This window comes from Arvicola amphibius, chromosome 1, assembly GCF_903992535.2.
Source record: "Arvicola amphibius chromosome 1, mArvAmp1.2, whole genome shotgun sequence".
Taxonomy (NCBI): domain Eukaryota; kingdom Metazoa; phylum Chordata; class Mammalia; order Rodentia; family Cricetidae; genus Arvicola; species Arvicola amphibius.
In genome coordinates, this window is record NC_052047.1 from 28,246,527 (window position 1) to 29,229,167 (window position 982,641).

General features: G+C 43.8%; 7 protein-coding genes, 3 long non-coding RNA genes and 1 pseudogene across 10 annotated transcripts; 4 read left to right on the forward strand and 7 right to left on the reverse strand.

Moving 5' to 3' along the window:
* Positions 1 to 60,937: 60,937 nt before the first annotated feature.
* On the reverse strand, positions 60,938 to 62,465 carry Gsx2 (GS homeobox 2). The gene is made up of 2 exons (XM_038319294.1): positions 61,889 to 62,465; positions 60,938 to 61,278 (listed from the first exon to the last, which is right to left on the reverse strand). The coding sequence occupies exons 1-2, from the start codon at positions 62,463 to 62,465 to the stop codon at positions 60,938 to 60,940; spliced, it is 918 nt and encodes a 305-aa protein (XP_038175222.1).
* Positions 62,466 to 87,889: 25,424 nt separating this feature from the next.
* LOC119807534 lies at positions 87,890 to 89,134 on the reverse strand (annotated as a pseudogene).
* Positions 89,135 to 93,903: 4,769 nt separating this feature from the next.
* Positions 93,904 to 134,790, forward strand: Chic2 (cysteine rich hydrophobic domain 2). Its single transcript, XM_038319305.2, has 6 exons — positions 93,904 to 94,365; positions 110,766 to 110,820; positions 111,136 to 111,291; positions 127,756 to 127,812; positions 127,975 to 128,034; positions 133,494 to 134,790. The coding sequence occupies exons 1-6, from the start codon at positions 94,247 to 94,249 to the stop codon at positions 133,542 to 133,544; spliced, it is 498 nt and encodes a 165-aa protein (XP_038175233.1). The 5' UTR covers positions 93,904 to 94,246; the 3' UTR covers positions 133,545 to 134,790.
* A 7,034-nt stretch (positions 134,791 to 141,824) lies between these two features.
* Positions 141,825 to 157,451, reverse strand: LOC119807186. The gene is made up of 2 exons (XR_005284301.1): positions 157,327 to 157,451; positions 141,825 to 142,277 (listed from the first exon to the last, which is right to left on the reverse strand). It is a non-coding gene; the product is annotated as an uncharacterized LOC119807186 (long non-coding RNA).
* Positions 157,452 to 321,072: 163,621 nt separating this feature from the next.
* On the reverse strand, positions 321,073 to 326,670 carry LOC119807179. Its single transcript, XR_005284300.1, has 3 exons — positions 325,307 to 326,670; positions 321,694 to 321,951; positions 321,073 to 321,167 (listed from the first exon to the last, which is right to left on the reverse strand). It is a non-coding gene; the product is annotated as an uncharacterized LOC119807179 (long non-coding RNA).
* A 106,905-nt stretch (positions 326,671 to 433,575) lies between these two features.
* Positions 433,576 to 544,793, forward strand: Lnx1 (ligand of numb-protein X 1). Its single transcript, XM_038319288.1, has 11 exons — positions 433,576 to 433,682; positions 451,101 to 451,569; positions 509,270 to 509,502; positions 510,069 to 510,224; positions 518,533 to 518,735; positions 521,938 to 522,309; positions 529,998 to 530,132; positions 533,577 to 533,754; positions 535,260 to 535,485; positions 543,561 to 543,719; positions 544,276 to 544,793. Exons 2-11 carry the CDS (start codon positions 451,178 to 451,180, stop codon positions 544,409 to 544,411), a joined length of 2,190 nt encoding a protein of 729 aa, XP_038175216.1. The 5' UTR covers positions 433,576 to 433,682; positions 451,101 to 451,177; the 3' UTR covers positions 544,412 to 544,793.
* Fip1l1 (factor interacting with PAPOLA and CPSF1) lies at positions 542,683 to 606,422 on the reverse strand. The gene is made up of 17 exons (XM_038319709.1): positions 606,089 to 606,422; positions 604,996 to 605,040; positions 604,866 to 604,905; positions 600,445 to 600,502; positions 599,501 to 599,604; positions 595,726 to 595,790; positions 595,003 to 595,110; positions 594,663 to 594,793; positions 586,412 to 586,521; positions 578,397 to 578,504; positions 571,795 to 571,864; positions 570,249 to 570,405; positions 557,122 to 557,176; positions 555,824 to 555,879; positions 550,834 to 551,010; positions 546,566 to 546,703; positions 542,683 to 545,805 (listed from the first exon to the last, which is right to left on the reverse strand). Exons 1-17 carry the CDS (start codon positions 606,168 to 606,170, stop codon positions 545,630 to 545,632), a joined length of 1,680 nt encoding a protein of 559 aa, XP_038175637.1. The 5' UTR covers positions 606,171 to 606,422; the 3' UTR covers positions 542,683 to 545,629.
* Positions 606,423 to 618,477: 12,055 nt separating this feature from the next.
* On the forward strand, positions 618,478 to 945,001 carry Scfd2 (sec1 family domain containing 2). Its single transcript, XM_038331345.2, has 9 exons — positions 618,478 to 619,410; positions 621,381 to 621,549; positions 647,930 to 648,057; positions 676,510 to 676,685; positions 740,700 to 740,949; positions 911,160 to 911,305; positions 923,302 to 923,436; positions 937,355 to 937,474; positions 944,713 to 945,001. The coding sequence occupies exons 1-9, from the start codon at positions 618,573 to 618,575 to the stop codon at positions 944,803 to 944,805; spliced, it is 2,055 nt and encodes a 684-aa protein (XP_038187273.1). The 5' UTR covers positions 618,478 to 618,572; the 3' UTR covers positions 944,806 to 945,001.
* LOC119815168 (ADP/ATP translocase 2-like) lies at positions 663,114 to 664,300 on the forward strand. Its single transcript, XM_038331355.1, has one exon. The coding sequence runs from the start codon at positions 663,129 to 663,131 to the stop codon at positions 664,023 to 664,025; it is 897 nt and encodes a 298-aa protein (XP_038187283.1). The 5' UTR covers positions 663,114 to 663,128; the 3' UTR covers positions 664,026 to 664,300.
* LOC119815179 lies at positions 934,916 to 936,656 on the reverse strand. The gene is made up of 3 exons (XR_005285502.1): positions 936,601 to 936,656; positions 935,912 to 936,095; positions 934,916 to 935,806 (listed from the first exon to the last, which is right to left on the reverse strand). It is a non-coding gene; the product is annotated as an uncharacterized LOC119815179 (long non-coding RNA).
* Positions 945,002 to 950,565: 5,564 nt separating the features above from the next.
* Rasl11b (RAS like family 11 member B) lies at positions 950,566 to 954,652 on the reverse strand. Its single transcript, XM_038346237.1, has 4 exons — positions 954,365 to 954,652; positions 953,810 to 953,866; positions 952,595 to 952,671; positions 950,566 to 951,869 (listed from the first exon to the last, which is right to left on the reverse strand). The coding sequence occupies exons 1-4, from the start codon at positions 954,501 to 954,503 to the stop codon at positions 951,399 to 951,401; spliced, it is 744 nt and encodes a 247-aa protein (XP_038202165.1). The 5' UTR covers positions 954,504 to 954,652; the 3' UTR covers positions 950,566 to 951,398.
* Positions 954,653 to 982,641: the final 27,989 nt, after the last annotated feature.

The window sequence follows — 982,641 nt, forward strand, 5'->3', positions numbered from 1 at the left end:
GTGCAAGGGGAGTTTTCAATGGTAAAAATGTATAAAAGCATATTGAAGCTGTATTCCCATTCCCCTTGAGATACAGACAACAGATGATTGCATATACATTGCCTGCAGTGAATAATTAAAACACAATAAAAGATTCCTGGAGGCAGGGGTGGTGGTAATGGCAGCGGCAATGCTGGCGGAGGCAATGCTGCTGCTGCTGGTGGTGGTGGTGATGGTGGTGTTTAGAAGATAAGGTAGAACAGAGGCTAAAGGCCTCTCCAGCAAGCCTCAAAACCACTGGTAAGCTCCGGTCTTTTCCTCAGCATTGGATAAGCTTCTGCAGAACTCGGAACGAAAGACAGTTCCTCACTTCAGGCTCCCACTGGCACGCTATCTTATCTGCCTGAGTGCTGTTTGCTTCTCCTAAAGCCACCAATAAAGCCAGAGAAAGTAGAACTGGAGACTCCAGCACGCCCTGCCCTGCCCTGCCCCACCTGGAGGTCAGAGGATGAGCTTCTCTGCTGGCTGCTCAGCAAAGACACACCATGAAGACTGGTTAAAACGCACGGGACAGAGGAATAACTCACATATAGAGCATTTCTTCAGCAAGCCCTGGGATGGACCCTCCAGAACCTCAAAAATGGATAAATAACTAAATAAAATAAAAACAACGGGCCTTTCCCAAGCATTACAAATTTCTCTCCAAAGCTCCTGGGCATCAGCTTATCCTTAGGGCCATGTTTAATTGTATACCCTTTCCAGGGGACGAACACCGCCTGGGTCTATGTATTAGTCAGAGGTTTGATGAAAAGCAAATGTCTCAGTCATACTGATGCTTTCTGAATTCCTAAATTCTAAATTTCTCTTGCTTTCCAGACAGACTGACAATGTGAGGGGTCATTCATTCATTCCCTTCAGCTCAGTTTTGTTGTTGCTGTTGTTTTCTTCTCATTTCAGTGGCCCCGCATCTCCGCTGCCTGTTCTGTTCCGCTGCTCCCACGGCACTGGCCACTGGGCTCATTTATTCAGTGCACCCCCCCTCCACACAAAAAGGCCGGTGCACATCACTGCACAAAGGCACAGAGGATTACTGAAGCTACCAACCTTATCCACTGATGGGGATCAGGATCCTTCCTCCTGCGCGGCCCTTCTCCCTTCAGCAGTGGGGTCTCCCCTAGGCACTGACGCACTTTTTACCACCGGCAATAGCCTCTGTTGTGCAATCGGAGCATCATCAGTGAATTCAGGAGTGCAATATGCCTATTCTACCCAACACTGGGCTTGTGACATCCTGAAACTGTTCCCAGTGTCACAGTTCTTCCTGTGTAAATGTTGGCAAACTCAGAAGACATGATAAAGCTCTACCATGTCTACAGCTGAGTGCTAAACTGACCAGAGACATATCGGTAACACGAAGTGCAAAAACATTTCCCAGAAGTTTAAAGTCTAGTTGTTAAGAAATTAATCATTATGTGCCACACATTAGCGGTGAGAGCCTTTAATCCCAGCACTCGGAAGGCAGAGGCGGATGGATCTCTCTGGGTAAGGCCTACAAAGCAAGTTCCAAGACAGTTAAAGCTATTACACAGAGAAACCCTGTCCTGAAAACCAAAAACCAAACCAAAAAAAAAAAAAAAAGAAATGGGGGGGAAGAAGGAAGGGAGGGAGGGAGCGAGAAAGAGAGAGTGAGAAAGGAAGGAAGAAAAGAAGCAAGACAGATACACACACACACACACACAGAGAGAGAGAGAGAGAGAGAGAGAGAGAGAGAGAGAGAGAGAGAGAGAGAGAGAGAGCTCACCAGTTTTCTCACCAGCTATAGTAGCATACACCTGTGATCATGGCAGTCAGGAGGCTGAGACAGGAGGGTCTCTGAGAGTTTGGAGCTAGGCTGGGCTAAATGAAACAGGGAAGGGAAGAAGGGAAGGGAAGGGAAGGAGGAGATTGTGGAAGCACCTTCCTGTAATCCAAGGTAAACCTGGGCTACATTGTGGTCAGTCCTCAGACCCTGGGGACTGAGGGGATGTCAGCCATTATTATAAGGCTAATGAGACAGATGGATCAGATTGCCCTGAACAATGAGGACTTTTTCTGGAAGGAGAATGTAGGCTCTTCCTCCAAAGAAGCCAGCTAACCTCATTCACGCCTCTAACCCTATTTCTTGTCGAGTGTATTTGTAAGCTTTCGCTGTCAAATTCCAAGGCCCCTTGGCTAGCCGCCTCCCTCCCGCCAGGATCTGTGCCTGTGGTCCCCTCAACACACATTCTCACTCACTTCCCGAATCCTGACACCACCTGCTCTTTCCTCCCTTCGAGGCTCCAGAGCCCTAGTTCAAGTCTTCTTACTCCTTATCCAGAAGATGGCCACCGCCTCCCAGCTGCTCTCCTAAACGCCAGCCTCTTGTGGGCCAGTCACCCCTGCATAGTGTGGGGAAACCCTCCTAAAACTCAAACCCCACAGCCCTGTGCCCCACCTGTGCAGCGACCCTCCCTATGATCATAAAATCAAATTAGTTCTAGAAATATTGTCTCAGGCTATCAAGGCTACCATACACAGACCCTGGCACCGCCTCTACTCCTGTTTTGGATACCTGGGACCGCACTCTGGAATTCTGCCACCCCTCTCTCAGTATCCTGTTTGGACCAAAACCTAGACAACTCCGACAACACTTGTCAACAGGACACATCACACTAAATTAGTCCCCTTTCCATTGTTCAATCAAACAACTCTTAGGTCTGAAAACGGTGTATCTAATAGTTATGGCAGGGAACTGATTTTATAGACAGGCTTGGAGAAAGTAAAAATTTAAAAGAAGAGAAAATCGGTCATTTCAAAGTCACGTTCTTGATAAGATAGGGACCAGAAAAGAACAATGGGAAAACACCTGATTAGCCACCACCATGTTATTTCAGGTTGCTTCTTTTGTGTGCAGATCAAAGCCAGGGCTTTGGTCAAATCGCCTGTATGGGAAACTCTGCCTTATCATGAATCTCGGAAAGCCTCGGAGAGGGGCCTGTTTTCTCCTTGATGTCTGAGGACTTCAATGTGGGTGACTCCATTTTGTTTTCTAGTCTGTCTAAAAGCTTAGTCCGAAACAGTGGCAATCCTACTTCCTTTCCCCCCCCCCCCCCCCCCCCCCCCCGCACGTTGTAGCCCCGGATGGCCTGGGACTCACTGCATAGACCAGGTAGGCCTCAAATTCACAGAAATCCTCCCGCCTCTCCCTTCTGGTGCTGCCCTGACCTCCCAAGTGATGGTTTAAAGGCAGTGGTCACCACAGCAGGCTTTCTTATTTTTTATTTTTTCAAGATAAATCTCACAAACCGGGCAGTGGTGGTGCACGATTTTAATCCCTCCACTCGCCAGGCAGAGGCAGGCGCATCTCTGAGTCCGAGGCCAGCCTGGTCTACAGAGCAAGTTCCAGTACGGCTAAGGCTACACAGAAAAACTCCATCTCAAAAAACCAAAAACCAACCAAACCAAACAAAAAACCCAGCAACAACAAAAAAGAATCGCAGGCTGTCCCTGGACTCACTAGTCTTTGAACTCTTGATTCTCCGGTCTCCACCTCCTAAGTGCTGCGGTTATAGGTGTGTAGCGCTGGAGATAGAAGCTGGGGCTTCCTGTGTGTTAGGCAAATGCTCTACCAAACCAGCTCCATCCCTAGCCTTTTCTATCATTTGACTTTGTCCCTTTTGTGTCCCCCTGTTTGAAGCTTTGTACTCCTTTCCCCCCATGACACCACCCTGAAAAACTTCTCCATTACAAAACTCTGTGACTGAAGAGGAAGAGCTGGGAATTTTTCATTTTCTGGCCAGGAGACAGAGAGCAAGACTCAGGCTGCTGTCAGTGTGCTAGCAGGTCTCCTTGTTAACTCCAGAGCTAAGAGGGTAGAGAGTTGGGAAGAGGCCACAGAAGCCTGCAAAGACAGCACCTTCAATGGTCATACTCTCTGCCCTTACCAGACACCTGGCTTTAGAATGGTAGAGCTCTGGGCATTCATCTGAGTCCTTTTTATTTTCTTGACCTTCCCTGAAATTTATTTCCTGGGGATAGGAGAGGGGAAAAGACCATTTGCTACAACAGTACCCAAGCCTTTCTTTCGTCTTTTGTTTTTTTAAAGACAGGTCTCCCTGTATAGTACAGTCACAATTCACAATCCCACCACCTCCATCTCTGGAACACTGGGGATCTTAGTCTTAAATCACCTTGTCCACTAGGAGAAAAAGGAATCCTTAAGAAATATTGATTTATTTTTATTTTATGTGTATGAATATTTTGACACACTGTGTGTGTGTGTGTGTGTGTGTGTGTGTGTGTGTGTGTGTGTGTGTATCATATGTGTACTTGGAGTTCCAGATGGTTTCAAGCAGCCATGTTGGATACTAGGAACTGACCCCTGACCTCTGCAAGAGCAACAAGGGCTTTTTAACCAATGAGCCATCTTTCCAGCCCCAGAAACACATTCTTAAGAATAATCAAATAGAAATGGTGCAGGCAGATCTTTGTGAGTTCAAGGCCAGCCTGGTTTACATAGTGAGTTCTAGGCCAGCCAGGGCTACAAGGTGAGACCTTGTCTCAGATAATGCGTTCTGGAGCTGTTTAGGTCTTGCACAGCTGACTCGAACCTACCAGAGCCAATAACTTCCAATGGAAATGGTTCTTCAATTGTCCTAAGACCTTAGTCAAAGTGACACATGAAGAATGGTGCTCCTGAGGAGATTTTAATTGTTTTGTTTTTTAAGACAGGGTCTCACTCTGTAGCCTGGCTGTCCTGGAACTCCCTATGTAGACCAGGCTGGCCTCAAACTTGCCCCCGCCTCTCAAATGCTGGGATTAAAGACATGCAGTGCCACTCTGAGGCTGAGATTTTTGCTGTTGTTGCTTTATTTTATTTTATTATTTTTTTTTTTTTGAGACAAGGTTTCTCTGTGTAACAGTGCTAGCTGTCTTGGAACTCACTTTGTAGAACAGGCTGGTTGGTTTTCAAGGGAGTTTCTCAGTAGTTTTGGAGCCTGTCCTGGAACTCGCTCTGTAGACCAGGCTGATCTCGAACTCACAGAGATCCGCCTGCCTCTGCCTCCGAATGCTGGGGTTAAAGGCGTGCGCCACCGCCGCCCGGCTGGGGCTGAGATGTTTAAGAACACAGTCACCATCACTCACGGGCCATTTTGTACTTAGATGTCTTAAATATCGGAAATCTCTCCTGTGCAAGTTCGCCTCCCTTTGTTGTCTGCCCACTCAAACTGCAGCCTCTGGAAAGCTGGACGCAGGCCAGATGTCTCCTGTGTGTGAGTAAAATCCAGGCTGGAAGAGTGGGATTTCGTCTCATCTTCCTTCAAAGGCCGCTGTCAGGCTCCCGTAGCCGCGAGCATTCGCTTCCTAGTGTGCACCTTTAAGAGATTTCTTCTGGCTCCAGAATCCTCCTGAGTTAGCCACAAGAGTATGATTCAAATCATAAGTCACAAGCGCAAACATTACCTTAGCACTATAGAAATGTGCATTTGGGCAGGGCAAGCCGGTTGTTTTAAACTTGAATGTAATCATTTTCTTGTATAAAATCCCTGACTTCAGAAAAAACGGTTCACTTGTGTGAAGTCGTTATCAGTGAACTTGAGGGTCTTCCGGGTGCTGTGGAAATGAAGCCCATCCAGACTGGTCTCTGTTGTTCAAGAAAGGAAATTGAGCCAGCTAAGGTGGTTCTGCCCTGAAGTCCGGATCTGGAGGCCAAGATGGTGAGAGATCTTCTCGTGGCGGGAGGGCCCAACTGTGATGGGGTAGTTGTAATGTTGTGTATGAGAGAGAGTGAGCGAGAGACAGCGAAGAAGAGGAGAGAGAGGAGAGGAGAGGAGAGAAGGAGAGAGAGGAAGACGCGAGAAGAGGATCGAGAGAGAGAGGAGAATAAGAAACCCGAAATGCATCTTAACGAGGAGACTAACACAGAATAAATAAGGACTCATTGGTTAAACACACCACACACCACACACACAACACACACACACACACCACAGAGAGAGAGGATGAGAGAGAGAGAGAGGAGAGAGAGAGAGGAGAGATGAGAGAGAGAGAAAGAGAGAGAGAGAGAGATCAGGTTAAGACCAGTGTGGTCTAGATATCAAGCTCCAAGCCAACCGTCTATGCACAGAAAGACCTTGTCTAAATAAATAAATAACTTAATAATATGTTGTTTGAAACAGAATTCTACTCTGTGACCCCAAACTGACCTTCAATTTATGGCAATTCTCCTGTCTCTGCCTCCTGAGTGTGAAATTTCCCATGAGACCATTGTACCTACCTTAAGTAACTTTTTATTTTCTTTTGGTTAGGACTGTTAATTTGTGTTCGAGATGAAACTAGGGCCTTAGTTATGCCTCTACAGTTCCAGCCTGTTTTCTTGTGAGTGTTGTTGTCTTTTTTGTTTGTTTTCGGTTTGGGGTTTTTTTGCTTGTTGTTTTGTTATTAGTGTTTTCAGGAGTCTCACTAGGGCCAGCCTGGTCTCCTGCTCTAGCCTCAGGAACCTTGGGATCATGAGTACACACCACCATGAAGAAATAAAAGGTTTATACCTAACAGACAAAGACGTGGATAAGAAGGCCGAGGTGTGCCATTTACTAAGGGCTGCCACCGAGGCTGACCATAGCCCAGGGCAGGGGTTTACCTCAGGCCTGGCAGGAATCCAGGACCAGGGCAAGGCCTCTAGGTAAGCGGTCTTTCTTGCTTGACATTTTGTTTTCTAATCAGCTCCATGCCATTCCCTCAGACAGTTCTCCACCCTCCATGGCTTGGAAACACTGACTGCCCACAGCAGTTTCTGGCCACTCTCTGTGGGTTTTTGTCCATGCAACACCACAGAGGAACAATGTGGCTGCCAGGAGCGCTGGCTCTGGGTCAAACGATGGAGGCCGGAATCCATCTGCCGCTTACTGCTTGAGCCGCCGAAATCCAAACTCACCTGTCCATGGGTTTCATCCTCTGCAGGAAGCTGACATCATATGAGGGTCACAGCAGTGCACAGCACACAAAGAGTGAGTGCTCAGTCAGTGCTTTACGGTTGTGCTGGGATGCTTTGGTTCTCTTTCACTAAATGCTCCAGGAGGTGGTTGCTTCCCAAAAGGCCCCATACCCTAGGACATAAATATCAAAATGGAGGCCCAGGGATCGCACCTACCTGAATCGTCGTACTATGAGAAGAGAGACAGGATGTCAAGTTTAAGGTCAGCTATATAGAGAAACTCTGCCTTTAAAACTACAAGGGCTGGGTTTGGAACTTCCCTGGTCTCGTGCTTGCCCGGCACGTGCAGGTCCTGAGTCCAGTCCTCCTACACAATCATCAGACTCTTGGTCCATCAGCATCCGTCATTGTCACCGTCATCAACTGTGCTAAGATTCCAACCCAAACTGAAACGAAATTTCAGCCTTTTAGGAAATCAAGACTAGGGCTGGAGAGATGGCTCAGTGGTTAAGAGCACTGGCTGCTCTTCCAGAGGTCCTGAGTTCAATTCCCAGCAACCACATGGTGACTCGCAGCCATCTATAATGAGATCTGGTGCCCTCTTCTGGCCTGCAGGCAGACATGGAAGGAATGCTGTATACATAATAAATAAACAGATCTTAAAAAAAAAATCAGGACTAAAGAGATAACAGTCGAATTTCCCATAAGAGATCATCTTAACCCGTATTGATTCTACTTTATTCGTTGCAAAAAAGGTAATGTGACTTTAACCCAGTGATTCTCAACCTGTGGGACTCAACCCCTGTGGAAGCCAACTGACCCTTTCACGGGGGTCGCCCAAGACCATTGGAAAGCACAAGTATTTATATAACAGTTCACGACAGTGGCAAAATTACAGTTATGAAGTAACAATGAAGATAATCTTATGGTGGGGGGTCACCACAACGTGAGTGACGGTATTGAGGGGTCGCAGCTTTAGGAAGGTTGAGAACCACTACTTTAACCAATTAGTTACCCTTCTGTTGCCTCTCTTGCCGTCTGCGTCTTAAAGAGAGTGACTTTAAGGGACACATCTACTTTCTGTGTTATTTCTGCATTCTTCCACCTTTCTCTGTCTACAAAGCCAGCTTCCTCTGCTTGGCTCCTTGGAAGCTTTACTTTGTGAAATAATATATTGTCTGATTCTAGCATGAAAAAAGAAGTCAGTAACAGTTGGTAGCAGACAGCTAGAACCTGGGAAGTAGAGGCAGGAAGATCAGATACTCAGGGTCGTCCTTGGCTACGTAGTCAGTTCAGAGGTGGGTTGGAATCACATGAAACCTTGTCTCTAGGAAGTCAGAAAGCTGGGCCAGTGAGAGGGCTCCGCACACAAAGGCGCTTGCTGCCAAGCCTTACCTGGATTCGAACTGAAGAACCTGCATGGCAGTAGGGGAACACGTATTCCCATGTTGTCCTCTGACCGACACATCCATGCCCTGGCATGTGCATGTATGTATACACACACACACACACACACACACACACACACACACACACAAATCTAATTTTTAAAAATTTAAAAGCCAACTGATATCTTTAAAGTCTGGGATGCGATACAGGCTTTTAATCCCAGCGCTTGGGAGGAAAAAGCAAGGAGCTGGAAGCAGAGGGTCATCCTCTGCCACACAGAGAGTTTACAGCCATCTTGGACATGCGTGACAAAACCTTCTTTTTTTCAAAAGAAGAGAGCAAACCAGAACGCCTTTAGACTCCTTTAGACTCAATTATTGGATCCTGTCTTTTGTAACCTGCCAGCCCCCTGCCCATTCTCATCTCCATACTCTGTGGATGGGCTCTGCCCACACCCCGTGTCTAAACGTGACCCACCTACATGCTTCAGGTAATAATGCTTGCTGGGTTCACTGTGAGACTCTGGTTGGGTTTTTAAAAAGTGCACATTCCTCTAAACCTAATATGTGAGATGTGAAAGCAAGAGCCTCAGGAGTTCAAGGCATGTGCCAATATGTCTTGAAATTTGTTACATATGAAGTTGGAGGCTAGCTGTCTCAAAATAAAATTAAAGTTAAGTTAAAAATTGCTTGGAGACGCCAGACAGTGGTGGCACAGGCCTTTAATCCCAGCACTTGGGAGGCAGAGGCAGATGGACCTCTGAGTTTGAGGCCAGCCTGATCTACTGAGCCAGTTCCAGGACAGCTAGAGCTGTTATGCGGAGAAACCCTGTCTCAAAACAAAACAACAAAAAAATTGCTTGGAGAGCATCATGCCCATCAAATGTGACTGTCCATGGTGATATCTAATGCTGCTGAAGGCCAGGTACTTATCTGTGTACTCTGCCTCAGTGACACTTAAAACTACAAAATACTTTCATATACTTTTGCAAGAAACCTGGACTAGAAAGGGCTGTACATCTATTTTTCATAGCGATAAAAAGAGAGTTGTTCAATGAGGAAGTGCTTACATCATCTAAACATAGCACCCTCAGATCATGGACTATTATCAAGACAATGCTTTCAGCAAACTTGCAGTGATTACCGTGGCCTCGTGTGTATTTTTTGATGTCATAGTCCTGAAATTACTGTGACCCGTCACAATGGGACATTTCTCCACCACCCCAGAGAGCGCACGTACACAAATGCCATTGGCTATGTTGTTAGCTTATCTCATACAGGTTAGGCCGTAATTAAGATAATTATTACTTATGGAGCACCCGTGATGTATCCACTACTTGAGTCATAATCACAGCAGTTAGAGACAGAAAACAGCAATTAAATAATCCCATCAACCCCAGCAAGTGCGCATCAGCCAAGATCTCAGCAGAGACGAGCTGAGAATGAATTTCTAACAAAAAAGTCAGACTTCAAGCTCACATTTTCTTTCTTTCCTTTATTATTTTATTTTATTTTACTTTTGAAACAGAACCACACTATGCATTTCTGGCTGACCTCAGACTCTGTAGACCAGGCTGACTTTGAAGTCACAGAGATCTACCTGCTTCTGCCTCCTGTGTACTAAGATCAAAGGCGTGTACTACTATGCCTAACCTAATTATATTTTTACAATTATGTAATGTGTGCATGCGCACGTGCACGCTTGCCAGCCACAGTACATGTGTAGAGGTCAAAGGTCACTTGCAAGTGTCTCAATTTTCTCCCTTCCACTATGTGTCCAGGATTAAACGTGGTGCCCCGGAGCCAGGTCACCAGCCCTTAGCGCCAGTTTTCAGATTTCCAGTCTCTTCATTTCTGTGTGTCGTTCCTCTCCGTCCTTCCGCCTCCCCAGCCCTTTGGTTGTTTTGTTTTGAGATGAAGTCTCAAATAGTCAAAGCCCATCCTAAACTCCATCTTCCTCCTGCTACCATGCCCAGTTTGTTTCAGAAATCACGACTTGCTAAGGCCTGGTGTCCTAGTTCACTTTCTGTCGCTGTGATAAACACCACGATCCAAAGCAGTTAGGGAAAAGAGGGTTTATTCTGCTCACACATTCCAATCACAGCCCAGTACTGAGGGAAGTTGGGGAAGCGACTCCAGCCGGCAGAAACAGGAACCGCGAAGGGGAGCTGCTTACTAGCTTTCTCCCCCGTGGCTTACTCAGCTCGCTTTCTTACACTTCTCAGGCCCACCGGCTCAGGGGCGGCCCCACCCACAGTGGGCTGGACCCTCCCATATCAATCATTAATCAAAAGAAGTCCCCGGAGACATACGTACCCACTGACCAATCTGATAGATGTGTCTTAGTTACTTTTCTTTCTTTTTTTTAAAAAAAAACTTTCTTTTTATTTATTTTTTGCCCTGGCTAGTTTACTTATTCTTTATTTATTCTTTGCCCTAGCTAGTTCATCCCTTGCAGCCACGAGCAAGGGGCGGGGCCAGTTCTCCCGTTTTTCATGTCCTCAGGGTCGGTTCTCCCACACCTACACCTTCAGGGCCAGCTCAACGGTGTGGCCTAGGCAATGTGTGGGGACCACTCTCCTGAGTACTGCAGCTGATGAGGGGTAGGGACAGCTCTCCAACAGTTATGTACTTCGTTACTTTTCCATTGCTATAACAGAACACTGTGACTAAGGCAACTATGGTGTTTAAAATAGGAATGGACCCCAAAGGCCATATATTCAAATGTTTCACCGCCAGGGAATGGCTCTCTTCGAAAGGATTAGAAAGCTTGGGAAGTGTGGCCCCATTGGAAGAAGGGTGTCACTGGGGGTGGGCTTTGAGGTTTCAAAAGCCCATGCCGAGGCCAGTGTCTTTCTCCCAGTCTGCAGATCAGAATGTAGCTCTCGGGTACTGCACCAGCACGTGGGCCCCCATGCTCCCCACCACGACGATGGACTAAACCTCTGAAACTGTAAACAAGCTCTGGCGAAATACTTTCTCTTTTAAGAGTTGCCTTGGTCATGTGGTCTCTTCATAGCAAATGTACGACTGGAACAGCAAATGAAAAAGCATTTAATTTGAGGCTCATGGTTCCAGGGTGTTAGAGTTCGTGCTCATCATCTCAAAAAGCAATGCAGCAGGCGCCCGGGTGTGGTGCTGGAGCCACAGCTGGGAGTTTGCATATGTTTTTGTTTGTTTGTTGAGGAGGGGGTCTTTCTACACAGCCCTAACTGGCCTAGAACTCACTCTGTAGACCACACTGTCCTCTAACTCACAGAGACTCGCCTGCCTCTGCCTCCTGAGTGCTGGGATTCAGGGCTTGTGCCACCATACCCTGCTTGAAAGCTTATGTCTCAATAGGAAAACAGGAGGTAGAGAGAACTAACTGGGAATGGCATGGGCTTTTTGAGACCTCAAAGCCCACCCCTGTAAAAGGGACCTCCTGAAACTGAGAAGCTTCTGTAAAGCAAAGGACATGGTCAACAAGACAAAACACAGCCTACAGAATGGGAAAAGTTCTTCACCAACCCCACAGTGGACAGAGGGCTGACCTCTAAAATATACAAAGTACTCAAAAAATTTGTCATCAAAAAAATAATAATAATCCAATTAAAAAGTGGGGTATAGACCAAAACAGAGGAAATTAAAATGGCTGAAAGACACTTAAGGAAATCTCAACATCCTTAGCCATCAGAGAAATGCAAATCAAAACAACTTTGAGATTCCATCTTACACCTACAAGAATGCCCAAGATCAAAAACACTGATGACAGCTTATGCTGGAGAGGATGTGGGGTAAAGAGAACACTCCTCCATTGGTGGTGGGAGTGCAAACTGGTACAGCCCCTTTGGATATCAGTATGGTGATTTCTCAGAAAATTAGGAAACAACCTTCCTCAAGACCTAGCAATACCACTTTTGGGTATATATCCAAAGGATGCTCAATCGTGCCACAAGGACATGTGCTCAACTATGTTCATAGGAGCATTATTTGTTATAACCAGAACAGAAACAACCTAAATACCCCTCAACTGAAGAATGGATAAGGAAAATGTGGCACATTTACACAATACAGCAGAAAAAAAAATGATGACATCTTGAAATTTGTAAGCAAATGGATGGATCTAGTAAACATCATATTGAATGTGGTAACCCAGACCCAGAAAGACAAATATAATATGTACTCACTCATAAGTGGCTTTTAGATATAAAGCAAAGAAAACCAGCCTACAATTCACAATCCCAGAGAACCTAGACAACAAAGAGGGCATGAACCTAATGTACATGGGAAGTAGAAAAAGACATAACCTCCTGAGTAAATTGGGAGCATGGAGAATCACAGGAGAGGGTAGAAGGGGAGGGAAGGGGAGAGAAAGGAGAGGAGTGGAGAAGAATATGTAGCTCAATAAAAACAGCTTTAAAAAATCCCATCCCCAGTGACACGCCTCCTCCAGCAAGGATATTCTCATTCAAACCACCACAGGAGGCTCAGTGGAGGTTCCTTCTTCTTATGTGATGCTAGTATGTGTTAAATTAACAAAAACTAACCATGGCATTCAGGTCGACCCTGAGCCCACAAGTCTCTTGGAATGACAGATAAGTGAGACCACACAGTGATGAGAACACACCACACCATGTGGTTGACAGATATGTAAGAGCACACGGTGCCGAGAACACACCATACTGAGACCACACCTTGCTGAGACCACACCAAGCCATGTGGTTGAGAAATATGTAAGAGCATACCATACCCGAGAGCACACCATGCTGAGACCACACCGTGCCATGTGGCTTCCATTCCTGCATTGCTTTGTTCATTTGCCCATCACAGTTTCCACCCCTTGATGGGAATAAAGACCTAGAAGAATAAGTAGCCCTTCCTTTCAGCAGGTTCCCAGTTCCTAAAGAAGCACCCAGAACCTCCCTCAACAGACTTCCAAGAAAGAGTGACATGTATGTATAAAGGTTCTATAAAATAATTCTATACACTGTGTGAGCATGTGCCACAATGATTGGCTTAATAAACAAGCTGACTGGCCAATAGCTGAGCAGGATAAAGTTAGGTGGGAAAAGCCAAACTGAGAATGGTGGGATGAGGAAGGGTGGAGTCAGAGGAGTCACCAGCCAGACACAGAAGTAGAAGGAGATAAATGTGCCATGCTAATAAAGTTACTGCCACATGGAAGAGCATAACTAAGAAATATGGGTTAACTTAAAATGTAAGAGCTAGTTGGTAATAAACCTGAGCTATTGGCCGAGCATTTATAATTTACATTAAGCTTCTAAGTGATTATCTGGGAGCAGGTGGTTGTCATCTTTCCCCTACATAAAGGCTCTAAGCTAAATGTTATGTGAAACAATAATGAACAGAATTCATAAAACTCCTCATAATGACAGGGGCCAGATGTTCTGTGTGTGTCATTTGTTCAGTTTCCCCAGTTCTCATCCCTGAAGCCAGTTGTCAGGTAGTTGGCATTGTTCTATTTCACAGAGAATGAAAAGGAGGCCTGAAGAGATGAAGCAATCCTGTTTCAAATAACTGCTGTCCTCCTCAGCCCCTCCCTGGTCCTCCACATGCAGGCTAGCACTTTTAGGGTGGGAAGAAGGCATGACTCCAGGATTCAGAGACAAATAGGGGTTCTATCTGCAATGCCATGCTTGGGACAGAGGCCTCAGTCTCAGACCTGGATGGTTCTCCTGTTGCTACCTCTGCTCTGTCCTCAGCCCTTGCTATAGTCTCTGCCCCCCCCCCCCAATCCTGTCTGTACAACGTTCCAGAAGCTGCTATTGATAGGCTATATCTGTTTGGACTGTGATGCTGCTGCAAACCCCACAGAAACTGAGCGCTTCCTCCCAAGCACACCCCATTTGCCTTCCCCCTTCTCCCTCAGGTCAGACAGTGAAAACTGTTTCAGGCAAACTGTCTTCCACAGCTCCTGTGTCCAAAGTGATGGGATGTTACTTTCTCAGGGGAGAGGAATAGCTTTTACACATCCAGCACTGAGGAACATGTCACCTACGCTGCTTCAGAGGTGTGGATGCGGTTTCCCAGGCCAGACCGTGTTGAAATGTGATTGCCAATGTAGCAGTATTGTAAAACAGTAGGCCTGTAAAGTGTTTTTAATTCTGGGACTCTGCCCTTGTGAATAGATTAATGTTCAGGCCTGGCACAAGAAGCCGAGGCAGAGGGGTCACAAGTTCAAAGTCAATCAGACCATATGACTAGACCTGGTTCCGGCCCCCACCTCCTCAAAAAGTGGTAGTTATAATGAGCACTAGCTATAGTGTCAGCCCCCATTCTCCCTTTCTGCATTTTTTTTCCTTCCACGTTCTTGCTATGATTTTTGTTTGTTTGTTTCGTGTTTGCTTTTGGGGACAGGCTCCTGTTACACAGGCCTCTGTGGTTTGAAAATCACAGTGAGTCTCCTGCTTTCACCGGAGATACATACAGGCGTGTGGTGCCATATGCAGCCAGAATGGCTCTTCAGGATGAGTCACCCTGTGACTTTAGTGCCTCTTCTTGCTGAGGGGACAGCAAGGAAATTGAAAATTGAATGGCCCCGCTGCTTTGTGCCTGATGGCTCTGGACAGTCAGCATGTTGGGGGAATTTTGCATTGGTCAATGGCAATGCCTTACAAACCTTCAGCTAGGATCCAATGGAGGCATCTTTAGGAGGGCGGTAGAGAAGGAACATAAGGAGACCAGGCCTCCTCAGGCACATTGTGGTTCCAGTCATCCTGGCACCTTCTCTTCATCCTGCTTTGGTCAGATAAATTAATATTCACAAGAGCCAGTGAGCTGACTCTAGAGGTAAAAGGACTCATAACCAAGTCTGACTACCTGAGTTCAATCCCCAGGAACCGAGAGAGGGTAGGCTCTCATAAAATTATCCACTGTCTGCTGTTCTACACACCCACAACACACACCATTCACACCACACACACACGCACACCACACACATATAATCAACCAATACATGGAAACAGGATTTTGTTTTTATTTTTGCTTTTTGAGACAGGTGTATGTGTGTGTGTGTGTGTGTGTGTGTGTGTGTGTGTAGCCCTGGCTATTCTGGACCATGCTGGCTTCAAACTCACAGAAATCTATCTGCCTCTGTCTCCTGAGTGCTGGCATTAAAGACGAGTGCCACTGTCCTGCATAAACAATGTTTTAAAGCACCAGAAAAATCACATTTGAGTGATGGTTCCTGAGGAGGAAAATCCCATCCCAAATAGATGTTTGGAAGTAAAAGCTATGATTTCACCCCGCAGATTTTTACAACCATTGGATCTCTTTGCTTTTAACCAGCCTGGGTTTTTAATAAGATCCTCTGGGAGCCTGTCTGCAAAAAAGTATTACAGTCTTGAAGGCCTCAATAAATTCTATTGCTTGGCCATATTAATATACCTTCAGCCCCAGAAGATCCTTACCAGCATCTGCAAGGAACCTGACAATGTCATTCAGCCATGCAGGCCAGTGACTTCACACTGTCATCCTCTCCTACCCATCCACAGACACTGGGAAGAAGAGACAGGGAGGCTTGGGAGGCAGAACCCAGAATGGACACGAACCAACTGAACATCTTCCAAGAACGTTTGAAACATTCCTTTTACACTGCGACAAGTCTGCTGGGTTATTAAGCCTGTGCAGTCAAACCCAGTTCTATATTGGAGGGAAATGGGGTCTCTACCCACCGGTCTGCTCTGAGGAGGAGCAGAAATGGCTCCAATCCAGGCCTGAAACGTGCAGAAAGTTGGCTCTGGCCAGCCTATGCTCAGACCCCCCCTAGGAGAGGCAACCAGCACATTCCTGAAAGCTCTCAGGGCCACCTCAAGTAGCATGTCGCCATGGATAACACCAGTATAGTGAAGAAAATGTAATAGAAAATCTCCTAGCAGAGGAGATATAGAAAATAATATTTTCTGCATGGCTTCCCTAAAGACTCATTAAAAAACAAAAACAAAAACCTCAAATTTGTTACTATTATGGAAAATTCCAAGTTAACTATACATTAAAAATACCTAGTAAATATTTTACTAGGAAATTTTGTCTTTTAAAAAGTGGACTTCCCCAACACTTAGGAGGCAGAAGCAGGCAGATCTCTGAGTTCGAGGGCAGCCTGGTCTACAAAGTGAACTCCAGGACAGTCAGGACTACACAGAGACTTTATCTCATAAACAAACAAATACATACATACATACATACATACATACATAAGCAAACAAACATAAAAAAGGATTTTGAGGCGTGAGTGGCAGTACAGTGCCAGCATTTGGGAGGCAGAGGCAGGCAGATCTCTGAGTCTAAGGCTAGCCTGGGCTACTATTGAGACAACTCTTTGGTTAAGAGCAGGTGCCACTCTTTCAGAGAACCTGAGTTAGAGCCTTCATACCCACCCTGAACAGTTACAACTCCTGTAACTCCAGCGCTTGGGGATCTGAAGCCTCTGGTCTTAGAAGACATCTGCATTCATGGGCACACACACACACACACGGCAAATATACCCACACACAGTGTACATATACACACACAGGGTGCATACACACACACAGTGCACATATACCCACACACAGTTCACATAACACACAGTGCACAAACACATGCAGTTCATATACACACAGGGCACATACACACACAGTGCACACACAGTACACAAGCACACACAGTGCGCATATACACAGTGCATGTACACATACTTCATATATACACAACTGCACATACACACAGAGAGAGCACATATACCCACACACAGTGAACATACACAGTGCACATATACACACTGCACGTACACACATTGCATATACACACAACTACATGTACACACAGTGTACAAACACTCAGTGCATATACACACTGTGCACACATACATGGTGCACATACACACAGTGCACATATACACAACTGCACAGATATACACACTGCACATATACACACAGTGCACGTATATACACACCGCATGCACACACACAGTGCATGTACACACATTGCACACATAAAGAGTGCACATACACACAGAGATACATTGCACATACCCCCACACAAACACAATGTATATACCCACACAAAGACACACAGTGCATATGTCCACACACACACACAGTGCACATACACACACAGACACACAGTACACTTACTTACACAGACACACAGTGCACATACCCCACACACAGTGCACATGCCCACACACACACGCATAGTGTACATACCCACCTATACAGTGCACATGTCCCCCCCACAGTGCACATCCCCCCCACAGTGCACATGCCCACACGCATGCACAGTGTACATGCCCCCCCACACGGTGCACATACTTACACACATGCACATACACACAGACACACAGTATATATACCCACACATAGACACGGTGCATATACACATGGTGCATACACACATACACACACAATTAAAAACAATCTTTTCCTGTAAAATGGAATTTGAGGCAACCTGGGGAGCACATTGACCCATCAGGTTTTCCATCAAAACAGCCAACCTAGAAGCACTTACCTACCACCGAGATGGACTTAGAGCACCCACTGCCCCCCTCCTTCTCAGTCCCCGCCTTGGAGAAGCCTCACTATGTCTATTGGCCAGTGGAGAAAATGCTACATACGTGGGGGGGGGTTATGGATTGTCATTGTTCCAGATGGTGGTCAGATACACTTGTCAACCTGACCTAGGATCCCCTGGGAACAAGTCTCATGGAGGGGTTGTCTAGGTCAAATTGGACTGTGCCTGGCATTGGAACTGTCAGCCAGAGGTCCTTCCTCCCTCAGCTGCTTTTGCCACACTGTTTAGCACAGCAACAGAAAGGAAGCTGGGGCCTCCTAGTTCTCAGTTTTCATCATTATCTTTTTGTTTGTTTTGTCTCAGTGTGCACAGAGAGAGAGAGAAGAAAGAGAGAGAGAGAGAGAGAGAGAGAGAGAGAGAGAGAGAGAAAAGAAGAAGAAGAAGAAGAAGAAGAAGAAGAAGAAGAAGAAGAAGAAGAAGAAGAAGAAGAAGAAGAAGAAGAAGAAGAACATAGTGCACATAGTCATGTGTTTGAGAGATAGGGTCTCACATAACCTAGGCTGGTCTCAAATTTTCCATATAATCCTGGGTCTACCTCCCAAGTGCTGAGATCACGCTCCACAGTGCAGGGTTCATGTGTGCTGGAGATCAAACCCAGGGCTTCATGCAAGCTATATAAAACTCTTCCAACCAATGGAGCTACATCCCCAGCCCCTCTCCACTCTTTTTTTTTTTTTTTTTTTTTTTTTTTTTTTTTTTTTTTTTTTTTTTTTTTTTTTTTGTGAGACAGGGTCTCACTTTTCTAGACCATTAAAGCCTGAAATTCACTATGTAGCCCAGGCTGGCTTCAAATTCATGACCATCCTCCTGCTTCAGCCCGCCCAAGTGCTGAGTTAAAGACCTGAGCTTCCTTCCTATATCCGTCATCCTTTCCTTGGGTGTTGCTGTTTCATCTCTCAGATAATGGCTTGTCCCTCTGAGCCTTCCCCGTCCTTCCAAGGTGATTTTGTTTCTAGATTTTCTCAAAGCACAGGACTGCAGCATCTCCGCCCAGATAGCAGGCGCCGAGACTCTCTGGCCTAGCTGCAGAGCTCGAACAATGGACCAGTTTGGTGGTGTGATTCTCAGTGCAGCTGCCGAGCTCATCAAGGTCCTTTGCAGCTGGGGTGAGGGGTGGGTTGGGGACATGCCTGCCAAGATCAGGACCATCTGGACACTTGGTCACAGGCTTTCCAAAGTAACGTCTTCAAAATGACCAACTTCCTCTGGTGGAGAGGTGTTGGGTCTTATAAAGCTCTAGGTTTTATTTGCTTGCTTACTTATCACCAGGCTAACCTTGAACTCACAACTTCTGCTGCTACTTCCAAACTAAGTGGATTGTAGGCTTGCACCACCTTTCCAGACTTTGGTCTCCCACACGCTCCCTCCTCTCCTTCTATCCTTCCCTGGCAGAAACTGAAGGCAAGAGCAGTCATGTGTCTCTATAAACACCATTATTTGGGGGAAGATATTTTAACCTCGGAATTGGAGTGTTTGCTGAAGCCAGCTGGAGACTTAACCTAGGCTCCCACAAGTTCAAGGACATAGCAGTGGCCTCTCAAAGACCAAGTAAAATCTTGGGAATTTTCTTCTTAAATAAAAATTTCTCTCTCTCTCTCTCTCTCTCTCTCTCTCTCTCTCTCTCTCTCTCTCTCTCTCTCTCTCTCTCTCTCTCTCTCTCTCTCTCTCTGTGTGTGTGTGTGTGTGTATCTGTGTTCCTGATTGTCTTTTTTTTTTTTTTTATCAAGTCTCATGCTGGAGCTCTGGCTGCTTTGGAACGCACTACACAGCACAGTATGGACTCAAACTCATGGCTTTCCTTCCTCGGCCTCCTGAGCCTGGGATTTATAAATGCAAGCCACCAGGCCCGCTTTAATCTTTGTTTATTTGTTGAGATAAGGGTCTCATTACATAGCTCTGGCTGTCCTGAAACTCACTATTTAGACAGGGCTGGCCTCAGACTCACAGAGATCTATCTGCCTCTGCTTCCTAAGGTGCTGGGATTAAGTTTTGAGCCACCCACGCCTGGCTTCATTTAGATGTCATAAATCCTGGCTGAGGGTATGCAGACGACAGTACCAGCACACAGGTCACAGACAGCTGCTGGTTCCCTCTGTGATTATTATCATGTGAACAGTCAAAGGAGTGCAAAAGTTAAGATAATGTAGAACTTCTTGTGATTTCATGCATTTAGCGGCCTCCCTGCTGAGAGCTGGGTTTAGGGCCTGGCCTACAGGTTCCGAGCTACTCCCAACAGGAGCTTTTAACGAAGTATCTTTAGGTAGAGGCAGGAAACTGAGATTCATAGATTTCCACTAGAGCCCGGACTACAGCCAGCCCTGGACCTTAGTGGTGGCAGGTTGGAACGGTAGAGGGAACGCCAGATAACAGACAGTAACATGGGTACTGAGCATAGTGGAATTGAATTCTAGACCGCTCAGATTCTCTGCTTTAGCAGAGTTATGGTGGCTGTTGCAAAACTTGCTGTTCGTTGAAGACTTTAGCCAGTTCTTCCTATAGGAGTTAAATCCCTGCTTGGCTTTCATGAGAGCCCCGCCTGCCTTCCCTGGTGTCACCACCAACAAGAGGCAGCTGGGAGATAAGCGCCGCTTATCTACACAAATAGAACTTAGATTATTTCAAACAAGCATTTGGAAAGCAAACTGATACTGTTAACCCAGGCCCATTGATTCACTCCTGGGATATCAGCGTTGAGTGTGGGGTTGGAGGGACTGAGGGAGTAGGGAGCGTAAGATGCAAGGGTAAGACCACACAGTAAGTAAGATCGTGTCTCTAAAACAACACGAGGGCTAAGGATTCAGTTCTGTCTTAGATCTTACTGAGCATGTGCAAGGGCCTCTGTTTCGATTCCCAGTGTGGGGTAAAGATATAGATAGCCAGCAACTAACAAGAGAAAAGAGAACTAACTCTTCCCTCTCCTGAAGGAAGATAAATGGGTTGTTTTGTGTTAGTAATAGTATTGGCTGTTTTGCTTTAGACAAAATTTCTTGTTGCCTAGGCTAGTCTTTTTGGGGGGTGGAAGAAGCTGGAGAGACACAGTTGTCTCCTACTGGCTGTGCCAGAACTTGCCACGTGGACAAAGCTGGCCTTGAACACGTAGCTGTCTGCCCGCCTCTGTCCTCTGGGAGTGCTGGGATTAAAGGGTTAGGAGATTTCACTCCCAGCTCAAGCTGGTTTTAAACTCAAACTTGATGTGCAACTGGGATGATCTTGACCTCCTGATATTGGGCCTCTGGACGCCACCTCTCAGTGCAGGGATTACAGGTGTGCACAGTCGCCAGGTTTCCTTGTGTCTCTAAAACTCTGACTGAGTGTGGTAATGCACACTTAATCCCAGCACTCAAAAGGCAGAGGCAGGCGATCTCTGTGGATTCCAGGGCAGCCATAGCCAAAAACTAAGACTCTGTCTCAAACAAACAAAACCAAGTAAGCAAACATCTCAACCCTATGTCTGGAAGAAAAATACTCTTCTCTGTTTTTCTAGGACATAAAAAAGTTATCTATGGCCACAATTTTAGCTTTTCATTATTGCATAATCATTGCTGTTATTACATAATTGATATACTAACCGAATTGGTGTTATTAGCTAAACATGCTTGCACAAAACCCTTGAGAGATGGTCTCAGGGAAACTGTGAATTCAAAGGCAGCCTGCGTTTACATGGCTAGATGCTGTCTCATAAACCGAGGTACCCTTATTTGCATATCTACCTGACAGGAGCATCCACATTGGGAACTTGCAAATCCCTGCTCTGGCAAAGGGTAGTATATTGAGGTGGATACATTGACTGGCCTAGAGTCAGAAAACACGGCTTGTAATTCTAGCTCATCCCACAAGCTGTGTACTATGGGCAGGTTACTTAACCTCTCTGGACTTCAGTCACCTCTCATGTTTAGGGGTTAAAGAGTGACATTGTTAGGAGTGTTGTGAGGATTCAAGCCAGACGCGAGTGCAGGACGCTGGACCGGCGCTGTCACTTGCTGTCCCTCGCTGGAGCAGTGCAGTCGTTGGTCTGCTACCATCAGAGTCACAGGAGTCTAAATTTCCAGTAGCACGTTTCTGACCTCACACGCAGACGCTGTGTGCTGACATCTGAATGAAAATGGGGTCGGTGACGGCTTCAAGGTAGCGTTGAGGAGAAGGGCTTTGTTCTAGATAAGACGGAGAATTCAGCCCAGAGGCATCTGGAAAAGTCCAGACTAAACTGGCCCATGAGAGGAGAGAGGGTGGGGAGAGCAAGAGAGGCAGAGAAAAGAGGGGGCAAACTGACCAAAAGAGGAGCTGTGGACCAAGAGGCCCAGAGGGTGCATAGCCGAAGGGGCTGGATGGACAGGAAAGAGAAGCTTGGGGGAAAGGAAGCTACACCCAGCCCCTGAGCTGGAGAAGTTTGGGGGTGAGGTATGGGTTGGTAAGAAGTGCTGGGAGGAGCCACCGGTACCGAGTGAGCCTTGTCCCAGGTCTCTTTGGGTCCTGACAAGTCCTAAAACGTGCATGTGACACAGCTCACGTCATAGGAGAATGATACTGGTTTGTGCTCCAAGGCTTCCCGACCTCTCTACTAGCAAAGCTTTCAAAACGCAGCCTTCACACATTTTTATTTTCTTACATTTATTTTATGTGGGAGGGGGCATGGAAGCTCCACAGTTCATGTGTAGAAGCCGGGGGGTGAATCTGAGCAGTCTGTAGGTCCTGGGGATCAAACGCGGGTCTTTGGATTTGGTGTGTAGAGGCATTTATCCACGGAGCCACCTTCCTGGCCCAGGAACGGTAGCTTTTTGAACCGTCTCCACGAGGCTAGAAAGGGTTAAAGAGGTTCCCAAGAATTCTTCTTTTACCACCTAAGAAAAGCTAGAAGGTTCTGACTCATTTCTCCGGATACAAAAGCCCAACTAACAATCAGCCCACATTTCTTTTCAATAAATGGCATAAATTTTATTTTAAGTGCATTAAACTCAAATTTAGACTGCATTTGCCAGAATCTTATCAAAAGAAATCACGCGTAATGAGGAGAGCTCAACATTTATGATTCAAATTCGAACTTGTATCATTGGAATTAATAGCTGCCTCTCCATCACGCCTCTCTCTTTATGCCATTTCTTTAATTTTTCATTTGTTTATTTATGGCTTTTACTGTGTGTATGAGCGTCTAAGTGCAGGCATGCAAGTGCCCTGCACACACATGAAGGGTCACTTGGGGAGCGATGAGGTCATGAGGCCAAGCGACAAGCACCTCTCCTTTTCCTCCATGACCAATCCGGCTCTCACTTGGGCTTCTGCATGCCTCAGCTGAAGCTCGGGCTAACGCGACAGCTGGCACTGTCCACTGAGCTACGCCCTCGGGCCTCCATTTCACTCCCGTCAGCAGCTCGCTCTGTAACAAGCAGGCACCGCAACAGAGCGGCAAGAAATCGGGCTTCAGAATTTAAGCCTTTGCCTCCATCCCCAAATTTGCTGCTTAATATGATGCTTATTTAAATAATGGTTTAAAATATCGTGGATCTAAATAGGAAGGAGGACAAGACAAGGTCTCCTGAGTAAATTGGGAGCATGGGGGTAACAGAAGGGGGTAAAAGGGAGAGAGGAGGAAGGGAAGGGAGTGGAAAAAATGTTTAGTGTCAATAAAATAATTAAAAATACTATTTAAGTTGGGTGGTGGCGGGGCACACCTTCAATCCCAGCACTCAGGAGGCAGAGGCAGGTGGATCTCTGTGAGTCTGAGGCCAGCCTGGTTATAAGAGCTAGTTCCAGGACAAGTTCCAAAGCTACAGAGAAACCCTGTCTCGAAAAACAAAAACAAATACTATTTAATAATGGAAAAAAATAAAATATTGTATAGAAAAATACATCTGCATACACTGTCTTCCTTTATAAGACCCAGTTGTGTTTTAAAGAAATGTATCTTTGCAAAACACGACTTTTCTGCCTGGACACGGTGACTCCCCTCTGCAATACCAGATTCTGACAGAAACAGCAAGTTTCCCACAATATCCGGGTCAGCCCGGATGAGGTGCAGGCTAGCCAGTGCTGTGGGAGATCTTGTTTTGTAGGGAATAAGAAAAAAAACAAATCCAGGCATGGTGGCACACTCTGAAATCTCACTACTTAGGAGGTGGGGACAGAATGGTCAGAAGGTCATCCTTAGCTACGATGGCAAGTTCAAGGCCAGCTATAGAGATCTTGCCTCATAAACAAACCCATGTGCCCACCCCAATTATAGATTTAAGGTTTGGATTGTTTTTGTTGTTCGGGAGGAGCTTAGCAATGCTATTCGTTTACGCGTTGGGTTATTATCTGAGACGGGATCTTGCCATATTACCAGGACTAGGCTTGAACTTGGTGATCCAAACGATCTTCTACTTTTGCTTCAGTTTCAGGAGTAGCTGGACTACAAGCAGTGCCGACACACCCACACTGCTTGTTCTCTCACATGCTTAGCCAGAGCAAGTTTCAAGTTCATCTCAGGTGGGCAGCAGGATCCAGGTCTTACTGGGAACTCCAAAGGGCTTAGATAAAGAAAGCCATCAACGGTGGCCGCGATGCAATCTATCCAGGCCTTACATGCTGCTCAGATTCAATTATAATTGCGTGTAGAATGTTTAATAAGATGTGGCAGAGGGTAATGTGGCAGCAGCTATGGTATCTGTTCAGGTTTGTGCGTGCTTTAGAAAATGTAGATCTCAGGTAGGAGAGGTGGCCTAGTCACAAAGAATGCTGGCTGCTCTTCCAGAGGACCCAAGTTCTGTTCCCAGCATCCATGCTGTGCTGGACAGTTTTATGTCAACTTGAAACAAGCTAAAGTCATCTGAGAGGAGGGAATCTCAATTTTAAAAAATGCTTCTCTAAGATCAGACTGTATGCAGGCCTATAGCATATTTTCTTAATCAGTGGTTGATGGGGGAAGGCCCAGCCCACTGGGATTAGTGCTATCCCTGGGCTGGTGGTTCTGGGTTTCATAAGAAAGCAGTGTGAGGGGCTGGAGAAATGGCTCAACAGTTAAAAACACTGGTTGCTCTTCCAGAGGGCCAGAGTTCAATTCTTAGTACCCATATGGCAGTTCATGACTGTCTGTATCTCCAGTTCCAGGGGATCTGGCATCCTCATACAGGCGTACATGCAGGCAAACGCCACCTCAAAGAAAGAGAAAGAGAGAGGGGGGAGGGAGGAATGGAGGGAGGGAAGTAGGAAGAAGGATGAAAGTTGAGCAAGCCATGTGGAGCAAGCCAGTAAACAGCACCCCTCCGTGGCCCTTGCATCAGATCCTGCCTTCAGGTTCCTGCCCTGCTTGAGTTCCTGTCCTGACTTCTTCAATGATGGGCAGTAATATGGAAGTGTAAGCCAAACAAACTCTTTCCCTCCATGACTTTTTTTCTTTTTGATCATGGTGTTTCATTGTAGCAACAGAAACCCTAAGACACATAACTTGTGGCTCGTAGCTGCCTGTAACTCAGCTCTAGAGCATCTGAAGCCTATGTCCTCCAGGTCCTGCATTCATATGTACAGATCCACACACAGGTATACACACAGACACAGAATTAAAAATTGAATACTTTTAAAAAATATAAATATAGATCATTAATCCACTTTGAAGGGTCTTTATATTATTTTATTTTAGACACGGTCTAACTGTGTAGCCCTGGTTGGCCTGGAACTCACAGAGATTCACATATCTGTCTCCTCTGTGTGCTCAAAAGCATAAGCCACCACACTCAGCAAGAATCATTTCTTTAAGCCGGGCGGTGGTGGCGCACGCCTTTAATCCCAGCACTCGGGAGGCAGAGGCAGGCGGATCTCTGTGAGTTCGAGGCCAGCCTGGTCTACAAGAGCTAGTTCCAGGACAGGCTCTAAAAAAGCTGCAGAGAAACCCTGTCTCGAAAAACCAAAAAAAAAAAAAAAAAAAAAAAAAAGAATCATTTCTTTAAAAGAGAAAATTCAGGGCAACAGTGAAGTCTGAATCAGACAGTTTTTCACAAGCATGCTTTTCAGGACTTGAGAGATTCCTCAGCCAGAGGACCACAGTTCAGTTCCCAGTTCCTGCCTCAAGGCAGCTCACAAAACCGGTAATTCCAGCTCCAGGCTCTCTGATGCCCTCTCCTGGCCTCCACAGGCACTGCAGCGACATGAGCAAACCCCACGCACATACACACATAATCAAAACATAAAAATAAAGTCTTTTTAAAAAATCTTATATTATATGTACACTTTTCCAAACTAAATTCTCATCAGTAGTTTTCTAAATGGCTTGAAAATTGGATATTACATTTTCATGGAAACTGCTGTACTGTTATAATTTGGTACAGAGATTACATCGTTTTCCAGAAAGGAACCAGGTGCATGCTTACCTTGTTCTCTCCGTGAAAGACTCCAGATGGTGGCTATTCATTGCGGCAGCTTCTTAAGAAACATCTGTTCACAATATTTATATTAGACTTCATTCTATTTTCCAAAAATTGTGTTTTAAATACAGTTTCCTTAGATTAAAAAAAAACATTCATTTCTCCTATTCATGAGAGAGTCTCTTCCGTTATCTTGTCCTCACTTTGCACAAGGCCTTCCTTATTATCTCACAAACAAAGCAAGATCGAAATGTAAGTTTGTGGAAAGGGAGGGAGGGAGAGGGAGGGGAGGATAAATCGTCCAGTCTTTTGTATGTAGGACTCCAACATTGTCATGCGGCAAATTAATTATTTCTTGATTAAGAGAATTCAATTGGCTCCAGTTTTCACTTCTAATTGCTGTACAGAGGAGTTTTTTTGCAGATTGTTTTAAATATTCTCAGAGCAATAGAAAAAAAAAACCCACAGGTTGTGCTTGGAGATTTGTAGAGAACTGATCATTTCCTCTACCCATGTGAAGGGCTTTTTACGACAAAATGCATTCTTTTGAAACAAACTACATAATGATCATAAATGTGGCAAAATTGCACACTGTGAAAAGCCAAAATTCAATGGAGGAAAAAAAGAAACTCTTGTCAATATGTAAACAATAAAATACTAAAACCCCATGCATACTTTCCCGAGAGCAGCTTTCCTAAGAATATGTAAAACTTCTAACTTGTGAGCTGACAGACATTTTCAGACAGAAAATACAGGATTTGGATTGGTCACATCTTAAAGTATGTTCACCCCAATCTCTTAAGCCTTTTTTGTCCATTTTCAGCAAAGTTATGGTGCACAGAAGTAACACGGGAAAAAAATCATACAGTGTGCAATGACCAACTGTACAACATACCAACAAAGAACTTGCTAAGTAAGAAATTAAGAAGAACCAGTAGTCACATGACTTCAAAAAGAACAAATTATTTGGGAACAGGCCTAATCCCGGAGGTCAAAGATCTCCGTGGCACATTTAAGACATCAATAGTACATAGCTGTTGTCCCAAGAGGCAGAGGCAGTGAGAGTCCCACAAGGCAGGCTAAGAAGCCTGATGACCCAAGTTTGATGCCCAGAAGACACGTGTGGGGGCTTGAATGAGGAAGGCCCCATGGGTTCAGATATTTGAGTGTTTGGCTCCCAGTTAATGGATTGTTTTAGGAAGGATTAGAAGGCATGAACTTGTTGGAAAAAGTGTGCCACTTGGGGTGGGCTTTAAGGTTTCAAAAGCCCATGCCAGACCCAGTCTTGCTGCCTCTCTGCCTGCAACATGAAGATCAGATATGAGCTCTCAGTTACTGCTCCAGCATCGTACCTGCCCACCATGCTCCCCACTGTAATGATTATGGAACGAACTCTCTGAATCTGTAAGCCAGCCCCAACTAAACGCTTTTTTCACTTAACTGCCTTGGTCATGGTGTCGGTCCCTGTAGCGGAAAAGTGCTAAGACACCGTGTCAAAAGCCAGATGCACAGCTTATGTTGAGATGGCAAGTAGAGGCAGGAGAATCATCCATAAAAATCAAATATATAGAACAATGAAATGGAAAAGAGGACTCAGAAATAAGCCCATATAGCTACAGCCATCTGATTTTTGGCAAAGATATCAAAAACATTGAATAAAAGATCATTGTTGTGTAATATTCTAACTAGGTAGAGATGTGTTACATTTGTTTATGCTGCAGAATATTACTTTGACTGTGTAAAGGTGTGTTACATTTGTTTATGCTGCATTTGTTTAATTATATAAAGATGTGTTGCATCTGTTTCCCCTTGCCTGCCTAAGGCACTCGATTGGTCTAATAAAATGCTAAATGGTCAACAGCTATGCAAGAGAGGGATAGGCAGGGCTGGCATGCAGAGAGAATAAATGGGAGGAGGGATCTGGGTTCTAGAGGAGGAGAAGAATGAAGGACATACCCAGGGCCAGAGCCCAGGGAGCAGCAGCCATAAGACACAGAAGCAAGGAACATAAGAGATACAGAAAGATAAGTTAAAAAAGCCCTCAGGAAAAAGGTAAATAAAGAGAAACTTAATTTAAGTTAAAAAAGGTAGCCAGAAACAAGCCTAAACTAGACTGAACATCCAAAACTAACAAGAAGTCTCGGTGACATCATTTGCCTAGTTGGTGACCTAAAAGAAAAAGCCTGGTACAGACCTTTGCAACAAATGGTCCTGAGAAAACTTTATTTGCACATGGAAGAAAATTAAACTAGATCTATATCTCACCTTGTACAAAACTTTAAGTCAGCTCTGCCTGGTGATTCATACCTTAGTCCTTACATTCAGGAGTTGGAGTGAGAGGGTCAGGAGTTTGAAGCCAGCCTGGGCTATTTCTAGCCAATCCACACACACACACACACACACACACACGATGTGTACTGCCAACCTGTACTACATGGACTACTGGTACTATAGTGCAGCGCTTGCATACGAGGAGTTTCGTGAGTCTCTGGCAAGGGCCTGGAGATTTAAACACACAAAGACACAGAGAGACAGAGACCACGGATCATCCTGATACAAGAATGCCCCCCTTTATTGTGTCAGGGGAAGCTTATATAAGGCCCTGGCCATGCCCCCAGCTCTACGGATTTTTCAGCTACAGGCCCATAAGAAACCACTCCCCTGCCCTCAGGGTCTCGTGCTCAGAGGCAGAGCTACAGGCTGCTCAGAGTCAGAGGAAAACAAGTTTACAGGAATTCAGGGTCTGGTGGTCTGCAGCCCCCCAACAATGAATGGAGCGATAACTTTAAAGCAAGGTCTGTTGGAAGCATAAGTGAGACATTTCAAAGCACAGGCAGGAGATTTCGGAAAGGACACCAGAGTCACAGGAAATAATCCCAGGAGTTGACAAATTCTTCAGTTTAATTGAAATGTTTCTGTACAGCCAAAGAAATAACCCTCAGAGAAAGGAGATAGCTTACACAATGGAGGGGTGTCATTTCCAAATAACGAGGGTGTGGCTCGCCTGTCATCCCAGCACTTGGGAGGCTGAGACTGGAGGACCAGGAGGTGAAAACTGGATACAATTGTTCATACCTAAGATCCCAGCTCTGGGATCTAAGCCTGGTCTGTACATCGAGACTTCTAGTCCAGCCAGGGCTACATAGTAAGACCGTGTCTCGAAAAAAGAAAAAAAAAAGTTCCAAGTCATCTTCAGCTATGTAATGAGGTCAAGGTGTTGGAAACAACTGTGCTTTGTGGAAGGGGGAGGGACAGGATGGTCGCTTGTTTTCTGTCCTAACACAGGTGGTGATTGTGTCTTCTTCCCATAGACTGGTGTCTCACAGTCCTACTCCCTGCCCTCCTCCCATTCCCTACACCTTACCCCTACCACGCCCCATCACTCCTCAGAGAGGTAAGGCACACTGCTTGAGGAAGGAACAAGGGCCTTCCCTACTATATCTAGGCTGAGCAAGGTTATCCATCCAAAGAGAATGAGTTCCAAAAAGCCAGTACAAGCAATAGGAATAATATTGTCCATTGCCAGTGGCCCTGCAGGCTGCTTGGGCCATACAACTGTCACCCACATTCCAGAGGGCCTAGTTGGTGGTCCTCTGCAGGTTCCTTCCCTGTCTGGCCAGAGTTGGTGAGCTCCCATTAGCTCAGCTAGACTTTCAGTGGGGGTCCCCATCATGGTCTTGACCTCTTTGCCTCATACTCTCAGTCTCCCTCTATTCGACAGGACTTTGTGAGCTCAGCCTCTCCCCTGCTTCCATCAGTTGCTGGATGAAGGTTCTATGATGACATTAAGGGTAGTCCATCAATGTGACTACAGGGCAAGGCAGAGTTGGACTCTCCACTCTTGCTTAGGGTCTTAGCTAGGGTCATCCTTATGGATTCCTGGGAATTTCTCTAGTGCCAGGTTCTTGCTAGCCCCATAAAGGCTCCTTCAGTCAAGATGTCTTTTCCTTGCTCTCCATTTCTGTCTTTCCTCCATCTCAAGAATCCCTTTGCTTCAAGTTCTTTTCCCCACTCCCTTTTTGCCCTCCTCCTCCACTTTCTCTCCCCTTCTCCCCACAACCCCATGCTCCCAATTTTCTCAGGAGATCTTGTCTCTTTTCCCTTCCCAGGGGGCTCTATATATGTTTCTCTTAGGGTTCTCCTTGTTACTTAGCTTCTCTGGAGTCATGGACTATAGGCTCCTTATCCTTTGCTTCACAGCCAGTATCCACTTATGAGTGACTAGATGTTGTGCTCATCTTTCTGGGTCTTTTGTTAATTCAGATATTGTCTTTCCGCCTTTTGGTTAGTTTGGACAAGGGTTTGTCAATCTTGTTGATTTTCTCAAAGAACCAGCTCTTTGTTTCATTAATTCTTTGTATTGTTTCTTTGTTTCTTTTTATTGATTTCAGTCCTCAATTGATTATTTCCTGCCCATCTACTCCTCCTGGGTGAGTCTGCTTCTTTTCAAGAGCTTCAGATGTACTGTTAAGTCCCTAGTGTGAATTATTTCTCCAATCTTTTTTAATGTAGGCACTTAGTGGTTATGCACTTTCCTCTTAGAGCTGCTTTCATGGTGTCCCATAGGTTTGGGTACGTTGTACATGATTTTCATTAAATTCTAGGAAGTCTTCAATGTCTTTATTTTCTTCCTTGACCACTGTTCAATTTCCATGAGTGTGTAGGCTTTCTCGCAATTAGTGTAGTCCCAATTCTAACTTTAAACCATGGTGATCCAATAAGATACAGGAGGTTGTTCCAATTTGGTTTGTATCCGTTGAGGTTTGCTTTATTACCAATATGTGTCAATTTTAAAGAAGGTTCTATGACAAACTGAGAAGAAAGTATATTCTTTGTGTTTGGGTGAAATGTTCTATAGAAGTCTGTTAAGTCCATTTGAGTCAGACATCTGATAGTTCTCTTATTTCTCTGTTAAGTTTCTGTCTGGTTGACCTGTCATTGGGGAGAGTAGAGTGTTGAAGTCTTTTACTTATTAGTGTGTGGTGTGGTGTGCAATTTAAGCTTAGTAATGTTTCTTTTATGTATGTGGGTCGCTCTTGTATTTGGGCCCTCGATGTTCATCTTGATGGATTGTTGCTGTATTATGAGTATGACTGATTTAGTTGAAGTCTATTTTGTGAGACAAGTAGGATTGCTACACCTGCTTGTTTCTTAGGTTCCATTTGTGGTTGGAAATCTTTTCCCAACCCTTTATCTATGAAGTAACATCTGTCTTTGAAGTTGAGGTGTGCTTCTTGTATACAGAAGAAGGATAGATCCTGCTTTGTTTATCCATTCTCTTAGCCTGTGTCTTTTTTATAGGTGAAATTGATTCCATTGATATTAAGAGATATTAATGACCAGTGATTGTTAATTCCTACTATTTTTCGTGGTAGGTAGTGTTTGTGTGTTTCCCTTCTTTAGGGTTTGTGTGTGAGGTTAACTGTTGCCTGTGTTTTTGTGGGTATAATTAGCATCTTTGGGTTGGAATTTTCCTTCTAGTACTTTCTGTAGGGGTGGATTTGTGGATAGGTATTGTTTAAATCTGGTTTTGTCATGGAATATCTTTTCTCCATCAATGGTGACTGAAAGCTTTGCTGGGTACAGTAGTCTAGGCTTGCATCCACGGTCTCTTAGTGTCTGCAGCACATCTATCCAAGACCTTCTGGCTTTCAGGTTTCCACTGAGAAGTCAGGTATAATTCTGATAGGTCTTCCTTTATATGTTATTTGGCTTTTTTCTTTGCAGCTCTTAATATTCTTTCTTTATTCTGTATGTTTTGTGTTTTGATTATTATATGGTGAGGGGACTTTTTTTCTGATCCAGTCTATTTGGTGTTTCTATAGCTTCTTGTACCTTCATAGGGATATCCTTCTTAGGTTGGGAAAATTTTCTTGCATGGCCTGGAACCAAATAGAGCAAAGGACGTCAGGATTAAACACGCTTACACTTCTCTAGATGCTGGCAAAAGAATCCTTTATTGAACAGCACCACAGAGGTTTTTATAGCTAACACAGTCAGGTGGGCCAACAGGTGAAGACCTCATCTCCATGATCCTCAATCAAGGCCAGGCAATACGGTTTCAGGAAGCCGGGCTGGCAAACAACCCTGACACAGCTTTCGGAAGCTCAAATCAGAAGGGCAAGAAAAAGGTCACTAGCAGGTGTAAAGCAACTGGAGGCCAGGACTCCAAACCTGGTCCCAACAGTTTTTTTCAAAGATTTTATTGAATATATATTTTTTGTGCCCTTTGAGCTGGAGTTCTTCTCCTTCTTCTGTCCCTGTTATTTTTAGGATTGTTCTTTTCATAGTGCCCAGATTTCCTGAATGTTTTGTGTTAAGAATTTGTTGGATTTAACATTTTCTTTGACCGATGAATCTGTTTCCTCTATTGTATCTTCAACAGCTGAGATTCTCTCTTCCATCCCTGTATTCTGTTGGTTACACTCTGTAGTTCCCATTTGTTTACCAAATTTTCCATTCCCAGAATCCCTCAGTTTGTGTTTTCTTTATTGCCTCTATTTCAGTTTTTAAGTCTTGAACTGTTTGAACTATTTACTTTACCTGTTTGGTTTTTTTTTTTTTCTTGGTTTTCTTGGGTTTCTTTAAGAGATTTATTGATTTCTTCCAATTTTTTTGTTTGTCTTTTCTTCCATTTCTTTAAGGGAATTTTTTACTTCCTCTTTAAAGGTCTCCAGCATCCTCACAAAGTTACATTTAAAATCATTTTCTTCTGCTTCTTGTGGCTTAGCAAGATCAAGTCTTCCTGTCGTATGACCACTGGGTTCTGGTTTTACCATGTCGCTTTTTAGGTTTTTGAATGGATTCTTGCATCGGCACCTACCGATCTCTTCTGCTAATTGGTGCCGACAGTGTCTGCCTCTTGGTCCAATCCTTGCAGCTGCTGTCTGTGTCTTTGGGAACTGTTCTTGGTCTGCTCTGTCCTGTTGCGGTCTGTGTTTCCCGGAGTCACTGGGTCTCTCTTTGCCTGCTCACTCTCTTGGTCTGCTCTCTTGGTCAGCTCTGTGAAGTCGCAGCCTGTACTTTAGAGTTCCTCTGAGGTCTCAGGGAGGATAGGGAGGATTTGCGGGTGAAGTGGGACTAATAGCTTACAGGATCGATGGATGGGGGGGGAGTGTTGGAGAAGCCTACCTGCAGGAAGCTTGCCTGCTGGCTGGCTAGAGAAGCTGTAGCAGGTGGGGGAGAGGCCAGGATTTATCGCCCCAGTTGTGGAGGCCTAGAGAGAGGGGTGGCACCACAGGGTGGGTGATCACTCACCTCTTGGTCTGCTCTGTGCAGTCAAAACCTGTGCTTCAGAGTTCCTTTGAGGTCACAGGGAATAGGAGGTTTGGAGGGGCGGAATGGAATTGTAGCTCACAGGGGCCCATCAATGAGGTGGGAGACTGGCTAGTTTTAAACAATCAGTGCAGGGCTGGAGAGCCGGCTCAGTGGTTAAGCCGGCTCTGTTCTTTCAGAGGACCCAGGTTCAATTCCCAGCACCCACATGGTAGTTAACAGCTGTCTGTAACTCCAGTCTGGCACCCTCACACAGACATACATGTAGCCAAAACATCAATGCACATAAAATAGATTTAAAAAAAAATCAACGCAAAGGAAATGAAGGAAAGAGGGCAAGGGTTGGCTATTGAGGCCATCAAGTTCTGGAAATGTAGGTGGGGTTAGAGAAAGGGGATTTTATAAATGAAAGGTTTACCTGTTTGGGGAGATGAAAAGATTTGTATAAAGGTTTTATAAGATAGGAAGAATAAAAAAAGATTTGAATTCTTTTGCATAAAAGTTTTACAAGGTGGGGAGATTTATGTACTATTGGTCCTTGGGGGTCTAGCTACCTTGATAGAAAAAAGAAAATTCTCACAGAAGTCAGCATGGGTTTCATGAGTCCCTATCTCAAAAGAAAAAGAAATGTGTATGTATATATTTTTTTAATTTAATTTAAATATATAAAATATAATAATTTCATATATTATATTCTTCATCTATTATATGTATGATTGCATATATATCTTCATATATAATATATAAAGAACTGCAAATTTAAACACCAGGCAAAAAAAACCCTTTCTATAATCCATAAATGAACTACAGGATCATTCTCAGTTTAATTCCTCAGAACTGATAGTCCAGAAGGGGAAAATCTGGAGGGTCCTCGAGTTCTCCACGGCTCTGTTTGCTTATTTAAAATCAGGGCACTTGACACTCAGAGTAGTCTGTCTTCCTTTGCCAATAGAAGCGCTCTCAGCCAAAGTGTCATTTCCTCCCTGCCTCCTGGGACTCGGGAGCTTGGTCAGGCCCAGAAGAAACTGAGTCTGCAGTGTACAGTATTATGAAAAAGCATCTGGTCATGGCAAAAGTAGGGCCATTTGTATAGGCTGGCAATCGGAAGGTTTCAGAGTACGCATTTCAGAATTAAAAATATGGCTAGCCAAGAGATTGTCTTGTTTGAAGAGAGCCACATTAATTGGATATGGCTGTGCTCAGCTCAGACAAGAACTTTCCAGTTTAGTTTTTTTGTTCCAGCAAGTTACATAAATCCTAATAAGCAAAATAGATTTGTAGTGTGAAATATTTCCTAAGGAGTTTCAAACAGAGAAAACATATTTATTAACTATGGAGAGACTTGAGAGACTTCAATATTTGAAAAACATTTTTCCATGAAAACTAGATGACCTCTCAATTTGTTCTTAATGTTATTGTGATTCTATTTGCTAAACTGAGATATGTGTTTTGCTTCTTTTATCGTTAGGCTGGACTGGAATTCACATTGTGTCTGAGGATGATCTTGAACTTTGAACTCCAATCTCCACTCCCTGAGTGTTGGTATAAGTGCTACACCACTACACCTGAGAATCAAACCAAAGGTTCCCCTGCCCAGCAGGTAAGCGCTCTAGCCAATGAACTACCCCACCAGTCACCATGTGAATTTTATATGACACTCATTAGAGAATGAAGATAAAATTGAGGGTGAGGTTGGGTAAGAGGGACAGAAGCCAGTTGTTTCAAAAATGCATTTACAAGGTTACAAGGAATGGGGAATGGCACTTACCAGATCCTAAGAATTAAGAAAGAAGAGAAAGGTAAACGAAGAAGAAGACCAGGTGGAAGAAGCAGAGACAGTAGAAGCTGCTGGTTTCAGGTACTGTCCATCTATCCAACTGAGGTCCATAGCACCTTCGAGAGCCCCATCCCGCTGGCCTTGGAGCCGGAGAACTAAAAAGTGAATTTTAGAGCCTGCTATGAAGAAGTTAAGGATATCAAGGAAGACAAACTTTGATTTAATGGGGGGTGGGGTGGGGTGGGGAGTAATTGTAAGGAATCCAGGCATGAGTAGTAGAGCCCAGAGGCTCAGACAGTGAACAGGAAGTGGAGGAGATTCAGACCAGGGGCCTAAGGGTTGGAGAGTGCATGGCCAGTTCATCCCTCAAGCTACTGGAGTCTGGAAGTGGAGTCCCTCAGAGTTTACCAACCCACAGAAATAATTCAGACCTGAAAAAAAAAAAACCAGAAAAAATCTCCACTTTTTAAAAAGTGTCATTAAAATCTAAATTAATGAGTGGTTTAATTAAAGTCTGCAAAACACAGCATTGTGTTCTTGTCACTCACTGGTAATTTAGAATTCACAAACATTTCACCACGTTGGAAAATGAGTTGTGGGTAGATTTTCTTCTTGTAAGTTTTGTAATAAATGCAGTAACTGTTAAAAACTCAGAGACTCTGAGATAAGATTTTCTGGGGAGAAGGGTGACACAGTGTGACACGCTGTCTCTAGGTAGCCAGAAGGCGTCTACTCACTGTGCAGCTGAGAGGCGAAGATGGCCTTGAACTCCGACCTTCCGCCTCCACCTTGCTACAGTGGCAGAATTAAAGGAGTGGGCCATAGTTGGCCTAAAATATTTGGAAATAGTTTTTGTTTTTGTTTTTCTTTTTAATTTTTGTTTTCTTTTTTGAGACAGGGTCTCTCTGGTCCTAGCTGGCCTGGAGTTAGGCGTGTAGACTTAGCTGGCCCCACACTGGATCCCATTCTTCTGCCTCTGCCTTTCAAGTGTTGGAATTATAGAGTATATGTCTCTACACCTTACCTGTGGGGGAATGTTTAAAATCTGAGTTTACAGCTTCCTTTGGGGACCCCTGTACAAACAACTAACCTCTAAAAGTTGGGGTGTGTGGTTTAGGGACACTCATAATGTCACTAAAAGTCACAAGGTCACAGAGTTAGTAGGAGATGGGACTGAGACTTGAACCGGCAACTATGGGTGGCAGACCACACCCTCGCGCCCCCCTCAGCAGTGTTCCTTTGGAGGGCCTGTCTGTGCTGTCTAACTCCTCTTGCCCAGTCCCAACCCTGGCATGCTCCTCCCTCTGCCCTAAGGATACCTGGCTCTTTTTCATCCATCCATCAATGGCAATGTATCTCCATGGAAACAAGAGGAGAACAAGCTGAGGGTCTTTCTTCCTGCATCTGTGCTTTCTCCATAGGACTTACCAGGTCTAATAAAGGATAGACGGGGCTGCCGGCAGGCAAAGAGAATAAACAGGAGAAATCTAGGCTTGAGAGAAGAGGAGGATGCCAGGGGCCAGGCCCACCCAGCCACTCAGCCAGCCTCAGAGTAAGGAGAGGAAAAGACATACAGGATAAACAAAGGTAAAAAGCCCAGAGGCAAAACATAGAAAAGAAATGGGATAATTTAGTAGGAAAGCTGGCTAGAAACAAGTAAGCTAAGCCAGGCATTCATAAGTAAGAATAACTCTCCATGTATTTATTTGGAAACTGGGTGGCAGGCCCCCACAAGAGAAAAAACACAACAACACCTGCCAGCATACCTGGCTCACCAAGGAGTTGTGGAAAAAAATGAACCTCTTCACACGTAATAAACTACACGTAAGGAACCCCTGAAGATGCTAGAAGAGAGAGGTCAGAGTTCAAGCCAGTTCTTACTAATGAAATGCAAGACCCAGGTCCCCTGAGACAGGGCATATTCTTCAGCACCTGGATCTTGGACTGCCTGGCTTCCAGAATCTGGAGAAATAAGTCTCTATTGTTTACAAAATGCCAAGTATTTTGTATTATAGAAGCAGGAATACACCAAATTACACATCCATCAGAACTACCTAATCTTTATGGGCTGGAGAGATGGCTCAGCAGTTAAGAGCACCTGCTGTTCCTGCAGAGGCGACCTGAGTCCTCTTCCCAGCACCGGCTTCTTTTTGAGCAGCTCAGAACCATCTCAGCTCCCACACCAAGGGATCCAGCGCTCTTCTCAGGCTTACATGCACATACCTACACATAGAGATGCCACACACCACAACTGTTAAAACAAATTCATTTAAAAATTATGTAGTGTTTCCCATTTTCCATCCTCCCTCTTGGATGCTGACATTTGAGTTTTCCAAATCACCTCTTTCCTTCAACTGGCCAGAATTTCTTGGATTTTCCCAGGTCAGAGGCCACTTAATTTTGACATTACTCTTGCTCTTCAAGGGTAATGACCTATATGCACCCGTGATAAGCTTGAATCCTTTTAATTTTTGAGACAAAGCATCACTGTGCAGTCCAGGCTGCTGTAAAACTCACTACATAGCTTTGTCTGGCCTTGAACCCAGAGCAATCCTCCTGCTTTATCCCTTAGAGGCCTGGCAGTTTTGTGTGAGCTACCACACCTCGTGAAGCCCATTACTATAAACTCTTCTGGGCCCTGGTTATTTTTTCCTAAATAAAGATGTTTATGTTTAAAGATGTAGAGGTAGCCGGGCGGCGATGGCGCACGCCTTTAATCCCAGCACTCGGGAGGCAGAGGCAGGTGGATCTCTGTGAGTTCGAGGCCAGCCTGGTCTACAAGAGCTAGTTCCAGGACAGGCTCCAAAGCTACAGAGAAACCCTGTCTCGAAAAACCAAAAAAAAAAAAAAATAAAATAAAATAAAATAAAAAAAATAAAGATGTAGAGGTTTTGTTTGTTTGTTTGTTTGTTTGTTTTGACTCCTTTTCATGGAGCTCTGACTGGCCTCAAACTTGCTGAAGAGATGAGGATGACTTTGAACTTCTCATTCTCCTGCCTCTTCATTTTGGGTTCTGGAAATACATGTACAAATTTACAGGCCTAGTTTATGCAGAGCAAGGGTTTGAACCCAGGGCCTCACGAATGCCAGGCAAGTACTCTATCAACTGAGCTATAATTCCAGGCCCTTCAAAGGTGTTATAAAACGTGTGCTTCTCATAGTTAGGGGAGAAAAGGGTTTATTTTATCTTACACTTCCAGGAAACTGTCCATCGTTGAAGGAAGTCAGGGCAGGAACTTAAGTAAAGCAGGAACCTGGAGGCAGGAACTGAATCAAAGGTCATGGGAGGAGCATTGCTGACTGGCTTGATCCACGTGGTTTGCTTAGCCTGATTTCCTATGGTACCAAAGATTGCCATCCCAGGGGTAGATCACTCACCCTAAAATGAGCTCTCCTATATAAATCATCAGTCAAGAGCATGCACCACAGGCTTGCCCACAAGCCAGTTTGGTTGGGGCATTTTTCTCAATTGGGGTGCCCCCCAAATGATTCTAAGCTTGTGTCAAGTTGACATAAAACTAACCAGCATGGAGCTCTACTGGAAAACACATGAAAATCCTGGGGGCTTCTATAGGAAAGAGAACAGCCAGTTGGGAAATTGTATATTCTCATCTGTAAGGAATGCCTGTGACCTTCAGGGCGCTATTCATCAGAATTGTGGGTGAAGCATGAGTTTCTCCTGTTCACCCAGACAACCAGCTGTTCTGGCTATTCCAAGGCTCCACTGAGGCCATTGTCATATTGAACTGCAGTGGCCTACCTGTGTGCCTACCACCCCACTGAACCCCAGATATCTTAAAAGCAGAGTCTGACTGGCAATATAGCTTAGTCAGCGAGCACCTTCCTAGCATGCTTGAGACTGTTTAATCTTCCAAGACAACAAAAAGGGAAGGAAGGAAAGGAGGGATGATGGACACCCACTTTGGGGGAAAATTGCAGGGAGCATGCTGTCAAACACTAAATTACTTGATAGCCCTATCCAGCACTATAGACACCCACCCATTGTGAGTCCATGCCTCCCTCCAAAACCATGAAATCTACACGGTGGGTTAGAATATAGAAAGTAAGAGAAAAAATTATTCCAAGCCAGCTATTGCCTGAAGGCTGAAGATTTTTAAATGTTCATTTTTCTTTTATGTGCATGTGTGTTTTACCTATGTGTGCATGTGTCACATGCATGTAGTGCTTCTGAATGCCAGAAGAGGGCGTCAGATCCTTCTGAAACTGGGGTTACAGACAGTTATGTACCAGTGTGTGGGTGCTGAGAATTGAACTCTGGTCCTATGGAATAGCAACAAGTACTCTTACTGCTGCACCATCTTTCCAGCCCCCAAAAGAGGTTTATTTTTTTTAAAAAATATTTATTGTGTATGAATGACTTCACTGCTATCTCTGCCTACCACACGTGTGCCTGGTGGGTGCAGGAATTGAACCTGGGTCCTTTGCAAGGACCATGAGTGCCTTTAACCTCCAAGCCATCCCTCCAGCCCCGAAGAGACACATGTATCTATTATTATTTTTTTGAGAAAGATTCTCTTTACTATAGCTGTGACTGTTCTAGAATTTGTTACATAGACAAGACTCACAGAGATCCACCTGCCTCCGTCTCCTAAGGGCTGGGATTAAAGTCACGAGCCGTGACCACCCACTAAGAAGAGATTTTTTTAATACCTGGTAGAGAGTCTCAGAAGTAGAGAGGAAAGAGAATGGTAAGTGAAGATAAAACTGTCTAGAAGAGATGATCAGAGATACAGGTTTCTTAGTTACTGTTCTGTTGCTGTAAAGAGACACTACAACCAAGACAACTTTTTTATTAAATATAATATTCTGTCTGTGTGTATGCCTGCAGGCCAGAAGAGGGCACCAGACCTCATTACAGATGGTTGTGAGCCACCATGTGGTTGCTGGGAATTGAACTCAGGACCTTTGGAAGAGCAGGCAATGCTCTTAACCACTGAGCCATCTCTCTAGCCCCTGACCAAGACAACTTTAAAAAGTAAAATAAAAAAGCATTTAACTGAGGGCTTGCTTAGAGTTTCAGAGGGTTAGACTATGTTGATTATGGGATACATGAAAGGTAGGCATGAAGCTGAGCAGTTAGCTGAGAGCTCACATTTGGTACACAAGTTGCAGGAAAAGAGAGAAAGAGAGAGAGAGAGAGAGAGAGAGAGAGAGAGAGAGAGAGAGAGAGAGAGCCTTTGCTTTTGAAATCTCAAAGTCCATCCCCAATGATACACCTCCTCCAATAAGGTCAGACACTAATCCTTCCCAAACTGTTCACCAGCTGGGAACCAGACACTCAAATGCATGAGCCTATGGGGATCATTCTCGTTCGAATACCCACTCAGGAGAAAAAAAGGCTCACTAGATGGCAAGAACAGTGAAGTCAGAGCTGGAGAGATGCCTCAGTGGTTAAGAGCAGTGGCTGCTCTTCCAGAGGACCTGGACTCTATTCTCAGCACCCACATAGCAGCTAACTACAGCCTGTAACTCCAAGATCTGACTCCCTCACACAGACAGGCAGGCAGGCAGGTAGGCAAAACACCAATGCACATAAAAGAACTTTCCAGGGCTGGAGAACACAGAGCAGTTTCTAAGATGTGTTGGGAGCAGTGAGACCCCAGATCTTGAATTTCTTGTAATCCCCTGATCTGAGTGCCTACAGCTGCTCTGAGCATGAGACCTTCAGGAGTTCCTGATGGCAAGAGAGTGGTTTCTGGTGGGTTTGGCTGGGGCGTGGCTATCTCTATATAATCTGCCCCTGAACATGATAAAGGGGGCATTCTTGGAGAATTAAAGGATGACCCATGTCTCTGTCTGTGTGTGTCTGTGTATTTATTAACCTCCAGCCCCCTTGCCCGAAGCTCAGTAAACTGGGTTCAAGCGCACAGAGCGCAGACACGGGGCGCAGTGCGTGCATTTGGAGGTCTCCACCGAGATAGCGGCATTTGGAGGTCCCAGCTGAGATATCGAGAACTAGGGAACGCCGAGAGGTCGCCCTCAGAAGGTGAGGGTGGGTTGGGGTATATGTGTTAATCCTGATGTCCTTCGCTCGGTTGGCAGCAAGTGGAAGTCAACTGAGAAAGAGGGGTAAACAAAGAGAGGGTTGTCCCCGGCTGGAGGGAACGTATGTATTGGGAGAGAGAAGAAAAAAGAACATAGAGAATAAGTTAATGCCTTTAAAGTGGGGAGGGGTAAAGTCTTTAAAGAGACAGAATGAAGTAAAGTGATAGAGTAAAATAAGCCACGTAAAAGTGGAAAATTCACAGAGAGTCTGGATTCTTTGTATTATTGTGTTTTCTTTGATTTTTTTTTTTTTTTTTTTTTTTACTATCCAGGAGCATTTTTGTTTTGCAGTTTTAAATCACTAAATGGAATAAAGCCTGAAGGGAGCAGGGGTATCGATGAGAGAGAGTCACTGCCGGGAAAACACCGCCAGTTTCGAAGCAAGGTATGATAGATAGCACACATCAATCCCAGCACTTGGAGGCAGAGACAGGCAGATCTCTGTGAGTTTGAGGCCAGCCTAATCGGCATTGTGAGTCTGAGTCTAGTCCAGGCTGTCAGAGAGGAGCCTTGTCTCAGAGAAGGAAGTGTTGTTTGGAATAGATGAAGGGGGTCCTGGGCGTGTAGCCAGGGAAGTTGGATGTGATTCAATAAACACGAGGGGCCTTGGAAAGGAAGTGATAGAGGGCACTGTCTTCAGACGTTTGTGTTGGTACCACAGAGAACGCTAAAGTAGAAACAGGTAGAATAAATGCTAGGACACTAAATCAGAGAGTAGGCTCTAATGTGGATGTAAGTAAAGATTTGTGTAGTTTTCTTTCCTCCCTCCCTCCCTCCCTCCCCCTCCCTCCCTCCCTCCCTCCCTCCCTTCTTTCCTTTCTTTGAAATAAGTTTTACTCTTAGCCCAGGCTGGCCTGAATTTTCAACCCTCAACCTTCCGACTGCTGGATTGTAGATGTATATCACCGCCCTGGATTAAGATCCTTGTATTTTCTTTTCTCTCTCTCTCCCTTCTCTTTTTTCTTTCATTCTTCCTTGTTTCTTTCTTGTTTCCTTTTTTGTGTAGGCATAGGATAGTCAGGCCTACACAGAGAGATCCTGTCTAAAAATAAGGAAGTATAATTATGCCCGATATAAATGGTAAATTTTATGTTATATATCGTTTGCTACACAAACACACAGAAGATGTCATATCTTTGAACTACCCCTGATAAAGGAAATAATTGATTCCACGGAACAGTAGGAGTTCTGAGAAAATGATAAGGAACAGAAAAAAGAATTTTCAGAATATCCACATTTAGAATCAGAAGAAAGAAAAAAGATCTGATTTTGGTGTGTTTGTGTTGCCATGACAAAACACCTCAGTCTGGTCCTTTATGAAGCAGAGCATTGACCTAAGCACACAGTTCTGCAGACACGAGAGGAGGGTCTCAGCGTCCATCTCTGAGAAGATCTCTTGCTGTATTACAACATGGTCGGCACTAGCACACGGCAGGAGCACCTATGAGAGCAGGAATAGCAACACAAAAGAAGGCCAGGGGAGGTAACAGGCTCCCTGACAACATATCACCTTAAAGGAATTTCCAAGTGGGCCTGGAGAGATGGCTCAAAGGTTAAGAACACTGACTGCTCTTCCAAAGGACCCGACGTAGCTGCTCACAACTGTCTGTAACCCCATTCTGTGGGATCTGGCTCCCTTACATGGACATACCTGTAGGCAAAACATCAATGCACACAAAGTAATAATAAATAAATTGATTAAAAAACAAAAGGAATGTCCAGTTAGGGTCTCTATTGCTGTGATGAGACACATGACCAAAACCAAGTTGGGGGTGGTGAGGAAAGAGCTTGTTTGACTTACACTTCCAATTCAGTCCATCACTGGAGGAAGTCAGGACTGAAACTCAACAGGGCAGGGACCTGGAGGAGCTGATGCAAAGGCAAAGGCCATGGAGGGGTGCTGCTTACTGGCTTGCTCCCAGTCTGTTTTTCTTATAGAACCCAGGGCATAACCAGTCCAGTCCCAAGAGTTAGAAGTCACTCCCATGAGAAGAATAGGACCATAGGATCTCTCTTACTTTTTTTTTTTTTTGATGGTGGGAATCGAAACCAGAACCTTGTGTGTGCGAGGTCAGTGCTCTGCCAATGAGGTAACAAATAGGATCTCTCTTGAGGGCTCTGACACTTAACACTGCCACATTGGGAAGAAACTCTAGCATCCAAAGCCTTTGGGGAGAAACTGGGTCTAAGCATTCGTATCTCCCGAGAGTCCTCATCACTCTACCAGCCTGAAGCCTACAGGTTACAAAAACTCTGAATGTGCTGTTTTGTTCCTTATTCCCAACGTGATCCTCGAAAAGTTGAGCCATGGACTCGGCTGGGGACGGGAAAGGCTTTAAAGGACTTCTCAAGTAGCTGCAGTGGCAACTCTGAGCATACCAGGAGCTGCTTGGCAAGAAAGAAGTTGCTAATGGTCTTTGGGGGCCAGCCAGCTTTTCTCCAGAGCCTGGAAAGAAATGGACATGTCATAAATTAAGATTCTTTTGGACACTTGGAAAAGTGTTCATGTGGGGACAGGGAGGGACTAAGAAGGGCACAGGCAGGGAAATCAGGCGTGGTAGCTCACACCCCAGCACTCAGGAGGCTGAAGCAGGGAGAGAGCTGTGTTAGGTTATCCTGGGCTACATAGAGAGTTATAAAGCCTGGGTTATAAAGCCAAAGTCTATCTGGACAGAAGAAAAAAAAACATTTGGATCACATCACTCTGCACCCATAGTTGTGGTCATTTGGGGGAAATTGGCAAATTGTCAGAGAATGCTCGCTGGCTTCTGTTTCTGTTAGTTTTCTGCTGCTATAATGCAGTACTGGGAAACTTTTTTTCTTTGGTTTCTGTCTCTGCCTCCCGAATGCTGGGATTAAAGGCATGCACCACCACTGCCCGGCAGGTAACTTGTTTTTGAAAATGGGCAGGTTTTTTCTTTACAGTTCTATAGTGCAGAAAGTCCAAGAGTGAAGAAGTATCTGGAAAGATCCTTCTTTCTGTGCCTCTCTGGTCAATTAACCTAACACAAATAATCCCTCGCAGTCGGGCCTTGAGCCTTGGCTTCCAAGTGATTCTAACCTGTCAAACTGACAATAGTAAAGGCCGCACTCTCTATCTCTGTGGAGAAGGATTCCTTGGCAGTGTTAAGGAGAGAGCTTTTTGTCACCTCCACACAGCTTCAGTTAATATAACCACAACCTCTCTCTGGCCCTGGGAAGACACACCAATTCCTCGTGCGTGATTGGCTTACGACAGTCAGAACCTGCACTTGGAGCTGAAGGTGGAGTCTACACGACACAAGCTACTTCACTGCGAATTCCAAAGAACTGATTCCCCAGAGTAAAATCTAGGCAAAGTCAGGATGAGACTCCATGAAGATTGAAAAGTCACCAATATGGGTTAATGGGTAGTCTACTCACCTCTATCCCTTGATCAGTATCTTAGTCAAGTTCCTCGGAGGAAACAGAACCAATGGGAAGACAGCTCTGGAGAGACAGCGCCAGGCACCGTTAACCTGACTCACGGGCTTATGGAAACTGAAGAGTCCACACCCATGACATTGGTAGAGCCCCACTCTGAGCCAGAGTTGAACATAAGAGGAAACCAATGTCTTATCCCTCTCAGGCAGGAAGAAGAGAATATTTCCCACTCAACCTTACTACTCAGGTCTTCAACAGATTGGAGGAAGCCTGCCCGTGTGGCAGAAAAGAATTTGATCCACTAAATCTGTCAGTCAAACATAAATCTCATCCACAAACATCCTTGTAGCTATACTCGGAATAATTTTTTACTGCGTATCTGGGTACTCAGGGCCCAGTCAAAGTGACATTTAAATTTACGTTTGCCAAAACAAAAAAAAAATTATGTCAGGAAACATGCTGGAAGACTTTGTGTTCAAAGATTTAATGTCAAGGCCTAAAAGCAAGATTGAGATAACATCCCTGGCTCAGGGCTGTCCATTTCCCCACTCCAGGGCTTAAATTCCACATTGGGATATTTCTCTCTGTCCAGACAGATTGTCCTCTGATCCGTAAAGGACCACTCTTACCTGAAACTCAGCAAGTTCCAAACAACGCATGTTCATCTTTCCCTGTCAAACCAGCACCTCATCAAGCCTTAGCTGCCGGCATTTCCATTCATTCCCTAAGGCACACGCTGGAAATAAGGTATTGGCAGAATCTCAGGGATTGAACACTGAAGAGAAGAACTGGCCGTCCATACTGGTCTGCTTGAGGTAGCATAACAAAACACCATAAACTGAATGGCTTAAACAACAGAAATGCAATTTCTCACGGTTTTGGAGCCTGGAAAATCTGATATCAAAATGCCAGTCCAGGGCTGGGAGAGATAGTTCAGCGGTTAAGAGCACTGGCTGCCGTGTTTTTCCAGCGGTCCTGAGTTCAATTCCCAGCAACGATATGGTGGGTTACAGCCATCTATAATAGGATCCAGTTCTGGTGTGCAGGTGTACATGCAGATAAAAAGAGCTCAGATACATAAAATATGTAAACAAACTTGGGGGGGGGGTGGTGGAGATGACAGCCCGGTAAGTGACTGGTAAGGGCTCTTGTCATAGTTTATAGATGGCCACCCACTCACTGTCTTTCACGAGAGTAAGAGAGATTGTGAAATCGCCTCTCTTCTTAAAAAGCTATATTCTTATTGAATTAGGGCCCATTCCTATGACCATATTTGTGTGTGGGGGGGAGCTTTGTGTGTGATAAGCATGTGTTCTACTACTGAGCTAATCCCCATCCTTTACTGTTCTTCTTACAGTTGGTTTTATTGTTGCTATGGTTGTTGTTACTTTGAGATAGAAACTCCCTCTGTAGTTGGTTTCAAACTTTCTATATAACCCAAGACAGCCTTGAGTTTGCTGCTGTAGGGTCTAGTGTGGTCGAGTCCAAGGCCCATCCTTCACTGCTTAGTTTAAAACCAGGCAGAGCTCTATGACAGCCTGTCTGAAGGCGTTGGCTAGAAGCATTCCTTTGTCTCTTGCTCTCTTCGTTAAGAGGTGTGTTGGAGCCAGTGTTGCTTCTGCAGCCGGGTACCCGTGAGTAGACCAGATTTCCCCCAACTCTGTGGCACTTTGATAGAGAGCATGTGGGGACTGGGATGCACAGATAAGTGCTGGTGGCTACTGTCTACAGACTTTAGATGACAGCTCCCAAGCCGTCCTCGGGCTTTGCTCTTCTCCCTGTCCTTTTCTGAGGGTTAGAGAACTCAAAGGGTATAGGAGTATACAAAGGGAACGGAGAAGAGCTAACGCCACTGACGTGAGGAAAATCATTGCTTCCTGGGATCAACAGGGTGAAAGTGGGTCTCCACTCAGCTTCTTTCGTTGTTTTTCTTTCGTCTTTTTTAATAATAACATATTTTGAAACCGAGTCTCACTATGTAGCCCAGGGTGACTGCAAATTCACGGCAACCCCTGTTCCTCAGCCTTCCAAATGCTAGGTACTGCGAGGAGCCACCATATCTGGTTTGGTTTTCTTCATTCTCTTTCTTTCTTTTTAAATTTTATGTATGTGGGTGTATGTCTGTACACTACATGCATATGGTACTTACGTAGGCCAGTGGAGGGCAATAGATCCCTTGAAATTGGAGTTACTCATGGTCGAAAGCTGCCATGTGGGTGCTGGGAATTCAACCCAGGTCCTCTGAAGACCACCCAGTGCTCTTAACCTCCAAGGCCATCTCTCCAGCTCCTTCTCTTTCTTGAAGCACTGGGGATACAATCAGGGCTTGGTTCATACTGGGCAAGCACTCTTCCACTGTGCCATTACCCCAGCTGGAGTGAGTTAGGGTGTTTGGTGAGTTCCGGGATTGGTAGCATAGTAGCCACTGAGAGGGCTGTAGGAAGTGTGGGAGATTGGTCAACAAGCATGGCAGCTTCAGGAACCCCAAGGAGGGCTTCCTGAAGCTGTGGCAGCTCAGAGACAACCAAGACCTCATCTCTAACCTGTCTGATATATGGGGAGGACCAGTCTGATTATCAGGGTTTTATAGGAGAAAATATGGAAGTAGTGAAGCCTGCTGCTTTCCATGAAAGACTGAGCTCATCTTGTTGTATAGGACAAAGATTCCACCTCACCTGGATTATGGCCAACCCTGACCAGAGAGGGAAGTACTTCATCATAGCTTAAATGAACTTTCTCATTGCCTCCTCTAATGAAGACTATGAATAAGAGCTAATTTTATTAACCACCCTCCCAAAAGGTTAACAATTCACACACACATAAAGTAAGTTGCTTCCATCCCACTGCATCTGAAGGGCGAGCCTTTCCCAGGACACGTGTGGATATAATCAAATGGAAGAAAGAACAGCTCGTAACGGCAAAGTTCTAATAGTAGAAAATGAATGCTGCATGTTCTGTCTAAGCGATGTTTGTGGAGACGGCAATGCTATCACAATCACACGCATACCTGTCAATCCAATGAGGTCACTCAGTCTATCAAAATCCGTGCTGCTGCTTTATAATGCCAACCATTGCAGCTCAAATTAAATCTTCATGTTTTGAATGAAACCTCAACTGTTTTGTGAGTTTCCTTTTTTAAGGATGCCGTTTCAGGCACAGAAATGGTTTTCTTTTCAGTCTCTGCATTCACAAATACTTTGATACCATCAACCAATTGTTTATACGGAAAATAAGTGGCAAGCTCATTTCTGACAGCTTAATTGTGGGTTGACAGCCTTGACGGGAGCCAACAGGCTACCTTGGCAGAACCCACAGACACAGGAGCTGCTAGACCTGTGGGTAATCATAAAAGACAGTTCTGCAGAGAATAATTCCAAAAACAGACAACAAAGCTTTGTAAGGGGGAAAAACAAAAAGAGCCTGTCTTGGGATCTTTAGAAGTTTAGAAGCAACTGGTTTTATTTCATTTATTTATTTGTTGGTTGGTTTGTTTTTGAGACAGGACATCACTACATAGCCTTGGCTGGTCTGCAGCTCACTGTGTGGACCAGGCTGGCCTCCAACCCATAGGAATCTGCCTTTCTCTGCCTTCCTGGTGCTGGGGTTAAAGGTCTACACTGTAACTTTTCTCCCAGCTTGAAAAGTTTTTCTTTTTAATTTATTTACTTTTATTTTATTTGCATTGGTATTTTGCCTATATGTATGCCGTGTAAAGCTGTCAGATCTTGGAATTAGAGACAGTTATTAGCTGCCGTGTGGGTGCTGGGAATCGAACCTGAGTCTTCTGGAAAAGTAGTCAGTGCTCTTAATCACTGAGTCACCTCTCCAGCCCTTGGAAAGTTTCAATAGGACTGTTTGGGCACCTTTTTTTTGCTTACCTCTGAACTGCCAGCAGATTTGTCTTCAAACAGAGAAGTCAACAGTTAAATGCACAGGCTCTTGCCTGAGTAAGAAGAGGTAAAGAAAGACTGCCTCTCCAGAGAAAAGCAGAAATGACAGCAAGCCTGAGAATGCTCTTCCAGACTCCAGTCGCGATTCGATGGAACAGTGCAAATATAAAGTAATGTAGCATTCGGAAGTCAATGTTCTGAGCATCAGTGTGCATCCCTAGGGATAATGTTCGGCTGGGCTCGAGTCATTGTCTTCTGGGACTTTCTGGCTTCACCCATTCCTGCCCCTTCCACACAGGCCTCAAAGGTCAAACTTTGATCTTTGCCTTCCTCCCATTTCACTTCCGTCTCCACCAGGGTCTCTAAAGGGATACATGGTGACATCCTCTGGGATACAGCCAAATGCTACCTCCTTGTCATCTGACTTTGAAAGGACTCTGCACCAGCCAGGCATGGTGATTCACATCTGTAAGAAGACAAACACACAAAAGAAGGAGGACGAGGAAGCAGAGGAGGAATTCTATAGGCACAGGATGACCTGGGATATCTGAAGACATGGACATTCACTCATTCTGGTTTCTGAATTAAGGCCATCTTGAGAGAAAAATTAGGGAGAAAACGTGTCATGTCTGAAATAAACAACTTTCTAAACTTAGTTCTTTCTTCTACCATGTGAAAGCAGGGGATGGAACTTGGTCCATCAGACTTGTCAGTAACGACCTTTACCCACTAAACCGTCTCACCACCACCCGGCCTCCTTTTCACAGGGACACAGATCTCATGCATGGGGACACCACCCCATGACCTAGTCACTTCCAACATAAAGATGGGAGGGGCACAGGCACAACATTCAGGCTTTGCCCCTCACTGCCTCCAATACCTCACTGATTTTGTTTTCTTTAGTTAAATTTTTTCATTATTTCATGTATGTAGGTGTGTCTGTGTACCACATGCATGCAGTCCCTCTGAGGCCAGAAGAAGGTGACAGATCCTCTGAAACTGGAATTACAGACGGTTGTGAGTAGCCATGTGGGCACTTGGTATGGAATCTAAGTATTCTTGTAAGAGCAGTTAGTACTTCTAAGCATTGAGGCATCTCTCCCTCTCCATCTCTCCAACCCCATATTCTTTTTTTTTCTTTTTTGAGACAAAATTTTACTGCATAAACCAACTGGTCTAGAACTCCCCATGTAGACCAAGCTGGCTTTGAACTCAGAGATCCACCTGTCTCTGTCTCCTGAGTGCTGAGATTAAACTCGTGTGCCACCAGACCCAGACTAATGCGTACTTTTGAGGCTGATTTTAAACTTTTTTTTAAAAGGCAAGCAGCTTTAGTCTGGAATTAATTTTGCCTCTGAACAGACGAGATACCTATGAGTACACCATCTGAATGGAAGAAAAAAACACTACAGAAAATCTCTCATTCTGGTCCCTGGGAAGTAAATCTTCCTAGCACTGTGTCATAATGCATGTCAGTGTTGGAAACGGGGAAGAAGACAGGCAGAGGCCTCTTAGTGGGAAGAAAAGACTAGGTAGAACCAATGGATTTACAATAATTAACAGGCGGGTATGGTAGCACATGCCTTTAATCCCAGATAGTTGGGGGACAGCTTGGTTTACATAATGAGGTCTAGGCCATCCAGCACCACATAGTGAGACCTTGTCTCAAAAAAATTGGATGTCAATTGACTTGGCTTTTATAGAAGGGATTGAGTCAGTCGTGGTAAGTCTGATGAGCAACTAGGCAACTACTGAGCTGGATTATTTATTTATTTATTATCTATTTATCTGCCTATATCTATCCATCTATCTATCTATCCATCTATCTATCTTCCATCTGTCTATCATCTATCTTCCATCTATCTACCATTTATTTATCTATATGTCTGTCTGCCTATGTATCTATGTATTTACCTATCTATCGTTAAGTGCTGGGGATTGAACCCAGAGCCTCCAGATTTGCTACTGATTTATAAGTCCCCAGCATTAGATCTGGGGTTTTTGAAGGAACTGTTTTTCTATCTTCTGACTTTTCTTAGTGTATACTGATGATAATTTATATTTTTGTTATGAGACATTCATACATGTTCACATATGCTGTATTTTGAATATATTTAAATCATAGTCAGCCCTGTTACTACTCCCTTTTGTTTCCCTCCACTGCTGCAGATCCCCTTCCTCTTTCCAATCTGCTTCCCTTCTATTTTCATGTCCTCGGGTGTTTTCTCTTTCTTTTTTCTTTCCTTCTTTTCTTTTTCTTTTTTTCTCCTTTTGTTGTTTTGTAAGGTAGAGTTTTTCTGTGTAACCCTGAACTCACTGAACCAAGCTGGCCTCAAACTCAGAAGTTTGCCTGCCTCTGCCTCCTGAGTGCTGGAATTAAAGGTGTGTGCCATATCATCAGGCTCTTTTCTTTTTCCATTTTTTAAAAATAATGATTACCTAATAAGTTTCATTAGGGTTGCTTATAGGAAGATGCTCACCTTAGCAGTGGCTATACCACTGAGGAAAATGTCTCCCCTACCTCAACAACCTTCAGTTGAAAATAAAATCCTCAGGGAAGAGAAGGGCCTTGTGAACTCCTCCCGACCCATGACAAGGTGTCTCCAGGTTCAGTCTCCTGCAGATAATTGTTCAGGTAACCACAGCTGTGCAGCTGTGCAGGTAGCCCCGGCTGTGCTGCTGTACAGGTAGCCACAGCTGCTATGGGTTCTAGAATGCAACAGCTCTGTCATGTCAGGAACGGAGCAATCTAGCCATCCCCCACCTTCCTCTGACTCTCACATCGTCTTTGTCCCTCCTTTTGGAGAGCTAGAGATGCTCCATCTATGGCTGAACATGCATCCATCACTTACTCCTTCACTTAGGTAGGTCATGAGTCTTGAAAACTTTTTTTTTTAAAAAAAAAAACTGATTGTTTACCAGGGCTAGACCTGTAATCCCAGTTACTTTGGAAGCTGAGATAGGAAGATTGCGTAACAAGTTGTCAGTGAAAACCACAAGTGGCCACAACATTGACCACAGTGGCTGGCCACATCAATGACCATCACAGTGAACACTACAACTGACCACTACAGGGACCACTAAGATTGACATCACAACAAACAACACAAATGTCGTTGAGCTACTGAGTCAGTCCAAGGCCAGCTTAGGCAACTTAGTGACAGCTGTATTTAATTAAAAAAAAAGTGAAACAAGTATGAATGAGATCCCTCAGGGGGTGAAGTTGGATCCTGGGTTGGATCCTAGGACTAACATGGAAAAAGATAACAGTCTCTGGAAAAATTGTACATATGTATCTGGCACATGTACATCTGCCCAGTTGATAAATTGATTAATTAAAAAACAAAAGAAGTTGTAGATGTAGCTCAGCAGGTGGAGTGTTTGCCTACCATGCACGAGGACCAGGGTTTGGTCTCCAGCACCAGGGTTGTTGAGGGTCACAAAGTAGAGGCTGGAGAATCCGAAATTCAAGTTCATTTTGACTACGTAGGGAGCTTGAGACAAATAGGTCTAGATGCTCTGTCTCCGAGTAATTAATTGAGATTAGAAGGGAAGAGCTGGGACTGAAGTTCAGTGGCAGAGTGCTTGCCTATCCCGTGTGGAGGCGCTGAGTTTGGTCCCCAGTGCAGTCAAATTTAAGAGGAAAAAAAAATAAGACTTTTTGCAGAGATTAGCGGACTAGCAGAAGCGGAAAGAACTTCCACTCCTTCCTGAAGGCTCGAGGGGAGCCTGGTTAAAAGTTGGAGTCTTGGGAAAGATTGCTGAGAGAAAGAATTTCTAGTAAAAAGCAGCAACTGGGAAATAACAGCATTTCCAATGAGCACTCCCCGCCCCGCCTCGTCCCGCCCCCTCGGGTTGTTAGGTCACTGGAGTGCCACTCATTCATTCACCCCAACTGGGATGGCACCCATAGGCAGAGGCCTGCAGATGCTGCGGGTTCTCTAGTAAAATAAATGCATCCCACCAAGGCAGGGTCCTAGAGCTCCAACAAATGCATAGAAGATGGAAGGAGATCTAGAGCGGTAAACAGCCAATGCTAAAGCAGGTTAAGGACCTCATTTATTTAGAAGCCAACATTTCTCTCTGGGAGCTGTCAAAATGAACCAACGGGAAGTGATGCGGACCATTGCTCCTCCTCTGTATCTTCCTGGGAGCTGGTGGTTCAGGTGCGCACGCAACACCAGCCCGCTCTGTCCCAACGTCCTAGTGGGACACCTGGGTTCCTGCACAGTGATGCGGGGCTGGAGGCCACGAAGTCTAGGTGGAGCTGGCTACGGACTGGGAGGCTGGGCCCGGACTTGCATCCTTCCTATCCTGGGTGCGTGGTCTGCCTGGCTGGGGGAAGACTATGGCCTCCAGACAAGAGGGGCTTTCCACGTGGGCAGAGGCGATGTCTTTCAGGTGGCAAGGATCCAAGGCGGAGCCTTCTTCCCCTCGGGGTCCACCCACTGCCCCTCCCCAGTCCCAACCCCGAAAAGGACACAGACACAAAAAACTTTTGCCACACTATTAATATATTCTGGTTTCCTCCCACTTTCCCAATGGGCTACCAGCTGCAGAACTCCTGAATAGAAAGCTTAATTGTGCTTTGTCATGCAGAGTATCTCGATTTTCTATAGAAGGTTACAAAGGGCCATTTGAAGTGTTTCTTTCTGGTCTAATGGTGAGTCATTTGCATAGGGCACCTCTGCGCCTGCCAGACCCAGGTAGCTGCGCGGACGCTCCGGGGGCCTGGGATAACAAAACTGCCCGCCGCTTCCAAGGGGGCGCCCTGCGGGTCTCTCGCCCCGCATTCTCCCCTCGGACTTTTCTCCCAATTCCCAGGGGTCACTACCAGCCGCAGCAGCTGACGTTGAGGACGTGAAGCTGAAGGCTAGCAGGGCGCGGCTGACCTCGGAGTGGCCTTGCGCCACCCTAGGCCGGAGAAGCCTCCCTGGTGCCCGTACTCGCCTATTCTTGGCCTACAGAACCCAAGTGTTTTTCCCGCGGGTCCCAAGACAGCGATTTCCCTGGAGGCGGGGTCCTCCCGCACTTGCCTCCCATCTACAGCCAAGGGGAAGATGCCAAAGGAACTAGAAGCCGACCTATGGTTAGAGACCACACAGTTTCGTTGGTTGATTGGCAGGGCTGCCTACAGACTATCTTTTCTTGTTTCTTGTTTTGACACTTCAAATCCAGGTCTACATGACATATAAAGCTAATAAAATTCTAATTTCATTGTTAATCTTATTTCATTGCAGTATAGGTTTTTACCCTCACACCTGCATGGCAGGGTGTAATTCCATTAATAATAATAAAAAAACACAACATATTCATTGCATGTCTTTTCCCTGATGATATATTGTGAGCAGTGTGAGTTGAAAAAGCCATTTATTCCCACCGTGAATGAGCCTGCATGGGGCGGGAGCTTCACCTGCCCCTCAGTCAATTAGGAATGTATCGAAAGTCTAGCAGAAAACGAGTTAAATTAACCGTTCGCTAATTTCCTTGTGTCCCTCCTACATAATCCTCCCTTTTCAGCTTGCCCAGAAAGTACCACATGTTGCAAGGTTCAAATAGTGCCTAATGAAACAGTGGCTAAACGCTTCTCCCTCCAGCGCCGCAGACCGGGAGCCCTTTTGCCGGCCTTCAAAGCCCACCCGGTTTCCTGTCCTGGTTTCCGAGTCATAAAAAATAAAATAAAATAAGTAAGAAAGTTTCCTTGGCAGAAGCAAAACAAAACAAAAATGTTTAAGCTGCCAGTAACTCTCGACCCAGTGATCCAGCGGGTGAAACTCACTGCCCCACCCACTGCCAGCCGTCGGTGTAGCTGGATTCCGAAATGCCTCCGCCTCACATGGGGTCTGTAGCACCTGCGTCTTTGCTTTCAGGCAGTCGGTGGAAGACTGGGTACCAGGCTAGGAGAGAAGCCAAGGCCAGGGTGGATTCAATGGGAAGAAAAGGGAGAGGGATGGGAGAGAAACTGTAGGGAGAAAAAGGAGGGGAGGAGAAGGAGAGAGGGAGACACACGGAGAGAGAGACAGAGAGACAGACTGACAGGGACACCTCCTCTGTAAAGGAGAAGGAAGAGAAAAAAGGAGAGGGGGAATAAGAGATGAAAACCCGAACTAAAAGAGAACAGGGGGGGAGCAGAAGTACAGACAGACAAACAACAAACACACACACAGCTCAGTCTAAACTCCCTGATTCCTTCCAGTCCCAAATCTAATCCTAGCAGGCAGGAGCATTACTCTGGCCTGGGCTAGTAGATAATTTCAGGTCAGTCGGGGTCTCAGAATGGGACTCTTTCTTAAAACAACAATAAACCTAACTCCAACACCCTTCTCCCAAGTTAAAACCAGCTCCAAGCCTAAGCTACTCAAAGCCTGTTGAAGCCTCAAGATGCCTAATAATTAATCGTGGTCATTAATTAGGAAGGAAAAGGGGGAGGTGGCTTGCTGCTGCTTGACCCCAAACAATTTAAATTAAGCTTTGTGAAGGTGGTCTCTTAAGACAGCCCTCCCCCCCCCTTCCTCCTATTCTTTTTCTTTCAAGCCCTCAAAAAATTCCATTATAATCGCCAACGACGGTGCCGGGCGGGCAGTGCGAGCTCTCTCGCTCTTCCCAGCAAACTGAGGCCAAGCTGGCCGCCGCTCTGGGAGCTGCCGGCTGCACTTGGGCCCAGAGTTCTTTCCCTTCCCGGCAACTCCCACCTGTCTTCCCCCCCACCACCACCCTTTTGCCTGCACCTGCTGTGGGTTTTCTCCTAGAACTTCAGAAATCAAGTAGCTGCCCAAAAATTAGTCTCGCTACAGTGCTCACGAGTTAAATAGTCCCCCCCTCTCTCTCCCTTTCTCCCTCTCTCCCTCCCTCCCTCCCTCCCTCCCTCTCTCTCTCTCTCTCTCTCTCTCTCTCTGTGTGTGTGTGTGTGTGTGTGTGTGTGTCTGTCTGTCTGTCTGTCTGTCTGTCTGTCTCTGTCCCCCCCCCCAGCATTTCTGGGTATCTGTCTCTCTGTCTCTCTCCCTCCCTCCCTCCTCCTCCCCTGCCTCTCCTTCTCTCCTCTTCTTTCCCCCTCTCCTCTCCCTCTCTCCCCCTCGTTTTCTCCCTCTCTTCAGAGACTGGAGTCCCTTATTTGAAATGGTGCCGCTAATACAAAGTCATCAAATCACTATGGTTCTTGTCTTAAAGTGGCAGCTTGCTTTATGGGGCTGTTTTAAATACTCTCCCTCCCTTTTCAATGTCTCTCTATCCATCTTTGTCTGTTCTTCAGAAATGGGGACAATATAAAGCCCGGCCTGGCGAGCTCCCCACGCTGGGCCTGGGCAGTGCCAACCCCCGCCTTTAAGCAGATTGAAATTGTCAGTGCTTCATTAATCTGAAACTAGTTACTTTCTGTAGGCGCACAGCATACACTTCCGATCTGTCCAGATTCTCTGAGGGGAACCCCCCCCCCCACCAGTCGTCCACTGTTTGTGATTGGGAAAGTTCACCTAAATACAATTGGGTTGGAGAAAACAGGGCTCAGGTGGGAGAAGAATAAAACACTGTGGAGAGAGGCCCTTCCTAAAATCAATATACCAGAGAAACACAAGCCCTGTTTTTATTTGGACCCCCCGCCCACACACACACACATTGTGGAGTATGCACTTGAACTTAAGGAGTCAAAGTTATGAATCTACCATAGAGCACTATTAGGAACTTGAGGTCTCACCAGCTTTGGGCTTTCTTTCTCCACATAGAAGAAACTTACTTTCGGGTCTCTTCCAAAGTTGGGTTGTTGCTGTTTTGTCTTTGTTGTTTGATTTTCATCTGAGCTCTGATTCAACTGTGTTCCTAAGACACATCTTTAAGTTCCCACTCTCCTCTGGCCTGGCTCAAACTCAGCTTGACTCGGGCCCCTTCAAGTAGTGGCCTCTGAGCGGCAGAGCTCTGGCTGGGATGCAGGTCCCCCCCCCCACATTAACAAAGACAATACAAAGGCTCTTCTGCCAGTTCTTATTTCTAACTGGCTTAGAATAGCAAGATTTTGGATTTCATTCTATCTAATTTAAGAAAGAGGCATCTGTGGGCACTTTTTTTTTCTAAAAAGAGCTCAATTTCAGTAATGTGAGCCTAAAGATTTATAAAATAGATTTATATTAAATTATGTTAATAGAAGCCTAGTAAATGCACCAATTAATTGCATGGAAAAATTGTTCCCTTTGAAAAGGTCTGTCACCTTAACAGGTACATTCAAAGATTCTCTGTGAATAATGAAAATAGGAACAATTGCTCTGATGCAGGAGCCGCATTCATCCTCTGGGACAGCTTTCTGTTTAGGGAAGGTGGGAGGGGCTCCTTTTAAAGACGTGATTGCTCCTTTAAACCCAATTTCCTCTAGCAAATGGGTTCAATTGGAAGTGTCATTCTCTTCCTCCCTTCCTAAAGGCTGGGCTGAAGCTCCTTTCCCAGAATTCTCCTCTCTCTCTCTCTCTCTCTCTCTCTCTCTCTCTCTCTCTCTCTCTCTCTCTCACCTCAGTGTTGAGCAGCCTCCCCCCCACCCCCAAGCCCCAGCTTTCAGGAGGATCTTCCCACCTTCTTCAAGGACATCTCTCATGGAGTGGGGCTGGTGAAGAAGGAAGCCAATTTTCTTTTCTGAAAGAGCTGGTGGGAGCTTGTACCACACAAACCAAGTGATGTCAGCACCAGAGAACATGAGAAAAGAGGTTGTCCTTAGCTACCTGGACAGTTAGTAGTCAACATGGAAAGAGGTGCTGTGCTATCAAAAGAAAAAGGAAATGAATTCTTCTGTTTCTTGTTCTTGGCTTTCCATTCACACTGCCACAACTACTTGTTTCTCTTTCTTCCCCGTCTCTTTCTCTCTATTTGTCTGTCTGTCTGTGTGGGGTGGGTGGTGGTGGGTGTGGTCTATCTGTGTGTGTGTGTGTGTGTGTGTGTGTGTGTGTGTGCAAGCACGCATGTGGTGTGTTCCTCCCTCTCTGGCATACAAGCTCATACATATGGACACACAAATCTTTTAACCACCTGGGACCACTTTCACCTACCACATTTCTGGCAATTGGATGACCAGTTAGTGTGCCTAAGTAAACTGGCAACCATCCTAATCAGATATCATTGGATAGATGTGGTGGCAAGTAGTGGGAATGGGGCGGGGCAGAGGAGGCTAGGAATGGAAGACAGCTTTTCCCTGAATTCTGTTTCTATTTGGGAAAGGAAGTAGCAAGAAACAGAGCTCTCCTGTATAATTCAAACCAAACCAGTTCAGAATAAGAACTTCAGAGAAGATAGCTCTCCTGGCGCCAGTGTCTCCATTACCTGAGCCACTGACTTGCCAAGAATGAGCTGTTGGGTCCTTTTCGCCCGCCCGGGTTTACAATTGAAAAGCCCTGCTTGGGGATGTAATCCCTATCAGGCCCTTGACCTAGAGCATGTGGTGGTCACTGGGTGCCAGAGGAGAAGGAGAAGGTCTTTGTTCCTCCTTTCCTCTTTGAGTTGAGCCAGGGCACAGGGGTGAAAGGTCATCTTCCTTGTATTCTAGAGCTCCCAGCAGCCTAGGGTTCTCCGGGTTGGATACAACACCTTCAGTGGTTCTTGCTCACCCCCCCTCTTTTTAGTGAAATAAGTTCCTGATTTCTAGTTAATATTTTAATTTCTCATTTCTGGTTGTGTTGAAGGATTCCGAGAGGTTGTGCTTTGGATAAAGAGCATTTGGTGGGTTTCACGTGGGACCAGAGGAAAGCAGGAGTCTATCCAGTAGACATTCTCCACATTGGCTCCCAATGCCGTAAACCTCCAGTGCACCCAAGGTTTCGTGGGAGACTGTTTCTGTCCTTGAGCCTAGCGTTGGAGAGTGGGCATAAATGCTCTTATCCCAGTCTGGACTGTGAGATTCTAAATTCTGGAAGCGTTACTCTTAAAACACGCGTGGTAGCAGTCCTCAGCCAGGATAGCAGCCCTACTCCACAGGAGTGAGAAGCCCAGTGTAGCAAGAGCATCTTAAGAGCTGGCCACAAGGCCTGCAAGCCAAGGCCCAGCAAGGGCAGGGTAGGAACTAAGAAACATGCAGCAACCGACCTGAGTGTGGACTAGACTCACGCGCAGGACAGTGGGGAGCTGGCAAGGATGGGCTTAGCGAGAAATGGAGTAGGGTCTCAGAAGAGGCTTTGCTTTGGGCTGGAGTAGGCATGTGGGGGAGATTCCGTGGGGTGGGAGTGCTTTTATCCGACTTACTTCCAACAAAGAAATTACCCTCTTTAAAAGCCAACCCCTAGCCCCTACAAGCGTCTTTCCTCCCACTGGCCGCTGTGGTCGCCTAGGAAAAAAGGAAAAGAAGGAAGTTGGGTTTTAGGAAATAGGAAATGCAGTGAGTTTGTGCCTAATCCCCTCCCAGCCAGCAGGACAACTTCTGCTTTCTCTCCTGAGAAAGTCACAGAGATCAGGACTACTGGAGCAGGAGCACCAGTTGGCTTGGGGCGACTGCCCAAAACCAGGCCCAGCCCTCCTTACAAAGCGGCCCATGGATTCCCATTGGCGTGGACCCTGTGTGGTCCTTCCTCCTGCCTGCCCGGGCTTGGTGTCCTCATGGGGTCTGAAAAGGAGCTTGTTCCTGAAGGCTGAGCAGTGGTGTGTGTGTGTGGTGGGGGTGGAGGGGTGGGGAGGAGACTGACTACCCCCAGAACTGTGAAGCTCATAAACAAGATGATCACATACCCTTTTTCTTTGCTGGGGAGGAATGGACTAAAATAAATCAGACCTAAAAGAGGGGGGAAAGAGGGAGGGAGGGAGGGAAGAAGGGAGAGAGGGAGGGAGGGAGGGAGCAAGTTAAACAGTTCTTGTGGCTATTGGGTGACATCTTTATACAAATAATCAGGAGTCCCACTGGTGGGTGATGTTGGCACTCAGAAGTCACTTCCACAGACCCAGGTCCAGGCTGAGACACCTAGGCCAGGTAGTCTTGGCTACTGGCTGGCAGGCATGAACCCCCTGGGGTGCATTCCAGTGACCTTAACAAAGTTACTACAAATAATAAGCAAACTCCGCCCCCTGAGGAGAGTATTACTCTACAGAGAGCTCTTGGGCTGTTTCGGAAAGATGAGATTGTAAACGTTTCGAAAAGGCACTTTTCTGTCTCTGCCTTTTTGCTACCTTGGCACTGAGGACATGAGGACATCCAGCTGACTTACACAAGCCAGCAGCCACATTGAAGCTTCCAGTCATTTGTAAGGTCCCTCATGCTGACTTGTTTGGTGGACTGTGGATCTTCTAAAAACTACTCCTATTGTGTGAATTCCTTCACGGGATTCGTGGTTTAGTATTCAGGTATTGAGCGAGATGAAAGACCAGAAAAGAGGGGCCAAGTTTCCCAGAGAGTAGACAGGAGGGGGTGGGATGGCTATGATCAAGTGTAAGTAAAAACTGGCTGTGGGCCTGGCATGGGTGGCAGAGGCAGGAGAATCTCTGTGAGTGGAAGACGGCCGTGGACTATGTGATGAGACCCTGTCTCAAACAAATGAAACAGAAACACCATGGGCATGGCAATGTCTGCCTCTCTGCTACTTTTTTTAAAAGTGCCCCTCTGACAGTTCCTTGTCCAGCCAGCTGTGCTGTCGCCAGCTTTGATGAAAGGTGCACCACCTAGTAGGCAGTGTCAAATGAGGACTGAGGTGTCTTTTCGATAAGAAGTTTCTGTTCTGCATAAAACCTTAAGTTCCAAGTTTCATCAGCTGGACTGCAGTCCTTACCCTCCACACGCCTGTCTGTAGGCTTGGTGTGTGTGTTAGGGGAATGACAGCAGGTACCACAAATTAAAAATATTTATTTTGTTTCATTTATTTAAATAAATATAAATATAAATTTTATATAAAACTATTCACATACAAAGGGGCTTCCGGAGACTTGAATTTAAAACTTTCCCCCAAAGAAAATTTTCAGAAAACAAGACCTAAGGAGTTTAATTCTATATTAATGGCAACTTCAATGGTTTCATTTTTAAAACAGAACAAAAAAGCAATAAAGAACCCCTGTCTGATCAAGTTCTGCAAAGACAAGGGTGGCAAATGACATGCGGTTTCAACCCACTCCCCCCACACAGTGTTAAACTTAAATCAACCCTGTTTTCCTGTTTATGAGACTGACTCGATTTCTAGATTATTTACATAAAAAAAGATCTACAACTCTGAGTGGAGTCCCAAATAAAGAGTCAAGAAGTAGCTTCAAAGTCGGGCTCAGTTTTCCCCGAGTTCCTTTTCCGGGTGCGATGAAGGCAATGAACTAGAACTTTTGTCCCTGTGCTGTGACGCAGCAGGGGCGCCAGGAGCTGGTAGCCTGAGAAGGAGCATCCTCCTTTACAAGGGAGAAATCTCCTTGTCTTCGTTAGCCGAGGCTGGGGACAAGGAGTCCTCGTCCTCTGAGCGAGCATAGTGCGCCTGGCTGCCCACGCACTTGCAGCTTGCGTGATTGTTCCTCGAAGCGCCTTTCCCTTCTTTCTTGTGCTTCACGCGACGGTTCTGAAACCAGATTTTCACCTGCTTCTCTGAGAGGTTCAGGTACGTTGCGATCTCGATTCTTCGGAGTCGGGACAGGTACATGTTGGAAGAGAATTCTCGCTCCAGCTCCAGGAGCTGCGTGCTGGTAAATGCTGTTCTCATCCTTTTGCCGTTGGGTACCTGGCTGGCGTCGGAGCCTCCTACGGACCGAAAGGAGAGTAGAGGTGAGGTGCAGGAAAGGTATTCCCTACCCTACTTGCCAACAATCGGATAGGGCCTGTTTAACCCAACACACTCATGCTCGTCCCGGTTTCGCATTCTACAGCCTGTCTGGGAAGGACAGAGACGTCCCTGAGAATTCAGGCCTTCAATGTGCGCTGGATTCTAAGCTAAAGAACTAAGGCGCGCTGGGGCTTGGGCTCCTTGGCAGCCTTCCGCCGGTCTAGCAAAGTAGAAACTGCTAGCAGCCTCAGCCAAAGGCATAGAAACCCTTGAACCAGCCCAGATGATAAGATGCAATACTGAGGTTCAAACACACCCACCCCAAACCTCAGTCAGTCAACCTCGAGTTTCCCTGAAGTTATGATCCAGGTCTTAAAAACCCGGATAACACACGACACTTGTGAACCTGTAGAACGAAGTGCATAAGGCCTCACCAAGAGGTTGACAAGTTAACCCGTGGAATTTCTAGGAATGAGCTCAACAATTCCACAAAGTTCCACCTCCCGCCACTCCCCACCCCACCTCCTCCCTTGGCGGCGCAAAGTTTGTTCCCCGGAGGCGCGCAGGTATCCAGGTACCCCGCCCTACCCATGGTGAGGCAGTGGAACCTCCGCGGGTCCGACACGTTGTAGGTGGTGGCAGCGCAGACAGGTGCATGGTGTTGAGGGTGTCCCAGGGCCGCTGCGGCCGCCGCTGCCGCAGCAGCAGCAGCCGCCGCCGCCGCCGCTGAGCCCGGCTGCTGGGGCTGGTGATGGTGATGATGGTGCTGGGGCGGGTGGTGGTGATGGTGTGCGTGGCTCACCCGTGGGCAAAACTGTGGGTCCCCAGGGCCGGAAGAGAACTGGCTCTTGAGCAGAGGTAGGGCGCCGGTGCCCCCAGCCGCCCCGGCGCCCGCCACCGCAGCGCCTACAGTCCCCGTTGCACCGCCACCGGCTCCTGCGGGCGGGCGAGAGGAATGCAGGTGCGAGGTGACGCAAAGCGGGCACACGCAGAAAGCGCCGCTTTTGCGGGACGGGCAGCCGGGCCCCGACATCGACATCACCAACGGAGATGGCATGCTTAGCGGAATGAAGAAATCCGGTCCTGGGTGCGATTCCGGCAGCGAGGGTGCGGGCCGCGAGGAGTCCTTGATGATGAGCGAGTCCACATAGAAGGAGCGCGACATGACGACGGGGGATGGATGGCTTGTTCGGCGGGCCGCGGCGTCCCCTCGTCTTTCGAGATCTGAGCTCTGTCTAGAGAGCTAGGAGGACGCGGGCGGTCAAGCCCTTGGGGACGCGGAGGTGTCGGCGTCTGGGACTCGAACAAAGGGGTCCCTGGAGAAGGTTGGTCCTCACGTCCCCCGCCCGGCGCCCCGGCTCCAGGATTTTATAGCCCCCACCCTGGCACGTGATGCTGCGGAGTACCGTTCAGCTCAGGCTTCTCCGCAGCTCCCCACCCTCGGGATAGGCTGCCCGAGTCACAACAGTAGCGGGGAGGGGGGGGGGGCGGGCAGGGAAGAACGCGGGGGAGGGGGGTGAGACTTCACAAAGTATAGGGTTTGCTAATTTTGCTGGGGGATCGACCCTCTCTCCCCTCTTCTCAGCGGTCTATACTCTGTCCTACCCTCTCCCTTGCCTGGGCCTCTGACCAACTCTTCACCGCGGCGCAACGCAGAGCGCACCGGGTGGGAACTTCCAGGCCATTTAAACTGAGGTAACCAACGCAGCCAAACTCCTCGGTGTCAACCCTGCCTGCACAGCAGAGCTTGAGACTTCTGTTCTGCAGCAGGGTGTGTGATCGTGGAGTAGAGGTCGGCTCCGTCTGATTCTCACCACACTCATACCTGTCCTTGCTCCCCAGCTTTTAGAATGAAGGTCATTATCACTGGACGAATCTGGTGGGTAACTTCCCGATTAAGAAACCAGGCGCTCCAGATTCGTGCTACAGCAGGTTCCAAATACCTTTGTTTTTGGGGTTCTCTTGAAGCCACTCAGATCAATGGCCCTTCCTTGGGCATCTTTTAAATTAGCAATTCAGCCTTCTGTGGCGGGCGGGGGGAGGGGGAGAGACGACGACGAGGAGTCTCCCTTTTCTTATCCTAGCAGTTACATAGTTTACAAGCTCAACCTACAAACTCCACTGCAAAAAACCTGGAGAGGATCAAAAACAGCCTTCCTAGAGACTGGGATAGGAACTGGAGGAGGCCTTGGTCTAAGTGATCTCTTGCTGATACCACCCTACCTCTCTCAACACGGATACTCTTTGCGCCCTCAAATCCTAAAGTGGAAGAAGGGGATACAGCTAATAGAGGAATCCTGCCACTATGAAAAGTGGATTGGTACCAGAACTTCCTTGTGTGGCTCAGGACGACTTGTGCACCTTGTGAGAGAGGGTGGCTGCCACCACCAAGGCTCTTGATTTGGGGAGGGGGGAGTCGAGGTGGCAAAGATGACAGCAGCTTCTTTGCTGTCCTTTGCTAAAATGGCTAACTTCATGTGTAAGTTCACAACAATGACAAGAAACTTGAAGACTGGATTCCCTCAACCTGAGAGGCGCCCAAGAACAGGGGACACCAGCTGGAGGCGTGGTTCTGTCTCTGCAGGTCCTATTGCCTTCCTCTTTCTCTTTCCCATCTCAGTGACCACCTCTCTCTTGCCTGATGGAGGAGTATAATTGGGTTGTAGGGATGCCCCGCTCTAGGGAGCCCAGGATTTATGGATGGCAATTAAAGTTTTATGAATTGCAGCTGAGGCTGGTTATTGAGCTATTTGAATGTGATTAGAATTCAATTAGAAAGTGGTTAGTGGACGGTGGGTCTCCAGAGTGTAAACAGACAGCTATTCCAGAAATGTGCTAATCCAACATCTTGTGACAACAGTTAAGGAGTCTTGGGGCAGAGCATGGGGCTGCTCACTTGTAACTACTTTTGCATCACAAGGTTTGTCTACACAGCCTTCAAGGATGCGCATTTTCATCCAGCCCACCCAGTCAAGACCAGCTGTAACCAACCCACTCTCTCCTTTGACTGGAGAAGATCTGAGGCAGGCACTGCCTGCCCAGCAGGCCTTGCAATCCTTCTAACCTTAAGAAAAGTATTTGGAACTCAACAATTAAAAGGCTTGATGGCAGGGTATTTTTTATTTTTTTATTTTTTTATATTTATTTATTTTATACATGTGAGTGTTTCGTCTGCATGTATGTGTGCACGCCACATTTGTGCCTGGTGCCCTCAGAGGCCAGAAGGTACCAGATCCCCTGGAATTGGAGTTGTGGATGGGTATGCTGCATTCTGGAAACAGAACCCAGGTCCTCTGCAAGAGCAACAAGTGCCCTTAACTGAGCCATTTCTCCAGCCCAAGAGTATTTTTAAAGGCTTAGATTATTCAATGGGGTCAACTGGTTGGTGCTTTGAGAAAACAGCCCTTTTCTCTTTCCTCTTCTGGCTGGGTAGGTTATATATAGTCCTCTGTGGCTGGTACTTGCAGGGCAGTATTCTCAGGGGCTACAGGTGTGCTTCCAAGAATTGCTCTGTTCATGTTCCAGAAATGGTGCCTGTGTGCAGACCCATTCATTTTAGGGGCTCAGTCGAGCAGGAGGCTTACATCTTATTTAATTTATGTCGGACAGACTATGGATGCATTCAGCTTCCACTGTCAAGGGATTTTTGAGAAAGGTGAGGGGTCCAGGTAAAGGGGGTGCAGGAGAACAGAAGCTTCAGGTTAGGCTGAGTCTGAGAGTTGGTCTGTGGTCTGAGGAATTTGTTCACCGGAGTCCTTTGCTAATTGGTTAGGTTCATGAAGAGCAAGTATTTGGAGCTATAACCCCTCCCATAACCTTTGCTCTTTCTTTTCCCCCAAGTCTCTGTCTCTCCTCCTCCCCTATTTTCTTCTAGAAGTCAGCTCCACCTATGCCCCAGGCACCCGCAATCCCACCCTCTATAACCTGGGCAGAGTTGCAGTCATTGTCCTTGGAGTGACATCATAAACTGCTCAGAGCAAAGGAGGATGCCATGGGGCCTTCTCCCAAGCAGGCAAGCCGATAGGCAGCATGCCCACAGTGCTTGCCCCAGTGCACAATTTTATTTCTCAGTGATTCTGTCTGATAAAATTTCATTGTCCATTAAGTAAGCCCCCAAATGAGGGCTCTTATGAGCCTATAATGAGCTCTAATTGCCAGGACTCAGGGAGCCACGTGGAAGGATTTATTCGGTATTAAGCAGTCGGGTACAGAGTACAGGCTGTTACCTTAGCCATTACTTTCATAATTCAAGGAGAAAATTAGTTCTTTTAAGGGGAGGAGGGAAACCCTTTTCTTCTTTCTCTTTTGCCGAGGCTGGCAGAGGCTGGCTGGCTGGCTTTGTCTTGCTTGAGTGCCAGGCAGTATCACAAATGCAAAGGTAACAACATTGCTCTTCCCCCCCCCCCCCCCATTCTCAGACAGAGCACCTCATCCTGCCCTCAGTTTAGAGAAGGAAAAAAAAAATCAAAGCAGCTGTAAAGGAGCAAGGGAACCTTCTTGCCGCTGGGCTCTGAGGTCGGGTTCCTTCCAGCTCAGCCTTGAGACTTGAACGCTTGGATTCTAGGTTTCAAATGGTCTTAGTTCTTCCCCCTCTGGCCTGTGATGGAATCTGACCTGAACCTCAAATCCCCTTTTCACTTTTCTTCCTTCCAATTTCCTTTCACGGGTAAAATGGCGTGGCTTTTTCAGCAGGCCCCAGAGTTCTCAGCTGTTGATGTGCTTAAACCGTTCTTTTTTTATTTTTCAGGCATAACTCCTACTTTGCACCCCCTCTGTATCTCCTAAGGCAAGGACTTCCCCCCCTCACATCCTCAGTCTTCCCCCCCCCCCCCCCCCCCGCCCTCTCTGGTTTAGCGTTTGCCTCTATAGCTACAAACTGAGCAAAGCCGGACAGCCGGGGAGTCGGCTGGGCTGCCTCGGATTTATTTGCTCCTCTTACATTGATTTCATATTAGTTTCCAAAGCGATGAATGATCTCAAAGCTGGGTTTTGTTAGCCGAACACAAACAGGAGACAGAACTTACTTGCCCCCAGCTCCCTTTAATGAGGTCATTATCAAAGCGTGAACAAGTCTATGAATGTTTTATTGAAAGCGCATCGTTAACTTGTATCCATCCTTTTCTCCAAGTGGCATTGTGATATTGCTGTCTGTGGCACATCTTACCCGATATAGCCCGAGATTTCCCCATTCTCTGTAACCAGGCAACCCTTTCTGAATACCCAAAAATTGAAAAGAACCGCTTAGTCTTCAAGAAAGTCCTCAATAATAGTGGAAAAGAACAAAGATCCAGGAGACAACAAAATGCCACAGGGGTGACTTCTCATGAGCAATTATCTCTCATTAATCAGAAGAACAGCTGCAATATTAATTTTCTCTCTTTCTTCCTCTCTTTTCACAGTCCCCAACATTTGAATAATCATAAATTTTGATTTTATGAAGGAGTCACATTTTCCGGGGCTGGAGGAAAACAGCTACCTAGGTGAAGACAAGGAGAAAATGCTCTCGCTTTAGTTTTTGTTTGGGTAAAGCTGTCAACAAAGAAAAAATATAAAAAAAAATACAAGAAAGAAATGCCAAAGAAAATGCATCCCCCACCTACTTCTAGACTGCTGCTGCTGCTGCTGAGAATCAGGACCCCATTCTCCCCCACCCCTCCTCCCTGCCAGCACCCCCCTTTACTCCCCCTGCCCAGACCCTGTCCCTAGTTTTTCTCTGAGCAGGGTGGAGGGAAATGTCCTTGGCGTCTGGCGTGGGAGTTTCGGCTGGGTTTTTGCCCGTTTAACTTGCAAACGTGAAACCAAGCGTTGCCGATCTGACCAAAGAGACACTCTTTGGGCGTAACTTGTATTGTGGCCATCAAAAGCCCTCCAGCCTCAGATGAACTGAGACGGCCATTCAGCAGAAATGGGGCGCTCGCTTTCCATTCAGGCTCTGGAGAGGCGATTGTTCGCAGGACGTGTAGCCAGAGTGGAAAACGTGGGTCCCCAGATAAGGCTGTAACCTGCAAACGAGCTAGGGAGTAAAAGAATCTCATTAAAGGCTAGGGTGCAATTAGCGAATGCTTTCTTTCTCCCCTCCCCACCTTGAAAGCAGTGGGTCCGGGTGAAAGAGGGCAGTTGGGAGCTAGTCCCCACATTCCTGCACTGGCTGAGTGATAGGCACTGAAAGGCCCCCGTGATGTGGCTTTTAATGTAAATCAGGACGTGGCCCGATCCAGAGAGGTAACAGGTTGCAGACCCTAGGCTGAGGCAGTACCGAAAGTGCTTTTGCTCCTGCCTGGTGTTTATTCAGAGTAGATGGGCCTTTGAGAAACCTGAATTCCCCTTTGTGCCGGAGTTCAATTGAGCCTTCTGAGAAAGGGAGGGGGTATCTTCTGAGAAAAGAGTCAGGGGTTTGGTTCAGAATCTCAGGAAAAGGAAAAGCTGCCTGCCTGTCTGTCTACATAAGAACAGAATTTTGATGGCAGCAACTCTGTCCCAACCCCCAGCCCTCACCCCATCCCAAGGTGGTTTTACACTTCACCTTAACTACTACCCCCCCATCTCCAAATCCTAACCAGGCACCCCCTCCCACCCTCAAAGCTCTGGTCTGTCACCGGAATAAAATTTATTGAGTGCCTACTCTGTGCCCAGCGTGTGCAAGGCGCCACGGGGAGCCCGATGAAAAGGCCAAGACAGTATCCAATGGAATATTGTTTCATTCCAGTAACAATGGCCTGGGGCGGGGGACAATTATCCAGATAATTGAAGCAAATGCCCCACCTCCCTCCCTCGGACTCCAGTTCCTTCCCAGCCTCCCGACTCTCTGCAGGGCGAGGATGGGCTTGCAGAAGGAGAGTGGGAAGGCAGGAAGAGCAGACTTGAGCAGAGTCACAGAACACCAGTTCCCCACTTCTCTCAGCCGGGATTCGGGATTCGCTGCAAGCATTGGGTCGATATAGCTGCTTAACTGTGGAGATCAAACCAGTTTTCTCCCCCCACCCCCTTCATTTTCTTCTTTTCCTTCTGGGCGATGAACCCAGGGCACTGCGTGTGCCGGCTAAGGAATCTAGGAGGGGCCACACCCCTAGCCCTTGCATCTTTAGTTTTCACTCTACTCAAATGAGAGTGAGCCTTTGTGCTTTAAACACCTTTCTCATTATCAGCTTTGGTCATCTGCAAAAACCACCTAGGGAGCTTTTACAAAAACTGTCCAAAGTTACCTGCTTTTGCTGGGCACAGTGGTGCATGCTTTTAAAGGGGGTGGGTCTCTGTGAGTTCCAGGTCAGCCTGGTTTACATAGGGAGACCCTGTCTCAAAAAACAAACCAAACCAAACCAAAACAAAAACACCCACCAAGTGTTTCATGAGAGAAGCCAGAACAAGTACTGAGAAAAACCTACTCCTGCCTCCTTCTATACTGGAACCTGAAGAGACTGACTTAACCCCATAGACCTCATTCAGTCCTTTGATAAGCCAAGAGTGTGTTGGCCTAGGGATGTAGTTCAGTGGTGAAGCACCTGCCCATGGGCAAAGGGGTGCTGTGTTTGAGCCCAGCATCATTTCCCCACCCCTAAAGTAAGTGTGTATAGAACGCCTACTATATACCAGGCTCAGAGCCAGAGAATTCAGTAACACAAGGCCTGCCCCCCCTGGGAGTTTATAATACATAAAATGAATCAACCAATCAACTTAGAGCTGGTAGGTTACAGAAGGTCATGGGAATATGAAAGAAAGCCCATGGAGCTCTGGGAGTTGGCAAAAAAAAAAAAAAAATGATGCCTGAAATAACATTTAAACCCAGACCTGACAGGGGCATGAGGTCTAAGTCTTGGGCCATCAAAGAACACAGGGACAGGACACAAGAGTTTCTCTATTTGTTTATTTAGTTTTTTTCTCCTGGTACTGGCTTTGTAAACCAGGCAACCTCGAACTCATAGAGATCCCCCTGCCTCTGCCTCCTGAGTGCTGGGATTAAAGGCATGCCCCACCCCAGTTTCTCTTTTTTAACAGAGAGAGCTGGAAAGAAGACAGAGACAGTGAATGAAGAAATTCAATTTCTGCACCTGTGAAATACAAAACTGCCACCATTCTCAACTCTTTGTGGGGAAGTAAGGCCTAGCACCATGCCTGCAGTCTGACTATCACCACCATCATCATCATCGTCGTCAGTACCTGGACTTGTATAAATCCTCAGACAGGCAGTACCAGAGGCTGGGATGTGGCTGTGAGGAACCCTGCAGGCCTGGCTTCTCCCAGAGCTCTGGAGGCGCTGAAGCTTTTCCACTCACCCTGGAGATGTCACTCATTGTCCCTTAGTCTTCCTCGGTCCTCATGGCTCTGAGGTGTGCCAGGGATACCTCACCGCACCCCACTTCCCATCCAACCCAGAGTCCCACTCTTGCACCCCCACCTGGGACTGTACCCTAAACTTCAAAGCTTTCCTGTCGCCCTGAGAAAACAGCTAGCTTTGCAGCCTGGTCACCCACTTCACCGAGGAGGAAACAGGCTCAGCTGGAGTGTAAATCGACCGCCACCTCCAAGAGCTTTCTGTGTGGGGGAGGGGGCAGGAGGGGAAACATAGCCTTGTCCACATGACTCATCCAATCCCCAGCAGCCTTCCCAGGAAAAGTGCTATTATTGTGGCTGTTCGTGCAGCAGAACCCCTAGCCTATTGAGAGTCAGGGACTTAACCTAGGTCACACAGCTAGAGATGGCAGAGCCAGGATTCAGATTCTCATCTGCCTAATGTGGGGATCTAGACAACAAATAACACTCTGTACTAGGCCCTTCTGTGTGCCTGGCAGTGGGGTAACACCTCAAACAGTATTTATTTCTCACAATGTTGCCATGAGGATGGTACATTCACTATGTACTTAAAAAAAAAAATCCAACCCTGATGAGTGTGGTTTTCCAACATATTAAAGGTTCCAAGGCTCGGCCAAATTTGGCCGCTGTGACAGAAAGGACAGACTAAGAGAAGGCTAGGGAGCCTGATGGCTTTTATGCACCTGTGATCTGAACACAGGTAGCTCTGAATGAATCCCGAACTTCAAAAATTCATCACCATCACAATCCCATCACAATTTCCGTGGGCTGAATTTCTGGTTGGTTATCTTTCCCAGCTGACTTCAAGCAGCCCCTAAGCAGAAACCGGGTTTGTTTTGTTTATTCCCACTGTTTGTCAGACATCCAATCCATAATCCGCATAGCTGAGAATGCATACGTGCTGAATGCCTGGTTCTTCATTTCACAGACAAGAAACTGAAACCTGTCAACCACCTGGAAATGGCAGAGATGGAGCATTCAACCACGGTTGTTTCTTCTTTCTTCTGAAGGAGGGTCTCACACTGCAGCCCAGAATGGCTTCAACTTGCGATCCTCCGACCTCAGCTTTCCAAGGGTTGCAACTTGCAAGCTAAGGCCCTCATCTCTTTTCACCAAAATCACAGCTTCCAGCGGTCAAAGTCCCCCAGATCAGAACGGACAGAAAGTGCGCACCCAGACTGTGCAGTAGGACGGTTTCCAGGTCCCCACATTCGCCCCACTCCGGGGCGCAGAGGCGCACCGCACACAGCGGCAGGAGATTCTGCGGGTTCCCCAGCACCCCGCGCCCCTCCTCGCCTTCCCCATTTCCTAGTCACGTTCGCGGGAGCAAACAAGCGAATCCACACGATCGCGCCAACGCAGTCTCAAAACAAGGCACCAGGAACCCTAAACCCACCTGAGACTTTGCCCTGCAGGGCGACCTCTCCGAGCCGCCACTGGTGCGCATGCGTCCCCCTTGCTCCGATCTGTGCGCAGGCGTGGGTGTGAGGAGGGAGAACTTCAGCGTGTCGGCGAGCGCCCGTGTACGGGGGGAGGGGGCGGTGGGGGTGGTGGTTGGGGTAGGAGGAAGTGCAGGGACTTGAGAATCTGTGTGAAGGTGACACACGGCGTGGTCGAGGGGAGTGTGCGTGTCCGCACTGTGTGTGTGGAGTGCGTGGGGACAGACGCGCTTTTCGCTGAGCGAGTGTGGACACAGGGGTGCAAGGCATGCACAGTGAGCCGGGGAGGAGGCATGTGCGCGCGCGCGCTGAGCATGGGCATGCCTCCGAGGCTGTCAACTTTGGCCTTTAAAGGGAGTGCCCTCCTGTCAGAACCGGGACAGCACCACGTGGAAGGGGATTAGATACTACCACCTTAGGGTCACCTCTCTCAAAGCCCCAGGTTTGCTCCTTGCCTGGTAGATCGTCTTTCCATTCGTTTATGTGACCAGCTTTGACGGTGTGCCAACAGATAGATACCAGACTCTGTGTTAGACTCTGGGGAAACCAGTCTTAAATAGCTTAGGTCTCAGTCATCACCTGCTTCCACTGATCTTTTGGGTTTCCGGTTTCTGTGTGACTGCTTTGCAAGATGTCAGTGATAAGCGTGAATGTTGGCCTCCTCCTGGACGTAAAGGTGCATGAGGTAGCTTATATGGCAGAACAAGTCAGAGCAGGGACCGGAGACTCTACATAAAAGTTCTCCGTGATAGGGCCTTTTCAACCTCTCACCCCCTCAACGTTCCTCTGGCTCCTCTGGCCTGGCAGCCTCCTCTGCCCCTAGAACTCTATTGTCTTTCACCCTCAGTACTCCAATCCCCCTCTCATCCTACAGGTGTATAGGTAATCTTTTGTCCTTAAGGCATTTATTGCTTTCTACTCTGTACCCTGTAATGTGCTAAGCTGGTTATTTATTGTGTGAATCTCCCTACTGGATGAGAACTTCGGGAAGAGTGAGGGTCCACTAGGACCTCTGCAAACAGCCCTGCCCAATGAAGGGGCACTTAGTGTTGGATGATAGATAGGAAAGAAAGGGGGTTCCCTGGGCCCAATTTTTCCTTACCTCTGTACAGCACTTTGGAGTGTGCAAAGACTCTTGAAAAAGTTAGGTTATTAAATCTGCACTATTATGTAAACTAGGTAGGATTTTTCTTCCTTCCTTCCTTCCTTCCTTCCTTCCTTCCTTCCTTCCTTCCTTCCTTCCTTCCTTTCTTTTTTTAAAGGTTTTTCAAGACAGGATTTCTCTGTAGCTTTGGAGCCTGTCCTGAAACTAGCTCGAACTCATAGAGATCCACCTTCTTCTGCCTCCCAAGTGCTGGGATTAAAGGCGTGTGCCACCACCGCCCGGCAGGAATTTTTCTTTTCATTTCTTTTAAACAGTTTCATGTAGCCCCATCAAGTACAGTTTGCTCTGTGCTTGATGCTGGCTTTGAACCCTTGATCCTCCTGCTTCTACCCCCCAAAGTGCTAGTTTGCAGGTGTGAGTCATCACACCAGGCCAAGTCTTTTTAATTTACTACATCCTCCTTCGTTTTTGACTTTTTGGGTTGGAAACAGAGTTTCTTTGTATAGCCTTGGCTGTCCTGAAACTCACTCTGTAGACCAGACTGGCCTCAAACTCCTGAGTGTTGGGATTAAAGATGTGGACCACCCAGCTTATATATAGTATATGTGTGTTTTTACATGACACGTGCACAGCATCCGTCAGAGGCCAAATGCATGTGTGATTTCATGGAACTGCTGCAGATGGTTGTGAGCCACCTTGCAGGTGCTAGGAATCAAATTCAGGTCCTCTGCAAGCAGCAACTACACTTAACGCCTGAGCTAGCTCTCCAGAGCCTGAAACTAATTTAGTCTACAAAACAGTGGATTTCGTTATGATATTTTAGACACATACACACAATATGTATATCCTGCTCATATCTCCCTCTGGTCTTCTATTCTCACCGGCCCTAATTCCTTTCCCCAAATAGTCCCACTTTAGCTTTCAAACCGTCAAGGCACACACAAGACCATTGTCTTCTGAAGATGCTTAGCAATGCTTGGCATCCTCATTTGAGCACGTGCATACACACACACACACACACACACACACACACACACACGAGTTATATAGCAGTTTTCTCTGAAACTAAAACATTCCATCCTGCAGGGAACTCCTCAAGCAGAAAGGCAAATAACTCAAATATATTCAGGGAGTCCCTGAAACTAACTGGATTCATTAGGACCCTCCCTGTTACAGGCAGCAGTAAAAGCTGAGACTCCTTCTCAGAATAGGAAGCTGGGCTGCAGAGAAGACTGAGACCAGACTAGTGCCCAGAGGAAGCAGAACTTGGAACACTTCTAACCCTTTGAGCTGCCAGGCAGTGCAGTGGGCTCCAGTTTTCCCAGCTTCTGTGAGCTCTCACTCATGCCGGGGTGGACCTTGGTGATGCAGCTGTCTTCGAGTCATTTCTGCTCCAGTAAATAACCCCTCACTCCTGTAAGTAACTCCAATAAAACTTATTGGTTCACCACGTTGGACTTTGGTGGTGTCTATACTTTGGTCTGTCATGGGCTCCCTATCTTGGATGAATAGGTGTGTGTGTTGCATCTTCCCAGAAAAAGTTTTGTCACACAGCATACACACACACACACACACACAACATATACATGCATGCACACACACACAAGAAAAATAAGTGGTATTTTGTCTTTTCCTCTCTCATTATCTGCTGTTGCCCCTTCCCGCACTTATAGTCTCCTTCTGCATTCTTATCTATGATGGTTCCCTTCTTAGGACAGTTATTTCCACAAGAGGAATTGAGAGGTTAGAGGACTTGTCTTGATCTTGAGCCAGACTTTAAGTCTGAGCATCATTTTGGGTGGGAGACAACGTCTTGCTTCTAGACCTCTTGGCGAATGAGGAGAACTGCTAGGTTCCTGGGCCTGCTGCCCCTGGGATCACGGTGGGCATTTTCTATCTACTCTCTGCCTGTGATAGTATGCAGCTGCATGGTAGATGCCTAGTACGCACAGCAGCGCGGTAGCCACATCTTCTTGTTTAATTCACCCCAGATTGAAAACAGGAGCTATTGTTCTCTTTCCTAGAGCTGTCTTGGAGTCTGCCCTGTGTTTTGTGACTTGGCTGAATGCCGTCCTGCCTCTGACTGCTCTGGGCAAACCAGTTACTGCCTGGCTTGCTACATTACCATTCCTTCCTCATGTCTGAGTTCTCTGTCAGTCCATCGGATTTAGCTGATGAGCTCAGTGACTGCAAACAGATTGAGCAAGACAATGGCCCTGATTCTCCAGGCACACACAGCAGCATTGTCTCTGACAGATGCTTGGTGATCATTGGCATCCTCTCCCGCGAGCACTGCTGTCTCAATAGACATCAGTCAACAGCTGTTGACAGGGAAGAATTTTATCATAGTAAACAACAAAAGGCGTTTTTAAAAGTAAGTCAGAGTGGAGAGAGGGCCTTTAAGGGCTTATATTGATTTTGCAGAGGACCCGAGTTACTTCCCATCTTCCACAATGGGGGCTCACAACCACTTCTAACTCCATGTGTTGGGGCTCTAATACCTATGGCCTCCAAGGCACCTGCTTGCTCCCACACAAACACACACACACACACACACACAATTAAAAATAACAAATTTTAGCCGGGCGGTGGTGGCACATGCCTTTAATCTCAGCACTCGGGAGGCAGAGGTAGGTGGATCTCTGTGAGTTCGAGGCCAGCCTGGTCTACAAGAGCTAGTCCCAGGACAGGCTCCAAAACTACAGAGAAACCCTGTCTCAAAAACCCAAAAAAAATAAAAAATAAAAATAAAAATAACAAATTTTAAGTAAGTCAGAAGTCAACTGTAAATTTAAAATAGTTCTGAACACAGTTTTTGTTGTTGTTGTTGTTGTTGTTTGATTTTTTGAGACAGGGTTTCTCTGTAGCCCTAGCTGTTCTGGAACTCACACTGTAGACCAGGCTGACTTCAAACTCACAGAGATCTACCTGCCTTTCTCTCTTGGGCTTAAAGGTGTGCACCACCACCACTCAGCCCGAAGGAATACGGTTTTAAAGATTTATTATTATTGTGTGTACAGGTGTGTGTATGTGAGTGTATACAGACACACTTGTGCATACCACAGCACACGTGTGGAGGTCAGTTCACACTGTCCACCTTTGCAGGAGTTTTGAGCACCTCCACTTGGGTCATGAGGCTTAGGCAGCAAGCACCTTTCCCTAATCCATCTGCATAGGCCTCTGAACAAGTTCTTAAGGTGGCAATCTTTTCTGTTCAAGGATATTCATAGGCAGCAAAATTTTTTAAAAAGTTATTTTGTTGTTATCATTCAAACGACAAATTGTCTCTGCTGCTTTGATGGTACTTGCTTGGCATCAAACCCGGGGCTCCTGGGTTCTCTATCACTGAGTAGCATCCCTATCCCATGTTACTGTTTTTACGTGGACCAGGAAGTACAGCATATAGACATTCTAAAGCAAGACAATTGTTCATTGATCATTGTTTCTTTAAATTTTATTCAATGTTTGGTAATTGATTATTGCCACAAAGCGTATACTGCTTGTCTCACTCATACACTGTTTTCTTGCTTTACGTCTTCTAATCCTTCAGGAACAACAACAATGAATGAAAAATAGGCTTGTTTCAAGAAAAGAGTAATAATGGCCAGAAAAGCACAGTGAACGGTTGCTGGTCTACAGAGGGCTTCCCACCCAGGGGTTTCTCTTTTCTTTCTGTTGTTTGAAATCAGATAAGTTAATGATGGTCCACACAATATGACTGATACTGGTCACCATGCCCTTTATATTGGCTGGAGAATAACTTTGGCCCAAACAGAACTTTAAGTGTATTTGTCAACAAATACAAAGTATTTCAGAATAATGCCTATTTTCAAATGGGAGGCCTGGCTCAGGTTGTTTGAGGGCTGGAAATGTAAGGCAGTTGTCACTGAAATCCAGGGAAGCTTTCGAGACAGGGTTTCTCTGTAGCTTTGGAGCCTGTCCTGGGACTAGCTCTTGTAGACCAGGCTGGCCTCAAACACACAGAGATCCGCCTGCTTCTGCCTCCCGAGTGCAGGGATTAAAGACGTGCACCACCACCACCCGGCTCAGTCAGCATTTTTTTGCAGAGTTCCCACACATGATAGGCACTGGGGCTGCAAAGGCGACTAACACTTTTCAAAAGGATCTAACTTAGGCTTTGCTGTGTGCAAGGCGAGTGCTTTGCTACTGAGCCTCTTCCCCAGCACCTCTTTTGCTTTGTTTATTTCAATACAGGGTCTCACTGGGTTTCAGGCTGGCCTTGAACTTCTGTAGCTGGGTGTCTTAGGATTTCTACAGCTGTGAAGAGACCCCATCACCACGGCAACTGTTATAAGGGAAACATTTAGTTGGGGGTGGCTAACTTGGAGTTTCAGAGGTTTAGTCCATTATCATCATGATGGGGAGCGTGGTGATGTGTATTCTGCTACATCTCATCAGAAAGCAATAGGACGCTGAGCTATATCTTGGGCATAGGAACCCCCACAGTGACATTTTTCCTCCAACAAGACCATACCCACTCCAACAATGCCACACCTAATAGTACCACTCCCTATGAGATTATGGGAGCCAACTGCATTTAAACTCCCACACTCAGGCAGGTCTTGAACTTTGAGACCTTCTAACTGCAGCTGCCCAAGTATCTGGACCCACCAGCCTCGGCCAGATGATTACAACCTAACCTTAGTTATCAGGGGGTTCTAAGTGGGGCTGCTAAAGGAAGACATCAATTTACAGAGCCTAGGAGGAGCCAAGGAGGAGCCAAGGAGGAGCCAAGGAGGAGCCAAGGAGGAGAGCAGTTTCTCTTCCTGCTGGCATCAGGGAGCTATTCATAGGAAATGCTCACAGTAAAAACAATGAAACGGCAGGAGAAGATTCTAGGCCAAAGGTCTAGAGTGAGCACAGGCCCAGAGCATGACTGTGTATCATGCTGGAGCATTTGCATGCAGGAGAGGGAAGACGGAAGAGTTGTTTGGGGACCAGAAACAAAGCATTTGAATGGCATGGGAAGGATTTTATATGAAGTGGATATAGCATCTGAAAGCGAGCTGGATGGGGTGCATGCCTGTAGTGCTAGCACTTAGGATGTGGAGGCAGAAGGATCAGGAGTTCAAGGCCACCTTCAGTTACACACTGTAGATGAAGGCAAATGGGACAACGGGAGAGTCTTAAAATGTCCATTTAAAGGAGCAAGCCTGCCGGGCGGTGGTGGCGCACGCCTTTAATCCCAGCACTCGGGAGGCAGAGGCAGGCGGATCTCTGTGAGTTCGAGACCAGCCTGGTCTACAAGAGCTAGTTCCAGACAGGCTCCAAAAGCCACAGAGAAACCCTGTCTCGAAAAACCAAAAAAAAAAAAAAAAAAATAAAAAATAAAAAAAAAAAAATAAAGGGGCAAGCCTGATGACATGAGTTTCATTGTCAGAATCCATGTTTTTTTTTAAAAAAAAGTACAAAGAGTAATGACTCCACAAGTTCTCTTCTGACTTCTTCATGTGCTCTGTGCCACATGTCCCCCCCATAATACATAAGTAATAATTTAAAAAGGTAAACCAGATCATTGAAGTTGAGGCATATCTATAGACCTTTGTCATTGTAAAGGATGGAAATGATACAGAAATCCAGACTCGAGAAGATATGATGGCCGTTCACCAGTGGTGGGGATAAATTCAAGGGTCCGTTGTCTGTACCAGTGGGCACTAGCTACCAACTGGATGGGGCAGAAGAACAGAAAGGGATATGAGCAGTAGAGTTTGGAGTTCTAGCTCACAAACAGCATTGGTGTTAAACACTCTACCTGTGGAGGGAAGCTGATCAAGTTTTCATTTCAGATGAGATTGTGGGTGGAGCTGGGGGAGAAGAAGAAGGCAAAGTATTTGGTTTCTGTTTGTGTGACTGATTTTACTTGGTGCATGGTATGGGAAAGCAGAGACGTGCCACAGGAGGGGGATGGAGGTCAGAGGACCACCCGGAATACTTAGCTCTCTCCTTCCATGTGGTTCCAGGGATTGAAATCAGATTGTCAGGTTTGGTGATAAACGCTTTTTCCTCCAGAGCCACCGTGCTGACGCCAAAATCTTTGGTTTTAAGTACTTGGAATTTGAAGAACAGCCAAGGATAGTGCTGGAGAATTGCCTCAGTGGTTAAGAGTGCATACTGCTCTTTCAAAAGACACAAGTTCTGCCTCAGTTCCCACATCAAGAGGCTCATAACCATTTGTAACTCCAGCTACTGGGGAATCTAAAACCTTCGACCTCTTCAGACACCTGCACTCAACTGTACAAATGCACACAGAAACATACATGCATACACAGCTACAAAAATAATGACTTTTGTTAGAAAAGAAGAACTAAAAATAATTTTAATTTATATATCGGCAGTTGGAAATAGAGATTTGACTTTAAGAGAAATTGGGATTGGCAATAAATATGACAGCAGCTTAAAGGGTTTAAATTATATTTCATACTTGAAATGGTAAGTTAAATTTACCCAGGGTTGGATTGATGATTAGGAAGGGCCTTAAGGTTCTGTGGCTCAGGACCTGTTCAGGAGTTGACATGTAGTATGTAACATGTTTACTGAGAACTGGGTTGGGGGATGAATAAGAATTATACAATTATTTTTATATGAAAATATCATAATGAAACTCATTGTTTTGTATGCTAACTAAAATTTTAGTTATAAAAGAAAGAAAGGAAATTGAGTTTGTTCCAGTCTCACTTTCCTGATTTCAGGAATTGTGTGATCTTTTGGTGAGTCTGTCTAGGGGTAATCCAGTATTTCCCACTTGGTAGGGGTCTGGAATAGACTGGGATACCAACCAAGCCATCAGACAGGTTAGTGTGAATGTGGGATTGGAGTTAGAAAGCCCTGGCCTGAGTAGACTCGTTACTAAGAGCCTCCTGGGCAGTTGGCCACAGCGTTCTCCCCATCCTATAGAAATAGCACGAAGAAGGGAAATCTGGCACAGCGTTCAGATTCCCTGCCTCCTTCTCTTTCCAAAACATTCCTTTCCACGTGTTCCTTAGACATTTTCTGACTGAGTCGACTTTATATGCAAAAGCCCTGATTGACAACTGAGCAAGCCTGGACTCCAAGGAGTGGAGCACCCTGGTGGTTAGGGCTGTCCCCTGGCTAATTATCATGACATTACTTAGATTCCCGGGGCTGAGTCAGAGTCCTAAGTGACTATTCAAGGTCATAGGATGTTTGCTCCTGTTTCCCGAGGAAGCTGAAGTACTTACAGAATGGTCTGTCCTGTCCACCTCCAGAGAGAAATCACTCATCTTTGAGATCCCATGTGGATGAGAAGCGGAGGGAGAAATGTTGCACATGATTAAATATAGTGCCACTATTTATCTTCAGCGGTAGCTGGCAATTTTTTCATGAGCCATCTGGATAACTGCCTTCAGCTCAATACTTTCTGGAGCATCCTTCTACCACAGCTTGGCCTTTAGATAAAATCAAGTGTAGATCAAGCCCTGACTTCAGCTAGGCAGTTGTGTTTGTGGCGCACAGCGCTGCCTTCCCATGTGATCTCATGGATGCCTTCTCCACTCAACATGCTCCTATCTTCTCCTCACTCCTGTATTGTAACCTTTGAAGTATTACCCCAAACTGTAGCTTTTCTATATGTTTTTTTCTCCCTGGTGCTAAAGCCTCCCATCATTCCACACTCCCCTGTGGCCTGTCAGCTACTGTCAGTTTTCTCTCTCCACAGAGCATCCTGAGGTGATGATTGCTCATTTCTTGAGTGGGGTACAAAGGGCTCTCTTGTGTATGCCTAGGATATATCTTCAATCTTTCAGACTAGTTCTCAACTTCACTTAAAGAGATGGATGAGCAGAACAGGCCTTCTGACTATGCCAAATTAAGCTTCTAAGATGAGAATAGCAATGATTAAACACTGTAATTCATCAAATGTTTGCCGTGGCAGACACCACACTAAGCATTTGTTGTTATTACATTTGTTTGCCACCACCATGCTAGTGAGGAAGCTAACCGGGTAGAGTTTGAGGCCAGCCTGTTCTACAAGCTACAGCCAAGGCTACACAGTGAAACTCTGTCTCGAAAAACAAAAACGTAAGGAAGCTCTCACCTCTATTTTGTGGGCGAGGAAACTGAATTTAAAAGAGATCATTTAAGAGGCAGAAACTAGATTCAAGCTTATGTATTTTTTTTTTCCTAGCTTTACTGAGGTATAAATGACAAAAATGGCATGTGTTAATTTCTAGGTATTAGAATTTGGTTTATGTTGTCATATCAGAATACCCAAGGCTGGGCAAAGCCCCCTGTGGCCAAGAAGGTAAAGGTGATTGCTGCCACACCTGACAGTCTGAGTTCAGTCTCCAGGACTCACAGGGTGGAAGGAGAGAGCAGACTTCTGATAGTTGTTTTTGATCTCCGCAGGCCCCACCCCAAATAAATGCAAATGTAATACGAAACAAAACAAGACTCTGTCATAAAGGTAAGAGGCTGAGGGTGGAGTGCTGGATGGCAGCTCAAGGGAAGAGGCTTATTTTGAGCTGGGTGTGGTGGCATATGCCTTTAGGGGAATCTCTGTGAGTTTGAGGCCGGCGTGGTCTACATAGTGAGTTCTAGGCCAGCCAGGGCAACATAGGGAGACCCTGTCTCAAAAAACAACAAAAAGAGTTTTATTTTGACATACATCTTTGGCGGTCCCTAGGAAAGGGCCCTGACACCGACACACTTATACTGAAAAACAAGCCAAACGGCTGTGTGTGGGAAGGCCGAGTGTGTGAAGGGATCTTCAGGTTCCCAGGGGAATTCATTATATTCGTTATCTTCCAAGTGTGACAATGCCAATGACCTTCCACCTCTTAGAGCAGAGGTTCTCAACCTTCCTAATGCCATGACCCTTTAATTCAGTTCCTCCTGCTGTGATGACTCCTAATCATAGAATTATTTTGTTGCTACTTTACACTGTAATTTTGCTACTGTTATGAATCATAATGTAACTATATGTGAACACTATGGGGGTCGTGACCCACAAGTTGAGAACCACTGTCTTAAAGGTTCCCCCGCCGTAATACTACCAGATAGGGGTCGGGATTCTGATACATGTCTCTTTGGGAGACATACTTAAACCATCGTGTATGAATTTGGCATTTGTGCATATGAAATGATCACCACAGTAAATAATTAATACATCTGTCACCCCACGTACATTAATTTTGGCAGTTGGTGACTTGTCAACCAATAATATCCCAGAAAAGATAGATAAAAAGTGCTCAAATCACCAGGATCTTTTTAATCCTGTTTTTATAGAGATATTTTAAGATCTATTGTTAGGCAAAAGAAATTTTCTTAAATATTAATTCTCAAAAATGACATGCAGTGTAAAGTTTTAAGATCATTTTCAGTGGGCAATTAAAACACCTTTGACACTGTTAGTAAAAGAAAAGAAGAGAAAGAAAAAAGATCTTAGGATAACAGTCAAAGGGAAGAAATAGACCAGAGGAAAAATGATACAGGAAAAGATGGGATTAAAAACTGGAAGTGACAAATAAAAGTCAGTTTTCTGGAAAGGGAAGTTTTAACACCTTCACAGAAAAATTTCCACGGCTGTGTAATTTAATGTCACAGGGGTGTCACCCAGCTAGCTCATGAGACTTGTGATGTCACATAGGAAAAATATAAAATATAAAAAATATGAAAATATAAAAGCAATAATTAATAAGTCTCTTCTTCTTCCTCCTCCTCTTCCTCCTCCTCCTCCTCCTTCTTCTCCTCCTCTTTCTCTTCTTCTTCTTCCTCTTCCTTTTGTTTTGTTTTGTTTTGTTTTTTTTTTGAGCTAGGGTTTCTCTATAGCTTTGGAGCCCGTCCTGCAACTCGCTCTGTAGACCAGCCTGGCCTCGAACTACTGTCTCTGCCTCCTGAGAAGGCTGGAATTAAAGGTGTGAGCCACCACTGCCCAGCCACCAAAGGTCGCTTACTGTTGGGTGGATAAGTGAGTATGGAGACACAGGCCTGCAATCCTAGCACTATGGAGGCAGAAGCAGGAGTTCAAGGACATCCTTAGCTACTAAGTAATTTAAAGCCAGCGGGGGCTATGCCTCTTTATTTTAAAAAAGGAGGGGGGAGATTTGATAGAGTAAAATGTAAACCTCAATATAGATAAATATTTCAAACTATGTTAATAAGATTCTTTCTATATAATTTTATTATAATTCCAAAACAAATGAAGGATTTGAACTGATTATAGAATTATCCCTCATGGCAAAAACTGACCTGAGCGAATGAAATCTGAATCAGCTGTCCTGCTCAGTCCAGCCATCAAAATATAATAAAAAATGTAGTTTTGATGACCTTGCAATAAGAATAGAAATTAATGTCTGCTTTTTGGCACTGGTGTTTACACAAGAAGATAATTCACTTGTGTCTGTAATAGGACCCAGGATGATATAAGTCTATCAGCTCCTTCCAGTAGTATAGGAGTTAAAGAAAGAAAGAAAAACTCCTTTAAATGAACAATGTGGAAAAACACAGATTGGCATCGCTCTGAGTTAATCCCAGATTACTATCCAAAAATGTTTTGATTTAGGATTCGTTTTCCAAATGATATCATCCCTAAAGCATCTTAAATCAGACAGGACAGGATAGAGCCACATTCTGATGTCACGAGGATTAGATGGGTCCCAGTGGTATATGATTTAGATAGAGTCATACTTCATCACAGATGATCAGCTGCTCAGAGGTGCTCACCTACTCACGTGACATGAGCTTGAAGCACTGGCCCCAGTGGTGGCAGTGGGGTGTCAAGAGGTTTCCAATGAGACGAACCACTAGCAGAGTGGGATCTTTGGACCACATTGGAATTATCAGTAGGGCAAGCAGCATCCTCATCAAAATTATGAGTACATTGAGAGAATGCATGTCTGAGGACTCTTTCACAGGCTAATCACCATGGCAACTAAACAACAGCCTAGACATTTCTCAGGTGACCAGGATATTGTTATCTGAATGAAGCTATTATAGACATTGTGAGCTGCTTATTTGATTGTTGGAGAATGATAATGCCTAGTTCACTATTCTTTCCTGTTCAGCCACTGAATTCTCTTAGACTGCCCCACAGCATGGCTCTGATCAGAATAGGAAGAGGAAAGCTGTTGCAGAAGCTTAGTCTTTTTTTGTCAAAAATTAGGGAAGAAGAAGAAGAAGAAGAAGAAGAAGAAGAAGAAGAAGAAGAAGAAGAGGAAGAGGAAGAGGAAGAGGAAGAGGAAGAGGAAGAGGAAGAGGAAGAGGAGGAAGAAGAAGAAACTTACTCTGATCCTTTTCTAAAAATTAAATTCTTTTCTCAGATTTTATTTTATGTATATGAATGTTTTCCTTCTGTGTATGGATGTGCCCCATGCACCTGCCTGGTACCCACAGAAGTCAGAAGAAGCATCAGGCCCCTGAAACTTGAGTCACATGATGGTTACAGCCATCATGTGGGTGATGGGAACTGAACCCAGCAAAAAACCCAGCAAGTGCTTTCAACTGTTGAGCCATCACTGCAGCCTGACATCTTGTTTTTTCTTTTCTTTTTTTTAAAGAGTTATTTATTTATTTTAATATACATTGGGGTTTTGCCCGTGTGCAGATACCAGGTCCCCTGGAGCTGGAGTTACAGACAGTTGTGTGCGCCACCATGTGAGCGCTGAGTTGAACCCTGGTTCTTCGGAAGAGCCAGTACTCTTAACCACTGAGCTATCTCCCAATCCCCGACATCTTGTGTTTCAACAAAGCTTTGTAGGTACTTGGAACAGGACCCATCATGGTGAGGTTTTGGGAAAAAGGCAGTTAGAGAGAGAATTGAAGGAAAGGGATACAGAGTTGGATGATCACCATGGAAACACTGATGCCTTCCTCTCTCTCTAGTATCCTACTCACCTAGATTAAAAAACGCCATCAATGGTACCTAGCATGTATTGAGTGTACAAGTTATCTCATTCAGTCTTGCAACAACCCCATGAGTGAATGCGGTACAGTCGGACCGAAGCACAGATGAGGACAACAGGTGTGGGAACAACCGTTATCCAGGTGGGTTTTTTTAAATTTTTTATAGATTTTTAATTTTTTAAATTTTTATTTTATTTTAATGTTTTCAAGGCAGGGTCTTTCTGTGTAGCCCTTGCTGTCTTGGAAATTGACTTATAGAGCCTTGAACTCAGAGATCCACCTGCTTCTGTCTCCCGAATACTGGGAATTAAAGGCTTGTTCCACCACACAAAACCTCTTGAAACAAAACCTCTTGTAGTTCACTCAGCCTAGGCTTTGGCAGATAGCCAAGAATGACCTGAATGACTAAGTGCTGGATTTATAGACATTCATACCACACTTGGTGCCATTGTCTTACATATCGTCCTGAGATTGTGATGTATTTAAGGAGGCACATGAATTCTATTATAACCACTTAATTTTTCAGTATACTGAGGAAAAATGGTTAACTTCCTCTTCTTATTAATTGCATTTATTTTCCCTTCCTATTTGTTTTCTCTCTCTCTCACACACACACACACACAAAAACGTTTTAAAGATTTATTTTGTGTGCATTGGCCTTTGGCCTGCATGTATGCATGTGAGAGGGTGCCAGATCCCTTGGACCTGAAGTTACAGACAGTTGTGAGCTGCCATGTGGGTGCTGGGAATGAACTCCAGCCCGTCTGGAAAAGCAGCAAGAACTCTTAACCACTGAGCCTTCTCTCCAGTTCCCCTTTCACAGAAAGTTTAAACCATAGACACACTAGTAGTTTTGAATTTTTAGTGTACTTTAGCCCCCCACCCCGTGTGTGTGTGTGTGTGTGTGTGTGTGTGTGTGTGTTTAGGTCAGAGGAAAACCTGTGGGAGTTGATTCTCCATCAGGTGGGGCCCTATGGTTATCAGGATTGGCAACAAGTGACTTTACCAGCGGAGCTGTCCCACTCATCCCCACCTCTTTATTTAAGTCTTATTTAAGAGTTGGGCCTGTTGGCACAGGCCTACAATCCTACCACTTGGGAGGACGTCATAAGAGACCATCTTGGAGGCTGCCCATCACACTCCTTAAATGAAGGTGTGTCTGTTTGGGAGTCCAAACATTCTGAGGGTTATTGACCAGACAAGCTGAAGGTTTAGATGCGACCTCTGAAGAGAGGCCAACACTCCAACTCACTCTCTCAGAGGAAATACATTGAAATACATGGGCATAGTTGGCTCAGAGAGTGAAGACTTTGGGTGGGTGTATCTTTACATTATTTGACTCATACAGAAGTACAATAGTTTTGTATCTCAGAGATTGTTAATAAGAAGTAACAGACGAACAAGTATTGAGTGCCCCAGATCCAGGGGACTGATAATGGGCTTAGAATAATCAAAAGAAAAGGGAAGACACAGTCTCTACCTTAAAGAACCGAGCTTTTCATGTGGCAGGCAGAAACTAGTTTTACATATACTTAACTATATATGAATGTTTAATTCATCATAATTAGAGTGTGTTTAGTTAGAGAAGAAAGAATCATACATGTTCATAGATGTATGCTTGATTTTCTTCTTTTTCTCCTCATTTTTATAGCCCAGGCTGGCCTTAAGCTTGCTATGAATGACCTTGAATTGGGCTCCCTGCCTCCCTCTCTGGGGCACTGGGACTACCCTGCCGAGTTTATGCAGTGCGGGGGGGGGGTCAGACCCGAAGCTTCATGCATGCTAGGCCAATGGAGCCTACCACTGGAGCTACAGCCCCAGTGCCCTCTTTCTGTTTTCTTTTATGAAATGGGGACTCTTACTCTGTAGCACAGACTAGCCTCAAACTTGGGATCCTCCTGCCTCCACCTCTGGTGTAGCTTCAGGTAGCTCTGACCCATGATTTGGAAGGACAGTGTGAACCAGATGGCTTATGTCTCCTAGGCTTTGTGAGCTTAGGGTTCTAGGAATAATCTGAGAAATTATTCTGTAAATGTAAAAGATGATGGAGAAGAAAAATGAATACAACTTGGAATTTTTGTTTATAGTGTTGGATTTAAATAAGATAATCTTTAATCAGGCACCATTGAAGGAATGTAAAAGAATACGATGGGAGTTTTGGATTTATGATATATTTTGGATACAGGATTTCAATTAAATATGTATACATAGTGTGAGGTGACCTAGAAAAGATGAAGGCAAATGGTTTTGTATACATAGCCACCTACTTTATATTTTATTAATCTAATTAAGTTGTCCTTTGGGTGTTGGAAAGGTAGAGGCATAAGTAACCCAAATATTTGTCTGGTGTTTCACTTGTTTGCTGCTTTGAGACAGAGGCTTGCTATGCATCCCTGGTTGGCCTGGAACTTGCTGCAATCCTCCTGCCCCAATCTTCTGAGCACTGAAATTGCATATTTGTACCACCATACCTGCCTTCTACTTGTGTTTAGACTTCATGGTGAAGAAACATACTGCTTAAATTCAAGTATTGGTTCTAATCCTACCACCACCACCCCCACCACCTCCACTATCTCCACCACAACTGTCACCACCTCCACCACCACCACCTCCACCGCCACCATCACCACCTCTACCACCACCATCTCTACCTCCTCCACCACCTCCACTACCACCACTGCACCTTCTATTAAAGGTGAGCTTTGAGGTTTAAAAAGTCCACATCATCTCTCAGTTTCTCTTTTGCCTCATGCTTGTGGATCAGAAGCAAGTTCTCGGCTACTGCCCTCCTGCTGCCATGCTCCGCACTGATGGCTATGGACTCTAACACTCTGGGACCACAAGCCCCAGATTAAATTCTTTTATGAGTTGCTTTGGTCATGATGCTTTATCACATAATAGAAGAGTATCTCTGACACATGGTATCTTCCTTCTTTGTAGATGGCTGTCCCCTTGCTGTGTCCACATGTGGGGGAAGAACAGATCAGTTCCCTGGGGACTATGATCTAAGGGCAAAAATTCCCTCCAGAGGGCTGTGTCATCTGGACAAAATCCCCTCCTGACAGCCTTACCTGCTAATGCTATCACCCTTTGAGCTAGGGTTTTAACACACAAGCTTGCTACTGCTGCTTTTTGTTTTTATAGTCTCGCTTTATAGCCCAGGACAATTTGGAACTGTTGATCCTCCTGCCTAAATTCTGGGATTGCAGGTGTGAACCACTACATCTGGGCCTATATATGTTTTGTGAGGACAGAAGCATGTAGTCCTTGGGATGGTGACTTTCTTTTTAATGTAGAAAAGCAATTTATTCCATTAAAAGCATTGACACTCAAGGAGAGTAACAGGCCTGGTCATGAGATAAGTCAATCAAAATGGAGATAGTACCAGAATTGTCAAAGACTACCTGGTTTGTTACTAGAAGATTCCTCAAGAAAATTTAAATATAAGTCTGTGGATCTGTATAATGAAGTCCCCCAGGTAAGAGTTAGATAGTAGGAACTGGAGAGAAAGCTCAGTGGTACTTGCTGCTCTTCCAGCGGTCCTGAGTTCAGTTCTAAGTGGTTCTTAGTCTAGCTCTCTAGTCTTTGGAGATCTGATGTTATCTTTGGTCTCTGAGGGAACTCTATACATGTGGTGCGTAGATACACATTTGGTAAACATTCATACATATGAAATCTAAAATTTTTAGAAAAGATTAGAAAACACCCAGTTTGGGTTAATAATATTAAAAAAGGGATAGCTGAACAAAGTTTGAGTCTCAAAGCCAGTGTTAAATTGATCTCAAGGTTCAGAGACAAAGGAGGGTCTAAAATCACAAGTGCAGGCATGTCTAGAATCCTCATCCTCTGGTATTCACATTATAACATTATTGCCATCTGCCTCACTTGCACAGTATTGTCTCTTGATCCAGAACAAATCAACCAAGGTTCACTAAGATTTTCGGCAATCTCGGCAGTGTGACCACCAAGAATAATCAACAACTCTGGTGGGCAATCTTTGGCATCTTCTGGGCCGTTCTTCTCCAATTCTACTTAAATCCTAGGCACCTACAATCAGCCCCATCAGAAGCCAAGATGTTTTATTGTGAGGTGGCCACTGGACTTGGAGTATTTCATCCTTATGTGATTCAAAGGGATGCAACTTGAGATTCAGATTACTTAGATCCCACAAGGCAGCGGTCTTGTCAGCTGATCCCGAGGCGAGAATGAGCTCACTGTAAGGACTGGGAAATAGGCAGTCTACTTCAGTAGTGTGAGCAGCTTCTATGTGGCTCGGTTTGGAAGTAGCGTTTGAATAGCTATCTTGAATCTTAAGTTTCTGATCATCCACTACTGTCCAGGACAGATGCCAGGAAGCATCTACAACTGTATGTCCTGTCAAGCTGGTCTTTGCACCCACTACTTTCCTTTCCTTTGGAGCTGTACTGCTGTCCCATAGGCAGAAGCTGATGTCCTCTGAAGAACTAAGTGCCTGCTGAGATTTGCCTTCCTTCTGATGTTGTATTCTCCGGAAGTGTCTGGTTTAGAAGCATGCTTTGTGTAGTCATAATCAAGAACATCACTATTTGATTTTGTTGCAATGATGCAAGGGGTCTAGGGAATAGAACAAACCCTGTTTACTTCTTCATGGTTGATCTTGATTTCAATTTGTTCTCTCACTGCCAGACTCAAGCCTTCCCATATTCTCCTTCCTCACTATTGTGGGGCATGGTTGATCTTGATTTCTATTTCATTTTCCCACCGCCAGAGTCAAGACTTCCCATATTCTCCTTCCTCACTATTGTGGGGCATGGTTGATCATGATTTCTGTTCCAGTTTTTCTGCTGACAGAACCAAAACATTCAAATTCTCCTTCTTACTAGTGTGATGCGATGCATCAAACTGAGCGTCAGCATCAGGGAGCTGGACACCGGCTTTCACAAGGTTCAACTGCTGTGTGTGTTCCCAGGTCAAGTCAATGAATGCTGAAATCACTTGCTTCATGTTTGTTAACATTTGGACGCCACTGGGCAATTAATTCGGACCACTCCAGGTCATGGGTCACCACCAAATCATAAGGAAACAGGTGTTCTTTTTCCATATTTTGTGGTCCTCATTGATCATCAAAGGCTGCTTCCTAGCCAGTCATGGTGACAGGTAGCCCCAGAATGGGCGTGAGAGAAATCCCAGGACTGTGTGTTGTGGGAGGGGTGAGGAGGCTGCCCACCTGGAATGAGTGGTTTAAATATCAGAAAGTTCTAGTCTGGAGAGCACGGAGTCAAAGACCAAGGCTCCAGCCTGTGAAGAGCACTCTCCTGGCTTTCAGGCCTTCTGCTTGCTGTTATCTCACTTGGCAGAGGGAAGAGAGTGGGGTCTCTGTTGTCTCTAGCATGTCAGGAATCCTATTCTGGAAACCCAGCCATTAGGATCGGTTTTAAATCCATGTAGCTCCCCAAAGCCCCTGTCCTAAGGCCATCAACACAAGTGAGGGCTAAAGTTTCAGCATCTGATTTTTCCGGAAGGAAACAATTCAGCCCACGACACGGGCATTTTCTCATTGGTCCTTCCTAACTCCATGACAAAGTTTCCAGTTAGGGTGAAGAATCTTAGAAAGATAAATGTGGGGTCTGGAGAGATGGCTCAGATGTTAAGATCACTGACTGCTCTTCCAGAGGACCTGGGTTCAAATCCAAGCACCTACACGGCAGCTCATAGCTGTCTGTAACTTCAGTTCCAAGGGACCTGACACCTTCACACAGATATACATGAAAGAAAAAACAGCAATTCACAGAAAATTAAAAGAAATATCTATGATAAATGTGTCTAAGGCCACTCAGCTGTGTTCCAACAAAAGTTGGAGGTCTTTTTTTTTGGGGTGGAATGGGGTTTCAAGACAGGGTTTTGTTGCAGGATATTTGTTTACATCATGTGAAGATGTGTCACCGTGATTGGTTTAATAAAGAGCTGAATGGCCAATAGCTAGGCAGGAGAGAATAGGGAGGATTTCTGGGAAGAGATAGGAACTCCGGATGAATCTAGGCCCATGAGAGATGCCAATGAGACATTGAGGAAGTTGTATGTACACATTGGAAGAGAGGTAAAAGCCACAGGGCAGAATGTAGATTAAAAGAAACACATTAATTTAAATTATAAGAGCTAGTTGTGAACAAATATAAGATAAAGACCAAGCTTTTATAATAATAATGTCTCTGTGTCATTATTTCCCAATAATGGAAATACCAAAGAAAGTCTGAGTACAGGGTTTCTCTGTGTAGCCTCGACTGTCCTGGAACTCACTCTGTAGACCAGGGTGACCTAGAATTCAAAGTTCTTCCTGCTTCCGCCTCCTGAGTGCTGAAATTAAAGGCATGAGCCACCACCCCACACCACCACTACTGGACTAGTTGGAGGACCTGACACCAGGGAAATTCCTAGGAATCTACAAGGATGACCCCATGAAGACCCTAAGCAATAGTGGAGAGGGTGCTTGAACTGACCTTCCCCTATAATCAGATTGATGACTACCTTAAATGTCATCATAGAACCTTCATCCAGCAACTGATGGAAGCAGATGCAGAGATTCACAGCTAAGCCCTGGACAGAGCTGCAGGAGACCAGTTGAAAAGAGGGAGGAGCAATAATATGAGCAAAAGGGTCAAGACCATGATGGGGATGCCCACTGAAACAGCTGACTTGAGCTGTTTCCAGACTGATTCCAGACTGATAGCAGGAGAACCTGCATAGGACCAAACTAGGCTGTCTGAATGTAGGTAACAGTTGTGTGGCTTGGCAGTCTGTGGGGCTACTGGCAGTGGCACCAGGATTTATCCATAGTGCTTGAACTGGCTTTTTGGAGACCATTCTGTTTGGAGGGATATCTTGCTCAACCTAAATATAGGGGGGAGGGCCTTGGTCCTGCCTCAAAGTGAAAAAAAAAAATCTAGGAGTAAGGAGTGGACTCCTCACCATCTGGAAGGATGAGACAGGAGGATTGCCACAAGTTTGAGGACAAGTTCCAGGCCAGCCTGGGCTATAAAGTGAGATGCTGTCTCACCCCCACAACTCCCCAAGTAGCACCTGAAGTTTTACCTCTTGGGGTTACTGAGAAGTTGTTCTATTTGTTTTGAGCTATTGTTCTGAAGGTAACTGTGGGCATGAGGAGTATGAAGAAGAACTCAACAGGACAGAAACGTAGGCAGGGGTGGGTACTGGGAGCACAGAACTCTTGAGTAGGGGGGTAATACTGAAAAGATTGGTTCACCCTCTGGCAAGGTGGAGGAAGTAGTCTGGCAGGAAACAATCCTGGCAGTTGTGGGTGGAGCTTGGAATCATGATGTCAACTATTATAGAGAAATGCTTGACTCATCTTTCCTCGCCCTCCTGGCCTTATTCCCAGGTCCCACACCCTTTGTCTGACACTGGTAGGGTTTTCAGAACAGGACACAGAAGAGTCGAGAAGAAGAAAAGCAGCTCCTCTTTCGGCCTAGGCAGTGGGAGTTAGGATGATCCCTGACGAGTCCAGGAAGAAGGCTTCTCCCAACTCAGCACCAGTGTTGAGAGTGAGGTCCCTGCAAGTCCTCTGATGCCCAAGTGACTTCCAGGGTTCTGCAATCATGCCGGCCATGAGACATTTCCATTCAAAAACATGGAGCTCCTTCTCCAAGGCCGGGTCTGGGGAGCATGCTGGAGAAAGAAGGGGCTGTTACGGTTTCCTCCGTCTGTCCTTGGAAAGTTCTCAGCTGTGTGATCAGTTGCTGTCTGTACTGACAGGTGAATTCTGGGTCACACACAGCATGAAGGGTGTGGACCCAGATGGGAACAGGTCCATTTCCCTCCCCTTACTCCTGTTCCCCCCCTCCTGTTTGTAGCCAGTCCTCTTAGTGTAGCCACTGGTCTCTTGGTTAATGCCAAGGAGGAAGCTCAGGAGCTTGCTGCAACTAATGGGTTGGAGTTGAAGTCCTGAGTGAGGCCATTAGATGCACATGGAATGAAGAGAAAGTTCACACAGGGTCTCTGAAACTAGGGATACATCACAGACACCAAAACATTACACAATGTGGAAGGATTGTGGTGATCTTCATAGTGGAGAAGCTGGGGAGAATCAGGAATGCTGCCCGTAACTGTTCACTACGTGCCAGGCTCTCTTCAAGCATTCTACACGTATCAGGACAATCTGCCAAGTAGTGGGGAGGGGGGGGAGGGAGTACTGTTATCTTCATTTTATTTTAGAGACAAGGGTCTATTGGAGTCCAATCTGGCTTCAAACTGGCTATATGGAGTGACTTTCTTTTTTTCTTAATTTTTATTTTAATTTTTATTTTATGTGCACTGGTGTAAAAGGGTCAGATCCCCTGGAACTGGAGTTACAGATAGTTGCAAGCTGCCATGTAGGTGCTGGGAATTGAACCTGAGTCCTCTGGACTCTGAACCACTGGACCATCCCTCCAGCCCCCAGAGTGACTTTCAATTGTTGATGTTCCTGCTTGTGTCTCCCAGTTGCTAGGGTTTTATAGATGTGTACCATCATTCCCTGCCTTTGTCTTCCTGTTACAGAGAAAAGACCAACAAGTTAAATGGATTGTCCAGCATCACATAGCAAGTCATAGGCTGAGAGCCAGGGTCGGGCTTCAGAACTACCAAATCAAGCTGCCTCCTTTGGAGACCTTGGCTTACCCTCTGAACACCTGACAGAAAATTACAATTGTTTGCCTTAATGTTACTGCCAGGGACTACACACACACACACACACACACACACACACACACACACACACACACACACACTGCCTGCCACATAGCCGGCTCAGTATTGGAAGAATGAGTAAATCTGGGAAGGCTGGTCTGGCACATCAACTATTTTTCCCTTTCTAGCTCACTGCCCATTTTCTTCAACTCTTCCCGGTATTTAGTTGTTTGGAATCTCTCACCACCCACGTTAACCTTTGTACATTTTCTGCTTGGACAAAGACCCATAAATGAACTTCAAGGATGCGAAGGCTCTGTGGCGAACAGTCTGCCGGACACTGGATCCAGTACCACCTATTCTTTCCTCCCCTGTCCAGTGATAAACTCTCATTACTCCATTGTTCATTTTGTCCTTAGGAGTCCTGTCCCTGTGCTGTTTGTATGCCTGGCAGACTCTTGATTATGAAACCAAGTCCAAGGTGACCCATCCATTAAGCCAACTGCTCCTCCTCCCTTTTTCTCCTTCTCCTCTCCCCTCTCTCTATCCCCTCTTTTCCTCCTCTCTTGTGGAGGAAACTGGTAAGATTTCAATGGAAGAGAACAGAATATCTTTCGGTAGGGAGTTTAGGCATAGAACTGCATTTTCTTAATTGGAACCCGAACAATGTGCAATGTGATGTGTTAACTTTGTTTTATAGTATGATGGTGGGATTTCTTGGTTTCTTTCTTATTTTCCTTTTTTTTTTTTTTTTTTTTTTTTTTAATACCTGGACTGTACTTGAGAGGCTACAAGGACAAGATATTTGACTTTGGAGATTTTTGGAAAATCAGGTAGAACTGACAAGAACACATTGCTCCGTTGCTCTCAAGTTGGGAAAGTCGACCAACTTTGGTTCGCATCGTGTCCTAAGTACACAGACAAAAATCGAGATCAGATGATTAAGCCGGCAGTCCCACGCAAGAGACATTGTCTCTTTCAGCTAGGGGCTTCGCCCGCGGTCGTTGTTTGGGCTAGAGATTACTTCAGCTTGGCTTTTGGAGTCGAGTCGGGGTCATCGCCCGGGTCCTCATCGACGCTGCCTTCCGGGTCGCTGACCCGGGAGCCTGGGGGCGGGGCCGCGCCGGGTGGAAGCCGAGGAAGAGGCCGGCTTCCCGGGAGCGCGCGAGTCCTCCCGCGTGCGCGCGCCCGCCCACCCTCGCGCCCGCCAGCGCGCCCACGCTCGCCCGCCCGCCCGCGCTCCCGGGAAGTCTCGCGATGCGGTAGCCGGCTGCTCCTGCTGCGGGTGGCTCTGGCTGTTGCTGTGGTTGCCGGAGTTGCGGCGGCGGCGGCGGCGCTGGCGGGGGTGGCGGCCCCGGCGGATGTTGACATTGTGTTGTTGTTCCTGCCCACGGTAATGGCGGCGGCGGCGGCGGCCGGGACCGGGTCTCCTCAGTAGTCAGAACCGACCCTGCCGAGCGCCAGCTCCGCGGCCTCCGCTCCCGCAGCCTCGCCAGCCGTTCCCCGCGGCCGCTCCAGAGCCAGGGCCCCGGGCGGGGGGCTCGCAGGCGCGGGATGGCGGATTTCGATGAGATCTACGAGGAGGAGGAGGACGAGGAGCGGGCCCTGGAGGAGCAGCTGCTGAAGTACTCGCCCGACCCGGTGGTGGTCCGCGGCTCCGGTCACGTCACCGTGTAAGGCCCTGCGAGGACTGGGACGAGGACGGGAGGCGCGGGCCGGGTGGGCCCCAGTACTCCTCACCCCTCGGGGACCTTCTTCCTCGAACTCCCGTTCCCGGTGACTGGCGCGGGACGGGGGCCTTCTGGAAACGCCTGCGACCAGGAAGTGAGAACTTGCTCTGTTTCCATTTGTTTAGGACTCCCAAGTGGGGACAGACACTGTCTTCCCTCCTTCCCACGACCCTGCAGCAGGCCCCACGATCCGGGGGATGTGTGGGATCCCAGCAGGGAAAGATGGTCTGCTTTATGGGCCATCCCTACAGTGTAGGGATGGAAATGCATATACATTCTGTGGGATCCACCTTTGTAAATCTCCCCTTCCCCCGTTATTCTTTGGGACTATGCCTTACAGTCTATTGACATATGGCTCAGAGGTCAGATGGGGGATGTAAGACCCCAGTGGCAATTGGTAAATGAGGTTTACTGTCGTGTGTGCCTGTCACACTTACAGGGTTTCCCAGTTCCCTAAGAGTAAATTTCTGCAAAACTAATTCAAGTTTCTGCCTTTATATATAATAGAAATAGACAGGTGGACATAAAAGTAGGCAGATAGATACATGTTCGCAACTAGTCGCAAGCACTGAAGTTTCCTGTAATCGTTCTGCTTTGGGGCACGGACTCTAGGTTGGGTTCATGTCTGATAAGGGTTCTTCCTGTAAGGCTTCTTAGCACCATCAAAAGTCCAATATTATTCAAACAATAAAGGATGAAAGCACCCTGAAAGGTCATGACTAATAAAGGAATGTGAAGACTTGAAGCAAATAATGAGCTGTCCGGAAGGAGGAAGTTTTTTAAGTTTGGTATCATTTCCCTGATAAGTCCGAAGTTTGTCCAACTTGGGGCATTGATACTCTTTTGCAGCTGATATCGCTGGTTAAAAGTCCTATGACTTTGAACTTATGACTTTTAAGCTCAGACTTCCTGTACTTGCAGATGGCTTTATCACTGATAGAAAAAGGCAGCGAGTCTGAAGATGTCTGGAGCACTTCATTGTGTTGTGATGTAGGGTGAGTGGGATGTGCTGTGAATAGGTCAGGGGCACACTGAGACTCCTCAGACGATTTTCTCAGTGCTTTCTCAGTGCGGTTGAGAGCAGTCCTACTGACTAGCCATGCTGTTGTCGGGTATGCTTATGTAATGCTTTGGTTTCTTAGCACCTGCTAAGTGTGTGTTTAGGTGACTGAACAGAGTAAAAACACTGCATAATCATGGTCCCAGTACCTGGATGAGGAGATGGAACTTGCACCATAATAACAGCTCTGTTTTAACTCTCATCATATGCTTAATTAAGGAATATAGCCAATTGTGAATAATACAACTTAAATGTATATCACAGTGTTTTAGTGTCATAACCTGCTATTTAATTTTTAGTTGGACTCTTTAGACTTTTTTCTTCTTGTTTTAAACTTAAGGACTATGGGTGCTTTAAAAAGCAGTTACAAACAATAAAAGGACGTGTTGGCATGTGTCTAATCCCAGCACTCTGGAGGCAGAGGGAGGTAGATCTGTGAGTTACAGGCCAGCCAGGGCTATATAGAGAGATGCTGGCTCAAAAGGATTTCCAAACTTTTTCATGTTGTCTGTGATTGTCCTTAAAATCCTCATGTCAAATCAGAGATGGCAGGATTCTATTTACAAAGGTGCAGCTAGGACTGGGGATGAAGCACAGTGGTAGAGTGTTTGTTCAGGGTTCAGAACAGTGCAACAGAAAGGTTCAAGTACAGTTGCAATGTCTCTTTTCAAGAAGGAAATCTAAACACTTTGTGGGGAACTAGAATAGGCAAAGTGCTCAAATGGTCAGTAGATTTTGATTGTAGTTGACTGTTTGGAGTGGTTAACAAAGTGGAAAATAATTATTAGTGGTTTTTCATCTTATCTTTTTGTTAGAATCACCTGGCATTTTGCTCAATAAGCACTAGTCTCTTTATTATTATCAGTATTATAAATAAGTACTTCCATTTGCAAGTTAACAGTGATTCATTTAGTCTAGTTTATCTGCCCATTAAAATCATCCAGGAAGCCTCAGCTCTTGCTCCACCCTTTCTCCAGGCTAGTGGTCCACATATGAATGAGACTCTGGTACATGTTGGGCTTGGGGGAGGGTCTTGTAGGCGATTCTGATTTGTAGCCAGGACCTCTGCTGCAGACACTGGTGATAGTGGTGTTTACTTACAGTAGCCTTAATATGTTTGTGATCTTTCCTCAGACACTTTTTCTGATAGTTTGATTGGGACCTTCTCCTGCCACTTCTTATATAAGTTCCCTTCTATGTCTCTCCAGTTCACATGATGATAGCTATGTTCAGACAAGGGTTAAATGAGATAATGTATGCAAAGAATGTGCCAGTGTGTTGCTGTGCCCAGGGAATGCCAGCCTTTATTAATTATTACCTTCCTCAGATAGTTTTCTACTTTGAGAAAGATGTGTATAAAATACTGCATTAAGAAATCAGCATTGAGGCTGGAGAGATGGCTCAGTGGTTAAGAGCTCTGGCTGCTCATCTAGAGGACCTGGGTTCAGTTCCCAGCACCCACATGGTAGCTCACAATTTCTGTAACTTCAGTTCTGGGGGACCCAACATACTCACACAGACATACATACATACAGGCAAAACACCAATACACGTGAAATTAAAATAAATAATTAAAAAAATCAGCATTGCCATTTTCAAACCAAACAGTGGTTCATTTAGTTAAGTCTTTTTAAATTCTGAAACAACCTGGATATATAAGAATCTCTGTGCAGTGAAAACGTAAGTCCGTCTTGTGGTGCTAAAGCTTTGTATGTTACTGTAAACTGTGGCCACTGTACATACTACCAGGCCTACTGGACTGTATAGCAGAGTTTGCACCTGCAAAGGGTTTTGTAATTAGTGTTCATACATTATCGTAACTGTTGAATGTGCTTCATTTTTCTTTCCTTTATAAGTATAAACAGGAAAAACTATTAATAATTATAGTAAATCTAATTTACTGGGCTAGAGTGATGGCATTTGTTGCTCTTACAGAGGACTGGGTTCACTTCCCAGCGCCCACATGGTAGCTTGCAGCCATCCATAATTCCAGTTAAAGAGGCTCCAACAGCTTGTTCTGACTTCCATGAGCACTAGGCATGCCCTTGGGCACAGACATACATGCTGGCAAAGCACTCATACACAAAAATAAAATAAATAGATCTTTAAACAATTAAAAATCATTGTAAAACATGTCAACTTACTCCTTTTTTAGCTAAAAAGTTGGTTAAAACAACTTCCCCTGTCCCTTTGAAATCAAATGGTATTATAAACAGATAACATGTCATCTTTAATCCAGGTCAGACTGTAAAGAGTCATATCTACCTGTATGCTTGCTTTTGCTGTTCAATATTTTTAATTTTAAAAAAATATTTATTTTTATTTTATGTGCATTGATTTACCTGTATGTATGTCTGTGTGAGGGTGTTAGATCCCCTGGAACTGGAATTACAGACAGTTGTGAGCTTCTGTGTGGGTGCTGGGAATTGAACCCAGGTCTTCTCTGAAAGAGCAGCCAATGCTCTTAATCACTGAACCATCTCTCCAGCCTCTATTTCAATTTTTTTAAAATGGTTTTTCGAGACAGGGTTTCTCTGTAGTTTTGGAGCCTGTCCTAGAACTAGCTCTTGTAGACCAGGCTGGCCTTGAACTCAGAAATCTGCTTGCCTCTGCCTCCTGAGTGCTGGGATCAAAAGTGTGTACCACCAAAGCCTGGCTTAGCCCCATTTCTAATTTTTTTAAGTTAATAAGCCCACTATCATTCTTATTTTAGGAATCTTTTTATTTTCTTGTGATGTGTTCTTTTTTAATATTTAGAAGAACAGTATTTTTTCATTTTTAGATTTGCATGTAGCTTTTGAGAAGAATGTTGTGTAGACTCATATTTGGAAGGAAAATCATCTGTGGGAGAAGAAAATGACAAATTCCCATAGTTTCATAGTATTCACATACATGTAACTTGGAAGACTTGAATTACAAAAGTAGACTTTCTTTTTTGACTTCTCATCATGTAATGCAAATATAAAGAAAAGAGACAAACATGTTAGATAGTGTTGGTCCGACCAGTTCCTATTCCTTCTTTATTTGAAGGATGTAGTATGTTTGTTTCTTTAGTAATGGAAAAAACCCTGGCACGATGATTGGTATTCACATACAGCATTTTCCTCACAGTCCCGTATCAGTGCTTGAGGGACCACTGTGGTCATTACATGGCATGTCACAATGCATCAGCACTCACAGTCTGTTCCAGCCCATTTCTTCTGTACTCGGAAGCACCTTCATTATGTTGCTTGATGGGACAGACCCACAGGCCAGCCAACTTCCAGCCAATCAGGTTTAGTACGTGGTGGTCACTGTGACCTTGTTGAAAGGCAATTATTTAGGAGGCAGGCAGGATATAGGGCCTAGGCCCAGAAACTGTGAAACCCAGGACATGCAATGGTGTAGTTTCCTGGATGACGCTGGTTTATAATTTGAAATTTTGTAGTTCTTTATCTCAGAATAAAATATATTGCTAATTTATTGGAAACTTTGATTTTAAGATTTTTTTTAAAAAAAAATCATATCATTTACTTTGTGTGCATGTATATGGACACGTGCTCATGTGAAAGTGAGGGCACCTTCCATGCAGGTCCTTGTCAAGGTTGGCAGCAGGCACCTTTGCCTGCTGAGCCTTCTCTGCAGCCCAACTTTGATTTATCATAAGGATGATAACTCTTTTTTTGTTTGTTTTTTCAAACAGGGTTTATCTGTGTGATAGCTATTGCTGTCCTGGAACTAGCTCTGTAGACCAGGCTGGCCTTGAACTCAGAGATCTGTCCACCTCTGTCTCCTGAGTGCCAGGATTAAATGTATGCACCCCCACCACCTGGCTAGGATGATAACTCTTAAGGAATGTGTTAGTATAAAAGAATTTTTAAAAGTTAAAGAAAATAATTTAAAAAGTTAAAAAAAAAAGCTTGTATTAGCTGGATAACCTAACAGTTATTAGTATGCCTTATTCTGTACCTATTCTAGATCTGAATCAGACTCTAGACTTTCCTAGAGTGGGCATCATCTTTGATTTCTAACGTAAGCTGTGTCATTTATTTGTTAAGAAGTAAACTTAAGAAGCCTGGCATGAGGCCGGGCGGTGGTGGCGCACGCCTTTAATCCCAGCACTCGGGAGGCAGAGGCAGGCGAATCTCTGAGTTCGAGGCCAGCCTGATCTACAAGAGCTAGTTCCAGGACAGGCTCTAGAAACTACAGGGAAACCCTGTCTCGAAAAACCAAAAAAAAAAAAAAAAAAAAAAAAAAGAAGCCTGGCGTGGTGGCACAGGCCTTTAGTCCCAGTACTCAGGCAGAAGAACTCTGTTGAGTTTGGGGCCAGACTGGTATATATAGTGAGTTTCAGGCCAGCCATGACTATGTAGAGAAATCCTGTCTTATTTTTAAAAGAAAATAAACTTCAACAAAATAAATTACACAGGAAATTAGTTTGATGAAGGCTATGAAGGGGGAAGAAAAGCTAAGTGTTTTAGCAGGACAACTACTGTTTTAGTGGGGAAACTTTCTTGAAGAAATGAGAAGTACAGAGGCGGTTAGTGACTCAGTGAGTGGAAGCCTTTATTGCACAAGACTGGCGACTGGAATTGATCCCTGAATCCTGGAGCCATGCAGAGGTGGAAGGAAAGAACCAGTCCACAGAACTGTCCTGACAGCACCTGTGCACTGTGGCATGCCCTTCCCCATAAAATGAAACAGAGGAGAAACATGGTGATAAGTAGGGGTTTTGGTTTTACTGTAGTAATTTGAAAATTTAGGTATGATTTTCAGAGTTTGGCGTTAGATTGGTGCTTACTCAGAGATGTGAAATTGAGTAATAATTTTTACATGACTGGCTAAGAAGAATACAGGGATTAAATAGGAAAAATAAATAGTGCCTACTTATTTATATTGATAAATAATATTCTAAACAATAACTTAAGTAATACTCCTCTAAAAATAGATTTTTTAATTTGAGAGACACCTTGAGTTTATATTATTACTAGGTTACAAGCCCTGAGCTGAGCATGAGGCTAGCCATAGACTCAGGACTCTTAATTCAGGTGTAGTGACTATGCATGCAGTCCCAGATATGAAGCTAGCCTGGACTAGAGGACTGGCCTAGGAACATTTGAAATAACCATATCTTGAGGAGTTTAGGTAACATGTCATGTGTGTGTGAGTCCCCATGTGTGTGTCTCCTTTTATAGCCTACTCTGACTTGAAGCCCAAGCTTCCTGCCTCAGCCCCCAGAGTACTGCTTGAGCTACCACTCTTGGGAAGTTTTTGATAGATTATACAGTTGTCTGTGATTTTGTTCTCAGCATGGGTAAGTCTTAAATAGATTTAACTTGGAACAGCTATATAAGGTTGTTTTGCTCCCGGTCAGAATCATCAGGATCTTTGCAAGCTGGTCTTGAACTCCTGGGCTGGTTATGCTAATTTAGCTTTAGCCTCCTAAGTAGTTGGGAGTGTAGGCATATATATATATATATATATATATATATATATATATATATATATATATATATACCACTATGACCTTCTCTAACCATCCTTTTTCTAATGAGACTCTAGGTGTTTCTTGTATCAGATGGCTGGTGTCGTGGAAAGGCAGGTTCTTGACATCAGTCATAATGGTTTCAGTTCTTGGATCCTTCCTAACTAACACAGATGAACTTTTCTGAATGCTACTTTTCTCACCCGCAAAAAGGGAAAACGCCTACTTTGGAAGTTAGATATGAAATACAACAAATTATTATTATTTTTTTAACCATGATTTGGTTTTTATCCCTGTGTACACATTTGTGGTTAATTTTTACTATTTGAAAAGAAGAAATCAGTCCAAAATGTGATATATTATTTCCCTGCTTTATTTGTGCATTTTGGATTTTTGAGATAGGGTCTCTCAATGTAGCCTGGCTCTCTTGGGACTATGTAGACAGACTCCCCCACCCACTTTGGGGGTTTTAGGTATGTGCCAGCAGGCCTGGCTGTGTTTTTTACTTTAAGACAAGATCTTGAGCATAAATCAGATGATCAGATTTACTAAAGAAATATTTACTCAAGACCTTACCAGAAGCGTACCTGGAGGTTGTGCTGGTTGGAGACCCACCGTCCTTGACTGGCCTTTTCTTCAGGTTCTCAGGTAGACTGCTGCCTTCTGTTACCTTCCTTCCACCTAGCTGAACTATTGCACTTCAGACAGAACAACCAATCTTACAAGACTATGTAAAGAAAAAAGCTCATTCTAGATACTTAATTTAGGTACTAATTTTTTATTGTCGTCTGTTTGTTTTTCTAGACAGGATTTCTCTGTGTAGCCCTGGAAGCCCTGGAACTCAGTCTACAAACCAGGCTGGCCTCTGCCTTCCAAGCGCTGGGGTTACAAGTGTGTTATCAAGACTAACTCTAACTACTTACCAATACCTTATATTTGGCATGCTTTTCATTTGTTCTGTTGTTTTTTCCATGCCTGGTTTATGTGGTACCGGGTAGCAGGCCGTGAGCTTCATATACTCTAGACAAGGACAACCAATTCTATTGTGTCTCTAGCTCCTCAGGTATTTCTTAAATTCCCATTTCATGCCACATGTTAGCCGAGCTTCTGAACATCACGGAGAGTTTCCATGTAGTTCACAGCTAGTAGATGAGGTATTGGCGGCAGAGCACTGGAGAATGCTGTGACAAAAGAGACTGGAGAACTGGTGTTGAGGAAGGATAGGACAGTCTAGATGCTGAGACGTAAACCCAGATCTGAAGAAAAGTTTTATTACAGCCAGAACACACAGGAAACAGGATTGTGCTTTGAAACGAGGTTGGAGAATTGAGTAGGGGCCAGAGAGGAGTGTAACATGGTTAGAGTGATTCTCCTGGGGGTGTGTGTACACACGTGCGTGTTTGACAGAGAGACCAGCGAGTGACCAGTGGGCGAAGTTAAGTAGGGTTACTTGCAGGTCTGAAAGCAGGGCTCTACAGGAGTGCCGTGGTGGTAGAGTGAACTGAAGAGACCAGGGCAGTGATCTAGGTAGCCGCGAGAGGGCCCGGCTGGGTGCGTGGTCTGGAGGCAAAGGAGCATCACAGGTCTAGGCCTAGGAACATCACATTTTACAGCTTCTCCATAAGATATGGAGAAACATAGCAACGACTGCCTTTACCATCTGTTTTTCACTTGTGTAAATGTGGTTCATTTGGTTGATTTGATTTGATTTTAGCTCTGTTATGGATGAGGTCAAAGAACTGGTCTGCCCTTGCTAAGCTGATCGGGGCTTATTTTTAATGAGATATCCAGACCCCCTGCTGCCATAGGATGCTAATATGCCAAGAGAATAGCATTTGGCAGGCTGTAGAGGAGCTTCCTTATGATTTTGAAGTGAGGATATTTGTGGGATGATACTCTTTAAAAAATATCTATTTATTAAAGAAAAAAGTATTTTTCTCATTTTACATACCTATCCCAATTTCTACCTCCTCCCCTTCTCCTGCTCCCTCCATCTCCCCCCTATTTTCCCCCTCCCCATTCCACTCCTCAGAGAAGGTAAGGCTTCGCATAGGAAGTCATCAAAGTCTAGTGCATTGCTTTGAGCAGGACCAAGGCCCAGAGTGATATTCTTCACTACAGTATGTGTGGTGTTTGACAACTATTTTGTTTCTTAGATTTCAGGGAAAGATCTACATTTCAAGCTGACTTGAAGAACCAAGGGCTGAAATGTTCTAATGGGTCCTGAAAAAAGGTTCTTTTTCTTACTTTTAAGTTCCTCCATGCAGCTTACTTAGGATAGAGTTGGCTGGACTTTGATCAACTTTTGTTGATCGCAGATATCTAACATAGTTCCCCCGGCTTGGAATTTATTTTGTAGTTCAAGATGGCCTTACACCTGCAGCATTCCTCCTGCCTCTGCTTCCTAGTGCTGGAATTGTAGGTGTGGCCACACTGCCTGGCAAGTGCCTCCTGTTTTCTCTTTACTTGCATTGTGGTTATTTATGGTGAAGTCAGTCCTGTGTTTGTTCATTGAAGGAGTTCTTAACGTATTCAGCCTTCTTTGTCTGCCTTTTTATAGTAGGAAATGTTATTTATAGTTAGTACTTTTGGTGGCCTATTGTGTTAGTAAACTGTCCATTACTTTAACAAAATGCCTAGAGTAATTAACTTAGAAAGTTTGATTTTGGCTTAGAGTTTTGAGATTTCACTCGTTCCCACGTGGGCACACGTGCACACTCACCCATGCAGAGGGGTGGAGAGAGGGAGGGATGAAGGACTGACACTAAAGGTGTGCACTCTACCAATAGTCCTCTTGCTGTGCATACAGGGCACAGCCGAATGTGTGTGTACAACTCCAGTCTTAGGGAATCCAGTGCCTTCTGTTCTCTGTGGACAACAGGCACACACACAGTACATAGACTACATGTAAACCAAGCACCTACACGCCTAAAATAAACCTTTTAAAAAAAGTTTTTTGCTCTTTAGTTTAATGGATGCGATTATGTATCCATAGGCCTGAACAAACCTAATGGTTCAGAATATGGTCACAAAGTTAAAATTGTTAGACTTGTCTCCAACTGCAGGGGTTCGTATCTTCTGGTGGAGTACACTTTTAGTGTTAGTCTTGTGTTCTCTCTCTCTCTCTCTCTCTCTCTCTCTCTCTCTCTCTCTCTCTCTCTCTCTCTCTTTCTCATGTGTGTGTCCGTCCCTCTGCCCAACTGCAGGGTTTATATCTTCTGTCAGTCCTTGTTGGGCTGTACTGATACTCACATACAGAGATGGATGGAAAATTAAAACATGTTTTATGGACAGCAAGGCCTGTTAATTTCTTCCATAGTTACAATTTCATCTCCAAAAATAACTAAAAATCTGATTCCATTGAGTTCAAAGTCCAACATTAGAAAAAAATTTCTGTCTTCATTTACTGTCTGTATGACCCATATGTTTAGTTTGTGTCTGAAATCTCTAGCTCATATGTGCATAGGTCTTGTCATAGGTATGCAAGGTAAAATTCTGTAACTCTGCCTTCCTGCAGGTTGGCTGTCTAAAGAAGAGTCAGGTTAGAGTTTCTCTTTATCCAAACTGAATACATAATTCTCTGTTCAAAGCCACTTTCCAGTAGCTTTCCTGTTCTCCGTTAATGGGAGAGCCAACATTGGTTTTATTTAGACTAAAAAAATAATAATTCTCCAAAAGATTTAGTTATGTATGCGTATGTGTCTGTATGAGTGCCTGTCACGAATGTGTGTGTGCCCGAAGAGGTTAAAAGAGCGTGTTGGATCCTCAGGAGTGGTGGTTATTAGCTACTGGCTGTGGGCGCTTATTCTAGTTTGTTGTCTGTTGCTGTGATTAAAAACCATGACCAAAAGGAACTTAGAGGGGAAAAGATTTATTTGGTTTACAAGTTAGATAGAGTTCATTTTTAGGGAAGCTGAGGCAGGAACCTGGAGGCAGAAACTGAACAGAGACCATGGAGGAGTGCTGCTTACTGGCTTCCTCAACCTGCTCCTACACAATCCAGGACCACCTGCCTGCCTACCCACTACCCACATCACCTACTGGGATCTGGGCCCTCCCACATTAATCGTTAATGAAGAAAAGGCCCCACAGGCGTGCCTATAGGCCAATCTGATGGGGCCCATTTTCTTAATTGAGGTTTTCTCTTCCCAGATGACACTAGCTTGTGTCAAATTTACAGAAAACTAGCCAGCACAGTGTCCCATAGATCGAAAAATTTGACACCTTAGATGTCTTTCTCTGTATCCGTTGTTGTGTCAAGCAAGCCATTAGTTCTGTCTTGAAACAGAACTTTTGTTGTATGCTCCTCTTGTTTATTGTGCCTTAAACTTGCTACTTTTCCCTTTTACACTCCGTACCTTTCCCCTTTATAGCCCCCCTGGTGGGCACATCTGCACGATGGTGCTTGCCAAATAGAATTCAGCTGTCTCCCTCCTTATCTCTGGCACCTCATCTCCTTTAGAGTCCTTTCTGTAGCTGCAAGACTCTCCCTGACCTGACCTACCCTGTGGACAGTCTCTGACTTTCTTCTGTTCCCTTGTCCTGCTCTAGTTACATTGGCTTCCTGTCCATTTCCTGATTATTCTAAGTGTGCTTCTGACCTAGGCCCTTTGTACTGGCTAGCTACTTTTTATGGACACTTGCTTCTAATACCCAGAATCTAGGCCCTTCTCATTTTCCATCTCTGTCAGGTAGTCTTATCCTCCTACTTAAAACAGAACTCTCCATCTTCTCCTTACCCTGTGCCATGTTTTTTTCCATAATTGTCTTCTGTCAGAACACAAATTAGCCAGACATAGTAGAGTACAAATGTGTATATTTATTTGCAACCAGGATTTGCTATGTAGCTGTAGCTGACCTCAAAGCTCAACTTCTCCCTCGTTAGCAGTCTTAATTCTGGACTTACTGTAGGCATGTACCTCTATAACTCACTCTAGACTATAAACTTCTTATAAAGAGAGAAACCCCTCAGTAAACTTTTTAAAAATAAGAATAAAGTCTTAAACCATTTCCCATTTTATAGCAACTGTCCTGTGTAAATTGAGCCCTTAAATCTTGCAGTTTTTTTGAGAAGCTGGGTATGGAGGTGTATGCCTTTAATCTCATCACTTGGGAGTCAGGGGCAGGAGAATCTCTGAGTTAAAAAACCTGCCTGATCTACATAGGAAACTCCAAGACAGCCAAGACTTTCCAGAGAGATTCTCTCTCTCTCTCTCTCTCTCTCTCTCTCTCTCTCTCTCTCTTCCCCTCCCCCCACCCCCACCCCCTCCCCCTCTCCCTCTCCCTCTCCCTCTCTCCAAAAAAGGGGGGTGGAAAGTTGGGCCTATGAGATAGCTCAGTGTGTAAACATGACTGTTATCCAAGCCTAGAACCTGAGTTTGATCTCTGGAACCCATGTAAAGGTGGAAGGAGGAACCCCAATCCCACAAAAGTGTCCCCGACCTCCATATGAGCCCTGTGGCACATATGTGCCCAAGAATGCAATCTGGGGAGGAAAGGCTTTATTCAGCTTACACTTCCACGTCATTGTTATTGTTCATTATTGACGGAAGCTGGGACAGGAACTCAAAACAGGGCAGGAACCTGGAGCAGGAGCTGATGCAGAGGCTTGTTCATCATGTCTTGCTTAGCCTGCTTTCTTATAGAACCCAGGGGTTGCACCACCCACTATGGGCTAGGCCCTCCCTCATCGTTAAGAAAATGCCTTATAGCAAGATTTTATGGAGGCATTTTTCTCAATTGAGGTTCCCTCCTTTCAGATATTTCTAGCTTGTATCAAGTTGACATAAAACTAGCTAGCACACACACCATACAAGCACGCACACACACACACACACACACACACACACACAAGCTTAAAATGGGGGTGTTAAGACAGGAGGCTTACTAGTTAGTTCCATTGCCACACTGACCTATACAGTGAGACCATAACTTGATAAATAAGTAAGTAAATAAATAAATAGAATTAGAGATGGCACTGGGATGGAGCTTTATTAGAAATGCGTTGCCAGGGCTCTGGATGTCATCCTTAGCACTGTAAAAACTAACAACTTAGTTCAGCACAGCATTAGCATGGTGTGCTGTCTTATATGAGACAGATAAAATTGCAGGGGAGATTTACTATCCAATAATATGATGAATTGATATTTAGACCAGGATTAGAATTCAGGCATTCTCTCTCCATTGTCTTACTCTTCCAACTGTACCACATTAGCTTTTTGTACTTGCCAGTTTTTGTCTTACTTCATTAGGTTGCTGGCTGCATGCTTACCATTTCAGTTGTAAGCCTGCTGTTACTGCCTAGTTTTACTAGGCATGTTTTACTTTCTACATTCTACCTCTTGACCTTGGTTGGTAAAAAGCTGGATATTTCAAGGGGCTTTATGGATGGAAGAGAGGAGGGAGAGCTCATCAGTTAAGAGGACTTGTTGCTTTTATGGTGGACCTGTGTTCAATTCCCAAGACTCACATGGTGACTCATAACCATCTCTAACTCCAGGTCCAGGTGATCTGAGACTCTTCAGAACCCCTTGGCACCATGCACACACATGGTGCTCAGACATACATGCAGACAAAACACTCAGAAACATGAGTAAATCTTCTAAAAAACAGAGAGCAATGGAGAGGTATGTCAGGGTCTTGGCCCAGTTAACAGCATAAAAAGAACAGTTGCTGGGTAATCAGTGACACAGATGGGACCTCAGCACCTATGAGCATGCTGTGACTCAGGCTGCGAAGGAGCAGAGACGGAGAATTGAGGAAGCTTTCTTATACCAGACTAGCAGAGAGAGAGAGCAAAGCCCAGCCCAGGTTCAGGAAAAAAGACATTGCCTCAAAAGAATAGGTAGAGCGAGGTAAAGGAGGCTACACAGAGACACATATGTACAAATAAGAATTAAAACCCCAAAATCAAAATGACAAAAAACAAAATGACTTTAATGGTTGGTGCCCCCACTTTCTGTTTAAGATGTAGAACTCTATAGCCTTCAATTCCAGCACTCAAGAGGCTGAGACAGGTAGTCTCTGAATTTGAGCCTGGTCTACAGACAATGTGGGGGTGGGTGGGGTGCAGAGAAACACTGGAAACCCTGTCTAAAAAAACTAAAACCAACCAACAAACAACAGCAACAACAAACCAAAACTACCAAACAAGCAAATAAACCTTTAAATATACTCATTTGTTTGCTTTTGGTTGGCTTTTCTTTTTTTTAAGACAGGTTCTCACGTAGCTTGGGCTGGACAATGAACTCCCTCTGTAGCTGAAGGTGATTTTGAATTCCTGATCTTCCTGCCCACACTTCCCGAGTTGTGGCATTGCGGGTGTGTAACCACACCTACTTTATGTAGTGCTAGGGATTGAATTCAGGGCTAAATGTATGCTAGGCAACTTCATGAGTGTTAGTAACTGAGCTATATTCCCAGCCCTGAAATACACTCTTAGGCTACTGGAATTATCTCTGAATATAGGTATATCTCTTGAACATACATTTTCTTATTCTGTCTTAAAAACAAAACTCTCTCATCATCTATTTTTCTTAATATTTTAATTCTTCTAATTATAAAGAAAGGCATAAAGATTACTTAAATATTAGGAAGTTGTATTTCCCAGTGAAGCAGAAAATGAAATTTAGGATTACTAAGATGCAAAAGTGCTCTTCTTTTTTTGTGTGTAGTTGTTCCTAGGTTTTTTCTTTCTGTTTCTTGTGTGTGTTTATGTGTATTGTGTGTGTTGTATGTACTTTTAAAATGTAGTATACAGTTGTACAGTGGAGTGTGTGTGTGTGCATGTGTTATATGTACTTTTTATGTGGTGTGTATGTAAACACACAGAGGCGAGAGGTAGACGTGGCATCTCCCGTATTGCTCTTGCTCTGCCTTTGTTTTCTGAGATAGAAACTCACTGAACCTGGAGCTCCTGAGCTTTCTTCTCTTTTATCCCCAGTGCTGTGTTTACAGGTGCTGTGCTTGACGTTTAATGTGTGTTCTGGGGATCCAAACTCAGACTCAGGCTAATGTCCCCAGTCCTATCCTTAGTCCTTAAATTTAGTCTTAAATACTAATAGATTTTATTAGAAAAGTCATGGAAAACATAAAAATAAAATATGCCATCCATAATCTTCATTATCCAGGATTAGCTACCATTAGTATTTGGATGGATTTGATTTTAGTTTCCATAAGTCAATAGTTAAATTAAAATTTAGGTAATAATGTTTTAGTTTTTTGTGTCTTTTCATTAAGGATTATATTGGGAGCCTTTGCCACTATCATTATGTAATCTTAAAACTGTGAATGATGGGGGCTGGAGAGATGGCTCGGTGGTTAAGAGCACTGCTACTCTTACAATTACCAGCATCTACATGGCAGCTCACAACTGTCTGTAATTCCAGTTCCAAAGGACCTGACACCAATAGCAAAACACCAATCAATGCACATAAAATAAAAAAAAATTAAAAAAAAGAGTTGATTCTCTCTTTTCTTTTTTTAAACATGAATGATGGTCAGGCAGTGGTGGTGTGCACCTTTAATCCCAGTACTTGGGAGACAGAGGCAGGCACATCTCTGTGAGTTCAAGGCCAGCCTGGTCTACAAAGAGGGTTCCAGGACAGCTCCAAAACCTTGAAAAAAACAACAACAAAAAGTGAATGATGAGGCTTTATTAGATTATAGAAAACAAAAGTACTTAAGGGGATTTAAGAAGTAGGATTTTATTTAAGAATGCTTTGGGGGATGGGGCTCGAGAGATGGCTCAGTAGTTAGGAGCATAGGCCGCTCTTTCAGAGGACCCAGGTTCAACTCCCAGCACCCACATGGCAGCTCGCAGCTGTCTATAACTCCAGTTCCAGGGGATCTGACACCTTCACACAGACATGCACACAGGCATGGACTTGAGCGGTTTTACTCTTTCTCTGTACTGTCTTCTGCTCCTGGTCTAATGCCCTATTGTGGTGGTTTGTGTACTTGATCATCCTGCTCTGCTGTTGCAGTGTGGACTGCTGACTACTCCTTCACTGGACAGTTTGGCTGTTTGTTCTTGACTTTCAGGCTTCACAATTTCACTGCATTTTGGCTTAAACTTAAGTCCTTTTTGTATATTTCAGCCCTTACCAGTGACACCATATATTTATTAATACCTTATATTCAGGAATGTCAAGAGAAAAAAAACCCTGTCTGAGTTGCATAGCCCTGTTAGGTCCTACCACCCCCTGTGCTGCTAGCTGGTGCTGGGATGAAGTGATCTTAAAGCAAATGCTCATTTGTGGGCTCATTGTCCAGAGTTCAGAGTCCTAGTCAGTTGGTCAAGTAATGGGCTTGCTTAATGGACTGTCTTGTCTGGTGTATGTGGTTTTAGCTGTAATACATTATCAGGTGCAATTAATATCATTATAAAATGTTCCTATCTTACAATTTTCATTCTAGAGTGAAATAAATGGAAGCAGTTGGGATCTTGTAGTTTGGTATTTAAAAGACAAAATGCACTATGAATTCAAAACAGTGAAAGCTAGAAAATTTGCTATCTGATTAAAATATGCTTTGATGCTTTTAAGGTATACGTAATAGCTCAAATGAAATAAACCATTCTTTACTCATTCTTTTGCTTATATATTGCTGGTTATTTAATTGTCCATCATATAAGTTTTGATTCCATTGGAAAAGTCATTACATGCTACATTTTGTAATTAGACCTTAATTTTGTCTTAGACCTTAATTCTGTCTTAGACACTCTGTGGAAGGTCCACATTCTGTTCATTTCACCTTTAAGTTAGGTAGTTCAAACTTTTGTTGCCTCAGTGTTATATAATAACATTTTTCTTTTAATAGATTTGGACTGAGCAACAAATTTGAATCAGAATTCCCATCTTCATTAACTGGAAAGGTGAGTCTCAGTCTCTCTCTCTCTCTCTCTCTCTCTCTCTCTCTCTTTTGTTTTTGGTTTTCGAGATAGGGTTTCTCTGTGTAACCCTGGCTGTCCTGAAATGTTCTCTCTGTAGACCAGGCTGGCCTCAGACTCTGAGATCACCTGTCTCTGCCTCCGTGGGATTAAAGGTGTGCGCTACCACTGCCCAGTGTCTCTCTTACTGATCTGCTGTTTATATATCTCAAATTAGTTTTCCTTAGAAATTAGAAAAATGTGTGCTGAGTCCCATTTCTGTCGTTCAGCATCTCAGTTACATTTCTTACTGTCCTGTAGGTAGCTCCTGAAGAATTTAAAGCCAGCATCAACAGAGTGAACAGCTGTCTCAGGAAGAATCTTCCTGTGAATGTACGGTGGTTGCTTTGTGGCTGCCTGTGCTGCTGCTGCACGTTAGGCTGCAGTATGTGGCCAGTTATTTGCCTCAGTAAAAGAGTAAGTTGAATTACATCTTTTAATTTACTTTAGAAGTGTGAAACAAGTCTCATGTTTACTTTTTTTTCTGTTTAATGAATCACACTGTTTCAAATACTATACAAAAATAATCTGATCTGGTTAAAGCAAGATTAATTATATATTCAAATGTTATAAAATGCTATGAGGAAACTATTCATAATTTCTGTGCATTAGGAAATTGTGGCCAAAGAAGAATGCAGCACTCTGTGTTCATTAGTTATGGACTAGAGTGGTACAGTGTTCATGGACGCTGGGTTCAACTCTACCTCTTCCCTGTGTCTATGGGCATAGTTCTTAACCTCTTTAAATCTGGATGATAAGACTGTAAATGTTAATATTCACCTATGATTTGAATAGAATTGTTGTACGGACACAATGAAATCTTATTTACAAAGCTTTTAGCCAAACAGCATATGAGAAATTCTGTCAGCTTCGATGCTGTTTCATATACAAGAGAAACCATTCAAGGGAGGAAATAGATCCTTTGGCTCATGGTTTTAGAGATTTTAGTCCATGAACTGCAGTGCTAGCTAGCTCTATTACTTCTCTGCCTGTCCAAGCAAAAATGTCATGGTAGCCGAACAGAGCTGCTTGCCTTACAGTTGCCAGGCATCAGAGAGGGAAGGAGGGGATTGGAATAAGATGTAGTCCTGAGAACAAAGCCCTACCCATTCCACTAGCTCCCATCTCTAGATATTTGAAACACTCTCCAAAGGTCATCATATTCAGAATGCATCATATTCAGAATAATTCATTGATTAGGTCATATTCCTTATTCTCCAAATCAACTTTCAGTGTACAGGATCTCCCAAGCAAGTGCTCTAGCATTGATTAAGCTATTGCCACAGCTCTCTGTTTACTTTTTAAAATCTTACTTTGTGTATATGAGTGTTTTGGCTGTATGCATTATAGGAACCACATGTGTTCCTGGTGTCAGTAGAGATCAGAAGAGGGCGTCAGATTCCCTGGAACTAGAGTTACAGGTGCTTGTGAGTGCTGTGAATTGAACCCTGGTTCTCTGCAAGAGCAGCCACTGTTCCCAACCACCAGGTCACCTCTCTAGTTCCTAATGTATGAGCTTTTAGAAGGATACTTCAAACCCAGCCCATAATAGAAGTTGTCAGTAAGGACTGATTAACATTACTAGTATGAGAGTACCCATAGAGGAAATAAAATGGTTACAGTAGATAATAGGGAGCTCATTTAAATTTTATACCTTATAGGTTCTCTATAATGAATATACACCGACTCTGTGATTAGGAAAAATAATCCAAAGACTTGATTTTCACTGCTTATAATGAAAATATTTCAGGATGTTGGCTATAGATATACCAAAATAATGCAAATTAAAAGTTGTTATTTTTTTAAAGATATTGTCTTACTCTGTTGACTTGACTGGCCTGGAACTCACTGTGTAGATCAGGCTAGCCTTGAACAAAGAGTTCTGTCTGCCTCTGCCTCTGCCTCCCAAATGCTCTAGGCATGTGCCACCATGCCCAACATAGCACCCTTGTTTTTGTTATCTTAAAATATAGATATACATATGAAATGGAAATAATATTCAGCCATGTATGGTAATTCACATATGAAATCCTAGCATTCAAGAGGCTGAGACTGGAAGATTGTGAATACCGTGACATAGTATGTTAAGGCCAGCCTGGAAAACCAAAAGTGGGCTGGAAGGTGGGAGGGCCAGTCAGCCAAGTGGACTTGACTATTTTTCTATCGAAACATTTAATTTTGGTGGCAAATAATGGCAAGGAAACGGAATTTATTACTTGGTTTCTATTATAAAGTTAGGGGTATACTCTATTGAAAAATTTAAGCTAATATATTTTATTGATAGAATGAACTTGATGCCTTTATAATAGAATTATGTATTTATTATAACATTTGATATATTTACATTTCTTAAAAATGTTTATTATTAGTGTGTTGAGCTGGAGAAGTGTAGGTACTGGAGGTCAGAGGGACCACTGGAGTCAGTTCTCTCCCACCTTTAAGTGGGGCATTGATTGAGTGGATGTGACCAGGACTTTTTTGCTGACCCTACTTTCTTTAAGCCCCTTTTCACCCCCATATTTTTTTTGCCAGATTGTCTCTAGGTCACCAAAAAAAAAAAAAAAAAAAAAAATCTGTCTCTGGCAGCCTTTGGACTCACAATAGCATTTGCCGTCAGTTTGGCTGAGGCCCTCCCACTGTCTTCCACTGTTGAGGCGTTGCCAGTGTTTGAGTGGCTGCTGTTTGCTGACGTGGAACCCAAAAGTTCGATGAGCTTTACCCTTTGGATCTAGCCGTTCTGTTAATTTTCAAGATTTTTTTCTTTTCCTTTCCCACCTTCCATCTCTCCCTTCCTTTTACTTTTTAAATGAATAAAATGAAATATTTTAATATGTGGATGGTATATTTAGAAGACAGAGGTGAACATCTTATACTGCTACACAGTTTGATAAACATTGACATGACTATGAGATCCTTTTATTTTGAAATGTAAAGGGTGCTTTTTTTTCCCTTTAAGGTAAGTTATCTGTCGCTTCAGGAAGTGTGACCTGTTTAGTATGTACTTTCTGGTTCAAGATCTCTTATCTGTATATGTGACCAGGTGGACATTTATTTTATTTGTTTGTTTGTTTGTTTATGTAACGTTTTCTGTTTGGGTTTTGAATTTGGAGAGGTCTCATGTAGCCTAGGCTGGCTTCAAACTCATTGGATAAGGATGTCTGTGAACCCCTGATCTTCCTGCCTCTGCCTCCCATGTGCTAGGATTACAGGTACATGACCTGTTTAATGTATTTAACAGTTACGGAGTTCTAGTATACATAAAGAAATTGCTTAAAAGAAGCTATATATTCATCCACTTTGAGTATAAACTATTCTGTAACATGTCATGGATTATGGAGAGTATTAAAGCACCTTTGTAAGATGGAGACAGAATATTAGGAATTTCCAACCCTTCATTTGTCATGGGCCACTTTGGTAGTCTAAAGAAGCCTATAAATACTATCTTAGTGTAATATTTAATATATCTTAAGTATTTCATTAAATAAAATATTTTAGACTGCAAAGAAACCAGTTATCTATCAAACAACTAAGATATGAAACTGGAGAGTTTTTTTAAGATTATTTTGAGGACATCACAAAATACCATTCGGTGAGTGACAGTGACAGCAGACTGGTAATTTGTAAGCTATGGATGAGCTCGCCCAAGACAGGGAAGGAGGGTTTCATAAAAGAAAGGCAAAAGCTATAGTGCACTCCAGGCCTTAACATAAAAAAAATGTTGGCCAGAGTATGTCAACTCTAGACTGCTATTATGATCTTTATTCACTGTGAACCCCTGGACAGATTGGATGTCCCATTTATCTATCCCCTCATAACAGGACTCAAGAAGAGTCCAACCAATGACAATCCTCTTTTAGCAGAAGCCGCTAAATCAGTCATCACCCATTCCCTGGTTAACTGAGTCTCAAATCCTTGGGGTTTGGAGGGGAAATGATATTGTTAAAACTAATGCTAGGGAAATACAAGTAAGTGCTTACAGGTGGGATATAAGACAGCCAAAGGAACCAAATAAGAGGAAGCACAGGATTCTGAGGAAAACAAAGCTAGTCTCAGCAGGTTCCATTTGGCCCCTGTGGAGCCCCTTCCTGAAGAGCATAGTAACCGTTGTGCTCAGCTGTGTAGTAATTATACTTTTATATGTGACCCTAGATCTAATGCATTTCTAATTGTAACATGAATTGTGGGTAAAGACGACATCTGTGGAAGTTTCTATCCATTCCAGGAAAGTGACCACCCACAGGGTAGACAAGATAAAGATAGATGGTAGACCAAGACTGTAGGCCCAGGTCCCAGCAGTGGGGCTTGTCCTTCTGTCTTGACTTACTCTAAAAATAACTTTGCTTGTTCTAAAAACCCCACAAACAACCCAAGAAACCTAAGTGCTTTAAAGCAAATTTATCAAGTTGTTCTTATTAATGTATAAAAATAAAGTAGCAGATTCATAGTAATGGGTCTGATGGGAAGAATCTGATTCTGCAAGCAGTCAAAGCACCGTTCCTGTTTGGTCACTATAGTTCGGTGCATACATGCATAGCCAAAGGAAATAAAGTACATTTCCACTAGAGGTTACAAATCAAGATGTATTTTTATTCCTGTTGGTTTTGGGGACTCTGACAGTTCTATCTAGATGTTCCTTCTTAAGAAACCTTGAGGGGTTGGGTGGTGTTTGCGCATACCTTTAATCCTAGCACCCAGGAGGCAGAGACAGGTGGATCTCTGAATTTGAGAACAGCCTGGTCTACAGAGCGAATTCCAGGATAGCCAGGGCTACATAGAGAAACCTGGTGGTGGTGGTGGTGCTGGTGGTGGTGGTGATGGTGGTGCTGGTGGTGGTGCTGGTGCTGGTGCTGGTGGTGGTGCTGGTGCTGGTGCTGGTGGTGGTGCTGGTGGTGGTGGTGTGAGAAGCCTTGGGATGGGGTAGGGATGTAGCTTAGTGGTAGAACACTTGCCCATGATTGCAAGGCCCAATCGCCAGGACCACATGCAGAGACGCACACACCTGCCTACCTTGATTTAAGGCATTAATTTTAAAAATGGGCCAAAGTGCTATCTGAACCTCTCTTGTCTCTGTGTTTGTGACACAGAATTTGTTTAGATGGCTGTGATTGTCTCTTGACTCCAGTATAAATCAGGGCCAAAACATACTTTATTGTGTGGCTCCAAGTTCATCTTTCTCACATATTTAGGTAACTAAACTGCTTTGCCTTAAAACTTGTTGCCAGCATGCCGATCTACAAAGTGAGCTTCTGGACAGCCAAGGCTGTTTCTCAGAGAAACCCTGTCTTGAAAAGCAAAACCAAAACACAGAACTTTATTGCCAGCTATACATGATGCACACTTTTCATCCCAGCACTCAGGAGGCAGAGACAAGCAGATAGGCAGATCTTTCAGTTTGAAGCCAACCTGGCCTATATAGAAAGTGGCCAGCTAGGGCTTCATTGTGAGATTTTGTCTCAAATCAAACCAAGCCAACAAACAAACAAACAAAAAGAATTAATAACTTGATTTTCCCTGATGTAGCTTTTGTTCTAGAGACCATGTTCACAAACTATTATTATGTGTTATTATTTTTATATCTTTTAGATTGCCTTTCCTTTAAGACTACCTTTCTTTGTTTTTGAAAGTTATCTTTGATAAATCAATTTTTAGTGTAAAGCTTTATAATTTATAATATATATATTTACAAAGCTACCAATAATCAAAGTATATAACAGAGTTTTCCAAAAACCTTCCTTGTACTGGTGGTCATTGATATATCCCTAGAGTATTATGTCATTGAAATTATCCAGCTTATTCATTTAGTCTTTTTATCCCGACTTCTTCGTTTTAACTCAGCTCATTTGAAATTTACCAGTTTTGTTTCATGTACTAGTAGTTTATTCCTTTTTTTATTATGAACAGTTTCCATTATATATACTCCATTGTTGTATGGATGTTCCTTTCACAGTCTGTTTATCCACTCATGTAGGATGGCATGTGGTTTTGGTGATTCTGAGTAAGGCTTGCTTTATTTTTCTGTGGATATAGGAGTAGAATTACTGGGTCCTATACTATAATTGTGTACTTTATGAGAAACTTCTAAACTCTTTTCAAAAGTGGGCAAATAATTTTGTATTCAAACAAGCATTTTATGGGAGTTGCAGTTGCTCGGAGTCCTTACCAGGACTTGGTAATGTTTAGAAATGGCATTCGTTCTGATAGATATGTCATGACATATCTTTGTAAGTAATAATAGTTTATTTGCCACTTGTGTATCTTCCTTTTGCAGTATTGGGGACTGTGTGACGTGGCCCAGTGGTAGAGTGCTTTCCTACTATGTGCAAGCCTTCAGCCTCTAGCATCACAAAAATAAAACAAAGCAAGAAATAAAAGATAAAGTTTGCCCTCTGCCCCTCTGGTTTTGACATGATGTCTTACTGTGTAACTCTGTCTGGCCTCAAACAGAAAGATCTACCATGATCTTCCACATGCTGGGATTAAAGCCACATGTCATCATGCCCAGTCTTTTTACTTTTTTTTTTTTAAAGTATAAACCCATTTTTATTTATTTGTCATTAGTTTCAATCTTTGAGGGATATAGCATCACACAGATTCTCATCCAATGGCTTTAGTAGGAAGTTTGCTTTGGAATTTGATACAGTTCATGCCATTGTTTCCATGGGCCCTGGTAATCCCAGATTACACTGACTTTGTTCAGTTTGTCATCTGGAGGATTATGTCACTGTTTGCTTTGAACAAGTCCTATCTCTTACACAAGTAGAGTTTGATTTCATCTTAGACATAGACACTTTATTTTTAGACCAGCTGTGTGCTCCCTTTGGTTTGAGACCCTACCTACAGCCAATTTATATGTAGCCTCATAGACTTCTAGGCATATTTGCCTTTACAATTCCTGTCCTCAGCAGACTCCAAGGAAAGGATACCTTGCTTATTTAAAAATGATTATTTGTTGGGATGGGAATGGTTTTTAGTGATGAAGTGCTTACTTAGCCTTTAGAAGGCCCTGGTTTTGAATCCCAGCACTGAAGAACAGAGAATATGAAAGTTAATATTTTTAATATTTTAAAGATTTGTTTTTTGTGTGTGGGTGTGTGTGCACGTGCGCCTGCCTATATGAATTTATGTGTATAACATGCATGCAGGAACCTATGGAGGCCAGAAAAGGGTATCAGATCTTCTGGAGCCAAAGTTAACATGTAGTCATTAACCTCATGTGGTTACTAGGAGCTGAACCCCAGTCCTCTGCAAGAGCAGCAAATGCTCTTAACCTCTGAGCTATCTCTCCAACCTTGAATGTCATACTTTTTTTAAAATATATTTTTATGGTCTGTTTAACTTTATTTCATATGCATTGGTATGAAGGTGTCAGATCCCCTGCAACTGGATCTTCAGACTGTTGTGAGCTGCCATGTGGGTGCTGGGAATTGAACCCGGGTCCTCTGGAAGAACAGTCAGTGCTCTTAACTACGGAGCCATATCTCCAGCCCCCATGTCATACTTTTTAAAAATGGTTGTTTGTTGTTGTTGTTGAATTTAGACAGGGTCTTATTATGTAACCCAATTGAAGCTTGAACTTAGGATTCTCCTGCCTCAACTTTCCGAGTGTTGAAAGTATAAAGCATACACTACTATGCCAGGCTTAAGAATGGTTAATGTAATCCTGATGTTAGTACCTTGTTAGATATATGTCAGTATTATTTTTCTAGTATATAGCTGGTCTTTCCTATTCTCTTAACTGTGTCTTTGGCAGAGCCAAAGTTTTGATTTTGGTGACATCTAGTTCATCAGTTAAAAAAAATTGCTTTTATGCCAGGCGCACATATTCCAGCTCTTAGGAGGCAGACGCAGGCATATCTCTGTGAGTTCCAGGACAGCCAGGGCTTTACAGTGAAACTTTGTCTGGAAAAAAAGAAAAGAAAAATATAGTGCCTTTATTATCATATTTAATATTTTTGCCTAAGGCAAAATTGTGAAGATTTTTTATCTCTCCTCCATTTTGTGTATAGCTTTTTTTATGTTTATATATATATATTTTTTTTACATACCAATCCTAGCTCTCCCTCCCTCCTCTCCACCTGTTCCCCACCACCACTTCCTAAGAGAGGGTAAAGCCTCCCCTAGGAAGTCAACTAAGTCTGTAGCTTTGACAGGAGATCAAAGTTCATGTTTTGGCATATGACTCTCTAGGCTTTATAGTACCTTCTGTTAAAAGACTATTCTTTTAATATTTAATGGGCAATTATCATATTTGTATGGATCGCTTTTTGGACTTCACTATGTTCCATTTGTGTTGACCTTAATATCACACTGTCTTATTTACTATAGCTTGTTTACTTTAGCTTAATGTTTAGTGAGGTGACTCCCCTGTTTTTAGATGGACTCTTCATGTGGCCCAGACTAGCCTTGAGCTTCCTATGTAGTAGATGACCTTACCCCTCTGCTCTTGCCTCCATCTCTCAATGCAGGGATTACAAGCATGTGTTGCTTGTTGTACCTGGTTTATCAGGAGCTGGGCAGCCAACTCTGTTTCCTGCAACTTAGGCAGGACTATATCAACTAAGCTACATTAACTGTGGAATTTTGTTCTTTTCAAGATTTTTTTGGAGGCTTATTTTTTTTCATGTAAACTTTAAGTTCAATTTGTTAACAACTACAAAAACTAATGGTTTTTTTTGAGATTTATTTTATGTGTATGTATGTGTGTCATATCCTACAGAGAATGTCAGTGCTCATGATCCTGTGAAGATTATGAACTTTATTGATGCTTGATTCAGTCTAGAACTGAAGTCTCCAATGTAAAGACAGAAATCATCTACAAAAACCTAATTGTAAAAGAGAATAATACAGGGCCATTTTTCACTGAGGAAGAACTCGACTTTTAGGAACTGGAAGATGCTCAGTAGTGAAGAGCAGAGGACCTGCATCTGTTTCCCAGCACCAATGTCACATAGCTCACAACCACTTGTAACGTAAGCTCCAGGGACTCTGATGTCGGATGGCCTTTTTCTGCTCTTCACTGGCACCTGCATTCAGCGTGCCCACATTCATGTGCCACTCCCATAATTAAAAATAAATCTTTATAATATTTTTTATTTAAATTTTTTGTTTGTTTGCTTGTATTTTTGTTTTTGTTTTTTTGAGACAGGGTTTCTCTGTGTAATAGTCCTTGCTGCCCTGGAACTAGCACTTGTAGGCCAGGCTGACCTTGAACTCAAAGAGATCCACTTGCCTCCGCCTCCCAAGTACTGGGATTAAAGGCATGCACCACCACCACCCAGCAATTTAAATTTTTTTATACAGTATATTTTGATCATATTTCCCCTCCCCCAAGTCTTTCTAGATCCTCCCCCACCTCTATTGCTCACCCAACTTCCTGTGTTCTCCCGCTCTTCCCTTCTCTTGTATCACTGGTCTGTACTCAGACTCAACACTGCACTTTTTCCCCACGGTCTCCAATGAGAAACTAGTAATCACAACTAAAGACTTGGAGGTTTGGCAGTGATGGAGTCCAGAAAGAGTGGGTGTTCTGGGAAAGATCATTTTTAAATAACAGGAAGAAATAAAACACACTAACACCTACAGACACAGTACTTCATACCAATATGCTGTTGAAACAGAAAGACAAAAGCATGACCAGAATCCCTTTCTCTTTCTGTTTTCTACCTCAATCTCGGGCAGAAAGTCTCTTCCTGGGTCCTCTCCCATCAGCTTCTACCTGTTTTATTTCCTTTTCGAGACAGAATTTTGTTATTATGTTGGTTAATGTTTTATGTTAACTTGATACAAGCTTGAGTCATTTGGACCCAAATGCGAATGTCTCTATAAGATTTACCTGTTGATAAGTCTGTGGGGGCATTTTCTTGATTGATATTGATATGGAAGGGTCCAGGTTTCTGGACAGGTGGTCTTGGATGGTATAAGAAAACAGACTGAATAATCCATGGGGTGGGGTAAGCCGGTAAGTAGGATTTCTCCATGACTTTTCTTCAGTTTCTGTTTCCAGGTTCCTGACTTCACTCAGTGGTAGAATATGATCTGAGAGTTTATGCACAATTAAGAATCAGTCATGGCTTTTTGCTTCCATGTCATTTTTTTATGCTTGCTTTTTTTTAAAAAATTTTTGCAAGCTTTAAGATGGAACCCAAGGCTTTGCTCATACTAAATAAGTATTTTTCCATTAAGCTACATCTTACCTCTTTTATTTTACTTTAAATAGATAGATACACACATATATATGTATCTCTACATATATATACATATGTATACATACACACATACAAACATACATGCATACATACACACACATACATACATACATACACACACACATACATACATACATAGAGTCTATCTTGTATAGTTTAAATAGTGCTGGTTGACCTTGAACTTCCAATCTTGTCTTTACCTCCTAAATGCTGGGATTATAGATGCATACCACCATACCAGACTTTGTTTTACTTTGTAAGGTTTGGTTTGGGGAATTTGTTTATTGAGTTCTTCTTAGTCACTGGTCTATTGCTGTGGAGAGACACCATGACCAAGTTGACTCATGTGAAAGAAAGCATTTCATTGGGAGCTTGCCTACAGTTTCAGTCTTGCTTACAGTCTTAGTCCATTATCGTCATGGCAGGGAGCATGGTGGCTGAGAGGCATGGGGCTGGAGGGGGACCTGAGAATGCTCTGATCTGCAAGCAGAGAGAGACACAGAAAGAGACAGAGAGATTGACTGAGACTCAGTGCTTGCTGTGTGAGCACACGTTAGAATCCTTAGAGCATGTGTTTTTCCCAGTGCTGATGTGTGTGTGTGTGTGTGTGTATGTGTGTTCCTACTCACACATACACCTGCATAGGCCACAGGTCAAAGATAATGCCGCCTTCAACTCAGCCCAACTTTTTTGTTTATTTAGTTTTTGTTTTTTTCAAGGCAGGGCTTCTCTGTAACAGTGCTGGCTGCCCTGGAACGTCCTCTGTAGACCAGGTTGGCCTCCATTTCAGAGAGAGAACTCACAGAGATCCGCCTGCCTCTGCCTCCCATGTGCTGGGATTAAAGGGGTGCACCACCACCGCCCGGCTCCAGTTTATTTTCTTAACACGTTCTCTGACTAGAATTAGTGGATTCTGAAATTCTGTTTTCATTTATTTTTCTCCTCTTTTTCTTGAATATATTAATCATACTTTTAGAGTGAGTTGCTTATTTAAGGTGGTAACTTAGTTAGTAGCTTAGGTAACTTGCATGTAGTAGTAAACATTTCTGTTAGGGTCATTTCAGAAACATACTCTTCACATCCTCACAGCTCTGTCCTGGGATGGAAGCGTGAGGGAGTTAGCTCTGTAACCTTGGTTCTAGATCGCTGCACCACGTTAGTGGAGCCCTAAGCTTCTTGTCCTCTGGAAGATTCCATTTTTGTATATAAGATGAAAGTAGTCCAAACTGCCTAACAGTCTTGTTGGAAGGAAAGCACCGGTGTGCTTAGATCCTGAGTGACAACCCACACATACCTGGTGCTTCCAGTCTTCTTTCTTCTGCTGTGCTGTAATCTGGTGGTTTTAGTTTTGCAGTTTTTCCTCACTGTCAGTTCTAAGCACTGATTCTTTTTTTTATTACATAATTTTCTTTTTTAAATCTGTAACTAAGACAAAACAAAACCCAGAATTATACTTAAGGAGAATAATTACTCCTTAATAGTATTTTTATCTTAATAGAAGTTATTTCACTCACAGAGTTTTTCTAGTTTTCTACTGTTACATGAAATTAAATTTTAGTTTTATCACCAAAATTTTCTCAAATATTGTTCTCAAGTATCAATTCCCTTTAAAATTGTGCATCATTTTATGGATGTGCTTGACGTGCCCTTTTGTTTTAGAAAAATTCAAAACTATGAAGTACCAGCATAACCTTAAAAAATTAAGATTCACTTTCACTTGCTAACCTGATGAAATGCCATGTGCTTTACTGAGCTCCTTTAAAGTCACCCTGAGCCCTGTAGAAGAGGGTGTTTTTGTTGGGCAAATGCTCCCTTGTAGCAAATAGCAGCGTGTCCTAAAGCTGGCCAGGACTCCTTGCTACAGCCACACTTTGAAGGTCAGTGTTCATATGCAGATTTTAAGACGTATTTTTACATACGGGAAGGAAGTTTGTTTAAAATTTCTTTTGTGGAATCAGTTCATATTTTTGTTTATCTTGGAGAATTACAGGTTTTGTATTCATAATGATACTGAGATATACTTAATTCTCAGTTTACCACTGGAATGTGAGTTTTAACATTAATCCAGAACAAACGGAAGTGATTCAAGTAATTGTCCCTTTAGTTGAAGTAATCCATTCTAAATTATACAGTTTCCTTTTAATAGCCCCAAACCGTTATTGTTTCTCTTATTTCCATTTGTATAATTGATGGATGCATTAGAGGCATTATTCTAGTTAAATTTTAATTGGCGAATTACAAACTTAGCAGTTTGAATTTCAAAATGTTTTAAATAAGAAATTGAACATTTGAAATTTGCCTTGACAGTGTTTAATACAGTGAACAAATCCAGTTCAAGAAAGTTTTAATTGCAGGTTTGAGTTGTTGAACTTTTGTAGATAGCTGTAAAAATTTGAAAAACCATTTTTTCAAACAACTGATTTGAATAAATTAATCACTGGTGATGAATATTAAGTAATGGTGGTAACAAACTCAAGATGATGTAACTGGCTCCTTGTCCTGTAAGACTTATTTATGTTTAGTGGCTTATATTGTGAACTTGTGTATGGAATTATTACTTCATTCCTTAGGAGGATAGAATGTTTAGGGACAGCTACACAAAGGCCCTAAAAAAATTAAATTCAAATCGAATTTTAATTTTAAGGAAGTCTAAATTTTATGTTAGTAGTTAAGATTTTGGTGGTTTATGTTTTACTGTTTTAAACTTACTTTAAATTACTTATTGATTCTTCTTTAGAGTATAACTGTATTCCATATTTGCTATTAATTGTGATTAACCATCCTTTTAGCCATTTTATAAATTCTTTTGTTTTAATTTTCTTTGTAATTTTTATGTTCTGATTCTTCCATGCTTCTATCAAAAATTTATGCCAAAGGCAACAGAAAATAAACCCAAAAGTCTATATGCCTGTTCAGTAATGGAAATAGTTTTAGTCACTCCAGTAGAGCCAGACAACTATGTTAGAATGACCCGACAGTGAGAAAAATATAACTGTAAAGCTGGTATAATGAAAATATGTTGATATTGTTGTTTAAAAATTGTCATTTATAATAAGCTTTGATGAGTAAGTTTGGTGGGATCCAGATGCTGAGAACTGCCCTTCAAACTCAGGCCTGCTGCATGACAGCATCTTACAAAGTCTTGTTTTGCTTATGTGGTGTAAGCTGGTGGTCTCGGTTCTTCTAATTCAAGACTGCATGTGATAAAAGTAGGTTTCTTGTTAAGCCTAGGCAGAAGGATGAGGATTCACTGATAAAGAACCACTAACCTGTCTTTCCCCCCAGCCTGTGATACTGAAAAGGATTAAGGCCACTGGAGGGAACTTGTACTGGAGCCTGCACTGCCCTTTCTCCTGTTCTTTCAGCTAAACAGATTTTCAGTTCCCATGACTATCAATCTGGTATTTTTCTCAAGCACTAAATTCTTCTAAGGAAGATAATATGACTTAATTTTAGGAAATGACCTAGAAGGATAATGTTTTGTTGGTATTTCATGTTCAATACACACACACACACACACACACATACACACACACACACACACACACACACACACACACATATTTCTGATCCTATTAGAGTATTTTGAATTTGCTAGGCAATATAATCACTTAAAATTAAGTGACAGATATTTATATGATTAGATTTGCTTGTCTGGTTAATAGATATCAGGTTTGGCTGTGTTGAATTTTAGTATTTCATTAGAGTCTGACAACCCTGTGGACATAAAGGCTTAACTTTTATTTCTAGAAGACAGTAACTAAAATGCGATTTCTTCCCACTGAAGTTTAAAAGCTTTGAAATGCTTTTATAATGCTGAAATGTCATATTTTCTCCCACTATCTGCCAAATTGGTATTGTACTTCATCTTGAAAATATATTTTGATTTTGTGAACTAAAAATAATTGCATAGTATTGAACATTCTCTATGGTTAAGCCTTTTTTCTTTCATTTAATTTGATCTTTTGTTGTTACTAACAAATAATTTGTGGCACAGTTTCTTTTTTTACTTTTTTTAAAAATCATTGCTGGAATCACTTACTTGTCACCTTAGTGTGCTGGAAACGTTCCTCTCAAATCAAGGGCTCCGTTCTGGTTTTGTGTGTTCTCACCTGCTCCTCTCTGTAAATCACTGAGATGTCAAGTGCAGTGATTAATTAAGCTGCACGTGCAAGTGCCTTTTTTCCACCTGTCAAGCAGGAGAGATGTCTTACAGCAAGATTAGATGGTGCTAATTCACAGCTCTACTCCAGACTTGAGCAGCGTAGAAATATTGAATATTCAGATGATTATGCAGAATATGGCATAGCAGACTTTGTTTGCTTTATAATTTTTAGTATTATGGGATACAGTTATACCCAACCCTGTCATTAAACTCCTAATTAGAGGCGAAGAATAAATTTGAAGTTCCTACATAAATATTTTAGAATTTTACATTCATACATTGTAATTATCTTTTATACAAATATTGGTATTTGATTTAAGTAGAAGTAAATATTTTTAAGTTGGTAAATGTTATGTATAGGTGTGCATGTGTATATATGTATGTATGATAATGAGAGTTCTCTCTGTATAGCATGGCTTATACATTCTGGTAATTTGATATGCTAATAACCAGTCTTTTCTTTGAGTAATAAATATTTGCAGAATGTAGTGTTAAGTTTTTAGGAACTACTTTTATATACTTTTAAAATAAAACAACAGACTTCGAAAGTTACTTCTCCCTATTTCTTTAGTTTTCTTTCTCCCTATTTCTTTAATTTTCCACATCTTCTTTTAAATCGTCAGTAAAAGTAAAACCTCAAATTGTATAGTACTCTTAATCTATTATTAAAAGGTCCTAGAAAGGAAGATTACAAGGTGGATTCAGGTTTTGAAACGGTTTTACCATTGGTTTAGCAGCGGGTGGGCAGGCAGATGCCGCTCACAGTAGAACTATTGCCATTTTTCACCATTGATAGAGTAGCCTTTCAGAGTCAATGAGCTCTGTCAATGTGAGCTTGTCAAGGCTACAACTTCATAGACCTGAGAGGCGGTTTGAGAGGTCAGCCCTTTTCAGGTTCGCTGTGATGCAAATGAACTTTAATGCTTAAACAACTATTGGAATTTTTATGTCTGCTCCTTGTTCTTTTTTCTTCACAAAGTCATTGACGAGACATTCAGTGCTTTTTAAATTGGAAGTTGCATTGTGCTAAAGACCTAGTACAGATTTACGGAGGGCTGAAAGCAGTTAGATCATGTTCTTTTCATGGTGCGATTAGAATCAAATCGATTTCCCTACAGCCTTCAGCATTCAGATGGCAATTTTAACAAAGCTTGGGGGCTAGACAAGGGACAAAACGACTGAACTGAATGTTAATTACACTCCGCAGCCTTATTTTCTTTTGATTTGGGGCTGACTGGCAACTAAATTAACAAAAAGTGTGACCATAACTGCTGCCCTATTTTCATTTAAAAGGAGAGCTGCCTCTAAAAGGCTATCTTACAAAGAGACAAGTGAGGGCTGCTGAGCATTGCTAACAAGGGCACTTTTTCTTTAAAATTCTTGCCGAAAAGACTGTTCAAAAAATTGTAATAGTCATTGACATTATTGCCAGAAAATAGTTGATTTTATGACATAAAAGTCGGAAAATATAAGCACTCGTGGTAGTTTGATGCTAGCTATAATATGAATTATAATTGGCGCCTATGTGACTTCAGTGTCTTTCTAGCAGTTCAGCATGCTGAAATGTAGTCCTGGAACTGGATTACAGTAGACACTTTAAATAAATCTTAACTTTTTTACGTAACAGACTTTAAACCCAGCATGTTCCTATCAGTTTTCACATCCCTCAGTCTTGGTTGGCATTCAAGTCTTCATGCGATGATCAGCACGTACTTAGAGTTGAGCCACATTTAATATCAGTAGACACCTTCTTCTTTTGCAGGAAAGCTGCAGCTGCATCAAGTTGCAGTTGATGGCCTAGCAGTAGTGTCACTCCTGCACCTGCAGAGAGTTAGTCTCATCCAGACACCTGGCTCCATGCATTAGCTTCTTTATTCACACCCCAAGCTGTATGGTCTATGTTGCAGCAACAGAGGGAAGCCCTGAAACAGTATCCTTGGATTAAGAATAGAATTTTACTCCCAGATACCACTTTTATGTTGCTTTAAATAAAAATTTGGCTCTGTTTGAAAATTGCAATAACCATCAAACTGATTTTGTCATACAATCCTAAAATTAGTTTCATTTTATAACTCATTTCCCCTTTTTTAACCTTCAATTAGTAGTTTGTGTTTTTTAAGATTTACCCTAAAGGCCATTGATACTTTGTTAACTAATATTTAAATTATTATTGTTTTAAAAATAGAGATTAAGGAACCTTTATTACTTTTTAAATACTGCAAAATGTTTCCTAAAGAAGTGGAGATTTAAGTTAACTAAGTAAATAAAATGACATTTGCTGTTTAGACTAATAGTTTTAAATCAGAGGCTAGTAAATTCAAAATACTTTAAAATGTAAGCATTTGTATTTAAAGGAAAATTCCTGTGAGGTTGCGCCTTAGTGTGGACCATGGCGAGTGCAGACCACTCTTGCCTTGTCTTATACTTCTTCCCCTTTCACACAAAAAGCAGCTGCAAAACAGCTTCTCTAAAACCAGTCAAGAGTAAACTTTCCCCTCATTTGTCTTCCAGACACGAAGATCGATCGAGAAGTTATTAGAATGGGAAAACAATAGGTTATACCACAAGGTGAGTGCTGCGGGGAGCAGCTTCGTACTGTTGGGCCTGAATTGCACAGTATGGAAACAGATGCTTTTGTTGGGCTGAAAATATGAAAGATGGACGAATGGGTGAGTCTTGTGCCAGGAAAACGGAGCTCATTTCTCTTCCTTTGCCCTCTTTCGTGTCTAGCTGTGCTTGCACTGGAGACTGAGCAAAAGGAAATGTGAAACGAACAACATGATGGAATATGTAAGTTAAAGGGCTGTTTTGTGAGCTTCTCTATTAAATGATCATTTATTTTGTTTCTGATCTTATTCTTTCCCTGATTATTAATCAGCAAAGGTGTCAGGAGCTTAATCTCCTGAGTGCAAGGATTTTCTACGGTTCACAGATGCCTGGGTTTCATGTGCAAGACTGATTTATAAAGTTATGAATGACTTGAAAACAAGGCTTCACTGTGTTCTGAAAAATAATAAATTAATTGCCAAGATAAAATGGCCTGAACATGTGTTGATGGAGTGTGAAATTTTAGATGCTGTATAAAGAATAACCACAACCTTGGTTACGCAGCACGTCAGATATGGCGTTTTTATATAATGCTAATCAAGTTTCCAAGTATGGAAGAGAACTTTTCAGCCAAGCTGTTGGAGCCTGAGAAGCCTTTATAGATAGACTTTGGCTGCCTGTGTACCTCATGGCCTTAGAGGGTTTCCCGAAGGGTTACTAGAACTTTGCTTTGTACAGTTACCTTAAACATAAACAGATGTTGGCCAACCTGTTTTGTCCTTTAAAACATGACCGATTTTGGATACCCATACATAAATGTGCACACACACAACCATTTTAGAATTTTAGTTTATTGATGCCCTGATTTATTTGAATATTTTTTTTCTTTTTGAAAAGTTCAGAATACTTTAAGAAAAATTGAGTTTATTAATTCTTCCTTGAACTTGAGTGTTTTACTTTAAAACATGGAAAGGTTATTAGGTTAAAAGAAAAAGATATAAGAAAGGAAATAATTGCTGAAACTAAAACCAGGCTTTGTGAAGGATCTGGTGTTGCATTTCTGAGGAATTTTCACTGTTCTTTGAAGCAATATAACCCTCATTGTGTATATGTATAAAAGATTTGTTAAAAAGTTTCCTGACTCTTCCATTATCAGACAACCAAATCTCCTTTCTCTCCTTTAACATCAAAGATATTTTATATGTTCTTTCCTCAACCCCCAAACTATCTCTGTTCACAAACTTAGTAATTTAGGTCTTACCTTTATGATCACATGTTAAATTTTGAGGGTGAGAAAGACATGTGCTGCTTCATTATCACCATAAAACGGGACTAGCTGAGTGGCCCATTTGAGGTTGACCTGGCCAGGTACTAGTCATTTCATCATTGATGGTAAGAGCTCTATCATTGGGAGGACAGGAATAGCTATTTGGGATATTTCAAGGATTTCATGAAATAATAATTTGTTCTTATACCAGAGCACCAAGCTTAAACCTGAAGCTTTAATTACTTTTTGCATGCTTTTTGATTTACTTTTGATAGGAAAAAAAATTAAAGTTCATAACAAACTGATTATACCTGGTGGTAGAGCACATGCCTACCACACAAGGGGTTTGATCTCCTGCACCGAGGAAAGAAAAATCTAAATTATGTGATTTCCAAGTGGAACTCTATGAAGAACTTTGATTCATACAGCATATGAACAGGATTTTCTTTTACCTTTAAGAAATTTTCTCATTAAAATTAAATTAGTAGCTTTTTGTTTCTTTAATTCTTTCAATTCTTTTTTTTATTTTATTAGGTTTTTTTCAAAAAAAAAAATACTAATCCAAATTCCCTCTCCTCCTCCCATTCCCTCCACACACCCTTCCACCCCACCCGTATTTAATCCTCAGAGAGGGTATGGCACATTGCTTTGTGGAAGGTCCAAGGCCCTCCCTATTACATCTAGGCCGAGCAAGGTATACATCCAAAGAGAATAGGATCCCTAAAAGCCAGTACATGCAGTAGAGATAAATCCCAGCACCACTGTTAGTGGCCCGTCAGTCTGCCCCAGCCTTCGTCCAACAACAAATTAGTAGCTTTTAAAACATTCTAAACTGTATACTTCATGAAATTTTTTAATTTACCTTGGATTTTTACGTAATTAAGCACTTTAAAGAATTGTATTTCACACCGTAGGTCTACAGAAGTACTTTAAATTGACTTTTAAGGTGATTTTTAGATGTTCTTAGAATGATGTGTGTTTGTGGTAGTTGAAATAGGAGTAAACAAAGCTTCAGACGCGCTTTAAACTCATTTGAGCATCATAGTCACACACAGTCTACCTTATGTAATGAGTCGAGCCTTTCTAACTCTATATGCTTTTGTCTGTTACTTATACAAACTCTGATTGTTAAAGCGAAGTATTTTCCCTTCGTTATATTTTGATTGTTAGAGATAATCTAAAAAGAAGAAATAGTAATGCAAAACTGTTGTTGTTGTTACTCAGGTATGAAATATGTGTGTGGTTTGTGAAGGAACACATTTTCAGGGCGTTGTTCTTTCAAAACTAAAGCAGATTCAGATAGTGTCAAAAACAGTCATGTTGACTGGAGTGTTGGCTCATCAGTTATGAGTACTTATTAAACTTGCTCCTCCATGTCTGCTCACAATGTCTAGAGCTCCTGTCGCAGAGCATCTGAATTCTCTTCTAAGTGCTAACCAGGCATACTCATGGTACATGTGTATATGCACGCAATAGTACATGTATATCCATTTAGCAAAACACAGATGTACACAAAATAATAAAAATAAGAAGTAGCCACTGTTTTACACTTTGCATATGTACTGTAAAATGGTGTGCTCATTCCGGGGCCTGAAATTTAAAAACATTACAGTGGAAGATATGTTTGAATGTCAAAATATTTAGCCACTGAGAACTTGGAAGTCATTTAAGTCATTAACTTTTAGAGCTACAAAGAATCTTTTCATCTGGTCCAGCCATTTATTTATAGGTGACAAGCACGAGAAACAGGGAAATCAAGCACAAATAAGCTGGGTGGAGAAAAAAAGTACTTTTTGAAAAGATGTATTTATTTTTATTTTATGTGTATGAATGTTTTGCCTGCATGTATGTCTATGCACCATATTTGTGCCTGGTGCCCTCAAAGGCCATAAACAGGCATTGGATCTCCCAGAGCTGAAGTTGTGAGCCACCACGTGGTGCTGGACAGCAAATCCAGGTCCTTGGCAAAAGCAGCCAGTGCTCTTAACCACTAAGCTGTCTTTCCAGCCGCTTTTTTTAAAAAAAAAAAAACAAAAAAAAACAAAAACATACTTTTTTTTAGTACTTGGACAATTTCAAACGTGTAGAATGTATTTTGTTCACTCCCCCTCCTCCCAGTATCTTAACTTCTTCTACTCCCCACTTTCTCTGGAGCCCTTCTTCCCAACACAGCCCCTCCTACACTCCATGTTTATCTTTCTCTTTTAAAATAACCTGCTGAGTTTAATTAGTGTTGCTGGCATGTGCATTGGTATAGGATTATCTACTTGATCCAGTAGCTTACCAGTGCCTATACCCTGAAGAAAAGTGACTTTCCCTCTCCCAGCAGCTAGGAATTGCCAATAGCTTCTCAGTTAAGGGGCGAGGTTGCATGGTTCCTTCCCTCTCTAGCCTGGAACCTGCAGAATCTTGTGCAGGTCGCCATAGCTGTTGTGATCTCACAGGTGCAGGAGCATGCCACATCCAGAAGACAGGGTTACCTGATACTCCTTTCCTCGGGTTCTTCCGCTCTCTCCTTCCCTTTCCTTAATGCTATCTGAATGTTTGTGGTGGGATGAGTAACAGAGGTAGTTTGACTAGGGCTGCACACTCAACAAGTACTCACCCTTAGTGAGAACATAGTCTAGCTAGTGAATATTTTCTAAGTAAGTACTAGGCCAGGATGACCTAAGGTGACTCCTAAGGCTTCTTGCAGGGTAACTAGAAATTCCAGCTCTTAAAAAGATTCAGAGGGAGTAAGAAAGGGAATAGTCATACAGAGCTCCTCCATCCTGCCACGGTAAAATGTAAGCAGTTCTAGGACATAGAGAAGACCTGTGGGATTGAGTTGTTTAAAGAGAAGTATTAATACAAATAGCGATTAACTAGATAAACTGTATGATAGAAAAGGTAAAGCTTCGAAATTTAGGATTTTTGTTTTTATCTTTTGTTCTTTTAAGATAGTGTCTGTCTATATAGCCTTGACTGTCCTAGAACTGGTTTACATTGATTTACTTTATCTATGTGAGTGTATGTGTGGGGGTCAGAGGATACCCCAAAAGAATTATCTTCTTTCTCCATGGGAATTCCTGGGCTTGAACTCAGGTCATCAGATTTGGAAGTAAGTGCCTTCCATACAAAGCCATTGTGCCTAACTGGTCTAGATCATTAGTTCACATCGAAGCATATACTGAAACCCCTATGTTCAGTTTTCAGTATTTCTCATTCTTTGAGGCATGCACACATGCTACTCTAGTGTATCAAGTGGAACACCTATGTTACCTGCCTCTAATTACCTTCTTGGACTTCTATAGAAGGATTGGGTTGGGGGGGGGGGAGTGCCAGCTCAAAAAAAAAAGACATGGAGACTTATTATTAATTATGAAAGCTTAGCCTTAGCTTAGCCTTGTTCTTAACTAGTTCTTATAACTTAAATTAACCCATATCTTTTAATCTGTGTTCTTTTATGTGGCTCAGTTACCTTAACGCTGTATTCCCCATCCTGTTTCCTCTCCCTCTGGCTGGCAACTCCACCTTCTCTCTCTGTCTGGAAGTCCTGCCTATTTCTCCTGCCTCACTATTGGCCATTCAGCTTTTAACATACATTTTCACAGTGTACAAATATCCCATAACAGACTTCCATTATTTTACTCTTTTTTTGTTGTTGTTTTGTTGGTTTTTTTTTTTTTTTCCATAGAATTGAAGAATATTTCACACTCGGTGAAGGTCCAAAAATAAAAAGAAAACTCAGTGAATGAGGTTCAGGGTTATCAGATAAATAAATGTCTTTTAAAACTGATAAAATTAAGGTTGTTGTGGTGGTACATGCCTTTAATGCTAGTACTTTAGAAGCAGGTACAGAGATTTCTATGATTTTAAGGCCAGCCTGGTCTACATAAAGGGTTCCAGGCCAACCAGGGTCACATTGTAAGACCTGTCTTTAAAAAGGATAAAATTAAAGTTTGAAATATGTGTGGATTTTCAAAATAAAAAAAAAATGTGTTTTGTTAGCATGTACTAACTGGACTTACTGAGCTTCATTATGACGTTCTCATACATGGATAATGTATTTGTTTGTGCTCACCTCCTTTACCCTCTCTTGTCCCTGTCCTGCTCTCACTGAACCCCCTCCTTCTTGCTCTTCCCAGTGAGTCCCCTTCCACTTTGACTTTTTGCTTGTTTGTTTTTAGTTTTTCGAGACAAGGTTTCTCTGTGTAACAGTCCTAGCTGTCCTGGAACTCGCTCTGTAGACCAGGCTGGCCTTGAACTAGCAGAGATCCTCCTGCCTCTGCCTCCCAAGTGCTGGAATTAAAGGCATGAGCCACTATCACCCAGCCTTATGTCTTTTTTTTTAAAGGAAAAAATTTAAACAGCAGAATATGGCATGTTTTAAGGTTAAGAAAAAAAAATCTGCTTTAAATTGTTTAAAACCCCCTTTTTTTTTCTCCTTTTACAGGTCATCCTCATAGAATTTTTACCAAAGACACCGATTTTTCGACCAGATTAGCATTTGCTTTATTTATAGAGACTTTGCAAGTGTGTTGTCTTTCCAATGGTGCCTTGCTTGGTGCTCTCCTGCTGGTGACATGATGCTGGTTCTACAGAATGGGGTGGTGTTTTTGTTTGTTTTGTTTTTTAAATAACCGCATGTTCTGTGTGTGCATATTTGTCAGACTTTGCAAGTTATTTCATACAGATGTTTAATACTTAAGTTATTGTGCTCTTTTTTGTTATGTATTCTGATTTTCAAGGATTACTTTTTGTATTCTCAAAAAAAAAAATACATTTGAACTTAGCATAAAAATGGCCAGACTTTGTTATTTTGTCAAAAAGGTTCACACAATCCTTTATCAATTCCTTAACAAAGAAAAGCATACTAGTCTGCTCTAACATGCTCTTGTACTTTTTTTCCTTACCTTTAGAATTTGTCACAGTAGTTATTTGAAAACAGTAAGTTTTCTCACATAGCCTTTCTCACACAGTTCCCGATGTTCTGTCTGTCTTGGCAGATACACTTTAGCTTTACGAAGAAGTAGCAGTGTCTCTCTCTTCAAAAGTGATAAATTTCCTAGAAGGGACACATCACAAATAGTGTGCCCGCAGCAGCGGTTTCTAGGGCCCTGTGAGCTCACTGTAGAGTAGCCTCTGTCTTCAGAGTTCCAGTTGACAGGCGGGACGGCAGCTGTGCTTGATGGTGTTTGAATTACCCCTTTTAAAATTAAAAGTAAAATATGTTTCCCATCTAACGTAATTGTGGAATGAATGTGTTTCTGAATAGTTTGGAAATCAAAGTTCTAGAATTAAAAATTATCTGATATACAACACTGATGTATTGTTATATAGAGTAGATAGTTACTAAGAAATAAAGGGTATGTTTAATACCATTTTCAATCTACCATTCACTTTCAATCCAGTTATATAATTTTGATTGAAAATTGGATATTTAAGTTCAGATCAGATTAGCTTATTACTTTTAAATATACAAATACATGTATTTTTTTTGTTTGGTTGTACATATCTCCACACTATAGATTTTTGAATGGCCTATGTGTAGACTTTGGTTTTTTTTATAAGCTTAAAATTATACACGTTTTAATGTGTGTCAAGAACTTGTTCCATATAGTTGTGGTATCGAGCAATAATGTGAATAACTTTGAAATTATATAAACTATGTTTAATAATTTGTATTAAGAATTGGTACCACTACCTTCCTCCCTGTATTAAACCTTTTAAATACCAATTTTGTTAATTTATATACCTGTATTTTTAAAAAGTGTTTCTTTGTACTTCTCTAAAGTACTGTGCTTCTATATAAATTTGAATAGCTAAATGCCAGTATCTCATATCCTATATGGGACTTCAGGAATTGTCTTTTAAAACTTTGACTTAAGACAGTGTCCCAACGTCTCTGTCTCTGTCTCTGTCAAAACTTTGACTTAAGACAGTGTCCCAACGTGTCTTTCTCTCTCTTTCTCTCTCTCTCTCTCTCTCTCTCTCTCTCTCTCTCTCACACACACACACACACACACACACACACACACACACACACGAACTTAACATCTTGAATTCATAGAAAACTTCTCTGTGAAGCACTCAGAGTACAAAGGATTTAAATGATTCACCCCTTTATCTAACCTTTGTTTAGCCAGGGTAGGTATGTCCACCCGCCGTAAGTAGTACACTTCAAAGTAACGCTGTTTCAGACTCCAGTGTTTTCTGTGTTTCAGTGTGAAATGGAATGGTTGTGTATTCACACAGTGCTGAACTCACTCAGGCTTCAGAAAGAGCAGCAAACCATGATGCCCGTGAGACGACACAGCAGTGCTCCCTGTACACGCTGTATAGGAGCTGCAGAGGAGACTTTGACCTAGTTAAGAGGCCATTGTCTCCTGTTGGTCAGTTGCAAAATTATATTGTAAGACTATCTTCACAACTAATATTAAGTATAGGATTTTAAAGGCTTTTACAACTGTAATTAGAAATGTGTACCCTGCTGAGAATGTGCACTCCCACACTTACAAATGTACACAGAAAAGAACCATGGTGCATTGTATGTGCGTTACCATAAACCAGTCACACCTCAAGCATTTAGAGTTTTCACTGATGGCTTACAGTATTACTATTTTTTTAAATTATAAATTTAAGTTCCCATGTACTGGAAATTATATGTCAGAGGCACCCTTGTTATGTGAACATCAATCAGTCCAAGGAAATATTTAAACTGAAGGTTGTTCCTCAGCTCCTGTTTTCTGATCTTAAGTTTGTAAGTCATGAACCATTGGTGCTTTTTAGACTGGCCAAGGAAGTAGATTACTATCAGATAATCCAGTGTATATAAGCCAATAAATTAACTGTGATCTTTTTTGTACATTATTGGCTTTTTATAGGTAGTCACTATTGCTACACAGAAACTCTTCCCAGACAATATATTTTACAAACTGTTATATTTTACACACATCTGTGGATATTTGGATTAAAATCACTACTCCAGAGTTCAGTAGCAGTGGTAAAAATGATGTGACATTTTTAGCTTTGAGGTGAATGTTGCTGTCTTTCTCTATCTAAATTACCAGCAGATATTATACCAAGAGTCTTTAATGACTAGATTCTAGTTCTTTAGAATATAAGCTATGTAATTTTGCCTTAAAATCTAAAAAATAAATTTAACAAAACCTTGGATAATAGTAAACCATGAGTTCCACTAATTACTAGAATAATTTTGTACATGAACATTTTTCATTCAGGAAGAACCACACCTTTCCCCATAGTGGTTTCCTGGGGTTTGGGGAGTGCTTCTGATTGTATCCTTGTAGACACAGGCTAGCTGTCCAGGTCTGGACAGTTTCCACTGCGGTCACTTAGAAGATGCTCACTGAGGATTGTGCAGTTGGGACCTCTATTTGCACAAGTTCGGATACGCCACTTTTTTATGTTGTTCTGTACATAATCAGACTGTCTCAATTTTCATGATGTTTGGCTTCACAATTTACCGGGTGAAATTTAGTTGCGTGCCTGAGGTTTCATTGTACAGATTTACCTTGATTTGCTGTTGATTACTAGTACTGAATCAGAAGTAAAATATGTTTCAAATTGTCTTTGACACTGCACCAGCATCTAGTTGTGGGCCCTTATATCCTGATAAACCTTGTGCTGGTTCTGTCACCTCAGCTCTGGGTGATAATTGGCAGCACTGCCACTGAACTACATTCCTAGTGGTCCAGTATTATCACCAAGACCTGGGGATAGTTCAGAACTGCCTTTTGTCTTCATTTATCAAAGAAACCATTGAAAATGTTAATTCTTTCTCATTCTATTTTCTTCTGTTTCGTTTTCGGGTAGAGTCTTACGTAATCCAGCCTAGTCTTCAACCCTCAGTCCCCTTCTCTAGCCTACAGTAACAAGAGCACAGGCTAATATTTTCATTATTGTAGTAGTACTGAAAACAGATTTCCAGATGCTGATCCTGTTTTGTTTTTAGATGGGTTCTCATGTAGCCCAGGCTGGCCTCAGGCCTTCTGTGCAACTGAGGATTACAGGCATAGCTATGGTGCCAGCAAGATGCTCATCTTGATTTCAGGATATTGCTGATGTTTTAAAAGGTCATCAAATTATTTGGCCTCTTTATTTTTGCTTTCATTGTCAAAAGAAGATGCGATGACTACGTCATGATGTTACCTTTGTTGTTTATTTTTTCTTATTCATCAAGTTTTATGTGAGAGCACATACCTAGAGGTTTAATGGTAATTATTTGGACGTAGAGTGTCAGCATAAATGAGCTATCGTTAAATTTTGTGTTTAAAAATAGAGGCGGGGTCAGCCAGACATTAGGTGGATAGACAGCGCAGGTTATCGTCTTCCACCATGTCCCTCCTCTCAGTGCTCAGGTGAACCCCTGAGGAAGAAGTGGGGGAGGAAGAAGTTTGGGAACCAAGGGGGGGTCGAAGACGTCATGAGAGCCTGGCCTACCAAATCAAATAAACAGGGCTCATGGTGGGGGGCATCACAGAGACTGAAGTCGCATCCGTGGAGCCTGATGGGTCTGTACTAGGTTCTCTACATATATGTTATGATTATTGGCCTGGGATTTTGGGAGACTCTTGACAGTGGGACTGGGGGTGTCCCTGACTCTTTTACCTGCTCTTGGGACCCTTTTCTTCCTGTCAGATTGCCTTATCCATCCTTGATGTGAAGATTTATGTCTGGTCTTAATTTATCTTGTGCCATGTTTTGTTAGTGTCCCTGGAAGGCCTGCTTTTTTCTAGAAGGGGAGGGGTGGGTCTGGGGGAGGGGGAACTGGAGTATAACTGAGAGTAGGGGAAAGACTGGGGAAACTGCCGTCAGGATGTATTATACGAAAGAATAATAAAAAAATTAAAAATTATAGGTGGGGTATTCCCCATATGTACTTTAAATATTTTGTGTGTTTAAAGATTGGGAAAATGTTGACTATAATACTGAGAACAATTTTATGTGATCTTTTAAAACGTAGTTATATATGTGAGATCATAAACCATGTCCTCCCTTACATTTCTAAACACAGTGCTCTTAAATTGAGTCTACTGTTTTTTCTGTTTTTGAAAAATATTACATTGCCCTATTAGCTATGTATTTCAGACATATTTTAGTGGATTGAACACCAAGCATTTTGTTTTTGGTGAACTAGCTATCTATTGGTCTGTTACATTTGTTTAAAAAAACAGCATCAACCAACCTTCAGGAGAAGATGCCTTCCCCCAGGGCCTGGTACAAACCTGGGTACCAGCACTCTGGAGGCTGTGGCAAGATAATAGAGGCCAGACAGTGTCAAAGAACGAGAGAGAGAGTTGGTGATAGAGCTGTGGGGTGCTTCCTCCTGCTTCCTAGTTCAGTAAACTGTCCCGTTCTTTCTCCTGACATAGCTGTGTCTGCTGATCCTTGCCTTTTAATCCCATACCTTTTGTCTCATTTTATTTGACCCAGATCCCAGTAGTTAACATGGAAAATACATATGCATATATCCACATGTCAGTGCATAAACAAATTTTACTTCAGAGGGAGTAAGAGTTTATTCTGCAGCCAAATATAAGCAGCCATGGCCTGGAAAGAGATCAAGATAATCCCAAATTCCATATTTCAGTGTGGCAGATGCATCCTCATATTTATAGCAACAGAACAAAGTCATCAGTCCAGGCACTTTTCAGACACTGGTGGAAATCCCAGGTCACAGCAGTCAGCCCTGTGGTTCAGGTGCTGTCTAATGGCATTCTTAGCCTTTTAGTTGGTGGAAGCCGGTGGCCTGTTGATACATTTGAAGGACTTAACCTGTTTCTGTCTGAGAAATGGCTACTAAGCAGCTAATGACACGGGTAGCCCAAGATAAATTGAAATCAAGCTCTATCAGACAGCATGCCACCCCTCCGCAGTCTATTCAATTAACAGTCTTACAGAAAGTCTTTTGTTCTCAGGTGTGTATTTGTGTGCTTGGCATAGGGAAAGCCACATAGAGGTATAATTCTGACAAAAATACCAGACTCGGTTCTCTTTAAGACTGGCCAGGTGTGGTGGTGCACACATTTAGTTCCAGCACTGGGAAGACAGAGGCAGGCGGATCGCTTGAGTTTTGAGGTCTACAAAGCAAATTCCAGTACAAAGTTACACATAGAAACACCGCCTCAGAAAACAAAAAACTTGTGTAGTATGCAAGTGAAGATGTTTTTGCCTCCATTACCTGAATTGCTTACTAGATACAAAATGGCGATTCCACCAGAAACATTTGAAGAGAGAAACTTTAGTTTTAGTTTTGCATTTTTGTATTTCCTTGAACCATTTCTGTATTAGGTTTTTTTTAATTAATGATACCTTATTTTCTGAATTTCTGTTTCTTTGTTTTCATTGTAACAAAAACGAGAGCATTCTCAGAATTGTATTCCATTTCTTTTTTCATAAATAGAAACTGCAGCAAAATGCCATTGCTGCCCTCAGTAGTTAGTATCTTAAAATCCACTGCAGAAAGCCCAAGAGACAGCACAACCTTTTGTACCTACAGTCTTAGATACTGCTAAACAGCCATTCCCCGTTCAGCTTTCTTCACATTGTGTGTGAGAGGAATATTTCTTAAGACTTTTTGTTTGCTTTAGCAAAGAAATCAACGGAGGAAAAAAAACTCAAAAAACAAAACAAACAAAAAACACCCTGTAACTCATGTGAAGCACGCAGGGTGTTGTAATTTCAGTTTGCAAAGCTCTGAGATACAATGTTGCAGAGCCAAAAGCACACGATAGATTTAATGTAGCCAATTGTGGACTTTTGAAAAAAAGAGTAACTGTTCCCTGTGAGTTAATTTTGGATTTTTTCAAAATCTCTCTTTTTAGGCTTTGTGCTGGATTCTTCCAGACAAATGCGTCTTCCATGTGGGCCAGTGTTCTGCTAAATGCTCTCCGTTCTCCCTTTGCAATCAAGACGATGTTGCTAAGGAGATTTCGCTTTTATTGGTGCCATTGGTTTGTGTTAATACGTTTTGAATACCTCTTGGTATTCTTCCGTAGACAAGGCCAAAAGAAAAACTTCCCCGAGTCCCCCAATTTACATGACAAATGGAGCGGTGGTGTAATGAAGCCGATCTAAAGTGGGCAGTTGAAAGGGACCCAAAGAAGGGCACTCAAGTGAGAAATGAAGAGACGGGCAAGTGCAGTCTGCAGGCTGCCTTGGGCCAGCTGCAGGAACTGGCTCCAGCCAGAGGGAGAGTGAGCGCGCACCTCCCTCTGCAGAGACCACCCACTTTTGGAGCTGGGACTGACACACCATAGATTACCTCACCGACACAGGACCACTTAAAAGTGAGCCAGGCTTCCAAGCAGGCAAGAGATGGTCCTTCCTCAGCCCTTTGAGTTCTGAGTCTGGCATAAGCCGGACCTGCGTCCTGCACCTTTTGAACGTAAGTTGCTAATGAAGTCCTCGAATTCTGGCTCTCAGGACTGACATACTCAAACTTACTTGGAGGAAGATTTTAACTGGTCACCTTTGTTATACTCTTATGTTCTTTTGTATCACATCTCGGATGCCAGAACCCTTTTTTTAATCCAGGAGCTCTGAACGAGTGATGCTATCCTAAGCTGCTTGAAGAAGTGGAGCTTGTGAAAGTCCGAAGGCCTGCTGTGGGGTACATGTTTACATGTGGGGTACATGTTTACACTTAACCTTGTTCAGACCCTGTTCACATGTTAACACAAATAATGTGTTATCTACAGTTGGTAGCATGCTGGCCTAGCATGCATGAGACCCTGAGTTCAATCACCTGCACCATATAATAAATGGAATTTATAATCCCAGCACTGGGAAGGTGGAGGTAGGAGGATCAGAAGTTCAGGGTAATCCTCAGCTGTACAGTGAGTTCAAAGCCAGTCTGGGATACGTGAAACATTAAGAATAATGGAAACATGAAAAATTGCTATAGCCGTCTGAGGAAATAAAAAATTGACCACAAAGGAAGCCCTTTACGTATCTCTACTGAGGTATTAAGAGATGAAAATTCTAATAGTTTGTTAGTTCGGCAAAAGAAAACCGTAAACGGATGGCTCGTTAGTAGCCACTTATGCAGCAAGGTAAGCAGACCATCCTGTGTCACTGGGGAGTAGAAGTCTAGTGCCTCTGCCGTCATTGTCAGTGCATTCCCTCTGTGGAAGATGCTTGCAGGCCACTGTGCTTAATCCAGATGTTCAGACCGAAGGTGGCAGTTTTTGTCAGTTGTCAAGAAATACTACAGTTTGGGGTTTTTTCCTTTATAATATTTTTACATTTAGTTCATCTTTCAACATGGTAGTGATGGCAGGATCTGTCAGTGGTTTGTGAATTCGCGGGGCCATTTTTCTGTTGCATAAAACTAAATGTAGTTTATGCAATGTAGCTCAGCTTGCTTGCTTAGCATGTACAAGGTCCTGTTTTCAGTTCTTGGCCTTCATAAAACAGGCACACTGGCCCACCTATAATTCTGGTACTTGGGAAGTAGGGACAGGAAGATCAGAAATTCAGGGTCATCCTTGGCTACACAGGGTTCAGAGTCGGCCTGGGCTAGAGATCCTATCTCAGAAAATAAAGCTAAAGTTAAGAATTCTAAGAATGGAAACACAGCTAAGGGTTGGAGGTGAAACAACATATTTTATGTGTGTTAAGAACTTAAATATTTTTCTGAGACTCATTCTAAAATTCTTAAACTGGGGAAGTCCAGAATCCTAGGGAAACATTCCTCTCCAGGGCCGTAAGGTGTGCATGGCACGGTTTCTTCTCTTCAGAAAATGAAACAACAAATCCACCCATCTCTCAAAGACATGTAGAATTTGACAGGCATTATTCCAAGGTTTTGAGCTCTGCAAAACCAGCTTTCCATCTTCCTGTTCGCAGCATACTCCTGGTAATTTTTCTGGGTGGAGGCAGCATGAGGGATCAAGCCTCCGCCCTTATGCGTGTACTAGGCAAGTACTCTACCACTGAGCTATAGATCCCCCATCCTGTTGGCTTAAAACTTTCTGAAAGGAAGTAAGACTAAATCAAGCAATCCGCCTAGATTGTCTTGTCCGTGTTGTTTGTTTTGTTTTTCGGTGTCTGTTAGCCTGTGTCACTGTAGCAGGTACTCTGAGAGGAAAGAATGATTTAGGCCAGAGGTGGGAAGTTCCAGTCCACAGTGGTTGGCTCCATTGCTCTGTGTCTGTGGTGAGAAGACTCATCTTGGTGGAGTACATGGAGGAGCAGAGCTGGTTGCTTATGACTGGAAAAGAAGAGAAAAAGGAAGAGACTAGAGCCCCATTGTCTTTTCTAAGTGCATACTCCCCCCAACCCCCAGTGACTTAAAATCCCTCTCACGCTTAAGTCTCTGCTGCTCCCAAACAGCACCACTCTGGGAACACACCTAATGTGGGCTTTTGTGGGATGCTCAGGACCCCAAATGTAGCATTCCTTATAAGGGGCAAAGATGAGGTGGACCCTCAGAAAGCACCAACAGCCTTACTCAGAACCTTCAGTCATTAGGTGGCCCCTGACGTGGCTCCGGGGAAAGCATGTGTGGAGGAAAAGTGCTGTCTTCTGGCCCAGCTCTGTCAGCGTTGGGCCTTCAGTCATAATCCTCAGTGAGTAAAGGCCCCTGCCACCCAGTCTGACATCCCAGAATTCCCTTCACAGGATGCACAGAGGTAGGAGAGGTCCAACTCTTGAGGCCCTCAGATCATCTGTGCCCCATAGCACATACACACTAATAAGGTTTCCACAGCTAGGTGGACATGCCTAGGGCTTGGGAGACTGGAAGAGGAGGAATGTCACAAGTCAGGCATTGTCCTGAGCTACACAGCATGGCGTTGGGTCACCCAAAAAGGGAAAAAAGGGAAAGAAAACAAAAACCCACCCAACTAGGAAGCTTTTATTTATTCATTTTGGTCTTGAATACTCATGCTTGTACACATCTACCTCGTGAAAACTTTAAGGATGGGGGGTGGGGGGAGGAGAGCGTGCATATTTTTCTAAGGTATGATTAAGAAAAAAGTCTCTCCCATTCTTACCTAATTTCATAACATTCGTTAGCTCATTAAAGGCCATCATTGTTAGTGACAGTGCCAGGCCTCTGGGGCCCAGAGTTATACACGCTACCATATGTAGAACCCCCTTTCTCGGCAAATGGAATGATAAAAATTACAAAAGTGATCTCTTGGAATGTGTGCAAAGCCCTGGGCCAGCGAGATGCTTCTCCAAATAAAGGTGCTTGGCACACAAGCCTGGTGGCCTGAGTCCATCCCCAGAACCCCATGAAGGCAGTGGGAAAGAACCGACTCCGCAAAGTTGGCCTTTGACCTCCACAATCGACTTGTAACAGTGAGAGGCCCAACCACCGCAAGATCTACAAACGAGCAAATTAAAAATCATTTTATAGCCTCGTTACATGGTAGCAGGTTACACTGAGGGGTCAGAGAAATGAGATTGTAAGTTCGAGGCCAGCCTGAGCCATATCTAGTCTTGGGAACTGACAAGATTGCTGGGTGGGTGAAGGCGCTTGCCTTGAAAGCCTAGTCATCTGAATTTGGTCTCCTCAAGTGAAAGTGAAAGAGAACTCACACCACAGAGTTGTTTTCTGGCCTCCATGTGTGTTTGGGGTGGGGGTAGGGGCACATATGCCTTCACACATACCATAATAATTTTTAAAGTTGAATTTATTTGTGGGTGTATGTGCAGCCATGGCAGTGAAGGTCAGAAACCCCATCCACCATGTGAGTCCAGGTTTCAAACTCATTGTCAGGCTGGTGGCTCAGGCTGGCCTTTACCTACTGAGCCATCTTGACAGCCCCGATTTATGTATTTGTTCTTTCTTTCATTTATAAAGAAGCCTTGCCACAGTTGACTGAAAGGGCCTTGAACACTAGGAGCATCAAGAGGTAGAGTGTGGCTTTGCCCTCCAAAGGTTGCTTGCTCAGCTCTGCGAGTGCTGAGATCAGCCCTGCATACAGCCCTATCAGCTGTGACTTAGAGATTCAATTACTTATTGCTCATGGTGTGAAAACATTTAGAATGGCTGGCAGCCTACCAGAGCCACAGTTAAACATTCTGCAGCCTAGATGGCTGGGTAGCCAACTTCACGTCAGATTAAACACATTCGTTTACCATGAATAGCTTGCCCCCCTTCAAAAAAAAAAAAAAAAAACCAACCTGAGTTCATTATTTGAAAAAAAAATGCAAGGGGTGTGTTGTTTTCCAAATTGAAATTAAGTTTCTTTGCTTTCATTCTGATGGTATTCATCAAATGTATCTTCTGTGGCGATGGTGAGACTGGCAGGAAAGGAACGAGGAGAGACTTTGGGGGCTAATAAAAATTACTAAAAGGACGCCTACATAGTTGGGCATAATGCAGCTGAAGGATGAACATTCTTGAACTTCATAACGAAAAATTTACATTTCATGAGCATCTTAAATTACAAAGGTAGCTACAGGTACGTGTGTGTGTGTGTGTGTGTGTGTGTGTGTGTGTGTTCTCATTGAGTTCTCCAAGTGACTAATGCCATGCAAACTATGTCCTCTGTTTCTTCACCATCAAGTTTGATTCTTAAAGCATAAGCTACTGAATATTAATTTTAATGAACACCACTAATGGTCTACACAAAGAACCCCCATGAAACGCCCATATGTAATAAAAGCTTGCTACTAAAGAAGGGTATTTAAGCACCATTGCTCAACCGGGCACTAGAGCAGCATGCCAAAGCCTTCCCCTCTAGTTTTGTATCACGTGACTAGAAATGGGATGCCCTGCGAACGGTGGCAGTGTCTCAGTGTAGTAGCATTTGACAGTTCGTACTCACTGGATATTATGGTGGAGCTATTCTGTTCCAGCTTGTCGTGCTCTCAAACAAGTTCTGCGAAAGTACTAACAGCTCTTGAAAGTGTGGTGGAGGTTGGAATAGTGGCTAAGTAATAGAAGAGACCCCAGAGTTGGAAGAACAAACACGAAGCTATCGGGAACTGGTTGTATAGGGGGCTGTCATTCAAGGGTAATTGATAAACAGATAGGTGGCTGAGAAGGCAAAGAAGGTCCCACTTTTAGGGATTGTCAGTAACAATGACATGTCTGTTGGCCATGATTGGGTAGATATTTTCTGAGAGCTTTGGTGTGTAATGAAAGCATGTTAACTGTTCAGTGGTATGAAGGTCCAGTGCTAAAATAGTATTTTTATGAACTCAGTGCCTTTTGACCAAAACGTGTCCTTTTATGATTTGAAATTTTAAGTTTAAAACAATAATATATATATTTATATTTATATATACTTATGACTGAAACATTAAGTTAAATGGACCTAACTACTAACTGAATACCTATACACATAAACTCCATGAACTATTTTTTGTATTTTAAGGGATTGGTCATAAAAGTATTCTGAACGTGATTGCTCAGCTGTGTGTTGTGTATGTATGTAAAAACATACAGTGCGCTTTTAGTTTAGTTTAGTTTAGTTTGAGACAGTCTCACTATGTAGCCCAGGGTACCTCAAACTCTCCGTCTTCTTGCCCTAGTGCTGGGATTACAAGTATAAGCCACCAGGCTCAACTTAAGTTTAAGATTTTAAAATTTTAAGTGTGTGTGTGTATTAAATATAACTTTAAAGTATGTCTTAGCTTGAGCTTCTATTGCTGTGGTAAAAACACCATAACCAAATCAGCTTAGGGAGGAAAGGGTCCATTTGGTTTGCGTATCCAGGGTCACAGTCGATAGAGAGAAGCCAAGACAGGAATGTAAAGAGGGCAGGAACCTGGAGGCAGGTGCTGACACAGAAGCCTTACTAAGAGTACTGCTCACTTGTTTGCTTCTCATGGCTTTCTCAGCCTGCTTTCTTAGAGCACCAACCCAGGGGAGGATCACCAACCCAGGGCAGGACCACCAACCCAGGGGAGGATCACCCACAGCAAGCTGGGCCCTCCCACATCAATCAGTAACCAAAGTAGTGTACCACAGTCTCACCTACAGGACAGTCTGGTGGGATCATTTTCTCAATTGAGGTTCCCTCCTCTGAAATTGCTCTAGCTTTTGTTAATTTCACACAAATGTAGGCAAATCGTGTACTTTAAAATCACAGAAGTGACATAAGCCATTCTATGCTTATTTCCTTTGTTTTCCCTACTGATCAATTTTGTAGTGAGCCCACAAAGACATAGCTCTCAACAAAATTGCATCAAAGTCATGAGTGATATTCCAGTGGGTTTAACTAGTTAAATAGGAAAATGACCCCAGTGGGTTTAACTAGTTAAATAGGAAAATGACCTGGAGTAAAGGAGTTGCCTTCAAAGAAACCCGGAGTTTGAATAGTAGTTTATAACTCTTCGTGCTTTGGGGTTCTATGTAGAAATTGGCATCTTTTAAATAGCTTTAAAATAGAGGCAGATGATGACTTGGCTTTGAATAAGAGAGTGTGGTTCAGATATAGAAAGATGTAGAAAGTCAGTTGCATATTGTTGTAGAATACCATTTAGATTTTAGAAACAGAGTTTACTGTGTTTTCCTCACAGGACAGTTTCAGCCTGTGTTCTGAAGCCACCTGTCAGAGAGTTGTAACAAGTCTTTCTCTGTCCCACAAGCCAGCTCCCAAATAATGACATGGAGACTTATTAATAATTATGAAAGCTTGGCTTATAGTTTAGGCTTGTTCCTAACTAACTCTTATAACTTAAGTCAACCCATTTCTATTAATGTATGTTTTACAATGTGACTTTTTGCCTTTCTTTTATTCTGTATGTCTGACTCCCTCCTTATCATGTTTGCATCTTCCCTGCACCTCAGTTATCTCTTCCTACCTCCTCTCTCTACCCAGGAGTCCCACCTATGCCTCCTGCCTAACCATTGGTCATTTGTCTCTTTATTAAACCAATCACAGCAATATATCTTCACATGGTATACAAATATCCCACAACATTTCCCCCTTTTTGTCTAACTAAAAGACACATGCCTTCAATCCCAGCACTCAGGAGGCAGAGGCAGGTAGATCTCTGTGTGAGTTCAAGGCCAGCCTGGCCTATAAGAGCTAGTTCCAGGACAGGTTCCAAAGCTACAGAGAAATCCTGTCTCAATGCCCCCAAAAGAAGGTTTAAACTCTAACATAATAAAACTATATACAATAAGAACAATTATCAAGAATTACATTCACAGTATCCAGTCCATTTATATTTAGCAAATTCAGAGAAAATACTCCATTATCTATCTTATCTTGATGAATTTAAAGTTTTATACCTAAACCATTTTCTATTATAACTTATATTACCATCCTAAAACTATCATTTTAGACCTCAAAACATTTTCTTAAACAATTTAAGCTTTTATGTATCACAGCCTTGTACACTTTATACCTCTTTTGTGAGTTTCCTTCTTGACTTTGGTAACAAGGAAAACTGTATCTATAACTATTTCATTTTCAACCCCATAAAAGACCCAAGAAGGATATATTATTACCTGAGTAAACAGGAAGTGCAGAGCAAGCAACTTCTATAGAAATGACAGAAACAGCTGGCTGCCTGGACAGTCACCCAAGGATCCTCTGAGTGTTGGGGTATCTCTCTTCAGCCTACAGGCTTAGAATATCTAACAGACTTTCCTGTGAAGCAAGAATTTTGAAGGACTGTCCTATCTTGGCAAGGTTTAGCAGTCACTTTCTTTTGGGTTCTGCTTGTCCAGTTTAAAGAGCTTACTGTCAGCAGTCAAGGCATATTGGAGGACTTTCTTTCCCACTGCCAGCCCTCAAATAATGACATGGAGACTTCTTATTAATTATGAAAGCTTGGCCTTTAGCTTAGGCTTATCTCAACTAGCTCTTATAGCTTAAGTAATCCATTTATATTAGTCTACATTCTGACATGTGGTGTTACCTCTCTTTCATCTTGCACCTCCTGTCTGCTCTCTGTCTGGCATCTTTCTTCCTAGAGTCCTCTCTGTTCCTGGAAGTGCCACCTATACCTAGTTATTGGTCATTCAGCTCTTTATTAAACCAATCATGACAATATATCTTCACACTGTACAAATATCCTGCCACAGGGAGTTCCACATTTGCACCGTGGATCCAGCTTTCTCTCACCTCCCTTCAGATCCCATGTGTGTTATATATTCCACTTCATTTGCCACACAAGAAAAATACACTCATTCACTTAAACCAAGGGTCAAATCAAATACTCAACATGGAGGAGGAGGGTCTAATAGCAAGGCATTGTCTTTTATTTTTCCTTTTGGCCTATGGTGATAGGTTACTGATGACCCACCCCTTAACTTCTTTTCACCCTGAAGGTGAAAGTAAATAGTGGTAGGGATTGAACATAGGGCCTTGTGTAAGCAGGGTGAATTCTCCAACACTGGTGAGCTGCACACTGAGCCGTCTCTGACAACGTTTGGAGTCTATTACTGTTATTATTATTAGTTTTTTGAGACTCAGTTTGTAGTCCGGGTGATCCTCCTGCCTTAGCCTCCCAAGCCCTGGGACAATGAGCTTATGTCACCATGCCAGGCTTCACAGCTTTTTCCAGGGAACAATGAATAAGGAATGTGTGTGAGGTAAAATGTGATGAACACACAGAGCTGTGGGCAAAACGAGGCCAATTTTTCTAAGATCAAAGTTGAGGCGCAGAAGATGTGCATATAGTTTAGCAGTAGAGTATACACTTACACTGTTTGCTCAAAGCCCTGGGTTCAGTCTCTAATACCCCCAGAAGAAAGAAAGAAAGATGATGGGAGTGGGGACTGTCATTCCCAAACTCGGGAGACTGAGGCAGGAAAATCCTGATTTCCAGTCCAGTGTGAATTTAAGAGTAAGCTGCCATAGCAACAACAGCGTAAGCCAGGCTAGTAATGACACACATGTAATCTGGCCATTTGGGGAGCAGGAGGATGGAGTCACATGGTAAAGCCTCTTCTCAGAAAAAACATTAACACAAAACCCTCACAAAAGCATAATGAAATCTCCCAGATAGTGCATGGCTTTAAAACACAGGCCTTAGGGTGAGAAGGGCTCTTCTGCTGGCTTGTTCCCAGGGACAATGGCGAGCTCCAAGGAACAGGGAATGAGGTGTGGGAGGAAGGATGTTAGTTTATTTCACATGCTTGCATTGCTGTTGCAGAAAGATTAAAGAATGACACGTGTGAGCCTTCCCACTCCTTTCTTTTGCCTTGATCCAGCTAAATATCAGCCTGGGGCTCTCGACGGGTGCATGAGGAGGGATGGTGGCAGGAGCAACAGGGGACACAAAGGTGGTGCTCCCTAATTCTTCAGGGATGCTGCATTAGCCATTTTGGGTGGGTCCTTCTTTTTTCTTTTTCTCCAAAGAGCTGAAGATAGCAGCCTTGGGAACCACTGAGAAGGCAGGACAGAGCAACAGAGAAGGGTAGGAGGGAACGGCCAAGGAGAAAGCGTTCGTGGGTTTGCACAGACATTCTTCTGCCAGGCTGTCAGCTGTCCATAAATGTCTCTCCACCATGTGCAGGACAGAGCAAAAGACACGGAAGGCGGACAGAGGGTGTGTGCTTTGTAAGTATCTGGTGAGATAGTCCTCAACTCACCCAAAGGATTCTCGGAACAACGGACTGAATTAGCACTGAGAACAAGTACCTATTGTGTAGGCCCAAACAGCTTTAAGTGTTTCTTCTAGAGATAATTAATTTAATTAAAATGGTCCCCGAAGCCAAATGAGCTCTGTATTGAGCACTGCACACATTCCTCCCAAATTCCAGCTCAGGGCTGTTGAGAATTAACAGGCTAGTCACCACAGCTCACCCTACTTCTGTGGAAATGGCAACCCAGGGACAGCAAGCTGGGGGAGTGGCATTTAGGAGCTCTGTTGTATTGAAGGAAAGATCATCTACCTCTAGGTTTTATTTCAAAACTGATGTGGCCATCTTTTTATTTCATGGTGATTTAAGGAGAGCTCTCTGGCTTTTGGCCCCATCCATTTCAGAAGCCCACAGGATAGCCTCAGTGGCTTACACACCCTAAAGGGGTGAAACAGATACATGAATGAAAAAGCTACCCCTCTGCAAACAAGGTTTGGGGTCTATTATTTTTTGGAGTAAGTAAACTGAGCAGCATTCGGTCTTAGATCAAAACTATAATGCTGTCATGTCTCCCAAGAGGACACGGTAAGACATGGTTTCATTGAATGGTGGCTTAGTTATGGTGGATCTAATTCAGCACGCTTATTCCAAACCACACGACAGTGGCACCTCAGGGAGGCTGCAGGGAATGGCTGCTGGGCTAGTAGCCTGTGGAGTCAGGAGGATGGCTTCCTGGGCTCTCTGTGACTTGTGCACTGGCATGGCTTTCACACTCCCCTCTGCCTCAGTTTTTCCTGTATAAAATAAAGATAATACATACTTTTTAAAATATCACATTCTTTCAGCTTGCATTGAGTTCTTGCTGTGCTGTAAGCACTGGTCTGGGTGTTTAGGGCAGGCAGGATACAGCTCTGGGTGTTTAGGGCAGGCAGGACACAGGTCTTGGTGTTTAGGGCAGGCAGGACACAGGCCTGGGTGTTTAGGGCAGGCAGGATACAGGTCTGGGTGTTTAGGGCAGGCAGGATACAGGTCCTTGTGTTGTGACAATTAAAGCCTGGTGAGGGCAAGAGGATAAATAAGATGTCCACAAACAAATGAAAACAGCAACAACAAAACAAAACATAACATGAATGATCTGGGGAGTGGCGGTGGCGCACCCTTTAATCCTAGCATTCCTGAGGCAGAGGCAGGCCGATCTCTTTGAGTGTGAGGCCACCCTGGTCTACAGAGTTAGGCAGACCAAAAGCCGATGCCAGAGTGAAGATTCAAAATTGAAGAAGGGACAGCCCTGTGGGTATCTAGAACGGCCAAGGCAAAGGAAGCTTCGGGAACTGAGGCCCTCAGCAGAGCTTGAGGTGCGATGGGCAAGGCCGTGGGCAGAAGAGTTCTGAAGAACACTGAGGAGCTGTGCGAGCCACCGTGAGACCAGCTTTGTTTTGCTGTTTCCAGTATCTGAAGGGTCTGGTCAGGAAGAGGGGAGAAAGCTGCTGAGGACATGGGCTTGAGGAAATGAGGGGGTGGTTGTTCACAGAACTCCAACACAGACTGGCTGGGAAGATGAGGGAGTGGTAACCAGATGAAGGCAGTTGTGGGAGTCTGTGGAAGTTTTCTCCTTGTCATAGACACAGAAATCTAAGTAGCAAAAATCTAAGAGCAAAGGGGAGACAAGCAGTGTTAGGCGTCTAGGTAGGGAGAAGCTACCATGAGGGAACAGGCAAAAATGTACAAGTTGAACATTCCTGATCTGAAATTCCAAAGTCCAGAATATTCTGAAATCCAAAACGTTTTCACCCATATAAGAAGAAGTTCAGATTTTAAATTTTCATATTAGGGATCCTCCACAAGTTAGAACTCTGTAAATAATAAAACAGAATAAACCCAAACTCGAAACATCTGTGGTCAAGTATTTGGGTCAGATGGACCACAAGACAGTATCATAAGGACTCATGTTCAGAAACTGAGAGACCAGTCAGTAAGTTGAACTTCGCTAGATATTTTCATCCATCCCAAAACAGGCAGGCTTAAGTTTTTCCCTGGCCCTTCCTAAGTACGAGAGAATGAGAGGAGGGCAAACCCAGCTGAGAGGTTCTAAAGCAAGAATGGGAGGATGTCATGTACTCCAGAAGATGCCACTTCATGTGCAAGGAGCAAGAGGAGAGAGAGCGCCTCATAGTGCAGGAGGACTGGAGGGACTGGGGAGTGGGAAGAACGAAGGTGGCTCAGCGTGGAACGTGTGGGCGTGGTGGGATGGTGGCTAGTCTGACGGGGTGCTGATGTGGTGCGGCACCTCATTAGATGTAGCCTGGGATCTGGTTATTTGATAACTTCTGGCTCTAAGTTTCAAAACTGAGGGCTCAGTGGGTAAAGGTGTCTTCTTCTAAACGGAGTTCAGTCCCCAAGACACAAATGATGGAAGGAAGAACTGACTCCAAGTTATCTTCTGACTGCCACTCCCAGGTCATTGGACACGCGTGACGGCCCTACCAGAATAAGTAATGGATGTGAGAAGAGACAGAAACAAGGACGAGCAGCATTGGTGTTGGGAAACCCTTGGAAGCTGGGTACGGCGTTGCATGCCTGTAACCCCAGCTGCTTGGGGAATACAGGAAGAGGACAGACAGACAGACAGTTCAAGGCTTGTCTTGATTACTCAGCAGATTTGAAGCCAGCCTGAGCAATTCAGCAATTTTAAAGGTGCAGTCGGAGAGCATCTAGCCCAGCCTCACAGTGTAGGTTCCGTTCTCAGTGCTGGCACAAAGGGGAATGCCCTTGAGGGTTCAGAGAGGGCGCACCTGAGTCGCCCTCACAGGAGCCTCTTGAACTTGGGGGTCCCTTCACCACTCCAGACACTAGAGGACTCTGAAATTCTCCAAGCACCTCTCGCTCTCTGCTCAAAGTTTCACTATCTCTCTGTGCCCTTTGCTGGATTTTCAAGAACTAAACTGTGTTACTCATCAGTTTTCTACAGGACAGTTGAGTAAAAAGGCTGGACCTAATTTCTGTGTCAATAAATGGGCTTATTTTGATTTTTATGGGGCTCACTAAGAATGACCTTGAATTTCCAACCCTCCTGCTCGGATTAAAGGCACAGTCCAGCATGCCAGCTTTATTTGGTGCTGGGGATCAAATCCAGGGGTTCATGCTAGCTAGGCAAGCACTCGGCCCAGTGAGCTACACCCCCAGGTCCCGAAGCTTCCCTTTTTACTAATTCAAAGATTCGGCTCACACAACTTAGCAATAGTGCTAAAGCCTTCACGACTGGCTTTTCCTCTTGTAGTCCCATGGAACTGAATTTACTTTGGCTGTGAACAAGAAAGCCATTTCGGGCCTCCCATCATCCTTTTGTGTCTCCTCTGGCTGTGGGTTCCTGACGCCTGGTGCCGCACAAGGAGCATGCTCCCCCCCTACCCCCTTCCCTTGCATTAGAAATTGAGAAACTGAAGGACATTACTTATTTTCTTTGAAATGTCACTTCAGTCAGTGCTCTGCCACCTTGCAGGGAGATCACACTGCCCACGGAGGAGGGTTAAGCTGTTACTGATCTTTCATCTTGCAGAACTATCTGCAACTGGGAAGGGTAAACTCCCCACATCACAGAACCCAAGGAAGAGATTAGCGCGATGAGACGGAGGGCTACCACCAATCCATCTAATCTAGACCCCAAACAGAAAAATGGTTGCTCGTGCTTATCATAATTACAATGACATTAAGGCGCCTTTTGGGGTTGTTTTTGTTTCTTTGTAAATGGGATTTAAGAACCATACCCTATGAAGATGACGAATGGAGCTGCGTGCCTACCAGGTGCAAGAGGTCCGTTTGTGTGGCGTGAGTGCGCTAATCCCTCTCCCCCCTTCTCTGTTTGGCAGCAAATCACTTCCTGGTGCGCTCCGTAATAACAGGCAGCTGTCCTGTCAGCCCTGCTGGAAAATGAGATAATAAGGCCGGCAAACGACGCCCTTTATGTCAGAATCCACCACTTCCTGCAGTTTGCTTCTGAGATGCTTTGAGAGACAGGGATCAGGGCAATTTTCACACTGTTTCTCCTTCTTCGTCTTCAAAAAAAGTTTGTCCAAATTCTTGGTGAATGTCATTTCCCTTTGAGACATTTGGTGAAAAAGGGGCAGCCCTGCTTCACTGCACCGGGACAGAAGGCTTCCAAAAAGCCTCTGAATGGGGTCCATGAAAGGAAATCCCCACTCAAAGGCGACAGAGGTGATCAGAACTGTCTCTAGGGCCTCTAGGGATGGGTTTGGCTCTGAGGAAGAGGACTGCTGGGGACCTTTCTGTCAGCAGCCCTTTCTGGAAGCTGCAGGAAGAGCAACATTGACTTGCAATGCTGGAAAATAGGCTGTCTGTGACCTCCTAGCCGGGAGATTGCAACTGGATAAACCCGGTGGTCTTACTGAGAGAGTCCCGGGTGGTGGGCAGGACGCATGCTTCCGGGCTTCTAGAAACCCAAAGTGGGCCTTTCTCTCATTCCTTGAAACAAAAAAGGAACCCAAGGCTCACACTGGAGCTTGGTATTGAAACTGGGGGCTTGTCTTGATGGCTAGAGTTAGGGCCTTTCGCTAAGACAGCAGGCACTGTTGGGCACTTTCTCTGATCTGCGCCCGTTTCCTATTGTAAATTCTCATCATGGTCTGAGGCCATGTAGCTCAGTGGTTACATGCTTGCCTAGCATAAATAAGGGCAAGGGTTCTGTCCCCAGCACTGCAAAACAAACAAATGAGTTAATCCTGCTTATGAATGCAGAGCAGCTCACATGCTTAGAGAACATGTAAGTTAGAATATGAATTTTTGAAGCTGGAAAGATGGCTCCACAGTTATGAGGACTTTCTTTCCCTTATCTTGGAACTGTTGGCTGGCTAAGGTAAGCAAGATGGAGAGGCTCTTGTCAGCACTTAGGACCCACCTTTGCTGCAGTAATAAAGTGTCTTTTCATTCAAGTGAGTGGTTTTTTCTCTAGCTGCCTCTCCCCTCAGCACTGGGTTTTCATTCCCTCGCTGTAGACCAGGCTGGCCTCAAATTCAGAGATCTGCCTGTCTCTGCCTCCCAAGTGCTGGAATCAAAGGTGTGTGCCACCACCATGCCAGACTACAAATAAATTACTTTCTAACAGAGACCTGCTATGTCCTTAAGCCCCAGATCAACTGATTTACACATGCTAACTCACGGGCCCCTGTGAACACTCCAGCTAAAGGATTTCTGCTATTCATCTTACTTTACAGATCAACAAATCAAGGCTCAGACAGTTGGGGTAGCTGTTTGGACAGTTGTCCAAAGTCATGAGCCAGAAAATGGAAGAAATTATGGAGTTCAAAAGTCTGGTTTCAAAGTCTCTGTACCCTTCTATTAACATTAATGTTAATCTATTCTATATTAATATTAATCTATTCTGCCCACAATTTCTAGAAACACATCAGCCAATACAAAAGACACCTGTAACTATTTAAATTAACATCTAACTTTTTAAAGACAGACATGGTGCCCTCCTGTGATGTCCACATTCTGATAGTGAGTTTGAGGCCAGCTTAGGATACAAAGTGAGATCCTGTCTTAAAAAGAAAAACGAAATCATGTAAGTAAACCAAGCAACCAGAGCATCCAGTTCCCTGGCCACACTGTTGCATGCTTGGTGCTCAATGGCCACGGGCAGCTAATAGCTGCCACACTAGATTCAGCACCCTGAAGGACATCACCAAGGGAGGAGGAGATAATGGGCAACACTGCCTTAAAAGCCCATAATTTCTTCTGCTTAATAAAAGTCAATAGCAATAAAAAACGGTCAAAAGCCCACTTTTAAGATGTATGGTAATATTTGGGAGGGGTGGGTTTCGTTTTGTTTTATTGAGACATTATGTAGCTCATTATGTAGCTCTGGTTGGCTTAAAACTTGACCAGGCTGAACTCAAAGTCACAGATCGGTCTGCCTCTTGAGTGCTGGGATTAAAGGCACCTCTCTCTCTCTCTCTCTCCCTCCCTCCCTCTCTCTCTCTCTCTCTCTCTCTCTCTCTCTCTCTCTCTCTCTCTCTCTCTCTCTCTCTCTCTCTGTGTGTGTGTGTGTGCGTGTGTTCCATGGCACGAGGGTGGAAGCTAGAAGACAATTTCATGCAATAAGTTCTTTCCTGTCTCCTTTATATGAATGCCAGGGATCAAACTCAGGACACCAGGCTTATGCAGCTTCTTTACCTTCTTAGCCATCCTGCTAGCCTCCGTTTGTTGGTTTGTTGGTTTGTTTTGAGACATCATTCTGCTTTGTAGCCTAAACTGGCCTTAAACGCTCCTCAATCCTCCTGTCTATGTCTCTGAGTATTAATATTTCAGCTAGTTACCACTCTGACTAGCCAATTAAATTTAATTTTTGAAACTCAGGTAATATAGACAGACAAGAAACGTAATATCAGAAAAGAGATTTCTAGTGCAGGGGATGGAAAACAAGCAAGCTGTATGGCAGTACCTGGAGATCTGTGCTGTCTTTGTTAAAGCAGCAGTGTGCAGACGCAAGCACACAGTGTGCACACATTTGTACACATAGTGTGCACACAGCAGCCCCTAAGACAGCCACACATCTCCAGCATGGTTGTGCTTGCTGTACAGAATATGGGAAGGAGAGATGTGTATCAAGGGGTAAATTTCCTCTCAAAGTTTTGTTTAAAATACTTTTAAAACACTCATGATTCGTTTTATATAAAAATTCCAGCAAATAAAATTCATCAAATGAAAAAAAAACAATTAAATGATTTGTAAGATGTTCCCATTTGGTGTTTGGATCTGGGGCTGTCTGTATTTGTAATCATAAGTAGCACTTGATTTATGTTTAAAATTTTATCTATTTTATGTGCATTCTGTGTGTGTGTGTGTGTGTGTGTGTGTGTGTGTGTGACTACAGAAGTCAGAAAAGTGTTCAGATCCCTTGAAGCTGGAGTTATGGATGACTGTGAGCCACCATGTGGCTTCTGGGAACCAAGTCCTGCGTCCCCTGCAAGAACGACAAGTGCCACATAGTCAGCATTCTAAAAATACTTGCTCATCCCGAGAGCATTTGCATTGTTTGTTTGTTTGTTTGGGGTTTTAATACAGGGTTTCTCTGTGTAACAGCCCAGGCTCTCCTGGAGTTAGCTCTTGTAGACCAGGCTGGCCTCAAACTCACAGAGATCCATCTGCCTCTGCCTCCCAAGCACTGGGATTAAAGGCATGCACCACCACTGCCTGGCTGAGCATTTGCATCTTGCAAGGATGCAGATCTTTCTAATTTAGCATCAAAAGTCAGAAGCTGTGAAGAAAGAGCTTCAGGTGGCAGAAACCTGAGCAGGATGCAGGAGAGAGGATGGCCTCTCAGTGCTGGGGACCCCACCTCAGATTGTGCTCATTCTGTACCACCTGACTGCACCTGGGAAGCCCTGTGTGCTTCAAGAGACTCACACCATGCATGACTGGGCTGTACTGGGAAACACTGGCAAGTGTGTAGCAAGGCTGGTGATGGTGGAGAGAAGGCCCTGGCTGTCGTGGCTCTTCGTCTTCTGTGTCCATCACTGACCTGGAGCAGGCTGCAGCGAGAGTTTACTGAGATGACAGGAAGCTCCCCAATTGTTTAGCCGAGCACCCAACCTCATCCATACACTGTCTTGCAAAATCTCACCCGCCCCATACCGCTCTCACACACACACACACACACACACACACACACACACACACACGCACACACACGCACACACACACACACACCAATATATGCCAAAAATGTTTGTGAAACAATTAGTACCTTGAAAAGAAGAAAGAAGTAAGCCCCAGACTGTGTTAATTCTACGTGTCCCTCCACTGGTTGGCTTTGGAGTCCAGCACAAGGCTGTGCCTGGAGCCTCTGCATGCTGCTGGCACTAGTTAGAGATGCAAACCAGGAAGGATCTCTGTGCTCTCACTGGCTCTCAGGGCCAGAGGCAGAGTCCTCCCTCCCCTTGTTCTCCCCCCTCCCCCACCCGGGCAGACTGCCTAGGCCAGCTGAGGCAAATGGACAGTGTTAGTCACTTCTACGTCCTTTAATATGAAACATAGCTGTGGTTTATGACATCTGCTGAAGGATTGAAAGGTCTGGAGATCAAACTCTCTCGGTCTCAGGGGAGAGAAAGGACTTGCTAAGAAAACATTTCTAGCAGCTCATCTCAAGCCTTCATTTGTGAGGCCCCCCACTCTTGACCCCTGTGTGAGAAAGGGTGTCTCGAAGTAGGAAACCGAAAGGCGTGTGACACGGGTCTGGTCCCCAGTGGTGAATTCCTCCCGGGATTGGCCACACAAGCTCTCCAGCTGGACATGAAGGACGCTCGGGAGGCCCTGAAGGAGGCAGGCAACTCCCCGCCACCCAAGGAAGGCCTCACTGACTGGCCTTGAAGCTCTTTTTTTTTTTTTCTAAGAGAGGAGTGTCTGAGATGTGGCCTTCAGAACATGTGGCATTTAAGAGCTGGGGAGTTGGGAAGGATGGGGGAAAAAAACCAGCTATTTATCCCATGAATTTAAACGCAAATAAATTTACCTCAACTGAACTGAAAAGAAAAATCCAGGTAAAAGGGAATGAAATTGTGGCTTGGGATGCCTATAGACGTGAGGAAAGAGTTTGAGGAGACTAAAGTCTGGGTAGGACCCAAGAAAGAACAGCTAACATTTGCCTTCAAAATCCTCACAGCAAGAGAAGTTTGAGAAGAGGTCTATGTGACATCTCACAGGTTTTGTGTCCCGGCTGCATTGGCTCAGCCAGCAGGAGCCTTTGCCTGGCACCCACTGCCACTGCCTGTGTTGTCTGACTTGAATCTTGTCATAGCGTTGTCGGGTCCCAAGTCCGGCCTGATGATTTCGAAACAGGGATGGGGGGAAAAAGTCCACACAAAATGCCAAAGAAAAGTTCCACTCTGTTATGACTGGGCGAGTTCCCTACAAACTACTTGAGTGGGCCTGGCGACCCCTCTGTGAACCCTTGTCCACTCACCTCTGCCCTGAACCTGGCTTCCTGCGGAGGCGTCCGCATAGGAAATCCACAGTAAGATGTGCGGGAAGAACAGCAAGGCAGTATGGCCGCGCAGCTGCCTTTCATCTGCTTCTGCAAGAGAACATCCGGTCCTAAGTGGGCCACCACATTCGGAACTTGTCAAGCAGAACTGCGGCCGGGCCTATAAAAATGAAATAAAGATCATGAAAATGCTTCCAGATATTTTTATTTTTATTTGCAACAATCATTCGATGGCCCCTGAAGCATTTCCTAGGGTTGGTGTAAGAACGGGCCAGGATCTGGATACAGGCCCGGAACAGCCAATTCCCGTTAGTGTTCAGGTAGTCACGTGCCCTCGAGGCGCAGGAAGTACTCATCATTAGCTCCCTGGAACAGAGGAATTGTGAGGTTTCTTTCCCACCAGCTTCCCGCCACAGTTTTCACCCACCAATCAGAACACAATCTTACTTTAGAGGCGTTTCTTTCTAAAGGGACTTATTTAAACCCGGTGGTGGTGGCGGCGCACGCCTTTAAATCCCAGCATTTGGGAGGCAGAGGCAGGCGGATCTCTGAGAGTTCAAGGCCAGCCTGGTCTACAGAGCGAGTACAAGGACAGGCTCCAAAGCTACAGAGAAACCCTGTCTCGAACTTCCCCGCCCCTCATAAAAGAGACTGATTTAATATATATTGTGACTCATTGCTATATGGGAGAGAAGTGCGGCCCGTGGTGCATTTCGTTATCTTTATTAGTAATCGTTAATTTTTGTTGATTTTGTTATTAATTATTGTTACTCTTTTGAGACAAGGTCACACCATGTATTCCAGCCTGGCTGCCAACTCTGTGATCTGCCTCTGCCTCCTGACTGCGGGGGATCAAAGGTGGGTGTAGCTCTGTGCCTGGCTGGAAGCCATTGAAACAGGGCGAACACAGAGATGCAAAGATCGGACCCTGTCTAGACAGCAGAAAGCATGCTCCGTCAGAGAATGGGAGCGTGTCACTTATTCAGCCTCTGTTAAAAGAGTGCCCATGGGTTGAATAAAAAAAAAAATCCTACTCTGTGCAGATCTTTGGATGACCATGAAGTTCTTGTTAGACGCTGGATTTGGAGTTCTATTTTACTCGGTATTTGTGGTGGTTAGTCTTTATGGTCAGCTGAGTAGATTTGGAATCACCATGGAAACATGCCTCTGGGTGTGTCTATCTTAAGATAGTTCCAGAAAGGCAACCGAGGAGGAAGGAACTGTGGGTCCTGAATGTGGGTGACACCGTTTGGACTGGGGTCCTGGGTTGAAGAGAAGGGAGAAAGCCACCTGGACATCGGTATTCATCTCTCTCTGCTCCCTGCCTGTGAGTGCAGTGTGGCCAACCGCCTCATGCTCCCACCAGCCTGCCTCCCCCACCACTCCTGATGAAGGACTGTACCCTTAAAGTGTGAGCCGCACACCCTCTCTTCCTTGCATTGCTTCTGTCCGGTGTTTTGACACAGCGGCAAGAACAACAAAACAAAACACAACACTAATATGGGTGAGTTTGAAAGTATGAAATTTGGAAATACTGAGGATCACCAATGTGCGTCCTTAGGTAAGATCCCCCTAGCCCCGTGACTATCCCACAGCGTTCCCTTGAGGACTTGGAGGACTTGGAGACTGCTCACTTCTGGAGACACTTCCTGCGTAACCCCGGGGGTGGGAAACATCTGTTAGGACACCAGGTTTATTCTGTGTGGTGACCCCTGAGGTTTTAACTCACTTAGGTCATTTTGAGGCAACAACTATTTCTGAGTTTCCTCTCTCACACAGGACAAGGCCCCAGCCCTGGATAGTGGAATTAGGTCAGCCTAAGTATCGGGGGGCAAGCGGGTGGGGCGCTCAGCCCTAACTGACTAGATCCTCCTCCCTCACCGGGGATGCTTTCAGGCGCCCACCTTCCCACAAGAGCATTAGGAATGGTAAGTTCCTTCGCCTCGGGCTAGCCAGTCTGACTTCTACCCCAGGCTTGTGGTTGACCTCTGCTCTCAGAATTCTCCATGGGCCCACCCTAATTTTCCAGTCTTCTGACCTCATGCTTGGCTTGATCTGTGGCAGCTGCAGGCTTTGTAACCTTCGGTTTGCTGGCTCAGCAACCTCCTAATGGTGTTGAATAGGGCTGCTGTTCGCTACCCCTAAGGTAAGGACCCACCCCAATGCCATCCCCAGCCTCATTGCTGGCATGAGGCTACAGGGGTTTAAGCCTTCTCTGCAGAGCAGGAGTGGCCCCTGATTCCCTGCCCACCGCGAATTCCCTGCCGAATGAAGTAAACCAAGGGAGAGCGAAGACCTGGCCCTGCTATTTTACGCCTGTAACTGGCTATGAACCGCTGGATAATAATTTTCACGATGGGAATTTAATATTCTTTTCTGAGTCAGTGGTAATCATAGAATGTTAGAGCTAGAAGAGATAATGAATTCCTTCCTGATAAAGGGAGAGAATTCAGGGATTGGGTTGATGGCTCAGTTAGGTAAAACTGCTTCCTGCCAAGCCCAAGGACCTGAGTTCGAGTCCCAGGACCCACATGGCAGAAGGAGAAACCTGACCCCTGCAAGTCGTCCTTCTAACAGCCACACATGCGATGTAAAAAAAAAAAGATAAGATTATTCCTAAAAATCAATTTGCTTTATTAAGATTGTCATTCTACATTTATTTATTTATTTATTTATTGAACAGGGTCTCACTATGCAGCTCTGGCTGACCTCAAACTCACAGAGATCCACCTGCCTCTGCCTCCTGAGTGCAGAGATTAAAAGTGTTCACCACCATACCCAGCCCTATTTTAATGAAAACTTTCTTTCTTTCTTTCTTTCTTTCTTTCTTTCTTTCTTTCTTTCTTTCTTTCATTCTTTCTCAGACTACTAACTGGATAGGACTGGAGACAGTTCAAAGCCTAGACTGAAGCTAGGCCAGGGGCTCATGCCTTTAATTCTCGTGCTTCAGGTCATCTCATGCCTCAACAGTGTCAGGTTGGTTGGCTTGTTTGCATAATTTGCTTCATTATTCTATGCGTATGAGTGTTTTGCCTACGTCTATGTCGTCAAAAGATGACATCGAATCAGGGGAAAGCAGACTAAACTCTCATTGTCTGCAAGTCTTTGGTGTTATGTACACTGCACAACTGCCTAACAAGAAAACAAAAAATCGGGCGGTGGTGGCACATGCTTTTAAATCCCAGCACTTGAGAGGCAGAGGCAGGTGGATCTCTGTGTGTTCGAAGTCAGCCTGTGCTACAAGAGCTAGTTCCAGGACTAACCTGTCTACAGGTCGAGTTCCAATACAGCCAGGGATATACAGAGAAACCCTGTCTCATAAAACCAAGGAAGGAAGGAAGAAAGGAAGGGGAAGAAAACAGAAAGGAATCAATTGAAAAATTGTCATTTTAGACAGAAAGAACCTAGTGGTATGACCAGATGCAGAGTACATATTTTAGTTTTCTGTCTTTTTGCATATCAACAATAATGACTCACAAGTTATAATATAGAGCTGGGTATAGCAGTTCATATCTGTGATCTTGGCACTGGGGAAGTGGCAGAAAGATTAGGAGTTTAAGGCCATCCTCTACTACATATTGACTTTGAGCCTAGCCTATGCTACACGAGACTGTCTCAAAAGCCAAATAAAAAAGTAACGATAACAACAAAAGAGATTGTAGTACAATACAAAAATAAAATCTTCTTTTCATCATCAACACAAACTATAAATTATCTAGAAATAACTTAGTAAAATTCGTGCTGGACCTAAAGAAAGATATAATAGTATTTTACAAAGGGACATAATATAATGAAAGCCTGAATAAATGAAAAACATACTTTGTCCCTGGAGGGAAAACCAAATAATATAAAGATGTCAGTTCTCCCCCAAAGTAATACATTCCTTTAATGCATCTCCAATAAAAATCTGAGAAAGGACTCTCCAGGGATTTTGACAAGATGATTCTAAATTCATCTGTGAGAGCAGTGAGTGACGCGAAGTCTGAGAACCCAGACATTATTTATAGACAATCACAGATGAAGCAGCTTTAACGTGGACGTCTCCATGTTAAATTCATGTTGGTGGTGACCCCTGGGTGGGCGGAGTGGAGTGGGCTGGGGATCCGTAAGGGACTTGCTGCCCATCTGTCCTATTACTTCTCAGTCTGAGCTGTGCTACAACGTCCGTCTTGGTTAACAGTGACGGATGAGGGGAGGTTACATGGTCCTTGTGTAAGTTTCCTGGCTTCGTTTTACATTTATCTTATTTTATTCCAGAAAGAAGGCAGAGAGAGATGAGGAGCCTGATGTGAGGGATATTTTGAATGATCAGAAATTGCTAGAGCAGCTGCGTTGGCTATCCCACACCTGGAATCCCAGGCAGGTGGGCTGTGAGTTTGAGACCAGCCTGCACTAACATCTTAGCAAGACCGTGTCTCAGAGCACTGACTGCTCTTGCAGAGGACCCAGATTCAATTTCCCAGCACCCACATGGCAGCTCACAACCATCTGTAACTCCAGTCTCAGGGAATCCGACACTTCTGGCTCTGAGAGCACCAGGCATGCACATGGTACACAGACAGACATGCAGGCAAACACTCATAAGTATAAAAAGGGGAATACATTTGCAAAGATTAAAACAAAAATAAACCAACTGGGGTTGGTGAGAGGATTCAGCAGTTAATAGCACTTGTCCTCTTGCAGAGGACTGGGGTTCACTTCCCGGCACCTATCCTGGGCAGCTCATAACCACCTGTGGTGCCAACTCCAGGGGATCCAATGCCCTATTCTGGCCTCCAAGGGCACCTGTACACATGAGCACACACACACACACACACACACACACACACACACACACACACACACGTAAGATAAACCTTTAAGAACAAACTATTGCAACGAAACAACTCCAAATCTCTCTTTACTTCCCATCCCATTTCATTCCTCAGCTTATACAAAGGAGAGAGGTTACTGTAATTTTACTCAATTTAATTTCCTCAAACTCATTCTGTATCAAAGATGGCCTTGAACTTCTAACCCTCCTGCCTCTTCCTCCTGAGTGTTGGGATCACAAGTGTGTACCACCACATATTTATTTGGCATAAATATTTATGTGGCACTAGAGATGGGCTCTGGTCCTCCTACATGCTAGCTAGGTAGTCTATCCATGGCACTATATCCCCAGTCCCCAGTTTTACTGACTTTGAAAAGATAAATTCAAAGTCAGAATTTTTCAAATTGAGGCTTAAAACACATCAATTTAAGTGAATAAATTCCACTAAATATTGTTCTAGAAAATCCAACCCGTCTAATCCAGGGTGACATGTACTCAGATGGCTGCTGTCCTAGTGATAAAAACAAAAGCAAAAAAAAAAATTAAATCATGGAACACTGCTGAGCAGTCATTAAGAAGTATCTGGTCTGTAATGGGAAATTCATTTTCATTTAATAATGTGTTATTGTGAGGTATAATGAAAAGCAGAGTGGCATACAAAACAAGCAGGCTCTATTTGGGCTGATGCTGTGCCAGTGTTGGGGTGCTACTTACAGCCCTATCCATCTTCATAAGCCAGTCTTCTGGAGACTTTATTAAACAGTGGGGAGAAACAGAGGATGACAGCTTCATTAGTCATGAGTAGGTAATCCTGGCCGATTTCTCTAGAGAATTATTAACACATTCCTAAGCCCCTCTAGACGATGGCATCCCAAGAACAAGAGGAGGAGATGTGTGTGAAGCTCTTGGCCATCATCCAAGTCTGCAGAGAGTTTACCTCTTGATAGCGCTTCTGGGAACTCTGGCCTTCTGAGCCTACGAAGACCTCAAAACTCTTGCCCATTACTCTACCCAATGCAGAGGAAAAAGTTTGCAGGACATCTACCAGGTAGGGAGTTATATACCTCAGTAAGTAGATGAGTTAGTACTGAATTCATTTTAGTCCAGCTAGAAAATGGGGGGGGGGGGTTGGAGGGTTTCTTTGGGAACCCAGGATAATAATAGATGCATAATAAATATATCAGAATCTGACAGGTTCCTGGGAATTCCCGTTGCCAGGTAGGCTAAGTCATCTAGAGGGTTCTGTGTGTTCCTATGTGCATCTCTAGGACATTGCCGGTGTCTCTGCTTGGTAAGGTCCGAGGAGGGCTAGCAGGGAAAGGCTTTATTCCGCAGGCCGCTACATGTGCTAGGAGAGTCGTAATCATATCATGGAAGCTTCAATTGCTTCCTAGAGTAGCAAAATTAAGAATTGGAGTGAGGGGCTAGGGAAATGTCTCAGTGGTTAAGGGGGGACCCAAATTTGGCTCCCAGTATGCATGTCAGGCTCACATTGTCCCTCTAACTGTGGTTCTGGAGGGTCTCTGGCCTCTTCGAGACCCCACAGACACATATACCCCCCACATGTATGCGCATAATCAGGTCTGTCTTGATTTAACTAAAAAACACAAATAATTTAATTCTGTCAAAAAATAGAAAAGAATTGAAGTGAGATTTGTACATTTGATTTGCCACTCATCATTTGCCTTGGATAAATTAAATGACCTCTCTTAGCCTGCTTCCTTGTCTACAAAACAGAATCCACCTCATGGAGTTTTGTGAGGATCGATCAATGCAAATAAGAAAAGCCCTTATCAGAGCGCTTCAACAAACACGTCTTCTGTTGTACACACAACAGTGTGTGTGTGGGAGGGGGGGTCTGCATTGGTAAGCCAACCAAGACGCATCTGAGATAGTTTCTACAACAATTACATCTGGCCATGCGCAGTGGCAAGGCCCCTGGGGAACAGCGCAGCTTCAGGAAGCTCTGACGTTTACGGGCTGCTCTCCCAGAATTCTCCAGGCACTTCTCCAAGCTTATCCACACCAAGCCTGGGTCCCTGGGGAGCTGCCCTGGATGTGTCCTCTCTGCTCGCTCAATCATCCCTCCACAGCTCACTCGCGCTCTTTCTTCATTCCTCAATGGCTCCCGAGAAAGCGCGGCAATAGCAGAAGATTGCTGAGCAAGGCATGAAGGAGAAGATCCACGGGGAGAGAAGGTTCACGGAAAAGGAAGAAGAAGACGGGAAAACCTGGAGGGTGATACAGCGCCATGCTGGATTTTATTTTCAATATCATATTACATAGTGCATTTACTGCCGGAAATGATCTCCCCACCCCGACACCCCGACTTGTGAAACAGGGTGGAGTGTTTTTGCTTCTAGATGTCACGAACAAATCTTGCTTTTAATGATCCTTGACAGTACTTGGATTTGTAGCAATAATAATTGTCCCTTCTTCTTGTCTTTTTGTCTCTGAAATCAATGTGGAGAACAATTAAGGAAGAGTCCCAAAGTCTCAACTTCAGGCCTGTACACACAATGCACACACCTATGTGTGGGACACATAGGACATATGCTAACATATCACTAACACGTGTACACAGAGAAGGAGAGAAGAGGAGGAAGGGGAAGAGGGAGAGGACTCATTCTCAAGCTGGGCAGAGTGGCACATGGCTGATCCTAGAACTCAGGAGGGGGAAGCACATTGAATTTGAGGACAGCCTGAGTTACATAGTAAGTTCTAGGCTTTGTGGGCCATGGTGTGAGACCCTGCCTCAAATGGACAAACAAACAAAAATAAAACAAACAAAAAAAACCCAAACCCAACAGCAACATTCAAGACCTGGTTGGTCTAGAACTATTTATCCCTTTATCTCGTCACAGACTCAGGCTTAGAGAAAGTCATCAGAGGCTGAGAGATGCCTCTGTGGACCTCAGCTCTACAGGAGGTAGCATAGACAGGCGAGGTCAGGGGACAGACTGGCTTAGATAGCGACTGACTGAGAATCAGGTTTTCTTGTCAATATGCCTGGGGGTTCAAAATTAATATAGGATCATTGGGAAACACCTGTTTTAGAGTTTTAATGTTCAAAAATTAATTAGAACCCCCATCGAGTTTAGAGGTCCTATCTTACCTGCCAACACACATAGGATGAAGTAAGCCCCCCTTTCTCAAATCAAACGGCTACCCTTCTAGAAATGACCAACAGAACAAGCTCATAAGTGATCCAGTTAATGCTGGGGTGTAACCCAGTGACAGAATGCTTATCAGGCTTATGGGGAGCTTGCATACAGAAAGTCTCAGTGCTTTACAAGGACACCTGGTTATACAAGATACACTTTTGTGTTTCTAAGTGCACAAAGTTGCAACTGAAAAGAAAAAAAAACCCTCTGAAACCTAGCTGCTCTCTTTATTAGGGCTTCACTGTTTCCTGATGATATTACCACTCTGCCTCATTTCCTCTGCAAAATGAAATAAAAGCAGTGATTAATGACTAGCTATTTGAGGTTACCTTGTTAAATTAAAAAATAGATTTACTTATTTTGTGTATGAGTGTTTTGCCAGCATATAAGTGTCTGGTGCCTCTGGAGGACAGAAGAGGATGTCAGGTCCTCTGGAACTGGTTGTGAGCCAACATGTGGGTGCTGGGAACCAAACTTGGGCTCTCTCCAAGAACAACCAGTGCTCTTAACCACTGAGCTGTTTCTCCAGTCCCCAGTGGTTGAATTAGGTCAGCTTGAAAAGAAGAAAAAGATTATGAAACAATCTCTCTCTCTCTCTCTCTCTCTCTCTCTCTCTCTCTCTCTCTCTCTCTCTGTGTGTGTGTGTGTGTGTGTGTGTGTGTTGTGGTGTGTTGTGTCTTTCTGTCTGTCTATCTCATACTGAAGAAACTGAAGCCATTTTAATAAAAGTCATTTAATAGAACAGGAGAGGTCTGTAGGTAACACTTTTCTTTTCTATTTGAATTTGTTACTGTATCAAGTCATTTTGAGTCCTAGCTGGGAACTCTTCCCTTCCAAGAGCATAGACATAGCTTGTCTCTGGAGAATATAAAAATACAAATTCCTCAAGGAAGTGTGGGGATCATGTCCTTCTCTTCTTTTTCAGAGAAAAGGGTCAGAGTGGAGAGAGATCAAGGTGGCATGTAGGATGCCACTCTTTTGAGACAGTAGCATGATGTGGCATGACCCAGGATCTCATGCACGGCAGAAAAATGCTCTAACCCCAAGTTATAGCTCCAGCTCTGGACAGTAATCCAACACGGGATTGTGTGAGCATCCCCAAAGGAAAGCAAGAGTCATTAATCAGTGGTGTTCCTGCAACAATTAAGACTCGGGGAACTGCCTGGTAGCTAAACCTTTAGCCCACAGCCCGAGAGGGATTCAGTCCGGCCGGTGTGAATGCTTTCTTGCACACCTCTCTCCACCTGGGCACCCTCAGGGTCCTGCTCGGGCCTGCACAGCTGTTTCTGCAGCAGGAGGCTGGCCTAGTGGTTAGTGTGCACACAGGAGGGGTCTCCAATCACCTGGAACTGATATGGCTGAGTTCTAGGGTTGATGTGGAATTTGGGTAAACAATAGATTTCAGTTTAGATACAGAGTTACAGGAAACCAAAAGGGAAACAGTCACATTAATGGTCTGGAAGGGGAGGAGTAATTTGGGAGCTCCTAGCTTCCTCGTTATTCTAGCTCTAAGAATGTCCTTGATGAATTCCGGAGGACTAAGTGACTTTACACATGGCTACCCATGATGGGCCAGGGCTGTTGTTGATGACACTGCCCCAATTTTGGAGTCCTTTCAAGTAGCTTCTAAGTGTCTTCTCACTGGAGGGGAGACTTTCTCTGACATTCCAGAACATAGAGTGTCAAATGTAGCTTTTCAGACACCAGCAAAAGAGCACAGCCAAGATCAACTTTAAGGCTTCCAGATGGGGGGGCGGCTGCTCCCTCTGGCTGGGATTTCCTCCTCAATGCAACAACAGAAAAGGGCTTGAGAATGGAGCATGGGTCTTCCTCCATCCAACCAGCTGAGCAGACTTTCTCCAGGCTCTTCTTTGTGGTCTGCCAGATAACTGCGTCTCAGACCACTTCCTGACCATCCCTGCCTTTGTGCCTGCTTCTTGAATCCTCAGGTTGCCAAGAAGAGCAGGCAGTGCACACACGTGTGCCAAATGCCAGGGGCTCTGCTCCATCCTGGCTTGGGAGTGACTGTTGATTGGGCTGTGCAGAAGGGGCTGAGAAGAAAGTTCCCTTCTCATTCCTCAGTGATGTGCAAATGCCTTGCAATTGGCTCACATGAAGTAGTAGCTAAGCTAGGGTTGGAGAACTGTTTTTGTTGGCAGGAGAACACATTCAACATCTACATATGTGCATGTCTGCTTTTTGGCAGACAGCAGACACACAGTGGCTTTAGCCCTTCCCGCATCTCTATGTCCCAGATCCTACAGCGCCTCATGGTCCAGCACGGTGCCTGTCTCCTACACGGAGCTCGAATGGACAACACCCTGCAGCGGTCATCTTTACTGCAGCATTCCTGTAAAGAAGAGTAAATGACAGGACTTGCTAGTGGTAAGGACAACTTCTAAGATTCCAGGAGGGGCTTTATAATTGGCACCTCATTTGTAAGCTTTTTTAACAATACCGGAAGTTAGGTTTCACCTGAGATAGGGTAGGGATATTGTCTTTCCTCACTGGGTTCCTTCTCTAGCACTTCCCCTTAAGGAGGTATGGACTATGAGGGCTTTAGGGAGCCAGTAGAAGTAGAATCCGAGATTCGTTTATTTGGGATCTACAGGATCTTCATATATGGTCCACACTCAATTTCATTCAGAAAAAAAAAGTTCTTAGTCTTTTTAGGGTAGAAACGGCCTCAGCAGCATCCTCAGCAGCATCCTTGGCAGCATCCTCGGCGGCATCCTGGGTCCTGTGCTAGGTCCAGTATGATTCACAAAGGTTGACTCTGGAAATGGCAGATAGTGAGGAAGAAGCAAGAGCTGAAACAAGGAATGCTTTTTCTCTCATCAGCCGCATGAAATTACGAGTGGCGTATTTAGCTCTTGATGTCTTGTCAAGACAAATTATCTTTAAAAAAATCCTCGATTTCAGTGCAGAAAATTATTACTTTTGGTTTCTTTTATTAACATACACTAATTATATAAGAGCATGGATCCATCATGACATTTTCTACATCTATATGCTTCACTCTGATCATATCACCCCTTCCCCTCCTACTGCTCGCCTCCTCTTTCCTCCTCTTACTTCCGTGCCCTTTCTTCTTTTTGTTTTCAATGTGAATTCTGCATATGAGGGAAAAAAGTGATATTTGTCCCTCCAAGTCTGGCCTAGTTCGTTTAACAGGTAAATGTATTCAACCATCACCCACCACACTGTGGTACTTTGAAAATGGGAATCAAAGCAAAATAGAATTGACTAGAATTCTTGTGTTTGTAGAGCACACAGCCAGAACAGCTCTGCAAACTGTGAAGTGTTGTTTGTAGGCATGCCAGACTGCTTTGTTATATCTTCTTACATACCGAATCAAGCTCAGTGTATCTGATACACCTTCTCCTGATGAAATCTGGCGATACCAGCTAAATGGACATTCAAAATAAGTGAATATGACGTTGGTCATCTCCAAATTACTGTTGCCAGAGTAAGAGCAATTCCACCGAACATTTGCACAGCTCAATTCAATATCATGTTCCTTACTACTGTATTACTTTATCATGACATTTAAAAAACTGTTTAGAAGGCTTTCTATTCTCTCCATGAAAATTATGTTATGTAACTGTTGTCATTAGGAAGAAATGGCCAAGCAAAAACTATACAGCAAAAAAGGGAAAACAGGATAATGCAGGTGTAGGTTGTGTAAATTTTCAGGATCCTACTGTGGCTGTGATATTTGGCACATTTTGAAAAAGGTGTAATCTTTTATGACTTAATTTTCAATCTAGCTGGGCACAGTGACACACAACTGTGCCCACTGGTTCCTAGGAGGCTGAGGCTAGAGACTCATTAGAGCCCAGGAGTTGGGGACAGCCTGGGCAACCTTCTGCTTCAGAAAAGTAAACAAAACACTTTGTGTTCTTGCTTGATTTTTATATTCTTACATTGCTATTTTAAGGTCTTTTTCTTATCCCTCTCCTTCTTTCTCTATATCAAGTTCAAATTCCATGTGTACCAAATCCACCCTCGATCATAGTTGAGCTGTGTTCTATACACATAAAAATTATTGCTGTTGTTGTTTTGAGATACTGTCTCCCTACGAGGGCCCAAGCTGACCTTAAATTCTTGATTCTTCTGACTCTTGAGTGTGTGGGTTGCAGGTGCTTACTGCCAGACCCAGCTATTATTATTGCTATTGTAATTGTTCATGGTGCAGGGTCTTGAACACAGAGCCTTGCACATGCTGGGCCAGTGCTCTTCCACTGAGCTATAGTTGGTGCTCTTAGAGAGATGATTGGATATTCAAAATACACATGCTAGTTTATGCCTGCGAAGTAACTTTAGGCTGTACAAAGGTCAGCGTAGAATGTCAGAATTATACTTTCTCAATGCTCTTATCCTGGCTGCTTATTCAGTGTCTTCTCTGAAGGTCCTGTCCTCCAATCAATCCATTGTTATTAAGTGTGGTTTGGGTGCAAGATGCCTGGGTCCTGGGTAAATTTACCAAGTCTATTCGTGCTTTTTTTGGGGTACCTGTCTGGGGCGAGGGTTGCTGTTGGGGACTTAGAGCAGCATCTGACGGGCTGTGCCCATTAAGCATTAGCTTGTTTAGGAAACGCATACACACACTGCAGTTTCTTTGCAGTTATTTCCCGTGCTTGAGTCCCCGTCCCCCCACGTCTGTAAACTCAAGATGGGAGACTAATGGAAAACATCTTTCTTGGCACCTCGTTCCTCAGAAATGCGTGGGCGTGAGCGCCATCTAGCTGTGCTCCGGTAGTTCTAGGAACACCAGGCTTGTTATGGCTGAAAAGGCTCAGGGAATGTCCTTTGATCTGTCAGGCAAAGCTGAAGGGCCGTGGTGTGAGGGAATCTCAAGACTGTGTCCCCAGACACTCACTGAAGGCCATAGCTCCAGAAGAAGGGACGGGTGTCCTCATAAAGTAAAGAGATGGAAGTCTGCAGGCAAAGGGCAGTTTAAGATTGAAGCACAACTCCAGGGATCACAGAGCAAGAGACCACGTCTTGTGAAACAGCGTGGTCATTAAGGAAGGCCCCTGACAATGCGGAAGAAGGGTGGAGAAGCTGGATGAGCCTCCAGGATGACACGACTCCCCCAGCTACTTAGAAACAGAAGAATGGCCGGGCGGTGGTGGCGCACGCCTTTAATCCCAGCGCTCGGGAGGCAGAGGCAGGCAGATCTCTGTGAGTTCGAGGCCAGCCTGGTCTACAAAGAGCTAGTTCCAGGACAGGCTCTAAAAAAGCTGCAGAGAAACCCTGTCTCGAAAAACCAAAAAAAAAAAAAAGAAACAGAAGAATGGCTGGAACAAAACCCAGGATGAGATCATCAAAAACCAAAGAGAGAAGGAAGAGGCAGATGCAGCGGAGGGGGGGGCTGGTTCTGTGAAGTGGCGCTGAGTGTCTGTCTCAGTCTCTAATACTCTGTGTCCTCCATCCAGTCGAGGGTAGCCGAGCAGAGGCTCACAGGCAGGGAGGAGTCACACTGCCCTGATGTAGTCAGGAGGACACTTGGAGCTTGCTCGATGAGGAGACTGTCCCTCGATGCTGGTTTGTGTCTATCTCCTTTTGCTCCATTTGCTGTCCATCCCTCACAAGCAAAACAGGGTCCCACTCTCTCTCCCCTGCCTGTGGAAATCTACCCGGGGGTGCACAATTTGCTAGCTTCTCCTTCATCAGAAATCTCTGGTCACTGCTAGAAATCGATCCTGGTGGAGGGAGGGTGTGGCTGTCAAGGCAGATGGTGTTTATGGTTCATACCCAGACTGCCTTGCTGTTACAGCCCAGAAGAACACAATAAAACTGGAGGCCAGGGGCAATAGTGCCCCAAACTGGGATTCCCCCTTTTGATTCATTGTTAAAGAGTTCATATAATGCTGAAATTTCCAAAAGGGGATGTGTGCCTCCAGAACCACTGATGGTCCTAAGAGGGCAGGACCAATGGACTTGCAAATAGTAGGTCCTTAATAAATGCTTATCACTGATCTTGAAAAGAGAAGCTTTTGAATTTCTTTTGTCTCTTTCTCGCTGGTCGCTATAGAAACTCTTTGCTGGGGCTCAGTGGGTAAGAGTGCTTGCTGCTCTTCCAGAGGACCCAGTCTCCAGAACTCACGTTAGCTGTCTATTACCAGTGTGTACCTCCAGCTCCAGGAGAGCCAGTGCCCCTTTCTGGCTTCCCTACCCCCAGAAGCAAAAAATAATCTTAAAAAATAGAATCTTTACCCTTTTTTTTGTTTCCTTGTTTGGAGCTGGCCTGGCATGGGTTAAGCATGTTCTTTCTCTAGCACTGAACTGCACCCCAGCCCAAGCAGAAGCCAGAGGAGGACTCCCAGCATCTTGAGTCTCACAGGACCACCTAAGATTTTCAGGGCCAAGTCATTCTCATTTTCTTCCTTTTTTTTTCTTTTTTAAATGTAATTTTTATGTGCATTGGTGTTTTGCCTGTATGTATGTCTGTGTGAGGGTGTCAGATCCCCTGGAACTAGAGTTACAGACTCCACAGTTACAGTTGTGAGCTGCCATGTGGGTGTTGGGGATTGAACCCAGGTCCTGTGGCAACCCTTTTTCCCTTTTTGCTCTATCAACTGAGCTACACCTCCAGCCCCTAATTCATATTTCTCAAGTTTCTCTGATATGTCAGTCAATCACAACACAATTTCAGAACTCTGAGACGAGTCAGGGCAAGGCATTCCTCAGCAAGGCTAATGATCTGAGTTGGATAGCTAGGAACCACATGATAGAAAGAGAGAATTGTCCTCTGGCTTCCACCTGCAGGCTGTGGCACATGTGTGCCTGCTCTCTCTCTCTCTCTCTCACACACACACACATTAATTAATTAAAAAGTAATAACAGTGCCTACTAATTTCAATGGAAAGTATTATTGTCAGTGCTTCGCGTAAAATAGAGCTTAACCCTCTGCAGAAATGCCAGACCCATGTTACTGTGCTAACTTCACCAATGCGGAAAGGCTCCATACAGTTTGGGGACTAGCATAAGGTACCTGAGCTCAGGATTTTAACCCATGTCCCACAATCATGCTCTAAAAGAAGGCACTGAGGCCTGCCATGGGTCCAGCTCCCTCCAGGGTTGCAGAAGCTCACAGTTTCTGGAGCAAGGTTCTGGTGTAGCTTCCTGGTTGCCTTCAGGTGCAGAGTGAACATGCAATTATCTCCTTATCAGTCCTGGGGTCTCTGGACTGATTACCTGGGTTCCAAGGATGAGCTGCACTTTAGGGCATTCTCTGGATGTGCTGTGTAAGAGCTTTGCTTGTGCCGTGTTCCCCACTGGTGTGTCCCTGTGATAGGAGCTCCCCAGTAGATCTGGGAAGCACCCAAGTCTGCTGAGGATGGTGAGGAGTGCAAGATGTGTCTCTGATGCTTCAGGCTTTCCTGTGGAGGTGTGACCGCTATGGTCTGAGAGTGACTTCTCTGAACGATGGTGGTATTTCAGGAAGAGGTCACTAGGCAGCCTGCACTAAGATGGACTCACCAAGTCTGGTTGTTGATGGACCACTCTCCCCTTTCCTCTCTGTGCATGACCAGATGTGTATGTATATGCTACATAGTTCAAAGACATAAACCCTGGCAGGCTCTGCTACCCTCCACAGCATAGGCTCAACATTTCCAGCGAACACAGGCACTGAACTCTGAACACTGAACTCTGTTTCCATATTTCCAGCTTTTAGGAGACACATTTAAACCACAGTGGCTTAGCATGAAGAACACATGGGATCAGCCACAGTGGTAAGGGGAGGTGTCAATTATGCAGGGAGGAACATTAGGTGCAACAGCTGAGATTTAGAACTATTGAGAACTTTCTGGCAATTGGTTAAATTCCCCAAAGCACTGCTTTTCAGGAAAGAGGAACAAGAGCCATTTGGCTACCCTGTGGACTGCAAGGAATGGCTGGCGACCCTGCAGCCAGATGGATCCTAGCTGGGACCCTAGTCTGGACCTATAGAGATGCTTAATGACTCAGAGCTCATTTCCTCATCTGTTAAATGCCTGTAGGGATGCTGGGAGTGGAGGTGTGTGCAGTGATGCTGATGTAAGCCAGTGGAGCATGGTGCCTGTGGTGGATTGGGCCTAGAGAAGAGCAACCATGCTGTTCCTTGTAATTCATCTCAGGGTACATGTGGTGACTTCCTGCTGGGAGCAGTGAGCTAGCAAGAGGTTTTGGGATTTACCACTCCTGAGCAAGTATGAGCAGGTTTTTCCTAGGTCAATATTTGTGACTAAACACATGACTGCGTGACAATCAATTGCCTGAAAACTGTCACAGAAAATACAAGGATAACACCGTGGATGCTTTTCTTTTTTTAGGATGGGGGCTCATGACCTCTCAAGTGCTAGGATTGCAGGCTTGGAATACCATGCTTGCCTTCATGGCTACCTTTCTACTGCAGTCCAAAGAATCAGAATTAGCCAACTGTTTCTGTAGGGGAACAGTCAATATGTATGTGAGGGCCGAGAAGACCTGACCAGGCTGGTGCTTAGGTACTAAGGGCATAAAATAGTCTTCCTATGGAGAAGAAATTTATTACTTTATTCCATCTTTTCTCCTTTCTTTTAATAAAGTCTGTGTAGCCAGGTTGGCCTCGAACTCCTGATCTGCAGACCTCAGCCATTCTTAGGCACTGAGTTTACTGGCATGCACACTAAGGCTGGCAGTATTTTTTTTTTAAACAACAAAAATTCAAGCAAAAGCCCTAGGATTGCTCCAGACTGCATAAGTCAGTTTTCTTGGCCAAGGTCCGTGCCCAGCCTTCGCAGCCAATATCAAATGCATAGCTGTATTATCTGCTTTCCACTGAGAGATAGGTAAAGCTCAGAGAGACTGTGTCTTTGTCCCTGGTACTCCGTGTAAGGACAGAATAGAGATTTGAACCCTGTGCCTCTTCTGCCTGAACTTTTAACCACTGCTCTGGAAATAGCTCACAGGAAGACAGGCAGAGGACTGACTGCTAGAGACATCACAGAACCCAAAGGACCCCGCCCCTCACTTATTACCCACGTTCCACAGGCCCCATCTTCCTTTCTTCCAGGCACATCTGCTGCTGGTCCACGGAATTCCAATTCTTTTTATCTTTTTTTCCCAATAAATATTTTACTCATATTTAATACTGTATTTAAAACACCAGGCTGCAGAAAGCCCTTCAAAGGCTAAGCATTGAACACTTGTGAAGCCAACCCCTGTACAGAGTGCTTTATCTCACAGCTGAACACAATTTTCCCCCAGATGTCAGTTGCCTTCGCGTCTTGGGGAGTGGATCCTTAGAGGTTCAGAACCGGTTGAAACTGCACCAAGAGGAGGGCCTGTGGAGCCCTCAGAGGCAACTCTGGCTCCCCATATAAACCTGCCAGCCTGCGGGGGGGTGACACATTTGTTCCCGGTCCCTTTGGCTTCTTTCATCTTCACTGACGCCCAGAGTTTACTGAGCCTAGAGAAAAGACCTTTTGCTACGCATCTTCACTTTGCCCAGCCTTCCTTGTCTAAGTGTGAATGAGGGCTCCACATGCCTGGGCTAGAAATCCAGGCTTGGTCCTCAGTGAGGACAGATCTGAATGGCTTCTACCAGTGCTTACCTGGCAGTAGCCAGACAGGAAGGGGGCAGTAGCATTTGGGTGTAGCTGCTCTCGGATGTGTCAGTCTGGAGATGGTTTTAGCAACATTGCAGCACCCTCGAGGCAGCTGCCTGGAGTCCAGCCTGCTGGCCTCTCTGTCTCCTGGAGTCGGGTCTCCTGTCCCTGCTAAGGTGGCGACATCTTCCGGAGGTGTTAAGCTTTGAAAGGAGAGATGAGACGCTGTGGAAGAGCAGAAGCTTCAGGCATGGATGAATGCCTTCTGCCTCCCGCTGGAGCTTGTCTCCTGGGAGCCGGCAAGCTTTTGAGATGTTGAGTGCATCACCCTGTTCCTGTGCCACCCTCGCTCTCATCCCTCACTGTCTCTGTCTGCCCACCAGCACCTTGAGCTGATTGATGACACCTCCTCCACAGCTTCCACAGAGACACACCCAGAACAGCTCTTCCTTCAAAACATGTTTTCATCCAAGTCAGTCAGGGCTTTGAAGTCAGAACGATGAAGGAAGACTGTTAAGTATTGGAGGGCCCTTGGGCCAGTATGCTGGGGTCTTCCAACTGTCTTCCCTTCCCTTACCCCTCCCCTCTCCTCCCTCCCCTTCCCCCTCCCCTTCCCCTCCTCTCCCCTCCCTTTCCCCTCTCCTCCCTCCTCTTCCCCTCCCCTCCCCCTCCTCTCCCTTCCTCTTCCCCTCTGCTCCCCTTCCCTTCCCTTCCCTTCCCTTCCCTTCCCTTCCCTTCCCTTCCCTTCCCTTCCCTTCTTCCTCTACTACCACCTTATTTGACCCCCGAGAAAACCGAGTCTTTGTAAGAGCCCAGGCTTCAACAGGCTTGGTAATGTTTTGGTTTTCCTAGTGGGAACATGGGGCAGACAGGAAGACTCACCTAGTGAGGGCCTGGTTAGTTAGCCAGTCAAACAAACAGGGTATGGCAAGGTCCATTGTGTTTGCTCATCTGTGTGTAGTGGCGGAACTTTAGATGAACATGGGTCTGGGAAGCTGAGTCATCCTGAGACTGTAAATTGTACGTGGGATCCTTTGCGGGCAGAGAAATGTCTAGTCACCAGTAAGGGTCCCAAATATTACTTCATTTCCTTCACATTTAGGAAGTATGGTCTTTATGCCTCTCATGGTAGCCGTCATGCTGACAAAACCCAAATATCCCTCAACAGCTGAATGACTAACCTACAACACGTGCATTCAATATCATCAGCTATCAAATGAGAAGAAGCCAAGAGCTGGTTATGGCACATACCTGTAATTCCACCATTAGGGAAATTAGAGGCAGGGCAGACAAGTGCTCTATCACCAACCCACATCCCCAGCTCAACTGTTCACTTCATTTGTTTGTTTTGGTTTGTAACAGGTCTTTCCTGGAGAGTGACTTTTGGTCAAATTTTGAAGAAGCTGCAAGAAGAGTTAGTGGGGGGAGGTTGCTGAGTGGTGAGCAGGCCCCTCCTGTGGAGTACCCGTGGGTGGACCACCCCCAGGCAGGCACAAGACTGGAAGAGTTGCCACCAGAGAGCAAGGGGAGCCCTGTGGGGACGATTTGGGCTACAGAAGAAATGGCTAGAGTACTGGGTGTGAGTGACAGAGTCTTCCAGAAGCTTCTTAGAATATCAGAAGTATAGCTAAAGTCCTCACCCTTGGTTTCCCTAAATTTCTATCTTGTTGATATTCTAGCTCTGGATTCCAACTTAAGTCCAAACAGGTCAACCACGCCCTCCATTCCCATCTTCAGGCACCAGAAAACAAACATCCAGGATGTCCTCCAAAGACTTTTTCCTTTCAAAATACGGGTTCTCTATGTGTCATAGGCTGGCCTCCACCTTGGCAGCAATGCCCCTGCCTCAGCCTGAGTGCTGGTATGTGTGTTATCATGCCCTGCTCTTCTAAAATTCTAGGTTTTTTTGGTTTTACTTTGAAATTATAGGGTTTGGCAGCCCATTGTTCCATTAAATGGCACAAAAAAGTCCTGGAATGGTCTCCTGGGAGACCTGCTGAGACAAAGAATGAAGGCTACTTTCCCAGTAAAATCAGGTCATGGAAACAGGTAAAAGAAAAAATAATTGGGCATGGTGGCTATAACCCCAGCCTCTGGAAGCTGAAGGCAAGGGGATTTCCTTGAGTTTGAGGCCAGTTTGGGATACACAGTGAATTCAAAGCCAGTGTGGAACTACAGTGTGAGACCCTATCTCAACCCCTTCCCCAGATAAAATGAGAAAATATTTAAATAAATGAGGCTAGGAGAGGGGACGTTATTGTCATACCAACTGAAATTGGCCTTTTCAGGGAATTTTATTGCTATCGCTCCATTACCTGGTTTCTTGGCAGGTCAGAAGCGTTTTTTCTTCAGTTTGGTGATGCAGTTGGCATGAATGACTCCATTTTGGTTTTTAGCCTGGTTTGTTGGGATGTGGTGTAGTCCAAAACTATGGCTCCCTATAGTTTTATTTAACATGTGCCATATAAACAAAGAGTCAATGACCCATCTTTGTATCAACAATAAAGTGATTGTAACATGCTCTCGAAACTACAGAATGATGGGTTTGCTGGGAGTAAGCACCCGTGTTAGACTGGGAACCTTTTAGGATCCTCTGGAAGGGATGCAAATACTGGGGAAGGGTACGTTGTAGAAGGCAGAAACACGTGTGGTCTGACAGTGAGGCTAGTGTACAGTGTACCGATGCACACGAGACAAGGTCCGAAGAGTGCTCTCGTCAGGCATGCTGAGATTTCTTTCCTTAGGATGTCTGGACATCTCTCTGAAGGGAGATGACATCCTTACCACTGTCAGATTTGGGACCCGACTGACCTCAGTGACAGCTCTGTAGGAACTGCTCGGAGAGAAGAGGACCAGGAGTAAAGGCAGGGTCACTCATGATGCGGCCACAGTCACTCCAGCCACACAGAGCTCTTTCTGATCTTCCAGGAGGTCAGAGCACACGGCAGCAGCCAGGTGTCCTCAGCAGCCCCGCTTCCATTGTGGTGACAAGGCTTCTGCCTGCAGGGAAAGGACGCCAGCCAGAGAGTTCTTTTCAGTCCCACCCTCCGTCCAGCCTTACAAGGAAAGAGCTTGTTGTTCTGTTTCTTCTTTTTCCCTTATCCCCTTTTCTGTACATAAAACCCACCGCTTCCACCTGCCCCATTAGAAACATGCTATACTGTTTCATGCAATGAATGCTGCCCAGGTTCAGAACTGAATATAAAGCCAGTCAGGATTTTTGAAGTTAATTTCTTTTGGTGAAGGTGTTTTTTGAGGTCCTTGAGAGCAGATCTTCTGTGTCTTAGTCACTGTCTAATTCCCATCGTCCAGGACAGTGTCTGGTCCATGGTAAGTGCTCAGTAAACATCTGGATGAATGCCGGAGGGGTGTTGTGCTATGTGGTTACACTTTCCTCTGGGGCCTACAGTGCTTTGTATTCGCCTTCATCATATTGGAATGACTCAGATGCACCGTGTCCTCCTCCACAAGGGCAAGAGCCAATTGTTATATTACCCCCCACACCTACTGTTTGTCAAGTATACAAAGGTGCTCAATAAATGCTCTTTGTGGTAACGAGGAATGGAGATGAAGATGGAGACATTTCTTCCCTCTTTTTCTTTTCTCTTTCTGAGTCGGAGTCTCATGTAGCCCAGGCTAGCCTTTAACAAACGATGTAGCTGAGAATGACTGTTAACTTCTGCGCCTCCTGTCTTCATATTTCAAGTGTTGGGATTACAGGAGTAACCTGTGAAAACTTAGTTTATGCAGTACTGGGGGCTGAGGCCGGGATTTGTGCATGCTAGGTGAGCAGTGTATCTCCAGTCCTAAAGATCTGCTTTCACCCACACGTGACTAAGACGCCAAAAAAAAAGTGGCTGTTATTAATAGAAACTGGGGATTCTTCTGAGAGTAGGACTTGAAATTAGGTCACTTCAGCTGATGGCCCATTGGCTAGTGCTAAGTCATGTAGTCATTTCCAGAAGCCAAAGGGCTGAGAAAATATGCTCTTGCTGAGAGGAGTGGTGTATCCAGTTTACAGCTCTATTAGCATGATGGTGGAGGTGGTGATGGTGATGATGGTGGTGGTGGTGGTGGTGGTGATGGTGGTGGTGATGGTGGTGGAGGTGGTGGTGGTGGTGATGGTGGTGGTGGTCATGGTGGTCGTGGTGATGGTGGTGGTGATGGTGGTGGAGGTGGTGGTGATGGTGGTGGTGGTGATGGTGGTGGTGGTGGTGGTGGAGGTGGTGGTCATGGTGGTCGTGGTGATGGTCATGGTGGTGGTGGTCATGGTGGTCATGATGGTGGAGGTGATGATGGTGGAGGTGGTGGTGGAGGTGATGGTGGTGGTGATTAGAGAAAGGGTCTCAACAAGTATCCTTGGCTGGCCTGGAATTTGTGTAGAGAAGGCTGATCTCCATCTTACAGGGATCCTCCTGCCTCTGTTTCTCAAGTGCCAGGATTACGAGTGTGCATTCCAAGTCCAGGTCACAGCTCTGTTCTTATGGAAAGTGGGGACTGCCTGTCGGGAGCATAAGGCCCTGTGGTCCTGCAGTCATCAAGGCACTGAGTTGTCAGAGAAGCCCTGCAACACTAGGACTCCAGGTCTAACACTGTCTCTCTTCCTAATGAAATCTTAGCCCTCAAGTTAGGTGACTCAGTCAGCAAGAACCAGGAAGTGAGAATCAGGCCATGGATCTGAAGCCACTCCTTCTGCTGCCATGTTCCTGGAGACCCTTCCTGGTATTCAGATGTCTGTTGTGGTGAACAACAGGAACACATGACCACAACATGGCCTCTGAGCATCCGCCCTGTGCCAGGACCTGGTAGCCCGGCTTAGTCTCTCTGGCGTGGTACTTCTAGGGAATGCTAGCTTTATGTCTGAGTCTCACTGACACAGCTGGTTCCATTTCTCCTGTGTTCCCAGCAGCTGTCAAATGGGTTTTGTACACAAGAAGAAAGCCGGCATCTACAGCCACTGGACAGAGTGTCCGTGGGAGCTGGGTCCTCCTCGGGTCACTTGCCTAGCTTGTCCAATACATCCTCAGCTACTGTGCCAAACCCTGGGGTTGCATCAGGGGACAACGGTCTACTTTTCCTGCCTTCTGCAGCTTGCAGAAGCACTGTGTATGCATGCGGGGGTGTTACACATACGGGGTGTTATGCATGCAGGGTGTTCCGCTCGCTGGCGGTAAGTGCTGTGGAGGACACGAACTAAGGCTGAGGAGCTGAGCTCAGCCCATTTAGACAGCCCACTGGCCTGAGCGTCTGTAACACCTTGAGTTCAGTTCCTACAACTGAAAGTAATATGCCAGAGACATACTGAAATTGTAAGCTCAGAGGCGGGTGAGTGCATCACTCAAACATGATAGCAAAGCAGAGAAGAAGTGAGGGAGAAAGGCAGAGGCTACCAGGGACGTTAGGAGGAAAGGCCCTGGGGTAGAAGTGGCTGCAGGCCGAACAGACAACTCCAGTGCAGTTGGATCAGTGAGGCCCTGGTGAGGCAGGAAGAGATGAGGCGAGCATGTGGGAGGGTCCAGTTGCGGATGGCTCGTCGACCAGGGATGCTCGTCAGGGATGCTCCTGCTCAGCAAGCTTTGCGCCCTTGATACAGAATTTCATCTGCTTGGAGAGGGAGCGTGTTTCTAGGCGAGTGACAGCTCACCTGGAATTTAATAGCTTTCCATTATTCTGTGAGCATGAGTGAGTGTTCGCTGGAATTCCCAGGGCTGAGGATGCCTCCACCTGTATTTCCCTTTGATATGGGGTGAGGACTGGGTGGTAGGGGGGGCCAAGGAATAATCAGCAGGAAGTTCTTGCAAATGCCAATTTAGGGGTGGACAATTGGGCTGACTAATCAGCATCTCCAAGCCTGCCTCCAGCTTTCTGGAACTGAGCCTCAGTACATTGGAGCTCCCTTAGAACAACTGAGGTGGGCGTGGCCTGCTGGAGTGCTCCCAGTAACTGGGGCAAACGCACCTCCAAACCGCTATGTCCCCAAGGAAGTCTCCGTTAGTGTCTGCTATGGGAAGCCTGTGTACTAAGCGCCCTCCACTGTGACCTTTCGTGTCTAGAGGCCGGACTCCATATCAAGGGCCTCCAAACTCCAGGTTCCTTTGCGTGTCTCCTGAAGTAGAGAGTTCCAAGAACATCATGTAGTCCACCCTTCATGCTCAGAGCTGGCTGCAGACCCTGTCTTGCTGTGGGTTGCTTTATCTGGAAGGAGGTGGGGACTTCTCAGCTCTGCTCCAGCTTGTGAGCTAAACTGTGGAGAAAACGGAGCCTCCCCTCCTGTCCCCGACAGATGGGAGGGTCTCACACCTCTTCTCTCCTGTTCTGCAGATAAATTAGCAAACAGACAAGGATTAAGAAGTCCTCGTGTTTCTGAAAAGGAGCACCTTCTGTGCTTTCCCTGGTAACTCAGTTACTCTTCGGAAGGTACATTGACGAGTGATCCCCCAGGGGGTTGGACTTATCTTTTTATCTGGTTATTAATAGGACATGGACTCACTGCTATTTGCTAAACAGATCAGGGCACTTGGCTGAAGGTGAATGAGTCAGCAAGGAATGAGTTAGCTCAGGGATTGAGCAGAGGAGGGTAGGGAACCTCAGACTGACCCAATACACAATCTGACCTTTAACATTTTGGGAAGTGAAAGGGAGGAGTGGACTGAACCTGGCAGTGGTGGTCTTCATGGGGATTTTTTAAAATGTAAAATAGAGGGAAAGGGAGGCTGTCTTGATCTGATTACATGTGGCCCGGTCATGGATCTAGTTCCCCCACTCATGCACTTGCTCCGTCTTTGCAGAGACGTGACCTTGAGCTCACCTTTTTGAGCCTCAGTGTGCCAATTAGAAGAGAATGGGTAAGTACGGGACATTTCACATGTCAGCTATGGATCGGGGAGATGGAGGCCCCATGATAGACTGTGTGTTTCGTATGCGCAAGGCTCAGGGCTTCATCCCAGTAAAAGTAAAAGTATTTGCTGTGCATCAGTCATCAGGTTCCTGGAGTCCTCGCAGGTCCGTTATCTTAAGCAAGTTCTGTGATCACATTTGGGAAGCTGGTGCTGCTGTCCCATTTTGCAAAAGAAGCAACTGAGGCATAGAGAGACCGCATCATCATCTAACTGCCACAGCTGCGGAGTGACGGAGTTGAGATGTGGATGGGGCCACTCGCTCTGTGCCTAGAACTGCTTCATCATTTTCTCAAAGCTTTGTCTTGGGGCTGGGGATGAAAGAAAGCATTGAGCATGCACATTTTACGATGGAGGACAGGGAGGAGTTCTCTACGGATGGACTGTGCTCAGTGATGTCATTGTTGGACAACTGTGTGACATTTTCCTACAGCCAACAGGATCGAGGCCAGGAGTGGCACCCTCTGGTTCTGGAGTGCCAGGAGGAAGGATGGGTTAGTCTTTGGGACCCAGAATGCCCTGGGGTTAACAGGACTGACTGGCTGAAATCTGAAATGCTTGCCTTTTAGTTAAGACCCAGGTTTCTGATGGTCAAGTTGTGTCGTGGATTAATAACATTGACCAGAAAACAGAGCCGTGAGAACAGATCAGGACCTGTGGACATGGGGGCCCCATGCCACTCACACAGTTAGGATGATGCCAAAGTGGAGGGGGTCATCAGAGACCATAGAGGGCCAGAGTGGCCCCAGTGGGAAACCAAGGTCTTCAGTAAGCTGTTCTGTGCTGAGAGCCATGCAGGGCAGTATTCCCCAAACTTTATCATTAGTGAATGCTGGATAGAATATTCTATCACTTTCTTGTACAGACATGGACATCATGGCTCAGAATAGTGAAGTAGTGACAGATCCATGCTCATATTATTATTAGGTTATTAGGGTACACCTGGATTCAAGCTTCATTCTAGATCTTTCCAACATTCCATAGTTCTGCCTAAGGTTAAAGTTAAAACCTTCCTTTTCCTTTAAGCAGAAAAAGGGAGGTGATGTGGGATTTCCCTCTGTATGCTGTGATTACCATTGATTAATAAAGAAACTGCTTTAGACCTATAGCAGAGCAGAACAGAGGTAGGTGGGGAAAACTAATTAAATGCTGGGAGAAAGAAAGTGGAATCAGCCATATAGCCCCACTGAACATAGATGCCGGAACTTTACCCGGTAAGCCACAGCCTTGTGGTGATACATAGATTAATGGAGATGGGTTAATTTAAGATATGGGTTAATTTGAGAGCTAGCCAGAAATATGCTTAAGCTATTAGCCAAACAGTATTGCAAATAATATGGTTTCTGTGTGATTATTTTAGGGCTAAGAAGCCGGGAACAAACAAGCAGCCTCCCACAACATAAGGTTCCATTTTTTTTTCTTGCTGTAACTGACTGCTGTATTAAAACATACCTTTTTTCTTCTCCTTTCTCCTTCCTTCCCATACCTTGCTTTTCAATGGAGATTTGCCCAGATAGTTGTTTCAACTAATTATCTATAAGCCAGATCATGTTTTTGAAAATGTCTTCAGAATCTGTGTTTTGACTTTTTGAGACAGGTCTTGAATCACATGGCTGTAGCTAACCTTGAACTTGGGATCTTGTCTCAGCGTTGTGAGCCCTAAGCACTGTACTTAGCTTCAGAGATCATCAATGGGGCTCTGTGATAGAATGTTTTTACAGGAATAATCCCTGTACACAGCAAATGAGAATTCTCTGTGATGAAATGTTTTTACAGGAACAATCCCTGTACACAGCAAATGAGAATTCTCTGTGATGAAATGTTTTTACAGGAACAATCCCTGTACACAGAAAATGAGAATTCTCTTTCTCTCCTCACAGGACTCACTCACCTACATGTCAGTCACTATTCTAATATCAGGCTTTCTTGGGGCAGTGGTCAAATAAGTGGCACCCAGCAAGGTCCAGGCAAGTCACATGCCTAGCCAGTAGCCCAGCACCTGGAGTGTTGATGATGGAATTGGGAGGGTGTGGCCTGGGAAGATGGCCTTCCTGAGGGGTCATCTTCAAGTATATCAATCAGGCTTCATCTGAAATGTACCCCTCCCTTTCCTGACCTTTCTTCCTTGGAGCACCAACCCCGGTTCTCAGCTGTCCTTTGAACCGATCTATGTTGACCTCAATTTATGTTGACCGTTTGTGGTAGCATCCACGTCAACGCGACATGCTTGGACTCCTGCCTTTCTTCCCCTCGCCTTCCCTTTGCCTTGTGCTGGTGACACTTCCTGCCCTCATTCCCTCCACTGTCACTTATCAGAATTCACTTGGCTGCCAAATCACCGTGCTTCCTCCTCTCTTCTTGTCTTCTCTTGTGCTTGTCCCCCAAACCCTCCCCAAACACCCCACTGTGTTTCTAGCCATGGCTTTTGGATCAAGCCCACTATTTTTGTTGCAGTGGCTGGAGAGAAGTCATAGCTAGTTTTTTCCAGCCTTTACGCCTCCCTTTAGCATGAGCAACAGACTTTGCACGTTCCTACTGACTCTTAATTAGTCCATACTCTCATAAAGCTTGGCTTCCTTTGGAGATAGGGTCCCTCTATGTAGCTGAGGACAACCTTGAACTTTCAGTCTGCCTGTCTTAGCTTCTGGAGTGCTGAATTTATGAGTATTCTCTGCTGTGCTTGGCTCTTCAAGTCTGACTTTCTCTCAACCTTTCCCCACCATTTGTGAGTTTCTCAAAGTCCACAGGTTCTTCAGAGCTCAAGTACAAGTCTCTCTTCCATGTTCCTTCCTTCCCCCTGTTGTCTAGTCCAGATACACACAGTCTCTTCTTTTCAATTACTATTTTTCCAAGTGGACCCTTTTCTATCTTCTATTATGTCTGTTAACGGTTTTGTCTGATCCCCTTTTTAAAAAGCTCTTGACTGTTCTTGGGGTTGAAGCAATGACCTTGAGCTCTCTTACAGAGTTACAACCCAGTCCTGTGTCTTATTTGATGCTTCCTTTCTTCAAGGCTAACATTACGTCCTTGTCAGCTTTTTGTGTCTTGTATATTGAGTCAGTTTTGGTGACTGACATCTGTAATTTCAGGACTTGGGAAGCTGAGGTGGGAGAAATCCCAGGAGTTTGAGGTCAGCTTGAGCTACACAGTGAGTTTTAGACCCTGTCTCAAAAAAAAAAAAAAAAAAAAAAAAAAAAAACCAAAATAACCTCATACACATCTGGCGGTCAAAAATATTTGTAGGAAGGGATTATTCTAAAGTTAGCATCCTTTTTCAGCAGAGAAGATTGCAGCTGAGACTAGAGAATAACTTGGCAGAATGGGCATGTTCTGCCTGCTCGGGTTTCAGTCCTTTATTGTGTACGATAGTTGGTTTAGCTTTTATTCTGTCGGGGGCCCACCACCCAGCTCCCAAATAAACACATGGAGACTTATTCTTCCTCATGAATGCCCTAGCTTGCTTGGCTCGTTTCTAGCCAGCTTTTCTAACTTCAATTATCCCATTTCTCTTCACCTATGTTTTGCCTCTGGGTTTTTTACCTTTCTCTATTCTTCAGATTGTTCTTTTCTTCTTACTCCGTGGCTGGCTGTGTGTCTGAATGGCTGCTCTTGGTGTCCCCCTCTCCTTCACCTTTTCTCGCTCCTCTCCCTCTTCCCTAGATTTCTCCTCCTATTTATCCTCTCTGCCCTCCAGCCTTGCCTATTTCTCTCCTGTCTAGCTACTGGCCATTCAGCTCTTTATTAGACCAATCAGGTATTGCAGACAGGCAAAGTAACACAGCTTCACAGGGTTAAACAAATGCAACTTAAAAGAATGCAACACATCTTTGCATCATGAAACAAATACTCCACAGCAGAAGCAAATGTAGCACATCTTCAACTACTATTTCACAGCAGTGTACAATGACACAGCCACATAGAACATGAATAAAAATATTACCCAGTTTGATGACAGACAGGGTAGGATAGATCCCCTTGCTGGGACCTTGTGGTGTGTGTGTGTGTGTGTGTGTGTGTGTGTGTGTGTGTGTGCGCGTGCGTATCCTATTTTGAAAGGACTGCAAATTCTCTAAATACCTTCTGGAGAGAGATCTGCCTCTCCCTCCTCATAGCGATAAAATCTGAGCACAAAGGGAAACGGATGATGAATGGAGAAATCTGGCCCTCATCTGCAAAACGAAAGGTTTCAACTAAAGGATCCATCTATTGGACCTGTGATGGTTTGAAAATGCTACATATTTTATTAAGCTCTCTGAAAAGTCCAGCCAATCAGACCCAAAGAAATACCCAAACAAAAAACTCAGCAATGTTTTTTGTATAGGGAAAAGAGAGACTTTTACAGACTCTCTCAGTGCTCCCTTGAGGGGACTGCGGCGCCCGGTATCTAATCTACTCCCCACTTCCTGTGTTATGAAATGCTGGGCATAGCTCTCTCTCTTGGCTCGCTTGCACTGTGCTAGAGCCAAGAGCGGGACAAAAGCCACAGCGAACACTGCCCTCTTTTGTCGGTTTGGGTTTTTACGGCTTCTCCGCAGTCTGCGCAGGCAGAGGAGGAGGAGGAGGGTGGGAGTCGCTGAGAGAGCCTTGGCTCGTCTGTCTTTCCATCTCGCTATTTCTCTGTGTGACTACGAGGTCTCAGCAACGTGGACCATTTTTAGTTTGCTGTCACAGATGTCTCAACTTATCCAAGGCTGCCACTTTGAGCCAGGGACTCTTTCCGGACGCTTGGTTAGCGCTGAGCTCGGAAGAGTGGGCGTGAGGCAGCAAAGAGGCTTCATTGTTTGAGGAACCTCAGCTCCGCTAGGATTGAGCATTGAGCTCAAGATAAAACCCCAGGCAGAAAGCGACACGTCAGCAGCCACACACAGGATCTCGCTTACGTTCCCAACCACTCATTTGGAAGAGAAGGCCTTTCTCTTAGTGGTTTGAGGAATTCTTTTCACATAATTTGATCACGATGCTCATCAGCGTATTGTGTGGGGATGGTTTGTGAGGGAGGGCCCCCAAACAGCGCTGTATGGCTTGACTCTGTTGAAGCAATGCTAGCAAGAGAAAGACACCTGGGCTTTCGGACCTATTTACACAGCTTTGATTTAAAAAAAGATACAACTAGGTATCATAAGTAGAAATTTAAAAATGGCATGACCTAATGTTTGATTGACCTGAGTCATGCTTCTCACCTATTTCTTTTTTGGGTTGGTGGGGTGCAGGGGGGAGGGGTGAAGATGTCACTAAGGGATACAGTATAGAGTCCTGTTGGTCTCTGCCCAAATAAAGGTAATTTTGTTTGGTTTCGAAGTCTTCAAAAATAATGTTTATGAAGATTCAATCTATCAATAAATCATTGTACACCTAGTATATCTGCTACACTCTCAATCCGGACCCAAACTAGGCATCAGGGGACCTGTGACAATAGGAGGATCGCAATCCAGGCAGGTAGGGAAGAAAGAGCGTGGAATCAGCCATGTATAATTCTGTTCCTAAGCTTTAGCCCAAGTTCCAGTGACTTTAAGTCCTTGATTTCCCAGGAAGGTTCTGAGGACAGGTATTTGGCTCTGTGGTGCCTAGCAAGGAACTTATACTTCTCAGGTTGGGTACTTTGACTGGCAGCTTGGAAAACATTGGATGAAGTCACGGAGACATAAGTCACCCTCATTAGGGAAGAGTCCCTGGGGACCCTGGGTGTCTGCTGCCCTGTGGAAATTCCTGCACATTCCAGGAATGTCAGTGTGTGCTGAAGGCGTGCCGGCTCCACCGTCTTCAGTACCAGCTCCCCAGCAACAGATCTCTAAGCTGTCAGAGCGAAGTCTCTTCAAGGAGAAGACAACATCAGAGAACAAAGCCAGGCAATAGATAGGTTTGTTCTCTGCAAGGGCTTTTGATGGGCGTTTGCACAGAACCACGTGGATAACAGTGGGAATTGTCCAAGAAGGCAATGTTGAGAGGGCTCATCCCAGTAAGGGTAGCCGGGCAGATGATACCTGGGCCTGAAGTCTCCATGTCGGCACGAGTGGGATGGTTAGTGTGCTGACATCATTTGAAAAGGCCTAGGGTTAAAAGAGGACTCACTCAGTGAAGTCCTTGCTAGGTGCTGGAGAGGTAGAGATAGGGGTCTCCCTGATGTTTGCTGGCCTAGTGAAGCAGCTTTAGTGGGAGACTCTGTCTCAAAATATAAGATGAAGGGGTGACTGAAGGAGATAACCCATGGCTTTTACATACACTTAACATACTTTATGTGCACTTAAAACAACCACATGGACACATACAGACCACACACACACACACACACACACACACCCCACACGATTTCATGCTGCAAAAGCATGACCCAATGAAAAAAATGAAGAGAAGTAAATTAGAGAAAAGTTTGTTATCCCAGGGATTGATTGCAGAGCTCAACGCTTAAAGGCGGCTACTGGAGAGAAATGCTGTACTGGGCTGGTGTGCTTTCCTCAGAAAGATGAAGTTTCAGGCAGGCTGAAGGGAAGAAAACTCACCTGCATAAGCGAGAAAACGTAAGTGCTTCCAAAGCTAAGGGCGGTTTTGTTTGTTATTTTGAGACTTATGTAGTTCTGGCTGACCTAGAACTCACTGTGTGGACCAGGCTGTCTCTCAGAATTCACAGAGATCCTCCTGCCTCGGCTTCCCTAGTGCTGAGATTAAAGGCATGTGCCACCACACCCAGCACTAAAGGGCTGATTAAAAACAAAAAAAAAACTTTAGTTAAAATTTTTTTCCTGTGTGTTTGCATGTGTATGTTTTTGTGCATGTATATGTGGGTATATTTGTGTGTTTGTGCATGTGTATATGTACACGTGTGTATGTGCGTGTGTTTGTGTGTGTATATGCATGTATGTATGTGCATGTGTGTGCGTGTGTGAAGCTCTCTCAAATCTCTCCCATCTTAGTCCATTTGCTTATTTAATCACGCATGCTATATGGAATACTAACTTCTTGGGTTTCTGTAGCACTATATTTGTCAAAGTTTTCCTCCTGGGGAGGGGTGGTTTGGAGTAGAGCGGTGAGGGTCAGAGTTGGGAAAGCCAGCGGTCTAGAGAGTTAATTTCTCGAGCAGACTGGGCACAGAAACTAAAGAGTTATTTCTTTCACTTGGGCAAGTCTGGTGTTTGGCAAACTGTCTGGAGGGAGTGAAGTGATGGACAGGCACCTTGATTAAAGTCTCTCTTCTTTTCACCCCTCACCACCCCCCCCACCCCCCCCCCCCCCCACCCCCTTCTTCTTTCCCTGACCATAGGTCGATTGCATTTCAATCATTTGAAGTCTCAGCGGGGCAGGGCTGCCACAAGCTTGGGGCAAGCACCTCAGTGAGGCTGCATCCCAGGGGCTCCTCCTGAAATCAGTGCTGTTGATGGAATGTTACCGTATTTCTCCTGCTACTGCCCCCTTGGTATTTGGATTTGGTGGGAATGGACTGCCGGGACTCTGCCTTGTGCTGGCGCCAGCATTCCCAGGCCATACTTGATGTGTCCAAAATAACAAAAACCGGGCAAGGACTCACAAGGGATACCGCCTGTTTAGCCGGCCTTTCCATGAGGATCTGCCAAACACAAACACACATTCAGAACTGCAGTGTCTAGGAGTCCACCCTGGCCCTGGGGGCCAGTATTTTGAGATGTTTTTCACAGCCTGGCTTAAGCCTTTGCAGCCCTGAACAAATGAATGGAAAAGGCTCAGAGTTGTGTTTTCAGGACAGCAGGTTCTATGCAGTGGGCAGGGAAGTGAGCTGGGCAGAGATCCTCTGCTTGAACTGCCATCTGACAGGACCACATTTTCTAGTTTGGCTTTGAACTTTGAGGAACGTGTGGGAAATGTGGTCTCCAGAAAGGAGAGCTTAGAGACTTCTAGGAACCAAGGAGAGATTTTTGTTTTCGTTTTATTTTGATTTTTGAGACAAGGTGACAAGATTTCACTATGAATCCTGGCTGGCCTCAGGCTCAAAGCAATGGTCTTGCTTCAGCCTCCTTCTGAGTGCCAAGGTTACAGACATGTGCCACCACGTATGGCAAATGGAGCCCCTCCAGCTCTTCCGAGACTATCTTAGCTGGGGAGTGTTTCGTAAATGGCAACTGTTTAATATCACCCTCGTTTTTCCTCTTCTTCCCCTCGCTCTGAGTCAGGGCTCCTGTAAGCAGGCTAGCTGGAAACCCACTACATAGCCCAAGATGACATTTGCCTCGGCCTCCTGAGCACAGGGGTTGCAGGTGTGCACTGGCACTCTCAGTTCATGCCATTCTAGGGATCGGCCCCTGGGGGTTCTTGCATGACACAGGAGTGGTCTGCCAAGTGAGCTACAGCCCAGCCCTAAGATGATGCATTTCTGAACTCAGAGTCGTGAAAACAGCAGAGCGTGTCACCAACCAAACATTCCACACACAGGAGACCTAGTCTCTTCCAGAGACCTTGGGAATGGGCTGGAGGGGGCCGGGATGATTGAAGATGCAGTCTGCCTCGAGACACAGATGCAGGTCTGTAGAAGCCGCATAGGAGAGCTGGCTGTTTTAAACATTCTTCGCTGCTATCCCCATTTGTCTGTGTCTCCTCTTTTTCCCACACTCAGACGGATAGCCTTTTGAAATTGGAGAAAATAAATATTCTTGCTGAACCAGGAAGGATGCCGAAGGCCCTGCTGGGGCTTAGTGTCCAGGCAAGCCCTCTCTTCTTGAATGTGTGCCATCACTTGAGAAGATGCCAGGGAAGGGGAGTGTACAGCTAATTTAAGGAGAGCTAAGTTGAGGGGTGAATCCATGGCTGCTTCCTGCACACATTGCCTTCAAGCTTGTGACCAGCTGCTAACATCTAAAGCAGAGAAGAGGGTTGTTATGGCCCAATAAAGTGTGTGGCCAATAACCCCCTATTTGGTGATTGGTCATGCTCCTTCGTATCCTGCCTGGCCTTTGCTCAGTTTTTCCTCCAGACTCACATGGCCTTCCCACCATAAAGGCACATTCGTTACAGACATAAGCACCACCTCTTCTGCAGTCTCTACTGTGTCTCCAACAAGAAGACCCAGGGAGCCAACAATAGTAGCAGTAATCAGGACAAAACGCTCAGGACTGGCGTTCCCAGAAAGGCCTCTAGCAGGGACAAGCTGGCCAGGGCTGGTAGGTTCAGGCTGCTAGACAGGAACATTCCTCATTGACGCCACAGTCGCTGGAGAGATAATACGTGCCTGGGTGCCTTTGATAACATACAGTTGTTGATCTGTGGATACCCATGCCATAAGTAAAGGGGGGATAAGGCTTAGAAGGGGCAATTTCAAGACATGCTAGCAAGATCTGAGCTTTGCTAAGGAACTGTCTCTGTTCCTGGGTCAGAGAGACATAGTCTTAGCCCGACTTCCTTCCGAGGACACTAAACTGTGCTGTGATGGCAGCTGTATTGAAGACCATACAGAGTTTCTTCTCCGCTATTAAAATTTACACTGAGATGTTTTACCTTCCTTATAAGCCTCCAAAGTAATTCTGCATCATGAAGCCTCCGTATTTGTTCCAGCCATGACACTATAACATGACATTTTATAGTCTCAAGCAAAATTGGTTCAGAAGGTTGACTAAGTAGCTCCCTTTGGGTAGAAGAGACAACTATACTGGATCCTGAGGAAGGACTCAGGGTGGACTGTTGATCTCTGTTCCAAGAGTGAGTCCGTGAAGATGTCCTGAAATGAGATCTTCAGACAGCTGCTTTCTCTCTTCATTTAGGTCTTCTAGCAAAGAGGCCTCTATGCCCCATCATCTCTCTGTCCCATTTTCCAGACTTGGTTGCTGAACTCTTTTCTCATGTAGACATTGTATTTTCCTCTTATTGCCTAGTTAGCTGAAGAGCAAATTGCACGAAAGTAAAATTCATTGTCTTATCCATCGATCACAGGAGCTGCAACGGTGCCCACTACAAGCAGACACGGAGCTTACAGAGCTTACACCTCTCTCCCAGCTGAAGCATATGGGGCCAAGTGTTTGGGAGAATGGAGAAGTTTCAGGACTTAAAAGGTCTTGTGGGTGGCACTTAGATTAAGTTACAATGCTCACTTAGGTTTGGGCATCCCAAGAACCCCTGCCCGTCTCTGTACAGCGTGAGGAGCAGATGAACACTCTCAATGAGAGAGAGCAAGGAGAACTTCAGGCAGCCCCGGATCTGCTCAGGTCAGAAGTCTTGCCCAAAGAGATTGCTGCCAACTTCAAGAAAAAGCTAGATCTCAGAACTTGGAGTAGACCTGCATCCAATTAGCATGTGTTGAGTGCATAAATTGAAAAATGTGACCAAGGCGCATGTCCGGTGGTGGGGCTGGCTCTTCACTGAAATAAAGCAGGCACCGTCAGCACAACTCCTATCTGCAAAGAACACAGACGCATTGGCAGCAAGGGAATCCCATGTTTCAAACAAGATGCCTTTGCCTCAGGAAGCCAGCCTGGGGCTTCACAGCCATCAAAGAAATTTATTAAGCCTCCCCACGCCCAGTTCTGCCCAGCTTCATCTCAAGTGAAGTCAGCATTGGACTTCAAAATTTTTACATTACATTTATTTATCTATTCTTGTGTCGTGTGTGTGTGTGTGTGTGTGTGTGTGTGTGTGCCAGACTTTGCAAGCAGAGGTCACAGGATAACTTGATTATCTCCTATCATGCAAATCCTGGGATCGAACTCAGGTTATCAGGTTCCATAGCCACTAAGCCAATTTGCCAGGCCTGTTCTCTTTTATTTTTTCCCCATTGAGGATCACAATCTAGGGCCTTGTGCATTCAAGGCAAGAGCTCTACAGGAGCCACACTCACCCCAGGAATCTGGCCTTAAAGCATAGTCCTCAGTGTGAAGGGGGAACCGGGGTGGGAGATGGGAACAGTGTCTCTTTGTTCCTTCCTTCCCAGCAGGTCACAGGGTCAACCTAGTCAGGCCTGGTGCTCCTTTAGAGGGCTCACATGCCAGGCAGGAAGGCTGATAGTTCTCCAGTCCTGGCAGGTGGGGCAGGGAAGCATTTGGGGGCTCCCTGGGGTGTCAACAGCTTCTCTAATGAAGGGAGGAACAGAATTTACACTTCTGTGCTACTTCTGAAATGATACCTTCTCAGAAAACCCGAGGACTGCTGGTCTTTTCCCAGGGGTCTCCAGAGATTCTCTGCCCACCCTTTCTTTCGCTCCCCACCCCACCCCACTTTTCTCCCTTAGTCCTTTCCTTCCAACCAATTTCTTATTAATGCTCACTAACGCCTGCTCTGTGCCCAGCACTGGCCTGGTTAAAATTTGGGAAAGTCGATTATAGGATGGCGCTGTGTTGATCCCACTGGATCCTTAAAGAAGAAGAGCAAGAGAGAGAGAGAGAGAGAGAGCGAGAGAGAGAGAGAGAGAGAGAGAGAGAGAGAGAGAGAGAGAGAGAGAGAGAGAGAGAGAGAGAAAAGAAAACTTTGCTAATTGACTTTTAGTTAGGGAGACATTCTAGGACTTCAGTGTCTGACAGACCTGACTTCAAAACTAGCCCTCTCCCTCTAAGTGGAGAATTTTGTTGTTGTTTTATTTGGTTTTTTAAACTTAAGGAAACTTGAAGACTCTGTTTTCTCATCTATAAAAACGTGGCTTACGATTCAGCTTCATTAGGTCGTAGTGGTGATTAAATGAGATAGATTCCTGGTAATAACTGGCTAATAATGACATTAGGCACCCAACCAGTGAAAATCTAGCCGTTTGTTGTGAGTTCCTTAAATGCCAAGCAGAGTTCTGGGTGCTAGGGAGACTGAATGAGAGACTCTATCTTTTAGAACTCGCAGGAACCCCTGCTGGATAGACTTTTTAGGTATCTCAGGTAGAGTCGGAAGTCAGGCTGGCTGATGCTTCTTCCAGATAAATAGCCTTGTGAGTCTCCTCAGCGCAACGCTGGCCACACAAGGAACACTGGGAGACAAACGGCAGAGCCTGGCGGTCTGTCAGTCATGCTCAGTTCAGCCGACACACATCAGCAGAGCATCCCGTGTGCCTGCCCTATTCTCTGAATGGGACTTGATACAGTCGGGCAAGGTTGCTGCTCTCAAGACACATGGTGGCAGGAAGAGGAACGACAAACCGGCTGAGTAAGGTAATTCCTGGCAGCCAGACATACGCGAACCAAGCGAGGGGTGGGGCTGGGGATGTGTTTGAGAGGAAGCAAGAGGTTGACGGTTCTGGAAAGGGATTCTGGGAAAAGGGACAGCTGAGTTGAGTCTGGGACCAGACATTGGCTGTAGGAAGGGCTGGGACAGGCATCGCTGGTCACCTTGAGTCTTTCCAGTGGTTGTCTATCCCAGCACCCAGCTGTTTCCCATCCGGTTCTGGAGGAAAACGATGTAGAGAAACTCGTTTTTTTGTCGAAGATTTATAATTTAACCTTTCTGGTTGTAGAGCCAAGTCCGCCATGAGCAAACCATCCAAACTCTTCGGTTTCCTCTGAGTTCTGGGACTTAAGGTTTCCTTCAGAGGGCCAGCTGTGTCAGCCCTTCTGCTGAAATGTAGCAGCATCAGCACCTCAGGAAATGAGCCATCCCTAGACTTTCAATCCAAAAGGGCCTTTTCTAATGTCCTATTCATGACTGGTCCCCAGTGAACTGGAGTGGCTGGGTTCCGGCAGAACATGGCTCCTTCTATCTAGAGATAAAACTGAAGGGTGCCCCCAAGTATATTGATACTTACGAACCGGAGGATCTCAGATATACCTACCAAACCCCAAACAGGAGTTGTATAGGCAGACGCTCTTCCTACTTTTACTGTCCAGCCTAGTTCTGATCCCACATAAGATCGTTCTCCTCGCTTTATTTTATGTGTGAGTATTTTGCCTGCATGTATGTGCATGCACCACATGTGTGCTTGGTGCCTGAAGAGGTCAGAAAGGGACATCAGAGCCCCTGGGACTGAAGTTTTGGAGGTTTGGGAGATACGGCGTGAGGGCTTGGAGTTGATGCTGGGTGTTCTACAGAGCATCCAGTGCTCTTGACTGCTGAGCCAGCTCTCCAGCTGAAAGTCATTTTTGGTAAGGGTTTGAAGGGGATGGCTCAGTGGCTAGAGCACATATGGTTTTTACAGAGAACCTGAGTTTGGTTCCCAGTACCCGTGGCAAGAAGCTTACAGCCACTTGTAGCTCCAAGGGAGATCTGACTTCCTCGGGTGCCTGCGTGTATGTGCACATACCCACACTCAGACCCTTCATACACATAATTAAAAATAATAAAAAGAAATCTTTCATAAAGGAGGCATTTTATTAGATGTACAAATGTGATTTAACATGTGTACCTTTTTTTTTTTTCAGGAGTCCTCAGAAAACCCTTGGCCATGTCTTCATATTAGATTCTGAATATATGATCACTACAGTCAAAGGGAAGAGTCCCAAGGTAAATTATCCCATAGAATATAGTACTATAGGAAGTTAAGTGTTACAAATTAGTAGAAATGATTTTCGAAAATAGGATGGAGGGCTGGGGAGAGGGCTCAGTGGTAAGGAGCTCCTGCTGCTCCTTTCAGAAGACTTGGGTTTGATTCCCAACGCCCACATGAAGGCTCACAGTTGTCTGTAACTCCAGTTCCAGGGGATCTGACACCCCCTTCTGGCCTCTGTGGGCAGCAGGCACATGTGTGGTGCACATACATATATTCAGGCAAAACACCCATTGACATAAAGTGAAAACTAAAAACTTGAAAAAAGAGGGGGGCAGGAAAACAGTTTTATTCTGGTTTTGACATAAAATGGCGCCAAAGGCTCATGAGTTGAAGACTTGGTCACCAGCTGGTGACACGACCTAGAGGTTATGGGACCACAAGGGCACTGACATTAGTGGACTAACTCCTTACTGAGGGCTTCGCTAACTGGACACTGGGGTTTGGGAGGAAGTGGGTCACTGCAGAGTTGTGGTTTTGAACCAGGCCCTTCCTGTTTTCCTCTGCCTCCTGGCTTCTCTGCCACACACTTCTGTCATTATGACATCCTGCCTCACCCCAGCCCCAAAGAAATTGACTTTGAAACCCTGAACTAGAGTAGGTCTTTTCTTTAAAGGTGTCCCTCTCACTGGATTGATGTCACATACCTGTAATACCAGCACTTGGGAGGCAGAGGCAGGGGGGTCCTCGTGAATTGGAGAGCAGCCTCCTCTACATGGTGAGTTCCAGGCCAACCAGGGATACACAGGAGACTCTGTCTTACAAGGGAAAATGGGGTTTTGTCTGCTACTTAGTTGTATTATTAAAGACCGACCAACACAGAATAAGGGACACATCCTGCTTTCAATTGAGGAGGCTACCGGTGAAATCGTCCGCAACACCATGATATTAATCCATGGCAAAATCTACCATTAGCTCCACCTCCCAAAAAAACCAACCCCCCTCACAAAGATGGCTGATAATATTATCAAATCAGAGCAATGATTTGTGAGCCTTTGACGTCATCTAGCATTTATATAGCTGACCTCTGACGTCATCTAGCATTTATATAGCTGACCTCTGATGTCATCTAGCATTTATATGACAACCTCTGACATCATCTAGCATTTATGTAGCTGACCTCTGACGTCATCTAGCATTTATGTAGCTGACCTCTGACGTCATCTAGCATTTATGTAGCTGACCTCTGACGTCATCTAGCATTTATGTAGCTGACCTCTGACGTCATCTAGCATTTATATAGCTAGCCTCTGACATCATCTAGCAGTTGTATAGCTAACCTCTGATGTCATCTAGCATCTATATAGCTAACCTCTGATGTCATCTAGCATTTATATAGCTAACCTCTGATGTCATTTAGCATTCATTTAATGAATAAGTGCATTTTGCAATAATATTATTGTTGTGCGAGTACCCTCTCTGTGCTGTAATTACCATTAATGAATAAAGAAACTGCCTTAGTCTGTTGATAGGACAGAGTTTAGGTAGGCGGGGAAGATGGAACTGAATGCTGGGAGAAGGAAGGAGTCAGAGAGAGATGACGTGAAGCCACCACCACTGGAGACAGACGTGCTGAAACTTTGCTGGTAAGCTGTGACCTCGTGGTGATACACAGATTAATAGAAATGGGTTAAATTAAGATGTAAGAGTTAGCCAATAAGTAACTAGAGCTAATGGGCTAAGCAGTGATTTAAATAATACAGTTTCTGTGTGGTTAGTTCTGGGTGTCTGGGACAAAGAAGTGGGCCCTCCATGCAGCATATTATAGATGGAATTTTATTTATATTTCATTTTAAAAGATGAATTTGTTTTCGTTTTATGTGTGCAAGTGTTTGCCTGCGTGTATCTAAGGACACCATGTGTATGCAGTGCCTATGGGGACCAGAAGAGGGCAGAGGATTGCCTGAAGCTGGAGTTACAGGTAGTTGTGATGGGTGATGGGAACTGAACAATCTGTGTCTTCTGGAAGAGCAGCCAGTGCTCTTAACAGCATCGCATTAACATCACTGACAGACATCGCTCCAGCCCATCAGGGACTTTTATAGATGACCATTTAGTACCACTGTGCGCAAGGTTTTGTCCTAAGCCTTCTAAATACATCAATTCACTTAATTCTCTCAATGGCTCCCCGAGAAAGGCTCTATTACTGTTATTTATTAGCACACAAGGAAAAGGAGGGTTTTTAGTATCAAGGTAGTATTTAAACATTTAAAAAATTTCATTTACGTATTTGCATGTGTATGTGTGTGTGCAGGCATGCAGGTGCCACAGTGCACATGTGGAGGTCAGAGGACAGCTTATGGGAGTCAATTTTTTCCTTCCACTACATGGGTCCCGAGGATCAAATTCAGGCTGCCAGTCCAGGCAGCAGGCACATTTATTCTCTAAGCCATCTTCCTGGTATTGAACTGACGTTTATTGTTTAGACTGTACATTGTTCTCAGATTTTTTATTTTACCTAATTTTCTCTATGTCAATTTTTCTGCATCTTGGTTTTCTCCTCTACCAAATGTACTGTGGACACGGTTTTGGCTCCACAGAAGTGGGTTGGGTCTGTTCTTGTTTTGCACGGCTGATGAGATCTTCAGGTCGGAGTGTTACAGATAGTCTTGTAGAAGGACATTCTCCAGAAGTAGTGGCACTGGATCAAAGAGAAGGAATGCTTTCCATTTTAAAAGCCACCTGCAGACTCATTTTGAGAATGGTGGGACAGGCCGCATGCCTGCCAGCAGCTCTGAGTCCGTTTCCCTGTTTCTTTGGCCCTGGTGGAGCTGATGATTCTCTTGTCCTTTTGACGCTTTCTTGGGTGAAATCATACGGCAACGACAGCTTAAATTTCCTCTCAGATTCAGACTAGCAGAGTATTTTTGTTTGTTTTATCACAGTTTAAGACAAGATGACAGACATCTGAAGAGTAAGTGCAAGAAATTTTCATGACAGTTCTCTGAGTTGCGGGGACGTTGAGATCCACAGATGGTCAATGGGAGTGTCCAAGAGTTTAGGCATGCGCAGAATGACCTCCCAGAATCCAGACTCTTACTCATTGGCTCCTGTGGCCTGGCCTTGATTTCTGCCAAAGGCCACTTGCTATCCAGTATGGCTTCCCTCCTTCACTGAAAACTTGCTCCATCGTCACGATGAAGTAGACCATGGGGTGTCTTACTTTCCTTTCTCTTTACCTCGTCATCTTTCTGGTGATGCCAAAAGTACAGGGCAAAGATCGCTGTTTCCGGTGGAAGAGACCGACGAAGGGAGTTGTTTGGAAGAAATTTCAGTAAGAGGGAGGCAGGATTCGAGACGATGCTGACAGTGCATCGCTAACGCCTCCAACACAAACGAGCCCTGGAAAAGAGTACACGGTGCCTGAACCACCTTCCTGGACAGCGTTAGCCAGCAAAGGGGGCCTCTGAGCGTCTCCTCTAATCTCTTACCCCGTGCGCACTTCTGTGTGCTGTTTATAAACATTAACCTGTAGAGGATCTATTACGAGCAAGGGCTCTGGGGCAGTGAGGCTGCTCAGTGGGTAAAGGTGCTTGTGCAAGCCCATCGATAGAGGATGAAGAGAAGTGACTCCTAAAGGTTTCCCTCCGACCCCTAAATGTGCGCTGTGGAATGGGTGTGGCTGCATTTACACACACAGAAAACAAAACAGTAATAATAAAAGGAGCATGGTCGCTGGTACCAGACAGACCTCAATCCTGGCTCTGCCTTTCCTGGTGCTGCTTTAATATTATTTCACTTTGCATGCCTTAGTTTTCTGGTTTGTAATGAAGATGACAGTGGGATTTCTGGGTTTGGTATCTGGAGTCAATGAATTCACTTTAGAAATGGACCTTACCAATTGACCAAAATGTGTATGATCCAATCAATAACATTTTGACTCTGGACTCTGAGTCACTAGACTCGTGGTCCCTGATATCTACTCTCTCTCCTGTGATAGGCCCCTTAGACCTAGCCAGGTCCTCCTCCCATATCTGGATTCAGAACAGACACTGTGTGTAAGCAATGACATGAAGAGGAATTGAATGATGGTGCCTGCTTGTACCCTAGCAATCAGGAACCTGAGGCAGCAGGATTGTGAGTTTGAAGCCAGCCTGGACTGCATAGCTAGACGCTGTCCCAAAATAAAATAAAATGGAAGAGAGGATATATTGGGACACTTAAGCAATGAGATCATTTTGTGTTTGTTTTTTAAACTTTCATAAAATTTCAAAAGTTGATCTAATTTTTTTTTTTTTTTCGAGACAGGGTTTCCCTGTAGTTTCTAGAGCCTGTCCTGGAGCTAGCTCTTGTAGACCAGGCTGGCCTCGAACTCCGAGATCCGCCTGCCTCTGCCTCCCGAGTGCTGGGATTAAAGGTGTGCGCCACCGCTGCCCGGCAAAGTTGATCTAATCTTATTAACTCTTCCCAGCCCCGCAAGGGTTTATGAACTCAGGTCTCAATGATGTTCAATCTTAGTATCCATTCAAATCTGTGAAAGTGAAAATGAAATTAAAATAAAATTTGTTTATTATTTAATTAAGCAGCCAGACTCATAATTCTTTGACTCTTTCATTTGCAAAAGCAAACACTACCCACTGCTCAAAATACTGACATATAGACTTTTGTATACAGTCACATACACACATCACAGATACACACACTCTCTTACACACACCCACAGAAAATATACACACATACACACTCATACACTCTCACACACACACACCCCAGACACATTCCCTCCCCAACACCATCACACACAGGCACGCACGCACGCACGCACGCACCCCACCACCATCTTCCATCCTGTCTTTGTCCGTTTTCTCCCTCAGCTGTCTTCCTCCGTCCCCCAGCAGGTTAGCATCTTCACAGCTGGTAAGTGGTTCCAGCAATTCCATTAGGAAAGAGCCTTCTGGCTGGGCTTGAGTAGGAGAAGAAAGTCCAGCAGGGAGGAGAGCTGCGGTCTGAAATGAAGCAGTGTTTTCCATCAAAAACAGCCTGTTTTTGGAAACAGCCGCTGAGGTCCGAGTTAGGCAGCACAGTGTCGCGAGGCTTTCAGCCGGTCCTCTGACCGAGGACAGTCACCTCATCGATGACAGCTGGGCGGGAACAGACCACTCTGAAATCCAAATATAGAGTGGCAGTGCTTATTAAATGTCTGCTGTTTGAATGATGGTGGAGTTGGGGCTGCGAGGGAAGCCGTTTTTCAGGGTTTTGGAAGGAGATATGCAGAACGTTGGACAGTAAAGGGTTTGGAGTCTAGGCCGGGGTCTTCTGGGGGCATGGGACACTGTAGGTCTCAGCAACTCTCTTAAACGTTTTAAAAATAAATTTTTGTTATTGAAGAAACTGCTAATAAGCGTTGTATGATGTTTCACTTTTTGGAGGCCCCGCCACTCAGTTCCCAAATAAATCACACACAGAGGCTTATTCTTAGTTATGAATGCCCAGCCTTAGCTTGGCTAAAATCTTGTCAGCTTTCCTTATCTTAAATTATCCCAACTACTTTTTGTCTCTGGACTTTTATCTTTCTCTATTTCTGAATACTTTTATTTCTTGCTCTGTGACTTGCTGAGTGGCTGACCCCCGATGTCCTACTCTCCTTGTTCTCTTGCTCCTTTTTCTCCTTCTGTTCATCCTCTCTGCCTGCCAGCCCCTCCTGTCTTTGCTCCTGCCTCACTATTGGCCATTCATCTCTTTATTAGGATCATCAGGTGTTTTAGACGGGCCCAGTAGCACAGCTTCACAGAGTTAAACCAATGCAGCGTAAACTAAAGTCACACACCTGAAAAGAATATTCCCCAACAAATAAATAAAAACAGCATGGGCCAAAATTAACCAGTCCCGAAGTCTTAGTAACTCTCCATGGTCATTTTGAGATTGGTTTAAATTTTTCTCTTTTCCCGAATCCAACAGCTTCTGATTGTGACATCCCCAGGAAAACTCAAAGGAATTATGAAGTTTGGCTTTGGAACCAGAGGTTTAGACACCCATGGTAAACCTTGCTTTCTAAGTCTGTAACTTTAGGGCTGTCTGCTTCTGCTCTGTAACTTTAGGGCTGTCTGCTTCTGCTTGGTGGGGATCTTCCATCATGAGCGGCTGGTTGCTGGGACAACAGGAGATGCTGTAGACTGGGCACTGTGCTTGGTAGTATGTTCCCTGTCCTAGAAGGGGCAAAGAGCCCCAAAGCCAGACACCTGGGACACTACACTCCCCAGTGCCCTGGTCTCTACTAGGCCGCACATATGTCTCCCTCATAGAGGGCAAGAAGTCCTGATCCATTAGGGCCACTCCAAGGCCCTTGCTTAGAATCTCAAGTCCCCTTGCCCCAGCTAGCCGCTTGCTTTTGCATGGATGGTTCCAGAAGCTGATGGGCGAGAGCAGTGGTTCTAGAGTTGGATGAAGGTCCTCTGCCATTAGTGCTGAGATTGGGAAGGTCACCCAGTGTCCCTGGATTTTAGTTTCCCATTGAGGTCACCTAAAGCTAAGACTTTGTTGTATGAAATCCTGTCTCTTAGAATTAAGATCTGGAATTATATGACACAATGAGAAACATCAACTCAATGCCTAGCATATGGTCAGGGCTCCATAATTGCTAACTACCACGTAATAGTATAGCAACATAAGTGCATATAATATCACTTGTGTAACGATACCTGATATAGGCACACATATAATGCTAATGTGTATAAATATTATTTTATATGCTTTGTGTATATTAGTTTATTCCTTCCCACAACCCAATGGTATAAACTGTCACTATTCCAGTAGATTAAGGCATGATGCATTCACTGATTTGTCCAAGGTCTTATGGCTGGTCAGCAGCACAGCAATTCTAATGACGCAACCAGGTCCAGAGCCATCCCTCTCCATCCATCGGTGAGGTTTTGGAGGACCAAGGGATGACTTGGGTGGAGGAAAAGCCCAGAAGACGTGGCGTTCCATGACAGATGTTCCAGGAACTTACACACGAGTTGGGCAGACAACACAAAGAGCAGCTGGCTATGCCAGGGCACAGTTTTGAAAATTCCCTATGTGATTTCAACCTGCAGCTCAGTGTGGGAAGCTGTGCCACATGGTGTTTCTCCAGCTTGGATCATTCTCCAGTCGGCTGGGGACCCTGTTCAAAGGCAGGTGTTGATGCCGTGAGCCTGGCTGAGGGCCTGAAAAATTTTTTCTATTTTTTTCTTTTTTTATTGCCATGAAGTTCATTTATCACAAGATTTACCCTTTTGAAGTATAATTTAGATTTTTTTAGTCTATTTTTAGTTGTCCAGCCATTTTGGCCATCTCTAGGGGCCCCCATTCATTACCTAGGGATAGGTCCTAAGTCTCCTAATGGTTTTCCTATTTATTCTGTGTTTTTCTTTTACACAAATACCAAGGAAAAGGGTTCATTTACCAATCAGGCATATTAATAAATCAACAAGGATAAAACAGAACAACTATAACAATACGTTTTAATAAAGGTTGCAGAGTTTATTCCACAGGTAAGAGCAATTATTAATGTTGCAGAGAACCCAGGCTCAGTTTTTAGAACTCACGTGGCAGCTCACAACTGCCTGTAACTCCAGTTCCTGCAGCCTCTGAAGTCCTCTGCTAGCCTCTCTGGAACCAGCACATGCGTGGTGCACTTACACACACGCAGGCAAAATGCTCGTGCACATTGAAAGAAAGTAAATCACAATAGACTGTTGTTTTTTCACTCTCTTTCTTTTGGGGGGCCCTTCGGGAGCCTGCCACCCAGCTCCCAAATAAACACACACGGAGACTTATTCTTTCTTATAAACGCCTGATGTTAGTTTGGCTTGCTTCTAGCCAGCTTTTCTTAACTGATTGTCCCACCTACCTTTTGCCTCTGCCCTTTTATCTTTCTCTATTCTATATACCTTTCTTTACGTCTTACTCGATGGCTTGCTGTGTAGCTGGGTCCTCTTTCCTTCTTTTCTTGCTCCCCCAGTCCTGTCTTCCCAGATTTCTCCTCCTATTTGTTCCCTCTGCCTGCCAGCCCCGCCTATCCTCTCTCCTGCCTTGTCCTTGGACGTTCGACACTTGATTAGACCACCAGGTGTTTTAGACAGGCAAAGGATCACAGCTTTACCAGAGTTAAATAAATGCCACATCAAAGAATACAACACATCTCTGCACCATCAAACAAATGTTCACAGTATAAACACACGTAAGACATCTTCAACTAATATTCCACAATAGGCTATAATAAATTGGTGTGGCCGTAGTGTGTCTCACTCTATCAAAGTGATAACAACACCCATGTGACAAGAAGACACACAGGGCATCACCGTGACACACTGTGACAGACACTGCAGTAATCACTCTGAAAACCAAGACTGATGCTAAGGGACTAGCGGATGGGCAGGTGGTGTGGCCGGGATGGGTGTGCTGGCCAAGGATAACGCACACCCTGTGGTGCAGAGTGAGGCTGTACGATTGCATCACAGCGTGTACTTAGACACTCACAGGTCCTCGGGTTCTGTAACTTCTCATTGTACACCACGATTGATGACAGGTAATTGAAACCGCATAAAGGGAGGGGGGACCATTTTAATTTCAGCACATCTTCTTCACTTCCACAAGAAATCTCATATGCGCTGTCAATCCTCCCCATTTTCCTTCCCCTTAGCCCGTGAAAACCAACTTGTGTGTCTATAGATTTGCACAAATGCGATTATGTATACACTGTGGTGTTACACACTTGGGGGGGGTGCTCTAGGGCAGCAGCATCTTGAGTTGGAGGCCAATCTGGGTCGCATGGTGAATCCTAGAACAGCATGGATTATGTAACGAAACCCTAGCTCAAAACCAAACCAAACCAAAGAAGCACAAAGCACAAATGGAACAAGTCACTGTGTCTTCTGATGCGTCTGGGTTCTTTCACTAACCGCAGTGCCTTTAAGGTCATCCACACTGCAGTGAATCAATCAATGCTCGTTCCTTTTGGTTACGTTGGATGGGAATGCATTAAAATCTTATTTATATAGCTTTAGATTATTTATATGTGTGTGAGAGTTGAGTGCCCTCGGAGTCTGAGAATGTTGGCTCCCTGATGGCTAGAATGACAGTTGTTTGGGAATGGCCCGATACGGTGCTGCTAATGGAGCTCTCCGAGAGCAATGGATGCTCTTAACCACTGAGCCATCGCCTAGCCTTGCAAATACTGCATTTTGTTTATCCATTCTAAGTGCACAGGCACGAAGTTGCTGACATCTTTGGGCTCTTATGAACAATGGGTGCAAGTTTGATATTATGAATATCTGTGCATGGATTCTTGAGCAAACATACTTTCTTTAAACAAGGTTTTTAGGCTTTTTTTTAAAAAAAAGTTTTTGTATATGAGTGTTTTACCTGTATATATGTATGTATATACCACATGCATGCCTGGTGCCTGTTGAAATCAGCATAGGGTGTTAAACCCCCTGGAACTGAAGTTATAGATGGTTGAGAGTCACCATGTGGTTGCTGGGAACTGAATCTAAGTCCCCTGCAAGAGCAACAAGTGCTCTTAACTGCTGGGCCTACTTTGCAGGCCCCAAGCATATTTTTCTTTTACTTTCTCATTTTATTTAAAAATATTTTTATTGCATGTATATATGTGCACATGATGTATGCATGTATGTGTGTACCATGGCACATATGTGGCACTCAGAAGACAACATTGTAGCGTTGACTCTCTCCTTACAACTCGGGAGTGAACTGCATGCTTGTGTAGTGATTGCCTTTACTAGCTGAGGTATGTTGCAGGCCTTTTCATGCTTTTGCTGTTGTTTTTCTTTTCTTTTCATCTTTCCTTTTTGAGACTGAGTCTCATGTAGCTCAGGCTGGCTTCAAATTCACTTCCCATCGTCCTTTAGATGGGGTCTCACTATATTTGCTAAGTTGGTTTGATATTGAGCTCAAGTGATCCTCCTGCCTCAGCTTCTCACATAACTGGACTTCAAGCCCTACTAGCAGAATCACTGTTCCAGGATTAAAAACAAAATAAAACTAAACAACAAAAAATATTTTTTTTGTAGCATTGGGGACGGTATCTAGGGCATTGCGACAAATCTTCTGCCGCTAAGCTGCCTCCTCGGCCCATTGCTGTCTTAGTACTCTCTGAAGCACGAACTCGCAATTCATTTGCTGTCCAGTCTTTTTTCTCTCTGCTTCTCGTGCATTTGCTGCTCCGTATCAGAAATCACTCCCTTATCCAGAGCCACAGAGATTTTTCATTTCTAAATGTCCCAGGTGCAGCTGGTTCAAGAGCCAGTCTGTGTAGCAAGGAGCTCAAGCCAAGATTCCCTTCTCAGTGCCTGCTGGAAAAGGAACAGCTGCCCTCCTTGATGTACTGACTGTTAACCCTCACCCAGAGCCAGCCAGCTCCAGCTGGAGTTGTCTGTGGTCCCTCAGGCTCTACCACAGCTCCAGGTTGCTTTCCGTTTGGTACCTTCTTCTTCTTTTCTTCTCCTCCTCCTTTTCTTTCTTCTTCTATAGGAGTTCTGAATTTTGAGTTTGAATTAGTTCAAATCCAGGTAACAATCCTATTCAAAATAGTGGAAGTTGACTATTTAGACTGTAGTATGAATGAGGGAGACTTTGAAAGTTGGGTGACAGGCTGACAGGGCCTGTGAGAGCATTTGAGGCAAAAGTGGCAGGCATACCAAAAAATCACAGACAGGGTGTGATGCATACCTATGATCTCAGCACTTGGAAGGTAGAGGCAGGAGAATTGCTGCAAGTTCAAGGCCATCCTGGGTTAACTAGTGAATTCTAGACCAGCATGAACTTTAGAGTGAGACCCTGTCTCTGAAACTTAATCAACTAAAACCTAAAACAAAATGCAAACAGATCATAGGCCATATGAATGGCGTGACCTGTTATTCTCCTAGACAAGCCCTCATTCCTAAATACAGTGTACTCTTAAATGCTAGGTGTAGCAGCAGGACAGACAGTTTGGCCTCCTGTTTGTTTTTTTCTTTAAGTTGGTTTGAGCCAGAGTTCCAAAAATAACACAGAGTTGTTGAAGTCGCTATCTTTGTCCTCCTTCTGGCTCCCGTTCTTTCACAGAAGTTTGGAAGGAGAACCTCCAGCCCAGGTTCTAGCGATCTGTCCCAAGGAATCCTTTCTTGACTAGGGTTCCGCCAACCAGCCAGGAAAACACCAACTATAGACTGTCTGGAAGGGAACTTAGTTAGATGTTATTACCAGGCTTTTTTTTTCCCCCAAAGTCAGAGTGGTTTTTCCTCCAAAGCTTTAGGAGAGAGGTATCGCAGTCGGCACAATAGGTAAGCCTTTCCAGGACAGACCAGTAACCCAACCACCAACATGGCTCCTGTCACTTTGTCAACTCTACCTCCTCTCAACAGTCCTAAACTGCTTCCCCCTGGAACACTTGGTCTTTCTCAGTGGGGTCAGGACATGAAGATGGGATTCTTGGGCTTGCCAGTTCCTTCTGCGATGCTCAGAAGGACAAATACTATGTGTTGGGACCTATGCCTGTCTCCAGAATTCTGTATCCAGAAAACCATTTCAAAACCAGAAAACCATTTCAAAACCAAAGGTGGAGTATGCATGTTTGAACAGTTGTAAACACTAAAGGAAGTCAACAGGTGGCTCGCTTTCATAGTTCTAGAAGGTGCTATACAGGCTGGCGGTGGAGAAAAGACATCAATGGTCTTATCAGGGGCAGACCCTGTATGCTACAGTACTGACCTGCACCACTAATAGTGTAATAGTGGTGAGACTGTTATGGGGGGGACGACTCATTTCACAGGAAGGAATTCATGCTTGGTACTGCAATCATGGTCAAAACTCGTGACTAGTGAATTGATATTGTTTTGTTAAATGATCACGCTGTCAAGTTGCCTTCTAAATATTTATGTTTATATCCGTATATCTGTGCTACTCTCAGCCTTAGTCAGAGGAGCTTTTTATCTCAGTGGATAGTAGTTAATGCGGACTCAGAACTGTTCCAAGTGCGGGAAAGAACAGACTGTGTGTGTACTTGGCTATAGACAGAGCCTCACCATCTGCAGGGCTCAGGGAACAGTGCAGAACGCAAGAGCCAGAGGATGGGGAGGAGTGCCAGGAAATGCTGGACGGGACATGGTTGCTGCACACACGAACACATAGCAACTGTCGTTACCTACACCAGATTAAACCAGTCAAAAATTCCAGCAGGGAGCAGGGAGGGGCTCCTGTGACCCCCATCCCTAGCTCAGGGGCTATTGACAGTTGATGATTGCCGAGGGCGGGGGAGAGTCATTTTTCTTTGGAGGTTGACTACTAACGGGTTGCCCATGCCCTAGTGGGTGACCCCATAGCCATGTGCATATGGGAAGCACTAATTGGCATCAGTGAGTTATAAAAAATAAAAGAAAATAAAATCAGGGAGGACTTGAAGCTAGAGAGAATTTGAACTGTGGAGAGGGTCGGAGGGTAGGAGGTAGGGGAATATGGATAAGATGTATCATCTATATCTATGAATTTTTCGAAGTATAAGGCAGAGAGAGAGAGAGAGAGAGAGAGAGAGAGAGAGAGAGAGAGGCCAACAGCAAATTTGTCCTGTGAGGAGTGGCTCTTGGTATTTGTTTATTGTTTATTTTATTTTAATTCTGAGATAGGATCTCACATAAACAAGGAAGTCCTTAAACTCTTGCAATCCTATTTCTCCCTTCCAGAAAGAAGATGGGAACAGATATCAAAGACAACCATAAAGGAAGAAGGATGGAGTTGGGAAGATGGCACAGCAGTTAAAAGCACTCATTGCTCTTGAAGAGGACCTGGTTTGTTTCCCAGTGTGCACTTGGGAACTCATAAATGCCTGTAACTCCAGTTCCAGGGGATCTATTTTCCTCTTATGATCTCCTTGGGCTGCTGCACACATGTGGTTTGCATACACATGACTAGGCACACACACTCCACTTGGTTAGATTGATAGATATATACATAGATCTGATGGCCTTGCACTGAGCAGTGGCTGTCCCCTACTGCTCTCTGCTATGGCCACGCCCAGGTCTACCAAGAGGCCCATGAGTTCACACACAATCAATTACCAGACGAGCAAGGGCTCTGGGGTCTTGGGTACTGACCCATGCACTGGGAAGAAGGCAATACATAGATAATGGATAGATAGATAGATAGATAGATAGATAGATAGATAGATGATAGATAGATAATATACATAGATAGATGATAGATATATAGTATACATAGATAGATGATAGATAGATAATATACATAGATAGATAGATGATAGATAGATAATATACATAGATAGATGATAGATATATAGTATACATAGATGATAGATAATATACATAAATAGATAGATAGATAGATAGTATACATAGATGATAGATAATATATATAGATAGATGATGATAGATAAATTAGATAGATAGATAGATAGATAGATGATAGATAGATAATATACATAGATAGATGATAGATATATAGTATACATAGATGATAGATAATATACATAAATAGATAGATAGATAGATAGATAGTATACATAGATGATAGATAATATATATAGATAGATGATGATAGATAAATTAGATAGATAGATAGATGATAGATAGATAATATACATAGATAGATGATAGATATATAGTATACATAGATGATAGATAATATACATAAATAGATAGATAGATAGATAGTATACATAGATGATAGATAATATATATAGATAGATGATGATAGATAAATTAGATAGATAGATAGATAGATAGATAGATGATAGATAGATAATATACATAGATAGATGATAGATATATAGTATACATAGATGATAGATAATATAGATAGATAGATGATGATAGATAAATTAGATAGATAGATGATAGATAGATAGATAGATAGATAGACAGATAAATAGATGATAGAAGATGGTAGAAAGGTAGATAGGTGGTAGATGAATGATAGGTAGGTAGACATTAGATAGGTACCTAGACACATAGATGAATAGATATTTTAAAAGAAAGGAGAAAAGATTACTGGGAATAGCAACATATGGGAGATAGCTGAAGTTTTCTAATTTAATTACATTCAAATTTCAAAGTTTTTTTTTCCCAAAATTTTAACTATTCCAAACTAACAATGTAAGTCTAGTATGGCGACTCATACCTGTAATCCTAACACCCAGGAAGATCAGACAGGAATTGCTCCAGCCAGTGTGGCTACATAATAAGTCCCAGGTCAGCCTTGGTTATAGTAAATTCTAGGCAAGCCTGGGCTGCAGTGAGGCCCTGTCCGACACAGTGAAAACAACAACAACAACAACAACAATAATAGCTAACTTGGGTCAGGGATTTATACCATGCTAACATGTGGCAGCTGTGTAAAAGATGGAAGAGGACGGGTGGTAATATTTCATGGTAAGGAATATTTATATCATGTGTGAAGTGGAATAACGTCACTTGAGGCATGTTTAAGATTTGTACTCAGGCAGAGAGATGGTTCCAGGGGCAAAGGGTCCTGCTGCCAAGTTGGGTGACCTAAATTTAATCCCTGGGATCTTCATAGTGGAAGGAAAGGACAGATCCCCCAATGTTGTCCTCTGATTTCCCACATTCATGCTGTGGCATGTGCATGCCAACACTCATACATGCACACATGCACATAAAATAAATTTTGAAATGTAGTAAAAATTAAGGAAAAATGGTCTATATTTTAAATTCTAATGCAATTATTGCAGTATCACAGAATAGTCTTAGCTAAAAGTAGATGAAACCAACCCAAAATAAGTTTCAAAAATAAAATAGCAAATAGTAAAAACATATGTAATAAGATGATAGGTTAAAAACCACCAAACTGGCAATTTCATTAAGAGTAAATGTCCTAAGGTGGTATACACTTACCACTTAATAGGCAGAGGAAGAAACATGATCTAACTATATGCTAATACAAAAATATGCTTTGTATATGAAGAATGGAGGGATTAAAAGTAAAAGTAGAAAAAAGTACAGCTTGCTAACATAAAAAAGAAAACTGTGATTAATTAATAACCACTGAATTATTAGAATAAAAGCTGTTTCTAGTGACAAAGCTGTTCATAATAAAGAACTAGTTATTTTAAACAAGATGTCATTCTAAGAACTGTAAATCACCTCCTTGTCTCTCCTCTTTCTCTTCCTATACTTCCCTAACTACTTCTCTGCCTGGTTTCCTTGATTTCTTGATTTTTTGTATAAAGGCTTTAAAAAATGTATCTATGAATGTGTGTGGACACACACACACACACACACACACACACACACACACACAGAGTCAGGTTCCCAGAGAGAGCAGAAGAGAGCATTCGATCCCCTGGAGCTGGAACAAGGCAGTTGTGAGCCCTTGGACATGGGTCCCGAGAGCTGAACTTGGGTCCTCTGGAAGGTTAGAAAGTTCTCTTAAGAGCTGAGCCATCTCTCCAGCATCTTGGCCTTTCTTATGTTCTTTCTCTTTTGCTTTCTCCTTTTTTCTTCTACTTCCTTCTACAAGCAAAGGAACCCTGCCCAAGAGGTGAAAGAATTGCTGGGCTATGCACTGAATGAGGGCAGATCTCCGCTCTGAGACAACCAGGCTTTCAGCCGTATCTAGGATCATTTGCGCTTTGCCACAATGCACTACACTTGAACAGACGTGATGCAGCTTTGATACAGACAGAACTCTTAAGGAGAGAGTATGCATGATGCACAAATAAACAGCCCAAGAAGTGGAAGGCAGGAGGGTGACCTAGACACTTGTACTGCATTGGTTAACGGTTGATTGACATCAGTCAGCCAAGAGGCCGAAGGAAAATAACACAGTTACTGGGGAAACTCTGACCTGAAACCACTCATTGTTCTTGCTGCCCTGGGACAGGACTTCTTCGTTTTAGGTCATCGCCCCTTTCTCACCCTGGGTGGCAAGGTTCTTCACACTCAGGCCTTCATTGGAAGGGAGTATCTGATGGCCTTGCACTGAGCAGTGGCTGTCCCCTATTGCTCTCTGCTGCAGCCGCTGCCCAGGTCTACCAAGTGGCCCGTGAATTCACACACAATCAATTACCAGCCGAGCAAGGGCTCTGGGGTCTCTGGGTACTGACCCATGCACTGAGAAGAAGGCAATCAGGCATGAGGTCATCTGGGGTCAAGCCCATGGCTTTGGATCGTCATTTGTCACTTGGAATTGGGCAGGAAACCATAAACATAGGAGACAGTGAGTGAAGTTAACTAATTATATACAACTGTGGCCTGAGTTTGGCCTGGCCAAACAGAGCAGGGTACAGGCAGTTTGAAGGCAAAACTGTTTAAAAACACAGCATTTCCCAGCTGGGACATGGAGCGGTCAATACTAGAACACAGGTGGGAACAAGCGATGTCCAGGTCTCCACTCAGAGGCCAAGCGCACAGGCTTAGAGAGGAGTGGAGAGTGAGCTCAACATTCCCTACAGTTAAGCCAATAGAGCTGTGTTACAGACATCAGCTGGGGTAATGACCATGACAGGTAGAGAGATAAGCAGAGGATCCTAAAGCATGCTTCTCCACCAGCCAGTAGCTCAGGGAAATGTAATCCAGAACTCCCTGGAAGAGGCTGGGCAGTCAAACTGGTTGGCATAGGCATCTCTGTCACCACTGTCGAGGGGAAAAGTAAAAGAGAAAAAGACCCCACCTTCTTCCATGAGTCAAAAGGGGGTTACTAAAGACTACGGGCATTAGTCTCATCTCAAGTACTAGGAACTGTAACTGGGTCAAGTTTGCTATTTTTCCCAAAACATGTACACGCATATACGGCTTGCATAGGTTAGGTTCCTCTGGGCATTGGGAGCCGACCAGATGGTCTCCTTGCTCACTATCGTAAGCACTGGGTGACTTAGCGCAAGCTGCCTTCTTTCCTTGGTTTAATTTATTTGTCTCAAGTAGCAAAATGAAGGCCATAGTCCTGTTTACCAGACCGGGCAATTTCTACTTTAGGTGCAAGACCAGAGCTATCTATGTGTTTGTAATAAGAACTAATCCTTCCTCCCTAGTAGCTCACAGACTCCTGATGGTCAAGGTGCACCTCCGCCCCCCACAAGCTTTCATTCTTTACTTGCAAAGCCGGGCATCTTCACTTCACATAAACAGAACTGTTTTGTGGGGCCCTAAGCCATACACCTGTCCTTCGTGGACTAGAGAATTGGAAGTCACAACTAAATACTTTTAATTAAATAAATGTAGCATAATAACATGTCAACTAGTCAAATGCAACCTAACTCACCAATTACGTCATTACAAATAAATAATATTGAATGGTGAATGTGGGGACGATTTAAAGTGTCCCAAAAGGAATTCAACCTGATCAAGGCACTATTTTCAGTAGGACCTTGCATAACAAGGAAATGACAGTTCCCAAAGTAGATGCAAACTCCCAGATGCTGGGAAGAGCGACTGGCTTTCCTGTCTCGCATTGTCCTGTTCCATCAGCTTCAGCTGAGCTGGCTTGAAGCTCTTCAAATTCGGTTCTCTGTAACTTAGGTCAACCCCAGCTTTGTTCATTTGCAATAAGGTAAAATAACATGATGGCTTGTGCCTCATTGATTTTTCTAAGAGGACAAAGGAGGTCTGCTCTCTACCTAAGATGAGGTGTTTGTAGAAGTCACTTACTGGAATGTTCAGGAGAGACTTCTGCGTTCTACTGGGTTCTACTGAGAAACCACAGGGCAGATAAGAGAGACTATGAAGAATTACTCTAAAGCTTGGCTTATATGACTGTGGAGGCTGAGAAGCCCATGGCTGCAGACCCAAGAGAACCAACATTTAGTTTCCACCCCAAAGCTACCAGCTTTGAGACCTTAAAAGAACAAATGTCTCAGTTCGAGTCCAAGGTCAGTGTCTGTCTGTCTATGTATCTTCCTTTCCATCTCAGTTCAAGCTGTCTTAGTTGGTGGAAGGTCAGTCTCTCCTCAGTGTTAAAATCTACTGATTAGATGGGCTCATCTGCACTACGGAGGCAGAAATAAAGAACACAATTTCAGTCAATTGTCTTAAATACTAATCATACTCTAAAGCAGTCTGATAGAGTCCTATTAGATATCCTTAAAATGTCTATGTAAACATCTAACAAAGCAATCACATACCAGCTAAGTTATGACTGAACTCAGCTGCAACTGTGTAGAAATTATGTCTGATAATGGACACATTTTAAAGGTGTGTGTGTGTGTGTGTGTGTGTGTGTGTGTGTGTGTGTGTGTGTGACAGTATCTATGGAAGCCACTGTGGATGCAGTGAACGGAACTGAGGTTCTCTGGAGGAGCAATAAACATTCTTTGCTGAATCATCTCTCCAACCCCTGTAAATAGATGTTTTAAATTGTAACATTGCTGCTCTCTTTTTATATTTTAAATCTAGACTTCTCAAAATAACATACTTTCAGTGCCCTCAAAGCTTTCATAGGCCCTAAACAGTGGCAATGGCCGAAGGGCTGTTTTAGTCTGCGTATGCTACCATGACAAAAATCTCACATACTGGTAACTTCTTAAACAAGGAATAGACACATGTCTTCTTAGTTCCGGAGGCCATCAAGGCCCCAGCATGTTGATGTCTGTTGAAGACTTTTCTCTGTTTGGAAGATGGTGTCCTGAATGCCACACCCTCCTAGAGGAAGGGAAGTCCTCACAAAAGTTCAAAAGAGCATAATTAATTCTTCACCAAGCCCTTTCATAGGGCAAACTATCCCACTTGTGAGGGTGGAGGCCCCATGGCTGGGTCGTGTCCTCAAGGTCACACCTCCCAATACTGTTCTGGTAGGACTTAAGTTTCAACATGATAATATTTTAGAAGGCAAAACATTTAAACTTTTCATCATGGGTCAAGAGTTCAAGGCCAGGTTGGGCTACAGGAGTCAGAAGGGTAGTGCTCCCAAAATGTCAAGACAGTATTGGTTCTACCAAGTAATACACATAGACACACAAAAATCTCCAACACCGGATCTCCAACCTGAGAGGTGGGGCATCCTGGAGTCTGTTCTAAGATCTTTTTCAGTGTGAACTACTGGATGGATGCTCATTACTCTCTGGGGGACTTTTAGCCTCCTCTTCTCAGACAAAATAACTAAGGGTCAATTAATATAACTGACCCCAAGCCCACATGACACAAAAGACCTATTTGCTGAATTCTTTTGATCTTGTGCTCAGCATCAAATGGCTTGTAGTTAGTTCAGCAGAATTCATTTTAAAAGCCAGCATATTGAGAAGGATTTCTGTGTGTTTTGCTTTTGAACAAATCCATTTATAGTTCTTGTTATGTATGCATGGGTATTTCTCAATATGAAACTATGTACTCATTGTAAAACACCAGCAGATGGGCACCTGTATTTCTGTTATCTCCTTTTTACCAAAGGGACAAAAGAGAAACAGAGAGACAAAATAGCATACATGTACAGTTTAAATGAGTTTATGGCACTTGGGGTGATGATGCTCCCCCACAAGAGTCATAGACTAACAAAATCCCAGTTCCAGGCATGGGAAAACCACCCTTTGAACTGTTGGTCAGAAAAGTCCAAGTGACTTCCAAAACAACATAGGTTGTTGATGTTGCCCTTGGCTGCTACTCAGAACTTGAAAGTAAAACTATTGTTAAAGATATCATATATAGCTGGGCGGTGGTGGCGCACACCTTTAATCCCAGCACTCGGGAGGCAGAGGCAGGCGGATCTCTGAGTTCGAGGCCAGCCTGGTCTACAAGAGCTAGTTTCAGGACAGGCTCTAGAAACTACAGGGAAACCCTGTCTCGAAAAAAAAAACAACAACAACAACAAAAAAAGATATCACATATATTGGATAAGTGACTAGAGGATTCCGGCTGGAACTTTCCTGGGGACCTCTTCCTTTAAGGCTGACTCTCATAGCATCTGAAGGGGCTGTGCAAGCAGCCAACATAAAGGAGCAATCAATAGTACTATCCAGCTGTAAAGCCTGTGGATCCCAACAATGACCAGCACAGTGAGATGTTCTCAAGACTGCAATAGTGGCATTTCTATCTTGGGAGTAACCAACAACTGTGTAATTGTACTTAAAGCCTGCTCAATGGTCAGCTCTGAAAACATACATATATAAGAAGCTCTGAATGGACTCAGCAGGTTGTGTGTGTGTATGTGCGCATGTGTATATGTGTGAGGTAGATGGCTCAGTCAGATGCCACGCCTCTCCTAAGTTAGTCAGAGAGATGCCAGATGCGATGGAGCCAGATGCGATGGAGCCAGCCGCCAGTTCAGACATGCTGAATCTTTCCCGGTAAGACACCATTCGTGGTGTTACAAAGATTATTAGATATGGGTTAGTCAAGATATGAGTAAGAGGCTGAAATTAATGGGCCAGGCAGTGTTTAAAAGAATACAGTTTCCGTGTAATTATTTCTGGGGCTAAGCTAGCCAGGTGACTGGGAGCCGGACAGCGGGAACGCAGCCCGCAGCTCCTCACTACACTAGATGAAGAACTTCAGGTAATTAATGGCTTCTGAGAGAGGGAGAATTAGTCTTCTCCAGGGATGAGCCCTCTGAGAGGTTATTCAATCCCATGTGGTCAGTCCTGAAAAAATACATATATAAGAAGCTCTGAATGGACTCAGCAGGTTGTGTGTGTGTGTATGTGCACATGTGTATATGTGTGTGTGTGTGTGCATGTGTGTATGCATATATTTCACTAATAAAGAAGAGGGCATGAATCTGAGAGGGAGTGGGGAGGACATGGGAGGAGATGGAGGAGCAGAAATGATGTAAATAAAATAGTCATTTCTGAAATCCTCAAAATAATTTAAATAGAAGGGGAGAAAAAACTTCTGGGAAAGGAGCAGCCTCGGAGATGTCTGCAGCAGGACTCACGACTAATCCTTTGAGGATATTTCTGAAGCATAAATGCACTGTACATGTTTCTGCCTTTTAAAAAACTTTTAAACTGATCCACAGCAATACACATCTATAACATTCGGTGCGACACATCATGTTTATCACTTGGGACATGTATCATTTCTCTGTTTTGGCATTTAACATCCTACCTTCTAGCTATTTTGACAGTTCCTCAGCGCTGGCCCTATTTACCTGGATGTGCTGCAGAAAATTAGGGTTGTTCTCCTATTCCAACTGCACCCTCGTACCCGCACACTACCCTTCCCTTCCCACTTCCCTGGCCCTTCCTAGCTTGTGGCTACCACACTTTGATTCTCTACTCTCACAAGACCAACTTTTTAGGCCCTCCTTAAATTGCTCATTCATATTCCTTGACGTATGTAAGCCACGTTCACTGTATTCATTTATTTGCTGACAGACATTCATGCAGATTCCAAGTCTCTCCTATTGTAAATAACACTACAATGAAACTGAGCATTTTTTTTTACATACTTGATTTTTATTTCCATTAGATAAACATCCCATTTTGGGGTTGCTAGGCTATCTGGAAGCGCTAATATTTTTCATCTCCCATGTTATGTGATAAACTTCCATTCCCCACAAAGAGAATCTGATTGGAATAGGATCCATCCCAGGGCCTGTTCAGGCTGAGGGAGTAGGGAAAACCTATATGAAGGTGGTCCTCCAAAAGCCAGGAAGGAGGATGAGCAGACACAGGATCACTTACTCAGCACCTGGGATCTCAGCGGCAGATCAGCTCAGCTGCGCTCCATTGCTGCTGACTGCATCTTCTAGATCCACATCTTTCTGTTTGGACCCTGTCTGTTCACTGCATCCTGATTCATCCATTTTCAGCCTTGATGGTCTGATTGGTTCTGTCAGCTCCTGTCTTGGGGCCTATGAGCTATTACATGGATTATATTTCTTTTCGTGTATTTGGTCCCACTGGCTAGTGGCTCCTTCTTTATATAATCACAAATGCTCGAATGGCACCCTTTAAACTTCAAAAATCTTATGAAGCAGGCAGAGTGAATATTGTTTCTATCATCTTGCTTAGTCACAAACTGACGAAAAATCAGGATGTGCACTCGATCTGGGACTTCCACTTTGTTGACATCTTGACAGCACCACCGACCCTTCACTGAGGTAAGGAGGACCCAGTAGAAGCCAGCCCTCCTTCTGTGGCCCTTCCGAACTCTTCCCGTTTCACTGGTATTTTCCCAGAATTCTTTACAGCTGCCCAGAAGAGTGTCCTCGGTTAACTTAATGTTCACCTCTTTCCCCTCTCTTTTTCTCCCTCCCTCCTTCCTTCCTTCATCTATTGCTGATAGATCCTATATAGACCATGCTAGCTTCAAGCTTGTAATCCTCCTGCCTCAGCTTCCCAAGGGCTGTGATTACAGGGATATGCCATCATTACTGATTTGAGTTGACCTTGTACTTTTTCATCTTTAGCACCCCAGATAATTGTGGTTATAAATCTTATTTCTGAGAAAAGATAGGTACCAAGCAAGACCATGGGAAAAGGCAAGAGGTCATCACTCTACTGGATCATCTTAGGGTAAATGACATGGGTGTTCATTTCAGGGTGTTTGGGGTATTTTGTGTTTTCTTCCTTCACGTGACATTCATTGTTTCCAATCCCTTGAAAGATATCAATCACAGACAACTCTGGTAATTGGATCTAGGTCTCATTCTGACATTCCTTCAGCTCATACCCACAGCAATATTATATTTCCTTGAGCCTTGTTATGACAGTCCACTTGGCATTCCTTCTGTCCACAGCAGAGGAAAGCAAAGGACAGGCAGGTTGTTCTTACCCATTGTTTCCAGCTCAGTCCCTACTGAGTTGGTTCCTCTAAACTCAGCGGCTTAGTAGATGCAGCATGGGCTTGGGGATGCCAGTGGGCCCAGCTGCAGTGGGTGGTTTATGCTTTGCAAGGCATATTTGCAAGGAAATTATCTCAGAGGCTCTTTTAGGGCAGAGTCCTGGGAGTGGTAATCACTCCCAGGACACATCTGAAGCAACTTTACAAAATGTCTGTGAATTCATTTGATTAATTCAAAAATATTTACTACATGTTAACTAATTCTAGGTACTAGTCACAGGCTAAGGGGAAATTTAAAAATTTTTATATCTTATTTAATACTTAAATGTCTGTAGCTGTGTGAGAATGTGCGTGTGCGTCTGTGTGTGTGTGTGTGTGTGTGTGCACAGCTGGAATATGTTGAGGTAGGAGTAACAGTCTTAAATGACCCTGTATTTCAGGAGAAAGGATGAGTGAGTGACATTTTAATGTTTATCTCAAACTTGCTTGGATATGAGTTAAAACCTCCCATTTTAATGGTGCACCTAGCTGGGCGTCCTCTCTAGTCTTACCTTGTTCATGTGGCTTTAGTCATCAACTGAACTGGTTGCTCTAAACGTCCTCACCATCTGCAGTCACTCGAGGCTGCCAGCCAGGGTGCTTCTGCTCCTTCTGGTGACCTGCAGTGACAACTTGCTTTGCTGCATGGTGGTCCCAGGCCTCTCAGTAGCCAAAGACGACAACACCTCACGTGGAAGCATCTGTCAAGCTCCTGCCTTTTATGTGTCTCATTGACCAAGAGAGTCGCAGGGGCCAGCTCAGTGTCATGGGAGCGTGGAGAAGACCACCCAAGGGCATGAATAACAATACAGCCCGACTGAAGTCTTCCCTGCTGCCCCCTACCAGATGGCCTACAATAGGATGTGGCAGAGAACATGGGCACCAGACAGTCACCTCCTCCATGGCTATCAGAAGCCACCCACCTCTAGGTTCCATGTGGGAATGGAGGCAGGTTCAGTGTGGCTCAATTCTGGATTTTGAAGCTAGAAATGAAGAGTCCTATGTACATTCCTGTATTTAAAATATTATACGTTGGAGCTTGAGAGATGGCTCAGGGGTTAGAGCTGTTATGACTCTTACAGAGGAGCCGGTTTGGGTTCCCAGAACACACATGGTGGCCTATAAGCCTCTGTAACTTCAATGCCTTTGTTGGTGTTCTACACATGTGGCCTCCGTGTATACACATAGACAAAACACTCATACAAAGAAAACAAAAACGAAAAGAACTGCTGTAAGCAAATGCAACATTTCTAAACCTATGTAGTCAAGCCTGAGCACTCCGGTGGGCTGGACTTGACCTAGGAGCCCACAGTCTTACATCTGCCATCAGGAGTGGGTCAGCAGGGTGTGCGGTACCAGTTCTCAAACACTGGGGGTTTTTGGACTGTAAAACTAGAAAAGAGATCAGGGAGGATAACAGATTTAATTGTGTCAATTGAGTAGTTTTTGAAGCAACTTTATAACCATATGATTTTATAATAAAAGAACCAAATATCCCCAAATACCAATACCAAAGACTGGCAATACGAACTTCATAAGAACAGATTTTCCCGTTGCTTTGACTAATTACCCCACAGAAAGCAATGTTGAGGGGGGTGCTAGCTTTGGTTCACATTCCAGGGGAGACTGTCTGTTGTGGTGGGGAGGGCACTGTGGTGGCAGACTGCCTGCTTACTTGGCAGGCTGGCAAGCAGAGGAAGGGGAAGGCTGGCACAGCTGGTTTTCTCCTTTTCTCATGTTTAGTTCGCCTGCACCCCAGCCCATGAGCTGGTACTGCCCACATTCCAGGTGGACTTTTCTTCTGAGTCTCTGGAAACACGCCAGAGACATATCCAAAGCTGTGTTTCTCTTATGCCCTGGGCATTTCTCAATTCAGTCCAGTTAACAATAAAAAATTAAACACTATACAGATCCTGAGAAGCAGCATAAATTCACTGTAAATGAAAAATTTTAAATGAAGACCGACTCCTGCAACAGCATCTTCTCTGTTTCTTTGACTAACACGGCTTTATCACATACTAACGATTTTGAAGTCCTCATCTGCTCCAGTTGATTTTCTGTTGCTGTGATAAAGCACTCTGACCTATGGAAACTCCCACCAGTCCTGGGCCAGCACTGAAGGAAGTCAGGGCAGCAACCCAAGCAGGACTGTGGAGAAGTAAACATGGAGAACACTGCCTCCTGCCTTGTTCTCAGGCTCATGCCTCATGACCTCCCTTACACAGCACAGATTCACTGTCCAGGGATGCTGCAGTGGGCTGGGCTCCCCTACATCAACCAATAATAAGACAACCCCTCACGGGCATGCCTACCGATCAACTTGATCTAAGTAGTCCCTCAGCTGACACTCCCTTCCCAGATGACCCTAGGCTGTGTCATGTTGACAGTCAGAGCTTACTAGGATACCATCTACTCTTAATTTAGAAAATAAATCTCTATATACATGACATTATATTCACCTCTATTATTTGAATACTATCTTCTTCCAGTAGAGGATTCAGAGCTAAGGAAAGCATGAAGTGCACTTACTTTTCTCGCTTTGTTCAGGGTCAGGTGTGTGGGCTGACATCTGATAGCTACTGCTATGGCAGAGGAGAGAGCACTGGAGTTAGACCTACATGAATTTTAATCCTGTCTTCATCTTTTGTAGCTTTGGACAATATCATTAATCTCTTTGATCCTAAATTTCCTTCTTTATAACATGAAAATAACATCATGTCATAAATTGTCTTGTAATACCAGGCACAGTTGTCAAGATATTCTTAGAGTCATGGAAATTGGTTCATTTGTTTTTCTGCAATGCACATGATTCAAATGGCCTGTCCCATGCCCAGATGCTGGGGCTCAGTCCTGGCTGCGAATTCACTTGAACAAAAGCCAAGTAGAAATGGCAAATACCCAGTGCCATCGCCATCACAAATCCACCTTGATAAAATATTGGGGTTTGTCACCTTCAGAGTCTTTCTCAAGGGCCACTTCTGCAGAGTTGAGTCCTGCCAGCAAGGATACTTAGTTGCCATTTGAGACACTACGGACCAGGCCATCCCATGTCTACCTTGCTTGACAAGGTTGTCTATCATACACACAGTCTAAAGTCTTTTCTATCTTCTAGACAGGGCATCATTCTTTGACTGTCTAAAGTCCCTATGTTGAACATTCCAGTTCTAATCCTTTGCTTCTCTGTTGGTTAGTGCACCGGGGGAGTCGGTGTTGGGAACCATCCTCAGAGATGCACTCGGCTGACGTAACCTCATGGCAAGCTAAGCAGATGAAAGCCCATCACTTTCTGTGTTACTTTTCCGTCATATAACAGAACACCAGAGTGAGCAGCTTAGTGAACCACAGGTGGGCTTTGGCTCACTATTTTTGAGGTTTCTTGCTACAGCGTCTTGGCTCCGTTATTTCTGGGCCTGTGTATGGTGAGGAACAAAATCATGGTGGAAAGATATGGCTGAAGAGAGCTGCCACTTCATGTCAGCTGGGAGGCACAGAGAGCAGGAGGAAGGGTTGGGGATAAGATACACCCGTCAGAGGCATAAATCCAGTCGCCCACTTCCTCCAACTGGGCCTACCTCCCAATAGTCCTCTCAGCTATGAGCTTTTCGCTCCCTTACTCCATTGGTGAGGTTAACATCCTCACTCTCCAGTCACCTCTGAAAAGGCCACCAGCAGGAAAGCAAGCTTTCGAGGATCTAGGGGATCTATTAAAAAGTCAAACCATGACACTAATCTTTCTGTCAGTGGCATCCTTCCCCACTCCCATTCTGCCATGTGCAAGGTGGCATCCGATCAATGAAGATGTAGCAGGGAACAAAGCTACCATCTATCTCCTTTTCAGCTACAGAGCACGTCCTGAAGTGGGAATCCAGACAATAGACAGCTAACAATCAAAGGGACAAAGATGTCAGAGAGTGACACACCCTGAGAGCTGGTGGAAAGAAACCGGGTAGATGGAGGAAGTCACTTTCTGAGGGACATCCTTGGCCAAGGCCTCCCAGAGGGGCAGAGAGGAGTCAGGGCTGAGTTAATGGAGATTCAGATCAGCAAACATGTGAAGCAGGTATATCATTTCTTCCTTTTGTCTAAGGCAAAGATGACACTTAATTAATAATATAGCATTTCAATGATAGGCGGTTGGTGTCTGTGAAGGAGCTATAACAAAAGTTGGTAACAATGACATCATTAACATTTGCAGGCCTCTTCCTTTATACTCTGTTTAGGAAATCAAGCTAGTCCTTGTAGTAAACTATAATTTTCTGGTTAATTATTCTAACATTTGTTTTTTATGTTATTGTTCGAGACAAGGCCTTTACTATGTATCCCTTCCTGGTTTGGAACTCATTGTGCAACCCAGGGTGGACCTCACCTCACAATAATTCTCCTGCTTCTGCCTCCAGAGTGCTAGGATTACAGATGTGTACCCCGAGACCCCATTCAGAAGATACTTTCTAAGCAGAGAAACTAGCAGGTACAATGCTCTCTTCCACGTCCCACTGACCTTTCCAAATCTGACACTGTGTGTTCATTTGTGAAGTGGTACCATCATGTCCGGAATACACTGTTTCTCTCTGATCCTCTCTGACCTACGTCTTCATAGTCTTTCTGTGTCCTCTTCTATGATGCTCCCCGAGCCTTAGCTAGCCTGCACTATGATACAGGTATCCTGTTTGTGGCTGAACTGCAATCTTTAAGAAATAGTTTCATTAATTCTTTGAGAATTTCATACAATGTATGGTGAGCATATCCACCCCACTCCTACTCCTAATTCAGTCCTCTCCTACTCCCTTCCAAACGTCATGTGCTTTTTTTTTTAAAAAAAAGTTGAGTCCAGTTTGTGACATCCACTAGATCATGATCCACCTTTAAAGAAAACTAAATCCAGGCATAGTGGTGCATGCCTTTAATCCATGCACTTAAGAGGTAGAGGCAGGTGGCTTCCTGTGAGTTCAAGGCCAGCTTGGTTAACACAATGAGTTCTAGGGGCTACATAGTGAGACCCTGTTTTAAATCAGCCAATCAATCAATCAATCAATCAATCAATCAATCAATCAACTAGTCAGTCAATCAATCATCCAACCAGTCAGTCATTCAATCAAGCAAGCAAGCAACCAGTCAGTCAATCACTCACTCAAGCAAGCAAGCAATCAGTCAAACAAACTGACTCTTCCTCTCCCAGAAACCATTACTGTCCATAGTTCCTTGGATGTGGTGGGGGCTTGAAAACCCCCTCCCACTCGATGCTAGATTGCTGACTGCTGGTTGTGCACAGGTAGGCACAGATGCTGACAGATTCTGAGTGTAGTGCTCCTGCCGTATGCAGAAGACACCATTTCCGTGGGGCTCTCCCCCGTCTCTGGCTCTTGCAGTCTTCCATGGTGGTCTTCTGGATGAGATTGTGGGTGACAGAGATATCCCATTTGTGCTGAGTACTCTGCACATGTTCTTTGGATTTTGGCCAGTTGTGAGTTTCTGCTTTAAGCACCGCCCACTGCATGAAGAAACATTTCTCGTGAGGTCCGAGAGCTGTAGTGACCTCTAGGTAGGGAGATTCAAATTTAGAGGGCACTCTGAGTCTATGAACATTTAGTAGGATAATAATAGTGGGTTCACGTCTGAGGCCTGTCAGCTCTGCTACCAAAGATAGGGTCTAGGCCGGATTTGCAGTACCAGGCATGGAATTCTTCCTGTGGATTAGACCTCATAACACATAAGAAAGTGATTGGCTGTCATTATAGTATGCATGACTCTCTTGTGCCCAGGGGCACATCGTACCATGCCAGCCATTATTACAGTGCACAGCACACATAGCAGGGCAAGACTATGGTGACTTTCTCTTCCAGCAACCTGCACAGCACCATCCATCACTGTGAAAGCTGGCCAGCAGGGAAGAGACTTCCTGGTTGGTGACAACTTTGTTTCTCCATGTACTGTGACCAACGTGGGTAGTGTCTCCAGCAATAGGGCTTTCCCGCCAAGTTCTCATGGACAGCCAAGTCTGTATTGCTTTGGGAGGCAGATATAACTCCTTAAGGCCTCTCACCTGATGAGCTCGGTGCTCCAGGTGGGTGACGGGGTCCTCCACACACAAGCGGAGCTCTTTCTTTTGCTTTGCTATTCACCCTGCTTTGCACTCCAGCACCATGGTTAGTACTGAGTCAACCACTTCTCTTCTTTCTTGCCTGCCCACCCCCCAACACTCTCTTTGGCGTTTTATGGCTTTATTGCTACCTGAACTGGTTGCTTAGTGGTGGCCTCCCCTCCCAGGAAGGAAAAGCCTTGAGAATGGGACCTCTCCAGTGTTTTTACAGAGCTTGGTTGGAGATGGCCCATAGCAGAAGCTCAGGGGATGGATGACTGCACCAAAGACTTGACCCCCAGTGGATCATACTGGCCAGGTTAGACCACTGGTCAGAGGCTCGTCATCTCACAAAGGAGAGACTGTTCTGGAAAGACTTTCCCCAGGGCTCCACTCCTCACCACTCAGACTGTGGAGGGTTATCCAAAGGACGCTCTTTGGGTGTGTGGCAAAATCATTGCTCTCCTATTTGACCCCGTGGCCTTCCTTTGTGCACCTGAGGTGGAACATGGAAAAGAGGTGGAAGCAAATATACGAGTCTCCCAAAGCTGCTACCTTGTTCCACTCACTTCAACCATCTCTCTTTTAATTGGCTGTTTACAAACTGTTGAGTCAGACATCCCGCCCTGCCTCCTCCACGGGCTGAGGACAGAGGGAGAGGTGGTTTATGTTAGTGACCTGGAGAAAGTTCATGCCCTCTGGGAAGAGCATGTCCATGAAATGGCAGGGTGATTAATGGTTTGTTTATAGCTCTGACGTCTAGCCTGTCAGGACCCTTCAATGGCCTTTGATGTAAAACACACTGAGAGGCCCGGGACCTCCTTATCTCCTCTGAGGAGAGAAATCAGAAATGAAGAATGGTAGGCAGGGGCTCTGAGGCTGGCCTTCAGGGCTCTGAATGGTTAAAACAGATAAGGGCCAGTGATGGGGGTGGTGATGCTGAAGGGGACCTAGAGGGTGGGCAGTACTCAGCAGGGACTCCCTGCTGTCTCTCTTATCTCTCTCCCCTCCTCTCTTTTCTCCCTCTCTCTCATCTTGTTCTCCCTCGGCCCCCCCCCCCCTGTATCTGCACAGCTCCCTAAGTCTCGCAGATTAATGATCTCACAAGTTCCACACCGATGTCACCAGGAATAAAGTGATGGGCATTTTATTTCTGAGGGCCAGTGGGTGGGCAGTGGTGAAGCCCTAGTACCGAACCATTAACGATAATTTAAAGCCCTCTGGAGCCTGGTTGAAGGAGCCATGTTTCTTTAAGAGAACAGAAGAATCTGAAATGATTCCCAGTTGCCAGGGCCAGGGGATGGAGTTTGCAAAGAGAAGGCCTATGGGCTGGACCCAGATCACAGCTGTATTTTGTTTGGCTACAGAGAGATGAACAACTTTGTAGCAGTTGCCAGTGTTTAACAATAAGATCTCAGTTTCACAGAAAAGTTCGAATTCCTGCTGTCTTCTGAAGAAAAATAAAAAAAGACTAGAAGTCTGAAGTCACCAGACCCGTATTTCCTCACAGCCATGGGGACCGAGAAGGTGCTGGCCTCCCTCAAATGAGAACAGACCCGTGTCCGTGGTCCCCACTATACAATATCTTGGGCCTATTGTACTTACTTCATCCCTGTAGTTGAGAGGTTGTCATTCCTAGCTCACCATGTGCATTTTTGGTGGATTATTTCATCTAAATTCTTTGAATCAGTAAAAACACCATTTTGTGAATACAAGGAACAGGCCAAAAGTAACCTAAGAGCATCCGTGCAATGTTTATAGGAGATGCCTTTAAATATTTAGCTCAGTGCAGCGGTGTCAAAAGTCTTCAGTAAATGGCTGTGGTGTGCTGAGGGCGGCAGGCATGAACCGAGACCCTCCATTAAGCAAAAACGCTCTTGCAGTCTCTTGCTGGTTTTAAAGCTGTCACTCAAAAAAAAAAAAAATGTAACCATTTTAGAAAAGTCTTCTTAGCTTTATCTTTGAACACTCATTGACATCTTAATATTCTAATGGAGCCCCGGGGTCTGGAGATTCAAGAATATCTTTGAAAGATTTATTTTAACTCTGTGTATGAGTTTGTGTTCGTGAGTGAAGGTGCCCACAGAAGCCAGCAGAGGGTGTCAGGGCTCCCAGGGCTGGAGTCACAAGTGGTTGTGGTACCGCCTGACAGAGGGGATGAGAGTTGAACTCTGGTCTTCTGAAAGAGCAATATACATTCTCAACCAATGAGACATCTCCCCAGCCCCAGTTAAAGAAAATTTGAAACTGAGTGTGGGGGCTCATGCTCATCATTCCGGTACTAGAGAGGTTAAGGCAGGAGGATTGTCACAAATTCAAGGCCAAGGCTAGCCTGCACTACAGAGTGAGTACCAAGCCAGGTTAAATTATACATATGCATAATAAATTAAATTATACCCACACCGCATACGCCCCTCTCTCCCCAAGAGCACTGTCTGCACATGTTCTGTGCTTTCTGAGGGGAGAGTCTGAGGAACACCGAGACTTAGAAAACTCTTTCTTACTTCAGAACGGGTTAGCAGTGTGCCAGCGAAGCCTGTGTGTAGACACCCAAGAAGGAAGTCTGTAAAGACAGCCTGGGAAGACGCCCTCCCACCGCCCTCCCACCGCCCTCCCACCGCCCTTTGGTGCTGCTTCTAATCTTCTGTGGAAAAAACGAGGCAAAGGTGACCTACAGTTGTTCTAATGAGTCATAACCCTTACCGAGACACTGGTGACCTCAAATCTGTGACTTCCGGCAGTTTTCTGTTGCCTTCCTATTTTGTTCTGCCTCAGCTGCTCCTTCGCAGCCCTTTGCCTGCAGCCTGGGAACCCAGAGGCAGAGCTTGCTGTAAGGTGATGCGTGTACATTTGTAGCTAGTCTTGCCTGTCAATCAGCACAGCACCCCACACAGATGCAAGAGACACGCTAGTTTGTTTGGAATCGGATGCACCTTAAAATGATTGCCAACTCTTAATGATTTTTTTTCTCTCTGCTATTACCCTGGCAGAAAGAGCCCAGCACGTCTGATGCAGGCCTCTAGGATTTCATTTCCCAAAACGCTGTGGTATGTCTCAGTTCAAACGCCTTGACTGCAGGCAGCAGGCACATCACCTAGAGCTCCCTCATCTTATTCACTAGGAAGTCTGGGGATTCGTTCTACTCTGACCTCCAGTGCTGAACATTTTGCAGGTGAGTGGGTTATATTTCCCAAGTGAACCACGCGAGAGACCTATAACCAAATCCCAGGGATAGAAAGAAAAAGAAATTGCCTGCACAACACCTTGATCTAGGCCACAGGTAAAACCATGTGCTGCGGAGTAGCTGGTGGCTCCCAGATAAATCCCTCATGTGAACACTAGGCTCTGTCACAGGTAGGAAAACAAGAGTTATACTGTGCTGAGAGTCGGCAGACGTCTGCTGCGGTGTGAGAGACATCATAGGAGACTTGATTGGATTTCAGGGGCAGTGGATGGCAGATGGGTGGCCAAGGCTGCAGAGAGAGGCTTTGTATTGTGTGGCTGAAAGCTTTGATAGTCAGAGACGTAGAGAGCGAATAGTGTCAGGTCTCCTTCTGGGAAGGGCCCTGGGGTCAAGGGCTGAACTTGCTCTAGCTGCCTTCTTAGCAGCAAGCGTTCTGTGGACAAGGCAAATTCTCTACATGGGAAACCAGATAGTAGAGCTGGTACCACAGATGGCATATGTTCTGCAGGGACAAAGGGTGAGACTCTGAGCTGATGTTCTCTCTCTCTCTCTCTCTCTCTCTCTCTCTCCTTCCCTCCCTCCCCAATTCCCTGCTCCCTCACATATATTCAGTGCAATTCTATTCAGTCACCAAAATAATGTGTTGTATGATAAAGTACCGTGTGTGTGTATGTGTGCAGTTGGGATGCATGGCCATGTATATGTTCAGAGGCAAGAGGAGCACATTAGATGGCCTGTTTGAGCTCTACTACTGTCCATCTTCTTCATTTAAGACAGTATGAGGCCATCTGTTACATTACATACATAGTCAGAAATCAGAGAGAGAAATGACCCCTCTGTGGTGGTTTGAATAAGAATGGCCCCCATAGACTCACGTATCTGAATGCTTGGCCCATAGGGAGTGGCATTATTAGGATACGTGGCCTTGTTGGGAGGAAACATGTCACTGTGGAGGCAGGCTTTGAGGTCTTATGCTGGGACAAATGTCTATATTCTGTCAATTATATTTTAAATAAACACTGATTGGCCAGTAGCCAGGCAGGAAGTATAGGTGGGACAACCAGACAGGAAGTAGAGGCATGTCAATGAGAACAGAATTCTGGGAAGAGGAAAGCCCATTCCTCTGCAGTCCTGGCCCCGCCACAGAAGAAGCAAGATGTAACGGCCTCACTGAATAAGGTACCGAGCCACGTGGCTAACATAGACAAGAATAATGGGTTAGTGTAAGTTATAAGAGTTAATAAGAAGCCTGAGCTAATGGGCCAATCAGTTTATAGTTAATGTAGATCTCTGTGTGATTTCTTGGGGACTTAACGACTATGGAAACTGGGCAGGACAGAAAACCTCAGACAACAGTCTTATATACTCAAGTAATGCCCAGTATGAAACAGTCTCCTTCTGCTGCCTGTGGGAACAGATACAGAACTCTCAGCTTGTTCTCCAGCAGCATGCCTGCCTACATGCTGCTGTGTCCTGCCATGATGATAATGGGTGAAACCTCTAAAACTGTAAGCCACCCCATTAAATGTTTTCCTATATAGGAGTTGCCATGGTTATGGTGTCTCTTTACGGCAATAGAAACAAAAGACACCTTTTCACACCATCTTCTATGTTCCCTCATTATCCATAGGTGATTAGATGCCCAGGGTGATTTAGGAAGCCAGCCTGGGCCCATTAGCTTGGGTCTCAGGATGGAGCCTTCTCATGCATTTTCAAGGCCGATAGACTGAAAATTCTATAACATGCAAGTCTTTCCTACCAGTCATCTTACATCCTGATCCCCAACGCCCTTGAGCTTTTGTCTATGGCACAAAGAGCACGGGATGAGTTTTGGCCACTGGACAACCTTCAGTTAGTTGTAGAAACACAGATCATTTTGCTGGGTTTGGTATAGTCTAGCGAAACAAAAAAGGGCTAGCCTGTGGTCACTGAGCAGTCTGCAATTCTGGGTAGAGGGCCATTTTACAATCCCATTCCTAAGTCATCGTCACTGCTGTAAAAGTTTGTGATTCCATAATGGAAGAGAGAGCCTAGCCTCACTACATCTCAAAGCTTCAATATGCCAAGGAATGCTTACGGGTCTCCCTTTGTATTCTGTGACGAGTTCAACACATTCCCCCACTAAGCATGGATCCTGGAAATGTCTGAGTAATACCAGCATCATTCCTTCACGGGTGAAATAGTTTTATATTTGACCCCCAGGAAAGTAGACCTCCTGATTCTGAGCACTTCATCTCCTAGGGGTGATTTTTTTTTTTTTTTTTTTTTTTTTTTTTTTTTTTTTTTTGGTCAGCTACTCAGTCATCTCTTTCTGTAGCCAAAAGCCATCTCTCGGTGTGAAGCATCCAGCTTTGCTTTCCAGTCAGGAAGGGCGGGGCAGCACGGTCTCATCTGACACACACTGATTCACCCTTGCTCTAGGGAAATCGCTCCTTCCATTTTATTAGGATATGAATCTGCTGGCAGCGGCCAGATTGCAGCTCAGTTTCTAAAAGGCACAGTGGGAAACAGACATGTTAAACACGAGAGTGGATATATGTGTGTCTTTTGTTTGTTTGCGGATAGGCTGCCCTAGGCCTCATAATCCCCCTGCCTCAGCTTCCCAAGTGCTCTGCTTTGTCTCATTCATGTCACTGTGAGACTAAGAACTGTCAAAGAGACAGTTCTCAAAGACCCAAGCTTGGAGAATTTATAAAAACAGGAAGGAAGTTTGGTAAGGGCATATAGGCCTAGTTAAGCTTTTTTCTTCTTAAAAATGTATTTCTTTATTGCAAAGTTGAAGTTAGCATACCAAGTAATGATTTAATTACGGCATTTCCTGGCATGTATGTCATTATTCTTTGAACCACCTTTCCCGCTGTCTTTCCCTTTCCTCCCTGCCCCACGCCTTGCTGTTTCTTGCTCTCTCCCTCAGAAAGCCATTTCCAATCTGATGAGTTGGGCATAGCATCTGACGAGCACTGAAAGACAGGATCCCTCTTTTTGTTCTAGCTTTAGGTGTGCTGTTAAGTCACTAGTGTGAGATCTCTCCAAATTCCTTCTGTAGGCACTTAGTGCTATGAACCTTCCTCTTAGCACTGCTTTCATAGTGTCCCATAAGTTTGGATGTGCTGTGTGGTCATTTTCATTGAAATCTAGGAAATCTTTAACTTTTTTCTTTATTTGTTCCTTGGCCCCGTGGTGATTCAGCTGAGCATTGTTCATTTCCCATGAGTTTGTAGGCATTCTGTAATTTGAATTGTTGTTGAATTCTACCTTTAAGCAGTGCTGATCTGATAAGATACAGAAGGAGGTATACTCTTTTGTGTTTGGATGGAATGTTCTATATACGTCTGTTAGCTCCATTTGAGTCATAACACCTGCTGGTTTCCTTACTTCTCTGTTAAGTTTCTGGCTGGCAGACCTGTCCGTTGGTGAGAGTGGAGTGTTGAAGTTTCCCAACACTAATGTATGGGGCTTGATTTGTGATTTAAGCTTTAGTAATGTTTCTTTTACAAATATGGGTGCCCTTGTATTTGGAACATAAATGTTCAGAATTGAAACTTTATTTTGACAGATTTTTCCTGTGCTGAATATGAAATGTCCTTCTCCATCTCTTTTGGTTGATTTCTATTGATTGAAGTCTATTTTGTTAGCTATTAGGATAGCTACACCAGCTTTTTTTCTTAGGTCAATGTGATTGGAAAATCTTTTTATCAACCCTTTATTCTAAGATAAAGTCTGTCTTTGAAGTTGAAGTGTGTTTCTTGTATGCAGCAGAAGGATGGATCCTGTTTTAGTACCCATTCTGTTAGCCTGTGTCTTTTTATAGGCGGATTGAGTCTATTGATATTAAGAGATATTAATGACCAGTAACTGTTAATTTCTATTTTGTTTTTTGTTTGTTTGTTTTTGTTGGTAGTGGTTGTGGTGTATGTTTTCCCCTTCTTTGGGATTTGCTGGTGTGAGATTATCATTTGTCTGTGTTTGCATCGGTGCAGATAACTTCTGTGGGTTGGAGTTTTCCTTCTAGTACTTTCTGTAGGGAGCCAGGATTCACTGTGCCAGCACAGGGAGATAGAGAGGTGTTTTCATGGGGACGAGAGAATACAAATGTGGGCACATTAGCTTCAGCCCAGTTGATCTAGAAGTTGTAATATTCTTTGATGTGAAACTGTGTCCCAAAATATCTTACTATAACAAATACCTGAGATAATCAGCTAATAACTGAGGATGCTTTACTCTAAGTAGATTGATCCAGCTGTTTCTGGGCCCATGGGGAGGTTGTGGTAGACCCAAGTCACTTATCTCGTATCCCAGAAACAGGAAGAAAGAAGGAGTGGTGGCTAGGGCCCTACCATCCCTCTCAAGGAATGTCCCCGGTGGTCTGAAGTCTTCCCACAAGCCATTTGTTCTAAAGTCCTCACCACCTTCTCCTAGTTCCACATCTGTAACATGTGGGTGAAATTTATACAGTGTGAGCACAGAAAGTGTTGTGCCTGTGTTTATTTGTGGGTATCCTCCAACACGGAGCTGGGTGTAAGCTATTTAGAGAGAGGATATTGGTGTCTGTGGGGCTAAGAGCCCTTCTGGAAGGAGTAGAAGGGCTTTGGAGCCCCTGAGTTCATGATTTGCATATGCGCCTGCCAACTGAAGCACTGTGAACCACAGATGGATGTTACTGGAGTTTTTCCTCCAGGATTTGGTAAGCTCTTTAAGAGAATATGCAGAGCGATGGGACAGCATCCAGGGAACACTCGTTTATTTGTAGAAAGCAAGCAGCACCCCTGCATCAGCAAACCCCATGGACAGTAACTTGCTCAATACTTTAAGTAGATCTTGAAGGAAAAGTTGGGGTCTTAGACTTGACATTGGGTAGAAGGAATATATATGTTCAGAAGAAACTGTTGATGCCAAACAAGACAGCTCTTACCTCAAAGGGAATAAGAGGTAGCTTTTCAGGAACCAAATTTGAGTAACCCTAGCCAGGGAGCTATGGAGCTTGGTAGCCCCAGGTTCCATGTTCTCCTGAAGTTTTGTAGAATTTTATAATAACAAACAAAGAGAGTTATAAACAACAAAGCTTGAAACATACCTTCGTGGAAACATCACAGAGACAGGTGGGGGTTCTCCTCAGCGCTTAGATGCTATCTAAAGGCACCCTTAGCTTCTGGGTAGGTAGAAGCTACGTTGATAGGTTTCAAAAGGTTTTTTTTTTCTATTCACAGAATGCTAGTTCCAGACACAGAGATGAGCAAGGAATGTCTATTAGGGGAATAAAGCTAATGCAAGCTAAGTTATAATTAGACTCTGGACTGGCAACATTCCAACTTCTCCACTCCACTGCAGTTCTAATCTGCCAATCAATCCAGCTTCTTTCCAGAAATCATTGTTCACAGAGTTTATACACAGGACAAACGTTGGACAACGGAAAATCATGAATGATTTTGACATGTTTTAAACGGTAAGACCATGCATGTGTATGGAGGGCAGAGGACAGCTTATGGGAACAGGGCCTTTCCTTCCACCATGCATGCCTGGTGGCAGATACCTTTACCTACTCTTACTGGCCCATTAACTGATCATTTTTAATTGAGAAAACAGCACGGGGAAACCCTTAACCCAAGAGGCTCCGTAGAAATGGCAGAGCAGCTCCAGGTCTGTTTGTTCTTCCACGTGGGGCTTTGGTTGTTAGAGGCCCATAGGCCAGGCCTGGAAAACTTCCCTGAAATGTCTCACCGGTAAGACATTCTTACCAATCAATGCGGTTTCTACCCACTTTAAATCTCACAAGTATAGGAAGGGTGGTTCACACGGAGAGAATAAACACACAATAAAAGCTATCAACAGCCGCCACCCTGAAATTAAAACACCTACCATTCATATCAGGAAAAACTTCTAAGACCTGCTATGGATTGATGAGCCAAGGAGGGTTTCGGTGATTCTAAGTGAACAGTACCAGCACAGGAGGAGGCTGAGTGAGGCATGAGGAGCGTGAGTTTGAAGCCAGCCTAGGCTGCATGCTGAGACTATCTCAGAAAACAACAACAAACAACACCAAAATCTTAAACAAGATTAATGCAGGGAGGTTAAAGCCAGAAAGCAGAGTCTGGTCCCTGAAGGGGCTCTTTCCACCAGAATGAGTGCCTAATACCTTCAACTATTGATTGATGGGGATGTAGGGGAAAGGAGAGAGAGAGAGAGAGAGAGAGAGAGAGAGAGAGAGAGAGAGAGAGAGAGAGAGAGAGAGAGAAGGAATACAGCAAATATCTCCCTAGTCCCTCCCGGGGACTGGTTTAATTAAGTGCTTAGCAGACGTGAATTCTCCTGTAATCTTCTGTTGCAGGTACCACTGGGGTCTCCCTTTTACAGAGAAACACAGAGAAGCTAAGTCATTGGCCTGAAGTTACCCAGCTGGGGAGGGGAAAGGCAGGGGTCCAGATCCAGAAAGGCTCCAGGGTGTCTACACGACTTCTTGGATGCCATGACTCAAGGCCTAAGGAGATGCAGAGTCAGGAGTTCAGGGTTTATGGTGTTTTCACTTACCTTGGGTCACACACACTTAGGCAAGAGCAGATTTTCAAAGCCTGCCTGTATACTCTGTGTCCAGAACAGGAGGGACAGATGCCCACATCTGATAGAGATCCCATGACCCCTCTCCCCACATGGTCTCTGCTCATGGGTGGTCCGACTCCATCTGCCCTGCCAAATCAACCCCCACTGGCTTCTCCTTCTGCAGGATGGTGTGTGGGGGCTGGTCTTGTTTGCAGCATCAGGGCTCCCTTACTGGCACAGCAGGACAAAGAGGGGCTCTCCTTGCTTCATGCTCAGTCACACTGTACCACGCATGCAAACACTGTACACCACACATGCAAACACTGTACACCACACATGCAAACAGTGTACACCACACATGCAAACAGTGTACATCATGCATGCAAACACTGTACACCACGCATGCAAACACTGTACACCACACATGCAAACACTGTACACCACACATGCAAACACTGTACACCATGCATGCAAACACTGTACACCACACATGCAAACATTGTACACCACACATACAAACACTGTACACCATGCATGCAAACACTGTACACCACACATACCCCTGAGCTCCCAGCTGAATCAGGACCCTGTGAACAAACATTGGTGGAGAGGCCTGCGGGACCCTGCTGTGCTGTGGGATCAGGGCTGAGAGTCCATGAAGAAATGGCTTTAGCAGAGTGGAGGCTACAACTGACCCTATAAATCAGAACGTTGAAAACCAAGGAGCGGGGGAGATGTGGTAGAGCGCTTTTGAATGGAAGTTTATGGGTGGACAAAGTACTTAAAAAACAGTAAATTTTACTGCGTGTATCTGGGCTTTCCAGCACGATGTTTGGGGACACATAGAGACTGTGAGACAGTTGTCAACAGTGGGACAGACTAACACGTCTCTCATCGGATGTGGTGCTTCTTTGTTTTTTAACAAGAGCAACTAAAATCTACCTGACAAAGTCCCCAACACAATACAGGTCTTAAAAAAATTAAATCTTTTTTATGGCTATATTTTTAATTGAAGATAATTTTTTCATGTAATATATTCTGATCGCAATTTCCTTTCCCCCAAACTCCTCCCAGGTCCTCCCCAGCTCCGCACTTCCCAGACTCCATGTCCTTCCTCTCTCTTTAGAAAACAAGCAAGAAAGCAAACAAAAGCCCAAAGAAGCCAGGATTTAAAACAACAACAACAACAAAACCCAGAAGAAACTTACAGATATAGACACATGCAAAGTCCAGAAAAACACAAAATCAAAAACTGTGATACACAGGTAGACCAGTAATACAAAAGATGCCCAGACAAAGCCATACGAGACTCAAAGTCTTCAAAGCTGCCTTTGACTGAGCTCATTTCTTGCTAGCCATCTACGGCTGGGGATGGGCTGAAGTGCTGTGTGAATACACAGTGAGACTCCCCTTGAGAGAATTAATTTTCCCTTTGAGGGCAGATGTCACTTGAGGATAGCTTCTTGGTCAGGGATGGGGGCTCATGCCCACTTCCTCCTCTCAGGGCTGGGACCATGTCTGGCTTGAACCTGTGCAAAAGTCCCCAACATGATACAGTTGATGAACTTTCTTCCTCATACGGCCTATTAGCTTTGTCAGCCTGCTCACTATTTCTATCCACAAGGTACTTGGTAGTAAAACAGTCCCACACTCTTCCTCTCTAGTTTGGTCAGGACCTAACAAACAAACAAAACAAAACCCAAAATACAATATTTTCCTCTTGAGAAATTATAAAACAAGAAAAGAAAGATATATAGATAAAATTCTCAAATCATAAAGTAGATGACTTTCTCTCTGCTTTAGCAGCCCAGCCTCTTTTATGTGGAACAGAGCCATGAAAACCTCCTCAAGCTGGCTTAAGTTGTGGTAGACAACCATTGATTTAATCAATCCCTACAAGACACGTGAAGTCTTTGGCAGAAACAAAATTTTAAATGCTGTATTCAATCCGAGGAGCCTTATTTAAAGTGCGCCTTTTCATGGCCTCAACACAACAGGCAGAAGGCCTGCCCAGATTTGGATTTTTCCATGAGACAGCCTGAAAAATAGAGCTTTGTGACCCGAGCGTTACTTCCTCTTAGCTTTGTAAGGGAGGTTCGAATGTTTACCAGGCACCTGTGAAGGAAAGCGACTGCCTGCAAGGTGCGTGGAACGTCTGTGCAAGAGCCGAATGGCCACAGTGTTGAGACCGTGGCTGTCCCTCAGCGTTTCCAGATGTGAAACCAAGTGTCAACATAAATTTCTCCAGATCGCCAAGTGTGGGTTGGCTGGCCTCGTTGCCTGGAACATACAGGGAGATGGCGCCGAGGCAGCGGCCATCATCCTGCCTGCAAAGGTTGGGCTTGAGTGTCTCCCACCAACCAGCTTTCATGCTTAGAAGCCAGCTCCCCGGAGACAAAGCCTAGTAACAGAGTTGGCTGTTTTGGAACAAACTAGAAGTCCCAAGAAACGCAGGAGTGAGGGAACAGACTGACTGAGAAGAGAACCTGCCTAAGCTTTGCTCCAAGGTTCACGGAAGTATTTAGTTTTCTTCCAGAGATTCTTGTACTGTAGCCACGTTTCTACCTTTATGCTAATTTGTAGAACTAGTTTTAGTCCCTGATGTATCTTCTAATTTAATTCACTGTCCCTATTGGAAATCAAACCCTTCTCTGTCTAACCTGGGTCTGTCTTTTTCTTCCTCTTGAGCTTATGATGATTTTCTGAGATTTTTATTTTCAAGTCCTCTTTTTTACTCTGATTCCTGCTCGTCTTTCATGGTTGTGGCATCATTTTTTTTTTATGCCCAAAGCTTTCTTCTGAAAGAGTTGTTTGTGTGTTCATACAGGGTAGTAGGCAACGGGTGGGAAACCCTGTGTCAGTGAGGCAAGCAAGGGACCTTGATCTTCATCCACAGGAGAGTGAGCTGGAGAGGCCAGTTGGGAGATGGGGACATCACCAACAAGCTGCTTCTGTCACCACACGTTTCCTGATACAAGTTCTTCTGAACTGTGAACCAAAATAAGTCCTTCCGCCCTCATTTTCGCTGGGTATCACAGTAGGTCATAGTGGGCCCCATGGCTGTCAGGGTACAGAGAAATAGAACTGAGGAGTACTCCGCACTCAGTGGGACATCTGTATTACCTCTTCCAGTCAAGGCTAAGTGATCTTCTACAAAGAGGGGGTGAAAAGGCTAGAAGAGCCAAACTTGGTGGATGACAGTATTGTCCAGACATAGCCAAGCAACTGGACACATGAGCTCACGATGGTTGTGACAGCATGTTTGTGACCTGTGCAAGCTCAGTATGGAGGGGGAGCTGGGCAGTACTGGGAGAGGGAGAGTCAGTTTTCTTTGAGGGTGTGGTCCCTGGTAGGTTAAGCACACTCCAGCAGAAGGTCACATGTCCAAGAGTATATGGGCAGTACAAACTGAACTTGATGAGTTAAAAAAAAAAAAAAACAACATGATGGAAATTTGAGAAAGGTTATATTTTCATGGGGTTTTCTGGGAATTTTAACTGAAGACTTACCCTGAATGTATCTGAAACTAACCACAGACTGGGTCCTGAACTGAATGAAAATGGGGAAGGGGAACCCAGAGACGCAATGTCACCTTGTAGCTCTACTCTTGGGTGGGTACCATGGACCAAGCTTCTCCGGCTGCTGTGCCTTCTCCAACATGATAGACTGTGTTCCTCTGAGCAGCAAGTCAAAGCAACTCATTCTCCCTGGGTTTCTTTTTGTCGGGTTTCTCACAGCGATGAGAAAACATTCACCCAGAACTCCTTGATGTGTGACCACCTCAAACCCCCGTTCAGATGCTACAGAATGCACTGAATACCCAAGAACCCCAGCCTTTGCAGTAAAGCAGTCATATGTGGTTAACTGCACTAGATGCTAGAGCAGAAGGAAGAGATACAAAAAAAGTTCTTAAAAGTGTGGCTGTACATGAGGGACGCTTGTATCACTGTGACCTTAGTACCCAATTTATGTGTCACAAGGGAAGAAAGATTTATGTTGTGGCTCAGGTTTCAGAGTTCAGTCCACACAGAGGGAATGCATGACAGAAAAGCTCGGCTCACATCACACACAGCAGGTGAGGAAGGGTGAGACTGCTGCTCAGACCAGTTCTCTCCTTTTCTCACTGTTCCTGGATAAGAGCCCAGTCCTGTAGGAAGGTTGCTTGTTCATTTCCCAGATACCCAGACTCCCAAAATAATCACACAGAAACTGTGTTAATGAAATCACTACTTAGCTAATCACTTAAGCATATTGCTAGCTAACCCTTATATCTTCAGTTAACCCATTTCTATTCATCTCTGTATCACCAAAAACAACAGATTGGTGCCAATGTGGCTAACTAAATCTTCTTGAAACCTGAGAGAGTTTGGGAAGGAATTCTAGACACAAAAAGAACAGAGTTTAACACAGCTTCTTGCTCTGTTTGCTGGCAGCATGCCACAGCTCCTTTAAGAGAGCTCTTCTTGATTCAGTGGTAGCAGCAAAAAACAAAACAAAACAAAACAAAAAAATAAAGCAAAAGTGCTGTTTTGAAATGGCAGCTTCCTGGTCCATGCTGCCTGCATGAACTCTAGCTTTTCAAAAGGCCAAGCACTTGCATGGGGTTTGTGGGCAGTGTGGTACAAGTTACTTGGTGACAGCATGGGCCAACTGGTTACCAGAGTTGAGGTTGTGAGCATGGCTCCCACCTGACAGTCTCAGAGGCAGTGAACAGACCTCAGCCTTGTTGGACTTGTCAGAGCCAAAAGGCAAAGCAGCCTTAGTTAGATCTAGTAACACCACTAAGCATTTTAGGACACGCTCCAGGGCAGAAAAGGATTTCAGATACACGATAGGACAGATTCAAACATAAAAGACCTCTAACCGAGTCACAGTGTGTTTAAAAATGTACATAGGCTTGGAAGAGAGAAGAAAGAGTAAAGAGACGTAAATGTAATATAAAAGAGTACAAACAGTCACAGATTAAAGAAGTAAAGATAATAAAATAAATATTAAACTTATAAAAAAGTAATAGAGTAAGAAAAATAAGCCACATAAAGATGGAATATACAGAGAGAGTCTGTATTACGTATATTATTGTGTCTTCTTTGAATTTTTTAACTGTGAAGGAACTAAATACAGAGAGATATTTCATTGTATGGGCTGCTAAGCTAAACCAACCTATATATTTTAAAGGTATTTTGATTCCAAAATTTGGGTATACAGATTTGTTGCTTTGGAAAAGAGGTCCTGTTTTTGTTTCCACAGAAGATGGGAACCTGTGAATTAATTCCAGACTAATGTGGTTTGATGGACCAAAACCCCCTGATAGGTGGCCATGAACACACCCCAAAATTATATTACCCAACAAAAAGCAAGAAGCAGTTAGGAGAGAACTACACCCCAATTCCCAAATATTGTTTATAAATGTTTGTTTACATTTAAAGGGGGATATGCTATAGAGATGAATACTTTGCATTGGTATGGATCTTGGATTATTATATAAATTTAAGGTCAATTTTATTATATATATTTCTTCTCTTGAATAAGGTATTGTGTTTGTGCAGTTCATTTAAAAATGTAATGTATAATTAGGAAATATAGGTTAATAGAGAGTCATCTATAATAGTCAAGCTTGTAGTCATGCTAATTGGGTTTTCTAGATATATAGAGATCTATTTCAGCTAGATAATCTTCAAACCTTCCAAAGGCTATAGAATATGGCATTTAAAATGTTTTAATAACTTATGACATTTCATGACATGGGACACATCTGCTCCTGGCAGCACCAATCTACTACAAGAGGATGATGGGCAATGAAGAAGCTTCTTACGGAGTTTGTTAGCCATTTGGGCAAGAAACTGCTCTTGCTTAGACTGCTTAATGGTATGCAGTATGAACTAGAGATGCAGGATCCACAGAAAAATGACTGCTGAACTTGCTTAAAGGTGAGATGGTCCTTTGGGATTCCTGCTTCATGAAAGAGTCTGCCAGACATTCTGCAGGACACAGACAAAAGTGACTGACAAACTGCCAATATAGGCAGAACTGTCTTTGAAATTTCCTGCTTCATGAAAAAGTCTACCAGATACTATGGGCCAGTAGGATGAAGATGGATGCTCCAATGATACAGAAGAACTTTGGGTGACTGTCCAGGCAGTGAGATGTCTCTGTCAATTCTAGAGAATTAAAAGTTGCTTACAGTGTACTTCCTGCTTACTTAGGTAATATTATATCCTTCTGGAGTTTTTGATGGAGTTGAAAAATAGATAGTTATAGTTTCCCTTAGTTATGATAAAAAATAAAGCAGATATAAATATTGCAACTGTAATTCTTGCTTGATACCTGTCTTGTTATATGTAATTTTACTATTTACCTTCCTTTTTATTTAAACAGAAAAGCAGAAATGGTGTGGGAAGTCATTCTGTATATATGTTGTTTTTTATTGGTTAATGATTAAAGAAACTGATTGGGCCTATGACAGGGCAGAACAGAGCTAGGCAGAAAAAACTAAACTGAATGCTGGGAGAAAGAAGGCAGAGTCAGGAGAAGCCAAGGATCCGCCGCTGCCTACAGACATACTGGAAACTTGCCAGCAAGCCACAGTCATGTGGAAATACACAGATTAATAGAAATGGGTTAACCAACGATGTAAGAGCTAGCTAGAAATATGCTTAAGTGATTGGCCAAACAGTGATTAAAATAATATAGTTTCTGAGTGGTTATTTCGAGTGTGGGCAGCTGGGAACAGACAAGCAACCTTCCTACAACACAGGCCCCACTCACAGGACAGTGGTCCCCAATCAAGTTTGTCTCCATCTCCCATTAGCTAATTCTCTCTGGAAATGTCCTTACAGACACACCTAGGGGTATGCCTCACTAAACCTCTAGGCATTTCTTAATCCCTGAGTTGACAATGAGAATTTAGGCTGTCCTATAAGAATGTTACTGGCCAAGCCGGGCGGTGGTGGTGCACGCCTTTAATCCCAGCACTCGGGAGGCAGAGGCAGGCAGATCTCTGTGAGTTCGAGACCAGCCTGGTCTACAAGAGCTAACTCCAGGCCAGGCTCTAAAAAGCTGCAGAGGAACCCTGTCTCGAAAAACCAAAAAAAAAAAAAAAAAGAATGTTACTGGTCTTGCCCTGTAGTCAGACTGATGAGTATCTTAAATATTAACATCCAGCAACTGATGGAAACAGAGGCAGAGACCTGCATCAGAACACTGGATTGAGCTCAATAAATACAGTTGAAGAGTGGGAGGAGTGAGAATATGAGCAAAGAGGTCAAGACCATAATGCGTATACCCACTGAAACAGTTTACTTGAGCTAATGGGAGCTCACCAACTCCAGCTGGACAGGGAAGGAAACAGCATAGGTCAAAACTAGTCCCTTTGGATGTGGGTGACAGTTATATGGCTGGGACAGACTGGGGACCACTGGCAGTGGCACCAGGATTTATCCCTACTACTTGTACTGGCTTTTTTGGAACCTGTTCTCTTTGGAGGGATACTTTGCTCAGCCTAGATATAGTAGGGAAGGCCTTGGACGTTCCCCAAAGCAATGTGCTTTACCATCTCTGAGGAGTGGATGAGAGGGGAAATGGAGTTAGGTGGAGGGAATGGGAGGAGGGGATGGAGTGGGAACTGAAATTGGTTAGTTTGTTTTCTTTTTAAATAAATAAATAATGTTACTTATGCTTCTTTGTAAAAAATCAGGTGTTTGTAGGTGTGTGGATTAATATCTGGGTCTTTGATTCAGTTCCATTGGTCCTTCTGTCTGTTTTTATGCCAATACCAGGCTGTTTTCAGTACTGTAATAGAGTTTGAAGTCAGGGATTGTGATGCCTCCAGAAGTGCCTTTACTGTACAGGATTGTTTTGGCTATCCTGAGTTCTTTGCTCTTCCATATGAAGTTGAGTACTGTTCTTCCAAGGTTTGTGAAGAATTTTGCTGGGACTTTGATGGGCATTGCATTGAATCTGTAGATTGCTTTTGATAAGATTGCCATTTTTACTATGTTAGTTCTACCTACCCAAGAGCATGGGAGATCTTTACATTTTCTGGTGTCTTCTTCAATTTTTTTCTTCAAAGATTTAAAGTTCTTGTCATACAAGTCTTCCACTTGTTTGGTTAGAGTTACTCTGAAATATTTTATGCTATTTGTGGCTATCATAAAAAATGATGTTACTACATTCATAACAGCATTGTCTGTCATAGCCATAGTCTCTGGGATAAAGCCAACTTGATCATGGTGGATGATGTTTCTGATTTTTTTTTTTTGGATTTGATTTGCCAGTACTTTATTGAGTATTTTTTCATCAATGTTCATGAGTGAGATTGGTCTGTAATTCTCTTTCTTAGTAATGTCTTTCTGTGGTTTGGGTATCAGGGTAATTGTAGCCTCATAAAAAGAGTTTGGCAATGTTCCTTCTGTTTCTATTGCATGGAACAATTTGAGGAGTATTGGTATTAGTTCTCCTTTGAAAATCTTGTAGAATTCTGAGCTGAGACTATATGATCCTGGGCTTTTTTTTGTTGGGAGACTTTTGATGACTATTTTTATTTCTTTAGCAGTTATAGATCGATTTAATTTGTGTATCTTAACTTGATTTAATTTTGGTAAGTGATATTTATCCAGAAAGTTGTCCATTTCCTTTAAGTTTTCTAATTTTGTGGAGTACAGGTTTTTGAAATATAACCTAATGATTCTCTGGATTTCCTTCATGTCTGTTATGTTCCCCTTTTCATTTCTGATTTTGTTAATTTGGACATTCTCTCTCTGCCTTTTGGTTAGTTTGGATAAAGTTTTGATTATTTTGTTGTTTTTCTCAAAGAACCAACTCTTTATGTCATTGATTCTTTGTATTGTTTTCTTTGTTTCTATTTTGTTGATTTCAGTTCTCAATTTGATTATTTCCTGCAGTCCAGTTCTCCTGGGTGAGATTGCTTCTTTTTGTTCTAAAGTTTTCAAATGTTCTGTTCATTCACTAGTGTGTGATTTTTCCAGCTTCTTCATGTAGGCATTTAGTGCTATGAACTTTCCTCTTAACATTGCTTTCATTGTGCCCCATAAATTTTGGTATGTTGTCTGGTCACTTTCACTGAATTTTAGGAAGTCTTTGATTTCTCCCTTTATTTCTTCCTTGACCCATTGATGCTTCAGGTGATCATTGTTTAATGTTCATGTGTTTGTGGGCTTTCTGGAATTAGTATTGTGTTGAATTCTAATTTTAAGCCATGATGACTTGATAAGATACATCAGGTTATTAATTTTTTTTGTATCTGTTGAGGTTTGTTTTGTTACTGGGTTTGTGGTCAGTTTTTGAGAAGGTTCCATGAGGTGCTGAGAAGAAGGTATATTTTCTTTATGTTTGGAAGGCATGTTCTACTTTTTAAAAATATTTATTTATTTATTCATTATGGATACAATATTCTGTCTGCAGTATATGTCTGTGTATATGTCTGCAGGCCAGAAGAGGGCACCAGACCTCATTACAGATGGTTGTGAGCCACCATGTGGTTGCCAGAATTGAACTCAGGACCTTCAGAAGAGCAGGCAATGCTCTTAACCACTGAGCCATCTCTCCAGCCCCTAGAATGTTCTATAGATGTTTATTAAGTCCATTTGAGTCATAACATCTGTTAGTTCCCTTATTTCTCTGTTATTTTTTTTTTGTCTGACAGACCTGTCCAATGGTGAGAATGGAGTATTGAATTCTCCCACTATTAGTGTGTGGGGTTTAATGTGTGATTTAAGCTTTAGAAGTGTTTCTTTTACATACGAGGGTACCATTATATTCAGGGCATAGATGTTCAGTATTGAGATTTCCTTTTGATGGATTTTTCCTGTGACTAAAATGAAATGTCCTTCTTTGTCTCTTTTGATTGATTTTAGTCTGAAGTCTATTTTGTTAGATATTAGGATAGCTATACCAGCTTGTTTCTTAGGTCCATTTGATTGGAAAATTTTTTCAACCCTTTACTCTGAGGTGATGTCTGTTTTTAAGGTTGAGGTGTGTCTCTTGTATGGAGCAGAAGGATGGATTCAGTTTTCATATCCAATCTGTTAGCCTGTGTCTTTTTACAGGTGAGTTGAGTCCATTTATATTAAGGGATATTAATGACCAGTGATTGCTATCTCCTGTTAATTTAGTTTCCATTGTTGGTGATGTTATTTTGTGTGTTTTTCCATTCTTTGGGACTTGCTGCTGTGAGATCATCAGTTGTCTGTGTTTTTGTTGATGTAGCCAACTTCTTGGGGTTGGAGTTTTCCTTCTAGTACTTTGTGTAGGGCTAGGTTTGTGGCCAGGTATTGGTTAAATCTGGTTTTGTCATGGAATATCTTGTTTTGTGCTCCTATGGCAATTGAAAGTTTTGCTGGGTATAGTAGTCTGGGCAGGCATCCATGGTCTCTCAATGTCTGCATCACGCTTGACCAGGACTGGCTTCCATTGTTTCCATTGAGAAATCAGGTGTAATTCTGATAGGTCTGCTTTTATATGTTACTTGGCTTTTTCCTTTGCAGCTCTTAATATTTTTTCTTTATTCTGTATGTTTAGCATTTTGATTATTATATGGAGAGAGGACTTTTTATGATCCAGTCTATTTGATATTCTGTAAGCTTCTTGTATCTTCATAAGCATATCTTTCTTTAGGTTGGGAAAGTTTTCTTCTATGATTTTGTTAAATATATTTTCTGTGATTTTGAGTTGAACTTCTTCTTCTTCTATACCCATTATTCTTAGGTTTGGTCTTTTCATGGTGTCCCATATTTCCTGGATATTTTGTGTTAAGCTTCTGTTAGATTTAATGTTTTCTTTGACTGATGAGTCTATTTTCTCTATTGAATCTTCAGTACTTGAGATTCTCTCTTCCATCTCTTATATTCTGCTGTTTATGCTTGCATTTGTGGTTCCTGATCATGTTCTCATGATTTCTGTTTCTATCATTCCCTTGGCTTATGTTTTCTTTATTGTCTCTATTTCAATTTTCAAGTCTTGAATAGTTTCTTTCATATGTTTGATTTCTTTTTCATGGTTTTCTTTCAGGGACTTGTTGATGTCTTCCATTTTTTTTGTTTGTTTTTTCCTCCATTTCTTTAAGGGAATTTTTCATTTCCTCTTTAAGGGAATTCTCCTAAAGTTATTTTTTAGGTAATTTTCTTCTGCTTCATCTATATTTGATTGTTCAAGTCTTGCTCTTTGTGTTGCTCTTTGTGGTGTTGCATGTGTTTTTACCTTGTTTACCCATCTTTTCCTCTGATTAGTGTAGTTGGGACTGTCTGTGACTCTGGTGATTGATCTTTCAAGTGCCAGTGGATCCAAGGCTCAGATGGTTGCTCCTTGTGGTACAGTCAGGGCCATGGTTTCAGTCACCCCATTGGTTAATCTGTGTTCCTGAAGGTTGCTTGGTGCTCTGGGAGTGTGCTCTGCAATACCAGGGGTTGTTCAGGCCTGTTCCCACAAAGATTGCTTATTTGGGGCTCTTTCTGTTGAGGTTACTGCCTTGGGCCTGCTCTTGCAGAGGTCCTGGCTCAGGCCTATTCCCTCAGCAGTTCCAGATTCATACTCCAGACCTGCAGAGATCTCCAGTTCTTGCCTACTCCCTTGGAGGTCCCAAACTCACACCTTAACCTGCAGAGGTCCTGGCTCAGGCCTACTCCCTTGGAGGTCCCTGACTCATGCCTGGACTTGCAGAGGTCTCAGGTTCCAGCCAACTCCCTCAGTGGTTGCTCCCTTGTACCTGCTCCTGTGGCGTTCACTGTCTCAGGCCTGCTCTGTCCTAGGTCTCTGACTCAGTCTTGTTTCCGTAAATGTCCCTGGTCTGGGTCCACTCCTGCAGAGGTCCCTGGCTTGGGCTTGATCCTGCAAAGGTCTCTGGCTCTGGTCTATTCCCTCAGATGTCCCAGACTCACATCTGGACCCACAGAGGTCTCTGGTTCTGGCCTACTTCCTCAGTGGTTGCTCCTTTGTACCTGCTTGTGTGGACTTCACTGTCTCCATAAGAAATGTTACCGAGAGGAGGCTTGGATTAAAAATTCTAAGCCTTGAAACTCATCACTAAACTCCACTAGTTTTTTTATATTGAATTTTCAAGAGGTTTTCCTGTTTAGTTTTCCATCTATTTCTAAGATTCTTAAACAGAACTACCTCCTCCTTGACTCTCTGTTTGAATGAGTATCTTTTGTCAGTCACCTAATGGGTCCCATAGACACTCAGTGAATGGTAAACAGTGTCAATAGCACATGTCAATAGCTGGTCACATAAACCTCATCCACAGAGGCCTTATCGTGGGCTCTCACCTCCCATGTAAACAAAGAGAGGCTAAGAAGTGGTGTGAATGCGCAACCTACTGCCAAATACGGGAGCTGCTTGTATTTGGTGCAGCCAAATGCACCGCCAGTCTTCCAGGGAAGGCAGGCTGCACCACCAGGCTGGTTGCCTTCCCCCGTACCAAACAGAAAGACTTTCAGAAATACTGACCGTCTGCAAGTGCTGTGAGCATAAACACTGCTACATGGACAGAAACCAAGCCACCAAGTTAGTCACAGAACTATTCACAGACTTTGGGGCAGAGCAGTCAAGAACAGCAGCCTGGAGGGATGCGATTGAGACAGGGCCTGGGGAGAGTGTGTGTACTTGACATTAGGGCTTGGCTCTCAGCCACTTGATCTGTGAGTCCAGGCTCTCTAAGCTCAGTTGCTTTAGGAAAATGGGGGTGATGTTGACTTTCAAGAAGATTCTTTGGTGCTGATGATACGGTTCAGTGGTAGAGTGCATGCCTAGGACTTGAGGCCCTGGATTCTACCCCAGCACAGAAAAAGGAAAAAAAAAAATCAAACTTTTTTTGTGGGATAAAAATATGTTGCATAAAGCATCAAATTATAGGGCAATGGACTTGTTATGACCATCTTTCCTTGCTGCTATATTGATGTGGTAACAACAGCTATACCCCACTGCTGTCTGAACGACCCAGTCAATACAAAGTAATTACCAATTTCAATTCAAACACTCATTATTTGTTTAGGCTGTGATTACAGGTCACTTACTACACATCAAACTCTGGCTTTAGCTCTTTGCAACATCCCTTCGTTTAAATTATTCTTCCTTCCTTTTCTTTGAGACAGGGTCTTTCAGTACAGCCCAGGCTACACTTGAAGTCTTGGTTCTCCTGCCTCACCCTCAACCCCTGAGTGTTGGGAATACAGGTATGTGCCACCACATCTGGATCACTTAACTTTTAAAATGGTCTAAGAGATGAGACATCTCCCCCAATTTATTGGTGAGAAAGCCAAGTTTAGAGAAGTGCAGACTACTGAACATGTGGCAGAGTTGAGGAGAACACAAGCACCATGGCCATGTGGCCCTTGGCAAATGTGGAATTGAATTAGGCCCATGGGACTATGTGTCTGTGTCTTTTGGCAAATGTGTGGCTGGAGTTAGCAGGAGTTAAGGGTTGGGGCATGTGAGAGGCAGCAGAAGAAGCTTTGAGCAGGGCTAAACAGGACATTCTGAAGGGGCAAAGCAGAGTTTGTCCAAGGATTTGGGCAACCATGTGATGGCTCAGCTTGTTAGAGTCTGTGTGTGTGTGTGTGTGTGTGTGTGTGTGTGTGTGTGTTCTTTCTGCTAGACATTCAGCTGCAAGGGATTTAAACTGGCCTAAGAAGAGGGAGTTATGATCTCACTAAACACAAAGTCCTGAGAGGGAGGGTCCCAGGACAGATTTAGTCACTAGTCTGTTATCTAGGATGTATTCTTTTTTCTTTTTTTTTTCTTTTCTTTTTGTTTGTTTGTTTGTTTGTTTTTTAAGAGACACAGTTTCTCTGTATAGCTTTGGAGCCTGTTCTGGAACTTGTTCTGTAGACCAGGCTGGCCTTGAACTCATAGAGGTCTGCCTGCCCCCCGAGTTCTGGGATTAAAGGCACGTACCACACTGCTTGGCTCCTAGGATATATTTTACATCTCTTCATTCTGCCCTAGTCACAATGCCCACAATTTTCTCTTCCCCTGAGTTACACAGTGGTTGAGGAAGCTTTCAGCATTTCATGTAGAAAACTCATACCCCGGCTACAAGGGGGTGTTTCCTCCTGTCTGCCTATGTCTACAAAGTCTAGGGAAAATCTTTCTGGAAGCCCCAGCAGATTGTCTTCCAGGGTCCAACTATTAGGATTGGAGGTATGATCATGCACAAATGATCAATGACACAGGAAAGAAATTACTATCATTTCCCAGTATCTATAGGGGAATTCAGTCTTAGTCACTGTTCTGTTGCTGTGAAGAGACACAATGACCATGCAACTCTTATCAAAGAAAGCACGTAATTGGGGCTTGCTTACAAGTTTCAGAGTTTTAATTCATTATCATCATGGCAGGGAGCATGGCAGCATGCAGGCAGATATGGTGCAGACTAGTTGAGAGTTCTACATCCAGATCTGCAGGCCACAGGAAGGAGCAAAAGTCAGACACTGGGCCTGGCTTGAGCATTTGAAACCCCAAAGTCCACCTGCATTTCTTCCAACAGAGCCACACCTCCCAATCCCTGTCAAGTAATGCCACTTCCTTAATGACCAAGCATTCAAATATATGAGCCTATGGGGTCCGTTCCTGTTGAACAACTACAGATACCCAAATCCATGAATTCTCAAGTCCCTTGTATAAAATAGCATTTGTATTTACAGATCTCCTGCATGCTTCAATCTATCACTTGAGTACTTAACATACTAAGTAGACAACACTGTGTAAGTGATTGCTGTACTATACTGCTTCAGTAACAGTAACAAGGAAGGAAAAGTCTCTGAACATGGTCGGGTCAGGGGCAAGTTCTTCCCATTTAGTCCACAGTTGATTATAGTCAGGAATATGAGACCTGTGCATGAGCAGGGACAACTGAAGTATGATTAGCTTTAGCTAAGCAATATTCACCTACTGGGACTCGGGTAAGAGGTCTTTTTCCTTAAGTAGTATGGGGGGAGGGGCGCAGATCAACAGACCAAAGCTGAGACTGCTAGTGAGAAAGGAGTGTGCACCCGTGTGTGAGTGTGAGCCTCTGGACAGAAAAGGAAGCTGTTTGTGCCCTCTGCACACAAGGCAAGGTTGTCATGGAATTAGACAATACTAATGGATCTACACCGAGCTCTCCAGTCAGAGGCCTCCCAATTCGCTGGCTCTTTAACCCAGGCCTTCCTCAGTCTCCCTCTTCCTATGGCTGTTGTAAACTCCTCCCCGACAGTTCCCAACGTCGAGTCCAAGGCCCTTCTTCTCCTCTTCCATCCTCACAGCCACTCACTTTCTAAGGAAACGCACATGGACGGCGTGAAAACATCCCAGGAAAGGTACTATCGGAAATTCATCCAGCCATAAATTACTATTTATAAGGATAAACGAAACCACAAAGATTGTTTTGGGGAAAGACTATTTTCTCCTAAATGTGCCTGCATTTTTAATTCTTACAAAAAATCATTTTCTGTCTTTTATTGGACAACAGAAAAACAAAAAACATGCCCCCCCCCTCCCTGCTTCCCAAGGGCACATCCCTGTGGCCACCCCAGCCACTGCTTCCCTGGTAGGCACCAACCATGAGCCCATCCCTGCTCACTGTCTGTTCGCCGGGGTGGTGGTGGTGGCTGGGGTGGGAAGAGCCTAATACTAAACAGGGTTGCTCGGGTTCTGAAATGAGTGGTGGCAGGGAGCCCAGGATTGAAGACATAAATAAGCTGCAGGTTCCCAGAGACCTGCCAGCAACCCTCTAAAACAGGAAGACGATACTTGGAGCTGTCCTGCTAACTCTCAGCCTCTGCTCATGCTCAAGGCTGAGACTCTCTGGCTGCTAAGCTCCGACTTCCCAGCTGACTCCCAGGGCACCAGGCTAAGACTGCTGCCTGAGATATCAAAGTGCACGGGGCAGGTCCCTAGTCCCTAGATTACTCCCCATTTGCGAGAGCGGGTGCAGTTATAAATGCCATTCCTTTTCTGGGAGATGAGCTATTAGACACCAGTAGGCTTCTAGGAGAACTAAAAACAAACAAACAGAAATGAAAGGGCTTAGGATAATGGGTAGGTGTGGGCTTGCCACTTGCTGTTGTTCCAAAGCTGTTCCCAAGTGGCTTACATTCTAGGGCCTACCTTCAGCTGGGACATAGAACTGTATGATTCATATGTAAAAGGGGCTAGAAGGAGCGTTCGGAACTCTGCTGTATTCAAGTTACTACGTGAGTCAGGCAGTCATTGGATGCACATGGAAAATCATCATAGATATATACGAGGGATATAGCAGAAACAGAGTCTTATGTATAATTTACAGCAGTCGATGTGTAGCTGATGGTCTGGTTGCATGGAGAAGCGTTTGTTGCTAGCAATGGACCAGGGGTTTGGGATGACGAGAGTCAAGTCTGCGGTCGGAACTGCTTATTTATACACCAAGGAGATAGCTGTCACACATCATGTGCTCAATGACACAAGGGACGTGCCTCCTGTTTTTCAGAAGCATAACATCACCACAAATACGTAAGCTTAATAGTTTAATTGGTAGATCAAGAGATAGGAGGTCACAGGCATTACTTGAGAAGCGACAGTGCTTGTTGCGGTACCTTCGTATCCAGAGTGGGTACAAGGGCGGAGAGGCCAGGCGGTCTACTGAGACGTCTACGAGGAGTGGGGGTTTGGTGTGGGGGTTACAGGATAAAGGATCTGGGCATATGAAGGAGAACAGGGAGGGAGGCAGGGTGCTGAGGATAGTGCAATAGCTGTTTGCACGGTGTCCGTTCACTTGGGACTCGCTGCCCATGTGTGTCCGTCCACTTGTGCTCCTCTGCCTGGACATCACCATCCTTAAGGCTTTTGTGATTCCAAAACTCCATTTTTTAATTGTATTTATTGTTCTATTTGAACACAGCATTGCACAATAAGGCATGCACAAGACACACCCTTTAATAGGTCTTGACATACCTGTACAGCTCTGACATCACTGCAGTCAACCTAGTGACCATATTCGTCCCACCCTGGAGAGTTAAAGCCTTGTCAAACAGGAAAGTCAGCCGTGTGGCTTTAGCATTCCAACTGTCTGCGGTTCTAAAGATCAACTCTTTTCCCTCCCCGGGGAACACCACAGAACACCGATCTCATTTTCTTTTTTCAGGAAAGGAGGGCCTATCTTTTCCTCCCTCTCTCTCTCTCTCCCCCCCCCCCTCTCTCTCCCTCCCTCTCTCTCTATCTCTCTCTCCCTCCCTCTCTCTCCCTTCCTCCCCCTCTCTCTCTCTCTCCCTCTCTCTCCTTCCACCTGTCTATCTGTCTGTCTTTTTGAGATAGGGTAACCTTGAACTCAGATCCTTCTGCTTCATTCTTCTGGGCACTGGCATTACAGGAGTGTGCTCCTACAATGCCCAGCTTCACGCTTTAGTGATGGCCACACCATCCTTCACCGACAGCATTTGGCAGGTGGGCATATACTTATGTTGTTGATCCTAAAGAGAATCTCAGCAAGGGAGCATTGTGTTCTTAGTCTCATTCCATAGGAAGAGAAGGCAAGCCTTAGAGAGGTCAAAATCATTTGCCAGCTATGACAGTTGGTAGGTGGTCACTGCTACATTTCAAGTCAGCTTGCCTTTTAAAAAATTATTTGTTTATTTATTTACTTATTTTTTCTTTTTGGCTTTTAGATTTGTAACTTTGGAGCCTGTTCTGGGACTCACTCTATAGACCAGACTGTTTTTTTTTTTTTTTTTTTTTTTGGTTTTTCGAGACAGGGTTTCCCTGTAGTTTCTAGAGCCTGTCCTGGAACTAGCTCTTGTAGACCAGACTGGCCTCGAACTCACAGAGATCCACCTGCCTCTGCCTCCCGAGTGCTGGGATTAAAGGTGTGCGCCACCACCACCCAACTGGGACTGGTATATAAAATGAAAAAAAGATTGTTTTAAAGTAAAAAAACTTTTAAAAATTATTTAGTTTTTCAAAATTTATGTATATGCATGTGTATGTATGTATATATGTATTGTGTATGTATGTATGTGTGTATATATGCATGTATGTGTGTATGTATGTGTGTATATATGTATGTATGTATGTGAGCCTGAATGATTGTATGTGCACCACATGCATGAAAGAAACCATGGAGGCCAGAAGAGGGAGTTGGAACCCCTGGATCTAGAGTTCCAGGGTGTTGTGAGCTGTCACGTGAGTGCCAGGAACCAAACCCCCATCTTCTGCAAGAGTCGGGAATACTCGTAACTGCTGAGCTTTCCAGGGCCAAAATCTGCCTGCCTGGTAGCCAGGAATCAGTTGGGTCACCACGGAGTCCTGCCGTGGATAATCTAGTGAGCTCGGGTTGGCTCAGTTAGCTTTCATTTCCAGCACAGTGCACATGGGCTCCCCTTTCTCCACAGGCTCACTGGTGACAGAGCTCATGTTTGGTCTTTCCAATGACAGTCACCTTAATAGATGTGAGATTATACCTCGAGGTGCCTTCGATTTGTCTTCTCCCGATGTTTAATCTGTGTGCCCATGTTCACGATGGCATCATTCATAGTCAAGATGAGGACACAGCCCCCAAATGTCTGTCAACAGGCAAACGGATAAAGAAAATTACACACACACACACACACACACACACACACGCACACGCACCACAGAATATTACTTAGCTTTTAAAAGAAGGAACAGCTGCCATTTGTGTGATGAATGATGCATGGTGAACCTGGAGGATATCATGTTAAGTGAAATAACCCAGGCTCAGAAGCCCAGCTGCTGTGAATCTCACGTATGAGTAATCTCAGTGACCAAGCCTATACAAGCAGAGGAGAATAATGGTTACCCAGGGCTGGGGATTGTCAACTTGGTCATCATAAAGTTGAGGAGGTAAAAACTTGACTATGGCTTCTGCTTCCTATAAAAGAACCTTGGTGGTCCTGGTCCCTGGTGGGAACAGTGCGATGGCCCTTCTGTCTACATTGCCCCGAGGTCCCAGAGAATCACCCTGCCTTTCCTTAAACTGAACCAGGATCCCTTATCCCTGGTAGAAGAACCTCAGTCCAGAAAGAGGACAGCAGGCATCTCCCAATGTCCATGCTTCCTTCCTGTCTGTTCCACAATTGGGAACCAGAACTCTGCTTGAAGCTGCTGTATAAATGTCCTGTCAGCCTGTTTATCCTCACAGGGCAGTTTCTTGGCTGCCCCAGCTCTGTTAATTGCCCCCAGCTCAGGAGTCTTTGAAGGGATAAAAGCCAGATTGCAGACACACACCAGTGTTTATCACGCATGTCTTTCCTGGGGGTCCCTGTCCCGGGAAGGGGCAGGTCCTTTTCTTCACATGCCAACTCTGCTGCCTGGGGTTGCCTTGTGCCCCTCCGCCAACTCCCTTTGAATTACGCTTCTGTTTCACAGAGGCCAGATCATTCTAGCTCAGGAAGCTGCAGCCTAGGATGGGAAAGGCTGAAGTGGATTTCTCTCCTTACCTGTGTGTTTCTGTGTCACAGCATCCCCCCTCCCATCGAGTCCTCATCTGGCCTCTGAGATTCATCTCTCTCCTGATCCTTCAGGCTCTGTTCCTTCCTGTGCTTTCTATTCTTTTTTTTTTTTTTCATTCGAGTGCTGTGCACAGAAGTCCCCCACCAGGGCGTTTCAGAGTTTGTATTTGCAAAGCACTGTATCGAAGCGGACTTTGTTCAGGAAAACGCCACACGTGCAAACATGGCTTGAATATTGCAAGCACCATGATGTCTCTAAAGAGACACGACGAATGTAGAGGAAGAGAAAGCACCCAACTCAGGACCATCAGGGGCCACACGTCAATTCAGCTTTTCTCTGATTACATCATTTTGCCTTCAGAATAATTATAGTAGGCAAGAAAACTGAACATGCATCGGAGGATGCTGGATCCCGACTCTCAGGCCTCCAGGAAGCATAGAAGGCAGTGGAGGGAGGATTGGCATCCTGAAAGTTAAAAAGTAGTTTTTATAACTCTTATTTATTCTTGAGAATAAACACATACATAATGAAATATGATCATATATCTTCCCCACTTCATCCCTTTAATGTCCCTGTATCTCCCCTAAAATAGACTCCCCAACTTCATGGTTTTTACGCCACTATGTCCAGTTAGTGCTGCCCATGAGCACATGGGTATGAGGACAAGGCACTGAGCACAGAATCATCCCAGTGGTCACATTGTCCCTAGCCACGATCAACTGCCAATAGCTACTCAGTGAGGGGTAGGGTCTGGAGATCAGGGACCCAGATAGCTCAGAATTTTGCCTGCCTTGATTTTGTAGAGATCTTGTTCAAATAATCTCAACTGCTGTGAGCATACTAGGGTGACAGCCAGGTCATGTCCAGAAGACAGGGCTTGAGTCCTCCCCATCCTACGGTTCCTCAAGTCTTTCTCCTTTTCTGAGATGTTCCTGAGTCTTAGTGTGGGTCAGCACAGGAATCCTTAGGGTTGAGCACTCCGTCTCATTCTCAGCACTTGGAGCAGTTATATGTCTTTCCAGGCAGAACAAAGCAGCTCTGACCAAGGCTGAGAGCGGCCCAGAGAAATACACATGTTTAGAAAGTACTTTGACAGCATCGCAGAATCCCCAGCTATGAGCCTTTGACTAGGATGACAGTACCAGGCATGAACTTCCATTCAGTGGGGCAGGTCTCAGATGCCACAGGAAACCCGTTAGTAACTCCATACCAACAGTGCCGCTATTGTACCAGTGGCAGGCCAGGACAGCAGTATGCAGGCTCAGGCCATTGATATTCCTTCCCCTCTAGTAGTCTGCGTAGCATCTTCGGGCATGATGAAAGCTAGCCAGCAAGAAGGAAGCTTCCTGACCACTTAGAGACTGGTTTCTCTATATTCTGCAGTCACACCATATGGTTTCTCCTTCAGCAATAAGGTCTTACCATGCAGTCTTAAAGGGTAACCAAAGGCAATGACTATAGCTTGTGTTGTTTCTGAGACCTCTGGGGCTTCCTTACCCTTTAACACTCACTATTCCCCCCCCAGTCTTTCCTTTTACATGTATTCTACTATCCCTTCAATTATTTTTAAAATTGGGTTGTGGGATGGTAGGCTTCTGTGTGGCTTTCCCCCCAACCCTTCCTTCCCATCTCAGCCTCCCGCCTTCACCCGCTGGCTTCCTCCACATTTCCATGCCCCTCCCTGCTTAAACCTTCCCATTCCCAGCATTCCACCTCTCGACTTGTGTTTTTCATACAATCTGTTATACCCCCTAACACGTTCCCTACAAAAGACCCCTTTCCAGTTTCCTGGGAAGCCCCGCTCTTACCCACCAAGCCTGGCTGCTGAAGTGGACTTGGATCTGACATCTGAAAGATGACTGGGATCGTGTCCCCACTGTGAAGAGCAGCAGACCAATGAAAAAGAGATGTCGTAAGAGAACGCTAGAAATTATCCTTAGAGAAAGCGATTCATTCATTCATTCATTCATTCAGCAAGTAGTTGTCAAACTCCCGCTGTGTGCCAGACTCGTAGGATCATAAGCTCTGGTGAACAGAGATCACCTAGTTTTAAGCACTTAGTTTCTGCTATGGGGATACCAACTCCAACAGTAAAGTACAGCATTTGAGAAGTTGTGGAAAATGCAGCCCTGGCGCAGGAGGATTGGAAATTTGAGGCAGAGTGAGAAGGTAGCAGTTGATACAGGTGGTGGCGGGGGCGTCACTTGGCCGCTCTCACACTAACCCCCCCCCCCCCCCCCGCCGCCTTCCTTTTAGTTCGTCTGTTTGTCCATCTATCACAGTAACCTTAGAAACCACAACATTCTTGAGTCAGTGTCGTAGGACAGATTCTTCCTGCTGCACTGACAATCCCAGACTGCCGAGAACACACCCCAAACCCAGCCTGGAAGATGCTGCAACCCCAGAAGGTTATGTTCTGGCTCCAGGACTGAGTGTGGTATCTGATGCTTTCTGATCCCCAGGCCAAGCTGGGCCTGCTGGCTTCCTGTTTACCACATCCCACTTTGCCCCCGCCATACCAGAGGGTCAGCTCCTAGAACAAGGTTGAGGACAAAGCCTTCCTGGGCTTGTGCAGCCAATGGTTTTGCTGCAAAACACCCGGCCAGCTCAGGAGAGGCATTGAAGGAATGCAGAGTGTGACTCAAGGGGCGTGCGGAATTCTGCGAAAAAATACAACCATCCCCAGCACCCTGGCCTGGAGTCCCAAGTAAACAATCCAGAGAGAAAGTAGCACACGGAGCGGGTGTGAAGGCAGATGCTATTCCAGAGCCACCAGGAGATTAGGAAGGAACAAGAGCAAAGGCACTTCAGGGAAGAGGCCTGGGTCAGTTCACAGAGCAGCGACTTTTTCCTATCAACTCAGGAACAACGATAACTCAGGGAAGACAAGCCTATGTGGGTGCACCGGGTCCAGGCAAGTCCTTTGGTCTCTAGCGATACTGAGGAATCACTTATTGACCTCCAATACAATGACCCACATCATAAGCGTACACACGTCATGTGATGTCCTCCCTTACCTGGTTCTTTTCCAGTGAGTCTGCTTGGCCCCTCCCTATGTGTTTTCTAGCAAGACTCCATGGTTTTTGTGGTGGGAGAGAAGGAAAGGATGCTGTGGGCTGTTGGGACCATGCTGAGCCTGGATGCTGCAAGCCCACAAACACTAAAGACTTTTCCCAGTCAGAGACTGTTTAACCACAAGAGCTGAAATCCACCCCAGTCGGTGGAGACTTTATGGCCGTCTGAGGAGGAGGACAACCACATATTTCTGGAATCATCTCCTCTCATATACCTGGGGGTGGAACTCCAGCCAGCTTCAGAAGGCCTGGGCTAGGAATCCTGGGCCTGAGCCCCCTCTGCAGGCTTCTGTCTGCATAGCCACCTCGTCTTCCTTTCCCTTGCAAGCTGGCTTCCTCACTTTCCAATGCCCACAGAGACTAGTTCTTGTCTCATATGGGTCCGGCTCTTGGGAGACCTTGATTGGAATGTCTAGACTCCAAATTCCTGTGGACAGACTTGGCACACCTTAGCTCAGAGTATCCTTAGGTAGAGTCAAAGAATCCTTACAAAATAATCCTGGAGGTTTCTGGAAAGGAAGCTGAGATGTAAGGGAAGGACACTGGGAGGAACTGCGTGACATCATTCTTGGCGGATGCATGAACAAATCACCCCAGACAGCAAGGATACCAATAAAGAACAACGTGGTGAGCCTTGCATGAGTTTTACTGGGGTTACTTACAGAAGTATGGGTGGGGGTTGCTTACAGGAGCGGAGAAGACTCAAAGACCATCACCAAGGTCCACCCCAGCACGGGTGACAGCTCCCAGACGCTGGGAGCCTGGAGCTCACTGCACAGCCTGCAGGTAGCTCAGCTGGCTGAAGAGGGTCCTTTCTGGGTGGCTCAATGTGTCTGAGCCTCTCTTCCAGGACACTCAGATGGATCTCTGCTTCTCCCAGGAGATGTCACGTAATGTCCTCCCTCACAGAGTTCTTTTCTTAGCTAGTCTCTGCTTCTCCCGTCAGCCCAGCTGGTCCTAGGGTTGCTCTCAGCAATCTTTACTGCCTGTGGGATGGGGGCCTGGTGAATCTGGTCAGTTTCAGTGACTTCCTGATGCTACTGAGTTATTTACTTCCCCAGCTTAAAGAGCTTTCTGGAGGGCAGAGTGTTCTGAGATCAGTTTGCCATCTCACTTCCTCTTGAACATCCCGTGTCTTAACACATTTTCTTCCGAGATGGGAGGTTTTAATCTGGGAAGAAACCGCTACACAGCTGAGGTTTTTCTAGGCAGGCATTCCAGAAAATGCCTCTCGCATGGTTCTCAGTAACAGGAAACATTCCAGAGAACAGAGAATGGCACAAACGCAGCACTATTGATTAGAATAACCAGTTGGCACTCAAGTGCAAGGCTGGCTTTAAAACAGCGGGGTGCCCCATGCTGAGAAGCTCTTGGCAGTCGATATAGGCAGAAGAGGAAAAATCATTCTATTGGGAGGATGTGGTCACTGTTAGGATTCCCATGCTCCATTGGATGATCCCATACCCATGCACATATGGGCAGCATTAACTAAAGTTAGTAGGTCATTTAAGAAAAAGACATGTTCTGAGGGGAGAGTTGGAAGGGGAAAATGGAAGGGTAGATATGGTCATATTTCATATTTACACCTGTATGAAATTCTCAAGCATAAAGGAGCATTTCCAAAAGATGGTGGCTTATTTCCACTGCACGTTAAGGTTGTAGTGATAACAGACCAGCCAGGAGACAGCAACAGCTCAGCGGCAGGTCTACAGTACACAGTTCCCACGGCCCCTTCCCTTAACACACACAGGCAAATACCAAAATACCATAGCATAGGATTGAAGTAAGGTTAAAGGGATGTCACTTCTGAGGTTGGGTTATCACAGGGCTAACTTCCATCTTGTTCTCTGTCTCACATTGGCTCTAGGTAAAGTCAGCTGCATGAAGTAAGTGGCTTTGTGAAGAGGTTAACGTAGCTAAAAATAAACAAATAAAAAAAAAAAAACAACCCTGCATGTCTGGGACCAATAGCCAAGGAGACCTGGAGGCTGCCAACAGCTATATGAATGAGCTCAAAAGTGGCTCCTCCCCTAGTTGAGCATAGAGATGCAGAAGTTCTGACCAGAACTCGATTAAACCTCAAGAGAGGCCCTGATCCAAGGAGGGTGCTATAGAGCTGTGCAGTCCTGTCTGACTAGGAGGAGCAGTGGGTTTACAAAGGTTACTTATGCCACCACGGTTTAGGTGAATTATTAGAAAGGCGTAGAATGCCAGCTCATTCCCCCTGGTTTCTCTGCCATCTTTGGGTATCAGCCTCCTTCGCATGGTCCAGCATGACTCACCACCATGCCTGCATCCCAGCCAAGAGCAAGAAGGAATAGAAATGGAAAGACCATAACTGCTATTTATTTATTCAGGGGAATATTGGAAGCTGTGTACAATGTCTCCATTAACAAGCTACTGACCAGAAACTTAGTTGCACGACTGCCCATAGCTCCTAAGGAGGCATGAAGGGACACAGTTGTGCTCAACTGAAAACCAGAGATTCTATTACAGGGGAAGAACATGAAATAATTAGCCATTTCTGCCCCCAGACATCGGTAGCCCTGATGTTTACTTTGTGCACACAATGTCTATGGTGTATAGAATAGGTGGTACGGACAGCCGGGGGCATAGTGAAGTCAAGGAAGATGAGACATAGGAGCTAGGAAGATGACTAAGTTTATAAAGGGTTTACTGTGTAAGCTTGAGGTCCTGAATTCAAGCCTCAGAGCCTGCAAATGAAAGCCAAGACATGGTGGCACAGGCTTGTTATCCCAGAGCTGGGGAGTCAGACATAAGAGTGTCCTTGGGACTTGCTGCTCAGTCAGCCTAGCTTAATTGGTGAGTTCCAGGCCACTGAGAGACTTTGTGTCAAAAAAATAATAAGGTGATCGGTGTCTGAGGAACAACTCCTAATGCCGACCCCTTAGCCTATACAGTGTATACACTGCACACACACCACACACACACACACACACACACACACACACACACATGCACACACACAAGAACTGGGCACACACCTTCAATTCCAGCACCTGAAAGGCAGAGGTAGGCAGAGCACTATGAGTTCAAAGCCAGCCTGGTCTCCCTAGTAAGTCCCAGATCAGCCAAGGCTACACAGTAAAACTGTGTCTCAAAACAGGGTGAGAAGAATGGCTTAGTGATTAAGAGTATATGCTGCTCTAGCAGAGGCCCCGCGTTCATTCCCTACCACTCATGACAGGGGGCTCACTGCCTGCAACTCCAGCTCCAGGAAACCCAACGCCTCTGTCTTCTGTGGGTACTTGTATTCATGTACATAATATCGAAAGAAGAAAAAGAGGAAGGAAGGAAGAAAAGAAGGAAGGAGGGAAGGAAAAGAGGAAAAAGAAAGAAGACAAGTCCTAGAAGAAATGTCATTGATTCAGCAGCACTGGCCTGTGTGGCTGGAGGCAACTGAGGGTTGTGGGGTGGTCGCGGAGCCGAAAGCCCTGGCCCTGTCTGTGATTTCTTCAGCAATGCAGCCATCCAGCCACAGGCCCCGTATCACCCTCAGTTTCTGCTGCCCCTCCCAGAGCTCTCTGTTGGCAAAGGGCAACCGTGGGGCATTTATTTCGGGCAGGCCTACATGTGAAGTATGAAGATGAGGAGCGAGTGACACACAGCAAAGCCCTCGTGACAATCACATGCAGTCCTGGCGCTGCTTTTCTGGCCAGATTCAAATGGGTTGTTTGGGAGCCCCTCTTGGGTATTACGACAGCCTTGGGTCACCATGGGCTTATCGGTGCCCTGCTATCCTTGACCTCCCTAAACCTCTGAAGGCATTCAGCTTCTTCTCATATGACAAGAGAAAAAAAAGCCTCTGCTTTTGCTACAATTTCACACACACAAAAAAAAAAAAAACACTCAAGGAATGGTCTTATCCTTCAGTGTAGTTTATTTACAGATAGATTGGGATTTTCCTTTTAACAAGGTTCTTTTTCTTGGAAGATTGTCTCTGGATGAGCTAGACTGTAGCACCCAGGAGTAAATGTGTGTTAAATGAAGTTACAGTCTCATCCTGGGATTGACGGAGATGCAGGGAGAGTCTTGTCAGACCCAGCCTATCATTCCCCATGCCCAACATCCCCTTAGAAATAGCATCCCCGTCTTTCAGCCTGGCACGTGGGTAATCAATGAGAGCCTATGCTTCCCGGTCTTCCCTGCAGCTGGAAGCAGCCTTGTGCCTGCACTGGGGAAATGGAATGCAAAAACAAGTGACACCCACATCTGACTTATCTCCTGAGTACTGGGCAGTGGTTGCAGAGGCATGCAACATGAGGTAGATCTCAGATCTCAAAACCTAGGTGCGCTGGTGCATTTGAAGCCTCTGCCCACTCAAGACCACCTGCTTCACTTGGGACTTAAAATTTTCTTCTTTCTCTCTCTCTCTCTGTCTCTCTGTTTCTCTCTCTCTCTCTCTCTCTCTCTCTCTCTCTCTTCTTTCTTTTTGTTTAGACTTATTGAATTGAAGTACATAAATCAAGAGCGTAAGAAATTTCATCTCAGTAGCAGAAATGCATATTATTTAAAAATATTACCTGCCTTCTCTACTGGTTCCAAGAACATTATGGAGAGCCCAGAAAATGATGCTGAATAATTTGAAACCTGTCACAGAATAAACACTTGGCCTTGTATTATCTACACTGGCCTAACTGGCTGAAAACTCACGAATGCCATTGTCCTGTCTTCTGTGTTCTTGCCGTGTATGCTCCTTGCCTCTTTCTAGTAGTCCCTGGCATGTAACCCGGGCTTCATGAATGCCAGGCAAGTTCTCTACCACGAAAATACAGTTCCAACCTGTATATGTTGAAGTTTAAAAGATAAGTTCTTGACACAAGGTCATGATCTCTCTCCAAAGAAGCTAGGAAGTCATCTGGTATTCTTGCCAATCTGTATAGACCTGGCTGACTCCTCCAGATATGGTGGCACCACGTTGTCTTTAAACCATGTCACACCAAGCTGCACTTGAACTTCCTCTGTGTGTATGTGTGTGTGTGTGTGTGTGTGTGTGTGTGTGTGTGTGTCCCAGTGAGAACGTGTTCTCTTTCATCCCAGGCAAATGGCCTCCAATGAGAAAGAACATGGCCGTTTTGTCTCCCTTCCTCACTGTCTGCTGCAGCAGCTTTGCCTCGGGGCCTCTCTAGGTTGTGTTCCCCAAGCTCGCTCTTCCCCTGGGTTCCTGGGAGCCCTCTGTTCTGAGCACTTCCCCTCCCACGTTCCACGGACACAGGGCTTCCTCTAACTAGCCAGGGTTGCCCTGCCAGAGTCAACAGCGTGCAAATGCTTCTTGTCGTCACCTCCAGCCTCCTGGAGACCCTCTTGCACAGGATCCCTTTGGAAATGATCCGCCGCCACCAGCTCCCTTCCTCAGAACCCACGCTTGGACCACTGCCTGCTCCGTTCCAAGCTTGCCAAGGGCCAGCTCTCTCTGGCAGAAGTCATTTACACCACACACCATGAACCAGAGCAGCAGCAGGTGGGGATACTAGCCTCCAGGATTCCAGGAAGGGGAGGATATTTCACAAGCGGGTCAGTTTAAGGACACCATGAGGTATTCTTCCTTGGCTCTTTCACTTCATGTCCTAACAGGAAGACCTGAATGAGAGGCTGTGCCACTGAGTCCCGCCTCCAAGGCTGGTCCTTTGCCTCCCTACTCATTTCTGGCCTGGCTTGTTTCTGCGGAAGTCCTCGTAACCCACCATACCCATAAATTCTATTGCCCTAAAGTACTTCTTTTTTTTTGGGGGGGGGGGTCCAGATTCAATTAGGACATTGGGCAGCAGCCTTATCAGCTGCATGGAGCCTTGAAGTGGAGCAGGTATGCATACAGAGGCCTCCCACCTACCCTTGGACCAGCCAGCGCTTCAGCCCAATAGACAGGAAGCAAGCACTGAGCCAGTCCCTGGGAGTGCTGTGTGTGAGAGCGTCCTTTTCACAAAACTGTGGCTTAGGCCTGGGGTGGTCCAAGCAGAATGCAGAACAGAGGGCCATGAAAGCCCCAGGGTTTCTGATTTATGGTTCACCAGAGCCCCTGCAAGCTGTACATACATTTAATTGAAACTCATCCATTCAGTACCCATTTATTGCTGGAATAAACTTGGTCAAGTTTTTCTTACCCTGAAAGTGCTAGCTATTTGTCTCTTGATAATAACGCCTTCTCTGGGTTGTGGTCGTTCCTTTGGCTTCCCTCAGATCCTGCTTCCTATTGGTGATAGGGGCAGGGGAGAAACTGGACACAAGTCTCGATGTGCTCACCTTCAACTCAGGTTAGTATGCCCTCCTGCCCTGTAGAATGCTGTGCCCTGTAGGATGCTGTGCCCTGTAGGATGTTGTGTCCTGTAGAATTCTGTACTCTGTAGAAAGCCATGCCCTATAAAATGCATAGTGGCCATTGCAGCTTCATAGAGCAGCTGTGCCAAATTTAAAGCAACCCCCAGATCAGGCCTCATGACATTCTTTTCTAGAAGTGTGTGGAGAGGGTCATTAGACCCTCACCAAGATTCCAGCCCCTCCATACAGAATTATTATATACGTACATAATTCTGTATGTAATTCTGCCTAAGTTGCATGCAGTCTTGTGGTCCTGGGAGGTGGTACGGTGTATAGAATGTGGAAGGGTAACTGAAGGGAGCATTCTGTCTTTACAGTTTATAGGAAAGTGGTCGTTCATGTTTGGGTGAGTCTTTTCAGTGGGGTAGCTACTTAGCGGTCATCCATGCTTCTGTGAGTTACCCCTCATCCATGCTGTGTCACCGAGCCTAATAGTGGTTCAGTAAGCTGCAGTCGGATGCAATTGTGACTCTGGTCTATTTTTCTCTATATATCCCAATGTTTCAATTCTCATTCATAGTTCAACTTTATAAGAAGTTAAAGACAGCTAGTCTCATGGAAGTCCTTTAAAAATTGTACACACTTGTAGTTGAATAGGAACCCTAGACGCAAACATAAGGATATATGGCCAATTCATTTTTGATAGAAGCACCAAGAATACAGTGGGGAAAATATTCTCTAAAAAATTATGTTGGGTGAGTTCGAGACCAGCCTGGTCTACAAGAGCTAGTTCCAGGACAGGTTCCAAAGCTACAGAGAAACCCTGTCTCGAAAAACCAAAAAAAAAAAAAAAAAAAAAAAAAAAAAAAAATTATGTTGGGAAAACTGGGTATTTACATGGGAAAGAATAAAATTGGACTCTAATCTCCAAAACACACACACACAACCTCAGTGCAAAATGAGTTAAAGAGCCAAATATAATTCCTGACTGCTGGGGTTCAAGGCCAGCCTGGATTATTTAGTGGAACCTTATCTCAAACCTTATTCTGCCCAAGAAAAGAAAAATTTGAATTTCCACGATGACCTTTCGTACATAGATTGCCCTATTTATGTCTTCTTTGGCAATATGTCTAATCAGGTTCTTTGCCCATTTTTAAAACAGGGTTATCCGGCATTTACTGTTAAATTGTGTGTATTCCTTATGTTTGGCTGCTAACCCAGTTAAATAGTTTCCAGATATTTTTCTCAATCTGTAGACAACTTTCCCACTTTATTGACTGTCTCCCAAGCTGTGCAGAAGCTTCTGCTTTGATGTAGCCTTGCTTTTTAAATTTGCTTTATTGCCTGAGATTTTGCTATGATGTCCAGGCTGGTATCAGGATCCCGTATCTCTGGTTTTAGAGGTTTATAGACATAAATAGGGCAATCTGTGCACGAAAGGACGCTAACATTACAGGTCATTGTGGAAATTCAAAATTTTTCTTTTCTTGGGCAGAATAAGGTTTGAGATAAGGTTTCACTAAATAATCCAGGCTGGCCTTGAACCCCAGCAGTCAGGGATTATCAACATGGACCACCACACTAGGCAGATGACAAAGAGACTAGTCATTCTAAGCTGGTATGAACGACAGAGGATGTAATTCTATAGTAAAATGAGGGCTACTCCTCAGGCTTGGGGGAAGAGTCTGACAGCCTTGGCCAACACTTCCCTCACATCAACAGCCCTTCATTCTCCGGCAGGAGAGCATGCCGTCGCCTTGCCAAGGCCACAAAGCAAAGCCTGCTTTCCAAATGTCATCACATGATGAGCAGCCGAAGTCTGGTGGGAACTGCCTGGGCATCTGAGGCTTCAGGGAAAATCTCTCACCTTGGTGAACTCACACAGTCATTTCCATGCTGTCCTGAGCGCAGAGCAAGACCTCCCGTGACTGCAGGAAAAACCACCGCAAGCTTCTTGCGCAACCTCCTGGCACAGCTGTGCTCACTCAAAGCTACAGCCAGGTCTGGGCTGTGCGTAAAGTGCTGGATCCGTGGGGGTGGGAACAGGGTGCTCTCAGAAATGGTTTATGAGTCACTGTGAAGGGCCAGCTGGTGGGATGCTGGGGGCTGAGAAATGGTTCTCAGTCTCTCCTGCATCCACCTGGTCATTGGTCCCGCCACCTAGAGATGGCTGGGCTAGAAGTGGTAGGTCCCTCTTCTTGGGATTGGCCACTACTTGACCTCACCACACTGCCTGAGGAAGTTCTGGGGGTGGTAGGTGCTACGGATGTTTGTTGAGTGAGAAAAAAAAAAAAGCCGTTTTCTGGATTCTACGCCTGGGCTGGAGCACTTGGTTGTTTAACACATATGTGAGTTCTGGCAATCAACATTCCCTTAATACGGCAACGGGGCTAGCATCTGGCATACCTGTGTGGTGGCCCTGGGTTCCGTCCAGTGGGGCCTGGATGCAGTTTAATGCAACGTGGCTGCCATCTTGTAACTGTGAATAACTTGTAAGTGTATCTTGAATTATCATTTTGCCCTGGGCCCTGAAGAATACATGACCAGTCTTTGGGATCAGTCTCCCTCAAAAAGTAAGTATAGTAGCATCATTGAGAAAATAGATTTTTCTTTTGAGGCAAGGTTTTGCTGGGCAGCTCAAGCTGATCCCAAACTCGCAGTCCAGCCTCAGCCCCTGGAGAGCTGGCATTACAGACAAGTGTCACTACACTTGGTTTAGGAAGTAGGATTTTGATTATACCTAATCCACCAAGTGAACTCTTAACTTTCAATGCTGAAACCTCAGAGAGCTTCAAAGTGGGAAGATACCACTGATAATTAGCTACAGGTCAGTCTACCAACTTTTGGGTCCTTGAGAAGAAGGTGGTGTTCCTGGGTGTAAGTATTAGCATGGTGAGTAGATTGGAGAGACACTTTTTTCTTTAAGAACCTCATTGTTTAACCAATAATCTTAGAGCAGTCTGGCCAGCCTGAGTCAATCTATCCAGATGGTATTTCCAGCAGGACCCAGGAGCCTCATCTTCCTCCAACTGTACTGCAAGTCTCCTGTAATCCCCACTCAGCCTTTGGCACATGGTGGGCGCATTCTATGCTTGCTGTGGTAGGTGATCTCCCGAGTCCTGTGTCAAAGTCCCGACATAAGCAACCGAATGGAGAGTTTGTTAAGGCTCAACATTTCAGAGGGCTGTCAGTTCCTCACTACCAGGAGGGCTTGGAAATATTACTGGCTGTCTGAGCATGGAGTGGCAGCTTTTTCACAGGGCACAGAGCAGGAAACAGGTCATGAGACAGGCACCAGGGTCAGTTTCCTTCAAAGGCTCCGCCCTTAGTGGTCTCCTTTCAGTCGTGAGGCCTCATTTCCTAAAGGCTCCATTGTTTTCAGAATAACACCATAAGCTGGGGGCTGCGTGTTCAGAGCATGAGCCTGCGAGGAACATTTGGGATCCAAACCAAATTTAAAGCAGTGTTTACTGCCTCTTGCGCATTTAAGTACCAAGCGAGTTTTAATGGAACTGAGTGAAGGTCAGGGCGGTGAAGATCTTAGCAATGCATATTCTGTATTCATGCACGCAGATGGATGGTTTTAATGACCTCCCTACCATCTTCATTTCTGCATAAAGCAAGGTCTTGGTGATGTCACTGAGTTTTGCAGGTAGTCTCTGGTCTCTAGAAAATAACTAAGCCAATATTTTTGGAAATTGAAACTTCTCGTTGTGCTTAACCCTATAATACATCGATCATTTCTCACTACTTATTAGACAAGGCATTTTGCGTGTGTTTGGTACTTCATTTGGAGTTCCTCCCCACACACAAAAAAATCTTTTCTCCTAATTGGTAACATAAATGCTATCTGACCCCAACCATCATCTACTATCTCTGGTTCTTGGTTAAACCACACAAAGCACACACTTAACTGAGAAGAGCCATGCATTTGAGTCTGGACCAAACCTCTGTCTGTCTGGAGTTTGTTCAGCTAGTGCCATAAAAGCCTGTAGCTACTCATCTTGTCCACTACAGTAGCTAAAGCTGCCTAAAAAGAACAGAACAGATAGAAGAACAAAGGGTTTTGGCAGCAAAACTGAACACCTGAGTCCAGCTGGGCCTAAAGATGGATCGCCTGACTCTCTCCAATGGAGAAGCAGATGCTCTTAATGTTTAAGCTCGTAGGAGTTTGGTTTCTTTTACCTGCAACTGGAAGAGCCCTGGCCAGTATTTCATTATCTGATATTGAGACCAGCTTGGCCACAAGCAGGTGGGACTGATCAGAGCTTTGCAAAGCGGAGGATTTGCTCAGCAAGACACATGGTTTATTCTAACAACCACACCAGACGTGGGGACCCAACTCCACTGCTCCTGAGGTACTTCTCTAGGAAAAAACAAAACAAAACAAAACAATTGAAAATAAATACAGCCATGAGCTCTATTTGTGTGTTCTAAGCAAGACCCAATCACATTCTTGGATATTATTTCTGCTGACTTCCATCTGCTGCAAAGTTTCTTCTCCACTTCAACACCCACCGTTAACCTCAATGACTTCTTCCCAGGTATTCAAGAGGAGGATCTCCAAAATCATTTTTTTTCTTTCTGGTTATGAGGAAAGGATGGAAGCCTGGGTTTGGATGACGGGAAACCATGCATCACTTCGACCACGCTGCCTTTTTAATTATAAATACGACAATACGGCTAGGTGGGATGGTTTCAAAGGGGGCAGGATGTTACCTTAAACATTTACAGAGCTGTGGTTAAAACAGCCTTCTTAAACTACCTTTTCAACCCACGGAGCTTACATAAATATTTGGCTGTTGGTGACAGGCCTAATAAATCTGTTTAGAATGGCGCAACTCTATTTACTTACAAAGTAAAGTCATAGCCCACTTGGTCCAATAGTTTTAAGAGGGAGACATGCTACTTTTTAGCACCTTGAGTAAATATTTGCAAGACATATAAATTCAAGATAACCCCGCATCTTCCCAGAGCTATTTACCGCTTCCTATCCAAATGCCCCCTTTGAGATGTCCCTCACATCAGCTGGAATGGCTGGATACTTTCTTAAAATATATTGGAACATGTTAGCTTGTGCAGGAATTCTTGGCTTTCTCAGTGCACAGAGACCTGCAGGGAAGTGTCAGCCGGGAGGGAAAACAGATTTTTTTTTTTGAGCTTGAAGAATGCAAATCAGAACATGAACATGACTGTTTGGAGAGGGGCGCGTGGAATAAATCTCATGTCTGACCTGAACCTAACGACACAGTCTTGGTGACCTGCCACCTGATGGGCGCTGTGGAAAGTGTGGAAAGGCAGAGAGCGACTCCCCCATCGCTCCTTCACTGAAACTAAGCTGGGCGCTTCAGTTGTGGGTCACGGCTCTATGGCAAAGAAACGCGTCCATCCGTGGGGCATCAACTGATTTCTTCTTGGCTCTTTTCAAGGGTTGGGTTTCACCCTCGTTCTCAGAAGGGACTCCCTCGGGGAAAAGACACCAACGCTGACTCGCATCCCTTCATGAGGGTTAAGTCACAAACGAGCTTATGACTGACTCAGAGAGAGAGCAATTCAAGGTCTCATGCAAATCTGCCTGTGTCTGGGGCTTAACAAGCCTCCTCGGTCTGAACACTCTTAGAACCAGGGAACCTAGCAGTGGGATTTCTATCACCCAGGGCTGGAAGAGAAGACGACGATGACTTTGAAGGACGGCACTTATCTTTTTTTTTTTTTTTTCAGAGCATGGTTTATTCGCAGTATGGCCCACTCCCAGTCATTATTCCTCATTTCAAATCATTCGATGAAGGGGGCCCTATGGGAAGCCCCACCTTCTCTCTGCCCATAGCCTCCAAGGACTGCGCTTGCTTCTTTTGCCAGCCTGCGGGAATATACTTGCCTAAGCATGGCAGCCCGCAGATGACTCCAGCAAGACGTGTCCTCAACCAAATGCCATTTAGGTCACAACATTTTTTTCTGTCTCTGGGAGTGGCAAATACAGAACGAAGAAGCACTAGCCGGTTGGTGATGGTTCATCTACTCTCAGGAAAATGGAGGAAATCTTCACAAAGATTAAAGAATTTGATCAGTCAGGACAGTTTTTTTATTGTTTTGATTGAGCTCTACATTCTTCTCTGCTCCCCTCCTATCCTCTCCCCTCCCCTGCCTCTCCCATGGTCTCCATGCTCCCAATTTACTCAGGAGATCTTGTCTTTTTCTACTTCCCATGTAGTTTAGATCCACGTATGTCTCTCTTAGGGTCCTCATTGTTGTCTAGGTTCTCTGGGATTGTGAATTGTAGGCTGGTTTTCTTTGCTTTATATCTAAAAGCCACTAGTGAGTGAGTACATTTGATAATTGTCTTTCTGGGTCTGGGTTACTTCACTCAATATGATGCTAGATCCATCCATTTGACTGCAAATTTCAAGATGTCATTATTTTTTCTGCTGTGTAGTACTCCATTATGTAAATGTACCACATTTTCCTTATGCATTCTTTGGTCGAGGGGCATTTAGGTTGTTTCCAGGTTCTGGCTATGACAAACAATGCTGCTATGAACATAGTTGAGCACGTGTCCTGTGGTATGATTGAGCATTCTTTGGATATATACCCAAAAGTGGTATTGCTGGGTCTTGAGGAAGGTTGTTTCCTAATTTTCTGAGAAATCACCATACTTATATCCTAAGGGGCTGTACCAGCTTACACTCCCACCAGCAATGCAGAAGTGTTCCCTTTACCCCACATCCTCTCCAGCATAAGTTGTCATCAGTGTTTTTGATCTTGGCCATTCTTACAGGTGTGTAAGATGGAATCTCAGAGTTGTTTTAGTTTGCATTTCTCTGATGGCTAAGGATGTTGAGCATTTCCTTAAGTATCTTTCAGCCATTTTAGATTCCTCTGTTGAGAGTTCTCTGTACCCCATTTTTTATTGAATTATTTGTTCTTTTGATTACCAACTTGAGATCAGCCCTCTGTCTGATATGGGGTTGGTGAAGATCTTTTCCCATTCTGTAGGCTGTAGTTTTTGACTTGCTGATCGTGTCCTTTGCTTTACAGAAGCTTTTCAGCTTCAGGAGGTCACATTTATTATTATTTTTTTTCCTCTCAGTGTCTGTGCTACTGCGGTTATATTTAGGAAGTGATCTCCTGTGCCAGTGCATTCAAGTGTACTTCCCACTTTCTCTTCTACAGTCAGGATAATCTGAGTGCTGTAACAAGTATCCCCAGTCTTGGTACCAGGCTCTGGGAACACGGTGATAAACAGAACAAAGGCCCTGTGATGATGGGCTTCATTTTTGTAGTTCTCAGGATTGTACTTGTGTCTGTGGAGAATGATCCCTTCCATGAAACACCAGTGCTGGACTTCCCCACATGGCTGTCAAGTGCTCTTGAGGAAAGACTTGGGTTAGTAGGTCCTACTTACATATGGTAGTCGAGAAAATAGCCTTACGTCGCTATTTCCTGCCAGAGAACACCCCTTCCAGAACTTTTCACCTGATCTTCCCGCTAGCCTCACTGTTTCTCCTGTACTTTTCACCCCCAAACACACACCAAAAGAATGGGAAAACTTTCAAGAGCACTGACAGCTTGCCTAGGTCAGTCAAGAGGTGTTACCAATAAAATTTGTCCAGATGCGGTTGAGAGGCAGTCATGGTTGATGGTCATGGAATTAGCATCCTTGGGTTGGTGGCAATGAGGAAGCCAGTTTTGGCTACCATGGCTGCAGTAGCTTAGCTAGGCTAGGCATATTTTACAGAGTGGGTTTCTCCATTCACAGATCCCTGCCGTGTGTCTTCTCTGTGATAAATGGCAAAGAGGAAATAAAAAATAGAAAGCTAGAGTCTCGGCCTTAATCTGTGGCTGTCACCAGGACCCTGTAGGGAGACAAGACAAGCAATAGTCACCATTTAATGAGAAAGGGAAATGTGATGGGAAGGATATTTTTGTTTGATTTTTTTTTCCCTGATGTACTAGACACTGTTTTGCTAGGGACAGTATAAATAACAGAGTGGGGGGTGTGTGAAGGGAGCCTGGGGAGATGACTCGGGGAGTTAAACAATTTGCCACACAAGCCTGATTACCTGAGTGTGGGTCCCCAGAACTCACATTTAAGCGCAGCTGGGGTAGCCTCAGCATCTGAGATCCCAGTGCCCCAACTGGGAGATGGGACATACAGACAAGACAAGGGTTGGTTGCAGTTAGTCTGGCATACACAGTATTGAGCAAGAGAGCCCTTGTCACAAACAAGGTGAAAGGCAAGGACCTATATCCAAAGATGTCCTATGACCTCTACATGTGCGCTGCCCCATCTCCATAGGCACAAAATATAAAAGTAATAATTCATAGGAGATTGATGTGATCATTCTCACTCTTTGATTCTAATGTCAAAGACACAGCTAACTTTCTAGAAAGCAGTCAGAAAATAATATAAGGCCCATAAACTATTAGTACCAATAAACTCCTTTCTGAGGCTTCTTTCTAGAAAAAGTAAAAAGTGAAAAGATTACATTTTTGATAGTATTCATCATAGCAACTCATAAAAGCTGCCATTTAGCTACAATATAAGGATGAATATATTGGCCAGGACAGGCTAATGCTGTAACAAACAACACTTTTTCAGACCAATGCTTTAAACCTTTCTTTCTCACTTGTAATTTAGTGTTGGGTGCATGGTTTACCAGATGGTGATTCTGGAATTTGGGATTAATCTCATGGCTCCACAGACCTCTGGAATTTTGAGGTCTTCCACATCTGGCTATCAGATGGTGAGGAGGAGAAACAGGGTGTGGGGAAATGTCCACAGGGCACTCTAGAAGCCATAAAACGTGATGTGTATCATACCCACCAGACAACACTTAAGAGAGCTAGACGTGAACTGGGCACATCAGGACTGAATAACAGGATAAAGAGATGGCTCGGTAGATGCAAACCGCCAGTTATGGCATGACATGTGAGCTGTACATTATAGGGAAGAGAACTGGGGGGTGCAGGGGAAGGGGCGGCATGTTGTGCTCTTGAACATCTTCTTTTGAATCAAGTTGAAACCTCTTTTTGTGTCTGTTTTAGACCATAGTGACTTTACAGAACTGAAGTGTGGCTGTGACACAGGGCTCTCTCTCTCTCTCTCTCTCTCTCTCTCTCTCTCTCTCTCTCTCTCTCTCTCTCTCTCTCTCTCTCTGTGTGTGTGTGTGTGTGTGTGTGTGTGATGAGAAATGGGGCAGAAATGCAAATAAATGATATTTTAGCCTACAAGGTTTGGAGCCAGATTATAAGGTCTCTTCCACATTCTCTGAAGTGTTTGACTCTGTCCTCTATACAGTGGAAGCACAATAAAAATATGCAACAACATTACATTTGTATGTTATTGGCAGGGTATGTTAGAGAGAAAGAGAGATTGGAAGTGATGGAACTTGTTAGAAATATGCCTTTCACCCTAAGAGAGACATACAAGAATCTAATCTACACGGGAAGTAGAAAAAAGACAAGATCTCCTGAGTACACTGGGAGCATGGGGACCATGGGAGAGGGTTGAAGGGGAGGAGAGAGGCAGGAAGGGGGGAAGAGAAAAATGTAGAGCTCAATAAAAATCAATTAAAAAATAAAAAAGAAATCTGTCTTTCTCGAAGCATGATTGGTACTCCCTTGATTCATGAGTACACTAAGGGTCTTTTAAGGCCTTTAAAGGATGATCTTATCTATACACTGTTGAGTCTATCCTCCTGGACACCATGGCAAATGGATTCTGCACTAGAGGAACTCTCAAGTTAATGGGAGAAGACAAGGATGATGGGAAGGAGTTTGAGTGCAACTTCCAAGGTCACCTGGGTCTTCAACAAAATGTGATAGGCCGGAATTTTCTAGACTGAATAATTGAATTTAAAGGAAACTTACTGTATATGTTGCAACTAAAAATTGAAATGGGGTTTAGATGCAGGGTATCCACCCAAATGGCAATTTCCAATAAAATTATTAGCAATCAAGTTTTCAGTGTTAAGTAAAAAATGTATTGAGAAGCAGATGTTTCTTGTGATGTGTTTCTGTCTTTCTGCTGTGACAGGTGATAGCAAACTAAATAACTTAAATAATAAGAAGCCAGAAACCTAAAGTCAATGTGTTGGTGAGGCCTTATCACCCTTGGAGGCTCTGGGGAAGACCAAATCCTTGCCTTGTCTAGCTTCTGGTGACTGCCAGCCTCCCTGGATTCCTGGTGTATCACTCCTGCCTCTTTCTCTGCAGTCAAATCCCTATCCTTCTTGTGTTTTGTGTCTCCTCTTTGGGTTTCTTAAAAGGACACTTGTGACTGGATTCAGATCCATCCGGATGATGTAAGATGACCTCTCATCCCCAAATCACTGACATCCCCAGCTCAGCTGCGGGCTTTCCCTAGTGAGACCACACCATGTGTTTTTGCACAGGGGTTTCTCTTTGAGGGCCCATCACAGTGCAGTCCACTGCACAGTGCTTTTTTTTAGCATAGGCTCATCACCTTGTCCACGTGGTTTGTTTCTTTGAGTATTTCCTGTCTTTGGTGATGATGCTTAGGACAGACAGCGTGTCTCTGCTGGCCTGAGGAAGCTGCTGAGGGATGGAGGGGCACTGACAGAGTGGGGTGTACTTCAAATTGATAGTGTTTTTTAAACTTCCACTACTCTGTTCTGGAATTTCTCCTTTGGAACTACTGCTTCACATTCTGTCATTCTGTCATGTTCCTCCGTGGGTTTACATGTTGACTTCTTCCATATCATAAACTAAGGACAGAGGCCCCTTATGTTCCCTGTATCCTTTCCTATAAACATACTGAAGAATCTCCCAGAGCATATACTCATTCTGACTGTGCTAAACTCTGTTTATAATGATGGGGGTCACAGATGGTGTCTGTCAGGTTTGTTTTAAAAACACCACGGTGGTGCACAGAGGTTATCCTAGCTCTTGAGGATCTGAGGCAAGAGGATTGCCTTGAGTTCAAGGCCAGCCTGGGTTACATAGAAAGACCCTGTCTCAAGGAAAACAATAGCAACATGATGATCTGGTTTATATTTGGAAAGGGATTATAAGCTTAGACCTACACAAACACCTGGACGTGTAAGAGCGCCTTCTCACAACTACAACCGCTTGGAAGCAACTGGCTCTTTCAAAAGTTGAGGGGACAAATTGTGGTATATTATGGGGTGAAATATTGTGCAACACAGGAAAGGGATGAGCTATCAACCCATGGGAAGACGTGGGGGACACAGAAATGCTTTACTAACTGAGAGGTTACATATATCATGACTCCAATTCCATGGCATTCTGGAAAAGGACAGTTAAAATATTGGTGACCACCAGTTGATAAGATGGTACTCTGATTTTACAGCAGGAACACTATGTGGTCATAGAATGATATGTACATTTTTATGCTGCTGAGTCCTTGGTTCACCACCAAGAGTGAACCCCAGTGAAAATTATTGATCTTGGTTTATTGAATTGTGTCTATGTTGGTTCATGCACTGTAATCAGTGTACCCTTGTCTTAGTTAGGGTCCTACAGCTGTGAAGAGACACCATGACCACGGAAACTCTTTTAAGGAAACATTTAATTAGGTGGCTCATTTATCATTTCAGAGGTTCAGTCCATTATCATCATGATGGGGAGCATGGCAGCGTGCAGGCAGACATGGTACTGGAGAAGTAGATGAGAGTCCCACATCTTGCAGGCAACAGAAGGCCACCAACTCATTGGGTGGTATCCTGAGCATAGGAAGCCTCAAAGCCTTCTCCCACAGTGACACACTTCCTCCAGTAAGACCATCCGCACTCCAATAAAGCCACACCTCTTAATAGAACCATTCCTTATGTGATTATGGGGGCCAATTACACTCAAACTACCACAATCTTTCAGGCAAGATCATATAAAGGTAGAAAGCATATGTAAACTTTGCCATGAGCTTAAAACTGCTGCAAAATTAAATTAAAATTTTTTAACTGGCTTATTTATATATTACACAAAATCAAACCTAGAAAATAGAGCCCCATTTTTTTTTCTTTTTCCTCCCAGTAATGCCAAAGATTCATAAACACATCTTGACAACTAACTCTCACACAGGCTTTGACACTCAGCCTTTTCCTTCTTAAGACAGAAACAAGGCTTGGTATTCAGATTGTTAGAGAAATGGTATTTCTGGATTAGCATGTGAAGCGAACCAGTCATGGAACCAACATTTTCTTTGGAATGCTTATTCTGGATGAAGGGAAAATGCTGCCCTTTTCTGGTATGTTCCTTGGGAAGGAGCCAGATTTACAGCCCTCCCCTCAGGCTGTCCTACAGAGGAAGTAAGACTTCTGCTCAAGGATCTAACAAAGAAGGCAGTGTTCTTCCAGTAGGACTTCCTAGCTGGTGGCCCAGACCTACAGAGTTGGCCTACTGTGACAGACTGAGAGGCTGACTTCCAGAAAGTGAAGTCATACACACCTCCCTTTGGGTAAATAATGAACCCGAGTAGATTGGTCACATTTAAAATAGGGGATTCAATCTGTTCCTTTTGATCACTCCATGAGGTGGCACGCAGACAGAAATCAAATAGAAATGCCATCTGTCATCAGGTAGTGAAAATACTGGGTTGAAAAATAGTCTGTTGGAGATCATAAGAAAATTCGGCGAGGCTGAGTGAGCCAGTCAGTCAATGGGTCTATGAAAGGCTACCACGTAGAAGCTTTCCCAGTTGGCATCAGAACAGTGGGAGAATGCTCTGCTGATGGCCTCACATCTGGGATGGCTCCTCTCTGATGGGCACCTCTCCATTGGTGATGATGATCCACCAGCCACTGGGGAAGTGCAGGAGGAGGGGCTCCAGGATGCTGTAGAGCTAGAAGCGAGATGTCTCAGATACATTGGGCACTAGCCTGGCCTCTCCCACAGGAGGATGGGTCCTTGCTGGTGCCAAGCCCTGCCAAATCTCGGAGAGCTAATGTTTACAAACATCCCCTCATGTGGAAACAGGTACATTCTTAATGAAAGTTCTTCCTGCTAGTTGGAACTGAGGCCAAAGGAAAATGCGCAGTCCTGGTGATCAAGTTGCCTTCTCGTTTCTGGAAGACTCCATCATCATGGGACACTGCCAACAGCTGCTCATCACAGGGACCCAGTAGCGGAGGATAAAATACCTGTTCCTGGGTGGCTGGGCCACATCCATTCTCTGTGTTGTATTTACCAGCCAATTGGCCACGACTGTGGCATGTCTGTGTGTGTGAAATACAAATGTGTATGTGCGTCAGAGTCAGAATCCTTCTGTGGGCTTCAGCAGCTGGTGCTACAAAGTGCTGTGACCACATCATAGATGGGGGAAAGTGGAGGTAGGAGTGTGGGGGTGACTTGGGCTACATAAGAAACTAGAAAATACATCAGCGGCCTTTAAAATAGGAATATCCTAAAAGATGCAGGACAAAAGGACTAAAACATATAGCGACCAACGCCGAGTGAGAGGAGCCTAAAAACACACCGAGAGTTGGGAGAGGGAGGCAGAGAAGAGGGAAGGGAAGAGATGAAAACTGAAAGCAAGAAGAAAGGAGAAAGGAGGGAAAGGAAGTGAAATCAAAGACAGAGAAGTAAATAATCTGCTTTACTACTACAGAGTAGCTTACTATGTGACAGGCGCCCACCACCACAGGGCCACTCCGTCACATGACAGCTCCCACCACCACAGGGCCACTCCATCACATGACAGCTCCCACCACCACAGGGCCACTCCGTCACATGACAGCTCCCACCACCACAGGGCCACTCCGTCACATGACAGCTCCCACTACCACAGGGCCACTCCGTCACATGACAGCTCCCACCACCACAGAGCCACTCCATCATCCCTTTTTTACCTGATGGGCTAAACTTCTGGAACTGTAAGCTGAAGTAAATTCATTTTTAAGTTGCTTCCTGTCAGTTATTTGGTCCCAGCAATGAGAAAACTAACTAATGCATTTGGCACACTGTCTATGTGCCAGCTCTCCTGGTGACCAGTGAGGAGCTGCTGCCCCAGTGTAGTGATTAGCTGTGGGCCGGCTTCCCGCCACCCGGCTCCCAGCCACCGGCTAGCTTTACCCAAAATAATTACACTGAAACTGTATTCTTTTAAACACCGCCTGGCCCATTAATTCCAGCCTTTTTCTCACATCTTGACTAACCCATATCGAAAAATCTGTGTAACACCATGAGCGGTGTCTTACCGGGAAATATTCAGCACTTCTGACCTGGCAGCTGGCTTCATCGCATCTCTCTCCCTGAGGAGAGGCATGGCGTTCTGTCTAACTTAGGAGAGGCGTAGCATCTGACTGAGCCATCTACCTCACGTCCTTCTTCCTGTTCTGTCTACTTTGCCCACCTAAGGGCTGGCCAATCAAATGGGCCAGGCAGTTTCTTTATTAGCCAATGAGAGTCCTCCATCACCCCAGTGTCAGTGTGGGAGAGGTTGGGAGCTAAGGGATGGTGGAACGAGTAAGGAACATTTGAGTGGACTAGTGGATGAACCAGGAGGTGGGAAGTTACTGCTCAGGTGCAATGGATGTAGGAAGAGAAAAGATGGCCTTCCTGTCCATGCCCTTGTGGAAGCCTGTGCACACAGTGAAGACCAGCCCCCCACAGGTCTTGTCAAGGTCTCACTACAGTGTGGCCACGTGATGCAGTAATCACAGAGCTCAGGTATGGGCTTCCAGCTCTGCCACTTTCTAGGCATAGCACTGTCAGCAACTGACTTGACTTCCCCAAACCTCAGTTTCCTCGTCTCTGAAGGGCAAAGAGGTAATAAGTCCAACCTCAAAGGAAGGGGCAAGAGTTAGGGATCTATAATGACAATGCCCAGCACCAGGCACATGGTAAGCCAAATATTAGTTGTTTTGAAATTTTAAACTACAAGAAAAAAGGTATAAATTATGTTCTCTGCCTCGTGGATGCTAAAACCTGAGTGACATATAAAAATCCTTGTGGTAGAGAGTATGCTTATCAACACCACATCTATCGTCTTCTTCTTCCCACTAATAGAATGCCATATGGTATTTAATAAAGTACCATGTCTATATTGAATGTAGGCATACCCTATGATAGCTTCCCTTGCAGCTAGGGGTTACGTTTTCGCCTGGGAGGTGTCAGCACTATGCTCTCCTGAAAACTCCTTAAATTATCATCTCAGCAGACACAGACCATTTGATCATAGCACTTTTCCTCCTTCTTCCTGCCTGACGTGCATGCAACGGATGAAATTTCAGCAACTGATTTCTGCTTGTGGCGATAGAAGCTGGGTAGATGATGACTGAGTTCCACATGAAGAAGAAACAGCAGTGGAAGAGTCTTGGGCTGTCTGTCTCTCAACATCTTTTTACGTGATAAACATAACTACCTGCACTGTGTAAGTCACTGTATCTTTGATATTGACCATTGCTTACAAATTGGAAATGATGTATTTCTCCTTGACCCAGAACTTTGGTTAGAGACTGAGTTGATTAGTTGATGGCAGAATCCTGTGTAGTGGGCAGCAGGTTCCCACTCTATTCTGGTCTTTTTATTCTTCTCTCTCCAATGGGTTCAGCAAAGCTTCCAAAACCATATGCTCATGTCTTAATCCCTGGAACCTGTGAATGCAACTTTATCTGAGGAAAAGGTCTTTGTAGTCATAGTTAACAAACTGGAAATTAAGAATGCATCCTGTTCACGTGGGCCCTAAAACCAACAACCATACTTGGTCCTGTGGAAGGTAGAGAGGAGGTAGTGAGACAGAGGAGGAGGGATGTGACCATAGAGCAGAAATGGGGTGACACAGTTAGGGATGTAGGAAGGTCTCAACGCTCAGAAGCTTGAAGAATTAAGGATTGTATTTTCCGCTAGAGTCTTTACCTTGAGCGTGGCCTTGCTGTTGTCTTGATTTAGGCTTCTGGCTTCTTGGACGGTGAGGGAATATATGCCTATTGCTCTAAGCCATATCCTTTGTGGTCATTTGTTACAGCAACCAAAAGGCCCTCCCACACACCCGTTATACTTGACATCTTAGACTCACTCTAAGCAGGATTGATGCCTTCAACTTTCTATAGTACCACAACGAACTCCTTTTGAACAAACAGGCCTGTTCTCACACCAGGCCAAACTCTTCTCCTTTGCTGAGTGAGGAAGAAGCAGGCCCCATGACATTGACATTACCCATACACTCTGCTTCCAAGACTTTGTACACAGCTGTAGTCCAGGGGCAGCTGCAACCTTACCAAACACAAGAGTGAAGCCATTTGTAACCATGGGGGGCGGGCAGCGGGGACACAGCCAGGTCCTTCTAGTCCTGAAATGTCTGCAAGGTTAGGAATCTAAACACAGATTCCTGTTTGTCAAACTTCCCAAAGCCTGGGCTATATTACATGGTTGCATAACACAGCTCTGTGGATCTCCTGACTACTCATCCCTCTGCCACCGCACGGGCCTATGGAAAGAGTTAGGAAGTGAGCCAGGGGAGGCTGGAAGCCAGGAGATGGGCAACAGGAGGGCACACCATTCTGGGCAAAAGAACTTGAGAACCAAGAATCTTCTACAGATTATAGCACGGACCTGGCTATTTTTATATGTATGTATGTATGTATTTTAGTGGCAGGTTCTTGCTATATAGCACAAGCTGCCTTGAAATCTCTATCCTCCTGTTTCAGCCTCTTGAGCGGTGGCATTATAGACATGAGTCACCACACCTAGCTATCATTTTATTTTCAACAGATTCCGTGATGATACAGTGCAGGCAGCATCAACATTACATCCACTTCCTATACACAGACCATTCAACCCTGATTTTGTATCTTTGTCTTCCTGGAGTTTTGTTTTGGTTATGTTTCCAAACAGGGCTGGAAAATCCTTATACTCCAATTATCACTTCCCCTCACTCATGCCTACAGCCCTACCAATAGATAGAAGTATCTTCCTTCTGTTAGAATCTAGGGCAGCCTAGCTACAAAGATACAGAGAATATACAATGATACGAAGTCTAAGTAGGCTCCCATATATGCCCCCTCCTTTTATTTTATTTATTTATTTGTTTGTTTGTTTGAGGCAAGATCTCACTATGTAGCTCTGGCTGGCCTGGAACTCGCTCTGTAGACCACACTGGCCTCAGACTCAGGGATCCTCCTGCCTCTGCCTTCCAAAGCTTGGAATTCAAGACACTCGATCTCTCAGCTGTTTCACATAATCTTTCTCATGCAATTTCTGTCTTTTCCAATGCCAGAGCTGGAACCCAGGACCCTGCATGTACCAGGGAAGTGCTCAGCCACTGCGCTACACCGGCCAGCTTAGCCCTGTGATTTTAACTACAGAAGGAAATGAAGCTCAAGAGGGTGATTAGGACAGACTTAGCTCCATCGTTTGCCGTGCCTGCTAGATGAAAGTTTAAACAGAGTTCGCTGAGCAGACGAGAGCATCTGCATAAGCTGGGGACAGGTGAGGAAAAAAAGGCAGTTTCTGTCTGTCTGGCTCTCTCTCAAGAGATGACATGCTGAGGTGGTCTCAGAGGTAAGGACCTGCTGAAGGGGTTTAGTGACTGAAGGATGTGAGATCGAGCCGGAGCCCTGTCTCCACATACTGCCTCCTCTGCCCAAGCCAGCCCCTTCTAAGGTGTGCGGTCACCAGTGAGGAGCCCATGAGAATCAAACAGACATTTGTGCTTCCGTATAGCTTTGTTCCACAACTCAGAAGCACTGTCACTTGCCAGGAGTTCAACCCAGCAAGATGCTCAGAAGCTAAATGCGGAACTTCCAGTTCCGCATTTAATAATTACCTTCTTCCTAGTACTGCCTCCCTGCCCCCAACCCCGACACACCATGCCTTTTATTCTTGGCTGCAGAATACAGGGCTCCAGTTTTACAGATGACACCAAAGAAACCCCTGGGGTAGGGAATGGGGTCTGCTAACTGAGCTTCCGATGGCTGAGAGAGTCCTGTCTGCATAAAGAAGGAAACAGTCTATGAAGATTCAGCCCATGGGGGGGAAGAAGAGAGCTGAGGAGGAGTAAACTTGACCTTGGAAGGAATGTAGGTTACTCCTTGCTCAAAAGAGAAAGAAGAGAATGGATCCGGTTCTCTATCAAAGAATACTTATAAACATGCTTAATGAAATTTGAAATGATAATTGTTTCCACGAAGGCACATTGTAATGGGTCTCTGCTTCCTCTTAAAAGATCGTTTTTTCTCTCAGTTTCTCTCAGTTTCTTTACATGGTGTACTGGTCAGAGAAACAAAACCAGCAGGCTGTGTGTACGGTGTATGGCAGCCCAGGAATATGATGGTGGTGCTGGTCAGTCTAAAGTCCCTGGGACAGGCTCACCGTTGAGAAATGCAAGAAAGAGGCCCAGTGTTGCTAAGCCCAAAGTTTGCATACAAACAGAGTTCTCTTTCCTTAGGCAGCTCTAGCTTTTTTCCTCCTCAGGTCTCTGAGTGATTAAATGAGACCCGCCCAAATCAGGGAGAATAATTTACTTAAAGTCTATGGATTTAAAATTATCCTCCAAGATCATTTCCTCAGCCACTGTGGTTTGCTTCACAGTTGGGTGCTACAGCCTGGCTCGGTGACCACATGAACTCATCCTCCTACCCAGCAGTTCACTACAGATGACCTCATCATGGCTGGGCCATCCTTGACACAGGTGATAAAAGGACCAGCGATAGATTCTCCCTGAATAGCACACTCCATCCATTGGAAATGCATTTAGCTGCAAGTGACGTAAAATCAAAAGCTAAGCGTCAGCCGGGTGTGGTGGCGCACACCTTGGCTCTGGCCTCTCAGAAGGCAGAGGCAGGAAGAGCTCTGTGAGTCTGAGGCTGGCCTGGTCTACACAGAGCTAGAAAGGAGAAAAGAAAGCAACGAATAAACTGTTAGGAGCGGTGTGTAGAAGAGAGATGACCACTGTACCTTTCGGGGTGAGGTGGGTGGAGAAACTCGGGCAGCTCCAGAGAGGAGGTAACAGCAGAACAGCCTCGTAATCTAAGGCGAAGAGCTCGTCTCAAGGTCCAATCACCACCGTGTGTGAGTGCTGTCTGAATCAGTCAAGTCTCTGCAGGAAAGCAGATGTCTCTTCGGTGTGAAGAATTTAAAGTAAGGGATTGGTTTGGCCATGTACTAGAGAGAGATGCTGGAGGCAAAATGCAGGGGGATGAGGCCACACAGAGATTAGCTGTTGGGAGCAGTGAGACCCCAGATCCTGAATTTCTTGTAATCCCCTGATCTGAGTGCCTACAGCTGCTTTGAGCACGAGACCTTCAGGAGTTCCTGATGGCAGGAGAGCGGTTTCTGGTTGGTTTGGCTGGGGCATGGCTATCTCTATATAATCTGCCCCTGAACACAATAAAGGGGGCATTCTTGGGGAATTCAAGGATGACCTGTGTCGTTGTCTCTCTGTCTGTGTATTTTAACCTCCAGCCCCTTGCCCGAAGCTCGGTAACAGGGTTCAAGCGCACCGAACGCAGACACGGGGGCTCAGTGCACGGCAATTAGCGTCAGCAGAAAGCCTCCTCCCTCCTGCTAGAGGGGGAACCAAGTGCCCAGAAGTGACCGTGGGCCTGCCGGTCAAGAGTTAATACTCCCACAGAGATGCTTACTGTTGTACAAGCCACTCAAGGTAGCACAGAGAAAAATAGCCTGGGGTCTCCTTTCTTCTTACCCACCCCATCTCTGCTATGATTTTGCCTGTGCCCCCTGCCGACCTCACCCCACCAGCTGGAAGTATGCAACCCAGGAGCCTGTGAAATAAAGCCAGCAAGGGCTCGTCAAGATGAAGGAACACAGAACGAAGGAAGGGTGAGGATTACTGTTGAGTGTGTTAATTGCTTCATTTCCCCATTCTACATTGATGTCAATGGTAATATATATATATATATATATATATATACCTGCATGTTGAGGGCCAGGGATATGTCTTTAGGAAGCTGGTAATATAACTAATGTACAACATTCATCTAGTGCCCAGCGTATGGGTTGTACATGACTGGGAGGGAAAGGCTATGGTGCTCAAAGATGGGACTAAAAGCAAGGCTCCCACCACAAAAGGTTTGCCTGCCGTGCCAATGGCTTTGAACTTTGTCCTGAAGGCACCAAGGTCCAGGAAGGGTTGGAGAACTGTGCAGCTGATTGGTTCTTTGGAAAGATCATTCCACAGCCTTGTCCGATGTTCCAAGAATTGTTAACTCTTCAAGGTAAATAAAGGAGATGAGATGAAGGAAAGCAGGGGTGGAGCCAGCCTCTCTGGCCTCTCTTCTGTCCAGGCAGCATCACGTCTGTTGATATAACGAAGGTCTTTGTTTATTTTAGCCCAGTGAGACTGGAGGATCAGACCTTTTTTACAGCAAAATATTTGTTACTAATCTATACAATGGCTACAGTGGTTGATGAATTAACGCATCACTCACCTCGTTAACGCACTTCCGGAAGACTCCACATCTTTGCAATGTCTACCCTTTGGTTCCTCAAAGCGCACTGTAGTTCTTTGGATTTGCCTTTCCACTTTTAAAATAAATCAAATGTCATTTATCATGGGCTGGTGGAGGTGGCAGTTGGAGACAGAGCCCGAGATTAGTTTGAAGTGTTGACACGATGCTATCATAGAACTGAGACACAGCCTTGGAAGAGACATTTAGCATTTCTCTCTCCCAATAGTCCCTTCTATCAGCAAGACAAGTGAACCCACACAGATGAAGTGAGTACCTCACGGATCTGAAAGTCGTTAGTGGAGAGAGCGCTCAACCCAGACGGAGACTAGGACCTCTTCCATAGTTGGTGCATTGCCAAGGTGTTCAGAGCTCATGGGAAGTTGTTGGTCTCAGAAGTATTGTCCAGGTGGTAAGAGCTCCTCTCCCATGGACTCAGGCAGAAAAAGATTCTTATTGGATGCATAAATAGCTCAGGAGGAAGGCAATTTCAGTGAAGAGGCAGCCTGAGGATTCTGCCCTGTCATCAGGACTCAAGCATGTCTGTTTCTTGGGTTGTTTCCTAGGCTAATTCCATTCAGGTGTGCTCTATCCGTGGTAATATAAGAGAACAACCAAAAGTTCCAGTTCACTTGTCTCTAATGTCTCCCTAGTGAAAAAAGTGAATACTGGTTGAGTCTAGGCCATTGACCAGCCAATCACAACATCGTAGGTGAATGAATTACTAATTGGTCAAGTCTAGCCAATCTCTCTGTTATGCCTAGGTAAGCACCAAAAACTATGCACAGTATATTCATCAACAAAATATATACTTCTATACTGCTTAGTGAGAGGGGATGTAATCTGAGAAATATGTCATTAGGAAATTTCATCATTCCACAAACATCATTGGGACTTTACCTACACAAATTATGACAGCTACAACATCACCAGGAAAACTTATCTATGGGAACATTATCAGTGGGCCATAATTTGTCAAAATACTCTTATGTAGTATGACTATATTTGAAGACTAAGGATAGTAACATGTGCAGAAAGAGGCAGGGGAAGGACCCAACGTTCCATAAATCCAAGAGAAGAAATTGAAGTACTTGAGATACATTCCAAGCTCTGAGAATTAGTCAAATGGAGAGGATTTCTAATATTGGGCATATTCTATTCTACAAAATGACCAAACTTAGCAGTCATGGGTTTTCCAAAGGCATGCACCCACCATGAACTTCAGAACTGCCCGCTCTTTCCACGTAATTCTGGGGCTGTGAAAAGGGCTTGACTGTGAGGAGTGGGGGTGGATCCCATGGTATCATGAGCATAACCTGGGAAGGAATTCCTCAGCAAGGAGGTTCTTGCCTCTTGATTTATAAACAGATCGCTCCAACTAGTCGGAAAATAGGGCTAATGCCTGGTGTGCTGGCAAAATCTCGGAATCCTAGCACTCAAAAAACTGAGGCAGGAGGATTGTGAGACAGACTGGGGACAGTCTGGGCTCCATAACAACACCGTCTCAAAGAACAAAACAAAACGTGTATGTCAGGTGCTCAAGGGTAAGGAAGGAACTTGAAGGATGGGGAATTTGTCTTCTTGTAACTCCACCTGCTCCTAAGGACCAGATCCAAAGGAACCTGCACATTCAAACGAAGCAACAGCAGGAATTGGGCTTCTTCACTGTGTGCCTGAGCTTCACTTTGTCTTGCAAAAGCAAGTCAGCTTTAGTAGGGAAGCTGTGTAGGGTGTCACCCTGCTGTCACCTCAGCCTCACTTGTCTTCTTCACTGTGTCTCCTCCTTTGGTTCAGAACTGTATCAAGGACATCTTTGGAGCTTGGCGTGGTGGCTCAGTCTTGTAACGCAGGCTCTCAGAAGACTAGTCAGGACGATTGTGAATTCGAGGGCTGCCTGAGCTTCAGGGTGAGATTAAGGTCAGCCTGGGAATTTGCTTTTAATTTAAAAGGGCTGGGAATATAGCTCAGTGACTGGGCATTTACTCAGCTCGTGTGAGGCCCAAGTTTCAATCACCAGCCATGGAATTTTGACCCACCCCAAATAAACAGCAAAAGCAAACTATCATGGAGACTTTCTGAAGCCATGCTCACAGTCCCATTTAAGAGCCACTACCTCCTCTTGTGGGACACACAGAGAAAGGGAACTTGGTAAACGTGATTACACATTTCTTTTAATCTGGAAAAATTAAAAATAGTGTACAGTGAGTCACAGGGAGATAGCTGTCAACAGCATGCTTGTTGTGTAAGGGCGAGGGCCCGAATGATCCCCAGAGCCCTGTACAAAGGTGAGGTATGTGAGTATGAACTTGTAACCCCAGTGCTGGGGAGGCGAAGACACATGGCGTCTAATCAGTGAGCTCTGGGTTCTGTGAGAGACCCTGTCTCAAGACACAAAGTGGACAACACCCAAGGAACTGACACGCAAGGTTGATTTCTGGCCTCCACATGTGCACGCACACATTGGCAACACACCCCCACTACACACACATGCATGCACGCATACACACGAACAGCACATTGAAAAACTATCAAGGAAAGAGAAAAACGGCAAACTTGGAGTAGTCGTATAACTCGTATGCAAAGACGTATGCAAATATCTTTTACAGAAAGGACTCTTAGGGTGGCAGGGATGAGTACCACAGTAAATAATAGTCCAATTGCATGGAAGACAAATGAGTAAAGGTAATAATACATATGCAAAACTGGTCTGCTCTCACGTGACTAAAGGACGTGGGTGAGAAGAACAGAGAGCATGTTCGCAAGGTTGACCAGATCAGAGTTAGCCTCTGGCACACCATTGGGAATTAGATGGCCAAGCCTTTGGGGCGGTGGCGCTGGGTGACTGAGAGGTTTCAGGTCATCAGCAGCTGTTCTAAGAAGCCTCAGGTATGGGCATCTTTGGCTCAACTGCTCTAGAGAATTGAGCTGGGGGAAGATGCAGCTCCAGGCTGTTTGTGATAACAAAACACTAGGAGCTAATCTACCCCCACCCAGAAGAGTTAGGTGAATCCGTCACATATACTCACTGTTAGAGTTAGGTGAATCCGTCACATGTACTCACTGTTTATGTCACCAAGAAGGAGAAGGTATAAATCTAAAGAACAGTTTTGTGTCACCTCTCGTTGGCTTTATAGGTGACGGATTTGAAGAATATTCAAGAATGTTAATAACGGTTTTCTCTCTGTCCCATCTATCCCTTGCTAATCACAAATGGCCATGGATGGAGACATTGATATTACCAAAAGGAATGGTAGCCTTAACAGGGAGTTTCCCTATGCATCCTCCTCTCCTCTTCGGGGAGAAGGCGGAATGTGACTATCCATTCCCTCAGAGAGCAGGCCTCTGATGGCCTGGTGGGTGTCCATGCCTGGCTCCCCTGGGTCTGACAGAGCGCCTGACACAAGGATAACCAAGCTTGGACCAAATCAGAGGCTTTTGATCTTTAGGCCTGGGCAAGAAATTCCTAGGTTGTGCTAAGTCTGGCTTTCTGTTTCCATGTTAAGAGAAAAGGCCTTTTGATATACAGACGACAAATTTCCCTTTGACTTTAGGAATATGGGGTTTCTTTCCCCCACAAATACGTCTGCGCTTATGCGGAGAAAAGAAAAATGGAAGGAAGGGCAAGTGGGTATCAGTTGGCCTAATTTGTCTCCAGATGCTATCTGGTGTGGGCTGGAAGCCTGCTGCTCTGCCTTGCCTTCTGCAGTCTAAGCCGCATGATAAGGGGCCCTGTTGGCATCTCTGCAGCCCAGGGGAAGAGGCTCCAAGTCTAGCAGGGCCCTTTCATGTTGGACTGATAGAGCCTGTGTTTATTTAGATTCTGTCACATTGAATCCATGTCAGTGACTGCATATTATGCCCCTGCCCTGATGCAGAGATCAACAGATGCTGGGCTCTTCCCTCCTGTTAGGTCTGCTCTAGGGCTTCTGAGGAATTTAGGAGCTATGGACCAGGACTTTGTGGTAGACTAACAGAAGAAAAGCAGACAAAACAACAACAACAGAACATATATGCATGTATGCATGTGCACACACACACACACACACACACACACACACACAAGCCAAAAAATCCCCCAAAACCAAATCTGAGGTTCAGGTATGCATGGAGTCGAGTTATATATTTTTTTTTTCCCAGCTCTTGCAACCAGTCCTCCGCACCAGTCCCGTCCAGCCCCACTTGCTTGCGTTTTGCTTTGTTTTATTTCACAAGCTAGACGATTCATTTTTCTGACCATGGCTCATCTGGATGGAATTGCCGCGTCATCCTCTCCCACCTGATGGATAATTTCCTGCGTTGTGTGTTGCAAGACAATCTGGTGAACACTCCTTCCTCTCGCTGAGCCAAAACCTTTCATAAGCTTTCAGTCCTTCATGAGGGAGCCAGCGTGGAAACGGCAGGCACTCAGAAGAGGATAGATGGCTCCTTAGCTCCGCCAACCCCTTCCTCTTTAATTTCTAAGTGCATGCTTTGAGCTTTATCAGGACTGCTAGGTCTCGCTGAAGTCGGAAATCAAGGATGGTGTGTCTTTATAATGGGCCAGTTTCCTGGATGTTTTCTGAGGGACTGCACAAAGGTGCTGGGAAACCTACATACGTCGTTTCCCCATCTGTTTATAATATGAAAGCCCCCTCCAAATGGGATAAATCTAGTTTATGAAGTGCGCAGAAATCCTCAAAGAACGTTCATCCCTCACCCCAAGTCTCCTCAGGGTTAGCAGGCCCACGGGCAAGGAAAGCAGGTATTCTGCATAAGGGGGTGGCTAGGCCTTCTGAGCTCCAAAAGAGCGGTCCCCACAGCTCCCAGTTCCTCTCAAGTTCCTCCATATGGGGTAGTCTTTGTAACGCCTGCACTATATGATGGTATGCAAGCTGGGAACTAGGCTGGAGATTTAAAAACATATGCACATGAACAGTGACATAGGGACACGGGTCACCCTTGAAACAAGAATGCTAACTTTATTGTGCTCCGGGGAAGCTTATATAGGGATCCTTAACTGATAGCCACGCCCCAGCTCCTGGGATTTCCAGCTGTAAAACCCACCAGAAGCCACTCTCCTGCCATCAGGAACTCATGAGGGTCTTGTGATCATAGCAGCTGCAAATGCAGGAAAACAAGTTGTTTTGCTCAGTTCACTCCAGGAGGCAAAGGGTCGGAGGCAGGCAAAGAAAGTCAAGGGACCAGGGGTCTGCAGCCCCAACAAGTCTTTGCTCCTAATTATAAACACGGCCTGTGTTTGTGTTGAGAAGAGCCACGTATTAGGGAAGACAGAAGGGACTTAAGAAATCCATCAAGAACTTCTGGGACCAAGTCCCGTGGCCCTTTTACTGACTGTGGTAATGGTTTCACAGATGTGTGCACACCTCAGAATTTATCAAGGTGATACTTTACACATGTGCACACTTGACTTCAGGTCAGTTACACCCTCAATTAAACCAGTGAGCAAAATAAAAACTTTGTCCATTCCCCCTCCCAGCCAAGAGCCTCCTCTATTGCCTTGCACTAGTACTAATAAATTGGGTTGTTAGGGAAAAGCAACACAAAACTCCAAACAGACGAAGGACTCTGGTTTCTTTGTAAGTTTTCCCTAGGAACGATACACTTAAGGCTGAGGCTATGCTCCACTCTTTATGCTGCCTATGGTAGCCAGGACGGGAAATGGTGAGGCCAGAGGAAGCAGAAATGGGTGACAGAAAGACAGAAGAGGCCCGCCTTACGTTCTGGAAAATCTTTCTAAAGTGAGCTGGGTGTGGTGGTGAATGCCTTAATTCCAGCACTCAGAGGCACGGAGGCAGGAGAAACATTTGAAGTTTGAGGCTGACTTAGTGCGATGCAGGGCAGCCAGGGCTGCAGAGTGGGACAACTTCAGAGCAAATTTCCTAAAGCGGCTAAGGCTCTGGTTTTATCTTGTTACTTAGGCTACACTCAGAAAGTCAGTCTCGGCTTGCGGGGAAACAAAGATATCAAAGGCTGGTCTGCATCAGAGGGGATGGCGATAAAACTCTATCTCAGAAAGTATTTAAGATGCGGCTGGATGCGGGAGACAGCTGTGGCTTCCCCCTCGAGGAATCTCTCCAGCTTGAAGGCGTCTCACAGTACCACCTAAACTGTTATCATAAGGTCTAGTTGTCAGCAGCTCTCACGGCCTGTGATTCAGGTGATATTTATGGGCTAGTGTTAAGGTTAAAATTTCAAAAAGTGTCTGTGGATTGAAGCAGCGGAAAGGAGGCAAAAAAAAGGTGACTTGTTCAAGTGGTGAGAAATTGTCTTCTCTTTCACAGTTGAAAGCATACTTTTTGCTCATGTTCTTAAATAAAATGCAGAAACTATTCCTGGGTATGAAGCTTGTGCTGAACACTGGAGAGAGCCAGTGACTGACCCCGGCAGCGAGGAGTCGCTGACAGGGCCTGGGGTCCCACCAGGCCTTTCTCTTCTTTCCACAAAGTGTGCTCAGGAATCAAGCAGACGTTACAGAGTGGTACAGTTGCCACCTTATCATGGCCAGGCTTGTTGGCTTGCGATATGTTTGGTGCTCTCTCTGTGTCATCCAAATCTCAGCCTCACACTCTGAAGTAGGAATACAACTTGTCAAAGTCACATAACAGCAACAACAATAAATAATCGTAGAGCATGTGCCTCGTGCTACAGACTCTACCAGCTGATACACACACACACACACACACACAGAGAGAGAGAGAGAGAGAGAGAGAGAGAGAGAGAGAGAGAGCATACCTTTACTTCCACTGAAGATGAGGCCATCAAGAACAAGAGAAAGGAATAGCTACTCATTCAAGAACCCACACTTGGCATGAGAGTCTGCAATTCACAAAACACAACATGCGACTTCCTAGGTTGAACATAGACGTGTGTGTGTGTGTGTGTGTGTGTATCATGTTTTGTGTGTGTAACTAGGGTAAGAGGTCTGTTTGGCTTAAACAAAGGCTGGATGAGAGCCGACTCTAACATGAGGCCTTTTACTCCACCAGAGCCGCAGACTGTACCTGATCACGCCAGCCAGTTCACTCCAGCTTCCGGAGGCCTGTATGGAGCTGGGCCTGTAGTTCAGAATGGATGTTACCATGCTCACCAAACTACAGGACTGAAGGTGGTCCCTACACTTGAACCATCTGACACCTGCCCACTGAAGTGTGTGATTGGCCCAACATTGAGCATGTGAACAACTGGAACCAATCAGGAGCCTCCCTTGAGGTTATTCTTTTCTACGCTCAGAGACGAAGGACTCTGGTTTCTTTGTAAGTTTTCCCTAGGAACGATACACTTAAGGCTGAGGCTATGCTCCACTCTCTATGCTGCTTATGGTAGCCAGGACGGGAAATGGTGAGGCCAGAGGAAGCAGAAATGGGTGACAGAAAGACAGAAGGAGGAAGAGAGACAGAAGAGGCCCGCCTTTAGTCTTAATGGATTTCTCAGGCCCACCTAGTCACGACCTTTACTGGTTATGTGTACAAAAAAAATGTATTTACTGGCACACCCTGGAAATCCTCTTTTTCCTTTGGGATTTTATCTTAGTGCCTTACAGCACTGAGGCTTGAACCCAGAGCCTCAGTCCTCTTTGGTAAGCCTCTTGCACCAAGCTGCTTCCCCAGCAGTTGAAAAATTAAGTCGGCCAGAGTTGTTAATTCAAGACCAGCCTGAGTTGTGCAGGGAGCTGCTGGCTGGAAGTAAAAATACGAACAGATTTAAATCTCATTTCCTCCAAATTAAATAATAAGCCTTACACAAGCATGAGATTAGAAGGGGCCGTGGTTGTGACCATTCAAATACTCCAGGGGGAGTATTAGTTACTCTAGGAGGATTCCGTGTCCTTTTTTAGTTTGTTTGTTTGTTTAGAGTGGGTCTTGCTATGGGGAGGTAGTGTGACCTTCCTGGGTCCTCTGACCTTCAGTCTGTCCTGTTCCTTTTGCTGTTTCTTGGGATCTTTTCTCTTCTTGCACAAATGTGTTTGTGTCCGAGTTTGTTTTCCTTTGCGTTGCCCAAGGAATCATAAACCATGCTCAAGTCAGTTGTTTTGCTACCAAAATGAGTTCTGAATTAAAATGAAAGTAGATATCTGTCATGTTCTTCTCCATTTGACTAGGTTCTCCCGAGTCTCTGTCTCAGGTCCCGCTGACTTCTAGGGTGGGTGGCACTCGTGACCACTTGTTTCTTCTGGAGTTCTTTTGATCGTCAGCTTCCCAGTCCAGGTAGTTACTGTGCCGTTCATAACCACAGCGACAGAACCAAGGGAGCAGAGATAGGAGCTGGAGACAGTGACATCCACTGGGCCTAGGATAAGAATAGATTCTGCATGTAGCTGACTCATGTGACCACAAATTGAGCAAGATAAGTAAAAATTGAGGAACATTCCAGAATTTTTGCCCTAAACCAGAATGCATTTGAATGTTACCTACAAAATTTGTCTCAACCAAATAGATTTTAAAGATAATGTGCGGTTTTTTTGGGAGGAATATATGTTGTGTGTTCATGGATGTGTTGTCTTTGTGTGTGTCTGTGTACCACATGTGTGCTTGCTGCCCTCAGATGCCAAAAGAGGGCATCAGATGCCCTCAAACTGGAGTTACAGGTGGTTATGAGTCACCGCATGGGTGTTGAGAACCCAACCCAAGTCCTCTTAACCACTGAGCCATCTTTCCACCCCTGACAGTGAAGTTCCTTTAGAGCATTATCCACTGTTAGTCCCAAAGCATATGGCTGTCTGGGTCTTCAAAAGAATATGGCCACCTGGGTCTTTAAATACTCGTGAATTCACTAGCAAAGGAAACTTATATTCCTTTTTCCTCTGGTTTTCTTCTTTAAAAAATTTTTCTTTGATGTATAATAAGTATATCACTTGTATCTTAAGACAGTAATTTTATAGTGATCAAATGTATAGCCAGATACTCTGAGATCCAATCAAGGCCATATCTTTGATTATGCCTTTACTTCCTTCCTTACCTTGCCACTTTCAGCGGTCCGTATTTTCCTTCTCTGTGAAATGAGGAGACAATAATGGGATTAAATGTGATAATGCACGCAAGCCTTTTAGCCTGGTAGTTGGTTCATAGGACACCTTCAGTCGACAGAAGCTGTGGTCCTAAGGGGTGGGCCGTCTTGGCAGAGAACCGGAAGAGCAGTCAGGAGCCTGTTCCCCAGACCTTCTCCAGGTGACCTCGTCCGAGCATATCTCATCCCCCTCACTTGGTAAATGGTGACACTGTTATCCCATCATGCCTTGCCCCCAATGGCAGCCAACGTAAGACAGTCGTTTTGAGGATAAAATGAGGAGTAGGAATGTAAGAGGTTATGCAAAGAGGAAATGGGTTTTTAATAAATAATCAGTCCTCTCAGAAAAATAGTTTATTCATTCAACAAATATTTCCCAAGCGCCTGCCAGGTGTGGGGAATGAGGCACAGACGTATCTTTGAGCAGCTGCTAAAACTTGTTCCACAACAAACTCAGGAGAGCTTGAGAGCTCCTTAAAAATGGGAGGGAAAGAACCAGGCATGGCAGCGCACACCTCTTCCCCTTCCCAGTGTTTGGGAGGCAGAGGCAAGTGGATCTCTGTGGATTTAAGGCCAGCCTGGTCTATACACTGAGTTACAGGCCAGCCAGAGTTACGGGGTGAAACCCTGTCTTAAAAATAGCAGCAGCATGTAGTGATTAGCTGCGGGCTGCGTTCCTGCCGCCCTGCTCCTGGTCACCCGACTAGCTTTACCCCGAAATAATTACACACAAACTGTATTCTTTTAAATACTGCCTGGCCCATTATTTTCAGCCTCTTACTCACATCTTGACTAACCCATATCTAATAATCTGTGTAGCACCACAAAGTGGTTTCTTACCGGGAAAGATTCAGCATGTCTGAATGGCTGGCTCCATCGCATCTCTCTCCCTGAGCAGAGGCATGGCAGTCTATCTCACTTAGGAGAGGCGTGGCATCTGACTGAGCCATCTACCTCACTTCCTTCTACCTGTTCTGTCTACTCCACCCACCTAAGGGCTGGCCAAGGCAGTTTCTTTATTCAAACAGAAGACCCTCCCACATCAGCAGCAGCAGCAATAAAAATATGGAACAGAACACAGTGAGACCACATCTCAAAAACAAACAAACAAAATGTATTGGGATGCAACTCTGTACAAGAACACTTGTTCAAACAGCTTAAAGGAGGGTTTTGAGGTCTTGTCAAGCAATGTGACAGCGCAGCTGAGCCACCACATGGCACCTCCGTTGGTGCTGAGAGGAGCACATCATGAAGGTAAAGCTCCCAGATGGGACAAGTGGGACACTCTGTGATATCAAGGGTTTAGCTTCTTGGCAATGCTGGGGCCAACAGTGAGGTGTGATGCCAATGTGGCCTTAGGAATAGGCGCCCATGCTACAAGCTGAAAATCACAGGTTGGCAAGGCCTTGTCTGCTACCTGTCTCTGCTCTGCATTGGCTTCAATTCAGGCTAAGATAATCTAATAATCTGGAATCCCATAGGCTAACCTAGTCTAGATCATCTGCCATCCCCAGGTGCTAACCTAGTCTAGATCATCTGGCATCCCCAGAGGCTGGTCTCATTGGTGACCATAGATCCCATGGGGCTAACAATCCCGATTAACCACCACAAACTGCAACCCTACAATTTCATGGAATGAAGCTTATAGGTGCCTCATTCATCCATCCATCCATGCCTTCAGATAAACTATTTACTGAAGGCCTGTGATGTTTTAGGGTATTGTGCTAAGAGTTGGGGTACAGTGCTGAGCAAAAGCAGCCTGAGTCCCTTTGAGTTAGAAGGGAAGAGAAACTTGGTAAAGGAGCATCAAGAGCTAGAAGCGCATACCACAGAGACTGGCAACGCGTGATCTGAGGTCACGGGAAGGTTGGGGGACGTGGAGGAAGAAGATGCTAAGAGAAGCAGGTAGGGGCTTAGTGTAATAAAAAGTGTTGAGCACTGCAGAAAACCCAACTGCTTTCCCAAGTTTGAACTCTGTTCCATACTTGGTGGTGGGTAGGTGCTCATGTGTTTGAGCCATGGGAAGGACATTAGCAGATTCATATGGTGTGCTGTTATTTAAAGGTGGAGGAATTATGACTTTAAACACAGACTCAGTCTTCACTGGACCTGCTTCCTCCTTAACACTATTGTTTCGTGTCACTTCAGCCATTTAGACATTAATTTCCTCAAGGATAAAATAATGCCAGACAAGCAATGTGCCTGAGCTCCCCCGAGAGTCTGCTAGGGCTGGGATAGAGATATCTGTCTGCCTAGAGAATGCTCTGCATTCCCCAGCCGTCTGCACTTTTCCGAGTGTTTCTGCTGAACTGAGCTTCGTGAAGACTGTAAGACACTCTTCAGACCCAAGACAGCGTGAGGAGGCACAGAAGGCTTCCGTCCCTCAGCTTTTGCAGAATGTAGAACCAGGCAAAACATCTCAACACTTTACATGCCATAATCTACAAATGGGTCTCTCTGAACAGGGTCTGGGTCAGTTCCCTCCAGAAGACAGGAGCTATTTACTTGTTAATAGTAGTAATGATGCTATATAATAGTTAATGTTCTCGAGCTTGTGTTGTATGCTGCTCACTTCATGTTTTCATCTCACTTCTCACTTCGAGAAACATGGGTTGGTGAGAGGGCTCAGTGGGGCTTGCACCATGTCAGGGTGAGCATCCGAGTTCAGATCTTCTGAGCCTGCATAAAGGTGGATGAGGTATGCGTCTGCAATCCCAGTCATTCTATGGTGACATGGGTAATGGAAGCAGGCGAGTTCCCAGAAAGCTGCAGGCCAGCCAGCTTGGGGTCAGTAGCAGCACACTGCAAAAAACCCTGTCTCAGACTAACAGGTTGAACTTTGACCTCCACGCATGTGCCGTGGCATATTCTCATTCTCACGCACAAACATAAATGGATCCGAAAAAAAGAAACAAATGTTGTGCTGTCATTGTCCCTGTCTTATAGATAAGGAAAGAGAGATACAGAGATGTCCTATGACTTGGCCAAACTCTCACACTACTGTGGTGTGACCAGGTTAGGAACTCAAGTCTGACTGATCACAGAGCCCACTAAACAAGACTCTTGACGCCTTCAAGTCTTGTCTCTATGGCCTCCAAAGCAGCTGATGTTCATATCTCAACAACTAGCAACCCAGCACTTTCTGATAAGGCATCATAGGTCTCTAGAGACAGTAGCCAATACTGTTAGATTCTAAGATGAGCAAAAAACTTCAAAGTACACAGGCCTCTGGCAAAGGTTGCCAAGAGTTTATATCAGTAAATGGGTGCTTAAAAATACAGCTTACTATCATCCTACTAAAGGAAGATTAATTAAAAGTATAGGAGTTAAATAACACAAGAATCTAAAAGGTGAATACATTTAACCCCATGAAAAATTCCCCCTACTGTTCTGGCTTGTCTCAGTTTGCTTCACATCAGTACAAATGAGACCCCAACACTGACTGGCACCAACACAAGAATGGGCGTGTGCAAGTGTGCATCTAGCCTTTGCTTTTTAATACAACAACCTCCTTTTGAATGAAGCTGGAGAAAATGGAATGTTCTTCATTACCCTCCCTTAGAATTCAGACTTTCCATTACCTTCATCTGGTTTCTATCCCCCACCACACAATTAGTCTGAATAGTTGAGGTTTCCCTATTGTCTCTGGGAAGGTTCTTGAAGACAAGGTCAAATCAAGGGCGAGTCTCGCAGGTCAGGAGTATTGTGCATTGAGTCATCTGAACGTGCCTCTCAATAATTCTTACAAAGTCAGGTCACTGTGATGCTGAAGTTATTGAGTGTTCAAGCCAAAGGGCTGAGTAGGTCTTGGGCCCGCACCAAAGAGCATACTTTAGAGATGGTAATGATTTAAACGTGTTCATCCATCACGGTGCAATTGGGCCAGAGAAGCAGTGTCAGCCGGGAGGGGAAGGCCGGGTTCTGATTTGTTTGGAGTCAGTGACCTTCCCCTGCTCTAGTATTTTCGCAGACCTGTGTTGGCTACTCAGCATCACTCAGCCCGTTGTTTATGAGCCACAGGTTATCTTGAGGGCAGTGTCTCCATCTCTGGAGCGTTTGTAAAAACTCCACGAGGTAAGTTGTACGCCATCACTTTAATTTGTGATTTGTTTCTTTGACATTTGGGGGACAGTCTGTTGAACGTGGTTGAGATGCCTTAAGGTCTCTCTGTGAGGCAAAACGCACACCAAGCAAGGTCCATCTTCATAAAATATTTTAATATTAAAATGAGCCTGCCTCCACATCTTAAACCCAGCAGGGTGTATCTTCCAGGCACCCGGAGGGGCGTGGGGAGTATAGGTGATTTCTTCACATGTTACAAAACTTGGATGACTTATCTTCTCCTTGGTTTTCAGAGCGGTTCAGAAATCAAATAAAACTAAAGATAAGCGTTTTGGGGTTTTCAGCGCAAAGTTCCCCATTGGATCTAGTGATGAGCATCTGGAAGCGGATGAAAATTCCCAGCTGGTTCTCTTGTTTACTTACCAATGGACTTGAGTCACATAACCTCGAAATCCCAGGCTCCACAGGTAGAAAACAAAATAGCTAAAGCAAGACATCATATGTAAGTTCTTATCGCTGGATTCTGTGTGAAAGGAAAACGGGCCGGACGCTGCGGAGGCTGTCTATGGCATCAGAGCACCCCATGGGCTCCGCCGCACCGCTTGGCTGCCCTCGGTGCTAGACAGTACGTCTGCCTGTCACGTCTGAGCTAAGACATTTAAAAGATGGAGTTCTCTCTCTCTCTCTCTCTCTCTCTCTCTCTCTCTCTCTCTCTCTCTCTCTCTCTCTCTCCATCCCTCCCTCCCTCCCTTGACTTCTCCTTTCTCTCTTCCTTCTGCCATAGTGACCTGACAGTCCCATGCTGAGATGACAGAATCCTAAAATAAAAGGATCCTGGATTCCCTGAGTCACTGCTTGGAGGAAACATGATGCCTGAGTTTGATGTAAAAGCACTCCAAACTTTTCCCTATAAAGATGTGGAAGCTTTGAGGAATGTTCATTATGAGGGCGCATTACTAACTATCTAGACCATATCTGTACCATAATACACCCTGGGTCAAGATGCATATGCCTTTAGTTCAGAGCATCGAGTCACATCTTTTTTGTTTTCCTACCAGGAATCCGTTTTCTTTATGCCGACCCCGTTCTTCTGGGTAGGAAATTGAGATTGAGAGAAGTTTCTTCTCTCATGCATAGTTTGTCTCCTCTTGGCCTACAGAAGGGAAGCCCAGCTTAGTGGTCTGAACTCCACCTGGCCATTGACTAAGCCACTGTGGCCAATCTTGACTACATTCTAGCCAGGAGTGTGCGCTGTCAGCCTGCTGTAGTGTCCCCATTCTCCGCTCAGATGACATCTACTCAACATAAACATGTATGTCTTCCCACCTCTAACCTTAGTCCTCCTGGGCTTAAAGAGTAAATATAAGCCCCAAATGAAAGCTGAATACAAGTTTTCTGGGACTGCCATAACAAAATTGCACAAACTGGGTGGTTTAAACAACAAAACTTATTTCCATGTGGCTCTGGATGCTTGGTGTCCAAGATCAGGGTGATTTCTGGGGCTGCAGAGTCTTCCTGGGCACTTTGTGAATCTAGTTTCTTCTACTTGGCAATGAGGGCAACTCACATCAGATTAGTGCCTGGGCTAAGGGCTGTTTGTTCCCTTTATTATCTTCATAAGGATCCTGGCTCCAGGTATAGCTTTGATTGGCGGTACTGAGAGTTAGGACTTCAATACACAAACTGTGAGCAGATACAATTCAGCTCTGACCTCTGTAGCGGGAAATGAGGTCCAAGCATTAGCTTTCCTGGGTGCTGTGCCTGCCTGTGTGCCTGCGATTTGACTCCACAGCAAGAGCCTTGGATTCTGTTAAAAGGCAGTCAATCATCTGAGGGTTTTATTTAGTTCGTGGAATGCTCCCCATATCGATCACAGCCGATCTGAGCCAGTTGTAAGGATGTAACGTTTTTAAAAAGTCATTTAAGATTGAAATATGAGTGGGCTTGCCAAAGTTTCCTTCCTCCAACTTTGTAAACGATAGCAGAAAATGTACAAGAAAAGAATATGCGGTTGACATTCTGCTCTTTAACTTTTGTGTCTTTGTTGACATTGTGTTCTTTTGCGCCTTTATTTGCTTTGCATCCATCTGCCAGCTGGGACTGGGTTCAGGATCAGCTACTCCATGGCTTGGTCTCAGTGCTTGGCTTCCCTGCCTCCTCCTGGACATGGTGCAAGCTTGCCCCACTGCATTCAAACAAATAGAGCTTGGCCACAGCCATTTCCAATTAGATGAAAAGATTCCCTTTTAAATTGGGTTTGCTGCCCTCTTTGAACATATAAAAGACCAATTTGGGGTTTCATATATCCTTTTAGGTTGTCCTATTGTTTCAAATTCATGCATATGTGTAAAACCATAAAAGGAAGTTAAATCAGGACACGGAGCAGGGAGCCGTGATTAATTGCCGGCCTTATTAAGACAAGTCACTACACAAAGCTAAGCAATAAATTAATAACGTCTCAGATCATAAATTAATCAAGACAGCTTGTCTAAGAGGTAAATGATCATTTGTAAAGGCCGTTGCAGGCAGTATCTAGGGCAGCCCCAGGGCGGTAAAAGAATTTGGAATTGTTGACTATTACTGCATATGTGTTCTATATGGTAAGAAATTGAACAAGCCCACCTCAGATTGTATAGTGAAACTCCGTTTAAATCAGAGTAAAGGCTTTATTTGTGTCTTGACCAGAGATTGGGCAGGGATGGGGAGGTGATGTTTGGGGAAATGGTGAACTGGGGCTCTCACAAGATGTTGATCTGAGTCAACTTCTCAGGATTTGTTCTTGCAGAGAGGCATGATGAAAAGAGCCGGAAGGGGCTGGCAAGATGGCTCAATGGGTAAGTGCAGTTGCTGCCCAAGGGTTGCATTCCCAGAAACAACGTAATGGAAAGAGAGAAGCAACTCCCACAAGTCGTCCTCTAAATACCACACGCACGCTATTGCAGTGTGTGCCCACACAATGCGTAGACACCAGTACACATTAATAAAAATAAAAAGCAAGAGGGCAGGGAGCAAGAAGAGAGGAAGGGGGAAAAGAGAAAAGAGAGAAAGACGACAGGTGTATTAGTGGCTTGAGTATATTATTGAGTGTATTAGTCATGAGGAGTCTTGGTTGGTTCTTGATAAGCAATAGGTCTGAGGGAAAATGCACAACTATCAGGGCCAGGAGCACAGGATTTTGATCTGTGGTTCTCAACCTGTGGGGTGTGACCCCTCTAACAAACCTCTATCGCCAAAAAAAAAAAAAAAAAAAATTACACTCTAAGTCAAAAAAGTAGAAAACTTACAGTTATGAAGTAGCAACAAAAATAATTTTATGGCTGGGGGTCACCACCACATGAGGAACTGTATTAAGAGGTCGCAGAGTGAGGGAGGTTGAGAGCCACTGATCTGACAGACTTCTACAGACCTTGTCCAGCAACTGTGCCCAGACTTTGTGTACAGGTGCTGCCTCCCAGGAATTGTCAGGGCCACTCACCCTGGCTTGGTTGTCCTCTCCCTTGGGAGGCTGACCTCACCGTCTAGTCCCCCTTAGCAGCCTAGCTGCAGAGAGCAAATTCAGCCCCAAAGAGATCTGAGGGGACTTGCATGTCACTGTTAGCATCGGCCTGTTTGCCCGGCTTTAGCACCAAAGTGAAACTGTCTTGTCGTGCAGTGCAGTCTGGGGGAAGGGGGCACGGGGTGGGGGGAGAGAGACACGGACGGACTTCCTTCCAGCTATACTTTGCCTCAGGTTGGTTTATTCATTACAGATTCTGGAACTTTCTGTACCTGGGTAATGTTTGGACAAATTTCAGCATATTCTAGGTGGGGGGGGGTAAAGGTATTTTCCAACAATATGTGTCCCAAAGCCGGGTCATACCCACCTGGTCAGGGCATTGATGACCTGAGTCATCACACAGCTGTGTGTCATGGGGCTTAGGAACAGCAGTCATGGCTGCCTGCCACTGTGCTGCTGAGGAAAAATAAGCTGAGACCCTGAATGTGAAGAAAGGCATGGTTTGCGGGATGAGGAACCATGGCCGCCTGCAGACCTCTATAGGGCTACCGTGCGCGCAGCGCAGTTTGGCGGGCCTATCACGTCTTCTTGGGTAAAAGGGTAAGCAGAGAGTGAGTGGGTTTGCTACCTGAGGACTGGAGTTCCCATTTGTGAGCTATTAAAAGTCTCGTTGATAAGAGAATTTAAAAATCCCAGAGTGGGATGGAAACTTCATTAGTTGGAGAGAAAAACCCAGGCAGGCAAGTAGATCCCGGCAGCTGCCTGGAGGAGGGAGCTGAAGGCTCAGAGAGAAAGCCTGGCAGTCCTCCTGACCCCTAGCAAGGAACTGTGAAAGTCCCCACCTGGGATGATCCCCTATGGAGAGGACATACCAAGGGCTAGGTTGTTCTCTTCCTCTTGTCTCTCTGTCCTTCCATCAGCCAGTCAGTCTGTCTTTCTCTGGCTGAGGCATTTGAGATTTAATTACAGTCATCATAATAATTTACCCCTCATTGCTTTAACTTCCCTTTCCTAGCACCAAGGACATTCTCCTACACAGCTACAGGAGTAACGTGCAGGGAATTTAACACCAAGACAGCTAGGCTTGACACGAAGAACTTATAGCCCATTAGAAACCCTCCAAAGTATGCCGATAATAGCCTTTGGAGATTGTTTCCGTTCAATCAAATGCAATCAGAGTTCTCTCCCCCTTACTTCCTAACACCCCAGCGGACATTCATGGGAGTAAAAACACAACTATTAAGCCTTTTTTGTTTCTGAGATGAGCCCCTTACTTTGTCTTTTGAAATAAACACAAACCAATTTTCCATAGTTTTAATAAACATAAAGGTTAATGTAAGTGCAATTTCCAGGCCAATCAAGGGCCAGTGTGCCACACTTAGTTTGTATGCGGTTGAGTACTAATTAGGGCTATTTGGAAGACTCACATTGCTAGTGGGAATGCAGCTTCTGGTGTCTCTGGTTTGCACGGTCACGGAGTCCTCAAAGCCAGTCAGTCTACTGCAGGTGTCAGCAGTGACGCTTCTGTGAGGTCTTAAGTAGGCCTGCTTCGCCACACACCAAGACACACAGCTTCTAGAAATGCTTCTCTTTCCTTTCACAGTTAAGCCACTCATTATGTCGGCTCATAATGTCATGCTTGTCTCTTCACACTAGGACACATCGCAGGCAGATCTAACAATGAATTTTGTTTCAGGGTCCTGGAGGGAATAAATGTTCCAGGGCATTTATTATTAATAAGACTTATTGACCCATTAGGACATGAACAAAGACACCTGTCCTGCCGAGGGGTGATGGGGATGCCGAACAGCTGGAATGCTGGAACACAGCTGGTGTGAATGGCAAATGGTGTCACGGCCTGGGAAAGAACACGTAACAGTTTCTGACTTTTAGGACCTGTTCTCGCGGTGAAACCCAGAGACGCTGCTGGCGGTCTACCTTAGGGCGTTCCAGGCTCTGTACGTGGAAATGATGCTTTGACATGTTCTACCTAGTGTGCATGCAAGTTCATTGTTTGTTTGTTGCAGAAACTCAAAACTGGAAACAGGCCAAATGTCCAGGTGAGTGGACTAACAAAGAGCAGTGCGAGCAAGCAACAGCACACCGCTAAGCCATGAAAGCAACCGTCAGTACGCCAAATCCCGAGTGAAGGCAGAGACAGAAAGAGGACACACACACCACCTACGTTCTCACTGACATAGCTCTAGGAGATGTGGACTGACCCATCAGGACAGGAAGTCAGTTACACGAGGCAGGGGTTTTCGGATCATGCCTACTTTTATTAGTGTGATAGCCATGAAGGTTTCAGAAGTATAGATACTTATACTTATGTCAAAACTCACCGAATTACACATTTTAGATCTGTGAAAAATTTTAATACATCAATTATACCCAAATAAAGCTATTACAAAAAAAGAAGGGATGATGTTATGTACACCTGCTCTTTTAAATAGGATCTGCCTAACATCTTCCCAGCTGTCCCTTTCTGACTTTCTACTGGCTGGTGGGTTCTGGTGGTTTACATTAGTATGGTGGTTTTAGCTACCTCCTACCCCCAAGAACTGGTTTAAATGTGAGCCTAAAGAATTACTTTTGATAATAAGATATCAAAATCTGAGAGGAGACCTCTGGGGAAAGTACCCTTTGGAGAAAAGATAACAGAACAAGTAGGAAGTATCCTTCTCTTCCTCTTGACATGGTTGTGTCTAGGTGTGATGACTGGGGTGTTGGCAGTCGCTTGGTACCATGAGGATAAGGGGTGGTGCTCTTGGAGCATAACTAACATGGAGGATGGCAAAATAAAACTGAGCAAGAAACAGTCTTGACAACCTTGCCAAGCTGCTGGTCAACTAGTGGGAGCTAGGTGCTGGATTATGAGAGATAACACACAATCCTTTATCATGCAAGGCTGTTGAGTTATGATGCATTCATATTTCTATCTATACATCTATAGAGAGAGATGTACAGATAGATACCTTTGGAGTCCCCTTGCACCTGTCAAAGGCCACACTCCAGGCTGTCTCTCCAGGCTGAGAGGAGAGGAAGCCACACCTCTTCCTCAAGCCTCAGGCAGCTGCCGCTTTTTCGTCTTTGGCTTTCTAGGAGAAAACACGGTCACTGTCCTGCCATGCCAGCAGACATAAAGAACTTGTGTGTCACTGGCCTCTTCTTGCCCTTGCTTCGGGCTGTTCAGGTTATTTCTGTGGATATTTGGGCTCAGGTTTCCTTTATTTGACACATTACATGGTCTAGGTACCTCCCAGAAGTACTGGGTCCAGGGACACTGACAGGTGACATGCCTCCCAGGTTGTTAGCCCTGAGAAAGATGGAAGCCCAGTCAATGTCTGGCCCCCGGTCTCTGATGTTTGTCTCCTTTCCTGGGAATCAAGCCTCAGGCTGGAGCCAACGTGATTCATCATGCTTTGGTTGCAAATTGTGCAAGAAAGGGGTTCCTCTTTTCTGAACAAAGACCTTCTCCCTAAAATTTATGGCATGTGGTGTTGGATCCATCTCTCACCTCCTGTACCCTCCCAGATTACTGCCTAAGAACTCAGATGCTAAGAATCGAAACCATGGTTCTAACTCTGTGTTCTGTCACTCGATAGCTGTCCATCTGGAGAGGATACTTAGCTTCGCTGGAGCCCTGGTTTCCCTCGTCCCCACAGCAGTGATCCATACACTATGCCCATCTCCCGCAGAGTGTTGAACATTAAGGTGTGAACCATGCCCATGCCTGGTATAGATGGGGCACAGTGTTAGGCATTAAGAGAAATGCCATTTTTGTGACTGCCAGTGACTATTCCCTATGTGCCTGTATTTGCTAGTTCAAGCTCTTTAAAAGCACTAGCCCACACAGCTGGATGCGGTGGTGTGCATCTGTAATCCTGGCTGCTTCGGAGGCTGATGTCACAGGTATCACTTGAGATCAGGCATTCGAGGCCAGCTTGGGCAAGGGTAGCAAGACACAGGCCAACGAATGAACAGTCCAAGTCCACTTAATACTAGGTCTTGAGCAGTGGCTGAGAAAAAGAACAAAAATAAAAGCATTTTTGAGTACCAGGTGACAGGCAATTATAAGTTCTAATTGTTAGTTTAGTGACAGGAAAAACTGAAGCTGAGATTAGATTCGATCAATACGACTGAGGGTGGGGAAGTTCACGCTCACGTCAGCCTAACCCTGTAGTTCTCACACGTGATGTCTGAGGAGTTGCTAAACTGAAAAATCCTGCGCCCAGAACAGCATCCAGTTGAGTAGCCTGGGAGGGCACTGGGGATGCTTATTCTGAACTCTGTCCAGATATCTTGGGTCCTACTTGATTGTTATAGCAGGCCGAATCGCTCAGTAGAGCCTTAAATTTTGTCGAGTATCTCAGCAGAAACTCTGCTTGCTGCTCAAAGAATTTCCAGGCCACTCCAACACCCAATAAAACAGACTCTCAAATCCGGACTTTCCTCGATAAGAGCAATCTTTGTTGAGCCAGTGATGACTGTCTTCCATAGAGTTCACATAACCCAGGATATTTTTCTGCTGCAAGGATGTGAATCTTAACGTGGGTGCTGCTAACATGGCAGATTTCAAAGCCACTGTGTGGAGAGGCAGAGGAGAACTGAGAAAATAGAGCATCAAGTTGGGTGTCTGGGGGGGAAGGGGTTGAGTGTTTCCCATGCTGATACCAGCTGTTGGTGGAGGTTGCTCATTCGTTTCCCGGCTGCCCAGATACAAAAATAACCACACAGAAACTGTATTAATTAAAACACTGCTTGACCATCACTCAAGCATATTGCTAGTTAGCTATTATATCTTAAATTAACCTGTTTCTATTAATCTGTGTATCACCACGTGGTTGTGACCTACCAGGTTCTGTCTCGCATCTGGCAACTGTCTCCTGTGGCGGCTACATGGCTTCTCTCTGACTCCACTTTCTTTCTCCCAGCATTCAGATTAGTTTTTCCACCTAGCTCTACTCTGCCTTATCATAGACCAAAGCAGCTTCTTTATTAACCAGTGGTATTCACAGGATACAGAGGGGATCCCACATCAACCAGCTCTTTATCCAACATAAAAGATTCTAGGATAAATTTTCTGAATCTGAAAGACACAGATGGGACAAGCGTCCAGTCACCTCCTTGTCCCTCTTGGCTGCAAAGCTACCCTCTGCTGTGGAATGCACAGCTGCCTCAGTGGTAGACTTGGTCAGCAGAAGGGGCTTTGTCTTATGAAGTGGGAAAGTCATGGGCAAGGAAGAGACTTATCTCCAGAGCTCCAGTGTATATGGCTGCCAGCAGCCAGGGGGAGGACCAGAAAGCTCACTCTGTGGCGAGTTTCTCCTGTAGCTAGCTGGCCAATTTTTCTAGGCCATCTCTGTTGCTGGGATAAAATATCCTAATGGAAAGCAACCTGGGGGAGAAATGGGCTTATTGTAACTCATTCTTCCAGGTTTTTAGGGCATCATTGCAGGAAAATCAAGGCGGCAGGAACATTAGTCACATGACACCCACAGTCAAGAGCCGAGAGGCAATGAATGCATGCACGCTCACTTGTTGGTGGGTTTCTCCACTCTTAGAACAGTTCAGGACCCTCTGGCTAGGGAATGGTGTCACCCAGAGTGACAACAGTGAACTTAATCAAACACTCAGCCTCACGGACACACCCAAGGGCCAATCCAATGTAGACAGCCCCCTACTGTGACTACTCTCTGCAGGTGATTTTAGAGTGTGCCAAAGTGATAATTAAAACTTACCCTAGCAAGCTCTAACCAGCCAGCATGGCTTCCAGTGGCTTCCTGTAAGTCAGTCTGTGTCTTCTGAGTCCCCAGTGGGCCACTTGCTCTCCAGCTCATCCGTCAGCATCATCAGAGAATGCCTTCACCACCCAGCTCTGCAGTTCCTTCAGATCTGCTCCAGCTCACCCGTGCCTTCTAGTGAGCTCCTCACCATCTAGCAAGATGGTCCTGCAGACAAGAAGGGCCCCCCACTTTTGTAAAGTTCTTCACCATGGAGAGAGAGAGAGAGAGAGAGAGAGAGAGAGAGAGAGAGAGAGAGAGGAGCCACCCAGTAAGGACTAAACCTCGGCCTGGGAAAGAGCCCTGCTTTGACTTCTTGGTCTTCCTTTTGTAGCCTCTGCTATAGAGGAGGGGCTTCTTTTTCTTATGCTTAGATGCTCTGTTTTGATAACTAATTGCCCTTTGGTAGCTAGTGATTCTGTATATTAAATTTCCTCAATTTACGTACTGATCGTCTATGTTTAGTGGCAGAGAATAGAAATCAGGAGGGTCCCAGAAAGACAGACCCTCAAACATGAGGCTAGGTTTGAGTGTGATCATGGCTTCTGTCTTAGGTGCAGTGACAAGCTCTTTAATCCTATTCTGGGAACTGGGTTGAATCTGAACGGAAGCACATGTCCTACTATAGTGCCCCGTGGTGTTGGGTGCTCTGGAGTGCGATGGAGCATGTTTAGGGAGGAAAAACAAATCCTTAATTCCCTGTTCAAGACATGATCTGAGAATCAGAAATTTCCATGGCTGTCCGGAAAGAATTTTTATTATGACCAAAGGCTGATAGAATTAAAACTCAAGTATGAAGTTTAATTGGGAGTATTGCAGCAATATTGTGTCAGTTGAGTTCACAGTCTTACTGAGTTTCTCAAGTAAAAGTTAGGAAACTGAAGCAGAAGAATGAGACACGAGACCCACAGTGGGGTCACGGAGGAATTGACGGCTTAATATTTTCACAAGCCTGAGTCTCCCTCTCTTGTCTTTCATGTTGAGAGGGGCCAGTTTTTCCTTCATTAAAAACAAACAAACAAAAAAACAAAAGCAGCAGTAACAGTTCCTGGGACAAGAGATTTGCAAAGAATTGCTCAGTTTCCTCAGGGCCTGCATAGTAGCCCCCATTGCCACTAGACCAACAGTTCTCAACCTGTGGGTCACAACCTTTGGGGTTGAACAACTCTTTCACAGAGGTCACCTAAGATCCTCAGAAATATCAGATATTTGCATTGTAATTCATAACAGTAATTCATTCCAGCTATGAAGTAGCAACCAAAATAATTTTATGGTTGGGAGTCACCACAACATGAGGAACTGAATTAAAGGGTCACAGCACTGGGAAGATTGAGAACCACTGGATTGGACAAATAACTAGGTTCAATTATAGTATGCCCCAAGACTTGAGATACATTGGGATTTAGAAAAATGGGCAATGCCCATGGCCAGAGTTTATGTATATATTGGCAGAGCCCTGAAGAGCAGGCCTTCTCTATGAAGCCTCAACTAAGGTTCCTTTTAAAAACAAAAACTAACAAGCTTTATTTTATGGATGAATTGTGTTAGGATGTAACCTAAGCCTGTAGCATTTAAAATAGAAATATGTTCGTGCATGACCGAATGCAGGGTCCGTGAAACGACACAGGGCCCTGAAAACTGTCTGGATATGAGCAGGGGTATGTTTGATGGGAGTAAGTGGTTATAGGAAATAAGTAGATGCTACTCATACCATAGGCAAAACTAATTTATTTAAAAAAGCTACCATAAGCCATAAAGCAAAGAGGTGAAAATGGGGCAGAAAAAGAGACGAAGGATAAAAGCAACTGGTTTCCAATGAGAAAAGTCTGACTTTTAAATGAACGTCTATAAAAATTATGTTTAGAAATCAATTCCCTTTCACTTAAAATAAAAACGCAGAAGCATCCATTTTCTTTCTTCCTTGAGAAATTCCTGCTTCCAGAAGCTTCTTGTCTCTGGGACTCATAGGAACTGACTGATCTCAGGCTCCAGTCAGGTTTACTTGATCCTAAGCAACGCTGGACAGAATCCTGAGGGACTCAGAGATACAAGACCTGGGTTTCTAGCTGAGTGCGCCCTCCACCTCACAGTGGGATCATGGGCAAGCCAACCTCTCTCAGCCTGAGTCTTCATCTGTGAAGTGAGCTGCAGACCCAAAGAAGGTCCCCACCCCCACCCCGCCTCAGGGACCAGCCACTGCCTTATATGGGAAGCATGGGCAAGGCCCATGTCTCACGTGAAGGTGTCCCTGACACTGCCGGGCAGCAGGGGGCTTTTATTTCACCCCATCTGCCTCACTGAGCCACTATCAGCCATTCTGCATCTCAGACTTGCCTTTCTTATCTAAATGGCTTCTCTGTGGCTGGGGACAGATTGGCCATCAAGGAAAGCTGTCTATGTTTGGATTTAAAGTGGCTCCAAACAGTCTTGTCAGCCGACACTTGGGTGACTCCTGAGTTGAGCAGAGACACTACAGGCATGGGCATCTTTCTCCGGAAGGGCTGCAGTCACAGAAGGACACAGAGTGTGGTTCTGCAAATGTGACGCTGTGATTGTGTGCACATGTGAACAATTACTTTCACCAGTACCTCGCCTGCCAGCGTGCTGCATGTTGTATGTGGGGTAAATTAGTCTATCCTCTCTCAGCCCCCAAAACTGTGTGTTACTAACCCTCATTTCACAGATGAGGAAAACTGAGGCTCAGAGAAAGCCGCTCATGGTCATGTGTTTAAAGAAATTGAGTGAGATTTTTAAAGAAGCGATTCTCAACCTGTGGGTCACAACCCCTTTGGAGGTCTATGACCCTTTCTCGGGATCGAATATCATCAGATATTCTACATATTAGGCATTTACATTACGATTCATAACAGTAGCAAAATTATAGTTGTGAAGTAGCAATGAAAATAATTTTATGGTTGGTGTCACCACAACATGAAGAACTGTGTTAAAAGGTTGCAGCATTAGGAAGATTGGGAACCACTGTTTTAAAGAGTTGAGTCAAGGATTTAGGGATGTACATTTAGTCTGGGGATGTACTATAGAAAGAACACTTGCCTACTATGTCTGAGGCCTGGATTCAATCCCTAACATGGGGAGGGGCGCTGAGTTGAGTCACAGTATCGTTACAAAAATTATCCTTGCCCTCAAGCAAGCTAGTCCTTTTCTTGGCAAGGACCAAGCAGGTTAGCCCACAGCACAATGGATACTGGAAGAGGGTGAAAATCGTTCCAATCTGTCAGTTCACATTACTCACCGCTGTTCCTTCGGCCACTGCCACCATGGGATCAGTGCCGTCCTTTCTTCTCCAGCTGTTTGTTTGCTCAAGTAAATAAAAACCTTCTGATGGTCAGTATTTGCCAAGTCAGGGCAGCTGAGGGGACAGGCACAAAGCAAATATTGATGTGTTGCTTGAAACATGACCGGAGTCTGTGGCAGAGGTTTATACAGACTCCCGATCAGTTTTGTTGATGCAGGCAGCTTTGGCGGGGCCAGGGGTGGGTGGTGTATGATGTGCCTTGGAGCGCGGGGGCTGGAAAAGAGCTTCACTGAGGTTCATTTCCTGTGACAATTTCTACCTTACCTCCAGCACGTCCATCTCTAGAATGACAAGCGAATGAATTTGTCCAGACAACAGGTTGGCATGGCATGGGGCAGTGTGCAAAACAGGATGCAGTGGCAAACGCCCCCGCATTTCTTCAGAGACAAATTACTCTGCTTTTCCCCCTCACTTGGAACCAATGCTAGCCGTGAGCAGTTTATGTCTTAGACCTATAAAAGCCTAATTGGGGCCCAGAAGTCCTTCCAGTCTTTAAAGCCTGCTTGCTGCATGCTCCAATGAGCAGCCAGACAATAATTGAGCTCTCTCTCGATTGAATGCAACAGCAGCATGTGGCAACCCTCAGGATGTGACCTCTGCTTTTCCTCATGTCCTTGTGAGTGCCTCTCGGCCGCGCAACCAAACCGCACCCTTTGCATGCTCTCTCATCATGTACAAGTGAGAATTGTTTCCTGTAAGCCTAAAGATTATTCTCGAGCCTCCCAATAACTTTATAATATCCCTAAAGATGGTATACATCTTTCTCTCTCTCCTTCCCTCTCTCTCTCTTTCTCTCCTCCTCCTCCTCCTCCTCCTCCTCCTCCTCCTCCTCCTTCCCTCCTCCTTTCCTTCCTTCTTTCTTTTCTCTTTTCTTTTCTTTTTTCTTTCTTTTCCCGAGATAGGATTTCTCTGTGTAGCTTGGGAGCCTGTCCTGGAACTTGCTCTGTAAACCAGGCTGGCCTTGAACTCATAGACTCACCTGCCTCTGTTTTCCAAATGTTAGGATTAAAGGTGTGCACCACCACCACCCGGCCAGGTACACATATGTTTCTTAGGCAGGCACAAGTATCAGAGTCATCATTTAATAAAAATAAACAATAATGTTTATTTTTAACATTTTTAACATTTCACGTTTAGGTAAAGAACTGTCTTTGGAAGTGACTTGAATGTGGGTTTCTCAGACTCATACATTGAATTCTTTTCCCCCAGGTGATGGTATAAAGAGGTGGGGGCCATTGGGAACTGATCACATCATGAGACTGGGACCCTCGTAAATGGGGTTAGTAGTGTCCTAGGAAAAGGGTCCCCAGGAGCTCAGTCAGTAAAGGCCTTGCCATGCAAACATGAGGATCTGAGTTTGACCACGAGAACCAGTGTAAATGTTGAGCGTGGTGTCACATGCTCAGAATCCCAGCACGGAGACAGGGAAATGCATGGATTCCCAAAGCTCGCCAGCCAGCCAGTCAACTCGGAGGGTTCTGGGCCAGCCTAGCTCACTCAACCAGGCCAGTGAAAGACCTCTAAAATCAAGATGGCTGACTTGTGGTGACAACAGCAAACACACAAAGGGTCCCTACCTAAGAACAGTGGCTTGCAGCTATAATTCCAGAATTGGGGAAGCTAAGGAAGGGAGATTATGAGTTGGAGGCCAGCCTGGACTCTATAGTGAGACCTTGCCTCAACAAAAAACCAAAAACCAAAAAACAAGTAAAAACAAACAAACAAACAAAAATCCCTGAAATCAAAAAAGTCAGAGAGAGCTACCTTGCCCTTTTTGCTGTGTGAAAACAGAGCTAAGATCCTGTTTTTGAACCAGGAAGCAAGTTCTTACCTTCACCAGATATTGTTGTGGGAGGCCGCTTGTTCGTTCCTGGCTGCCCAGAACCAAAATAACCACACAGAAACTGTATTAATTAAATCACTGCTTGACCTATTAGCTCTAGTTTCTTATTGGCTAGCTCTTACATCCTAAACTAACCCATCTCCATTAATCTGTGTGTCGCTCTGTGTGCTGTGGTTGTGGCTCACAGGCACATCATGTCTGTGTCTGGTGGCGGCTACATGGCATCTCACAACTCTGCCTTCTTTCTCCCAGCATTCAGTTTAGTGTGTCCCCCTTCCCCCGCTCTCCCCCCATGCCTAGCTCTGTTCTACCCTATTACAGGCCAAGGCAGCTTCTTTATTCATTAACCAATAAAAGCAACACATATACGGAAAGAGTTCCCATACCAGATACTGCCTGGCTAGCATTTTGATCTTAAACTCTGGGGCCCCCATCACTGTGTTGGAAACGTCTGCTGTCTATGAGGCCCTCCCTACACCTCCCCCATCTCTGGTGTTTCTTTACAGCAGACTGGATGGGTAAGGACAGAGGACAGTGAGTTTTATCATTCTGAAACCCCAGCACCTAAGACAAGCCAGGCACACTCTTTGTGCTCAATGAATACTGTTGAATCAAAAAAAAAGGACTTTTTTTTTTTTAATGAAGGATGGCAGACCTCTGGATGGTACCTGGTGCATTATCGTTTTCTTTCCAGTGAGTATACCTAGAGGCCAGCAAGATGCCTTACATCTGCGGTCTCCAGAGGCTGAGGCAAAAAACGAGATTAAGGCCAGTTATATTGTACATTCCAGGCCAATCTGGGTGACAAATAAGACTCTGTCCCAAAAACAAAGTGAAAGCTAAGCAAAGTTTCTAGAACTTTCTTTGGGAAATTCTTTCGACTTCAGAGCATATGAAGCTGATTGACTCCGAGATGGGCAGATAAGCCAATAGGCATCAGTCCTGAGGCGCCTATAAGAGCCCTGGAAATAAGGAGTTGTCTACCCCGCCCCCTATGAGTCTAGCTGTCTCTAAGGGTGATGGGAGCCAGGAACTTTCAGGGTTCTGTTCATAGAAAGGGCCTGCCTAAGAGTGAACTCAAAACAAAGAAAGCAGAGCCAAGGAATGGGAGGAAGGACCAAAGCCCCAAGCCCCAGCTCTTAAGTCTAACTGTACCTGGGACCCAAAGTCCCCTTGGAACTGGTAGTCATTCAGCTCAGTAGCTCTACCAAGCCAGTCAAACTTCCAGAAATAGGCAACTGTAAAAGAGCAGAGTGCCCTGCAGAAATGGCTTTGGTTTTGGCATCCTGGTAGCTACAGCTTCTATTAGAACATGTTGGGTCAACTGGAACTACTCAAGAGCCAAGCTGCTATTTCACAGACCCAGGGGGTGGGTCAGGAGAGAGACCATAAAATTCAACCCTCCCTTCTTACCATCCTCCCTTCCTCCCTCCTTCTCTCTCCCCTCCTTTCTTCTCTTCTTTCCCTTCCTGACTTTTCCCCTCCTCTCTCTCCCCTACCTATCTCTTTCTCCCCTCCCTTCCTTTTTCCTTCCCTCCCTTTCTCCCTCCCTCCCTCCCCTCTTTCCTTTCTCCCTCCCACTCTTTCTTCCCTTCCTGCCTTTCCCCCCCCCCCATCCCTTTCTTCATCCTTTTCTTCTCCTTTTTAGCTCCACCCCCCACCCGCCATTGAACACCTGCTACCCACAGTTCAGTGTTGACTGTCAGGGACATAACACTGAAAAAGTAGACACCATTTTCTCCTTCCTCACGTTTATATTTCTGAGAACATTATTCCTTATTTTGTACAATGCCAGAGGCCCAATTTTAGATGGTGCCTGCGCCCAGCGATATTGTCAGGTAGTGGGATTCAGAGGGCACCTTCAGAGAGAGGTTCCAGGCTCCAGTGTCCCAGATCAGAGAAATGAACAGATAGATACATGATTGCAAAGGGACAGTTTGTCAAGATGGAACACACTGGTGAGAGGCAGGAGTGGGTGGGAACAGGTCAAACAGCCTCTCAAAGGCCTGCAAAGTGTTGGGAGCTCGGGTTATCTCAGCTCAAGTTTTTAGGTATTTGCATAGTGCCTTTGCTTCCTTTTCCATGGCTGCTCCGTTCACCGGGATGTCTCCTTCTAGCTCTGTGTGTCACAGGCCTCGTTAGCATCCTAAAGCTCCACCCCAGGTGAGTGTTTTAGTGTCATGGTGAGCCAGATTGCTCACTACACTCTGGAGTGGCTCTGTGCCTTTGGCAGTGGCACTGATTTTAGCTGACTGCCCCTGCTGAGAGTTTTCAAACCTTTTCTTTGCCAACTTGTTTGCAATATGCTGATTTTGGAGGGTTTGTTTGGCATAGAGCCTTCTGAACTTGGTTCTCCACCCTTCTTTCCTGCAGGGTGGACTCTTGGCCACTCCTGTGATGAGCGTGGAAAGCCCAGCCACCCCTAACTTCTAGGAGCCTGTGCGTTTCAGTTTTCTGGGTCCCCGGAATATTGAAGTAGGAAGCTCGGCCCCTGCCCTCGCTTACATTTTCAGTGACATTATTCCTCTGCATGCCAATTTTCTTCATCACGTGCATATTGAAAATCTTTGCTCTTGGTGCTGCTAAAGCCTTTGACTCCTCTTAATAGAATTTCAGAATGAAACAGACATTTGTCTATAGAATGGTGACAATGTCACCTAGTTTGTGGATATGTTGTAAAAATTAAATGGGACAATGCAAGAGAATTTAGGAGAGAGAGGGAGGATTATGTATATGCTAATGAGAGCGTGAAAGAGAAACGGACTCCAGCAGAGATGTTTCTGCTACAGCATGAGCGTATTTGCTCACGCTATGTCAAAATAAAATAATGGTTCTAATGTTGCTTGAATTTAATATTAGGAAATCCAAGGAGTTGTTGCCCTTTGATTCAATGCTCTTTAACACAAGAGATGTTATTTCCTTAAATCTCCCTCTTGGGAGAATAAGGTTAAGAAAAGAAATCACGAAGAATGTGGAGAGGTTGGAGTCATTATTTGTTTAGGAAGATGTTTCAGTTTTCCACTGTATTGAGTGACTTGTGGTTATAAGCAATGAGGAAAACCTTCAGACTTGTGCTTCTCTGTCTACCCTGCACCTCCCGAATTTGCTAATTCTGCACATTTATTATTGATAGTGTTCACTTGCTGCTGTGGGGACATTCCTTCAATGATGATTTAGTATCAGTCAGTTCTAGGATCAAATAGACTGTGTGTTCATAAAAATTCCCCTGTGTTCCAGCATGTCCATTCTCAACTAGTTATCATTTTCATCTCCAAATTGACAGAACAGGAAACTGAGTGGGCAGAAGGAAGAAAACAGTGTTGGTGGAGTTGGAGGAGAGAAATGAATGTAATCCAAATATGTTATATAAAATTCTCAACTAATTAATAAAAGCATTATTTTAAAACTCTGCCCCTTCGTTCCTCGACTTTCACGTTCACTGTATGTGACTCTGCACATTTCCTTTTCCTTCCCCCTTTCTCTCTGACTGGAAGGCTTACTTTCACTTATATTTCAGACTCAATGGAGGAGAAGCTTCTATTTTTCCTTTATTCTGCCACCTTTCTTCAGGAGTCTTATTGTTTATATTTATTTTTATCTATTCCAGTCAAGAAATTGACTTCCATTTTAAAAATGAATTCAAATATGTGAAATGCACTAAAAATTTGAAGTACAGTGCACAACTATTTTGAGACCAGGTCTCACACCGTAGCCTGGTAGGCCGGGAACTCATTTTGTAGCCCAGGGTACAAAGTAGGGTTACAGCTGTAAGCAACATACCTAGTTTCAAATATTTTTTTAGTCATAAAATCTTAAGGTTGCAATATATCTAAGGTTGTGGTTTTAGTCTCATGAGACGGCTTTTGCACCTTCCATGATGGGGAAACTCACACTTGGGCAAAGGTCTTAGAGTTTATCTGTCTTTATTTAGGCAAAGCGTGCTGTTTTCACTTTCAGCCTGTTGAGCTTAGCAGGTGGCATAATGGGCAGCCTTCGAAAATGCCACAGCATGGGGACACTAGCATCCTGCAAAGAAAAACCAATTAAACTAGAAGAGTCCATGTTTTTACGCGGAAGCACAGATCATAACAATGTACATGAGTCACTTCCAAGTTGTGCGCAAATACAGCGAGAAAAATAAAACTGAGCTGTGGAAATCCCAGCTTAATTCTGTAGCGAGCTTTCAACTTGAAGGCAGTGGGACCTTACGCAATCTTTGTCGAAGCTCGGATAATCGCCCCTACCGATGTTGGCAATCTTTCAAAAAATTAAATGGAGGGTTGCTGAGAGCTGGCCATTATCACCTCCCTGCCTCTCAGGCCGCTGAGCAAGCACTTGTTGAGTGAGAAACATACTTTCCAGGGCCCAGACCACTTCCCAGGAGAAAGCAGGCCCCAGCGCACTTTGTCCGTCAGCGTGCCCTGCTTCTTGGCGGCAAACCACCTGTTCAGAAATACTGTTTGCAACGTTCTTGTGGGCATGCTTTATAAGTATCTGGAAAAAATGTGTTCAAGATTTTACAATCTTATTCCAGCCTGTAAGAGAAGCCTATCTGAACTTTTGCATTTAAATCAACTTGGTTGTTGTTGTTTTGTTTGTTTGTTCTCCTTTGAGAGCCGATATTCTGGCACAGGAAGCTGCTGAGGAAGTGCCTGGCACTCTGAAACTGTCCTCTCAGGAACGGAGGACTCACAGTGGTGTGTAGCTCTCAGATGGCCACGGTTAGAGACCTTGGTCTCCCTCCCATTTCCATCTCTACCATTGTGAAGGCCAAGGGACTTTGCTCATTTTTCCCAGACCCTCCCAACTCGGCCTCCACTGGCCCTGGCACCACCCCGAAGACCACCTGAGGGGTCCCAATTATAGACCAACATACACACACTCTAATTCGCCCCCATTCCATTCCAGAGAGCATTTCTTAGATTTTACAGGTTTCCTCTCTGTGAAGTCTGGGCCCAAATTCTCCTCATTTGAGAAGGTGGAAACCTTAGGCTTCTCATTTTCTCTTCAGGTCCATCTTCCCTTTTCTCGTTGTGAGAAGGGGTAAGTCTATCCTGATGGGCAGTTGTGTTCCTAACCCTAATCTTGTGTAAGGCCTTGGAGACACAGACCTGGACTGGTCCTTCGACTGACATGAACAGAACACAAGGCACAATCCCTGGTCCTTTCTCTAATCCACTCTACCCCAAGGCTGGCAGCCATAGAGCGCACTATCAATGGCCAGTCATTTGCATACATTGCCTGTCTCCCAGTTTGCATATGGGAAAAGATAGGGTTAAATGACAAACCCAGAGTTGCTAGTTTTGGAGACAAAAGAATTCAAATTTGGTGTTAGCAACTATGAGTCTAAATACGTTTGTAATCAAGTTGCAGCCCCCCATTGCCTTTACACCGCACACTATATGATTCCTTATGCTTAAAACCTGTTGGCAACAGGCTTGCCTGTGTTCTCCTGGGCACTCGCCGAGGATCTGGCTCTATCCGCTTCTTGCGAGCACCTCTTTCAGTGTTTGCTAGACTGCATGTCCAGGATGCTTAAATGATCACCTGTGGGATTGCTCGTCTAATGGGATTTCCATTTGGAGCAATATAGTGGATTGCATGACGCAGACCCTCCTGCTAGGAGACACCCATAAAAGCAGTATAAAAATATAACTACCACCCCGCTAAATGTCCAGCTGAGCTCAAAAGAATGAAGAGGAAATCCCAGGAACTGAAATGTAACTAAAGACCAGAGTATAACCCGCAGACCCAAGTTTAGGGCTGCCTGGGGCTAATAGATGATCCCAGAAACTAAACTCTCTGCGATGTAATGGATGAGTCCAGGAAAGAAGGAAAAGCTGAAGCCGGCCGGTGGTGGCGCACGCCTTTAATCCCAGCACTCGGGAGGCAGAGGCAGGCGGATCTCTGTGAGTTCGAGGCCAGCCTGGTCTACAAGAGCTAGTTCCAGGACAGGCTCTAAAAAAGCTACAGAGAAACCCTGTCTCGAAAAACCAAAAAAAAAGAAGAAGAAGAAGAAGGAAAAGCTGATCCCCCGTGTAAGCCGCTACCCTGTGAAAGTGGGAAGGGAAATGGGTCTACTCTCCGTAAAACAACAAAAACTCAAGGAAGTGATAAGGAAACCTACGTTCTTGAAGTGAACTCCGAGCGGAAGTGGGGGGAGGTTTTGGACCCCTAGGACCTCACTCACTAACATGGAGGCTCAAAGCTGCACTTCCTACATAGTGAAGTCCTCAGGTATGAGCACGGAGAAAGCTTCCAGGAGTCCCCAGAGTTGCACTTCCTATATGGTGAAGTCCTCCGGTATTAAGTTAGCATGGAAGCACAGTTCCCAGGCTTCCCTAAAGTTGCACTTCCTACATGAAGTCCTCAGGTATGAGCAGGGAAACTGTTTCCAGAAGTCCCTACAGTTACACTTCCTCCATGGTGAAGGCATTGGATTAGCATGCAAACAATTCCCAGATGTCCCCAAAGTTCTGAATAGAGAAAAACACTGGAGAGATGCCTTCAATCTGGGAGATCCAGGATTCCCATAGATGAAAGATCACAAAAGTATCAACAGACGAAAGTCTCCCCACACTCAGATAAGAGATAGAGACTACAAGAATCTTCAAAGTGACCAAAGGGGGAAAAAAAAAGAAGCATTTGGGCAAAAGAACCGTCAAAAGACTCACAGTTAGCAATAAATAGAACTTGGAGAGATGAGCAATGCACCCATTAAGGTTAAAAACTCCAGGGCAGCCAAAAAAAGACTTAGGGAGGCCATTGACCTTGGTCACTCTCAGATGTCTGAGACAGACAGATGAGCAAAATCTCAGAAGGCAGCACAGGAAATAGCACGGTCCCATCAAAGCAACTTTCACGTTACTCCGTTTGTACCTGAGCTACTATATAGATAAACAACTTCAACAGCTTTCTCCTCTTCTTCCTCTTTCTCCTCTTCTTCCTCCTCCTTCTCCTTTTTCTCCTTTTCTTCTTCCTCTTCTTCCTCCTCCTTTTCTTTTTTTTAACTACTACTGTTGTTACTACTACTACTTCTTCTTCTTTAAGAACAGATAAACACCATCACTGACTTTGCCATTCACCATTCCTTTTGTTGGATAGTGTTCTCCGTATTTTTTTTTTTTATTATCCACTAAAAATGTAGACATTTTCTTTAACCCACAGACTTTAACCAGTTCACAGCTAGGATTTGCCGGGAGGGCTACATTGTGGAGATTCTTTGCAAAGCCAAGAGTGTGCATCCACATAAGGGGAAAAACCTTAACTTGAACCCCCGCCCCACACACACACAGAAGACTCTGCCAGGAGAACAGACTCTTCCTGATGTGGTTTGCGTGTCTGGGATCACCATGTACCAAAGATTTAACCCAGTGACTTGGTTAACGGGAACCAATAGATGCTGTTCTTTCTCCAAGAGTCAGTTTGCTTTGGTTTTATGTCCCTTATAAATAACTTGAACAGCATGCAAAATTGGCAACCGTGCTTGAAGCTCACTTTGGAAGAATCTCGAACTCTTTCATGTGCGGTACTCTTCCTGCCTAGATAGTATCTAAACTGCAAAGGCGATTATTATTGCTCAGGAATTACTCAGTAGATAAGTCCAAATAGATGCGGTATTATTTTCCAATCAGTTGCTACGCAGAGAGAACAATAGGAGAGAGAAAATAATAACTTAGTGTGCCAAGCACTGTGTTGAGAATTTTATATAGTCTCATTGAATAATCATAATGGGAACTAGATGTGGCGGCTCATACCCTGTAATCCCAGCACTTGGCAGGAAGGTTGTGAATTAGATGCCAACTTGAGCTACACAGCAAAACTCTGTCTTAAAAATGACTCACAATAGCTTTGTGATATCAGCCTTTGCCTTATTTTAGAAGTGAGAAAACCTGTTTGTGAGAGGTGGTGTCATAGCCCAACACCACTTGTGGAAAGTGACAGGCTGGTCTCGGGTTTGTCACCACAGTCTGTGCTCATGTAAACTCCACATGGCAAATGCCCTAGCTCAGGAATCAGCAAGCTTTTCCGCAAAGGGCCAGATAGTAAATATGTTTGGTTCTGTTGGCTACACATCGTCTCTGTGAAATAACCTGCCTATGCCAAGTGGACTGGCAATGTGGAAATCAGCAGCTGGGGTTCTCTTCCAATGAAGCTTTACTTACAAAAGCAAATGCAGGTGCCTACAGAAATGGTTTGGTGGATAAAAGAACCTTCTGTATAATCCTAAGGTCTTGAGTTTGAATCCCGAAAGTCCACATAAAAGCTGGACTGGGTTGAATGTGCCTGTAACCCCAGCACTGGTACCAGAGATGAGCAGATTCTAGGAGCTCTCTTACCAGTTAGTCTGGCTGAAATGGTGCGTTCCAGGTTCAATGAGAGACCCTGTCTCAAGGGAACAAGAGTGGTAAAGGAAGACACTTGTTGTCTTCCTCTGGCTTCTGTACACACACACACACACACACACACACACACACACACTCCAAACAAAGCAAATGGTGGAGAAGATTTGGCCTGATGCTGTATGTTGCTGCCAATCTCAATTATATTCTTGACTTATGTCTGTACCAAAAATGAGATTAACCAGCCAAAGAGATCTCCAAATACCACCCCAAAGTATTATTGCTTTATCAGTATTGAACTTGGAGATGTTTCGCTGTCATGGTGGTTCACACTTATCCAGCACTAGGAGAGGCAGGGAGAGGGCATTCAAGGACAACACAGGAAGACCTGCTTTTGCAGAAGGCAGAGGAAGAAGGAGGGTTTGATTAGAATGTCAACATGGGTGATCTGAATCACTTATCTGGAACTTACTATTTATCTATTAAAGTATTAATAATCTTTCCACATTTCTCATGCTCCATTTCAGGCTCTTTAAGGAGTAGGGAGTTCATTCTCCAGATCAGCCAGCAGCAATTACCATCCGTGAATCAAATGATGCTCATGGGTACCCTGGCCCATGAGTAGATGTCACTCCCCAAATTCTTCCTATTTTATTCACTTATATATTGGCTTCTTTTGTTGGATAGTGGCAGAGTTCAGTAGTTAGGGTAACAATCTTTGGACCTGAGATGGAAGGATGGGCTGTCTTTGAGAACCATGGAGTCAGCATTTCTGTTTCTACTTTTAAAAACATTAAAATTTGTATTTATAATCTGCTACATTTAGAGTTTTCTGATACACAGATTCAGATCTAATCCAACTAACTCAATGTACAGAGTAGGGTATGACAGGAGCTGAGGTTTGAATGCAAGATATTAGAAAATCAGCCATAGCGCTTGTGAAAAGCCCTGGGGATGTATTGAGAGAGGGACTGACTCACACAGACACACATATGTGCCCCTTTCACTAACATGAGTATGCGCGTGCGCGCACACACACACACACACACACACACACACACACACACACTTCACATTTTTCCAGTAAAGAATTTGATACATTTCTTGATGTTTTAATGTGGTGAAAAAAAAAAAAGCTTGTCTTTTTAAAATCCTCCCACCTCACTTGACATTTTTCCAGCTCCAGATTCTCCAAAGAACTCAGTGTGACATACAGAACACTGGCCAGTCATAAATCTGGAAGAAATTCCAAAACAAGACAAAAGGCTTTGATTTTCTAAAACACATATTTAACCATTTTAAAAAATAAAACGAAAGGCCACAAATCTACATGGACATCAAAAACGGTGAAGAAATAATTTTTCATAAAAATCTTGTAGCCCTGCTCATGTTGAAACTGTCCCTAAGTGGTGCTGACAGCCTTGCCCGAGGCTGAGGCTGAGAACTGTGTATTTTTTTCAATCATATTTTGGAAGCATTGGGTGGACTCAATGAAATTCCAGAATCAATATATTCCAGTCTTGGAATGCTCCCTGACTCTTCCCAGGGTCCCCCATTTTCCCTTTAACAAAGTCCCTTCTTCATCTTTCCATATAAGCGATGGGCACACGGTCACGTGCCACGCAAACGTGGACACCCAGGTCCTCATTTTCACTTTGAACTAATGACTATGATACATCGAAAGATTCACAGCTAATCTGATCAACTTTTACATTCCCAGCTCCTGCTTTTTCATCCAGATGGAGGAAGACATCTCACTTACCATCTGGACCATCTCCCAGATGAGACAAGATACAGAGAAACCCTGGACTTGGAGAGGCTCGATGATTGGTTCTTTCTGTCCATAAATCCACGCTGCTCGGCAGCCTCATGCAGGAAGATGAGAGCTGCGTGTTACACTCCCACAAATGCCAAAACTGCCCGGGGTTGACATTTATTGTGTAGTCTTCACAGAACAAATGATTTGCCTAGAAAGCAGCACAGGCTTCCAGCAAGATGACATTTCATTCTTCTTGCAGGGCTGGAGATGGGGAAGAGATTCCACAAAATGAATTGGCTTCAGAGTTCAAGCTTTTAGCTACATAGCACATTTTCTATGAAAAATTATTAAGCATGTAAATTCACATACATAAAATTCAACACTCTATAAAGCATACGGTTCTGTGGGGTTTTAATATATTCATACATTTCTTCAACCCTTATGACTGCTTATTTCCAGAATGCTTTTATTGCTCCCAAATAAATGCCATGCTTGCTAGTAGTCAACCCCAGCCCTCCAACTTCCAAGCCTAGGCAGTTGCTAGTCTATAATACATCTCTATAGGATTGATTGTTCTCGACATTTTATATAAGGGATTGGGTAACATGTGGACTTTGCCCACGGCTTCCTTTCACTTAATAATGTTCCTAGGATGCTAGTAGGAGCTTGGTGTGGCATAGTGACCTTTCTCCTAATAGCACCAACTGATCCTATATAGGACATCTCTCCATGCTGAAGGGCTCAGCACGCACACTCCCAGTTCATCCCAAGAGTAGCATGACCCATATGTGACAATATCCATATATCTACTTACAGACTGAGGCTTAGAGGAAACTGAACTAATTTATCCAAGGTCAAACAGCTAACAAGCAGGGGAGTCGGGATTTCATCCAGGTCTGCTGGATTCCAGACCCCACCGCCAGAATTCTTAAAGGACCAATTTGAACTTCGCTTTCTTTCCAGGTCCTGTATTTGGAACAAGCAAATAGGTACTGTAAACATGCTTGAACTCAAAGGCAGGTCCCCAGGTTCCCAGAGGTGGGTTATTGAAACGCAGAAGCCAGCATCATAAGTGGGACTTCAGAAACCCCAGAATCTGGGGAGAATAAGGAGAATAAAACCAAAGTTCTGGCACCCAGCATGCCAAATAGGCAAAGGGAATTGAAATGCCACTGCCTTCTTATTTGGTTCTTTGATTTATGACCCAATAGAGAGCCAAATATATGCATATATTAAATTATTAAAATAAATAAGTCTACCCATATAAAATGTTTTCACTGACAAATCCTGGAGCAATAGGAAAGAAGAAAATTCCTGCCTGTCACTAAACTGTCATAGCAACATCCAGTTTTAAACATCTGGGCATGAGATTTGATGCCTGTGAATTTCTTCCACGGTGTAGGAAAACATCCATGTGGAGCGTCATGGAAAACTGACCATCTTCAGGTCTCTCCCAGATTAAGTGACATAAATTACTCCTGAATCCACAGTTTTGTCTTTTTGTTATTTCTATCTTCGTTGCCCCCAATGCTGACATGTCAGGAAGGCTGACAGGCTGGGCGTGGTTGCCTCCCTTCCCCCCAGTTTTCATCTACCAGGCTGCGGGAGCCATGGTACCTACATGCTGCGCATGGTTGGAAGTGGGACTCGTGGCTGAGAAGGAACAGAACAGGGAGTCTGTGATTTCTCCTCAAGGCCTCAGCCTCTGGATGCACTCTGCATGCAGGTGCGGAGGAAATGGCCTCTAAATGATGACAGATTATTAGGCGCACGATCAAAATGAGGCCAAGTAACTCAACTGTTCAGATCTCCTTCCCAGTTCCATTTGGAGCTCTAGCCGAATCCTTTACAGAGAGAAAAGAGAGCACCGCTCTCCCCTGACTCCAAGGAGAAGCCCATCCATCTGCCCACTCTTGCAGCCTGTCCTGCTGACTCTGCCAACATGAGCCTGGTCTGTGGGCTGAGTCTTTCTCTGGTGTTAGCCGCTCCACCTAGCTCTGGAGGGAGACAGCAAAAAGTGCATCTGAGCTTGCCTCTGCTGACTTACAGGTACAAGCCAAATCACTTACCTCCCTAGGCCTGTGTTTCCTCACTTGCTGAATACAGCCATTCATACCAACCTCTTAAGGGTGTTATGAGGATTAAATGAAATAAATATGTAAAGCACTCAGCAGGATGTTTGACATAGAGTAAGTCCCAGTAAATACTAGCTTTTTTTTTCTCCATAAATTTCTCTCGGCTCCCTGGAAGGACATGCAGCGAGACATCCCCCCGGTCTTCTTGCAGTGTACAAACTCTGCATCTAATGTAGAAAGACTAGGAATGAGTAGGGACGTGAGCTGTCCCTAGTAGGGGCTTTCTGGTAAAAAAGCGCTGCACATCTGCAGGGGGAAGCCCTTGCAGAAGGCTTCGAGATGGAAGTGATTTTGCACTTTCCTCATGGAGGAGGTGGGAGTGAGAGAACCCAAGGAAAGGGCCCACTCAGCGGAAGATGCTAGGGCAGGAGATGAGAACAAGGGCCAGCATTCATTCCTTAGGACAGCTGAGGTCCAGAGAGCAGGAATGGGAAAGGTGGGAGAACGCCATGGGTGGCATATCAGGAAGAAGGGGAGAGAGCCACCTCCATACCTAGACAATCACCTGCTGGGAGCTGGTGAGGAGAAAGTGCCACCAAGCAGCATCCTCCCTCCCTGTGACCTATGATTGTTGGTGTGAGGCTGACTTGGGTATATCTCCAGTGGGTCCCTGAGTGGGACTTCACAGTGACTCTGGGCTTGAGGCAGGTTGTCAACAAGCCAGCATGTGGATGACCAGGTCAGACCATGACCAGCCCTGGAAGCAGGAAAGTGAGGGCGAGGGAAGGGAAACAGGCATCCTATGAAGGGTGGGAGATGGGGAAGGAAGACCTCAAAGACTTCCTCCCCACTTAGCCACACGCATGAGCTATCATAACAAGAGATCTTTTCAGACACTGGGGCTGAACAACAGCTAGGGAATAGGTGCTCACCACAACCTAGCACCCTGAAATGGAGAGGGTGCAGAATTGCAACGTCAAATTGCCAGGAAGGTCTGACAAAGTTTCTCCCAATGATGCGAGGCAGGGAAGAAGGCTAGACATCATGAGAGCATCCAAAATCAGAGAAGGGCATGGCCTTGGGCAGGCTGGCTCTCTGGCTGAGGGGGATCTTTTTAGTTAGAGCTTACCCATCAACCCCATTCCCTATAGCAATGTAGCCAAGCATCCCTTGTGCTATGTTTACCACAGCCACCTCTACCACTACAGTTTGTTTTGTGTTCTGTAATTTCTCCACAAACACTGAATCAGTAATACTAAACCATTACTCCTAGAATAATTTAAGCCTAGGTTCCTTTGAGCCTCTGATCACAACATCTTCAATAGTAAATGCTTAACCTTGTATCCTAACCTTACTTAGTTTATACAGTTGGTTAGTGTTGAACTCATGACCAACTACACCTTAATTTACGTCTTGATGAAACTTATAGACTTCTTTGTGATTAGGAACAATAGCCAGCTCTTAAGAACTATATTGGGCTGAGCCAACAGCACAAAGGTATAAAGAGGCAATGGTACTCAATAAAGCTCATTTGTACAGACCCTTATTTACAGTCTGAGAGCTGGGAAAGGCAGTTAGAGCATCGTCTGTTGGACCTACTGGTACAGAGGTCTGAAGAACCGATGACCCTCTGAGGCTGGATGCTGCGAGGAGCAAGGATGTGAAACAATCTCAGAAAATCCGTCTCTCCTTCAGCTTCCGAGCAACGGAGAACCAACTTTTCATCCCCATCCACTCAGCATAAGTTGTGTGTGTCCTTTACTTGCTAATATAACAGCAGCTTGTATTTAATGTGGATTGATTCAAATTAGAGAACTCAGCCACTTTCCAAATCCACCCACTTCTTCCTGTGAGGGTAAATGTTCCCATATTTGATGAAAACGGAGAAGAGAAACGACGAAGGATTTGGATAGCATCCTTAGAGTTATTTGCTTGCTTTTAAAATCTTAACAGAAGATTCCTTCTATTTATTTTTCATAACTTTGTGGAAATCAAGACTAATTTCTGTGAAAGAGCTGGTTTTAGGCAAAAATGTTGTTTAATTTGAAAATGCACCATAACCCAACTTTGAGTGCTATAAGGCATTTGTAATTTAAAATGTTCAAGGTTAACACAACACAGGTTTTCTGATGGGACAATAATCGCAGGACTACAAATTGTCTTCTTGTAGGAAAGTGATTGTTCAAAAAGCATATCATAAAAAGCCAGTTTATAAAATTGTCTTTCTGCCTCCTCTCTGCTATGCTGTTGTATAACTACTTTCCTGTGGTTGGTAAGTGTTAGATGAGTTATTTAGAGATGAAGCTAAATATTTGTGAGCCCAAAGTAGATAAGATAAACCAAAGCAAAGACGCATGTGTCCTTTATAGAAACCTTGAACCTATAGAAAACCATCCAAACCCAGCATCCTGTTTTCTTATTCATTGCATTTTCTGCTGGTTACTAATGCTTATGTCAGGATCTCATTCTAGTTCTCTTCCAGTTGATTATGCAGGAGAAAAAAGGAGGACATGCTCCAAATAGGACACAATCGATAGCTTGAGTCTCTATACCCTCTTGCTAGAGGGGCCTTCACAGGCTGAGTATGACTTCCAGATGAAAGGAGAGTCAACGGTCTCAGTGCTTTATCAGCTTGCAGTCCCCAGGGCCATCTGGCTTGGTCAGGCTTTTAAAGTGCTTCATTTTTCTTTTCTGATTTGTTATATGTTGGTAGCCACGGGTGTAGTTTTCCTGGAATCCACATCTGACACATATGGCATCCTCTTTGTTTTCTTGACGGCTTCGCTACCTGTAAGCTGCAGCACATGGGTGTGACCAACAGTCTCTGTCTCCACAGTGACCTCAAATAGCGTTGTCTGTGGAGTCTGGTGTACAGCACAAGAATCGTCTTTTCCTATGTATTCCGTGACCTGAATACAGTAGGAGAGAAAAGATTAAGATTCATTATGACTTTGGTGATTTGGGGGAATCCTTGATGCCTTTATCTTTGTTTTCTTGACTGTTTAGTGCAGTGGTTCTCAACCTGTGGATTGTGATCCCCTTTGGGGGTTGCATATCAGAGATTCTGCAAATCAGACATTTGTATTATAATTCATAAAAGTAGCAAAGATTACAGTTATGACATAGCAATGAAATAATTTTATGGTTGGGGTTCACCACAACACGAGGAACTATATTAAAGGGTCACAGCATCAGGAAGGTTGAGAAACACTGGTATAGTTAGTACTTCCTCAGAATAACTGGATCATATTTTGAAATGAGACTGGCCTACAAAAACTGACTCTTTACCAAGTCCTCTATTCCTTTCCCAGTCTTATGTACAAACTACAAGTTTGTACATAAGTTCTGTTCATGCAACGGAGCCCAGAAAACTAGCTTTTTCAACTGCAATGCAATTGGGTATGATGCTTCACTTTTGGGTAAAGAAATGGTTGCAAGCCTTTTACCTTTTCCCTGGTTCTCAATCCACAGTGTCCTTGGGTATAACACATGCTGAAGATGGCATCTGGGGCTGGAGACATGATCTATCAATTAAGAGGGCATACTGGTTTTTTTCAGAGGACCTTAGTTCTGGCCCTAGTACCCATGTCAGGCAGTTCCCGACTCCAGTTCAGAGATATAGTGACTCTGACCTCTGTGGGCACCTGCATATGCATGTGTGCTTGTGTGCATGTGTGCATGCATGCGTGTATGTGTTGCCATATGCACATGAGTGCACACAAATAAAATAAAATAAAATCTTTATTTAAAGATAGCAGCTAGGTATCTGTATGGCTGTATCCCAAAGAGCTATCTCTCAACCCCAGCTACTGGGAATAGATTTCACTGTCAGTGAAAACTACCGCAAGGTTTCAAAATTTTATCAGTTGTAACAACTGGCATCGCCCAGGGTAATCACACAATTTCTTGTGTTGAGCAATGCCATCTCTCTTTGGATTTATGCACTGAAAGTCCCATCTCCTAGTATCTCAGAATATAACTGTATTGTAGATAAAGAGGAAAGCTGAAATGAAGCTGTGCATGTGTGTATGCATGTGTGTGTGTATGAGTTCAATTGGGGGTATCTAATGTTACTGGTACCCTTTTGAAAAGAGAGACCCCAGGGTGTATGTGGGCACAGAGGGATAGTCATAGAGGCAGAGGAAGGGTGGCCGTCCAAAGAAGAGAATGGCCAATGCTGTGGTCTCATCACCCAGACTCCAGCACTGTGAGAAAATCAAGGTCTGCTATGGAAGCTACACAGTTTGTGGTACTTGGTAAAACACACACACACACACAGACAGACACACACACAAAACAGCTCTGCAAAACTAGCAAACTAGCATGCCTGCTGATGTCCTCTTACAAACCATTGTGGGTCCCTCTTATGTCACCATAGGTTTGCTTGTATCTTAACCTGAAGCCACCAGTTAAGTCCTTAAATATGCTGGCATTTCCAGCTCTTTTGTCTCTTTCAAATATCTTCCATGACTTGCCATCAACTTTGAAAACAAGCTTTCTAAGACAAATTCACACACAGAACCCCGTGCCCACTCACCCACACAGACTTTGAGTGCTCTGGCTTGGGGCATCCCCATCTCAACAGCTGTCTTGGTCAGGAAGGTCTAGTCAGCAAGTCTTCATCACACCCTTGACTCTTCAGAATTTGACCTTAGTCCAGCCCAAGGGCCCACAGGGAGCTGGCTGCATTCAGCAAGTGCAGGCTCCTTTGTCTGTGTATGTGTACATGGGGCTGTGTGTGCATGTACATGTGTTCTTGCAAATGTGGGACCCACAGGTCTGTGTCAAGTGTCTTTCTCAACCATTTTCCAAGGCAGGTCTCTCACTGAACCTGAAGTTCAACGAGGCTGGCCGACCAAAAGTCCCCAGGGGTCCTTCTGTCTCCACCTCCCCAGAGCTAGAACTACAGACGAGCTTGGCTTGACTAGGCCTTCTGATTGGGTGCTGTGAGTCAGGACCCAGGCTCTCATGCTCACAGAGCCCTTTCTCCAGCCCTTCTAGCGCTACCACGTTTCTTCTTTCTTGTGTCACCTCCCTGGCCACTGTCTCCAGAGCCTGTCACTGCTAATGTCCCCCAGACCTGAGGCACAGGATTCTTTGATCCAGGACCTCTCTCTGGAGACTGCGCTCAATAGCACACTAATTGGTGTGTGTGAGTACAAGGTCAGTGGAATTGCCCAGCTCTTGCACCATGCTGGGGCCAGAACCTGGCTAAGGAATCCAAAAGACCTAAACTGTGGAAACTGTCACACTGGACCCAAACTAAGCTCTGCTGATGGGAGCAGGATATAAAATTCTGGGGAGCCCACAAGTTTTGGTCTGGCTCAGAGCTTTTGAACAGATGGCGTTTTCAAAGCATACACAGGACCACCTGCTTGGCTGACTGTGGGATTTGTTTGAAACGGCGCCCTCTACTGGGCTACCACTGACTCTGCCGCTTTCTGTGTTAACAGGAAAAAAAGAAAAATGATCTGGAGAGTATTACTTAAGAGGCAGAAAGTATTCAAAAAGAGGCAGAAAGACAAAAAAATCCATGTTTTCTCTCTCACACAGATCCTAGCTTATAATATCAATGAGTATGTGTGTAAGTGTGGCTGAGTGTGGATAGAGGTGATGGAACCAGAAAGGAGGCCATAGACGTGTGCGCGCACGCGCTTGCGCACACATTTGTCTCTCCTCTCTCTCTCTCTCTCTCTCTCTCTCTCTCCCTCTCTCTCTCCTCTCTCTCTCCGTCTCCTCTCTCTCTCTTCTCTCTCATCTCTCTCTCTCTCTCTCTCTCTCTGTGTGTGTGTGTGGGGGGGTGGGGGCGGCTGAGGAAGCACATGAGACATGAAAGCAGAAGGAGGCTATGGGGGTGGGGTGGAAGGGTACAGGGAGAGCCAGGGTTATGATGAGTGAGAAGAGGGTAGCAAAGCCCACAAACATGGTTTGAAAATGCCATCACAGTGCTGGGCGTGGTGGTACAGGCCCTTGACCCCAGCACTCAGGAGACAGAGGCAGGCCGATGTCTGTTAGTTCAAACCTCTCTGCATAATGTAAACCTACTTTTTAAAAAAGTTATGATGAAACCTAGTTTTGTGTATGCTAATTAAACAAATATTAAAATATGTTTTTAGAGAATCATCTAGTTAAACTAAGGAACTGGCTGATAGAACGAAGGAGTCAAGTCCAATGTTTAAAATGAGACTACTAGGCCTGTTTCCGTGGGGGCTCTCTGTGATTCGCTAATCCTTTCTGGGTGGTCCCTTGCATCTCTGCTTCTCGGTCATCCATCACCGAAGAAAAAGAGGTAGCAATCCTGACCTAGGAGGTACAGGACAATAATTACAACATCTAGGAACAAATATAACCCGAAGTTCAGCTCCACGGAAAACTGACATGCCTGAGAAGCAAGAGGCCAGCGGTGTTCCAGAAAGGCAAGCCAGAGGACATTTCCTTTCCTATAGGGGCCTTAGAAACCAAAGGTGCCATGAGCTCTGGACCGGAGAGTCTTCTCTAGAGATGAGGTAAGCTCCAGGATGACCCAAAGGAAGTTCAGTACCAAGTGGCACTGGCACACGCTTGAACAGAACCATTCAGCCGTTTGCATTCTGCTTTCTCCCTTGGTCTCACTTCCGAGCTGGGTCAGAAGGAGCTGCAAAGGTGGGGGCGGGGGTCAAAGAAACCCTTCCTACAGAGCTCAAGGTCTGCCATTCAGGGCTTAGCACGTGGGATGTACATTCCTGTCTGTCAGGCCAGAGAGATGAGTACGGGGCCCGTCATCCGCTTATGGACCACACTTAAGTATCATCTGTGCTGCGGTTCACATGAGTCCAATTACATTCTTCCTTGCCACAGGCATCAAGCAAAAGGAGATCAAAACAGGAAACACTAATGAAAGCTAGGCTGTTGAAAGCGGCCTTAACTATATTAGCCAAATGGGCTTTGCACTGTCTCCCCCTTCTTCCCCTCCTGAGCTCGCGCACTACCGTCAGCACCTTGGCAACAGCCATCTTCTGTAAACTACACTCGGGAAGGGCAGAAGGCAGTGACCCAGCCCAGAGCTGCTGAGTCACCCTGTCCCGGTTTCCTCTTCTGAACTCCTGACTCTCCAATCAGATAAATCATGCCTGCACTCTTGGGGAGACATGAGCAAAGGGCACAGGGAGAGGCGAGGCGTGGTATTCGAAGCCCAACTCCTGGGCACATGAAGTTTCCAGAGAAGTTAGTGCGCCCAACAATCTTTCCAGGGAAGCCACCACATACACTCATGTTCCGTCCCTCTGCCACAACACCGGTGTGCACACAGATAACCCCCAGGCTTAGCACAGAGACCAAAGCAGGGCCTCTCTTGGGCCGTCCAAGCTCCTAGGTGCATCTTCCACGGCCTTTCCCACAGCTGTTTTAGTTCTGTCTCCTTCTCTAGAATTTGAACTCCTGGAAGTCAAGGATCATATCTGCGTTCTTTATGCCTTCCCAGAGTCCTGCGTTTACACACAGTGGATATTTCAGGACTGTTAGGGATGAATGGATAAATAGACAGGTCGATGGATGGAACGAGTGAGTTTAAAAGCGCGGGACCCCCCCCCCTCCCCCAAGTAGGATGCTATGATGTGAATGGGAAGGAACCCCCAAAGAGGTTCATGCATTGAAGCTTAGACCGCAGCTGGTAGTGCTATCCTGGTGGGTTTTAGAAGCCCTAGGCCCTAGCTGGAAGAAGTAGGTCAAATCCAAACCCCCACCTCACTTCTGCTTTCTGGTCCCACCTTTCTACCTCCCTGACATACTACTTCACTCCAGGCCCAGAACCACGGAACCATGGACTGAACCCTCTGAAACCATGAGCCTAAAGAATTCTCCCATTTAAATGTTTCCCTTAGGTACTCTGGTACCAATACCAAAAGTTCTAACACACAGGCATCCCCTCCCCTTTTACATCATTTGATTCAGACTAAAGACAAAATTTCCTTAGGTCAGGGTGAAGAGACATGTCATCCTAGGGCCAATATCCCTGAGGGTCCTGGACTAAATATTCCATCGAGATTTGAACTAAAATCTTCAGAGAACCAAGGGCCCCCAAGTGACAAGATCCTTTCCTGGTTTGCTGAAGCCTGGCACTTGCCCTGGTTTGGGTCTTGGCTTCTCACGGGCCTCTTCTTCAGCTCCACATTGTTTCTTCCCTCATCTACATGGGCTAGAGCTTTAGCTTAGGGCTAAAGACTGCATCTGGGAGTTTCTAACCCAGGGAAGCACAAAGACCTCTTTCCAAGTACAAGTATGGGTAAAATATAATCGAAACAAGTATACAATATTATTATTATTATTATTATTATTATTATTATTATTATTATTATTATTGCAATGCCTGGATTCAAGAGCATATTGGTGATCCAGGTCTCAGAGATCATGTTAGACAAACACTGGTTTCTGTGTTTAATTAGGAAGACAGAAGACAGAGTAGCTTGGACTTTGAGGAGAAAGGCGAGCAGGAAGAAGAGGGACTGTGAGCCCTGACAGACGTTCTCGGGTTCATGTGATGCAGCCAATAGGACATGACATCAGTCCTGTCAACTCGTGCCTGTGCCCCAGTTCTGTAGCATCTCCAACAAGTCCTATCATTCTTCTAACCTGCTGTTTTGCGTTGCCTGGAGACAATAACGGCAAATGTCATTGGACTGTTTGGTGACAATAAGCAAAACAAAACCCATCAAACGCTTTCTGTAGTACCAAGCGTATAGTACGCATCCGGCATCAGTATTGACTCATAGATATTGCTTTATTGTTTTTATCAGTTAAGAGTCTAGAGAAAGGCAAGCAGCCAAGGAGGAAAGATGATCAACAGTTTCCAGGGGCCCACGCTGAAGTGGCAAACTAGAGTGACCCCTTGCTGGGGCACAGATGTTCAAGCCTCCAGATGTTCACACAGGACTGGCTTTCTGCAGAATGAAGGAGCTGAAACCCAAGCAAGGCCTGGAAAACTTGTACAAGCACCAAGTCAGTCAAGCGCAGTCTTAAATCAGTTGCAAATAAAAACTCCAAGAAGGAAATCTCCCGCTGTAACCTGGAAAGCTTGATTTGTGGTCCCTGTACCTTGCTCAAAAGAGGAGGTAAAGGAGACACATGAGGAGAAGAAACTAGAGGAGAAAGAGCAAGGTTGGAAGGGGAGAGAGGAAGAAAGGGGAAGACGAAGAGAGACAGTGGGACGTTTTAACCACTCCTCCCCCAACTTCCTGCCTCCCTGGAGAAAGGAGACATGTCCCTTGGCCAGCAGCCATCCAAGGTCTTAGAGAGATGCCTTGTGTCCGAGCTGCCATGGGCAGCCAAGGAGACTTGCCTTTGGTCCTAGGGGAAGTTGTCCCTTGAGGAGGCTGCAATGTGTCCACACACATGGTTCAAGGAGGGCAGTAGCTCGCACACATGGGGGACCGCGAGGGATGACGGAGGTTGAGTCTAGCCCCGGGGCTATTTTAGGCCAGACGCAGAACTCGAGTCAGTGGAGGTTTTGTTTATGTAACATCTGCACAAGGTCCTTTGGAGCAAATAACCCGGGCCTCCAGGCCTGCGCTCGCTCATCGAGCAGGGGCGTGGCTTTGAGTTTCCTGTTGCTCTTGGCACAGTTTCCCTGCTGTTGTGGCTCCTCTCCTGGAGCTGTCTACTGCATCGTAGGCTCGGTTCAGTGTCCCTCTCTTTAGCTCCCTTTCTAGAGTCGGAATAGTCAAGCTGCAAATAGCCATGAAGCTAGAAGAGATGGCACCTCTGGCACTGGGCTCCAGAGCGTGGCTTCCGGACCCCAGGCTGTCCTGGTCACTGGTCAGCCTCCTCCTACTCCACCGGGTCCTCCCTACACATTCCCTTAGCTGAGAAGCTTGCATGACAGACAGGTCTAGGGTGTTGTTCTGCATGCTGCAAGCACAGATCTGACTCCAGATCCACCCCGATCCTTGCTACCTTGAATGGTGTAATTCATAAGTTAGTTATTTACTGGCAAAAGCATAGGAACAGTCATTCCTTGGTGTCCCAGTACCCAGTGAATACCCAAAGGTAAGGATGCTCAGGTGCCTTCCATGAAATGGGCAGTACTTGCACAAAGCCCACAATCTCTAGATTACTGTAGCCCATAATACAGCGTAAGCGCTGCCAGTAGTTGTCGTATATTACTGTCCATGTGTAGACCAGATGCAGTGGTTTTTCATAAAGATATTTGTCTGTGGTCCATTGTCTCCATGGAGCCAGAACAGATGTATAAAGAGGGTTACTATACTTATAATAACATATGCCAATTACCTTTCTTTCAAGCCTTCTCAAGAGCATGAAGATGATAGCTTTTCAGAAATTCAGATAATATGGGCCCTTCATTTGTGTTTTATCGTGGACTCTTTGTGTGGACGTGTGGTGTGTGTGTGTTTGAGAGAGAGAGAGAGAGGAGAACTTTATATACATCTACAATGTGTCTTGATTAGATTCGCCCCTCACAACACACACACTCTTTCTTGTTCCTCTCTCACTGAACTCCAGATTCCTTCCAACCAGTTCTCCTCCTACTCTCCTGTCTCTTTTCTTTTTTCTTTTCTTTTCTTTTCTTTTCTTTCTTTTCCTTCCTGTGACTCACTGAGTTTAGTTAGAGCTGTTTGCATGAGCATGGATAGGAGGAAGGATTTACCAAGGTTTGGGCAACCTACCTGTGGCTAGGAGGAAAATGACTTCCCCTCCCCTGATAACCCGTCAATTGCCAGGGGCTCCTAGGGTAGGGAGGGGTAGGCCTTCTGAGCTGCTCCCCCACACCGGTGCTAGAAGATTGATGGGCCCACTCTTGAGCGGGTACCCACAGCTGCTGTGAGTCTGAGCGCAATGGCCGTGTCGTATCCTGGAGACGGCACCTCACCTCACTCTCCTTCATCCTCTGGCTCTTACGTGCGCTCTACCCCCTCTTCCAAGATGTTCTTAGGCTCTTGAAAAGAGTAGTATAGATGTCCCACTCAGGGCTGAGTTTTCAGGGTCACTTATTCTTAGCACTTTGGCATGTTATCAGTCTCTGCATTGACCACTAGCCCCTGGAAATAAAACTTGGGGCCGGAGAGATGGCTCAGAGGTTAAGAGCATTACCTGCTCTTCCAAAGGTCCTGAGTTCAATTCCCAGCAACCTCATGGTGGCTCACAACCATCTGTAATGGGGTCTGGTGCCCTCTTCTGGCCTGCAGGCGTACACACAGACAGAATATTGTATACACAATAAATAAATAAATAAATAAAACTTTCTCTGCCCAAGGCAGAGAGCAGCATTATTATTCTATGGGTGCGAAACTAAGTATTCAGAAGGCAATGTGTTCAGTCAGCAAAACGATTGCAGTGGATCCCCTGATAGGGTGATGACCTTCTCCAGTCATTGGCTTTTGATCAGGCTTACAGCACACGATGTGGGTCCTCGCTTTTGGAGACAACCTCCACTGCAATCTCAAAGCGGTTGATTGCCCCCATGGCAACCATGCCACTATTGCACAAGTGGGCATAGCTTGCCGCACAGGTTAGTACTGTAGCATGCAGGGTACTTGACTACATAAAACCCCGGAAGACTTTTCCTCCCGCGCAGCCTGCATAGCACCTTCCAGTTCCATGAACATCAACTAGCAGAAACAAAGCATCTAGCTCAATCCCACCCTGATTTCTCTGTGTCCTACAACCAGAACATGCAGTAAGGCTGTGTCTTTTTAAAAAGTATATCAGTTGATAAATACTGGAGTCAGGGGTCCCTTTTATAAGGTTAAATAAAATTTACAAACTTATAAATCTTATTTATTTATTTTAAAACAATCTTTTCTCATTTTACATACCAGTTCCAGTTCCCACTCCTTCCCCCTCCTCCTGATCTTCCCACCTTTCCCCTACTCCACCCCTATCCACTCCTCAGAGAGAATAAGGCTTCTTATGGAGAGTCAACGAAGTCTGGCACATTACTTTGAGGTAGAACCAAGGACCTCCCCCCATGGGGGTCACATATCAGCAAATTTACAGTTATGAAGTAGTAACAAAATAATTTTATGGGGTCACCACAACACGAGAAACTGTATTAAAGGGTTGCAGCATTAGGAAGGTTGAGAACAACTGCTGTAGGGTGAATAATCCATTATACCCAATATACCTATAATAATGTGAGAGAGCTGACATAACAAAATACCATCAACTGGGAGATTTGATCATCAGAAATGGGTTTCTCACAATTCCGCTAAGAACGGGGCACAGTGTGGACAGAGTCTGGCGGGGATCTTCCTGGCTCACAGATGGCTGTCTGTTGAGAACACAAATGGGCACAAGGGGGAAGAAAGGCAAGTTCTCAGATCAATTATTAAAAGCATAGTCCTATTAAGCCAGGACTCTAATGTGATGGCCTCATTTCACCTTGACTCTTGCCATCACGGCCCTGGACTATCAGTGTCTAGGACGCCAACATCTGTGGACATGCAGAGCACAGCGCTATTAGAGCCCCCACTGTGCAGCCTATGGCTGCAGCTACTGCCTCACTTCCAATGTCTCAAAACTGGAAGCAACCCAAAGGTCCACCAAAAGGAAAACGGATAAGTAAGCACAGGTACACTCAGACAACAGAATACTCTGTCTCAGCAGAAAAGAAAGGGTTACCCATGAGTTATCTGTGCCCATGCCCACATCTGTACCCACACCTACATCTGTACCCATACCTACATCTGTACCCATGCCTACATCTGTACCCATGCCTACATCTGTACCCATGCCTACATCTGTACCCATGCCTACATCTGTACCCATGCCTACATCTGTACCCATGCCTACATCTGTACCCATTTCCACATCTGTTCCCAGGCCTACATCTGTACACATGCCCATATCTATCCCATGCCCACATCTGTACCCATGTCCACCTCTGTGTCCATGCCCGTATCTGTACCTATACTCATCTAAGCTTTCCCTTGAGTAGGATGTGCATGAAGTATCTGCCAATAGTTCCTCATTAGGAACAACTTTAATCATTTCCTCATGTTTGAAGGCAAATTTTCAAGTCTCTAGGACCTTGCCTAGTGTCGATAATCTCACTCTAGGGTAGAAAAAGATGCCAGCTCCCTAGCAGGACTGCTTCCCACTAAAGCCTGGTTAATATGAAACATAGCTTTACTGGGAGAAGAACTCAGCTTTGATTTGGGGCCCTCTTATTCTTTCTAAAACCCAATAGACTAGCTAGTTGACCAAGGAAAAACAGTTGTTTTAAATTTGGTGTAATTTTGAATCAAGCCAACAATGCTTAATGCTATCCAACTTAGATATTTTTCTACACACAAGACACTTGCCTAAGTCCTACAAAGATTGATATTTGGCCTCATGCTTTGTAAAATATCAAAGCAAGCTTGTGTTTCTGACAGTTGTACTGCCAGCTCGCTGGATTCAGAGGAAAAGATTTTTATAAAAATCATCTCTGTCAGGGTGGGGAGTCTTCATTCATTCAAATAGTAGATTTGGAAACAAAAGAAGATGTGAGAGCTCCGCTAACCAGCCAAAGTGCTTGTAGATCTGTAAAAACGTTACATCGCCCCAGATAGTGAGTGCATCGCTTTCCCTTCCCGGATGTTCCATTCTGGTTTGTGAAAGTCTGGTTTTTATCCGAGGGCCTCACTCACCTGATACTCCAGTTTTCACCTAAAGAATATTAAATGATTCAAAAACAAAGACACCAGAGATACACGAGGAACATCAGAGTCCTAGCTCAAGTTCTAGGTCTTTCTGTCCTGGCCACATGACTAGAAGCAAGTTACTTCACCTATCTGAGCCTCAAAGTCACCATTTATAAAGTGGATGCAGTAATACTGACCTCTGTGTATTTGGTAAGAGTCCAGAAACATACCTGTGGGGTGTTGAACTATTATGCCCCTCCCCATTTAACAAATATTTGTAATGTGTTGGATACCAGCAACGGGGACATAATATAGACAAATGATCTCCCTCCAGGAGCTCATGATTGAGCAATAGCCACCACTCTATTGGGCATCTGAAAAAATGAAAAGATGCCCCACATAACCAACCATTGGGAAATGCACATATAAAGCACAAACCTGTATGATACTGCCTCACACGTATTGGAACGTCTACTGTCGAAAAAAACAAAACAGGAGATAAATGTGAGGACCTGGAGAAAGTAGGACCTTGGCACACTGTTGGCGGAAATGCAAAATGGGGTGACTGTTAACAGAAAGTAATGAGGTTCAACAAAATATTCCAAATATACAAAGAACTATCACATGGCAATTTTATTTGTAGGTATTTATCCAAAACAGTTAACGACCTCGAAAAAAGCATGTCACTCCTATGTTCACTGTGACATTACTGACAGCTGCTAAGAGGTGAAAGCAATCCAAATATGTTCACCAACAGATGAACAGAGAAGGTAAATGTTAAATACAATTCAGCCTTTAAAGACTGATTGATTGATTGATGATTGATTGATTGATTGACTTGTGTGTGCTCACGCATACAGCTGCCCAAGGAGGTCAAAAAATGTCATCAGATTCCCTGAACTGGAATTTCAGGAAATTTTAAGCAACCTGATGTGGGTGTTGAACTGAACCCGGGCTCTCTCCCAAAATATTGAGAGCTCTCACTGCTGAGCCACCTCTCCAGTCCTCCAGCTCAGTTTTTGAAAAGAAGGAAACACCCCCTCGCCCGTGGCAATCCAGAAGCTATATGATGGTTTGTAAGGGTGTTTGGTTCCCAGTTGGTGAACTGTTTGGAAGGATTAGGAGGTGTGGCCTTGTTGGAGGAAGTATGTCACTGAGGGCAGGCTTTGAGGTTTAAAAGCCCATGCCAGGCCCAGTGTCTCTCTCTGCTCCAGCACCAGGCCTGTTGCCTGTCACCAAGCTTCCTGCTACAATGGCCGTGGACTAGTCCTCAGAAACTGGGAGCAAGCCCCAATTAAAAGCTTTCTTCTATAAGATGTTTGGTTGCGGTGTTTCATTACAACAGTGGAACATAATGAAGATAGAACAACGTGTCTAAAATGAGCGTGAACACACAAGCAGAAGATAGGCTAGTAGTTGCAAGGGCTGGGGAAGGGGTGAGGGGAGAATGGAATGAGTTTGACTTCAAGATGATGATGCTCTGAACATCTGCTGTGTGGTGTGGTCTCTCTGCTCAACAATATTGCATAGCATGCTTAAGCATCTGCTAAGATGACTCGTTAATTGTTCCTGCTGCAATTAGAAAAGATAAATGCTTTAAATCGAGAGTGTGGTGATGTTTACGTAACTCTACAAGTTTAATAAAATTTATTGTGTTATACATTTTGGATGCATTTGTGATATACGCTTATGCTTATGCTAGTGGCCCGTTTAAAGTTAGCTAATGTGCTATCGTTAGTTAAAGGCTATCGTTAGTATAACTAGTCCCTCTATTATTTACTTTCCATGTGACTAAATAATTGCTAAGAAGCAATGCACAAAGAAATTGGATTTATGTTGACTCATGGTTTGAGAGGGTTCAGCTTCTTGTAGCGGGAAGGCATGGCGGCAGGACCAGCTCTCTGGCTGTGGGAGTGTGAGGCTGCTGGGTAATCACCTCAGCTGTCAGAAAATGTAGAGATTGGCTAGGAAGTGGGCTTGAGCCATGACCCTCAAAATCTGCTCCACCAGTGGCCCATCTCCTCAACAAAGTTCCACTTCCCAAAGGCTTCATAGCCTCCCCACGTGGTACCACCAACTGGAGGTTAACCATTTAAATACACAAGCCTGGGAGGGACACTCTACATCCAAACCCTGACACCCTCCCAAGCCTCCTTTGCTTTCTTCATTTTTCTTCATAACCATCTTCTGGAACAACACACCTTATCTCCCATGTATAGTGACTTCTAAGTTTCAAGATTGGTTTTTTTATTATTTTAGTATACATACACTAATATGCATTCTGCAGCTGGCAGCAACTACTTAGCGGTGTTTTTTTTCCTTTACAACACATAGAATTCTAGTGTATCTTTTGTCACCGTCATTTAGAGATGACAGGCTATAGCACCGTGATTCTGTTTCTTACCTGATGTGGGATTCCCCGCTGTATGCTGTGAATATCATTGGTTAATAAAGGAACTGCTTTGGGCCTATAGCAGAACTATAGGGGAACAGAGCTAGGTGGGAAAAACTAAACAGAATGCTGGGAGGAAGAAGGCATAGTCAAGGAGAAGCCATGGAGCTGCCGGAGATAGACCTTGGGAACTTTACCACCACTTTACCTGGGAACTGTAAGCCACAGCCACGTGGCGACACACAGAATAATAGAAATGGGTTAAATTAAGATGTAAGAGTTAGCCTATAAGAAGTTGAGCTAATGGGCCAAACAGTGATTTAATTAATATGGTTTCTGTGTGATTATTTCAGGTCCAAGCTAGCTGGGCGGCCAGGAACCAACAAGTAGCCTCCCTTCTCCAACACTTACTTAACTCCCCCTCTAGAATGTCTCTTCCACAAAGCAGAGGAGCCTTGATTTTATCCGTTACTGTATTCCAGTCTCCTAGGATAGTGCTGGTACACAGTAGATCCTTAAACATTTGCTGAATGAATGAACAAATGTCATGCCTGTTGTCAATCAACATTTCATCATTATGAAACAAATGGATGGTTTAATTATAAGGAAGCCTTTTGCCCCCTCTGTTCCAGGATACTGGGAAAGTAACCTTCCTGATGGACAACCTTGTCAGGGTCTTTTCTACTCATCCTCCAGGGAAGGAAGAGTGAGCCAGGAGGCTGGGATGGGGCTCCCTGTAGAACATGTAGTTAGTATGCACAGGGCCTAGGCTCAATCTTAGGATGCAAACCAAAGCAAAACAAGATAAGCAAAAAAGTACAGTGACCTAGAGGTGACATCCCTACATTGCAGGGACAAGTCTCATGGGTAGCTCAGTGCCATCAGCTTTGGTTCGGGAAGCCTAACCACTGATACACCAACCCATTCATCCATTCAGCAAATGTCCCCAAGATGCTGAAGTTGTCCTGCCTTGTAGTAAAAGCATCTGCCCTTGTCTTGGGGAGTGGGGGGAGTCCAGCTATGCCTCAAGCTATGCACTCCCTAGGTGTGCAGGTTCACCTGCCCCCAAAGAATAGCGAGTCTATCAAGAGCAGCTACCTCCTGCTTCTGATTTGCCTTGAGGACCCTGAGGATGGATGAATGGGGGCCGGGCATCAGCCTCAAACTGATGTCTGGGATATCACTTAGCCCCCCCATCTGGCCCCAGGCTTAACATGTTTGGGGGTACCTATCATACTTAGGAGGTAAAAGGGTATTAAACCTTCAAAAAGCAGAAAGAAAAGTGAGCTTTAGGTTCTCGAATGTTTTTATTTTGCCTTAATCTGAAAACAAATATTTTAGTGTATAAAATGCATTAAATTTTCCCCAAATCAAAATTAAATGTAATGTTGAAGGGCTTAAGGTTTATCAAAAGAATGATCACATTGAAATTTTTATGGAGTGGAAGGCCGTGCCTGGTGCCACCAAGTGAGAAGTATGACCTTGTCATCGTAAGAGTCCTTTCAGTCCCAGAGCGTTCGGTCTGGCAAACAGCCCAGAGAGCCCATGTTCCCACAGTGCCACAACTACCACTCGCTTTAGACATATTATCTCATTTCAATAAGACTTTCAAAAACTCCAGAAGCCAAATAATTCCTAATTTCACTGAGAGTTGAAGGAGTGTTACTTCACTACCTGGTCTACCTGCCTCAAAATCTTCCTTTATTATAAATAAATAAATGACGGGACCAGGGAGATGGCCCTTTGAGTAAAGTGTTTGCCTCATAAGCACATGGACTGGAGTTGGAGCCCAATGTTAATGGGCACCCATGTAAATTCCTGTTGGGTATGGCCACCTGTCTTCAATCTCAGCACAGCAGGCAGACACAGGAGCCCCAAAACAAGATGGCTGACAAGACTGGTCAAATTCACAGGCTCTGGATTTCCAGAGAGATCCTTACTCTCTATAGAAGGTGAAGAGAGACAGAAGAAACATCCCCTGGCCTCCACAAGGATATGCCCACACAGTGCACGCACACACATGCATGCACACATACACACACAGGGAGAAAGAGAGCAAGCGATCGAGAGAATCATTTTTATTTACCTTCTCTAATGCTATTTTTATTTTTTAATTTATTCATCTATTTTTTGAGATAAGGTCTCACTATGTGACCCAGGCTAATCTTGAACTCTTGATCTTCCTGCTTCAGCCACCCAAGAGCCACCGTTCCTTTCTGAGTTTTCCCTCAAATTGGAACCAGAGGCCTAAGAATATAGCTCACTGATAGAGTAACTGCTAAGAATGTAGCAGACCCTGGAATCGAGCCCCGGTATTATTAAAAAAAAAGAAGAAGAAGAACCAGAAAGATAGATTCTGACAGTCAGAAACCTGTTTTAGCTTCTAGAATGTTCTGACTGTGTTCTAAGATGCACCTGTGGTCTTGAGGTCACGATTACCTAGGGCAGCCTGCCTTGGAGAAACATGTGGTTTTTATTTTTTGAAACACGTTTCATGTGTGCAGAGGTAATTTAAAAGCACATTTCACAATCAGACTTGATTGTGTTGGCCCCTGTGCCAACACACCCACGCCGGCTTCAGAATGTGGCCCCAGGGAAGTTCAATTAGGAAAAACCAGAAAACAGAGCCTGCCCACTGGAAACAATCCTGCTCAAGCTGTCCCAGAAAAACAGAGAGCTGGCTGCAGAGGGCCTGCCTTCTCCTCAGACAACTGGGTCTACTCTCTGCTCCGTGCCTGTGAACACCGCTGTGTGAGCATCACTCACTGTGCTGGGTGCTGAACAGAGGGGTCTAGTCTTGTGCTTGTCACTCCCAAGCTAATGAAGGCATCTTGGCCTAAGCTACCAAAGTCTTTCAGAGGCTTTTTACCAGGTACCCTCCCGTCACGATGTGGAAACCCACGTGTCCAGTTGTATCCCTCAACTTCTAGCATTTTCCGTCTGCCAGTCTCACTCAAAGCAAAACAAAGTTCATGTCATAACCTAAGACCTCTGATAAAGGGATAGGGCCCATTAGCTTAATGAAGAGTCAAGGAATTCTGTAAGGCGATGCTAGACTGGGAATACAGAACCTGTTTCCGAGGCACAGGGGCAAAAGCAGGGCAAAGGAAGCTGGTGCTGTTGTAACTGGGAGAATTTTCTTTCTTTCTTTCTTTCTTTCTTTCTTTCTTTCTTTCTTTCTTTCTTCCTTTCTTCCTTCCTTCCTTCCTTCCTTTCTTTTTTTTTTTTTTTTTTTTGACAGAGTCTCACCATGCAGCCTTGGCTGTCCTGGAACTCACTATGTAGACCAGGCTGGCCTCGAACCTGTCTCTGCCTCTCAAGTGCTGTGATTAAAGACATGTGCCACTACACCCTGCACCTTTTTTGTTTTGTTTTGTTTTTAAGACTGGGGGAAATAGATACTTAACCAATGCATTGGGTGTGAGGGGGAAACAGAACTCATGACTCTCCCCTTGACGGCTTACAAGCTACCCACACCTAGCTGAGACCCTACTGATGGTTTATGCTGGGATGGGAGAGATTCAGTTTTCTTTAAGGGTGCGGCCCATGGTACATTGAACATGATCCTGTACTTGGCACCACATCCATGTGTATTTGGGCAGCACAAATTGAACTTAATGGGTTTCATACACACACACATACACACACACACACACACACACACACACACACACGACATGAAGTTGGGAGGGTGTGAGGGATGAAGGGTGGATCTGAGGGGGTTGGGGGAAGAGTAGAGGGTGAGTGTCATCAAAAATACATTGGATGCATGTATAACTTTCTCAAAGAATTAATAAAAATATTATATTTAAAATCCCTCATAAGTAGGATAAGGTACCACATGCTTATAACTCCAGAACTTGGGAGGAGGAGGCAGAAGAATGGTTGCAAGTTTCAGGCCAGCCTGGACTACACAGCAAGTTCCAGGCCAGCCAGGGCTACATAAAGAAACCCTGTATCAAAAAAATAATGGCATCTTGAAATTTTCAGGCAAATGGATGTATCTAGAAAACATCATATTGAGTGAGATAACCCAAACCCAGAAAGACAATTATCATATGTACTCACTCCTAAGTGGTTTTTAAACATAAAGCAAAGAAAACCAGCCTACAGTTCACAATCCCAGAGAACCTAGACAACAAAGAGGACCCTAAGAGAGACATACATAGATCTAATCTACATGGGAAGTAGAAAAAGACAAGATCTCCTGAGTAAATTGGGATCATGGGGATCATGGGAGAGGGTAGAAAGGGATGGGAGAGTAAGGGAAGGGAGTGGAGAAAAATGTATAGCTAAATAAAAACAATTAAAAAAGAAAAAAGAGGGTCCCATGGCACATGGTACTGCATATGCTAGAGGTATCACACATGGTACTGCATATGCTAGAGGTATCACACATGGTACTGCATATGCTAGAGGTATCATTCTCTCATAATAAATTTAGGATACGTAGAGTGAAAAAGAAAGAAAAACCAGAGTGAGCAAGCCATGGAGAGCAAGCCCATCAGCAGCCTCTGCATCAGCCCCTGCCTCCAGGTTCCTACCCTGCTTGACTTCCTGTTCTGACTTCCTCCAACAATGGACTAGGATCTAGTAGTGTAAGCCAAATAAACCCTTCCCTTCCCCCCCCCCCCCCCGCAAAAGAAACCCTGTATCAAAGAAACAAAACCAAGAATTCCTCTTAAGTTTTGCCCTGACTAAGTGGAAGTCGGTGTCCTTTATTGAGAGGAGCAGGGGAAGAGTGGGTGTTTCGACGGCTAGAGGGGATCAGTTTTTACTTCAGGTACATTCAATTTGGAAAGTCCATGACACACCCAGGCAGAAACACAGCTGGCGAATGGGTTCTGGAATTGAAGGGTGTGGTAAACATGTATGCAGACAGCAATCACTCTGAGGAAAGAACATCATTGGTATCAGACAAAAAGGATGAGTGGTTGGTGTCAGCACTTTGTGTGCAAACGTTGCGGGGGCACGGTGTGCCACTGGAGAGGCTGCTAATCAGAGCAGGCACAATGCCACTTGCTGTAAGGGGACAGCAATGCACCCGTGGGTGCTGGAAGTGTTTGCTCTAGTTTTTTTTTTTTTCAGTGTGAGTGAGCAGGGAGGGCATTAGACATTTGAGAAGGGAAGAAGGTATCAAGTATACAAGCTCATGGAGGTGGGGATGGCCAGCAGTGGTCAGTGGCCACCCAAAATACAAGGGCCTTAATTTAAAGTGAGGATGGAGCCAGGTGTGGTGAGGCACACCTGTTACCCAGCACTCAGGAGGATGACGTGGGAGGATCACAAAGTCGAAGCTGGACTGGTCTACACAGTCAGCAATAGTAAATAAATTAAAGCAAGTTAAGGGAAATCTGCCTTCCTGGCAAGCATGTGACTCTGGCCAGTTTAGCCAGATAAAGCAAGCAAGGGAAGAAAAAAATCAAATGATTCTTTAGCAGAGGAAGATTTTTGCCGGGTTACAGGTTGCCGAGCTCAGTCTGGTATGCACCGGGTTTGGAGCAGCTAAGGAAACACAGGTGAATTGACCTGGTGGGAGGAGTCTGTGATAAAACCCAACAGCAACAAGAAACAAGCAAACAAAACTAGCATAGGGTTGCTAGTTTGGGAGAGGATAGCTCTGATTAGGAATAACTCTGATCCCAGAAGCATGTCCTAGGGTGCCCAGTGTGACTGACACCATCCTAAACACTCCGGGACAGCAGGGAGCAAAAAGCAATCTCTGATCTCACAAAAGCTGTCATCCTGCTGAGGAAGGCTATGCAGAGACCAGTGAGTGCCAAGACAGAGCTGTGAACCCGGGGAAGCACCGCTCCACACCCTGGGATTCGTGTAGAACGTAGAACTTCCACTCCAACGTTTCTATCCTTAACATCTGTTTTTCTTTTAATTTTATAGTATGTTAGCAGAGTATATCAAGTACACATATATGTATATAAATAAAATGTGTATGTTGAGAGATGTTTGCAGAAAAGTTGTTTACTGGTGGAAGTGCCTGACTGAGAACATTTGGCAGCCAGTAACCATGTAGAGAGAGCAGCAGAGTAGATACTGTAGCAAACCCCCACACATGACACCAAGAAGTCGCTAATGAATTATCTTGGCTCTGCAGAGCACAGCCCTGAATTATCCTATCCTGTGTTGGGAGTGAAAATGCCTCAGTAACGAGTCTTCCAGAAATGAGGTAAAAAATATGGTAAGGACTCTATAATGACTGTATCGTCAAAAGCCAGAACAGGCTGCCATGGGACCACATTGGAACATTCAAGAGAGGCCAGGGGCCTGTTGGTCATGGAGGGGACGTCTTCGCCGGGGCTGAATTCATTTCATAAGGGAGATTGGACCCTGTGGTCACTAAGTACCTTGTAACTTTAAGCATCTACGAGTGTGTGAAGAATGAGCTGGGAACTCAGAATTCTAACAGTCTCTTTCTGCGGAGTTGGACCGGAGGAGGGTGAATCACAGTCTTGACTTACAGAGGGCAATGGCTGCTCAGGTTACCGGGAAAGGCGAGGGGGGTGATATGTGTCAGCATTTCCAGCTCATGGATTTGGAAGCCCAAGCAGCAGATGTGACCATGTTGTTTCTGTGGTTGGAATTTTCCTATAGTGACTCATGAGGTCCCCATAGCATGAGGAAAAAATCACCAAGAGAGACGGGGTATGGTAGCTCACGTCTTTATAATCCCAGAGTTGAAGAGGAGGAGAGCGAGGCCAGCTTGGGTTACAGACTAAGACCCTGCCTCCAAACCAAAAGCAGAGAGCAGGAATTAAAAACTGCAAAGAGGCAGTTCATAATGGTGGGGAGATGGTCCATGTGTGGTCTTCTCCAGCACTTGTAGATGAGGAAATCAGAGAGCCACAGTGATAAGATCAGACCCACCCGGCTGAGAAGTGGTGGGAGTGGAGGCCAAAGCTAGGTCAGTCTGACTTAAACCCCTGTTTACTGTGTTGCAGGCAAATTATAGGAACACCTTAGAAAGAAGCCAAAGAAATCAGATTCTTCCAGAAGGCACAGATCTATGTAACAGAGAGAAAGAATCTCGTCAAAAGCAAATCATAGGTCCAACGAGAGTTTTTGTTTGAGTTAGGGTCTCATGTAGCTCGGAACAGCAGAGGATGCCCTTGAACTCCTGATCCCCTGTTTCTGTCTCAAGAGATGGCATTACAAGCATGCACCACCACACTGAATTAGAGTTTTCTCTCTCACATAACTCCCCGAGTTCCCTCCAACTCCTGGCTCTACCACTGTCCGGCTGCTTTTGTGTGGCCATGACCATAATACCCAGTAGAAACAACTTAAAGAAGAAAGAGGTGTGCTAACTCACTGTTCCAGAGGTTCCTGTCCATCAGGCGAGGGAGGGTACAGCGATGGGTTCATGGCAGTGTGAACGTGTGGTAAGGGCCATTCATATCATGCCGGATTAGGAAGTAAAGAGCAAGACAGGAACGAAGGGCTGAGCTTACTTTTTGCAAGATTCCCCTTCTAACTAAGAGTTGAACAGCTTCCTAAAATAGTTCCACCAGGGAGGGAGAAGCAAGCATGGAGACTGTGTGCCTGTGAGGGACCTTGCAGCTTCAAACCACAACAGGGATCTCCTTGGTGTTGTCTGCGGTGCTAGCTGCAGATCACGTGTTTCCCAGGTGTGCATGGCATCCAGATGGAAAGGAGGAAAGGGTGTCTATGTCCCCTTCACGGCCTGGTCTTTGCACGCGTGGATCCTGCTCACAGAACTTTGGCTGGGATGAACTCTGTGAGTACACCATGTCGTGACAGAGGTTGGGAAATACCTTTGTACCATCTACCCTGACTGAGATGCACATTCTGTTTCTAAAAATAAATAAATAAAAAGAAAATAAAAAGTAAATGGATGCTGGTGCCAGCAAGAAGCCTCTAGCGCCACAACATCTGTTAGGAATCAAAGAAAAACTGCTGAGGGATTTCTAGACTATTCCGAAGGAAATGGAGAAGAGCTGTGCCAGCAAAGGGTGAGGAGGCACTTTCTTCATAGACGAGCTTGCAGCTGGAGAATTCCCCAGGTCACGTGATGGCGCTGTACCGAGAGTGACAAGAGATAGTGATGAGGTTCGGGGGGTGTATACGACGTACGGATGGAACAAGATGAGTCAGAAACAGGATTCAATGGAGGAAATGCTGACTGGGGTCAGGAGACCTCACTGCAAAGCCCACCACAGACCCACGGCTGTACAACTGGAGTGACAGTCCTTGCCGCTCAGCTCAGTGTCGCTGGGCACAGGTACAACTGAGGTGACCTAGCGGGCATGGTAGTTCATGCCTTCTCATCCCTCGCTAAAGAGGCGGAGGCAGGAGGATCTCAGATAGTGAGTTCCATGTTAACCAGAACTACTTAGTGAGATCCTGTCTCAAAGAACAAGACAAAACAAAATTGAGACAACCCATGAACAACACTTATCAGGCAAGACATATGGGGCTGTTCAGTTAAATGACCATCTCTCCAGGCCAACAGCCTCCAAAGTACAACATAAAAGTGTAGGGAGTTGATTTTTTTGGGAGGGGGTGACTTTCACCTTCCAAACTCCCCAACTCCCCAGTTTCATAGGATATAAAATAACTGCTCAACATTAGCAAAAGAAATCTTAAAATTATTATGCTAGAATATTTTACTTGTTAAATAACATTAATTTTATTAAAATTGTTTTGGCTCTCCAAGACCATATTATAATAATTTGTTGTAGATGGAGAAGCGGGACTGCGTCCCACCACCCGGCTAGCTTTACACCCAAAATAATTACACGGAAACTGTATTCTTTTAAACACTGCCTGGCCCATTAGTTTCAGCCTCTTATTGGTTAATTCTCACATCTTCCTTTAACCCATACTTAGTAATCTGTGTAGCACCACGAGGTGGTCGCTCACCAGGAGAGATCTTAACCTGCGTCTGTCTCGGAGAGGAGAAGCATGGCAACTGCTTCATGGCGGTTGCCTCACTTCCCTTCTTCCCAGCATTCTGTTCTGTCTACTCCACCCACCTATGTTCTGACCTATTGGGCCAAGCAGTTTCTTTATTAATTAACCGATGAAAGTCCTCCATCAATTTGTTGGTGAGAGAAGTATATTCCAATCACAATTTGAGGGCTACAAAACAAACAAAAACGAGGGTGCTTGCTAGCTAGAGTACTTGAAACAATGTCTGCCCAATTACAATCCTACAAGAGAAATGGGGACCCTGTGTGACACCTTAATCTTCTGAATCAAATTAAAAGTAGGATTTTTCCCAGCCTTTTCTAAAAAGTTTTTGTTTGCTTCTTTGTTGTTGTTGTTGTTGTTGTTATTGTTGTTTTCTGGAACTCACTGTAGGCCAGGCTGATCTGCCTGCCATAGAGATCGACCCACCTCTGCTTCCGCAGTGCTGGGACTAAAGGCGTGCACCACCATGCCCGGCTTGTGTAGTCTTCTGAGGATGCTATTACAGGGATCCCTGGGCACAAAGGTACCACCTAGACAGAATTTCTACTTCCTAACTCATGTCTGGAGATGCTGGGCTCCAGATTTAAAGGAAGATGCCTGTGGAGATGGGCCCAGCTGCTGTAGCTGTAAGGTAAAAGGAAGTAACCAAACCAGGAGACACCAGCAAGAGCTGGGCATGGGGTGCACGCCTTTAATGCCCGCACTTGGAAGTCAGAGGCAGGCAGACCTCTGTGGGTATGAGGCCAGCCTGGTCTACATAAAGAATTCTAAAGAATTCTAAGCCAGTCAGGACTATATAATAATTTTTTTTCCTCTCTTTCTCTCACATACTCAGGGACAAGTTAATAGGCTCTACAATTACTTTGGAGACAAATCTCTGAGCATGCCTGTGAGGGGTAGCTTGATTAGGTCACCAGAGGTGAGAAGATCCACCTTAACTGTGGGTGGTACCCTTCCATGGGCAGAGTCCTGAGCTCAATAAAAGGGAGAACTCAAGCAGAGCATCAGCGTTCATCAACCCCCACTTACTGACTGTGTTTGCCTCAAGATCCTGCTTCAGTGACTGCCTCACCATGAACTGTACACAGAAAGTCTGAGGCAAAACCAAACCATGCCCTCCTTATATTGCTATGTCAACTTATCATAACAGCAGGAAGATCACTAACACAGTGGCTTGAATTGTGAGCCTTCTAGTCATAACTCTGATTCTCGATGCCTAAAAATTCAGAACATGACTGTAATTGGTCCATGGGTGTTCCTTGACCTACGAAGAGTTAGGTGTGTAAGTAGATTGCGAGTTGAAATATCATCAGTCAAAACTACCTTAATACACTAAACCTACTGAGCATCCTACCTCTGCAGCACAGGACACAGTGCTGGTCCGTTTCCCATGATCTTGGGCTGCCACGGGGCTATGCTCACCGCTGTGACCATCATTATGAACAAGTATCACACCACATATCGCTAGCCTGAGTGAAAGATTGGAACGCAAATCCCCATGGCTACTAAATGCAATTTGCTTTTGCATCATTATAAAGTGGAAAATCTTAGTGGAAGCATCGTAACTTGGGGGCCCTTTGTGGGGTTTTTACACAGACAATAATGTTCAAATGGAGTCGTAAAGGTGAATCTTAATTCTGCTGTGACTAGTGTCTTTACTGAGAAGGAAATGTGGAGACAATACAAATCGAGAGAAGATAGAGGCAGACCCTCGGGTAATATTTCTACAAATCAAGAAACACCCACATCAGCCTGCCAAGCTCCAGAAGCTGGGCGATGCATGGAAGACAGAGATGCACGGAAGACAGACAGGCCCTCTCATCCCTCAGCAGGAGTCAGCCTTGGTTCTCTCATCCCTCAGCAGGAGCCAGCCTTGCCAACACCTCTATGCTGCTTCCAACCTCCAGAGCTGTGAGACAATACATTGCTGTTGTCTAAAGCACCCAGTGAGGTTTTGTTATGGCTGCCCGAAAACCCTCATCCAGCCTGTCACATGAAAGTACCTGGCACATATTCAGTGTTTGGTGACTGCTTTTCGGATGAATAACCAAATGCACGAGTAAGCGACTTTTGAACAGGCGAGTCATCTCTCACTCCTCTACCTTCACCATTTCCCCGCTGTTGTAAGATGAGCATGGTGCAAATCTAGCCAGAGAACAAGGCCGGAGAATCATGAAGGCAGGGAAAAGCTGCTGCCAGTGGCTGTCTTTCCCAGAAGCCCTCCCCTAGCTGCAGATGCCAGGGTCTCAGCCAGGCCACTACCTTGAGGGAAATTTGTCTAGGAAAATGGAAAGCTTACTATTTATTATTCAAGCTAAGAGCATTCATGACTATAAATTGATTTTGTTTTAGAAATCAGCAAAATAGCTTAAAACCTATTTGGAAGTTGTAGAAACCTGGAAAACCTCTGGGTATGTTTTTAGAGAGTACTTTTCCACTTCGTTGTGAAAGACACCTGAGTTTCTGGGGAAATATCATCCTGTGTTTCAGCCCATTCGTCCTAAAACTCCAGGAAGATTTGCTTGGAGAGCACCACGAAAGAGAAAGGCTGAAGGCCTTCCTGTCCCTCACTCTCTTGAGTGAGGGAATTTCTTTTGCCAGCTTCACCTTTAAACTTCCAGTCCATTCTAACCTTAGTTACCTTATATTCAGGAAGACCATCGTGGCTGTTTCTATTGACAGACCCTATACTAATCCATTTTCTGTCGCTAATATGAAGTGCCTAAGACCGGGAAATCAAAGAAAAGAGGTTTGTTTAGCCTTAGTCCTCGAGGTCAAAGGGCATGTGGCTGGCTTAGACCTTGCTTTGCTGAGGCGTTATACCAAGAGTACATGAGAAAGAGAAGTCACCCAGAAAGACAAGAAGGGACAGAGATACCAGGATAGGACCAATGAGGACTTCCTTCTAGATCCCACCCCTTTGAAGTCCCACCACCTGGTAACAACCACACTAAGAACCAGGCTTCCAACATTCAGCTGCTCTCACACCACTTCTAACCCACAGCAGACACGGCCTCATCTCTCTTTCTCAGCGCTGCCGTGCATGCAGCTCACACACGGGACATCCAGCCCCGGCCAGTCCCTTCCAGGCGGCACAACACAGTTTTTAATAAAGGCACTAAATCCTGTCTCTTACACAAAGCACAGATTACCCACTGAACTGGATGAGCAACGGGTCTATCTGGTGCCGTTAGGAACACAGTGTTTGTCCCCTGCAATTCAGAGAGTTTCCCAATAAATACTCATGTGTCTCCTGCTCAGAGAAATGTGAGGCTCAGTTCCAGGAAAACGGCAGAATATATGAACCACATGGGACAAAGTCCCTCCCATTCCGTGCCTGGTGGCTCTGAGATTTATGCTATTTCACTCGTTCACAGCTTTCTCTGTGTCCATCATCACAGAAGCCCTCCAAAAGCCCCACAACTCATCCTGAGCAGAAGACAGAAAGTGCGACCAGCTTGTCCTCGGACTGAAACAGTTTAATGGTGGAAATATTAGAAGGAAGGAAAGAAAGGGTTAATGTTAAAGACAGAAGCTGGAGGCTTTCTGGGAGTACAACCCAATACACTGCAGACTCAGCTGCCCGGGCTGCGCTATAAATCACTCCTGGCCCAAGGCATCATGGGGCCCCTCCCGCAGGCACAGAGGGGCCTGTTTCTTATTCTTTGCCCCTGCATAATTTATCCCACCTGGACCAAACCCCTCCCCCCACCTGAGGAGGGAAGCCACAGTAAACTGTTCTAAGCCACTGAGGGGAGGGGCAGCTGAGTTAGTGAAAGTTCTAGAAGGGGTGTTTTCAAACGTCTCACCGCCCCTTAGGCTTGAATTAGCTCAGTTCCATGTTGCATTTATTATTTTAGTTTGTCTTTGGGAGCCCCTGACTTTCTTTCCCTCTCTTCCATTTTTCTTCCTTTGTTATTTCTTTCCCTTCATCTCCCTCTCACACTCTCCTTCTCCTTACCTCCCCCTGCCCATCCTAAAGAACGTTTCTATACATATTTGCAAAAATGCACAAGATTCCTCTCAGCCTTGGGCATCTTAGTTTCTGCCTGTTATGGGGGTAGACCTCATGAAAGAGTTTCAGCATTTAGCTCCCACTGCCCCAGAGATGCCAATTCTCATTGCCTCAACCTCCAAAAACCACTAAGGTCAAAGTGGATTTATTATCTTAAAAGATTTGTGGATACACTCCAGTATTCCAGGTGTAGCTCTGGTACTTAAGATAAATCATGTAACAAAACAAATAAGATCTCAGCTGAAAGGACATATCTGTGATTGCGGCATTTGTGAGGCAGAGACAGCATCGAAGGTTTGAGGCTAGCCCCGGTTGCAGAGACTCTGTCCCTAAAAGCCGTGGGCCAAAAATGGAGGTCAGTGGTACAATGCTTGTATAGTGCATGCAAAGCCCTGGTTTCCATCCCTAGCACCACAGGAGAGAGGGGAGGAGGTTACTATAGTTTTGCTGATCACAATCTGTAATCTGGCAGAGAGGAAGGTTGGATATAATCAGAAGTTTTTATTGAAATCAGTATATTTTGTGATATTTTAGAAGAAGGCAGTAAGCGCTATATGGAAAACTCAAGCAGGACAGGGATTGTGGGCTGCAATTTAAGTAGATTCACAAGAGTCATTCAGACATAGACCTGAAGGGTTAAGAAGGGGATAATCATGTGGCGACCCAGGGAAGAGAGTTCCAGAAATCGGGAACAGTCACTGTAAACCAAGATCAGAATGCCCCGATGTGGAGTGAATATAGAGGGGTTCAGAGGTGGGCTATAGTAAGCAGACCAGATGAGCAGAGGGATCTGGGGACATGGCAGATAATGGATGACCACAGAGGGTATTCAAAGGATTTGGATTTTCATATCAGGTGAGGGATTATTGGGAAGTGAGCCAAGCAATGTTCTGATCTGATTGATGCTTTTCAAAGATCTCTCTGGCTGAATGTTCAGAAGAGATCATGGTAAAGACGAGGATAGAAGCCAGCACTCTACCCAGAATGCTTTGTGATAAATCGAATGAGATATGATGGTCCATGCAACCAGGACTGGAGTCATCTTAATAACTTTTCTGTTGTTGTGACCAATGAAAGTTCTCAAAGAAAATGTTTGATTGCTCTTACGGCTTCAGCTGGTTAGAGTCTATGAAGGCAGAGTGAAGGCATGGTGGCAGGAGGAACTCAGAGCTCACATCTCAGTCCACAAGTAGAAGGCAGAGGGCCTACTGGGAATGGTGTGATTCTTCTGAAACTGCAAAGTCCTCCCTCCAGTGACACACCTCTTCCAAGAAGGCCACACCTCCCAATCCTTCCCAAACAGTTCCACCATCTGGGAACCAAGTATTCAAACATATGAGCCCGTGGGGGCCATTCTTATTCAGACCATCATGGGAGGCATCAAGATGATGATAAGTGGTCAGATGCCAGACAAATTTTAGTTTTAAATTTATAGAATACCACTGATTTCAAAAGCTATCACTATTTTTGCTTAGCGTAGAAAATGACTGGTTTCCTTATAATATTTTCACATATATACATACATGTGTGTGTGTGTGTGTGTGTGTGTGTGTGTGTGTGTGTAAACCCCCACCCCATGACTTTCTCTCTTTTCCCTCTTCTTTCCTGTAGATCATTTCTGGTCCTTCAGCACAGTACCCCCCCACACACACACACACATACACACACACTTTGACATTGGACAAATGTTAGATTAAAAACTGGTAAGATTTCTGCAAGTTCTGCTTCTACTTAGGATGCAAAAACCGCAAAGTGCACTGCTCTCATACTGACAATGGGAGCAAACTGTGTGATCTACAAAAATGAGTTCTGTTCTTGAGCCCATCAGAGAACCGAGGTCTCAAGGCAACCAAAGAAACTGAATTCCAGGAAGAATCAGGACTCTCCCAAGAGAAATGAGACAACACTGGCTGCTTTGGTTTGGCAATGCAGAGAAAGAAAATATGGCTGCCAAAGAGTGAGCAAGAAGAAAGGAACTGAAGCTGTTGGACATTCCTGAAGACTTAGCGTGGGCTAGTAAACCAGGAACTAGACACAGGAGACTTCCTACTCCCTAGCACCTCCCCACAGGTGTTCCTAAGGCAGGGCATGGGACCAGATCAACCCCTAGTGGCCTCAGTTGAAAGAAGGGGCCAGAGGCTGCTGGGAAACCTGGAAAGTGCTCCCTACTCTCCCAGCTGAAAGCTCACGGTGCTGGAGGAGAGCCACTTTGGAAAGGGTTTGTGCAGGAAAGCCCGTGTGCCTCTGAGTAAGCAATAAAGAAGCTTGGGCAAAGACTTACCACTTCTAGGGAATGGGTTGAAATAAAAGCCATCTCTCCCTACAAAAGGGATCAGGGTCCCTCTGAGCCTCAAGATGTTATATACACCCAAAGCCTTACTCTACTGCCCCAGGGAAGGCATAGAGAAATATCTACCACTCAGAAGGCACAGCATCTGAGAAAGAGTTTAGGGCTATGGATAGGAGGGGCGGGCGGGGGGGGGGGGGGAGAAAGAGTAGGCATGTGAGAGGCCAAGGTGCCTGCTGTAGGAAGGAAACTCTGAGGTAGAAGCATGGGGGGAAGCTGAGATCGGAGAGAACAGCAGGAAGAGTAAGGCCTCCCACTGAGTGAAGGCTGACAACAGCAAAACCCACACCTAGCTTAACCCCTCCACACTAAGGCCCTGCCTGAGAATCTGACAGGCTCATTTCTGTACATAAACACCAGTTGTCTCAGCCACATCGTTCATCAAACACAATTAGAACTTGAGGCACAGAGAAAGCAAGGAGAGAGGAAACCTACTGTTAAGAGATAAAACAGCCACCAGAACTAGCCCAGAGATGCTAAAGGGATCACAGAGTCATCAAAATAACTATGATTTGGGCATGTTAAAGAGAACCCATGGAGAAGGTGAGCCACATGCATAAACAGACACAGATTTGACCTTTTCAAGGGGAAAGAAATGAGTGTGCTCTTCTGAACGGTTAAAACCTTCATTGTGTCGGCATCAACAGGTCCTCCTATACTAAAAGACAGGGATGGGTGACGGTGACATCAAAGCAGCACCCCTTGGGATAGGTTAGAGCTCATCATTACAGTGATGGACAGGACCCAGCAGACTCCAGGAAGAAAGCCCCAAAAAGAAAATCAGAGCAAGCAGAGAGACGGTGAAAGAAACAAGTGAGATTGGTGTAACGGTGGGAAAAGAGCCGGGTGCAGCTCTTGCAAAATGGTTTCCATGGCGCCAGCCACCGTATCAGGATGTCAGGGACAACAAAGGAGACAGAAGGTGTCATGCCTCGTGCCTCTGTCTCCTTTATCAGGAAAACAAGAGCAGTCCCCAGCCTCCCTAGTCATCCATATGACTCTATTAGGCGGTCATCTGACTGCACACGCTGTCACGTCAAGGGCAGGTGAGGGATGCAGGCCCTTCTCTGTGTCCGTTTCTCCTTCAAGTGGGGTCTAGGTTCTGCTCATAAGGAATAAGGGAGCCTGTGACTCTGGCTATGTGACACAAAGAGAGCTGGGAGCTCATGCCAAAGAGACAGACGCCATGGCTGGTACCCCAAAGATTCTGAGTCGCGGCAGCCTAGAGTTCCTCAGCTGAAGAAAGGAACTTCTCTGAGACGGAGGGGGAAAGATGAGCCAAGGTCAGGTTCCCACACTCCAGGACCGACAAATGGAACGTTTAGATTTGATGTTGCAAATCCTCAAAATACTTAGCAAAGACACTGCCATCCATTTTAAGAGCACTCTCAACAGTCAGGGAGCGCGGGGGGGGGGGGGGGGGGGGCGCCTGCCTGTATCTCTAACAGGCAGACTGGTTAATATAAACTGGAAGGGAAGGGGCTGTGCCAGAGGCAGAGAAATAGCGACTGTCACGGGAAATAAACAAAGACAGAGGTAACTGAGGCCTAAAGAGGGCTTCTGAGAGGTAGAAGACGGAGAGCACACGGAGTGCAAGGGTGCACTGCACATACGCACATGTGCATTGTATAAATAGCACACAATCTGCCAAGGGTGGGGGGAAGGTTTCCATACACTTAAACGTAACTGATTTCAGCATATCCCTTCTATCAACTTCAAAAAGTTATTTCAAAAGTAAGAGCTTTGTTGCTTTTAGGGAAGTTTAATGAAAAATTGTAACATCTGTTTCTGTCTTCTATGTGAGGAGAGAAAGACACTCAAACCCAAGTTCTTGATCAAAGACATCAACCAATATAATGAATTTAAGCACCATATAGATGCCTTTCAGGTTCATTTTCCCCCCTTTTCTGGGGTTTTCTGTAAGAGCTGTCATAGTCACTTCACCCCTCAGCTTAGTTCTGTAAGGGTGTTTAAGGTATCAAGTCTGAAGCACAGAGCTATGGCCTAGCTTTTCTGACACCGTGATAAGCTACCTGAGGCAGGCACCCTGAAGTTGGGGAGGTTATCGGAGAGGTTATCAGAACTTTTATTCTGAGGTCACTTGGGTAAGGCAACCTGTGACAAAGCTGAATGTCATCCGGCGAGGATGTGGTGGGAGACAGATGCTTGCCTCACTGTGTCCAAGAAGCAGAGAGAGACAGCAGAGGGAGGGAGGGAGGGAAAGAGAGAGAGGGGGGTGGGAGACTTGGGCTCCAATATCCCCATCAAAGGCACCCCAAGGATCTAACTTTCCTCTGATGGGCCCAACCTTTTAAAGGTTCCACTACCTCCCAACGGAGCCACAGACTGACTACCAGACCTTCTGCACATGGGTCTTAGTTCCAGGTAGACGTTCTGAATCCACAATACAACCTTCCTCTCTAGCCAGTGGACAATGATGAAATCGGTAACTGCAGCAAAAGTACCGGAGCATCCTTGGTGGGTGCTCCAGCTCAGACAGTGTGGATTTCCTGGAGAAAATCTTGGTTCAGATTAGTGTTTATGCAACCGATACCAAGCTAGGGATTTTAGTTAGGCTACTAGGATAAAAAGGATTTATTTAAAAATAGTTCACTTCACCATGATTGAGTTACTAGCTAACACAATACAGTGTAATTAAAGAGCATTGTTATAGTAGCTGCTTTTCTCACTGCTGTGACAAAGTATCCAGCAAAAGCCACCTAAGCTCATGGCTTATGGAGGATACTGTTCACCATGGCAGAAAGGCCCAGGGACAGATGCAGGAGGAAGCACATCACACTGTGGCCACCGTCAGGAAGGAGAGAGAGAGAGAGAGAGAGAGAGAGAGAGAGAGAGAGAGAGAGAGAGAGAGAGAGAGAGAGAGAGAGAGGACTGCTGGTGCTCGCCTCACTTTCTCTTTTCTTCCTTTTAATTCAGTCTATGACAGCAGCCCCTTCAGGGTGGGCTTTCTCTCTTTAGTTAAACTTCCCTTAGATACACTTAGATAAACGCCAAGTGTACCTCACTAACGCACTCCGTCTCTCTTAATCAATCAAGTTGACAAATACTTATATACTTGCAAGAAAATGACCTTATGTGTCTGAATCTAATATATTAAAAATAAATAAAAACTTTATAGAAGAAGGAAAGAAAAACTGCCCAGCTTCAGCGAAGACTCCAAAATAACAAAGATTATTAGAAGCTTCTATACTCTCACGTAGATGTTTGGGGCAGGCAATTTCCCATCCACCATGAACCCAGACTTTTTGTTTTATAACCCTTTCACCTGATGCCTGACTCTGGCTCATGCCTGTCTCCGGCTGCTGCACTGACTTGGATTAAACATCTAATGTTTATTCTCTTGTGGTTCTGGCTGGAACCAGGTTCCAGGCATCAATTTCCGGTGAGGTCTCTTTTCCTGCCTTGCAGGCCATCATCTTACCATGTCCTGACATGGGGTTTGCTCTGTGCACATTACCGGAACCTGCTCCTCTCCTTCAAAAGTTCGCTGGAAACTGAGCCTGGTGGCACATGGCTTTAAACCCAGCACTCTCTCGGGAAGCAGAGGCAGGTGGAGCTCCGGGAGTTTGAGGGCAGAGCCGTCTACACAGTGAATTCCATGCCAATAGGGCTACGTAGTGAAATCCCACCTTTAAAAAGAAAATCACCGAACCTACTGGGCGATAGTCCTACCCTCACAACCTCACTTAACCGCAAACACCTCACTGGCACCATCTCTAAAGACAGTCACAGTGGGAGTTAGGACTTCCCTATATGAATTTGGGGACAGAATTCAGTATACAATATGTCTCAGAGCTACTCTGCCATCTGACACCCACAGTTCCAGCTTTAACCTGAAGACAAATCCTTTCTCCTTTAGAGTCAACAAGAACTTCAACTACCACTCAGTTTCCACGGGCTTATAGTCACATTTTGTGGCAAAGCAGGCTGGGAGACAGGTTCTGTGGCTACGCTTCCATAGGCCTGGCTTGGGTTCCTATTCAGAAGTTGGGGGAGCAGAGTTAAGACCAGCATCAGAGCGGCAATTCCCTGTTTTCTGGTGCACTGGGGTCCACATCTCCGTTGTGGTCCTTCTACCACCCGCTGGCTTCCTTTATTCCGCGTCACTCCCCTGTGCAGTGCGGCTTCACACTGCATCCTGGGAGGAGCAGGATGCTTACACTCAGGAGTTATTGTGTGGCATCAGTGGGAGACTCGGATGATGTGTCATCTCCACCAGAGACCCCTTCCTTTTCTCTGCACGAATGAAGGCGTTTAGGAGGCAGTATTGCAAGCCATCCGAAGATAATTAGAGGACAAAGCAAGGCCACATAGAGAGCGTGGAGATGGAGACACAGCACATTCTGCCTGCGCTGGGAGTGATAACCTTCTACCCTCGTCTAAAATCTCCCAGCGAGGCAGACCTTTTGCGGAGAAAGGATGTTTAGAACTGTCTGCTTCCGATGCAATTTCTTGTGAGCCACAACTGGGCCTGGCTTCCTGCTTTGTCTCTTGAAAGTGGAATGTCTCATTCCATTAGTGTTTTTAATCTCATTCCTATAAATTGTGCAATTTCCTGATAGTCCTCCTATGATAATCTGGTCAGTTTCTGTTTGGGGGGTGAGCTTTCCCTCTTGCTTAGGCTTCCTGATAGGTTTCTATTCTTGTCTCATTCTCCTCCACTCTTTCATGGGAAATGCTGTGTTCCAGCATTCACCGACCAGCTATTTAAAAATACATCTTGTCACCTTGGCCCCATTTCAATCACCAAGGATTCGTGGGATGCTTTCTCTGCTCAGATGCCTTTCTGAGTCTGGCAGAGTGTAGACAGTAGGACTCCCTAGTGTAGTCTGAAGGAGCCCACAGTGATAACCACTACTTTCAGAATGAACAAATGGAGGTCCAAAGAGCCCACAACTTGCCTCAAGGTCATGAGCTTGTTTACAAGAGCCTACTGACTTTCCCACTTCCCATACTCGTGAGGGCTTATGCGTTATGGGAGAGATGAAAAAGGGGGTGTGAAACCAGGGAGGGGGAGTCTCTGAGCCATGCATTGGTGTTCAGCACGTTTTATAATCTCTAATATCCCCCTAAGAACTTAATAACAGGATCCCACAGTCAAGATTTGCCTGAAAGAAAAACCACAAAATGTATTTAGACAAAGTCTATAATGAGACATGCACAATCATATTGTATAAAACTTATTTATAATACCGAAGACTCACAACAGGCGCCCAAGAAGAGAATAGTTAACCATATTGTGTTCCGTCTACAATGGAAACAGTCTGACCCAGCAGACTGAACAAGTGACATTATAAACAGGCACAGAAGTTAAAAATACCAGTTTGCTAATGATAACAGCAAGCAAACACAAGGTATGTGCCAGGTACTGTTCACAGAACTGTATGTCCATTCACTCACCAGTTCCTTGTAACCACCCTGGGAGGCGAGATTGTCAGGACAACCTAAACAGAGGGAAGGCAGCGGCTTGCCCTGTGCTCTAAGCACAGAGATTTGAAGGAAGCTCTCTCTCTCTCTCTCTCTCTCTCTCTCTCTCTCTCTCTCTGTCTCTCTGTGTTTCTCTCTCTCTCTCTCTGTCTGTCTGTCTCTGTGTGTGTGTGTGTGTGTGTGTTCACACGCATCCCTGTGCATCCAAGTGGAATCTAGAGGTTGCTGTCAGCTATCTTCTTCAGACCTTTCTCCCATCCAGATACTAAACAGGCTGGACCCTGCTTAGTTTCTGAGACGAGACGAGGTTCAGTACATTCAGGGTGGTATAGCAGTAGACCTTCAGTCCTTTCTCCACTTTATATTTTGAGACAGGGGCTTTCACTGCATGTTCTCTGATTTGACCAGACTAACTGACCTGCAAGATCTAGGGAATCTCCTGTTTCTATCTTCCTAATGCTGAGATTAAAGGCATGTACTGCCTGCCTTATAATGGATGCTAAAGAGTTAAGCTTGGGACCGTGTGCTTGTATGTCAAGCCCTTTACCAATTGAGCCGTCTCCTCAGCTCCAGCTCATTAAAAACCCTGTTTAACTCAGTCTTTTCTTGACTTTTGTTTTTGCAGACTACAGCGTGCTGCCTTATAGTGACACCTGTTCACTTTCAATGCCACACACTTCTACCTGAGATGGTGTCAATCGAAGCATGGCTGCCCTTTCAGGAGAAATGTTCATAGTCATGGCTGAACCACCATGGTAGCCAGAGGGGGACCATAGAAGAGATAAAAGCTGCAGTGACCCAATGCTTCTAGACTGCTCTCGATAGAGCAACACTGTCCCTACAACTGTGGTAACCGTGACCTGTCACATGAAATAATGTCATTCAATGCCATCAATGAAATGGCACCAATGTGAGACAACTGCATCCACATAAACTCTGAGAGAGCTTGGAAAGGAATTCTAGACACAAAAGAACAGAGTTTAACGCAGCTTCTTGGTAGCCGCATTTTTTTTGAATGGGCTCTGTTTGCTGGTGGCGAACAAGGGCACTGAGGCTTCTTTAAGAGATCTTCCTGACTTAGCAATGGCAGTGAAGGCTGCACGGGCTGCACAGCTTCTTTACGAGAGGGCTTCCTGGTTTATGATAGTTGCATGAACAGCTCTGGTTCTTTCAGAGTGCTGAGCACTTAAACGGGGTCTGTGAGCAGCATGTTACAAACTGCTTAATAGTGATATAGACCTGTTGCAACCTTGGAGCTGGGGTGGTGTGCATGACTCTCAGAGGCAGTGAACATGCCTCTGCCATGTTGGACTTGGCCGAGCCAACAGGCAGGGCCATAGAGTTGGTCCTAGGCTCACCCACTTAGCATTTTTAAAAAAGCACTCCTGGTCAAAAAAAAATTACAGATACACAATAAAGACAGATTCAGATGAAAAAGACCTCTAAATGGGCCACGGTGTTGGATAAATGTACATAGACTTGGGAGAAAAAAGTAATTATAAAAAGAAGTAAATGGTTTTTAAAAAAAAAAGTAAAAGTCTTTAAAGAGACAGAGTACAGACAGTCATAGATTAAAGAAGTAAAGAAAAATACACTAAGAGTCTGGATTATGCATATCATTGTGTTTTCTTTGAATTCTTTGACTGTGAATGTGCTAAGTACAGAGACATTTCATTGGACTGTTAAGCTAAACCAATATATATATTTTAAAGGTATCTTGAATTCAAAACTTGGCTCTAAGAATATGTTGCTTTGGAAAAGAGGTTCTGCTTTTGTTTCCACAGAGAAAGAGAACCTGGGGATTTCTTTCAGACTACTGTGTTTGATGGACCCAAACCCCATGAAAGGTCTCCATAATCCCCCAAAATACTTTGCCCAACAAAAAGCAGGAATCAGTTTGGAGAGAACTACTCCCAGTTTCCCAAATATTGTTTATAAATGTTTGTTTTCACTTAAAGGGGGATATGATATAGAGATGAATACTTTGCATTGGTATGAATTTTGGTCCATTGATATAAATTTAAGGTTGATTTTGTTATGCTGTGCATATATATTTTTGCTCTTATTTAAGGTATTGTGTTTATACAGCTCATTTAAAAATGTAATATATAAGTAAAAATTACATATTACTAAGTAGTCATTTATAATAGTCAAATTTGTCACATTAGCTAGGTTTTCTAGATATACAAAGATATATTTCAGTTAGATAGATAATCGTCAGCACTTCAAAGACCTACAGAATAGCATTTCAAAGGTTTTAGGAACTTAGACTTTTCTCAACAGTGAGACATGTCTGCTTCTGGCAGTACCAATTACTTCAGAGAGGGTGATGAACATCGAAGAGGCTCCTTATGGAGATTGTTAACCGTTTGGGCAAGAAACTTCTCTTGCCTGGACTGCTTGATGGTATGCTGTACAAACTAGATTTGGAGGACCCACAGAAAAATGATTGCTGAACTTCCCTAAAGAAGGTGAGTCAAACCGTTATGGTTCCTGCTTCATGAAAGAGTCTGCCAGACATTCTGCAGGTTACAGAAGAAACTTACTGACAAACTGCCAATATAAGCTAAACAGTCTTTCAGATTTCCTGCTTCATGGAAAAGTCTGTCAGATACTATGGACCTGTATGCTGAATATGGGTGCCCTAAAGTTATAACAGAATTTTGGGTGACTGTCCAGGCAGCAAGATATCTCTGTCCACCATTGAAGGCAAATAGTTATAGTTACAGTTTTCCATAGTCATGATAAAAGATAAACTAGATATAAAAATTTAGATTCATGAAGATAGAATAGATGATAGAGTATTTTCCTTAATTTGCCAAATATAAATGGACTAAATATTATAACCATAATTCTTGCTTGATAACTATTTTATGTAATTTTACTATGTTAAAGTTAAAACTTCTCTTTTTAATTAGACAGAAAGGGGAGATGATGTGGGATTCCCCTTTGTATGCTGTGAATATGCTTTATTACCACTGGTTAGTAAAGAAGCTAGTTTGGCCAATGGCTTAGCAGAGTAAAACCAGGTGGGAAATCCGAACAGAGATAGAGAGAGAGAGTAGGTAGAGTGAGACAAATGCCATGTAGCTGCCAAAGGAGGGCACACCAGAACCTTAGGAATCTTACCAGTAGGCCACAGCCTCATGGCAAGACACAGATTGGAAGAAATGGGTTAATTCAAGATGGAAGAACTAGCTAGGGATATGCTAGAGTCATTGGACAAACAGTGTTGTAGTTAATATAGTTTCTGTGTGATTATTCGGGTCTGAGCGGTTGGAGAACTAAAGAGCAGTCTCCTACTACAAGATCCCATCAAATTCCTGCCTTGGCAGTTCACCCAGGAGCCACCTCACTATAACTTATTTTCCCTGCAGTCTCGGCAATCAGTTGTCACATGTAATGTCTATGGACCACTTTGTTAGCTTTCACTTCAGTCTCTAATGAGTTGTGACAATGAGCTAAATGAACTACCTAAAGTCTAGACTTGGAAAACTAAGGACAAGGTCCAGGAACACCACAAGACTGATACCTTTAGAGTCCTCTTGGGGACTTGCAGACAGTAGCCAAGGCATCTAATGTTTGGTCTTTTTCACACTGCTATATGAAATTACATATGCTATATGTGTTTCTCTTTATCATCCCAACAACCCTGTGAAGAAGATAGCATTATTTTTTGTTTAAAAATGAAAAAGGCAAGGCTTAAAGGAAATATCTCAGGAATGATTCTGGCCTTATGGGGGACAAAGTGATGAAAATCATTTTTATTGATGCCTTCCCTTATCCTCAGAATACTGGAATGAGTCACTCCTGCGCCTGTACAGCTTCCCAGTGTTGAATGGTAGAAGGATGAGAGAAGAGGCACTGGTGTAATATAGACCCCAAATGTCTCTCAAAGATTCATGTGCCGACTCAGCCTGTACCACTATCAGGAGGTGGTAGAACTTTAAAGAAGTGGGTCTAGAGGCTGGAGAGATGGCTCAGTGGTTAAGAGTACTGGGTGCTCTTCCACAGGACTTAGGTTCGATTCCTAGCACCCACAAGGTGGCTAATAACCATCTATAATGCCAGTTCCAGGGGATCTAAAGCCGTTTTCTGGCCTGTTTGGGCATCAGACATGGACATGTTACATAGAGAAACATGCAAGCAAAATACCCATACACATAAAATAACTTTTCTTAAAGTAGGGCCTATTGGGAGGAAGTTAGCATTTCAAGTGGGTTCAAAGGCACTGCTGGAACCCCAAACTCTTCTTTTCGATTCTTCCCAGTCACTGGGGCCTTTACTCCCCTGTGTACCCCAGTCATGATGTTCTGTCTCAACACAGACTCAAAGCAACAGGACCAAACAACACCCAACCACGAGCCCAAATAAACCCTTCCCTCCTTCAAGTTGTCTACCTCTAGCATCTTGTCACAGTGATGGAAGGCACATTGACACAGGCATTTGAGTGGGCAGGGTGTGGCCTTCAGAACGAACATGGTTGTGGGTGCTTTTCCTCATAGCTGGCCTCCGTGAGATTCCAGATGTCTCTTTCTCTATTCTGTGAGGAGAAAGGATCTTCTTGGAAGAGCTGAGAGAAACCCCCACCTTCTGGAATGGCTCTGTGTCCTTGGGACTAAGGAGGGGTAAAAACGGTGAGGGGGGATGGTGGGAGATGGAGAAGGGGAAAACAGAAGGTGTGTAGGGCCAGAAGCCCACAGGAAATGGGGGTCCACAAGGAAGGCCATACTCTGAAGCACGTCCCAGACCTACACACATATTAGTGATCCTCCATCTCTTCTTTTTAGAATATGGAGTTGCCTTCATATATTTCCAGATGTTGCACCCCTAAAGACAAAATTACACATTTGTATATCCACACACTGAAAGGTATATGAAACAGTGGTCACACAAATATCAATAGTTGTGATCATTGCATGAAGGATTTGGTCAGTTTTAAAAAGTTCCCTTCTTCCATCTATTTTATTTATAAATAATGAGGTAGAATTCCTTTTTAATTAAAAATAGGATTTTTTTTCATTTTGTAAACAATAAAAGGCTGTCGTGCACATCTACAACCTTCAAATACGATTACTATCTGAAAGATGCTTGGGAGTTTCAACACGACTCTGGTCAACATCACATCCTTGACCTCACAGGCAATTTGAGAAGAGATGGAAGAAACCAGGATGAATATCTGGTTTGGAGTGTGGAGGGCTGGTTACTAACCAAATACTTTCTGGAAAATTTGAACATCAGGTTCACATTTCTCTTGTCTCCATGCAGTATCATCTTGGCCTTTTCTAAGTATTGGATTGCAGCCACTTTGGGCAAAGGAAGCTATTATAGATGATTATTGTTACCTACAAACCTGATTTGAGAAATTAGTGAAGCAAATATGGAGATTTAGTGACTCTATTTTTATGTTTTTAAGTGTGGCTCAGTGATACAGAACATGCTTAACATGGGTTTAATTCTCCTACTATAAAAAAAAAACAATAACAACAAACCACAAGTTAACAACAAAAACACAGGTGGGAGCAGGCCAAGGGAAAACAGTAAAACGAAGGCCATTTGGCCTTAGAAGGTGCCAGGGAGAGGGCAGAAACAAAACATTCTTAAATGACTTAGAGGGATACAATTTAATATTTGCCTGGGAAAAATCAGATGGACTTCTGTGGTGATATTTTGTTTGCGCTGTAACAAATAAATCTTGACTGAGGATCAGAGTGTGAAGTGAACCACTCGAGGCCAGGTGGTGGTGGCACACACCTTTAATCCCAGCACTCGGGAGGTAGAGGCAGACGGATCTCTGTTAGTACAAGGCCAACCTGGGCTACACTCAGCTGATCCAGTCTCAAACAGAAACAGCCAGACAGTGGTGGCTCATGCCTTTAATCCCAGCTCTTGGGAGTCACACACCTTTAATCCCAACAGTAGGGTGGTGGAGACAGGAAGGGATGTGGCTGGGCGGGGAGAGGAATTTAAGGCGGGAGGAGGCAGGAGCTCCAGACGTTGCATTCAGCCTGAGGATTCCTAGAAACAGGATCTTGCCTTGGTTTTGAGGATTTTGTAGGGGTAAGAATTAGGGGTTGGCTGCTCTGCTTCTCTGATCTTTCAGCTTTCATCCCCTAATATCTGACTCCGGGTTTTTTATTATTAAGACCAATTAGAATTCACGCCACAGACTTGGATTTCTTAGAGACGTTTCTCATCACTCTGACCAAGGAACTAACAGGAAACAAATTAAGGAAACAGGGGTCTATTCCGGCTCATAGTTCAAGGAGATCATTCCGTAACAACAGGGTGGGCATGACAGCAGAAGCAGAAGACTGGCTGGTCACAGTGCGTTCATGTTCAGGACACTGGAGGTCCTAAGGAAGCCTTAAGGCTGGCCCCCAGTGGCCCATATCCTTCAACAATGCTCCACCTCCTCAGGATTCAACGGCCTTCCCAACAAGGAACAAATGTCCAAACACATGAGCCTGCGGGGGACATTTCACATTCAAAGCACAGCCATGTCCTCCTTTGGGGCCTCTTTGCAATCAACATGCAACTGAGTTCAGAAAGGACTAAGTTATGTGATTGTCCTCATAAACACAAAAAAGTAGACTCAGTTCATTTTCCCAGCCTACGATTAGACAGACTTCATATTCTCTTTTTATTCCCCAAATAAAATGATAACTGAAGATCAATACAATTCTCCCTTTCCACCTGGACCTCCCATGAATGCGGACATTTTTAACTATTTCTACATAGTACTTTTCATCAGCAGCATCCCAAGTTCTCCCCTGGACCAGGGCTGTGTGTGTGTGTGTGTGTGTGCGTGTGCGTGTGTGTGTGTGTGTGTGTGTGTTCGCATGCAGAAAGATGTTCAGAAGGTTCCACACCCAGTGACTCCCAGTGGCACAGCGGTTATTTCTGCAAGCAGGACAGCACAGGCATGGAGTGGCGGAGTGATGAGGAGCAGAGAGCCCAAGGACTCTCACTTTTCCTATATCTGCTTCTGGATGGTTAAACATTGTCTTGAGGATTCTCTAATTTATCTTGTTTTAATTATGTGAACGTGCAGTGCCCACGGCGGCCGAAGCCATCAGATCTCCATGGAGCTGGAGTATCAGGCAGTTGCGAGCCGCTGACCCATGTAGGTGCTGGGAACTGAACTGAACCATCTGCAAGAGCAATATGCGTTCTTAACAGTGGGGCCATTTCTCCAGCCCGAATGTTTTCATTTTTAAAGTGAGAAAGGAATACAAAGACACTCTAAATAAGCAATCATGCAACCACACTGTTCTAAAATTCTGGCCAGTCTCATTATTTTCCTCTAAGAGCCAGGACTTGGGGATCAGAAACACATGTTTGGGCAGAAGCCATCTGCCTCACCTGCCCTGCGCTGGGCCCCACCACAGGAGCTGGCCTGGCATCCAGCATCCACTGCCCACAGGGCTTGCCTCACGCTATTGGCAGCTGCCTTGCCATTCTAAAATTGCTACATGGCTGGCCTTAAACTTGCTCCGCCCTTACCTTCAAAGCTGCAGCGTGGAGATCTGAGGTCCATGCTTACTGTGGCAAGCTTGTCAGCACTCAAGGACGGACTCTGTCTCACTGAGGAGTCAGATTCTCAGAGATGCTGAAATTGGTTTGTATAACTGTGGGCAGGTACACACTGAAATAGTCCAGACTGGGATCCAGGTGATGATACTCTGGCTTTTCTGCATATGGTCACTTAATCTCCACTGAGTGACCCGGCCATTTGTGTTCTTCATCTGCTGTGGCACTTAAATTATCCGAATGTGACATCTTTTTAGTAGCATCTGGCACATGGTAAGAGTTAGCCATTTCTCTGTCTGTGTCTCTAAAGCCACAGGGCCTTCCTGGGGACGGGGGAACCAGCCAAGGGAAGCTGCTTAAAATAACTGACTGGCAAATCGGCTCTAAGGCCTCTGTGAGCACCGTTAACCAGGACGCTAGTTAAAACTCCATGAGCACCGTTAACCAGGACGCTAGTTAAAACTCCATGAGCACCGTTAACCAGGATGCTAGTTAAAACTCCATGAGCTGCCGGGCGGTGGTGGCGCACGCCTTTAATCCCAGCACTCGGGAGGCAGAGGCAGGCGGATCTCTGTGAGTTCGAGGCCAGCCTGGTCTACAAGAGCTAGTTCCAGGACAGGCTCTAAAAAAAAAAAAAAAAAAAAAAAAAAAAAAAAAAGCTGAAACCCTGTCTCGAAAAAACAAAACAAAACAAAAAAAATAAAATAAATAAAAAAATAAAAAAAAAAACTCCATGAGCACCGTTAACCAGGATGCTAGTTAAAAGTTAATGCTGGGCTTTTCTCCTGTTTCCTAAGTGAATAAATTACCTTTATTTTATTTGTTTAGCAAATCTGGATATGTCAATATGTCACATTTGCACAAAGTAGCTTCAACTCCACTCTGAAGCCCCCAAAACAATGAAATATGAATTACAATTAGCATGCAATTTTAAAGCTAATTTTCAGTTAGCATTCAAAGTAAGACTGTGTTGTCAATTATATATATATATATATATATATTATAATTTATTTGTCTCCTCCTCATTTCCCTTATTGCTGGCCCCCTTACTGCCCCCAAACAGTTCTTCCTTCTATTTTTCTGTCACGGGTATCCCATTGTCCTTATCTTACGGTTTCTATTGCTGCAATGAGACACCACAACCAAAAAGCCAATTGGGGAAGAAAGAGCTTATTCAGCTTACACTTGCACATTGCTGCTCATCAGCAAAGGGCGTCAAGACAGGAACTCCAGCAGGGCAGGAACCTGGAGGCAGGAGCTGACACGGAGGCCATAGAAGGGTGCTGCTTACTGCCTTCCTTCTCACGGCTTACTCAGTCTACTTTCTTATAGAACCCTGGACCACCAGCCCAGGGATGGTACCACCCACCAGGGGCTGGGCCCTCCCCCACGGCTCACTAATTGAGAAGATGCCTTACAGCTGCATCTCATGGAGGCATTTCCTCAGCTGAGGCTCCTTCCTTTCTATGACTCCAGTTGTGTCAGGTCAGCACACAAAACCAGCCAGTGCAGCCCCTCTTGTTGCCCCTCCTTTCAGACCTCTTCCTCCTCTCATGTTGCCTTTGTACGTTTACGTCATATAGTCCTCATATCACATGTCATAGACATACATAAACACAGATTTAAATACAAGAGGAAACATTTGTCTCCTTGAGTCTGGCTTTTCTTCGTCTAACATGGGCATCTCCATTCCATACATTTTCCTGTAAATGTCATGTTGTCAGTCTTTACACTTGAATACAGTTCTGTCGTGCATAGGTACCATACTTTCTCTAGCTATTTGCCTGTTAGAGAGCGTTTAAGCTATCTTGGTTGCTGTGGATAGTGCAAAATGACCATGGGTATGTTAGCATCTCAGTGGCGTGTTGACTCAGGATCCTTTGGACACACATCTGAAGACTGTATGGGGTATGGGGGTAGTTCAGAGCGGATGATGCAGTACCCTCGTGCTGAGTTCCCCACTGGAAGCATCTATTTAGCTCCCCACCAGCGGGAAGAAGGACTCTTCTTTCCCCACATCTTTGCTGGCAGTCACTGGCTGTTGTGTTCTTGCTGACAGCCATTCTGGCCGGGATGAGCTGGAATCTCCAAGCAGTTTAGTTTGTATTTCTTGATGGCTGAAGATGCTAAACACCTTTTCAAACCTTTACAGACCATTTGTGTTTCTTTGAGAAACCTTTACAGACCTTTGAGAGTTGTCTCTTCAGTCCATTCACCCACCTATTGTTTGGATGACGGTTTTGGTGTTGAATTTTTGGAGTTCTTATCTGGTTGTAGATATTAACCCCCATGGGCTGTATAACTGACAAAGATGTCCTGCCATTCTGTAAGCCTTCCCTTTACTCTGTTCATTGTGTTCTTTGTGCACAGTACCTTGCCTGCATTCCCATGCAGTCTGTTCTGTCCTTTGGGGATTTACTTCAGACAGTCCTGCCTAGCCTGTAACCTGAGGTGCTTTGCCTGCGTTCCTGTACTGCTTCCAGAGTTTCAGGTTTTACATGAGGCTCGCTGGCGTATTTTGAATTGATTTTGTACAGGATGAAGGATATACATCTAGCTCCCCCCTTTTGCATTCGGTCCCTGGAGGAACAATGCCACCTTCCTCATTTAAGTTTCTCGTGCACTTCTGTGTGATGACTTAAGCATCTGTTGGTGTGAGTTCCTCGTCTGGTTTCATCTTGAGATCCTCTTATTGAGAATGGCTCCATTCCTAACATCACTCCAGGAGGAGAAGACATTGCTGGATCAGCAGTGACATCAAATCATGCAAGATGCAGCTATTATGACAGCAGGGGGCCAGAGCAAGAAGATGGCGGATCACATCCCAGCTGCTCACAGGAAGCAGAGAGCAAGGCCAGGCTGTAAACCCACAAAACCCATCCCCAGTGATGTACTTCCTCCAGTAAGTCTCCATATCCTAAGGGTCCCATAACCTCCCCAAGCAGTACCACCAGCTGAGGACCATGTGTTCAAATACATGAGTATTGGGGGCATTTCTCATGCAAGCAACACATAAAATGAAGCAATGAAGCTTACTTCGTGAAAAAGAGCAAATAGGGGACACACTGTGAAATTATTAAGGCACACTTAAGAATCCTTTAAGGTATATGTGCAAACAGCCAGTGAGTAAGGTAAAGGAAAGAGTCTAGAAAGGGGAAACAGAAGAGAAACAAATCCTGATGAGAGGCTGAGGAAGGAGTGGAGAAGAATGTGGGGGGGGGGGCAGGGGCGACAAGATCATGAGAGTAGAAAAAGCTAAATATTGAATGGTGAGAAAGTTTGAGAAACTAGATAAATGTAAAAAGGGAAAGGTTTAATGTGGTTATTTTCCTTTTGGCTTTCAGCTTAGAGGAGACTAAGGTGCAATTTCCTTTGAAAGTACCGAACCCAAACTGATCTGACACCAGTCGCTTCCACGGCAACTCCCAAATTCAACCCCAAAAGATTGAAGTCGTGTGCCTGAGGTGTACTGGAGGCAAGATGCTGGCGACACATCTGCCTTGGCCCCCAGTCAGTCCTCTGGGTTTGTCTCCAAGAAAAGTTGATGACATTTCTGTTGCCAGGGCAACAGCGATTAGAAAGGTCTGAGGATGGTGAAACTGACCATTCAGAACAGAACCCCCTCTGCCGTGATCATCAAAGCTATCAAGGAGCCACCTAGAGACAGAAAGAAACTGAAAAACACTATGCACAGTGGGAATATTACTTCTTATGGCATCGTCAATGTGAGTGTTACAGCTCGGATGGGAAAGGTATCCTGATGGTATGGACCCAAGAAATACCATCAAGCCACACCACACAGCAAACTCTCTCAATAACTTTATTGGGAAGCAAAAGCCCAGGAAGGTGGCTATCTCTGCTAGGGTGAGAAGCAGCAGAGAACTGACCAGAAGACAGGGTTTGGATAGCATTTCTTGGGAATGGAGTTTTCCAGGGGGACCTGGGATTGGAGGGGTAATGTGGCCTGATCTTGGGGCAAGCTAACAGATTGGCAGGATTTTTTTTTCCTGTAGGACAGGGCTTGGCCACTCTCTTGCCTGGGAATAGGGGTTGGGAACTGTCTTTACAGCCCTTGGAGTAGGTGTGAATAGCCAACCCATAGTCAACACTGCCAGGCAGACACAGCACTTAGAGAGAGAACTCCCTGGATACTGCAGTCTGTGGGCTGTAAGGAAGATAACTGCCACCCTCATGACATCAACAGCAGTGCCCTGGCATGCCCAGCTAGTTACTAAGCAACAAGAGAAAATATTTTAATAGAAGACCATCTGACCCCCAAAATATGATTTCATTTTAGAAATTAAGGTACATTTAAAATACTATTAAAAGTTTGGCAAAGGGGAAAACAAATGGAGAAGAAAGCAGAGTAAGAAAAAAAATAAAGATTGCCCAAGGATGGCAAAAACTGTATAAAAAGGAATTAAATGAATCTACAAAGGTGAATAAGAAACAAACTATATGGGGCTGGAGAGACAGCTAAGAGTATTGGCTGCTCTTGCAGAGAACTCAGATTCAATTCCCAGCACCCTCACGGTGGCTTACAACTGTCTGTAACTCCAGTTCGAGAGGATCCAACGCCCTCTTCTGGTCAATGGGCACCAGAAACCCTTGTGCACAGACATACAAGCAGGTAAAGCATCTATACACATAAAACAAAAATGTAGGGAAGAATTATGTAATTTCAGTATTTAATTGTGCATCTGTGGGTGCCAAGAAGACTGCTCCCTTGTTAAATAGCCCACATCCGGGTTCTACAGCAGTGAACGCCAGGCACACAGTTCCAGTGGCTGGCCCACCTACTGACCTTAGCTACCAAACCCCAGTATTATTCTCGGCCCACAAGGTCCGCTTCCACCACTAGCAGTGAAGCTAACTTCCCTGTGCACCTGCCTGCCTGAGCAGGGCCTCCTGCGGCGTGAGCTCCCTGGCTTGTCTGCATCTGGCCCACCAGCTCTCCACACCTGCCTTCCAGAACTGTCTCCCATCTGAGCAGTTTAAATTAGAAACTTCCACTTTGAGGTTACTCCCTATTCTCAGGTCTGAGGGCGCTCCAGTTTTTAACAATAGGTTCACCTCTCAAGATGGCATCTAGTCCTGCCTCTGAAATCATACCAAGAGAACCAATAGGATTCCTCTCCTTCGCTGACCGCTCCAAAGGACCACCGTCTCCTGAAAGCCCTCAGCGGGTTTTGAGACTCATGAGGACTAGGGTTTATCCTCAGGGTGGGACAGCCCCTCTTTACACTGGGAGGACTGGCTCATGGGTTGGGGCTTCTGCCTCTCTTCCACTCACCAGGGAACCTCAGGGCTGGAGCTGTGATCCGCATCCTTCTTTGCAGCTGGATACAGTCATGGTCCCACAGTTCACAGGTGTCCTGTCACGCACCACCTCTATTGATGGAGGAGTGTTTATGTGTTACTTTCATTATTAATAAAGAAAACTGCCTTGGCCCTTTAAGAGAAAATTAGGTAGGTGGAGTAGACAGAACAGAATTGTGGGAACAAGGAAGTAGAGTGGGGGAGACGCTTCAGGCATTCGCCATAGTGAGTCTCCATGCTGCTCTTCTCCGAGATGGACACAGGTTAAGATCTCTCCTGGTAAGGCACACCTCGTGGTGCTACCCAGATTACTAAATATGGGTTAAAGGAAGATGTGAGAATTAGCCTATAAGAGGCTACAGATAATGGGCCAGGCAGTGTTTTAAAAGAATACAGTTTCCGTGTAATTATTTCGGGTGTAAAGCTAGCCAGCGGCGGGTGGCGGGACGCAGCCCCGCCGCTTCTCACTACACTCTATGATTTTTCAAAGCCCTTTCTCTCCTTCCTTCCTTTGCTACCATCTCTAATTTCTTGTTCAGCCTTTTCTCAGGGTCACACAGAGGCAGAGGCTAGCTGGGCCTTCTTACTGGAAAGCCCCCCTTGGGTATTTTCATACTGTTTTAGTATTGCACTTATCAGTTTTGTCCACTAAATTTATTACTAGAAAGGCTTCCAGATATGGAGAAAGTTCTCCAGGTTCTATGGCAGCAGCAGCCTCCTCCAAGCTTTGACTGCCCCATCGCAGATTCACCCGGGTCTCACATCCAGTTTCTCACACGGGTATCATGAAAGCTCTCCTTTATCATGTCTCAGCTGTTTTAATTGCCTGGCTTTGAATTGAGGCAAATCTTAAAAGAGGTCATAAATGAGCTAACAGAATTTGCCTTTAAAATTAGATACTTAGAATTGGTGAGCTGGTTCGGTGGGTACACCTGCCACTATGCCTAACGATCTGAGTTCGACGCCCAGAACCCACATGGTGGAAGGAAAGAACTATCTCCTATAAACTGTCCTCTGATCGCCACGCGTGTGCCGACATAAATGTGCCTGTGCACACATGCGCACAGGCACACACACACACTTAAAAATCTCTAATTCCTTTGACTAGTCTATTCCACCCTCATAAATGAGAGCAATGGATGGAAAAATTCATAAAGCATTGCATGCATTAGCATTAATTTCAGACAGAATTTAACCGTCAAGTAAGAGCAAATATGCTAAGTACTTACAGCATTTGCCCACTATGAAATTTCCATCTTGGAACATTTTTTTTTTTTAAATTCGAAGGAGAGACGTACATACTTACATGAAAGGATAGCCGATGTGCGTTAAGATTAAAAACAGCAAAACCGACCCTGCTTGTCATGGCGCATTAGCTCTCTGCAGCCGTGTGCTAATCCGCCAGCACCTACACGCGTTTTAACCGCGATCCTTCATTGCTTCATGGTTTTGCATGCAGTTCGAATTGGGATCATCTTTGAGGTTTTTAATCTCTGCTCAGTGTGGTTGGCTGAGCTCTCGGACGTGTTTCTGAGCAGTGACAATGGGATAGCCTTTTCCACCCTGTCCTTGGCCATTTGCTGGGTTCCTTCCAGCAACCAGGACCCACAACTTCTCATCTGCAGCTCTTCCCAGCCCTGGCTGTCTCTGTTCTCTCTGCTCCTATGGTTTCTGTGTCGTCCACCCTTAGATGCCCTCTCCCCTCTACTGCTGCTGCCATTTCTGCTGTCCTGTTTTCATGTTACCAGCTGAGCCTACAGAGGTGAGAAAGACCACTGATGAGAACCCCTTTATTCCTTTACTTTCGTTACACAAGGGGCCGTGCAGGAGGATGTGTCCTAGCAAGAGAGAGTGTGTAGTGAGGACCCTTGCACTGATCAAGGCAGACTTTATGCAAATAAAAGATTGCTTTTGTGGGTAGGAACGATGTCACAGCCCCTCATGCAAATGAAGGACCGCCTTCGCACCAGTCCCAGGTCTTCTGTGGGAAGAAGGTGCTGCCCCCGGGTGGTGGGAAGGAACAGCAACAGGTGCATGAAGAGTTCACTGAGGTTTGTGGTGGCTAAAAGACTGGAACAAATGGTTTGAAACAATCATGGCTGAGCAGGTGCCTTCTGGAGGCACAGTTGTGCCTTTGCAGCAGGTAGCCGCAGCTGCTGTGTAGTTTTCTCAAAGAAGCAGGGCATCCTGGCTGGCTGGCTGACCCTCCTCGGCTCCAGGAAGCCAAACACTAAGACAAGGTCGACTAGCTGTTGATTAGGGACTCAAACTTCTTCAGTTCCCAGCACGTTAGTTTATTTAAAGGGAAGTAGAAACATTACAAGAAGTGTTTTCAAAGAATTATTACTAACATCAACAGTGATTTTTACAGAACTGAACTGTGTTCTAACAGACACGAGCCTCTCTAATTTGATTTGCATCCGCAAGGCAGCTACTCCAGACTGGTTCACATGGCAGCTGCGTTCTAACAGGATGACCCCAGAAAGGGCAAATCTCCCCAAGGTTTCGGTTTAGGATCCCCATAATATCTTTCCCACCAATTTCTATTGTCAAAGCAAGTTGTAAGGCTGGCTTAGATGCAGGGAGTCGGGAAGTAGACCCCAAAATGTAGCTTCAAGTGGCAGACAAGTCATGTTCATTTTCTCGGATTTGTGTTTTTCCCTCAGATGCTGAACCATAGTTAGCCCGAGCAACCAATAGAACAAGAGAAAAGAAACAGCACGTGATTCCTAAGACTACATCAAAAGGAACATTGGACCTTTCTCCTAGTTCTCTTGACTCAACTGCTTATGGGGAGGTTGGACTCCCAGCCGAGATGACACTGGAATGACCTAATGAAGAAGAACTAAGACTTCCACCATGTCTGCCCTGGGAGTGAGCCACCTGGATAGCGGAGGCTCTTAATCTAGGCAGTCCTTGAAGTAGCAGCAGCTCCCGCCTGCCTGGCTACAACTTCATGAGGTTCCCCAAGTTGAAACTGCTCAGTAAGGTCAGACACCCATCCTGAGATTCCTAACACTTGAGAGACAGGCAGTAAGTCATGCTTCTAAGTCACTTCATTTTAGAGCAATTTATTAGTCAATGCTCGATAAATGAAAGTTTTAATAATTATGGCATAGAGAGCCAATGATAGGAGCAGAGATAAACGCAGAGAATGTGTTTTCTTGTTCCCTCTTTCTCTTTCTCTGTGTATCTGTGTCTGTTCTCTGTGTGTGTGTGTGTGTATGTGTGTGTGTGTGTGTCTGTCTGTCTGTTCTCTCTCTTTGTGTGTGTGCATATGTGTGTGTATGTGTGTGTGTGTGTGTGTTATTGGGACCTAAAGGATTGAGTACAATCATTTCTTTTTGCTTTTTGGAACCTTCTTACATAGTAATCTGAGGCTTCTCATGGAAAGCATTTTACTTTTATGTGTGTGCTCGTACACACACATACACATATACACACACAAACTCACTCTGCTTCGATCTACCAAGCACTATAATCTCAACGATTGAAATTACGGTGTGTGTCAGCATGCCCAGCATTGGCTCTGTAATTTCTTTAAAAACAAAACAATACACTCCCAGTATTAAGGGACATTTGTGTAGTTCCTGATGTACACAAGTGGTGTTGGGAGAGAGGCTGGCCCATCTGAGAGTCGTTTGGGGGATGCTGGCATGCCTGTCCTAGTCACGACAGCACAGCGTGCCCGGAGCACATGCTCAGTTGTGGTTTATCCAAGGTAAAGAATATCCTCAGGTAAAGAATAGCATGGATGCAAAACTTAAATACACAAATACAACAAAACAAAAGAGTGAGATTTCAGCATTCATTCTCCAAAAGTGTCCCCACCCCCAGCCCCAAAGACATACAGGTTCTAAAGTACAACTGGGACATGCAGCTGGAGCTGCTTTGGAACACTGAGAACCTGTTTGAACAAACAAACACAAAATGGGACCCAGCTGCCTGGACCAGTTTAGAAAACATCTAAAATGAAACTCTCCTCTGTTTTCCAATTGCTTTTCATTGCAATGTGGTTTTTTGAACTGATCTGATCAATTAAGGGGTGCAATTGACTAGGACTTCTCAAATTCAGAGTTTAAAGATTTTTGTGCACTAAAAAGAGAGATAATTGTCATTATGGTGTCTTGGTTTTTGTTTTTGTTACATTTTGTTGCTTTCCAAAGTCTGATAGCACACCATGAATTTCTTCTTTTAAGACGTTCATGGCGCCCCTCACATTGTTCCTTTCATTTGGGATGTTTATTATTGCCGTTTTTATTGCTTTTAGGAAATGCCAATCATGTTGCCAGGGTTGGAAACAAAAGCATGGAAGCTGTAGCCCCTGCCTAATGGAGCCCAGGGTGAGTTTCGTCACCATGCCTGTCCAGGGATGGGAAAGATTTAGTCTCATGGCCTTGCACAGAGCCCAGAAAGAGATCAGTTCACTTCAAAGAAAAATGCCTTTAACTTAAAGAAAGAAAAAATATGATGGTACAATGGCATCACCCGCATCCCTGGTTTCACGCACAGACCCGCTCAAATACTTACTCTACAATGTGGAATTTAATGGGAAAACTTAAATTTACTCGTTGCTTCTACTCTGACTTAAAGTTGAGGCTACTACAGACAAAACTGTTTTTTTTCTTAATGCAATAACTTAATTTATTTTATCTCCCCCCTCCCGCTTTTAGACCAGTCTCTGCACCTGAATCCTATACAGGAGAGAATCAGGTGGGACCCTGGAAGTGCAGAAATAATGGAAAAGGGCTGTTTGGCCGGAAGCTGTAATGTGCTCTTGAACTTCCCAGGAGGAACCTCTGGGCTCTGCAAGCAATTTGGAAAAGAGAGGGGAGGGATGGGAGCAGTATGTTTGCTTCCTCTGTCAGCTTCAAGACTCCCCAAGATTCTTAGAAATGACCCAAACCTTCCAGACCTGTTTTTCTTCAGTGGCAAGAATGAAATAGAATTTGGAGAACAAAATACCATGAAGCTATTAGAGTGATCACTAAGAAAAGAACAAGAGCCCAGACACCGAGACAGGATGCATGGCTCGACTTTTGATGGAGTTGTCTTATGGTGAAACTGTTGAATAAAATTCTTCGGGGAGTCTGCCCAAGTCTCCTTGAAAAATCTAAAATGTGGAAAACGCTAGTCTTTCTTTTTTACAGATATGGCAAACACTGACTTACATCTTTGTGATTCCAGTGTGAGATTTGTTCTACAAACATATTATACACAAGTATATGCAAAGTTGGTTATGAAAGAAACACTTTAAGCAGGGCCTGGTCACAGAGACCTGCCGTCCCAGTGTTGGTTGACTGAGGCAGGAAAAACACCGGTCTAATAGTGAGTTCCAGCCTGTGGCTCAATTAAAAAAGGGGGGGAGATTTAAAGTACAATATTAATTCCTGAAATGTAAAGGGGGAGTTCTGTTGGGAACCAAATAAAGAACTGGCCCGGAACCCTAATGATACACTGACTTTCTGAGGAGCCAAACAGATAGTGACTCATGAGCCATGAGACCCACAGGCATCTGACTAAGGCTCCCATCAATGAGTGATAGGGGGAAAAGGGAGCAAGGTAAGACAGGGCTGCTGTCCTATCAGTTTGTTCAGTGACTCCCGACCTCACCAGTCAGGTTGCTGTTACTGCTCCCATCCAGGGGAACAACCCAGGAGGCTGGGGAAAGCCAAAAAGGGTTCCATACAATTTACATAGTTCTTTCCCAGTAGAAAGGAAGTCTCTTCCAAATATAGACCAGAAATTGTTTCCTGGTTCTGCCTCAATGCAAATAAATACAATCCCTGTGTGAATAAATTATCTAGTCACTATTGCAGCCTTGTCTAACACATGCTAACCAGGATTCAAGAGGCGAGGAAGAAAGGGTGTGGCTGGGGTGGTGAGTCACCAAATTCATATAAAACGGAAAACAGATGAACTCTCAGCTTAGTGTTTCATTCTGAGCAACTTTAGGTGAATATGTTGGTTATTAGAACTTGGAATGCACACGCACCCTTAAATGGATGTTCTAAAGTTAAATGATGTTTTGTTTTCCAAAGCGGGCCACCAAAATTTTCTGCACCAGTACAATATTCTCTCTTTCCTGCTGTCTCCATGAGGAACAAATTACAAAATCTAACATGGAAAGTCAGACGTGCAAGAGAATGGCATTCCTGGAGCTCACCATTACCCTTCCCTAGGCTAGGAAACAGAGACACAGAGCAAATGGGTGCTTGGGGAATGGGGCGCTTGCGGATTCCAAGACCACAGTGACTTGCCAGCTCTCTGGTCTGCTTGGGAAGTCTACATCTGTCTGAATCTGAACAAGAACATTAAGCTCCATTCTCCACACGTTTAAGAAACTCGGGCTGGAAGATGGCTGAGTGGCTAAAGGACGCTTGTCCTTCAAGCCCCGGAGCTCACAGAGAGACAGCAGAGAACCAACTGTGCAAAATAACCTAAAAGCCACGACATACTGTGACATGAGTGGCACCCCCACCTACTCACCCACCTTCAACCATAGTAACAATAACAATAATAATAATTTTAAAATTAAGAAATAAACCCCAATTCCTTACATGTCCTAAATTCAGAAGAAACACTATCTTTCTTATTCAATGGCTTTTTCTGTATTAAAATATCAGGACTTGCTATGCACCTGGACACAACAGACCCTCCTCGTGCCTCATGAATGAAACCTAGCTGTGCTATACACATGAGAATGGGAAGATAAACTAGAAATCCAATACTAAGCAAATGGATGCAGAATATACATGGACCGGGGGAGATTACCCAGTCAGAAAGGTGCCCGCCATGCAGGCATGAGGACCTGAGTTCCATCACCAGGACCCCCCACAAAATCGCTGAGCATGGTGGCACACCCCTGTAATGCCAGTTCTGGGAAGGTGAACATGGGTAGATCTTGGGACTCCTTGGGAGTGTGACCTCTGGTCTCTATAACTGTGAGCCACACACGAGTACCTGTCCACACACGCAAAGAATACACACACACAAATCATATTAAATATCAAGTGAAAGACCACATAACTTACCCCAAGGCCTGTGGATAGCCTCATGGGGTATTCTGAATTTCACTGTAGAACGTCTTTGGAAATGCAGATGCAGGAGTGGTCCAGAGGCAGAAAGACCCCATCAATAGACTCTGTACAGACCTTCAGGGAGGTGGGTGGCAGCACAGCCAGTTGCACGGTAGTGTTAAGCCCAAATCTGCAAAGTCCCCCAAGAGCCAACAAGGAGACTGAGTCCTGTATGTAAAAGCAAAGAGCTTTTATTTTATGTAAGTTTGCAAACTCGGTCTCTCTGCATGTCCAATGTATTGGAATAAACGGAGAACCCAGGGCTCAGTTAGAGTTGGGTTTTTATAATAGTAAAGGTGGGGGTGAGGGGTTTCTGAGGTTCAGGATCCCTGATTGGCTGACATTTGTCTCAGGGTGTCCTGGTGAGTGTGTGCTGGCAGGAGATCCTATCTACAGCAATTGGAACGTTAGGCATTTCCTTTGGATGGTCTGTTCTTGGGTGGTGCTCAGGTAATCTTAGTTTGTGGTTCTTCCTGCAACCAGGTATGGCTTCAGGGTAAACTACTGAGACCTAGGCCTCCATTAAACTTATCGATGGTTGAGTCCTACTCTGGTAGGTGATAATGATTGGAAGTAAAGAACTTCCTTTGGGTGATCTGTTCATATTTAGCTTACCATGGCTGACTCCTACAGTAGGAATAAGGCGGAGCCTGGGGATACGATACTTCTTGGATATGACAATAAAAGTGGGGGTCAGAGAATGAGGATGAGTAAGGGTGGCTTCCAGGATGGAACATGAAATGGATGGAAGAGCCATAGACTGAGATGGGAGTACAGGAAAAAGGTTGGGGGGGGGGGAAGGCAAGAGTTGGCTTTGAGTGTAGCTCAAGGTGGTTGTGAGACCTGAGAACTTAGCTGAAATTCACCAAAGAGCACCAGACTCTGGGGCAGAGACTCAAAGGTGGAAGTGGTTGGCGTAGAGACAGTTATGGACACCACGGGAGGAGCCCTGAACTCCCCACGGCCTCCCCCATGTGTACTAAATGTGGGTAAATGAAAAGAGACATAGCAGAGAAGGTGAAAGACATTAGGCTGTGGCCTTCAAAGAAGCCATTTTCTACTTCCTATCACAACTGGAACATTTCTTGAGAGGAAAACAGCTCAAGAGAAGGCTGGCTCAGCTCCAACCTCTGCTCAGCTAGAAGACAGAAATGGTTTCCCTGTACTTTTACACTTCCCAGCTTAAACCCCCTCCCCCAACATGCACCAAATCTAAGATTTCCCCCATGTTTATCTGGGCATGTTCTTTGCTGAGAATGCACCACTTCTCCTACGGTGAAGCTGTTTGCTTTCCTGTAACTGTTAGGATTTGGGTTACATCTGGACATCTCTGCAGAGCTGCAGCATGTCACTAGCTGGAAAGCCCTCCCCTAATGGAAAGGACAGTTCAGAGCCATGGTGTTTGAGCAGACTCAGGCCTCATGTGGTCAACGCCAAGAGTGAGTAATGCTGGCGTTCGAAAGGGCACATTTGTAAGGCTAAATTAACATGTCCTGTTTCTCATCCATGGCTTCTCTCTGTTTCCACTTGAAAGCAGTCAGCTGCTTTGGTTACATGACCATGCAAGAAAGCTTTGTTTTGGTGTGAGTGTTTGGGTACGTGTGTGTGCGTGTGTGTGTGTGTGTGTGTGTGTGTGTGTGTGTGTGTGTGTGTGTGCATGTGGTCAATCCCAGAATAGACTCAACTCTTGGAACCAAATCAGTCAGAATTCATCAGGAAAGTCACAAGAGAGGAATGAGAGAGAAAATCATTTATCTTACCTTTCTGTGAAAACCCCAAAGCTTCAAATGGTCTTCAAACTTACTATCATTTTCTCCTGGCAATGAAAAGCTGGGAGGCAGATGAGGAACTTGAAAGCCTCAATGGTGATGTGAGTTCCTGCCCAATATGTTGGTTTTATCATTTTATCCCATAAGATTGGGCATACCTGGATCCTGCATCAAACTCTAAGTCACTAGGAAAGAAAAGCACAATGCCACCGGAACTAAATGCCAGCCTCTTTCCAACCACCCCCTGAAATTACCTGGCGCGAGCTAGAAGGAAGCATGGAACACGCTTAGAAGTTTATTGGGGGTAGAGCTGGTAAAGGTCAGCGTGGAGAGAGGGAGAGAGGGGGGTTTGAAGATGGCACGTCTAGCTTTTAAGGACAGCCTAGCACATATGCACAGGGTGATGGCAATGACGGAGCTTACGCATGCGCGCAAGGGCTCACGCATTTGCATCGGACATACGTTATGCAACCACGTCACACAGGGGTCAAGCAGGGTCCTTTAATATCCCCAGGGCCATTAGGCCCTTCTGCCTGAGGGTTTGTCCCCACATATGCGTGGCCCTAGAACCCGGAAGTGTCACCCGTGCTGTGGCTGAATCATAACATCCCCTAAGTCACAGAAGTTCTAGTAAATCTGTCTTCAGTCTCCATGAGAACAGAAGACTGAGCAGCCTCAGGCTTAAAGGCTGACGTGTCTTCGGGAGAAAATGCCAAAGGCTGCATCAACAGAATCCAAGGTGACAGGAGGAGCAATTGCCCTGACGTCTCAAGTCTCTTCTTTACGCAGACTATTTGGATCCTGCAGGAAGACCTTATTTGTCCCTTAATTAACTGACTGACTTTTCTTTCGGCAGCAGCCAGTTGGCCTGGATATGGGCCATGGCACAGAAGGGCTCACAATTATAAGGTGAGGATGCATATAGAAAAGTAAAGATTAGGCCTTGGGCTATGAATACATGTGCTAAGTTTTCCTTCTCAGAATAGCAACTTTGGGCTACAAAAGAAGCTGCTAACAGATAGGTTCCCATAGTCAAAAGGACAAAGCAGCCATTAGCCGTGGCTTTCTCGGATATAAGCAGAAGTCACAGCACCCTGCAGTGTCCCCTGGGAGTAAGGAGAGTGCACATGGTTCTTATGTGCCATATTGTTTACTGCTCCAACGGGCGGTGAGACCTGGGAGAGTGGGGCCATTAAATGAGGCAGACTAAAGTCCCATGCGATCGCCAACTTTATTCAAAGCGTCAGACAATTCATACTCTGAGGATCAAGAGGAGTCACAAGACTAAAGTGTCCAATCACAAGGACAAGCCATGGGTTGCACACAAGCAGCATGTGGCAAAAACATGTTTTTCCACAGAGACATATAAACAAATAACCATAACCAGGTGTAATGAACAGGCCGAAGTGAACTCACTCTTATCCGCGGCTCCTGGCGGGGGGAACACGAAAGCGCATTGCAAGATCAATTCTGTGTTTCGAAGAAAGGGAGATCGCAAGACTCTTGTCTTGTTCCCTCGGAGTTTTCACACAAGCGCTCGGAATTTTCCTCTCAAAGCTCCATTCTTGGACTGAATCTGAGGTCACTTCAGCCTCGAGCCACCTTGAGTTGCTGATGAAGGTTTGGAGTTCCTCTTCTTCTCCCAAAACATTCGCTGAAGCAGAAGTTTGACCCACTAAAGCTATCAGCAGCTCACAGAAGAGCTCAAGACAGCTGATAGGAAAAGCCGGATTTGGAATAGCACACTCCTTGATGTACCGTATTTTAGTGTTTAACTGGGTGTGTTGGTTAAGGTTTTTTTGTCTCTAGACTCAAGCTAGAGAGTCATTTGGAAAGAGGAAACTTCAGAGAGAAAATGTCTCCACCGGAATGGCCTGTAGGGAAGTCTGCGGTCCATGTTCTTGATAAAACAATCCTGTGAGAAGACACAGCCTCACTATGGTACCACCTCTGGGAAGATGGTCCAGAATTGTGCTTTCAAAAAGCAATCAGCAAGCCATGGAGATCAAGCCAGTAAGCCTTGTTCCTCTATGGCTTCTGCTTCAGTTCCTGCCTTGAGTAGTGTGCCTTAGGGTCCCTCAATGGACTTTACCTCCAGATGTGTGTAAGCCAAATAAACTCTCTCCTCTCACTGGGTCACTGTACAGGAGTGACTTTATTTCTAATGCTGAGTTCCTTATCCTGCACGACGGGAGTGGCCCTCTTAAGATTACGGTGAGAGCTGAATGAAATATTACATTCAGGTCAGGTAATTTACATAAGAATTGGCAGGCAGTGAGCACTCTGTAAATGCCAGCCAAGAGGCTGCTGCTCCCGGTAATACTGCCAAAGAGAGAGCAGGAGAAATCCTTCCTTAAACAATTGTACAGTTTTCGGATTAAAGGTTTTATCTAATGTCAGCTGTTAATTTGTTCATGCCATGGCCCTTACATTAGCCAACATTCAGTTACGAGCAATACTGTGCACACAGAATCTTTGAAAGGTCTGGCAAGTTCTGTTGGGAAAAGTCAGACTCACTTGATGTTTCTGCTGCAGGTTTTATTGCATGCCTCTTTGCTTCCTTAAAAATAAGAAAACGTGCAGGGGTCTCAGCTGCTGTGGACATGCTCTGCCTGTTCAGGAACTAGGCCCAGCATGACATCCTAGAACTTCCCAAGACCCTGTGTTTGTTTCCTTACTCTCTTGGCTTCTCAGCTGCAGGCTCATTTTCTCATTGACTGCAAGGAAACAACAACCCTGCATTCTGTGAGCCTGACTCAGCACCTTAAAGGTGAGCAAAAGCATCCTGGCTTGAGTCAACAGCAGGAGGAAGCTAAAGAGCCTGTCCAAATCAGGACGCAGAGGTCACTGATGCTAATAATTCTACCCTGCCAGGGTGTTCTCCCTGGAGACCACCCCCCAACACCCGCTGCCCCTCAGGCTGCCTTCGGGCTTGGGGTTTGTGCTTTCCAAGGCTCTGTGTGTATCCTCTTCGCATATATATTTAATATCTTGAGGATGATCTACATGTATTGGAAACTGTAAAGTCACACTGGCACTTCCCAGTCAGGTCCAGAATACAAAGTTCATGTCCATGTTTGTCATTCCTCTTCTGACATTAGTCAGAGCCCAACTTCCGCTATTTTTGACTCATTTATTATTTGTCATTTCCTGCTGCTGTTGTGGGTTCTGTCCCCTTCCCCACATAGCCTCTCTCCTCACTTCACTTAGGGTCCCCATTCTGCTTGGCCTCCTGATACACAAGGGTTCTTACCTTGCTTTTTAAAGCACTGTTGTGGAATATTCCTTTACACTGTGTGAATATATGTCACTGTGATTGGTTTAATAAAGAAGCTGACTGGCCAATAGATGGACAGGATAAGTTTAGGGGGATAGCCAAACAGAATGTTGGAAAGAAGAAGGGCAGAGATGGGAGTCACCAGCAGACACAGAGAGGAGCAAGATGGGCATGCCATATTGAGAAAAGGTGCTAAGCCACAGAGTCAAGCATAGATAAGAAATATGGATTAACTTAAATGTAAGAATTAGCTAGTAATAAGACGGAGCTATTGGCTGAGCATTTGTAATTAATATCAAGGCTTCATGTCAGTTATTTGAACACTGATGGGCGGCAAAGAAAAGTCTGTTCACAGACTGTGGTTCATATTTGTGTGTGCACAAGCATCTTGGTTCAAGATGATCCAACTTACTTTTTTTTTCCAGCTTTACTCCCATGGGAAAGTGGAGTGCTTCCAGTGAAATCCTTCTTCTTAGGACCACTCAGTCACTCTGTTTCCAGTTAGAGTGTCATATCCAGCACATCCCATGACACTATTTCCAGTTACAGTGTCTTATCCAACAGATCCTGTGAGATCACTAACACCTGTTAGAAAATTGGCTCTGTCTTCATGATTCCACCCAACTGTAGGGTAACTAAAGTGTTTGAAGCATGTTGGAGGTAGGCTGGACAAAGGCTTAAGATTAGAGTAGTAAATGTACTTTTAACTTGTGATAGCTCTAACTTACCGTGGATTTATAAGGTTACCACCTTATAATGTAAGACATGACTGTTCCATGGTATGTTTGAGTGGGAAGTTTTTATTAACTACATGAGAGAGAGAGAGAGAGAGAGAGAGAGAGAGAGAGAGAGAGAGAGAGAGAGAGAGAGCAGCCAGAAGCATCTGGAAGAGCCCTGAGCAGAGAGAGAAAGTAGTAAATTGAACGTGCCCAAGCAGACTGGATGGGGCCATGAAGGAGTTGGGGAGAGGAAGAGAGGAAGAGAAAGAGAAAACCAAGAGAGAAGGGGTCATGAGAGGGAGACGAAAGGGAGGACCAAGAGAGCGCATGGCTAAAATAGCAGAGTTGTTTGGGGAGACAGACATGGTGACAGAGAAGTAACTGGGAGCTTTACATCCTGATCCATAGGCAGCAGGCAGAGAGAGTGAGAAACTGGGCTTGGACCATCAAAGTCCACCCCAGCACACCTGGCATTACAGGATGTTACAGAGACAATCAAACACTTCCTGATTTAAGCCCACTCCATAGGATGTAATCCAAACCTGTTATTGGGTCCAAGAACCTGTGTCTAGATAGGTCATGGGCTTTAGTGGAGAGCCTACTGCTATTATTCTGCCAAATGGTATAATAGTCGGATTTAATAGTATTAAATCCGACTTCCAATGACTCGTTACTACCCATAGAGTAATTAAACTCTCCACCCTCCTCAGAGAAACTCCATGTGAACGACTACAGCCAAACAGTGTTTTCTGGATACAACAAGGCGTTTGTTTGCACATATAAACTCACAGTGGTTATGACATCATGCACAAGAATTTTGAAAGTTCAAGCCAGTCAAGATTCAAGCATGGAGTGGGGAGCTGGGCATGAGGGGGGGAATTAGATTGTTTTGGTTTAAGGGTGTGACCTCTGGTAGGCCCCCACACCCAAGAGTATTTCAGCAGCACAAATTAGACTCAATGGCTTTAAAATACCTGATACTACTAAAATGGCCAAGAATCTGAAACTAGCAAGGTCATGTGCCTAGGAGAAAACTGGCTACTATTATTCTGCCAAAAGAAGACAGCAATAAAAATGACTCCTGTGTCTGTACAGATCAGTGCTCAACTTAACCCTCACCAAACAAGCATTGTCTTGCAGTAGACAGAAATTAACAAAGAGACTCACATCTGGACATTGTGCAGAGAGTGAGAGACTTGGGAGCGCTCACTCCTAAATGGTGTGTCTTCATCAAACCCCTCCCCTAGGGGCTCAAGGATCTTTAAAGAAGAGGAAACAGAACGCTTGTGAGAGCTGGAGGTGATGGAGAACTTCAAGGAAACCATGTCTCCAAAACACAGCAAGGTTGATGCACATATAAGCTCACAGAGATGGCAGCCTGCCCAGGGCGTGGGCAGCTCAAGCTAGAAGGGGGTCCCAGTAGTGAGGGGGAGGCCTGCCCCTATACAAGAAGTTAATTTCAATTGATACCTGTTGGCAAAGGGAAAATCTATCTTCTCTAATGGTGAGTCGCTGGGTATGTCAAGCACATTCCGGGGCAGATCCCATGTCCAGGAGGAGTTGGCCAGCACGAAACAAACTCTGTAGTTCTTCTGGTGAGGTTTGTGTTACATTTTTGGCATTTTTTGTCTTATTGTTTGTGTGTTTTTGTCTCCATTTTTGTGGTTTTATGTTTGTTTTGTTAGAGAGAGGGGAAGAAAGAGACAACGTGAAGTTGGATGAATAGGGAGGTGGGAAGGATCTGGGAGTTGGGGGAGGGGAAACATGCTGAAAATCTATAGTATAAAAATATCAAATTTTAAATTAAAAAGATAAAATAAATAAAAATTCCCTGACTCAAACAAAAAAGCCAATAGAGACAAACCACAAAAGAGAGAAACATGCGCAAATCAAGCATTGATAAATTCTAGACTATATAAAGAACTCCTATAATTCAACACAAGCAAACCGATTCAAAATGAGCAAAACACTTGATTAAACACTCCTGCAGAGAAAATATATAAATGGCCAAGAAGCACATGAAATAATATGAATGTCACAAATTATTAGGAAAATGCAAATAGAACCACAGTGGAATAGCTCCCCATGTCCCTCAAACTAAAAACAAACCAACAAGCCATAAAAACGTAAGTGCTACTGAGGATGCAGAGAAATTAAATCCCATGTTCACTGCTGATGGGAATGGAGAATAGTACAGCTATTGCAGAAAACGAAATAGTTGATCAAATGTTTAAAAACCCACTAACCCTCTAGGTCGGCGGTTCTCAATCTGTGGGCTGTGACCCCTGTGGCAAACCTCTATCTCAAAAATATTTACATTATGACTACTCATAACCACAGCAAAATTACAGTTATGATACAGAAATTAAATAATTTTATGATTGGGGGTCACCACAACATGAAAAACTGTATTAAAGGGTCGCAGCATCGGGAAGGTTGAGAACACCGCTCTAGGTGATTCCACATCCAGTCTAGCTGACAGTGTGAATTAACTATCACATGCTTGCCACATGCATATCACATTTTCCCGGGTAACTGAAAGCAAGAACTCGAGTTGATGTTTGTATATCTGTGTATATAACAGCATTGCTCACGATTGGCAGAATGTGAAGGAACCCATCCCTCCACTGGGAGGTGAATGAATCAGCAAAATGTGGGACATCTTGTGGGATGCAATTCAGTCTCCGAAGGGAAGGAAGTTCTGACACATGCTACAGGAGTGAAACAGGACACCACGTTAATAAAGCCAGTTACAAAGGGTACACAGAGATGCTCCACTTGGATGAAGTGCTAGAGAGGTTGTAAAGAGACAGGAACAGAAAGTAGATGATGGTGGCCAGAGTTGGCGGGGGAATTAGGAACTAGTTTTCAATAGGTCCAGAATTTCATGCATGATAAAGAGTCGTGGAGACAGTAGTGATGGTGTACAGCAATGTGCGTGTGCATTTAATAATGCCTAAGATGGGTGGGGGTTGGGACTAATATGCATAACGTTTGCATACTGTTAGTAAAACATTGGGTTCAGTTGCCAGCACTGCAGAACAAAAGGGGCTAAGATATCAAATTTCATTTAATGCCCATTTATCATAATTTTAAAATGTAGGTTCATGCTTTATTTCCCTAAAAATATGAACTAATAATTTGAGGTCAAAAATGACAAAAACAGTTATGGAAGAAATGTGGGAAAGAAAGGTCCTAGCCACAGGTGGTATGCACGTCTGTGGGCAGGAGTTCAAGGTCATCACCAAGTCCATTTTGCGTTAGGAGGTTGAGGGTATCCAGGACTCCATAAAACCCTGCCTCAAAAAGAGAAAGAGGGAGGTGAAGAGAGACGGAGGGGGGGAAGCCCCAGAATTTGTTGAGAAATTTTCCACAAGACTGATAAAGCCATAAATTCTCATACTTTGGTGTATGTTAAGGCTCTTCTCTGCTCAAATAAAAATACACAGGGAAAGAAGTCTTAGCTGGGGCTTGGTAATGCTCTCAATAGTTAGTAATATAGACTCTGCTAAGTCACAAAGAGCTCACAAGCTTGACAATGAGTCACATGAGGTCACCTCCTCAAATAAGTAGGATCACCATTATATTGTAGAAATAAAAACAAAGAGACACACACTAGTTAGTCAGGGCAGGTGTAAATGCACACAAGCATGTGTGCCACAGAAACATTTTAGGTATTCAGTTCTTAACAGGGAGTTGGTGAGCCAGAGCGTGTATAGAGGAGGATTTTAAAAATATACACCCTGACAGGCTAACTCTCCATCAGAAATTATAGATATAGACCCAGCATGAGGCTGCATCTAAATTTAAGGTCACAGCATGTGGCAGGGGAAATGTCTGCCTAACATCTGGCCCTGGAACAGAAGGAAGGTGGCAATGGAGCCAGAAGAGCTTCTGTCCCTCCTTTCTGAAGGCCTGGCCAGGAGACAAACGTGGGCACACACTTGTCATCTCAGCACCTGGGAGGCACAGACAGAATTCCCAGTGCTTGCAGGCCAACCAGACTTGCCCAATAGGCCAGTGAGAAGCCCTGCCTCAAAAACACCACTCGAGGCTGACCTCTGCATACCTCCACACGTGCACCCCACATACAAACAAACACACATGTACATACACATACCCTCCCCTTTATCCATCGCTAGTACTATGATGAACAAGGCAAATGATGCCGGAACAAAACTACTTCTTTCCCATGGAGAAGCAGAGGGAGACACATGCATGTCATTCCAACATAAGACAGCATAAACTCTGTTGGAGAGGATCATGCGTGTGCATACATACTGCACCCCATGTGCACCTGCGGGAGCACACACACACACACACACACACACTTCCACAGAATAGCTACAGGAAATTATAGATGTTATGAATATATCGGGAGTGAGGGACAGAGACTGGCATGGGTCAGGAGACCGTGTGATTTTACTAGCAGACTCAGGGAAGACTTAGCCTCAGTTTCCCTCCGGTTTCGCCAAGCCCTATCCAGATTCACATTTACTGCTATGTGCCTGGCCACTGGTGGAACCTGGAACGGTGAATTCCTCTGTGAAATGATGGCAGACGCAAACCAGACTTTGAATGGGGAACAGGCTCAGTGAGAAGGGAGACGACAAGGGCAGAGGAGATAAGAAGTGAGCACAAAATAAAAAAAATGAGAAAAAAAAAAGAAGTGAGCACAAACGTAAGGGTCCCCCTGATCATCGTGTAGGGTGTCAGATTTCATTGAGCTTCCTGGCAACCAGAGCAAAGGGAAAGTATCTCCAGTGACATCATGCTCATTTTCAGAGAGGAAGGGATAAAGTCAGCCTTTTATAGATGGGAGGCTTTCTTTCCCGAACTTGGAGCAGACATCGACTCTGTCGGTCTTGGTGGGGAACTGGGTAAAAGAGTGCTGAACCACCTCCGCGGAAGTAGCCAGGAGTGTGACACGCTCATCATCCAAATGCCCCTTTTAGAACACCTCTACTGAAGTACTCCAACAAGCACCGGAGACACAAAAATGATACATGCTCTCTCTGCTGTCCCTAGCAAGGGATGAGGGCACACTTCATCCAGCCTTAGTCCGGCGGTCACTGTGCACAAGACAAAGATAAAGCAGGGCAGCCCAGCACCTCCCACTGATGCCGGTTCTCAGAGAAAGGCTGATGGAATTGCTGTCACTCGGTCTTTGTCCTTCCCCAAATACTTCTTTTTAATCTGCCTATACAGAAAAATGGTAAAGGCTCCTTGTGATGGGCCTCAGTGCAGGTCAGTCCTGCTACTAAAAGGCATCCTCTATAGCCCTTGAGTATTTGATGGCAATAGGAAACACTTCCTTCACTTTCTGGAATAGCTCCATGGGGAAACACCAAAGTTTCTGTCTGCTGATGTAGTTGGTTTTCTTACTTCAGCTCCATAAATCACATGAAGTCTCTTGGCTTGTGTACAGCCAGCTTTTCTTAATTGAAATTTATCCCATCTTCCTCTTGCCTCTGGGCTTTTACCTTTCTCTATTTCTTTTCTTCCCTTCTTACTCTATAGCCGGTTGTGTGCCTGGGTGGCTGGTCCCCAGCAGCCTCCTCCCTCCCCTCTTTGTCTCCTCCCTTGAGCTCCTCTTCCCAGATTTCTCCTCCTATTTATTCTCTCTGCCCACCAGTCCTGCCTATCCTTTCTCCTGCCTTGCTACTGGCCATTCAGCTCTTGGTTAGGCCAATCAGGTGTTTCAGACAGGCAAAGTAGTACAGCTTCACAGAGTTAAACAAATGCAACACATCTTTGCATCATTAAACAATGATCCACAGCATAAACAAATGTAACACATCTTAAAATAATATTCCACAACGTGCTGATACCTTAATGCCAAGACTAGTCCACCTGACTGGAGAAATTACTAAATCTCCTCAGTCACTCTCTGTACAAGAGGGATCTACCACACTGCTAGTCTGGTAACCACAGGCCAGGAAAATATTGCTTGCCTTCTAGATTGTTCCCTAGAAATATCTTGGTGGTCTAATTGCCTAGCCTCCCAAGAATTCCCCTGCTGAAAAGCATCTCCCCTGAGCATTCTCAGTGTGTTACTGCCATTCTGTACCCCAGATGTGCAGTATGTGGGCTTCCAAAAGCACTTATGTTTGCGGTGAGGGGGAGGAACATAAAAAACAAATCAGAATTAATCCAAAAGTCCATCCTTCTGGTTTGCATGGATGCTGCCTGGCCAAGCTCTTCCAGCCTGGCTTATCCTTCAGCTTCCTGGGGCTCTGTGGACACAGTCGCCTCCTGTTGGCAAGAGTGGAGCATCTGTCTGAGAGCCGTGCCCAGGCATTATCTGCCCCTCCCGCTCTTGAAAACTGAGAGGAGCACTCAGTGTGGCTTTCTCCACCGGGTCACCACACCTCTCTGTCCCTTTGACCCAATGAGCCTTCGGAGCCAACCTCGCAGAACTGGTTCTCTGAGCTTGTAGCAAGGTCTTTCCAGAAGCGCCCAGCGCTCCCTTTAGTAGGAGTCTCACAGACTCTGCTTAGTCCTCCAGCACTGGGCTCTCAGGGTGTCCAATTAACCCATTGCAGAGAGGCTCCCACATCACCTGACGTGGAATCCAGCTCCATCCTGGAGTGAGGCAGCCAAGAACATCTGAGCACTTGCTGAGAGTCACAGCTAACAATGGGTCTTTGTTTTTGGTTTTTGAAGACAGGGTCTCATGTAGCCCAAGCCGGTCTTGAACTCACTAGCCAGCTGCAAGCAAACAACCTTGATTGAACTCATTCTCCTGCCTCCACCTGGTTTTTGGATGTACCAGCATACCAAGCGGATGCAGTGCTGGGGTTGAAACCCAGGGTTTCGTGCTTGCTGGGCAAACTGGACCAGGTGAAGGAAGAAGAGGTAACAGTGACGCCATGAGTTCTCAAAACCTGTCCCTTGTGGCACACTTCCTCAAACAAGACTCCGGGGCCTAACAGTTCTATAATCACCCCCAAACAGCGCTGCCAGCCGAGGACCAAGAGTTCAAATGCATGAGCCTAAAAGTCCGTTTCTTATTCAAACCACCAGACAGACAGGGATGAGAGGGAAAGGGACGAGAAGAGGGAGAGAGGGCTTGGATGACCAGTTCTCTGGTAATACCAAGCCGTGGGACCCATAATCTATGGCTCTGCCTTGGTTATAGTCTGATTAAGGATATGGACCCTTCCAGCTCCGGTATCAGTCACATTATGTCCATTGTGGGTGACTGCTGATACATCATCAAGGTTTCTGCCTTTGCCATCCTGGGGCTTGGAGCTGAGCTATTCCCAGCCATGAGTTTGTTGCGAGACATCATCCACACATACACACACACACACACACACACACACACACACACTCCACTCCAGGCTCACTAACATCTCCGAAATTGTGATGAGCAATAATATCTCCAGCAATGCGAGTGCCTTCTGAAGGACAAAGTCACACCACATGAAGGAACATCTCCCTAGATACATGGGCAGAGGAGAGCAAAACCTCACAGAGGTGATGGTAAGAGCTCCCAGGGGCAAGGAGGGAGAGACGTGGGAATTCCTCTCATAGCCAGGATGTCTTTTTTTACCCCACAACTCAGCAGAAAAGAGGCAATGGATCCCCAGCTTGCAGGCTTATGGAGCACAGTGGTCCGTGAAAAGGCACAAGGCCTTTCCATTTTTGTCATTTGGACAAGGAGTCTGCACACATACAGGAAACCGTGAACCTCTCTGCCATCGTTGTCCTATAGCATTCAGCTGATTCCCCCAAGCCAAAGTGTTAAGGAGACTCAGGCTAGATCTAAATTTAGGGTTCTACGGGCTACGTGAGAAAGGCACCTAGCTGGCACTGCCTAACACAAGGTGGCCAGTGGCCAAGAGGAACTTTTGTCCCAAGCTCTACCACAGACTTGAGCTTAAGATCATAACATCATCTCCAAAGTTACATGCCAGATTTTTAAAGTGTATTTGAAATCCCTGATTTCTTCCACATATATATTAAAACACATAACATAAAAAACACATATAAATATGTTGATTGTGAAATGTCTTTCATTTTTAATATTCCAGTAGCTCCAAACAGTGGGAGTGGCTTGGCTCTGTCTTGCTTTGATGCCTGCTTTCATCATATAAGACACGAAAGGGCACGGAGAACATGATCTCCACGACCAGAAAGTCCTGAACCCCTAAACTGAATAACCTCATGTTCTGGTTGGTGTTGAAAAGCATCATGAAAATTTTTCAGGTAATATCTTACCATTCAGGGTAATTTTTTAAATACTATATACAACAGCAGGACGTATAAAGGTCTCCCAGATTCGGAGCAGGCTGGCTAATCCTTATCTGAGATCTTCAGGACCAGAAGTACTAAGCTTGTGAAGGTGAGAGCCAAGTCAAAACACAAAATGCATTTACTTTGCATGCATACTTTATATACATTGCCTGGGGGCAATTTTATGGTATATTTTTCAGCATGCTTCTGTTTTGGCTGTGACCTTTCACACGAGGACAGGTATGGAATTTCCCTGGCTACCGTGATGTAAACACATCTGCTGCTCCCTGCTTCTCATGCCATGATGAACTGAAATCTCTGAATCTGTGAGCCTAAATAAATAAGCCTTTCCTCCCGGGCAGATGTTGAATCTTACTGAGAAATGTATGACTAGACAACCATTAAGAGGTGAATGATGAGCTGGAGGTGAACCACACATGCCTATAGTTCAAACACGCGGGAGACTGAGGCAGAGGAGGCCAGCCTGGATTACATAGCAAGATTCTGTCTCAAAAACATCAAAGACATAGCGCTACCAGGAACAAACAAACAGCAAAAAAGAGGTGAACAGGGCTGAGGAGAAGGCTTTATCAGCGAAGGGCTTCTATATAAGGACCTGAATTCAACCCATGGAATCCATGCAAAAAGTGGCCTACATGGCAGTGTGTGCTTAGTGATGGGGAGGCAAAGTCTGATGGGTTCCTGTGGTACTCAACATAGTGGTACCTGCTTAGTGTTGGGGATGCAGGTTGATGGGCCCATGATGTCCATTTAGCCAGTCAGCCTAGCTGAACGGGGTATTTCCAAGCCAGTGAAAGACACCGTCTCTAAAAACAAGGTGATCATCACCTGAGAAACCACACCCAAGGTTGAGCTTGGCTTCCCCATCCCCAGAAGTAAGTAAATAAACAATCTGAGCTATGTCCTTATAATGTAGTACTAGTTATAAATAGAAAGAGCAGTTGACACACAATTAGAATGAATCCCAAAATTATCATGTTAAGGGGTAGAACCCACATGGAAATTCCACTTACGTAAAATTGCAGAGGGTGTACGCAATCTATAGTTACAGAAAGCAGATGGGTGGTTGCTAGGGAACCAAGGAGAGATGACAAGGACCGGAGGAACTGGAGCATTTTAACAGTAAATTTAGATCCTTGGGTATTAGGTCAAGGGCAGAGCATCATCATTTGGCTCCTGTGAGAGTTTTCCTCCCTCTCTCTCTTCCAGGGCTGGATGCAGAGGTTGTGAGTATTGGTCCTCACCACTGCCTGGATAATGTTACTAAAGGCAAGCTCAAGAAACTCATAAAACATTCATCAGCTTATTGGTGGGAGAAAGCCTGGCTGTGGTGTCTGTTCACTCTCTGAGGGGCACCGTTTATCTGCTAAGTCCCCTCTTGGGACTAGGAGTTGTTTGACCCAAATACACTGGGTATGTTTTCATGGCTTTAAAAAAATCCTTCTTTTAAGAGAGTAAAGTGGGTCCACCCCACTTTCTCAGAATAGAGAAAGTGCCTGAACAACTTGGATCTCCTCCAGCATATTCATGCCCAAAACAAACCGTGCAGTATCTCTGGGTTCACTGAGGAAATAAAATGCACACCCATAAACACATGCACCCAGAGCAGCGGGCGCTGGGCCTCCTCCCAGGCTTGGGCTCTGCAGGTGCAGGCCCCAATTACAGCAGTCAGGCTCCCAATACCTTTTCATTCTGCACAACTGTCACAGCCGGAGTGGAAGAAGGGCCCGGAAGGAGAGCCGACCAGAGTGTGGAGAACAAAGCCTGCCCAAATGCTGCTTGTGTGAGTCAAACCTGAAACCCAACTTCGTTTTCAAAACCTCTTGTGAGAACTGCCCAATGCATAGCTTTGTGGGAAATCAGTGAGTGCCCCCCAGGAAGTCAAACACCTTGCAAAACAGAGGCAGGTGTTTTCCAACAGTGCAGTCTTGATAGCTGCTTGAACAATTGACAACAGCTCCCCTTGCCCTGATGTGTTTTCCAGGGTGATGCTAACTGGTGGCTCTTTATCGCTAACATCATATCCAGGCTGGCAGCAGAGCATCTGTGACCCTGTGCTCTAGGGAGGGACGTGTGTGGGCTGCTGGGCTTGCCGATGCTTTAGCTTCTGCAGGAAAGCAATGAGGCCCTGGACTCAATCTATGCTGCTTCTCTCATTTTTCCCCATTGACTTCTCAGCAGGCTCTGTCACCCACAGGGTGCCCCTTACTTCTGTAACCAAGCCACAAAGGCACAGCAGAAGAAAGGCTTCCATTGCCACCCGTCCGGCTCTCCGGGTTGGGTGGCTTCTCCGCCCCTGCTGTGTTTCGGGTAATTTTCTTCCTTCTTGTCCATCCGCTTTTAGCCGTGTAAATCTCAGAAGAAGTGCTTACAACAAGAAATGGTGACAAAAGGATGTCACAAGCACACATTCCTGCGATGTCATCACACCACAGCGCTGTGTCTTCTTCAAGATCTAGTCAATTGGCTTGGTTTTGTCTATTGGATAGACTCATATGCTTATGGCTTTAAATTTGCTATCTTCCTGCTCAGCCTCCAGAGTCCTAGAATTATAGGTATGTGCTACCAAACCTTGCTACATTCTGTCCTCGGTGTATGTATGAGTGTGTGTGTGTGTGTGTGTGTGTGTGAGAGAGAGAGAGAGAGAGAGAGAGAGAGAGAGAGAGAGAGAGAGAGAGAGAGAGAGAGAGAGAGAGAAGGGGAGGGAGAGGGAGAGGTATTTGCACGTGTGAGTTCCCGTGCAGAGGCAGCAAGAGGTCCTACTGCATTACCTCTGACTTCCCTTTTAAAAACACAGTGCACATTCACCAAGCTCCAGCCATCCCTACAGCCCAGAGGTTAGCGGGTCCTGGTGATTTGACGGTGTCCTGTTCTTACGTAGCAGACTCCCTTACCCGCTGAGCCCACAATCTTTTGCTTGTTCTTCTGACTTGACTTCTCCACAGGCTTTGCAGTCATGAGACAGGAATGGCAGACAGGCTGGCAATAGAAGAAATAGCCCTTTCAATGCGCTAACACCTCAAGGCAGTCGGTTCCTACTAGCGAGAATTAAGTTAGATTCCTCTGGAAGCCTGTGGCCACATTTTCACCAAGTGATCATATACAGATTTGTCTCCTGTGTGTTTCTGTTTTAAAAGACCTAATTTAATACATATTGCTGATTCTTTAACACTAAATTCATGCCCAGCTCAGGCCTGAATGAGGCTTTACCTAACACATTCATTTTCCTCTATAACACGCTTACTTCTCAGGTTTAGACCACTAGCCAGCTCTTCAAAGCTGTGCCTAAGGGCACAAAGCGAGGGAAATACAGCACTTGACAACAGTGAAGGGCACTTGTTTGCAGTACGAGAGCTGGACCAAAACCGCAAACACGGCATTATTCAGCCTTAGCTGGGAACAGGTGCACCCCCCCCCCCGTTCACTGTGCAGTGTGTGTCTACAAACCGCACACAAAAGCCGCAGTGGGTGTTGACTTGCGTTTATAATAAAATTTTATCTAGCAGGAACATTCACAAAGATGGAGTCCACATATAATAATGATTGGTGGTGCCTCCGTTGTATTCTTGCAATGCATCAGGAAGACATGATAGTTGCTTAGATTTCCCTTGGAAAACAGGTGATTGTATCTTTGTTAAAGACACTATCAGGGCGTTGCCGTTATCCGTGATGAAGCATCTCTTCTTCGGTGCCTGCTTCTGGACCACATGGTGGAAGCATTCTGTCTCGCTTCCATTGCTAGTTCTGCTTGAATGGAGTCCATTTGGGCTATAGTCAGAAGGTCCCACAGTGACCCAGACTGCATCAACAACCAGCCCTTAAACATTCTCATCTGCAAAAGAGAAAGTCCGTGTTTCAATACTTAGCATCTCTGAAACTGAGTGTTTTGTTTGCTTTTATAATTGTTGGTGTGCTGCAATTTAATTGGCAGTGTTCTGTTTTCTTTCTGGGTGGCGCATAGAATCAGGGTGTGCCTTGTGCCCATTGGCCTCTGAGAAGTGATGAATCTGAGTAATAGTGACGTCTACCGCACCGGGTCGTAAGGACAGAGCCACGCTGCATTGCAACTTCAGTGGGTGGTGAAAAGTACACTACATGTAGAAAGATGTGCGCCGTGCAAGCCCTGTGGCTAAGAAACTATCATCATGACTATTTTCTTGCTTCTGAGGCAGATCTCTTTTCTTCTCCTCAACCTGAGATACTCAGTGAAAGTTGTACCATGATCACTATGATGCAAACGAACTGCTTTCAAATAATGACCCCCACAAATTGTCTCAATGGATCATATCATTGTTAGACTTTGGAAAGAGATTACCAAAGCAATGTAAAAACCTAAGTTTTTTTTTTTTTTGAGCTGCGGCAGTCCTGTCTCCATGCCTAGCGTGTGTGACCACAAGGTTGTGTGTGACTCCATGACTGGGAGTCTCCCCTCTGTATTCTAAGATCCCGTCGGTGTGAGCTGTTCTTGTCTAATGAGTGTGCTGTTCTGTGTGGGAGAGAAGACCCCCGCATCTTCACTCCGAACAGAACATTCCAATTGCAGACTAGGGACAGACACCTTGTATATGGCGGTTTCTTGGTGGAAAGAGACAGAACTGCAAGAAATGTCAGTGGAGTCTCCGTGTGCTTATGTCATCATGGGAGGGCTAAAGGCAGTGAGTGTTGGCTCTGGGTAGTAAGTTTATGGAGGTGACCTTCCTTTATGTCTTCTTGTACAATTACTGTCCAAGTGGATAAATGGAAGGGCACAAAAAACTCAATGTCTGTCAGGCTGCCTCTGTATGATGACCATTTTGTGTAACTGTTTAGTACACCCCTAAATGTGGTTGTTACTATTCCTACTTAAAGCCGTAGCAACAGACACTTGAAGGTGGAAAGACTTAAAGCGCCCCTCGATCTAATTTCTAACGGACAGGAAGATCTTACCAAGGCCAGAGATAGCATTCCATTTCCTGAGCATCATGGGGCTGCTATGATGTTTTTTGCTCTGTTTGGGCCATGTTTTCCTACCATGAAGGCATGTACAGACACTTACGTGCTTAACTTTCTGCGACATTCAAACCACAGTCTCCCTAAACCAAGCAAAGACAGAGCCCCTCACCTCCAACCCTCCTCCATTTCAAAAGTAAAAAAGGTATAGATTACAGCCGCTGTGAGCCCGTCCGTGACTTCCACTCTGAGTAGCAGCCAATGTTCTCAGCGGTTACGGCTTTGGGCATGAAGAACAACAGAGGCAACCATGTCCCAGCACTAGAACACAGAGTTGTTGACCTGCCCAAGGTTACACAGGAATCTGCCATGGGCCCAGTTGGACTCAAGGCTTCTCAGCAACCCCCTTCCCATCACCGGCAGAATAAGCCCACACTGTTATTTTATGCACACTCAATAAATATTTACATCTTTAAATGTCTTCCCAGCTGCATTCAGGACAAGAAGTACTCTTATGTAGATGCACGTACATGTAAAACAGATGGGGAAAATATAAACTTGAATTACATAGACACGGTCTCCTCTATACTACAACCCAAAGCAAACCCCAGCACAGGCAAAGCTTGGCACTAGGACTTGTTCTTTTCAATCTTCTGGGTGATTTTTGATGTTTTGTACCAAGGAGGCTTTCTGAGTTGGGTAAATAGTGACCGAATCATGTTCTTAGTTCCTAGTCAACCATTACATAAAGTAAATAATACTTATCAGGTGTGAGTTCTTATTTCCCTTTGTAATAATGTTGAGCTATTAATATATCAGCACTTAGTAGACTCCTAATAGCAAGTTTAAGTTCATGTAAGATAGTTGACAAAAAGAACATCCATATAAATGGAAATTCATATTTTTCAAAACAATGTATCCTTTTAGACTTTGTGGTAAATTGAGCTAAGTTAATGTAAACTTAAGAAAGAAGGACTTTGCAGGCTCACAAAATCGGACACATCAAGAGAGGCAGTTCTGGTTCCCATGATGCTGCTGTCTCCCCCACACCTGGTCACTGCACTGCTCTACTCTGAAATGTCCTGGTGTCATCAGGTTCCCACGATAGTGCTGCTGTCCCCTCCACATCTGGTCACTGCTCTGCTCTGTAACGTCCTTGTGTCTTTCTCCCCCATTCTTACCTCCCGTGACCGGAAACACCGTAATTGCTGGCTCTCAAAAAGCAGAGGAGCCCTCCCCACCACTCTGGACACCAGGGGAAGGGATTTGCCTGTCTTAGTAAAACAAGCTGCCCTCCAGGCTGATCTTCATGACTGGGCTGTGGACCTCCACAACTGAGTCCTGGGCCCAACTCTTTATACATGGAAGGTGGTGAGCTGAGTGGCCAACGCTGCCTTGTGACTGAAGTCACAGTAGGATCAGATGACAGAGAAGGAACAATCAACAGAGACAATGTTAGAGGAGGGATGGAACACTGAGCTGAGCAAACAAACCAGTGTGGATTTCCCTCAGCCTGCTCCACTGAGGGTGTGGTAGGAGTGACTGAAATAACAATCCAGCTGGGCTGGAGAGATGGCTCAGCAGTTAAGAGCGCTACCTGTTCTTCCAAAGGTCTTGAGTTCAGTCCCCAGCAACTACACGATGTCCACAACCATCTGCAATGAGATCTGGTGCCCTCTTGAGGAAGGGACCTGGTCGGTTGTCTTCATCAACTTAGACCATGACACCCAAAATGGACAAGTTCAACAGAAGCGCCATAGGCAGGCTGCCCGTGCATGCTTCAGCATTGCCAGGGCATAAATTTCATTCGTTTTGAGTTGATGAGAAGCGTGTCCGAGGTTGATGCTTGTCTAATTCCTACTTTCTTCTGTGTTGCCACAGCAGATGTGGGTTACAGGCTACTTGGTGCCCCAGTGACTTGATTGTGCCATGGAGTTAGTAATAACAATAACAAAGCATATTGTTCACAGTTTCTGACAGAGTTCTGGTGCCTCCCAAATATTGTGTTATGAATTCTCTCCAGTCCCTTGTGAAGTTGCTAGCATATATGTCAGTACAAAACCTTCCTGATCATGGAGAAACTGCACCTTGAGGAGCTTATGCAATCTCCTATGCAATCTCCCCCAAATCCCCAAACTACCTTGTGGCCAAGCCTGTAAACTCCTCTCCTGTCCTAACTGTGGGGATCTGCTCCCACCGGGGCCCTATTTGCCTTCCAAGGGGGGAAGATAGATGAGGGCTCTTATGTGAATCCCTACTCTGATTGGTTTTTAATGACCTTCATTTCAGTGTGAGGAAAAGAGCTGAGCTTTCCTTGGCTAAATACTATTTCAGAAAAAGCCGCAAACCAGTCTCACGAGTCCTGTTTACAGAAAGAAACTCAACATATCTCTGCCAGACTGACAAACACCAATGACCTCCAGGCAGTTTCTCTGGTGCAGCCCACAGAACAATGACCTGTATTTTGGGCATCGGAGTGCCTGGTCAGGAAAACGAAGGCCAGTGTAAAGCCTGAGGCTAGGAGGGGCGCTCCTACCTCCCCTCCAGGTGAGAACATGTTCAGCGAGGACCACAAAACCCAGGATCTTTGGTTTCTTCCTCAGTACAGGCACACACTCATAACAGCTCCTTCTCAGCTCTGCCATCTCTGGTATTTTCTGGCAGACTTTATTTAAACATTTTAAACATGTAGTAACTATGGGTTTCATGATGTCAAGGATCAAGGCCTTCAAACAACAATAGTGACCCCGAGGAAAGAATTGATTAACCTGGCATCCAGATTAAAATAAAGAGGATGAGTATTTTCTAAATCATATATGTCTAGTTTAAAAATCAAACTGTTCAGCTGGGGGCTCCACCCCAAACCCCTCCCCTGAGTTGCCTCAGTCCAGACTCTACCACCACCCAGAAAGCCCATCATCAGTGGCTCTACCCCTGAGGCATTAAAAGCTTTGGGACCATTGGAATCCTGGCCTATAGCTGTTCTTCCCTGCTAGTGATCTCTACTTTCCTTCTGATTTGAGTTACTAAAAGCTGTGTCAAAGTTGTTTACCAGTTCTGCTTCACAAGCACGTGTTGCCTTGGCCTTGAGGATCAGAGGATAAGGTTTTCACCTGTTGGCCCACTTGACTGTTAGGTATATAAGCCTCCATGGTGCTACTGAATAAAGGGCTTCTTACCAGTGACCTAGAGGTCCATGTCTCTGTCTCTCTGTCTATGTGTTTTTGTGTGTTTCAACCTCCAGCCCCTTGCCCAAAGCTCAGGAACTGTATGGTAGTGCATAGAGCACAGACAGGCATTGTGCGCTGCAAAAAAACCCCACCTTGTTCCTCAACTTCCCCTGGGGCCACCTAGCGATTGTGCTCAAAATAAACTTGGATTTATTGATTCGGTTTAATTGACTTTATTACATCAGCAGCAGTAGACTCCCATTAACCAGGAAATTAAACTTAACACAAACCAAAGTGTACCTATGATGCATAAGAACGGCTACATGCAAATCAAAGCGTTGGCCTACTGTTTTACAGAGGACACCTGCTGAGAAGAGGCACAGGCTAACTATGCCACCATCCCTTTTCCAAACATTGAGTACAGCCTGAGATAGGTGTCTTTTTCCCATGTTCCGGCTCTGAGCCCCTCCCTCCCCTCAGTTCAACGCTGTTGCTTCACCCACGAGACAAATGGCTTGTCTATTGGTTTAGAGACTTTGGGCAAGGCAGCGGCTTGTGGTGCAGACAAGCCGTTTGCAAACCATTTGGAAGACAGACTGCCTCTGCCATAACTCACCTTCTCTCAAGGTATTGGAGCAAAGCCAGGCTTTGACATTGCCTGGGACATTTGAGAAAGACGAGCTCTGGAGGAGGCAGAGGAAACCAACGGGAGCTCTCCGTGTGGAAGCTCTGTCCTTTTGAGAGTGAGTCCAGATTCAGTCTGCTTCTTGGTTCTGAGGACACCACAGCCCTGATTCCAGGGACAGTTCCCTGCTGTTTCCAGTTCCTGGGGCAGGAAGTGATGGCTGGGGACAGAAAGAAGGGGGCTTAGGGCCCTGATGTCATTTCAAGTAGCTTCTTCATTGGTTGGGTAAGCAACACCTCCCTCGTTCTTGGCTGACACTGCCCCCAACCTTCCACCCTAAAGGCTGCTCATTTCGTTTTTTAGTGAATCTCACTTTCACGGCCCCTTGGAAGCTTGAAGAAATGCTGAGGAAACACACTCTCAGGCTCGAGGTTTGTAAGGGGATTCCAAGGGTTTTCTCTTGTGGCTGCATCTTAAAGACAGTTTTCCCGGGGGAGGAGAGGGGATGCGACTATTTAAGTCCTGGGTCCCCTTTACCTAAAGCTGAGGGCTCCCACTAAGCATGGTTTCCCAGTTTTCCTGGAAAAAGAACAAGAAGAGGCATTGCTAAGAAGGAACGCGTGAAGACCTGACCCAGTCACTTCAAGGTCATTCTAAAGGAACCACCAGGGCTGTGGAAGCTCACATCCTAAAGTTTGCCGTGAACAGACATGGCTCCCTGCTTCAGAGTTCTGACTCAAAACTAACCAAACAGCCATGTAAAGAAGAAAATGGCTTCACACCTGCATGTTCATTTAACAGTGCTTTGGTTCCTCCCCACATCCTCCTGTTTCCCTTTCCTCTCATTCAGAGTTACATTTTGGGTTATTTTCCTCTTCTAGAGGAGGGGATCCTTTCAAAACAATGGCTTACTTTTAGATTCAGAGGTCAGCGAGACTTCTCCTGGAAATAATTTGAGAGTCTATGTACCAACATAGTCACTTAATTCTGTTAGAATTGGGTTGCGAACGTGTGATTGGACCTTGATCATAATGATGAGTAGCCACTTATTTGGGACATACGACAAGTGCATTCTGGGATGGATAAGAGGTTTTTAGTAGCCAAAAGACCCCACACTGGTCCACCACACCTTTGAGATGAAGTTACCCTACTCACTAAACTGTTGTTGTTGTTTCTCTGAAACAACATAGTCTGTGAAAGAAAGACCAGGGACAGCTTAAAATGTCTAACCATGGCCCTGTTGGAAGCCATGTCCCTGAAGCTGAAAGGGACAGGAGTTCCCATATGCTGTGCTGGCCTTGGATCCCATCACCAGCCACTCTCTCTCAAAGACACCTGAGGAGCGAAGGCTCGACTCCTTCCTGTTTTCAGCTTCCATTCCACTGCACTGCAGCCCCTGGCCAAGATGGGCACATGGGAGGGTTCTCATCGGATGTCAAAAGTAAACGTCATACTTCAGTCTTTGCTTTCTGCCGTCATAAACCTCCTTCTGAGGCCCCTGAGAAATCAGGCACTGTCTTTGGACAGAAGACAAACCCCCGCCCCCTTTCTTGCCTGCTTATGGCAAAAAGAATGTTAAGAATTGGTGTTTAACTGAATGGGGGATTTCTTGGCCAGCTCCCGACTTAGTCAACTGTCCACATGGCCTCAGGTGTCCTTCCTTCTGCTATCCCTGCTGAGACCCCCCCAGTCTTTTCAAAGCACAGTTATGCTCAACATCTAGTGTTCAGTAGTTCCTAGCTTGGCGTGTTCACCAAAAATTTAGCAAATCAATGACCGACAAAACAAATTCTAATCTGCAAGAAGTGAGCGCTCACTCTTCAGTTAACTGGTTCATGGGTGCACTGAGCTTCCTTAAATTTATTTCCCATACTGTGTGACAGCCCCTTTAGATCATACATTTCAGGGTGCATGTAAAAGCTGCTCAGCCATCAACACTGTGAGCACATGTCACCACCCTCACAGGAAAACCTAGAGCCATCTTCCTCCATTGCCTCCCAATTCTATTAATAAAAATAACTAACATGTTTTATATCAATATATTGATATATATTCTATCATGTTCTATATTCTGGATGTGTAGTTTAAAGGAAATCACATGACATATACCATTTAGGTTAGTCTTCTTTCATATAGCATACATAGTGTTTTTAAAGTATATCTGTGTTGTAAAATATGTTTGTTCATTCATTGTTATTGGTGAATAATATTCCACTGTATGGATACATTTTATATATGTAGCTAAGCTTCCAGTTGGCAAAAGAAAGCATGCAGACTTCTCTGCTGCTAGGAAGCAACTGAATAAAAATGTTGCTGCTAAGGTGATGGGCCAGGGTCCATCTCAAGATGGACTCCAAGCTTGGCAGTTGTCACTCACATTGTGCTGACTTTAAATGCATGAATGATGCAAGAGAGAAGGCCCTGGATTCTTCTTTCAAAGCTTCAGAGAGCTGCTTTGGCCAGGCAACATGGGGTTGGCGACCCTCTGCAAAGCTGTGAGAGACCATTTCATGAATCTTTGAGGGTTACAGTGGAAGCCCTAAGATGTTGGAAATGCCAGAACTGTGAGGCATCAGCCACGGAGAGTTTCATACGGGCAGTGGAACCAGACCAAGAGAGAGATATATGTTGCAGGCAGTCAGGCTGGAAGGGTAGAGACATCTACGCCCTTTGACAGAGGACATGAAACTACAGGATTTGGAATTTGCCCTGATGGGTTCCTGTCTTGTTTTTATTCGGTATTTCATCACCATAAACCATCCCATACGTGTCATTGTACGGTGAAAGCAAACAATTTGCATTTTGATTTTTACAGGGACTTACAGTCTAGACATTACCTTAACCATCAGGACACTTGGACTCGTAAACAGTGTTGAGTCTGTGAAAGGCTATGGGGACTTTTTGAAGTTGGGCTAAATTGGACATTGAGGTTTTTTTTTTCATATTTATGTGTATGTTGTGTATGTGTGTGTGTGTGCATGAGTGTGTGTCACTGTGTGCATGTATATAGGAGCTCATTATTTTCTTTGACAGGAATTGAACTTAGGTCATCCATCTTGGTAGCAAGAACCTTTACCAGTTGAGTCATCTTGCTCTTATTGGCCTTTTTTTCTGACATGAGATATTTACTTTGCAAAAAGAAAAGTAAGTGATAATGAGTTTTTATATGCTATTTAAATGCTATAGGGCACAGTCCTGTGACCTCTTTATACAGTAAGGCAGCTAACTTTTTTCTGCCTTTTTTTGTCTTGTGCAAAAATATAAACCAGTGAGCAAGACATGGATCTGACAGGAAATTCGGCCTCTTCAGTGAGAAATCAGAGCAATGCATATTAAGTTAAATATTTTAATGAAGCATTTAAAAAGTTCAAATATATTTATTTTCCTAACATAATAATTTCTTTAAAGTCATGCTAAGGTAATGTGCTATTTAAAAATACCATTAACATTGGTCACAGATGTTAAGCTGTAAATGTTACTGAAGTTAATTTTGACCTTTAATATAAATAAAAATTTTAAGATGTGTTAGGTTTGCTTCCCAAAGAAAATTTTATAACTAGAGTTTGGGTGTGGCTCAGTGCTTGCCATGCAAACACAAGGACCTGAGTCTGTCTCTCTCTCTCTCTCTCTCTCTCTCTCTCTCTCTCTCTCTCTCTCTCTCTCACACACACACACACACACACACACACACACATACACACACACGTAGAAACATAGAAAGAACCCCAAACTTGTAAAAAGTATAACAATTAAGTTATAATTAATTAAAGAAAGATCATATCTATACTGAAATGTAGCATTTGATGTTCAGAGATGTTTGGCATTGACTAGGAATCACAGAAAAGTTCCACAGTGAAAAAAAAGTCATGGAAGAATTTAAACCAACCTGAAAAACAAGGCTTGATGATGGTACTTTAAAAGTACATACCTTAAAGATATATATATTTTAAAAATTAAACTAAATTTATTTCTTACTCTGAAAAAAAAAGGGGAATGGCTGCTACGATGTTTAGCAGTTTCATTAATTTGAATCAGATTTTCCTATAAATATTTAAAATAAAGGATGACTGTAAAGATGGTTCAGCAGTTACATGTGTGTGCTGCTTTTGCAGATGGCCTTCATTCAGTTCCCAGCACTCCCATCAGGCGGCTTACAACCACCTATAAATCCAGCTCTGGGAATCTGGTGCCCTCTTCTGGCCTTCAAGGGTACCTGCACTCACATGTGCATACCCAGACACAGACACACATCTACCCACAATTAAAAAATAAAAGTCTTTTAAAAATATATAAAAGGTTGTTTATATATACTTTCTGGGTTTAGTCATATTTACTTTATATCAATTCAGAAAATGGTGGACTATTAAACCTAACTGATTATGTAATAGTTTGTGCCTCGTGTACACTTACGTTCTTCCAGAGGGTGGGTGATCTGCAGGGTCAAATGCCACAAGAGGTCAAGGTGAGGAGCACCTTGGGAAAGGCCCATGCTGTACTGGTTGAACAAGAGTGTTCTGCCATGTGCTCTTTCAGCCTGGGAGCAGACAACCAGGGATGCTGAGAAGTTGCCACTACATAGACTATTGTGGAAATTAGAGGAGTCGGAGAGCGACTCTGGGGTACAAAGGAGTCACGGAACCAGGCCACACAAGGAAACCTGAGCGTGTATGAGGAGAGCAGGAGCGAGCCTGACGCCGCTCAAGGAAGAGGAGAAGGCCTGGTTCTCGGGAGCGAACAGAACAATGGCAATGGGAACTTAGCTTACACAGAACTCAGGCATCAGAAAGTCCCATTCCTCTGAGGAGTGGCAACCTCCACAAGGACCGTGCAGCACCAAGTCACAAATGCTTGATAACTGTGGCTCCCTAGTAGCTGTAACAAAAACCAAACACCCAAGTAGCTTCAATTGAGAGTTGGCAAAAATCCTATTTTATCCTATGATAGCCTTCTTCTTACTCTGAAGCCCAATAATCTTGACAAAAAAATATGAGAAACACGTGTTTTTCTAAGAATTATTCTCATCCCCTCTTCATCCATGCTATTTCTTACTATGTGGAGTCAAAGCTCTATTACGTGGAGCCAAGCATTGTGCCATCTGGAGTAGAAAGAGTTTGCGCACACCCCTTCTAGCCACATAAAGGCATCTAAGTGACCCATCTAGGACCCTGAAGCCTGAATGATGTGATCAGTCCCCTATTTTGCAACATTCTCAGCCTCCAGCCATCTCTGCGTAATGAAAGGGCAGTCTGTCTCCATCTTTCTTGTGCAATTCTGCACAACACCAAGTAAAACTCCCTTCCCAAAGAATAATATTTTGCTTATGAGAGAAATGAAATTATGAAAGAAAATGCTAGCGTCTCCCATTTACCCGGGGCAGATGTTAAAGCCCTGTGACACAGAGGACCAGTAAACAGTTTCTGACATGTGGGTCAGCCTCCCCACCACACACACACCCTTGCCCCTGCAGCATTTTCTCAGTAAACACACGTAACTGCACTGCCTTCTCTGGGTGTTTTGCTTTTCTCTGAAGTATTTTTCTGTTTATGCTTTTTCATCCTCTCGGCTCTCATGAATTTCCCCCTTGTTTTCTTTACTGTATCCTGTTGTAATAAGAGGATTTGGTTCCTTAAACCTATTTGAAAAACTTCCTTCCTGGCATTCAGAGTCCATCTTCAAATGTCAGGAAGGGGAGATAATGGTCCTTTTGCAGGCTGGGAGGAGGGCCCTGCTGGCTGGGGGTAGGGACATCGAGGAACGGGGGGGGGGGGGGGAACTGTGGTCTCCCTGTGTGGGGCAGCTCCCGTGTACTTCATGAGTGCTGAGAGGTCCAGGGAATGGCAAAAGTGGCTGCACTGTTCACTCCTCAACACCCGGGCATTAGCATGCGAGGGTGGTGGTTTCAAAACTGTCGGCCTTTTCTTGTCCACGCCCTCTTTCTGACAAGGTAGTGGGTTTCCTAGAGGGCTTAACTGCTCGAGCAGAATTGCACTGCGAGCAAACACCAGCTTTCTTGATCAAAATCCACTTCTCTTGGTTTACCGCACACCCGCATCTTTCCAAGTCAGGTTTGGTTCAATTGCTTCTTTGTCTCGAGACACTAAATATATAACAAATGATGTTTATAAACATCTCTAGGGAAACAGGAGAACCATGTATCTTAGCGTAACTTGCCTGTAAAACAGATTATGAGAAAGTATTATTAACCTCCAGAGGCTTGTTCAAATAAAACCTTAATTTCCAATGTAGTCTGCATGCCAATAAAAATTAGAATTTTTATCCTTAAGAAGACTTATAGTGGGCTGGGGAGATGGCTCAACTGGTAAAATGCTTGCCACATAAGTATGAGGACCTGATTTCAGATCCCCAGAACCCACATAAAAAAGCCAGGTGCAGGGCTTTAGAGCACTTGTTGCTCTTGCAGAGGATCAGAATTCAATTCCCAGCACCTACGTGGTGACTCACAACCATCCATAATTCCAGTCTTGGATAATCTGGTGTGGTCTTCTGACCTCCGTGGGTACCAAACATCTATGGTACGTACACACACATGCAGGTCAAACACCCGTACACAAACAGGAAATCTGTCAAAAGATGTAAAGCTGGAAGTGCTGTGCCTGCATTTATAAAGCTGGAAAGGCAGAGACAGGAGGATTCCTGGGGTTGTTGGCCATCCAGTCCAGCCAAATGAGGGAGCTAAGAAGCCATGTCTCAAAAAATATATAGAGTGAGGTAGGTATCCAGCATTGGTTTCTGGCGACTAACAGGGCTCTCTCTCGCTAGCGAGAGCGAGAGCGATGATAGCGCTCTCGAGCTTATAACGCAGCACAGACTATCAATCTCCCTCTCCTCTCCCTTCTCTCTCTCTCTCTCTCTCTCTCTCTCTCTCTCTCTCTCTCTCTCTCATGAAGACTATGGGATATGGGGGTTGCTTACTCCAACATCCTCACTCAAGAATCAGGAGACTCAGGAGACTGGGGCCTGGAGCCCAAAGGCCAAGACCCAAAGCCCTCCTGCCTTAGATCAGTGTCAGACTGGGGGCTAAGCCAGCAACCCAGTGTTCATGTCAGGCAGTGTCTCTGCCTTTTGAGGTAGGATCTCATAAACAGAAATGTAATAAGAACACAGAATGCCATCAGAATGCTTCCAAAATGGAATCTGTATGCCTTCCTTTGCCCCTGCCCCTTCCAGTCTCTTTAACTCTCTGTGGGCTTGGAGGAATTGGAGAACTGACTAGACAGGTCAGTAGGCAAAGTGGGATGCAAGTCCTTAGGCAAGGAGACCACAGATTGTCTACATGGGGAGCGCATTCATCCACCCCTGCTCTGTCGCGTGTACATTGGCTGACCTGTTATCTGAAAGGCAGCAAGTAGGACCAGATCCCTGCAACTATAGAGAATCACACTGTGCAGTGTTGGGAGCAAACAGATAAAGAAAAAAGCCATTCTGAGTGATGTCCAACTTCTCTGCAGCCAGAGAAGACAGGGGGAAGGGCGCCCCAGGTTGAGGGGGTCACACAGGTTGGGAGAGCTGAGTCATTCCCAGTACCTAGAACAGAACTTGTGGGATTTTCACACACACACATCCAAGCCATCTGGGGACCTTCTTAAAATGTGGATCCCAATGCAGGAAGTGAGAGAGGAGGCTGGAAGATCACCTGGCCCCTCTGTGATGTCAAAGTGCTCTGTGGGACACTGCTGGCCTACAAGAGACTGCAGAGAAACAGAGGTGGGGCTGGTGACCAGCCATGTTTGGAGAGTCATGCTGTGGGAACGTCTTGGAAGCAACAGGAATAAAGAATGAACTTGCTATTTGGGGGGGGGGGGGTTGCTGTGGGGAGTCTGTATGCTTCCGAAGCTTGTTAAGCCTGAGAATTGCTGGGGTTGCCAAGAAATGGCGACAAGTCACATTTTACAGAGGCTTGAAAAGGCAAAACTGTAAGGCCATATTTCTTATCGGGTCCAATGAGGGGCAAGCATTATCCTAACGTATTTCCTGCCTACCTACCTTCCACCTACATCCAATCAAACACAGCTGGTGTGGTGTGGTCTAACTTGTTTGGAGGAGTGAAAACCTAAACAACAGCCTCAGGCATTTAACTTTGGTTGGGATGTGCTCTCAAAGCACTCCACGGGGGATGCTTTCTCAGCCTTAAACAACCTGGCTGCCCTGCACTGCAAGCTACCATCAATTTGCCCTTCTGCTAACTTCACTTGGAATCTAAGGCAGGGAAAAACTTTGTCTTTCTCTGCTTTGAATTCTCAAACTGAGTGTTCCTATTGCCTTGTACTGGGTCTGGCCCACCATTTTTCTGCGAACTTAGGTCTTGGTTGTGTTTGCTCTAGGGCAGATGTTCTTAAACATTAGCCTGTGCCTGAGTCACCTGGACACAGAAGGCCAGATTCCACCCCAGGTGAGTGCTAGGAGGGGGAGGGATGCTCATGGATTCGCTTTTCTACTCTGTTCACCAACGATCATGTGTCTGCTGGTCTGAGACCCTCACTTTGATAATCACTGGTCTAGAAGAAAAAGTCAGTGACCGCTTACCAAGTCCTAACAAATGGACAAAGTAGTTTACCAGCTAAGGGCAGAGGCTCTAAGTGACTGCTTCCTCTCTCCAGGCCACACAGCACACAGCCTCCAGCTGCAGATGCAGTCATAGTACCTTTACCCCAGATCCAATGGGAGTTTGGTTTGTATCGGTGTAGACGGGGAACTCAGCGTCAGCAGCTCAGGACCATCATTGCCCAAGAACTCAACTCCGCTGCTGACAGCGCTATATAAAACAGCTTCTAAAAACGAATGAAGTCTCTACATGTTTATTTGTAAATAGACCGGGCAAACGCGAACTTAACTTTTTGTATGTGTGTGCATGTGTGTGTATGTACCCACACAGGAGATCAGAAGAAATCGTTGCCTGTCTTATTCTATCATTCTCTGCCTTATTTTCTTGAGATAGGGTCTTTCTCTGAACCCAAAGCTCACAGCTTAGCTGGAATGGCTGACTGGTAATCAAGTTCCTGAGACCTGCCCATCTCTCCTGGCCCCTCCCCTTAGTGCTAGGGTTACAAGTTTGCATGGTCTTGCACACCTTTTACATGAGTGCTGGGAATTCAAATTCAGGTCTTCATCCTTACACAGAAAGTACTCTTTCCCATTGAACTATACACCCACCCCCTAAAGAAGCAACAGCCTGCCTCCATCTTCGGCTTCAAAACCATCTTATAGTAAAGACAAACTCAGTTCATTCCTGTTTTATGATTAAACCTCTGTTTCCAAAGGTTGCGTTATGCCCCACCTGTAACCTTAACTACAAATGGTTCTGTACTGACTATTCTAGAAATGGCAATCATGTCTTTGTTTCAAAAAGTTAATAACTATCTTGCACCCCCTATCTTGTTATGACTACCTTGTTACAACCACCTTGCAATCAGGCCTTTGTTTCAGGAGGTTGTTATGACTAACTTGTTGTACTTACGTGCTGGTCCTGTAACCCTGCCTCTTTTGTCCACCAAATCCCCCCATTTGGAAGCCCCCAACCCTAAGGTATCACAGTCTTGGCCTCCTCACACCCAATGCTTACCTCTCAAACCCTGCCTCAGTGGGAGGCAGCCCACGTACATAAATTAAGCTTGTTTAAATTAATTTGGCCAGGATCATTTCGGTCAGTGGTCTTTCTCCTCCCATCTTTGGGATTGACACTAGTCCTTAATCTTTTTTTAAGGATGTATTTATTTTTTTTTCTATGAGTGCTTGCCAGCATGTATGTAAGTGCACCATGTGCATGCCTAGTGTTGGAAGAAGCCAGAAAAGGATGCTACAGCCCCTGGAACTGGCGTTACAGGCAATTGTAAGCCACCGTGTCACCCACCAGAGGAACCCAGGTCCTCTGGAAGAGGAGTAAGTGTTCTTAACTGTTGAGCCATCTCTCCAGCACTCTCTTTTTCTCCCTTTAAAGGCAGAGTCTCACTGTGCAGCCCTGGTTGTCCTAGAGCTCCCCTGGGAAGATCAGAGAGCAAGTGACTCCGTGTTTGTGCCAGTACAGTTTTTGTATTTATTATTGCACTGTAACCCCAGTCTTTGTATTGATTATTGCAAAACTTGAGATCTGGGATGGTGATACCTTCAGCAGGCTTTTTTTTTTTTAAGAAAAAATATTGTTTTGATGATGATAGTATTTAGTTTTGTTCTGAATATCTTCCGTCATTTATATTTCTACATGAAATTCAAGAATAATTTTTAATTTCCGTGAAAAATTGTATTGGGATTCTTAAGGCAAACACATTGAGTCGTAGAATGCCGTTTGAGGCATAGCCATTTTCGCAACATGAAGCCTGTTATTCCATGAGCATGGGAGGTCTTTCCACATTCTGGTATAGAGACAGCCACTCCCTCTGCCTCCCAAGTGCTGGGATTAGGGTGTGTGCTACCACATCTCCCTTGATCTTTTTAGGACAGTTAGAATACCATAGCTCCTGTTGCATTCTGTGACCACAATTTTAAGTGTCTTGTTTTTAATTCGTGAGAGCACCAGCTGACTCTGGTTTTGTTACAGTCTTTGGATGGCTATATGAGATAGCCCAGGCAATAACAGAAGTTAGAAAGAGTATGGATAAATTAGAGCCTTCATGCATAGTTGGTGGGTTTATAAAAAGGCTCAACCCACTTGAAAACTAGCTTGGTCTTCATCAAAAGTTAAACATAGAATTGCCATAGGACTCAGCTATTCTACTCCTAGATTGGTGCTCAACAGAATCGAAAAATACGTTCTTTCAAAACTTATATGAATATCTGTGGGATCATTGTTCATAGTATACAAAATGTGGGGTAAGGGAGGCCCATCCGTTGGTGAATAGCTGAACAATGTGTCGTGTGTCTTTATAGAGATGCAGGATGCTATGTGCATCTGGTGCTAGCGAAGTCGGGCGGGCTTCCCCTTACATAAAAGGGTACACTGGGCACTCAATGGCTCGCACGTGTAAACAGGCTAATTCAATGGTTGCTTCTGTCTTTGTTTTCTGAGTGGAAGACCACCTGCAATAACAGAGCCTTGTTAGCACAAAGAATGAAGAACGAAGTTCTGAGCCATTATTATTTCAGAAAGTACTTTGTGTGTTTCTTGCTAATGAGCAACCCAGGGAGACAGCGGAGAAATCCGTTCTTAAGACTTGATTTCTTTCCTCTTCAGATGGGCCTTTTTCCAAAGCTCAAATCCTGCATCAAAATGCCATTACCCTTGACGAGTATCTACAAAGGAATACAAATTAATTATAAGACTACCCCAGAAGGGAAAGCTGTTTTAAACTGAGTTAAACACAATGATTTACTTGATGGACAAAATAATCCAGGAAAATTTATCTAAATGATATCTGAATGAATATCTTTCGAGAAGAAAATTAAGCAGGCCAATTTCTTCTGAGAAGGAGCAGGATCTTTTGATTAGAAAAACAACAAATGTTATTTTGAAAATGTTGAAAACATCAACAAACAATGAGAAGTAAATATTAACATTTCTAATCCCTTTATCTGATAGTCATTGTTAACGTATAGAATCTATATAATGGATGTTATTCTCCTGGGGAATAAGAGGCTTGCTTACTGACGAGGGTCTCTGAGTAAAGAAAATCCATTTAGCTTCTGTTGCTGGCTCTTCATCAGCAAATCAGTTTTTTTTCAGACAATCGAAACTAATTCTAGGGGCTGGAGAGATGGTTCAGCGGTTAACACTTGTTGCTCTTGCAGGGGGACCAGGTTCAGTTCTCAACACCCACGTGGTAGTTCACAATCATCCGTAACTCCCATTCAAAGTAATTCAGTGCTCTCTTCTGACCTCCATAGTTACCCGGCACACATGTGACACACATACGTGCAAGCAAAGCACCCACACATAAAATAAACAAGCCTAAGACAAATTAAAAATAATTCTATTAGCCCTCTAACTTTTGAGAAGACTTCAATCTTTATAGGTTTGTTTGTATAACATCCCTGAGTCACAGCTCAGCAGCTTACGTGAGAATAATCCTTTCTCCTTTACCGCAACAAAACAGGCGAGTTATTTACAGTGCACTCTCAGAGGAGGAGGGTGAGCATGTCTCTATATAGTCTTTTTTTTCTCCCATCAACAAACTTGCCTAAAAATATCTACTGCCTTCCTATGAACTCCTGCACAGAGTGTGGTACCCTGCCAGGAGAAAGGGTTGATCCTTTGCTGGGTTTTATAGACTCACATTCAAGTGTTTCCCCAGCTGTGTTTACAGCGCTGGGTTTCTAAGCCTCTTGAGAAGTAATCAGTTTTGAACATCTTAAACCCCGAAGTAAATTTTCTTTTCTGGGGACGCCTCTGGTTGCCAACACAGGTTATGCTGGCCTAGTGAACTATCTTTGAGTACAGTGACATCTAAAAGTGAAAGCTAGAATTTCACTCTGAGAGAGAGGTCTGAAATACAACACGCAGCCTTCCTACAGGGATGAGGGTTCTGAATTCCTCTACTCTTAAAAAAATTATTACAGCCTGTCTTGTTTCATGGTTATTTCATCGTGAAAGTATCTTCAAAACAGTATAAGCCTCCTTACAGCCAAGATTTTCAAATGCTATTTTTATTATAACTTTTATATAACTTTTTATATTATAACTTTTATTATAACTCTATAAGTTTTATCACTTTCTATAATAACTGACGCAACCAAGAATATATTATACTCTCAGTCATGTTTGCTTTTTGATTCATAATAAATGCAAATTGTATGTAAATTTTTGGTGATTGGAATTTATGGACTATTTCTCATTGGGTAATTTTTATAAGTAGTTATATTTACTATTCCTTGGTGCAAATTCTAACTACACAACAAGCCACACCTAGAGCCAGGTGCTTGCTAAGAGATGAGGCTTTGCCAGTTTACTACATAGGCTTGGAACAGTCAGCAAATCCAAGTGTGCCTCAGTTTCCTTGTGAAAATAATAAAGAACTAACAAAATCAGTCAAAGTACATGGCATCGTGGTCAACATATTGGTATGTTTTCAAAAAAATATTAATTGCTGTTACCATCAGGGATACAATCACAACCACTGTGCCCTTGGCCAAGAGCCCCATCCTCCGTTCTCTGGGAAGATGCTCTCCTCTTTGCAGAACTCTCTCCGAGGGGAAATAAGGGATATCGGAAAGGTGACTAGCTAAATCTAAAGTACCACAGTGTTCATCTGTGACATATGCAAGTTCCAAGAAAATGAGACAACAGCCCGTCAGGTGCTGTTTTGTCGAGACATGCTAAACTCCCAGTGGCCAAGACCTGTCATCCCCGGAAGAGGATACTGAAGAGTTGGAAGAAGATGCTGTGTCTCTGGTTGCCATCACTGGAATCCTGAGCTTCACTGTGTGGAGCACACAGGGACCGTTCGTGATCGTATCAGACATGTGTTTTCCTGGGTTCCTAAAAAAGAAGTAGAAGACAAGCCTCATTGTACACGGAAAACTAGAAAAGTAGAGATTGAATTCAAATCACCGAGCTCCTATAATAATAACACACTGCTGCTTTATAACTAACTTTAGTGGTTTAAAACAACCACTAAATATTATTTGCCACAATTGTGGGTTGGCTAAGGCACCCTTCTGTGAGTTCTGACTGTGGTTACTCAGGAGGCTGCCTTTAAGTGAGAAACCCAGTATGGCTTTCCTCATGCCTGAGAGTCAGTTCTGGCCAGTAACTAGAGCCTCAGTTCTCTTGGTGAGGTCTCTCCTGCACCCCTCAATGGGGCTGGTATCTTTATAGCATGGTTGCCAAAGGGTAAATTCCATAAGGGCAAGAATACAAAAGCCTCTAGCAGTCCCACAGTGTTCCAAAGATCTCTCAGCGAGCTTGCCGGGATCAGGAGCACATCCGGCTTTGCTTGGAGGGAAGTGGCATCCTTGGTCAGTCAATCATAGCTGTGTAGCAAAGCATCTTAGGATTATATTAAATTTCCCTTGTCTATTTATTATGCCTTCAACTGTGACATTTTCACGAGGCTATCTGTAAATAGCTTTCTGGTTTCTTTCAGCAATTACTTAGTTTGAAGTGTCAGTGACTTATAGAAACAGTGTCTTGTTCAGTCTGGGAGTCCAGAAGTTGACAGATGAAGGGAGGAACAGCTCTGAAAGTGGACTGGGAATGAAGAAAGGAGAATGTAGCAAGAGCAAGACCACACCCTTGGAGTCCCCACTGAGGGTTCCCAGTGCTGCACAATGAGACAGAGGGGGCAGGACATGAACAAATGCAAGCCTGCCCTTGAAACTAGAAAGCGCTTTGTGGACCTCAAGAAGGAGGCAGAAGCATGAGCCTCACAAACATGGGCTCACTAGAGGCATCTCAAGTCCGTGCCCCTGGCCTCTGTTCGACTTCGGGAAATTTCACAATATAGACAGCTCTAAATGTCTAAGGCCTATGACCCAGCAAGCAACTGTTACATCTCCCTGGGTTTCTAGGGTGTAACTCTTTCCCTCTGGATTCTTGGATGAGGATGGAGAAGTTACCTGACTCCAAGGAAATCTAGCTAAAGTCGCTTGGCTTGCTTTGCCTAGAAAGGTAGATATGAGGGTCACTTCAGAGAAGGAAGTGTGGACAAGAAGGGGTGGATGCAGAAACCCCACAGGGAGATCCACTTCTGTGTGTGTTGAAGCCTCTCCAATGCTTTCCGAGATAACCCCAGGATCAAGGGGAGAAAAGTATTAAGGCTGGGAAACCCACAGTCAGAAGATAAGCAGGATAGCATAGCCTATAACCCTAGCCTGCCTCTGTACACAGTGATCTGAGGCCAGGCTTGCCTACAAGGGACCTTTTCTCAATAAACAAACAAACAAACAAACAAATTTTTAAAAAATCTCCAATTAAGAACAGGCTATACTTAGGAATATATCTGCATATCCATATCTACATATGCAGGCAATCATTAGTGTAAAGAGAGGCCATGTATTTGAAGGAGAGTAGGAAGGGATTTATGGGAGCATTTGGAGGAAGAGGAAAGGAGAGATGTTATAATCTCAAAAATAAAAATAAATTTAAAAATTAATAACAACAAAAATAAGAAATTCTTTTCTGGGGAATGTATAGGAACAGGGCTACATGTGGAACAGCAAGTTTTCCTGTATGTCAAGAAGTCTCAAGTGGGCCAAGTGATCCCAGGCATTTTCCTAAATGTATGTGCCTGAGAAACCAGGTAACCGGATAAACACGGGTGCACTCACACGTCAGAGCCTCTCGGTTGCTTTTCTTTCAACGTTTGCTTTTGGTTCAGCGTTTCCTTTCTCTGACATACACATCAACTCCCAACTACCCTTATTATAATCTATTTAGTTTCTTTCCTATTTTCCCATGGCTCTATAATTATGTGTGGACACATACACACAGACACACAAGGTGCTTTTTGATCATCATTTATTTTATAAAAATCAGCCATGTGATACATCACCCTTGTACTCTGCTGGACTCTGTTAACAGTGCTTTCCGAAGTCCTTCCTGCTGGCCAGCACAGTCTAATCCAGTCTTCTGGGTGACTTCGTTGTCCCATCTCTGGGATGCACCATAACTGATTTAGCCATTCCCCTAGTCCTAGAAATACCATTTACACAACAATATGCACAGAAACAAACGTGAAAACAAATAATGAAAAACACAGTATGTTCTGGCGATTTTATTTCCCATTGGAGAGTTTCTGGGAAGGGACTGCTGGCTGGAAGAACATTTTTTGTTTGTTTGTTTTGTTTCTTAGTTTGGTTTTATCTTTGTATTTTCTTGTTTTGTGTGTTGGTTGGTTGGCTGAATAGTGAACTTAGAGCCCTGTGTAAGCCAGGCAAGTGCTCTACCACTGGGTTGTGTCCCTAGCCTCTCTTTTATTTCTGAGCCTTGAATTCTCCCTCCAGCCCAGACAGTCTTCTTCTCTGGGAATTAAAATAGGAATTTAAAAAATGCCCTCAAAATTGTGACAAACAAACATGATTCCCTGCTAAGGGCATGGAGATGCAATGGGAAGATGAGCGCAGTGGGGGTCGGAAGACACTGCAGGAGCTACAGAGTTCCCTCTCTCTCTAAAGAAAGAGAAGAGAAAGAGAAGAGAAAAAGAGACAAGAGAAAGAGAAGAAGGGAAGAAGAGAGAGAGAGGGGAGAGAGAAAGAAGAGGGCGCGAGAGAAAAGAACATAAGAACGGAGAAAGAGAGGAGAACCATAGAACAAACAGAAGATGGTAGAGAGGAGACGACTATTCAGATATCTCTCTCTTCTCTACCTTCTCTTCTCTTCTCCCTCTATATCTCTCTCTCTCTCTCTCTCTCTCTCTCTCTCTCTCTCTCTCTCTCTCTCTCTCTCTCTCTCTCGGAGCTATTTGTTTCTGGTAATTGGATAAGTGATCTAAAACTTTTAGAGGAAAATCTAAACTCCAAGAGAAAGGCATATCATTTTGTAAAACTACCTAGAGACAGGGCAGGTGACTTTCTCAATGGTCACCGGAACCTGCAGCCAGGTTATCCACCCTAGTGTCCTGGCTTCCGACTGCACTGCACGTTCAGTGACATGGTTCAGATGTGTGCGCAAATAACAAATGAAGTAAAGCCGAGTTCTTGCGAGAAAACCCAGTATGCAGCATGGCGCCACGCAGGAGCAGGGACCTTCCTAATCTACCTTCTTTCTTCATCAAAACCTCCAGCAGGGAAGATAAATACAATGGATGGCAAATCATAACGTCTTAAGACAAAAAGGAAGCATAAAAGTACCATGGGGCAGACAGACTGTAGTGCTGTTTGCTTGAAACACGCTGAGAGTGTATTTTAGGTACTCAACACACACAGCCCGACAGCCACCAGGACTGGACTGGCTCACATATGTTGGAAACACTGTGACATTGTGATGCTCCTCACTGTAGAGGCTTTGTCAATCATTAGCAGCCTCGTGCTTCAGAGCATCATCTAATTTATAATTTTTCTCCTGGAAAGTCTCCTGCAGAAAAAGAAATGGGGACCTGAGAGCTGATGGAAGCTCCACCAGACCTAGGACTAATTTTGCTTCTTTTCATGTCCTTCTGTAGCCTTAAAAGTACTCTGAGTTCTGCTCTTCCTTTGCCAGCTTCCTTGGATTTCACGTTTGTTTATTTTGTCTTAAAACAGAGAAATATGACCTGTCACAGAAAGACATGACAGCCCTTTGTCCCAAGCACGCTTTCACTAGCCTTTCCTGTTTCTCTTTCGCTGGCATTGGCTTTGGGTAACAGTCTGACGGCTCTCCCAGCCTTCCCAGTCCCTATCGCATGTCACCCTTCCTAATCAAACCCCTGCGTATTTAATCTCTTTAGGCACCTGTTACGCATGGGACTAACGTTAAAGCCAACATTTCCAGTTCAGGACCAGCTGGTTGATTCTGAGAGTGTCAAATCACAGGTGTCAGAGCTCTTTTGCTTCCTTTGTCTCCAAGACCCTCACCATAGACACCATAGCTTCAGCTTTGGGTGTGCACCATAGCTTCAGCTTTGGGTGTGCACCATAGCTTCAGCTTTGGGTGTGCACCATAGCTTCAGCTTTGGGTGTGCACCAATGGGTCCCTCACTTGTTTTCCACTTCTCACTCTTCCTGCCGTACTGTAGATTCCTAAGACTTCTTACAGAGGAACTATGTTGCTTTCCTATGAAATCTCGTGGGATCGTTTCCAAGGGAAGACAGTACAGGGCTCATAGCTACTCTGCCTACCACACAGTCCTGCTAACTGGCATCGATTTGTATCCAAATGCACATCAACGACTGTACCCACCCCACTCCTGGGGCACACAGCGGCTATCACCTAGCTCAGTACTTTCTCTGGCGTTATTCTGTATCCTGAATGTCACTTTGGAAATAGTCCCTTTCGTGAACGGTTTTCGGTGACCTGGCTTGCCTACGGCACTTGTTTCTTATCCAGAGATGTGCGTAAACTTTTTCTGATGATTTGCCCATTCAGCAGAGGATGTCAGTGGGCCTGACAGGAGAGAAGGTGTCAGTCATCTATTGGTTCTACAATAGATAATTTGTGGATAATTTGCACAGGAGATATGGGGGCAGGTAGAAATCCTGATAACCAGTTGGGAGAGTGTGACTTCAGGGTGACTGGCAGCTTGGGACTGACATGTTGGTGACCCCAGACATGTGGGACCCTAGAAAAGACATCCTTTGAGAAAAACTGAAGGTAAACTAGCTTCACAGGTCTTCTCCCTACATCTCCAGGTAGGCGACAGTACACTAGGTCCACACACAAGATGAGGCATCCTTTTGCACAACTGCTGTCCACTCTGTCCCCAGTCCAGCGGCCAAACAGCACCAAGGCTATTCTTCCAGTCCATTCCCTTGAACAACTAAGGGAAAGTGAGTGAGAAGGAGACCTGGTTATCTTAGGGGGACTCAGCTACAAGAAAAACCAGTCTGACCAGCCTGGGCTGATGGCAGATACTGATACTGTTAAAGACTCAAATTAAGACGCCATGAACAGGGAACGTTGAGATCTGGGGCCTCTAAGCTCCCAGACTGGTTAATAACATAGTCCCAGCTCTTAACCTTCCATGCAACTCACAGGATGAGCTACACAGATTTGAATACAGCACACACTCCAATGTTCTCATATCCCAAGAGGAACGAGTTCCTGCTCTCACCTGTCATTTGGCTCCTGGATGACAGCTGAAGTCAACATTTCCAACCGAGGACTAACTGGACTACGTGGGAATGGGAGGCTTCCGAGCAGTTTCACAATGGCGCCCCGGATAAAGGACAAAGGACAGCAGAGGGAAAATGCTCATTCCTCAGCTGAACACTGGATGGAGCGCACGTGGCTGCACTGAGGGCCAGCGTCACCAGAGGTAGATGTGGACAGGTCCTCCCTCCACACCACCCAATTCCATACCTGACACTCCAAGGCACTGTGGCTTGTGGTTTACCAGGAAGCCCAGGCTTGTTGGCTCCAGCTGCCTCCTCCAGCTGCCTCACTGTGGATTAGTGGCAAGGTGCCCATGGAGAGCTCAACTCCAGGAAGGCCCTAGGAGGTCAGATGCTTGATCCAAATTCCCTGAGCAAATAAAAAAGGGAGTGTCTCCACACTCAGGATTCGAGAGGAGTCAAGAGAGTTTCCCTGTTTTGGAGACCCTGTTTCCGGGGATCTGACCAAGGCTCCCCTCCATTGATGGTGAGTGGTTGTCATGGTGACTTTCTCTCTTAGTCTGACTTGGAAGGTGCAGGGGATGCTCCTAAGCTGCGATCCCTACTCTAGAGGACCTGCCCTTTGTGGGAAGAAGTGAAAGTTCACTTGGAAGGAAAAAGCTTCTCCACCTAGGAATGTGGCTCCTCTGGGACTTTACAAACCCCACCTGATGGTTAGTACGAGTCCTCTCTCACTCTTGCCCATTCTACTCTAATTCCCCCAGCAGAACATTTGTGTGTGTGTGTGTGTCTTTATGTCACTTGGTGACACTAACGATTATGAATTTTAAACTCCCTTGGGAAAAAGCTTGAAGAATTTGGTCTCAAAAGTCTAGAAAGAGTCATTCCCTTGGGAGCACTAAGCCAGCAAGTCCACAGAGGGCTGAGGTAAGGTGAATAACAATTTGGTCTTTTTCACTAAGGACTGAACATACACAAACACAATCAGGAGACTTGCGAGTTATACAACATTTTTCAAAGCTGATGTTTGAAGTAGTATCTTTTTTTTAAAGGCCTACTAGGCTGCCAACACTACCTTAAAGGAACTGAAGTTCATCTCAGTGTCTACAGATGTTACTGTCATTGCAGAACCCAGATTTTCCCCAAATTCTTGCCTAGGTTCCAACCAGCCCTGACTGTTTTCATGAGACAGATGCTATAATTGAAATATGACCGGTCTTTCTATGTGTTCAGAGCACCCACTTCTCACATCAGTGTTGTAAGTGGTTTAGGTCATCTGGTAACACACACAATCTGAGCCAAGGTAAGATTGCTGGCGTCTGAGGTTGTGACAGGTACTGAGGCTAGCTTGGCTACAATGGTACAGAACTCAGAGCCTTTAAATTAGCACAAAATCGCCTCTTTCTCTTAGGTAACTACATCCATAGCATTCTTCTTTAGGACAATTTCTACCTTGCATTTTGTTTTAACTCTGATCCCCCTTTGATTGTAAAGACCTAACAGTTGGGAACCCTTCTCTTACACACTGACTACCATATTGAAAGCATTCAATAAAAGCGTTACATAAACGGCGGATGATGGATACTGAATGCTTAGACTGTTGTCTATTGTCATGAAAATTAAATGCTATAGGTAACTCCCCACAGCTTATGGGGAAATGAAGGATTGACTCTAGATTCAGCTCTTTCCTGGTCTCTTTCATTCTTTCAAGTGAAATGAACTAAAGTTTTCCTATGCCCCTTTCAGGATATGGGCCAAGGCCTGGACTTATCAGAAAGGTCTCATTCCATCCCTTGTCAGCTTTGGAGGGACACTTTAAGCACTACAAGCATAACATACTGAAGTATGCAGAGAGCACACACAAGTATCTACTTGGAGAAGTCAAAGACAGGTTCCATGGAAAGAGAAACGCCTCGGGGTTCCCCACAATGATTCTCCGGGTAGCTGGCAGTGGAACTGTGACTCTGCCTGCAACCAGCTGGACATGTTGGACAAGTTACTTTCCGCTCATGCTTGGTTTTGCATGTCAACTACAGTTAGCATGTGGAATTCTTCCAGGGTTCCACACAGTGACAGAGGTGCATTATGTCAATGTAGACAGAGGCAAGTGAACAGTCAGGATGGCAAGCACTGACAAGAGGCTAAATAAAAGAGAGATGTGTTGTTATGGAAACCACAATCAGGTTTGGGCACGTATTAGGGACACCTCATTGAACAATGGCCCTCTTATCCACTAGTGTTCAGAAAAATTAGAAAAAAATAAGTCATTATGGGAACTAATGTGTCACTTTTGAAATGATAAAGACTAAATCAGAGGATAAATCTATAACTGGGAAGGCAATACTAGAAGGCATCCAGCTGGGCAGACTTGGGTATGGCAGATTCATAAACAGAAAAAACTTGAGGTATAGGGCAACCCAGGAGAACATGAGATCCCCCCAAGATAGAGGAAGAGCAGAAGTGAGCCTACCTACCGCTCTTTCCAGGGGACCAGGTCAAGTCTCTCAGGGGGCAAAGTGAGAAAAAGATGGACTATAGTGGATTGGAGTGTGCTTTAGGAAATTCTCCCCTGTGGTGTGAATTCATGTGGCCATGAAGGAGCATGCTCTCCTGTAACATGGGGTAGGGGCGGCTGTTGCTCTGGGCATAGAAAGAACTAAGATGTAGTACGTGGACAGGCTGATAAGGACATCCAAGGAGTAATCCTGAGAATGGGTGACTCTAAAAGGAGGGATGGGGGGCCAAGTGCCACTGCCATTATAGGCCAGTCAAGGATACCAAATGGGTCCTCAGAGGGAAGTCAAAGCTAGAGGAAGAAATCTTTTGCTACTTTTGACACATGGAGTTGGGCCAGTTGAAGAATAAAGAAGCATAGTGATTCATGCCTATAATCCCAGCAGGTGGGTGGCTGAACCTGAAGTAATGGGAGTTCCAGACCAATATGGACTCAGTATGTCTCAAAGCAAGAACAACAACAACAAAGCATGAAGTAACCGAGAAAGAAACAGCCATGACCAACTTCCAAGCAGCAAGCACCACTAAAAGTTGCTCAAAGAGAGGTTTATGCAAGGATGGGATCTTGTAAACATGGAGATATAGTTATTATAAGCTTTATGCTTGTGACAGCAGCAGAGAAAGCAATAACATGGTCATTGTTTTCCTTTTGCTAAATAAGAGTACTGGCCACAGTTTGCATGGTGAACCTTTATATAATGTGCATCCTCATAAATAATCGATATAAGTATAACTTCCCTGAGACCGTCCATCTCCCTGCAAAACCAAGTGAACTGCAAGATGAGTATTTCCTATGATGTGGACAGGGGTACCTAGTGCAAAGCAGACAGCACCTGGCTGAGCGGGAGTGAGATGGGATGTCACCCGAGGGCCTCAATTTCTACTGCTGTCCCGCAGAATTGCCCTGTGAAGATCTGCTTACCCACATCATGCTAAGCACTTGGACTTAGCTAACAAAAGAGTTGGAGCTGAGCTAGCTTTAAAAATCTTCCGCGGCCGATGTGATGTAATGTCTATACAGCAATTTCGCCTCATAATGCAGAATACCTTTAGAAATTATGTAGCTGAGGCTTTCTCTAAAGATGATTTTATTAAAATCAGATGAAATCTCTTCCTTATTGTGGCATTCTGCCGTCTCAAAAAACCCCACAAACGTGCTGTGGGGTGGGAATAAGGGTACAAACAGGGACAGAGTAATTCCTCTGGATCAGAAGGAATGCTTTAGCCCTGGGTTCATTGCCATAAGGAAGCCTTGAGGACGCCAACCCTCATTGTAGGGATCAAGAAGTAAAGCGTTTGGAGAACAGACCTCTCCCCCACTCCCCTACTCCCCCCCTGCATACAATGCTGTCAATACAGATAAGAGTTCAATTGAATCACACAGCCCCCATGAGCTGGCCAAGGAACAAGCAAAGGCCCAGCCTCAAGTTCTGTGAGCTTCCTAATGCTTCCCACCTGCCTTTGCGGAAAATAAACTTTCCAGGATCTGGCCACAGCAGAAGAGGCCGGCTCCCAGAGAGAAGGAAGCCATAAAGTAGTAGCCCAACACTTGAGAACACGGCCATTCTTGAAGAGCCACCTTCTACCTGCCTCGGTTCCTCAGTGACTATCTCTTTATACTGCTGTCCTTCCACACATGTCCTCACCACACACAGCCCCTGTCCTGCCTCCAGCCCCATGAGCTGTCCTTGCCAGCATCTCTCCTTCCAGGTCCAATTCGTGTGCCTTTTGGCATGAAGCTTTTCCCAATAGCCCCAGCAACACCAGCCAGCCCTTCCTCTTGTTTGCTCAAAATGATTTGTTCTTGAGGCAGGAGGGTTAATATCAGCTGCCAGTGTACCTGGAGGTAGGGTTGATAGATTCCAAGTCATAGTTATAGTTTCTTCCCTTAGGGATTTGTAAACAAAGCCTGCCCCTCCTCCTGAGGTCCCAATTGCAAAATGAGTCCACCAAACATGCGAGTCCATCAAATTTCATTCTGGAACGAATGTGCTTATGTTTATTATGCTGACTTACATGTCTGTGGGAGTTCCGGGCAGAAGGCTGGGTGACCTTAAAGCACTAGAAGCTGTGCCAGCATGGATGAGGACTCCCCAATGGACCGATAGATGGGAGTCTCTCTCCTTAGACCTTCCCATCCTATGTACTTCTAGTCCCTCCCTATTGTCACATGCAATTAGGGCAGAACCACATACAACTGGCTAGGAGGAGAGGCTGGTGAACCCCGTCCCCATGCCCCTCCTCCAACGAGAGAATGCCACAGTCAATAAGCCATCTGTGGTGAGCGCAGCTGAACTCTTAAACATGGTGGCATGTAGAAGGAATGGTGGGCTGTGTCCCGCCACCCAGCTAGCTTTACCCAAAATAATTACACGGAAACTGTATTCTTTTAAACACTGCTTGGCCCATTAGTTTTAGCCTCTTATTGGTTAATTCTCACATCTTCCTTTAACCCATATTTAATAATCTGTGTAGCACCACGAGGTGGTCACTTACCAGGAGAGATCTTAACCTGCGTCTGTCTTGGAGAGGAGAAGCATGGCGACTGACCATGGCGACTGCCTGAAGCGTCTGCCTTCTCTCTCCCAGAATTTTGTTCTGTTTACTCCGCCTACCTAATTTTCTGTCCTATTAAAGGGCCAAGGCAGTTTCTTTATTAACCAATGAAAGTAACACATAGACAGATCATTTCCCCTTTTTCTGTTTAAACAAAAAAGAAGGCTTTAACTTTAACATAGTGAAATTACATATAACAAAACAGTTATCAAGCAAGAATTACAGTTAAAATATTTAGATCTATTTTATCTTTTATCATAACTAAGGAAAGCTATAAAAGACTCCAGAAGGATATAATACTACCTAAGTAAACAAGAAATATGCAACTTTCAAACTCTAGAAATGATAGAGACAACTCGGGGCCTGGACAGCCACCCAAAGTTCCTCTGTACCGTTAGGGCATCCATCTTTGGCCTTCAGGCCCATAGTATCCAGCAGACATTTCCATGAAGCAGGAAATTCCAAAGACAGTTCAGTCACTTTCTGCTGTATCCTGCAGAATGTCTCGCAGACTCTTTTACGAATCAGGGACCCGGAAAGACCATCTCACCTTTAGGCAAATTCAGCAGTCCTCTCTCTGTGGGTTCTTTGTGTCCAGTTTATGCAACAGTCCAGGCAAGCCGCCTTATACAGAGACATTTCCAGGCTGTGCAGTGGTCTGCCTGGCAGATTAGGCTGTAATTGAGATAAAAAGCTCATTCTCAAGAGTTAAAGTGCTGAGTGCGGCTCCTACCTGGTAGCCTCAGAGCTAGTAGAAAAAGGTACATCCTCCATTTTGAAATTGGAGAGAGGTGGAGCCAACATCCAGAGCAGCCTGCTGCTCTGCAGCTCAGAGGCACAACTGATTCAGTCACAAGCAGCTCAGACTCCCCTCCGCCTTGCTGAACTGTGCTGACCTCAGGCAGGAACTATCGTAATTACTATAATAACAGCACAGTTAAGGTTTAGACTTGGCAGGACACAGGCAGTACTGTATTACCTCTACATGGTGCGACTTAAGTTTTTAAAAAGTGCTTAGCATTTTAAGAAATGCTCCTGGACAGTAAAGAATTACAGATTCACAATAGGACAGATTCAGACATAAAAGACCTTTAAATGGGTCACAGTGTTAGATGAGTGTACGTAGGCTTGGGAGAGAGAAGAAAAAGAATATAGAAAATAAAGTTAATGCCTTAAAAAAAGGGGGGTAAAGTCTTTAAAGAGATAGAGTACAGATAGTTATAGATTAAAAGAAGTAAAGAAAAATAAGCCCATGTAAAATGGAAAATTCACAGAGAGTCTGGATTATGTATTTTATTGTGTTTTCTTTGAAATTTTTGACTGTAAAGGAGCTAAATACAGAGAGATATTTCATTATATGGGCTGCCTGGCTAGACCAGAATGGACATCTTAATGGTATGACTTCAGAATTTGGATCTAAGAACATGATGCTTTGGAAAAGAGGGTCTTCTTTTGTTTTCACAGAGGATGACACCCTGTGGATTGCTTCTATCCCAATATGTTATGATAGACCATGCCCTCCTAAAAGGTTGCTATGAACACCCTCAAAAAATTACTTCACTCACCTGCTGACTGAGATGAACCTGGCACACAGGTTACACCATAAAAGATCTGATTAACAGCGCCCCCATTCAGCAGGAAGCAGTTTGGAGAGAAATAACTGCACCCATATTCCCAAATATTGTTTATAAATGTTCTTTTACATTTAAAGGGAGATATGGTATAGATATGAATAATTTGCATTGGTATGGACTTTAAGGTCAATTTTGTTATATGTATATGTATTTCTGATATTGATTAAGGTATTTTGATTCTGTAGTTCATTTTAAAAACTGTAATGTATAATTAGGAAATATAGGTTGTTACTGGATAATCATTGATAATAGTAAAGCTTGTAGTTATGTTAGTTAGATTTTCTAGATATATAGAGATATATTTCAGTTAGTCATTCTTCATATCTTTCAAAGGCTACAGAATATGGCATTTTAAATGTTTTAATAACTTAGGGCTTTTCATGACACGTCTGCTCCTGGCAGCACCAATCTACTTCAAGAGGAAGATGGGCATCAAAGAGGCTCCTTATGGAGTTTGATAACCATTTGGGCAAGAAACTGTTTAATGTATACAATTTGTGTGCTGTTATTTTGGGGCATAAGCTAGCCAGGCGGCCGGAAGCCGGGCAGGACAAAAAGCAGGCCTGCCCGCTGCTCACACTACAGTGGCAGTTTGTTGTTATGGAATATTAACTAGGTAAAGATGCGCCACATTTGTTTATGCTGCAGACAATTGCTTTGACTGTGTAAAGGTGTGTTACTTTTGTTTATGCTGCAGACTATTGCTTTGACTGTGTAAAGGTGTGTTACTTTTGTTTATGCTGCAGACTATTGCTTTGACTGTGTAAAGGTGTGTTACTTTTGTTTATGCTGCAGACTATTGCTTTGACTGTGTAAAGGTGTGTTACTTTTGTTTATGCTGCAGACTATTCCTTTGACTGTGTAAAGGTGTGTTACTTTTGTTTATGCTGCAGACTATTGCTTTGACTGTGTAAAGGTGTGTTACTTTTGTTTATGCTGCAGACTATTGCTTTGACTGTGTAAAGGTGTGTTACTTTTGTTTATGCTGCAGACTATTGCTTTGACTGTGTAAAGGTGTGTTACTTTTGTTTATGCTGCATCTGTTTAATCATTTAGATGAGTTGCATCTGTTTCACCTCCCTTGTCTAAGGCACCTGATTGGTCGAATAAAAAACTGAACAGCCAATGGCAAAAAAAAAAAAAAAAAAAAAAACAGATAGGTGGGGCTGGCAGGAGGAGCGAATAAATAGAAAAATTCTAGGCTCAAAAAAAAAAAAGGAAGAAAGAAAAGGAGGAATGAGAGAAGGAGGAGGAGGGGAGAACGAGGAGGAGGGGAGAACGAGGCAGCCACCAGCAGCTAGACTCGAGAAGCAGTGGAAGTAAGATCCACAGAAGAAAGAAAGGTAATAGGCCCCAAAGCAAAAGGTACAAAATCAGGTTAATTTAAGTTAAAAGATCTAGCCAGAAAAGAGCTAAGCTAAGCCAAGCATTCAAAATTAATAAGTCTCTGCATCATGATTTGGGAGCTGCTTGGTGGTCCATAAGAAATATCCCGGTATAGTCTGTGACAGCCTATATGATCCAGGATGGCCTTTGAGCTCCAGCGCACGTTAGCCTTTTAGCAATGCCAGTGAGAAGGGCTGGGAAGAGGGAGAAGCAGTGTGTGCCTATTTGCTGACTCTAAACCCCTCACCTTGGCAGTAGTGCATAGTGCAACTTACTTGGACATTATCTCATTTATCCAACTGTGTGCAGATCTTACTAGGTTGTCAAAGAGATTGTTGCTGGAAATGACCATGGAAGATGCCATGGGGATCATTTGTTGTTCTCAAGGGGCCCGCCAAGCTCTCCTTCACTCTTGGGTTTGACTTGATAGGTGTCCAAAAGATCGAGAACACCCCCAGTAGTATGGTTTCCTGGTGCCTTTCATAAATGTATATATCCATCTATATATACACACATAACAAGAGCCACCTTACACTTGTGTGTTTTGTTCAGTTGCAACTGAAGCTCTTAGTCCACGCTCTGCTTCTCTAGTTTCTTCCTTCAGGATAATGCATAGGGAAGAAGCTGAGGTCAGCCTGGCGTGGTGGCGCATGGCTGGAAATCCCAGCACTTTCGAAGTGAAGCCAGGAGGATGTCAGCCAGAGCTACGTGAGATCCGGTCTCAGAATGTGTGGGGGTGGGCAGGCCTGGGGACATACCTCAGTTGTATAATGCTTGTCTCTCATTCAGGAAGCTCTGGGTTCGAACCCCAGCACTACATAAAGCCAAGTGTTAGAGGGTCACACCCATAGCCCCAGCACTCAGGAGATGGAGGCAGAAGGGTCCAAGGTCAATGCCATCCTCATGTGTATGGGGAGTTTGAGATCAGCCTGGGCTGCCCTGTCTGGAGGGAGATGGGGAGGGAGAGATAACTAAACTGACATTTAGGACCTCACCCAGTGAATGTACAATGAAGAATCTCCCTAATTTCTTTTCATGGTGTAGAAAAGGCCCTAGTTACAAACAGCTCTGGTTCTGTCCCTTGCTGCATGAGTTCCCCAATTCTCGAGCTCTGGCTCCCAGACCTGTTCCGTGTTAAACAGCACTGAACGCTAACGTGTTTGGGATGGTAAGTAGCCCTGGCAAGTGCTCACTCAGTGATTGCTTCGGTGGTATCAGTTCCACTTTTTCTCTGGTCCCTTAGACCTTAAGGCTTGGCACAAACACTACAGCAGCCTGGATGGGACAATGGCGTTCCTACTGAGCTTGCTTTTAACCTTTAAAGGATGTGCTATATGCAGCCGCATAGAAAAGCCCCTCATTTGGCCTGGCTGACCTTATGAAACAGCCAGGAGTTTCTCTTCTTAACCCAGCACCTGGGTCTTAGCGCCACTCCCAGTTTAGCCTTTTCTTTTTTTTTTCCTCTTTTCTTTCTTTTGTCTTTTTGTTTTTTGAGACTGAGTCTCTATGTGTACCCTTGGCTGTCCTGAAAAAAAAATCACTCTGTAGAGAAGGCTGGTCTTGAACTCACAGAGATCCACTTGCCTCTCGAATGCTGGGATTAAAGGCGTGCACCACCACCGCCCGGTTTATTCACTTTTCCTATGTCTCCTCTCTCCTCCTTTCACCAGGCCATGTGTGTGTGTGTGTGTGTAGGGGGGGGGGTGTGTCTGTGATTACAGCAAGAAAAATTCCCACAGTCTAGAGGCCTTCAGCAAAGTTCTAGGCGTGTAAGTTTTATTGCACATTTTATGCAAATTTATTTCACCTCGACCCAGGGTCCCAGTGCCAAGAACTCTGCCTCACTAAATCAGAGCCAGTCCCTTGGGCAAGGTGAGACCTGACTGACAGCACAGAGGGCGGGACTCAGCGAGGGGCGTGGCCTTCTGTCTGATTCAAGCCGGCTAGTCCTGTCTCCTCCTGTCCCCGGGGACACCCTGTCTCAGGAAAGAGAAGTCTTTGTCTCGGGTGGGATGACACTCCCCCCCCCCCCCGTCCCTCTAGGGGAAAAAAATCTGCAGGTGAAAGGTTCGGCTGTCTTCACCTATTCCCCGTTTCTATTGTTTTGCTTTTACTAGTACAGGGGAGCCACACTCCACTTAGTTTCTATTGGATAAAGTCGTAAAGGGTTGCTTTGTGGGTTTTTTTGTTTTTGTTTTTGTTTTTTTAAGCTTCCCATGCTGCTGAAAGAGTTACTTGGGTCCCAGGTGGGAGAGGCCTGTCTGGGGTGAGCCAGTCTTTTGAAGTTGCCTCCTGATCTAGATTTTGTCTTCCTTCTCCTCCCCTTTGCTTTCCAGGGTACTAAGTGACTGAGGAACTACCAATGTGGACACTCGGGGGATGGGGTGTGTGCTTTCTTTTTCTTCCTCCAACCTTGACCCCCAGCCCAGCCCAACCCCTGCTAAGCAGTGTGGTATTAGAACAGGTGAAGCCCACGGTTAAAGAAGGATTTTCAGCGGGTGTTTTATTGAAGGGACAAAAGTGTGCCTGGACCAGCCCAGGAGAGAGAACTCCTCCCCAGTGTTCCCAGGTAGCAAATTCCGGAGAGTGAATACCTTGGGGAGGGAGGCTGGCCGCGAGCCGCAGGCACACGGCACGCACAGCAATTCAGCAGCAGGCTGATGGGGGTTGTTCACCGCGCTGGGCACAGATGCCACAGGCCTTAACTGGCAGGCAGGATTCCTCATAGTTGCCACTCAGGTGCCAGCTGAGTCGTGCCATTAGCTTCTCTTTCCTGCTGGAAAAGCTGAAGCAGCCATGACTTGTCCAGGGTCACACACCAAGCTTGGGACCAAAATAAACCTGACTCCTCCTCCGCGGCTCTCCCAGCGGACAACATCCCCTTAGTAAGGCACTATCATTTTAACCTGAATCACTTAAAGCGCTCCTAATTGCAGGCCTACGGTGGTGAACTGTAACCACCATGTGACAAGCAGACAGAGTTAGGAATGACTGACGTTTTACCAATGCCTAGAATATGCGATGACCGTGCTGGGGGCGGTGAGGGGGGGGACGGAAAAGGACAGCGACGGGCATCAGATTTAGATTTTTTTTTAAGAAGCACACTTGTAATGTCACCTTCAGTTTGTTATAACAGTGCAACAGGAAAACACTTGGCACTCAAAGGGATGCGATTCGGAAAGGCATTTGGGGGACAAATCCCAGATACGGCAAATCTTCACAACCTTTTCCCTTTTTTGCACCCACAAAAACAAAAGCAAACAAAAACTTCCCTTTTAATTCTGATGTTGGCAGCTGTGTGGGCTTGGGAGGGCCCTGGAAACAATCAGGCGTATGAGGTCTGCCTGGGAAACGATCTGGCATATGCCTTCAGATCTGCACACGGGGCTGGGCACGTGCTATGCTCTCAGAAAGGAAAGTAAATTCCATCGGGCAAATTGCTCTAACTGATTCATTTGTCCTGAGAGACGCCACCTACCTGCTCCCAGGTATTCAGGTAATTGACTGACAGGGGTGGGGGCGGGGCCTCCTGGGATGTTTTAGTCCCTCAGGTCTTAGCCAGACTTCCGTGAGGTCACACATTTCCTGCTCTGAGCCAACCAATACTCTCCTCCTTCCTCCAGCCACCTGTACACCGAAGTTGAGACTGGTCACAGCTCAGGCGGCCCTAGAAGCTTCTACCACAAGGGATGAAAACTGGCTGGCTGCTGCAGCTTTGAAAGCCCCAAACACCTCTGAACAGGTGAGCAGGAACTCCATTCTCCTCTCTTGGCCCTTAGACCACTGACCTTTACAGGGTCTGAACAAGGAATTTGAATGAAAAACCCTCCCTGAACCGGCTCCTTCAGAGTAACACTCTCAAGAGTAGAGAATGTCTGTACGGATCTTCCTCTGGCTTATAGCATTGTCCTGGACAGATAATTTAATCATTTTTATTTTCTGATTATTGATCTAGCCTCTGCTTGTCGGTGAAGTTATCTGATTCTTTTTGAAACCCCAGAGAAAAGAGAAGTGAGATTGTTTTTGAAACTTAGTACAAATGTGAAGACCAGTTCAGCCTGTTTTGTGGGGGGCTGGGAACACAAAATTCAGACTGTCTTTATTCCCCCCCCCCCCCCCTTGTATTCCAAACTCATGCTTCTGTAATACTTTTCTAGTTGTGTGTGTGTCGCTTACAAGTCCTGAAGCCGGTAAATTCTGGTTCCCTATTATAAGCACGTTTTTAGTTTTTTAGGTTTGAAAAAAAAAGCCTTCAGTTTCCTTTGCTTGTGGAAAACAGTCAGCCTTCTGGATTAGAACTGTTTACCTTCAGGCCAGGGAGGCTGCCTGCTGACCTTTGGTTAAAGATTACTCCTCCAAGGCCACAAGAATGTTAACGCCAGGTCTGGGTTTTAAGTTGTTGAAACTCTTTTGTTGTCAGCATCTTGCTTTTAATGGAGTGTGTAGAGGTGGTTGCTCTGCTAGGACGTGACTTTTAAAGTAGTTTTATCTCAAGGATCCATTTTTGTTTAATTCAGATCACCTAACTGGCTCGGGACAGCCCCAGGAGCCCGGCTCCACCAGTTATACTGTTATTAAGGAGAGCAGAGGGACCATTTCCTGATCCAGCTTGTTACAGAATTAGCCGGGGAAACTCCAGGAGAGGACTGAGTGGGACCTTCATTTCATAGTCCTCCATTAGTTGCTTTCCCGGGACTTAAGTTAGCAGATGTCTTTGTAAGGGAATAATCTATTAGGAAATACGCTCATATAGAGCCCTCTAGAAATTAAGAGAGTATGTCTATTCTCCAAGAGTATAAACTGAAACAAGTAAGTTGCTTCTTCCTGCTAAGCATCGGCTTGTTCTCGTTGCCAGCTTCCCTCTGACTCGTGGGAAGCTCACATTTTCTTCTCTCTCTGACCTTTGTGCCTGTTGTCCTCTAAGCTCACGAGTTTGCAAAGCGACTGCTGCTTACGCCTTACAAACGTTCTCAGGTTTGTGAGCCGAGTGAGGACGGATTGCCCCCCTAGATTTTCTAGGTAAAAATTCGTCTTGGATGTCTCAAACCCCTGCACGTTTTCATCCCCCGCTGGTTCGCCTGGTTAATCGGTTATTTTTACAATAATGGACTTAAGATTAAATCATTTCATCATAGTTTGACTGTTTAGAAAAATAATGCTGTATATGTTATTGCCCCTAATATAAGGGGAAAAAAAGACAGGAACGAGAGTACCAGAGTCAGAATGTCCAGTACGGGGGCAGCTTGTCGGATAATTTACATGTTTGTTCCCCAAGAAGTCCCCGTGACAACTCCATTGGTTCAGGTGTTTACAAGGTGTGATGGGAAATTGTACATCCTTGAACAGCTTACTGAATTTCTCTGGACCTCCGTTTCTTCCTCAGGAGGATGAGAGATAAGCACCATGTGCTAGAATGTGGTTCTGAGCATAGGCAGAGCTTGCAGTAAACTGCATCTGATACTGAGCCACGGGCTAATCTAAGCCAAGTCTGCCTCTGCTGGAGGAATTCCCTGGGAGCCTACTGGACTTGTGTGAGCCTCCTAGCTCTCCTGTGGCTGCAATTGTTGGGAATCCTGCTCTTATTACTGTAATTAATTATCAGTAATTAACCCTATCTTAACAGTTTGGAGAAACACAACAGTCCGGAGGGAAGAGAATGAATGAGCTGTCATTCACTAGGCCAAACAGTGTGTATCTGCCAGCCCCCTTGGCAAAGCCAATTCTGGGGTGGTCGCTATTTTCTTCCTTTCCCCAACTCAAGGCTCTCTGAGACATCCCCAAAGTGCAAGTTCCTTGTAGGCTCTCGGGAGAGATCTCATTGTCATTTGCTGGAATCTGACTGGCAGGGAACTCGGTCTGCTTTCGGTCATGCTACCACCCATCACCACCACCCTAAGTGACCTGGGGTACTTGGTCCCCTCTAATCTTGTAGATAAATGTCCTCCACCTGGGACTCCATGAGCACCTGGCCAGCCCAATGTGAGAGGGGACAGATAATTTGCAACATGTACCATTCTGGGCAGGGGAGAATCATGAGTTCTTTGAATAGGATCACTCCCTTAAGTAGAATATGCTGTGCCCTTCTATGACCTTGAGTCATTGTGTCAGAGTATATGTGTTCCCAACCCCCCTGGGAGCTTCTGGCTTTACCCTCTTCCCAAAGCATAACATACATTTCTGCCATTCCAGTGAGCTGAGGACTATGGATTCTAACCTTGAACATACTACAATTTGCTGAAGGGGACTTTAAGAAAGAACCTCACCCTCCTTGCCCATCATTTTCCTTGCCCTCTACATCCAATCATAGAAGTTGGAGAGGCTCTTAGCCTGAACTCACAGGTCAGAGTAATGGAGAGCAGGGGTGGGCGGTACCTCATGGGGTATGATGATCTTATTTAGGCAAAGTGGTGCTGCCATTCTTCAACAGGGAGCTGGTCTTTGGCATCAGACTGTCTGGGACCAAAGCTCAGTTCTACCATGTACTTTTTTTTTAATGCCCTGGAAAGGTTTTATTGAGCCTGTTTGGAATGGCCCTGGCACCACGTTAACTAGTACCCATGTGATTTTCTTGAGAAGAAGGCATGGTGGTAAGGACTAGACAGACCAGGTTGTCAACGCAACAGTAGCCTACGGGAGGCACCTAATATTTTTGCCTCAGTCTGATCACCTGGAAAACAGGATTCGTAGCTACCCAGGATGCCTGTGATGAACAGCAGTGGTCATGTGTGAAGTCCCTGACACGCTAGGTGCTCAGGTAAAGTGCTGTAGTATTCCAGGACACATGTGTTGCATTAACTACTGTCAGAAGTCTTAGCTCATGCTTCGGTCTGAACATAATAATGGAAACGGCTGCTGATTGGACAGAACATTTTCCTGGGAAGACCTCTATAGGCTTAGAAGAAAGTCTGTTAAACCAAGACCATGCTGTTGTCTTAGCCGTCTGGGGTAGAATAGTTGCCAGGGTGATTCCTAGTTTTTTTTTGTTTTTGTTTTTGTTTTTTTTTGGTTTTTCGAGACAGGGTTTCTCTGTAGCTTTGGAGCCTGTCCTGGAACTAGCTCTTGTAGACCAGGCTGGTCTCGAACTCACAGAGATCCGCCTGCCTCTGCCTCCCGAGTGCTGGGATTAAAGGCGTGCGCCACCACCGCCCGGCTGATTCCTAGTTTTTTACAGACCAGCAGGTGTAGCAATCTGGTGGACAAGATGGGATCCAAGCATCTTCCTGCAGTATGGACCCACAGCTGCACCCCTCAGCATTTTCTCTCCTGTAATTAAAATCCTGCACACCTAAGGTGGAGTCAAGAAGATCTGCTTGGCTTGGAGCTACAGAGGCAGGCTCCTCCCGACCTTGGTATCTCTGGACTTTCTGGTAGCATGGAACTATTCTTGATATTTATATGCCAGCATGCCAGACTCACTTTTATGTGGGTGGTAAAGTTGACTGTCCTCTGACAGTATCTCCAAACAATCAGGAGCCTTTCAAAACTCTTTGAAGGAGACTGCGAGTCATTCTTCCTGGGTGAATTAGATTCCAACCAGGTACCGTCTCCAAAGAATAAGGATTGATATGAAAATCATAAAAGTTGCTAAGTACAGAGCCTTACAGGGGGCTGAGATCAGGGTCATAGAATGTTGGCTGTCTCCTCTAACTTCCCACCTCTGTCGTCCCCTCCTTACTCTGTGTCCTACGGCACAAGGATATTGTTTACCACAGTGGTCTATGGTTTACCAGCACAGACACATACTGCAAGGGGGAGAAAGCAGTTCTATGAACCAGTGTTTCCAAAACCACAACAGGTACCCTAGTGGGGTGCTGAGTGTATTGTCGCTGAAAGTGATCACTGTTTGGTATATTTAACATCTGGAACGCTTGGTGGTTGGGTTGATAGACAGATGGATGGGTGGAAAGCGAATAGATGTGTGGATGGATAACGGATAAATAGATTTATTGATAGATGATAGAGTGGATGGGTAGACAGATAGATGGTTGATGATGGATGAATGGGTGATCAGTTTGTGTTTCACATGTAACGTGAAAATACACAGTGGACAATCGTTTTAAGGATCGCATGAGAGAAGCGCATGTCTAGTACCAGCATCTCCCCTAACCTGTAGAAAATTGCTTATTGAAAGTAGTAACCGCAGGTTAAAATTTTATGTCAAACAGAAAGGAGCAAAGGCGTTGCCACTTCAGAAAGGGAGGGTGAGCTGACTCCCAAACTGGAGATACGCAGATTTTAGAATAGTTTATTTTTCTTATCCCTTTTTGCTTCTTCTACTCCTCTCAAGGAATCAATTCCTCCTCCCTTCCCAGGGAGCCTTGTTCCGTCTTTGTGGGTCGACTAGTACTCTTCAAAGTTCCATTCCACGTAACCAGGAAGGTTTTCTTGTCATTTTTTTTGACATAAAGGATTTTAGTTTGGAACATGTCCTCTTAAATACCACCATTGTTTCCTAGTGACTCGGACTGGCTTCTTGTGTTTGATGCATTTGTCACAGGGACATGAGACTTCGCCAGCAGCTGAGTGGAAGCTCTCTAGGAATCCCTCTAATAGCTTCTTGGCACACAGCATGGCAACAGCATCTGCATGATGGGAGGTTTAAATACGCCATTGCTATCTGTTGAGATGATTTGTATAACTTGCTTGTGACTAAAGTCTGTTAGTCACGTGGCCTCTTTTGAATAGAACGCTGCATGCTCAGGCTCATGCATCCTCCCATTAACACATGAGTCACCGTGTGTTTTCAAGCTACTCGTTAAGTATTATGGTCATACTTGTATGACATCTTCCACGGTGTGCGCACACTCAGCCATTCTATCTGTGGCCCCTGGAGGCCCGTGTAAAGTGGTTTTACAGTCACCTCTAAAGACATCTGCATTTTAACTTATTAGTGAGCTAAAGAAATCATTAGATTTTTACACTGGGGAAGGATTGCTATCCCTAAATATACAGGAGTCTCAGGGGTTGCCGTCTCAAAATGTTTGCCCTGTCACTTGGCCATGTGGAGAAGGGTTGGAGTGGGTCACTGGGAATATTTACCCTGTTCCTGTGGGGTCCACCTCAGGAACACACATTCTCCTGGGTTAGTATCTTATGCCTGGCATAGCTGACGACCGTAAGCTCAGAGGCTTCACACAACTTGTCTATTCTTTCAATTCTGGAGTGTGTAGAAGTTTGAAATCAAGGCATCAGCAGGGCCACAGTCTGTCTGTGAAGGTGAGAGAGAGAACCTTCCTCTGCCTCTTCCAGCTTCTGTGAGACCAGAGGTCACTTGGCATATGGCTAAGTCCTCACGCTGCCTCTGCTTCTGAGTCTTGTCTTCTAAGGACTAGATTAATAGATTACTCAGGTAATCAATATGATCTCATCTCAAGGTCCAATACTTTATGACACTTTCAAAGGCAAATTTCCCAATTGTGTCAGCTTCCAAGTTCTGGGAATAAACATGGACGTGCCTTTGTGGGGGGCAGGGGTATCATTTTAGCCACTGCACTCACTCGGCAACTTATGTTCATATTTTCTGCCATTTCCATCTGTTTCTGGAGAAATCTTCATATAGAGAAGCGGTTTTCAACCTTCCTAATGCTATAATCCTTTAATACAGTTCCTCATGTTGTGGTGACACCCCCCAACCATAAAATTATTTCGTTGCTACTTCATAACTAGAATTTTGCCACTGTTATGAATCATAATGTAAATATCTGATATGCAACCCCCTGAAAGAGTTGTTCTACCACCGAAGAGGTCATGACCGACAGGTTGAGAACCTCTGATGTAGACACACTGAGTGAAGTTTAGGCAAGGAGGAGTTGGTGTTGGCAGCATTCGCTACTGCCCTCCTTTATTCCTACATTCAAGGCAGGGTGGGGAGGGGGTTGTGCTCTAATGCAATCTTCCATCAACACTGCGACATATCTACAGAAGGAGTGCAGTAGAAGCCAGCATAGATTGCAACGGAAGATGGGTCAGGTCATACTCCGGGAGGTTATCATCCCACTGAATCTTGATCCCCCTACTTCAGGATAAGCAGATCAATGTCTACTTCTAAGTGCTATTGCTTGAAGGGAACTTAACAAGTTAGAAACTTTTCTAGAAGATGCTATGCACAAAGACAGTTGGAAGGACCAGAAACAAGACAAGGGAGAGCCAGTGTTGTCTTAAATTCGAGGGACAAATGTCATGTTTTGAAGGAGTGCTGTGACATACGCTGAACACAAAAAGTCAGAACAATAGCCAAAAGTCAAAGTAATAAGAAAGAACTTGGATCTTTGAAAACTACCCAGGCCTCTATCACTGCAAGTGTTTGGAAAAGTAACTGGCACATCACCCATGGGTACGTTGAAGCATTTCCTCACTTGGTGAGAACCTAAGATCCTTGCCCAACCCCAAATCTTGTCATTTCTCATCAGTGCTCACACCAGCATCCAACACCTGGGAGGGTCAGGGAGGGTCCTGAGTGTCAGGATAGCCTGGGTCACTCTAAGTGTGAAGCCAGCTGGGCTACATATAGTGAGGCCTTGACTCAAAAAAGAAAATCCGTGACTTCTAAAAAACATTTAAAAAATGTTTTAAAACCACAGAGTCACCGAGCCCTGTGTCCATTCTTGTCCTTGATGGATGTGTTTGGCCAGGCTCTCCCCTCTCGGAATTTCCTCTCATTTGTCAAAATCCTATTCACTTTGGGTTATGGGTTTTGCGCATTAATTTTTTTTTAAAGACAGGGCCTCATGTCACTTTGACCTCCCTGTATAGCTGAGGGTGACCTTGAACGCCTCTCCCCACTTCCCGAGGACTGAGATTAAGGCATATACCACCGATGCCCAGTGTGTGGTGCTGAAGATGGGACCCTGGACTTGTGTATGTTACGCAGACACTCTGTCATCTGAGCCACAGCCCTTAGCCCCCAGTCACCTTTTGTGAGCCATCCTGGCAACTGTTCATTTCCTGGGCCTCCCTGTGTGGTTCTCTCGTTCCTTCTGCAATGCTTCAGTGCAACTTCTTGTTTCTGCCATTTATCTTCCACTATCGAACCCCTATTCTAACTAAACTTGAAATCCATGAAGATGGCATTAGAGTCTCTCTGGGAGTCCCCACAGACTTCAAGGCAAATCTCAATCATAGCAGGCTGCCAGTACCTGCCTCAGTCTCCCAAGGTGAAGTGCATGTCCCTCCCCAGATTCCTCCTCCAACCCTGGCTCATCATTTGAAGATTTTTATTTATCCCATATGTGACTCTGTCTGTATTGAGGTCACTGAAGCGCCAGATTTGTCCTGCTTATATGGGGGCAGTCAACATACATCTGTAGAATGGAAATAGTTGGAAAATGTTTAGAATTCAAATATATTTCCTCGTGTACTTCCTAAAACTTGGATAACTGGTTTTTCTGTTTGTTTTAAGGCCCCTTCCTGACATGGTCAGCTTAGAGGGGTTGGACACCAGCTTGCAGGCTGTTTCTTTCCCATTCTTTCCTAATGTCAGGGCTTTCCAGGAGTCAGGAATATTTTGCAGCAGTAGAGCCCTTGCTCATATGAGTACCTCTGCTTTAATTGTGTGTCCTTTGCGGGAGTTGATGTTTCTAGACTAGGAGTGGGAGGGCATCTTTTCGGAGACTGAGCACTTACAGACAGACCCAAGGATGGCAGGTGCACCGTGACATCCAGGGCAAGAGCGGTGAGGTCTCCTGTCAAGGGAGATAAGGCTCGTTTCTGGAAGGCTGTGAAAAGCCATTCCCTGGCCTCATTTGTAATTGGCTAACCACGGGGGACTCCCTTCACTCAACCATGTCCCTCGTCTTTCCCACTTTCTGAAGATCTGTGTTCCCTGTTATTGACTCCAGATGTGTTCGGTCGTCTCTTGTTTGGGTCTGTAATTTCCTGGCAGATTCTGACCTCGGTGGAGACCCTCTATAGCTTCCTTCTGTTCTTCCTCGTGTTTGAAACAGTGTGCAGGTGAATGCCATTTACAGATTTCTTTAATGAGTCTCTCGCTCCCTCTTTGAGACCTTGGGGGAAGGTACGCAGAGGCAGAGCTAACCACAACCCTTGCAGCATAGCAGGCTGCCAGTACCTGCCTCAGTCTCCCAAGGTGAAGTGCATGTCCCTCCCCAGATTCCTCCTCCAACCCTGGCTCATCATTTGAAGATTTTTATTTATCCCATATGTGACTCTGTCTGTATTGAGGTCACTGAAGCGCCAGATTTGTCCTGCTTATATATGTCTGTAAGCCAAGGAAAAATGTATCTTAGTTCATAATCATTACTTAATAAGATCACACATTTATCAGAATCTTTGGTGCTCACTGAGTGTATTGGGAATTCAAGGCATAAGTAAGATTGATAAAGAGAGAGGGCTTATCTCGACTTTGGGAATTGCTTTCCCCAAATAATCCACTTTAAGAGGGTCAGCCAGGACCAGGGCACTATTGAGACAAATGCGCCTGCTGGGCAAATTCCTTTAGAAAGCGAGCAGGTGGCCAGGATCACTGTGGGAAGCAGTTATTGGCACTGGTCCACTGGGCTTCTCCATAGCTAAGCGTCTGCTTAGGAATGAGTGTCCTGGCTTTGGCAGGGGTGTGGGCCCAGCAGCCAGTTTGGAATACTAAGTCCCCATGTTGCCTGACAGTGATCCAGCTTAAAGGTTTTGTAGCATCGCCCTCTACGCCTCAGGTGTCTTTTTTGTTTTTTGTTTTTTCTTCCTGTCATGTTGTGATGGTAGGCACTGAACCTAGGGTCTCCCACATCTCAGAAAAGCACACCATCAGAGTCCAGAGCCTACACCTCCAGACCAGGCTCGGCTTCTATTCCATGTGCGTTTGAGTTCATGGGAGATACACATGCATGTGTGGCTGTACACACGCATATGTGGAGGACAAAGGACAACCTTTGGTATATGTGTGTGCATGGGTGCACATATGTGTCTATGGAGGACAGAGGGGAACCTTGGGTGTATGTGTGGGTGTCTGTATGCATATGTGGAGGACAGAGGACAACCTTGGGCATGTCATTCCTTAGGCACCATGTGGTGTGAGGTGCTTCTGTATATGTTGTATATGTGTTGCTTTTATTGGTTAATAAAGAAAACCGGCTTGGCCTGTGATAGGGCACAGCAGAGCTGGGGGGACAGATGGTAGAGGACCAAACTGAATGCTGGGAGAAAGAAGGCGGAGTCGAGAGATGCCATGGAGCCACCAGAGGAGAAAGACACAAGCTGGTGGTGGGAACCTTGCCGGTAGGCCACAAACCTCATGATAAAATATAAAATGATAGAAATGGGTTAATTTAAGAGATAAGAGTGAGCTAGAAATAAGCATAAGCTAATAGACCAAGCAGTGTTTAATTAATACAGTTTTTGTGTGATTATTTCATGGTCTGGGCAGCCAGGAACGAACAAGCGGCATCCTTACAACAACCATTCACCTTGTTTTTTTGAGACTGGGCTCTCATTTGACCTAGGGTTTTCCCAAAGTTAGATTGACTCAGAGATCTGTCTGTTCCTTGGTGCTGAGAGTAAAGCTTCTGCCTTAAGGCAACGCTTTTTGTTTGCTTAGTTGTTTGGGGGGGGGGGAGGAGGAATTTGGAGGGAGGTGGAATCTGGGGTTTGAATTCAGGTTCCTGTGGTTTTAAGGCAAGCACTTCATCAGCTGAGCTACTTCTCCAAGCCCTTCTCCCCAGGCTCCATTTCTTGGCGCTAAATTACCTGAGTGATCATTTGGTATAGGCCTAGTCTGGATACATTTAAAATACATTGTGAACCTTAGGGTTGGTTGAGGGATAAAAAGATTTTTGAACAACTGTTAGTCATCATTCCAAAGCAAGGCCCAGTGTGGCGGTAAATACTTAGAATCTCAGCACTCCGGAGACTAAGGCAGGAGGAGTGCATGGTCATGGTCAGCTTGGGCTAAATAGTAAGACCCTGCCACCGTCTTTTCCCCACATCATGGCATGAACACCCCCCTCCAGGAGGGCAGAGCCTCCTGCTGGTTGCCACATCTGGGCACTGTCCTCAATGACAAGAAGGGCTCATGGCTTGGCTGGGGTCTCATGAACTCAGGCAGCAAAGCTTCTGCAGGACCCAGATGCCTTGCTCTCTCCTCTCGGCCAGCTCTGCACTTCCTCTCCCTTTGCTGAAGCAAGGTGCCCCTCTTGTGAACCCTTCAGCAAGTTGCGCACCTGGTGTCTCTACCAAGCACAAAATGAGGTGGAGCTGTAACCGCTGTAGAGCTTACAGCTTGGTGGCGCACCTCTGAGGCATTGGCCAAGGCCACGGTTTCCTCATTGCACCTGGCTGGCTACCAGGACTGATGCAAGGAAAATATGAAGACTCACCAAGGCTATTAATCCCAGGGCTGGGTCTAAGCCACGGTGGTGACACCCCACTTTCCCTACTCGAACTTCTAAGGAAATTACTGATAAGGCCTTGTTTATAGGTGAAGCATGTAAGGCGCTCGCCTTGGAGTGCGGAATGTGAGGAGCCAAAAAAAAAAGCAAAAGACATTCAGTAATGTGACTTTAATAATCTTTATATTAGTCTCCCCATTGTTGTGACAAAGTACCTGAGAAAGGCAAAACAAGGAAAGACACACACACACACACACCACTCACGGTTTGAAGGGTTCTAGACCACCATGGCGGGGGAGGCCGAAGTGTGAGGCACCGGCCACACTGCACCCACAGTCAGGAAGCAGTGAGAGATGAATGCCAGTGCTTGGCTCAGCCCCTCCTCTTCCCTTTGTAGCCAGTCCAGGATGCCAGCCATGGAATAGCCCTGCCCACTTTCGGAGTGGGTCTTCATTCTTCAGTTAAGCCTCTTTGGAAGACCTAGGTGTTGCCATGGTGACAGTGAAGCTAAGTACTCAGTGCTTTTTTGAAAAATTGAAAGGGAGGCAACAGCCTCTGTTGAATAAAGGGTCAGAACTAATTTAAAGACAGCTTGGGAAGCTACGCTTATTTAGGAATTTTCTTCGTTTCTTTCTTTCCTCATGCTGTGGCACGGCTCAGCACAGCACTAGCGGGATAAGTGTGTTTTGTAGGGCTAGATTTGACGGGCTTTCTCCACACACTGTGATAGTGAGAAGCTTTCTGTAGGCGAGGCTTCCAGCCATTGCCTCTTCCCCATCTTTGGAACAACCGTGGCGATGAGAATGTTTCTAGGATGACAAGCAGGCCTCCCCGGATGCTTTCCTTTCCAAGTGCTCTTGTTTTGGGTGGAGGAGGTGGCTGGAGCCGAACGGTTCTATTTCTTCCTGTCGCTTGCTCATCCATGGGCTTCTCTCTGCTCATCAATTCAACCTTTTCACATGCTGGGAAATTTCAGTGGATATTAACGTTTGTGATTTGGGCAGGAAACATATCACTGATTGTGTGTTTAATTGGTTTCTGTTTTTGTTTTCTTGCATTGCGTGTGGTTCATATAGTTAAAAATGAAATTAATGAGACGGGAGCCCAAAATGTCCCAAATACCGTCTGTTCTAGGAACTAACAGAATACTGTGGGCACTAATACCAGACTATCTAGCCGCTGAAAGACTTCTTCTGTTTATATAAAGACACTAAATAGCTTTCCATCTTCTCAGTCATGTCCACAGACGTTGTTTATGCTTCTCCTTAAAACCCAGCTCTTATCTCTCAATCCATCTGTCTACCTATGAGTGCTGTCCCTCTGCAGATTGGATGCTTCCAGAACTTCCTTCCTGCCCACAGACATAGAGTTCCTTCTTTAAAACGGTGCATTATTTGCATTTAATAATAAATCCTCCTGTGTGCCCTAAATCTTTTCTAAATTACTTACATTATCTAATACAGTGTAATTGTGTTGTTCTGCTGAAGTTTTAAGGGATAATGATAACAGGGAAAGGTTATATATTTAGTATAGATGCCTTCCCTGACCCCAGCCTGTGGTCAGTTGAAGCCAGAATTTAGAACCCTCACACAAGGATGGCGCTCTCTCTCTCTCTCTCTCTCTCTCTCTCTCTCTCTCTCTCTCTCTCTCTCTCTCTCTCTCTCTCTCTCTCTCTCTCACTATCCATCTCTTCTCTCTTTGTCTTCTTCTGTCTCCCCCATCTTTTTTCTCCCCTTCATAGTCAATGATTCCCACCAGTACTCAGGGCAGCATCTCCTGGGCGGCCACCTACCCACCCACCTACAGCATTGAGGAAGCATTCTAGGCTGGCTGAAAATGGATAGCCTTAGGATACTCAACAACCCAGATACTCGCTTCCCTCCCTCCTGGAGTTTTGGACTTACCCTTTCCAGTGTAGGAGACACACTGACAGATTGGGATGCTTGCTGAGAAGAGTTGGTCAGCTTCATAGAGACTAGAAACTGGATGGATCCAGTTCAGTCCAGAGAGGGTCATATCTTCAAATACTAAAGCACTAAGGATCTGTTCATACTCTAAGTTCTCCAGGGCAATTCTATGCGCCCCAGAGTGGGCAGAGCTATCAGGAGACAAATTCTCACACTCAGTATATAAACATTTCCCCTGATATAAAGGTCTACCCGAGGGCGGGATGATCTGTTTTATAGAAGGACCACTCTCAAAAGTTCCTTTCAATGCAGTATCTGTGCGTCACCTTTGAGAGGATACTGGTGCAAGACATAGCTGCCATTCCGACAATGGAGGGAGCATCTTAATTCTCTCACTGATTTCCTTTTTTATTCAGTTTCACAGTGCTGGGCCTTGTGCCTGATGAGCAAGAACTCCACACCTGAGCTCTCTGTGCCCGCTGGGATTCCTTTGATGATATGGAATCTCCTCCTGCTAGAAATTGGGACTCAGGAAACAATTTCAGAGACCATTTAGGGTGAAATTGGTTCTTTCAGTAGCATACAAATGCTCAGTGAAGCCTAGTGACGCATTTATCCATTCACTTTCTTTGAGCTTTCAGGGTGCCTTGGAAGAAGAAAGAGGGTGCCAAAGCCCACCAGGGCCATCTTGCTCTAGTGGCCTCCCGGTCTAGTTTCATCTCTACTGCTCTGATAAAATACCCCAACAGAAAGCTAACTGGAGGAGGAAGGTGTTTGTTGTAAGCTAACAGTTCCAAGTTATATGGTCCATTATTCAAGAGAAGTCACCATGGTAGTGACTTGAGAGAAACAGTCCCATCACATCCACATTCGAGACCAGAGAAAAATGAATGCATGCTTGTTTGCTGGCTTGCTTACACTCTGCTAGGTTTTTCTACCCTTATACAGTCCAGGACTCCCTTGCCTAGGGAGTGGTGTCATCCGCGGGGGCCTGGGTTTTTCCATATCTATTAAGAAAATCCCCCACAGAAGAGTTCCAAAAATGACCCAAAGTAGATGATCAGTCCCTCGTTGAGACTCTTCTTCCCGGTAGATCCCAGACATCTGAAAGTTGTGAATTCTTCTGTCCTGCTCCAAATGAAAAGAGAAGGGGGGAGACCAAGAAAGTATGCCTTATGCTTTGTGTTTTCTTTCTCATTCTGAAGTGTGAAGGAAAGCCACATCCCACATCTCCCCACCCCAGCAGGACCAGAAGGACTGACTTACCTACCGTACTGAGCTTATATAAACAAATACTCTCTACCCGCCTGGGCCCTGAACCTTACTTTTTAGGAGAGAAAAGCATTTATCTGTTAGGAGAAATGCTTCTTGATCCTGTCTTCTCACTTCGGCAGCCAGGCGCACGCACATCTAAAAGCAGGATATAGTAAATGCTCAAAAGATAGAATAAGAAAAGAACTTCCAGGTAAATTGAAGTAATCTTATCTTCCAAAGTCCACCTGGTCCTTTGCTGTAGAGCCCAAACGGCTTGTTCAGCCAACCCTCTCCCGGCCCCATTTTTATTTATGTGGACTTTATTTAGTCTAAAATAAATTCACAAAAATATATGTAAGTGGTGTTTACATTAACATTACATTAAGAAATTGGTTTACCATCTGGCCAAGAGCCAGTGGATTCATTACTCTGAGGGGGAAGGAGAAGAGGGTGGGGTTGCGAGAAAGGGGAGAGAGGTTGGAGGTAAGGGAGGGGAGGGAGGAAGCAGGGGAGGTGAAGAACAGGGAAGCATTGGAGTTTGAGCTGAGGCCTGAGAGGCTTGCTAACCTTCTTGGGCTAATTCTGTCCCCAGGACACTCCGACGCTGTCTCCTCAGAGCTTTGGCAGCTCTACTTGTCATGAGACATAAAGAGATTTAAATTCTTCTGATTTTCCTAGGTCTTTTATATTGAAGTGCTTACAGTATTGGAGTCCTGGCTGTTTTACCATGGAGAAAGACGCCGTGGAACAAAGGGGTGGAAAGTTAGAGCAAAGGTAGAGACTGGTAGTCCTGCCTCTCAGGTGTGGCTGACTGGCCAGTCACTTAGGTGCCGTACTCCAGTTTCCTGGTCTGTTTAATTAAAAGATGTCATGAGGTGTTGTGAGGATAAAAATAACATAATCTAATAATGTCCTCAGCACAGTAGGCCTAGCACGTGGGACATTCTCAGTAAATAAAGAAGAAAAGTTATAAAAACATCCATCCGGATAGGCACGGTGGTACATAGCTTTAATCCCAGCACTCAGGAGGCAAAGGCAGGCAGTCTCTGAGTTTGAAAGCACCCTGTTCTCATATATAGTGAGACTCTGTCACATACACACACACACACACACACACACACACACACCATTTCCTGTTAACGCAGAATCTTAGGACTCTATTTGTAAATGGGGTTTTCTCTAGTCTACTGACCTACAGGGTCTTTTTGTTTGGTTTCTGATGCAGGATTCTTAGCGCTTATAAAGAATGTGATGTGCCAGCGCAATCCAGGCAAGGGAGGGCAGAGGTCACGCATTAATCAGCTTCACGTTATGATAATGAAAGGCCTCAGTCAGCATCCTTCCTTTGCTGCTGCTGTGCAGACACCGTGAGCAAGTCGACATAGAGAACTGGGCACAAGGGGACTCATGGGAGGGAAGGAAGTCTAAAGACAGCGAGCAGTGGGGATGTCTGTGGACTGTGTTCAAAGTACATTATATACTTAAAACTTCCGTATGTGTAATATTTTATAATGTTAAAGGCACATCGCAATGGCCATATGACCTGCCCTATGCCCCGCCTCTCAAGGCTCCACACCCTCACCTCCCAGCAGCAGCACCATGGAGACCAAGCCTGTACCATATGAACTTTTGGGAGGCATTTACCTGGATCACAGCAAATAAGCCAGGCTCTCTTCTGGTCTTCTCCCACCTTCAGTCCCTGGAAGATCCTGAGTGAGGCACATGACTCCTCCCAGAACACGCTTTCCAAACCCCTCATCAGGTCTACACTACCATGTCCGTGAAGGAGGACCGTGTGCCAATGAGAAAATGATTTTTCAATGGTACCCACGGTGGAGCCTGATCTCCTGTTAGTCTGTCTCGTACAGCAGAACGAGAAAGGATAGGACCGGAGCAAGCTGGAGTGTATGACAGAACTCTAGGAGAATCTCCAAAGATTAGAGCCTCAGTTTACCCTTTGGAACCCCTCTCTCTACAGTAAGAACCTCTCTCCCTTCAAAACCTTTCGGGTGGCCCATTTTCATTCTCAGATTTCTTTTTAATTGTTTCTGGTCTCCCTGCAAGCATTTCCTATGAACTTTCAGCGTCTTCACTTAGCACCTCGGGAAGAAACAGCAGCTATGTATGCCTCCTTGCGCTCTGAAGGAACTCGCCCCCTCCTGAACCCGCTCCCTTTTGCCTTCTGTGGTCTCGGTGAGAGGAGAAGTAAACTGCTGTGCTTCCCGAGGGCTCTGGCAATACAGGCATTTCACTTGAGCCCTTTGTCCCGACTGTTCGTTCAGGCATCCGAGAAGAGTTCGGAAATGTAAACACCAAAGCTGACTTGGAGAAAGTTAGAAGGCATGTATTTTCTTTCCGAGATAAGGCTGTGTTTGGACAAACAAAATCAATGTTTGGGAAAGAAGAACAGCGCAGCGCAGTGCGTGACCGCCATGCTCCTTCCAGAGCCTGCCCCCCCCCCCCCACCCCCGTCTAGGTCACATGTCTTCACGGCCCTCTGAAAGCTGCAAGTCTGCTTGTTTCTGAAGGGTTGTGTTGGAGGTGAGCGGAAGCCAGATGTTCCCTTGGCATAAACAGTGGCAGAGTCCTGGCTGGCAATGGTTACCTGGTCTCTGCCATGTTCTATGAGTGCCCACCTCCTCCTCTTCTCTGGACTGGGGACTCCCCAAAATTGCCTTCTTCACATGTGTTTTTGAGGTCTCTCCCTCAACTCACAGCCTGGTCTAGAGTTGGTAATTCAAAGTATTTATTGATTGTCTAAGAAATATCCAAATTGTAAAACCAAACATCAAAAACAAACCATTCTTCGAGGCCCCTTTCTGTGTCAAAGGAAAGGACATATTGCCATGGTGTTCTTCTGGGAAAATATTTTAATGTAGGATTGGATCAAAGGCTTCTGTTATGACAAAGCAGGAAGACTCCCTTGTAAGAACTGAAGCTTCAGTTTCTAGGCCACTAGAGCTAAAGACAAAGTCCGAGCCACCTGAGAAACCCACTAGTTGTTAATTCGTACTCCCGCGTATGCCTGGTAAAAATCCAAGATCTTTACTGATCTTCTGTAATCCCCACAGCAGCTCTACAAGATAGGCTATTGTTAACCCTTTCCTGGCTGAAGGCATCCTCACACAGGAATGGTAGGTTGAACTCAGAGGCCACTTAACTAGTGACAACTCACAATTGAGAATGGTAATGAAGACAGAAAACAATCCAGGTCATAACCATCGTGAACATGCAGGAAGTGCAACAGCTTAGCTGACTTATTGAAGGTTCTGGTGTTCTGCTACGTCTGAACTTTGAAGAAAGATGGCAGAGAGTCTTCAGTCTTTGTTTGTTCTTTAATATTTATTGCTCTGGTCTGACAAAGAATCTGATAAGAGGTCTATTTGATTTTATTAGCAAATTATATTTCTTGTGATTTACACATTTCACCAGCAGACAGGACCCAAGTGTTATTAATCTCTCAACATGAGGGTCTTGTAGGTCTGCATTATCCCTGCAAAATGAAATGGAGGTACAGTGAGGCAAAGAGAATTGCCCAAGCATTTTAGAGTAGCTCTCAGGCCTGGCCTTCTGAGTTCCCGCTTAGCACTGCCCATCCTGCTCACACAAGCCCTGGTCCTCTCAGGCTGTGCTATGAACACAAACTGCCTTCTTCTCTTGTAGGTTTCTCTCTTGGGTGGCTTTTAGACTCTCTTGACCTGCTCCTGAGGAAACACTACTTTCCTGGTCCTTGCTCAGCCATGAACCAACCAGACCTAGCTGATGACCCCGATCCCAGCCCTGAACTCCCGTGCATTGTGTGTGGCCAGCACCACTCTCCCGAGGAAAACCACTGCTACACCTACACGGAAGACGTTGACGATGACCTCGTCTGCCACATCTGCCTGCAAGCATTGCTGGACCCTCTGGACACGCCGTGCGGACACACCTACTGTACCCTGTGTCTCACCAACTTCCTGGTGGAGAAAGACTTTTGCCCTGTGGATCGCAAGCCTGTGGTTCTGCAGCACTGCAAGAAGTCCAGCATCCTGGTCAACAAGCTTCTTAACAAGCTGCTGGTCACCTGCCCGTTTCCAGAGCACTGCACCGAGGTGCTGCAGCGCTGCGATCTCCAGCATCATTTCCAGACAAGGTAGGGACCCACCCTTCTCCTTTCTCCTTAGTGCCTGGCACTCCCATTGCCCTGGCGCCCCTGGCACTCTACAGAATGCCCCTTTTCTCTCTTTGTGTCTGACAATAAGACACGGTCCAGGTGTTGATGGCTGTGAACAAGAGTGAGCAAATATCACTAAGTCAGCTTGTGCTGTGTGCGTGCCCTTATGTATTTATGGTTTTCAAAAATGGTGGTGTGAATGTTAGGGTTTGGACATCAGTTATCACCACTGGATCATGTTTTCAAATGCTTGGTTCTTGGCTAGATGGTGCTATCTGGGGACATGGCAGAAGCTTCATGAGATGGGACTTAACTGGAAGAGATAGCTTACCAAGTGAGGGCATACCTTTGAGGGCATACCTCTTTTTTTCCTGGCTGCCTTTCTCACCAGGATGGACAGAAACTTCTGAAACTGAGCCCCAAAAAATACATCTGTAAGCAAGTCATCTCTTTAATTCATGTAGGATCTACATTTATTCATTTACTTATTTTTAATTTTAATTTTATTGCCTTATGTTAATCATACATAGCATTGGATTTTACAATGACAAATTTCAAATTAACAAATGAAGTCCTTAAATGAGAAATTCAGAATGCTATTGCCCTTCATTCTAATTTTTTTTTTCTACTTCTGTGATAAATACCACGACCAAAAGCAACTCAGGAAGAAAACAGTTTATTTGATTGACACATCCCAATCACTGCCCATCACTAAAGAGAGCCAAGGCAGAAATTCGAGGCAAGAACTGAAGCAGAGGCCATGGAGGAACACCGTTTACTGGCATATTCCCTGGCTTGCTCAGTTTTCTTTCTTGGGCATTCAGGAACAAGGTGACACCACCCACAGTAGGCTGGGCCCTCCTGCATTAGTCATTAATCCAGAAAATGTCCCACAGACTTGCTTACTTGGCCATCTGATGGAGGCATTTTCCCAACTGAGGTTCTCTCCCCAGATGACTGTAGCTTGTGTCAAGCTGACATAAAATTACCCAGAACACCCTCTGAGTGACTGTTTCTATTTCTTCTCTTTTGGCCGAGGTACACACAATGATGGCAGAAATGAGATGTGCTTTTCTCGCTGCTGCTGACTGACATCCCCTGTTCCCCCACCTGCTTCTCAGTTTGTCCCTTTCCACTGTTGGGCTCCTGGACATTCCTGTGTGGGTGGCCTCATTGGTGGCTCTGGGCCTGTTCCCCATGAGGAACTCTTCTCAGCACACTTAAGGTGTTTAATCAAGGGTGAACAATAATACCACAATTATTCTGTAAGAGGAAATTTGCAGGCTTGTATTTATCTTGGTTCCTGTCATAGTCAGGGCAAGAGGCAGGTGCATGTAATTCTTTTAAAGGTCACACACCTTAGGTCATGAATCTGCAGCTTTGTCTTATGAGACATAAGTAGATTCTCTACCATGAACGTTTTTAGCATACAAGGGCCTGAGCCCTTATATTCTTAACACATGCTTACCATGCTAATTATGCCAGTGGACTCAAGATGCCCAAGCAGATGTTTCTAATGTAGTAAACTATAGTTTCAGACATGGAGACCCACCTCCATAGTTTCCCAAAAGAAGGCGTGGCCAAAGGAGACAGTGGGGATCCTATTGGTGGCCTTTGCTGATAATTTTGGCCAGGTGTCAGAGGCATTGTGGAGAGGAAAGTAAACCCAAGGTCAAAGGTAAGGCAGATTCTGGTCTAACTGTGCCAAGACCAGAGGACACACTGGGTAGGATATACAGGAGACCTAAAGAGAAAGGGTCCGGGTGGAAATTCCTCTGCACATGTACCAACGCCCTGTTCCTGCCCTATTGCCATCTTTTCTTGTCCTTGGGATGTATTAGTTCCCTGTTGCTACGCTTACAGTGATAACAAGCTTTCTGACTCTACACAACCCACATTTGTTATCTCGGAGTTCTCTTGAGGGTTAGAAATCACGTAGCCAACACCATGGGGTTTCTCAACTGAATTCCTTTGGGCTATAGGGGAGGCTCCCACACCTTGCCCTTTTCAGCTTTTAGATGCTTCCTTCCTGGGGATTGGCCAAGCAGTGATGGAGGGATAGCATCACTGGAGCAGGCTGTGGCAACCTGGGGGGCTACAGGGACAAGAATCCGTACTTAGCTGCCCCAACAGAACTTTCATTCATCTCCCGCCCACGCTGCCCCGTGACCAGAACATCTCAAGGAAGCTGAGGGAAAGTGTTGGCAATCCGAATTGGTAATAATTTGCACTTGGGAAAGAACTGTGAGGGAGGAACCCCAGACTGACAGAAATCCAGTCACCTCTTCAGGCTGCGGCTCTCTGGGGAGGAAACCCCCACCTCAAGGAAGTATGGGCCTCAACAGCTGTCCTTGCACCTCCTCCCTGACACCAGTACTGCCTAAGTAGGTTGACACCAGCCTTTCCCAAAATACACATTAGTCATCAGAAGCTTAATATATACATGGATGCCCTCCATTGTCAGCCCTAGCGTCTGCTGGCAAAGACTAAGAATTTGGAGCTAACCTTAGACTTGCCTTCTGACCCTTCAAGGACTTCGCCATTACTGGTCAGTAAACCACCTTTTTCTCCCCTTAGAAGGGACATTAAGAGGACCCAATAACTTTTTCTTCAGGTAGCTATTAAACTGGGAAGATTCAGGCGACCAGGAGATCAGGGTCTCTTTGCATGAGGCCTCAAGTGTTGTGACTGACGGTGGGGAACATTGTCCTGTGGATATTTGCTGGGGAGAGCTTTTGTGAAGACATTTTGTTCTTTTGATCTCATTATTTTGAGATAAGGCCTCAGAAGGAATAAACTGGCCTGGACCTCTATATGTAGCTGAGGATGACTTTGAATTCTTGATCCTCCTGCCTCCATCTCCTGATGGAGGGATCGCAGGCATACACCTCCACCTGCTACAATTTAGTTTTGATTGTTTTTTTTTTAATTTATTTTTTTGATTTTTCAAGACAGGGTTTCTCTGTATACCCCTGGCAGTCCAGGAACTCACTCTGTAGCCCAGGCTGACCTCAAACTCAGATCCTCCTGCTTCCCTCCCGAGTGCTGGGATAAAAGGCATGCATCACCACTGCCTGGCTACAATTTAGCATTTTTGACCATTCTGTGCTGTTACTATATATATATATATATATGTATATATATATATATATACATATATATATATCTTGAAAATATATATATATATTTTTAACTTGAAAAAAATGACTGAGCTGGGGACGTAACTCAGTTGGTAGAGTACTTAACTACCATGCACAAAGCCATGGGTTTGATCCCCAGCACCACGTAAACCAAGGGTAGTGGTGTATACCTGTTGTCCCAGAAACTGAGGGGCAGAGACAGGAGGATTAGGAGTTCAAGGTTCTCCTTAACAATATAGGGAATTCAAGGCTAGCTTGGGCTACCTGATACCTTGTCTCCAAGAACACATTTATGGTGTACACTTCATGCCTTAAATATTGATGCATTGTGGCGTGGACTAATGAAGGTATTTAACATGTAGTTCTCATACCAAAGTTTTGGTGTTGCAAACTCTTAAATCTACCTTGTACAAGATCTGTTGCAAACTGATATATCAGAGAGTATAGCTCATGGACTCAGTCCTTCTGTTTCACTGAATTTCACATCTTTAACAGATGGTAGCCGTGCATCTTGGGTACAGCTGCATCGTATCTGTTAACAGATACTGTGATCTCTGGGATTCTAGCCATGTACATATAGTGACCTTCAGAGCCTGAGCCTGGAGGAAGCTTTGGGAAAACATGCAGGATGGACTGTGGCTCCGAGCTAGTGGCCCATCACTGACGCTTGCCTCAGATTAGAGTACTCTGGGGGTGTTGGGAGCCAGGGACCCACTGTGTGAGATCTGACGGGTGCTGTTGACTTCTGCCCTCTTGTATGCTTTTAGATTAGGTCACATGTATGTGCTCAGAGAGTCTGGTAGGGGGACCAGGCTGGTTGAGTTGGATGGCAGCCTTCCCAATCAAAGTAAAATGCTAAGAGGCGTCATGGGACTGCTACAAAGGGCCTGGCTGGGAAGTCTCCCTCCTCATCGCCTGTCATTGTGTGAGTAGACACCAGCTTGTACCCCCAGCTTCTGAGCAAGTCAACACCTCATCTTCACTGTGTGACAACCTCTTCTGCATGAATGACATTTATAAAGGGCTATAATGACCTAAGTCCTAGTGAAAGAGGCCAATTTCTGCTTCTGAGGAAATAATCTCAGGAGGATGAAGGAGAGAAGCAGAAAATACCAACACTGAGTTGCTTCCTAGGCAATTACTCTACCTTCTGTGTCTCTTATTCTCTTTATATTTTGGCTGTGAGCCTTAGCTTATAGTAGATGAGTCGTTTCTCCAGCCCGGCTTCTCTTACTCTTTAAAAGTGGTAGGTTAGAACTGGCCTTCCCAAAGGACCTACTGGCAAGGAAAAAGAGAGCATTGTTCAGTGTTTTGAAAGAAGCTGGAATGAAAACGTGATTGAACTGGCTCCAGCCCCGCCTGACTGCAGGTTCTCAGGCAGGAGTATCTTGGTTAAGTGTGGCCAGTGTCCCAATGTCCTAGGCGCACCTTCTTCAAGGCTCTGCCCTGGGCCCTCTGTTGACCTTGACTTCTGTCAGAGACCCTTTTCTGTTGCTTTCAGTACAATCCAGGCTTAGCTGGTTGTCCACAGTCTAAGCAGGATTTCACTGTAGGGAGAAGGAACCCTGGGCATCACTAGGAACCTGTAAACATATACTAGTCGTCCTTGCTTTTTTTAACTGGTCACTTCAGGTTGGTTGGACATACACACTGGCACACATTCCTACAGTGACTAGACTTGATTTGATTTTGATTGGGTTTTACTCTTTTGAGGCAGGATCTAACCTTGTAACTCTGGCTGTTCTGGAACTTGCTTATCTAGGCCAGGCTGGCCTTGAACTCACAGAGATCTACCTGCCTCTGCTTCTCTGGGTCTAGGATTCAAGTTCAACACCACCCTGCCAGGCCTTATGGTGACTTTCTAATCCTGAATCCAATTTGGCCCTCACCTCACTCTGTTTAGCAAAGAGAAAAGCAATAAGAAACTGAGAAATGGTGGTGGATAGCTGAGGTGGCCTTCCTGGGAAAGAGAGGACAGCCGGCAAAACCCCAGGGCAAGGCTTAGGGTTAGGGCTGTTTACTATCAAGGAAGCAGAGGAACAATGCATGGTTATTCCAAGTTGAGGGCTTTTAGACCCAAGGGAATTATACTAATTAGGATTACATCTGGCAGGCAAGAGAACGTTAAGTGGTATAGGATTAAGGGCCTGGAAGTTGTATTTTTTCTCATGGAACACAAAGTCTCAGGTAGCAAGACTAGGACTGAGATGACGTCACGCTGATGCCATCAGGAACCCAGACTTCCTTCTGTTTTTTAGTTTAGTGTCCACCCTCAAGCTTGTCACTCCATGCTCTCAAAATGGCCATTCACCACTGTATCACGCAGAAGTTTCAGGCAGGAAGGGAGCCGAGAGTGTTTCCTTTAAAGAACTTTCTGGAATGTCTCTGCCAGTGAGTTTTGTTCATACCTTATTGACTTGAATTGTGATCCGAGACCCGCCATCCGCTGGAGGGCTGAAGAGCATTACTGCCGTGACAGATACCTGGTGGGCAGGCAGCCAGCAGTGGCTGGGATAGTGGCCTCCTTAACATGCAACAGGACGGACGCCTTCAATTTTATGCTGCAGTCTCATTCAATTAACCATTCATTTTATCACCCTGAAAATGCAAGGAGACAAATGAATGGGTGCCGTTCATTTTTTCCTAGCATACATATTAAGTGTCAGCACCCTGCCTGTCCGTTTGCACCACTGTGAAGTCTGTGGCAGATACAACACGCTGTTCATAAGTGAGGGTCTATACTCTAGGGTCTGCGCCTCTAAGAAGAGCTTGTCCCAGCACTTGCTAAAACCACATTCAGGAAAAGATGACAGCCTATCATCTTCCTCAATATAGAAGGGAAAAAACCACTAGCTAGGCTCAGTCACTATTGCTAAGAATCGTTAGTAACTAGTCAGTGATGTAGGCATAATTTTGCTTTGGCTTCATAACAACACTCTGAGTTAAATGCTGTTATTGCTGATGTTTTCTTACAGAGGAGGAAACGGAAATTCAGAGAGGGTAAGCCACATACCTGGGATACCCAGAGTGAGGCAGAGCTAGGATGCAAATTTCAGGCTTGTTCCCTCAGCACTCATACCAAACCCAACTTCCTCTTTACTGCTGTTCATTAGCTCTGACTCACTCCTGCATACCAGCCTTCACTGTCAGGGAATTCAAGTTTGGGCCTCAACAAAATTAGCAATGACTGTGTCGGGCTTTATCAGGATTGCACGTGTCTGATCTCGGCTATGTAAGTTCAGTGTGCATTAATGCTCCTGGCCCTGCCTTGTCTCCGTGCCTAGCTCTGATGTCAAACTCTCGGTCACTATGCAGCTGATTGTAGTTCCTGTCCCTCTGTAGACACTCCTGAACTCCTCTTCCTTACAGGTGTGCAGCCTGTGAGTTCTAAATGGAGCAGTCCCTATGACCCATCTCTCTGAAGACTTAGACTTTGAGTTGGTGAGATGAGCTAACTCTTCTTGAATATGGAGTCTTGGGAGCATCTTGACTGTCCAGAGCTCAGGCACCTGATTCTTATTCAACTTTAAGCTGAAAGAAATCATAAAGTCAAATCCTATGAGAAACCATGGATATTAACTTTATTTTTATAACTGAGGTTCAGACACCGCAACTAAATGCCAGCACTTAGTTCCGGGAGGAAGGAGGGTGACTCTCTTCCCCGCAGTCCAAGACCCTGCTTACACAGCACTGCTGTCTATTAGGGGCTCATTAGTATTTTCAAAGAAAAGAGCCTGGTCTCCTGGCGACCAGCACGGCATCCCTGTGGTCCCCTGTGTCAGGAGAATGAAGGGTAAAGTGTCGCAAATTCTTGTTCTGAATGTGAATCCATGCTCAGGAGGGCGGCTCTGCTTTCGGCCCCTCCTTGAGGTGGCATCACGAAGCTGAGAGGCTCCAGGCTTGGCTCCAGAGATGCTAATTTCTGAGTGTCTCTCTGCAGCAGGCTGCAGGATGGCTTTTGATTATTTGCTCATTCACACGTGGAGTTGAATGTGCCATGCCCGTGCCCTCTCCTCACACGGCTTCACTCGCAGCCTGGCTGCTCCTCGCCAGTGATGTAAATGTACCAGCTGCTTCCCAGGAGCCAGTCCGAATCCTGCAGGAGGGGCCCATCCCTCTCCCAGGCATCAGCCTGCTGCCTTCAGCCTAAGCCCTCTTGCCAACCATGGTGGGTCTCTCCGATCTCCCATCACCTTATTGGAGATGCCCAGAGCTAATCCTCTTACTGGCTCATGATTTATAGCATGCCTTAATCTCCAGACTCTAAGGCAGATGCACTATCATCTTCTGACTGTGGGGACATGAACAGACTTGTTTAAAGGGGCTGCGCTGGGCTGACTGAGGTGGTCAGGAGGAAGGCGGTAGGCTGCTCAGAAAATGAAGGCGCTCCTGCTTCTGGTCCTGCCCTGGCTGAGTCCTGCTAACTACATTGACAATGTGGGCAACCTGCACTTCCTGTACTCGGAACTGTGAGTCCCCTCTCAGTGCCTGCATCTCTCTCTCTCTCTCTCTCTCTCTCTCTCTCTCTCTCTCTCTCTCTCTCTCTCTCTCTGTGTGTGTGTGTGTGTGTGTGTGTGTGTGTGTGTGTGTGTGTGTATGTGTTGGGTGGATGGAGGTGGCTTCTGAGTCACTTTCCCAGCTGGTCTATTCTGTTTCTGGCAGTAATTCTGCATATATAGCATGTGTTTGAATAAAGTGCCCTGTGGCGGTTAAGGCAGCATGCTTAGTGCTCTGTGACTTAACAGAAAACACCAACAACATCTTAATGGGTGTGCTGCCTCCCCAGCAAGGCAGCCTCCACTTCAGTGCTAAAACTGTGTGTGTGTGTGTGTGTGTGTGTGCGCACACGGGCGCGCACGTATGCAGTCAGTCTTTTCTTGATAGATGAGACTTCTTTCCCTTTCCATAAATAGAACTGAGAGCAATTAAGATCAGAGCTTGCATGCAGAGATGTACATTTCACATAGGGGATTTCTGGGGACTACTAGTCCTTTTATTGAGACCATCACAGCCAATGTCTGGAGACAGGTGGGGTGTCAGTAAGGAGAAAAGATAACCTATTCATTAAAAGTGTAAATTTTATTTTGACTTTTGATAATTTTTAAACATGGAAATAACCATGCCATTGATGCCCATACTCCCATACATAATCTCAAGATTAATATTTTAGCAAGCTCCAGGATATCCAAGACTGTGTAACTATATAGCAAGACCCTGCCTCAAAAAATATATACATACATATATACATACATACACATATAAAGATATATATATACACATATATATATGCACACATGTTTAAAATTGTCTTGAGTAAATGTAGTTGTCACCCTCAAATATTTTGCAGTATACTTCTAAAACATAAATATATTTTTCTACACGCCTAGTGTCTATTTCATAAGAGGAAATGACCCTCTAACTTTAAGTATGTTTCTGGCTCCTTTGTTGGAAGGATTGCAGGCTAGAGTGGGTGGTTTCTGCCCGTCACAAGAGATGTGTTGCTCAGCCTGGTGGAGGAGTATTTACAAAACTCCTCCTTGCTAACCAGACAAGAAGCTACAGCAGGGATGATTTTTCTTTCAGCGATGGGATCTTTCTGTGTCCTAGGCTAACCCGAAACTTTCATTCTCCTGTCTCAGTGCCCTGAGTGCTGGTGTGACAGATGTGTTCTTTTGGTGCCAGGACAGAGAACAAGGAATCTAAGTCGGGGTTCATAGAGTTCTGGTTGGAAAAGCTGACCTGGTCTAACTTCAGTCATGACTCCACTCACGGAATTGTGGAAACAACCCATGTTGCTTTTGTCCTTTGTCGGACTAACCAGTTTGTCAGACAGTAGCTATGTAGTAAATGTTGACAACTAGAACAAGACACTTGAAGGCAAGGCATTCATTCTATAAGAGGCTGTGTGTCGGGAGGGTCTGGTCTACTTAACTGACATGTAATGCTAGTGCACCTGAGATCAGAAAACTCAGAGAAAAGCGTTTGACTTTAACTTCAACTATGGGAGCCCCTGGGGAGACTATGACATTGCAAAAGCCTTTCTTGAAAAATATACAGTGGTAGCCTCATTGAAATTGTGCGCAGTCTCCTTGCCCTCTCCCAGTGGTGCCTGAGGTTGGGGTCTCTGGAATGCAGGGCTACAGCATCCTTTCTGCCTACCCCACCCACCTGTATCCCTGTCAGCCACTGTGTTAGTTTTCTACGACTGCTGTAACAAATGTGCACAAACTGGGTATCTAGATACCTATTCTTTCAATGTTTTGGAGTCCAGATACTTGAAATCAGAGGATAAGGCACATCCACTTTGACATAGTGGGGAAATCCTTCACGTACTCCTTCCTCAGTCCACCGGCTCTAAGCATTCTTTTGCTGTGGCTTTGTGACTCCAGTTTCTCTCTCTGTCTACATATGACCTTCTCTTCTGTATCCTTTCCAGCTCTGTTTATGTCTCTTTCCCTCCTCCTCATATCGTTTTCCTACAGTGCTGGGTATCAAACCTAGGACCTTGAACATGCTAGGAAGTCACAGAGTGGCTTCCCAGCACCTCCTCCTCTCGTAAGGGTATTGTCCCATGTTTAGGCCCAGTTGAACAGTCCAGCATGATCATCTCTTGAGACCTTTAGCCTAATTTAATTTCAGTCCTAAGGCATGTTATCTAAATAAGATCCCCTTCACACACAATGTTGAGTGGAGTTACTTTGGGGCCCTCCCTTTGGCCTCCTTTAGATGTTTCAGAAGAGCCCCTCCAGTTACTTACAGTCCTATAGCCTTGTTGAAGGAAGGACTTTCATTTAGTTCAACAGTTTTCCTTCTGCAAGTATAGGGCTCAGAGGCAAAGTCTCTCTTGGATGATCTGAGTGGACACATGCAGGTCACTCTGAAGCGCTTCAGAAAGCGAGATGTTATCGAGTGTCTAGGACAGCATTTCTAAACTCATTGGTGAGAACTTGTTAGTAGTCTCCAGTTACGGAGGAGGTGAAACTTGTCTACTTCTGGTTACCGGAGAACTTTGGGGGAAGGGAGCTAGACCTTGAAGTATAGGAAGGAATTAGGCACAGTGTTGAGGGGTCGAGAGAGCTTTCCCAAATATCAAATAGTACTGGCTATTACCCAAACTTTAACAATTTAATTCTGAACCATGTGTGAAACTTCTCTGCTAGTTTAATGCCCTGAGCAGGGGTGGCAGGAGGTAAGTGTATGTCCTTAAGCTGAAGAACTTCATCTCCTGTCTACCATGGCCCCCAGTACCTCAGAGAGAGAACCATGGGGATTTGTCAGTTTCCCTCCCCTCTCATACGCACTCTGCTACATAGATGAAGCTTGCTCAGTGTCCCCAGTGCTTCCACATGCAGAGTGTCCCTTGAGTTCCCTACCCACTAGCACCAAGTTCTGCCCACTGGACACCTATCTGGGACACTGGAGCTAGTAAATGAATCAAAATGCAGTCCAGGACTGTCCCAAGTCACATGCTTCCAAGAACCTGGTAGGAAATGTTTAAAATAGAAGTCACTCAAGTAAAAAGCAAAAGTCCATGGTGAGTTCCAAGGTCCATTATAGAATGCGTGTTTTTAAGTAGAATTGTGCCTGAAGGCATAAGTCAAACTGAAAGGTTGCTTCCCATCCTGGTCCATTTGTGACTGAGGGAAGCTGTGCTAACAAATTAATTCTGATCTTGCTCACAAATAATCCCAGCTAAGTTCCAGAACAGAGCTCTGTACTTGAAGAACTGAGGTGTAGTCGCTACCTGCTCAGTGGCCTACTGTGGTGTTTGTGACATTTCTTTTATTTAAACTCAGTATTTAGTTCAGCAAAAAACTCCAGGGAAAAGCAGTGGTGTTTGGAGTACAGCGTGCATCTCATTGCCCACAGCAAACCTTTAAGAACACGAACTGAGAACTGAAAGACTGTGTTTCCTCCACCTTCGAAGTTCCTAGTTCCTATCAACTTTGGGGACTGTGACTTGCTGCCAATTTTTGGTGGCTCTTGTGACCTACTCATGCCAAAGGGGCAGGCTGAGTGGGCTTCAAGCAAGTGTGCAGTACAAGCTGAGACTTTGCTTTTTAGATGTAGTGGAAGTGGCGGGGGCTGCGTCCAGCCACCCGGCCGCCGGCTAGCTTTACACCCGAAATAATTACACGGAAACTGTATTCTTTTAAAACACTGCCTGGCCCATAGTTTCAGCCTCTTATTGGTTAATTCTCACATCTTCCTTTAACCCATATTTAGTAATCTGGGTAGCACCACGAGGTGTGGCTTACCAGGAGAGATCTTAACCTGCGTCCATCTCGGAGAGGAGCAGCATGGAGACTCACTATGGCGACTGCCTCAAGCGTCTCCCCAACTCTACTTCCTTGTTCCCACAATTCTGTTCTGTCTGTCTCTTAAAGGGCCAAGGCAGTTTTCTTTATTAATTAACCAATGAAAGAAACATAGATAACTCTCCTCCATCATTTAGAGCCTACTGTCTGTCCATTGTAGGGAGTTCTCAACAGGGCTGCTCAGCGTGGTCACTAGAAGAACCCATGTTCATGAAATTAATACTATGGCTTAGCTCTGTGACTTCTCAGGAAGCCAGGACGTACCACCTTTCTCAAACTTAGACAAAGAATTTTGATTTGTGAGTGGAGTCACTATGCATAGTAGCCATTCCTGGAGAGAGAAGCCACACTCTCGTCCCTGGTCCCTGTGAGATAGTTGTCTGCATGGATGCAGTCTGTTTCCATCAGAGCTGTGTACTAGAGAAGTTAGGATAAGAGATTCTAAATTTGCAACTTGAATTATTTAGGGCTACGGAGGGCCAAGGCCTTCTGAAGAAACTGCCAAGAACAGCAGGAGGGGTGGAAGTGTTATATGTATCCTTCTTGCATACTGGGTCCAGACCACAAGCCAAGGGCACGGGGACACAGATCACCCACCAAGAATCTTAGGACCCAGGAGACTAAACACCCAGCACCTCCCTAGAAGAACTTTCTCTGAGCAATCTGCCAAGCACACCGCTGATGAATCTCACTGACTGTCTGCACCAGAGACATTGCGCGCTGGGGCATTCAGTCAAATATAGTTGGGCATTCTGGGCTTGGGTGTGAGAGGTCAGCTTGCCTTCCTTTTGTCTGTCACTCTAGGTGGTCTAGATACTTGCTCTTCCTTTTCTGGGTCAAGGTCCTAGGACAGTAACCACAGTGTTTTTTTCCTCCCTCATTGACCTCAGCTGTTGGCTTGTGGATGCTAGAAAGTGGGGAGGGGGGAATCGTCTGTGGATCTTCGTGTGACTAGAGAGCCACACCGGTGTAGATCGCTGCTCTTGGATTCTTCCACAAGGAAGAGAAGGGACAAGGGACAAGAGCGATGACTTTCAGCACCCTTTCTTCCCTCACTCTCACCACGTTAACGACCCCCCCCCCACACCCATCTGAAGTCCACATGAACTGGCTCAGCTCTAGGGACTTGCCAGCAAATGTTGTCCAAACTGACTCTCAAAGAATTTGTTTGTTTTTCAATAATCTTGAAAGAAAAAAAGGATGTCTCCAGATTTTTCTTGCTGTATGTTTTGAGCAGCTGAGGTCAAGCTTTGATGGGAACCAAAAGGAAGGAGATAGCGTTTGCAGATAAAATGAACTGAGGTGGAGAAGTCCTGTCCCAGCAAAGGTGTGAAGATCAATTTCAAGGACTTCTTTGGGCTCATGAATATCTTCAAAGGCTTTCAGTTAAGGGTGGAGGGTAGAACCACGGCCTCCCACTGTACCCTGTACCCAGCCTTCAGTACATGCCTCCACATTTCCCCTTAACTTTTTGGCTTGTGTGTTTGGAACAAAAAGGACGCTGTGTGTTCCTGACCCATTTTCTGCTAGGCTCACCGAATGCTTCTTGGTAACGGAATGATGATTCTTTGATGGTCACAGAGCATGGCAACCTTGTTCCATGGCTTTTAGTTTTTTTTATTTTTTTTTTTTTCTTTTGCTCCTTGATAACCCACAAGTTCTCTTTTGGCAGCATTGGGACAATTCTGTTTCCTAAGTCTTCACTGGTTTCAAATGCTCTTCCTTGAAAAACCTCTCCTCCATCCAAACCCAGCAGTTTCAAGACGCCACTCAAGGGCTGGCCAGTCGTGTTTATCTTTCTAGTTGCATGACTATGTCAGGCAAAGTTAGGATTTCTTTAATAGTCCTATTGGTTCAGGTTTGGTTCATTTCTTTCATCTTCATTCTAACTCGCTACAGTGGAAAATTTTGGACAAGGAAAGGGGAGACGGGAATAAAGAACGCCTGGGTCCCTTACACCCGTCGTTAGCGGTTGTCAGTCTCTGCTCGTGTTTCTTTCCTCTTTATGCCCTTGAATTGTTTGGAATCAAAGCTTGGACATGATTATCATTTTTATCTGTCAGTATCTCAGCAGTTCATCTCTAAAATGTGGTTTTCTTTAGTTTGATTTTTTTTTCCTTTTTTGTTGCTGAGTTTATTTTTTTTTTAACTATATCACGGGCTGGAGAGATGGCTCAGAGGTTAAGAGCATTGCCTGCTCTTCCAGAGGTCCTGAGTTCAATTCCCAGCAACCACATGGTGGCTCACAACCATCTGTAATGAGATCTGATGCCCTCTTCTGGCCTGCAAGCAGACACACAGACAGAATATTGTATACATAATAAATAAATATTTTTTTAAAGAAAGAAAGTATATCACTTACATAACCCAGGCTAGCCTCGGACTTGTGGTCCTCCTGCCTCGACTACCCGAGTTCTTGGATTGTGGTCATGTGCCTCCACTCCCAAGAAAAGGGTAAATTCTTAAGAAATGTGACCACAACATTAACATCACAACAAGACAATAACTAATTCCTTAAGAGCGAATAACCATCAGCTCCAATCGTCTCTACCCTTTCGTTGTTTTCCTTCTGGCGGGTTGGTTGCAGCTCGTTGCCATAGATACCGTCCTCCCTTTTCTCACTTGTGCTGTGTTGATAAAGTGAATTTGGAGGAACATAACTTTGTCAAAGTACAAATGCTAGACTAATGTACATTGTAACTTATTACCCAAGTAGAAGAAATATTAAGACCCAAAGCATTGCATGCTAAAGTCCCTGTAAATTTATTTACCATTTTATCTGAGTCCTGTTTTATGGTGACAAGACATTTAGAGGGACCTTAAAGAGCACAAAAAGGGAAATACTTTTTCTCCAGTATAATATTTTACCAATTTTTAAATCATTGACTTACATCAATAAAGTATATATTCATATGCCTGTCATGTATAGTTATTTCTATACAAAATTAAGTATAGCTCCATCATAGATATATATTTATATAACTAGTAATATATATCATCTGTACATAGTTTATATGTATTGTCATACCATAGGTATCTATAAATTTTGCACATGTCTACTACATTAATATATACATGGAACATGGACAAAACCATTTTAAAAGGCAAAGAAGTTGCTAGAGTTTTAGTGCAGCCCTCCTCCCCCCACCCCAAGTTCTGCACACTTTGGCGACTGCTGTTTGAGAAATAAGCTCTTTGGACTCCTTGGCATAAGAACACAACATTCTCAAAGCTAACAGAGGACAATTTCTCCCTGACAATCTGGGGTGGGTCTTGGAAGGAACGTGCAGGAAATGGCCCGATTTTGCAGGCCAAATAAAACTTCAAGCCAGAACAGCAGGCATCCTTTTTTCTTAGTCATGGTCCCCTTTTGTAGAGAGGACAGGGACTGTCTTTCTCAGTGGCCTCTCTCCCCTGGAGCTCTCCATGGCCCACACTGCTTTGTGTCAGCCAGAGTGGCCCAGCAGGGCCAGGCATGCTGAGACTGAACCGTGTTTAACAAAGAAAGCCATCAGACTGCTAAGGCTGGCTAGGGTTCTTTCAGGAATGCACATGTCCCCGGAACCCTGGGTCACGCTCAAGCCCATAGTGACCCTGCTCCAGTGCCTGTCACTTTCCTGCTGGCTCTGGGTTTCCTGTTCTCTTGCATCCCTTCAGCAAAGCGGGCTTGGTGCTCCTTCAAGACCATTTCTCTTGTTTCAGTCTCGCACACTCTTCTGAGGTCCTGGACTCCCTTCTCGAGCCTCTCCCTTCTCTAAGTCATTCTACCCAAAACAATGAGAAAGGAACTTCGCGACAGGGAGGAACCCTCTTGTCACCCCTACGCTATAAGTGGTCCTCACAAGAAGAAGCCCTGGTGAGGGGCTACCAGGCCTTCTGGAGTCAGGCTGGCTGACTCCCTTACAAAGGGCAATTTTGGGGCAAGTTACTCCGCCCTGCTGAGCTTTCCTCATAAACAAAAACAAGGAAGGTAATAACACCTACCTCACAGGTTGTTGTGAGCGCTGAATAAAATATGAAGTATTTAATACAATGCCTGATATGGAGGAAGCCCATATGTTGTGAATTTTGCTAGTCTTGCAAGAATATATAACCCCTAAACCATTTTATTATCTCTGAAACAGACTGCATATAAAGAAATGTGGCCCTGCTTTTCTTGGTGATTTGCAAAATAACAGAATATTTCCCAATGGACAGCGTCTGATTTAATTCGGAGCACAGCTTTGTCGCCAGGGAGCATGAGTAAACAGATCAGAGAAGAGGGATTGGTGACACGGCCCCTCTTTCCCTGCTTCACTGGAGCTGAGACAGGGTTACAGCCATCCCAAGTGAAGTCTCAGGAGAGGCCTGAGCTGTCTCAGCAGACAAAGGCCACACTTGCCTAGCTACTGACTCAGCAATGGGTCCTGGACCACACCTGCTCCCTTCCTCCTTAGGGGTCACTACCCACCTATTCAGTTCTCTTCTTGTCACCAGGACACCACAGCACCTACGTCCTCTTTCCTGTCCACCCCCCCCCACCCCCCAGGAGAAGAGGACGCAGCTCAGCACATTCCTAGGCTGGTGGAGTCTGGTGACACCTGTGGTCCAGCACTGTAGCTATTTAGAGCCTCAGGAGATCTTGAAGGTGATCCAACAACTTGTTTTATAAATGGAGAAACTGAGGCATCACAGTTCACCCTATGGGACCCTAAATAAGTCATGACATTTTGCTACAATCAATATATTTGCTATTGTTAGTATGGCATGCCCTCGGGAGCAATAAAACCAGTTGTTGACATTTTTGGCTAACAGCATTGGGTGACAAAATATAGCTGTTGCCACACATGACCTTGCATATCACCCATGAGTAACTAAGTTTCCTCTGATGGAGTCAGACCTCTTGGGCATGCTCAGGAAATGACATCATGGGATTTCCCTGTTCAATTTTGTACAAATGCGACCTGGGGCCATTTGATGGTAATAAAACTATGGATTTGAATGAAGCATTCAATTTATGGGATTCTAAGGATTTCATATACAAAGGTCTGTGAACTACAAGCTGTAATTTATCCTTAAAAATGTGGCCTCTTTGTTAGTAAAGCCACTGCTTAGGTACCCAGGTTCCTCCATGCCCCTGTAAACACCCTTGATGAAATTCACTAGGTCTCACACACGCACACACAGGCACACATATACACAGGAACACACAGAGACATACAGTTACACAGACAGACAATGATACACACAGAGACATGAAAGAAGTGGGCTACTTTGGAAGAGGAAGGAGATTAGCAAGACTGGGGAGGAACAAGAGAGGTAACAAATGAGGGTCGCGTTATGATGTGTATGAAACAGTCCTAGTGAAACCCACTCTTTAAATATAATCACCACAAGCTAATAAAAAACATTTTGAAAAATCAAACAAGGAAATGTGGCCTCCGAAGCCACTTAGACATGAGTTCAAACACTGACTGAACACTTAATAGCTATGTGACCTCCAGCAGATTTACTGAGCCTCGCTCGGTTCCCTCTTAATGACAGTGGGGTCAAGACTCCAACACAGTGTACATGAAATACTCGGGCACCTGCAGCCTGTGAGCGTGCTGCAAGCATTAGCGGCCTCGGTTAACCTTTGCAACAAAGGCACAAAACACTCTTTTCAGCACCAAAGCACAGAGACGGAGTGAGGTTTAAGAAGCATCTGCAGACAGCCCAGCAGGGACTAGAGCAGTAGATCTACTTTTTCACTGCCCCTTCCATTGTCTCTAGGACAGTAGCATTGCTGGCACGTGTCTTCAAGTTACCCCAGCCCTGAAAGTCACACCAGTTCAGGTCAGGTGGAAAGATGAAGATGGATTCTGAAGGAGGGATTTCTAGATTACATTTTTCTGGGTAGAATGTTCAGGTAGTTTCTCTGGCCTGTTAAAGTGATGCTGAAGATGGAGTTTTTAAAGCTGAAATAGTCAAGAGAGCAGCATCAAGATGCTCTCCCAGTGGTGGCAGGGGCATAGCTCCACGCTGCCATTTGCCACGGCCTATGGAGTTTTCCTCCCATTAAGGAATGTACACTCGGGTCAAGCCAGATCCTTGACTTTACAGCAAGAGGAGATTTCATGATTAGGCATTAATGAAGCCAAGCTGAAGTTTGCTAAATAATTTTTTAGCATGGGTTCAAGCAGCAGGGGTTTACTAGGCTCTCAGGGAAAAACTAAGACATACCGATGTGTGGGTATGTGCTTCTCATGAGGGTCACACTCCATTGCTTTTACGATAGTCATATAGGTGGTATTTTGGGTTCTGGAGTTATTATCTTCAAAGGGTCGCTGTGAAATTTAAAATCACAAAAGGGCTTCAGGGCATATGGGACAGGATTATTGTGTGTGAGCGTGTGTGCACATGTGCGTCTTCTGAGCACAGGGACGCCATGGTCTAGGGGATCTTCACTAATGAGCAGTCTTATGATGCTGGCTCTTTTCACTCTCCTGGCTCTTTGCTGTTTGGGGGCCCCCCACCCAGCTTCCAAATAAATCACACATGGAGGCTTAATTTTTACTTATGAATGTCCAGTCTTAGTTTGGCTTATTTCTTGCTTTTTTTTTTTTTCCAAATTAACCCATCTATCTTTTGCCTCTAGGTTTTTATCTTTCCCTGTTTCTGTATATCTTTCTTTACTTCTTACTCTGTGGCTTGCTGCATGACTGGCCCTTGACATCTTCCTCCTTCTCCTCTTGCTCCTTGATCTTTTCCTCCCAGATTCCTCCTTCATTTTATAGTCTCTGCCTGTCAGCCCTGCCTATCCTTTCTCTTTCTTTGCTATTGGCCATTCAACTCTTTATTAGACCAGTCAGGTGTTTTAGGCAGTCACAGGAACACAGCTTCACAGAATTAAACAGATACAGCATAGAAGAGTACAGTACATCTTTGCATCACTAAACAAGTGTCCACAGCATAAACAAATATAACAAATATTAATCTTAAATTAATATTTCAAAACAGTCTTATTTTTGAGATTCCCTGAAAACTTGAAGAAGGAAAACAACATGCTCAAGGCATAAGCCTGGTTTTATTTCCATTTTAATCTTACTATATGAAAATATCTCTATAGAAAACTATTGTCTCTATGTGCTGGGATTCTTGATTCTTAGCTAGCAAAAGATTTCAACTCGACTATAAAGTGAGAGGCTCCTTCGTCTTCCCACGTTCCTCCATAATTTCCCACATCTTTGCCTCAATCCCAAAGACATTGGTTAAAGTGGTCAGCCACAAATAATTTTGGTTTTATGAGCTAAATTGATGATAAATTAAAGGCATTCCGCCTCTATTGAACAGTCCTTCACTCTTAGAAGATGTCAGCACAGTTTTTGTGGCAAGAGCATCTGATGGGGCCAGGTGTGAGGACCTGAGTTCAAGCCCTAGTGTCCAGGTGAGAAGCCAGGCATCCTGGTATTTATTTTTATAATCTGGTTCTGGGAAGGTAGAGGGCAGGAGAATCTCTGGGACTTTTGCAGGCAGCTGGCCTTACCTAATTGACTAGTTTCAGGTCTTGGTGAGAAACCCTGTTTCAAAAATCAAGATAAATGGTTCCTGGAGAACGACACTTGAAGTCTCCACACACATGGTGCGCGCGCATGCGTGCGCACACACAGATAACTGAATAAATGAATAAAATGAAATTTTCTGGTCACCGCCAGCAGGGGTAGAAGTTTGTCTTCCCTGTGCCACAAACCCTGTTGGTAGCTTTGCAGTGACTTTGGGGAATTCTAGAATGATCACTCATAAACTGAAGTCAGGCAGACTAGGGTCTGCCATGTTTTAGGCATATGTCCTTGAACAACGGCCACAGCTTTTATGAGTTGTCATGGCTGGTGTACTGATGACGTTGTGAGGATTGAGGCCGTGATGTGCTACCCAACTGCCTGCGCAGGGCATCATCCATCGCTGAGGCAATGCCCTGCTGCCCCACTACCTGCAGAAGCTCATCATCCACCGATGCTTTTTTTTTTTTTTTTTTTTTTTTTTTTTTTTGGTTTTTCGAGACAGGGTTTCTCTGTGGCTTTGGAGCCTGTCCTGGAACTAGCTCTTGTAGGCTGGTCTCGAACTCACAGAGATCCGCCTGCCTCTGCCTCCCGAGTGCTGGGATTAAAGGCGTGCGCCACCACCGCCCATGTTTCCTCCTTTACGGCTTTACAAGCCAACTTCTTTCTTTCACTTCCTGAGAGCTGTTTTTCTTTAGAGAAGGAAAGCCGTCAGTGTTGGTATCTTCTGAGTTGAGGGTCTTCCCTGAGAGTTCCTGTTGATCTCCTGGAGTTCTAGTGATCAAGAAATCAGAATTCCTCTAGACATCACAAAAGGATTCTGAACTTTGCGAGAGATGCTGACTCCCCATGAAAAGCCCCTGGACATTCTCCATCTGCTTGGAAGCCTTGAGAAATGGTGTCTGGGGCTTAAAATAGGACTGGAGAGGTGAAGAGAGCTAGGGAGAACAGCGTGTTCTCTTCCATTACAAGATAACCGGCTTTTTTGTTTAAGTCTCTCAGTTGCTAACTGTCATGTAAAGAAAGTTCGAGGGTGACCGTCCACTTTCCAGGTGGCTTGTTGAAAGTCTCTGTCACACTTCGTTCTTCCCCAGAGAGGCTGTCAGTGTTAGACCAAGGCTGGAGGCCAATAGGACTCCTACTTCATTATCCTTCATACTTTGTAGCATTTGTAAGCATTTGCTTGCTTGCTTGCTTCCTTTCTTCCTTCCTTCCTTCCTTCCTTCCTCCCTCCCTCTCTCCCTCCCTCCCTCCCTCCCTCCCTCCCTCCCTTCCTTCCTTCCTTCCTTCCTTCCTTCCTTCCTTCCTTCCTTCCTTCCTTCCTTCCTTCCTTCCTTTTAGTTTTCAAGACAGGGTTTCTCTGTATAACAGACCTGGCTGTCCTGGAGCTCACTTTGTGGTCCAGGCTGACCTGAAACTCAGAGGTCCACCTGCCTCTGCCTCCCGACTGCTGGGACAAAAGGCGTGCACCACCATCCACCATGCCCGACATGATCATTTTCTTTAGCATTTGCTAGTCATTCAACAAAGGCAAGGAATGTCGATTGATATCAATTAAAAAATGAACTTTTCCTTAGTGGGTGGATGCAAATGAATGTTGTAGAGAATAAATCCAGCAAGATTTATTGCTTCCTATTGCTTTTCTTGTGAGTTCTGATCCTCTCTTTGGTGGTGTTTTCTAAGCATGGTTTCCCAACCTAGGTGCCCTCCTTGTAGATGAATGAAGAGTTTACACTTGGTAAAAATAAAACATCACTCCTAGGAAGAGTACAACTTAACAAAAAGTATTATTAAATACTTGTGAAATGTCAAGCATGCCCTGGGCTCCAGGGATCATGCAGCAGTAAAGAACAGGCACACAACCTCAAGAGAAAGAAACAGGACAAGGAGAGGAGCCTTCCTTAAGAAGGCCTTGAAGAAAAGGGAGTATTTGAGTGCATGCCAGAAGGAAGAATGGGAGGGGTCAGAAACAGTAAAGTCAAGATGAATGGACGCACAGGCCTTTTGGCCAATTAGATTCCTAAGTCCACATCTGTAAAGTATGTAGGTATGATGATTCCTGAGTTCCACCTTTCCATGATAACGAGTTCCAGCTGACACTGGCGGGTCCCGAATGTTAGCTCCTGCTACTTCTGCTTGTTTTCACCTTTGTAGATTATTCTAGGAGAAGGGAGGAGGATCTTTTTCTGCTGGTTAAACATCACCCGAGTCATGTACTCTAAACATAGAGGCATGGATACTAAAGGCTGCCTCCCACCTCATCCCTGATTGGTGGGAGTTCATGGCTAGTTTGCTAGTCCCGCACCCCCACCCCCACGCCCGCTCATATCTGTATCTCTTGATACACCCTGTCCATGTGTAGCCAGGTCTGTTCCTTTCTCCCTCTTCCTGTCTCATGTCTTTGGGGACATTCCCCCACCTGATTGCCATCCATAAATTTTGTGACACTCCAGGTCAGCCTTTTGGTTCAAATCAGCATGACGGCAGGTTGTAGGGTCCACTCCGAGAAACCTTAGAACAACTAGGCTCAATACCATGCTCCATCAGTTTGTCCCCCAGCTTTGAATCTGTGGGCTCATAATGTCAGTGAAATCTTTCCTGAGATGCTGCAGAGCTAACCCAGTTTCCTCCCCACCCCTTACAATCCTAACGATGCCAGGCATAGTGTTAGCATTCCTGTGTCCAAGACAAGTCTCCTAGGCATCTGGGGATGTGAGCCCACCGAAATGTAGTGTCTTTTGTTTGTTCGCCCTTCCTTTAGAATTTTCCTTCCCTGGTATTCATCGCTCGATTTTTAAACCAACCGTCGCATACATCAGTCGCTGGGGTTTTTTTTTTTCCTATCTACTCTTTGATTTTGTTTGCTTTCTGTATCAATATCACATGTTGTTGGGCTTTTTCCAATTTCCAGACGTCCCCCTGGGTGCAAGGTAATTTTTCAGAAATAATTATTCATTTTTATTGCACTGTTGTTCAGTAAGCGTATTAGTCAAATTCCTTCATTCCCTGAGGCCCTGTGTCATCTGGTCCAGCTGATTTATGTGCCCTCCTATTTGCCAAATATTCCTTTACCTAGATTTTAGTCCAAACTTATCTACATGAGTTCATAAATCTCCTGACTCCCCTTGCAAGTACTTTTAAAGAGTGTATTTTTAGGGAGGGGTAACATTTTTTTTTTTCAGTATTTGTCCCTTCTACTTGTAAATCGTTCTTTCAAGCTGCTTGGCCTATTATGTTTATGTCTCGAGTTGTTCCTAAAGCGATGCTTTGTCTCAACCCCTGTCTCAACCCCGTGTTTCCTCTGCAGAACTTCATTGCTATAGGCTATTGTCCTGGCTTCTTGCTCTTCTTGCCTCTAGTTTGCCAAACCATTCGTTGATCCTGAGGGCTTCTGACACATGACTGGAGAGGTGCCTGCTCTTTGCACTTGATTATAAACACTTCAAAACTGCAATGAAACGAGAAACATGAACTATACATTTCTTTTGCAAAGAAAGAGCATTGGAATGTGCTGATCAGATTGGCTTCAGGGAAGCTACTAAGTCTCTCGAAGCAAAGAACTTTCCACCATGCACATAGTTTGGCTATGATATTTTTACCCTTGCTCGGAGAAATAATCTTATCCAACGCAGCCTTGCCAAGTCAGTATGATTTTGAGAGCACTTTGCTGAACTAGGCCCAGCTGCTAATGGTAAACTAACTTGTTAGAGGCCTCCACCTGCCCACCAGGGAATCCTGAAGTCACAGACTACGGTCTTACCATTATCTTTAGAACCCAATGCTCTTACTTCAGACAAATGTTTGACCCTAACACATGAAGACACCCAATCTGTACCCCTCCCATGGATAGCTTTATAACTCCAGTGCCTCACAGGCTGTTTTTCCAAGGTGACATGGCCCTCGGCTTTGCTGTGCCCAGTCAGATGAGAGCTTGCTGTTGTTTTTCGTCAGCAAGAGCAGCATTTGGTATATCATTTTACTTTATTCAAATAGCTTTGATTTGGTATTAACACCCTAAATAAAGGAAAGTACTAAATGTCTTTTTCTAAGTAACTTGTGCAATAGGTGTCCCATGCAGGGACAGTGGTGACTGAATACTAATTATAGTCAGTCATGAAGGAGAAGATTAGCCTGCTTTGCTGGGCATCCTAGCAGATTGCAAGAAGTCATGGGCCCTGTCTGGAAGCACCCGTAAAGGTTCATAATAGGCAATGCCTTTGATTGGAAGGGCTTTGATGCCAACAGTTCTGGTATAGAGACTCTGTGTGTGTGTGTGTGTGTGTGTGTGTGTGTGTGTGTAATGGATGAGAACAGGCGTGAAACTCCAGCTAGAACTGAATCACTTTCCGCACATGGAAGATTACTCTTAGGATTGTGTTCATGTAACTAAAGAAGAAATTCCAGAGTTCTAAAGTCTTAATTTTCAAAGTCTTAAAAACTGTATGCATAAACCAGTCACTTGAAAGGAAGACTCTTAGGGACGATTTGAGGCATTCATCAGCCCGTGGGTAATTTAATAAGCAATACCTCTACTATTAACTTGATTCTTTTTATTGACAGAGGCAAAAACAAGTTCCACTCAGGAGTGTTGAAGACTGTACAGGACTAGGTCTTCTGGGAAGGGATACATGGACCTTTGCCTAGTTCAGATCACATGACCTCGGGCATCTGGTAGCTTCACTTGGCAGGAACCTGTGTGGGCTTGTTGGTACCCAGTGGAACCCTTGATCGCTGTGTTTGCTGTCAAGTGTGCTTCTTTTGATGTAGCATGTGACTGCACGCTGATCAGTTGTAATGGGGAGGGGACACCTCTAACTTACTAAAAGAAAAACCAAAAACCAAACCTTAAAACTTCTTATGCCCTTGGACTTCACTCTACTTTCAATGGGATCAGGTTGGTTGAGTCTCCTTCTGGACCCGCTTCAACTGGTCAGATCTCCTGGACTTGGCCTTGTAAGACTGTGCTTGAGCGTAATCAGCTGTTTGGCTCACTCCTGATAGCTTCTGGAAGTTACAGAACCATTGTCCCTGTTTGATGGTTGTCAGTTACCTTTTCTTCTCCCCCGTCCCACACACTCCAAAGGGTTCTTGTTCCAAAGGGTCCTTGTTGAGCCCCTCCTGGCCATGGAAAGATGAGACTGGACACTAATGGCCGCTGCATGAATCTTTGTGTGGTGTCCCCCGTGATTTGGACACCTGTGCATCTGAAGTCTCTTTCAGTCATAGCTTTTGGGTCACAGAGGCATCAAGGGAGACCTGGGCTGCGTGGGGGAGAGGTCTTAACCAGATCACATACCATGTCACCATTCTGGAGCTTCTGACAGAACAACATGACTGACCTGTAGAGCTAGCCCAGATTAACTCGACCCTAATTCGTTCAGAAGAGTCGGAGGGTTGTGGTTGTTGACCCCACTTGGGCTGTGTTTGCCTCCTTCCTGCCTCCTCCTGGAGTCTGTGGAGCCTGAAAGGGGCAGGACTGAGTGAGGAAACCCTATAACAAAAGACTCGGCCACGGCAATTTTTAAGAGCCTGAAAACCTGGCCTTGAGACTTACCAAGGAGGTCCCACTGAGCCCGAGGGCTCTTTTGGCCAGTCTACAAGACAGGCACTGCCCATCTCCAGGAGCTGCCCCTGTGCCACCCTAGTTTTGGGCTCTATGCTTGGAAATGATTTTTAGTGATCTTTTTAAAATAAGATGTAAGAATTCACCAAGTGGAAGATTGGCTTGTTAAACAAATTTCTTTATGTTGGCTCTTCATATTTAAAATGCGAATGATTAAGAAAAGCGGCCTCTGTCAGGAGGTAAACTGCCCAGCTTTAGGACACTGGGTCCTTGTCTGGGTTGCCCAGGTTTAGTTTACCCCAGTCCCAGCCTCCCTACACCACCTGCCAGGAAGGAGAAGCTGATGGGGCAGACCTGGTATTTTCGAAGGCGGAGTGTTAGTTGCTGGAAGTTATTTTCTCTGCTGCCAATCACACACATTCCCTTCCTTGGCTGGATTACAGGGTATGGTGGGTTGACTCTGGTGGAATTTGGAGTAGAGACCAGAAACAGGTAGAGAGATAGCCCGGGGGAAACATGCCGGGTGCTGCCCACCTGAGTGGACACCAGGGGCACCAAGGGCACAGTGATTGGTGCACAATTAGGCTAGCATGAAAGGAGAGAATGCTAAAGGAACAAAAGTAGCCAAGCCTACTCTTTGCAAGGCTTTATCTTTGCTTAGGATAAGAGGACTAATAACACCAGCGTTTTCCAACGCTGTGTAGAGAAGTCGAGAGGAGCACAGTAGTGCCTTTCTCCCTTGCCCTCAGATGGCAGAACCCAGCCAGTTACGAACCAATGAACTTGAAGCAATCTCATATTTAGACATCAAGGGTGCTGTCTGCCATTTCAAATCATAGGAATGCTAGTAATTGGTTCATAATTCATTCGAGTTCTTATTCCATGTCTTGGTCAGTGTTCTGTTGCTGTCAAGAGACACCATGATCCCAAAAACTCTTTTTTAAAAAAAATGTTTTCATTTATTTTACATACCAACCATAGTTTCCCCTCTGTCCTCTCTTCCTGTCCCCTCCCTCCACCTCCTATCTACGTTTCCCCATCCACTCCTCCTCCATTCAAAAAGGGGCAGGCCTACCATGGGAGTCAACAAAGCATGGCATATCAAGTTGAGGCAGGACCAAGCTCCTCCCCCTGCATCAAGGCTGAGCAAGGCATCCCAGCCTGGGGAAAAGATTCCAAAAAGCCAGCTCATGCACCAGGGACAGGTAGGTCCTGGTCCCACTGCTAGGGGCCCCACAAACAGACCAAGCTACACAATTGTTGCCCACATGCAGAGGACCTAGGTCCATCCCATGCAGGCTCCCACTGGCTCAGGTCAGTTGTCTCTGTCGGTTCCCCATCATGATTTTGACAATCCCCCCCACCCTTGCTCATACAGTCCTTCTCGCTCCCTTCAACTGGACTCCTGGAACTCAGCCCAGCAATTGGCATAGCAACTTTTATAAGGAAAGCATTTAATTGGGGCTGGCTAACAGTGTCAGAGGTTTAGTCCATTGTCATCAAGGTGGGAAGCATGGCTGTGTGCAGGCAGACAGGGTGCCCGAGAAGGAACTGAGATTCTACATCCAGATCCACAAGCAACAAGAGCAAAGAGAGAGCCTCTGGGCCTTCTCTGGGCTACTAAAAACCTTCTCACAGCCCAGCCCCAGTGACACCCCTCCTTCAACAAAGCCATGCCTCTCAGTCTTTTCAAACAGTGACCCAGCATTCAAATCTGAGTGGGGATAGGAGTACAGGGGGTGCATTCTCCTTCAAACCAGCGCAGTCCCTAAAAACAAAAAAGTCATACGACTTGACTGTCTTTAAAAAATAAACTACTGTTAGCATCTGTTTTAAAGACAAATCAACTTTGGCATGAGCCTCAGTTTACCTTCTCCACTCATCACACTGGCGTCAAGGTGAGAGAAAAGTCTTCACCTACTTGCATGTCTTGTGTTCAGTAAAGTCATAAACTAAACGGTGAATGTGCCTGAGGGGTTAGAAAAATGATGACTATTAGCTGCATGTTAATAAATAAATACATCATTTATGTTCTCCATACTAAGATCCTATAGCTGGACTAGAAATTCCACACGGATGCTGGTGTCTGTATCATAGTGTAATGAATGTAGTCTATCCCAGCTTCCCTGTTGTTGTTCAGCCAAGGCAATGCCTCATTAGGTGAAGAATGAAGAGGATTACGGGCTGACTGATGACAGAGACCCAAAGGAATGGTTCGTCGTGAGCATGCACATCCTCCGTGTGGCTCTGAAGAGGCACTGAGAACACTTGCTTAAGGAAGCCAGTCGCTAAAGCATTTGTAAATCTCTTTATAAAACATATGCGTGGGAATGGGAGCCCAGGACCGGGAATAGAACAGCCTTGAGATTTGATTCACAGTTGGTACATCTGGACTGCCAAACACATTTTTATAATTTGCCTCTATACAGAACATTGTGTTCTAGGGTAAAGGTTGGGGAGAACGATGCAAGCTTTGTTGTAGGAATTGCCTGCGGCTTGGGTACTGCTCTATTCAGTACCTTTAGATTCTCTGCTGTTCTTTGGGGGTTAAGTGCTGTGGCCTTTGTATCAGAGTCCTCTTTGGAATGAGATGTGGCATCTGTGTGGCTTCGGTCACAGGGAGATGTTCTGGGGTTGTCCTTTGCCGTGGGATTTTCAGTGAATGCCTGTTTGACTTGGACTTGACCACGGGCATCCAATTCTTTATGACCATGCGAGGAAAACCATGGCACAACTGCTCAAGTCAACAGTGGCAAGGTGTCAGCAGAGCACGGAAAATGCTGGTTAAAGACAAGAATAAAGACAAAGTAATTAACCCATGGGGCTTGCAGGTGGTGAGGCTCTAAAAACCTCAGGAGCGTTGACCCTCACCGAGTATAATGTTGTTCTAGTGTTGGCGCTGTCCCACCTGCAGAATGAAGTGAGGTGCCCTTGGCAACAGTTTTCAGGTGCTGTGACACCTAAGGCTGAACCCAGGTAGTCCCCGCCCTACAGCACATGAGACATGTCCCATGAACTGAGGCAGCCAATAAGTTCTAGACTCATCGGGACCTAGACTTCTATTTTAGCAAACATCCCAGCAAATCCCATTCCTTTCTGTGCTTCCTACCGGGCTTTTTCTTCCCTTTCAACAGCATTTGCACTCTAGCCCCGTTTCCATGGCCACCGAGAGGGCCAACAGCTATCCTGAGAGGTCCCCAGCCCAGGCCCCCTGTGCTGGCTAAAAGGCCATTAGCCTGCCGGTAAACATCACCACACTGTTCAAGCGGCTTGAACAGTAGCTAGAAAGCGCAGGTGCTTAATGGCATGGGCTTAATCAAGGGTTCCTTTGGGAGGTAATGTCCCAGGTGACATTGTGTGACCTCAGGAAAACAGCAGGTCCTAGCTCCCCTGCTGGGACTTTTGGCCCCAAAGTGAGGAGGAGGAAGTATCTGGCAGAGGGATAACCAGGCCGCCAGAACTGTTCGCCAAAACTGTTCACCAGCACCCTGCGGTCCCTCAGAACTCAGACACCAGGAAAGTGGGATGTGACGTGCACACACGTGTGAGTCAAACGCTTTCGGGAATTCTGTTGTTTAGTCTGTCTCCTGTGGTTGGAACTTCCTCTCCAAGTGTTCCTACTGGGAACATTCTTTTCCAGCTGGCATGAGTAGAATTTCCTACGGGCTTCGCAAAGTGTGGGACCTGGAAGGACCGCTTCGTCAGGGAAAAGCTTCCCCTGCTACTCTTCATGGAATGTGAATATTTTGTTTAAAAGTAGCTCAGCTGCAAGTCTTCTACTCTGGGGGTGTCCTTTGGCCCTTACAGCTTTGGGAGCTAGAGATCTTAGTGTCAACAGGTGCTTTACTGACCGAGACCAGATACATCAATGGTTGGTGTGTCTTCAGCCCAGCCCTTCCTTTAGCACACAAGCCACTGTTATGTTACAGTTATGTTAAGAAGTAGTGTCGTCTTTATTTGATTCTCACTGGAATAGTAAATAGTCCCCTAACTTATACTGACACCTTTCTATCAACAAAAGAGAAACTGGGGCAGTCACATTGTGTCTGTCCCCTAAAAGCCCCTGGAGAGAAATAGAACACTAGGGTATTGTGCTAAGGACCAAGAGCAACAACACCCCAAGATCTCAGGGTCCTAAGATCCCTCAGAACTCTGAGTGATAATTGTGGCCTAACGTAAAGAAAAAAGAAGTGCAGAAGTTGGGGCTTTAGTCCAGATGTATGGCCAATGTGGGGTTTCTCAGTCACACACTGGATCCTGTTCAGTTTACAGGACGGTATGTGTGCACATCCCTCCCCTTCCCTTCTCCCTACGCTGAGATGTTTACAGGGTACAGAAGCATCAGGGCAGTCAGAACCTAACAGCTAGTTGTCAGCTAAAATAATTTATACTGAAAACTAAATATTGTCCTAACCACTGTCTTAGTGTGTCTCCTCCGGGGAGCTGTGGTGACAAGGATGAGCGTGGCTGAGCCAGGCTGAGTCACAGGACCTTGATGTTATTAGGAACAGTAAAGGTTGTCTAAAAACAATTTTTACACTTTGGGACCCATGCCCCTGAAAAATTAGGTGGTTTACTTAAGGGAAATGGGATAGGCAGAACAGGGGCAGGTAGCATACCTTCTCAATATGTTTAATTTTATTCTTTATTTTGGGGGATTTTGAGAGAGACTCATGGAGTCCAGGATGGCCTTGAACTTGCTATGTAGCTGAGGATGACTTTAAATCCCTGACCTTCTAACTCTACCTGCCAAATGCTAAGATTAGAGGCACATGCCACTGTGTCCAGCTTTCCTGTAGACTTTTTAAAATAGCAGCAATATTTGTGAATATAAATGCATGTGTGACACTTTGTGTCCTTACAGTTCTTACTATTAAGCATTGTGATATCATTTTATGCTGTTTGTACTCTGACTTTAACTTCTTAGTATTGATTTTTAAAACACAAGCGTGTAGCGAATCTTATAAAGAACCCCAGTGGATACATTTTCCAATTCTAATAACTATCATCACTTTATAATTTTTGTTGCACCTTTCAACCTGCCTTTTGGCTAAAGCATTTTAAAACATATTCCAGATTCTATATAACTTTACTCCAAAACGCTTTAACAAAAAGATGGACCTTAATCCCAGCACTCGGGAGGCAGAAGCAGGCAGGTCTCTGAGTTCCAAGCTAGCCTACAAAGCAAGTTCCAGAACAACTAAAGCTACCCAGAGAAACCCTGTTGTGCAAATAAAGCAGGACAACATGTGCCTGGTGTTAGCCAGGGGCAGTTACTCGTCTTTCAGGGCACAGAATTGATGGGGCTCTTCCCTGGATACGGCAGCCTTTGTTTAGATACGGGACTGCATAATTGATGGGGCTCTTCCCTGGATACGGCAGCATTCGTTTAGAGGCGTGGCTGCAACTTTTAGGTTTTCACTATCCCTGGTATTTTTGATAATGAGCCTCTGTCTACAAATGTCCATTTTTAAAAGTAGAATTGCTGATTCAAATAGAAAATTTTTAAATTTTTATCAAATAAACGTGCTAAGTTTCTTCCCAAACTCCGTGCCACTATTATGAGTTTTATAAGAAGTGTCTCAGTGGAGCCTGCACGAGTGATGAATGGATATGACCATTGCCAACTCCATACGTGAAAGGTGTCATTAATTCCAGTGTCGCACTGCTTTGGTTACAAGTGAGCTGAACAAGGTTGCTCTTTGGTTTTATTTCCCATGTCCTTTTTGTCAGTATTTGTCATTTTTAGTGGCCCTTTTAGGGTGACTTCATATACTCTTTATAATATGTCAACAATATCAATTCTTTAATTATACATTACAGTTATGTTCTTTTAACTTCACTAATGATTCTGTAATTTTTAAAAGTTCTTTTAGATTTATTTTATGTCTCTGTTTTGCATACATGTATGTCTGTGTGTTGTGTGCCTCCCTAGTGTCCAAGGGGGGGTCAGAAGAGGGTGTCAGATACCCTGGAACTGGAGTTAGATACGGCTGTAAGGCACCATGTGTGCGCTAGGAACTGAAGCCAGGTCCTCTGCAAGCACAAGAAGTGCTGCTAACGGCCAAGCCATTTCTCCAGCCCTTCCTTCTGTATACTTAACACATTATTTAAAGACAATCTTAAGGAATATTTTCACCCAAATATCTACAACGACAACTGTTCGTTGCTAGTTTGTTTGTGGGTGAAGACAAACATTTTTACCTAATTGTAGCCAGGGTAGGCCATGTTTTGATGGTAACCGTCTGTTCGGTGAAACGTAGCAAGCGTTACTCCTCGCCTTTCTTTGAAGCATGCATATGAAAGTCTGAAAAGTATATGCTGTTTTCTGAAGGTGCTGTCTTGTGTCCACAGGTCTCAGTCCAACTGTGCTCTCTTTATCTCTGCATGGATGAGAGAAGCCAGTCTGAGACTTGTCCTTTGGATGATGTGTGTCCCTCTCCTTAGCTGGACATCATACCCTTGTCTCTGAGCCACAGCTACTGAGCCCCTCTGTAGGGGAAGTTCTCTCTGGTGAGGTTCTGCCATAGGAGTTGGCTCCTCTCATGCTACCATCCTTCTACACACGATACTGCTAGTTAGTGTCATGTTTGCTTTGTCCCCAGTCTCCCTGCGTCTGCCCTTGCCGACAGGGACAAGCCCTTCTCAGGATGCAGCACCGTTGGTACTTCCTTCCCTCTTGACTTTTGGTCTCGTTTCCTGGGCATCATGACTCTGCACAGAGTGGAAATATGTGAACATGAGGCTAATAGTGGAGTAGACCTAATGGTTGGCATCATGCTTTCCTGGGCTTTAGCGAGACTGGTACCACTAGGTCTTTGGACCAGGGAGCAGAGATGGGCATGGAAGAATTTTCTCTTCCTGACCCATGCTGGTCAGCTTCCGTTCTGTTTCATGAGGCCTGGTAGCCTTGTCATACTCAGTTCCTATATATCCTAAATGGTATAAATGAATGTACTGCTGTCTCCAGTTTTGGTGTTTCTGGTTTTCTTTTGTTATGTTTTTTGTATGTGTGTGTCTATCTGTCTGTGCTGTATGTATATGTATATGTCTGTTTGTCTGTCTCCCTTTCTCTGTCAATGTCTGTATATTGTGTGTCTGTGTATGTATGTATGTACATGTTCTGTCTGCTTGTCTGTGTGTGTATCTGTGTCGGGGGGGGGGGGGGGCTTAGTCAGTACTTAAATTTTCAGATACAAATAAGCCAACAAAGGATTCATTCACACACTATAAATCCAGACATGATTGGTTCCTGGGATTCAGTCAGTATGGTGGCTGTTGCTCACTGTCGGGGTCCTTCTTTTTTCAAGTCTGGCTGATTTTATAGGCAACCTTTTCCTGTCAATGAGTGGTAGGCTTCCATGAGCATAGATTTTCAATCTACAGATTCAAATACTAAAAGAACTTGAAAATAAAACCACTTTTGAATGTCACATATACGACTTTTTCCCTTGTCACCGTGAACAGTGTAATCTAACTGTTGGTACTTAGATTGTGTTATAAATTACAAGTAATCTAGAGACAAATCAACATATGTAGAAGGATGTATACAGGTTATATGCAAATATCTGGGCATTTTATAAGAGACCTGTGCGTTCCTGGAGGTCCTGCACTGACCTCCTCCAGGATACTGAGGGAAGGCTGTACATGATCCATCTCTGATGGATCTGGGGCAATCAGTGTCCATCTTGGAACAAACCCATTTGCTATGGATGTCTTGACCGTCGAGGTGATACCATGCTCCACACACGCATCCCTGTCTTCATTCAGGTTAGACCAGCTTTGATAATTATCTGCTCTTACCAGTTGTAGTCCAGGCTACTCCTACTTTCTAAGTATTTTGGAAGACCCAGAAATGGTTCCTTAATTCCGTGTTCTGTTGCCATTTTCTGAACTTCTTTCTAACCCTTTATACCTCTCTGCCTATCCTAATCTCGAATGATATTATTTCATTCCCTTCTTCCACAGGGCTAACTTATTGACCGTGACCATGTGCATTTGTTTTTTGTTTCTGTTTGGCTTGTTTCACTTCACATAATATTTGGTTCCATCCATATTGCTACCAATGACAAACTCCCTTTTTATGGCTGATTAGTACTTCATATATACTCTATTTATGTAAATATACACATCCTCTTAATCAATTCCTCGGGAAGAATCTGTAGTTACCAGTTAACGAGCGCCACTGCAAGCTGGAAGAGCACATGTAAGTAGGCATATCTCTAACACAGAAGAGCATAATTAAAGAATAGCTGACTTAGAAAACGCAACATAATTATAACTTTACAACCTGCGAATTAGCAAGTTCTCTGAACATATAGATATAAAGCCTTCCACCAAAAATTCTTATATCTGGAATTATAGGCTGTCTTGATGGGATTCACAGAGCTGGAAAGTTAGTGCTGACCATACAGAGCTCAGTGTTTTAATCCTCAGTGATGGGTTTGACAGCTGTAAACACAGTTTGGGTTGAGCCGTTCATTGGTTGAGTGGTTTCATTGGTTTGATCTTAATTGCTGGTATTGTTTTGTTTTCATTTTGCTTGTTTTTAAGCAGGATATCACCACGTGACTTTGATTGGCCTGGAACTATGTAGCGCCAGCTGGCCTTGAACTCACAGAGATCTACCTGGCTCTGCCTCCCCAGTTCTAGGATTAAAGCCATATCTTCTTGAGATTGGTTCTAGCACACACACACACACACACACACAGAGAGAGAGAGAGAGAGAGAGAGAGAGAGAGAGAGAGAGAGAGATACACACAGAGATATACACATACACAAATATACTCAGACACATATATACACAAACAGATGCATACAGAGACATATAGATATATACACACAGAGACATGCACATGAACACACACACAAATATACTCAATATACTCAGACGCACATATATACACACACAGATAGATGGAGACATACACACACATATACATACAGAGGATAAGAAAATATGAGCATGCCCTGGCCACTTCTATGAAATGGCATAGTGTTTCCACATCTCCTATATGCATCTTCCCCAGTACTACTATAAAAACCATCTCTAGATTGCTGGTCTTATCTAATGCAACATAAATACTGTGTGAATGGTTTCACAGTGTACTGAGCAGAGAATGACAACAGAGCAGGGAGAAAAAGCCTCCACAGTTCAGTCCAGATACAGCTACTTCCTGAGTAGTTTCTGTATCTGCTTAGCTCAACCACAGATAAAGAGGATCCACTATACTTTTGCCTTGGGGCTTAGAATAAAAACCCCTTGGAAGATGGTCTTTGAACTGGGTTTTGAAGCTGGAAAGGCAGTAAAATTTTGTTGCGTGATAAACAGGGGAAAGGCATTTCCCACAGTCCCTATGCATCGAGGCAGTAGCTTTGGATGCCTGGAGAGGGACAGGCATCCTGTGTAGCAAGAGGACTGTGCTTCTCAGCACAGCAGCTTCAGTGTTGGGGCTTAATCCGCGCTATCTTTACCAGCTTCTTGACCAAACAGTTCTTGCTGGACTTTAACATCTCTTCCCAGAGCTGTCACTCTGATGTTATACTGCACAGCTGTTGGTTTCTTGACTTCACACCAGGGGTTGATGGCTTAATTGGTTGGTAATTCATATGCAAGAGTTCGGGATTATAGAAATAGTTCCTAAGTAAATGTTACGCTCGCTGATGGAGTAACCATGATCCATTCTATATCACCACTTACAAGTTCCCTAGACACGATTTCTGACATAAACATGAAAATTAATACTCAGGATCGTGTCCAGTGAGCAGTGCATCATCCCATGACTGAGCTTCTGGTTTGCTCATCAGACCAGTGAGTAGAAGAAATTTTGATGTGCGTTATTCAGAATTTTTTTTAACTTTCCTAAAAATATTTCAAAACATAGCATTCCCATGGCCTGGGGATACAGCTCACTTGGTAGAGAGCTTGTGTAGCATGTAGCTCCCTGTCTTCTACCACTAGCACTCCATAATCCAAGTGTGGTGGCACACACTTATAATCCCGGTACTTGAAAGGCAGAGAGATCAGAAATTCAAAGTCATCCTTGGTTACATAACAAGTTTACTTTCAGCCTGGGCTATATCGGAGTTTGTCTCTCTTTCTCCACTCTGAAAATAGCACGATACAACTTATGGTGGGTTTCTATCCTAATGACCCCAGTGAGTGTGCATGCATTCTAGGTGGGCAGCACTCACTGTGGCTGACTGACTGCTTAGCCTCACAGCATAGCGTTGCTGAGGTTGGTTGTTCCCCTTCGAGGTCATACAGATGCTTGGGATCTGGGGCCCACTGCTGCTTCCTTGCATCATGAGACAGGATGGCACCACATTGAGGGGCTGGGAAAGGATCAAAGTTCAAAGTCTGGCAAAGGCAGATTGTCTTCCTGCCATCAAAAGCCCAGAAACATTGCCCCGTCTAACAGGAATCAACTGTTATCATGCCCCTTTAGGTGGCTTCCAGTCAGCTTGCCTTTTGCAAAATGGAATGCCAATTGCCGAGTGATTATTTTGATTAAACACGAATTAGATGGGCACTGGCAATTTGCAGCATGCAATTTGGAAATTGCTTCTTCTATCAAATGACAGGGCACAGACTGGCGCTGCTCAGGTGGTATTTCCAGAATGTGGATGTGAGCTCACAAAGACTGCATTCTCAGATCCAGTGGTGCTGCTGCCTCCCCCACACTATAGCATCTCTCAGCCCTCCCCAGCAGCCCCACAGGCAGCTCAGCAGCACAGCCAGCCATGATTCCGTCCAAGAAGAACCTTCCATGGTCCAGTCCGCGGGGAGGGCAAGCATTTTTGAGCCCCTAAAATAGCAGTTTGTGGCTCTGACTGTCTGTCAGCCTGGCTGATAATTCTCACCACATGGTGGGCGATGGCCAGTGAACTTTGTGGACAAGAGACAAACCTTTCTGGGATCTTCTGAAGTCACAACAGAGCTGATCTTGCAGCCAGAATGCCAGCATCTTTGATCTGTGTGGGCAGATAAGCTGAGACAGGCTGAAACATAAAAGGACAAAAGGAAAAATTCACAAAGTGGTGTGTCTTAGACTCGGGTCCTCTAGATTTGTCAGCTCTTTAAGTCTGGATAATGACAAGACTTTTATGGAGCTGGGAAAATCTGTTGGAAGAGGGATCATAGGGTACACTGGGTGGCTTTGGGAGGTCTGAGGCCAAGAAAGCAGAGTGAGATTGTGTGAGTTATGTGAAGGGCTAGGGCTTCAAAGTAAAGAAGGGTAAACCGTTTTCTCAGTATACAAAAGCCTTCTGGAAGCTTCCAGTCATGCAGAAGCCCCATGTGTATGCCCTGTGGCTCCCTCCTTGTGAGTTTGCCTTCAGATCCTGTGCTCATTAGAAACAAGCCTCCTTTGGCAGGGGTGGAACTGATTTGCAAATAAAGGACCCCTTCCTCTTGGCCTGTATTTGGAGAAAAACCCTGGCTGGATGACAGTCCCCACAGCATCTCTGATGGGCCCACGTGTGCAGAACCCGATGGCTCAGCTGTGTACTTTGACTCGATCTTAATGACTTCTTAGAAGTGCTGTTAGCTTTCTAAGAGTTGACTCAGCCCTGGAAGTAACATCAACTGGTAGAGTGTAGGTTTAAAGTCATAGAGAACTGTTTCTTATCTGTCATTCGCTAATGGTGTTAGAACTGAACTTCCCAGGAAAAATCCTTCCTGCTACTTAACCTTGATCTCTAAAATGGAGACCAGCACCAGCCTGGTCTTCAGATTTGGAAATGATTATAGACTTGGGAGATACCATGTACTGTTTTCCTAGGAGCCAGTGCCACTTCGGAGCATGGCTCTGTAATTATGTCCAGGACAGCAAGTCTCCACTCCCCATCAACAGTTCTTCAAATCCACCACAGTGCCAATAAGATGATGACTATATTAGTTACGTCTGTGCTGTTGTGCCCAAAATACCTATGAGAACACTTGGAAGAGGAACATTTCATTTTGCCCCACCACAGGTCAGTCCTTGGCAGTTCAGTCCCATGCACTTGAGCAGAATGTCGTGTCCCTAGATGTGCATGATAGAAGGTTCTGGTGGACAGGAACCAAAGAGCGAGGGAGGGACTAGAAACAAGTAAAAACTTCAAAGGTATGCCAATGTCTCACTTCTTTCAACAAAGCCCCATACCCTCAAGTTTCTGCTCCCTCCCAAAATAATGCCTTAACATATCAGCCTATGGGGACATTTCATATTCAAACCTTAACAATGACCACAGAGATGGCAAAGTCTATTGAATATTATTTTAGAACATACACACTTTAAGCCGCAGGACTATTTATTAAGCTGTATCTTTTTCAGAAGGCTAGTCACCAAAGATCGGCGGTGAGTCACAACCTCTTGGCTTTCTAATGGAACAAAGACCCTTATCCAAAATGTCAGTTTTATGTAATCCAATTGATGGTCAATTTAAGAGTAAGGCCGACCAGCCAGATTGTAATTAAGTCCACGGAAAAGAAGGCTGTCTTCTGGATGTCAGTTCTCAACGCTGTAATTAGCCAAATCCTCTCCTGTAATTATCTAGATCCTCTATCACTGACAGGCGAGCAGGAGGATGGGGAGGATTTGAGTGGAGTCCTCGTTGAGTACTTTAAGACGCTCAGCAAAGTCAAAAGGGTTGCCGATTGCTTTACATGGCTGGGAGCTCCTGGATGCTGCATTTTCCCTAAGGACCTGGGTCAGTCTTCCAGGATCAAGACTGAGGCTGGAAAGCCGCAAGCTGATCTACTGCCATACCGTCTGACTTTATATAAGGTGTGTGTGTTTAGAACACATGCAGCTTAGCACAGCCACATTCAGAATAACCAATGAGGCATGCCGTGTCTGCCATGATCATTTCCTTAATCTCTGTCAAGATTCTTTAGTTGGAAATCTCCACAGTTAATCTTCTGCCTTTATGTTACAATGAACAATTCAAAATATATGAAATGACTAACACCTTCATAAAAGCTTACAGTATCTAAAGGATGCTGTAAGATCAAGTTTCTTCACAGGAAGCCATGCTTCTCTCTGGCTGCACTAATGCCATTCAGCTTCACGGTAGTGCTGCAAAGTGACACCGTGGCCACACAGCAGCTCTTATAAAGAAAACATTTAATTGGGGTGGCTCACAGTTTCAGAGGTTCCGTCCATTGTCTTGATGGTGGGGATATGGTGGTATGCAGGCAAATAGGGTGCTGGAGTAGTAGCTGAGAGTCCTACCCCCTCCTGGCAACAGAAAGTCGACTGTGACACTTAGCAAAGCTTAAGCAAAAAAAGACCTCAACCCCACCCCCAGAGTGCCACAGTTCCTCCAACAAGGCCATATCTCCTTCCGCAACACCAACCTCCTAACACTGCCACTCCCTATGAGATTATGGAGGCCAGTTTTATTCAAAGTACCACATTCTGCTCCCTGGTCCCCATAAGCTTGTAACAATATCATAATGCAAAATGCATTTAATACAACTTCAAAAGTCCCTATAATAGAACATAATCTCAACGATGTTTTAAAGTTCAAAGCCTCTTCTGAGATTAGTGCAATCTCTTAACTGTAATCACCTGTGAAAAAAAAATCAAAATCAAAAAGATCTTACCCGGCACATGCGAGAAGGGATCACGAAGCACACAACAAAACCCACTTTAAGAGTTTATTAAAAGAGAGAAAGACGTGCACGGGCCCCTCTCTCTCTCTCTCTCTCTCTCTCTCTCTCTCTCTCTCTCTCTCTCTCTCTCTCTCTCGCTGGTTTCATTCTCTGTTAAGTTTTCCTTAGCAGATGTTCCATGATTCTGGCATCTTGAACATCTTGGGTTCTCCAAGTCTTCACACAATGGCCTCTGTAGGCCTCCATTCAGGGACACCCCTGAAACATGCCTGGCCTCAGTAGCTTTTTTTAGTCTTTGGGGAAATTCTATAGCCCCTTTTTTCTGTCCTTAACTCCAGAACCACGTCGCCAAAGCTGCCAAGTTTTGCTGCTTAACGGAACTGGAGCATAACCCCCTTGTTCAATTAAATCTTCACCACCTTTCTGCCCTTCACTGGATAAACTTGGCTGTAGTGAAACTGGATCCCTAAACCAGGCTGGCCTCAAACTCAGAGATCCGCCAGTTTCTGCCTTCCTAATGCTGGGATTAAAGGTGTTCCCCACCACACCTAGCTCTAAGCTTTACTTTCCTTCCTTTCAACAGTTGGAAATTCAGCTGGGTGGTGACACTGAGGTCACCATTCCCTTTATTCCATTTCTTAATCCATTTATTACCTGAACACACAATTTAGCACCATTCCACTTCCTGGTGCTTTTTTTCTCCTCAAAATTTACATTTTGTGATTTACCCTGCTCAGTTTGCTCCTTTTCATTATACAGCTTCATTAGAGTTACTACTAATAACCACACAACAGAGACTGTTTGGGGTTTTTTTTCTGCCAATAGAATTAACAAAACAGTCTTCAATCTAGCCTCAGGCAGACCCTTCAGACAAAGGCAAAAAGGCAGCTATTTTCTTCACCATGATATCACAAGAATAATCTCTCGGTGACATACTAAATGTTCTATCGAAACTCTTGAGTGAGCCCCCAATAGTTCAAATAACTCTTACCAACTCTGTCTTCTGTGTTCCTATTGGTATACCCATTAAGCAGTGCTTAAAGCACTGCTTTCATAATCCAAAGTACCAAAGTCCAAATCCCTCCAAAAAAATATGGTCCAGCCTATCACAGCAATACCCCTCTTCCAGTACCAACTTCTGATTTAGTTAGGTTTCTATTGCTGTGAAGAGACACCATGACCACAGCAACTCTTTGTTTTTTGGTTTTTGGGGTTTTTTTTATTTTTCATTTTCGGTTTTTCGAGACAGGGTTTCTCTGTAGCTTTGGAGCTGTCCTGGAACTAGCTCTTGTAGACCAGGCTGGCCTTGAACTCACAGAGATCCGTCTGCTTCTGCCTCCCGAGTGCTGGGATTAAAAGAGTGCTCCACCACTGCCCGGCTCCACAGCAACTCCTATAAAGAAAACATTTCATTGGAGTTGCTCACAATTTCAGAGGTTCAGTCCATTATCACGGAAGGGAGCATGGAGGCAAGCAAGCAGACATAGTATTAGAGTAGAAACTGAGAGTCCTACATCTTGCAAACAACAGGAAGTCGACTTTGACACTGACCAAAACTTAAGTAAAAAAGACCTCAAAGCCTGCCCCACAGTGACACACTTTCTCCAATAAGGCCATACCTACTTCAGCATTGCCACACCTCCTAATAGTGCCACTCCCTTTGGAATTATGGGGGCCAATCACATTCAAACTACCACATTATGCTAATGTCATGCGGCTCCTCTGCAGCTATGCTCCTTAGGGTTTTATTGCTATGAGGAAACACGGTGACCATGGCAATTCTTATACTAATGTCATGCAGCTTCATAGCCTGGTCTCCGGTTTCATTCTAGCAAATGGGTAAAAGCTTTGTTTGAGCAACTTGTAAACCCAATAAATCTAGAGACTATTTCCTCCGTCAGGAATTGTTGTACAGATTTAAAATATTTGGCCCCATTGATTTCAGTGACAGTTTCTGGTGACAGATTTTGGCCGTAAACAAGGCTAGTAAGTAATTGGGTGGTTGGCAAAAGGCCAAGCTTAAGTTCCACTTGTGTATTTTTCTATGTCCTTTCCTGTCTCCTCTCCTGGGCTTGTGGAATCCTTCAAAAGTTTAAGAAAAGAAAGGTAGACATCAAGTAGATTAAAGCTTAAAAGACAACCACAATAAAAACAGGAGCCAGGGCCTGGTCTGGCATTCAACCAGGGTAACAGTTAAAGCTGGGCACTGAAGCCGGGCGGTGGTGGCGCACACCTTTAATCCCAGCACTCGGGAGGCAGAGGCAGGCGGATCTCTGAGTTCAAGGCCAGCCTGGTCTACAAGAGCTAGTTCCAGGACAGGCGCTAGAAACTACAGGGAAACTCTGTCTCACAAAACAAAACAAAACAAAAAAAAAAACCTGGGCACTGAGTGTTTTCTAGATGCAGCATGACCACTGCACATGTGAACAGTTCACAGCATTTGAGATAGCATACATGAGACCTGCGCAGGCTCAGGCCAGACAAAACCACAGAATGGAGAGAAGGGGAAGGCACCAAGTCCTGCCCCCAGCTAAGGTAGCTGCTGGCTGTAGAGCAAAGGAGAGTGTGCCTTCTTTAAAAGTGTGCCCTTCGGTTGGCGGATCCCCTCCAGTGACGGCCGCATAGCCAAGAGTATGGGCAGTGTCTACTGCACTTGATGGGCTTAAAGAAACATAAAGGACACAGAGCTGGGTAGATAGGGGGATGAATGTGGGAGAAATGGGGGAGGTAAATATGACCAAAGATGTAATGTATGAAATTCAATAATAGCAAATAAACATGGAGGGGGAGGAGCTAAGCCCTGGAATATTAATAAAGTGTCAGTAGTAAAGGCAAAGATTTTAACACACAAAACTTCTGGTCCTCAAAAATTATCTTTGAGAGCTTGTGCTGGACATGTAAGGGGTTTATGACATTTACTCCTGCAAGGGTTTTAGCTGTGTGTGCCCTGGGAAATAAATGGAGACATTAGAGAATGGAAAAAGTAGAAGCTATTCTGAATTATAAGTTATTTCAATATTAAGTGCAGTTTTTGAACAGGATTAGGATAGTTTTCACGTAAGTAATTACAATTAAGATTCTAACTACCGCTAATTGCTACAATATTCCCACGACACACTTCAACATATGCTCACAGAGAGTGGAGAGCCCACTACTTCCCATGCTGGCTGTCACTCCCTCACAGATGTCAGGCTTCTCTCTCGGGCTGCAGATTCCATGGATTCCAAAGGCTTAGTCATTCAAGATAATCAAAAAATCCTTTAATGTGATTTAAGCCCAGAAATATCATTATGTTTGTTAAGATGACTTTTTCAACGTAGCTCTTGAGGTACAGAGTTCAAGTTCAAGAAATAGGGGCTGGAAATGACTCAGGGGTTAAGAGTACTTGTTGCTCTTGCGGTGGACCCCAGTTTGGTTCCCTGCACCCATATTAGATGACTTACAAGCACTTTTAACTCCAGTTTCAAGGGATCAGCTGCCTCTGGTGTCTGAGAGCATCTGTGTTCAACTTGCACGCATGCACACACACATACATGCACTATAAATAACAAAAGTAAATCTCTTCTTAAATGTTGCACGAATAGTTGATCAGATTGGCCACCCCTTTGGTGGGCTGTTTGCCTGGTTATGTTTTAACTATATCATCTAAGTAAATAAACCTTTAAGAAGTAACTGTTATGTTAGACAAAATAGTGCAGCCTGATTCAGCAGAAAGGCAGGGAAAGTAGATACACTCCTTCGTCAAATTGAAATGATTCCATAGTCAAGGGAAAAAAAAACTTTTCTTTCCTGTATGGATCAACGCACACAGGTTCCCCCAGACTTCAACCTTATTCTGAGGTAAATAAGGGAACTGAGTATCCACCCCAGCTACCATCAAAGAAAAATCCCATGCTGGAATTCCAGGGCACTTTGCCACACCCACCTGGCACTTGCCTGCCATCGGGCAATCATAGTCAGACACTTTATGCTTGCATGACATGTGTTTAAGCTACTGAGCCGTGTTCCCAGCCCCTGTCAGTTACTTTTGAGGTTAAATCAGAAAAACTGATTCTATTTTGTTCTAATAAAACTGAGGAGGTCTTTGGTGACTGTATATTGTAACCATTGATTTATATATAAACTGAAAGACGCAAAAGCCCTGTGAGGCATGAACACGGTGCCAGGTCTGTCTCTGAAATGGTAGGAGAATACATCACGGCACGCTGTTCTTCCATACAGTGGGTGCATCATAGTACTCCGCATGAGGCAAGCTCAAGTATTAGCATTTTCCATTGCAATCAGAATGTTCTGGAGTTAAAAACAAATGTATCCTATTCATGGTTGGTTGAGTGCACAGAAGTGAAACCTGAAGATATGGAGGGATGGCCACACAGCTCACGTTGGCCTGTTTTCTTTCTGTGCGACGTTGCCAGCTACAACCAGGGCTGTATGAGGAGGGCCCAACCTTCTGACTGACAGTTAGTTGACTATGGTTGCCACCTAAATATCTATGAAATGAACGGATGAATGAGTGAGTTCAGCAAGGGTGCAGACTCCACAGTCCCCTATTTGTGGTAGAGAGAGTGGTACAGTGAAATGCTTTGGGAATCGTCACATAGCTTTCACTACACTGTCTTCTAGTCTGTTACTGCACCAGCTTTGTATATTAATCTCTCTCTCTCTCTCTCTCTCTCTCTCTCTCACACACACACACACACACACTCACACTCACATACACTCTCTCTCTCTCTCTCTCTCTCACACACACACACACACACACATACACACACACACACACGCACGCACGCGCACGTGCATGCGTGTGTCCTCTCTTTGGGCCTCTCTGTGGTCCCAGGCATCCTCTGAAAGTCTTGAGTGTTACGCACAATCCTATACTATACCATGAAGCTTCCAAGTGAGATTAGAAGCGAGCTTTGACTTCAACAGTATTTATTTGAGCGGCAGCCACGGGGGGGAAGAGGCCAGCTTGGTCACAAGCATGCAGCCAAAATGGGTGACATGAGGAGAAACAGTTGCTAATGCATCAGACGGCAAGAGGCCTGGTCTAGTGCAGCAACTGTGCCCAGTGAATGAGCTCAAGCGGAGCCACAGCTAAGAAATGACTCCGACAAGAGAGCCCGGGGGCTCAACACAAAGTCCGCAGTCCTGCAACTGGGAGACGTAGCTCCACTCTGCTCCACGTTTGCATAACATAATTTTATGCGATTTGCAAAATGCGATTTGCAAAAAGCTGACTGTTGTCCAAAAGAAGAGGAAGTTCGTTGAGCAAACATAGAAACTGGTCGGAAAAATGGGATGCTTTTTTATGATTCGTGCAAAAAAGACGTTAACACCAAAGAGCCAAATGGTTTCCTGTGACACACTGGCAAACGGGGAGGAAGAACACAATTTCTCAATCCCCACGTGTCGAGTCGTGTGTGCTTTGGAGAGTCTGTGATGTCCAGCATGGAAAGGGCTTAGACGGATGAGCATTGTCAGAGTTACCCAAGAAATGCCACATGATGGATGTGGAGGGATAGAGGGACAGTTTTGAAATGTCATCTGGAAATAATTCCCACTTGAGTGCCATGCCACCTTCTCCCATGTCCCTCTCCACATGGAGCTGTGACCCCTCTGCACAGCCCCTGGGGTTGAATGAACTTCACAAAAACACCAAGACCAAAAAAAGACACTTGCCGGCATCTGGGTGCCCAGGCAATTTGGAGAGTCAGTCAGAAAACCACAGTGGTTGGGCTGCCTTGGTTCCTGTTACCCTAAAAGCCATTTCCCACCAACTCCAAAGTGAAAAACAGCTGCTCTATAGCCCAGTTCTCCAAAATGTGCTATTTATGTGTGTCTGTGTGTGCGTGCATGTGTGTGTGTGCGCGCACACATGCGCACGCATGTGCATGCATGCAACAGTGTGCAAAGTTAACCCTGTGCATGCTATGTGCTCACTTTCCACTGAGTCATATCTCCAACCCTCTGTGTGTTTTATTCTGTTACTTTTTCTTTGAGACAGAGTTTCACTCTGTTGATCTAGCCAGTTTGAACTCACTCTAGATAAGTAGAACTTGTGATCCTCCTGAATCTGCTATCTGCTAACAACGCCACCAGGCTGAGCTCATTTCCAAGTGTTTTCAAGTAAGAATAATTCTCACTGGCATCAAAAATTACAGGGACCAAAAGTTGATCATAAAGCTGGCCTCCTTCACCACTCCGTCATGTATACTGGAATCCCTACACAGTTGACAAAAAAATCCCGTTGTCTGTAGCTTGGAAATCACCAGCTCCCCTCCCCCAAAATGTCCAGGAAGAGAAGTCGATGACCTCAAAGGGGCCAGAAAGTCGAAGGATGGATAAACTACCCTGACGTCTCTATGAAGAATTGACCTGGCATGTGGACTGTGCCCAAAGCCTCCACCATCGCTCATCAGCTTCTGCCACTCACACATCTGGTTTGGGCTTTGGAATTCTTCTGAGGCACCCCAGGGAGCAGTGCTCCGATTTATCAGACTCTCCTGGCTATCAGCTAGGCTTTGTCTAACCTAAACAGTGAGGTGATTCTTCGAGGATCTGGGATCTGGGAGGCCCTGGAATTGCATACAATTTAACCTGCAGGGTTGCTACGAAAGAGCAGCTGCTGGGAGGAGGGACATCCTGGACATTCATATAAGAGAACAACACGAGAGCAAGGATACACGTGGAGGCATCTGAAACCATGAAATCCCCACCCCATCCCCCACCCCATTCCCCAAGGAGCTTTCATTAACTATTTGGGCCAAAACATGGGAAATGGGGTAAGATGCACTAGTGCCCCTAGTAAGTGTGTCCTATTGGGAACCACACCTCTGATGTCACACTGTCTGCCACTGATGAGGTGACCAGTTTATCAGGTATGCCTGGGACTGAACAGTTTTAATATGGAAATTCTGCATCTCAGAGACAGGTTAGTCCCAGGCAAACAGGGACTGCTAGTCACTAGATGTTAACCGTGACCATGGGAGAGTTAAGCTATGCATTGTTTCCAAATCTGCATAACCTGCTAGGTTATAATGGGAACTAAATAGGTTGCGCAGAAAGTGTGCTTAGAACTGGTAAGCCACCTTCAGAACAGTGACATTGTTAATATTGTCATAAGACAGATATGAAGAGGATTTAGACTAACATCAGAATCCCAAAGCTGTGTCTGACTTTCAGCTCTTGCTGCCATGTTGAACATCATTGTCTATAGGGGGTAACATCACCCGGTTAGGACAAAGTTGAATAAGCTAAGCCCCAAATCTATGCCTGCTAATAAAGAAAAACCCAATCTAATGACTGTCATAACTACTTTCATGAACAGGAACAAACGGGGAACGCCAGCAGTGTGGGCTACTTGCAGGGCTTCCTCTCTTAGTAAAGCCTGATTTCAACAGCAAACGCTAAAGTTCAGAACTCAAGAGCTCCCTCTACAGGCAGAATAAATAATCCTCCCAAAAGTGCCCAGAAGCCCAGATAGGATACTTTGAAACTTCTGCTTCTAGGACACAGAAGCCAAAACTATTCCCAGAGATAATTAGGTTATTTCTGGGGATGAAGAATGACAGTGAAGCAGGAAGCCCAAGGGCATTCTGGGACCTAGGATGTGCACTCTGCTGGCACAAGGCCCAGAGGACAGGGCAGAGACAAGGACACAGGCAGTGTGATGTTTGTGGCTCACGTCTCTCAGCTCCAGGCCCGAAGGCACAGGCTTGATTAGAACAGGCCACGCTTGGCAGGTCACACTGCCTGAGTTCTTCACGAGAACCATGCAGTAGCTGCAGAGGATGATACGGTCGTGAAGAATAGGGTAGTCCCAATCGCCTGCTTCTAATTTTCCTTGTATTTCCTCTGCTTCTGCTTCCCGTATCCCAAGCACCTCTTAATTACCAGTCAGCAGCCATGGAGGCCTCTTACAGCCCTAGTGAGCACAGCTCAGAGAGAATCCCCTGCAGTTCCTAGCTGTCTGTGCCTGGGAGGGTTATTAGGGTCTCCCTACTTTAATTTCTCATTGGCAAGCTGGGTATAGCGATATTTTCCTCTTAGGATTCGTGTGAGAATTGGATGGATCAGTGCACATGGAAGTGTTCCACAACATGCCTAGTGCACAGTACATAGCAAGTGAACTGTCTGCGTGCACGGCCCTAACTGTTGATCCTGCATCATGAATTGAGACTTGAAGGATCAAAACACAGAACCAGATTCCTATAGATGCTAACTCTGTAAATTAATAGGAAAAAAAAATAGAAGCAGAGGAGTGCCATTAATCTGAAGGGACAAGAGACCCGTTTCCTCTCTAGGCTTTCTCCCCATCTCACCCCACCCTCAGATAGAAGGTGACTCTGTTCAGAGACTGGCCAATTGTATCACAGGCGTGCACAGCATCTTGGGTAAACTGAGTCATACGTGCCTAGTGGCATTGGACTATCTGTTGCCTGTGCCTGTGTAAACTTTATCCTGACATCACCCATTTACCCCAGAGCCTCAGGCAGCTGGAACCCAACCTCCCATCTCACAAGGTTTCTCTGCTTGTTTGGAATTTTTCCTTTCTGATGTTCATTAACAAATGAAGCGGGCGGTTGGAGCCCTGGGGACATTCCCCCTAGAGGTTTGCAGGCCGAAGAGAGGAACTAATGAGGATGATCTTGGCAGTGTGTGGCCAGGCGGGGAGATAGGAAGTCTGTGGTCTCTTTAGGATGAGATCGCCTAGGTTCAAATTTACACTCTAGCTCCATCCTTACTACCAGGGGGTGCACTTGCTCCCTGGGTGACCTCTTTGACTTATTAACTTATGCCGCCTTCACCCAAGCCTACACATAAACACTCATGTTAATTACTGAGTTTCTGGTACTTTGTTACTGGCTACTTACTTCTAGGTAAATGACCCTGTGGTTCCACCCCAGGGAGCATGGGTTTTAACCTAGAAGGGAAATCTTTTGAATGTTAAGAGTAATTTTACCTAATGTCCTTAGGTCAAAGAGGAATTGTTTGAAAAGGTACAGATATAGGAAATAAAATATAGCCAATTACTATCCAATCAGATAAGCTCAGAAAGTTCTTAGGTAGGGGCCTTTTGTTCTGGACCAGGAAGTCTGGGTGCTAGAGCAGTCCCCTTAATAGAAACTGTGCCACTGCTATTGAGTCTCTTCCAAGCAGCATGATGAGAACGAATTGGCAGGGCTGGGTCCAACTCCAGGACCCAGGAGCTCAGGAGTCTCAGTCGGAGCGTTTGGAAGATCATGCATGATCCATTTATTTTTATCTCAAACACATTGGAGATTTCTAGTGCTTTACATTAAAGAAAGACATGAAATATCATCATTTAATTAAAATATATATCCTGTCTTCTCCTTCCACCCCCAAAAGAGGATTAAGGCAGCTTGCAAGTATTAGAATCATGTCTCGGCCAACACAATCAGAAGCATAAATAGAAAACATTTAAAGAGGAGGGAGGAAAAAATAGCTGCTCTCAGACCTAAGCTGTGCTAGCACAGCCGGTGACACTGACACGCTGTCTGCCTGCACTTTGTGCACTGTGCCGAGGGCTTGGAGTGCTCAAGACAAGCGTGACTGTGCTCTCTTGCGAGCTGTACTCTCTGGGAGAGAAGGAATGGTCTTCTAAAAGGGAAACACCAAATACAGTGGCACGAGCATGTAAGCCTAGCATGTAGGATGCCGAGGGTTACAAGTTCCAGATTAACCTTCCCTACATGGTGAGGATCTAGCTCAAAAAACAAAAAGGAAAAAAAGGAAAGAAAGTGAGGGAGAGGGAGAAAAAGAGAGAGGGGAGGGAAAGAGGGAGAGAGAGGGAGAGAGAGAGAGAGGAAAAAGAACGAATCATAAAATAGAACAAGGATGAGAAAGAAGTGGGGGGAGGGAAGGAAGGAGGGAGGAATTTTGAATGCTAACTCTAATACATGAAGTGGCTGGCTGGCTGGCTGGTGTTGGCAGCGGCAACCCTGTTTAGGCTGATGGTCTAGAGAACCTGAAGAAGAGACTTGGAGCTGAGCACTATCTGCTTCATTCCTCCTGCCTCCTCCCTCTCCAGTCTGAGCATCAGACTTCTCTGTGCTACCGTCCCAGCCCCAAGAGGATGGCTTAGCCTTGCCAGAGCCCAGGAGTGGGGCCGGTAGTCACACGTCCAGGTTTTACCTACTCGTCTGGATCTCACTTTCACCCTATTCTTTCCCCATTAGCATGTAACAGGACACGTGTATGGTGTATGGAATCCACCGTTCCTAACACTCACCATGCGCTTGTCCTTGGGGCCTTTGAGTGTAGTGTCTCCATCTTGGCTGTTAGCTGATATCACTCATTTCTCTGGACTCCCCTCTTCTGATAGTTAACAGGTCTTCATGTATGTCTGTGTGAGGGTGTCAGATCCCCTGGAACTGTAATCACAGACGGTTGAAAGCTGCCATGTGGGTGCTGGGTCCTCTGGAAGAACAGCTGGGTACTCTTAACCGCTGAGCCATTCTCCAACCCCAACTCACCTCTTCTGAAAAGCCTTCCCTGATGCCCCTAAGCAGAGTGCGCTTCTCCTCCGAGCTCGCCCAACTCTAGTCTCTACCTGCATCTCTTCAATAACAAGGCATGATGGTTTTCCTAATTTCACGACAGCCCCTAGTTACACATTGTACAATATTTTTCTTTGCATCCAATGTCTAACCATGCACATTGAAGTATATTAATTACACTAGTTACTGCTCGTCACCTTGCTACTGAATTCCAGGCAGTGCTGGGCACTGTACACGAATATTTAAACCTCACAGTAAATAAATATCATTTAACTTATGGGAAATAAGTCAGGGAGATTGACTGGGGAACTTGTCTAGATTTGCAGAGTGGTAAGATATGATTCCCACTTAGGTGTTTTCAACCTGAAAGTCTAGTTTTTTTCACCTCCCCATGTTTCTTACATGGCCCTCTGTGAATTTATTGAATGAGAAGTATTTTAATACTATTATATAAAGCCCACACTGTACCAGCATCAAAAGAAGGTATGTGGTCAGAAGCCTTCTTTGGTGTTAAGTACAGGCATGATTTAAAACGCATTCTAAGCTGAGTGTGAGACACGGGTATATAACCCCGGATCGCAAGGGGTTAAGGCAGGAGGATTATAAAGTCAAGCCTAGCTTGCCAAAGCTGGGTTACACTGTAGTGAGAACCTTCCACCCCCACCCCCAAACAAAGCAAAGCAATAAAACTGTCAAAGTTGTATAGTGAAGTATGCGAGGAAAATAAAGGCCAGTTGAAAATTTATTCCTCCTTTTCTCCTTTCCTCGCCATTTTGGTTTTGGAATATGTGGGACTGAAGAGGGACGTGATGGGCTTGCTGAGGGAAAGGGGTCCCAGACCCATATCACAGCCAACCACGGGTAACTCAATATTGCCAGGGCCGTGTGGGCGCATCCTGCAGTTCCCAACCTGGTGTTTCTGCAATGCGGAAAGGCAGAAAGGATGACTGTTACTCGGTTGGGTTCAACAGAGGTTTACTTACAGCCCTGTGGTTGGCCACAGCAAACCAGTTAGCGGAAGTCAAACTGGTGTCTCTGCCACCAGCCATGAAAGATATGGGAATTCATATGCCGGCTCTTTCCAGGTCCCAAGAGAAGAGAGGAAGGCATCTCTATTCTGGAGAGGGATGCTGCATCTCCATCCAAGAGGGGGACACTGCATCTCCATCCTAAAGAGGGCACTATCTCTATCCAAGAGAGGGATGCTGCATGGCTACTGGTTCATTTTATTGGATTAACTGTAGTGCTCACTCGTTAATTCCATATTACTGTGAAATACTCTCATTTCTGTTTGCTCTTTTTGTTGTTGTTTTTATGAGACAGTCTTCCTATGTAGCCCGGGTTGACTTTGACTCAAGTCCTCCTACACCATCCCAATGCTAGAATTGCAAGCATGTGCTACCACACCTGGTCCTATCAAAGGTGTGCCACCACACTTGGTCATAGCGTGCTATCACATATGTGCAGCCACACCTGTCCTTACCATAGTTGTCTAGTATAGAAACTGTCACTGCATTTGGAACTTAAATTCATTAGTTAATTGTTTAGATATTGTATTTAGGTCTTAAAGTATTGTTCCATGTGCTGGCCAGACAGCTCAGCAGGTAAAGGCACTTGCCACCAAGCCTGATGACCTGAGCTTGGCTCCGAGGACCCACATATGGATGGAGAGAGCCAATTTCTACAAGTTGTCCTCGGCCCTCCGCACACTTGTGCAGGAATGTCCTCTCCCATAGATGAAGAATTGTAATAATTTTTAAAAGTATTTACCTTAACCAAATAACTATTCAGGTAAATAAACGTTTCTCTGTGAAGATCACCATCTCAACAGTCATTATATAAAACTATTTTTCATGATCTGTTAGGGATTCAGAACCCTAATATGAAGGCGGTGAGGTCCAGCCCCTGAGCTGGGACTGCATGGTGCCATGGGAAGCACAGGGCATCATGTGGCAAGGATAAGAGAGGCTGTTGTCTTTCTGCTAAGGCCAGCAGCATCCCGTCACAGGGATCCCATCCTGATGGCCTTGTTTAATCCTAATCACTTCCCAAAGATCCCCATCTCCAAACACCATGCTTAGATTAACATTCCATAATCCCAACGGCACAGGAAAATTAAATTTCAACACACAAACCCTTGGGGGATGTATTTAAACCATGTTAAAACCATAGCAGATGTTCGTGTTGAGAATAATTGGGGAAGAGCAAGGATGGAGCATAGAACAGTTAGGAGGTTAAGGCAGTAACCCACTGATAAGGGGGAGCAGGGTGGCTGTGGTGATGAGCATCTGCTGGTTTCTGGATAATTTGTTGTTGTTGTTGTTGTTAGATTGTACCTGGGATGCCAAAGGAAAGAGAGGAATGGAGGCTGAGGCTGAAGTTTTTGACCTGAACAGATGTGATGGATATAGGAGACACAATGGGAAAGATGTAAGAACTGGCTTGGCAGGGGGATCAGGATGTGTGGATGTTGTGTTGAGGATGTGTATTAGATGTCAAAGTAAGGATGTGGAGCGTCTGATAGCTGAGTCCAGAACTCAGGGAAGCTCTGGGCTGGAGGCCAGGCTGTGTGAGGGAAGAACATGAGGAGCTCACAGTCTGGTTCAGACGCCATCAAAGGCCTCAGAGCCAGCTGTTGGCAGGAAATTCGCTTTTTGCTGGAGTCCTCTGCCGTTGGCTCCCTTGGCATGGGAGAAAGAACAGGTATATCTAATAGGACTAAATGCCGCCTTTCCGGTTAAATTCCAGTTTCAAGCAAACTATCAGTTCTTTTGAAAAAAAGGAACAGTTGAGAATTCACTCCCAATCTCCAACTTGGTCAGAAAAGTGGCCTGGAACAGGTGAGTGAAAGGGGAGCCCTCTTGAGCCCCCATCTTGCATCTGTGTTCACGTGCCCCTCACACTTCATACAAGTAGCAGAAAGCAGAACGCCAGAATCAAATTGCTTCTTTTCTGTTTTTGTTTTTTCAAGAGACAGGGTTTCTCTGTGTAGCCCTGGCAGTCCGGTAGACCAGACTGGCCTCTAATTCAGAGATCCACTGTCTCTGCCTCCCGAGTGCTGAGATTAAAGGTGTGCACCCCACCACCCCAGCTTCATATTGCTTCCTAGAGAACTGAGAAGAGAGAAACGGGCCCAATTCTCCCACACTGGCAGGTTTTCTTATTACCAGTGGTTGGAATGTGCTTTTCTTTGAGATAGATGTGTGCTACATGTGTGTTTGTGTTTTGTTTGGACCACACAGTGTTTTAAAGCACAATTTGTTGCCAACATTAAAATTTTTTTTCACATTAAAATGTGGGTTTTCGTATCCAGATTTCTTGCTACTGACAACACTGGGCTAGCCTTCTCATGGGCTAGCCTTCTCAGCTAAAAGCCCATACTAGAATCAACACCATTCACCACGGTTCCTGCCTGGCTTACCTGGCTCATTTCCCGTTTCCTTGCTTCACTAACCTGTGAGTTCATTCCCCGGGTTACAGTGAGAGGAGACTGGACAATTAGTGGATTCTGCGTGAGGGGCTGAGTCCGGTTTGTATCCGAAGCACACTGAGAGAAGGAGGGAGATCACCTCAGGGAGGGTTGCGTTGTTCTGATGATGTTGTGAGGGCAGGGGCTTGCTTTCTTGTGGGCAGCTTGCAGGCTATCATAAGTGGGCCAGTTCACAGACAGCAGGAAGCCCCTCCCTGCAAATGAGCTAGGACCACCCCCACCCGGCAGGCTGAGCTCTGTGGAGGTCCCCCTTAGGACATTTGTGAACCATGTCTGGGCACCATCCGGATCCTAGTTCCAGCTCCCGTTAGCAACTCACACCACAGACTCGAGACTTTTGTAGGAAGAGGGTTCATTTCCTCTTCACACATTCAACCCCCCTTCCCCAACCCCAAATTCCAGGGCACCTGGAGCTAGTGCCCTCAGAAGCAGACTGATCTGTCACTGGCTGCTGGCTTCAGTGGGGGAGCTCAGGCCCCAGACTTCATCAGTACCAAGAAAGATGATTCCAGGATGCTTGTTTGGGCAGACAGCATATCCAGAGTTTGTGGCTTGAGCTGAAGAAATGGTGTTCCGTGTTCCTCATGCTCATCCTTCAAGGCCATGGCCATCAGCACCTGAGAGTACTTAGGGCTCAGGGAAACTGAAGGGAGCATAAATCCTGCTGGCTTTGAACGCAGCCAGGGTGCAGCCTATCTTCCTGTCCTGGCTAACATCAATCAGCTCTTCCCCTTCTCCTTCGCTTGACTGTGCCCGTAAATCAAGAGCCCCCAGTATCAGTCACCGCAGAAGCGATAATTAGTAAGTACAGCCACTGCTTTCATCCATCACTCGGCCACAGGTTCAGGCTAAGCCAAGAAGATGGAGAAAGCCGACATGACAGAAGGGTGAGCCGTTACCCTGGTTTTTATCCAGAGCTCGTGAGTCCAAATGTCTCCATGTAGATTCTGCACTCTCCCCAGCTATTGTAACTAGCTGGGGATCGAGTGCCAAGGAGGAGTCTCGTCATTCACTTAACGCCGTTTTCCTCTTCTGGATTCAAAAAAATATGTCCGTAGAACCCCAGAAATCTGAGACAGCAGTGGTGTCTTAATGGTTATGGTCTCGGAATTCATCCTCTCCAGTTCTCTTAAGTATGAGATTCAGCTTTCTCAATGGGACAGGTTATGTCCCTCGAAGAAAGCCATATCTTATGCCAATCCAAGCACCCGTGTTCTAGGGAAATACTTTCCCTGCTCTGGCTGAGCACATACATGGTCAAGGGCACTGCTTGGTCAAGCACCACAAAGAGATGCTGTCTCCAAATCCTTCCGTGCACTGCTGACCAAATGCTGCTGGCCTACGGAGAAGCGTTCCGCTCTCGGATTACAGCTTTGGCGCTCTCCAACGCGTGCTGGCTCGGATTTTTTCCATCACACAATATTTCTTCCAATTTTTAAATTCCCCATATCAACCACTTTACTCTTCTGCAGCAGAATAATTTCAAGCCAAAGTAACTAATGAGGATGAAAAAAAAAGTATCTCACCAAAAGGGATGCTAAGGCTTCCCAGGAGGAGTTCTGGGGGCAGCTCAAAAGTATAAGCTCCAGCTTGTACCGGCCTGTCCATCTTCTAGAAAATGAGGGTGTGAAGTTGTAATAACAGGCCCCTTCTACTGAGAGTAACACCACATGTCATCACATTTAAAATGCCACTGGTTATTAAAAGCATTGTATCATATTTACTAACAAGAAAAGGGAATCTTAAAAATGTGTCTCCAGTTAAATTACCCAAACATCCTTAAGCATGACTAGGTTGCTCACAGCAGGCTCTATTGGCTTTAAAATGCACTTAGGTTAACCCAGCTACTCCCTCTGGCCTGGGCTGCATTGCTTGGTGTGGAACGGTCGATCCTTTTCCATGACAAATGCGGTACTGCTTTTCTTCTCTTTGGTAGTGTCTTTCTAATGAAAGAAAACATTCTCTTAAACATTTACTTTATTTCTAAAGTGTGTGTGTGTGTGTGTGTGTGTGTGTCAGGGTATGTGCACATGAGTACAGGAGGGGTACTCATGGAGGCAGAGGAGTCCCCTCCGGATCTTGAGTTACAGGAGGTTGTGTGAGCCACATGATATGGGTGTTGGGAGCTGAATGAGGACCCTCTGCAAGAACAGGATGTGCTCTTAACCACTGAACCTTCTTTCCAGTCCTGAGATGGAGCCTTTTAGGGCTAGAAAGAGGGTTTAGCAGTTAAGAGCACTGGCTGCAACTTGGGAGGCAGAGGCAGGTGGATCTCTTTGAGTTCGAGACCAGCCTGGTCTGCAGAGCTAGTTCCAGGACAGCTAGGGCTGTTACACAGAGAAACCCTGTCTCAAACACACACACACTCACACACACACACACACACACACACACACACTGGCTGCTCTTCCAGAGGACTTGGGTTCAGTTCCCAGCACCAACATGGTAGTTCACAACCATCTATAACTCCAGTTACAGGGATTTGATGCCTTCTGGCCTCTGCCAGCACCAGGCATGCACATAGTTCACGCACATACATGTAAGCAAAACACTCATACACATGAAATAAATCAAAATAAACCATTTGCTGTTTCCCTTGAAAGAAAATAACAACATTGTAGACATTCTTCTAGGGATGGATATCTGCTTCATTAAAACAAAACTGGCACTCCTCCGCTGTTTTTTTAATATTCCGTAACTTTTCATTCCGATGCCGAAGTAGAATGGCCTCTTCATAAATATATTTAATTGTATTCTTTCCCTAACTCCTCCCAGATTGTCCCCACTTCGGTCCCAATACAACTTTGTGTTCTCTCTCTTTCCCTCAAAAAAAGAAAGAAAAAGGAAAAGAAAAAACAATCAAAAAACCCAATAAAAGAAAAAAATAACAAAACAAAACTAAAAGCACAGAAAATCATGGGGTTTTTTGTGATAGGTAACTACTCTGGACACGGGGACTGTCTGGAAGAATAATCCATAGACCTAGTAGCACTCTATTGGAAAAAACTAATTTCCCCCTTTCCGGCAGGTATCATTGAGGTACCTTCTAGATTAGTAGTGGGACTCTGCTCCCACTTCCCTTCTTAGTGCTGGGATTTATCTGGTTTGAACCTGTGCAGGTCATGCGTGTGGTGTCTCAGTCTCTCTGAGTGTGCATGTGTCTGAGTCCTGTTGTGTCTGGAAGACAGTTTCCTTGGATTATCATCCACCACCTCTGGCTCCTAACACTCTTTCCACTTCCTCTTCTGCATAGACCCCTCAGCCCTGAGGGGAGAGATTTGACAAAGACATCCCATCTAGGACTGAGTGTTCCAAAGTTTCTCACTGCGCTTTGTTCACTTGGGGGTCTCTGTGTTAATCCCATCTACTGCAGGAAAATGCTCCTCTGCTGAGAACTGAGGAGTGGGATGGATGGGTACAGCAATATGTCTGTGGGGGATTCTGGTGTAAGACGTTTTCAGGACAACTACACGCAATGGTGTAAAGAAAAGCGTGAACCCAGCACAGTGGGAGGGATGTGACAGTGGTGGCAGCCATGCCCAGGCAGTGGTACCTACATCACAGCTGCTGCCTGGCAGCGGATACTGCTCAGAATCCTCAGTACATCCTGATCGCAGACATGGGAAAGTAAGAGAAACGAGTGCCTTGGAACGGGTGAATTCATGGCTTCATTTCCCGAGAACTGATTGTGTATCTAGCAAGGTACTAAGCTCCTGACCAAACTTAAGGTCAGCCAAACTTTGTGCCAAGAACTATGTGCAGGATGAAAATCTTAAGAGGTGTGGATAATTTTTAGTGTTAGTTAAATTTATTTCTGAGGTACACGAATTGTTTACAGTGAGTGTGTATATTGATTGGTTGATTGATTGATTCATTGATTGATTGCGTGGGAGGGAGAATGCCACAGATGCCAGGAGAGTGTCGAACCCTGGAGTGGGAGTTGAAGGTAGTTACGATCTGTCTGACAGTTGGGGGGGGGGGAGGGGAGGCTGGGAAGTAAACTCAAGTTCTCTGTAAGAACAGCCAGAACTCTTAACCTCTGAGTCATCTCTCCAGTCCCTAGGGCAGACGTTTTAACCATGCGACCTAATCGCTTCAGCTCACACAGCTAGCTACGTTCAGGGCGAGTCTTCCAACCCTGCCTCTAGAATCCCTCCAGTCATTTCTCCTGTGTCTACAGTCAGTCTGAAGCCCTGACTGCAGATGCACAGTGGCTTCTGTGTCCTTTCAAGGACACAAAGCATCATTCAAGTAAGGTCGCAAATGTTACATAAGAAAAATAAGCACATAAATAGAAAATAAAAGACTTGAATCGTATACTGCAGTGGTTCTCAAGCTTCCTAATGTCACAGCCCTTTAATACAGTTCCTCATGTGGTCCTCCAACCAATAAAGTTATTGTCATTGCTACTTCGTAATTATAATTTTGCTACATGAATCTTAATGTAAACTATGAGTCATAATGTAAATATCTGTATTTTCTGAGGGTCTCAGGAGACCCCTGTGAAAGTCATTCAACCCCCAAAGGGGTTGCGAGCCATAAGCTGAGAACCGCAGATAGGGGGTTTGTGTAATAAACTGAGAAGAATAATAGAATGAGCACACCTATGGCCACTTGAAGGAGCTCATTAGTGCCATTTCTGTTAGGACAGCAGCTGTGTCGTCTGGCTGCCCTCTCCAGCAGTTCCTGACCAAAGTCTTCGTCAGTGAAACGAACCTGGCTAGCCTACTGGCAGTGAAATGTGTTCATGAAAAATAAGGCTCTAAATTGGCTCTAACTTTGGTCCTCTGAGCCCTGGGCATGCCTCCCTTCCCCTATTGTAGCGATGACTGGTCTACTTACAACGTTTGGTTTTTGGCGAGATGAAATAACGAGGAAGGTGGAGAGAAACAAGAAAACAGTCAGAAGGAGTTTCTGTTGTTAAGAAAAAAAAAAATCAAAGATGTTTTCATTTCCCAACCTGTCGCACACGACATTTTCCAGTGTATGAAAACCCCTGGTATTGGTCCCTCTGAAGAGCAGGGGAGGCACTAACAGACCTAGGAATGGGACAGGAATGGAAGCCGCCACACCCTCCCCTAGAGAATAGCAGTTTTGAGTAACCCTTGTGGCTTTACGGCAAGGGCAGTTCTGTTTCTATGGTCAGCTAAATACGGGCTCTGGGAGTGACCTCGTATATTTATGTCCAACACTGTGGGATCAAAACCAAAAGAAAGGAGTGGGAATGTGAGGAAGGGCGTTCAGAGTCAAAAGAGACTCCAGTAAAAAGCCATTGCCAAGTCCAAACGTTAGCGCTCTCCATCCCCGCACCACAGTCAGGTAGATTCGATTTCCTACTGCTCAGCAGCCAGTGTGGAGATTGGGCTAGGAGAATGTAAAAGGCAATTTTAATTACTATCTCAAGTCATTAATGTATCTGGCTGGCAAGCACATATTGAAATTGTATGTGTGAAAGGGGAAGGCTGTACAGGGGCAGACGTGTGTGTGTATATGGAGTCCTGACTAAACTGCCCCATTTGGGTTTGCTCCAGCTGCAAAGGTGCCTCCCACTATGGCCTGACCAAGGACCGGAAAAGACGCTCACAAGATGGCTGCACCGATGGCTGTACCAGCCTCACAGCAATGCCACTCACCTCAGAGGTTTCGGCCGCTGCCACCATCTCTTTAATGACCGACGAGCCTGGCCTAGACAACCCTGCCTACGTGTCCGCAGTGGAGGAGGTAGCCAACCTCTCGGACTCTGGCCGGAGCAACCGAACCAGGGGTGAGTCAGACGGGTGGGTGTCCGGGAACGGGCTCTTGGTTTTCCCTGGGATTGCCCTCTGTAGAATACTCGTGGTGGAAAGTTCTGGAAATGTTTTTTTTTTTAAGGGGTTCTGGTAGTTTTGGCAGCCACTCCATGTCCAGTTCTCCAGAGGAACTGTGAGTGCTCAGATTTTTATGGCTGTGTAATCTGACTTGGTGAAGGCAGTTGAGGTGAGGCCTAATGACTTACGGTTCCTGCCTGGGAGAAAAGATTTTACATAATACACTTTTTTATTACAAGAGAATTTAGAAGTATGGGTAAATAAACTTATCACTAAGAGGCAATCACTGTTTTAATAGCGTATTATCCCGTTTCATCTCTTTAATACATAAGAGGTTTCTTTATTTATTGTAGTCACTTTTCTGTTTGTATTGAGGCAAAGTCTCCCTCGGTGCTGACTTTGACCTCCTGGGCTTCCTGTCTGACCTCCTGAGTGCTGGGATTCCAGGCACAGAGCGGCACACTTGGCTAAGGGATGATGGCTGTAAACCTGTGACTCCCTTTTCCGTTACATCTCTCCTTAGCCCGGCCCTTTGAGCGCTCCACCATGAGAAGCCGATCTTTCAAAAAGATCAACAGAGCTCTGAGTGTTCTTCGAAGGACAAAGAGCGGGAGTGCTGTTGCCAACCAGGCCACCGACCAGGGCAGGGAGAACTCTGAGAACGCCACTGCCCCTGAAGGTAAATGGAATCCCCACCCCTCCCCCAGGCTGGCTAGGTTTCCAGAGTCACTTCAGGGATGCTAACAGCCTGACCACCACCCACCCTCTGTGACCCCTCTCTTCCCAAGCCTTGATTTTTAACCTTGATCGGCCTTTCCGTCTGCGGAAAGGCTGAAACCCTCATCTTCTTTGTCATCTTTCGACACAGATGAGGGAAAATGCATCTGCTCCCTGGACTTCAGGTGCTAGCTTAAAGCATATGAAGATAATTACCATAGTTAGAGAGTGAAATTTTCTTTTAAATCATGCTCACCGCAGGGCAGTACACACAGTCTTCCACTGAAGTGGAAAAAGCCGTGGGTACCGCGAGTTCTGTACAAACCGATAGGCAACAAGTTGGCTCCTTTGGTTTGATTTATGGCCTTAATTTTCTTCATTCACTTATTTATTGTGTGCGGGTGCAGGTGGCTGCGCGTGCCCACATATTCATGTGCTCATGCGTCACAGTGCATGCGGAGGTCAGAGGACAGCTTGGGAGGACTGGTAGTCTCCTTTCCCAGTGTGGGGCCTGAGGCTGGAACTCAGGTCGCAAGGGCCTCGAGCCACTGACCTCTCTTGGCACAGACCGATAGACCAAGTGTTCTTGCCAGGCCTGCACATGAGGCACTCCACATGTGCTGCATGCCCTTTCTCATTGAGTCGGCACAAGAAGCCTGTGACCAGGGCACATCTCCAGGTCACTGGTGGATTCCAGGAAGGTTCACTGTCTCTGGCCCTGTTTTTAGCAAAGTATACGGAGGCACACAGAGAGTTTACTCAGCTTGTTCCAAACGCCCTTGCTGACCTGTGAAGCCACAGAAAGCTATTGTGTCTTAGTTCATGTATGACTTATGTTTTCCCCAGCGTAAGTGGAGCTAAGGAGATATTGATTTCCACCTTTATATTCATTTCATATTGAAGCTTTTAGGTTAAATTAACATTTTTTGAGACAAGGTCTGTCTCAGAAAATAATTTTTTGAACTCTTGGTTAGTCTAGAACTTCCTGTGACGATAAGGCTGATCCCTAACTCGCAGCGAGCCTCTTACCTTTGCCTCCTGACACTGCCGGGCTTGCAGACATGACCGCATCTGCTTTTTATTAACTGTACAGTAAAATAATAGCATTAAAAAAACAAGAGCAGTTCTTCGGTAACAGTCAGTGCTCTGAGTCATACATGTGTCATAAGAATGCTGAGATAAGGGGCTGGAGAGATGGCTCAGAGGTTAAGAGCACTGACTGCTCTTCCAGAGGCCCTGAGTTCAATTCCTGGCAACCACATGGTGGCTCACAACTCTCTACAGTGAGGTCTGGTGCCCTCTTCTGGAGTGCAGGCATACATGCAGACAGAACACTGTATACATATACATAGAAATAAATAAATAAATAAATCTTTAAAAAAAAAGAATGCTAAGATGAGATAAGGATTGCCATTCCTAGTTTCCAGAGAGGTTAGGTAAGAAGCCCAAGTCAACCAACACAACACATACACACACACACACACACACACACACACACACATCTGGATCATCAGGATTTTAACTTCAAGTTCTGGCTCTTTTAAAATCTTCCTAAACACTCTTTGGAGTTGAAAGTCAAAGCCCCAGGCACTTTATTTACTCTGTCCTTGGAAAATTCATGAGCAGTATCTAAGACTCCTATGCTGTCCTCTCCCCAGGCGCCCTCCATGCTCTCCCCTCGCACCCCGCCCCCCCTCTCCCCATGCACCTTCCTCCGTGCTCTCCCCATGCGCCCTCCGTGCTCTCCCCACACAACCCCCTCCCCACGCGCCCTCCATGCTCTGCCCATGCGCCCCCGTGCTCTCCCCGCGTGCCCCCATGCCTCCCCACGCGCCCTCCGTGCCCTCCCCACACGCGCCCTCTTTGCTCTCCCCTCGCATGCCTGTGTGGCTTCTCGTGCCTCTCGGCTGCTGACCAACCTGGACACTCCATCTCCTTCATATTGCCAACCTAATTCTTCACCTGGCAACAGGGATGAGAAGCCACCTTCACAGGGTCAGTAGGAGGACTGAAAATATGCCTTCCCATTTCTTAGTTCAGTGCACAGAAAAGAATGTTTTTAAATCCTTTAATCTATGGGACAAGGCCAGTTCAGGCACCCTTTCCGCTGCTGCCCAATAAACAAGCTGGGGATCTCCTTAGACACCTGGGAACCCGTCTAGAGTCCAGACTCTTGCCAACCCTAAAATGGCTCCCGTAATTAAGATATATACTTCCCTGCTCCCCCAACCACCCCTCCTCCATCCCAACCAATCCATTCCCTCAAGCCCTCCCCATCCTCTCCTTCTCTCTTCTCTCCCTGCATCTCCCCTTATCCCCACCTCACCCCCACCCCCGTGCTCCCAACCCCTGCCCAGCAATTTTGTTCATTTCCAATATACAGGATGATAATATGTTTTTCTTTGGGTTCACCTTCTTATTTAGCTTCTCTAGGCTCACGAATTATAGGTTCTATGTCCTTTATTTATGGCTAGAATCCACTTATGAGTGAGTACATACCATATTCCTCTTTTTGGGTTTGGGTTACCTCACTCAGTAAAGTGTTTTCTATTTCCATCCATTTGCATGCAAAATTCAAGATGTCATTGTTTTTTACCGCTGAGTAGAACTCTAAAGTGTATATGTGCCACACCTTCTTTATCCATTCTTCTATTGAGGGGCACCTAGGTTGTTTCTAGGTTCTGGCTATTACAAATAGTGCTGCTATGAACATTGTTAAACAAATGCTTTTGTAGTATGATTGTGCATCTCTTGGGTATATCCCCAGGAGTGGAATTACTGGCCTCTTCCCATAGCCACACTGATGATTATCTTGCATATTACCATAGAACCTTCATCTGGTGATGGATGGAGATAGAGACAGAGACCCACACTGGAGCACTGGACTGAGCTCCCAAAGTCCTGATGAGGAGCAGAAGAAGGGAGAACATGAGCAAGAAAGTCAGGACCATGAGGGATGCGTTCACCCACTGAGACGGTGGGACAGATCTAACGGGAGATCACCAAGACCAGTTGGAATGGGACTGATGGAACATGCGATCAAACCGGACTCTAAATCCTTTAATCTTCAGACAAAACAGAACTTTGGTCAAAGTCTTTTGTCTATACTAGGACAATTTTGACAGTCTAAAAAATCCTTTTAACCCTTCAAGGCCATGAGGATCTCATTGGCCTGGTTCTAAGGAACATTTAAGAGGGTGGTGTCGGGCATGTCCTTTCTAATTATGGAATCAGATATCTCCAGTTGTATAAGGAGAGCAATGTTTGTGTCTGTTGTAAAAGAGAAAGGGGAAAGAGGGAAAATTGGGAGCTTTGATGGTTATTTCCAAAACTTCCTTTGCTTAAAATGATTTTTAATAAACTTTACATTTCGTTGATACCAGACATGTTCTGACAGAAGCTTAAAGCCTACTTAATACGTCAGAATAAACACGCACCAAACCCAAGAACTCAAGTACTGTTAGCAGTAGGAGCGGACAGGCTGAGACTGCTACTCACAGTCTCACAGAAGACATTCACTGCCATTAAATTAAATCTGGAGTTCAGAACCCCATTCACAATGTCACGGGCTTCCTCTAGCCATTACATTACCTCATTAATTATGCTGTATAATAATTACAAGTAACTTCTTTTCCTGTTTAATTTTCACAAAGAGTTGAGTTCATTTAAACAAATGAACTATGGTTCTAGGCTTTAAAAATAGTCCCGAAAAGTAGCTTTATACAGAACCAGACTCATTAGTCTCTCTGTCCAGGTGACAAGCTAAGGGGTGAAGACAGCTGTCAGCAGGTACTGGACACTGATTGTCCCTGCCTTCTGCATATTAAGTGAGCTTCAAGCTACACAAGGGAGCCATTTTCCAGCCAGGCTAGATGTGACATATTCTCAGCAGTCGGTGTCCCCTCTAGAAACTTAAGTTCCAACCGAAGTGAAAAACAGTGCCAGTCAGTGCTTCTGGGTTCTGGGTCCCGAGGGCCTGTGCCTGTGAACTTTGACCCGGCTGTAAACACCTGGTTCCTAGGAAACTAATGAGGCCATGAGTGTTCCTGACATAGTCACCTTGCTCCAGAGCTTCCTCTCTGTGCACCCCAGCATACACGCGTGCACACACACATACACACACACACACACACACACACACACACACACACACACGCACGCACGCCCGCGCACATAAAGGCCTGCCTATCACTGTGGGGCTGCATAGGGACCCAGACAACTACTTTCTATCTGGAACAGCAAGGGAGGATCAAGAAATTTGTCCTGGGGAAATGTAGAAGGAGCAGCAGGGCTGTGTCCTGCCACCCGGCTAGCTTTACCCAAAATAATTACATGGAAACTGTATTCATTTAAATACTGCCTGGCCCCTGGCCCATTATCTGTAGCTTCTTATTGGTTGATTCTCATATCTTGCTTTAACCCATATTTAGTAATTTATATAGCACCACGAGGGGTGGCTTACCAGGAGAGATCTTAACCTGCGTCCATCTCAGAGAGGAGAAGCATGGCTACTCACTATGGCGACTGCCTGAAGCGTCTCCCCAACTCTGCTTCCTTTTTCCCACAATTCTGTTCTGTCTACTCCGCCTACCTAATTTTTTGTCTCTTAAAGGGCCAAGGCAGTATCTTTATTAATAATAAAAGTAACACATAGACACTCCTCTATCATTTCCCCTTTTTCTGTTTAAACAAAAAAGAAAGGCTTTAACTTTAACATAGTAAAATTACATGTAACAAAAGAGTTATCAAGCAAGAATTACAGTTACAATATTTAAATCTATTTTATCTTTTATCATAACTAAGGAAAGCTATAACTATTTATTCTTCAAGTCCATCAAAGACTCCAGAAGGATATAATACTACCTAAGTAAACAAGAAATATGCAACTTTCAAACTCTAGAAATGACAGAGACAATTCGCTGCCTGGACAGTCACCCAAAGTTCCTCTGTACCGTCGGGGCATCCATCTTCGGCCTACAGGCCCATAGTGTCCAGCAGACATTTCCATGAAGCAGGAAATTCCAAAGACAGTTCAGTCACTTTCTGCTGTGTCCAGCAGAACATCTCGTAGACTCTTACACGAATCAAGAACCCCAAAAGACCGTCTCACCCTTAGGCAAGTTCAGCAGTCCTCTCTCTGCAGGTTCTTTGTGTCCAGTTTATGCAACAGTCCAAGTAAGAGCAGTTTCTTGCCCAAATGGCTATCAAACTCCATAAGGAGCCTCTTTGATGCCCATCTTCCTCTTGAAGTAGATTGGTGCTGCCAGGAGCAGACATGTCTCATTGTCATGAAAAACCATAAGTTATTAAAACATTAAATGCCATATTCTGCAGTCTTTGAAAGATATGAAGAATGCCTATCTGAAATATATCTATGCACATCTAGAAAATCTAACATGACTACAAGCTTGACTATTATCGATGATTATCCATTAACAACCTATATTTCCTAATTATACATTACATTCTTAAATGAACTACACAATCACAATACCTTAATCAAGATCAGAAATACATATACATATAACAAAATTGACCTTAAAATCTGTACCAATGTACAGAAATTATTCATATCTATATCATCTCCCCCTTTAAATGTAAAAGAACATTTATAAACAATATTTGGGAATATGGGCACAGTTTATTCTTTCCAAACTGCTTCCTGCTGAGTGGGGGTGCTGTTAATCAGATCTTTCATGGTGTAACCTGTGTGCCAGGTTCATCTCAGTCGGCAGTAGAGTGAAGTAATTTTTTGAAGATGTTCACAGCAACCTTTCAGGAGGGCGTGGTCTATCATACCATATTGAGATAGAAGCAATCCACACTGTGTCATCCTCTGTGAAAACAAAAGAAGACCCTCTTTTCCAAAGCATCATGTTCTTAGATCCAAATTCTGAAGTCATACCGTTAAGATGTCCATTTTGGTCTAGCCTGGCAGCCCATATAATGAAATGTCTCTCTGTGTTTAGCTCCTTTACAGTCAAAAGTTTCAAAGAAAACACAATAAAATACATAATCCAGACTCTCTGTGAATTTTCCATTTTTACGTGGCTTATTTTTACTCTATTACTTTACTTCTTTTAATCTATAACTATCTGTACTCTGTCCCTTTAAAGACTTTACCCTTTTTTAAGGCATTAACTTTATTTTTTATATTTTTTTTCTTTCAAGCCTACGTACATTCATCCAACATTGTGACCCGTATTGGGGGTCTTTTATGTCTGAATCTGTCCTGTTGTGAATCTGTAATTCTTTACTGTCCAGAAACATGTTTGATTTGCGCCTTTAAATCGCTAAGCGCTTAAGACTCTAAGCTGTGACATTCCTGGGTCAAAAACAGGTACTTTGAGCTTGCCACGCCCAGTCCAACATAGCGGAGCCGCTTGTGACTGAATCAGTTGCAGCTCTGGGCTGCAGAGTGGCGAGCTGTTCTGGATGTTGGCTCCACCTCTCTCCAATTTCAAAATGGAGGATGTACCATTTTCTACTAGCTCTGGGGCCGCCAGGTAGGAGCCGCACTCAGCACTTTAATTCTGAGACTGAGCGTGCAGCACAGAAACTCTTTTCATCCAAGTTACAACCAAATCTGACGCGCAGAGCACCTCGCAGCCTGGAAACATCTCTCTGAATGGTGGCAGGAATCCGTCATGCTCTTCCGCCTGCCTAAGCCTGATTCCGCCTGCCCAGATGCAGGCAGGGAGCAGGGAGCCATTGGCCCGGTCTCAGAGCACTCTCCTTCCGATCCCAAGCGGGAACACAAATATCCTGGCCCATAAAAGCCACTGAAATGCTTTAAAGGCAGAGTTCGCACAGCACCAGGAAACTGCGTTTTAAAATGACTCAGCTTTTTCTCTGCCACTATTGCCGAAACAGGAAATCTCTCTACGGCACGTCCTAGCAAACAGCAAAAAGCTGTGTTAAACTCTCTCTCTCCTTTATTTAAAGCTTTTTCAGGTTTTTAAGTGGATTTAGTCACCACGTTGGAGCGCCAATCTGTAGAAAGGAGCAGCAGGGCTGCGTCCGCCACCCGGCCGGCTTTACACCCGAAATAATTACACGGAAACTGTATTCATTTAAATACTGCCTAGCCCCTGGCCCGTTATCTGTAGCTTCTTATTGGTTGATTCTCATATCTTGCTTTAACCCATATTTAGTAATTTATATAGCACCTCGAGGGGTGGCTTACCAGGAGAGATCTTAACCTGCGTCCATCTCGGAGAGGAGAATCATGGTGACTCACTATGGCGAATGCCTGAAGCGTCTCCCCAACTCTGCTTCCTTTTTCCCACAATTCTGTTCTGTCTACTCCGCCTACCTAATTTTCTGTCTCTTAAAGGGCCAAGGCAGTATCTTTATTAATAATGAAAGTAACACATAGACACTCCTCCATCAGGGAAAGCTGACTCTTGGATCAAATACTGAAGTTAGGAAACACCAGCTCACATAGTCTTTGAGTTCTCTCTAGCACTGAGTTCAGTGATCCCAGCAGATGAGGGACAAACCTCCCGGAGGTGGCCATAAGACTATGATATTGGCCTCTTCGTGACTATGAACTAGGTCTTCTGACTGTCTGCTATTAACATCAGTGCCTGTCAGGGGGCTGAATATTCCTTAGGCCTGAAAAGCATAATCTCTGAGATTTTCCAAGGACAGAAGGGCAGATTCTGGTTCTGTTCCTCGAGAAAAGTAATGGAATTGCACTTCATTCCCTGAAGATATCTTTTCACTCATTCGTTCACTCCTATTCTAGCAGTAAGCATCAGCCGGAGGCGCCTGTGGACAGAGAGGGCTATGCAGAGAACCATGGAGCAGCCAGAAATGACTGCCTCTGCTGAGTGATCAAAGTAGTTTAAACATTAATTGAAGCAGTCAGCCAGATATTATTGACATCGTGATGGCCTGGTTAAAACAGCCACATACAGCCTGGTAGCGAAGATGGTTGCTAGATTCGCAGTCTGGTTGCTGATGTGGGAGATCCGCATAGTTAGCAATCGTGGAAGGCTGAATGCCACGAGAAGTTGTCAGCCTTAACGGGATCATGCGTTTAGAGACAGCAAGGAACAGAGGGATCGGGGTAAAGTTTAATTGGAAGGGATTATTTCATGCTTGCCTTGAAGGAAAAATTGGGTTTCGGCCCAGGATGAAAAACATTCCGGCAAAGAAATGTATGCTGGCACTGAGGCAGGAAAGCAGGAAAGGCGCATGAGGAATGGCGAACAGTTTAGTTTGGCAAGAAGGTCTGAAACAAACCCTGTTTTTGTCCATTCCAGCCTTCCCAAGGTTGTACCACCTGATTCCAGACGGGGAAATAACAAGCATCAAAATCAATAGAGTGGATCCCAGTGAAAGCCTCTCCATCAGGCTGGTGGGGGGCAGCGAAACTCCGCTGGTTCACATCATTATTCAGCATATTTACCGTGACGGAGTGATTGCCAGAGACGGACGGCTGCTGCCGGGAGACGTCATTCTCAAGGTGCCCGTGAGGCATGGTCGTGTAACTCTAAGCTACAAGATCATGAGCTGTAGGCTGCCAAAGGCACACAATCTAAACCCTTGGAAGTAAATAATGGTTGGATGGATAGGTGGAAGGATAGACGGATGGGTGAAAGATGGGTGGGTAAGTGGACAGGTGGATGAGTAGGTGGAATCCTTCAGAGCCAGTAATGGATGGGTACCTAGCCAGTAGACAGATAATTGGATGGGTGGATAATCGGATGAATGAATGAGTGAGTGGGTAAACAGGTGGCTGAATGGGTGGGTAGGAGGGTGGGTAAGTGGATAGGTAGAGGACAAGTGGAGTGGATACAATGATACAAAGACTTGCTTTCCAGAGTTGTGTTGAGATAAATCTGATATGTAACAGTTCTCTTTGCTACTGTATCATGTTCTGTCTTCTGTCTTCTCTCTCCCCATCTGCTATGTTTTCATCTACCCCCTTTTCTTTCTCCACTTACTGTTTCCTTCCTTTCTCTTCTTGCTCCTTCTGTGGCCTCGCCTTTTAAAAGAAGTATTAGTATAAAATAAGACTGGAGCATATATTTTTTTTTCTTAAATTGGAAAGCAGATTAATGGCAACTGTTGTATTTGATCTAATTGTGTTCAGACACTCTCTTACAGAAAATCTGTAGATCAATAGTCATCTCTAATCTGGTCTCATGACCCAGAGGCATTCCCCAGGGCTCAGGAGTGGAATGACCTGTCTTGGGCACACTGGCTCCAAGGCACAGTTGAAAGGGAGACTTTACAGAAGAAATTTTTGGACATAAAGGAAGGGGGGAGAGCTGTTGTTTATTAGACAGATGCCAAATGTGAGCCAAAGGGGACTAGCACAGCCTCCCTTCTCATCTACTTCTTATCTGATACTCAGATAACAGCTCCAGCCCACCCTTCACAGGCAGCAGAGGGACAACTCTTGTCCCAGCATGAACTGTTTGTTTGGCAAACTAATTGGGATAAGAGGAGAAATAATTGAAAACGGTTACCACAGAAATGTTGACATTCCCATTGGTCTCTGGGGTTTTGCACCAGGCGGGGCCCATCACTCAAGTGGGCCACAAATACTGTGGCCCCAGTTACAGAAGGGCTTGCTCTCTGGTTCAATGGAGACTACTGTGCCTGGGGGGGGGGGGGCTGCATAAAATAATCCGTTCTTTGGCCCTCAGCTGGAAGCAACTAGAAGATAAAAGAAATGCCAGGGACCTTTACCAGGTGACCATGACTTCCCTTGGCCTGGGTTAATGGGATATCAGGCTCTGCCAGCTTCTGGGTAGTGTTCCCTTGTGCTTGGATAAGGGGGTACCTCAACTTAACTGAGGGAGCCTCATCTATCTCTGAACTGTAGCAGGAGGCCATGGTTGACCTTAAATAAGGCCCTTTCAAAGCCCATTCCAAAGTGCCTCTAACAATTGGCTTCAAGAACAAGCAATGTTAGCAAACTCCCAAAATCTAAACAGAGTGCAGGACTGCTGGGAACTGTTTCCTTCCAGAATGGTGACAAACACTGGGGCTGTAGCCTCCTGGCTGGGCCTGTGGAGTCAGGGTAATTAGAGCCAGAAAATCAGATGCAGGAGCCGCCCTGCGGATTGGATCGTCAGTGAGGCCCCAGTGCAAGGCCCAGCTTCAGGATATATAAGGAGTGCTATAGAGTGATCACCCTTTCAGTAAATAGCCTAGGAAGGTCCTTGTGCATTAGTTTGTCTGAAATTATTGAAGCTCCTGCACCCCTTTATAATTAGAACATTAGCAGAAGACCTTGCAGACATTCCCCTCAGTTCCGACATTCCCACACACACTGCCACACTCACGTCTGCAGGTGAATACTTGGACCCGCTCATAGATACCGTATCATACAACACACACATCCAGGCATAATCACAGATACCGTATCATACAACACACACATCCAGGCATAATCACAGATACTGTATCATACAACACACACATCCAGGCATAATCATAGATACCGATCATACATACCCAGGCATAATCACAGATACTGTATCATACAACACATACATCCAGCCATAATCGCAGATACTGTATCATACAACACACTCACACACACCCAGGTATAATCATAGATACCACATCATACAATACACTCTCACACACTCAGACCCACTCACAGATACTGAGTTAACAACACACACATTCAGGCCTACTAACACAGATACTGTAACAAGCACACACACACAGACACACACACGTTCAGATAGACTCAGATAATACAATGTGAAAACACACTTGGCACACACTCAGGCACATTAACACTGATATCATAACATACAAAGACATTAACACTTTGTGAGGCACACTCACCCAGATGTTCTGACATGCACACACACTCACATATGCCCAGGCAGCACTCACAGATACTACAATGTGAAACATATAAACACACTCACATTTAAGCACATATTCTCTCTCTCTGTCTCTCTGTCTCTGTCTCTGTCTCTCTCTCTCTCACACACACACACACACACACAAAATGGAATAATTGAAGGTGAATGTACAGATAACTCAGTAAGAAAAATTATGTTGAAGGTCTTTGGAAAGAAAACATCAGCTCATTTTGGTCTAAATAGTATTGGATATCATTATCTGGTGTTGGGGTACAGATCAGTGGCCAGGCCTGTGCTCTGCATGTACCTCACTTTAAGAATGTAGTTGTTTGAGCCAGCCAGTGGTGGTTCACACCTTTAATTTCAGCACTTGGGAGGCAGAGGCAGTCAGATCTCTGTGAGTTCAAGCTCCAGGACAGCCAGAGCTGTTATGCAGAGAAATCTTGTCTAGAAAATTAAAGCAAAACAAACAAAAAGTCATTTGAGTGTCTTTCCTTTCAATTTTTTTTCTTCCTTCTGTATCAACTAAAAAAAACTAAAATTGACAGGCAACAGAAATAAATGCCAGGATATTGCAACCAGACATACGGACCTAAGCAAGGACACTGGTGAAGGAAGGCAGTGCTGAGCCCTAGAGGTTACTGTGGGAAATCAGGCTATTAGAACACAGGATTAAAGGAGACAAACAGGCTAGGGGACAATCCTGGTTCCTCTGTGGAGTTGGACTTGTATTCATTTGATTCTTGTGATGCTGAGGATCAAACTCATGCTGGCCTGGTCCTTTTCAGAAGGCTTATGGTAGGTCCACTCACTATCACATGGCTCCACCCCCAGGTCAATGGAATGGACATCAGCAATGTCCCTCATAACTACGCCCTGCGGCTCCTGCGGCAGCCCTGCCAGGTGCTGCGGCTCACGGTACTGCGCGAGCAGAAGTTCCGTAGCAGAAGCAATGGACAAACACTCGAGTCCTATGGACCTCGGGACGACAGCTTCCATGTAATTCTCAACAAAAGCAGCCCTGAGGAGCAGCTTGGCATAAAGCTGGTGCGCAGGGTGGACGAGCCTGGCGTGTTTATCTTCAACGTGCTGAATGGCGGTGTCGCCGACCGACACGGCCAGCTGGAGGAGAATGACCGTGTGCTGGCCATCAACGGACATGACCTTCGGTTCGGCAGTCCGGAAAGTGCAGCTCATCTGATTCAGGTGGGTCAGAAGTCACCCTAAGATCCCAGTCAGAAATTCCTACGTGAGCAGAACACTCGGGCACCTCACAATGTGAGCCATGCGAGCCTCGCTCTCAGGAAGTCAAGGAAGGGCTGGGTTTCAGTGCTACTGCCCAAGTGAGAACTCAGCTGACACGAGCGATGTACCTCGGGTCATGACCTTGACTGATAGTCTTACAGTGTGGGTGCTTGCTCTCCTTCTCTCTCCCTACCTCTGTCCTCAAGTTCTGCTTTGCTCGTATTTTATGGTTACCTGCCAGTCTAGAAAAGTATAGTAGCATATTATATTCTAGAAGTACCTAGAACAATGCTTAGCAAGGTTAAACACTCAGTGAATAAGTGTTTAATATATGTAAATATTTAACTATAATAGATTAGTCAAATTGCAAACAGATAAATATATACAATACTGTTTGCTCATTAATTCCTTCTCTGAGGGATTTTTTTTAATCAAGCCATTTGCCACAGAACCAGATCTACACTTGTTTTACACGCTCATTGGCCCTATGATGTAATCTATACTTTTTATCCCTCTGACTTTGCTTAGTTATCATTGGTTGAGCAGCCTCTATATACCAAGCAACACCCAGTGTATGGTAACAAGGTGGCCACAGTTGCTTGCTTCTCAGAGCTTTAACATATCTTGTCCCTGGTTTTGTACAACCAAAAAGGCAGCGCTAGACTAGAAAAAGACCAGATGAAACAGCTACATGAGAGAGACGGCCCTTTCTTTTCTTCAGGGAAATGCTATCTCAACTTATTTTTTTTATTATTTTTAAAATCTAGACCCTAAGGGATGATGGCCAATACTTTTTTGTGTTACATTTGTTAGCGCCCTCTGCAGGTCACCCCGTGCAACTCCCATTCTGGAGCTCCTTGCCAACTGCGCTTTCACAATAGGCAAAAGAAAAACTGTTGCGCTCTTTGGAAAAAATCTTGATTACACATGGCATTTTACTCTTGAAGATTAATAACAGAAGAACATTTTCTTCCTGAGAAAGTAAATGTATGAAGTAAAATCTTGCCTAATAGAGGGAATTCCTTTTTTTCTTTTTAAAAAAAAAAAAAAAAAAACCCTTTGCTTAGTAAACAAACCCAATTTGCTTTATAAGCAGAAAGGAAACTTATTTTTCATAAAGGCTAGGGAAAAGCTAGTTGGAAAAGAAATGTAAAAAAAAATAGATGCTGTTAAAAAAGCTGAGCAATAGCTTGCTGTCTCTGAAAAGTACATTTTAGTTACGTGATACATGTAACACACACCAGGCTGCAGGGGTTAAACTAAGTCCCCTTCCAAGACTGAGACTCAAATTTCCACCCGGCCCCGGCTGTTGGCTATGTTGCCCGTGTGTGTCTCCCTCATGAATCACATTTGCCTCACAAAGGAATTCCCAGACAACATGTCCTCTTGGTCATGTTCGCTCCCATCAAACCACACTTTTTTTTTCTTCCTACGTTACTTCAGGAGAGAGTTATCGCAGAGACCACAACTGGTTTAAATTGGAACAACTTTACGTATGTTGAGCCCCTAACCTCAGTGTTCTCAACTGCAGCCTGGATAGACAAGGTTTATCTATGCTAAGACACATGGAGAGTCAAGGCTGGTTAAGAAGGAAAGCCTTAAAGAGAAAGACACCTCCTACATGGAGCAATGGACTTCTTAGCAGCTCAGCAAGGACCACGTGGGTTTCTACCATTGTTAACTTCTCAAGCTCTTTGAGCATCCTCACTAGAATAACTAGACGGAAAACAAACTTTTTGGAGCTATCTGATGTCGTCCTTGAGATAACAGAACAAGGAGATGCCAGATCAAAGAGGGAGAAAAAAAGATGTCTCAATATCTATATCTCAGAGGATCAGCATTTTCCACCCCGTTATCACCACGGGAACCGGAAATTCTGAGAGAAATGCTTACTTTGAGGAATTCCCATCCACATGCAGCTCTAGATTAGTGAGTTATGTTTATTCAGGAGTTCAAATATGTACGGTCAACAAAGAGAGCAATCGTGACTTTCAGATTGAGTAACCCTCCATGCTCTTCTCTCTCTGTCTCCCTCCTCCCCTCCCTCCTCCCCTCCCTCCCTCCCTCTCTCTCTCTCTGTCTCTCTCTCTCTCTGTCTCTCTCTCTCTCTCTCTCTCTCTCTCTCTCTCTCTCTCTCTCTCTCTCTCTCTCTCTCTCTCTCTCTCTCTCGCTTGCTTGGTAACCCCAGAAACTGAAAAGAATTAAATCAGTTTACAGAGGTTGGGGAAAGAAGGGGCATTCAGTAATACTGCCTTATGTGTGATTTTTTTTTTTGTTCCTTGGATGAAATAATATTTAAACATACAGTTATTTCATCAAAGGGCTGAAAGTCAGCCTGTTCAAACTTTTAAAAAGAATGTGATAGGGCTTCAGACAGAGCCAAAAAGTAAACAGTGCCCGGCTCCCCGGCTCATGTTACCTACGTTTACTCTAAATACAGGCTTCAGCTCATGAGTTGTGCTTCGTACCTGGAAAGAAAAAGGCAGAATTTTGTGAGAATTTAAACATTCAGGTCCCTGGGAGCCAATAAGAACCACCAGTGAAATAAGACCTGCTAGGTCTCTCTGTGTGTATGTGTACAGATCAGCTTAGCTCATATGGAATCCAACCCCTGCTTACATAAATTGCCTTACCAGGGTCCTGGAGTCAATTTACTGCACACAGACTAAACTTAAATCTCCTTAAGCTCAATTCCCAAGGCCTGGAAGATTGCTAGCTAGGGCTCTAAATTCCCTATTTTCTTGAGAAAGTGGGACATGGAACGCAGCGCAGTGATTCAATGTGACCTTCACGACGAGGAGTCATGCTGCATCTCAGTGCCGCTGCACCCACCAGTGTTACTGGTCCTAGAGACCCCACTGCCCTTTCTCCAGCGCGGTATCCCCCGCATGCTTAGTTTTTTAATGGTGAAAGAGAAATCATCCTGCGAGTCGCAGCCTCCAGTCCCCTGAAGAGAAGCGGGGCTGAGGCAGAGGAGTGGCTTTGTCTGTGGACTCAACCATCAGCAGATTCAGGGTCTCGGGAACCAAATTCTTGTTTTGACTTTGTCATTGCCATCTATATGGCCCTGTGTAAGTCACCAACTGTATTTGCATCCACCTTCTTCTCCCTAAAAGACTCGATGGTCTTGAGAGGGAGATGGTCAAGAAAACGCCTTATGAGTGAGCGGAAGGCTCAGTACAAGGCAGCTGTCCCCACAGCTCATTCTGTAGGTCCCATTCCAGCTCTTACCTGACTGTGTCAAGGCACCGCCCTTTCTAATACGCATCTCCTGGGGACCTAGACTGTGCCAGGGGCTGCCTGCTCCACAGAGCACAATTGTGATCCTAACAGTCAATTCTGTGCTTCTCCCATCTCATGTGTCTGTACAGAATGACACCGTGCAGCACACCAGAGGAGGTGGAGAAAAAAAAAAAAACACAGCAGATAAAGCCATGTAAGCTATTGCTCACTTGGGTCACACCTTCGATGCCAGCACTCATGCAGAGGCCATGGACCTTTATGCACTTGAGGACTGCAACAGTGAAACTCTGTCTCAAAAAATTATTTAAGCGGGCTGGAGAGATGGCTCAGAGGTTAAGAGCATTGTCTGCTCTTCCAAAGGTCCTGAGTTCATTTCCCAGCAACCACATGGTGGCTCACAACCATCTGTAATGAGGTCTGGTGTCCTCTTCTGGCCTGCAGACATACACACAGACAGAATATTGTATACATAATAAATAAATATTTAAAAAAATTATTTAAGCATATAATAGATATATGTATATGTAATATACTTACACATTATATATATTTGGAGATACATATCCATATATGTGTATAGACACATATATCCATATATTGTATATGTGTACACACACACACACACACACACACACATATATATATATATATATATATATATATATATATATATATCCCCAAAGCAGTGCTAATGCCTTATTCAATTTGACTTTTCCTTACAAATCGGGAAGCCCTTGGCTGGGTGAGAAGCTCACACCGCCATGGACAAGTTCTCTATCAACTGCCTATAGCTAGCACTGGCTCTCTTTGTCACCATTTCTCATTTCTGATGAGCCCGTCTCCTGCATATATGTGGTCGCAGAGCCAGGAATCACTCTTGCCTTCCTCCTTTTTGTGCCTCTGCCTTGTCTCCCCTTCCGTATCACAGTCCCACCAGTGGAAATAAAGACTCTAGTGCCCGGGACTGTTCCTCAAGCCTGACTCCAGCTGCTTGAGAGTTAGAGCCAAGACCAACACATTAGCCTACCCCATATCTGCAGGGCTGTGAAGGAAAGCGTACCAAACCGTCTCCCTGAGAACAATTCACGAGGTGGCTGGTGAGAGCCACAGAGCCAGTCTTGCGGAGGATTTATTTGCAAGTAAATTGATACCAGTGTTATTTATTGGAGTGTTGGTCCTGCCAAGGCTTCATTCTTGAGCCAGCCGTTGAGAGCCCAGTGAGGAATGTGTGCTCACAAATGGGAAGGAAATGGCTTGTGCAGGTTGCTCCTTGGCAATTCGGGTTTTGCCCGTCGAGATGAGCCATGCATAACTCCGCAACATCCACATTTCTTAAGGTGTTACTCAGAGCGTGTGCTGCTCACTGTTCAAGACGGACAGGACATAATTCCAGCCCAGAGCAAAATCCCTGCCAAGAGCCTTCTCAACACTGGAGTTTCCCCAAAGATAAGAGAGCAAACTCGAGTTCTGTGATTGAGATTTTGACCTGAATGTTCATTGCTACTTATCTTTCCATGATTGCTTCAGAGAGTTATTGACAATAACCTTTGAGTGAGGCTTGCAGACCAGAGGAAGAGACACAGTTATTGCAACATTCTCAGGAACTAAACACAGTCGGTGATGCCATAATCCTGTGTTCTCTGCTTTTTTTCATGATATGCTTCCTGGGCGCTGTGTGTGTGTGTGTGTGTGTGTGTGTGTGTGTGTGTATACATTCTGTTCTGATGTAAGCTTCAGATGTGGTGAGGGACCCCGGGGAATCCATGGTAGGCTAGCAAAGGAAGGGCACATAAGCACTGACTGGGATGGTTAGGGCTGGGCATAAAGGAAACAGGCTAAATTCAAGCTTCCTCTGTAGAGCCATTTGGTAGCATTTTCTACCATGGATATGGAAGGAACCTAGCTCACCATCCATTGTGATATTTATAATATTCTTACTATACCCCAACAATTGTATTAAACGTTAATTTATAACCACTTACCTGATGACCCTCGAGTTTCAAGACAGCCTTTGGATGGAGATATCGGTGTAAAGAAGGTCAGTGCTGGCCAACTATGAGGACCCAACTACACTGGCAGAGTTCATGGTACTTAAAACCCTCGTTCCGCCGGGCAGTGGTGGCGCACGCCTTTAATCCCAGCACTCGGGAGGCAGAGGCAAGCGGATCTCTGTGAGTTCGAGACCAACCTGGGCTACAAGAGCTAGTTCTGGAACAGTCTCCAAAAGCTACAGAAGAAACCCTGTCTCGAAAAACGGAAAAAAAAAACCCTCGTTCCTGAGGAGAGGGAGTTATGTGCTCTGAACGAAGGCAAGAGAAGTGATGTCTTGGTCCCTGTGGACTGCTTTCGAAACAAAGCCCCCTAAACAGAGCACCCTCCTAATATGAGCTGAAATGCATTTCCTATCATTCCAACTACCAAAATATGGGGCAGGTTCAATATCTGGAAATGCCCTTTCCCATTTAAATCTTTGTGTGTGATGTATGCATGGACATGTGCATGCATGCATTCATGTGTGGGAGTGTGTGCATGGACATGCCACAGGAGGTGTGTGCTGATCAGAGGAAACGAGAGTGCTGGTCCTTACCCTCCATCCTGCTGCAAAGTTTCTCATTTGCCGCTCCGTGTGCCAGCCAGCTTCTCCTGTCTCTGCCTTGCATCTCATCACAAGAGCACCAGGGTTACAGACCTTTGCTGCCTCTCCCATCTCACATGGGCTCCGGGGATCTGAACTTGGGTCCTCACGCTTGTGCAGCAGGTCCTCTATCCACTGAACCACCCCTAAATGACTTTCTTCTTGGTGGTGTCTTGTGGTGTCCTCATGTGCTGGATGGAACTCATGGGGACTGAGTCAAAGGCTCACCCGGTAGTACCATCACCTCAGGGGTTATTATTTCCACATATGAGGGGTACACAATTCAAACCATAGCCAGCGAAAAGCAAGCATCTTGATTCCCAGGATCTGAGCTAATGGAGACACGCAGGAACTGCCTGGCCCTTCTTTTGTGACCTGCCCTCTGCATGGCCCCACACCCATGCTCACGTAGGAGGAAGACAGGCACATCAGTCTCTGTGCTGAGTAGGCAATAGCCAGAAGGAATGACAAGACAAACTGTCAGGCCTTATATTTTTCCATCTTCCTGCTTCCCAAGCCTTGTTTTGCCCCGGTACCTTCCTAACCAACTTGAACCGTGCCTCTTCCATTGACAGTTTTCACTAAAGTAATGAAAAGATTTGTTATTTCAGTTTCAGTAATCAACCCTGTTCCTGTGAGTTCCTCAGGCCTAGGGTGTCTTGGTGTCTGGCCTGCAGATCTGAAACCTCAGGGATTGGTATGTCTGGAGTCTGACATCTGCAATCAGGGATAAAGGAACCCAACCTGTGGGAGAAAGCTACTTAGTAACTTACTATGTGGAATGAACCTTTCCAGTAAGCAATACATTTGCTATTCTGAATCTTCTGCCTAAGTACCAGTGTGCATAAGGATCATACTTAGTGACAGTCACATAGAAAGGGTCAAGGTGTGGTGGCTTTAGTTCGGCTGTGATCTATGTATTCCGAAGGTTCAGTGCCTGAATCTCTAAGGCTGACACAGTATTTCCATTTCTGCAGTGTTGGGGTTGCCACCTCTCACCCTGCTTCCCTTTACCGCTGACCAATGAGCTAGAACTGATACAGGCTGCTTCACACCCTGCACCTTGTTCTGTTCAGAAAGGCTTTAGGTCACACATTTCTGCTGCTGAGCTTGTCTCTAAGAGTACATTAGTGAGATACAATGGTGTCTCCTCAAAGACTGGCATGGGTCAGACCTTTTTTAGGTTTTGCCTTCAAGTCATGCTTAGTCCCTGGTTTCAAGTTAAAGAGAAAAGTCTGTGCTTTTGCCAAAGTAGAAGCTGGGTACTGACATGAGGAATCTAGAGTAGGTACTGAAGAGATGGCTTCTTGACTAAGGGTGCATGCTGTTCTTGGAGAGGACCTGAGTTCAATTCCCAGCACCCATACCCTGTGACCCATAACCACCTGTACACCACCTTCAAGGAAATCCAATACCATTTTCTGGCCTCAGAGGACACTTGCACTTACACAGACAGACACACACGCACATCTACATATAACTAACATGTATAATAAAATAAACTAATGAAATAAATATGTTTTAAAATATATGTCCTTCCAGCTTTAACCACGTTTTTTCAAATGAAGAATTGTAGAGGGGTTCGGGGAATCCTCAATGGCGGAGCACTTATCTAGCATGTTCAGAGGCCCTGGGCTCAGTCTCTAGCGTTGCACAAGAAAAGAAATGCTCGACACTTCGGTCTTCCATTAAAGTAAAAATGAACGTGGTACCCTTGTAAGGACCTACAGTCAGGTCTGTGAAGTGGCTGATTTCATGTCCTCTTGTTCAGGCCAGTGAAAGACGCGTTCACCTCGTCGTGTCCCGCCAGGTTCGACAGCCTAGTCCAGACATCTTTCAAGAAGCTGGCCAGATCAACAATGGCCGGTGGTCCCCAGGCCCAGGGGAGAGGAACACAGCTTCTAAGGTGAGGCCCTGGCAGGTGTGTCTGCAGCTCCTGCAAAGGGCTATTTCTTGAGGAAGTTGTATACTTTAATGTCTCTAAGGGCTATCTCTGGACTTTGTCATTCCAAGAAGTTCTACTCATGAAACTAAAAAGCCAAAGTCCTGTCTCCATACTTGGGAGGTAACAGGTGTCTCCCATCCCAGCAGGAGTGGGAAGGTGCTGGGGGTGTATTAAGTCCCAGCTTGCAACCCTTCCAGAGAGGCCTGATTCCCAGCCTAAGCCAAATGCACAGCACATTTTTAACTAAGGCTCCTTCTACGTAAGGACTGCTTTCTATCCACTTTGAAATGCAACAAGGGCTTTACTTGGTTTCTGGTTTTTGAGTTTCCCAACCTGCCTGGAAATGATGACAATTTCCCTGCTATTTTTAATATTTTTGTGTTTATACAAGAAACTAGGAAGATACTTATAATACTCGAAGCCCTTGGGACATTAGGGAGAGCAGCACCTGGACAAACCAGGAGTATATGTCTGGCATTCAGATCCAGAAATTAAAAAGTTATTATTCATTTATTTTATGAGTCTAGGTGGATATGTATGTAGATATGCATGTGCTTTGGTACATGTGTAGAGGCCAGAGGATAACATGGCAGTTTGTTCTCTCCTGCCACCATATTGGTCGCAGGGCTTAAACTAACATCATTAGGTTTGGTAGAAATCTCCTTTACCTACTGAGCTGTCTCTGTGGACCCAGCAGACTATATCTGTGAGTAAAATACTTCCTTCCACCTTCTTCTTTGCAGCCTCCCTTCAAGCGAGGTGATTGAGCCTAGTTGTGCCTGTGTGTGACTTCTATTAGATGCATTAGACTTCATTTAGATGGTTATCTAATCAACACAAACACTGTCCAGTCCAGATTAAGAATCCTATGACCTTGGCTTGGCATTCTGTCATGAGGATGCTCAGTTTGTAGCAGCCACTTTCCCTGATAGCTGATGCCATTTTGTTACTTGTTACTAAAAACAAACAGGGCTGGATAGATGGCTCAGTAGTTGAGAACACTTGCTTTTCTTGCAGGGGACACCCCACCACACCCCATCAGTTGTTTCTAGCACCTACAAGACAGCTCACAACTATCTGTAACCCTAGTTCCAGGAGATCCAGTGCTCTCTTGTCTCTGAGGGCAATGCTCACACATGATGCAAAATACCCACATACATAGAAAAAGAAATCAATGTTTAAAAAAAACCAACCAAACACCGTTATATGTAGCTTATTTCTGAAACAGAGAGGATGGAATGAATGAATGCCTTTTCCTTCCACATCAGGGTCATAAGTTGAGTTTTTTGAGCAATGTTTGCAGAAAATAATCTCTGCTTTATAATCAGGGAGCCTGAGGTCACCGTTATGCTAGATCTCCAGCCATTCACATCTCCACAAGACCTTAAGTCCCATGTTTATGGGAAGCAATCTAGACAGACCAAGCACACCCTGCTAACGAATTTTATGCATAAACTCTCTAGTAACTTCTTCCAAATAAACACAGTATTTTAAAGTTATTCTGAGAGTATTCACTAATATCAAGCTATATGTGATATTTTTAAAAATCTTACATAATGCTTGTATCTACTTAAACAATTCAGTTGGATTAAGTGGAATGTGTTATATTTTCATTCATTAAACTACTGACAGGCCTGTACCACAATGAGGCTTTATAATTCCTGCCTACTGTGAGCCACAGAAAAGCCAGGACAGTCTAATTGGATGGCCCTGTGTCATGTGTCTGAATTCCTGGAAACACACTGGGAAGCCAGTTCTTTTCATTCACACTTCTACCTGCCTTCTGAAACGTCCTGACAACCCGTTTCATGATTTCTATTTTAAGCTGGCTTAGGAAAACAACATGGCATTTGAGAATAGGAGGAGTTCAAATGCTTCCAAGACATGCCACAGAAAGAAAGCCAGGATTGGTGGGAACTGAAAAGCTATCCAGTTGAAGAGTTACGCATTAATGGGCACCATCTTTAGTCCTGGGCTGACCTGTGTGGAAGAAGGAGGGGAGCACGACTAGAGAGGTGTCCCAGAGACACAGTACCCATATCCCGGAGGTGGTTTTATATCAAGCTAATGGGCGCATGGGTGGGCCCTAATGCTTTTTAGACGTCTAAAATGTTTGATGTTTTAAACCCTAGGTGAACATTCTAAAATATAAATATTCCATACAGCTGCTTAGTTGCCCATATTTTTTAATCAGCTTGAACTATGTTTCACAAGTCAGGTTTCTAAGCTTTAGGGAACAGTACAAGTTGGGAGTGATGAGAGAAGACAGACGGGGTTATGTGTGCTTTCCTCCTCCTGCTCTAAGTTGGGCAACTCAATGTGAAGAATTTACTGAAAAGTCTGGGTTTCTCCATCACAACCACCCCACACCTCTCCCACCCTTGGGTGGGGAAGGCAGAAGGCCATCACAGACACGGCCATGAGCCGTCCTAGTGTTCAGCCCCTCGGTCCAGCTGACTGTCTAGCTCAACGCTGCCACGACTGTTTGGAAAGCACCAAAAATTGGAAAGATGGATAAAAACAGGGCAAATTTCTGCACATGTGCACGGTTTGCGGGCATGCATGAGCGCGTGTGTGTGTTTACAAATATGTAGGTGCATGTGCACGTGTGCATGTGTGCATGTATGCATGCAAAAGCCACAGCATGGCACTGGGTATCTTCCTTGGCTGTTCTCTACCATATGTCCTGAGGTTGGGTCTCTCAGTGAAGCAGAGTTTGGCTATGTCCCTCGATCTTGCTCTGTGGATCCCTGAACTCTGGATTACACGTGAGCCACCATTTTTTTGCTTTTGAATGAGCAGTGCAGATCCGAACAGTGATGCTCAGGCTTGTGTAGCAAGTCCTCTAGCCAAGTCGTCACCCCAGGTCCATTTATTTTAAAACAGAAAAGCTTGCTAGGCTACCAAGATGGCTCAAAGGGCATTTGCTGTCAAGCCTGAGACCCATAAAGTGGAGCAAGAGAACCAACTTCTGTAAGTTGTCCTCTGACCTCCACATGCATGCTACAGCATGTGCCCCCCAAACCTACATACACACAATAAACAGATAAATTTTAAATATGAAAAACTGTACTGATATTCATGAATAATGAAGCTCCTACCACTGTCAAAAACAGATGACTCCCTTGAGAAATTTGGGCTAGAGTTTACTTTGTAAGCTCCAGATTTCTGCCACAGTCACCAGGCTGTTCCCTTTCTATGTTTACGTTCAGTTTTGAAATGTAAATTTCTCTGAGCAAACATTTGGAATCTGTGATGCTCTCTCTAACTCTGTTACGTGATGGTTCTCTTTGCGTGTTCTCTATGACACCAGGCACCACCACCTTATTGATGCACTGAAAAGTGTGTGTCTGTGGAAATGCCTTGTGAGTGCATGTGCCATGTTCTTTGTGTCTGTGCCTTCAGCCCCTCCATCCTGCAGCCACTTGTCATGAGAAGGTTGTAAGTGTCCGAAAAGACCCCAGCGAATCTCTCGGCATGACCGTTGGAGGGGGAGCATCACACGGGGAATGGGACTTGCCTGTCTATGTCATCAGTGTTGAGCCCGGAGGAGTCATAAGCAGAGATGGAAGAATAAAAACAGGTACAAAATGAGGAGGATGGAGGTGCTGGGGTGGTAGAGCCTCGGGAGGAGTTAGCAGCTTGGTGGGTTAGCTAACTGCTCTCTCAGAGTCAATGGGACCATGTGAGAGAACTGGCCATGATGGCTGTGCCTCTTTGTCTAGGACAAGCATGATGCAGTCCAGGCCCACTCCTCTTCGTGCATGTGCGTGGGTGTGAGGCATCTTTGCTGGGAAAGCTAGACTCCCTAGACTTTCTGGGCTGGACCGGCCATGGACCACACCCATGAGCCAAGTTCCTTCTAAGGCATGATTTCGTTCCATACATTCTAACTGGTTCTTTGCCTTTAGTGCAACTGATTCATGAATTGTGCCATTTTGTGGGCTAGATGGGATACACTAGTTGACTGATGTTGGTTCTGTAGTATAACTAAATACCATTAGAGGGACCTGCTCACTGGTGAGAAGGGAGCCTCTGTTAGCCGCTCCTGTTCTGAGCTTCTCTACACGAAGGGAGGTATCCAGTTTACCTCTGCCAGGATGTGTTCTTAATGATACTGTTCAAGCACACGGAGAAGTTGCCTAGTAGAGGAATTGTGCTTTTTAAGTGCTCATATTTTAGACCAAAAAAAAAAGTTTCTCAAGTACAGTCACTCTGCCCGATGAGCTGGGGTGGGGTGGGGAGCGACATGGTACAGGATTTAGACGATCAAAGGATGCTGCTTTTTGGGTCATCAAGCATCCCAGGTCACCACTGTCATTTTACTCCTGTCTTTAATTATTCTGTATGAACAAAGATGATGTATACAAGGCACCCTCCAGAAAAGTAAACAGGAAATAAATAGCAAAGATGGGAAGATACCTTTTAATATATCTCTTGCTGTTCAGCAAGCACCTGGGTGGAGAATTATGAGGCCTGATGAGAAGTGACTTAATGAGAGAACATGTAGCCTGTGACATACGGGGCATGTGACATACATGCGCAGTTTGGCACAAAGCAGGAACTTAGCTACTGCTGGCTCTGCACAACACAGAGATGCAGGGACTAGAAACGGTACCCGCTTTTCATCTCTACAAAAGCTCAGGTCCAGGCCTATTCTTTGTCTGCTGTGGGCTCCTGGGCCAGACACTAACACCTTTTCAGTCCCTGTTTGTTGGTAGCATCCCGCACACCAGGCTCCTGCGAAGGCCCTGGATTCTGTCTGTGTCAGCTGCTCTCACTGTGTGCTCAAGGAAACAGGAAATTAAGAGTAAAATTGTAGGCTGTCTCTGGCTAAGAAGCTAACAAAGCTAGCTCAAGTCAGGTGACAGATGAACATTGATAGGTAGTAGAGACTCCCAACAAGACATTCCCGTGTGCTCTGTTGACCATTTGCTAAGGTGAGAGTCAGCCTCAGGTTGCTCTGAGCTCGAGTGACACACACCTCTCCTCACCCAGCCCACATGCCCCGTCAGACTCTGCCCTTTCACATGTGGAACAGAAGCCCGTTTGCACTCACTGAGGATGCTTCTGCTTCTCTGGCCTCAGGTGACATTTTATTGAATGTGAACGGGATTGAGCTCACAGAGGTCAGCCGGACAGAGGCCGTTGCCATATTGAAGAGCACCTCCTCCTCAGTGGTACTCAGAGTCTTGGAAGTCAAGGAACCAGAGCCCCAGGAAGACTGCAGCCCAGAAGCCCTGGACTCCAACCACAACGTGACCCCGCCTGGTGACTGGTCCCCATCCTGGGTCATGTGGCTGGAATTACCACAGTGAGTCCCAGATGTAATACCCCTATGGATGCTATTTCTCAAACCACTCCATCACTGTCTTGGGCTGATTCATGGGCATGAACATCTTGCTAAAAGACCCAGTTTTGTCTGTGGGGCTATTTGAACCAATTCTGTCTGCTGTTGGCCAATGCAAATCCATATAGAAATCTTAGGGTGGGTGTAAAAGTCTAGATGGAGAACCTTCTAGATGTTTTCTTTGAGGAGATTGCAGAGTTCCCAGGTGGCTCATGTAACAAGTTGAGCTGACTGACAGAAACTTAGTCTGTGTCCAAACTCATAAGCTGAGCCCTGCTCAGGTCAAGTTTCATCCTTGCACAGAGATGACCGGGAGCTGCATACTGGCTGTAGCCTCACTCGGGCTGCGAGAGGCTCTGACTATATAAACAGCAGAGCATTGTGGCTTCATAGTCAAGCATCTAGTACTTGGGGATTCTCCTCAGGACATCTTTCTCCTGTGATTCTCCTGCAAGGTTCTTTAGGAAGCATCTGGATTGCCATTTTACAGAGGTACAACTGGATCCTTGCAATGAACTATAATATAATATAATCCAAGCCAATGACTTCAGAGGATTTGGGAGAGTCCCACAAAATGGCTAGGCACGTGAACTGTGACTATTCAAAGGATAGATAAATTTGGTGCTTGCTTCCCTGAATGAGAGCAAAAATCCACTGGTTTTTGCCTCTAAATGTGCAGCTTGAGTTAAAAAATGGTGTCACTGATGCTAGATATGCTGGAGTAGGATGAAGTAGTGGAAGCAGGCAGCGTATTTGGTTTTGAAACATTTTCTGGAAGGTAGAGATAGCTTGTATTGATTTCGTAGCCTCAAATAAAACTGTTCTAGAGTCTCCACTAGTTGATACATTACTTTTTAAATAGGTCTTTCAAAGTCCTTAGAAGGTAGAACACTGAGCATTGAGACCATTCAGATACTTTACAACTGAACCTAAGTAGGAGACTGTTATATAGAGTAAATTATGTAATATATATGAATACATGTATATATACATATATATGCATTGTTTTGCCATGATGTCAGGTCTCCTGGAACTGGAATTACAGACAGATGCGAGCTGCCATGTGGGTGCTAGGAATTGGGCCCGGGTCCTTTGGAAGAGCAGTCAGTGCTCTTAACGGCCAAGTCATAATCTTTAGCTCTTTTTCTTTAAAAGAGATTTGTACCTTTTGTTTTCTTCATTTGTTTTCATGAGCTCTCCTCTCCCCAGTCACATGACTGTTCCTTTGGGACCACGTTCCTTCTGTTTTCACCCCTATTGTTCATATTCTATAGACCGCCCTTTTCTCAGTATATCAGCTTTGGTTTTCTTTCTCCTCTGTCCTCCCTCTAGCCTCTACTCTTTTTGAAACAGAGCCTTGGTATGCAACCCAGGCTGGCCTCAAACTTACAATGCCCATCTCTGCCTTCCAAGTATTGGGATTATAGTCACGTGTTGCCATGCCTAGCACCATCTTAGAAATCTCCTCTGCATTGAGCTCTTGCTCATTACATAGAGCAATTGCTGCATAGGTGTTTTAAATCATAGTGCTACAATTAACTATCAATTTCATATTCTACAGAATTCTATATTCTATATTCATTTGTGTAACATTTTTCTAATGAATGGCTTTATTTCTTTTCTGCCACCTTTCCCCACCTGCTTTCTTGTGTAGCATTATTAACTCATTTGGTTCAAAAATCTTCAGGTGGGATAATTTTCTCGGAGCAGCTGTCTGCTGAAGGCTGATAAGAGACAGGATCAGAGCCATATTCTAGGTACTAGATCTGTTTGGTACAGGGTTTATGTATTCTCCTAAACCAACTGAGGTCAGCCTAGCAGGCTACCCACAACACCCTGCCATCCCCAGGCTCCTCCTTCCCACACGGGTATCTGCTTGAGTTCTCACTGCTTTGCGCGTCTGTCTTCTCCATTTAGCTGAACCTGGGGAAACCTGCCTGCCCACTTCCGATGTGGTTAGAGCAGGCCTTCCATGTGGTTTTGTGGTTCTTCTCCCGCTATCACGTCCTCTCAGCCAAATTTCCTTTGATGCCCTTTGCCCTTTGGCAGCTCTGCTTCATACATGGTAACTCTCAATTCTGCTTAAGATGGACTGCTTTTCCGCTTCCAGGTTTCCTAATCAATTTGGTAGTGAACTTTAATGCAAAAAGGGAACTTTATTCTGCAAGACTGAAATTTGATACAATATACAAACTTAATATAACAACTACACGGGCATTTTTCAGGCCTCAGTCCCTGTCTTGCTCCTGTCCTAGGCACTATGGTACTTTGAGGTTTATGAACTCCAGTGGTATGGTTTCAGTTTGCATGGGGTGCAGGGTGGGGATCCACTCACACCTATAATCTTGAGTGCTCAGAGCCTCAAGAAACCTAGCTTTTCTCCTTACCAACACAGTAGCCTTGTCTTACATCTCTAGTTATTTGAGTAAGTGATGTAGAGTAAGCGATTCCCAACCACACCTCGGCAAAATTCATTTTTTTTGAATTGTTATAATAAGATTACAAATAACTCTTTAAAATACATGCACAGAAATGTTATGGATACATTTTACCTTTACTCAAAAAAGCTTGAGGAAACATCTTTGTCCTAATATGCAATCTTGCTAGTCACCTAAGGTCCGTCCCCAGGGAAGAGGCGTGTGTCAGAGATGCACAGCAACACAGAATAAGCACGTAAGTGAAGGGGAATTCCCACTTACTTAGCTGCTAGTGAGGCTAGAGCAGCCTTCACCGTGGGTCTGTTGGTTCTTCACTTACTTCATTCACAGGCTGGCATGGCCTGTGTGGAACTAGTGGGTGTCAGACTTGCAATGGCAAAGAGCAAGGGTGATAAAGACGCAGATAGCAGCGTGTTATTAGTAGTGCACTTGTCGATAGCCCTGCTCCAGACATTCTGCCAGCTATACAAATTATCAGCTGCCATTCAACAGGAGGAGACGCGGAGAACACTGATGACATTTTACTTTGTTGGCTCTCAGGGCCCACATTTCACATCTGGAAGTCTTTCAAAGCATGCTCTCATCTGGACCAGCGTGATAGAAATATGCATTAACGCACTTGCTAAGAATTTAACCCTTTCCTCTCCTGAAGTCCCTAACATATTTTAATCAGGACTGTCAATAATGAATTGTAAGGCAACAGGCACCAATATTTTTCCTAGCTAAGAACTGAGACTATCGTCATGAGATAGGTCCACTGTGCTGGTCCATCTAAGCCAGGCAGTCTAACAGTAGCCATGGAGCAACTGATGCTTTTGAGCCCTGAGCAAGAGCCAGGGCCCCTTCTGAGAGCTTCACTTACTCTCTGCACACTTCAATGCACTTGAGAATCACAGGCTCTTGACTCAGGAAACTAAGGCTCAGAGCAGTCAGATGACGTGCTCACGCTGCATGGCAGAGTCACAAGCTGAGTCCGCTGTTCTTGACATAGTCTGTGATTTTAATCATGATGGTTAAGTTGGAAGCATCCCTGTGAATGCTAAGCCTATATTTAGCTTTAGTAATTTGTCTTGTTTTTTTTTTTTTTCTATCATAAAACAGTTCTGGAGACGCTTCAATGCTGCTTGCCACTTTAGGGAGGCTATGATTTCTAGTAATTTCCCTTACCACTTTTCCTGTGTAAGTGTGAAGTTCCATTAGTCAAAGGCGAAATGGCCACATCATTTCACGAATAAAGTTATTTTTAAAAATGTATTAAACACCTACCTATATTTAATATGCAAAATGATGCATTTTAATGTTAACCATAATGGTGGAGCTTTCAAAAGAAATAAAAAATGTCTCATATTTCTGAAGGTCTGGAACAGACTAATAAAATAATGAGTCCCTTATGTGCTAGGAAAAGCCGCTTATAGACTTCAGAATCTAGAGGACAATATCATGATAAAAGAATCTATTATTATGAAAGTTAAAAACTAAAGCTACCATAAACACTCAGCGGATTGTTTACTGAGAGCCCCATTTGAGCAGGTTTTTTTTTTTTTTTCAATCCCACTGGTTGAATAGGCTCCTTGCCTAGGTAGCTAAGTATCCCCTGAAGAGACTCTTCATTCCTGGCACAAGCATAGAGCAGCAGGCAGGAAGAACAGTCAACACAGGGGCCCTAATGCAGGCGCAAAGCCGACCTGACCCAGAAGTTAGCCACATAATGTTTACAAGTAAGTTAGGGCAAAAAGATAAAATATCTAGACAGAGCTAAAAAAATGATAAAAAGGATGGAAACTGGTTACATGGTCAATTTTCTGTACACAGGATAAGTTTCATCTATTATTTTTTCTCTAAAAATCAGCTATTTTCGTTTTTCTTCTATAAAAATTACAGAATTAGGGTACATGGTGTATTTGTGATTCCAATTTAAGAACAATGACGAAAACTATTTTTAAAAAAGACATAGGTCAAATTAAGATCAAAGTATTCAAAATTGTTAATTCTCTTTGGTTAAGATAATGCAATAATCCAAAGTATGGTTAACAAATTCGTGATCCATGAATTTAACACCATGGGGGGAAAAACTTTACAATTCAACCCAGCTTGATCGATGGATTAATTTTACATTGTAAGGCTAAGCTTTTGTTTTGGCTTTTTAAGAGACAATGCTGTCTTTGTCTTAGTATCCCTCTGACTTAAAACCACACAAAGCAGTGTTTCAAATGCTTTATTGAGTAAATTGGTATAGAAGGAAGGTTTAGAGGAAATTTAAAATAAGATTTATGTGTATAAGTGTTGTCTTAGGGTTTTCTATTGCTGTGAAGACACACCATGACCACAGCGATTCTTATAAAGAAAACATTTAATTGGGGTGTCTAACTTACAGCTGCAGAGAGTCCACTATCATGACAGGGAACATGGCGGTGTGCAGGCAGATGTAGTACTGGAGCTGAGAGTGCTACATTTTGCAGGCAACAGAAAGTCACACAGAGGGAAACTTGAGCAAAATAAACCTCAAAGCCCATCCTCACAGTGCCACATCTCCAATAAGGCCACACCTTCTAATAGTGCCACTCCCTTTGAGCCATTTTCTTTCATACCACAAGTGTTTTGCCTGCCATGTAGATAGGTGTACCACACGCATGGTGTCTACGGAGGTCAGAAGAGTTTTATTTGTATCCCCTGGAAAAGGAGTTACGGACAGTTGTGAGCCACCATGTGGGTGCTAGGAACTGAACTTGTGTCCTCTGGAGGAGCAGCCAGTGATCCTAACTGCGGAGCCATCACTCCAGCTCCAAGCCTTTGTGTCTTGAGCAGCTCAAGACTTCTCATGCTCAATTCATTCACTGGAGTTAAGTTCTCGGTGAGCCTAACCATAACCTCACCGGGAAAAATGACCAAAGTCCTTGCCACTCCTTATGCCAAATCTTTCTCAATTAAGCCTAAACTGAGAGAATGAGCTCAGAGTAGGGAAAAGCTCACATTTACATCCAAAGGCGAATGTCACTTAATCTCAAAGGTCACTGATCAAAACCAGCTGCCAGGTTTCCCAGTGGGGAATGAAGTAATGCAAAGAAAAAAAAAAGGTCTTCAGTTCCAATTATCCAGCCTGACGCTGAAAGATTTAAACATAGTGAGCTCTTGCTGCTACACCAAAGGCAACCTCAACACAGCCTAATGGAGAGTAAAAGGCTAGCGTATGGGTACCTTCCTGAACTGAAGCTCCAGGAGGACAAGGATTTTGCATATTCAGTGATATTCCCCAATGCCAAGTGCATGTTATAGACTCAAACATCTAAAAATGGACCCAAAGCTGATGCCTTCTACACTATGAAGAGTCTAAGAAAACACACTTGTAACTTAATATTAGATTGAAAATTTTTATAATTTTAGATAGTTGTGTTTATAGATAATCAACATAAAACATTTGGACATTAAAATAAAGCCCACAGAATACTTTTTGAAAAAAAAAAACACAACAATGGTCCAAAGAATGAAATGCATTTGCTTTAGAGATTTCTCTATATACATATTTATATGTTTTAAAGAATTATGACCAGAAGATCAGATCATACTCCTGGAATCACCTAATTACTACTTTTCTACCCGCCCCTCCCCCCAAAAAAACCTGGGCACATACCTACCAACAGTGATTCTCAACCTATAGGTCACAACCCCACAACAAACCTCTATCTCCAAAAACATTGACACTACGATTAACAATAGTAGCAAAATCACAATTATGAAGTAGTAATGAAAATGATTTTATGGCTGAGGGTCACCACAACATGAGGAATTGTATTAGAGGGGTCACAACATTAGGAAGATTGAGACTCACTGCCCACCAAGGTGGGAATGGGTGGTGCTTTTCCTAAGTCATCAAATGAACAGGAACTTAACAGTGTGATACCTAGAAGACCATTGCTCTTACAGGACGCATGTGCTGCTGACAGGTTTACAGGGAAATAAGACAAGTACTTAACAGTAAAAGTGTTATCACTAAGTAAAATTCATTAATACTGTTATTTCAATGAAAGAAAATGTTGTACATGATGCTAATTCATACAAAACAAAAATGGACTTGTTTTATTTCAAATGAAAGCAACAGCATGAAAAAGGTTCTATTAGTCAGGGTTCTCTAGGTGAACAGAAGTGATATATAGATTTAGTGCAATGTCCAAGAAGACAGCAGTTGCTCAGTCCTGAGGTTGGGTATCTCAGCTGGTCTTCAGTATAGGCTAGAATCCCAAATAATTGGGCTCTAATGTCAGCAAGAGAGAGCAAGAGAAAGTAGGCAAAGAGCAAGCTTCCTTCCTCCATATCCTTTATACAGGCTGCAACAGAAGGTGCGGCCCAAAATAAAGGTAGATCTTCCCACTTCAAAAGATGGATTAAAAGTGAGACTTCCCACGCAGGGCAGGTGCACATCTTTTTTCCAAACACTTGGAAGGCAGAAACAGGAGGATCTCTGTGAGTATAAGGCCAGTCTGGTCTACAGAGGAAGTTCCAGCCAGGGATATTATACAGAGAAACCCTCTCTCCAAAAAAAGAAAAAGAAAAAAAAAGTGCATCTTCCCACTTCAAATGATTTAATTAAGGAAAAAAAATTCCTGACAGATATACCCAACCCCTTGAGCTTATTCCAGATACAGTCAAGTTGCAACCAAAAATAGCCATCATGGTTGTTAAATGATGAGGTAGGCCAGAAACCAGTATAATGACCAAACTTCATTGCTTAACATTTCACAAGATCATTTTTATTGATTATCAAAAAGCAAATGATTATTTAAAGGTACAGTCTATAAACAAAACATCTTCATTTCTACCAACATAAAAATGCTGTCTTCCAGTCGAAGCAGTTCCTAGACCACAGGCATCTGGTAGACACACCTCTCTGCTCTAACACAGCAGTTTGTACCTCACTCTGACAGCCACAACCACCCTAGCTGAGGATTCCACTGATTCTTAGGCCAGCTGTAGTCTTCCCTGCTCCACTTCACTTTGTAATTTCCACTTCAGTTTATGCCATGTTGATTTTACTCCTACAACAACTGTTCAACCCTTTCTGCCTCACTTTCTTCTCATTTTATGTCTAAAGTCTTCTTTGTTTATGTGAGAATAAACCAGTACTTTCCAAGGGTCAAGAGAAGGTCTAAACTTAATGAGGTTCATTAGCATAAGTTAAAATTATTTTCATTGTGATTATTTTATTGCAGAAAACTAATTCAAAGAAAGTTTGCCTTAGGAATTATGTAAACCCACAAGTATATAAAAATTATATTCCCTCAGTATGCTCCACTTTGGCTTATCATTAAAAGTATCGAGGCATACTTATGGCTCATATAAATCCATGCATTATGGTGTCCTTAGCCAAAACATTGCCATCTTCCTCAGCAGAGACTCAATAACGAAGTATTTTTGTTGAAAGGGTGTTCAGCTATGGAAAAGAAATCAAATACAAAAAGCTGGCTGAGAGCATGAAAAATTACTGCCATTTCTGAGGGAGACATATGCAGTTACTATTTCACTTATTAAAAATGTTCAAAAAATGAATGAGAGATGAAGTTACAACTAATAAACTCAACTGTATACACTAATTATACCCTATTTCAGGTACTTGTATAACTGTAAAGATGTGACCCTAAGGAGGAACACAGCAGGAAGTCTGGGCTTCTGCATTGTAGGAGGTTACGAAGAATACAATGGGAACAAACCTTTTTTTATCAAATCCATTGTGGAAGGAACACCAGCATACAATGATGGAAGGATCAGGTAATAATTATTTAGCAAAAATAATATTCAAGTATTTTGTTTTCTACATGTAAAAACTTGGCCCCACTTGAAAGAAAGCACATTACTTACTAAATTTACTATTAGTATTTACTATACATTCTTGAAGAGTAAGAAATTAAAACATGACTATATACCAGTTAGATTTAAGAAATTCAAAATTATGCTGGGTAGTGGGGCACACACCTTTAATCCCAGCACTTGGGAAACAGAGGCAGGCAGATTTCTGTGAATTCGAGGCCAGCCTGGTCTACAAAGCGAGTTCAAGGTCAACCAGGGCTGTTACACAGAGAAACCCTACCTCAAAAAATTCAAAGTAAAAATTTACAACTGGCCTTGGCCCCATACTGCAAGTCCCTGTACTACTAAATCCTCTAATGCAAGTTGAATGGAGCCTGGAGAATTTAAGTGAAGAAGGGAAAGATCTAATCAGAATTAAAACGGACAAATAACGGCAAACAAACACTAGGACCACCCGAGTCCAATATGAGTAACTTCAACCATAAGTATTTTGACCACGATCCTGTTTCTCTTTTAGATGTGGTGACATTCTTCTCGCTGTCAACGGTAGGAGTACGTCGGGCATGATACACGCTTGCTTGGCAAGGACACTCAAAGAACTTAAAGGAAGAATTACTCTCACTATTGCTTCTTGGCCTGGTACTTTTTTATAAAATCAATGATGGATCTTAGAAAACAGAAAAAAGATCACAGATAGGCTTCGTAAAACTGTATTTATCTTGTCAATTTTTATATTTAAAGAAAATATTGTAAAAAAAATGCCAGGAAAAGTATGATATTATGGAAACAAGTTGTACTTGGAGAACGTTTTCAAAAATAAAAACTGATGTTTTGTTTTAGTACGGAGGATCTCATCACTCCAAACCTTTAAGTTTATATTTTTCTATTCAATAAAAATCTAGAATGGTTTCTATGACACAATTCAAATCAATTAAAAATATGATATATGTGGAGTTCAAAAAGAGAGCACATTACAGGCATTTAAATTTAATGGCAGAGAATTTGAAATGAGAAATAAATCTTTTCTAAACGGGAGCTGTCCTCCTCCCTGTGGCTCTAAGTTATTCTTTCACACACCACGTTCCTAGCCACCGCCACGCTGCTCTGCATTCCCTCCTGGGCTAAGTCCATATTTTAAGCTTGGATTTTTGGTTTTACTAAGAAATAACTGACCTAACACTACTGTCATTGAGCTTATTTTTAGTCTTCACACGGTAATGGCATAAAAAACACCCTACTTGCTACTCCCCCAATGAACCCTGGGAAACACACTGACAGCAGCCAAACCACCTTGACGCTGGCTCTAACAGATGGCCATGAAATGGTCCACTGCTGTGCTAGTCACAACTGTCTCTACATGTGCCTGTTGGAAAGTACACAAGTTACATCACAAGGGCCACCCAAATGCCTCCTACCATCTATGACATTAGCTATAAAATGGCCCATTCAGTTACCATGGACCCAAATTTAGAGGACCGAAAACCTGCTTTCAAAAACCGATATGAAGAATGCACCAAGTTCTTGAGATGCAGGAGTAGTAAGATGAAGAGCGGTCTTTGCAGCACCTCTTCTGCAACAGTATGCCAGTAACTAGAAAGCTAGTCAAGGCGAGTCCTTGGCCTACATACTATGTACACACAGCCAACCTTTAAATCTCCTGCTGACTCATTCACATGACTTCCTTGGATATAAAGTCATTTCTGTCTTTTATTCTTTAAATATTACAAGACAAAGATTTTTAACTTAACACAAAAATGCACATTTTTATTTTGGAAAAGAAAAAGTTAACGTTTCATTCTAACAGAACAAGATTAAAGGTATATTTCTTAAACATTATCCAGAAAAATAAGGAGATTTATAGCATCTATTTCTCAGACCGACAAACATAAAAGGTGGAGCCTACTCAGCAGGGGCAGCTTCAGCACTCTCCTGTTCAGGGACGGGCTCACTGCCAGCCTCTTTTCCTTCTTTGCTTCTTTTAGACTTTTTGTGCTTGTGTCTCCGGTGACTGTCCCCTTCTTCACTTTCATGGCGACGTCTACTGTTACTACAAGAAAAGGAATTGTGTTTAACAAGGCTTAAGTAACAAAGTCAATCTGGTCTAAACAAGCGTAGATTTAGGTTAACCCTATTTGTTTTCTGATGTACACATTTTGGAGAATCATATGAGATTTTACACAAATTGTTATGGAGTTATCTTCACCCCCACACTATCCCAGACTCCTAGCCTATTACTTTGTTCTGAAAGTCTTTATGAATTAGAAACTGAAGCATAATAACTTGAAACAGGAAATATTATTTTGTAAAATGAAATGTTCAGATACAGTGAACATTGAAATAATTCTAATATTGTTTTAGAACTGCAGGCCCCAATTTTTTTCTGTAAACTAAACATCACTTTAATATTAATTATAAAGAAAGACTGACTCATATGCCCAAATTCCTCTCTATCAAAGAAATAATATAAAACAAAGGAAAAACCACCCAGATATCTTATTTTAATTTTGTCTGAATGATAGTAAAAGAAATGCAACCTTGCTAGATTTAAAAATTGCTGTCGGCGCCCAGAAAGAAGGGGCTATGGCAGGCTGCTGTTGGTGCCCAGAAAGGAGGGGCTATGGCAGGCTGCTGTTGGTGCCCAGAAAGGAGGGGCTATGGCAGGCTGCTGTTGGTCTGCCAGCTAGGAAGTCTTAGTTATCATTGGGCCATTGAAAATATTTTCATTTCTTAAAGCAACAACCATGCTGTGCCCTTCCCCACTCCTACCCCTCCCCCAGACCAAAGTGGGTCACTAATGAAGAACAAACCTGCGAGAGGACTTGTGTCTGGTTTCCTCTTTCTCTCTGTGACGTCGCTCTCTGTGTCGCTCCTCTTTTTCCCGACTAGCTCTATGGCGCTCATAGCCTCTTTCTGCATACTCCCTGTATCGGTACCGCTCCTCATCACTGCAATGAGAGGAAACTTGATGTCAGGACTACTAGCTGAGTCGACTGCAAAAGGAAAAGCTGCCAAAGCCTAACAGAGGCCTCAACGCTAGCTTCTCATATTGGAAAACAAATATTTCCTGGAGTGAGCAGCAAATCCGAAACACATCTAACTTAAAACAACACACTAGAAAAATGGCCAATTGAGCCAGGCGGCAGTGGCACACACCTTAAATCCCAGCACTTGGGAAGGCAGACAGGTGGATCTCTGCGAGTTCGAGGCTTCTGGTCTACAGAACTATTTTTCCAGGACAGCTAAGACTATTAGAAAAAGAAACCCTGGAAAAAAGGTTTCTCGGAAGAAAAAAAAAAAAAGAAAAATGACCATTTGTTATATCTGCTCTGTGCTATCACAGTTTTAATGCCAGGTTTCATATTAGAATGTTTCTACTGGAGAAAAAAAGAATGAGACCTGCAGTTGATTTAAATTTTAATCAGCAGGTTTTTCTTTTTACTCCCATTTTATAATTAAATGTATTTATGTATCTGAGATATCTACAGAAAATCTTATTTGCAAAACACAGGCTATGTGGTAAAGATTCTAAGAATGTATGGTTCACAATGGCTTCCACAGTAGAAGGCAGAAAGATCAAATTTTTTCAAGTGTTTGATTTTTACAAGAGATAGCATAGCTTTCATCCTGTGCAGAATAACACACATGAAGATTTTAAACATTTTTATAAAAACATGTCTTAATGTACACATATGCTTATGTACATGCATGGGCACACCCCGTATGTGTATTCCCAAGAAGCATGTCATTGATAGGCAGTGTTCCATAACAGGCAGTGCAGAGTGCCAGGATATCCATGAACGCCCAGCACATTCTGCCTTTGCCACTTCTAATGCTCACTCCTGACACCTCAGTTTTCTTATTTATAACTGACAATCGTTTTCAAGGTTTCTATAAAACCAACAATAATATTTATCAAGAGTAGGCAATTAATAAATGGAATTTGGGGGCCTAAGAAGATGGCTCAGTGGATAAAGGCACTTGCTGCTAAGTCTGACAGCTTAAGTTTGATCCCCAGGTTCCATACTTTAGAATAATTGAAATGATTCCAAGTTGTCCTCTGACCTCTCAAGAGGCACTATAGGATGAGCATGTGTGTGTGCACACAGCATAATAAAAGAAATTCTTCAATGACTTTAGTACCTAATTTTTCAGGAGGAGACCTTCCTACCAAGGGTACTGGGCCTCTAATAATCTTTCTCCAAGGCAAACCAAAGCAGCACAGACAAATGAACTGAGGCTAGATAATAGTAAGGAAGGGCAGTTACTTTACAGGTTTGTCCTGTGTAGCCCTCCTTTGCCCCTTTGCCCTAAAGCCAATTCTTGCTGGCTTTGGGGCCTTTAGGTTCCATAGGCAGTCATATGATGGGAGCCTAAGAGAACAGACTGCGGGCGAGTTTCCGAGTGAAAACAGCACCTCCTCCACCCCTTTCTGATAGGTGCTGCAGTGCAAAGGTTCCTCTAGGCCTGGAACTCATTAGAGCACATGTCAAACAGCCTACAGCACCCAGCCTTCTTTCTGGTCCACAATTAAACTGCCTTAAAAACAGATGTGAAAACTGGTCTCTCATTTTCAAAACAATGACCCTGTAATTTGTAATGCTACACATACTATAAACATTTTGGTTTAGAACACTTTTGTCAGTCTTTAGAAACAAATAGCTTTTACTTCCCATGTATATTCCCTGGTTTTTCCTAGGACAATTCAGAATTCCTCTACCTTTTGCCTTTCTGGCCTTAAACTTTTATTCCTATTTAAGCAGAACTAGAACTCAGCATCTTGAAAATGAAAACATGGTTTAATCAGTGTTTTCCAGTTTAGCAATTCAGTAGACCCTGAACATGTGTGTGTGATGCAAGAGTAGTCTTCCTACGCATTTCTGCACTAAGCTCCTGAACTATGGCACACATATTTTATAGATGTGCTACGTCAAAGGAACCATTTCAACTGTAGCAGAAACCAGTCAGCTTCCTGAAAACTGCTGCCCTTGAACTTAAGCAGAATCATGCACTTAACTGCTATGGCTAATAGTGTATGTTCCACTTATATGTGTTATTCTTTTGGTCCCTGCCCCTTTCCACGCCCACTCCCAGCGACCTCTGGGAGTCATCCTGAATCTTTTCTCTTCCCTCTCCCTCTTGTAACTGTCCCCTTTTGCATGTGCACACGCGCCTCCGTCTCCCCCCCCCCCCCCCCCCCCCCCCCCCCCCCCCCCCCCCCCCCCCTCTCTCTCTCTCTCTCTCTCTCTCCCCCTCTCCTTTAATAAAGCTTTATGCATATTTTTTGTGTCTGTGCCGTTAAGCTGCCTCCGCTGCCATCTGCCGACGCCATTCGCCTCCCGGGTTTTGGCACCAATTTTGTTCTTAAAAAGATAGTAGCTGATGCAGCTGCCAGCCCAGTGGGCTGGTGTAGCTGCACAGAGACTCGCGGAACACGTGTGACCAGGGCAGCGCAGTGCGGCGGCGGCTTAACGGCACAGACCCAGAAAATAGACATAAAGCTTTATTAAAGAAGGGGGGGGGGGCAGAGAAGGGGGAGAGACAGGCGCGTGTGCACACGCAAAAGGGGGCAGTGAGAAGAGAGGGAAGAGGAAAGATTCAGGATGACTCCTAGAGACCAGAGGTCGCTGGGAGTGGGCGTGGAAAGGGACGGGACCAAAAGAATAACAATATGTACATACCTTGCCACTCTTTACCCATTTGACCAATAAAATTGTATTAAATATGTACTATGTGTAAGTCATGAGGAAACTGAGGGAAAGAATGGATTAAAGGTGTGTACTACAACACCTGAACTCACAGAGATCCGTCTGTCCCTGCCTCCCAGGCATTGGGATTAAAGGTGTGTGCTGCCACACCTTGAAGTCACAGAGGTCAATCTACCTCTGCCTCCCAAGTGTTGGGATTAAAGGTGTGTACCACCACACCAAACTACTCTTTCTTTTTCTTTTTTACTTTTAAGAACTTTAACCTTTATTCTGCATATATTTTTAACACACTGTAAATCATTCAGAGGTCTTCTTTGTTTTTGAATCTCTCTTTACTGTCTCTCTTTTTCTGACCACATGAGCCTTTAAATTACTGAGCAATATGGGTAGGATTCAAACCGCGGCTTTGCCAGCTAGATCCATCCCATTCCTTAGCTTTCCCGCCTCATGGCAGAGGTACTTGCTAGAGCCGTTTTTATTACCACAACTCTGTGGCGTTTCAAGGTCCCTGCCAGCAAGCTGCAACAGTATTAAACAACAATCAAAAGCTCCATAGCTGGCAGGATGGCCCAGAAGGCCGGCATTTTAAAACAGCACAACTTTTTTCCTGCTACAGCTAAAAACCGAAAAGCATGCAGTCAGCTTTTCATCAACACTGTTTAAGTGTTTGCCTCTAGCAAACAGAGCAGACCCGAGAAATTACTGCTACCAAGAAAACATGCTTTACTCTATTCTTTTCCAAGCTTTCTCAGGCTTTCTGTGGATTCAGCCATCCACGTTGGGCGCCATTCTGTAGCGTGGGGCGGCAGGAACACAGCCTGCCGCTCCACACTACAAGAGAAAAGTATTTTAATCATCTTTTCCCATTCTTTGTCATATACTCTTACACTAAGAAAACCAGTCCTAATCAGCTTAACAGAAGTATTAAGTTTAATCTGTAAAAACAATGTATGAATATTTATGTATCTTCAGGGTTTAGCACCGTTTCTGGCTTAGAACAGGGCTCAAAATGCCAATCACATGAATCAAAGAATGAATTTTTAAAAGTCAACTGCATAGAAAGGAAAAGGAAGAAAGTTAACATATGTTTTTTTTTTTTTTTTAAAAGTAATTTTAAGAGAATAAAAAATTTTAAATGGCACCACAGCCACATCTCCTGCAGCAGCTATCAAGGCTCCACTGGTTACCTTAATCTCCACACTGCTTATGGTAATGGGAAGCCTCAAGAAAGAAATGAGTATGATTTCAAAGGGCTTTTCTACCCATACCTTGAGCATTCTTTCCCCAATGAATTGGAATTCACTTCCTCACAACAAATCAAAGTGTGAAGTATTAATGAAGTGTGTCCAACACCCTCACATGCAACACACCTGTTGAAAACGCTAGGCGTGGGGCTGTGATCCCGCTCTCGCTCCCTCTCTCGGGTGCGCTCTCTTTCTCTGTCCCGGTCTCTGTCTCTCTCTCGGTCTCTGTCTCTTTCTCGGTCTCGATCTCGGTCTTTCTCTCTTCGTGCATAATAGTCCCACTGCTTGGTGGTGTCCACAAGGCTAGGCCATGAGGGAGCAGAACTGGTAAGATGGGGGAAGGCAACTAAAGGAAAAAACACATTAAGATCAAAGGTTATGGCACTTAGTCTGACACTCTTCACTTGGCAAGAAATTCCCCAATATCAAAGCTGAAACCAGAAGACGCTAGAACATCGTTGAACTATTAAGGAGAAAATGAAATAAAGAATTATGTTTTAAAGACTCTGAGTGAACACCTGCCTACACCATGCCCAAAGCAATGGGTTCAATACCCACATCTACAAAAACAACAAAAAACACATTTTAACAATAAAACAAAGACATTTATAAACAAACAAGAAATAAAGCAAAGCAAAACCTATTATCCAAGACAATGAAGGAAAATTATTTTAGAAAGGAGACCTAAAATGAAAATAGTTGAGCAAATAAACTACATATTCCTTTTAAGAATAAAATGATGAACCTCAATAAGTTACAAAAGAAAAACTAAAACATATTATCATCTCTGCATTGATTAAGAAGAGAGTTCATGCATCATTTAAATATTAAATAACCATCACAAAAATGGGAATAAACAACAGCAAAAAACAAAACAAGTAAACCATAGTTGATTCAGGAAATCATGGAATGGGATGGAAACAGCAATACATCAAGCATCTCCATAATCATAATTTAAAACAACACTGATTTCATCTGTTACAAGACAGAGTTCCTTGATTTTTTACTTTTAAAAATCTATATTCTGGGGGCTGGAGAGATGGTTTAGTGGTTAAGAGCACTGGCTGCTCTTCCAGAGAACCTGGGTTCAGTTCCCAGCACCCATATGGTAGCTCATAACTATAACTCCAGTTCCAGGATGCCCCCTTCTGATATCCATGGGTGCACTGTATGCACATGGCACATAGACATACATGTAAGCATTCATATGCATAAGTCTTTTGTAAAAGTCTGAACACATGACATAAAAACACATGGGAAAGGATTGGGTGGAGGGGGGAGGGGGCGGGGAGGGGGATAGTTTCCTGAAGTTGAAGGGATAAGAGCACTGGGTCTTCCAGAGGACCCAAGTTTGATTCCCAGCAACTGCATGGCAACTCCCAACCATCTACACTCCAGTGCCTAGGGATCTGATTTCTCTTCTGGTTTACACGGGCACCAAGGATGCTCATGGTTGGTGTACAGACAAACTTGCAGGCAAAACACCCATACTAACAAAATAAAGTTACATGTTTTTTAAGAAGAGAAATTGGGCCTATTTGAAGTTTTAGGTCACAAGGAGCATGTTCTCCAGGAGGATTGTGGGTCATACACGTCGTCTACTTTCACTCTACGTCCTCGTCATCGTCATCGTTTGGTTCATTATACAATTCACACAAGGCTTAAATAAGAGTCATGAATTTGTCTAAGTTGTGGATGGGAACCTCTAAATCTGTGAGCCAAAATAATAAAGATAAGAAACACTAGTCTCTTGGTATTCCTGTAATATTATGACTTTTGAACTAAGTCTCACTTCATAAAGAGTCTTCAAATCACATCTAGAAAAGTTATGTTGTTCAGGGGTATGAGGATGAATTATAAATCTAAAGTAAAAAAAATAAAGGTAAAAGAAAACCGCAAAGAAATCTATTTGTTGTCTTTACTGTAAATCTTCATCGTGTGGCTAAGGGAAACCTCTTACTCTCCTTTACTAAGTTTTACAGTTGGCTTTCTAACTAAAGGCTTGTCTCTGGGAGGAGAGCTGGGCAAGGTAGAAAGTATGGAGGAGCCACTTGCTTCCTTACAATAGAAACATATAAAAAATGTTCTACAGGCTAGGTCAGTAATCTCAAAAAGGACTTTCAGATATGGACTAGTGTTTAATCTGTACTGAAGCAAACACATAGAGGACAGAGTGACAAAAAACACCCAATGCTATTAAAAAAAAAAAAAAAAAAAAAAAGGTAAAACCAAACAAAGGACCTCAATGAGCAGTGCTTATCGAATGCTTACAGATTACCAGTATCATGCTAAATCTGACTTCCAGCTTAATTTACATAGGGAAAGATTTAGGTTTAACTCAGCTAAGGTTACCTAAAATAAGTTGAATCCAAGGCAAACCATAGAGTCTGTGCTTCAACAATTCTTACTGCTTCAAGGGTAGAGAAAAGGGAGGGTGCTTGTAACCTGCCGGAGAGGGTGGTGATTATAAAAATGAGAGCTAACACTGGGACACTAGGTAAAGAACAGAGCGAGGAGCTTCAAGGTAATCCCACAGCCTTAGGGGAACGCTTTACTTTCGTCAGTTTAAGTTCTGAAGGGCTCTGAAGGGCTCTTGACTAGAGAGAGGGCAAAGCAAGATCCCAACCCAGGCAGCGTGACTAGAACACAGTCATGCACTACCCTTGGGGGACTGAGAAACAAAAGTAGCTAATAAAATTTGGACCTGACATACCCTGTAAGAGCTTGTTAAAGGCCCAGAAGCATAGCCTCAGGACACAGATTCTAGCACAGAAATGCCTTTGAAAGCCATTAAAATTTCTCCTACCTTAAACGGAGGAAAGAGAATAGGCATCATAATGTCCACCTCTGGATTACTTCCATAGGAGAGACCGATCACAACATGCTACTCTGAAATACTGGTCAGGATGACGCCAAGGTACAGGCAACCAAGAAGCCACATAGCTAAGAAAAAGCTCTCCGTTCCCTTGCATTTGCCCACAGGCCAGAAATCAAATCCATAAAAGTTCAGGTATATCTCTTGTTCTCTTTACTAGAAAGAATGAAAACTAATTACTGGAGACTATTAGTTTGGAGATCTACCACTAGCTCCTTTATTAATTAATGACTTTGTTTCATTATCCTTTCAGTAGTAGGGATTGAACCCAGGTCCTTGTTGACTGAGGCTGCTCATTCGTTCCCCGCCACCCATACCCAAAATCATAGAGAAATTATATTATTTGCAATACTGTTTGGCCAATAGTTTAAGTGTATTTCTAGCTAGCTGTTAAATTAACCTATTTTTATTATTTAGTATTTTAAACCACAAGGCTCATGGTTTACCAGCAAGGTTCCAGCGGCTGGCTCACGTCTTTCTCCTCTGGTGGCTACATGGCGTCTCTCTGACTCTGCCTACCCTCTCTGTATATCTTTTCCAGACTGTCTATACTCTGTTAAGCCATTGGCCGAAAGCAGTTTCTTTATTAACCAATGGCAATAAAACATATTCATAGCATACAGAGGGGAATCCCACATCAGGTCCTCATACATGTTGGCCAAGCATTCATCATGGAAGTCAGTCAGTTAGCTAGTGAGTGAACCCTAATTAAAGGGTCACTTAAAAGAGCATGGATGGGGATTATTTATAGGCCATAGGCAACTAAGTGGACAATTCATCAATGGCTATAAATGCCACAGAAGAAAATGCCTCTCCCTCTCTGAGCCACCATTAGCTGGCTGCATACATATCCTGAGGTCATTACAGGTACCACAGTTGCTGAGTTCATGTAAGAGTGTACTGGCTATGTCACACCTGGAAGACAGACACTACTTTACAACATTCCACCCTATCTTCTCCGATGTTGTCTGAAGCTTGCAGTGATGACTGAAGGCAGTTTGGGGTCTCTCATTTATTGTTTTTGTTATAGGTGCCATATAAGCCAGACTCTTCTACACTTCTGTTTCTTTTGTGCTACACAAGCGATACAAGATAAAGAGCATGATTTTCTCTTCCTATCTGCCTTTGGGAGGGCGCTTCACCTAAGAACTGTGTACGGCTTTGTTTTTCCCACCCATCTACACGCTTAACAGCTTCTACTTGTTCCCCAGTCCAAGAAGGCCGGATAACTATTCTTTCTTGGCACCCTGGAAGTGCATAATTTCCTCACAATAAATAGGCAGAAGAAGGCATTTTCAAATGTAAATCTAGCAACTTTAAAACTGCATAAAATTAACAGAAGTCTCATAGCCTTGTGGCAAGCATTCATACTCCATAACACTACATAGTTTGGTTTTACTGAGCTTCAAACAATGCTGCTTTTTTTTTTAAATAAATTGAAAGTTTGTGGCAATCTTACATGATAGAGCAACTGATGTACCAAGCAACAGCGAAATCCTAACTCTCTTCAATTCTACAAAAACTGGGCAAGGTAAGAAAGTTACAAAAAAATCAATTTGAAGATAACAAAAACAGGGTTGTGATGCTAAAGATTGATCTCAACCAAGTTTAATGCAAGGTACAGACAGAAGCTGCAGCAAGCTGTCTACAATGAATGCTGGCTGCACTAACCAAAAGACTTTCAGTATAGAGCAGCCTTCTCTAGAAGATACCATTTAGAGCTTTTACAGCTAAAGACAAACCAAAGACTAGCTGCAAAGGCTATGGTAGCTGAGACTGTAAGTTGAACTCAATGTCCATTTACCGTTCACCAAGTTCTAGAGCTCTTCTAGTACTCTGAGAAGGCAGTAAGGCCTGGGCGGCAGCACACTGTCCACAACCTGGCTAATTATTTTAAGTCCACTACCAAGACCTACTACCCAGAAAAAAGAAAAAAACAATAACAAAAACAAAAAAACAAACAAACAAAAAAACCCCAACCTCCTTGAAAAATACTTCTGCTCACTGAAAATGCATCCAGTCACTCAAGAGCACAGATGGAAATGCGGGGTGCAATTCATTTTATTTTCATATCTGCTACCTGTGCTCAAGAGTAATCTGGCATATATACAGACTTAACTCCTTCAATTGATATTTCTTACTCTGTAAAGATGTTACTTTAACCCAAGAAAAGATGTTTCCATTTCTTTACCAATATGTACTTTACTGATTCACAGCAGAGATGAGTGGTGAGTAACTTACCATTGCCGTATGGGAACGCCCGTGCAGAACGGCTGTCATAACCAGAGGAATGGCCACTGTGGAGGAAAAAGTATCTTTATATCTGATGCAAATAAGTAATCTTAATAGTTCAATAAAACAAAGACAGCAAAACAACAAAATTTAACCTCTAAACAATCTGCTACAGAGTCTTGATATTTCTTAATATGACAACACAGACTTTTTACCTCAAAACATCAAGACCCAGTAGTTACTTGTTGGTACTACTTAGCATGAGTCATACAATCAATTTCGGCTTTCTCAGTAAGATAGACGGAAAGTTTGAGGTTAACAGAATGTTTGAGGTTTAAAACTTACTCTTAAAAAATTAGTTTTAATGCCTATAAGTTGGTTATAAACCAATCGATAGTATTTTAAATGGACATTTTGATTGAGAAACAAGTATGTGTTCAACAAGAACTTAACCAAATCCTGGGGCTGGAGAGATGGCTCAGCTGTTAAGAGCACTGGCTGCTATTCCAAGGACCCACATTTAATTCCCAGCACCCACATGGCAGCTCACAACAGTCTGTAACTCCAGTTCTAGAGGATCTGACACCCTCACACCAAGGTACATAAAATAAAATTAGATTATTTACCAAAAAAAGAAAAGAAAAGAAAAGCAAATCCTCACCTTTCACAATTTGCTTTCTGGAGTGGCACTTTGAAACCACTGGGATGGCTTGATGCCACTCATGAGCCCAACTGTCCTCTGCTTTTACATAATTTGACTATTAGTTTTTAGAGTATCTTCACTTTGAGTGAAGTACTGGAATAGCTCCTGTTTCCTAGTGAGTTCCGCCTGCCAGGACATGTGCTGTTCTAATCTTCGGAACTGAGTCTAGAGACCGTAAGCTAGCAACACTGATTGTTTAAACACATACTACCACCAAGTCTTCAATATAGGAGACTGAGAAGATTAGGGAGAAAATAAAGCCACTGCCTTAGAGGATGGACCTGGTCCTTCTGTGTGGAGGTGGAGACGGGCAGCGCAGCAGGAGGAAACAGCATTTCATTCTCATTAAGCTTCACTTCCCTTTCTAGCAGATACAAACTCAGTATTAAAAATTTCTAACAAACTATTTTTATTTCTTGAAGATTTTTTCTTTGCCCTGTTTTGGTAACAGGCTATAGTTACATAAAAGTACTTAATACAGATTAAGCTTATGAATTAACAGGCAGGTGCTATGTCTATAAAACTTAACATTAGAAAATAGTAGAAAAGACACATGTGTAAGGTTCTGTTGTAAGGCTGTCAGTGATCATCCGCACTGCTTTACCTTTCTATTGTTGGTATAAGAGATGGAGGTGGAGCGCCTGGTGGAGGAGGGAAACCTGCAACATTCAACCAGGAGATAAGATAATTAACAGGCTGCATATGTAACGTCCCGAGTGAAACACAGTTGCTGAGTTATCAATAAGATTTTCTGGGGACACAAAAACGTGCTTCTCTACATGATTATGAACAGGAAAAAATAGAGCTGAAACTTATAACAGTTTTTTAGCGCAATAACGTTGTTAATTAACAGTCTGATCTAACACACAGCACAAATTGTCAGGACACCTGGTCTTATTTTCAGCACCACACACAGCCCATTTTGTGCGTATAAGAAAGTTAGTCTCAATGCCTTACCTTTTCCACATTAAAAAAAAAAAAAAAAAAAAAAACAGTAGTAGTTTTGCCATCAGATTATGTTTTGAAGAAACACAAATAAAATAGCACTGACGTCATTTAAAAATAGTCTGAGTTTCAGATTTATAGAAATTTCTTTAAAGTGGATATTTTATAAGCAAAGCCTAACCAGTAAATATATGTGTTCATAGCAAAAAGATCCGCCATGAAATATTTTAAATAACACAACCCCAATGAACTACTTTACAAAGCAAGGCACATAATGGAATTTTTTAATTGGTCTTGAGGCAAATCATTTGCAACTTTGTATTGTGAAGTCAGCACTCTCAGCCACTCGCACAGCTAAATGAAATCCCACAGAACAGCACAGCTAAAGTGTCCTCAGCAGCGTCTCCTCTAGACTTCTACAGCCAGATCGTAACAGTGTCACAGCCAAAGACTCAACAGTTCCACAACTTCTGCTACCTATTTCCCCCCAGGTTAACAACCTCCAATATTAGGACATGCATCAAATTCAACAGTTTCAATCCTTTGCCCTGTGGTTCACATACTGACGAAGATCAGTCCACTGCTACACCCCCATTGTCTTCTACTTCCTGGCTACTTTCCACTAAGGTTCCTTTACAGTGTCCTCTGGGACAGAAATTCCAGTGCTCGTTCTTCTCAAAACTTCATTTACTCAGTCTTTAGCCCTGCTTCCAACTATTTCGTTATGCTTGTCAGTCTGTCCAGTTTAGCATCTGTAACTCTTCTACCACCATCAAGCAGGCCCAGGGGTAGCAGCTCCCACAGTAGTCCTCAAGTCCATGTCCTACACGACACAATTTCACAGGCACTCTGTAGTTCACACTGAAAGACTTCCCCTGGCCGGCCCTTTCTCAGCCAGTGACTGTGTTCCTCGCTAAGTACGCACACTAAGCTGTGCACTCTGAACTCCCTCTCTCCTCCCCGGGTCATCTGGGATTAGACCCGCTCTTCTCAGCATCATCCCTCGTCATTTTCTTCACAGCCCTTGGTTTTTAACACTGAACTCAGTAAACACACCTTCTACTGGGGTCACCATTACACGATAAAAAACCATTGCCAAACATATAAAGACAGCACTGGCTACAGAAACACTCCTACCGACTACACCACTGCAATGCCCAAATGAATACCTCTAAGAACAAGTACTTGACTAGTTATTAAGCCATACAATTGCTTTGTAGTTCAGAACATATTTTCTCATGACAATGAATTATGACAATGGGTAAACAATTAGAAATCGTGATAAAGTCAAGATAAATTATTTTTCTTTTCTCTGAGTCACTTTTACACACAACAAAATCATTGGTCTAAAAAGCATTTCAAAGAGTGATTTTATTTTATAAATCTTCTATTGTTTTCCTCATAAATTGATAAGGTGAGAATATCTATTTCTATGGAAATGGGTAAGATAGGCTTAAGAAAACTAAACGTCTTAAAACTGGAATGAAGCAAAGGCAGAGCTGAAAATAGGACCTTGAAATCCCAGTGGCCTAGTGCACATTCTAACTGCATCAACACCGTCCCTCCTGTAACGATAAGCTTGAAATTTCATGTTCATTAACAATGATGGAGAAAACATGAAAAAAGTTTTACCTGGAGGTGGTACAGTTATTGGAATACCTAAAAAACAAGTGATGAAATTTAATATAGTAACTGGATTTCAGAACCTGGTATGTTTTTATGCCATCACCAAAACAAACTTTGAAATAAAACCCCTGTCTCAGCACCCTGGCTTAGCACTCAAGAGAAGCGCTCTGTTTTCTTGCAGACCAACGATTCAAGTACAGCATCCAACTTCCCTGATGAAAAACCAGTCTACCAACTTCATAACAAGATTGCCCCACTAGTTGGAATCACAAATGAAGTTAAATGGCACATCACTTAAAAAGCACACTTGTGACACAAAATATCAAACTCCGTAATGTGGAAAAACTCACTAAATTTGGTCATCAGAAACCAATTTTGTTAGTTTTACACTTTAATGTAAATACTGCATGTATTTGCTGTCATTATGGCTGTCATTCACTTCTGGTGAGGCCAGTGTGGGCTACTCAAGTGTGAAGACTGCTGTGCTGCTGTTGCCAGGAGTCAATACTCTTTGATTTGAAGAAGCAGAAAAGAAGGCATAAGAAACTTACATATGGACACATGCATACACCCACACCCACACCCACATGAACATAAACACATAATTGCCTTCTACAGGTGTTAGCAAAGCAAATCTGGAGTGTCGCTCAATTCTTTGTAAACACACAGCCCCTAAGAAATAAACTATACAAGAACATTGTAAATTTATACTGGTGAAATGTCCCTGTTAAGTACTAACAACTAAAAGTAAATCCTAATTTTAAATTTAAGAAATACATGAAAGCCAATGTATAACATAAAAACTGGAACTACCTTTAGTTGAAAAAAAATGGCCTCACAAGTAAGAAGAGTCCAGCTTTTTCATTAAAAGTTTTATATTATCAATAAATTCAATTGTTCAAACAGTTTATTAAATCTTATCTTTAAAACTATATCAAAATTAGCTCAAAGGAGGGAAACAAATCAAAATTAGCTCAAAGGAGGGGAACAAGTCCACTTACTAACTGCATACAAGTGAACAGAAGCACTTCCAGGTGTTTCCTGACCGTGGAAAGCTGCTGCAAGCAGACTGTAGAATGTTCTGACCGACATGTTTTACTGGAAGAAGGCTGTCATGAATGAGAACTTAAGACAGCATATGGCCTTAAAACAAAGACCCAAGTACCTGATTTAATCCCATGAAATAAAAGGCTATAAAACCAGCAAGAGTGAAAAAGATGTAAGGCAGCCATGGCATTCCCAACCTACCAAACTAACACAGGCAATCCCACTTTCAGCTTTCCCAGGGTTTTAGTCTGATGCCTGTCTGTCGCTGATGTCTAGCAGATAGCTCTAACTAGGAATCCCAACTGCAAAGCTAAATGAGGGAGGGAAGGCAGGCAGGAACAGAATGTTTTCATATATACTACTACCTATATATACTATATACTATATTACAATAGTGCAAATATTTAAAACACTACCGTTTCACATTTAATAATGTTTTTAATGTGTAATACTACTACTAGATCAGTTCCCACTCTGATACTTTCATTCTAGTAATGCGATCTAAGTGTGTTTATGAATAACAAGCACTACTGAGCTACACTTACTAAAATGAGAATTAGTGCAAAAATGACACAAATACTAGTCGGGACCTTCAAAACTTAGTCCTCAAAAGTATGTAAACTGAAAACAAATACAGAAGGTATATGACCAGCTAATTCATCTAAGAGCAATAAAATTATTCCGTTGGTTAGTTTGTGTGAAATTGATACAAGTTGGTGTCATTGGGAAAAGGGGACCATCAACTGAGAAAATGTCTCCAGAAGACTATTCTATAGGCAAGTCTGTCCAACATTTTTCTTAAAGAATTGACTGATGTGGGAGGACGCAGCTTACTGTGGGTGTGGGTGGGCCCAACCCTGACACCCTGAGTTGTATAAGAAAGCAAGCTGAGCAATCAGGAGGAAGAAGCCAGTAAGCAGCAAAAACTTTGCTTCAGTTCTGCCTCGAGTTCCTTTGACGATAGACTAGGATGTGGAAGAGTAAGTCAAATAAAAATAAAAATAAACCCTTTCCTCCCAAGCTGTTTTGCTCATAGGTTTATCACCGCATTAGATATCCTAACTAAAACAGTAGTTATATCTGCCCTTTAACTTAATCTTACTATAGTAGTAATCAAAAATCAACTGGAACTAAGAATAGAGTAAAAGAAAAAACATCAGATACAGTTGTTCTTTCCAGTTGGTGGCCCGTACAACAGAAAACTGCACGCTAGAAAGGGCTCTTCCAGTGATACTTACTTCCTAAGATTCTATTCACTGGAACACGTGGTCACAGAAAGGACTATGAAGTTGATGAAACATGCAACCAATTCCTTGACACTTCCAGGAACATTTTTTAAACACTAAGGAAGTTTAGCAAGTGTATAGATGGAAAAGCATTTTCACTTAAAATCTCTAGTATTTAACACTTATTAAAGAAACAAAACAAAACAAGAATGTAAGGAATGGAAATTCATTCCTCAAATCCTTTTTTTCTTCCTTGGACAACTCCAATAGACCAAACATACAATCAAGCGCTTGCTTCTTTTATATAGTATTGTATACATGTTGCATATATGTATAATTGCATGTACATGTGTATGTATGTTTTGGTTTTTGCTCTGAGACAAGGTCTCATTATGTAGCCTTGGCTAGTCTAAAACTCTCTAGATAAACAATCTGGCTTTGAACTCATAGATATCTATCTGCCTTCCGAGCTCTGTGGTTAAAGGCCTGCACCACCACCTCTGGCCTTATTTTATTTATCTACAAAAATGATTATTTGCCTGGAAAGCCTTCCCTAGTGATAATATAAGCTTCAGCAAAGTAACTATCCATTCACATCTGTGCACTTCCCTGCATCAGAACCACCTGGAGTTTGTGAGCACAGACTGCTGGGACATTCTAGAGATTCTCATTCAAAATGTATAACATCATATAAAAACATATCTGTATTGCCAAGAATTCCTCAGGAGATGAAGTTGTTAGCCTGGGATCACACTGAGAACACTGGATTATAACCCACACTTCTAACCTTATCTTTAAGAGACTCAGTAATACAGTTGAAAAGTAAAACCAACTTTAAATTTTTATAAAACAAAGGCATTATTTTCCTAAGACTACAGCAACAATATATACTACTGTTAGACACTCAGAGGGGGTGGGAGGATGAACAGAAACAGACAAAGACAGACAGACAGAATGTTTACTTTTTTCTATATGTCATGATTATTCAATGTAAAGGGGGTGGCGCACGCCTTTAATCCCAGCAGACACAAGGGGATCTTTATGAGTTCAAGGCCAGCCTGGTCAACAAAACTAGTTCCAGGACAGCCAGGGCTACATACAGAAATCTTTTCCTCAAGGGGAAAAAAAAAGTGGGGGAAGCTAAAATCACACCTGGGGACTGAGGTGAAGAAACAGAAAGGCTGTATTCCTGATAAATATTTAAAAAACAACAAAAAGTTACCTGTGCCAGGAATTTCTGTAAAATATTCAAGACACATAAAAACAAAGCTAAACAAAAACCCAAAAATTATCTTTAAATAAACTTATTTTCATCAGTGATTTGTAGAACATCGCTAGGGAGCTTCTGACATGGTTCTATAATTCCTTCGTCCTGATACAAATGCCTTTGCGTACTTCTGGTATTTGAATCATCTTCTGAGTGAGCTATTGTATGACATATACAAGCTATGACATCACAGCTATTGTATGACATATACAAGACAAAGCCAGCAAAAATGGTAAGGCCACTTCTATGACTGAGCTACAAAAGACAGTGGATTTCTACTTTTGCTGGCAGTCCTTCCAATGGCTGCCTCAGATGTTGGGGAAAACCACACCAGTGAGGACCTCAAGTCCTTTCAGCCCACAACCTAGAAAAAGAAGAAAGGGGTGGAACAGAGGCTACTCTTTGGGTTTAGCTCCCTGCACCCACCACAGGATATGCAGAAAACACTGTAATTCCCCTTCCAGGGGATCTGACACTCTATTCTGATCTCAACAGGTAAAGAAGTATGCATGTCATATACACATAAAATAAAAATAAATAAATCTTTTAAAAAAGGAAAGCTGACTTTTATCGAGTGAGTTTAGAGACTGGCCTTCCTCAGTTAAATCCTTAGAAATGACTGTGAAGATGAGAGAAAGGTTCAGGTAGAGGTAGAGAACTTTTCCTACTCCTAGATTCCTAACCCAGACAGTAATAATATGATTTTTAAGCTACTACATCTAGATAATTTGTAACGTAGGAATAGAACACACTAAATTGCAAAACCCTATTAGTACTATAATTTAAGTCTAGAAAAGCCTGGCATACGCTATTTACTGTAAGCCAAAGTCGGAAATGTGTATTTTTAAAGATATCACTTAACAGAAATGCTTTACAAACTAAGCACACGAGCATACAGACATACATACACAGAACACTGCAGAATACTATAAAGTACTGTTTTGCAAGTTGCAAAAGAAGAAAGTCATTGTAAATATATGATTTACAATCTATGATCACAAATTAAACCTATGATTTAAATCAACTGAATTCCAGCATATTTCTTATCTAAAACACTATCAAAAGCATAAGATTTTATATCTTTTAGTATCACTCAATCTAATTTATAAAATTAAATTCCTACAGAAAATAAAATTTTATCTCCAATTAAGACATATTTGATAGAAATGCCAATGTTTTAGAGAAAACTTACAGTTGATTTTATCAGATCTAACATACTAAAATTAGTGGACGAGCGAAGGAAACAGGCGGATATGAAAGCTCTACAAACTGCAATGATAATGGCACACTGAGGACTTAGCTTACTCAGTACAGTTCCTTGCAAAAAAACCCTGGATTTGATCCCAGAACTCCACAAACTGTACATGGTTACAAATGACTGTAAACCTAGCACCATGAAGGTGGAGACAAGAAAAACAGATGTTTAAAGTTTGTTACACAGACCCTATCTTAAAAAAAAAAATCAAATGTGAAGCTCAAACCTGTACTCTTAACACTTGGGTATGCAGAGGCAGGTGGATTGCTATTAGGTCTGAGGTCAACATGGCTTTTCTTTTGAACGGCATGGTAGACGGCACAAGTGCTTGTATGGAAGCATCATGCCTGAGACTCCAGCCATGTAAAAGTGGAGGGTAAAGGAGCGCACCTGTGATCCAAATCTGCGGGAAGGAACAGCAGACAGGCAGACCAAGACGACCTGGCCAGCCAGCCGAGCTGAGCGGTCAAGCTCCAGGTGCAGTAAGATCTGAGAAACCCTGCCTCACCGAGTAAGGCAGAGCGCAGCAGAGAAAGACACGTGAAGGACCTCTCGCCCCCACAGGAGCGCACTGTGTGAAGGCTGGTGACACCCACCCCCACACAACAGGCAGCATTATGGTTTGAGTATCCATGCAAAAAGGGACATAAAAAACTCATCTTAAGCTTTTAATAGCTATGAAATTTACATATAAAACAGAATGTAACAGCAAAGCAAATTAACATTCAAAAGTCTAAATTATAAGCTTCCCTAAAATTGGTTCAATATCATCAAATTCTTTTTTAGAAACAAAATAAGCCAAACACCAATGGACAAATATGATCACTCCTCTATAAGCAACCTAGAAAAATAAAATGCAGAGACAGGAAGAACAGAGAGCAACACCTGGGAATCGATGTCGTGAGTCTTGACTAGGCAGAGAACACGGTGGGGATGGATGACGAAAAGGCTTAGGGACAGGTGAGTGATGCACAAAATAAATAACAGTCACAGTGGTTAAAATAATGAATACAACATTTGACAACAATCACTGACATAAAAAATAAGCTAGCCTAGAACACCAATCCTACTAATTTTACAGTATTTTATTCGAATTTTCAATTATTTCAAAACCAATGCATCCAGCTAAACATAAGACAATGCAAGCCCAATAACTGAACGGATTAAAGAATATCTAATTCTGCTCTTTCCAGGTTCCCTGACCTCTGTACTCAGAAGTATCTATGCCCATCACCCTAAAGGGGGAGGAAAAATTCTAAGATGCTATATTCAATAGTGCATGTGCACAGTCCTGTGACGGAGCCTTCTTAGCAGGTACAGATCCACTGCAACTTGCTTAGTAAAGAAAAGAGACCAGAAACCTGTCTGGCATTGTGCAGTTCTATTATTTTCAAGTTAATCACTTAAATTTTAAAACCTGACTAGTATCCATTTCAGGTGTCATTCTAAAACAAATGAGTTTACAGATGGACTGTACTCAAAACAGTACCTTAGAAAGGAAACACTCAATGTACTAGATAACTGGTTCGGTAGTTCGATTATTACTTTGAAAAGCACAGACCCCTCCTAAAGTTTTCCTGAAGCATATTATAGAATTTTCTGATTCATTAGACAGTGAACAGATTGTAAATTACAGAAATCATGACTAATTACTATTTGTTGCCAAATTACCACTACTACTGTGGTTATATTAAGTAGTTTAGCATTTCCAGAAGTCTCTCCATCTATGTCTGAAGTAGCCTCTTCTTCATTCTATGATAGCCAAAAATAGTCTGTCCCTCTGTGTTCCTGAGGAGATTTGGTTCACACATGTCTGCAGACGGATGTTTGAGAGAAAGAGAAGACAATATATCTCCTATCAACTAGCTGACAGTGTTTTGAGAAAGAGCTGTTTCTGTTAACTTACATTTAAAAAAAAATTTTTTTTAGATGTTATTTATGTATGTGGGTGTTTCATCTAAATAAATGTGACACATGCATGCCCAGTGCTCTTGGATGTCTGAACAGAGCATCAGATCCTTTGGAGCTGGAGTCACGGATGGATGTGTGCTACCACGTGGGTGCTGGGAACTGAACCCAGGTCTTTCGCAAAAGCAGGCAAGGCATTTAGAGGCTGAACCATCTCTCCTTATCCATCAGGTCATAATTTTAAGAACTATTTAAGAGCACTCATCACATGAGTGTTCTTATAAACCTCCAGAGTTGACCATAAATTTCAACTTCCAAACCAGGGGATATCTATAAATTTACTTATGCTGTGATAAAAGGTGTAAGGTAGGTCAAATGGTAATGGTGCACGCCTTTTAATCCCAGCACTTGGGAAGCAGAGGCTGGCAGATCTCTGTGAACTCAAGGCCAGATTGGTCTATACGTTAGGGTCTATTCCAAGCAAATCTAAACAAGTAGTCTCATTTTCGTTTCGTTTTTTTTAAGATCATTTACCTATTTATTTACTTATTTATTTATTATGTATACTGTGTTCTGTCTGCATGTTTGCCTGCACACCAGAAGAGGGCATCAGATTTCATTATAGATGGTTGTTAGCCACCATGTGGTTGCTGGGAATTGAATTCAGAACCTCTGGAAGAACGGCCAATGCTTTTAACCTCTGAACCCATCTCTCCGTCTACATCATTTTATTTTCTTAATAAGAAAAAGCTATTAACATCCAAAAATATGGACATTACTATATCTGTATAATATTTAGAGAATTAATTTTATGAAAAGTTACCATTAAAATAAATTTAAAGAAAGTCTCAAAAGGATTTTCCTCCTTTATGTTTCCAAAATTTTTTTTTTAAAAAGGTTGTTTAAGAAAAACAAAGTGCCTTACAAGAGGCAGTACCTGAAGAGACTCTAGCTGACCCAGCTTTCTTTTACAAGGCACGTGAGATTCTACAGTGGTTTCAATCCCAGTGACAGCAGAACCACAGGGTAGTTCTACAGCAAACGGCACCTGGACATCCTACTCTCACTTAGCTGGTGAGTGCCTACGAATCCACAGTTCAGCTGTGCAAAACTGAGTGAATGCACTACCTGGCAATCTGAAAGTCACATGTGGTGCACGGAAACATAAACATGCGACTGGCTAGTTCTATCAGCTAACATACTCAGGGAATGCCAAGTGTATACACAAGACTCGCACTGAATGCCAAGTGTATACACAAGACTCGCACTGTGGGAGACACAGACTTATACGTGTGGAAACAGCACACACAACAGTAAAAATAGGACCAATTCAGATGGACTGAACTGATAACTCCAGACAGCAAACATGCCATGGTCGCATACTACTTAAGTAAGGAGGGAAAGTGGGAAACTGAGCATTAAGTTTGTAATTAGACTAATCTACAGGAAAATCAATGGTACTATATAGTACAATGCCACAGAGAACCTAAACATTATTCAAAGACTTGTTACCTTTATAAAAATTACCTATTTTGGGGCTGGAGAGATGGCTCAGAGGTTAAGAGCTGGCCATTCTTCCAGAGGTCCTGAGTTCAATTCCCAGCAACCACATGGTGGCTCACAGCCAGCTAGAATGAGATCTGGTGCCCTCTTCTGTCATGTAGGCATGCATGCAGGTAAAACACTGCATACAAAATAAATAAATCTTTTAAAAGTTATCTATTTTGCTTTCATTTGATTTATTTTGTATGTAGGAGGGGTGGTAGAAGTAGGGAGTCAACTAGATGTCAAGAAGTCAGTTCTCTCCTTTTACATGTGGATCCTAGAATCAAATTCAGATCATCAGGCTTGGTAACAAGTGCCTAACCCAGTAAGCCATTGTTTCAGCCTAATACTAATGTTAATATAAACAAGCGTAAAATGGCAAAGAAATTAGTGTAATTTTACCATCTGATAAAATGAAAAACTTCCATTGCCTATCACCAGTATTCTACAGTCTCCTAGTATTCTGTAGCAGCAAAGTACTCTTCACTACTTCATAGCTTCCCTTTTGCTGTCTTGGTCAATGTGTCTTAAACATACATATAAAAATGTTAGCCATATGAGGATACTGCACTATTAGTAAGTAACATTTTTTTTTAAATTTTTCTCAGTAACATGCAAAAACATACATGTGTCTGGAAAACATTATGCTAAGTGAATCAAAACACATACAAGGAATCTAACACTGAATGGATGAACTCACATGTGAAATCTAACACAAACTCAGAGAAATGCAGAGCAGAACAGAAATTAACAGGCGCTGGGATGAGAGTTGGAAATGGGAAATGTTGTTTGCTAGGGTACAAAGTTTCAGTCTTATCCATTTACTGTACAGCAAAGACTACAGTTAATTACAACTAATTATTTCAAAATAGGTTAAAGAAAAGATTTTGAGGCTAGAGAGATGGTTGAGCTGTTAAGAGGACACACTGCTCTTGCAGAGGACCTGAAGTCAATTCCCAGGACCCACGTCAGGCAGCTCACAGCAGCACGTACAGCTGCAGAGGGATCTGTACCTCTGGCCTCTACGGACACGTGAACATATGTGCATGTACCCACACACAGACACACATGAACATATATATAAGTAAATTCAAAATCTTTAAAGGATAGATTTTAAGTAGTTTTACCATAAAATATGGTGACTATGTAAAATGAGACATGTTAATAAGCTTAAAATTATTCCATAATGAAAATACATCAATCAAACACATTGTGGAGCTGGGGAGATAGCTCGAGCACTGACTGTTCTTCCACAGGACCTGGGTTCAGTCCCCAGCACCCACATGGCAACTCACAACTGTCTGTAACTCCAGTTCCCGGGGATCCAACACCCTCACACGGACATACTTGCAAGCAAAATACCAACACACATTAAAATAAATGAATTAAAAAAATCACTGAGCATCATAAACAAATACAAAATTTGGTGATTACAACAAAGAGGACCCTAAGAAAGACATACATGGATCTAATCTATATGGGAAGTAGAAAAAGACAAGATCTCCTGCATAAATTGGGAGTGTGGGGATCATGGAAGAGGTCAGAAAGGGAGGGAAGAGGAAGGAAGCAGAGAAATACATATAACTCAATAAAAACAATAAAAAATTCATTGATTAAAAATAAATTTTAAAAGATTTTTAAATTTTCAAAAAGAAACTTCAATACTAGTAAAGAATTTTAGTATTAATAACGAACTTTAGTACTAGTAAAGTTGAGCATATTCAAAACTTCATTATTTTGTATCTTATCCCCCCCTTTTTTTTTCTCGAGAATAAGGGTTTCATTTAAGAAGCACATTATCATTATGAATCACCTAAGTCCCTTTCATCTGGTTAATTCTAAACAAAGACTCAGGAATCACAGGCCTAGTCTAAGTTGGACTGTGCTCTGCCTGTTTAGAAACACTACCTTGGAGAGAAACATCTGTCCTATTGCATTGGCCTCTACTCCAAAATAACAGATTTGTCTCAGACCATTTCTCGTAATATTTTCTCATCTTACTTCAGAGTTGAAGTGAGGGTAAAGGACGGTAAGGTGTTAAGGACACAGGGCAGACGGAGCAGCTGACATCTGCAGGTAGGGATAAGCATTGGGGCAGAAGCAGGCTGGCTCTGGATTGAGCACAACAGACACCTTACAGCAGGCGGCTCAGTCACGGTACAGGAGGAAGTAGGAGCCGCATGTGCTGAGTAGAAAGAGCAGGCAGATACTAAGGAGTGCTCCCTATAATCCAGGGACCTGAGAACAGTTTCCACTCACTACTGGCATGCTCTAGGGAAGACTATAATTTAAACGTCAATCAAGCTGCTGGTGTCCCAAAAAGCTGGTTAAGGTGAGAAGCACTGAAAACTTACTGAAGGAAGGTAAGAAGTCCACTGGGTGAGCTTTGGAGACTTTTTCTTGTATTACTAATGCTCTGAGTTTCTAACTCTCAAAGTAGTTAAAAACATAATAACATAGAATTTCTGCGTTGTTTAACAAAATAAACATTAAACACCCAAGACTCAGTGGTTATCTCCTAAATGGAACCCATCACACAGACTCTGATCACTAGACTAATTCCAATCTCACAATATATATTTTTTGAACCTATTTAATTCTAAGAGAAAGTTTAGAACCTTTTTCAATACAAACCAACACACTAATAGCATCTTCAGTTTGTGGCTATTATTATAGTCATGGTCAATACTATTATGTTTATCCTTTTCTACTTTAAAATATTATCTCTGCTATGCTAAGATATAATAAATAATAAATACAAGAATAAATAACAAGATACAGTGTGAATCTACTGAAGATAAAATTACTTTTAATGTAGAATAATCAAAGTAGTGTTTCCGGATACAGATTTCCACTTCCCGGATCAAAGTAAAGGAACACTAGGTGGTGAAAGGCCTCTCCCCGCTTCCTACCTGGAGGTGGGATCAGAGGAGGAGCAGTGCTGACAGTTGGAGGAGGTGGAAGAAACGGAGGCGGTGGAAGGTGAGTAGGAGGAGCCCCTGGCGGGAAAAATGGAGGCGGTTTGCTGAAATTGTTGTCCACTTCAGGGGCAGATCTGTCAGAAAGGACCTAAAAGTAAAGCATAACTCGTCAGCACGCTAAGTAAATGCTGAGCAGAGTTTAGCGGGCTCCCTCCATTCATTCTAAAAAGGGAAATAAAAGGCACCTTTGATCTCACATTGGGGGGTAGTATTTCTAAGCCATGCGTGTTATATGTATATATTTGAGTACAAGCTCATACACCTACTTTTTAAAATGTTCATACTCAAACCTAGGATTAAAAACTAGACTACCAAAAATGTTTTCAGTAAGAATTAACAAAGCATTTCAGGTTATAAACAAACACTTCATAAACACAATACAGCAAATACCACACTTTAATCTCAGGCAAAGTTCAAGTGCTGGAGTTAGTTACAGTCAGTACAGATTATGCCTTAAGAAATTCACATGCAAGTAGATAGGCATATGAGGACCTAATCTCTCCACATGGAAAATGTTAAGCATTTATTAACAGGTAGAAAATAAACAGTTATGAATGTAAATAACTTTTCATGTAAGTCTCTGTTAAGAGCAAAAGTTCCCACTGAAAAAGAATGCAGTGTTGACTGTGTGAATAGCTAAGAACAAGAAAATCCAAACTTACTAAAGCAATGCAGGAAGGTGACCTCCACAAATTGGGATGTCTAACAGTCACATGACCAATTCTGATATGCAATGAGGTTAATGGCAAAACAAGCTAATGCAATATATATACTCCTGAATTCTTACTAAAACATACCATTTAAATGTTAATTTTTTATTAATTTTTTCTGCATTTAAGTACAATAATTTTCTAAGTATTCTACTCACAATCTAGTAAAATTGGAAACCATCTCAAGAAATCTTAACATTTTAACAGTAAGAACTATCTTCTATGTTTACAAAAATTACCTTTAAAAATGCTTTTAAAAAGCATATTTAATATACTTTATTGACAATAAACACCTAGGTGGTAGAACTCTAGATTATTTCCCCTTCATTTTCTTTTCAATGAGATTATATGGTATTGTTCATAACAAGCAAAGGAAAATTTCACTCACAGGAACTGAGAGGTTATAAATTCTAAATGGAAAGCTTTACCAATAAGTACAAATAACGCTGAAGGTTTGGTTTTGTTGGTTTTTTGTTGTTGTTGTTTTGTTTTTCGAGACAGGGTTTCTCTGTAGATTTGGAGTCTGTCCTGGAACTAGCTCTTGTAGACCAGGCTGGTCTTGAACTCACAGAGATCAGCCTGCCTCTGCCTCCCGAGCGCTGGGATTAAAGGCGTGCGCCACCACCGCCCGGCACATTGAAGGTTTTGTATATGAAATCCCTTCATAACAATGAAAGCAACTAACACTGACTAGCACTTCAGGGGTCTACATACATACTTTGCATCAATGAAACTAGACTACAGAGCAGTTGATTTTAAATACAAACCTGTATATTGCTGTTTTCATTTGCCCGCCTTCTTCCTTCTACTCGGCTGATGGTTATTGTTTGACCAATACGTCAATTGCTACAGGGCACCGGGCAAATCTCCTGAAACACAAGAGTTGATACAGTTTAGTTTCATCTAATTAGATGAATGAATAATAGAAACATTACACAAATAAACAGCCTTTATGATGTACTTTTGAAATAAAAAATTTATTGAAAGAATTTCTCTGAGTAGATTCTTCTCACTACTTTGCAACTTGATATTTAAAAAAATATCATTTTACTAAAGTAGTTTGCAACAAATTTATCTTTGTGGAATTGAATCAGACAGTAAATGCTAGACCAGTGAAAATAAAATGTGTGAAGCACTACAATCCAACAAGTAATTCTATTCCTCAAACACTTGGAGTTCTCCAGGAAGGGCTAGAAAAGAGAGCATGGCATTTCACACACAAACACACCACATACACCATTCTCCATAGTGCTATAGTCCAGGCTTTGAGACCTTAAAAGAAAAAAGGAAACCACGTTTTCCCTTCTTAGTGACTCTCCTTTAGGCTAACACTCTAAGCACTCAGAAGCCTGGCTTACCTGTCATTGCTATGTACGATCCCTCTCAAATTTGAGAGGTAAGGATAAATTATCTACTAGAAATCATGCTACAAACCTAACAGAGACCCTCAGTAGGGTAATTTTTCTTTTTTAATAAAAGCTATTATGTAGTTGAGGAAGGACTTTTAAGAGCATATATGCTGAATAAGAAAGAGAAAGTCACTTGAAGAAACAGGCTATGAAAAGTGGATGAAAGAAGTGTTTTGCTTTTCAGTACTAACAATTCACACTCTAAACTTCACAGAAGAAACAATCCTCAAAAGAAATCTATCAAAGGTGAAAGAAACAAATACAAAACAAATTAGGGTATATTTGTTGTATATGGTAACAACAAAGTGCAGAGTACAATTGACATAATAATTAATGGTAAACTAATTTTCATATCTGAAACCTTCTAGACCTCATGAACTACATGTGCTTCTTTCCAACAAGGGTAAGTAATTCATCTTTGAAAACATGAGGGGCTTTCCTGGAAATAATGCATTAGCAAATTTGTTTCCAGTAACTATTATTTTACAGCCTGAGAATTAAGAAAAGCCCATCATTGAAGTACACAAGGTATCAGGGGATGTCATCCACATAAGTCAGGATCCTTACTGTCTTCTAGCACCCAGCCTCGACCCTCTAGCAAAAAGCTCAGACACAAACCAACGTCAGTAATGAGCAGGTTGTGCTGACTCACTCCTGCACTTTTAAGAGCAACAAAACAACATTCAAGCTTTTCTAACTGTATGTGAATCACTGACTTCCTAGGCATCCCCATAAAAGCAATGAGCAAGAGTAGTGTACAAATAGTAGAGACATTCTGTTTAAAGATTTATTTTCATTTTATTCAGTTCTGTGCAGGTACCTGCCACGTGCAAGCCAGAATAAAGTGTTAGATTCCGGGGAGTTGAGTTCCGTAGTTACAGGCAACTCACAGCAGCCACAGGATGTGAGGTGCCTGAGAATCAATCACCAATCATTTTGCAAGAGCAACCACCGAGCCCCTGAGATTCATAAAACTAATATCCTCCACTATATTGGGGAATACCCAGGACTTTTACATATAGAGAAAAATCCAAACACAAGGGAAAGCAAAAAAGTCCTCCAATTTGTACCCCAATTTGTCACCTTAAAATACTACAAAACTATGCAGATCACACCGTTTGCCTATTAAAGCACGTGCGCTAGGCCTTGGACTTCTGAATACTGTAAGATGTGCTGCTATTTCCTCCACGGTTTACAACACCAAAATTTCAATATCAAATCTACTTCCTTCCTACTACTCCCCACCATAATTGGTCCTCTCCCAGTTCTGAAGCGTATTCCCATCAAGAGCACTCTGCCACATTTGTTTGGATTTGCAGTTTGGACTGTGAGTTTCCTGACTCAATAAGGCATCCACTGGAAAGCAAGCCTCAATACAAGATTAGCTTTGTGTTGGGATGACTTGCTAACAAACTGTCTCTTAGCACTGGATCACCAGAATTTTCAGTTTTAAGAACTCCAGAATATCAGGAAGGAAGCATGTAGCTCTTCACTTATACCTAAATGAAGAGGCATAATTAGTTTTCTTCAGCTTTAAGTGGAATAATCACAAGAAATTCAAGATAGGTAAACACCATGTCTATAAAAGCAAAACAGCGGAGAAGTTCAAGTTTTCAGAATATAACCCCCCAACGGAGGGTCCAAAACACTGCAGTTGCCTCCATTCCATAAGACCTTCCTTGCCCAGGTTTTTTGTAAAAAACAAAACAAACAAACAAACAAAAAAAAACCCACACACACCAACTAATTCACTTTTATTATAATGAATTTGACATTTTGTTCACAAGTGGATTATGACATTCATGGATGTAGCAAAGTAAACAAAAGTAACATGTAACACAATGGAATAATTAAAATTCCATTATGTCTTGAGCCACATTATGGGTGAATACACTGAGTCACATTAGTCCCTGACTGTGTTCCCATCAACTTTCCTACACCATCTTGAGGATTAAACCCAGGGCCTCAAGTTATGCTAGTTCTCTACTAACTCTCCATGAAAATTCTCAGCACAGGTTAGTGCATGAAAATACTCAGCAGTGATGCACTACAAGAGCCGCCAGAACGCAGATAACAGCATAGTGCATCTAGGCTCACGTCCACCCGTGACGTCCAAACCTGCTCAGTAATGCCGAGTCAGCTACTGCTATTACCACAACTCTTAATATTAGACTCAACTGTATGGTAAAAAGCAGAGACAGAAACTAACCACTCTGGATATCTGAGTTTATTTACAGCTTAAGTAGGCTCTTGTTCATAAGAGTTTCCATCTTGCAGATATCTTACAACTATGAAATCATCTCTGAAATCAAATTAAAATGTCTTATTTTGATGATTCTGATGTCTCAGAAAGAATAAAGGGCAGCTAATAAAAATAAAACTGGAATTTCTCAATGGCAATTAGAGGTCAAACTAAGTACAGACAGAAGCTATTTGCAATCTCTGTCATCATCTTATGTCTAAGCTAACCACTTAACAGGAAGGGCAAAGGAATCTCAGTGCACAGCTATTTAGTGTGTATGATAAAAAGCATTAGTACTGCAGATGGGCTTGCTGGTGATTCTACAACTTGTATTAACTGATACTTTAATTATATTAGAACTTAGAACTTATGACACAACAACTATTATTTGCATTTTTTATATATGAGAATACAGAGCAAACCTATACCCAATGAATTCTTTTTGAAAGAAAGTATGTTAGATTGCAGTAATTTTTCAGTTTATTGGTAATAAACACACAAGAATGTGTTTTGTCTAAAAAATCCAGAACATATATATTACATTTAAAAACGGAGTAGTTTTGTAAAATGATGCTTACTATAAAAGAAAAATACAATATTAAAAGCAAACAATTTCCTTATAAAAAGCATAATGATAAAACCCAACAATTACCACTTAGAACCACCAAACTGACTGGCACTCAGAAATTAATTACAACCATATGCTTTAAAAAGTACCAAAACCAGCCAGTCGGTGGTGGCACACGCCTTTAATCCCAGCACTCGGGAGGCAGAGGCAGGCTGATCTCTGTGAGTTTGAGACCAGCCTGGTCTACAAGAACTAGTTCCCAGGACAGACTCCAAAGCTACAGAGAAACCCTGTCTCGAAAAACCAAAAAAAAAAAAGAAAAAAAGAAAAAAAGAAAAAAAAAAGTACCAAAACCAGACACAATTTGCTATCTGTATGACAAAAGCAAAAGTATATTTCACAGATCCACTCTCAAATACTGTGTAAAGCACAACAGTGTGAGGCTTAATAAAGTCAGGCGAGCCCAACAATGATAAAGTTTCATCTAAGGAAGAGCAAACGTTCTTAACTAGCACATATCTCTTTCTAAGGATCCAAACCCAAGTAGATAATTCGTGTATGTAAAACGCAGATGAGATCACTGTGTGAAGTCAAGGTTACAAATGAGTCATCTCTACAAAGAAAATCCAGAACACTATCTAGCTTTATATTTATAGTCTGAGGGTTTTTTTTATAAGAGTTCCTAATAAAAATTAAGCAGCAGACATTTCAAAGATTTGTTCCCTCAGACAAAAATACCATTTGAGCTTTTTTATAGTAAAACAATAGATTTATTTTATATGTACAGATGCTTTTCCTGCATGCTTATCTGTAGACCATGTGTGTGGTATCTATAAAGGCAGAAGATGGGGTATGATGCCCTGAAACCAGAGTTAGACAGTTGTGAGCCTCCACTGGGTGCTGTGAACTGAACCCACATCCTGTCCAAGACCAACAAGTGAGCTTAACCACTGAACCATCTCTCCAACCCCAATGTTTGAATTTCCATATGACTGAATAAAAGACAAATATAGCCAGTTGTCTCAATCAAGTCATATATCTAAACATATAGCTGTAACCTCTCTTGAGCTGCTGTAGGAAAGAATGAACCAACAAACAAGACAACTTAAATGCACGAATGGGAATATGAGGGATCTTTTAGACAGTGTGAAGAGCACAAACAAAGGAAGAATGTAGAAAAAGTATTGTGTAGGATGTCTAATGTAAAATATCTACCATACAGCTTGCAAATGAATACACATAATACCCTTCTGAAAGCGGCTGGCAATCAAAGCCAGAAATTATAAATTAAATGAACATTACATAAAGGACTAAGTGAGGCTATAAATGTTACCCAATGCATCTCTCAGTATAGCTACATCTACCATTCTATCGCAAAACTTCACTGCAAGCTGGCATTTGATTCGAATCTTTCAGCCAACCCAGAATTAAGCTTCTAAGTCAATCTGGGAGATAATTTTGTTGGCCAGGATAAATATAAATTCAATTACTACACACTACATCAAATTATTATATAAGTATCATTAATACAAGTATTAAAATTCTGAATTACATTTCATTGCTAACAATATGAAAAACATCATTCTATTTGACTCCATATATCGAACTAACTTTACTTAAAATAATTTCAAATTTCTCTTAATTCTACATGTAAAATTTTACTGTCATTTAAGTATAATTTGCCACTGAAGACTATTGAAATAAGTTATTTTATCAGTCTTCTTTTAATCTACTATGTATTTTGATGGGCATGGGCTTTATTTATTTAATGTGTAAGAGTGTTTGTGTGCACACACGTCTGTGCACTACATGCACGCCTGGTGCCCATAGAGGTCAGAAGAAGGCATCAACTGCCTAGAACTGAAGTGACAGTGATTGTGAACCACCACAGTGTGTGCTGGAAACTAAGCCTGCAAGAGCAGTAAGTGCTTTTCATCTCTGAGGCGTCTCTTCAGCGCCCCACCAAAAATCACACACCTAAAATTGTTCTGAAAATTTTTACCTTATTGGTTATACCTATACCAATAGTTAGGGTGTTTTTTAAAAAAGTCAAAATACTGTCTTTGACATGATGTCTACTTTTTATTTGACATGAATACTTATTCTTTTCTAATGGCAACCTCAAACTGACTAGAATTTTTACAATTCACTAAGAATATATAATTAAGCTTCTATAGGGGAAAAAACTATGAAAATCAAACTTTTCGTTTGATAGTGTGCCCCCCTTGCTTTTTGCAAAATGCTAAAACAAAGCATCTGCCATAATTTACATATCTAAAAGCTTTTAACAATAGTGATTAAAATGCAAAACCAACAAAGATCATTATTAAATGATTTAGACATAGGAAGCATAAAATTCTTCAACAACACAAAACAAAGCCAAACAACAAATTAGTCCTTGTTTGGTTGTAATTATTTAAATCTCAAAGGGCATGTTAAAATTATCCTGGTCCATACATCTGAGTCCTCCTACACTAAAATAATCATCTCTCGTACTATCATAGGCAATGCATTCTAATGGACAGCACTGCTCAGCTCACTGCATGCTTCAGAATGAAGTTATTCCCATTTCACAGACTGAGAGAAATTGTGGTGTGTTGCTATGGCTGTACACATTGTAATACAAAAATTTAGAACATGAATCAAAATTCTATGGATGGTGGGATCATGAGTCAACCGTTAGCAAGAGGAATGGTACAGACCTAGGGCAGTTGGTAGACCGCCTTACAAGAAGAGCAGGCTTTTACACTGTAGCTGGACAGAATTAGAAAGGTTCTGTGGAGTCAAATTTTGCAAGTCCCAAAACAAGTTCAGAAAGTTACACTTCATGTATAAGCAGTGAAAAATAGCTGAGAATATCATAAAAAGATGTAAAAGAGCAAAGAATTAACATGCAACAAGGGGGAGAGAAAAATAAATTCAGAACACCCATTAGTGTGGTTCAATGTAACAATTACATAATATAAAAAGCCAAAAGGACGTGGAAGACACATGCTGGGTCAGTAAATGCCTCAATTGCAATCTGAAAAAGCATCACTGGTGAAAAATATGGTATAGTCTCAAAACTAGTTACCTTATTATATACTAAGAGACAAAATAATACCAATGATCTAAAGATGAGGAAGTAGCCAATGTTTAAATCAGCCTTACCTTAGATCAGGTGACTCGGCCCTCCCATATCGATCCTGCCACTTCCCAACGCTTGAACTGGCTTTTCTGGAGGCAGTACTTGTCTGAGACTGAGAAGAGGTGCTGTTTCTGGTGAGATAAATTTTCTGTGTTTTTTCTTACATACTGTTGTCTCTAGCCCCCCTCGTTCTGTTTATCTTTTGCTGGCATGCTTTTTCTCGGGTGCTCTGATATGTTCCTACAGTACCATTCTTTTACGTCATAAAGTCCTTGCTGTAGAACTTTATGTAGACTGGAGGCATTTTAATCTGGATGTTATTTAATTTAGATGTTATCTGATCAACTCTAGAACACTGTTAGAAAAACTTTTCTACATAGTATGGTGTCAAGATGGAGAAACGAAAAAAGAATCAAGGCTATGCCCAAATAATTATCAAGAAACAAATTCCTGTGCCTTTATGAATGAATAACAATCTCCGCCATTTCACAAACTCTCAATCAAAACTCATGATGTTTCCTCTTTGCTCTTCAATAACACATAGTGGTCAGTACAACCAGTTAACAGTAGGGCTCTGATTTGTTTCTTAAAACCTATGATAAACTAAAATTTCATTTCAAAGATTAACTCTTTCCATTTAGATTTCCAGCTACTTAATCCCCAGTGACATGCTCCATATGAAGTTTAGCTAAGCACAATGACGCTCAGAAGGCTGAGACAGGAAGATTACCACAGAAAAGACCCTGTCACAAAAATAAGTACAGCTATTTCTATTCTTGCCAATCCTGTGAAAGATCAATGTTCTTTCAAAGCTACTAAAAATACACGTTTCTAAGTCTACTTCTGGAAACAAGTACCCAGGAAAATGAACTACAAATGCACTGAAGTGAACCTGGAACGACAACTCCAGACACCACTGGAGAGCCCTCCCTGACCATGGCTCTTCGTTCCACATCCTACATGTATGAAAAGAAATTCTTTCATAGTCAGAGAGGAAAAGAAATGCTAAAAGTGGGCAGGTTAAAAGAACCAATAATACTATAGCACATGAACAGATGTTTTCACCACTCACCCTCAGTCTAAAACAGAACAGAAAGAACTGCTAACGAATCCTGAACTCTAATTGTGTGTGTCTTAATGGCTAAGCAGAAATTCCAAATCTATTAGGACTGTATTTGATTATGAATCAAATGAGTAATATACTGAAGCTGTTGGGAGCCAGATTATCACAAGAAAGAGAGACATAATATGGACTAGTGCGGAGAAAGGACACACTCTGTGGTGTCAAACTGGATGTCAAAGAAACATGATTTCATGACTAAAACTTTATTTAAAAATATACAAGTGGGCCGGGCGTTGGTGGCCCACGCCTTTAATCCCAGCACTCGGGAGGCAGAGGCAGGCGGATCTCTGTGAGTTTGAGACCAGCCTGGTCTTCAAGAGCTAGTTCCAGGACAGGCTCTAGAAACTACAGGGAAACCCTGTCTCGAAAAACCAAAATAAATAAATAAATATATATATATATATATATATACACACACACATACACACACACAAGTGACATTTTCATATTAAAATTGCTATCTTTCCTCCTAGCTGTTAAGTGCCAACAAGGCCCTGAAAAGAAGTGACACTCCAGTAAAATGAGCACAGCTACCAGCCTGATCTTGCTTTTAAACTAGTATTTCCTCTTAATGTCTTGAGAAGAGATCAGAAGTACAAGATGAGCTTGAAATACTCTAACACCAAAAAGTAGAGCTCATACATACATACACACATAGTCAAAAGCAATATTGAAGAGACTCCATCAACCAAATTTGGAAAATCTGACACATCAAAACAATTTACTGTATATATAAAAATCACACATAAAATTCACACACCATAAATACAAATAAATCTAACTTATAAGCACCCCCCACGTTCTTTTACACCTAAGAATTAATGTATTTAGTGAGGCAATGTTGGTAATGCCTGTACTAGAGAGGGTGAGGTGGAAGGACTGTGAGTTTAGAGCTAGCCTAAGCTATGATAGTAAAATCTTGTTTCAAAAAAATTGAAAAGTAGGAGTTGGAGATGGCTCAACGGTTAAGAGCACTTGTTGTTCCTTTCAGATAACCCAAGTTTGGTTCTTAGCACCCACATATGGTGGCTCACTAACACCTTTAACTCCACTCCGAGGGATCCAGCACCCTCTTTTTGCCTCCTCAGGAACTAGATATACACGCGGCACACACAGACAAAACACTCATAAAAGCAAATAAGATGGCTTAGTGGTTAAGAGCACTGAGAGCTCTTCTAGAGGATCTAGATTTGAGTCTTCGCACCCACAAGGCAGCCCACAACCTTGTCTTTTTCAAATGATCCAACCCACTTCTGTGGGTACCATGCACACATGTGGTGCACAGACTTACACGCATGCAAAACACCCATACACATTAAAAAATAATTTAAACAAAATTTTAGAAGTTAATCACTGTTTTATAGACATTATAGTAGCAACTCAGTTCCAGATGCTAAAGTTCTTGGGAAGTTAGAACACTTATAACCAGTTTCTCCACAAAATTATTATTATTAGTAGTAGTAGTATTATTAGTATTATTAGTATTAGTATTATTTAAATGATGCTAGGAATCAGACAGAGGACCTGTACATGCTACGTCAGACTTTGGGACTTGCACACACTAAGGGCAAGCAATTTTTCTAAATCTGAGCAACATCCCCAATGCAAAAATTAATTCTTAAATGCAAAAGGGGAAACAGGAACTTGATGCAGAACCAGAAAGGTATAGCCACAAGTAACTCACCAGATTTACCATTATTAATAATAAAAAAAAAAAAAAAAAAACCAGTGGGGCAAACTGGGATTCTTTATCTGGAGGCTGGTGTACTGAAGAGAACACAGTGTCACTTACACAAGAGTCTCAAGCACAGGCCCATCTAATGAGGAGGAACTGGCAAAGCCAGATTGAGGAATCAACTCTAAAACAACTGGACTGCACTCGTCTAGAATACAACAGAAGGCTGAGAAGCTGCTCTAGATGATAAAACACCTAAAGAGAGAGCTCAAATGAATGACCCTGGATTGAGTCCAAGGTCAAGAAGAAAAGGAATTCAGTAAAGGGCAACACTGAGATAACTAACAAATAACTAGCATTAACGAGTGAAACTGATGATCTGGGTATTAGATAAAGGATTGATTTAGCATTACATTTTCCTGACTTTGATAACTACACTATTTATACTTATGGAATAAAATGCCCATCCATGTTCCTAAGAAATACAACGTGGTGTTTAGAGGTTAAGAAAACAGTGCATCCAATGGTTACCATCCCAATTAGTACCCAAATGGTTGAGAGAGAAAAGTATTTTTAACAAGAAAAACAACATGTTAGGACCTAGTGAACTGTGTAGGTGAAGTTCTCCCTGATTTACTTGCAACCTGTAAGTTTAAATAATCGTCAAAACAAAACAGTACAAAATGAAAACAAAGGAAGGAATAGCAAAGATCCGTTTTCCAATCTCCTTGCTTGTTTACAACAATATATTGCATTTGGAAAATCTTATCAAGATGTACATTCATATCACTTTCCTGTAGATATGTACTTCAAAAGAAAATAATATGAAAACTTAAAAATATTAAACAAGCATTCAGATATAGTAAACGTAGAACTTTCCTCAGTATGCAAACTTGCTGGACAGTACATAAGTTACAAACTCACCTTTTCTACTAATACCAAATTTAAGTTCTTTGCTACCATCTACCTACACATTAATAAGACAATCTAAAAGAGATCTAGTGCTTAGCCAGTATCACATATCACTACTTGCTGTGGGACAATGGTCTTGTACTTTGTAAAGATTTGCCACTTGTATTTTAATAAAACACTGATTGGCCAATAGCCAGGCAGGAAGTATAGGTGGGGTGACCAGGCAGGAAAGAGGCAGGGCCACGAGAAAAGGAGAATTCTGGGAAGAGGAAAAAGTCATTCTGCAGTCATAAACCAGACACAGAAGAAGCAAGATGAGAATGCCTCGCTGATAAAAGGTACCAAGCCACATGGCTAACACAGACAAGAATTATGGGCAAATTTAGGATGCAAAAATTAATTAATAAGAAACCTAAGCTAATAGGCCAACCAGTTTATGATTAATGTAGACCTCTGTGTGTTTCTCTGTGACTGAACTGTGGGACCAGGTAGGACAGAAACCTCTGTCAACAACTACTCTTAAATATCTGTTTTATGTCTCAGAGCTGACAATAGCTGACTATCATCCCCCTAACTCAATAAAAAATTCATTTCCAAAGACTTTATCCAATTTCCATACATATAAAATGACCCCCCCCCCGCACATACACACATACATTATTTTTAGGGAAATAATTTACAATGATTATAAAAGTCTGTTTTGATTATCTGAAGATAAATTCAGAAAACAAATGTTCCTACTGAGGAATGAGCACTGTCCTTTATATTCAAAACAGATGATAAAAGCATACTTAAGTATGTTTCTATCAGTTGCAAGGGCAATTACTCATACTTTCTTAAGTAGTGATAGGTCCTCTAATTTTCCCATCCTTCCTTCATGCATTTTTATGTCCCTTACCATCTTTTTCAATCCATCTCTCTTTATGTATCTCTTCCAATGTCTTCATCTCTACTTAGATCCACAATTGTTACTATTATCACCCCTTGGGCTCCTGTATCCCTTAGTTACCTGGCATAATCTCTGCTCCTGTGAAATACAACTTTAACTGCTCTTCTTGAGCACATCTAAAGCATACTTGACTTGGCACATTTTAGACCACGGCATTAACCTAACAAACTGGAAACACAGAGCTTCTCTCTTTATGCCATCAACTTTTCATTTTACTAACTCATTTGCATCAACATATAAAACATTGCTTCTCCAATTTTGAAGAAAGCCTTCGTCCTCTGTTCCCTCCAACTACTGCCAAGTGAGCCTAGTCTTTTTTCCCACAAAAGTTTATTCACTTACTCCAAAAGAGACTACTTTAGGTTTCTCTTTTCAACCATTAACACCCCATTCCTTAGCAATCTGAAGAGAATGTCCCACTGTTCTCATTATCCACGTGCCTGCCTATCATTATTTTTATTTGTTTATTTATTTATTGCTGCATCTCCTACAAGGGTCCCCGTTTCTACTTTCACTCACCTACATGATACTCTCAGCAAAGAAACTAAAGTGAGACTTGAAAACCATTTGTACCCTACATTCTCTCCAGTTACAGCGTTGCTACTGCCCATGTATGGCATACCCTGGTCCCTTGGCCTAACTGAGAACACTGCCCCACAACTGTCCTCTTCCTTACTTCTTGATCATTAATATTTAGTTGACTAACTCTCAAGTATATAAATGTTGCAATTTCTTTTGCCTTGAAAACTCAGGCCTCACAGCTCTCCCTTTCCCTGGTTCTGGCTCCACAGACAAGAAAAAATAGTCTTTAAAACTGTTCGTATTTTACTTTTCAATTCCTCTTATTTCTCTGTTTTGTTTTGTTTTTGAGACAGTGTCTCTCTATATAGTTCTGGTTGTCCTGGAGCTCTCTTATATAGACCAGGCTGGCCTTGAACTCACAGAAATCCACCTGCCTCTGCCTCCCAAGTACTGGGATTAAAGGAAGATCTCGTTTCTGTAGAAGTCATTCGAAAGTTTTTTCTATTCACCTTGTACATAATCTTGGTCAGGATCACCAATGACTATCACATCTGAAAATCTAATAGAAATCTGGTCTTCATCTTCTTGACCAAATTTATCATTAATGTTTGACAGCTGATGACTCCATACACTAACTTCCATCTTAGGCCTCTTTATTGGTTCCTTTATATTGATTTCCATTCATTTCTTTTAGTTTCTCAAGGCTCTGGGCTCTTATCGCTTCTTGATCAATACTTTTTTGATGGTCTAATTAAATTTCACAGCTTAGCTTTAGACCATTTCAACAGTCTCAAGTTTCTTTCTCCAGTCAATACTCTTTTCCTCATTCCATAGTAACATATTCAACTTCCCAATTTTAATTTTAAATTTCGTACTGAGGTGGCACCTCAACTTATATTCCTACAACTGGATGACTTCTCTCTCCAAAAGCAATTCCTCTTGTAATCTATCCCATCTCTTAAATGACAAACCCCATCATGACATTTGAACAAGACAAAAATTCACTCAGAATAACTTTTCTCTATAGTCTACAACTGATCAACCCAGACATACTATTACAGGTTTTTTGGATCAACCCAGTAGCTTAGTATTCTGACTACTCATCATTATCTTGGTCCAGGATACCATTATCTCTTGGCTAGATATTGGTTGCGATCACTTATACCGTATCCCCTTTTATATCACTGTTCACACTGTAAGCTGCTCTTACTAAAGCAGCTAAATTGAGACTTGAAAACCTCAATCAGATTGGCCTGTTAAAAATCCGACTGTGACTCTCCATTCATTTCAAATAGAGGAAAACACAAAGCAAAGTTCTTCTATCAGCACAAGATGTGATACAATTCAACATGCTCCCCCCAAAGGAGGGGAAGCAAAAGGAGACAAAGACCCCATGACTCTGAAAGAGTTCATTGTAACAGTAAAGCATTTAGAGAATGTTTTCATGTGACAAACACCGTTCCACAACACTGACAGAATTTAATCATTTGACACACGCAGCTAGACTGCAATGGAAATACCATTACTACATTTTACCAATTAGGAAATCCAGGCCTAACAAAATTAGAGAGTCCGCCCAAGGACGCTCAACTAGTAAACTGCTGAGTCAGAATTTAAACCCCAGAAATCTAAGGCAAGATCCCAATCTCTTAACAAAACTCAAAAGCAGAGCACACAGAAACTCAACAAAACATAGCTGACCTTTTATAAAAATCCCAAATCCAAAATACTACCTATTAAAGGATCAATTCATTTAGCTTCTATAATTAATTACTGAATCAAATGTTTTTTATGAAATTTCATTTAGTTCAAATTATGACATTTGAGATATTTCTAGAGCAATCCTTGAAAAATCTTGACTCACTTTTAAATGCTTCATTTTGCATTAAAGCTTCAAGAATCTTTATTTTAGCTTGTCATGGTAGCACATGCTGTTAATACCAGCATCTGGGAGGCAGAGACAGGCAGACCTCTGTGATTCTGATTCCAGTCTGATCTACACAGCAAATTCAGGGCCAGCCAGAGTTACATAATAAGACTCTGCCTTAAACAAACAAAATCAAAACAAATAAAAGACCATTTCAGTTTGAGACAAGCCTTACACTTCTCTATGGTCTTTTCCCCGACAGTGCACTATAAAGTCTAATTTCTCAGAATAGTAATAAACTGCAGAACAGATGAAAGGAGATAACAAGAACAAAAATTTAAACAAGCAAAAATAAAAAGGTAAATAGGCAGAGAATCTGTAATGGCTGAGTTGATTTATTTCAGAGCCAGACCTGATATCACAATCTAATCCAAAACTAAACTGCTGGCATCCTCAACTTTCACTGGTCTTCGTTAATTCTTTGTTATTTTCCTTATAGTGGAGCCAAAAAGACTCATTTTGCATGTCACATTTGAATAAAATGGAAATTTTTTCTGCATAATTACTACTTCTATCTAGTATTTTATAAACACAAAATTGGGTGTTATATGAAAGCAAAGAATGCCAAGAGACTTTTATGAATGAAATTTCTATGATTTCTTTTACAAAAATCCCTTTAAGTCCATAGATCTTACCTAGGAAGTCCAATAAATCCTTATTTAATAATAATATACACATTAAAGAGCATGAGCAGTCACCACTTCTGCATGGAAGATTAATGTAACTATACCATGCTTTATTTCTTGCAGACTCAGGTGTTTTGTTTTTTAAAATAAAATGGCACCCTGAAAAATTTTATAATAATTCAAACTAAAAGTAGAGTGTTCCAGTTTGTACTGGAAGAAAACTGGGAGACTTCATATTTAACAGAGTCTTACAGCACAAACCCAACACCAAGATCCTAATGCTGGGGCCGTAGTGTCTACTAACCTGCTTGGTGGCAGGCCCGTCTTGAACAATGATGGCGGAGAAGTAAACTCAGCTTTTGTAGATGGAAGCGCTGCTTCTTTCTCTGAATTTCCAGTTCTCCCTTGTTGTACCTTCAAAAAGAAAAATGGGTTTACTATTTTGCTTAATTTAACAGACACTCAAGCACGAGACACTTTTAAGTCTGTAACATCTGCCCTGAGGATGTTAAACATGAAGAATGAACCATACCTGGATATTTACTAAAAGGGACCTATCTATCAGCATTAGGTAAAATGCATAGAAGATGGATTTAAGGATCAAAATGTTCCTATCACAAAAACGTTCAGTTTGTCACCGAGAAACTCCAATAAACTGTAACTCACGGAGATTCACAAATTGCTTATGAACAAAGTAAATGAGTCCAGGATATACTTGGTCATAACTCCATGTTTCCAAGTTCAAGGAAAGCCTTAAACTTTCCCCTTCTGTACCTAGGGCATAAGAATCTTTGAAGGAAAGAGAGGGGCAGAAAGATCTTTAAGAATTAGAGGAACAGGAAGCTTGCTGTGAGACCATGTCTCCTAGAAATGCCTGCCTAGACAATGACCACATCAACGGGCTTCCGAACACAGAAGGGCTGTAAAGCTCAAGGGTCCTTACAACCTATGAGCAACTGGGAAATGCTGAGAGTGGAGAAATGATCTTCTCTAAAGAAGAGCCCCTAATTGGTTATCTAATACCAAATGATCAGCCCTGAAATCATATACAAACAAGTAACAATATGGACTAAGTGAGTTATATTTAGGAATATATGTATATGTGTAATGTATTTTTAAAGTATTGTTAAAAAAAACAGAGCCCATGAATTTGAGAGCAAGAGGGATATGTGGAAGGGTTGGAGAAAGGAATGAAAGGGGAAACTAATGTAAGTCAAAATATTAAAATTACTAAATAAATTTTTAATAAAATAAAGCTAAATATTAACTTAAAAAGTCAGATCTCTATTAAGTAGTGATCAGTTTTACCCAATTGGTACAGACCTATAATTAGGCTTCAACACCGAGTTCACTGGAAAATGAGCTCTACTACTGACTAAAAGCAAATTCATTTAAAACGTACAGCCCCTAATGGGATATCAGGACTATCACTAACACAAGACAGTAAGGATTGAAATGAATTTAATACACACCTGGGAAAAGCATTGCCAGAATATGGTGACAGGGGAAGTAATTCAATTACCAAACATCCAGTAACTATCTATTATTCTGTACCCAAAGCTCAGACTACTGGAAGAAAAACTCTAAACCTCAGAGAAAACAAAAACTGTGAGCCCAATACAGCAAATGCTATGGAAAAAAAACAGGGTCTAAGGAAAGTGAGGTGTCAGAGCACAAGGTGCTGATTTCCAAGCCTGGGACCCACATGAAAGGAAAGAACCAATACCTGAAAGCTGTCCTCTGCCCTCACAAATGCGTGTGGACACACAGCCAAACAAACCACACACACACACACACACACACACACTCACATACACAAACACTTTAAAGAAATAAAATGCAGTAAAAGATGCAAAAGAGACACATTATTCTGCCTAAAGGACTGGTTAAGGTCCCAATGTCTCCATAAATACCAGCAATTTATATTCAATTTCTTGGCATGTCAAATTGACACCTCAAAATTATTGTGGCATAAACTATCAACTTCCCCTAATCTGACCATCTCCATATTTTCCTTATAGTATTAAAATGGGATCTCTACAGGTATTCTCTAACCTCATGTTAACATACAAGATGTCACCAAAGCCCGTCAGCTGACAGGACACTTCTCCTCCAGCCAAGTCCGTCACGTTGCACATCAGCTACTGTGATGAATACTCTCCACCATCTGCTCTGATCTCTGCCATGGAAGGCCAAGCAACTCCACCACTATGCACAACCAAACTCACGTCTCTCCTCTGCTCAAGATTCTCCATTGTTCCCAGTGCAACCAGAATAAAACAACGTCTAACACGGCCTGTGCAGTACGAGCACTGCGTCCCCTCTGAACTTCTTTCTTTTTCTTCCTCTACTCATTTTACCACTCCTAATCATGATAGTCTTTTTCTTGTCCTTTTAGATATATAAGCTCCTCACCTCTTGTCAGGGTTTCTGAATTAACTATTGTGTTTGGAATAGCCTTTCTCCATATTGTCTCATGAATTCCTCTAATTCAAGTAGAGCAGTATTTACAATCATTCACCCATGTTATTGCTCTGCTACTTTCAATTACGGGCCAAAAACAGACTAAAATAACTCAAGTGGAAAATTCCCCAAACTGCAGTCTGATATGATAAGCCACACAGAGCCTGTACCTTCCCAATTCCATCTCACCTGGGTCATAAATCATCCCTTTGTCAATGCATCCACATCCATACATCAGCATGCTATTAATCAACCAGTCAGCCACTTAGGATACTAAAACTGTGATGGTAGTCAAGTGCTGATGTTTGATGAACCTTTACTTAACTTGAAAACTATTCCTGCAGTGTTCTGGTGGTGCTGGTAGGATATGCTAAAGAGGCAGAGGCAGGAGGATCTGAGTTTGAGGCCAGGGGCTACACATTTGCTGGACAGTGGTGGTACATGCTTTTAAACTCAGCACTCCAGACACAGAGTCAGGCAGATCTCTGTGAGTTCGAGGCCAGCCTGATCTAGAAGAGCTAGTATTAGGACAGGCACCAAAAAGAACTACACAGAGAAACCTGTCTCAAAAAACAAAAACAAAACAAAACAACAACAACAACAAAAATGATTCCTAAGCATAAAATAGTGATGCAACAAAGAGATTCAAATACTTCCTCTCAACAGAAAAGTCATTATATGCCAAGGTTGCTGTGACCTAGAGTACAATAATTATTTTGAGCATAAAGGAATAATTTCTATTAGTGTATTACTCTGTATTGTTATTATTAATCACTTACTGTGACTAATTTGGAAGTCAAACTTCATATGTATATGCATGTGGAGAAGCAGACAGAGTATATAGGGTATAGTACTACCCAGTTTCAGGCATCTACACAAGGGATCTTAGTGTATATTCATTCCAGTAACCATAAGTAACCAAACTATCCCTGTAGTAGGAGTAGCCTTACTTCCCCACTCCCAGTCTCTCTCCTGTGATTTTCTATTTTCCTCCTAAAATTTCTTATTAGCAACATTATGTGAATATATTGCTGTACGATAGATATTATCTGCCTATCGTCACTGTAACAAGACCTTTTGAAGACACCGACTACATATAAACTGTTTCAGAAGTGTCTGGAAAACAGGATGTGGATGAGCCAAAAACCTTTTATTAAATTTATTTAATTGGTTTTGAGATTCTGCTTTAATTTCACTTCTTCAGTCTTTCAAATAACACAGAATGTACCATATTTAATTGTTGGCATCATTATTAACTGAATAACAAGCTTTCCCATTACAGAGGTTAGAGTCCATGTCTATTATGTTCACTTTCTTTCCCCAACCAGCCTAAAACAGTTTGATAAGTGGGAGAGAGAATAAAAGATCTTAAAACTGGATGGTAGTATTTAAACAACATGCATATGCATATGTGCATCTCTACAACAGGAAGAGTGAAGACAGAAGACAGAGAGTAAACACACTAAAAACTAATTATGTTCCTAATTATGACAATTTCTTCAAAACACACGTATTAAACAATACTGAAAACCTTCACTACCCTAGCAGACTTCCTTCTCCCCTTGAATTCTAACTACTCACTTGTGTCTTCAGATGTACTCAGGATGACAAACTCAAAATCTATCCTACCAGAACATAAAATTATTGCTTCACATAACCTAGCATGTCAAGAAATAAGTGCATGGTATACACTTGAATTATTGAAACCAAGTTCACAACAGATCTTACACATCTTAACCACAATTTGTAAACTTGAGAAGCTAAGGGTTGGCAAGATGTAAAAAAAGCTTCTGTTGCCAAGCCTTATGACCCGAATTCACTTCTCTGGTCCCACATGATGGAAAGAGAGAAGCATTTTGTCCTTTGATGTCCCAAAGGTGTGCAGGTATATTTACTCTGTCTCTGTCTCTCTCTCACACACACACATACACACAAATATAAGTTTTTTTAAGTAGCTAAATATTCATTCAAATTATTATGCTGTCACTATAACAAAAATCCTGGAGTTTTTTGGAAAATAGCATTATTTATAAAAGTTTAATATTATAAGCAATACTTAATAACACAAATTAGTAAATTTTTAAAATTCTAATTAACAAAAAAAATATAAATTATCAATCTCCAAATAATACTAGGGTGAAAAAGAAGCAGATGAAAACGATAAACAATCACATCTCAACCCACAACAACTGAAAGTTGTAAATGTTACAAAGCCTGGTACTTTAGAAGAAGATGAGAAAATTAACTGAGTAGACTAAGCTGAATTCTCAGTCAGTGAAGAGAAAGCAAAATACAGTGAAATCCCGGCAGAGGCAGAGGCAGAAGCACTGACACTCAAGCTCCTGGACATTGGGAGGAGCTGCAAATGCCTCTTGTCACACTGAAGAGTTTTTAAAAGTCAGATTCCCACAAAAAGAAACAACAACAATAATATAGGAAAACATCGTAAAGATAACAGCACACAAACAAATCTGCAATCCTATGAAAAGCCTACAGTTGCTAAGTTTTCATCACATTAACGGAGCTTCCAAAGGACTGTAGGGTCAACTTTTACTGAATGACTAAAAAGAATAAAACAATCAAAGAACATCTGAGAAAAGTCTAAGTCAGAAGCTGAAAACAACAAAGCTAAAAAATTAACAGAAAGAAAACAGACTATGAAGAAAAAGAAAACAGCAGGAAAAAACATTAAAAATAAGTCTACCATTCAAATCCTCTGAAAGATGGAGTTGGAGAAAAGACTGAAAATGAAAACCTTCTTGGAATTTAAAAACTTAACAGCAAAAACAAAACTCTAAGTAGAAAAATAACTATCAAAAAGAAACCTCCTAAAAAGATGAGATAGAAAATGAGGGCAAACCCAAGAATACAGGATTACTGCAGTGATGTAGGTATTGCCACGGTATGCTACTAATATGTTTTTATTGCCACTGGTTAATAAAGAAGCTGCTTTTGGCCAATGGCTTAACAGAGTAAATCCAGGCAGAAGAATCTGAACAGAGATGTAGAAAAAGAGTAAGCAAAGTCAAAAGACAACATGTAGTTGCCAACGGAGAAAAACACCCACCAGAACCTGTTGGAACCTTGCCAGTAGGCCACGACCTCACAGTGATGCACAGATTAATACAGATGGGTTGATTTAAGATGTAAGAGTTAGCTAGGAATATGCATAAACTAATAGGCCAAGCAGTGTTTTAACTAATATAGTTTCTGTGTGATCATTTTGGGTCTGGGCAGGCAGGAAATAAATAAGCAGCCTCCACCTACAGTGAAATGCATCAATAAGAGATGAAAAGAAAAGCAGAAAAAAAATAATACAAAAAAGGTTTTCAGATATGAAGCCCAGGTGTTTGAAAACTAAAAGGAAGCAAGCCAAGTTCCCATATATACGTAAGTTCATGTTGTATGACATGGTTAGAAAACTATTTTTAAGAAAATGTTACAAACTACACATGGTGACACACATCAGTACTCTGGGCATTTTGAAGCCTGAAGCAAGAAGATGGCCAGTGTGAGGTTAGCTTGAGCTATTCAGAGAAACCCTATCTCAACAGAAAATAAAACCAATCATAAAATGAAAAAAAAAAAAAAAAGAGAAAAGGAGAGATAGTGGTTGATTTTTTTTCCTAATGGTCACTTCCTCCTACTCCTCATCCCAGATTATGTAATTACCAGATTTTTGCACTTAACTAAGTGGCTTTTATACCTAAAGATTCATCTTTTAGTTGTCACAGGGAAAAAATAAAGCAAAACAACAACAACAAAGCCAGACAGATATAGTCGCATATGCCTGTAATCCTATAGCACTTTGGGGCAGAACACAAGGTTTATATACTTAAAGCCAGAGTGCTCTACCTAGCAAGAAATTCTAGGACATCCTACATTACACTAGACTCCTTTCCAACACAAAATAAAACAAGAGAGCCAATAAAACCTATTCACATCAAGATATATAAAGGTATCTAGAGGTTGCTTTCTGCCACAGTTCTTGGCAAAACTTCTGTAACATAAAAGGGAAGGATGCCTTCAAAGGCTGCGGGGATGTTCCTCACTTGACTTTGACTTCCTCTGTGGTAGACAGGAAGAGAACTTAAACTGTGACTCTCCAGGAGTCTATCCCTTGGCCCTGTCACCACTGAGGGCAACCATGCTCGTTTCACGCCTATACTACTTAATACATCAACCCCCCCCCCCCGACCTTTTACCTCTCTTACAGTCCACTCAGCTGCCATTTCTTTCCTAAAATCTGATCTGCACAATATCTACTGCTCTAGAGCTTTCTAACGGCTGCCAACTACTCACCAGAATGTGCACAATGGCTTAAATAAAGGTCTTTTTCATGGCTTTATTTCCACCATTTCCTACAGACCACAATATGACCAAAGGGAGAGGGGTGTCTGACTAATTAAATCACTGAAACTAATCATCCCTAAATCAGGATTTCTAATAGATTTACTAGCATTTAAGCACCTGGTCAAGACAAGAAAACCACTGGACAATAACCATAAAATTCATTCAGAATGACTCAATCAATCAGAAACAGAAAAAAATGACTTCCTCTCAAACAATCAAAAGGAACTAAAAATTCGACAGCCTATATGTAAAATATATCTACAACTTTCAAGAGAAGCCAGCCCTAGTAGTTTCTTATTAAGTTCATTGTTTACAAATCTAAGATTTAAAAAAAACTATGTACAAGTTGATGGTTTATAATGATAGTTCTCATTCCTCTTATGGGGGGAAAAATGAAATGAACCAGCTCATTAATAAACTTGTCTATGCATTTGCTCTAATTATCTACCACAAAACATTCAGTGACAGAGCAGACATCTAAAAAAGTTGATGACCATTTAAAATAAATATTACTAAGCACTTTCAAAATATTAACAACAGAACAAGAACCAAATACTTACCTGTTAGGATGCAAATTAAAGTCTCTATACAGAACTGTGTCCAGACAGCGGCTATATCTGCAGATACAGCACATGCATTGCATAAGGCAGCATTTTGGTGTCCCCCAAAAGGGCACAGCGTTCTACATCCAGACCACAAAAGGTGCCTGAGGTATATAACTCAAACGAATCCCAGTGCCATCAGACACAAGAATTAAAGCTAAGAGGAGGAAATTAACCAGCCAAATCTCAGGAAGAGTAGCAATGGAAATGTAGTATTCTTTGGACCCGCTTGGAGAAACCAGAAGTCAGATCTGATGTCACATGATCCTATCAACCTTTTCACTCACATGAACCTATTCCTTTTAAGTATTTTAAAACTCAGAAGCTCTGTTCGAATTTTAAGAGGATGTCAGAGAACATCTGAAATTCTTGAAAACAGCTTAACTATGAGCTACTAATCATGAATGACTTCCGTGTCAGAATAAACAGCATCCCTTCTTTAAAAACTGGGAAAACAAAAATTTTCAATTTTGCTAAGGATAAGACTAAGATGCACAATAAGCGCTGAACCTGCGGCCATGACCTTCATATTCTACAAATATGTACTATCCTTAGGTCACAACATACATTAAAGAAGTTTTGCTTGGCGTGGTTAGTATAAATTCACATGCTTGCAAAAGTAGACAACAATCAACACATGTGTGAGTCACCCGGAAGCTGAAGGTTTGGAAAAGATAGCCATTTCCACTTTAATTTTCTCCCTTGAACAGTGGTATGGAGCAGACTGGAGAACAAAAATGAGAGCAACCAAGGATAATTTACTAAAATTCACCTTAAAAAGATTGAATCTGTCATCTTGGATCTCTGCACCTGGTGTAACTTCCATAGTACAGTCTTCGGCCTAAGTTAAATAACATATTCCCCATTAAGATACCACACAATCTTTAATTAATAGGCCACATAAAGACAAACTAGCAGTGGCTAGTCTGCAATTTCAACTAAGAACATACAATAATCATTAACATGGAACTGAACGGGAAGCAAGGGGAAATAAACAAACATGGTCAAGACAACAAAAAAAATTAAACTGTCATACAGCATTTAATCGCCTTTTTAGGGGGAAAGTGACTCAAATATTTGGGGAGTCATATTGGGACAGTAAAGAAGGAAGGGTGACTCTGGAAGGTTTACTATTACCGTGATCTTATTTGTTGTTGAAGTAACTGGTATAACTTCAAGTCCCATTCGGATCCTCTTCTGTTTTTCACAGTAAGCTTTCCAAGTGTCTTCATTAAAGCCGTAATTAAAATAATCAGAAAGATCAGCACCTAAAGATAAAATATACTTTTAGGGCACAAAACCATAGTGTTTTATATGTTTCATATATACTTATATGAATAATTATTTGCTTAGGACAATAAAAGGACACTGACAAGGCAATATTTTCTATTACTGTTCAAAAATACTTTTTTAATCATTTTACACTAAAAATTAATTAATTAATGTAATTAATTAATGTAATCCCAAATAATCTTACCAGGTTTCCGCCATGGTTTATCTTCAAAAGAATCCAAATCTACTTCCAAGAGTGGCACTCCATTAATGCTGCCAGGTGCATCGAGGTCTACCCCTTTGACTTTGGTTCCTAGTTTACAGAAATGAAAAGTGGCAAAGAAGCTGCATTATCAAGAAGCTAGAAAACAAAGAAACAAAGATGTCCCTTTACCATCCATCGTGACCACTGATAAAACTGCATAAAGTCAAACTTTGTGATGAAACTTAGGATGAACAACATGGCAAGGTTAGGACTGAGACACTGCGGCCTAGCCCGGCAGCACGTGCCAAACATCTCTGAGATGCACTTGGGAAATGGAGACAGGACGACTAGGAATTCAAGGCAAACTGTGGGTACAGAGACAGGTTAAGGATAGCCTGGGCTACATGAGGCCCTGCCTCAGGAAACAAAAACAAAAGACTACTACATCAATGGAGCTGCTACGACCCATGTGTTAAAATGTTAAAATGCTGTTTATATAAAGCAAAGAAAAGTTTCTCTTAAAGGGTCCTAAAACAAGCAAAGTACACAACAGGCCGAATGCCTGCTGTCTGAGTTGTCTTTCACAGAAAGAGTCTGCTTGTTATGTGTGTCAGATGGCGGTCAAACAGTTCTCATGAAAAGAACTGAGACATTCTATTCAGAATCTATTTGAGATAGTATGCCGTATCTTCACACTGATGCAGCTGCAAAGACAAATTTTACCTGTATTTCCATACACTCTTCCCCCTGCCTTGATATTAAGATTTACTGGCGCTGTTCCATAACTCCTAAAAATAGAATAAAAAATAACCTCAAAAACATACAATAACAAAATAGGAAGATATTAGTATGTTATAATCCCACATAGTAAGTGAATGAATTGGCACTCACAAATAAAGTTTATTTAGTAAATATAGGATAAAGAACTTTTTTTAAGATCATTTTATGTGTATTACTATTTTGCCTACATGTATGTACATCACAAGAGTGCTTGGTGCCCAAAGAAATTAGAAGAGAGCACTGGATCCCCTAAACTGGAGTTATGGATCGTTCTCAGTGCTGGGAATTGAACCCACATCCTCTGCAACAAGTGCTAAGCCATCTCTCCAGTCCCAAGAACTAATTTTTTAAATAAGGCCTGCCATTTTTACCATCTAAAATATTTTTTAAATGTCATCTTTCTATCCCAAAAGTCTCCCAGCTACTCTTAATATGCCACTGTAGCAAAAATCTTAAGAAACCCCTTGTTGTTATCTCCCAGTTCCTTAACATCTCGAAATCCTACAGCCCTGAAAGCTCCTTCGTTGACACATTGCCAAATCCCACGGCCCCACTTTAGGCTTTCTCAAATTTTATATCACCAATCAAACCTCTTTACAATAATACACAGAGTATTTCATTCATAAAAATAAATTCACTTAGAAGAAACGTGACTGTAAGGAGGGAGAGGTGAACAGTGTTAACGGGAGGTTAGTAATTAAAGGGGAAGAGGGACAACTTCCAGGACACCTGCAGTATTCCACATCTTTGTCTGGGCTGTGACTACAGGAATACATATATATTTATGTGGCAAATAACTGGTTAACCAAACTAGGTCACATACAACTAGTTGTGTAAATTTGGGCAAGTCACCTTAGCTGCTATGAACTTTATATACAATTTTCTTTAAAAATGAGTTTACCGCTGGTGCACATCTTTAATACCAGCACTTAGGGGTAAAGATAGGTGATCTCTGTGAGTATGAGCATGGTCTACAAAAAGAGTTCCAGGACAGCCAGAACTACACAGAGAGTCCCCTATCTCAAAAAAAACAAAAACAAAAAACAAAAAAAAAACCAGAAACAACAACAACAACAAAAGAATACCATTTTTTTTTTTTTTTTTTGATTTTTCGAGACAGAGTTTCTCTGTGGCTTTGGAGCCTGTCCTGGAATGAGTAGAAAAATCAAAATCAAGAATTAGTGCTAACTGAAATGGTTTTCAACACTGTTGGGGGCTAGAGAAAAAGGGATTCAAGGGACCAGGACCAGGGAAGAATGATTTGTATTGAACAGAAAGACATTAGTAAGCTTTCAGATCATACTCAAGACTTTCAAAGATTTATGTTTCATATCATACTCTTGCTACTTAATTTAGCTCATTTTCTTTAGAATTTAAGCTAATCAGACCTATGATGAATCCGACATTTACTCTGCCCAATAACTTTGTCGGCTGTGGTGAAGGAGTACTTGCCTAGCATGTACAAAAAAGGTTCTGAGTTCAAGACCTACCACAGCCAAATTAAATAGGTCTTGTTTACATGTTTTACCTTTGATAAAGTCCAATATCCCTTCAATAAAAACACTTAAGATTTTAGAAATATGAAGAAAGTATCTTAACACAGCAAAGCAGCATGACATAAAACACATGGCCAACATAGTATGGGATTATTCCACTAAAGTCAGGAATCAAACATACTTGTGCTTATGCATTATAGGGCTTAAAGTTTTGCTTCAGAAAAGGGAAAGAAAGTGGAAGGAGGAAGCCACACTATCTCCATTAGCAAATAATATGATTATACTTGTGGACAACTTTTCATGATCTACCAGAAAATTCAGTAGCCAGAAAATACTATATATATGTGAAGATGTCAGGGAATAAAATGAATATTAATTTTTTAAAAATAAGTATCACTCCTAAAGAAATCAGGAAATCGGGGGCTGGAGAGATGGCTCAGTGGTTAAGAGCATTGCCTGCTCTTCCAAAGGTCCTGAGTTCAATTCCCAGCAACCACATGGTGGCTCACAACCATCTGTAATGAGGTCTAGTGCCCTCTTCTGGCCTTCAGGCATACATGCAGAAAGAATATTGTATATATAATAAATAAATAAATCTTTGAAAAAAAAAGAAATCAGGAAATCAATCCAAATCAAATAACAAATAAAGAAAAAAGAAAAACTAAGACATGAAAGACCTTTTCAATAAAAATTTCATTGTGAAATGGCAATATTTCCGACAGCAATCTACAGATCTGATTTAATACAATCCTTTCAAAATAAGTGACATTCTTCACAAAAGAAGAAAAACTCTAAAATTCATAGGGAAGCATGAAGGATCTCACTGCAATCCCAAAACAAGAACAATGCCAAGAACATCACCATAACTGATGGTAATATTACAGAGCCAGGAGCATCACCATACCCAATAGCAATACTACACACCCAGGAAAATCACCATCCCTGAAAGTAATACTACAGAGTCATAACAAAAACAGGCATTAAATCAATGGAACAGAGGATTCAGGAATAATCTCACAACTATAGTCACCTGAGCTTCAACAAAGATGTCAACACTACAACAAATGATGTTAGAGAAACTGAATGTATACCTATAGAAGAATAAACTAAATCTTTATACCTCACCCTGAATAAAAGTCTATCAATCTGGTCAAAGACCTTACTATAAAACTTAAAATTCTCAAACAGCTATGCTATGGAAAACAAGTGGCACTAAGAGGCACTACCAAGTTCTCAAATGGAATTACATGAAATTCAAACTCTTTCACAGCTCAGTGGAGACAGTCTACAACACACCTGGCAGAGAATTAATGTACAGAATATATAAAGAACTCAAAGCAAGCAAATACCAAAACCCATACAACCTAACCCATACACGGAACAATGAAACAGTGAACAATCAACAGTCCTTATAGCCAACAAGCATCTTGGCCATCAGGGACAGCACTGAGATTCCACTTCATCCCATTCAAAATGATGAATGATCACCTTAAAAACAAACTCCCAAAGATAAGGAAAAAGTAAGTTTCAGTAGCCATACAGCTAATTAAAAAAAAAAAAAAACCCAAAACACTTAATTCTACCATGATAACAAAACCAAAATCCATCTTAATGTGTTTTCTTCCAATCCCTTACGATCCCTACGTGTTCACTGAGTTGGCAATAATCCATTAACTTGTTCCAGTTCATGGAACATAAATCTTGCTACCAACAAACACACTGGTCTAAAAGGCCAAGAAAAATACATTAGTTTGTATAGGATATAAAAATTAAAGACCTAAACTAAGGTTTTGTATAATAAAAGGAAAGAATGACAAAAATGCAAATGACAATTTAGGTGTTCCATTTTTAACATAGAACTAATTCTAGCCCATTCTCTAGCAAAAATGTTTTAAATGCAGCAATCAGATATGGTTATTACCACGGACAGAATTAACAGTAGGCAGAAAGTAACTAACCACCTATAAACTGTATCAAGTTCTTTTGTATCAGGGTAAGACGGAAAACACAGTATCAATAAAATCAACCAGGGACGAGCTAAGCATGATTCATTCAAGTATAACTTAGGGCTGCCACGGTGGCTCCGAGAGTAGAGGCACTTGTAGCCAAGCCCAGCCACCTGAGTGGAAACCCAGAAGTGACTCTTACAGGGAGTCCTCAGCCCTACATATGCAAACCATGGCACAAATGACCCCCTGCCAAATAGGGTACAAATAACTTACCCATACTGTGGTGCTCCGGTTTTAATGTCTCCTATAGTGACATGAACGTCGTCCTCATCATCGTCGCTGTCACTGTCACTGTCCTCTTCTGTCTCAGTCACTTTCTAGACCAACACAACAATTACAAAATGCATTCAATAATCCAACTCAGCATTTAATAGTAACGAATAAAAAATTATTATTATGTATTTTTTGAAATTGTTTTAGAGTAAAAATTACAAGCTTATAAAATTGTTATCCCAACTCTGATGGTCTACAATAATTGACCTTATGAAAGATAAATAGGCCAGGCGGTGGTGGCATTCAGAATTAAAATGTACACCCCTCAGAGGGCAGCAAGTACCATTTCAATAGCCACCGAGTCAGGAGTATAGCCTTAGAGAACATTCCTAAGAAACTGTAAGAGACAGTTCAGATTGCGGACTCATCATTTGCTTTGCAAGCCAGGCTTACTCATCTGTTACCTACACCTCTTTAGTGATTTGAAAACAATGAACAGCAAGCCTTTCCACCTGCTGTGTCCCCTCAAGTGTCCTCCCAGTATATGTTCTCCTCACTAACTCTACATATTCTTTTGATATCAGATGGAGTAGTTGACAGAAGATGGGGTCAAGTCAATCAGGATGCTGAAGGTTATGCTAAATGTTGGTTTTATTTGTAAATAAACTAAAGTTCTAAAGTTCTTTTTTTTTTTTTTTTTTTTTTTTTTTTTTTTTTTTTTTTGGTTTTTCGAGACAGGGTTTCTCTGCAGCTTTTTTAGAGCCTGTCCTGGAACTAGCTCTTGTAGACCAGGCTGGCCTCGAACTCACAGAGATCCGCCTGCCTCTGCCTCCCGAGTGCTGGGATTAAAGGCGTGCGCCACCACCGCCCGGCTAAACTAAAGTTCTTAACAAAGATTTTAAACATCAGAGTAACTGGATTTCAAAGCCTGATATGTATGTTACCGGTTTTGACACGCCATTTTCAGCAGCTTCCTCTTCAATTCCAGCTGGAGGATTAGCACTGCAACAAAAGGGAAGAGAGGACAGGTTGGATGCTGCTGCTTCAAGCACAGCTCACACTACAGTTTCTCTGAGATTTGCTGAAGCTATTATCTCCAACTGGATGATGAACACAAGACCTGTAAATCTGTCTGGTTTTCCTGTTAGTGTGCACAGAACAAGTATTCAGATGGAAGCAAGAGTGGGGCTTTCTTGATTTTTGGAGAGACTCCTTGAACTCACCATGTACACCACCAAGCTGGGCTCAAACTCAAAAGATCCGCCTACCTCTGCCTCCTAAATGCTAGGATTAAAGGTCCCCAGCACTACTTTCTGCCCAACAATTTCTTAATGACATACAATTTGATGGTTGGACACAGTTTAAGTTAACACTGCGCATTTATCACTTTTACCTTGTGGACCTTTATTAAGTATCTGCTGTGCGCAAGGACTATAAAATAGTCAAATACTACACAATACAGTTTCACTTCTCCCTGGTGCCCATGAAATCCTACATGATAGGATCATAATTCTTTCAGTGCTCAGTTAGCACACATGCTTCCGCCTGCTTTGCTGTTCCATACCTTATCAAATAGCTCTTTTATTCTATCGAAAACAAAATTTCAAGAGTAAAAAAATTATCTTCATGGAAGACTACCCTCTAGTTTGCAGTAATAAGGAGCTCTAGGGCCAATTTTGATGAATTCTAAAACTAATTACTTTTAGAAGGTGAATTTGACCTATCATTTTACAACAAAAATTGTGTCATTTAACAAGAAAACATTCACATTGCCATGAGACTCAACTAACTAAAAATAATACTTCCAGAACTGTTTCTTAACAGTAGGCTTTAACTATTTTACAAAACAATGAATTGATTTGACCCGTCTTTGAAAATTTTATTATCATTTCAAAGTAAAATGCTTAGATTTTGACAAATTCAATGCTTTTTTCATTGTCATGCCTATCTCCCCTAAGCTTCACTCCTATAATACTCCCTAGAGACAATTTAGAACAACATACCTAAATTAAGCAAATTAGGAAAGAAACTGAAAACATCAGTGTTTCCTGTCCTAACACAGGACTCAAGATAAATATTCTACTATAATTCTTAATCTAATGATTTGCATAAATAAACTTCTAGAGAGCCAGAAACAAGTTTTGTTCACTTGTTTGCATGCATATGCATGCGAAAGGGGGAACAGACCCTCAGCGTGCTTTCTCTGTGGTCAGCTAAGGCCTGAACACATGTACGACAGCACTGGAATCAGTGTAATGCAATGCTCAAGGACAGGGGCCTCGGCAATGAACCAGGCACAAGGAAAATGGGCATATTCAACAGCAGGGACCTAGGCGGGTTAGTGCAAGGAGCTGCATCCTAGTTTTGCCTGAACCCTTTCTCTGTTAGACATAATCCTTTAGAACTTTCAACTCCTTATCACAATTAAAACATAACTCTAAATAATGCTAAAATTAGAATATTTTTCTGAAAAAGTAAAAAATTTAAAGATAAATGCTCTTCCATGGGATGAGACACACAAAGCTCTTCAAATGAAATTAACAACACATATAGGCAACAGTATTCGAAGAAGGCAGAACTGGATTAACTCCAATGAACTTTCATGCTGTGTCCCAGAGAATTCAAGAAAGTTCAACGAGAAAGTGAACTTCGAGGAAGGAGAGATGGCTCAGTGGTTCCGAGATGTATTGTTCTCCCAGGGCCTAGGTTTGAGTCTCAACACCCACATGGCAGCTCACAACCATCTGTACGGCAGCCCCAGGGGAACCAATGTCTTTTATCTTCCACCAGACATAAACATGGTGCATGGACATACACACACAGAAAACACCAATACACATAAAATTAAAAAACAAACACCGATCAAAGCGAACTTAGAATTGTAGTTAAATAATAAAACTCTGATATAAAGATTCACCCATAAAAATGCGTATTTAATTATAATTCTACCCTGTAATCAGCTTCTTGACACTTAATTAAATGAATATGCAAAAAAATTATTTTGAGGGGGGGTTCGAGACAGGGGTTTGCTGTGTAGCTCTGGCTGTCCTGGAACTCTTCTGTAAAGGTTGGCCTCTAACTCACAGAGATCCACCTGTCACTGCCATCCGAGTGCTGGGATTAAAGGTCTAAGCCACTAACCCCCACTGACCATTTAATCATTTTCAAAAACTATACATCCCTACCAACGTTTTAAGAAAGTAAATACAAAACTCCAAACATATATGATTCAGTTTCAGATAATACAGCACAGCGTGGAGGAAGAACACTGCTAATCTCAGCTCTGCCGGCGCCATTTCTACTTTGGCTCCTCATTTCCATACAGCCGCCTTGTGGGCTTTAACTCTATTTTTTGGATGTAAAAGAATGGATTTCTAACAATGTTCATCTTGGAGACTTCGTTAAGACATAACTCACATCCGCTCATTTAAAGACTACACTTACAGGGGTATAACCTTTACGTTATCAAATCCTAGAATGTGTTACACAGACTCCTAAAAGAAATCTGTGTCACCAGTCACCCCATTTTCTCGTATCCCACAATGCTAATCTGACTCTATGGATTTGCTTGTTCTGGATACTTTATGTACTGAATCATACATGTCCTTTGAGGCTGCTTCTTTCCTATAACACATTCTTAATGTTGTAGCAAGTCAGCACTCTATTTCCTCCCACCATGAAATATCCTAAGAGTACATTGCATAGAATCTCTTCATTTGTATGTTGGTGGATAGGTGTGTTACCTCCATTTTCCTGACTAGCTATGATTAATGCTAAGAACACTAATGTTCAAGTTCTCATGTTCACGTATGTTCTCACTTCTCTAAGTTAGTTAAAGTGAGCAGAACTGCTAGAGGGGACACTACTGTACAGTAGCATCAGCAATACGTAAATGGTCGGTTTCTCCACACCCTTACTGTCCCCGTTCTACCTTTTGAATTATCCTGCTAGGTAGGAAGTATTATTCCCTCCACTTCGAAAATAAAAATATTCTTTTGTGTGTGACCCATGTGTGTATGAGTTCGTGCATGCACCTGTGCATGTCGTGTGGTGGCACAAAAACATCAATTTGTTTCTCTTCTTTTTTGCGACAGTCTCTCACTGAACCTGGTGCTCACCAGTATAGAGAGGATGGACAGTGACTATGAGAGATTGTGCTATCTAAATCTCTCCTAGGACAGACTCATTCGTGTTCACAAGCTTATGACGCACGAATTTCACCAACTGAGACACTTCTCCAGCCCTTGATTGCTCTTTTTAAAACACTCCTCCCCAGCCTGGAGAGAACTGGCTATTCTTCTCAGAGGACCCAGGTTCAATTCCCAGCACCCACGCATGGCAGCTCATAACTGTTTCTAACTCCAGGTCCAGAGTACCTGACACACTCATGCAGGCAAAACACCAATGCACATGAATTAAAAACAAACAAAAAAATCCTCCCGTCATTATTCCAGACAGTCATCTGATCAAAAAGTAAAGCCAATTTAGACATGTACTTATATGCATGAGTTGTACTGAATTTTTGTGTCAATGTTTGGTTCCCTGGACACACTCCATAAAATACAAAGTTTATATAACTAAATAAATCAACTTATATAAAAAAATCATCTATTGTGTCCATGGTATAGAAGTAAGCATGATTCCCTTCCAAAATTAGTTCCATTATGAATTTAAAAAAATAAAAAGAACTAAAATTACAGCCAAGCCAGGCATAGTGTTAATCCTAACACCCAGGAGGCAATCAGGCATACTATGTCTGTGGGTTCAAGGTCAGCCTTGTCTGCAAACAGCTTTGTCTACAAAGGGATTTCTGGGCCACACAGTAAGGGCCATCTCATAAAAAAGAAAGTACACCAAAAGCAAAAGATAAAACAAGTAATAAATTATCAAAGCAGTAATTTTCAGCTACTATTTTTTTTTCCTCAGTAATTCAACAGCATTCAGTCAGGTGTGGTGGCGCGTGCTTTTAATACCAGCACTCAAGAGGCAAAGGCAGACAGATCTCCGAGTTCAAGGCCAGCCTGGTCTACAAATCGAGTTCCAAAGTCAGGGCTACGCAGACTACACAGATAAACCCTGTCTGGAGGGAGAAAAACCAAAACAATCAAATACCCAGAGACCAACTATATTATATATTCCACTGCTAAGCTCAGTTAAGAGTAAAAAGTTACTCAATGGTGAAAAGGTGGCAAACGCCAAAAACTGTCTTATAAGCTACTAGACACCAACACAGACTTGGTCCTGAAACAGAAAGAGTCCTCCAAACTTTGGTCAAAATGTAATTAAGCCAAAAACTATAACGAAACAGTTGACAACTTGCTAGAATCACAGTCTACATAAAACATCAACAGGAAAGTTCACCAACCTGGCATTTTCTTCTTCTGGCCTTTCAACTTCATTTTCATCTACCAAATAAAACAATAAAATAAAGTAAATGAAGAAATCAGGCTAAAAGCAACAAGTATTATGAAAATCTGAAGGGAACAAGCACTAACCTAGATCCTTCGTCAAATCACTGTGCACATGCACGTCCCAGGGGCCTACAAGCATAGCCAAAGTTAGATCACTTTATAGACAAGATACACCCATTACGGGGAAAAAAAAAAATCAAGACTTCACTGCTATATAAGCTTAATTAAAGAGGTAATGAGGATTTACACATTTGGTAGGAGAAACCCCATACATTTCACATGTCAAGGGTAGTACTGATGCTCTTTGCATTAAACAATTTCACAAGTTTATCAAAGTTACATCACTAAAAGGTTGCCTAGATTCCAACGTGCACCTTTATATAATATTCTAACACAGTCAAGAACTTATGGTCTAGGCAAGAACAAAATACTTTCAAATCTGGTCTAACAAACAAGGGGGATTACGACTTAAAGCCAGACATTGAACACGACCCCTACAATAGCAAAGTACATGATGCATTAAAGTTAGGCAAACAGAAATGCATGACTGAAAACAAGCCTACTAGAACAGTCACGGGGCACAACTATGACGTGGAATATAGAACAATCTCTTTTTTTAAAACAAAATGAAAAGCTTCACCTTAATACAGGAGACAATTCAGGGTTCTCTTTATGGACCATAGTGTATTCCATCTGCCTCTCTTAATTAATACTTTTAAAGCACGACTTTCAGACAAGGAGGTACCCTTGCAGGTGCATTCCATACAAACTGACCATCAAGAAACAAGACGTTAGTTTTATAGCATTAACTTTATTTAGCTGTAATTACAGAATGACTGTTTCTGAAAGAAAGGGACGAGAAAGGGCACCCAACAACCACAGAGCAAGAGACACCACGAAGCAGCTCAGGATCGACAGAAAGGGCATGAATAAAGAGCGCAGAAGCGTGGAGGCCGGGACGGCGGGGAGGAGGGCGAAGCGGGGCTGCCCGGCCTCCTTGGCCCGCGTCCACCGCGCGGTGAGCGACTGCGGGTCCGGGCGAGGGCCGGGAGGAGCAGGCCGCGCTCGGCCTAACTCAGGCCGGCCAGGGCTAGGACGAAAGGCCCCGGACGCCCGGACCTGCGACGCCGGGAGGAAGGCCAGAGAGAACCCGGGAGACAGACAGGAAGTTCCGTACCGCCATACAGCCACTCTTCCTCCTCATCCCCTCCGGTCCCGCTGCTCAGCTCCACCAGGCGCTCCACCTCGCCGGCCGACATGGCCGCCCCACGCACAAGTTAAAGGAGGCGATCAACAGCCCCTTTCAACCCCTTCCCCAGCCTCGCCGTCCCGGGGCGCGAGAAGGGGGAGCGAACCCGCCGGCAAGCGAACGAAGAGAGCGCGAGCCCCAAATCCAAGGCCGGCCTCGGTGGAGGAAGCCACCACGAAGAGCCAGGCGCAGGGCCGCCCGCGCACGCGCAGCAGCACCCAAGCCGCGAGGCGTCTCTAGGTGGTTTCTCTTCCGCGGCGGCCGGCACCTGGGCCTCATTGCGCGTGCGCAGCGCAATTGGCTCCTCCCCGCCCCCATCCATAGGATTCCGGCTTTGCTTTTTAGAGTGGCCTTTGCTCTGGCTTCTGATGTTCTTTGAAGTTCCCTTCCCACCATCCCATCCCCTCCTTCCAATCCCCAGTTTCCCATTGTTCTTTTTTGTCCTTTATGCTTTCTCCCTTCACCATGTGTTTATTTTAAAACCCTGAAAGCCACCATCCCTTATGTGTTTACTCGATACACAGATCATACTGGTCTGCCGGTTTCTCATTTAATCTTTCATCGGAATTTTAACAAGCTACAAAAGAAAATTCAAAATATATAAAGAATGTGTTCTCTTTGTTTAAAAAAAAAAACATTAGAACGGGACATAGTGGTGCACGCCTTTAATTCCAGAGACAGGTAGATCTCTGAGTTCGAGGCTACCCTGGTGACACAGTGAGTTCCAGTATAGGCAGGGTTGGATAGAGAGATCCAAAGCTGGATAGTTTTAGGTCAACTCTGCATGGAGGGAGCCTCAGCTGAGAAAAAATGCCTTCATAAAATCGGGCTGTAGACAAATCTGCCAGCATTTTCTTAATTAGTGGTTGATGGGGGGAGGGGTCCCCATGAATATCCTATCATTCCACATTACCTAGAGAGAGCCTGTAGATTTTAATTGTTCTTAGCTTTGAACTCATTGTTGCATTCTGTGTGCTGTTCCCCTATCAGAAATTCTTGTATTGTTTTAACTTCTAAGGACGATCTCCTCCATAAAAATCTTTCCTAAATTCAACAAATCTGTATGAAAGTCAACCCAAGGAGGGGGTGTCGGGGAGCGGGAGGGGATTGGGAGGAGGGAAGGAAGTGTAAATAATTAAATGGGGAAAAAAAGAAAGAAAGAAAGTCAACCCAAGGATCAGGAACTCTTCAAGACTATATAAATTGGGCAGAAAGGAAAAAGAAAAAACCTTCCTTTCTTGAAGCCTGTATTCTCAGGGAGGAGAGAAGCACTGAGCACAGAGACACACCTGTGCTATCCTTTCAATAAGTGGATATAAAGGATGAGGATTGAGAATAACAACAGCTGTAAGAGACCCAGAGCAAACACGCAAATGGCCAGAGACAGAAGAGGTCTAGGCACCGGACTGCACGCAGAGAGAGAGGTGGACTGCAGATAAGCCCAGCAGGATTGGGAGAGAGGAAGTAGAGTAGAGCTAATGACTCCTTTAGACAAGATGCTGCTTCTAAGACTGTATCTCACGTTATGAGTCAGTTATTTGACTACATAGCCAGTTTCCCCAGAACCTTCACGGGGCCAAACCTTCCTCTTGTTTATCCTTCACTCCCATCTATTACATAGTGCACAGTATCTTTCTGGCCTTTTGTAAAAGTAAACAAACAAACAAACAAATAAATAAATAATAAAAGGTTTACTATCTGCTTGGGAGCACCATTGGCAGCCACCCTGGTTATCTCTATTTTCATTGTTTTGTGCATCTATAATAAAATTTGGTGGTTTCATGAGAAAGTTGATTGCCTTTTTGCAGAGCAGGCTGTTTTTGCTTCCAGTCTGGAAGGAGTTTGCCTTTCAGGGTATTATTTATACTATACGCCATTGTTTAAACCAAAGAATTTATGAATGATGATGGATGCATTCGAATTGCCTGTGTAGTAGAGGTAGCACTTGAGCTAAGCTTTGAAATGATTTCTACAAGCAGAGAAGCCCATAAATCATTAATAATCATCCTTAAAAGGCCTCTTCCTTCCTCCCTCCCAAACAGAATTCCTTGTATGGATATGCTTAACCATATGACTATGGTTTAGGTGTCTTTATCTCTCCATTTGCCATGAGAAACTTCAAAGGTAAGTAATTTGACTATATATAGACCACTTCTCATTTCCTATATTATGACATCATCGTGCTACAATATTTCATTTATCCTGAATATGTTTTCCACTTCATTATTAATGTGATTTATTCTTAGCAGTAGTAATAACAATACTAATAGTAGTAAACCGAGCCTGGTAGTACACGCTTGACCTCCCAGGTGTTCTGGAGGCTCAGGCTGGAGGTTCTCACAGGCTCACAAGTTATCTGCATGGGCAGCTTAGTAAGACTCCACCTCAAAATAATGCCGATAATAATGATATAGTTTAACATGATATAGGCTCTGGAAAAGTGCTGAAAGGGGATGCATAATTATAATGATTAGACAATAAATTACCATTAAGATGATGTCAAGAGGCCAGGTATAGTGTCAGATGCCTTTAAACCCATCAATTGGGAGGCAAAGGAGGGTAGCTCTCTGAGTTTCAGGACAGCCAAGACTATGTAGAGAGTGACCCCATCTAAGACAACAAACAAGATGATGCCAAGAGTTAAAATTAAATTTAAAATGTCATGTTTGGTAACTAGTATGTGGAAGTAGTACCATGTTCATACAGGTATTTTTTTTTGAGGGGGGGGGTTTGAGACAGGGTTTCTCTGCAGCTTTAGAGCCTGTCCTGGAGCTAGCTCTTGTAGACCAGGCTGGTCTCGAACTCACAGAGATCCGCCTGCCTCTGCCTCCCGAGTGCTGGGATTAAAGGCGTGCGCCACCACCGCCCGGCTCATACAGGTATTTTAAATGGATAAATTGCTTAGGTTCTATGTCGCTGGGTTATTTTTTCTAATATATGCATATGTCACTTAAATAAAAACTCTGTGTTCTTTAATTTACACATCAATAAATTTATATATTAATCAATGTTTTTATATCCCCTTATTGAAAGGATAGCAGAGAAAATGGAGGTCTCAAACATTTGACTAGGGACTGGGGAGATGGCTTAGTGGTTATAGTAATTGCCATGAGAGTGTGAAGGCTAGAGCCCAGATGTCCAGAACCCACATTAATGCTGGCTGAACTTGTCAGTCCATATATATATATATATATATATATATATATATATATATGTATATACATATATATATATATAGAAATATATATATTTCTAGCCTCAGGTCGGGGATCCCTAGAACAAACTTGCTAGTAAGATTAGTCATACTGTCAAGTTCTGGGTTTGGTTGAGAGACCCAAAATCAATGAACAAAATGGAAAAACAATTCAGAATTATTCCCAACATCGACTTCCGGCCTCCACATGCTTATGCACATATATGCGCACACACACCTACCTGAATGCACACATGTAGGATACACCTGCATGGAAAATGGACAAAGAAAACACTTGACTAGATAGAGGCAGGCTGGGGGCCTTCTGTGAATGCAGCCTTTTCTCCTTGGCCGTGCCAGAGTAACTGCACCCACTTTAAAAAGAACTTTTTTTTAAAGACACTGTTTTAAGGAATTAAGCCCCAGTTACTGCCATACTCTCTGTATCTTAGCATCTTTTGACAAGAAGTTTCCGATTGCTACTTGTTTCTGGAACGTTACGTCATTTCCTATTCATTTCTCTGTGGCTGTGTGCCTACACCTTTGAATAATAAGAAGGAACCATTCTTATCTTTGTCCTCTCAGATGCTAGCTCCTCATGTCATTGTGTGGGAAACCATCACTGCATCCTTTATCTAAGCTCTAACCACACCTACAGAGGATGTAGACATGATTTTTATAAAAAATGAGACTTAATGGCCATATCATTTCTGGATAGAAGTACACATTACAGCCTACTAAGATTAATGGGATAGACTTAAACAGCTCATTTTGTAGAAATCAGAAATTCATCTGAGAGAATTTTTACCCCTGCTTTTTTTTTCCTATTTACCTAGCAACTCTCTTGCATAACTAATAGGTATTTCAAGCTTACGCCCACAGTAGAGCTAATGAAACAACTTTTCAAACTTGCTCTGTCCCTTCTCACACTTCCCAGGGTTGTATGCATCTTACAGTTAGTAACCACGTCCAGTTTATCAGCTGAACATCCTCAAACTTCTGAGTCCCCCTTTCTTCTCAGTTATGCCCTTCATGTGATGCATGAGTAATAAAAACTCAGAGAGAGAAATTGGGGTTCAACCCAAAGATCTGAAAAGCAAAACAGCCAGCCACTGGCTCTTACCTCAACATCAGTCTGTAATGGTGCACCTTCCTCCAGGAATCCTCAGAATGAGACTGTACCTGAGAGCTGTCTCTTCCCATTTTAAAATCCTCTCTAGGGCTGGGATTAAAAGCATGAACTGCCTGATTTCTATGGCAATTAGTGTGGCTACTGGGATTAAAGGTACGTGTCATGTGGCCTCTGGGATTAACTGTGTGTATTACCATTAGCTGGTCTGTAAGGCTGAGCAGTGGGACTGTTTTACTCTCAGATTTTCAGGCAATCTTATGTTAAAATACAATTGAAATGCCACTACAATCCTGCCTATAAAATCCACTGCCAACATCTGTTAGAACCGCCTACAAACTGCACACCAAATGTGCCCACTTTTCAATACCTCCATGGCCACCCAACAGTTCCAGGCACACACATTTCAATGGCTGTTTCTGAATGTAAATAGAAAGCTAAGCTTCCTTACTCATGACCTACCAGCTACATGTACAGCGTGGACCACCCAGCATTTATAATGCATATATTTTACAGTTTTAAAATACGTTGGTTCCCCATATTACTACTATGGACTAATTGTGCCCCAATTCCCCCAGCCCCAGTTTCTATGCTGAAACCTTACATCTACTGTGTGATGGTATTTAGTGAATGGCCTTTAGGAAAGAATTAGGTTCTTGTTAAAGGAACGGAGATTACTGACCTCATAAGAAGAGATAGGAGAGCTAGCTGTGGAGTCTGAGATAACATTGTCAGTTCTTTGGCCCTTGTAGGCCACCACCAGGGGTTTGTGGGTCCACATCCCTGTGAAAATTCTCCTCTTCCTACTTCATATCACACACCTTAGCCACTCGACCCCAATTCTTCACTTCACCTCACTCACGGATGAAGTCAGGATCGAACATGGGATGAAGCCGTCTCCCCACCACTTGGCATCACAGTGAGTGACTTCCATAGCCTACCTCTTTTGTGCACTGTTTTACACTCTTAAGTATATTCACACGTCTTCACCATAGACTCCACTTCCACAGTCCACATTCAAGTCTATGCCGTGGGTTTTATTATGTTTGCAATTGTTCGCCAGGAAATAGAGAGGCCCAGTCCTTTCTCTGGCTTTAACCTTGCACTTGCCCAGATTTCTACCTCATTACATTAATGCGTTATTTTCTTCAACAATATGGATACAGCTCCTAGGATTCTGAGGTCTCCCCACTCCACCCCATCTGCTCTTTCACATGTCTTGACTATCATGTCTTCTTCCTTCCTTCCTTCCTTCCTTCCTTCCTTCCTTCCTTCCTTCTTTCCTTCCTTCCTTCTTTCCTTCCTTCCTTCCTTCTTTTCTTTGATTTTTTCAAGACAGGGTTTCACTGTAGTTTTAGAGCCTGTCGTGGAACTAGCTCTTGTAGACCAGGTTGACCTCAAACTCACAGAGATACGCCTGCCTTTGCCTACCAAGTGCTGGGATTAAAGGCGTATGCCACCACCTCCTGGCTCTGTCATATCTTCTTACATGGGTTCAAATCCAATAGATTCTCTGCAGATTCCTTTTTACTGGCCTTTCCCTTCTCTGGCACTGATCACAATTGGCCACTCTGTACTCAAAATGTATTTCCCCTGAGACTTCACAAGTGGGTTCCTCTTCTGCATCCTTCCCCCAAGATTGCTCTGAACTTTCTTCATCACATGCTTATCTTCTATATTCTCCTTACTCTCTTAAAGGAGCCTTAGTACCCCATACTAATAATTCCCAAATTACCAGACGTCTCTCCTGTAAAAGAGAATCATATATACAACAACACAGTAGTCATTTCTAACTGGATGTCTGTAGCACAAATAATAAAAACCTAGAGACAGGTATTGGGGTTCAACCTGAAGATCAGAAGAGCAAAGCAGCCAGCCTCTGGCTCTTACCTCTACCTCAGACCAAAATGGCTATCCTGCATCCACTAATCCTCAGAATGAGACTGAGCTGTCTCCTTCTTCTGACATTTCTCTCCAGTGCTGGGATTAAAGGTGTGCACCACTACAGCCAAGCTTCTTTGGAGAACTAGTGTAACTACTGAGATTAAAGGTGTGTGTCACCACTGCCTCATCTATATGGCTGACCAGTGCGAGTATTTTACTCTCTGATCTTCAGACAAGCTTTAGTTATTTTAGTTATTAAAAATACAAATGAAATTTCATTACAGATGTCTCCAAGTATTTTTGCAACAATTTACATCTTCACCCATTAGATGGCTTCTTGAAAGAGAATTTGAAAGCATGTAGAAAAACTAGAACGCTTGTGCATTGCCAGTTGGAATATAAATGTAACACCTACTGTTAAGAACAGAAGTTCCTGAGAAAACCTAAAAATATTTACTACATGATTCAGAAATTTCAATCAAAAGGATGGAAAACAAAATCTGTGGACTATCTGAGCACCTATGTTTAGAGCAGTATTGTTCATAAAGGCCCCAAACTGGAAAAGCTCAAATATCCATTGATGGATTAATGAATAGACATAATGTACTCTATGCATACTACAAAATATTATTAAGCATTTATAACAAAAAATTAAGGCAAAAACTGGGACTAGAGAGATGTCTCAATGATTTAGAGTGTTCAATGGTCTTGCAGCAGGACCAGAGTTCAGAGTTTAGCATCTACATTTGGTGACTCACAATCCTCTATGATTACAGCTGAGGGGATTCAAAGCTTCTGGCTCTGAGGGCAAGTGTATTTACACACACACACACACACACACACACAAACAAGCACAAGCACATACACAGTTAAAAATAAAAAAACTTTAAAACGAACCCAAAGGCATGTGTCACAACTAGATGAACATGAGGATGTTATGTTAAGTGCAAAAAGTCAATCAAAATCAAGCAGACAAGCCGGGCGGTGGTGGCGCACGCCTTTAATCCCAGCACTCGGGAGGCAGAGGCAGGCGGATCTCTGTGAGTTCGAGACCAGCCTGGTCTACAAGATCTAGCTCCAGGACAGGCTCTAAAGCTGCAGAGAAACCCTGTCTTCAAAAACCAAAAAAAAAAAAAAAAAAAAATCAAGCAGACAGTAAATGAACCCACTTATGTAACCTACAGTTATCAACTCAAAGAAAACAGAACTAAAGCAGAGGCTGCAAAAGGGTATGGGGTTATGGGAGTTGGAGGCTGTGGATAACAATGGGGATTGTTATTTAAAGGGTATGGTTTTGAAGCTATTTTAATTTTGCAAAAAAAAATTTCAGAGATCGGTTGTATGTAGGCAGAAGTTTCTGTCCCACTAGGTCCTACTGTCATTTAGTCTCGAAGAAACACACAGTTTATAAACTGTTTGGCCAATAGCTAAGGGTTATTATTAACTAGCTCTTATATCTTATATTAACCCATAATTCTTGTCTGTGTTTAGCCATGTGGCTTGGTTCCTGTTCTCAGTAAGGCATTCTCATCTTGCTTCCTCTTCATGGGACTGGTGGCTGCATCTCTGTTTTTGTTCTTCCCAGAATTCTCTTAGTCTAGTTGCCTTGCCTATATTTCCTGCCTGGCTACTGGACAATCAGTATTTTATTAAACCAATACAAGTGACAAATCTTTACAGTGTACAAAAGCATTATCCCACAACAGTCCCCTTTTCTTCTTTTCAAAACAAGACCCTGAATCTAATCTTCTTTGATTAGATTTTTTTCCTGACCATTGTCCATAACAACTTGTAATCAACAAACATTCATACTCCATTTTTTGGGAATGTGGGTGTAGATTTCTAGGCTACTTCTTGCTGAGTGGCAGTGCTGGTAATCTTATGGGGACTCAAAGAAAATTTAGGATTATGATTAAGTCCTGACTGGAGTAGTCTACGGGGATATCATCTTAGTCATCAGCCTTGAAGCTGTTATGTATGCAGAACCCAGAAGAAACTGCAATAGAGGTGCTCTGAAACATTGGATCATCTGGGCCATCCATTCCCACTGGAGATTTTTCAGGAGGTCTTCCTTGATCAAACTTTAGTTTTCTTAACCCAGAATGAGTCCACAGCCTCTTATTTCTTGTGGAAATAAAACCAGAACTTCTTTCCCAAAGTAACATACCTTTTTTTTGGGTTTTTTTCGAGACAGGGTTTCTCTGCAGCTTTTTTTTAGAGCCTGTCCTGGAGCTAGCTCTTGTAGACCAGGCTGGTCTCGAACTCACAGAGATCCGCCTGCCTCTGCCTCCCGAGTGCTGGGATTAAAGGTGTGCGCCACCAATGCCCGGCTCCAAAGTAACATACCTTTTGACCTAATTTTTTAACTGAAGATATTTTTAAAATAGGTTTAATCCAGCAGCATTTATAATCAAATGTCTTTCAGCAATTGTTGTTCCTTCTTCAGCAGTCAAAGAATTCAGAGAATGCAATAAACTACAGTATCCAGACTGTGTATTGTTCATCTTTTGAAACGTTCTCTTTCTTTTATTTTTATTTTTAATTTTTGCTTTTATGAGACAGGGTTTCTCTGTGTATCTTTGGCTGTCCTGGAACTCACTCTGTAGACCAGGCTTCCCTCAAACTCCTGGAGATCTGCTTGCCTCTGACTCCCAGGTGCTGAGATTAAAGGCATGTGCTACCAAACCCAGATACTCTATTACTTTTGAAAAAGACTTTTTTCTTTTTTTCTTCCCCAAGCCTATGAATACTTTTAAACACACTGTAAACCACCAAGAGGTTTTTATTTCATCTGATTCTGTCTTTAATGTATATTTCTATCTTTTTCTGAGCACACAAGTCTTAAATCAGGTAAGCATCATGACTAGGATTGAAGTTATGGCTTTGGTGGCTGGCTCCAACCCATTCCCTAGCTTTCTGAGAGTCTAGCTTCATAGTGGAGGCACTGGTAGGAACCACATTTATTTCTACAACTCTGTGGAGTTTCTAGGTCCTTGCCACCAAGAAGCCTGATGACAGCTGCTCAGAAACACCACTTACGTGTTTGGTTGGTGATAGAGACTCTTAAAAGAACTGTGAGCTTTTTGCTGCTAATGCTGGGTAAGGAACCCTCTCTTAATGGAGCTGTGCCTCTGTTTTTCATCAGCAAACAGAGCCTACCACAGCATAGATGGCTACCATGAAGTTGCACTTGAATCTGTTCTTGTCTGTCTAGAATCCCGTTTTTAAGCTTTCTCAGGCTTTATGTGGAAATTCTTGCCAAATACTTGGGTGCCATTTGTAATCACATGTTTCTGTCAAACCTGGTCCCCTAGCTATTCAGTCCCCGCCCCCAAAAAGCCACACAGAGGCTTATATTAAGTATAAACTGTTTGGACTATTAGCTCAGGTTTATTATTAACTAGTTCTTAAAATTTAAATTAATCCATATTTTCTGTCTATGTTTAGCCACATCGCTTGGTACCTTTTCTCAGTGAGGCATTCTCATCTTGCTTCTTCTGCGTCTGTCTGGTTACTGCATCTCTGCCTTTTCTCTTCCCAGAATTCTCCTAGTTTGGTTGCCCCACCTGTACTTTCTGCCTGGCTACTGACCAATTAGCACGTTATTAAACCAATACAAGTGACAAGTCTTTCAGTGTATAAGAGAATTTTCCCATAGCAGTTCCCCTTTTTCTACTTTTTCAATCTTGTACAAGCAGCATGAATATTTTTAATATTACTGAACTATAAATTTAAAAATGATTAAGAATGGTGTCCTGGCTGGCTTTCTGTGTCAACTTGATAAAAGCTAGAGTCACTGAGTGGAAAGAGCCTTAGTTGAAGAAATGCTTATAGAAGATCTAGCCTTAAGGCATTTTCTCATTAGTGATCAATGGGGGAGGGCTCAGCTCACGATGCCGCCTGAGCAAGCCATGTGAGGCAAGCCAGTAAGCAGCTCCCCTTCATGGCCTCTACATCAGCTCCTGCTTCCAGGATCCTGCGTTGTTTGATTTCCTGTCCTGACTATGGGTTTGCAGTCAGCTTGGTCTACATAGAGAGTTCCAGGACAGACAGAGCTGCATAGTGAGATTCTGTCTACCCACACACATACACACACACACACAATCAATAAATGTGTTTTAAACAGTTAGTTATCTTATGAATACTTCCACAATTAAACAAAAGAGGTTCCAAATAGAGATCAATATATTTATTCCTCAATCTTACTATGTTTTCTAAACTTCACTATTTGTGAAATGAACAAAAAAGGCCTTTGGATTGTGTGCGTGTGTATGTGTGTAAAACATTTCAAATTAGTTTTTCACATAATAATCTGAAGCCCCTTTTCAAAAAACCCACAGGTAACAGACTATTTTTACTCCTTAAACCCAATTAAAAGTTCCTACTACTTTAAACCAAAAGTAAAGACTGGCTCTAGTCTTGTCTGGTTTTCTTTTCTAGTTCCTTGTCCATGTTTCTTCTGAGAACTTTTCTTCATATATCTCAACTATAATATTTCAGGTTGGGGGGTTCCAGTCTTATAATGTACATCCTAGTGATAAATATGTTAAGAAAACAGCTATATTAGAACTTTAGCTCATTGATGTGATAAGCACTTTTAGTAAATGACTCAACTGTGTGTCAATTCTGACAAAAGTCTAATAGAGGTGATGATGAGTTAGGAAATACCTTCAGCTAAAAGGTAGACTTGGAATTTGTTTTGAGAGAGGAAGATTTATGTGGTATAAATTTTTGTGCATAAGGGAGTGGTTTCAGTTGGTCATTGGATCTTTGAAGTTTGGCAAGAAGAAATGGCGGGGAATCATTGTAGCTGTCCAGAGGTGTGATGATATTGGCTGGGGGGATAGCAAGTATAAAGAACAAGAAAGTAGAAGTTTTGAAGCAGATCAAGATTTAGATGTAGGAGGAGGGATTGGGAAAAGAGAAAATTTTCATTGTGTGTATGTGTGTATTTGCGTGTTGCGATGGGTGTGGGGATTGTGTGCTTGCTATAGGGAACATGTGGAGATTGGAGGAGGACAACTTTCCCAGAGTCCTTTCTGAGAGGGGCCTTGGAGTCGGCGTAGAACACACCCAGACACCAAATTCTTACGATTTTGCTACCCCCACCCTGGCTGCTCTGTAAAGGGGGCAAAGACAGCAGCTGGTGTTTCTTCTGCAGGAGTGTTTTTGTTGTTGTTTTGGTTTTGTTTTGTTTCGAGATAGGTTTTTTCTGTTGCTTTGGAACCTGTCCTGGAAGTAGCTCTTGTAGCCCAGGCTGGGCTCAAACTCACAGAGATCTACCTGCCTCTGCCTCCTGAGTGCTGGGATAAAAGGCATTTGCTACCACTGCCCAGTCACAAGAGTGGTTTTTAAGGAGAAAAAGAAGTTTGTGTTAGGAGAGTTGGTGACTGTTAGCCAGTGTAGGTAAATAATGAATTTTTATTGCCCGACCTTGGTGTTTTGATAGGTGGAGTTTCAGTCAGGCATAAGGAAGTGGTCAAATAAGAGAATAGACCTCTGTGACTAGCTTTAGGAATGTAATGTAACGTTGTAACAAGGGAGAGGGAAGAGGAGAGGGCAAGAACTGTGGACGCCATGTTTTTCATTTTCTCTTTTTTTACATTGAGTTCCAAGGATCAAACACAGGCCATCCGGCTTGTGTTGCAAGAGCTCTCACCCGCTGAGCCATCCTGCTGATCCTAGCAGGTATTTCACAAGGCTTGTGTGCAATAATGCGGAAGATAACTTAGACACAGAAAACTACTATGTAGCAGCAATTCTACTATTTTCTCTGGCTGCTCAAAGTTGAAATTGGGAAGTGCCTGTGTTGAGGATAGTAAAGTTCCGGATAGATTTTTATTATTCCTAAGAATCCTTAACCGGGAAGAAAAGGTGGCGTGAGCTGACAGAGAGGAACAAACAACCCCTTTCAATTCCTTCCTAGAAAGCACCAGCCCCAACCTTTCAGGATGACTGAATCGCTAAGCACAGCGGGTTTCCAAGCCCAACATAGATTCCTCCCGCCAGCCCGCGCGCCTGGCCAGCCAATCAGCGTCCGTCACGTCATCAACGCGCGCGCGCACTTGGCGCGTCAGCGACTGGCCCACGTGTACTCTGTTGACTGTCAAAGTCTGAAGGTACTCAGTGTCCGGAAGCTCCGAGTTCGAACTGAAGTTCTGCCCACCACCCTGCAGATCCCGCGGCCTGCCGGTGAGTCCCGAACCATGAGCGCCGCGGGCGTCCTGTCCTTTGCCCAGCAAGGCTGGGAGCAGGTGCTGGCCAAAGTGAAGTGGTCCGTGGTCTACCTGGATGCCGCCTGCGCCGAGAGCCTACACTGGAGCTGCGGCTCGAGCAGACTCCTGGAGGCGGTGCAGGGCCCTGCGTGCTCCCTGAGGGAATTTGAACCCGGGGCCATCGGCGGTGGAGCCGAGCAGCCCCGGGCGGTGTTCGTGTTGAGCTGTCTGCTGAAAGGCCGGACGGTAGACACTCTCCGAGACATCGTTCGCCGCAGTCACTTTCAGTACTGTGTGGTGGTCACGGCCGTGAGCCACGCGGTCCACCTCACTGCTAACCACGTACCAGCGGCTGCAGCGGCCGAGCTGGAGGGGCAGCAGCCGGTGTTCGAGCAGCTGGAGGAGAAGTTATGTGAGTGGATGGGCAACGTGAACTACACGGCCGAGGTGTTGCACGTCCCTCTGTTGCTCGCCCCTGCTGCTCCCCACCTTGCCTTCACTCCCGCCTTTGCTACCCTTTTCCCGCTGCTACCTCGGGATGTGCATCTCCTTAATAGTGCCAGACAGGATAAGAGGAGGCTGAGCAGCTTGGGGGAAGTGGATGCCGCTGCCCTGACCCCCGAGCTGCTGCTGCACATCAGATGCCTGGTGTCAGGCCTCAGTTCGCTGTGTGAGCATCTAGGGGTACGAGAAGAGTGTTTCGCGGTGGGGTCCCTCAGTCGAGTCATCGCTACGGATCTGGCAAATTATGCCCCTGCCAAGAACAGGAAGAAGACCGCCACCGGCCGGGCTTCCATGGTCTTTGTGGATCGAACTCTGGATCTCACAGGTAAGTGGAATTTCTGGTTGTTCTTCTTGGCATTCCCAGATACAGGACCCTTGCATTGATTCAGCCTAATTGGCCTCGTATTGAGGTTGACAATACAAAGATGAACTAAATGAATCAGTTCCTAATTTGACAGCGTCTGGAGTTATTTTGTCTGGTGGAGGAGGGGTGGATATAGACAGAATACGGTATAATTTGTTAATATGGCCTTAGTGTGCATTGTTGAAAATATTATTACCTCATCTTTTCCAGTAAACATTTATTGGATATCCCCTGTGTTCAGCAACTGTTTCAGTTGCTAGCAAGACAGTGATGATTACGCTAGATAGTTTCTTGCCCTTTAGAGGCAGTTGATAAGCTCCAAGGTTTTAAAAAAAATGTAGAATACTTGTAGTTGTTTGAGAATTAAGTGCGTTCACATTCAAGAGAGATCTTACTGGATCTTAAGCTGTAATTTGAATAGAATATCTACTGTGTAAATAAGCATAATAATTCACACTTAAAGATTTGTTGTTATAATTAACCGCAAATCATAAATTAGAAGTGCACAGCATAGAATTTGATACATGGTACATCAGGAGCCCTGGGCAGGTAGTAAGTAGTTAGTGCCACGAGCGGGATGATGATGGTGATGATGATTTCTTGATTCCTGAGGGCCTTCCTGTTTAGTCCTCTGTCCCATTAATATGGCAAAACACAGAGAGACAGAGAGGCATTGGGAAGCAGCATGTGAGCAGACTGGAAGTGACTCAAACTTGTAGCTGTGCCACGTCTCATCCATGGTTGGAGTGATGTCTTCAAAGCAGTGGTGAATTTTAGAGAGATAATTTAATTTTATAGAAAAAGCATTGACTGTATCTTTGTCTTCGGTTTCAGTTAAAGTACATTTATTATTAAAATTTTGATATTACTATTCGGATAGGAGCTCACGTATGTAGTCCTGGCTGGCCTCAAAATCACTGTGTGGCTGAATTTGATCTTGAACTTCTGAATGTCATGCCTCCATTTCCCAAATACTAGGATAGCAGGTATGGGCCACCACCACTCAGTTTTATGTGGTACTGGAAACCACCAGGCTTCACACATGCTAGGCAACTGATGTACCACTTAAGTTGCATCCTCAGTCCATTGTCCACCCTTATCCCTGGAGTTGATATGTACAAATACAGATCTTGATATACAGAAAGCATTTAATAAATGTTGGTGAATGCTTTTTATTATAAGTTGTTACCATGTATTTACTTACTGTCCCTCTTCTTCAACAAATATTTAGTGAAAGTCTGCTGGTTGCATTTCTATGCTAGAGCTTGTGAATACCAGGTAAACTAGAGGAAGGGTGCCTTTGTCATTACAGAGATAAGGCTGTAGTGGCAGGAAAATTGGTTATTCCTACTTGACCCCCAAGCTTTTCCTGGTCACTGTGTATTTTTTTTAATTTATTTATTATGTATTTAGTGTTCTAGGCACAGATCTCATTATAGATTGGTGTGTGTCATCATGTCGTTGCTGAGAATTGAACTCATGACCTCTGGAACAACAGTCAGTTCTCTTAACCTCTGAGCCATCTCTCCAGCCCTGGCCATTGTGTATTTGTCATCAAAATAAAAATAGAATTCAGCTTCAGAATTTCAGGATAGCATCACCTATGACATTAGCGAACTGAGTGACTACGTGCTGATACTTTACTTAGCAGACTTTTATTGATGCTGCTGGTGTGCTCACTGTACTAGGTGCTGGAGATATAGCAGTAACCAAAGCATATGAGAAGCCCATCTTCATGAACATTGCATTCAATCCATGAGGCACACATTGACTGGGTAGTTGAGAACATGACTTACATGACAAACAGCAAAATTCTAAGTTGTTATTAAGCATCAGTTGTTTTTATTTTTGGGAGAAGACATTGTAAAGCATGCATCCAGTCAATGTTTTTCTGTCCTCTTTGAGTTTATGTTTGCTTGTGTGGTTCACAGGAGCGGTTGGACATCATGGAGACAACTTAGTAGAGAAGATCATTTCAGTGCTTCCACAGCTTCCAGGCCACACCAACGATGTGATGGTCAACATGGCAGAGCTCACCGCTGTCCAGGCCATGGGGGAAAATCAGAATGTGATTGCACCAGGCTGCCTTGCACAATCCAAGTAAGACATGTGGCTTTGCTTTGTTTTTCTCTCATTCTTCTTTCTCTTCCTTTTTTCTTATCTAAGACAGAAAATATCTATAGAAAAGAAATGAAATGATAATCCTGGCACTTGGAAGATTAAGGCAGGAGAGTCAGGAGTTTAGAATCATCTTTGCCTAGTTAGCCAGTTCCAGGCCATACTGGGCTACATGAGATCCTGTTTTTAAAAGAAGAGAAAAAGAATGAATGCATGAAACACTACTCAAGTAGAAAAGTCACAATGGGTAATATTTAGGATAATGCCACTTTTAAATATATAGTTAATCTTACCCACTAAATATACTAAGCCATAGAGTATGGCATTTTATGGGAGTGCCATCAGATGTAATATTAAGATTTTTCCAACATCTGAGAAGTAAGTCCATGTATTGATTTCCATTTAATAGATAGTTTTATAGGAATTAAGTCTGGGATTCTACAGTTTCTCTTCATACATGGCTTTCTCAGATGATTAAATGGAACCCAAATAGGTATGAGTCAGAGCCATATTTTATATTTAAATAATATGCTTTTGGGCATTACTGGGTGAATTTTTTGTTTAAAGATATATATCTTTTTCTTCACACCCTTCGAGAAATAAAACAAAGGACATGTGTACTTGAAGTCATGCAGTGTTTCAAAAATAAAATTTTCTATAGACATGACAATAAAAACATACATAGCCACACTTTTTCAACTCTGTCCTTCATTCACAGTCTTAGAAGAATTATTGTTGTTTTGTATATTTACTTATTATTATTTTTTTTTTTTTTTTTTTTTTTTTTTTTTTTTTTTTTGGTTTTTCGAGACAGGGTTTCTCTGTGGCTTTGGAGCCTGTCCTGGAACTAGCTCTTGTAGACCAGGCTGGTCTCGAACTCACAGAGATCCGCCTGCCTCTGCCTCCCGAGTGCTGGGATTAAAGGCGTGCGCCACCACCGCCCGGCTACTTATTATTTTTTATGTGTGTGCGTGTTTTTCCTGAGTGGATGTGTGTGTTCATGGGTGTCGCCCGTGGAGGTTAGAAGTGTCAGAGCTCCTGGAGCTGGAGTTACAGACAGTCAGGAGCTGACATGTGAGTGCTGCTGGGGCCTCTCCAAAAGCCGTCAGTGCTCCTGACCAACTGAGCCAGCTCTTCGGCCTGCTAGTTTTTAAATACATTAGTAGTGAAATAAGAGTATTTATTTTCTTTATCTATTTTGTATTTTTAAACAAAACAGGTTTATTTTGGGAAGAAAATTGGCAAGTTTTGTTTTGTCTTCTTGCTGCTTAAATAAATAATGAGGAACTAGAGCAAGAGCTTGCTGTTCTTCCCAAGGTCCTTATGATGGGGACGGGGTGCTTTCTGTGATCTGAGAGATTTGAGGACACATAAGAAGGTAAACCAGCATTCATGTCTTCAGGGAACACTGTTCTTGTTGTGGTGGTGTCGTGAGTAATGCTCAGCCGTAATGGGAAAGGCATAGATCTGCCCTGACTGGAGCTGAGCTGCCACCCGTGACCACTCCTGCAGATAGGTGTCCGTTAGGGTGACCACTCCTGCAGATAGGTGTCCGTTAGGGTGACCACTCCTGCAGATAGGCGTCCGTTAGGGTGACCACTCCTGCAGATAGGTGTCCGTTAGGGTGACCACTCCTGCAGATAGGTGTCCGTTAGGGTGACCACTCCTACAGATAGGTGTCCGTTAGGGTGACCACTCCTACAGATAGGTGTCAGGTCAATGCAGTTAGGTTGCCCTCATGGAAGAGTGGGCCTTGAGTTGATTGTGTCTCAAAGATTGGGAATAAGGTCCACATGAAAAGGGTGCTGCTCGGCCTGATGTGATACCTGTGAAGAAGAGACATTCTTACAGGGAGGGCACCACTGTCATCAGTTCTGTAACATTGTCCAGAACCTACTATTGTGTCAAGCTCATTCCCAAGCATCTTGTGGCTGGGAAGTCATTTTAAGTTTTGCAGTAAATCAACTAGGGTCATTTCCCCATTTTCCAGGTAAGGAAATTGAGATAATAAGACAGTAAATACATAGATGTGGAGCTAGAAATGCCCCCAGAATATCTGATTTCAGAGCCACTGTCTTCCCTTCTGTGCTGCCATATGGGGCACAGAGGAGAGACAAGTTCTTGGCCGGACTCAGGGACTCAAAAAGACACAAAATAAAGTCACTTCAGTATTTACTATAGGAAGTCCTGTTTGTTCATGGTGGGTTTTTATAGAATAATAGAAAAAAATGCATATTTCAGTAAAACAGGAGAGTGTTAAAAGGCGTTTAACAGCTAATCAAATCAAAGGAAGACTGTTGATCAAACTTTTGAAAGTAGAAATAGTTGGAGTCTAAGGAGCAAGAACTCAAGAAAAGCCTCTTCAAGGCTTTGACATCAGAGAGACTTAGTTTTAACAGCTTCCTTTCTTTTAGCAACTCTGCTTAGAATTTCCTATCTTGGCATTTATCCCCATTTTGCCTGGTGGGGGTTGGGAGCAGTTCGTATGAAGAACTATGTTGAGATCATTGCATGGCAGGGAAGTAGGTATCTATAGACAACTGGAGAACATAAGAGACCAGAAAGGAGATGCCATTAGGACATAGAGCACATTTAAGAGAGGACTTGGCATGTCACTTCTGAACACTTAAGATATGTTAACTGATTTCATGTCTCTCAAATCTGTGAGACAGATTCTGTCATCCCTCATTCTAACCCTGTCAGTTTTGTCATGTGACTTAAGGTGTCATGTGCAGTTGGAGAGGTGGAGGCCTGGTTCTACGTCCGTGCTTCCCATACTCCATGTCTCTTTTGTAGAAGCTTAAAGTAGTTAGACAAAGGACAAGAAGGCTCCTGAGAAAAGGTTGTAAAATAAGAGGAATTGGGGTTGATCAGAGTACAGGAAAATATGCAAACCGTTACACATTCAACAGCACAGCTAGGAGTGGAAGCAGCCTCAGACCCTTAACAGATATTTTGATTTGGCAGTGTATTTAGTCTTTCCAGCATCCATTCGACATCAGGATTACTTCAGGACTACAACTGGACCCGTCCTGAAGTGCCTTTTCCCTCGCCAGTGAATGTTTAAGAAATGGGTATAACACCTGAGACCATGCTGGTGTCTGAGGGCCTTCTACCTCCAGAGTCATACTGATCTGCGTGGTCTGTGCTGCCACTAGAGCCATGGTGACATCTGGGACAAGCTGCTGCCGAGGGCCTTGTCTGAGTCTGTGTTTCTGCTGTAGCTGGGGTCTGTGATGATGTCTATGGCTTGTGTTACCATGTGGGGTGGCTCATAGGAGCCTTGAAATCCAAGGGCCATTCAGAGCTGTCCCCACCCCTCACTGGCCCTGGGATAGCTGGCCCTGCCTCTCTCTGGATAATGTAACAGGAGAACCGGCCCCACCCTTTAGATGGACTTTTCATTTTGGGTGGCCAGCTTAAAAAATGACATGAACTTTTATTAATATATTTAATATTTAATAATTAACTTATTAAAATGAGATTTATTATAAGGCTCAGCCTTAGCTTAGCTTGTTTCTAAATAGCTCTTATAACTTAAATTAACTCCTATTTTTAATCAACATTCTTCCACATCTCCTTACCTCATATCCATTATGCCCTTTCTGATTATTCCATGTCTGACTGGTGACTCTGACTCTGCCTTTCTTCTTCCCAGAGGTCTCTCTGTAGTGAGGCAAGCAGGCCTGCTTTTCGTCCCACCCGGCTTCCGCATGGCTAGCTTTATACCCGAAATAACACACAAATTGTATTCTTTTAAACACTGCCTGGCCCATTAGCTCTGTCCTCTTACTTACTAACTCTCACATCTTGATTAACCCATTTCTATTAATGTGTGTAGCACCACGAGGTGGTGGCTTATTGGGAAGATTCTAACCTACGTCCATCTTGGGCCAGAGCTCATGGTGTCTCCCTGACTCTGCTTTCTTCCTCCCAGAATTCTGTTCTGTCTATTCCACTTACCTAAGGGCTGGCCTATCAAAAGGCCAAGGCAGTTTCTTTATTAACCAATGAAAGTAACACATAGACAGATGACCCACCTACATCATCTCTCTGTTTAGAAGTTCTGCCTATACCTTCTGCCTAGCTATTGGCTGTTAAGCTTTTTATTAGACCAGTCACAGTGACACATCTTCACACAGTATAAAGGAATATTCTACAACACTGCCCAACCACAGAAGAGCTGCCCCCACTCTGCCCACTCCCCCAGTCAGTATGACCTCCATCCCTCAACAAAGGTGGGTGACTGCAGTGGCCCCCACCTACCAGCTCAACTACCACCCAGACTCACATCCTGGACCTCTAGTTGACCCACTGTAACATCTACCCCATCTATGACCTGCTGGAGCATGTGAAGAGTGTGGTCCTTCAGAGTGATATCCGCAGATCTCCATGACTGTGAGCAACAGCAGGATATCTGAGAGGAGCTTTGGTGAGGGTCCATTGATGGTGGTGTGCCAGAGGTCTTGAACCAGACCAATAACTCACTTCAATGAACATTTTGTGGGTGGGGCTGATTGGTCAAAAGGGTACGCTGTGTGACACGTAGTTCCCAGTGCCTCTAGGATGGATGAAGAGGTTGGAAAGATGAGGAGGGAGGGAGGGATTTTTGTTTTGTTTTTTAATTAATTTTTGGAAGGGTTCTTTTGCGGGGACATGCTGCAGGGGTGAGGGACTTATATGGAGGGACTGGAATGTGAGTGGAATTGGGGTGTATGATATAGAATTCCGAAAGAATCAATAAAGAATTATGTGATTGGTTTTCTTTTTCACTCTTTTCTCTTTGGGAGCCCACCACCCAGCTTCCAAATAAACACACTGAAACCTATTCTTAACTTACAAATGCCCAGCCTTTGCTTGACTTGTTCTAGCCAGCTTTTCTTAAATTACTCAATCTACCTTTTGCCTCTGAGGCTTTTACTTTTCTCTATTCTACATCTCTTTCTTCCCTTCTTACTCTGTGACTTGCTGTGTAGCTGGGTGTCTGGCCTCTGGAGTCATCATCTCCTTCTCTCTTCCTATTTATTTTCTCTGCATGGCAGCCCCACTTGTCCCTTTCCCCTGCTTTGCTATTGCTGTTCAGCTCTTCATTAGACCAATCAGGTGTTTTAGACAGCAAAGTAACACACTTCACAGAGTTAAACAAATGCATCATAAAAGAATGCAACATGTCTTTGCATCATTAAACAAATGTTCCATAGTATAAATAAGTCCAACACATTTTCACCTAATATTCCACAAGAGAATTATGTTTAAAGTGTGGGTATGAGGCAAGAGGGACTGTCTTCTTGCTCAGGTCTTTGTTTCCTGAAGTGACTCAAGCATAGCCCTGGCTCCTTCTCTATTACTCTTCTCCCTAACTTCAGGACTCCTTAAACTGCTGCAACAGGGAAGGTCAGTGACTCAGATTGTTGTAAAGAAGAGCAATTCTTGGGTTCCTACCTACTGTCTGAGTCTCAAAATATGGGATAAAATATACTTCTTCATTGTTTAAGCTAAATTGAATTGCTGTTTTTAGGCAATCACAAACAAAGTCATGCTGACACATTTTCTGTACCTAATTTCATCTATAAAATGAGGGCATTGCTCTAAATGCTATCTATTTCTTTTGTATTTTAAAGAAAAGTCATCCTACTTAAGCTTCTATTGTGACCTAGCCCCACCACTGAGCAAATACTTAGACTGTGTCCATTTATATTGTATTTGCCTTCATTGGCACTCTTTTCTTCTCATTAGACTCTGAACAAATGTCACAGAAAATGAGTTTAAGTGCCACCCAAAGATGAGAGTGTGACTCCACATGTCAAAGATGAGGTCTAGAGAGGTCTGAGTAAAGCAGAAGGCTTCAGTGGGAGCAGGGCTGGAGAAATAATGGCAGTGGTAGTGTGAAGGAGAACGTGCCAGATGAAGGGGAATGCACAAGATGAAATAATCCTACACTAGCTCCAAACAGGGATAAGGGGTTCTTTACTTAAGTGGGGGACTCACAGATCACAACAGGGAACAAAAACAGCATCCAGATATCAGAGCAGGAGTGAGAGAGAGTGCACGGGTGTGCCTGCATCTTTTTGGTACCCAAGGCCATGCCCAACCTGGTTTAGTCTCTGAAGGGCCATTGACTGAAGGAAGTTCTCCATCCTTTTGCCTAAATAAGACATTTCTAAATCCAATACAAAACTATATATGATAAGAACAGATGTCAAGTATAAAAATTAGAATTACAACCAGCCTTAACAATATTAAGCAAGAAACATGATAAATGTTTCAATAATTATTCTATCCTAAGGGAGTCTAAGTCTTGTATTAGAAATGGCTTGGCTAAGTTATAAGAGGAAAATAACTATGACTATCTAGTCTTCAACCCCATCGAAGACCTGAGAAGGCAGATAATATTACTTGAGTAGGCAGGAAGTGCAATCAAGCAGCTTCCAAAATGTGCAGTAGATGACAGAGACAACCGGCTGCCTGGGCAGTCACTCACAGTCTCATGTGCAACATTGGAGCAGCCAACTTTGGCTAAGGCCTAGCGTAACTGACAGACTATTTTTCAGAGGCAGGAAAAAATTTAAAACCATCTTACCTTGTCTTGGCAAGGTTTGACAGTCTTTTTTCTTGAATCCTGCTTGTCTAGTCTGGACACCGTGCATTTTGTCATTGGTCAAGGCATGGGCAGTTCCTTGCTCAAAGGCCAGTTTTGCCAAGAAGAAAATAAGCTCCAAGTGGAGTGTCTTCAGTGTTCAACATTCTCTTGGGAATAGATTGGTGCTGCCAGGAGTAATTGTGTCTCATGTCAACAGAACCCTAAGTTATTTAAATGCCGCATTCTACAGTTGTTGAAGATTACCTACCTATGCAGTCTCTATATAGCAAAATAACCTGATTAGTCTAACTATAAGTGTGACAAACATGGATGACTATTGACCTATAATTCTTAATACCTATATAGCTCAAAGACTAAAATTTTATATTAGACAATCTTTAAACAACTGTGCAGCAATTAAGGACAATGGTCTCAAAATGTAAACAATGTATAAGTCTCTTGATCAGAGGTAGAAATGTGTAATATAAAATGATATATATATCCTAAAATTGTATCCACATGCAAAATGTCTTTAACAGAAGTAGAAACATGCATGCATACAATCTGACGCAATAACTTTGCATATGTGTACAAATATTTTAAACAGAAGTACGACAAGTATTTTAAACAGAAATAGGAGCATATTCAATATAACAAATATAATTTGAATTTGTGTCAATATACAAGAATCTATACCAATGTAAATTGTCTACAAATAATAGCTCACAAATATTCACTCTACTATTATTTTTATTATTGTGAGTAAGCTCACACTAATTTGCCTACATTTTTTTATTTAAAACACTGCTTGAGCAATAGCTTAAGTGTATTGCTAGCTAACTCTTATATCTTGAATTAACCCATCTCTGTTAATCTGTGCATCACCATGAGGTTGTGACCTACCAGCAGGGTTCCATCCAGTGTCTGTCTCCTGCAGGGGCTACATGGTGTCTCACTGACTCTGCATTCTTTCCTTCTCTATCTGCTTAGAATTCCCGCCTTGTTCTATTCTGCTAAGCCACTGCCTGAAACAGCTTTATTCATTAACCAATAAAAGCAACACATAAACAGAAGGACTTCCAACACCATATCTTTTATGTTCAAATGAAAAGGAAGGTTTTAACTTTGATACAGTAAAATTACATATAACAAAACAGGTATCAAGTAAGAATTACAGTTACAATATTTATATCTATTTTATCTTTTATCATAAATAAGGAAAACCATAATTATAACTATCTTCTTCAACTATCTTCATCAAAGACCCCAGAAGGATATAATATTACCTAAGTTATCAGGAAGTGTATTGTAAGCAATTTCTAAAACTCTAGAATTGACAGAGATATCTTGCTACCTGGACAGTCACCCAAAGTTCTTCTGTAACATTGGGGCATCCATTTTCAGCCTACAGGCCCATAGTATCCAGCAGACTTTTCCATGAAGCAGGAAATTTGAAGATCTGTTCTGTCTTGTCATGGCAAAGCCCATCAGTTTCTTTCTTCTGTGTCCTGCAGAATGTCTGGCACACTCTTTCATGATTCAGGAACCCCAAAGGATGGTCTCACTTTTAGCAAGTTCAGCAGTTATTTCCCTGTGGGTTCTGCATGTCCAGTTCATACAGTATAACATCAAGCAGTCCAGGCAAGAGCAGTTTCTTGCCCAAATGGCTAACCAACTCCATAGGAACCTCTTCGATGCCCATCAGAAGTGCATCGTAAAAGACACAGATATATACTGAGAATATTGTAAGCAATAATTGGGGGGAATATGATAGCTTCGATTCAGTTGCTTTGACGAATGAAGGATTTAACATAGAATGATTTGTCCACAAAGGAGGAATTGAAATACATCTCAGTTTTCTGAGCATATACCATCTGACCATCACAATAGCAACAACCACTACTACCTGACAGCTCTGCAGAAGCTTCTCAGGGAGAGCAGTGAGGATCAAATGCAGAACAGATGTGTACTTGGCAACAAATGTGCCTGCAATGGAATAGCATTTAAAAAGCAAGTTTCTAAGGATGATATAAGCTTTTATAATAACAATTTATTGCTAATACAGTTTTTATAATAGGCTGTTTGCAATTACAGCCATTGAAGTCCTTGCCAATGCAAATGAGAAACTGAGAACATAAATACATTATAGCATGGCGTGGCCATCCCTGTCCACCTTTCCCTGGATTTTGTGAAATAATTTTGGCAGGAAGAAGGCAGAATCCTCTTTCATATTGAAATGGGTTTCTGTTCTTGGCCCTGAGCCCCACTCTTTCTAATCTCCTAGACTTTCAACGTCTTCAACTTTTACCTGATTGTCAACTGCATGTACTCCAACTGATTATGGTCCAGGGCTGCTGAGTTTTCTGGCTACAGTGCCCATTTCTCCTGTTCTTCCTACATTCTTCCTTGTGAAAACCAAGCACTTGCAGTGCATTTCAAGATGGAGAGCTACCTGGCTTCCTAGTTCCTCTCTTTCTCACCTCCTCATCTGCCCCTTTCCAGTTGAGCTGGTCTTCTTACTATTCCCTGCATAGGCCCTGCGGTGTCCTCCCTCCTGTCCTTGGCTCCTGATGGTCTTTGCTCTGTTGTAAAATGGAGCTGCGGGCTGCTTCCTGCCGCCCGGCTCCTGGCCCTTGGCTAGCTTATATCCCGAAATAACAACAGACAAATTATATTCATTTAAACACTGCCTGGCACATTATTTCTAGCCTCATATTGGCTAACTCTCACATCTTAATTAACCCATTTCTATTAATGTGTATCGCCACTTGATTGTGGCTTACCAGGATGAGTCTAACCAGCGTCCATCTGGGAAAGGAGAGCCATGGCATCTGCCTCACTGCCTTCTTCCTCCCAGAATCTATCCTGTCTATTCCACCCACCTAAGGGCTGGACTATCAAAAGGCTTCTTTATTTAACCAATGAAAGTAACACATAGACAGAAGACCCTCCTACACCATTGCTCCTGGATCCCTCTCACACACTTGCCCCAAGTTTGTTCTCATTTTCAGCAAGTCCTTTCCTGCTGTGGTGTAGGTGGAGCTCAGGCTTGTTACTTGCTAACTCTTACATTTTAAATTAACCCATTTCTATTCCTTTCTTGCTCCTCTTGGCTCATGACTTGTTACCTCATTTTGTGCACATCCTGCTTCCTTTGTGTCTGCATGGCAACTCCTCTAACTCTGCCCTTCCTCTTCCCAGCATTCACTCTGTCCTGAAAATTTTGCCAGCTATTGACCAATCAGTTTTTTATTAACAATGAGAGAAAAACATTTTCACAGTGTACAGAAGGATTATTTCTGTTCACAGCACCACGGTCCTGTCGCAGCCTGGGTTCAGGTCCTGAGATGGGGATGGGGTGTAGGCATAAAGAAATGAATTGTCTGACTACCAGATGAATTTCATACAAGTGGCTGGCTTCAAATATCTCCAGCTGTCTTTATTTATACATCAAAAAACAAGGATGTTTTTCCATACTAACAGACAAGTTTTTTCCCATCCTCCAAACTTAACCTCCAGCAAAAACAAATATGTCAAATATGTTTTTCCCAACTTTTACATCAAAACATATTTAAACCAAAACCAACACTTATCACTTTGCTGGTTGCCCAAATATTGAGCCAGGTACATCCTGTCTTTTCAAAACTAAAAAGTGATAAACATAGGCACATATTTTTGAGAATAACAATATTGTCCAAAACTTAACAAAACTTATTTACAGAAAAAGGGGGGATCTGTCTCTGTTTCTGTCTGCTCTTAATCAGAACAGCTCTCAGGGTCTGGAGTGACTATTATCATCCGAAAATAAGAAACCTGAGAAGCATCATCTCCCAAAGGATTTTTAGAAGATATTCGAGAAAAAAATGGGTTTTCAGGAATGATCACGTGTGTTCCATGCATGACTGACAAATGACACTACAACCACCTTTAATATTACAAGAGAGGAGAGAGCATGCTGGCTACATAGTCCCAGCTGTATTCTATGTTGTCCTGAAGTACACTGGTCCTTGTGGCATGAGACTGTCCATGTGGCCTTTTGCCTCATCTGGACAAACACTCATGTATTGGTTGGAAATGAGGCCACACGGCTCCCAAGACTTTCCTGTCCACCTTAGCGCTTACTTGCTGTTTCACTTGCATTTCCCCCCAGCACTGCTCTTTCTATTATAGCTGTCTGTGCTCCATTTTGATTATTTCTTTCTGGTGGAGAGAGCCATGATAGTAGAGATACTTGTCAGTTTCATATGCTACTTTATCCCATACCTGGAATAGGTCCTGACACTTGAGATAGTGAATGAAAAACCAAATGAGTGAATGAATGAATAAATGAATGGTGGTGGGTGCTCCTTTTATACATCCAGAACAGCATCTAGAGATGGGATGAGTTATGGACTTTGAGAAGGTTAAGCCAAACAACAACATGGGCTTTCTAGATTATACTTATTGAATACTTAAAAAAATAGTCATTGTGTTAATAAAATATTGTGACAAGGAGGGGCAGAGAGATGGGCAGAGGGACGGGAAAGGTGCTTGCCACCAAACCTAACAGCTTCAATTAGATCCCATGCAGTAGAAGTAGAGAACAAATTCCCGAAACTGTCTTCTGACCTCCACATGAGTGCCATGGCATGCATGCCTGTGTGAACACGTGCACACACACATTGTGGGATATTTTAATCTTTTGACTTTTGGGGGGCCTGCCACCCAGCTCCCAAATAAATCACACACAAAGCCTTATTCTTAGTTATGAATGGCCTGCCTTAGCTTGGCTTGTTTTTTGTCAACTAAATTTACCTGACTACTTTTTGCCTCTGGCTTGTATATTTCTCTATTTCTGTATGCCTTTCTTTGCTTTTTTTCTCCGTGACTTACTGTGTAGCTGGGTAGCTGGCTCCTGACGTCCTCCTCTCCTTGTTGTCTCCTTTGCTCCTTCTTCTCCTCATGTCTCCTTTTATACTCTGCCTGCTAGCCCCCTCCTGTTTTTGCTTCTGCCTCCCAATTGGCCATTCATCTCTTTATTAGTACCATCAGGTGTTTTAGACAAAGAATCACAACTTCACAGTTAGTCAAATGCAGCATAAACAAAAGTCACATACCTGAAAATAATTTTCTCCAACATCCTCTCTCTCTCTCTTTCTCTCTCTCTCTCTCTCTCTGACAGGATAAAAAATAAGGTATACAGCCTAAAATAATAAAAGTAAATTCAGTGCATACATCAACCTACTAACAGTTGTTGACTGAGTTTTTTGCCATTTGTTTTTGGGGTTTCCGCAATCGTTAAGTCCCAAAGAAATCACACAGAGGTCTACGTTAGTTATAAACTGATTGGCCTAGTATCTCAGGCTTCTTATTAACTCTTATAACTTATATTAGCCCATTATTCTTATCTGTGTTAGCCAAATGGCTCAGTACCTTTTTCAACGAGGCAGTCACATCTTGTTTCTTCTGTGGCTTGGCTAGGACTGCTGAGGATTGGCCTTCCTTCTTTCCAGAATTCTCCTGTTCTCCTTGACCCGCCTATACTTCCTGCCTGGCTACTGGCTAGTCAGCGTTTATTTAAAATATAATTGACAGAATACAGACCATTTTCCCACACCAACCAGTATTTACTGTGATCATTAAGAATCAGTGATAGTGTATAATTACATGCACTATACTCTTCTAGAATGTCAGCACAGTATGGTTGACTGAAATAGCACTGTATGTTGTGGGATTGTCTTATGTGTATCTGATTGCTCTCATAAAACTCTTGATGAGACCATTTTGTTGTTTTGATGCTAAGGATTGACCTAATGCATGGTGCATGCTAGGACTTGACCACTGAGCAATGTCCCAGCTCTGGACTGTTTTTTTTTTTTTTTGTGTGTGTGTGTGTGTGTGTGTGTGTGTGTGTGTGTGTGTGTGTATGTGCACGCGCGTGCGTGTTTGCATGTGTACGCCTGTATGTTTTTTTGATTTGGTGGGGTTTTGTTTGTTTATTTTTTTGATTTGTTGGCGTTTTGTTTGTTTTGCTTCTAAGAACTATTCTTCTGTCCTCCAAATGCATTTTGTTGACATGTGACTTTGAAAGAAAAAAAAAGAATCACTCCACATCAGAGTTTTGTTTTAAGATATATTGTCACAATTTATTCAAAAGCAACTCTATGAGGCAGGTAATATTCTTTTGTTTATTTACTTTTATAGAAGTTGAAAAAAAAAGATTAAGACCTGGAGGTGCTCTGGGCTCAACTACAGTTTTAGACAGCAGAATTTATGAATAATTTATGGATTCTTCTCTAAAACTTAAAGAATAGAAGTGCCTACTGTGAAGTATTAAAAAATTGAAGATAACAGAACCATTATAGGCTGTTTTTTGTGATGGAGAATTGTGTTTAACATATATACTTTTCAGAATTCTGTTTGAATTACATGTTAAGCAGAGGGGTTTGCAGGTAGATTTGTCTTTAATTGCTAACATACTGTCTCTTTGACATAAGGAATGTGTAATCAACCTAAACCTCTTCCATATTGAAGAATTTTGAATAGCTTGTGATCTCTGTGTTGTAAGAAGACTGAACTCTTGGTCAGTGTAACTTTGGTATTTATAATTTAAATGGAAATTATGGTTCCTTTAAATAATATCAGGAACCCTCTGAAGTTAGCCACATTGGAGAAAGGAGAAATGGAAAGACTTACTGCAGTTGAATGACAGGTAAGTAATTGATGTTCTTAATTGTCTGTGTTCATTGCCAAGGAAAAAATAGGTACCAACTCTGAAAATGGAACTCTTGGGGAGTTAACCAATTTCAGGCTGTATTGGGTTCCGTCTAAATTTCATGCTGTAGAGATAGGGGTTATTCAGCACAATGCCCAGATTGCCCTTCAACTGTCTTAGCACTTGCTGGCATTCTTGGTAGTAGGCCTTTTTCTGTATATAAAGTCAGAGTTAATATAAAAAATGGGTGTGTGCGAGAGAGACATTTATGGGTGGCTACAGGGCCCAAGGTCTGTTAAATCCTCTGAAGCAGGAGGCATTGCTGATTTCTGGGTGAGCAACAAATGCTCTTAAACAGAGCACCATCTGGCCAGCCCCTTCTTTTTTTTTAAGTACATATGTGAGTGGACACAGATTGCTTACAATGATCTTTTCAGTTACTGAGCCCACATGAAAGGTTGTGTGTGTTGCTACGAGTGTGGGTTTTTGTTTGATTTTGGTTGTGCTTTTTTTTTATTCTTGAGCAGCTTTGGAGTTCTTGTCTTCTAAAGTGGCTTCAATGAAACCTTTATGATTTGACCAAGGTTTGTTTTTGTTTTTGTGTTTTTGAGACAAGGTCTCTCTGAGTGGCCCTGTTGTCTGGGAACTTGCAACATAGATCAGGCTGGCCGTGAACTCAAAAGTCACAGACTCCTCTTCCTTTGCCTCCTGGGAGCTGGGGATTAAAGGCTCGTCACCACACTTGACCATGGTATTTTTGATATATCATGATGATAGTAAAGGAAGTAGAGGAAGTAACTTCTAAGGAATAGTCTAAGATCCTCAGTCCAAAGTAGAGTGCCTGGTACATAGTAGATACCCAAAAAATTATGTTGTCTAAATAACGTGCAAAATGAGAACATTCAGTAGGAAGAAATGACTATTCATTATACTCTAATATGATGATACATACAGACAAGGAAGCACATTTATCTTGTGTGCAGTTAATGCTTGGTCTGAGTCCAATACCCTGGGAAGGCCTCTGTGGCTCTCCTCTGCCCTTTGGGGAAACACTTAACTTCGAGTTGAGGAAATCTTTGGATCTGGTCTGTCCTTACTGTTTCAGCTCTCTCTCCATCTTCCCCATTTCTTCCCTCCCACATGCTGGTGCTGTTGACTGCAGTTGTGTTTAATGCCTTTCAGGTGCTCAGTGTGCTCCACCTGTGGCCTTCCTACATGCTGCTGCTTCCTTTGTGGCCGCCTTTATATTTGCTTCTAGTAAATAGTGCCATCTATTTTTCTGTATTAGCTCAGACTGGATGACTCCTCTCTCTCTCTCCCTCCCTCTCTCTCTGTCTGTCTCTCTCTTTCAAATCTATCAATCTACTTATCTATCTCATCTATTGAGGCAGGGTCTCACTATATAGACCAGGCAGGCCTGGAACGCACAGCAACCTGCCTGTCTCCAGAGTGTTGGAGTTAAAGGCAGATGGCCTCATACTGGATGACTTTATCATTCCTAGTTTATTGTGACTATACTTTAAATGCTTGTGAGAGAAACTCTATACCCAGCCTTTCCATTCTTGTATGCGATCAAGCTCTAATGCAGAGCCCATAAGGTGTTGGTGACAGACTATGACTACCCATGCACCCAGAATGGTGACATTCAGTTAAAGCCAGAGTGTTCTGTTCTTAATGTTCCATTGCTACCTTTATACCAAAATTTACTGAGATAGCTTCCTGTTAGTGACAAATATTAGAAATATAAAACAGGAAGAGGGATTTGGAACAGGGTCACATTTGCTAGGGGTCCAGGAGGAAATCCATTTATCTGTCTCTAGAACATTATATTGTAGGTTCTTAATAAATAGTGAAGCAAGACCTAGTGATGGTGTCTTCTACTCCCAGAAACTCATAAGGCTCAGTTAAGAGGACTGCAAATTTCAAGACCTGCCCGGGCTACCAAGTGAATTCAGCCTAAACAGCTTAGTGAGATCCTGTCTCAAAGTAAAGTCAAAAGAGGGAAAGATGTATCTCAGTGGCAGAGGGCAGCTTCCAACTCAGTCCTCAGATCCATTTGGCAATTGTATTCCAAGTGACAGTGCAGTCAGTTGTTAAAGTCAGCTATGTGATGTGAGTCAGCGGGCCTGGAGTGACTTGCTATTTGCTCAGGGAGGAGATGTCAAAGTGGATCAGTTGGCTGCACCACAGTTCTTTCAGCTCCGTGCAAGGATTTCTCAGGCCCCTTCCCCCAGCTTTGCTAGCTCAATCTACTCTAGTTCCATTCTGTCCATCTACTTCCTGCCTGCATGGCAGTTCCTGGACCACATCCTCAGCTTCCTTCTGACCTTTACCCCTCACTTAGACCACTGTTTTGTCTTCCCCAAACTACTGTTTGTGTCTCCTGAAGGAACACGCTCTCTTCTAGTTTCTCTGTTAGATCTAGCTCCAGAGGCTAGAGTTGCTTGCTCCATGAATGTTCAGCTGCAGGAAGTGCTGACATTTTGAAAGAATGATGAAGGAAAGACTGGTTTCCAGTTTCAAGGATCTACTTCATGTCTCCTATAGTGTAATTCTTTCACTTTTATTGAGATGAAGATTGAAGGATATATTTCTTAAAGCTGAATTGTTAAAATAGCAGTCAAGGGTAAATGACTACTGAAGTCTGAGTGATTTATTTAGCTCATCAAGTTCACACAGATGGAAGCCATTATTCCTCCAAGTAACAAACTATGATTCAGCTAGTTAAAATATTTGCCCAGTTTATCACTGCTATTGTTGTTGTTATTGTGTTTCTGTTGGAATACTGAGACTGGTGAGAGATCCCGTGAGTAAGCTTAGCTTCCCTACACACCATGAAGAAACCATTTCCCCAAGGTTAGTCATGAGATGACAGTGTGCATTCATAATTCAACCTCAACCTCTTAATTACATGCCTTCTACTTGATTGAGTCGTTCTATGACTCAACATTCAAGCACCTTTTAACAATTAATGCTGCTGTCTTTGGGTTTTATTTCCTGTTTATTTCTAGTAGACTGAATCTGACATTTCATACTTGCCAAACCAAGTCAACTTCTAAAATTCCATTAAGAGCTGAGCAATCACGGTGAATAAAGAGCCAGGAATGAATGGAAAGTACCATATCTTCATGCAAGAAGTCTCTTGAAAGATTTTAAGATGGTATCTGTAACAGGTTGTTAGCTTGTAGTCTTCAAATGTGGTCATCTGTCAAAATAGTATTAGTTTTAGGGACACAAGATAGCTTATAAAAATACACATTTGAATGTATTTGGCATTTTACATAGTTACTCATGATATATAAGCTAATTACATATAACAACACACAGTCATAAGACAAACATCTATTTTACCATATACTTCAAAGAATGAATTGTAACAAAATTGTACTTTAGTAACCACAATGAATTAAAACTTATGTCTGGAAAATACAACTTTAAAAGCAGAGGAGATGGTAGAAAAGTGCTTAATTCATATTCTACATGTTTGTGGGATATCTTTTTGTTAGTTCTTTCTGTTACTGTCACTAGATTTGGGAAAGGGAAAATACTTTTTTTAATTGTTTTTATCGAGCTATATATTTTTCTCTGCTCCCGACCTTTCCTATCCCCTCCCCCTTTACCCTCTCTGATGATCTTCATGCTCCCAATTTACTTAGGAGATCTTGTCTTTTTCTGCTTCCCATGTAGATTAGATCCATGTATGTCTCTCTTAGGGTCCTCTTTGTTGTCTAGGTTCTCTGGGGTTGTCAACTGTAGGCTGTTTTTTCTTTGCTTTATGTCTAAAAGCCACTTATGAGTGAGTGTATTTTTGTCTTTCTGGGTCTGGGTTACCTCACTCAATATGGCATTTTCTAGATCCTTCCATTTGCCCACATATTTCAAGATGTAATTAATTTTTTTCTGCTGTGTAGTACCCCATTGTATAAATGTACCACATTTTCTTTATCCATTCTTCGGTTGCAGGGCATTTAGGTTGTTCCCAGGTTCTTACTGTTACAAATAATGCTGCTCTGAACATTGTTGAGCACATGTCTGTAGCACCTGCTCTATGGGATGGTTTGAGAGCCAGGCAAGGGGCTGGAGATTGAAACACAGACAGAGACATGGTTCATCCTTGAAACAAGAATGCCAACTTTATTGTGTTTCAGGGCAACTTATATAGTGCCGTCCCTGACCAATGGCCACATCCTAACCACTAGAAACCACTCCCCTGCCATCAGGGTCTCATGCTCAGTGCAGCTACAAGCACAGGAAAACAAGTTGTTTTGCTTAGAACAGCTGCAAGCATAACAAGTTGTTTACTCTGGCAGGCAAGGGGGTCACAGAAAATTCAGGGTCCGGGGGTCTATAGTCCCCAACACATGTCCTTATGGTATGGATGAGCATCCTTTGGGTATATAACTAAAAGTGGTATTGCTGGGTCTTGAGGAAGGTTGTTTTCCTAATTTTCTGAGAAATTGCAACACTGACATTCAAAGGGGCTGTACAAGCTTACACTCTCACCAGCAATGGAGGAGTGTTCCCTTTACCCAACATGCTCTCCAGCATAAGTTGTCATCAGTGTTTTTGACCTTGGCCATTCTTAAAGGTGTAAGATGGAATCTCAGAGTTGTTTTGGTTTGCATTTCTCTAATGGCTAAGGATTTGAACATTTCCTTAAGTGTCTTTCAGCCATTTTAGATTCCTCTGTTGAGAGTTCTCTGTTGGGGTCTGTACCTCATTTTTTATTGGATTATTTGTTCTTTTAATGTCAAGTTTCTTGAGTTCTTCGTATATTTTGGAGGGAAAATACTTTTAATAAAAGAAATAACATTATTGGACAATCACCCATCAGTTGATGTACTTTGGGTAGTAAATCAAATTCACATGTGAATCTGGAAGACCAAAATGTGGTTATTCATCCTCAGATACCGGCATTCTAGCTTCTTTTCTTTTGCAGAATTATATACAGCCCAGCTTAATATATGGCGTTTACAGGGACGTGGATCAAATAACCATGTATTGAATATAACTTGGTTTTTTTGTTTTGTTTTTTAAGCTCAAGGACAGTTTTATTACACTTTAAAAGAAAAACTGCCTGAATAGACAAGCTGTCAATCAAAGCAGCTGCTCAGAGGAGGAAGGTGGCGAACAGAAAGAGGGAAAGCCATGGTATTTGAGTTAGAGGCATGAAAATCAGCCACAGGACAGAAACGCAGCCACATTGTGGGGAGGAGATCTTTAGAGAAAGAGTAAGAAAGCCCAAAGTACCAGAAAAAGCATATGCAGGCTCTAGCCAGCCTCCAAAAGCAAGAGACGGGAAAGACAAAAGGATCCCTCTTGAGGCAGAGACCAGAAAGGCAGGCAGACCCAACAGAATCTTGTGGTGTCTTGGAGGGAGTCCACTTAATCTTCTTAAAGAGTCTGCTTCTTCATTTATGAAATGGGGCCATGATACCCTGGAGAATTGTTATTCAATGAGATAGTCATATTACTTATGATGTAGTTCTTAATAAATGGAAATAACATTGTAACTCTTAGAAATATAACATCCCAGGGAGATCAAGTGAATTGTTCAGAAGCACCAATAGCTCCTTGGTACTTGGGAGTGTTAGAATTGTGTTCTAATGCTCCTTAAACTATTTTTATTATGGAGAGACTATATATGGTATATATAGTATGTGGTATAGTAGTAGAGCCCAAATTTGCCTGTCTAAGATCAGAAATTCCAATCCTCGTCACTTAAAAGTAATTACTAAAACAAGACTGTTAGGTAAGCGGTATCACTATGTCAGTTTTCGGAATCAGAAAATAACTAAAGGATACGTTTCCTATCTTTTCTAAGGATATAGTGAACACAAAGTAATAACAAGCTTAGAAGTGACCTCTCTCGGCAACCTAGACTGTGATATTTTGGCTTTTGATTTTTAAAAATTATATATATAATTGAAAATTCAGAAAGTTAAAAAAATTTTCTCTGATGTACATTTGTGAGAGTACAGTGTATACATCCATGGCATGCATGCAGAGTTCAGAGGACAACACCAAGTGTTGGCCTGTACCTTCTACCCTGTTTGAGACATGGTCTCTGTTTGTCACTGTGTATACCAGGCTAGCTGGTTCACCGTTTTCTGGGATTCTCTTGTCTCTACCTCCTACCTTGCCACAGGAACACCAAGATTACAGGTATATATTACTGGGTCCCATTCTCTTCATGGCTTCACACTTCTCTGGCAGGTGTTTACCCTTGGATCATTCTCTTCATTCTTATAAAGTTGGTTTTTTTGTTTTTGTTTGTTTATTATTTTTCTAATTAATTAATTTATTATATATATGTATATATGTATATATACATATATATACATATATACATACACACACACACACACACACACACACACACACACACACACACACACATATATATATATAAAACATTCTGCCTCCATGTATCCATGTATGCTCACACGCCAGAGGAGGGCACCAGATCTCATTACAGATGGTTGTGAGCCACCATGTGGTTGCTGGGAATTGAACTTAGGACTTCTGGAAGATCAGCCAGTGCTCTTAACCACTGAGCCATCTCTCTAGCCCGAAAGTCGTTTTTTGGGGAGGCATTTCCACAATAAATGTGCAGTGGAAAATAATTAGTATTGTGAAACAGCATAACTGTCAGTGACTGATGATGACTATGAGGGGAAATATGATATGATATGAAACAAAACAAAAGCCTATAGAGCTTGAGACCGTCTTACCTTTTCTGTATGTTTATGTAACAATAGAAGAGAGTGTGAGAAGAGAGAAGCTGAATTCAGTTGCTCTTCCAGCATGAGATTGATTAGCCAGCAGATAGGCCACAGAACACAGTGATGGGGGTTTATGGCAAGGGCTTATGTGTGACACACACGTGACGGTAGTCATGATGCATCCAGGCATTTGGATGTGTTCTTCTTTTGCTCCCATCCCTCATTGCTTAGGGCCTGGTTTTCTGGAGGGCCTGTGCTTTCTGACATGTTGGTCTCCTTCTTCATTCATTCTTGTATTCTATCCTGTCTGAGGCTCATTATGTCAATTTAAAGGGAGAATTGTGGCTATTAAAAAATTTAAGGATGGAAAAGAACCCAACCTAAAGTGTTGAAATAGCCAGCATTCTCCTAATTGATCCTCTTGATCATTTGTTCATTGATCTTAAACATTTCTTACCTGAATGTGGTCTCCACTTTTGCCCTCTTCAGGCTGAGTGTACGCCAGTTAGTTGCTTGATTTCTCTGAGGATCTTTAGATTGAGTCAGTGATCATGGCATAGAGCCTGAGGAAAGGGTCAAAGCAGTATGTTTTATAAATTCCAAAGTGCTTTGAAAACAGAATGTGATGAAAGTATTTGAAAATATTCTTTAAAACTGGTTTATTTATCTTTCAAAAGTCCTTAAAAGAGTTATTTTTTTATTGATTTTTTTTATTGTGCTCTACATTTTTCTCTGCTCCCCTCCCTGCCTCTCCCCTCTCCCAAGGTCCCCATGCTCCCAATTTCCTCAGGAGATCTTGAAAAGGGTTAAGTTTTAAGTTTCTCTCTCTCTCTCTCTCTCTCTCTCTCTCTCTCTCTCTCTCTCTCTCTGTGTGTGTGTGTGTGTGTGTGTTTGTGTGTGTGTAGGGGTGTCCATAAAGGCTAGGCAGCAGCTAGAGTTACAGACAGTTGTGAGCTAACATACAGGTGCTGGAAATGAATGTGGGTCTTCTGTAAGAGCAGCAAGTGCTCTTAACTGACAAGGCTTCTTTCCAGCCCACAGAAATCTTATGTAGCAATGGGGGGAAAAGCTGTTTCAGGCTAGATGTATTAAAAGGATGTTGATCAGCTATTCCCGAACTTAAGAAAAAAGACTGAGCAAGATGAAGTAGATTTAAAAAGCGCATTGATTAGGTGTAAATAAGATCTACTAGTGTGCTTTATTTGAGGTTGTAGTAGCAGGTCTTAAAGGGACATTCTTATGGGAATGTGGCAGTGGAGGTTTGGCTCATCAAGTTCCAGAAGGGAATAAGAACTCTGTTGGGAACTACACCAGAGACCATTTGTGTTACTTTCTGATAAATGAGCTAGCTATATTCTGTTTTTGCTGTGAAAATCTGTGTGAGATTGAGTTAAAAACTAACAAACACATTTACTTTTATGAGGACCTTTTAAGATAACCTAATGTCCATGTTGCAACATGATTACTGTTCGCCATTCTTAGTTCTACTGCAAGAGACAGCAGGTGAACATTGTGCAGCTTGTTTGATGAATGGAACTTGGATGAGTGTAAAGTTCCTAAGAAGACTATTGCAGAGAAAGCAGCTATAATTGTTAAAGACTCATGCCAATGACCAGTGTCGTAGTTAGGGCTTCTATTGCTGTGAAGAGATACCATGACCATAGCAACTCTTATAAAGGAAAACATTTAATTGAGGTGGCTTACAGTTCAGAGGTTTAGTCCATTATCATACTGGTGGGACATGGCTGTGTGCAAGCAGACATGGTGCTAGAGAAGGAGCTGAGAGTTCTACATCTTGATCCATAGGCAACAGGAAGTTAACTGAGACAATGTGCATAGACAGAGCATAGGAAACTTCAAAACCTACCCTCAGAGTGACACACTTCCTCCAACAAGGTCATACCTGCCTCCTAATAATTCCACGCCCTAACTTATGGGGGCCAGTTACATTCAAATCACCACGTTCTACTCCCTGGCCCCCATAAGCTTTTAACAGTATCATAATGCAGAGTGCATTTAATCCAATGTCAAAAGTTCTCATAGTCCATCACAGTCTCAACAATATTTAAAAGTCCAGAGTTCAAAGTCTCTTCTGATACTTCATGTAATCTCTTAAATGTAATCCTCTATAATATCAAAATTGAAAGGCAGATTACATACTTCCTACATATAATGGTACAGGATATACACTACCATTTCAGAACATAGGGAAGGGAGCATAGTGAGGAAGTACTATACTAAAGCAAGAGAGAAAACCAGCTGTGCAAACTCCAAACCCTGGATTTCCATGTCTGATGTCAAAATGTTCTTCATTTCTCCAACTCCTTTCAGCTTTGTTGACTGTACATACTTGTTTCTCTTGGCCTGGTTCTACTCCCTGTTAGCAGTTCTCCTCAACAGGTATCCCACAACTCTGGCATGTCCATCATTTTGGAGTCTCCAAGACAATCCAGGCTTCAACTTCACAGCTTCATATAATGGCCTCTCTAGGCCTCCATTCAGGGGCACCCATAACACATGCCTGACCTAAATTGTGGAGGGAGATTCCATAACTTCTTTCTTCTGTCTTTGACTCTAAAACCAGAACCACATGGCCAAAGTTGCCAAATTCTACTACTTGCTCATCACCAACCTTCTATTCTTGATAGTTTTCTTTACTGTCTAAGCTTGGCTGTCCTGGAACTTGCTCTGTAGACCAGGCTGGTCTCAAACTCAAGAGATCTACCTTCCTCTGCCTCTGGAGTGCTGGAATTAAAGGTGTGCCCACCACACCGGGCTCTAAACCTTTCTTTAGTCCTTTTCACAAGTTGGAAATTTATTTGAGTAGGATCTTACTCTGAGGTTCACTCCCTTGATTACATTTCTTACTTTGTTTATCTTCTTAAACACAGGACTTAACTCCATTCCATTTCCTGGTGTTCCTTTTTTTCTCAAATTATACATTTTGTATTTTTATTTGCTCAGCTTCCTCCCTTTCATTAAAGTGAACATCAATAACCATATAACATACTAGGTTGTTCTATGGCTTTCTCTACTAATTCAATTAATCCAGAATTCTTCACTTTATCCTCAGCCAATTTTTCAGACACGGGCAAAAAGCAGCCCTTCTACCCTCTCCCATGATGCTCATGCTCCCAATTTACCCAGGAGATCTTTTCTTCCTCTGCTTCCCATGTAGATTGGGTCCATGTATGTCTCTCTTAGGGTCCTCTTTGTTGTCTAGGTTCTCTGGGACTGTGAATTGTAGGCTGATTTTTCTTTGTTTTATGTCTAAAAACCACTTATGAGTGAGTACATATTATATTTGTCTCTCTGGATCTGGGTTATACTGATTATTTTTTAGTTAATCTTTTATCCTGCCACCTCGCTGAAAGTGTTTATCAGCTGTAGGAGTTCCCTGGTAGAATTTTTGGAATCATTTATGTACACTGTCATATAATCTGCAAATAGCGATGTTTTGACTTCTTTTTTTCAATTTATTTCCCCTTGATCTTCTTTAGTTGTCTTATTGCTCTAGCTAGAACTTCAAGTATATTGAATAGATATGGAGAGCGTGGACAGCCTTCTCTTGTTCCTGATTTTAATGGAATTGCTTTGAGTTTCTTTCCATTTAATTTGATGTTGGCTACCAGATTGCTGTAAATTGCCTTTATTATGTTTAGGTTATGTATTTTTTTATCCCTAATCTGTCCAAGACATTTATTAGGAAGGGGCATTGGATTTTGTCAAAGGTTTTTTTTCAGCATTTAGTGAGATGATCTTTTTTTCAGTTTGTTTTTGTGATGGTGGATTACATTGTCTGATGTGTGCCGCACTCCTCACTACAATTGTCTGATTTTTTTATGTTTTTTATGTTGAACCATCCTCGCATCTTTGGAATGAAGCCTACTTAATCATGGTGGATGATCTTTTTGATGTGTTCTTGAATTCCGTTTGAGAATATTTGATTGAGTATTTTTGCATCTATGTTCATGAGGAAAACTGGTCCGTAATTCTCTTTCTTTATTGAATATTTGTGTGCTTTGGTGTCAGGGTGGTTGTGGTCTCATAAAATGAATTTGTCCATGTTCCTTCTGTTTCTATTTTGTAGAGTGATTTGAGGCATATTGGTGTTAGTTCTTCTTTGGATGTCTTGCTGAATTCTGTGCCCAAACCATGTGGCTTGGAGCTTTTTCTTTTACTGGTTGGGAGACTTTTAATGACTTCTATTTTCTTAGGGGTTATAGGTCTATTTAAATTGTTTGTCTGATTTTGATTTAACTTTGATAAGTGGTATTTAGCAAGAAAATTATTCATTTCTTTTAGATTTTCCAATTTTGTGGAGTACAGGTTTTTAAAGTATGACCTAATGATTCTTTGGATTTCCTCAGTGTCTGTTGTTATATCCTCATTTTTGTTTCTGATTTTGTTAATTTGGATGTGCTCTTTTAGTGTTTTAGGTAGTTTGAATAGTGTTTGTCTATCTTGTTGATTTCTCAAATAACCAGCCCTTTGATTCATTGATTCTTTGTATTGTTCTGTTTGTTTCCATTTTATTGATTTCAGCTTTCAGTTTGATTATTTCCTCCTGTCTACTCCTTTTGGATGAGCTTGATTCCTTTTGTTCTAGAGCATTTGATGTTCTGCTAAGTTGCCAGTATGAGATTTCTCCAAATTCTTCATGAAGGCACTTAGTGCCATGAACTTTCCTGTTAGCACTGCTTTCATTATGTCCCATGAATTTGGATATGTGTGTATTTATTTTCATTGAATTTTCAGAAGTCTTTAGTTTTTCTTTATTTCTTCTTTGATTCAGTAGTAATTTATAGAGTTGTTCAGGTTCCATGAGTTTGTAGGCTTTGTGTTGTTTCTGCTATTGTTGAAATCCAACTTTAATCCATGGTAGTCTGATAGGATTCAGTTGCCCATTCATTTAATTAAACTTAAGGATAATAGACACAGCATTCTGTTAGGGTCTTTTAGAGGAACACAATACTGAGTATATGACTATAAAAAGGGCTTCTACACATGTAGACTGGGATTCCCACAGTAGCTGTGAACAGCTGGAAGAGGTAGCTGCTCTGTTGAAGAAGCTAGATGCCTCAGAAAAAGATAGGGGAACAGTGAGGCCCAAGGCCTAGGATGAAGGCCTGGAAGCTTCCTGTAAGTCTCTGATGTGAGTCTGCATTCAAAAGCTGGACATAGATTCTTGCGCCTATGCAGTGGCATCAGTGACAGAGTGCCCGGTCTTAAGAGTCAAGCCCAGGCGCTCAGCGTCCCCTGCTACTTCCATTCCTAGTTCTACCCAGAGCCCCAAATGTTGGACATTGCAGCCTACATTCTGGTCAAGTCTTCCCCTCCCAGTGCACTGAGTCTCAGGAAACATGCTCACAGATACTGTGAAATGAGCTTTACTGATTTTCTGTGTATCCCTCAGTCCACCAAGTTGTAGCCAAGATAAGCATCAGAGGAGTTCTAGTTTTGAGTATTTAAAGATGTTATTTCACTATGGGAAAGCAGGTGATAATAAGAGCTACCACTCTATTGAGAGGTTAGTGTGTGAGTTAGGGAGCTTTAAGTGGAGAAAGAACAGAAGTCATCCTTGTTTCCTTTGTATGGAGTTTTGAAAACGTTACTACAAATGTGTATACTTGGCTTTGTGGCAGCGGCCTTCCGGAAAGAACACTGCACTCATTTATAATGGGAACACCGCATTGCGGATGAGACAGAGAGCTACTGGGAAGTGAACCCAGATGAGACCCTGCATAATGCAGTGCGTGGGGCTGCTATCAACAGAGAATTGTAAAGGCTTCCATAAGTGCCATCCTTCAAACTGAAGGCCTGGAGTGGAATACTTCAGAGCCGGCTACTGAGTGCAAGTCCTCATTCTTATTCCACAGGAAGTTTGCTGATGAGGAGGCCTATTGAGAATTCACACAAGGATTCTCTTTAAGGATTTCTCTGTGCTTCTCAGACAGTATGCTATCTCAAGTTCACAACAGTCTTTATCACTATTGTTAAGTCATTTTGAGCCTTACATTTAACTTTGGCTTATATGACGTTCATGTTTCTTTAGCAATGAAACATGTGACCTGTGAACTGATTTCAATTAAAAAAAGTCTCAAAATAATCTAGCATAATTTTCTCACATTTTCATGGAACAATGTATTCTTTCTTCTCCCCTATGTTTTGATTTTGTTGTTCCCTTAATTCCTCAATATTCTGCCCATTAAATGAATTGGCTATCTTGTATCAAGTTAATACTTGCCAGTGGTAATGACTGTATCAGTGCTTATAAGATAATGCTGGCTTTTTTCTTTTCTTCTAGTCCTTTCCTTTCCCCAATAAGAATTGATTCTGAGCTGTTTTGTGCTTCCACTGTAGTGACACCTCAGCCAAGGCCTTGTGGGAAGCCTTACTGAACACCAAGCACAAAGAGGCAGTGATGGAAGTTCGGAGACATCTAGTGGAAGCAGCCAGCAGAGAAAACCTGCCCATCAAGATGAGCATGGGTAAGCCTCTCTGTCCACTCCTAGGGGAGCCATGGCAGTCTGAGGAAACTTCTCTAACCTTCTCCTGAACTGTGGCCACCCTAGCCAAAATGGAATTTAGATAAAAGTAATGACTATTTGTGAACTATTGACCAGGAGAAGGAATATGTGTACATTGTCCCTGGGGCTCAGCAGTAACTGCTTTTCTAAGTTTCTCAACTTGAAAAGTCCAGGAGAGTTTTTGAATATGTAGAATAATTTATTTTTGTTGTTGTTGTTTTGAGACAACTCTATGTAGCTTTGAGCCTGTCCTGGAACTTGGTCTGAAGACCAGGCTGGTCTCAAACTCACAGAGACCTGTCTGCCTCTGCCTCCCAAATGCTGGGATTAAATGTGTGCACCACCACCACCTGGCTGGAATAATTCTTTTACTTTCCTAATTGATGATTGCTCAGAACCATTGTCAGCAAATTCTATTTTATATCTACTTTCTCTCCCCCCTTATGATAGATGAATGTGCTTTCATCAATTTTGATTCAATGTTTAACTATTATAAAAATTAGTAATTGAATGGGCAGATAGGCTGTCCTGTCCCTTGTCTTCCGTGGTCATCTTGCTGATTGTCCATGAACATGATGGGTGGTTGAGCCTTGTTCACCAAGAGAATACATTGCTTATTTTTTTCTCCTTTGTCCCCATTCAGCTTTGATGTTTGTCTTATAACGTGGAATTTATATCTTAAATAACTTTTTTGTTTTGATCAAAAAGAGAATAACACAGCAATACTTTGATTTAGAAAAAAAATTCCCTTTTCTTTCCTGTTTTAGTATGTGTGCTGCCACAGTAGGCACCCAGTTTCTGCTGTTGTTTTTCTTGTTGGTGGGTGCGGAGATCTGAACTCAGGTCCTCATGCTCTCACAGCTCACCCCCGGGCCGTCTCTCAAGCTCCACCCCGCTTTTACAGTTTTTGTTTTTTAAATATGACAATGATTTAAAATATAGAAATATTTTAATATGGATATTAGATCTGGCTAATAGGTAGAATTTACTTCTAGAAACATGAAAATGTATTCCTCTTTTAGTGATAAAGTTTCCTTCTCTCTTGTGGTGTGCTCTCTGCTAGCTTGTAAGTATTAGTGTGTCCTTATGGATGGGAGTGAGGGCTGGTCTGAGTGCTTGTCAGGATGCAGACTCAACAGGAAACAGCCTCTGGTGCTTTAAGTTAATTGATGTGGGAGGATCCATTCTAATGTGGGAGGCCATCCTTGGGTTGAGGGGCCTAGACTGGACAGAGAAGAAAGAAAGGAGAAAGCAGGCTGAGGCTCAACCTTCCTTGCTGTCTCTTCCTGGCTGCAGATTCCCTGTGACCCTGACCAGTTACCATGTTGAACTGCATCCTGAAACCATCAGCCAAAATGACCCCTTCCTTTTTTCTGTCAGGCATTCAGAAGTGAATAAGAAACTAACATACGCTGGGCGTGGTGGTGGCGCACACCTTTAATCCCAGCACTCGGGAGGCAGAGGCAGACTGGTCTCTGTGAGTTCAAGGCCAGTCTGGTCTACAAGAGCTAGCTCCAGGACAGGCTCCAAAGCTGTAGAGAAACCCTGTCTCAAAACAAAACAAAACAACAACAAAACCAAACAAATACAGTGTCTAAATTCTTGATTAATTACGGGCACAAGTATCATCAACTGTCAGGATGAAATAAATTTTGAAAGTAGAAGAATGTAAATGAAGCTAGGAGGAAACCAACTAGAGACCATGACATGAAAATACTGAAATAATAACTTTTAGTGTTTGGTGGCTGTAGATGGCAGCTTCCAGACTGTAAAGATGGCAGGGAAAGTGAAAGCAACTGATGTTTATTGAGCTCCTAGAAGATGTCCGGTCTTCTCGTTAGAGTGCCATCCTGTGAATCGTTACAGCACTTGTAGAAGTGAGCTGCCAGTCACTCTGTGTGACCATTGCTTTTCACACAAGGACCAGTGTTCACCTGCAGTTGCCCGTCTCTGAGGAGTAGGGCTGGAATTCAGATGCAGACATCCCGTCAGAGAAGACGCACTCTGTCCTCAGCCGTGCCAACTCCTCGTAGACAATGCACAGCCTGTTTTGAGTAGAAGTTGTTCCTTTAAAACCATTTTGGTGTTTGACTATTAATTCTAGTTCCTGAAGTTCTTCTTTCTACCTCCCCTTTTATTCTCTCTCTCTGACATATGCACTGTGAGGTGTGTATATGTAGTGCATGCGTGTTTTACTGTATATGAGCACTTGGATTTATCAGTATGCTGCATATGAAGACTTGAGGCTGACATCATTGGGTGTCTTGCTCCATAACTTCCCAGATTATTTACAAAGTCAGGTCGTTCAGGCATCTCTTATCTCTACTTCTTGAGCATGGCAGTTACATGTCAGGCTTTTAGTGTGGGTTCTAGGGATCCAATCTTGACTCCGTATGACTCTAATTCATCTAGTGGATACCCCATACCTACCCCCCAGTTGCATGCCTTGGAAAGAATCCTCCTTTCTTAGCTTCCCCAGTGTTGCGGTGCACCACCATGCTGGGCTCCTTGCCTCACTTTCCTTTCCACAGTCCCGTATGTGACACTACCAAGTGTGCTTCATTTGGAGTTCTTCCTCGTAAGTACAGTGACACGAGAACTAATCCATACGTGAACGAGAAGAGCCGGAGTGCACAGGCGGTCTGCATGACGACTTACACTGTGTGTTGTGATATCGTACAGCACACATCAACTTTTATAGCTCAACACTGGACTCTTTAAAAATCAATAAACTTTACTTTCCTAAAGAGCTCAATCTGTGAAAAATAGCCAAAGCCAGAAATTAAAAAAAAAAAACAAAACCCATGAGTAACTCCATGAAGAACTCAAATTTAAATGTTTGATTTTTTTTCCTATCAACTCCCCCCACCCTAAAAGAGATAAAGTGGTTTTCTTTATCCCAGAACTCCAGACAGGGATGTGGGGTGAGGGAGGGAAGAAACAGTCGACTGTGAGCAGAGCCAGCTCATGCTTTATCCCCGTGCCAACTTCAGTTAGTGAAAGATAACACAGCCTGCTACCCACCTCTGCTGTGTGTCACTAGCCAGAGTTTCTCATGGGTCTCATTCCCGTGTACAGATCCATAACCACGGGAAGTAAGAAAAAGAAGAGGACTTTTAAATACACAGAGACATCAGTATTTGAAAGCTGCCTATCATCCAGCCAAACAGTCACGTGTCTGTTGTCTGGGGTCTCAAGTGGCTGGGATGCTGAAAGCAGCAGTCAGGACTTCAGAACGTTCTCTGAACTCCTCAGGACTCCCCGGCCCTCTGCTGTAAATTTACTAAAGTATGAATTTTTTGCCTGTAATGGAGGCTTCTGGTGTTTTTGAGACATTAAGCAGATTTGATTCTAGACCGAGGATTCGTTTGTGTTTGAATTTATGAGAGGGTTTTTCCTGCTGGAAACCTCAGGTCTTCAGTATAAAAATCCCTCAGCATTATGAGCACCAATAGAAATAAACTTCGTTCTCTTAAATGATAAAAGTAATTGCTGCAACAAAGAAAAAACTTCATTTTATCATAGTATATCTAAACATCTGTCATCTTACTGAGAGTTTGTTATGAAATTGTCAGTTTAGTAGATACGTTCCAGAAAAGTGATTTTTAAAACCCTGGAAAGGGAATTGTTTTTTTCCCACTGACTTTCATAAAAGGAAAAATGTATTCTGAAAGTAAAAAAACAAATAGACCCCAAGAAATACATTTGTTTCCACCCTAGAAGGCCAAGCAGAGGAAACAGGAATAGAAATTCCTAGCTCAGGTTCTGCTCCCTTTCCAGCACTCCCCTCTCTGGAGTTCCATCGCGTTGAGAGGTCTTCAGGGCTTGGCATTTTACTCTCTGAAGAAGGAAATACTCTAGGGCTGGCCTTGCGGCAGGATCACCCCGCTAGAGCTGAAGTGAAATATTGTTGTCCTTTCTTTCCCCCAGATGTCTTGAAAGACTGTTCTATGCTTGAGAACTCTGTTTATTATTTCAGTGCTTTTTTTTTTTTTAAATAAAAGAAAGCATTTAGTTGGGTGCTTGCCTTTAGTTTCAGAGTGAGTCTCTGATCATCACAGCCAGGAGCATGGCAGCAGATGGCAGGCGTATTTTAGTGGTGAGGACGGTGCTCTCAGCCATTGTCCTCTGCAGCATCCTTGTCTGCTTTACGAAACATCGTGTGCCTGTAACCTTCGTTTCTTCAGACTGTGAAGGATACACAGTTATGTTTGAGGGTGGGCCACACTTGTGTTGCTTATTAGCCCAATTTCAGTTTACCATAAAACAGGGGAAATGTCTTCTCCTTGGGGTTTGAGAATGGAAGCTCTGCGCAGCATGAGAGGACCCTGCTGCCTGGTGTTGGCCCTGAATTTACTCTGTTTTGACTGGGTACCAGCCGTGCTTTGATGGAGGACTCTCATTGGCTAATAAGGAAACTGCCTGGCCCATTTGATTGGCCAGCCCTTAGGTGGGCGGAGTAGACAGAACAGGAAGAAGGAAGTGAGGTAGATGGCTCAGTCAGATGCTACGCCTCTCCTAAGTTACACAGACCGCCAGGCCTCTGCTCAGGGAGAGAGATGCAACGAAGCTCCAGCCCAAGACGGACGTATGCTAGAATCTTTCCCGGTAAGACACCACTTCGTGGTGTTACACAGATTATTAGATATGGGTTAAAGCAAGAGATGTGGGAATTAGAAAATAAGAGGCTAGAAATAATGGGCCAGGCAGTATTTAAAAGAATACAGTTTCCGTATTTTGCATGCAAAGCTAAGCATGCGGGAGCAGGGCGGCGGGAATCCGGCCCACAGTTCCTCACTACAGTGCTTCTGTCGCATTTGGGTTTTTTCTTTATTATGAAGAATTTTGTGACGAAGAGGAGAGAGGGAGAGAGAGAGAGGGAAGAGAGAGAGAGAGAGAGAGAGAGAGAGAGAGAGAGAGAGAGAGAATTTTTTTATGTGTGTGTGTGTGTGTGTGTGTGAAAGAGAAAGGAAGAACAAGAGAATGGGAGAGCACAGCTCAAAGGAAGGAAGAGGGGGATTGGAAAAGTTTGCAAGAGGAGAGATTAAACACTAATTAATACCAATACATCATGCAATAAGAGTAATTTACAAAATATGAGAAAATCTAGGAATGTCCTGAGCTCCATATACTGACTGAGTCTCATATTGTTTTATGTTTTACTTGTTATTAATTTTTGGAAAGGACAAGAAAAGTAACCTTTGCTGTCTAGTTACTGAATTTTTAGATAGTTTGGTTATTTCGTGCTCCCAATAATCATGTGAGTTTGCCATCCATTTTCACACCCATTTTACAGACCCAGTAAACTGAGACCTAGGAAGGTTGAGTTTCATTTGCAGGACTCCTAGGTCTCAGTTTAGGGCTCCTCTTCCTTGGTAACTCTGGTTCTATGGAACCACCACTCTTTTCTTAGCCCTTGCCATGGTGTAATGTGCATTAATCTAAAGCCTTTCCAGACAGTGTCTTCGTCTGTCTTCCCTGGCCATTTGAAGAACTGGTACATGGTAGTGTGTAGCACTTGGTTCAGTGAATGGGTTCTCCTTAGTGTGGGCATGATAGAAAGGAACCTTCAGCATTTCTGCTTTAGCATGATGTGTGACTGCTTATGTTTCCAGATTTCCTTTCTGATGCTTTTGTTCCACTTGAAGTCTCTGGGGCATCTGTCATGTCTTTCTCCTTGGAATTTCCCCCATTGTCCGCACATCATCTGTCTTTTGATCCCTTTCTCTTTCTAATAGGTTCATGCCTTCTGTTCTTTACTTTGAGTTTGCTGCTGTCTAGATCTGTTATCTGTGGTTATGCCTTGCAGATGGAGCTCAGTTAATGTGTTTTATGGACCTTAGAGTCTTATCCTCTCATCCTAGTTCCACTTCACTTTCCAAAAGAAGACCACGTATTCCCTGCACTTCGGTGCACTGGATTCTGGAGACACAGTGCTGTGCTAGGTTTCTCTGGGTCCTGGCGACTTGAGCTAAGGTCTTCACTCTGCATTGTAAGTGCTTTGCTTACTGAGTCATCCCAGCCCTCTCTATGCTTTCTGGTTTCCCACTTTCTGCTTTGTAGACTCCTAACTTGTCCTTGCATTCACTGTACAGGATGCAGTTTCTCCTTGTTGCCCTGACCCTGGCAGAGGGGCACAAAGAATGTTTCTGTTCTGCCCCCTTACTACCTCCTCTCTGATTGCTTCCCAAGATTGTAATGTGTCAAATGAATAACATTTGCATCATGGCCATTCTGAAATGAAGCTGAGAGCTTGTATAATTTGGTGCCACTATTTTGATTGGTGTTAAGGCCCAACACTTTTGACCACAATCATTTTTATGCCAAAAGTACAAAAACAGTACAGTAGCAGAACTTCAAAATCATCAGTTTTGACTTTGCCTGGAAGTGTGTCAGGAACATGGGTTCATGGGACCTTTTTGAGGGTCATTATTGAAAAGATTGCCATAGTCTATGTGATTTAAAATTGGCATAATTTCATAGAGTTCAATGGAGTCACTGTTAGCTTTCAAAAGGAGACAGTTCTGTCTGGTCATCCAATCCCAAGTGGTCGGCCTCATTACACGAGCATATTAGCAACACAGATGGATGAGAGAGAGAGAGAGAGAGAGAGAGAGAGAGAGAGAGAGAGAGAGAGAGAGAGAGAGAGAGAGAGAGAGAGAGAACACTCGTAACAATGGTAATTAAAGAAGATGTCTTGAATTTGAGAGGGAGTGCATATAAACAGGAGAAGTTGAGGTAGAAATGATACTAATACAGTACTCATGCATGAAGTTCTTGAAAAAGTAAAACATTTACATTAAAAAAGAGTTATAACTCATGGCATATTTTTTCTAGAGACTAAGCTGAGGCAGGAGGAGGAAGAGTTGGAGGATAGCCTGGGCTAAGTAGAGAGTTCCAAGCCAATATGGCATGTATATCTAGATCTTATCTCAGTTATTATTTGAATTTTTTTATCTATTAGATTCTTATAGGTTATGGAGGTCAGGTTGCAGACTAAATTATTCTATATCATATAAAATTTCAGCTTTCAGGTTGCCTTTGAATGACTGAGTGTGTTTGTGTACATAAACAATCATGGTGTCTAACACAAACAGCGAGCCATAAACTGATAAAGGAGTTATTTACTCAAGCAAATCATTATTACGTATGAGCTTACCAAATTAAACCAACACCACAGAGACACATGAGTATCAAAATCATATCAGAAAACCAGGCCTGGGAACTCATTGAGTACAATGTACTAATGAGTGATTCAGCCAGCTCACCTGGGTCATATAAAAAGAGTTTTCAGACCATCTGGAGTAGGTAGTCATCACAGGATAACAGATGATGGACTCCCAACCTGGTGGTCTTTGGGTCCTGAGTTCTGCACAGGCCTCCTGCTTAACAGAGCCCCTTTGCGTTGCTCTTTATCCAGGCCCAGCTTTGTGTGGTTTCAAGCCCTGTACCTTCTTCTGAACCAGACCCGTGTGCCTCAAAGAGCGCATGGGTGCTCTTTCTCTGTCTTTCTTGCTGGATGTTTGGTTCTGTTTACAAGAAACCAACGCAGATTTTACTTTGTGTGTGTGATTTTTTTGCTATTTTTTATTGGACTTACTTTGTTCTGATCTACGTTATTTTCTTCCTTATGCTAACTTAAGGTTTGCTGTTTTTCTAGTTCCTTGGGGTTCAGTATTAGACTATTTAGAATCTATAAATTTTTACTGGTATAAATTTACCATTTAGATTATGATCAGTTGGGCTTATTTGTTTCTTAAGATTTTTTTTGTTTTTATTGTGTTTGTATTGCAGAGAGAGAAGGAGGGAGGGAGAGACAGAGAGACAGAGAGATGCATACTGGGAATGGTACCAGGCTTTGAAGCCTCATTCCCCTGCCCCAAGCTCTACTTCCTCTAACAAGGCTACAACTCCTAGGCCTTCCCAGACAGCACTATCAGCTGAGTAACGTGTGCTAAATGTTAGAGCCTATAGGTGATATTTCTTCACGCTAAGCTACCATAGTGTGTGTGTGTGTGTGTGTGTGTGTGAGAGAGAGAGAGAGAGAGAGAGAGTGAGAGAGAGAGAGAGAGAGAGAGAGAGAGAGGGAGAGAGAGAGGGAGAGAGAGAGAGAGAGAGTCAGTCCCTGGGGCCAGAGGTAAGGAGGTTTTGAAGTGAACTCTGGTAACTGCTGAACCATCTTGCCAGCCCTGTTTCCTTTTTTCTTTTTTTGTTTTGAATCACTTCTCAATTTCCCTTTGGGGTTTATGTTATATATTGGTTTCTCAGGAGGAGTATCTTGTTTAATTCTAAATGTTTGTGAACTTTCTAAGATTCCTCCTGTTGTTGATCCTAACTTCTCACTGTTGTGGTTGGGAAGCATTTACCAAACTATTTCAATCTTGAATTCATTATACTTGTTTTGTGATGTAATATCCTATCTCTCTTAGAGAATGTTCCTTCCTACAGTGTTCCTTGCGTGTTAGAGCAACATGCATACTTCACCTCTACTGCATGGATGGTTTCATACATGTCTGTTAGGTCTAATTGGGCTAAGTAGGGCATTGAAGTCTCCTGTTATTGAATTAGAGCCTAATTCTCTTTTGAGATTTATTAATACTTGCTTTACCTATTTAATGCTTTGATATATATTCATACATAAAATTTAAAGATTTCTTTAACTCATGAACACGAGTGTTTTGCCTGCGTATATGTGCACCACTGCATGTGCCTGGTACCTGTGAAGTCAGAAGGTGGATCCCCTTGTACTGGAGTTAGTTGCTGTGAGCCCCCTGTGGGTGCTGGGAACCAAACCCAGGTCCTCTCCAAGAATAATATGCGCCCTTAACCCCTGAGCCATCCCTCATCTCCTTGACATAGTCACACTATGTATATTCACTTCCTGAAGCAGTCTTAGATTGAATACGGTTTTGTCCAGTGTGTGTATGAGCTATCTTCATCTTTTACTTGCAGTCTATGTGCGTCTCTTAAGCTAAAGGGTTTCTGCTGTAGGCAGCGTACACTTAGCTCTTTTCTACCAGTTCAGCTCTTTTGTATTCTTTGGATGATCACTCAAACTCTTTGTATTTCAGCCCTTACTTGTTTTCGGGGCTCATTCCACTTGTTTGTTTGTTTTCTGGTTGTTTATCTGTTAGCCTTTACTTGTTGTTTACCTTTGTGCTGTGGTGTTTGTTCTGCAGTGTGAAGCTTTAATTCCTGTCTTTTTCCTGTTTGAGCATCTGCTGCAGTTTTCAGTTGTGTGGTCACCACGAGCTGACAGAAGACATATTGTTATAATAGACTATTTTAAGCTCACAACTTTGATTACAAACAAATGCCTTGGCTTTTACCCTATTCCCCAAATGTATATTTTTGTGTTTACAATCAACTTATTGTTTTTATATTCCTTTAACTTACTCTAACTGCAGTTGTTTTTTAAAATTTTCACTTTTGGCTTCACACTAGAGACTTAAACGGCTTCCACGCTGCCACTGCAGTAACAAAGTATTTTTTTAATTTATTTATTATGTATATAATATTCTGTCTGTCTGTCTGCCTGCAGGCCAGAAGAGGGCATCAGATCTCATTACAGATGGCTGTGAGCCACCATGTGGTTGCTGGGAATTAAACTCAGGACCTTTGGAAGAGCAGGCAATGCTCTTAACCACTGAGCCATCTCTCCAGCCCAACAAAGTATTTTGAATTAGACTATGTATTCATCTCTACTAATAATAAGTTTTCTAGTTTTGGAGACTTTCCTGATAGTAATTACCATCATTTACTTTCTAAACGAAGACTTTCCTTGAGGAATTTCTAATGAGGGCTGGGGCTGTAGCAGAGTTTTGCCTAGTGAGCATGAAACTAGGTTCAGTCCTCAGCAATGCATAACACTTGGCATGGTGGTACGTGCTTGTTGTGATCTCAGGCCTCAATAGGTAGAGGCAGGAGGATCAGAAGTTCTTGTAGCCTGGACAATATGAGTACCTGACTGGAGAAAAATAATTTCTTATAAGACAGGTCAATTTGGAGACTGGATTGCTATGATTCTGAGGCTAACCTGGTCTATCAGGTAAGTTTTAAACCAGCTTGGGCTGTAGAGTCTTTTCTGGCTTATTTCACTCAGGATAATGTCCTTTTGTTCTACTCATTTTGCCCATTATTTAGCATTTTCTGCCATGGTTTTATTTTTCTTTATAGCTGAATAAGAATCTATTGTGTGTTTGTACATTTTCTTTTTCCATCTTCTGTTGGTAGGTAGGTAGGCTTAGTTCCATTTCTTAGATATTGCTATTATTGTAGCAATAAGTGTGGATGCAGTAGGATCTCTGTTGACTTAGTGATGTGGGAGGTCCTTCTGTCTGTGTGTTGCTTTTGTTTATTTTTTTAAAAATTTTTTTTTTAAATATCAGTGTCTTTTGATTTATTTATTTAAGTATACAGTGGTCTGTCTGTATGCATGCCTACAGGTCAGAAGAGGGTACCAGATCTCATTACAGGTAGTTGTGAACCACCATGTGGTTGCTGGGAATTGAACTCAGGACCCTTTGGAAGAGCAAGCAGTGCTCTTAACCACTAAGCCATCTCTCCAGCCCTGTGTGTTGCTTTTATTAGTTAATGAATAAAAAACTGGCTTGGCCTGATAGGGTAGAACAGAGAGCTAGGTAGGGAAAACTAAGTGGAATGCTGGGAGAAAGGAGGCAGAGGGAAACTATGTAGCCCTGCTGGAGACAGACATCACAACTTTAGCCGGTAAGCCACAGATTAATAGAAATGGGTTAAATTAATATGTAAGAGTTATCCAATAAGAAGCTAGAGCTAGTGGGCCAAGCAGTGATTTAATTGTGTGATTATTCTAGGGCTAAGTGGCCGGGAACCAACAAGTTGCTCTCTCCTCCTACAACTTAGTGTTGTTTGGCTATACATCCAGGACTAGACTAGCCACATCATATGGCAGTTGTATTTAAATTGAAAAGTTATGTTCTTAATTTATTCTGCTTACATATGTTTATGTATGAATGTGTGTGTGAGTGAGGGCTTGTGTGGAGGTCACGGGACAACTTTTTAAAATTTTTTTTTTCAGAGACAGGGTTTCTCTGTGTAGTCCTGGCTGTCCTAGAACTCACTCTGTAGACAAAGTGGTTGTCCTTGAACTCACTGATATCCAGGCACCTCTGCATCTCTAGTGCTGGGATTAAAGGCGTGTGCCTCCATCACCTGCCTAACAACATAACTTTTGTGAGTCAGTTTTTGCCTTCTGCCTTATTGAGGTAGGGTCTCTCTTGTTTCTGCTGCTATACAGTGTATATCAGGCTATCTGACCAGGGGACTTCTTTGCTTATTTTCGTCTCTGCCTCCCTTCTGTCAGTAATAGTGCTGAGATTATAGAAATATTCCAGTGCATCTCACCTTTTATACAGGTTCAGGTGATCAAATTGGTGTCATCATGCAAGAAGCACATTGACCCACTGATCCATTTGCACTCCGTCACTTTTTGGGGGATTTCCACATTGACCTCCATAGTGATTGTACCAGTTTATATTCCTACCAGAGTTTATTAGGGCCCCTCACCCTCCACCACCTTGTCAGCATTTGTTTTCATGTTGTGAGCCATTCTTGACCCAGGTGAGATCAGCTCTCAAAACAGTGTTAATTTGCATTACCTTAGTGCCTAAGGTTGCTGAACATTAATTCAAATATTGCTTTGTCATTTTTAATTCTTTGATTAACTAATTTGTTGATTGGAAATTTTTCTGTATTTTTGCAGCTCTTTATATATTGTAGATAGTAATCATCTGTCTGATACATAGTTGATAATTTTTTTCAATCATTTAGGCTATTTTTTCACTTGATTGTTTCCTTTGCTTTGATAACCCTTTTTAGTTTTATACCATCCCATTTATCATTTCTTGGAATTATTTTATGTGCTTTTGTAGACACGTTCAGAAAGTCTTAGCCATGTTTTTTAAATTTTTTTTAAAAAAATTTAACTAATTAACTTTAATTTTATATGTATTGGTATTTTACTTGTGTGTATGTCTGTAAACCTCATAAGTGTCTGGTGCAGAGGCCAGAAGAGGGCATCAGATTTCTGGAACTGGAGTTTAGGACAGTTGTGAGCCACATGTGGGTACTGGGTATTGAACCTGGGTCCTCTGGGACCAGTGCTCTTACTGCTGAGCCATCTTTCCAACCCCCCGTGCCTGTAACTTGAAGTGCTTTACCTGTGTTTTTCTCCAGCACTTTCGGTGTCTTTGATTCATTTTGAATTGTGCAGGGTAATAAGATAGAAATCTAGAGTCATTATCAGATCTGTGGATTTCCAGTTTTCCCCAGTGCAAACCTATCTTTTTCCTAATGTATTCTTTTGATGTTTGTAGTGTGGAGCTGCGGGCCTGCTTTTCGTCCTGCCTGGCTCCTGCACGGCTAGCTTTACACCTGAAATAACAACACACAAACTGTATTCATTTAAGCACTGCCTGGCACATTAGTTTCAGCCTCTTACTCACATCTTGATTAACCCATATCTAATAATCTGTGTAGCACCACGAAGTGGTGCCTTACTGGGAAGATTCTAGCGTAAGTCCATCTTGGGCTGGAGCTTCATCGCATCTGTCTCAGAGAGTAGAGGCATGGCATCTGCCCCAGAGAGGTGAGGCATGGCGATTGCCCGAGGCATCTGCCTCACTTCCCTCTTTCCAGCATTCTGTTCTGTCTACTCCACCCACCTAAGGGCCAGCTTATCAAATGGGCCAAGGCAGTTTCTTTATTAACCAATGAAATCAACAGATAGATAGAAGACACCTATATCATTTCCCCTTTTTCTGTTTAAACAAAAAGAAAGGCTTTCACTTTAACATAGCAAAATTGCATATAACAAAACAGTTATCAAGCAAGAATTACAGTTACAATATTTATATCTATTTTATCTTTTATCATATCTAAGGAAAACCATAACTATCTATTCTTCAACTTCATCTAAGATTCCAGAAGGATATAATATTACCTAAGTAAATGAGAAGTAAGCAACTTACAAAACTCTAGAAATCACAGAGACATCTCACTGCCTGGACAGTCACCCAAAGTTCCTTTGTACCGTTGGGGCATCCATCTTCAGCCTACAGGCCCATAGTTTCCAGCAGACATTTCCATAAAGCAGGAAATTTCAAAGGCAGTTCAGTCAGTATCTGCTGTGTCCTGTAGAATGTCTCGCAGACTCTTTCATGAATCAGGAACCCCGAAAGATCATCTCACCTTTAGGCAAGTACAGCAGTTCTCTTTCTGTGGGTTCTTTGTGTCCAGTTTATGCCAACAGTCCAGGCAAGAGCAGTTTCTTGCCCAAATGGCTATCAAACTCCATAAGGAGCCTCTTCAATGCCCATCTTCCTCTTGAAGTAGATTGGTGCTGCCATGAGCAGACATGTCTTGTCCTGAAAAGCCCTAAGTTATTAAAACATTTAAATGCCATATACTGTAGTCTTTGAAAGATATTAGGAATGCCTATCTAACTAAAATATATCTCTATATATCTAGAAAATCTAACTAATATGACTACAAGCTTGACTATTATTGATGACTATCCATTAACAACCTATATTTCCTAATATACATTACATTTTTAAATGAATTACAAATCACAATACTTTAATCATTATTAGAAATACATATACATATAACAAAATTAACCTTAAATTTATATCAACGAAGCAAAATTTATATCAATGTAAATTATTCATATCTATATCATTTCCCCCTTTAAATGTAAAAGAACATTTGTAAACAATATTTGGGAACATGGGCGCAGTTATTTCTCTCCAAACTGCTTCCTGCTGAATGGGGGCGCTGTTAATCAGATCTTTCATGGTGTAGCCTGTGTGCTAGGTTCCTTTCAGTCGGCAGTTGAGCAAAATAATTTTTTGAGGGTGTTCACAGCAACCTTTCAGGAGGGCGTGGTCTATCATACCATATTGGGATAGAAGCAATCCACAGAGTCTCATTTTCTGTAATAACAAAAGAAGAATCTCTTTTCCAAAGTATCATATCCTTAGATCCAAATTCTGAAGTCAAGGTATTTTCAAAATATCTATGTTGGATTAGTTCAGCAGCATTTGTAAACAAATATCTTTTAGTAGCTGTTGCTCCTTCCTCAGCATTCAAACAATTCAAAGAGAGCATAATAGCATACAGTATCAAGATTTTCTGTGTATTTTCCATCTTTGTGTAGCTTTGTTTTTAACCTCTATTTCATTTATTTTTACTTTTATTTTTTGAGACAGGTTCTCTGTATATCTTTGTCCTGGAATAACTCTTTAGACCAGGCTGTCCTTGAACTCAGAGATCCTCCTGTCTCTGCCTCCCAGGCATTGGGATTAAAGGTGTGTCCTGCCACACGTTGAAGTCACAGAGGTCAATCTACCTCTGCCTCCCAAGTGTTGGGATCAAAGGTGTGTATCACCACACCAACTACTTTCTTCCTTTTTTACCCTAAGAACTTTAACCTTTAGCCTGCACATACTTCCAACACATAGCAAACCATTTTTTCTTCATCTTTGAATTTATCTTTACTGTATCTCTCTCTCTTTTTCTAATCACATGAATCTTCAACTTACCAAGTAATATCGGTAGGACTAAAGCCATGGCTTTGACAGCTAGATCCAGCCCATTTCTTAGCATTCTGAGATTTCAGCCTCTTGGCTGAGGTACTGGCTGTAGCCATGTTTATTGCCACAACTCTATAGCATTTTAAGGTCCCTGCCAGCAAGCAAGCTGCAACAGTGTTAAACAACAATCAAAAGCTCCATAGTCAGGACTGCCTGCTTGAAAGAGTCAGAGTTTGCCCTGGCAGGACGGCCCAGAAAGCTGGCATTTTAAAACAGCGCAACTTTTTTCCTGCTACAGCTGAAAACCGAAAAGCACACGTTCAGCTTTTCATCAACACCGTTTAAGTGTTTCGTGGCGGGACCTCTTAAAAGAGCTGCAGGGAGAGTCCGGGAGTCAAAGCCGGTTGTCAAGCTAGTCCCGTTCTGCGCTCCTCTGCCTTTTCTTTCTCTTTCAACATGACAGATGCCGCTGTGTCCTTCGCCAAGGACTTCTTGGCAGGTGGAGTGGCCGCGGCCATCTCCAAGATGGCGGTAGCGCCCATCGAGCGGGTCAAGTTGCTGCTGCAGGTGCAGCATGCCAGCAAGCAAATCACGGCAGATAAGCAATACAAGGGCATTATAGACTGCGTGGTTCGTATCCCCAAGGAACAGGGAGTCCTCTCCTTCTGTCGTGGTAACCTGGCCAATGTCATCAGATACTTCCCCACCCAGGCTCTCAACTTTTCCTTCAAAGATAAATACAAGCAGATCTTTTTGGGTGGTGTGGACAAGAGGACCCAGTTTTGGCGTTACTTTGCAGGGAACCTGGCATCAGGTGGTGCCGCTGGGGCCACATCCTTGTGCTTTGTGTACCCCCTTGATTTTGCCCGTACCTGTCTAGCAGCTGATGTGGGCAAAGCTGGAGCTGAAAGGGAATTCAAAGGCCTTGGTGACTGCCTGGTTAAGATCTACAAATCTGATGGGATTAGGGGCCTGTACCAAGGCTTTAATGTGTCAGTCCAGGGCATTATCATCTACCGAGCTGCCTACTTTGGCATCTATGACACTGCAAAGGGAATGCTTCCAGATCCCAAGAACACTCATATCTTCATCAGCTGGATGATTGCACAGTCTGTCACTGCTGTCGCTGGCTTGACTTCCTATCCCTTTGACACGGTTCGCAGTCGTATGATGATGCAGTCAGGACGCAAAGGAACTGACATCATGTATACAGGCACGATCAACTGCTGGAGGAAGATTGCTCGTGATGAAGGAAGCAAGGCCTTTTTCAAGGGTGCATGGTCCAACGTTCTCAGGGGCATGGGTGGTGCCTTTGTGCTTGTCTTGTATGATGAGATCAAGAAGTACACATAATTATGTCGTGGGTGTTCTCCCCGAGAACAGGCATGTTGTATACTACACCATATCTTGAACATTCTGGACAGATTCTCTGGTGGGCTTGTCTGTTTTATCAGTGGCAACTATTTACCAGTTGAAAAGTGGGAAGCAATAATATTCATCTGACCAGTTTTCTCTTAAAGCCATTTCCATAATGACAATAATGATGGGACTCAATTATATTTTTTATTTCAGTCACTCCTGGTAATAAAAATTGAAGAAATAAAAAAATATCTAAAGACAAAAAAAAAGAGCTGCAGGGTTTTGCAGGAAGCCTCACTTAGATGAGCACGCTTGCCTCTACCAAGCAGAGCAGACCCGAGAAATTGCTGCTACCAAGAAAACATGCTTTACTCTATTCTTTCCCAAGCTTTCTCAGGCTTTGTGTATTCAGTTATCTACATGGGAGCCATTCTGTAGTGTGGAGCTGTGGGCCTGCTTTTCGCTTTTTTACTTTTATTTTGATGTTTTTGTTGAAAATTAAGTGGATTAAGGTTTACTTCCGGGTTTTCTATCCTGTTCCGTTGGTCTACATGTCTATGTTTTGTGCCAGTACCATGATGCGTCAAGTAATATAGCTCTGTAGTGTAGCTCGAGAGCAGGTGTGTTAAAGCCTTGATAGAGGTGGGTATTTTTAGTTATTCCTCTTTTGTTGAGTTCATTACATTTGAAGTTATTAAGATGGTCACTGGCTCCTGTGATTGTATTGGTTGTTTTTCTGGTTGGATTAATTATCACTTGCTTTCCCCACTATTAGTATTCAGGGTTTGGTGGCCTCCTTAGTTGTACATAATAGATTTCTTCCAAGATTTTCTTTTTAAAAATATATCCCTCACAGAGATCCGCCTGCCTCTGCCTCCCGAGTGCTGGGATTAAAGGCGTGCGCCACCACCGTGGTCTACAAGAGCTAGTTCCAGGACAGGCTCCAAAGCTACAGAGAAACCCTGTCTCGAAAAAACCAAAAAAAAAAAAAATATATCCCTCATGTGAAATTCATTCATTGCTCTTCTCTCACGTTTGAGACTGACTTTCTGCGTCTTCTCATGCAGTATTGCTGTGGGTGTCTATTCCAGTCCTGGCTGTTGGAACGGCCTCATTTTATGTTTCTCTTTCATTACTGTCAATTTAAATGACAGCTTTCCTAAATATAATAATCTTGGATGATAGTTACTCAGTTTCATGACTTTAAATAAACTGTTTTCTGCTCTCCTGGCATTTAGGATTGCTGGTAAGAGGTTTCATATTATTCAGATGTGTTTTTTCTCTGCAGGTGAGTTTGTTTTTCTTTTACAGATTTTAGTGTGTGTGTGTGTTTTTTTTTTTTTTTTTTTTTTTGCTTTGTATTTTGACATGTTGTGGTCATACCTACTTGAGTTTCTGAATGCTTCTTTTTTAGATTTGGGGAAATTTGTACTATGATTTCATCTGATATATATTTTATATCTTTAGTTTTTATTTAGGCTTCTTCTTGTATCCTGGGTTTTCTTAGGCCTGGTTTCTAGATTGCTCCCATAGTTCTTGGACATTCTGTTCATGTTTATCTTTTCTGTCTTCTTGTTTGAGTATTCTCTTGGCTTTGTCTTCCATTTCTGATTTTTTTTGGTCCTGTCTATTAGTTTTTCTTTTCACTGTATTTTCTGTTTGACTTATTAAGTCATTTCCAAAATTTGTATTTTTTTCTTCAAAATCTCAATTTTATTGCTGATTTTTTTCCCTCCACACTGGCAGTTTTTTCATTCATGTGCTGATTTTCTTACCCACATTGCTGGATCCCTCAAGCCCCAGGCTGCTGTGTTTTTCTTTTCTCTCCATGGTCTAGATTGGATTCATTTGCTTGTTTGTACTCTCTTTGAGGTGACTGATTATTTTTACTAGTTAATGTCAAAGTCTTCACACAGCATTTTATCCATTTTATTGTCTGTTAGTTCCAGCAGTTGGATAATTATGATCTTTTAAAGAGATTGTGTTGCCCATCACTTTTATTCTTCTTTTGTTTTTACAATGCAACATGCACATCTGTTCAGTATATCCTAAGATTTATTTAGAGACCTTATCTTATCTAGGGATTGATGGCTCAATCCCTAGAATCACTCAGTGGAGACTAAGTAACAGCACCACCACCATGTATCCGATGTAACAAGACTGTGAAGACTGATATAAGCATACCTGTATGACATCAAGTACTATAAGTCAGATAACAGGATAGGTAATGTAGAATTTCCTATGAGGTTAAACCTTATTTATGGAAATGTAGAAGTAATAGATTGATATGGGAGTCCCCTGTGTGCTATGATTACCATTAATGAATAAAGAAACTGCTTTGGACCTATAGCAGGGCAGAACTTAGGTAGGCAGGGAAAGCTAGGTTGTATGCTGGGAGGAAGAAGGGCAGAATGAGGGGGATGCCACAGAGCCATCAGAGTCAGACATGCCGAAACTTTGCCGGTAAGACACTGTCTTGTGGTGATACACAGATGAAAAGCAATGGGTTGCAAGTTTAAAATGTAAAGAAGTAGCAACAATCAAAACAACCAATGAGGTAAAGTTCAAGTACTACAGTAAGTGCACTGTGCAGTGGAGTGCGTCCCAGCACACTGTGAGCTCCTTCTCTGTAGTCACGAGGTGACTCTCACTGTAGTCAGCTCAAGACTGCTCCCTGAGCTGAGGTCAGGACCTGTGCCCTGCATGATTCTATAGGGGCAAAGACTGCAGAGGTCTGCAGCAGTGCAACTCCATTAGGAAGGTGTCCCAACTGCAGGGCTTGTTGTTGTTTTTTGTTTGTTTTTTTGAAACAGGATTTATCTGTGTAGCTTTAGAGCCTGTACTGGAACTCATTCTGTAGATCAGGCTGGCCTCTACAGAGATCCGCCTGCCCCTGCCTCTTCCTGATTGCTGGAATTAAAGGCATGTACCACCATCACTGGCCGCCGCCGCCTCCTCCTCCTCCTCCTCCTCCTCCTCCACTTCCTCCTTCCTCCTCCTCCTCCTCCTCCTCCTCCCCCTCTTCCTCCTCCTCCTCCTCCTCCTCCTCTGTCTCCCCCTCCTCCTCCTCCTTCTCCTTCTCCTCCTTCTCTTCTTCTTTTTCTGTTTTACTGGAAGCAGGGACAGCAGACGAGGAGTTTCCTTTGTCTGTGTGGCCATCCTGAGGTGTTGATGCACCTTGATGTTTTTCCCTTGGCCTCTTCTAAAGGGAGTTGTCTGTTTATTGGAGAGCTCCTTTATCTGGAGGTGGAAGGTGGGCATGGGTGTTCGGCAGCTGCAGTTAGCCATCTTGATTATACAAAGGGATTCTGAAGAACAGAATTTGGGGCTAGAGTTAGAAAACAAACCTAAGAGCATGGAATAACATGAGGCTCCTGCTCCTGAGTGGGAGTGTCTTTGTTCAGAGGTTCTTTTAAGAGCAGAACTACTTCTTTGCGTCAGAGGGGACTCACCAAGGAAGAGTTCCTCTGGCACCTGGTATTCTGTCCCTGGGTAGCTGGGGGGTTTCGTTCTTGCTATCCACTGAGTTTGTGATTACTGCAGCAGTGTTAGCCCTGGGAAGGCGGGAGTTCATAGAAAGACGAGCCATAACTGTTTCTGGTGGTTTTATATTTCACTGTTTTGTGTAACTTTAATGAGAGCTGTTTATTTTCTCTCTGAGACTGTGACTCTGTGATGGTTGTACTTTATTCCAGAGCAGCCTCAGAAAGGATCCCCTGGCAGATTTCTTTGGATCCATTGAATTGATTTGCCGCATAGAACTAAATGCTATTCTCACATTAATTTCTTCTTCTCCGACTATGTATACTGCGACCACAGAGCTAAAAAGCATGTGCAACAAGAACACATATTATCAAGGCATGTCCCCCATGCCTCACTGAGTATTTATGGTGTTATAAAGTGCTCATTAGTTCACAGCTGTCCTTTGTCCAAGCTTCACTGTACAGATGGCTGTATATACCGTCCCTCATATCCCTGTGGAGGAAGATTTATGTGGTCTTCTCTCCCTCTGTCTCTTCCTTTTAATAATTTGTTTCTATGTCTAATAGTCATCATGACCAGGAAATGTTTTTCTCATGTGTGACCTAAATCTCTCCGTCTATACCTTAGCCATATTTCTTTACCCTTTGACCTCAGTTGAGGTGGGAAACAGGTAGTTACTATTACTTCTCAGTTTCTGTGGCTGTTGAAAGACAGAGCTTTACCCACTGCACAAATCAGTGCTAGTAATAAAGTCAGATTTCCCAGGGAAAAATAAACATCTGTCTGTTCTACATGAAACAGACATCACTTTGTTTCAGAATCAAGAAAGTATTAAAGATAAGATAGTAGGACAAGCTTTACAGGACACCCACGTGACCACAGGCATAAAATAAAGCACTGGTGTACTATCCTCCACCCCTGCCTCCACCATCGGCTTCCCAACGTTACCTGTGAATAAGCCAGTGTGACTACAGTATAATTGAGCTTTGCTGTGAACAATTCCATAGTTTATATTGATGTAAACAGTGTTGATTGCTTTTGAACATTTAGATGTGACCTATAGAAAAAGCTCATAATACTGAAACTATGCTTGTGAAATGAAATATTACTACCAATAAATTCTGACCAGGCCAACACAAAGAGACAGATGATTTGAAAGGCAGGAAGCTGGGAAGTAAAGTGAAGGAAAAAAGTGTTAATATCTTCTTAGGCCTTGAACAACTGATACCTTTTGTAGATGACCACAGATAAAGCAGCTTAAGCATGTAATGCAAGCTATGATAGGCAACAGGTGGGGGTATGGACTGCTTTTGTCTATTTGTAGATTGCATCATGATCTTTCTGTTGCTTCCCTTCATCCCTGGGGTTCTCCTAAGAAACCCATGTATTCAAGGTAGTCATTTAGCCTTTTGTACATTATATTCAAAATTGCTCAGCCATTCTTTTTAAAAATTCCCTTTATTCTTTCATACTTAGAGTGTACTCTGATTATATCCTCCCCATCATCCTCTCTTATCTCCCATGTTGATGCCCTTTTCCCAATAAGTCCACTTTCTACATTATGAATATGTAACATTTTGGCTCTTCATGTTGTCCATTAATCAACACTTTGTTTGCTCTAATAGTGCTGTCTGCTATGATGAGTTACATTTAGCAGAGTTGCCTTCCTGGTCTATATGTTTTTTTATCTGCAGTTCTGAAAAAAACTTGCATTTTGAAAGAAATCACTTTAGGTGAAAAGAGAATTTACCTTCAGTAACAGCCCATTACTTTCGCGCATACACACACACACACACACACACACACACCCTTGTAATCAGAGCATTAACAAAAAACAATAAAAATCTTAATAGAAAACTGGTACAGTTAAAAAGACATATTTAATTTCCACACATTAATCTTATAGCAAATACAGGATTTGATAGAAAGTGTTGAAGGTGGCTCCTTGGGAAGTGATAGAGAAGTGGTGGCTGTTTAGCACTGGAGACAAAGTCAAACACACTGAAGGCAGTGGCCATCGAAGAGGCTGCAAGGCAGGACAGCACAGCCAGCAGAACCGAGAGGCAGACTGGTGATGGGTACAGCTTCTCTAACACTCAGCTCTTCTGCAGCTTGCGCTGCTCAGCACTGTTCATTTACCTTGTATTCCCCAAGAGATAGTTGTATGTTAGTGAGTTAGCTTTACTGTACTAAATTAGTAATTTGAAGACTTAAAAGCCACGTGTCTAGTATCAAAGTGTCACTTGTCAAAAAGTTGCAGTATAACATTGTGGTCCTGATATAAAGTAACCTTTTTTATGGTCCTTAAAATTGTCTTGCAAAGCCTCTGAATTGGCATTTTGAATTTACCATATAAATCTGCCCAACAGTTTCCCCTTTCCTTTCATAAAGTGAAGTACAGCCGACTAGTCTGTTACCTCTTCAATGCCTGGCTCTTATTGCTTTCTCTTTAGTCCATGGGAACTGGGGAGCTTTATTTAATTTCCCATGGTAGTATTTTGAGGGGGTGGGTTGGATGACCTTATTGACATAACATTGATACAAAACCACTTCTGTTTAGTTACTTGGAACTTTTATTACAAGCCCATGAAAAATACAATATTTACAACATTTTAATTTGGAAATGCAATGCTTTAAAACTCATAAAGCACCATAGTAAGAATAGTTTGCAGATAAAAGGTACAGAAGTGGGGAAATCCTACCTATATCATAGCTCACTGATGCAGTCATCTTGGGAAATCACCAAGGCAATCCCACCAAAAATGGGAGCAATTTTGTTGGTTAGCTGGTTGACTTACATTTTTTATAAGGTTTTGGTTTAATTCTAAAAACGTCACAACTCATTTTAAAGCATTTATGTGAAATACTTTTCTGCCAACTTCTAGTTTGTATGTTATTACAGTCAGAAAAATGACCTACTGTCAAGGCATAGCTAATGACATGTTGGTGGCTTTGGTAAGGAAGAAGGGGCTGTACTGTGGGCTTTGGTTGGCGATTCTTGAAGAAATAATTTGTGTCTTTAGATCACATCTGGCAAGTTCTTTGCTGATTATCATTTCCTGTAGCCTCTCCAAAACAGAGGCACATGACACACATGGATCCTCTCACACTCTGGAGACATTTTTCTTTATTGTTACAATCATGTTGAATAAGATGATTGTTGTATGGATCACCCCATCCCACCCCACCCCTCACTCTCTTGTGGTGTGGAGAGTGAACCCAAGGTTTTCTGCATTCTAGGAAGCCCTCTAGCACAGAGCTATATCCTAAGCTCATTCCACCCTCGCCCCAGCACCAAGGATTGAATTTAGAGCCTTGCTCATGCTAGGAAAGCATGGATGTCTCTTTCAATGGATTGAAATCTGCCTTTCAAGTAGCCACACTGCCACCATCTACAGTGCAGCACACAAATAATTGCATCAAGAAGGCTAAGGGTGTAGTCCAGCATGATATGGAAAACAGTGGGCTAATACACAGAGTTCATGCCAATCTTGGAATCTAAACACTTTAGACCAATGTTTGTTTTCACATATATAAGTGTCAGCATATTATGCCACAAAAATTACAATCATTTATGCAAAAAGTATGTAGCGTTACATGTAAATCATGAGAAAGGCTGAATTAATCAAAAGAACATCAAGGAGACATTTGTGCAAAGTTTATTTCTAGCAGCAATGTGTTTATTTCTGTGCCTGGCATGAAAATATATATCGAATTAATGGATAGTTGAAAGTTAGTGGTACAAACCAATAATAAGAAAAATAATTAAGACAGGGAAAAGTTTGAATGGACACTTTACTTGAAAAGTGTTGGATGTTATATGGACCCTGAGAAGATAGTCAACTTAACTCTAGTCCTTAGAAAAATGCAAATTCAATCCACAAAGAGCTGTTACTCCACACATGTTAGAATAGCAAAAATAAATGTAACTGACACTATTCCATGCTGGAATAGTGGCTATGCGGTTACTTGAACTCTTATATATTGATGAGGGATACCCATTTTGACTTAGGTTGCCAGTTTCTTATAATAAGTGTACAATTAGCATACGATCCAAAATCTTGGAAATTTAACAAAGAAAAATGAAAACATAGGTGCATGTACACACATGAAAACTTGTACTCAGATATTGGTGAAGGCTCTATTTACAGTTTTAAGAACTAAGATAACTCCAATATTTATTTACTTGTGGAAAGATAAATAAATGTGTAAGCTTTAATAAATCCTATACAATAAAGTAATAGTTAATAGTCAGCAAGTAAAAGGAGAAAGCTATTATTTTATTCAAGAACATGGATGAATCTCAACTACACTATGTCGATGTTAAAATAGCCAGACACAAATAGTTACATTTGTGTGGTCCCATTTATAGGATACTCTAGAAGGGAAAAACTAGCAAACAGAAATCAGAGAAAGTAACACGAAATATCTTGGAGTAACTCTAACTAAACAAGTGAAAGACCTGTATGACAAGAACTTTAAGTCTTTGAAGAAAGAAATTGAAGAAGACACCAGAAAATGGAGAGATCTCCCATGCTCTTGGTTAGGTAGAATTAACATAGTAAAAATGGTAATCTTACCAAAGTAATCAACAGATTCAACGCAATGCCCATCAAAATCCCAGCAAAATTATTCACAGAAGAACAATACTCAACTTCATATGGAAAAACAAAAAACCCAGGATAACCAAAGCTATCCTGTACAATAAAGGAACTTCTGGAGGCATCATCATCCCTGACTTCAGACTCTACTATTGGGTTACACTAATGAAAATAGCTTGGTATTGGCATAAAAATAGACAGGAAGACTGTAGAAGTTAGCTCGATTTGGGAAATAACAAGGCTAGCTTAAAGATAAATAATTATATTTTTACTTGTTATAAGGGGAAACTCACGCCACAAGAATGGAAAGTCCAAGTTCCGCTGTGTCCCCTGGGAGAGAGCGCGAGCCCTTGGCCTGTCCCAGTTTTTCTTCTAGGCTCCAGGTAGCCACGCCTTAACTAGGTTCCACTTTTAAAGATGATTGGTTAACAAAGCTTCCCTCATCACCTCCTTCTTATGTCTAAACAAGATTGATCCAAACCTAATACAACTATATACAATAGGAACAGATACCAAGTATAAAATTACAAACAACATAAGCAATATTAAGCAAGGAACACATGACAAATGTTTTAATAAACATTCTATTTTAAGGAGTCTAAATCTTGCATCGGAAATAAGTTTGGCTAAATCATGAGGAAGATAACTATGACTATCTAATCTTCAACCCATCGAAGGACTGAGAAGGGAAATAATATTACTTGAGCAGGCAAGAAGTGCAATCAAGCAGCTTCCAAAGCAAGCAATATATGACAGAGACAATTGGCTACCTGAGCAATCAACCAAAGTCTCATCTGCAAGATTACTGTCTAGCATAGTTGTAAATGGTTTCCGAGCAGTCAGTAGAGTTTTTACCAAAGTTATTATTTGGAGTTCTGGCCAGAATGTAATGAGAAGGTGCACCATGTCAACAGCTGGTACCCCAAAACCGGTCTTATAGTGTGTTATCAGTATCATGATGTCATCTCAATCAGGTGGAGTTATTGCTGTGGGGGAGGACCAATGGAATCGAATCAAAGACCTGGATATCAGTCTATACACCTACAAACACCTGGTTTTTGACAAAGAAGCTAAAAATATCAAATGGAAAAAGAAGCCATATTCAACAAATGATGCTGGCATAACTGGATATCAATATGTAGAAGAATGTAAATAGATCCATGTCTATTACCATGCAGAAAACTCAAGTCCAAATGGATCAAAGACTCAACAGAAAACTAACCACACTGAACCTCATAGAAGAGAAAGTGGGAAGTACACATGAATGCATTGGTACAGAAGACCTCTTCCTAAATATAACCCCAGTAGCACAGACACTGAGAGAAACAATTAAATGGGAACTTCTGAAACTGAGAAGTTTTTGTAAAGCAAATGACATGGTCAACAAGATAAAATGGCAGCCTACAGAGTGGTAAAAGATCTTCACCAACCCCACATTGGACAGAGTACTAATCTCCAAAATATACAAAGAACTCAAGAAACTTGACATCAAAAGAACAAATAATCAAATAAAAAATGGGGTATACACCTAAACAAAGAACTCTCAACAGATGAATCTCAAATGGCTAAATGACACTGAAGGAAATGCTCAGCATCCTTAGCCATCAGAGAAATGTAAATCAAAATAAACCTGAGATTCCATCTTACTCCTGTAAGAATGGTCAAGATCAGAAACACTGATGACAGCTTATGCTGTAGAGGATTTGGAGAAAGGGGAACACTCCTCCATTGCTGGTGGGAGTGCAAACTTGTAGAGCCACTTTGGAAATCAGTATGGAGATTTCTGAGAAAATTAGGAAACAACATTCCTCAAGACCCAACAATACCACTTTTGGGTATATACCCAAAGGATGCTCAATCATACCACAAGGGCATGTGCTCAACTATGTTCGTAGCAGCATTATTTGTCATAGCCAGACTAGAAACAACCTAGATGTCCCTCAACTGAAGAATGGGTAAGAAAAATGTGGTAATTTACATAATGGGGTACTAAGTGATAAAAATTAATGATATCTTGAAATTTTCAGGCAAATGGAAGGATCTAGAAAAAGCCACATTGAATGAGGTAACCCAGACCCAGAAAGACAAATATAATATGTACTCACTCATAAGTGGTTTTTAGACATAAACCAAAGAAAAACCAGCCTACAATTTATAATCCCATAGAACCTAGACAACAAAGAGGACCCTAAGAGAGACATACATGAATCTAAGCAGGAAGTAGAAAAAGACAAGATCTCCTTGGGAATGTGGGGGTCACAGGAGAGGATAGAAGGGGCAGGGGGAGGAAAAGAGGGGAGTGGAGAAAAATATATAGCACAATAAAAACAATAAAAAATAAAAAATGCAACACACAAAAAAATCAGAGAAAGGCATTTTAATGCTCATCAAGGATTAGAGTTGGAGAAGTGAGCTGACTGCAAAGAGGTAGAGTGTGTTAGAATGATAGAAAAGTTCTGCATCTAGATTGTGGGTACCCAACACAAATACTGTCTGTATTCACCAAAACTTGTAGAACTCCATCCCAGAAAAGGATGGAGTTTAACTATATATAAACAATATTTTAGTAAACCTGACAAAGAGAACAAGGGAAGAAATACTTGAAGTTTTTCTTTTTCATTTAGTACATGTGTAAATAAATTGGAAGGTTGTATTTTGAGAACCAGGAACAGGAAAGAGTAGTTCAGGAGGAGAATTAAAGCAAAATTCAGTGATATATGATATGAGGATGTCAGAAATGAAACCTGTTATTTGGTATGCTAACTGGAGAGATACACAGAGATAGCTATAGATGAATGGATGGATGGATATCAAGATGAGTCTGTACCTTGCTGAGTATCCAGAGGACGTCAGGAGGTATAGTCATTTCCTCTTTTTTTCTTCTCTTTTTTCTTAAAGATTTATTTTTTTATGCACAGTGGTGTTTTGCCTGAGTATATGTCTGTATGAGGGTGTTGAATCCTCTGGAACTGGAATTACAGACAGCTGTGAGCTGCCATATGGGTGCTGGGAATTGAACCCATGTACTCTGGAAGAGCAGCCATTGCCCTTAACCACTGAGCCATCTCTCCAGCCCCTGTTCTTTTTTTTTTTTTCATACGCTTGCCATGATACATAGATAAGAAGGAACTAAAGTAGTCTTTGTAATATTTTCACAAAAATTTGTTTTAAAAAGCAGATCTGAGCCGGGCGGTGGTGGCACATGCCTTTAATCCCAGCACTTCGGAGGCAGAGGCAGGCGGATCTTTGTGAGTTCGAGGCCAGCCTGGTCTACAAGAGCTAGTTCCAGGACAGGCTCCAAAGCTACAGAGAAACCCTGTCTCGAAAAACGGAAAAAAAAAAAAGCAGATTTGATTTGGGCTTTTAAGTTTTTCATGGCCTGGTCTGTTTTGTGTGAATCATAATCTTCAGCAACAACTACTTATTAGGTGGTATCTGCTAGCTAATACTGGCAGACTTAGCTCTGAGCCCTTGGGTGAGAGTAATAGATGCTGCCTCACGTAGCTGCTGAGAACCAGAAGAGGGCATGTTTCTTTAAGTTCCTGCATGTGCTGAGTCAATGCAGGTGGTTTTTTTTATTACTAATTAAGGAAAAACTGTAAATATAACATTTCAATAACAAGTTGAAATTCAGTTTCAGAAAACAGACTATAAGCATGCCATTGTCGACATCTACAGGAATGATCTCTTGACTTACAGTTGGGTTTGCCTTTTTGTCTGATGTGGAGAATTTGGTGTATAGGAAGGATCCTTGTGTAAAGCATTGATGACTATTAGCTAAGTAATGTAACAAACCACAGAGTGGGAGAGGAGTCCAACAAAGGACTCTGAAGCAGTGGATTGGTTCACTGTGTGCATGTGATTACATGCACTTTGTACATTCACTCACAATTTACCCTCATTTGCCATACACTCTTGTGCCATGTAACAGGCAGCCTTGAACCTCCTGAATACAGTTATGAAGTGATACCAGTGATAAAGGTTTTAGCCATGATTGTAATGTGCTTTTTATACATGCACACAATTAAGAAACTTTCTATTTGCCTCTTAGATACTTGTGTCATATATCATTCATAGATACTCTACGTTGAGATCAACAAATATTTGTGTGCCTTTGTTTGAAAACTTTTCAGGATATTAGGAAAGTATAACATGAGTTCTACTAGCAATATGACTTTTGCCAGTTGACTTAATTATTTTCTTTCTTGCAAAAGCTGCAAATATGATCTGTTTTGATGGTGTCCTTGTCTTGCTGGAAGAATCTTAATAGTTTCAGAATTATTGATCAGCTCTGGAGTTCTCTGCGCATCTAAGACAGTGTTTGTTCACAGCCTCCTTGTCGTTATTTAGTAAAGGCGAAGACAGTGCTCTGATAAATTTATATTTTCCTCCAGGGAGAGTCACACCAGGGCAGCTCATGTCCTATATTCAACTCTTCAAGAACAACCTCAAAGCTCTTACAAATCATTGTGGGCTCCTACAGCTTGGGATGGCCACAGTTGAAACTCTGAAGCACCCACAGACTGCCAAGTGGGATAACTTTCTGGCATTTGAAAGGCTTCTTCTACAGGTATGTTCCTATGTGAACTTATTAATGTTACTAATTGAAGTTTTGACTTCCTGGAAAACACTTTGACATCTGTTATTATCTGAGTAATCATATTGTTGACACGTGCAATTTTGATTTGAATGAGAATGTTCCACCGAGTGTCAGATGTTAGAATACTTGGTCCCTGGTTGGTGGTTTGCTTGGATAGGTTTAGGAGATGTGGCCTGGATAGAAGGAGTGCACCACTGTGGTTCTTTTCCCCCTCTAGAATAGTCCTAGCTTTGTTTCTTGCTTTTTTATTTTCTCTAAATATCTATTTTTCTATATAAATAGTAGAGTACAGTTACTATGGGCTTTACTTTTTGCATGTGTGTAAGAGCAGGTGGGTGAGTACCTGGTCCATGTCTTCAGAAACCTTTGGGGAAGAGTTCCTCCAGGGCATCCACTTTGGAGAGGATTGTGAGGTTATGGACTGTTCACATTATTGAGGTCACTAAGTATCATCACATTGTAGTAGGTGGTGTTTATGTAAAAGATGCTCGTTTGCTTCTCACTGTGGTGGCCAGCATTTTAGCATTATCCAAATTATTCTTATAGCGTCTGTCACTACCTTCTGTATAAGTTTACAATTGTAGGCAATAAGCCTGAGCAGCTTTTATTTACTGGCTATTCATTTTTCCTCTTGTTTGAATTGGTGTTTTTTTTTTTAAAATCATTTTGCCCACTTTTTATATATTGAGTAACAAAGATTTTTTTTTTTTTTGATTTTTGAGACAGGATTTCTTTGTGTAGCCTTGGAACTCCCTCTGTAGACCAGGCTGGACTCAAACTTGCCGAGATCCACCTGCCCCTGCCTCCTGAGTACTGGGATTAAAGGCGTGTGCCACCACTGCCCTGTGGTAGACGTTAGGCTTTAAGTTATATAGTATAAATATTTCACCCAGTTCATGGCTTGTCTACTGACTTTAATTTCTGTTTACATAGTCTAGTTGATAAATGTTATCCTATATGGCTTGTGTATATTTTTAATCCCTTTCTATCCTCAATTTCTAAACATGTTTTTTTCCACTAAAAATTAACTTTTTTTAACATTTGAATTTTGAATCCATCTAGAATTTATTTTTACACATGGTCTGGTTAGATCTAATTTTCTCTTTGTGTGTGTGTGTGTGTGTGTGTGTGTGTGTGTGTGTGTGCATGTATACACACACACATATATAACAGGGTCAGGCTTTTTCTTTTGGGCCACCAACCAGGTCCCAAATCATGATACAGAGACTTAATATTAGTTATGCATGTTCAGTCTAGCTTTGGCTCTTTTCTGGCTGGCTCTTTTAACTTAACCTGTTTCTCTTTACTTTTTGCCTCAGGGCTTTTTACCTTTATTTCTGCATGTCCTATTCTGTGTTGGTTGGCCTGGACTATTCCCTCTCTTTCTCCTTGGTTCTCTCTTTCTCATTCTCTCTTGAGCCTAGATTTCTCCTCCTATTCTCTCTGCCGGTCATCGCCTCCTGTCCTAACTCATAGACCAATCAGGCGCCTGAAGCAGGCCAGATGAAACAGATGCAGCACATCTTTACATAATTAGACACACATGCTTACATCATTAAGCAAATGTAACACACCTTTACACCATTACATATTTCACAGCATAAACATATACAACACATCTTTGCCTAGTTAAAATATTTCACTACACATAATGCACATATATGTGTGTATAAGATACATACATACACACATACATATGTGTGTGTTTTACTTTACCAACACAGATTATATCTTTAATATAATTTTTCCTTTTATATTGGGGGAATATATATTCTCATATGGTTGAAACAAATTCTGATTCATCCTGGACTTTTCTATAAAAGATATTTAGGTGTTTTCATGGATAGTTTAAAGATTGTAAAAGTGTTTTTTTTTTTCAGTTTTTGTTTGTTGCTGGCCGAGAAGAATTATTCAGCTTTGAATACTGATCTTATATCAGTGACATAGTTGCCTTATCTTGCTTTTTTTCCCCCTTGGGTCTCCAAGCATAAGCAACAACGAATGTGTGGTTGGAACAGTTGTTTTTTGTTTCTGATCCCACTTCTATCCGTGCCGCTGCCAGCTCCCAGGACTGCCCTCTCTCCACCTCGTTTTCTTCCTAGTCAAGGCTGTGGCCAAGTCCACACAGATGTTCCCTTTCTCTCAGGTCTAGAAACCCCTGGTGACACCTTTCCACTAAGTGCTTGCCTTTCTTTGCTGGAGCTTAGACATCTGTCGCTGTTCTGGCCCTGTTTCTAACTGGTGCATGGCACCCTCCTCCCACTCCAACTCCAGCTGTCATCGCAAGAGCCACTGCTCTTCCAAGGTGAAACTTCTGGTACTCCATGCCAGCCCTCTGCCATTGCCTCATGTCCTCATCTACTCAGGATCTGATGCTCTGTTCAGGGATGTTGTGGCTCCCAACCTCTGGTCAGATCCCTTTTGATCATAGTCACCCTTGAGTGTCTGCAGCCGCCTTCTTTTCTTCCTCAGACCCTTCCTCTCCTCCTCTTCACTACCATGTTTATGCACATCAGCACTTCCTCACCTTGCTATGGTTCCAGTACCCAGCACTGGATGTTCCTGTTTCTGTCATCCACAGGATGTTCCTTCATCCCCATGGTAGGCCTAACCCTTGTGCTTAGATGATCTCCTTAATATGCTGGGCTCCAACAGCCTGTGCTGGGCTAGTGTCACCTCTCCTGGGGGGTCATCATCTTCACCTGGTAACTAGCTCTAAGTCACTGGGGCAGCCTGTCTTATGATCTGTGCTCTGTCATGGGGGCAGACTCTGCTCCTACATACCAGTCATGTCTGCTGAGATTAGCCTAGGCTTCAGAATGAATTGAAGTATCTCAAAACAAGATTCGATAGAGATTTTATCCTCAGGATAATAATAATCTGTCAACATACTACAGGTTCCCAAGGAAACTTGAAAGTATTGGTTCTATGTCTTCTCATTTGTAATGAGCTATTTGAGTCCTTCATTGCGTATTAAACTATTAGATGGCTGGTGACATCAGTGTGCTCCTTCAACAACTGGAAAATCAACAAAAAGACAAAAGAATAGAACACTGAACTTGTCAAAGTTCTGCTACGATTCTAGTTGCATATCACTCTTGCTGGTGCCATGTGCTCAAGGTTTTAGCCTAGGTAGACCAGGAAATGAGCCATCATAATTGCTTTTTGTTTATGAACATTCTTATGTTATATAGCTCACACTCATCCATTCATGGAACAAGTCATAATATATGCTCAGTGTCCTTTTACAGACTTTGGATAGGAAGTAGAGGCTTTGAGTTTATTTTGAGCACAGGGGCAACATTTATCTTTTCCCAAAAGTTTGAGAAGTCTCAGTCAGGGCTGAGAGTTGCTTGCTTCTTTGGAGGCTCATTTCCACCACTGCCCACCAGGCTTCCGTCATTGCAGCCTTCAGCATTGGCTTAATGGCCTAAGTCACAAAAGAGACAACCCTGGGGAAGAGAAGGATTCCCATCTTGGAAAAGTGGCACTTGGCACACACTCTCCCCACTGATTGGTTTCAGAGCTGCTGTGAACACCTCCTTCGGGCTCTGGAATACAAATCTACTGAATCAGGCTTTTAATTAAGAAAGACAGTTATATGTATTCAAAAACAAACTCTCTGGGGGAAGATCTCATATTTACCAGCAGTAATTATATTTCAAAAAATTGGAGCTAAAAGGTCTTCATAACTCTTTTTTTCCTTCTTATCCCCATGGCCCACAGCAGTTGTTTGTATATCAAGCATATGTATATTAATTACCAAATAATTCTGTTTACACACAGAACAGGTTAAATCCCAACACTCAGAGACTTTGATGCTAGTCATGGGTGCGATCACAAAGCAACTTCCTTTGTGTAACAAGCTATATTATTTTAAATTCTTTTTCATTTTGCAACTGGAGCACTGATTTTTAAAAAATTTACTTTATTACTTTATATCCTATATGTGGGTTTTTTGCCTACATATTTGTGCCCATGGAATTGAGAAGAGAGTATTGGGTCCCCAAGTTACACATGGTTTGTTGGTGTTGGGAATCGAGCCCCGGTCACGTGAAGGAGCAGCCAGTGCTCTTTTCTGCACTCTCTAGTACCCACACTGATTTTTTTAATGTGTTAAAAGTGTGCATATACATAGAATACATGATGTTTTAATTTATGTGTACATTGTATAGTACATTGTATAGTTCAACTCAGACTAAATGTAGCTCTGACATTATTTTTCATGATAAAAACTTTGCAGGTCCTTTGACAGGTGCCCTGAAATGTGTGATCTGGTTCTCCGCTGCTGTTATATAGAGCCGCGTGCTGTACAGCCGCAGCACACCAGGACTATAGGGCTCCTAAATCAAAATCTACATTTACTTAACTTAGCATTAAGGATGTGGAATTTTCCATTTTTATAGTATACCTAGAAAGTTTAGATAAGAAAGTAAAACCAGAATACAAATGCAGTATCTTCTTCGTGTTGTTTTAAGTCTGAGTGAGAGTTCAGTGCTGGGTATACAGCGCGTGCTCAACAAGTGGGATAATTATCAGATGAGCAAAATGTTTAAAATATCAATCTATTTTATGCAAGTAATACCTTTAATACATTCTCCCCTGCACTTTATTTTCCTAAGTTAAAATTTATTGAAGAAAACTGAGTGCCACTTAGACAAATGCTGTATTAAAGTCACTGTGTGATAATGCTCAGCACTGCTTCCCTTTACATCTGCATATGTAGTTGATGTTTTCATGCTAATGTCACCGGAAAAGCTTTTACTAGGTGTAATGTAATTTATGGTGGTTATAAAATGTTAGCAAGCTATGGAGTAGAGGAAGCAGCTGTGTTTATACTTCTTATAGCACACATTTTGTAAATATATATATATATATATATATATATATATGTGTATATGTATTATCCTTCTTTTGCTGTTGCTTTATATAAAACCATCCAACTTGGAAAATCAGTTTTAAATGAATTATAAGTCAATTCAAGTTTTTACAGATATAATATTGCTGTAGTTTAAATTTTATCTGTCTTTGCAATCAATGAAAAATTAGCATGCTCTTTTTAAAGTTGCTAAAGTACTTTTTAAAGGGTAAGATGTGTTTCTTTAATCTATTAAATTTAGATTACTTTTTTCCAAAACAAACTACATTTAGTAAACTAAATAGTAGTATGCGTGCTAGTCCTGTAACATTGGTGGCTGTACCTTCTGAATTCCCTCTTGCTTGTATTAGCTTTCAAACCACAAGGCTTGGCTCAGAAATATAATGGTCATTATTGCACTGTTCCTGATTGGCCATCGCCTTGGGAGGTCCTGTTTTATTATGCCTGTTTTCAGCCATTTATAATAATTAAGATTGAATTTTTCTGGGAAGGCAGTTGACTAGTCTGCTTTTCTTTGGCCAGAGGCCATAATAGCAGAGTCACTGTGTCCCACAGATCTGTTGTCATTTTCAAACCGAGATGATAACATTTGAGCAAACACTGAACAAAGTAGAAAACAATGATCCCTTACTTGGGCCTGGGTGCTGTTCCAGAGGGGTAAGGAATTACGATACGATTTTTTTTCTGAGGACAATTGTAGAGAATACACAGAAAAAATACACAGAAAAATAATCTCAAAGCTGGAGAGATGACTCAACAGGTAATAGCACCTGGCTGTTCTTCTGGGGGGACCCAGGTTCGAGTCCCAGTGCCCATGTGACTGTTCACAACACTCTTCAGTCTTAGGGGTTCTGATGCTCTCTTTTGGCCCCCACAGGCATTGTATGCATGTGGTGTTTAGACATACATGCAGGCAGAACACCCATACACATAAAAATAGTACATAGATAAAATGTTTTAAAAAAAAGAAAGAAAATATTCCTAGAGAGAAGCAGCAAATATGTCACCCCCACCCCCTGGGGTGTTCTTTGCACACTCATGGCCTCTCATCATCCACGTAGTCTCCTAGTGACAGTGGTGTCTCACCTCAGTAGGAGATCTGGGTGACCCACTGGGTTTAGCCTGCCTGCTGTCCTCTTGGACGGGCCCTGCCTTCAAGGGTACAGCAGTGCTTTGTGCTCCTCTCTAAGATTAGGATCTGCTGTCATGGGTGGTGTTGGCTTTCTTCTCCTCTCTCCTCTGTCTGTGTTCAGCTGCTGTCCTGCCCTGTGCCTTCATTGGTGGCCTGAGTTCCAGTACCATAGTATTGCACTAGGCTTCCAGCTTTGACCTTCTGCCACCAAGGCTGCTCCTTAACTGTGTATTCATACAGTATATACATGTGTCTTCATGCTACATGAAATTTGCTTATCCAGATTGATGGTATTTAAGATGCTTTCAAAATCCTGATGAGTTAGGAATTGAAGAGGTCTAGGTATCGTAGCATATAGGTTCCTCAGGTGCTCATATGATGACATTCTTGATGATTAACACAACCTCTGACGAACACTTGGTTTGGTGAGTCATGGACGGGCTCTGTGGGAGCCTTCTCAGCTTGGTCGATCACCTTCCTGGACCTGGGGGGAGTTGGGAGGACCTTGGTCTTAGCATAGAGTGGGGAACCCTGATGGCTCCTTGGCCTTGAGAGGGAGGGAGGGGAGGTATGGGTGGAGGGGAGGGGAGGGAAGGGGGAGAAGGAGGGGAGGGAAGGGGGAGGAGGAGGGGAGGGAGGGGGGAGGAGGAGGGAAGGAGATGGAAATTTTTAAATATTAAAAAAAATAAACCATGAGAAAAAAAAATTTGCTAATTTGAAAAAATGTTTTTTCTCCATCACTTCCTCATCTCTCCATAGGAGCCCTTGACTTCTCATTTTTATGCCAAGAGATGTGATGCTTCCAAATCAGAGAAGGAAAACCATCCTAAAAAGTTGTTCCCAAAAGAATTGTTTCATTCCATGAAATAACCATTTTTTGAGTAAATGCAGTCTGCAGACAGGGAAGCTGTGAAAGCAGAAACCCCTCTGGCCTCTTGACTATGCCTGCTCCTTCCCTCTGCAGCAGGCATTAGATGTCAGGGTTAGCAGCACTGTGGTGGGAAATGTAGGGACACTCTGTGTCTCAGTGCTGTGTCAGTAGTCCCTTAATAAAAACAAGTCCTAGATTCCAGTCAACCCATTTCTAGATGAATTTCATGAACTGATTTGAACTAATCATGTACTGGAGAATGAATAAGTTATGAGTTTGACCTTGATCTCATTGCTAGTGCATATGGAAGCTAAATTACAAGCCAGCCTGACCAATGTTGAAACCCTTTCTAGCTATATATTCCTGAAGCATTTGTAGTGGGTAAGGTATAGAATGACTATTTTAAATTTTCTATTTATTTATTTATTTATTTATTTATTTATTTATTTATTTATTTATTTGTTATGTATACAATATTCTGCCTATATATGTATGCCTACATGCCAGAAGACGGCACCAGATCTCATTATAGAGGGTTATGAGCCACCATATGGTTGCTGGGAATTGAACTTAGGTCTTCTGGAAGAACAACCAGTGCTCTTAACCATTGAGCCATCTCTCCAGCCCCAGAAATGACTATTTTTAAAAAAATATTTATTTATTTATTTGTTTGTTTATTTATTTATTTATTTATTATGTATACAATATTCTGTCTACATGTATGCCTGCAGGCCAGAAGAGGGCACCAGACCTCATTACAGATGGTTGTGAGCCACCATGTGGTTGCTGGGAATTGAACTCTTGAACTCAGGACCTTTGGAAGAGCAGGCTATGCTCTTAACCGCTGAGCCATCTCTCCAGTCCCTAGAATGACTACTGATCCCTTTTTTATTGCAGCGTTCTACATATTTGTTCTCAAGTATGAAGATAAGAAGTTGTCAGAATGTGATAGTCTATGTAATCTGTTAATTAAACGATTAGTTTATATGTCAGAATTTTTTCCTATTAATATTAGGATCACTAAAAGTCCAACATTTCCAACTAGTTTTTCTTTGATACTTGATGTATTGTGTGTGTGCTTTTGTGTGTGCCTGCGCATAATGTCAATCTTGAGTGTTTTCCTCTGCTAACCCCACCTTACTTTTGGGAACACCATCTCTCACTGAATCTGAGCTCAGCATTGTGCTAGGCTTGCTGGTGTGAGAGCCTGCTGGGATGAACCTGTCTCTGTCTCTCAGGTGTGTGTGACAGTCTCCACTACACCTGGCTTTGCCATGGGCTCTAGGATCTGAATCCAGTCCTTGTGCTTGTACAGCAAACCCTTTACCCATGGAGACATCTCTTCAACCTCTCTCACTTATGCTTTTTTAAAAAATATTTATTTATTTATTATGTATACAATATTCTGTTTGTGTGTCTGCCTGCAGGCCAGAAGAGGGCACCAGACCCCATTACAGATGGTTGTGAGCCACCATGTGGTTGCTGGGAATTGAACTCAGGACCTTTGGAAGAACAGGCAATGCTCTTAACCGCTGAGCCATCTCTCCAGCCCCTCACTTATGCTTTTATCTTAGGTTTTTTTTTTGTTTGTTTGTTTGTTTTTTTTGTTGTTGTTTTTCGAGACAGGGTTTCTCTGTGGCTTTGGAGCCTGTCCTGGAACTAGCTCTTGTAGACCAGGCTGGTCTCGAACTCACAGAGATCCGTCTGCCTCTGCCTCCCGAGTGCTGGGATTAAAGGCGTGTGCCACCACCGCCCGGCTTATCTTAGGTTTTATTTCTTAGCCAGCCTTTGATTGGACCTCATGAGGTTTAACACATTTTGACCATAAGGATATTAACCATCTCAATTTCAACTGTTTCTACAGAATTTTTTATTTTAATGCTCCTATTTCCCAGCATATCATCTCATTAAGGCATTATAATTTTGAATAATGAGGGAAGAGGAGGGAGACATAAAAAATCTTAAATAAGAAACAATGTCCATGAACTTCTTGTTCTTTTGCTGAGTGTAGAGGTATTGCTAGGTTAGGAGCAGGCAAATCTGTGCCAAGCGCCTGATTAGAAAGGGACTCAGAATGTAGGTCATGTAAACTATTGCTCTTAATCTGGGCTTGTCTCTAAAGTGATGATATCATGTGTTATTCCAGCTGGGAGCCAGAGCTAGTAATCAGGCAAAGGTAATTTAAGACTGACAATTTTGTTTCTAGTGTGTTGTGGGTCTACCAAAAATGTTGATGTACAGACTTTGCCAGTAGTTGAAGGTGCATACATGTAGGTGTCTCTTCATTTAGTGAGAAACAAGAGTAGCATAGCCCTTCTGTTTTGCCTGACCAAAAGAGAAAATAATTATGTGTGTTCCCCTATACTGAACCTTCTGTTCTCAGCCTTTACTCCTGGTGCCACGCTGGCTACACTAGTGATGGATAAGATTATTATTTTCTTTTTCCTTGTTAAACAGCTATAAGTTTTTAGGAGCGTGATGAGTCCAATTCAATGCCTGCACATGCTAAACAAGGACTCTCAGCCCTAACATCTAAATGTCTAAGAATGAAAGGAAATAACACTGTATAATAGAGTTTCTTTTGACATTATTTTCCCTTGGACAAAATGCCTTGCTTATGTCCATTTATAGAACATCTTAGATATAACCTGAAGGCATGGTTATATTTTTAAATATTGTTTATTCTTTGAACATTCCATATATGTGTTCACTCTATTGATCATATCATCCATGTTATCATCCTCCAGTTGCTGCCAGTGCCTCTTACCCCATCTCCCTTTAAGAGTCATGTATTTTTGTGTTGTCATTAATAACACTCTGAGTTCAGTTTCTGCTGCCCATATACACATGGGTGTGTGATGATCCACTGGTGCACGAGCAACCTATCAGTAGCCACATCCTCAAAGGTCATCAACTGTTAGTACCTCCTCTGGTTGGGGCCGAGCTTCAGGGACTTCTCTCAATCTGTGCTTGAATTTTGACCGGTTTAATCTGGTGCAAGTTACCATAGCTGCTGTGAGCCAATGAACACAACAGTGATGTCATGTGCATATGTCAGCACTGCACTGCACTCTTTCTGATTCAGCTCTTAACATTGTTCCTAAACCTTCTTCCAAGAAGTTCCTTGAACCCTGGATGGTGGAAGGCTGTATGGATTACCATCCACAGCTAAGCACTGAGTTATTTATACTTGGTACTTTTATCAGATATGAGTCCCTACAATAACCACCACAAAAGAAACCTTATTGACCAGAGTTGAGAGACACAAAAAAATTGTTGAGTACAAATATAAGTATTTAGGATGCAATCTGACATGACCATTTCACAAAACAACAGTAGACTGTTCCTTATGGCTTATGATCTCCCTAGTCATTGGCTTTTTGTGAGGTTTAGTGTTTTGAAATATTAAATTGTGTTGCATTCATTTATGCTGTGGAATAATTTGTTTAACGATGCAAAGATGTGTTACATTTGTTTGATCAAGTAAAATTAACCTGGGGTTAGGAGGTTGAAACAGCAACTAGCTGACAGAAAGTGGTAGGGAGGAACCATGTGTAGCTAGGGTTCTTAAGTGGGGACTGAACAGAAGGACACCATGATTTTCAGGAGATGCAAGCTGGGAGAGAAGGTTATCTACTTGATATTCAGCCTCTCTGAGTGAGCAGATTTTCACTGCAGCCTTTGAATCCAGAGTTCTATAGAGGAATAGAGCTCTAACTAAAGTTTCCTTCAATGGCTGTGATAGAGCCGGTGCCTGAGGGAAGAGAATTTCTACCTGGCTACACCAGTGCTGCAGAACTGTTACTGGGTGCAATTGCTGATTAGGATAGCAGTTGTTTAAGGGTCAGCTACTGAATTTAATGAAAAACAACAGTTTGGAGTATGAGACAAATAGATTCTGTGGAACAGTCTCATATCTAATCAGAAGCAGTTGGTTACTCCTCAACTGCTGTGCCACTATTGTATCAATGGGCACATAAGGACATTAATATCTTTTCTCTTCCAATAGTGTGCATTCTAACATTATGAAAACTATCCAGTAGGGAGAAAGATTTCTAGTTAATTTGTGACTGATTTCTGGGTCTTGCATCCAAAGTAAGTTGTGTCTTTAGCAATAGGGTCTTATCATCCAATTATGGTGGGCAACCAAGAACAATGGCAATAGCTTGTGCTGTTCTGACTGCCTCTGGGGCCTCATAGAGAGATATCCTGTACTTAGCACTAAGACTTACGTTTAATTCCTTCAGGGAGGAGCATTGTTTACTCAGAGAACTTTTACTCAAACTCCCCTTTCCCAAAAATTAGATATAGAACTCCTGTATAACTCACGTGTGCGCACACACACACACACACACACACACACACACACGTATATTTTAACAATTAGTTTTGGTTAACTCACCTTCCTAGTTGCATACTGTATCCCCACTTAAACATTTAACATCTCCTTTCATATTCTCTTTTCCCTCTTACAGTTTTCTTGGGTTGGAGGATCATAGGCTTCCATGTAGCCTTTTCATGCAGCCTTTATTTTGGTTACACATTGACCAGTACCTCATTTTCCCCTTCTACACCTCATCTGTACTGGAACTTTTCTGTTCCTAGTCTTCCCTCTCTCTAGTTTGTCTCACCTGTATTTTGTTATTCCTGTCCCCTTAAGGTCTCCACCCCCAGTGGCTCATTTCTGGTTCTACTTGTACTCCAGGATAAACACACAAAAGATTCAAAGTTATGATCCATGTATGAAAGAAAACATGTGTTATTGGTTTTTCTGGGCCTGGGTGACCTCACTCAATATAATTTTGTTCAGTTCCATCCATTCACCTGAAATTTTCATTTTTCTTTACAGCTGGGTAATATTCCATTGTGTATATGTACCCCATATTCATCAGTTAATGAATATCTTCATTGATTATATTTCCTAGTTGTTGTGACCTGAGCCACAGTGAACATGTAAAATATAAAGTGTTTTGTGGTTTGAAAGATAATGGCCACCAAAGAAAACGGCCCTATTAGGAGTGTGGCCTTGTTGGAGTAGGTGTGTCCTTGTCGGAGGAAGTGTGTCACTGTGGAGGCAGACTTTGAGGTCTCATGTATGCTCAAGCTACACCAAGTGAAACAGACCACTTCCTGTTGCCTGAACAAGATGTAGAGCTCTTAGCTATCATTCCAGCACCATGTCTGCCTGCATACCACCATGACCTACCATGTTGATAATGGGCTGAACATCTATAAGTAACAACTATAACAATTGTAAACTACCCAATTAAATGTTTTCTTTTATAAGAGTTTTCATGGCAATGGTGTCTCTTCACAGCAATAGAACACTGACTAAGACAAAGTGTTTGAATGTATGCTCAGGAGCGAAATTGCTGGATCATATAGTTGTTCTGCTTCTACTTTTGAGAACCTCTAGACTGATTTCCAAAGTGGCTACAGTACTTTACACTCCCACCAACTGTGTATAAAGGTTCGCCTTTTCCCACATCCATGCCACTACTTGTTGTCCTTTGTATTCCTGATTTTGGCCATTCTGACTGCATAGATGGGATCGTAAAGTAGTTTTAATCTGCATTTCCCTAATATCTAAGTGTGCTGAACACATCTTAAAGTATTTGTTGGCTATTTTTACTTCTTGTCTTGAGAACTTTTCTTTCAGTCCCATATCCTATTTTTAATTGGTTTATTTCCTTGATGATTAGGTTATATGTTCTTTGTGCATTCTAGATACTAATCTCCTGTCTAATGGACAGCCAGTAAAGATTCTTTCCCATTTTGTAGGTCGCCTTTTCATTCTGTTGACAGTTTTCTTTGCTGGGCAAATGCTTTGAAATTCATGAGATCCCAATGAATTTCTGGTTTTACTTCTTGTGTTGTTGGAATCCTATTCAAAAGTCCGTACCTGTGCTTTTAAGTTGAAACATGCTCCCTACTTTATCCTCTAGTAGTCTGAGACTGTTTGACTTACGTTGAGTTCATTGAACCATTTGCAGTTGAGTTTTGTGCATGAAGAATGATAAATGTCCAGTTTCATTATTCTGCATATTTATTTTATTTTATTCTGCATATTTCATATCTAGAATACTCTGTCTTACTGGTTCTGAGAGAGCTGGAGTTAGCTTAAAGTTGGTGAGGATCTGAAACTAGACAGCCTGATTGGGTATTTATGTGGATTCCTCCTCTGTTTTCTACTTTTTCCTATCCTGAAAGAGCTGGAATTACAGGTGGGCTGCCCCACTTGCCCAGCATTTCCATGGGTTCTAGAGATCCAAACTCCAGTCTTGCTTGCGTGCTGAGCACTTTAGTGGCTGTGTCCTGCACTGGGCCTTTTAAATCACTTATGAGCTCCCAAATGATTATGTGGAGACTTCTTATTAGTTATGAATGCTCAGCCTAGCTTAGGCTCATTTCTGACTAGCTTTTTTTCCCCTTTAAATTAGCCTGTTTCTCTTCATCTATGGTTTGCCTCAAGGATTTTAACCTTTTCTTTTTGTATATCTTACTTTTCTGCTGTCTCTATGTCTGTCTGTCTGGTGGCTGCCTGACTTCTGGGCCTGGTTGTCTCCTTCATTCTCTCCTGTCTTCTTCTCTCTCATTCCTAGATTTCTCCTCCTACTTATTCTCTTTGCCCCTAGCCATGCCTATCCTTTCTCTGCCTAGCTATTGGCTGTTCAGCTCTTTGTTAGACAGATCAGTTGCCTTAGGCAGGCAAGGTGAAACAAATGCAACTCATCTTTACATAACTAAGCACACATCCTTGCGTTGTTAAACAAATGCAGAATAAACAAATGTAACACACCTTTATATGGTTAACGTAATATTCCACACCATAAACAAATGTATCACCTCTTTGCCCAGTTAAAATGATATTCCACAGCAGAGCCCTCTCTCCAACTCTATTTTTATACATTTTAAGTGTAGTTATATTTTGGGCCCATAATTATGAATGAGATTTTCTTAAGGAGTTAATGTGGTATTCAGCGTAGAGCCTCAGATATCTTAGCTGTCATAAGTATTATATTAGAATAGGAATATGTTGGTGAATTCAGGACTAGGGAAGCAGCTCAAGGGTAGAGCACTGAACTAACATATACAGGACCCTGGGCTTGATTTATGGCTTAAGAAATGTATTGGTGGATTTATATGCAGCAGTTTATCTTAAAACACATAATTTGGGGACTGAAGAGATGGCTCAGCTGGTAAAGTGCTTGCTGTGGACATGAGGATCTGAGTCTGACCCTCAGAACCCACATCAAAAGGCCGGACATGGTGGGGTAGGCTTATGATCCCAGTGCTGGGGACTAGAGACAGCTCACTGGCCAGCCCTCCTGATACTAGATACACAGACATGAGCACACACACACAGACACACACACACACACACACACACACACACACATACACACGTGCATATACATACAAATATACAAAGACATAATTTTTAAAGATTTATTTTTACTTTTGTGTGTGTGTGTCCATGTGCGTGTATGCTGCACGTGTACATGCACCTATGGAGGCCACAAGAGGCTGTTAGATCTCCTGGATCTGGGGTTAAAGAAAGGCAGTTGTGAGTCACCTGACGTGGATGCTGGGAACTGAATTTAGGTCTCCTGGGAGAGCATCAAGCACTGTCAACAACTGAGCCATCCAGCCCATAAAGACATACTTTTGACTAGGCTATCCAAAAGGTTTCCTCACAAGCAATTGACATTTAAACTGTGTTTTGAAGGAAGGATACTTAACAGGAAGGAAGAGTGAGAGATTGGTGAGGCTGGGAACTGCATATCCAATAATCCATGGCATATCATTTTATTGGAATGGGCCGGATATTGGGTACATATTTGTGGAGAAAGGGATGACACTCAGGGAGGAAGGATGATGTTCAAAGGATGACACAGACACAGAGTGCACAGGCCTTGGTGGCTCATTTGCTGTAACAGACTTAAAAGCTAAGGCAAGCAGCTTCATTGGCCCAGCTAAAGCAGTCTCAAGTCAGCTTCCTTTCTTTAAGTGCTCACATGAGCTTTGTTTTAACTCAGACCAATAATGAACTACATATGGGTACATTTCTTTTTGCAGTAAAAGTTTCAAAAATGAAGATTTTTTTTCTTTAAAAATGAAAGATTTGTAGAAAACAACTGACCAAGTCATATTTCTGGTTTTGAATAGTGATTTATGTACTTTTTCCCAAGACAGTCAGTCAGCAGCACCAAACATTTGTCAGTCATCTCAGTTCCTCCTGCCTGCTGCTCTTATTAGCTCCGTTCTTGCTGTCCCAGGGCTCTGTGTGCTTTTGCCATATGGGCCTCACATCTGGTGACCAGTCCATGTTCCTCTAGGGGGTGGGGACCTAGAACTCCCTTTGAGGAACAGCACAGATACAGTTTTGCAGAATTCAGTGCTGCCCTTGTCTGCAAATATCGGGCCCCACATTAAATGCATAGCACTGAAGTTATATTCCTCTTCTGAGCTCTTGGTAACTAAACAAGACACAGTACAAATTAGGGCTTTAAACTATTGGGTACCAGTTTTCTCCGAGTACATTACTTTCAATGATATCTCTTTGATGTCTTGACATATCTCTGAAATCATGATTAAATATGGTAACCAGAGCTAGTTCTGACCTGCACTGGGAAAGTCATTTGGAATTAATACTAAAGGGGAAATGCTGCTTGGAATAGGTCTTTTAGTTTTAATGAGTTTAAGTGGTATTGACGTTTCAAGTCTTTTTTCCTCACTTCTTCCAGAGTTGTCATTAGAAAAGTTATCATGATCTGTTACTAAACTAAATCTACACTTCAAATAAAACAGTAAGTCCAAGATATTATTAGCAAATGTTTGTCACTCAATGTTTTTCAGATTTATCATAGACATTCATGGTCCCATTTTTTAAAACGACAAGCTTTTTGTCAGGCACGCTTAGCAGTCTGTTTGCAGTCATTTGAAAAGAATGTCTTCAGTCATAGCCTTGAAGAGTGTCAGAGCACATACGTGTTTCTCGGCAGGTGCCCAGTATTGTCTTGGCGGTTTTAATACAATTATGTGTTTCAGCAATGAGATTCTTATCCTTAACCCCAGTCATTGCTGCTTCTCTCACTGTTTTAGAACACAATTACAAATTGTGTTAGTTTTCTGTGTGAAAGAAACAGAGAGGGACTAAAGGGAAAGACACCATACATATGGTTGTGTCAGGACAAATGTTCTATGGTGTGAAAACCTGCTTCAGTAATGAGCCTGATCGGAAAACAACATGGCCAGGGAACTCACTGATACTGGAATTTGACTCCTTCAAAGTAATGTCTGGTACACCAGGAACAGAGGATGCAGCGTGCACAATCACTTCCACCTGTTGCTAAGTTGTTTTTTTTTTTTGTTGTTGTTGTTGCTCCTGCGATGCCTCTTCTGGGAGCCTTCCCAGTGTGTGGTAGTATCCAAGGCCTGGGGGTATCCCTAGGCTTCTTGCTCCTCTTCTCCTCCTCACCATCTACCAGCAAGACCAGTCTATTCTTCATCCCATTTGCCTCCTGGAAATACGTTTTAACCTTAACCAGTTGTTCTCTCCTAGTACAGCACGTCTTGATTTGAAATGTGTATTGTTAGTGGCTTGGGGAGAGCAATCACTGCAATAACATCAGAATCATAAGCCTGGAGAATAGTCATTGGATGGGATTTCTGTCACAACTCACTTTTGGAGGGGTTAGAGATGAGGAGACATTGCCACTTAAGTTGCGGTAGCATTGCTGTGACTGGATTATTAGCAATTTTTTTTTAATTGATAAGATTTGTTTTGAAGGACTGGGGATATGGGTGCATTGGTACAGTTTCTGCTTTGTAAGCATGAAGACCTGAGTTGGGAACCAGCACCCAGTAAAAGCTCTGTAGTTTCAGTACAGGGTGGGGAGAGAAAGAGCCCTGAGCTCATTAGTCAGCCCAGTCAGCTGCTGAGTGCCAGGCTCAGTAAACAAGGACTTGGCAAAGAATTGAAGGGTGTGTGCACGTGTGTGCGTGCACGTGTTTATCTTAATTTTTGAGAGTGCGTTTTACTGGAACTGGAGCTTTTGTATTTACGTAGGCTAGCTGGCCAGTACTGTTTCTGTGTACTGTCACACCTGGCCTTTTTACTTTACATGTGTGCTGGAGATTCGAACTCAGGTCCTCATCTCAGGTCCTCAGCTTGTTCTGCAAGGCACTTTACCAACTGAGCCATATTCCCAGTCTCTTGAAGTATGTTATCTTCAATTGTGAAATACTTTTATTCATAGTTTCTTGATGGAGGCGGGTCTTCTATCAATCTGTTGATTTCATTGGTTAATTAATAAAGAAAACTGCTTGGCCTGATAGGTTAGAACATAGGTGGGTGGAGTAGACAGAACAGGAAGAAGGAAGTGAGGTAGATGGCTCAGACAATTGCCCTGCCTCTCCTCGCTGGGACAGATGCGATGAAGCCAGCCGCCAGGTCAGACATGCTGAATCTTTCCCGGTAAGACACCACTCGTGGTGTTACACAGATTATTAGATATGGGTTAGTCAAGATTGAGTAAGAGGCTGAAACTAATGGGCCAGGCAGTGTTTAAGTGAATACAGTTTCTGTGTTGTTATTTTGGGGCATACACTAGCCAGGCGGCCGGGGGCCAGGTGGGAACGCAGCCCGCAGCTCTACACTACAGTTTTTTCATTTAATGAAATAAGATGTTGTTCTCATTTCTTATTTTCTTGAGGACAGTCTGAATGGTGAGGATTGTCTCACTCATGGAACTCCCAGGAGAGGTGCTCGACCTTTGAAAACCATCTCCCCATGTGTGGAATCTAGGTGACTTTGCGTGGGAAGGTAGCACATGCTGCTGGTTTTAGGTGCTTAAAGTAGAGATATGGTTATGGCAGTAACTGCTATCTTTTTTGCTCCTAGACTGCCTACCACCTTTTTATTAGCCAGTATGTTAATAATGCTAGACTTTTCTGTCATTGAAATAAATACCTTTATATCACTGCAATGAATTTCTACCACATTCTTCATAGGAAACTTTGTTTCACTTTATTGAAAGGACAGATAAAGCATTTCTTATACCCTGTAATGTAATTTAAATCTGGAATTAATTGCTTTTCAGTAAAGCATATTTATTTTCTCAGAGGGATTCCTCTTCTCCTGATTCCTTGGCAGCAGAGTCAATCAGAACTGGAGTCCTTGGGTTCCTCATCATGCATGTGAAGGCTTCTTTAATATATTAAAACCATTAATATATTGAAATATTGTTGTTAGTAGAGTGTTATTAATGTACAAAGTCTATAAGACCACATTACATATGAGTTTATATGATCCAAATAACACAAAACCTGGTCACATTTCACATAAGAATATTTCTTGAGTTTCTCATGAGTTATTAGAACGTTTTAACATGCAGGTACCCACAAAAGCTCAGGTCAATTCTGTTAGCACTCTCTGTGCAACTGGTAACTGTTGTTCATGTGGCTGGGATAGAGCACTGTCACAGGTTTCCTGCCGCCACAGAACCTACATTCTGAGCAAGGGAATAGACGGTAGATGAACCCATAAATGTGTGAACTGTGTCACAGGAATAAGGACACATGATCATTAGCTTAGAGGTTTCATTGGTTGGTGCCCTTGCTGTACTTGATGCCATTGGTGAGATTTGCAATGATGGAAGGCAAAGCTGCAAATAACAAGGAGCAAGGGTCGGAAAAGCATTATATGTATGACATTAGTCAGGTTTTTTGTCACCTTGGCAAAATACTTGAGAAAGCAGCTTTCAGGAAGGGAAAACTTGTTCATGGTTTCAGAGGGATCAGGTCAGAGTCATTTGGCCCCATTCACTTGGGGTAGGGACACATGGAAGAGAAGGTTCTTTGTCCTGTGTTGGGGAAAAAGGAGAGGGGGAAGTGGGGGAGAGGAGAGGAGAGGGAGAGAGATCCATAACTAAGATATAGTCCCCAAGAATACTCAGCAGTATACTTTCTCCAGCAAATGCCTAACCTTGAACGTTCCCAGAACTTCCTAAAATAATCACTAGCTGGGGACCAAGTACTTAATAAATACATGATCCTTTGGAGGGATACTTCCTATCCAGACTGATTTGTGATAGATTTTGAATGACGTATTTCTGAAGGAGTGGCATTTGAGTGAGACCTGAATGCAGGGAGGGAGTGGGACATAAGCTCTCTAGGCAGAGGTACCAGGAAGGCAAGAGGCTGTGGCAGGTAGGAGTCGCTCGCTGTTGTAGAGTGTTGGACTGGAGGAGGTGTGCCCAGCTGTGTGATGGTGGGGTACTTTGACCAATTTGAGGACTTGTGGGCTGGAAGGAGTACTGATTGTGGTTGCAGTGATAAAAATCATTATTATTGCTACGTACATGTTGCTCTTAGTATATATTAAAATAATAGTAAGCAGTGGAGACCATATGGCATTCTTAGTTTAATGAGTAGGAAAGTCTGAAGAACTCGTGGTCTAAAATCTCACTGAGACTCTTTGTGATGTTATCTGACTGTGCGTCTTGATTCTGTAGCCTGACGCAGCATGAAGCTTTTGTGTATAGACTCAAGTTTTTCTATTTTTTCTCTTAGCAGGGCCTGACTGAAAGCAGGTAGGGCTTTGGAGTCTGGTTTTAATTTCAAACCCCTCTTTGTCAAATGTCACATTTCTGAAGGAGAATGAATTATCTCTGAGGCAGATTTTTTCTCTATTCCAAAGAAGGCTCTGGAGTTTTTATTTTGGCACTGTACATCTCCAGGGGATTTTTTTCTTATACACCTGCAGCAATAAAATATAAAAGCTAGTGATCTTGAGTTCTGTCTCCACTAATCTCTTTTTGCTTATGCTTGAGACAGCCACATCTAGAGTTTTATAGGAAGTTGGGTTGTCTTTAGATGTCGACTCCATAAAAGAAAAAGAGTGCATTTTGCACAAGCCTACTAAATAATTTTAGTGTAATTGCCATAGCTGGAAAGTTTTTATTGGGACCATATGTGTTTACACACACCTCATTTATCATTATTACTGAAATGTTTCTGTATTTTAATAACTAGAGGAGCTATGATAATATACACAGACTGAGTGCATGCCTTGGTCACCTGCCTACCTGCACCAGGTTAACTATTTAGTTTTTTCTTCTGTGCAGAATTGTTTTGTTTTTATTTTTTATTTTTTTAATTAACTCTGTTTTCTTTCTTTCTTCTATTTTTTAAATGTGTACAGATGTTTTGCCTGTGTGCAGCATGTGTGTACTTGGTGCCCTGAGAAGCCAGAAAAGGGAGTCAGATCCTCTAGAACTGGAATTGTAGACAGTTATAAGATGCCATATTAGTGCTGAGAATTGGGCCCACGACCTCTGGAAAAGTAGCCAGTGCTCTTAATTGCTGAGCCATCTCTCCAGCCTCTATTTCTTTCTTTTCCTTTTGAGATAAGGAGGCAGCCAGCCCACAGAAGTCCACCTGCCTCTGTTTTGAGAGAGGAAAGTAAGATGTGCGCCACACCTGACTCAGCTCTATTTCGAACAAGACAGAGCACGGAAACAAGGGAGTCTGAAGAGTACGGATGGGTCTTTGAGAAGAGTTAAGTTCACCTGGGAAACAGATTTGATCCATTTGCCTTTCCTTTTAAAACTACAATCATGTCAAGAAAAAAGATGGTTCCAGGTGATTGTTGAAAGCAACTACCCTAAAGCCCCATTTATAATATGAACGGTCCTTCCTATATTTTAATGTTAGTCATCTGTCTGTAATTCTAAATGATCTCTATCTTTTCCCTATTCCCTCCCACAACACTTTCTGTATGTTCTCTACTTACGAACACTCTCCCTGTCCTGGACTGTGTTCTTGGTTTGGGATGTGAGATACGCAAATAATTACTATCGGTTAATTGTTTTCATTATGATTATAACGGCCTGGGGGTGCTAGAGGTGACACCAACCTGAATGAGCTTCCTACCTTGTGTCCTTTAACTCTTGCAAGACCCTGATACTGTGATTAACTTCAGTGGCTTTGGGGAGGGAAAGGAACACTTATTTTCAAGGGGCAGTGTTTCATGACAGTGAATTCTATTAAGTTTTGAACAAAAAAGATGCTTTTCCTGCATCTTTAAAACCTAGCTGGAGGAACTGTTGCTGTGGAGAACACAGTACTATAAGACAACTGAAGAGGGAAGGAAAGCAAGCAGGAAGCAGCAAACCAAGGGAGGCATGGCCTTGTAAGCCTGACCTTCAGACTCCCTAGCTATGCTGATGGTTTTAACACATATGGTCTAACCCAATGGGTTGCAGTCATTTTCGTCAAAGTACTCTTTTGCATTCTTGAATATTTTCATGGATTAATAATATTTAATAGATTAATGATATTTATTGATACTAGCCACCTTAGAAATTAAATCAGAACATTTAAAAGTATTTATTAAGTATTAAACGAATAATCATTATTTGTTAAAATAATTGTATGTATATTAACATGAATACATTTTCTCATGAAAATAATTCAGTTTTCTCAAATCAGAATTATTTAGTAAGTAGAATAACATTGTTTTGCATCTTGAAAATGTCTTTAATGTCTGGCTTAATAGAAGACAGCTGCATTCCCCTGTACACTTCTGCATTCAATCTGTTGTCAGGTCACACATCACACAGCTTCTGGAAAACTTCACTGGGAACTCCGGAGAGAACGAGAGTGGAAAAGGCAGATAATGTATTCATATAATTATGAAAATAATTTTGACCTCATGGACCCTCTAGAAAAGTCTTGTAAGATTTCCCTGACCGCAGAAATCTTTGCCTCACCCAATATTCAGAGTCACCCATTTCCAGGCACTTCCACACAGTCTCTCTGGGCAGCACCAGCTCCCTCTTCCATTGCTTTCCCAGCTCCCCTGTAGTTTAGGGAGTGGAGTCTTAACCATGGAGTCAAGTATGGTCTACAGGACAGATGTCGATCACTGAAGGGGCCTTCACTCTTTCCTTTAAGCAAGGGATTAATTCAGAACAAGTGGGCTCACTTTCTACAGTTAAAAGCTACAGTTGAGATCCTTTCTACAGTGACCAGGGCGTGGAGGTGATTGGCTAACTGAACAGTAGTTCAAAGGAGAATCATAAAAAGATACATATATTAACATTTAGAAATTATAAAGTATAATTTGTTGCCACTATGGGAATCTTTTGATACAGATCTCAAATCTAGTGTTTGCTGACTGGAGTTCTTCCCTTTCTTTGTATGAGCCACATTAAGCCTGGAAGTGGTGGTGCATGCCTTTAATCCAAGCACTTGGGAGGCAGAGGCAGGTGTACCTTTGTGAGATCGAGGCCAGTCTCATTTATAGAGCAAGTTTCAGGGCAGACTCCAAAGCTATACAGAGGTACCCTATCTTGAAAAACAAAAACAAACAAAACAAAACAAAAAACCAAAAATGTTTTTCCAGTTTTTTTAAAAGAAGAAATGAGGTATGATTTTCAAATTATGTTCTTGACTATCTGGGTTCTGAAAGCAATGCTTTGCTACTTATTCATGCTGTAGTTTCTTTAGAACAAAGACCAAGTATTGTCCTCTCTTTCTAGTCCTGACATTGTGGCTGGTCATAATTGACAGAGTTGATATGTGTGAGAGTTTGTTAGTTCAACAGGGTATACATGCATGAGGGAATGGAGCAGAGCTTCTATGACAAAATTCTTTCTTTATACATAATAGCTTATGACTCTATTAGCAGTACAAGGAATAGTCAAGTAGACATTCTTTTATACATAAGAGGAACAGCTTCTAGTTTGTGTTAGAAACAAAATGAATACATCATTCCTCTATACATGAAATAAATATCTTCTAGTTTGTGTTATAAATGAAATGAATACAATATTAGACAAAAGTTTGACTGTTACTAAGAGTTCAAGTTATGTTGGCTGCCATCACTTCACCTAGAGTATGCCATTCCTTTCTATCCATTAAGGATTGTTTCTAAGTCTCCTCCCCTCCAGCCCTGGTAAGTAAGTCATTGAGTACTCAAGTTCTTATATAAAATAGCATTGCATTTGCATATAACCTCCATACATTCTCATGCAGTTTTAAATCATCTCTGTCTTATGTCTAATGAGCACTACAATTTTCTACGAAAACAGTTGTTTTGCTATAGTTTTAGAGAATAATATAAGAAAGGAAAGACTGTGTGTTCAATTCAGATGCAATCATCTTTGGCCTAACTACATGAACAATAGGCTAGGCATGCATTGCTCAGACTACTGCTAGCGAGACTCGAGATCTGTGAAATGGTGGGCTGCCACCACAGGCTGCCAACGCATAACTTTATTGGTATGGAATCTTCATTGTGAAGCATGTAGCAATTTCAAATCTTCACTTTTGGGACTTTTTAGAATTGTTTTCTGAACATTTTTCATCTAAAATTGGTTGAATTCAGAATGTGTGGATATGGAGAGCTGGCCATATTATGGCAAACGCACAAAGTTGTTCTGATTATGAGCATATATAGCTTGCCCTAAATGTATGGTACACACATTTTTTCAAGTTTTTCAAGTAAATGTTTCCAGAGTCATTACTGATTATGGATGCATTACCCAGCCATCACTCCCCTGATAAACTAGTTTATTGTTCCATTGTCAAGTTTTTTAGTTTTTTGCAAATGTAAGCATGTAAAAATACTGATTTTTTCCCCAAACTACTCAGACTTAGTCTTTTCTTCCTTTCTTGATTCATGATCTTTATAGATTTGATTTTTATGGATACTAAGAATTACTGGTATGGTCTGGAGAAATGGCTCAGCAGTTAAGAGCCCTGGTTGCTCTCCCAGAGGACCAGGATTCAATTCCTATATGACAATGCTCAACCACCTGTAGCTCCAGTTCCAAGGGGTCTGACATCCTCTTCTGGTCTCCTTGAGCAACACCCACATGTAGTGCATAGACATACATGTAGGCAAAGCACTAATACACATAAAATAAGGAAAAACATTTTAAAAGAATTATTAGTTTTGGTAATAAAACAATGTAAAAACTGTGGGGCTGGGAAGATGGCTCAAGGGGCATAAAGGTGCTTGTTGCTCATGCCCAAGTCTGATCTTCAGAATTCATGTTGGAAGAGAAGCACTGGCTCCCAGACGTTGTTCTCTGACCTCTACAAATATGCTGTGTCTGCCCAATATAACTGTCTGTTCTCTCTCTCTCTCTCTCTCTCTCTCTCTCTCTCTCTCTCTCTCTCTTTCTCTCTCCCTCCCTCCCTCCCTCCTCCTTTCCTTTCTCTTTCTCTCTTTCTCTCACACACATTTCATCATAAAATAATAAGACAGAATAATAAGAATAAAAATGTGTTTTTTCATAATTCTTTTTAAAATAATACTTTTTCCCTTAAAGGCATTTAAAACATTGATTTTAGAAGGTATTATACATGTAGAAATTTCATAGTCAAATATAAGTAGTTCTCATTGGCTATACTAGAGGACAGTAAAAGTAACTGTAAGCTAAAGCTTACAGTCTTCTAATCCTTGGGGAAAATTACAGTTGTTCCATGACCTCTGACATATTTTGTCTAAACTTTGAAATCTCATTTACCCTGTTATACTTCTATAGGGAAGCTAACATTTGTTTAGTATGTTGTTGTAGAGTGCTGTCTTCCAAGCACAACAGCTGTTACCATGCTCGTCAGAGCAGTGTGACTACTTGCAAGAGGCTTGTTGATGATGTTCCTTTGTAGAAGAGGCTCGAAACTCGATGGACTGTCACCTGAGATTCCAGCTACTTACTGCCTGTGTACTACCCCCTCCCCGTGCCAGCAGTGTTATTCTTCCCTAATTGCACATGGCCTTGTGGTTTGAGAAAATGCTGGAGCACATAGAGGGTGGAAAGTTAACTGAAGGAGTCCTCTATCTGTGCAGAGAGGGGATGTTGTTATACTTGATGGGGTCACCCAAAGAAAACACACCCCCATACTCTGTAAACAGCCTGTTAAACTCTTTGGTTTGCCTGTTAAACTTTGCTATTTGCTAGAATCACACTTGGATCTGTGATTTGTGCCCTTTCAGGGGTGAGTAGTAGTTCACATCTCTTCAGGAGAAGGTCACACAGACACCAAATGATTTCAAGCAGCGGAGATGATGTGTGACTCCTCTTCCTCCCATTTATACAGTGATAACCAAAAGCTATCTGATATCTGAGTATTACCTGCTCTTTGTGTAACTTCTAGCATGGACCATGCATCTTTTCTATGACTTGATGGCTTGCCATTATCCTTTCTCATTTTAGCACAACTTAAAATTTTGTTTTGAAAGTTGTTCTATTCATCTTGCATGTTAGAAGCTTTTTCAGACGTAGACTCCTCCTAGTTGTAAGAGCTAAGAGCAGAAATCTAATCCAGCTAGTTGAACATAATGTGGTTTTGGTTTGTGGTTGTTCAGAGATGCATAGATACATGGGCGCCAGGTGGATGATCATTGTTGAACCTTTAGGATCAGTATAGACTTTCCACCTGAACTGGGCATATTTCTCTAAAGAACTAGGACCTTTTCATATCTGGCATGGAATAGAAAAGTGTGGATGTCTGCGTTGAACTTTACAACCGCACTGTTGCCTCAGCACCCTCCCCTTGTAGAGGCCCTTCCACCTGCTGTGCCTGATTCTCAGGAGCCTGCTGGAGTGCCAGCAGACCTGTGCTTAACTTCCAGCAGCTGCAGTTGGCTCTTTTCTTTCTTTTCTTTCTTGTGACTGCTTTAACACGTATCTATCTGGTTTTAGTTTCAGAAATTTTCCTGGTATCATCTCTCTACACGTTGTATTCATAGAATGACTTCCAAAAAAAAAAAAAAGAAATAAAAATAAAGATTAAAACCTGGATTTTCTTTTTTGCTATTCTTAGTAGAATTATTTGTGAGGTAATGTGCTTTTATGCATATTCAATTTGTTACCACCAACCCAAATTTCTTTGATCTTTCTAAAATTGACATAGCAGTTGACTCTTCAGTTAGTCCTAGTTATTTCATTGGCGTCAAGCACCACTTAAAGGGCTAGCTGACCACACTGGCTCTAAGAAACAAGCTCCTAGTCGTTGTAAATGATGGTAAAGTTTTAGTTTCTAGTAAGTACTCAGAGCTTTACTGGATTTAAAAGGTTTGACATAGAGGGTGAATTGACATGGTTTGAGTTATCAGTGGAAAAACTAAATATACCAAGGACTGAGCGAGTTCATTAAGCATTTGGGGATGCGCATGTGCCTTCGTTTGTTGTTTGGGGAATGGTGATTGAGTCTGTTAGAAGCTATACAGGAAATAATATAAATTAATGTCCGTTTATCTTTCAATAAGAAATATATTGTTTGGTTTGGTTTGAACACACTCAGCCTAAAGCAGACTCTGCCTGTGATGGAGACACACTCCTTTGGTTATTAGCAGAGCACTTGCCCTGTCTTCTCCCTTTCCAAACAGGAAGTTGCAGACTTTTTTTTTCTAGGAAAAGATTATTGCTTTCCCTGTGCGTGGAGGAGCTCTGCTGTCAGTCATGTAGACAGTGCATGCGCCTTTGTTCCAACTCTGATTAAATCAGGGTGCCACAGCTCCTTTTCTTTTTCATTTGCAATCCACTTCAATAGTTTGTAATGTTCAGGTTCCTCTTTTAGCACTTCCTGTATCGTGTTGGGTTTTGTTGAGGCTTTTTGTTGAATTTAGCGGCTGCAAGATCATAAGAGGGTAGACGTTGAATGGAAAGTAAAGCCTGCATGCATCACAAGAACTCGGGTTCACGGGCTTTCTAATAGTCTGGCATCAAGCATTCAGGTACAGAAGGATTACCCATCCCCAGGAGGGAGGGTCAACCCTCACTTTGAGCAGAAGTTTTGATTTTGTCCAGTGATCACCATGCTGTGGTCTGACCTGTGCCCACCAAATCTACTGTGCTTAGGTCCTTGTGATAGTACGAGGCCTGTGAGAGGTCATTAAGTTTAGATGAGGTCATGGCATGATGGGACCCTTGTTGTGTCAAGATTAGTGCAAAAGAGGCAACAGTTCTTCCTCTCTTCTCCTTGTGGGAACACACAAAACTCAGTCACCTACAGGCAAAGAACTCTCTGTCACACCTGACTCGCTGAAAATCTACATTTCCTGTGTCTAGAATGTGAGAAAATATAGTTTGTGTTGTCAAAGCCACCTGACCCGCAGTATTGGTATGACAGCCACAGCTGATTATTCAGATATCCTGTCACTGATAATTGGGAGACAGTCTGGCTTCAGACTCTCCGTGCTCTGGAAATGTATGTTGGGGGATTTTTTTCATACTGAGCTTGGCTCTGGTTCTCTGGATACCGACTGCTGTTTCTAGCTGGCCTTCGTGTCAGAGCTGACAACTTACAAGGCTCAGCCCACAGAGCGGTCCCCTTTCCAGATATCTGTGACAAGCCTGGGCCACTCTTTCTTTTGACCAGCTGGGTTCATGCTCAGTAATTTGTTGGTATTAATTTCAGATGATAAGAAAATATGTATGTTTATTAAATGTTATTAAGAATATACATCATAGCTAGCCAAAGGAAGACAGGAAAAGGGCAGACTTTCCATGCCCTTTCCCAGTCGTTTACCTGCCCCAGCAACTCCCTGTGTTCAAGCCATACGGTCACAAGATCTTGTTAAAGAGCTCTTGCAGAGCCCGGTCTCCAGCTCCACATGTTCCCTTTGATTGGTGGGTAAAGATGAGAGTTCTAGGACCTTAGTTACTTGGTCTTTCTGGTGCTCGACCTCATCATATTATCTAGGGGTCCTACAGTAGGTCCTGCATTAGTATAAGCTTCTGTGCAGTCAAAAGGGGCTTGTAAATGAAGACACTTTAAAACATTTGATTGATGTATTTATTTTGTGTATGAATGGTTCTTGCATGTATGTATGTATACCATATGTGTGCCTGGTGTCCATGGAGGTCATAAGAAGGCTTAGATATGGAGCTCGAGTTACAGATTCTTGTTGGCTACCATGTGATGCTGGGCACTGAACCCAACCCTCTGCGAGAGCAGCAAGTGCTCTTAACTGCTAAGCCGTCTCACTTGCTTCTGTTTCAGGAGATCTTAAGGGGTTTTAGGAACTCTTTGTTAGGAGTCAGGGACAAAACCAAAATACATTCCTACTATTTCCTACAATGCCCAGTTTATACTATATAGTTCCTATTTGTCTCCTCATTCATCATTAGATGTGTGAAAAGGAAGAGAGATGAGAACGTAAGCATCTGTGTAGTCTGCAAAGGCTCCTTTCGACGGGGAAATGAGGGAAATAATAAGTAAAACATGCTCTTCTTAGCAGAAAGCCCTCCGTTTTTTCCATCTCAGGGCCATTATCGGGAGATGAAATAAGTATATGCTTTTAGAGGGGAGGAGTGCTTGCATCAGCTTGACTACAGAAGAACCTTGACCCCTCACCTGACTCAAAGCAGCCTTGGCAGTGATACTGTGGTTGGTGAGAAACTAATTAGAAGATGGGACTTTTTAGGGTTTCAAGCAGATGTTTTGGGGAAATGCATACCTGGGGAAGTGCTCTTCCATTAGCCAATTACTTCGTTGCAACTGTCACAGGACCCCTTTTCCAATAATTATGAAGAATTATGTCCCATCTGGCAGCTGAAATTTTGAGCTCAATTTGAAGGAAATTTAGTGGTAATTATAGGGCCAGTGTTTCTGTTAAGTCTTGAAAAAAAACCTGTCCCAACTGCAGAAACTTTGGTGAAAAAGTGCAGCACATATGGAGGGTGGACTCACAGAAACGCTAAGCAAATGTGATGTCCTCACAGACACCCCTGGAAAATAGAAAAGAAAGAAACCCTCAAGAATATAACAAACCACAGTGTAACAAAGTACTAAAACTTAAAAGCTATAGTATTTAAATATGACTCTATGGATTCTTGCTGACTTATGATAGTTCATTAATATTTTTGTATTCTTAGAATCCTTTTATATATTTTAAGACATTAGCTTATATGTCTCTACAGTCATAGTTTTAATGTTTTTAGTGGAATTATGAAATTAAAAAATAATTTTTGTTTAAATTCAACCTTATTTCTTAATGAGAGTGAAAAACAAAACTTAAAAGTGGAAATTGAAGAAAAAGATAAGTAATCACTTGCTAATATTGTGGAATGCTTGACAAGTATTTCTATATCACACAGTGGAGGAGGAGTAGATGGGGTGGGAGATGAAAGGGGAGGGTGGGAGGATGACCTGGGAAGAGGGAAGGGAGGGGAAACTTTGACTGGGATGTAAAATAAGTAAACAAATAAATACAAACAAATTTCTGTGTCTGTGTGTTGTCTACATGAGTTTATGTGTCCCACATGCTTGCAGTTATCTGAAAAGGCCAGAAGAGGGCATCAAACCTGCTTTTGAAACTAGAGTTACAGGTGGTTGTGAGGTGTCTGATGTGGATGCAGAGGAGTGAACTTGGGATCTCTGTAAGAGCAGTAAGTACTCTTAACTGTTGAGCCATGTTTCCAAGCGTTAGACTTTTTTGTTCTTAAAGTCAAATAAATGAATTTTTGTTTTATTCATTAACCTTTAGGTTTTCAAATATTACATAAAAGTTTTATTCAGGTTAGTAGTGTATTGAGATATACTTCAAGTACTGCTATGTAACGTAAATAAAATTACTGTGACATATGTGCAAGTTTCATTCTTGGAACCTGAAAAAGGCTTTGCCCCTCCTCCCTTCCTCCCACTCAAAACTTCAAATACTATTGGGAAGCAAGCATGCAGTATAAAGTATCAGTTTCCATACTTTCTAGCAGAGTCATCTAGGCAGATGGAAAGAAAAAAGTTTATTTCTGGAAGATATGAGGGCATTTTTGTACATGTAAATATATTTTTACCCCATATTTTAAAAATTAACATCTAATTAGCATGGGTCACATTGACTTGTGTTTTATAAACCAACTCTGCATTTCATTTTAGACCAAGATAAAATATTCATTCATTCATTTTTTTAACCCTCTCCCAATGTGATATTATATTTACAAATAAAGACCATCTGGATATTTTTCCAGTGGAAAAGTCTTCGTGCTTTTGAAATACAACATCCAACAAATAGTTCTTCTCCTGTTGAAGAGCAATCATCATGTCTTCGATATTTGGTTTGATTTGCCTTTGTTATTAAAGCATTTGTTTTTGTATCACTTAAAACATCTTAATATGGCATGTAGGTGGTGAAAAGGCAGGTTGGGCTACAAGGGAAAAGTCTGAAATTTTATAATAAATTAGGGTAATTATGCTAGGGTGGTTAAGCTTTAATGAAGAATAATGGCCATTTATTTATTTATTTATTTTTCTGCCTTTGGTTTGGCATTGATTCAAATGAGAGCAAGGTGGTGCAACACTGCCCCCTACTGTAAAACTTGGCCCTGCCCTTTGAAAGGAACCTCACGGGAGCCGGGGAAAGAAGAAACCATCAACTTGGGGACAAGTCTATACTATTACATTTGATATTTTACAAGCGCATTCTGGAGAGTAGTCTAGTCTCCCTTAGTATAGAAACCCAGAACAATAGTATAATCCAGGCGTTTGTGTTCCCGTTTGCTTTCTTAAGTCAAACCCGTTGCTGAGTGAAACAGATAAAACATTCTTTCCCCAACGGATGGTACTGGAGGGTTTGTGAATGTGTTTTTGTTTCAATTAGTGCTTTTGTCAAGGAAGGCTGCATCCTTGAAGAAAGCACACAGGACATCTTTGAGGCTGGAAAGAAAAGGGCTTTTGTCCATTTTCATGGTGGCTGTAGTGTTTTTAATAATAGGAGCAAAGCTTGTGGTGTAGTATATATCAGCTTAACCAATCACATCTTGGAACTCATCCAGGCTTAACTGTCTATAAACAATTTTTGTCTTATTTTGCATAGTAGAACCCTTAAATTTATTTGCATGAGGCTTCTGCATGAGCAACATTTAGATTTTTACTTTGATGAAAAGTTGAATTCTTTTTTTTTAAGTGGGTATTTACTTTGTTATTTAATGGGTATTATTTTGATGACATGTCCTTTGCAAATGCATATTTTTGGACATTAAAAAACAAATCGAAAGCCACTTATCATATGAATCATTGTTAAAGTCAGCTGTAATCCACTGTGCAAAATCCCCCTGTAAAGGCACACAGGCTAGGGGCTTAAACCTGGAGCACATTAAATTAGTTCCAGTCTCTGGCGAGTGGGTTTTGCCTGCCCTGCTTAGGCAGGCAAAACGGAAACAGGCAGTTTATAACAAGAAGTCGGCTTTGGAAACCATGGGGTCTATTGGAGGAAGATTTATAACCCCCACTTACATAAACATTACAAATGTGGGCTCCGAGTAGGAGGGGAACTGTTATCGAAATCTCCCAAAGAGCATTTTCATTGTGAGTGAAATGGACAGTGTGCACTGTTGTTTGAAGATACGCCAGCCTTTCCACAGCCGTCCCCTCCACTGCTTTGCCTGATTAAAATGTAGCATTGTGAAGACTAACCAGACCACCTACTTCTAATTTGTTTTCACAGTGAGACTCCATTGGCATCAAACGTGGAGCCAAAGAAACTCTGTGCCAAAGGAGAAAATTATCATTTTAGAGTTAAAGAAAGAGCAATATAATTATATGAAATCCAGGGGCAGTAGAGTCTGGACATAAGTTATACCATTGATTGATTTTAAATGAATTTTACATATAAACGCTTTTCTAGATATCATGTTGTCTTTGAGATTTAATAGAATCCAGATGACGCTTGAAATATTTGGCCCCATAAAACAAGGAAGGCTGAAAGGAGAGATTAGCATTTGTGATTGGAGTAGCTATTTATTTGATACTTCACATATGGTGAGCTGAGGTCCATGAGCTGCACGACTCTTTTCTTCTTGTTTGGCTTTATCTCATTTGTAATGTCTTGAAACTTTCCACATAAATACACGTTCCTTTGCCCCAAATATGTCTAACAGGGCACTAAAATCAAACCCTCTTTCTTCTTCTGGGCTTGTTAATAGTAGCTACTGTTTTATGGGTTCTAGTCTCAATCCAGGTGGTACTGAGTCCACTTTCCTTAGGATCTCTCCACCCTTCATAGAAGATAGCACATCAATTTTTAGCATTTTTAGCTCGGTCCAAACAAAGTTATTTGAAATGCACCTTTAAGTTAGGGCGACTGTAAGAAGGAACATGCTGTGAGGATGTGATTGACAAACATGAAGCCAGGACCCCCAAGAGGAGTGTGGCGTTGAATGTGGTACACTGTACAGCCTCCAGAAGGGTCACATGTTCTCTTTGTCTACCGGGTCTATTTGTTTGCTTTGAGGGCAAGAAAAGCCCCTTCTCTGACGACAGCAGGTGTGCAGAAATGAAAGATCTGGTTAGGACTACCGTCCAAGAATAGGTGAAATCAAACTTGGGCTTTCTGACTGGTATCATACTACTAACACTAATGATAGCTCCACCGGGTCTCTAGTCTCTAAACTTTTATTATTTTCATTAATTTTTAAGAATTTCATATATACATGCTGTGTATTTTGATCCTATTATGGGCCTCATATATCAAGGTTTACATACAAAAGTAATTGCTCCTGGTTTTGTTTAGTCTCTAAAGTTCCCCTTGTGGGTTAGGTGAGGGTTTCCAGAAAAGACATCCTTCATAGTCCACTCGGCTAATTAGGCCAGCTTTTCTTGATGACTAAATAAACCTGACCAGTGACCTGTGGACCATTTTGATTAATCTTCAATCCCAGGTTATCGAGCTCCATAGATTTAAATGATGGATGTAGCGACACAATGCCTCAAGCACTTCTTAGATTATGTTTGTCTTTTTGTTTTGCTGCCAGGATGTGCCCGTACCCTGTAGGTCTGTTTCTTTGTAACAGATAAGCGCACAGCAGCCTTAACTGTCTGGAATTTTAAAGCTGGTAAGCACTTAGTGAAACCCTGTGAGTTCTCTTTGGAGTAGTGGTAATCCCTGCCCACCACATGCCTCTCAACATCAGCATTTCTCTTAGTCTCCTTCGCAGACTGGCTTTTGCTCATTTCTTCCTTGCTTTTCCTAGATAGGCTTTTTTGGTCATGTCTATTTTTCCTAGAAACCTATTTGGCTGAACTTATTTGACCTAAAACTTATCTTTACTTCTCAAGAATTTCAGTCACCTTCCAGTTCAGCACTGGGACAAGTTAGATATTACTTATACTCATGGTTTCTTTCAACATGTATACTTTTTTCATTTTCAACTTGTATATTTTTTTATTTCCCTGGGTGTGTAATCATAGGCTTAGTTTGTTTTATGCTAGTAAACTGAATAATCAAACATTCTCAGTGCATCACCCTTAAATTTTCTCATAGATTGCTGTTTTTTAATGTAATTTATTTTTTGATTCTTTGGGAATTTCACATCATGCACCCTAATTTTGCTCACCTCCTAGTTCCCTGATATCTTTCCCTCATCCCTTCCATGCCCCTTCAAAAGAAAATTAAAAAAAACGAACCAAAACATGCAAGCAAACAAACAAAAATAAGAACAAAACAAACGCAAAATAACAAAATAAAACTCTCACTCCTTTATTTCTTCTTTCCCAACTCTCTAACACCTCTTCATTAGTCCTGTGGCATTGGGAGCGGGTGTCACATAGTGGACCCTTTGTCCAATCAGCTCTACTAGCAGATGTTCATTGTAGTGAGTCACTGGTCTGGCTCAAGGCCTCCGGTTTCTGGTACACCATCATCGCTGGATCCTCACCGGAATTCCTCTGGGAAATCCTTCAGCTGCCTGGAATCATGGAGACCCTGCTGATATTGTTCCACAGGACTAGTCCCTTCATGAGCTAATATGATTTCCACTTACGTAAGCTAATCATATCTAAAATGACCTAACTTCCTTAGACACTCCCCTCAGTAGGCTTAAAAGAAGCCCCTGCCTCCCTCTGGGACTGTTGCCATCTTGCCTTTGTCGACTCCAGCATCCTGGAATAATAATAACAAATCTCTTTGCTTTTGCATCATATCTGATCTCTTGGTGGTCTTTGGGGGTCTGGGCTCTGGGTATAATAGGTGGAAGCACCGACCACTTAGATTGGGATTGTTCTGGCAGCAGCACGCTTCCCCATATCCCCAAGGCCCCAGATTGTGGCTCCAACACTGGGGTTCCGTGTGACCTGTGGTGGTAATATGAAGCTTGGACTTCAGTGCAGACCCCACCTGTATTAGGACCGTGGACCCAGACATGGTCCTCAGGTGCTCTCTGGGCTGGACATCAACATAGGACTGGGTAGCAGCATAGGCCACTCAGATTTGCATGGCCCTCGGATGCTAACATGAACAGGAGCCACATACGTCCACCCTAACCCTAACCACTGTAGGGACACAGACATGCCCCTCAACAGCAGCCTGGGCTCAGATGACACCATGACCCCAGGTGTCAGCACAGGCCTCCCAGATCTATATGACCCTGGCTATAGCATGGCCCTCAGACCCTAACAAGGCCACAGGTTGTGACCCAAACCCTGGACCTCCATGTGGACTCTAGAGGCCAGCTGGGCCATAGACTTCAACAAAATTCCAGCTCCAGCTAGACCAAGGACCCATACCTGGCCCTTGGCAGCAGCCTGGCCCGGATATCACCATGACCCCGGGTGGCAATCAGGTGTCCCACATCAGCCTACTCCGCACCGCCTTCATTTTTTCCTTTCTGCCTCTTTCCATAGCACATGAACCATTCTGCTTTTTTTTCTCTCCCATTGCTTATCATATATTTGCTTATCATGATGGAACCCACCTGCCTGGTGTCACAAGGGTAGCCCCATGGATATCTTCTCTTGAGGACCCTGGCTGGCTACCCGCCCCCCCAGCTGAACTGCATCTGCGATTACTGTTGTTTTACAATGTTTCCGTGATGTTGGGACTCAAACCTATAGTCTCACATTTAGCAAGCCAGTTGTTTTATCACTGAACTATACTTACAGCCTTTACAACATTTTAGAGATATTTAGTAATATTAAAAGATAAGCATTTTCTGCGTGGTAATACATTTTAAAATATCCATTATCCGTTTTCTCATCACAGAAAATCTTTGAGGAGAGTGAGCAGGCTCCATAGGCCCAGTTATAGATAGGGGAGAGAGATGGGTGACTTGGGTAGTCCCCCTGGGCCTTGCTTTCATGCTAATCTGCAGTAGGATTGGAATCTCCTGCTGAGTAGGCAAAAGCATGATGAAATATGATGTTTAGATGCAGCAATACTGCCCCTAAGACAAGTTGGTACTAATGTGGTCGGATGTTGCTGTGACAGACCTGACCATGTTTTGGGGAAGTGTGTGCAAGGACTTTGAAATTTGGGGCTAGAAAAGCCATTGGATGTTGAGTGCGTGATGCTCTGTAGGAGCTTGGAAGATGAGAATGTTGAGGGCAGTGCAGAGGACGGAGGCCTGACTTGTGACGTTTCCGAGGCTACTTTAAAGACTGTCAGAGCCATTTGCTATTTTGAATTAAGATTCTGTTGTTCTGGTCAGCTGGGGCTGAAGAGTGAGCAGTGAGTAACAGGAGACCAGCACTATTGAAGTGAAACCATTGGGTTACTGGGACAATTAGTGCTGGACAGCTGGAGCTAAGAAATTCATGGTGATTAAGAAGAGACCAGCATCACTGAGGTGACGTCTTCTGGGCAGTGTTTCCTCAGAGCCAGCACACAGAGGCTGTGTCCTGGAGATGGCCAGCGTTGCACCTCATGCTGGCAGCAGGACTTGGTAATTAAGAGACACCCAGCTAGTACTGGTTTTGAAGACATGAAGGGGGTCTTGGAGAGCAGCTGATGCTGGGTATTATGAAAGGCCAGGAGAGGCCACTGGTGAAGGTGCAGCCCGGTTGCAGCAGAAGACCCCAATGTTTTGGAGATGCCAGCATCATGGGATGATGATCATGAAGAACAGCGGTAACAGTGGAGTGGAGCCTGCTGGAGCCTGGAAGACAAGCTGTGTATGCTGCAGAAGGCAGAGCAGAGAAGTGATCCTTTGGAGGATACCAGAAGATCAGACTGAATCCCAGGGATTGGACATTGCGTTATTTACCCTTGGAGTTTGAATTTGCTCAGATTGTAGCTGTACCCTGGTTCTTCTCTCTTGAAGTAAAGAAGTATTTATTTTTTATTTTACAGGATCTCATTTATAGGGGACTGAATTTTAAGAGATTTTAGGTTTTAAAAGAGACTTTGAATTTTAAAAAGACTGAATTTTAAAGTGTTTGAATTTTTGAAGACTGGGACTTTTTAAGTTTGTAAATGTTTTATACTATGATACTGATATTGATGTGTTGGGGATGAACAAGAAAGAAAAGGTTATGGCTTAACAGTTATGTGTATGTCAAGTGGTCAGTTGTAGTGGCTAGGTTTTTTTGTTTTGTTTTGTTTTGATTTGATTTTTGTTTTGTTTTGTTTTTGAGACAGGCTCTCTGTGTAATGTGATTATCCTGGAACTTGCTCTACAGACCAGGCTGACCTAAAACTCACAGAGATTGGCCTGCCTCTGCCTCCCAAGTGTTGGGGTTAAAGGTGTGTACTACTACAACCTAGCTTGGTTTTTTGTTTTGTTTTTATTTTGTTTTATGTTAACTTGACACAAGCTAGAGTCATCAAAGAGTAGAGAGCCTCAATTGAGAAAATGCTTTCCTAAGATCAAGTTGTAAGGCATTTCTTAATTAGTGATTGATTAATGGGGGTGCGCCCAGCCCTTTGTAGGTATTATCATCCCTGGGCTGGTGGTCATGTGCTTTTATAGAAAGCAGGCTGAATGGGCCGTGGGGAGCAAGCCAGAAAGCAGCGTCCCTCCATGGTCTCTGCATCAGCTCCTGCCTTCAGGTTCCTGCTCTGCTTGAGTTCCTGTTCTGACTTCCTTTGATGAAAAACTTGTTATATGGAAGCATAAGATGAATAAACCCTTTCCTCCTCAAGTTGTGTGGGTCATGGTATTTCATCACAGTGATAGATACTCGAAGACATCTTCTATCACTCTTAAAGCTAGTCAACAAAGTGTAACTTTTCAGGTTACTCCCAACTTGATTTTTCTATATCCCACAACCCAAGTACCTTCAGAATAGGGTCTTACATGCAGTTAAGGTGTGCACCTAAGAACAATAATAGCCTGTGTTGTTTTTAGGGCTTTGGTGGGACTCTCTGAAGAATCACTTATGGAGGGGTATCCCATGCCCAGCACTGAGATTTTCACTTAACAACCCATGTCTTCTGTGCCTTGTCCATAAAAGGCACCTCCATTCAAAATCCTTAATTTCTCTCTCTCTCTCTCTCTCCATTTTAAATTTTGTTTTTTCAACATGTATGAATTTTGTCTGCATGTATGTCTGTGCATCACAGGCATGCCATGCCCATGGAGGTTCTGCAATTACTGATGGTTTGTGAGCTACCATGTGGGTACCGGAAATTGAACTTGAGATCTATGAAATAGCAACCAGTGTTCTTAAGAGCTGAGCTCTCTTTCCAACCCAAAACTCCTTTTTTGTAAATGTTAGTTTATAAATTATAATTTTATAAATTTAGTTTATAAAGTAGTGGGTTTCCATCATGTTTCCTACCACTTCCTTAGTTTTGGCTAACCCGCTGTTCCTTCCACCCGTGTGTTTGATAAGCCTGGTTCCTCCAATGCTTTCTGTAAGCTGAGTAGCCTACACTGCCTCATCTTTGTTTAAACCTTTAGCCCCAGCATAACCCTTTTCTTCATGTTGCATGTGTTCTACTGCCCTTCCCAGTCAGTTCCTCTCCCACAGACCCTTTATAGCTTCCTGACTCCTACAGGCACTCCAAGTTAAACATAAAAAGAAAATTTAAATTCCAAAGCAGGCTCTAATATGAGAGAACATGCAGTGTTTGTCTTTCTGGGTGTGTGTTACCTCACTTAGTGTAATATTTTCTGGTTCAATCTGCTTTCCTTCAGATTTCATTTTTCTTTAGAGATAGACAAATAAAGTTGCATTGTGTATATTCACCGTACTTTCATTATGCATTCATTATTTGATGCACATCTAGGCGGACTCCATTTCCTAGTATGCATAGAGCAGCAAGGATTATGGGGTGCAAGTTCTCTCTAGGAGGTGACGAAGTGCTCTCAGCGTATACCCAGCGCTTGTATAGCTGTGTTATATATTGAGCTTTTGGAGAAACCTCCATACTGATTTCTGTTGGAATTGCAGCAGGTTAGCAGATAGTCTTGCGGATTTTCCCTATGGCTCTTCCTTCACCTTTGGCACTGTAGAATCCCCTTCATCTTTCTTTGAGGCATGGGGTGAGGGATGCAGTGGTTCATGGTGTTGGTTGGTTAGCAGAGATTTTTGCCACCATTGCTGCTGCTCCTCCCTCCTTCCCTCCTCCCCTCGCTCCTCCTTTCCTTCTTACTGCTCTGCAAATCTTTACTGAATGATGTTCTATTCCAGCACTAAACTGATCTTTGACGTAAGCAAAGATATGTGCCTATGGATGTAGCCAACAATCTAGTGACGTGGACCAGCACAGTGATGAGTACACAGATCTGCTTGGAGGACCACAGAATGACCAACTCCAGCCCATGTTTTGTGTCGAAAAGCAATTTGTGGACTGTTAATGGACTAGACGTGTAAATTTCTGTGTTGAATTCCTACTTCTCTATGTGATGTTATTTAGAGGAAATGAAAAGTTATGGCTCATAAGTAAACCAGAGGCTTTTGAGAGGTAATTACATTTAGATGAGGTCATCAGGGTAGGAACCCCATACTGGGATTAGTGTCTTTATAAAAGGAAAACAGGGTGTCTCTCTCCTCTTCCTCTTCCTCCCTTCTCTATGTATGTATGTATGTATGTATGTATGTATGTATGTATGTATTTATGATTCCACTCTACCTCTGTCTCTATTTCTTTTTCCGTTTTGTACACTTAAATACCTGAGGACACAATAAGAAAGCATCAATGTCTTTAAGCCAGAAAGGGGGCTAACTAGAACCTGTTTTGCTGGCACCTTAATCTCAGATTCCCCTAGACTCTTGAACTATGAGAATACATGTCTATTGTCTGGAGCATTTTGTTATAGCAACCAATGGTTACCAAGATAGGTGGCTCAACTGAGGAAAGGAGGCAGCCATCTAGCCTCCAAATCCCCCATATTTATTAACTCCTTTTGGCTTCCTATGACACAAGATTGTCATTTATGGTTGCAGGCATGGTTAAGTTTGGCTTCTAGAAGTCGTTTATCAGGAGTGTCTTTCTTAGTTCCACTCTCTTTAGTGCCTTTCTTTGGGGGGGTGCTCTTTCCAAGTAGAGGTGAAGTGCCAGTAGCAGTGAGAAGTTTGGACTCAGGTGGAAGGAGCATACTTCTTTCCCAAGAACTCAAGGGGAAGTGAAAGGCCCTGTCTTCATTGGGCAGTCTGCCTGATACAGGTCATTCCCTCAAGGGAGGGAACTTCCTACGTGGCCATTACTGGGCTACTTGTCAGTTAATAAAGTTGGAAAATGAGCTGAAAGCTTCCATAGGAGCTGACATGATCAGTAGTCACCCAAGAGAAAACTGAGTGTCATTATGTAGTGGATAGGCAGTCAATAAGCAACTTAAACTGGTATTTATTTGACCCCTCTTTAATATTTTCAGTTTATTTTGCTAGATAATATGGAGTCTTCAACTGGGTCTCCTCATTGGTTTAAAAACACAAGTCTGGGCTGCTCTCTCCGCACTAATGCGCCAGATCTCACTCCCTTTGCCTTTTGGACTTTGGAAAGGATTGTCAGGAAGAATGAATGTACACACTAGTAGCACCATGCTCTGCTGGCTTCTTTGTCAACTGAGGAGGACAAGACTCCCTGCATCTGATTGCGTATTGGCTTTGTTATGAAATTAGACCATTTTGATTATGCAGCTGGAAAGCCACAAAATATGCTCACATACTGACATACACACTAGCACACACTCACACATATTTAATAACACACAAACACATATGTACATATATCCTCTTCTAAGTTTTTAAGCATGGACTAAATTTTTTCTCTTTGCTGTGACCAAGTGTTTGCGCTGAGGGACAAAGGACTTTCTTCAAATGTGCAGAAAGCAATGCGCTATAGCCTAGATAAACACAACGGAAGTATTTTTACAAGTGTGACCATACAGAACACTAAATCTTCCATAACTAATGTTTGTTTTTGTTGTTGTTGGTTTTTTTTGTTGCTGAGTAAGCATGAGAGTATGACTTTAGTTTTATCCACTATTATTTAGTTTTCTTTTCTTTCTCTTGCCATTCTGAGCCTTAAGCATGGGATATTCCCGTAGCTGCTTTATTATTTAGTGGAACTTTATCACTGTATGGTTTCTATGATTTCTATAGCCAGTGGGAGCTCAGCATCATATTCTTTTCCTGAGGAGCATAGTGCAGCCGCTATCAAGGGCATATTTTGTCAGAGCCTCTGAGGGGAAAGATTACAATTTTCTTAATTATGAAAACATGCTTACCAAACAAAATTAAGGCAGTTCAGCTTGCCAAAGTGACCTATACTTTCTGTATCTAGTGATCCTGTTAGTATGTTGACATGTTTCTATTCAGATCTTGCCTACACATGTACACAGTTCATTATTGTTGTTTCAATGAAGACAGAACCATCCAGCAATGCCCATCTTTAGCTTTCTCTGTTATTCATGCCATTGTACGTTTTCCATATGATCACAGATCTCATGATCACACCCTTTAATTACTAAAATTATTTATTTAATTATTATATTGGGTCAGTAGTTCATGCCTAGATTTTACCTTATAAATAAGGGTGAAGTTTATTCCTCTGTACATATTAATAATTATGTCTTTAACATAGATACCTACTTTATCTTATGAGGCATTTTAAGCATTTCAGTGATGGCAAATGTCCAACAGCAATATACCAACTTAAGGGCTATTCAAAGTTCCAGAAGTTGCTGATTCACTGTACCATCATTAATACTGCTGATTTATAAGCAAAATCAAAAACCAAATCAGCCCTCTCTAACACATTGTAATTAATTAAGTCAGGTGGGCATTTTTCATGTCTGGTTATCCCAGTTGCCTACATTAACATTCTTTGAAATGCAAAACTCTTCTTTTTCTTGAGGGGGGTCTTCTCTTTATCTTATCTTTTTCCTTATTGAAGTTTTCCTCAAATTTGTGAATGATATTCATGTTCATGTACTAGCAATATTCTATTATGTTTGTCATTTGATATTGTTTATCTATTGATGGTATTTTTATGCAGCCAAATCTGTTTCTTCTTTCCTTGGTTTGTTTTTTTGAAATTTCATGGAAGGCATTGTGGAATGCCTTACGTCATCCATTTATCCCTGACCTACGTGCAGCGGCTGTTGTTGCCTTTACTTTACTTTACTTTACTTTCCAGGTGAGGAGACGACCATTTCAATAGCAAGATGGGAGGTGAGGTCCTGAAGCCTCATGTTGAGTTGGCTCTCTCCAACTTAGTTCCACTTGCTTCTGCTTTTTTGGTGTTATGTTGAAGTTTTCTACCTCTCAAGATGATGTTGTTTACCTGCGTTTTCTTTCAGTATAATTATGACGTAAGGCTTACCTCATATTTATGTTTATACCATAGTTTTTGAGATCACTTTTGTTTTCTCATCTACAGACACAGAATAATTGCTTGTTGCTTTTTATTCAAGACTCTTCCTTTGTTCTGAAAGCTGTTGCTAAATTTCTTTCTTCTTTTCCCTCATATTAATACTGTTAGTTCAACAAACTTTTGTTTGTCTTGTTCCTTGTGCAAAAATCTCTGCTAGGCACTGTAGGGATGCACACATAAGTGACACAGAGTCCATCTTTGGTGAGGAAATATAAGAGAAACACTCAGAGGGAACTTCAGGGTGAGCTATGGTGATTATGAAAGAGCCACATAGGATAGAGTGGGGTCACAGGAGGCAGAAAACAGAGTTGATGCGGAAGGTAACAGTAATTGAGGAAGGACTTGCAGGGGAGTGAAATTGAAAGACAGATTTTGAAGAACGGGATAACTCAGCCTGTCAAGTGGGAATAATTATAGAGCCATCTCACAGGGCTGCAGTAAAAATCAAAAGAATGCATGTCCATGTGTGTGTACCTGCGTGCGTGTGTGTGTGTGTGTGTGTGTTTTTAACATGCCTGGTATACAGTCAATGCTAAGTTAAACACTTCTCATAATCATTACTGAATTAAGTATAGGAAAAATGCTTACTGTGGAGGAGTTCCACCTTGAACTTATTTGCCTAGCAGAGTCTCCCTCTTGAAGATTATGGTTAGTAGCTGGCTTACAGTTTTTGTGCTTTCCAAAAGCAGTTTATACTGTGTTTGAAGGAGGTCAGGATATCACAGAAGGAAAATAAACTTAATTAACTTGGAGCCAGTTTTATTGAATTTTATATATAATGATTTTATTTTGAAAATTGTTCATTTATTGTGAATTAACCTTAGAAAGAAGCTAATTAAGGAAGGCCAATGGTCTCAGTTATAGATTGTAATCACAGTTAAATTGAAATGATTCAAATAGTGGTGTGGGTGTGTGTGCGCGCGCACATGTGTGTGCCTTCCATTTTTCTAAACAGTGGCTGAAAATAATATTTGGGGTGATTGCATTTTATTTCATAATGTAAATGAACTTTTTAAGAGTCATCCTTGATGCTTTGTCATTGCTGATTTGTTTGTGGGGGACTTTCCTGAGTGGAGGCAGCCTCACCACCCACTCCTCCTGGAGAGATGCAGTCGGCATTTTGAACTCCATAGTTCTTGTTGCGGGATTGTGTTGCACACTGAAGGACATTTTGTGCAATGGATCCACCTTCTACCTCCAATGCTAATAATTTTTGTAAGGCTCATAATTCTCTATGTCACTTCCAAAATCACTTCCATTTCCTGATGCTCCCCAAATGTCAATGTCACCCAATAGGAAAGCTCTGTTTTAATGTCCCAGTATCAATCTTCTTGAAGGTTCAACATATAAAGGCTCATCCTTGAAGACCTAAGCTTCCTCCACATTACCTCCTTTCCAAAGACTTTGGCTTCTATCTGGACCCCATTCCTCCCTCTGTATCACCGCATAGCACCTGTTAACAGACAGCACACTGCATTGTGGGTACCTTTGAGAGCTGTCACCTGTGTCCCTTCACGTGGATTTTGGTGCTGTCAGTTACCCACCATGAAGTCTCTGCCATCCTAACAGCCAGGCTGTGCAGAAGATGGACACTCACACGGGCTAACAGTCCAGCTTTGTTCTTCTTGCAGTCCTGCTAAATGACAGTTTTCATTTCTCAAGTTTCTTTCTTTTTTTTTTTTTTTTTTTTTGCTTTCCAAAAAGAAAAACTTGGTGCATCTTCTACCTCACTTTTAGCCGTCCTCTACCCAAGCTTCTGCATGGCCTTGGTTTCCACTAGGAGGCTTTCTTAATCTGACATTGCAACCTGCATGGTTTGCCCCAGACTCTGTGACTCTGGGAATGCTGTCTGCTGTTTCCAGACTAATTTTATGTTTTGTGACTGTTTATGGGTCACTATCTGGCACTAGTCCCTTAGCTGTGTAAAGTGATGGACAGTGTTCCTTCGCCAGTTTATCTTCTGTCCAGTGCATAGCACCTGGATATACACTTGTTAAATAAACAAATGTGAGCATTAATGGGTGTAGTTAAAGGAAAGCAAAGCTAGCAAGAAGGACATTGGAAAGTTGAAAGAGATTGCAAGGGCCAGTAATCATAGACACTTGAGAGGATGAGGCAGGAGGATTGCTGAAGCCTAGTATTTCAAGGGATAGCTAGGCAAAACCTGTTCTAAAAAGAAAGCAGTGCTGTCTGGGACAAATAAGAGATAGAAGTCCCTTTGATTTTGTTAAATTGATCTCTTTATAATCAATTCTGTCTGACCCACCCAAATGGCAGAACCTTCAGAATAGTGGTCTAGAAGGCCTTGTCTCTTCAGTACCTACTTGCTTACGATGGTCATTCCTTGTGCATGTTCAAGTCCCCCCAAACTGTGGTAGGAAGCAGAGGACATCAGGGCATGGTGGATGTGATCACAATTCTGTATTGGATAGTTAGCTGACTAAGGTGACAGTTCCATTTCTTCCCCAAGATGTCTCATTAATTCAAAAATGACCTAGAGAGAGTTCCAAGAGGCTTAAGGAGAGATTGAGCAATGCTTCAGCTAGCTGTTATAGTCTATCATTTCACAAAACTCAATTTCCAGTATATTATCTGAACCTGTGAGCATTGCTAATTAAACAAAACAAAACAAAAACTATCCAGGCCAGGCATGGTGGCTCACTTCTTTAATTCCAACATTTGGGAGGTAGAGGCAGAGAGAGGCAATTGGATCTCCGTGAGTTCAAGGGCAGCCTGGTATATATAGTGAGTTCCAGTACAGCTAGAGATATGGAGAGAGAGATCTTTTCTCAACAAACAAGCAAACAACAAATCTATCCAGTATTTTTAGAATATATATATATATATATGTGTGTGTGTGTGTGTGTGTGTGTGTGTTATATATATTATATTTGTGCTTTAAGTTGTAGGTTTTGAAAGATGTTTATAAGGAAGCATATTTTTATTTGACTGCTATTGAATTTAAATTTAAGTATTAAATGCCACTTTATTAAGGTTTAGATTTTTAAATTGTTTTTATTGAGCCGTACATTTTTGTCTACTCTCCTCCCTTCCTCCCCTCTCCCCTTCTACTCCCTTTCATGACCTCCACGTTCCCAATTTACAGAATTTTTAAGTAATCATTATTTAAGAATGTGAAATGATGCCTGAAATTAACTAAGGATTTAGATCATTTTATGTGTATGCATGTGTGTCTCTGTGTGGATTTGCGTACAGGTACTTAAGGAGGTCAGAGCCATTGGCTCTCCCTCGAACTGGAGCTATAGGTTGGTATGAGCCACACAAGCATGGATTCTGGGGACTAAACTTGGGTTCTTTGTAAGAACAGTATGCGTCCCTAACTTCTGAGTCATCTGTCCTGCCCCAAGATAACACATTTTTATTATAGTGTACTTAGTTATTATCTTCAGCACTGATGGTTCGTTCCCAACTGAGTGATTCTGCTCTCAAAAGAAAGTGAAGATAGCATTTTGGTGGATGGGTGGCTTGGAAGAGGGCAGGTCTACACTGTATAGAGAGATGGGAGGCAGAGGACAGCAGGAAAAACAGCAGTGTTATAATCCACAGTTTCACACTTGGATACTTCATGACTAAAGAAAGATGTCTCGGTTAGAAGCTAGAGGGGTTCCATGTTTGCCGCAGGACTATAAAACAAGACCTAGAGGCCTTTAAACCCTCCTGGGCCATGCTCCCCTTTAATAGATGAGAAAGCCTAAGTGGCAAGTCCCAGGTCACCTTGAGTGGCAGCTGTCTTACATGCTGGCTAAGTGCTCCCACAGACTGTAATTATGCCATCCATGGAGGCAAACTGAAAGATGGCAGTGTTCTGAACCAATCATTGACCTCTTTATAGGTGTTCTGAGAGGGAAAGACAGCATAGACAATGTATGCAAGTCTCATCCTTGGCACGGCACGTTTCAGTCAGTGTAGAACTGATTTCCATAGAGAAAATGACAAGATCCACAAGTACGTGGTTATACAAACTCAACAAATGATTTGCACATTAAAACACTGTTTAGTCTTATTACATGTACAAGGAAAATTAAATTTAGTATTTTAGTTATAGTTGATCAATTTGGAAAACATTACTCTTTTTGTATTAAGTGGATTTGTACATCCAATGTTTTTCATCTCTAAAGACAGGAAACTCTAAAACTTGAAGCAAGCTATAATGTATCTTATTACGTGGTTTTAAGAAAAAGTGTATTTTCTAATAATATTTGCTCTTAAGTAGAAAAGTTATTAACTCTAAAAATGATTTAAATGTTTCTTAGTTAGTTAAGGCAGCTTTTGAGTTTCTATATTTCAGTTCAGACTCCTCTGGAATCCCATGGAGATGGCTAAAATATGCAGCCGTTGTTGGAGGGAGGTTTTATCTGCGGTCAGCAGAATATGAAACCCCAGAGTAAACTGAAATTGGAGCTAAGTCTGTCTGTAGTCAACATGGGCTGCAGCAACTCTGCACAGTGGTTGTGTGTGCTGGGCTGCATGGGCAGCAGCATTTGCATGGCTGATAGGAATCTTTATTATGCACAAAACTCGCCATGCTAACTTTACTGAATAAAAGGCATTTCTTTTGACTGGGGACACAGGGCAGGATAGGGTTGTGGGGACTCTCTGTTTCATGTCAGCAGATGTTTCTAACTTTGTGGTGAATTTACTGCACACCCCCTCTAAATCCCAGAACTCTGACAAAATGAGGAAATAAACCAATTTCAGACTTCATTAATATGTGTCTCATTTTATTCTTCCAAATGTCTGATTTAATTGTTTGATTGAAGTAAAGATGGGCAATACAGTTGATTTATTCCATCAGCATTTTCAGTGTATGTTAGTGTACATTTAGCATTATAGTGAAGGCTAAGTGCTCAAGATAACAAGTGCTTGGACGTGTGTGTGTGTGTGTGTGTGTGTGTGTGTGTGTGTGTGTGTGATGCAATGGCACATATGTGGAAGTCAGAGGACAAACTTCCACCTTGTTTGAGCCAGGATCTCCCGTTGTTTACCACTATGTACAGCAAACCAGCTTGCTCATATGCTGTCATGGATCCACCTATGTCCACCCATCATGTTACAGGGGTGAGGGATTACTTCCCTCCTCTTCTCCCCTCTCTTTATTTTTCATATATTTTTTTAGTTTTATAATGTTTAATTCCAAATGTTTTTTAAACAGTCACCCTTCTTGGTATATATTGCACATCCTGTATCTGGTATTTTATGCTTTTAATCAGTTCTGGAAATTTACATCTATTACTTTATCCAGTGTGTTTCTTCTCTATTTTTTTAACTTCTGGAACTCCTACTAGAATATATTTTAGGGTTGGCATGCTGGCTCAGCTGGATAAGTCACTTAAAAGGCCACAAAAATATCTAAATAAAATTTAAAAGATTGAAGTCACAATGGCATGAAAATCAATAACAGAAGACATTTCGGAAAATTAACAAATATTTGGAAATTAGACAACATGCTCGGGTAAAAAAAATATTTTGAGACAAATAAAATTGGGCAAACACCATAATAAAATTTGTAAGATACAGCAAAAGTAGTTTTATGAGGATATTTTATAATAATAAACACCTGTAAATTCAATAGTTCTGGGGTCCTGGCATTCTTCTTCTTACGTAATTCACGTTTGTGGCTTCTCAGTGTCTTTTTCTCATTTTCTTAGGAAATAGAGTCTATGGCAATATTTATATGGAAGTACTTTAAAGAAAATCTGACATAACCCCGATGTCAGAAGAGTGAGGGAAATGGAAAGTCACAGAGGAAGGGACAAAGCAAATCTAAAGGCTTGCACCTCTGAGCTTTCATTGTTGCACAAGGAACATCACACGCTGTTGAGCCTTGCAGGAAGCCTGAGGGAATCTGCATATTGTAGCTGCTCCTGCCAGTTCACAGGGCAAAGCTGTGTCCAGATCATGCCTCAGTCCCCATGGTCTCATTGTTTTTAAAGTTTGTCACAGGGCTGTTACCCACCCTTACTTGGAGCTGGATCCTCTGGTGTCTCTACATGGCCATGAAGAAAGCCAGAAGCTCCATGGGATGGGCTGGGTTGGACGCAGTCATCAGGTTCTTGGTTTGTATTGTGGTGGATGGTATACATCCGTGTCACAGTTGTTCCCCAGGGCCTGAGAGAGTTGGCAGAGGTCAGATTTGGCAGCGCAGCACCTTATTCCATTATCCAATGCCCAGGTCTTAGTGTGGGTGTGGGTGGTGGTGATGGAGGGTAGTGGGCAGGTAAATCATCAGGGGTTTGTAAATGCATCCCGTTCATCAGTCCTCTCTAAATAGAAGCCTCCCTTTGGAGAGCAAGGCAATGAAATAGTAATAATGCTAGTGCTAAAGAAAGCACACACACTTTAAAGTTGAGGGCTCATCTTATTTATTGTCCACAAGAGCCTGGTGAGGTGTGGGGTACTGTGCAAGAACTTGAGACCCTGAGATTTAAACACATTGCAATAGCTTAAATTATACCCTTTGGTACCGTTCCTTTACAGAAATAGGAAATATACCTTTTAAATTTTCCCAGTGCACTTTAAAAATAGAACAATAATAAGAGCCCTTCAGTTAATTTCTGTTAAATCTAATTTGAGGAAACCCAGAAATATTTTCTATGCCAAAATGCTTCCCAGCCCCCATTAAATCAGAAATTCAGCCACCGAGGAGTCATCTTGCTTCCTCTCAGGTTGCCTTTCCTCTTTTTAAATGTATTTTTGTTTTGGAAGAGGCCAGCCTTCTAGACATCCGTGTCTTAGAGGAGGAACTGCTTAATTTGCTGAGTCCAGGAGGGAGCTGATGAGCTCTGAGTAGAGACCAGAAAGAGGCAAAGTCAGGACGGTGAGCTGGGAGTACAGGCAAACCTGCTGACCTCATGCTTTGTCCCATCATTCGGTAGAGAGGCCTCCCAAACCATTTCTTAAGCTGAGCTAGTCTGCAGCAGTGCTCACTGCTCTGCTGCTGAAGACACGAAGACCTTGTCCTGTGCCCCAGCTGGAGGTCGTGAATGTGAGGAGAAGTTCTGTCACTAAGAAGTCTCTCTCCTACGGGAGCTCAAGGCCTTGCCCGCTAAAGGGCCGTTCTCCTCCCTTCCAGTGTGGGGTGTGAAAATCACAGAAACAGTTCTCAAGGTAGCATCTTTCCCATTGCCCCCTTTTCTCCAGCCAGTTCCCCATCCTCCCCAAGCATTTGATCTCTTAGCTTTTCCCTGAATCCTGGAAGTCAGTTTCTACCCAGGCTGAAGAATTCATTATCACACTCTTCATGGAGATAACGAGCATCTATATTTTTGTGTTTTCAAATATCTTTTAGGTTGTTAAAACTAAAACTCATATCATTTTTGCTGCTTGCTAAGAGTTAAGGGATTGTTGCTTGGCCACATTAAAAAGCAAGGAAGGGGAGTGAGAGAGGGCTCAGCAGTCAGGAGCACTGGCTGCAATTCTGAAGAACCTGGGTTTGATTCCCAACACCTACATGGTGGCCTACATCCATTGCTTACTCCAGTTCCAGCCCGTCCAACAGCCTCCATACACATGATACATAGACATACATGCAAACAAAACAACTGTGCACATAAAATTAAAAATAAAAAAGTTGAAAGACAAGCAAGGAAAGAAGGAAGTAAAACAGGTTTTAAGCTAATATTCTCATACTGTAGGGCGTTTTGTGATCGGTACAGAATCTCCTGATAGTTCAAGCCAAGAGTGGACCCACTGAGCTGGTACTGATTGGAGGGGTGTGGTTTAGTTTTTCTTAGTGAGGCTTTGGAAAGTCGGACACTGGCCTGTTTTTATTATTTATATTGATTTCCCTGATGATAGACAAACAGGGCCAAACCTGGGGCCGACAGGACCAGCAGGAAATTTAGGTCACGGATAGTTGCATTTTAAAAACTCCAGTTCTGAGAGCTGCTCCATCATGGTAATAGATTGATGATAACAGGACACAGAGCTCTTAAATCATTAAAGGTGGCCAGATAGAGACAAATGGCTGGCGGTTTTGTTGGATGAACACTTTCCAAATCCCCATGGTGCTCTGTGTTGCTCTCAGAAGTCACCTGCCCCTCATTTCATGCAACTTAAGGCTCTGCTGGCCTGTTCACAGAAGACAGCTGCTTAACTGGACAGCACTGTCTGAAGGCAGCTTCACACCATTTCCCAAGAGACGGAGAAAGCATTCCAAAAACATACCTAGCCCCCCTGAAACATCTGCGTGTTTTGAACTGAACAGCCATTGAAGCTGCCCTTTCCCTCTTCCCCCCAAATCAGGGCCTTTCCCTGTCCCCTTAGCCAAAGGTACAAGTGTCCCAGGGAGATTGCTTGATGAAACCTGAAAACGTTTTATGTTTTCCTGCCTTTGCTTTGGAGAAATGCTAATTTGTAATAAGAACTCTAAGTGGATGGCTCTGTTCTTCCTGGGATGCAGGAAGCATGGCCTGGTGTAGTGGCATTTTAAAAACATATTGAGTTAAAATATAATATTGAAATATACAGCTTGATGAATTTTGACTAAGCAAAGACAGCTGTGTAATCACTACCCAGATCGGCCTGGAAGATTATCAGCAGCCCTGGAAGGCCTGCCTTCCCCCACCCCACCACTCCTTCTTATCACAGGGCAGGGATTGCTAAAATCAGATTATTTTTCCATGGTTTCTATAATTTACATAAAGGGGATGATACAGTGTTATTTTCTGAGTTTTTTATGCAATGTTATATTTGGAGATTGATCCTTGCCCTTGCTTTATAATATAGACCATTCATTCTCACTGTGATGTTATATTCCATTGGGTGACTATCTTAGATTTCCCTCAGGGCCATTTTCTGTGGTGAGTTGTTTTATTTTTTGAGACAGGGTCTCACTGCATGTTCCTGACTGGCCTAGAACTCACTGTTTAGACCTGGGTAGCCTCAAACTCACAGGGACCCTCCTGCATCTGCCTCTGTAGCACGGGGATTGAAGGTGTATGGCACCATGCTCATGATGGACATCTTTAATAGGAGAGAAAACTTGTGGAGTTTGTTTTCATATCCACAAGGATATCACTATCTCTCAGTCCCTCGGAATCATCCATTCTTCAGGCACAGAAACCAATTAGTTCCAGATCCCCTAAACAGAGAATAAACTTAGGCAAACCCTTGTGCTGTGAGATCGCCCTCCCCCGGTCTTCTTTCCATTGGTTGCAGCTTCTGTGTGCTGCTCTTGACTTTCTGTTCCTCATGCCATTATTTTATTACTCTATCACACTATTACTTCTGTGCTTCAGCGGCTCCCTTTCTAACTGTTCTGTCCTGTCTGGCGTTCCTCTGAACCACCCCCTTCTGATCCTTTGTGTAAAACCTTCTCTACTATCAGCCTGTCAGCACAAAGTACTTCCCAGTCCAACCGTGACACTACCTTCAATGCTTCTGCCTTGGCTCCAGCCTCGGCGTTTGTCACTTGCAGTGCTGAATTTGCTCCTATCTTCCTGCTTCTACCCCATCTCTCCGTGCTCTGTTTTCTCCCCTACACCCTGAGTGATAATCTTTAAAATAGATCAGATCACAGCAATTCTCTACTCAAAAATCCCTGTGAATTCTATCTCAGAAGAAAAGCAAAAGTTCTAGCAACCAGCCGGCTAAGCAGTCCTGGGCCTCTGCTCTTTCTGCCTCGTCCCTTACCATCCTTCCACTCCCCTGCCTAAGAGCACTTCTTGTCCAGACAGCTTTTGCCTCATTGGTATGACTCGTCCTGCTTCTACCTGTCTTAGGCTCACGTCATAGTACCAGTCTCCCACACTTCAGAACACCTCTATTGCAGTTTCTTCTGAGTTCTGCCTCCACAACAGCTACAAGGCTGCTATCTGAGATGATACAGCCTCTCAGAATATTCCAGAGGATTGGGAGTCATTAAATGTAGATGCTAAGCACTAAACTCTGGTCCTGCTGCAAGAGCATCGAACTCTCTGAATCACTGAGACATCTCTCTAGCCTCAGCTTTTGCTTTTATTTTTCATTCTAAATGCTGAATAATATTTTGTAGTATGCATAGAGCACATTATGTCTATTTATTCATCCATCCGTGGAGACTTAAATTAAATCCGTGGAGCTGCTTTTAGAGACCATTGCTATCCTGTTTTCAGACTTCAGATTGGGTTCCTTTTATGCATATCTCTTCAGTTCATTACATTCCTTTCCACATAGAGACAAGCACACAGTAAACACTGTGCATTTATTCATTCTTTTATTTTGTCCATTCATTTTGTGTGGGGGGGAGGAAGGTAGAGGGAGGAAGAGAGAGAGAGAGCATGCACCACGACACACTTGTAGAGGACAGAGTACAACTAACAGAAATCCGTTTTCTCATTTCACTTGGTTTGGTTCAAGGATTCAAATGTGGACCATCAGGTTTGGTAGCAAGTGTTTTCCCATACTGAATTATCACACTAACTTGACAGATAGAACTTTGTGCTGTTTATACAGCACAGGTTGGTTGCTGCTGTATGATAGAACACGGGACCAGTTCTATCTTCTGTCTGAGTCACTTTTGAATGACTCTAGCTGCCTGTAACTAGGGCTTAGGAGTGAGGTGAACATGGCATAGTCACAGTCTACTTTAATGTTTATGTCTGGAACTACCTTAAGGGATTACAGCTAGTCATGTACCTTGCCAAGGGGCTTTAAGGAACTGTAGATATACTGTAGGTCAGTATATCACCTCTGGTGGGTTACATTCATCAACTGCTGCTCTATCTTTAAGATTTATCTATTGTCTAGTGAGTTGGACTCTCTTGACTATTTGTTTTAGCTCAAATTATTGGAACAACCTTCCCTTTCCCAAGGGTTTAGATTCCCCTTTCCCACAAACATTTCTCTTTCTCTGACTGGAGTACACTGGAGAAGAAATGTGTGCTGGACAATGGTGGGCTACACCCCAGTTCAGGGTTGGGAGGATGGTCCAGGCAGTAAAGCGCTTGCTACACCAGCATGAGGATCTGAGTTTGGACCCCTATGACCCATGTGAAAAGCTGCCCTTCCTTCTGATTCCACTATTGGGGAGGCAGAAACAGTAGCATCCCTGGAGCTTTGCTTGTCACAGTCTGGCCCATCAGCAAGCTCCAAGTTAAGTGAGAGACCCTGTTTAAAAAAAAATGGTGTTGGGGGTGGAGAGTGACTGAGGCAGGAAATGTCCACTTCTTGCCACACATGCACCAGCACACAAATGTGCGCACATAAAAGTGCATACACATGGATCTGCCATACACAAGTATACCAGCTCATCCACTCACCACCTGACATCCTGGGAAATTCAACCTGAATTTCTTCTGAAGTAATAGTATCTATATCTAGGGCAATTAGGAAGAGGGAGAGTCTACAATTGTATGCTTATCTTATTTTTCTCTCAGAAGGAACTGGAGATGGGTAATGAAGTTCAGGATTAAAAGACCTAAGAAGACATACAAGTTTCTCTAGGATCATAAACTGAACACACTTAACTCAAAACCAGAGGTTAGAAAAGATAATATTTGAGTTGAAACTTGAGACCAAATGAAGAAAAGGGAAAAGTACATTTTATACAAAGAGATAAGCATTGTAAACACAGAGGAGCAAGCAGAAATGAATCAGAGGGCTAAGCCACAGTCTGTGAGGAAAAGATTCATGATGGATGGGGCTGCACAGTTAATTAAGGCCAAGAAGGTAAAAGTCATGCATGCCGTTAACTAATTCTAAGAACTTTGTGTTTTTATTCTAGAATGAGTCCCATCGTGGCTCAAAGTAATGCTAGTTGTAACATAGACAGTGGGAGAAGGAATGGAGGAGGCAGGATACCTACATACGATCCCCGGGCCTCACTGACTGACTCGATGTGGCAAGGGCAAGGGGGAACTCTAGTGCAGTTTAAATTTCTTACTTGGCCAACTGGGAAAGTGATGGCTCCGTACAACCGCCATGGGTACAGAGCATGAAGAGCAGGCTTAAGGGTACAGGGAACTCAAAATCAGAGGTTAGAGAAGGCAGTACTTGAGTTGGACCTTGAGACCAAATGAAGAAAAGGGGGAAGTACATTCTATACAAAGAGATAAGCACATGCAAACAGACATTGACAAAAAGAAATGGTTCAGGAGATTAAACCACAATGTATGAGTGAAAGATTATAGCTGTAGATCCGTTGAATTAATTTTATTGGTTACATGTCGAGAAGGAGAAGACCAATAGGCTGTTGGTTGGGTTTGGAGTGGGCGGAGGATTAGAATAGAGCTGATGCATTCATTTATCAATGTACAGCTGATGCATCTGTCAATTTTATAGTTAGCAGTTAAGGATAGATCACTGAGCTAGGAGATGCCATACAGTGACTTGACTAGGATTCTTTATTTTACTTTTATGCTGTAGTTAAGTGGTCCATTCTAGATGCCACTCAAATAAGAAGATTCATGGATGAACAAATGACACTGAAATCAACCTAGAAACTTGTTCGAGAGACACCCTTACCAGGCTCCATCTCAAATCTGATGAATTTAGCAGGAATCCCAAGCTGTTTATGTATACATTATATTTGAGAAACTCTATCCCAGGGAATCCATTTTCTTTTTATCTTATTGCTTGGCCCTCTTCTCTAAGAGCATGCTGACAGCTGACTTACGATTTAAGTTATGAGGAAGGGAAGAAGATTAGAAAAGATAAATTTTCTTTAGAATGTTACTCAAATTATTAAATATAATATTTACTGTGTCATTAAAACAGAAAATTTAAAAATTTCATATGTTCCTTTAAAATGAGAAGTTCAACCACCCATTTGTGGTAGTGCACGCCTTTAATCCCAGCACTTGGGAGGCAGAGGCAGGTGATCTCTTTGAGTTCAAGGCCAGTCTGCTCTACACAGTTCTAAGACAGCTGTAACTATTTTTTAAAAACAAAAAAAAGATTAAGTGAGAGTGTCATTGGTTTGTGTTATGTTTTTGAATTTTAAATGTCTGTTGATAGAAACCAGGCAGACATATTTGTCCCCATTTACTGGCTGCCAGATGCTGCTTTGGAGAGAGTGTAGGAACAGAGTCCTTGGAAAAGGAGTACTTGACAGCTCTTCCAGATGTTTGTGGATATTATTTTTGATACCATATTTCAACTCTGCAAGTACTGATTTCTTGAAGTTTTAATGTAGAATTGGAAAACATTTCAGTGAGCTCAGTGGTCAAGAGCACTGTCTGTTCTTCCAGAGAACTCTGGGTTCAGTTCCCAGCACCCACATGGTAGGTAGTTCACAGCTGTCTGTTACTGTAGTTCCAGTGGATCCAACACCCTTACTACAGACATGAATGCAGGCAAAACACCAATGCACATAAAATAAAATTAAATAAATAAAATTAAACCACTGATCTATATTTTGAATGAATTTTTTTTTAGTATACCTGATTTTAGAAGCTTTGGTTCACTAAAAGTTATAGACATTACAAATATTAATGCATTTTATTGTGTATTTTTGAAAACAAAATCTACATTTTAATGTCTCAACTGATCAGAAAAAATCTGTAAGAGTAGAGAATCTGACAATAACAGATAGATCTTTTCCATAATTTTAAAGTTTTGCTCAGAAGCTAAGAATCTTATCAATTGTATTCCTTTTGCTGGTGTTGTTTTTCCCCTTGATTCAGGGTCTTGCTGTGTAGCCCACACTGGCCTCATGCTTGCTGTGTATTGCAGGCCAGGTTTAGATTTGCATTCCTCCTGCCTCAGCTTCACAGGTGCTGGAACTATGGGCGTCTGCCACCATAGGCAACACGTCACTTGATCATTTGTCATTAGTCAAGAATAATGGGCTTACACAAGACCAGCAGTTAGTTCAGTTCCCACCTCATCCTTTGCAAAATGCTTTTCCGAGATAAAAGTCATCGTACAGAAGAAGAGCCAACTTATGCGTCATTTTCATTTTGTCGCACACACTATCAAAAATATAGTTGAAGGCTCTCCTCTTTTCCACTCCCCCACTTTCTGCTTAAATCTCTCAAGGACTGAGATTACAGGTGTTTATTACCCTGCCAAATTATCGATTTTAACTCTCTGTGTGTTCATGCTGTTAGTACCATTGTGCACCCAAAGAATATGGCAAGAACTGCCTTGGTATTGTTAGGAAAGTCCTCTCAAAGAGTCTCTGGATCCCGCTTAGAAGGCCACTGCCCATTACGTAGCTGATGAATGTTGGCTCCAAGACATTATGATTCAGGGTTGACTGGTAACAGTGCATTTGGATTCTGGTCTGCCTTTCCTTTCTATCATTTTCCTGAAGACCCTCACTGTCCCCCTAAGGACAGAGATGAAATGAATGCCACTGAGCTCTCTATTAATGCTGGCTCTTGCTTGTTTGTCTAATAATTTGACAATTATTTTATCGATTCCCATGTTTTAGTTCATTCTGTGCTAACACAATGGAATAATTAACTCCGGATAACATAGTGAATAGAATTTGGTACAAGTTCAAAGTTATGGAGTCTGCAAAGTCTGGTACCATGTATTAGCATCTGTGAAGGACCTCCTTGCTGCTCCATGCCATAATGAAAGTTGCAAGAGCCAGGAGTGAGCCTTTTAAATGGTGTCAGTCTCATTCCTGAGGGACTAGTCTTACAATGCAACCTCTTAAAGCCCTCACTACCTAGTACTAATATACTCAATTAGTACCTAGTACTAATATACTGGCAATTAAGTTCCAGCTTGAGTTTTAAGAGGATAAACATTTCAACTATCACATCCTATTACAAGCAAGTTTCTCAGTAAATGCTACATGCTCTGACATGGGGCTTCTCATTTTCTACCCCACAGAACTCTTACATTAATTCATCATGTCCTCAAACTTCAAAACACACATTTATTGATTTGTAATTGTGGAGATCTTACTGAAGTAGCATTAAATATAATCAGGGTCTCTGTCTCTCTAGAGGTTGTAGGGGAGGGCTTGTTTTTTTGTCCTTTCCAGTTTCCGTGGGCCTCTGTATTCTTGGCTTGTAGTTTCTCTACTCAGTCTTCAGGGATAGGATTGTTGCATCTGTGAATCATCTCATCTCTGGCCAGAGCTGGGAAAAGCCCTCATCTGTAAGAGTCTTGAGATTAGGTTGGATCTATTCAAATAATGTAGGATCAGTGACTGCCTCATCTCAAGATCTGCAGTGTTAGAGCTTGACCTTCCAGTGCCCTCCCAGGCTCTTGTTTTTCGTGACGAGGCCTCAGCTTGTGGTGCTGTTTTGAAAGTTGTGGACCCTTTGGGACATACAGCCTGGTTGGAAGAAGACACTAGGACTGAGCCTCTGAGGGTTATAACTAGCACAGATTCCAATCTGCCTTTGCAGCTTCCCATCTGTTTAGTGTGACTGGTCTGTAACACAAGTTACTGCTGTAGGGTTGCTGCTGTGGTAAACATGACCACACATGCAGTTCCAGTTAGGCGTTTGACCTGGTTTTCAGGAGATGTGTGGAGGAGTTTGTAGATGTAGGCTAGAAAAGCTCCAAGATGCTATAAACTTTTTTCTTTTGTTCAGATTTGTTTGTGTGCGTGTGAGAGAGAGTTGTATATATGTGTGAGGGTGTGCTTGTGTGTCATTACCAGAGGAAGCCGTAAGATAATACTGCATTCCTTAGAACTGTAACAGGTGATATGGTTGCTGGAAACCAATATCAGGTTCTCTAGAAAAGTAGCAGATGCTCTTAAACCACAACCACTTCTCCAGCCCCTGAAAGCTTTTCTTAATGGGGTGTTCTGATGGGCGCCCACAAGACCAGACTTTCAATAGAAATGAAGAATATAAAGATTGCTCATGAAGTTTCAGATGGGAATATGGATCCTATTGGGATTTGGACCTTCTGGAAAATAATCTGGCTAGATTTTTGCCATATTTTGAAAATTTGAATGTAACAACATTAAAAAATATTGGACTAATTTATTTGGCAGATAAAGATTTCAAAGCACAATATCCATGCTGTGACATGGTAATTCTTTGCTATTTTTTTCCTGGCTTATAGTGAGGGTCCAAAGCAAAAGCAGAACAGAAAGATTTAAAAAAAAAAAACATGGCACCTGTCAAGCAAAAGAACAGTTGTGGGCAGAGTAGACACAGGTAAGGCAGATGTAACTGTGAGGCTTTAGTGAATTAGAGAGAAGTATATATTTGCACTGGGAAAATAGGAAATGTTTCTTAAGAGCAAGACCTCACATATAGAAAGCCCCAGACTGTTGAGCGCTTGTGCATCTGGACCTTGGAAAATATTTCCTTGGGAAGTCTTTTTCTTTTTAGAAGCAGGCATAGAAGTTATGGTTTGACTGGCGTATCTGAGCAGACTCATGCTTCAGTGTATAGGACTGTTTTGAAGGCAGTCCAGCTAATATTAGCAGAAGTAGGTCACTAGGAACGGGTTATACCTGCCCCTGGTCCAGCCTAAGTCCTTCCTTTCTGTCTGCCACGATGTGAACAGCCTTTCCTCAGGCTGCTGCCACGAACTGAGCTGCTCCTGCTGTCATGCTTTCTCAGACACTGTACATCAAAACTGTCTTCTTTTATGCTATTTCTGGGTGGCATTTTGATTGTAGTGATGAAAGTAACTAACACATAGTCTTCATCACATCTGGAAGGCCTCTGGCCACATGTAGTAACATAGTCACTGACTCCAGAAAATGGGGCATTATCCCACTTATCCTACCTTCTTGGTAGACGTAGATGAAATATTTACTGAAGGGAGGATGCTACCCTATAATTCATTTCTTAGAGCTTTGTTCCTCCCTCATATTGGATGTTGGATCTTTAAGACCCATTTGGCATGTGCCCCATCAGGATTTGGGTGTTTCCAAAGCAAATGCAGATGCCTCTGTTGAGGACTTTCTTATGAGCTGGCTGTTCACTCCTCCTCCCACTCATCTGAATCCCATGTAGCCTGTGTCTCACTTTGTTGCATAAAGTTATTTTTACAGTTAATTAAATGATGTACTTATTTGGTGTGTATCTATGTGCACAATGTTGGGAATATCAGTGAATTATTTTACATTTTTACATTCTGCCTGGGGTGTACAAAAGGATATTCAGATTCCTTCAGAATTATCCAAAATAACAGATTGATTTTAATTTTGGCAGATACTGTTTGGAGACAGAAGATATTTGAGCCCCCATTGCCATATCTCAGCAGCCTGCACACACTGGCTGAGGATTGCTGAGAAGTGTTCTCTGTAGTTCAGAGTGTCTGCAGGTTCTGCTCTCAGAGGAGCAGGTGTGGGGCCAGCCTGGACCAGCCTGCCACCATATGCAATATGTTCCTAATGCCAGAATGGAGACCAGCTCTTGACTTCACAGTCAGCTTTTCTAAGGACACGGCTTTTAAAGAGGGCCTTTGTATGGAGTTGCTGGGGACTGATTCAAGAATAACAAGAACCCAGACTGCAGAAATAACAAAGTACTTTGTCACCCTAGCCATAGCTCAGGCCTCCTTCTCCCCACTAGTAGGCCTGCCTGTGTGAAGGTGAATAGGAAACTTAATCCCAGCTGCTTTACAAAGAAACCATTTTTAAAACCCTCCACTTGGGCTAGGGTTTGCTGTGCTTGTGTCTTTCAATAGCAGCATTTAGTAATATTTGATTTTTCCTTGACCTTTCACTGGCTGTTGAAATGAAGTCCCACGATAAGAGTTTTACACCCAGAGTTTGTAGACTGTCCCTCCTTCCTCTGAGGCTGCCAATGGCCTTTCCTAGAATACATGCCATTCCCATACCAGAGTTCTTAGTTCTTCTGGGTGGAGAAGGGGATCCTAGGGCGCTGGGTAGTGGTAACAGAATAACATGCCAGGTGCTGCTGTGTGACCCACTTTCCTTATGAAGTTCATAGAACAACCTGGTGAAGAGTGGCCATGATTGTATCTTCCTAAATGGTATCAAATGTGTTCTACAAAGTTAACCCTCAGAAAACAGAGTTAAGTTTGTCTATACGAACACTGTCTTCTTGTGGGGTTTACTTCATTTTTAAAGCAGAGGGGCTGAAACAATTTGTGTCAGTGTTGTATAAATGGGTGCCTGTGTAATGGGGCTAGCTAGTATTTAGGCATTTTGAGTTCCTTTCCCCAAGGACACACAGCCTATGACACAGATCCTCTCAAACACCACCTTATTCACAAATCCTGTTACTCCTGCTGAAATGAATGTCTTTTGCTTTAAAAAGGCTTCAATCTGAGAAGTCTCTGATCTTTTCTTGTTGTTAAGAAAAGCAGACATCAGAAAATGACCAACAAGCTAGAAGAGATGGTCATTGGTTAAGAGTGCTGACTGCTTTTTTGGAGGACTTAAGTTCTATTCCTAGCATCTACATCTGGTGGTTCAGTCGCCTCTAACTTCAGCTTCAGGGAATCCACCACCCTCTTTAAACAGGTTCTGGGGATTGAACTTCGATCCTTATATTTACAAGACAAGACCTTTATTGACTGAGCCATCCTTCTAGCCTTGGTTTAGTCACAGTTATGTCAATATGAACAGATGGATACTTTTTTGTATTCTTTAGGTTATGTGAAAATACTACTTCATGTTGTTTTTTAAATTATTCTGGCCATGGTCAACTGGGAAGCCTTGCTGTTGACTCTTGGGTCCTTTTGACATATCCTTAATCTCTTTATGGGGGCGGGGGACACTATAAGATCTTCCAGGCTTTTCCTGTATTTTCCTTCCATTTCCTAGGGTCAGTCATCTCTTTGGAGATCCCTGGTTTCTTTTACCAAAGAAAGACAGCATAGACTAGGATCTGGGTGTGTTCATTGCCACTGAGGTGTCATGGTTTTTAGATCACCCCAGAGGAAAGAACTGGAATACATCAGCCTACCTATTTCACACATATTCTCATTGTTATTTCTGAACGTCTCTGCCTGTCTATGGTAAAGCTAATTTTTTTTTGAGCAGTCTATATTTTGCTGAGTAGGGAACAGTAATAATACGACTAGCTGCCTTCTTCCGTCAATAATGAAGTAAATGGCGTGCCTGGAATAATGTGGCTTCCTGCTCTGCCGTCCTCTGGTCCAGTGGTTCTCAGCCTTCCTAACCATGTAACCTTTAACACAGTTCCTCGTGTTGTGGTGACCGCAACCATGAATTTTTTTGTTGCTACTTCATAACTGTACTTGTGCTATTGTGATGAATCATAATGTAAGTATTTTTAGAGATAGAGGCTTGCCAAAGAGGTCATGAGCCACAAGCTGAGTAGCACTGCTCTAATCAGGCCATATTATTTAGACATGAAGAGATCCCACGATGTTAAGGAACAATATAATGGGACAGTCAGAACTAGAATTAGGTTTTCAAAATGGGTATTTTATTTTCCCATAATTCTTATGTCTCTGTAACTGCCCACTGTTTTTGGCTTTGTATCAAAGACAACTATTGACTTCTTGGGATGCTTGAAGCATATTTTGAATGTCATTTTGCTGCTGTGAACAATGGAAGTCATGCTTGTGTCTGTACCGGAGGATTTCTCTCTTTATCATGTATCATAAAGCAAAGACTTGAAAATGCAAGCTCAAGAGGCAGATGCTAGCACGTACATCTTTATAAATGAGTCTCCTGCCCTGACGCACTCTTCAGAACCATCTTTTAAAAGGCTTTCTTTTCTGAGGGTACAGGGCTCCTGCAGGGTAGACACATTGTATATAACCCTGGCTGTCAGGAAATGGGATGGGAGGCAATGCAGGAATCATCTTCTCGTAGTACAAGAAGTTGGCAATGGAATAAGAAACAAATAGGCAAGCTGCAGCCTCTGTGAACCTCGCTGGACAGGCCAACCACATGGCTCCTTTCTTTAAGGGACTTTGGCACCTGGAGTAGCTGGGAACCCTCTGCTCCTGGTGCCTTAGGGTGAATTTGCTTTTACTTTCTAAACCACATCTTGTTACCATATGCCAGTAAAATCTCTGCCCTTTCCATTCTTATCTACTCCAAAGACTTAGCACTTTTATTTTTTGTGTACTATGCCATAAACATGTAATTATGTTAGAAATAAATGGTAGCTGGGCAGTGGTAGCGCACACCTTTAATCCCAGCACTTGGGAGGCAGAGGCAGACGGATGGATCTCTTTGAGTTCGAGGCCAGCCTGGTTTACAAGAGCTAGTTCCAGGACAGCTAGGGCTGTTACACAGAGAAACCCTGTCTTGATCTGTCTGAATTTGAGCAGAAGTGGCTGGAAGAGCTCCTTTGGGGTGGCCCACTCTTTGCAATAACCTTCAGCTGTTTGCATCTTTCTGTTTAAAGAAAGCATCTTTGCAGGGTTGCTCTGTCTTTGTGTCCTCTTGCTCTGACTTCTCCCATATAGAGTGAGAAGCCCCTGAAGTCCCGCCTCTCCATCTCCCTTTCCTGCTCCCCCCCCAAGCACTTACCACCGTCTGCTGCACCGCAGCATTTCCCCTTGACATGAACTACGAGAGTAGAGAAGCTGTCTGCTCTGTTGCTCAGGCCTGCAATAATGCAACATGGTGGGTGTTCAGCTGTTGATGGAGGCCGCTTGTTGGTTCCCGACTACTCAGCCTCAAAATAATCACACAGAAACTGTATTAATTAAATTACTGATTAGCCCATTAGCTCTAGCTTCTTATTGGCTAACTCTTACACCTAATTTTAACCCATTTCTACTAAACTGTGTATTGCCACATGGCTGTGGCTTACCTGTTAAAGTTTCGGCATCTGTCTCCTGCGGGGCTACATGGCTTCTCTCTAACTCCACCTCCTTTCTCCCAGCATTCAGTTAGTGTTCCCCACCTACCTAAGTTCTGCCCTATCAACAGGCCCAAAGCAGCTTCTTTATTAACCAATGGTATTCACAGCATACAGAGGGGAATCCTGCATCATTCAGGGAACACATGAGTGATGGAAGTTTTAGGTTCTGATAACTTGGACTTTAATTTGAATATGAAAACTAGTGTCTCTTTACCCAAAACTTCAAGATTGGTGCTGAAGGTGTGTGTAGTTCCTTGACACGGTGACTCCAGTGATGCAGAGTGTGTGCAGTTCCCTGACACGGTGACTCCAGTGATGCAGAGTGTGTGCAGTTCCCTGACACGGTGACTCCAGTGATGCAGAGTGTGTGCAGTTCCCTGACACGGTGACTCCAGTGATGCAGAGTGTGTGCAGTTCCCTGACACGGTGACTCCAGTGATGCAGAGTGTGTGCAGTTCCCTGACACGGTGACTCCAGTGATGCAGAGTGTGTGCAGTTCCCTGACACGGTGACTCCAGTGATGCAGAGTGTGTGCAGTTCCCTGACACGGTGACTCCAGTGATGCAGAGTGTGTGCAGTTCCCTGACACGGTGACTCCAGTGATGCAGAGTGTGTGCAGTTCCCTGACACGGTGACTCCAGTGATGCAGAGTGTGTGCAGTTCCCTGACACGGTGACTCCAGTGATGCAGAGTGTGTGCAGTTCCCTGACACGGTGACTCCAGTGATGCAGAGTGTGTGCAGTTCCCTGACACGGTGACTCCAGTGATGCAGTGCTTTTATCACGTGTAAAGAATCCTGAAATTGTCTTCTGAGTGTCATTTAAGAAGCTGGTAGAACTAAAACCATTTTTTTTTTAAATTTCAGGTGGTAGACCAGAGAGATTGTTCAGTGGCTTGAGCACTGCCAGTCTTCCACAGGGCCTAGGTTTGATTCCCAGAACCCACATGGAAGCTCACAGCCCTCTATCACTCCAGTCCCTGCATATCAAATGACCTCTTCTGGCCTCTGTGGACCCAGCATGCACATGGTGCACACACATGTAGCAAAACACTACACACGTAAAAATAAATGAAGAAAATTTAAAAATATATATTAAGAAATTGAGGTGAATTACCTTCAAAATAACCAAAAGAAATATTGAGCCCATTTCCATTCGGAGCAATTATTTTATTTGTTAGAGTTAGCAGGAAATGACCTTTGGTTGCTATAAATATTCTGGCTAATGTTTGCCAACATAGAACATATCAAAAAGGATATCCTGAAGCTGGGCAGTGGTGGCCTTTAATCACAGGCAGAGACAGGTGGATCTCCGTTCCAGGACAGCCAGGGCTGTTAGAAAGACTGATTCCTTTAAAGGAGAATCAGCACTCATTTGAATATGTAAATTCTGTTAAGGAGCATCAGCGTTCCTTTAAACAGATAGTCTGCCAGGTTTGTTTTTCAAATTGTATTGCTTTACATTTTTGTTTAAGTTTTCAAGTTTTTGAAATGCTTACATTTTCTCACAGAGCTTGGGATCAAACCTGGGGCCTTGTGTGTGCTAGGTAAGCGTTCTGCCACTGAGCTACATCCCTTACCTTTGAACCACTTACATTTTATTTTCAAAAAAATCTCCATTTGCTCAAACCACAGTAGGGATCATTATCAAATGCAACTTCACTTGACATTTTATCAAATGTTTTTCAGAATAAAATTTCTAATGCCAGACTTCTTGCAGTGTTCTCGTCAGCATTAATAAACACAGACCTGAAAGACTGTGGTCAGTGAGTACCATCAGGATTTCACAAGCATCTTTGAACTAATGTTCTGTCTTTGTGGAAGGCTGATGTATCCTCCTGTCCTTGCTTCTGTTTCAGAGCCTTGGCGATTCAACCATGGCTGTTGTGCTTAATCAGCTGCTGCCTATGATTAAGTCCCCAAGCCAGAGAACCAGCGACGACTACAGCCCAGAGGAACTGCTAATCCTCCTCATCTACATTTACTCTGTCACTGGAGAGTTCACCCAGGACAACGACCTGAGAGAAGCTGAAGAAAGGGTGAAGACAGCATTGGCCCAAGTCTTCTCTGAGGAGTCCCAGTTGTCACCGTTGCTGCAGAAGATCACAGGTGAGTGCGAGCACCATTGTAGACCGCAGATCCTGTGTGTACAGAAACCAGGGTTCTGAGCAGAGACTGTCGGGGAGGAGGGAACCATCTCCAGCCACCTGCAGGGTCAGCCTGTCTCTCCCATAGTGTCCTTTTCAGGTAGTGGTGGTGGAATGGTTTACTAAGTCCCTCTCAGAATTTATGTTTGTTGGTGTCAAAGCCTTGGTCAAACAGCAAAATCCTCAGAGAAAAATTGTTTTGTAAGGTGCTAGAAAGTGTTTTTGGATTAGAAATCACCGTTTTCAGGAAATTAATATTTTTGAGCCTGCAATACTTCATTTGATTTTTAATTAATTAGTACTATTCCAAATGACACACTAGCTTCCCAGTAATGTAGACTGTGCTAGTTTGGGGAGAATCTACAATTACCAGAGACTGTAATGATCCACCTCCACGTGTAGTGTGTTGACATTAATGGCTTGTATTTGTATAATGCTGATTTCAACGGTATCAGTTATGCCTAGAAGCTATTGAAGCCTGTACATAAAGCATGAATACTTTAAAGGAGTCCAAGTTTCCTTTCAGTAACTCGAATGTGCATGTACATACTTGTTTACATGTGTGTAGACATCCCTGCTCAGATAAGTTCTAGTGAGGCAGATTATGAATGTTTTAGACCCCTGCGGGCCTCATTGGGGGAAGTATGGAGACATCTCTGATACAGGCCATGGTGCTGGAGATCTTAGTGTCCCATGCATGTGTGTTTTATTTTATTCTGACCTTTCCTATGGCTGTTAATGAAGAGCACAACCCTGATGAGATGGAAACTTCATTCAGTTTCCACAGACGGGAAGCATTTCCTTGCCTGGCATGGAACCTGCTCGCCAGTTTATAATCCACTTAAGTAGAACTTGTGTAATCCGTTACCATTTCGTTAAGTACAACGCTATCTGCCATTACGTGTGTTTGTTTGGTTGGAAATAAATATTGACTTAGAATGGCTTAATATGGTTTATACAATGCTTAGAAAAGAGCTTTGATTTAAAGTAAATTTGGATGCTAGGAGAATTTCATTGGAAATTATGTTTAAATGAGCAAGTCCCAAGACAGACAGCAAGGCCAGTGTGCATGTTCTAATTACAGTTGTTTGGGTAGGCTTTATAATGTTTGTATGTTGACAGTTTATTGTTGGATCTGAAGTAATGCTCTAGGAATATTCTCTTAATATTCACTCAAGGTGTTCATTGACCCCGCAGTTCATTTTTTATTAGTTTCTTTACACTTGCTCAGGATATTGCATTTTGTTGCTTTGGAAACATTTCTGTGAATTCAGGTTTGTATAGGAAAAAAATTGTTAGCTCATAATTTAAAAATTAAAAAATAATAAGTTGTGGAATTTTTGAAGTTTTATTTAAACCTTTATTTTACAATATTAATCATGCATTTTTACCAATATTAACTTTGGGTATTTAGTGCAAGTAGTTAAATGGTACAGAGGTGTTATTTTGGCATATGTCAACTAGTTACTTGAAAACATACATATGAGTGCCCACATACATTCCCTCCTTCCCTTCCTCCCTCCCCCTTTCTCTTTCTCTCTCTTGCTTCTGATTACACCAAAAGGGCTATATTCTGCAAGTTATTTGTAGTTGATTAGTATGGATGTATCTTTATTAATAATGTTGAGAACTCAAATGTCCTAAAGAAGGGCTTATATTTATAGATGCTGCTAAGGAAAAAGTGACATTTGGTATTTGGGTGAAAACTTAGTCACATAGTATTGGAGTCAGTGTGACTCAGTTCTATTAGGAACAGATACTTCAGCCTGTATCTAAAAAAATGCATTGTCTTCCAGATATACATAGGGCCCTGTATCAAGGTTAATGGCTTTCCCAGGGAGCCTGTGATCAGTGCTGTTCTTTTTAAAAATTTTTTAATTGTTAATTGATTTTATTGAGCTATACATTTTTCTCTGCTCTCTTCCCTTCTTCTCCCCTCACCTTCAACCCTCTCCCATGATCCCATGTTCCCAATTTACTCAGGAGATCTTGTCTTTTTCTACTTCCCATGTAGATTAGATCCATGTAAGTCTCTCTCTTACATTAGGGTCTTCATTGTTGTCTTGGTTCTCTAGGATTGTGATTTGTAGGCTTGTTTTCTTTTCTTTATGTTTAAAAACCACTTATGGGTGAGTATGTATGATAATTGTCTTTCTGGGTCTGGGTTATCTCACTCCAAAATGATGTTTTCTAGCTCTATCCATTTGCCTGCAAATTTCAAGATGCTATTATGTTTTTTTCTGCTATGTAGTACTCCATTGTGTAAATGTACCACATTTTCCTTTTCCATTCTTCGGTCAAGGGGCATTTAGGTTGTTTTCAGGTTCTGACTATGACAAACAATGCTGCTGTGAACATGGTTGAGCACATGTCCTTGTGGCACTATTGAGCATTTTTTGGGTATATACCCAAAAGTGGTATTATTGGGTATTGAGGAAGGTCGTTTCCTAATTTTCTGAGAAATTGCCACACTGACATCCAAAGGGGCTGTACCAGTTTGCACTCCCACCAGCAATGCAGGAGTGTTCCCTTTACCCCACATCTTCTCCAGTATAAGTTGTCATCAGTGTTTTTGATCTTGGCCATTCTTTCAGGTGTGACATGGAATCTCAGAGTTGTTTTGATTTGCATTCTTCTGATGGCTAAGAATGTTGAGCATTTCCTTAAGTGTCTTTCAGCCATTTTAGATTCCTCTGTTGAGAGTCCTCTGTTTAGGTCTGTACTCCATTTTTTATTGGATTATTTGTTCTTTTTATAACCAATTTCTTGAGTTCTTTGTATATTTTGGAGATCAGCTCTCTGTCTGATGTGGGGTTGGTGAAGACCTTTCCCCATTCTGTTTTGTTTTCTTGACTGTCTCCTTTGCTTTACAGATGCTTTTCAGTTTCAGGAGGTCCCATTTATTAATTGTTTCTCTGAGTGTCTGTGCTACTCTGGGGTGATATTTAGGAAGTGCTCCCCTGCGCCAGTGGTCAGTATTGTTCCTATTTCACTTCAAGGCATAGACCTGATTTTCTTGACTCTGAGTAGCAGAATTTATTTGATTCCTTATGTATATTCTTTGTTTAATAAAAATATTTTTAAAAATATTTGAAAATAAGTAATCAATAAAAGAATTCTGTATCTGCTATTTTACTTTACAGGATAACAAAATGCCCTGTTTTGTCTGTTAAAATCTTCATCAAACTGTCTTTTCTCGGTTGCTAAGTGGTAGACCCAGCATTTGACTCTGGGTTTTGTGGATATGAAGTCATGTCTTTAGACATGCGATTCAAAACTGATTCAAGCCCATGTCACTGCTACATCCAGTGCATGCCACAGCTCAGGCTTACTTTCCCACATTGTCTCATGCCATGCATGCCCAGCCATTCCATTAGTATTTGGAGAGAAAACCAACCTGTGGTTAAAATTTTAGATACTGCCTTTGCTTTTCATCTATTACCATTATATAGCTGTATATGTTTGCCATACCCCCCCCCCATTTTTACGAATGCATCCTCTTTTCTTTGTATTGTAATAAATTACAATATTATTTATAACCATAGAAGTCTATTGGTTGCCTGGCTTTTAGCAGCAAGAGTAACAAACTTTAATTCTGCTTATTTCAATAATATCTTTTGACAGTAATTGCCCATGTTTAAAATCCATATTTTTTATCTATTCATTATGTAATTTATTTTTGACAGTTGCTTTCATGTCTCTGTATTCTTCCTTTGTATAGGAAGGATAATAGGAAACTGTGATTAGTAAACCAGAACAAAAGCTGAACATGTCGGTCAGTGGCAGCACACTATTTTCTTTTTAATCTGCACTCTTTAAGTGGATTCTTGCCAGGCACATTTCTAGAACGGTGGGCAATTCTTTTCTATTCATGCAAAGTAACTAGGATTGGCTTTTGGGGGTTGTGGGTGGGAACCTGGAAGGGGAAAACTGGCCTGGCCTGTTGATGCTGGTTGGTGTCCTCAGTCCTGCTAAGTTCAAAGAGAATATGAGTTTCTGTATACTTCAGTGTTCGCCTGCCAGCCACAAGAAAAATAAATCCATCTGAACTGTCTTCAGAGAATGAAATTTAATGCAGATTTTGAAGTGCACGCTTGGAATGTCGTCCTACAGAGAGGTGTACCGGAAAAAGCTGAAGGTTTGAATACAGAAAACCATGGTTTAAAAGTTCTGGCCCTCCGCTTGCTAGCAGTGTGGTGTTAGCTGGCAGCTCCCTGGCCTTGAGCCTCGACACTAATCACCACTGTCCTTATTGGTCACCTGCGGAACTAGGAGCTAGTTTGGGGTCCATTTGGGGTTATAATTAAATAATTATTTTGCTAGTCTGTGCCACAGAGGTTTGAGCTCTTCAAACGTTTACAACTGATGCACGTAGGCAGAGAGATGTTTGCATGGCTTGCTGGCTAATTTTTTTTTTTTTTTTTTTTTTTTTTTTTTGCCAACTTTACACAAGCTAGAGTGTCAAGTTTAGAAAGGAGGAACCTTAATTGAGAAAATTCCCCTACCAGATTGGCCTGTGGAGATGTTCTTCTTGAGTGTCCTTGGAGCTGTAGTCTTGAGGTAGGAGTTTTTCTAGAGACCGCCTGTTTAGGGTTTGGATAAGACGGAAAGAAAGGGAAAGGGAAAAAGCAGTTATCGGTTGAGTCTCTGCCCCACCATCATTTTTATTAGGGAAACAGCAGTTTTCACGAAAGCTTCATCCAGAGACAACAAGGTAAGTTTTTTGTTAGAAGAAGGAATGTGGGGATGGACAGTAGGTAGGAACTTATATTTGCCACAGTTAACACTCTAGACATTCTTGGCAGGGAATTCTAAAGCAAGATGAAGGACTTGAAGGTTAAGCAATAACCTACAAGTCCTCATTTTATTCTTAGAATATTGGAATTGTTTTTATTTAAAATGCTAAAAAGATATATTGTCATGTGCTGGCAGCATTGGGCTTATATCCCACTTTCAATTTATGAGTATTGAATGGAACACATCTTTTTATTTAGCATTATTCTAAATTCTTCAAGCATAGAAACTCTGGGACAGCAGCAGCATTAAATGTTACGGCTCTGAACAAGGACTTGGTGCAAATAGGTCTAGCTTCTGATACTCAGTAACTGTGGATCATTTACTATCATATAGTCTCAGCTTCTTTATAATAAAATCCATCCACATGAGCTAAGATGGACAAAGTGCCTGATGCATAATGTGTCATCATTGTTGTGTATCAATAATGAACTCCATTGCTGAGTTAAGTCTGACTAAATAGGATTCCTTAGAGACAGAATTTGGGTGCAATACCAAGCAACGATGCCTGGCAATTCTAGGTAATAAAACTGTAACGTTAAAAGCATACTTTGATATATTCCCAGGGATCACAACAAATACACAAGCAAGAGTCTATAAACTCACGTGGCTAATAAGCATATCATTGACATCTCAGCTCCAGTGATGTGTACCTGAAATGCTAACTTCTTTCCCTCTGTGATAATCTCTTCACAATGCACTACTAGTTTTTGAACATGTTTTGGGACAGAAGGCAAAATTATATCTAAAACAAAAACAATAGAGTTTTAGTTTTGACCATGTTTTCATTTTTCAGTGACAATGCTGTGGGGGTTTGAATGTAAATGTCTTCCATAGGCTCATGTGCTGGAACCCTTGGTCCCCAGTTGGTGGTACTCTTTGGGAAGGTCTAAAAAGTGTGGCCTTACTGGAGGAAGCATATTGCCTGGGAAGGCCTTTGAGGTTTCAAAGCCTCATGGGGGCGCTCAGCATTCTGCTCCACCTGCCCTGTCTACTTGCTGCCTTGCCTCCTATCCCTCCAAACAAACCCTTCCTTCTATAAGTTGCTTTGGTCATGGTGTTTTACCAGAACAATGGAAACGTAACACAGTTGCTTTCTCTGATAAATCTAGGTGCACTCTTTGGTGGTTTTGTATTTGCCTAGATTTTTACGCCTAGGATTCATGAGGCACAGTATTGCTATGCTTTGATAGTGAACTGTTCTCAGCAGTTATCCGTGTATTCACTTTACACACAAAGAAATCAAGACAACCAACAGTAAGTGCCTTTCCTCAAACCACCAACCAGATATCCTGTTGAGTGAAGGAACTGGACTAATCCTGTCTCTGCATTTTCAGGCTAGACTTCTTAGTAGGCCAATGGTTCTCAGCCATGGCTTTGGATTACCTGCAGAAACTCAGGACTTGCAACTGAGGTCCAACAAATAGTGTACCTCAGGAATCATCTAGAAACAGGGTTACTCTTTGCATATGAACACACAAATATTTGCAGATCTTTTGTGATTTATTAAACCTTTTCCTCAGGTTTGTAGAAGGTAATTCTTATAAAATGTGAAACAATTTCGAGCAGAGAGTTGTAAAAGAAAAAATAAAAGAGGAGGTAATATGAGTTTCTCCTTTGAGATTTCTTTTCCCATCACGTCTGCATCCTTTTCTCGTCTCATGGGTTTCTCTTAGTAATACATCAAATTTCAGATGATGCATTTCTCTATATTACCGTTCATCTGGATACCATTCCAGTTTAGAAAAAAAAAAAAACAACACTGCACATCTTTCTCTTGAGCATTTCTTCTGGCTTGGTAATAACAAAGGATTCCTATGGTAACCCTTAGAGTGGTTCTGTAAGTCTGTCATTGGCCTTTGCATTATATACCCTTGAGTAAGAATGGTAATGCTTTATTGTAGGTGATAGTGTACCAACCCATGATCACAGAGTCAAGACACACAGCTAAAGAAACTCATTGGGATTAATGGAAAATTCCATGCAAGGTTTTACCTCATCCCTTGGGTCTAGCCTGTGGATTCTCGTGTATTATGGCATGCAGGTATCAGACGTTTCCACGAAAGACTGTGCTTTCCTCTCTTGTCTCAGGCCTGCCAGAACAAAACAGAGACATTATCAAGTTGTTTTCTATAGTGGCTTGCAATCCTGTTTCTCTACCTGGGTCCTTACTTTTCTTGATTTCTAAGATTTCTGCTGCAAACTCTGATGAAGAACATATGTCTGCTCCCCAATCACTCCCCTGAGAAATGTTGGAACTGTTACATTTGGTTTTACTCTCCAACATATTAAAACAGTTAACCACAGCACATATTACTAAATAGCCATATCAAGTGAAGTTTAAAATGTTTACTACATATTTAAAATACATCACGAGCCGTGGAGAAAGAAATGCAGAGCTGCGTATAGCGCTAACCAGCAAAGCAGGCTCCTAACGCAAGGGATCCTTACACATTACTTTTTAAGCACTTCATTTTTCCCTGACACATCATATAAAGCAATCATTCTTAATTGTAACACTAGGACATATCTTCTTGTGCTGATATTTATGTGTATATAAATGCATGAAGTATAATGTCTTTGTTACCACTTTTTGTATCTGTAAACAGTACAAACTATAGTGCTGTCATGTACCAAATAATAATGATGTTTCAGTTAGCCATGGATAGCATATGTGACAGTGGGTTCACAGAGGGTCTCATGCTTACTGTCTGTCTTGCAGCAGAAGCCATATAGAGTGTAACCTACACCATCTAAATGTGTGTAGTCAACTGTGGTGTTCACATTATGATATAATCACCTGATGATGTATTTCTCGAAACACACCCCATTGTTAAGCAGCTAATGACTAGAAGAATGCATATATGGTATAAATTTCCAAATAATAAAAAGATGTTTAATATACAAGGGTAGTTGTTTTGAAAACATGGCTGTATTTTCAAAACAGGTATGGCCAAAAATACCACAATGGGGAGAAAACCTGCTCCCCTAATATGTATGCCCATTGGAAAACAACCCGAATTTCTCAGTGTGCAGTGGTTCTCAACCTTCATAAATCTGTGACTCTTTAATATGTTCCTTATGTTGTGGTGACCCCTAATTGTAAAATTATTTCATTGCTACTTTGTAGCTGTAATTTTGCTATTGTTATGAGTAGTAATATAAACATCTGATGTACAGAATATTTGATATGTGACTCCAAAGGAATCACAACCCACAGTTGGAACCCGCTGCTCTAGTGTCTTATAAAATAGCATCAGAGTAGTCATTGACTGAAATGATATTTGAAACGAATGTCAGGCATTGTGGCATGGGCTTATGATCTCAGCACTCAGGGGCCTGAGGCAGGAAGATCATGAGTTCAAGGTTAGCCTGGACTACACAGTTTCAGGCATAAAAAAATAAAGAGGATGGACAAAGGATTAAAGCCTCTTGAACCTTGTAATTGTCCCTCCACATTCAATTAACTATAATAATTGTGATTGTCATGTAATTATTTATAATTCTTTGGCTATAAGTTTTTTAAGAACAGGGATTGTTACTTGGATGAAATTTCATCTCTGCTCTATTTACATTTCCTTAAGATGATTTATAATTGGACTTTCTTGAATACTAAAGTGATACTCATTTTGCTCCCTGATTATCATAATAGAACTTAAAAATCACTTGTAAACTCACTCTCCAGAGAAAGCATCCTAACATTTTGATAATTACTGATGCAAAATCAATCAGTAAATAAATATGTGATAAATGTCAAGTGATAGTGTCAGAAAATATTTTGTTTTACATGTTTTGACATTGGTCTGTTGTAGCCATGGTGCCTTGGATAAAATCACAAGTATGAAGCATATTAAATGTATTAAAAAGGATGTTGTGAAGGAAGATCTTGAGAATGTTGGTGTCTTAATATTTATTGAGAGTGAAGAAAAACATTGTGGTACAGACATTTCAGCCTAAATATATATCAAAGATGGAAGGAAGATAGATAGATAGATAGATAGATAGATAGATAGACAGACAGACAGATAGATAGAGGCAAAGATGGATGGATGGGTGGCTGGGTGGATAAAAAAGAGATACAAAGCCGGGTGGTGGTGGCACACGCCTTTAATCCCAGCACTTGGGAGGCAGAGGCAGACTGATCTCTGTGAGTTCGAGACCAGCCTGCTGTACAAGAGCTAATTCCAGGACATGCTTCAAAGCTACAGAGAAACCCTGTCTCAACACCCCCCCCCCCAAAAAAAAAAAGAAAGAAAGAGCTACAACAGACTCTAGGCTGGGACTTCTTGGATGATGGGAGAATGAAAGACCAACATGTTGGACACTGAACGGGGGCATGTCTGTGTGCAAGCACAGTGAAGCTGACTTGTGTTTTGAAACGTAACTATAAATGTAATCAGAAATGTAGTTCTCATAGAAGCTGACTGTCTGTCTTCATGTGTTGCCTGTTTACTCTATCCTTAGCACCTGGACTGAATTGGTCCCAGGCAGAGTGGTGATTTTCACTGAAGCAAATATAAAATGAAGCCCCCTCCTTTTTCTTACTCCTTTCATTTTTTAAAGCAAAACACATGGCTGCACCTCTTCTTCAGGCTCCTGGTTTGTTGCCAAGCTGACAGAGCCAACTGGAACAGGAAACTGATATGGTGCGGTGCTCATTAGCAATTTCCATTTTCTAATACAACAAGAGTTAGTGTGTTAGGTTTGAGGAGCTGTGGTTCTTTCCAAACCATTCACCAAAATGAGTGGACTCTTTATTTCTTTATCTGTGTCATTCTGGTGAAGATAGCTTAATCTGAACAATTCGTTTCACATAGTGGTGTAGGGTGTGAGGTTTTTTCCCTGTGCAGATCAGCACCATCCAAGAAATTCAGTCACTGGCCAAGACAGGTTTCTTCCTAATTAAATGTGTTTGGATACTCTTCTGGTCTGGAATCCACACCCTTTTTGTGAGTATGGCAACCAAACACTGGAATAACTAACTATAGTTACTGCTGCTAGTGTTTCTTCACCTCCGTGTTTTGTAGGAAGTGAAGAAGCACTTTACAGTGTGTTCCCAGAAACTGGTTTCCATATAGTGTATAATTGTATTTTTATTATTTTTAAAACTTAATCTCTGTCCTGCCATTGCCTTCATCCTTTCTGTTCCTCATCTCACACCTCTCTGAGAGAAATCAGAAAGCAGCCACAGAGCACCTCGGTGACTGGGAGCTTAGGGAGTTAGTGCACTTCACTTGATTTTTTCTAGTTGTTCTCCTAGGGAACAGGAATCCAGACAAGAATGACATCATCGGCCTCTTTAGAAACAGGCATTTGTAATCACTTTTGACTTGGGGTGATTAGAGCATTTCAGAGGAGCAGCCCTGCTAGGTACAGGCTGGAAGTGTGGGAGCTGTTGTATGTCTGGGAAGCCATCCTCAGAGACTCCTGCAGAACAAAAGCCAGCCAGGGGTGTGTGTGGTAGAGGTTTGTGGATGGTTCATGTGCAAGGAAAACTAGCATTAGCCATTCTTATTGTTATTATCTTGGCAGTTTCTGCTTGAGTCAAATCATGTCTAAATTCATTTTAAACACATATTTCACATGTAAAAAAAAGTCAGGAAAATATTTCTGAGGAAAAAAGTATCTATGTTCCCACTATGTTTGCCTCTCCCAGTGTGGGGATTAAGCATAGGACCTTGATGGTGCCAGGCAACATTCCAGTGCTGAGCTATACACCCAGTACCATGTTTCGTGTTTTTGATCAGCTCTTGTTTTTCTTTCTATTTGGCAGTGGGGAAAAAAAAAACCAACATTTTTCCTAAAATAATAGAATAGTAAAAGTACACATGATCATGCTGAAAAAAAATCTGGGCTATTAATCCTCAGGGTAGGGAGGAGCCCCACACAAAGAGTGTGCTACACCCAAGACGTCCTCTGTGTCTGGATTCAGCAGCACACCCTCCATACTGGGTCTTGCAGAGCAGTGGAGTTTCATTTTCCATAACCACCTTTCCCTGGGGGCCGTTTTCTTCTCTCGGTGCCTTTGTTCCTACCAGAGTCTTGAGCTTAAATGTATTATACTCCCTCCATACAGAGGTCCTCCAGCTGCTTCCCCAGGGCAGTACAGTTAACCCTTTAGAGTTCCAAACCACAGCCTGAAGTCAGTCTCCCCCACCCTCCATACTGCTGCACTGCACCCCATTCCACTGTGCGTTTTAAAGTGAACGTGGTTCATCATATCTTTGCTTAATAATTTCATCTGTGTTTGGCCTTCCCTTCTGGACAACAAACCCCCTGAGCTTTGCACACCACTTTATCTCAACTGTTAATCTTGTCTACAGGCACATAGTAGGCTCTTACTGAGTATTAACTGAACAATAAATGCTAATGAAGAAGGAAGCTGTGATTCTGTTTTAGAATTTCATGTGACTCTTTGCAAGAACACAGATGTGGGGCAAATTCTGGTGGGCCTGTTCTGGACAACAGAACCACCAGTGTCTGAAGAAGAGCATGGACCACCAACGGGAACGGGAGTCTGGACATGTCACAGTGGAAATACTATCAGGAAAGCATTCTGTGTAGTGAGAACAAAGAATGGCAAATGTCGGGGCAAATCCTGCCCTACTTTTTTTTTCTTGCCTTGCTGGCTTTGCCTTCTGTCCTATTGTCTAGTTTTCCTGGCTAATCTTGGAACGCACTACTCAACACTCCCATCAAAACCTTACTAAGTCCATCTTTTAACCTCCTGGTCTTCTCCAGTCTGATGGTTGTGGGAACGGAACTGGTCACAGAAATGTGGGAAGGAACTTCAGTCATGATGTGTTGAGAATATTGGCTGGAGAATGGCCAATAGAATACTCTGTCTGTAGCAGTTAAAGACAGATAGCACAATGGTGGCCAATAGAATACTCTGTCTGTAGCAGTTAAAGACAGATAGCACAGTGGTGGCCAATAGAGTACTCCGTCTATAGGAGTTAAAGACAAACAGCAAAATGGTGGACATGAATTAGAGAATTTACAACTTTTTCACAGTTCAGAAAGGTTTTATTTGAATGAATAAGATACACTTTTAATATTAAAAATGAGTGCAGCTACCATTTATTAAGAACCTTCCCTACATTTGGTCCTCACTGCAAACCCTGACACAGGGGTTACTACCCAGTCTCACAGAGGAGAAAATGGGATCAGCCAAGCAAGCTAACTTGTTGTTGTTGTTGTTGTTGTTGTTGTTGTTTTGTGTTTTTGAGACAGGGTTTCTTGGTAGCTTTAGAGCAGCGTGTCCTGGAACTAGCTCTTGTAGTTCTTGAAGCTCTTGTAGCTGACCTCGAACTCACAAAGTGGTAGAATTAAAGGCGTGCCCCTCCCCCACCATGGCTTGCAAGCTAACTTATTTAAAACACTGTAAGTAGAGGAGCTAGAAGTCAAACACTGCCCATGTGGGGCCAAAGCCAAGGTTCTCTGCCTCCTGTAGTGTTGCCTACTAACTGGACTGAGCTACTCCACTGCTCCCCTCCCCCTTGTGTGTTCTGTTTGTTTCCTAGTGTTGATTGTTACACAGCTGTTCCATTTAGTGGCTGAAGTTCTTGGCAGGACAAGAACTCTTCCTTTCCTTTCACACAAAGGGGGCTAGAGCTTGTCAGGGTTAGAGGCTGAGCCCAGGATTTGTTTCCTTTCTATCTTTCTCTTAGCACCAAAGTACAAGAAGCTTAGAAAATTATTCCATGGCTGCGGTCTTACTGGGTCTGCTACAGGTTTATATGGATGGTGTGATGTGATGATGGGAGCTGAAATACTTAACCCAGTTTGGAAATGAAAACAAGAAAAATAAGAGTGATCTTGGTAGGCACTTAGATTAGTGGGTACTGATGGACTAATATTTGCTTTAAAATAATAGTAAGTCTGGCAGTGAAATAATCACTGAACCAGCCACAACCAGTTAGTGATGTTTATGTCTGGTGAGAGAGCATGAAGTCAGGATGGCTGGAATGACACTTTCTCCCACCACAGGTGTCAAGAGCACATTCTCTGCAGCTTCTCCCTGTTGCTTGTCTTCTCAGTGCACTCCCGCTGAGTATATGCATGGCCCTTGGCTGGTTTCCCAGTAACTCACGGGCTCACTTGTTCATTGCACTGGAAAGGACCTGAAGGAATTGTATATGACAGCATCTACTGGTCCCACCCCTCCTTCCCTTTTCTATCAGAGGTAAACTGGATTGTAGACACACAGTCATAAAGCCTTCATGTTCTGTTGGCCTACTCAGTGTTTGTGAGAACTTTGGTTCCAAAGTCAACTTGAAAAATAGACTTTATGTGACTAGATAGCTATCTAGATTGGTTGGTTGGTGTTATTTTCTGTTTGAAAAAGAAATGTTAAAAATGCAAGGAGTGTTTGGAACTGAGTGGTGGCTGCATCTTAGGAACCTACGCTCCTCCACAATCTGTTCCTTGCTTCATTCTGTAATATTGCCTATCGCCCACAAATGCCATGGAGCATGCACTTCTGCTGAAGCCTCGCTGCAGTGCTCATGCCTCCTCACTGTCAGTGGAATGACATTAACATGTGGTTGGGATCTACTTGGAAATGGCCCACTGGTTTGGTCACGTTATTGAAAACAGGAACTTGAGACCCTCACAGGCATAAGTGTCCTCACAGATTCAGAAATGCATCCAGCGCCGTATGTGGCACGTGAGCCACTTGGCAAACATTTGTTAACTGTGTAAATCTGCCACTGGAATCCTGCGTGTTTGGGGATTCAGGGACATTTGCTTAGTTGGAAGATGACATGAAGAAGCAGCTTGGGAATATTAATTACATTCTTAAATACCTGCAGACTTTGGATGGTGACCAGCAACGTTCCATTTGCAGAAAATCCGGGGTTTTATTTTTATTTGTGAAAGGTTACCTTGGCTACTGTCTTTCAAAAGCCATTTGGGGAATATTGAACTTTGGTGACCTTACAAATTTCAACACACTTTCTTTTCATTCAAGAAAATGTCCTCTTGAGTTCAATCAGGCCTGACCATCTCTAACCTAGTACTTTTTCTGAGTTAACAAGGAGCACTTGTTTTGTTAACACCCAGGCTCTGCCTTTCCATACAAAGTACAGGTTAGCCTCTTCCACTGTCTTAGGAGGAGGGTTCTCAAGTACTTGGCCTTCCATACTGGTTGTGTTAATTGTCAGTGCTTTCAAGCAATTTATGCCACCTTTTTGGGGTAGTTTTCTTAATTTGTAGTGCCTGGATCATGACATCAACAATATGTGGTATGTAGGTATCTGAGCTCATTTTTGAGAGTTAGTTTTGTCTCCTTTTTTCTTGGTTTTAATGAGGTATAGTTGGCAAACTGAGCTGTGTATGTGTGTGTGTGTGTGTGTTTAAGGTATCTTTTTTCTTAAATGAATCTATTGATTTAAGAATAGCTACCTCTTCTTGTCATCAGATTGTAAAAATGTTATGTTTTCTTTTTATTTATTTACTTTTCCAATGCTGGTGATCAAACCAAGGCCCTTATGCAGATTAGGCAAGCACTCTACCACTGAGCTGTAACCCCAGCCTATTTTATCTTTTCTCCTTTCATCTATGATCAAGCTTGGTATTTGTGATGAATAGTTTTATGTCAACTTGACACAAGCTAGAGGTGTCAAAGTGGAGGGAACCTCAATTGAGAAAATGCCTCCATAAAATCGCGCTGTAGGCCAACTTCTGGGAAATTTTCTTAATTAGTGATTGATGTGGGAGGCCCCAGCCCATTATGATTGAGGCCACTGGTGGACTGATGGTCATGGGTTCTCTAAGAAAGCAGACTGAATAAGGACAATGATGTAGAAGTATAAGCCCAATAAAACCTTTTCTCCTCAAGTTGTCTTTGGTCATGGTGTTTCATTACAGCAATAATAACCCTAACTAGGATAGTATTGTAAAGCAAGAACTTTTCAGTACATAATTCACGGTGCCCATTTCCTTCCTGGTTATAAGAGACAGAAGAGGCAGTTTCTTTATTTATTAACCAAGAAAAGCAACACACAGACAGAAGGACCTCCTACACCATTTTATCACTGCTTCTTACTATTGAATACCTCCTGTGTGCCAGGCAAGAGTAGGTTCTGGGGATGCTGTAGGCAGGGTGGAAAAGGCCCATACCCTCAAAGAACTCATGCCTTAATGGTCACATCCTTTGTTATTCATGTTTATGTTCCTCTCATATGGTATGGTACCTGATATGCAGTAAGTCAACTGAAATGGAAATCCAATGAGCTCTGAAGGGAAGAAGAATAATCTAAGCTTTCTTCACTTGCGGGCTCTCTTGTCTTGCTGTCTTATTTGTTTATAGTTTTTTTTCATTATAAAAGCATTTATTAGATTCCATCTTAATCAACCCTGAATGAAAATGAGGACATGATCACTCCTAGGTATGGTTGCCAAGAAGTTTTATACTTTAGATATGAGGGAGAGGTATCTGGAAGAGTCCTGACTGAACCTGGCTAGAAGAATCGACTGACAGGAGAAGAAAGGAGAAGAGAGGGAGAGAAGAAGAAAAGAGAAGAGGGAAGGAAGAGGAGAGAGGGCACATGGGCAAAGAGAAGAGCAGAGGACTAAGAACACCAAGAGGCCAAGAGCAGAGCTAAGAGAGAGCGCATAGCCAAAATGGCCAAGTTATATAGTAAAGAGAATCTGGAGGAAGGAAAGCAAGGCTCAGAGGCTGGAGGGGTTTAGGGGAGGGGCCCGTGGGAAGCTCTGAGAGGAACCAGGACTCTGTCACTGGTACTTGTGATGCTGAGAACTGGCAGACTGGTAGCCAGGGCCTGGTATGGAATTTTAATAGGCTCCTCAGTTAGCCATTCACCCAGGTTTCCTAGGGACCTTTGTTCATTTTGAGGTTCTTCTTTTTAGTTTTGGTTTAAACAAAGCTTAGTTTTAAAAAGGCACCACTAATAAAACTTAAAATCAGTGCTTAAAGTCTAAATTGTGGCAGATTCACTCACATATTAGCAAGTGGCATAGGTCAATATGACCTCAATAGATAGAAATCCCATCAGTATACCTTTTTGAGATTATAATATAATTACATAACTTCTCTTTCCCCCCCTTCCCTTCAAACCTTCTCAAATGCTCCTCATTGCTATCTTTTAAATTAATACATTCCCTATTTTCCATTAAGTATGTGTGTTTCTAAATGCATAAATACAATCTTCTCAGTCTATATTATGTTCCTGTATAGGTTTTCAGTGCTGACCATTTGATATTAGATAACCAATTAGTTTGCTCTTCCCTGGGAAGAATATTTCTTCCAATCCCAGGATTCTTTAGTTGACTGTAGTTCTTTGTGTAGGGTTTAGGCCTCATGGACTTTTCCCAACCATGTTAGCTTATCTTGGTGGTCTCTTTCAGCCGTGGTTAGGCAGTCAATTTGGTGAGACTTTATGGATACAGTGTCTGACATTCCTAGGAGACACACTCTCACAGCAAGTTTCCTGTTCCTCTGGTGTAGAGATTTATTTTAATATTAAGCATTGCCAATGTCCCTGCATAGTCATAGCTGTCTGCCTTCTACTAGTCCTCCGTGAAAGAGCTTGTTTTTCTTACGTCTCACCAATACACCACAGTATTAAGCTTCTGAATTTTTGCCGCTCTGTTGGGCTGTTTTGGTGTCAGATATCATTCCAACTTGATTTTTTTTCTTTTAAGTAAGTGAAGTTGATCATATTTTCAAATTTTAAATTACTTTTTCATCTTTGTGTGAATTATCTATGTGTACTTTTTGTCACTTTTAAAAATTGTTATTTTTATGTCTTTTTAATCAAATTTTAAAAGTTGTTTATAAATTAGAAACATTAGTTCTCCATGAACTATCTGCGTATAATTTGACTATGACTTTATTTATGGTGTTTGGTTCCTTAATTTTCCTTAATACTCAAACATACTGATTTTCATTTTAAATTCTGTCTGAATGTTGAGTCATTATTGCAAAGTCTTTTCTACCTTCAAATACAGAAGAAATTTCCCAGTCAGAATGTAATTGTGTAAATTTCCTTTTGTTTTTATTGGATCACTTTGGAATTTTTTTATAATTGACATGAGGAATAAATCAAATTTCTTTTGACAAATTGCTATCTAGTTGTCCTATCATTGTCTGCTAAAAGTTCTAATTTGGGAGCCAATGGGATGGCTTAGATGGTAAGTACACCTGATGTCAAGAGTTCAATTGACCTGAATTCAATCCCCAGAACAGAAAGGTGGAAGAAGAGAACCAGCCCCATAAAATTGTCCTTTGACCCTAACCCCTGACAAATCAATGTGATAAGTGAACAGATGATAGATGGGTAGGTAGGTAGGTAGGTAGGTAGGTAGGTAGGTAGGTAGGTATGTGGATGAATGGATGGATGGATGAATGGGTGGATGGATGGGTGGCTGGCTGGCTGGGTAGATGAATTGGTGGGTGGATTTTAAAGCTATATTTTTGGCCTCAGAGCTGACACACCTGTTTTCATGTATTAGAATTTCCCCTTTGGTCAGGTCTCCTTGTGGGTTTGCTGTCTCTTTGTGCTTCAGGACTCATGTCAGTTAGCTGTAGAGATTTCCAGGAAGATCTCAATATCCCTGGCCTGGCCATCCCTCCTCACAGGTCGTCTTTGTCACCTGATAGCCTTTGGTTACTTTTTCATATGAAATTCTATGTAGTGAAGTCAGTTTATCTATTTCCAGGAGAAAAATAATTTAAACTATGATTTAAAAATTATTTACTGGCTCAAATAATAGAGCCACTATTTTAGAGGAACTATTTTGATAGCACAGAAACATCCTTAGCAAGAATTGGGACATTGCTCCATTGTTTGCATCTGCATTTTTCTCTGTTTCTGTATATAGCAATTCCTTAAGTTTGTATTCCTAAGAATTAAATCTTCCTCTGTAGTTACTGCAAGAGGAGCTTTCTCCATTACTATACGTTCTTAAAATTTTAGTCTAAAAGTTTGCTTTTTGTGGTATTTTTATTTCTGTTTTTGTTTTATTTCAAACAACCATCACAGCATGGTCAGCCTATGTTCAAGGATCCAAGAAACTTTCCATGAGTGTAGCTTCCTCAGTATCAATAGAAAAAGTGTAAAGTCTCACATGTGTCCTGTGAACTTGGATCTAATGGAACCCCGCTTTATGTGACTTAAAAGACAAAGTATTGCTAAGTGTGCTGCAAACTGGTTTTGCCTTAGATCCGTGCCATAGGAGCATAGTGAGAAGAGTCAAATGAGGGGAAGGACTAAAGGTCCCCGTGTCCTCATAACCACATCAGCACTTGGAAGCACAGCTCTTCCCCAGCGCAGGAGTGACTGGTGTGACCCCACAAAGCCACTGGTCCTGAGTTCGCATTAGCCAACTAATGTAGCAGAGGTGAGTGTGTTAAGTACGTTAGCACACGGGAAACATTGGTAGTTTCTTTCTGCCCATGGGAGCTGTCGTGCTTCACTGTAATCTTTTCTGTTTGACATTTTCTGTCTTCCTTGAGGCATTTGAAGTTGTGCCAGAACTGGAGATTTTTCTCTTCTGTGCTTAATCTCACAGCTGTGGGTTTGCATGATTTATTCTGAAGTACGGTTTAGAAGTAGTGATTACATATGTAAGAGTTATGAGTGGTTGCATGCTCATGAAAATATTACTGAAACTTGCAATTATTTTTATTATAATTACTTTCAGCTTTGGGATATCTTGCATGCACTTATAAAGATAAACACTAAAAACTACATTTTAAAAAAGTAAAATTTTAAGACCCAGAAAAATGCTGGAGTAAACCCAGAAACTCACTCTTGATACCTACTGAGTTTGGCCTGGTCATATGAATGTGTTCACTCATTCCTCATCCAGATAGTATTCTCATTGAATGCTTTCCCAGAATATCCATAAACCATCCTTTAAAGCATGGGACTATGTCATGTAATCCTAATAACTTTTCAACACTTAGTTTGACAAAGGCTACTAAATATTGCTATCAAACAGGGATGGAAAAATGCTTCATGCGTAAATGATCATTTTAAGAACCTATTCCTTAGGCACAGAAATGAGACAGTGTATATGTCACAGAAGCTTAAGGACCTGAATTCAGATTACCAGTACTCATATAAAACCAGTCACGGTGGCACACTTAAGCACGGAGGAACATGGAAGAGTTGGGGGCAGGCAGGATGGTCCCAGTATGGCTGAAAAGGTGAGCTCTCAATAGAGTAAGCAACTCTGCCTCAAAAAATAAGATAGCGAGCAATAGAGGAAGATACTTGACATTGACCTCTGACCTCCATATGTGCATGCACAAGCCAACATGCCTGCACACACACACACACACACACACACACACACACCATTTCTCTTCCAACACTCATGTTTGTGCACATTTATTTTTGTGTAATTTGCTTAATGTTCATAACTGTGATGATGGTACTTTGACTATAGAACCATCACTAGAAATGTTAATATTTTTAGATTTAAAAAATACTAATTTTTGTATACTTCTGTACTAGGCATTATTTCCAAGATGTTATTCTTAATAGAAGCTCTAGTAAGCATTTACTATTTATTTACCTTGAACAAATGAGAAAATGAGGAAGGTTGTACATACTGGTAATTTAGTTCCTAAATTTTTAATGATTGTAGAAGTGAAATCTAAGAGGTTCTAGCTACCAAAATGACCTGTAGCAGAGTGATGCTATCAGAATGTAGTCACCAGCTCTGGTCCCACCATCTACTGGTATTTCTAGTACTTATAAACTAGCTTTACCCTTGTATTTCCTGTATCCACTGAGCTAGAATGAGGGTCCTCTCGATGCTTTATGAACATTCTATAGCTTCTACTCATGACCACATTTTAAATACTGGTTGCTTTCCTGCAGTCTCCTTCTTGTTGCTGTGACCAAGATGCCTGCAAGGAGCAACTTAAGGGAGGAAAGACTTATTTAATGTAGATCATAGTTTCAAAGTCTTGTCCATGCTTCATTGACCCGTGTGCTTGGTCAAGACATCACGATAGTGGGAGTGTTGGAATCCCTTCACTTCATGAAGTGAAGAAAGGAGAGGGAGGGAGGAGGAAACACCTTGGGATAGTATGAACACAATAACTGCCTCCAGTGTCCTACTTCCTCCACCTAGGCCCCACCTCCCCAAATCTCAAGACAACCCCACCCCAAGAGAAACACCACCAGCTGGTGACCAAGCATTTAAAAATGGAGCCTTCAGGAAACATTTCAGATTCAACTGTAGCATCCCTCAAAAGACTAAACCATTTGGGGGATATTTAATAAGGATAGGACCAACAATTGTTAGTTTAATGAGTATAAGGTAAAAATAATATAATGATAGCTCACTCTTTTCTTTTTAAACTTTCTGGTTTGTGAATTTTTGTGATTCCATAAGGAAAGAGAGATGGCCAAAAGAGTGCTATATGATTTGACTTTAATGATTGGAAGGCTAGTAAAGACCTCTCTCTCTCTCTCTCTCTCTCTCTCTCTCTCTCTCTCTCTCTCTCTCTCTCTCTCTCTCTCTCTCCCCCTTCCATCCTCTCTCTTCTATCCTCTCCCCCTCTCTTCTCCCTCCCTCCTTCCTTCCTTCCTCCTCCCATGTCCCCCTACCTGTGTATGTGTATATTTGAGAAAAGGTCTTGCTGCAATTGACCAGGCTGTTCTTGTAATTCTTAAACTTGTTATGTAGCTCAGTACAATGTTTAATGTTGATTGTCAGCTTGACTGGATTGAGAGCTGTCTAGGGGATTAGTAAAGCTTTCTTCTGGTGTCTGTAAACATATTTCCAGAGATGACTGATACATGGGAAAGCAAATGAGAAAGAAAGCCCTGCCTTGAATGTGCATAGCACCATCCAATAGGCTGGGAGAGCAGATGGAATAAAGGTAGGAGAAGGGGAAGGCATGACATATTCATTCATATCCACATTTTCTCACACCCCTTCCTTCCTTCCATCGCTCCACCCTACTCTTTCTAGTTTTCCCTCTTTCCCCCTCTCTCCTTCTTTCTTCTTCTTCTCTCTCCCCCCTCCTTGTTGCTCCATGTATCTGCAGTTTCTTTGGCATCCTGTTTGTATTCTTTTCTCTGCTGAGTAAGTAGTCCATGGTAAATATGCACCACAGTTTATTTAACCTTTCATCTACTAATGGGTATGGGAATTATTTCTGGACAAATAAAACTCTTGTGAACATTTATGTACAGGTTTTTGTGTGACTATAAAATTTCAGTCCTCTTAGATACATACATGAAAGTAGAAATCCTTAGTGGTAAAATATGATTAATTAGCTGGGCGGTGGTGGCACATGCCTTTAATCCCAGTACTTGGAAGGCAGAGGCAGGTAAATCTCTAAGTTCAAGGCCAGCCTAGTCTACAAAGTGAGTTCCAGGACAGGTTCCAAAGCTACAGAGAAACCCTGTCTCAAAAAACCAAAAGAAAACAAAAACAATAGCAACAACAAAAAGATACCATTAAAGAAATTTTCAGATTGCTTCCTGGAATAACTGTATCATTTTACATTTCAGCTCATGAGGTTAAAGTATCTCCCTTTTAGTACCCTAAGAGGGCTGTGGGATAATGCTCATGTACCCTGTAAAGATTTGTCACATGTATTGGTTTAATAAAATGTTGATTGGTCAGTAGGCAGGCAGGAAGTATATGCGATGTGACCTGACTAGGAGAATTCTGGGAAGAAGAAAGGCTTAGTTTTCAGTGGCCACCCAGACACAGAGGAAGCAAGATGAAAATGCTGCACCGAGAAAAGGTACCAAGCCACATGTCTAAACATAGATAAGAGTTATGGGTTAATTTAAGTTGTAAGAGCTAGTTAATAACAAGCCTGGTCTAATACACCAAATAGTTTCTAATTAATAAAAGCCTCTGTGTGCTTCTTTGGGACTGAATAGCTATGGGACCAGGCATGATAGAAAGCTTCCATCTACATAAGAGGGAATGTTATGGTTTTGGTCCCTGTCCCTTTAAGAGACAAGCCATGCCCACTCCCTCCCCCTTCCGCTGAGGCAGGCTGATCTTCAGCTTCTGGCCTGAGCTTGCTCTCTTTTCCATCTTCCTCTCAGAGAGGCAGCTTCACTTCTGCCTTTCTCCCCACTTCTCTGCTTCTCCCCCCTCCTCTTTTCCTGCCCCCTTCCTGTTCCTTCACCCTACTGTGGAACACCCCCTTCCCCAATAAACAACCTTTCCACGCACGTGGTCGAGTCCCGGGTTCCTCCCTCTGACTCTGCAGTAAACACAAGCCGCAGGAAGAAACACAACAGGGAAACATAGATTACCCTGGGAAGGGGAATTAGATGAGATCTCCTGGGTAAACTGTGGGTGAAGGGGGAGGCAGTAAAGGGGAGGAGATGGTGGATGAGAATATGAGGGAATGGGATTGTAGAAGGAGCTGCAGGCCACTTCTTGCCGCCCAGATCCTGGCTGCCAGCTAGCTTTACCCAAAATAATTACATGGAAACTGTATTCTTTTAAACACTGCTTGGCCCATTAGTTCCAGCCTCTTATTGGCAAACTCTCACATCTTGATTAACCCATTTCTATTAATGTGTGTACCACCACGAGGTGGTGGCTTACCGAGAAAAATCATAACCTGCATCCGTCTCAGAGAGGAGAGGCATGGCATCTGCCTGAGGTGTCTGCCTGACTCTGCTTTTTTTCTCCCACAGTTCTGTTCTGTCTACTCCACCTACCTATGTTCTGACCTATCAGGCCAAGCAGTTTTCTTTATTAATTAACCAATGAAAGCAACAGATAGAAAGAAGACCCACCTACATCATGGGATGGTGAGGGGAGGTGGAGTAAGAGAGCAATGAAAGAGATATCTTGATAGACAGAGCCAGTAAGGAGTTAGGGAGAAACCTGGTGCTAGGGAAATTCCCAAGAATCCCTGCTAAGACTCATAGCAATAGTGGAAGAGTGAGCCTCAACTGGCCTTCCCCTGAAACCAGATTGGTGAATACCCTGTCATCATAGCTTCTTCATCCAGTAACTGATGGAACCAGATGTGGAGAGATCCACAATCAAGCACCAGGCTGAGCTCCAGGAATCCAGTCGAAAAGAGGGAAGGTGTAGTATATGAGCAAGGGAGGCCAAGATCATGATGGAGAAATTTACAGAGACAGCTGAACCAAGATGCTGCAGACTCATGAACTCTAGACCGACAGCTGTGGAGCCCCCATAGGAAAAAACTAATCCCTCTGTGTGTGAGAGACCATGGTGAAGCTTGGACTATCTGAGGGGCTAGACACTCTGAGGGGCCCCTGGCAGAAGGACCAGGATCTGTCCCTGGTATATGAACTTGCTTATTGGAGCCCATTCCCTATGATGAGATGCTATACTCAGCGTTAATGCAGGCAGAAGGCTTGGTCCTGCCTCAACTTAATGTGCCAGACTTGTTGGCTCTCCATGGCATCCCTTATCCATTGGGAGAAGTGAATGGGCGGGGGTGGGCTGGGGGAGGGAGGAGAACTGTGGTTGGAATGTAAAATGAAAATTTAAAAAAATCTCCCTTTTAAGATACTGAAAAAATGGGAGCTCTTTGATGTCATGCATCATGAATTTTGTGATAAAAACTCAGCAAAGATTGATACTGAGATATTTTCTAGCACAGAACCTTTTGCAGCCTGCAGATATTGGTTACATGAAGCACAAGTGTGTTACAATTTTATTAATATGCAATCTTCTAATTTTTAGTTTAGCTTTTACTCAATGGGATTAGTTTTATAAATAGCATTGTGATAATTTCAATGTCTCTTTTCCAGCCACACTTTTGTAAGACCCTCCAATGACTCTTGACTTTGGAAGAGCATCCCTTTTCCTTCCTTCTCCCCAAACCCTCACTCTTTCCGTCCTTCCTTTACTGGGGATGGAACCCAGAGCCTTTTGCTTGCTGACCATGTATTCTACACTTAGCTGTATTCCTAGCCCCTCACATGTCCGTATTCATCAAATCCTTACAACTGAAAGAACTACTTTAAGAGAAAAACTGCATTATAAGAGGTAAATGAATGTAACCCAAAGTGTTTCAGTGATGAGGCAAAGTTGAATTTAGTGCCAGACTCTATAGTCCTGTGCTTGGTAAGGCATCCCTCCTTGGGAAATCCTCTTGGCAGCCTGTGAATATAGGTCACCTAAGCGCTTTTATAAATCTTATATCATAGAACTCAGGAAGGGCCTCTTTATATATTGAAAATTTGGACTGTTAAGACTTAAACCTGAATTGGCATTTTATGGAACAGTAAGTGGTAGTCAAATTTACTTAGCAATAATATTTATGACAATCCTGGAAGATTGTGCAAATGCCTTGTAAGGTATTTGCCAGATCTGAACTAGGGGAGGCATCACTGGCAAGAATGTATGTTCATATGACTTTTTTAGTCTTTGCATTTTGAATATCTTTTAAAATAATTACTTGGCATTGCCCATGCCACCCAGCATTCCTCTTACATCACATTTTGAATTTTCCCTTGTGGGAGAGAATTCCTTCCATCCTGAAAACACTCCTAGTCTGTTACTGTTCCATTCTGCACATCTGTTATGACTGTCTCCTAATTCCCTCTCCTTCCTGTGGAGCAGTCACTGGAAGGATGAAGTTGCCTTTCTTGAGACAGTGGATTTACACTTCACGAACCTAAGCTCTTTTCCTCTCATGTCTGAACGAGTGGAATGGTGTATTACAGGACTCGATATATTATACACTAATTTGCATAATTATTGCCCCAATCTAAACAGTATATCACAGTGATTATAAAAGTATGGTCACACGACGAAGTGGTGATGAACTGTGCAGATGAAGCTGCACATAATGGCTAGGCAGGCCTGGGTTTATGTCACCGATTCCTGGATCTCTACCTGCACTAAGCTCGTTTCTCTATAATCAGAATCTTAGGGCTCTCTGCTAGTCACTCCTTGTATGTATTTAGCCAGCACCAAGGTACTAAGAATGTAGAATAAGCACACAGTTTGCCCTGAAAGAGCTTCTGTCTTCTGAGATAAAGCGCAGTTGCTCCTGATGAGGCTCCCTCCCTGGCTACTCTTCCTTCTTCATTGTATCTCAGCATGTTCAGTGAGCTGAGCCTGTGCATTTGCTAAAGCAGCACCATGCTTGATTGATCCAACAGAAAGCTCAACTGTTGGAAGATGTTTGTTCTGAGTTCCTTATTTTTTGTTTGGCTGACAAAATATTTTCACTTGTCATTTTTTCTTTTTCTTTGGACTGGCTTCCAGAAGAATTGTAGATACAAGACAACAGATGGCGGGGGGGGGGGGGGGGGAGGTTTTGCAATGTCCCCTGGGCCCAGTGAAATCCCTCTAGCCACCAGCCTTCAAAGCCCCCCTAGTTTATTTTCCATTGCAAAACTATATGGTGCTTGGAAATCACCACAGCGTATTTCATTATTACCAAGGGGAAGTGCTGGCTGCTGGAGCTCTGTCTAAAAGAAGTAAATATATCAAGTATTTTGGCATGGATGTCTGAAAGTTAATTTCATTTTAATGACTGAGCATGTTTTGAAATGTTGTGGAGCAAATATGTTTTTATATCTTCACAAGTTTAGATGGCACAGATTTTCTGGGGATTAGTATTAGTATTTGGTTCATATGTAGATTCTAAAACAATTTTTAAAGAATTATTTTTTATGTATATGGATCTTATGCTTGCATATTTGTCACGGCACCATGTTGGTATCTGATTCAGGCCAGATCCAGGCATTGATTCCAGGCATTGATCCCCTTGAACTGGAGTTACAGATGGTTTTGAGTTACCATATGGGTTCTGGGAATCAAACCCAAGTTCCCTAGAAGATCAATCAGTGCTCTTAACTACTAAGCCATCTTTTCAGCCCCTCAAGAGAAAGTTTAAGTATGGAATTCTGTGAGCAGACAGACTTTCTAGGACAGTTATAACTTAAACTGGCTAGATTACTCAGTTCTCTTCTAATCAGTTTCCCTGAGGTTGTATTGCAAATATAAAAGCTACTATTATACATGTATCTTGACAAAATGAACTTGTAGCTTCTGTGACATCTTAAACCCATCACTTCATAGATGTGTCTCTTTTGTGACTCTAGAAGAAAAAGAAATTCTGATCTCTGTGCTAGCAGAGGGACTATAAGATGCTTTCTGGTTCTGTTATTTGCCAAATGAATAAAGTAAAACAAGTAACTCCATTTTAGTCACTGTTATCACAGTGGTGAAATCACCACAAATTTCGTATTTAAAAAACTCAGTTTGACCCCATCAGAGTAACATACTTTGCTTCATAGGACACTAACAACAGCAAGAAAGACAATTCAAAGAAATCAGAAAAATACTGCAAATCATATGTCTGATAATAGTCTAGTATTAAGTTTACATGCAAATTGCTCATAACTCAAGTGAAAAATACCAATGAATCTATTTAAATAATTATTTTACAACATATTCATTTTGGTCTCTTCAGTTGCTAATACGAAGTGCCGTAGGCAGGGTGGCTTAACAGTGAGAACTTTTGTCTCAGTTCCAAGGCTAGGATACCTCAGATCCAAATGCTGGCATGTTCAGTGTCTGCCTGGGGCCTGCTTTTAGTTTATAGATGGCACATTCTTGTGTCCTCATAGTATGAGAGAGCCTTCTGGAGCTTTAGTCCTACTTCCCAACCTATTTCCATCCCAAAGCCCACCTCCAATGCTATCACACTAGCTATTCCCCTCCCGAATATCACCTCCAATGCCATCACACTACCTATTCCCCTCCCGAATATCACTTCCAACGTCATCACAGTACCTATTTCCCTCCCAAATCCCACCTCCTAAGGCCATCACACTACCTATTTACCTCCCAAAGCTATCACACTACTTATTTTCCTTCCAAAGCCCACCTCCAATGCCATCACACTACCTATTTCCCTACCAAAGCCCACCTCCTAAGGCCATAACACTGGGGTTAAAATCTACCTCATGGATTTGGGGATGCATAGAGTCATAATGATTTTTTTTTTATCAACTTATCCCTTGGTCATTTAATTCTCTCAGTTTTTTGACTAATGTGTGACTCAGGAGTTCATATTCTTTAGCTGTCATTCTGTTTTCTTTGGCTTAAAATTGGTCTAAAATTGCCCACTTCCTTCACTTTATGTTCTTACATGCAAAAAGTATTCATTTTTATCATACCTGTACCCCCAAAGCCATTCAGTCATTCCTGTATTAAATCTGGAGCCTAAAATTCAAAGTGTAACTAAATATGACCTGTCTCAGTTATGGAGAGCAATCAGAACATGGTTATTCTGAAGGTAACTACTCTCTAGTTGTAAACTAAGAAACTAGGCAAATTTATATGGTTCCAAAACATAATAGTAGGATTCATATATAGTAGATGTTTCTATTCCAAAAGGGAAAAATGGGAAGAAAGATAGGGGTAATAGAGCCTAAATAAATTCAAAATGTAAGATGAATTCCAGGAGCTCTTAAGGGTTAAGAATCATTTTTCTTTACTTTTGTGCCTTGCTTTCTGTGCCCACTGAAGCAGGGATCCTGTGTTCTAGACCTACCGAATTAGTGGAGGGTCTGCCTCTGCAGCTTTCTTTGCCAGACAGAGCTAGAGCCAAAGATTTTAGGTGGGCTTGCTTCCATAGTTGCAGACTTTTGGCAGAGTTTCCCTTATAGCCCTGTATGGAAGTCATTAGGCTGTTGAAAATGGGATGACAATCAGCCATTCTGAAATTCAGGTCTCCACTGGTGCTGTCATTCTTCGGTTGTCCAGAATTCTCCTTCTCTTGTGGTGGTAACTGGCCGGGAATGTCCTTATCAACTTCTTTCTTGGACAAACCCTTCATTTTATTTCATTAACACAAATAGAATGAGCTTTTTGTAAATTTTAAATTAATACTCTATCTCCTTTTGTCTTAAAAAGTCCATTCTTTAGGATTTTTCTCATCTCTGGTTTTGTTCTAAATGATGAGAAATAATCAAAACTTACATTCAGCATTTTGCTTTGAAGTAACTTTAGGTAAACAGAGCACTTAGGAGATGATACAGGTTGAGTTCTAGACAGAACGAGTATTACAGAGAGGTGAGCGTGTGTGTGTGTGTGTGTGTGTGTGTGTGTGTGCGCTTCTCCCAGGGCTTACAAAAACTGTTTATTTTATATATTATTTTATTAAATATTCAATAACACCAGTTCTTTAACAATGTCTCTGTCTTAATTATAGAATAATTTATGTTAACGATCACCTGGCCCTTTGCTTGGTTATAATCTCTTCACAGGTGTCGAGTCTGACTTCAACGATGACAACTGCTGAACGTTGAGGTGGCTGTGGGACCTTTTGAAATTTTTTCTTTATTTTGTGAAAATTTCATGTAAAAATTAAAATATGATCATAACTTAAAATAGTGATGGTGTTTGATGCACTTACTAGCCCTTCCTTTCATGAAAGAGTTCTCAGTATCATTAGGTGCTACTTAATAGTGTTTTATATGCAGTAGGATTGTTTTCAAAACTGAAGTCTATCTTTTCAAACTCATTGCCATCATTCCAGCAATGGTTGCAGTATCTGTAGCAATAGCAGATCCTTTCTCAAAGAGCCATATTCTGTGCTCATCCCTGAAAAACAACTTGTTCTCCATGAATGTTTTATATGTGGTTCTAGCAGTTCAGATCCATCTTCAGTCCACTGCTAATTCTACTGTTAATTATTTCATTATTTCCAACACGGTTGCATTGTAGTTTCCTCACTGAAGTCGAGTGTTCCTCAAAAGCATCCGAACAATTGGAATCCACTTTTCCAAGTCACCTGTTACTGGTGATGTATTTTGACATCCTCTTATGAATTACCAGCATTTTTAATGGCACCTAGAATGATGTCTTTTCTAGAAGATTTTCAATGTACTCTGCTCCAATCCATCAAAAGAATCATTACCTGTGGTAGCTCTAGCCCTATGAAGTATATGTCTTAAATAATAAGACTTGAAAGCAAAAAGCATCCTTGATCCATGCACTACACTGTGGAAGCAATGCGAATCTCCTTGTGTGTCTCCACTAGAGGTCCTGGGGGACCAGATGCATTGGCAGGACCAGTAAGACTTTGAAAAGACCCCCCCCCCACACACACACACCCAGTAGAAGCTTAAAATATCAAGTAAGCCATGTTGTGAGCAGATGTGCTACTGCCATGCAGGCTTTGTTGTTCCAGTCTCAAAGCAGGGAACAAACTTAACATCTTTTTTAAGGACCCTAGGATTTTTGCAAATGGAAAGAAGCACTCAACTCTGTTTATTGGGTTCTAATAACAGAAAGTTTCGAATACAGGCATTGACTTCTCTCTTACTATGAAAATCTTTGATGCTCTTGTCTTCAAGAATAATAATGATTGATTGAAAAAAATCTGTTGATGGAAAAGTGGTTAGTTGTGTTAGAACTAAGTTCAGGATGGCAAAGAAAGAGAATTCAGTTGGAGTGTCTGGACTTGGGAAAACTTGACCCTTGATCAAAAAGGTGGTCTGGGAAGAGGGAGCACAGGGTAGGAAGTGCACTTGGCTTTTGTCTAACACAGGTGGTGACTGGGTCTTTCCCCATTGGCTGGGGCCCAACCTCACAGTCTTTTGAGACTGAGATTGAGATTAAAGAATTGTTGCAGAGGGAGTGAAGAAAAGCAGGAACGAGGGACTGGTCACCTAATTTTCTTACATTCTTAGAATGAAGTAGGGTCTTTGTGTAAACAAAGATTTTACTGGTTGTGTGTGGAGAATTAAAATTTTTGCATATAAGGTGGAAATATAAAAAGATGTGAATTCTTTGTCATAAACACAAGGTTTTAGCATTCGCTACGAGAGGCGCATATTTAACACATCTTGCAGTTGATATAAGAGGTTGTACCTCCCACTACTCTTACTTAGAACTGGACACTTTGCAAAGTGTCTTCATTAGCACTTTCTACTCCCCACAGTGGAGATGGCTTCTTTGTTTAAACCTCATGAATCAACCTTTGCAGCTTTTAACCTTCCTCACCTCTCCCATCCACTACTGGACTTGAAGAGCGTCCAGGCCCTAACCTAATAGGCTTTGGCTTAAGAGAAAGTTGTGACTAGTTTGATCATCTGTTCGAATCACTGTGATTCTGTGTCATATAATATCAGCACTAATGCTGCTTCACGTTCTCATCATTCATGTGTTCACAGCATTGCCAGGGACACTGAAGTTTTCTTTTCTTTTCTTTTTTTTTTTTGTTCTTAGTCTCATTAATAAAAGAATTTATTTTTACTCACAGAGATCTGCCTGCCTCTGCGTGTCACCACTGCCCAGCCACATTAATAAAAAAATTTTAAAACAGACTCAGCAGAAGCTCAGGGACAGTTTTACTAGAATTTGCGAGAAAAACCAAAAAGCAGAGTCACATGTGGGATGGAGAAAGAGGGTAAGAAAGTGGGCTCCAGAGAAAGAGGGAAAAGATCCAGAGTGCCAAGGACAGCATGCTTAGACAGTTGTCGAATAACCAGTGTAAAAATGTTTAAAGAAAAAGGGAAAGCAATGCTTTTCTGACAGACATGTTTCCTATGTTGAAAGGGCTGTGGCCAGCTGCACACAGGGAGGGACTTCCAGGAAATGTAAGTCATCACCAATAAGGGGATACTCAGTCCTCCTTTCTCCTTAGCACATCTTCAGATAAACTTCTTAAAAAGTTAGGTGAGTGTGTGTGTGTGTGTGTGTGTGTGTGTGTGTGTGTGTGTGTACTCCTGGCCAGGTGACTGACAGTCCCAACTAGATTAATTCATAAGAGGAAGAGACAGTAGTACGTCATGTGTTGGAAATTTAGGATGACAGGTCACCCAGAGCCAGGGGTGGAACTTGGATAGTACCTTTTGACCAAGAGAAAGACCTTTTGACCCTTAGTGGGGTCAGCAAGCTGAGATATACCCATATTTTCACATGGTAGTTTAAATCCTAAGGAAGGGCTTTTTAGTGTTACCAAAGAAACAGGAAGTGGGATCCGAAGTTGAGGAGAAGGTCTAGCCTTGTGGCTTCCAAACCCTCTAAGGCCTGTCTAGCTACTTAATTTTATGAGTTACACTTTCTTTTCCTTTAAAAACTTTTCTTTTCCTTCTTGACTTGGTCAAATTTCTGACACAAGAGGCCCAACTTTCAGCCTGTCGCCTTTTAATAAACCCTCTTCATTACATTAATCATATCTAGTTTTTATTTAAGAGGAATGAGGAATGGTGTTCAGCTCTCCTTTTTTGGCAGAAAATCATAACAGGATTTATAAGTCAAATTGTCCTCTTTTCCTTCATTCTTAAACAACAATACATTTAGAATTTGAAAAGAAGACAATAGTTTACTGATGTAATGTTCAACTTATCTTGTTTGAGTATCAGTTAGAGGCTCAGTGTGAAATGTCTGTGGTGCAACTGGAGCCTGACCATGGTCACCATATGAAGATGGCCAAAAGATCCCACAAAGTTGTCTTCTAGTCTCCACACATCTGCCATGGCCTACAAACCCAGAGTCACATTACAGACACATACAAAAGATTTTTTTAAAATAAATTTCATTGCTATTATATTATCTGTCATCTATGGATAATTTGCTTAGAAGGCAGTATTTCAAGATGAAGTACAAATGGAAAAGTAATGGTGACGTGAAGAAGGAAATAGAACACTGAATAATGTATACATATCATAGCATATCAAGCTATGTTATGAGATATAGAGTTTATCACTGATTATTCTACTTTAGTACATATCAACCAAAGAAAATCCTGCTTTGAATATGCATACGAGGTATTTACTGTTTCTTAGATTCTCTAGTCTTAAGTATTTTTAACATTAATATTATTAAAACATATTATATCACAACAACAAAAAGGTACAAATACACATTGATAAACTTTTACAGCTGGATTAGATATTTAATGTAATTGATAAGCAGTGTGAAATCTAAATGGGTTACACCATTATTTAAATTTGCAGGGCTTTCCTTCATATGAGTTACACAGTAGTGTTGATTCTGGAGAAAAAAATTCCAACAATATCAGCAATCTGTGCAAGCTTCATAGTGTCTTTTATTTTGTTTGTATCAGTTTTTCCTTCTTCTGGAATATTTAGAAGCCATAGTAGCTAATTTTAAAACTTGTGTGTCTCGAAAAATAGATCTAAGAAGAGATGAGGGAGTGGCTGATTGGAAGAATAGCAAAACAAACAATTTATCAATAAAATATTTTATTTTATGTGGGCATGGTCTAAGAAAGTAATGATATTAGTGATTATCATACATATGTAATAATAGTGTTAAAATGATTATTGTAAGAATTACCAACATATAACACAAAATGGGCACATAGTGTTTCCAAAACAGCATTGACAGGCATACTCGGTGAAAGCTTGTTACAAAAGTGTGAATGAAGAAAGAGCAGTGTCTGGAAGTGTCATCTAGTGAGTACAGTCAGTGTGGGCATGCTGCACATTGATTGCTTCAGAGTTTCTGCCTATGAAGTTCCTTCTCATTTTATAACAAAGATGACGTTCCTACAGTCATCAGTAACATCCTCATTTTAGTCTAAACCACACTCATCCATATTGCTACCAACATTCTGCACATGATCACTTAGGTATTTTTTTTGTGTGTGTGTGTGTGTTTTATTTTTTTTATTTTTTTCCAGTTTATTTATTTTTTATTAAAAATTGCCATCTCCTCCCCTCCTCCTCCCCCTTCCTTCCCCTCCCCCCCACCCACACCCCCACTTCCTCCCTCTTGAGGCCAATCAGCCATCAGGGTTCTCTACACTATGTTGAGTCCAAGGTCCTCCCAACTCCCCCCAGGTCCAGGAAGGTGAGCAACCGAACTGACAAGGCTCACATAGAGGCCGTCCATGTCGTAGAGACCAAGCCCATCGCCATTGTCCTTGGCTCCTCGGTCAGCCTCCACCATCAGCCACCCTCAGAGAGTCCGAATTGGTCGCATGTTCCATCAGTCCCATTCCAAGTGGACTTGGTGGTCTCCCATTAGTTCTGTCCTGCCGTCTCAGTGGGTGAACGCGTCCCTCATGGTTCTGACTTTCTCATGATCTCTCTCCATCCGCTCCTCATCAGAACTTTGGGAGCTCAGTCCGGTGCTCCAATGTGGGGCTCTGTCTCTATCTCCATCCATCGCCAGGTGAAGGTTAAGGCTCACAGTGAGCCCGTCCATGCTGTAGAGTTCACATTCATTGCCGTTGTCCTTGGTTTCTCAGTCCTCCTCCACCGTCAGCCACATTCAGAGAGTCCGATTTGGTCGCATGTTCCATCAGTCCCATTCCAAGTGGACTTGGTGGTCTCCCATTAGTTCTGTCCTGCAGTCTCAGTGGGTGAACGCATCCCTCATGGTTCTGACTTTCTTTCTCATGGTCTCTCTCCATCCGCTCCTCATCAGAACTTTGGGAGCTCAGTCCGGTGCTCCTATGTGGGGCTCTGTCATTTTCTCCATCCAATGCCAGGTGAAGGTTCTATGGTGATATGCAAGATATTCATGAGTATGGCAATCGGATCTGGACATTTCTGGCCAAGGAATTATATATCTTACTTAAGGGAGCCATTCTAGGGTTGGCAGAGGCTTGACTCTAGAAGGGTTCCCAGGTGTCCAGGAAGACTTAGGTATTTTTTTAAGAGATTGGATTTATCTCCTTGTTTCTTCTCTTCCGAGCCCTAACCAAAGTCACTTTTCAAATTTTGTTTACAGCAATCTGCATTTTTCTAGCATGCACCTCGAAATTTTTTTCAGTCTTCATCCATTAGCCAGCTCCAAAACTACTTCAATATTTTAGGCATCTGTTATGGCAACACCCCATTCTCAGTTCAAAATCTGTATCTGTCAGGGTTTTCCAGAAGAACAGAACCAATGAGTGATATGAGTCGCGAGATATGGAGGCTGGTTATAGGTTTGGCTTATGTGTCTGTAGAGGTTGAGGAACTGCACATTCTGCCAGTAGTGACTCCTTAAGGCCATGAACCAGCAACTTCACTCTGGACAGAAGATGGAAGTCCTAACTAAAACAGAATGCGTATGTGGTATTGCCCAGGCTTTTGTTCTGTTCAGGCCTATAGTGGATTGATCTCTGTTACTCAGTCTACCAACTCACCTGCTAATGTCTTTTGCAATCAACCTTACTTGCACATACACAAGATACAAATAATATTTAAGTTTACCTGCTCTCAGGGCATCCTTTAGTTCAGTTAAGTTAACATATAAGATTAAGCATTCTTCTTCCAAAGAGAGAAATCAGGAAACATACAGATGCTAAGCCCAATTAATTTTTGGAGGACTGCAAATGAAAACCACAAACTAATTATTTAGGCCTGCCTACTACAATGACTTATAATAATAATAAGAAAAGACAAGTATTGTCACAGAGATGTTTGAATCTTTTCTGTTACTGGTAGCAATGTAAAATAATAACATTTGTAAAAAAAATGGTTTAGCAACCTGAGGAAGTTGAACCTAATGTAACCCGTATCATCTCCCAATAATCTATCAGTTCCACCCCATCCCCAAGGATGTACACACAAAACTGATCCATCAGTGTTTAGTTATTATTGAGTTATTCAGTAACCTCAAATTAGAAACAGTTTAGCATGATGTATATCCATAGTCTTCAGTCCTGAAAATAGATGAAGTACTGACATATGCCACCATGTGGATGGGGCTTGAAAAGCAAAGCAAGACGCAAAAGCCACACACGTTATTATGAATTCATTTATATTAAAGATATATAAATATGAGTATTTGCCTAGGGTTTGCTAAGGGATACAGGAGAGAGCAAGAAAAAGAGAGGGAGATGAGGAATGAAGTCAGATAGATCTGGATTTCCTTAAAGGGTTGATGTAAATGTTCTGGAATTAGATAGTACTGACCATTGTATATGTCATGTTGATGGTTATGATAAAGTTAACTTATTTGCATATTTTATAAAGTAGTGAGTTTTATTGTGGTAAAATGCCTTAATTTTTAAAAAATCATGACAGTACAAACAATATAAAATAAAAAAAATACTTAGAAAAAGGAAATCAAAGAAAAAAGAAAATTCAACACAGAAAACCTGAAAATCAACTCTCATATAGCTATCCAAATGTGACGATTCTCACCTAAGATCTTATTTATAAAGGTAAATGCTAAGGAATATGAGTTACAAACGCAAACCTTTCCCGCAGTACTGAGATCATAGAGGCAGTGTCACACCCAGCATTTGATGAACTTGCTTCAGATGTTCTCCAACATAGGCTTATCCAGGTGCTGCCTTTATGGGGCAGTTGGAAGTAGGTCATAATTTGGGACAAGTCATCAAAGATATGGCTAGATAGTTTCTGAGCTGCAGCTTCACATGCCTACTTCTTCTACTCTAGGCTACATGGATGGGTTTGGATTCTTTGTTTGTTTATTTTTAATCTTAGTGTCTTTGGTTTTGAGTGATTCTTTGGTGTGATGACGCATGACAGTTATTTGTTGCGTGGGTTGTTTTATATACCTTTGGAGAGTGGTTAGCTATGTCAGGTTAACGTTGTAGTCCCTGAAAGGCCTTTGCATTCCCTAGCACTGCCAGTGCACACTCCTCAGTGGTGTGTTTGTTTTAAAGCTTTACAACTGGTGGTTGATATATCTCCTAATTGCATAAAAATAGTCCTCCGGGGTCAGTAAAATATTCCCACACCCCCTCCCAGTCATTTTATGTTGTGAACATGAAGAATGATGGCCTTTCAGTCTTGGAAATAGTTCAAAAAGTAAAGACTCCTGAGTTTCACCCTGAGGGCCTGAGCTCAAGGAAGGAGCTGACTGTTTAACTTGTCCTCTGACCTCCATCCTTATGCTGTGTATAGAGAAATTTAAATTAACATTTTTGTTGAGCAGAAAGAGAAAGGCCTGTGATGTGTCCCACTTGCAATTTAAAGAGAAAAATGGAACCTTAATCAGATAATCCAAAATCCTGTTTCTGCTGCTTATGGTCACATAGACTTGTAGTTCCAGGACTTGAATGGCCACAGTATTTGGTATTCAGTACTGGCCTGAGTAGCATAAGAAACTGTCCTCTGTGTGTGTGTGTGTGTGTGTGTGTGTGTGTGTGTGTGTATTTCTGTATTTTATTTTCATTAGAAATGTTAAGCTTAGTAATTGTATTGATATAACATTGTAGTGATACTAAAATAGCCTATAATGCAGTTAACTTCAGAGTTTACCCGTGGCTTCTTTAAGGCATTTAAACGGAGAGTCAAAGGTTTTTGGCTAGAAACTAGGACTATATTATAAATCATAACTTTCAAAAATGTTGTTTTACCCTCAAATACAGACTGAACATGGTTATTGCAAATATTGTTGTAGTGATGAGGAGTGGGCCTGCTTTTCATCCCGCCCGGCTCCCGCATGGCTAGCTTTACACCCGAAATAACAACACACAAATTGTATTCATTTAAACACTGCCTGGCCCATTAGTTTCAGCCTCTTACTGGCTAACTCTCACATTTTGATTAACCCATATTTAGTAATGTGTGTAGCCACGAGGGGAGGCTTACTGGGAAGATTCTAGCCTACGTCCATGTTGGGTTGGAGATTCATTGCATCTGACTCACTTCCCTTCTTCCCAGCATTCTGTTCTGTCTACTCCACCCACCTATGTTCTGACCTATCAGGCCAAGCAGTTTTCTTTATTAATTAACCAATGAAATCAACAGATTGATAGAAGACCCTGCTCCATCATATTGTGCTTCTAAAAAGTCTAAAGGTGCCATGAGAACTCAGCAAACTTATATCAAGAAGCAACAAGAGAGGAAAGGGTTATTGTCCTTCTTAGGATACCTGTTCTGTGTGATGGCACACTTCTTTCGCAAGGCAGCTTCGTTGTTTTTAACTGCGTGTACTAATCCTTACCTCTGTCCCACTCTTCCTATGTGGAGAAAGGAATTCCTACATGTATATACTGAAGTGCATGTTCATACTTGTAAGTTTTATTAAATGTGTGTTCTTTATAATATAGATAAGCCATGCAGCCATTGGACACTCCCTGGGGACTTTTAGCACAGTGGTGATTTGTAATATGGAGAGCAATTCTCATTCTCTCCCCAGCCAGCCCTCTGATTTGAATTTAGATTAATTCAAGTGGCAAAGCACATGTAAACAAAACATAAGCATCAGGAAGAGCCTGATAGTCATTGTGCCAGGACCATATCATAATAATTACTGAATGCTTTGAATACCAGAGCTTTTTAGTTTGAATTAATATTACTAAAAACATTAAAAAGATCGCAAGACAGAGTATGTTGATGGTATATGAAAGATTCATTGCACCCTAATTTCTCTCATGGGACAGAAGCACATAGCACCAAGGCACACCAAGGCTTCTGGGAAGAAGCTACATTTCACATAGTGAACACAGCAGTTATAAGTACTAAGGGATATGTGCTTGCTGTACTGAATATGTTCATGGGGGACGAGCACTGTATCACACAATAACTTCAGGTGTCACATTCTTTTGTTTCTGTACGTTTCCTTTTTTGAAGGCACTAACAAGGCACTACGATGACCACATGCATTGGGCAGTTTCTTATCTGTTGCTTTCTTTTCAGAGCCAGCCACAAGGAGGTGAATAAACTCTAGTGCCTTTATATACAGCCTATGATAGTACGTGAAGAGTAATTGCAGGATGGCCCATGATAACCTATCTCGGAGCCAAGAGAATTTTGTGTTCTTCCTTAGTTTACATGTTGTCTGTTCTACTTTAACCCAGAGTGATAATTAATTTCATGTGTCAAATTTACTGGATGGAGTATGCCTAGAGAAGCAACAAAGCATTATTTTTGGTTATGTCTCTGAGGTTGTTTGCAGATTAGATGTTAGATGCATAACGAAGACCTTCGTTATCCTCACTAGTAGAGGCAGACGTCCACCGATGGATGCATCAAGGGCCGGAATCGAATAAAATTGCTCTCTGAAGTGGATGTTCCAGCTTCTGACTCCTATTGTAAGCTCTATTTACTTTATGTGTATTAGTGGTTGCCTGGATTTATGTCTGTGCAGCGCGTGTATGCCTTTGCCCAAGGAGGTCAGAAGAGGGCATTGGGTTCCGTGGAACTGGAGTTACAAACAAGTTGTCAAACCTTTGGTGCCTGCTTTTGGGATTTCAGTTTCAAACCCATGCTATGTGGTCAATACTGTTGGTTCCCATTCTCAGCTCTCTCTCTCTCTCTCTCTCTCTCTCTCTCTCTCTCTCTCTCTCTCTCTCTCTCTCTCTCTCGCACACACTGAGTTCTTTTTTTGGAGAACTGACATATATGAATATAACTATCGAAAGCCTTTGGGGTTCAGCCCCATGATTCTCTTCAGGGTTCAGATTGGACACAAGAGCAAATGAAAAAGAACTTTTTTACTTTGGTTATCTGAGGGCAAATTAATGAGCCCTCTCACTATGTGTCACTATGTGCATCCTTTATCCAGTAAATTTGACACATGAAATTAATTATCACTCTGGGTTAAAGTAGAACAGACTTTTCCGAATCAGTCTCTTTATTCTTTTGCTTCTATTCTAATTCTACTGTCCTAATTCTAATTCTCCCTAGCTTCTTCTCCTCTTCTTCTTTTCTTCTCTAAAAAACTCTTCTTCTTACAGGAGCCTGAGGTTACAAAAAAAATTACAAGAGTTACCTCTCATTGGTCAAAAGCACATCTCTAGGGTAAGTGATAGGGAGCTGAGCCATAGAAACACAAGGTTCCAAGGTTATAGGAGTAACCCATGACCACACAGAGCAGGCAGAGTGTCCAGTGACAAACTTTGAGACATAGTTTTATTGTCAGCAGACTGGCAAGCGAAGAATTGGCATGCTTTTCTTAGGGTGCTTTGTGTAGCAACCTTGGTTGGACATTTGCACCTCTGACTTTGTACGTAGCTGTAAGGTTTTAAACTTATGATGATCTATTTACAAAATGTCTTTAGTCTAGTTTGAACTTACTCTGAGGTGAAATTGAGCTAATTGTGTGCAGTTAGTCTGAGCAAAAGGACAAAGCAGGCTTTTTAAGTGTCTAAAAGTCCTCATTAGAGAATATAGTTATAAAGCATGTCACAGCACATATTCCATACACCAAAATTATATAGCTAAATGAAAAGTCCTCTTCCTGACCAGCTACGGTTATATGTGCCCATAGGATGGAGATACAATCATGAGACTACATATACACATCCCATGAGATTACACCCTACAATACAGGTATCGGGGAGACACCAAGCTGCTTTGGCAAAAGTGAGCAGCAGTTTCCAGGGTTGATGGTCCTGCAGGCCTTGCCTGGACAGGATTGGCCTCCATCAGAGTCACTCCTCCGGTGGGTTGGCATCTGAATTATCAATTGCTGTATGCTGTACATTTCCATGCCCTCTGACATATAACTAAAATGCAGGTAACAGCCATTTGTCAGATAACCTTCTGTGCTAATTTGTATCAATAAATGCAGCATTTAGATGATACTATGGATACTGGAATCAGATTACATGGGCTCATCTAGTGCTTATTGGTTGTGTGCCCTTGGGCAAGGTCGTTAACCTTCCTGTGCCTCAGCTCCTTATCTGTAATGTGGAGTTAGCTGTTGAACCTGATTTGAGCATTATTCTCATAAATGAATGCTTATACATGAACCATTTAGAACATTAGCAGTGCACAGAATAAACGAGCAAGGGAATAATTCATGGTTTGCTATAGAAAATAGTCCTTCTAATTTAGACTCTTGTTTATAAGAGCATAGGACATACAAAACACAAATGGGAATGCTGAGTTATTTTCACTCAAATAAAAAAGAATTATGAATTGTCTGTCAAAATAAACCTTAGAATTGGGCTTTGCTCCCAGTTATTAATTAATCAATTAGTTAATTAATTATGATGGCTCCTTTTCCACTTTTAGAACTAAAGTGGATTTTTGGCCAATGAATGCTTCTTCTGAATTATTTGCAATTTTAAAAAAAAGGGGAAACTGAGGACCGGCAAGATGGCTTGGCAGGTAATAGTGCTTGTTGTGTAAGCCCAGCTCACAGTAGAAGATTGATTCCCCAGAGCTGGCCTATGACCCCCACACATGTGCATCCATGCACATTCACATGTGCATACAGCATGCACATACATAAACACACACATCATGTCAAATACACTGATAAAAAGTAAGGAAATAAAAGATCAAATTTAGGTTTAAAGCAGCTCAATGTAGAAGAAATAGTTTTAGTTTGAGAGTTATGTATTGTCCTGATTTGAAATTCATTCCATCATTTACTGCTTTCTGATTTCAGGCAGGTGGTTACTTCTTTTGAGCCTTGCAGGTCCTGGTGTATAACATGAGAGAAAGCCAGCAACTGGCCTGCCACAGGAGAGAGCAAATGATGGCGTTCCCAGCTGATCTCTGTCATTTAACAGTGCTACTTCAATACAAGCTGTGAGGAAATCCCTGATATACAGCTGTGGAGGATACGCTTATTTTGGCTCACATCTTCATAGGTTTCAGGGCCTTGATTGAAGGAGAATAGTTCAACAGCCAGGAGCTGTTATATAACAGTTGTGAACAGGGAAGGGCCAAGGGACCAGTATGCTATGTACCCAGTGACTTATTTCCTTCAACCAGACTCCACTTCCTTCCTTCCACTATCTTCACTATCCAATAAGGATACCATATTATAAATCTAGCATGAGATTAATGCATTTGCTAGATCAGAGCGTTTGAGAGTGATTCAGTTCCCGGAAGCCCATCAGTAGGCAACCAAGTCCATGCCACATGAGACTTTTTCAGGGCACTTTATATTCAAACCACAGCAAACATGGTTCTACTAGTCCTGGTCTTATGATGCTCTTTAAAAGGCTAGAACTTAAGAATGATCATGGCATACCAAGCTCAAACCAAGACAGTTTATTGTGAAAAGTCATATACATTTTCTTTGTAAAACCTACCGAACTAGTAACAAAAGCCATGTTTACTTGTGCAAGCTATCATTTAGTTGTCCTTTGTCTTGTCCTTAATTTGGAGGAGGATTGACCAAAGTGACCACATAAATGTTGATTCATATTTAGAAAGAAATGTTAATGAGTCCAAGAAAGAGAATGGCTTGCAATGCATGGAGACAGTTGAGTACTTGTCAAAGTAGGGTATTACTGAGCTTTCCCATGATTTGTTGAGAAAGCTCATGGGTAGAAGTAAAAAATAGATCCTAAAAGAGAGAGATGACCTGTCCAACACAGTCAAACACTTAATGAAGTTTGGAATACATTGACCTTCCCCCTCCCCACTCTGAAACAACTACATGTAGAAAACTTCTACTTTTTTGTTATGTTTCCTGACATACTCTGAGATTTGCAAATTAAATATGGTCATGTGCAGGCTGCATATGCATGTATGCATGCGTGCATGCATGTCATATTCATATAAATGTATTCCTACTCTAACGCTTGATTCTCTCAGAAAAGCAGAGGAAAGTCTTTCTTAGGAAGAAACGGCGTAAGTTCTGATGATGCCATTGGGTACTGAAGTGATGACGCACCATCCAGCTGAGCCACATTCCTAGAATTTTCTCAGCATACATTGTCATGATAAAGGTGACTTCTGATGCTTAAATTGGTGTGCGCTGAGCTGCTGCTGGTGTAGAAATAATTTGTTTTCCAAAGTTAAAAGAAAGAGACAAAGAGAGAAAGAGGAAAAGGAGGAAAGGGAAAAGCATTGGATAGAAACAACTGTGGCCAGACACCTCTTCTGGGCCAATGTAGAAAAATAGTGCCAAGGGGCCCCCTCCCCTTGCTCATCACCATTTAAAGGTTCATTAAGTTTGATGGAGAGTCGTGTTTAAATGTTTGGCGCTGGCAGGTCCTTCTTCCTCACAGCTCTTTCAGTTCCTCCTCCTGCCCCGATTGGTTGGTGTGCCACATTTTCCTCCTCACATGTCACTAGCACCTCTGCTCCTGACAGCTCTGAGGACACCAGGCCAGGCAGATATCAGCACGCCCGCTTAGCCCGCCAGTGGCTTGGGAATGAGCCTGACAAGAGCCAGGGAGCAGAGGCTTTTCATAAATAATGGTGTGTTCTTGTCAGCGGTTTTGGCCCTCGAAGGATGGTAATGTGTTTCCATACAGATGGGTCAGCTCTTGCCTGCCATTCTGTCTTTTGAATTTCCTGTTCAAGGGTATGGTTTTCATCAACCTTCATACTGTAGAGAACACCTACTTTATAAGATAGGATTTTTTTCAGTCAAAAGAAAATAACTAAAGGGTTTTGTATATAAAAGGTTTCTTTATAAAAGACTAGCAGGGAGTTGAGTAAGCAGCCAGCCGCGCATGTACAAAGCTGTACTGTGATGGGCGCTTTCTCCTCTAATGCATGGGAATCAAGGCTGAGGAGAGTAATGCCTTCCAGGCCCAGGGGTCATCCAGTGCCATTAGGAAACTACACCTTCTGCTGGAAAGCTGCTTCTCTTGTAGTTTTTGAAACAATCCCCACACATAGACGTCATTTTGCCCACTTAACATCTACAAATCTTTTGGCAAAAAAAAAAGTAATGTCTTCTGCCTTTTTAGAATCTTGATCTTATTTTCAGAAGGAGCCAAATGCTGCTGTTGGGTAAGCAGGCCTTGGGTACTTGTCTGCTAGCCTCATTCAAGACTATACTGCAGGATACAAAAACATGGCACAGTAAATCACAGGGCCTCGAGCAACCTCCTTAGACTCATGGAGTTGACTTTATCCAAGAAAACTAAGTAACTTCCAAATACTTATGGCTTTCTAGTGGGGAAAGCAACGCTTTTATTTCAAGGTTTGTATAGATTTGAAATTCTCCTTAACATGGGAGATAATATAAATCAATAGATGGGAATATGATTATAGAAATCTAACACCAATAATTGGGTTTTTTTTAATGTGGCTTCATGCACTGTAAGGATTCATACCCAGTATTAACTTTCGCCATTTAGCTTATGTAACTGGTTTTGAGTTTTACATAGCTTTAATTTTTCTATTATAGAACCACTGTAAGATCATTAACTGTATCCCATTTAATTATTCCCCTTCAGCTGCTTTTCCAAATTTCTAATGTTTCTGCAATAAACATTATAAAACATTATAAAAAACATTTATACTTTTTCTTAGTTTTTGTATGAATACTGACAAGCATATATAGGTTTTGATGTTTGATTTGATTTTCAAAATTAGTGTTTCTCATTTTTCACTTACTTTCTAGAAAGTTGCCACACTGCTAACTCATTCTTAAAGAAGCTACACTATTTGATTTTAATCAAATTGTTTTCTATTGTGGGATATAATGTTCTAAATATAGCTGTGCACTTCAAGTTCTGTATCTAACCCCAACCCCAATAAAACAAATTCAAGGTAAAAAAAATAGCTTCATTAGATTAGTTGTCTATGTATTGATAAAGATTTAGGTTCTCTAACAAGGGCTTAAGGTAGCATGGAAACTATTTTTCCATGTAACTGTTCAGGCAAACAAATTCAAAGGTTGTATTTTCAGGGTTTTATACACTCCAGTTCCTTCAGTTCCTTGTTCTGCTTTTCCAGGCATGTTGCATCCATCTCTGTGGACTAGGATATCTCAGTCACATCACGTCTGAGCGAATGGGAAGGAGCCACAGCAGATGCAGGGGAAGGCATTGTTTCATTTCTCCTATAGATGCCAGAAGTTACAGACACGTTCTTCATTCTCCTATGTCCAAGGGCCTTAGAAATGACATTCAGATTATTTCCAGTTTCTTTTCCCCCCACTACAAATTACATTACATTAACATTTTTGTACTATTGTTTCTTTTTTTAAATTTTTTTATTTTTATTATTAAAAATTTCCACCTCCTCCCCACTTCCCATTTCCTTCCCCGTCCCTTAACTCCCCTCCCCCCTCCCTTGCCAGTCCAAGGAGCAGTCAGGGTTCCCTGCCCTGCGGGAAGTCCAAGGTCCAACCCACTCCATCTGGGTCCAGGAAGGTGCACATCTAAACAGACTAGGCTCCCCAAAAGCCAGTACATGCGGTGGGATCAAAACCTGTACTATTATTTCTTTAGGCTAATCCCCAAGTGGATTGTTACACATCAAGCATTTAAAACTTTGAGTAGTTTGATCTCATAGTTGGATTCAGTTTTGAGTTGGTAAAGACCTTTAGCTACTTTCTTAGTTCCTTTCATGTTTCTATGACAACACAACGTAACATAAACAATTGAAGGGAAGAAGGATTTATTTTAGCTTATAGTTCAAGTTCTTACATGAGGTACATATGGTTATCTTCTTGCATGTTTTAGGAAGGATTTTTTTTAAGTGGACCATACCTGTGCATGCACTATGGTTACAGGAAGTGAAAGACATGAGATCTGAATCACAGTTTTCACTCCCTTTTACATTTTGGGCATGGGAGGTACCTTAAGCTTCAAGATTTTATTTGTTTATATTTAAATCAACAATATTTACCATATAGGTGATTGTGAAGATCACAAAGACAAATGAACATAAAAATTGTAGTGTATAAACATTAAGTGCTTATCATTACACCCTCTATATTTATAATATGATAGTATAAATTTGAGACCTATAGATACTGCTCCCCATGAATGACATGCTAACTTTTATCATCAGTGCTCGGTTCAGCTATGAGAACAGAACAGCTGTTCTGAATCTGTGGAATTCCCTGTATGCTGTGAGTGTGTTTTATTACCATTGATTCATAAAGAAACTGCTTTGGCCTATGACAGGGCAGAATATGGGTAGATGGGAAAACTAAACTGAATGCAAAGAGTAAGAAGGTGGAGTCAGGGAGACGCCATGTAGCTGCTGAAGGAGAAAGAAGCCAGAACCTTACCAGTAAGCCACAGCCTTGTGGCAATACACAGATTAATAGAAATGGTTTAATTTAAGATGTAAGAGCTAGCTAGAAATACGCCTGAGCCATCAGCCAAACAGTGCTGTAATTAATACAGTTTTTGTCTGACTATTCGGGTCAGGTGTCCAGGAAACCAAAGCAGAGTCTCTGTTTACACAATTTTGTGTCTGGTTTAACAAGTTTCATTTCTTTACGTGCCACAGAGAAGCCATCCAGAACAAGTGTGGCAGTTCCTTAGTTACCAGGAGCCCAGGCCCCTTCTTTGTTATTTTTCTTTACAGGGCTTCTTTTTCATACTGCAAATTAGCTCAAGATCCAAGTTTTCTGTCTATTTACAACTTACCAATAAAGGTGAAGGAGAGGAAGGAATAGAAGGCCACACTGCCTAGCTTTGAGAACAGGTCTTGTCTAGAGATCATCCTGATAAGTGAAATACACCAGAACTAGAAACACAAACATTGTGTGTCTCGCATATGGAAGGGACATAGGTGTTTTTTTTTTTTTTTTTTTTTTTTTTTTTTTTTTTGCAACAAGAAAGTATACAAGGGATTATTTATTATGAGGATGGGACCAGATGAAGTGTGGGGAGGGGAGGCAAGAGAGAATAAAGTGGTGCTCAACGTGGATGTGAAGCACTGAACGGTTCTGTGGCCATATCAGAGCTGAGATGAGGTGATGGCAGATAGGCACCCGTGCTGATTGTTGATCAATGACTCCTTCATCAGCTTCTGTTCCAAGAAGCAACACATTCCAGCTTCACCATCATAGTTCAAGTGAGGCCTGGAACTTCTGGTGGGCGACCCTGCTTCCTGCATGAGCTGGAGCTGTCTGGTGGTACGGATGACAAGTTCTGTGTACCATGGGTGATGGCTGCCATATCCTTGTCACAGAACAGCAACCAGGCCTGGAGAGTATGAGGACATGTCTCAAGTGGAGAAACAAGAAGCCTGTGACCAAAGGCAAAATACAGTTCATTCCTTCATGGAAAGCAGCAAACTAGGCCCATACACCGCAGAGCAGTAGGCATAGCAAGAGGCCAAGTCTACCCAGAGCCTCAATGAGAAGGCTCCAGCCAGTGCCATTTCTGGGAACAGCTGCTGTGAGTTATGGGCACCTGGGCCGTTCCCTTACCCCCTTACCGTAGTACTGTTATGCATATGGGACTCGTGGATTTCAAGCCTGCCTAAGGGTTGTTGTTGCCTCTGGAGAGCTGTGAGGGAAAATGATGGCTTTGCAAATGCTAATTACTGCTTTGAGTACAAGGTCAAGTAGAGTGTCCTTGTCAGTTGCTGGGGAATTCCCTGTTGAGTGGGTGGGGCATGAAGGAAAAAGGGCATTTCTCTTCTCTAGCCCTGGTGCAGTTTCATTGCCCCTCTGCCTGCACACCTGTGGCCCACTTCCTTTGACCCCATTTTAATTTTATTCGCTCTTTGAGATTCATGAATTAAATTAATAAGAAAAACAAAATATGATGGAAGTGCATTGGATGTATGAAAATGGCATAATGAAAGTCGTTATTTTATGTAGGTCATCTACTCTAATTTTAAAGCAAAGCCTACTTCTTGGAGGTGGAACATTATACATATATTTATTGTCCTTATTAACCAAAATTTGCCCACATGACTTCTCTAGCTAAAAGAACAAAATATGTAGTCTTTATTCTAAGCATTTGTACCTAAACAAGAAGGGAGAACAGTTAATGGGAGAATCATGCATGTCTATAATAATATGAGTATTTGTATAAAGATACATCTTCCATCAGAATCTCAGAGATATGTAATATATAAACATTTTTAAAGGTATCACACTGCTCCAAAGCTTGATATTGCTATGGAAACATTTAGGGTGCAAATATCTTTCTAGTCTTCTTATCTATGTTGTGAACATATAACTAGCCAGTCTGGAGCAGACTAGGTGCTGTCATTTGATAGTGACTATTTACACATCAGAAACCAATAGCCTCTTTATCATGCACTCTCCTTAAAATGTGAAGAGATTCTTAAGCTAGTTGACACCCTTTTCTTTCATCATTTAGATTCTAATCAAGATTCCTTTTGAGAATTAATGGCTTGCTTTTTCATAATTTAATTTCTGATTCACAAAGTCTAGTAAACAGCTTTCTTAGTCTAATTCAATTTTTGCCTTTAATGTTTTTGCTTTGTACAAATCATCTGAGCTTTTTATTTTCACATTTTAAGTAACACATGTTGAGCAACGCATAAAATGTCAAAAATTATAATTTAATTGGGTTTGAGAGTAAACAAGTGATAAAGCCAGCCCTAAAAATGCAAACTGTTCTGCAGACATTTTAATGGTTTTGTTTCTGTTTTTATTGTGCATACTCTCTGTGCTTATTCTGAACTTTGTAGCTATAAATGGTTAGGTTATTTAATTAATGTCTACTAAGAAGTTTCCCTCTTTCAAAAGAAGCCACATGTCAACATTGAAACACATCATCCCATTGGTCTTGCTAATTTAATTGTCAAAGTAAAATTATGTCAGGACTTTAAAAGTTTTAAAAATACTTAATTATCCAGCTGTAAAAACAGTATAAATCAACACAAAGATATATATGTACATTTGTCAAATAGAGAGGTTACACAGCAGGCATGCCTAATGTGTCTACAAATATTTATGTACTAGGGAGAAGATAATCTCTAATACTAAGTATCACCTACCAAACTATTTAATAACACCTGTCTCTCGACTATGGGATTAATAGAAAATTTTTGCTTTTAAGAGTTTCTTTCCTATAGTTCATGGATTTTTTTTATAATAGTGTTCTGTTTTATTTCTATTGCTAGGAGGCAGGTTGATGGGGCATGACTACCAATGAGCTATTTATTTCCATTTCGGAGAAAAATTAAGTTACCAGAAAATCAATTAGCAAAGTAGCCACCCCCACCTGAGCTCTCATTTGTAGAAATAGCCACTTGCAGGTAAGATTGTGTGCTTTGTGACTGATCGTTGTGATTCTGAACTACAGCGTCTGAGAAATGTGATTGTGGGTTTGTCTGTTGATGCACCTGGCTTTGCCTGGAGTGGGCTGACTTGCAGTTACTACACTGAATTGCAGTAAGATGTGAAAAATGTAATAAATCAATGTGGATTTAGAAATCCAGTCTCTTGAGCATCCTCCCTATCAGAATGGAGGATTCAGTGTTAATAAAGATGTGTGTGTTGCTTATCCTAAGGTGTGAGGTTAGCGGACGACTGTGGGGCAGATCAGTAAAGCTTTTGTGCACTGTGAAAGCAGAATAAACCAGCTATTTGAGCGCAAGCCCAGGCATTCCCTTTTGCTGGGTTCCCTGTGAGTCTTTCATCTGAATCTGAGCCTTAAAAAATAAAGCCACTTTCTGTGCTTCTCTGTGCCTGCTGAGCATCCTGCCAAAGCCTTCTATGAGGTATCTGTGAATTTACCCTGGGAGAACACCACATAGTGTCCCTGGCTTCCTGTTCTAAATGACCCACTCCAATGACACACTGTAATACTACTCAAGGTAGGGAGAATGAGCTGCCAAAACCTATTTATCACTTTGCTGCCCTTGGACCATACACATCCGTCCCCAGTAAATAAGGGTCATAGGCGGAGCTCTTCTCCCGCTTCCCAGCAACACTAGGATCCTGTGTGGAGATGAAAATAAATTGTCTAGTGTTTTGCTGCATTCATTTTCCCACCCTACAAAGTACTGTTCTTTAAGGATGCGTTAGAGAATGAATTGGGGGAAAAGATACTTGCAGTTTCGCAAATAAATATTGGTTGTCCAGAAATAGGAGATACTCATTAAATAGATGGTAGTTTTTTAAATAATGGTATATTATTATACCTCTAAATGCAGTTGTTAAGAATGTTTAATTAAGGTGCAAGGTTGGCTACAATATTCCATTACTTGAATACTTTCCAACTACTTAACCAAAACAGCATATGCACTATGTGTCATATTTGTTTTTTCATATAAAATATATATGCAAAGGAAAAAATACTTCAACACAATTTTTGTAGTTAACTTTCAATAAAGGACTACATGTGAATTTACCATCTTTCTTTTCCTCTCTCCTTCATCAGTATTTATTACATCTTCTAATTTCGAGAAAATTAAAATAATTTAAAATAATTAGTGTTGAAGCGTCACTAAACTGGAAGCTGAGGGGATGGGTTTTGGAACACGTTCTTTCTGAGTTGTATTCGCACCTTTAGAGCGCGCTGTAGAACTCATGGAGCTGACCTTTCTGTCTGCCTGAAGCAGCTCTGGAAATAGTGGTATGGAAGTTCCTGAAGACCCTCTGCATGCGCTCACTCTGCTCTGTCGGGCGAAACGTCATTCTTGAGCTGTTACAAGTCGCAGGGGCAGTGCGTGTGAGCAGACACTCTGGTTGTCATCTAGAAAGAAGTACTCACTGAGCTCTGCGGACACTGTTCCTCCTCTGGCTGGCTCCCACCAGTGTTCCTCCTCTGGCTGGCTCCCACCAGTGTTCCTCCTCTGGCTGGCTCCCACCAGTGTTCCTCCTCTGGCTGGCTCCTCTAGGCCTCTTGAGCTCAGGCGCCAGCAGCCTAGGTCCCCTCCTGAGCATAATCCAGGCAGGCTCTGCCTCCCTGATGCAAGTGTTGGTGAGGACCCTGGTTTCAGGGCATGTGTTCTGTGCACATGTTCATTCTGAAAGGCTGTCACAGTGCCATGATGACCACTTTTCTGATTATGCCTCTGCCCACAGAGGGCCCTTGTTGAAAGCTGAATATAAATCCTAACTGTATTGCCCCTAGCAAGGTGTGAGGTCCAGGATTATGAAGCATGCATGAGCTAAGTGCAGGAACTCTAGGCCCAAAATGCAGGACTAGAACCCCATGCCAACCCCATGCCGTCCTCCATGCCTCACTCCATTTGTGTTCCCGGCAGCAAGAGACTGTAGGGAGGAGAGGGAGGGCAGACTGCTCAGTAAAGTGGGTGGATGGTGTGCTACCCTGTTGTGCCTGTTGTGGGGTATATTCCTAACCATTACTGTTGTCTAGTAGTGGCCCATAAACAGTTAACCAATTAACTATCATTACTCCAGTAACCAGGTAATCAGCTAACTATCATTGTCCAGTCTTACTCATTTTCTCTTTCATCTTTTCCCAATCACAAGTTAAATATGCGCCTTGCTTTGCTCTCAGATCTGGGACTATAATGATAGGAACAGACACCTGTAAGTCCATGCCCTCGGAAACTTGCAGTCTAACAGGAGAGAACTGATCAAATAATGACACATAATAATATAAAATTGCAGCTGTGACAAGGGCTATGTGGGACACAAACAATAGAGAGTGCTTAAACTGGCAGTCAGGAAAGAGTTCCCCCCCCAAAAAACGGCACTCTAACTAAGCCCTGAAGGACAATTTGGCATGCGCTGGGGAGAATGACAGCTTTGCCAGGTAGAGGAACACATTACTGCAGCTCTTGGTGACACTGATTCCTGGATGACTGCTCCCGCGTCATCACGGTTAACCTCTGCCCCACGGGACACGCACAGCTAGAAGGGAGCACTCTTGTGAACCTATTATGCTGCCTTCCAGTATTTTCTCCCCACCGGCTATAAGATTTATTTTTGCAGCTGTACGAACTTGGTACAAAATTGAATGCATATCATAAGCAATCAGGAGGAAAGAACACACACGGTGGATGTTCTGATCCTGTTTAAATTCAGACTGTCGTTCAGCTGTTATTTCACCACCCTGATAACTGTAAACGAAGGACAAAAGGTCAGACTCTTCTATTCCGGCTCTCTTAATGACACGTTCTTATATACCTTCTCATTTTGCTCAAGGTTCCCGCTTTGATCTTTAGATGCACACTCCACGGGGTTGGATCTTGCCCACAGTTGTTTTCTTTGTAACTTTGTGATAAGGTAAAGAGTTTTGTCAAGCACTGTTTTGAATGCTTGAACTTGGAGTACATCAAAGATAATTAGTCCTGGTCAGAGCCTTCATCTGTGATTATTTTCATGGTGAAATGGTAGTATTAAATCTCCTGATGGTAAGGGAATGGTTTTACTTCAAAGCACAGTTCCAGAATATTCTGTCTGGTCTTGCCACGAGCTAATGTTCCTTTAAGTCTTATTCACTGTCTACAGTAGCAAGAAAATGGATAGGAAACACATGGTGCTGCTAGTCAAGGACTAAGTTAATAATTTCCTTTTGAAAACTTCACTTATTGATCATATTCATTTCCCCATTGTGTAGGAGCAGCTGTGCATGCATGGAGATGGTTGGAAATGATCAGCGATTGTATGGTAGTAAAGGGATGTAGCAAGTGTTCTGTGTGTTTAATTTTAAGTTAAAAAGAAACCAAATTTTTCCTTTAATATAGTGTGAAAATAGAAAACTAAATATAAAGGAAGTCATTATGATTTTTTTGTCTCATATAAAACTTTTTGGGAGTAGAATATTAATGTATGTTGAATAATGTTGACCTAAAAGATACTATGACATACTTTGAAGTATGATATTGTTAATGTAAAAACAGAGTGGTATTTGTCTTTAAAAAATGAATGTGACTTAAGAAGTGTAATAAATATTATCAAATGAACCAGACTGCTATTGGCCGTTTGCTGTGATAGCCTCAGCAGGATTGTAGAGGTCACTGTGCTTTCTCCCAATCCAATGGCTCACTTTGAATTTTAGGTGTTCTTACAACAGAAGTATTCATTTTCTTCCCTGATTTCCTTCCAAATTTATACCCACATCTGTGTCCTTTTCCAAGATCACTCCTGCTCTCTACGTTTGGAGTAATTTGCATGTGGTAGAAGTGTCCTTCACTTCCTTTGTGTTTACTGTGCTGGTGGGTCTAGGTGGCCTGTGACCACTGCTGGTAAGAGCCTGCCACTTCTGCAGCAGTTCTCTACTGAGACGAACTCCTCTTTAAAGTACCACTGGCATCCTTGAGATACTTTCTGCATTTTCAGTAATTAAAGTTGTCCTTTTACCCTTTTATAGCTGTTGGAAAAAAATTAACTAGCTTTTTTCTAAAACATAGCATGTTTTTCCATAAATACACTTCTAGAAATATGCTGTTGGGAAATTAAGAATGTCCCTAAAGGAAATACTAAGAGCATTGTTGTAAGTTGTGGTTGACTGAGTCCCTTCTGTGTGCCAGTCCTCAACTGAGTCCTCCCTCTGAGTTCCCATTGAGGCCCCTGACATCAATGGCTTTGTGCATGTTTTCAGATAAGGAAGTTCAGGTCAGTGAAATTTATTAGAAGGTAAATAGTTTATTTGTGGTAAGGTGCGATTATTTACATGTATTATGGTGTTTTCCTATCACTGTGTGTTGTGGGATATTTTACTCTTTTGACTTTCCAGCTCCCAAGTAAATTACACACAAAGTCTTATTCTTAATTATGAATGCCCAGTCTTAGCTTGGCTTGTTTCTCGCCAGCTTTTTAAAAATTATCCCTACTACCTTTTGCTTCTGCGCTTTTATCTTTCTCTATTTCTGTATACCTATCTTTACTTCTTTCTCTGAGGCTTGCTGTGTAGCTAGGTGGCAGATCCCTGATGTCCTCCTCTCCTTGTTCTCCCAGTCCTCATACAATTTATACTCTGCCTGCCAGCCCCGCCGATCCTTTCTCCTGCCTCGCTAGTTCCATTCAGCGCTTTATTAGACCATCAGGTGTTTTAGACAGGCAAAGAATCACAGCTTTACAGAGTTAAACAAATGCAGCATAAACAAAAGTCACACACCTTAAAATAATACTCCCCAGCAACTGTGTGTCTATTAAATGCTGTGAGTTCCATGTAAAAACACCAGCTTTGTTACAAAAGAGACTAAATCCCAGGAAGCTACATACAATCAAATTGCAAGTATGATTTGCTTCTCTCTCACTTGATCTGAAATTTTTTAGTTTTCTGTCTGCCACCAAGAATTCATATTTGTATCCCAATATTATATTTGTATCATGATTATAATATTATATTTGTATTCATTATTATAAGTTGTAGATTTGAGTAAATTGTTAAAAATTTACATCAGTAGGGAGGGCTCATTTTGGTCTCTTGACTCTTGAGTTTTTCAGCTGATGAGAAACGGTGTTCTTGCTTGTAGGTACGTGTGCCATAACTCTCTCGTGTCTGTTACTTGTAGGTACGTGTGCCATGATTCTCTTGTGTCTGTTACTTGTAGGTACGTGTGCCATGACTCTCTCGCGTCTGTTACTTGTAGGTACGTGTGCCATAACTCTCTCGCGTCTGTTACTTGTAGGTACGTGTGCCATGACTCTCTCGCGTCTGTTACTTGTAGGTACGTGTGCCATGACTCTCTCGCGTCTGTTACTTGTAGGTACGTGTGCCATGACTCTCTTGCGTCTGTTACTTGTAGGTACGTGTGCCATGACTCTCTTGCGTCTGTTACTTGTAGGTACGTGTGCCATGACTCTCTTGCGTCTGTTACTTGTAGGTACGTGTTCCATGACTCTCTTGCGTCTGTTACTTGTAGGTACGTGTGCCATGACTCTCTTGCGTCTGTTACTTGTAGGTACGTGTGCCATGACTCTCTTGCGTCTGTTACTTGTAGGTACGTGTGCCATGACTCTCTTGCGACTGTTACTTGTAGGAATGTGTGCCATGACACTCTCGTGTCTGTTACTTGTAGGTATGTGTGCCATGACTCTCTTACATTTGTTACTTTTCTCATTGTTTTGACAACGTAACTGGCAAAGATGACTTAAGAGGGAAAGACCAAGAGCTTGGAGAGTTTGGTTGCCAGCATGAATACTGGGCTTCAAGGGATCTCTGGCCTCTGGAAGAAAGAAGGAAGGTTTATTTTGATGATAGGGCATACTATCATCATGGCAGGGAAGACATAGCAACAAAAGCATGAGGGGGCAAGTCACATGATATCTAAGGTCAGGAGACCAAAAGAGGTGAATATTGGTATGTTCTCTGCTTTTCCTTTTTTTCCATCCAGGATGCCAACCCATGGGATGGGGCTACCACATTCAAGACAGATCTCTCTCCCCAGTTAAACCTCTCTCCAGCTACTTTCATGGGTGTGTCTTCTAAGTGACCTTAAATCCAGTCAAGTTGCTAGTGAAGATTAACTATCACAATACTTACATAAAAATACCTGTGATTCCTTGTCTGTTTCAGCAGAAACGCAGAGGAAAATGTCCCAGTCAGCTGCCGTCTTCAAGGGAGCAGGAAGCCTGCTGGGAGTGGATGTAGGTCTTCCAGGGCAGACACGTCAGTTGCTATTAGTACCCTCATTACAGTGCTGTCTCACATACAGTTGCAATGATAGTGGGATGTGTATTTCAAATCACTGAAAAGCATGTTGCTCCCTCTCTGGACTAAAGGCTAGTTCTGTATGTAACTAGAACAACATCAGTCCAGCCTCTCATCCCTTCTATACTAACTTACATACTAGCGCCCTGTTTCTTTATAAGCTGATGGAAGAGGACTAAGCCAGCAGCTGTATTTACATAATGAAAGTAGGGAGCATACTGCCTTCATGAGAATTTCATGCAACATACTTCCCAAGGGGAGAAATCCTTTAAAACTGCCATCTGATTGTCTAGCCCTGAAGCATTTCACACATAGGGTGTTATTTTCCAAATGAATAGATACCGCAGGGACAGAAGCAGAACTCTGCCCCGAAGGAAAACACTGTGTAGAAGGAACAGAAGGCAGATGGGGGGGCCGCATCCACATTTGGGCTCTTTAGAGCCTGCCTGATTTGTATGCGTCCTTCCTCATAGTCACTTTCAGTGTCTTCTACCCTGGCAAGTAGGAGGGAGGGTTCTGAAAGGCTGGGGGCACTGGATGAGTCTCAGCTCTCCACTGCATTGTTTCAAGTAGGAGGGGAGGGTTCTGAAGGCTGGGGGCACTGGATGAGTCTCAGCTCTCCACTGCATTGTTTCAAGTAGGAGGAGGGTTCTGAAGGCTGGGAGCACTGGATGAGTCTCAGCTCTCCACTGCATTGTTTCAAGTAGGAGGGGAGGGTTCTGAAGGCTGGGGGCACTGGATGAGTCTCAGCTCTCCACTGCATTGTTTCAAGTTTGGAGTCAGAGTGCTGGGGATCAAATCCTGACCTTCCCACTTACCAGCGTTCCCACCGTGGAAAGACTAGTTAAAGCTGCCCAGGCCTAAGTCCAGTAACCTCTAGGAATTGTTGTAGGCTTAGTGGGGAACTAGTGAGAAGCTCTGAGAAATAGGCCTGGCATAGAGGACGATCTAGGTAAGGAGTCTCTACTTATACTGAATAAATGTTCAGTTTTGTTTTTCATTAGTAGCAGAAGTACAAAAATTCAAGAAAGATATGATTTTAAAAATTATTTTTTTGTAACAGGGTTTCTCTGTATAACAGCTCTGGCTATTCTAGAACTCACTTTGCAAACTAGGCTGGCCTCAAACTCACAGACATGTGCCTGCTTCTGCCTCCCAAGTGCTGGGATTAAAGGTGTGCACCACCACTTGATTTTTTTTTTAAAAAATGGCATATTTTAAATAAATATTCACACAAATTCATAAAAATTATCAGTATTTTAAAGTATATTAAATGGAACTTCATGGTTAATACTTTTAACCAAAAATATAGTGCAAAATATTTTCTAAGAATAATTAAATAATAAGATGAATTCTGAATTCACAATCCCTTGTGGGTGTTATGACTGAGTATAGTAGTAATTCTTGGGTCATATGAGGATTGGGACTTTCTTTTTATTTGTTTGTTGGTTGGTTGGTTTTGGTTTTTGGTTTTTGAGACAGGGTTTATCTGTGTAACACTCTAGCTGTCCTGGAACTTGCTCTGTAGACTAGGCTGGCCTCAAACTCAAAAAGATCCACCTTTCTCTGCCTACTGGGTGCTAGGATCAAAGATGTGCACCACCACCACCCGGCTAATTGGGACTTTCTTGAACTCATAAAGAATGAGAACCTCCAGAGACTTTTGTCTATAAGGGTCTTAGCTGTTGCTCTTTATCAGTTATAACTTAAGCCTGAAAATAATAAGCTCATTACATAGTGATATAGCAATATGTCATTAATTTTTAAAAATTCTATTTTCAGTAGTGACAAAGCATACATATTTATATTGCTTGATGTTTTAAATTTTAACAAATTCTTTGTATGCTCACTAGAACACAGGTAGATTCTCTTCTCCTTTTGACTCAGTAGATTGCAGTAGTGTCACACCTCAGGTGGCCAAGGTGCTCATCTGAGAGCTATGAGAAGAAGGGGGAGAAGAGAAAAGGCAGGCAGCATACAGTCGTGCCTTACTGATGATGGGACACATTCTCAAATGTGTGCTTAGGAAATTACGTCATTGTGTGAACATCCAAGTATACTCTGCAGCCCTGGGCGGTGTGGTCAGTTTCTTCACTTGACCTTCAAGAGTCTCTGTAAACATGGTTGGATGAAGTTGCTGCCCTGTAGCATGGCCTGTTGTCTCATAGAGAAGAGGCATTGCCACACCGAGCCCACGGAAGTCTTGAATGCAGACCCGGCTCTTTCCCCGCTTTCTGCCCCTGCAGATGGACTCTCGTGGAGTTCTCAATGGCAGTGCTGAGAGTTTGAATAGCCCAGGCCTTTGCTGCTTCTGACGCCTCTGATTTGGCATGGGAGGGACGGTGTTTCTGTTGCTCTTTAGCCAGGATATACTGCTTGTCCTATTGGGGTAAGGGGAAGATCAAGCATTCTAAACTGCTGCTCAGACAAACTCCACCCCAGTCCATGTGGTGGCCACAGCCCTGGCTGCTGGACACTTATAGGACACTACGGGGAATGCTTTAGTGTGTTTTGCTCTGCTGTGATTTCCATTCCACTCGTCTGTGTGCTTCCCATCTTCTAGAATCCTCTTTCTCTTGAGTTTAGTTGGTGCCTGTCCTGTTTGCTCTGTCCTTGTGGGTTTATTCCTTATTTACCACCTTACTGCCCATTCTGAAAGTTGGAGTAAACACATTGAGCTTCCACACTTAGCTGAAAGTTACCACCATTTTTTCTTAAGCAATTGATAAAGCTCCATTTTCAGAGATCCAAACCCAGACACTAGGTAAGGGAGGTAGTTGAGACAGTATTACTTTCCAAAGCTTTCAACCTTGCCTATAAATTGGAACCACTAGAATGCTGCATGGTGTTGGTGCCAGGTACCCCCCCTCCACCAGGGCTGTGGCTATCATTGGCCCTAAGTGTGACTTGGCGCTAAAGGGTTTGGTTTTAACTTCATGGATGACACCATGTGTCAGGACTACACACTAGTACGTTACTGTAACAATTTTGCATATTTTTTGAAACAGCCAATTTTGCCGGGACACTGTGTATATTTGAACTAAAGGTAGTCAAAACTCTCTATGAAGTTATCTGATTTCGGTATATTAAAACATATTGTTCTTGTCTTGATAAATTTAACATTAATTTATATTTTGACATGAATCTCCTATTGTGCCTTCACAATTATTTGTAAGTATATTGGTAAGGTGTTACTTATGAATGAAAAAGGATTCTTATTCAAATAATCTCTATAGTAGCATTACTTCTTGCTAGAGTTTGCCCTTCCCTGTGGCTGCTTGGTGTTAGTGTGGGTAACATTGCTTTCTGACTGCTAACACAGCCTAAGACTATCACATTTGAGAAACTGCTAAGGTGGCTAGTGTTCCTGCCTCCAAACCTCAAATAGCACATGAGGCTAGCCCTGCTGTAATGAGCTAGCTCCTGCTCCTGGTGTTGTTGGTCAGCTGACTCGACATTCCTCTCTCTTCTAGAATTTCCTTCTGTATCCTCCCACTCCTCTCATCCTGTTTACTTTCCTCACTCAGTGCCCTTTCATACAGTGTTACAATATACAAATACCATAAAACTATGGGAGATGGAGCCCAAGCTTTGGTAGCTAATATGAAGGAAGCTGCACAGTATACAATGTATTATAAAAAACCCAGTCTAGGTTCTAGCATGGCGTGGCAGTTTACACTATTTAAAACAAATTACCCAACATTCTTTTTCCCGTATTTGTATTATTTTTTTTTCATTTTACATTCCGACCCCAGTTCCCCCTCTCTCCCTCCCCATTTCCTGTCCCCTACTTCCCCCATCCCACCCCCCAGCCATTCCTCAGAGGGGATAATTACCCAACATTTTTAATTCTGTTATCTAATTACATGATACTTAAAAATATACAGATGCCAACCTGTTTGTTGAGAATGAAACAGAATTAACATTTCTGTGCAAAATGTACCCTAAGTGCAAGAGTTGTCCTTTCTTTAGAAGAAAAAGCACACACATTTCATTAATATTGTAGAGATGTCAGAGGGGCCCAGTGTTAAACTGCGGCTAACGTTGAAGAGTAGGGACTTGCTATAAGAATGGACAGCCCTGGGGTCCTCACCTGAGGTCATTAAATTGATTTAGTTTAGGTCCACTGGCTGTATTTTAATGCAGTGTAGCTGTAAAAATACAAGGGCCCATTATATAGCACAGGCAATGCATTGTTAGTTTTTAGGCCTGTCAATGTAAAAAAAAATGTGTCTATTTGCCTTCCCTTATGACCTGGAAAAAAATTAGCTGCATTACAGAGCACCAGGACACCCTGGAAATGTTAGTTTTGGAAGGAACCCTGAGGAGTGGCATGAAAAGTCTGGCCACATGCTTTGGCTCCAGTGCCAGGGATACACATGCTCTTTGGGGTACTTCAGCTCTCCTCCTTCCTAGGAAAGTGCCAGGGATGAGAGAACCACATGAAGCAGCCACAGGGCTGGCGGGTATATCAAGGGTGGTCTGCTCTGGGCAGAGTAGTGACTGATGCTGAAGCCAGTGGAGGAGATGCCAAGCTAATGGGTATACACTCAAATGCCAAAACCTTAGGAAGCCACTAAGTATACTGTGTCCAAGATTCACTCAAAATAAGCCAGAAGACATATGGTGTACAGGGTGTTTACTAGCACAACGTGTTTGTTGGAGGTTGCTGCTGGACTTATATGTCTGTCAATAGGCTGGTGAGACCTGGCACACTTCCTCCGTCCCTCCCTTCTCTTTCTCTCTTTCTTCTTTGCTCTCTCTTCCTCCCTTTCCCTGTCCCTCCCTCCCTTTCTTTCTCTCTAAGCTATGGTAGCTGTTTTAGCTATTTTTTCAGATCTGTTAGCCTGTGGGTTCTGGGTGGTTCTATTCATTTTAGTGGATGATGATGAATATCTTACAGGAAATCACCACAACCACCACACAGTACCATATGTCCTTGTATTAGGCCTGTTTGAGGCTGTTTTTCAAACCCCTAGCACCAGCAGCTCCTCTTTTCCTAGAACAGCCCCAAGCAGCTATGAAGTTGACATGCTGAAGGGTAGACCCAGAGAGGCCAGCCCAGAGTGCCTTTCTGCCTCTCTCCCCTATGGCATGAGTTTCCGAGGAGGTCTTTGGGACTTTGATTGGTCCCAGTCTCACTGCCTCAGGCTCTCGAGTCTCATAGGCCTGGGTTAGAATCTGGTCATGGTCAGGCTCGGCAATGTCACAGACCCAGCTTGGGATCTGAACACTGCCGCATCCTGTGGTTGAGACTTCTGTCATGGTACCCTTTGGAACATCAGTTTCCTCACATGTAAAATGAATGATGGCAGTCCCTGGGGGAGCAGCTGTGAAGGTGAAGTTGGATAATGGCTCCAAATTGCCTCATCAGCAGGAAGTGCTGAAGAAGTATTAGGTGCAACCTGACTTTCTTGTCAGACTGTCTTTGGGACTGCAGCTTCCCAGTAACGACACAGAGACTCATTATTAATTAGGAAAGCTTGCCTTTAGCGTAGGCTTGTTCCCAACTAGCTCTTATAACACACACACACACACACAAACACACACACATATACATACATATATATATATATATATATATATATATATAAAATGTTCTGCCACGTGGTTCTTTACCTCTCCTCCATTCTGTATGTCTGACTCTCTTCACTTCTCACTAGCGTCTCCCTCCGGGGCCTAGATTCATCCTGAGTTCTCTCTCTCTGCCCAGAAGTCCCATTTAACATCTCCTCCCTAGCTATTGGCCAGTCCTCTCTTTATTAAACCAGTCAGAAGAGCAGAGACACATGTTCACAGTGTACACATGTTCCCACAACATCTAGGTACTGTAATTGACTTTTATTATTGCTTCGGCTGTTCATGTCCTGGCTTACACACTACACCTGCAAGTGAAAATCCTCCAATGAGGGGCTGGAAAGATGACTCAGAGGTTAAAAACTGCTCTTTAGAGGTCCTAAGTTCTCAGCAACCTTATGGTGCTGCATAGCCATCTATAGTGGGATCTGATGCCCTCTTTTGGCATAATGCTGTACATTCAGATAGAGCCCTCGTACATAAGATAAATAAATCTTTTTTAAAATTTTTTTCTTTTTTTAAATTAATATTTATTTTTTATTTTTTTATTAAAACTTTCCATCTCCTCCCCTCCTCCCACTTCCCTCCCCTCCCCTCCACCCACACCCCTATTCCCTCCCTCTCCAGGCCAAAGAGCAGTCAGGGTTCCCTACACTATAGGAAGTCCAAGGTCCTCCCAACTCCCCCCAGGTTCAGGAAGGTGAGCATCCAAACTGACAAGGCTCCCACAGAGCCCGTCCACGCAGTAGAATCAAAGCCCAGCGCCATTGTCCTTGGCTTCTCAGTTAGCCTCCACCATCAGCCACATTCAAAGAGTCCGGTTTGATCACATGCTCCATCAGTCCTATTCCAATTGGCCTTGGTGATTTCCCATTAGATCTGTCCCCCTTTCCCCCCCGCCCCCCCGTCTCAGTGGGTGAACGCACCCCTCGTGGTCCTGACTTCCTTGCTCATGTTCTCCCTTTTTCTGCTCCTCATTAGGATCTTGGGAGCTCAGTCCAGTGCTCCAATGTGGGTCTGTGTCTCTATCTCCATCCATCACCAGATGAAGGTTCTATGGTAATATGCAAGATAATCATCAGTGTGGCTATAGGACAAGGCCAGTTCAGGTACCCTTTCCTCTGCTGCCCAAGGAACAAGCTGGGGACATCTCCTTGGACACCTGGGAACCCCTCTAGAGTCAAGTCTTTTGCCAACCCTAAAATGGCTCCTGTAATTAAGATATATACTTCCCTGCTCCCACATCCACCCCTCCTTCATCCCAACCATCCCATTCCCTCAAGCTCTGCCCATCCTTTCCTTCTCCCTTCTCTCCCCCATCTCCCCTTAACCCCACTTCACCCCCTCCCCCGTGCTCCCAACCCCAGCCCGGCAATTTTGTGAATTTCCAATATCCAGGAAGATAACAATATGTTTTTCTTTGTGTTCACCTTCTTATTTAGCTTCTCTAGGATCATGAATTCTAGGCTCTATGTCCTTTATTTATGGCTAGAATCCACTTATGAGTGAGTACATACCATGTTCATCTTCTTGGGTCTGGGTTACAGATGGCCATGGTCTGCTAGGCCACAGAAATAAAAGAATTAGGGTACAAAACTATTGAGGTTTGTCAGCTCAGCCACGACACAGTTGTCCCCATCTTTTATAAAAGCCCAGCTTCAAGGTAGAGAGTAGATGTGAGGCCACACAGCTTTTCCCCTGAGTTCTGCTCTCCCCCTGTAGCCTCCCACACTATGTGCAAAGCTCCCGGGCTGTAATGTACTAGTGTCTTTTCAGTTCCAGACAGAAATGCTATCTATGCTGTTGAAACAGAATGTTTTTAAAAATCCAGTTATGTGTTCTTTGTCATGGTGAAGTGTTCCTTATGGCCTCTGTGCTATCTGCTTGGTTCAGTTAATCACATCAGCTGGTTAGCCGGACTGTGGCAGTGAAGTTGGGCTGCCACTTCATCAGAGCTAATAGGACACAGTGCCTCTGCACTTATGTCATTCTGAAAACATTTAATCAGCGCCCCGCTTCTCCTGCATTATCGGGGGGATAAGATGTCTCCTCTATGATCTTACTTCTCAGGGCTGGGCATGTCACTCAGTACTAGGGCACTTGAGTGACGTGTGCAAGACCGTGGGTCAGATTCCCATATTGAAAAGGAAAATCGAGATTCTTTTCAGTACTCAGAAGGACCTTGATGAGCTGTGTTCTTTTTCAGAAGTGTCCATGGAAACAGTACTAAACCCAGACTTAGAAACCATGGCTTCCCTCATTCTACAGCTGTGCGCACAGGGCATGTTGTACGTAGGTCCACGTGTCTGAGCAACTTTGAAGTTTTCATTTCTGTCCACTATAAACTATAGAAGAAGTAAATAAATATTCGCTGAGTGAATGAATGTCCAAAAGAATTCACATCAACTGAAGAATGATTTTTAAAAATTTAAAATCCTAAAGGAAAATTTCAGAGAGCTGAAAGAAAATGTTTCAGTGAAGTAACCCATTACCCACTACTAGGCAGGGCATTTGGCCCGGGAATTGCATTTTGCATTCTATTTTTTCCCCTCCCTCCCACTCCTGCTGACCCCCTTCTCCCACCCTCCTACTTCCTTGTATTTTTTTTTTGTTAACATATTGAATTTAATTAGAGTTGCTTACAGAAGCACAGGCAGGCAGTTATTTGCTGGAGCATGGGAAACTTACCAGTGGGCAACCACTGAAGAAAGGACAATCCCCACCTCATGGAAAACATTAGCTGCCCATAGCCAATAGAGGGGAGGGCCATCTCAAGCCTGGTCCCCATGCATAGCAGAAAGTCTCAGTCTTGGGAAGGACTTGTGGAATATACTCAGCTGCCTGTGTTCATGTTCCAGCTGTGGAGAGTGCATAGCCCAGAGCGTGGCATGTTGTATGTGCATATGTATGTATGCTTGTCATAATTGCGTTGCTGCTGTTACTGCTGATAATCTGGGCCCAGGATCACTGAGCATTCCTTCTCAGGCACCCCCGTGAAGGCCTGAGTATACCTGCCAGGGTTCCGCTGTTCACACTTACCAGTGGCAGCACTGGACAGAACTTAGCATCATGTTCAGGCCATTGTCCCTTTCTGACAAATCCGGCCCACAGGTTGAGTTTGTTTCCCGGAAGAAAATGCTTTCCATGTGGAAATGAACCCATGACACTTTTGTGTCCAATTAAACAGGCTAGGTTTGAGGTCAGGCACACCATTCTATTAGACTTAGTCTATTGTGCATAGTTTCTAATTTTCAGTCTTTACCTGATTCAAACTGAAAAATAACTTCTAAGATGAATGTCCTTTTTATTGAAGTTTTTCATACAGTATATTGTGATCATGCCTTCCCCTCCCCCATTTCCATCCAGATCTTTCTTACCTTCATACTCATCCAACTTTATGTTCCTTTTTCTCTCTTGTTTAAAAAAGAAAGAAAGAAACAAAAAACAAGAAACACAAAAATCCACAAAACAAAAATGAAAATAAAGAAGCAAAAATACCAATAAGACAAAAAAAATCCAAAATTAAACAAAATGAAAAAAAGTTAACAAAAAAGCATTGAGTTCATTTTGTGTTGGCCATCTACTCCTGAGGCTGGGACTGCCCGGAAGTGTGGTTAATAGGTCCATTGAGACTTTATTGGAAAGAGCTTCTTGGCCAGGGTTGAGAGCCCATGTCCACTTCTGCCTCTCAGTGCTAGAACCTTGTTTGACTTGAACCTGTGCAGGCCCCGTGCATGCTGCCATAGTCTCTGAGTTCATTTATGTATCAGTACTGTTGAATCTAGAAGACACTGTTCTGGGGAGTGACCCATCCTCTCTGGCTCTTATAATCTTTCTATTTTCTGGGTGGATACTTGAACCTGAAGAGAAGGAATTTGATACAAACAACAACCTTCTATTAAGTACTGAGTACTTCATAATCTCTCACTCTCTGCATATTATCCAGTTATGGGTCTCTGTGTTAATTTCCTGCTACTTCAGGAAAGAAGCTTCTCTGACGTGGGTTTAGTTAGGCATTGATCTATGGATATAGCAGTATGTTATTAGGAATTATTTTATTGCTTTAGCAGAGTAATAGTAATAGGTTTTCCCCTGGACCCACGATCTGCATGGTCTCAGGATCCTGACCACCTCGGCAGTGTCAAGTATGAGTTCCATCTCATGAAGTAGGCCTCAAGCCAATCAGAAAGTGTTTGGTCACTCCTGTAACACTTGTGCCACTATTGCACCAGTATATGTTTGGTCCTATTCTGGGTCTCTGACTTGTCTAGCCATTAGTGCTCTGGGCAGTGTCAGGAGTGGGCTTATTCTCCTAACATGGGTTTTAGGTTAGACCACATTGGCCTCTCTCAATCTCTAGTTCACCCCTTACCCTCAGCACATCCAAAAGGCAGGACAGACTGTAGGTCGAAGTTTATGTGGCTGGGTTGGTGTCCCAGTCCCTCCCCTTGAAGTTTTGCCTGGTCACAGAAGATGGAGAGTTCAGACTCCATAACTGCCATGGCCAGGAGTCTTGACTGTGGTCATCTTTGAAGATTCCTGTGAGATTCCCTTGTGCCAGGTTTCTGCCTGACCCCGAGGTGCCTCCCTTTCCAGTAGTCTCTTTCAGTACTCTCCCCTCCGTCCCTCCCAACCTGATTCATGGTCCCATTCCCACCTGCTCACAATCCACTCGTGAAATCTCTTCCATTTCCTCTTCCCATAGAGATCCGGGTGTCCCCCCATGAACCTTCCTTGCTACCTAGTCTCTCTGGGACTGTAGATTGTAGCATAGTTATCTTTTATTTTACAGCCAGTATTCACTTATAAGTGAGTACATACCATCTTTTTCTTTCTGGGTTGAGGTTGCATCACTCAGAATGATTTCTTCTAGTTCCATCCATTTGCCTGCAAATGTCAAGATGCCATTGTTTTTAACAGCTGAGTAATACTCCATTGTGTAAATGTACCACATCCATTCCTTGAGGGACATCTAGTTTGTTTCCAGGTTCTATTACAAATAAAGCTGCTATAAAACTATTTTTTGCTTTTGTTTTTTAGAGATGGTTTCTCTGTGTAGCTTTGTGGCCCTTCCTGGAACTTGCTCTGTAGACCAGTCTGGCCTTGAACTCACAGAGATCCGCATGCCTCTGCCTCCCGAGTGCTGGGATTAAAGGTGTGCACCACCAGGGCTTGGCTACTAAAACTGTTTTAACTGTGGATGGATCCTTAGCCTCTTTATAGGAGAAAAGTACAAACTGCAGTGGAAATCAAGGGGCCTATTTGCCCGCCTAGTGGCTGGGTGAACTTCGGATTGGGGTGTTACATTTTTGCTCATCTTTAAAATGTAGTGGTCCACTAAATGACCTCTGAGAGACACCCCAGCTCTAAACAGCTGTGGATTTTTTAAACATTCTTTGGGTAGTTAGTAAACATTTGTATTTTAAGAAGTTAGATAACTATGAGAACATCTCAGAGCATATTAACATCTTTCTTAGTTAATGGAACTTAAGTTAGATACAAACTAGTATGACCTTCCAAGTTCAGTAAACAAAGTATAAAAACATTAATTTATGTGGTCACCCAATAAACATTTGGAACATTCACTATATATGTGCTGTGTTCACAAAGAATAATAGGTTGTTTGGCAGAATATAAGAAGCCATCTAGTTTTATAAGAAAATTTTAGAAATAATGTAATTCTAAGTTTGTTTCATCATGCAGAAAGTGAGTATATTCTGGATACATAGTAATGCTACAAACCATCCAAATGAAACTTTGATGGTTTATTATTTATTGACATATACTTGTGTATATATGACAAGTTCATGTGTTTGTGTGATGTGCAGGTATATACATGGTTGCCATGGTACATGTGTCAAGGTCAGGGAATAACTCCTTGAGTTGGTTCTCTCCTCCCACCTATACATGGATCCCAGCGATTAAATTCAAATTGTCAGCCTTGCACAACAAGTGCTCTACCCACAGGGTGATCTTGCCGGCCCCAAATTATGTTTTGAAAACTGGATTTCATGTCTGTTAAGAAACATATTATCTGCATGTGATGGCGAATTACAAGTAACAAATTGCGTTGATAAGTGTTCTTACTCACAAGGTCCCATGGGCTAGAAAAGCAAATACCACTATTATATTTCACTGAATGCCAGTGAGTGAAAGGCCACCGTATAAAACAAAAGGTAATGATGCCCAGGGGAGGAGCTGCGGTCAATGACAAGCCATGGCCTTGTAAACCTCGGAACGGTAAGTATTTGTGGGGCACGTGCTTCTTCTGTGAGGTGTGGTTGAGCTTTCACACTACCGCAAGAGCACAGGCTATTCCTGCTGTTGTCCTCTGACGCAGACAACAGGCATATTATTTGACCTCTTATTGCATGGCGTTGTTTATGTGTAGCCTATTACTGGTCAAGTATTTGGGGCTATAAGTTGTGGGGTAACAGGTTTACCACAGACCCGAGGCAACACTTGTTCTTCAGGAAGCAGAGGTGGGTGTTAGGGTGAGTTGGTTGAGCACATCTTCTGAGCTGTCAAAAAGGAAAGCACAGCAGTAAGAAATAACCCTGAACTCATAATAGACTCAGTATGGGCAGCCAGACTAGCGGCATATACAATAGTCCCTTGCGATATTAGTCCTAGGTGTGCAGAGTCCCTGAGGGCGTTTTGTTAAAGTTGGAAAAAGCTTTATATTCAAGAAGGAAAAGTAAGGCTAAGACTTTTTCTACCACTCTTGCTATACTGAAGGAATTAATCACTAACTTCCAGGGTGGAGGCGGAGATCAGAGGCTAGAGGAGGAAGAGGGCTTGTGGCATGTGGAGACATCCAAAGACCTTTGTCTGTGTTGCTTGGGTCCCTAGGGAGTGTACCGGGACAGAACAAGAACTTCCTTAGGGTCTTGATGGTAAAGGGGGAGAGATCCTTCTCCTGTGACATCATTCTGACCCCTGGGACAAGACAGTACAAAACCAGGATTGGGATGAAGGGAGAGCCTCCATGCTGATAGACTCCAAGAAAGGAGAAGCCCCAGGCACAGTGAAGGAGGGAGAGTGGCCTGCTGGGGAGCCTGGGTTTGGAGGAAATGCACAAGACTAGCATTTCCCCTGTCTTAGCCATTGGCTGGCACTCTGAGGGACTGTGACCAGGGCTCAGAAGCTGAGGATGGTGCCATGACTTGACCCTTGGGGGCTGTCCACTAACTGTGCTTCTTGAAGACAGACAAGGGTGATTCCTTTCTCAAAGTGGACAGAACTGCCACTTTAATTTATTTTGAAATATTTTGCTTATCAAATACAGTGTATGTAATCAGAATGTCAGTGTCCAAAAATAAGAGACATTCTGTGCTTTGCAAATGTTTTTGGAAATTTTTATCATTTTGGAATATGTCTCAATTCTCTTTTTTTGAAGTATTTTCAAAAGAAATTCAAGTTTTAAGAAGCATAAATAATGTAAAAGGACCCAAATGATTCCTTTTCACTCCAAATTACCACTGAAAATTTGGGCATGTGCCCTAAGAAAGCCTTTTCTTTTTTTATTTTATTTTGTGCATATATAATATATGTAATATTCAAACATGGAAGGATACTAAAAATAATGGTGCTGTGCTCATTGCTTTTTGTTTATTCAGCACGGTAAGGCTCAGTGCAGTGACATCCTTCTCCTGCCCCAGTCCTTGTGTTCTGTTATAATTAGCTAGGCATTTTCTCCCAGATGCTTATTATAGTTTCGTTTTCTGTTTGACTTAATTTTTATTTACACAGGCATGGAGTTCGGCAGCAGTCATTTAGAGCTGTGCATGGCTGGCTTCTTCTCTCAACGCTCAGTCCTCCTGATGCATTTATATTTGCCAGTTGACAGCCACCTGAGATCTCTAGCCTAATCGTGACACTTTAATTTGGCTGCCATCTGCTTCCTGAGCTCCTTTGGCTGGAAGCCATCCCTCTGACTTCACTCTTCACTGACGGGGGCTTCGTTTGATGGCTCCTCATGGTGCCTTGCTTGGTTTCATCTGATCAGCGGCTGCCGCCAGCGTTTTGAAGTCCTACTGAGGTGGTTCCCTAGCCGCCTTCCCTTATTTAACAACAAGTCACTGGGCTAATGCATGATATCATAGTGTTTGTTGATAGTCACGTATGCTGCCTTGGTTACAAATGGTGAAGTGATCAGGTTTCTTTCAGAAAGGGTCCCTGTGGCCCCACAACTGTTCTAACTTATGATATCCAGATGACCAAAAGCTGGAGGAAGCCCCATCCTCTCGCTGTGACAAACCAGGGGTCTCATTTTGATAGCAAGCATTGAATCCCTAAAGGAAGCCTAGGCGGCTGCTCTGAGAACGGAGGTCAGCGGAGTGACTGAGGGCCCCTGTTGGCCCTGTTTGGAGGAACATAGAATTTGCACGAATAGAGGAACGTGGGATAAAATCAAAACATTCTGCTAGGGAAAGAGGACTGGGACAAAATAAAGGTGAAACTGACTTCATAAATAAAGGTGTTTTTACAGGGTGTTTATCTGAAGCCAGAACTTTTCTATGTATGTTTTTCTGGACATATTACTTTCCTTATTTAGATATTGGGTCTTGCCTTAAAATCCTAGTTTCAGGGAAGCCTAGTGTTCATTTCTCTTCCCTCTCGATTCAAGAAAGCTGAAGAGCATGGCTTATTGGACCAAGATGAGTCAGACCCAAGATCCAGCCCCACTGTTTAGCTTTCGCTGAGTTTAGCCACAGAAATGAAGGTCTCGAATTGTGAGCGCATGGGATTTGACGTTTTAAGAAGCCGTGTGTTTCCCACATAGAAATGAACGTCTGTGACACTGAATTCTTGAGGCCAGAGCAGTGAGTTTATGTATTTCCAGATCCGGGCTGGGGAATTAGAGCTTCCATAACACACAGAGTGGGAAGAAAATCATCTAAGTGTCTCCATCAAGAATGGCTTTGTCAGCCCAGCAGAGCTGGATATGTTTGATTCTGACCCCCAAGACTAGCTCTTGACTCCTGAATGTACCTGATACTGCTTTATCTCCACAACAGAGCCTTTTTGTCCCTCCACTTGTCTTAACAAAGTGAAATATTTATGTGCCACATTGTTGTACTAAAATGGAGGACAAGCCATAGATCCTTCATCCAGAAACTGATGGAAGCAGAGGCTGAGATCCATAGCAGAATACTGGGCTGAGCTCCCAAAGCCCAGTTGAAGAGTGGGAGGAGTGAGAATATGAGCAGAGGGGTCAAGGCCATGATGGGAACACCCACTGAAACAGCTTACCTGAGCTAATGAAAGCCCACCAATTCTGGCCTGATAGCAAAGGAACCAGCACAGGACAAAACTAGACCTCTAACTGTAGGTGACAGTTATATGCCTGGGGTAGTCTGTGGGGCCACTAGTAGTAAGAGCAGGATTTATCCCTACTGCTTGTATTGGCTTTTTGGAACCCATTCTCTTTGGAGAGATACCTTGCTCAGTAGATATAGTGGGGAGGGCCTTGGTCCTGTCTCAGAGCAACGTGCTAGACTTTGTTGACTTCCCATGGGAAGTCTCTGAGGAGTGGATGGGGGCTGGATGGGGAGAAATGGGAAGGGAATGGGAGGGAAGGGGAGGGAGTGGGAACTGGGATTGGTATGTGAAATGAGAAAAAGTTTTTTAAAAAATAAATTAATTTTTAAAATAAGGACAAATATAAAAATAAAATTAATAGGGATAACAAATGATAAAATAAAGAGCCTGTAAGCCCTAGAAAATAGGGCTGGATAAAGAGCAAACTCTTAGTACCTACAATGTGAATAAGTATTTGAAGCATCTGTTCATGTATTTCCTGAGGCCAACATCAAACTATCCCTCACCTACAGGCACAGAGGCAGCAACAATGGGGTTCATTTGTTGCCTGTGTCCTCACCCAATGCTATTCTTATACTGCCCTCAACTTTGGTACTTGGGTATACAAACTACTCTCTTGATGGTTCACACCATGTTTTATCTCCTTATTTAAATGCTATTTTACTGTGCTCACGGGTGATAAATCTATAAATGTAGCAAGGTAGTGATGTAACTTGCAGAGAATTGTTACAGAAATTTGACCATAAAGCTGAGTCTACCAAGTCATGCAATGATTGCAAATCCCTTCCAAGCCTAAAACACATTGTGAACGGAGCAGATTTGCCACCCTCTTTTCCCCAGTACCAACAATGGTAATTTCTCAGGCACCCCTACATATAATAGGTAATATAGGGTGCAGCCACACTGAAGGTCTAGAAATAAGCCTTTGCCATTGGGGGTCTCACAGATGGTTGCATAAGCCCTTTTAATTAGCATACTACTGACCCAATAATAGCTTTTTCTGAAATGTGTTTTATATTCCAGTTCACCCATCTGGCATGAATATGCTGGTTAAGGACCAACATAATAAAAGTCTTTATGAAAATACGCAGAGCATATGTCTGGTAGCCGACTTATGGATTAAATAGTCCCCATGGTTTTCTGCACCCCACTTCCCACATAGGAAAGCGAGCAAACATCTAAAACCTGTGCAGTTGTCTAATTTAGCAAGGGCTTTGTCTAGGTTGCAAAAGATTTTATATCAATAATTTTAGAATTTTTCAACCGCTTTCAAGGTTAGTTCTCATTTCACTGCTGGTAGAACTCTTCTCAGCATTACTAAGACTTCAGACTAAACAAGGACAGCCACTGGCCATGTGGGGGCCATGAACATGACACTGCCAGGAGGTGGGAGGGGAAACAGAAGATCAGAGACCTGAAAACCAGAGGTGTTGAGCATCCTGCAGCTTCAAACCCTCGCAGACATATTTTCAGTCATATCCTAGACCAAAGCAGCCAGTATATTTCTGTGTTTTCTGTATCGATATACTTCTCAAGAGCTGCAGAACTCTCGGAATGAAACTAGAGAGTCACAGGTCATGCTATTGTATTTTTTACTTCATTGCATTCTAGGAAATTAAATTGGTTTGAAGGAACCCCTTCTTATGCAGTTAAGGTATAGAAGGAAAAATAGTTGAATTTCAATCACAGTACCTTGAGAATCTATAGGATTTCCCCTTACCATTAAAATGGTGGGTGGGGGTGCATTGCACATGTGGGGGAAGTGCATAGGGGGATGTGTGTGTGTGCAAGTGCACGTGTATGTGGTGTGTGTGCATGGGGGGATAATGGGGAGAATGTGTGGTATGTGTGTATATGTGGTGAGTGTGCCTGTGGAGTACATGGGGAGAATGTGTGGTGTGTGTTTATGTGTGTGTGTGTGTGTGTGTGTGTGTGTCTGCGTGTGTATGTGGTATTATCATCTTGCTGTTATCATCCTCACCCAATACTCTTGCAGTTACCCTTGAAACATATAGTGTGTGTGTGTGTGTGTGTATTTCTCACTGTCCTATCATGCATGCAGTGAATTCCAAGTGGGAGAGCTCACAACATCAGCAGAGGCTTCACTGCTATGCAAACTCTCCTTGAAAATCTACTTTTCATCAAAACCAGATTGTTACAGTGAGAGTGGCTGAGAATGAGCCCTTCTGACAATGCTTGAACATCTGTAAAGTAATATACAGGAGCCCAATTATCAATCTGAAAAATATCTGAGAAAATGCTGTTGCCTTTACAGTCGAGGCTGAGCCAGGGTAAGACGAAGTCATCTATGGAGACGGCTGCTCGGTGCCATCCTCTTCAGTTCATGAAAGGATGTGCCTATGGCACAGATAGAGACTCCAGTGGGTGCCAGTCAATACCTTAGTGAATCAGAAAATCCTGCTTTTCTAGACTTGTATTCATTTTCTTTTCAGAAGTATCTTCTCCACATATTGTTCTTATTAAGGAAAATTCTGGGAACCATGCGGTTCTTCTAGAGTCAGTTTATGTTTCCAATTAATTTTCAAAAAGTATTACATTTACAGTCTAATGTTGGCCAGCACTCTTTCAGAAATTCATGGCAAAAATCATTTTATTTTCACTGAATGCAATCTTCATAAAATTTCTATATTCTGGCTTACAGTGAGGTGTAATGTTCCAAGAAAATATCCAAGATCTGTATTTCCCAAGGTTTACTTGGGCTGTGACATTCTCCTGCTGGATTGTTGTCATGTTTGTCCCAGATCTTTTCCCTTAGCCTGGCCTACAGTGGACATGTGTGGCTTTACAGTGAGCAGACATTTCTCTGTGAAAAGATAGCCTAGTGTAAAACTGGAGGCTTCTAGAGGCTGAGCCTTTCCTTGAGCCATGCTTACAGGCGTGTTTCACACTGGTTTGCATTTTTCATTTGCTGTGTAGAACATTATTTTATATTTTTAGTTTCCAGTCTTTCAGCATATTGTTAGGATTTCATGATGTCAAAAAATTTTTGGTAGATAACTTTTAATGATTAGTGTAGTATTTTAATGCATTGTGCCTTCTTTACTGTTATAATCCCATATTTGATTTGCTCTGAAATAAAAATTAACTTGTTTTCATTCATTAACTTCTAAAATATAGGCTTTCTTAAACTTTCTTTTAATCTACACATAAGGATTCTTGTGTAAAATGTCCCATTATTGCACTGGTAATAGAAGAACATCCTTTTTAACTTGGCAGGCACTTACTGATTGGCCACCTCAAATTCCTCTATAATGTGCTTGCTGGACTGGATTCATAAATGACATGCAAATGCTAGCATATAAGGGAACACACCCAGCCTCACTCTCAAATCTGACCCTAAGTCAAAGTCAGTCTTCTGTGTCAAATTATTGCTAAAACCCATTTTTAAGTGTTTAACATTAAATAATTTAATTTTTTGCTTTAATTGGAAAATACATGCATGTCTTTTAGTTTGACATATATTACATCATACTTTTTGTTATGAAAGCAATTTGGGCTTCATTATTATTACAGATAAGTCATAAAAAATAAAATCCCTAACATCCAGCTTCTTAGAAAAAAATCCCTTCCTATTCTGTGGTATATTTATCCATATTTTCCCATATTATTACTAATATATATGTCCACATATTTGTGTGTACATGCTTGTGTGCGTGCAGGAGTGCACATGCACAAATACATGCATACTTATTGTGATCAGGAGACAAGCTCTGATGTCATTCTTTATTCCTTATCCACCTTTAGTGATTTGTTGATTGATTAGCTGATTGTCTTTAAGACAGGGCCTATTATAAAACCTGCCAATAGCCCCGAAGTGTCTGTGTCTGTCTGTGTGATGGCTCCACTTCTGAATTTCTCAACCACATCTGGCATTGTCAGGGTTTTCATCTTGCTTTGTTTTTGTTTTTTTAACATTTTTATAGATGTCCAATAGTATCATTATTGTTTTAGTATGTGTTTACATAGTAACGGATGATGTTGAGTCTCTCTTCACATATTTATTTGCACTGGCACACATTTTAACTAGCATGTATGTTCAAGTCTTATTTCCTTTTTCGGTTGTTCTCTTATTACTGAGTTTTGAGAATTATCTGTAATTTGTTTTGAGAATTATTTATAACTTGTGGATACCATTACATTATCTGGCATTGATTTTTTTTTAATATTTTCTTTCAGGCTGTGATTGTCATTTTGTTCTTTCAATTCTCTTTACAAATCAAAAGCTTTAAACTTTGATGATAAAACTATTATTTTTAGACAGAATATAAATTTGGTGTCATATCTAAATTATCTTTGCCTAACATGAAGCCTCAAAAACATTCCCTTCTAGTTTCTTCTTTAAAATTTAATTTAAACTTTTATACTCAAGTCTATTTCCCATTTAGTTAATTTTTATGCAAGGTATCATTTAAGATTTAGTTCCTTTTGATTATTCATTTCCAATCATATCAGCACCATTAATTGAAAAGCTTATTATCTCTCCACTGACCTGCCTTTAAGTACCTGTCATTATCATTTATGTTCACATGTATCTCACCTTGGTATGTTCCAAAGTTATAAAGACCTATCACAGTGCTGAAGTTTTCCAAGTACAGCTACTGAATTCCATTTAGACTGTGCTATTGTTTGTGAATTAATAAAGTCAGGATGAGTACATTTTATTGTTGAGGAGTAGGCCTCTAAAATAGAGCACAGGCACAAGATATTCCAAAGGGGCATGTAAGAAAATCTTATGGGGTCTTTCTGTTCATTCTCATTAACTCCATTAGGGCAGTTGAATAGGTTGTGGTACTCCCCAGGGCTGGACAGAGTGAGAAAAATAACATTAATGAAACACAATGTGTGCACTCTTGGGTTTGAATTCTTTTGGTAGGATTTTTCCAAAGATGAAAATTGGTGTTAAACTTTTCCAGATTCTTCCTAATAGGGAAAGTGTGAAATCACAGAATGATTTTTCCTTCCACACACACACACACATACACACACCACATCAGAAGAAAAATTTTATAGCTCAGAAATGTTTGATATTTGCTTAAGCCAAAAATAATTGGGCTCTTTCTTGTTACTAAGAACTTTCTTTTTGTATGAGAACAAAGTATTAAAAACTGCTGCCTTTTAAAAAAATCTCAGCCCAGAGGATCTCACAGTAAGTGTCCAGCATGTGCTGCACACAGCCCTCAATGGAGCAGTTCTAGAAATCACGTACCTTCTCACCTCTATTTCCCTTGCTATTTGCCAGCTTACTGTACTCTGGCCTACAAACTCTCCAGATGCTGGAGACATTTTATAAGCAACTCAATCGTAGAAGAATTCAGAGAAAAGTCTTTTCCCCAAACTTGAAAAGAGCCGTGCAGTTACTTTCCCCTTTGTAGTAACTCACAGAATGCCTGACCAGGAAAAGAGGATGTGTGAGGAGCCTCCTCCTCCTGCCATCATCCCTTCCTCCCTCTCCTCCCCGCCCTTCTTTCTTTCCCCCAGGGCCCATCCGTGTTACAGAGGTGGAGACCAGTAGAGACTCACAGAAAGGAAACGATGGTGGTCCCTGTTTGTAAGGCAGGGAACATCTACCATCCAGGCCTAAATAATATAGTATGACTCACAAAGAGCTATGCTGTGAAACCTAGCTATGCTGGGGTGTGCTTTTAAAAATCAATAACACATAGTAGTTTTGTCTGATTTGACAAAAAAAAAAGGTTAGTACATAAAACTTTTAAGCATTTCTTTCATACATTTTTCTGAAAACTTGAAAACTTGCCAGGCATGGTGGCACACACCTTTAGTTCTACAGCTAGGGAGACAGATATGAGTCTCCATGAGTTTGAGGCTAGCCTGAATTACATAGTAAACTTCAGTACAGTTTTAAGTACTTTAATACTCACTATCACTAATATGACCCAGAAAGAAGAAAATAATGAAATTTGTATTAACATAAAAATGCACTTGTATTTCTCTCTCTCTCTCTCTCTCTCTCTCTCTCTCTCTCTCTCTCTCTCTCTCTCTCTCTCTCTCTCTCTCTCTCTCTCTCTGTTTGTAAATTGTTGCTGCTCATTTGCAAATTGCCAGCAGACTTTCAGGAAAGGAGCTTGCCTTGTCACCGTGACAGATGGTGAGCTATATGAAATTATAGACAATGGGGCTGGGGGGGTCCTCTTTAATCACCCTGTCTGTGCCTGTCAGGAAAGCAAGGACACTGCCCAGGGCACTTCAGAGCTAGACCATTTTCCCAGCCCTTCTTCCCAGTTTTCTGAGACAGGGTCTTACTGTGTACCTCAGGCTGTCCTCACCTTTTCAATTGCTGAGGTTACAAGTGCGTGCCACCACGCTGAGCTCAGCACCAGCTCTTTCTTGTCAATAGCTTCTGAGATTGTTTCATGGACTGGGTAAGCAAGAAGCAACAGTGAGCAAAGCAGAAGGGCCCTGGAGGTTGAGAAGATGTGAGCAGCTTGAGAGGATGCATGTATGGAGCTCTTGAGTTTCCAGCATGCAGGGAAGCAAGCCTGTGGCTTTTCTTCATTGGGCACAGGTCCTCCTCTTAATACAGCCAGCTGGGAACTGAAGGAATCTAGCAGAGTAATATCCGTCAGATTTTTAGATTGACAGTTAATTCACTGCTATTTTTAACAGTAGAGCGTGCTCGGCTCAGGCTCGCTTGACCAGCAGAATAGCTTTCCCACTTTTACCGGTAGGAAAAATCTGGAAGACTGGAATCTGTCATTCTTCATTCCTTGCTTGTAGTTGCCTGTACCCCAGCGGTTTCGGTTTGAAAGTTTCCATCTCATTGGATCCCTTCTGTCCTTCCTGCTGCACACCTGGCAGTATCAGTAGTTGTCACTGCTCTAAGCATCTGAGTAATGGAGTTTCCCGGGCATCTGGAAGGTTCTGGCTCCCACTGTGATTGGTAGAGGTACTTTCGGGTAGCAATGTGATAAAAATCTAATGGAGCTTTGTAGCATTCTCTATCCTTTTATTTGAATCAAAGATGAATGGAAATGGGTCCTGGAGTCTTGATTCCCCTTTCACTTCATCACTGTCTGGAGCCTTCCATCATGCTATAGAAGGGCAGGTCTGAAACCCAGATATAGTAATATAGTCGTATTTTATATATGACTTAATAAATAAAGCTTGCCTGAAGATCAGAAGGGCAAAGCTAAGCCACTAAGACGTCAGGCAATGGTGGTGCACACCTTTAATCCCAGGATTTGGGAGACAGAGGCAGAGGGATCTCTGAATTCAAGGCCACCTTGGGCTACACAAGATCACTGCAGAAACAAATCCAGGTGGTTGTGGCTCACATCTTTAATCCCAGCACTAGGGAGTCATACATACGTCTTTGATCCCAGCACTACAGGAAATATAAAATGAGGGGAGAGAGCTGCTTCCTCTGCTTCGTCTACGGTTGCCCAGCCTTGGTAGAGGTGAGACTTCTCTAGTGGCTGGCTGCTTTACTTTTCTGGGTTTTCAGATTGAACCCCAATATCTGCCTCTGGGTTTTTATTATTCATGCTACATCCAGCCGCATTTTGAGTTCATGCTAAGCCATCTGCATATCCAACAGACACTCACTGATGTCTTCTGTGCATTAGGCCTTGTGCTAGCTCCTGCCCTGGAAGGGCTACAATTGTCTCTAGCTCTGAGCAACTCTTCCTTTACATTAAAAAAAAAAAAGCCCTTATGAGTGACAAACCCTGATGCTGAAAGCTGGAAGGTGCCTGGTATCTCAAAGAAAACCTGGGGGCAAACAAGCCATATGGGGGGATCAGCAATAGTTTTAACAGAAGGAATGGTTTTTTTTCTCCTAATAATGCTAGCTTCCTTAGGGAGGAAAGTGTTATGGAATTTCCCACGTGTGGTCATCATCTGAGGTGAATGAGACTTGCTCCTTGTGTTTAAGGAGAGTACAACATGGTAGTTTTTCTGCACGAATTGAGTGGCTTTTTATTTAAATTTGACCATTTGTGTTAGCATTTCTAGTGGAAATACATTGCTCTTGAATAGTGAGTGACGTCCTGATGGAATATACTGAGAAGATGCGCAGGTAAAAGATGTTGGCAGTGAGAAGTTGTGCTTTAGCTGGCACGATGGTGATTGGGAAGGAGCTGTCTGCCCATTGTGGGCTTCTGCCCCCAAGCTATGCTTCCTAGACTCTCCAGCCGTGCAGAGCATGCTCACTGCTTTGATGTGTTCTTGGTTTGGAAGTATCTATGCTATTTGGTATCAATTAAAGTAAAAATGTTTTTATGGACTAGCAGAAATGTTTGCTTTAGTGTTGATTTTCTCATTTTGTTATAAAATGGATGGCCCCATCTGTGCTTCATCTTCACTTGGAAATAAAGATATTTTAAGTGCACAAATATGATTTGAGGATTTGGCTAACTTAGTGTAGTATTTATATGAGCAAGTATAGATTTCCCTTAAGAGGTGGCCACCCAGAAGGGCTCTGCCACCTTCCCCTTCTGTTCTGTCCCCTTTCTTTTTCTCATTCTATTTCTTTTATTCCTGCAATAATAGAAGCTTCCCAAAGAGCCACACAGCAGGGCTGAGGAGGAGCTCACAGGTTGGGTTAATCATACGTGCCGCATTCACTATGACCAAATAAGATACAGTGGAACCTGTGGGCCACATGAAGTGGGATTACAGAGTCCAAGCTGATATTCTTGAGGGTGGGGGTGTGAGTTAGGACCCATCAGTGATGCCAACTTACCATAGACTTCCTTCTAACTGCCCCTGCCTTGCAGTTATCTAGACCAAACTGTGGCTATTGAAATGAGGACAGGCAGAGTAACAGCGACAATCAACCTCTGACAGTAATGCCTTCGTATGGGTCAGGTGAAAACCTCTTTTGGAGGGGCTGAACCCAAGGGCGATGTCTAGAGGTCTTAAGACAGCCTTTTAACAAACCTACCCCCATGACTGCTACAGAACTGCACAGGCTATTTTAGTTTAAAGAGTCTGCTAACAGTATCAGCCCCAACTCAGTATATACAGCAGTCTTCAAATCAGTCAGTGCCTTAGCCTCCTGCCCGCGCATGCAGTCTTCATTCAGCATATATGTAATAGCTACCTCCTTCCTGTTGCTGCCCCCAGCCTTTGTCCCCTCCCCAAGTCAGTCATTCTGTGTTTTAAAAGGGCTTTAAATCTTGTTTCCATGAAACAAGTTAGAGGAACATGGAAGCAGAAGGTTGCTGAGGACTAAGGCGCATCCCTGTATTGGTTGCTCTTTTCATTTCCTGACAGGGGAAAGGCTTATTTTGCATTATATTTCAAGGGCACACAGTTAATGATGTTGGGGAAGGCATGCATGTCAGGCACCGTGGCAGGAGATGGAAGCAGCTGATCGCATTAAATCCACATTTAGGAAGCAAAGGAAGATGAACGCCGGTGCTCAGTGCAGGCTCGCGTTTTGTTCGGTCCGGACCCCAGCCGTGGACTGACACAGCCAGCCTTTACTCACTTTGGCGAACAACCGGAATCCATCTGGTTATCCATCAACAATCGAGTATGGGCAATGAGGTTTTGGTGTGTGTGTATGAATACTGTTCAGCTCTAGAGAAAATTGTAATCACAAAGTTTGCATGAAAATGAATGGACTTAGAATGTGTGCTGTTAAGTGAGGTCATACAATCTCAGAAAGAAAAGAACTGCATGATTGCCCTCATATGCAACACAGAGCCAATAATGTGTATATATTTGTAAATAGATGTCCAAGGGAGTACATTATAGCATGTAGAAAAGGAATAAAATATTTTAAATATTAGAGGATGAGGAACAATTTAGGGCTGGTAATTAACAAGTTACAAAAGATGAAACAAAGACAGTTGTTTTTCTAGCTCTAACATGTCATGGTTTTTTCATTTCGGTGGCAGATGATGATAATGATGCATAAGAATAAGTTTGATAGTAAGCATGTCAAATCCAAGGTGAAGTTCCACAGATTCAGAATGGATCTTCTAACTATATAGATGTTCATTGAGATTTTGAATCTAGATAATTTTTGGTGTGTGATTTTTTTTATTCACATTTTTCAAAATAAAGTTTTAAATAAAAGTTTTAAAAGGACATAAAGATAGGGGTTAAGGAGGGGATTCGAGGAATGCTAAAATAAGGAGTTGGAGTTGAATATGATCAAAATTCACTATATGAAATTCTCAAAGAATTAATAAAAATTATTTTTAAAAAGAAATCCATCATAAAGTGACAGAAAATAAATATTAAATTCATAATTTTTAAATCCCATTTCTAAACTACCAGCATAAGGACTAAATTACAGTGCAAGCTTTTCAATATTTCAAACTGAATGACAGTACCATGCTCTGTACTACCTGCAAAACTTGTGAAGTGTTTTTTAGACTAGGTATAGTGGTGCATGCCTTTAATCCCAGCACTCAGAAGGCAGAGGCAGACAGTTCTCTGTGAGTTCTAGTGGCCTGGAATTCATAATGAGACTCTGTCTCAAAAAACAAACAAACAAATAAGCAAGCAAAAAACCCCAACTAAAACAACACCCTGTGAAATGCCATCTAACTGTGACACATAGGAAATACTAAGTCACGCGTGCTTAGAGAATAGTGTCAGGACTCTGCTTGCTTTGGGCTCTGCACACACCCTCTTCTGGTAATGCAGTTAGCAGCCTAGGTATGACACTCATTTGCACAGACTGTCCGCATACACCCTTTCTGAACTGTGCACCTAACAACCTGCTGTCAGTATAGCTGCACGCCCACCCCATCTTGAACAATAATAGAATAACAAGTTTCTTCTCCCGCTAAGGACATTTATTTTCTGCTACCCTACTTATGTCCAGGTAGAGAGTGGGAAGACTGATCTGGCCTGAACTGGTTTGGGGTCAAAAGGAAGGAGTGATGTGGGAGAGTCTTCTGTTTGTGTTGACCCCACTAAGAAAGCCATAAGCAGCTGGGCAGTGGTGACGCATGCCTTTAATCCCAGCACTTGGGAGGCAAAGACAGGTGTTTTTTTTTTTTTGGTTTTTTTTTTTTTTTTTTTTTTTTTTTTTTTTTTTTTTTGTGAGTTCAAGACCAGGACAGGCTCCAAAACTACAGAGAAACCCTGTCTCCAGAAGAAAAAAGAAAAGAAAGAAAGCCCTAAGCAATGACCTGGGGCTCTCTGGTACCTTCGCTCATGTGACCCCACTGTCAACTATGACTGTATTTCTTTCTGATCTTTAAAACTACTTCACTGTGATAAAATTGCTTTGATTCTTTCAGGGGGAGGAGAAAGATTGCCGAACACATCAGTGTGGTGATCTATACCCCCAGTGCTGGGAGAGGGCAGAAATAAAAAGATCACTAGAGTTTGCTGACTGACTTGCCAGCCTAGCCAGCCTGAACGCACAGGGATCAGTGAGATTCTGTCCCCAGGATCGTGTAGAAGACACCCAGCACTGATCCCTGACCTTAACTTGCAGCCCATACACACACGAACTTAGACACACATGTATGCAGATCTGCTTTGTTTGTTTGTTTTGTGTTTTAAATGCACTACCACAACAAACAGTAAGTTAGAAGAGGTGAAGGTGAAGACACACTAAAGAAATGCACTGACTGTGGTTATGAATACACAGGAAAAGATAAAAGTCCCAAGATCCTTTAAGGTTATTGATCTTGAGTTGGCAAAACAACTGCCTAGAAACCCCCCACAAGGACAGTGGCGATGGGCTTGGTCTCTACGACATGGACGGGCTCTGTGTGAGCCTTGTCAGTTCGGTTGCTCACCTTCCTGGACCTAGGGGGAGTTGGGAGGACCTTGGACTCAACATAGTGTAGAGAACCCTGATGGCTGTTTGGCCTCAAGAGGGAGGGAGTGGGGGTGTGGGTGGAGGGGAGGGGAGGGAAGGGGGAGGAGGAGGGGAGGAGATGGCAATTTTTAATAAAAAATAAATAAACTGGAAAAAAAAAGAAAAAAAATTACATATAAGAAAACAGTTAAAAAAAAAAAGAAACCCCCCACAAGAAAAAAACACACACAAAAGAGAAACTAAGATTAATTAATAAATTAGAATTTGGGCTGAAGGGAAGGGAGAAGGGACTCATGCCATAGCCCCATGTCCCCTCATACAGCGCCCTCCAAGTAGGGCCTGAGCGTCCCAGATTCTTAACCTCCGAAAGTGTCACAGTGTTTTCAGGGCTCACGTCTGTTCACTGTTTCTTTTCCTGAAGCATGCTGGACTTCACCTGTCTTTGTATAGTGTTGGAATCAAGGACTCATTGAGTTGGACTGAGAATGTAGCTCAGTGATAGGGTCCTTGTCTGATATGTACAAGATTGCAGGTTTAATCCTCAGTATCCCCAAAATTTCATTGAGGAATCACAAATCAATGAGGGATTTCCATTTCTCATCTTACACACTCATTTGGAGTGGGGCACTTTCAAATCGGAAGGAAGAGACATGGAGAAGTGAACTGGTTCAAAATTAGATAGAGAGTCACTGGAAAGGCTTTTCCTCCCTAGAGTCTACTTCAGCATTTAGACCATGAACCATAAACCCGTATGTCTAAATGGTTGTCGAGCTCTCTGTGCACAGAGGTTTCAAGATAATAAAACTTACATTATAAATTCAGTCTGTTGCCTATGATATACTAAGGAGGTATGGTATGGCTTTCTTTCGTCTTTTGGATTACTTCCAACCTTCTATAAGAGCTTGATCTATAGTTTTACCTGGACTCATTCCTTCAATTATCTAATAAATAATTTTCACAGTTCAGCATGGCCAGACACTAGAAATAAAACAATAAGATTACCACAGTTTCTACACAAACAATTTGTAATTGTTATTTTGTTGTTGCCTAATGGTAAGAAGGAAAACAACTTTTTTAAAAGCTAAACATTTCTTACATACTGTGTTCCTTTTGCTCATCTCTGACTTCTCCTATGAGAAGTTTGGCAGGAATGAATACCTCTGAAGGGAAAAAGAAAAGCTTTAAGTGTACCAAAGTTTCTTCAGAGCTGAGACTTAGAACCAGGTCTCCTAACTCCAGTGCTTACCCTTGTCTCTATTAGATTGCTCTCCCAGCTAGTATTTATGTTCTTTTCTTGCCTTCAGTTTGCTGTCTGGAAAACTTCAGCAGCTTTTATAACACTATAGGTGTAAATGTACAGACAGTATGTTATTGACTTCTTCTCACAAACTCGTTAAAGGTGGAGACATTTGTTTGGGATCCCAGCTTAGAGGATATAGTCTGTTGTGGTAGGAAGACATGGCAGCTGGGGCCTCATTATCCACCATGGTGGGAGTGTGGGGAGACAGGACTTCACATGGTGTGGGTGAGAAAGCAGAGGCTAGAATGTAACCCAAGCTGGCAGATCTATCTTCAGGGCCTGTCCCTGGCAGCCTAGATCCCATGTCTGAAACATCCCCTCAGCCTTCTAAAACAGTGCCACCAGCTAGGAGCCAAGTGTTAAAATATGTAACCCTGTGCAGCTAGAGAGGAATCATCTAAACAGAGGGTTTTTTGTTTGTTTGTTTTTTGTACCCTCCCCCTACACACACTAATGATTTAATGCTGGTTTCAAATAGCCTTAAGGACCTGAACTTACAGATCTGGGCATAGTTTCAAGGTTGGCTTATAGACACAGAACAGAACACCCTGCTCTTAACCCTTGTCACTAACAAGTCTTGTACCTTCTGATCGCTCAGTAAGAAGGAAAACCGCATTTTTCTGTTTCTTCCATTTCCCATGCAGCTTTCTCTTAATAGCTAGCTTTCACTTGCTATCCTTTTGTAGGTCAATTCCTTTTCCAAACCCAAGATAGTATTTTTCTCACTCTCAATAACAAGAAACTAGGGAGAAGGGTTTCTGAAAGCCATACAAGTCACTTGACAGCATCCCCAGTGGCACTAGCCATCATGTGCCGTAATACATGGACCTGTGACCCACCCCTCATTTTTCACAGGGATGCTGGCATCCTGTCATTGGCATAGACTTGTCTCAGTGATGTCTTCCATCTGCTGGCTTGGCCCAAGTCATCATAGAGTATCACCTGGATTTTATCTTAATGGTCTCCAGGGCCAAGGTGAAGGCTCCACAGAATGACTACTGTATTCATCTGCCTGCACAATTTACTTTTTTTAAAAAAAATTTTGCTATATAAGAGAAATTTGCTGGGAAATTTCCTAGGCAAAAAGTCCAGAAAAAAAGGTAGTCCACTACCTCCCCTCCTTCTCCTTCCCCTACATCTTCAAATCCTGAGAAAGCTCAAGTGTCACCTTCTCTAAGGAGTGCTTCCCAACACTTCCAGTTCTCTGGAAGCCCCTTGGGAGCCCAGTTCATAAGGTGGTGTGCTGCTATTATTCATTTGAGTCTTGTCTCTCCCACTGAACTATAAACTCTTGAAAGGAAAAGAGGCATTGTATCTTTTAAAGATCATAACATACAGTGTGTTTCCCTTCCAGAAATGATTTGCAAGTTTAGAGAACATTAATAATCTCTGTTAGTTGTAAACTAAACCTACAGGACTCAAACACATTGGAAGTTGCTGTAATTTAAACATAGTGGTTAAAAGTGGCTTCTCTTTTATAAAAAGTTAGGAGTGGAAAATTTAGTGTTTGAGAGACTCATACCTTTTTCTAAGGAAAAAAACAGTAACAATATCTTTTATTTAAAACTGGCAAGATATTTGAAACTATTCAATATCATTTAAAACTGACCTCAGATATTAATTGCTGAGGTTCATCAATTAAGTGGTTTTAGTTCATGCTTATTCTTTTTTCTAATAACCTATCCCTATATTTAAACATAGCTCTGGGTGGTGGGTATAATTTTCTAATCATTTTAAAATTGTTTTTATTGACCTCTATATTTTTCTCTGCTCCCCTCCCTTCCTCTCCCCTCACCTTCTACCCTCTCCCATGATCCCAATTTACTCAGATCTTGTCTTTTTGTACTTCCCATGGAGAGTAGATCCATGTAAGTTCATGCTTACTCTAAAATGGATTCCTGCTTTAATTGAAAGTTGCATATTATTTGTTCATCATCATCTTAGAGACATATATTAGACTTTTAAAAACTCTGTCATGGGACTGGAGGTGTGGCATAGTTGTTAGAGCATACACTGCTCTTTCGGAGGGTCTGACTTTGGTTTCCAGCGTGCGCATCAGCATGCAGCTCCAGTGGGCTGCCTCTGGCCTCCAGGGCACCTGTCCACATGTGTACATGCACACTCACAAGCACACACATTCATGTGTTTGCAATTATCTCTTTCCGTGTGTATAAGTATTTTACCTGTTTGTCTGCCTGTATACCACATGTGTGACTATTGCCTGTAGAAGTCAGAAGAGGCTGCCAGCTGTCCTGGGACTGGAGTTATAGAGAGTCGTGAGCTACCATGTGGGTCTGGGAATTGAACTTAGGACCCCTGGAAGAGCAGTCAGTGCTCTTAACTCCAGCCCATACATATAATTTTTAATTTTATTTTTAAACTTAAAATATAATTGTATTATTTTCCCCATTCTTTTTTCTCTTTCCAATCCCTCCCATGTTTCTCACATACTTGCTCCATTTCAGTTCATGCCCTCTTTCCTTTAACTGTTATTGTTACATATATGTGTGTATACGTGAATACAAACCTGCTCCTTGCTCAGTCCATTTAGCATTACTTGTGTATATATGATTTCAGGACTGACCTCTTTTTATTGTATAACCATGTAGAGGCTCATCCCTTGGGAAGACTATTCTGTTCTTAGTATTCCTTAGTTACCTCTAGTTCTTTGTCAACATCCGAGGCCTTGCCCCAGGATCTCCCCCACCCCCCCACCCCCCCCACCCCCCGCGCTTCCACATTAGCATGTGTCTTGGTGTTGTACTTCTTCCACTCTTGTTTAGGCAGCCATATTGTTGAGGTATCATGGGTAAAGCTTCCCTGTCATTTCTAGAAGTCACAAACTCACAGCTTCTCTCTTTTACAGTCCCCCCCCCACCACCACCACGTGTTTCCTGAGACTTAGGTGCAGCAACCAGGTTGTACATCTATCAGTTGGGGCTTGGCACCCCATGATCAGTTGTTCTCTGTATTTTGTCCAGTCATGGTTATCTGCAATGGTCTCTGTTACACAGAGGAATTTGTTTTGTGATGAGTGAGAGCTATACTAATGTCTACATAAAAGAGTATTATGTAGAATGCAGTTAGGACTTAGCGTGGTTTAGTAAAGTGGCAGGGGTAGGTTCTCCTCAAAGTTCCATGACCTCACTAGCCCTGGATGTTTGACTGGGTTTCTAGTACCAGACACGATCCCTCCTGTTGAGTGAGCGTTAAGAACAATTAGACAGTTATTGATTACCTCCCTGATATAGGTGCCTTTGGGATACCTTGCCATCCTGGTCATTGTAGTGGCTCATAGGAGCCGTAGTTGGATAGGACTATTGGTTGCTTCCATCCCTTGGAGGCATTCATAGCACTTTCTGTTACTACAAAACCTACTCTTCAAGGAAGGAGCTCTAAGTCAGATGCAGCTTGGATCCTGCATCTGAAGTGCATGGTGTATTCTGCAATAGAGACCTATTTTCAACTATTATATATATAATATATATATATATAATGTACATATATAGTGGAAACAAAGTGATCCCACTTTCACTAGTTTGTAGCCATAGATTAGTTTGTAGGCTTCCCAAATTACCACACAGAGGCTTATATTAATTATAAATGCTTGTCCAGTAGCTCAGGCTTATTACTAACTAGCTCTTACACTTAAATTAACCCATAATTCTTAACTATATTTAGCCACATGGATTGGTATCTTTTCTCAGTACAGCATTCTCATCTTGCTTCCTCTGCATCTGCCTGGCAACACCTGACTCTACCCTTCCTCTTCCCAGCATTCTCAGTTTGGTTGCCCTGTCTATACTTCCTGCCTGGCTACTGGCCAGGCAGTGTTTTATTCAACTGACAAAGCTTTACAGTGAACAAGAGGATTGTTACACAGCATTAGTTAACAGAGTTTTAAAAAGAAAAAGTCTGTTTAAAAGGAAGAGGTCTGCTTCCTAGAGATGAGCATGGACAGCTTAGGGAGAAATGGCAGTGTGACACAGTGTGACACAGCGACAGTCCCAGAATGAGAAATAGCTGGGGAAAGCTGGACTTTCTTTCTTGGCATTAAAATTTGATACACCAAATTTTTCTCAAAAGACAGGTTTTCACACTGGCTCACGACCAAGCATACCTTACCCAGATGCCATCCTTAATGATAGCTTCTACCATTGAGATTGAGTGGTCACATACCCCCTCCTCCCAGCAGGGAGACTGGGATCTGTGATCTCCTAGGGGCCCAGGAGAAAGAGGACATTAGCACCCTGGTGAACAGCTATCTGGTTTCAAGAGAGCTGGGAACATCTCCCAGACAGCCTTGTTTCAGGACTGGAACTATGGGGGTGTACTGCAAGACACACACAGAGCCGTTTAGACTTTGTTTTCGTTTTCTTCTTTTATAGTGCTAGGAATTGAGTCCTGATCCTTGTACATGCTAACAAGCACTTCACCACCCACAACCTGCCGAGGGTATTGAAACCAGCAGGTTTAGGTGCTTATAGATGGGAAATTAAAAAGACAGAGGGTAGTGCTGACAGTTTCCTAACCCTTCCCTGTGTCTGAAGACATTCTAAAATGTCACCAAGCAAGGCTTGGAATGGTTTGCCTGTTGCCTGAAACAGTGACCTATTAAGACATCAGATGTGTATAAACTGGCTTCCATATCCACTCTAGACTTTATGACTTTCAGGGGATCACAGTCTGATTTCAAAGAGAGTATCATCTAATTAATGTGAATTAGCACTAACAAGCATGGTACTGTTACAGATACATGAAAGGCCTTTACAGTAAAGAAAAGTCATGAAATGACATGCTAATTTAGTGTGTGGGCACCGGAAGAGCCATTACCTATTCAAAACAGAGCTTGGGCAGGAGGAGCTGCTTGCTAATGGTTTTAGCGTGGGAGGAGGAGGCTACACTGCAATTCTTGGCTCTGGGGTAGGGTCAGCAAGATCAGCAACCCAGCACTGACCTCTGTGTTCGGAGCCTCTGTGTTGACTCACCAGACTTTTACAGTTCCATGAGCCAAATAACAGAGAGGCAGACAGAGCTCTCTGTGCTGAACCTTAAGCCCTCTGAGTCCTTGTTCCTTATGACCGTAAAGAGCATGGGACCCCACGTGGAGACTACCGTATTCATCCAGATTAAATTAGAATGACCACCAGAAAACCCACTGGGAAGACAGGGACTTGTGCCTGGTGGCACACCTGGGTGCTATTATATATTCGTTAGACTGACTTTTGATAAAAAAAAAACTCTATGCCTAATCAAAAGAGGATTTTGGTGACTTTTATCAAACAGCAAGGTTATCCAGCCCCATTGAGTCCAATGGAATTTTGAACCCCAATCTTCTGATTCTGTGATGTGTCTCACTTATAATCAAACCAAAACAACTCTTCCATATTAAGGAATACCTAATAATGATAGAAAATTATGAAGATAAACTTTTAATCAACTTTAACTTTTAAATCCCATCACCCAAAGATAATCACTATAAATATTTTGGTAAGTATATATAAAAATATATATACACACATATACATATATGGTTTCTATACAAATTAACCTTCGTATCAGGGACTTACTTGTTTACAAAAACTTACTGTAATATATGAATTATATTTTAAGACCTATTACTATTTATTTAGGCATTTTTCTATTTTTGTTCATTTAGTTGCTTCCAGATTTTGGACATCCTTACACATAAATCTTTGTCCTTATCTTTGATTACTTCCTTAGGGTAAAGGCCTAGAAATGGAATCACTAGGTCAAAGGTTACAATCACTCTTCAGGCTCCTGATGACTTTAGGTCATCACACTGTACCCCCAGGAAAATTGTGCAGTATATTCCCGCCAACCAGGAAAGAGGGCCTGCCTCCCCAAAGTCATCCTAGCCTTGGGCATTGCTCTTTACTTACCAAACAGAAATAGGATGCGCCTTGGCCTTTATAGCTTTATGCTCTGCTCTGCTTAATACCGGGTCACCCCTACTACATTTACAACAAAGCTTATTGCTGCTGTCCTCACATAAAGGCTAATGAGAGAAGACACGACCACTTAAGACTTGACCCGTAGCGGCACGTACTGACATTGTTTCTCATAACAGGACTGCTCTGGTGTGAGTTTTCTTAGATTGTGTGTCCTCAGCATCTTTGGGGAAGATTGTATTTGGTCTCCAGGGTCGGTATGCTGGGTCTTTTTCCCATAATTGTCCAACAGTGAATGGACCCCCAAGAGTGAAAACTGCACTTCGTAGGCCCACTGGAGTTGTCCTGCTGACAGAAAACTGATTGACTGAATCTAAATCACCATGACTTGTGTGATTCTGCCCACTCAGGATGAATAGGGAGAAATCACCAGAAGGAAATTGGCCTCTGAAGTGTGAGAGCATTGGATTATTGCCGTCAGGACCAATGCCTGTCAGGACACAGCATCTCTGTCGAACTTCGGTTTGCTCTATAGTTTCTCTGGGCATGCATGTGCCACTTATTATTTTTTTTTCTAATTTAGCCATCCACTACTGGCAAGTGTATACTATCTATATTTATAATGTTTCGATTGTTCTGCAATAGTACCAAATTTTCTCCAACTTTAATTTCTTAAATGGTTAACAATGGCGAAATGAATCAGAACATTGAATAAATATGAGGCCTACACCTGTCAGAGACCCCAGGTTGACTGAAGTAGTGCACAGAACCAAGAGAGCTCCACTGTTGTGGAACTTACAGTATAGTGTGGATGACAGTGAGCCAATAGGTGGTCTCACCCAGGTTGATAATAGCTTTGGAGAATGGGGTGAGGTGGGCTAAAGAGAGTGCAGAGTGTTTTGCAGATGTGCTGTTTGTATGACAAGACTCTTGGAAGGAGATTCTCAATAGACCTGAATGGAGCAAAGCAGTGTGTCTTGGGACCCACCAGCCAAGGCCCTGATGTTGTGGCTTGCTGAGTCTCTTTCCAGATCACAGCTAAGAGAGCCAGAAGGAGCAAGGAAAACTGGTTAAGTGGCAGAACCAAGGATGGGGGCTGGGGGAGGAAGTGGACCTCAATGACTCCCATAGGGACTTTGAACTTTGTCCCTGTGCGGAAAGAGGGTCATGGGGGAACTGAGCAGAGAAATGGCATTATTCGATGGTGATCTGGGTTGGCAGGAGAGGTATGTTGTCTACCGACGTGGAGGAAAGGAGTGTGTTGATGGCACAGGGGCAGAATTCGGGAGAGGAGAATTGAGAAATCAGGAAGGCTCCACCCGATGGCTCTGCATGTTGCGGAGCAAAGGTCAGGCAGCCAGCTAGAATGAGGCCAGAGGACTGAAGACAGAATAAGTAATAGGGCAGGAGGCTGGTTGGACCAGAGAAATGCAGGAGGAGGAAGAATCTGTGTGCTCATGAACACTGCAGTTACACGAGGAAGAGACTAGTATCACAGAAGTCCTTAAGGCTTTAGGTCGCAGCCTCTGCCACCTTCCACCTGCAGCCTGGTGTGGGTGAGGTTCTCTCAGGACTGGTCAACCTAAGAGTTCACTAGTAACAATGAAGACCTGCACTGGTGGCTCCACACGAGGCGTTAGAGGCCATCTGGCTCTACCTGGTAGTGTACAGGTGAGTCTGACTCTCCCACTGCACAGTCCTGGCTGTAGAGCATTTCTAATCTCATGCCCCATGTGTTACAGCAAGTAGTTCCATATTTTCCCCCAAAATTCATTTTAAAATAACTTATTGTTTCTACCATCGGATATTTTAAGCCTCATATTTGGTGAAATCCAAATGGCTTTAATTTAAAAGATATAAGTAACAACTTTTTTAAAAAAACATTTTATTTAGGGACCAGGCATAGTAGTACATGCTTGTAATTTCAGTGCTTGGGAGGGAGAGGCAGGAGGCTATTAAGTTCAAAGCCAGCCTGGACTACATATTAAGCACTTGTCTCAAAAAGTTCTTGTTTTCTTCCTTTTATTCCTATGCAAACCTGTATGGCACTTGCTGTTTTTCATGACGAATTGACACAGAATAGATCACATCAGCATCACTGGAAGTTTGGACAAGTTATGTCACTCCCATGGCATGTTTCTATTTAACTTGTTTTTCTTCATCTTCTCTCTCTGCTTTTCATGTGATTGAAATGTTTTCCACGTTTATTTCTTGTGGGTGTCATGTAGTCCATGTGGTGCCCTTACGCAACCATTCCCAGCACTCGATGAGTTTCCCCTTATTTTTAGGAAGCTGAAAATAGTCCATTGTATTATAATTAGCCAGCGGTGCCCACCCAAATATGATTATTATGGCAAGGATTGTTGCTTCTTCTCTCTTCTAGGGGAGAGGATGTGGGTGGGAGGAGAAGGCTGGGTAATATTTTGAGCGTTTTTTTAATGCCGTCAAATACTTAAGAAGCCTTAGGAAAAGAAATACTTGCGTTTTCAGGTCCTCTAGGAGACTTTTGAAAAATCCTTACACAACTAGTTTCAGACTGAACATTCTGGACTCTGGGAAGCTGAATCTCTTTCACTTTTATCCTAGTTGGAGCCACTTACATCGATAACCCGGCCATAATTTGTCTAGTGCAAAGAAAATGAGAAACCTATTCATGACAGTGAGTTGTAGAGTGGATCAGTGGAAATTTTACTTCCAAAATTCTGCACAAGTATTTAGAAGATTTTTTTTAAAAAAAATATAATAATTATGTTCAGTTTTTCTGAGTCTCACTAAGCCCTGAATAGAACATACTAGCACATAAAAGATACCATTTGCCCGAGTGCTTTTGCCTGTGTGATCCAGGAGTGATAACCTAGGCGATGTCTGTGACAGTAGATTACCTCCATGGCAACTGACTGTAACGTTACAAACATGTACTGCTGACCAGTTCCGCCTGAAGGTTAAGGACGGTTTCTGTTTCAATAGGGTCATTCAAAACCGAGGCCAAGGGTGACATTATCAGAGCTCCTTCCAGCATGCATCCTTTCAAAGAGATGTTCTCATCGTCCCTGGAGCTTCATTTTAGCTTGTAAGGACTTTTCTTGTCTGTTGTTGTTTAATGTTTTGTCTTTCAATGTTCCCACCAGGTGAGCACGGAGAAAGCAGTTATTTTTAGCTTTAGAAACCTCTGTAAGAAACAGCCTCGGTGTTCAGACCGTACTCTATAAGAAAGATTTATTTTGGAACTTTGGTTAAAAAAAAAAATCTGTACTCTGTGCTGTACAAACATCTGTCTTCCTGCAAGAAGTGCTGGCCTTCTGGTGCTAGATTAGCTGTGTTTGCTCCTTAGAGCACCTCACAGCTTGGTGCACACTCATTTGTTAATCCATAGTGCCTCTTGGTGGCCCACATAGGTTACTACAGAAAGAAAACGAAGTGTCCTTGCCTCCCCGCTCTTAGTAAGTTCTTGGAGACAGAGGCGGGTTTTTAATATAGGCACAGCTCCAGGATGTATTCTGAATAAGCTATCGGAAGCATCAGAACTGGGCCACTATAACACGGCCATGCTGGAGGCCTCCACAGAGCTGCTGCACCAATGGTGATGGGAGCCACACACAGACCGGTTTTCAGTCTTTCCTGAACTGCCCGTAATGTTCCTGGCAAGTCTGTACCAACTCCCCTGTTGCTTCTTCCATACATTGGGATAAAATTATAGCTGGGATTTTGGTCATTCACACTCTTGCATCCCTTACTTCCAATTCCTTCAGAGGAGAGCTATTGTCTTCCTCACCTCTGTACCCAGACATGCAGCCCAATGCCTAGCTCACTGCTGGGTGACTGGGAAATGCCTAAGGACCAATTGCGATGCATTCAAGACACAGAATCCATAATTGTGGCATGCCCCTAGCCAGCCAGGCATATTCTTAGTTTTTATTACTGTGTTTCTCTGTATTTACTCTTGTTAAATTGCCTTAAATATAGTGATCTTTGCTTAATGAAAAACTGAGGTAGAAAATAGCAGCCGTGTAAAAAAGCTAGGCATTTGAGCGTCATCCTCCACCTCTCCCCTTGACTCTATAGCTTTTAGTTATCTGCTGAATCATTATCTTGCAATGTCAATTTTTTATTCATAACATCTACCTGCTGTACTTCATCAATAACATCTTCTAGTGAATGCTAGCTTAGGGTAAATGTAGTCCTCTATTTTCTAACAGCAGGGAATGCTGAATTATTCTGGCTTTCACAGATTAGGGATCCCTAACTATGTCTAAGTTTCCCCTGACCAATTGTATCAGAATGTGCTTTGTAGGCTTTAAGTGTATTTGAATATGTTTGAGAATTGAACTGTATCCCACTAAACTCACAGATTTGTTTAATGGATTTGTTTATTGATATCCTACCATGTGCATTGTATGGGGTATGAATGTAGATAAGGGTGCCTTCCCCCAACCTTGCAAGGAGCCCCAGGCATCCTGATACAGTGTGCCTGCACTGGGCTGTCATGAATCATGCATGCCCAGCTGTCTAAGGCAGCACCGTGGCGTGTATGCAATTGAGGTGCACACTAATGCTGCATGCATTGTATATGGGGCCTTCTCAGGGCAAGTGGGTCACCTCTGTGTACTGTACAGTTCGTCTGGGAATAGTAAGAATAGCCACACAAATAGCACTGCATTCCACTCGTAGAATGTGCACTTGGGCAAGGCAAGGAAGGAACGTGTGGATTGTAGGTGTGGTGGGTGAAAGCAGACTCTGCCTGTAATCCCTCCAACTCCTGCCTCCAGTGTGTCTGCTGATGTTGACCTTACAAAACTTAGAAGCTCGGGGTACCAGGTCTCAATGCAAGGCAGTCTTCATGTCTGGAACATCACAGCCACTGCTGCCAGACCTGCCCTCCTTCCATTCTGCAGGAAGCCTGTTCTTTCCCAGGAGCCTACACATCCTCCTCATGTGCCTACCCCACTGCTGCATGGCACAGGGCGTCCTCATCTCTGCTCTACTTAGGAAGAGTGGCGTGTCTGTTTGCCTCCGTACTTAACCCTTTTATGGTATTTCAGGGCTTAATAAAGATGCACTGATCAAATCAGATAGTTAATTCCTAATGGCTCTCTGGTGTCACATATCTATGTAACCTCAGGACCCTAGATATTTTTGTGAGTTTGCCCTTTTTATTTGTTGTTAAATGGGAGGAATACAAAAGCCCTCCCTATATTGAATTCAAGCAATCATGTCCTTTCTACAGTAGTAAAAATGGGAGGGTTTGGATGACCATAAGAAATATATTTCTTGCCGGGCGGTGGTGGCGCACGCCTTTAATCCCAGCACTCGGGAGGCAGAGGCAGGCGGATCTCTGTGAGTTCGAGACCAGCCTGGTCTACAAGAGCTAGTTCCAGGACAGGCTCCAAAGCCACAGAGAAACCCTGTCTCGAAAAATCAAAAAAAAATATATTTCTTGAGAGACCTTGGAATACTTGGCCCTAAATGGGATGTCTTTATCAAATATCTTCCCTCAGGGTTCAGGGAACTCTGTGGAAGAGGAGGTGGAAAAGTGTAAGAGCCACACTTGGGGGGGTGGGAGGTTGAAAGACACCAAGTAACCAAGACCCTCTAAATCAATGCTATCAGAGTTCATGTGAACTCATAGAAACTGAGGCAGCATGCACAGGGCCTGCACAGGTCTGCACCAGGTTATCTGCAGGTTAGTGTGTTTATGGGAATCCTGAGTATGCCAATGAAGGGGTTTCTGAGTTTCATGCCTTCTCTTGCGCTCTTTTCCTTCTGTTTGTCCAGTTCTGTTGTGTTAGTTTTTATTTTATCTTACTATAAAAGAATAAGCATATTCTTTTTATTATTGCTACATTTATTTATTTTATATGTGTTGTGTATATGTGTGTAGGTACATACATGTATGTTTGGAGGTCGGTGGACAACTTTGTGGAGTAAGTTCACTCCTTCCTTCTTGTGGGTTCAGAGATCCAACTCAGGTCATCAGGCTTGGTGGTAAAGTGCCTTTGCCTGCTAAGCCATTTTGCTGCCCCAAAGAAATATATCCTTGAAAATAAAAAGAAGGCCTGTAATATAGGGTCTGCTCTCAAACCTGTGTCCTCATCAGCACATCAAGGGCAGGTCTAAGATGGTAGACATTTGCTGTGGCAAATGTTGCTCTTGGGAACTCCAACTTAAATACTAAAAAAGTATTGCATTACTGCCAAGAAACCACATAATAGTAATGAGACTTCTGTAGAGTCCTTGTGAGTGGTCGAGGAGAAAAAGTGCTGACTGTCTCCCAAATAACTTTTGCACACAAAAGCAAATGACTTCTGTTGTCTGTATAAAAGAATGAAAATCGTAAAAAGAAACTACAAAGATCCAAATAGTCGAAAAAGAAATGTCCTCCCTAACACTGAACTTTTCAGAAAGGAAGGAATGATTGTCTAAAGGGCACAAGTGGCATTCTCTGTTGGAAGGGGGTTATTTAAGCATTTACAGTACTTATTTACACAAAAAAGGTCCCATGACTCTATAGTAAAATTCATGTCTGTGGGGAAATTAAGGCCATGAATGTAACATAGCTTTATTTTGGCCAATACTGGATAAATGTCAAAGACCAGTAATTTGATGCAGCAGTACTTATTTGAAGGATTTGTGAAAACGGCTTTTCTTTCCTTGTGTGTGAGGTGGCTCTTCTTTGAACGTGGAAGTGTTCTGGGTTTGTTGGTGGGGTTGGTGAGGGACTCTGTTCTGTGTGAGTGTGGCACAGTTAGTTCAGTGGGGCCATTCCTGTCGTAAATAAGACTCCTCCCTTCGTTTCACTTGTGCAGTGTGAGGCTCCTCAGAGTCCGGAATTTCCAGTGTGCCTTTGAGTACACAAGCATGGTTTGCATTAGCTTTCTCTCTCCTTAAAAAAAAATAATGAAGTGGCTATAAAAGAGAAGCTCAGCAAATTAACAAGGTGTCCTTTAGCTCCATAAATGCAGATGCATTTTTGCTCAGTTGGCTAGAGTAGATGATGGAGCATTGTGGAAAGGCACGGAGTTACCTCTTTTGAAAGATGAAAGGCCCTGGAGTGGAGAGAGATGGGTTTTACCCTATGTGTACCAAGCAATAAAAGAGAAAGAATTTTCTGCTCAAAGCTTACTTTCAAGGCAACTGTATCAATAAGCTCACATGTGCCTTCCTGACCAAATGAGAAGCCCAGGGAGCTTCTGGGACTGTGGAGAACATCACAGGGCAGCCTACCTGCCAGTCCACACACACTGATAAAGCATCAACAGCCTTTCCCAATCACACCCGTGCCCACACTGCTGCAGTCCATACGGCAGGCAGTGCAGGGGCCTGGATGTGGAGTTTCCTCTGAACGACGGGAGCTCTTGTTATGGAGTGACTCAGATAACCAGGCTGGACTTCTTGTCAGTGTCAAAAACATATCCGGTCCTGAAAGCTGCTTATGATGTCCTGACTTCTGCCAGGGCCTTTTAATTATCCTTTGTTGTTGTTGTTTGGGTTTTGTGGGGGCAAGGTTACTATATTTCTCAGTATGAAAAGATGGACTTCTCTCAAATTACTCAAAGTCACTTTTTCTCTACAGATAATATGCAGATTATTTCCAAAACCATTCTTTCTATATATCAAATCAGTGTCCATTTCGGGCTCTAATTCATAGCGTAAAATGCACGTATTTATACTTCTAGAGAGAGAGAAAATAAGTTTGAAAGCATCAAAGCATTAAGTTTCAGGCCACAGGTTGTCCCCGACAGTTCAGTGTGGGCCAGACTTAGAGAGCTGAGAAAGAAGCTTGCAGTGTCACAAGGAGGCGTCTTCTAGCACAGCCTCGACCTCTTAGATAGGTGTCCTCATTGCAGTGTGGAGGGACAGCTGGTTTCCATTTGAAGCAAGGACAGAGTTAATTAAGGTGCCAACACATCTCCTAGGTGCAGACTGCTTCCCAAAATGTGCACACCACACAACAACAGCCTAAAAACAAACTTCCATTTCACGTAGCTGCAGAACAGGAAATTGTTCTTGGCTTGTTTTTGTTGCGAACAGAGCAACTATTGCATATTAAAAATCCCCTGCCGTTTAATATTTGCTTGGTAATGTGCTGGACCCTAATCAAGTCCTTCTTCTCGCTAAATCATGTCAGCTCCGGCACTGTTTGGATTGGAAGCATGCATTGTAACACTGGAAATCTCTCAGGACGTAAGCCTCTGCAGCTGTGGAAGGCTGGAGAAATTTGCTTCTACAGGGAATGGAACCTGAGTGACTTCTTTGGGGGGAAAGCTAAGATGGAGTGAAATTCATAAGGTGAGCAGAGATTTCAGATGGAGGTTTTATTGTAAACGCAGCCGGGTAACAATATCCTCATTGAAACAGATACAGAATAGTAACAATTGCTCCGTGAATTGGCAGACAGCATTCTGCTGTCTTTTTTGCCTGTTTTTCTAGGGAGAAAATCAAGTCCAAATGTAAAGTATGAAATCAGCCATGTCTAGCACTGCGAGAGTTTGAACTGAGTGTTTTCTCAAGATGCGCTATAGAAATCTTCATTTCTTGAGTGCATTATGCAGGGTTTCTCATTAATGTCTTATGACATTAATTATTCTTGGAACAAAAGAGGTGAAAAAGTTGTGAATTTTCATTTTTCTAAGGATGTGGCTGACTAGACTACCCCCTGCTGTTTTGTGCTGGCGCAGTGTCTGCAGAGTATGAAAACGCGTGTGGGAAGGGCTGGATCCCAGGACGTGGAAAGCAAGTGCCTGGCTTGGGAGCCAAGCTTGTGCCTGCAATAGTTTGTCTTCGTGTTGTCTCTTTGTTCTCTGGTCCATTCCTCTGTCCAGTCATAGTCTGGTAAAACATGTTTACTGAGCATCTACTGAGCCCAGCACACTGTGCCAGGTACTGGGGGGTCTGGTTTAAAGGCAGCTTTCCCACAAGGACAGGGGCTCCAGCCAAGAATGTTCCATCCTCATTGCTATAGTGGAAGGAGCAGCTGCACTCCCCGTCAGCCTTGACACTCAGCAGAAGTCAGAGCCTGCATCTCCAAGCACAAACCTATTTGCACCGAACTGTTCTTTTCACTGTCAGTATCTTTGCTGCTGTGCAGAAGCCATCATCTGCCTGAGAGGTAATCTTCTAATTGGATATAAATCTCTGTGACATCTTAGAAAGTGGTGCTAGGCCCCAGACCAGTATATGGAGAATGATTTTTTAAAGTAACCTAAAAAAAGAAACTATAAATTTGAAGTAAGTCTAAAGATAACTGTCAGATACAAACACCAAGCTATTGCAAAGACTGCAGAAATGTGGCAAATATATTCTCCTGGATGTCAGAACATGATAATAATTAGGGAAGAAACCTCCAAAATATCAACTTGGCCAAGCAAGAAGTCCTAATCTCAGTGGAGGCTGTGGACACCATGGGAGATATGGGGCCAGAACAGATCGTCTGCAGCCTAAACCAGCGGAGGAAATGAACCTCAGCCCTGGACTTATAAGATGGTATGCACCCAGCTCTCAACACAGCCCCTAAACACAGTGAGCAGTGAGGTCCTGCACGCCAGAGGCTGGGAAAGGCACAACACACGAGCACAGCCGCTCCGTTTCCACCTGGAGTGCGCATGCTGTTCCTGGCCTCAGTCCTCAAGGAAGATGCTGGGAATTGTTGTATGTTAGATCTGAAGTGTCCCCTGCAGGCTCGTTTGTTGGAACATATGATCCCCAGATGGTGATGCTATTTGGGGTGCCTTTTTCAGCATAGGTGTCAGAAGTGGGTCACTGGGGGCCTTTGAGTGTTTGTAGTCTGACTGTTTTCAGACTGATCTTTTGGCTTCCTGATATGAGAAGCTCTACCACATTTTCCCACCACCATGGAGCTGAGCTGCCATGCCTTCTCCACGATGAACCTAATCCCTCTAAACCAGAGGCGAGATAAATCCTTTCATTACATTGCTTCTGTCACCATTTTCACACAGTGACTGGAAAAGTCACTAGCAAAGTTCAGAAGTGAAGTCAGATCCCATGGTAGGAAACAACATTTTGGTTGAGACTTGAGACCCTTCAGTTTGCAGAAATGGAGGGTGAGGCAATGTATATCTATTGAAAAGATTATATGTGAGGTCAGCATTAAATCTCAATGTTATAGACCCAGGAAAAGCCATAATCAGGTCTGAAGCCTCGAGGAAGATATCGCAGTTCATTGGACCCCAGTATGCAACATTGTCCCCGTCTTACAAGGTGCTTACTACAGAAAGATATCTCCCACCATGTGAGTGTGAAAATCTCTGTGTAGCATGTTTTTTTTTTTCTTCACTCGCTGTTCACATTTAACAGCAAAAACTCTCTAAATGCCATTTTTAAGGACAACTCATTAAATTGTGCAACCAGGGTTTCCCTGGGTTGTTCAGCCATGGAATCCTTTGTTCATTTAGTTCCTTTGAGGATTTTGAACATTTCTCGGGGAAAACTGGCCTCGGTCTTTTTAAGGTCCCTGGAAGAAAGTTAATCCAAGACTGAGAAAATACTGCCTGACAGCTCTGAAATGTCACTGCTAGAGCCGGTGCTGGGAGAAAATGATGGTTTTGAGGAGTAGACGCTGCCTGCCATTTATGGCTGGTGACTGTAAGTGGGAGGACAGGATGCAGTGCAGAGGGAACAAGCTGAGGGCCACACAGTGGTTCTGTGTGTAGATCATTCCATCGGGATCACACATCTCTTTTCTCTACCAAGAGAGAAATACACAGAGAAAACTTGGTTAACTTTTGATAACATCAGTAGACCGTTCTGCATGAATATTCAAGATGGAGCTGAAAAATATTCTCTTGGACTTTGAAGACAGTTATATTCCATTGAGTTCATGCCCATTACAAAATATCAGCTGTTTTCTATATCTTGTCCCCCTAAAAAACTTTGCTAGGCATTCAAGTTGAGCATTTTTGTAGACTTGTCTTATTCCCCACATCTAGACACCTTTCACTGTTTGGAAAAACATGTTTTATATGAGCATCCATTAACTCTCTTCTCCATCCTTCCCTGCCTTGCCCACCTCCCCCGGGGGTTTCCAGAGCCACAGTGTCTTTTTAGCACTCTACAGTATCTTCAGCTTTGCCCAGTGTTGTTGTTAGACTTTAGAGAGAGCAAGTGGCTAGCCTAGCAGTCTCATGAGCCAACACATTTCCATTTGTTCTTTTTGTTGTCGCTTCTTCCCTTGCTCCGTGTCCCTTCTTACACGCCCACATTGTGGTGTTGGAGAGAAAAGTACAGGGACAGGGAAAAGGCTGGCATCCTATGTGGGCTGCACACATGCTGTCCCTGGCCCTGTGGCTTCTGCTTGCGATTCCAAGTAATCCTTACTTGGAGGTACCAGCCATAGACTGTAGTAAGAACAAGGCCACTATTTCACTAACTCCTTTGTGACTTGGATACTCCTTCATTGTCCATTCAGGCAGAACCCTAGTCTGTGACCAGCCCTGGAGTGCTAGACCTCCTCTTGTTAGTTTCCATCTACCCTGGCCATAAGCAGGAGCACCGCCCCCACCATTAAACTCTCTTCAAACTGGTGCGCCCTCGGTTTCCTGCCCAGACTTTGACACTGACTCCCATTCTCATAACCTTCTCTGTTCTTCTGCTGCTTGGCCAATAGTATCATCCAATAGAGGATGGATCAAGTTCAGCTTAAGGAAGTCTATGCTCTACATGAGTCTATTCTGGAGATTCCCCAGACCCTACCAACTGCCCCTCTTATCTGGGCAAAAATGCCCTTGTGACTTAAGTGCACTGAGCTCAATGTTCTGCACTCAGAGTGGTTTCCTAAGACAAGCTTGCCAGCGTCAGCCTGACTAATGGCAAGCCACTGGCTCTTATCAGACTTTTGTGGAAGGCTTCCCATTACTGACAAACAAGTTGTAGACTTGAGGGTGGGAGCTCATCATTTCCGTTGTGCAGTTACAGATTCTGACAATAGGAACATTATATGGAATGGCCTGGGATACAACTGCAGGAAGCACAAGAGCAAGGGTTTGACCCTAGACGGTCTAGTTGCGAAAGCCATATTCTCAGCACAGTACCAAGTCACCAGTCACCATGTTTTCAAGTTACCATTTCAACTTATCATTAAGAATTTTTATTTTATTTAAAAATTCTCATTTTCAGCAAGCATCTCCTGGAGAACTATGGAAATATGCTGCTGCCACCCATCACTCATGGCAACCATTGGCCAAACCTGAGTAGTAACTGGCCTCTTCTAATATGGTGCGTGCACGCCACATCTGAGGGTGACCAGCCTGCCCCCATCCCTGTGTCTCTGCACCTCCCTAGCTGCCCAGCAGTAAGTTTGGGGCTTGTACATGAGAGGGGCTTTTGGAGCGTATGTAGAGTGCTGACCATACGGTAGTGTGTGCTCCGAGACAGGTGCTGCGGTTGTTCCTGTGAAGTGCATAGCCGATACTCTCATGTTGACACTTGTGAATTCACACCTCATAGGAGATTTCAGTAGAACTTAGAGGTTTCTATAATCACAACTGGAAGGCTTGCTTCATCCCTGTTAAGTGTACACACAAGCCTCTTTGTAAGTGTGACCTTCTTTGGGTTTCTGGTTGGAAGTTTTCTTCTTTATCTTATTATACCTTGATCTTTACGGAAACAAAGGGCTTCTGGGTATAGATAAAATTAACAAAATGAATCATCTTTCCTAACAGAAAGGGCTGGTATGTTTATATTCCATAATCCTGCAGGTGAAGAGCTTACTGATGCTTCATGAATGAGAAGGAGGAGACCTCACAAGTGCCTCTTTTTTGATTTTAATTTTTTATTCATTTTACATACCAACCACAGGTCCCCCTTCCTCCCCTCCTCCCACATTCCACAGACACCTCTTTAGGAAAGAGGCAGTAGCTGCAGGGTCAGAGTTGGCCAAGCTGTGGGTCATTGTTGAGCAGGATCAGATGCTTGACCTCCAGCAAGCCAGCCAGGGGCTTTCCCATCATCAGATATCAGCAGTTGTGGGCAACTGACGTTCTTTCCCCGTAGAATTTTGGAAAAGTACAGAATTTGCAGATCTCTTCAACTTGTATGGCCTTAGACGAGAGTAAAATTCCCCATCTTGCTCAAGACTCTGTTGGCTAGTCAGGGAGGGAGATGCTTCACCCTGAAATACCTCCAGCTGTGAGTGGGCTCCCCGACTCTCTACTCCCTCCCTCCAGTGGTACAAGGCATGTCCTCAGAGGCTTGCCCTGAGGGGGTCACCCTGGAGAGTGTCCAGGATGCCTCCTCCAATGGTCTATGTAGATGTTGAGTCCTGCCACCATCCTGCCCCCCGTCTCATTCTTCTTGGCTCCTTCCTGCTTAACTCTGTGACCCCAGCAGGTTACCCTCTCTAACAGTTTTCTCATTTGTCAGAAGGAATCAGAGTGCAACTACCTTGTAGGGTGGCCTTTAAGTGATAGTTACAGGACATATTCTGGTGACAGCGGCAGTGGGTGGGTGTCACTTCACCCACCAGGTCGTCTTTCTACAGGATAATTACCCCCTCTATTTCCCTGGTCAGCAGACACTGGTCCCTGGTGTCTCCCATCCTGGTTTCTCTGCAACACTTGTTTATGTCTCCTCTGCTCATTCTCCAATCTTCTAAAGTTCTCGGGTTGCTAGGTGCCCAGCTGAGTGGACTGCTTAGGACAAGAGCTTTTCAGAACAAGACCCCAAAGATCTCCCTCACTGACCGCATAGCATGTGCATGTTGTTATTCAGTTTCCTTCTGTGGCTAAGGAATGGACACCTAAGTACTGCTTCTTTTTATAGCTGGCTCTGACGAGCATGCTTGCTGATTAGAAGGCAGGCCTCCTGGAGCATTCATTTTGAAGGGCATACTGATATTTAGGAACCAGGACTATTTCAGACATTTATTGCAAACTCTTATTTTCCAAAATAAGAGCATGCTTCTTGTTTACTTCCTGTGAATGAGAATTCCCCAGGGGTTGTAAGCTGCTCTTGTGCCCCTTTCTAGAAGTGTGTCCTCTTTTCAGATTATCCACGCAGGAGATCTGAATTGTGTTGTCATTAAGTTGTCATTTAACTTTGAGAAGGACTTTTCCTGCCCTTAGGCTGCGGCAGGCTTTCTCTTCCAGCCAATGTACCTTACAACTTTTCATCTCACTTCAAATCTTTCATTAGAACTTCAGAGGTATTGCAAAATGTATTCATATATAATATAAATACATATAGAATAGAGATTAGACTCTCAACTGTGAATTGCTAGAATGCAAAGTACTGGGGAGGACATGCCTGTCTTCAAGGGACTAACACACCAGAGCAAGGGGCCGGCAAATGCTCTGGAGACTTGCGCCAGCCCTGCCTCCTTACAGCCAGTGTTGCTGCCTCCAGTGAGTAGGCTTGAGAAGTGAATGCAGTTTTTCAGATGAACAAGAAATGGAGAAACCAGAGAACAAAGCAATTCGGACTACAAGTTGCTGGGGAGAGGGAGAGAGAAATAGAGGAGATAGGTACAGGGAGAGAGGGAGAGGGAGGGAGGGAGGGAGGGAGGAAGAGAGAGAGAGAGAGAGAGAGAGAGAGAGAGAGAGAGAGAGAGAGAGAGAGAGAGAATATGTTTGAGGCCGGAAGTATGTACTCAGAAGGTTGGTTTGGGTTGATCTCAAAAGACCTTATCTCTCAAATTGAGAACTTGATCCGGAAGTGGGGAGGGAGCTGCAGATGGCTTCCCACCAGAGGAATATTCTAACCAGATCCTGGGGACTAGCAGACAGCACGGCTTTTCTTTTTAGCACTCTTTTACTTTAATTTTTAAAAGTCTTAAATCTTGCAACTCAGGAGTTGTCTTGTCTCTTCAGATATAGGATCTCCAGTTTTCCTTTCTCTGGTGTACAACTTGATTAAATCTCAGATGCTGTATTAGGACAATACAGCATCTCTCTTGTTAATCGAGTTAGTTATCTATACATAGTTTTATTTTAGTATACAAAGAAATTGTTTAGCAAATCATATGGGTAGTTTGATTTGTGAGATGGGGCCTCACCATGTAGCCCAGGCTGGCCTCCTGCCTCTGCTCCTGGAGTATCAGGGATCTAAGTGCACACTGCCATGCCAATCTCCAGAAACATATGTGAATGGCTCAGAGGCTGCATGTGGCCAGAACCAAGACCAGTGGGCTGCCCGGAAGACAGGCCAAGACTCTGGATGCTATGCTTGCGCTTTGTCCTGAGACCTGGGAGACTCGGGGCTCACACTGGAGTTCTCCTGGCTCCTTTGTCCAAAGTGTGGCTGGATTTCTAACCTGTGTTCCAGCGATCAGAGGTCACTCACAGGGCTAGTAGTCACATGGGTAGTGTAAGTATAAAAGGTGGATGATAAGAGACCAAATCACTCTTAAAAGAGCAATTGCTATTCTAGTCAGTGCCAAGTTGGAATGCAGACCTAAGGTTGCAAGATGGGATTTTTCAAGAGTCATTAGAAATATCTGTTCTTGTGTGAAATCATCTTGATACTTAGCTATTGGGAAAAAAGCGATGCAGGGACTCTGACAGCTCAGCTGTAGGCTGTCACCCCTGTAAGCCTTCCCAGTGTAAGAGTGGCTTCCCCTGGGCTCTCCACTGCCTGATGACCAAACCACTGTGAAAGCACATGGCCCCAAGAGCCCTTGTCCTCCACCTGCCGTGGACACTAACTGTGCATGTGTGCTCAGTATACTCTGAGTTCTGTGCATAGTGCTGGAGAATGCAGCCCCAGCCAGCTCCAAGAATCCAAGCCCCAGCTCAGAGCAGTCCAGGAGGGCTCACAGAGAACAAGGCAGACACATTCTCTTAGATACTTCTTGAGACTCCATAGTAACCTGAAGGGCCTTATCAAGTGACTTCAGAAAGTCGTAGCTTGTTAGGAGCAGTGAGACCCCAGATCTTGAATTTCTTGTAATCCCCTGAGTGCCTACAGCTGTTCTGAGCACGAGACCTTCAGGAGTTCCTGATGGCAGAGTGGTTTCTGGTGGGTTTGGCTGGGGCATGGCTATCTCTATATAATCTGCCCCTGAACACAATAAAGGGGGCATTCTTGGGGAATTCAAGGATGACCCGTGTCGCTGTCTTTCTGTCTGTGTTTGTGTGTTTTAACCTCCTGCCCCTTGCCCGAAACTCACGAACTGGGTTCAAGCACATGGAGCGCAGATACGGGGCGCTGTGCTCGGCAATTGGAGGTCTCCACCGAGATTTCGGCAGTAGCTTGCCCAAGAAAGACCTGAGTATAAACTTAAAATTCAAAATGACACGAATATGGTATGGAGACTTCCAGAATTGTGGAGAATTCCAGATAACAGTGAAATAAACCAGAAGCCATGTTTGTATACCTGCTGCCTCAGGGAAAAGATCTTCCCCTCCTCCTATGTGTGTAGGCTGTGGATGAGAAAACACGACTGTGCTGTCGTCTCAAGACCTCCCCAGTCATCCAAGTGCCAGGCTCTTCAGAGCCTGTCTTCTGGCCTCTTTGATTTCACAGGTGGACACCAGATTGAGCAGCGGCATGCCTGATGGCCCAGATGAAGCATGCAGCTAGCTGAACTATCCACCAACAGTAAAGCACCCTGTGTGGACACATCAAGGGCAGTTTACTTTGTGGACATCCAAGTGTGCCGGTCTGAAAAATAGCCCTTTTGCATCTTGTTGGTTTGTACTCCCTGATGAGCATCAGTGTGTATGGTTCTGGGAAAAGCCCTGGCCCCTCTCACGCCTTCTCCAGCAAGATCAAAATCCAGGACATATGGTGGAGAAGACTCGCCACTGAAACTGCAGTTGCTTTGTCTGATGCATGTGGGGAAAGTACTAACTGTGGTTCAGACTTTTCACAGGGGCTCAGCGGGGTTCAAAATTCACAACTAAACCTCATGGGGGGCTTCCTGGAGGAAGTGGTACCCAAAGTTGAGCCCAATAGGTAAGGAGGAGTTAGCAAGATAGGCTAGGAGAAAGAATGTTCTAGGTAGTGGAAATAGCTCATTCAGAGGCCCTAGAAGTCACCCAGCTGCGGTGCACAAGAGAGAGTGGGAGTGAAGCTGGATGGGTGACAAGGACCAGATTGTCAAGGATCACAGTGACACTCTGGTCTTGCCCAAAGCTGCCTGTCTTCCCTGTCACCAGGGCACAATGCTACGCTTAACAGATGCTGGCAAGGAAGCATGACCCATCGTATTTTATAGCATGGTGTTTACACACATGTGCACACACACACACACTCCAGAATTCAGAGAGAAAACTGTTTTCTTGCTGTCAGACACACATCAGCTGTTTAGTATGAGCTGTCTAAGTCTTTTGTTTAGTTTCATTTTTGCAATTTTTTCAAGTGAGAAACCAAAACAAAAATAATGCCCCCATTTATGTAGACATCACCCACAATTCCTTCAGGTTGATGTCACCTCTCACTTCCATTTTATTTATGTAAGAGGACACAATCACATCCTGCTGTCTGGTGAGAATGTGGTCTGCGAGCACTGCCCATCCTCAGGATGCAGTGATTCTGGCTCTCAGTGAGGATCTGTCCTCAAGACATCTTTCTGTCATCTTATTGTGACAATGAGACTGAGCTAGGTCACAGCATCCAGAAAATGGGTGGAAGCCCCAGTCATTTGCCCGTCTCCACAAGCGGTCGTGCCATACACGTTCCTTTATGGTTCTTACTTTCTATTCCCAGGAAGGCAAAAGGACTTCTTTCTCCAGGCCCAAACCCATCCTCTTGAGCCTTTTGAGACAGGATCTCAACTGGTGACCCAGGATGCTCTTGAACTTCCAATCTTCCTGCCTCAGCTTGCTACATGCTCTAGTTAAAGGCGTGCACCAGCACACCCAGCTAAGTTGTTCTTTTGGATGTTTTCTATTCCTAAGGTCCACAAGCAATTGAAAAGCATCTCCTGGTCTCTGAAGGCTTGAGCAACGCCTGCTTGACATGCCCGCAGCTGACCTCCAGTGCCCAGTTCCACTCTGAAGTGGGTAGCCTGTCAGCATGGATCTCTCTGCACCTGCCCCTGGGGAGGATGAGAGAACCCACACTAAAGGCTTCTTGCCTCTTATTCCTACCACAGAAAGCCTTAATGGCTGAGGCCACCTGTGTTTTCCCAAGAGCTCTTTTAAGCCCTTGATCTACTCTAGAGGGCCTCTCTTTAGATGGCCAAGGGAGAGGAAAGCATCCTGGAGCTCCTTTCAAAAGCTACCCATGGAGCCAAGAATAACAGCTCATTGCACACAGGCAGGGGCCTGCGGTGGGCGGGGGTGGGGGAGGGGAGGGAGACAAGACCAACTCATTCAACCCTGAGGATTCCAGCCTGCAACCCAGGGAGGGACCCTGGGTTTGAGGCCAGCAGGTCAAGTTTCCTGGAAGCAAACCTAGTCTGCAGCCTGTGCGAAGTTGTGCGTGCCCCCAAAGCAAGATGAAAATTTAACATTTGAAAACTGCCTGATACTGCTGCCACTATGAGTATCTTAAACTTGCGAGTGCATTTGAGCCTTCATCTTAGGTTTTGAGACAAGATTAGCTTGAGCTCCAGTGAGTCACTTCAGGGCAGGCCTGGAGTGCAGTCTTCCCTGTTTCCTCTCTCTGGCTGACCTTGCTTCTTCCCCACGTGAGGTTGTTTTCTGTAATGGGAGGAGCACTGGCCGCAGACCACACATGTGTGGCTCTGAGGCAGAGAGTCATACACAGTCCAGCTCTGCTTTTCTGAGGGGTGCTGAGCTAAGCAGGGTAGTCTCATGCTCCCCTTCATCTTCATAAACTCCTACAGCTGCTTGTCCTGCATCGAATATTCCTTCCATTTCTCAAAAGGGAGGGAGGGAAAGCTCTGGCATGGAAACATGGACCCTTTGAGACGGTGTGTGAAGATGCTGGGATGCAGAATCAGGGATGTCTTGAAAGTGCGGGGAAACGTAAAGCACATTTTTAAGACTGACTGCAGTGCATTTGCACGAGCACTGCATAGGAAGCAGGGTCCAGAGAGGCCCAGTACCCACTCCAACTGCACACCACCCCATCTCCAAGTCTCTGTTGCAGCCGGAGACAGTGGGTCCTAATGGTTAGAGAGGCTCGGGATGTCATCACAACCCTCCTTCAGCATTTAAGATTTCAAGTGAGTCTTGTCCTCTTCTGAGCTGGGTAGGAAAGTGGTAACTTGTGTGCTCACTGTCAAGTTGTGCTTTTTTAAACTAGGTACACGGGGAGAGAGGGATTCAAAGGCAGCCCCAGACCTCAGTCATTGCTCCAATGCTGTTTAGACAGTGTCCCCCTCCTGGATCTGACATTGAGAGGGAGCTCAGCTACATATGTTCACTGCCTCACGTGCAGGAGGAGTGGGTAACCGCAGAGCGTGGAGAAGATGCTCTGGAAGGCGTGAGGAATCCCATCGTGGTCCACTTACAGCACCTGCCACCTGGTGGAGACTTTTCGAGCCCCATCTCTCTCCCTTTTTCCTTATGTCTTTCCTTAGAGGTGGTTTTGAGAGGCATTATGTCACCAAAACCAAACCACACATCAGTACATAGCAGCTTTCAACAGAGACCAGCAGCTTTGAGGATGTGGATTAGTTACTTTTCTCAACACTCTGATCAGAGGCCTGACAAGAAATAAATAACCAGGGAGAAGGATTTATTTGGGCTCATAGTTTGAGAAGGAGATAGTCTGTCATGGCAGGGAAGGTGTGGCAGCTGGCGCTCTGTCTGTCATGACAGATTACAACTGCCTTTCTGCATAGCACCAACCAGGAAGTGGGGCTTCACTGTAGCCTTCAGGCACTGTCCCCGGCAGCACAGTTACACCAACTGACCCCACCTCCTAAAGGTTTCGGAACCTCCCAAGACACTGCCACCAGCCAGAGACTAGATGTTCAAACACAAGAGCGGTTTAGGGGGACAGTTCATCTTGAAACCATACTAAATAATCTGTAGATTTTATTTCCCTCACTGCTTTCCCTGGACCAGACATCATGATGCTGACTCCTGGCCAAACACATCTTCCCTAAGTCTAGAAGAGGAGGAAGACATGAGCCAGGGCAGGATCTGCTCTCTGCTAGCCACCTGTGTTCTCTTGCAGGAGTTGTCATTTACAGCTAAATTCCCTCCTCCAGCAACAGATGTGGTGGGGTCATCCTCACAGTAAGATTCATGATGATGACAATGATAAATACATTTTGTGATATCATACAAGTATGTTTGTTCCTTCCCATTATTTTGCCTTATTTTCTTTGTATTGTAAACAGAGACAGCAGAAAGCTGTCAGTCACTCCTCTCTGTGACATCTCACAGTAAATAGGACTCTGCCACAGTCTGACACAACACAGAGAGCAGGCTGGGGGAAAAGCAGCCCCACCTGTGCCCATGCAGTCCTAGGGGCAGAGAGCCAGGTTCTCTCAGATCCCTTACTTAACACCGTGGCTTGCAGTCTGCCCTCCAGCTTGATAGAGAAGGACTCTGTGGCCAGAAAGGTCAGTTACCTTGTCTGAAATATGAGAGAACCAGGAGGATAGTCCATCTTTCTGGTACCGAAATTGCTGTTCATAATTTCAGAGGACCAGGGCCTTACAGGATGCTGGAGGAGCAGCCTTTTCAGAACAGTAAAGGACGGGATGAGGGGAGCTATGAGGCAGTCTTCTGGGTTTGGTCATGCTCTGTGAATGATGAATTAGTCTAGACTATATGGGCATCCACTTCTGTATTCCTTAGCTCTTGCCTTTGTCTTTATCTGTGCTGGCCCGAGGATGCCCTAGGTTGGCCCTGCTCCTGCTGCTGGGAACTGGCCCCCAGAGCCACCTCTATCCCAGCTGTAGTTGTCTGTTACCAGCCTCAGGAGGATGCCTGAGGGTCAGGTAAGGTGTCTCTGCACTCTCTGATACTGCTACTAAGGCCTGCACTTCAGGACAACCTCCCAACCCCATCATTTGTTCGACACACCTAGTCTTCCACACTTCCTGTCTCCAGCTCTTTTCTTCTGAGCCTAAGAATCTCGGTCTCAGTAAGAAAGTACCTGCTCATTTGAGAGCCACACAGATTTCTGTTAGGCCTGTGGCTGTTTTTCTCATCACAGTTTGGAAGCTTGGGGCGGAACTCCAGGATGCTGTCAGCTTTCCTCTGGCACCCACAGTGGCATTTTTCTCCACCACAGGCTCTGTGTGCCAGCGCCTTGCCACTGTCTGTTCCTTTCATCTTTAAGTAGTCATTTGGAGGAGAGGGACAGCACATGTAAAAAATTACATGGAGCCTCCAAACTCTGAAGACCAAAACATGGAGCTGCTCATGTCCACGCTCAGCACACAGAAGGCATGCGGACCACTCGTCTCAGCCCATAAGCACAGCATCCAGTTAACGAAAACAGACTTTGTAAGGCTGCCTAGGGGAAATAATCTTTGTTGCAGACATGTACATGTTTTACATTTATACCCTACCTCATTCCAAAAGAACCTGAGATAGCTTTAGGAGAAATATTGGCATATACAATCAGAGCTCAGGCTTTCTTGTCAGAATGGCTTCCTGCCTATATAGTGTCCTGCCCTGTCCAGTGATGGCCCTGCCTGAGGCTCCAGAATCAATGTTTTTCTTAGGGTTAAAGGTATTTCCCCTGCTCAGAAATGGATAAGCAGCTAGAGGCTTAGAGGAGACTCTAGAGGGGGCTCTAGGATGCAGCCTGTCCCTGGGGTCACCTCCTTGCCCCAGCCTCATCCCTGAGTCAGGTTTGCTCTCAAACCAGAGCCCATCCTCAAAACATGTATTTCTCAGCTCTTTCAGGCCCTGTGACCTTCGGTCTTCACCCTGGTCATCCTGATAGCAGGGAGTCTCGCTTTCCACTCTAATTCCTCCTCCTACAGTAGAAGGACAAGAATGGGAATTTTGAGCTCAGTAGATCTGTGATGACCGCCTTTTACCGTCCTTGAAACCTGAAAGCTTGACGACTTAGCTGCTGTTTTCTTATCTTTAAATGGGGGGGCGTAGCTGCTGTAGCAGCCTCAAAGATCCACGTGCAAAGGGTGGAATAATACAGTGCCCATGGGTACTTCAGATAGAATCCAGCACACAAATCCTGCAAGGTTACCATCTTCTGTAAGCAGTACGCTCCTGGAGCCCACTGCACACCCATCATTCAGCTCCCAAGACCTGTAAACAAACATTCCTTCAGACCAGCTCTGCTCAGTGTTTCTACCCCAGGAACTCTCAGTGTTGTTCACTAGACACACCGCTCAGCTGCCCTCCTTCCTGGTCTCTGCCCACTCTCCTGATTCTTCACAAAGCAGCCCACTTGCTGTCACCCAGCTGCAGCCCAGGCTTCTGCAGGCTCCTATGTGTCTCCTAGACTTACCTGTCCCCTCCTTCAGCCCTGGTTCTCACAGAAGTGAATGCAAAACTCAGGCTGAAGAGCTACAACAATGGGTGCTTTCTTCTAGATTGCCATATTTCTCTTCAGGGAGGGGGGCAGGGGAATCAGTCCTTTAGGTGTGTGATGACTATCATTGGTTGCCAACTTGACCTATACCTGGAGTTAACTAAAACCCAAGCAACTGGATAGAGGGATTTTCCTTGATTGGATCATTTGAAGTGGGAAGACCCACCTTTAATTGGGATCTTTTGAGGTGGAAAGATCCACCTTTAATCTGGGCCACACCTTTTGGTGGCAGCTTATGGAGGTGGAAGAAGGAAGTGCTTGCTCTATCCCTGTTTGCCCTCACTTTCACTGGCAAGTTCATTCCTTCCCTGGCTTTAGAGTCTACTTCTTCAGGAGTCTCACATGTAGTGAAGACCAGCTGAGACATCCAGCCTTGTGGACCAAGGAACTATTAGATTCTTGAACTCTCCATGGAGAGACAGTCATTGTTGGAATAGTTAGTTGTTTAGGACAGTCTAAGATAGTCCTGCTAATTGTTTGCTTTAGAGGGGGAATTTGGAGACTGGAAGGATTGCTCATCAAAAAAGCTAGGCTGACAATCAAAAATAAAAAGGAAATTTTGTTCTGTGCGATAGATTATATATTTGTCATCACCATTTGACCTGAATCTATGTGATTCTTCCATATAGCTCAACTGTGCTTTCATAACTCATCTCTGCCTCATTTTAACATCCACAAAAATGGGAATAAAGTTAGTTTTACCTGTGGACTTGTAGGCACCCTTACCTTTTCATCTCGTCTGAACTCCGTGGTACAATATACAAGTTAGGCAACAATATGAAGACTCTTCAGCAAGGCAATTAGCTCCAAATGCATCAGAGACATTCAGGGGTATCACACTGATAGTGTGCAGTGGCAGATTAGTACTCATTGTAACAGAAAACAAGGCTAATTCAAATGCATTGGGTGTCGTGATGCTCATAATGTTCAGGGCCTACAAACTCTTGGCACATTTGTCTCCTTAAACACATGTGCAATCCAACTTCGCATGTAAGGAGACAGCTTTCTTACTAGGGTCAGTTCACCTTTCATGCGCCGCTGAATCATGAAAGCTGTCGTTTCCTTGTGACCTGCTTCTGCACTTTAAGAACATACTAAATGAGCATGTTAAATTTGCCTCCTGACATTAACTACTGTTCATGTGATGCTATGGTGAATTACCTGAGAGCATTCGTGTGAATGACAGATCACCTTCAGCTGACTTAGACATGCAGCAGAGATGAGTGGAGGGGAGGGAGGGAGTCAGGGGGCTGAGACCAGAATGTGGACTGTGAAAGCAGCGGAAGGAAGGGAAGGCCAGCTTGGAGATGTGTGGAGGAAGCAATGGGAGTGGAGAGGAGAGGTGCAGTAAGAGGGCAGATGTCATCATTACCCAACCGAGGAGTAATAACCCAGTTGAGAAGATTTTTTTTAATTTTAAAGAAGAAAATACATAAAAATTTAACACCAAATTACATTTCAAGATTATGTCTAGCAAAAGAGCAAATTAGTCTGAGCAAAAATTCCTACGCTCGTCTAGAGGCATTTCTGGAAGTGTACTGTGTTAGTTTTATCCATTTTCCACATTATATTTCAAACAAACAAAGCAGGGAAGCTAGCAGTGTCCTACTGTACATTAAAGTTCTAAATGCAGGCAGTTCTGTGGTAAAATACTGTAGTATGATACCATATTGTATTGTGTTATACATGATATATATTATATTGGAAATTATAGCACTGGTAAAGACAAAACTTAAATTATGCTCTAAATCATAATATTTCTTTAAATCACCTCCCAGTGTGATTCATCTATATAAATCACATTATCTATAGTGATCCCTTTAGGAGCAATAAATGGGTGTTTATTTCTCCAAAGAATATAAAAGTGCTGCTGTATACCAATCACCAGGTTTCCTGCTCATTTAAATAATTGCCACCTCTCTTCACCACATAGGAAAGAAGCAGGCACCGAGGTTAAAAGAGAATTTCCTCCTGTGTTAACCAGTTAACTGGAACCAATACCTTGGCTTCCCAGAGGCTTCAGGTTCTCATGTAGAATGGGAGTGCTGCTCTGTTCCTCCCCAGATCAGTGTGGGCACTAGAAATGAAGTGTATGAGACATGGGAGCTCTTCAACTTACAACAGGTTACAGCCCGAGAAGCACATCATAATTGAAAATGTGTTCATATGAAAAGGCATTTAAGATGAACAAGCTGTGTTATAGAAAGAAAACCCATAGTGGTGAAACTGCATTTACTACACCTAGCTCACTGTCACCTTCTGTGGACCACACACCGCAATCATAGAGCCTCAGCTGTATGAGTGTGTGACTGCCTGGGAGCCATGTTTGTCGCCACAACCCAGCATCACACAAGAGTGCACTGCTGTGGGTGCCTAGCATGGGAAAGGGGCAAAAACAAGTACAGTTTCTACTGAATCGATCTCACTCTTGCTCCATTGTAAAGTTAGAAACCAGTAAATCAAATGAAGCAAGTCAGAGGCCACCTATATTCAAAGTAAGAAGGCGACTAATAACCATTGTTTTCCTGTGGCACAAAATAATGCTAAACATCTTTATAATTTAAAAAAAAAGCAGGCTGGACATGGCAGTACACACATTTAATCCCAGCACTAGCGAGGCAGAGGCATGTGGATCTCTGTGAGTTTGAGTCTAGCCTGGTCTACATAGTGTCAGGGAGACTACATAATAGAGAGACACTGTTAAAGAAGAAAGAAGGAGGAAGAAAGATTACAAAGAAAGAAAAACATCAGTGCATCATCCAAAATGGGAAAAGGGAAATTAAATCAGGGAAAACAACCAAAGAAATCACTCTGGGGTGCATTTATCCTATGGGAACATGGAAGCAGAGACTTCATTGTCTCTGAGTTGTTGTATAGGAGAGAAACTGGTACAGAAATGGAATAAATTCTACCACACCCTCTATGAGATGCTATGGCTCCCTCGGAGGATGAAATTTCTACTTCAGAGTTCTGCTGGTTAGGAGGAAACTGGTCTCTTAAACAAAATCACAGACAATGGGCTGCGTCGGTCGACACCTGTTTGGGTTTTATGATTTTTTTTTAGTACTCAGAAATCTGAGTAACAGGTGCAGCCCTCCTCCTGGAGCCCACCCTCCAATCTCAAATCTTTTCTCTGACCCCAAAGACATTGGACAAAGATGGCTCAGGAGGTAAAACTAGAGCACATTTATCCCTCATTATGACTTAGACAGCTCAGTGGTCCTGGCCCTTGCCTTCCACCTGCAAGGAACATTTGAACAAGACCACAGCTGCCTGGCCACACCCAGAATGCACCAGCAGCTTCAGTTCACTCCTTTCTATGTCCGTCCCCAGTCACCAAAGCTGTGAGCACTACTGAAAATGAAGGCCGTTCCCCAGCACTGCCTGCTGCAGTCCAGGGAAGGTGTGTGTGGTCATGCCTCCTGTCTTCCTCATAGGCAGGTCCTCTTCCACGCAACTGAGACCCTCTGTGGGTCTTGGGAGGGTTGGCAAGGCTCATCTCTGGCACTTGTCATAGGTTGATGTCTCACTCCCTGGTCTCAGCAGGTCCTTCGAGCTGGATCTTCCTCTCTTGTACCTCGGAGGGGTCTTAGGAGCTGCGCCTCCCCTAGCTCGTGAGATCTCTCTTGCTGTTCCCTCTGCTGGAGGGACATTATTCCATCTCTCCCAGGCACCATGAGTGCCACTCCAGTTGAGTGGCGTTTCTCAGTTACTCTGGATTTTGAGGGTATGTGAGGATGGTGGCAGCGCTACCCTTCAGGACAACTCACCCGTCTGCAAGCCCTGTTTAAAGAGAAACGAGCTAGGAACCTCCTCTAGGGACTTCAAGAAAAGGAAAGGAAAAGGAAATGGAACCTACAAAAACACTTCCTGCTCGATGGTTCAGTGACTAGAGCGTTGTGGACATGGAGAAGCATCCTGAAGAGAAAGTCCTATGGAAAAGAAAGGTCAACAGAAGATCGGAGTTTGTTCAGCTATGGATTTAAAACACCAGCCTCAGTAATCAGGGAGGAGACCGACACAGTGATCGCTCATTTCAGACCCTCTCCTACCTAACACCTGGCTTTCTGCAGAATGTCACCAAATAGTATGTCCAGACCTCTGCCCTCTCACAGAGGGTTAGGTGAATCTCCTGCATGAAATTTCGACTAGAAACATCAGAAGCTGCTCATGTAGCCGTTCATGTAGTTTAGACATATGCTTTATCTTCTCACCACAACCTCTTCCTTGTAGTCTAGAAACTTTACACTTGAATACAGGTGTTTTCTCGGTGCATCTAGATAGACGCTCATTTTGTGGGATGAGGGGTATGTATCCCCACCGCGTGCCGAGCATGGTAGCTACTCAGGATGCGAACCTCTCACCTCTCAGATAGCACCAAGCTGGAACTTGACCCTTCATTGTCAGCTGCGAGTTTGTGGAATTCGTACGATTCTCTCTGATACACAAAGCAGTAAGTTTAAAAAAAAAAAAAAAAAAAAACCACAAAAGTCCAAAGCCTTACACACGACCTGGTAGGATTTTCCTTTCTAATCACTCAGGAAAGGGGGCGTGGAGGGAAGGTGTTGCCGTCTGTGGAGACAAGAGTGGGCACACTTCAGCCCCCAACACCTACCAAACTCAAGAGAGGCTGGAAGAAGGTTGGATGACCTATGACTCTCCACCCCTGTCAGGGCAGACAGAACACAAGCAGAGCTGGCAAAGAATGGCCTGCCCCTTCTGTCCCTTCAGTGCCGGAGGAGAAGTGATGTCCTGGCAGCTTCTGCACACTCATCAACAGGCCCCACTGCTGCTTTCCTTATCTGAGGACATGCCCCGGTGGATCGAGGGCTTCTTCCTGGGATGAGTGAGCATAACTGGAATTGCAGTGGCATCTGCTGCATATCTGAAAAAACATTTTTAAGCCTAAGTCGACCCTAAGTGCTGTCTTTGACCCAGAATTCCACACACAGAGATACTGCATCTTCTAAAATCATAAGCACTGAGTATTTGTGTTTCTAGGCTAATTTTTTAGTAGAAAAAAAAATTCACATCTGGCATTTTGAGATCTTCTAAGGAAGTTTTTCAGACACCTTTGGGAGTGTGAGTTACTAATAAAACTTGCATTGCTTTGTATGGTGTCTCTGTATGGCACTAGACACCCATCCAGTATCAGGGCTCAAATCGCCAAAGTCCCCAGGTGATATTAGCATACCACGGAAAAGGCTTCTAGGATCCTGAGGAACTTGAAAGGCTTCTATTTTAGTATTTAGGATGAAACATACGGCTAATTAATAAAGCATGACACTAAGCTCTGTGCCAAATGAAATAAATATTTATTGGAAATAATAAAAATGACTTTGCTGCTGGAGGAAGGGCTGTCTCCAGACCCTCTGAAGAATGCCGGGTATGCTCATGTGTTTTCACTAATGCATGCTGACTGCTCTGCCCAGCTTTCCAGAGCTGGGGAAGCTTGGCAGGGGCTGCCCTTTACCAGGGAGCAGTCTTGCAGTCAGGCAGTATTTTAAAAGCGTGTTATCATCAATACTCTCTAAGAAACAAGAGAAATGGGAAAGCATACATTGTCTGAGTCTTAGCTCTGTGGATCCCAGATAAGTGAGTGTGTTCTGTGTTTAATGCCCATGTCTTGCTCAAAACTCTCCATAGCTTTTTTGTTTGTTTAGTTATTTTTTAAAATGTGCTCTAGGATACAGAATTCAGTTTAATAGGTTTCAGAAGGTGTTGTGCTTTTTCACACATGGGATTATAAAAGTGTGGGTAAGGAAACAGAATCATTTTCCCTTATTTGCCATTCAGTCTGTCACATCTCAGTCACTTGTAGGTCATGTACCTTCCCAAAGGACCTGGTCTCAGGGAAATGTAAATTTATGAGCTCTTTTCCAAGTTCATTCCCTCTGGGAAATATTCGATGCCGGTGTCAGTTAGCTTGGGGGCACTTTTGTTTCCCTGATAAGGAATTAAAGAGCAACTTGGGCTTTCAGAGCGGTGTCCCCAGAGTGCCTCTATCTGTGATGTCTTCCTGGCCCAGTGCTGAAGTAGATAGTTTATAGATCAGTAGAGAAGATCTCTCTTAAAGATATGCCTGTCCTCAGTTTCCCCAACTGTGTGCTAGTGATTTGAATATTGTTATTGTCTTCCTCCCTTTTGTTTCAATATGAATCTATCTGACACAGAGTACCTTGGGATTAATTCTCCTGCTGGGCTCAGTGGTATAAATAACTTCCTGTTTGAGAAACAGACGACAACATGAGTAAGCCCTGCTTTGGGGACAGTCCTCTGTCTGTCCATGTTTCCTCTCCTGGTATTGTGTGCTATGAAGGCATACATTAACTGTGGGTGGTATGTGTTCAGAACCAAGGCTGCAGTGCAGTTGCTTCAAAATGCAGCATGGGCAAGTGCTGTCAGAAACACCCAGGACTCACAGTGGGGTTTGGAATTAGTCTTTGGTTCTTGCACATCCAGAACCCTTTTGCTGCTGCCAGCTTCCGCACAAGCCACACCTTCAGTCCTGCGGCCCTCAGTTGAAGAGGCTGGGCTCCAGATAATGAGAACCTTCTCTGTGACTTGCCTCCCTACGTCAGCGGAAGTCACCATTTTCCCCATCTGAATGGGTCTCTAGTCTTAAATCTAGGAACCCATGGATTCTGTAAATTAAAGCCCACAAACCATTGATGAATCTGGGAAGCCGACCCTTCAGCTGCCAAAACTGAGAAGAGACCCTCTGTGGGCCACGTGATTCTACACAAAGAAGCTTGCAGTTGTCTAGACAACACTTGTTAGTGAAACATTTTAGTGACATATTGGGATTTCGTTACACACTTGCAGAAACGAAATGCACTTCTTTGAACTCAACCACAATCATAAAATTATTGTCTGCTTTAAAATGTGGCCTCTTGTTCTATGTAGCAGAAAGAGGAGTCATAGATGCTGTGACTTATGTAATATGTAGCGCTCATTGCAAGGCACAGCAGTGAGGTAGTTGTGCGTATCACCATGGACACCAAGTCTATAGCAGTGGGAAATGACTGAAACATTTCAATTTGGTTTGCGAGTCTGCTGTCCTTCTCATGCGTGTCTGTCCATTTAGTCATTTGTTTTTGAAAACTCTTGTCTGGCAGCATCCAGGTTGCAGGGTGAAGTCACATACCTATGTAAGCCAAACTGTGCCATTGTTAAAGCCACCACAGTAAAGTAAGGGACCAAGTAGTCCACATTGGAACCCAATCAAATCGGGCTCGAAGGGAAAGCAAGGAATGACAATGGTAAATTATGTCACCAGGAAAACCTTGACAGTGGATTCTCTTTGTTTGTTTCCCCATGTGGATCATTCTTTAACTATGTCTGTCGTGTCTGTCTCCCTGGAATAAACGTGGATGAAGCAGACAGAGACCACCAAGCCTCCTGCCTCCCCAGTGCTGGCTACGCTCACAGCCTCAGCTGGCTGCTGACTCTTCTTGAACAGTAGAGAGCAGCAGAGGAGCAAGAGAGCACACTGCCCAGCTAAAGTCAAGATGAGCTCTGCTCACTTAAGAAGACGCCGTCCCCTGGAAGCTAAAGAGGCTTTCTCCTGTGGTCATTGAGTGCATCTATGGCATGACTATCCTGATAGAAAGTGCTCTAGGAGGCTTGCTGCTCTTGGCACTGATAAGCTCTGTGCTTGTTTATTCCGAGTTAAAGCTCTCTGCTTTGGAAGAATGGAAACATTCAGTAACAGTTCTGAGTCGGGGCAAAGCAGGCCTCCATGGAGTTACAGAGAGAGCCATCAAAGCCAGTGTCACGTCAGTGAAGCCAGTCTGCTGTCAGTGTTCATGGCATTTGAACCAATTTACCAATAAATGTGTCTGATACTACAGTGTAGGCAAGCCAGCCCCTAATACAAGCATCGTCGTTCTGCTCTGCTGCTCTGGTGGCTCTCCGTGGTTGGTAGTCATAGGGCAGTGACACTAATAATGGCAGTCATGCCTTCTTAGTGCCAGATACCCTCCATGGCTACTGCACTGTTTCTGTTTCTGGTCCCGCAGGGCTGTGTCTAAAGCCAGCCTGTTGGTCCCTTGTACTCATATCTTGTAGAAAGGAAGCGGCGGGGCTGCGTCCCGCCACCCGGCCACCGGCTAGCTTTACACCCGAAATAATTACACGGAAACTGTATTCTTTTAAAACACTGCCTGGCCCATAGTTTCAGCCTCTTATTGGTTAATTCTCATATCTTCCTTTAACCCATACTTAGTAATCTGTGTAGCACCACGAGGTGTAGCTTACCAGGAGAGATCTTAACCTGCGTCCATCTCGGAGAGGAGAAGCATGGAGACTCACTTATGGTGACTGCCTGAAGCGTCTGCCTTGTTCCCACAATTCTGTTCTGTCTACTCCACCTACCTAATTTTCTGTCTCTTAAAGGGCCAAGGCAGTTTTCTTTATTAATTAACCAATGAAAGTAACATAGACAGATAACTCTCCTCCATCAATATCTCCCTATCTATAAACAGTTCCACTGTCTGCCCAGAACTTATCTCTGATTCGTCCTCCTTACTTCTAAGTCCTTCCTGTCAAATAGTCATGATTCCAATGCTGACATCTATGCAGGCTAAGTCTGATGGCACATGCTTGTAATCTCAGCACTTGGGAGGCAGAGGCAGGGGGATCAAGAATTTAAAGTTCTCTTCAGCTACATAGCAAATTCAAGGTCAGCCTGGGCTAAACAGGACCTACCCTCAAAAGACAGGTCGGGGGTGGAGAGATGGCCCCGTAGTTAAGAGCAGTTGTTGGTCTTACTAGGATCAGGATTTGGTCCCTAGCACCCATATTCTGTGCACATACACCACCCCAACTCCAGGGGATCCAGCGCCCTCTTACGAGCTCCATGAGCAGTGCACACATGTGGTGCACCTACATACGCACAGGCAAACCCTCACACACATAAAATAAATGAATTACATTTTTAAACATTTTGCAAACCTAAAACAAAATGAAAGGTAGATCTGAAACCCATCATTCCTTTCCCCTGCCCTACCAACCAGGGGCCCTGTGCTCTTTAGCCTGCACCTGGCCGTGAGCCTTCGCTTTGCTGTCCTCCCCCAGCTCCTGTGACACCTGTGTCTCACTGCTCCTTTTTAATCTCGGGGCGCTACTAGAGGCGCTGATGGTGGTCCCCCAAGCCTGAGCTTGTAGCTGCCTCGCCCTGTTCCCGCTTCATGCTCCTGCTGACTCAGAGCTTTCCTCCGTGCTTCTGCCTCACAATTTGATGTTGTTGAACCTTCTGGACCTTACATTTTGCCTGTGTGCTTAAGGGAGTGCGTTTCTTTCTAGTTGAGGCCTTCTTGTTTCCTTTGGAAAGACAGTGGATCTCTTGGATTTTTCTTTCAATAAATCTCCACCAGAGCTGATCCTGAAATAACATGAGAGGTTAGCCACAGGCCCACTGGAAAATATTTCCTAGGACAGGAATATGCAAGCTTTGAAATGAGATGTATATGCTAGCAGCAATGGTCTCAATTAATGCAGGGATTTTTGTACTTTGTGAGATGCCTTCAAGCAGGGGTTCTCAGCCTGTGGTTGAGACCAATGACCCTTTCACAGGGGACACCTAAGACCATCTGCATATCCAATATTTACATTATAAATATGTTATATTCATAACAGTAGTGAAATTATAAAATAGCTGTGGAAATAATTTTATGGTTGGGGGTCACCACAACACGAGAAGCTGTATTAAGGGGTTGCCATGTTGGGAAGGTTGAAGACCACTGCAAAACTTATCATCCCCACAGGGCAAGAGAAGATGCACGTCACAGAAAGCAAACTCACTGATCCTTCACCAGTTTCTGTCTGGATACACCATTTTCTGTGGCTTCGCATCTGGATTGGAATTCTAAACTCTTTGATGCTATTCTCACCAGCATAGCAGTGGCTCCAAGTTTCCAGTTAGACTGTCAGGCACCCAAACCAGAATTCTTCCGTTGCCCGTTAGATGCCCTTAAACCAATATGCCATAGAAAATGGAGGCAAATTTTTAAACTGTATATTTTTATAAACTGAGCCAACTCCTCATCAACTCAGCCCATCTTCTGCATACTTCACTAAGTACCTTCTGGGTACCAGGTGCCATTCCAAGATCAGGAATTGAGTGGACCCTGAGCCATGCTCATGAAGGGCTCGTGGTGTAGCACAAAGGCCATATGTAGAAAGATGTCAGAAGCTGGGGGAAGCAATGGTGGGATGTGATATGAACTCTAGAGTCACAAAGGGTGCCCGTCACCATGGAGATCTGACAAACAGGCTAGATACATGGTATTTACCTGTCCAAGAATGGGAACCAGGTGTGCAGAGAAACACATGGTCCTCTGGGTGTAGCTGGGACTCAGAGGGTGTAAGCACAACATGGAGGGCCTGGTGTGCACCTCCTGCTCTCGTAAGCTTCACGCTCAGTCCTGAGGGACACAATTACACACTGCATTGTTGTGGTCCCACCACACCACCTCACAGGGCATGATTCATTCCATTCTCAAGCCTCCAAGAAAACCCCAGCCTGGTACCTCCTTTGTGAGCATTGCTCAGATACAATTCTATCTCTAAAAGAAGAGGAATATGGAAATTGTGTGACCTTGGCAAATGACTCACTACCGTGGAACTTCATCAGCTCTGAAATGGAAAAGATCACACCTAACAATGGGAGTGGGACCAGCCATCTTCACTATCACCACTGTGATCAGAGCTCGGGGTTTAAGAAATAGTATAGTGTAACCATATTGTATTTTAATAAGTAGTGAGGGGGTGGAGAAGGCTGGAGACAGGCTGTGCTCCATCTCCAGAAGACAGCCTACCTTAGGTAGGCACTTTAAAGGGGACCCCGAGACCTAGACTGTGTGCAGCTCTGGGTAGAATATAACAAGAATGAATGCAGGATGATGAAAACCTAGAGGGAAAGCATGGAGCAGAGATGGGAAAAGATGCTGGGGAACCAAGTGAGTGGGGAAGGATAATAGGAGAGTGTGTTTCTGATTGGTGGGTGGCAATGTAGGGTATGGCAGTCAACACATATGATTGGCTATCTTGGAATGTGTGTCTCCAATTTCCTTCCAAAAGGAAAGCAAACATGTTTTATGTTTACACGTTTCTGTTAAGTATGTGTCTCTTCCTCTTGAGTGTAAATAATTGGAATTGGCTATTTCCCAATGACAAAGATTCAGTTCCAGGACAATGCCAGAGCCTGTTTGAGTCCTCATTGCAGCAATCTTATGTCTGGAAGGGCTGACCTTGTTATCTCAGGACTGATGGTCTTAATCGCTTAAGGCACCTTTCAAAAGAAGGGAAAAGGGGCACATGTAAATGAAGTCTCCGGCTTGCTTGGAAAACCCTTCACTGTCAGTGTGCATTTGAGATGGTGAAGTATAAAGAACTTCATGTAAGTGTGAACTTCTAATAACACACAAGAAAAATTGTTGTGAGTGTGTATTTTTGTAAAAATAAGGCCAGCGTATCCTGAAGATAATACAGAAAGTAAAGGCTGTGTCATTGCCCAAGCCCCTGGCAGGCCTCTGCAGCTGGACATTTGTTATACCCATTGCTCCAAAGGAGTCCCCTTCACCCAGGGAGAGATAAGCAGAACATTGGGTTTCTTTATCACTTTTAAATTTGGTAATAAATTTTCTATACATCTTACTTCTCACTACTCTGTCAAGAATTGAGTTCATTCCCTGTGTGACATTACCAAACCTACCACCTCTCAATGTTCCTTCTCTCTTGAGGGCCAGAGGCATAGAGCTCTGTGTCTTGCTCATATTCCAGTGCCTGCTCTTTTTTTTAAGTAACTTTTTTTTCATTTAATACCGACCACAGTTTCCCCTCCCCCCTCTCTTTTTGGTTCCCCCCCACACACACACACACACTTCCCATCTACCACGCTCCCTTTCCACCCCTCCTCTGTCCCCTCCATTCAGAAAGAGGCAGGTCTGCCATGGGCTTGCACAAAGCATAGCACATCAAGTTCAGGCAGGATTGAACAATTCCCCTTGTGTCAAGGCTGGGCTACAGGTCCCCAAAAGCCAGCTCAGCTCCAGGGACAGGTCCTGATCTCACTGCTAGGAGTCCTAAAAGAGACCAAGCTGCACAAATGTCAGACACATGCAAAGGGCCTAGGTCCGTCCCATAGAGGCTCCCTAACTGTTGGTCTAGAGTCCATGAACTCCCACAAGCTCAGGTGAGCTGTCTCTGTGGCTTCCCCCATCATGACCCCCCTGAATCCTACAGTTCCTCCTCCCTTTCTTCAACAAGACTCCCGGAGCTCAGTGCAGTGCTTAAATGTGGATCTCTGCATCTGCTTCCATCAGTTCCTAGATAGAGTATCTCTGATAACAGTGTAGTCACCGATCTCATTACAGTAGATGGCCAGTTTAGGCACCCTCTCCACTACTGCTAGGAGTCTTAACTGTAGTTATCCTTGTGGATTCCTTTGGGCCTCCCTGCCAGCACCCACTCTTTAAGCACATGCTCAGTAGTCTATTTCAGTACTCTGCCCCCCCCCCGCAACCTGATCTCTCATGTTTGTTCCCATACCCATTCGCCCTCGGTCCACTCACGAAATCTCTTCTATTTCCCCCTTCCCAGGGAGATCTGGGTGTTCTCCTACAAACCCTCCTTGTTACCTAGTCTCTCTAGGTCTGGATTGTAACCTGGTTGTTCTTTATTTTATAGCAAATATCCACATGCTACTGAGGTTCAGGTTCTGTCCCTGTGTACCCAGAACTGTTGCCTCGGCTACTTTATTTGCCACTTTTAGAGCAGAATATGACCTGTTAAGTATCCAAGACTAATCACAATAAGCACCCAATAACTATAAATAAACTCAAAAACAAACGTTTTGTTTTGACCACTTCTCTCTATGGAGTCCAGTCTGGCCCAGAACCCTTCTTGTGGCACAAACTTGCTATTGGGAACCTATTCCCCATCCTGGGTTGCCTCACCCAGCCTTAATACACAGGGAGGAGCTTGGTCCTGCCTCAACTTGATATGCCATGCTTTGTTGCTATCCATGGGAGGCCTGCCCCTCTCTGAACAGGAACAGAGGAGGGGTGGATGGAGGAAAGAGGGGATGCAGGGGGTACTGGATGAGAGGAGGGAAGGTAAACTGTGATCAGGATGTAAAATAAATGAGAATAAAATTTAATTTTAAAAAAGTGCTAGTGAAAGAAACCTGCCAGGCTTCCCTCCCTGCAATCCCAACTCTCGCCAGGAGAGGGCTCTGCTCACCATAGTCTCCCCAGGACTCAAAAGGTCAGGTGGGGCAGGCCATCTGAAATTGCTGCTGCTGGGGGAGAAGAGCCACAAATTACAGAGTGGCTGTTAAATGCTCTTCCTGGAAGGAGTGCCTGTGACCTCAGCTAGCTTTCCACCCCAGAGGCAGTCAGACCACAAGCCAAATCCAGAGGAGTGGAGTTATAATACGTGTAGTAGCTGTGTGCCTGAAAGACAAGATGGAACGCTTGAGGATGGCCTATGTAACTCCAAAATTCTATCATAAAGTATAATTTACCAAGCCATTTTCCTGGTCTTGAACAAAAGCAGTGAGCGATGGGATTTTAGAACATATATTTGTAAGTAACAGTTGGCTGTGTGAACGTGCGATACCTAGTGTGCGCAGTTCCCACCTCTCTCTTACACAGATATGCACGCACACACCCACACACAGTCTGCTGCCAGCCCCCACAGCAGCTGCTGCCTCCTCACACTGTCTAGTTCTGTCTCACAGCAAAGGGATTGCAAGTCAGGGATCCTGCCGCATCGCTCCGGGTCCTCACCACCTTTGTGGGAGCCTCCTGCTTCCCCGTGAAGAATTTATAAGAGCAGCTGCCTTCTAAGTCAGCCAGCCGCAGCTGCACACACGCTAAACACACACAGACGCTAATCACACACATACACTAAACACACACATACACACACAAATCACATACACACATACATGCTAAACATACACACATGCTAAACACACACAAAACACACACATGCAAACCACATACACACATATATGCTAAACATACACACATGCTAAACACACACAAAACACACACATGCAAACCACATACACACACATATATGCTAAACATACACACATGCTAAACACACACACACACACACACACACACACACACACACATCCATTCCCGTTTGCCCCGCAGCGGCAATGGAAGATCAGATGTGAAAGCCCAACTGTAGGATACAAGCAAAGGCACCTGTGTTTGGATTTGCACGCTTTTCAGTTGAGCTTGTCATCCTCAGCACCTGTCTCCTTCCTACCGCAGCCATCCACTAAGAATCCACTAAGCCTTTCACGAAGAATGCCTTTAGCACCCAACACGGAAAATGTCAGCAGTTCCCTTTGCACAGCCAAATGACAGCACCCACACCCCGTGCCTGGCACGCGGTACCCCAGGTCCCACTGAGAACAGAGCTGACTCTAGAAGTGCACAGAGGACACACTGACATCTGTGCTGCTCTTCTAGCAGTGGTGGTGGCTCCCACTCTAAAGCTCTTCTGCTAACCAAGTCGGAGGAATATGGTGGACGTCGAATTGTGTGCTTCAGTCTTCCAATAAAGTAAGATGTTGGTGTGCTCTGAAAGCCACCCATGCTGCCATGGATAATTGTGTTTAACTGAAACATGCAGGACTGAGAAGACTAGCTGAAGTTAAGTTGAAACTGAAAAATAGATCACTACTGGTGTATGATGGAGGGAAGGGGAAGGTTGACTCATGTCGACCAGGGCAGGAAACAGGGGCTCCTGAGTCTAGGTGGTCAGCAGGTCAGGAACAGGAGCCTCCGAGCTCAGGCATGGCTCAGAGATGCTGGCACCATGAGGCCCAGACTGACAAATGGTGCTGAAAGAGCGGCTGAGAGGAAATAGCCACAGCTGTAGTTCAGTGAATCGTGTGTTTATTTGTGGGTGTATTAGGAGGAGAGAACTGAACAGCTACCCCATGGAAGGAGAGCCAGGACCGGCAGGAAGCGGGAGACACCTCCGGATGTTTGGGACTGCCTTGTGCTAACTGAATTCCGTTTGAAAGCCTCTGCACCTCCCTATGCTGTGTTGCTCAGTAAAGTGGAGCCACATAAGCTAGTCCCTGCCTCGCTAGGAAGTCAGGAAGTCAGGAAGCCAAATAGATTTATCAAATTGCTCCGGAAAAGGACTGCCGTTAGTTAGTGTTTTTAAAATGTCTCCTAAGGGGTCTTAGATTTCAGGTGCTGATTTTAGATTTGATGGGGAAGTCTCAGGACTAGAAACAGGCTGGACTGAGGATGACCGGGAAGTGGAGAGTCTCTGAGAAGCACAGTAGGCCAGAATGTAAGGGCTGTTTCTTTGCAAGCTGCCTGAGAGTGCTGACTATGGACAACACAGGGAGTCTCGAACACTATGCCAATTACAGGAGGACAAAATACCGTATGATTGCACTTCCACCGGGTATTCGGAGTACTCAGAAATTAAAGCACTGATTGGCAGGAGCTTGGAGTAGGAGCACTGGGGAGTTCTGGTTCATGGGTAGGAAGTAGTAGTGAGCTGTGCTTACTGCAGTGAGCCACACACTCATTCTTTTCCCTGCGCTGGGAGTTCATACAAGAACTCCTTCACGTGCTAGTCCACCGCTGAGCTACACCCAACCCTTAAACTAAAACATTTTCACGTGGTTGCTTTCAATTTTTTTAAAAGGAAATATTTTAAAAGGTGTATAGTAACAGCGTTCCACACTGATGTCAGATATGAACAATAGGGAAAACTGCATACAGAAATATGTGAGAAATCTCTGTAACATCTTCATAACTTGGCAGTCCTGTCCAGATATTGAAGAAGCAGGTACTGCCCCGCTGAAAAAGGTACTGAGCCATGTGGCTAACATAGATAAGAATAATGGGCTAATATAAGTTTTAAGAGCTAATACAAAGCCTGAGCTAATGGGCCAATCAGTTTATAACTCAAAAAAAATATACTAACTCTTGACAAATAAAATTGTATTTACAGTGGACAGCATTGTAAATGGAGAATGCTCATTTGTTTCCCAGCCACCCAGACCAGAAACTATATTAATTACAACACTGTTAGCCAATAGCTTAGGTATATTCCTAGCTAGCTCTCACATCTTAAATTAACCCATTCCTATTAATCTGTTGTCATCACAAGGCTGTGGCTTGCCTGTAAGGTTCCAGCATCCTTCTCCTTTGGCAGCTATATGGCGTCTCTATGACTCTGCCCACTCTCAGTAGATTTATCTCTGTTTGGATTTCCTGCCTGGCTTTATTCTGCCCTTCCATATGCCAAGGCAGCTTCTTTATTAACCAATGGTAATAAAAACATATTCACAGCATACGGAGGGGAATCCACATCCCAGCATGCAGCTGTTCTCTGTGTAGTGAGTGCTTATGAAGCAATTACATCAGACTGGCATATCCATTAACTTCTCATAGTTAGATACAATTTGGAATCTATGCCAGCAGCTCTTTCTAAATGTGCAATACTTTGTTATTAACAACTGTGGTGTCTGTCTTTTCCAGGGATCTATTCCATGGATCTGCCCAGGTGTCTGTCAGTGTTTACTTTAACCAACTCTTGGAATCCTCCCCATTGACGATTTTCCTCAGTAGCTCTAAACCTGTACTCTAAAGGTTATTTTTTTTTAAGATACAGGAAGTGAGAAGAATAAGGAGTGGTTTACATTGCTGGAAAGATCATTATATTAGCCTGAAACCAGGTTACAAATGTTGCCTGGACAGTCATGTGGGAGGGAAGAGGGGGACGTAGAACCCTAGATGATTGGTCACAGTGATGGGTGCGTGGTGCTCATTGGTCCCGGCTGGAAGAGGGCCAGGTCCCTCCCATTATTTCCACTCTGCACCTGTGTAGCAGGGAGCCACAAGAGCAGACATTGAGTCGGTCATGTGCCTCATATTCCAGACGGGAGGGCTACTAAACCCACACCCTTGCACACGTTCTTAGAACAAAGCAGCACACTGCTAGTGAGCGGCGGACAGGATGGCGCGGAGCAGAGCATAGGGTGGAAGCTGCAAGCTAGGTGGTCTGGTGCAGACCCAGACATGTCAGGGCTCAGCTGCCAAGTATTGATAAAGCCAGCCAACCAGCTGTCAGTTTTACAGGACCATGCATCTTAAGTCTCATCTTGTTCCTGTCCCTTAAAGGTCTTAGAAAACCTTTGTGAGTGAGATTCAAATATGATATGATACATTTTTACCTCCCAGGAAACTCTGGTTTGGGTATATTTGCACGATGCTCTAATTCTTACAATAATGAAATTATTGTTGCAGGATCATAAAGAGAAAATCAATCACTTGCATAATAGTGACTGCAGAAGGAGTCAAGATGTTGTCTCTCTGCCCTAGCTATGGAGGGATGAACTGTGACGTTCAAAGCTCCTCTTATAACTGTCCAACCAGATGGAATAAAATCACTCAGGTTTGGGCCAAGTGTATGGTGGTGGAGTGACTGACCACCTGTGGCCTAGCCCAGCCAGCCATGCTATTTACAGGAGAAGGTGCTAACAGGAGCATGGACCAGCCTTGCCACGTCCTCTGCTCATTCCTGCTGGGTGCCCAAGCTGGTAGCAGTATGGGCACCATTAAGAATATCTTCATAGTACTGTAACAAGGCACATATAGAGTCTGACGGTTGACACGGGAGAGGGTGAGGAAGCTGTGACAAGGCAGGAACACATGAGGGGGGATATAGTGACTATCCGTGTGGCAGGGGCATGACTACTAAGGAAACACATATTCGACAGTAGAGGAAAGTGGGTGCCAGCATGGGATATCTCAGGGGCCATGTGACCTGGGCTGTGTCAGGAAATCGATGGCCAGTGTCTGTTCTCTAAAGGTGAGGCGTCACGTGCTGAGGAAGATGGCGGTAGCAGACTCTCACATGTGGGACCCTCCAGAACCTACTTAATTTCCTAGAGTACTTCCAATATAGAGCCCAGAAAAAGGGAAAAATACGTACTAGGATATGGACAAGGGGAGATTAATGCGAAAAACCTGATATTCTTAAGCTTAGCCTCTACCAAATGATGGTTGTGGCACACAGGTGTTCAATGCATCATGGAATAGATATTCTTGCATGTGTGTCTGTCTGTGTGTTCACATCTGTGTGTGCGCGTCACTGTGTGTCTGCGTCCATGTGTCCATGTGAGTGTGTGTCCGTGTGTGTCCGTGTGTGTCCATGTGTGTGTGTGTGTGTGTGTGTGTGTGTGTGTGCGTATTACTTTGGTTATTACATAAGCCTTTTGTTTTTTTGTATCTGTCACACATTCTGCTTTGAATCAATAATTAATGTCATTTTTGTGATTCTTCACAGCTTCTGCAAGGCTTTTCCATTGTGGGATGGTCTAAAGTATGGTACAGTTTTCTAAATTGCTTGGTAACTAAGTTACCATGGTGCTGCTATTTTATTTAAGATGCCTGTATAACCAGCTTGTTGCATGCTGGGCCGTCCTTAGAAGTATTCTAGCAAATGATGAACAATCAACTACATTGGCTGGGAGTTTGATTAGGATCCAGGGTCCCTGCTGACTCTGAGTCCATTTATTTGTAACCTCCAATTCTCTTGGCAATTGATGTGGATTATAGTAACTGAGTGTGTTGTCTTCACGTTGTGAGCTAATTTTGTTGAGTAGAATGAAAACTCAGGTCAGTTCGTTTGCAGCTCTAATGAAGCATGCCTAGGCATATGGATGAATACAGAGCTCTTTCAGGGGCCGCTAAAGAAGACGCTGGTTTCTTAAAAACGAAGGCCATTCATACTATAACCAAATGTCTTTCTTTCCTAATTTGGAAAATTTGGACATGTTGGATAAAGCAATTAGCTGTTACTACTAACTAATGACTTAACAGTGGCCCAGATCCAATCTGTCTTCACCTTCTGCTCTGCTCCTGTACCCTCAACCAGTGCCCAACTTAACTAGTGGGCAGACGAGGACCTAGTTTTTGAATCCTTACATGATGCATAGATAAAAATAATTTCTCTGTACTAATTAATCTAAAGTCTTGGAATACAGCAACTTGGAGGCTTACCATCTCTAAAATTGATACACAGATCATTAGAAAGTAGCTTATTCTAAGAAAGAGATGTTAAAAAAAAAAAAGAAAGAGATGTTGATTTTTATTGATCTACAGTTGAGCTTTTCAATGGAAATAGTTCAGTAAGTCTGTGTGAGTCTTTCTCCAGTCACAGCAGAATAATGCAGCACAGGAAGGACAGCTGTGTGACTAATCCTTCACTCCAGGGTCCAATTTTTCTTAAGCATCTCCTGGTTTTCCTGTATTTGATTAGCCATTTACAAAGCAACTTAGTGTAGAACTCCAAAGTCTCATAGTTACCTGCATCTTGCCTTATTCAACGGATGGGGAAATTAGGAAGCTTCCTCCTGGCCCCATCTCTTCTTGTAAATGGTGTGGCTTGTGGTGGGAAAACAGGCTGAGAGAGAACCAGAGTCATTAGCTGTGGCTGGAAGAGACAGGGAAGGGTAACTGAATGTATTTGATGGGAAGCTTTTTTCCCCTTCTGTTGCTGAAGATTAAACCTAGAACCTCAAGCACACAAAACAAGGGCTTGCCACCAACTGTATCCCCTCAGGTGCCGGAGTCTGTAGAAGATGGTTGAATTTGTAACTATGCCTTAAGACACTTGTATTTGAAGTAGAGTTATTTTGGATAATGAACATGAAGGAAGTTTTTTTTTTAAATATCAACAAAAACATAGTTTCTCTCAGAAAGTTGTAGCCTTTGAACCTGGCTCTTAGGAATAGAAAAGAGAAGTCAATGAGGAATTCTTAATACAAAACAATTAAGTACATGTAAACATTTTCAAAGTTGTTCCTCCAATCCTAAACTGCCTCAGGAAAAAAAAGTGGTAGAAACAATAACAACAGAGTAAACTAATTTTTTCAATAAAAAATAGAACTTAGTCTCAATATTAATCTCACTTGTGTTATTGTTACTGTTTTTGCTTAATTAATGACCAGACTATTTCTGATAACAATTTACAAACATAGGAAGTTACATTTGTTCCTTCTAATAGAGGGTAATTAAAATGCCTTCCTGGTAATAGAGTACTTCTGGAGACATCAGCTTTGTAAAACTGTGTTTGTTTAGGAACTTCTTGAGTAAAACAAAGCCAGTGTTTGTGTGTTGGGCTAGGGGAGGAGAAAGAGGCCATCCATGAACTGTGCATAAACAAGTCTCCTTTGTGTGGTTTTCAGGCAGTGGCCATTCTTTCTCTTCTGTCCCTTTGGGCTCTCAGCCAAGCACAGAGCTTTAGCTGTCTCATCCGTGGAGATATGTAATGTGGAAAAGCTTCAGAATGGCCGTGATAGTAAAATACTGGATAAGCTGTCCCGGACAAAGGGATTAGACTTCTCAGAGCCAAACCCCGCCAGGAGAGCCTGGAGTGAGGCTGGTTTCCTACACTGATGGGGTGGGGTACAGCTGAGACAGGCAGGCTATCTTGTGGGCTTGCTGTGTCCCCTGAACTGCTCTCCTCATAGCATTAGAGCAGCTGTCGCTTGACGTATTGCTTCAGCTCCTGAGACTGTGCTTAAAGAATGACCTCCACCATACTTCCCAGCCCAGCTAGGAGAAGATGCTCTAACATGTAGATTGAGTTCTGGGGAAAACTGCCTCACCTCTACAAAAGGGAATCCCTTATGTTAGCACTGCCGGAGGACAGGGCTGGTGGCATCAGGAGTTGTAGAGATGATTAGCGTTCGGCTGAAAGGGAGCATCAGGCAAGGTCATTTCTGCCATAGGTTCATCTTTGTGTTAGGTGCCTTCTTAGCTCGCTTAGTAATACGATTCTTTATGCTCAGGTCTTCCTTTGCAGCCTGACTGGCTCCTGAACCAAAAAGCGCTAGAATTGGAGAGGACCTCAAGGCCCTGTCCAACCTACGCACTCCTTCAGAAGTCTCGGGAAAATCCATCTTCTCCCAAACCTGTTCCACACCTCATTTCCATTAGTGGAAGCCATCATCCTCTTCATTCTGAGCTACAGAAACTCAACATCATCTGCCTTCTTCCTGCGTTCCTTATGTCCGTTCATCAACACTGTGCCAATTCTTTGTCTACTTCATTCCCAGCTCCCTTCCTCAGTCTCACCAGGACCCCGACATCGTTGGCCCAGCTCCCTTCCCTATTCTCACCGGGACCCCGACATCGTTGGCCCCTCCTGTCGTTATTTTTCAGTCTCACCCCCAGCTCGTGCGCCTGCGCAAAGCCTTAAGTAGAGAGAAGCCCGTGAGTTATCTTGCTCAGCCTTCCCTCACACTCGCATCTCCTCCCGCATCTGTACCTTTTTACTTAAAAGCTGCCCGCGGTTTCTCCTGCTTGTTAGTGATAAACAGCCACTTCTCAGCTTTCCAGCACATGGCCCATCTCACTTCTGATCTTCAGCAGCGCAGATGTCTGCTTCCCCACTCTTCTGTGAATACCCTTACTGGATTTCCACCTCCAAATTACAAACCGCTCCTAATCAGCCCAGATTAGCTCAATAAAATAAACTAACATGACTGGCTCATATTAAATAAAGGACTAGGGTCAGATTTCATTCCCTTTGTCTCTGTCCTCAGGAGTCTGACTTTGTCTTGGTTCTGCTTTCCTATGCTGCCTTCACCCTCAGCTTCTCCATCCATGTGGCACCAAAACCAGCCACCATAGCACCGGTTCTGTCCTTGAGCGTGCAACTCCAGACAAAGGAAAGGCGATTGCTCCAGCAGTCTGACTACATTGGTCTAGATCAGTGGCCTGTTTACAAACCCTCACAGTCACCAAATGGGCAGTGGATCAAAAGAAACGGGAATGGAGGTACAGCTGTTCCCTCTATTCAAAGGCCCAGCCAGCCCTCAGCCTCTCCTCCAAGGCCTGGGTCGCATCCACTTTCCCGAGGAAGTGCCATTTTTTTTTTTTTTTTTATCCAACCCCTTCCTATGGTTATGCATTTTTTTTTTTTTTTACTGCCTACGGGACTCCTGGTTGCTAAGCCTAGATGCTAAAATCTTCACCTTTCCAAGTTACATCTTTGTTTTCCACTGAACATCTGAGATAGTGCTTTACATAGTCAGCACTTAGTGAGTTGTTTGCTGGTGAAAGAGTGTGTGTGTGTGTGTGTGTGTGTAAGAAAGGGTGGTAACTAGATGAAAAGGGGGAAGAGATCTTGGTGTTTTGTTTTGTTTTTTGTTGTTGTGGTTTTTGTTTTGTTTTTCATCCTGGGGAGTAAGATAATGAAATTCCCTGGTACCCAGAATTCAGGTCATTTTATCGCTCTGACTTCAGTTTCAGCAAGATGGGACAAAAGTCAGTGAGTCAAAACGAAAGAATAAGGGGGCATTTTAAAAGGAAAGTAATGGCATAAATTAATAGGAAAACTCAAGTCAAATCTGTGGCCAAAGGTTCTTGTTCTGAGTGAAAATGAGCCCGTTTGCTCTCCTGTTGTTGAATAGCTAAATTCCTGCTGTTTTCTCCTGAGAGTGTCAGCTAGGAATCTCCTCTGTCCCCTCTGTACTGTAACTGCTCTCTGATCTAATACCCTCTCCTTAGTAACTAGTTCCGTATGCTGCTCACTTGTGTTTGTGAAACAGCTTTAAGAAAGTCCTTTTAACCAAGGTCATGTCATCTTGCTTTGCACTCCTTCCAGATGGCAGGAATTTGTTTGGAATCTGTTTTAGAGAATGAAGCGTTTGCTTGTCATAAGAAGCAAGATCATGCTGTTGGGGAAGGCTGATCTAAAAAGAAGGTATTTGAGGTTTCGGGGGTTAACTTTGGATCCGGTGAAAGAGAAAACCTTGCATTCCTGGAGAGTTTCTTAACTGAAGAAAACTATGGGCCATTCTGAGAGCTGCATGAGACTTAGGAATCACTTGTGTTGGTCTCTCAGATTTGAACACACTTTAGAATCGGCTTGGGTCCCTGTTAGCAGATAAGTCTCCGGGGTCTTGTCCCCAGGAATTTGGATTTTGTAGATCTGGAATGGTGCCCAGAGAGTTCCACTAATGAGAGACTCCACTCACCGTCCCTGAGGACACTCAACCAACTACTTGATGCAGAGAACCTGCACGTGGTAACTGTTAAGGGACCTGTTGAAACTCATGGAGCCAGTCAGTAGCCTGAAGCAGTTCTGTACCTGTGCCTCTCCTAAAAGAGGTTTAGAAAGACCTTTTCCAGAAAGGTGAGAGTCAGCCCATCCCAGGCTGTCCACCTCCAGAGAGACCTCACACGGGCTTCCTAGTAAAGCTGAACTAACCGTGTAACCCAATGTTGAGGAGTACAGAGAGGATTCAGTATGCTAATACACGTAAACCACTTCAGCCTACTGAAGATGAGCTTAGGCTCATAACTTAAGTAGGATTTTAGCTAATGGTTATCATTTATGGTAAATCGGCTCCCAGGTTAAACTGTTCCTTCCCGTAGAGTTTTCTAGAAGATACAGATGTCTTTGGGAGCAAGAGGCCTCCAAAGCTGTGTAAAATCCATTGTTTTCTTAGCCCTGACCTGAAATCCCTCCTGATGTTTTGGCAGCCAGTGGCTGATGGGCGAGACTTAAATGCCCCTGCTAGGAACTTTGCTTCTGTCCTGGTGCCTATGCTGGGGGTGAGGAAATCCGGCTGACTGTGGACATGGGGATAGTGGATTATGGTAAACAGACTAAAGTCAGCTTTGGGGGTTGGAGGAAGGAACCATAAGGGAAGGTCAACTGTCAGATTCCTGAATCGTGTGAAAACCATCACTTTGTGTAGAACACTAGTGCTGGAGGGAACCTCAAGTCCTCCGGCCTGTGCCCCCCCACCCCCGTGCAGAAGTGAGAGAAGGACTCAGCAGAGACTGGGCTGGGATAGGAGCCCAGTTAATTCCCTTCCTGGCCAGAAATAAACAAACATGCAGAGTCTGCCTTATAATATTAACAAAGGGCCTCACAACCCAGGTGGATTTTAATAGGTAAGCCCAAGTTCGTGACCTTGCAATAAAAAGGAGGATCAAGTGTGTACACATAGGTGTACTTCATAATTGGACTTTAAAATGTCATTGTTTTTCCTCCCACCTTGGGGAGTAAAAATAGCCCTGCCTAGTCTGAAGGAACAATTTGGATGTAATAAGAGAAAATGAGCCTTGTTTCTTTGTGTCTAACTTGATTCCTCATATACAATGAGCCTGTGTTTTAAGGGGGGCTGGAGATGGCCACTGGCTCATAATCACCTCTACTGTTGAGCTGGCTGCACAAGGAGACTCAATGTCAAGTTTAATGGAGCTCCCTTTAAAACAGTGCCTACTGGCTCGTTAATTAAAAGCAGCCACTGCCGAGTGCTGCTAGTGTGGCTTACAGTAACAAATGACAGTGTGAGTGTATCTGTGGTCGGCTGTGGAGGTGAGGACAGTGGTCCGGCACCTAAAACTGTAGGCGGAAGGCTTGGTGCTGTGGATAGACTCAAACGGAGACTGAGGAAGAGAAAGTGGACATAGGATGGATCTCTCCAGGGGTAGCCTCCCTGCTCTTTTTCTCTGGTTTTGGAGTCCAGTGTGTGCATGCCATTGTAAGACTTTGGATGGAATAGAAACAAAGCCTTGCAAATGTGCATGGTGAGGGGTGGCTGCTGGAGCCCTGTGGTATTCAGGGGCTTTGTGAAGGGTCACCCGGGATTTGGAAGAGCCCGTAAAGTGCTGTGTCAGGAAAAACCACTGCTGGGCTCAGCTGCTGATGGCTGCCAGCAGCTGCCAATGGTTTTTGTTGCTTTTAAACTCAGGCCACATAGGGCTCCTTTTCTGCTGCCTCTTGAAACAATCTCTGAGAGTGGCATATGTTCTCTAGATGTTGCCACTTTCGTGGTTATCTGATGTTTACGTGGTATGTCAGGGTTATTGATGTAAATGGAATTGCCCAGCAGTGCTGGCCTCTGCTGTGCCTGGCCTGGGCCGGCTGTCACAGTAGCTCTGCCCAGTTCAGGTGAGGCAGCTTGTGTTCCCCAACCCTTATGTGTACAAGCCCCCCTCTGGAATGCCACATTTTAAAGCTCAGGGAAGTTTCTGGAATTATGGCATGTCTTGACCCCTCCCTTGTAGGACCTTAGTCTGCTTGTTCATAGAATTTCCCAAAACACAGAAGACCTGGGTTCTGAAAAACATTTCCTCACAACACAATTTTCAACAACTCCCTGTCCTGATCCCATGGCCACTTCCCCAGGGGCAGGGATCCACTCTACTGCAGAGAGTGGAAGGCCTTTGGGGACAGACAGCCCCTCTTCCAGACCTTCTGAGAATCCTCATGGAAAGCCACTCTTTTCACAACCTACTAGATTTTAGGGGGATCAGCGACCACAATACCTCACCTTTTGGGCCACAATAATGGGCCTTGTGGATTTCCTGTCTAGGCTTTTACTAACAGAAGCAAAAGGGGTATATTTCTTCTTAACCATATGTAACACAAGTAATAAAAATCCAGAGACAGATTTTGGGGTTCAAACTGAAGATCAGAAAAGCAAAATAGCCAACAACTAGAGAGACCTTTTACCTCTACCACATCTCCAGACCAAAGGGATGAGATTCTTCCTCCACAAGTCCGTAGACTACAGACTGAGACTGCACTGAACCCCTGCCTTATAGTCCTTACAGTGCTGGGGTTAAAGGTGTGTGTCACCACTGCCTGGCCTCCGTGGCCAACTAGTATGGCTGTTGGGATTAAAGGTGTGTGTCACCACTGCCTGGCCTGTATGGCTGACTAGTGTGGCTAGCTTTGCACTCCAATCTTCAGACAAGCTTTACGTATTAAAACACAAAATATTATAACCATAGGCTGTGATGATGCTGTCATGATTGATGTTTTGTGTTGCACAGGAGACACCAGACTTCAAGAAAATTAAGCTGTTCTTCCATGTCCCAGGTTGACTAGGTTACATGAGCCAACACATTCCCCTCTTGGCCTTAAGGTTACATGAGCAATATTTCTATAACTCGTGACAAGTCCCCATGACCTCGGTGCTGTCTCTGTTATGAAGCCACGCCACACCCCTCTGGTCCTTCAGCCACACACCACATCCTGGTCCCCTGCAGGGGGGAGGATTTCCTTTCCATGGTCATGAATGTTGTTCCAGCACCATGGAGAGGCAGTTCCAGAGCTCTTCTTTAAACTTTACCAAATGGTCTTGAGTTCATGTTGTGGAGAACTTCATGTGAGGACCCTCATGTGGCCTCTCAGAAATCCTGAAACTGGGAATGGGGTGGGCACTCATCATGGCTCCCACCCACAGTAAAATCTCTGTAGCCACAGCTCCCAGCTCTGTGTCTCACAGAACTGTGGGCCCCAGGTGAGTATAATCAGTTCTCTCCTGCTCTTGAGAAATAATCCCATAACTCTTCCTTGCCTGGCCGTGGTCTGCTCTTGAGAAATAGTCCCGTAGCTCTTCCTTGCCTGGCCGTGGTCTGCTCTTGAGAAATAGTCCTGTAGCTCTTCCTTGCCTGGCCGTGGTCTGCTCTTGAGAAATAGTCCCATAGCTCTTCCTTGCCTGGCCGTGGTCTGCCTCTGCCAGTGCTCAGGATCGTCTTCTCGGCCTCCAGTTGTTACCACTGACCACTGCTTATCCTGCAGTTACCCTGTGGAAAAGCTTGTTTTCCTCTACTTCTTTTAATAAATATATTGGATTTTTTTCCTGTTTCTAATTGCTGAGGTAGAATGTACAGAATCTTTTTATGGATGTCCTGCAATATTGTGGAAAAATGGGGTGATCTGGGGGTGGTTTACAGGAAGGCTAAGGGCCAGTGCTCTAGGTCTGCCTGGCTAACTGGATTTCTAGTTCTGTCACCACCCAGGGCCACCTCTGAGCTAAGTCCTGGAGCCCTCCATACGTAGGTACATTGTATGTGGATAATAATAATCCTGGAGCCCTCCATACGTAGGTACATTGTATGTGGGTAATAATAGTCCTGGAGCCCTCCATACGTAGGTACATTGTATGTGGGTAATAATAGTCCTGGAGCCCTCCATACGTAGGTACATTGTATGTGGGTAATAATAGTCCTGGAGCCCTCCATACGTAGGTACATTGTATGTGGGTAATAATAGTCCCTGCCTCATAAAGCTGTTGTGAAGAGCGAAATTTAGAAAAGACATAAAGACTTTAGCACAGGTCTGTCATGCTAATGACCCTTTAATAAATATTAATAATTAATAATTGTTCCACATGGGTCTGGTTTCTTATATTAGGATCATTAGTTTTTCTTCTGGGAAATGAGACTCAAATTGGCATGAAGAAGACCGTCGGAATGCAGGAAGGAAAGGGTGCCAATGTGGTTCCTTCTCATGGTCCCCAGCAGAGCACAGTGCCGAGCGCCCACTGTACAACACCCTACTTCCAACCTAAGGCTAGTGGAACACCAGCCACCCACATGGGAGGTCAAGCCACTAACTGCCCTCTACTGCCTTTGTAAGAAAGAGACCTGAAGGTGACCCTCAAAGGGTGGAGAAACGTTGCTACTAAACAGAGCAAGGATGGGCTAAGTAGGGCCCAGTGAGAGGAGGCCTGGCACTGGGAGGCAGGGTTGGCAAGGTTCTTTTGTGGATCAAGGGGAGCAAGGGAGGAAAGCCACAGATGAAAAAAGGGTGTCCATCCCTGCAAATAGGAGCTGGCCCCTGGAGAGGATGGCCCCAAAGAGTACCCCCCCTCTTTCTACTCCTTAGCCAGATGCTTACCTCTGTAGTCCCACCAGCCTTCGGGTGAATGTTTGTGTTTGGAGGCCAATCCTGGGCTTAGTTTATGTATTTCTCTGATATGGATGCAGCTGCGCACACCATGGTTACTTTGTTTGTTCTTCAGACTCTTTATGGACCTTGCCAGACCGCTTGTTCCTCTTTCTTGCTGCATTTCTAAGCTTTGCCTTGTGTGTTTGAGTATATGTATTTTCTGATTTCCAGTCATTTTTAATGTACCCAAACAGCAATTTCATACTGTTCCAATGAATATTTCCAAGTTCAGCTATTGATAAACTGTCTAGAGATGGAACCGTAGCTACTTGCTAAGCCTTAGCCACCAAAGAGTAAACTGATGACCCCAGAAATCTGGCTGTCGGGAAGGAGTGATTGGAAAAGCACGTCCTGTCTAGGTTACGGTACTCTGTGCCTACCCCTGCTCTGGTTTCTCCACAGGCCCACTGATGGCAGAGACTTGGGAAGTCCCTGCCTGTCGTGAGGGAGCCAAAGCGTAAATAAGTTAACCACTGCTTACACAGCCCTCTTCACATCAAAGAAACAGATGGCTCAAGTCCGGAGAGGGCGGTGGGTGGAGTGGAGGGTGGCAGAGCTGTACAGACATAGGACCCAGAGTGGGGTTCAGATGTCTAGCTAGAAAGAGAAGGCTGGATGGAAAGCTCTGGACGGAAGGGAAGCAACAACGCCATTCTTTTCCCGCCATTTCCTGGTCTCCCTTCCTTGCCATGACCCTGCTGCAGATGGGGTCCATGTGGTGAGCTGAGAGTGTCACACGCCAGTTTGGGATCTCTTTAGGAACAATCTCAGACAGCTGTTCTCCTCTCTGTTACTCCAGCAATCCGCTTAAAGGGGACGTACACTCTAAGACCCAGCATTGGAAAAGCTGACAAGTCCTGAGAAGTTAAACAAGGGCAGTTTAGCTTTATTCTAGAACCAGGTTTATCTTCTCCATCCCACCCATACTAAACATAGGCTAGACTTTAAAGGCATTTCAAGAACATGTGTGCAACATCATTTAACCAGACACCATAGAGACTTGCCAGTCTCAGATTAGCAAGTGCGCCTCTGCTCCGGGCCCCTGCTATTCCTGCTGCCTCCCTCTGTCTTTACCTCCCTAGGTAAACTTGTACAGTTCGAGGACAGGAAACTGGGGTTTCTGCTCTTGCTTTGTTGTGATGTTCCTTATACTCAGCAGAGGACCTGCTCTCCGCTAAGTCTGAGAGGAATATAAGCCAGGAAAGAGAAGGGTAGAAAGGAGAGGGGAGACAGATAGGCCAGAGCCACCTCTTGAGACAGGTGGTAGACTTTTACTGTCGTAGTGGGCTCCAACCTCAGAACAAAGATTCAGAGATGCAACACCTTGTGTTGGTCTTCTCCTTGGTGCTGGGACAAAATACCAAAATAAATGCTGTAAAGGGGAGATTGGTTTAGGCTCATGTGTTCACTGGGCCCCATCACCTTGGGCCTGTGGTTCGGCACAATATTGTGGCAGACAGGCATGGCAAAGGAAAGCTGCTTGCTTGATACTAACAAAGAGGCGGAGGAGGAGAGGGTGGGACTGGGCCCGGTTATACCCCTAGAGGCGCACCCCAATGACCTCTCTCCTCAGCAGTGCACTGTCTGTCTGTGAATTCTATGTACTGGCCCACTGTTGAGTTAGAGCCCTCATGCTCCAGTGACCTCCCAAGGCCACACCTCTGAAGCCTTGAAGACCAAGTCTTTACAAGTCAGGAGCCGTTTCATATTCAAACCACAGTTCAAATGCCATTTACAAACCACCGTTCTACCTTTCTTAGTTTTTATGTGCACGCACACACACACACACACACACACACACACACACACACACACACACACACAAATATGTTCTGAGTCAAGGAACTGAAGAAGCTATGCATTTTATTTTGCAAATGCTCTTTGTTTCTCAAAGAGCCCTGTCTTCCTCCACTCTCAAACCCCAGAGTCCTGACAGGCAGACTTGGTTCTTATTTGGAAGGCATCTTTGAGGCCAGAACACACACACACGCCACACACTCACACACGCGTGTTCTCTCTCTCTCTCTCTCTCTCTCTCTCTCTCTCTCTCTCTCTCTCTCTCTCTCTCTCTCTCTCTCTCTCTCTCTCTCTCTCTCTCGTGTGTGTGTGTGTGTGTGTATTACTGTTTTTAAACCCCATTAGGCTCTTTGGCCCTTAATCAAGAGGAGCTCAGAGTCCTCGGACCTTAGTTCCAGGTCCTACTAGCCATTCTGGGCCACAGGCAGCACTGACCACTCTGTAATATGGTCTGTCACATGACACAAACACTTCTTCTCAGCTATTGGTTTTCATGGATCCCACTCAAGGTGAAGCAAGCAAAGAGCATAGAGCCCCTTTGTCCCGTATGCCTACGTACGTCTGAGGGGCACACACATGCACACGCACACACATGCCTAGCGTTTCTATGTGGATGAGTAGGGAGCAGACTACATACGTCTGAGAGGTACACACATGCACACGCACACACATGCCTAGTGTTTCTGTGTGGATGAGTAGGGAGCACACTTGCCCTTTTTAGAGGTGCAGATTTGCTGACAGCTTTCCTCTTCCCTGGACAGTGCCCACTGCCACACCACCCATCATCCAGGGACTTGGCTCTGGTCAGGTCTCTTAACTCTGTCTAACCTCCCTATTTTCTCAGGACCCAATTGAACAGTTCATCCTAACAGAGGAGATGGGGTTTAAGGTCAGAAGAAATGTGACTCAGCTCTCTGTTTGTATTTTAAAATATTTTCCTGCTTGGGCTGGAGAGATGGCTCAGTGGTTAAGAGCCCTGGCTGTTCCTTCAGAAGGTCTGGTTTGGATCATAACTGTCTGTAACTATAGTCCTAGGAGGTCTATTGCTCTCTGGCCTCTCCAATCACTGTACACACGGTACACAAACATGCACATGCAAGCAATACACATAAAAAGTGATTTTTTTTTTTAGAATAAAGCAATTTAAAAAAAAAAAAACCATCCTGCCATGTTGCTGCCACCCTCAGGGTAACCTTCTTTCGTCCCCAGGTTTAAACTGTGGGCAGCAGCATCAACCACGACTTCTGTTACTAGTATCTGCAGTTCTGGTGGGTATCCAGACCTGTTTGCTGGTGCTACCGCCCGTCCTCTCTGCCCAGAGCAGCCCGGTAGCAGCTCTACATGCACGGTCGACATACACACTGCCACGCCAGGGACTGCCTGCATCGGACTCTGTGCCTAGAGGCAATGTTTCCCTAAGCTCTCTGTTTCCGAACAAATGGGCAAAACTGCTTGGCCCATTCCAATGTCCTGTTGGTATAATGATGACCTTTTCCTCTGTCAAAGAATAAGAGATTCTGGCTGTCGTTATTTTTGTAGAGCTTTCCTGTCTCGCCATGCTCTATGGTTCTGCCAGTAGCTATGCATATTCCATGAAGTGGGGAAGGAGGCGACCTCAGGGTGGGCACCACAGACTCCAGTTGTGAATGGAGCCTCTGGCCAGGGGCTCTGTCTCTGTGCTGTCTGCTGGGAACCTGGAGGGAAGACAGCTGGTATAGAGGAGAGCTGGTGAGGGAACACCTGTTGGTCGAGTCAAAGTTGGAAGTGCTGACGCCGACATCAAAGGGGAGTAGTTGCTTTCAGAGACAGCTGCAGCTGGAAACACAGCTCAGAACCAAATGAGTAGAAAGTGCTCACGAAGAGGCCCCTGAACCAGCCCTGAGCTCTGAACCCACAGTGTGTGTACTGGAAAAGATCCCACCATTGCAGGATGAACATGGAAGTGTGTGTGTAGGAAACAACGTGTTCTATGGCTGTTTTATTATCCTTTAAGAACATATGCTGAGCCCCACAGAGAGAAGGGGACCATCTTCTGACTAATCACACCCTTTTTCTTCTCCAGCAACCTTCATGCTCAGAACAGTAACTCAGTCTGATGAGGCAAGAGGCCTTTTAGTCTGCCTCTTAAAGTCCTACTTCTAGTCAGTATTTAAAGTGCATGTGGAGGGAGAGGAAAATAGAAAGCAGGGTGTGGGAGAGAGCGAATATACATTACAGCCCTAGAAACAGATGCAGAAAAAGACTCGTCCCACCCCCTTGGTTTCCGTGCAGCCTGCCCACCCCCCTGACACTCCACCCTGGCAGGGGAAAGAGAGGCTCTGCCTGTTCCTTACATTGGTGTCGCATCCTTCGAGGTTCACGCTTCTCACAGGGAGTGAGGACTTTGAGCTTCCTCACATGCTTCATGCCAGAACCATCGGCTACAGTCGGGCAACTTTGCAAGCCGCCACTAGGAGCTGAACTTGATCTGGGCAGGTCTGTACCTTCCCAGCACTCTCACTGGCTCATGGGCCCTGTGGTCCTCTCTGTCTTTGTGGAAACTGAGATTCGGAGTTCACAGGCCTATCCAGAGTCCCGCAGCTAGTGCAGCCAGGCCCTCAGATTCAGAACACTGTGTCTTCCTATGGCACACAGCTGAATCGCTGATGCCTGAGTCCTGGAAGATTGACAGGTCTTAGTGGAAGTACTGGAGCCCCAGGGACTGCTAATATAAAAAATGTATCAGGAGAAATAGGATGGGGGCCATGGCACGTGTTGGGAACACTTACTAGGTTCCTGGCAAACCCCACCCGACTCGTCTTATGTTTGTCTCAGCTTTGTTCACATGGCTGCACCATCTTACCTGCTGTGTCTCTGGGCGGGGATGGAGGTGATGGCGAATCTGATTTCTAAATATGCATCCTTCTTATCTCCATGATTCAAAATCCCTTCCTGTACCGTCCCACCTGTTTCCCGCAGGACGGTTCATGAGTTGGAGATTGAACACAGTAGTGGGGGAGAGAAGGGGAGAGGGAAAGACAGAGACAGACACACGGGTCATCCTTGAAACAAGATGGCCCCCTTTATTGTGCTCCAGGGAAGCTTATAGTCTCTCCTTGACTAATGGCCATGCCTTAGCTCTCAGGATTTTTCAGCTGCAAGCCCACCAGAAACCACTCCCCTGCCATCAGGAACTCATGAGGTCTGGTGCCCAGAGCAGCTGCAAGCACAGGAAATGAAGTTGTTTACTTCACAGGCAAGGGGTCACAGAAAATCCAGAGTCCGAGGGTCCGCAGCCCCCACCACCTTTCTGCATGTGTTGTTCACAGGAGCCCTTCTCTGAGCTGTGTTTGTATTCTGTGCCTAGCTTTCACCTTAGATATTTGACATTTTCCTATTGATTTTCTCACTGATTTCTTCACTGCTAGCTGATCTTTTGCTGGCTCTTTTGTCACAGTGTCATATAGGAGGTTAAGGCTAGTCTGGTCACATTATTTATGGTATCTTTCCTTTTTAAAAACCTTCAAAGTGTTGGATTTTTTCACATTTTTTTTGTCTTAATACAGCTTTATTTCCCCTCATATACTTTGTAATGTGAGGGTAGGTAAAATTTTGTATTGGTTCTATAAATACCACTTATTACATACCTCACACTTTCCCATGGAATTCCGGTGCCATCTCAGCCACATACTGTTTCCATATATACCTGGAACTGATAAGACTGTGTCTGCCTTTGTGCATCTATTTGTCTGTCTCTTTGTCAGCCCCACACTGTCTTAATTACTACACAGGCACAGTGAGCCTGTTCATGTTCAAGTTTCTCTTGACTGTTCTTAGCCCCATGCTCACCTTATACACGTTAGGATCATTTCTGTTGCACACACACACAGCATTTGTGATGTCTTTTGAGATTGTACCTGATTTATAGGTTGAGTCGGAGAGTGATAAACGAATTCCATGTGCCATGGGCATATGAAGGCCAAGGCTCAGTCTCAGTCATGAGTGTGAAAAGTCAGCGGCTTCTGTCTGGCAACTTCTCCGGAATGGAAGCGTCTCTGAATGGCCATCCGTGACTGAACCTCGGGTTCATTACAGCAGATGGTTTTCTCAATGGCGAGCTGAAGAGGGAAATGATTACTGTAGCGTGATTTGCCAAGATGTTTTTCTAGCTGAGTGATCAAATACATGTAATTAGGGAGAAGAAAGCCTGCAGGAACTGCGCAGGGGCCAGCGCAGCTCTGCCAGCTGGAACCCTGGGGTGGCAAGGATAGATACACTCTGGGAGCAGTGTCTGGGACAGATGCCGCAGCAAGCCAGAGTCAGAAGACAGCAGTGTGTGCTAACCTGCTGAGTGTCACAGGGCCAGCCAGCTCCATTCACAAGATCATTACCCCTTTCTTCTGGTGTGTGCCGGTCTGTTCCAGTGCTCCTACCATAAATACCTAAAAGTCAAAGAGAAGTAGTCCCTGGATTCCAAATGGTGATTAATAACACTCATTGTCTGTTCAGACAGACTTGAAAGCTGAAAAACGAGTGTCTAAAAGGTGAGGGCCTACTTCTTTTGCCTCTTAAAATTTTCTGGAACCTAAAAGATATAGCTGTATTATGGAAAACTACAGAAATGTGAATGATGCTTTTGGTTGGAGAGAGTAAAACCTTTAGTGATTGTTCATGGACTTAATCACAGCCATTGTCATAGTAAAATCATTGCTACCTCCAATTTTAGAAGACCGATGTAAATTATGATACTTCTCTTTGTTCAGGAAGGAATAATGAATTTGAACTGAACACATGAAAAGGTGGCTTTACACAAAGGAGGTGACATAACTGACGAACCATCACACCAGCCGCGGGCACCCGCCCACGGACTCTGGCCGTCTACGGAGGACATTTTTCTGTGCTTTTGAATCAAGCATCTTATTTTATCCTTTTTTATTGGTAGCTTATTTCATTTTAGCACCATTATGAATCATTCTAAGGCTCCAAGCTCTTATTTTCTCCTCAAACTATAAGAGCAAGACAACAGTTTTAAAAGGTTATGGTGTGTCTTTAAAATCAGCTGATATAAAAATAGAAGACTAAGAACCCCCCAGAGGTTTGCCATACAAATCTCACATTCAGTTTTCTTCAGAAAGAGAAGGGGAGTTGCGATTTTCATGAGTGCTTTCAAAACTGAAAGGATGGAGAGCAGACTAAACAAACAACAATTACAGTCTTTAATTTGAGGTCAATAAAAGAATCACCCCAAGCGAGGCATATGGGACTCTCCAATAATCTCATTTCTTGGGAAGCAAAGACAGTAAGTTCATGAGTTTTAGGCCAGTCTTTAGCTAAATAGTGAGTCCTTGTCTAAAAAAAAAAATCAAAAAAATAATTTAAAAAAAAACAAGGTTTAAAATACAGATTTAAAAAGCTAGAACAGTACAGCTATAATTACTTTTGTCCTGGGGTCTCCCTACTGGTCAGGGTACTCTTCTCAAGTCCCAGGCTTCTAGGCACAAGAAGAAACAACATTTCTGGTCTTATTATGTTAGGAAAGCTACAACATTTTCAATGTCCCTTCCCCAGCCACAGACCCGTGTCACATTCCCAGTGCCCCTTTCTGTTGCTATAGGACTGTGTAATATTTCTACAACATGAAGATTTTTTTAAGTAATATGTTATTTGTAGGAACAAAGAAATCAAAGAATTCTCACTCTTGTTCTGCACTGACCTTAGTGTTACGCTGTAATGCTATAATTGTATTAATCACAACTAAATAAGACAGATGGGATCAAAATTACATGTATTATCTATCATTCAATAAGGCCCATAGGGAATGTTTTTAATGCTTATTATCCTTGTCCATGGCTAAGGGCTTATCTGCTGTGCTATTGACATTTGGACATTTTGGGGTGCTAGGCTTTCATCTCATTAGTTTGTTTGATAAATGAAATGTTCTCAGTGAACTAAAAATAAAAGGATCCCATGTGTCTAAGTGCCGCCTCCCACATTGTTCTATTTTGGATGCACTGGGGGTTGGGAGGAGAACAAGGAAGAAGATATGGGTCACACGGCTCTGCTGCACTGCACCGCAGGCCTGCAGCTTTGTTTCCCACACTGCTGTGGGCAGATTGACTGTGCCCCTCCACACTGTGGCTGTAGCCCATAGATCTTAATATTGAGAGCTGGGGCCTCATAGAGGGAACATCGGAGGCCGGGAGGCCTTCTCTGTCATGAACTAGGATTAAGGTCCTCATGAAGGGACCTGGGGCAGTTAGTTCTTTCTGCAGCTTAGCAAGACGACCATTCCAGATGCTGCCCTGCTGAGCTTCAGCTTCCAGGCTCCAGAACTGGAAGGGAGGAAGTTTCTTATCTTCACAAATAGGACTCTCAACTGTAAAAGCTGCCTCCATTGAAGCTGTGCAGAATGGATTGAGCCATACAATTGGCTATGATCTGTCGGAGACAAGCTTCGACAAAAATACAGTCAAAAAGTTTAGAGTCAAAAGGTGCATAATATTTTTTATTGATTTTCATTGAGCTCTACATTTTTCTCTGCTCCCCTCCCTTCCTCTCCCCTCCCTTTCAACCCTCTCCTAAGGTTTCCATGCTCCCAATTTACTCAGAAGATCTTGTCTTTTTCTACTTCCTGTGTAGATTAGATCTATGTAAGTCTCTCTTAGGGTCCTCATTGTTGTCTAGGTTCTCTGAGATTGTGATTTGTAGGCTGGTTTTCTTTGCTTTATGTTTAAAAACCACTTATGAATGAGTACATGTGATAATTGTCTTTCTGGGTCTGAGTTACCTCACTCAAAATGATGTTTTCTAGCTCCATCCATTTGCCTGCAAAATTCAAGATGTTGTTATTTTTTCTGCTGTATAGTACTCCATTATTTAAATGTACCACATTTTCCTTATCCATTCTTCAGTCACGGGCCTTTAAGTTGTTTCCAGGAATGGCGCATGATTTAAAGCGTTTTGTAGTGACTGATGGGATAATCCTCCTTCTTTATTTATTTTTTTGAAGTTGTATAGTATGGGCACGTTAATTGCATGCCTTCTTAGAGATAGCATTTTGGTTATCAGCTTTCGTGAGCTGCCTGGGGATTTAGAATTATTACTCCCCTTAATAATCTAATGGAGGGGCTAAGGTCCCCTGTAAACAACAATAGAAGAACTATAGCCATTGGATTTTTTTTTCCAAGACAGGGTTTCTCTGTAGCCTTGGAGCCAGTCCTAGAACTAGCTCTTGTAGACCAGGCTGGCCTCCAACTCAGAGATCCACCTGGCTCTGCCTCCCAAGTGCTGGGATTAAAGGCGTGTGCCACCACCGCCCTGCGCCATCAGATATTTTATTAAAAGTTTGTCAACTATCTTTCTAATCCAAATGGCAAGTCTGCCTAGCTGAGCCTTTAACTTGCTCGCTAACATTTTCACAAACACTTGCCTGAGCCTGGAGCTACAGTTCCCTGAGGCTACTTTTTTTTGCAGCCTGACTGTCAGACTGGGGAACCAGGATCTAGGCTCACAGCTGAAGCTGGCCCTGCATCTCTCCCCACTGCATGGTGATCCTATGGGGTACTTGGGGCCAGGAGGTAGGTCTTCCTATGGGCAAAGGTCATGCTTTCTACATTTAATAGTCCCATCAGAGGCCAGTGTTGGGGGCGGCTGACAGATTTACAGGCTCTCAGGTGTCTGCCATTGCAGCAGCTCTGAGATCACCGCATCCACAAGCTTAGGCGATATAGATTACCTCAGCATTTTTATTTCAAACTTAGGAGAATTCCAGAATCCTCTCCTCTGTTAAAAGCCATAGATTTATCCATATAGGCTCCTTGGCTTATGGGCCAATTAGCCCCTAGGCATTTCTATTGGCCTGCTCCAGCGCTGACTGTGGGAGGTATATGTTGTGATAAATCTGCTGGCCTGCCCTGACACCCGATATGAGGTGTCCTTCTGTATATAGGTTGATTTATTGGTTGGTGAATAAAGCTGTTTTGGACAATAGTTTAGCAAGGTAAAGCCAGGCAAGCTGTCGGAACAGAGCTATAGAGAGTAGGCAGAGTCAAGGAGAGGCCATATAACTGCTGAAGGAGAAAGACATGCTAGAACCTTAGTAGGCCACACTCTCTTGGCGATACACAGATTGGTAGAAATGGGTTAATTTAAGATGTAAGAGCTAGCTAGGAATATGCTAGAGTCATTGGCCAAGCAGTATTGTAATTAATATAGTTACTATGTGGATTATTTAGGTCTGGGTGCCAAGAACTGAACGAGCACTCTCTGCCTACACTGCCCCTTTAAGAGACAAGCCCTGCCCACTCTCAAAGCAAGGGAATCTCCTCTCTCTCTCTCTCTCTCTCTCTCTCTCTCTCTCTCTCTCTCTCTCTCTCTCTCTCTCTCTCTCTCTATCTTCCTCCATAACCCCTTACCCTTATACCCTTCCCAGTATTCACTAAATAAACTCTTTACTCAAGCTCTGTGTGCATGGCATATCTGTCTATCTCCCACCCACTGCGGTCTCCCACCCGCCAGGAGACCTGCCGGGGTCTCGCCAGGAGACCTGCCGGGGTCTCGCCTTTCTCCATGAATGATAACAGTATAGCCCTCTAAACTTTCCTGTCTCCTGTCTTTCCTGCCTCCACAGCACAGCGTGGGTCAAACTCAGCTGGCTACAGAGCTCGTGTATGGACTGCCACAGTCTCAGCAGTAACTCAGACCATTGCTGGGCCATGCACCGCACTCCATGCTTCCCACCCACTCAGCAGCAACAGAGGCTGCAGCTTGGTGACCACAGCATTATAGCTTCGGGGGCAACGTTGAGGCCGCACTTTGGCCTTTCCCGAGTCCCAGAGCACCTCAGAGACTCTGGTGGATACATCCCCAGTGCGGTGGTGGGAATATAGTATTTACAAAATCTAAAAATCTCTACCTTTGTTTCTGCTCCATTTAAGCTCCTCTAGCTATCAAAATATATCCAAGGAAGTGTACAGATAGTTGAATACTATTTTCTTGTTCCATATTTACAATATATTATTTACAAATTTTACTCCCAATTTTCCCCCCCCGCTTTTATCTTTCCATTTTATTTTCTATTATTATTTGTTTCTGAGTGCTCATTGATCATCTCTACACCTGCGGTGTAATTTTCCTCATGCAGGGTCCCTCATGTACTCCTTTGGATGCTGGCTGCACTTCTGTGCATTTCAGGGTTCACCTGTTGCCCCACATTGTGGGCACCATTTGTCAGAGACCATCTTCAACAAAAATACCACTTATCAGGGCAGGGGGATGGGGATTAGAAAAGTTAGTATAGGGTATGAAGACACACAAGTGGAAATAATAAAACAGAAAACATAAAATAGTATTGGGAGGAAGTTCCAGTGAATACTGAAATCTACCTGCGTTTAATTTTCCATACATGTTTATACCCAAATAACACATGGGGAAGAAGACAAAAGACTGCTTTAACATGCATGATACGAAGGGCAACCAGAATTTGCTTCAGTACTTGAGACATCAAGCCATTAGCATTCTGTTGTTTAGGCAGTGAACCCACCCAGGACCAAGTCTCCTGAAGCGGCCACTCCCAGGGTCAAACCTCCTATTTCAAAAGAAGGAGCAGAATTATGCTTAAATATCCTGACCATCTGTCAGGGTGGAGTGGATCTACCTGTATGGGCCATCTTAATGTAAAAAAAAAAAAAAAACCAAGTAACCACACCCTGTATCAGGATGTGTAGACATACTTGTGGTCAACTTTGAACAACCTCAAACTCTCTGACCTTCACACAAGGTGGAAATAGGTCACATTTTTGGGCCTCCACAATGATCTTTTCTTGGGGATGTGTGAACAAATGGGGCACAATCGCAAGCCAAAGTGAGAGGCCACTGAAGTCCAACTTGGAAAACCAGTGAGTTTGTTGCTTGGTGAATGAATAATTTTATTGATCTTATTTATAAAATTAGTGGTGAAGAATTTTCTATAGGAGCCTGAGTGTGCTGGCTAATTTTGTGTCAACTTGACACAGGCAAGTGTCTTCTGAGAGGAGGGAACCCCAGTTGAGTAAATACTTATATGAGCTCAGGCTATAGGCAAGCCTGTAATGCATTTTCTTAATTGGTGATTGATGTGGGAGGGTCCAGCCTGTTGTGAGCAGGGCCATGCCTGTGTTTGTTCTGGGTTCTATAAGAAAGCAGGCAGAACAAGCCATGGGGAGCAAGTCAGTAAGCAGCACTTCTTCATGGGCCCTGCAAAAGTTCCTGCCTCCAGGTTTCTGCCTTGCCTGAGTGCCTCTTCTGACTTCATTCAGTGATGGACTCTGATGTAGAAGCATAAGCCAAATAAAACCATTCTTCCCCTAATTGCTCTTGGTCATGGTGCTTCATCATAGCAATAGTAAACCCACTAAGAGACCGAGTGACTCCCACACTGCACCCCCTCACAGCCTCGCATCATCAGGGATGATGACTTCTTGGAATCTGCAGCTGCATCACAGACTCCTTCCAGTTAATATTCTACTTCCTATCTGACCTAGCATTTCTAGGGATCATTTGCAGCTGAGGAGTACAGTAGGGAATAATAGCTGGAGGTGGAGACCCTGCCCGCCTCCATCTCCTCTTGTCTGGAACCTGAGAGACTGGAAAGTGACATCTGAGCTGGATTAGCAAGGAAAAGAGCATTTCCAAGAACAGGAGCCAAGAGCCCGGTCTTGACCACTCCCTTCAAGAGAGCCTGCCTACAGAGTATTGTGAACTCTTCCCACGACTGCAGTGCCCTCTGTCCCTGTCTTCTCAACCCACATCTGCTCTTTACTGCTATAGGAAGTCCCTCTTCCTGGTGCCACAGCACTGACCACTTCCTGCCTAAGCCTCCACTTAGGGACTCTGGGCGTCCCTTCTGAGATTGGAACTCTAGAGCAGTGCTTCCTGTTTCATGCCGTTCCAGCTGCACATCTCTTTCTAGCTGCAGTTAGGAACCCTGGGTCACGGGAGCCCTTCCAGATCATCTTCAGATTTACTTGAAGCTTCCCTGTTTCTATACTGATCATCAAACTGCTGGCTCACAGGGCTTGGCTTCCCTGTCAAGATTCCATGGACCAAGATGGGGCCTTGTAGCCCCTGCCCTGAGACTGCCACTCCAGAAAGCTATCTATCTCTGGCAGGCTGGGGGAGTAGATTCATGTGGAGGCCAGAGGTTGGTGTTAGGCATCTTCTTTTACTGTTCCCCACCTTGGTTTTGGAGACAAGGTCTTTTACTAAACCCAAAGTTCAATGATACAAGACTGGCTGAATGCTCCTGGCTCCACCTTCCACGTACTGGGATTACAGCTGTACACCACTATGCCCAGTTTTTCATATGGGTGCTGAGCATCTCAACTCAGCTTCCCATGCTATATGGCAAGCATTTTACCAGCTGGCCAGCTCTCTAGCCGAGAACCACCCATTTCTTAATCTGCAAGTAGGTGGGCTCTATCTCTGAAGCTTAGGATTCAGGCTATGGGGCTGAGTGTAAGGAGGATGAGCAGGAGCCACTCTGGAGTCCATTACTGGGCTGATCAGCTAAATAGCCTTAAGCTTCCTTCCACACCGTGCTAACTCCACTGCCACTCACTCTCTGCCCAGTGACAGTCCTCGACAGGGAAAGCCAGTGGAGGGCTGCCGTTCGTCCTTGGGTTGGAATGTGCACTGCCTGCTCGAGTTTGAATTCCTGGGCCAGCTGGGCTGGGGGCTGCTGTTACAGGGGGTGGAGTGGCCTCTTTTTTGGCTTCTGGGGGTGGCTTTGATGCCATCCGCCAATGACAGCATGCCTCAGTGGCTGTGTGCACCAGCGTGAGACATATGGTGTATTCTTACCGAATGTGCGCAGATCTGGACAGGAAGGAAAACTCACCATTGGCGCCTCCTTATTTGGCCATTCTTCCCTGCTGCTTTCCCAGCCTTCCTTTCTGTGCCCATTTTTCTGTCTTACTTCCATGCCTTTGAGTAGACTCCTGAATCCTACTCTATCCCTCTCCTAGCTGGAAACTCTAACCATACAGTATTAGAATTGCCACTTTGGATGACTATAACGTTCATCAACTGTAACCCATCACCAGAACTGTCCTGGGACCCCTGTTTGGTCCATAGAGTAATATAGATGTCTAGGCTTTTTACAGACACCATCATATAACCACAAAATTCAGAAACTCCTCCCCTTGTTAGCTTTCTGACTTCAAGTCTCCTGCCCTCTCTGACCTCAGTTTCCATGTATATAAATTGAAGAGAATACCTGTTTCTCACCTAAGGTGGCTGTCCAGTGATGCCAAAGCTGTTGTTTTCCTCTAGTGGACTATATGGAGTCTTTATTTGTTTTCGTTTTTTTTTAACCTAGAAGTTGGAGGGCCGAGATTTGTATCAGTTAGGGGAAATGAATAACAAACAGCCATAGAATCTCAGGCCTGTCATTCCTTGATATTCACAGAAGCCTCAAGATACAAACTCTCAAATGCCCAATTAACTGTCTTATATAAACTGATGCACTGTTTGCATACAGCCTACACACAGCCAGTTGCCTGTAAATTTTAAGTCATCTCTAGATTATTTTTAATACCCAAGATAATGTAAATGCTGTGCAGATGGTTGTTACACTATACTTTTAGGGAGTAAGAACAGCCTACACATTATACATGTTCAGTATGGATGCAGTATTTTCTAGAAAACTTCCTATCTATAATTTGTTGAATCCATGGATATAGAACCTTCAGATGTAGGGACTTGATTGCAAAACACAACAATGATGATTAGTGTCTTCTCTGGGCTGTGTCCCCTCAGGTTTGTGGTCCTCTGGCTAGACCACCCATGCCTCCAAGCCTCCATGGTCACAGAGGTAGGTAAAGGCTTCTAGAGGCCTCCATTTACTATGCAGTCCTGTGGTCCCATCTCACTCAGGGAATCATGAAATCTGGCACGTGCCAGAAAGAAGAGAATAGGGGTGTTGTCAGCCACCTGTGACTGCCCAGCGGTACCGACAGTGAGGTCTAAAAGGGAGTACTATTTCTTACAATGGAATCTTACTAATTTAAGTCACTGTCACCTGAAATATGAGTAGAGAGAGTTGAGCAGAAGAGTCAAGCTGATAAAGTGCTATCTCCTTGGTCCTACCTGTACCGTAAGGATGCTAAGTGTTGGGATGAACCGCCTGCCCCTGCTGCAATCTAGCCTAAACTGCCTGGCTGCAGGCCACAGAGACCTGCGCTGGTTAGCATCCCACAGATTAGCCCCCATCAGTGTGTGCTTGCAGGTCATAAAAATGTATATCTTTCCAAATAGCATGTCATTTAGGCTTGCCACAGCTTAGATGGGTCTTTTCCGGCTAATTGTGTAAGTTTGAACTGTTCACCATGTTTATCCTGAGCTTGTTATCATAACCCTCACGTGCTCACTGACTACCTATAGAACCATACCGTTTAAGAGTCTGGGCTTTGGGTCTAGACTGCTTACCTTTAGTTCTGCCATTATGGCTATGTGACCTAGGGAGATTCTCTCGGCTTCTCTGAGTCTCATTTGTGTGAGGAGGAGGATGGCAGCTCTCCTGCCCGCGACAGTTCTGAGGGGTCAATGAATGAGCCTTTTGGGAGTTCAGAGCAATGCCTGTGAGTCTGTAGAGCCGGCTTAGGCACCTGGGGGCTGCAAAGAGGGTCCACACAGGCAGCAGTGTTGGGTTGCTTTTGTTTGGTTCTGTTTTTCTCAAAACCATGCCCCAGGGCAAGGACTGAATAAATATTAGCATCCTGAAATTTAACCAGCAGCTTAATCCTTAATTCTCCTCCTGAAGTAATAAGAACTCATCCTTCCCAGAGATTTGACCAACTTTTAATTCTCAGAGTCTGAGTGGAGATCAGCCATTGATCTCAGGGGTGGGAAGGTGGAGGTAGGTTCAAGGCCCCTCATCTTTCTGGTGCTTTCTGGAGCCTGACTTCTGGTCTCCTTTCAGTTGGTGACTCTGGCCTGGCAGAATCAAGGCTCAGTAGAGGTGGTGACAATACTGTCATGTAAATGTGCCAGCTTTCCTCTAGGGTTTTGGATGAGCAGGGCTTTTGCTTCCCTGTATCTCGCTGTGTTTCTACTGTCAGGAAGGAACCAAAAATACGTGAAATTCAGAGCTATTCAGCACCCAGTCTGGGTGAACGGCTGCTTTCCAGCCCACATATTCCAGGGCCTTCCACTCACTGCACAGGCAGCAAGACTGTGGAGTTCTCCTCCCTGCATGCGCTGCTCTTCCCTTTTACCCCTCTTCCAGGGACTCTGTACCAGGCCCTCGCTGCCACTGTCCCTCTCAGCCAGCCCCTTAGGCTGTTGTTCCCCTGGATCCACCACACCCCATCTTACCTTTACACTTGCTGCCTGTCTGCCTAGCAGCCTTTTTGTTGGGTATCTGCAGTGTGTGCCTACTAACTTCAACAGAGATCCCTGCCGACATTCCTCTTCTTCCAGGACACAGTGGAGGCCTTCCCTGCACTGTCTTCTTGCTCTTCCCCTAGATACAAGCTTCCCGTGACATGTTATGATTTACTTGTTTACAGATATGTCTCTTCCTCCTCCCCGCCAGTCCACGGGAGTGCAGAAACTATGCCTTCAATGCCTAGAACAGTTTGTACTCCATAAATAGTACTGAAAAGAAGGGATCAACTTACAGCTAACAACTGTGTCAAGCCCTCAGGGCAGGAGTCCACTGGAACTGCAGGAAAGGACGTGAAGGGGAACAGTGACGCTCCGGACATGGCTGCAGCAGGCCGTGCCCGGGAGCTGAACGAGGAGAGCAGTGGGTGCCCAGAAGTTGGGTGTGTAGCCTGTGGGTGTGGAAAAAGAGCCCAGAGGGTGAGAGTTGAGGGTCGGCCTGACACTGAAGTCACCTGGTGGCATTCTCCAACCTGAGACAGGGAGCTGTAGGCAGGGGGCAGGACTCAGGTTAGCAAACACTGTACAGAAGTGCAGGCAGAGAGGAGAGGCCCGTACCACTGAGGCCCAGCTAACTCCCCGGAGTGGTCCAGCAGAGCTGTGGCTCAGCAGCTTTTAGAGATGGAAACAGCATCCCCTCTGGAGCACCCTGTGCTACTGCCTTCACTAGAGCTATGGAAACCCTGAGTGTACACTGAAGAGTAAAAGATGAAGTTTCCACTGTGACTTCTGCTAGAGGGCAGCGGGGTGTGTGGGGTGTGGGAAGGCTGTGTAAGTGGTTTGTGGCATCCACGAGTCAACTCGAATACCCAGGAATGAGCCTGCCCCAGATCATCCTCCTCCCCACCAGCCAAGCAGAAAGCAACTTTGAGGAGACATGGGAGAAGTTAGAAGGACTGATGGGAAGGGCACAAAGGTGGTACAATAATGTATGAAATCCTCAAGTATTTTTTAAAAGAATGAGATTAACATGTTGCTTTCAAAATTGAACATTTAACTTAGGCATTCACTAAATGCTTAAATGATATGCTTAATGAAATGTTTCTGACAGTTGACTTTCAAAATGATGTCCCTGAGTCCTCAAGTGGCAGCCTTCCGTAATTCCAGGCAAAGCGGTCCTGGACAGATGATTGTCTATTCCATACAGACAAGCGGTCCTGGACAGGTGATTGTCTATTCCATACAGCTGTGAGCCGAGCACGTCCATGTGCTCAGCACAGACACTGTGGTAGAACATTCTAATGCATCAGTCATTAAAATAAGCCTTGGTCCTCCCTGCTATACCCTATGACTGCTCTGCAACACTAGCCACAGAATCCTTAGCCACAGTGGCAGTGTTTCCAGAGCTTAGAAGCCATACTTAGCTGGTGGCTATTGTTAGGCAATAGATCCCTGCGGAAAGTCCTATTGGACAATGACGTTCTAGAGCAGTGGCTCTCACCCTTCCTAACGCTGTGGCCCTTCAGCACAGTTCCCATGTTGTGGTGACCCCTCCCAACTGCTCCATAACTAGTTTTGCTGCTCTTATGAACTGTATTATAAATATCTGATATGCTACCCCAAAGGGGTCGTGACCCACAGGTTGAGAACCACTGTTCTAGAGGACTAATGACTGCTAGCAGTTTGTGCTGTGTTATTCCATGCTTATATACATACATACCTCCATATGACATGCACATATACCTGGTAAGCATAGACTGGTATATCTACTGTATGTCCTGGTCAGGAACCTACTTTTGTCATTTTATTAATCAGCAACAGATAAACATTCATTCTGTCCTCCTAGCAATAGATATTTGGCTGATTCTGAAGTGTGACTATCATGTGACTGTCCTTGCCACTTCCATCTGGGTCCCCAACCCCTCTGACCAGAGATGTCCAGTGAGCTGAGAGCAGCATGCCAGGCAGTCAGCACTCGGGGCTCTCGCCGGCTCGTGGGGCTTCACAGAGGTTCTGGAGGTACGTGTCTCTTGTTCTGACCCCCAGAGCTTCTTGCCTGCATCAGCCCCTTTCACCACCAACAGGAGGCTTTTGGAAAAGTGGGTCCCCAAAGCCACAGCCATCCACTCTAAGGAGGGTGGTTTCAGGTTTGTTTATTTGTTTGCTTGTTTGTGTCATCCCCCCAAATAAACACACATCCACTCACACACATGTGCGCGCGCGCGCGCACACACACACACACACACACACGTGTGTATATGCCCAAGCAACCTGTTTTGTATTCAGGCTCATGATCATTTTATTGGTGGCCTCCTGGATACCTGGCTTTCAGAAGGCTAGTCTAGTTTTGTGAGTGCACAATGGAACCCTTGTGACCTGGGAAGAGGGGCTAGGGACACATGGGTGTCATTCAGCCTGGTCCCCAGCTCTGGAAATGGTGTTTCCCTGGGAAGGAGGCATGGAGTCTGCAGAAATGAAGGCAATTGTGCGCTGGTGTGTGAAGAGAATTCAAGTGGTATCAATGGCCCATCAGGGCTGATTGTTTTTCCCTTTGTAATGGAGTTTCTATGTCCTGCCCCTTCTACATCCCAGCTCCCCTTGGAACAAGATCAGAGTATGCTTGGAACCTGGATTTTTGGACTTTGGAGTCAGGCACTTGCCCGAAGGCTTGCTGGATTCCTCTGCTCTCCACCATGGCACTCCTGCATCACAAAAAAGGGATAGGAGCAGGGCGCTATTTTTACCCTTCTCTTTCTTGCCCCAGGCCCATTAGCAGCCTTTCTGGCCCACATCCCATCTCTGAATCAGGGTTGACCAACCCACACATGAATCCACACTGCCTCCAGAATAAAGCACAGAAAAGCAATAGATAAGAAGCCTCGTTTAGTAGAAGCTTAAATTTCAAGCATAGCGATGCTGGCTCAGGTCAATGGAGATTTACAACAGCAGGTGCAGGGGGCTGGGAGGGGCAGAGAGTGATTTGTGTGCATGTTGGGGGGAGCGCAGAGGCCTGGGCACATTTGATCTGTCTGCTACTGGAAGAAAAATAAACTCCATTTGCGCTTCTGTTCTTTAAAGAAACAAAAGGGTTGAAAGAAACTTTAAGCCAACCATCTTCCCGTCTATTCTTCCCCTTCTCTCAAATAGACGAGAAGATGGTTCCAGGTTATTAACCACCTTTCCTTGCCCCCAAATACGGTGTGGGAAGCACTAATACCCCTCCCAGCCCACACTCCACCCCGTGCTCACAGAGCCTTCTGTCAGTGAGCCCAGCGACTCTGGAGTCAAGAAACACAATGGGAAAGAAAGTTTCAAAGCAGTCTTCTAAGTGGCCGTGAGAACATGAGGCCGAAGGGCCAGACATCCCTGTGAAAGGCTTTTAAATATGTCTCATTTTGAACATCTGATTTCATCCTTTCTACAAACGAACAGTTAGTTGCAGTACAGGGTTATGTAACTATTGGACCTGCTTTACTCTAAGACAAGTACGCATTCAGTGAAACCCAGATAAGAACAGTATCCCAGGGCACCTCCCAGCTAGACAGGGCACTGTCCAGCCCCCCAGTCTTCCCTCCCACACTAGTTCATTGCCATTTCTATAATAAGTACAGCCTTATCTCTTGGGGGGAAATTCAGAGCATTGTTGAAACCAGCAAACAGTTTGGGCGCAGGCTGAGGTTCAGAATGGAGGAGAAAGTGCTCTGACAGCTCTTTATGGCCACAACCCCAGGAAGCCTTGCGGCTGTCTTCCTGGTAAGGGGATCCTGGCATCTCTTCTGTCATGTCAGACCCATCAAGCCCCACTACACATTCCCCTGTGGGTAGCCTGCGATGAAGAATAGGGAAGAACAGGATATGGAGGGAAACATGGTTCAGGACCCATCAAAGACAGTGGCCATAGGGCACCCCACCCCTGGAGGGCATGTGGGATCCCCTTGGAGCTAATCAGGGAAGGAGCCATCTGTGGAAGGAACCTCTGGACTTCTCTTTTTTTTTTACCCTCTGACCCGCTGGCCTGGAACACTGGTTCTGAACTGCTGCACTGAGAGCATCATCACCATCACCATCATCACCATCACCATCATCATCATCATCATCACCATCATCACCATCATCACCATCACCATCATCACCATCATCATCATCACCATCATCACCATCACCATCATCACCATCATCATCATCACCATCATCACCATCACCATCATCATCATCATCATCATCACCATCATCATCATCACCATCATCATCATCATCATCACCATCATCATCATCACCATCATCATCATCATCATCACCATCATCACCATCATCACCATCACCATCATCACCATCATCACCATCACCATCATCACCATCACCATCATCACCATCATCATCATCACCATCATCACCATCACCATCATCACCATCATCATCATCACCATCATCATCATCACCATCATCACCATCATCATCATCACCATCATCACCATCATCACCATCACCATCATCACCATCATCATCATCACCATCACCATCATCACCATCACCATCATCGCCATCATCATCATCACCATCATCATCATCACCATCATCTATGCCCTGGCAACGCTTGAGCATGCATGGGCAGCCCGTTTATGGCGGTTCTCCAGTTGTTGCTATCCTGGGCAGTCCTAGATGCTAGTGTTATTGTCATACCCAAGGTCCCACAGTCTTCCTTTATGCTGTCTATCCAGCGTTTTGGGGGCCTTCCTCTTCGCCTTATCCCCTGCACTCCTTCAAGCAGTGCTTGAATGTTCAGGTATCTGCCGTCATTCATTCTCATAGCATGGCCAAAGTCTCTCAAGCACCATTGTCGTATTCTGTAGTTTACTTCCTTCTGTAGATGAAGATGTTTCTTCATGACATTGTTACACAGGCTGTCTCTTCATATGACACCCAGAATCCTCCTGAGACATGCCATCTCAGACACATTCAGCTGCTGTTCTGAGGAGAGTTTCATTGTCCAGGTTTCGGAGTTGTAAAGAAGGCCGCTCGAGACAACTGTCTCATGTACTTGTAATTTTGCTGTTGTCATTATGTCTCTCGCTGACCAAACCTTTCCTAGTGCCTGGAATGCAGCCCTCGCTGCCCCTATCCGCCTCTTGAAGTCTAAAATAGTTCCCTCCTTTGAGCTGAGGTTTCCTCCCAGGTAGACAAAATTGACTGTTTGCTTGAGGCTCTGATTTTTTATTACAGTGTTAACATCCTTGTGCGCCCTTCCCATGTGTTGACTCTGAGTCTTCTCGGTGTTGACTTTCATACCAAGGTTTTCACTTGCTTCCACCGCTCTATTTGCCACGGCCTGCAGCTCAAGTGAGCTGCGCTGAGAGCATCTTTTCTCTGCAGTCCAGCAGCGGCAAGCTCTTTTCAAGCCAGGAAACGCATGTAGGAAAGCCCCATCCACAGGTTTACGTCCATCCGGGGTTATCTTTACTATTCATTTTTATACACATCCTACCTCACCCACCCCACCCCACCCCCAGAAACCCTAAGAAGTAAGCAAGCTGCCATGCAGAACTGCCAACTGTGCTTCCTTCATGGGCGGGTTATGGTGAGGCCTTTCCGGGCCTTGGCCCCCTACAGTAGTGCACAAGGTGAAACCAACAGAGTTGTCATAGTGTTCGTGAAGAAGATGCAGCCTCACCCCAGTTCCCTACACCTGACTACAGCTGGGGAAATACCCAGAGGGAGGGAGCATCTCCAAGTCAGCTCTGAGAGGCAGCAAACCATTTGGTGCTCTTCAGAGCCACCACGAATGTCCACCCAGTTTGAAAGGTGACTTAATCGAGTGGAAACAGCAAGTTTGTAATTCAGTAGAATTAACTCAGCACAATAAAAACCAGCAACCTCTTTGGAAGGCTCACTGTGAGAGTTGCCAGTACGAATCCTTGGCTGGGATTGCTGGTGGGAGCCCATGTGCCAGCTGCTTGTGGAGATGTCAGAGTTGGTGGTCATGAGCTCTGGGGTCAGCAGGTGTGTGGGCATTTTCCCACTTACAGAAAGTTTCTATGACTGGGAAAGGGGCCAAGTCGGCATGTTATGAAAGAGACCTGTGTTTGCTGTGGTGCCAGCATGACAGATGGTCATGTGACATGGATCATGTGAGCTTGATGCTCACCTTGAACACATGGACTCAAACGTTGCCATGTTCCGCTCACTCTGAGTGGAGAGCTCCAGGTCACTTTGCAGCGCCTTTGGGTGATTCCACAATCTAACAACTAATACGTGACGTTGTATGCATGGCGCTGTATCACATGATCTGTGGGTTTCTCACAGCTTCCCTAATTCAGCCACATAAAATCTTGATAACTGGCTTGGCATAGTTATGGCTTCAGTAGAGCGGCTCTAAGAGACTCCTCAGAGGCATCTTGGAGGCAAGGTTTAGAAACAGCTTAGGCTACTTCACTGTTTTGTGATAGTCTAGAATTCTCTATTTTGCTCTGACCTGGATATATCCAGAAGCATTATGGAAGTCAGGGTGCCAATCCCTCTGCCTACATGGGATAGGAAATTTGCTTTCTGGGCCTCTCTGGCAGTTTGACTCTGTGCTCTGCCAGAAGGAGTTATCTCTAAGATGTAAGGTCTGGACCGATGGCTCATCTGCTGAAGTGCTTGCTGTGTGAGTCTGAAGACCTGGTATTTGGATCCCCATATGAAAGTGCCCTCTGCCTGGGACCCCAGGGGTGGATGGGCAGGGCCATGATGATCCTAGGGGCTCTCCATGTACCAAGTGTAGCCAGTGCAAGTTCAGTGAACAGCCTGTCTCAGAATCTAAAGTGGAGCATGACAGCGGCACCCAGGATCAACTCCCTCTGGCTCTTGGTGTGCACACATGAGAACACACCACGCGCACACACATGCACACGCACGCACACACACACATACACACTAAAAAAATTTTTTTCAAATATTCAGTTCTGCAAAATATTGCTACTGGTTGTCCTTCCCTTCCATATGGTAAGAGCCTCAAAACTGAGACAAGAATTCTGGGCAGCCATGTGCAACTATTCCATGTTCTCATCTGAATAGACCAGTCTTCCCTTGTCTCCCAGCATCCCAGACCTGCCTGATAATAACTGATTTCAGCTGCTACTCATTCCTTTAATCAGCTATTTTTAAAAGCTGAATCTGCTGGAGGCTTAGAAGGTAGTCAAACTGGTTTTCGTTGTACTTTTAAAGATGATAGTTGGTACATATAAATGCTTATGTGATATATATTGATATATAATATGCATATTATATAGTGTTTGTGTGTATGTATATATAAAGTCGTCCTAGAAAACATAATTAAATACAAGTACTCACTGCCCCTTTTATCCTGTTCCTTTGCTTACCACCCACGTCCCCACCCTCACCCTCTCCAGAGGTAACCAGTTCTCTGAGATCCATATTTACCATTCCCTCTTCTTTTTAAAACACTTTTGTCAGATATATGTATATACTTAAGGGAAATGTAGTTTAGTTTTTCATGTTGCACAAACAGAATTTCCCCGTCATCTGAATTTGCTCTTCTGCAGTAACTTTTTTGGGAGTTGTTCCACCTCCCATGGTACCCTGCAGTTGCTCAGAACCAGGCTGGAGCTCTTTGTTTGAAATTTCCTGCAGGGACAATTTATCATCTGCCCAAAAAATCAGTACTGTTGCTTTATGGCATGTTTGGTTTGATTCAAAACGTTCCCGCTAGTCTCTCTGCCTTCCACATTCATTTATTCAAGAGGTGTCTGTCTTCTTTGAGTCAGGCACTATGCTAGACCAGCAGGGGAAAAAAAGACAGCTTATCATCCCTACTCCTGTGGGAGCTTGTCTCCAGACCTCCACTGTCACTTGAGTACCAATAATGGTCTAAGAGATTGAGGACAATGGACAAGGTTCAGTGATAGAGGACTTTGGCTTGGTGTATAGCAGAGCCAGAGGGAGAGGTTGCAGAAGGCCTTCTAGAAGGCCAGCCTTTGGGGTTATCTAGTTATCCTCTGAGCCCCTAGTGACCTGGACATTTGTATTTCTGGCTTGAACTTTATTAGGGCAGCCTTATTTGCTCATACGAACATAATGCCATTGCCACCACACTTATACAGGGTCTCCTGCCACACTGTAGCTCCAGGACTTGACAATGAAGGAGAAAAGTGGCCCTGCAAGGCCTGAAACCTGACAGCCCAGATCACAACTTTATATATAGGAACTTTAAAGCCATCCTAAATCATTAACCATGAGATTGATGATACAGATAGCGCTCCTGGGCAGTATAAACGCAGAACCTCTGAAATATATATGTATTATAAATATGTACATGACTTTATGTGTGTATATATATATTTCTCACATTCTTAACCAGCTTCCATATGACCCCATCACCAGAATGACTAACACTCTTTAATCCCTTATAAAATATAATAGAAGCCAAGACTCCATTCCCCCACCCCCGTGTTTTCTCAAACCACATCCATGTGTCTGCACGGGGCTGCTGTTTGTGGTGGCGCTGTGTCCTTCTGGAAAGTCAGACTATGCATGTCTTTAAAGCCCACTCCTGTCAGTTGTACTTGTTACTAAATTGCAATATTTAATTAAAAGTTTTCACATACTGATGAAATATAAATAAAAAATCCTGTCTTCAGTGACAAACCTAATTGAATGCTTTCAAAGGTCTCTAAAGATGAGTCACTCTTAAACAGTGCTTTTGAAGTTGGAACAATGCAACTGCAAAAGGTCTGGGCAGGGGAGTAAGACATTAAAATCCACAAGAATTCTGCCCCCTGACTGTGCTGTGGGCTTCTTTAACTTATGGGTCCACTGAAGTGGACTAGACGGTAGTCAGAATTCCTAGCAAGACGTAACGGATTGTGAGAACAGAACTCTGCAGCAGATGGTGGCCAAAGAAAGGGCATTGAAAGAGCAGCGAGTGCAAACAGCTAGATTAATTCACACAAAATCACACTTGTCTATGCGGGTAGGTTAGCATATGGGTATAATATCTGAGTGTATGTATTTGGGTGGCTGGATATGGATGTGTGTGTGCACACATCTGTATTGGGGGGATGGATGTGGAGATTATACTTGTATTTGGGTGGATGGATATTGATATATGTGTGTACACATTTGTATTTGGGTGGATGGATGTGGATATGTATGTGTATATGTTTGTATTGGGGGGTGGATGGTTGGGTGGATAGATGAACGGCTACTGATATGTGTTTGAGGAATCCGGTTGCATGATTCCCGTTGTAAACAATTTCCATTCTCCTGTCCATCCTAACTAAGCAGGCTTGGAGAGAGGACTTGGGCTGTGCCTTGCCTCACCTGCTCAGGTGGGACTGCCCTCCTCGGCGGTTGTCTTGTCCAGTTCAACTCTAGAAGATTTCAGATGTCGTCCCATTTTCAAAGTTTCCTTGGTTTTCATTTTTAAGTTTTATTTTCATTTACCAAGAATTATAGTGAAAACCCCAAGAAAAGACTCCATGTTAAAAAGCAGTTATTTCTAAAGGAAGAAAAGGGAATGTCAGCCTGCTGGACGGATGAGGGAGGTCATGACCTCTCAGTGGTCTGACCCCCTTGGCCGTGTCAGACCTGAGATGACCTCTCCTCTAATGCCTCCGAGAGGCAGCCCTGCTGTTTGGAGCCTGCTGAGAGCTAGGCTGCAACAAGAAGGCGGGCTGGCTGTTCAAAACTCCCAGGCAGTACAGGATGGGGACACCAGTCTAGACCTGGAAGAGAACTGCCTTTTGCTCAGGCTGAACGTCAGTTTTTGACTCCATTATTTTCCAGATAGATTTCAAGGGCCTGGGGAATTTTTAGGCCTTTAAGGAGAATAGTATCAGTAAATAGGAGCCGTTTCAAATCCAGTTGTAGCCATTCCCCTTCTCCTCTTCAGCATATCCAGTTGCAGAAGTACCCATGCTGTATGTTTGATCAGCACAAGTGCATGTGCACACAGGTGTGCAAGGGTATGCTGAGGGGTTTTCATAAGGGCCATTCACCTCCAGCCAAGCCTGGCACAACCTCCTATCTGAGATGCTTCACTTTCTTGAATGCTTAAGGAATAAGGACAAGCATGTGAAAAGCCACGAGCTTATAAAGAGCCAGGGAGCTCCAAGCCTGTCCCTGGGAAAACTAGGGAGAATTCAGCCACCCCAATCAAGGAGAGAGGAACCATTTCAGCTATCCCTGGAGACTACTAAACTATCCAAGCCTCCCTCCATTTGAACAGTGTAATGGCTGAAAGGGGCCGTCCCTCCAGGGTTCAGAGCTATGGAAACCACTGGTCTCCCATTGCTGAGGTAAAGAACTTTGAGTAAATGAGAAGGGTGGGAGGGGCGGCAACACAGGAGCTTTGTGTGGTTACTCCAGGGAGTAACTAGACACTGCCCAAGAGACCCACAAGCCCTCCGCAGAAAGGTATCGCTAGGACATGAGCCACCCCCATTTTAGAAGAGCACAGTGGTGCCCTAGGGATTTGGGAGCCTCCCTTATCAAAAGGCGGGGCTCTGGAGTGTACGGGCCATGCTCCGCTAAAGGCTGGCATCTGCCTCTGCTTTATTATCTATTTAACTAAGGGGCTTAAATGAAAATTGACTGGATTCATACACTTGAGTTGCCTTAAAAAAAAAACAGACTGTTATCAAGTGAGCTGGCTTAATGGAGCAGGCTGTCCAGGGAGCGTTAGAAATAACTGAATATGGCACGCAACAGAGCACAGATTCAAAGAAGACTGTGCAGCAAGCCTGGGAGAGACTCACACCTTACATGGCCAGAAAGGACCTGGGTGTAACTGCAAGCCAGCCCAGTCCTAGTTCTTCCCAGTAAGAAAAGCATTTACCAGACCGTTCATTGTAAAAGAATGTCTTTAGGGGGCTGAAGAGATGGCTCAGCAGTTAAAAGCACTGAGTGCTCTTCCAGAGGACTTGGGTTCAATTCTCAGCACCCACATGGCAACCAACAACTGCCTCTATCACCAGGATCTGACACCCTCACACAGACACACATGGAGGCACAATACTAATGCAAATGAAGTAGAAGTAAACAAATTATTTTTTAAAAAAGAAGGTCTTTAGTATAAAGATGAGCTAAGTGTATTTTTAATTTTTCATGTATGCACATGCTCTTAACATGTATGGAATCATGCATGGTGAGTAAGCCACCTTTGGAGTGAGACAGCAAGAGCTTAACTCTTAGCTTTGCCACTGGTTGCTGGGCTGGTCTTGTATTACTTTTCAGTGGCTCCCTTGCTCCATCTACCAAGTGAGGATGGTAATAATGTCTACCATGTTACCACACTGGCTTTCTGTGGAGATCATATGGCTAATGCGCATGAACTTCTTAGTGTGGGTGCTGACTAGAACAGCAGTTCTCAACCTGTGGCCACACTTCCTTTAGTGGTTTACTATCCCTTTCACAGAGATCACCTAATACCAGTGGAACACACCGATAATTACATTATAAGTCACAACAGTAGCAAAATTCCAGTCCCAGTTATGAAGTAGCAAAGAAAATAATTGTTAGATGTGCCCTTTGAATGCTGAGAATCCTGGTGTCTACAGGACTGCTGATCTGCCATTGAAAAGACGTCTCGAACCCTGTCTCTACCAGGGACATTAATGGGGTATCGTGTGTTAGTCACTGATATTTCTGATCTGTGTTTCTTTTTCTGTTGTTTTATTATTTTTTTGTTTGGGTTTTTGAGACAGAACGTTGCTATGTAGCTCAGGCTGGTCTTGAATTTGCAATTCTCCTTCCTTAGCCATTTAAAGCCATAAATTATGAGTGTAGCCACCACACTTAGCAACAGACTTTTATTTGGAAATAATTTTTTTTTACTTTGAAAATTGAAAATTTAATTGAAAGTCAGTTTTTCATATAATATATTATGATTAGTTTTCCCTTCCCTAACTCCTCCAAGACCCTCCCCACTTCCCCACTCTGCCAAATCCTTTCTTTCTCTCTCTTTCATTACAATACAACCAGATCTAAAAATAATAATAATAATGATGATAACAAAAATAAAATAAAAGGCTCCTTTTTTCTGTTGTTGGTTTTATCCCATTCTGGCTTGTTTGTTTTACCTTTTTTGGAAAGATTTTATATATGCACGTTTTACTATATGACTTGGGTAAGTCAACGTAAAACAGTGAAATTTAAGTAAATTGTGAAAAACAGTTAAAGACCAATTAGAAGTGAATCCCCTTCAGCTGCTCTCTCCAAAACATGTGCATCTCAGGACACTTGCTTTGAAGAAAACAAGAAAGTTGGAGAGGGTTGGCAGTTTGAACAGATGTTATCCTGTACGAGCCGTTTGAACATACATCTTCTTAAAGATCTTTACTTTATCAGTAAAGTTTGGCCTTTGCCTTCCTTCCAGCAGTTTCTGTTGTTCAGCTGGGTTACTTGAGTTGAGTTGAACAGTAACCCATACACACTTCTATCATACAGCCTGCTCTGTAGTTGACCTTAACCCATGTGAGTTCCCAGCTTCTTTCTTAACTTTGATATATAATGCACAAGTTCCCCAAGTAGTCTAGACTTTTCACTAAATCATCTTCAGTCTAGTAATGATGTCATAATAAACTCTGCCTAATGGTTTCTTTGTATACTTCCCCCAAATTCAAATGACCATGTGGAAAACTGAATGACTTTTTCTGTTCTATAGAAAATAAGTTACTTTACATAAAATATTAGTCTACTGGTCTTTTAGAGGAATTAAAATATGTTGTGTGGTATTAGAACTAAGGATGTTTCTGCTTGTTTTCATGTCTTTGTTTCTTGACAAGGTAATAATCTAAACTGATAATTAGAAGATGATAGATAGATGATAGATAGATAGATAGATAGACAGACAGACAGACAGACAGACAGACAGACAGACAGACAGACAGACAAATTTCCTTACATGAGTTTACAGAAAGAACCCTCATTGGTGATGCAAAGCCACACCCTTGGCCATCCTCCTTTTGTTGATAATAAGGCACAGGCTGTGTTGTCTCAGTTGAGCTTCAGTGGAAATAGCAGCCAGGATGGGAGGCTATTCCACACTCTGGCCTTTTGCAGCCCAGCTTTTCCTAGTTTTGAACCTTTTCAGAATGCAAGAAGAAATTATAAGCATGTATCTCAGAAAACTACAGGTTTCCCCTTTCCACAAGGTTTGGCATGGGATTGTTCCAAGGATTTGTGAGGTCTTGGATTCTCTCCATCAGCTTCCTTCTACACCCCCACTACTGAACACAGAGAGGTTCCCCACTCTGTTCTTCACCTCTGCACAGGTTAGGTGTGGGTTGTCCTCAAAGGTTCCTGTGCTGGAAGATCATCCCCCAGGGTGCTGATATGACAGGGTGGTACAACGTAAAGAGGTGAGATGGGACGGCCAACAGGTCTCTGACATTCCCCAGAAGGGATCAGTTCTGATTCTGCAAAAACAATTCTTAGAAGGGTGAATTGTGTAAAGAATAAGGCTGGCCTCTGTGCCCTTGCTTCTTGTCTCACAGTGTGATCTGTCCCCTCATCATGATGCCATGCTGTGACAATACCAAGAGACTCCTCACTAGAGGCCAAATAGATCTCAGCTTTTCAGTCTCTAAGATTATCATGGAAACTTTTTACCTTTATAAGGTACCCAGCCTCTAGTGTTTTAATATAACAACACTAGTAAAAATATATGTATTAGTTACTTGTCTGTGCTGTGATAAAATACCATGACCGAAATCAACTCAGGGAGGAAGGGGTTTGTTTTGGCTTCTGGTTACAAAGAGATATAGAGTCTGTAATGGCAGGAAGCGTTTGACAGCAGGCAGGCATGGTGGCAGAAATGGGAGCTAGCTGACCACATTTTATCAAGACAGCTCCCCACCCCAGTGACATGCTTCCTCCAGCAAGGCTCTACCCTGAAAGTCCCATCTCTCCCCCAAGCAGTGCCACTAACGGAGAACCACGGGTCCAAATGCCCGAGCATATGGGGGACATTTCTCATTCAAACCACTATGCCACAATTCAATTTGTTTTTTAAATGACAACAAGTCAGACATTTGTGGAAACCAGGAAACTTTGCCTGCCCGTAAGAGTTACTGCATACAGTGTCACATACTAATGAAGAGTACGGGCTCATCCACGCACATACCACCTCTCTGTATGGGGCAGCCGGGGTCCTCTGGATGCTTCTGTGTATGCCAGATGCATCCTCTTTTAGTTTGAGCTTATTTGACTCCACCTCTTCCTTCCCAAAACAATTTCCTTGATTATCAAAATTGACAGGTATCTCCTTATTTCACAGGCGTTTGGATAGCTATGGTCAAGAAAATGATATTAGACAAAGATGTAGAGAAACTGAAACCCTCTTAAGAGTTTTGGTGGGAGTGTCAAGTAGTGAGTCATTTGGGACACTGTGGATCTGGCGTTCTTCAAACGGTTAACACAGAGCTGCCAGTGAGTACACGCAGGAGAAATGAAAGTGTATATCCACACCAAAGCTTGTCCATGCAGAAGTACCAGCATTAGCATGTTAACTGAGACACAGAGACATCCCAAAGGCCTGCCAACCGAGAAACTATTTTCTCTCTAAAGTTTCCTACCGTGGGTGTTCTGGATACCTGTGCAGACACATGGAATGTCGTGCACTGATACAGTAGAATGCACTGTAACCATGCAGTTAAAAGAAGTGATAAAGGGTGGTGTGCACCACAGCCTGAATGAGCCCTGAAAACAAGGCAGATCAGGAAGTCAACCTCAAAAGCCGGGCATTCTATAGTCTGTTTATATGAAATGTCCTGTCAGTGAATCCATTGGGTCAGAAGGCAGGCTGGTGGATTCAAGGGGAAGAATCAGGAGTATCTTATGACAGATTAGGGTTACCTGTTGGGGTGAGATGGCTGTTCAGAACTTGACTGCTGGCTAATGGTTGTGTGAATCTGTGAGTATACAGAAATCTATGGGGCTGTGGACACTTTAAGTGGAGAATTGCATGGTATGTGAATTACATGTCAATAAAGCTACAGACGGAGTCAGGGTATGAACTGGGCTGCCTGTGTCTGAACATTGACCACTCTGGTGAAGAAAGGAAGACAACATTAATGAACAAGTTCTTGAGGGGCAGCTGGGACTCAGGCCTGCTGAGCCCCCTCAGAATGCAGTGGAGGCCATCACTCAGAATTATCCCTATGGGGGAAGAGAAAACAGGGGTTGTTTCTGTGAATATATAGCGCCCAACGCTGCTAACCTCTCCATGTGAAGACCCAATAGACAGGACAAGATAGAGACAGAGACAGGCAGGTAGGCCGGCGGGCAGGCCGGTGGGCAGGCGGGAGGGCGGACAGGCGGGCAGGCCCGTGTTCAGCTGGACAGCAGAGCACACAGGGCTGGATGACTGAGTGGACATAGCAAGGCCATGGCAATGCCTAGTCACAGGAGAACCTAAACCTGCATCTCAATGTCCTTACGTTCCAAAGGGGAGAAATTATACCCTTGACCTCCCAGGGGTCACATGGGAGGGGACGAGTTGACCCATCTGGTGTATCTGTGAACTGAGGATGAATGTTCTCAGTGTATCTCATTTTGTTAACTTCTGTCTTATCCTTGATTACTTCTCTTCTGAGTGAATACAGAACAGCAGAGTAGTCATCAGCAAGTGCAATTGCCACCTTGTGTTTTATTAGCTTAGGCTGCTCCCCTTTAAAGGGTCCCAGCACCTGGTTTAGCACATTCAACCACTTTGAACTTGCCTGCCCCAGCTAGTTCCACTCTTGGTGTGGCTCTGTTACCTTTCTCCATCTTGCTGTCAGACCTTCTGGAAACTGTCAGTGGCATCCAGACGAAGGTTTCATCACAGTGCTCTCGTCCATTTTCCTTATGTTCCCCTTGGTTTCCAATGTCTGGGAATCCAAGCCCCTCGGGTGCCTGTCCTCCGTGAAGCCTCTGCAGTCTCGTGACTGATGCCAGTGGCTGTGGTGCCAGGCGATTCCGAAGCCCACTTCTGTCAAAAGTGTTCACGCTCATCGTGTCTCATTATTCATGTTCGTGAACAGCAAGAGCAAACTAGGGTTGAAGGCATTCCAGACTGTTATATTGAGCTCAAGATGTCATGAAGCAAACTTAATTCAAGGATTTGCTCACTTACGAAAATATCTCTGGACTGTTTCAGGCTGTGACTCTGCAATTAACCTGACATTTCCCAAATCCCAAAATGCTGTGAATGATGTCTTCACATCTCTCCAGGAGATTGCCAGAGCTAGGACTCTCATGAGACAGTTTAAGTCTGTGTATGTTCCTGGAAATCATACCCATCAGGTGAGTGTTCGTGATCTCAGAACCTGTCTGCAGCTGTGTTTTGGGACGCAGAGGCCATAGCCACAGGGAAGGTTCCCCTCAACCCAGCATTCTAGATGGACTCCCAAGTTCCCTTTTAATGGACCCTTTGGGGCTCCACTAAGTCTGAAAGCCTCTCAATTCATTTGTACCCTAGACTTAATGTAACTGGTGAAACTGGATTGGAAATCATGCCTGTTTATAGCTGTGGGCCTGTCTCCGCTGTAGACGATAGCCTGAGGCAAGGTTTTTCCTCTGGGTCCTGCTGTTGTTGGTTCCAGAGGAGGGACTGGCTTCACATGGTCCCAGTTCCCGAGCTCCAGCAGCTCACCAGTATTATAGCAATCAGAGGAAAGCAAGGGTTTGACTGACTGTGGACAGGACAGGACATTTGGGACAAGGGAAACGGTTGTTAGTAAAATGCCCTGCAGCTTTCTAAGGGGAACCTACAAAGAATGGTTTGACTCACCATTGAGTAGAAAGACGTATAACAATCCAAGATTTGGGGGGATAGGGAGGAATCTGCGAAGCCCTGAGTGGGAGACATGCAGGAATTCCCAAGGGAAGTACACGGAATCAAGATGCCCGGTGCTCTGGAGCCTGAGAGTCAGATCTAAGGATCCCAGTGGCAAACATGCACTCCATGGAAGAACAAGTGTTTCTGATGGGAAAGATCACTGGGTATGGCTGTGGGAATCTTCTCCTCCGCTTCCCCACAATGTCTCTGGTGAAATCTTCTTACCATTGGTGAGTTCCATGTGCCACAGTAGGAGACTGTGGCCGTGAGGAGTGTTTCTCAGGGTGGTAGCTGTTTAAGTGCGTGTAGAGGTGAGCTGTTGTCGTTGCCATGACAACCCCACAGAATCTCAGTGCTGCCTCCTGTGTGTTCCTACAGTAGCTGACACTTGAGCACTCCTGGCCTTGGTCTCCCCCTTGCTTTCCACAGCATGGCGGCCAGAGAAGCATTGGCCTGAGTTCCAAAGGGAGGGCTTTGCCACATACACTTAGCAGCCATGGCAGGTGGCAGTCTTTGTAGCCAGCATTCTGTGTACCTTGGTTCTCAGCGAAGTTCTTAAAGTATTGACTAAAGATGCTGAGAGCCATCCGAAATCACCCACCAAGATATCAAGACCACAGAGTTTGGCACTTGCAGAATTTCCCATCCTTTAAAAAAAAATCTGGGCACATCACCACCACAGAATATAGAACTTGTCACTCAGATCACCAAATGTGTAGTTTTATCAGTTCAAAAAGAATGAGACAGTGGGACAGAACTAATGGGAGACCACCAAGTCCAGTTGGAATGGGACTGATGGAACAGGCTACCAAACCAGACTCTTTGAATGTGGCTGACGGTGGAGGAGGATTGAGAAACCAAGGACAACGGCAATGGGCTTGGACTCTTCAGCATGGACGGGCTCACTGTGAGCCTTGTCAGCTTGGTTGCTCACCTTCCTGGACTTAGGGGGAGCTGGGAGGACCTTGGACTTAACATAGTGAAGGGAACCCTGATGGCTCTTTGACCTGGAGAGGGAGGGAGTGGGGGTATGAGTGGAAGGGAGGGGAGGGAAGGGGGAGGAGGAGGGGAGGAGATGGAAATCTTTAATAAAAAAATGAGAAAAAAAAAGAATCAGCAATTCTAGATACTCTGTTATGGACCGGGTCCAAAAGACATGCAGAGACTGATAATATATGACGAAAAGATCTAACCCAGAGAATGTCAGAAGGGAAATGGCTACAATAGTTGGCAGAGAAAATAAACCACAAAAAAAAAATGAGGTCTTTTCCATTTTATAACCATCACAGGGCACTGATTTGGCCAACTTCACATAAACACACATTAGCTATGAATCATGGGTATGATAAGGACACAGACTCTGTCCCGCCACCATCAATGCTGTCATTTCTCCAGGCCTCGGGGCTCTATCCTGCAGTCATGACTTCCGGGAATGCAGTCTTCCAATGTTGCGTACACTTGCCCTCATAGTAAGCCGGTGACATCAGCACGTGCAGTAGAACTCCCCAGCACTGGCGAGTGACAGCTGGGGGCGCGTGGGTCCTGAGTGCACACTGTGAAGATGACATTATTAGTAATGTAACGGAGTGAAATGGGTCCTGAGTGCACACTGTGAAGATGACATTATTAGTAATGTAACGGAGTGAAATGCACCATAGCCGCAGAAAGAGAAATAAGTGCAACAGGCAGGTTGCTGCACGCAGCTGCCTTTGAATTCTTTCCTCAGCCTCTTCTTCTTGGGGAACCCCAGGTTTGGGGGAGAAAAAAACATGGCTCTCTCTGTAAACATTATTCTAATTTTGTAAAAGCTATAACATAAGATAAAGAGTATATGTTTAGTATATCTTTAGAAGTTTAGGGGGAAATGTAATAAACAGATTTGTGGGCTGTAGGAAGAGACTGGAGGGCGAGGCATTGTGTGACATTGGGCAAGACCCTTCACCTTTCTGAGACATTATCCTCCTCTGTTTACCTGAAGGAAACCCTTTAGACAGGATTACCGACCATTTCATCAGTTTTTGGTTTTCCAAGTTGTTTAAGAATTTTATAGCGACAGCTGTGGGTGCCATGAGAGCAAAAGATTCTGATGTGTTTCATCCATGGTCACATCCTCAGGGTCTAGAGGCAGCTTATGCATAGGGGTGTTCACTAAACATTTGTGGGGTGCATCTTCAGTGTGATGCATAGTGTGACTCAGGTCAGAGGCGGTATCCGAATACAAGTTAGGTAAGTGGGAAAGTGTGTAGACTAGAACCTGAGGCGAGCTGTGCTGGCCGTGAAGATAGTACTTGGCTGGGCTTATGGTTTGGCCTTCAATGGCCCTAAACACACTTGTGCTGTAGACTTGGTCCTCTCCTGATGGTGCTACTGCGAGGTGAAAGCTTTAGGGATGAGGTCTCACTGAAGGAGGGAGAGTGCCCGTGAAAGATATATAATGCCATGCACCCCCGCCCCACCCCACTTCCTGGCAACCAAAAAGTAAGCTTCTCTGCCACCACACACATCTGGCATAATGAGCCGACTCACCACTACCCAGACAACAGCCACTGCCCTCAGAAAGTGTGTGTCAAACTCACGTTTCCCTCCCGTAGGTTGACTTCCCTCAGGTATTTTTCACAGCAGCAGGAAGCTGCTGCCACATTAGGCAGATTTCTACCTGTTGCTTCTTCCAGTTTGGTCTTTGGTCCATAGCTTCAGGGAAAATGTGTGCTTTCTAGCAGGAACATGTTATCACCTCACAGAATCTAGCTGAGATGTCCCAGCACAACTAGGACAGGACGAACCCTGGTCTTGCCCTGGTTTCCTGTCACCATCCACCCTGCACTGTGCTCTGGCCTCTCTGCCCGGAGTCTTGAAGTCCTGCAGCACCAGGCTCCTTCCCCGTGCCTTCTTTCTGGCTCGAATGACGCATGCTCATTCTCTGAGGTTCTTGTTTCCCCGCTGGCACTGGAGCACTTTTGACGTCATCTTTGCCCGCTTCCCCGAGGTCAGGTGTGGTGCATATACAGAGTGCAGGCAGTGTGCCTCTCTTTGGAAGAGGAACGTGATTGATAAAAGAAATGATCCAATCTCTGGAAGGGGCAGAGGAAGACTGAACTGGACATCCAGAAGTGATCCACTCAGGACGTGGGGGAATGGGGACAAGGAGGCTGTCGCTGAAGATCCTGACAGGAAGAACATAGCACATGACCTTCTAGAAGCAGCTCTTCTGCTCCCTGTGGACCTGTGGGCATTGCTTGCACTTGCCCCTTCTGGGTTGATAGGCAGGCAGCTGCGTAGATGCCAGTGCCTGGGTTCATGGCCCAGCGATGCCTCTTCCTCACTGTGAGGTCAGACACATCACTTTACCTCTCCGTGGCCAATTCCTCCTCTGAAGAAGGACATTCTCTCACAAAGATGCCCTGAGAATTTGGAGAATTACTGCCAGTGCAACTCATATGATAGCCCCGGACACATAAGCAGTAAGGCACCATTTTTAGGTCAAAAATGAGCTGTAAGCTCTTTTTTTTCCTCCTGTTGCAAAACAAAGCAAAACCAGAACAAAAAATAAAACAAGGACAACAACAAAAAACACTAAGGCCTTTGTCATGGGTCTCTAAAAGCAACATGGGCCTATGACATTATCTGTCTGCCACCTAAGGGACACACCAGCTCCCCAGCCATAGACCGCTAACACCAGCCTGCACAGGACAGGACCATGGCCCTCCATGAGGAGAGCTACTACTGACGTCTGCTTATGTGATAAGGTTGGGTTTAGGGATTATCTCTGTAATCTGGAATCCTAAGGCCCCCAGTGCCTGGGCCTGGGTTTTCATTATTCCCCCCCCCCCCCATTTTTCACTGCATGTGGCCCAGGTTCCTTCCCCTGTGGTACAGTGTTTGATGTGCCATATGCCTCATCAGGAGGATATTAGCCATGTCTCCAGGGCACGGAGCTCATAGGGCTTCCAGTCAAGTGTCATCTGGCTCCAGAATTATGACAGTTGTTGGTGCACAAGTCTTCAGGACAGAGGTGCTGAAGCCAATGCAGCACACATGTGGGCCTTCTTCCATGCCCCTGGCAGCTGAATAAGAAAGTCTAGAGCCTCGATGCCCACGGAAGCTTGATTCATCTCATGCCCAGGGAAATAAGGCTCTCTGAGCAGTCGTTGGGCCCATCTCTTTTGTCAGCACTCCCCAGCTTTGGCCAACAGCTGCCCATATGCTAAGCCAACCTCTGTTCTCTCCCCTAATTGTATTAATGTCTACCCAAAACCAGACCTGCTCAATTCCTTATGGGCAGGGGGCAGGGGGATAATTGGCACCAAACAGAGCTAAACTAAGGACCAGGAAGCTTGGCATTGTCTCAAAGATTCTTCTAACTGGAGTGTGAATTCAAGGGAATTCTTTAGTAAGTTTGGCTTTCATTTCTTCATATTGAACTTGGAAAACTGCATTTAGTGTTTTAAGGAACAGTTTGTTTCTGGATATAAGGAAAGATGGATGGATGGATGGATGGATGGATGGATGGATGGATTGAAACACTTTATCTTCAAAAAAAACCATTTCCTTTAAAAAGATGAAAGGAGAGAAAGATCATAGTCTCACAAAAAGCAATATAAATAAGCAGGGACTTATCTCATAGAGCCACCAGCATTTCAGAACAGATGTTTCCCTGTGCCGTGTTGGGTGGGAACAAGCTGAACACCCTCCATGAGGCCAGTTTTTCTAAGGTGCTGGTGCGTGAAGTCATGTGTAGAAGAGAGAAGCATGCTTCTTCAGAGGCAGAACCAAGGACTTCCAGCTCCCCCAGCACCAGCCAGCAGAGCAAAGTCAGCAGCCAACCCTTGATGGGTTGAGACTGGGCACCAGTTCAGGTCTCCTTGGCAGCAGATACCCAATCCCTAAGGCACCGGAGTTAGACAGTAATATTTAATGTCAGAAAAGCTGTGCACCCGGTCCCTTTCCGCTGGAGCTAGGCTCCAGCTTCCAGACACAGCCACACCTTATCTCCACACAGAGCTACCGAGAGACACACACTAGTATTTGTTTACCCACACTAGTGTTTTGTTTTTCATTCTTTCTTTGAGTATAATATTTTTAAGACCAGTTTGTTCTTGAAAACATACTGCAAGAGATACAAAGTCCCACCCCAATTGATAATCTGCTGGGAGAGGGGAATTCATCCATTGGGGAGAAAACTGATCCCAATTTTTACACTTACTTTTTATTTTATATATATATATATATATATATATATATATATATATAAAATTTTCATTTTTATATATTTGTATTCATTATAAGCATATTTATATTTATTCCCCAGAATTGGTATAAAGGCAGATATACTAATATTTCAAGCCAAAGTGTTCTTTTTCCCATCTGATATTTTTTATAAATGAAGGTATCTTCATAAGCCTCTAATCATCACGTGGGTATTGTGTATTCTGGGCCTAACAGCAGAGCTAGCCCTGTGGTTACAGCCACCCTGGTGCCAGCCTGCCCAGAACCAGAAAACAGTCAGAGAAGTAGTGGTCATTTTACTTCCCTGGGACAGTCCTTGTGAGCACCATGAGGTGTGGCGCAGTCCACACGGTGACGGGGAACTGTTTGACTTGGTGTTGAGGTTTCCCTTGGCTCGGAACCCTCATACCCTGTAGGAGGTGATTTCTCAGCCACAACTCTGTAGTTCCAGCATGCCTCAAAGGGACACTCCCAATTATCGAGCGTCGTCAGACTTGGAGAAACCCAAAATTCTAGCTGTCTATCAAATATCTGTAGTTCCTCCAGTCTACAGCAGTGCACCATGCAGGGGTCATTCTTGCCATTAGTAGTCTTGCCTGTCTCCTAGTTTGACATTCTTTCTTTATCAGGTTGCCAGGGTAACAGAGCTGGAAAGTTAAGCAGAAGTCAAATTCCTATGCAGAGGGCACAAAGGGTTTAATAATCCTCTGCCCACACAGACAAGTGAGGAAACAGGGAAATTACTGCTTCATCTCGTCCTTAATGTGCTCACAGCTGAGACAGTGCTGTGCTCCTAAACCCAATCTTCTTCCTCCTGGGAACAAGCGAGACCACATTTTCTGTAAATATGGACAACTCTAGTCAGTGAGCGCTGCGTTCTCATGCCACGCCTGTGACATCTTTCTGCGCATCCTGCCCCCTTTCTCTTCGACCTGCCATCAGCTGAAAACACAGTCTCCGGCACAGGGCTGCAATGCCCTGGAAATCCTGAAACCACTCCCTTGTGGGACATAGGTGAGGGATTGCCAAGCACAGAGCCACCGCACCCCAGAGCTCCTGGTAGTTGAGACAGAAGTTGACAAGTGAGGACCTGCTTGGCACTAGAGCAGACCACACAGCTGCTCTGCCCTCCGTAACTCTGTGTAACACCTCAAAAACAATGTGGGTGGCACTCCAGAGATGCCCTGCCTGTCACCTTCTGCTGGCCCTTGCCTGAGAAGCAAGCACATGGTGCTTCACAAAGGGAACCACAACAGTCCAAGCTGCTTAGTCCAGAGACGTGAAATCACCTAGGTGGCTAGGGGAGGGGCAGGTTCTCATCAGCGTGCCCTCATTGGGTGGCTTTCTAGGCAGGTGAAGGACAAGTACCGCTTTCCTCCCAAAATCATGGTTCTTCGCCCGCGCAAGCCTTAGTTCTTCTTTGTCCATTGTTTTCCTAGACAATTTGAGAATTTCCCTATCCGTTATTTATGTGGCAAAGCTTATGAGTTTATTTTTAAAATAACAAATACTTCAATTATTCACTATGCTTTGGTTATAAATAAAAATGGAAAAAAGGAGAACACAACAAATGGCTTATACTGGAAAGGTAATTTGTTGGATCCACAACAAAAGTCTGGAAGTCAACCTAAAGGTGAGAGAAGCTATTAGCATTAGTAGGACCCCAAGGTGGAGCAGGTCCCTGCTGGTCTCCGCTGCTTTGCCAGACCCTTCTGTCATTCCTATGGCAGAGTCGGGCTCAGCTGGCAAAGCACAAGCGTAGCTGCCAGGGTCACAGGCCAGCCTTCCACAGCTGCGTACAGGAGAAAGGGCTTACAGCTCAGTAATTGTCACATCTTAAAGAGACAAAGTATTGTCATATGAGAATAGAATCTGAGAGGTTGCAGCCAAAAAAAGTGTAAGAGATTCGTGTCATACGAGTGTGTCAGACAGGAGAGAAAGGTGTATATGTGACTCTCTGGATTTGTGTGATGTCTTAGCTATCTTGTAATTTTAATTATACGAATTTCCACATTCTAAGTAATTGCCCACTTTCTGTTGGCCCTTGGCTGAGAAGTGCATGGTGCTTTATTTGTTTAAATAAATAAAATAAAAAATAAATAAGTAAGAAAGATTTTTGAGCTTCCCAGTAATACATGGCAATTACAAAGACTCAAGAATGAAGATGGTGCGCACCCTTCAAATCCTTGCTCCAAGAGAGCCCAGGCCAACTGGCAAGCACAGCTAGTGCTTAGCCTCACCGGAGAGCAGGAAGGAGACCAAGGATAGAAGAGAGAGGGGAGAGCCATCCGTCTATGAGCATCTGTACTTTCTCTAAACCCTCTGTGCTTCCTATCAATCCCCAATCTCTGTTAGTGTCTCTACAGTACTGAGAACAATCCTATCACTCCTAGTACAACCTGTCTTGGGGAGAGGAGCACAGTACAGTGCTTCTGCTTGGGCTCAGAACCACTCTGACCAGGGTCTGACCCTCCCCCAAACCATTGATCTTCGCTATGGATGGCATCAACCTTAGGTTGTATAGATATAGGTCATGTTGTTTTGTATAGGTCATGGAGTATGCCTCTCTATCTCTCTCTTTTTTGAGACAGGGTTTCTGTCTGGCTGTCCTGGAACTCTCTCTGTAGACCATGCTAACCTCAAACTCAGAGATCTACCTGCCTCTGCCTCGTGAGTTCTGCTACAGCCCAGCTTCTCTCTCTTAATATGCAGCCTATATGTATTTCTCTGTTGTTCTGGTTGAAGCTGTTTTATATAGCTAGTTTAGTTTAATATAAACCAAGCAAGCAAATAACTATTAGCTGTTCAAAGGAAGGGATGGCCCTTTATTCTTATTCCCCTCATGCTTTGTATCAGCATTTCATTCAGTTGCAAGTAGCAGTAATCTGGAGACTAATTACTCAGATGTCCAAGGTTTATTTCTCGTGTGAAGAGGCTGGTCCTTGCCAGACTGTCTGTGTCACAGTTATAGCAGCCCTGACTATAGAAACTAGTTCCTCCTGTCTCTGCTCTATGGCCTTAGGAATATCCCTGTGTTCCATGAAGCAGACCAGAGAAGTCGAAGACAAGGACATGATTCCATTTTGAAAGACATGTTTCTAAAAGTCCCATGGGATCCTTCTGCTTATGTCTCTACCCAGAAACTGGAAATACAGCTACCCCCAGCTATATAGCAAGCTGGAGGATGGTCTCTTAGTCTGTTGATAATGTACCTGACTGAAAACTGAGTCTGTTACTCTAATGGTTAAGAAAAATATGATAGACAACTTGATTAGATTAGTAAGCTTTGGGGCATTAGTGTGGCGCATCTGTGGGTGTGTTTGTGAGGGCATTTCCAAGGAAGATTAGCTAAGGAAGTAGGGAAGACCGCCTGAGTGTAGGGGCATGATCCTGCGGACTAAGATCCCAGGTGGAATGAGGGTGGGGAAGGAGCAGCCAGCCCAGCTCTAATCAGCTGGCTCACACTCCACATCAATGGAACTGAAGGTCTGTTGTTTTCTTTACTTAAAATTTTTTATTAGATTATTATTATACAAATCCATAAGTAAAATTATTAATTTGGAAGATGGAAAAAGAAAAGAAAACAAATATCTGCTACTTCCTGAGCCAAGGACTCAGATTTGAGTGTATTTCACCCCAATCTCATTTCCATGCATGAGTAATTTTAACTTTTAACAGCAGAAAGGGGTCTGTTTGTACTGATGGTTTGCTTTAGAAAAACAGAAAGCAGGCAACCCAAAGTTCCACCTGTCTCTATCCCTGGCCGGCACCCGCCCTTCAGTTGCCACTGGAGACAGACGTTTCTATCACACATTTGTTCCAGATTCAGCAGCTCCAAGCTGCCGTGTCCTCTCTGCCCACTTTGTGTAACCGCTAGCCCATGACACACGTGCCCCTCACTTGGCACCTTTCACTCGCATGCCAGTCTGTCACCACGGAGCCTCCCTTGTCATGTTCCTAACCCTCCTGGCTTTAGGCATTCCTCACTGATTAGACAGCTCCCTGTTGTCGAGCACTTGAGTGCCTGTGGTGGTTTGGATAGGAACAGCCCGCATGGGAATGAATCAGTGGCGCATAGATTCAAGCTTGGTCACTAGGGAGTAACCTCTACTCCCTAATGCCAGGAGTTAAGAGGTATGGCCTTATCTGGAGGTGAGCTGAGGAGGTTCAAATGCTCACACCAGTGTCTCTCTCTTCTTGCTTCTTGTGGGTCCGGATGTAGAACTCTTAGCTACCAGGTCTGACCATGTGCTGACATGCCCCCCATCATGATAATGACCTAAACTTCTGAACCTGAAAGCCAGCCCCAATTGAATGACTTTTTATAAGAGTTGTCACGGTCATAGTGTCTCCTTACAGCAATAGAGCGGTGACCACGACAGTGGCTTCTTATCATTCCTTCCTTCAGATAATAAATGGTGGTTTCTAAATGTATTTCCATGCATGAACATAGCTTGAAAAATTAATTTCTAGGAGTGGAATTGCTGTGTCAGATGCATTTTGAGTTTTGATGGGTACTACCAAATTACATTCTGCTTTGATTAAAACCATTTCCTCTCCAGCCAACCTGAGAATGCCTGATACTCCATGGCCAAGTCAGAAGTACATGTTTTCAGACGTTCAGGTTTTGTTCAGTCTGAGCCTTTAAAAATTCATCTTAGTCAGGCAACTCGCAAATGCCTCTTACTCCAGGGAATCACACACACATCCTGCTCTGGCCTCTGAAAGCACATACTCGTAAGTAAATAAATCTTAAAAGAAAACTTATCTTGGTGTAACTATAATCTGATTTCCTCTAGTCATAAGCAAGGTTGGCCCATAGCTTTATCCCTGCCTTATCAGTGTTCCTGCCCAGTGCTCACTCAGCATGACTGCTAACCATGAAATTTCTCTGTAAAATGGTCTCCCTGACCAGTAAGTATCAAGGGACTTGGATCTTCCACTGAGCGAACACTAGCCCTCCCAGATGTGTGGCAAGACTTGGTGTTGCTAGTCTATACACCACTTCATTTCTGAGATATTTAAAGGACTTAAAATTTGGGGAAGATAGCTCAGGATTCCTGTTTGAAAAGGAAGAACAAGCTCGAGACAGGGCAGTACATTGCATGCCTGTAACCATGGCTACGGCACCTCATGTTTGCCCCATGTAAAGAGCTACACAGAGCTCAAGGCAGGCTGCCTCTCAGTAGTGTCCTGTTCGAAGCTGGCTTTCCTAGGGTGATTATGGATCAGAACATGTGGGGAGGGAGGCACCACTTGTGCCTGGGCGTTGAACACCCCAGATGCATTGCCAGATGAGTGTGGGCCAGTGGTGGGATTGGAAGAAGGTGGCACAGTCTGTGGGATAAGGAGATTCAGGAAGCACTTTCCAGCAAGAGCCAGGAAAGAGTTCAGCAAGGCAGCCGCCTCCAGGCAGAGCTAAATATGGGCCTGCAGGGTATTTAGGTCACAGAAAAGGAAAGTGCCCAGCTCCATCCATCAAAACAGATGTGTTGTGATCCAGCATCACCTTTATCTTCAGGGATGGCTCCAGTGCTCTGTGACCCAGTGCCACCCTGACCCGAGTCAGATTCCTTCTGTCTTCTCAGCTCCTCTGTCTGACATAGTCATACATAGAGTTGAGCTCTGTGGAGGAAGAAGGATTAGCTTCGATGTTGACAGCCATTGCAAATAAACATTCACATTCCAAGCAGAGGGATGAGTCTAGGAATGTCTAGAGACTATCTTCATGTTTATGAAATGACAAGACTTTCTACCGTACTTCCTACATAAAACCGTCACTTTAAATCAGGATCGAGCATTTAGTCCTACTGTGACCATCGCTCTGCTGAGGGACATTTGGTTACAGAAGAGACCAGAGAGGCAGGGCAGTACTGGAGAACTGCATGAACACAAGTTGGGATCCCTGTGGTATTAAATTAATAAAAAATAAATAAAAGGGTAGGGGGGACACAAAGTTAGAGAGATAAGGAGAGCAAATCTGGAAGAAATTAAAGGGAGGAGTTGGAGTAAATAAGATCAAAATACATTGTATGAAATTCTCAAAGATTAATGAAAATGTTTTTAAAGACTCAAGGTTGTTTTATAACCTTGCATGCAAAAAAAAAAAATCACAGCCATTGCTCAGGATCAAACTGAACTCACTTTACTTCCTTTGATGCAGGTGAAACTGTCTCCAGACACAGCAAAAAAAAAAAAGTGCTTTTGCTCATAGCACAATGTTCTGTCTTTCCAGGCATCCTACAAGCCATTGTTGAAGCAGGTTGTGGAGGAAATATTTAATCCTGAGAAGCCAGATCCCGTTGGCATTGAGCATACATCCTCAGGCCTTACTGATCTCCTTAAAACTGGATTCAGCATGTTCATGAAGGTAAGTAACCATGAAGGGGCCATCCTCAGTGTCACAGTGTCCCCTTGGCTGAGTATGGGAATGCTGGCACACAGTTAGCCCCGCTCAGCACCAGGGAGACAGTGGTCTACAATCAGGGAAACCCTCATCAACCATTCGATGGGGTGCAGTGTGAGCCCCTTGGACCTGAGTCCTTTCACCTTTCCCTAGCACACGTGCACCTGTGGTGGCTGTCACTGCTGGGCAGCTCTGACCCTCATGAGCCACTTGTCACCAACAGGAACACATGTACTACTCTTCACTGGGCTTAGTGGCATCCTCTGCCCTTACTTCTAGAACTTACTCTGCCTGGTAATGAGCAACTTTGCATACTCCTATGACTAATCTCACCCCAAGATTCATTAGAGAGATTTGTGATGGTCTAGCAGACTCCCTGAGTTTCTCTGGCTCCTGTCTGCGGTGGGTCAGAATGACTGAGCAACTCCTGGAGTAGGGATGAAGGAGGAGAAAGCATACAAATGGGATCTATTTTTAAGCCACTGTAAAGTTTCTAAATTTAAAAGGATCTAAACAAGATTGCAGACTGCCCTCCCAGGCTATGCCCGTATTTCAGCAGTAATAACTCTTAGAAATAGTAGAATGTTTTGTCAACTTCAAAGAGTCTTTGAAATCATGAATTAATCTGCATGAAAACATCCAGGCTTTTGGAGTTCAATAAAAGCATATTCCAGGAAAACTGGCCCATTCCAAAACCCAGAGAGGACCGAAGGCTGCCATCAGACTGGAAACCAGCAGTAAAGGCTGGAGTGACCTTCCACCCTTTGTTCTCTCTTCCCTTACCAGCAGCTTCTGACGCAAGGCCTGGCTGCTCACTTTCTTTTTCTTTCTTTCTTAATAAAGCAGCGCAGCTGAACTTCTGTAACGTGTCTGGAGCTCCTGTGCTGATTCTAAGGCCAGAGTTGGATCACTCTCTGCTCCTCTATCCCGAGGAGCTCTTCCTGGTGGCCATTTTCTTAAAAAAAATTAAGAAGGAAGGAAGGAAGGAAGGAAGGAAGGAAGGAAGGAAGGAAGGAAGGAAGGAAGGAAGGAAGGGAGGGAGGAAGGAAGGAGGAGAGAAGAGTAAAAACAGCAGTAACTTCTGGGATAGACATTTCCAACCCTCCAGACTTAAGTCCTTCCTCTACAAGCCCGGACCTCCGGTGGTGACCATGGGCTGTGTCAGGATGTTAGTTGTGAGCTGATTCCCCGAGTGCGTTTTCTGTCACTGTCCCATGAATCAAGAGCTGTCACACTTGGAAGTTGCCCCTGTAAACTCTGTAGTGTTTTCTCCCTCTTGTCCTGTGTTAAGCCATTCCATTGGGACTCTGAAAGGGCAGCATGAGAAATGAGGTGTTTAGCCCCAGTGTTGGAGCTCCTGAAGGCTTCAGCAGCCAGCTGACCTCGGAGGGAGGGCTCCTGGGAGAAGATTAAGGAGGAGAACTTAGTTCTCCCAGCTACTATAGCTTCTCAGAAAGCCATGTTGAGAAGGAGGCAAAACTAGACAGAAGGACTTCCACTCTACCCCAGAGCGTGTTGAGAGGGGAGGGGGTGTAACACAGATAGACCCACAGGTGGTGTGCACAGTGTCCAGGCCTCCCACCACAGTCTGAGCCAGAGTGTTTCCGTCCACCCTCCTGTCCATCCTTATGACAACCTCAGCAGCAGGTCCTATCCTTATCCCTGTGTTGTTGTTATTGTTGTTTGTTTTGTTTTGTTTTTGTGGTTTTCGAGACAGAGTTTCTCTGTGCAGTTTTGAGGCCTGTCCTGGCACTCACTCTCTAGACCAGGCTGGCCTTGGAACTCACAGAGATCCACCAGCCTCTGCCTGCTGAGTGCTGGGATTAAAGGCCAGTGCCACCACCTCTTATCCCTCTTCTTTTGCTCAGTGAGGAAACCGAAGCCCTACATGGCTAAGCAGTGAATGCAAATTTCCCAAAGCCTGGGATTTCATCTCCTCCCCTATTCTGATGTGATTTCCACAGAGCACACAGCAAATGGCAACTCCAGGGTGTGTCCTCTAGTCCAGAGCACTTGCCTGGAGTGGGGGGCCTAAAGGACACACAGCATCCCCAGCCCCATAGTGCTGCTAGGCGTGTTCTCGAAGATAAATATTCTGTTATTAATTCTGCTTCTCTTTGGTATTACTCAGCTGCCTTCCCTTCCCTGAATCAGTACAGCCTGATGTGGGAAGTTCCTTCTGTATTTGTGGTTACTTTTATTGGTTAATGAATAACAAAGCTACTTGGGCCTATGACAGGGCACAATAGAGCTAGGTGGGGAAAAACTAAACTGAATGCTGGGAGAAAGTAGGCTGAGTCAAGGAGATGCCATGTAGGCGATGGAGGAGAAAGACTCCCACAGGAGCCTGCAGGAGCCTTGCTAGTAGGCCACAACCTTGTGGTCATGCACAGATTAATAGAGATGGGTTAACTTAAGATAAAAGAGCTTGCTAGCAATACACCTAAGTGACTAGCCAGTGTTTTAATTAATACAGTTTCTGTGTGCTTATTTCGAGTCTAGGCAGCCAGGGAACAAACAAGCAGCCTCTGCCTACAGCAGCCCATAAAGAAGATCTCTGCCTGGATTGGTCATGGGGTCACTGGTGTGAGTGAGGTCACACAGGGTTCAGGAGCACCTTGCCTTCCTTCCCACTGCTTTTCTGGGACCTTTGGGCCCAGGGCTCATGGAAAGAATTAATCTAAGATTGCAGATATGTCTCCTTACAAGTACATCTTCATCCTGAACCCTCAGGGGCAGTTACTGCCCCTCCCTCTTGTCACTCACTGTCCTGTTCTGTGCCCCTGGAATGTGTTCCCTACTATCTCACTCAAGACTTGTAGTGCTGAGCCAGAAAGAAACAAGGAGGCAGAACTTGATGAAGTAAAGTCATCCATGGGGAGTCCTTCCTGTGCTGCATGGCTACTGTTGTACAAATAGGAACATTCTCAAAATTTAACTTGAACTGGAAGGGAGATGCTGGTCTGTCCCTGGTGAGTCCTTTCTCTGCACTCAGCATCATTTCCTGGTTGACTTGGGGTGACAAGAGGCAGTCTACCCGTGATGTAGAAAACGGAAGAGGAGAGGAGATTGGAGATGTGACAAGATATGCTTGGAGGGACAGGGCCACTGTCACACTGCAGGAATATGGCATGAGGCTCATCGCATGTGGCAGAAAGAATGCAAGAAAGGGTGGTCCTGGCCCTGTGTGGCTCCCTCAGGGCTCTGTAATCTTTTGTGCATACTCTGTGGCTGTATTTATAAATTGTTTAATAACTACGTGTCTTGGTTGCCATCCTCTAGGCTGATGTCTTTCAGAGTAGTGTTTTCTAAATATACAACATAACCCATTATACACCAGCAGGTTGAGACAGTTTGAATGACTGTAATGAGCACCGCATAGGGGAACAGACTAGACTCAGTATGTCTGGTTAGGTAAAACAGCCTGGCCTATCCTTATACATCTACACGTGTGTGACTGACTTGAAGGTTTTTCTCAGTTCAAATCCCACCAAAAAGACTCTGAGAGCTATGGCTAGAGCCTAGAGTACTGGTCTAGGACTTTATCTTCGGGGTCCTCAGCACTTTGCATTCTGCATACAGCAGGTACTCACTGATGGGGAGCAGTGTGGTCGGAAAAGTTGGGTTACAAAGCTCACTCAGCATAGCTTGAAGCCATTAGTTTCTCCTTCCAACTACACTAGTCCCACTGAGTGGAGGGAACTCTTTCCAGGACCCCCGTGAAGACCTGAAACCACAGGTATAAGCCCCGTGGACACACAAATGCAGTGCTTTTTCTCACTAAGCACATGACATGTGTTGTGGTCTCAGTGTGTGCAGTTTGCAAGTGTGACAGTGAGCCTAGCACTTCCTTTCCCTTCTTCACACTTCCAGTGGTTGAAGGCTTGTTCTTAACGTACATCTTAGCAACCTCTGCGGACAATTATATATTTCCTCATCAAGTCAAGAACTTTCATCTTCCCACTTACGTACTTTACAGCTTTTCTTTGGCTTATCAGATTGCCAGCACCCTGTTTCTGGGATAGAATTTGCACTTTGGGGCCATAATCAGGTAAATTAAGGGGGTGCTTATAAACACAACACTTTGATGCTGCTGAGTCAGTTGATACCCAGGGTGACTTTTTGGTAACTAAAGAGGGGGGTGCATGTGCGCTATGGGGCACTCTGGACAGGGATGTCTCTCGGTGACTAAAGAGGGGGTACATTACAGTATGGGCACTCTGGACAGGGATGTCTCTCGGTGACTAAAGAGGGGGCACATGTGTGGTACGGGCACTCTGGACAAAGGGATGTTTCATGTTCAGGCTGGAGAGAGCAGGGCAAGATTTCATCGTACTTCTCAGAGCTGTTTGCAACTTAAAATGTAAGAGATTGATTTCATGCTATAAATAACCAAGTGTGGAACACAAAACCTCAGATAAGGAAAACCGCTGCCTAGTCGCTGCCTGTCTTTTAAGCCTGAAGCTGCATCCAAACTGTAGACAAGAGAGTGGAACTATCGGTCGACTCCAGTGAGCCTTGTCAGCTGCCCTCATCCTCCTGTCCAACAGCTGCTGAGCAAGGCAGTGCCAACCCTGTGCCCACTTCATAGAGTGGAGGGCCACCTCACTCCATCTGCACCCCACACCACAGCGCTGAAGTCTGCTTCCCCCACTGCTTCACCTCCCTGGAGAACAGCAGAAGGAAGGTGCTAATGTTGCAGGATGGAAGACCTGTCCCAGCAGAGTGGAGCAGATGCTGGGGTGGTTTGGGGTCTCTTCTTCATGTTACATTTATTCTGTAGTTTGATTCATTGAATAATAGGTAGCTCTCTTAATCTATATCCCCCCCCCCTCAGCTAGTACATGCTCTATAAACTTCCTTCCAGGGTCTATCAGCAGTGGAGGTGGTAGAGACTGGAGCCACATACCTGCAGTCTGACTGGGTGAGAACCACTCAGCCTCTCTGTACCTTCATTTTCTGATATGTAAAATGGGATATCATGGAGCTCTTGTGAGAAATGTAATTGCATGCTTGGTACTCAGCACCAGGACTGTCTATAGTCAGTGCTTCTTATTATGACTCTGTTGTCCCTCCCTGCAGACTGTAGGAGGGAGGGAGGGAGGGAGGGAGGAAGGGAGGGAGGGAGAGAGAGAGAGAGAGAGAGAGAGAGAGAGAGAGAGAGAGAGAGAGAGAGAGCAAGAGCCACATTGGGTATCTTTATACCCTATACATAGCCAGTGTTTGGGTGTGCACACAGGTAAGGCAGAAAGATTATGAGTTTGAGACTATCCTGGGCTACTAGCAAGACCCTTTTTGAGAAAGAGGAGGAAGAAGTCAGGTACGGTGGTATATGCCTGTAGTCCTAGAATTCAGGAGATAAAGATGAATGAATTTTGAGTTCAAAGTCAACCTGGGTTACATAGTGAGCTTCAGGTCAGACTGGAATGCACAGTAAAACCCTGTCCCAAAAAATTAAAATAGCAAAAGAAAGTAGAAGGAAAAATAAGAAAGGATGGAAAACCTGTTTTTAAGATGAAGACAAAGAAGAGACTGCACACACTGCCTGCCAAAAAAAAAAAAAAAAACTCCCAACACTGTAAATCCCCAGTGGTTCCCACTTGCCAGAAGACAGGCAGTTGGGTGACCTTGTGGCATGTCCCTGGAGCCATGCTCATGGGCTGCAGTGTTCTCTTCTAGACCCTGTCTCTACACTGTGAGCCCAACTCGTTGATCTCTACAGTCTCAGTGACATAAACTTAATCTCTCTTGAGCAAACTGTAGGCAGCCAACAAATATGCATGCCTTGGCCCCCCAAACACTGAGGCTTAACCCAGGCTGCCTCACATCCTGACTGTCCTGGAGCCTGTCTGCGTCATCACCACTTTCTGGAAGACAGAGCTCTCTGTGGTTTGCTGCTGCCTCGGCGCTGTGGCAAATGCTAGCCCCCTAACTCAGTTCTACCTGTGTTCGTACATTTCTGTTGGCCAAAACAGTTAAGAAAAAAGTGGTCTATCTAATATTCTCTACTAGACAAATTCCATGGGTAGGGAAGTCCTGGCAGCAGGGTCTTGCCTCCCTGAAGTCAGAACTTCATTTGTGTCGTAGTATGGGCAGTTAAAACACTTTCTTTGCATGGCTCTGCTCTAAAAATCCAGGGCCATGGAAATCTTCCATTCCCACTGGTTCTGGTTATCTGGTACCATGGTATGAGCCATGAACCCCATGGCTCATAATAATACTAACTGTTCATTTGGCTCAGAAGGTTGCTATCTTGCAGAGCTCACAGGGCAGGCTCCCAATCAGTGAGCCGCTGCTGAGCATCTACTGGGAACTCCGAAGGGCCTGTGGCCCAGGACCTCAGCTCCTCTGTGTAGTGTCAGTGCTCCAAGAGGGACAGCCAGGGGAAAGACTTTGGGTGCATGGCCTGAAAGTCCACTAACATCACTTGCATAGCACCCCACATGTCAGGGCATTTGCTTTAAGGAAATAAAACATGCATGCTTCCTCTCGAAAAGGGATCAAGAGCCAGAGGGCAGGAAGTATCGTCATAGCCACTTTTGAAAAATATAGTCTGCATATGGGTAAATCCACCTTACATGGCTGCCCAGGGCAATAAGGGCAACACTTACTGGTACTAGGCATCCTTCCCTCATGGAAGACATTGAAATCATTTACACTTCTGACCTGACTTCAAAATCAGGGATACCAGAATGACTGTACTGAAATAAAGAAATGCCACTTGCTATTTGTACTTTTTTTTAACTAGCTATTAAAAGGCAACTTCCTAGATTAGAAGCTGAGGGAAGCAAGCATGCCCTGTTATCTGAGGAAGACTTTCAAGTCAGCCTGATCACTTCTCAGCCAGAGGGAAGGCTTGTGATCAGCCGCTAAGCTGTCATCCTCCAGGGGCATACAACCCAGTGAGGGTGGTCCACTGGGGTGGGGGGACCACTGTGGGCTGCAACTGGCATGGAAAGCCGGCTGCCTGATAGACTCCTGCACAGAGCACCTTGAGGTCCTCTGAGTAAAGCTTGCTCTCGGCCTAATGAATCCATCAAAACACACTTCCCCTCTCCCGGAATGAGAATTTAATTTAAAACTAGCATGTCTAATAGGCAGCACTTTGAAAGTGCATTTCTGAAATCTGTGGCTTGGATTTCAGTCTCCCAAGAGTAATAGACTTTATATCTACTCCATGTGTTTGGCCCTTGGTTTGTTTTGACTAAAAGACATGGTCTGTCAAGATGTTTTCTCTGCTGGACTTGGTATAAGAGGGTGGGCTTTATCTCATGAAATGGCACGAGGCCCTTCCCCTCCTTCTCCTTGTGCTTTAATTGGTTTTGTTTCTGGAGTTGTTCCATTTCTTATGTGGCCATGCTTAATTAGAAAAAGATTCAAGTCGCAGTGCCTGCCTCTGGGCCCTGTGTCTAAGCTGATGCCACAGCTTTATGGTCTGGAAACAGGAAAAAGTCCACGTGAAGGAATGATGTTCACATGGGCCATAAAAGCTGTCAAAATTGGGCTGTCAGATACCAACAAGTCATGGCAACTTAATCAAAGGAAGGCTAATTTACTTTAAGGACCAGAGGATATCCAGGAACCCCAAAGACAGCAGTGCAGGATTAGACCAAGAACTGGAAAGCCTGTCTGGAAGATAAGCAGTGCTCTAGACGCTGCACTCTGCAGAAGAGGCTAGGTGATGCCCAGCGGGGCATAGGTGCTCAGCTGATATTAGGTAAATGCATCGGTGAGTGTCCAGCCATAGCTTTGGGTTCTCCTCAACTCTCTGCACTCTGCAGAAGAGGCTAGATGATGCCCAGCATGGCGTAGGTGCTCAGCTGATATTAGGTGAATGCATCGGTGAGTGTCCAGCCATAGCTTTGGGTTCTCCTTGATAGCCTCGTGTTCACAGAGCCTCATCTGTCTTAGAATGACTGGATTACCAGTAGCCCCATTGGACTCAGGACCTCATTCCATGACCAGAAAACCATGTTTGGACAGCAGGGTCACACTATAACCACGTGACTACCAGCAGCCCACTCTGAGGGCCAATGATTGGATTGTTGATAGGACAATCACCCAAAGGATGCTTTGTGATGGGGATGGGGGCAAATGCCGGGCTTCGTGTGAGGGCTGACGTCAGATCCTTCAGCTGCGAGAGCTGAACATACCTTAGAGGTCATCTAGACCCACCCCTTATTACTCATCTAAGGAAGCAAAATTTGGAGAGATCATCTGTTGGATGGGGTCCACGGTACTTATGGCATTTCTGATTAGATGAAACTGTGCCAGCACTGAGCTTCTTGGTTAAGTGAGTGTGAGTCCTGTGGCTCCTCTCTGCAGCCATGTGTGACCATTGCTTAAATTCTTCTGAATTGTGATGATGCTCTGAGGCAGGGTTTGATTTATATCTAATGCTAGTGCAATCTATTCCAAGAGTTCTGTGGAGTGGACTTTGGCATGAGTTCCTTAGCAGAAGCAGAAACTGGACTATGGCAGTCTTCGTACTTCATCTGACAGGGAGCAGTGACTGCCGTGGGTAAGGGAGACATCGACGGACGAGACACCTGCCTGCTGTATCATAGCTTGCCTCATGTGGTTCTCAGGATGCTGAGGATCCGTGGAGGGAGGGAGAGCGGTGATGTGAGGGATGGGGGGAGCACAGAGGAGATCTGATGGCATCAGAGCGTGTTCGGTCCTGTCAGACCCGTGGGCGTCACACTCAGTGCCAGCACAGGAAGAGAAGACAATGGCAGAGATAAGCAGAAGCAGAGTTAGATCAACAGGAGTTGGGAATGTAAATTTTTACCAAATTTTACCAAAAACCAAGAGTTAACCTGTGCTTCTTAGTTTTTGTCAAATTGACACAAACTAGAGACTCCTGAGAAGAAAGGACCACAGTTGAAGAATTGTCCCTGTCAGATTGGTAATGACTTACATAGTGGTCCCCAGCATACTGCAGGAGGTGCCACCCCTAGGCAGATGGTCCTGGCTGTCTGAGAAAGCGAGCTGAGAACCATGGGGAACTAACCAGTGAAGACCTTTCCTCCGCAGTTCCTGCCTCTGCTCCTGTCTGAGTTCCTGCCCTGACTTCGCAGAGTGATGCCCTCTGATCAGGACTTCCAAGCCGCATAAACCCTTTTAAGCTTTGGTCAGTGTTTTATCACGGCAGCAGACAGCAAGCTAGAACGGTACCGTTGAGTGGTATTCGGAAATGTGTAACGGGTTCCTCTGTGCTCTGTGAGGCTTGCCCTGGCAGCACTGAGAGGGCAAACCAGGGTGAACTTGGAACTAGGTGAGCTGAGAGAGACAAAAGATGGGACCCTGAACTTAGGTAGGGCTGAGGGAATGCGGGGTAGGGGGGCGCAGGAAGAGTCACTGTGGCTTCCATGGGATGGGGATGGGTTGCATATGCTAGTAAGAAGTTGTCCGGGCCTCTGTGTGCTCTCGGTACCTAGGTGGATGGGCTAATGTCCTGATTGGGCAGAAGAAATGGGAAAAGGGTGATTTGCTTTGGGGACTTGTTAAGTTTAGGGGTTGTGAATACTTCCCTCTTTCTTCCCCTCCCTACCCCTCCTTCTTCCCTCTCCTCTGCACTCTCCACCGTCTTTGCTCGCTGGTTTGCTTTTCTCCATCTCCTCCCTCTGCACACACATTAAAACCCACACTGTGTGCAGCAGATACCTCCTCTGTTCCGTGCACTGCTGAGTCCCTGGCTCCTTTAGCGCACTTCCCATGCCTCATCATCATTCAATAATATCTGTTGAATGGATGAAAAATAAACACCATGTTAGAGGAGTGTTTGGTGGCAGTGCCAATGCTATTAATGACTCCTGATGGCCATTTTCAGAGTTGGCATAGGTCTTTGCAGAGCCTGGTCACTTTAAAACTTGAGCCTCTCTCAGTGCCTCTATAAGGCTCTGATGGCTAATGGAGAATGAGGAACTTGATCATACCTATTCTAGGATAAGTCGCAAATGGAGGGAAACTGAGTAAAAGAGCAATATGCAGGGGAGACTCAGCAAGAGTCCCAGAATTCCTGAGCAGTTCTAAACACAGGAAGGGGTAGGATCCTCACCTTGGCATTCCCTTCCTGGAAGCCAATCCAGATATCAGAGTGTTCCCCAAGAGCACACCAGCAGGGGCCCCATAGCCTGCACTGAAAAGCTGGGTGCGGGGCAGGGAAAGAAGCCATCTTCCCTTACAGGAGCCGATGTCCTCAAATCCCAGCCCTCCACTGCTCATCAAGTGACAGAGAGCAGAGATCCCACCTGCTTTATTACACCCTGCATGTGCAGTGACAGATGCTATGTCAAGCTGTCACCTTCAGATTGTCACCCCTCGGCCTAGCACAGACAGGACACCATCATGTATGGCTGCTTATAAGGAATGAAGGATTGGGATGGGGACGGCTCCACCTCCCAGCAGCCTGCTGGCCTGACGTGCTCTGAAGAGAAAGTCTGGTATCAACACACAGATCTAAGCTGAAACCAAAATAGCAAACACCAAGTGCATTAATTGGACCCATGTATTTGTGCCTAGACCAACATTCCCTCCACTTAGCCCTAGGGAACTGCTCTTTGTTGTTGCCTTGTGTTTCGTTTCTTCCCCTTTTCATCTTCTACTGTGTCCTTCCAAGATTCTCGGCATGTGCTTCAGATTCCAAACTCTCTATGGAAAGCATATGTCTTGAAGAACACACTGTGCCATGCTGAAGTTCCAGAGCCAGTTGTATTTCTGTCCCAGGATTAAGTGAGAGACAACAGTTGTTTGTGGAGCTGGAGGCTTCTCAGGGTATGGTTACTCGGAAAGAAGAGCACAGAGAGAGATTCTGGGATGTGTCTAAGCAAAGGCCATTACAGAAAACTATAACCCCTCAAAATGCAGAGAACAAGAGACCGTGCAGTGCCCTGCTCCAGCTGGTGCATCTACAACACAACTCCTCCTTCCAGGGCTCAGGGAGTACTAGGAAAGAGGGGGTGGAAAGACCGTACAAGTCAAAGGAACAAGAAGTCAGAAATGTCAGAGAAGCTACACTCATGAAGTCTTTCCAGAATGGCCACCTAAACAGATGTCACTGTCTTAGTTGGGGTTTCTATTTCTGTGAAGAGACACCATGACCAGGGCAACCCTTATAAAGAAAACATTTAATTGGGGCTCACAGTTTAGAGGTTCAGTCCATTATCCTCATGGTGGTGGGCAGTGTGCAGACAAACATGGTGCTGGAGAAGTAGCTGGGAGTCTTCTTGTTGTTGTTTGTCTTTTGATTTTTTTCCAGACAGGGTTTCTCTGTGTAACTGCTCTGGCTGTCCTGAAACTCTCTTTGTAAACCAAAATGACCACAATCTTCCTGCCTCTGACTCCCAAGTGCTGGGATTTAAGGCGTGCACCACCAGCACCCAACTCAAGACTTTTAAAAATATTATTTTCCACCCTTCCTTTCCAACTTCCACAGTTATAAAGTAGCAACAACATAATGTTATGGTTGGGGTGGCCACAACATGCGGAACTGAATTAAAGGGTCCCAGCTCTAGGACATTGAGAACCACTAGTCTAGAGGATGAAGAGAGCAGAGGAGGTTAAGAGAACTCAGGTGTGTGTCTCGGGCAGATGTGCTGTCAGTAACTCAAGAGAACAGAATTAAAGGAGCACGAAGCTCACTGAATCAGGGAATCTGTGTTGTCCAGGAGGTAATATCCAGAGAGCTCACTGTGGGAAATACATGCAGATGGGACGGTCCTTCAGGGGCAGTGGAGTGAGGGAGAAGACTGGGGAGGCATGGCAGAGCCTCAGTGGTATCAGCATTTAAAGGGGCAGACCAATAGCAAGAGTTGATGAAGCTCTCTGAGAAGAGATGACAAAGGTGGAGGAACAACCAGCAGCGTCAACACAGAAGTCAGAGGAGGTGTTACCAACTGACAGATTCCACAAAAGATCCTGCTAGAGGAAAACCAAAGAGTAGGTCCATGACTCTTAATGCTGGAATTAAGTGGCTTATGTAAGTGACCCCAGCCAATTTTCAGGGAGCATGGGCTAGCAGCAAGGGTTGCTGAAAAAGCGTGTGGTATGTGGATTAGAAGAGAACAGAGAACAAACACAGTGAGGGCAATGGAAGATCCAGAGGCTTAAGCTGGAGGCCAGGGAGGCGTGCAGCCTCCTGAGCTCTGTACCTGACCAGGACTTGCCATGAAGACCCTATTAGCTTTTCCTCCTTCCTTCCTCTTCCCTTTCCTCCTCCTCTGCCCTTTCTCCATCACTTCTTTCCTCTGTCCTTCCTTCTAGTTTCCTCCTGGCCCACTGGTCTAGCCTTCTGCTTTGGGGATGATCCAAGGCCCTTAAATGGCATGTGCATCTGTGATTGGAAGCAGTCACTGTTAATGCCCTGTCTTGCTGGAGGGGAAGCCTATGGCTTTACCTCCCCCATGACTTTGGTAGCCATTCAGGCAGCTGACAGCACCTTTCTAAGCAATGTCATTTGCACTTGCTTGGTCCCGGCTGGGTCTTGAGCTGCTCCACATGGCTGCTTCCTGGTTGATCACTCCTCAGGAGAACATCTGACCCACAGTCTGCTGCAGCGCACTATGCCCATCTGCGCTCTATGCGCCACCATACAGTTCGTGAACTGGGCAAGGGGCTGGAGACTGAAACACACAAAAAAGACTCACAGAGAGACAGAGACATGGGTCATCCTTGATGCCAGAATGCCCCCTTTATTGTGTTCAGTGGCAGCTTATATAGGGATCCTTAACTGATAGCCATGCCCCAGCCAAACCCACCAGAAACCACTCTCCTGCCATCAGGAACTTCTGAGGGTCTCGTGCTCAGAGCAGCTGCAAGAATTACAAGTTGTTTACCAGAAATTCAGGACCTGGGTGTTCACAGCTCCCAACATTCTGCCTTCAGAAGCCCTCTTTCATTCTCTTAATGTCTTCATCACTGGATCAATTTATGGGTCATTTTGCATTTCCCAAGCATGCTTTTCATTCTAGTATATAATAAAACTTTTGTCTCGTGGGTAAAATTGCAAAATCAGGGAAGAAAAAAATCTCTAGCAATTACTGTAGCATGATTAATAAAAACTCAGAAAGAGAAAGTGGGGATCAGCCTGAAGATCTGAAAGCAAAGCAGCCAGCCACTGGCTCTTACCTTGACCTCAGTTCGAAATGGCGATCCTGCTTCCAGGAATCTCAGAATGAGACTGTGTCTAAGAGCTGTCTCCTCCTGTCTTATAATCCTTTCTCGGGCCGGGATTAAAATCATGCACCACCTGGTTTCTATGGCAGCCAATGTGGCCACTGGGATTAATACAAGTGAAATGTCACTACAGCTGTCGCTGCTATGATGAGTGTCTGGTTCAAATCATGCCCAGACTGTGATCCCTGGGAGGGTGGCCCTTATATCTCTCTGTGTCTCTGTAAACCCCCATCCCCCACCTGAACTGACTGGGTTCCTCCTGAAGACAGTGATAGAAACCAATTCTGTGCTTCACAAAGGTGAGTGGAAACAGTTCGGCAGAGGTCTAGGCAGGCCGGCCTGCCCCTGGGAGAGCCTGCCTTAGTAGAGGAGAAGCAAGAAACACATGAAGGCCATAATGGCAGCTGTGGCGGAGCTGTGGGACAAAGGAGGACAAGGTGTGTACTGAGTCCTGATCCAAGGTGAGCAATCAGACGTCCCTTCCCCCGTCCTTTCTCTTATGTAACGGCTCCAGCACAGTTAAATTCATTTTCTAGAAGGATGCACTAGGTGCCATGCTGGCAAATTTTTCTAGCCAGTGGAATCACAAAGCATCGGCATCTGACTGTTAATAAACCACTGTCGCTCTGAGGTTCCTCTGTCCCATCCGCAGGAGGAAAGCAGTAGCCATTACTGCTGTCTGATCTGATGTTGTTCTGTTTTGCAGGTGAGCCGGCCCCATCCCAGTGACCATCCCCTCTTGATCCTCTTTGTGGTGGGCGGTGTCACAGTCTCTGAAGCCAAAATGGTCAAAGACCTCGTAGCATCTCTGAAGCCAGGAACCCAGGTACTGAGTCATGGGTGACACAAGGGAGTCCAGGGGCAGCAGTGGGAAGGGTGGCGAGGGCTTCACTGTTCCTCCTCTGGCCTGCTCGCTTCTCCATCCGCTCATCCTCAGCACGTCCTATTTCCTATCACGGTCTCCTTCTGGCTGTTTCCCCAAAGTCATCCTCCTGACCAGACCAAGTCCACCCACGCCTCCCCAGAGAGGGTTTTTTTTTCTTTATGGTTAAGGACCTACCACTTCGGCAAAATCCATCGTAATGGGTTAAATTCTCATACCAAGCAAAGAGATCCCTATTGTTTGCACAATAAATGGTGCCAACCAGGAAGAAGAGAATTGGTCCAGAAGCAGGGCAAGACTGCAACCATCAAAGCCCTGTAACTTCCAGTTCCCAGCATCCCATGTCCTCCAGCTAGTCCCAACTGCTAAGCATTCTACAACCTTCCAAAATAGCCTCCAGCTGAGGTCAAATACTGAACTGCATGAGTCTATGGAGGCATTATACGTCCAAACTCTAACACTGAGGGACTCCAGAGACCCTCACCCCATCCGTGTTGGTCACGGGGAAGAGTGCTAGCATGTAGCTTCAAGACTTCACTGAGACACTAGTGAATCTAAAACCTGTCCACACAGCTGCACAGAAAATGGCTGGGTGGGGATGGTAGTGTTCTAGCCCAGACCCTGCCCTACTGGGATGGGTGATGTGGCTTCCTCTTGGTTCCACATCCTCTGTGCACTCAGCCAGCATTCTCTGCTTCTGTGACATCCTGCCAGTTGTTCCAGACTCTTCCTGAGTCTGCGCTGCCATCCCAACCCACGCTATGCAGTAAAGTTCCTGCCGGTTCACTGACTACTCCACGTTCGCCAGCATAGTCTCCACCACTGCTCCTTGAGGACAGAGGCTGGGCCTCGGCTTGAGCAGGTGGCCGGAACTGGGTAAGCTGCATGGTGGGAGGGCTATACTGACTCCAAAGGGTCTGGTAGAAACTGTGGTGACGAGTGCCTGAGCGTTGCTGGTGAAATCAAGTCCCGATCTCTCTTTACATCCCAGCTTGCAGCTAGGAAAAAGAAGCTGCGTATTTAGGGACGGGCCAGGTCTGGGAATGGCCAGCCCTTGCCTGTGATTCTTTTTGCTTTTATTACCTAGTATGTCAGAGCTGGTGGAAACTTCTAGAAACGAATCATGTCTAGCCTCATTTTGTTCCCTATACCAGCAGAGTTAGAAATCTGTTTATTGGGACTTTTTTTCTTAATAAGTCAGCACCTTCTTGCTGTCCCTAACGTGGGAAGCACATCCTAATCCCTAGGACAACTGTGCATTGAGACGGCCTGCCAGACACTGTAATCCCTGCTCTGGAAGGACAGCGTGCGCATGCTTTCAAAGGCTGCGGACAGTTTGGCGTCAAAAGGCAGAATCAGCCAGCAGTGGCTTTACTAGTCTGGCCCTGTGCCGGCTCATCTGCAGACAGAGCATCTCAGAGTGTTGGAGCCTTGAGGAACAGGCTTGACCACTCCCTGTCCTTTGTGTAAAAACTCCCTGAGGCATTATCAGACCCTGAGAGGATTCTGAGGCGGCAGGGAGAGCCGGGATGGCTATTCGCCACACTGCCTTTGGTCTCTCAGCTTGTCAAAGTAGAGAGAGAGGACCGAGTGCTGCTGGAGTGACATTCGCTAAGGCCCATGTCCCCACCCCCTTCACCTGGCAGGTAGCACCCTGGAAACCTGGCCTTGCTGTGAGCTGTATCTGAACGTTACAGACATCCGCTCCATTCTCTGCTTATGCTCACACTGCTGTGGGGAGAGTATGCCAGCCCCGCTAAAGGAGTAGTCCCGAAGAAGTGATGTGCCAGGAGGCTATCAAAGACAGAGCTGTCCTGTCGTGTGTGAGCTGCGCCCATCTACACAGTGGAAGAAAGCTTTACCATCCCGCCCAGGGACAGTTGATCAGAGAAAATACACAAGTCTTCCCTTGACTTGACTAAGGAGGGAAAGTCTCCCAACCCGCCCCAAACATCTGCAAGACCAGGTCAGGACTCTCCTTAGGTTTCTTTCCTCAAGCCCTTGTGCCAGATACCAGCCCTGTCTCCTCACTCAGCTATGTGGCATGGGGTCCTGTGGCCAGATGCTCTGGCCAGCTGAGCTCTGTTGCTGTTGCATGGTGGCCATGAGGCCCACAGAAACCTGTGATTGTGAGAAGGTAATACAGGGAGGTATCCTCATAGACAACAGCCATGTTGGGAAGAGAGAAAGGCCAAGCATGGGATCTACCAGCTCTCAGCTGCTTTTCAGAGATGGGTGTGGACGCCATGCCTCCATGTATCTAAAGTACAGTGTTCAATGAGTCTCAAGCATTTAAAAATAAAAACTAAGTCCAGAAATGTGACCATACACAACTCTGCATATATCTTTAGGGGTTCAGGGTGACCTAGGTAGTGGATGGGGAGCCCCAAGGAGGCTTAGCTCTGTGACACTAACAAAAACACCCAAACCAGAAGGGACACAGCACAAAGGTGACCTGGACTCTCACAGTACAAACTTGCTGCAGGGGAGCTGACCTCTGGCACTGATGTCTAGGACCAGGTAGACAGCAGGCCAATAGGTCACAGGTCTTCTGAAAAGGTCAGCTGTCTCCCTAGAGTAACTACTTGAGCATTGATGTTTTAGTACTAGTGGGGTGGGGTGTGTACAGCATAGCACAGGTACAAAGCAGGGTTAAATTGCACCTCCAATATCTGTGTGCAAAACCACTGCTCCTGATGGATGGATGAAGGGTCATATGGGCACCTGTGCTGTGTGGTCACTTGATGGGGGGGGCAGAATCGGGTTTTAGAAGAAAGGGAAAGAAAAAAATACCGCCTGTTCTTTTTTATTCTAAATATTGGAAACCAGAGGGCTCTGATACCCAAATCCTAGATTTTATTGGCATGTCTTCATTCAGCAGAAACAGGACAGAAAGATGTTAGCACCTGCAAACACGGGTGGCTAGAGAAGAGGAATGCCAGCCAACCAACAGGCCTCCCAGAACTAGGCCTCCCCAGCTGAGTGCAGAACATACCAAGCAAAGGGCTGCTGGGGGGACTTGGTGCCTTGACCCTAGGGACACTAAGGTCATCCATGCTGTCCCATTGTCAGCATGTGAGTAAGCATCACCTTCATCTTTTGGACAGTCTGATTGAACCTCCACCATTAGCCATGCTTGCTAATGCCGGAATACAGTTGCTTGTGGCCCTACCATGACTTGGGCTCTTCACAGAACAATGATTTGTCTCTGCCGAATGCTGTTTTCTCATGTGAGCTCTATGGACAGTCAGCAATCACTCTTCCTACAAGGATGGTTCTTGTAGGAGGTGTTCTGTCAGTGGCAGTGAACAGTGCAAGTGAGGATGTCCCAGGCTGCAGTCGTGTGTCCTGGTTGAAGAAGCTCTCACTTCTGAGTGCCATCCATGACAGGTGACAGGTGAGAGATGGGGCAGTCGGGAGCTGATGCGTCAGAGTGAAACGCTGTTCAAACTTGCATGATGCCCAGCCTAAGCTGAGAGCTGGGAAAAGCAACAATAGCCAAAAGAATTAAGAGGAGAGGGGGAGAAGCTGCAGCTAGAAAGAAAGAAGGACCAGAAATACAGAGGAAAAGACCCTTTGTGGTGAGGAGCGAGGTGGTCCCTGGAGTTTGTCTGTTGCCCAGGTCTCCTGTGGAAGGCCAGCTCTCTGGAAGGTATTCTCCAATGTCAAATCAACCTCCAGACTGGCTGGATTTAAAGCATTTCATCTGCTAGGCCAGTTTTGTGCCCTTCCGGGCTTTTCTTCCCTCCCATTTGGAGCCAAGATTTTAGAAGGACAATTTTAGCCAAATAATGCAGACACAGTCTTGTTTGAATTAACTTGGAAAAAACAGAAATGTTCTAAAGCAGTCTAATTGTCAAATATGCCGAGTTTGTACAAGTGCTGATCATGGGTTAGAAAGATGTCCCAGCAGCTAAGAGCTCTTGTTGCTCTAGCAGAGGACACAGATTCAATTCTCAGCTCTTACATGGTAACTCACAGCCATCTGTAACTCCAGTTCCAGGGGATCTGACAGTCTTTTCTGACCCCAAGGGCACCAGGTGTACACACACACACACACACACACACACGCGCGCAGGCAAAATCTTCATATATGTGAAATGAAATCATTTAGATGCCTAAGGATTACTGGTAACCTGGTAGGCTGTATGTAAACCCTGACCGTGTTACCTGATCGGCTTGTAAGCAGCGGCCTCCGACAGCAGGTTTCACTGAGCTGATAGAGAGTGAATGTAGGCAGTCGGTGACCAGTCTCTTCTGAGGCCTTCCGAGAAGAAAAGCTTCCCGCTGTCCAGGGCTGGGGGCCTTGCCTCTTTCGCTGCGTGCCTGTTCCACCCATGCAGTTGCTTTACTCAGTTTTTTCTCTGCACCTCACTAAGGCAAGTCCTGCTCTGCACCTGGCACTGTGCTGAAGAAAATAAGACAGACAGCCACAGGGCACACTCAGGCTGGAGGGTGGGAAGCCTGCTCCAGGAAGGCTCGCTGGAGGCAGGGACCTCTTAGCAGATTGAAAGGCCACAACTAGAGTAGGGGAACTCTGCCTAGATAAAGGAGCGTCCCCAGAGAGCCAGTTGTGAAGCTGCAGAGACTTGATGGTAGCTGACACATGGGACTGACCATACAGAGCTACGGAGGAAAGAGCTGGTGAGAATCCAGCGGGAAGCAGATACTGAGGCCTGGGACGCTGTCCTGGGGGCTGGGCTTATCAAACAGTGGTGAGAAGAGAGTAAGGGTTTGGATCCTGTGAGTAGCAGGTTCACACTGAGAGAGCACACTCTGGCAACTTCATCATGTAAGGACTGCAGTGAGCTGCAAGGAGGGAAGATGGCAGAGGGAGCTAGTGACAGCAGCCACCACCATAAGCCCCTCTGGAGCCTGTGCTGTGCTAGAAGATCTGCAGTGTTCATCTGGGGCAGACAGTGTTAGTCATGCCTCAGAGATGAGGAAGTAGGACTCGGAGTGACTAAGCTGCCTTAGCGGGGGTCCAGCTCACACTGGACACGCCTGAGCCTAGCTCTCCTTCCCAGGGCCCTGGAAGAGTCAGGACTCTGCCCTGCTCTCTCCCTTCCTTGCAGGCCCCCTCTCCTACTTCACAAACCGCTTCTGTTTCCCGTTGCTTTCACCTGATCCAGAGCAGGCCCCAGACGCCCTCAGCGGTGATGCTCAACAGGCTGCGGCCTCACCTCGTGGGCCTACTTGTTTGGCTGAGAGGAGCCTGATCTTTGTGTTCTCACTCAGAGGAAAGTCAATCCTGACTGTCAGCCATGGCCATGAGCCCAGCACAGGGCCTGAGCAGGACTGAGCAGGGCAGGTTTTTTAGGCTTGTTTGCTGCTCTCAGTGTTGACATCAACTGAATCTGTAGCCGTGCACTCCCGAGTTCTTCAACAGGAACAAGATTTGATCTTCTCTGAAGAAATACTCCACCCTCACTCCTGCCCCTAACCTCAGCTGGAGAGGAGTTCCCTAGCTTTAGACTGGGCTGAGGACTATGGGGTGGGGGTGGGGGCTGCTGGCAGTAAAGCAGGGATTGTCAAGTCATGGGGATACAGTATAATAACCACTGCTGGTCTCTACTACCTTACAGGGGTCTACACACAGAGGCTGGGGAAAGTGTGTGTGTGTGTGTGTGTGTGCGCGCGCGTGCACAAAAGCGCAAGCGCACACATGTGCAGGCATGTAGAAGCCATAGGACAAACTCAACTCTCCTCCCTCAGGACCTGTCTACATTGTTTTTTGAGACAAGTTCTCTCAAGTGAACTGGAGCTCATCAAGTAGCTCTTGGGGTTCCCCTGGCTAGGGAACCCCAAGAACTTGTCTGCCTCTGCTTTCCCAGTCCCCGGGTTACAGAAGCACGCCTCCACACCCAGATTTCTCGTGTGGATTTCTAGGAGTTTGCCACACGGGTTCTCATGCTTACACGGCGTGCACTTTGCCCACTAAACCATCTCCTCGGCCCTATGCATAGATTTTTAAATGGACTTCCTAATGATGGTTTGCAAATCCCATAAGGGTCCCTTAAAACTGTATGAACCTCTATGTGTTTCTCTAGAAAATTATGTGCTTCCAAAATTCTGTGATTCTGAAGGAAATTTGCAAACCCATCAGCAAAGCACAGTAGTCAAGCACTTCCTGGGCTCTCAGGAGAGGAGCTTACATAACCCTGGTGGCAGTGCTGCAAGCTCTTCTTTTCTTTCTGGGACAGACGAGGTGGGAGAGGGAGGCTCCAAGTAAAGTCACTTTCTAGAGGGAATCCAGCCAACCAGCAGCAGAGCTGCCATCTCCCCAGCCTCTGCTGGCAGCTCTGACCTGGGAGCCCCCTTGCCTACCTGGTTTGTGCAGCACGCACGCTTGGGTCACGAGGGCACGCTGCCATGCACCCGTCTTCAGAGCCTCCTTGCATAGATGTCAAGGGAAATAAGAAGTTCGGGTCTCCATGCTAAAATATGGGTTGGTTGGCACTAGCCATGTATTTCGTGAGATAGAACAAGTGCTTCAAAGGCAGCGCTCTGGGAAAAGAGGGAGAGCTCTTCAACAAGGTCGTTAAAAGTTATTTTCAAGAAGGAAAACAAAGTTCTAAATGTTTCTCTTCCACTCCCTCCCTTGGCCATGACCCTCTCCTGTTAGGCCTCGCGTTGGAATGTGGCCTCTGCATTGCACCAATGAACGAGTTGAATTTGGAGTTGATTACTTCACTGATTTCATTACACCTGGGATAACCTTGGGGGCAGGCGAGCAGACAGGGAGGTGTCCTCCCTGCACCTGTCTAGTGTCGCATGGCCAGGTGCCGCCCGGTCATGCCACACTCTGGTGTTGGCCCGTGGAATTCCTTCTGGATCACTGCCCTGATTTCCCATAGGCACTTTCTTATGGAAAAGCACTAGTGCCTGCTTGGGCAGACCCTCACCTGGCCCTTACAGAGCTTACCATGCCCCCAGGCAAGTCCCGAAACAAGCAGTCTTGGTGTGGAGAGAAATCAACCTCACACTGAAGGCCAGGCTGAGGGAAGAAAGAGTCACCCAGCATCAGCCACATGGGCCCAAAGGTCCTCATGGACTAAGTGAGGAAAGCCTGAGCCATCTTAGCAGCCAGGCTGTAGATGAGAGACCCTGTGCCCCCTTTCTTAGCCCCTGATCACTAACTGCCCTCCTTAACGGTGCCATGCCTGTCCCTCCTGTCACAGGTAATGGTGCTGTCCACAAGACTCCTGAAGCCACTTAACATTCCTGAGCTGCTCTTTGCCACTGACCGGCTGTACCCAGACCTTGGCTTCTGACATCTAAGAGAAGATAAGACCAGTTTGAGCTGGAAATACCAATACCCAGCTGTCACCATTCCAGATATGCCTCCAAAGCTGGTGTCCCTGTCACTAACTATAGGTATGACTTCACTCTGCCAGAGAGGGCCTCGTGTGTTTGGACCGCTCCTGTTCTTCAAAAGCAAAATAAAGACTTGCGTGTTCATTTCTCCTCTCTAGGTGTCAAGCTGTCTTTAGCTGACTTCACCTCAGTCCCTCTGATTTCTCCTCATCCCTCACTGTAGTCTTCCTGGAGCCACCTGCGAGTCCCTTAGCTCTGGGTAAACGTCTGCCTGCAAGTGGTGGCAGAGACAAGCATATGGTTCTAAGTTAGTCAAGGAAGGTTAAATGTCCTTAGAATTCCCTGTGCGAGGAAAGCTAGATTGTCCTTGTGACTATGTAAGTGAGGAAGGGACGTCACAGACAGAGCCTGAGACTTTGTTTCTCTCTGACTCCAAAACATTTCTGAAAGACAAGGAAGGGAGGGGTAGACCCGCCTGGGCAGCCCTAGCCCGGTGGCCTTCGTGAATGGTAAATCACCCCAAGAGTGACAAAGGGCTGCTTTGTTCCGCCTGGCTCAAGGATCAGGGCAGACCCACTACTTAGAGCAGCAGTGGGAGAGATGAAGAGAGGGTGGCCGAAGGCTGTCCTTGCTGCACATGGTTTCTCTGGCCCAGAGGAAGCCCCGTGTGGAAGAGGCTCCCTCCCAAGGAGTCTAGATTGGAAACACAACTCCCACATGGCCTTTGTGATTTCAAATTCCTACTGAAATCAAAAGCCTCCTTCTGGGACTTTATATTTTCTTTCTGATCATAGCAGAAAAACCCAGACGCATCTAGTGAAATTATATGAGAACTCTAGGGAAAAAGAAAGAAAGACCTGCTTGGAACCCAGACACCACTCACAGGGACATGGCCGGTGGGAGCTCCTGGCATGAGTAATGGATGTCTGAAATGAGAAAATGCCGAAAAACAGTTTCTCGTGTGGATTAAGAAGGAAGACAAAATAAAATGTAAGCCAAGACATGGCTATACGTTTTACTTCTCTATTAAATGCTGTCCTTTTAAGGAAATAGAAAAAAACTGCTAATTTAGAATCATTTTGAGGTGAATGAAGCTGATTTATGAAACAACATGTTTTCTCCACCCAAGTGTGCTTCCTACCTTCCCTGCTCTTTGATGGTGCTCAACTATAAGGCAACTCTTTTTTAAATCCCGCTAAGCTAAAAGTCTTACATTTGAATGAGAAAAAAAAAATGGCATTAGCCTCAAAGAAATAATATGTATGCAGGGATAAGTGCTTTCTAAAATAAAGAAACTTAAAGTAACCTGCCATGTGACTCCAAACTGTATTCCTTCATCCATCCATCCCCAAGTGTTGAATGGGAGCCTGTGGAGAACATTCCAGATACTCTGAGAAGTTCTAAGCCAAGCTTATCACAAACCAGGTACCACCCTGACTCCATGGCACTCACAGGATGAGAAGCTGATGCTGTGTCTCATGTCTGGGTCCCCAGTGGGTTTCTCCTCAGGGTTCAGGTGCACGCCATATGTCTACATGCAAAGGGAAGCTGAAAATACCAAACCAAACTGCTAGCCAGTGTTTATATCTGGAAGGCACATCAAGGGGAACATAGGAAAGGGGGAGTCACCCCCCATTACTTCTGTACTGTTTCAGGTTTTTACGCCAAATATATATTTGTGTGTTGCTTTTGTGGGTTCAGTAGTTCATCTTGGCAAGTTATCTCTTACCTAGTAAAAGAATATTCAGAAACTCCTACTCTTCTACTAGGATAAAAGTACCAGTTACACTAGCATTCTAAAATGCTCTAACACTAAAGTGAGTATGGCCATGGCTAGTGTCGGGGCGAGTGTGAAAAGTGTGAAAAGTTTAGTTTGTAGTCGACCCTTCCATCTCAGTGGTCATTGGCTGGAAGAACTGGGTCAGGAGAGAAATCGGTGATGGAGGCTTTGGAGGCAGGCAAGCTGGAAGAAGTTGGTGATTACTGGAGTCTGGTTTGAATAAGGAAACTGGAGAAACGGGGGAGGTGGTCATAGTGTCTCTTCACAGGAATAGGAACCCAAAGACACTACTAGTGATAAGTGTCGGATGATTGCCTCTGCAGATCCATGTTTCCAGGAGAAACTTTCCATCACTAATGTTAGCCAGAAAGCTAACATTGTAGTCTGTGCAGTCTGGGGTTGAAAGCCTCATTTACCATTTCCATATTATTCAATGTATGAATTTTAAAGGGACCTCCCCCACATGCCTTATGGTAGCCACATGAAGGTGATACAAACAGCCCAGCTGAGGAGCTGAACACTAGTTACTCTCAGACCTGGGTGTGTTTACCACCTAAGCCATGCTGGCCAAAGCAAGCATACACAGGCCGATCTCCTACCAAGGGCCTTGCAGCCACTTTTTATATACACAATTAAATCCCGGTAAATGCTGTGTGGCGACTGAGGTCTGCTCCTTTTTGGAGCTCTGTCCCCACAAGTATAGGGCATAAGCCAAGTGTTTGGCAGTGCCTCCCCGTAGAGCAGCAGGCCCTGTGTGGATAACTATTTGTGCCAGGGTCCCTGCAGTTACACTGATATTTCCATAACAAATAATTCCATCCCCCTACCAAGACCACTATTGTTTCTTCTTACCCTAGTTACCAGAAACAGCATGTCAACAACAAATAATCCACTATTACAAATGTTGTCTGTTGGCTTGCCCAGGAAACATAAAAAACCTCCATCTCTGCTTTGAAAAGAACTTCAGACAACCAGATGGTGGAAGGCGTGCAGGCCAGGCAGCAAGAGCAGGGGAGCGGTGGGATCTCCCCACCCTCGCTCATAACCCCATTCTCTTCTGCAATTCAGGAACCTATGAAGACAATACGAACCTGCTGAAACTGCCTCTCTGGATTTCCAGAAGGAGTGCCCAGACAGCTTTCTGGGTTCTATACTGTAAGCAGGCAGCGCCTCCCTGCTGGGATCTTACCCGGAGGTTCTGGGAGCTCTCCACAGCTGGGCAGCTGGGCCTTTGCCATCTCCTTTCTCCTAAGCAAGACCACAGCAAGCCAACTGCTCCATTGTGGGAATCTGCCACAACGTGTTCCTTTACCCAGAAAATAGATCTGTTTTTACCCTCTTCGGGTAAATGATCAATGCTGAAATCCCTTTTTTTCTTCTCTCATAAATAAGGGGCTCTCTATAAACACAGCCATAGCCCCCAAAGCTCTGGTTCTGAGCTGCCAGACAGGCAAACCTTCTGGAGCTGGACGAGGATAGAAGGCAATTTCACAACCTCCCTCCCAGCCTCCCCTGCCACTGTACAGTGGGGCCAGGCCCAGCCAGGGCTGCAAGTGGTTTTGATTTGAGGCTGGAAGGAAACTAGAAAGCCAGACATCATGACAGACATGGGTTGGGCTCTGAGGCAGACCGGCTGGGAGGCAGCTCCTCCAACCTGGACGTCTTTATTACTAAGGGGGCTGGAGGCCAACGCAGCCAGCAGCCTCTGGCTAATGGCAACAGCAGATGTGGTCCAATTGCCAGGAGCCCCAGGCCCAGGCAGTAACCAAGCTGGTAGCAGAAGGGAGGTGGAGGGAGCTGGGGAAGTGGAGCCAGGACGGTTGGCTGGTCAGGAGAAGGCCCAGAGCCACAACTGTCTGGGGGGTAAAGGGATAGGGACGACGAGCTTTGGTATCAAAATGTCTTAGGGTAGGGTTCAGATCAGCTTCCTGAGCCCAGCCTGTTGCTTCCTTTCCTGTGTAGGATACTAAAGAGAGATAAATTTATGTGTAGCGTGTCCTTGTTACAGACATCTCCTATTGCTGGTGCCCAGACAGTCTGTAAATGAAGTAGAGTGCTCTTACCATCTGGCCCTAAGCTAACATAATCTCTGGGCCTTGGTTCCTCATCTTAAACTAGTGAGTGACCCTTGGGGGTCTCCCAAAGATTAAAGAACACTGCAATTTGGCATGTAGTAGATACTCAATAAACTCTCATTCCCCTCCTCTGCACCAGACTCATAGGAACCCCTGCCTGGTGGGAGGGGGGGGGAGGAGTCTGCTTCTCAGCCAGAGTTTGTAGAGGGTAAGTAGGGGAGGTAAGTGGAGAGATACTAGTGTGGAAACAGATGCGATTATTGAAGCGCTGAACACTGTGCCAAACTTCTGCTGAGAACACAGTTGTCTAGAATTGTGGAAAGCCCAGTCCAGCTGAGGCGGCGGCCTGGACTAGGTCTTGGGTGGTTCCCATCAGAGAGTCCCCTTCCTATTCTCATTTTCTCCCTCCACTTCATCCTTCTGTAGCCAAGGACCCCTCGTAGCTGAAAGACCCACTTAGGCCAAGTGAGAGGCTGAGTATGCACGGGTGAGGGGTGAGGGGCAGTCATCCGTGCCAAGAGCAGGAGACGAGAAGGTGCAGGGCAGCTAGACTGAGAGAGACCAGCCGGAGCCCTACGGAGATGGAAGAGCGGAGAGGAGACAGGTAAGAGGTAGAAGGCTGGCTCCACTCAGCACAAAAATCTATCCTCTGCGAAGCTCTGTGTCTCCCATTTCAGGACATGAGGGAGCCCAGGGATAATGCGCAAAGATGACCTTTTCGCTCATTGGGCATTGCTAACAATCACACCAGAGGAAGACTGAGTAGAATATAGATCTTGTCTCTGCCCTTGTACTGTCTCTGTCTTCTGTGGGAGCCCTGCCCCACCCTGCTGTCAACACACACCCTTCCCAGAGGTGAGGTGAGGGTAGGTTTGAAGAGTTGTTTTTTTTTTTATAACAAGTTCTACATACAACAAAACATAAATGTCAGAATGTCACTGTCAAGAGCAGTCAGATGTTCCCCTGGGAAAATGAGCTTGAATAACCCAGCCCTGTATCACAGCAGACTGCCAACACATCTCACTTCCGCACTCTGTGGCAGTGCGCGTCTTACATGTGAAGCATGGCAGAGGACTATCGTGGACTAGTCGGAAGACACTGGCTGAACTCCATTATGTGAGCTTCAGGACATCGCTCGATGTCCTAGCAGGGGTCTCTGGAGGGTTAACCCAGGCCACTATGGAGCGTGCTGCCCACTGTGATGGAGAGTCATTGAGCTTGCGTGAAAGGCTTTCCAAGCTCAAATGGCAGAACAAGAGAGAGGCCGCAGCTGTGGCACACGTGTGACAATGGCTCCAGGGGAGGATAGCTCCAAATCAATGGTTGTGAGCTCCCCCTGTGAGGACAGTGTGGTCTGGAGACACGGCGTGCCCGGAACACCTCCGCTCAGTGCCACACATGCAGCAGCACTGATCTGTGGAGAAGCATGCTTGCCCCCAGAGGCTCGGTTAAGATGCACACAGACAGCTGTCTTAGGTCTACCCAGAGGACCACGAAGGAAATGAGTAGGAGACGTGCAACTCTGGAATAGAAAGGCCAAGTTACACTGGATGAAGCTCACGGGTTGGAGCCCTCACGTTACTGAACTTGTTCTGCAAGGATATTTTTGCAATGTGTAAAGTATCAGGATAATAAAAGGTACCTCACTGGTCACATGTTGTGAGGCATAAGAGATCGAGCCTGGAAGCCGCATCCCCTGACTCAACATGCTCAATCAACACGGGATTCCAAACAACAATTTCTGCAGGACAGAAGGCAAACATTTCAAACGGCTGCTCTTATCAAATGAAAGATTTATTGTACATAAAATAAATTACAGTTTGAGCCAAAGCATGATTGGCTTCTTAAAGTGCATCGGTGTAGGGGATTTGGTAGTGAGGCCGCATCTGTCACTCGTTAAGACAGCGCTTCAGTATCTCAGCCAGCCATAGCCACGACTCTGCCAGGCCCAGGAAGCGACCCAACGTCATTGCCATGAGTCATTCACACAAACCACACCACCATCAATTAACACTTTTTTCTGTACCTGATGCCACAGTTAAAAAAACAAACAAAAAAAGCAAACAAACAACTGTACACTTTCACAGTTGGGCAGTCCAGGGTTGAGTTTTTCACAGCTACTCAATATGTATACCCATCCTGCACCAGGAGATCTAGCACCTTCCTGTAGACCACAGCTCACAGGAGTCTGTACACAGAATATTTTGCCCTAAAATATGACCTTTATGGGGTGGGGAGGGTCCCTCCTTGTTTGCAAAGAAATCTGGGTATCCTTCAAGTCAGAAAGGCATCCCATAAAGAGAGCATGTTAGAGACACTGAGAAAATCAACCCTTCCTCTTGGAAGAAAAAAAAAATGGAGATGGGAGAGAAAGCCTGTGAATGCTTCCCCAGTTCTTTTGTGCCCGCCCTAAGTCACGTCAATGTATTTAGGGAAACTAACCACCATTTTATAAGGTAGTGAGGAACAAGAACATGCCCCATCCTCATGGTAAAGGACCAGGAAGAAAAGTCACATAGCCGTCCATCTGTCCTCGGGCTCCAAACACTTGGTTTTTGCAGAATTCCACAGGCCCCTTAGGCCCCTCTGCTGCAGCCCTTTCTGGAACCATGAACTGCCATCCGCCTGCAGTGGTCCTGCCTAAGAACCTCAGGCCCTCTGCCCAGAAGACCAAACCCCCTCAAGGAGTCACACTTCAGACAGACGTGACAGTTCTCACTTTGGCAGACAGAGCTTGCTTGAACCTCCTTTTCAGGTCCTGCATGTTGGGTGACTTGGGTCTGGGAATGAGGGATGTTCTGCGCTTCTCAGGCGTGCTGTTGGGCTGCTGTTTGTGGCTCACTTCTTTGCAAAGGATGTGGAAAGCATTGTAGACATCGTTGTAATTTTCACTGACAGATACTTCATAGAAGGAGCAACCCAGCATGCCGGCCAGTTGCAGTCCAAGCTGAGGGTCCACCTGCTTGATGTGTAACAGGTCAGCTTTGTTGGCCACGACCACCACAGGCAGCCGAGTGCCCGGGTGAAGCTGCTGGACATGCTGGTGGAGCTGGCCGATGAGTTCATAGCTCTTGTGGTCGGTGATGGAGAAGACGATGACCACAGCATCTGCCCAGCGAATGCAGCGATTCAGCTGCTCATTGCAGCTCAAGCCATTCTCATGCACCTGAAGGGACCAGGAGAGCAAGGTGAACGGTGAGTGCTGCACAGAGGAATCTGAATTCTAAAGAACCCTGCGCGGTGACGATGGCGGGCTAGGGTCATAAACAAGTCCTATCCCCACACGCTTCAGCTTCCTTGACAATGTTGATCCAGCTGCTCGGAGTTGGGATAAATAACAGGGCAGCTCACCACACTCAAGTGGAAAATGGACTGCAGAGAACTCCGCGCAGGGAGACTTTGTAGTTGCACAGAATGGGAAATTAACTGGCTAGACAGTGAGTCTGGGGAAGCAAAGATAGGAGCGGGAAGCATTTAAACCTGGATAACTGCCCAGTGCAGGACGGGGAAGGAGAAAAAAACACTAGCAGAGCTCTTTTGTCTACAGAGAAACTTCCCACCACATAAAACGTGATTCCGGGCGTGGAGACTGGACCCACATATTTGGTTTTTAATGCCAAGGCACGTACGTAAAAACTGAAGCAAGGAAACACTGTTGATGCCAAGTGTTGGCTTGCCCACACCCTACGCCTCATGTGGTGACTCCTCCTACAGGAGGGGCTCTGCCCTTCCCGAGTCTCCCAAACTCTGCCAGGCCAAGGCTGACAGCCGGCCAGGTACAATCAAACTATCAAACACCATGTAAAGGTCTGGGCCTCGCTCCCCATGGTACGTCTTCCTCAGCTGATGACCCAGTAAACAACTGACCCGCTCAGCATCGCGGTTCCTCACCTGGACGCCTGGAGTGTCCTGGACTTGTATGGCCAGGGTTTCGCCCTCTATCTGGACCTGTCTGGTATAGAGATTACCTACGAAGGCAAAGAAAAGAGATCATGTGGGGTTATGAAATGTGGGGTTTTCTTTTAATGCCATATAGCCTACACCAATATACACAGGGGGAAAAAAAAGTAGTTCCCTTCTATTTAATGAGTTGACTTCAGATCTGGTTTAAAGGCCAGCTGCAAGTTTAGCCCCATGCTAGTAGATTTATCAAAAGTAGGTCAAAGTTTGTGGGTTTTCAGAAACTTGCTGATCTAATTTTAATCTGAGTTTCCTTATTTAGAATATTTCCTTGAAGCAAATATTTTCTGGCCCGCCATGTGCAGAGCTTCTCGTTTTTATTTTAGTGCGTTATCATTCTCTAAACAGTCATATTTTGTCTGCTGGATATGAGAGACTCATAGGCAAATATGGTTAGTAAATACAGTCAACGCGCCTGGCCTAAAACTGCGTCGTGATGATGAGCAACTGTATCGAAGCCGCGTCTCAGCTTGGGATGGTGTCTATGGCTCGTTTCACTCGGTCCCCAGCAGGCACTCCGCACAGTCTGCCCACTCAAGCAGTTTGCTAACAGGTCATGGTCAGAAAGTACCAGAACCTCCTGGGACAGTGGCTGTTTTCAGCCATTGGGAATGAAGTGTTTTGTCTTCTCAGTTTTCAGGCGCTCTGGCCTCTAAAATCCTCAGCGAGTTCTCTCTCTTTGTTAAGGAAAGAACTTTAGGTTTACAACTACCCTTCTTTGGCCTTTGCTTTGAAAGGTCACCCCTGAAAGGCAGCCAGCAGAGGGAGAGGGTGGGGGAGGAGCTGGTCAGTGGGTTTCTGGGTTGGGTTGGGTTTTTGTTTGTTTGTTTTTTTATGACTTTTGCAGGCATGTTTGAAAGGAAAAGCCCCTGGAGTACAAAGGGTGCTTCCAACTGGGGACCCTATAGTTAAAACATACCACTGGCAATACTTTCGAGCACTTGATAAAATGATGAATGGGCCTGGAATGGAATGAGGCCAGATGGCAGCTGGGGGCGGGGGGGGGGGTAGATGGAGGGTGGCGTGCAGAATTGGAAGTGGCAGAATCCTGATGCTCACACTGTCACTCCGGAGGAAGTGCCCTTGTAGGCACTGAGAAATGAGAGCAACAAGCCCAACAGACTTTCCCTCAATGTATTTCCTCACCTGCGTTTCGTTCATAGTCTCCGATGAATCGCTTAGTGAGGAACCGAACCACCAAAGCTGCGATTGAGAAACGAGAACAAGTTAACCCACTAAGTTACAAGGGTCTCCACCCCACCCCCATCAGGAACACAACTCTTCCAGAGAAAGTCACAGCCGGCCACCGAGAGAAATTCCTGCCCTGTAGCTCCTTGACCCCTCTGCCAGACACTAGGGGGTAGAAGCCGGGTGAATTACGGCTCTGCCAGTGGGGAGGGAGGGTGTGTGGCCCAGCCCCTCCTTTGAGCCCAGCTGGCAAATGTCTTCCTAACCTTACGGAACTCCACGAGGTTCTGTAGTCAACTTTCTGTTCTGCCCCAGACCCTGCCAGAGGCTCAAAGCCCTAAACTTCTAGTCTAGCCTGAAAGTCGGCGGGCCACTGTGGGCCCCCTTAAATTGAAACAGGGACATGAAGGGGCGGACGATTCTGCTGCAACGCCCACCTCTCCCCTCTCCAGTCCGGGCTGGGGTCTCCCAAGTCCCGTCCCACAACCAAGCGGGTTCTTCGCTTGGACTCACCGGTCTTGCCTACGCCGCTGGCCCCCACCACGGCGATCTTGACGAGCCGGCGGCCCGCAGCCCCCAGACAGTAGTCGGCAGCGGCGCTGCCCGGGGCGGGGTACTCGGCGATGGTGCACATGTTCTGGATGAGGCGCATCGCCGCTGCGGCCGGGCTGACCCGCGCGGAAAGGGAAGTGAGGACAGGAGCGGCTCGCACTGCGCGGAGAGGGTGAGCAGGTCCGACGCCGAGCGGCCGGGGAGGTTAGAAAGTACCAGGGAGAACGACAGGACACCGGTCTCAGCGGTTCCGGCTCGCAGCTGGGGTGGCAGGCGGCCGGGCGCCGATTTTCCCTGGCCCAGGCCCCGCCCACGCCCAGGGCGGCCAATCCCCGGGAGCCCTGCTCGAGGCCCCGCCTTCGGCCTGCGCATAGAAGCTACGCCCACAAGGGCGTGCAAAGCGAGTGCTGGGCCCCGTGAGACCTGAGAAAAGCGGGGCGGCGGGCGCGAGGGAGGCAACCTGCGGTATCCAGCCGGCACCCGCTGCGCTAGCACGCGGCCCCACCGGTGGCTGCAGGGTCACCGGGTCTCAGATCCCCGTGGAAGGATCTGTCCGTTTCTACCGAGCCTTAAATCCACGTGAGAGACAGCCGTGTCTTCTGGGTCTTGGGTCCCCGTGGGGAATCTGACTATGCCTACGAAGTCTCAGATCCTCGTGAGAGACCTTTTATATCTGCGGGGTCTCAGATCCGCGGTGGGTTTAGGGGCACCCATCCTTGTCTGCCCACCTCGCCGCCGGGCTTCCCTAGGGCAGTCCCTAGAGGCATTCTCTGTGTTGGGTCCTGGGTCCCCTAACCACGCTGACCGCTGCCTGCTGCCTGCACCTAACTGGCTTCTCCACCTCTGACCCTAAGGAACCTGACAGGGAACGGGACAGGCCCATAGCCACTACCCTTGGGTCCGGCTTTGTATTCTGCTCTTGCGCTGGAGACGTTGATTTCTCTTACTTGGCTACATCCAAAGTATTGTGCTGGGTTATATCTGTAAACAAGGACATCCCTCCCTGCCATAAAGTGTGGCGTTTGTCTTTGGGACAAAATATGCATTTTGCTCTAGTTCTTGAGGACAGTGCAAGCTCACAAGAACACACACACCGCAGAAAGCAAGTGTTGCACCCCCAAGTTACTAAAACAAGCTTGTAGCTCTCAGCCCGTCACAACTCCTCCCGGAGCTGTGAAATGGTAAGAAAACAGTCACTATGGCTTGGCTGGAACTCTGGGAGGCAGAAAGGCCCCGTGTCTAGTCTAGTCATAAGGCTAGATAAACGTGACTAGTTCAAAGTGGCTTGGAGCCAAGAAGAAGTGGGGCCCAGCACTTATAAAATGCCTACCACCCCACCGGTGCTGTCATCAGAGAAAAGCACCGTCAAAGGCTGGCCAGATGGCAACTTCAGCAATCTTCTAGACCTTATCGCTGCCACCACCACCTTACAACCCTCAGGCCCTTATATCTTGGCGCCTAAGAGAGCGAAGCCAGTGACTTTTTGTATGCCCCTATTACAGGTAGAAATGTAAAAAGTGCTGATGCCGGTACCTACAGTTTCCCACTGAATCATCTTCCGTTCTGGACTTTATTTGCCAGGTATCTGAGTAGAGTTTACCCCTACCCTGCTCAGACTGTGATGAACTCCGTATCTGTTAACAGTTTGAAGGGCTGAAGGAATTGGAAAGGAAATAGAAAGGTGTTGTTGAACTGCCTTGGGAAGTCTCCTAAGATGAACAGCCTAATCAGTGGGCACACCGGCCAAGCGATAACTGTACAGCTGCCTTCTACGGAGAACACCCGAATGAAGTAAGGTCAGCCGTCTGAGTCGGGGAGAAAAGGGCATGTCCAATTTGCATCATGTCTTTCTGTGTGGTTTAAATCAAACTTGAGTTTTGCCAGTCTATAAAATCAAGCTTAGCAAAGCTATAATTACAGGTAGCAGGCCCCTTTCAATCCTGGGTCCCCCTAGCCTGCAATTCTGTAGTGTTTACATGGGAAATAATTACGCAGTCTACAGTGTTTGTTCGGTCGCTTTTTGCACACACACACAGACATGTTAAAAGTTCTCAGAGGGAATTTTGCTTTGAATCGTTTTAACTTCTGATGTTTCATTTTCATTACCACGAGACTAACCAAACCTGTGATTTTTCTGTCTGCATCATGGAGACTGAATTTAGTATTTTTTACTTTAAGTCAAAATGAACTGGCTGTACTTAAAACACAGGGGAGAGAGAGAAAAGAAAGTTGAGGAAAATGGCAAAAAGAAAGGCGTGTTAGTTAACACATGTCTCCCCAGTAGCCGCCACCTGTGTCTGATCAACCTCAGATAATAGCATTTAGTTATCGCTTTTTGGAAATCCAAATTATTGGCAGGGGCAGGGGACATGAAGAGACAGGGCAGGAGACATATCTATTGAGGGTTTACTGTAATCCAGACTATAGGAAAGGAGTTTCACTTTTTACCTCTAAGTTTAGCAAGGGAAGTGACCATGCCTGTAATCCTGTTACCCTGAAGCCTGAAGGAAACGGGGGATCCTATGACGTAACCCACTGCTGCCCCATAAGCCACTCCAAACCGGTTCACGGTCCTTGTCCAGACACACTGCATAATTCTTTCCTGGAATCTCGCACAGTAACGCCATCAGATGACAGCCGAGTCGGGTATCATCCGAAGGTTCTGAGTGGGCATCCAGGATGGCATCTCATTCGCACGTCTGCATTTCAGCTAGACAGGTGGGAAGCACTAGCCCTAGCTCAAGCTGCCTCGGAACATGTAATTTCTCATAAGTGGGCACTCTTGAGACAGAAAATAGAAAACAATCTCTTAAAGCTTATATAAGAATCTGGCAAAGTGTTACTCTATTGCTAATGACTGAGCACACACAGAACCCACCCAAACCAAAGTGGGAAGAGGAAGAACATTGGTCTCACCTTTAGGTGGAAATAGTGCCAAAGAATCTTCCTTTAAAAGCAAGAGAACAAAGTTTCACGTACATCTTCACGAAGATCACACAGCCCATAATGGACAGTATCACAAGTCTGCAGTTGATCAGTGAAATTTAAAACCAACTAAATGAGGGCTGGGGAGGTCGCTCAGTTGGTAAAGTGTTTTGTGAGCAAGCATGAAGGTCCAAATTTAATCCCCCAAAACCACGTAAAAACAAAAACAAGCAAAGAAACAAATCCTGGCACCATGGCACATACCTACAATCCAGGCCGTGGAGAAATGAAGACAGGAAGAGATCCATCTTGAGGCTTGCTGCCCAGACAAACTAACATAATCAACTCTATGTTCAGTGAGAAATTATGTCTCAAAAAATGTGATGGTAGGTTATTGAGGTAGACACCCAACATAGACTTCTGACCTCCATGGGGTTGCTCAAACAGATGCGCGTGCACCCACCCACATGCACCTGAACATAAATCCATGTGTGCATGCACCCGCCCACATGCACCCAAATATAAATTCATGCATGCGTGCACTCACCCACATGCACCTGAACATAAATCCATGCGTACGTGCACCCACCCCCATGCACCCAAACATAAATTCATGCGTACGTGCACTCACCCACATGCACTCAAACATAAATTCATGCATACCTGCACCCACCCATATGGTACCCGAACATAAATTCATGCATACCTACACCTACCCACATGCACCTAAAAATAAATTCATGCGTACGTGCATCCACCCACATGCACCCAAACATAAATACATGCATACGTACACTTATCCACATGCACCCAAACATAAATACATGCATACGTACACTTATCCACATGCACCCAAACATAAATACACGCATACGTGCACTCACCCACATGCACCCAAACAAACACATGTGCGTGCACTCACCCACATGCACCCAAACATAAACACATGCGTACGTGCAGCCACCCCCATGCACCGGAATATAAACACATGCATACACAAATAGCCAGAAAATGGAATGTTGCCAAGTGATAAGTTCACTCCCCCTCTCCGTTTCCCTCTGTGTTTCTGACTCTCTTTGTCTCTTTCTGTCTCTCTCCCTCTGCCCCCTCTCTCTTTCTTAAATAAAGATAAGAGGATGGGAGATTAAAATATGAAGGATTCGAAGGAGTAAAGAGAAATATTTTGCTAAGTTTTGATTTTGCCTCAGTATCTGTAGTTCCTCTTTGATCTTTAAAGTCAATCTTTGATCTGAGAGCTTCCAGAGATAATGTGGTGTCTGGAAGTCTTTAGAATCCCCGAATGTAAATTTAATAAACATTTATTTAACATCTGGGCCGTGAGTATAGCAGGCACAGGGCTGGGGCTGGGGCCTCTTCTGGTGACTCCAGTTACAGTTAGCATGAGAAACTGAGATGTGATCTAGACATTCCAATACAGTGTGAGAAAATGACTTGATAAAAGAGACTCAGGCGTTATAGAAGTACACAGTAGGACTAAGGCTCTGGTTAAGAAATAGCACGGCTGGATAGCTGCACAGCTATGTGTTGGGTGTGTGCATGCATGTATATATGTGGAAGGTTCGGGGCAGCTAGCTTAAAAGCAGCATTTGCCCCTAGACAGAGGAAGCCGGGAAATGTCTGTGGGCTATGAAATGAAGGGACAAGAGCGGAAGACAAAGGCTCCGTCCCAGTGAGAACTGATCGTGGAACAGAGACTCTGGGGGCAGAGAGCGGAGGACAGGAGGATCTAAGGACAAGCACATTGTTAGAATCAGAGAGGCTGATGTGGTCCCCTTTTCCCATGGGAACATGTCTGCCCCTGTCCCCAAGAGTGGCTGTGTGTCAATGTACGTGGGGTTTTGCAAAGAGTTGGATTTTTATTTTTGAGGCTTATTTCAATCCCACCACCTATGCGAATCCAACAAACAGATACATCTTTGGCTATCGTAAGCAAATCATGATTCAACAAATGAGAGAGAGAGAGGTAGGGCCACAGTCAGGTACTTAGGGGCTAAGCCCACAATATCTTTCCTCTCTCTTCCTAGCTTGCTCTCCTTCCTTCCCCTCTAGCTCTCTTATTGTAAAGCTAAAGTTACTTTTAAAAAGTGCATGCACAAAAAAAAAAAAAAAAAAAACAAAACTCTAGGGAAGATATGGAGGAGACACAGTAAAGTACAGGTTATCTGGGAATAAAAATGCCTTTATGACTCCATCACTGCATACATTGGAGTAGCGCCAATAAAAAAAATAAAACAAAAAGTAAGGAACCCAGAAAGTCCATTTTCTCTTATTAGGGGAAAAAATGTAAAGGGTCAGTCCAGCTTCTGGCTGAGGTTTGGAACACTTCCCACTGTATGGTGTCCCCTCTAAGAAAATTTCCAACCGAATCTCTAGAGTTCTACATCTTCCCGACACCCACAGCGGCATGTCCACACTGACTGGTACCTTCTTTCCTGTAGCCTCCTCCTAGAAAGACAGACTTCGGCGTGCTCACCAACTTTCCAAATGACTGGGCTCTCGCTTCCACATTATTTGGGAAAGGCTGCAACCCAGGAATGGTGACGAAGCAGCAAGTGTGGGGGCGTGTCTCCAGCACCAGATTGAGACAGCGTGGTTCGCCACCAGTTTCTATATTCAAATGCTTAAACTGAAGCGCACATGGCTCAGAAACAGGCCTGAGATTAAGGAGGTCAGGAAGTTTATTCTGCAACATTGGAGCCTCTGGGAGATGTTTGAGTATGGAAACAGGAACAGGGGGCTTTCACCCAGTGAGGCCACCAAGTATGTGCAGGTGCCTACAGGCCTGTGCAGTCCTCCCTGGAAATCCATGCTGGCACACGGTGAGGTATCAATAGGGACTTTCCCCCTTTAAAACTCCAACCTTCTCTTTTATTTAATCACAACTGAAAGACAGCCAAACTCCCTAGAGTGAGAAAACCCAGTAGAGACAAAGGCAGAGGGAGACTCTGTTACATAAAAGGAGACACGCCCCTACATGTGTGCACACAAGCACACACATGTGCATCTTGTCTTAGAAAAGTGCAACTTTGAAAAAAAAAACTAAAGTCTTAAATTCTAGGCAGTAGGACTGGCCTCAGGGAGGCTCTCCCCCCCCCCCCCATTCCCCAGACCTTGATTGGTTTCCATGGCAGCAGAATGAGCCATGTTTTCCTCTTTAAAGTGTGTTCTACGGCTCCAGTCTCTCTCTCTCTCTCTCTCTCTCTCTCTCTCTCTCTCTCTCTCTCTCATGCACGAATAGAAAGTAGAAGTAATTCTTTTTATTTAGAGATCTGAAATTTGTCTTCCACTCTGTGATAGCAGACATCACAGCCCAAGTCATTTTTTCTGGGAACATACAACATTCATTTGACAAGCAGTCAGTGGAAAATAAACTCCAGTTTTCAACCTTACTCGGGACAGTGCATTCCCACTGTGCTCTCTGGAGGAGAGGAATGAGCTCCAGGGCTGTAGGAGGATTGGACCCTGGGAACTGACGTGACAACATGATTAGCAGGGGCAGTTTCAGGAGTTCCTCTAGTGAAACGAGAAGCCTGGTAACACTGCACACAGAAGCGGCAGCGTCTTTTAGACCATGGCCTTCGCTTCTCTAGCAGGAAGAATCCTCTGAGCAGGTCCATCCACCCCAGTCTCACGAACACATCAGTTATTTAGAAGATTACAAAGCAAAAAGAAATGAGTGTCTCCCTTTGGTCCTCAGGAACAAGAACTTCAAGATACTTGGCAAGATTTTATGATCAGAAGATACACACAGGCAGAAAAATCAGACTCAGACAATTGAGGCGATTGTTAAACATATTCTGTTGGCTTCAAATTCATTTGTCCCCTTCTTGCCCCTGGGAGTGCGGGACCACCTCAGGCCATTTTAGAGATCCTTATTGTCTTTGCACAGGCCCCAACGACCTCTCACTAAACCCTGAGCATCTGAGCAGGAGCCTACTAAGCTGAAAGGAAATGGAAGCATTTTGTATCTGCCTGTAAACTAGGGCAATAGCGAGCATCTTGCCCTCGCTCCTCATCTCATCTGGAGAATGAAATATTAAGTTGTGTCTGGGGCCCAAGCCACTGGCTCTCATAGCATTGTCAAGATTACAGTACCTACCAAATGCTACCCAGTCCCTCGTAAATGCCATGACCTCAGTCTCTTCCAACGTTCCTGAACTCTCTCAGGTCATAGTATCCAAACTATATCCAAACTAACAGGGACACAGAAGTTGCAATGCAAATGGAGATGTAATGAGCTTCTTAAATAAGCTTGGCTTAGAATCGATCACCGCAAGGAGACCTTTTCCTCCTACCTAGGCCATGAGCGTTTAGGCACCTCACCAAGGTGTTCTCATTATTAATGCATTTTTCTCCTGATTACAAAAGAAAATGGATAGCATCTGAGAAGAATGTGACGGGATGGTTTTTAGGAAGTGCACAATGACTCATGTTCTTGATTTAACAAAGGCACTGGCTTCTATATAAAGAAACAACTTAGACCCAAGATAGAAGCTGTGCACAGCAGAAGGGAGCTGCTAGAAGAACTGCACATTCCAAGGAGTGTGAAGGTTGCTACGCTGGGTCACCTCTGCCGGGAACTTTGTGTGCAGGTCATTGTTAGTTATTATTAATTCACTGGGAATGGAAAGCTATCTACCCTGAACCTTAAGTACTACAAGGTAGGAAAAGTCCAGGATTGTTCAAGCTGGTTCTTAGCTGACCCCCAAAGCATGCAACAACAAAATGCTTGTTTCCAAATGGAAATTGCTCCTCATGCAACTGGTAGATACCTTTGTAACTCGCTGGTAGCTAAGATGTAGCTGATTTGAGTATGTCGAATATCTAATGAGACCCACTGTATAAAAGGGATTGACAGAGCTGAAGGGATGGCTCAGAGATTAAGAGCACTGGCTGTTCTTCCAGAGGACCCAGGTTCAATTCCCAGAATCCACAACAGTTGTGGCGGCTCACAACTGTCTGTAACTGTAGGTCCAGGGGATCTGACATCCTCACACAGACATACATGCAGGCAAAATATCAATCAATGCGCATAAAATGAAAGTAAATATTTTTTAAAGCACTGTGCAAACTCTACAAGTTCAATATTCTTGTATCTTCATAATGAGAGAGAAGCGGGCAGCAGTTTCTCAAGTCCACGTTTCCTCTTATCAGCGGTTGAGAGGTAGTTATTTATGACTTCTCGGATACTCTCCCTGATTCCTCATTGCCTGCACTTAGATGAAGAGATAGAAGGAAAGCCTGCCTGTATTTATTGGCCAAGGCTGCAGTGCAGCCAGGAGTCAAGACATTCCTCTGTCCCCTGTCCCCAAGCTAAAGATGGGATGATTGCCTTGGAATGACTTTTACGTCAGACTCTCAAGCAGACCCTTTGTGACTCTGGGGCTGGCTTCTTGCAGACACAGCACATGCCAGCCCCAGAACACTAGGGAGAACAATGTCAGGATTGTTAGACCGTCCAGTAGGAGCCCTAGAAATTTCTTAACAGCATGTTCCAACTGGGGAACCCTCTGCAGCTTCTCCCTCACGTAGCGAAATAACTTAAACCATAAGTCGTCCCTGCTTATGGCCTGACTTACCTTCCTCCACCCTTCATCCACAGTTCAGTTCCAGGCCTGGCACCACTTAGATCCATGGTCCAGACTCGTCTCTCTGGCCTTCAGCATCTGCAGTTCCAGGACACCCCACAGACTCCCCATTCCTTAGACTGTCAAGTGTCCTATGTGAAATGGTGTAGCATTTGCACATAGCTGGCATGCATCTCCACACAGACTTCCAGTCCACTCTGGATTACTTAGAATCCCTAAGAGAATATAAATGCAGTGTGAGTCCTTGCTTAGCTGCATTATTATTTAGGCAATTGTGACCCCCCACACACACAAAAAAAGCCTGCATATCTTCAGCACAGGCATGTTTTCCCTGAGTATTTTCAATTCTTAGTTACTTGGCCCCTCAGTTGCCGAGGATTCCACTCAGTTCTTCATCATGTACCATGTTCTGTCTGGTGGTTTGTCATCAGCTCATAGCTCAAGAATATAAGCCCTGTGAGTTCACTACTCTGTCCTCAAAACTAGGGACATGCTTCCCACAGAGCCCATGCTATCACATAGTGTGTGTATGTGTGGGTGGATGGGTGGATGGGTCTACACATCTGAGAACACTGAGAAAAGGGGGTGTCAGATGGAGTCAGAGGAAGTGAGCCTGGTGGGAATGGGTGACAGAGAAGGAGGGGAAGGATGAGAGACAGTTGGAGACCAGACTGGCTTTGAAGGTGAGTCAGGCCCTCAGACTGCTCCAGTCACTTACTCGGCTTGGCTCCCTCTGCCCTGATTCCAGAAGGAGGAAGAGGGTGGTTTGAAGTCTGTGGAGAGTACAGAAGATTGAGAGAATCCTGAGGAGGGCCAGCTTGGGGATCTGGGAGGGGAATCAAGGTCATTGGAGCAGAAAGGAAGAGAAAAGAAGAGGATGGCGGGGCCGTTGGGGGTGAGGGAACAGGCAGGCAAACAGTGTCGCCAATAACGCTGCAGCAAAACACCGAGGGAGTCCTGCGAGGGAGAGGGTGGGTGCCCAGGCACGCTGTGGGAAAATCGCTCCGAAAGGAGGGCCACAGAGAGCCAAAGGGTGAGCTGGCCGAGGATTTGAGTGAATAGCTAAGACAGAATTAAAGTAAGTGGTGAATCAAGAATTCCAGGAGGCAGCTCAGAGGTTAAGAGCGCTGTTCGCTCTTCCAGAGGACCCAGGTTCAATTCCCAGCACCCACATGGCAGCCCACAAGTGTCTGTAATTCCAGTTCCAGGAGAGCTGATACTCTCTTCTGGCTTCATGGGCACCAGGCATACACAAAATAAAAATAAATCTTTAAAAATGCCAGGCAGTGGTGGCTCATAGCAAAAATGGTGGCTCATGCCTTTAATCCCAGCACTTAGGAGGCAGGTGGATCTCAGTGAGTCTGAGGCCAGCCTGATCTAAAAGTGAGTTCCAGGACAGCCAGGACTGTTATACAGAGAAACCCTGTTTCGAAAATCAAAACAAAAAAACAAAACAAAAGTTCAATGAGGAGCCTACCAAAAGAGTCACCATAGTAACTAGTGCCTTCCCGCAGGCTAGGTTCTGTGGACCTGCAGGAGAAGGGCATTTCCTACAAGGCAAGATTAGAAACAGACCGTCCTGCTGGACTGCAAGCTCACAGGACAGGGATTATACTGGGCTGCTGGCACCTGTATTCTCAGCTCCTAGCAGCTGCCTGACATCGAAGACCCTCAGTCAACAACGGCTGGCGAAAAGTGCTCTGCCCTTTATGACTTCCTGTCCAGTACTTCCTCCTGGGCATCCCATCCTGAGCCCATACAGGTCTTACCCACCTCTACCTGCAGAAGCAACTGACCACCTGCTGATCACCAGCTGACCACAGGTCACGTGCCACACTGCTCCAGGGACGCCGGGTGTATTGACTCAGGATACCCCCCACAACAAAACCCACATGACAAGGTCAATGTTAGTAAGAGGGTCTCCCTGTGAGCAGATGTGAGATCTCGGCCAGAAGAGCTGGGCAGTCTACCCAAGGTGACCAAGGTGACACAGCTAGGACGCAGGAAAAGCTGCAGCTTTCGAGCTCAGACAGTCTGGCTCCAGAGACTCACAACTCAGAACGCGTGGCCCACCTCTCAATAGACCACACTGTGTAGCTTCCCAGGGCAGAGTGCCCTTTATCCCAGTCTTTATCTCCCCTTTTAATCTTTTCTTCGGCTCAGGGGTTGGAGGAGATGTGTATTTGGAATGGAATGTGTGAAACTCAAGGATGAAAAGCGCAGGTTAGGAAAAAGGCTGGAGACTCTCTTTCTGTCTCTCTGTCTCTCTGTCTCTCTGTCTCTGTGCGTGCGTGCATGCGTGTGTGTGTCCAAATTAGAGTATTGAGCCATGTTGCTATTTCTGCTGTCCAAGGCCCACAGTATACACACTTTAGCGCAGGATAGATAGAGCTGGGGAGATGGAGCAGTTAACGGAGTATTTGCCTGCAAACAGGAAGGTCTACCTAGAGAAGCTGTGAGTTCCAGGCCATTGTGGGCCTCTGCCTCAAACAAGATGGACAGGTCTCCTGAGGAATGACCCCACCATTGACTTTTCACGTCCACACACATGTGTAAACATACATGCAAACACACATACACAAAGTTCAGCACAGGCTTCATAAAGTGTATAATTTCTTGTATGTAACTGAAGTGCTTGCTTGGTTCTTCCTTTTGTGCTGAAATCCCAGGGTCTGAAAAGGCGGCCAGCCATTCAGAGCTGAGTCTGAGGAATGGAATTCAATTTAATCCAACTCTTAGCGAGGCACTCAACAAGGTGCTTAAAAAGGGAAAGGTGGCATTAATCTATTTCTTGTTTTGCCATTTCTCACCCTCTGTCCTGTTACATAACGCCAACCCCATTCAGAATGGAAAGAATGCTTCACAAAGAGCTGGTACCCAGTGACGTGGGGCACATTTGCTGAACACTGCTGGCTATTGACAAATGCCACGGCTCCACTCGAGTGTTTAATCATCATCAGAACCTTTGACGGCTTCATATGTCCTGCCCATGTGACAAGCAGGTATAGGCAGCAGGCTCCAGCCGAGGTGTGGAAGAGAGAATTCTATTCTGGTCCTTAGGTAGCCTGTTTTCTACTGTTTGGGGCGGAAAGTTCATTCCCGGGCAAGCATGTTATCCTCAGGTGTCCTCGCCAATGTGATCCTCCAAACTTGAAAGGTTACTGATTTATTTTTCAAGTATTAAAAAAGATTAATTTATCAGAATACTATGTATTTAACTATGATGGAGTCAGTACAGCTTTTGTATTTAAATCACCATGTGCATGGTATGTGCAGTATGCAGGTCGCTGAAAACAAACAAACGAACTTCACAGGCTGTCTGTCCTAGGGAATTTACAGTCTGAGGAAGGCACAGCTTCCGTAGCGAAGAATCAGTGGTAACACTGTGAGAGCCATGAAGGGCAGCAAGTGCTGCAGCGGCCATAAGGTGCTTCTTCGTGGAGCTAGAATGTGAACTGAGGGCTGGAAAGATGGCTTAGTGGTCAAAAGCAGGGACTACTCTTCAGGGATTGGACTTTGATTCCCAGTACCCTGTTAGAGAGCTCACAACCACCTCTAACTCCCGCTTCAGGGGTTTGACGCTCCCTCCATAGACATCTGAATATGTGTGGCATACAGTCACACAGAAACACACACACACACACACACACACATACACACACATAAGCATAAATAAAAATAAACCTTCTTTAGAAAATATCAAATTGACCCCTGAAGGGCTGCTAGGGTTTGGGTGGAAGGCTGTATGTAAAGGTTGGGCAGGTCACATGTGGCAGAGACTGCATGGACAGAAGAATTGTGCTAGAAAGAGTGAGACCTTGGACCCAGCACCTATGATGTTACTCAGTTCTGGAAGGACCTCAAGGCAGGCAGTTCAGAACTGAGCCCAGGCACTTCCTTAGTATCCAGACACTGTTGGAAACCACAAGATTCCAACACATGCGAGAGGCCTCACCCTTCTGAAGCCAATAGGGAAGACAGATCCATTCCAGAATCTGCTAGAAGTACTAGGCATGATGGAACATGCTTTTAATCCCAGTACTCAGTAGACAGAGATAGGCTGATCTCTGGATTCAAAGCCAGTCAGGTCTACATAGTGAGTTCCAGGTCAGCCAGAACTACATCTGATCCTGTCTCCAAAATAAACAAAAACAAAAGATGTCTGCTAGAAGTAGAGAGTGTGAAGGGCCAAATAAAATCAGAAAGGAAACAATGTGGCCTTGACTAGCATTGTGTTTCTAGAAAGACATAAAATAGCATTTATTCATTGCAGATAGGGCATCAATAACAGGCCAAAGAAATGATGTCACCCAAGTCTGAGAAGTAAAGGTGTGGTGTAGCATTTGCAAGGGTCTCATGCTGCCTCACAGCAGAAAAACAGAAACTCAAGCAGGTGGGTGCTTAAGAGCCCAAAGGAGAGTGTGGGCTCTCCACTTCGTACACTGCTATCAGCGTTACTAATGGATCAAATGAGATAGACACTCTTCATCAGGGTTTAATTGACTACAGCAGCTCTTATCAACATTTAATGGGTATGGCTTATACTTTCAGAAGTTTAGTTCATAATCAACATGGTGGGCCATGGTGGCTGCAGACAGACATGGTGCTAGAGAAGGAGTTGAGAGCTCTACGTCTTGATCCATAGGCAACAGGAAGTGAACTACTATCACAATGAGTGTAGCTTGAGCATAGAAGACATCAAAACCCACCCCCACAATAACACACTTCCTTCAACAAGGCCACACCTACTCCAACAAAGCCACACCTCCTAATACTGCCACTCTCTTTGGGGGCCATTTTCTTTCAAACCACCAAAGTATGAGTCTCTGGGGACCATTTCATTCAGGTCACCACAGATACCCATCCCTCATTTACTATCCTTTTCTCTCTTCAAGTTGCCACCTCTTCCAACCTCTCAATGCCATCACACTGGGAACACAATCAGCAAGAGTTTCAAAAGGCACAATGCAGAGCAGTGTTCCAGAAACTGAAGTCCCATTTGTGATCCAGAAGGAGCAAGGAGAGATGGGGTGAGAAGAACCAAGCCTAGGCAACCACAAATCTGAAGGAAGGGGAGGAGAGGAGGAACACTAAAGAACTGTGTATTTCAGCAGACTGTATCTGCAAGCTAAAATCTTTTTAAAATTTGCCCAGATAGGAAGTAGACATAGGGATAGGATGGACCCAAAGGCCAAGAGGCCAGTACAAGTTCAGGAAATATCTATGGCATGCCGGTCCTGTGTTATATTTGTATTAGGAAGAGACAGGCTGGAACAAACAGCTCTCAGAAGGGAGCTATCTGAATTACATAGAGAGAGAGAGAGCACATTCATTCAGGCTCTCCTTGTTTGACTCACTCATTCCATCTTTCATTCTTTCCTGTGCTCATCTATTCATAAAATCACCACGTTGCCCAATCTCAGGTTCCCTCATTTGCACTGTTTTCTATATAAAGAGCCACTCCGGTGCATCATGTAGAATAGACATGAGCAGGACTTTAGGAGCTGTGCTTCAGAATGGCCCAGAGTACATGCCATGTGCTCGAAGTACTGTTGTGATAGTTGCATGTAGGTTCAGTGCAGTCCAAGGCTGAGAGAGAGCTAGCAGACAAAGTGGGGAGGTAGAAGAGTAGAGAAAAACCAAAGAAAGAGATGTGCATGCACAAGGCCCCCAAACTTGGCAGCTACCAGGGACCCAGCCAGCTCTTCTGGGTACAGTTCATCTCCGTCCCTCAACTCAGAACAGAAATGATGAAAAGTGCAGAGCGTTCTTATACTGGCAGGGAGCTAGAAACTGAAGCCTTCTTAGAGACAAAGAGCGGGCTCACAAAGCACTCTATAAACTCCCCGAGTGGGTACGATGCCATGCATGAGACAAGTCTGTCCCTTTTGGAGGCAGGCTGGACATCTGAAGTGGCTGAGATTCAGAACTCTGGTGGTAGGGGTATGTCAATAAGTTGCTGCGCTCCCTCTAGAAGGCTGGAAGTGGAGAATAATTTCAAAACGGGGACGGCACCTTCCTCTTGCCCTCATTCAACACTTAACTCGAGTGAGAAAGGTGAGTTCAGTGAAAACTTATAGACCGCCTTGTTCCAGTTTCTGCACCATTTTGTATTTTCTTTCTCATTGTGTACATGATTTATGGGATACAATCTAACAGTTACAACCCTGACACCCGGTGAGCATAAGATGCTTTGGGGAAGTCAACATTAATGTCACATCAGTGGCTGTATGGCACTGGGCTGTCCATGAGGTCACAGCAGATGTCTGACTGCTTGGAACATGAATGGAAGTTTCCCGGGAAAGGCTGATTGGAGGCCCTCTGCCCACTGCTGTCCCTCACTCTGACTTAACTCCCTAAATCCTTGGTCATTGTTGGAGGTGGTGCCAGGCACAGTGTCAGCCTTCCATGCTGGACACGAGAGCATGGAGCCATTCACTAAGTGAGAAGGCTGACTGGACCTATTTTCCTTTTACCCAGTAGACAAATGGATTCCTAGGCAAGACAAGAACAGAACCTGTTTTCAAATGAAATGTGATACTTCTAGGGGTGGGATGGGAGTGACAGATGCCTAATTAGAGTTGACTTAAGGATCAAGATGATGAATCTGTGGGCTTGTTTAATGGGAAAAATTAAATGTAGATGTGTTGGGTTCGGACATTGACATCCACATGTCCAGAGACCTTGGGCCTGCTCATTTCTTCTCTGTCTTTTTCTCTGGTCACATTATTTCCCTGGAAGCTACAGAATTGTATCAGCCTCAGAGGTGCAAACCCCAGCCCAAAGAGAAGGCAAACCCCCTTTCCCAGTCGTAGACCAAAAGTTCCTGAATTGAGTCTGGTTAGCCCTGCTTGAGTGGTATGTACATTCCCAAACTGAGTCAATTCTCTTGGCCAAAAAGAAAGAAAACTTCTGTTGGCTGGGCCTAGGTCACATGCCCAGTCTTGGAGCAGAGAAGGGGAGGGCTGCTCTACTGAGGTACTTGGAGTAAGAATGAGAACAAGACAGATATAAATGGGAAATGGATGTCAGGCAAGTAAAAGAGCAGATCCCCAACGTATATCCCCTGCACATGTAGATGAATGCTGAGGTTCAAATGTGAAATGTCCTCTGTAGGATTCTGTATTTTAACATGTGATCCCCAAAAGGTGGAGCCTTACTGGAAGAAGTAAGCCATGAGCTACATATGGTAGAATGTAGATAAAAATATGGGTTTATTGAAAATGTAAGAGTTAGCTAGTAATAAGCCTGAGCTATTGGTTAAGCATTTATAATTAATATTAAGCCTCCATGTCGATTATTTGGGAACCAGCAGGTGGGAAAGAAAAATCCATCTACACTTTATAGTCCAGATCAATATTCTTCTGGTCTTTGCTTCTTGTTCCCAGGGATGTGAGGAGACAATGGGTGCAAACTCCAACACGCTTTTGCCACCATGATAGACTGTATCCCCTCAAACCATGAGCACAGATAAATCCTTCCTTGATTTACTTTTGTTTCTGCAACTAGAAAAGCAACTGAAACAGTTAATAATCTCTTTGTGGGACAGGGCTGAGCTCTGAATGTTGAAATACAGCAGGGTACCCAGTACTGGAGGATTTAGGGGCTCTCTTCACTTCTCATGTTCATATTTACTGTATTTTTCTGGAAGAGAGGGGAGCAATGGAATTTAGCAGGCATTCCGTTAAGGGTTTGCACTTGCAATGCCTGTGCATGACACTTTCAGGAGAGGTGGAGTGGGGTGGAGATGATTGTGCCTTTAGGTCTCAGATCCACCTCTACCACTTGCTTCTCATATGAGCTTAGCATCAGCTTCTTTTCCTGAGATTCTGTTTCCCTCTTGGAGAGACAGAAATACCTCCATGAAGGTGGAAGCTATGAATACTGGGAATGATGAGAAAGACTTGATTTCCAGCCATCACCACTTGCATCTGAGACAAATACAATGTCCCTGGAGTACCTGGTGCTTGTCGCTTCCCGTACCTGATAGTTGGTGAGCAGTACCTGGTGTTCATACCGACTCGGCAGCCTCCAGCTGGTCTTCTCTAATTGCAGGGATCCATCCAATGATCAGCCTTCCCAGATATTTGATTTCTACATGGTGGCATCCATTGCAGATTTATAAACAAAGAATAATCTCTGTGTTGTGCAAAGCAACACATAAACAAAGCAAAAGAGATCAGCTAGGCAATTTATTTTTTGTGCAAGAATCAAAACTAGGCTAGCAAGCACACCTTGCTAGCAGGCAGTTCATCTGGGTTTTAATCTAACTCAGGCGACAACGACTGTTTCTTTGCCCCATTGACTGGGTTCTAACCTCACAGTCTTTCCAGACTGGCTAGTTTTAAAAGAAATGAAGGAAAGGGGAAAGGGTTGGCTGTTCTGGGTTATCAAGTTCAGGAGGAGGGAGCTTTGTGTAAACAAAAGTTTTGCAAGGTCAAGGAGGTTTATAGAATTCAGTCCTTAGAGTGTAGGTAACGTCAATAAAAAAAAAACCAAAGCGCATGTCTCAACGTGCTATCACAGAACGGAGGTAACCACAACCAAGATCCTAAAGTTGCCTAGTTCATGCTCCGGGTCAAGGGACTGGTGAAACATTCTCCCGTTCTTTCCCACCAGTCCCATATGGTAGCAGCAAGTCTATGGTTGCGACAAAGCGCCATGACCAAAGCGACTTACAGAAGAAGGTGTTGCTTCAGACGTTTGTTTCCCGGTCGTTAGAATCCATGACAGATGAACAAAGGCCTGGCGGCTGGAGCAGCAGCTGAGAGTTCCCAAGAAGAGGAGAGATCAATCTTAAAATGGCATAGGTCTTTAAGGCTGTAAAGCCTGCCTCTGGTGACATAATCCTCCAACAAGGCCACACCTCCTGAGCCTGCCCAAACAGTGCTACCAACTGGAGACTGAGCGGTCACACACCTGTGACTGTGGGGACTGTTTCTCATTCAAACGCGCCCCCCTCCACACACACACACACACACACACACACACACGCGCATGCCATCTCTCGCATCCAGGATTTATGCCTCACTGACTGTGCACGCCTTAGCTTGCCTACCTGGAATGTCTATTTCACACTCAACACTAAGCCTTTGTTTTTGTTTTTGATCATTTCTGGCGTTCAGTTTCACTACAACTGATTCTTTCTAAGCCAATCCCAATTCCCAACGAGGATTATAATATAAATGACAGACTGAGGCAACTTTATTAAAATGTATTAAACTTTTTATAAAGAGGAAATATCTACAAATTCTAGGGAAAGAAAATATTAACTCACAACCACACTGTCATGCTTAGGTTACAGAGTGTGTCCGATCCCTTCCCTAAAGTGATAGTGTTAAGATTAAGGGTTAAGAGGGTGGGATTCTGGGATGTAGCTCAGCAGGTAGAATATTTGCCTAGCATGAAGGAAACCCTGGGCTTAATCTTCAGCACTACATAAAACCAGGCATGGTGGCTCAAACCTATAACTCCATTATTTGGGAGGTGGAGGCAGGAGGATCAGAAGTTCAAGATAATTTTCAGATCCATGAGGAGCTCAATGCCAGCCTGGGGGTAGGAGGGAGAGGTGGGAAGGAGTCAAAAGAACAACTGCATCCTTCACAGATTCACTAAAAATATCCCCAGGACAAGGGCCTCATACTTGGCCTTGGACGGGAACCCCAGGGTCACCACATACAAGTAGGAAACCAGACTACTGACATGAATAAATGAGGCTATTTGTGGCAGACACCATTACCTGCCTGATCCGACAGCCGACCAGCTCCCTGGTCTTGATGCACACCGTCTCAAGCGAGTTCTCACTTCCTAGTCTCAACTCCCAAGAAGTAGCTGAAAACGTGTTTCTAGCTAACAAGACAGAGCAAGTAACCACGCATTGAGGGAAGGCTTGGGGGTCTAGAGTGGTGGGGCGCTAAGAGAGGAGGTCCGCGTAGGTGCAGGGAGGCGAGGAGGAAGGTGGGCATGGTGGGAAGCTGTGGCAGTTCTTACCCAATGGCTTTGTTCACTGGGCTAGCAGCTGAGTTGGGGACAGGAAAGGGCTTTAGGGACACACCCTGAGGTCACGAGGCCTGTTTACAACTGACTGAAGAGTTGTCAAGAGCAGGGTTGGGCCGGACAGTGGTGGTGCACGCCTTTAATCCCAGCATCGGGAGGCAGAGGCAGGCTGATCTCTGTGAGTTCGAGACTAGCCTGGTCTACAAGAGCTAGTTCCAGGACAGGCTCCAAAGCCACAGAAAAACCCTGTCTCGAAAAACCAACCAACCAACCAACCAACCAAACAAACAAACAAATAAATAAATAAATAAATGAAAAGAGCAGGGTTGGGTTTGTGTCCTCTTCATCAGCCTGCAGGCTTACACAGAGAGGGACGAATAACTTTGCGTTCTCTCCGGAAAGCATTCTGCAGAGGAAGATAGCTAAGCAGGTGGAAGTTCTTCTCAAAGAAGAGATTCTAGACTCGGCTTATGGTCCTTGAAGTCAAAGGGTTGGGTCAGAAGGAGCTCTAGTCTTGATGGCCTTTACCTGCCAGGGCTGAAGGATGACCTGATTTGATGTACTAAAAGCAATGAATTGGGAAAGCCTAAAGGCACTACGGTGTGGGAAGAGGTGTGACGCTTGGTCTAAATAGGGATGCAGATGATGGCTGTGATTATGATATGGATTATCATAATGATTATCAGATTATTATGAGAATACAAAGGCCCAGTAGACAATGGGGACCGAAAAGTCTCTGCTACTTAAACTGAGATAGCAGACATAAGGCCAGAACCACCAACATTCTATCCTCCTATGGCCTCTGCCCCTGCCCACTGGAGCTACCTAAGCCTCACAGCTTAGGTGTGTGTCTTCCTTCCCATCCCTAGAGGCAGACTCCATGCAGCAAATCTCAAGGAAACCAGAGAAGTCAGACAAGCAAGGCAGAAAGGGTCACTTGAAATGGTGATTTCCGGGCTTAGTAAGGAAACTAGTGGCTGTCTGGCTCTGGGGGGACTGTGATCTGAGACTGAGCTCCTGCAGTCCCTTCCTTTGCTTGGTCTGAGGAAAACCCCAGCGGAGGTAAAAGAGAAAGGTTACAAGGCCAACATTTGAAAGCCCTGCAAGATGCTGTTTATGTCAAGATTTCACCCTGTCCAGACAGGGCTGGACAGACCACTCATTAATGTTAGACACAGCTTCGCACGGCAGCCTTGATGTTGATGTCTAAGCCTGTGGTCAGGGTAGATGCCACAGTGTGGTCCAGACCTGGCCCCGTTTACATGTTGTGCTGCAGCCCCAAGCGTGGCTCCTGTTCTAGAATGCTATCTGGCACACCCTTCACCTTAGCAGGGGTGGTTCGCACCTATAATCACAGTACTTAGAAAGCCGAGGCCAGAGGATGGGGAGTTCCAGATCAGAATGGCTATACAGCAAGAACGTAGCTCAAAACGAAACACAACTAAAAATGTGTTTAACCTTTCTGGGGTGGGGTTTCTGGGTTTGAAGAAGGGGGTAGTTATAACATTTACTTCTTAAGGCAAACGAGCTGATGAATTGATGAACATCTTACATGAATACGGATGTGATAGTCTTCAGCTGCCATTGTTTGCTTTGTTCTGGAATAGAATAATGCTAGATATATGGTAGGATCTCAAAAAACAGCTGTCAAATTCAAGTTAATTATCCTCAGGCTGAGGAGATAACAATGCTAAGTGGGCCTTGTATGTGAAAAGAGGGAGAGAACCTGAGGCTAGGAGGAACAGTACGAGGAGATGGGCGAGGAGTTGGAGAGGTCTGATGGAGGTGGACTGGACCTGAAGATCGTATATTTGTGTATAACTAAATATTAAATAAAATAGCTTAGAAAGGTGGAATATGAGTAACAGCATCCTGAGGTTGTTCTCTGACCTCCACGTGTATGTGTATTCATGCACACACGCACGTACATAAATGTAATTCAATAAACAAATTATCATTATCGCTGCAGCTACAAGGTGTACTGAGATTCCATACAAAGCCCACTCTGTTTGTGCAACACCTAGAAAGAACCTCTTTGTCTGATCCGTCTTTGTTTCTGGCCAGCTGAACCGGTGAGTACTTGTTGGGGGGCAGCAATAGAAGGATCAACCCACGCAGGCCTCCCAGAGCCTGTGGACTACACATGCTACTACCTACTCCAGACGAGACGCTGCTAATGGCTTCTGTTCATCTGCCAAATTCTTCTGCCTGCCTGTCCTCCTTTGGGGAGAGAGCTCAGACATGACTGAGTCCTCTGGAAGCCAGAACATACCAGAAGCTGGAAGCCTTGGAAGGCCAGCAAGGAGGTGGCAACCGGAGGGGACATTTCTCGGGGATCCTGCACAGCCCCAGAGGTATTTTGATTTCTCTGTGCCCCCGTTGCCTCTGCAATGACAGCCCTGGCCTACACTTCCTTCCCTCCAGAGGAATCGTTGCAGAGAAAGCTCACAGGAGTCAAAACAAGCCGGATGATATGAAAACCATATGTAAACTTGGCAGGGTTGCCTTTAGCCTAATGGGCCTCCCAGACATTGCCGGCCTACAGACACTGGCCTTTTGTGAGGCTGGAGACCTGGCTCCCTCCCTCTCTCCCATTCTGTGAAGACAAAATGAAAATGGGGGAAAAAAAAAAAAAGACCAGGAAGGTAGCCAGCCCTTTTTCCGTCAGCCATGTGTTTCCACGGGCTCGGGACTGAGTGGCGTTAGACACCGTGAGGGCATGCATCGGGCATGCATTGGGCATGCATCGGGCATGCCTCTGCTGCCGGCCTGTTGCCAGGGCCATCGTTTCCATCACTTGGTCCGCATGGCAACACCTTACTCCCATTTCAGAGGTGCAGTCACTGAGGCTGATGGAGGTCAAGCAGCCTTTGTGGCACTACTGATAAGTGGTATTTCTAAGCATTGAGACTTCAAGTGGAAGAGGATATAAATGAATATCTTGATCTTTATTTTTGCAAAGCTGCCTCCCAGCTGACCTTTGGATCATTTCAAACAAATTTAGCAACATTCAAAACTTTGCCTGCAGGCTTAGTTTCCCATTATAGAAAGAAATTGAGACATATTTCTCTCTTTGTGACATTGCTGGAATGTTGGATAATATTGTAGCGTGCCATTGTGGTTTCTACCTGAAATTACTATAGGCCAAGGCCCATTGGGTGTGGAAGATGACTATATTCCAGAGTGATCATCACTGTGATGCTAAAAGTTAACATTTTTATAGAGTAGCTTTCAAAAAAAAAAGGAGCTCAGTGTGGTGGTGGTGTGTGCCTTTAATCCCAGCACTTGGAAGGCAGAGGTAGGTGGATCTCTGTGAGTTCAAGTCCAGCCTGGTCTACAGAGTAGGGCAGCCAGGACTACATAGTGAAACCCTATCTTGAAAAACCAAAATTAATCATCATTATCATAATAATAATAAAGAAAAAGAAAAAAATCAGATGAATGATATATACTACCTTGCACTTTTAATGGCCTACCCTATGTGTTTTTGGAAACACCAAAAAGAAAAAATAGAAAAAGCATGCTCAATAGGCAAATGCTTCTACAAACTACCCTGTGTCTTCAACCTGTGCACTGAAACTTACCTGCTTGGAATGGTTTCTAAAAATGCCCAAGGATACTTGAAGGGCATATGCAAATTCAATAAGCTTGAGCGCTCTCCCATGGGCTCAAGTGTGCTGACGTGAGTTCCTCTCTCCTGGACTTCAGGGATCCTGTCTGGACTCATTCTGCTACAAGATGCTTCATGGTTCGCTTCAGCGCTCTGAAGCAGCTGTCTGCTGATGACTCCTGAGAGGAGGGCTCTCCCACTTGCAGAGGGCTCCGTGAAACATTAGTTTCCCTCAGATAAAAGTGCAGCAGATGGGGGAAGGCAGCCCAGGGGGCAGGGAGCAAAGTCCCCTCATAGACTGTGGCAGGAGTCAATGAGTCACTTGGTCCACGGGGACAGTGCCTCTGGGATTGGTGGGGCACAACATTTTCTTTGTGTTTTGATGTATAGTGGAGCTTGTCAGTGTGGACCAGTGTGTGATAGTCTTCCCTTATGAGGGAAATATATTTCCAGACCCTCAGAACTGAACCACAGGGTAGTACTAGACCCTATATTTACTATGTTTTTCTTATATATACTTGTGTGTAAAGCCTAATTTATAAGTTATGCATAGCGAGAGATTAATTTCAACAGCTAACAATAAAAATTGTTATAACATGTTGCGATAAATGTAATAAAATGCATGAATTATCTATTTGGGGGACTTTTTTTCATTTAATGTTTTCAGACTGAAGTTTACGGTGGGAGACGGAAACTGAAAATGAGAACTTCAGATGGTGGTAGCAACTGTATCATATGCCTGCACTACTCTTTCCAAAGACGCTGTCTTTAAAACACTCTGGCCTGATTCCAGATGGTGTCACGTGAGTGCGGGCCACAGAACATGGGGCGAGAGGCAGGAACAGAAAGATCCCTGTAAACAGTGTCCAGGCTCCCCAATTCCTCTGACAGTCTTTGAGTCCTATTATTTTGTTACTCATTTAAAAAAAAAATATACAAACTAACATTTCCTTTAAACCTCTTTGATGTGGCTTTGCAACCCTTGATAGATATAGCCAAGCGCAGACAGAAACCAAGCAATAATCGGTCCCCTCTCCAATCGATGGATGGACTAGAGCCATCTCCACCCCATTTTCCACACCAGATTAAGGCAGTACATTGTGTTGTCTAAATGCTGTCCTCTCCAAAGTCACCAGACCCATAAACGAAGGTCTGCTCTCTGACCCTAGAGCCACAAAGCCCATAGTACTCTATTCCATTCAGAGCAGAGCTAACTGCCGCGTGAACAGAGAGCTCCTCTTGATAGAATGAAATTCAAGCGGAGGAATATCCAAACGTGATTTTAAGAGAATCGAGTTGATCCAGGAGCTGATAGCATTTCCAGAGCCAAGTCTCAGAAGGGCCGCGGAGCAAATAGAAACATTTCAATGGCATCGGCGGAGGATGTGGCTTGTCAGGGCAGATTTGCTAACAGGAAAGGGAGCAGAGGCCAGTCTTGTCTAGACGTCTGATTAGTGGGGGACTGCAGGATTAAGAGAGTGTGGAGTTTTCTGGCTGCCGTTCTAAGGAGGCTGGGCTTTCTGCGAAGAGGCCTAGATGAGAGTAACATTTGTTTCCACTGAAATCGCTGACTGGTCCTGATCCTGCTTGGGGGGCACATACCCTGCCAGACCCAGGGACTAAAACCCACTGCGCCGCCGTTTTTGCATAAATGAGTGACGCGTGGACTTTGGATCTGCTTCATTTAGGGTGTGAGGTTTTTACTCATTCTCAAGGTTTTCAATAATAAAGTTTACTAAAAAAAATTAAAGAAATTAAACGAGTAATGGACCCCGAGGATCGTGGCCTCCGAGATGGAAGTGTCCCTAGGGATACAGCAGCTCTGGGCCGGCCCTTTCCTTCTCAGCTCCTCCCATTTCAGGCCAACTTGCTACGTGAGCACTCCGCTTCCGTCCTCCAGTTTAGAAAATCCGCTTTACTGTTGGAACAGTTCACCTGTGCCTCCTCTGCCCACCTAGGGCTCTCCGGAAAGGCGCAACGCTTCAGGGATGGAAGCCACGACTGGGGTGGGGGATGGGGGTTGGCGGAAGCAGATCTTCTTGCTAGGGTGGCCCTGAAGGAAGGTGCGCTCGGAGTAGGGGACTCCGAGGGCTCTGGTAATGGATGGGATGACAGGCCGCCACTGAAAGGAAATGAGCTCAGAATCTGAAACATGAGGTTCTTGGAGAAAATCCTCTCTCAAACCTCTCCGCGCGTCACTCTACCTGCTGAGACCCTTGTGGTCCTTGCCGTCAGCCACTGCTGCCGGCAGCCTTAGGCTGCATATTTTCTCCATGACCTAAGACAGGAATCAGCCAGACACTGTCTGTTAGGAAGTCACAGCCCGGCTCAGTCACAGCAACAAGCCACCAGCAAAGGCAGTGGTTGGGCGTGAAAACGCAAAGGGTGATTACGGTCATCCAAGACCAGCTAGCGAAACCCAGCACACTGTATTCAAAACAAGGAATCCAGTCCCGGGACTGTAACCCGATGATGGAAGAGCTGGGACAACAAGATGGTGGGACCAGCTGGAACGGGTCACATTAGTAACCCCCATTAACCCAAGGCTGGAGAGACAAAGGAAGAAATGGTCCAACCAAGTCTCTAGCCATCCAAAGCTGGGAAGGTGGGGAATACGTGGGCCTGTGTTTTTCTCCTTTTGCCCCACCCTCCAACCTTTGCCCCACCCTCCAGTGACCAGTCAACAGTTCTCATTGGCTGAGTCCTGTAGGTAGACCCAAGTGACTGCTCCTAGGAAGAACCAAGGAAATGGGGAGGGGGGGGCCGGATGGGGGTGTCTGTCTGTGTGCCTGCCTGGACAAGCTAGGGCAAGTGAGTCAGTAAGAGAGATGAGCCCACGTGGTCTAGAAAACTCTCTCCTGGCACTCCACACTCATCCCTCAACAGCAACAAGAGTCACATCGCAGGATGAACTCTGCTTCGAATGACGTTTGTTTCTTTCGCGGGCCCCAATTATCTCCTCAGTCCTGAAAACTCTAGGTTCCACGAGGGCAGGGGTGTAGTCTGCTTGTTTATTGATGATTCTTTAGAACTGTTTGTTTAAAGGACAGGGGGCGGAACTCAACTTGCCCAACGTGTGCCAAGCCCTGGGCTCCATCCCCGGCACAGTGCGAAAAGAAGAATGTAGACATAGGTAGAAATATTTGTTGAAAATAGTCGAATACAGGGGCCCGGGATGGCGCAGTGGGGAAACCCTTGCCTTGCCAGTATGAAGATCCGAGTCTGAATTCCCAGATCCTATATAAAAAAGCCAGGAGTGGCCACAAACTTATCTAATTCAAATGTTACAGGTGTGTGGAGCCTGGGCCAGATGTTTCCAGGCTCTAAGCCTCTTCTTCAAAGACCGGAAACAAAGTCTCACACAGGTTTGCAAAAGTAGCAAAGGAACTGTTCAAAGCAAAGCTGTCTAACAGTACACACTGCTCGAGAACAGTGAACGGCACGGCTGAAGATGCCCGCACACCCCAGTCATTCGTGGAGCTCAAGAGGAGTTCGGCTACTAGGGGACATAGTAAAAATGGTTGTGTGTGTTTATTTATTTATTTTTTAGCATTCTATTGGGGGAGGGAAGTGGGAAAAGGGAGGACTGGCCTCTGGTGACAGGAGAGATGGAAGAGAGAAAGAGCTGCTTAAACTTTTTTCTTTGTTATGTCTGTGTTATTGATAGATTATATGAGATTATGTGATCCTTTATTTGCTAGGCACACTTTTTCCCATAATGCATCTGATTTTACACACAAGAGCAAATACGAGAGTCCTCCTAAAATCACACTTGAGGATATGATGTTCTCTTACTGCCCATGCTCCCCAAACCAGTTCAGACAAGATCAGCCCTCCCGCCCTCTGATCAGGATATACTGAGAACTTGTTTGAATAGAAATCATCTAAGTTTGGTTGTCCTTCAGGGGAAGAGAGATTTATCCCACTGTTCAGAGGAGAGTGTGGGTGCAATCTGATGCAGGGGAAGTTCTGGGGCAGTTAACAGGTTGCTAGGTGTGATGTTCTGAAAGAGATATGTGCACAGTCCAAGCCAAGTGGAGTCCCGAGTTACTAAGCTATTCCCTATGCTCCAGGTTCATTGAGACTCAATGCCCTGCCGTAAGGGAATAAGATGGAGAGCGATAGAGCAGGTCACCTGACCTTCTCTGGCCTACACAGGCAAGCACATGGGTGCTTAGACCCACATACTTACATGCATGTACACAGCACACACAGGGAAAAACTGGAAAAGTGTGTACTGTCTTTCTTGCCAGCAACTGATTCTTAGAGTGAGACATCTTGGAGTTTAGATTGAGGGAGGACAAGAGATAAGTCAGGTCTTCGATGAGCTATGTTTCATGCAACCACAGTAGCATCTTAGAACTTAAACAGGTTTTACCTGACAACCAGGGTAAGATTCTGCCCCTTGGAAAAATATGAAACTCTTTTGTCAACTACAAAATGATGCATTAATGTTAGCGATTATGGTAGTGTTTTTTATACTTTCCTCTGATGATGCTCATCTTCTGCATCTTGGGGTTCCCTCTTTCCCATGACCTGTTTACATTTGGGCACAGGTAAAATTTCCAGATGACAGTGTAAGCTGCTGAATTGCAGGCAGAAAAAAGTGAAGATGACAAAGAGTCACACAGAGGAGAGAAAAGACAGCAAGAGGCAGCCGATGAATCCTCAGGAAAGAGAGCAGAAGAAGGGGACAGGCCAGAGCGGGACAGTGGGGAGACCTGGGGACAGCTGATCAGGAGCCAGCAAACGGCAGTTGGAACTCGCCTGGATGGCAACTAGCGAGTTAGTAACTGTAGTAGACAACCTCAACAGTTCAGCATCTGTTTCTTGATTATGAATGAAAATGTCTAGCCAGGACAACCCTGTAAAGAAAACTAGTAGATCTCTCTCTCTCTCTCTCTCTCTCTCTCTCTCTCTCTCTCTCTCTCTCTCTCTCTCTCTCTCTCTCTCTCTCTCTCTCTCTCTCTCTCTCTCTCTCTCTCTCTCTCTCTTTGTGTGTGTGTGTGTGTGTATGTGTGCACGTGCCCAACTCCTTTCTGAGTTCCTTTGGGGGAATGTGGAGAATATTGGGGTTCTAAGACAGACCCTGATGAACATCTATTTTACAGCCCTATTCACATAAAATCGGAATGACCTAGATAACAAAAAGAAATTGGGGTATTAAGGGCATATATCATAAAAGTGAAGGCAATGTCCACCTGCCCTCCTTTGGACTGCTCATCCTAAGGAGCAAGCTACCCCATAGAAGGATCTCAAGAGACCCAAGCAGAAGCTGAGCCGAGGCTCTGGCTGGCAGCCAGCAGCGATTTGCCCGCCCCGTAGGTGAAGCTTAAAGCATACTCCGCTGGAGAAAATGAAGGAGAGGATGAAGCAGCAAGGAATCCAGTCAAGCCTTCAGTGACTCTCTACAGTGAGCAGTCTGTGACCTCACAGGAGACTTCAAGCCCAGAAACGTTCAGCCAAGCTGTTCCAAGTCTCTGAGCCACGGAAGCCATCAGATAAGAATTCAATTTCTTCTTATCAAACTAAGTTTTGGGGTATTTAGTTATACAGAAATAGAGAACTACGAGGACTTACTTTTCTTCTCCTGGCTTGCCAGGAGACATGTGACCCGCGCTGAGCCAATCAAAGGGAGAATGCATGATCTTGTCCACCCCAGACGTGGCTCCAAGGTCTGCAGAAGACTAAATGCTGCTGTTCTCAGTGAGGACTGCTACCTGCCTGTGTTGGAGTCTAGTGTTCCTGGATCCCCAGAAGTGGAAAAGCAGCAAGCATCCTTCAGTAAGTTTCCCTTCCTTGAAGCACACGTTTGGATTAGATCCACCAGCGAGTAGCTTTGTGGTCCTGGGAAAGTTGTTGAAGGCACCTGTCCCTTCCTTTCCTCCTCCATGGAAGTCTGTATGACTTGGCAGGATGCTTGAGGTCTTAGTCATCAAGTCCTTCCAGAGAAGTTGAGTTTAGCATTTAAAATGCAATATTAAGAGTTGACTATTATTGTCAGGCAGTGGTGGTGCCCACCTTTAATTCCAGCACTTGGGAGGCAGAGACAGGCAAATCTCTGTGAGTTCAAGACCAGCCTGGTCTAGAGAGTGAGT

Bases quoted from the DNA above. Each gene is read 5' to 3' on its own strand.
- Gsx2 (XM_038319294.1), bottom strand. From the start codon at position 62,465: ATGTCGCGCTCCTTCTATGTGGACTCGCTCATCATCAAGGACTCCTCG. The intron at 61,279-61,888 runs GTAGGGCGGGGT...TTCGGTCCGTAG, and splicing joins GTTCCACTGCCTCACCATGG to GAGGCTCCGACGCCAGCCAG.
- Chic2 (XM_038319305.2), top strand. From the start codon at position 94,247: ATGGCGGATTTCGATGAGATCTACGAGGAGGAGGAGGACGAGGAGCGG. The intron at 110,821-111,135 runs GTGAGTCTCAGT...ACTGTCCTGTAG, and splicing joins CATCTTCATTAACTGGAAAG to GTAGCTCCTGAAGAATTTAA. The intron at 111,292-127,755 runs GTAAGTTGAATT...TTTGTCTTCCAG, and splicing joins TTATTTGCCTCAGTAAAAGA to ACACGAAGATCGATCGAGAA.
- Lnx1 (XM_038319288.1), top strand. From the start codon at position 451,178: ATGAACCAACCAGACCTAGCTGATGACCCCGATCCCAGCCCTGAACTC. The intron at 510,225-518,532 runs GTAAATGGAATC...TGTCCATTCCAG, and splicing joins GAACGCCACTGCCCCTGAAG to CCTTCCCAAGGTTGTACCAC. The intron at 530,133-533,576 runs GTGAGGCCCTGG...CTGTGCCTTCAG, and splicing joins AGAGGAACACAGCTTCTAAG to CCCCTCCATCCTGCAGCCAC.
- Fip1l1 (XM_038319709.1), bottom strand. From the start codon at position 606,170: ATGTCGGCCGGCGAGGTGGAGCGCCTGGTGGAGCTGAGCAGCGGGACC. The intron at 595,791-599,500 runs GTAAGTTATTTG...TTCTATTTTTAG, and splicing joins ACCGGAGCACCACAGTATGG to GAGTTATGGAACAGCGCCAG. The intron at 570,406-571,794 runs GTTTGTATTTAA...CTTTACTTTTAG, and splicing joins ATGAAAACAGCAATATACAG to GTCCTTTCTGACAGATCTGC.
- Scfd2 (XM_038331345.2), top strand. From the start codon at position 618,573: ATGAGCGCCGCGGGCGTCCTGTCCTTTGCCCAGCAAGGCTGGGAGCAG. The intron at 740,950-911,159 runs GTGAGTGCGAGC...GGACTGTTTCAG, and splicing joins GTTGCTGCAGAAGATCACAG to GCTGTGACTCTGCAATTAAC. The intron at 923,437-937,354 runs GTAAGTAACCAT...TCTGTTTTGCAG, and splicing joins GATTCAGCATGTTCATGAAG to GTGAGCCGGCCCCATCCCAG.
- LOC119815168 (XM_038331355.1), top strand. From the start codon at position 663,129: ATGACAGATGCCGCTGTGTCCTTCGCCAAGGACTTCTTGGCAGGTGGA.
- Rasl11b (XM_038346237.1), bottom strand. From the start codon at position 954,503: ATGCGCCTCATCCAGAACATGTGCACCATCGCCGAGTACCCCGCCCCG. The intron at 953,867-954,364 runs GTGAGTCCAAGC...TCTCAATCGCAG, and splicing joins CAGCGGCGTAGGCAAGACCG to CTTTGGTGGTTCGGTTCCTC. The intron at 952,672-953,809 runs GTGAGGAAATAC...TTGCCTTCGTAG, and splicing joins AGACTATGAACGAAACGCAG to GTAATCTCTATACCAGACAG.